Here is a 1,075,654-nt window from a genome sequence, read left to right as displayed (position 1 = left end):
TTGTATGTAAAAAGTAAAACATTTATTTAAAATGGACTCAATGTTTCATCCACTTTAAAGCTTCTCTTCTCTCTTCAGCTTAGGTCTGACAAATGGAGCAGTTGGAGAGGAGCCCTGGTCTTTACCTTCACGTTCTCCCTGATCCTCCCCCTCCTCCTCCTTTGACAGACCCTCCAGCATCACAGCAGGAGGGAAGACAGTAGGACAATCTATGTTGTCAGCTTTTGGATCAAAGTCTAATTTCCTAAACAGCAAAATGAATGAGCTTGTGCTTCCCAAGAAACCACGTCCCTGGAAGCATCAGTTGTTGTTCGAGGTAAGAACAACAATGTCCCAGCATTTCTAGGCTTTCTGAGTACCTGATATGATTGATTTCTGACAGATAACATCTGAGGCAAAGACACTTAATTTATCTTTCTCCATTTGATGGTTTGAAGAAGAGTTACCATTCACATTTCCTAATGGCTTCAGAATAGATACGATTGTATGCTAATAGGAAACATCTCTAACCCACCCCCCTCATCCTAAGGAGTTGTCTCCAAAGTTAACAATTCTTTTCTAACATTCATTTCTAACATTAATATTCATGTGAATTAATTTGCTTTTCCCAAATAGTTTATTGACATCTATCTAACAGTGAGATGGTCTGCTTTTTCTCTTTTGACTATTAAATATTATGAGTTATATTAGTACAGTTCTTAATGTTGGGTGAACTGTTCCTTGAGTACTCTTTTGATACGCTACAGGATTTGATTCGCTCATAGTTTATTTCAGGCTTTGGCTGCTATATTGCTATATGACATTGGCTCTTTATGCGTACACGTCATGTCTAGAAATGGGCTTATGCTGATTTCAAGAAAAGAAAGGGAAATCTTCCTTATTCTGAAAAAATTAACTAAGATGGAAATTTATCATTGTTATTATTATCTGGGGACATGACAGCATTGGTCTGTAAAATTATACAGACTTAAAACTACGAGGAGAGTTCTTTGATAAGGTTCTCAAATTCCTTCATGGCTATGGACCCAAGATTCAATAGTTTCTTCCATCAATTTGGACAACTTAAGATATCTTGGAAGATCATCCACTTTATACATAATTTAAAATATATTTGCAAAACATTCCAATGTTTTATCAATTATCTTTTTACAGTATAGTCGCTTTTTCTGTAGCTGAGGCTTGACCTTCTTTTGACATCTCTGACTGATGCATGTGTGCTTTCTTTCTGCATCTTCAATAGACCACTTAGTGATTTATTTATTTTAAAGAGAGCTTGTCTTTTATTTTATAATCTATTGATTTTATCTTTTATCAGTCTTACTTACCTCCTGCTTCCCTTTGTTGTACTTCCTATAAATTTTGTTTTGAATACTTAGTTCGTTTATTTTTATTTAGTAGTGAAAGAATTTAAGGCTTAGAAGAAAGCTTCTCCTCTAAGTCCACTTGTGTGGGAAGATGAAATTTTACTGTGTTCTGCCCCCAAATTGATTGCTTTCTTAATGCTTTATTTTTTAAATTAATAACCTGTGGAATAAAAGAGTGATTTTGACTCCTACCTTGTATACAATGAGGAAACTGGTACACTGAGACATCCTACATCCTAACATCTCACCCAAGTACAGCCTCTTGGCTTCATTAATGTTCTCTGAAATTTTGCTCTAACTTACTGCAGTTAATGTGTTAGTGTTGCATTAAGTTCTTTCCATATAAAAATTGCATTCTCTCAAGTATCATAATTGTCACTATCATCTGGATGTAATTCAGAGGTCACTAGGTTGAGGCAAGCCAGCTGCCCAGGGAGCAATATTTAAGGAGGCACTCTTTCTCAGGCTCATACAAGCACAGAATTAGCACACAAGAGTGAGTACCTCCTTAAGTTTACACCCTTGGCAATTCTCTCTTACCTTAGCCTAGCCTGGCCACTAACATTTATTTTTATGACTACCCTCCTCCCACATTTCAAAATATTTCAGTGGAGATTATTTTGGAATAGTACTTGGATAATCCCTGAATGACTCCCAGAATAGCAGAGAATTTCTTTTTTAATATACGATACTATCATTATGAAGCCTTAATACATTAAAATATTAACTTAGCCAGGAAAAGAATTTCTGTTTCACAAAAATTTCAAGGCGGTGTTGACTTCCTGCAAGTCTTTTCTAGTGTCTAATATAATAAGGAAGCCTGATCAGCCAGACTGACCAGCGAGGAGGAGAGGTATACTTAGGCTCAGCGGTACAGGATTCTCTCTAACCTGGAATTCCGTACTTTCACCAGGATGTTCCAAGGTGTCGTTAATCACTTTCAACTGCTGTTGCCTTGAACATTATGAGTAATTTGGCTTTCAGCTAGTGGCCTTAGTTTCCTTCCATTTTATTTTAACTAGTGATTCTCCTCTATTTGTTGAGAATCCCTCACCCATTTATCTGTATGCTAGAACTCACTATCTTTCTTCTAGTTTCTACTGACTTTCATCCTTGAATCTTTGACTTTGCTTTCTCCATGGAGTTCTCAGTGCTGAAAGCACATGAACGCATTTCCCAAGTCTTCCCCAACTTCCATAAGTTCCAACTTATTTCCTAAAATTGCCTGAAAAGATGCCTATGTCCACACTCTCCCTCTTTACGTTAAAAAAGAAAAAGGCACCCACACTGTATTATGGAGCAATACCTAGAGTGTAAACAAAGCAATAATTCCAAATATTGGCTTGGGGATTACCTGTTAATGATTAATAGTCAGCTGGCTTTTGGTTTTCCTGCCCTTCCTTATCTGCTGTGTGTGTTTTTATTGTAGGAAAAAATTGGCCAGTGTTGGAATGTTCTGAATTCAAAAGGCAGATTAGGGAACTGGTTCTTTCAAATGAAGCTGGAATATTTTCCCAGAGCACCAAGTTTCAAGATATATCCGATAAAAGCTTCAGACGAAAAAGTTATGTGATTACTTCTAGATTTGGTATAAATTATATATACAGATAGATATATAGATATATAGATATATAATGAGGTGATTAAAACTTCTTTATTAAAATTAAATCATTTTGTGAAATATTTATTCTAGTTGTAGTCATTCCTCATTTTATCTTATAAAATGTTTAATGTTTTATTTACAAAACAAACTATTTCTATTTTTGATGAAAAGTTTAAATGTGAAGTTAAAAATGTCCAAGGGAATACCTGAAATTTTCAAAATTCCTTTATGTGGTACATAATCAAAAGAGTTTGAAAACCACTTCTCTATACAAATTGTCTGTTTTAAGTTGTATCCATTCTGGCATTAACTATTTCTGGTTTAAAAATTTGCCACAGCATTATTTGTTAACTCAAATCTTTCTTTAATACTATCAGTTCATTTTCCTCTCAACAAGTGTCATATTTTAATTTTATAACTTGCCTCATAGAGTAGATAATTATTTTGAGTTCCTTAAAAAACGTTTTAGGAATTTACTCTTACTTCTTTGAGAAAATTTTAGAAATTCACTCTTACTTCCTCGAGAAAATGTCAAGGAAAACGTGCCCATCATTTGTAGCCTATGAGGACTGATTTGCCTTTTTTCATATTGAGAATTTTTTAACGTTTGTATCAGTAAGGCTTGTAGGGTTGTAGTTACAGAAACCAACTCTGGGTTGTTTAAGCCACAGTAGATTATTTCACTTCATGAAATTGAAGTGGGGGCTGCTCCTAGGATTGAATGGATAGATGAAGCACCAGGTAGCCCCAGAAGGTCTTAGCCACAGCAGCTCGCTCCATTGCTGAAATAAATGGTGTACCCTACATTCTCCATTCTCCTGTCCTGCTCCTCAATATTTAAAGTCTCAGGAGAGAATTTAATTGGTGGAATTTAGGTAAAGTGCTCACTCCTAGGCTTTAACAGAGCATGGAAATGTGATGAGCAGACTCTCAACTGACCCTTTCAGCTTCCAGAGGGAGGTCAGAACACCGTGATTCACTATCACAACACGATTACACACAAAGGACAAGAGGCAGTTCCCCCAAATAAAGTTGTGATGCTAGTAAGAAGGAGTAAAGGAAATATTGGAAATAGGTTTATATAATTTTTCTTTCTAACTATTGTGGAATAGAACTAGTTCTACCTAAGCCAGCTGTTTGCTAAAATAAAACAAGGATGGTTTCTCCTTGGGAACTGCCCTCTTGCTGCTCTGAGTGCCAGGACAGTTCTTAGGACCTGAGCTCTTCGTCAAGTGATGTCAGTTTAGGTGATGATTAATTCATTTAAATGAGTCCAATGGGCAGAGGGAGCAAAGGCTATGGACATCCCCAGCAGGTGAATGTAATGGCTTTTTTCAGTTTGTGTTGAAACCACTTTTCTGAAACCAGGGGAGTGCCCTTTCCCTGTTTATATGTGACTCATCAGTTCCAGAAAGTGCTTTCTAGTTTTAAGGGTAAATCATCCCCAATGGTCCAGCTCTATGGACCGATCTCTACCTCTAACCCTGGCCCCTGGGGGAGCCAGCAGAGAAAATAGTTGCCATAGACATAAAAGGAGTCTCAGTGAAGTAGAGAGGCTGAACATCACTGAGATTAGTGGACAGTAGCCTTACTTACGACTCTGTTATCACCCAGGAGCTTGAAAATTCCAGTTAGTTTGGTATCTGAAGCTATCGATTTTGTTGAGGTTCTTGGAACCACTTGAAGATGAGTTGTTTAGACATTTCAGGGTCTGGTGTATGTGGATGCTGCCACCCAGAAGTTGGATGTCAAGGTTTAAACTCACATACAGATATAGGGAAAACTGAAATGTGTCAAGCAGGTTGAGATTAGTGGCCTAGAAAATTATTTATATGTAAGTTACAATAAAATTGAGGAACTCTTTCCTCTCATGCAGATATCCTCATTATTCATATATTTCTACAAAGTCAGTTTTTGTTCATCTTTATGTGTTCTTTTCTATAGTATTCAGTAGTTCCTTCTCAAGATTAGTCTTTAGTCTTAGAGTTGAAACTCTCCATGTCCTTCCATAAAAAGATTTGTTGCTCATGTTGTATCCCAGACTCCCAACAGGATTATCCCATTTTGTTCTCCATTTATCTATGTTTTGAGTCCTTCTCTGTGGATTGAGATGAGGTGCTGGGGGTACAATGCTAAGTAATGCCATCATCCTCACCACAGAAGTTGACATCCTAAATGGGAGTTTATACCCACATTCCAAAAATACATGCCACATGCCAGCCAGCTGTTGCTCAGCCTACTCGGGCTAAAGTAGTGAACAGGTACAGCCCCTGTCCGTGTGAAATGGACTAAGACAATAAATAAGTAAACTGCACATTGTGTGAAAGTGATAAATGCTAAGAAGAAAAATTAAACAGGGAGGGAGGACTCATTGAAAAGCTAACATTTGAATAAAGTCCTAAAAGGGGGAAAGGAAAGAGGGGAACTGACTTTGGGGGAAGAGTGCTCCAGACAGAATGTTGGACAGTGAATTCTAAATGAATCACTTATTACAATTAGGATGAGTACTAAGGGAATGCAACGTAGAAGAATTTGAAAGATTAGAGGGAGGACAGGGTGGCCTGGAAGACCTCACTGAAAAAGTGACAGCTGAGTTGAGCTGAGCTCTGAAAGTTAGTGAGAATTAACTAGATAAAGGAAAATAGAAAGTATCTTGCATGCAAAAGAACCAGCATGAATAAGAAGAATGAATCATAAAAATTATAATATAATAGCCAACATTTGTGGAGTGCTGATTATTTGCCAGTTAATTCTCACGACAATCAAGTGGGTAGGTAGTGTTTTTACTCTCATTTTACAATGAGGCAACAGAGGCAAAAAAGGTATTACATAATAGAATTTAGAATCCTGGCAGTCTGGTTGAACCTCAATGATCAGGAAAATTGGGAAGATGTGAAATAGTTCTTTTCAGAAACTGAAGATGGCAATGATTTCGAGAAAGGCTGTAAGTTGACACATTATGGAAGTTGCTGGCTTTTGATTTATGATACTATGCAGGGTGCTGAGAGCTTTCCTAGTGTGTAACCAGTGTTTTAAGAGAACTTTTAGAGAAATAGCAAACAGTTGGGAGAAAATTTAATCCAAACTTAAGCCTTACTTTCATTTAAATGGCTCCACATGTAAGATAAAAGGTTATTATTTGGCATTTGACTTCAAATGAAAGCTAATAAGACTAACTCATTAAAAGCTTGCAGAACGCAGCGGACACAAAGTAACCAGGACGGCTGTACTTTCCAAGTGTGCATGAATGGTGTGCATGGGAGGCAGCCTGAGATTAACTCTCACTTATCTTGCAGGTTGCCCCATTTCTCTCCTAAAATCAATGTTCTCAGCTGATCAGCTTATCAAGAGCCCTGACTAAACACAGCAGCAACATTTGGAAGGAGTTGCTTCCAGTGAGCAATCATTTGACTGTACTATGTGGTGAGCAGTTTCTCTACCTGGATCCATCATGCCCAGGTCTCCTGGTTCTCTAGTATTCTTGGTACCAAGGAGATACCCTGGCATCCTTGTAAGCTGAGTAGGTTCTCCTTTCTGCTTTACAGCTGAAAACTCGTTTCTTTAGATCTGGGCTTCTCTCCACTTCTATTTGATTTGTTTTCCATCACATGATTTGGCACAGAATACATCACTGCTGCTGGCTCAGCAAGTCCAAGATCATTGCCCCTTTGCCCCATAGAAATGATTTCATAGCATCTGCCAGCCTCCTCCTTAATACTTTGATTTCAGCATTGCCATTTCTCCCAGGTGGTATTGAAGCTCCCTTTTCCTCTTCCCCATGTCTTGTTGGCTTTCCACTAACTCATCCTTTCCCTAGTTTTGTGTCTTCCTTGCTTGTGATCATCCCACCTGTCCAGAAGCACCTGTAAACTTTAATTCTTTGTAGGCATGAAACCCTAGGATTCTCCACTAGTCATAATGTATACTCCCCAATTCCCAAGCCAGCGCAGTCTTTTGTATATGTATATTCTCCACTGTACACTCTTGAAACTCTTATGCAAACACTCCCTCCTCTAGGAAGCCTTTTAAAATGTTCCTAGGCAGACTCAGTCACCCTATTTAGTCTTTGTCACATCTTAAAGTTCTGCACCTTTGTTTGTTCAATTGGAATGTAATCTCCTACAGGGTGGTATTTTCCTCCTCATCTTTTAACAAATAGCCCACCACAAAATGGATGTGTGATAATAATACTTGGAATGGTGAGTAACTGAATGGATATTTCAAGATTCCTTAGTGCTTTCAAAGTTTTGTAATGTAAGAGAAAAGGAAACATCTTAAAATGCTTGCCTAAAATTTTATCCTTACTGTGATTTCCACCCAAATAAAAAAAACTGGTGGGGGTAAAAAACCCAGCAAAGGAAATACATATGATTGAAAATTCAGGGGGTGAAATTTTAGGGGGATGATGGATCTTGGGCAATTTTTCCTGTTTCCCAAATTTATTCGAAATAGTTTTAAAAAGAAAAATAATATATGTATACTAATTTATTTAAAAAGAAGTAACCCAACATTCTTTCTGTTAAAAAGAAAAACATTTTTTAAATTGTTTCTGGGAGGATACAAGGAAATATTACTCTGGTTTCTTTCAGGAGGAAAATGAAGAGCTGGAGAACATGGCTAAACAGAGTTTTTAATTTTTTTTTTTTTGCTTGCTTTTTATTATCTTCTTTTGTAGATTTGAATTTCAAATGACATGAATGTGTTACAAGTTCAAAATAATGTTATGTTTAAAATAGAACTTTTGTTTCAAAATATGTAATATTTAGTAATAAAGAAGTCTGGATTTTGGAGTTAAAAGTATTTTGAGGACAGGTAATAATAATTATTTCATTTTAAATGATTGTTATTGAAGCATCATTTATATCCAGAAAGTTATACACATCAACAAGCTAAATATTCAAAAAACCCAAACAACCCAATAAAAAGTGAGCAGAAGACCTGAGTAAACATTTTTCCAGAGAAGATATACAGATGGCCAAAAGGCACATGAAAAGATGCTCAACATAACTAATCATCAGATAAATGCAAATCAAAATCACAATGAGTTATCACTGCACACTGTTAGAATGGCTACCATTAAAAAGTCTACAAATAACAAATGTTGGCAAAGATGTAGAGAAAAGGGAACCCTAGTACACTGTTGGTAGGAATGTAAATTGGTGCAGCCACTATGAAGAATAGTATGGTGGTTCTTTGAAAAACTAAAAATAGAGTTACCATATGATCCAGCAATCCCACTCCTGGGCATATATCTGGAAAAGATGAAAAGTCTAATTTGAAAAGATACACACACCCCAATGTTCATAGCAGCACTATTTACAATAGCCAAGACATGGAGACAGCCTAAATGTCCATCAACAGATGACTGGATAAAGAAGATGTGGTATGTTTATACAACAGAATACTACTCAGCTATAAAAACCGACAACATAATGCCATTTGCAGCAACATGGATGCTCTTGGAGAATGTCATTCTAAGTGAAGTAAGCCAGAAAGAGAAAGAAAAATACCATATGAGATCACTCATATGTGGAATCTAAAAACAAACAAACAAAAAAAACAAAAAAAACAAAGCATAAATACAAAACAGAAACAGACTCATAGACATAGAATACAAACTTGTGGTTGCCAAGGGGGTGGAGGGTGGGAAGGGATAGATGGGATTTCAAAATTGTAGAATAGATAAATAAGATTATACTGTATAGCACAGGGAAATTTATACAAGATCTTATGGTAGCTCACAGAGAAAAAAATGTGACAATGAATATATATTTGTTCATGTATAACTGAAAAATTGTGCTGTACACTGGAATTTGACACAGCATTGTAAAATGTTTATAAATCAATAAAAAAAGTTATATTGTTTAAAAAAGAAGAAGAAGAAGAAGTGATATACATATACATACACTGGAATATTACTCAGCCATAAAAAAGAATGAAATTCTGCCATTTGCAACAACATGGATGGACCTACAGGGTATTATGCTCTTTGTCAATCACAGCACAATAAAACTGGAAGGAAAAAAAGCTTAGTGTCAGACACTTAGGCTACACTCCAGTTTCTTCATCTGCCTTGTAGGAAAATTTCTCTGGCCTCAGAAGTTTGTTGAGAGAGGTAATCAATGAGTTAATATATGTAAAGCAGTTTGGACAGGACCTTAACCATAGTAAATGCTATGGTTTTGCTGTTACTAATTTCTTAGCTATTAATGATGCAGAAATGAATACCCTTGCATGTACTTCTGGGCATGCCTGTGCAAGTGTAACTTCAAATGAAAATCTAGGCAGTTACAGGATCAAAGATATCTGTGTTTTAAATGTTTATAGACACTTTCAAATTGTTCTCCATAGAAGGCTGTAACAATTTACACATCCATTAATAATTTATTTTATTAGTTACTTCCCTACATTCTTACCAACAGGGTATATCAAACTTTTAGATTTCTGAAATCTAAATGGTAAAAATGGTCTATTTTCTCTTACTGCATGTTAAGTCAAACATCCTTCTATGAGTTGTAGAAATTTTGTCTTTGTCTAAAAATATCTTTATTTCACCTGCTCTCTTAAATTACAGCTTAACTGTATGTAGAATTCTAGATTGAGAAATAGTTTGCTTCTTTTCAAAACAAAGTGTTTCTGTCTCTTTGAAAAGCAAAGAGATATTATTCCGTTGTTATGGTTCCTATTACAAAAATCATAAAACGTAATTCATGATACTAATTAAAGGAGAAGAGAATCGTGTGTTACTTAGTAGTTGCTAGCTGGGTAGTTACTAATATTTTATATTTATTTTTAATTATATTCTGTTAGTAATATGAGAGTAATATATGTCAGGTGAAACTGTGTATTATACTTCAGAAATTCAAAACCACTATTATCAGTATTTTTTTTATTATTGTATCAGACTATCAGGCAATGCATTGAAAGAAGAAATTTAACTACTGGAGAAAATAATTGTATAGTTAGTGTAGAGGAGTAGCTTGGCCAGGGCACCCTGGCAACTTTGCACACCTTCACATGGGCCACACAGGCAAGGCTCAACTGTACTCTGACCCTCCTTGGCAGAATGCCCCGTGATCTTCCCTGAAACATGGGAAGAAGCAGTCTTGTGAGGAACTGTCACAAGGCCATTTTTCATTAGCCTCCCTATATAGGTGAAAGTTCCCTGTACGGAGGGACACTTATGTGAGGCAGTTTCTTATCTACCACTTCTCTGGTTCATGGGAGGTGTAGAAAAATTTCTGTATCTATTCTTGGGGTACAGATGCAAACGATAAATTTGCTTGGCTGAAGCTTAGTTGGCTCCTAAATGATAGATCAACACCCCACTGGTGCCATTTGTCACCTAGCCCTTCCAGTTCCATGTCATCCTGTGGAACTAAGGAAACAGGAATGTGACACCATGTTGAACTTGCTTTTGGTGTTTGTATTAGTAATAAACCGTCTGAGTCCATCTGGGCTCATTGTCTTCTTCCTAGCCAAATATATGAAAATGTGCTAAACTAGATTAACAGCTTCCACGGTGTTGCTACTAAGAGATCATTTACCTGCTTGACATCTCGCTGTCTACCTGGAAAATCCTAGAGGAGAACCTGGAAAACTGAAATGTTGGAATTCAGCAAGGCAGACAAATAGAATATTAAAGCACAAATTACCAGTAGCATTCCAACATAGAAAAGCAATGAGTAAATATAATGGAAAAATCCCTTATTATATATATACTCAGATAAGTTAATTTTATATCAGATAATAGACATTCCAAAGTAGAAAGGATAAAAGTTTTTCTAAGAATGTCAACTTTACAGGACTCTAGACTGTTCATGAAGAGATAACACAAAGAGATATTTGTATTAGAAATAAAAATACATTAAATGATAATTATTAACTGAAAAGATCGCTCTGGAAAGAAACTTTGTTTTATGCTGTTTAAATCTGGCTCAGTGGCACATCCACACCTCACCCTCCTCTCCCAGGACAAGCTTTAAAAATCAGAAAGTTCATTAACCCACGCCTAAGTAGTAATTCACACTTAAGTTGTGGAAATATACTCTTCTATTTGGTAATGCAACATCATCAACAAAAATCAATAAACAAGTACAATTCAACATCCTGAAATACAGAGCACCAAAGTTAACAGAAAAACTAGCACTCCTCCTCCCCAAAATAGAAGAGTGTTAGTATAAATATTTAAATTAGATAAATGAATAACAACAGAAATACTCGGGAATATCTCATTCTAAAAACAAGAGCTGGATGCATGAAAAAGAAACTTTTCTAAGAAATGACAAATATTCCCAGACTCCCTGGGTGGCTAGATTACCAAGTCTGTATTGTCCTAGTAAGTTACTTAACATCTCTGTAAAATGGGCATAATAATAGTATCTACTGTAGAGGTTTGCTGTGAGAAATGAAAGTGTTTCTCTGTGTAAAATGTTTAGAACAGTGCCCAGCACGTCTACAGTGTTAAAGAGGCCCCATCAAAAGAAGCCACTGAAAAGACAATGAAGGGTAGAACAGAATAAGGAAGCAAGGAAGAGATAGCTGCTATCTTTATTTGAAAATAGCTTTAGATAGTCAAGTTCTATGGAAAACCGTGTGGGAATATTGATTGGAATTGCATTACATCTATGGATTATTCTGGAGAGACTTACAAGTTTTCCATTTTTTAACATTCCTGTTTGTGAAAATGTTATGTTTCTATATTTAGTTCTACTTTAATACCTTACTATAAATTTTGCAATTTTCTACATAACGGTGTTCCATATTTTTTGTTAGATTTATTCATAGCTCTTATTCCCTTTTGTTGCTATTATGTTCTTTTATTGCTCTTGTGAATTACATCTCTTTTTATAATATCATTTGTTTGTTTGGGGCTGGTAACTAAAAATGCAATCTAATTTTGAGTGTCACTTTTATATCTGTCAAATGTGCTAAACTCTCTTATAAATTGTAATAATTTATGTATAGGATTTTTGTTTTTCTATGTAGACAATCATAGGATGCATAGATTGATAATTGATAATTATAGTTTTACTTCTTTCCAATCATTTCACAGTTCTTTCTTGTGTTGTTACGTTGGCTAGGCTTTCCAGTATAGTGATGAAAAGATCTGGAGCAAGCACCTCTCATATACCTGATTTTCACAGGAAAGATTACCTTTGAGTGGAATGCTTTTCTAGGTTTTACAAATGCTCTTTAATTACAGCTTAATTTAAATTTTACTGGAATTTTGTTCTATTCCCAGTTTGCAGGGAATGCTTTCCTTTTTCATTTTGTTGAATTGCATATAGTAATCTATTTGAGATATTTTCTTGACATAGATTGCTAACTCCAACTTTTAATTTAATTATATTTGATTGTTTTGAATAAGGTAGATTTTGAATCATTTTCAGTCATGACTATCATTACACTTCAAACGTGTTGATAATAATGATAATAACAATAATGACGGCAAATGATGACTTTCATTTAATGATTCTCTATTATATGCAAAGTCTGGTGAGTGGTTTTGTTGCATAATTTATCCCTGTTTCTTTCAATGATCTCCAAATAAGTGGGAATCAAAGTAAAATATACTTGTTCCTAGTGCCAGGAAGTAAGTAAAGGTGTCTGGATATAAACTGAGCATTGTATAATACATAGTACCTGTGCTGATTAGAAGATGCAATGCTGTATTACTTGATAGTTATGAGATTCTTTTTACAATACAAATAGCAATTTAATTGTGTTCATTATCCTATCTGGAAACACAACACCTCAGTGCATTAGCACTCCAATTTTCTTCCACATATTCTCCTACATATTATATTTGTCACAATTGTTCTTTTTTCTTTCCCATGGAGGTTATCTTTAATAGCATAAGATTTTGCAGTTTTAGCTAGGCATTCCTAGAACTGTAGTTGCTGAAAAAAGGGGCATTGAAACTAGCAAGTAGACTAGAAGAAAGCCATATCTAAGGACAAAAGCAAGGACTATTTGCAGTACGACAATCTAACACATACTTGAATGTGGTGTGTAGATAACAACAGCTGTACCATTCTGTTCAGCGGATAGGAGGCAACAGAGATGGTCTTCCAATATGAGCTTGATGATCAGATTGACCCTATTTGTTATAAAGATGGTGTGGCGAAACAGGAGTCTGACTTAGAGGGGGAAAAAAAAGGATTTGCCAGTACCATGATGTGGACTTAAGGTTCTGAGCACACATTACACATCATTTGGGTTCATGGTTTAGAGTGTGTGTGAAAAAGCAGCCAAGCTCCAAAGAAGGACCATTGTCATTTAGCCAAGTTTTTGTTTCAGGATTTTGACTCTTCTAATGTAATGGCTTGACAGCTGCCCCTGAATCAGCTGAATCACTGCGGGACATTACAAGGTTTGGAGCAGAGTGTGCGTGTGAGAGGTGCTTCGTCTGCCAGGACCCATCCTGGCCTTCTAGACTAGAAATGACAGGCTTTCTAGGATCACAGGAGGATTGTACACTGGTGCCCTCTGAAACATTACCCAGAATCAGAGCCAATATCCTGCTGAGTTGTTATGTGACTAATTATTAATGACAGTTGTTCATGGTCTTATGAAAACAGCTCTAAGGATAACTTTTAACAGTTATCAAAGGAGAAATATACACCCTATCTTCTCTAATAATTCTGTGACTAAAGCAAAGCAATTTAAAAACCAACCCTTTTCAGAAGGAAAACATAACTTTTAAAAGTGTATATCACAATCTAAGTCAAGGAAATATTTCAATCTGTATTCAAGTGTTTAAAAATTAATTATAGAAATGAAGCAAAGTTGGAATTTTTTCCACACAGAGACAACTAATTTCTATTTCTACCAAATAAAATCAAGTAGAATGCAAGAACAAACAACTCATGAACATTTTAAGATGAAGTTAAAAATTAAATTGCAAAACCAAGTCACATTTTATGACTTGGATAATAATTCAGGATTAGAAGTATTTGAATTCTAAAGTTGATTATTTATCACAGGGTCCAGAGTCCTTCAAAAATGACTCAGGGAAAAATCTTTTACACAGGAAGGTGAAATTTGCATCACTTTCTTCTCCACAGTGGACTTAAATTATCCATGCTTCAATTCCCAAAGTGCAGATGGAACAAATCTGGCTTTCTTTTCTCTTCTGACCTCATAATGAACATAATAAAACTTACCTGAAAGAATTGTGAGGAGGAAATTAGTAATAAATAGTAATAAATGAATAATAAATGCTTGGAAAATAGTAACAAAGACTCCCGAAGACCCAGGCAACTCCTTCAGAATCCTTGATCTCAGTGATGGTTCCCACTCCACCAGAATGCTGATGTAACAGGGAAGAACAAATCTGACTCCATATTGAACCTGTTTCTTTTATTTTAACCTTTGTATTCTATTGATTTTGCTACAAGTTAATCACTAAAGGGATGTTTGTTGCCTGTAAGCTTAAATTATACATAATGGCCCATTATGTGGAACCCTGGGAACCCTGCCTCCCAGGTAATGAGCGTTTAGGTTAAACACCTTTGTTTAGCTCACAGGAAATATCCTGATCAGGCCTACCTGTGAATGACTGCAGGAAGGAAGAAATTAACACACCCCCTCCAGAGGCTGACTGGAAGCAGGAAATGTTTGACTCTACTCCCTCCCCTCTTAGTAGAAAAGAAGCATGAATTCTAACTCAGGCGAGATGGTTCTTTGGGACACTATCTTCTTGGTCTGTTGGCTTTCTGAATAAAGTCACTATTCCTTGCCCCAACAACTCATTCCTCAATTTATTGGCCTGTCATGCAGTGAGTAGTATGAACTTGGACTCGGTAAGACTAGGAGGTGGTTTACTCTCCCATAATGCAGAACAGATGGGTATAAATAGTCAAACTCAAAATCAAAAAGAGATCTCCTCGGGGAATAAACTAAGAAGGAATTTAGAATGAGCAGGAGCTTAAGCCGGGAGAGCTCATAGGAGTGCAGAATGAGGCTTACTTCTCCATGGCTGGAGACGAACTCTAATTCTCACATAAGGAAAGGTGTCTGGGTTGTGAGCACAGAGATGCAGGGAACTGGAAATGAAGCATCTACATAGAGCTGGGAATCTGAAGGCATTGCTTCATCTCCAAGATGAAGGCAAGCATAACCACCTGCAAACTTGGGAAGCAGTGAGGATATTTTCAACTATGTAGGAGTGTAGGTAAGAACAAGTCAACCAAAAGAAACTGAGAAAGGTTGGGCTCCACTGTGCCTATGTCGGTGTTCCAAATTCATGTTGCTTATTCTGCAAAGTGAATTATAGAATGGTCCATACCGCATCGTAATGTGTATACAAATTTAGAAATAATACAAAGCATTATTTATGTAGTTTGTGAATACACCTATAGATAGTAAAAATAGAAAAAAAGTGGAGAAATCGTACTAAACTTATGTGAGATGTTTTTGTTATTGTTCTTCATGTGTGTGTGTGAGAGAGGGAGGAAAGGAAAAAAGACCAAAGAAAGCAACAGCGTAAAGTTCAAGTTTATCTGTAATATTATAGTTCAGTGTTTCAAAAAAAATTTTTTAACAAAGTTTCAAAGGGAAAAAACACAAAAATAACAAAGAAAAAAGTACTAAACCGCATTTAATTATAATATTCTCTTTTTTGTAACTTTTCAGAACAGAACTAAAGTCGTTGAAGATACAACAAAGCAAAGCAAGAATCACACGCAGATGTCTGAATTAGAGAACATAGCTGAGGTTTCTAGGAGATACACCTGAGGGGAAAAGTCGAGACTCTCATGTTGGCAGAGAGGCAGGTAGAACCGGAGAAGGGGTTCAGATTCTGAGTACTCAAGGCACATTTTTCCAAAAACTTCCCTAAAGTTCACTTGGCAAGAAGCCTTCTCATTCAACTTCTAGTTTGGTGAATCTCATTAATGGTTAGCAATTCCAGCCCCAGGATGCCAAAGAATCCTCAGCTGCCTGCTGGCAAGACTGCAGAGGGAGAGAGTAGGAAGGACGAGCAGGTTCTAAGTTGAAGTCCGTCCTCAGACTCTAAGTCGGTAAGTCGTTTCTCTTGGTGTTGCTGCGAAAGATCTCTCAAGGGTCCTTTCTGTGTAACAACTGACAATTTTTGTATACCCTCCAAGTCATAGGTTTTCTCACATTGATTTAAAAAATTTTGAGTGAAAATGTAAAAACCCATATCTCCTTAGCAAGGCAAAGAGAAGGGAGGAGGGAGTGGGAAGGTGGTTTTGTGTGCCCGATCACCCATAAACTGAGAAAATGCCAACTGTGCGTGACATTTCTTAGAAATAGTCACTCTAGTGAGACGTTTAAAGGCTGAGTTTTGGGGAGTAAAAAAAAAAAACTTTCTATTGAAGTATAGTCGATTTAGAATGTTGTGTTAATATCCAGTGTACAGCATAGTGACTCATTTATATTCTTTCCATATTCTTTTTCATTATAGGCCATTACAAGGTATTGAATAGAGTTTCTGTGCTATACAGTAGAACCTTGTTGTTTATCTATTTTATATATAATAGTTAGTATCTACAAATCCTGAACTCCCAATTTATCCCTCACCAGCCCCATAACCATAAGTTTGTTCTCCATGTCTGTGAGTCTGTCTCTGTTTTATAATCAAGTTCATTTGTGTCTTTGTTTTTAGATTCCTCATATGTGACATTATATGATATTTTTCTTTCTCTTTCTGACTTACTTCACTTAGTATGATGATCTCTAGGTCCATCCATCTTGCTGCAAATGGTATTATTTTATTCTTTTTATGGCTGAGTAGTATTACATTGTATAGATATACCACAGCTTCTTTATCCAGTCATCTATTTTTTATAAATTAAAATGCGCAGTTTTTTAAAACATTTTTTATTGATTTATAATCACTTTACAATGTTGTGTCAAATTCCAGTGTTCAGCACAATTTTTCAGTCATACATGGACATGTACACACATATTGTCACATTTTTTCTCTGTGAGCTACCATAAGACTTTGTGTATATTTTCCTGTGCTATACAGTATAATCTTGTTTATCTATTCTACAATTTTGAAATCCCAGTCTATCCCTTCCCACCCTCCGCCCCTCTATCCAGTCATCTATTGATGGACATTTAGGTTGCTTCCATGTCTTGGCTATTGTAAATAGTGCTGCTGTGAACATTGGAGTGCATGCATCTTTTCAAATTAGAGTTCCCTCCGAATACATGCCTGGGAGTGGGATTGCTGGGTCATAGGGTAAGTCTACTTTCAGGTTTTGAAGGAATGTCTGTACTGTTTTCCATAATTGCTGCACCAAACTACATTTCAACCAACAATGTAGGAGTGTGTATACATGTACATACACATACGATACATAATATAAAACATACCTAACATATAATTACATATATATGGGGTTTTATTTTTGTATAGCCCTAGGGCTTGGAGGCTAGCCAAAGTGGAATTGTATCACCCTGGCAACCTCACTATCGGGGCATCCAGCCATAAATCTTTCTTGAGGCCTCCAAGCTTTCCTGGAATTCAGATGCTCCCTTGACAGCCATATGTTCTCAGAATTTTCCCTTATGTGGATTCCTATTCCCTTTGCCCAACCACCTGTTTAGCTGTGTGAGTGAATGCTTTTAAAATCTCCTAGGATTATGGTCTCCACATATATGGTCACATCTGCTGGGACTGAGCACTCAGGTTTCCAAGACAAGGTGCACCTGTTTGTCTGGAATCAAGATAATCAAAAACTGGAAGTACTTGTAATTACTTTACTCAAGTTATTATTTAAGTATCTGCTTCTGTCAAAGCTGATATTCTGAGCCCACTGTTAATAAATACTGAGATTCTACCTCATGTTTAATAAGACTTGAAAGCAACTTGAAAATGGACAAATATCCTCCATATAATAAAGGAACATTACTGGAACTACCATCCTAAAAGTAGACTCAGAGATGGAGGGCTCAAGAACTGAGTCCTGCGTTGGTCGAAAGGTCACAAGGATCAGCCAGAGGCACACATTTAAGAACAGGGGAAGTTGTGGTAAACCGGGAATATGGAATGTTTTCATCCAATGGAATTCAGCCTCAAACTCAGGTGACAAGAGTTTTCTTTCTCTTCAGGGGCCAGCTGTTAAGTAGTGAAAGCATACAAGTAGAGAATAAAATAATCTTAATTTCTAGATCACCCTAGGATTGCTACATGCTTTTGCTTGTCTGTAAAATAATCATGGCATCATGTGCAAAGTTTCTCTGGATAGAATATCACTGTCAAACTTCAATTCATGAGATTCAAGCACACGGTTCTTATGGTGTCCCAGAAAATATCTTGTGCAGAGTATATTTGAAAGAAGCCACTAGAAAGGAAGTTGTAGGACATGAAATCAGAGTAGTTTGAAGAATGCTTCCAGGTACACAGGAACCTGATCAACGGTAATAAAACAGTAATAAAAATCAAGATGGTCCTTCATAAGCCAGAGGAGTGTAGTATTATGCAGATCAGATAGCACCAGTCCTTGTGATGCTAGTAAGCTACAAGTACATATAAGGATCCTTGTCTCCTGCACCTGGTCCAGGAGCCACGGGTCAGTGGAATTGAATGACACTTGTACTTTAATTGTGGTACTTGTGACAGGATGGAACCTCTCCTTATTGTTCTTTTCAGTGAGAACCACCACCTCTACAGGAAGTTAGAGGGCCTAATAAATCTCCTGATATTTTTACAGAGCATCTTATGGTAGAATACAAAATTGGAATGAATATTGACCCCAGGAGCCTGACAGATTTCATATTTGATTTTTTTTTCAGCATGGAAACTGTCTCTTTGCTTCCTGAGGTGGGGTGGGGGGAACACTTCCTTGTAAATTGGCTATCTCTCTGGAATTCCTGGAACTGGGGTTTCAAATGATAGAAAATCCAGTAGGAAAAATTTTTCATGCTGGTGGCAAAATGAAAAACATGGACTCATCAGTAGATGATTGCATCAAAGGCAGAAGCCCACGGGGAAGATGTTTGATGGGTCTCCTTACCCTGAGGTTTGCTGGTGAATATTTCACAACTGGCTTTCCAGGGAAAAAGAATGCATGCACTCATACATTTAGGTTTATTATAAATTCTACCAATATAAAAGATCTGGGGCACACAATTTATAAATAATAATAAAATATACAATATGTTTATTATAAGTTCCATATAGCCAATTGATTCCCATGGAATACTGTCCTTTTTTATCAGGTTTATGGGGGTTTGGGGTATAATTAAAAAAATAGAAATTCTACATATTTAAGGTTTACAATTTTCATTTATTTTTGTTAAACTCTTGTGTCTTTAGGCAACTTGGTCGAAATTCAGCCATAGTTTGACGAATGGAATTGCATCCCAATCAGCCAGTTCTTCCCAATATATTTATTATCATTAAATCTCATAGATGATCTGCGGTTGAACTATCTCTCACTCTCATACAAATTATATTCATTAACTGAAATCACTTTCAACTTCAGCACTATGAATTATAATAGTTCTTTTTTCTTTTTTAGTTTTTTATATAATTGCAGAGATTGGAACATTGATTCTACATTACTATCTACAAAATGCATAAGTTGTCCAAATTAACATCATGTTAGTAAAATTCACAATACCACTTGAGGGATACTAATATTTTTATATTATTTTTAATAACATATTTTAAGCTAAAATATTTACTCTGTTTTCCAGTCACATCTATAACTTCAAGTATAATTTTTTATTTCTTGCAGAATCCACTAAGCTGTTATAATTCTATCCCAACAATAGTGCCAAAAAATCAGACTATAAATAAATGTTTGATTAATTTCCAGTTAAGCAATGAAGTCACTCAACAAGTATAAATCTAACAATATTGTTTGATAAATTTATTAAGTCCAGGAATTCAATAAATCAATACAAAATTTGTGGCATCTACCATTTTATGGGGTATAAAAACCCCTATCATGCCCAATTTCAAGCTACCAACATGACATCACTGAATTCAGAGTTAAGAAGAGATATATGCCTTTATTTGGTATTCCCACCATATACATGCAAGAGACATAAGTGATTTCAAGAACATAACTGACAGTAAAAGACATTGAAATAATAATGAAGTGAGCTTTCAATAATTCTTACCTTTTAAAAGTATAATTTATTTAATTCTAAATTTGCATAATTTGATAATAATGACTATTTTTAACAACCAACTTGCAAAATTCCTAGAAGTTTTGAATCTGCTTTTGTGGGCCTATGTGAGTTGACTCCACAACCCCACTGCTTTATCCTATACTCTTCTCTGTGAAGGGGTCTGTTGGGGTTCTCTCTTGTTTTCCTGTCTCAGTTCAGGTTCTGCTGTGCCTTCATCTGTTTATATAATTTTCACCTCTGATATAATGAAATATCCCTGAGGAATTCTGCCTGGTTGCCTTATTTCTCTTTTTAGGCCCTCCATACATCCTTCTTCTACAAAAAGCTAACCACCCTTTCATCCAGAAATTACTTAATTTCTTGGATGAGACAACTCTCAGATGTCATGTAGCCCTCATCAAAGAATACATGGAATGGAAAACTGAGAACTTGTTCCAACATTAATAGTTCAGGGCACTCAAAATATTAAGCCTCCATCCTTGGCTGCTAAAATGGGGTATATTTCAACATGTAGGCATTATTTCTGAACTTTGACCCAACTGCTAAGGGATGACATTTGATCATCCAGTTTTACCTCCATTTTCCCTGCTGGATTATATATATCATTTCAATTTTTCCTTTAAGAGATTTATAAATTTAATAAACTGATCACTAAACATAATACAAAAATTGTAATTCTATACACAGCACCACACAAAAAGGCCCTTGGGTATTAAAGACCATAATATTGTATGTAGGAAAGTTTTTTTTTAGTTCTCTTATAAGCAAAAAGGTCTAGATCTCCATGTTAGTTGTTTCTAGACTTCTGTAGACATATCATTAACTTGTGGCCAAAAATGATATGGGATTAGAATTGTATCATCTTGTGGTATATATACACCATAGCATATTATTCAGCTGTGAGTAAAAAGGATATCCTGCCATTTGTAACAACATAGATGGACATTGAGTACATGATGCCAAGTGAGATAAGCCAGAGAAAGACAAATACAGTATAATATCACTTATATGTGGAATCTTACATGAGTTATAAAATACATGTGGAATCATATATGTGGAATCATAAATCAAACATATTAAAAAAAAAAACAGTAAAACAGTGGTTACCAGGGGATGGGAGATAAGGTTGATAGTGTTTAAGAGTACAAATTTATAACAAGCACTAAAATAGCCATAAAGATTAACTGTACAGTTTATTGAACATAGGCAGTAATACTGTGCTATAAGTGTGTAATGTGATAAATATTATTACAAGGGCAACCAGTTTACAATGTATAAATGTATCAAAGTAACACAACATACACCTTAAATTTTTACAATGTTACATGTCAAAATTATCCAATAAAAATTGTATCATCTCATTATGCAAATTTGGCCCCCAATTATTGATGACGCATATATCAGCAGCACACAGAGTGGGTCAGGTGGGAAGCAGTATGGGAGTCATCATGGATGCAAGAAGCCAGATTCTTAGGTGCAGGAGAGGATGCCAGAGGAGTAGAGCTGTTGTAGCTCCAACAACAACGGCAATAAACTAGACAGCAACCACTGCTGGGCACCAGGCATGCGCGGTCTATCGAATCCTTACAAACAATTGATGGAGGTGCTGCTGCTGCTGCTGCTGCTGCTGCTGCTGCTGCTGTTGTTACTGTTATTATTAACAACAGATGGGAAACGGAGGCACACAAATTTGCTGCTGGTAGCACTTGGCATGTTAGGTAAATCACAGGCCTGGATTTGAATTTAGAAATGCCTTGCTCCAAATCCAGTGCTCTTAAATTGGCACACAGCACTCTAGATCCTAAATAATAAACATTTCCAAACCCTAGGCACAGTACACCTGCTGTATTGAGCCAGGAGTGGGTAATGATCTTCCTTATACCACGTCCAGATGGAATGGCCCAGCTCATGTTTGCCTGTTGCCGACTTTTAAATGTTTCAAAGGAGTCTCTTCTCGTGGCTGACACCTTGGATTACATATCGCTCTGACAGGTGAAAAATAGTCATCAGGAGAGAAGAACGCCATGGCCACCATGACAGAGCTGAGTCCCACAGAAGATAAGAGTAAATACTCCCAAGATACGCAAGTGGATGAGAAACTCAGTCCCAGGAAAGGTAAACTCAACCTCGACTACTTGGTTTTAGGATTTTATGGTGGATTTTTACAATGTCTTAATACAAAGAAATGAATTTATATCTTTTAAATTGTTTAATTCTTTTTAAAAACCAAGTACTATTAATGTACATTTGCAAATACATGAAGGAAACAAATATCACTATTCTAAAAAAGTATTTTATTTTTAATGATTACCATCTAATCTTAGTCCATATGCATTTACAGTCTTGATAATTGCTCCAAATAATCTACATATGGCATTGTGTATTTTGCTTTCTACTGCGTGTAATATTGTGAACATAATTGAGTTTCTTAGGTCAAGTACAAAAACTTAATTACAGAAACTTTGAAAAATCAAGACATCAAGATCTTAATAAGCTTAATTCATCCACTGTAATTTGTTTTTATTGCTTTCCCTTATATGGATATTTTATGTAATCCTGTACTGTACATATGATGTATTTTAAAAATTGGACCACACATTCTTTTCCATTTGCTTTATAATGCTCACAATCATGATTCTTAAAGAATACATGTTATTATTTCAATATATCCAATAGGTAAAGTATTATTTATTTGAAAAATCCTCCTGTGGCTGACTATTTCAATTGTGGAGTTATGTTTTTTTACCTACCTATCATTTAGATAGATCGGTTAATAGACAGATATAGATAGATAGATATAACATATATATATCATGATATCCTTTAGCATAACACCTGTCTACAGTTGGAATTATCACTTCCTCAGGGCTTTTTCCTAAGAAAAATAAAAATTTGAAGCAATAGTTATAAGTATTTCATTTCCATCAGCCACTGTAGAGGCCTTAGTTTTTAATCTGAACAAAAGTGAGGCCACAGAGAATTTTGAGCAGAAAAGGGGTAATCAAATTTATAGTATGATTAGAGCATTCCAAATGCTGTGCTGAGAGTAGATGGGAACAGAAAGTCAAGTTGAAAGCTATTGCAAAAACTCAGGGAAGAGATGTTCGTAGCTAGAACCACATGGAAGAAGCTTTAAGCCAAAAGATAACAGTGGCCCTGGCAAGAAGTGATTGAATTCTACATACGTTTCGAATGTAAAGACAACAGGATGTTCTACATAGATTGGATGCAGGCTGTGAAAGAAAGAAATCAGGATAAATCGCAAAGTATTTGGAAGGATGGAATTTATATCAGCTGAGTTGGGAAGGAATCTGGGTGAAGCAAGACTTGGAGAGGGAACCTAAAAGTTTAGTTTTAGATCTATTAAGTTTGATTTGTTGATTAGTTGATCAATTGATTTTTAGTGGAGCAAAAAATGATGCATCCTAAATCAATGACAACCTCAGTTTGACAAAATGCTGTATTATTTTATTATGTATTGACTTTATTTTGATTTAAAACATGACATACAACTCCAACATTATTTTTCATATATTTTAACTCCTTACCTCAACACCACTTATTATATAATTTTACCTTCCTTCATTAGCCACAACATCCTTTACTCACTGTATGATTTTTGTGGGTGTTTTTCTATTGTTCCTTGGATTTTTTTTTTTTTTGCTTATTCTTTTTTTCAATACAATGATGTCTTACCATTTTACCCTCATGACTGATTTCAATGCTTTGTAAAGCAAGTATCTCTCAATGCTTGCCCTTCCCTCTGAAAAAAATTCTTGTAGTCTTAATACATTTAACTGATCCTTATTATTTTTAGCCAACTGTATTCATTTTCTATTCCTGCAGACATATTACCACAAACTTAGTGGCCTAAAATAACACACATTTATTATGTCATAGTCTCTGTGGGTCAGAGTTCCAGGAATGGCTTGGCTTAGCTGATTCTTCTCCCTGCATTTCACAAGGCTGCAGTTGAGAAGTTGGCCAGGTTGCAATCTCATCTGGAGTCTAGACTGAGGAAGAACCCACTGTGTTGGGGGGCCCATGGCTAGTTATTAAATTATGAATAAGCAGATTATGACCTGCCGAAAGAGAGGCACAAGCCACCTACAGGGGATCGGCATGTAGCTCCCTCAGCATCCAAGTTCCCACTCTGAGGACATGAAAACCCCAGAGTCATTTTGACTGAAGGCACACTTCCAATACACTCACACAAAGGAAGTAAAGTCACAAGATTTGTTACTTACAGACTCCCAGAAAAGAGGGGAGGATTAGGGGGGAATGAGCATGCAATGAGCCAGGGGAAGGGCAGTCCTCCATCCCAGGTCTCCAGTGAACAGGAGATGGGAAGCAGGGTAGTAAACAGCTGTTAATTCTCTATTTATTCTCATTTCCCAAATATCATGGTTTCGAGCATCATCTGTGGGTTATTAACTCCCAATGTTATACCTCAACCTCTACTTCTCTTCTAAACTCTAGAGGTGTTTGTATATCCAACAGCATTCTCAACATCTTCTCTTGGCTGTTTAAAAGGCATTTTTGTCTTAACTGTCCAGTACTAAGCTCTTTATCACTCCACTGCCCCCAAACCTGGTCTTTTCCACGGAACTCCCTCAGCAAACAGCAGCTCCATTCTTCTAGTTGTTTAGAACAAGGAAGCCTTCAATGCTACTCCCCTACCATCTGTAAAAATGAAATCAAGATTTAGTCACTCCCATACTGAGATCTGTCTGGGATCTTATCACATTTTCATTCTTCTACGTTCTGCTACCACCAGAGTCCACGATTCTTCACCTCTCTTCTGGATTATTGCAATACTTTCTTCCCGGCAATAACTATCAAAAAATATGTACAAAAACATATTATTTTAATTTTGTGCTCATTTCTTTTTCTGCTATTTTTTCACTGTATTTCTCCATAGTCTGTGGGTCTCAGTTTTTCTCTAATGAGAATCTTTATAGAGGTTTAATTTGAAAATTTAAGTGAAAGTTTATTCTCAATGACTAAAGACATATGAGAAGAATAGTAAATCTACTCCTTCAATGTTTAAAATTTATATTATATATGTATATATGTATGTATGATATAGTACATATGATATAAACTATGTATTTAAATATGTACATGTATACATATTTTTACTTATATGTATATATTTACTTTTAATATAGATGTTCTGTATCTCTACATCTTCATGTAAATGTAAGAAATTTCATCAACAATAGAATGTAATAACCTAGGAATGGAAGAGACAAAATTGCAAGAACAGAGCAAGTCAGGGTCTATAAAGCTGTAGAATAAAACACTCTTTGATTCAACTCAGTGATTTCCACCTTTTGTGATCTTTTGTTCCCAAACCCAACAGAAGTGCCATTTAAATCATCAGGTGGTACCTCTCAGTATTATAACTTGCAAAAAGTAAATGACGGTTCAATAAGGTAGGCACTAATACAATGTCATAATATTTCCAGTTCCAACCTTATGTTCCACTCGCTATGGAATAGCCTTCATTGCACACCTCTGCAATTTTGTTATAGCGGCACAAGGTATTATCATGAACATCACCATGGTAGCCATGGTCAACAGCACAAGCCATCAGTTCCAGTTTAATGGCTCCACTGAGGGGCTGCCTTTTGATTCATCTGGTGATCCCCAAAATTCCCCAAAGAGTCCTACTGCATGGGTAAGCAATTCAAGGTTTAAGTTGTGTTCTTGTTTTTGCCATTTGTTGTTTGTTTAGATGTTTATTTTTCTAGAGTGTATATGTTGAAAAGTTTTAACTGAGGAAATCGTGATTTGAAAGCAAGCGAAAGATCTAAAGAGGTTTCTTAAGTTACAAATGAGCCTTCCTATAAATGGCTTTCCAAAGCATTGTCTGTTTCTCTAAGGCCCCTGTGTACAATTGGAGCCCTCACATTCAGGGCATCATCTTTAGTGCCATCAGTTACGGCATGATCCTGACCCTGGCTCCCAGTGGATACCTGGCCGGAAGAGTAGGAACAAAGCGAGTGGTTGGTGTTTCCTTGCTTGGATCCTCACTTCTGATTCTCTTCACGCCTCTAGCAACTGACCTTGGACTCACTTTCCTCATTGCAACTCGAATACTTCAGGGCCTGAGCCAGGTACCCAGATAGTTTAAAAATATGAGCTGGGTATGACTTTCTATATGGGACCACATATCAAAAACTCTATTTTTCTTTCAGGGATCAGGACTCGGGGGTCAGTTTGCACTCTGGGAAAGTTGGAGTCCACCACATGAACGAAGCCGACTCTGCAGCATTGCTTTATCAGGTAAAAACGGGGGGCTGAAATGGGGGCACCACAATCCAACATCCTTCACTGAGTTCTTTGGCAGTTTCTTTACTGAGAGGTTCTTTGTCTTGTGCTCAGTGTTGATCAAGTATTTATAAATTAGGGAGATGGGCCATTTGTCTGTGACATAACTTTCATTTTTCCCCCTCAGTTTGTCATTTGTGAGTTGACCTTGCTCATAATGATTTTTGCCATTTTTTAAAGATACATATTTTATGTAGTCAAATTGATCACTCTTTTCTTTTATGACTTCTGGATTTTTGAGTCATAGTTGGAAAGGTCATAAAGGCATCCAACCATGACTTTCATTGAATAGGAATGGTTTCATTTTTTATTTTGAAATTTCTGACGTATTGGAGTTTATACTAGTATTCAGTGTAAGGTATGGATCCAACTTAATCTTCTTTAGAATTGCTCTCAGCTGTCCTTAGAACTTAATTAAAGAACTTAATTTACCAAGAATAACATGTTTGTCTTTGAATATAGATAGAAAAAGATAGAAAGACCAAGAAACACATAATATTAGACAATAATTATAAATATGAGACTGAACATTCAAGGGGCATATGAGGTACTCAATCAGTGAAATTCTGGAGCTGGCAAAATCTGATTGTTCACATCTTTTCCCAACTCTGCATTTAATGACTTGAAGTGGGTTATTCTTGGTAAATTACTTATCTTTAACTAACATAGTTTATAAATCCTGTCTCTTTGTCTCATTGCTGATGACTTAATCATTGTTCATACCTAACATATCTTATGATATTTGCCTATGTCTTATAAGATGAATTTATTCATCTTCTATAGCAGAAATAAATATTCCCAAATAATGTAGCAAGCACATATTACAATATCTTAGAAGAGAACATCCAGGAAGATATCATTTTTATAAAGTTCAAAAAATTAAAAAGAAAACAACATACGCTTTAGGTATACATATACATATATGATACAGCTCTCACACACACAGATAGACATGTTAGAGGATTAAGTGACTTACAATGTGCATAAATCAAGTTTAGCTATGAACTACAAGGCATCTGAGTAGAGATTATAGTCTGGAATTCAGGAGGAATATGAAAGATAACAAGACATCCTGAAATTTCTCAGTATATGGGTCTGAACACCCAGAGAAAGAACATTGAGGAAAAAGAGAGGAAAACCAAGAAAATAGCCCTGCTGCCCTCCAAGGGCGGAGGACAGGCCAGCAGAAGCTTCCTCCAAGGCCATTAGACAACATTCAATCAGAGATGGAAGGTCAGCTACACCACCTGCTAGGGTTGAACAAGTGGCCATGGGTTTGACAAGCTGGAAGTCATTAAAGGCCTTGAGAAGAGCCATGGCAGGGGGTGGGGGTGTTTGGAGTTGGCTGAGGCAAGAATGGAAGGGAAGGAAGTAGAAGCAGTAAGTATGGCTGTTTGAGAAGTTTTGTCCTGAAGATAAGCAAAGAAATGGCAAAACGCGTGGACGGAGTTTGGAAGAGGTGGAAAGTTTTGTTTTGTTGTGTTGTGTTGTGCTTTGTTTTGAATATAGGCTATATGAAGCTAGGTTTACAAGTGGATGGGGAAGATCACAGGGTTGAGGAAGTAAGGGAGGATGCAGAAGTGAGAGTTCATACTAGAGATGTGGTCCAGAGGACAAGAGGGGGACTTGATGTTGAATGGTTGCAGGAACCTGTCCCCCATTATAATTGGAGTAAAGGCAGAGAGTACAGAGAAACAGATGCAGATTTGGTGGTCTCAGTGGTGGAAAGAGGTACTGATTTCCATCTTCATTGATTTGTGTCCTGGAGTCAAGCAGCCTCATTTCAAATGCCTTTCCCTGTTATTAGCTGTGTGACCTTGGGCTCATTAATTAACTTTTCCATGTTTCTATTTCCTCAATTGTAAATTTGGATACTGGTACTCAAATGAGACAACACAGGTAAGATGCTTCAATAAAGGGCATGTTTAAACAAGAAGGAAAACATAAATTCTTTTTAAACTGTAGATTGGGAAAGCTCTTTTAGGCAAAGGAGTATATCTAGAAATTATTACAGAGAAAACTCATGGATCTGACAGCATGAAAACTTACAACTGCTGGATTACAAAACACACCATACACCAAAATTTAAGGGCGGGAGAATAGAACTGCAGCCAGCATGCCAGATAGAGGATTATTATTCAAAATATACAAAGGTTCTATAAATTAAGGAAAAGTTAAACAAGTGAAAGAAACAAACAAAAAGATTATAGACAGTTCACAGAGGAAATAAAAATAACAAACACAAAAAAATTCAACTTTACTATAGAAAGAAAATAATGATATACTCTTTTGCATTTATATTTGGAAAACTGTATTTAGAAGCTTTGAGGATGTCCGGTGTTGTCAAGAAATGAGGAAAAAGCAATCTTTGTTGGCAGTTTAATTTGGTATGGACTTTTAGCAGGATGCTTTGGCAGTATCTGTCAAAATAAAAAATGCACAGTATTTACACATTACTGTATATAAAATAGGTAAACAACAAAGACCTAATGTACAGCACAGGGAATTATATTCAATTTCTTGTAATAATGTACAATGGGGAAGAATCTGAAAAGAAAATATATATGTATGTATATGTATAACTGAATCACTTGGCTGTACACCTGAAACTAATATTGTGAATCAACTACACTTCAAATAAAAATTTTTTAAAAAGAAAAAAAATGCATAGTCTTTGATTTGGCAAGTCTACTTCTGATATTTTATTGTACAGACAAAAATTATGTTTATATTCAGAAGTGATAATTAAGTTTATGGTCAGAAATAACAATAACAAAAAACAATGTATAGGTAGTATACACAGTGACATGGAAATATTTACAAGACCAATTGTTAAATAAAATGTAAATGACACAGGACAAAAGGTATATTATGGTCTTGTTTATTTAAAATGAATAATAAACTCACATACATATATGCAAAATTTGACAGGTTGGTTGATACTAATGTTCAGCTGGAAAATAAAAAACATAATAACCTAGTTTTGAAGAAGTTGTAAAAAGGAAATGTGCCCCACATTCCATATATATGAGAATGCTCTGTAGAGCCATGGAAATGACAACTGTTATTAGAACATTAATAGACAAATCTAATAGACAAATCTATCTAGTTTTCTGTCTACATATTACATAAATGCATTTACAAAGAGATACATGTTTGTACAGATATAAGTTATGTATGTCTGCAGAGGTGAAAGGGTGTGCAATTATGTATCATATAAACCTTACTGCTAATGGTTAACATTAGAGAGAAGGGTGGGAATGGACTGGGTGGGGGCATGTGAGGGGAACTTTGGTTCTTTGTGGTAATTTACAATAAGCATATGTTATATGAATTGTGTAATTAAAAATTAAAGTAGTATGAAAGGAAGCATGATTGTCATCTGTGATGTTACTAGGGAACTGCCAGGAAAATGAGCCCTCAGGAGAACATTTGAACTCAGTCATAAATTTGAAGTTCACGTCTTCCAATATGTCCATCTCTTGATGATGATACTGCTCTGTAATACGTACTACCACGTGGCAGTCCACAGCTTACTCTCTCTTTGCAGGAATTCTGCTGGGAAGTTTCATTGCCATCCTCCTGGGCGGCCTCATCAGTCAAACCCTCGGGTGGCCTTTTGTCTTCTATGTCTTTGGTAATCTGCTGTGTCCCCATTCCCAGGTTTTCATATTCAGGGAGATTCTTCTGAGTTTCTACTTGTGTGTACTTTTCTGGAGGAAATGAGTCAAGACAGAAGGATCCTAGAAAAACAAAATGTCTTAATATAATAGTAGAGAACAATTAATCTACACCATCACAGAATTTTGAAGTCCTCCTGCCCATTAACCATGGCTGTTAACCTGCCATGGTGTATTATTAACACAAAGTGATGGGGCAAAATCTGCTGCCTCAGCAGGCAGTAGAGGACAGACTTGCAGAGCAGCAGTTTGTGAGAGATGGAAGAAACAGAGTTGAGGAGACAGAGCTAAGAGCCCCGAAAGAGTAAGGCAGGTAGAGTTCATAGGAAAGATACTTAACAGGAGACAACTGCACACAGAGAAAACCCTGGTTATCTGCAGAGTCCCCCTTTATCAGCAGAGCACTGATCAGGGTATGTGTGTAAAGACATCATCTGAGGCCAGGTGGGGAAAGTCATTGGAAAAGATTAAAGAACAGTGTCCAGGACTTAAAGAGAATCAGGGGTAGAGCCTATTCCCACAAGACAGACTGGAAAAATTTATAATTCTTGGGTCACTGGGCAGAATATTCATTAATGCCTTTCCTCAGTAGTGAGACATAATTAGTTCTAGGAGAAGTGGTATTGTGGATCCCTCTGACAAATGATAATGGCCAGACCTAAAAGGAACAAAGTGTTTCCATGTAATTTAACTGTATCCCAAAACAAAGCTCAAATTATTTATAGGAATACAAAAATATTCAGCACCCAAGAAGGTATAATTCATGTCTGGCTCCAAACAAAGGTTGCCAGACATGGACAAAGGCAGAAAAACACAATCCATAGTAATAAGAATAACCAATCAATCAAAACCAACCCAGAATGACACAAATGTTAGAATTAGCAGACAAGAATACTTATTATAACTATATTATAACACAACTCTGTTTGTTCAAAAGTTAAGTAGAGATGTGCAAAATATATATTTTTAAAGACCCTAAATCAAACTTCTAGAGATAAAACTACAATATAAGGATTGAATTAATGACAGTTGGTACAACAAAAGAAAAAATTAATGAACTTAAAAGCGATAATAGAAACCATCCAGAACAAAACCAGAGAAAAATAATAGTAAAAAGAGAACATCAGTAAGGTGTTTAGTGCCCAAAGGAAAGGAGTCGGATGGGAGAACAGAAAGGAATCTTGGAAGAAATAATGGCTGAAGGTTTTCCAAATTTGATGAAAACTACAAACTCACAGATCCAAAAAGATCAATGAATCTCAAGCACAAGAAACATGGAGAAAACTGTACCAAGTTGTACTAGAATCGAATGGCTCAAAATCAGTGATAAAGATAAAATCTTAAAAGCAGCCCAAGTTAAAACATATTATAAACAGAGGAGCAAAGATAATGATGACTGCAGCTTTCCCATCAGAAGCAATGCAAGCAAGAAGGCAGTGGAACAACATCCTTCAAATACTGCAAGGAGAAAGAAAAAAAAAATGTTAACAAAAATTCTAGAGCCAAAGAAAAATGTTTTCAAAAACAAAGACAAGTAAGGACATTTTTAGACATATAAAGTTTAAAAGAATCAGAAATTTAAATAAAAGCAAACAGTACCATTTTCAATAGTATCAAAAACATGTAACCACACTAAATCTGACAAAAGATATGAAAGACTTACTCACTGAAAACTAAATTTTCATAATAATAAGCAGATCCTAGAATAGCCACTTTTCCAAAGTTAGAAGATTAACACTGCTTGATGTCAAGGTGTATTATAAAATTACAGTCATCTAGACATTGTGGTATTGCCATAAAGATAGACAAATAGATCAGCAAAACAGAATACAGTTATATATAGACTCACACATAAATGGTAAATTGATTTTTGACAAAGATGCCAAAACAATTCAATGGAGAAAGGGTAGTCTTTTTAACAGATGGTGCTCAAAATTTTTTTTTGATTCATATCTTGCATTCTATACAGAAACTCAAAATGAAATTTGGACCTAATTGTAAGATCTGAATTATTATTCTTTTAGAAGAAAATATATGAGAGAATCTTTGTTCTTCAGTTAGGCAAAAATTTCTTAGATATGACACCAAAGGCTTGATCCATAAAATTACAAATTGGTAGATTGGATTTCATTGAAGTTAAAAACTTTTGCTCTTCAAAAGGCACTATTAGGATAGTAAAGAGACAAGTTGAGACAGGGAGAAAATATTTGCAAAACGTATATATAATAAGGACTTTTATCCAGAATGTGTAAATAATTCTCAAAACTCGATAACAAAACAAAAACCCAATTTAAAAAATGGGCAAAGACACCTCACTAAAGAATATAGGGAGAGGGAAGATAAACACACAAAAAGGTGGTCATCTTAACATCCTTAGTCATTAGGGAAATGCAGATAGAAACAACGAAGTATCTCTGCATACCTATTAAAATGGCTAATTGTGACATAATAAGAATTATCTACACACACACACACACACACACACACACACACACACACACACACATACACACATATACATATTTCTGCCATGAGTTCCTGACACAGAGGTCCTAAAACCCTTATAATTTCCTGAGTGGTGGGGATGACAGGAGCATCCAAGCAGAGTTCACAGTCCCTTGGAATTTCCTGAGTTATAGCACCATCTTTTGTCTAATGAGGTGACTCTTGGTTGGCCCCCAGATAGCTTCATGATGGAGGTCACCAGAAAGATCAGGCCGTGATTAGAAGCTTGGAACCTTTAGCCCCACCCTCCATCCTCCTAGAAGGAGAGGGTGCTTCAGATTGTGTTAATAATCAATTATGCCTAGATGATGTAGCCTCCATAACAAATCCCTAAACTATGGGGTTCTGAGAGATCCCAGGTTGGTGAACACAACCACGTGCTGGGAGGATAGCACACCCCAATTCCACAGGGTCAGAAGTTCCTGCACTTAGGACACTTCCAGACCTCACCCTATGTATCTCTTCATCTGGCTGTTCATCTGTGTCCTTTATAATAAACCAATAAACACAAATAAATATTTCCCTGAGCTTTGTGAGCTGTGCCAGCGAATTACCAAAATGAGAGGAGTAGTGGGAATCTCTTTGTAGTAAGTAAGGAGGCAGTCTGTGTGTCTGAACCCTTACTCTGTAGGGTCTGTGCTAATGTCAGATAGTTAGTGTTAGAACTGAGCTAAATTGTAGGACACCAGGTTGGTGTCTACAGAGAATTAGAGAATTTCTTAGTGTGAAAAACCCATGCATTTGGTGTCAGAAGTGTTGCAAGGAGAAAAATAGTTTCCCATTACTAATATTAAGAAGGTTGAGATACTAAGTTGAGTGCCATTCCTAGGGTCTGTGATTTCCACATACACAAATAATCAAGAAATGTAAAGGAATGGACTCTAGAAAGCTGTGATATTCATGTGACTTTTCTGAGAAATGGAAAGGGGATACGAGCAAGAGCCTTTCCCAGGACCCATAAAAGACAATGTCCCAATGTAAAAGAAATTCACACAGAAGGTTACCAATTTTGCCCTCTGCTTACAGGAGGTGTTGGCTGTGTCTTCTGCCTTCTCTGGTTTGTTTTGGTTTATGATGGCCCTGTCACTCATCCATGGATAAACACTACAGAAAAAGAATACATCATGTCCTCCTTGGCCCAACAGGTACACATAAAAACTCCAACCTTCTCCAGAGATCTGTGTCAGCATCTGGATTTATCAGGGTGCCTAAAAATGTGTGAGCATGTCTCCGATCTCACTATTCTGATCAGTAAATTTGTTTTCAGGTCAGCTCTTCGAGGCAGCCTCTTCCCATCAAAGCTATGGTCAGATCTCTACCCCTCTGGTCCATGGGGTTTTGCTGTTTCAGCCATCAATGGTTAATTAACATAATGGTTATATATACACCAACTTACATCAGCTCTGTGTTCAATATTAATATCAGAGATGTGAGTACATTTCCCTCCAACCCTTTTTCCTGTTTGCAGGAAATAACTCTGCCTTCACAAATCATTCTATCTAGAAAATTTTATCTTTTTTAACCAAGAAACAATCTAACATCTAACAGTCATGGGAGTAGTTTTTCTGGGGGTATGATGGAAGAGGCTACTGATGCTCTTATGAAAGCATGATTTCAGAATTGTCAGTATGATTATTAGTGACTTTTCAATACAAGGTGTGGTCTCACAACCTTTATTTATGGTGGTTTACTCATTCTTCCCCCCTCAGAGTGGGTTCCTGTCTGCCCTTCCTTTTATCATCGCCTGGGTTGTTGGTATCCTTGGAGGCCAACTGGCAGATTTCCTTCTGACCAAGAATTTTAGGCTTGTTACAGTGAGGAAAATTGCCACAGTTCTAGGTAAGAACAGGGCCCAAGGGTCTGATAATTCACAAGGCATACAGGAGCCAAAGATGTATCTTGTTTAATTTGTCTATTCCTCATTCCCTAGGAACTCTCCCCTCTTCAGCAGCCCTTGTGATTCTGCCCTACATCACTTCCAGTTACATCATCACAGTGGGCCTTCTGACGCTCGCCTGTGGACTAAGCCCACTATGTCAGTCCGGGATCTACATCAACACCTTAGATCTCGCTCCAAGGTAGGACTGTAACCTCCACTCTCTTTTTCGCATTTTCTGAAAAAGATTTAGCCTGCAGCTTTCCAGGAGCCCCCAAATTTTGTGAAATAATAAATCATGGGCAAGGACCACTGGTAGCCTGTGGCCATTTTTTTCAGGTATGTGGAAGGGGGAGGGCTATTATTGACTTGTCTTAGTGTCTCTCAGTGAACACACACAGCTCAGGTCCTTTTTGACATAATTACTATATGATGGATTCATACGCAGAGCAGGACTAAAGGATACAGCAAAGTATCTGTGGATCTAGCCTGGAATATTCCTGTCACCCACAGGCATTCCAGTTTTCTCATGGGAGTCTCGAGGGGATTTGCACAGATAGCCGCTATCCTGGCACCCACTGTTAGTGGATTTCTCCTCAGTCAGGTAAAGTTTGCTTGTCAAGGACTCTTAAAACCCTCTGCTGAGTCCATTCCTAAAGGTATTAGCATAAAAAATGTTTCCACATTTTGGATAATAAAATTAAATCATGGGTTATTTTGTCATGAAGGTCAACTTGGCAAAGAAAAATATAGAAGAATTTCTTTCATGACGTTGATCTTTACTCATTCTGGAACTAAAGCACTGACTAGTGATCCACTGGTAATATCCAGTCTTTGAAATCACACAGCCACGTAGACATCATGTGAGAAGATGATGAATCCATGCATAGAAGCAACTTGCTATGTCTTCTGCAACACTTTGAAATTTTCAGTTGCATAACCATCCAAAAGCAAAGAGATAATGAAAGTGAATATGTGTAAGTGTCTGATGCATGTAGTCATTATAGGTATTTCATATGCAGTAATCTCATTTAATTATTGATTCTCATACCAGGTATGAAAATGGAACATTACCCTCATTTGCAGATGATTAATATCTATTAGAATATGTCTTTCCACTAAAAGGATGTAGAATCAGAATTCTTATAATTCCAAAGCCTGCAATCTTCTTGCAAGATTCTTCTTGCATTGCAAGAAGAAATATTATTAGCATATTTATGTTGTCATGATTTGTGCAAAAGAGAAAATTTATGGTACTTTGACAAATAGCGACAAATGCAATTCTGGAGGTTAATTGTAAAGGTCTCTAAGTCCATTTTATTGAGAATATTCTGAATCCATTTTGAAGTTCTATTTTCTATCCAACTATTAAGCTGTGTTCAGGAAATAAATTTCTACACAAAAACCCACTAGTGAACATTGTCTTCTAAACAAATAATATGAGTTTCACAGAAAAAAAAGGATGAAAGGGGTAATATTTACTTGAAATTTTGTCTCTCCAGGACCCTGAATTAGGGTGGAGAAATACCTTCTCTTTGTCATTTGCCATTAATGCTTTAGGACTGATCTTCTACCTTATATTTGGAGAAGCGGATGTCCAGGATTGGGCTAAAGAAAGGAAACTCACTCGTTTATGAAGGTAAGGGTAGTAATTTCATCTATGGTTATAACCAGAGAAGAACTGTTTAAATTTTTAATTCTATATCATTTTTCTTTCTTAGTTATTCCACCTTGGATGGAAAATCACTAGGCACCTTATTTCATGGATAAGAAGGCTTCAGTGATGAAAATACCAACAGAAAAAACCTTCTTTGCTGTAACTCTTTTCAAATCTGAGATCAGTTCTTTATTTACTCAAATTTCTTTCTGAGGAAAATACAAGATGAATGGAAATTCAAATAAAATTGTAGCCAAGAATGAAGTTGTCATCTTCAGTAGAATTAACAATGGATTCAGAGGAGCTGCTGTATAGGAGCTAATAGGCTAGATTCACAGTTTCTGGATCTTGAAACAGGAAACAATGTTTTGAAATTCTTAATCAAGGATGGTAATCTCACTAGAGCAATGATTCCTCCTATTTGCAAAAATGAATATTAATTTATATTTGCTGGGCTGGATGTTGTCCATGTGTTCCTCCCTTTGTGTGCTCCACTCTCCTCTGTCCTGCCCAGGCCCCTGGAAGCTGACCTACGTGGTTTGCATCTCACCTTTTCCTGTCCACTGGCTTCTGCTGGGTTTTCAGTGGACGTGGGATAATGAGGATAAGGAGTGTTTATCTCTAAGGATCCTCCCTGTGGAGAGTGATGGTGGCTGATCCTCCCACTACATTTCACAGCTCCTAGAAGACAGCCCTCTCTCTCCACACATCTGGTAACTTCTCTCTTCCCTTATTTCAAACCTTTTTTTGGCTTTTATATTGCAAGCTCTGGGATTCTCCAAAATATCTTGTGGTTTCCTTACCACCATCCCAATCCTGTATAAATTGCCTCACTTAACACTGTCCTCAGAGTATCTGGTGTGAGTCTTCTATGTTTCTCTTTCTGAACCAACTAATTTCAGTAGTTAAATCATATATAAAGCTTAAAACTTGAAACAGATCAGTATTTCTTTAAATTATAATTTATAGGTGTCAGTGGGTCATGGCATGTTCAGAGGGGCCAGAACTATGTTCTAGGTTGTTCCCCAGGGTTATCTCTACTGTGTAGAACAGAGATTATCGCCATCAAATTATTTATATTTATCATCAAATTATTATTATTTATCACCTTTATACAGGTGATGGGATGGATACTAGTTCTGAGTAAAAAATTAGGGCAAGGGTACAGAAGGTAATGAAACCTCCATAACAACTCAAGAGAATAGGGGTTCACAGAGCTTCCAGTTGTTGAATCAGAACATGTCCATGTGCTGGGCCCTGAAGTCCATGGGGCTTGCATTTGGGACCCTTCTGGACCTCACTGTATGTATCTTTTCATCTGGCTGTTCCTTTGTAACCTTTAATGTCCTTTGTAACAAACTGAAAATCTAGTAGGTAAATTGGTTTCCCGAGTTCTCTAAGCAACTCTAGCAAATTAACTAAACCAGAGGAGGGGGTGTGAAGACAATGGTACAAGTGGGTGTGTGCTGGTCTCTAGAACAAGCCAGTATTTGCAGCAATCTGTCTGAGAGAGATCTTTTTCAAGAAAAAGGAACTGATTTTTCTTGAGTCATAGCAGTGTAGACATTTACTAAGAGTGACAGAACTGTTAAGTAGCTTGTCCTGGGTCATAGCAGTGAACAACAGAGCTGAGATTCACTCTTAGGCAGTCTGACTCAAGAGTGTGTGCCTGTAACCTCTAACCTAAACTGCCCCTAAAAGTATATTTGACTTGGATCAGGCATACCTACTAGGTATCAAAGAAAAAACTGTATGTGTTCTTTTATTAAACCTTTACAACCTTGTGGATTAAGAAATACTATGTCCATTTCCTCACAGGGAAGAGATTGAAGGGCCAGAAGGTTAAATGGCTTCCTCAAATGCTATTTGTGATAGGGACTAGACTTTTACAGAAGCCCAAATTCCATTGTATAAATTAATATAAATGTTACTCAAGACTGATATTTCTGTTGTTCTTCAAAGACATGGTTGATGTTGCCCTGAGCCCTTCATTGTTTTATCCTGCTGGGTCGGTATCAAAGGCCATTTATCATGAGTTATAAATTTCACCTGCTGATCCTTATTAGCTCAGGGGTTGCCCCGTCAGCCAGCTGGCCCTTCTGGCCACACACATTTCATTAGTTGCTGTTTCACCATCAAAGTTTAGAATCATAAAGGAGGGAGGCCATATAAGGGTAGGTCAGCCATCAGGGTCTGACTCAAACTCATAAAGGAGGTCTCTTCTCAGAAACTAGGTCTTAGGGTTGTTCTAATCCACAGCAAGGGAGTCTTCCCCTTCTGCTCTTCATATGTGCTCACTTTATCATTTCTGCATTCTTTAATTTGGATCATTCAGCCAGACATGACCAATGTCCTCTGTAAAGAATTTAGCTGCCTGGCCTCTCCACTTGAGCATAGACATGCTGACTTATGATGGATGTTGGCTTATATTCTATTCCCTTGCTTCAATCTATATATTCTGTTCTCTCTTCTCATGACTTTTTGTATGCAAGCTACTTATTACCAGACATACACACGGCCTCTAGTACAACATCTTTCTTATAGTAATTTTAACATGAATTTTTAAATAGGTATAATTCACATGCTACAGGGAGTGAGCTTTTAATGGTAAAACTACTGAACTATTTTATTAAGATCAGAAGTTTACAGGTGGTATTCAAAAAATAGATCCAGCAATCCCACTCCTAAGCATATATCCAGAGGGAACTCTAATTCGAAAAAATACATGCACTTCAATGTTCATAGCAGCACTATTTACAATAGCCAAGACATGGAAACAACCTAAATGTTCATTGACAGATGACTAGAGAAAGAAGTTGTGGTATATATGCACAATGGAATACTACTCAGCCATAAAAATGAATAAAATAATATCATTTACAGCAACCTGGATGGACTTGGAGATCATCATTCTAAATAAAGTAAGTCAGAAAGAGAAGAAAAATACCATATGATATTACTTATATGTGGAATCTTTAAAAAAAAAAAAAAGACTCAAATGAACTTATTTACAAAACAGAAACAGACTCTCAGACATAGAAAATAAACTAATGGTTACCAGGGGGAAAGGGTGTGGGAAGGGATAAATTGCGAGTTCAAGATTTGCAGATACTACTATATATAAAATAGATAAACAGCAAATTTCTACTGTGTAACACAGGGAACTATATTCAATAAAGCTCAAATATTTCTGAGAATCCCAATGAAGGACTTATTATTATGAGTTTTGTATTATCATTGGAATGTCAATATTTGGTGTCAAACCAACAAGAAATTTAAAACCATTTCCAATTTGTTCATTTGAGGCACTCCTTTTCATTATTTGTATATTCCATTACACACATGAGTAGGCATTGTGGATAACAGAATAATCCCAGGAAGCTGTTCCTATACCAGATTAGCTAGCAGTAATTAAACTATATCCATTATTGACCCAAATCACATAAATGTATCCTAATTTTTAGACCAAATTAAATATATTCCCACTTAAGCTTTGCCTTAGCAATATTAAACAATTCCCTCCATCATTTCATCACCCACCTCTAGGGGAAGTCCAACAGAATGAAGATGGATAGTGGCTTTACACAATTGTGGTTGAAACTGGTGAAAATTTTCAAACATAGAAGAAAAAAGAGCACAAATAAGCAAAATAAGAAAGGAAAATGGAGAAATTACAACAAATAGCGTAGAAATACAGACTATCATACGAGAATATTATGAAAAACTATATGGAACTAAAATGGATAACCTATAGGAGATGGACAAATTTCTGGAAACATACAGTCCATCAAGACTGAACCAAGAAGAAACTGACCACTTGAACAAACTGATCACTATAAATGAAATCGAATTAGCAATAAAAAACCTCCCTACAAATAAAAGTCCAGGACCGGGCAGTTTCAATAGGAAATTCTACCAAACATACAAAGAAGAACTCATACCAGTCCTTCTCAAACTCTTCCAGAAGATTGAAAAGGAGGGAATACTCCCAAACTCATTCTATGAAGCCACCATCACCCTGATACCAAAACCAGGCAAAGACACTACCAAAATAGAGAATTATAGGCCAATATCACTGATGAACATAGATGCAAAAATCCTCACCAAAATATTAGCAAGTAGAATCCAACAGCACATAAGAAAGATTATACATCATGACCAAGTGGGGTTCATCCCAGGGACACAAGGGTGGTTCAACATATGCAAATCAATCAGTGTAATACATCACATCAACAAAAGAAAGGACAAAAACCACATGATCATCTCAATAGATGCAGAAAAAGCATTTGATAAAATTCAACACCCATTTATGATAAAAACTCTCACCAAAGTGGGCATAGAGGGAACATATCTCAACATAATAAAAGCTATATATGACAAACCTATAGCCAGCATAGTACTCAATGGTGAAAAACTCAAAAGCTTCCCACTAAAATCTGGGACAAGACAAGGCTGCCCACTATCACCACTCCTATTCAAAATAGTCTTGGAAGTCCTAGCCACAGCAATCAGGCAAGAGAGAGAAATAAAAGGGATCCAAATTGGAAAAGAAGAGGTAAAATTGTCACTATATGCTGATGACATGTTACTATATATAGAAAACCCTAAAAGGTCCACACAAAAACTACTAGAAATCATCGAAGAATTCAGCAAGGTAGCAGGTTACAAGATTAATGTTCAAAAATCAGTTGCATTTCTTTACACTAATGATGAATCAACAGAAAAAGAAAGTAAAGAAACAATCCCCTTTAAAATAGCACCCAAAGTAATAAAATACCTAGGAGTAAATCTAACCAAGGAGGTGGAAGAATTATACACAGAAAACTATAAACCATTGATGAAGGAAATTAAAGAAGACTTTAAAAAATGGAAAGATATCCCATGCTCCTGGATTGGAAGAATCAATATTGTTAAAATAGTCACACTGCCCAAGGCAATCTACAGATTTAATGCAATGCCTATCAAATTACCCAGGACATATTTCACAGAACTAGAACAAATCATAATAAAATTTATATGGAACCACAAAAGACCTAGAATTGCCAAAGAATTACTGAAGAAAAAGAAAGAGGCTGGAGGAACAACTCTCCCAGACTTCAGACAATACTAGAGAGCTACAGTCATCAAGACAGCATGGTATTGGTACAAAAACAGACATATAGACCAATGGAACAGAATAGAGAGCCCAGAAATGAACCCACAAACTTTTGGTCAACTCATCTTCAACAAAGGAGGCAAGAATATACAATGGAATAAAGACAGTCTCTTCAGCAAGTGGTGTTGGGAAAACTGGACAGCAGCATGTAAAACAATGAAGCTAGAACACTCCCTTACACCATACACAAAAATAGACTCAAAATGAATCAAAGACTTAAACATAAGACAAGATACAATAAACCTCCTAGAAGAAAATATAGTCAAAACATTATCTGACATACATCTCAAAAATGTTCTCCTAGAACAGTCTACCCAAGCAATAGAAATAAAAGCAAGAATAAACAAATAGGACCTAATTAAACTTACAAGCTTCTGCACAGCAAAGGAAACCATAAGTAAAACAAAAAGACAACCTACGGAATGGGAGAAAATTTTTGCAAATGAAACCGACAAAGGCTTGATCTCCAGAATATATAAGCAGCTCATACGACTTAATAAGAAAAAAACAAACAACCCAGTCCAAAAATGGGCCAAAGACCTAAACAAGCAATTCTCCAAGGAAGAAATACAAATGATCAATAGGCACATGAAAAAATGCTCAATATCACTAATTATCAGAGAAATGCAAATCAAAACTACAATGAGGTATCACCTCACACCAGTCAGAATGGCCGTCATTCAAAAATCCACAAATGACAAATGCTGGAGAGGCTGTGGAGAAAAGGGAACTCTCCTACACTGCTGGTGGAAATGCAGTTTGGTGCAGCCACTGTGGAAAACAGTATGGAGATTCCTTAAAAGACTAGGAATAGACTTACCGTATGACCCAGGAATCCCACTCCTGGGCATATATCCAGAAGGAACCCTACTTCAAAATGACACCTGCACCGCAATGTTCATAGCAGCACTATTTACAGTAGCCACAACATGGAAACAGCCTAAATGTCCATCAGCAGATGACTGGATAAAGAAGAGGTGGTATATTTATACAATGGAATACTGTTCAGCCATAAAAGCCAACAACATAACGCCATTTGCAGCAACATGGATGTTCCTGGAGAATGTTATTCTAAGTGAAGTAAGCCAGAAAGAGAAAGAAAAATACCATATGAGATCGCTCATATGTGGAATCTAAAAAAAAAAAAAAAAAAAAAAAAACCATAAATACAAAACAGAAACAGACTCATAGACATAGAATACAAACTTGTGGTTGCCAAGGGGGCAGGGGGTGGGAAGGGACAGACTGGGATTTCAAAATGTAGAATAGATAAATAAGATTATACTGTATAGCACAGGGAAATATATATAAGATCTTACGGTAGCTCACAGAGAAAAAAATGTGACAATGAATATATATATGTTCATGTATAACTGAAAAATTGTGCTGTACACTGGAGTTTGACATAACATTGTAAAATGATTATAAATCAATAAAAAATGTTAAAAAAATATAAAATTTTCAAACACGTAAGACTATATGAATACATTTCTAGTGCCCTGTCTCCCTCCACCAGAAGTTTGGAAATAGCCCATGCAAATGACAGATTCTTAATCTTGTCACTGAGAGTACTAAACGGATATGACTGACATGCTGAAGGCCCTGACGTCCCAAGGCTGTGCCATGCTTCTTTGAGTCTTCAAAGTAAGTATCTAATGAATAATCTGGTGAACTGAATTGAAGCACCAGTGCGCAGTCAGGCCACCCAAGATGGCTGTTCTCTTGCTCCCTGAACATCCCCTGCTCAATCAGTGCCTGCTCCACCTACACCCTCCTCACATGAACGTGCTTTCCACCTGCCCCTTAGGCCAAAGTGGCTCCACCTGCTAGTTTATTAAAAGGAAACAGCTGTCCTTGTGATGTTGTTAACCTGATGGGCTGAGAAGGACGTGCCCCAGCTCCTGGTTTCCATGGTAGTCGATGAGCCAACGTGACGTCAGTTCCCCCTATAAATTGTAGACTCCTCCCCCTCCGGTAGCAAAGACCGCTGCCGCGTCCTGCCCGCCGTCTGCCGCACATGGTTGGGTGTCGCTCCGGGACCTTGTTTAAGACGTGTAAGATCCCCTGTCCAATAAGCCACTGATGTCTCTGTCGCTGACTCCGAGCTCTTACTTCCGTCTTGAGGCTGGGCAACTACAAGGCTTGCAAGAACTGCACGGTGCAGCCCAACAAACGGTGAGTTAAGCAGGAGGCCGAGCGAACTCCCGTGAATGCTGAGATGCTGGGAAACATCTCCTGTAGCTGGTAACCTCCCCATCCATCCCTTCCCCACAGCAAATACTGCCACCATGTCCTGCCCACCTTCTGCCATACATGGTGGGGTGTCATTCCAGGACCGCACTTCAAACATGTAAGATTCCCCCATCCATTAAATCATTAATGCCCCTATTGCTGACTCCGGGCTGTTTCGTAGGTCTCAAGGATGGCAAGTGCAGGGCTTGTAGACCTGCGGGGAGCAGCCCCACAATCAGTGTCTTCTAAATGTCCCTTTCCAATTCACTGCCTGCACTACCTTGTCCACTACATCTTAAAGAAGTTTTGGTAAAATTACTCCCTTAGTTTTTACCTGCAGGCTCTACTCCCCTCATGAAGTCCTAGGGTCTGAACCATACTTTCACTCTCCCAGTAATTGCTTCTCTTCTTCATTTACTATGCCATTGTTACTGAGTCAGCAATACTGAAATTGTGTGCCCACCTCCCGTCATCCCCTTGAGTAAGTTTTTTTTTTGAAGATTTTCCTCATTTTCAGGGTGTCTTTAGTCACTTATGAAGAGGTTCCTGGTGAGAACTAACTCCATTGGATTCCTCCACAAACCAGGCATATCCAGATTTTACTGAATATTTTCAATAAAAACAGCGTAGGTTCATTCTAAGACAATCCCTCCCTTAGCTATATGTGTGCTAAAAAAAATGTTGAGATTCTTTCCCATCAAAAATAAGAAATCTTCAATTAGTCAGTAACTACAGTACATACCTCAGTTCTCTACCAGAACTGCATACCAGTGTGGCGAGCGTTCATTCCCAACACCTGGCATCTATTTCCCTTATTGACGAGTTGGTCTAGGGTTATAGGAGCCTCTGTTGCCCTCCAGCATGAATGTGCCTGGGAATCTGTCCTCCTGGGAACAGGAGGCCAATAATTTACTGCCACAGAGATATAAATACTCCAGCTCCCTTGTTTTTACTTCAGGCATCTCTGAGGCAAAACCTATAGTGTCTGTCAAACTCTCTAAGAATTGATCTGATCTGGACCTTACTCAGTGTCCCTTCTAGATCTTTGCCAGTTTTTCCTGGGAATATATTGTAACAGATCACTTTCATAGGAATCCTCATTTCAGGATCTGCTTCTAGAGAATTTGATCTAAGACAGTTATCTCTACAAGGGGACCTAGGTTGCAGACTCAGGATGACTTCTGGAGTTGAACCACTCACAAGCCAGATGGCACAAGGACCCACTTGATAGTAATAGCAGTGGTAATAAACCCTGGCCATTATGATTGCTGAGACCCTCTCCTGTGGAACACTGGGATGGAAAATGGGACACAGGTGAAAGGAAATACGCTGGCTTGGTCAACATTCTAGTGTTGAGGAGATACGGGGAAATAGCAATGATAACATCTGTGAAGTTGGCTGTTTGTTGGTCAGTACCACTGGGGGATTCAAGTGGAAGAACCACATCAGAGCATGACACGAAAGTCAGAAAACCTCCCCTGCAGCATTTAAAGATACCTTGATCTCCAATAGTCAGAGGGAAGACCTGTTCTGAAGATCAGACTCAGGATTTGATTGGCAGACTAGCAGAAACACGAAGACTGGATTTGAAGGAACGGCAAGTCTCTTATGCTATAGTCACATTTTGGGTAAACCTGAATCTTACCCTGCAGGAGTGGCCATACCGGGTGCTGGCAGATAGCAGCCTCCCTTTGCCTGAAGACCGTCTAGAAAGCACAGGTGATACAGATGCCTTGTAAGAAAATACTTGCTTGGTCAAGTTCTATTCTCATTTACTCTAATATCTGACAAATAATAAACCTGATACTAGACAAATAACTAGGTCAGGTCTTAGTATGTCCTAACCAGTATAGTGCTGGTCCCAGTAAGGGAGGTAAGGGATTAGTCACCAATAAAGTGTCAGGGACAAGGCAAGTGTGCCTAGAACATGGGACCAGGGTTTTGGGGCAGAATGTAAGGCTGGATAAGGGAGACTTTGTCAGTACGGGGATACAATGCTGTAATGTCCCATAAGCCTAAATGGGAAACCTGAGATGGTCCACTCCTGCAGATTAGTAATTAAGAAGCAATACTGTGCCCCACTTGGAATGACAGAGAATAATGCCATTTTAAAAGATTTATAGTATCCTAGAATGGTGGTCTCTATCATATTCCCATTCAGTTCATCAGTGTGGCCGCAGCAAAAATAGATTGTAACAGAAAATGAAGGATCACAATAGATTTAATGCAGTGGGAGCCTTAATTGCATATGTTGTGCCAGATGGTGTATCTTTAATAGAACAACTTTATTTTCAGCACGTATATAAATACTAGTTCCCAAGACAAAGAAATGCTTTCAGGAAGAAGTTTAGTAAAGGTTCCAAAATGCCTAAAACTATGAATGATGACTTGTCATGTTGGAATCCTCTTGCTGGTAGACCAAGAGGGAAAGAAAAGAATCACCATTCCGGCTGGAGTAATTGACTTCATGAGACATTTGGTTGCTGCTACATAATAGGGCCAGGGACAAGTATGCCTAGAGCTCAGGGAAATCTCACGCCCATTTTAACTATGAAAAGGTAATCACAGCATCTGTATCAGACAAAGTAATGGCATTGAACCTCCAGAGATGAGTAATTGGTTCACCCCTCTGTGCAGGCAACTCAAAGCAGCGAAAGTGCTGGCCAAGAAAGGAAACGTGTAATGGATGAATGATCATGAATCTCAGTTAAGTCCTTAGGATTGATTCCAACAACAGGGGTGTAAATGTCTTACTAATCTCTTACTTTTTTCCTGAAGAATCAGTGCTATGAACTTAATATGAAGAGAGAATTAAATTGAGCCGTATAAAGGGTCGCAGAAGCTGTCAGTAGTCTGCCCATATCCCCTGGGGTCCTTTGGTGCAGGCAGACTCCCCTTGTGCTTTCACTGTCAACAGCCAGCACACCCATCACTTGGTTCTAGGGCTATGCTTGGGCTACTGAAAACTACTTGAACGACAGGAGTGTCTAGGGACTCAGGACCTCCCTGAGGCAGCCCTTAACCAGTGATTGATGGACACCACTTTGACTGGAATTTTAATCTCAAGGTCTGCTTCTAGAAGAGGCAACATATTTATTTTGGTAATAATATTAGTGTCATTTTAATGTTAATGAGTATATGATAAAGCAAGAAAAGTAATTACATTCATTAAGCACCACGATGTTCAACATAAAGGAAAAATGCAAGAGTATAAAATGAAAGAACTTTTAAAAATAACTCTAACCTTCAACTTGAGTTGGAAATATCAGACAGAATTTATAATTTTTTTCTTACTTTTTCCAAGTTCTTTCAATGAAAGGCCTAGAAACAATGAGCACCCCAGTTCCCAGTGTGATCTCTAAATGTTATTTCCTTCTTAAAGGAACCAGCACTCCTTAAAAAGTCCAGGTCTGGGAATATAAAATAAGAGTCTAAAAATTGTGTGTGTGTGTGCTAGAAAACAAGCTATCCAAGACCACCAGGGTCATGTCATAATGTCATAGGAGCCAGCTTGAAGGGCTTTCTACTGGCCAAAGAAGAGACAATTTGTGTGTCAAAAAAGAATAAGGACTGTGACAGATTGAAACACATCAAATAAACTCCATAATTTTATGTGGTCATTTTGCTAAGGAACTAAATTATCATTCTGAAGTTTTGTAAAGTATTTATCCTGGCTTCCTATTAAATCTATATTTCAGGGTAACTAAATATTTTATTAGATAAATTTCCTATTTTGTGGGAAATTCCAGTTCATAAATGAAGAAGGCATGGTACAACTGCAAAATCACCATTTTGTAACTTCCTAATGAAATAACAGGTCTAGGTAACATTTATTAACAACTGCTAAAAGCCTGAGGTGAAAGGTTGATAAGTACTTTATTAACGGATAAGTCAAGCTGAGAATATCTGAATCCACTGTTCAATTTTACCTCACTAAAAGTGAAAGAACCTGCCAAGGTGGAAGCATCCAGCATCCCTATGAAGTATTCTTGTCCTGAATCTAACCAAGCCTCTCTATATACCTGGTATATATACACCAGGATGTAAAGGTTTAAAGAAATATATCAGATGACACAGTAAGCAATTAGTCAAATCAATTAGAGTCATTCTGCAAATGACTCTTTTGTTGTATTATTATTGTTATTGTTTAAAATAGCAGCAAATAGAAAGTGGGGGAAAGAATTGTTATGAAATTAAAGACATGAGAGCAATAACAATTAAGTGCCATATGTGGACTTTGGATCCTCATTTAAACAAATTAAGTAAAAATGAATAACTTTGAAGCAATTAGGAAAATTATTTAATGATTGATTAGATGATATTAAGCAGTTATTTATTATATGTGCTGATGGCATGTTAGTTATGTTTGTCCCAATGAATTATATAGCCATGCTGTGCTTTTTATAGGAGAAATGACATGACATAATACAGAAAACCACTGTTAGGTATATGGAAACTCAAATGACCAAATATTGAAGATTGTGGAAACTGATTAATGGATACATGATTATATTAGACTGGTCTACCTTTTTTTAGATGTTTAAAATTTCTGTAATAAAATGTTAAATTTTTAAACTTCATAAGGAAAATGCAGAATCTAGATTTAGAATTCAGAAGTAACTTCAAAGAGAATCACAGAGCAGTGTGTAGCTTTGGGGTCAGCAAACAGAATGATGGTTCCTTCCTGGGTAATCAGTATCCAGAACTGGGGATATTGACACCAGATGGGAACGTTGTTTACTTAAAACATGGATGTTAAACAACAGCTGACCTGGGGCTTTCAATCAATAAAAGAGCTCCTTTCCCAGAAAATGTCAGAAATTGCCAGCCTTAGTACCAAACAGGAAAAGAAGTACAAACATCCTGAAATAGCCAGATGAAAATCAGAACCTGGACTTCAGAAGAAGAAAAAAATCCAGCTGAATAAGAAGACATCAAAGTCTCTTGGGCAAACTGGTTAAAGGTTTTCAACATTCTTTAGAGAGAATATAACTGGTTCAGTTTACACAGCATATTCCATGTGCCAAACACTTATTAGGCACTTTAAAAGCATAATACATTTTTTAAATGCTTAAGTATGTAAGAAACTACAGTGCAAATCTGTTGAGATTAGATAGCTCTATCTGATCAGTAGTTTGCCTTCAAAGAGTTCTAAGGCAAAATGTTCCCAAGTATTGTTATAGATAGGAGGCTGAACCATGAGAACTTACGAGGGAATTCATACTCTTCAGAAGACATGCCTCAGTAAATTGTACCCCTTTCTGAGTAGCTTACATATTAAACAGATGTGACCCTTGGAAGAGACATGGAGAGGGCAGTGCAGTGGGGAGGGAAGTGAAAGGGGAACAGTAGCGAGAGGAGGGGAAGAGGACAGGAGAGGTGAGGTTGAGAGAAGAGAGGAGGGACAGAGGAAGAAAGGAAGAGAGGGAGGGGGAAAAAGCCAATAGGGCATATATAACACATTTAGAAAGCCACAGTATACCTGTCAGAATACTACTGTGCACACAGAGCCATCCTCAATAGAAAAATCCTGGAAGCACTTATGGCCAGGCAGGTACTATCTCCTGGTAAGGAAAGAGACCAGGGGGTCTGTCTTTTATGGTCATGAAATATACCGGCAGATTTCTAGGAAGTTTCTAGTCCATTGGATGATTTTAAGACTCATAGTCCTCCCCTGAAGATTCAACACAAGAACAGAAGTGAAGTTAAAAATTAAATTTCCAACTTTGACCTGGGGGATCAAAGGATATCATGAAGGATTTAAATAGCTGAAATTAGCAAATCCAGAAATACAGTATTAAAGTTGAGAGGAAAGTCTTCACAGGGGAAGAAGGAATCACTTTTCTGTCCTGAATCAGGTTAGTGATTATATACGTATACACTACTAATACACTAACTGTTAATTAACAGTTCCCCAGAGGATTAATCAAGAAGGCATCTTTGTTAGATATCTTACCGACCAAGTGTACTTAGCAATCTGGGGAAATTTGGGGGGAAAGTATCTATTTTCACAAGGGAAAGAAAAAACATTCCTAGGGATGAATGTGAGGTGGACAGTTATGTAGATAGACAAGAGAAGCTTGTATTGTGTGGTGTATGTTGCTTGTGCATCTGTGAGTGGTGTAGTGTGTGTGATGGAGAGTATAAATATTTTTGTGATGTATGTGGTGGTATGTGTATGTACTGAAATAAACTGCAGCCCCAGAAGATGTTCCAGTGTATAATAATGGTGGTTGACAATCTGATCACTTAAAAATACTTTGCAAATCCAATTTTAGCAATTTTGAGTGTCTTTTGAGCATCTCGTGTCATATAAGCTGATATGGTCAAAATTCAAGGTGTAGACCAATGTGTAGCCAGCTCATTTTGGTGCTGACCTCCAACTGAAAAGGGCTGCCTGAAATGAAACCTCTTTGCTTCATTCACCCACTTTGCTGAGCTTCTCACCAGTAAATACAGACCTGGCAGCAGGGGTCGTTTTGTCCAGGGTAGTGAGTGGGGAGGGTGTGAAGGATGATTTGCCTCACCTTGTAAGGGTGATATTAAAAAGTAGATCTTTTAGCTCTGAAGATATAAGAAAAGTAAAAGAATTTATTTTACCTTTAATTCCTTTTCTGATGTTTTTCCTTTTTTTTTTTTTTTTCGTACATCCAAGTTTCTGACCTTTAGTAATCTCCTGTCTGAAAAACTTCTCTTCATACTCCCTGCAGGGTAGGTTTCCTGGCAATGAATTCCCTCAGGTTTTGTGAAAGTCTTTATTTCTCTTTCACTTTTGAGGGCTATATCACTGGATATAAAATTATGATTTGGCAGAATTTTTTTTTTTTTACTTTCTATTGTTTTCAGGTTTCCTGTATATTTTTAATCAACAAAAATATCATAAAAGTGAAATGTCAAAGCAAGAGCATGTTAAGAGTTGAATGGGCACTCATGTAACAAAGCAAGTTTCCCTCTGCTGGATGTTTTAAATCAGAGAGGAATGCTAGGTGGATTTTGGTCAGTTCCTCCTTGTGTTATGCTGACGTCAGTGTGTTTTGCACTTGTAGTGGGTAGAAAACGAACCTTTCAGCAAGAAAAGAAGCAACCAGAACACACTTAGGCAAATGGATAACCGGCTCCCTCCCAGGAAAGGTAGGAATTATTCCCTATCTCATCACACAGGCTTTCTCCTTCTGAAATATGACACCATAGATTCCATGTGAGAGAATTTTTTTTTCATTAAATCATGAATGGAGTCTTAGAAATGTTCAGGAAAGCAGATGAAAAAAAAAATGAGTCTTGCTGTGGTTTTCCATTAGGAAAACCCTAAATGAAAAGAATCCATGTATGTTGGTTGTTCGTACTTTGTTATTTTGATTGTTATACACTTGCCTGTTTATCTCTTGGTGGAGACTATCAGAAAGAGGTGCACCATTTTGGTTCTATTTCAAAGAGAAAGAGATCCATGGATGGAAGTGAGGCAGGACAAATGTTCTTGAGTCATCGCACCCTTGGCCAGCAACAGCTGGATATCTACATAACTTTTTTTTTAGATTGTTTATCTTGAGCAGGGCAGGGGAAAGACAGTAAGGAATTACTGCCTTCAGATTGGAGTTATGTCCATGTCATGGGAAACAAAATTCCAGAAGAGGGGGTGGGCAACAGATTGTATACTTTTTCAATTTATATAAAGGTTAGTGGTCTGCTAAATTATATATTTCTTCTTGTATCAATTTTGATACTTAATTATTTTGATATTTTTATATCGTGTCTTTCATCTGCATTCAAATTTTATGAGTATTTCAACGTTATGAACATATAAAACATATAAACATATAAAAGATATGAATAGTTATATACATAAACATAATACAATTAATTTCTATCCTTATGCTTAACATTTCCTTCCTTTTAGATTCTTTGGGTTTGTCCCTTTGTCCATGTTTCAAGTTTTTGAGTTCTCTCTTCTGATAAATATGTTTAGGGATGTACATTTTGCTCTAACTTTCCATGAGTTTGACATGCAATATTTTACTGTTACTCAGTCCCAAGCATTTTAGAACACCCTTTGTGATTTTTTTTTTTAAACTCAAGACTTATTTAGAAGTAATCCCTGTTCTTCGTGGAACAATGTGGAGAGAAAAAAATGAACAAAAAATCGAAAGGGCACCCCTAACTAACTATGGCAAGTCCTCCTCCCTACATGATGAGGATTGCTTCCCCTTTACCCTCTAGAGGTTTTTGTTATCCTCCTCTAGGGATTTTCCCAGTGTTTCCTTCAGCTTTCCAGATCCATTCACTTCCCTTTACCTTTTGAGAATTTTAGAAAGGATGAGGCTGTTTAGAAAACTTTGGAGCAAGTCATCCTCAGCATGTATGTGTACATGAGATATTTTTCAGAGGACCCAAGGACAGTGAGTTGAGGCTGCAAGTCACAGGTAGAGCTGGGTGATGATTAAATTTCTGAGGTGTCCTTTTCATCCTTCTGCTCAGTTTCAAGGTTTAAACAGGGCAAAAAATTTTGTCAGTCTCCCTGGAAATGTTGGGAGGCAGTACACTCACCCTTGACTGATCCAGTAATTCTTTGGCATCTAACCATTTAGGGAGAAGTTCTCTTACTAGACCTTCCCATTGCCAGGGCTTTGATATTTGACCCCCCATTCCCTAGGAGGTGAACAAAAAAAACCCCCAAAAAACAAAAAATCCTGAGATCAATATCTTCAGGCAGAATCTTCCTTCAACCCATCAGTTTACTCCATGAGGACTCTGGTCTTCACTAAATCTTTGGGCTGAATAGTTCATCTTTCCTGACAGATTATCCATATTTTCAATGAAATATTATTTTAACTACGTTTTATCTAATATTCTTATCTGTTTACAAAGGAAGATTAGAAAAACTAATTTTCCAGTCACTAATGCTTTTTTTTTCACTTAACAATATATATATAAAGAGTATCCCACATTTGTACATAATAAACTTCCATCATTTTCTAGAGTTCCATATGAATTTGGCATGAATATATTGTAATTTCTTTAATTACTGATTTACTTCATTTATTTTAAATCTCTTACTGCTTTAAACAATTCTTCAAAAATGTTGTATGATATAAAATCCAATTCAGTAGGATTATATTAAAAAATACTTATACAACTAAATAAAATAGCCTCAACTATATAAAGCAAAATTAACAGTCCTATAAAAGACACAAAAATCCTATTAAAATATTAGCAAAACAAATTTAAGAATTTATAAAAACATTTTTAAAAATCACAAAAACTAAGTCTAGTTTATCCTAAGAATGAAAGAGTAGTTTTACATTAGAAAATAGGTAACTATGATTCAACACAAATTAATTTTAAAAGGAAAACTATATGTATCATCTTGATATAGAAAAATATAATTAACATTCATTTCCAATGAAAACTGTTAGGCAACTATGAATATGGGATAGAAACCAAACCAAAGCGCAGAGGATAAACAGAGAGCTCCAAGAGCCACAAAGATTATCCCCAGGCCTCAAGAAAAATCCAACATTTGTCTAGCTGAATTTCAAAAGTCTTACAGATCAATGATTCCTTTTTACTCTCCATTCTTCCCCTTTTGGAACTTGAATTTCTGTATCAGTTTTCCTGTGCCTGTCCTACCATTGTATGGTGGGACCACTGAGGGCATGTAACTTACTTAGTTTCATTAAGTCCACAGATAAAGAGATACTGTGCCCAGGGTGGATTACTTTTAGATGCCTCATCCACACCTGTTTTAAATTATTTGGATGATGAGATTTTGGAAATTTGAGCTAATGAGATTTTGATGAGATGTTAGACTTGATACTGTAATGAGATGAGATTTTTATGAACATCGGGATGGGGTGAATATGATTTGCATATGGGATGATCATGGATCTTTTGGGACCAGAGGGTGAACTGTAGTAGGCAGAATTCTAAGACTGCCCCCAAGATTCTGGGCCCTGGTGTACATACACCTTCCTCCAGTTATTTAAGCAAGCACTAAGTGAGGTGCTGCTTGAAAGGATTTTGCAGATCTAATTATGGTCCCTAATCAGCTGATCTTAAAATAGGGAAATTATCCAAGTAAGACTGATATAATCACATGAGCCCTTTTAATCTGGGTCCAGAGGTCAGAGAACAATTAGAGAGATTCAAAGCATGAGACGGATTCAACATAAGGGAGATATTTTCCTTTCTGGCTTTGGGGATAGAGGAGGGCTGGGGGAGGCACATGACAAGTAATGTGAACAGCCTCTTAAACCTGACAGTAGCTCTCAGCTGACAGCCAGCAGGGAAATAGCAACTTTAATACTATAGCCACAAAAAAAGCTGAATTCTTCCAATAAGCTGAACGAGCTTGGAAATAGATCCTTCCTTAGAACTTCCAGCTGAGAACTCATCTTGGCTAATCCCTTGACTTTAGCCTTTGACACCAGGAGCAGAATATCCAACCACACCATGCTAAAACTTCTGATCTACAGAACTGTGAGCTAATAAATGGGTGTTGTTTTAAGCCATTGTTTGTGAATTTTTTTTTTTTACGCAGCAGTAGAAAGTGAATATACTTTGTAAAGCATAAAGCATATCTATAACAAAACCTTCAACAAACATTATCCAAAATGTAGAAACTTTAGAATCACTCTGTGTTAAGTCAGGAATAATGGCATAAAACCAAGGATATTTGATACAATCAATAATACACTGGTGGTTCTGATCCAGTGGTACCGTGAAATTAAAGATAGGAGGATAGGAAAAGAAGAAATTATCATTATATTTGAAAGTCAAGTTTTATATCTTTATACCAACCACAGACAATTTAAAAACATAACTAAGGAAACACCTAATTATCCTTCATTGAGTTGTAACAACATAGGTTTCCTCCTCTTTTCTTTCAGGCTTGCCAACAAATGTGCTTTTGGATCTGTGCCAATCCAATATGTGATCAGAGATTCTCTGTCTACATATTTTTTTGGTGGGGGAGGCAGGATTATTCTGCTTACTACACATCCCGTAACAGTTATTTGAGTTATAATGAGTTCAACCCACAATGATAAATTTCACTTAATTTAAGATATAATTTTATTTGTAGAGATATAATTTTATTTGTAGAAATCTAATTGCCACAAATCTTTTCTGGAACATATTAATTGCTTAGATTAAGCCACATAATTTCCTATAAATTTTTTCTTCCTTTTTCACCCTCCCCCCTTTTTTTGACCTCCCTAACCCATTTCTCATACTGCTCCCCACCACTGTGTCCCACCTCTGGCAACTACTAATCTGTTCTCTGTTGATTTATTTATTTATTTTATGATTCCACACCTCAGAGAGATCACACAGTGTTTGTCTTTCTCCATCTGACTTATTTAATTTAGTGTTAATGCCCTTGAGGTCCATCCATGTTGTCACAAATGGCAAGATTTTATTCTTTTTATATGAAAGCATATGTTATCACTTATATGTGGAATCTAAAAAAATGATATAAATGAACTTTCTTACAAGGCAGAAATAGACTCACATGTATGGTTACTAAAGGGGAAAGCAGGGGGTTGGGGAAGGAATAAATTAGGAATTTGAGATTAACATATACACACTACTATATATAAAATAGATAACAAGGACTTGCTGTGTAGCAAGGGAACTATAGTCACTATCTTGCAATAATCTATAATGGAAAAGAATCTGAAAAAGAATACACACACACACACACACACACACACACACACACACACACACACAATGAAATATTACTCATCCATTAAAGGAATGAAATTTTGCCATTTATAACAACATGGATTGACCTAAAGGGTATTATGCTTAGTGAAATAAGTCAGACAGAGAAAGACAAATATTCTATATTATTAGTTATATATGGAATCTAAAGAATAAAACAAACAAATGAATATAACAAAACAGAAACTGACTCACAGATATAGAGAACAAACTAGTGGTTACCAGTGGGAAGAGGCAAGAGGAGAGGTGTCAGCTAGGGATGGGAGATTAAGAGATACAAACTACTATGTATAAAATAAATTGGCAACAAGAAATATTGAACAGTACAGGGAAATATAGCCATTATTTTGTAATAACTTTAAATAGAATATAATCTATAAAAGTATTGAATGATTTTGTTGTACACCTGAAACTAACATAATATTGTAAATCAACTATACTTCAATTTAAAAAAAAAGATTTCATTCTTTTTTATAGCTGAATAATCTTCCATTGTATATATGTTCACCACGTTTTCTTTCATCCATCAATGGACACACTTAGGTTATTTCCATATCTTGGCTATTGTAAATAATTCTGCAGCGTAGATGGGGGTGAAGATATCTTTTTGAGTTAGTGTTTTCATTTTCTTCAAATAAATACCCAGAAGTAGAATTGCTAAATCATACAGTAGTTCTATTTTTAATTTTTTTAGGAACTGCCATACTGTTTTCCATATTGACTGCACCCATCAATAGTGCAGTGTACAAGAATTCTTTTTTCTCCACATCCTAACACTTATTTCTTGTATTTTTCATAATAGCTGTTCTAACCAGTGTGAGATGCTATCCTATTGTGATTTTGATTTGTGTTTTTCTAATGAAGAGTGATGCTGAGCATCTTTTCATGTACTTCTTGACATATGCATGTCTTCTTTGGAAAAATGTGTTCTTCCTCCCATTTTTTTAATCAGATTTTTTTTGTTTGATTTTTGCTGTTGAGTTGTATGAGTTCTTTATATATTTTGGATATTAACCCCTTATCAGATTTTTAATTTGCAAATATCTTTTCCCATTCAGTAGGTTAGCCTTTCATTTTGTTGATTTTCTTTGCTGTGCAGAAGTCTTTTCGTTTGATGTAGTCCCCCTTGTTTATTTTTGCTTTTGTTGCTTTTTCTTTTAGTGTTATTCAAAAAAATCATCAAGATCTATGTCAAGGATCTTACCACCTACATTTTCTAGAAATTGTATGGTTTCAGGTTTTAGCTTCAAGTCTTTAATCCATTTCGAGTTAATTTTTGTGTATGGTGTAAGATAGTGATCGAGTTTCAATCTTCTGCATGTGGCTGTCCAGTTTTCCCAATACCATTATTGAATATTTTAATATTTATTCGGGTATAATTATATAAAATAAAATAATGGATCTTAGGTGTACAATTAGATAAGTATAAACTTATAAACAAGATTCATAGAACATTACATTACTTTGAGGTCCCATCATGTCCCTTTCCAGTCTTCCTCACCAAGAGGGAATTATTCTAATATCTAGCCACATAAATTAATTTTGCCTATTTTTGAAATTCATAAAAATAGTATGCACTCTCTGGTGTTTGGCTTCTTTACTTGAGCATATATTTGTTGAAATTCATCCAGATTGTTGAGTGTATCAGTATTTCCTTCCTTTATATTTCTGGGTAATACCCATTGTATTGACACACTACAGTATGTTCATCCATTCCAAACGTTCCACTATTTTGAATAAAGATGCTATAAACATTTCAGTACTTGTCTTTTTGTAGATACATGTTTTTATTTCTCTTGATTAAGTGCCATTTGTTGAAAAGACTATACTTTCCTCTATGGAATTGCATTAGTACATTTATTCAAAAGCATATGACCATATATATGCATCTCTTTCTGGACTCCCTACTTTCTCCTATTGATGAATTTGTTTTGGCCTTACACCAACACCACATTGACTACTCTAGCTTGAAACTACCTCAAATACATGACATTTTTTAAATGCAATTTCTTTGTGCAGTGTACTATATGAGTTTATCAACCAGACTATTCATATACATTTGGAGAATAAAGCATTTACTTGAGGAAAGTCTTTTTTGTTATTAAGGGGACTTACTGCCAAGAGTAACTCAGTATTTGTAAGTGGTCCTTTTAAAATGGACATGAGCCAAAGCACCTTGAGGACTGGCTTAATTTTCTGGGACATTCTAGTAAGGATTATATTTTAGGAGCTACAAAATTGTAAGATTAGTCCCACATTTTCCTATTGTATCATAACGTCTCAAAGACCAGTTAGTACAATAAAATTTTAAATTAATCTCCAGGAGTCCCAATTTCTGAGTGGCCCTTCCTAAAGTATGTTTTGATATCAGCTGTGTTAACAATGGATACTTTCTGTTCTATGTTCCAGTTCCAAATTTTTGTTCCATTCGCTATGGACTCGCACTCTTCCTGCAGTTCTCTAACGTTGTAATAATATCACAGCGTGCGTGTATAAACCTCACAATGATAGCAATGGTGAACAGCACAGAACCACATGGTTTATCCAACACCTCCACAAAGGAGCTCCAGGATAACATAAAGGTATATCAAAAATATTATCCACAGTCATAAGTTTAAAATTCTATCTTGCCAACTAATTTATGTAGAAGTTGACTGTTATCTTAATTGATATGACAGTAACAATTAGAAAAAGGTCAAATCTTAATCTACCTTGCCAGTAGTAACCTAAATAAACATGTCCTATGACTAAAGTATGCCTCAGTATTTGTAAAGGGCTTTCTTGTGTGAATCCTTCCATGGGAAGAAGAATGAAAACCAAGAGTTAGGGCCTCTTTAGAATCAAGAAGTTTGGACAAGTGAAAAAAGGTAAAGCATTTTAAATGAGAAGTAAAAGTAAGACCAATTTTCTTACTTGTTTAAGTTTTTGAACGTGCAGTATATTTACATGTTTTATTAATTTCATCTATGGAAGGTAATGAGTTGTTACCTATCAGAAGATGTAGTACAGGAGAAAAAATGGAAATAGATGGGAAGAATTTTTTTTTACTGTATTTTTTTTTTACTGTATTCTTCATATGTCCCTTTATGAATGCATAGGCAAATAAGAAAATATTTTCTTATTTTCACCCTTATTTACCTTAAAAATAATACTCTATATGCAGTGCATTGCACCTTGATTTTTTAAACATAATCATCAGAACCAGGCTCAGATACGACACGTATGTAGGAATTCCTAGACAGAGAATTTAAAATAACTGTAATTAAAATAACAGTAATTAATGTATCAAGGGCTGTAATGGAAAAAAAATTGCAATGTGCAGTAACAGGTTGTCAGTAGAGAGATGGGTACAACTAAATAGAATAAAAAAGAAATAGTAGAAATCATGCAACTATAACAGATATAAAGAATGCCTTGATGAGCTCATAAGTAGTCTTAACATAGCTGAAGAAAGAATCAATGAACTTGAATACAGGTCAGTAGAAACTTCCCAAGCTGAAATGAAAGAGAATGAAAAAAAAAAAAAACAAAAAAACTTAAACAGAACATCCCAGAACTGTGGACAATGCCAAAATGTGTAACATAGGCATGACTAGAATATCAGAAAAAATAGAAAAGAAGAAAATGGGAAGAAGAAATATTTGAAAAATTAGTGGCTGAGAACTTTCTGAAATTAATGGCAGACACCAAATGACAAATCCAAGAAGCTCAGAGAACACCAAACAGGATAAATACCAAAAAGAAAAATGATCAACAAGTACAATTACCTGGACATACATATTTAAATTGCAGGAAACCAAGACAAAGAGAACATCTTGAATGAAGTAGGAGGCAAAAAAAAAAAAAAAAAAAACCTTACCTACAGAGGAACAAGGATAAGAATTACAGAAGACTTCTTACCAGACACCACTCAAACATGAAGAAAAAATAAAATAAAACCTTTAAAGTAATGAAAACAAACAAAAAACCACTTGCCAAGCTAGAATTCTTTATCAATGAAATTACCTCAAAAATCAAAGAGAATAAAGACATTTTCAGGCAAATAAAAACTAAGGAAGTTTATTACTAGCAGACCTGCCATGCAAGAAAAGCTAAAAGATGGTAGATTTTAATCCAACTATATATCAATAATCACTAAATGTGAATGGTCTAACTACACCACTAACAGACAGAAATTGTCATATTTGATAAGAAATAAAGATTCCCAAAATATCATGTCTGCATCATACTAATTGTAAAATGTAATTATACACAGAAAATAATGTTATAAAAGAATAAAGAAGTCCCATGACAGGATATTAGGCAGAGGGCAGATACCTTACATGGGATAAGCTGGAAGACCAGTTTTCCCGCTGTCCTGAACATCATAGAAAACCATATGCAGAGTGGCTGGACGTGTCTCCTCTTTCTTTCAGAACCCTGTGTATAACTGGAGCCCTGAAATACAGGGGATCATCTTAAGTTCCATCTTCTATGGTGTACTCATCGCCCAAATTCCTGCTGGATATTTATCTGGAATATACTCCATAAAGAAAATGACTGGCTTTGCATTATTCTTCAGCTCTCTGTTTACTCTGCTCATCCCACTGGCAGCTGAATTTGGAGAAATTTGGGTCATTGTGTGCCGAGTACTCCAGGGAATATCTCAGGTATGAAGAGAATGCAAAAACTGAACCAAAAGTTTAAATTCACAGAAAGTGAATTTAAAAAGTATTGGAGATCAAATGTTCTGATCACTCTTTCAGGGGATAGCATTTACAACTCAGCAAATAATATGGGTCAAGTGGGCTCCTCCTTTGGAACAAGGCCGACTCACCACTCTGAGTATATCAGGTAATGATGTAGGGCCTAGCATGTTTAATCCCATTGTCTTCTCAGTCTAGCGTGTTCTTCCCTAGAGCCATGAGAAACATGTATATTTTGAACTTTCAGGCTTTGGAAACCATCTATTCCAGCATCCTCACTTTAAAAGATGTGGAAATTGTCTTGGATGGAAAAGAGGCTTCCTTATCTTAAACAACAGAAAAAAGAGAAAAACAAATATTTTATTATTTTCTTCTGCTCAGTGTTATGTTATAAAAATTTATTTCACTGGAAATTGTTCACTGCTACCATGGAGCTACATTTTCTTGACTTCCAGATGCCTGCATTCATTAGAGATGTTCTTTGTGCCTTCTGATTAGGACTCCTGCTAGGACCTTCTGTTGTCATGCCCTTGACTGGATTCATCTCTGACTCCCTGGGATGGCCCATAGTCTTTTATATTTTTGGTGAGTCTCTTTCTATAAAATCCCAGTTATTATTAAGTATTTTTTAAACATTAAAATAAAAACCAAATATAATGTTCTTACTAAGTCCAGTGATGATACACAAACCCTGCATCAGGAAAGGGGCTGGAAAACTTGGAACTGTCTAGCCTAGTGAAATGAAAACTTGAGACAGCATACCTTGTAGGAATGTCATGTAAGAGAAATGTATACCTGCTCTGCATTACAAAACAAAACCTAATATGCAGGAATTACAAGGAAGGTGAAGTTTCAGCTCCACATAAGAAAAATTTTTCAATAATTATTGCTGCCCAACACTGCTGATCAAAAGTTGGATGAGCACCAATATTCATGTTGTATTCCCATTCTCAATGTCATATACATGTGTACAGCAACATATGTCATTTGCAATTCTCATGGGTGTCCCATTCAAAGGGACTATATACATTATACTATGATAACAGCCTTACCATGAATTGCCTCATGTGCTTTTTCTTATCACTTCAAATAGAGGACAAGTGTCATCATTTAGATGGCAGCAGTATAGAGATTTAAGTACCTGCCTCCACAACTCTTTTATGATAAGTCAACCCAGTGCCCATAGATAAGAAATGCCCTGCTCAAGTTAGTGGCAGAGGCAGAACCAAAACCAAGATTTTTTTTTTGCTCTATTTGAATGGTCTTCTCAATAAACTTAAATAAATCTAAATCAAATCAATACTCTTTTAAAGAACAAAATAATATCTGCCTTCAGGCAGCTGATAATTGCTGGAGAAAATTACCAAACAGAGCAAAGTGAACCACACACTTATATTTGCACTTAAAACAACCTGGCTGTCCTGCTGTGTTTCTCTCCACAAATATTATTTCAAACTTCTCAAAACTTCTCTACTCTTCTCAAATCTCTATAATGTCTCCCTTTCCCTGCCTCCTCTTTCAAGCTACCTCCCTTTTAACAGTCAAAATTATTACACAATCTGTGTATACCCACCGCCTCTGTTTCCTAGCCACCCACTCTCCCCTCAACTTACATCTGGCTAGTGTCTGACCCGTTCTACTATAAAGAGCCCTTGCGGAGATCACTTATGGCTTCCATCAGAGCTGCTCTGAAGCCCAGGCAAGAGGTGCCTTGTCCTGGATTTCCACACTGTTGTGAGCCCATTCTGGACTCCCTCCTGCCAAGCCCTCTTCATAGGGTAGAAGTCTGTGGCATCATGATTATAAGCTCATCAGAACTCATGACCTTTCTAGTCATCACTCCCAGAAATTTTTGCTCATATACAGCCAAGACTTTTTCAGACCTGGCAGGACTCTTTCCCACATTCATTGAATTGAGGCTTGGCCAAGGTGGGTAGCAGACAAAGCTATTTGCAGAGAATATAGATGGAGCATGATGGAGAAGGCAAGAATTTCTACACAGAGCCATTCAAAACTCCTAGCAGTGTGAGAATGGATCTGGGTAGGAACAGAAGCGGTCAAGCCCCAGATCAGTGACCAGGGATTTGTGACCAGTGGAATCTAAGAATTATAAATTTAAACCCAGCTCCCCTGTCTTTTTTCCCTTCAGGCTTCTTTCAGAATTTTTCTCTATCTTTAATTTTCTGCAGTTTGAACATAATATGCCTAGGTATAATTTTTGTGTGTATTAACTCTGTTTATCTTCTCTGAGCTTCCTCCATCTATGGTTTGGTGCCAATCGTTACTTTTGGGAAATTCTCAGTAATTACTGCTTCAAGTATTTCTTCTGTTTTTTTTCCTCCTACTTCTCCTTCTGATATTTCCATTGCACATCTATTATACCATTGTAACTTTCCCACAATTTTGGTCTTGGATATTTTGTTCTGTCTTGTTTATTCTTTTTCTCTATTTGCAATTCAGCTTTGGAAATTACTATGGACATTTCCTGAAGTTCAATAATTCTTTCTTTGATCTTGTCTAGTCTATTGATGAGCCCATTAAAGATATTCTTCATTTTTGTTACAATGTTTTTGATTTCTTAGATTTCCTTTTGATTCTTTATTAGCATTTCTATCTCTCTACTTGGAATATCCCTGCCCCACATCCATGTCCCAGCCTTCCCTGAGCATAGTACCCCTTTCTTCCTCCCCTCATAACTTCCTTCCATAGCTCTTGTCACTGACATTTACTACCTTTTATTTATTTACTTTTCATTATCTCTTTTGCTCATCCATTAGAAAGTAAACTCTGAAGGCAGGGCTTTTTGTCTGTTTTATTCGCTGCTGTATTCCCAGTACCTAGAATCGTGCATAGTACATAATGGGCATTTCATCAATATTTGTCGAATGAATGAATGCATCTCTGGTAGACTGACTAATGAGCACTATATACCCCTGGTCCTAAAAGAGGATTCCTTATGATCAGATTATTAGTATAAAAAATTCAAAACCAACAAATAATCTGGCAAATTCTTATCAGACTTGGATGATCCCTAAGGCCTAGGCTATATCTTAGGAGCGTGGCTAAGGTCCAGCTCTCAAAACTGGGTGATTGTCAAGCCCTGTGTGGGCTCCACTGTTCCATACTCTCACAGTAGAACACGTTAAGAATCTGTGGAGATGAAGGCCTAAGAGCAGGGAGGCCCAGCTGACCTTAGTGGAGAGATACAGAGGTTAGATCAGGAGAGGCCAGAGGGCTTACCACCATTTCTATAAAATTCATTCTGTTGGGAGAGGCTGCTGTGAATACAGAGAAAGCTAACAAAAATGTAAGCCTTGTTAACAAAGTTTCAAGAAAGAAAGAGGAGGTCCAGGTTCTTGGACCAAAAATGAAAAATGTCAATTTAGAAAAGAAATTCACTACAGACAGAAACAATTCCAATTCTAACTTGTCCTGCTTTGATAGGTGCTTGTGGCTGTGCCTTAACTCTTTTCTGGTTCATTCTGTTTTATGAGGACCCAAATGACCACCCATGTATAAGCATTAGTGAGAAGGAATACATCACGTCCTCCCTTGCCCACCAGGTAAAACACAGATGCTCCACTTTGGTATCTCTCAGATTCTGCACCAAATGAAATGTGTTCCAGCTTGTCATAGTGTGCTAACGATTAATGGGTTCCTTTCCAGGACAGACCAAGTACATCATCTCTGCCCATCAAGGCTATGCTTAAGTGTCTTCCACTCTGGGTCATTTCCCTCTGTAATTTTGCCATATTCTGGGCAAGTAGCATCCTGAATTTGTATACACCAATGTTTATCAACTACAAGTTCCATGTTAATGTAAGAGAGGTAAGCATACCTTCTGTTCTTCTGTTTTTAACTTTATGAAGGTCTCTGCACCCATTTCTTTTTCCCCCATGACTCTCATCCTAGTTCTTGATCTCCCCCCACCACCAGTACTGTTTAGCTAATGTTCTCTACCTGGAGACTCACTGTTTCCAATCATTATGTCAACGTTGCCCAGAACAAAATGTGTAGACACAACACTACACACTCGCCCGCATTCCCACAGACTCCCTACCTTCCACCCGCTGTATGATCACCCTTGTGTATTACTTAAGGCTCAATACCAATGATCTCTGCAGGGACTGGGAATCTTCCCTGAAAGTCAGTTGTCCAGGCTCTACCACCCTTCCCAGCTCATACCAACCCTCTCCCCAGAGGCAAGTCAAAGAGTCCTGGGTTGTGAACCCATGACTCAACATCTTGCTCTGAAAGGACTGGCATGCTCATTGGTTGTCTGATTTGGAGAATCACTAATGCCTGGAACCTTTTGTAGTTTGATGCCATAATAACAAGAAAAGACTCCTTAGAAATGGATTCTAGGCTTGCCACTTTGCGGCATTCTTTAATGAACTTACAGTAACCCAGGCTAGGGGCCAGTGCAACAGTGAGGTCACTTAAGCTGTGATTCGATTTTATCTCCCATGGATTTGTTGCAAGAATTAAGAGCAGCTGGTCCAGAATAAGCACCTTATACATGTTTTCAATTGTTATCTTTATCTCTGTCATTTTCTCCAGGGAAGGCATTTCCCATTCCTGTCTTTGTTTTCCACTCAACCATCTAGTACTTTCACATCCCATGATATTAGAAATAGAAAACTAGGCAGATTGTGACAACTGTTTCTGATCTCAAAACTGCTTTTCTCTTTCTCTTAGGTAGTGTCTTCTGGGGTTGTACGTTGATGGTTTACTGTAGGACGGTACAAATTTTAGACACTGAATTTCAGTGTAGGGATTACTCTCTCTCTCATACTTACTCTTACAATAACATTTCCTCCCCAGAATGGGCTGCTGTCTTCCCTCCCCAACTTGTTTGCCTGGATTTTTAGTATCCTAGCAGGTCATATGTCAGATACCCTCCAGTCCAGGAATATTTTCAGCTTACTCACCATCCGGAAACTCTTCACTTCGCTAGGTAAGGAGCTTCAAGCACTTTGGGGTACTTCATCCCCATCTTTGGGATGCACCTGACTGTGTTGTCTGAATCATTCCCCAGGACTTCTCCTGCCTGCCCTCTTCAGCCTATGCCTGCTTTACCCGGGTTCCAGCTTCTATAGCATTATCATTTTCCTAATACTTGCTGGTGCATCAGGAAGCTTTGCTTTGAGTGGAATATTAATAAATGCCTTGGATATCGCTCCCAGGTAGGGTTTATAAAATCTCTTTCTATCTTATATCCAAGTTCTCAAGGGTGTTTTAAGATTTCAACTATTTTGGAGTTGATGGCCAGCAAGCCAGAAGTTATGTGGAAGCATTTATACAGGTCAGACATAACTTGAGTAATAATTAGGTACCTCATGATATATGTAAGTGTATGTAACTCATATATATATATATGATGATGTATAGCTGAATGATTAAGAGCACAGATTCTAGAGTCAAACTGTTGGTTTCTTGACCATTTTCCTCAAGCAAATTACTTACCTTCTCTATGCCAATTTCTCACCAATAAAATGGGAGTAATAAGAAAATGCTTACCTTATAGGGTTATTAAGTGGATTAAAGAAGTTAATAAGTTGACAGACGTCAAGTATACAAATAGTGCCTGGCGCATAGTAAACATGTATAAGGATTAGCTACTCCATTAATATTGTTATTATATGCATGTTTATATATTATTACTTCTTATGAAAATCCATCAATTAATAATATTTGCTTTATAATTAAGGACATAAAGTTTAGATACTTAATTGTCAGACTAAGATGTCACCACTCAGATGTTAATCCAGATCTGTTTGGCAAAAAACAGATTCATTTTGTTCATTTTACTATGTTATGCCTCTTTTAGATATAAGTGTGACTAATGGAAACAGTTCTGCCATTTACACAACTTCAGAGGTGCTGTTCATGTTGTACTTTATGGAGCTAACACTCCCAATGGAGTATTATGGAGAACACAGACCCAATATGAACAGAATTCTCTGAAGTTTTGTAAAGCAGTGGTCCTGGGGTAGACAGGCAAAATCAATCAAGAATAAGCCCCTTTGTCACAATTCTGTAAAGACTCTTGCCCATCAGATCTATACAAGGTGAATGCCAGAGTAATGAAGACAAGTATCCATTCAATTTATTCAGCTCTGAGACCCTCTTTTAAAATGCCTACAAGTATTCTGATTATTTGGAATCATATAAAGATATAAAAGAACTAATTGATATAGAATGCACAATGCCAACTGAGCCATATGCAGTTTGAAAAACAGGTAAATTAAGAATGTACATGCAAGTAGATAAAGGAAATTTTAGATAGCTGCCATTTATTATTTTTATGTGCCTCATTTTTTAAATGAATATATGTAAAGTCACATGATTAGTAGTAAGTAGAGGGAGGGTTCATACCTCGATATGTCTGCCTCCACAGCTGACTAGCTGTAGTCACTCCTCACTAGTGTTATTTGCCAACACCTGGTCAGTAGGATGGGAAATACCTCAGCCAGCAATGGTTTGTATAACAAAGAGCTTGACCTGAGATGCGTCATTCCAATGGGCCCAAATTTCATGTTAGCCAGATAATTCTGTAGGGTCAGAGAGAATATACTAATAATACAACTTGGGAAAATTCTTTGTCTCTTAAGCTAGTTCATCCTCAATATCTAGGGCATATGTGCATTAAATTGCAACCATATCAAATTATATTGCTTAAAGTTTTTTATTAGTGGAATGGAGATGACACTTGTTCCTAATCATATACCTCCATTGCCTATTAGAGTTCCTTTAATGGATAAATTTCTAAATTGTCCTTTTAGGAGAATTTGATCTTTGCTAGAACTGAAGAATAGGACAAGGCATGACATTTGTTTGAGTAGAACTGAGGTGCCAAGAAAGAAGTTCTGGAAGGAAGAAGAGACATACAGATGTTGTTCTATGAGAAACATTGTTTGGGAAGTGAGAATGAGACAGAGAAGGCCTGGGAATGTAGTGACCATCTCTTTGGTGGGTAGCAAGAGTAGACAAGCACAGAGGATTTTAAAGATGCTCTGTGATGCATTAAGAAGGTACTGTCATTCCCTTGACATTCTTAAAGGGAAGATTTTAATTACTTTTAATTAATTTTGACTAAGGGATGCACCCTTGAATTTCCCTCCATGTGGGACTAAAGTATAGTTCAGATCTGAATCTTTTTAAAAAAATTTTTTTAAATTAATACTATATTTTATTTTATTTATTTTTGGTATTTTATTTAGATACAGGGGATTTTTTAAATTGTAACAAAATACACACAATGTAAAATTTACCATCTTAATCATTTTTAAATGCACAGTTCAGTGGCAATAAGTACATTCATGTTTTTGTGCAAACATCACCACCATTCATCTTCAGAATTTTACCATCACCCAAACAGAAACTTTATACCATTAACTTTTTTTATTTTACTGAGTTATAGTCAGTTTACAATGTTGTGTCGATTTCCAGTGTAGAGCACAATTTTTCAGTTATATATGAACATACATGTATTCATTGTCACATTCTTTTTCACCATGAGCTACCACAAGATCTTGTATATATTTCCCTGTGCTATACAGTGTAAACTTGTTTATCTGTTCTATGTATATATTTATCAGTATCTACAAATTTCGAACTCCCAGTCTGTCCCTTCCCACCCCACTCCCCTCTGGCAACCACAAATGTGTATTCTATGTCTATGAGTCTGTTTCTGTTTTGTATTTATGTTCATTTGTCTTTGTCTTTTCTTTTCTTTTCAGATTCCACATATAAGCGATCTCATACGGTATTTTTCTTTCTCTTTCTGGCTTACTTCACTTAGAATGACATTCTCCAGGGACATCCATGTCACTGCAAATGGCATTATGTTGTTGGCTTTTATGGCTGAGTAGTATTCCATTGTATAAATATACTACATCTTCTTTATCCAGTCATCTGTCGATGGACATTTATGCTGTTACCATGTCTTGGCTACTGTAAATAGTGCTGCTATGAACGTTGGGGTGCAGGTGTCTTTTTGAAGTAGGATTCCTTCTGGATATATGCCCAGGAGTGGGATTCCTGGGTCATATGGTAAGTCTATTCCTAGTCTTTTGAGGAATCTTCATACTGTTTTCCACAGTGGCTGCACTAAATTGCATTCCCATTAGCAGTGTGGGAGGGTTCCCTTTCCTCCACAGCCTCTCCAGCATTTGTCATTTGTGGACTTTTGAATGATGGCCATTCTGACTGATGTGAAGTGATACCTCATTGTAGTTTTGATTTGCATTTCTCTGATAATTAGTGATAGTGAGAAATTTTTCATGTGCCTAATGATCATTCGTATCAGACATCTGAATCTTATTTAGGTTCTACTAAATCATTATTACACCAAAATATAAAATCAATAAAATTGAAAGTCTACTTCATGGACTATTTACACTTCCAAAATACTTTTACCGTGGGCTATTGCAGCTGAACAATAAGCAGTTTTAGAGCTAATTGTTGTCCAGATAATTGTCCTGCATTAAAACAACCTCAAAGTTGTTTATATTCCTCATGTCAAATACATACCAGCATGAAGAGTTCCAGCTTGCTACTCTCACATCAGTGAACTGCTTCATACTGTGGATGTGTCATGATTTTCAGAGGAATTGTCATGGTACTCAGGATGCTTGATACTAGGGACTCTGTTTATATCTCTAATCATGGAATGAAAGCACCTCTTTCAGTAAAAAGTAGGTTAAATCTTTTCCCACCACCACAGCATGCTAAAGACTTCTGAATCTGAGAACATAGTCGTTAAAGGTGTTATAGTTACAGGATATATAATAGAATAAATACAAAGAAAACCACACCTAGTCTTGTCAGAGCAAAACTGCTAAAAAAGAGAGAGGTCTCCTAAAAAGATCTGTATGCAAAGGCATATTACTTTCAAGGAGCAATAAGAATACTGACATCTGCCTTCTCAACAGAAACTATGAAAGCTAGAAGGCAATCCCTAATATGTAAACAAACAAACAAACAAATAAAAACCACTGTTAACCTTGAAGGCTGTGTCTAGGAAAAGTTTACTTCAAGAATTAAGGTAATATGAAAATATTTTCAGGCAAACTGAGAATTCATTAGCAACAGATCTCCAGTGAAAGAATTATTAAATGGGAATTCTTCAGGCAAAAATAAAATAATCACAGATGAAGCATAGAGGCGTAGGAACAAATGAAGAGAGATGGAGAGGGAAAATATTAGAGTAAATCTAATAATTACTGAATTCACACACAAAAACAGTAATACCCTATATGGTATAAATATATATGTAAGTTTAAATGCACAACAGTAAATAGCACAAAAGATGAGAGGGAATAAATGAATTTAAGTGTCCTAAGGTGCCTTCATTAATTGGAGTTTTTAAAACATTAATTTATATTAGACTATAATAAGTCAAGGATACATATTACCTATAAGGTAACTACTGAGGGCTAATAAAAGTAAAAAGAGAGTGAGATTTTTTAAATTAATGAGAAAGGAATAAAAACGGATATAGAATAGATGGGAAAAAGTAGAATGATGATCATTTTAATTCAAATGTATCAGAAAAACATGAAATATAAAAGAACTGAATATTCCAAATTTTAAGTTAATCTGGATTGAAATAAAAGTAAAACCAAAATTTAATAGATTAAAAGTAAAATAAAGTAAAATAGATCAGACAGTGTAGACTTTAAGGCAAGATACATTACTACAGATAAAGAATATTTTGTAACTAATACATAAGAAGTTATTTCTATGCATCTAACATTTTACAACCATAAAGCAAAATTTGAGAAAATTGTTAAACTTCCACAGAGGATTGAGCAGTTTGTGTATGACTGACATTCCAGCTGGAGAAAAACTTGAAAAGATCAGATAAAATATTATAAGTATTCACTGAAAGGAATCAGACAGCAGCAGAAACCAATAATACCAAAGACATCGGAAGCTTACGTCTCTGAGAGGTGAGCTGACAATCCCCACCACTTCTTCCCTGGGGCCTGTAAATTGGCAAAAGGCTGATAATCCAGGTTTGACCCTGGCAGAAGCCTGCTGCTCTGGACAGAGAAATTAGCCAAGCATTTGGCAGTTGCACAGGACTAGCGTGGCAAAATTTGAAATTAAGGGAATTTAAATACCAAGTCAGTTTCTCTCCTTGAGATGTTTATTGAATCCTGAAGTTCAATAGGATAAGAGGCAAAAAAAAAAAAAAAAAAAAAAAAAAAAAAAAAAATCTAAGCTAAAGATCTGTAAGAAACATGGCAGAATTTCCCATACCATCTATGCTAAGGAAACAAGATCTACCACGGCCTGGAGGGACCCAGCTGAATATACTGAGCTCTCTACTTAACAACATGCAGGGCTATACCCAAGGAATGGGGATGGGGGATACCAGAGATAAACTGAGTCCTATCAAAATTGAAACCTAGTCTCTTCTCAGTTCATCCCCTGATTAAGTTAAAGTGATCACTTTCCTCCCCTCCAAATTTAACTATTAGAGAAAACAGTAAATCTTTTCTGGCAAAATATAATATATTCTAAAGTCTTTGTAGCTTCTTATTCACAATGTGCAGCATTAATAAAATTACTAGGCATGCCAAGGGACAGGACCATGTGACCAGTACCATAAAATGCCATTAGAAATAGTCCTACAACTGATACAGATATTAAAGTTATCAGGCAAGAAGTATCTATGATTAATAGACCCAAGAAACCAGGGGGAGAGCTGAAGAAAATAGATGAAAGGATAAACAATTTGACCAGCATTGAAATCTATTAAAAAAAAATCAAATGAAAGTTCTAGAACTGAAAAAAAAAGTCTGAAATTAGATCTTAATAGATAGATAGGTTTAATGATAAATTAGCTACAAGAGAAGACAGGATTGGTAAACTAGAAAACATTAACAAAATCTAGGTTAAAGTATATATAGTAAAAGAATAGAAAATAAAGAAAAGAAAACAATAGAAACATGGAATTAATTGAAAAGGCTAATAAATCTGTTTAAGTCTCAGAAGGAAAGGAGAGATAAAATGTGACATAAGCAATATTTTAACAGAAAGCCCCCCAAAACCCAAAAGTAATGAAAGTAAACCACACATGCACACAGCTCTGTGAATTTCAACCATGATAAAATGTAAATTTAAAAAATTAATATATGTAGTAAGAATGCTGAAAACCAAGAGCCAAAAATAACTAGAAAAATCTGAAAAGGAACCAGAGGGAAAAGACATCTTACTTGCAAGTAGCAATAGTAAGCCTGACATCTGACTTTTCAACAGAAACTATGAAAGCTAGAAGATAATGAAATAAGCTCTATAAACTGCTAAAAAGTAAATGCCAACCTAGAATTTTATGCCTAGTGAAAATATTCTTCAAAAATCAAAGCAAAATAAAAAATGTTTTCAGACAAACAGGCAAACAGAGAAATTGCCACCAGATGTTCACTAAAAGAAATATTAAAAGGAAATTTTCAGCCAAAAATAAATTATCCCTGATGAAACCTGAAAATGCAAGACAGACTGAGGAGCAATAGTGGGGTAAATATGCATATAATTAAGAGACTGTTGTCTTTAAAAACAGAGTATCTTGTGAGTTGAAATGCATATAGAAATAAAAGGCACTAAGAAATGAAAATACAGGATGAAATAATGCAAAGAGGAGGAGGGAGATACATAGAGTTAAAAAAAGTTTTATTCCAGCATTATAGAGAACATAGTAAAAGTATAAACTTCAGTGAAAAGTGCATGTTATAATATCTTCAGTGCTGAAAAAATAATGAAATAATGTCATAGAAGGAAAAATGAAATGAAAATGGATGAATCTAAAAGAAAGAAAAAGTACAATGAAAAAGAGGAAGTCAAATAGCAAATAATGAGCAGATAAATATAATCACAAGTATATCTGTAATTATATTAAATTAATATAGATGAAATACTCCAAGTATCAAGATTGTCAAACTCAACAAAAAAGGAAATGCAGCTCTGTGGTGCAAATAAAAAACACATTAAACATGAGGATATATCAAGGATAAAATAAAAGAATGTGAAAAGGTATGCCAAACAAATATTAACCAAAAGAAATCTGGAATAACTATGTTAATCTTAGATAAAATAGACTTTAATGCAAGGGGCATTACTAGAAATAAAGGGTGATATATCATAGTGGTAAAGAGAAAAATGTCAGAATTATACTTCTTTTGGAACCAAATCATACAGCTTTAATTTATATTCATCATGAGTTGAGAGAATCCAAAGAACTAAGCAAATTTACAACGAAGAAAGAGACTTTCACACACCTCTTTCAATAGCTTATACAAAAAAAGAGGTAGACAAGAGTAAGGATATGGATGATTACAACAACAGTTAACAAGTTGACCTGGTTGGCATACGTAGAACACTGCACTCAACAAGGAGAGAATTCACATTCTTTTCAATTGGCCATGGGACATTTTCTGAAATTAACAATATGCTAGATCATAAAACAAGCTGCAGTTCACTTTAAGTGACTGAAATCATTCAGAATATATTCTTTAATCACAGTGAAATTAAGGTTACTACCAAAAGCAAAAGATAGGTAACTCCCATTGCTTTGAAATTAATGTTTAGGTAAAAGAGGAAATCATATTTGAAATTAAAAAATACTTCATAACTAAATTACAATGAAATATGACATTGCAAAGCATGTGGGATGTATTTAAAATCATGTCCATGAGAAATGTATATCTTTAAACATATATATTGAAAGGCAATTAAGTCTTAAAATCAATAATCATGTTTGTATCTCAAGTAGGGGAGAAACAGCAAATTAAACCCAAAGAAAGTAGAAAAGAAATTATGAAGATTAGGGCCAAAAATGATACATAAAACCAACAATATCAAAGTTGCTTCTTTGAAAATTAGTAAAATTAATGAAATAAAGAAGATTAATGAAGAAAAATAAAGGGAAAAATTATCAGTATAAGCAATGGAAAAAGTGCATTGTGGTAAGTCTTAGCTCATAATAAAGAAAATAACAGAATATTATAAACAACTTCATTCCAATAAATCTGACAATTTAGATGAAAAGTTCCTCAATACACACAGTCATAAAATAAAATTTAAAAAATTTTTTTATGGGGGAAGGGGCTTATGAAGGCAAAAGTGACAAGGGCTCACAAAGTTATAAGTGGCCCTGTTCTCACCAAAATCCCAGGAATTCTACTGCTAAAATGAAAAGGGCAACAATAATTACTGGGGACAATTGACAGTTTCTGCCCCAGTCTGCACCTGTGGCTGCTTATAAGCATAAATGTTCTTCTTCACACATTAAAAGACACTCTTCATGTCATTCTAAGTGAAGTAAGCCAGAAAGAGAAAGAAAAATACCATATGAGATCGCTCATATGTGGAATCTAAAAAAAAGAACGTAAATACAAAACAGAAACAGACTCACAGACATAGAATACAAACTTGTGGTTGCCAAGAGGGTGGGGGGTGGGAAGGGACAGACTGGGTTTTCAAAATGTGGAATAGATAAACAAGATTATACTGTATAGCACAGGGAAATATATACAAGATCTTGTGGTAGCTCACAGCGAAAAAAAATGTGACAATGAATATATGTATATTCATGTATAACTGAAAAATTGTGCTCTACACTGGAATGTGACACAACATTGTTAAAAAAAAAAAAAGGAGCCTATGGCCATAAAAAAATTTTTAAAAAATAGTAATTTTTTTAAAAAGACACTCTTCAGCTCCACAAAACGAGCCAACTCAAATTTCTACCTGGTGACTGCATACAGCTCCACAATCCAGGGACTCTAGGTCCAGATGTGATGCTTCTCAGACTAGAGACTCATAGACTAGTTAACAAGCTATATACTCCCTCCCATATTCAGCATGTAAAGGCAGAGTAAGAATGGAAGACCCAAAGAAATAAAAGACAGAACAAAACAAACAGAAAGCCGCCACTCTCATAAAAGGGAAAAGGTAAAAACACAGAACCTTTAATGGTGAAATCTGTTGGGCAGGAAAGGCAAAGACTCCCTGTCCTGGACAGAAATAATTTCTTGATCAGACACGGGATCCTGCTCTCCAAAATGCACTTCCTTGTTCTTTACAGCTGATGGATTTGACCCATACTTTATCTATTATTCTGTGTGGCTTCCCTGCTTTTGTAGCTTACCTTCTGCTGAGGTTGGTTTTGGCACTCAGGACTGGCCAGTCACAGTGGCTTGTAAGCAAGTTTCTGGTATCCTTGCCTGAATAATGGGAGAAATCACTGGGGCCTGTAGTTCTGGGACTGTGAGAATAGACCAGGTGAACAGAGTCCTTCAATTTTGTGTTAATCCCAAACCAGTTCCTATTTCCAACACACATCACCTTTGGAACTTCTTAACTGTATTCATAGATTTTCTAACTCTGCTGGCTTTCACTCTAATATGATCTCATTTTCTCAATATATTGTTATTCTTTACTGCTAAAGCCAACCTTTCTGACTCTGTGGTGCAACCAGAAATTTACTTATATCCATATATTTTTTCAGACAATTTAATGAAATTTGAGTAGGGGGAAAGGGAAATTTAGGAAGGCAAATCAAACCTCTCTTAAACCTCATTTCACTAGGTTTTTCCTGCAGCATTTTTATTACTTTACATCTGTGTGTCATCATTCATTTTTTATAGATACTATGGATTTCTTAAAGGAGTTACAAATTTACTTGGAATGACAGGAGCACTAATTTCTACCACTGTGACTGGAATGATTCTTAGTCAGGTAAGGAACATCCAGACATGGGTAGTTATTTTTCTAATATTAATTGTACAGAAAAAGAGGGTAATTCAGACCAAAAAAATGCAGAGAAGACATTGGCAAGAGGTGAGTTATGAGTTTTTGTGTCACATTAAGCTTGGTCAAATCAGGCATTTCCTCCAAACTTACAGATAATACAATTTCTTTCTTGTTGTATGTCAATTAATTGTACTGGTAACTCTTTAATTATTGATTATTGAAACAAAAGTGGACCTCTGTGATTTTTTAACAATGAATGTGTGCCTTGATCAAAACAGGTAATTGACTGGGCCAGTGGTAATATAAGTTACAAGATACAGTTTTGTCAGGAAAGGAATGACAAATCGGGAACAAATAGATTTTAAAAATGGACAAGGTTATCTGAAATTCTCCTCCTAAGAATACTTAGAATGCCTTATTTGGTGCTAAAGGAAAATAAATACGAGTCTAGAATTCTATAATCTATCAAAAAATTCATCATCAAAAATTAAGTTTAAGTTCATCCACTTTCACACAAAAACAGAGAATCCAGCAAAAGTAGACTAGCACTGAGAGAAAAACAAAAGTTAGTTTTTTTAGGGAGAAATAAAATTATCCCATATGGTAGCTTGGAGATGCAGAAAGGAAAAGAAGCAACAGAAATAATAAATATGTGGATGATTCTAAAGGAATATTGTGTAAATTGGTAGTATCATGTAAAGAAACCGCAGTTCCCAAAGCGGCTTGCCTAGTGGAGGCAAAACCAAGATAGTTACCCAGGTGATAATTGGAAACATGTCCACATTTCTCAGCCATCACATTTGTTCTGGCTTTTCTTCTTAAGCCACAGGCAATTTACTCATTAACCATTAATACTAAGTTTCATTATTATTTGTTAAATTGGTTTGTCTTTGGCCAGGATTGTTGTTATGATGTCTCTGTTCCAATACATCTGAACATGCTTTCTCCAACACACTATATACAAATGACTGTGCAATCTTTGCCAACATAATTTGATAAATTCTGTGGTCCCAGATCTAATAATATATTTTCAGAAAAGTTTAAATACCTTATCAAATTTTAACAATCATGTTAAATGCATGCTTATCTTGGAAAAAAAAAAAAAAGTAAGGGGAATGTTCAGAGGTGGAAAATGAAGGAAGAGCTTGATTCCAGAGAGGTAAATAACCATCAAAGCCACTGGCTGCCTTGGAGAAATTGCCCATCCTGGGTGGTCAATAGCTTCAGATGCAGTGGACGAACAGAGGGTAAGAGGTAATATCTCAAAACCACTTATAAAAGAAGAGTCAGAATGAAAATACTGGTATAAATCTGTAATCCCTAAGGACTACAACCACACACCACTACTACCATGTAACTCATATATAAACTTGGGTTTCTTTGTAGGAAAACCTAGAAGCTGAGAAGTAGCAGTGTGCAGGCAGTTCCTCCAAATGCTCCTTATCCCATGACTTTAGCCAGGGAGAGATAATTTGCATTCACCATGGCCATATTTCCCATAGAGAAGAACCCTCCACCATCATGTGCTTTGGACTTATCGTATCAGAAAGGCCAGAAACATCACCACAACCACGGAAGCTCTCTGATCAGAGAGGTAGCGTCACTTGAAAAGGAGAACTGTAGGAAACCAGAATGTGTTTTCTCCTCTGATCATGGAGCCCACTCAGCCTGTCCTTCCATTGAACTCAGTCAGACCTGCTGAGCTGACTCCCCCGAAACGTGGCTCCAGAACTGTCAGAAGTTATCTCTGTCCAGTGAGGAAACTTGCCTTTCTCAGCTTCAGCTACAAAGGGAAAGGAGAAATTGAATAAAGACTCTTCTGACCATATGAAACAGTAAGCCAATTTTCACAAGAGTTTATGGCCCAAATTCAAACTCTGTTGGCTCCAAATGCCATAAGCCAAAAATTGAAATAATGTGGCATGTGAGAGGAGAATAAAACCCACAGGATCAGATCCTCAGAGCCAACCCATTATAAAGCTGTTGACAAAACAAAAGCTGCTGTAGCTCAAGGGAGACATTAAGGCACAAATGAGATGTGGAGATGAGGATAGCCCCTTCTTAATGATGCATGATTCAATTCGATAGGAAGAGATGACAATTATAAATTTGTATGCACATAAAATACAGTATCATCTTACATAATAATAACAGAACTTCTGGAACAAAGGACAAAAGCATAGTTATGGTGAAAGATAACTATTTCTAATAATTGTTGCAGCAAAGAGAAAAAAAAACCTATAGAAATATAAAATTGTTGAACAACACAGTTAATATTCTTGACATATATAGAACATCCCACTCGATAACCACAGAATCCTCATTCCTTTCAAGGTTGCCTGGAACATTCACAAAAACTGACTACATACTGTGTCACTAAGTGAATTTTAGCAATTGTAACAGGACTGGAATTACACATAATATATCCTCCAATTATAATTAAAATATGACAGAAATCAGAGACAAAAAAAGATAATTAGAAAAATCCATGCATATTTTGAAAATAAGAAATACATTTCAGATTTTCAGCTGCTTATGTTGACAAGTTCAGTGGTTTGGCTCAGTTCTCCCACTGAAAACAAACAAAAAATTAGATTCCAAAGGTTCAATATTCTAGACTATGTTCCATGCCAAAGTACAATAGCATCAGAAATTAATAGCAACAGGGTATCTAAAATGATTGCATATATTTATAAACTAAACACCGTAATAACTAATTATTAGGTTTAAGAGAATATCATAAGGGAATTCACTAATATTTAAAACTAGATGACAGTGAAATTGTTACATGTGCAAATATATTGGACACTAGGTGTAATTTATAGTCTTAAGTTTATTTATAAAAGACAAGAAAAAACATCTAAAAATAAATAAGCTAGGTATTCAACTCCAGAAATTGGGAAAAAATGCAAACCCAAAGAATAAGGACTGATACAATAAGAGTAAAAGTAGAAATCAATTCCATAGTTAATAAAATAGTACTGAAGGTACACAAAACCTAAAACTGGTCATTTGAGAATATTAATAGGACAGATAGACTTTCTGGAGCAAGATAAAAGAGAGAAGATTCAAATAAAGAAAATACTAAATGAGAAAGAAAGTTTTTCAAAGATGACATAGATTAAAAGCTAAGGATATTCAGAACAACCCTATGCCAAAAAATTGGCTGAATGTGTTCCTAAAAATATAGAATTTACCAAACTTTCTCAAGAAAAATAAAGACCTTGAATGGACCAATAAAAATTAAAGATACTGAAATAGTATTCAAACATCTCCCTATCTCCCGAAAGACTAACTCAGGCCTAGTTTGCGTTCCAGCTGTTATACCAAATTTTCAATGAACAATTTTATCCTATCCTATACTATTTATGCCAAAAGTTTAAAAAAATTCTGAAAGAAATTGAGGCTAGTATAATCTTAATTCCAGAATCAGCAGAACTAGATAATAACAATGGAAGAAAAGAAAATTTTAAGTCTGTATTACTTATGAACTCAGATGCAAAAGTCCTAAAGAAATTATTAGTTAGCCAAATCCAAAAGTATATGAAAAAACAATGCATTATGACAAGATAGATTTTATCTTGGTAAAGAAAATACGGTTTAACATAAGAAAGTTTGCCAGTGTAATTCATCACATGAGATCAATGGAGAAAAACAAAACTTATATGATTATCTCAACTGGTGCAGAACATTCCAATAGCTACGCACGATTTTTTTTTAATCCTATTAGCAACCAGGGAGGGGATGGAACTTCCTTAATTTGTAAATTTTTATGTACCAAAATACATAGGTTATTTTTGCACAATGAAGAAACTTAAGATGTAGTCCCTTTAAGGTGACAAATGAGAAAAGGACGCTCATATCTACAACTATTTATCAACTTTTTAACATTGTACTGGCGCTCCTGGATACTGTTTTAAACAGAAATAAAAAGAGATTTAAGAGTCAGGAAGACTAAAATAAAGCTTCAATTTCCCAATGCTTCTATGATTATTTACTTAGGAAAACCAACAAAATCAATAAAAAATTAAAAATATAAAAAGTAAATAAGAATAGAGCTTAGTAAGTTTGCTCAAAACAAAATCAACATACTTAAATAATAGCATTTATAAACACCAGAAATTAAATAAGATACTATTCACAGTAGTAACAAAAGTTATAAGTATCTTGGAATTAATGCAACCAAAAATATGCAAGATCATAATGGAGAAATTTTTTTAAATTCCTGACTTTATAAAATGCTGTTACTAAAACAACATGTAGACTTATAAATAACAAAATAGAGCTAAAGTATAAGAAAAAATAGTGTATGTAATCTGGGAGAGACTGATGGGAAATCCAAGTATTCTTTTTTAAAAAATGAATTCAGAGACTATAGAATTCTTCAACTTTATTTTAAAAAATTTTTCTTTTTATTGTGGTCAAAAAAATAACGAAAATGTACTCTCTTAACTATTTTAAGTGTACATTACAATATTGTGTAGGTAGTATTGTTAACTACATGCACACTGTTGTATAATAGATCTTTAGAACTTTGTCATCCTGCATGACTGAAGCTCTATACCCACTGAACAACAACTCCCTGGTTCTCTGCCTCCTGGACCCTGTAATTTTTTTTTTTAAATGTAAAGATTAGTATTAAATTTTTTGGTATGTGTGTTAAAATAACAAGTAAGTGTAACCATTAAAAATAGATATAGGGTGTGTCTCAAATCAGGAGAGAGAGGAAAACATGGAATTAAAAAAAAGCAAAAGCAAAATTCCCCAATGTGAAAGAAGGGTAAGAAATGGGATGAGGGGGGTAGGGGGTAGGCATAAAGGTAGAAAATAGGACAAATTGAAAGCATGAAGAGAGACGGTAGAAATAAATCCAAACATACCAGAGATCACAATAAATATAGATAGACTAAACTGCAGTTAAAGGACAAAGTTTGTAAGACTGGTTTAAAAACAAAAGCCATTCATGTGCTATTTATATATAAAATACATACCTAAAATAAAGACATGGAAACATTTAAAGTTGTAAGGACAGCATAAAAAATGAAGTAAACATTAACCAAAGAAAGATAGTATTATTATATTATCAGGAAAAAAAGTTTCCTTTAAGTAAAAGTACTAGATACAATGAGAATCGGCTACTTAGGGGCTTACAGTGTGTATTTCTCTGGCAAAACTATCTTGTTCAACTCTTAACTCAGCTACTTACAAGCTGTGTTATCAGAAACTTTTCTTAATTTAAGCCTCAGTGTCTCCAGCTGGCTAAGATGACACAGAATGGGGCTAAGGCAATTATCAAATTAGATAATGCATATGAGTGTGAGATGTTTGTGTTCAATGCATAACAGCTATTAGTATTTTTATTCTTATATCCTTTTAAATCAGGAAAAATAGAACTATGTTTTCTATCCTATTGTTTAGCATTCTGAAAGAGGTTAGCAAACACAACTGTCAAGAATATACAATGTAAATGCAGAAGGAAAATATTATGTACAGAGAATGTGATTGTCTTCCTGGGGGGGGGAAACCCCAAAGTTAGGTAGCATGCTGTGGAAAAATCTAAAGCATCATATCTACCAATATTGCAAAATACCTATGCGTATTTTGAAAACTGTGCAAAGTCCATATGAAGAAAACTGTGCACTTATTGAGCAACATCAGTGAAAATATGAGAAAGGAGAGGAATATTAAGTTTCTAGGAGACTTCAATTCCAAATCACAATGAATTCTATTAAAATTATCACAGGCTTTATTATTAATCATTAAATTTCTAAGCACATCTTGATTTTTTTCCCTTCACTTTCTTTTTGCCTATTACCTGTCAAATTTGGCATGTTTTAATTATAGAAATCACTATAATTAAATATATTTAATGTCTAATTTGGCAGGAAACATACTGTTTTATTTTTTCAATGTCTACTCTTAATTATGTTTTAAATGAAACTGAAGATGATTTGGTCAAGTTCTGAAAAAAAAATGCATTTTGTATAATAAAGTTTCACTTCAAACCAGAAAGGATGGATTTTTTTAAAACATAGTAGCAAACCACTTGTAGAAAAATACAGTTACATTATGTTCTCATATTTACCCCCAAGTTAATTCTAGATGATTACAATGTAAATGAAGAAAGGAAACAATAACTATACTAAAGTAAAATAGAAGTTAATAATTATTTAAACTTTAAGCAGGGCATCCTTCAAAAGCATGACACCAGAAACCAAAACCCCAATCACGATGCCTTACACATTTAATTACATAAAACTTAACCTCAGCTGATTAAAAGGTACAGGGCAAAATGGTAAAGCAAATCTGAAACATAACAGAAATTTCACCTTTGACTGTGGATGCAGAAAATACATTACCTGTGCATAGAATCCACCAACATCTTAAAATATATATGACATCAGGATTATGTAGACCATTTTCTATGAAAGTAAAAATGGCTCTATTTATTAATAGAAGTCTATTAATGAAATTGATCATATTAATAGGCTGAAAAAGAAAATGTGTCAACCATTTTCATAAATAAGGAGAAGGTATTTGATAAATTTTATTCCAAAGCATTGCTGTGTATGTAATTAACCGCCAAGGTATTCAAATTTATAGCAGCAAAAAAAGTGAAAACCAGCTTAAATATAAAGAAACAAGGGGTGCTTTTATGAATTTTATAAATCTAAGCTCTGGATTGCTAATCAGTAATGGTTATGATACAGTCATATATTTCCTAATATGCAAACATGTTTATGAGATGTTTCCAAATGAAAAACCATATGCATTCTTGGCTTTAATACTGTGTATATATAATGTCATTTTTATACATGAAAAGTTATATGTATATAGGCATAGATAAAAATGTAGAAAGACAAATAGTGATTATCTTTGTAAAGTGAAATTATGACATCTTTTGTTCCTTATGAGAATGTATAAGTGACCTGCATTGAGACTGTATTAATTTTAATATTATATTTTAAATGCTATAAAACCCAACAACAAGACCAATAACTTATAATTACTTTGCACTTTAATTCCTCAGGATTCAGAATCTTCCTGGCTTAAAATCTTCTTGCTGATGTCATCCCTTAATGTGATAAGCCTAATTTTCTACATTATATTTGCTAAAGCAGAAATTCAGGACTGGGCTAAAGAAAGACAAACCACATATCTCTGAAGGTAAGAAGTGGCCAGATTAAAGACAGATTTTGAAACTGGGGATACAGGAGAGAGAGGAATTGAAGGTGGCCCCTGAGCAAACCGTGGTGCTGCTGACTGAGATGGGAAAAAATAAGGGGTGCAGGTTTGAGGCAGAAGAGGGGACCATATAAAGTCTGAAACTATTTGACATCCTGATGGAGACTGGCATGCAGCCCAGCAGATGCACTGCTCTAGAATTCTGGGGCGCTGTTGGGGCTAGAGGTATAAAGTTGTGAGTCTGGGCCTCTTTAACATTTAAAAGTGAGGAGGAAAAGGGGAAGCTTGCAAGGGAAACTGGGAAGGGCCTTTGGTGAAGTGGGAAGAACAGTGGTATCTCAGAAGAAAAGTGTAAAAGGTGGGAATGAGTACCTGTGGCAAATATTATCAAGGGGTAAAATCACATAAGGTCTGAGAATTTACTGATGGGTTTGGCAAGAGTTACCTTAAAGGTGATCCTGACTAGAATGGTTTTCAAGTGAATGATGGAGACAAAGGGTTCAAAGGAAAATCTGATATTGTGCCTTTCTTCTCCAAACTCTATCAGTGGTAAATAAACAGTAGGAGAAATGTCTCTCTGTAGAATTAGTTCAGCTAATACATAAATAAGAATTGATAGATGTGAAACATCCCCATTTTGCAAACCCCAGTAAATTAAGAGATGCAGACATTGTGTACATCCACAGCTGTTAACATCACAAAAACACATAGAGACACTGTGTGCATCCTGATGAAAGAACACACCGCCACCAAGGTCTTGCTAAGAAAATCGAACTGAATGTGATTAAGCCTCTGCATATAGCTACCGTTTGGTAACAAATACAGAGAATAGGTTAAACTAAATCCTAAGGGTATCATCAGCAACTCCAAACCTTGGAAATATTACAGTCAAAAGACTCAGATTCTTTAACAAATGAATTATAAGGAAAAAGAAAAGCAGTGGAGGGGGTCATTTCACTTAGTATATGTTTCTTACAAAGGGTAGATAGTTGGGTTCAGTGATTTTACCCACTCTCAGAGTTGTCTATGTTGGATGAGCATAATCCAATTGTGTTTATTATAATTACAAGTATACTTCATTTTTTTCTGTCATTTTATGTTATATTCCCTTAAGAAAGCTCCTCCTCCTGCCCCCTTGCCTGCCTCTAGTAATTCAGAAGGTTTAGGGAATATTTAAGTTTGGGTTGTGCTTACACTCTTAATTAAATCTTCTGTGAAAATATACTCATTTTCCATTAGCATGCTATATTCTTTATCTGCCTTCTTTTCCCTTCCAAAATACCTAACATATTTGACTTTTCTAATTACTTTTCTTTGGCTAGGACCAATTCTCCCTGAGCTTGTAATTTTTCAAACATGGTTTAGGTAGAATTTCTTCAATTTTCTTGTTTACCTGGTTGCTGTTTCCACCTTCCCATCAGGCTGGGGCTAAAAGTTTAAATTCAAAGTTGGTTTCTTTTTGGATTTTGTGACTCTATTGTATGCTTTTAACTTGTGGTTACCCTGTTTTTTCAAGTATATTAACCCATTACTATATCTGTTTACTTTAAGCTGATAGTCATATAAGCTCAAACATATCCTAAAAAGAACAAAAATAGTATCACTCTATCTTGATTACTGTTGCTTTGTAGAAAGCTTTGAAGTGTGAGTTCTCCAACTTTATTCTTCTTTTTCAAGACTGTTTTGGCTATTGTGGGTCCCTTGAATATCTATATTAATTTTAGAATCGGTTTGTCAATTTCCATAGAGAAATCAGCTGGGAATTCCAATAGACATTACATTGAATCTGTGGATCAATTTCTGGAGGTTTGCCATTTTAACACTATTAAGTCTTCCAATCCATGAACATTGGACTTTTTCACTCATTTAAATCTTCTTTAATTTCTTTCAAAAATGTTTTTTATTTTTCAGAGTATAAATCTTACATTTCTTTTGTTAAATTTATTCCTAAGTATTTTATTCTTTTTTATGCAACTTCTTTTCTCAATTTTTATTTTTATTTTATTTATTTATTTTTATTTATATTTTATTGAAGTATAGTCTGTTACCATGTGTCAATTTCTGGTGTACAGCATAATGTCCCAGTCATGCATATATATACATGTATTCATTTTCATATTCTTTTTCATTAAAGGTTATTACAAGATGTTGAATATAGTTCCCTGTGCTACACAGAAGAAATTTGTTTTTTATCTATTTTATATATAGTGGTTAACATTTGCAAATCTCAAACTCCCAAATTTACCCCTTACTACCCCATTTACCCTGGTAACCGTAAGAGTGTTTACTATGTCTGCAAGTCTGTTCTTTTGTAGACTAGTTATTAGTGTTCTCTTTTTTCTTTTCTTTAGATTCCACATAAGAGTGATAGCATATGATATTTTTCTTTCTCTTTCTGGCTTGCTTCACTTAGAATGACAATCTCCAGGTCCATCTATGTTGCTGCAAATGACATTATTTTATTCTTTTTTATCACTAAGTAGAACATTCCCTCACACCATACACAAATATAAACTCAAAATGGCTTAAAGACTTAAACATAAGACAAGACTCTATAAACCTCCTAGAAGAAAACATAGGCAAAACATTCTCTAACGTAAATCTTAGCAATGTTCTCTTAGGGCAGTCTACCCAGGCAATAGAAATAAAAGCAAAAATAAACAAGTGGGACCTAATAAATCTTATAAGCTTTTGCACAGCAAAGGAAATGATAAGCAAAACAAAATGACAACCTACGAAATGAGAGAAAATATTTGCAAATGATGCGATTGACAAGGGCTTAATTTCCAGAATATATAAACAGCTTATTAATAACTTAATAACAACAACAGCAAAAAACAAACAACCCAACCCAAAAATGGGCAGAAGACCTAAAGTAGCAGTTCTCCAATGAAGACATACAAATGGCCAATAGGCACATGAGAAAAATGTTCAATATCGCTAATTATCAGAGAAATGCGAATCAAAACTACACCCCTCACATCAGTAAGAATGGCCATCATTCAAAAGTCCACAGACAATAAATGCTGGAGAGGGTGTGGAGAAAAGGGAACCCTCCTACACTGCTGGTGGGAATGTAGTTTTGGTGCAGCCATTGTGGAAAACAGTATGTCGATTCCTCAAAAAAACTAAAAATAGACTTACCATGTGATCCAGCAATCCCACTCCTGGGCATATATCCAGAGGGAACTCTAATTTGAAAAGATACATGCACCCTAATATTCATAGCAGCACTATTTACAATAACCAAAATGTGAAAGCAACCTAATGTCCATCGATAGATGACTGGATAAAGAAGTTGTGGTATATTTTTAATGCAACTTTAAATGAGATTAGTTTGATTTTTGAATTATTCATTGCAAATATATAGAAGTATGACTTATTTATATTGATCTTGTATCCTGAAACCTTGCTAAGCTCATTTATTAGTTCCAATAGTTCTTCTAGTGGATTCCTTACAACTTCTACTGATTTCCAGATAAAGATCAATACACCTCTCCAGTCCCACAGTGCTCTGTGTGCTCTTATAGGGAAGGAAAAAGTTTTCCCTGTTCCTCTTAGGGTCTCTGGTTAGATCTGAAAATTAAACTGACAAAAAAAAAAAAAAAGACAGATTAACAGGAGGAAAAGCATATAACTTTTATTGAATTTTTACATGTATAAGGGAGTTTTCACAAGAAAATGAAGACCTGAAGAATTGACCAGAGCAGGAAGCATTTATTTCTTGTAGACAAAGAAACAATGAATTTGTGAAGAGTTGACAAGACAAAGGGGTTTGGGCTAGGGGTAGGAAGTGGTAAAGAAATGACTAAAAAGAAAAAGGTTAGTTTAATAAGTTTTCTTTGTACAGATTTCTTGGCCCCCAGTTCCATGACTCTGGTGATAAGACTGTCTTCCTTCCTTCTGGTACAAGGGAGGGCATCTTCCACATGGGAGTTCTGTGACCAGGGACAGAGGTCAGTGGGGCCTTCCTGCTTCTGCTGTTTTTCAAAAACTTTGGCTTAAGATCTCTAATATTCCAAAGTGCCATATTTAGGGGTAGCGTGTCCTGAACGCCACAACTCTACATACTTCCACAGCCTCCTCACAATGAATTTATGAAGGCTTCCCTTATTCTCTGTACTCTGGTCATAACTGATTGCTCCCTCTTGCCACCAAACCTTTGTTTATTCTGTACCCTCTTCTTAGAATGTTCTTTTCATCCATTTCCTGCATTAGTTAACTATCACCCTTCAGATTTCAGCTTATTGAAACTTCATAGTCGGGGCCCTCCATCACCCTCAGACTCGTGCATATGCCCTTATCATTCACATTCATAGCCTGGTGTCCTCATTATTTCATTCCATAGCCACTGCATGTTCATTTGTGTGGTACTTTGATTAAAAGTCATCCACCCTCCTGAGATGTTGAGCTCCCTAAAGCTATGTCTGGCTTTAGTCTCTGCCATGCCCCGTGCTGTATGTTCATTAATGTTTATTTAGTGCTCAATGTTTTTGCTCCTTTTCATGGCCCTCATGCTGCTCACATGGAAGCTTAATGAAAGCAGATACACCATACACACTCTCCAGACATTTGAAATGGGGTCAAGTCAGCATAGGTCTCACATGCGTTTTTGGAAGACATGTTAGGTTAACAAGATGAATGCTGAATGAGAGCCACTGAAGGCAGGTGAGATTCTAATAGAGGAAGAAAGGAAGGGCATCTGAGATGTGAGTGGCAGCATGAACAAATGTTGAGGGGTAACAGGGAAACTGGACAATGTCTGTTTACCAAGATGCAAGTTTTTACTTGCATGATTCTGGCTTCCTCTTTTGCTCTGGTGAGAAACTGCCCTCCAGCCTCTGATGCTTTTATCAGAATAATTGAAGGAAAATTGTTTCTCTGCTCACAATACTTCTGACACCAGATGTATGGTTTCTCCACACCAAGCAGTTCTCCAGTTCTCTGTGGACCCCGACTGGCTGTCCTACAGTTTAATTCAATTCTGACAGTAATTACCCAGACACCAATCAAAGTAGTGGGTGCCCAAGGTACCCATACTTCTGTTTGATTTAGCCTCAGAATTGGGGGTTCCTATAACCCCCTCATCAGGTTTGATAATTTGCTAGAATGACTCAGAACTCAAGAAAACTTACCCTACTATTACCAGTTTGCATAGGAAAGAGTGTAACTCCGGAACTGCCAAATGGAAGAGAGGCACAGGGCAAGCCATGTGGGAAGAGAGGCAGGGCTTCCATGCCCTCTGTAGGGGCACCACTCTCCCAGCCCCTCCATGCACTCATCAACCCAGAAGTTCTCAGAACCTCACTGTTTTATTGTGTAGGCATAGTTGATTAGGTCATTGGCCATTGAGGAACAACTAAATCTCTAGCCTGTTTCTGCTCCCTGGACATGGGATGATGGAGCTGAAAGTTCCAGCCTTCTAATCACACCTTGGTCTTTTTGGCAGCAATCCCCCATCCTGAAGCTACCTAGAGCCCCCAGCCGCCAGTCATGTCCTAGTATACCAAAAAGACACTTTCATTCCTTCAGAGAGTCCAAGGATCTTAGATGCTCTTCTGTCAGGAACAAGGGACTAAGACCAAATATTTTAACAAAAGATGCTCCTATCATCCCTGTCACTCAGAAAATTACAAAGGTTTTAGGAGCTCTGTGCCAGAAACTGGGGATATAGACCAAATATATATTTCTTCTTATGTCATAGTAACAGTGAAAAGAGTAGAGAACACACAGAAATTCAGACACACTTATGCTTTCAGGAGCTCACAGTCAAATAATTAACCTTCCTCTCCCCATCCCCCATAAACGTTCCAGGCAGAACATTCAGTATGACATAGCCAAGGCCTCTGAGAAGATAGTGGAAACAAAGTCAATTCAAGTTGAAAGGCTCATTATTTAAGCAGGCATGAAAGGGGAATGGCTACAAGAGCAAAGAGTGAACACCTAAGCACTGGTGTCTGGGGTATCACTAGATTTGCTCACAAGTGGGTGAATGCCTTCTTTTAGCCCAGTCCTGCACCTCTGCTTGGGCAAAGATGAGGTAGAAAACCAGGCCTGATATGCCCACAACAGCTGCAAGCAAGAAGACATTTCTCCAGCCAAACTCTGAATCCTGGAAGTAGGAAACTACAAGTTATTAACAGTCTCCTAGTTCTCATTCTTCCTGGTTCAGAAAGGCTCGGCACTATGTCCTACTGCCCCCACCCCCAACTCTGCCCGTACTATGTCTCTGGTTGTTTCTGGAATATACAGGTTAATTTCTGGTGCCCTGGCCTTCCCCTCTGTTGCAATGTTCCTACTCCCTTGATAGCCATTTGTCTTGCTCATTTGCTTGCTTCCTGTCCTTGCTTAATGTTACTTTTTCAATAAGCCCTTCCTTGACCACCCTACTTAAAATGGAACTCCCACCCCCTCTTATGTGCCCCGTTCTCCTCTCCTGCTTTATTCTTCTCTTAGCCCTTAACCATCATTCAATGTACCATGTTTTTGTTTAGTTCATTAACTTTCTGTGAGTTCCTTTCCTACAATATCAACTTTACAAGGACAGGGATTTTTGTTTTATTCACTTAAATGGTGCATGGCACATGCTAATGTTCAGTGCGTATTTATTGACTGAATGAAGAGATGAATGAGTGAGTGAGTGAGTGATGAGGGAAACAAGGGCAGGTTGAGAATTTCCATTTTAAACAGTCATTTCCTGACAGTGTGTTAGTCAGTAGCCAGAAGAGAACTGAAGCTTCAAAAAAAAAAAAAAAAAAAAAGAAAAGAAAAAGAAAGAAAGGACTTGACATCAAAAAGAATACCCTTTCTTTGTTACTTTCATTCATTTTCCTGACTTGCTGGGGGAAACCACAGGAAATTGAAAGAATGAGTCCCAGGTGAATGTCATATACATCTTTCTTAATGTAAAGTCTGTATCAGTATGATTCTTAGGAAATGCTCGAGTTATCAGATGAATTTGTTTATTATGACAACTTTAAATGTTTATCCCAGGTTGGAAGGCTGTAGGAATATAAAAACAGTATGCAATGCAAGCAATACTGGTTAGAGGAATTTCTGCACTAACCACTGATGAGCATATATGTAAGGTGCAGGCTGCTTCTTCGTTCTGTCATAAGCTTAGCGTCTCACTCATTGGTTCTGTAAATATTTGTTGGGTTGCTACATAGCGTGACCAACTCTTTCTGAATTGCCTGGAATTTTCAACGTTTTAGGATTGGAAGTCCCACATCCCAGGAAAAACCCTCAGTCCCAGGTAAACCAAAATGGCTGGCCATTCTATGTAAGAAATGCCATGAATATTGCTAGAAAATTTGATGATTAGCATGAGAAATTCATCTTCTAAGAGCTCATAAAGCATAAACTCATACAATTGACCATCCTCCCTCACTCCACATCCTAAGCATGTGATAATTTCTCTGCACAAGTTGAGCCTAGGGTAAGAATGAGAGATGACCTTTCTAGGTAATTCTTGTGACTATCATACACATCAGAAATTTGACCTTACCTGCTCAATGAGAAATCCAGCAACAGTGGGAGAGATGGCTCCCGCCATGTACGAAAATATTTGTGTTAGTCCCCTGAGTAAGGCACTGTACCTGGAGGGAGAGAGAAAGTGAGAGAAAAAAATATTCCTGTGTAAGCAAGTGTTTAATCTCAGCTGATCTTTGCAACTCTGTGCTTATCTCTGAAGATTCCTGGAGGACCCTTGTTCAACCCTGAGTGAAATGTACTGACTAGTGATTAATATAATCCAGTGCAATTCTCTGGGACTTCCAAGGGGCAATCTGCATTAACTTGTCAACATTCTTTATAAAAAATATACAGATTGGTGGTTGGCACCTAGTTTGTATGTTCTTTTGGCTTCTGCTCTGGAGCCTGATCTTTCAGCCTTGTTTTTAGGTATAAAAGTCTCCTCTTTGGATGAAACATTGGCTTCCCTGAGACCAAAGTATCTCCCATGTAACTTGGTGGTTCATTATCTGAAGATGAAGTATGTCCTATTGACTACGAACAGTCTGTGGACAGTCCCTGGGAGCTACGTTTGGAAGTCTTAGTCATCTCTGATATTTGTCTATATCAGAGGTAAATTTTTCTCCTGCTATCCTGTATCCTTTACCTCTATTAAAGCCTTACATGAGAATGCCCTGTGAAGTTTCATGAGTCTTTTCGGTGACCCAGCCCTGTGTAACTGCTGCATTCCCCAACATAGACTGGTGTGACTCTCCCCTGGTTGAATTGTAAGTGTGGCCACTGACTCCTATTTTCATCTGGAAAAACTAAGCTTAAAGTGGTTGGCTAGCTTTGGGTCCCTTCCAGGAATTATTTGGATGTAGGGCTGGTAGTAACATTTCTTGTGACCCATTGTATATATCACTCACATTTTACCCATGTGTCAGAGCAGGTTTAGGGATGCTGGACCTGAACTGAGCTTCTGTGAGGATTAGATAAAGGGATCCCTACCGAGGCGCGATATCCAAGAAGCTGACAAAGGCTCCTGATTGGATGAGGCTTTTGATGACAGAAGACAGCATCAAGAAGACCATAGTGGTGCTGAAGCTGGATCTGACCCAAAAAAGGGACACAGAGAGTGCAGCTGGAAAGAGAACCCCTGGGGCAGGAGGACAAACACAGAGTGAATAGGAAGCTGCCCTGTGCATCCCATATCCACCCCTGTATCCACCTTGGTTCTTACCTATGGTGGTGAAGAGTTTCCTGATGGTAATGAGTTTGAGGATCTTTCTGGAGAGGAGAAAGTCTGCCAATAGACCTTCAAGGACAATGAAGATAGAGGCAGAAGCAAAGGGCAGTGCTGACAGGATCCCACTCTGAGAATGAGAATTGAGGTGAGGTACATGCCTCACTAACCCCACCATGACACAGATTGATCCCTGGATTGATTGTCTACATCTATAGCGTTTCTTTTATACACATCACCTTTAATATAAATTCCAGTTACTGGAATGAGCCAATATAATTTTAGTGCCTGAGGAAAAATATGCCTATAGTTCAGGTGGAAAAAAAACAGACTAACACTGTCTTCATATATAAAGATCACGTGGAAATTGATATTGAAAAGAACAAAACCCATCAGAAAAATAGGATACGAATGGACAGTTTACAGCAAAAGAATAATAAAAGACAGCAATTTGGGACCCACTTTACCTGAATAGTGTGGTGTTGGCCACCAAACCAAAGAGAAGCCCTGGTTCACAACTGGCTCTTGCTCTGACCCTTCTGCCTCCAGCCCTACCTCCTACCCCAGTGACAGCTGTCAGCACACCCTGGGGGAAGAGTAACTCGTCCTCACACCAGATCCAGCTCTCCTACCAAAGATCCTGGACCCATGCAGACTCTATAGGTATGCTTCCACAAAAGGATGCCCCTCCAAGATCAGGATAGGTAACTGTTTCACCTAATTTCATAGAGACAGAGACAGTTAAGCAAAATGAGGAGACAGAGGAATTTAATTCAAATGAAAGAACAAGAGAAAACCCCTGAAAAAAAACAACTAATGAAAGAGAAATAATGTACCAGATAAGAGTTCAAAGTATTAATAAGAATGCTAACTGAATTAAAGAAATGAATAGATGAACACAGAATTTTAACAAGGAAGTAGAAAATATTAAAAAGAACCAGCCAGAACTGAGGAATACAATAACTGAAATGAAAAACACATTGAAAGGAATAGCAGGCTAAGTGATACAGAAGAATGCATATGTAATCTGGAAGAGAGAATAATGGAAATCATTCAATCAGAGCTGCAAAAAGAAAAACAAATTTTTTAAATGAGAAGAGTTTAAGAGATCTCTAGGATAACATTAAGCAAACCATGATTCCCACCATAGGAGTCCCAAAAGGAAAAGAGAGAGAGATAAAAGGGTCAAAAATGTATTTGATAAAACTATGGCTAAAAAAGTTGCCAAATATGAAGAAGGAGACAGATATCCAGGTACAGGAAGCACAGAGGGTCCCAAACAAGATGAACCCAGACTCACACAAAGACATATCACAATTAAAACAGTGAAAGTTAAAGATAAAGAGCATTATAAAGGCTGCAAGAGAAAAACAGTCACATATAAGGGAACCTCCCTAAGACTATCAGCTGATTATTCTGTGGAAACTGCAGACCAGCAGGGAGTGGCATGATATATTTAGAGTGCTGAAAGAGGAAAACCTGCAACCTAGGATGCTCTACTCAGCAAGATTATCATTTAGAATTGAAGGAGAGATAAAGAACTTCTCAGACAAGCGAAAAACTAAAAAGTTAATCAATACTAAATCTACACCCTAAAAATTTTAAAGAATCTTCTCACAGTGGAAAAGAAAAAGCTACAACAAGAAGAAAGACTCTATGGGAAAGGAAATCCCACTAGTAAAGGAAAATAGATAGTAAAGCCTGTGGATCATTCACTTACATAGGCTAGCAAGAAGATTAAAAAACCACAAATTGTAAAATCAACTGTAAATAAACAGTAAAGGGATAAACATGAAGATGTAAAATATGACATCAAAAACACAAAATACAGAGGAGGGGAGTAAAAATGTGGATATTTTAGAACACGTTTCAGTTAAATGACTACCAGTTTAAAACAAGTAGATGTAGGTAAACATACACTAACCTCATGGTATCACAAATCAGAAACCTACAATAGAAACAAACAAACAAACAAAAAAAAAAAACGAGAGAAAGTAACACAAGCATATCAGTAAAAAAAAAAAATTCATCAAATCACAAGGGAATAAACTAAAAGAAAAAGAACAGAGAAGAACTATTAAAAACAACCAGTAAAAAAAAGTAACAAAAAGGCAGTAAGTACATACCTATCAGTACTCACTTTAAATGTCAATGGACTGAATGCTCCAATCAAAAGGCACAGAGTGGCTAACTAGAATAAAAAACAAGCCCTATCTATATGCTGCTTACAAAGAATCACTTCAGAGCTAAAGATGTATACAGATTGAAAGTGAGAGGATAGGAAGATATTTCTTACAAATGGAAATGACAAAAAAGCAGAGGTAGCAATACTCATATGAAACAAAACAGACTTTAAAACAAAGTCTATAATAAAAGACAAAGAAGGGCATTATATAATGATAAAGGATCAATACAAAAAGATATAACACTCTTTAACACACATGCACCTAATATAAGAGGACCTAAATATATTAAGTAAATATTAAGACATAAAGAGAGAAATTGACACTAGTACAATAATAATAGGGGACTTTAACACTTCCCTTACATCAATGGGCAGATCATTCAGACAGAAAATCAAGAAGGAAACAATGGTCTTAAATGACACAATAGACCAGTTGAACTTACAGGACATTCCATCCAAAAGCAGCAGAATACACATTCTTTTCAAGTGCACATAAAATGTTCTCCAGGATGAATCACATGCCAGGCTACAAAGCAAGTTTTAACAAACTTAAGAGGATAGAAATTATATCAAGCATTTTTTTCTGACCACAGTGGTATGAAACTAGAAATCAATTACAGGAAGAAAAATAGGAAAAACACAAACATGTGGACACTAAAGAACATGCTACTAAAAAAAAAAAAAACCAATAGGTTAATGAAGAAATCAAAGAGGAAATCAGAAAATACCTTGAGACAAATGCAACTGGAAACACAGCACTCCAAAATCTATGGGATGCAGCAAAAGCAGTTCAAAGAACAAAGTTTATAGCAATACAGGCCTTCCTCAAGAAACAAGAAAAAGCTCAAATAAAATACCTAACCTGCTACCTAAAGGAATTAGAAAAAGAACAAAGCCCAGAGTCAGCAGAAGGAAGGAAATACTAAAGATCAGAAAGGAAATAAAAGAGACCAAAAATAAAATAGAAAAACAATATAAAAGATCAATGAAATCAAGAAAGGATAAACGTAATTGACAAACATTTAGCTAAGCTCAGTAAGAAGAAAAGAGAGAGGACCCAAATAAACAAAATAAGAAATGAAAGAGGAAAAATAACACCCAATACCTCAGAGATACAAAAAAAATCATATGAGAATATTGTGAACAGTTATATGCCAATAAATTGGACAACCTAGACGAAATAGACACATTTTAGAAACATACATGGATTTAACCAGGAATAGACAATCAGAACAGACCAATCACTGGTAGCTAAATTGAATTTGTAATAAAAAAAAATAAATAAACTCCCAGTAACAAAAGTCTAGGACCGAACAGCTTCACAGGAGAATTCTACCAAACATATAACGAGGGGCTAATACCTATCTTTCTCAAACTATTCCAAGAAAATTGAAGAGGAGGTAACATCTCAGTTTCATTCACTATTACCCTGATACCAACACTAGACAAAGGCACTACAAAAAAAAGAAAATTATAGGCCAATATCTCTGATGAACACAGAAGCATATATTCTCACCAAAATGTTAGCAAACCAAATTCGACAGTATATCCGAAGCAAATGAAAACACTAATTGGAAAAGATACATTCACCCCAATGTTTATAGCTGCATTATTCACAGTAACCAAGATATGGAAGCAACCTGTGTCCATCAGCAGATGAATGGATATAGAAGTTGTATATATATTTACAATGGAATATTAATCTCAGCCACAAAAAAGAATGAAATTTTGCCATTTGCAACAATATAGATGGACCTAGAGGGTATTACGCTTAGTGAAATAAGTCAGTCAGAGAAAGATAATGTATGTTATCACATATATGTGAAATCTAAAACGTAAAATGAATGAATATAACAAAACAGAAACACATACACAGATATAGAGAACAAAGTAGCAGTAACCAGCGGGGAGAGGAAAAAGAGGGGGCAAGATAGGGACAGAAAATTAAGAGGCACTATGTATAAAACAAATAAGCTACAAGTATATATTGTACAACACAAGGAATATAACCAATATTTTACGATAACTTTAAAAATACTGAATCACTATGTTGTACCCCTGAAACTAATGTAATATTGTACATTAATTATACTTCAATAAATATATATATAAATTTATATATTGCTTTTACCGCTGACTCAGATATATAGAAATGTACAGAAATAGTTGTGCAAATGTATGACAAATGAACAAGGTTCTCACTGCAGCACTGCTGAATGATTGGAAACAACCCAAGTGTTGCTTAACAAGTTTCTCACGTACTGATAGGAAAAGATCCCTATTGTACAGCATATAAAAAATACCAACATATACAGCATATAATGTTTTGTGTAAAAAAAAGTTGGCAAAATAAGAATATACGTTCATGTATGCTTGCATTATCATAAAGAAACAATGGAAGAATAATAAGAAATTAATGAAAAAATTTATCTGTGGAACGGACTGAGAAAACAGCGGATTAAGGACAGGAATGAGAGTAAGATTTTTCACTCTTTACCTTTTTATATAGTTTGTAAAGTGTTGATTCCTGTTATTATCAATTCAACTCCTAAATTAAAATGCTATTAAAAAAAATGCAAGGAAAGGAGACCATCCCTTGTTGTGTATAATCCGAACAGTATAAAGGATCTCACTGTCACTTGGTCCAAGCTGTTTATTTTATAGATGAGTAAACCATAAGATGTTCTCATAGGTCCCTTAAAACATATGACATTTTATGAATGTCAAGTTGACCTAAAGCCATACCACTCTGCCCCAATAAGCAGTAGGATACATTGAGGTGAATCAGAACTCAAGTAAATCAGGTTGTGTTTCCTACATAAAGATGCTGGGCCTAATCCCTGGTGACCATAGGAGAGAGAAAGGGTTATATATGAAGCAACAGGAGAACAGAATGAGTTTTCTCTATACTTACATCTCTGATGTTAGCTTGAAGTACAGAGTTGATGTATATTGGTGTGTACATTGTAATGAGAAAAAAGTGCCAGTAATCAGTGAAATGAAAGATGAGAATGCTCCAAAGTGGTAGGGATTTGAGCATATCCTTAATAGGAAGAGACCAGCCTGGTGGAGAATCCTGGAAGAAAGCACATATCAATATCGCCTCCATCTGAAGACAAGAGCTTTCTTTACTGCACTTTTCACCTCTGAGGCATCCAGACAGACATAGGGAAATGGCAGAGGAGTTCCCCAGTGTACCTCTTGAGCCAGTGAAAAGATGATGTATTCCTTCTCACTAGTGCTGATAAACGGATGATTCACGGGGTCGTCATAAATGAGAAGAATCCAGAGAAAAGAACAGGCGCAGCCAGTTCCACCTAGGAAAAGATCTACTTAGCACAGGATTGGAGTTCTACCACTTTGACTCTGCCCTGAGATGTTTCCTGTGGTTGATAGAATGGCCCTAATACTCCACTCCTCCCTGCATCTATCCCTTCATAGATCTATCATAGGTGGAGGGTACTTCCTTGCCATTGACTTTGGCTTCGGCCATGAAACTTACTTTTGCCAATGACATGGAGGAGTTCAGAGCCTAGGCCTTAAGAAGCACTGTGTTTTTCCCCTTGTCCTCTCAATTCTTAGCCATCGATATAGGAAGAACATGTTCTAGCTCACCCGTTGTCCAAGGCAGCTGTCCCCCAAAACGAAGAGACTAAGTGATTATTGTTTTAAATCACTGAGTTTGGGGAGGTTTTAAAATGTACCATTGTTAAGGCTGTGTCTTAAGTTCAAGTTATTAGTGTGTTTGACCCATGTGCTTGAAAATGCTCTCACTGTCGAGATATCAGCCAGCATCCTTCATGTTGGTCATGCTTCTGCAAAGTTCCTGTCATCATTAAACTTTTTCTTATCCATCTCTAATACTTAAGAATTAGCAGCAATACATATGTGCAGCTGATTACTCAGTTTTTAAACATGGAATGAAATTAATCCTCAGCAAATATATTTTCTCTAATATATACGTGATTACAGTAGTGGACAACTCAACATTATTAGTATTAAGTGGAAATATGATTCATATAAAAATTCCCTTTTTAAACTCTTAAGAAAGTCTTGAAAGTTCTCTTCACTTGCTAGCTTGTCATTTATACATCCCTTCACAAATATAGAGCAGCCACCATACACAAGGCATTCTGCTAGATTTTGAGAATATGAGAATCCAAAGACACAATTTTGTCATCAAGGAACTTAAAATCAAAAAGGGGGTAAGAGATATGAAAAGGAGCACTGTTGTACACTGAGGACGGAGGATGTTAACATTGATTCAACAAATGTTTAATGAGTTCTAATTTTGTATATACTGCTTACTGTTTCTCAAAACCAGGAATACAGTAAGCCTCTCTCATTACTTGAAAATTTTGTGACCTGCCCTTTTAAGGTTTCCATGACAGAGCCTTTAAAGGTTGATCTGCTATAGTAATCAATCTTTATACATTTTTGTCTAGCAAATGCATTGGCCTGATGTTATAGGAACCTTGGATCTAAGAATATTATCCTCTAATGAAAAACACCAGGATTTACTGGTCCCACTGGAATTAGGCAGTTTGTAGATGGGATTCCAGGAAATGTTTCAGAAATCAAACAAACACAAGCATTAGCTGACAGCATCTGGGAAGATCCCACCCAGGGCTGCTTAAAGGCAAAATTGTGAAGTAGTAGAATTTTGCCTCTGGAACATTCCATGTATCTTGGGAACCTTTCCACCGCATCCCTCTGTATATTACGTCCATGCCTGAGCCTCACATTGGTCTGCTCTGAATTGCAGCCTCTACTGTTTAATTCCCTCCTCCAATCGGTATTTTGCCTATGATTAGGTCACATTTCCACAATTTTCTGGTTGTAGTAATAATGGGAGAAATTTAAAAGAATGTATTAAATAAATAGCATAACTAAAAATATAACCCCACCAAGATTACATTTTCAACATCTTATGAAAGAAATTCTTCTGAGCCCCTTTGTGGATTTAATATAGAAGCAGGAAAGATTGTTATGATGCCTTTAATGACATCAGGTTATTCTATTTAGGCAATCAGGATGTTAAAACTCAAATGTCATTTGCAAGTTTCACATGATAAACTCTGAACATTATCAACTTTAGCTACATAAATATCTATATCTATTAGGATTTGGTTAACCATAGATGACTTGCATCACAGAAATCATGCCCAGCAGTCTCTGTCATAAAACAAGATTCTGAGATTTGAAAAGCACAAACTCACCGAAGATATAGAAGACATAAGGCCATCCTATGGTCTGGCAGATGTGACCACCAGCAAGGAAGATGATGAAGCAGCCCAGCACTGACCCTAAACAGAAGATGTTCTGGGTGAGAAAGTCAGACTTGGGACTCCGTATGCTTCTTACAGATAGATTTCATCATAGAGCTGAGTTGCAACCCAGACTACAAAGTTCAAATTCTGGTCCTTTACTTAGTAGCTGTGTGATTTTGGACAAGTTATTAGTCTATTTGTGTTTCAAATTCGTTTATGGGTGAAATGGAAATAGTTATATGTAAGTGAATTGTAAGATTGTTCTGAGACTAAAATGAAATTAAAAGCATTTGCAGGAATGTTTGGTGCCCAGAAAACATTTGCTTAGGCTCAAGAAAGATAGTGTAGGATATTGTCTTAGAGCAAGAAGACAGAGCAGTTAGGATATAAGGTTTTGGTTTCTGTTGATAAGCCATTGCAGAGTACTCTTGGACAGGTCACATAAGGTGAAAATTAGGATATCAATTACCTGATTGAGCAATGGTGGTGAGTTGACTCCTTTCCATTGGAGGAGCCCATCTGGCCCAGATTGAATACTGACATGTTAATGCCAAAACCTGGAAAAACAGTTGATTCTTGGCTACCTGAGGTCATTTTGGAATCTATGTTCTAGTCATACTTAGAAAACATCTTGGTACCTGAACGAGGCCTTGGATGACCCGTAGGACAATGAGCAAAGTCACTCCAGTATCAGCTGCTAGTGGAATGAAGAGGTTCAGGACTGAGGAAATAAATATGCCAGCACCAGTCAAGTACTTAGCTCCAAATAGTTCAACCAGAAAGACACTAGGGATTGGAGCCAAGAATGAGCCAAAGTTGAGTGAGCTGAGGATGATTCCCTGGATTTCAGGACTCCAGTCATACATAGCAGCCTAGATGACAAAGAGAATATCACTTTTTATCTCTGGCTAGAGAGTTGACAGTTTTTGTTGTGAGTACTTGAGAGGCAAGAAAATAACTGGCAGTTCTCTTTCCTCTTACCTCTCTCCAAGCCCTCCAATCTACCAATTTTATCAAGAAAACCTAAGCATATACCCAACATTCTCTTTCCCCTCCCACAGTTTCCTCAGTTACACAATTAACTGACCAATTAAAATATGAGAGCTTATAAAAAAAGAAAGCCTGTAGAGAAGAAAGCATCATAGACAAGATAATTTAAAAATATGTGAAGGAAGAAAGGGAAAGTAGACGTAAATATGTAAAACTTATTTTGTGATGATTTTCATCATAGTAAGGGAAGAATTTGTGTTCACTAAATGGTAAAAATCTGTTTCCTTCATTCTAATTTAGTCCCTAGTTACACTTACAGGCACTTAGTCACGATAAAACTTCAGATACAAATTATGTTCTTGTGTAATATAATTCCTTAAATATAGCCAATGCTCAATAAATAATTCTTTAGTTCAAAATATTTGAGTCAAAGAAAGGATCCAGAATCTCTTTAAACTTACCACAACCTTGAATTCCTTCAGAGTTTCATTCCAGTTATCCTGGGATTCAGTGGGTGGCTTTTCTGTGGAGGCATTGGGTAAGCTGGGCAGGGCTGTGTTGTTCACCATAGCTGGGATGGCAATGCTCATGTTCATTTGTTGGGTTAAAATCGAAAAATTACAGAAATGCATGATAAAGGCTAGCCCATGACGGACTGAACAGAAGCCTGAAACAAGAGGGTACAGAAAGTCTTAAAATTGGTATGCTTTTCTCCCACCCTCCCTAAATCTGGAAGTGGGAAGAGATTGCAGTCTGTCTGTGAGGCAGCAATATCGAGAGAGCAAATGTTATTCAGTAGGTATCTGGTGGACACCTGTACCCCTACGAGGTGAGGGGCCCAGTAACTCACTCTGAACCGTTACTCAAGCAGAGACTTAAAGAATGTGTGGAATTGGAATTGGTCAGAGTAGGCATTAAGCAGAGTTCTCCAGGCAGGGTCCTGGGATGAGCTGATGAAAGCCAGAATGGAATGAAGTGGATTTAGACAGAGCATTGGCTGGAAGCTGCAACTGATTGGATATTGATAGTAAGAGACAGAAGTTGTTGGAAATGATCCCCAAGTGACTGTCTTGGGCAGCTGGGGTGGCTTTCAGTACCATATACAACCAAGGAACATGGCAGATTAAAATGTTCAGAGACTGGGAGGAGATGAGACTTGAAAGGTAGGCTAGGTTAGACTATAGAAGTATTTAAACTTCATCTTGATACTGTAATCTAGGCTTGCACAGAATTTGCCAGTAATCCAGGGGAACTCTGGGGTTACCCCTGGGGTTGAGTCTAGATACATTAGTTTGACAACAGCTGGCAGGACTGACTGAATATCCCTGGAGAGAGATCCCAGAGGTATAATAAGTGATCGCTGTCCTCAAGGCATGTAGGTGCCCCATTTCCTGGCTCCTGCAAGGGATCAAACGCTTGAAGTGGCCAGCACTGCTCCCTGTTGTGTAGCAATACTCTTGGTAAGTTCCAGGGATTGACAGACAGAAGAATCTTCCAACAGAACCTGAAGGTCCAGTTTTTTTCACCCAGCTTCTCTAGAGGTATAAGAGCATAAGCAACTGTATTATGTGGCCACATGGCCAGATGTGACATATAATGGGGGAGGGGGCATTTCCTCACATGCCATGGAACTCCTGGATTTGATTCAGTGAGTGTCTTAGATGTACAGCCATGACCAGCAAAGATATCAGTAGCCTTTAGGGGTACCAGTATGGAGAGAAAGCCCCAGCAGTGTCCTGAGGGTGTGATACAGAGGACCCAGCAGTGCTCAGTGAGTATGGACCAGAGAAAGAGAGGTGAGGGGAAAACTGATGTTGGACAGCCAGCAAAGTTTATTCATAAGCACTTATGAAAAGTACTTGGAGATCCAACAAAATAACCAGGTGGGACTTTGAGGAGTAGTTGAGGTCCTGCCTTATCAGGCGGGAGGAGATGTAGCCAAAAAAGGATTAATATTATTAGCATAATGCCACATGTAATAACAGGCTGGGGTTAAGGGGTAGTCACCAGAGGACTAAGCAGCATGGTGGGGTGGGGTGCCCTAGAAGACTGTGGAAAAAACTGGAAAGACCATATGAGCCCCACTCTTGACAAATTATCATGGAGAGTTCCAATGACTGCCAAAAAGTGGGTGGAGGAGGGGACACTGTGTGAGAGAGAATAATGAGAGCTAAAGTTTATACAGTGCTTACTATGTGCCAGGCATTGTTCTAAATGGTTTACATATTATAACTAATTTAATCCTCGTGGAAATCCTGTGAGGTATATGCACTTATTATCATCTCACTTTTGCAAATAAGGAAACTGAGTCACAGAAAGTTTAAGTAATTTGCCTAAGGTCACACAGCTCATAAAATGCAAAATCAGGACTGCAAACACAGGCAGTCTGGCATCTAATCTGTACTCTTACCCAATATGCTATATTGTGCCATGGAAAATTTTTATATGTAAGTTCTCTGTATTACTGATTTTAAGAGAAAAAGAGAAGATAGGAGGATTTGGCTAATAGTGTATAGTCCAGTGGACTCCTAAATATTTAGAAATGGATGAGATCTTTAGAGATACAAACTCTTCCACTTTACAGAAGGGGAAGCTGAGGCAATGGAGCAGTATTCATTCCATATCAAATGGTAGTTAATTGTAGGGGGAATGTTTGAATGCATGTCTCCGGATTTCCTCTTTGATGGGTAAGATTAGGAGAATCCTCTTTTCCTTAAGACATGTTCACTTCCCAGCAGACATACTGGCTAAAATGTTGAGTCTTGCAAAACATTCCATCTTGGTTAGTGTTTTACTTTTTAAAGGCATTGTCTTATGAAAAGCCTACATCCTTAAGAGAATTAATATACATAATTATAAGTCATTAAGAGTTTAGGGTAAAATAAGGTGTTCAGCAGTTTCCCTTATGACATATTATAGAAAAGCACTACATCGTAATATACCTGAGAGGGAGGAGGAAAATTGACTTCTATGATATGGTATAAAGAAAAAGCCTTTCTCCCTGAGGCAGGTCTGGATCTAATATGAGCAGAAAGATCTAATGGAATGCTTATTTAGAATCAGAAAAGCCAAGGTTGGCTTCTGTATTGTCTACTTAGCGTCCACTCTGAATTTTTTCTTTATCTATAAATAATATCTTGATACCTACCTGTCCTTCGAGGTTTCTTGCATGAAATGAAGTAATTCTCAGTAAAAATGCTTTACAGCTATATAGAATTCTTGGCAATTAGTTGTAGCAAGAAGATGCTATATATTACCAAAGGGAAGATGAGGTGACATAGATCCCAGTTTTATCCACACCCCAGTACATGGTTTTACCTTTCCTGGAGGTATGCGCTTGAGCTGTGTTTAAATTGCCATCATTGACAATACCTTCTCCTGTGACCTCAGCTTCTACTGTAGTGGACATTTTGGTTCTCTTCTCTCAGGGACTGGCGTTTACCTACTGAAGTAAAAGAATACAGAGAGAAGTGTCCCATATCATACATGGCACGGCCCCAATTCTTCTAAGAATTAGGAGAAAACGTTTTGTGGAAAAAGAGTTAGATTTGGGTTCAGGAGACCTGGTTTGTTGTCCAGACTCGATCACCATCCAGATGTGTGGTTTTGGGAATGTCACGTATCTGCTTCTCTAAAATGAGGGATCTGGCCTCGATTGCCTTAATAGATCGTAATATTCTTTCCAGTTCTGTGTTCTCATGTCTCTTTAAGAAATAATGAATCAAACTTTTTCAGAATAGATAAAACTCAAGATTTCTTAGATTCAGGAATCACAGTGAGTCTCAAACCAGAGAAGTGAAATTAAATCTACATCTAGATATATCATAAGGATACTGCAGGATACAAAAAGCATAAGACTTATATATAGCAATAGCTGCCATAAAAGTCATTGACAGAAAAGGAGAAATTTCAGTACGAAATCCAGTAAGAGAGTGGTGCTTTTTAAACTTCTTCAAGATAATAGAAAAAGACAAAAATACAGGAAAATGGGTGAAGAGTAGGTAACCATCAGAACAATACATAAATATAAACGAAGAACAAACAGGGGGAAGTGCACTCTGCCTTACTACAAAGGTCATGGAAGTTAAAAGAACAGTGCCTTACTATTTCTCACCCGTCAGCTTTCATAAATATGCAAGAGACTTTCATCACCAAGTTTAGGCAGAAGTGTGAGTAAATAAACTGTTGTTTATGGTTGTCAAACTGCATCCTTCCACTTAGTATTTCTGCTTCATGACATCTGCACAGCCACACAAAGAGTATGTCCCAAGACACTCCTTGTAACAATAGTTGTAAAAGTAAAATATCAGAAACAACTAATGATTATTAATATTTGAATAGTTAAGAAAAGTACATGTAAATTTGGGGATACTATACAGTCATCAAAAAGAATTGATTGGGTATATATATAAAAAAGCATATAAAGATTTAGAAGATATATTGGGTGAAAAAAGCAAGTTGTAGAATAGTAAGTACAAGATAATAAAGTAAAACACACCCACACATAATATTCCATTATGTAATTTATGTGTTTATAAGTGAATAGAAAATTATGAAAAGAAAATTTACAATACTGAGACAATGACAGCTCTCATCTACATTGTCCTGAGCTCTGGTTTTCAAATTAAGATGCATGGATCTAATAACACTGGTCATCTGTATAGAAGGGAATGCAGAGGGTCAGTCCCTTGGGAAAGAGTGGCCACACAGGAATTTAATTTGATCTGTGGTGTTTAAATGCATTACAACAATGATGCATTTGTGAATAATTACTGTGATTTAAAAATACATTTAAAACTACAACAACAGAAAGCTGTCAGAAGAAACTGGGGTCACAATGTGTGGAGTGTAGGAATCTTTCATCCTGACTGACACCTTCAGGAAGTGTGTACACCTGTGTATGCGTGTGTGGTAAAGTGTGTGTGCAGGTACAACTGGATGTTTACATGGGGCTGTTACGACTCCAGTTTGACTGAAGCTATCCTATTTTGAGAAGAAAACAGTAAGCTTCATTCCAAAGTGATGGAAGAGACTTGAGAAGGACGAGGCAGCTGAGGGCACACACTGACTGAGATAAAGAAGCTGAGAGAATGTCTTTAGAGAAAGTTGCTAGTATGCTCCATCACTTATTCACCCTGCCTCTGTGAAAGAGGGGAAGAGGGTACCGTCCATTATTTCAAATCAAACGGTGATGGTTACCTGCAAGGGGGTCATCCAGAGCTTGTGTCCCCGGGAGGTTGTGTGTATGTGTGCCTGTATGTGTGAGAGAGAGAGAAAAGGGGGCTGGTGAGTGACACATGCCTCAGAATCTAAGGGCATGGGGCTGTGACTATTAGCCTGGGGCTGCCGAGCAGAGAGAGGCCCGTGGCACACAGACCTCCCACAGCAGCAAGTGCAGAGATGCCTGGACAAAGGCCTGCAGGTCCTTCTGAATTAGATATAGACTTCTCAGGAGAGGTCCAGTTTATAGCCTACTAAATTCCTGCCCAAGAGAACTGTCTTGAGAGGCCACATGACCCCAAAAAAGTGGGATGGACTGACTGAAGTATGCCCAACAGCTGAGGAAGGAACAGTAAGGGCTGAGCAGTGGACATGCATCACCTGTGACATGGGGGAGACCGATGGGTGTCCCCAGTGTAGAACTCTCCAAAAGATTAGCACTGAACACCCACTCAAGCCCAGAAAGCACCAATGCCAGGTCACAAGAGTCCCAGTAAAAAACCACATTTCCTGCCTCTTACCGACCACCCCATATCTTCCTAACCACCAGCCCTAGAGGGATCAGAAGCCCCAGCTAGCAAGAAGGGTGAGGGAAGGAGCTGACAGACAGAGAATTAAGAAGTCAAACCAAATGAACCATCTTCCTTCAACCCGAGCTGCAGATGGGGAGAAGCTCTAATTTTAGGTGATGTTTGAAGTTTTGTGCTTTTCATCAGACTGGAGCTATCAGTTATAACATGAGATTATTCGGAGGCTGAAAACAACCAATGGACTTTTTATTCTCTGAAAATAATCAGAAAAGTTATGGGGCCGTATAGATGTAAAGGGAAGTAGGGCAGGGCAGAAGTTGTTGGTGAAATAAAATCGTTTCTGCTTTCTCTCTGTGGAGTACTACTTTCATTATTATCGAAGCAAGTAGATATCTGATTCCTTGATAATATTGTTTTTAACTGTAAGTGGAAACATTACATAATGTCTGTGCATGTCTCACTTAAAGTTGGTAGTGGTTAACTAACAGAACAGTTACTGCATTACATCGTTCAAAAACACAAATATTATAGAACAAAGAGCCCTCCAGTCCACCTTGGAATCCAGAAACACACTGAAAGTTGAATTAATCCAAATCATTGCTCATTGGCAAAATTGGCTCTGGTAACTGAAAAGAAACCTGTCATAAGAAGGGACTGAATTTTCTGCTGTAAAAGCAATTTGCTTATCATATCTGTTTACACCTTAGGGCAATTAATTGAATTGATAGAATTATAGCAGTCACAGGAATTGAAGACACAGCTTTCAGAATAACATTTTCCCACAGGGTTATACCTATAAGGACTCTTCTAGCGTGCCAGTGCCTAAGAGTTCACTGACCACTAGTTCATTTATTGATTCAGTAAATATTTTTTGACCCCATAAATAGGATGTTCTGCTACCTTAGCTCTTTCTCTTTCATTTATGACTGAAGAACTTAGTTCTCATTAAGTTGTCCCTTCTCTATACTTATTATTACAGAAGCATTTGCTAGTTTTTCTAGTAACTAGCAATAATGCCAGCATCTTGTCCCCAGCTGCATCAGTTTGTCCTACCTTCCTCCACTGCCAATTTCTACTGCCTTGTTAACTCCAGCAAAGTCTCCAGGATGGTCACAAAATGAAAAGAAAGAAGTTAACAGTGACATTTGCCATGAAGAAAATGAGAGTAGCAGGGACAGCGACTAAGTAATTAGCATCTTGAGAATAGGACAATTACTTTACCAAATCTAACTACTTTACCTGGTTTATGAGAAAGTTATATCTGAATTGCAGTGGGAATGATGAGAAGGAAGCAGCTCTGAACAAGAACATTCCAGACAAAGGGACCAGCAAGTTTGACCAACATGGCCAGTGCAGAGTGAGTGAGGAGGTTACCAGTGGGAGAGGAGATCAAAGTGGTAGTCAGGGACCACACCATGTAGGGTCCTATGGGCTGAGTAAGGGGATTGGATTTACCTTGGCTGCTGTGGGGTGTGTGGTTTATAAGAGACAAGACTAAGAACCAAGAAACTTGGGAAAAGGCTGTTGTAGTCACCTATTCAAGAGTTGATGTTGTCTGAGTTATGCTGGTCATGACACAAAAGACCCAATTGAGGATCTGTTTTGAAGCTAGAGCCAAGAAGAATTTCTAGTGAGGTGGATAGGGGGATGAGAAAAAGGCGGGAATGATCATTGAAGACTTCTAGATTTATGACTTTAGCAAATGAGTGAATGGTTTTGTGCTAAGTGGAGATGGGCGAATGAGCTAGAGGAGACCAGGTTTCCAGAAGCAAAACAAGAGTTTTGCTTTGGACACGTTGGATTTCAGGTGCCTGTTAGACCCAGAAGGGAAGACTGTGCAGTAGGCCTTGTGTCTATGAGTCTGTAGCTTGAGACGGAGGGCCCAGGTAGAAATATAAATTTGAAAGTTATCAACTTTATTTATTTAGAGACCATGTAAATGAGGAAGAACCTGAAAAGAAACTGGGCGGGTCATTCTTATATCAATTTCCTGTCAGTTTCTCTGGCCAAGGCTGTTTCTGTGTCTATTACCTTTGCATTAGATATATCCTGCTCTTCTGCCATTCACTAGTTCAGTGTGGAATGAGACTTTTCCTTAAGGTACCATGCAGTGCTATTAATGTTATCTCTCTCTGGTCTCAGCACTAAGCATTTCCTCCATACAAAAACTGTAGCTCTTACTCATAGCCCCCAAATAAAAGCTCTCTGCCCCAAACTCCTTACTCATTAAGTACTTTCCAAAGCCAAGTGGGATTTCATTTTGTTTTCCTTTCCCGAATATAAATTAATTGGACAGATCTGGTCTGTTTTGATTATTTGATCTTTTTAGCGCTGATGAAAATCTTCCTCTGCCAGAGTTTACACTTAGTATCTCACCATAGATGTGATCAATGTTTTTTTTTAATTAATGCACCCCCCAAAAAACAAGCCCAATTTATGAATCTTAAGCTGCAAGTCATCTACTCTAATTCCACTATTTGGGTGATATTAACCCTAAAAAAGATAGTTTAAAATTGCTGGTTTGCCTCCAGTTCTCTGCAGCCATCCGTTTGGATGATTGGATTCTCAGGTTGTTTCCCCTGACATTCTGGGGCTCTTTTTTTTTTTTTTTTTTTTTTTTAGGAAAAAGTGACATCCTCTCTCATTTTTCAGAATTATCAAGGGAAAGAAGAGTCATCTTCCCCAACCCCACAATCTCTACCCCAAAACAACAAATTAAGCTACTGTCTATGGAAAAAAAAACCCATTGCCATCATCTCAAAAGCAGAATATTAAGAGCAAAAAACTGAACTCTAACCTGAGGGAGGTGGAGTGCAGGGTCCTCATTCCATTCAAATAAATTTCTCTCAGCTTCTCAAAATTTCCTAATCCCCAGAGGTAAATGATTACCCCCAAATTTTGGCACTTATGTTGCCAAAGTGGAGAATTTTATTGGCTCAGTGGTTTAACTTTTAACTTTCATTGTTTCACTGACAAGTAGATCAAGCTTGTTAAATCTTCCTCATGCTTCAAATCCAGACAAGGTCACTTCCATCTTCCTTGATCTTTTACTCAGAATCAATGCACCTTCTTGTAGAAGCCTGACACCCCATGCTCCTTGTCTAAGCATTGTCACTCTATAGGGGCTTTCAGGGTTATTATATTCTTCATGGGGATGGGATATGTATTGTCCTTTTTAGTCTTCTCTCCATCATCTTTCTGTTCAGTAGAACTGGGCTCTCCACACAGTGGAGACCTAATATATTTTGGTTAACTTGAATGATTTTTGTGGTTTTCTGATTATACCTATTTGCACAAAGGCCACTGAGTTTTATGTGAAAATTGACTCCCTGTGATTCTGTTCCCTTTTGTAGCAAAACATTTCATAAGACTCACATGTAGTTGTGGTGTTTCCTTACCTCATATTCTCTCTCTTTTTAAAGTGAAGTGTGGTTGACTTAAAATATTATAATAGTTCAGGTGTATATATAGTAATTTGATATTTTTATAGATTATATTCCATACAAAGTCATTCTTTCTTGAGCCCGCTAGCAACAAGAGAGCACTTGGCAAAGCCATCACCGAGCTCCGCGCTGGCAAATCCAATGGTCACTTCTCAGGCCTTATCTGTCAACACTTGACAGCTTTCATCACTCACTCCTTGTTTCACTTGATTGTCTCATGTCAGTCAAGTCTGATTTTTCTCATGCCTTATTGGTTTCTCTTTCTGAGTCCTTTTTGCTGAATCATCATCTTTTCCTTAACCTCTAATGTTGGTGTACCCAGAACTCTGTTCTTTTTTAAAATTTCTTTTAATTTTTGGGATGGGAAAGTTAACTTGGTTTATTATTTACTTATTTATTTCTAACAGAGGTACTGGGGATTGAACCCAGGACCTTGTGCATGCTAAGCATGCACTCTACTACTGAGCTACACCCTTCCCTACCCCCAGAACTCTGTTCTTGAACTTCTTCCCTGTCTAAACTCATTCCCAAGGTAATCCTACATAGTCTCCTTTCCTTACATGCCTTTCCTCTGAGCTCCAAACTTCATCTCTTCAGTTGCCTTCATCTGTTCTTGAGGCTAGATTTTCATCAAATTATGCAAAACCATGGCAATGTATCTGCCATCCATGAGCTATACACGTGACCTCTCCAAGAAGGTCTGGATCTCAGTCGTTTGTCCCTACAGGTAGAAACTGCCCCTTACCGCTACTATTCCTCTGTTATTTAGAGTTAATTTTACTTCTTATTAGCCAGTCTCCTGAGTCCTTACTCCAGCTCTAATTCCCTGGGTTAATTCTCTATATTAAAGTTTCCCTATTCAGATAACTATGTGGTTTCTTTATCCTGACTGGATCTACTGATACAACCATAGACTTGTCTTTTTGTATATTACTAAATATTGAACCATTTGGATCATAGTTTGTCTTGTGTGCTCAATTTTCTCCCTACATTTTCCAGAATTTCTTTGCCTTTATTTTTTCAGGGAAAAAAAAAAACAACTGCAGCTGCCACCCACACATACACACACACGAGGGAGAGAGGGCACATGTGCTCAATTCAAGGAACAATTGACTCTCATAAGTTTGATTATTCTTCACTATCAAATTATGTCATTTCTTCTAATCTTATTAGTTAATCCTATTTTAGGGAGCTTTAGACTTTATTTCACAGCACCACTGCACATTTTTGTTGTTTGTCCCAAATCTCTGCAGCTTTTGTATATGTATGATAATTAATAGGTCTATGGATTACTTTGTTTTACTTCATAGCTTCATAGTTTAAAAGGAGCTTTTTTAAACAGTAATGTACAGTACATATTTGGATTTCTGTTTTTCTTTCTTTCTTTAGATGTTTCTCTATACTCAGTGCAATAAATTAGCTCCTTGGAACTCTTTGACTAATAGTCCTGAATATATCACAAAATGTCATCAAATAATGATGGTAATACAAAGATTTCTTGTCACATTCCTGATTCTCTTAGGAATGGAACTGATATTTCACCATCATACATGATATTGGGCTTTAGGTTGAGATATATTTGGCCCACATGTTAAGAATCCTATTAGGCATGTTTTACTGAATACTTTTTAAATGTGAAATAAGTATTATTTAGCAAATTTTGAATTTAATGTAATTTTGGGAGATTTTGGGGTTTTTTATTTTTAGCACTGCCAGAGGGGAAAATTTCCCCCTATTCTTCTTGAGTTCTTTGAGTTGATTTAATAATTAAATTGACACAAGACAGATTAACAGGAGAAAAAAACCCCACCAGTTTAATTCATATTCATGGAAGTCTCATGGAAATGGGACCCCCTGAAGTGACCAAAGCAGACTATTTACATATCATTTTTAGGGACAGAAACAATTATTTGTGAAGGTTTAACAAAACTAGGGGGCTTGTTCTTGAGGTAGCAGACTAATGTAGAAATAACAAAGTTTGTTTATACAGTTTTCTTAGCTTTGAATTCCCTAACTCTGGTGATACAGTCTATCCTTCTGGTTCAGAGAGAATAGCTTCACATGGGAGAGTCATTTCCTGCTTTCCAGGAGAAAGTAGGAGATCAGAGTGGTTATTTAAAATCTTTTTTTCCACTGACTGTTTCTCAAGTAACTTTAATTCAAAATAATATGCTGTTTTCCATAGCAGTTTTACCAATTTGCATTCCCAGCAGTGTACTAGGGTTTCCTTTTCTCCACATCTCACTGATACTTGTTATTTGTGTGGTCTTTTCGATGATAGCCATTCTGACAGATGTGTTTAAAATTTTTATTATTTAAAGTACCTATAGAGAATATTTTCAAATGCATTTTTAGGAACTGTTGTTATGAATATAATGCTTTATCAGTATTGACTTACTAATTTGGTGAGTCACCTTTATGGATGTCCCGGGATTGAATCATCTTTGGATTCTGGGGAGGAACTTTATGAGGCAGTCATCAAGGACTCCAGCTGCAGATAAGCTAATTAAAGATCATCAGAAACCAAAGTATTTTCAGAACAACTAAGTTTCCAAAATAATAGCTGTAATTAACTATGTTTTTTCTTGTTGATATGCTAGTGGCTCTGAATCACACAGTTCACTTGGTAAGACATTTTTGTTGAATTTATTATTTGCAGATGTGGTAAACATTTAAGTTCACCAGGTAGACTACAATTAATTCTACTTTTTATTAAGGTTGCAAAATCTTCTCATGAGCGATCCTCTGTCTTTAAGTCAAACGTGTGAATTTATTTCCAGGCATGGTTTTTAATACTTCTGAAGCAGTCTTGTGCAATGGCATTGCTTCTAGAAAGCCTCTGAGGTTGTGTTAACTGGAGGGAGTATGGGAGACGCAATTTTTCAATAAAGGAGTAGCTCTAGAGAGACACACTAAAAAGTGCCTTCACGGTGCCCATGTGTTTTGGTCTCTAGTGTTTTTCCAGCCTTTCTGGAAAGAGGCCAGTGTATCTGTTTTTGTTATTTTGATGATTGTTATTCTATAAATCTGAGACAGAAAAAATCAGGAGCCTCAGAAAAAGCCTCTAGTTTCGGAATGGGAATAATGAACAAGTTTTCCTTCTTCTCTGTTTTCTATAGTGCGAGGAAAAGGAGTTTTCCCCATAATCTGGCCCCCATCCCCTCAGGACACATACCAAGATTTGAGGCCAAAGAACAAGTTGATGTTGGGAGGAGGGTATAGCTTAAGTGGTAGAGTGGATGCTTAACATTCATGAGGTCCTCAGTTCAATCCCCAGTACTTTCTCTAAAAATTAAGTAAGTAAACCTAATTACCTCCCCCTACAAAGGAAAAAAAAAAAAAAAAAAGAACAAGTGAATGTTGAAAGAATTCCTTTGCCTCTCATTGTCCTCTGTACCTTTTTTCATTTAGGGGCCACTCTTAAATGTATGAAGTGAGAGTTATAGACAGTGATGTGCTGGTAAATGTTGAAAAACTGGCTATGAGAGAAAAAAATAGACAACAGAACATACATATATATATGCATACATATGTTAATAAAACTCATGATTACCACTCAAGGGTTAGTGTAACAAATTCTGTTAAATGTTTTACATAGTTTTAGAAATAAATTTTAAGCTAAATTGCTTCCTTGATTTTCAGATTATACCTACAATTTCAAAGGAATTGCTATTTCTTGCAAAATATACTATCCACCTTTATAAATTTACTGCCAACAATAGTGTCATAAAATTAGACAGCAAATAACTCTTTGATTACTATCCACTTCATCACAGAAGTCACTCACACCACTGATCAATGAATATAGTCCTGAAATAAATTTTGATTCTTTTTTTTTTAATTTCCCCAAGTAAGAAAAAAGCATGTCAGAACATTGCTCAGATGTCAATGACATGAGTGACTACTTTGCTGAATCAGATAATAGTTGTTTGTTTTTTTTTTTTAATTTTTGTTTAGTTTTGGAGGGGAAGTAATTAGGTTTAGTTGTTTATTTTTAGAGCAGGTACTGGGGATTGAACCCTTGTGTATGCTAAGCATGCACTCTACCACTGAGCTATCTCCTTCCCCCTAATTAGGGTTTTTTTATTTTAGATAATAGTTTTTGAATACTGAAAAAAAGTTTCCTTAATATTTGGGGCTATTCACAGTGTAAAAGCTACAGATACATCACACTTTTAAGTTTAATCCACATTTTCTCCAAGATGTTCTTAAACCTAGATAATCAATAAATCATAAATCTTATCAACAAAACAAAGAGTAAAGTCCTGATTTATAGCATTTGCTGATTTCCATGATGTAAAAAACGCCACCAGGCTGACTTCCAGCTACTAGCACATCTCTGAATCAGAGTTGGAAAAAGAAGCACAATAGAATGCCATTAAATGGCATTTCTATCACTCAGATAGAATTGATGAAAATAACCTCAAGAGCATAGATAATAGTAAATGGCAAATAATTTGGGAGTGCTGTGTATTTTCACCTGTTCTAAATTTATTTAAATGTAATGTCATATAACTTAATTTTTAATAATGGTGGTGTTTAACAACCAGCTTGCAAAATTCCCCCAAATTTAATTGGTGACCCTTGCAAGTTGGTTTGTTCTCCCTGGAGCCTGCTCCATCACAACAGTGGCTCTGTGGATGATGACTTGTAAGGATTAGGGACAGAACTCAGTTCTTAAGAGAATTCCAAGTATCTGGCTCAAGCAAACTGCATAGGTGTGTTTCCTCAAACTTCACTATCCCTCCACTGCAGTCCATCCCCATTGGTGCCAACAGTCTCTCAGTAACACGCATCTGACCATTTCACTCTCATACACAGAAGCTTTGAACATCTACTCTTTTGATTAGTGGTTCCAATCGCTTTAGCATCCCACACAAAGGTTTGTGTCCATTGTCCCCAAGCTGCCATCCAAACATATCTTCCCACTGTGTGCCTATGATCTCTAGTTATCTTAGACTCTTCATTACTCAGAGAAGCCATTCTGGCCACACCTCAGTGCCTTTGATGATTTATAGCATTTGATGATGCTTTTCTATCTCCCTCAGTGGGCCTTGCCCTTTCCTCTGCATGGCATTTAGTGACTCTCATCTAGGCCTGTCTCAAACAGCCTTCTCCTTGGAAAACGTCTCATCTTCCTTTCTCTGTTGAACAAGACTCTCAACCCAGTAGTTCTCATAACTTTTGTACATATTATCTGCTATAGCAACAGTTTTATTTAGAGCGCTTTTCTGAAATTATCTGGTTCATTTATTTGTTCACTTCCGTATCAATAAACTCCTTGAAATATTGTCTGGTTTACCACTACTGCCCCAGGGTCAAGAGCAGTATCTATCACATCTGCATGTTCAGTGGCCCTTGTTTAATGAGTGGATGAAAGATATTTGAAGTCCTTAAGTATATTGGCATTCCAAGGTTCAACCATATAGTTTCACAATGTATTTTATCCTTAATAAGTTACTTGCTTGGATTTTATATATAAAATATTGAGAGTAGCTTCAAGTCTTCCTGTGGTTTTGATTTCAGAGTAATGCTAGCTCATTGAACCCCATAGAAGCTGCTTCATTTTTCTATTAATTTACAAAACCTGGGACTAGTTTACAAAACCTGAGATTAAAATTTTCCTAACTTGTTGAGTTTGTTCTTTTTTTTTTTTTTTTAATTCTGATGGAAATAGAAGGCATCTCACTAAGAATGTATCATCAGAGAACTGTGTTTAAAAGTCACTGAAAATAATCCATTCTTTGTGTGTTCATGTTACCAATGTGATACACAATTAGCTTCTTTCATGTCAGTTTGTTTTCATTTTCAGAATTTGCTTATTTTCCCTTTGATTGAATTTTATTTCTTGAATCTGTGAAACACGAACATGGTTCAAAATTTCCCTCCTTTTACCTAAAAGTAACACTCAATATGCAATTTTTCTAACTTGCTTTCTTCATTTCACAGTATATCACAGAATTCTTTCTCTACCAGCACATGAAGATGAATGATTCTCATTCATTTTTGTGGCTCCCCAGGTACTCTCATATGAGTCTGTCCTGGAGATTATTCAACCTTTCCCCTATAGATGAACATTAACATTACTTCGTCTTTGTAAAATATTACAAATAATGCTGCCTGAGCAACTTGATACGTTTTTGATAATTCATATATGTAGAATCCCATTTTCAGGGTAGATTCTTAGAAGTGAAATTCCTGGATCCACAGTTAAGACATGTTACTTTGTTAGATATTACTAAATTTTCCCACAATATGTAATATATCATTTTACACTCCCACCAGCAATGTATATGTGTGCCTATTTCTCCTTAGTATTGTCAACTGGGTGGGTTGTAGAATTTTTGACCATCTTATAGGCAAGAATTGATACCCTGCGTAGTTTTAATTTGCCCTTTATTTTGATTACAAATGAGTATTTGCCTTTTTCTCCCCTGTGAACCTTCTTTTCATCTTGTTAAATAAATAGGATTACACTGGATTTGACATCTTTAGGATGTTATGTCATTCTGTCCACAAATGTAGGATGCTTCCTTGTTTATTTAAATCTACTTTTGATTCCTTTAGGAATATTTAAAGTTTTTCTTATGTAGGCAGATTTCTTATTAAGTTTACTCCTAGACATTTCCCATATTTTGTTTCATTTGAAAATTTGGTCTTTTCCTTTTTATACATCTTCTAAATGATTATAGTTTATAATTAGTGCTATTGATTTTTGTCTTAGTTTTATATCCTGACTACTGAATTCCTTTGCTTTTCACTGGTTCTCTTAGGTTTTCTTTAAGAGAGTTCTATTATCCTGTTGCCTACAGATAGAGTGTGCCCTTCACTCTCTGGTTCCTGGGCTTCCATTTTCTTCCTTTTTGATGCTCCTTTAGAGAGCACTTGTACAGCACTTGCTATGAGTCAGTCAATGTTCAGAAGCAATTTACATACAGTTATACTTTTAATACTCACACCAAATCTATGACGTGAAGAGGCAAAACCCACAAAGGGACCAGCAAGACCTCCGAGGCAGGGCCATTGCCTTCCTTCTTTTGCGCTTCTGTAAAAGGGCTTGCTTCTAGGAAAACAAAACTTACCCCTAAAATTCCATTGGTTCCCAAAAGCTCACTCCTGATCGGTCCATTTCTAACACCTCATTTGCATATTGCACAAACTTAATTGAAACCTAAAACCATATAAAAGCCTGTGTAACCCTGCAGTCAGGGTTCAGAGCTTGGAGTGTTAACTCCTCTGGGCCTGCCGGCATGATAAACCTGAGTTCTCCAACCCCCTGAGTGTTGCGTGGTCTCTCAACAGGATTCAGATTTCTACAACAGAAGTGCTGTCACTATCCTTATTTCACAGAGAGGCTGAGTAACTTGCTTGTACAGGGTAGAGTCAGGATTCCAGCCCTTGACCCTAACTATAAGGTCTGTCCTCTGAGCCTCCGCCTATTAGAAAATAAAATAGTTTCCCTTAAACTTTCCTTCTCTTAGTTCAACAGCCTCAGAATTCTAATCTTAGTTTGGAGACAAAAGCAAGAGGAGTTCCTTTTCTTTCTTTCTTTCTTTCTTTTTTTTTAATATCCGCAGATCTCTCTGAAAATGTCAGGCATCACTTCAGACTCTACTTGACTACTTTCCACTTCCACCATTTACTTTAAAAGCTTTTGAGTGGGTTCAGTGCCATTAGGTTCCTCTCTTTCCCACTCTGATTTTCACTTCCCTTTCAATAAAAGATAATGATTAAGAGCAAAGACATCAGTGTTGTTGCTACAAAAAAAAAGGAAGGGCAGAATTAGGGCAGAATATATTTATTAAGTATGCTAGTAGATGTGGAATTTTCATTGTGCTGAGTTAGTTTTGGCTTGGATTTGTCAAACACAGTCTCTTGCAAGTGACAGAAGTCAAACTGAAACAGCGTTTTAAAAGAGAGAGACAAAAGTGGAAGGTGATAGTGTTAAGTAGACTGGGACACCTGAAATGGTAAGAGCCTTTGGAACAAGCACAGTTGCTAAGTATCTCCCCACCTCAAACTTCCAAACTCTTTGTTATTGTTGTTCCCCCTCACTTCACCTTTCTTCTCAATCTTTCCCAGGAGACAGGGAATACTCCTTTAGCCAATCCAGTCTCATTTACACCCTCAGTAAAAGAAAGAAAAAGTGTGTTCAAGCTGCAGAGCTGAAAATTTCGGAAAGTTCTTTCACTTGCTCAGCGCAGACCACTTCCCCAACTTTGGGTTCAATCACTGGCCCTGGAGAGCAGTTCTGTTGGCTGTAACTCTGTGTAATTATTCCAGCATTTTTCAAACTGCAGTATTCTATCCTGCCTTGAAATCAACTTAGTGGGCACCCTAACAGGATTAGAAACTGACAATCTAAGTTTCAAGAAAAACCAATTTTCACAGAGTAGTTACAAACAACTTACAGGAAGGATGTCAAGATAACACTTCTAAATGGACTGATTTTTTGGAAATACTGTACATTGTTCTTTGGAATCTGGTCACGGCTCTTTCTCAGAAGCTGTGCGCGGCCTTTGGTGTTTGTTTCCTTTGCCTGGAAATGCGTATTATTTGTTGGGATTTACTAACTGGAGACGTTCCTTGCACTTGTCTCTGTTGTAGTGGCCGTTGATTTTCTCGGCTAATGGGCTGAACGTCCGTCCTGGGTGATAATTGTGCAGTCAGGCGGGATGATGTGAGACTTGTAGCTGCCACGTAGTTTGCCAGTCCTCAAATCAACCATCATTCCCAGCAGACCTGCTCCTTACCAACCATGGAGGAGGAGACACGATAGACCTCGGCCATGAGCCTTGCCTACCTGCTACCCACTTTCAAAAACACAGAAATCAGACAAATAACAGTACTTAAGGCACAGATGATGGAAGTATCCGCAGACTATTTTATCTACTTGACTAGGGGAGAGTGTGTGGTTAGTGTTCTGATTGGCTGATGTCAGGTAGGCATCTATCCAACCAGAGTCGAACTGGCAGTCCTATTTCTACAAATATTATACTATAATCATTCATCCAATCAGATTTGTTTGTTTCAAAACCTCATTTGAATATGCGGACTATAAATAAATCCTTCCCACCATGTCGGCGTAAATCGTTAGCATTTACTGGAGCGGGAGTTGTGTTCCGGTGATTGGTTCTCTAAGGCGTGTTTGTGAGCTTCTCGGAAAGGCGGTGAGAAATGTGAAGACCACAAATGTTAACATTATAACAGGAGTTTTATTTGCTTGATCCTAAAGCAAGTTTGCTACAAAGCCCAGCTGTGACAGTGGGGTCAGTTCTCCTGGGGAACACACGAAGTTGCATAATTCGGTGCCTCTAGTGCTGCCCAGGAGACTGCAAGGCTCTAGGGTTTTTCACTAAAAGCCAAAGACTTTATTTAGAGCCACTTGAAGTTCTTTTATCAAAGGAATGTTTCCTGTCTACTGACTGTCAAGGACACCAGCTGAAAGTGAGTACTAGTTTATAAGCTATCATTTTGTTATTTGGGGATATTGTATAAGTGAAATCACACAGTATGTAACCTTTTTAGATTGGTTTTATCTTCATTTTTAGCATAATTCTCCAGGGATCCATCCAAGTTGTTGCATGTATCTATAGCTTGTCCCTTTTTATTGTTGAATAATATTCCATGATATGGGTAAACAACAGCATATTTAACATCCACCTATTAAAGGACATCTTAGTTTTTTCCAAGCTTTGACCATTACAAAGAAAACAAAATAAAAACAAATAAACAAAACCCTGATAGGAACATTCACACACAGGTTTTTGTGTAAATGTAAGTTTTCATTTCTCTGGAATGAATGCTCAGTAGTGGGAGTACTGGACACATGGTAAGCATATGTTTAGTTTTTTAAGAAACTACCAAAATATTTTCCAAAGTGATTGTATCATTTTATTTTCTCACCAGCAGTGTATGAGAGATGAGAATGTGGACAGGAGTTTCTCCACATTCATGCCAGCATTTTACCTTTGTCACTATTTTTTAAATTTTATTTGCTTAATAGGTATATATTAATATCTCATCAGAGACTTAATTTGTATTTCTGTAATGGTTATTAATGTTACATATCTTTTCATGTGCTTATTTGCCATCTGTATGTCCTCTTGGGCAAAATGTAATTTTTGCCCATGTGGGATGGTTTTTTTGTTTGGTTAGTTTTTTTTGTTTGTTTTTTTTTTTAACTATTGAGCTTAAAAGTCTCTTCAAAGATAAGCCTTTTGTCATATATATATATGGTTTGCATGAATTTTCTTTATGTCTGTAGTGTTTCTTTTTATCCTCTTCACAGGAGCTTTTACAGAACAAAAGTTTTTACTTTTGATGAGATTTTCCAGTGTTATTCTTTTCTGGATCATTTGGTTTCATGCCTAAGAAGTTTTTGCCTAACTCTAGATCCCAAAGACTTTTCTTTTTTTTCATGGTTTTAAATTTTACATTTAAATCTACCATCCATTTTGAGTTATTATTTTTTTTTAAGGTTTTAGGCTGTGGTGGAGGTTCATATTTTTGCCTATTGCTCCAGCAAGATTTGTTGGAAAAAAAACTGTTCTTCCATTATATTTCTTCTTCATCATTGTTAAAAACCAGTTGGCCATATTTGTGTAGGATTATTTGTGGGTTCTCTATTCTGGTCCATTGATACATTTATTTATCCCTTTCCTATTACTATACAGTATTGATTATTGTAATATATAATAAATCTTGAAATTGAGGAGAGTGATTCCTCCCATTTTATTTTTATTTTTCAAAATTATTTTAGTCTAGTTCCTTTACCTGGCAGTTATTAGTTTTAGGAGATTGAGGGGGTTTTTTGGGAAGGGGGTTGGTTTGGTTTTATTGGTAGATTCCTTGTGATTTTCTGCACCCTTCCATCATGTCATCTTTCAACAGAAGTTTCATTTCCTGCTTTCAGATCTTTATGCTTTTAATTTTTTTCTTGCCTGATTGTACAATGAAGGACTTCAGTATGAAGTGGTATTTAATGGTGAAAATAAGTATCTTTGCCTTGTTCCTGATCTTACGGGGAAGAATTGAGTCTCTCATCATTGATATGATGTTCCCTGCAGGATATTTGTAGATGTCCTTTATTAGATTCAGAAAGTTCTCTTATATTCCTTTTGAGAGTTTTTAATCAGGAAAGGATGGTGAATTTTGTCAAATGCTTTTTTCTGCATTCACTGATATGATCATGTTGTTTTTCTTCTTTGTCCTGTTAATATGGTGAGTTACATTGATTGGTTTTTGTATATTGAACCAGTCTTCCATTGCTTGATCTTTATACATTGCTGGACTTGATTTGCTAATATTGTATCTATGCTCATAAGGAATACTGATCTATTTGTATTGTTTTGTCTGATTAGTATTAGAGTAATTTTAGACTTATAAAATGAGTTGGGAATCTTTTATTTTCTGGAAGAGATTGCATAAAATCAGTGTTATTTCTTCTTTAAACATTTGGTAGATGCTTCAGTGAAACCTGGATCTGGCGGTTTCATTTGCTGAAGATTTTTAGTTACTATTTCAGTCTTTTTAAAGGATATAAGACTATTCAATTTTTCTGATTTATCTTTGTTGAATTCTGCTAGTTTGTATTGCTTGTAGTATTCCTTTATTGTCATTTTAATGCTCTGTTTTATCCTCTGTTTTATTTCTTAAATTGTTTATTTGTGTCTTCTCTCTTATCATTCTCAATAGAACTTTTTAAATTGTTGATCTTTTTAAAAGACTTTTTTCTTTCAATGACTTTTCTATTGTTTTTCTGTTTCTCATCTCACTGAGCTCGCCTCTTACTTTTGTTCTTCCTTTCTGCTTGATTGAACTTATTTTGCTCTTCTTTTACCATGTCTTAACAGGGAAACTTAGATTAATGATTTGGGAACTTCCATCTTTTCTGACATAAACGTTTAGTGCTGAATTTCTCTCTAAGCATGGCTTTAACTGCATCCTATGAATTTTTTAGATTAAACTTTTTTATTTTGAGATCATTGTAGATTCACATGCAGTTGAAAGAAATAATAGAGATACTATGTACCTTTTACTCAGTTTCCCCCAAAGGTAACATCTTGCAAAACTTGAAACAGTATCACAACCAGGATACTGACATTGATATAATCAAGATACAGAACATTTCCTTCACCACAAGGATCCCTGATGTTGCCATTTTATAGCCACAGACACTTCTCTGCCACCCACACCCTCTTCTCAACTCTTAGGTCACTAATATATTCTCTGTTTCTTATGTCATTTTAAGACTGTTACATAAGTTGAATTATAGTAGGTAATCTTTCGGGATTGGCTTTTTAAAATACTTTATTTTTTAAAGCGGTTTTAGGTTTAAAGCAGAAAAATTGGACAGAAAGCACAAAGGCTTCTCATATACCTCTTCTCCCTTATATTAATGTGGTACATTTGTTACCATTAATGAACCAGTATTAATATATTATTAACTAAAGTCTATAGTTTATGTTAGGGTTGACTCTTTGTGCTATACAGTCTATGGGTTTTGACAAATGCATAACGTCATGTATCTGCTTATAGTGTCATACAGAATGATTTCCCTGCCCTAAAAATTTATGTTGTCCACTTTTTCATCCCTACCCCCTACCACCACCAAAACCTGGCAACTACTGACCTTTTTATTGTCTCTATAGTTTTACCTTTTCCAGGGTGTCATTAGTTGTACTCATATAGTAGATAGTCTTTTCAGACTGGCTTCTTTCATTTAGCAGTATGCATTTAAGGTTCCTCCATGCCTTTTCATGGCTTGATAGTTCATTCTTTTTATCACTGAATAATACACCATTGCATGGATGTACCATAGTTTGTTTATCCATTTACCTATTGAACAACATCCTGGTTGCTTCCAGCTTTTGGCAGTTGTGAATAAAGCTGCTGTAAGTATTTTGTGTATGTGTGTGCATGTATATATAAACTTATTTGGATAAATACCTAGGAGCATGATTGCCAGATTAAATAGCCAGTGTTTATTGTTGTAAGAAACCGTGTCTTCCAAAGTAGCTATACATTTTATATTACAAACAACAATGAATTCCTGTTGCTCCATCTCCTAGTTAGCATTTGGTATTGTCAGTGTTTTGCATTTTACTCATTCTAATAGATGTGAGATAATAATGGTATCTCATTGTGGCTGTAACTTGCAATTCCCTAATGACATATGATATTGAACACCTTTTCATGTGCTTATTTGCCATCTGATATATCCTTTTTGGTGAAATGTCCCTTCATGGTTTTTTATCCATTTTCTAATTAGACTGATTTTTTTAATTGTTGAATTTTGGAAGTTCTTTATATATTCTAGATACTAGCCCTTTATCAAATATGTATTTTGCAACTATTTTCCTTGAATCTGTAACTTGTCTTTTTATCCTCTTAAACTGTTAGTTTCTTGTGACTATCATAACTAATTTCCACCAACTGGGTAGTTTAAACAACAGAAATTTACTTTCATATAATACTGGCAAAGTCCAAAATCGGGTACTGGCAGAATTAGTTGTTTCTGGATGCTCTGGGGAGAGAATTTGTCTCATGCTTCCCTTCTAGTTTATGCTGGCTTCCAGGAATCTGTGTATCATCTCTTTTGTCTCTTGTAAGGACACTTGTTATTGGATTTAGGCCCTATTGGGGCCCTTGAGATAATATGAGATCCTGGATTACCCAGAAAGAACATAGATACCAACTAGAATCCAAGCAGAACCTGAATGGCTAAGATTAAGGAGAATCAGAAGATTTAAATAATCCATAAATGTCCATTAAATAGGAACAACTAACTCTGGCAGGCCATTAAAAAAATTCCTGGAACAAAGGGAGAGACGATTTATTTAGGGAATCCCAGATTTGCTACCATATTTTTTTAGGGGGAAACTGTCAGGGATGTAATAACATTGTTATATTTCAGTGGATGCAGCAAGCTTAACCCTTATTTCCAGGATCATGTTATTTGGGTGTTATTCATATATGAAGGTCAGATATTATTGGTTGATTAACACACTGATGAGTTTAGTTGTACCATGTAAGAAAATACAATTCATAAAATGGTATATTGTTTCTGAAAACTTTCTTTTTAGCTCTTGGTATGCATGTATATTTCTGAATGTGATTTTGCTCATATAATGAAACATTTCTTAATGTGTGTTGTAGTTTAAATAAAAGGAAAGAAAACTCACTCTATGCACTGCATATAAGTTTGTGCATTTAAATTCTGTCAATGCTGTTGTTCCCAGATTAGATGCTTGTATAATGTACTACTCACAGCAGTAAGGACTTTTTGGACTTTTTTATAATAGACTGCATTAGAGCATGATTGCTCACTTAACCCCTGGGCTCCTTATTTACTCACTTAGAGAGTAATCTAATGTGCTTACTTCCCCTTCTGGGATTTAGCATCAAGCTGTATTTGTCCTTGTTCCTCCTGACTTCCATTTGTCTCTAATCCCCCTATTCTCCCCCAATATTTCCACAGTCTGATTCCAGTGGAATATTACATTTCTTTTACTAAGTGTTTGCCATGGGTTTCTGAAATAAATGAAAAACAGTTATCACTCACCAAAAAAAGTCCAATTTATTAATGATTTCTCATATAACAGTTTACACAAACTGAGGATAATAGATTAATACCAGCATTTTGAAGTAGGTACAATTAATATTCCATTGAATATAAATGACTTACTTAAATGCTGTTTTTTGTTGTTTTGTTTTGATTTGTTTCTTTGTTTTTTGTTTTTTTGTTTTTTTTTTTTTTGAGACTTGATTGCAGCTCTTTCTCTGAAAGTGAAGATGGCTTTGAAGAGAATCACTAATTTCCAATATAATTATTTCCCAGTTAATTGTGAGGCATTACCTTGCAGGTGTTACTTACACCTTATTTTATTTTCCTTCCACTGGTGCAGCAGAACCCTTTTCATCTCTTTAAGTGATTTGTCTAACATAGTCCAGAATAATATCAAAATAATAGTGATAAGAGAAAGTCAGCTAACAGCAACTATGTGTATTCCACTAAGAAACAAAAACTGACTAAATATACTAACAAATACTTTTTAAGCATCTCCTGAGTTTAACATAAGAATTTGTTTTTTTCTTTAACTTTACGAAATGAATTAAGTTTGCTTTTACTCAACATTGAAACAACCTCACATTCTTAAATGGATCTCCCTTTGTCATTGTTTAGTAATTTTGTAATGGCCTGCCAGAGTTAGTTGTTCACATTTAATGGCAATTTATGTGATATTTCAAAGTTATATTGCACCCCACTTAGGATACTTTCTTCATTAGATTTTCATATTTCTTGAAAAATATAAATGAGACATTTTTCATAATCTGGAACCATTTCATTAGTCATAGAATTACGTTTTCTTTAAATGTCTAAGAGGATACACTCTTAGAAGCCTAATTTTTGAGGATGGTAGCTCATTCATGACTTAAATTTTTTTTCCTGTTCATCTTAGTCCTCACTGCTTTCTAGGTTCAGTTTAAGCAGTTTATTTTTTTTTCAGAAACTCTTACATTTCATCAGTATTTTTAAATATGTTAACATAGTTTTTTTTTAAAAAACCATGTCTTTGCAATTCTATAGGCCTGGGTATACTTTTATAGACAAAAGTGGTATTAAAATAATTTTTAACTTTATAAGTGTTTAAGGAATTTTTGTAGTTATAAGCGGGTAGATTTTTGTTTTCTTTTGAATTGTGTTTGGAAATTTTTGATGCTTTCATTTTCATATAAGAATTTTGTATTTGGCTACTTTCCTCCTTTTCAGTTGACTGTGGGTGTTTACTCATGCAGTGCTAAATGATAATGAAATATTTTGCTTCATTCTCAGTGGTTAAACCTGTGAATAATTGGTGGCAGAGAACCACCTCGTCACATTACTTACTGACTCTAATATTGATACTAGAATTTTACCATCAAAACGGTTTGTCTTATTTGAGATATATCCTATACACTATGAAATAAGGCTAAGATTCATTTTTACTGTTTTTCACATAACTAGCTGGCAAATGTTTATGTCTTATCTTTTGGCTTAACATGTCATGGTTACAGACTTCAGGATATAGGACCATCTTGGAAGGAAATCCCTTGCTAGAAGGCACTTGAGGGAACGCGTAGCCCTGATGCGCATTGATTTCCTAGCTGCTTGCTGGCATTCTATAGGCCTGCTTTCTAAACCTAAGAGTACAAGCTGCCAGTTTACAAGTCTTTCTTTGCTTCTAATCCATTCAGTCTAACTCTATCCTTATTAAAATTCAAACCTTAGAATAGGATTATGTATCTTAATTTTCTTGGAAATTGTGTTAATTCTCACAACAGTCCTAAGTTTCCTCCTTTCCCCAAGGAGAATGGCATCTCCCCATCCCAGCCTGCTAGGATAACTGATCTGTCTACTCTGAAGTACTGAAAAACATATGCATCTAGGATCATCAGTTCTTTTGCCAAAATTGTTGCACATTAAACTGAATTCTCAGTCTTCAGTCACCAGAACTAGATTCCTTTCAGAGTCCAGAGTCCTGTTAGTTTCAAGAGTTCTGATCAATTCTTTTTTGTTGCTAGTGAATCAGTTAGTGTTTTGTAATCTTGTAAACCTAAGCTCTTTCTCAGAAATTGTGAGTGGCTCTGAAAAGAGCCTTTGGTTTCAGTTTGGGGATTTTCTCTCTCTGGACGTTCATGCCACTTGTTAGGATTTACAACTTGTAAGATGTTATTTGCAATGCACTTTGTGGTGGTGGGTCTCTGTCTTCTTGGGCAGCAGCATGGCCTGGATGTTTGGCAGGACGCCCCCCTGGGCGATGGTCACACCATCCAGCAGTTTGTTGAGCTCCTCATCATTACGGATGGCCAGCTGCAGGTGGCGCGGGATGATGCGGGTCTTCTTGTTGTCGCGGGCCGCGTTGCCCGCCAGCTCCAGGATCTCGGCCGTCAGGTACTCCAGCACCGCCGCCAGGTACACCGGCGCGCCAGCCCCGACCCGCTCGGAGTAGTTGCCCTTGCGGAGCAGGCGATGGACTCGGCCCACGGGGAACTGCAGGCTCGCTCTGGATGAACGGGATTTGGCCTTAGCACGTGCTTTGCCACCTTGCTTCCCACGTCCAGACATGACTAAAGTTATGCGTCTGTTATAACGGAAAAAATTACCGTTAGGGCAGATACAGGGTCTATTTATAGTCTCAAGGTAGGTTGTGATTTGCTATTCGATTGGTTGATAGCTTTTCATCCAACCAGAGAACGTACTAGATTCACCTTAACTACATATACATCACTACTCGTTATCCAATCAGATGTTGGGTGCTAAAACACGTCATCTGAGTGCCGCACCTATAAATACCACACTTGGCGTCGTTAAGAGCCAGTCGTTTGTTGTGTTGGTTCTGTGCGCTAACCATGCCAGAGCTGACTTCAAAGGGCTCTACCATTTCTAAGAAAGGCTTCAAAAATGCTGTAACTAAAACCCAGAAGAAGGAAGGGAAAAAGCGCAAGAGATGTCGCAAAGAGAGCTATTCAGTTTACATCTACAAGGTGCTGAAGCAAGTTCACCCCGATACCGGTATCTCTTCAAAGGCCATGAGCATCATGAATTCTTTTGTCAGTGATATTTTCGAGCGCATCGCGGGCGAGGCATCGCGCCTGGCGCATTACAACAAGCGCTTGACCATCACGTCCCGGGAGATCCAGACGGCCGTGCGCCTGCTGCTGCCCGGGGAGCTGGCCAAGCACGCCGTGTCTGAGGGCACCAAGGCCGTCACCAAGTACACCAGCTCCAAGTAAAAAGATTCAGCCACCCAACGAGCTTTGTAAACCCAAAGGCTCTTTTAAGAGCCACTTAAACTTTCCAGAAGGCTGTAGGCTCTTTATTTGGCCGGTTAGTGCATGTGAGCAGGTCTTATAACTAGAGTGACAAATTGTTAAATTTAGTATGTATATTTCTCAAGTTCCCTTTGCTTACACCATTGTATGGTTAAGAAGTAGATAAATTACTTCTCAATCACACAAGTTCTAAATGTTAATCATTCCCATTGCTTCTTAGTGAAGCCTCTGGTTTCCTAAGTGAAGCAATTCAAAGGGAGCTCCCTATGAATACAAAGGAAGCTCTGGTAGTGCCCTTAGGCTGGTTTCATGGGCTAAGTGTAAATATGGAACATGTCTGGCCTTTCTCTGGGTTATCTCCTATTTCAAGTGTTTTCAGATGACAATGAGAGGGGCCTGAAGCTGAGGAAAGATTAAGATGGTAGGTAAGTCTAGCATGGGAGCACTAAGGCTGTTTTGTTTTCTCTTTACACTGGCTGTGGAGTGTGGAAAAAATTCTACCTATGGATTGGGCTAACTGCCCTACAGCTGCTGGGATTCAAGTCCAGAAGCCCAGTTTGAGTCTGATGTCAGATGTACATTTATTGGGGAGGGAGGTGTCTCTAAACTGGGCTGTTTGTTAAACACAGGTTCACAAGGGAGTGTGGAGATCTTGCCATGACAACAGTTCATACTGGAACACAACAATGGGCAAAAACAGTAACATTAAATTACTTTTTGCATCACTTCTGAGTTATAATACAATCACTTGCTTTTTTTTTTTAATGATAGGATCATTAAATTGGTGTCTGTGTCTTATATTCCTGGACACAAACACTGAGATGTTCACAGAATATTTATCAAAATGTGATGCCCAATATTGAAGTCACGGGACTTTGGGTTGCAAGATCTACTGTCATGATCACCTGAAGATCATAGCAGACAGATAAGCATTAAGAAATTAGTGACAAAGTACATTGAAATTAATGACATAAAGGATCAAATTATTTTTACTGCTTCCCACAAACCTGTGGTAGCACCTATAGAATCTGCTTTTCCCAATTCCCAAAGCAAACCTCATTTTAAAACAGAGCCCTAATTTTGCCATGGCCCTTTTCTCAGAAAATTCTGCCATGCCAATCCTGTATTACTCAAGGATTGAAATGTGGGCAAAAAGTAGACATCTTTCTTAAAATATTTCAATCCCCTGTCTTCCTCTACTTTCACATGGATTATCTTGAATTAAAGCTTCACTCTTATTTTTCTGACCTTAGTCTTCAGAGGTCACAAACACATCCATCCCAAGCTCTGTATCACCAAGTTCCCTAAACCTGGGTCCTTGGTATGCCTTTCTGAAGGAAGGAGAGTTTGACCAGCTGCTTTGCCTTTTTATAGCAATTTCCAGGTTTCTAGTAGGGAATGAAGGAATTGACTTTCCCCAGCATCTTTCATATTAAAGAAAAATCAATCTTTACAGAACACATGAGAATAAAATGAAGCATGGCTTAAAGGAAAAATTAAGTGCTTACATTAAGTTAGAAATTATACATGTAGTCAGTCCTTCAGGTACTGTGAAATCTTAAATGACTATGCAAAACAATCTTAATGGAAAAAATCATGATTGTTCCATCTTTAAAAAATTTTTATTGAAATATTAACTCCCTTGCTTTCTATCACAGGGAAGTAAAAAATATTAAGGACATTATAATTTTGAAACAGTGATAAAGTTATTACTCAGTGTAGTTGAATGGTACTTGCCTCTTTAGTAAGTTACACGGAGTCAGCGTCTTTCCTATGCCTTGTTGAATTGTCATGTTTGAATTGTCATGTTTAAATTGGGATTAGCTTCCAAGATTTTATCCTTTGCGTTTTTAAATGCTGTAGAATACCTGAGGTTTCCTTTAATATGAAGTATTTTGCCATTGTCTCTTTGGAACATCTTCTTTATCCCAATCTTTTCCTACACTTATGTAGATAGCCCTTCACTAAGTTGTCTAGTTGCAAAGCTAGTCTTTTGATAACAGTGTGAACATTCCCCTGATCAACTATTCCTTCAGTAACTCCTAAATTTAGGTTTGATTCAAATACTACTTTCCAGGGTTATTACTTTGTTTTGCTGTAACTTTCATCTTGTTGGTTCAATCCCTCTTGGTTAATTTGTCATGTAAGTTTCTCTGGGAAACAAGCAACTAAACTACATGTTTTCTATTCATGCATAAACTGAGTAACTTATGTAGTGACCAGTCATTAACAAGTTTTTTAAATAAGTGACATGATTAGGTCACAGATCAGGATGTCCATCTGTTACTTGTGCTGTGACTTGTGAACAAAAGAGCCAGCAGTGAAGTTTGTAAATTATTAGTTATCATTAATGACGTTTGAACTGTTCTGGGGCAGCTGGTATTTAAACTGTGGTAACTGAAATTCATTTTATATTACCAAAGTCATGCAATGTTAAGGACTGTCTAAAGTTAGCATCCTGCTTAAAGAAGCTAGGAAGAAAAGTGAACCAATGTAAGCAAAAGCTAAATAATGAAGAAGATTGAGAAAATTAGGGAAAAGACAGTAAAAACAAATGCAAGAGTAAAAAGAAAAATAGCAAGTACATGTAAAGATAGAAGATTAACCAGTAACTACTGTGGTTTGTGGAAAAAATACAAAGTTAAAGCAGCTGTAGTTATAATGGAGATAAAAATCATTAGAGACCGGTTTGCTTATCATTAAAAGAATATCTAATTTTATTGAAAATGATTTACCAAAATTACAAATTAGCTAATTTAAAACAATTTCATTGAAACAATTGTCAAAGAACTTTCACCTGAAAAAGGGCACCAAGTTGTTTTAAAAGGGAATTTCACCATTTTTAAAGCAAAGAATTCTAGTGCTATTCCAGCCATTCTAGAGTATGAACTGAAAAGTTTGTACCAAAAGCTGATCATTGAACAGATTAATTACAGTACTGAGACGTAAATTGTAAATGATACATTGGCAACCAGATTCAGAACATTAAATGAATAACATGCCTAAAGCAGTTTATATCAAAAATACAAGGGTGAAAGCATTCTAGGAAGTTTTTTGAAATAACTCAGTATATTTAAAGGTCTATGATCACTCTCCGAAGATTCTCACAAGGCATTTTATTAATTTCAATGAATTCTTGACTCAATTCAATGAAATAGATGTGGAAATCTTAATTATAAGATGTATCTAATGAATAGTGGAGATCCTCAGCAAGGTGAGTGATAAAACAAGGCCCACCCTATTTAAAGTCATTATGGAGGTATGAGGCATTGAAATAAAAAATTAGGAGTGAACTACTTAGAAAGGGCAGTATGATGTTTACTATTTTCAGATGTTACTTCAAACATGTAAAACTCAACGATTATACCAGAAAGCCAACGTGGAAATTCTGATACAGTAAGGTATCAGTGCATATAGACAGTACTGTTGTATGAAAATGCTGCAAAATGAAATATAACACCCATTTATAGGAACAAAACCAAAATACCTAGAACTACATTTGATGAGATGCTATAGAAATAAACTGACCTGCATCAATCTCATGGTCCCAGTTCCTTACAGGTTAATGATGCAAGCAGCATTTAAGACCAGGCCCAGGTTTAGAAAAGGAACGAGGATGTCCTCTAGGGAGGGTTTATTTGCTCTCAAGTGGGAACACAGGGAAATATTCGTCTTCCTGCCACAACTTTGGCCTATGTGAACACAGTACTAGCACCAGCATGTGGGTAAAGCCAGTTCAGAAGAGTAGTAACTGCAGCTAGTGGGAGCCAGAGCTCTGAACAGTCTTACTACTGATGTTTTATGCTTGCTCTGAGCAGTCCAGATGGTTCAAGTAATATTGGACAGGCATCATTTAAAGTGATTCAACGTACCAGCAAGTGATCAACGAGAATTTTTACCCGTCCAGCAAGTGATCAAGAACTTTTATCAATTGTGGTTAGCCAGATTGTTGGGTTCCGAAGTGAAGTACTGTAGACAGTGGTTAACATCCCCACATTCCAGGGTCGTCAAGGCCAAGAAATTCTGAGGGTCTCAAACCCCTTTAAGCTTTATAGGACAGCTAAGCTGCCCTACAGGGCCCAACTTCTCTTGCATAGTGTGTAGAACAGCATTAATAATATCCCAAGGTCTACTCCCCAGATTCAGGCTTATTCACAAGGTGTTTTAAAGCATAGCATTTCATATAGTCTGTTATTATAAAGAATCACTATGTGCATTTATTTAACCAAAGATTTCCAAAAGGCTTTTAGAGAACCTCTTGCCTTGGCTATCAGAATCGGGACTTGTGAGGGCACTTTGCACGTAAGTCAAAGTCACAATGCTGTTAACCTAATAAAGCTTACCAACACAAGTATTCTGGTAAGGAAACAAGCTCACAGCTCTTTCATCAAGAAGGTAAAGTGGCTCTGAAAAGAGCCTTTGGGTTAGAAAAAAAGACGCTTACTCAGCAAGTTTACTTGGAGCTGGTGTACTTGGTAACAGCCTTAGTACCTTCAGACACGGCGTGCTTGGCCAGCTCCCCAGGCAGTAGCAAGCGCACAGCTGTCTGGATTTCCCGAGATGTGATGGTCGAGTGTTTGCTATAATGTGTTAAGCGCGACGCCTCCCCAGCAATACGCTCAAAGATATCGGTGACGAAGGAATTCATGATGCTCATGGCCTTTGAAGAGATGCCAGTATCAGGATGAACTTGCTTCAGTACCTTGTAGATGTAAATTGAATAGCTCTCTTTGCGACATCTCTTGCGCCTTTTTCCTTCTTTCTTCTGAGTTTTCGTTACAGCTTTCTTAAAGCCCTTCTTAGAAACAGTAGCGCTCTTTGAAGGCAGCTCTGGCATCATTAGTGTCAGCTCTATAGCGTCAACAGCTCTAAAGTAACAGCTTTAACAGCTCCAAGCAATACTAAGTAAGCGAAAACACCTAGTGGCTGAGCAGAGTGCTACTTATAGGCACGTCGCTCTAGTGTCGTGTGGAGATGCCAATATCTGATTGGCTATGGGGGAGTGGCGTGTATGTAAATAAGGTGATTCTCCGTGACCCTTTCTGATTGGGTAAGACCACAGCCTATCAGAAAGCAGAGCACAACCTGCCGTCAGGCTATAAATAGGCCCAGTAGTGTTTCTTCACTAGTGTTTTCTTAGTGTCACTGGCTGTGTTAGAGTTATGTCTGGGCGCGGGAAGCAGGGCAGCAAGGCACGTGCGAAGGCTAGGTCTCGCTCATCTAGAGCTGGCTTACAGTTCCCAGTAGGCAGAATCCATCGCTTGCTTCGTAGAGGAAACTACGCGGAGCGTATAGGGGCTGGTGCGCCGGTGTACCTGGCCGCGGTGCTAGAGTACCTAACTGCGGAGATCCTGGAGCTGGCAGGCAATGCATCCCGCGACAACAAGAAGACGCGTATCATTCCGCGACATTTGCAGCTGGCCATCCGTAATGATGAGGAGCTTAACAAGCTCTTAGGTGGTGTGACCATCGCTCAGGGCGGTGTCCTGCCCAACATCCAGGCTGTGTTGCTGCCCAAGAAGACCGAGAGTCACCACCACAAAGTGCACAGCAAGTAGTCCAAGTGGAGAATCCTGATGAGCAACCTGAGCGTCTGGCGAAGAAACAGCAGCCAAAGGCTCTTTTTAGAGCCACTTAAGCTATCATTTTGAGGGCTGTGCCTAAGCTGTTAAAGGCTGTGATGGTGTAATTTCCCGGTAATAGGCTGCCAAAAACCTCTATATAACTATTAATCTTTTGTAAAGTTAGTGCTTAAACATTGATTTTAGTACCTGAGATAGCCTGAAGCTGTTTTCAAGTTTCAACGCTGCTGAGGGGTAAAAAGTGTATGGGCCCTCAAAAGTGCTGGTCGGGGAAGGAGCAAATTGTAAGCATTTCAGTATCCTAATTTAAGGCTCATTTTAATGAGTCAGTATTTGATACCTATGCCTTAACACATGTTTTAAAACGTTTAACAGGTAAGATACGTCAAAAAAGCGTGATGGTATATGTGGGGGAGGGTCACTAGTGTTTCACTAGAGGCAGGAGTGTGACGAGGTGTAAAATTGAAGTGACTGGTCCAATTTTTCAAAGGATTTAAATTAAAAGATGGTTTCAGTTGGTCTGAATTATAAACAAAAACTAGAAAGCAATTGAATAGTTACGCTACCATAAAGACAGAAAATTCAAGCTTGCCTTATCGCAGGAAAAAATTTCACTGGCTATTAAAAAAAAAAAAAAAGCCCTGGTTACACTTGAGATCTACACATAAGACAAAAAGCAGGTAGGTAGAAAGGTATAGGGCTCTGTAAGTTAAGATAAGAACAAAGTATATAATGTTGATTAGGGACCATAAAGTCATGAAAAAGCCAATCGTGTTGAATTAATATATGTAAATAGGGCATGCGAATGAAGAGGGCACAAAAGAGGGAAAAGTTTGAAAACAAGAAAATTGCAGATATATTTGTTTAGAACTTGGCATTAAAAATTAAGATGTGAAAATTTAAAATCAAAGAATGCTAATACAAGTGATTGACAGAGTAAATGAGGGATATGTGAAAAGTCTCCTAAACAGAATTCCAAATAATTTATTTAAATATTCCATCAAACAGGTGGAACTTAACTCCCCAGATTTACCAAAGCAGAGTGTGGAAAGGCAGGAGAGAAACCTTTACAGCAGAGAAACCTGGCAAACACTAGTTTAACCAGACGATCAGTGTTAACATCAGTGATAAACCACGTTGTTTGCACATGCTTTTAGTATGTGTTGAGAAAAGCAATTCACTTCTCTGGTCTTTGAACACATAATCTCAGTCTAACCCTGGGAAAACCATAAGATGAATCTGAGGAACATCCTACAGAATGAGTTCTTAAAACTACGAAGTTCGTAAAAAAAAAAAAAACAAGGAAATTCTAACAAACTGCCATAGCCCAGAGCAACTAAAGAAACATTACAAGTAAATATGCAGAACAACTAAGGGGTTAATTGGCATATAACTTACAGTTGGCCCTCCGTTTTCGAGGTTTCTCCACATCCACAGATTCAATCAACCACAGACTACATAGCACTGTAGTAGTTACTATTGAAAAATATCCGCCTATGGGTCCACCTCCACACTTCAAACCCAAGTTGTTCAAGGGTCAACCATATTTTGGACTGGATCCTGGGACAGAAAAAGAGCATTAGGTAAAATCTAATGAAATCCAAGCAAAGTTTAGAGTTTAGTTCACAGTAAAGTACCAATGTTAGTTCTTTAGTTGTGACAAATGTGTAAATATTCACAATAGAGGAAACATATATGGGAACTATATAACTTTAATGTAAACCAAAAATTATTCCAAGTTATTAAAAAAAAACCACACACAAAAACCTCCCAAACTTTTTAAATCAGAGGAATCCCAAATCCATAAACAGATGAAGAAATTTCAGTAGACTACAGCTCTTAAGCTGGAAGTATGAGTGCCTCAAAAAAGTACTTGCTTTTGGATGTCAGTGTCCTATTAAAAAAAAAACCTTTCATAGCAACTGTACTTGGTGACAGGACATAGTGCCTTGCACACAGCATGCTCAGTACACAATCATTAACAGGTAGTAGCTCTCTGAAATTCCCTATTATAAGGAGCCAGGTGAGTGGACTCACAAGTGATGTGCTCAAAAGTCATAAATGAGTTCATCCACACAGCTTCCATAAAGGTGCCAGTGATGGGGTGAACCTGCTTTAAGACATACTCTGGATCTTAAGTGTAATAGCACTGTCTGTGACATCTCTAGTACTTCTTGCCTGTTTTCTCAGCTTGGTGGTAGCTTCTTAGAGCCTTTCTTGGACATGATAGTAAACTTAGAGAAAAACTACTGAATGCTGACAGAAAGGACTCACAAGAAACACATGGGCAGCCAGTTTTGAAAAGTCTCAGGGCAGGGAGTTTAGCTTGATATTCTCACCCTTCCAGCCCTCTGGCTTCTGCTTGAGACTCCTTCGTGCTTTGTTACTGAGGTGGGAAGCCCCATGAAAAGACTGGCAGGACCCACAGGCAGGGACAGTACTTTCCTGCCAGTGCCATCCGTTTCCCTGACCTGGTGGTATTCTCTCACTTTTGTGCTTCTGTAAAACGGCTTCTAGGAAAGCGAAATTTACCCCTAAGATGCTATTGTTTCCCAAAGCTCACTCTGGTTGGTCCATTTCTAACAATTCATTTGCATAAAACTCACTCCTGATTGGTCCATTTCTTACACCTACTCTGCATATGATGATGCAAAATCTTGACTAGTAACCTATAAGAGCCTGTGTAAACCTATGAACAAGGTCCAGAGACTTGGAGTGTTCACTCCTAGGGCCTGCTGGCAGAATCAACCTAAGTTCTCCAGCACTCCGAGTGCTGCTTAGTCTCTCGCCAGGACCCAGGTTGCTGTAACACTCTGCTATAACACTATGCTGTGACAGCTTGCTGTAACATTACCACAAAATGACCAGCTTCCTGCCACCCATGAGGGCCTATACAAAGTGACAGGAAATTGTCCCTCATTAAGAACCTCAGGATTCAGGCTGAGTCAGCTACCCTTGATTATTCCCAGGAAAAGAGGGAATCATATTTAATTCCCACACCGTAACAGGTCTGGTTGGGGCAGGAGCCAGGTTCTCCTCTTAAGTGAGTTGATGCAAAGGGGGATGAGACTGCTAGATTGCTTCACTAATTGTACTTGAGGAAGCTGGCTAGGGACCTGCATCGCCTGAGAGAGGATAGCCTACAGGTTGTGACAGGTGGTATCTGAAACCAGCTCTGGCTTCTCCCTGTTCACCAAGACGCCCCTGCCTTGTCCCCAAGCTGCTGTAACCGCACAGCAGTGGCTGTGACTATGTGAGTGAGTGACTAGTGGGATTCAAAAGGCCCCCCACACCTCCAAAGTGATCCTTTGAGAGAAAAATGCCTCTCTGTGCACTTACAGACTGTGTAAACCATGATTCCATGTTCCTGGATTTCTCAGGTTCTGAAAGAAGATGAAAGAAATTGTTGAGTTCCATTAACATACAGATTTTGGGGGAGGGGGGGATCAGTACAAGTATATCCTGTATCCAAACTTTACCTCCAAAAATAATGGTAAACAATTATTCCCAAAGATTGCTTGATAACCAACTACATCAATCACATCAGGTGTATTTTTTTGAACAGGGACTTTTTATTTTAATTTTTATATCACTTAGGGCCATTCATCTATTCTGGACTCACAGACATTTTTCCTAAGTTCTCACAAGGAGCAGCATTGTCTAGAGCAAGCAATGTATGTGTGGTGAAGGACCAGGGTTTTTTCCTTTTTTTTTTTTTGGATATTCTATCCATCATGGACCAATACTCTAGTGAAATACAGTAAAACTAAATATTAGAAAAATGCAATAGATTTAAATTACACATATACGTATATATGTGTGTGTGTGTGTGTATGTATATATATTTGTTCATATATATATATATAAAAGAACAAACCTAAACAAAGGAGGAAAAACGAATACAAAACTACAGGCTGTTCACTGAGAGTAAGTCCCAGTTCATTCTTCTTGCTGTTAGATTGTGCATGTGCACCAGTCTAAGGACCAGATCTTTAATAGCACTGAGAAAATCCACTGGACTTTGAAGTCAGATTAAATTCTTTTGGGTCTCTGGTTCCATTAGTTTTCTGTTGCTGTGTATCAAATTACCACAAATTTAGCCACTTAAAACACTTACTCATTAGTTTACCGTTCTCAAGTCCTGCATAACACTGCTGGGCTCTCTGCTCCAAATATCACAGGACTGAAATCAAGGTGTGGGCCAGATTGAGTTCTCGTTTGAAAGCTCTGGGGAAAAATCTTCTAAACGCGTTGCTGGTAGAATTAATTTCCTTGCAGTTGTAGGACTGGGGTTTTCACATTCTTGCTGGCTGTCAGCTGGGGGCCACTCTTGGCTCCTAGAGACTACCCACATTCCTTGCCACCTAACCCCCTCCATCATCAAGCCAGCAACTGTGCATCAAATCCTTCTCATGTTTTGAGTCTCTGATTTCCCCCTCTGTGATGAGTCAGAGAATACGCTCTACTTTTAAAAGGCTGATGTGTTTAGGTCAGGCCCACCTGGATAGTCTCCCTGTTTTAAGGTTAACTGTGACAGGTAACATAACCTAATCACGGGAAAAAATCCATATTCTCAGAGCCAAGGATTACACGGTGGGTATAGCCAGGGGAAAATCCTGGAGGCCAATTTTGCTTCGTTCATTTATCTGCTCTGGACTCAGGGGCTTTTATACTGAGAATCTACATCTGTTAAAGGTCATCACCAACCCTAGGGCATGTGAACCAGGCCTACCAGCCTCCTGGTGACAGTGTGTTTGAGCTAATTGCAGGCTGTTTTCTTCGACAGCTCTTTTTGACTGAACAAGTACTGCCTTTTCCACCACTAGCTTAATTTGGAGTTACACAAATGCTGTAATCCTGATGCGACAGCTGAGAGTAGTTCTCAGATAATCGCTCTGCAAAGTGATATCATTAGCAATATTAGCAGTTGCGTGTAGATTACTATAATTGTGCATGTAGTAATCAGTGCTGACTCAGAATGACACAGATTTATTTTAAAAAAAGACAGAAAAGTGTGTGCCAAGCAAGGATTTCCATGCAAGCCATCCTCTCCCTCCCCCATCATATGTACAATAACATTCTCCCTCAATTCTTTTACCATCTGCACTCAACTTGGGAAGTAAAATTTTGTTTTAATGTCTAGGAGAAAATGATCATTATATTTTGATACATGAAGTTGGGCTGTCTCATTATTTAAGCTGAAAATGTTGATCTCAAGACAGTGCAACAGAGCAGGACAATGCAAGGATTTGAGGGTCTCAAGTTTCATATAATCAAGGCTGGCTGTGTCATAAACTGACCCTTTGGAAGACCACTGCCCACTTTGGAAGGTTTGGGAAGGCCAGTATTCTCCAAAATTATTCTTTCAACTGATCAGAGAAGTCTGAAATGCCTTTAACCAGGGACAAAGCTTCTCATACCAGCGAGAAGAAATGAGGTTGTCTCTAAATGCATTATCTCACTAAAACATCCTAACAATCTATGAGCTTGTTCTTTTCATTATCCCCACTTGGCAAGAAGTTTAGAGAAGTAAAATCACGCAGCTAATTATATGATAGTATTCAGAATAAACCAAATACATACTGACTCCTGACCCCATCTGACTGTTCTGTACCCCTATTTTATACTAGCATTGCAAATAAGTGGCACCAGATTCTTTCCTAAGACCTGGGAACAAGGAGAAAATGTGAGAGAAGAACGGATTTCTGAAGCAAAGTTCCTCAAAGGGATAACAAAATAGAGATGGAAAGAGTAGGTGGCCTGGGGACCATGTTGACAAGTTCTGCTGTCACTTTCTACCTGTTCTGAAGACTGACCCTGCATGGTGTTTCCCTCCTTGACCTTGAGAAGGGCAGGAGTCATGGAGAACTACAGTCCTGTTAAAAAAAAAAAAAAGAAAAGTCATGGGACCCCTGCTTTGGCTGGGCACATTCTTTTGTAGACCAACTCTGCTGTGACAAATAGGCCCCACCAGACTTCAGAGGCCCCAGCCTGGGGGAAGGGGAGTCTCAGGGATTTTTTTTTTTTTTTTGTATGGTTATTTCCTTTATATTTTTCCTTTTCCATTTTTTCCTCAAATACTTTTCTTTAGTCTCTAATTGACTGGAAACAATTGCCAGTAAGGAAAAGAAGTATGTTGTGAACAATTTATGGGGATTTTATTTGTCAAAAAGTTGCTTTCTTGCTTCATTTCTTGTGGATAATTTTGGCCCCCACTTACAATGCCTGCCTGGTCCTCTCCAACAAAACTCATGGTATAAGAGACTAAGTAGGGGAGTTTAGGTCTTTCGATCATGAGCTACCCTCTTGGAATAAACTTTCTCTGCTCCAAACTCTGCTGTTTTTGTTTATTTGGCCTCACTGTATGTTGAGTACATGAACTTGGGTTCATCAACACTTCTTATAATCTATGCTGTTCAATAACCCTCAGTTGGGATGGAAGAGGACTCAGTGATTTTAATCTCTTTTCTTTGGTATTTATATCGCTTGGTGTTTCTCTTGAGCTTCCCGGATATGTGGTTTGCTATCTGACTTTAATTTGGGAGAAAATTGCAGTCATTCTTGTTTCAAACATTTCTTCTGTTCCTTATCTCTTTTTTCTGATATTCCCACAACACGTATGTTACACCTTTTGTAACTGGCACAGTCCTTGGATATTCTGTGTTTTTTTTTAAGTGTTCTCTTTGCTTTCGTTTTGGAAGTTTCTACTGGCATAGCCTCAAACACAGATTCTCTCCTCAGCTGTATCCAATTTACTAATAAACCCATCAAATGCATTCATTATTTCTGTTACAGTGTTTTTGAGCTCTAAAATTTCTTTTTATTTCTTTCTTAGGATTTTCATGTCTGCTTACATTGCCCATCTGTTCTTGCATGTTGTCCACTTCATCCATCAGAGCCCTTAGCATATTAATTATAGTTTTAAATTCCTGGTTGGTAATTCCAACATCCTGGCTGTGTCTGGCTCTGAAGCTTGCTCTGTCTCTTCAAACTGGGTTTTTTGATGGTTGGTATGCCTTATCGTTTTTTCTTAGTAGCTGGAAATGACGCACCAGGTAAAAGGAACGGCTGTGAAGAAGCCTGCAGTAATGGTGGTGAGGTGTGGGGGAGGGGAGGCGGCCAACGTTGGGGTTGTGGTCTCCCACTGAGCCTGTGCCTCGGGACTGAGAACTTCGCGAGAGTTCCTCAGTTCTCTCCCCTTCAGGTGGGACAGAAATGGCTAGCGTGGGCTGGAGTTGGGTATTTCCCTTCCCCCAAGTTAGTCAGGCTCCGCTAACAGCCCGCAGGTGAGGCTCTGCTTAACCACTTTCCGCTGAGGGAAGGCCTTTTACGGAGCGCAAGGGACTCTGGGATGTTTCAAAATGGTTCCTCCTCTTCTGCCCTCTGCTGCGAGCGGGAGAGGATTTTTCCCCAGTGTTTTCTGAGGGATTCTGGTCCGACTCCTGGACGGAAATCTCACAGTTTTGAAAGGTCCCCCTATTACTGGGACCCTGTGGAGTTTTTAACTCTCAGACTTGTCGGTGCTGAGCCTCCAGCATTTCGTCAGTTACAGCTCCTGGCGTCCTGCTCCTCGCCTGGCGTCCGGCCCCGTTCCTGGTGTCCTGCCTGGCGCCTGCTTTCCTGCTCCGCGCCTGGTTTCCAAAGGTAACTTTTTGTATTTACCTGTCTCTCTAATCTTGGGGGCAATGGTTTGCCTTGTGACCTCTCCTCTCTTACGGATACAAGATGAGGTTTTTTGGTTTTGTTTTTTTTTTTGTCTGTTTAGCTTTTTACTTGTTAGAATGGATTTGTGGCTTCCAAGCTATTTACATGAGGAACCAGAAACCAGACCCCATCCCCCACTCCCCCATCATCCCAGTTAAGCAGAGAGCTAACTGAACAATAGTAGGGAAAAAAACCAAAAAACTAAGTGTGGGGGGGGGGCAGGTAGAGAAAATTACCTAAATCAAATGTCTGCTATGTATTAGATATTTATGTGTGTCTTGACTCATCACAAAATTCATATATGCTGTGTTATACTGCCGCACTTTCCCCTTGTTTTTTTCTGATAATCAAATGCTCTGTTGTGAAACATTCAGGATCTATTGGAAGGTCTAATTCTGCACCAGAGGCAGCTGAACCATCTAGGCAAGGGATCAGCAAACTTTTTCTGTAAAGAACATGAAAAGGTGTCCGACACCACTAATGTATTAGGGAAATGCAAATCAAAACCACAATGAGATATCAGCTAACACCTGTTGGGATGGCTGCTATCAAAAAGACAAGAAGTAACAAATATTTGGGAGGATGTGGAGAAAAAGGGAACCTTCATACATTGTTGGTAGGACTTAAAATTGATGCAGTCACTGTGGAAAACAATGTCGAAGAATTAAGAGTAGAATTAGCATATGATCCAGCAATTTCATTTCTGGGTATTTATCTAAAGTATGTGAAAATACTAATTCAAAAAGATATCTGCACCCCATGTTCATTGCAGCATTATTTACAGTAGCCAAGATATGGAAACAATTTTAGTTCTCATCAATGGATAAATAGATAAAAAGGATGTGAGATGTATAAATACATATGTATATATACACACACACATACATACTTACATATATACAGTAGAATACTACTCGGCCATGAAAAAGAGTGAAATTCTGCCATTTGAGGATTTTGAGGGCATCTTGAGGGCATTCTGCTAAATGAAATAAGTCAGACAGAGAAAGACAAATACTGTATGATTTCACACATGTGTAATCTAAAAAGAAAATGAACAAACAACAAAAAAAAACTCATAGTTACAGAAATCAGAGTAGTGATTACCATGGGGAAGTAGGTGGGGAATGGGTGAAATGGGTCAAGGGATCAGCTGTATAGTGATGGATGGTAACTAGACCTGTGATGATCATTTTGTAGAGTATACTGATGTAGAATTATAATACTTGATGTGGAAATATAAGTACACTTGTAACTTATATGATAATTATACACACATGCACACACCCAGGTGGAACATATTTTTGGCTTTGCAAGACATGCTATCTCTGCCATAATTAATTCTACTGGTGTAACCTGAAAACAGCCATAGACAATATAAATGAATGGGCATGACCAGATGTGGCCCATATTGGGCTGGATGTGGCCCATATTGGGCTGGATTTGGCCCAGGGTTGTAGTTTGTGCACTCCTGCTCTAGGCTTTGCCAGTTGAAGTGCCTGGACCCTCTGCACTTGATTGGCTCAGAGATAGTATGTAATGCAGGCTAGGCCAATCAGAATATTCCTTCAAACTTTTCTGTTGGAGCTACAGAAAAGTTGGCCCTGCAGTTGTTGTGAAGATGTGGATCTGGACTTGCCAAGGGCCATCTTCCTTACATGGTAGAAAGGTTCTGGCTGAGAAACGGAGAAAAGAAAGAGAATTGCTGGTGTTTCTTGAGCCACTAATCCCAGTCCACGATCCGGATCTTCCTTTATGATTCTTCTGTGCTCAAGAAAGATTTTGTGGAAGCTAGTTGGAGTCTGTTTTTGGTCTTACAACCCAAATATTCTGGCTAATACACCGTAATAAGTCAACATTATCTCTGTTTTACAAGTGAATTTATATTCTGTTCTGTCACTTATTAGCTGGGAGACCTTGAACAATTTAATTATCCTCTCTAAACCCAAATGTCCTGATTTGTAAAATAGGAATAATAATGTACATTCATCCCATGATAAATAGGATAATTTATGTGTAGCAGGTATGACTATCCATAAATTCAGATGATCAAGAAATAGCACTGTATTTTTTATTACTTCATTTTAGTCTGAGGCACCATTCTTCCTGACTAGTTAAAATTTTAATCTCTGGCATTCTTGGATGTTCCTGCCCCTTCCCATCATTGCATTACAACTCCTCTGTGTTTGTGTGCACACACACGTACATGCAGAGGGTATCTGTCATTTGGTCTTCATCCTTTTGTCCACTCTATTTGGTCTGCAGGGCTGCTCAGGCCTGCAGGTTCCCAGATCCTTCTTTGCCATACTTGGGACCCAGGGAGCCTTGATGGGACACATGACAGCCTCCCCCCAAGATCTTGCTGTTCCTCTGGGAGTGTGCTGTGAAGCTGGGTCCAGTTCAGCTGCCCTGGGGCCAAATACCTTTCCTTCTTATTCCTGCCAAGGGGAAAAAAAAAAATTAAGTTGGGAGTGGGAAGCCTAGCTTGCCTCTTGCTTCTCAAGACCCTCTACTTTCCTCCTGAATCCACTACCATCTCTTCCTTTTCCACAGACTATGTAAGTTCTTCGGTTTTTGGAAAAGAACCCCACCACCACCACCGTCCCCAGACTTGCAGGCCAAGGCTATAAATCTCCCCTGGGGGTACTGGGGAATAAAGAGCTGGTTACCTGCTGATTAAAATTTCCAAATAGTCACCTGGCACCACAGGCATGACAAGCCACTTTGGAGCCTGAGGCAAAGATCAGTAATACTGATTTTGTCTTTATTTAACATTTTAGTATTTTTATCATGATGGAGTTTTGTGTATTGATTTTTTTTAAAAAATATTGCATTAAAAATAGTATTTGATTATAGAATTATTTTTTACAGTCTCTTAAATTTTTCTCCTGAGGATAGTACCTCACTTGCTCCCTTCTAGTCCCGGCTCTGGCTGCCACGGACTAAGTGCTCCACAAACAATCACCGTAATTATCATTTGGGTGAAAGGAAGGAAAGCTTGAAGCTGTGTGGCAAGCTCACTTGAGATCTGGGTCAAGGCAGAAAGGAGAAGCCCCATGCTTCTTACAACAAAAACTTCTTACTATGTACTCTAAGAGGTAAATATTATCTCTGTTCTGCAAATGAATTTGTATCCCGCCCTGTCACTTACCAGCTGGGAAGCCTTGTGCAATTTAATTACCCTCTCTGAGCCCAAACTTTCTAACTTACAGAATAGAAATAATAATTGTACCTTCATCACAGCCCTCTTCTTTGACAGAAATCAGTTCCGACTTCATGATGGCCAGCTGTTTTCAGCTGCTTCCAGCCCAGAGTAAGTTCAAGTTACCTCTAGATTCCTTGGAATAAATGCAGACCTTTTGGGGAACCTGGAAGGATTTACTACTCTTTCAAGTTTTGGAATGGGGATCAAGCTTAAAAGAAAAGTAAATTAAATGCAGGCAGAATGAGTCTGGTGGCTGTGTCCGGGAGGGGGAAATTTTCCCCTCTACCCCTCTTAAATTCTTGTGTCTGGACTAACAATAATACTGACCCAAGACAAATTAACAGGAGAAAAAGAAACAAATTTTAATTAATGCGCATGGAGGTCTCATAGAAATAGGACCTAAGAAGTGGCCAAAGCAGGCAGCTTTTATATTTTTTGGACAAGGAAACAATAAATTTGAGGAGAATTGACAGGACAAAGAAACTAAGATTGGGTGCTTAATTATAAGGAATTTAATCAAAGTCTGGGCTTGGGGTAGTAATTAAAGAAGGAATAAGGTTTCTTTATAGAGACTGCTCACTGGGAATTCCTCTGGAGGTAAGTATCTTTCTGCCTTCAGGTGCAGAGAGGGCACCTTCCATATGAAAGATTTATTTCCTGCTTTTAGGGAGACAGAAAGATTAGAGTGTTCCTCTTGCGTTGGCTCTTTCCCTTTTTGACTAATTTTTATTTTTTAATTGAAGTATAGTTGATTTACAGTGTTTCAGATGAAATCAGTTATACATAAATATATCTGTTTTTCAGACTTTTCATTATAGTTTATTATAAGATATTGAATATAGTTCCCTGTGCTATATAGTAGATCCTTGTTGTTTATTTTTATATACAGTAGTGTGTATATGTTAATATAAATTCCTAATTTATCCCTTCCCATCTTCCCCCTTTGGTAACCATGAGTTTGTTTTCTATGTCTGTAAGGCTACTTTCGTTTTGTAAATAACTTCATTTGTCATTTTTTTTAGATTCCACATATAGGTGATATCATATGATATTTGTCTTTATCTGACCGACTTCACTCAGTATGATAATCTCTAGGTCCATCCATGTTGCTGCAAATGGCATTATTTCATAATTATAGCTGAGTAATATTCCGTTGTGTGTATATATATATATATATATATATATATATATATATATACACACGCACTGCATCTTCTTTATCCATTCATTTGTCAATGGACATTTAGGTTGCTTCTATGATTTGGCTATTGTAAATAGTGCTTCTATGAACACCGGGGTGCATGTATCTTTTCAAATTACATTTTTCTCTGGATGTATGACCAGGAGTGGGCTTGCTGGATATAGTTTTTTAAGGAACCTCCATACTGTTTTCCATAGTGGCTGCACCAATTTACATTTCTACCAGCAGTGTTAGGAGGGTTCCCTTTTCTCCATAATTTCTCCAGCATTTATTATTTGTAGACTTTTGGGTGATGGCCATTCTGAGACGGGTGAGGTGGTACCTCATTGTGGTTTTGATTTGCATTTCCTAATAATTAGTGATGTTCAGCATCTTTTCTTGTGCCTGTTGGCCATCTGTGTCTTCTTTGGAGAAATGTTTATTTAGATCTTCTGCCCATTTTTTGTTTGGGTTGTTTGGTTTTTTGATATTGAGCTATATGAGTTGTTTGTATATTTTGGAAATTAATCCCATGTTAGTCGCACCATTTGCAAATATTTTCTCCTATTCTTTAGATTATCTTTTCATTTTGTTTGTGGTTTCCTTTGCTGTAAAAAAAGCTTTTAAATTTAATTAGGTCCCATTTGTTTCTTTTTGCTGTTGTCATTACACTAGATTAAAAAATATTGCTGTGATTTATGTCAGAGTATCCTGCCTATGTTTTCCTCTAGGAGTTTTATAGTATGCAGTCTTAAATTTAGTTCTATAATCCATTTTGAGTTTATTTTTGTATATGTTTATGGTGTTAGAAAGTGTTCTAATTTTATTATTTTACATGTAGCTATCCAGTTTTCCCATAATCACTGATTGAAGAGACTGTCTTTTCTCCATTGTATATTCTTGCCTCTTTTGTCATAGATTAATTGACTGTAAATGCATAGGTTTATTTCTGAGCTTTCCATCCTGTAATTTAATGTAGATTGCCTTGGGTAGTATGGTCATTTTAACAGTATTCAGTCTTCCAGTCCAAGACCACAGTATATCTTTCCTTCTGTGTTGTCTTCAATTTCTTTCATCAGCGTCTTAAAGTTTTTGGAGTACGGATCTTTTGCCTCCTTAGGTAGGTTTATTCTTAGGTATTTTATTCTTTTTGATGTGATGGTAAATGGGATTGTTTCCTTAATTTCTCTTTCTGGTATTTTGTTGTTAGTGTGTAGTACATGTATTTCTATAAATGCAACAGATTTATGTATATTAATTCTGTATCCTGCAATTTTACGGAATTCATTAATGAGCTCTAGTAGTTTTCTGGTGGCACCCTTAGGATTTTCTATTTATAGTATCATGTCATCTACAAACTGTGGCAGTTTTACTTCTTCTTTTCTAAATTGGATGTCTTTTATTTCCTTTTCTTCTCTGACTGCTGTGGCTAGAACTTGCAAAACTATGTTGATTTAAAGTGTCAAGAGTGGGCATCTTTGTCTTGTTCCTGACCTTAGAGGTAATGCTTTCAGTTTTCCATTGAGTATAATGTTAGCTGTGGGTTTGTCATATATGGCCTTTATGTTGAAGTGTGTTCCCTTTATGCCCACTTTCTGGAGAGTTTTTATTATAAATGGATGTTGAATTTTATTGAAAGCTTTTTATGCATCTATTGAGATAATCATATGGTTTTTGTTCTTCAGCTTGTTAATGTGGTGTATCACATTGATTTGCAGATATTGAAAAATCCTTGCATCCCTGGGATAAACCGCACTTGATCATGGTGTGTGATTCTTTTAATGTAATGTTGGAGCTGATTTGCTATAATTTTGTTGAGGATTTTTGTATATATGTTCATCAGTGATATTGGCCTGTAAACTTCTTTTTTGTGATATTTTTATCTTGTTTTGATATCAGGGTGATGGCCTCATAAGATGAGTTCACAAGTGTTCCTTCCTCTGCAGTTTTTTGGAATAGTTCCAGAAGGATAGGTATTAACTCTTATCTAAATGTACAGTACAATTCACCTATGAAGCCATCTGATCCTGGACTTTTGTTGGGAAATTTTTAATTATGGATTCAATTTCAGTGCTGGTAATTGGTGTGTTCATATTTTCTATTTCTTCCTGGTTTGCTCTGGAGAGATTGTGCCTTTCTTAGAATTTATTCATTTCTTCTAGGTTGTCCATTTTATTGGTGTATAGTTGCTTGTAGTAGTCTCTTATGATCATTTGTATTTCTGTGGTGTTAGTTGTAACTTCTTTTTCATTTCTGATTTTATTGATTTGGGCCCCCTCCCTTTTTTTCTTGATGAATTTGGCTAAATTTTGTTTAGCTTTTCAAAGAACCAGCTTTTAATTTCATTAATCTTTTCTGAGTTTTTAGTCTCTATTTCATGTATTTCTCCTCTGGTCTTTATGATTTCTTTCCTTCTGCTAACTTTGACTTTTGTTTGTTCTTAGTTGCTTTAGGAATAAGGTTAACTTGTTGTTTTTGAGATTTTTCTTATTTTTTGAGGTAAGCTTGTATCACTGTAAACTTTCCTTTTAGAACTGCTTTTGCTGCATCCCATAGGTTTTGGATCATTGTGCTTTCATTTTAATTTGTCTTTAGATTTTTTTTTTAATTTCCTCTTTTATTTCTTCAGTGAACCATTGGTGGTTTAGTAGCATACTGTTTAGCCTCATGTTTTGTGTTTTTTTTTTTTGCAGTTTTTTCCTTGTAGTTGATTTCTAGTTTCATAGTGTTGTGGTTGGAAAAAATGCTTTATATGACTTCAGTTTTCTTAAATTTACTGAGGTTTGTTTTGTGGTCTAGCATGTGATCTATCCTGGAGAAAGTTCCATGCGCACTTGAAAAGAATGTGTATTCTGCTTCGGGTGGAATGCTCTCTAAATATCAATTAAGTCCAGTTGGTCTCATGTGTTATTTAAGGCCTGTGTATCTATTGATTTTCTGTTTGGATGATCTGTCCATTGATGTAAGTAGGGTATTAAAGTTCCTACTGTTATTGTATTACTTTCAATTTCTCCTTTTATGTGTGTTAGTATTTGCTTTATATATTGAGGTGCTCCTGTATTCAGTGGATATATATTTACAATTGTTATGTCTTCTTCTTAGATTGATCCCTTGATCATTATGTAGTGTCCTTCTTTGTCTCTTATAACAGTCTTTATTTTAAAGTCTATTTTGTCTGATATAACTATTCTACTTCAGCTTTCTTTTGATTTCTATTTTCATGGAATAACTTTTCCATACCCTCATCTTCAGTCTATATGTGTCTCTAGATCTGAAATCTCTTGTAGGCAGCAAATATATGGGTCTTGTTTTTGTATTCATTCAGCCAGTCTGTATCTTTTGGTTGGAGCATTTAGTCCATTTACACTTAAAGTAATTATCAAATGAAAACAAATATATGTATGACTGAACTATTATTTCTGGCTGTACACCAGAAATTGACACAACATTGTCAACTGACTATACTTTAATAAAAAAAAGATACTCAGTGAAAATACATATCAATAATTTATTTGTTTATGGTATTGCCATTTTGTGAATTGTTTTGATTTGTTTTTGTGGGTCTTTTTGTTCCTTTCTTTTGTTCTCTTCTCTTGTGATTTGATGGCTATTTTAGTGTTGTATTTGGATTCCTTTGTCTTTTTTGTGTGTATATGTATTACAGATTTTTGGTTTGTATTTACCTTGAGGGTTTTGTATAGCAGTCTAGAGAGAGAGAGAGAGAGATAGAGAGTCTGCCATAGATACATGATTGTTTTAATTTGCTGACTTCTTAGTTTTAAATGCTTTAATTTGCTGATCTCTTAATTTCAAATGCATTTTCAGTACCTGCATTTGTACTGTTTTTGATACCATATTTTACATGTGATTGTTTCATGTATCCCTTAACTGCTTATTGTAAATATAGATGATTTTACTATTTTTAACTCACCTAGTAGCTTTGTCTCTGGTTGACTTTCTACCTTTACTGTATGTTTGCCTTTATTGGTGAGCTTTTTCATTTATAATTTTCTTTTTTCTAGTTGTGGCCTTTTCTTGTTCATCTAGAGGAATTCTTTTAACATTTGTTGTAAAGCTTATTTGGTGGTGCTGAATTCTTTTAGCTTTTGTTTATAAAGGTTTTAGTTTCTTCATCAAATCTGGAGGAGAGCCTTGCTGGGTAGAATACTCTTGGTTGTAGGTTTTACCCTTCTATCACTTTAAATATATCATGCCATTCCCTTCTGGCCTGCAGAGTTTCTGCTGAAAAATCAGCTGATAACCTATGGGAGTTCCCTTACATGTTATTTGTTGCTTTTCCCTTGCTGTTTTTAGTATTCTCTCTTTATCTGTAATTTTTGTTATTTTCATTACACTGTGTCTTGTTGTATTCCTCCTTGGGTTAATCTTTTGTGGGACTCTGTATACTTCCTGGACTTGGATGACTATATGGATATTTTAACAAAAGTAATTCTCCCAGACTATGAACATGGGATAGCTTTCCATTTATTTGTGCCTTCTTCAGTTTGTTTCATCAAAGTCTTATAGTTTTCAGTGCACAGATCTTTCACTTCTTTGGTTAAATTTATTCCCAAGTATTTTATTATTTTTGATGCTATTGTAAATGGGATGATTTTCTTGATTTCTTTTTCAGACATTTTGTTGTTTGTATATAAAAATGCTGTGTATTATACCGTTCTGCATGTTGATTTTGTATACTGCAACTTCACTGAATTCATTCATTAGTTCTAACAGTCCTTTGGTGGAGTCTTAGGGTTTTCTGTGTACAAGATTACATCGTCAGCAAACAGAGACAATTATACTTCTTCCTGTTTTGAAATGAATGAACAAACATCTTTGGCATGGAGCACAGCTCTCAGGGGTGCCATCACGCTATTCCCTAACCCATCAAATGTATATAGCAAGGACTCTGATAAGAGACTTCTGCCTTCTGTCTGCCCTCCTTGGGCACTCTGTTCCCTTTGGTTCTCCAGCAGAAGCCTAAGGCCTGTTAGCTTCCTTTGCCATTGCTGTAGTCCAAAATTCATATGTTGAAGCTTAATCTCTAACACATTGGTGTTTGGAGATGGGGCCTTTGGGAGGTAATTAGGTCATAGGGTAGAGTCCTTGTACATGAGATTAGTGTCCTTATAAAAGAGACTACAGAAAGCTTCATTGCTCCTTCCACCATTGGAGAACAAAGGAATAGACCTCTGTCTATGAATCAAGAAGCAGGTTTTCACCAGACATTGAATCTACTAGGGCCTTGATCTTGGACACCCCAGCCTCTAGACCTGTGAGAACTAAGTGTTTGTTGTTTAATCACCCAGTCGATGATATTTTTGTTACAGTAGCCAGAATGCCTGCAACACTATCAATGAACACACTAGCACTTACATTATAAGGATATGAGGTTCAAACTTAATAAGAATCTTTTTGAGTGAACTGACACCTTCACCACCTTCTTTCCATTCAAAGATCTCCACCACCCTTTCTTTGGATGCTAGGAAAGGTCTTTGCCAACCTAAGGTTACAATTGAGCAGGAAGCCTGGAAGCTTCTGATAGAATCTCAGCCATATGTCGTGGTGGAAAGCTTGCTGGTGCTCAGGGCAAGTAGCTGCTCTGATAAATCTGAACAAATTACCCTTAAAAGAATAAAAGTTCCCTTCCCCACCCACCTACACCTCAGTCATCTCCAGACAGACAGGGAGGAGAATTTATAAGAATAGCTAAGAATTCATACAACTATGGCTGGATTAGTAACCTCAAAGTGTTCTCTTCATGTAGCTAAAGGGAGTCATAAGTTAAATGGATATAGGTCAGCTTTGGATCCAGTTTTTATTTTAGGCAGTTTCAGGAAGGGCTCTATTTAGAAACAGAAGATTAATCTTGGAACCTCATACATTGCTCCTGGGAACATACAATGGCACAACCATATGGAAACTACTTTGGCAGATCTTCAAAAAGATAAACACAGAATTACCATGTGAGGCAGCAGTTCCATTCTTAGCTATACATACAAAAGAATTGAAAGCAAGAATTCAGATACTTGTGCACCAATGCTTATTACACCATTATTCACAATAGCCAAAAGGTAGAAACAAGGCAAGTGTCCATCAACAGGTGAATGGATAAACAAAGTGTGGAATAACCATACAAACGAATATTACTTAACAAATTACTTAAGGTATGGAAAGCACCTAGAAGTTCTTGGCACACAGAAAGCGCTTGGTAAATAGTAATTATTGATATTAGTTACCTGTATGTTGGGGTAAGGGACACCTGAGGGAAAAGGAACCAGGTTAGGACAAGTGTATGCCAGGGAGGAGAATCTCTGAATGGTAGAATTTCCTGAGTAAAGTACAGCTCTAACTGAACCATGCTACACTACAGTTTTTGCGAATTACCTATAACATTTCATTAAACTTGAAGTTCCTTCACAGTTTGGTATTAGGTAGGGATGTTATGGAAAATAAAGTGTAAGGAGAATAAAGGAATCGATCTCTCTGCTTCTGCCCCAGGAGAAAGCAGTCCCCTCTCTGGGGGACTGAGTCAGAGTTCCAGGAGTAATGGGAGGAGGGTCTGGTCCGTGTGGAAGCCGTCAGGCTGCAGAGAGGCCCACGATGCTCGCAGGCATGGGAGAAGGCCTCAGTGGTCCCTGATTCACTAGAGGAAACTTTGGAAGGGGACGGGCTGGAGGAGATAATAGATACTTGGGTTACCTGGGAAACATTTTCTCCATATTTATTCTGTATTCCCACCTACCTGGCCAAGTGAGTTCACAAAGAACTTAAAGCAAAATGCAGCCCAGGACAAGTGTTCCAGTCTTCTCCATGCAATGAAATAAACGTGATTATTGGCAAACTCATCTGGGCACATGAGAACTACAGTAGAAGGATTGGTGATGCGATTCCATCAGGATCTCACCCTTTTCTCTCCTTCTCCTCCCACCCCAAGTTAGAGAAGTAGTTTGTCCATCAAACCAGCAGGTAGAACACTAAAGATCACAACACAAAAACAAGTATCAGTGCATCTTTGTGTCCAGCTACAGGTTTATTTCCACTTGAAAATCTATTTGTAGAAGTCACAAAGCTGCCACAGATGCCACACACCATTCAGCAGAAAGCCCACAAAAAAATCTCAGTTGGACGCACTCAGCTGGTGACTGGGGGAAGACAAGCCAAACAGATCCTGGAGGTCAGCTGAGTCTTTGGAGGGCAGGAAAGCCCAGGGTCAAGGGGACACTAACACAGATGCTACGTGGGGGGCTTCCAGTAAAGGCAGGAAAATACCATACCATTAAAAAGAAGGCCCTCAAGTCCCAGGACCCCTGGCCCAAGAATACCACACCATTTGTTAGAAAGTTTGCCTACTGTGTCCCCAATAGTGAAGCATAGATACAGGTTACCAGCAGAAGCTCAGAAACAGGCTAAGAGCAAAAGGCAAAGCAGTCTGGGGATTATGGGTTGAGTTTCAGCCCAAGACACAAAGCCAGCTCAGACTTCTGAATTTTTCCATCCTTGTTCACATCGCAGTGACGCAGAAGAATCTCCCGGAACTTATCAAGGTCCACCCCGCTGATGCTGGGCTGAGGACAACAAAAATAACATGTCAGTAGGCAAGCCATCCTTTAATGCCACTCTCCCTCCCCTCTGTGATTGCTCAGTGTAGGGGACACCCTGCCTTCTGAGAGAGCCTCTTTGGAGACAGACCACGGGGAAGTGATTATCTCCTCATCCACATGTTGCCAAGGATAAGTTTTCTGCCAACAAGTTCACTTCTCAGCATGTCCCTTCAGGCAAAAGAACTTCTATTCCTACGTCACTTCTCTGCAGTTCTAACAGAAAGCCTATCTTTTTTGCAACCATAATAAAGATATTTTGCCTTACAGCAGAGGATCATCACCCAAATTCTGTCTTGTACACTGATGAGAGAAGGCACATATGTTATCTCCCCATGGGAGGTTTCTGTGCCTCTAGTTTTAAAAGGCTTACAGTGAATGAAAGTCTAACTAAAGCATTATGTTCTTGAGCTAAGGACTTCAGATTTATTCCAAGGAATATTTCAGGGACTAAGAAGGAATTGTGATGTGTGTCAGCTAGGAAAATATTCTAAACTCAAAGGCCTGCAAAAGTGAGCATTGTTGGGACTAAGTGATTCTCCATAGGTTATTTTATTTAATCCTCACAATGACTTTGGGAGGTAAATGATTAAGCCTTGTTTACAGATTAGGACACATAGGCTTGGAGAGAGCTGAAACATCTTGCCAAGCTAGAACGTTGCAAGAGCATTTTGGATCCCAAGTCTTCTGTCTTTAATTGGGCGCTCATTTCACCAGCTCACACTGGTCTCATGGAGAAACGGCTAGCCTAATAAAGCTGTACGAATGGTGATGAATCTAAATTTAAAAGTCAGTGTCCAGAGAGAAAGGAAAACCCAACTAACCAGATTTCCAAACCCCTTGATTAGTGGACTAGTCATGAGTGAGCAGTGGAAGCAACTGTCTCCACGGTTTGATTTCAGGAGCTCATGGATGCATTCTCCATCACCCCACCCACCCCAAGATTTCCTCACTTCAAAAGACAGCTCTAGAAAACCTGCAATAGGAAACAGAACCTTTCATTCTTCAACTCTTCAGCCATATTGAGACAGGCTAATTTGCACTGTCCCACAGGGTAAATGGCTGACACCAGATCTACCCCTGATAGTGGGTTTTCACAGAGGGAAGGAGGGAAGAGAACAGCAGGAACTGGGGGGCCAGATTTCAGAGCAAGAAGAATAAATACCAAAGTGGGGTAGGATTCTGGGAGATACCAGGAGGTGAAAGAGTCTGGGGCCAGAAGCTAAACTTGGTCAACTTCACTCTGTCAAAATCCCTGAGTGATTGGACCAAGAAACTAAGATGAAACATATAGTCAGTAGGTTCTCTTTGTTGGAGTGCAAGAGGATAGCTCCCTGGGTGTCAATACCAAGCAAGGTATAGATGTGGCCAAAGGAAAGCAGCAAGCTATACTCTGTAGCTCTGTATGAGAAACTCCTTTGTTGTGCAGTTACAAAGTAGAGAGGTTTGATTTTCAGTATCCCTAACCACTTTTGCTACATCCTTTCTCAAGTGGCACCCTGCCTTGGGATCCTTTTAGCAAATGCCCACTCTTAGCAAAGATTCAGGTGGTAGTCATTTACACATCAGCATAAACTAATTTGCCAGTGTATTTACCTCATTCAAGCTCTTCTAAGCTTTTTTCCTCTAATTTGTTTCCTGAAAGGAATTATTTCCTTTAAATGAGTAGAAATATTTTTGATTGTGTGAATATGTTAGGAAGGCAGTATGAATGTGGGTGTATGTAAAGGAAGTTTCTTTGGACCTTTTATGTTAATGCTCAACAACTCACTAGAAGTCAGGAGAACTATGTGACTGTTCAAAATGCTTGGACTACAGAAGACAAATCATCTGAAACCACCAAGGGCCTCAGATTTATTAACAAGTTGCCAATATAAATGCATGCAGATTCCTGATCTAAGACCTCTACACATGTTAATTCTAATCACATTGTTCTAGTAGAACAACACTATGAGGTATCGACTATCATCTTTAACTTACAGATGAGGGCACTAAAGCACAGAGAGGTCAATTAACCTTCCAGTGTCACATAGCTGATACATGTCAGAACCAAGATACAATGCAGGCAGGCAAGCCCTAGAGCACACCTCTTTATCACTACACTATATCACAGCCTCCCATGTAAAAATGCATTTTTTTCTTATCCATCTCATGAGAAAGTATGAGAGTGGATCTAGCATAAGTAGTTAAAAAATACTTATCTGTCCCCCTTGAATCCTGAAATGTTGACTGTTACTGGGAAATGCTTATTCAGTATAATCTTAACTATATACAAACTGTACATAGAAATGAAGTCAGTTAATAGTAGATCTATTTCAGTGTAGAGATTGTTTGTTTTTCTTCTCTCTACTTTCAAATTTCTCTATGGATGTATAATTTTTATAATTTGAAAAATGAAAAAGAAATGATAAAATGAGTGCTAAGGGCTAGTAGTTCTTGCGAGGGGCACAGATTTGATTCATTTCTTTAGGTTAAGTATTATTCCCTCTTGCCAGCCATCTTATCAACAGCAGAGAAAAACAGATGGTGTATCTAGCAGGGAAAAGAATAAACTTTTGAGAGGCCTGGGGGCAGGAACTCTCATAACCTCCAGCCAGACAGCCTGGTCATATCTGGCATCCCATTTATTTGGCTTCCAACATTACTGTTCACATTTCTGCTTCTCTTTGATGAGTGCTAGGAATCTTGAATGTCTTGCCTTTCCACTTTCTAGTTTAGCTTATAGACTCTTGTGTTCATTTTCTTGCTGTGTTGAGTGAGCTACAGGCTCTTAAAAAATCCTGTGCAGAAATTGCTGTGCTGCTTCAGGGACTTGCTGTCTCTTCACACTGGCAGAGGACAGCCTTGGGTACCATTTTCCAGAGGTTCAAGAAAAGGATGATCTGGTAACCAAATAATCTTGATACAGATTTGACCTATGCATCGTACACAACTGTGCAAGAATTAAAAGACTATTAAAAAAAAGCCTACTTCAGGGTTATTATTGCAAACATCAGTGATCCTGGCCAGGACTGTACACTTAGAAACTGAACCAGCTCCCTGCTGACCCCATGGCATGTGCTGATAGTTGCTTTTAGAGTGAATTCCAGATACTGGTTTGTTGACTTGTCCCATGGCCCTTCCTTCTAAAATGAAAATAAAGAAAAAAGGTGCAGGAGATGGCTCTTGTTTATGAAGGTGAGAAATGTCAAATTCTCAGTGTCAGGGTCTCAATGACCCAGTAATGTTGGAAGCCAAATAAATGGGATGCCAGATATGACCAGGCTGTCTGGCTGGAGCCTGGCCTCTCAAAAGTTTATTCTTTTCCCTGCTAGATATACCATCTGCTTTTCTCTTCTGTTGATATGGTCATACTTGACTACATCTTTCAAATGGTGTGGTGAATGTTTTTTAAGCGACTTGGAAGACTTGGAAAGATCCAATAAAGATATGCGCCTTCAATCATCTGGCTTCAGAGGAGGACATTAATAACTAACTACTGTATACATACTTTTTAGCTCAACAAATCAGCCTTCTAGAAACTGCTTTTATATTACTGGCCATAGTCTGACCCAGTCATTAGAAACCAGCTATCTCAAATTGCCTGGTACCTCTATGGAGAAGTGCCTTTCTATAGCCCAAGAAGCCCACAGAAATAGAGGTAAGGACAAAAGCGGTAGGGATCCTGATTTCCCATCCAGGTGATATGAGTCCATCAAAGAGTAAGGCAAACTTCTGCTTCCAGCTCATGTTTTTGGATGTTCTCAAATTTTTCCCTTCTCTGTAATTTTCTCAAGATAAATCTCTTCTCTACCCTCTTGTTGGTTTAGGTTTTACTTCCATCATCTCCCATTAACCTTTGGAAGTCATTGCCAAACTCAGAGAGAGTTGAAAGACAACTGAAAGTGTCTGTAAGGATCTGAAGCTCTTGGGCTCTATACTGAGGCAGTCAGAGGCCCTGGCTCCCCTCCACTCCATACAGCTCTGAAAAATAGGTTCACCATCCCATTATTCTATGAAAAGCAAATTGAAACTCTAGTTGAGCAAGGCTTTCTGCTGTACAACTTTAATGTCCGATAGATAATTGCTCATTTGCTATTACAGAAGTCATTCTGATGTTAGATAATGAGCCAAATGGAATTTCCTTGTAGCAATCAGTGTAGATGGCAATACCACACCAACACCCAGGAACAATTCTGATGATGCAAATGCGGGAGAAATCTCCAACAGGAGTAACACGTGAAGGAGACAAGAGGCAAGGGGCCAGTGGGATGGGACTAATAAGAATTATAAGTCATCCTAATTAGACATCAGGAAAAATCTTGTCCATACCTGCTTAATTGCAGAGACTTATGCAAAAATCAGTATCTGGGCATCTTTCTGCCACAAAACTCCAGTTTTAATCAGAGTTTCAAAAAGATCTGAGACTCCAGAAACAGTTAATAATTGTTGCTTCTCTAATTTGTCACCATCTGAGCCAATCAGGACACAATCATTGTGTCTTATACAAAAACCTCAAAAAAAAATCCTTAAGGATATGAAACTACTAAAATCAATGTCTACACAGTTCCATAGAAAAACACCCATATGGGTGTTGGAAAGTATCTGTTTAACTGGATTGTGCAGCCAGTCAATACAGTTCATCAGGATCTCAAAGGAGATTGCTTTTTCAAACATTGTTTACCCTACATGAAACAGGTCTGTAATGTTGATATAATCAAAATTGCATCAGTTCCAGCCACTGCAATGCCTTGATAGATGAAATAAAAAACACCTGTTTTAGACTAGGTGTTAGAGCAGTCCCTTGGTTTAAAAAAATAGAATCCCAAGTATGGGATTTATTAAATGAAATTGAAAGTTTTACTTATTTTAATAACTGAGTCCACAGGAGAAGGATTTATCTGAAATTGAAAAATAAAGCAGTAAGATAAACAATGGCACTGTGCTCCTTTGGTAAAATAGATGATTTAGATGATGGTAACAAGACACTCCTATGGGGGCTTCACTTAACTGAAACTACGAATGATCTTAGGAGAGAAGGGAGATTTGTTGGGCTTCACAGAAGCTCAAAGTTTGTTAAACAGACTACATCCATAGATTTTCTCTCTAGCACTAATCTTTGGCCCTATTGATTCTTCAAAATAAACAATGGAATCAATCAAAACAGCAACCCCAATCCATAATAGGAGTAATCTACACAGCCTCATGACATCACCTGGACAAGCTCCATCATGTCTTTGACAAACCCATCCACTTCTGGGCCTTCCAGGGCTCCAGTTTTACTCTGAAAGATAAAAGATCCAACCAACCAGGTATCATTTCCTTACTTAGGAAAGCTTAAAGAATAAATTACACACGTAGACCAAATCAATATTCTTTTGTGACTGCAAGCAAGTTTAGAAATGGTATGTTTCAATGTATGTTCTCTCTGCAGGATGTGAATGCTCCATATAAATTAAAAGAATTCATTGTAATAACTCCCCTTATGTAACCAAATGGGCACCAGTAGTTTTGAGTTCCTTGGCTCGTACAAGTAGTATTAATATAATATGTACCGACTTCATTTGCTTCCTAAATACCAGGACTCAGTTCAGACTAGTGCTAACTGCACATCATATTGATCCTTTGAAGGATAGGTTGAAATTTTAAAATTTTGCTTTATGATTTAACAATGATTTAATTATCAAGATAGACATTTTAAATCAAGAGAGATTAGATCAGACACATTAGCATTGTTATATGGTTCATACTTAAAATCTTTATTGTTCTACCTATTTTATAAGAATGCCTATAAAATACAATACGTACTAAAATATTTCAGTTTCTTCTCTAAGGTGCCAGTTATGATAAGTCATCCATTCTCTTCAAGGTATTTTTTGCTCCTGAACCTTTAACATATCACTTTGAAAATCCATTCCCTTAGTGTTTTTACCAGACAGTAGTACTTGCTACATGCCAGGAACTCTTCTAAGAACTTTAAAAACATGAATTCATTTCATTCTCATATAACAACCCCATGAGGTAGGTGTTGTCTTTGTCCTCATCACCCTAATTTTACAGATAAAGAAAATGAGGCACAGGGAGGTTAAGGAACTTGCCCAAGACCATGTGGCTAATAAACGATGATTCAAACCCAGGTAGTTAGTCACCGAGTCTATACACTTTGCTCCACTGCCTCTTTCAGGTGATGCTCTTTTCTGCTTAGAGTATGACACGCAGATATCCAGTCTGACTAGTTTCAGGATGTCTTATGACCTTTCCCAACTTTCTTCTTCTTTTTCTTCCTCCTTGCATCATCCTACCTTGTCCTCAAGAAACTCAATCTCTTCACCATACTTTGTTCTTTAGAATTATTATTTTCTCCTCTTTAAAGAAGGACCAAATAGTAGCCGTATGAGAGAGTTAGATTTTATGCCAAATATGTCTGACTTTGCCCATATTTCTTTAGGTTGGGTGCGTTTTTTTATTTGATTGTTTGCTTTTGTTTTTGAGCATGCTATTACAGATAGAGACTAGAAAGGAGAAAGTTTTGGTTTGGATCCAAGGAAGAAAAAAAGAATTGTGATTTTATTCTCTTCTGAACCATAAATATTTGTTTGTTCACTTTCACTTAGTTCTTAGAAGTTTCATAGAGAAGCTGAGGGTACCTTGATATAGTAACATGTGTGATTGCTATTCGTTGTATTGGTTTAGGGTCTGTGCTTAGGATGACCCCACACAGGGGCAAAACAAGCTTCCTACTTAAAGATGGCCAGCACAATATGCTGAAAAGGCATACTTACAACATCATAGTGAGTAAAGATTTTTTCAAAGTCTCTCTTTCTTTCTTCAGTAGAACAAGCCTGTGTATGGAGAAAACTGTCAATCAGCAGTGTGAAACTTGAGTTGTACGATTCTTCTAGAGTCTTAGACAACTTGTATAAAGTTTGAGTCAATAACCTTAATCCCTTGATTCCAACACTGAGCCTTGTCAGTCCCTAGATAAAGTCAAGACAAATAGATGCCTTCCCTTCTTCCTTCCCTCTCAAATCTATAGAGAAACATGAATGATAGAAACCCATCTAGAGAAATGTCACTACTTACATCCATTTTAAATTGGAGAAGGAAGTTTTCCTGAAGAGCCAGAATCCTAAATGGAAAAAACAAACAAACCAAAAAACGTAATCCACATGATCTGTCAGCACTCAATTGCAAGTAAATTTATAACTCTGGTGTGAGGCAGTTTCCAAGTTTTTCTGCAGAATAGGATGGGTGCTTGAAAGCTAGAAATTTATACATTATAAAAAGAAGGAAGGGAATGTTTTATAGGGATTAGTAGTCACCATAGAGTTTTAAAAATCCATCTTGGTGAAAAGTGGCAGAGTAAGTAAGGGCTTATGAAAATTCTCTCCTCCATAAAAGTAACAAGAAAACTGGCACACACAAAAAAATTGTCATTGTAACTTTTTTTCCGAACCTTGGAAATTAACCAAAGGCTTGCAGAAATCTAGGGGTTTTTATTTTAGAAAAACAAGTAAATCTTTATAAGAATAGTGAACTTTGTGGCATTTTAACTTGCTTCATCCCTCCACCCTCCTTAGTTCCACGGTGTCCTTGAAAACCAAGAGCCTCAGTCCCAGGGAAAATCAGCAGCCTATCAGCTACTGTAGTGGGCAGGACAGGGCTCAAGTTCCTTCAAAGCCTAATTCCCAGAGAACCACTATTATTTGACCCCTTTGATGGCTCCATAGAAGACCCCACTTGCAAGAATGTCTTTATTTGACCTGATTTTGAACCTACCCAGTGGAAAAACAGTTAGTGGCAATTGTTAGGATCACAGTTGACCAAGGTAGTAGATAAGAATTTGGATAAGCAACAGGCTATCTAAAAAGCTTAAAAGGAAAAGCTGGGATGTGAGGTATCCATAGGGGCTTTTAAAAACCTCCAAGATTATTTCTGGGAATCTAGACAATCACACACATGCACAGGACTACATCCATGCCCAGGGATGTGTACATGCATAGGAAAGACCTGAGGAGACCCTAGGTTCTCATCTCTGGCTTATCTTCATAATCTGTGCAAGCAGAAGTGAAGGCTAAGGCAGAGTTGCAAACTGCCTGGTTGAATGTTGAAGATGGGCCCAATACATACTCATGTCATGGGATCCTTATGTAGGACTGTGAATATCTGGCCTTTTTGAGGGCATGGCTGCCCCATAACCCAGTTATAAAATATTTTGAAAATTTTGTGCATTGTGCTTTTCTGGGAGAAGTGCTTTTATGATTTTCACAAAGGGAGCTGTTACCCCAAAAGACTCACTTACTCTTTAAGACATCAGGTGAGACTTGGTCTCTATCTTTCAAAAAGAAACGTGTGCTGTCATTAAACCCCTAGAAATGTGTTTCTGAATCTGTGACACCATTACCATGCTACTCACCTTGCCAAATCATTAAGATCCAACCGGCCATCTTTATTTTTGTCAAAGATCTTCATCTGGAATGCAGAAGGGAAGGGATTGTAAGAAATTCTTGGAACAGGAATTAATTTTGGAAGTTATTAAAGTGCTTTTCTTCTTTGCTTTTCTGATTATATATTTGTCTAAATTGGCTGAAACTGACTCATAGAGTAATCCCTATAGAGTATAGAAGAAATATTTCCCATGAAGGCAAAAGTAGTTGAGGAGGATATTGATATGTTGGAAAGTCTGCTCTCTGTAGGCTTCAGAAGATTGTACAGAGGAAAGAAGAGAGAGGCAAAGATAGCAGAGTAGACAGAAAGGTGACTTAACTCTGCTGGAAAGGGGATCTGGAGGGAGCACTGGCTAAGGCAGGACAATACCAGAGAGAGTTGCTTAGCTTTCCCAAGACCATTCTGAGTTCCCGAAGGTTTGGATGCTGAGTCAAGGACCAGTGGACCTTCCGTGGGGCCAGCTGAGTATCAGATGATGCTTGAACAGAGGATGGGGTGGATCACTGAGTCAGCTGGAAGGAGGATGTGGCAGAGAATTAGTGGTTTGCATCCAGCAAGAGTTAAAGGATGACTTCAACCACGAATGTCAGCAAGGTAGCAGCAACTCTGGTCAAAAGGCATCATCCTGGAAACCAGAGCATTGTGCCCAGGGACCTCGGCTCCTCCCCTTCACCATGAGGTCCTTCCCTATATGCCACTTTTCTCTCCTTACCCACCTTGATGACATTTTTGCAGAAGGGTGTGGGTTGGATATAGATGACTGAGAAATCTAGAAGGCTGAGCTTTTCCTTTTGTAGAGAGACTTAGCCCTATTCAAAGAGGCTGTTTAAATTTACTAGATCAGACTAAGCTTTAAACAAGATATGATTAAAAGTTAAAATTGGGAAGACCAGATTGGTTTAGGAAACATGGAGGAGACACATTTCTATCCGTATCTAAGCAGTAGTAGGAGTGAATTTTGTGACTTCACAATACTTTGGTGCTGCAGAATATCTCTAAATATATCTATATGAGGAGGCTGTACAGGGAAAAAGAGTCAGTGAAATAATCTAAGGATATATCCAACAGATTTTTTGCATTAAAAACATCAGTCCTTCTTCCTTACTTACTGTATATATCAAGTTTATTTTTAATATTTGGAATGAATTTTAAAGCTCATTCTCTCCTAACCTTGGCATCACAAATATGTATTATGGAATTTATTAAAACAGGTTATATTTTTATACATTTGAACATACTACACATCCAGTCATGCCCTTTAAACATAAACTATATCCAGTAGAAGTCTGAGAGCGAACCATTTTGCTAGAGCGTGAACCATGAGTTATTTTCTTTGACTCCATCATTATAAAAGGTTCATCCTTAAAAAGAATGAAGAAAGAAAGGGAAGGAAGCAGCTAGGGAGTCAGGTGCTTCAATCCAGGCATGAAGGATAAGAGCTGAGACCAGGGTAGAAGGTGGAGGTATTCTCTTTGTCTGCCATATTCTCAGATTTTAATTTGTTGTTTTATAGTAGTTCAAACTCCATGCTCTAATTAGGTACAAGAGCTTAATATTTCCCACGTGTATTAGCTTACATTTTAAAAAGTTCAATATTACCTAGTAATATTCTATTCAGACAGCTAATCTTTCCCCCTGCCAGGTGTTGGCAGCACCTCTTAATTAGATGTCATAATTGGATTTGTTAATCTACAGTTTCCTTCCTTGTACAGAACATTAATTAGGAAAACTCCTAATTAAGATAAGACAAGGTCTGCCGACCTCAACTTTTCTCTTCTGATTGGATGTTCTGCCTTGACTTGTACCTTGTTTATGCTTCAGACAGCTTCAAGTGTGCCAATCCTTATTTGGGTCAATTTGAATTCATTTAGTAGGTTACATCTCTTAAGTAAAGCGTTTGATGCTAAACCTCGGAACCAAATCTTTAATGCAGTGTTGTTATGACTATGTCCATTGCTCAATAAAAAGCCGCTAAAGCAGCAGTAAGGTGATTTCACATTTGTCCTATCACTTAGAGCTCAGATCCTAGAAGTCTTTTTTTGGAATTTGAGTTTCTAAAAGTTAGTATACCCAAAATCTCTAGAGAAATGTAAGAATTCCTTTTAAAAATAAAACTGTAGTCCAGTTCCTAAATCTGTTCATTGGAAAAGCATAATTTACCTCTACAATTTAAAAAAGAGAAGTGAAACAGATTGGCCAAAATCTCATTAAATTCATCTAGTCTTCAGGGAAAACTTAGATTCTTGAGTGGAAACTCTTTCACCAGATAACCTCAACATTTACCTATCACCTCAGTGCATAAAATACCAGTGATGGACCACTTGGAGTTTGATTGATCATGGACATATCTTCATGGGACAATTTGGAACAAAAATGAATGTTTAAATGCAGCACACATGAGCAGAAGAGCCATAAGGTTTTAGCAATGAAACAGACACATGTAACAAGAATAACAGGACAGTCTTGGTCAATGGACATTTCTCAATCTTGATACTCAAAAGTTGGGTAAGACCGCTTAGATTCTCTAGAACTAATTCACAGGACTCTTAAGCATCTGGATATAAGCTCAAAGCCATCAAAATTGCATATTGCCAGACTTTCTTCAGCTCTGGGCATTCCGTTGTCAGAGCTGCCAGCCTGAGGCTTCTTAAATTTAAACCTGAAAGCTGTGAAGAGAGGGGCTTGGACAACTAGGGCTGCTGGGCACATGCGTGATGTGCATAATTTCTTTTCAGCCAAGTACCAACTTTCTGAACCCTCTACACGTCTACTTCCTGCCTGTCCCTACCCCTTAGGATGAGCTGTTTGACTCAGGTGACCCCCAAGGCTTCATGCAGCCACAACTCACTCTCCTTCCCACTCTCCCTTCCCCAACTTAATCAGTCCGTGTTCCTCTCGTCTCCAGAACAATTCTGTGGTACCTTTTCTCATTTCCCATTGTCTTTCATAATTTGTTTCCTATTTGGTGTTTAATAAGATGTCAGTTCTGAAGATTATTTAAGGACTTCATGAGGAGAAAAATCAATTTTGGGGGTAGTAAATTCTGTTGTGGCTGTCAGAGCTCCTATATTATCTTATCTTTAAAAATATTAAAAGAATCCTAATCTCCTAACATGGCTTTGTCCTTGCCTTGCTCTTCCCTTTCTTCACAGGGATTTATATCTCTTCTTCATCTCTCAGTAGAACTTTATTCTCCATCCTTTGAGGATAAAGGATAATCGTCAGTTTTTTCATTTGTGCAATGGGAGTTTAAAAATGCTTATTTCAGAAGGTTTGTGTAGAATCAATTATTATGATTTAAATATTTAATACTAGAACGAACACTGGCTGTGTTTCAGTGAAAATAAAGTACCGCATGTACTCAGTTAAGAAGACATCTTGAAAAAATTTAACTTTAATTTTGTCCACCTTTTTTTGTCTTGCCTTTGCTGAAGCTCTAAAATTGCTGGTTTGTTGTAGTCCATCTTTTTTTTTTTTAATCAGGAAAACATCAAAAAAATATATTAATTGGTTCTCAAGGTGAAATTGCTGTATTTAAGGACTGAAGGGACAACTGAACTTAACTCCTACTTTTTGGTTGATACTCTGTGGCACTGATAGGCATAGTGGGGATGAAGAGAAGGGACCAGAGTGAATTTTTGCTCCTTTTCCCTCCTTTTTCAAATTTTCTCCCAATTGGAAGACTCCATAAAGTCAGAGACCACATCTTCCTTGGTAGGTTCTCCCTAAATATTTGTTGAATGAATGAACTCACATCTTTATATGAACCAATTTACCAGCACACATTCCAACCTGGGAGAAGAGCATTAAGAGAGTGGGTGTTTTGGTGAGGGAGGGAGTATTCTGGGTCACTTTGAGACCCCACCCCTCAGCCCAGAAAAACCACCTTAGATTCAGCTTAAGAAAAGGAGCACAATGCCGTGATTTCCGAATCCACAGGGACCTGTCCTAGGCTGGACCTGCTCTGATTGTCCTTTCTGGATTTGCTCTGCTCTGTCTCCTCAGCTGCCTTGTCTCTTGCCTTCACTTCTGGCCTGTTGTGTTTTTTTTCCAGCTCCTCCCACCTCTCATCATCAGCTTGGGGCTCCTGTCTCCCTGTCTATTTCTGCCCCCTGGGCTCAGCACGGCTCATACCCACTGCCTGATTGGAATCCCTTTGGAGGACCCTCTCTGTGGTGAAGGACCCCAGTGAGAGCCATAAAGGATGGGTCTCAGCACAGAATTCTAGGTACCCTTTCTGGCTCTTCCCTGGAGGGTCTGGTTTAAAAAATGAAAAGAAAAAAAAGGAGCATTTCAGAACATGAAGCATTGCTTAAGGAAAGTTGGGTCTGTGCCAAATGCTGCAGTGTGCAAAGTGCAATGTGAGGCACCCCAAGAGGCATCAAGGGCCATAGTGGGGGTGGTGGGTCCCAAGAAACAGAAACAAGGGAGGTAGGAGGGTTTCAAAGACAAACTTCCCATTATCAGGGTTTATTCTTAGCTAGCTGTTAGGTAATAACTGAATATTCAGTTCAGAGAATTTGCGTTAAATAGCCAGCTGTGTGCCAGGCTCTGTGTGAGCACTGGGAACACAGAGCTAAGGTGCTGCTTTGCGCTTGAGGAGTCACAGGCTGGTGGAGCACAAGATCCATAAACAGATAGTGTCAGTGTCATCCTTGACTCCCAGCTGATTCATCAGGAAGTCCTACTGATTCCATCTTCAAAATATATAGTTTCTCATCTCTTTCGCTACCCTACCATGGTCCAAGCTGCCATCCGCTCTCACCTACGTGGAGCAATGTCTTTTCAACACAGCAGCCAGACCATGGCATCTTCTGCTTCAGACCCTCTGGTAGCTCTCCATCTCACTCCCGACTAAAACCCCAAGTTCTCACAATGGCCCCAGAAGCCTGACATGGTCTGGCCTCTGTCTCATCCTTGCTTACTCTTCTCCAGCCACACTGGTCTCTCCCTGTTCTCAAAAATCCCAGGCACACCCTTGACCCAGGGACTCTGCTTGCTATACCTTTGGTTCTCCCTCAAGTTGCATCTTCTTGAAGGGCCTCCAGCTGATCACCATATTGATAATCACACCTTCTCGCCAGCCTCGCATCCTAGCTGCCCTTCTGGCACTGCCTGTTCTGCTTTATTTTTTCCATAACACTCATTACCCTCTATTATGCAATATAATTTATTATATTTATTGTTATTGTCAGTCTCTCCTTTGTTTTGCCCACTGCTGAATCTTTGGTGACTAGAATAGTGCTGGAGGCATAGCAGGTATTTAATGAATATTTGTGCAATGAATTAAATGGATGACTATGATGTTGACAGTGAAATACACAAGATACTGTAGGGGCACAGAGGAGAGGCACTTGGATCCACCGAGGAAGAAGGTTATAAAAGATTTCCTGGGGCAAGATGATGTCTAACTAAATCTTGAAGGATGAGCAAGAAATAGGTGAAGAAAAATAAGGAAAAAATAGCTGAGCTATGTTAAGAAGTCAGAAGGTAGTGGCTTAGTATTATAGTTGGAGGTGGAGGGAAGACCCTCAGAGTCAAAAGTATTCAAAGAAATACTGGAAACAAACTGGAGATTCTAAATGCAAGCATTTCACTGTGTAGAGCATGTTTTATAAATTAATAAAATCAAGATAACAACAGCCAGTGCTAGTGTTGTGTTAAATCACAAATGCTCAACTGGAAAAATAATCTCCTTGTTATTCTCTCCCTGAGGCAGTTTCAATCTAATTTCCTTTCTCAGAGTATTCATTCTATTAGAGGGTTTTACTAGAATTTAGGTCAGAAGTAAGCTAGAGCTCTCCCTGTAGCTGGGAAACTGCCTCTTGCTTCTGGGGGATTTCCCACTTCACTCTTTAGTGCTAAGCACATATTTTTTACTCAGAATTTCAAATAGCATTTTGCATGCTATTAAAACAGATCATCATAGTAAGAAGCCACATTATTTCCTTGATTGAGATTTCAGCCTAAAGTTTGATTCTGTCCTTGGGCATCGGCTTTGCTTCTGTCCAGGCCATTTACAAGTTATCATGGTCAAGAGCATATTCTTCCTTCCCAGGGCAGACGCCCTTGCTGGGGGCAGCATTCAGAGTAGTCAGAGGGCAGAGTGGGAGCCAGGAAGTTCCAGGGTTGACCACCAGGAGGGCTCAACTTCCGGTTAAACTGGTACCTTTGGGAAGGCAACTTAATGTTTCCCAGTTATAATCGGATTTTTAAAATGAGTTTAGGAAATCAACTTGGTGGTGACCTACCCTTTCTAAGCCTCCACGATCAGATATACAAAATAGCATAAGCAATGCCAACACTGTAGAGACGTTGTTAGAAATAATACTAATTAGTATTTGAAAATATCAGTTAAAGGACTAAATAGATAACCTCAGAGTACACATTTTAATGGGAACGCACAAACTCTTCTCAGTAATATATATCCCCAACTGTTCACCGGAAAGTTCAGTAAGGTGAGTCTGCTCAAGAACTCTTTATATAATAAGTAACAATTCCTAAAGTAATTAAGCCTTTACCAGCAATTTCCTTGCTTATTAGTTAAGAAACCTAGAGCCCGATTGGAATGAAGTACATCTGAGAATGGGAAGGGACTCGGGGGAGACAAAAGGGAGAGAAGCCGGATCCAATTCAATATGAATTGTTGATTAGCCCTGGGAGAAATGCATCAAACGACTATGAGGATGAGTTCACCAAAGGCAACTTCTACTTCACAATTTTCCAGGGAGCTTTGACACTGAAATAGCATCAGGGTCGTTTAGGACGTGGATTGCATGAGGGGCATGTTAAATAATGACAAGGACCACAACCACCACTACAGTGGGAGCTAACATGTACTGATCACTCACTATTTCCTAGATGCTCTGCAAGTGCTCCATAGGCATCAGTTCACTTGCTGTCACAGTAATTAGGTACTGTTAGTCCCCATTTTACAGATACAGTAAATAAAGTTGAGAGGCTGGACAGTTTCCCAAGGTCATAACTAAGAAATGGCAGAGGTGGGACACACATTTCCCATCTGACTCTCACTTGCTTTAAATCAACATGCTAAATGAGTAGAACCACCCACTGTGGTGAGAGATGGCTCCTGTATGTTTGTTCCTGATTTTCTGTGTCCACACTTCCTTGTTTCTATGTGACTTGGATTAGCATTAAGGTTATTGGCTTGGTGCTTAGTAACCCAACTGTGACTGGACTTTCCAGTTCTCCCCAAGGACAGGGAAACAGCTTTCTCTCTCAAGTACATGCACTCTCATCCCAAGAGACAGGTTAAAGCAGCTCATCTTGAGCCAGTGTTTGCCAGAGGTGAAGGTTTGCTCATGCACTTACCTGGTTTGCAGACACTTATGAGGCACTTACTCTGTGCCCGACACTGTTTCTGGGCCCTGGAGGCAGTGGGTGAGCTGTCGTCATGGATAGTGCGTTGCTCAGTTACTTACCATGGTGCCAGTGTATTCTTCCAGTTTAGCCTCAGGTATGGCCTTTTCATGATGGAGGAAGAGGTCTCGGAGGAAGTTCTGTGACATCAAGAGACGAGCCATATATTATCTAGTGAGCAAGTAAACCTGAAAATCTTGTGAGACCTTAATTTAAGGATTGTGTTTCATTTGTTTTAAGAAGGAAATAGAATCCTTTTGGAAATAGAAATAGAAAGCAATAAATACAAGAATGGAGGGCTGTCACTGTTGAAAGGGAGCACTGTTTAAATGGAACCCAGAGAATAGCTTTAGGCATGAAAAAGTGTCATAAATCCTTGATTATGTCTCTTTCCCAGAGAGAGCAATGTCACATGCAGTTTGTAAATCTTCTATCCATGAATAAGTTCCTTTTTTTAAAAGTAACAAATTCATAGCTAGGTTTCTTGGAAACAAAGAAACCAAACTCATGATACACATGTCCCCAATGATGAACAAACCCACACTTCACCCAGAGACAGTTCCCAGTAACACTTACACGAAGCTCGGCAGCTGATATAAAGCCACTGCTGTCGGCATCATATTTGCGCCAAATCTGAAATACACAAAAAAATCATTCATCCATTTAGCCTCATCATTTCTGTGTGTTTCCTTTCCATCATATTTCTGTTATATGTGTGACAAAACTGAGAAGGTCATGTTGTCTATACACTTGGGTATTCTGTTTATTATTTTCATTAAAAATTTTCTGTGAGCATTTTTAAACAATTAAAATTATCTCTAAAATATTATTTAAAATTTGAATACAATGTGATTCTACACAATTGGAAAATACAGAAGTACAAAGAACATGAAAATCATGTGAAATCTTACCCCTTAAAAACAACCAATATTTATCTTGTGTGTATTTACCTGTTGTCTTATTTATATAGATGCTAGGGTGGATAATATTTTAAACAAAGTTAAGATCATAATGCATATACAATTTTGTTTCTTACCACTGTAATGAATTTCCTCCATGTCATTAGATAGTCTTTGAAAACTTCATCTTTAGTGATGCATAAAATTCCACAGTGGGGTTTTTCCTCATGAATCTCCAGTGCCTAGGACTATTTCTGGCATACTGCCGGTGCTTGTAAGTATTTGTGGCATGAATGAATCATATGAATATATCATAATTTACCTACTTTTTCCTTCATTGTTAGACATTTGTTATTTTCAGTTTTAACTGTAAGTAGCACTGCAACATTTAATGAACATTGTGTAGAAAACTTCTCTACACCTCTGATTATATTCTTAAGATAGGTGCTTGGAGAAGTAGCATTATTAAGTCAAAGGGTAAAGATTTTTTTAAGTTAACTCTGGATAATGAAATGTTAAAGGATCCTAATTTCATTTTTTCCATAAAATTATCCCAGTGTGCATGCCTACCAACAGAGCTTGAGCAACAGTCTCAGTATTTCTTTGCCAGCCCTCATTTTTTTGTTGATCCTCTTAAAATCTTCACCTCTTTAGTAAAAAGTAGTCGTTTTTAATTTGCATTTCTTTGGTGACTGTCATATATCGATTATCTGTTCAGATTTCTTCTGTGAATTGTTTATGCAAGTGCTTGCTCAATTTCTCATGACATTCATTTGCCAGAAGGCAAATAAATTAGTGCAAAAGGTTGCTAAGTTATTATCTCCTAAATGCAGACTTGGTAACTCTTTCAGGAATGAGGCAGTATCCCCCTTGAATCTGCTGCTCTAGCCTTGGAGAAACCTGCTCTGCCTTCCCTGATCTTTTTTCACCCACAGACAGAAACACCTAGAGGCTGAAAGAGGAGATAAGAGGAGCCATTGATTCTGGCTTTGGTTTTTACTCATGTAAAATGATTGCAAAAAGACACCTTCTGGTTAGATCAGCACTCTTAGTTGTATTACTGTGCCGTCAAAACTAGAATTAGTTACCAACATTTAAAAATAAGTAGATTCCCATTGAGTTTAGATGTCTAGGCTGCATTCTCAGAAGGCAGCGGTTCACTGGAGCTCACAGGGCCATTGGCTCTAGATGGGGCACGTGCTCTTCAGGCTCCACAGTCCCCACCCTCCTCTCCCACTACATCCTCAGCGTACCTGCCAGTCCCTCTCTCTAAGCCTTTGTCTAACCCAGGCTAAAGGAATTTGTCAGCTCAGGAGCAGTCTAGGTCTGCACACTGAGAGAGCACACTGGGGCTTGGGGCCAAGTCCAGACTCAACACAGGAACTCCTTTACTTGGTCTTGTCCTCTCTGGGAAGCTCTCTCTTGGGAACAGGGCATGAGTGGTGACAGCCACAGCAGTAACTGGGGTCCTGGCCTCATCTTCCATAGAGACATGACCAAATGCTTACCTGCATAAACTCCACACTGCTGTCCAGAGGGGTTTCCTGGCGAAAGAGCAGAAGAAAATTTTCATCCTCAGACAAGAACATGCAGGCAAGCTAAAGAAAAGAGGAGAAATAGCAGTCAGTGACACTGGCCAGTGCTCCTTGGTAAAAGGCATAGTGGAACATATTAGAGGCAGGAAGGGCTTGAATCTCTCAGGATGGGGAGCCCAACATGCAATTCTGTGCCCTTGATAGTCGTTTTGGATTCATTGATTCTTTCAAGAAGTATTGCACCCTTCCTAGGTATGAAACACTAGGAGTATCTGCCTCCCATGAGCTTACATTCCAAATTATTGGACAGTTTATTAAATTATTGATTATTATTATTATTAATATATTATAAATATAAACTGGGCTACACAGAGATAAAGAACTTGCCATAGTTATGTAGGCAGTGGTAGAGTTATGACTTCAACTAAGCCCACACTTTTAACCACCATGCTATGCTGGTGAGATACTGTATATATAAATCACTTTAGTGCCATATGCAAAAGCAAAAATGATTGCTGTCTGGCTTGATTCTTTTTGATCTTGACTTTTTTTTTAATTTTGTGGGGGGAGGCAATTCAATTTATTAATTTTTTTAATGGAGGCACTGGGGATTGAACCCAGGACCTTGTGCATGCTAAGCACGTGCTCTACCACTGAGCTATACCTTCCCCCCTTGGCTTGATTCTTTTTGTTTGTTTTCTGTTTTTTCTTTTTTCTTTTAATTTTTTATTGAAGTATATGACTGAAACATCATGCTGCACACCAGAAACTGACACAACACTAAACAACTGACTGCACCCCAATTGAAAAGTAGCTCTTTTTCAAATTGAAATATGGTCAGCCCACAATGCTGTATCAACTTCCGGTGCACAGTAAAATGTTTCAGCCATACGTGTATTGCTTTTGATGTTCTTTTTCATTATAGGTTACTACAAGATATTGAATATAATTCCCTTTGCTATCCAGTAGAAACTTGCTGTTTATCTATTTTATACATAGTTGTTAGTATCTGCAAATCTCGAACTCCCAATTTATCCCTTCGCACCTCCTTCCCCCACTGGTAGCCATAAGTTTGTTTTCTATGCCTGTGAGTCTGTTTCTGTTTTGTGTATAAGGTCATTTGTGTCTTTTTTTTCTGGATTCCACATATGAGTGATATCATAAGGTATTTTTCTTTCTCTTTCTGGCTTACTTCACTTAGAATGACAATTTCCAAATCCATCCATGTTGCTGCAAATGGCATTTTTTATGGCTGAGTAGTATTCCATTGTAGAAATATACCAGCTTCTTTATCCAGTCATCTGTCAATGGGCATTTAGGTTGCTTCCATGTTTTGGCTATTGTAAATGGTGTTGCAGTGAACACTGGGGTGCATGTATCTTTTCAAATTAGAGTTCCCTCTAGATATATGCCCAGGAGTGGGATTGCTGGATTATAGGGTAAATCTATTTTTAGTTTTTTAAGGAATCTCCATACTGTTTTCCAAAATGGATTTACCAAACTACATTCCCACCAACAGAGAAAGAGGGTTCCCTTTTCTCCATACCCTCTCCAGCATTTGTGGTTTGTGGACTTTTTGATGATGGCCATTCTGGCTGGTGTGAGGTGATACCTCATTGTAGTTTTGATTTGTATTTCTCTGATGATTAGCGATATTGAGCATTTTTCATATGCCTATTGGCCATTTGTATGTCTTCATTGGATAATTGCTTGTTTAGATCTTCTACCCATTTTTGGATTGGGTTGTTTTGTTTGTTTGTTATTAATTTGTATGAGCTGTTTGTATATTCTGGAAGTTAAGCCCTTGTCAGTCACGTCATTTGCAAATATTTTCTCCCATTCTGTTTTGTTTATGGTTTCCTTTGCTGTGCAAAAGCTTGTAAGTTTAATTAGGTGCCATTTGTTTATTTTTTTATTTCTTTTGCCTGGGTAGACTGCCCTAGGAGAACATTGCTGAGATTTATGTCAGAGAATGTTTTGCCTATGTTTTTTTTCCAGGAGATTTATAGTGTCTTGTCTTATAGTTAAGCCATTTTGAGTTTATTTTTGTGTATGGCATGAGGGAATGTTCAAAACTTATTTATTTATATGTGGCTGGCTTGATTCTTAAGTGTTACATTCTTTTATATTGTTAATGTCTATATAATACTTTAAAAGCAAGTTCGCTTGTTATAAATTTAACCATCCAGCTTTCTATGAGCACCAGTTCTATTGATTTACTTCCCTTGCTCTCATGAACAAAGGTAACATTTTCTTCCCCATGTGATTATAACATTTATTTTAGCACATAGGCATTTTTGGCTGGGTCACTGCCAAACCCAGAGTGTTTTAGTATTTATTGTGTTCTTTCTGAGTTGTCTCTCAAGCAATGATCGTTTCTTCTATAACTGTAGATCTCTCAGCATTTTGTACAATACCAAAGAGCAAGTCCAGAGCAAATGCTTTTGGTAAGTTGTAGGAATGATCAGCCCACACTCCTATTTGTATTCTCTAGTTGGATATAGGTCAGCTCAAGGGCACATCATGTGAATAACAGCTATCATACATTGAATAGTTGCTACATGGCAACATGCTCTTCATTTATCATCACATTAAGTTCTCACACCAATCCTTCAGTTAAGTATAAATACCCCCCTTTTACTATTGGGAGGCAGCATAATGCTGTATGTGACAGGCTTTAGAGTGGATCCAAATTCCTTCTCTGTTATTCCCTATTATTTGATCTTCAGCAATTTAATTGATACCATTATGCCTCAATTTCCTCATTTGTAAAATGAGGATAATATTTATATCCTGGTGCTTATGTGAAGACTAAAATTTACATGAGGCGCTATTTATAAGCTGTTCAGCAAAGTCCCTGGTACATATTAAAAATTTAGTAAGTGGTGACTATGCTATGTTGATGAAGATGATGAAATTGAGGCCCAGAGAAGTTAACTCACTTGCCCAGGTTTTCATATTTCACCATGTTGACTTTATGCTTTTCCTGCCCACCCACACAATGTCAACTGGAACTGAGAACTGCTCTTCAGAAGTAAGTGTTTTTTCACATGGGGTGGCAGAGGCTAAGAAACCAAATTAAAACATAATTTTTACTGGTCCTAAGTCTCCAGAACCCACTCTGTCTTCAGTTTTGACTGCAGTGGCACAAAGGAGCCCTGGATGAATCAAATACATAGATCATCCCCAAGCCTCATTTTGGCTCTCAGTGTGACTTCTTCCCCATTTTGTTTTGTGCTAAAATACCTAAAGTGTGTGCACGTGGGCTGATTTTTACATCACAACTACTTGTAATCTGAATAAGTGAAATGGTGAAGGGTATAGGACGAGAGGGTAGGGGAGATCTTGCTGCTCTTTAAACTCGCAGACTCATGAGGTTTTTAGGGGCCTTGTGACCAGAATAGTCCTAGACCATCAGCTTGTCTACAGACAATCTCAGTTATGCTCATTGGCTGGACTCCGTGACAGAATGATTGGCATGGATGTCAAAGTTGTTGCCACGTTCCCCATTGCTTCAGGAAGGTCTACCAGTAATTAGTAAGGTAATGATATAGTTTTTCATTATTTACCATGTTTCACTCATTTATTATTAAGTCGGTAAATACTTACTGAGCACCACTATGCACTGTGCTCTGTTCTGTGGGCTGGAGAATGCAACAGTGAACATGTAGGCATTAATACTTTGCTATTTCTAGCTTGATGCTTGCACTTACCTTTCCATTAATGAATACACTGATACTTTTACATCAATTACAATGCGATTTTGGTTACATAAATAATTTTTGCCTTTTAGTCAAAATTTTGGAAATAACTACACTGATAAATCTAAAATTTAGCTTATTGGTTTTCTGAAAAGGTAGCCTCCTGGTGTACATGTCTATTTTTTATAAGAAGGCATTATCTTGCCTTATTATCATAACTTTCTGAAGAAAAAAATTGCTCTTTTCATCAATAATATTGACTGTCCAAGTATGACAGCATCAAAAGACCAGCTGTGCAGATTTCAGGTAATATGTCTAGCAGGCAATTTTGACTATGAAATAAATGTCTTAGTTTCATTGCAGCTCATTTTTATGTATGGATTCATAGCTATATAGAATAAACCTATATAGATTGATACCTATAAGTGAGTTACACTTGAACCACTTATTGGCCATATAATGCCAGGGAAGTAACTTCAGTTTGTTTATCAGTAGAATAAGGATAGTGTTCCATGTCTACTTTCTATAGCTACTATAAGGATAAAGTAACATAATGTGTGGAAATCCTTTCTAAACTGTAAACTTTTCTGTAACTGGAAGGGAAAACGATCATGTTAAAGATAGACTATGCAAGGCACTGCATGCTTAATGCAGTTCCTTGCTTTAATAGGTACCCAGTAAGTGTGGATTGAGTTCAAGTAAAGACAGCTACTGTCTGTTTTGTTTTTAATGATATTCAGAGATAGTTCTTTCCAGCCTCCACTGGGTGCTGATGCTGAAGTTTAAACTCATTTATTGTCAGTAGGTTTTCCCTTATGTCAAGGTTGAATTTGAGCAGGCCACTGTGTAAGAGACAAATATTAGATCAAATAACTGAAAAGCCTCCAGCATATCAATTCCCCAATTATAAAGTAAGTATAAATATTGACTGGCCTAAATAAAATGATGGAAGAATCATTACTCTTTGTTACTAAGCCAATGAAAAAGGAAAGGAGAGTAGTTCAAAAATGTTAGCTAACCCAGCTGCCTGGCAGAGGGTTCTAATTTCCCAATCAAATGTAAGCCTTTCATTATCCTTCACAAGGAATTATAGCCCACACAGGTACAGTGAAGAAAGTAACAGTTGTAGAAAGTACCTCTTTCATTTGTATGCGACCATCTTTAGAGACATCATGGGTAGCCATAAATTGTTGTTTCATTTTCTGCACATTTTTTTCCATGACTGCATCCTACAGTGGGTCAGAGAGAACCACATTAAAGCCACTGGGATTCCAAAAATGTAGTTAGGATGTCAAATATTCAGAGTTGTATAGCCTGATAATTATGTTAGTCTAATCTGAAAGGCAAGTTACTTAGCCATTGAAAGTGATCCTATCAAGTTGCAGACAAGAGAGAGGTGGTGGAGGTTTCTTAATCAAATAACCACTAATCAGAATCCTGACTAGGTAAGATTTATAGCTAGTGATCTCCTAAAATACGAATGAAGAGAAGCTTAGGGACTAGAGTGTTAATAGAAAAAATTTGAACATCGTTCTGTATTTTGTTGTGACAAAAGACTATTGTAATGAACATAGAAACTTTCTTCCCAAGAATTCAGAAGTTTCGTTCAATTTTTAAGTGAAAAGTCCTTCCAGGCCCTCAGTTTCCCAGAGTTCATTCTATTAATCTTGGATTCAACAAGGAAAAAACAATTAGGAGAAAATAACTAAAGAGGAAACCAAAGAAATAAAGTAATCATGGGAGGGGGGGCTATGGCTCAGGGTTAGAGTACATGCCTAGCATGCATGAGGTTCTGGGTTCAACCCCCAGTACCTCCATTAATAATAAATAAACCTAATCCTCCCCTCCCCCCCCCAAAAAAGAAATAAAGTAATCGTTGAACTACCAAAGATGGCACATATCCCTTCCTGGTACAACCTTTTCTGCACATTAAATTGTTCTTCATCAGAGGACTGCATGGTTATTACAAAGAAAGTTAACTTATATAATCAACAACAGAGAGTGAATTTTGATGCAGTGACTGAGAGGCACAGATGCAGCCAAACAGTGCTGGATTCCTAGACTCCAGAACAGATCAGTTATGCTAAGTGTATTCTTCCTAATACTAGCACGCTATCCAGCCAGGTTTCCTCTCCACTAAGTATAGAGAGATTAGCCTCTTCATTCTTGGCACCATAGATTGTGTGGTTTGTTTGGTTGTATGGGTGTGTATGTGCATCAAACAGAAAAATCACAATGGAAATCACTCAGGAAGGTGGGTCTTCACTTTGAATTTGAGCTTGACCTTCTAGATTAAGAGTTCTGCCAGGCTAGCAGTCATTTCTGTGTCTCTGACATATAGTACCCGTGGACTGAATAAGTGGTTATGATGCACTAGGCATTCCGAAAAGAAATTCACTAACACAGGCCATGGTGGTGAGAAATTTGATTTCAAAGTAAATATGAAACCAAAGAGGCTGTAGCTAGATTCTGTATGATACCTCTGGTTTGAAACTTGACTTCTGTCCTCTCAGACCTCTGACCCCAAAGTCAGTGACTACCCCGTGGCCCTAAAGCACAGGAGTCTAGGGCTCTCTCTGTTGTAATTTCCCATCAGGCCCCAGCAGGGTTTTCATCTCTGAAGCCCTGAAAGATGCCCAGGATGTGCTGTAGTCTGTACGTGAAGAATGCACACACAACCACAGAAAGTGATGCTCTGCAATGGACTGGCTAGACCTGGACCTAGTTCAGAGGCTGATTCTGAGCATTTGAGAAAAAAAGAAAGGTGGGATGGGGTGAGTAACAGAAACAGCAGCAAGAATGGCTGATGGTTCCGTTAAGTCAATCCCCTCAGAGACTATGAGGAGCAGGTAATTACAAATAGTCTGCTTGCTCTTTAAGATTGACTAGCAGGCAGCTTGCTGTTAGAAATCTTAAAATTCCTTCTTCTGAGGTCTCTGTGATCCGCTAATCAGGGTGAGGAAAGTGGAGCTATTCAGGTCTCAGAAGAACTGATTGCCCTGCTTCAACACCAGAGGGGCTGCTTCATCACAGAGGCCTCCCTGCTGCTGGCTCTGTACTCACAGGGACATCACTGATTAAAGGTAGGTGTCACAAATGGTGATTACTCCCCAGTTGAGAGGGACATGCCCTCTTGTTAAGGACATGCTGAGGGCCTACTCATTTCTCAGCAGGAAAAAAGTCCAGAGTTAGGAATAGTTTCCTTAGTCATGGTTGTCCCAGTAGCATAGAGTGACCAGCCAAAGGCCCTGTAATCATACCCCCTGGGTAAAGGCCTCAGCATTTTGAAAGGAAATAATGGCAGAGGACAGCATTTCTCATTAACAGTTCATTAGTTTATCCCCTGGTTCCAAAAGCTTTCTCCCTCTACAAGTGCTGGAGAGAGGTGCCTGGGGCTGCAGCCACAGCTCAGCAGGACTGGCCTGGTTATATTAGAATACCTTGTCTGACAAGCAGTCACTATTCCTGGAGGGAACGGGGTGAGGGAGGTGGGGGATGCAAACTGACTTACAGTACGTGCAGTATCCTAGGCAGACCCTAAATGTGCTGAAATACCTAGGAGGCACCTGGGACTTCGCATTTTAACAAATATGGCACACCAAAATTCTATTTCCACTAGCCTAAGGACTCTGCAGCCTTCCAGCCTCTTTGCCTCTGGCCTCAGGAACACCTGCATGGAACACAGTTGCAGGGTACACTGGCTAGTCATTTGCTGTTTCCTTTCCTCCAAGGACCATGCTATGTGTGAGAGGGTGAGGCCACAGGCCAAATCTGAGGGAGGGGTGATGGTAAGAACAGCCAAACTATGAGAGATGGCATCTCTCTTCTCTCTCACTGATGGCAACAATGCCTCTAAAGTCAGCCAAAACCCCAGAACAAGACAGCTCACAGGGTCCTCAGCCTAGAGCAGACCTTTGTGTTTGAGTAGCAGCCCCACCCCTTACCACATGACTGAAAATAAGACATTTCCAAATTCAACATTTACAGCAACTTTTCTCCTCCTTTTCTTTATATCACTAAAGCAAGGAGCCTTCTGAAAAGGTGTGAAGTTTCAAGTTTATTCCAAGACTTTGAAAGTTTTGCCTTCCTCTTTTTGTTTTCCTCAAATACTTCTGTTATGTTTGAAAAATGGCATCCGATTCATGGGTTCTGGAATGCCATGAGCCTTAGCATTTACAGAGAGAGCAAGTCAGAAAGAGACCGACAGAGAGATAAGGGAAGGAAAGAGAAAAGGAGAGGCAAGAAACTAATACAAGAAATGAAGGGCAAAGAGAGAAGAGACAGACAGATAGGAAAGAGAGGAAAAGAGAAATAAGAGAGAGAGAGGAGAGACAATGAGAGAGCTTGAGAAACAGATTAGAGATAGAAAGAAAGGAAACAAAAAGAAAGGAGAGAGACCGATGGAGAAACATATAAGAAATAGAGATCAGAGAGAGATGAGAGAGAAATCAGAGAGAAAGTCAAGATGATGGACTCCTACATGAAAGTGTGATGCGCTTCAATATTCTTCCATGTAGACAGTTATATTTGAGGATAAGCTACCTCATTTTAAATGCTGCTGTCCCTAGAGCTACTTCCCTTACCATGCATCCCCTGATGGAGTCTTTACCGGATTCTCCCAAGCCCAGGCTGCTGCCTCTGTGGGAATTATTCCTCTGCTTTGGTACAGGGCTCATCGGCCATTAATTTAATTCACATCTCTCAAGGCCAGGTTTACCATAAGAAAGGGAGATAGACACTGGATAGATTAGTTTACATTTATTTTTCGGCTCTGGGTATGTTGGTTGTTTCCTGATTTGTCATTCCCAAAGAAACGTGCACTCTCTTCTAATGAAATGAAAAATGGAAAAAATGATTTTGAATGATTTGTTTGTGATTTGCTATCAAAGTAGTATCAAATGCATTAAACACCCAGAACCTTAAAGCTCTTAACATCTTTTCCACCTTTTTGAACAAAATGAGCTACCTTATCTCCAGGTTTAAATCCATTAGCAGAGACATAACCAAGGAGACATTCAAAACAAAGTTGTTTGACTCTAAAGTTAAAATCTGAGTGGATGACAGATGTTACACTAAAAGTCAATGACCAGAGCATCTAATACCACAGGTTTATAAAACCTGCCTAAATCCATCCATGTTGCTAGGAGAGGGAGAGAAATTGCATGCAAGGAAGAAAAGAGGTCAGATGGGATTAATAAGTACAAATCAAGATAAGATTGGATGCTTTTTGTAATTCACTAAGAGACACATAAATTAATGCTTAGTGGCACAAGTACTTACCTCGCTACCCAGTTTTATCAACATGTGGTAAAATAAAGCATCAAGCTCCTTCTCTTCTATGTAACCTTTTTCTAAATGCAAGGAGATACGCATGAATAATAGTCGTTTATATAGAATAACATGTGACATTTAGTATTTAACATTTAACATCTTAATTTGCTTTTAATCTGGTTTATAAAATCCCCATGGATACCATTCTTTGCTTCTCTAATTAAGTGCCAACATCTACCTCTAGAAAACAGATTTGAATAGCAAATACACATTCAACAGTAAATGTTCTGTGCTGAGGTTTATATAAATACTTGAGAAATGAAAGCTATTTATATATTAATTTTAATCCACAAATAAACATGAGTTTTAGAATAAACTAACCTAAGGATTTTGGATTCGTGGAAAATTTTAATAGATGTAAATATTGAATCTTAGTTTGCAAGGTTAAAACACATTAAACAACATTTAAATATTTTCTTAATGTTTCTTTAATTATTAATGAGGACAAAGCAAACATTAAATAGATATTTTCAAGCAATTTTTTGGGAGTAGGGTTGGTGTCTTTTTGAAAGTTGATCAAATTCACCCCTCCCTTTGAGAGAGTGAGAGTTATACAATAAAGTGAGTAAAAATGAGCGCAGGTAAGGAAGACTGACTTCAGATCCTGGAGCCCACAAGTTTCAAATATATATATATACATATATATATATTTATAATATATATTATATATATATATATATACACATATATATATATATTTGTCATTGTCTATGTGGTATATCATTACACACTCACAGGTTGGGGAGGGCAGGGAACAAGTCCCTCCTCCCACCCTGAACTTGAACAAGGTATCTAGATGTGCAACTCCAGTAGTAGGTACGCTGCGTTAGGTATTTACTGCACTAACAACATTGGAAGACAACTTTTCCTGTAGGAAAAGACCTACGGGAAGCAGAAATTCTAGGTCCTTTCAGCAAGACTTGGAGCGAGCGACGCCTACACCTGAATGTACGGGGGGCTTGTTTTACTTACCATCCGCGTCAAAGTGCTGCCAGACCTGCCAAAAGCCAGCGGCATCCAAGTGCATTTGAGTGGTTTCGCGGGCGCTGTCCATGGTATTGACAACGAAGCGCAGGCACAGGGTGGGGGGGGCGAGGAACACCTAGAGAACTTTGATAAGGACTCCTCTACAATGTCTTCTGACTCCCTCACCTGCTTCTTTCGTTCTCTTACTTGCTTTGAGCACCTGTCTGAGGGGCAGGCACAAGGGCATCTGGCGAGGCGGCTGCTGGCGCCTTAGTGTCGCTGTGCAGTCCCCAAGTCCCCACCGCGCCTCTTAGGGAAACCAGCTGCTTGGAACCCGCCCAGTTCCTGGCGCGTCGTCCCTGCCCCGCCCTGCGCTGTCTGTCCTAGGCAGATCAACGAGGGAGCTCTGTGTTTGCCTCAGCGCTGTGGGAAAGTCGGGGAGAAAGGGGCTGCCTCAGAGTGTCCATGGCTCACTCTCTTTGCCCAGTAACTTGTCTGTCAAACTCAGAGAAAGTATCCCTCTTATGTTTCACTCACCTTCCAAACGTGTCTCAGGGGGTTTCTAGAGAGAACTCTCCCGTTTAAACGGCTGGAAGAGTGTCAGTGTTAGGGTCCTTTGAACCCGATTATTTAGAAATGTAGTGGGGGAGGGGTGAGATGAAGAGCAGTAATGGTGTTGGTGGTAAGAGATTACCAGGAAGCAGGGAGACAGTCATCAGGGACGATTACTGAGCCCTGATTGTATAGGGCATGCACATTGCTATACTATAATGCACTATAAGGACTTGCATCTAAATAGAGATTCTGCACAGAACTGTGGTTTAAATCGGGATTTTAGGATGTTGACGGGATTTCATACTACGCCATGCTTTTCCAGGAAAAGAGAGCTAGGGGGATACATGGTGGCTGACTGCAGTTCTTAGGTAGAAGTTTAGATGATTGTGTTTGGCTCCTAAGAGCCACACTAAGACTGAAGGACAAAAACCATTTGGAGGCATGATCAGATTCCTCTCTAATGATCAGAACTGTTCAACAGTTGACCGGATGCTTTGTGAAACAGCTGAATGACACTGATGGCTTCTGATCATGTGCTCAGAACCTTTTGTTGAGGAATCTATAAAAGGAGCTTGGGTAATAGGAGAGTTGGGCCAAATATAGATCTTTATGGCTTGCTAACTCTGATATTAACATTAAATTTTATTTTTTAAAAGCACATATACATAAGCCATCTAAACTAGAGTATTTAAAAGAACATGACACTCATGGTCAGACAGTCCTGGGTTAGGATCCCAGCTCCATCACTTACTAGCTTTGTGACCTTCATCATTAGTTTTCATTTCTCTAAGCCTCAGTTTTCTCATCTATAAAATAAGGATTATAACAACTACTTTGGAGGGTTACTGAGAAGATCAGAGCCACTCACAGCAGTGCACAATAAATTGTAGTTGCTATGGTCTTGTAGAGGATGAGGGGACTATATTGTTAAAAAAAAAAAAAAAAAGCTTAGAGAAAACAAGGAAAGCCTGAGAAACTGTCACAGCCAAGAGAAGTCTAAGAAGAGTGATGATTAAATGTAATATTGTATCCTGGGTGGGATCCTGGAACAGAAAAAGGACATTAGGCAAAAACAAAGAAAATTTGAATAAATAATAAATATAGGCTGTTAATGATAATAAACAGTTATTTACAAGCAAATAGTTCTGGGTTTAGGGCAAGCTTTGTCTCTTTCTATGATGTTAATCAGATTACTCAAAAGAAGCCTCACTTTCTTCACCTGTAGAATGGAGAAAATAGTAGCATTTGTGTTTCATTTTTGTCACAAAGTTCAGATTTTAAAAATACATATAAACCTCTTAGCACAAAAGACACAGTAAACACTCAGTGTAAGTTAGCTACTAAAATGATGAATCTTCCCTGTGTACACATTCGGAAGATGGTGATATAAACGTCAGGATTTTTAAGAAGTGTGGCTTAGGTTAAAAGTAGAAAAACAATATCATCGCTCTTGGAGAAAGTATTGGGTACAAAAATTGGAGAATAAAGAAGGAAGAGAGGATTCAGGGCTCAGTATCGATATATCCACATGTCATATGTGGTCCTGGGAAATTACTGGCTACAGTGTCAAACATCAGTCAGGAATACTAATAAGCATGGACTCACCAGGTTGGTGACTGATCTTGCTTTCTGAGAATAGTGGGAAAAAAGAAAAAATAAGGCAAATGTCAGGAGTAATAATCAAGATCTAATGTAAGGGATGGTTATATAAATGATGGTAAGTCATTATGATAGGCTTTGCTTCATACATACAAATCTTGATTTTGAAGCCTGATGACACACAAAAAATGCTCAGAACATAAGGTTTAAGATTAAAAAGCAAGTTAGAAAAATGCACATATTACATGACCGAATTATTTACAATAGAATACATATTTCCACACAAATAATAAAATGGAAGAATATACAGTAATTGATGTAAATGATGCTTATTTCTGGAATAAGGAAGAGGGGGAATCATGGAAGATTTTAATTTTGTTATTTGTAATTCTTCTACTTTAAAACTCTCTACAATAAGCATATAATGCAACCATAATTTTTAAAAGTTGTAAAGATGCAATCTAGAGAAAGGAAAGAAGTACAGCTGCCAGGACTGCTGTTCTCCTCAGAACTGGAGAACAAACAGAACTTGAACCAATTTCCAGGAGCCTGGCATGTGGAGCTCTCTGGGGAGTTACAATTTCCATTCAATAACTTATTTTCATTTTCTTTGTATCCAAATACCTATCATAGCACTAGGTAGATAATGTTCAGTTACCTTGCATTCTCATACAGAAATTTGTGTGTTGGTGGGGGTAGGGGGTGGAATTATCGGAGCCCTTGAGAAGAGAACCATTAGGAAGGTATTTAAAGATCAGCAGGAGTCATCTTTAAGACTGTCTCACTGGAAAAGTGCTCCTACCTGGGAATGGAGTGATGGGAGTGGGGATGAAAGAACCAAAGGTGATTTATCTGAGTCCCTCCCTGTCCAACCAGAGAACTCAGAGTAAAGCGAATACAAAGCAGCTAGAATTAACTTGAGATAAATTATGCAACGTGTGGATTAATTTAGCCCCTTCCACAAAGATTCTGATTTAAAGGGTCTGGAGTTAGGACTCTGCAATGATACTTTTTAAAAGCTCCCCTAGGGATTATATTAGAACCAACATCTAGATTTTCGTCTTTAAGTTTCCTGCAGCTTATATTTTGGTCATTTTATTTTTGGGGGTGTGGCTTCTCTGAAGACCAGTCAGGAAAAGGAAAATACTTCTAAAGGATTAATATTATTTTTTATTAATATCCCATCTCTTTAAAAAAAGATTAGAATTTATATTGTATGTCACTCTGGTAAGTTTCAACAACTAATGGTTGAATCTAAGGACTGCAATGAGTAATTTTTCTTTTTTATCCCTGCTGATTTGATTTTCTCCTGCAGTCAGTTCCTGCTTTTCTCATTAGCATAGCTAATTGATGGTTAGTTGTACAAGAAACATTAGTGGTCTCTAATTTGAATCATTGCTATTTAACCCTGATGCATGCATTAAACTCTGAGTTAGAATATCTGCATCTTTTTACAAACTCATAATGATATTTCTAGCTGGAAACATAAACAGTGCTTTCTTTTCTGGAAATATAAACAGTGCATCCCAACTATTTCTCCCAGTAGTTATTAAACATTTAAACATGAGGGACACCTGACAGACTATTTAGTAGACCTTAGAATTCGAAGAGATTGCCTTGGTTTGATGCCACACCATCTCCAAAGGGCAAAGGAAGTAGACTAAAAGAAATTGGACCAAGTTTATCATAAGAAAATGCTGGAAATAAAGTTAATATTTTTAATAGACCATTTATTGTGTCCTTCATAATCATATGAATAATACAGATGATATAAATAATATAGATCAGAAAGTAAAAAAAAAAAAAAAAGATTCTCCCATAATTTCACCAGCCAGAGATAATCAAGAATAATATACTACTGTACATCCTTCCAGTCTTATTTTATTTCCACAAAAATTGGATTATACTGCTCTGTAACTTGTTTCATTTAATATTATGAACACCTCTCCATGTCATTAAATTTTTTTCAATGACATCATTTTAAGGGTAGTATTACCATAATTTAACTAATGTCCTATTTTTGGACTTTTAAATTGTTTCTAGGTTTTCACTATTATAATCAGTGCTATGACAGCTAAGTGTTTGCACGCTCTCATAATTATTTCTTTAAGATAAAATTCTAAATGCAGGAGTTCTGGGGTGAATAATACATAGCATTTTAACTCTAAGTACTACTTTAGGTACATCCTACAAGTTTTGTTTAATTGTAATGATTTATTTTCTATAATGTGTCTTTTTTTAATTGTGGTATAGTCAGTTACAGTGTTATGTCAGTTTCTGGTGTACAGCACAATTCTTCAGTCATACATGAATATACATATATTCATTTTCATATTTTTCACTGTAAGCTACTACAAGATATTGAATATATTTCCCTGTGCTATACAATGTAAGCTTGTTTATCTGTTTTATATATACCAGTCAGTATCTGCAAATCTTAAACTCCCAGTTTATCTCTTCCCACCCTCTTCCCCTCTGGCAACCACAAGTCTGTATTCTGTGTCTGTGAGACTGTTTCTATTTTATATATAAATGAATTTGTCTTTTTTTTTTTTTTTTTAGATTCCACATATGAGTGATATCATATGGTATTTTTCTTTCTCTTTCTGGCTTACTTCACTTAGAATGACAATCTCTAGGTCCATTCATGTTGCTGCAGATGGCATTATTTTGTTATTTTTATGGCTGAGTAGTATTCCATTGTATAAATATACCACAGCTTTATCCAGTCATCTGTTGATGGACATTTAGGTTGTTTCCATGTCTCGCCTATTGTAAATAGTGCTGCTGTGAACATTGAGGTGCATGTGTCTTTTTGAATTAAGGTTCCCTCTGGATATATGCCCAGAAGTGGGATTGTTGGATCATATGGTGAGTCTATTTTCAGTCTTTTGAGGAATCTCCATACTGTTTTCCATAATGGCTACACCAAACTACATTCCCACCAACAGTGTAGGAAGGTTCTCTTTTCCCCACACCTTCTCCAGCATTAATCATTCATGGACTTTTGAATGATGGCCATATTTACTGGTGTGAGGTGATACCTCATTGTGGTTTTGATTTGCATTTCTCTGATAATTGGTAATATTGAGCATTTTTTTTCATGTGCCTATTGGCCATTTGTATGTCTTTATTGGAGGATTGCTTTCTTAGGTATCCTGCCCATTTTTGGATTGGATTATTTGGGGCTTTTTATTATTAAGTTGTATGAGCTGTTTATATATTCTGGAAATGAAACCCTTGTCAGTCTCCTCTTTTGCAAATATTTTCTCCTATTCCATAAGTTATCTTTTTGTTTTGCTTATGATTTCCTTTGCTGTGCAAAAGCTTATAAGTTTAATTAGGTCCCACTTGTTAATATTCGTTTTTATTTCTATTGCCTGGGCAGACTGCCATAGGAGAACATTGCTGAGATTTATGTCAGAGAATGTTTTGCCTGTGTTTTCTTCTAGGAGGTTTATAGTGTCTTGTCTTATATTTAAATCGTTAAGCCATTTTGAGTTTATTCTTATGTATGGTATTAGGGAGTATTCTAACTTCATTAATTTACATGCAGCTGTCCAGTTATCCCTACACCATTTGCTGAAGAGACTGTCTTTACTCCATTGTATGTCCCTGCCTCCTTTGTCAAAGATTAATTGACCAAAAGTTTGTGGGTTTATTTCTGGACTCTCTGTTCTGTTACATTGATCCATATGTCCAGTGTTGTACCAATGTCATGCTGTTTTGATTACTGTAGCTCTGTAGTATTAAGTCTAGGAGGGTTATTACTCCAGCTTTGTTCTTTTTCTTCAGTATTGCTTTGGTAATCCTGGGTCTTTTGTGATTCTATATAAATTTTAGGATTATTTGTTCTAGTTCTGTGAAAAAATGTCTTGGGTAATTTGGTAGTGACCACATGAAATCTGTAGATTGCTTTAGGTAGTATGGCCTTTTTAACGACATTAATTCTTCCAATCCAAGAACATGGGATATCTTGGAAAGAAATTTTAATAGCATCTAGTTCATTGTTTTCCAAATCTTGCCTGGTCATAGTCTAATTTGGGTTAGGGGTGCTCATTCAATATAAAGATTCCTGGTCCCTATCCAAGGCCTGATGGATTAAAATCCCTAGAGCAAGAGCCTGGAATCTGTATTTTCAGAACTACTCAGGAGATTCTAATCACCCAGAAAATTGGGGGAAACACTGATCTACTCATTGTTGAGAAAAATGAGACCCAGAAAGATGAGATACCCAAGGTCACCCAGGATTCCTGACTCACTCTCTCGTGTCCTTTTCTTTACACCTATGGAAAGTCGGGGACAGGGAAAATAACTGACATGTATCATTTGCCTCTAATTGCCCAGGGCCGGCACTGGGCACATGGAGGCACTTGGGCAGGTCAGGAGAGCAACCAAGAACTATGCAGTAGAGATGCTGCCTCCTGAAAAATCACTTACAGAATGAAAATGAACAAATGACTCCATTATTCAATTCCTTGTGTAGAAGACAGGGTCTTCTGGGGGTTGTCTGTTTTCTTCAAGTGTCTGTCTCATTCAAACTGGGATCCCCTTGAGCCTAAAGTCCTGTCTAGCCTGGGATGCCTCCTAGTGCATGCTGAAATGCCAGCCAAGGCTTATGTTCAGGAAAATGTGAATTTCCATTTAGAGAGAGGCAAGTGGCTTTAGAGCACAGGATTGAACATTTATGAGTGTGTGTTGGTCTATTTATGTCTAGAGCCAATACTAAGTACACAGCAGGGGCCCAAGTTGCCTGCATGGGACTGAAGGGACAGTTCTGAGGAAAGGAGGAATCTGGTACATAATAAAGGTATTTGCGTTGAGTATAAGAATGTTCTTCCTTCAACAAGCAATCATTTGAAAGCTTCGTTTGGAATTAGTAATAATTGTTCTTTTGGTAACCAAGATATTATTTAAGGTGCAAAAACAGCTAATAGTTAATTTGAGCATAACAACAACAACAAAAAACTGTCTTTTAAACTATGGCATATAATTTAAGCTGGTATTTTCCCAAGAGTGAATGCATTTGGGTGAGGCATGTCAGAGAAACAAGCCTCTTGTCCAAGAAAGGTTAACATTTTTCTAGGAACTTACCCAAACTTACACAGGAGAGTCAGTCTTAAAGTCCCTCAAATAAATAAAACAAACAAGGATTCATTTGTTTCTTATGGGGTACCTGCCTCTAAGCTGAACACACTGTACTTCATGAGATGATAAGCAGCTGCTGAAATGTTTGCCTTTTCAGGAAGCTCAAAGATACATCAGTATTTACCTGGAGAGATTTCATGTTGTTTTACTGACATCACTTGGACTGATATTTCCTTAATAGAAAGCAAAGCTGGATGCCAGATATTTCTGTGCTAGGCTCTAAAAGGAATGGCAGAGTGATCAATGAAAAAAATCTTCATTTAAAACGTAAATTTATTTTGTGTCTAAAATCCTAGTTCCTGGGGGCTTCTATCCAGATACAGACAGAAGGGACTAAAGATTAGGACTAAAATGAGGTCTCATTTTAGAAGGAAGTTTCTAGCTTCCTGCCTTGCTGGTTTTGGGAATTCATTACATAATGCTCCCTTTTCTCCCCACAACTGAAAATAAGATGCAGAGTCAGGCAGGTGAAGATAAAAATATTAGCCTTATTACTGATAAAAACTAGAATGGAGGGTGTGGCTAAGATGTGGGCACAACAGGCTTCCTAATATTTTCTGATTTACAAATGAAAAGTACTAACCTGCTACAGGAAGAGCTGGACAGTCACAGGCTTCCCCTTCATGGGCAGAGTCTTCCCTGCTGGGCTTATCATGTGGTAAGGAAGAGTACAGAGAGCATCCTCACCGTGGGCAGTCAGGTCTGTAGTCAGTATGCCCAGCCCCTGTTAGGGACTGAATTGTGACTGCCCCCCACCAAAAAAAGTCATATGTTGAAGCTTTAACCTCTAATGTGACTGTATTCAGAGATACGACCTTCAGGGAGGTAATTATGGTTATATGAGAGCGTACGGGTGGGGCCCTCATCCCATAGGATTGGTGTCCTTATAAGAAGAGGAAGAGAGACTAGCGTACTCTCTGTCCATGCGAGCAAAGAGGAAAGGCCATGTGAGGACCCTGAGAAAGTGGCCATCTACAAACCAGGAAGAGAGCCCTCACCAGAAACCATCCCTGATGGCACTTTGATCTTGAACTCCTAGCCTTCCAAAATGTGAGGAAATATATTTCTGTTGTTTAAGCCATCCGTCTGTGATATTTTGTTAGGGCAACCTTTCCTAAATTCACTGATTGGTAAAGTCACTATATTCACCAGCGGGCAGGTGAGAAGAGATACATGTGCATTTAGAGAGAAACTGGAATTACTTCTTTCACATTTCTCCTTCTTAGGTATAGAAATATATATTTCTGGAGTAGAAATAGCCTCCCCTCTGTGGACACATGATGAGGGGGGAACAAATATTCCTCCTTCACATGCCCAGCACAGCAGTCTCCCTGTAACTGTCCCTGATAGGTGGTTTGTCCAGCCTCTGATTGAAATACCAAGGGACAAACTCCCTCTGGAGGCAACAACTCATTGAACCTTTGGAGAGCTCTGACTCTGGGAAGACAGTCCTGAGTCAAGTAAGCCCCCTGCTACCTCCACACAGAACCCCAACTTGTATCCCCCGAGCCCCACAGATCAATGCTGGAGCCTCTCCTACATGACAGATTTCCAGATATTTAAGGATAGCTGTCTCTTAGCTCCTTACTTTTCTCTTTCTCTAGGTTAAATACACATGAATCTAATAACAGGGCCAAGTGGTCCTCAGGCCACTCTGCTGCAAGCAGTCCTGAGGTAGCATCCTAAGAGACAAATACAGCAGCTGCAGATCCCTTAAGGCCCAGCTTCATACATAAGTTACGTGACATCACTGTTGCTATATTCTGTTTGTCAAACCTGGGGTACAAGGTATAAGACCAGCCCAGACTCTGCCTTTCAGAGGGAGACATTGTAAAAATTTGCAGCCACCTTTAATCTTCTACAATGATCTTTTCAACTTTGAGAAAAATGCCTGTTCTTTTAGAAGTGTATTCCTATTTTTGTCTTGTGGATTCTTTCTTTTTGAATATGTGCACATTTTTTACTTCCTCACTTTTTTTAAATTGAAGTATAGTTGATTTACAATGTTGTGTTACTTTCTGGTGTACAGCATAGTTATTCAGTTATATACATGTATATTTCTTTTCATGTTCTTTTTCATTATAGGCTATTACAAGGTATTGAATACAGTTCCCTGTGCTATACAGTAGGGCCTTGCTGGTTATCTATTTTATGTATAGTAGTTAGTATCTGCAAATCCCGAACTCCCAGTTTATCCCTCGACACTCGCCCCCTTTGCCCCCTGGTAACCACAAGTTTGTTTTCTGTGTCTGTGAGTCTGTTTCTGTTTTTGACATCATTAGTTTAAGTCCCCTTCAGATTGCTTATTATCACTGATGGTGAGTTTCCTTGTTGCTTTATAATTTTTGCCCATGAGCTCATCCTGACGGGAGTCCCATGCCAGCCCACTAGTTTGTGAAGGCAGCCCTATATAGTGGATAAATCTCCAGCCTAATAAATATTTTTCTTATACACGTACATGGATAGGACAACCCCTTTCTGGCTTCTGGATTTTTGCTGTTAGGTGTTAGGCTAAGAGTGAGGGCTGCCCGCATTGGCTTGGTCCGTTATCTTAGTCTGAAGTTCTTGTGATAGTTTCTTCCCAAGTACAACAAAATCTGTTTTACAACCTCACCTCTGCCAGCCATTTGCAGCTGCTTCTCAGATTTAACATCACACCAGAACACTGTCACAATGAATTTAAAAAGTTAACAGCGATTTTTTCTCTAGGATGAGAAAACCAATAACACTAACTATTCAGTTAAATAATGATGTAACCAGTGTCTGTGATATAAGAGACAAACATTTTTCCCAGTCTGCCATTTATTTTTTGACTTTTCCCCATGATCATATTTGACACATAGATTTTTTTTTTATGTTATTAAGAATTAGTTGTCAAATTTTTCGTCTTCTGGTTCAGTGAGAGAGGAAGGTTTTAATCATTCTAATTATTTTCATCAGTGTCTTAGGTATTGGATCACCTCCTGTTTACCAACTCGACATAATTTTGTGATTTTATTCTTCTTCAAAGTAGTTTCTATATTACATGATGTATGGCTGTTAGCATAACTGATGCCATCTTGGGCCCGTACAGTTCCTCCTGTCCTTCCACTGACCCTACCCAGGACTGTACTGTGGATAAATCACCTCTCTGTCTTCAAGGGCTTTGTAGTTAATAGATATTGTTTAATAATCATTGGGACCAAGTGGCCTCTATGCTCTGCTAGTCCCCTATGATGAAGACCTTTGCTGATGTACTCCCAGTGCCCACAAGACTAGTTACCCATTCATAAATCTTGACTTAGGAATGTATTTCCTGTTTCCAAGTGCATCTTCTATACTCTAGGTTAACTATAAAGTCGTCTCAATGATTCATCAAGAAAATCAGCAATAGCTTCAGGGACCTTAATTGGTCCATACTTATTGTAATCACATAGTAGCCCCTTTGGCTGACTTAGGGTTCATCTTGTTGAAAGAAACAGAACCACATTCAACCTAGATTAGATAAAAGGTTTATTGTTGGATGCATAAGACGATCACAGGTATGGAGCACAAGCAGGACCCGTGTGTCTCATGGACACTGGAAGGTCGTCAGGCCCTTTCTGCCTCTTTTCTGAGCTGCTTTGTTTGTATCTGCCCTTGGCAACCTCTCCTGTATTCTCTCTGTCTCTCTGTCTGTCTGTCTGTCTCTCATCTCTGAGCAGTTTCCTCTGTTCCGAGTGCATATGACCCTCCTGACCCCAAATGGTGATCACGGCATCCACGTCTCTGTGACCTCTTTCAGGAAGTGGAAAACTTTGTAAAGGACAGATAGTAAGTATTTTAGACTTTCTGGACCCGCAGATCTCTGTCGCAGCCATGGGCTGTCATAGATAATATGTAAACTAGTGGGTGTTGCCAGATTGAGCTGATAAACAATAGTTTACCAACCCCTGAACTAATTCTTTTTCACTTTTCCAAATTATTTGGAGAGAGAACCTGAAGATTCCCTGTGGGTCAGATGTTCACTCCTGATTTAGTCACTTAAGGAAGAAGGTTTAGAGTTGTCTTTCTGGGATTATGGGCCAGGAAGATAGCTCTTTTTAGCTAAGTAGCTCAACTTTGTTACCTGTGAATTTGGGTAGTGAGAGTTTGCAAGCCTCACTTGCAGACTTCAGTATGATTATGGATGAGGAAATTTTCCTAAATGCTGGGACATCCTGGGTCCACATTAAACTCTATAAGAAAAATAAGCAGTGTCTATTCTAAAATGCCTGGATCCCCATGATAGTGGCCCAAACCCAAGCTTTCCCATGTTCACAGATGGTCAACGGGGCTACAGTACTCCAAGTACCTGCCACACTTCGGCATAAGCTCTGAGCCCCCTCCTGGTTGGAGATTCCCTCTGTACAGCATAAGGAATGAAGTTGCAGGAATAGAGGGGATTTTTTTGTTTGATTTTTTTTTTGACTGAGTTGTTTTCGTGTGGTTATCTAAAAACATCTTCTGATGTTACCTAAAAAAAAACCATTAAGTGTTCTACATAAATAAAATAGTTATGCCTTTGCGCCATCCCCTGTCATCCTCAGCCAGCGTTTGGGGTGGAATGAGCTGAGGCTCAGGAATGGAGTGTGAGCATCTCCTGTGCTCCTTTGTGGGTAATAAAAAAGGAGCACTTCTACATATTGACACATCCAACGGTTCTTTTTGTACATTGCTGCACTTTAAGAAAGACACAACAGAACCTGGGTAGAGAAGAGAAACCAGCAGGGTCTGGGAGGGAAGGTCCTCCCCCCCCGAGGATGGAGCAAAGTCCCACTAACTGTCATCTGCCTGGTGGATAAAACCTGCGGGTATCACAGAGGAGGGATGTGGGAACCACAGTGTCATCACCAAATCCAGATATCCAAAGAGAATCTTTGCAGGAAGTCTTTGAAAGCTGAAAGGATATGAATGGATTTTAGGGAAGATGAAAATTCTTTACCCAGGTGAGGAAGTTAGCAGGAGGTTTTGCTCAGAGGAGTTCCACTGGCCAAAATTTTGAGTGATTATGCTCTCTTCCCAATTTAGATTGACAGGTTAGTTATTCAGCACTTGTTCTCTAAACTCTATACAAGGCAGTGAGAAGATGCGAAATGTGGGGCAGGAGAAGGGGAGCTATGTTTGCTGATTCCTACCACGTCTAGTTGTTTCCCCACATTGTCTCGTGAGTTCTCCCAGCAGTTCTGAGAAGTAGATATTATGATTCCTGTTTTCAGAGATGAGCAAACCAGGACTAAGAGCATTTAAGTAACTTTCCTCAAATTCCTGTCAGTGGGTAGCAGAGCTGGAGCTCAAATCCAGGTCTTTCTAAAGCCAAAGCTTATTCTTTTTCCACTAAAATAGAAGTTTTCAGCCCCATCAGACCCAAGTCCCCTTTTATGAAAAGTATTTTACAGCCCTTTTTACTATCCTGAAATAAAATTCATTGGAAATTTAGCCTTTCTCTATATAGTGCTTAATTTTTAAAAAGCCTTAATATCTTCAGCAAAACTTGTACACAAATGTTCATGGTAGCATTATTCGTAATAGCTAAAAAGTGGGAAAAATCCAAATGTCTATCAGTGAATGAATGGATAAATAAAATGCAGCATATTTACACGTGGAGTATATTTCAGCAATAAAAAATAGCTAACTACTAATACATGCTACAACATGGGTAAACTTTGAAAACATGTTAAAGAAGTTAGTCACAAAGGATAATATATTATGATTTCATTTTATGAAATATCCAGAACAGGCAAATCCAGAGACAGAAAGATTAGTGGTTGCTTAGGGATGGGGGATAGGGGACTGGGGATTTAGAGCAGGATTACTTTGGTGGGGGGTGAATATATTCTAAAATTTATTATGGTAATGGATGTCACAACTCTGTAAATATACAAAAAATATATATATAAAGCCATTGAATTGTACACATCACATGAGTTCGCCTAAGATGGCTTTAGAGTGGGTTTGACTGTGGTCCGGCTGAGACCTTCTAGGGCTGCTCCTCTCAGATAGTCTGTTCTTAATCGTAGTGCAGTAGTAGTCATCATGGCCATCATCATCATCAAAGTGGAAGTTACTATTTTTTGAGTATTTACTATGTACCAGTCACAATGCTCACTTTTTAAAATTCTGATTTAATTTTATGATAACTCTAATAGCAAGGTGATCATTACCCCTGATTTCCAGATGAGGAAATTCATCTGTGGATTAGGTCCAATAGCAGTTAGGTGGGATGGCTGGGGGGAGCCACCAATATTGCTTTCCTACTAATCTCTCCTCCCACTTGTAGGACAAGCGCAGTTCACATCACATCTCTGCCCCCAAACTCTCTTTATGTCCCTGCTCCCTACCGCCCCCTCCTTTCCTTACACCCTCTGTATTCAGGACTCTGCACCCAAATCATCCCATCCCAAGACAGCTGCCTCATCAGCAAGAAGAGCCAACACAGTGGCTCCACTAGGCAAGGACTGGCCACTCTGCATCCACAGCTCCCAGAGCCCAGAACCAGGGCTGTGCTTAGAGCAGGTGGCAGAGCTGGACACGCTGAGTTGTCTCAGTGCCCAGCTTTACTCTGGACATTTTCCATATGTGAAAGAAAAGCCAAGCCACTGCTTCCCAGCCCCACAGACTAGCCAGCAATGGTCCCTGTGCCAACAAAGGGGCAGGAGCCATGGCACCTGGGGTGCTCCACCAACATGGCGCTGTCCTTCCTGCTTGCCTTCCTGTTCGCTTCATCACCAGGGACTGTGGGTCTGAAAAGTCAGGAGGAGACACTATATGCACTGCACTTTATTTTTTTTTAAGAGCTGGTATATATTTGTAACATTTTCTCCAGGTCTTCATAAAAAGCACTTTTTGAAACAATCTAGGCTGAACAGCTTTGGCACCAACCCACTCACCCCATCTGTCTGGACTTGATCACAAAGAGGAATGAGGCTGAGGCTTGGTGGGAGATGGAAAAGAAATCAAAGACTGGCTTCCTCTGATTGCCACTTGCGTGTGTTAAAGGGACCAGCCACTTCCTTGACTTTTCTTGGGGAAGGAGTTGTAATAATCAATGCCTCTTCTGTGCGTGTGATTGACATTAAGGCTACAGTCAGTGCTTTTACCAGATTGGCTGCTCTGGGTCCCTGTGGCTCCTGACTGTAATGAAATAACCCCTCTTCTGGAGTGGGGCCCTGCTCCCTCTGCCTCTTCCCTGTGCGATCTTGCTGCAGAGGGAATGCTGGAGGATCCTGGGCTCTGCTCACTTAGAAGTACAGTTAACGTCAGACAAGAAGGGGCTTTTTTTTTTTTTTTCTGGCAACAGATAGGGTGCCCTATTCATATCAGTGTAGTGGGGCAAACTTGGGGACTTACACACCCATGCACTTTCCCATCACTCCCAATGCTTCATCCCCTGCCTCCCAGGGCTCCAGACTGGAAGTCAGGAGATGGGCTCTTCCCCTTGGTAGGATAGCTTAGTGCTTAAGACTGAGTGTTTTTAGCGATAAACTGGATCACAGACTGTGTGACCTTGAGTAAGTTACTCAACTTCTCTGTGCCTTAAATTCTTCATTTTCAAATGGGGATGATAATGCTATCTACTTCACAGGGTTGTTGGGAGGGTTGAGTCAGGGGTAAGGCATGTACGATGTTTAGTATATTGCGAAACTCAATGTTTACAATTCTTATTGTCATTTTTCTGGAGGAATTTCAGAAGCCCCCTAACTATTCTCTTTCTCAGTTTCTTCACCTGCAAATTGTGGATAATTGTACATCTGGAAACAGTTCATAAATGCCAATAACTTTTGAGTACTAAGACCATCATATTGGTATAGAAGGTAACAAGAAAACTGAGGGTAGGGAGGCCACTGGGAAGAGAAAGCTACTGTGGATAAGAGAGGGGAAAAAAGATGAAATGGAAAGAAGCAAAACAGCAAACTCACACTAAAGGGATCAATGCCCCTTAATCAGCCTGAGCAACTTGGAAAGGTTCCCAATAGGCTTAAGCTCTCTGGGGCAGCTCCCAGGTTGGACAGCTCTCATAATGACAGACCAGGTGTGGTTTCCAAGGAGAGGGGACGTTCATAGGCTAGTGTTTGGCATGCAGCAGATACTCTGTAAACATTTGTTGATGATTAATGAAGAAATCACAGGCCAGTGCTTCAAGGTGGAAAGGAGAGATGGCAGTGGCACCAGGGAGAAGTTGAGAGAGAACTTCTGGACAACCCAGTATATGCAGTCTCTGCTCTTGGAAGATCATTTTGCTCTCCTAGAAGGCTGCAGGGGCAGCCCCTCCCCACAAAGAGCATCATTGTTCAGGCCACAAAATGTCAAGAGGCTGAATGAGAACAGCAAGTTCCTCTGGTCTCATGGCCTCCTGGGAGAAAGAGCAGAATGCATGTGTTTGCAGCGGAGGGAGTCCGGGCTTACAGTCCCAGGAGGTCTTAAGAGTCTCTCTGAGGCCTACCCAGTGAATCTTTGATAAACTATAAGTATGTTCTGTTAAGTCAGCTCAACATATCTGCTTTAAGTACTTCAAATTCATTTTGTTCCAAGTGGTCACTGATTGGGTTCACCAGAAATCCAATGCTGGGATGGAGACTGGTATGCTGGAGGTTTATTGGAAAGTCTTCTTGGGATCAAAGGAAGGAAGGCACCAGGACTGGGCAGAAAGAGAAGCTGAGCTGTGATGCTGTCTCAGTGAAGGCCTCAGCCCACCCTGTTGGAGGATTCTGCAGAGGGGCCACTTTTTACAGCTGTTCTGAGTTGGGGTGAGGTGCTAAGCCTTCGTGCTCCTGCCCTGATCAGCCACCCAATGAGCCACCAGGGAAGGGGTGTGACCTGGGGCACGTTGACTCTTTTTAGCTGAGACACGTCCCCCAGGGAGCTGACAACTGAAGTTGTCTGCTGTGGCAGTTGAGGTAATAAGTCTCTTAATTCCTAAAGGGAGAGCTGGATGGTACCTCCCAGTGCCCATCACAATGGGGGAGCATAAATTAATAGAAAACAGTTAGGGTAGGAAGTGCAGATTCCCTCCCATCCCTGCCTAATCCACTGTCCTACTGATGTGAACACTTACTAGGTGAAATTATGGCATTCCTTACTTGTTTATTTTGTTTCCTCTGTTAGACTGTTAGCTCCATGAGCCATGGGAACTCTATCTTACCAGATGAGCACCCAGACTATATGTCCTGTTGCATAATAGGTTCTGAAGAAACACTGAACAAGTTAACCAAATGAGAAGTCATAACTGGTGGCAAGAAGCTGGACTTGTACTGTGGATGTTCTTAGGAGTCAGGGAAAGAGAGGAGGGAATATGCTATGAAGCCAGATTCCATGGACCTTGGGAATCAATGAGACAGACTGGGTTGTGGAAATGCTACGTCTGATGCTGTAGCTGGGGGGCGGTCCCTCCAATCTCCAGGTGTCCTCACCCGAGCTGGGCTTCCTTGGGGAAGGAAGTGAGACAGTAAGATGCATTTTATTCTTCCTTCTTAATCCACAGTGAATCCTGACGTATGTAGTAACACTGGCCCCAGCCTTGTCTACTGTCAAAGGGGACACCTACGCGCTAGTGGTCACTCAGTCCTGCTCCTCGTAGCCTGAACACTTGGCATTTCAGAAGCAGGATGCCCTAGTGAAATTTGCAAGGAATCCACATGGCACAACGGGCTCTTGCTGCTTTGCTTGTATCGGTCACGGTCACGGTTCCTTGTGCATCAGTTCTAGTAACAGGGAGGAACCAGTAGTCTGGGCTCTACCCACATCCCCTCATTCACCTCGGAGTCTTGCTTTGTTTGCCTTTCAGGATTGATTGGAATGCTAATGTCAGGCCACTGTTCAATTAAATAAAATTGGATTTCGTGAAGTGGAAGTTTCTTCCTCTTGCCCTTTCCAGGAAGAATCAATCCAATTATCATGTTCATGCACCCAGGGCTTTTTTTTTTATGTATATATCTTCTCCTCCCTGTTCCAATTGGACTCATTAGTGACACGCATTTCTTTTTTTAATGCTATTCAGTGGTTGAAGTGGTTTACAAAGCTTGTTCATGACAAGTGATTTGCAAAGCAATCTTTGTGGAATGGGTGCTACTTTAGCAACAAGACTGAATTGATTGCTTTCCTACTTGGCCAGGATCAATCCCAAAGGCTTCTCCAGAGCAGCCCCTCCTGGACTGTAAGATTGCCCTCAGGGCATTCAGGGGCACTCATTTCCAACCTTCTGCTTCTCTCCTCTGGCCTGTGAGGTCCTTCAAACCTACAAATCCAGGCTGAGTCTCTGTCCCACCCACTAGCCCAGCAGGTGAACGAGGGTTATGAAAGGGTGGGAAGAGGCCAAGGTGCTGGGAAGAGACCCTGAAGGTCTAGTTCACCTGAACATATGGCTCTGTAGGCCCAGCCCATCCAACCTGCTCAGGTCTCTGCTAATGGACCACCAGTTTGCTCTTGTAGGAATGCTTCAGGGGCAGATCTTCTCCCCAGAGTGCTCTGCTCTTCCAGCCAGGAATCTGGGTGGGGCGGGGTGGGGGGTCTGTATTAATCCTGCCTTTTTACTTTCTGTAATTATGATGCATTGACATCTTGGGGCACTGGTGGGACAGTCCCACCCAGGGCTAGCCAGTTCCTAGAGAAACACAGTCTGCCTGGGCATGGGCCTTTCATTTGCAAATTAAATCAATCCAGAACACCCACTCTCCAACACTTCCTCACTCAGGGCCAGTCTTCCCCTGCCCTCATCACTCCAGGGCCGAGTACCAGAAAGCTTGGGACATGAGTGCCAAGATACTGGGGAAATAAGAATGGGGAATGGAAAGTTGCAGTTCAGTGATCCCGAAGTGGCCATCGGCTAGCAGGTGGGGCCCTGCAGCAGCTGTCGGCCATGAGAGATGTCTTTTTCTTTCCATTATATTGATGATATCCTGTTAACCTCAGAATCTCAAGTTTAAAAGTAGCAGCCCCATGCTTGTGGCTCATCTGATTGCACAGGGACAGATAGCTGGTGAATACAAACACAAGGACCTGGATTATCTACAAGATACAGGCATATCCCTGGCCTATCACCCTGAAACAATTATAGACACAGGCCATAGGGATACTAACTCAGGGACGAGCTTGTGAATTGGATGTGGCCAGTTACCCAGGAGAGTTTGGTTGGGGCCCGTGGCAATGGCAAAATAATGAGAATACCCTTAGGCCTCTTGCCCCAAGTATGGAAGGGGGCAGAGCAACAACAGAGCATTGCAGAACAGCTATTTGCAGTCCACAGTGCATTACAACAGGTGGAAGATATTACACAATGTCTACCCGAATCGTCCAGCAATGCGAAAAACCACCAGCTGGGGTCTAGGACAGCTGTGCACAACATACAGGACCCCCGTAGACATGAATAGTGACCAAGGAATCTACTTTATTGGCCATGGATGGTCAGGAATGGGCTGATAAAAATGACATACGCCAGCATTTTCGCCTGACTACAACCCCACTGTGGACTACTTAAATGACAGTTGAGGAAACCTGCTCTCCCAACATGTGGACACATCCCAGGAGCGATCGTCCCAGTGCCTATGCCGTGTTCACCCAGGGGCAACTGGTCAGTGCCATTGTTACAGCAAAGTGTTACAGCAGCCTGAATCCCTGTGAGAGACCAAGCGACACTCGGAGGGTTGGAGAACTCAGGTTTATTATGCCGGCGGGCCCAGAGGAGTTAACACCCCAAGCTCTGACCCCGTCTGTAGGCTTACACAGGCTTTTACAGAGTTTTAGGTTTCCATTTTTGTGCCATATGCAAATGAAGTGTTAGAAATGGACCAATCAGGAGTGAGCTTTGGGAACCAATAGACTCTTAGGGGTAAGTTTCGTTTTCCTAGAAGCAAGCTGTTTTACCAAAGCACAAAAGTGAGATAATGCCACTGGGCTGGGGAACCAGATGGCACCGGTGGGAAAGTAGTGGCACTGCCTGGGGGTCCTGCCAGTCTTTTCATGGGGCTTCCCGCCTGACCATCTGAGTTCAATTATTGACCACTGATGGACTGTTACCAAATATTGGTCAGGACAATAACTCATTTTTGCCCCTGACACAGGTTCTACCCCAGGGCAGCACATTATAATATGGCTCTGGGACTGGCAGTTAAGTCCCCATGGTTTGGGTTTGCTGCCTCATGGGGAAGAGGATTAGAAAGGGACTTAACTGATTTCAACGGGCCCCACCTAAGACCACTAAAGTAATTAATCCAGGCCCCCTGCTGGAGAAAGGCAGCATTATATTAGTCTTGTGGTCTGTGATGCTGCCTTTCCAGTATGCAGCACCCACTTTGGGGACTGAGGGTGCACAGGTGGTGTGGGACTGCAGACCAGGACAGAACCCACAGGCAGAGGTGCTATTATTTAACAGTACTGTTACTGCTTGGTGTTTTGCCAAAGGGCCATGATCTTCCCTGTATTGTGCCCGTTAAACATCTCACACTCTGTCCGTAATTTGAGCAGAGGGAATCTGTTAGAAGTGAATGTGCTTCTTTGTCAATTTATTAAATAACACAATCTAGCAGGATATCTCATAACTACCATTAATTTTGAGTCATGATGAATGTGAAGGATATTTTGCAATGCCTGCAATGATTGTAAACTGATAGGAAAACATCCCAGGTGCTGCTAATACAACTGTGGCATGTTTATACGTTCATAATTGAAGGATCTGCTAATATGCAAATAAGGTTAATGAAAATCAAAATTTATATTTTTTTCACAATCCAAGCTCACAGATGCCTTGAATCCTACCTGGCTTGTGACCTGCAGGTTAAGGATCCTGTTGAGAACTTTGAAAATCAGTGGCAGCTTGAGGAGCTGGTCTCTTTTGCAGTGTGCCTGGCTTTGGCTTGGGGGCACTCTCCAGAAGCCCAGCAGTTCAGGCCAGCAAATCATGTCCTTGTTTGCAAACGGTCCTCCCTGCCCTCTGGCCTGGAAGGGAGAAAGTCATGCTTTTCCTTTGCCATGGTGGGCAATGAGGGTCCCATCAAGGTATCTGGGATGGGATAGAGCAAGCTCAGCCACCTTTTGCCAACATCAGTTTCTGCCCTATGGAAATGGAAGGGCATGGCACCTGTGGCCCCACACCTCCAGTGCAAGTTAAGTCTTGTGAGTCCTGGAAATCTCTCTGGTTACAAAATTTGACTTTGTTGCTCCTGGGCATGCTGTGTGGTCACTGGGCACTCACGGATCATTGGTATTGGGCAGAGTTTCTGATGCCCACGGGCTCATCCTATTGATGCTGAATAGAGTGTACTGAAGCAAGAGATGAGGGGAACAACACGAAGGTGGGAATGGTGGCCTTGGGAGAGGATAAGGTCACGTAGGGGGTCAAGGATGGTATGAGAGGAGCCAGTCTCAAAATAACTTGATCACTCAGAGAACAGGCTCCCAGGACTGGCCAGGCCACGATGTGAATGAAGCCACCAAAGGGTCAAAAGTCCCCTTAAACTCTCTGATCTCAGAAGTGGGAAACAGCCTGACTTGACTCTCTCCTCCTCTGAGGACCTGAGAGAAGAGTGGGTTGTTTTTTTTTTTTAAATTAAAGTACAGTCAGTTATAATGTGTCAATTTCTGGTGTACAGCACAGTGTCCCAGTCATGCATGTATATATATTTTCGTTTACACTCTTTTTCTTTGAAGGTTATTACAAGATATTGCATATAGTTCCCTGTGCTATACAGAACAAATTTGTTTTTTTAACCTCTTTATATATAGTGGCTAACATTTGCAAGTCTCAAACTTCCAAATTTATCCCTTCCCACCCCCTTTCCCCTGGTAACCGTAAGATTGTTTACCTTGTCTGAGTCTGTTTCTGTTTTGTAGATGGGTTCATTAGTGCCCTTTTTTTTCTTTTAGATTCCAAATATGGTATCATATGGTATTTTTCTTTCCATTTCTGGCTTACTTAGAATGACAATCTCTAAGTCCATCTATGTTGTGCAAATGGCATTATTTTATTCTTTTTTATGGCTGAGTAGTATTCCATTGTATAAACATACCACAACTTCTTTATCCAGTCATCTGTCAGATGGACATTCAGGTTGTTTCCATGTCTTGGCTATTGTGTATAGTGCTGCTGTGAACACTGGGGTGCATGTATCTTTTTGCATTAGAGTTCCCTCCAGATGTATACCCAGAAGTGGGATTGCTGGATCATATGATGAGTCTATTTTTAGTCTTTTGAGGAACCTCCATGGTGTTTTCCACAATGGTTGCACCAAACTGCATTCCCACCAGCAGTGTAGGAGGGTTCCCTTTTCTCCACACCCTCTGTAGCATTTATCGTTTGTGGACTTTTGAATGATGGCCATTCTAACTGGTGTGAGGTGATACCTCATTGTAGTTTTGATTTGCATTTCTCTAATAATTAGTGGTATTGAGCATTATTTCATATGTCTGTTGGCCATTCGTACATCTTCATTGAAGAATTGCTTGCTTAGGTCTCCTGCCCATTTTTGGATTGGATTTTTTTTTTTTTTAATTAAGTTGTATGAGCTGTTTATATATTCTGGAAATTAAACCTTTGTCAGTCATATCATAGGCAAATATTTTCTCCCATTCTGTAGGTTGTCCTTCTGTTTTGCTTACGATTTCCTTTGCTGTGCAAGAGCTTCTAAGTGTAATTAGGTCCCATTTGTTTATTTTTGCTTTTATTTCTATTACCTGAGTAGATTGCCCTTAGGAGAACATTGCTAAGATTTATGTCAGAATGTTTTGCCTATGTTTTCTTCTAGGAGGTTTATAGTGTCTTGTCTTATGTTTAAGTCTTTAAGCCATTTTGTTTGTTTTTGTGTATGGTGTGAGGGAGGAGTCTAACTTCATTAATTTACATGCAGCTATCCAGTTTTCCCAATATCATTTGCTGAAGAGACTGTCTTTACTCTATTATATGTTCTTGCCTCCTTTGTCAAAGATAAATTGACCAAAAGTTTGTGGGTTTATTTCTGTGCTCTCTATTCTGTTCCATTGATCCGTATGTCCGGTTTTGTACCAGTACCACATGTTTCTGATTACTGTAGCTCTGTGGTATTGTCTTAAGTCTGAGAGGGTTATTCTTCCAGCTTTGTTCTTTTTCTTCAGTATTGCTTTGGCAATTCTGGGTCTTTTGTGATTCCATATAAATTTTAGGATCATTTGTTCTAGTTCTGTGAAAAATGTCATGGGTAATTTGATAGAGATCGCATTAAATCTGTAGATTGCCTTGGGCAGTATGACCATTTTAACAATACTGATTCTTCCAATCTAAGAGCATAGTATTTCTTTCCATTTCTTTAAGTCGTCTTTAATTTCCTTAATCAATGTTTTTTAGTTCTCCATGTATAAGTCTTTCACCTCTGTGGTCAGGTTTATTCCTAAGTATTTTTTTTTTTTGGATACAATTTTAAAAGGGATTGTTTCTTTACTTTTCTGATATTTTATTGTTAGTGTAAAGAAATGCCACTGATTTCTGTATGTTAATCTTGTGTCCTGCTACCTTGCCGAATTCTTTTATCAGCTCTAGTAGTTTTTGTGTAGAGCTTAGGGTTTTCTATATATAGTATCATGTCATCCACATATAATGACAATTTTACCTCTTTTCTTGGCACACTTTATATTGTTTTCATTGGTTTTTACTTGCTTTTCTGTCTGCTGTTCTGACTGGTTGAGTTCTGTTACACTGTCTTCTAAATTATTTATTTCTCTGCATTATGTAGTCTGCTTTTGACAGCCTTAGTAGCTCAGGTCTTATCTCAGCCATTGAGTTTTCTGTTTTTAATTGGCTCCCCTTTATAGTTTCTATTTCCTTTTTATAGTATTCTCTGTCTCTATTCATAGTTTATGTATTTAATTTTTTTTAATGGAGGTACTGGGGATTAAACCCAGGACCTCGAGCATGCTAAACATATCCTGTACCAGCTCTACCCTCCCCCCTCAGCAGCCATTTTTAATTGCAATGTGACTTTCCAACACCTGACACATGCCTGCCAAGTTGGTGGCCAATGTGCTAAGTAGACCCAGGCCAACCAATGCTACGCTAAGAAAAAACAAAATAGAATTGTCAGCCTGCCCAATCTGGCCACACAATGGATACATCCTCAAATCAAAAAAGTGATTCCTGGATTTTTTTGGCCCCTGGTCAGTATACCTGAGATGGGGAGTCTAAATTACTGAGAGCCTCATTCTCAGTTTAGGGCTTGCATGTGGCACAAATAGGAAAGTCACGATGTGTAATTTAGTATTATGGGAAGATTCCCAGACCCCTCCGAGCAGTAGTTCAGCTCATCTCAGAGTCTTGGGAGTCTGAGAGACTCTGGCCCTGACTCCATCATCAAGCCCCCCGCATCTGGTCTGAGTGGGCTCTCTAGACACTCATAATACAACCTTTTGATGATTTTATCTTTTCCCCAAAGGTGAGAGCAGGCAATGGAATTAGCAAGTTGCATTTACTTGGAAGGTAATAGGTTTTTGATTATCTGGGAACTACGATTTTATTCTGGATTTCGGAAAAAAGGTTCACCACCACAAGCCAATCCTAACTTTAAAATAAGTCACTATAGAAAGTCAAAATTCCACTTGTAAAATCATTTTATTGGTATAAATATACATATGAATAAAATACCTTCAGCCTGTAATGTAAGTGAATATTTGTGAAATGTCTTAAAAACTAGTATTTTGAATTTTTTACAGGTGTCAAAGTATTCTCTTAATCACACGTTAAAAGCTAATATGCAGACAGAAATTAAAGGCCTTCAAAAACCACGAATATTCATAAAACCTCATTCCCATCAACTATATACATTAACCTGGGCACATGGTAGAAGCAGGAGTGGGCCTCTCACTGTCCTTCACTCGCTTGTTGATGGTGTTACAAAGGTCACCGACCAAGTTTAAATGTACAATTCCACATCAGGAAGGAAGAAGTTCCCCATGGGAGAAGGTAAAAACCATACCCAAGATCTAATATATATAATTTATACAAGTTACTTATTAGTGTGCTCTGTTAATATAATTACAATGTGCAATTGCATACAGCAAGAATAAATTGCTTTATCAAGTGCAGCTTTGACACAGGTACATGAAGTGGTACCCTCCGGTCAGCGGGATGGTGTTACTTGTGAGTGTGTATCCAGTTACCTTCCAGGGCAAACTGTAGCTGCCTCAGAGAAATTCAAGTAGGGCCCGTGGGATGATTGCTGGCATTCGTTGAAGGCATATGAAGGAATGGAGAGAAATCAAATGCCAAGGGTTGGGAGCAGATCAAACACAAGTACTTTTGATTACCAAGAAATGGATCTGTTTTGGGTTTGGGGAAAAAAAAGCAAAGGAAGAAGGAAAAAGAAAACAAAGCACCCAGAGAAGAACACTTAGAGAGTAGGAAGCGGTGTTGCCCTCTGCTGGCTGACAAAAGCACTGCGTGCAGCAAGATGTCTGCAGCACGGGTCCCTTTACACAAAAATAAACTCCTTCTCTGTTTCTTCCCCAGAGTCGCTAGACTTGCTGCCTTGATGGCCATCTTTACTGGAGGACCACTGCTTGTGTTCTGGACACTCCTGGGCCTGCTGGCCCCAGCTTCTCCTCGACACTGGAACAGAAAGGAAAGGAAGTCATCATCATCCATGAACAAGGAGATGCCAGCAGCCTGACCAGGAATGGGGTAAGATGTAGGGGCCCTGAAGAGGGGGAGGGTTCGGGGTGGACTTTCTCAGAAGTGACTTTCTAGTGACATTTCAAGACTCTAGACAGAAATTAAACCAACAAAACACACAAAACAGGAAAACAGAACACACAAAACAGGAAAACAGAAAAAACCCCAGTCTATGAGAGGTTGAGCCTCTCATAGACGTGGTTGAGGATTTGAGGGTGAGGATGGGGGTGGGGTGGGAGGAAAGGGAGATGCCAGGAAGGAGAAGCACTGGGTAGCCACTCTGCCCCAGGTGACCTCCTTGGTCACAGCTGCACCCTGGTGCAGCACAGAGCACAGGAAACAGAGCCCAAGGAGGCACTGCTGGCCAGGGGTTCCATCTGATGTCTTCTGCACAACATTTAGGGGTGGCCATCCCTGTTCTGGGGATAGGACATAAGGATGGGCCCCTTTCTGTGTCTCAGAGAACCTCAGTCTCACTCCCTAGGAAAGGAAAAAAGTCTCACGGAAATGAATTAATACTGCCAATGACGTATTCAGTCCTGTAGGAACCAGTCTCCAGGTAAAAGAATTACCATTTTTGTTGCCTGTTCTGGTCAGTCTCTACAAAGCTCTGATGAGAGAACAGTGACCAGCACTGAGCCTCTGTGGTGTGTGCTGTCGGGCACTCGGTGTTACCACTGCTACTCTTCACGGCTACCCAGATAGGTTTGGTTTAAATCCTGATTCCAAGTTTTACAAAACCTCTCTCTCCAAAGCCCATGTTCTTTCCAACTAGAGCATAGCTTCACTGCTACTGTACCCAGGGAAAGGTTCAGATGCCACACTCCAGCATGGCTGTTAAGGGTTATTAAATGTCACTAATCAAGTCTATGGTAGAGACACTACTTAAGCTAAAAATACCAAACCCACCCACTTTGTGTGGCTTTAAAGAAGGGTCCAGCTACCTTGCCACCCAGAAGTTTAAATGATCTAGCCAGGAACCTAGTCCTGGAAAAAGCAAGAGGATGCATCTGATACCTCTAATCATTTTGATTTTAGCTTTCTGCTTTAAAAAAAACCAGAAAACAAAAAAAACTTGCCAGGAACTGGATACTTGAATGTTTAATCCACTAAAGAGAATTTCAGGAAGTGAAAGCTCATGAAACCTCATAGTCAAAATGCAAACATAATAAAATCCTTCTCTTGCCAATCTTGTTCTCAGGGCCAGATTCTGCTCAAGGCGATAAAAAATTAAATTTTTAGTTAATTACACCAAATTGAAACTACCCAAAATTCTGCGGATAAACCTTTCAATCTCATCATACAAGTAAGTAATTTTTTACTTTTTACCCAACAGTTTTGAGCACATTCTTGGAGGGAAAAAAGCAATGAATAAATATTATAGTTGATTTTTAGTTTTTAGCTTGAATTGGGTAAAAAAATTAAATGTATTTGGTCCTTTGAAAGTTGTTAACAGGCCAATTTGGGGGGAAAAAGTAAATAATTTTCTATAAATAGTTTGCCCTTTATCACAAAACCAATTTGATAGTAATACACAAAGTACTTAAGTTCTTAATTTCTGTGTATACTATGAACAGGAGTTAGTAGAGAAGGTTTATCATATTTTCATCTTGAAATTGCAATGATCTAACCCAAAGTGGAGCATTACTAGTGAAATCTGCTAGAAAATTTTATACATTCCATTTTAAAACCAAAATAAGTTTTTCCTCTGTAACAAGTGACTCAAAAATTTCCAACACTGTAAGTTCAAAGGAAGAAATAAATATGGTGATACATGACTTATTTGTCTTCAGAGCAAATGTATTAATTCTTAGAATAAAAAGCTTTTCATCCTTCCCAATATTTTAGTTTCCTCAAAATCCCAGGCCCGATTGATGTTACAGGATATGACATCAGTACTCTCTAAAAATGAAGAAATTGATGTAATCAAGAATGTCTGTCACAGATAAAAACTGAGACCACTCTGGACCAGGGCTAACTGGAATTCACAGAACCAACACAGGAATCATCCTGCAAAAGGTACACTTTCCTACAGTCTCCATCTAAGTGACACTAACTTCTGAGTCCTCCAGGCTGTGGGTGGGCAGAGGGCAGGGGAGAAGACTGAAACCTGCCTGTTGTTAATGTTTGCTAAGTCGGTGATATAGACCGACCTGGTACCAGTCCTAAAAGCAAAAATTTTCATTTGTCTGACATTGTCACGGAGAGGATTAATGACATGCTCTTTCTGGAGGACTGTCAAAGCAGTTCACCATGGTGGTGACATTTTAAAATTCAGTCTAAAAATAGTCGAGTCTCCTGATTCAACTCTACCAATTTGTGAATGTGATAATGAGACTAGTACCAGGTTGACGATTTCCTTAGGATTACAGCTAGGCACCAGTCTTGGAAAGGAAAATTTGAGGCATGGCGAGGGCAAGGAAGTCAAGTCACACCACTGAATCTGTTGAATTTGGAAGCCAAAGCACTGAATATTATTCTAGATCATGAGTATAAACAGGAATGTTCTTTGTCAAGTTTGCTTTCCAGCCCTTAGGCAGCAACTATTCGATTGCATATAATTAGGATGCTGATTACAATTATGAAGGGGGTTTTGTCAAGTTCCCACTAACAGATAGTCTAAATAAAATTGTGTCTGCTTGAAACTTAAAACTCCAGAAATTGTCTCAGAATATCTTTAAAATTCAGACTTACTCAGATGAACCTTCTTTTTAAGCAGCCTGACTTAATGCTCGACTTTATATAGTGCTTTAAAAAAATCAGATTGCTTAAATGCAAAAATTCATACATTAAAATGGAGTGCCTCTATACGTGTATTTATTACCACTCCAAGTATCACGAAAATTATAAAAGATACTTCAAGTAAACAGGCTGTTATTCAACACAAACACTCCATGTATATTCACATCCTGTCAACAGTGTGGATAACTGGCAGAAAGAGGCACACATGTGAACACCGTCATTCTTGATCTGATTTTGCATATATATGCAATGTAAGGCTTCTGAAATGTGCATATAAATTTAGAATTAGAAATTCATATGAAAATTTCAGCTTTTCTCCATTTTCAGCTCCACTGACATCCATATTTCAAGAAAAACATTATGACCTTAAAATAATATTCAGTAGTTGGCCCTGATTTTTTTTTTAATACTTTCTGGCAAGAGCCAGAAGTGCCAACCAACCATTAAATTTCTTTTGAAGAATTCACAGAGTGGTAGGAGAACCCAGATCTGGTTAAAAAAAAAAAGGAGGTGGGGGTGGGGAACAGAGCACTGGCTTACAGAGTATAAGCCACAGCCAAATATTTGTTGGCTAGAGGTTGGATTATGGAAGAAGCAAGTGATATATGAAAAGGAATCTCAGACTAAGATGGCCGGTACAAAGTGGATACATTACAATGCATACATAGACAAAATCAACTATTTCCTTCAAATACTCTAATGAAAACATCACAGCTTATAAACATAGGAAATGATACGAAATTCAAAAGATGCAGTTACAAATATGTCCAGAAAAAGAAAATAAGCATTTTACCTATCAAGTCAATATTAAAATAGCGACACAATTAAAATTATGCAGCATGCTTTGAGAACAAGCGCCTTTGTTTGTTTCACAGATACTTGATTTAGGAAAATAAGAGAGCTGTTTTAGCATAAACAAAGCTGCTCTGAAAACATTTAAAGTACACACCACGGTTTAATAGAATTGTTCTGCTAAGTGCTACTTGTTAACCAGGAACTATTCAGAAAGCAGACTGCTACGCAGTTCTCAAAGGTGAAGACAAGTGCTGTGACTCGGCACTAACAAAACAAGAGCAAAATATTATACATAAAATTACTTTAATTGAAGCTCCTGTAAAAATCACTTTTGGGGTTCCTGTCAATATTTCAAAAAATCACAGCATAAAAGCAAATACAAGATGGTCCCCGTTAATTCCATCAAAATTGGATGCAGCCCATCACCATGAGAATTTTTAGTTGAAGAGGTCATGAAAGAATCTGAGCGAGACACAGAATTTCTTGCCTTTCTAGGATTTGGCTTATCTCTGTATTAATCTTATTTTTACTCTCATACCTTCCTGGATGATCGGTGTGGTCTCTCCATCTGTGTGTGGTATAAAATGCTTTTAGTGGCATCTTGGAGAAGGGCTGTTACACTGCATCAAGGGAGCTTTGTTAATCATCAAGTGATATAAATCAACACAGTTATTTATATTGACTGATACAATAGTTGAAATACAAACTTCTAAATCTAGAAACATCTGTGGAACCTTGGGTGTTCTTATCGAGAGAGACAGAGCTTCTGACAATATACTCTAAAAAATAATTCTGCCTCTCTTCAGAAAAAAGTATCTTAGGTGTTCCTTTATATAATTTTTCTATGACTTGAAGATAACAGATTTGCCTGAAAATATCAGAGAAAACTCTCTTGCAAAGCGTTATTACAACCATGTGTCCATGAACACATTTACCACACAGGAAATACTTGAAAAGTGAAGGACCAAGTCTGTTGGTTTTGTCTAAGGCAGGTGCTACCTGGCCCTCACGGAATGTTCTAGCCCTATCTGATCTATAGACTTTGCTCTACGCCATAGGCTCCACCCTGTCATCTACCTAGCGTGCTCCAGACTGCCAGGCAAGTTGGAGTCTATGGCTCACCCCGTGTTACTGGCCAAGATGGCTAATTCCAAACGTTCTTGCTGGTGAGAAGCTTGTAAATGATTTCTTAGTTGTGTTTTCATATCTGTCAAGGAAAGTCCTCAAAGACAACAGTTCTCCCTTGAGAAATCATAAGTCATTGGGCTGTTAAGCCATAAGGTGGGTCATAAGAGGTTTTCCATCAACAATAAACTGCTAAAATTTGAGAATGGTTTACCCTTTTGCAATAAAGGGAAATTATCCCTATTATAAGGTCACTTCCATTGCCTGGCCTTCTGGGGTGTTCTCCCAGGAGGTGGTGAAGGATGTGAAGTTATGGCTGGACTCGGGGGCCATGGACACTGTTGTACACTCACATGTTAACTTCTGATAAAATTTTACAGGAGGAAGTCCCTTAAGGAAATTTCATTTTATATTCTTTTTCTTTTGTGATACTAGAATTTCCTTTATAAATCTGACTTGAAAAATCACTTACAGTTATTAACCAGAGGGATGGTGTAATACTTTGTCATTAGATCTCAAATCAGCTCTCATCTCCACTGGGAAGTTTTAGAACAAGCACTGCTGATTCAGAGAGAACTGTCTCCTGGGACTGTCCTCACCTGAACTTACTATAGTGTCAAATGGAAGACAAACGTCATTGAGCAACTGCTGTAAAATAGTATAAATTGTTTCTTGAGGTTGAAAAGTTGATTGGTACTTTTGTTTTCTTACTAGAGTGTCATAAAATGTCCACTGAAAGATCAGGCACAGGACCCACGGTCTGCCCTGAGTCACTGGCTTTTTACTGATTCTTCCCTGAAAGAGTGTAAGGTAAGGGCTTAGGGCTTAGGCCAATATTCTCTAAAGCTATAAACTGTGTTCCTTTAAGAATTTCTGATCCCATCCCAGTTTCTCTCTAATAGAAGAGTAAAGAGATAAAGGAAGAGTATAAGACATGACCCCAAATACAAATACAAACCTCCACGATCACAAAAATTTGCAAGGATAAGTCACCAAACTCCAAAGTAACTTGATCCTCCTAAGAATTTCTAATTTTAGATTTTTAGGTCAATATGTTTTGCCCCCAAGGGAAGGACCATCCTGTTGTCACTGAGAAAAAAATAAATCAGTTGTATGAATAATCCCTGCCCCAGTCCCAGGATGGAAGTGACTCAATTAAAGTTTGTTTTTGTTAGTGCCAGTTCAGAAGCTGTGGGACAGTGAGGGATGATAATCGAAGGCTCTAACCATTTGTTGGCTGTGACTTCCTGTGCCCAATTGCATTCACTTCCTCTTCTGCAATGGTGGAGGACAGTTTTGAAGATCTTTTCCCTCTACTGGAAGGCTTGCCACTGTCATGATCTGAATGCCTTTTGTAATAATCTCCTCTTTGCACTACTGAGGAAAAGGGATTCATTTTACCCTTTAGAGTAGCAAATACATCAATGTGTTGACATTACTAGTAAAAAATGTTAATATTAAAAATTCAATAGCAGCTTACCCACCCCATGTAAGATTCAAGGAACCTACAGCGTTGGTCCTGAACAGATACACCATTATCTACAGAATTCAACAGCCAACATTATGGACATGTCGTGCAAAATGAGGTGAGCTCTGAGTCTGCCCCCAAAAGATACTAACAGAAAGGCCCCAGCATTACCATTTTGACTCCAAGATGGATTAACGAAAACCACATTCACTATGGAATAATCCGGAAGAATCACAGTAATTTACCTGTTTCAGAAATTAGTTGGGCACGCTAGTCCACAGGGAGGCACAGAACAAGGAAATGAAGTAACCAGCATGAATAATGTACAAGAAAAGAGGAATGAGCACATCAGGACCATTTTCTAAAGAAAAAAGGCTCACAAGTAGCTCTCATTCCTGGGCCAGCTTAGTGGACAAGCTGAAAGATAAACTGAAGTCAAAATGTTACCAGCACAGACATTGACACACTGTTCTCAGACCTCACGTATATTTTCAGTCCAATTTCAATATCAAGTGATACCATCAGAATGATCCCTGTGATTGACTTATCCTGGATCCCAGAGAGGAAAGCTATGGTTTCCACAGCTCAACCGTCTCTAGCTGGGAAGACTGGGGGGTCATGAACCATCCATAGTATTTGCTATTAGCGGGAGGGAGGAAGGGAATCAAACATCTACCCCTGAAGCTCTGAAATGTCTGAGAAGCAACTCACTCACTCCTAACTTCCTGGGGAAAGAACACCTGCCGTTTTCAAAGCAGCATAAGACATGCCAGCAGCATCTGGTATCTCACCCACTTACTTAACTCTAGAGGCTCCCTGGGACGTACTCCTCCTCACGAGGCTGGGGGGTTTCTCTGGGCCTTGTTTTAATCATATAGGCAGGCGTCTTAGAAAACAGCACTTTTCAGAAATGTGAAGCAATTATTTTGTGTTCAACCAACTGCCCTTTTCTTTTTAATCCTTCCACAGTCAAACCACTTCGGACAAGAAGAGCATTCCTACTGACCGCTACCAACCCTCCACTCTTCCCCATTTCTCTCCAACAAAATTCTTTCAGGCATTTTTAAAGCTTCCTTATACATAAAGACACAGTCAGCAATTGCAGAAAGAGGGGAGAATGGGGGAGGAACTGTGCGGTATGAGCAGGGCTGTCAGGGACACCTGCTAGCTCAAGTCATTCTCACCTGGCACCACCAGTTTCTTTCTACACCAAGAACTCCAAAGGCTGTGACTGTAATACAAACCCTATATTTACCCATTAAACCCATGGGAAATGACGACAGGTGTCAGCCATCTTTCATGGCTTTCATTTCTGTTTGACAAAAGTGGCTTATCAGCTTTGGTCAAAACCCTACCTTCTTTTCTTTACAGCCAATAGGTGAGTGAAGCTTGGACTCATCAAACAAATTTGCAGAATGGAAATGAGAAAGCAGGCTGTGTTATTTTTCATTTGATTCCCAATTAACAAAGACAGTACTCAGAAACACTCTCTATTAACTTCAACCCAAGAACGCCGTTAATCACAGAAAACAGACCAAGGTAGGAAGATGTCAGCATGAGATCAAAGAATTCTAAAGCATCAAACAAATCTAAAACCAAACCAAACCATACTGAGGGCTATCTGGACAGGGGTGATGATGGCTCTAGAATTTCTTTATAGGTGGGGCTTAGAGATAGCAGGTACATTACACTTTATGAAGGACAGAACCCCAAAGGCAATTGTGCATTGGACAGAAGGGGAGAAGTGGGTGGAAGAAATAGTGGGGTGCTAAATTCACCCCAAAGACGCCTCACCTCCACTGATAATAACATTTGATCTCATTCTGGGAGATGGCATTCAAGTCCCGGGATTATCTTGCTCTGTTCCCAGCCCAGGAAATTGGAAGGGATGAATCAGTGTGATGATGCCCTGCGATCATCCACGCAGGTGATACTTCTGAGAATAAGGAACGTCTGACCTCACGGCCAAGCAAACTAATAAGACACAAGGTCTCTTTTCATGAGCCACTCCTGAACCAAAACTATGGTAACTGACAACCAGCCAAAGCTCCTCCTAGAAATAATGGGACCTAGAAACCTACAGGTAGCACCAAATGAGCCGCAAAACAATGTGTGAGGCGCTCCTAACCCACTGGGAGTCAGTTCAGGAGCATCTAGAGATTCGTATCACAAAGGCCTTTGGGTGGAGTATTTGTTGTGCTTTTCATTCCTTGTATGTGGTCCTTCTTTAAGACCCAGTGTCACCAACAATGTTGAATCCAGTTTCTTAGTGAAGAACTGCTCTGGTTCCAAAATTTAATCCAAGGGATGCTGACTTACAGATGCTAAGATATAAGTGGAGCCCAGGATTAATTCCTTTCTCTTGAAATGACTCTCCCTGGGGAGAGGAGAGCTAACCCAGAGAAAACATTTCTTACCTTCCCGGGAAAATGTCCTGGGGCTGGGCTGCGGGCTACTCTGGCCATCTTTCTCCTTGTCCGAGGGAACTTTTTTCAGGACAGGCGGAAGAAGAGCTACTTTAGGGGACCCCGGGCTTGATGGCGAGTCTGGGATGTCCTCTGTGGAGACACAAAGACATGAATCAAGCTGTTCCACAAACTGGATTGCTAAAGCATCAGCTGGGTTAACCTCTAAATACAAATGACTAATACATTTCTAAAAAGCATCATAGAATTTTTCTGGCCAAAAACTAGTTTCACAGCTCAGTGGAGTAACAATAGAGAGAAAAAGAGTGAAAACAAAAAGTTAAAATCTGCAGTTGTGAATCTGTCTTGCAGACAGAATTTCCATGAGTTGATATTTGAAAACTAGACTGCGTGTGAACTCCGTGCTCCTTTGGCCTCAAAAGGCTGTTTGCTTTTCTTAAAATATGCAATAGTAGTTATAACCTACTGCCTTTACCTGTTGTCACATCCAGTAACGTGGTCACGATACGTACGCAATATATATTTGTGTGTGCGGGGTGTAAGTGTGTGTACCTACACACACACACTGAGATCGGTAAGAATGACTTACAGTCCTGGACTTTTAGAACCAGAAAGGACCGTGGGTATCACTGTGCAAATGAAGAGATTAAATGACCTGCTAAGCTAGAAAGATGGCCAGATAGCAAGGATTAGAACTCTAGTCTTTTCATTCTAAAGCCTGTCCTGTTTCACTCTAATTGGAAGGATTAACTGAATTACACTCCTTTATCTGCTCTGTTACCAGCAGGCTAATTCTCAATTTGGAATGGGTGTGTATGCAGAAGGCAACCTCCAGCCAGGTCCTCTTTAGCCTTACACTTCAGGTCTCCCGCATGTGACTGTAGAAGCAGGGATGTGACAAGACACTGTGAAAGTAGCACTCCTTGCCGTGACAATCTCTCCCAACTGCGGAGAGGAGGGGAGAGGGTGTACTTGCAAATACCTGCTGAATCCTCCAGCTCTATAAAAACATGAGCCTGTTAACATAATTCTCAGTACACTAAGTACTAAGACCTCAATGAACACATTTAGCAAATCAACTGAAAGAAAAGCTTCTTGCCACAGAACGTTGGGAATCCAGCTAGTTTTCAGCATTAGCAACTGGGGAGCCAAAATACTCTACAAACTGGATTGACTTGATCAGAGCTGTTTCCTTACTTCAGACTAGAGACATGCCAGCGGACAAAAATGCCAGCCTGCTTTTTTGGGGCTGGGGGGTAGTTAGGAGTTAGGTCATTAGGTTTATTTATGTATTTATTTTAACGGAGGTACTGGGGATTGAACCCAGGACCTTGTGTACGCTAAGCACGTACTCTACCACTGAGATATACCTTCCCCCACCGCCTGCTTTTGAGTAGTCTTTTTTTTTTTTTTTTAACTTTTAGAAGTATTTTTTGGCCTCCTTTCTCCCCACTCTTCCCATTAGGAAGCTATTTTGTGTGCCCCCCAGTCACAGTGTCACGACAGCCCTGACCAGCAAAACCCTTACCAGGCCGTGAGGCGGTTCTTGGTTTCTGCGGGATGGTGGGCCGCACCGGCAGGCTGGGTTTGGGGGACTGCACGAGGGGCTTCGGGCTGGCGGGTCTGCTGGAAAAGCTCCGAGACCGGGGGCCCGCCTCCACTTTGAGCTCTGCTTTGGCATTCTTTTCTGGCGTCCCCAAACCGAAGCGGTTCTCTGGGTGCAGTTTGGGCACTAGAATGAAAATGGGTACAAAAAAGCTCACGCTGCTGTAAAAATCAAAGGTAAGAGAGACTGATCATTTGAAGCTAGAAGTCAGGTATAAACTGCTATAATCATTTCGTGGCATTTCTCATCACAGATATTTTCTTTCTTTTCTCTCCTTTCCTTCCTTCCATTGAAGTCTAGCTGACTTACAAAATTACTTTAGTTTCACGTGTGCAACATAGTGATTCAATATTTTTATAGATTAGACTCCATGTTATGTTATTATAAAATATTGGCTATAGTCCCTGCACTGTACATTACATCTTTGTATCTTACTTATTTTATACCCAGCAGTCTGTTCCTCTTAATCCCCTTCCCCAATCTTGCCCCTCCTCCCACCTCTCTCCCCACTGGTGACCACTAGTTTGTTCTCTCGATCTGTCATCAAAAATAATTTAGAGCAGGAACATGCCATCCTAGCCTGTTTTTAGAATCAGAACATGCTGGTGGAAGACTTAAATTCTTGGTGGAAAAGCAGTGACCTTGATGGTGCTCTTTTGATCACCCTTGACTATTCCACAGATAACAAGCCTCATATTTAATATTAAGTGTACATGTGCCTTCAGATGCATAGGGAGAAAAGCCCATCTTAGTGCATTTGAAGCTGTCAGATCTTCCTTAGATATGACACAAGGTACAGGTATAACCAACTGCAGGCGCCTCAGTTCTGGATGACAGTCGGTTCAGGGTCATCCGTTCAGGGGCAGGCTGCAGGTCCTGGGTGAGGGAGGCTGGGCTCATGCCCATAACCTCATGCTTAGTGAGAATGGCTCCAGGAATGTCATCTCATGCCCACCTCCATCCCTTTGGCTGCCTTAATTATTCAGACAACAGGCAAAAATAAGCCAGTTGAATATGAGTGATATTCCAACTCTCACTGTAGGAAGATGCTAAAGCTAAACACAAGAAATCAAACTGCAAAATAAGGTTTCAAATGTGCCATTTAGAAGTGACTCTCCAGTTTCTATCTAAGGGATCTTATTCTCTTTCTACTTCTAAAAAGTCAGAGGGACAAAGGAAATTGGATATTCACAGACAGTCAAGTTGAAAGAAAAGAGCATCCTCTTATGTCAATTAAAAGGGTCTCCTCCCACATACCATGTGGGGCTTATTTTTTTAAAAACCTCAGCAAAATAGAAATAGACCCATAGATGCAGAGAACAAGCAGGTGGTTACCAGAGGGGAAGGAGGGCAAGGGAGATTAAGTACAAACTTCCAGGAGCAAAATACATGCGTCATGGGGATGAAATGTACAGCCTGAGGAATATAGTCAGTAATATCATAATATCTGTCTATGGTGACAGATGGTAACTAGATTTATTGTGGCAATCGTCTTGTAACGTATAGAAATACCAAGTCACTATGGTGTGCGCCTGGAACTAACACAGTGGTATAGGTCCGTTATACTTCAATAATCAATAAACTAAATTAAGCTAAGTCATCAGTCATGTGCCCTGCTCCTCCCCCTATCTCCCCAAAAGCCCACAGTTTAGGAGTTACTCTCAGTGAAATTTCTCCCCTTTGGGAAATGGGAAGAGGTGCCCAGCCCAGGTGCTAGGCTATCATGGTGGAAGACGTGCCCCCAGGTGGAGCTGGGGCAGGTGCAGGGATGTGTTCTTTTAGGTGAAGGCTGAGAACATGTAACATAGAGGCCCATTCTTGCCTCCCAATCTTTAATTTCCTTCTGCCTATCACAGGTGACTCTGGGAACCAGAATCTAAGTGTTTTTCCTAAGGGGATGCTGGCAATGACTGGACTTACCTGCCCCACCTGCATCCAGCCGTTCTATGCTGCTCAAGGCCAGGTTGCAAGAATCCTGGGAGACAGCATCATTCCCAAGTTTCTAAAAAATTCAAGCACCCCACCCCCAAAGTGCATAGTTATTTTAAGTGTAAGAAAAAGAACAAAGATAATAAATGACAACAAATAATGGCCCCTTAACTCTACTGCCATTGCACTGACTGTATCTGACCTCTCCATCTCCCCGAGCCCCCGCTGCTGGGACAAAGCTATGAGAAATGCGTTCTGTTCTGTGTTTACAGTCAGGGTTCTGGGTCCAAAGTGCGGCCAGTTCTGCAGGATACCCACCATGGACGAGAGGTGCGGGGTCAAGGGAAGCCAGCGGGCTTGGTAACGTTGCCTGCCTTTCCTGTTGAACACCTGTGTGGGCTCTGCAGCCCCCAGTGCCCCACGTGATGGGGGCACTGGTACTCTTACATTTCCAGGACCCTCTCCAGGTTGGGTTCCAACCATCTAAAAGCAGTAGAAACCTTGCCGACCTCAAGGGTACAAAGACAGGTAGACAGGGACCTGAAATGAGCAGGGTGTCCCTTGCAACTGAGGCAAAAGCACAAGACACAGATCTATTGCTGAGAAGGCAAATACAGACAAAGGTCTGAATTAATTTTTTAAAATTCTGCAGGTGGGAGGAGTCTGATGGCAAAGACAAGGAAGGTTAAATGCTACTGTCTTAGGGGAGGAGCTGGAAATGATGAATCAGGGAAGCAGCCTCTGCTTTATGATGCAAAAGTATGCACAAGAGCAAGGCATTTAGATACAAAAAAAGACACAAAAAGAACAGTCTAGTAATTTGCATAATAATACCTAAGAATCCTATTGGGGGAGATGATCCACATCTCCCTCCTGCCTAAAATATGAAACTGAGGTGGGCAGGTAGACCAGGAAGCACGGTGGTTATTAATACAGTCTGAGCTTCAGCCTGTCTGTTCCTGCTCAACTCATGCTTCTGATAAACCTAAAAAAAAATATCTGCTGCCAGTTCTGAGCTTGAAATTGTTCTGGATGGCATAGGAGGGGTTATTTTAAACACAGTTGAGACGGAACTCATTTACCAGTCTGCCACAGCCACACGTTTACCACAACGTGGCCGGCTGTCTCGAGAGGGAGAGGGGAACACAGCAGGGATGCTGAGCAATTTCTCAGTAAGACTATATAAGCTACCCTTTTGCTAGAGGGGACTAAGCAGGTCTCAGAAGTGGGTACATAGATACTGCAGTGGAATGGGCACATTATTTGACATTATGTAAAAGTGACCCCAAGGAAATGAAGCCCCGTGCCAAGGGCTGCATGTGGAGCCCTCTGAGCCTTGGACAAGTGTCTACAGGGCCGGGACTGGCCAGGAACTGCCAGCCCAAACCAGCAGGGGGCGCTTTAGCTCCCGAGCTCCAGCTGTCCAGAGGCTGGGCCAACTGGTGCTCAAATGCATGGTGCCTGACCTAGCCTTTTATAGTTTCTTAGGAGGCAGGGGCATGCATATCCGAGTTCAAACAAAAATGATGGAGTATTTATAAACAGGGTCAGGGTGAAGGTGAGTTAAGCAAGGCACTCGGCACAGATTTAAGGAGAAATTCCCTTTAGGCTCATGCAAGTGCAGGGCTGGCTTCTGAGAGTAAGGGCCTTCTTAAATTTTATACCCTGGGCACCTCACTTGCCTACATTTAAAATATACTACTATACTGGAATTTGACACAACATTGTAAAATGATTATAAATCAATAAAAAATGTTATATATATATTTTATAATATAAATATATTTAATATATATTTAAATAAATATAAATATAATATAAATATATTTAAATAAATAAATAAATAAATAATCAATCAATCCTGAGGGGAGAATAATAATAAAATGTAATCCTAAGAGTTGTTTTCACTTTTTCCTTCCAGGCTTTCTGAGGTAGTTATAAATTCCAAAAATGACTGTGCAGAATGAGGATGAAATAACCTAACATCAGTTTTCTCTGAGCACAGGCAGCTGATGAAGTGGGCCCAGAAGGAAAAGATACGGACACTGAGCTTTCAACACCTGTTAGTTACTCTCCTTTGTTAATAAATAATAAATGCCATGCTTACATTTTTCAGTTCTTTTTCTTTAAATGCATTAATAGAAGTCAATTGTATAAAGAGAATTACTCCAGAGGAAAGTGAAGGCAACATGTATTATTCTTTTTTTTTATCAATCCCCCCCAAATTAAAAAAAAAAATAGCATATTGACTTTTGATGCTTATGTCTCTAACTTTATAGAGAATACAGTCATGGAATTTTAGGGGGGAAATATTCTAAAACTAATTTTTGAAAAACTTTCTCATTTTATTATTCTGATAGAACAGCTATGACTAGTTCAAAATACTAAATATTAAGGCTTTTATTACTATTATTTTAAATAGACACTAGATGGCACTAAAAGATAACTAGTATAAGTCTTGAACCACTAAAACTAAACCATAAGAATTTTGTCACTTTGAGCCAATTTATTTCTCAGATCCAAAGCACATGGAAAAAACCCTCCTGCGCTTCTCATCCTTCTACCAAAAGGCAGCTATTCATCAATGGAAACAGTGATAAAATAAACAGCTCATTAGTGAAAACAGCACATTCCTTGTTGAAAAGAAATTCTATCAAACAGATTAAAATTTAAACATTTCCTTGGGCGGCTGCCTCATCAATGATGTGGTCACAGTATTTACTCAGAATTGTAACCATCAAAGGGCACATCGTGCATCCCTTGTTGAATTAGCAGAATTAGATCCCCTCAACTCGCCTCTAAGGGTTAATGAGTGAGTTAGGAGGAACCTGTAACTAGGTAACAACAGTGCTGGTGGAAGAACTAGTGAACAGTTGTAAAACGATGTGGGTTGCAGGATTTAATGAAAAAATTATCATTTGTTTAGAAGTAAAACAGCCCTCCCTCAGCTGTTACCATTCACTTTCTGAAAATCAAGGGCTCCTTGGGATGAACTATTTTACTCTGATACTTCAAATAGGATAAATTTGCCATCTCCCTTTCATTGAAGAACCCAGTTTTGCAAACAAAAGAGCTCAGGATACCGTGCAGTAAACCAAAACCCAGGTTAAACGTGAATATATTAATCTTAGTGATCACAATAAGGACACAATCCTTAAGTAGCCGCAGGAGAAAATCGAGGTTAAAAGGGAATAAAAAACCACAACTTACATTTTTAAAAGAGGTTCAAAAAAATAAGTAATGCATTAAGTCAGATTTTAGGGAGACTCAGCAATTTTTAAAGGATAAAGTTCCTCATAGCAACAGACAACATCTCTCAATGATCCAAGTATTTGATTAATTCTAATGGAATAGGTTGCCTTGTTTTTTCTTTTGACTTTTAAATCTATAATATAGCAAGGAACTTTTAGGTCTGGAAAAGAACACAGATTCTGAAATAACTGAAAAATCGATCTCCCTTGATACCGTCAGAATCTGTTTTTTTTTGGGGGGGGGCCTCTGTCAGCTTTCCTATCTCCAACCACCCTCAGGCCTCCATTTGGATTTGATAGACTCAGTCCTTCCCTGGAATGGAGCATTTCCCTGGCACAGCTGTCACCTATTTCTGTGATGCACAGGGGCATCTGTGCAGGTGGGACAAGGCCTGTGGACCCCCAGCCACCTTCACAGGCTATGGCTCCAGCAGAGGATGACCCTAGTGCCAGATGGAAGACACAGCCCTGCCCTTGTGGTTCTGCAGGAGCCTTCTGTTTGGGGATTTTTATTTAAGCCACAGGTGTTTTTCTGTACCTCTCTGGCCCATAAAAACCGAGTGGAGGTGAACACGACAAAGGCAACCGAGTCAAAGCAGAGCCTCCTTCCTTACCTTCAGCGAGCAAGCGGCCCTCCTCTCCTGCTTGGCTTTCATCTCCGCCAGCAGACCGCCGCCCATCATCTGGACCCCGTACCTTCGCCCTGCCTGGGGGCTGCCCTTGCTGTCGCTTCGGTCCACCTTCCCCACATCCTCCCCTTGACATTCTTCGAGGGAGTCGGGTGTTCGGGTCTCCTCTGTCCGATCAGCGTTGCCGTTGTGCTCGGCTGGCTTCGTGTCCTTCCGAGGTGAGTCCACGGCTGGACCCCTGACACCCGCCTTTGGTGGGGAGAGCTCTTCCGCCATCAAGCCTGATGGTAACCGCTCAGGTTTGGACCGGGGTTTGATTAGATTGAGGAAGCCACTTTTCCGAAAGTCTCGCTTTTTCTTCTCGTCTCCTTCGCTGAGCTCGTGGGACTCTGAGCCTCTCCCTGACCATCTCCTGTGAGGCAGAACACATCCTGTTGGGTTTACTGTGATTAATTTCCCCCAAGAATCAGCCCAAGGAGGGGGAGGGTACAGCTCAGTTGTAGAGTGCGTGCCTAGCTTGCATGACATCCTGGGTTCAATCCCCAGTACCTCCATTAAAAATAAGTTAAGTAAACAAACCTGACTACCCCCCAATACACACACAAAAGAATCAATCAAGGGAGATTGCTGTTTCTGCAGCAACCATGCTGAAGCATTTTAAAAAGCTGACTTCAGAAACAGAAAGGAAAGTTGAGTAGGATCGTAGAATCCACAGGTAAGGAAACTCAGGCACACCCAGATTCAGAATGAACACCTGAAGGAGTCAGTGGGAGAACTGCGAGCAGAGGTGAGTTGTATGTTTAAATCCCGAGTCCAGGGCCTCTCCACTTGTAAGAACTTCCAGAAAAGCTGGTGCCACTCAAGACATAGGTGGGCAACTGCCTTATTTAATTTGGCAGGCCCTGGAAAGGGCCGCATTTCCCCTTAAACCCCTAAAAACCTGCCATCATCATTCAGTATCATCTGAAATCTCATCCTGGTGTGATCAACCCACACCAGGATCTGGATCCTAGCTGAAACATACTACCACTGGAAGAGGCAACAACATGGACAGACGGAAAGGGAGCTTTGGCAGATGGTTGTCAGAATATTCTGAATATTCTGAAACTTGGGAAATGGATAGGGAGAAAGTGTAAACGATGTGAGCTGAGTGGGTGGTATCATCACTGCCTTCCACTTAGAGCTGGCACAGTGAGTATCAGTTTAAGTCCCCCGAGTCCACAGGGAAAGGCACAGCAAGGGATTAAAAAAAAAAAAAAAAAAAGCCCGAGAGGGGAGAAAAAGCAATAATAATAAAGTAATAATAATAATAATAATGATGATGATGATGATGTTTGGAAGCGAAAATTGTTAGGAGTAAAAACTGACTTTAAATTTGAGAAAGCTGACCCCAGAAGCATTGGTAGGGGAGACCCAGAAGCAAATGGATTTCAGGGAAAGGAGACCAGGGCCACCCCAAAATATGCCTCTTTGGCATAGGATTATTTTTCTCACTGTTTTTAAGAACCAGCAAACACAGGAGAAGCTCTGAAAACTGAGTAGAAGTTATCCTTTTGTAAGAGAAATTTATGTTTATAAGGAGAATCTCCATCTGTCAGGATGCTTCTGATCTGTACCAGGAAGAGGAGGGTGACTGACTCTATAAATTTACCAGTGGAGAAGGCAGGGATTTAAACCTGCATAACAACCTTATTTACCATTGTTTACCTGGTTCTTGGTAACTCCCCAACCGCCCCCATCTTTCTTTCCTCTTTAGCTTACGATGGTATTTAAGGTGGTGGTATAGGCCATATTGGGGAGTTACTCAGTTTTCCTGGTTATCTCTCGTGTATATAGGAGGTAAACATGTTAATAAGTTTCTGTTGGTTTTTATCCTGTGAATCTTTTTAGGAAAGGATGGCTCAGCCAAGAACCAGGAAGGGTAGAGGGAAAATTATTTTTTCTCCTCTACGTAGGAAAGCCTGCATATTGAACAGTGGTACCTCCCAGTCCCTTTCTCTCATTCTGGATTCCATAATGGGGCAGCCAGGCCAATGTCCTCCAGGCAGGAGAGCAAACCTTTTAACAAGCCCAAGAGAAAAGACCTTAAGATTCCAACAGTTAGGAAGACGCCCCCCATCCCCCAACAAAATGGTCCAAGAAGGTCACCCTACATTGAAGCCTGTCAGTCAATAAGCCCTACTCACAAACTTCCAAGAAGCATGTTATGTGCCATTCCTTGCAACATGAAAGAGGAAAAAACGTCGCATCCAGGAAGAAATAATAATAGAAAAATGTGACAGCAGAAATGGAAAACTCAAAGCTGAAAGATAAAGCTGAGGAAATTTCCCAGATAGTTGTGGGGGAGAGTAATAAAAAGAATGAGAAAATAGGGTAAAGAAAAAAAGCCTAGTGAATTAATAGAGGAAACACACAATTTGAATAATGGAAGTTTAAGAAAAAGAATACAGAGAAAAAGGAAGGAAAGAAATTATGAAAGAGATCATTCAAGAAAAATTCCAGAACCAAAGGACACAAATGTACAGGTTGAAATGGCTCATTAGTGCCTAGCAAATGGGCATCAACAAAACAAAACCAAAAACCCACACAGAGTGTATCATCATAAAATACCAATATCCTAGAAACAGAAAAGATTCCAAATGCTACCTGAGAAGAGGAAAAACAAAAACAAGCCACAAAGCAAGGATCAGGACTCAAGATGACATTGGATTCTGAGAGCAACACTAGAAGCTAGAAGATAATGGGACCAGGTTTTCAAAATTCTAAAGAAAAATGTATTCCAATCTAGAGTTCTATACCTGGTCACACTACTAACAAAAATGCAAGACGTATGGGGTTCAGAAACTCACTTTCCATGCTTCCTCCGTAACGAAGCCACCCGAGGAGGTGCTGTACCAAAACAAGAGTGAGGTATGGAAGAGGATGCTACAGACACAGGAGGGAGTGAGGGGCGACCCCAGGAGAACAGCAGTGGAACTGGCCTTGAGGTCACACTGGAGGTGGTCAGACAGCAGTGGAAGATGTGCCCAGGAAGGGGAAACAGAGAAAACTCAAAGAAAAAGAGTAAATGTACACTTTTACTGGCGATCTAGGGGCCAGGTCAGTGATAGGATTACAGAAAACTAAGTTAATGCAAAAGGGCACAATTATTAACCCCAGGGAAAATCATAAGCTGTATAGGGAGGGAAGAGTAACCATAGTATACTGTGTAACTCAGCTGTGAATATTTACATGTCATAATGAAGTGGACATTAACACTGTGTAACTAACAATTATGACATCACTAAATAAGATGATGGGGAGAGGGAAGAGTGTGTGTGTGTGTTTGCTTGGACAGTAGGGTCAGACTGGATAAACGATCATCCTCCACAGTAAGAAGTCAGCAGTTACAGTTGCTGTCGGGAAAAGGGAAAGAAACAAGGGCCTTTTTGTCTTTTAATAAAAGCCTTGAAGAACATCTGACATTTTAAACTACGAGCATGTGTAACTTTGATTTTCCAGTTTTTTCCATGCTAATTAATGGTTTTACCTATGCCTAGACCTCTACATATCAAACTGACAGTAATCTGTTTTTATCTAACAAAATGAAACAAATCACAACTTCTAGTAGATTCCGTCATTCGACGAAAATCGATGTACCTAGTTCCATTTGTGCACTGGAACAGGAAGAGAACCCTCCCAGAGCAGTATCTCTGCAGAAAGTGGATTTTACAGTTTATTAAGTTTGTCTAACTTTCATTCAGAGCATATTAAAGGAGGAGGCGGCTTTAGGGTAGAGGACATCACACAGGGAGCGACAATACATACAATCCAGATGCAACGTGAACAGACCCCTCAGTTACTAAGTCTCAATTTCTCAAGTTTAGGGAGAGGAGAGCCTATGGTATTATCTCTTTATACAGATACAGGCCAAGATTGTCTTGATTCATTCAACCAATAGTGAAAGAGGGCTGACTGTGTATTACAGGCTGCATCAGACACTGAAATTACAATGAAAAATAAGACCAAGGCGTTGTTTCTGAGGAATAGCATTCTACAGGAAGAAAAGACTCGAAAGTGAATCACTAAAAGGGGGGAAGGTATAGCTCAAGTGGTGGAGCATGTGCTTAGCATCCACAAGGTCCTGGGTTCAATCCCCAGCACCTCCATTAAAAACAATAATAATAATGATAATGATAATAATAATAATAATAAAAATAAACCTAATTACCTCCCCCCAAGGGGAAAAAAAAAGAAAAAAGAAAAGAAAGCAAAATCATTACGAGAGACTTTTCCTGTTTGGCTTTGTTTATGTTGGTATTGCTTGAATCTTTTACATTGAGAATATTGTTCATCCATTCCCCACATTGTTTAAAAAACCCCACCAAACAAACTCTCGAAGGCTCACATGTGCTCTAACAGATGTGTGCAGAGGATAAAAAAAAGTGTTGAGTCAGCAGTAGAGAAAAAGCAATTAATTTGGGGGGTAGGGGAAGGAGGAGCAGTCAGGGGAAAGCTTCAAAGAATAAATGACATTTAGGTGGAATCTTGAAGGATAGGCAAATAGAATTTTCCCTAGTATGCCAAGCTTCAAGGCCAGTGTCAAAGAAGACAAATAATTGGGTCCTAAAGCTTATAACGTTCAGTAAGTTAGACTGTTACGGATATAGAAATTTAACTTACTCCCACCTCGCCATCCTGCTGAGGCAAGATAAGGCACATCAATCTACAGAACTGACTAGTTTCTTCCCTCCCTGTGCCTGGCCTGCCCATCCTCAGCTTATCAGGATGGTTTAAATTCGTGCCTGCATTTGATATCTCAAGGTGAAGAAGACTGCACAGACGCAAATCCACACACACAGTGTATTTGGGGATGGATCTATATTTAGTCAGGGATTAAATAACTAGGTACATATTATGCTCAAAAGCTGGAGTGTTAATAAAAGTTAATAAAAGTTCCATGGAATTGTCTTCTAAAGAAACTCCATCTTAGTAATACGAATATGCAGAGAGAACTTTTTAGAGTCTAACTCTGAAGCCTCTTTGCTAATTCTGCTGTCATCTTGACACTGTCTGTTAAATCATGGCCATTGAGCAATGATGTAGGGCCCCCAGTTACATCAAATTATGAACAAGAACTTAAAAATACAGTTGCCTCTTGAACAACATGGGTTAATTTGCATATAGCTTATAATTGGCTCTCAGTATCCAAGGTTTTTCCTACATCCACAGATTTAACCAGCCAAGGATTGTGTAGTACTGTATTATTTACTATTGAAAAATAATCTGCAAATAAATGGACCCACACAGTTCAAACCTGCATTGTTCAAGGGTCAACTGTAAGTAATCTCAGCCTGCCAAGCAACGCCCACTGCCCTATAAGACAAATCTGGGTAAACCTGAGGAGGCCCTAAAACGTCACCTTGGGGAGCCATGTTTTGTGGTCTGACTTAGAACAGTACAGTGGTTCTTAAACTTGAGCCTACCTTAGGATACCCCAGAGCGCTTGTTAAAACACAGGTTTCTGGGTCCTACCTCCAGTTTCTGATTCAGGAGGTCTGGGGTAGAGGTTTGAGAATGTGCATTTCTAACAAGCTCCTAGCTGACAGCACTGTTGCTCCCCTGAAGATCACGTTTTGCAAGCCACCAGAACAGTAAATCCCATATAAAAAAATATGTATTTCATACATCTATATTAAATAAATGAGCCTTAGTATATATACACCAAGTTTAATTGTTAACAGTAATTTAAATGTGAATTAAATAGTGTTATTAGTGAAATGACTCTGAACTCACTTGGAATCCATTTTGGTCACCTTCTTGGTGAAAAATTCATCTACACCTTCATCTACTCTCCCCATAAGACCGTTCTGTTCACCATCTTGGGAGACTATGCTGGAGGCACAGACCTGCAAATTGAACAGGTATAATGTTAATTTACATTCAACTTAATTCAGGAAACATGCATGCTAGATTCAGGGCACTGTGATACAGGCCACAGGAAGGACTGATGGAAATACGGGCCCTCAGATTCCACGGGAAGAGAAGTTGTGTGTACAACTGTAACCAGGGTAGAAAGAAACAAAAGTCAGAAATGCTCTATAAACACAGAGCCAGGTGGAGGATTAACACTGACTGATGTCTCAGAAATGTGTAGGAAGGCATTGCGGGCTATTGGTGGAGAGAATGCATGAAAAAATGACACACAGGCTAAATTTTGAGAATGGCAATAATTCCATTGGCCAGGGGCCTGCGGTTTATTGGATGAGGCAAACTGCTGAGTATAAACCCTGGCAGACACTGAAAGTGGCCACTCCAAACTGCCTCACCTGCTACCTTTCTTGCTTGCTAGAAGAACCCTGATTTCAAGACATGACTGCTTATCTGAATAAGTCAAATACAGTAATTCTACCTCCTTGCCCATGACTGGTAAGCATGGACGTGCGATACAGTTCCGATCAGTGAGATAAGAGGGGAAATCTGCCGGGGGCTCAGGGCAGGTGTTCCTGCAGAAGAAGGGGTATGTTTTATTCTGCACAGTTATGGGAGAGAGGATGTGATGTCTGAGCTGTGGCAGCTGCCTGGAGTTCAAGAAGAAGCGAGCCTGAGGACAAAAGCCAGTGTGCAGAGGATGACAGAATGGAACAGTGGAAAGCACCTGGCTGCTTGTGCTGTGCTGCTGAATAAACCAGTCCCAGATCCTGAGACTTCTGGATTTCTTGTTAGGTGAGAAATAAATATTTCTCATTATTTAAGTCATGTTTAGCTGAGTATCTCTCATTACCTCTAGTTGCATGATTACTTCCTAACTAATAATACAAGGACCGACAGTGAAGAGCTTTGAATCCTATGCTAAAGAGTGTGGAACTTACTTTGTAGGTGATGGGGAGCCCCAGAGAAGTGGCATGGCCCAACTTGTCTTTTGGTCAGATAATTCTGGGATAGAATGAAGGATACTTTACAGAAGCCAGGGATTATAAGCAGGGGAATCTGTTCAGGAACACAAATGAAAGACTTCTCTAATTGTTTAGTCTCACCTGGAGGAGATGAGGGACCAATCAAAGACAAGCACAATGAGAAAAGAAAGAAAGAAGTAGCCTAAGATGAGGCTGAAGTTTCTACACGGGTGAAGGGGAGCATGGTTCTCGGAACACAGTTCAAAGATCTGATCTGGGGGGAAAGATGATGAGTCCAACCTCAGGCAGTGTTGTGTGAGGTGCTGTGGAAACTCAGGCAGGTGTCAAAAGCTTGGGTCTCAGGAGAGAAGCTAGTAAGAAGCTGTAAGGAAATTATTCATCAATCTAGCATTTCTCTTTGAATGGACAACTCACAGTGAGCTCAGTAACATGCAGGGTTTGTGTCTGGGACAGTGGATTAATATTTCACGCAGACAGGTTGTGGGCCACTGAGAAAGAACCTGTAACCTGCCCATTCTTTTTGGGCACAAGGACACATTCCCATGTGGTTGTGGTATCTGGTCTGGATGTCTTGCCATAGGGTGGCGGGAAAGTTCCTTCCTGAAATCTTGATTTGCAAGTCTCAAGTTGCCTCTGGGGGAACCCGGCTCATGTCTGCACAGGCATTGTTTAAAAAGACCACATCACTGGCTTGAAACAATCACCCACTCTAGTCATTGGCAGCGTCCGTGATGAAAATGAGCCGTGTGTTTGAGTTCACATTTGTAAAATGCTGAGAGGTGAGTATTTAATAGATAACAAAGGACTCTGTGAAATGCGAGTAAGAAAAACAATTAAACCTCTCATCTGAATGGTGCTTTACAGCGGGGCAAGGCTTTCCTGTGAATTGCAGTGGAGCAGAGAATCACCCAAGCTCGATAACTCAGTTATGGAGAGAAAGCAGCGCACTGAATAACTTTTGTTTTGATTACAAAAGACCACGTTGCACAGAGCTTGCTTTTATTATCATTTTTCCTTTTGTAAAAGAACAGAGAATGGAATCTCTATAGTTATAAAAGCTCCCTAAGTGTGTACAGTGCTTGATAGTTTACTATTTCCTCTTCGCATTTACCCTTTGAACTGAAAAGGAAAGATAGTTTCAGCCGAGGTTTTGGTTACTCCCAGATCAAACAGTGGCTCAGAGGGTGAGGGGCGCCCACATAGGTCACTGGACTGATGGATAAGAATGATGTGTCCCCAGGACAGATGGTTCTAACGTGGGGCTCCCTTCCAGTGCACCCACGTTTCCCCTCAGAGGCTTCCTCTCAAATTCCTCTTCCCATTTTGAGAGAAAAAAAAGAAAGTTTTACTAGTATAATTTCTCCTTTCAAGCTCTTCTTTTTTTTTTTTTTTTCCTGCTTTGAAACAGAATTCACAGCTAGCACAAAAGGTCTCTGGGGACGTGAGTAACATCAGTGGGTTTTAGAGATGGAGACACACAGGGCTCAACAAAGCAGTCCGCTTTCCTGCAGCACAGGCCAGTTCTTAGGGTCAGGCGGGACCTTCTAGATCCCCCAGTCCACCTCTGTCATTTTTGAGATAAAGCGATTAAGAGCAGAGAGGTTAAGAGAAGTCCAGCATCTCTGGGAGATCTTTAGTGAGATGCGGGTTAAAAAGCGTCTATTAAAACAGGAAAAGGTGTCAGCAGCCTGTCAGAAGAGCAGTAGAAAAACTCAAGACTCAAATGAAATGTGGTTGGTCAAAATAGGTCAAGGCTAAACACACATGCTGTTTTAGCTCAATTTCTAGCAAAAGGGAATGACAGAACATAGACACATCGGAAGTTTTCAAAATTCCATTTGATTTGGGTCTTTTCAGTCAAGGAGAGTACATTTCAGATGAAAAAGGGGAGCGTGGCTGTTGGAAAGGGAGAGGAGAAACCTTAGCCTTGAGCTGGTTGGAACCGACAGCATCTGTGCGCAGAGAAAGGATTTTGCAAATAAAATCAGAAATTGCTGTTGTTGGTATTTGAGAAGTAAAGGAGGTAGATTTTGCACGTCTGGTGTATAAGTAAGTGCTACAGGGATAATTTGTGAATGTTTAAAAGATAAGCCGGTGATTATGAGAACTGAAGACAATTCAGACCACCCTCCCATCTTGCTCTGCCTGGATTATTAAGATGAATGCAGCAGGGAAACACTGTAGGTGGTACATCTGGGTTTTGACAAGGCAGCTGCCAAATCTCTCATAATGTCTCCACAGGACGGAAGGGGGAAGATGGGCAGGAAGTAAGGACAATTAGGTACGTTAGTAACTCTGAACAAATATACCCAAAGAGTGCTAATTAGTGGGTTGAATAGTCATGAAATCTTCCATGCATATATTAGACAGTAAGAAAGATGAAAAATTGAGAGCCAAGCAATCCAGTCAGGGAATAAGGAACTCAAAAGGAAACAAAGGAAATAAAATTAAAAGGTAAGGCAAAAATTAATAAACTTATATGTATAACTGAACCACTATGCTGTACACCAAAAAGTAACACAACATTGTGCACTGACTATACTTCAATTAAAAAAATAAACAAGCTCTCTTTTCCTTTAAAAAAATTAATAAACTTGAGAGAACTAGGAAGCTATCTTTGAAAAAGACTAATGAATGAGACCTTATGAAACTAAGAGAGGCATTAAAATATATTAGAAATGAAAAAAATGAAGCATAGTTACTGATACAGAAAAGATTAGAAACTCATAAGAATTCTATAAACAACTAAATGAACAATTAGATTAAGTGAACATCTTAGAAAAATAGAAATTACCAAAATGGTCTCAAGAAGAATTAGGTAATCTGAATAGATCTGATGAAATAAAATTCATATTTTATGGCAAGACAAGAAAACTTTAAACATAAAATTTTTCTCTGCCTGTTTGGACCTCCTCGCTCCCCTCAGTATACTGTGCATCTGCGTTAACCAGACCTCCTTAGGAGAAAACCTTCCTTCTTAATCTTATAAGGCATCAGAATGACCCACTTCTCACTTTGTACGTGTAGATCTGGTTGTGTCACCTGCCAATATGCCATCTGAGGTATAACCCTTTGTCTCAAAAACTTCTATTACTATGCTTTGATGCCTAATGGGCAGAACAGTCCTCAAAGCTTTCTGAAGGATTGTCTCCTGGGTTATACTCCTCAGGTTGGCAAATAAAATTTCCCATTTCTTTCTTAGATTGACTACTGATTATTTTTTTGTCAAAAGATCTATCAGATCAAATCCCTAGTTTAAAAAATCTGCATATCAGCATTATATGCACACAGCACCCAGATACCACATCAGGCCCAGGGAGCTTCCTAGGAGAGGAACAGAAAATCTATATTATATGTAAACTGATCCAGAGCTTCCCAACTAATTTTATGAAGATAGCTGTGATATGGCGATTTATAATACGAAATACATATATCTAGTCTTTATCCCCATTTCTGGCACATAGCTCCTAAGCCCTTAGAATTTCCTAACTGATGAGAATGATAGAGGTGTTCTGGTTATACTAATGAGGTGACTTTGGAACCCACCTAAACATGGAGGCTGATATCTAAGAGACCACCCACATGATTAGAGTTTGGAACTTACAGTCCCACCCCTAAATTTTAGGGAGCTGATAGAACCTGGGGGTTGAGCCAATCACTAATGGCCAACTATTTATATCAGTCATGACTGTGCAATGAAGCCGTCATGAAAACCCAGTAGGACAAGGCTTGGAGAGCTTCTGTTGGTGAACACGCAGAGATACAAGGAGCGTGGTGTGCTGGGAAAGGGCATGGAAGCTTGGAGCCCCTTCCCCCATACCTTTCCCTAAGCATCTCTTCCATCTGGCGGTTCCTGAGTTATATCCTTTTATAATAAATTGATAATCCAGTAAGTAATGCCTGGGTTCTGTGAGCTGCTATAGCAAATTAATGGAAGCCAAGAAGGACTGTGGGAACCTCTGGCTTATAGCCCATCAGTCAGTATGAGTAACAACTGCCAATGAAAGAATGTCTCTCACCACATGGTTTTATAAGAATTAAGCCATTAGCCATCGCAGTCACTGACCCTCAACACACCTTGAAAGGAATTTAGGGTGCAGATCAGGAATGAGGCTCTCTGTGCTCTGGGAAAACTGGCAGAATAGGCCTTCAGATAGTTAAATATTTTCAGGAGAAAATCTGATGAAAAATGCAATTGGTGTCAGAAATGTTGAAAGTAAAAACAATCTCCATACCTTGGCCTTGAGAATTCTGACACCTGACATCTAAAGCCCATTAGGGGCGTCAGATGTCAAGGACAAGCTCTAGAAAAGCTAAGACTGATTTAGGGAACACTGAGGCTACTCAATCCATCAAAGCAAACAACAGAGCAATAATATTAAATGAGTGCGGCTACTAAATACTGTAAACTGCTCACTCTCCACTGAAAAACATGGACTATGGTGGCTGTGTGGCAGCCTCACAGTGCTGTTAGATGCAAAAGCACTTTGAAAATCGCAAGGACTGTGAAACCGTAAGGTATTGTATGTTCACAATGAACCCAAGGGAAAGCAAGCTGTGGCAGGTTTCTCAGTCCACCAAGCCTCTGGGAAGAAGCCAGATCTATTTAGACCCATGACCATGGCATAAACTGCATTAAGGCTCATTAGCACCCACAAGTCAGTCCTCTCCTGAGTAGAGAGAGCAGGACATTCAGAGTCACACCACCTGCGCGGTTCCCCATGCACAGCCTCTTCTCCACCATTCAGTTATCAAAAGCCAGGGCACCAGCACAGGTCAGAATATGAAGACAGGAGTATATGTGTGCGGTCCAAAATCAAATGCAATTTTTAATCACAAATCAATTCTTTGGTACTTATTTTCCATCTTTTAACACTCGGACACTAAAATTCTATAGATGTAGCCTGTGTATCTCACCCACGTGACTGATATTTTTCTAAGGACTTCCAAGGATCAACTCTGTCTGAAAGAGTCAAAAACTGTAGTGTCCCCTTTTCCAACGTTGCTGAGCACTAACTGAGATATTCCACGTGAATGCACACAAAGAGGTTCTGTTCTCCTCAACTACAAGCTTTCACATGTGCAAGGTGTTTTTGTAAGACTCTCAGGCGTTCCCCCCCAGGGAAGACAGGGTGAGAGAGGGAAGGGGCATCTCCAGTTCCACTTACCGCTGCTTGGGTAGATTGCTGCTTCTTGATCCGTCTTGGCCTTAACTTGGTGAAGTGCTCCAGCTTCTTTCCTTCCTCGGAGGGCAAGTCAGAGAGAAACCCTGAGCTCCGTTTCTCTTGTCTGACAGATGGGAAAGGTGGGTCTTCAATGTGAATGGGCACTTCTTCCAGGGCTTTATCAAGATCAAACTCCATTTCTAAAACAAAGCAAAGCCCAGGGCTGAAGCTTACTATAAAGAGATGAATAAAAGACCCCTCAAAGTAATTTTAAATCTATCGGAGAATAGCAAACACCCATTCACAAATCACTTAACTCTTTCTCAGTATTTACTCACTGAGAACATCCCTAAAAAATACCTGTGAAATGGTCCAAGGTCCTTGCTGAGTGTGCTTCACAGATGTAAGGAAATGACTGGCATTAGCAAAACCCTCACTTACCAAAGGCCCTGGAAACAGGCCGCAGCATTCGGCTGTGAATAGTCTTCCTCTTGGACTTAGGAGTCATCTAGCAATAAAGTAAAGAAAGTACTTAGGCAGGAATTTCCAGAAGACTGAACTTTGAAGCTTCAGCAACATTGCGGGGAGTGTTAATATTTGGGATCAATTGTTTAAGTTCAGTATTTGTTTTACTTCTTTCGAGGATGGTTAGTAACATCTGACAGCCTGATTGAAAAGACTAAGCCAAAACATTTCTAAATGTTTACCATTTTCTCAAATGAGATAGCCCACTTACTCCTTCCTCTGGCCCTATTCAGTTAAATTCTACTTATATAGCTAAAAGGAACAATGAATGATATAGAATTTGATTCCAAGTGGCACATGAAGATGTTAGAACTGGTATAAACAATAAAATTGAAAGAGTGTACAAATCAATCGCTAAAAATTGAAAACACAGTTATTCACCGTTCATTATCATGGCAATGTCAATGTAAGCAACATGGAACTCTTTGTCATCTTAACGACTTAAGCAGCATAACTTTTGTTTCACACTTCTGCCACAAAGATTTTGATCTTTACATTATAGGCAAAGACCAAAGACCAAAGGAAAAAGATGCCATGATTTAGAAGTCTGTATCTGCTGTCACTTCTCAGTAAGATGTCTTTGATCCTGCTGTCCTTTACAAAATGAGACCAAAACCCAAACCATGGCCAAAACTTCTGAAGAGCATCTTTCTAGTATTATTGTCAACTGTTCATTATGTAAAGTAAAACCTCAGGAAGACATTAGCTTCTCCCTCAATCGGATCACACAGGTCAAAGCTGGAGAGGACCTTTGTCATCACCTCCACAAACAAATTCCAAGGAAGAAACTGAGTCATGGAGATGATAAAGACCACCATTCGAGTCAACAGGAGCAGGGCCAGGGACAGACCCAGATCAGAAGGTCAGCTTAGCATCCCTCCCACCTCATCACTTGTTTTATCAATATACAGATGGATGGATTTTATGGATGTTAACAGGTTTGATACTGGAAAATGGTATTTGTGTAAACTAAGAGATAATATAACTGAAAGAACTTAGTTTAGAGACTTCACTTTCCCTTAATATGTTGTCACTGAAAGCTTTCTCAAGAAAAAAAAATTCACGAGATTGATAAACTTTCTTCAGTTCAAAGAACAAATTGTTTCCTATTGACCTTCAAAGCAAACAGCTTTATTGTTTTGACAATTTTATATCAGTTTTAATAATTATATCCTTTTGCTATTATTTATTATTGTGAGAAAAGGGAAATAAAAAATAATGAGCAATGGAATTTAAATCCATACTGGTCTTCTTGAAATACAGAGTGAAACTTGCTGATTTGGTTCTTTCAAGGTTTTGTTAAAAACAGACAATCAGAGGTCTCTTTTTAGAAAGCATTGAGCTTTGCAGGTTCAATAAAAACACAACCAATCCAATGCAAGTGGAAAGGAATCCATTTTCAACGTAGTTCTCCCTAAAACTGGCCTTGCCGTTGGCTGAAAAAGTTAATGGCCTGACTGGTCTATTCCCAAATGAAACCTCTAAAAATAATTCTCAGGAGACACAAACTACCAAAATAAATGCTATGTTCAGTCATGAACATTTCTTCAGTAATTCTGTCCACTTCGTGCACAACCGCCATAGGTAACAGGATCAAGAAGTAGCTTGGGATATAATTTCCAGCCAGCTCATTTAGATGGTCACAACTAAATAGGAAAGTTTAAAAAAAATTCATAGAATGAAGATGTCTTCCATAATTTTTCTCTGACTCTTGATTAGATTTTACAAGAAAAGAGGGCAAAAATAAGAAAAGATGAACAAAAATTATCTGGGTCAAGATTCCCTATTTAGCCTTTATAACAAATACCAAATACATAAAACATGACAATAATGGCATTTCAAATATATTATAATTTTAATAAATAAAAATACATATAGAATTATATATAAAAATATATATAATATAAAAGATAGAAGCTCATGTACAAACTGATGCCTATCTGTAAACAGATCATTCAGCTCAACCTAATTTCACAGACATACTGAGAAACATACAGAATCATCAGGATTTTTGATGGCTGACATCAATCAAAGGGAAACTACTTTGCCTTTCTTGGTCTAGCTTTCTAATGCCTCAAAACCTAGTATATGAAATTTGACTATCAGAACAAAGCATTCTAATACGTTTTCACTGCTTTCCTTCATTTGATGTGCTCCTTAATAGCATACAACTTCTAACAACTTTTGCATTTCGCATAAAACTCTTTCACTGTATTTGACATGTCTTAGTTCTTAAGTTTTGCCGTGTTTGGACAGGGCCAATGAACGGCCTTTTGTTAAACTGGGCAGGGCTTGCAGTCAGGCTAGTTTCCACAATTGGTGTTAAGAATGCAACCCAATTTTATGTTTCTTTTGATGGATGAACTATTTTTGTAATCTCTTACTTTCATGGGAAAGAATATGGGTTCAAATATAACAATGGAGAAAAAAATGAATTTTATTTCTTCATAATTTTCTTTCTTTTCTTTACAATTATTTCTTCCTTAACAGTTTTACAGACAATATGGCCTTGCTCAACGTACTGGCTTATTACTGTGATTCTATTACATATGAATTTAAAGCAAGAGGAAATGTAAGAATGAGCTGTGAACATCCACGTGAGTGTATATTTCAGAACAAATATTGTATGTTTCTCTAGAAATACGGTTTATGTGGACTCTCGCCTCCCCCTTCTCACACCTGTTGGTTAGATGAATTGCATCCTGGAAAAAAAAAATTTGACTTTACCATCCAGATTTACCTTTACTCTCTTCCCCTTTTGTACCAAAATGAAAGGGTTAATTTTCTCAGACTATTTTTTCAGTCCTCATTTACCTTTCCTGGACATTTATCAATGCCTAAGTATTTTCTGATCAGAGAAATCACAAAGTGCCCTTCAGATGAAAAGGGGCAGCAGTGGAAGCGGAAGAGGTACACACATCAAATGGACTTTCCATAAATCAATTGAGGATTAACATAGCCAACTATGACCTCAAGGCCCAGACAGAACTACTGTATCTTCAAAAGTGCATTTTATGAATAATAAGGAATTTTCAATATTCACATCCTCAGAAAACATGAGGAACATGAGCCCTTTAAAATATAACTTGAGAAGGAAAACCCTAAACATACTTATTCTGACATCACAAACATGAATAAATCCCCACTGTGGCAGACAGTGAACAGAATGCATGCCTGTCTTCTCTAAGAATCCAAAAGCAGCACAATGTCTACACTGCTTGGAAATCTTACTCATTTGATCCAATTTTTATAATGTATTTAAAACTATTATCCAGGTAGCTCAATAGTGATATATACACACACACACACACACACACACACATATATATATACATATACATACACACACACACACACACATATATACACATACACACACATATACATATACATACACACATACATACGTACATATACATATACACACTTTTACAAGTTAAGGATTAATGTTAGACCCTTACAAACAACATGTTTACTCATTTTAAACACATAATTCCTAGACATACTATTTTTTTTAAATGAGAGTTAAACTGGTTCCATCACCAGAAAAATAGGATGGAGTAGTTTCCTTGTTCATTTTACCAAGTTTGCTCAAAGAATAATAAACAACACTCTCACTCCAAGCTCAAGAATCCTTAATTACTTTTCCTTGAGGTTAAAACAAACAAGCAAACAAACAAACAAAAACCAAAAAACAGTTGGAAAGCAGATTAGTAAAATTCTTCTAATATAAGAAGGTATTTATGATGCTGATTTTCTACAACTCTGGGAAACAAGTAATATGACAAGAATCAGAAATTAAAAACCCTAGAAGTGTGAGTAATCATGTCTTTTTTTTTTTTTAAAACATGTTTGGAATAAGCACTTTTCTCCTCTTGAATTTTATACCCTCTTCATCAACACTCTGCTTGCTTTCAGGCACATGGCTGGGAATATTTTAAATTCATCACCTGTGTTGCTAGCTGAACCATCTTGTAAAATCCCATCTTATCTCTAAACTGCTGCCTATTTCATTCAGGATCCACAGATGGATGACGACACTACAGTCTCCTGGGAGACCAGCCAGGCAGCAGGGAAGCAAATGGAGCACAAGAATGTAAACTAGTACAGCCAGAATCTGCAGAGCCACCAAAAAATACTTACACTTGTACAGCAGAGAGTCTCCATGCAGCAAAAAGAAAGGAAAAAAAATATGAATGGAAGAGAGATAAAGCAACAGCATTACAAGAAAAGGGGAGGGGAGACACCATACGCAAACAGAAAAGCTACATAAAAAGCCTTCATAGCAAAGGAAAGAGGCAAGAATGAGGCCAAACTATTATTAGCTTACAGCATCCAACTTAGTTTTTTATAAGCAGAAGCACAGTTACAGCTTGAAAACTGCAGAAACTCTTAAGCGATATTACCTCTTTTGCTAAGGTCATGCAAAGTGTCCTCTACCAACTCTGTCAGGTATTAACACCATTTGGGGAATGGAGACAAAATTAGCTCCAAAGGCACTAACTGGTGGACAGAACACTGGATGGATATTAGCAAACTCCATGCAGCTTTTGGTTCTTGGGCCACAGGGCTAGTCCCAGCAACAAAGTGGGGACAGTGTATCTATGCACACATCTAAGCATCCCTTCGGGGTGGGGGGGAGGGGTTCCTTTCCATCATCCTATCTTACCCACTGTGATGCAGTAGCTTTAAAAGTTCTCTCTCCCTCTCAGTCATCAAAGCATTCCAGGCAAGGATCTGATGCCAAAATCTAACATAGTTACCTACCTATAGTGTCACTGATGTTGATGGTACCTCATACTTTGGTGGGAATTTAGGTCACCTTACATTTCATATTAAATCTCTAATTGAATAATTTTTAAAACCTCATTGGTCATCACTGACACTTGTTAGGGCTTTTTCTTAATATTCTGAAAATTTATAAAAGAGCCTTTAAAAACATAGCAAACACCAGAAAATCCTATTATAGAATGTTAGGCTTTGTGAAAGCAAAGTATGAGGGTGGGTGGAATCTTTTCCAAACCTGAAAACACACTCTGAGAAAGGCCACCTACTCTTATCTACATGGGGATGGCTTTTTTTTTTTTTTCTTTAACTTCCTTATTTTGTGTGTGTCAATTCTTCTCAGTTACAACAGGATGAAAATACAGGGCTCCTCAATTTGGGAATGTAAACAGTTGGGTGACCCGCAAGTAGAGGGCTTCCCGTAACCATCACCACCATCAGCATTATCATCCTCAGCAGTATTTGCTTATCAGAAAGGCTTCCATCAGCAAGGCCCTGAAGAAGTCTCAATCCCCAGACTTCTAGTTTCATATTTTATTAATTTTCTTCAAATAGGCCTCATTTTATGATACATTAAATTAGATTGGAAACAGCCTTGCTGAATGAAAGGAGAAAAAGTAAAAATGTATTTTCAAATATTCTTGAATTGTCCGAAATGAAGACTCTTGCCCCTGTTGTAACTATATATCCTGTGAAAAGCCTCCTTCAAGGTGAGACTGTGGATACAGACATAGGAGAGTTACAGCCGATGGTTAAGTCCCATAGATAATTTTAGACTTTCTTTCTCTTTGTGAAAGGTTAATTCAACATGACAAGTAACTCTGTCCCAATTATTCACCTAAAGATCATTATAAGTGAAGGTGATAAAGCTTTCAATTGGTTCAACTCCTAAAATGGAAGGCAAGCAAAAAAAATGTTCCTATCAAGATGGAAACCATGGCAACAGACAGTTCAACTTATCAAACAAATAAAGATCATTAGTTCACTACTCCTGCACACTTTTCGGAACTCACTTAACATACTGACTTCAGCATCTCCCCTTTAGGACGAGGGAAGGACAACTAGTGAGTGAAGAGAGGTCATCCTCTCCCAAGAGTGTCTCATGCTCAAGGTTTTGGCATCCAAGAAACTGAGCTCAAAGCAGTTAACGGTTGTGGAACTTCAGTCAATGTTTCTGTAAAGTCAGACCTCATTTTCTAGTTTGTAAAATAAACTGCTGCGAGGATGAAATACGATAATGAATATAAAGTGCTTATTATAGTGCCAATCAGTGACCTCATAGTACTTCAATAACAGGTAGTGATTATGAGCATCAGTAATAGTATCACTTTTTTCATTCTTCTATTCCCAATGAGAAAAACTGGGTAGAGAGGGAGCCTTCATTAGTAGACCTACCATGGCGAAAAGCTGGGAACAATCTAAAAGCCTCCTGAACAAGGGGATGGATAACTAAAATGAGGTATATTCAATGATGGAACAGCAGCTAAAAGGGGGGAAAAAACTTTACAGCAACATGAAAAATCTCAAAAGATAATAGTGAAAAAAAGCAAGTTTCAGAAAGATACACACGCTATGATGCCATTTATGTAAATTCTAAAAACATACAAAATAACACTATATACTGTTCACGAAAACATGTATGCTTGAACATACGAAATAAATAGTGTCCAAACTCATGACAGTGGTGCCTCTGAGGAAAGGGGAGAAGAGTGAGGCTATCAGGAGTGGTCAAATGCGGCCACAACTTTATCAGTACTGTTTCATTTTATTTAAGATTCAACAAATATTTATTGAGCACCTACTGTGCCCTGGATACTTCTGGAGAAGGGGCCTGGGTATAGCAGTGACTAAGCTAGATGAGGTCCCTGCATTCCGAGAGTTCATATTCTGGTATCAAAAAAACACACTGGCAAAACAAAGATGCTAATGTGCTAACAGTTGTCTGTTCAGGTTGGTGGGAACATAGGTATTTGACTTTTTTTTTTTTTTTTTTTGGTGTGCTTTCTTGTAGTTTTCTTAAGAACTCTTCAAAAAGCTTATTCAGTAATACTGAAAGGAATCACTCGGGTCACTTGGTGCTTACCAATTACCTGGGTTTACTCTGCAGACACCCTAAAAGATGCTCATCTGCATGACCGTGTATCACCACCACCAGGGCCCCCTCCTGATGGGTAATGACAAGGGGACCAATTTGATCATCATAATTTGGAGGTGGAAACTGATCTACTATAACATACGTGAAGAAACTTTAAAAATTCTTAAGGGAGCTCAGAGCTGTTTTATATGTAACAAGTGTTTTGTAAGTGTTATTATTGCCATAAAGCATTCAAGAATAGCTATCATCTCACTAACAGGCCATGAAAAGCTGTTCAGCATCACTGATCATTAGAGAAATGCAAGTTAAAACCACACCTCACACCTCTCAGAAAGGCTATCATCAAAAGGTGTACAAATGTTGGAGAGGATATGGAGAAAAGGGAACCAACGCTGTTGTTGGGAATGTAAATTGGTGCAGCCACTGTGGAAAATGGTATAGAGGTTTCTTAAAAAACTAAAAATAGAACTACCATATGATCCAGCAATTCCACTCCTGGGTATATATCTGGAAAAAAATGAAAACACTAATTCAAAAAGATACATGCACCCCAAAGTTTAAATAGCATTATTTATAATAACCAAGACACGGAACCAACCCAAGTACCCATCAACAGGTGACTGGATTAAGATGTAGTAAATCTACACAATGGAATATCAATCAGCCATAAAAAAGAATGAAATACTGCCATTTGCAGCAACATGGATGGACCTAGGGAACAGTATACTTAATGAAATAAGTCAGACAGAAAAAGACAAACATGTTATCACTTACTTGAAGAATCCGAAAAATAATACAAATGAATGTATATCTAAACCAAAACAGATTCACAAAGAACATTTAATTGTGGTAACTAAAAAGGAGAAGGAAGTGGGGAGAGGGACAAATTAGGGGTATGGGAGTAACAAACTATTATATATAAAATAGATACGTAACAAGGATATTCTAGAGAGCACAGGAAGTTATATTTATTATCTTGTAATAACCTATAATGGAATCTGCAAAAATACTGAATCACTATGCTGTATACCTGAAACTAGACAATACTGTAAATCAATCATACTTCAATTAAAAATAAAAATTCAAAATATATTAATAAATCAAAAGCACACTGCCATCTCAACATTTAGGAGACCAAGAAGCCAAATTACAACACAAACTCGGTACCACATCTACCTTTTTCATTTTCTTTACCATGAAACTCACATGTGAGGGATTTAAAAAAATTCAACATGAACCTAGATGAGGATTCACCTTAAAAAAATCAGGTAAATGTTTTGCCATCCAGTTTAGCGATTCTTTCCACAAGAGCATGGAGATAGAGAGATTTGCTGTCCAAGAACTGGCCCAGACTGGGTGAGGAATAAAAGTTCTTTAGTTAGAAAATTTTAAAAATGAGGGCATTTACCTCCAAGCACAGCAATTTAGGCATATCTGCCCAAAGGCCACGGAGGTACCTTTTGGCTTTCACCTCATCGGTTCCAACCTCAGGCTCTAGGAGCAGAAAAAGCATCACACCTACAAGGATTTCAACTACAGACAGTTGCCTAGTCAAGTACATTTACTTTATGAAACATTTTTAAAGATGCTTATGCAGAAATGGCCAAAAACATTTATTATGAACTCCTTTACCAAAAAAAAAGAAAAGTGATTTTTTTCAAGTTTTTTTTTTTTTTTTTTTTTTTTTTTTACATATGGCAGAATTCTTTTGAAACATCTTAAGCAGTGTCTCAAAAAAAACAAAAGAGAGAAATGGGGTGAATTTGGCTGAAACAGGAGAATGCCTAGCGACTGACTCAAGTTTCCTTTAAGTGCCCCCTCTCCACCCTGTGTCCCCAAGAGTCCTTGGGGGAAACAAAGTGAACATCTTTGTGTAGAAAAGATGAGCCAGGACTCTGCCTCGTTCATCTCTAAATTCCCAGAGTCTGGCGAGAGGCTGACATATAGCAGGTGCGCATTAACTGTCCGGTGAATGAATGAGTGAACTGACTCATTGCTCCAGGGCTCCCCCCACACTTGGCTTTTACAGACTTTTTTAAAACAGGAAATCTGTCACTACTACAATCATCATTTCCATTAAGGGAATTAAGGCACAAGGATAGAAGGGCACAATCTATTGTAAGAACAGGCCTTCAAATGAGACACATTTACTTTCATGAAAAGTTTTTTCTGTTGTCCTTATTTTTCCTGTGTTAGATTGATAAAAACTTCCTCATAGATCCTAGTGGCTCATGGACTGGTGTCTACTTCTTTAACCAAGCAACTCTTCAAATACATATACCTACTCTCTGCCCCTTAACTATTTAAACATTTTCCAGTTTACCCCCTCCCACCAAAATAGTGTAATACAAGTATACTCCATGTAGATTCCCAAATTATTAACATTCTGTCACATTATTTCCTCCATTTTCTCTTTATCACACACACACAAAATTTTGGCTGAACCATTTAAAAGTTGTTGATATCTTGGCATTCCACCTTTAAATCCTTCTGCATGAACATCCTGAGGATTATATTCTCCTACGTAACCATTCATGATTATCTCCTAACAAAGTTAACAGCAGTTACACAACATCTATGTACACACTGTGGTTCACATCCAAATTTTCCCATTTGTCCATCAAATGTCTTACAACACTCTCCCATCCCCTTTTTGGATGCATGATCTAATGGAGAATTTGCCCCTGGTCTGTATGGTTATGTATTTCTAGTCTCCTTTATCCAGCACACCCTCCTCCCCCCACCCCCAATCCTGCCTTTCTTTTTCATGATACTGACTTCCTTGAAGAATTCAGGCCAACTGTTTCCTGGACTGTCCCACATTCTATATTCGTCTGTCTCCCATCATTAGATTCAGGTGAACCATTTTTAGCACGGATGCTGAATGGGTGATGCTGTGAATTCATGACTGAATCACAACAAGTGGCACCCAGGTCAGGTTGTTCCACCGTTGGTGACACTAAATTTGATCACTTCATTAGGGCGGGAACCTCCCGATTGCTCCATCGTAAAAGTTCCTTGTGTCTTGGTAATTAATAATAACACTGTACAATGATACTTGCAGCTCATGTAGATGAGCCCATTTTTAAACAACCATTGACAATCCCTGCCTGAATGAATGAATACAAAGGGAGCCACAAAATTGTCACTTTCTACTTGTATCATTATTCCCACATTTATTAGGTGCCTCTATAAGGATTGAATTTCCCTTTTTAAAATCCTCTGTACCACCCTCTCTCTTTTATTTTCTTCGTATTACTCCGGACTTAATGGGTTTTTAAAATTAATCCAGGGTATCCTAAACTATTACTGTCATTACTCTTTTTTGGTTGCATGAAGTATCCCAGTGGAAGCCATTTCAATCTGGATTTTGCATCCTTTGTAATGATCCCACTGGATTTAGAGCCAGTCTTTGCTTTTTTTGATACAGGATAACCTAGTCTCTCCTGTGCACTTTTAAAATGGTTATGGGTAATCCCTGTTTAATGAACTAGATTGTAATAATTAAATATTTCCTACTAGATTGTCAGCTGAGTCAATGATCAAGGTGAATCAAAACTCAGTCCTTATTAATTGATTTATACCCTCAAATATCTGACCAAAACATATTATCATATTTGTACTTTGAGAAGTAATTTTTATGCATTTCCATTTGTTCAGGTTTGAGGCGGTATAAATCTTACTGAGAAAACGAGATACCCAATCCTTTCTATGATGACTGCTGGAGAGCAACAATCTTTAAGATCTAGGAAGAGTAGGAATATGGAAGCCATAACTCTGAGAGAGTTGCAATAAATCAATGGACAAAAGGAAGAATGATGTGTAGAGATTTAGTGAGGTGCCACATTTCCTACTGAATGCAGTATTAAATCCAGCTAGTCACATCACACTCATTAACTTTTATATCCAGAATCTCATGTCATATAAAAGTTAAAATGGCATCTTGATGTTAAAACCAAAACATTCAGGGAGCCGTATGGATGAGAGACAATTGTGAAGATCACAGTTGAGTACTATTTTTAAATGAACATGGTTCGTTCTGTTATTTCCCAGATCTCCACAATTTTTTTTTTATACAAGAAAATTAAATCTTTATCTTCCTCTGTCATGTTTCCTCTAGGAAACAGCTCACTTTTTACTCATTTTAACTAATCTTGCAACTAATGGGAAAAAGGAATTTTGCACTTGAACGGTCTCTTTAAAAAGTGAATATAATTTCGTATGTTTTTCTTGAGTAGTCCAAAGAATGAAACCACTTGGTACCAATGTCAAGCAAATATCTTACCTTGAAAGCATGTGTTAGTGCTGCCGGGCACAGAAGCGTGATGCTTATTAACACAAGCATCTGGTATGTGCCCCTTGTAGTGTTATAAAAATAAAAGAGAGTGGGAACATTTAAGTGCTTAATTGAACTATTAAGCACAATGTTATTCCAATCGTCATAAAAAGTTAAAAAACATTTAAAAATTGTCTTTATTGTACAAGAATAAACTATGGGGGAAAACCCCACTGAGTATTATACTTGAAAGCTATTTTAAGTTTAGATTGCTGGAAAATCCACATTTATAATGGAAGGCAAGAGTGAGGAAGACAGGAGAAGACTTAAATACTCTCCTTCACAATGGACATCATGGCTCAGGAACATCAAGATGAACAATTTAAAAAAGCATAAAATGCTTAATGCAGCACATTTGCTCTGTGCATGGAACATTAGCGCTATGTAAATGACAAAAAGAGTTAGCACCAATTCCAACACCACCACTACCGACAACAAAACCAGATTAAATCCTACAACAATTTGTTTGACTGCTTTAAAAATCTTCAGTCAAGTAAACTGCAGCAGCGCCAGGTAAAGAGAATGGATGGTGGTTTAGGGACTGGTGATTTAGGGTTCTGGTTGGGGGGCTGCAGTAATCTATCAGCAATCAGGAGATCTGGTTCTTGCTGAATGTCATGGATCTCCAAGATCTTCTAAGACTGAGTCTTAAAACTCCATATCCTAACTCTTCTACCTCCAATAGAACTTCAGGTAAGGATGGCTTACCACCCAAACTTTGTAAAGTCTGTTCTGGCTTCGAAGTCGAGATCTTTGTCATGTTCAGTTTAACTCCTTTAGATTAACGTCCCTTCTAAATGGATTCTCAAGGTAACTCTCTCTAAATTATAGATCCATCATTTTGATAATTCACTCATAACTTGAGATCATTATTCTCATTAACACATTCACCTATTGAGGAAATCTGCCAAAAGCAATGCAAAAGTTACCTGCCACTTTTTTCACTGGTTTTGGTTTCATTTTAAAGTGAATAAGCTATTTGCAATCAAGCTATAGTGAAAAGCTGGATAAATTATCTACCAAACACACTTTTTAAATGCCACTTGGCACTGTATTATAACCAAAGAAGAATGGTTTTCAGAGCATATATGTGTAGTCTATCTGCGGTCCTGCCCTACTATTAACTATAACAAACCCTGCCTTATCAATGAATGTCTTTCTTTGCATTTTCCAACACTTAAGGCTTCAGTGATAAATAACTGGACACAGATGGTCAATTCATTCAGTTACCTGTGGGGGGCAGAGACCACAGAGTGCACAACTAGAAGCATTTCTGAGGTTTTGCTAGGGCCATGACAGACGATGCACTGAAATCTTTTTCAGGAAGGACCATTTGGGCCATGCTAAACTGGGTGAGGCATTTGGAGATTTCAGCTGGAGATTTGACATTTGAACACAGGCTTGAACTTGTGCAGGTCCAATTATAGGTGGATTTTTTCAATAAATACCTACTACAGTACTACTCACTCCATGGCTGGATGAATCCGCAGATGCGGAACAGCAGACACGGGAAGTGGCTGTACAGTTATGGGCCGGTTTTCAACTGTATTGGGGGTCGGCGCCCTTAAGCCCCATGTTGTTCAAAGGTCAACTATACTCTTGCAAGGGCTGAAGTGGGTTGGGAGCTGCTCCCAGAACAGAATGCTGACTTGGCTTACAGGTACCCACCCTACCACTCAGCTCTGGTCAGCTGGTCTTCTGTCTGGGTGAGAGAAATGACCACATACCTCAATTCTGATAATCAGAGTTGTATCAGTAAGGTCTAAAGCTTACAGCATTAGTTCCCAAGGTTAAGGCTCCAATTTCCCCAGCAGGCAATGGAGCACCATGCAGTCAGAGCCGGGGACCAGTCTTGAACTTGCTATACTATAACCTCCTCAGTTCTTTTCTCTTAACTCTGTTCACCTCACTTGCCCTTTAATTTCTATTGCAGTTATTAAATGTGCCACCTAAAATAGTTTCTCAAAGAAGGCAAAACGTACATAATTCCAAGAAATAAATATAAAGTTAATATAATCTAAACTAAAATACATAAAAGAAATGCAGTTCTATCTGGAGCATGGAAGCAATTTTTTGGTCCAGTTTCCAAGTGTGGTTCTTAGTATGAAAGTCAGTATGATTTTTCTTCAGCATACACATCAAAGTGTAAAACATAAAGCTAAAAACCATTATATGTATACATATATATTTTTTAAGCCATATACTTTATATTTTGATTCTGTTAAGGAACAGGCGTGTGATAGAGGCTTCGCCTCCGTCTTGAGAGATGCGAAATCCTTACGTATCAAGTTCCAGCAATGATAGTGGTTTCCTCCGAGGTACGTTTAGGGAAACTGAGATTTTGGATAGGCAACTTCCCTGTCTGAATTTCCACACGCGAGCTGAAGAACGAAGATTGACTCATCCCAACCCTAATTAGCGTTTCTAAACTATAACTAGCATAATTAAGAGACTGGGGTGGGGGTGAGTATAGCTCAGTGGTGGAGTGCACGCTTAACATGCATGAGGTCCTGGGTTCAATCCCATGCAAGCGTATTAACATCTCTGAGCTCTGAGATTCTCATCCGAAAAATGGGTTAAAATAGCTACCACACACAGCTGCCAAGACACGCACAGGGCACAGCGCATGTCACACAGTGGGTGGGCAGGTTTCCTCTTTCTGCCTATTCACCTTGCTGAGCGCTCGGATCACTGAGGATGTAACCTGCAATATTCTCATTCATAGAGCCTCATAGGTTTAAAGACAGCCAAAGAATCATTTTCTAGAGTTCCCAGAGAAATCTGTTACTGACATTTACTGCTAGCATTAGCTATACAGAATTCAAAGACACACAACTCCTGTACCCTCCAGGAGCATAGAATCTAGCAGGAAAATTGAGATAAGCAAGTAACTAATGCAAAGCCAAGACATTAAACAGAATCTACTGGGCAATTGTTATAGACACTGGGATTATGTGCTTGAAGCACAGACCCCATCTCTGCCCTCCAGGAGCTTACACTCCAGTGAGGGGAGATGGGCAAAAAAATACCTACATGAATAAACGCTTATTTAAAGTGCTGAGCAGATAAAACAGGATAATACGGTAGAGGGACTGCAGGGCTTCTTTGGCTGGGAGGTCACAGGAAATGTTGGAGAGATCTGAATTGAGACCCACGTGGTGGGAAGAAGGCAGCTGAGGGACCATCTGGTGAAGAGTTCCCCAAGCTAAAGGAACAAAGGCTGAGATGGGAGCCAGGGCAAGTCCCAGCGAAAAGCGGTAAGGCCACAGTGGCTGGAAGGAAGTGAACAAAGGAAAGAGCAGAACAGATGGAGAGAGGCAGGGGCAGATCACGGAGGGTCTTGTGGACCATGGGGAAGACACTCCATTTAGTCTGGGTGCAAGGGGAAGCCATCAGAGGGTTTGACACGTATGTACTGATCTGTTTTCTACCTCAGCTACCCGGCTACTGAGAGGAGACTGACTAGATGATTACAGACACGCAAGAGGGGAGGCAAGAGTGTAACTTACAAGTCTGTTTCAGGAGTACAGACGAGAACCAAGGGTGGCTAAGGTGAGAGAAAGAAGTGGGTATGGACGGTGAGGGAAAGGGAGAGTCTGGGGCTGACAGGGGGAGTGAGGAATAAATAGGTAGATGAGAAGGTGGTGTCACATATCGAGATGGCAAATGCGTGGGTGGGGGAAGGTGGAAATCGATGATTCCTTTTTGGACACATCAAGTTTGAGATATCTGGTGGACATCGAATTGAGATGTCCAGTAGGAAGCTGAATATACAAGCCTGTGGCTCAAGGTAGATTGAGATAAATATCATGAATATAGGAAAAGTGCTTATAGAGGAGAAGGGGCGGCAATCAGCTGAGGGGAGGCGTGTGGTGAGCGCATCTACACTGGGGCTGTGTGTGGCTGACTTACCAATTCAGCCCTGGCTACAGAGCCCAGGGCCACTGCTACAATTCCCAGCTGGACATTTCAGCCAGGGCCTTGCAAACACTTCAAGCTCAATATGTTCAAAACAGAAATCACTAATGTCTCTTTCTGCCAAAATCTGCCCCTTCTCCATATTCCTCACCTTGACTCAAGTGACTCCTTGTGGCCTTAAAAATAAATAATATATAAAGAAGCAAACCTTTATCGAGACAGATGAAATCTCTTTGTGATCTGGTCTCTACCCTCACCTCTCCTCTCCCTGGGACTCCTGTTGTACCATAATCCCATAATTAGTTCCTCAAACTGGCATGTTCCCTCCCCACTCCAAGCCTCTGGATGTGCCATTCTCTCTGTGAAATTTACTTACTCATTTTCCTCCCAGCTAACTTCTTCAAATGCCATCTCTCATTGTACCAACAGTTACTAAAGGACTATTATGTGCCAAGCACGATGCTTAGAATCTTCCTCCAGGAAGCGTCCCCTTGACCACACCCCTCCCCCAGGCTGGGCTGGGCGCCCCTTCTCTGTGCTTCCATAGCTACCTGCACATCCCTGTCAGAGCCCGGTTTCCCACCATATCTAATATTTCACTGTATTAATGGGTAACCACCTCAATGCAAAAGTGAGCTGAGACCCCTGCAGAGAACAGCAAGTTTGGTTTTTTTTTTTTTTTAATGGGCAAATTAGGATAAAGAAGGAAAAAAATAAATGAAGCCAGAATCAAGACTGAATACAACAAACTATACTTCTTTAGGTCTGGAACCCTCTTCACAGGTCAAGTGCACATTCAGCTCTGAGCCTCTCAACAGACAACACAAAATTTAGGCACGAGTCAGAACACAATTCACTGCATCTCTGAGACACGGCAAACAAGCAGCCCAGCTCTGGATTTCCACTCCTCTTGACAAACACCTGCAAGTTCTTCTGCACAAATTTCTAACGAAGGCATTTGGGGATAAAGGGAACACTGACCACAACAGTCGTACAGATGGTAAAAGAGCACATATGATAATACGTTTTATAGGGATATTTAAAGTGGCCCTTATTGAGAGTCAATGACGTAACGCAAAAGCACACTACAGTAAAAGCAATCCTGTGAGGCCCAAGACAGTAGGAAAAATGGGGGTGAGTCTATTTAGCAGCAACTCTCCAGGGCACCCCTGCATCTCTGCTCAGGCCCTGCTAGGGCCTCAATCTGCAGTGAGGAAAGACTGAGGTCAGTGTCAGGGGCTGCTGTGCGCCTGGTACTGTGGGGAAGTTGAAATACAACAAGTGAAGTGAGTTCCTGTAGATGCAAGTTGGTCAAACTTTTTAAATCATGACCTATTTTTTTTTAATTAAAAAAATATTTGGGCGGGGGGAGGTAATTGGGTTTATCTATTTATATATTACTTTTGGTGGAAGTACCAGGGAACAAAGCTGGGGCCTTGTGCGTACTAGGCATGCACTCTATCACTAAGCTATACCCTCCTCCCATAACCATGACCCATCTGATATATGAAATATACTTTATGTCACCACCCCAAGTACACATACATGTATATATCACCGAAAAAAATTTGTAATCTGATAATTTCTATTCATACTTCATGTGTTCTGATGAGTTTTTTTTAAAAAAATTCTGGGTAAAACCATTATACCAATTTCGTGACTCACTAGTGGGTTGCGACAAGACGGGTGAAAATGTATTCTGTACTAATTCAAGCCTCTCTAGATAGCCTCATTTCAGTGGCAGACTTGAAGAGCCAAGTAAATGCATGTGTGGGATTCACACAGATGGTAGTTCTGTGATCCACCAGCACTAGCTGTACCACTGTGCCCGTCAACATAGCAAACTTGGTGGGTGACACATTGGGTCATTTGCCTTCCATTTCTAGCAAGAAGCCAAGAATACGTGGTTCACAAGGGATCAACAACAAGCATTTTTAAAATGAATAAATGCCCTTTGTATTTCTGGGTCAGAGTGTCTTTTGGTAGCTCATCACAATCAAAGACTTCATCAGTGAGAAGTCCTCCTGCCTCCTCCTCGGGCTCTGTTGCCAGCAGCCACCTTCTCCCAGTTTTTTCTATCCCCCATCCCTTGGGTAAACAAGCCCTCTTTAAGGACTTCCCACTTCTTCTTCTTCAGACAGATTATATCTATATACACACACACAGACGGTAAGTACATTCTTATTTAAGAATATAAAGAATATTTTAAAATACTGCTTTACCCAATTTGAGTATTATTTATTTCAAAATTTAAAGAAAAAAATCTCATCCTGTTGAACATGGTCTTTGACCTCAACTAGAAGGAAATGATAATGTGGAGCTTTCTGACATAAGAAGAAGGCTGTTGAATCAAATGTCATTGTAGTACCTTGAGAACATGAGGTTTCCAGGGCTGAAAAGTGCAACTGACTTTAGAGAAGTTCTGTTGTTTACTATTGGTTCTACTATACTGTCCCCAGGAATGACTAAATCTGTGATTGCTTGGAAAGGATTTAACTAGTTAGGACTTCAAAGAAATGTTTCCTGTTTCAGAGAAGTGTAAGTATGTTCCTGTGTCATCGACAAAACAACACACACAGGGACAAACAGGTAAACAATGGAATGGGTTCTGTTTTAAAAATCTGCAGACTATTAGAGTCATTTGCTTATTTTAATTCCTGAGGGAAGACGCAAACTGTCTTTTGGAACTGTCATTACATGTCAAAGTTCAGCTCATAAGAATCATTTCTAATCTGCAAGGCAGATGTCCGGGTTGGATGCTGGTTTTGGAATGCCGACTAGTCACAACTGGTTAATGTTCTAAGTCACTTTATGGAGGGAATTTAAGCCCCCCCGCCCCATCCTCTACCTTGGGAGTTTAGTTCATGTGGGAGCTTGGGGACTGCTCTGTCACCTGTAGTGGGAGAGTTCTTATCCTCCCAGAAATGACTTTAAAAGGAGGTAGGGGACAGGGTCTCCTTCGTCTCTTGAGGGACTCATGAAGGTGGTCAATACTGGTCCATACACTTTATTTTCATCCTTTAAAAAAGGTGTATGGGACAGATGTGTCTAGGGAGCTCCCTGGAATAGGGCCTCTGCAAATGGTATTCATGCCAGTTAAAAACAAAAAGATACAGGAAACTCTGGTCCTGAAGGAATGAGATCTGAAGTATGCTTCTGCATTTCCACAAAGGGCTGTCAAAAGAACTTACTAGAAACTTTAAGTAATGTACATTTTAGTTGGACTATACAGATGGTACTACCATTCTGAAATTTAGAATTTGGAAATTAGAAGCTTTCATAGGTTGCTTTCTAGTGGTTAAGAAGTTAAAGCTCTATTTTCCAAAGTAATATCAATATGAAAATGACATTACAGAATAACTACAATTATAAGAGGAAACTAACAATTAGGACTTGAACAACCTTCTGCACATACTTAATATCAGTGCAACTAATTTTAAATAAGATATCAACTCAATAGTCCATGCTTGGCAACACTGTTAATAGATTAGTTCAATTAATAATGGTGAAAATGAGGTGATTTGTTTAAAAATAAAACAGTATTTTGACCAAGACAAATGGATCATCACTGAATTTTAATCTGTATTAAAAAGCTTAAAAATTATATATGGAAAATTTGAGGCTTAATTTAAGGGCAAATAATTGTTATTTAGTCATTGGAGAAGGGATCCACAAGACGCATTCTGTAATAATTCAAGCCTTTTAAAATTCTTTTCCTAGGAAATAGCAGTAAGCAGATGACCTGATCCTCTGCATGAATATCTTTTGATTTAAAACTGGTATGACACTCATTAAAATAATTGAAAGAATTACATACAATTAGTGAGCTAGTTATGCCTAAGGAGCAGACACAGGCTCTTCACCCACTTGGCACAGTATCCTAAACCCCAAACTTCTGAGACTTTTTTAAAGGTAGTAGACTATATATAGCAACAAATTAAATATGTAATGCTAACCAATCAGTAAAATGACAACGTTAATACCCCCAGGGCCAATGACAAACCAAAGTTGAAAGAGAGAGTTGGGAATACTGACTTCCTAAGAGCACCTGATTGCAGGGAAAGAACAGATGGTCTGCGACAATAAAGATACTAAGTAAGTACACATTTCCGCATGCCATACAAGGCGTGTGTGTTGAAATGATAAGAAGTATACAGGAAAGCTAATTAATCATTGTCAGCAACAAAATAACACATGGAGAAGTACAGAATGCTCCAGGTAAGCCAAAAGTGGACAGATTTATTTCTAACAAATGGATAGCAATCGAGTGTATCTAATTTTTGACACAATTGTTTCCGAAACTGTTTAAAAACTATAGGCTGATATTATGGTTAAACAAATACGTTTCGCTTGTGTTTCTGGTCACATATTAATTTAATGTGGAATTAGTAAGTAGATATTTTGCATAAAGCAAGGCAATCTATTCAAATCTAACTCAAAATTTAATTCTGACTATAAGAAATACACCATATTTGAAATAAGTATGCAGATTACAGCAGACCGGTTAAATATGCAGTACCAAACTGCCTGCCTCTGGGTGACCTTAGATAACCTTAGCCAAGTTACTTAACTTTTCCATGCCTCCGTTTCCTCATTCATTAAACAGAAGATATTATTCATAGATTGTCATGAGAATTTAACTGGTTACTATTCATAATGAGCTTCGACTAGTGCCTAGCATGTCATAGGTGCTACGTAAGTGTTAAATAAATAAGAAGACTCCTTAGGCCATCTAATGTCCAGCCCTGGAGTTAAAAGGATATCAGAATCTCTGGCTATAGGTTCAAACTCTGCAGGTTATTCTAATAGTTCTTGTTCTACTGGGCCCTTCTCTCTACCAGGTAAACTAGATTACCTCTTAGTTTCTTTCTAGTTAAAAGGAAAAAAAAAAGATAATTGACTGGAGACAGAATTGTTAAAAATGTTTCCCCTTTCTATCATTTTGTTTAAAGAAAACCACCTTTCTTCAACTTTAAGAAATCAAGATTAATTAGGAGCCCTCAGTCACCTCCCAGCAGGTAACAGGCCCCATCGAATCATTCAGTCACTCCTGTTTCAGCCCTCACACAGCCAAAGTGCAAGTTTAAAAGCTGTTGAGTAGCAGAAGAATTTCCTTCTGAGAGATCAATCATATAGATTACTGTTTCCATCTCCATGAAGGTGATTCTTAAATTCAAACTGATAAATATTTCAACCTTTAATTTATGGCCCTGAACCTTCCCTAGTGCAATTATAACTGTTGGTTCTTTAAAGAGGCATTGAAGTGGAATTTTGAACCAGGAAGAAATGGAAGAAAACAAAGGTATCCCCAGGAACAGAGGAAAAAAAGAGATGCCCAGAATCTCCACTAAGTGTGCGAAAGAAATGTTCAAAACCAGATTGAGTAGATAGCATGAACATCACAGACAAAAGATACTACAATCTGTTAACAATCCTGAATCTACATGTAGAAGGTTAGTGATGAGTCTGAGTTACGTTGGAATATCCTAGGGAGAGCATCTCAGGGCTGTGGGCTGCAAACAACATTTTAGGTAATAAAGTTGTAGCATCTCCCAGAGCAGTCACATTCAGCAGAGCTCTAGCCCCATGAGTGGCACAGTTTCTACCTGCCGGGGATGTATAATTCCATGTGGGAAGGGTTGTACGCATGCACTTAGATGCTTCAGAGAATTTTCCATGCAACGGTGTATCTTGTGTCCTAACTTCCTGGATCACATAAGATCTAAATGCTGCCCAAGAATATGAATAGGCTCATTTAGAAAACCCTCACCAGTCAAATGTCTCTCTTTGAAATATGTACTTCAAGTTGTTTTTTAAAAGGGAACCACACGAGGATCACAACTTGAAATATTTGGTAATAGACATCAGTGAGAAACAAAAATGACTTGCTAATTTGATTACAAAAGGTGGCAATGCAGGTGATTTAAACAGTAAATCTAATGCTCTACCCCTTTCCAATTAGCTGTGAGTTTGCATCGCTGGCTTAGGGTAAGAAGCCCAGAGCTTAGAAAATTGATTTTCTTTAGGAGAGGGATCCCTGCACTTGGGGTAGCTGTCACCATGTAAATGATGCTGTGTTTGGGTGGCGTAGAATCAATGGTTAGGCTGGGAATATAGAGGAAATCATTACAGCACAAAACCCACTGACTTGCACTTTCTACACAAAAATGTTCTTTTCCATTAAACTCACAATACACTTGGCTCTGGTTTCTGCTACTTAACAATTCATTAGCCTCGTTAAAACAATGATGAAAGACAAAATTTTTAGAACTAAAAAAAGCTATTTTCATGGCTTAAACGATTCTGCCCAAGTATGTCTTTCCTTTATAGAGAGCTCTGTCTTATCTCAACAAGACACTCACTCGACACCAGAGGCCCTGATTCTGGTCCTAGGATTCAACAGGTGCTCATGTCAGGAATGGCCCTAACCTCTTAACCCCTAGTCATCTGAACCAGGAAAAGACCGCCCATGTAACCTGGGTCATCCTCAGAGGGAAGCGCAGAGCGATCGCCATCTACCCACGCCTCTTGATGCGCCATGACAACAAGTGTGTTTTTACAAAATGAAAGTCACTCAGGGCCAGGTGTGCCTGCAGCAAGGTTTGCCCTTGGTCCTCCAAGTGGTCCTGCATCTGCATTTTTTTTTTAAGTACAAACTTCCAGTTATAATAAGTCCTGGCCATGTAAAGTACAGCATGGTGCCTATAGTTAACAACACTGTATTGCCTACTTGAAAATTGCTAAGAGAGTAATCATAAAGGTTCTCATCTCACAAGGAAAAAAACTTACAACTACGTGGTGATGATGTGAATTAAATTTGTGGTAATCACTTTGCAATATATACGTATATTGAATCATTATCTTGTACACCTAAAACTAACACAATGCTATGTCAGTTATATCTCAATAAAAAGTAAATTTTAAAAAATTATTTCTTTTCTCTACCCTCACCCCACCCACTTTATTTAAGGAGACAATTGTATTTTTTTTTCTTTCACATAACAAAAAGCAAATCAATCAAACAAAAAAACCCAAGTTTACACAATTTAAATCCATATTTACAGGAGCTAAGCCAGTCTTTCTTACCCAACATTCTATCAACCAAAACCACAAAACTCATAAACAAGACACATTTTACTAACTCATGTTTCCCATACCCCTTTCCAACTCACACACAACCAGATAATCCTGGCAGGAAATGTGAATATAATCTTAAATTTTTAATTCCAATCTCTTACTTATCACTCCTTTTTTTTTTTTTAGGGTTAGCCTAAGAGCTTTCCAGAATAATTACCCTATGATAACACAGTGTCTATTGCCTCAAAATGTAAACAAAATTTAAAATATTTATTAAACATACATTTTATAATATACTGGACAAGCAAGTTCTTTAAAACTTGATAATTCCCTCCACATAGACCAAATATATCTATAGATTTATAGTTATACTGAAAATTATTATCTTTAGTTTTACTAGAACACTATTGAAATCTAGGATATATTTTATGCTTTCTTTGCTAGTTTCCATGTATATGCTCATCTGGAGAGCACTTAACTATTTTATTCACAGGTTTTAAAAGATGATGGTTTATAAACAAGGAACTGACTAAAGCATTACACTCTCTTGCAGGCTAGAAAAATACTATCAGTCACATCAGATCTTTGGTTTTGAAAGTTAAAACAAGTACCATTCCTTCATAATGGCTGCACTGAAAAATTACTAAAATCAGAAGTGCATGTGGAAACATCTGGACATATAAGTAGACCAAACCTAGTCTCACCAGCATCCTTTTTCAGATTATAAGAAATTATTAAAAATGATTATTTTAGTAAAACATAAAAATACTGAATACAGAGGATGAAAACATATTGTACAGAGGTATATACAACTGTTTGTATGGTAAAATGAGAAGTAACAACACTAGTAATACAAATTTTAGAATAATAAATAAGGACTGACACCAAATTGTCCTTGGAAAAGTGAAGTATCAACATCCTGAATACTGAAGTTCTATGGCCAGATAGACAACCACATGGATGCACCATATTCCGTCTTCTAAAGCACATCAAGTCAAGTTAATGAAAGAGAATATGAACTAAACAGGAAACAGGCATCTAATAGTATACCCAAAAACTGAAAAGAAAATAAAACAGGAACAAGCAAGAGATTTAAAACCCAAAAAACCGAAAACCCTTTAGGACAAGTTTTATGTTCACTGCAATTTTCATAATTTTTCTTTTTCCAGGGGTAGGAGGTGATGGGGGTACTCTAAGAAAATTTTAACAAAATTTTAGGTAAAAAGTGAGTTATAGGGCCTTAGTGGGAACCTGATGGTTAAGCTTTATCAGCTTCACTAACAGACTCTGTAGAGCAATAAGCTTCTGAAAGAATTGTTTCTGCAAGGAAGTTTTATCTGGTCTAGTTTGTAAAGGTGAGATTAAATTAAAAAAAACAAATCCAGTGAATGGGATAATAGTGCTGCAAAAGGATGTGTCTTACCATACAAGTATCCAGATCTTCCAGACGCTCTATCTCTGTGAGCTCCTCCACCGTGATGATGGAGCGTTTAACTGGCTTCTCCTCAGCCAGCCCGATCTCTAAGGACTCTTGTTGAGGAAGGGTCTTGCCACGTCTGCTGAAATGGTCAGCCTAGAGAGTCAAGACACATACAAGGAGAAATGAAGGCACAGAGGCAAGGGAAGAGCAGGTCAGCTGAAATCCAGAAGATACCTTCCACAAGGGGGCGCCGTGAAGGATTATGTCTGCAAGGTTCAGGATGACAATAAATTTATGCTAGAGTAAGTTACCTCTTTGATCATCTCTCTGTGGAGGGTAAAGTATCTTAAACAAGAAATTACAAAACCTATTTTTTAACATCCTTCGGTACTTTATTTTTTGAAAAATAGGTAATTCATAAATCCTTGCCATGTTCATGCAAATGTGCACAAAGTGGGCATGTATTTTTCTTCTCCAAAAGCCTATGAACATTTTCAGGAATCTGCTGTGATTTTTTTCAACTTTGAATCTTAAATGTAATCACAAAATTATATCCATCAGGAGGCATTACAGCCTTCTATACCGAGAAGCCACTTTATTTATACAGTGTTACTAGGACAAAGATTCAGTTCAAGTCAATTTGCTCTCATGATAAGAGTAAATTCACAAGTAAGTGAAGTCTGATGTTGTTGCCACCAACATTACTGGTGGAAATATAAGGGAAATTTAAACTAGAAAAGTAACTACACAAGGTAAAAAAGGAGACCATTTAGTATAGAAGAAAGTAAGTTCTTTTTGTTAATTTTACTTCACATTTCCTCTTAATTTCTTTCTGTATCTAGTGCTCAAAAGTATCTAATGAGGGGAAATAAAATTATTCTAACCTTTATTATTTTTAAAGGGCTGAAAGGAACAAAATTTCTAACAAAATTTTAATTTAACTGTTTTATTGTTTTCAGATAACAAATATCATATTTTACATGGCTTATTAATTACCAGTGTTATCCTTTAGGTAAACCTGAAAAATTAAATGGCAAGAGATGGAATAAACTGGGCTGAAATTAACAAGCTCTAGTACTGAGTTGATCCATCAGCAGGAACTCTGAAATGATGAGAACCAGCTGACAATTTCACGGAACCTTTGGGAACATTTCTAAACTTAAGTTGGAGAAAACATTCATGTTATGGGAATGTATTTGAAAACAGTGTTTCATTTTGAAAATACTATTTCTTTCACACAGCAGTTAAGCTCTCCTCTTACCAAATCAACAATAAGAAATTGAAAACAAAAGTGGGTTCACACAATTCTTTTATATCCATAAAGGAATTATAAAAAGAAAATGTCAATACTCTGAGTTACCAGATTCTTCCAAGAAGGACAAATGCAGAAAAAAAAAAAAGTGAAAAAATTCAAACTTTCAGTGTAGTTCCCACGTGCAGTCATATTGGCACAATATCCAGTATCTGTGTCATCAAGTAGGCATCCTGAGGTAGCCCCTGGGGCGGTGGGTCAACAATAAACTGTTTCTACAAAGGATGCTTTATTGAGTTTGTTTCTGCTTATTAAGAAAAAAGTTTGAATTATGACCTCTAAACAAGGATGTAGCTCTTTATTATGCCATGAACTACAAACTTGTGTTTTGTGCTTCTTAAAATCTCTGTGGTGACGAACCAGTTTTTTATAATTCCGATTTGCCACAAACCAATATATTGATAAAATGCAGAAGTGAAAAAAATTTTAAATAATGTGTTTGAATATTATTGCCATGTCAAATTTTTCTAGAATTTTCTCCACACTCCCACTTAGTTTCTGCATTTACCTTCCCATGGACTAGTAACCATTCATTAGTGAAGCCAGCTCCAGTCCATGGGCAATACTTTGAGGACCAGCGCTAGAGAGGTCTACTTTTTCTTTTAGATTTGAGAGAAGAGTCCTACATTTTTCTCAAATGAATTTCTCCAAATACTTTTTTGTCTGCCTCCTCAGAAGAAGCTGTTTGCTATTCCTCCTATTTTGGTGTTCTCTAGTCTCCCCCAGCAATTCAAGGCCATAAAACTGGCTATGTCCAGCCTACACAGTTAAGCTGACTAACTTGTTTGGGAGATTCCTACTGCATCATATTGCTAACATTTTTGAGACATAAGATATAGCCGGTTGTAAAACCTTAATCTGTGCCTCAGAGGAATTCCTAAAGTTCTAGAAACATGAAGTTTTTGATATATTTTTCATAAGCACTGATATTGGATATAAAGTTTTCTATCTTGATGTAGAACCAGTCTTTAGATGAAGAACATTTTTTTTTTCACCTTGGTTATATCCCAGAGGCCTGGCTGAACACTCAACGGCTATCAATCGCAATATGTTCGTTTTACTCCTGTACTTTCTTTGGACTCCAAACCTTTCATTTCCCCCATATTGTTAAGAATACTCCATCATCAAATAATCATATCAGAGAATAACAAAATGAGCACAGATAAATTAAATACAGTGGAGTCTTGAACAACAGGGGTTTGAACTGTGCGGGCCCATGTGGACGAGAATCTTTTTCAATAGATTCTGCAGTACCACACAATCCAGGTGAGCTGAATCCTCAGATGTGGAGAGCCAATTCTAAGTTACACGTGGCTTTTCAACTGCAGGGAGGGTCCCTGCCCCTGGCCCCCCACCTTGTTCAAGGGTCACTTATAATGTTAAAAAAAAAAAATTCCATTTCAGACCTCAGTCCTAATATCATCTCCTATTAAAATTTTGGACCTGCATTGTAAGTGGACAACAATTCTGGACACTGACTTCTGCTTTCTCCCTGTCATTCCCTCTGGAGAATTTCTAACATATTCTAGAACAACTGGAAGCAATGAAGAAGGCAACGGAGTAGTAGGATTTTAACCCAGAAAGCTGTGGAGGAATAAAATCCAGAAAAGAAACCAAAGCCCCATGCTGGAGGCTGCCTGGCAACACAGCAGACCGAAACAGGAGCTCCCACTCAAGATGTTTACAGCACTCACCAGTTTATGATGGCAGTGGGAAAGTGCATCCAGAATTTCGTCCACAATTCGATCAGACAGGAAGGAGGCCACTGTCAACTTCACTTCACTATGTAAACATCAAAAGGGAAAGAGTAGCATTTTCATTTGTACAAGAGGAAAAAAAAAAAGCACCCACCGTAGATTCTATGTTGATAAAGGTCAACTGTGACTTTGTTTCTGTCTTTGAAAATGGAATACAGAAATGTGCAAACAGGGCTGAGGATTTCCAAAAAACCTCTTAAACACTGCCATAAACACACAGGTAATAGACTTTCTTTACCCATTTCAACCTGCCTCTGCAATTTCAAAACTCAAGATTTAGTGGTAAAAATGAAACACATCTGGATAAAGACAAACTTAATGGGAACCATATGTACCATGTGGTGAGGAACAATTCATCCATTGACATAGAGGAAAACAAACCTGGGCTGGAGTAAATTAAGAAAGTCTAGCCTGGTTGTGAAATCTTGGTTATTCCTTCAACATGCATATCCCCCACCTTTTAAAAAACTTTTTACCAATCAGATGGTGTCATACTGAACCACTTCTGCTTTGACTAGCCATCAGACTTTGAATAATTACAGTCACTGTTCTCTTGCCTTTTATGAACACAAGTTATGAAAGTGTTCAGCTTTAGTACCCCTTGCTTGACCTTAAAAAGATGCCCAGACAACAAGAAGTACCTTGTAGGGTTCACTAAAAAATGACTCAGCCACTAAGGTTTCAGTCAAAGGGCCGCTTTTTGGTTAGCATTTTAGCTCTTTGCTGTTTCCAAGAACTCAACTTCCATGTGTGTCTTCAGTCTAAATAACTCTACCTAAATGCACACATGCACAAATGTGCATAAATACACGACATATTTAAAGGTAAACATGCTGGTGAGACGTATCCCCACCTTCCAACCCTGTCTCCGAAGTTCAGTTTACTTTTAAGTCAACAATTTTAACAATTTGAGAGCGGAGAAAGGAGTTATCAAAATAAGATTTTTGAATCCTATAGCTAAAGTTGAAAGTATCTTTGTGTAACGGGGAAAACCTTTCTAACCCAAAGGCAGTCATTTGGAGATCTCTCTGCTCAGAAGATTTCCAGTGGCAAGACAGAAGGGAAGCATTAACCCTGATGCCTACAGTAAAAGCTTTCTTGGGCTAAAGATAAAGACTGTTTCTTTAATTCTTGCCTCTGAAGCTATTTGGTTTATCTAATACTTTATTTCTCCCCAGAGGCGTCCGCTGATAAGACTCCCCTGTGTCTCTTATTAAAATTACAGTTAACCATGTCCCATCCCAAACCTCCAGCGAGGCCTGGGAATCCGATGTTAATAAGCACTTCCTCTAATTCTTTTAGGTGTGTTTGGGGGTTCAGCTTCCTCATAAAACTATACAGTCAGTGCTTTGTTTCTCTTCCGCATTCTACACCCCACCTCTGAGGGGGACAGGGGTAGTTAATCTATTTCAAATTATAGCACCAAAAAAAAAAAAAAATCTTAAAAATGCAATTATTTTCTAATGTCTCAAGACTGGTCTATCATTTTGTTACTGGATGCTTTCCTTCCTTACTGATTGAACTTCTAATTTGCAAATTTTTTAAAGGAAAAGATTCTACTTAGCCTGCATCTATATATATTTTCATTCTCTCGGTGCTCAGTACAATGCATTCTAAAACGCCAGGTATGGAGTTAGCAGATATATAATTTGTTAGTGCTTTATAAAGGTGAAAGATAAGCTTCAGAAGCAAGAAAAAAAAGGAGGGGTGGAATTACACACATGTGCCCCCCCCAAAAAAAACACTCTTAAAAAGAGCAGATAACTATGTGCCTCAGTACCACAGGCATATATCTGGTCGTCTTATCTTGGAAATGTATTAGACCGATGCATTCATGCACAGCTTTATTTACATACCGTGGCTGCCCATTAGACAAGCCTCCACACGTTAGATTCGAATAAAACCAACAGTTACACTCTTCACAGCTGCCTCAACTGCATTCACAGCCACTGCAGCTCCTCGGTTTATGCGCTTTAGAAACCCACCTAATTTTGTTAAGGATATCAATTCCAGACTGCTCCAACAGGACATTTTTAACAAAGGTACGCGGGATGGAAATCTTTTCAGTGCTAGCATGAATCAAGTCTTGTCGAATGTGGGCTTTTTTCATCACGTTGGGACAAAGATTCTCAGCAGCATCAACCATGGACTCGAGCAATGCCTGCAATGCAGCACAAGCAGAGAGAGAAAGATGAGACACAGTGGGAGAGGCGCCACCATAAAACCCAAAGGTGGTTACAGATGCCGCCGAGCTCTCGGAGAACAGGGACACAATAGAGTCCCCACGGTGCGACCCAGGATTCTGAGCTGCCCTGGGGTGACTTGTGACTGCCGAGTTATTATGGATCCAAGTCATCACTTTAAATCAGACAACTGACAGGTCCACCCCAGCTTCACGCTGGCATCCGAAGCGTTACGGCATGCTCGCTGTACTGAACGCAGAGGCATTCGTGGTAAAATTTAGAAAGACAATTTACCATGCCAGAGTGTCCTCCTGGTGTCAGCAAAGAAAGTGACAGATAGCCCCAGAAAATATATCAGATTTGAACTCTTGTGCCATTTCACAAATCACAGAAACCTCAAATCACGGTGAACCATTCAATAGCTCTATCAAAAGAGCATTGCAAGCTAACCACAGTAACTACTGCCAGTTTTCTTCTTTCAGAAGAAGAGCTTTAATTTTAGGTAAAATTATCATTGTTGTAAGAATACTTTAAAAAACATGAATAATGAGAGACAAAAATATTTACAGAGCATTTTATAAACATGAATAAAAACAGTCAAACACACTTATAAGCACTTCGGAGCTTTAAAAATGTTTCTGCACATTTTCTCCTTCCAACATCTGTGAGGATGAGTAGAGCAGCTCTTCATGGGATCATTATTTTATAGTTGACGAATGGGAGCTAAGGGAAATTAAACAATTTGCCTGAGATGGATGATACAGCCAGTAAGTGCGGAAAGGACTTTCACATTAGCGTCAGACCTAAATTTGAATCCTAGCTGAGTGATGCTGGGCTAAGTTACTCATCTCTCAATTTTATTTTCCTCATCTATAAAATGGCAAATAAAAAAGTTCTTGCCTCATAGCATTATTGAAGATTAAATGATATATGTAAAGTGTTCAGTATTGAGTCCAGCATACAATAAAAGCTCAGTATATCAGAGATAAAGTTACCAGCTTTTGAAAGCCAGGCTTGATCCCGTTACTATTCCAGTATGAATAGGATTAATGGAGCATCATTATGGAAAGACTAGTACACTGGGCTCTCTGCTCACATATTCACATGCAAAGCACAATCCCACTGTAAAACCTCTCATTACGCTGCAGGATGAGCAGTAGAGCAGCAGGATGTTTATAACGATCTCGTGAAAAACAGGCAAGGAGAGGTGGGAGGCAGCCACTTGAGAAGTGTCCAAAAGCCACTCATATCTTGACGGTGTTCTGTCCCTATTAGAACTCTGACTAATCACTGATTTTGTACATTGTTCCAAGAAAGCTGCAAGCAATGCCAGATGAGTCAGTTTAAGACAAATCATTTTCCTCTTTGGCATTAAAATAAACACATTCCGTTCCAGATGGAGTAGCAGCCCAGCACTGCTGAGAAGAACGACCTCAGGTAGCAATATGCTTTTTGAATTCCGTCATGTTCATCAACATATCCGTGACTTTCTGAAAGGGCTCCCTGAATGACGGAGTTGATTCAGTTAGAATGAACTCCAGGACTAAAAGGAGGAGACCTGGCTTCCAATGTAGACCCTGACATGAAATTTCCGTGGAATGTTAAGTAAGTGAGTAGCATTAAGTGAATAACCTCTGCTGGTCTCTGCATTCCCCATATCCCCAGGGCATAGCATAGTTTCTGGAACAATCTCTAGGAAACATATAAATAGTACTACAAGCTCAGGGACTTACTGAGTGTGGGAACTGAACAGTCAGTCCATCCTTCCTCTACTGACCTTCAATGCTACCTCACTGAAGGTGGCATTACTAAAATTTGCATATATGCAGGGCTCCATTTCTGGGATCTCTCTCTCTCTGTCACATTGGTTTGTCTACCTCTGCATACCGTCCAAGTTATAAGTCTTCATATGTGGTAGAGCAAGACAGCCAGCCTTCTCGTCCTTCCTAAGTGGCTGACCTATCCTTGAATACTGCTTTCCCATATTTAGAATTAGCTTTGTCTAGTTCTGTTAAAAACCTGTTGGAATTTTTATTAAAATGTATCCAGTAATAGATCAGTTTGGAAAAAACTGAGAACCAAAGAGTGAGACTGGCTCTTCTACCTATAAACATGACACATATTTGACTTTGTTTTAGATTTTCTTTAATGTCATTCAAATTTTATAGTTTTTTTTTATTGAAGTGTTATAAATCTTTTTTTTTTCAATTTATTCCTATTTATTTTGGTCTTTTTAAAGTAATATGACTTTTTCCTCCTCTGGCTCCTTTTAAGATCTTTTCTTCTTCTTCTTCTGTATTTTCCACTTCTCATTATGATGGTTCAAGACAGGATTTGCTTCTATCTTTCCTGCATGGGTTTTGTTGGACTTTTTGAATCAGAAAATTCTGGTCTTTCATCAATCCCTGAAATTCTCAGCCACCATCTCTTCAACTGTTACCTGCTCCTGTTCTCTCTTTTCTTTCCTTCTGGAAATCTAATTTAGGCTTATGTTAATTTTTCTCACTCTACCAAATGTTTCTTAACTCTTCTTACATATCTCCATTTTGTTAGTCTATGTGTATTACCTTCAGACAATGTGAATTGAGCAGGCCCTGGATTTGAAATGGGATAATCAGATTTCATTTTGCATGTATCTCCCCAAGGAGAGTTATGAGTGTCTGTTTCTTAACTGTAAAAATAACTAATGGTACTTAGAAAACCTCTACAATATTTGTAAAATAAATTAGGTTAATATCCTTACATGGCAGCTACACTCACATTTTCTTGAGCAAATGACTAGCTGTAATTCATTACAAACAAATACAACTTCCACACTCAAGTGCTCTGAGATCTTTCTTTTGCTTTGGAAAATATAAAGTATGGAAAAATAAGAAAACTCAGGGAACTTTGCAAGCAGACTGAGTTAATATTTGCCAAAATGCCACTTCAGGCCACATTTCCTAACAAGCCTGATATTTACCAGTGAAGAATTTCACAGGTGAAGCCCTGAGGGAAATGAAGACTTTTCAAGGCCAAAACAAGCACTCTAAAATTTAAGTGCAGAAGGGAAAAACCAAAGTTTCCTTATGTTAAAACATTCAGATGCTACTTACTCATCTATGATTACTCCAGGAATAAAAGTTAGAATCAAAAAAGGGAAAACAGTAGGGGAGATGTCATTTTAAAACACCCCCAAAGAGGCCAGTCCAGAGAAAATATCACATCTTTTCAAAGAAGGAATTTCTCCAAACTTTCTGCTTTCTTCTCCTCCGGGAAGTTTGCTAAGAAGGCTGGCTCTTCTGGCCACTTCTTTTGCTTTTCTGAGCCAGTTATTTTTTGAAAGAAAGCTCAAAGAGCCATTTGAACTTATTCTCATCCGATATTCAAAATATGTACTGCTGGCCATGATACAGGATGATAAAATATTAAGGAATATAATCCTCCCAATCATCATGAGACCAAGATGATCCTGCACAAGGAGGCTCAGTCCCCCCAAAATTAGGTGACTTGCTTGGAGCAAACTGTTAGCAGGTAGCAAACACAGGACACAAATCCAGGACTGCTAGTCCCCCCTCTTTTTTTTAATTCACTATCATAAAAACTTATTTTTACAAATTAATCTCTCCACCACTTTAGCCTCTACTAATAAAACATGTTAATTTTAGGGAATTTGGGAAATAGAGAAAGGACTATTTTAACCAGAGAAATTTAATACTAGTAGTGAAATAAATAAAGACCACAGTAGCTTAATAAGAAACTGAATATTGACTGTAGTAAAAATATTTTTGTTCCTACATAGTTTTAAGAAAATCAGGGTGCTGGAGGGCTATATAAATAGACAAATGAGGATTTTTTTTTTTAAATCATAAAATGATGTTCACTTGTCACGTAACCTGGAAGGAAAGGGAAAAGAAGTGACTGCCTGTCATCTGTTGAAAGTATCAAAAGCCAAATGTGAACCCAGTTAAAGGGAAATTAATAAGTAACATTTAATTTAGAAGTTGTGATTGAGGATTTGCTGTGATTTATGCCAGATGTCCCCAAAGGGAAAGGAACTTGCAACTCAAAAGGATCAGAGTAAAGAAAACTAAGTGAGTTGGAGACAGAAAAAGTAGGGCATTTGGGATCCAAGATAGTGAGAATGAGAGAAAAGCAGGCCATGACGCTTGGAAATAAGGAAGCTGTGATGAATGGAGAACACTGGTGACAATGACAAGGGGCCAGAAAGGTCAGACTCAAAAAATGTGGGGAATGTCTATTTACAGAAAAGTATTTTGGGTCCTAAATATATTTACATTATTTCAGGCTTTTAAAAAGTCAAATGCCTATTACTACAGACCTCTGCCTTCTACTTCCGCCCGGTAACGGGCAACAGCCATTTCCAACCACCTGGTGCGCTGGGAAGGAAACAGACCAGAGGTATGAAGGCTGTGTAACTTGTGGTTTAGACCAGTTGAAACAAGTATCCATAGGAAGCTGTCTGACAGAGAAGTCCTGCTGCAATGTTTCATGCTGATTTAAATGCCAGCTCGTTCTTAGTATATAAGGAGGTCTTACAAATAGTTTAAAGGGAAAAATTAGACCATAGATACAAATGTGTAATTTACAAAAGAAGAAATACAAATGGATAATAAAATTACTTGATGCATCACTGGTTATTAAAGAAATCCAAAAGACAAAAGGAGGTTTTTTTTTTTTTTTAACCCATTACACTGACAAATATTACAAGGTGAATATACTTCATATTGGTGAGGGTGTGGCAAAACAAGCAATTGGGTACACTACTGGAGAACAGTGTGCAAACATGTGTGAAAGTATAAAACTCATGTACCCTTTGACCTAGGAATGGATCAGTTACAGGCATTTACTTTAAAAGAATTGATCAGAAATTAGAATATAAATTATGCTGGCTGTGAGATAATAGAAAATATATTTTGGTCTCTGCCCTTGGTTCCTGGCACAGAGCTCCTGAAACCCTTGTAATTCCCTAAGTGATAAGAACACTAGGAGCATCTTTTGTTCTAATATTTGTTCTCTGACACTAGTTCCTGACCCAGGGCTCCTGAACCCTTGTAATGTCCTGGGTGATAGGAGTGTATTTTGTAATATTGAGGTAACGCTTGGTGGGCTCCTGGATGAGGGCTGGCCCCTGGAAAGACCAAGCCATAGTTAGAAGTTTGGAATTTTTGGCCCCACCCCCTACTCTCCTGAGGAGGGCTAAAAATGGAGTTAATGACTGATCATGCGCACATGATGAAGCCTCCATAAAGTCCTAAAAGTATGGGTTCAGAGAGCTTCTGGGTTGGTGAACACATGGAGGTGCTAGGAGAGTGGTGCACCCTAAGAGAGCACAGAAGCCCCGAGACCCTTCCCATACACCTTGCCCTGAGCATTTCTTCCATCTGGCTGTTCATCTGTATCTTTTATCAGATCCTTTCATAAACTGATAAACATAAATAAGGTTCTCCCTGAGTTCTGGGAGCCACTCTAGGAAGTTATTTGAATCTGAACCACAAATTTATCCCTGACTGGTCAGAAGCACACGTGACAACCTGGACTCCCAGTTGGCATCTGAAGTGCTGTGGGGGCCATCTTGTGGGACTGAGCCCTTCCCCTGTGGGATGTGACACTACCTCCAGGTAGACAGTGTCTGAACTGAGTTATATGGTAGGACACCCAGCTGAGTGGGGGAAAATCCCCTCACATCTGATCACCAGAAGTGTCAGAAGTGAGGCGTTCTATGTGAAAGTAAGAGAGAGACGCATAGGAAGACTGAGCTTTCCAACACGCTGATACGTCTATACAATGAAATACTATGTAGCCATTAAAATGACAATTACTCACTGATCTAGAATTGAATTCATGACATTGTACCAAATATAAAAGAGCTATGAATAGCATGATCACATATATGTAAAATTGTGAGTGTAGAAAAGAATGTCTGGAAATTCGCTAAATACTAAGAATGATGCTATCTCTGGGATTCCAAGTAATTTTTACTTTCATCTTTTTATACTCGTTAATATTGTTTAAATGTTTTATAATGAGAAAATTTCACTTTTTAAAGTCAGAAGTAAATAAGCAACAAAGATGACTTCATTTTAAATGTGTAAGAAAGCATCCTTTTTATATATTCCACTCTTCATGGAAGATAAAGCAAGTGCTTTCAGGTAACAAGTGATCTGGCTGAACTCTATGCCGACCAACCAGTTTTTTCTCTACCCCTTTGTCTTTGCTCAGAATGTATTCAAAATACCCATGGTTAAATACAATAAAAATGACACACAAGAGTCTCTCCTTATTATATGCACAGGAAGACAGGGGTTTAAACTCCTAAATAATCCACAACATTCTCTCTCTGATTAATTTATAAACAATAATTAGCATGTTGCAAAGTTATTACTGAGTTGAACAAAAAAATCCCTCTGAGTTGTAGCTACTGTGTTCTCAGGAAAGAAAAAAAAAAAAAAGACCAAATACAGAAATGTAGACAAGGGTTTTTTTAAGGTATCCTTGAACAGGCAGTTGGAAATGATGAAAACTTTCTGAGAGTGAAATTTCTCTGGTGTAGCTGTCTTTTGAAGTTACCTTAAGAAAGAGCTGGTCTTAAGGTTACTCTAGTCACCTATATTTCAGAGATATTTTTTCAGCCTGTGAGCCTATAGCCAAGACTCTGCTATTTTGGGTGTCCTGTAACTTCATCCTAAATTCCTTTCCAAATCTTTCAACTAGCTCTTTACAAGGACTGTTGTCCATTTCCCTAGTGGCAAACTCCCCTTACAAGCAGAGTCTCGGCACTGTCAGCAGGGCTCCTACCATCTTTTCCGTTCTCTAGATCAAATATAATAACACAAGATACTTTTTCGTGAAGCAGACTTCTCTTTCTAAGCAGAAACCAATCATTCCCTTATCAGTGGCAACCTGTCCTATGTTAAACACATTTAGAGATTTACCATAAAAACTGAAATTGAATTTGATAGGTTTTACCTGATCTCATTAGGCAAAAAGTTATTCCAAAACTTATAAATGAAGCTGGAAAAGACACGGTACTCAATTTTTACTACCTGTGTATGTGTGTGTGTAGGTCTGCGAACAAATACACACACACACACACACATCTATAAAATATAGGTAGCTGTGCTATGAAATGCTATCATGTATAGTTAAGTCATAACAACTTTATTTTCCAAAATAACAAACCACAAACCTTTAGTTGTTCATCTACAACTCTTGTCACTTCTCCAGCCATTGATTCCAGGGTTTCCTGAATTGGACTGGATAACAAGCCAGTGGCTCCCACCCAAGATGCACCACCAACATGGTATAAATTTGGTAACAACTGTAAGAAAAAAAAAAGTAACCTCTCCATAATAAATAACAATTTAAATGACCAACAAGTCATTGCACAGTTAGTAAAAAGGGAGAGAAATATTACGGATAATGTAAGATGCTCTTAACCAAAGACCCTTTATACAGATTAATAAACTGAGGACCAGCCTTGAAACCATAGGAGCAGTACATTACCCCCTCTTTGTGCCTTAATGTCTTCATCTGGGGTAAGAGACTAGGTTCCTCCTACTCATATGATTCAATAATTGTGTGATTCCAATAGGAGAGCCTGAACCAGATCCCAGGTTTTCTGACTCCCAGGTAGTCCTTTCTCTAAGTCACACTTTGGGGACCAAATTCTCGTGTGAGAAAAGATTCCTTTCAGAGATAACAAAGGGTAGTTTCATGCTGTCAACTTGGAAGTAGAATAATTTTAAATAAGTTGTCATTCACTGAAACCACAACTACCTCTCAGTCACTCAGGACCTGATTACACTTCTTGTCAATCACACTGACCCTCTGCCTTTTTAGTCTATACAGAGGATGCAGAACCCTCGGATATGGAGGGCCACCTGTGCTATACCATTTTATGTATAAGGGACTTGAGCATCCTCAGACTTTGGTATCCGCAGAGGGTCCTGGAACCAATCCCCTGCAGATTCCGAGGGACAATGGTATTTTGATTATTGGTAATTAGCATGGGTACAGAAAGGAGGCAAAGATTAACTCAGTTCACTTTGCCACTTGTAAGTAACCTTGAAATTGGGTTAAAAAGGTAAAGAAAGAACTAGTTTCTAAAACTGAAGTTCAAAAATTCTTTTTATTACGTAAGACTCTCATGTAGGCTGAAATGAAACTCACCGTTTTAGAGTTCTTAGCATCACGCATGAGCCTTTCTGCTGACTTTAAATCTTCCTGGACAGCATCTCCCCCACAGGTTCGTAAGGAGTTGAGATGATCTTGCACTTTCACACATATTCTGTCAATCATCTGGTCCACACCGTAAAAATGACAGCAAGCATCGAGTCAGCACAGCCAGTATCAGACAGAAGGAAACACGGAGTGAATGGGCAAGAAAACTTCTCCTAACTGGAATCTTCAAGAGGGCAACTTACAGCCAATTACTGATTTATCTATTCCTATAAGAAGCCTTCAGCAACGTCAACTCCAGACAAACACTTAAGGGATTTCAGTCCCCTTTCCTGCCTTTAGAAGTGCAGCATGTAGAACAAAAGTGAATACTTTTTATGATTCCGAATCTCATAGCTACTCAGTGACATTTTGCTTGATAGTAACTCTTCTTCATTAATTTTTATTGAGTAACCTCTATGTGTTAGACATACTGCCAGGTACTGAGGACCCAGAAAAAGGAGATGTTCAATTCCGAGACAGTTGAGATGATGACAAAATGATGCCCGTGGCCAGTTGGTCTCAATATTATGAAAATCAGAACATCCCTGGAAATTAATATTTTTTAATTGGTTCAATTATATCAGGTAATTTTTCACCAAAAAAAAAAAAAAAGCACAAGCTGAGGTTTTATTACATTAGCAGAGGTAATAATAAAGTTAATAACTTCTAGTTTCTAGTCCATTAAGGTCCCTCCCCCAGGTTAATTACATCTGAATCACTTTCAGTCGTTCCATGGATTTAAGGGCAGATCATGATTGTAGACAAGAACTATTACAGAAGTGTGGTAAGGTTATGCTGTTTTATAGTTACAGGTATAGAGAGAAGTATGAACAAAGCTAAGATGTCTGAAGAAAAAGATAACCACAATATGGTTTAAAAAATTCTCCAATATTTTGATCAGAGCTGAATGTTATCTATTCTGAAAAAAATTAATTCCCCCAGAGACCCTACAAATCTAGCACCCCACCATCCCCATTTGACAATTCATTTGGCAGAGGTGACAATCCAGCAATGTTCTTTTTAATTTAAATTCATACTTCTAGAGGGGAGGGTATAGCTCAGTGGTCGGACGTATGCCTAGCATGCACAGGGTCCTGGGTTCAATCCCAAGCACCTCCATTAAAATAAATAAACCTAATTACCCTCCCCCAAAATGTCACACTTGTCTATTTATTTGATAACAACTATAGGAAGCCAAAAATCAGCTCTCCTTCCCCCCATAAATTCCACAGTAATAGAAACTTTACTACACTGTTCAGCTGACTTAAGTTCTGATTACAGAGCCCATCACCGGCTCTCTTGCCTTTCCCTTCTATAAAATCCGGTTCACAACATCTATCCCATCATCTTCTCTAATATATTATGAAGACAATCCAGTAAAATACCACTCTCTTGACAAAGGGTCAGTAATGCTAATGTTAATGTCTGTTAAGAACAGCTCTTGTGACTGTCAAACGTATTGAGGCAACATAAGGGAGCTATCAGGAGCTCCCCATAGGTAAGAGAAGTTCCATGAATAATGCTTCTCGTGTAATAATTACCCCTCTGACTAAAATTTAAGGTTGTAGGCAGGGAACCATCTTTTCATTATTTTTTTAGTTTTTTTTAAATGTCTTTTTTTTTTTTTTTTTTAAATAATGGAAGTACTGGGGACTGAACCCAGGACCTCAGGCATGTTACACATGTGCTCTACCACTGAGCTATACCCACCTCCAGGGATCACATCTTAACCTTCTGCATTTACACAATGCCCTGCAGAGAACTAACTATATGTTTTTTTAAATCTTCTTAATTGATATAAATTCCAACTCTTCTAACTACTGTATGGATCGGGCCTTCCCGAAGCCAAAATAGTTATCAATTATTCATATCTCACCAAGAATGAATACCTAATTTCAAGAGGCAAAATAAAACACATACTAAGAAAGGAACTGATATACACTGGAGGCCACAAAAGACTAATTTGAGAGGCATGTGGATGTAGCACTATAAAACTGATCGCCTTCAATAATCATGGGAGACCAAAGAGCTCTTGAGTTGGGTGGTATTAAGCACTCACCTAGGAGAGAGGGTCTAAATGAACTCAACAAAATGGTCTTTAAGTGCAACTTCTAAAATCACATCCAAAAGGAACATAAAAATTTAGTCCTCCAATTCAAATAAGCCGTAAAGTCTCACAAGCCCCACAGATTCTTCTGAACACACACTTGAGGAGATCTGGCACAGCCCAACAGGGCACGTTCAGACGCTTTACAACTCAAGAGCTCAAGGCCCGGTAAAGTTAAACTATTTCAGATGAAACAGAATGATTACACGGAGCATACACTGAAAATTTTGAAAACAGGAAATCAAGGAGCTTGGCTTTCAATTCATAATCAATTCCCTAAGGTACACAAATGTGAAAAAAATATAAAGGAGATTGCAGTTGGAACGACTGTCATCTCTTGGGTTATCCCATCAAAGACCTCAAGGTAGATGACTGTACTTAGACTATTTTATTTTATCTGTGAGCAGGGGACTCCCTATTTCAAACTCCCCACTTTACCCTGACCCCTAGTGTTCCATTTCTCTAAAGCAACCCAGGAAAGCTGGTAACTGCCATAGTTTGAGAGGCTCACTTCCGTCCAAGGAAATGTACTGTCATCCTTGGACCTGGTCTTCTTTGAGTCCTAATCGGTCTTCCCATGTCCTTCTACAGGTCCCATGTCTTCGCCTGAGAACACCTTGCATAGTCACAAGCTCTCTTCCACAAGACACCCTCCCTATTGTGAACAGAGCTATCTTTTCTTCCCTAATTAATTTTTCCTTCAGGTTTAACACTGCCGGTTCCTTTTACCGTTCTGTGGTCCCTAATTCCCACCTGCCCCCTTCCACCCCAGGTCACTTCTCTGAATTCTCTTCTGTCTAGAACCCTCATGAAACATGTCCCTCTCAACAAAATAGACTGTAACACAGGAGGGTGGACTGGCTAGCTCAACAGGGCTATCACCTTTTTTACTGTAGAAAGTATACTTTCATTAATGTGGTGTAAGTCAAACTGGCTTCTTTGGCAACACCACCACTCATATCACACTTGTGGTGAATACTTAGGCTTCTCCGAATTACTGGGAAATAGAATCCAGGTGCAGGACTTAGAACCATTAGCAATAAATGCCATCTTTGGTTATTTGCAACTTGTTACAAATGTTCTCAGTTTCAGCAAATCGCTTACTCGTGGAAAATTTTATCTTCCTCCATGGCTATTTCTTTATTCAATTCAAGAGAAATATACTCAACATCTAGCACTGAATGAGATACAGTCCTGAATAAGATACACCCTTTACCACCAAGCAAGATGAAAAACCTAGAAGTGGAAAGAAATATCCACAATTAACAATAAATGAAGTTTATAAAATGTAATACAAAGACAAGCACATTTTGTTCACTGCCGAACATCCATTTCCGACAATAGTGCCTGCCATATCACAGACCATTACAAGTGTTTATTCAGTGAATAAATGAATGATAGAAAGTTCTAAAGGATTTCAGTCAAGGGAAGGATCACATGTAGCTAGAGGCTTAAGGTAGCTTTAGCCTGGGTCCTGAAAGATCTCTGCAAATTAAGAAAGAAAGAAACTGTAAGCAAAAGAAAAAACATTAGCAAAGGCATTTGCAGACACCTGTGATTCTATTTCCTGATTAGGAACAGAGGCATTTTACTGTGGGAAGACAGACCGGAATGCTAAGCTAAGGCAAGAGAGTGTAAGACTCAGGCACAGGCTAAGGAGTTGCAACTCCACACCCAAGGCACAGAGCATCTGTTGCCCCAGATCCTCCCACAATTGTGAGGATCTGAAAATCCCTTACCCTGTAACACTCCCAGGGCCTTGGCTTCCCTGATATAAGGGAAATGGGCTGTTAAAAGCACACGGAGACACAAAAGATGGATAAGCTAGTTCCTGCAGTGCTTATAAAAGACGGCTTAGGAGAGAGTTAATAAAAAGCCTTAGCAAGAGGACAGGCAGTAGAAACAGAAAGAAAAGAACAGCTACAAAAGACACTCTGAAGGTCACTGGGCAAGGCACAGCGACCTTGGATGAAGAAAGCAAATGAGGCATCCAAGATGACTTCAAGAGTTCTATCCTCAGTGAACTTAGATAATGTCACTAAGTGAAATGTCAAAATCGGTTGTTCCAAGGTTTGAGTTTGGTCTCAGTGACCCGGCTATCTCAGAAGGCCATCTGGATGGAGATGCTGAACAAGCAGTTGGAAAAAAGGGATTTTCCTGGAAAGAAGTAGAGACTGAGGAGAAGGATCCACAGACAAGAGAGTTAATGTGGTAGCAGTAGATTAGCTAGCACGAGGTACAAAACTTTGAAAAATGATTGCATTTGGAAGATGAAAGGGGAAAGAGTTGTGTAGAAAGGAGACACAGGGCAGAAGAAAAATATTCAGAACAGCACACTGTCCAATAAACCAAGAGGTGCATCTTACAAAAGATGAGACGGTCAATCGTGATAATAAAAATATAGCAACAAATAACGTTTACTAGTGAGGAGCCAAGTACTTTGCACACATTATTTCATTTCATCGTCACAGCACGTTCTGAGTCATCATCCCCACTTAGCAAGCCTCAACGAGGTTAGTAAGTGACTAACATCAGTTCCCACCGAGAGGGACTTGGCAGAGCCTGTACTTAAATCCGGGTCATCTGACTTGAGAGCCCAAGTTCCTAATCACTACATCCACTACCTCCTTTCATCATGATGAAGATGAAGAGGGAGAAAAGGCCTCTGACTTGGTGACCAGGTCCATTGAGAGACATTTCAGCAGAGACAGGAGGGACAGAGGGCACATTCTGAAAGGTGACAAAGAAGTCATGAAAGCAAGTATAAAAATCTGCACATGAAAGGAAGGAAAGAGTGTGCTGAGTAAACAGCTGTAGGCAATAGAAGTATCTTTTTTTAAGGGTGAGAAAACTTAGCAGAGGTTGGCAAACTATAGGTGATTCTGAGCTGTTTTTATAAATAAAGATTTATTGGAACAGCCACACTCATTCATGGAGCTATTGTCTATGGCTGCTTTTGCTCTGTAACAGCACAGTTGAGTGGTTGCAACAGAGACCAAATGGGCTGTAAAGCCTATTTACTATCTGGTTTTATAGAAAAAGTCTGCTGACTCTAGATTAAGAGGCTTTATAAGATGGGAAAGGAGAGATCAGAAGCAGAGGTGAAGTGTGTTGAGTCTTGTGAAGGTTTTCCCTAGACAAAGACAAGAGGCAAAAGCAAATACATAAACCATTATGAGGCTTCAGTGTTTCATTAAAACATATTTTAATCCCTTCAGTGTCACCGGGAAATGATGACTGGCTATGCGACTGGCAGGAGCACTAGTCACAGAGGGTCTATTCTTTCTGTATTCAGATTTCTGGAGACTTCAATAAGAAGTTTCACTAAGAAGGCGATAAATCTCTCCTAAGGCAACTGAAACAATCAAAGTCTGAAAACTGCTAATCATCATGTCCTAAGAAATCCCCAAACAGAAAAGGTGGCAATATATCTACTACATAATGACTCAAATAATTCAGAATGATGTCACCCATGCAGAATTAAACATCTATATATGCCTCCTGTGTATAATTGCCTCTCGATTGAGAAGACGAAACTAACTTTTAAGAATTAGCATTAAAGGTTGTGGCAGTAATTTTTTGGATGAGCAAAACCCCTGCAGATGAGGAAAAAAGTTGGAAGGATGCTGTATAATACAGGAAGAAAAGCCTATATTATGGTAGCTCATAAGGGAACCCAAGGCAAAGGTTCATTGTAAATTTTAGCATTCTCATTGCTTTTGATGTTAAATGCTAAAACCAGGAAATAACAGTGAACTATAAAGTACTAAAAGCTAGTATTAATCCCTTGCAGGAAAAAAAAATTACATTTTTATGGCACTGGTAAAGTCAAAATAATGTTTTCTTTCTCGAAACTCCCTGTTACTTCACTAATATCCACAATTACTGTTTTTCTTTTTCTCAATACATATCACTTTACTCTTTCTTACACAAATAAAACATGCTTACTGTAAAGCATTCAAATACTTTAATTCAAATACAATACTGTGAAATCTAAGAGAGTAATACTCGCCTAATCACAGTACCTGAGATAACCAATATTTTGGTGAACACCCTTTCACAAATCTCTACGCATATCTATGCAGTCATTCATATAATTTTACCTACTTGGAAGATTATACATAATGCATTTATTATGGACACCTTTCTTTCATTCTCTTTTAAGAAGAAGGAACAACAAAAAATTAAAATGACATTCTATCCCAAAGCAGCAGAATACACATTCTTTCCAAGTGCACTTGGAACATTCTCCAGGACAGATCACGTGCTAGGCCAACAAAGCAATTCTCAATATATTTAAGAAGACTGAAATCATATCAAGCATCTTTTCTGACCACAACAGTATGAGACTAGAAGTCAGCTACAAGCAAAAACTGCAAAAAACACAAACACATAAAGGCTAAACAATATGCTACTACATAACCAATGGATCACTGAAGAAATCAAAGAGGAAAGTAAAAATTACCTGGAGACAAATGAAAATGGAAACCCTTCTTATCTACATTGATATTAAAATTTTAAACCCACTAAAATGCCAGGTACAGAATTACAATTACGGGATCCATAGAGAAAGAAACGTAATCTTATCTCTTTTAATTCTGCAGCTCCAAACAGACTGTCCCAAGCGGCAATTTTTTAAAGCTTTCTTTCCGCTTTTATGACTTCTATGGTTTCATTTCTGCTACAGTTTCTTATTGATACCTCATATTGTACACTTTATTTTCCTTTGTTATGCTGGAAAATTTCCTCAAAAAAAACTTTTTGCATATGGAATATGGGGGGGTAAAATTTCTGAGTCCATGTCCAAACATGGCTTTATTCTGCACTCATGTCTGTTTGATAAAATGGCTAGATATAGAATTCTTATTCCAAAACAAATCCCCCTAAACCTCATTTGCCTCTAGTAATTGAGATGGATGCTGAGAACTGGTTCTAGTTCCCTGGTAGGATAGCCTGTTTATTCTCTCTGGAGCTCTTTGATTTTTTCCCTTTATTCTCAGTGTTCTGACCAGGTGTGGGCCTTCACCCATTCATTCAGATAAATTTCAGTGGGTTGTATCAACCCCAAGATTCATAAGGAAAGCTTTTCTATTATTTTCTCTCTTTTTAACTTTTTTCTATTGTCTCTCTTTAAATTTTGAAGTTCCTATTAGAAGGCTATTGGTCATTTTTAATCTATTCACTATTTTGACTTGCTTTTCTCTCATATTTTTTACCTGTCTTTTTACTGCATTTTTTCTCTTTTCTCCCAGAGAAACAGCTTAATTTGTACCCTATCAGTTAATTTAATTCTATATTTCAGTTTCCATATTTTCAATTGCTAAGTACTGCTTCTTATTCTCTGAGTATTCCTTTTCATAGCAGCCAATTCCTATTTTATGGACATACTATTCTCTCAAGTCCCACTGAACTTACTAATTAAAATATATATATATTTTAAAGTTCTCTGCTGTACTCTGAAGCATCTGAGCTCAGTTGTTTGGTTTATCTTGTTCTTTTCTTTGACATCCTACAGGATTTCCTCAAATACCTTATGATCCTTGGTTTTGGTTAACACTTTCGGAGAAAAAAATTCCCTAATTTTTTATTCTAAAGGTGGGCAGAGAGAAGAAGAATGAAGTAAAAGAGAAAAACACTTTAGTTGCTCTTCAGCACAAGTGTTAATTAACATTCAACAGCTTGCTGATTATTCAGAAGACTCTGGGAATTTATTTCGTACTCACAGAAGTGAGAGGGAATACAAGAAAAGGAACAGAATTCTCCAAAGTAGCAAGTTTGATTACCCTCAGATTTTATCATCCATAATCAAGAGTTCCTAATAGTTGTATAGAAATCTAAGATACACCTTACAGACAGTCTTACAAGGCACAAAATCATCGACAATGAAAAGTGCATATTTAGCATTAGAATTCACCTACATTTTCCTTCCTCTACATCCGCCTCCAAACTCTGCTTACATTTGCTGTTATCTTCAGAAATGGGTTCTTAACTGTCCCATCAGGAATGACTCAAACGATAGAAATCCTTTGTGCCTGGCTCTTAAAAGGGTCAGTTCAGCATGAGTCTACGGAGACCGGGGCCCCCTTACCTGCTGGGTGGTGCTGGTGACAATGCCCTGCTGTAGGCGGTAGGCCTGCTCTTGAAGGTATTTTCTCGTCTCATGATTCCGGAGCAGATAGTTTTCTATCTGGAAATTAAGCACATGTGTCTCTCAAGAACACATTTCAACTCAGCAGAGAGTTAAGTTAGAAGTCAAACAGCCAGCTGCTGAACTGAAGACCCAAGCATCTGATTTACACGTCCTGCCAGGGCGCTGACCCCGCAAAACGAGTAATGGGGGAACTGGCTATCGCTGAGCTGCAACATGGGCGTTTCTAGTTAGAAATTTAACTTGCAGGTAACGGGAGTCATTTTTATGTGACTCAGTAATCGACAAAGATCAGTAAGCGCTTAACTGCCTGTAGAGTTAGAGACCCCATTTAGTGATTTCTCATTGCTTTCCTGCGTCTTTCTCTCTCATGAATTTTTAACCAACAAACAGTTCAGAAGCTAAATAAATATCCCTGTGGTGCATGGATGGTACTTTCTGAACCTCTCAGCCTTATGCCAGTGGTAGAATCCAGCAGCACTTGGAAAATTCTTTATTTGAAAGGAAAAAATGGAGAAAATAGGTACAAAATTGGAAGAACGCAGGCTGGTTCAACCCAAAGCCATACACCAGTTTCCTTAGCCCATCAGGTTTACATATGTTCTCAAAAACAGGAATGATTTTAGCAAAATTACCACAAATGAGAAAATGCTTTCTACAGAAAATGAGACATCTTGAACTTGCTTGACAATCTGTATTTTTCTACACAGACAATGTTTTATGAAAAATTCAAATGTACAAACGATAACTAAATTGAAATAAAGTATTTAAGAACAATATGCAATGGATTTATGTTGAACAAAAAAAAATGGAAGATTAACAATTGGGAAATGATGGATACCTATTAAGGTGTTTTTTTAAAGAATAATTTGAGATAATTAACTATGCTATCTTTTTTTTTTTCCAGAAGTTGTTTTTATTTGTTTTAATAATACAACTTAACTTAACCATTTGACTTCTAATTTGTCACTATAGGTCCCTGGTTAAGAACTTCTAATAACTGTGAGGCTTTTAGTATTATTACATTTTCATTTTAATTTTGCATATGTTAAAATGACTACAACTTAATATCAATTAGGAACAATTAAAATACAGACTATAATTACTATTACCCCTGGAAACTATAAAGCAGAACAAAATGTATCATTCTATTAAACATAAATCAAGAAATTATAAAAATGAAAAGATCCTTGAAATGAAGCATCATTAAAGTGACACATTAATACCAAGACATTATATTACATTAATTTTCTCTTGCTGCTTCCCAAGAAGTCATCTCTTTCCAAGGTGACATTACCATCAAGATAAAATGTTTTTGCTAAAAAAAGATTTCTGCCTAAAATATGACAGGCACACATTGCCACCCAGCTCTGGGTGCTATTGTTTTGTTACTTGTTCTTTTATATTTGGCCTCATTAAGCACTGGCTGTGGGCCAGCTCTGAATGAAGCCTGTTTAATCAGAAGGCTCAGCTCACACATAGGCACTGCACTCAAGGCTGGCCCACGCATTTCCAGACCTTCCCCAGATACACCAATGGTGTCTCACCAACTGAGCCTGAAGGGAATATTTTAGGGAAAAAAAAAAATTCAAAGTTCATTTCTAAAAGCTAGTGGAAGGGAAAGGAAGAAAAACAATGCTTAAGTGTCTTTAATAACAGCCATGTAGACATCACCACAAACTATTTGCATCTTTAATTAACAGGGTAAACTTTTTTCCATGCACCATTAAAAACCAAGACAGAGAGCCCATATCCTAGAGGTTGGGGATGGGGGCCTGACTCAGGCAGGTCATTATCACACTTGCCACACTGGGCAGCAGTGATCTGGAGACAGTCAGTCAGACATCTTCAGTCTTACTGCTGAAAACAGCCACAGCACAAGAGGCAAAAAATAAACAAAAACAAATAACTCCCCCCCCCCGGTATTGTAATAAAGGAATCTTATATTTTAAAAAAAAAAAAAACCATAAAGATTGAGTATAGAGTCACAGTATTGTTCTTTAGTAGAGTAAAATTAAAGAGCCATATTTCTTCCAGAGTTGTTAAAATGAAAACTTGAATATGTAAGAGCATAGTAAGTATTATAGGAAAAAAAAAAACTCCAATAAGTATGAGCTTTAAAGTCACCAATTTTCATTTTTAAATACCCACAAATTTTGTAATTAAATTTGCAGACTCTGCATATGTGCTTTGTTTCTTCTTTGATCCTCCCCTCTTTTCTCGCCTTCTCTGGTTTTAAGTACTATATATGATTGCATTTTTGTCTCCTTTCTTAGAATATTAATTATACTTCCTTCTAAATATTTAGTGGTTGACCTACTGTTTGCAATACACATTTACAATTAATCCAACTCCTCTTTCAAATAACACTACAATTGCCCCTTGAACAACACGGATTTGAACTGCACAGGACCACTTATAAACAGATATTTTTCAATAGTAAATGCTACAGTACTTCACAGTCCATGATTGGATGAATCCATAGATGCAGAGAAGGAGGGCCAACTCTGCGTTATACTGGGATTAACCCTCATGCTGTGCAAGAGTCAATTAGACACCATTTCACAAGTAACGCAGGTAGCAGATTAGAGAGTATTGCCAATTTCTCCCTTTCATTCCTTGTACCACTGCTATCTTAGAAATTCTTTATTCCTTCTTTATTTTTGAAGGAAAACTTTTCTAAATACAGAATTCTAGGCTGTTGGGTTTTTTCCTTCAACACTTTAAATAGTTCACTCCACTTTCTTCTTGCTTGCATGATTTCTGACTCAAAGTCTGACATGATTCTTAACTCTTATTTCCCAATATGTAAGGTGTATTTTTCTCTGGCTTCTTTCAACATTTTCTCTTTGTCTTTGGTTTTCTGCAATTTGAATATGATATACTTTTATGTAATTTTTTAAAAAATTTATTCTGCTTGGTGTTTTCTGAGATCCCTGATCTGTCATTAATTTTAGAAAAATTCTCAGTCATTATGACTTTAGATATTTCTTCTGTTACTTTCTCTTTCTTTTCCTTCTGGTATCCCCATTACATGAACATTCAATCTTTTGTAACCATCCCACAATTCTGGGATACTCTGTTCTGTTTTTCCTCTTTGCATTTCAGTTTGGCAAGTTTCTACTGACATAGTTCAAAGCTCAATGATTCTTTCCTCAGCTGTGTCCAGTCCACTGATGAGCTCATAAAAGGCATTTTTTTCATCTCTCACAGCATTTCTGATCTCTAGCACTTCCTTTCTATTTTTTTCCTAAGAGTTTCTATCTCTCTGCTTTTATTACCTATCTGTGCTTACACATGCTTTACTTTCTCCATGAGAACCCTTAATATATTGAACACAGTTATTCTGATAATTCCAAAATCTGGATAATAGCTGAGTCTGGTTCTGACACTTGCTTTGTCTCTTCACACTGTGGTTTTTTCTTGTCTTTTAACACCCCTTGTAATTTTTTGTTGAAAGCCAGATATGATGTATCTAGTAATAGGAACTGAGGTAATCAGTCTTTATATGCGAGGTTTTTATGCTAATCTGGCTAGAGGCTGGGTTGTGTTGAATGTCTGCTTTAACTGTATGTGCCAGATGCTTTAATTTCTTCTATTGACCTTGTTTTTGTCTCCCCTGATGTTCTTGGGTTCTCTAGAAGCTCCTTCTAAAAGAGAGTATCTTACAGCTTTGCTCATTTGTAAATCACTATTATTACACGTGGTGTGTGATGTAAATACAATAGGGTCAGAAGTGTTTCTTGGCCTTTTTTTTTTTTCTCTCTCCCCTCCCTTATATGAAAAAGGAAGGCTGGAGGGGGCTGCAGTGGCCTGTCTTCCACTAGGTCAGAGAAGGCTCTAGAATATTCCCCTGGATAGTAAGCCTCTGTTATGAAAAAATGGTTACTTTTTCCCTTCCCTCTGTCAGAAATATGAGTGAATTATCCCCCAGTCTGTACTGTGATAATTTGTTGGGGCTCTTGCAACTAAAACCCATGTCAGGGCCTCCCTAAAACTTAGCCCCTAGGAGTTTTTAACTCTTTAACTAGTCCACATTAAGCCTCCAGCAATTCGTCAATTTTAAGCACTTTTAAAGCATTCTTGAGTCACTGGCTCCACTAGCCTCTGTTCCTGATAAGCTCATCTCAGTTTTGATTCACTGTGATTCTCTGTATTACCATCTCTCTAGTTTCCAGGGAGACAGTCTACCTTGTAACCTCAATTCTCTGGCAGATATAAGAAAAGTCACTGATTTTCTGTTTGTTAAGCAATTTTTCTTTTTTTTAACTTTTAAAAAAATTTAAGGTTTTTTTTCGGGGGGGGGATTAGGTTTATTTATTTATTTATTATTGTTTTTTTTTAATGGAGATACTGGAAATTGAACCAAGGACCTCATACATGCTAATCATGCACTCTATCACTGAGCTATACCCTCTCCCTGAGCAATTTTTCTTGTTGTGAGGATTGGAATGAGGACTTCCCAACTATTTACATGTCTAATCTGAACCCAGAAACCCGGTTTCTGTAGAATATGTCTTTTGCTATAAGCTGACTAATAACCTTGAGGAAAGTATAAAGGTAACTAACATTTGTATATTGCTTTTTGGTCTACAAACTGCATTTCACATATACTACCTCATTTGATCCTCATGGCTACTTTAGGCAACTTAGCCACTCTGTCCTTCAGTTTTCTTATGCGTAAAATGAAGATATAATAGAACCTATCTCATGGGCTTATTTTAAAGATTACTGTTGTTAATTTATGTAAGTCATTCAAAATACTGTCAGGCTCCAGGTAAGAACTATATGCTAACTGTCAGCTAAACACTGTTACTGTGTAGCTGTATTTTTTATGTAGATGAAGAAACTAAAGTTCAGAAAAATTAAGTAACCTACTGAACTTACAAAGCTGGTAAGAGTTTAATTTAGTCAGGTCTTCTGAATCCAAATCTGAGATGGTTTCTTCTGCTACACCACAAATTTCCCTCCCCATCTCACTCCTTGTATTCACTGAATGTCTAAAGAACATCCAAGCACGCACTGCAGGCACTGCACTAGCTTCTGAGAAAAAAAAAAAAAGATGAAAAATACAAGCTCTGCCTCCAAAGAGCTCACAGTCACTGGAAGAAAGAATGATGGAGGCAGGTGACTGAAAACAATGTCACAAGACCAGTGACAGCGCCACAGGAAATTCTGAGAAGACCACCGCCCTAGTAGGGGAAAGGGACTCTGAGAAGTCTTCCTGGATCCGCTGACCCTTGATTCAGTCTCAACAGACAAGCACCGTGGTGGGGAGTATCACCTGGCTTAGAGAAGTGCTGCTCAAACTCTCCCATCACCAGGAGAGCTTGGAAAAACAGACACTGAGTCCCACCAATTCTGCATTTTGAACAAGTTCCCAGAGTTAGAGCAAAACAAAGAATAAGGGTTGGTAAGTGATGACATTGGCAATGAATGGGAGGCAGACAAATAGAAATTCCTGGACAGAATTTCATGCCAAGTTAAGGAGATCTGGCTTTATCCTAAAAGCCACTGGAGAGGAATGGATTGAAGGTTTCAGTCTGATCAAATTTACCATGATGTAAGATGGCTAACTCTGACTGCAACATGGAAAACAGACAAGGGGATCCTAGTGAGGGATGATGAGGTTTGAATAAAGGCATCTGTAACAGGAATAGAGGGAAGAAGAGCTAATGAAGAGATTTATGCTCTACAATCAGTAAACTTGGTGACTGACTGCCTTTGGAAGATATGGAGGGGGGAGAGGAAAAAAAAAAAACAAGCTTAGGAGACTGGACAAAGATTGGTACCACCAGATGAAAGAACAAAGAGGGAAGAAAGATTTCAAAGATTCTCTAAATAATGCCATAATAAAGGTGGAGTAGGCTCCTTCAGATGGGAAATATTTGAGCATATCTAACAGTGGAAAGAAAGGTCATCATAACCACAAACAGAGAAGGAGAGAAGGACGAAGATACGGGAAAGTGAGGGAATGACGCACAGAGGGAATTCCAGCACAGGGCAGAGACGGGGGGATGGAGGCGGAGGGGTTGTCAAAGGCACTGCGGATGGCTGGACTTTGAAGGAGAAGCTATCCCTCATCCTCTGGGGTTGCCAGAAAGGAGGTGAGAACGAGTATGGATTTAGACACATTTATAGACAAAGATGATAAAGCGAGATCTCACTAATACCCTAAACTTCTTGATGAAGAAAGAAAGGAAGGCTCTAGCTGTGGAGAATGAAGGGGATGAACGTCGTGCTGATTACATTCAGTTCCACACAATCTCCAAAGGACCAACAGGAAGTTATCTATGCTTAGGCTCTGGTGTGTTGATGCTGTAAGAGTGTTATTTTACTCCACTTCAATTTCATGACAGGTTTTAGTCTTTCTTATTTTATTCCACCCCAAGTCATGCATTATGCCCGTCGTGATCGTAAGAACACAAGCTGATGTGAAAAAACCTTTGTAAAATACAAAGCCCTGTTCATACGTTCAGAACTATTATTAACATAATTCAAATACGAATTTATTACAATTAAGCTACTGATTCTTCAATACCTTCTGCAGAGCCTCTTCTGTTTTTTCAGGGTTTGTTTTTAAGGCTTGAGAAGCATCATACATAGGAATTGGCATAAATCTCAACGTGTAGTTCCTAGAAAAAAAGAGAAAATAGTATGTTTATTTAAAAATAACTTCCTATTACCTTAATTCAGCACTCTTTTTTAAAATCCCAAAACAGAGTTGTCCAAGTATCTTAGAAAATTCTAAACCACCGACCATCTCAGGCCCCTCGATTGCAGATCAGTAACCTCTCATATCCATGTGTGTGACCTCATCAATTCACACTGTCTACGAAGCTGACACACCTTTAAGGAAGCCGGTTTTGTTGTTCTGCTTTCAGTTTTAGATTACAGCAAGGACAGTATTTTCAAATTGGGACTAGAGAGACAGACAAGAGACAAAGGCTAGGAAAAAAAAGTCCAGCATCAACTTGCGACTTGGACTTCTCTTATTGCTAGTTAGTCACCCACAAAACTGAGGGTACCTTGATCACCACAGTGACAACGTATCATAAACCCAGGATGCTAGAGAAAAAATCGAGAATAAAACCCAAACATCTGCTCGCAAAGTAAAGGACATTAGCATCCATAGAAACAGTCTGTTCGGGCTCTGGGCTCCTATAAATAAACCGAGTCCAAGGCCACTGACTGTCTTTAGAAAAGCTTCCTGCCTCAGTCACCACCCTGACCTCGGCAGGTCCTTGCAGTTTGCACCCAAAATCAGCCTGGGTCCCCTGGGCTCTGGACGCCAAGCAAAGCAGCTGTGAGACACCGTGTCTATGTATTACCTCGCTGCTATGGACCAGCTGATTAGACAGAGAAGGCAAGGGTGAGTCATTTTGGGGTGAGGAAGGCAGAACCCTGCATCCACACACTGGCCTTGGAGCCTGACCACGCTACAAACTGCTAAATGTCCAGAAGACTGCTCACACCCACTCCCCTACCACAAGCCCAAGCACTGGAGATGCTTCTCTCCTATACCAAAAGCGTCTGTTTCTACATGACACTCAAGATGAATAACCTTTCGGGCCACGTTGGTGGCAATGGGTGCCCTAGAATCACACGATCAGCTGGCTTGTCTTTGGTCTCTAAATAAACAGCCCTTGCAATGTGATTCTTACGGGTATTTAGATGACTTCTACCGGAAGAATAAATTAACAACTAATTCCTAAAATAGGCACTAGTAATAAAGAAACAATAAAGAAAATAAACAGTCATCTTAATAATAGCAGTAATCTGGATGGATACATAATGGGAAAAATGTTCTTCCTCCAGTCCGACTTACAGGGAGGCTTAAAGTAAAATCAACAGCCAAGAAAAGGCTGTTATCTCCATAATTTTAACTTTTACTTTAGCTTTGTTTCAGCAAAATTGGTTTTGCTTGACTTAAGAGGAGCCAGCCAACTGAAACTAAGAGACAACGTGTCTTTTTTTGCAGCCCTGAAGATTTTCTTTTCTCTCATCCCATTTTCATCCTGATTCAGACCAGCCCAGGTTATTTAAACCAAATGTGGTTTCAAACCATTGGCCTCTTGGAGCACAGTGTACATAATGGACTGTAATCCAGGGAGCCCTACTGTCAGCCTGGAGATGCGGGGTACTGGGTGTGCATCCTCTGGGCTTCTCACAAGGACCTATCTGGGCTGGCAGTCCAGAACATCATCAGGGCGGCAGCTGTGCTGTTAGCACCCAAAGGCAGCTATGTGTAAGTAAATGTTTCCATTATAAAGGTTTTGTGGTACAATAGGAGTTAAGTGTAGGTGGTTCTGCAAACACAACAGGCTCCCAAGAAGGACAGTCGTGGTAGCTGGATGGGGTAAGCTGCCTTCTCCATGTTGTGATGGCCTGTGGTGGCCACTTTGACCTCTCAGCTAAAGCAGAATCACAGGATTTAGAACTGGAAGGCACTCAGAGATCATTTACTGTGACTGTCTCACTTTATAAAGGAAAAATTCATCAAAAAGGTGAAATGCTTTTCTCAAGGTCATAAGCTGACTGATGACAGAGCTGGAAGCTGAATGCAGGCATCCAGGCCTAGGGTTTTATCCAGGGCGTCACAATGGGCATGAGTGCCACTGAACAGGCCATGCAAGGGGGGAAATCTGGGAAAACGCAAAATAATGAGCACGGCCTCCCCTTCCCCAGGGGACCACCTTCTATGGTACTGGCCCCTTATTTCCCTCCTACATTTTGTAACCTCTCATTTTTAATGCTATAAATCTGCTTTGATCATTTTTGCCATTAGAATATAATATGAGGACGAAGAGCACAGAAAGAACCAGATTTCTAGCATTTTTTCCAGCCACATATGTATTCGTATTTCCTCATTTGGTTTTCTGGGAAAGTAAATTTGGCAATAAGTAATGATTGCCAACTTTAGTCACAAAGGTAATAAGAAAGCCTTTTATAGAAATGAGACCAGTGAGCTCTGGCCTTACCATTTCATCAATTTTATTTTTATTTCCTGGACCTCAGCTTCCTTCTCACCCCTGGATTCAGAGTTGTCATCATGGGCAAAAAAAAGCAAGACCCAGTGGATGCACAGTTAAAACCACAAGGAGGAGGAAGCAGGCAAGGCAACCAGTGTGTACCCCCTGCCGCCCCCCTATCCCCCACCACAATCTTCGGCAGAACAAACATCTCCACCCTTGTTTTACAGACGAAGAAACTCACACCAGAAGAAAGGCAGTGTCTTCCCAGGTCCTGTGGCTGGTGATCAGTAGACTAACTCAGACCCAGATCTTCTGATTCCCAATCATTACTTCTATTATTCCATAGGTAGTACAAACACCAATGGCTCTTTCCAATTTTCCTAGAAAGATGTCCCAAGTAAAACTTACTTTTCCATAGCAACAGCTATATCTTGAAAGCCTTGAGCCGTAATGTTGTTCTTGTCCCATATAACAGTCCTGTTCAAAAACCAAATCACATAAATGATCAGACACTTAAGAATGGAGGAAATCATTCTCCCGTTGCACATAAATCTCTTACAGGCAACACTCTCTAGATATATTTGTACAATGAGCAATGGATAATGTTCAGCTTTGTTTCAAACAAGGGAAAAATGAGCATTCCACCCAACATTATATTCCAAACCCATTTACTACTCAAGTAGGATGAAAATACACACTTAAATGCAAAAGCGCACACATTAAGTTACCATTAAGTTACCAAATGCTTTACTAGCCAGAGAGCTCTAAAACCTGACTTCCCTGATATTCTCATAACATACTCTCCAAAGAGCATTCTAGCATTCATGTCTCAGGCTGAAGCTATTTATAAAAGATACTAAACAGTCTCATGTCCAACATAAAGAATTTCAGGTACTGAGACTTTTCTCCATTCGAAACATCTAGAAGTAACCTGGTATTTTCTTTTGTTTCATCACTGCCCTGACGTGGTGTGACCAGCCAGCCCAACCACTTTGTTCACACTGCCGGCAAAACCTCAGTTACTATAAGGAGGTTGTTGATGTTTTAAACACCAAATCTATTTTGGAAGAAAAGTATTACTTTACTTTCAGAACGGGAACACTTCAGAAGTATTTTTGGACACATCAATTCACCTGACACGTGAAATGGCTTTTATTTGTCTGAATGCTCCCAGACTCCCGACCTCTGACTGCTTTCCCTTCCTAACCTCAAAGACGTTCTTTACGTACATATTGGCAATTTCAAAGAAATTACTCCAGGTTTTGGCCTTTGCCTTCATTTTAGACAGAAGGTTCAGGCTCTGCCTTACACTGGAGAGCCAGGGAAACAACAAGAGCCCTGGAGGAGGAATGTGAATTAACTCTTCCTTCACCAGACTGCTGGACTAGGGAGCAACCAGATCTCTCTAAATGATGGATGGTAACGTGGTTACCAGGTAACTAGTCCCTTAGAGAAGCGGCTACCACACAGCTCATCCTTAAGGAAAGCCATGCTTGGGAAGCACTATGGATGAAAACCACTAACCAGAACAGTCAGCATCCAGTATGAACCTACCTTTGACCCAGAGGACTTCCTGGATCCCTTGGGCTTTAAGTCTTTATACTGGCAGGAGTGGGAAGGGAAGATAAGACACTGGGCTCGCAACCAAGTACAGGGAAGCCCCTTGTGTTATTCCTCCAGTCTTCCCAGCTCTGCTCATTTGGCACTGCCAACAAACCCCTCCTCTGCTTCTCACTGCCTTCCTTGAACATTGGTGGGTGGTCATCACTGCTGTAAAATGAGAAACCTCAATGGTTCTCAAGTGTACCTCACAGTGGAAATCTTTAAGACAGCAGTTTGAAGGAATGATGTGTCTAAATTTGGCAATACCCTCCCCTCCTTTTTTGATAGAAGACTTGAAACTGACGCCTCTTCTCCCCAGCTGGCCACCTGGGAAACTCAGCCTCACTCTGGCGCAGCTGGCTCCCTGAGGCTTGCTGGTCAGCCTCTGCCTCACCAGCCTACCTGAGCTTGGTGTTGATCTGCAGTGCCTTGGCCAGCATCTTCGCTCCCATGTCCCCCATTCCATTCCCACTGATGTCCACTTTGGTCAGGGAGGTGTTGCTTCCCAGGGCATTGATGATGATGGTGACCTCAGTCTTGAGTTTCGAGTCGGCCAGGGACAGGGACTGCAGAGGCTATAGAGAGAACACCAGGCAGCACTCACACAGCCTCATCAGAGCTGCCACCACTCCCGCTGACCCGCGCCATGGAGAATCATTAGGGGAGGTACCCACTGCACAAACACAAAGGGTCTCATTTTGAAACTTCAGGCTAAAAGACATTGATGAATGGGGCCTGAAGGTTCTGGCATAAAATGAACTTTTGGAGTCAAACAAGAAGAGCCTGTGTTTTAATGCTGAATACCAGCCACCTCTCTCCTAAGGGAAGCTGTAGAAAGATATGTAGTGTGGGAAATGCAGCTCTTTTGAAGTAGAGGATGGGAAGAAAGAAAGAAAAATACTACACAAAAATGTCTGTGCTTCAGTTTAGGTACACGATCCCTTTTCACCCATTTTATTTCTACGTAAGGTAACGTGACATCTTAAAATCCTAGTAGAGGATAAATGCAAAATAAAAACCAGCCAAGATCAATCATAGCTGACATTCATTGAACACTTACTAGGATTAACCACTATTTAAGCTTTTTACTCAGTTAATCCTCCCAGTAACCCAATACTTAGGTATTAGTAAACGAGGCACTATTACCCTTGTTTCTCAAATGAGAAATAGAAAGGTTAAGTCACTCAACCAAGGTCACACAGAAAAGTAGCTAAACAGGAACCAGTCTGGTTGCCAATTTTGTGTGTTTAATTCCTACACAACATTGCCCCTATTAGCTCATCCTACATCTTTCTGATCTTCATTCTTAGCTTTGCTTTATGAGAACCAATCAGAAGACCTACTTAAAATTAAAAAAAAAAAAGTCAAATATGTGTGACCTTTTCATTACCATATGCTGTATGGTGAATCCAAGCCAACCCACTCACTGCCCATTTAGGGTAGAGACTGAAAGCCACTCAGCCTGGAGACAGGTTTTGTTTGGTCTGCACAGTATGTGACCCTCCCTCACTCCCCCCAAAATATAGGGCTCCCTCCTTACACCCAGCTCACATCTACTTGTTCCTGTCACTTTCCCAGCCTTTGGGGTATTTCAGTTTGTAATCCATGATTTCAGCCATCACTGAACTGATGAGGTGGTGAGAATTCCAGGACTTGAACCAACGTTGCTCTAAAAGTCAGAACTAAGACTTCCTTGGGCAATTTGGATGTCTTCCGGGTTGCGTGAGGCACCCTCTGTTGGCCCAGCCATGCTAAACCTTTCTATGTGCATATTCCATAAGCAGTTCTGACTTTACAGGGAAGTGGATGCAGGAAGCAGTTTCTAGAATCATCTATGACAGGTTCCATGGTAACCCGTGGAACTGGGATTCTCGGAATGTGCTGGGTGGACTGTCTGACCCACACACAAATCCTGGGCTGGATCCACATCCACTCAACCACTGAACATTAACTTCCAACAGAAAACCTGCTCAAGGCACATCTGCCAAAAGGCTCAGGAGGCGGGAAGAGGGTGTTGCTGGTTTCAAGACTCAGACAGCCACAAAGTGGCATTATGCATTTGGTTATAATTTTCCCAAGCGACTATACTTACTGTTTATTGTCAGAATTTGACCATGTTTTCTAAACTTAATACATCTATGATAAAATCAAAAGGTAATATAGTATAGTAATTAGTAGCAAAAATTTTTAAGTTAAATGGCATATTAAGTGCTAGGGCAATTGAGAACTCAGCCCAAAAGCCTGCACATGCTTAGACTCAGGCGGGTTTAGGGAGATGACTTCAATTTTCTTAAGATTCTACATTCAAGTAAATGGAAAAAAACTTAACTAAAAATGCTTCAGACTCGGGAAACTCAATGTTTTAAATAAAAACATATGCACTGTTGCTTTAATAAAAAAGCTGTAATTGCATCTCCCATCATTTCAGTAAGCTCTATTCAGCTACTACAAAAATGATATATTACGGTTTCTTCCTAATACTGGAAAACTGCCAAGTCTCCAAGCTGGTGAGCACCAATTCCAGTACTATATTCAAACTCTAATACACCCCAGTTAACACTTAAAAATAATAGGCAGAGTCATTAACGCGAACAGAACAGCTTGAGTTGCATGCACATTTATAAGGTCATCCCTTCGTGATTTACTGCCCTTCCAGGTAACATACCTATTTGAAATCTTACTATTTCTGTTCATAGCTGAACATGCTTAATCTGACAAGCTGTCTCCTTGCTACAGACACTCCCAGGACAACCACATTCTGTTCTACTGGTCAGAGCATGGGTTTGTATGTAATACTTCAAAACAAGAATGCCTGCCATCTTGGCCCCTCAGTGTTACCATCCCTTGATTCTGGGAGCAGCTGCCTGACAACCACTGTCTAGAGTTTGAAGGCAACACTGGAGCCTGTGCATCTAGGTTTTCCAACTGAACCTAACGAGCACTACCGGGCAAATGAAGTATTCCACGGGCTGTCTAAAAACAAGCTCTACAAACACAAGGTCAGAATATAAAAAGCAAAAACCTTTAAAAAAAAAAAAAATGAGCCCCACGGTGCCAGTTATTGGTGGAATTTTTATAGTGACGAGACTCAACTCCTAATCATTTTAAATTGTTTTGCACATTACTGATTCAGAAATAGGGGGAAAAATAGAAGGTAATTGCTTTTTGAAAAAGCCACCTACTTTTCTATGACATGAACATAAAAGGGTATTCACCATACGTTATTAGTGGCACACTTCTCAAATTTATAACTTGACAGAATTCACATTTACACAGCAAACTTTACCACCTGCAAATATGTTTTTAGGTGTGTTTAAAATATGAAGATTATCTTTAAGTAGGACACTTTGAAAATTATAGAAACAGAGTTTGAAGAACACTGTGTAATAATAAGCAAAACATGAAATTAAGAAATATTTTTTTCATAAAATATAAATTTTCCTAAAATATGTGCTCAGAATCAAGTATTTGAGGATGGCTATTAAATAGGATTCGACAATATTGGCTTCCCCAGTCTTTTCAAACTGGACAGATACTGGGAAAATCAAAATCTCTAATAAAGCAGGATGGTGTAAAATCAAATTAAATCTGTCACACAAACTGCATAAATTCTGAAACATGTAAACTGTATTCTAATTATGCCTCTAACTTTAATAACCCAGTATAAGAGTAACAAAATATGGGGTTTATTAGCAAGTGAAGACAAAGAGAGGTGCTTGGATTCATTAAATAATAATGAGTTTCATTTCTAGCCCACAGGTTCGAAATTATATCCACACAATGAAGAGGCAGGACAACAGAATTTTCTCCTGCCCCCCCTCCAGATCAGAGCCCCAGAAAGCAGTACGGGCAAGAGCAAGCAAGGAAAAGTACCATCTCCATCTCTCCTGGAACCGTGGCTTTCCAGGAAAATTTAGTTTACCATTATAGTAGAATCTGCTATTATTACCCCATATGAATTCAAGAGGGAAAATGATTACCTTTTTAAAATGTGACATTATCTCACATGAATAAATGTGACACATCTCACATAATTCAGAGTGATAGGAAATCACTCGTGACCTACCAAACTAGCTATCAGGAAACACGAATATGAATCTTCAGTATACAAACTGATTTGGATTTTAGGAACCATAAAAGCTCTTAAGTAGCCGAATAGGATTAAGATAGGAAAGGGATAGAATCTTAAAAGGCATCAGTAAAGTTTAGGATTAACATATATATAAAACTGCATATAAAATAGATAAACAAGGACCTACTGTATAGCACAGGGAACTATACTCAATTTCTTGTAATAAGCTATAATGGAAAAGAATCTGAAAATACATGTGCATACATATGTATGTATATGTATAACTGAATCACTTTGCTGTACATCCGAAACTAACATTGTGAATCAACTATACTTCAATAAAAAATAAAACTTAAAAAAAATCAGTAAGATATAAGATGTGATACACTAGGTTTCAATGAAAGGAATAAATGGTAGAGTGCTTCTTGCTTTGACCATAAAATGTCTTTTTTTTTCTAATGCACTCCTAGGGGCAGCAAAATAGGATACTATTTGAAATTAAATTAAATGAACCAAGTCTTAGCCAGGAGCAACTAAAGTGGGGGGAAATGTAAGAAGGATTATTAGAGCTCTAGACACAATTTAAGATGAGGGACAACTTTCTGACAACTCTTGTAATTCTGCATAATTACCAGACAAAATTCAAATTAGCAATATGCTGTTTCTCAGCATGATATAAGGTTATAAAGTCAACTAGGTAGTAAAAATTCATGCTTGCAGACTAGTGTATTAGCTGAAGCTAGAAGTAGTAAGGTTTATTAAAAGATGGGCTTAGGAGTCAATGCATACTTCTTTTCATATATTAGTTACAATCTTTCTTTAATGAACTGAATGAAGTAAAGAGTAAGTAAATTTTAAATACATTCTACAACTGTACTAAGGCATAAATATTCACTGCATTTAAAAATAGTAACAATAATAGAAAATGTATGTGAGATAAAATTATCTAATAACCTTTAATGAAAAGAATATGAAAACAAATAAATGTATATATATATATGCATGACTGGGACATTATGCTGTACACCAGAAATTGACACCTTGTAATGGACTATACTTTAATTAAAAATAAATAAATAAATAAATAAATAAGCCTATTAGCAACAGCCTAGTAGACATAATTAGTAAGAAAGGCAACAAACAAAAGATCTCAGGGAAAAGTATTAAAACTGATACTCACTGATTCTTCATCTTGAATCATCTGCACTAAGTTGTCCAACACAGGTGTCAGATTTCTAAAGAGATTTTAAAGATGTGGACAGTGGAATCAAATCAAAAGCTTTCAGGAGGCTGGTTATTTTCATCATTGTCATATAAAGAAAAATTCAAAACTCTTACTTGGATTTCATATTATTAAAATTTTTGCCTAATGCCAGGTGTTGTATTGATCTGTTTTTACTGAGCCACACTATTAAGGTAGACAGGTCAGATTCTAAACCTGGAAACAATCAGAGTAAATGGAGAATCAAAACACATGTAGATAAACAAATTCTCAGCTGGAACGCAATTAAACAAAGGCACAATGCAGTTGGATGATTTTCCGTACTGTCCTGAGAGCCCTGGGATTCTAATCGTTTCTTTTCCAAAGGTACTTTTTGTTCTCTGTTCATGTCCTATTATTTCACAGGGAGAAATTCATTCTCTACAAAGACTTAACCAAATCTCTTACGCAATCAGTGGCTACATAAAGTCAGCAAGGAACAGCGAGGCATAATAGCAAAAATTTTCATCTCTCCCCATCACTTTGTAAGAGAAGATGCCGACGTCCTGTTCACTAGGAGGTAACTGCAGTTAAGGTTCCCTGTCTAAATTTAACAGGTTCATACTCACCTGCTACTATCATCAGCAGAAATGAAGCTAGTGAAACATGCTTCTGAATAAATAAACAAGGCCTCAGTTTTATTACTAGCAAGAATGCAAAAGGCTGGACTCAGATCTTTATCAATGTATTGGTGGTCTTATTTTTTTTCACTGAATTTGTTCTACTGCACAAACCCTGCATTTTTAGCCATGGGCTCAACTTACTAAGACTCTGGCACAGAATTATTCCATAAATAAACTCTGTTAAGTTAAAAAGTCCTATTAGTCAAGAAGTGAAATAAAAATTTTATGAAGGTGTCATCTAGATGGGGTTAGAAGATTATTTTCCCTTTACTCACTTGATTGAAATAATATTTCTATTTTTTTTTTCTTCTCCAACTTCTGACTTACCATTATCGGAGATGTCTAGGCTGGTGATGTTGTGAATTTCGGCAATGCAGCCTTCTAATACTTGAGCACCTCCAGATCTCAGCTAGAGAAACACAAACCAAACACAGGGTAAAGTGGTCACCTATTGGAGGGATAACCGAAAAATTAAAAACAGAAGATACAGTCTTAGATGTAGTCCCAAAGAAAAAGTGAAAACTTATCAATTCCAAAAAAGCTATCATCAGTGGTAAAGAGCCAGTCACTAGTTATTATGTGGTTTCCCAAATCAGAGAAGACTGCGAATCATTGGAAAAAGATACTCCCATCACCCCACTCCCATCACCACTGGCAAGACAGTCTCCGTCAACCCACAAGAATATTCTTCACTTCTGACTTTTGGAAACCCAATGAATCCCTTTTATACATGAGAAACTGCTACTGGTTTCTTTGATTATTACAGATTTCTGGGTATAACTCTCCATCAAGTAACAGCAAAACAACCAAAAGAGACAATAAAGACTTCACTCTGAACGTCAATCACTGCCAAAAAGGACCCATCCCTAACTGTTCTATAGCAATGGTGTGAGGTCTCACTATTATAAAGCAGGAGTAAACATCTGAAAGTGATTGCAAAATGATTTGTACAAACTCACTGAGCCACTGAAGAGAAATATGTTATGTTAATCTAAGTATTACTATCATGGCTGGCTCATAGCAAAACTAAGGACAAATAATTATTCTCATCTCATTACCTCGTTCATTCTAAAGAGAAAGGCAACCTACAAAACCCAATGCTTTTCATCTTTTCCCATAAAACCAAAAATTCCTACTATGTGTAAAACATTGTGCAAGATACCATTTCCCAAGCTGTGGCTCTTTGTTCAGTAAATTTTACTATATAATGACAGAAAAGAAATGATCATTTACTAGGAACCCAGTACATACCAAGGAATGTGGTACACTATTAAGAAAACTAACATTTCTATGAATTTCTATGCCAAATTTATAATACAAGGTGCTCCTTCCTACTTGTTCAGGTTTAGCTGTGAAAATTTCAAGAATTCTCATTTCACTATTTTAGATGCAATATTTCTATGGTACTCTGGACCAAAACCTGCCAATTTCTTTGGCAGCTTGTATGTTAAGCAGAGTTTTGCACAGATCTTAGGGATCGCTTAATTCACGAGTATTTCAGCTCAGATGTTTAAATTCAGCCTTTTCTATTTTTTAAGGTAACAGCAGGTCACTGTGGGCTCTGAACACAGACAGTGAGACACAGAGGCAGACCTCCCTAGGAGGCTGGTCTACACTCTTCAGGGAAACCAAGACCAATCCACTGTACAGCTGAAGGGCTGCTAACCCTGTGTGTGGAGCCCTGGCCAAGAGGGAGCAAGTCCATTTCATGACACATTATTTTCTCGGGTGCTCTCTAGCTTACCCAAATGCCCCACTGAGCCCATCTTACGCCACCACCTCTAGACTGTCGTCAGCACACCCTACTACCCAAAGTGAGGACCACGGACTGGGGGTAGTCTGTCAAGTTTGTCACTGAATGCAATTAAGTAAGTATAGAAATTGACTATAAATACTTCAGAAACCTTAGTAAGAATAATTTTAGGCTGGGTGCCTCTAATAATAAAAATGGAGGGCTTGTATTTTTTATATCTTTTTAAATCTTTCTAGTAATTCATTTTTATTCCATTTTTGCCAAACTACTGGTTTATGATAGATTGGAAATTAAAAAACTAATGACAACCAGGTTCCTCATGAATAGTTTTGAGAAATACTGCTCCAGGTTGTGAAGAAGTGAATGTATATGTAGGGTCTATCAAAGTGAAAACAAAAAATAATTTAGGCAAACACTTCAAAGAAACATAAATCATTTTCAGAGCATGAAAAAAATTATGCCTGTGAGGAGATAAAAGTTAAGTGCGTAAGCCTTTACAATTTCATTATTTGCTGTCAGTGATGTCTCTGTTGAGAAGTCAAATTTCTACAAGAAAATCTCTACTTCTTCTTATAGTGTACGGTAAAATTATTCCACTTGTGAAAATGGAAAATAAAGGTGAGATTTCAGTGCTCGATTCTGTTTATTTTACAAATACTCCTGACTGACATTTGTAGCATAAACCCATAACACTAACATTTTCCAATACTGAAGAGTATCAATATTTCCTAATATAGTAATTCATGAAGTACTTACACAGTGGCCAAGCTAAGGAAAGCACAAGGAGAAAAAACAAAAAACGTTATCAGCAGCAAGCAGAGTAAGGACAGACGAGCGAAGTCTCACACCACTACATACCATGTAAAAAAGCACTTCACCTAAAATAAATTCCCTACATAAAAATCAAAAACTTAAATAAAAAAACAGCTTATCTTTAGTTACCAAGAACATTCAATTGAATTCACAGGTTATTAGATGCCTAAAATTCCCCCAAAGTGAAAGCTTTCCCAAAACAGTAAGAAGCTTTTCCATTACTGTAAATGAAAATCCTTCTAAATGAGTTTGCATAATTACAGGCTGTGTCTGTATGTATGCATGTAAAACTTGTTTTCAAATAACCCTCATTTGGATCTCACACACTAGCATTATTTAAAAGCAAGATCAAAGAGGAGTAAATGTAACTCAATCACTGAATACTTTTTGAAATGTTAAAAATAAAAGCACATTTCCTTCAAGAGAGAAGTGTCCTCTCACTCAAGGAAGGTAGAACACTTCAGGTGTTACTCATACTTCTAAGTGAATAGTTCTACCTAGTACCCAAATACCCATATTTATCCTCATGGACAAGAAGCAAGGAAAACTAAAATGTAGAAAACTTTGAATAATTCAGTTTCCTTCCCCAAGAACACTTGCCATTTAAAAAGAGGTGGCAAATATTACAGATTTAAATATAAAACAACTCCCCTATTCATCACTTTTTTTAACAGTTAATTTTTTATATTCATTTATTTTTTAATTAATCTTTGGGGGGGTTGAGGTTTTTTAATTTATTTTTAATGGAGGTTCTGGGGCTTGAACCCAGGACATCGTGCATGCTAGGCATGCACTCTACCACTGAGCTATACCCTCCCCCACTCATCACTTTTCTTCTATAGGGGTTCCATTTTTAATAAAAAATAATTTTCTATCCTGGGAAGTTTTCTCACATAAAACTGTGAACACCGGAGGTTTCTCCAAGAACAAAAAATGATTTGAGAAGATCCAGTTCAACATGTCATCTTGCTAGCAAGGTTTGATCCCATAAGGCAATTTAGAACCTAAGAAATACACACACACACACACACACACAAAATTGACCCTTGAACAACTCAGGGGTTGGGGGAGTTAGGAGCATCCAGCCTTCACACAATCAAAAATCCGAGTATAACTTTACAGTTGCCCTTAGTAACCATGGTTCCTTCCCCATGGGATTCAACCAACTACCATGTAGTACCACGTAGGTATTTAGTGAAAAAACTCCATATATGAGTCGACCCATGCAGTTCAAACCCATGATGTACAAGGGTCAACTGTATATACAGTCATTTCCAAGAGAATGGAGTTGGTTGCATTTCTAAATAGCTGCAGGTTATTATATGGCTTTATACATCCATCTTGCACTGCAGCGTTTTCCATTTTGCATTCCATGCCCAGTCTGACAGGACAGGGACAGTGAGGGGTGCAGCAATGACTCACAACGCACACAAGCAAACCCGCCTTCTCCCCTCAAAGCTGGCTCAGTGACTATCAAATCGAGTGGAACTGCCTCACAAGTTACCAGTCCCTTGCTGTGAGATCCTCCTCGTTACAAATTTTAGTATCGGATGCTCTTTTTTTCTACCCATCATCAAAGCACCTTGCAATGAATGTGGAATCGCGTGCAGGAAAGTTTTTCTTTAAAAGAACCAACTCCCACATCCAGACATGCAACGAATCCTCAGCTATAATTAGCCTTTGCATTTTCTCTGAAGTCTCAGAGAAATTCCTCTCTCTCGGAAGGAGATTAAGTTTGAAGAATTCGGTGCCAGCACTTATTTCTTCTTCTCTTGAAGGATGACTAGGAAGTAATAAGATCTAAACCCAGGCCAGAATGCATATACTTTGCTCCTTTCAGGCAGAGGGATTCAGGGGGAGAACACTCATGAACACCAACATCACTACCACTATACAAAACAGTCTCCTAATGCTTCCAGAACTAACCTTGAGGGCAGTGGAACACACACACTTCTTTGAACATCTGCACAGATACCAAGTCCTTATGCTTTGAGAGGGAATTAGGATCACCCATAGGCCATTCAGAGGCAAGTCTGGCCACAGAGGGGCAACACTGCTCTGTATCCAAAATCAGGTGTCCCTATAAATTGATGAGACTAAGTCTTCTTGAAAGATCTAAAATAGCTTTGAAGGTAAACTTTTTTAAAATAATGTTCAGTAAAGGTAGAATAATTTAAGGCTTCTAAATAAAAATTTTTCAAAAAGCCATACTGACCCATGCTGTGATTTCTGACATTGACAATAAGCCTCCTCTGTGGTAACCCCGTTCCTCCCCAGATAACAGTTCATGTACCCCAGGTTTAGCATCATGTCAAATACTAGCCCTGCAAACTGTCAGTCCGCCCTCCGCAGAATTTCAATCCTCAGTTGGTTTAATCTGTGGATGGGAAACCCGCAGATACGGAAGGACAGCTGGATTCACTGAACTCTGCCATCTAATATGAGGGACCTGAGCACCTGCAGATTTTGATGCCTATGGCAGCTGCTGGAACCAGTTCCCGGTGGATACAGTATAAGCCCCATTCCATGGGTGACAAAGCCTGGAAGAAGGGAAACCACCTGACAAGCCAAGTGGCTGAGCCAGGTTCCAAAGGGGGCCTTTTGGATTCCAAAGTGTCTGCCCTTCGCTATGACACTCTTTTGCCTCCCTTGACTACTTTGAGTCATTTTCTAATTTTTTGCAAAGAAAAAAAGATTACTCCTTTTTGGTACTAGAAGACCAAGGGAAAGAAAATGAAACGTTATCACAATTAATATGAAACAGGTTAAGTGTTTTCTCTAAGCACAGAAGTTATCTGTAAATAAGGTTAAATTTCAGTCCTGACTAGGTGAGCCCTCACAGATCAAAAGATTACAGCCCCAAATTTCGGATTTAAGTTTCTAAATAATAATGATGTTTGTGTTGTAGGAAAGCAACTCCATAATTTATAAATATTTGCACGATGCTTTTTTTTTTTTTTCATAGCATGGAGTGTAAATCTCTTTCATTCAAATTGATGAATGTGAAATGCCTCCTTCAGGGCAATACAGAAATAGCCCCCAAATGCGACAAAGATAACTCACCAGGAAAGGTAAACATGAACAGTAAAGAAACCAGTAAATGGTAAAAAAACAAAATAATTTGCTTAAAGTTATTCTAAGTTTCCTGTCTAGACAATTTTAATTCCCACTTCAAGGTTACTTTCTCTCTCCTCCCAATAAACTTAGAAGATGGTCCTTTACTTTCTATGACACCCACATAAACCTGATTTTAAAGTTAATCAGTGGAGAGTAGCTATTTTATAATAAAGTAAGTGATCTATTTATAAATATGAAAAAAGATTTCAGGGTATTTCACCTCCATTCTTTGCTTCCATGATTTGGGTAGACTGTTGTATTTTGAGGCATCTGTAGGGGGCACTGAACACATACAGTACCCACATCCCACTCCCCAGTATTACACCTCAGTTAGACATTTAACTCCTTTCAGATCTGTCAGCCCCTTATCTTGAGTAAGTCAACCCCAAGGAAATGACTTCCCAAGATGATAATGCCATCAGAGTGAAGTTTCATTCCCCACCACCATAAGTGGGGGCATCTATCTGACCATCAAAGAAGGTTAAGTGATGAGTTCGTCCACGGTTTTGACTGGCCTGCTAAGAGCAGAGAAGACTGTGTCTACTGTGGCTGAATAGAGAATGAACAGAAAAAAATACACACATGTATAATTTTAAACTTCCAAGTTAGTGAAAGCTTTTTTTCCAAGAGTATTATATAAACTCTGAAGTACTGATTTAAAGAGTTGTAGTTAATACTCAAGTTGCCAAGCATTCTACACAGATAATATTGTAACTCTAAGGACCTTTATAGGAGAGAGGTTTACTGTATCATGGAGACAAGCAAAGTGAAACCTAGTTAAATCTGGACATCCAGCTTTAAGAGGAAAAAATGTAACAAGACTCTTTAATTTAGAAAAATGATTTTGTGTTTCATTAATTTTCGTGAGCAGCACGTATAATGTGTGACTTTATAAACGTGGTCACCAGGATTGTGATTCAAGCTGTAAGATGGTGGAAGAATGTGGTTTTTTAAGATGGTAGTTTTAAGGGTTCCCCATCTCAGTGGCATCATTTTATAATTCATAAAGGAAAGGCTAAAATGAAGCTGGAATTATCATCACAATAGTGGCCAATCCCACCATCAGATCTGGATTCCTGCCTTAATAAGAAAAAGTTATAAAGGAAGAAGTCTAGCAGCCATTTGTGGAATCATAAAATTGCCAACAGTCTGCCATTTTTGACTTATAAAAATGTCAGTTTTATATGGCTCACTAAATATAACTATTTTTGAAAGTTATTCCCCACAGGCTCACAAAAGAGTTTAAAGAACAAGTTGTATAATAATCTAACGGTGTTCTTCGGACATATGGTGCCTGTCAACTTATTTCAGAAGAAAATGTCTATTCACATAATATTCTAATAACTACCAGTGTTAACAATAATCAGGAGAGCATGCTTTTATTATGACTCTGCCCTTAGTGAGCTGGATTATTTCAACTTCTTTAGACCTCCATAGGAATCAGATGATCATGGTCCATTCTAGTTTTGATCACAGAATTAAATGAATGAATGTTCCACTGTTAGCAATCATGATCTTTAATCAGGATAGGAAAACATATTGGTCACAGCTAATTCAGTAATTTGACCTAATAGAGCAATCAAGTTTATACCAACTTGCTTTTTTTGATAGAATAACTCTTTCCATCTCCATTCTTCTTACTCCCTCCCTCATAAAAAAGTTTTTATTATTGGCATGCCCTTAACTAAAGTGCTAGTAAACAGACAGCTAATTCATATTACCAGAACTGGTATCTATTTTACAGTCTGACTTTATAAATAAAAGAGCACAGATTAACACATGAGAATTTCACAATGCCAGATTAGGTTTTTAGGGGTTTTCTCTCCCTGCCCCCAAACAAAAACACTAATGATACACACACAGTTGGTGTTCACCTCGACTCAAAATTAATTTTAAAATCCTACAGTAATAATCCAAATTGGATGGTTTCAGACTCGCCAGTTTCTGGAATTTGTAGACAGGTAAAGCATTACTCTTCAATACTTAGTGTTGGCTTGGTTCTTGGCATTTTGTTAGCAGCTATGGGAAACACAAAGCAAAGTAAGACACAAATACTACCCTCCAGAAAGTCATGACCTACCTGGGAAAGCATACAGGAGCCAATTTAATAACTGTGCAAGAAGGCACTATGTTCTTCAGTGTCCAAGTGCATGTCACCATCATTAAGTATTAGACAATTTGGAAAAAAACACCACCACAAAGGGCTGAAGCAGTCAAGGAAGAAATTCAACAGATACATAAGCAAGACACTTGAACAACCTTTGTAGGTACCAGACACTCTAAGCAGCAAATTTCAAAGAAGAGCTCTTTTAAACCTCAAAACAACCCACTGGGAGAGGCACTAACATTGCCTCCATTTTGCAAATGCAGAAATTGAGATGCAGTGAAATCAACTAACTCATCCAGGACTGGACAGCTAGTCATGGCCAAACTCAGATCGAACACTAGAAGTCTGATGCAGGTATGGAGGAGACTAGACTTGAACTAGATCCTCAAAGAGAGGGAGGCCTTGGGGAAGAAGAGGGACGTGGCAAGAGTGTTTTGGGAAGAGAACAGTGGGGATAAAGGCCCAGGAGTAGGAATAAAGAGACTTCCACCCCCAGTCCTGAGAAAAGACACCAAGTTCGACATGTTGGGTAAAGTCAGGCTCTGAACAGGCTGGATAGTTGATACCCGGGTATCTTCTTACTAATCTCCACACAAACTTAAAGTTTCAAGACAGTGAAACAGTTCAGGTACCCTCTAAAATGCAGAAGACTTTAGTCTCAGTTCTTCTCTACGTGTTCTTTGATAGAAAGTGTTTAGAGTTGACATAATTTAGAGAAACATTTTGATTTTCCTTTTTTAAATCAAAGTGTTAAAAAGTAAAATTAATGACGAGCCAGACATTCCCTTTCCCACTCTCCAAATCCAAGCTAGGTTACACACATCTGTCCCCTGCAAGGAAAGCTGTACGGTACGCTTTTCCTGACCGTAAAGCTAGTTGAAACTTTTTAAATCTCAAAGCTTCATCATAAAATACTTAAGCTACTGGCACGAAGAAGGAGGGGAAAGGGTCATTAAAAACACATCTGAGTGCTTTCTGAATGGTGTTCCATGGTTGCTTTTAGATAAAACTTGCAAAATACAGAAGATCAGAAACGTCTACAACGCAGGTTTTTCTGCTTCATTTATACCCTCTAGAATCACACGTTCACACTTTTTCCAGGAAAAAGGCAAAGCAATTTTCAGGCTATTATCTATCACAGTCCAAAGGTGTTCTTACCTCACAGCCGCTGAGATCAAGAGAGACCCCCTTCAAGTTATGATTACAAGCCAGGCCCAATAACAGCGCTCTGAGGGGAGGAAACACACATGCATTAGATAAAAATTTCACACGTTGCACTGAAAATTTCTAAGTACACCGGATAAAGCCCAGACAAAGAGGGACGCCTTTTCTAAATCATAGGTCAAGAACCATCTCACTTCTTAACATGCCAACTGCATTTCTGCCAACCAACAGTGGTGACAAAAATGACATGGCAACATTCTTCTGTTTGGCACAGAGCAGGTCCATCACAGATGTAAAACCTGACAGGATTGCTATTCCTATGCAAATAAGCCAACAGGGTCCCTAACTGCACACTGAAATTAAACTGTGTTCATTACAGTTAAATTCCCACCTGCATCTGCTTGAGAACACCTTTAATAATGTTTAGAACATTATTAGGCAATTGTTATTTGAGTAGCAAAGTAAAGCTAGTTTTCTCTACTGAATATGTAACTGAGGAAGGCAGGCTCCAGAAGATTCCAGGATGGGAAATTATATCTAGACGAGTTTATTACAGGACTGACAGCAGTGGGATGGGTGAGGGTGTAACAACACGGGAGATGAGACTCAAGTCTGGAGTTTAAGGGCAGGATCCCGCCTGTCTATCCAATTACTGGCTGGTCCCAGGATCAACCCCATCACTGCTCTGCAAAGGAATTTTCTTATCTGCATATCGAGGAGACTGGGCTACTCAGACGGATCTCATCTCTAAGAATATGAATCAATTTCACTTTCACAAGTCAGTTCTATGAAGTTCAACATCACTGAAGAGGCTTGAAACAAAAATTTCACAGGTGTACCCACATCCATTACATTCCACCAAAAGGACCAAAGACCCTCAACTAGGTGCTGTGAGGAGAGCATGAGAGGATTTGTGCAAATAACCGTAATACAAGGCAGACAATCGTAAATACAAGAGAGCGGAAGGAAGACACCTGTCACCTGGGGGTGGGATGACTTGTTCTCAACATTCCCAGGAAAAGCACCTCTGCCCGGCATTCTCCAAAAACCTCCCAGGGTAAGGGGGAGGTGGGAAGGTAGGGGATTATTTCATGCCAAAGTCTCGGAGATTCTCCTCTTCCAGTGAGTCTCTGGCCTCATCCACGGAGAGAGAACTCCTGAGCTGGGCAGAGCACAAGAGCGTGGCTGCTTCTACTACAAACCGCACCCCTGTCAGCAAGGAGGCTGCAGGGAAGGGCGTTTCTCTTCCTTCCTTTAATCCAGTTCCAAAGGTTGGGCATATCTCACCTGTGTGCATGGCTCTGTTCAATTACCTATTAAAGCGTTGCTCTTCCCCTTAAAAAAGTGCCTTTTCACCCTTTCTTTCTTGGGGGCAGTACTGAGCCACTGAAAGCTCTTGGTACTGAGAACCAAAAGGCCAGTCCCCCGGTCCCTAACTCTCTTACTGACCACGGAGTGGGGGTGGGCTTAAGCACTTCATCTTTTCTCTCTGGGTCTCTAGCTCTCATCTAAAAAATGACAGTTAGGACAGTACCAAAGAAGTCCCTTGATTTGTAAGTTTTAAGTTTCTAGGATTTAGCCACAGATTTTAACATTGTATTTTTATAATACTTAGACAGAGGAAAAATTCTTTTTACTTTTCTGATGTGTAGATTAAGGCCAAGGAAATAAATAGGCATCCTTTCAGATACCTAACTGTAGAAGGTCAGTGATTAAGAGGTAATGACTCATGAGACAAGGAAATAGAAATAACCCACAGGAACTGCCCCTAGTAAAACAAAACAAAACAGAACAACAAAGCATCGAAGGCACAGGAGGGAAACTTTATCACAAGGTGTGTTGTTTCTTTTAAACTACTGTAAACTGCCTTGGCAATCTGACCCTCAATCATTAGGGCCAAACTGCTTAAGAAAAGAATTTGCATTTCATTTCCCCAGCTCTGGATATGCAATGCTAGTTTTAATTTTGGAGTAGCACACCCCTCCATTTTAAAAGCTTTATTTAAAATACTTGGCCAGGGCTATGGGGTCTGGGAGAAGGGGACGACGTGGCAGGGAGGGAGGCGGGCACAGGGAAGAGGAGGTGAAAGAGTAAGAATGAGCAGTAAATGCGGGCTCGCGCCTCACTCTGAGTGACGCTGGAGCAGGCAGCATCCTTGGGACACGCAAGAACAACACTGTTCCGGAAATTTTAGGAAACACTAAGGAACAGTGTCACCATGTTCATTAAAACCCCTGGAACTACTTTAAAATAGATGGAAAAGAGCCTCCAAGGAAAAACACAACTCTGAAATAACCAATTCTGTTCTTTGTGTTGCTTTTGAAGAACCCAAATTAAGTGGGGGACTTCTGTAAACTACTTAGTGTTACTCTCAAAAGAAGTTGCATTTCGTTGGCTTATTCTCTTACAGCTACTGATCTCAACTCTTTAAAAATGAGGGTCTCCCTCTGGCCCTCTGGGTGCATTGGGATGTGACATGGGTTTAGGAACAGGGCTGAGCCGGTGTCCCCTGCTGACAGAGGTGGAGGCTGCAGTGCACCTCCCAGAGTCCCCGCAGCCATCAGTCCCATTTTGGAACTGTCTCAGCTGAAGAAAAGTGCCTCGTCCAAGGTCACATCAGCTTTCAGGGGCAGCCTGTATCCAAGGACTGGTCAACACAGGGGTACAAAGGCCCAGCCTCCCGCCCCCAACTCAGGACAGCTCTGTGAAGGGCCACTCCAGCTACCAAGCTCCCATTGGGTCCACTGACCCCTTCACCGTAACGGCCCCAGTTCAACTTCCCCTCTGTCCTATCCTGCTGTCCTCCCGCCTCCCACTCCGGAGGCAGGATTCCAAGAGCCTTTCCTCATAAGTGTCCCACGTGCTAAGCTCCGTCTCTGAGTTGGTTTCCCAGAAAATCCAACCTGCGACAGGGACTTTTGACAAATTACTTATCTTTGAGCTTCCATTTCCTCAGCCATAAAATAGGGACAATGATACCTCCCCGCTGCTGTTGTCAACACTGCGGGTGACGGTTTGTGCATTAGCACCCGGTTCTGCATCTCACTCAGGGCAGCGCTTTCCAGTCCCATCCAGCCCTCACCCCCTCACAGGTAAACCCAAGCACCTCTGTTTGTTATATCTTTTCACATTACGGAATCACATTAAATGCACATATGGAACACTGTTTACAGAATCTTCAGCCACAAAGCTTTTTCCCTCACATTAAAATTTTTACTGAGTAACCACAGACCTGAAGAGACTATATGCATACCTCTTCTTACTACACTTCCCAGATACTGCTTTTTTTTTTTTTAACAAATTGAAGGTTTGTGGCCTTCCTGGATTGAGCAAGTCTGTTGTTTTTTTTTTTGAGTCTAGTCAGTTTACAATGTTGTGTCAATTTCTGGTGTACAGCACGATGCTTCAGTCATACATGAACATATATGTATCAACGAGCAAGTCTTTTGATGCCATTTTTTCAACAGCATTTGCTCACTTCATGTCTCCAAGTCATATGTGGGTAATTCTCACAATATTTCAAACCCTCCACCAGCAAAAAACATCATGACTTGCTGAAGGCTCAGCTGATGGTTAACTTTTTTTTTTTAGCAATAAAGTGTTTTTCATTTAAGATATATACATTTTTCTGGACATAATGCTATTGCACACTTAATAAACTACAGTATAGTGTATACCTAACTTTTATATGCACCGGGAAACCAAAAATTTTGTGTGACTTGCTTTATTACAATATTCACTTTATTGTAGTGGTCTGGAACCAAACTGGGAAACTCTGAGGGCTGCCTGTACTGATTTAACATTACTGAACAGTCACATAAATAACAACAGGTCACAAGATTTAACACCAACAAAATAACTTCTAAGTATACATATTTACAAGTCTGTATCTATAATAAAGTACAGTAAATCCAACGTTGTGGTGAGCATTACTCTATAAAATCAACTGCACTAAATGAATGAGGAACTACACTGTATTTTACAGGAATCCACAGTATTCAAAGTCTTAGAATACCACGTACCTATCGCTAAAACTACTTTGAATATTCTAATCTACCGCTGATACACTATGAGGGCAAAGATCAAGTCTGGTTTTGCTTTCCCACTGCACTCCTGGTATCCAGCCCATTGTAAATGCTCAATGAGTACCAGCTGAATGAATGAATAAGTAAATGAGTGTGGTTAAATTATAACGGATCCCCTTCAGAATACTGATTCTGATAGCTTTATTAATATCCATACAAACTATGTGCAGCTGTTACATTTAGAGATCTCTAATATACAGATTCAATGTTGTTGTTTTTTAAAAGGCTTGTTGTAACATCAAGTTTTTTTGTTTGTTCGTTTTTAGCACTTAGCTGAATCCATATTCTTAAAGGTATCGATGGTTTTAGTGATATGGTACTTCGTGGAATACTGTAATCAAGAATGTCACACCTCTCAAAAAGAAAAAAGAAAAGGCAATTTACAAATTAGATGATTAATTCTCCAGTAAAACGAATAGCAGACATTGATTTTAACATTTCATACAAATTACAAGGGAAAAATTAAAGCTGATTTACATTTAATGTCAGCTGGGGAAAGAGAAATCTGCATACATTTGAACATATCTGACAATGTACATATTGATAACTACTTGAAAATGAGTTCTTTTGACTCAGAGAGAATTAGATTCTATAGCCCTTTTGATTACCTCTGACAATGGTGAACAGAAATTCCAGGATAACAAATTATTCTAAGTTCAACTTTGTGGGGGAAGGCATAGCTCAGTGGTAGAGCATGTGCTTAGCATGCATGAGGTCCTGGGTTCATCCCCTAGTATAATCAATCAATCAATAAACCTAATCCCCTCCCAAAATTTTTTTTTAATTTAAAAAAATTAAAAGCTCAACCTCACCACTACACCTACACTGGGGATCTTAACCTGCAACATAAGTTGGCTGCCAAGTAAAAATACCAAACAGATAGATATCTAGGTAATTTAGAAACCAAAGCATCGAAAAAAATGGTTCTATTGCACACACGTGTGTACAGAGTTTGATTAACACTGCTAGTAGAAATATTTAGAACTAATAGACTTTAAAACACACACACAAGTTCATACCCAAAAAGAACTAAACAGAGGTCAATAGAAAGGCAATGGTACCTGGGAGCACAACTTTTATAGATCAATGAGCACTGCCAAGGTCACGAACCAAGAAAGATTTTTTTTTCATAGAAGATGCAATAATATCAATAGTGCACAATGTACTCAAAAAGAATCTGATTTCTTTTTGTGCCCCAAAGTAAAAAGGCATTTTCATCTGCCTTGTCTGTTTTAGAATTGTATGCCTCTTCCCCTTCCCCAAAGCACATTCATAATAACAAACTGAACTTTAAAAGCACTGGAGAAAACGAATTAATCACTCACTTTAAGGGCTCGGGAGACAGTTTTGTGCCTGAAAGGTTGATGTGCATCAGAGCCAGAGAACTACTAAAAAACTGCTTGAAAGATGGGGGTACTTCTTTTCCTTTCCTGAAAAATAAAAACAGGAGAGTCATCCTGGCAGTTAAACCTCCATCTCAGCATCCCACTTCCAAACTGGCAAAATCATTCATTGCTTATTCAGACACTGTGAAATAATCCATCAATCGGTTATATCTTCAGCAGAAATTTACAGGTAAAAAGAAGATGTCTGAGTTAAATAAATAAATTCAATATACTTGAAGGAATGATGTAAGAGAAGTTAAGAAATCTCATTAAGTCCTTTAAACATTTTATTCCTATTCTTGTAGTCAAGAAATTTGCTTTCTACCTCCTGATCTTTAGGAAACTCCATGTGCAGATTTTTAAGAAATAAGAAATTAAAGACAATATACCTTTCTTACCAATTTAAAGAGCCATCCCGCTGGGTGGCATTGGATTGCTGAAGGTGGCCTTCTGCACTGGGCAATATTTCTAGATGTAGCATGTCTCAGATGCAACAAGATTGTGACCTGCTGTCAAGTCTGACTGGTATGAAATCTGGATGACAAATATCCTGTTCGGCTCTTGTATCCAAAGCACACATCTAATTATTTCAGGCCAAATATTAGAATGCAGACAAAACTTCAAAAGGAAATGGCTATAACCTCCAAATATGTCCTTTGCTACTGCAGTGGGAAGTAAGTGGATCAAATCACACAACTCTACAAGAAGGCAGAGTCAGCACCACTCTATGGGGGTTTAAGGAAAACAAGATTCCAGGGTCAAAATTAGAATATGAATGCTTTGTTTGTTTTGTTCTAACTGGCAGAACTGTTGGGAGGACTGAGTAATTAAAGTACTTAGCCTGATGTATAGTAAACACTCATTTAATACAGTTATTCATATTCTGTGGAGGGAGCCACAGAATCTCAGGGCAGAGGCTAACCAAGCCGTCTAGCCCACCCACAGAATATTCAACAATATTTTACGTACAGAGGTCTAGGCAACCTGTCAGTATTTTTAAAATGAGACAACTTCAGCCTATTTGAGAAGAAACAGCTCAGCAACCAGAATCTCTATTTGAGAGGATGAAAAACAAATTTAAGAGGAAAGAGAATTCTGGTAGAATATATATTAGATGTTTCAAACAACCCTGGTTCCATATAGTAGAATGATATCTGCTTGTATCCGCCTGTTCATTTTCTGATGAGCAAATGTGGTTAAATTATTCTTTGAATATAGTTTTCTTCCTGCTACTTTGTCTTGGTGCCCAGCGTTCCAATGTTCCCCGGTAATTCACCGCCCCTTTCCGAGGGAGGGTGATACTTCATCTCACCAACAGCAGGCCTGGCCACACAAGTCCATTTAGCCAACAGGCTGTGAGTAGAAACGATGTTCGTGACTTTCAGAGAGAAGTCTGACCTACCAGCATGTGCGCTACCCTGATTCGTTCTCCTCTGCTATGCGACTGTCAACATTCTAGAGATTGCTCTGCCTCCCAGAGTGAAGTTGATGTGGCCAGCCCATAAACGACATGTCACAAAATCTTGTTGCTAGAAGCTATGGAGAGGGTGGTGAGTTGGAGGGATCATTTGTTACTGGAACAACCTGACCTCTCCTAACTGCTACACTTAGAAATGATCTGTGAACAAAAGTATGAATAGCCTGGCTAACAATCCACAGCTCAGTGTAAATGTAGCAGTTTTGACTTAATTACCAAGGGCTTTCTATGATTATATCTAGGTAAGGTCCTGGGTATTGAACAATTTAATCACAATCTTTCATTTGGAAGACAAGGCAATTTGTTAGCACAATTCTGCTCCATAAGTTTAATAGCTCAACTGAAGATCAGTCATAACAGAATTCACAGTATTACGAACTCAAAAGAGCTAATGAGATAAAAATCCACATAGTCTATGATATCATTTCTAACCCAGTTCCTTAGTCAATTCCAGCTCCACCAAAGCATGGCTTCATAAGCTACCTTCCAGTACATGAACTGACTGGTGGTCAACTTAATACCCTCTAAGGCCTTCAAAATAAAGTATCTTAGAAAACACTCAATTTCTCCCACCACTGTATCTCCTACATTAGGCACTCTCCGGTCATATCCTATTGAGGTATCTGTAGCATATTTTTGCTACTGTAAAGATTTACATCACTGTTGAAGTAATGGATCACGAGTACTTTAAAATATAGAATAACTCATTTATGAGGCATAATTGTAGAATAAAGCTGCTGAAATCTGAGTTTTCCAAACAAGTGACTCTTACTCTCTGAATATGTAAAGCTTTTAAAAAGTTAACCAATTAAAAAAAGGAGATGTTTATAGTATTAAACAATCCTCCATGTTATTAAAGAGCATATAATGACTAAAACATCGTTTACGACTTGCAGTAATAATTACGAATGCTAAGGGTTGAGCATTAGATGGTCCCAGAACTCCACACTTACACAACCCACGTCCTTCTCATAATTCTTCTGCATTCTCCCATTCTAAGTTGCTGCATGTGTGTGAATACTTGTTGCTTCTAATCTACTGCCTGACTTCACAACAATTCTAAGTCAGGAAGGGAGGAGTGAGGTACTTAGGCTGGTCCTCCACTTCCACAAATTAAAACGCATCAGCTTTGGGATGACTGCTACTCTGTTTCCCGGAGACAGTTGATACTTACTTCAAAGGACTTTACTGAGAAACACCTATAGACCCCTCTAGAAGGGTTTTAAAGATATTAAGAGAATGCCTGTCCACGTAGGAGGAATAGCACATTACTATATAATTCATACAGGTAGGCTGGAGTTACTGATGTGAACAATGACCTGCAATGAAAAAAGATATAACAAAAACTTGAACTTTCAAGACCTAATATTCATAGATAACGGTTTAACACCATCTCCTTCTTTCATGCACAACGTTCACCCTTTATCGCCCTGTTTTCATCTCACTACAAATTTCTCTGAGAGAAAGATACTCCGAGACGAGAGCCAGAATGGATGCATACCGGTGAGAAAAGACAGTTCTGGAGAGATTGAGCACAGCTAAGTACTGAAGGCATCCACGGAGGAGGGCTCGACAGACCTGAGAAAGAAACGAGGCACTCTTATTTTCAAATATTTCTAGGACTAAGGGAAAATTTTATGGGAGAGAAAGTCCCTTGTTTGCCATCTAAATAGCTGTTCCGAGACCACCCCCCAAAGCAATACAAAAAAAATATTACCATGTCCAGGGAACATTCTGTATTAGATAAATCCAGGTGAGCAATGGCATTTGGCTGGGCCAAAAAACTGTACATGGACTTGAAATAAAAAACAAAAACCAAACATATTAGGATCCAGAAACACACATGCACACACGCGCCTGTGTGTGCACACGATGCAGTTAATATTTTAAAATAAAGTTGCCTATATCCTCCCAGGATCATTCTCTGCTCTTCCCAAGGGGATTAGCAGAATTTCCTGTCATTCCATTCCCTTCCCTGAGAGCAAAACTCCAAAGATTATTTTAAATTTTGTTTAAGTTAAAAAGAGGCCAAATGGAGTCTTGGCTATTAGATCCCCTTTTTGTTAACATATGACTTGGTTTTCCTGATTAGCTCCATTTTCATTATACAGTTTTGGGACAGTGCTAATTAATTTTAACTGCTAAGACTGAAATCCTACCTGAATTGCAGTCACCCTATCAAAATGCCAATCACTTCTGAAACTGCTCAAGGAGCCACTAATATGAATTTGAACCACAGGATGGTGGTCTCAGGCTATATTCTCTTCAGTGCAACAAAATCATTTTTCAAGCCTACTTTCAAAATCTAACAAGAAAGGCAATACTACTAGGGTTTGGTTTTGTTCAGGTTCTTTTTTTGGGGGGGGTGTTAATTAGGTTTATTTTATTTATTTACTTATGTATTTTTTTAATGGAGGTACTAGGGGTTGACCCAGGACCTCATGCATGCTAAACACACACTCTACCACTGAGCTATACCCTCCCCACTCCTAGATTTTTTTACATCTCACTTATAGTAAGACACTTGTTTCCAGGGGTTCTCAATGCCTCAACTACCCCTCATGCCCCTGCAAGCTATCAAAACAATAAAATTAATAACTCTGTTGTTCTTAAATTGTCCTGTGTGAGTAGCAGCTGCCAGCATCCACCAGTAACAAACCAAGTCCAAGCTCCTGGCACAGGGCAAATAGCTAAATTCTGCTCTGCTTCACTGGATGCCATGAGATACTTGCAAAAACAAACCAGCTTACGCTGAGATGTTCTAGTCCTTAGCAAAGACACCTAAGTGTAGCAGCTTTGCTATAGATGTTTGAGAAAGCTCCTCTTCAGCCAGGAATTCAAAAGAGTTAAAGATGAGTCTGGAAACACTTCAGAATAACTAGACACACAGAACGTACTATATTCTGAAAAGTTCTGATTCAGAAAAATAATTTTGTTCTCACTTAATGAAAATCGGATTCTGTCTTTGCCTGGCACTGTGATTTTATTCTGGCCACCAGCAGGGGGAGCTCTAATCACCCTTGGGCGGTGACCAGACCCTACAGCCAACACTTCTCCAGCGGGCCCTGCTAGGCTTCTCTCCCAAAAGGCACGGGGCTGAGTACACCCCTCCCTGCACCTGCTGAAGGACTCCTGGAACCTCAGCCTGTCCGGGGCTGGAAGCCTGGCCTCATCATTCCCCTTCCCCCTTCCCCAGGGACAAGCTGGGACAAGACTCCTGGCCGGCTACTTTGCTGTCTTGGGTACCTTTAAGGCCCCTCTTTCAGTGGCCTTATAATTAAATCTTCAGGCTCTTATATCCTTCTCCCTATTCTGTCACTGTAACGTTTTGGTGGTTTCCCATCAGACTCCTTGTTTCATATTGGGAAGGAGCAGATTTATGAGTCATCAGTGAAGATGACAGCCACCATTGGACAACGCATTGAAAAAGTCATGGCACAGCAGGAAGCAAGTATCATGTAAACGAGTTCAAGTGTAAGGGCTGTGGCAACATTCCCTGTCTTACAAGGGAAGTAAAACCAGAAGAGAAATGAGAATAAATTTCAGTGAGTTTTTCAGTCCCATGAAGCAACAGAATGTAAATGACAGTCTTTTGAAGGAATTCATGTGCTGTAGGCCCTGCTGTAAGGGAGTATTTCTTCTAAATTCTACCCTGATGACCAGAGGGGACCATTCATCCCATGTGGTGATGAGATCATACCTAACTCACTCTATCAGTAAGCCAAACATTTTTATTACTGATTCAGCTGCATGAAGAATCTTGTTATAATTGAAGGGAGACTGTTTGCCTTCACCCTCAAACCTTCAAGACTGGCCCCAGCTGATTCCTAACCCTCCCCTCTCTCTATTGTATTCATGGAATATGGGGCTAAAGTGAATCCCAATATCCCCTTTCAATCACAAGCTACTTAAAAAAAAAAAAAAAAAAGCCACCAGTCTTCCTACAATACTATTCCATGAAGAAATAATTCACTTTATGTTTCCAATCTGTCTTATCAGGCAAAGTTAACAGGTGCAATACTGTTTTGAAATGAAAACAAAATACTCCTTCAGAAAAAGTATTGTCAAAAAGAATTTAAACTTGAACAACCTTAAGTGAGGAAAAAAAATCTATGTGACAGACTACATTTAATGAAGGAAGTCTCTAAAATACTTCATCATCTCATAAGTCAACGATTTTAAGGGGTCATGATGAGGGAGGTGTGGGAAAGTACGTCACAAAGTCCTGTTTAGAAATTAATCCAGGCTGATTAAGTCCAGCTTCTTTGAAGAAGGCAGTAAGGAAAAGAAAACCTACCGAGAGGTCATCTCCGCGAAGGATGTTCCCTGAGAGGTCCAGATGGGTAAGGGTGGTGGCGGTCAACGGGTTGGCACTGAGTGACTGAAAAAGGCTGTTCACCCCTGCAACATCGAGAACATCCAGGCTCAACTGCTACTCCAGGGAACAAAATCAGGTTTGTGAGTTTCTATGAATGGTCCAGCTACCCCACCAAATTGCAGGACTGAAGTTAACCGTAAGCACCATCCCCAAAAGGTCTTCTGACATCTGCTCAGGAAGAACAGGTGAGTCACAGACACAACCAACTCACTGAGTAGGAGAAAGAAATGGAATCAACTTCATTTTGCTCCACTTCTAAGGATGCAGCCAGAAAGGATTCCACTTTGAAGTCTTAGAATGATGCAAGCAATTGAACTGATCATTTTTATCCTCCTCTTAATCCTGCCAGGTGATTCTTGACTCAGTGTACAGTATTTAAATGACACAGATGTAAATTCAGATACTTAAGTCTATTGAAAGTACCTGGAAGTTAATATAGGAATGTGCTCCTCTACTTACTGTATTACAGTCCAAGCCAGAATTTAGACTGAAATGGATTTTTACAAAGAGTGAAATAGATAAACAAGACTATATTGTATAGCAGAGGGAAATATACACAAGATCTTGTAGCTTACAGAGGAAAAAAATGTGACAATGAACATATGTATGTTCATGTATAACTGAAAAATTGTGCTCTACACTGGAATTTGACACATTGTAAAATGACTGTAACTCAATAATAAAAATGTTTTAAAAAAAACAAAGAGTGAGAAAATCATCTGTGCACAATGGAAGAAGCAATCAAAGGGAAAATAATTAACACTCTAGGCACTTTTTGTATACATAACACAAAGGGCTCAAGTTCAAGTCAACTGAAACAAACTGATAATATCACCTCAAAAAACAACAAATAAACACATGAGGAGGGTGAGATTGTTCTGTGAAAAGAGAGGTATGCTCTTCAGGACCCTGTTAGTCTGGACCCCGTGGTGGGTAGATTTTCATCAGGCCACTTCAGAATGGAAGCCCAGAGGAGGCTGGCCCCTCACTGGTACACACAACATCACTTATGGTTATTCTTAAGATGACAGAGATATGGGATTTTGCAAAGCTCTTCATGTCCATGGCTCTAAATTGTGTATTTTGGAAATACGGCTGTTTTAAATTGGGTATACTTTTATAAATCATTTTGTTTTTGTTTTTCAGTAAAATTCTTCTTGAAAATCCCAACCTATCTTAACCATCCTAAAGGGAAACAGGGTTTTTTTTTTTTTTTTGTCCCCACTTGGACAGAGCCTTGGGCAGGATAAGGGATGAGGGTCAGGCCAGAACCGGTCACGGCAGCAGGACCCAAGAAGGCACTGCAGGAAAAAAGAAAACAGCTGAGGGTTTGAGGTTTGAGTTCTCTGCTGCGAGTTCAGAGTGTTTCAGGAGTGATACTGAAGGGGTTATTATCTCATCCTCCTCCTTCAGAGTTACAAAGAACCAACTCCAGTGTGTGTCTGATGAAGGTTCCTGAGCTATTTCTTGAGGGTGAGTGTGCATTTGGGTTTGTAGAGAGAAGAATCAGAGGCAGAGAGGGGAAAATATTTTCCTTAAGTACAAGGAAAAATTTTTTGGCTATCAACTTAACATTTATTAAATTGCTCATACCACGTTTACAAAATGCTGGGGCTGGGGAGGTATATATAAGTAAGACCCATTCTTTGCCCTCAAAAAGTTCAAAGACCATCAGGAAAGAAACTAAATACACTCCAGGATGAAAAGCGAATGTTATACAAGGAATATTTATTCAATGCAACAAATCTTTATTTAAAGCCCACTGTATATTAGGTATGAGCTCTGAGACTTACCTAGATACTATCTTACCCTCTAAAAGCCAGTCCAGGGGGAGACACAGAGAGCTGAACAATCACAGCCTAGGGAGTTCAGTACTTGTATCAAAGAGGTAGGAAACAAGAGCTTGGCAATGAAGGAGGTGGAGAGTGGATTAACGACGTTAGATAAAAGGAACTTGCAATGGCCCACAGAAAAGGTCAATTTCTGGAGGTAACATCTATGATTGTTTAAATGACCAGTTTCCTTCAGTTTGTCCTGTTATTGGCTGTATCCATGTATTTTTGTAATGCAATAATTGAGTCCAAGACATATGGCAAACACCAGACTCTCATCAAGAAAATCTTTTGTAAAATTATTTCTTTAGTGAGGTATAACAAAACTCAATAAATAAATTCCAAAATTAGAAGGTGAATTTAGTCTTGATAGCAAAACGCTCCATGGTAAGTGTGGGCACTTGGCAGTTAGCCAACACGTGAAGAGAACTGGGAGGGAAGCATGTTATGCACTCAGCTTCATGCTACTGAAACAGAATGAAGGATTTCCTCCCCCATCTCTTGAGCCCTTATCCACACGAGGTCTGTGTTAATAAGCACACGAATAGCAGGAAATTACAAAAATACAGGATGGAAAAAAATCAGGGCTCTTACAACCAAAACTACACACAGATTTTCATGCTAGTCTTGATTCTGGCTGTCTAGTGATTTTGACCGTTCTTCATATTTATTATTGGAGTGTTTACAGCTGGAAAAAGGTGGTACCAGATGGCCCTGCACTGACATAATCTGGCAACCAGCAGGACATTTACTAGAAATCCAGAAAACTATCACTTAGCTAACATCTGAGGAAGAGAAAGGGTATTTGGAGACAGTGTGGATGTCATGGAGAGATAAAAAAAATCTGTGTTGAATTATGGAGCCATGGATATAAATGTTTTCATAGAACTAAAATATAAATGTTAGTCAAATTCAGCAAAAGCTTAAAACTGCAATTTAATCTGAGTTATTCTGAATCTGCAAACCTTTCAGATCCTTTGTGACAGTTTGCAAGAATACTAGAATCCTTTAAGAAATCAATTTAAAAAAAAAAAAAAGCAACATTTCAAGATATACATCTTAGAAAGGGCAACTTAAAATTCTTCGGGTCACATGTTATAAAACAATATTAATTCTCAAACACATTTTATTGCAGAGAACAGATAAAAGTGTTGATCTTTATTTGTGAAGGGTGTAGGGAATGCAGGCTGTCCTTACTCAGGAGGAAGCTGAGGAACCCAGCTTTGTCTGGGGAACCTCCCCACTCTCATCACACGAGGAGGGACAGGGACATCAGTGAATGGGGGGGTGCTGAGGTACCTCAAAACCCAAATTTGCCCTCAGGAGGATCAATGATCATCATATCCCTCTATTTGTTTTATAGTAATGAACAAATAAATTTAAATAAATAATCTTTTTTTTAAACTCTACCTTAAAAAAGACTTAGACCTGTGAAACACATGATAAATGACCAAAATTTTAATGTGTGGAGAATTCATATGAATAAAGAAAATAAACTAGCACTGTAAATAGAAGAGTAAGAAAGGAGGGGACCTAGCAGTTTCCTCCAAAAGAAATACAAGTGACCAAGGAACAAGATAGGAAAAGCTGCCTAAGCAGTAACTGAAGAAACTAAAATTAAAGTATCAGAACCCTTGTTGCTGTGCTTGAAAAACAATTTAAAAAGAGAATATGATCCACTGATGGTGAGAGTGTAAAGACAATTGTACAAAATATGTGGAGAACAACTCGACAATAAATATCAGAAAAAGCTTTTAAAAAAATTGTGCCAACTCTGATCTAGCAATTCTACTCACAGGAATTTCTCCTAAGAAGAAACTAACACATGACTGATAATTAGACACAGAAGTCACGTTAGCATTCTTTGCACTACTGAAGAATTTTAAATGATCCAAATGTACAACAGATCATTTAAATAAATTAGGGAATATTTGCATATGCTGGACTATCACAAAGCCATTGAAAGTGATCATGTTTTTACTGACACAAAAGATCACAATTATTACAGGGGTTGGGGGGAAGCTTACGCGATAGTAAGCACACTGTAATTGCACATATACATTATGTAAATAAACTATGTGCAGGCAGAAAACAGTATGGAAGGATGAGTACCAAACTGTCAACAGTGACAGCCTTGTGATGGTTTGGTACTAGCATTGCAAGTAATTTTTGCTTTCTTAATTATATTTTTCAGTGTCTTCTAAATCTTTACCATTAATATGTAATACACTGATAATCTACAGAAAATGGTTTTTGTAAAACCAACGTGCTGAAATAGAACAGCAAAAACATAAAGGAACCACACTTAGCTTTAAGATCTATAGATGACTGCAGGCATCAGGGCAGAAAACACTGCCTCCTGGGGAAATCTTTCCCTTTGGAAAGTTACGTTTATGACTTAATCTTAAACGTGTGGTACAAATGTGTGCAAATAAAACCACAGGATGTATGGAACTAACCCCAATTTCAGACCACTCTTAGTATAACTGTATGGCCAAAAGAAAGTATGACTGGATGGATATAAAATCATTTTTGGACCGCTTTGCTTCATCTACTCATCCATGACACATTCAGTGAGAATTTGCAATGCGCCAGGTGCCAGGGACGCTGCAATGAATGAGGCAAAGCCCTCAGCAGCCAGAAACTCCCAGGCTAGGACACAACTGAAACACACTAAAATACAGGAATTTACCAAGTGCTGTGAAACCCTGAGAAAGGAGCACCAAGTTCTACTGTGCTGGGTGTGGTGAGAGAGGTTTTCTGAGGTTTCAAAAGCACATAAAAACATTACAGAAGAAGCAGCAAGGTGGGGAGGGGGAGCAGCGGGGAGAAGAAAAGGAAGATGGTGATGGGGGGGAGGGGTAGCATGCCCCTTTGTGCCAAAAACTACACTGTATGCATATTAACCCATTTAATCCCACCACCTCCGATGAAGTAGATACCTATATTTCCATATTACAAAGTAATTGAGGAACCAAGAAACTGTAGCAGCATATTCATAGTAAGTGAAAAAGTTAGTATGGATTCAAGTCTGGGCAATCTGCTGGAGAACTGACAATCACTACACATACTGCCCTCAAAAGACAGTGATATATTTAAGGAGTGGCAAATTATCCAATTGAAGAAACTTTCATTAAACACCCACAATGGTCCAGGCACTGTGCCAGGTGCTGGAGACATGGAGATGAGAAACACAAGCAGCAAAGAGAGCCCCCTTGCAGTAGGGAAGACACAATATTTACACAATAGTGTTAGATGTGATCTAGAAGTAACACAAAGGAAAGAGTAATTGATTCTGTTGAGGCCTCAGGAATAGGATGACATCTCAGAAGAGATGATCACAGATGAAGTTTTTATAAAATAAACTGAAGCTCTCCAAGAATATTTGGAGATTTGTGAGATAATAGAAAATATATATTGGTCTCTGCCCCCATGCCCATTCCCAGCACAGAGCTTCTAAAACCCTTGTGATTTTCTAGGTGATAAGAGCACTAGAAGCATCTCTTGTTCTAATATTTGTCTTTGACCCTGACCCTGACCCTGACACAGGTGTCCTAAAACTCCAATAAATTCCTAAGTGATAAGAGCATTAGGAGTATCTTTCGTGCTAGCGAGGCAACTCTGGGTGGGCTCCTGGATGTGGGCTGGTCACCAGAAAGAACAAGCCATGATGAGAAGCTTGGAATTTTCAGCCCCACCCCACAACACTTCTTCAGAAAGGGGAGAGGGCCTGAAATGCAGTTAATAATTGACCATGCCTAAGTGACAAAGCCTCCATAAACATCCCAACAGCATGGATTCTGGACAGCTTCTGGGTTAATTAACACATTCCAACCAGGAAGGTTACGCACCCCAACTCCACAGGAACAGAAGCTCCTGTGCTCGGGACCCTCCCAGACCCCACCCTATGTATCTCTTCATCTGGCTGTTCACCTGCATCCTTTATCATATCCTTCAATAAACTAGCAAATGTAAGGAAGTGTTTCCCTGAGTTCTGTGAACCACTCTAGCAAATTAATCCAACCCAAGGAGCGGGTCTTTGGAACCTCTGATAACCTTGATTTGCGACTGTCTGAAGAGGTCGAGGGTGGCGGGGGCACAGCAGTCTCGTGGGACTGAGCCCTTAACCTGTAGGATTTGATATCATCTCCAGGTAGATACTGAGTTGAACTGTAGGACACCCAGCTAGTGTCGCAGGGAACTGCTTGGTGTGTGGTGGTGGGTAGAGGGTGGGGTGGAGGGCCTTCCACTTATCTGGTGATTGGAAGTGTCAGGACTGGAATGTTTTGTGTGAATAATGAAGGAGACACACAGGAAAGGGAAACACAGAAGGAAGGGAGAAACTGAGGTCTTCCCTACACAAGATGAAAAAAACTTCAAGCAGAATACGAAGCATGCACAAAGGCACAAGGTATGAAGGGATATTTCAAATATTATTACGGAGGTATTGATGTGGCAAAATAATAACAGAACTGGATAGATGAGAGGAGGGTGAGTGGAGGCAGGAAAGCACCTGGGCAAGGAAAGGCAATTTTCAGGACAGGAAATAGAGGGGGTAGAGCTACAGAGGTGACTGTGACAGGGCAGTCAGGCCCAGCCATTTTCTGCACAGCAGAGAGTCTATCTGACGGGGGGGGGGTGGGGGGAGGGGGGGCATGCAGGGGGGAGGGGGGCCAGGCACAAGGAAGAGGGGACTGCTGATGTTCTTCCAAGGATGAACCAAGAGAAACACAAACAGTGGTGATCCTTTTTAACATATAGAAGTATTAAACCGCTATGCTGCGCACCTGGAACTAACACAGTGTTGTATGTCAATTATACTTCAAAACAAACAAACAAAAGAACATTGCTAAATAAAAAACAAAACAACAAACACTACCAGCTGCCTCTAGGAATGTGAGCCAGGAGGCAGGAGGCAGCCAGGTGAGTATTCACTGACTCAGAGTTTAAAAAGCTGGAGACTGCAATGTATGCGTCAAAATTATTCTCTACTCTGAAAGCATTTCACTGCAAAACAGCAGAATTCCAAGTATGTAATTTCCTTGTCTTAAAACTGTCAGAGTACTACAATACATAAACAGTGGACCCCTGAACAACACAGGAACTATCTGTATATAACTTATTGTCAGCTCTCTACAGCCACGATTCCTCCACTTCTGGGGATTCAACCAACCATGGATCGTGTGTACTATACAGTATTTACTACGGAAAAATATCCACATGTAAGTGGACCAAGGAAGTTCAAACCACAGTGTTCAAGAGTCAACTGTATTTTTAAATGCACATACATAACTGAGTAATAATTCTAACCATTTCAGGGAGCACGCTGCAGCAGAAATATTACAGACATAAAGTTAAGTAAATAAGACATACTGTACCTTTAGGTGACAATGAGGTTTTAGATAAATTTAAATATTTTAACCCCTTTGGGAGTTTGGCAAACTGAATACTTAAAGATGACACACCTGAGAAAGAAAGAAAAAAAAATGATTATTAGAATTTTCAAGTTCCTGGGATTGTATTTGTGTCACAATGCCTGAAAATTAACTTAAGTATGATTCAAATTTAAGTGATCACTTTTTCTTCCTAATATTAGACCTTGTTTTCTAATCATCTAGCCATCATGCTTCCTTTTCTTTGTTTCACCACTACTCTCCTTTCCTATAGGGTAGAAAAGCATAACAAGTATCAAAACTTTACCATTAGAGATGTTTTTCTTTGGACCAAGTGTTATCCTCTCCTCATAGTCCTTTTTCAAATGCAAATACTCTTGGGAAGAATGATATAATTCTGCCTCCCTCTTCTTTTTAACCTGTCTTAATGAGTTGATCACTTTTCTGGGTGAGCAGATGCATGCTATTTAATTATTGCCAAGAAAAACAATGTGATATTAACTATTCAGGTAACAGCTTCCCTTTAGCATATGTATTCCAATATTTAATTGGCTTATGGCTAACAACCTCAGACAAAGCATCAGGCTTGTTCCAATTTCTTAAAGGTAGGTTTCATAACATAAAATAACTCCCAACGAATTTACAGTATTAAAAATCGGTCTCTAAATTTAATGGCCAGAGTGGGGCACCATGAATATCAGCTTATTCATCCAAAGACTGCAATGAATGTAGACTCCTTTCTGGTAGGAAATAAGTAATACATGAATGTATGCTCTTCCTATAGGTCCTTCAACCAACCTCCTGCTGCACCTAAGTTATCACCCCCCAGGGGCATGTTTTGGGGAAGAATCCTAAAACAGTTTTAACCATATGGTCCCACAGACTGAGTCTCAAACCACAGGCACCAATAAGTTTGTAAAAATTCATTATAAGGTAAAAACTTGGGATCTACGGACTTTTCTGAATGTACATTATTCGTCAATGGAAAAAATTACTTCAAAAAATTAGGTATGGAAGATAAAAGAGGAAAAAAACCTCTAACTGTGGGTATTGCAGTGACTTTTTAGATACAACACCAAAGGCACAGTCCATGAAAGAAATCATCGGTAAGCTGGGCTTCATTAAAACTGAAAAGTTCTGCTCTGCAAAAGACAATGTTGAAAGACAGGACAAGCCACAGACTGAGAGGAAATCTTTGCAAAAGGCACATCTGATAAAGGACTGTTATTCAAAATATACAAAGAACTCTTAAAACTCAACAGTAAGAAAATGAACAAGCTAGTTTTAAAATAAGCCAAGACCTTAACAGACATCTCACCGAAGATAGACAGATGGCTAATAAGCATATGAAAAGTTGCTCCACATCACTGTCATCAGTTAAAACAACAATAAGATACTACTAGACGCCTATTAGGATGGCGAAAACCTGGAACACTGACAATACCAAATGCTGGCCAAGATGTGGGGCAAGAGGAATTCTCATTCATAGCTGGGGAGAATGCAAAATGGTATGGCCACCTTGGAAGACAGTTTGGTGGTTCCTTACAAAACTAACCATATCATTACTGTGTGAGCCAGCAATCACATCCCTTGGCATTTCCCCAAAGAAGTTGATAACTACATGAAATTCTGGAAAAGGCAAAACTATAGAGACAGTAGAAAGATCAGTGACTGACAGGGGTTGGGTGTCGGGTGGGGGCATGAGGAGGAGGATAAATTGGTACAGAATTTCTCGGGCAGTGAAAATACTCTGTATAAAGCTATAGTGATGGGTGCATGTTATCACACATTTGTCTCATCCCACGGGTTGTACAACACCAAGAGTGAACCCTAGTGAAAACTGTGGACTTCCTTGATGATATGTATCATGGTAGGGTCATCAATTGTAACAAATGTATCACTCTGGTGATGGATACTGATAATAGGGGAGGCTCCCCATTTGTAGGGACAGGGATTATATGGGAAATCTCTGTATCTTCTCAATTTTGCTGTGAACCTAAAACTAACCTAAAAAAAATTAAGTCTCTTTTAAAAAATTAGGTACGTAAGAGGGAAGGCTCTCAGAGTCTTACTTTAATTATGAGTAGAAGAGTTATCATTGCCTACTCTTAACCGATTCTTTCATGTCTTTTTTCACTTAGCAAAGTATATGCTACTACAATGTTTAAAAAAAAATTGCGTATCTCCAAATCATGCTAAAAATATCACTAGATCAAAGTTAAAACCTACCACTAAACTTCAAACTTATTGCACTCAGGTTGACTTGAGTTGTTCTGCTTTGTTCTTTGAGAAGATGGTAATTTTTAAACTGTCAATATTTTCTTTTGTGTCAGACACACCTGTAACATCATGTAAAACTATAAATGCCTATACTTAAATGCAAGGCCAGAAAGGAACAATTTTTTTATGCTACTGGTGACACCCATCCATCTGTTCATTCCTTGATCATAAACTTTCTTTTTAAAAGGAAGGTAGATGAAAATCCAAAAGGATTTTTCTCTAGAAATAGAACTATCAAACCCTAAGTAGTGAAAGTAATAAAAAGTGAACTCCTAAATTAGAATAAAGGTGAAGACAGTCAGGTTTGATAATTCACCAAAAGGAAAAAGCAGGACTAAAGGTAAACAGGATTAAAGGTAAAAAGAACCAAAGACACAGATACAAGATTGTCCGGTTCAAGTATTTTTTATCTAATTCTACACTAAGTTCCTAGCTTCTTTCTTTCTTGACAAAAATATTTTGTTTCAGTTTCCTAGGCAGCCACAAGTCATAAATACATGATAGTTCTTTTTAAAGAGACACCCTTGTTAAGTGCTAATGGAATGAAAGGCCTAACTGGAGTTTGTACTGTTCATTTTTTTTGAAAATGAAAAAACTAAATTGATTTCTGATAAAACAGATTATGACACAAAGGGCCCTCCACTCCGGGAGACGTCAGAAATGGGATCTTGGCAACATGAATAAACTGAGGGCGGCTGGCAGCCAAAATCTTAGGAAAAAACAAAACAAAACAAAACACTTAACCTGCCCTGTACTTTCTGAAGCTAGTTACTCAATAGTGTCATGGAAGAAACTGATCATCAAGAAAACATTTGCTCACAAAGAAAGGACCGAGGAGACTTTTCAACTTTTGGCCAAAAGTATTCGATTCTGCCCCAAAAATAAAACAAAACTTAGCCTTTAGAGCTGTGACTCAAAACAAAATTTATCACCCAAAGCTTTCATTTGGAGACTTAACTAGATGAATAACCCTTCCTGTGATTTATTTTTGTTTTAGTATGTGTCAAATTTAGAAGAAAATAATGGTCTCATTTTTATTTCTCCTCTCAAAATGAAACTATTACAGCTCCTTCTGCTTTGAAATATTTATGACTAATAAAAAAAGTAATTATAAAATGTTTAGTATTATAATTGACCATCTGATGTTATTCATTTACAAAGACAGGAAATTAAATTTGATGCTTCAGATTTAACCCATTAATCATGCATGTACTTAAAGCCCTATGACAGAAACATATAAAACTCTAACACTTTGATATTCTAGAAACAGTATGATTCACATGGTAGGAAAAAACGGTTTAAGATAAGTACTCATTAATTGAAAGTGTAATACTAGTAATTTAATAAAATCCAGTCTATGGAGTTCTAGCAAGATGATACAGGGAAACAAAAAGCCTCCTTCTTGTCTGTTAGAAAGCACATAGATTTGAACATTGTAGATGTTAGAACACAGGTGAAAGTAAAACCTTTAGATTTCTACTAATTCCTATGGAGAGGTCAGAAACACTAAAAAAACTAAATTAATAAAATACAATAGAATATTTCCATTTCAAAAATCAGGCTGAGAGAAAGAGATTCAAGAACTAGGAATACAGAAAATAAAAGACCAGTGGAAAAAAACAAGGTCAACATGCTTAATTTTTGAAAGCCCTAAAATTCCAATCTATGCAGTTTTTTTAAAAAATTGTTTTCCCTTGTATAACCACAAAAGTATCAATTAAATATGAAATCATAACTCTCAAGAAAAGTACTTTCTCGTTGGTAGCTGTCATGCAGAAACCTGGCATCTGGCATCTTTAAATATCAAAGTGATTATTTAAGATTTATTGATGTGCTATGGAATAAGCCAACGTTTTCCAGATCGCATACTCAAAATTATTTCCTTCCACTTCCAAAGGAAATCTAGACAGCCAAATCAGAAAATCCGAACCATAGTAGAAGAGACTGATCAATTGATTACTCGGGGAATCCTCGACAGGAGTCTGAACAATTAGTGTTAGGTATGACTCTGCAAGCTTTTCCAAATGATGTAAACACTGTTTCCTCATTTATAAAAGGGAAATAATAACATTTGCACTATTTAACTTCACAAGACTATTGTATGAATAAAATAAGGTGGTAAAAGTTGACATTTTTTAGTGCACAGTATGTGATAGGCTATTCTTATAGCTTTTGTGTGTTATCTCATTCAATCCTTGGAATGCCGTTATGTGGTAGGTGCTATTATTATTTTAAAGATGAGGAGTCTGAGGTTTAGAGAAGTTAGGTAACTTGTCCAAGGAAACTCAGCTAGAAAGTGGCGAAGCCCAGATTGGAGCCCATGTATTCTGACTCCAGAACCCACAGGTACACACTGAGATGTGGAAGATCTATATAGCACCCCAAAATGTAAGCTGCAATTCCAGAATCTACTCTTCTTGTCTTATTTAGAAGATCATATCTAAGTCACCACCAGGTGGGTGGGAAAAAAATATTTGGATGCTTCAGGTCAACATTTCCCCCAAAAAAACACTCCCAAGACAGGATTCTAAATCATCTTTAAACAAAATAATCAAATTTAGGACAAAGCGAAGGGAAGAAATAAGGACAGACATTCCTGACAAGGCTAAGATCCTAAAATTTAGGGTAACTGAGAAGGGTAACTAAGAAGAAGAGAACATGGAGTTTGTAACATTTAGGGAAGGAAAGCGTGTGAAATGAGCGGAGAGAGAAGAGCTGTATTCCCCGAAAACACTCAACTTGGATCCAAAAATTCATCAGATCCAAAGGATTAGTCATGAGGCAATGACTGAAACACCCTGGTTCAGATACTAGGTCAGTCCAGAGGACTAGTTAATAAAGTTCAGCTAGAGAAGGACATTCAATCTTTTTCTACCGTGACCCACTTAAAGAAATAGATGAGACAGCGTGATGTAGGAAACTCATACCAAAATAAACACACACACACATATTAGGAAACTAAAACCCAAGCTTTCCTGAACACGTCACTCTATTTTCTATTCTGTACTATTTCTTCTTTTTTTAAAAGAAATGCGTCTTCTGAACTATTAAACTGATTTCATGGGCAGCTAATGGGTCTTTTCATATGATGTGGAAACACACTGGGTCAGAAGGCCAAGAGCGAGCTGGGGAACAGGCCTGGCCCTGCAGACAGGACAAGAGCTTGGTGTGTGGTCTGGTCACTGCCTTGGTGGCTCTTTCAGAGAGAGAGAGCAGGGCATCTCTCATTTGAAGCACTACTCACACACGCTACACCCCTGCTTCCTAAATCACACTTCAACCTCCTCCCACACATGCCCCGTGACACTGCCTGTCCTTTGCACATGAACATGACAAGGTGACGGCGCTGTAAGTATCAGGGACTTGTTGCATCATTTGTACCACAAAGCAAGGAGATAAACTCTCTCTCTGAGAGTTTCCAAAAAAGTCCCTGGGAGGATGGTTCAGGTGCAAAATCCAATTCCACTTGGTGTTTAAGTTCCTCAGAATTCTGGCCTGCCAAACTGCCTGGTGTTTCTTTGAGTTTCCTTGTAAATAATCTTCCCTGGCTCTGTCTCTTTTCTAGACTACACAATTCAGTTACAAAACTCATCCCCCGTGCTTTTGATTGTTTTCAGTGGAAAAGCTCAGAAACCAAAGTCATGAGAATGTTTCCCTATTTTGAAATTCCTATCAGTATTTTACACTCAGTTGGATTTCTTGTGGGATTTCCATCCAGGAGCAGAAAGGCTATCAATCATCTTCAGACAGTTCACCTGGATGGAGAAAACCTATAAAGAATTTGTGTTTGGGAGGTTCAGTCCCAAGAGTGGAGAAAGGTGGGAAACAAGGGTGCTAGCAGCTGTCCAAGAATGCTGGGGAACACAGCAACAGAGGCACCTAGAAGGGGCAGAAACACGGAAAGTCCTAGCTTGAGAAAGTATTTGCAGGAGTGTCAAAACTTGAGCGTATGTGTATGTATGACTGAACTATTATGCTGCACACCAGAAATTGACACAACATTGTAAACTGACTATATTTCAATTAAAAAAAAAAAGACTCAATTTAAAAAAAGCAAAAACAAAAACTTGAGTGTATGTGAGCAGAAAACACCCTGGAGAGGAAAGCATCCTTGGAATGATTCATGGTTCTGACACCTGTGAGTGGGCTGCAGGTAGGTCAAAAGATCACCTACAAAATTAGGTCACCAAGGTAGGAATGTGGACGGAAAAAGCAGGGAAACGTCAGCTCTGAACACTCTTTTCTGACTCCACACAAAAGAAGTCTCTAAACTGTGCCGTGGTTTTCAACTGCAATGAAAAAAACCACCAAAGGGAATTAGAGTAAATGAAAGCAGACTCAAAATTCAAAGAAAATATTTACTGATTATGTATAAGGTCTTAGATGCGGTGTCTTAGGAGGTGAGCGAGAATGAGGGACAAGGAGTAGGGATGAGAATTACACTGGGGGAGAAACGCCCTCATCTGACTACAGCACAGCAGAATGAAGTGTGTGCTGTCACAGAAGTTTTCACTGAGGGCAAGGGTCCAACAGGTAACACTAACTTGAGCAGCAGGCTGTCCGGTAGGGCTGCACCCCAGAGGAACTTGACAGAAAAGGAGATGAAGGGCCTGAGATACATCCTTCCCACACAATCTCCCAAACCCAAACACTAGGAGAGGTCTTTAGGGTCTGGTTACTCTCACTGAACATGATGTTTTTGAGGTTCAGCCATGCCACGCAGTATCAGTGCTTCATTCGTTGTCTCGTACTGCTGGGTAGGGCTCCACTGTACAGATACACCACACTTTGTTTATCCCCTCACCAGCAATGGGCATTGGGGTTTTTTCCACTTTGGGGCTATCAGGCAGAGCACAGCTATCAACAGTCATTTCACAAGTCTTTGTGTGGACAGATGTTTCATTTCTCTTGGGCAATACCTAGGAGTGGTATTGCTGGGCCATACAGCAAATTTGTGTTCAACTTTTTAAGCAACTATCTAACCAGAATCCAAAGAGGCTGCACCATTTTATACCCCCTCTAGTAATGCATGAGTTCCCGTTTCGCACATCCGCTCCAAGACTTACTTTGGTTATAGCCAAACTACTGGCTGTGAAGTGGTATCTCAATGTAGCTGGAATTTGCATTTCCCTGATGACTAAGGAGTGTCCCTTCCCAGTCTACTGCACTCTGGATTTCACGTCCTTAGGTAGCTGCATTTAACAACTACTGATTTCGTCCTGTCAGTAGATAAATATGTCTGAGTCCCTTCCGTCTTAAAAACAAAAGCAAAACAGCCTTCCTGTCTATAAAAGATGATCTACACAGTTTCCATTCTGTTATATTCACCTCTTTGTAGCATTTGACCAAGGGAGAGAACACTTGTTTTTCCTAAAGAAGATACTAAACCCCAGAGAAGCTTCTATTCCAGGGAGATGTCCCCATCATTTTCAGCTTTGCCTTCTATATCTAGAAGAGTGTCTTTCATGTGATCTAGTGCTCCAATTCAGTCTCAACCTTCCCTTAGATTAACTACTTCAAATGCTGTGAAAGTTCAGCTTCAAATGTTTGCTTGGATACCACACAGGTATCTTTTTCAATAAAGAACAATGTCAATATCAGGAACAAAAAAGCAGAACTGAGTGTCTCTATCAGTATCTTCAGTTTACTTTAATAATTAATCCTCATCAAATATGTAACATCGCAAGATGAAAGGCCCTTATTCAACAGAGCTGGAAAACATCTGCAACAGATAATGAAAATAAAGTGTTCCCTCTAGAGATAAAGCTATTTCTTCTTAAACCTCGCCCATCAGTGTTCTCCTACTGAGAATTCAAATTCTCAAGTTTCACTCCCTAAACCTGACTCGTCCCTCTACTCATGCAAATGCTTCAATGAAACCATCTTTCACCTCATCAAGAAATCTAGTCCTTCAACTTCTCTCTGTTCTCACATTGAAGTCTTGTTAAATACTAAAAGACATTTGTGATAGGGAGAATTGTAAGACGGTCCCCAAGATTCCTGCCCCACCCTGGTAACACATCCTATAAAATTTCCTCAAGTGTGTGGGGCAGACCAATGAATATGATGGGATATCATGGATGTGATTAGGTTACTAATCAGTTGACCCTGAGTTGATCAAAAGGGAGACTGTCCTGGGTGGGTCTGACCCAAACAGGTGAGCTGTCTAAAAGGAGGGGTCCACATGGCAAGGACCTGAACACAGCCTCCAGGTGCTGGGAGTGGTCCCAGCCTGGCAGGGAATAAGAAAATGGTGACCTAGTCCTACAGTCTCAGGAAATTAATTCTGCCAACAACCAATGTGCTTGAGGAAGACCCCACATCACAAATAAGATCAAAGTCCAGCTGACAACTTGATTTCAGCCTCAGAAGGCTGAGGAGGGAATCCAGCTAACCTGTAGCCAGACTACTGGCCCAAAGAAACTGTGTGATAATAGATCCATGTCATCTTAAGCTGCCACATTTGTGGTGATTTGTTACGTGGCAAAAGAAAACCAATACAACTGTTTAAAAATAATATCCTCCTATCCATTTGTATCACTTCAAAAATAGTTTATCAGATAATAAAATTTTAGCATGAGTATTTTCACCAAAGGGTGGAAAGACTCAGAAGCCAACAAGAGCATCAGCAGCACTTATAGCATAATTACAACAAAGCCTTTTACTATTCTTCAGGCATGGCTAAATTAAAACGCCCTAATCCTCTCATAATTCCAACATCAATGGTCACATAAATGCTCCGGTACCTCGATCCTCCAGTGGGTTGCCAGCAAGGTTAATCGTGTGGAGTCCTGAGTTGGGATTATGTGCCAGAGCACTGGCCAGTTTTTGTGCAAAATCTCTGCAAGTCAACAAAACAATAAGATTAAATAACATAAAAATGTAAAACTGCTCGAATCAAACACTTAACACTAGAATAGCTAGGGTGAAATCTAAAAAGAGAGACATGTTCTTTACAATAATAATCTACATATTACATATTTGTTAAGAACCAATCTATTTACACTAGCACATATCCTCATTAGAGAATCTGTAAAGCCACAGCTAGAATATGGCTCATCTTGATTAGTCAAAGCCTCATTCAAAAGAAAATATATAGCTGCCCCTTTAAAGACACATTGCAGAATGCTATTAATGGTATTATCTAGCCCCTCCGTAACTTAAAAAACAAATTCTGAACTGAATCTGCTTTTCATGAAAAAGGCAATAGGTTTTTCCCTCTGTCAGTTCTAATCCCATGCAATACTCATGAATGCAAAACTGATTGCCCTAATCATCGAATTTAAAGGCTACGGTTGCTAGCACCATATTTTAACAAAAATCAAAATCACTATCTTAGGTATGTGGGACTTCACGCACCAAGTGCCATGATTACGAAACTGGCAACCCTCCTTGCTTAGTAACAGAACAGTCTTTACCCCAGCGGGTTCAAAGCTGCATGCTCCTAGTGAGGCTAAGGTATTGATTACTGATCCACTGGATGAAGACTATTTACATGTGAATTTGAAAAAAAAAAAAAAAAAAAAAAAAAAAAGGAGAGAAATGGCTAAAACAGATCAAAGCAAAGCAGTACAATCATAATTAAATGTGTTACTACTATGACTTCCATTAATGATACTAATTAAACCTAACACATAGTATCTATAATATGAAAAATATTTTTCAAAGCACACACGTGTTAATTCATTTATCCTTACAACTGTAAAGAAAGCACTCTTATTCTCTCCAGTTTAAAGAAGAGACTGAGGCACAGAAAACTGAAACAACGTGCCCAGAGCCATGAGGCATCTGACTCAAGGGTCCGTGCTCTTAACCACCATACTATATACCCTCAAAAATATCATCAGAGACAATTGTCAATGATGTTATAAAATCCCTGACCTTATGACAATGATGAGGATCACAGGGATTTTTTTTGAGAAGGGAAAACACTATATGTAAGTGGCCCAATTGTTTTTTTCAAAACTACATATTAATTTCAGAGGAAATGACAAAAAGTTTTAAAATTCATATATTCAAGAAAATACTCACGTTCTAAGCCCAGCGTTTTCCAACACCAATTCTTCCAGTCGATTGGACCTACTCACCACCCTCAAGATTTGTTCACAGACATCAGTGGACTGTAACAGAAAATATGCAGTGACCATGTTGTAAGCCTAAAAACAACCTCACTTCATTGTTATAAATCTATGCAGAAGCAAAGCTGTAGTTTAAAAAAAATCACTCAGTCAGTCAACAAACTATGACTCAACATCTACTACTACACACCATCATGATGAAAGTCCTGGGAATACAACACATAAAGGGCAAAGTCCCTGCCTTCAAGAGTGCACCATCCGGCAGGCAATCAGACGAGAAGGAAATATACAATGAGGACAGAAAAACTAAAGGCCACTTTGGTAGTGCTATGGGCCCACAGAGGCGCATCTCACCCCATCCTGGAAAACCAAAAGGAATTCCCAAGAATGTGATATTCAAAATAACTCAAAACTGAGTGGTTGAGATGATGGTGATGACGCTGACAATGGAGATCTCTTTCCTGAGCTCCTGACAAATGCCAGACCCTGCGCTAAGCTCTTCATGTGTATTTCATTATCAAACTGTTAATGAGGTATTATTACTCCCTTTTTATAGTTAAAAAAAATAGATTTAAAGATGTCATGTATTTTGAAAGGGATGCTGAATAACTACCTGATATACATTAAGTATTACAATGTTCCCACCAGTAGTCTCTAAACAAGGGTAAAGTAATAAGAAAGACTTCAATAAATAATGGTCTCTTATGTTAATAAACATCATGTTCACAAAAATTACATAGTTGTAAACTTACATCTGTCAAAATATTTTAAATGCTTAGGATATAATGTTAGATGAAAATGGATAATTAAAATGAAATGTTTAATAAAGATTACAACAATTAAAATGGCTTGTGTATACAGAAGAAATATTGAGGGGACTATGAAAAATGAAGAATTGTGCCCTGATAGAACTGTGCATAATTTTTTCTTTTAAATTTTTTTATTAATGTTTTATATTTAGTTATATCCTGCCTTATTCCAAAACTAATTTAAGGTAGCTCCTGACCTTAAAATTATCCACACATTAGTGATTTTTAAGTGCCATTATTACTTAGGGTCTTTTTAAATCCTTTATGTTAAAAAAAAAAGAAAAGAAAAATCATTTTCTGTGTGTCATAGCATACAATAGTCAAAGCAGTTTCTTTTTTTTAAAGTACCACATAAAAATATTACAGTTCTTTATCAAATCATAAATATCCAACTGGATTAACCATAACTAGAACAGTATAAAATGTAGCAGAAGTTCTCCAGTCACGTAGACTTTAGAAAAACTGGCTTGGAAAACCACAAAGTCCCACAGCATTTAAGGCTCTTGTAATTATTACGTGCTGTTTGATTCCATTGGGTCTATAACGTTGCTATCACAATATTCCTGGATTTCTAATGTGTCCCACATTGATGAGGGGAGAGGAAAATTAATTCCAAGTGACCTGATGCCTATAATTCATATTATGCTGATGGGGGTGATTTTCAAAACGGTGACCCCTTATCAGTATAATTCTTTGCCTTACAATATACAGCCAGGGGAACTGAGCTTATTCTGTGTTGCCATGATAAAAAGTGATTACTCAGACATGTTTTTGTCAAGATTATTCTGATCTCTAGAAACAATCCATGGTATCATTACCTTTCCAGGGCGACCTCAGAGCATCCAGAAAAGTAATTTACCAAAGCCAAGCTATGAAGTAGGACTTTCATTTACCCATTGGGCATAATTACTGTAATAAAAATGTATTTTAAAAATGTATGGGAAGTGTGCCCAACTTTTCTTGAAGATGCCAGTAGGGGAGAGGTGCAACGAGTTATTCATGATCTCATTAATTCTGCTACTTTTTATTAAGTGCCAACTATATGAAAAGCATTATTTGCTACACCAAACACTATATATAGTGATGAATATTTTAAAGACATACACACACAACCTAGATACCAAATAAAACGTCACCACTATCGTCATCTTCCTCAAACGTCAACTGCATGTTTAGCACTCTGCTCAGTGATTTAGGGAAAAATTTTATAACAAATTAATACAATGATTCTCCACGAGCGTGTATTCAAATGTGTGGTATAAAAACTAGACAAATCACTATAAAATAACAAATGAGCTAGCTCAAAATAAAACAAATATGGAAATTTGGAACTAGGAGGAACCACATATATCATCCAGCCCAATCATCATTTTAAAAAGATTTAAAAAGACCCAGTGATGCTCACTGACTTAGCTAAATTATAAAACTGAGTTGAGCAAGACCCTAATTCTATTGCTATTTTATTGAGTACAGAATAGTGGGACAGAAATTTGGTCCTAATTGTATATTTGGCATATTAAAAAAAAAATCCCTCTATCCTTCTATTCAAAGTTGGAATAATGACTGCAAACCGGCTTCAGAAGGTCAGCATAAAACATGTAAGTTATATTTTTCCTGTGGTACCTTAAGCACAGGAGACTTTTATTGAGCTAGGCTTTTTTTTTTAAATTGAATTATAGTTGATTTACAACGTTGTGTTAGTTTCTGGTATACAGTATACTGATTCAGTTATGCATATATATATATCCTTTTCATAGGCCTTTTCAATATAGCTTATTACAAGATATTGAATATAGTTCCCTATGTTATGCAGTATGACCTTATTGTTTATCTATTGTGTATAGTAGTGTGTATCTACAAATTCGGAACTCCCAAAATCTCTTTCCCCCAGTAACCATAAGTTTGTTTTCTACGTCTATGTGTCTGTCTGTTTTGTAAATAAGTTCATTTCTCTCTTTTTCTTTTGTTTTTTTAGATTCCGCATGTAAATGATCTCATATAGTAGTTTTCTTTCTCTCTCTGACTTACTTCACTTAGTATGATAATCTCTAGGTCCATCCATATTGCTGCAAATGGCATTATTTCATTCTTTTTTATGGCTGAGTAGTATTCCACTGTATGTGTAGTGTGTGTGTGTGTGTGTGTATAAATATATATACCACAACTTTTTTTATCCAGTCACTTGTTAATGGACATTTAGGCTGTTTCCATGTTTTGGCTATTACAAATAGTGCTGCTATGAACATTGGGGTGCATGTATCGTTTTGAATGTCTCCTCCAGATAAATGCCCAGGAGTGGGATTGTTGGATCACATGGCAAGTCTATTTTTGGTTTTTTAAGGAATCTCCATACTGTTTTCCTTAGTGACAGCACCAAACTACATGCCCACCAACAGTGTAGAAGAGTTCCCTATTCCCTACATCCTCTCCAGCATTTATTGTTTGTAGATGTTTTAATGATGGCCATTCTGACCAAAGTGAGATGATACCTCATTGTAGTTTTGATTTGCATTTCTCAGATAATTTGAGCTAGGAGCAATGTTAACAGCCCAGAGAATTCATGTAACTCGAGAGGAAGTCACTTCTTTTTACACTTCATGTTTTAAAAAATCCAAAGAAGGTGTAATGCCTTCTTTTCCTTTGTTAGAAGATGTTCTGGGATTGCATAGTGCAGTCCCCATGAAAGGGGAAAGTATCATTTCTTTTTTAACTTTGGGTAAGTAGAAAACATGAAGAATTGCTATTCTTTTTGAAAACTTGCAGAGTGATATCCCCCAAACCATTTTTCATTTTAAAATATCAAATATTAAAAAGATGCACATGTGCATTTTTGTGTCTAAGTCTCAGTTAATAGAAAAGCAGTGAGGACAATCCTCAGAGCTTGTCACTCCACTTCCTGCCGTCCCAGGATACCCAAGAAAGCGTATAGAACTTACGTGCTCTGTCCTGCCAAGACTGAAATAATTAGGCGCATCTTCTCTTCCCTCAACATCTAAGGCAGTTAAAAGGAGATGTTCCCTGGGAGGAATGACAGAATGGCAGCACGAGTGGCCGGGTACTATTGATTGGGGACACCATCCAAAAGTGGCAGCTCTCTTGTGCCCCATTTTGAAAATCATGAGCTTAGATGAATAGCTGAATGAGCCAGGAAAACTGACTTGGTAGCAAAGCATTGTTCTCTCTGATCCCACAATCCCTGGGCTAATCTACTTCTCTTTCCTTGAATGGCTCCACTCTCACATCTGTAATCTCTGGTGGCTCAGTCCTGCAGATAGTCCCCATCCCTGCAAGCAACAAATGAGAAGCTTCTGTTCCCAGGTCTTCCATCATGGCTGTCTGTCTGTTTCACCATCCATACCTCCATCATCCCTGACCTCAGATGCCCTTCCTGCTGAGCTGATACAGTTTCCATAATTCATGCCCCAACATTGTTCATTTCTCAGCCTCTTTGTTAATCTGATTATGATGATGATAACAGTGTCTGACAGCTTGTTAGTCACTGGGTGAGAATTTCTATACAAATTATTTACTCATCTCAATGACCTGCAAATTAGTTATATTGCTATGTCCACTCATTCATTCAACAAACGAATTTGACACCTATTTATTAAACCAACTTTTACTGAGTAGCTATTATGAGCCACATATTCTGATAAGCACTGAAGGGAGATCAATAAGACATGAGCTCCAACTAGCTCACAATAATAGGCTGGCAGGAAGCAGACACCCTGGAAGGTCAAGTCATGTATCTAAGGTCACACAGCCTTGTAATAAGAGTCAGAATCTGAACCCCAGGTTCCTGTTTTCAAGCCCACACTTCTCCTGCACCACATCAGCTCTTAACAAGCCCCAGATGAGTTAAGCCAGTGCTCAAACTGAGAATGCCTTAAGCCACTTACACCCCAGGCAAGTTTAGAGAAACAGCAGCCTGCCCGCCAGCGAATCCTAACCCTTCACTTTCTATAGACGCATGTCTCAAACCAAATCTTACCTCTTCACTATGAAAATTTTAAACTCCTAGTTTCTATGACTTATGAAAAATGCAGGCTTGAAAATAAGAGTCTCCCAGAAAACAACATCTAAATTATCTCTGGTGCTAAAATTAAGAGGCAGGAAGCTAACTCATGGATAAGCATCTGTCCATATGGCTGCTTTGAACTTGCAAAAAAATCCCCAACCCACCATCTTATTTCCCCTAGTAACAGACCAAAACTTGCCCCCCCTCACCAAGCCTTATGAAAACTAACAGATTTCACTTTGATTTCATTTTGCTTACATATAAATCTGCCCAAAAACTCATCTAGAAAATGAACATTAACTATCATAACTCAACCCAACCAACTCTACCTTGGTAATGTTTTCCTAAATGTTCTGGAAGGGAAGCTTTGTGGAGATGGGAGGCAAGATAGAAACATAAAATCTGCTGTCTGCAGCTGTGCAAATGTAACTTCAACTGTTCTGCCAGCAGAATGAGTGTGACTGAAGGCTCCACTAAACGTATCTTTCTGTTTATCATTGAGAATTGCCTGAAGCAGCTGAAAACATGAGGAAGTACTTCTCTGAAGCATCTCACATTACAAACTTTGTAAAATGTTCTGTGGATCTTTTATAGGAAAATATCTCCCCAAGAAATAACATGTATGCAGCTCACCAGTATAACAGAGAAACAAATGGGTTTAAAAAAAAACTATCAGGGTTTTGAAATTCAACAAAGCTAAGCAACAGCTTCAATCACTTACCAGTTTTAGATCCTTTGAGGACAGCTTAGTGAACCACTGATTGTATTCCAGAGCAGCAATGATAGGTATTAGGTCCCTAGAAGCAGAAATAACAAATTACATAAAAATGCCGTTACGATAGCTATACTGGTGCGGTATAGCTATTAAAAATTCATTCAAATTCATGTGTTAATTTCTGTTATTGACAAACACCACATCCAGCTAAATCTCTTTCAACCCCAAGACAGCAATTACATTCTCTAGGACAGATCTTCAGTATGACGTGAGCAGAACTCCTAAAAGCTGAAGCTGAACTACCTCTAGGGATTCTGATTCCTATTTCCAAAGGCAGCGCTGTTTGCTTGGAGAACCTCCTTGCTCTAAGAGAAATCATATGTCTAATTCCATACTAACGAGTCTTGTTTCTTTAGACTGCTCCTTCATAAATTCTTTAATCATCGAGTATGTCATATAGTCTCTAGCTAGAGGAGTTTATATTGCAAGCAACGACAGGGTCTGATCTGATAATGAGTGACGCTGGATGAGATCTCCTGTGCTTATTAGTAAACATCCTACAACCCATTTGGTAGCTTTCTTACGGCTCTTAGTATCGATTACACACATGACCTAGCCCAAGTGTATTTTTGTCTTAATGTTTCATACAGGCTCTTCAGCCATGGAGCGAAGCTATTTGCATCAGAGATCACCACTGTTACACCAGCCTGATCTTGTACAACATGTCCCGAACTCATACCCAAGCCAAACAGCAGATAATTCCCTACCCATCAGACATACCACGCAGTTTCACCATCAGAACTATGTTTCACTGCTGTGTTCAGCTATAAAAATCCAGGGCTCTTTTAATGCCTATAGCATACATCCTCTCCTCTCTAAGTGCCCCCAGGTCATGCCAGTCAGCACAATCCTTGCATCTCTATTTAGCATTTATTTTGTTCTGTCTTGTACTATCGTTTGATGCTTAAACATCTATCCCTTATCACCCCAGGTTGTAAGTTCTTGGAAAACCGTCTCTCTACTTCAGTTTTGTGTCTTCAGTGAGGCAGTATCAGTTTTATCCTCAGGGCAAAAAAAGGAGCAAATCCTCAAATTTTTACCAAAATAGAAATGAAAGGCAGGAGGTGGAAAGAGAGCTGAAAATCACTGCTATTTCAACTTCAAGGTTCCAGGCCCCATGCCAGGCACTTTACCTAGACAAGCTCATTTTCAAATCTCAAAGCCACCCTCGGAGGTATTACTGTTTACATTTTACAGATGAAGAAACTGATGATCAGAGATCTACACGGTAACAGGCCAAAGGGGCAGAAGTACAACCAAAACCCATTCTCTGAAGTGCGGGTCTGCAGTTTCACGCAATTTGCTTTAAAAACATGAAGTGCGTGCCCACAGCTAACAGAGAAAATAACACAAACGCATTAGCCTCAGTCACGCGGTTCCACAAGCCATCCTTCCTACTGAAAATCCTCTTTAAAAAAAAAAACGAAAAAGGTTTTAGATTAAAAAACAAGAACAACTTGTCCCCTAGTTGTTTCATGTCTTCACTCTCTTCATACCTCTCCGCCGACCAAGTGCTCAGAACAAATTCCAGCATCTCTCCCTGGGGTCGGAGGACAGTCGCAGCTTCTCTGAGAGTGAATTCCACCTTATAACAAAGGCGCCCAAAGCCCACGTCATTTGAGAGCCCTCTCCTGTGCTTCACCATTCAGGAACCACGGCAAAGCATTCTTATCTCATCTCATCTCTTGTGGACTTAATGTCAAGCAGTGGCTACACTTCAGAACCTCTTTACTGTGTATTCTGTTCCGTCACTTGATTTGATTTGAAGCACAAGCTGGCTTTTGTCATAATGAGTTCATTTTCAAGAACTTAAGGGCACATCATTAATAAAACCAGGTTTTACATTAATGCAGTGGGAAGGACACCATCATTTCTACCTATGACACGCAAAAACTGTGAAAACAATATTCTGGTACACTAAAATCTAAAACTTAATGACACCAGAAATGTTTGGAGTACAATATTTAAATTTTAAAAATATACAGTATTCCAGGTGCATATTTGTGTGATTAGAGTCAATGACTGTAATTGGTAAAAATGACATATAAAATGCTGGATATAAATGCTGACAAAAATAGACACTGATTTTTTTTTTTAAGGAGAAAAAGAAATGTAGCAAAATGCTATTAGGTGTACCTGGCTTGGGTGGTAGCATTAAAGGTGATACCAACTTTTTTCTAACACAATTCTTGTCCTGTATTTTTAAATTTTTCTATAATGATCCATATTCACAATGTCAAACAGTTATATAATTAAATGTTCTATGGATGGCATAAAGAAAATTTTGGTATAGAAAAAAAAAATTGTCCATGAAGATGATGGAGACTTGTGCATGTTGGCATAGTGTGCCCACCACATCTCTCTAAATTATGTTAATGCCTAGGCTTTTTAATGTTAAAAACTAATTAGAAACAGATAAACATATATCTTAATTCATTCTTAATAAACATTTATTTAGTACCTACTACGTCCTGGGTAGAATTATTAGGCTCAGAGAGAGGTTAAGGGATGAGTAAGGGGAGCTCCTGTTCCCCCTTTATACTCCAGCAGTGGAGAAGGACCCCTACTCAGCCATCTGCAGCGTAATGGGAGACAGGCTGGAAAGGGGGCATGCTCAACGTGCCTGAAGAACGCAGGAGGACATAAGTGCTTCAGCCCGGGGCAAATGGGAAAGGGTACACAAATGGGAAAGAAAGGAAGGGGCCAACCAGGCAAGAAAAAGGGAACAGCCTGTGCAAAGGCATGGGGACTCAAAATGCCCAGCGACTCCATCCATCCATGTAGCCAACAAGTTCCACCCCTTGTGCATCCATCGCTAGGATGAGACAACACTGAACACAGCAAGGTGGTCCCTCCCCTTGTGACATTAACTGCCTAGCACAGCCTAGCAGAAGGCTCAGAAAAGAAAAGCAACTATAATAGAGTGAAATAATCTCTCTCACAGAGTATCATAAAAGAGACGTTAATCACGAGAAGGCAGTCAGGAAAGATTCTTAAAGGAAGTTATTGAGCCTGCTAGATGAGAAAGTGGAATGAGACCCACATTGCCATTCCAGAAGAAATGGTCACCAGAGCAAGGAACAGCTTCGTCCAGGAGCTTTTAGATCTGACACCAAAAGCATGATTTAAAAAAAAAATTGATAAACTGGACTTTATCAAAATCAAAAATTTTTGCTCTGCAAGAGATGCTGTTAAGGGGAAGACAAACACATGCTTGGAGGAAATATCTGCAAGTCCCATTTCTGATGAAGGACTTGGTATCCAAAATGTATAAAGAACTCTCAGAAAGCAATAAGAAACAATTCAATTTTTTAAAATGATATAAATAGATACTTCATCAAAAAAGATACATTGATGGCAAAGAAGTACAAGAAAAGATGCTCAAAATTATATTAGAGAAATGCAACTGAAAGCCAAAATAAGATGCTACTACAAACCTACTGAATTGCTTAAAAAAAACCTGACAATATCAAGTGTTGACAAGGATGCAGAGTTCATTTCTTGAACCAAGTGCTGAACATGGTGGTTACCTATACAACTGTTTGCATTCTGGTACATATCTGCACAATTTTTTCTAAGGAAATAAGAATGGCCCTAGCAGCATTGTTCATAATAGTCATTAAGCCAACCAAAATGTCCAACCAATAGTAGAATGGATAAACCATGGAATGTTCATACTTTAGAATATAAAACAGACGCAAAAATGAATCAACTACAGCTACATACAACAACCTGCAAACCCTCAATTCTCAGGTACTTAAAGCTCCCTGTTCTGTGATTGGGAGATGTTAAGTCTGAGAAGACCAAGTATCCAGGAAGCACTTTGACACATACTTTTGGAAAACTCAAAGTCTGAACTGAATGACATTCAGGATTCCCAGAATTTGTCACTCTGGAAACATCCAAGCCACCATGACAGCCAGAACAAACATGGAGGCCAAGGCTCAGGGAGACCCAGGCCCAGAGATAACAAACAGTATCACAGATCTGATCAAAACTGATTTGGTCTCACTGAACTAGAAAACACACAAGACAGTACATAACTAATTTCCTTTCTGAGAGTTCATTTTCCTGGATGGCTATCTTAGAGCATAATAAGCAAATGTTGGATAAATACTCCATTTGGCTTTCACATTGGTCCTCCCAACTGCTGTGCTGACACCACCCCACCGCAGAGAACTCCCTGGGTTTCCTGACGGGATCTGTGTCACTCAGGACCAGTTCTTTCCCATATTCTCTCTAAGTACTAATGTGATCATATTACATAATGTAGAAAGCTTTCCAAACACCCATGCTCATCATCTTGACTGATTTTCTCATGGTGGTAAGTGGTTAGCAGCTTTCTGCCATCAGCTGATGGCATTTATTGTGTGTCCCACTGTCTTGATTTGACCTCCTAAGAGATTCTTCATTACCATGTGACTTTTCATCTGAAGTTAGCCTTGAAGAGATGAAGCAGTTTAGGGAAGACTTTCTTAAGTCTTGGCAACATGACAACAAAGAATTCTCATGTATGTTTCCGTGTGACTTCTACCATCTCATTAAAGTGAGAGCCAAAATATTTTAAGATGCCACACTTAAGGAAGACCTAGTGTTAATATCCTTTAGGACCACATGGCAGAATCATTTCTTACACTTTGCTGAATAGAGATGAGCTACTTCCTATTTGCCAATTTTTTCCTGATGTAAACTTATTACAAATAGAGTTAGGTTTTTTGTTTTGTTGGTGGTGGTGTTAATTCAGCCACTGGTTGGGGTTTGTAATAAAAGTCAGGATCCTTATTTCTCTTCTCAGTTGATACCTCTGAATAATCCAAACTTTCCCTTAAAACTCAAAAGATCCAAGTTTTTCACTTACAACTTTCCAGAAGAAAACATCAACATAAAACTGGATGAGATGCAAGCAACCCAGAAAAGACCAAACACTAGTCTCTAAGAATCCAAATTTTTCCATAGTGTAGTCATTTTGTAACTCTAATTCTTTTTCTTTCTTTAACAAAACTAGTCACTTTATATAGTTGTTTATTTAAAAGAGGGCAAGTCTTTTGGGATATAAAAACAGCAAGCATTTATTTAAACATTTTTATGTACTAACATGAAGTGTTCTACAAACATTAATCCGTAGTCTTCACAATAACTCCAGGAGGGAGGCACTATCATTAACACCAGTTTACAGATGGAGAAAGAAACCCCCACCCAAACCCAAGGCACAGAGATGCTAGAAAGCCGCCCATGGTCACAAAGTCAGTCTGGACAGAGACAGGATTCAAACCCAGGCAGTGTGACCCATGACCTGGTTGTCTCAACGACTGTGCTGTCATCTCACTAATGAGAAATCTGCTTTCCATATTGTCAAGAGTCTTCAACCTACTCTATGGGGAAATCCAGGGTGGTAAATCCATGGGATTTCAGATTAAAAATTCCAAACTCCTTTCATCACATTCAACCGACCACTTAGTTTCTAATTTGGAAGTCAACAGTAAGATGGATTCTGAGGTTATTTCTCAAATAATGATTGTGCTCTTGTTCCTTTGGACATCAAAAATAAACTAGTATTTGGGAGCTAGTAAAAGAAATTAAGGTGCAAAAACAAAGAAGTTGGCAAACAATTTGGAGTCTCAATCACTTGCCAAGTTCTTTGCTACTCTAGGTTTTAGATAATTCTATTGAAGTAGAATTTCTTACCTAATCTTTCCCATCTACATGACTTCATAGGAATTTAATTTTTCCAGTTATTATTTTTGGGCCAAATTTCCCTCCTTGCTCCTTTGCCCCTGCCTGCCTTTCTCCCTGAAACTGTAAAAACACTGTGACTTTTAAATGGACAATGTGAAATACTCCAGGATCGTGTTAGTGAGCAAAACTAACTGACAGATTTGAAGGATACCTAGCAAGCCCTATAATGCACAGAGAGAACACAAAGTTAGAGGGTAATAACCAGTGAACATCGTGATTTTTGGTAGTCTATCCCCATCCCACAGGATGGAAGAGTTTCCCCTAATAAATCTTACAAACATGTCAAAGCTCAAAGGAGGTGTTTCACGCAAGAATGTAGAGTCTCATCACTCTCCTCAGAATCACAGCAGTATCTTCCTGAGACATTCATTTGACAGCCTTTCTGGGGATAATTTAGACTTTTCTCCTTGATATCTAGTTTGAAAATGAGAGTTGGAGACCTTTAAAAAATGTAATATGTCACAGACTACCAACACATCCTGATATTGATATGATATTTATATGATTAGTTGGATCACTCAAACTCCATGAAGGACATGACAGCCTGAAACACTTTGCAGATGAGGACTCAATCAGTCTCTAAAGTTTCTGATCATTCACTCCTAACTGAAAAGTACCTTGAACACACATCTCCCCTAAATCTGTGTACTTATAAATGACATACATGTGCTGTTGCACTAATATATTGGGCTCAGTGAAAAAAAAATACACACACCTACTAAAACGATAAAAATAAGCATAAAACCAGTTCTACAATGTTCTCCACATTCCTCAATAGATCATCATCAACTGTGTTCACCACCTGGTCCATCTGACCCGGGCTGGAGACCACTGTTTGACAGAATTATTTACAGGAATTTTGGAATGGTAACAGAAGTTCACTCTAGTCACACCTGATCCCACACTCCCAAGAGCATGTCTTCCTTTTTAAACGAGAGCAGGAATCATGGGATGGCCTTAGATTAGGAAAGAATCATACCAGTGCCTGCAGGACAACCTTGACAAACATTAATCCACACTCAAAACTCTTCTCTGAAAGTATCAGGTGCATGAATGTCACCTTGAGGGGTAAGAAATATGACAACACAGAACATGAGTCTGAAGGGAATGGTCTGCTTGGCTGGGCTCTCATGAGCCAAGTTTAAGCTCAATGATGCATGTTGCTGAGTCTTTAGAGGATGGATAAGATGAGCTTCTTTTAAAAATCTACAGGGAACAAGAAAACTCAATGCATTTCAAGCCATCTCTTCTCTTCTCCTCGGCACCACCACCTCTACCCCCATCATTCCCTGCCACTCCAAATTATAATGTAATTACATTTTTAACATGTCAGCTCACAGACCTTTGAGAGATCCCACGAGAAACGTGTAACAAAATATTTTTCAATCCATGCATCTTTCTGGCCCACTGATAACCTAAACTAGGACAAGTTTTAAGAATTGATTTAAGTAAAATTTTGGAAGCTATAAACAACAACTGAATGGGCATTTTCCAAGTACTTCCTAATTCCTATCCTTCCCCAGAGACTAAGTGGATGGGTCCATCATGACCACTGTTATCCTCACACCCTAGTGATTATTCAGCAACAACAGGGTCCCTAGTCCTACATTTAGTTCTGATAGAGCCACAGTTCATTGGTTATAATCAATTAACTAATTAATCAATTACAGCATTCAAGGTGCTTGTAAATCTACCTTGAAGCTCCTAGGAAGACCCTAAGGGTTCTAGTGAGGTCGCAAAATATACAGAAACAGAGAGGCTGATCTATAGTGAAGAGAGAATAGTACACTCATAAGCCTCAGTATGATGTATATGCTTCTCCATTTCTCATGTTATGAGGGTCTACAGGTCACGTGATAGAAGGGTTCGAGTATTGTAACACTGGATGTGTCTCCACAGAAGAGCATATCCCAGGCAAACCAGAGAGGTGAGGACATTAGCAGGGTCTTGATTAGAGCAATGCAAGGGCACCTTTTTCCAAATCTATCTCCTGGGTGTGGTAATGGGGTCACATAGAGATTACTGTTTCCTCCATCCCCATGCTCCACATGATAAAGCTTCTCCCCAAAAAGTTTGGTTCTCCCTGTTAATCAGACCTTCAACATTAACATCAATGCCACACACACAACCCAAACTTCCCACTTTGGACATGAACTGGTCCTGGAAAATGGTAATTATAAACCCCTGGGAGCAAAAAGGCAACGCCCTGGGTGAGTGAACTGAAAGAAACACGTGGAATTGTATAGGAATCCAGACAGGATTGAGTCATGGACTAGAGTGGGTAACATAGAGCAAAACTGGGTGAAGAATGCCAACATAGCAACAATGGCCAAACTGAGCACAGGGAAGAAAGTATTTGGACTTTTAAAAATTAATCCCCTCAACCTCCCAGGATTCTCGTCTGCTCCCCTAGACTGTTCAGTTTCTCTTGCAAATCTTTTACTCTGAGCCACTGGTTTGACTGCAGAGTACCATGAACAAGCAGAAAAAACAGCACGAACAAGACACAGAGTCCAGCCCGCAGGGAACTTCCATTCCAGGAGCACTAAAGACCTTAAGGACTTAAGAATGGATGGTTTTGCTACGATGACTAATTAAAATGGGGAGAAAGAATAGAAAGAGACATAAAGCTCTGAATGCTGGCCCATCAGGAGAGTTTGCAGACTGACTATGTGAAATGTGTATCAGCTCTCTAGAAGGAGGTCTGGCTGAAAAGATCAGGTTCAGGGACTTATACATATAAATGAATGCAGGATCTCATTTTCATAAATGTAAATAGTAAACAAAATTGTTATTTGTATCTGAATTATGTTCAAATAGAGATACATGGGAGCCCATTGCCACAGTGGGAAGATTTATCCATACATACAAGCATTACTGCCCCTCTCCTCTTGCACCTCTTAATTCCTCCATTCTCTTCTCCCTAACTTACACTCCAATGAGAAAAACACCAACCTGGCTTTTTGTAAAACCTCTCAAATGACCCACATCACACTCAAATTCTGCCACTATGAATCCTTCCAAATGACCGTGCCATTAAAGTACAGACTGTTCCTTCACGGAAAAGCACACTCATTCTAATACAGAGAATGTTCACCCAATACATCTGTTGCAACTTGGTTAGAAAAATACTGTTAATACAGGCCATCTAACAGGACTGGGAACAGCCTCTTTACACAGAAGCTGGCTCTAATTTTAACAGTAAAAACCATGGTGGGGATGGGAACAAATCCTTAAGAAAGAAGAGATAAACTTTAAAGATTAAGGTGATTAAGATAGAGCTCTGAAAAAAATCCAAGTACTTAGGCATTAGCAGGAGAGATGACATCTAGAGCACTGGTCCTCATTTTTATTAATCAAGCCCACTGCAGTAAAAAAAAAAAAAAAGGTTTTGAGAGCTCTAATTTTTCAATATTCAGTTATTACGTACTAAATGTACAATAGCCATGTGTTAGATTTATTTTATAAAATATAGAAATTTTCAAGAGTCAAACAGTAGATATAAATAGATGTTCTGATGTTTTTGTAGCTCATCTTGCATTTTCCTTTGGTTACATACATTCCACATTGGTGGCCACTGATCTAGACCAGACGTCAGTAAGCTACAGCCCACAAGGTATATTTCTGCAAATAAAGTTCTATTGAAACACAATCATACCCATTCAGTTACACAGAGTCTAGACCTGCTTTCAAGCTACAACAGCAGTGATGCTCAACAGTGACCGTCTGGCTCATAAAGCCTAAAATATTTACTGTCTGACCCTTTACAAAAAACATTTCCAATCTCTGATCTAGAGTCTCAGTGATGAAAAAAGTCCTGCCAGCTCTTGATCAAGTAAGAAAAGTAGATGATTGTGATCCACCTCACTAATGCAGGGTTTACTGAGAAAATAAAAATTCTCCAGCTAAGAAATTTAGAAAAATCTACTTGTAGGAAAGTTCAACATTTTGACAAAGCTTCTCCATTTTGGATAATTTTCTACATATTTCAAGCAACTGTATTAAGTAGCTTCTCTAGAGATAGCTTCCCACAGCCAACAGATTAATCACCAAATTCAGCACAAGGGATTAACTGGAAAGTTTAGCACTGGGGTGGTGGGGGGTAGAACAGCTCAGTGGTAGAGCCCATGCTTAGCATGCATGAGGTCCTAGGTTCAATCTCCAGTACTTCCATTTAAAAAAAAAAAAGGAAAAGAATTGTAGCACTGATGCTATGTATAACCTATTGATGGCATAAAAATGATGAAGGATGTACAAAGAAGGAAAGGTGGAGAAACACCTCAGGCTGCCCTACATGTCTTTACTCCTATAGACTAGATGTTCTCTAAATACGGTCCATGGACCCCTGGAGGACCCTGAGATTCACTTGGGAGGTTCACAAGTTCAAGACAGTTTTCATAATGATACTAAAACAAGTTTGTCCTTTTCATCATGTTGCCACCTGCGAGGATGGTGCAATAGCAACAGGGGAGAAAAGCGTTGGTACCCTAGCACAAAGCAAGGCAGCAGCACCACGCTGTGCAAATATTACTGAACCCGCCACTGCCGCACAAACAACGCCAACTTCATTTACAAACATCCTTGACGAAAAAGTAAAGAGCTATTTTTGTTAAATCTCAGCCCTTGAGTACATACCTTGTACTCTGTATAAAGACAGAAGTAGATGAGGAGTTTGGGATTAACAGATACACATTACTATATATAAAGAAGATAAACAACAAGGACCTACTGTATAGCTCAGGGAACTATATTCGGTTTCTTGTAAATGAGCTGTAATGGAAAAGAATCTGAATATATACATATATCTGAATCACTCTGCTGTACACCTGAAACTAACATTGTAACTCAACTACATTTCAACAAAAAAAAGGAATGAAAAAAAAAAAAAAGTAGACGCAATATGCTTCCTCCATATACCAAAGTGGTACCTGTCTCAAAGGAAAGAATTTCCTACAATAGTTGGAGTTATTAGAACTAGCTCTCTTTTTTTATGAAACACCATGAAAAAGTGACAAAGTACAATTATTGAGACTTGGGGTTTAGCAAATATTTTCTCTAAAATGCACGAAGATAGCCAGTTATTTCAAGGAAATCACCTGTTGGTACTTTTTTCCAAGGGTAAAGTTGTATCTTGAAAGCCAGTTTGAATTTTGGGCCACTTTTATCTGCCACTATGAGCTTTGCAAGCTTTGTTGTCCTTAAAGATCTTTTGATAAGATCAGTAGTGACAGTTTAAAAATGTCTTTTTCCTCACTGTACAACAGCAAAATAGTTGGATGTTACGCGTAACTCAGTGAACCAATGTTTTCTAAATGACCAAGGCAAGATGCTACAAAAACATCTACAGATAAAATATTCAAAGCACAAGATGGACCAAATGGACTATAACGTAACAAAATACAAAAAAGTTCACTGATAACGGTTTCAGACTTCACACTGCAACTGATCTGTAAGAAACCCATCATGTGCTGAGTTGGGTTGAAGTATCAGAAAAGAATATCAGAAATTATGTGAAAAGGCTATTAAAAATAGTCCCTTTTCTAACTACATATCTGCATTTGGTTGGATTTTCTTTCTAATTCTTCAGACAAGACAACATATAGTAACAGAGTGAATGCAGAAGTAGCTATGAGAATTCAGCTATCTTCTATTAAGTCAGAAATTAAAGTGATCTACTGAAAAAGGTAAAGTGATGCAATTCTCACTGACTGATTTTTGTTTTGGAAAAGAGCTATTTTTCAGAAGAATGGTATCAATGTTAGCCTGGAATTGGTGGATTAACATTACTTTTCAAGGAATTCATAAATTTTTCATTTTCATTTTCATTTCCAACATGATAAATACCAAAAGGTATAACCCACAAAAGTAAAAGCACAACCATTTTCAAGAATGGCAGAAGATCCTAGGACCAAAAGCATCCAGACCTGATACTGTAGGCCTACCTGCTCCTATCTTAAGTCTACATGCAGTTTTCTGTTTTTATTGAAAAATACTCATACCAAGTAAAAAGATCTTCCCTATCTGTTTCTCTGTTCACTTTTTCATGAGCTACACAGGAAGTATCTTGTCTAAATGGAAGTATGACATGCCCACAAATATAGGAAGAGGGAGAATGGCTCTAAGCACAAAGAGGAATCAAAGCCAAGCGTGAGAACCGGGGGCTTCAGGCATTTCAGCCACATCTACAGACACAGCTGAGCCTGGTTCACCGACCTCCACAGACCCAGGCTGTAGGACAGGAACTACATCCCACCAGGACACTCTTCCTTTGCTCAAGTCAATTGCCTAGAACTCTGGGGACTCCACTCCAATTCTGGATTTCCTGCCAGGTAAGTGGAAAAATCACTTGAAATGGTATTTTGGGGGCAAGAGGCTGGTGGTAAAAAATTTTTGAATTAAAAAAACTTTTAAAAAGGCAATCATTTTCTGTACTATTTCAATTGTCCAAATGGCATAAAAGGGACAGTTGGAATCTGAGATTTCTCTCTCTCCATTTCAAACAGAGAGAAAAAATTTCTCAGGCGGGGATTCCCTGAGATGGGGCTGTGATATCTGTCCACCTAAAATAAGTCACAGCATCTCCAGAGTTGACAAGATTGGGATAAACGGCCAGAAAAGACTTGGGGTGAGGGGGTTGCAACATTCAACTTTGTCAGGGAGCAAAAATCACTTTGCTAGGTCTGTTCTTGCAGAGAGAAGGGAGAACAGGAAAGCAGCTTCTTCTCTGGGGCCTGATCACAGGAGTCATGGCCCTAAATACATTAAAGGCAAGATCTTAAAGCCTAAAAGTCTCTCAAAGAACTAGTAACAGGTTTCATAATTTTATGATCACTATCATAAGCCAGGTATTGGCACACTGATTCCTACCAAAATAAGCATATATACTCTAGCAATCCCCAAGACAGAAAGAAATTATAAATTAAAAGTCATTTGTTAGGATTTCAGCAAAATGTTCCCTCCTAGAAAACTGTTCTAAATGGCAATTAGGCAAAATAGTACTACATTCTATATACAGGGTAGATTAAATCGATTTGCCAGCTGGTATAAGAACCTAAGAATTATACTGTTTGCACGGCTTCTAACTGTGAACTCTGGATTTGAGATACACATGTGTAATCCATCCAGAACCAATCATAGTGAAGAACACATTTGAAACTATTACTTAAAAGGCAAAATCCAGAGATTCTTAGATTCTCCTGACTCACCTTATAAAAGGATTATCTGGAGATAATGTACACCCGTAAGTACCAACAGACTAGCTCCGTTCTGAAAGCAAGACCAGGAGTGAAAGAAAAGAAAGAAGTAGCTTACCGGTGGTCAAGATGACTGAAGTCTTGTAAATTCAATTCCCTGGTGTCTTGTGTCAGATAAATGGTATCCACATCCTATTTGAAATACAATTCAGTCACATAAATAGTCCACGGAGATGATCAGAGAAGCAAGAAGATGCAAAGAGAATCAAACAATGGTATAGCAGATTTTTATAAAATCTGAGGAAGGAAGATTTTAAGCAAACAATGAACAGTGGGAAAAAAGAGAAATAAGCCAGTAAAATATTGGAATATTCTCCAAGTGTGTGTGTGTGTGTGCGCGCGCGCGTGCACAGAGACACTTACCCACTGTACTTCTTCCCTGTATGAAAATCCAAGCCAGTCACAAACACAGGCATACATCTGAGAAAATCCACCTGAAACACACAACAGAAACGTGACAGGACTGTGACTAAATGATTTTCAAGTTAAAATCTAAAAGCTTAAATATGGCCGATGTTGACAGTGCTGATTAGCCTTTCCGTTTGGGGAAACGGCAAAGATTCTCCCCCCGTTCTATAGTAAGTACATAGCAGGATGCAATCCAGCTTAAATATAGGACGTTTGTCCACCGATCTATGGTCTGTGCGGGGCTAATTACACCTTAAAACTAATTGTACCTTTATGGGAGCAAGCTAGGAATAGACTTAACTTCCTGGCAAGAAGACATCCATCCCAGCCTTTTTTTTTTTTTTTTTTTAGTTTTAAAATGCATGCTCACCACAGGGGCCCTGCTCGGCCACAGTCTGGCTGTCCCACAGAGCCTGGAGACTGGCCAGTCGCTCAGATGGCTCCATGCAGACTTTCTTCATGATTCTCCTGCAAGAGCAACAACCATACATTTCAAAAATCAAGTTTTCTGAAGTGCACCTAGAAATTTACTTTGTAATATGCCTATTTTTTTTTAAACAAAGATGGGTATCCTTTCAATTTTGGTAAATATAATTCCATTTTTTGAGCACTAGGGAACTGGAAATCTACAGGAACTGAATAATAAAGCCTTTTATTTACCTTCCATTTGGAGGTAGCAACAACAGGTATTTAAGAATATAAATACTCCCCATGTTACTGAGTTGTTGTATAGCATTAGATTTATTAGAATAGTTAGAAAGTGGTGTGTTCTGCTTAATAAATTTTAGATTACGTGTATACTAAGTATAAATTACTAATAGTCAAAGAAGTGAAGTACGGAGCTCCTCTTCTGCCCTTCCGTGGTACAAATAGTACAAGTGTCCACCAAGAAACTGAGCGTTTGGTGGGGGCGGGGAGTGGCACAGTTCAGTGGTAGAGTGTGTGCCCACTGTGCACAGTGTCCTGGGTTCAATCACCACTACCTCCATTAAAATAAATAAGTAAGTAAATCTAATCTAACCCTTACAAAAAAAAAAGAAACTGAGCATTTCACATTGGAAGAGCTGTTCCTTTTACCATCTCTTCCCCAGACACTGAACACAGTTCAAAACACTTAGCAAAAAACGTGTGATAGGGAGACGGGTGACCAGGGGTCTGGGAGCTAAGCGGGAACCAGGTCCCGGGGAGACTTAAAGATCAAATAAAGGGGCTGGGATTTTATTCTCAGGGCAATGAGGAGCCACAAAAAGATGAAACAGCAAGTAGGAGATGATTAGATGGGCACTGTAAACAAACACCTGCAGGGGCAGGGGTGGGGCAAACTTTGGAAATAAATAGACAGATAGCTTGAGAAATTAAAAAGCACTTTCCCATGACTGTTAAGAGCCCAGTGAGAATGAAGGTCATGAACTGCTGGTGGCACCAAGTTTCTCCCACAGCTCTCAGCAGCCCAAATGTGTGTGGGGTGGGGGTGGGGGTGGGGGGCAGCTGGCTTTGCTGCAGGGATGCAGGCTTTCCAGGCAGGCGAGCCAGAAAGACAGTGGGGACAGAAGGAGTTGGGGAGACTGACAGGGCCTCGCTCAAGGGCTGGCCAGCGTGAGGCTTGGAGGTCAGGAGAGGAAGGGAGGGCAGAAGGGAGATGGAAAAAAAGGAATCCCAAAAGATCACAGCCTGGAGGCCCCCCCAAAAGTCCAAGTCCTGGTCCTTCCGAGGGAAAGTGCAACACTGGAGGCTGTGGTCAGAGAGAGATGGCAAATGATGATTTCACCCAGGAGAGGCTGTTCCAGGAGATGACAAGGTCTGGGGGGTGGCTGTTGAGAGTAAAGTGGGGTGGAGGGAAGAGGTCACAGGCCGTGAGGAAGGCTGTTGGCAAGTCAGAAGCCCTCCAGGACCATGACAGCACCTGGGTGCCAAGTGGTGAAATAAACACACAAAGTCATATTATGCATTATTTTCATCCGCCTTTAAAAATTTTAAAGTACTTTGGAATAAATAAATAAAATTGCTTTGGCTATGCATAATGCTCATCCTCATGGATTTCAATCACCTCGTAGAGTATCAGAGGAGAATGTTCGCAGTTATTTCCATTCTCTCACTGGATAAATTCCAGATAAAGTGTGCCACACATAGAGCCCAGCAAGTTGCCTGGTTGGCCTGTTCTCCTCCCAGAGAAAACCTCAAATACACACATTTAAATACAGACACCCTACCAGCCTTGAAAAGATTGCTACTTCTTTGCAATTTTTATGATTGAAGCATCCTCAGGTATAACGATTGATGTTGAATGTCAGTAATTCCTTCCAGTTCTTGTGTAAATGCCTGAGATCTACAGATGCAGCATGATTTTTCTCCACTTTACCTGAACACACCCATGATGAACTCCTTATTATGCTAAAAGTCCTTAATCTGGGGGCAACTGTGGGGGTTAAGAAGCCGTGCACAATGGTAGTGATATTATAGAATCTGGCGATGTGGAACGGTTCATCTTGGTTCAGTACCATCATTCTGGGATTTCGGTGGCATTATTTTCTGGCAACAAGACAGTGAAGCCAGATGTTATACAAAGAAAGAACAGAGTGGTCGGAAACAGATGCAAGCATTTACACAGATGAATTAAGTAAACCTTGGACACACCAAGCTGGATACGGGCCTGACTTCATCTGAGATCACATTTCTCTTCTAAAATTCTTGCTTTATTTCAGCTCAACTGTACAGCAGTTTCAATGACACATAGGATCAAGCTAAGCTAGTCAAACACAGACAGAAAATAAGGCAGGAAGCTGGTAGGATTAAGAATAGGAAGGTGGCAGTCTAGGATCAGAGGGAGAAATAAACTAATCCTCAGGGCAGACTCAGAAACCAGAGCCTAATTTTACTCCAGAAACAACACTGGACAGTTACACTCAGGGGCAGGAGGAAATGATCTGGAGAGTGAGGGAGGCCGCTAGTGTAGACGGTAGTGTGAACAGGGCCCTGCCACGGTGGAGGCTACCCCTGGCATTTTCCCTAACTTTCAAAACCATCCTTCAAAGGTCTCACTCGGAGCTTTTTTCCAAGCAGCTTCCTTCTGAAATGGTTCTCATCTTCCATTTTTCAGGAAGGAAAAAAAAAATTAGATTTCATGAAACAAGTGCATTTATTTACATAAGAGATAAAGTTCTAAGAACTAAACTTCCAGAAGAGGGGAACTGTTTCTTATGTATTCCAACACTGGACGACACAGACAGTGAGGGAAAGAAAAATCTACCCCGCAGGAGTTCTTCCTGTAGCTACGTAACAGCAAAGAGTCATCTGTGCACACATCACAGGGCACCAGCTCACACACACATACAGAGAGAGAGTGAGCGTGTGTCAGACAGATAGACAGACACACACACACACACAGGAGTTACTGTCAGAATAAGTATTGTGACAGGTAAACCAAAATCCTGGACAACGGATATGGACATCGCGCCAGACACTCAGGGGTCACACTATACAGCTGAATCAACTACATGTACATGGTGTGCATTTAATTCACACAAGACTCGGAAAATAGTTCTATGCGGCAACGAACAGTGAACTCGATGCCGAGCACACCCGCTCTCTATGCAAATCTCACGCTTAACTGGTTGACAGGGGGAAAAAATTCTGTACGTTATTTTAATCCACTTAAATTAAGTGATTTATCTGAAATACAATTCCAAGGCTCACTCTATGCAATACAGCAGTAGTCTCCAGAAGAGTGAGTGTCTTACTGATGCAAACCACACCACAAAGTGCTACCCGTTGCTTTAGGAAAGTGTAGGGACTACCAGAGCCTGCCTCCTTTTGTTCACCATAAACTCCTATTTTGCCACTTCTCTTCCCCATAACCTCACCTTTTCACATTCGACTGGCTTTTGACTTAAAAAGGGCTTTGCAATACTATTTTTCTCATGGAAGCAAAGAAGCATTGTCCTAACACATCAACGCTAATACCCAGCCAGCTTTCAACTGTCCTGTATATGAAAGAATGATCAAATATGCTGAAAGTCTAAGAAGAAAGTCATGCTAGAAAGTTACTCTTCTGTCACCTAAAAAGGATGTTATTAGTCATAGTTAAGAAGAGTAAAAAAAAATCAAATTAGAGAAACACAATCAACTTACAAACAAACATACAATAATTTTAAAAATCATAAACATCAAAGAAATCCCCTACAAACATCACCCATTTTCTCTTTGACAGTGTATGCTTTCAGTCAGGCGCCTCTGGGTAATAACTGCCGCAGCCTGTACAGCTAAAACCTCTGGGACACTTTTAAGCCATTGCATGAGCTAATTTAATCCTCACAAAACTGCATGAGTATCATATTCCCATTTTACAGATGAGGACAATGAGGCATGGAAAAATGAGTTAACTTGCCTGGAGTCTTGTCCCCTAAAGTAGCCAGGCAATCTGACACCTTTTACTTCCAACTCGAGGCTCTCTCCCTTCACATTCATAAAGCAGCATTTACAAGACTGATTATCCCTTATACGTAGTTGTCACTTTATTCTAAATTTCAAAAACCCTTTGCTAGCTCCCTAGTGCCTAGCCCTGAGGCTTTTATTCAGGCTCTCTCCAGGTAGACCTCCCCTTTGCCTCACAGTGATATCTGCAGGCTCTCAATTCCAACTACTTGTCAGGCTGGCTGCTATCTTCCTAAGGCAAGTTAAGCTGCCACTGCACCTGCCCTCACCTCCGCCTCCAGCCTCCAACTGCTGTCACTTCCCCTAACGGACTCTTCTCCAGGGCCCATGGCTGACAAAAGCAGAAAGAAAGAAAAGAAAGAAAAAGAAAGAAAAGAAAGAAAAAGAAAGAGAAAGGAAGGAAGGAAGGAAGGAAGGAAGGAAGGAAGGAAGGAAGGAAGGAAGGAAGGAAGGAAGGAAGGAAGGAAGGAGGCAAACAAACACAAATAAAACATTTTTTTGACATCCCGAGTGAAATAGAACTTTTCTGTGTCTTGAAATCTGAGGGTGTTTCACTCTCCTCATTGTGTTATTTGTGGAACTTTATTACACTACCTCCAGATTATAAACTCTTAGAGGGCAGGAAACATTTCATTCATCTGTGTGTGGCTGAGGAACTTCTCAAGTCAACATTTTCTAAGTTAGTTCTAACTCGTCCTGATGACTTAAGAAAAAAAACCTAGCTTGGTTTTGGAGAACAGCCAGGTGCTCGATATTGGAAAAGCTGAAGGCCGTAACACAAAACAGCTTCCTGCAGGGAACTGCCAGTACACACCATGTAAATGAAGAGGCCACTCACTGAGACAGAGTATCCAACACGGGCAGGTTTTAGGGGGAAACAGTAAGTTCAGTTTAGGACACACTGTATCTGAGATACGTGGGGACATCCTTGTGGAGATGTCCAATAAGCAGCTGGGAGACAAAAATGAAGATCAAGGGAAGGTAGAGGTCATGGATTTAGAAACCAACATGTATGTAGTAACTGCCTTTCTATAGGGCTGATTATTCAATACTTGTTGCCCAAACATTTTAACAAGAAGTTAAATGGAAGCTAAGAGTGAAAACACTTTTCTTAACCCAATTTTCTCTTTTTTTGGGGGGGAGGGATTAGGTTTTCTTTTTTAATTTAATTTTTTTTAAGTGGAGATACTGGGGATTGAGCACAGGACCTTGTGCATGCTTAAGCATGTTCCTGATCAACTGAGCTATACCCTCCCCCAACCCAATTTTCTCTGGGAAGAAAAAAATGAGGGTATCCAAACCAATAACAAAACTGATAATTCCCCCCAAATTCCCAGACTATTAAATGAATAAAATTACATTTTAAAGAAAATAAAGATTCTAAGTATCAGTCTGAGGGTTTCATAAGCCCTTGATGAATAAAGCTCTGCTTAATAATTTTTTTTATCTCATCAGGGTTGGTTTGGAATGAAAGGAAGGACACTGTAAGGAAACTCATGTACAAGGTCACATTACTGAAATGCAGTTTAAGGAAAATGGGTTGGAGTTATTGCTACCTCACGATTACCCCATATATTCTCTGGCAGCTTGAGGATGATGTGGAAACCATTTCCAAGACTGTCTGGCTGCTGGGTATTTATTTCCCCATCACCACTACTGATCCACTCCTCACCTCATCCTATCACCCAGCCCAACCCACCCCTCTCCCCCACATACAAGAGCACGTGCCTTGCCCTTCCACTTCACTGGGATGAGGCCAGGGGACACGTAGCTCCCTTGGCAACCAGCTGCCAGGATGCTCAGAGTAGCACAAGGTGACTTAAGCTTCAGGAAGTAGGAAGCCCTGGGTGAAAAACCAGAAAGCACAGGGCCAGACCTTCTTACTGGGGTGGGGAAAGGGAAGGGAAGAGACCCCGGCAACAGCGGTGACTGGAGACCCTGAAAGGACACTCCTATCTTTAGGAGCTGCTTTCTGTCACTCAAAAGGTTTGAAAGACATGGAGCCTAAGTTTTCTTGTTGCTTTGACTCTTTTTGTTTGTTTTGGGGGGAGGGGGGGTAATTAGGTTTATTTATTTTTAATTTTTTTTAATGGCAGTACTGGGGATTGAACCCAGGACCTTGTGCACACTAGGCATGCCCCCTACCATTGAGCAATACCCTCCCCCCTCTGCTTAGCCTCTTAATTTAAAGGCAGAGCATTGTAGGGACGTGCTCTATGAAGCACAATCGTTCCCCAGATTCCCCTCTGCCCCACCAAGCACGGTGCACAGCTCACCACCTCTGTGATCTACACGAGGTTTCAGGCCTCCTCAGCAGGGAGAGGGACTTCCTGAGATCTGCGTGCCATCTTCTGTCAGGGTGTACTGACTATGAACTATTATTTTAGGGAGCTTTCTGACATAAGGACCTCTCTGCCTCTTCACTTCTGTCAATATAATTCCCCCTTTCCAATGACCCACACTCCCTCACTACAAACTGTTACCCAAGCACACAGTCCTGACTTTAAGCACTCAACAAAAAAGTAGGAGGGCACATTCAGACAAAATCTACTGATATCCCACCACAGAAGAAAATGAAAGAGGCTAATTTCAATGTTGGGTTTTTTTTTTTTTAAGTTTCCTCTTACTGAAAACAGGAAAAAAAAAAAAAAGGAAAGAAAAGGGGGGGAAGGAAAGAAAAGGGGAAAAAAAAAGGAAAGAAAAGGGGGAAAAAAAAACCCCAAGGAAAAGGAAGCATTCTCCTTCTTCATTAATACTACACTTGATGCCTTTTTTCAAAGCATTTGGCCCCTGACATTCTGCCAATAGCGGTGGGTAAAATTCACACGAGGGTAAATCTCAGGTGAAATGAAAAAGTCCCATTCTAGTGTTAGGAGGAGAGGTTAAAGGTTTGCCAAACCCCTCCATCACTCAAGCTCTTTAAAGAATAAGGCACGGCTGTCTAGAAAATATCAGACGTGAAACCCGAAGGTTTAAGTGAGGGTTTTGATATTTCATGTTTAAGACAAGTATGGGAGAGGAACCCAGGGAAGAGGCAAGAGGAAGGCTGTTCTCGTTGTGAGGAAGAACACGTTCCCTGCTCCCCCGCCCCCAGGAGAACTCACACTGGGGAGAGGCCGGGAAATATCTTCCGCAGGCTGGTGCCGATGTGAGCCAGCACTTCGCTCACATCCTCGGGCGATGCCATCTTCATGGAGAGGCTGTACTTCTCAGTTTCGACGACCATCTGTAAGAACCGGGTTGGATGCCTCTTAAGAATGAGTCCGACTCCTTAAATCGTTTCTCTTAAGTGATGTCAACGATATACAGTAGTCCCTGCTTATCCACAGGAAACGTTCCAAGAGCCCCAGTGGAAGTCTGTTACCACAGACAGTACTGAAACCTACAGATACTAGGCTTCTCCCAGCTATACACACCTATGATGGAGTTTAATTTATAAATTAGGCACATGAAGAGATTAACAATAATAACTAACAATAAAATAGAACAACTATAATACATACTATAAATAAAAGTTATGTGAACATGGTCTCTCTCGCTCTCTCTCAAAATATCTTATTGTATAAATTTAATGCCTTTTCCATCCTAACTAAGCAGCTATCACATGCGGTGGCTGTAACTTTTGCGATTTGAGGTGTGACAGCAAAACAGATTTCTTTTTCCATCTTCACAATTTCATGGAAGGTTTGTTCTTACCATAGATCCTAGCAACATCAGTATACAATTTTTTTTTCTTTCCTTATTAAGTTAAGAACTTTCAACTTTTCACTTAAAGGAAGCACTTTATGGCTTCTCTTTGGCACATTCAAATTGCCAATGTCACAACTCTTGCACTTCGGAGCCATTATGCAGTAAAATAAGGGTGACTTGAACACAAGTCCTGTGATACTGGGACAGTCGATCTGATAACTTAGCTGGACTGTATGAAGGGAACAAGACAATGAAGTTTAATGGTAGGCAAAGACTCATTCCGACAATTAACTGCTGGAGAAGTCCAAAACTTATACCAAAAATGCTGACACTGAGGTCATATAGCTAGTCTTACAAATAAGTATAAATCAACCTGATAAAAAAGGGCAGGTCACAAAAGGGGCAATAGGTTGATTATAAACACATTTCTAATATAAAGAATCAACTTCCATCACTTTTTTAAAAAAAAGATACTATTTCCTTTGATCTCAAGAATATTCACGGAAAATGCAATCCCTTTGGATTATTACTGTGTCAAAATATCCTCATACATTCACTTCCTGTTGTCACTTAATTTGTATAAAAATGTTATGTGCAACTACCTTTAAGTGCAGCTAACCAACTGGATTAACAAAGAAGCTTTTAGATTTGCTTTAGGTTGTTCTAAAATTAGCTAGATTTTAAAAAATACTCTTTCAATGTGTTTATGTTAAAAGAAAAAGTAATGCAATTTATTTGTCAAAATGATGAGATCAAAGAAAAACACTTGAGTGATATGAGTCCTTAAAATGTTATTTTCCCATAAGGACCCCTAGAGGAATCTGTTAACAAGTATTTAATTTATACCACCTTTGTACCAATTAGCTGGCTCCTTATATAAACACATTTTTTAATCCTAATTTTTAGCATATTCCTCAAAAAATTAATGGGTTGCCTTTGAAATTCTCTAAGCAAAGACTGTTTGGTCTTCCAGAAGTTGCTCCAAGAGATATCCCCCCCACCAAAGGCTGCAAGCATTACTATACCCAGAGTTATTTACTAATACAATCCCAGGACATCTCAAGTGAGGCATCTTAAATACAATTAAAGCTGCTTTGTGCAGTTAGGCTCAGACGTTTCATATGCACACATCTGGGCCTAGGGATGTTGTAAAAAGCCAGGCACTCTGGGATGTACCCATCTTGTCTATGTTCGACACCCCACCCCCAACCTTCCCTCCATTGGGACTTGTATTTCCCACTACAGGATACGTCTTCTTTCTTCACATCTAGGGCATCTGTCTATGCAGTTCACGGTTGGGTACAAGTAATTAGTAATTAGCTTATTCTAATTCCACTTAATCTTAACAACTAATCATCCTTAATTGTACAAGATTGAATAGAATGACAGGGAAGAAAAAAGGTGACAGGTGGGGAAGAAATAAGGTTGCATTCAAAGCCCTCACATGAAAGCATTCATGGAGCCCTGCATAATATCACCACCTCTGCACAATGTGCAGACTGCAACAAAGAGAGAGCGGTGAGAATAACCACCCCAACATTTCATCAGGAGAAAGAACTTCCTCTCAGATAGCTCTTTCCCTCCTATTTCATTCTGGGGAAAATAGAAAGAACCATTTTTGCTCAGACACCTAGCAGAACATAATCCATAAGCGCCAACGGGCATTTAAAATAACAGAGATATAAGAGCCAGTATCTTACTGGAAACCCAAGTTCCCAATCCCATCTCACCTCCTTTTTTAAGGTTAAAAACACCTGAGTAACCTTTTAAGAAGCATTTTTTCACTAAAATCCGGCCAACAGATCTGAAAAATGTTTTTCTTCTCTAAATAGAAACAGCCATTTACCAAAATCATTCTGTGACAGAGCAAACAATCAGCCTTATAATTTGAAAAAAAAAAAAATCTTAGCAGGCATTTCAGTCGTACAAGAAGCGATCCCAAAACTATAACTGTAAAACTATACAGTCGTTAGTCTCTATTGACCGTGACAACAGAACCTGAACACCATCAAGTCTTCGGGCAATGAGAATTTTAAAACAAGATAAAGGTCTCCCCATATTTCCACGAGAAAGAGGAAAAGAGCAATAGTAAAAAGTCACATTTCACCAACTCAATACCACATTCACTCACTCTCCCTCACATTCACGAAATGTGTATGTCCCGTGGCATTTTATCTGAATTTACAAACTATCATTAAATAGTGGTAAAAGCAGCAATGACAGAAAAGTTAATAAACCCAGAGAACATCAGAAAAAAAGGGTTCTAATCAAGGCTAGATGGCAAGTGCCACAGGCAGACTCCATCATCCTTATGATGTCTCATCAGAAAAACTCGAAACCAGAGACATCAAGGGTCCTGAGGTTACACAGGTTATTCATATTCAGCCTCTGGGACACAACAGAATCAAATGCCCACGCGAGACATACGGAACCCTGAGTGTCATGAGTGCGTGTATGGGGTCGGGGTGGGGGGAGTACCACTACTGCTGGAGGTATCAGTGTTTTCTTGTAATTTTTTATACAACTTTCAAAGGTTACACCCTATTTACCCTTATTACAAAATATTGGCTATACCCCCCCGTGTTGAACAATACATCCTTTTGGCCTATCTCACACCCAATAATTGAGGTATCAGCATTTTTTAAAAACATCATAGGTAATTTTGAAACATCAAGTTTTGAATACCACTAAGTGACTCGTATTGCCAGTGTCTGAGTTGCTGGTCCTGTGTGGAAGCAGGACCACTGTTTCACTATATAGTCATTTCATTTCCAAAGTTACCTGCGGTGATGGTGTAGAGCTATTCTTTTGGTACTTACAGGGACAGAACCGCTCCATGGGACTGAGGTGGATGGCTTTGCACCCAGTTCCTCTGAATGCCAGACTTACCGAAGGGACAAGACTACACATGTGATAAGATCAGTTCCAGCAGCCACATGGGAAAATTGGTCTTGCTATATCAACATTCTTTCTCATAATTAAATACCAAGGTCTAATCATATTCTGAATATAACCTTGGCATTAACATTTCAACAGTGCCCTTCTGTTTCCATCGCAACCCCCACATCATAAACATAAACATTCCTGAATTAAGACCATCAAGAAGTCCCTGGTTATGTCATCATTCATGAGTGATCATTCACTCCTGCATATGTCTGCCCACTTGGGCAAACATATGGCGCTGTAATTTTTCTTCCAAACTCCAGTTCCTGGAGAATGATAAACACATAGGATAAAACAATGCTCTAAGATGAACTATGGAAAAGTTCCAAGGATTTGTATATAAACTTGATCAATGTGAAATGATGATTTTGACAATTTCTGTTAGGGATGCTATCAACAAACTACACATACACACACACACACACACACACACACATTTTCTTCATAGTTTAAAAAATTTAAAAAAAGTAGAAGGAAGGAAATGAAAAATCAGAGCAAGAGTCATTGAAATAGAAAACAATGCAATCAATAGAGAAAATCAATGCAACCAAAAAGCAAATTTTTTGAGAATATTAAAAGATTTGGTAAACCTCTAATCAGATTGATACAGAAAAGAAAGAAGAACCAAACTATCAATATCAGGAATGATATTCTACATATATTTAAAGGATAACAAGTGGGTACTGCGAACAACTTTATAACACTAAATGTGTCAACTGAGATGAAACGTATAAACTTCTTGAGTCACAAACTACCAAAGCTCACTCAAGAAAAAATATACGAAAGTATCAACATCTATTAAAGAAATTGAATTTGTAGTTTAAAACCTTCCCTAAGACAGAACTCCAGGTCCAGATGACTTGACTGGTAAATTCAACCACATATTTAAAGAAGAATTAATACCAACACTACATAAAGTTGTCTAAAAAATCCAAGAGGGGGAACTACTTCCCAACTCACTCTATGAGCCCATGATTTCTCTAATACAGAAAGCAGTAAAAACATTTTAAAAAGAGAGACAACTACAACCAATAACTCCTGTAACACAGATGCAAAGTTTCTTCACAAAATTTTAACAAACGAAATCCAACAATATAGAAAATGGAAAATACATCATAACCAAGGGGGGTTAATCCCAGGAATGAAAGGTTGAGTTAGTATCTGACAAATCAATAAAAATTATCATATTAACAAACTAAAAAGGAAAAGGAGGGAGGTGGGCATAGCTCAGTGGTAGAACCCATGCTTAGCATGCACAAGGTCCTGGGTTCAATCCCCAATACCTCCATTAGGAAAAAAGAAAAGAAAAAAAAAGGAAAAGAGCACACAATAATCTCAACAGAAAAACATTTGACAAAACACAACACTAATTCCTGATTTTAAAAAAAAACTCTCAGCAAACTAGGAACAAAAGAGAACTTCCTCCATCAGATAAAGGGCATCTATGAAAAACCAACAAACACCAAACTTAATGGAAGAAGAAAGATGCTTTCCCTCAAAGATTAGAAATAAATCAAGGGTATCTGTTCTCACTTCTATTCAGCACTGTACTGGGAGGTCTTAGCAGTGCAACTGTCAGGGTTTGGGATTTGATTTTGCCCTCCTTACAAGCCTGCTGCTGTTTCATCAACACCGGCAGAAGACAAGAGATTCCTGGGTTAGAGACAAAGGACTTTATTATTCACGGTACAGGAAAGGGCATGAGCATCGTGTTTGCTTACACTCCCCCTTTCCCCAGAGTCCCACAGGGTGACATGGAGGACTCAGAGAGATGCCCGCACACACAGTGAGTTTCTTATAGGAAATGAACCATTGAGCTCAGGTAATCTGTTTTTCATAGTAAATGGTACGCAAACCTGCTCTTTGCTTAGAAGGGAAACATCCCATCATCCCACAAAATCACCCTCTGCAAACATAACCCTGAAAAGTAACCTGGGTAAAGAGCAGTCCCAGCACTGAATTCGTGGCATACCCAGCAAGACATGTAGGAGCGTCAGAGACCCATGAGGAACATCTCCCAACAGCAACAAGGCAAGAAATTGAAAAAGGAGGAAGTAATAGTGTCTTTATTCATAAACAACACAATCATCTATGTAGAAAATGGTGGAATCTGTTTTTTAAAAAGCTCCTAGAACTAATGGATGAGTAGAGCAAGATTGTAGGATATAAGAACAATATGCAAAAGTCCATTGTATTTATATATATCAGCAAGAAACAACTGGAAATCGAAGTTTTAAAAAATACTATTTACAATAGCATCAAAAAAAACCATGAAATACTTAAAAGTAAATCTGACAAAAGATGTATAAGACCTATACACTGAAAGCTACAACAAAATACCACTGAGAGAAATTTTAAAAGACCTAAATACATGGAGAAATACACGGTTTTATCTTGGGTCAGGGACTCCATGTTGTTAAGATGTCAATTCTCCCCAAACTGATTTATAGGTTAAATATAATCCCAATCAAAAACTCAGCCGCTTCATAGAAACTGAGCTGAATCTAAAATTCATATGGAATTACAAACAACTTCACAATTCACAAACTAAAACAACTTTGAAAAAGAACAAAGTTGGAGAACTAACATTATCTGATTTCAAATCTTATTATAAAGCTACAATAATCAAGACAGCATGATAATAGCATAAATACAGACAAATAGATCAGAAGGACAGGATTAAAGGGAGCAGAGAGTCCAGAAATAGACCAACATTTATGTGAACAATTGATCTTCAACTACAGTGAAAGCTAGTTCAACGGGGAAATGACAAGTCTTTCAAACAAATGGTACCGGAACAAGTGGAAATACTATATATAGTACAAAAGAAAAAAGAAAAAATTGATCCACACATTGCTTTACATACAATAATTACCCCAAAATGGATCAGAGACCTAAGTGTGTAACCTAAAGGTATACAACTTCTAGAAGACATAAAACATTCTGTCACTTTAGGTTAATCAAGGATTTATTCAATATGACACCAGCATGATCCATAACATATTAATAAACTGGACTTCATCAAAATTTAAAAGTGATTTTTGAAAAGCACTTTAAAGAAAATGAAAAGACAAGTCACAGACTGAGAGAAAATATGTATAAATAATATATCTGATAAAGGATTTGTATTTAGAATCTATAAAGAACTCTTATCTATGAAGAACTCTTAAAACAGTAAGAAAACAATTCAGTTTTTTCAAATGGCAAAAGATTTGAACTGATACTTGAATAAAGAAGATATATGATTGCAAATAAGCAGATAAAAAGATGCTTAGTATCTGTAGTCATCAGGGAAATGCAAATTAAAACTATAGTGAAAAAGCATTACAAACCTCTTTTAAAATGGCTAATTTAAAACACTGGCCATACCAGTGCTGGGGAGGATGTGGAGGAACTGGAACTCTTATACAATGCTGGTGGCAATGTAAAATGGTACAACTACTCTGAAAAACAGTTTAGCAGTTTCTTTAAAAGTTTACCAGATACCCACCATACAGTTCAGCCACACCACTCCTTATTATTTACCCTTTAGAAATAAAAGCCAACATCCAAGCAAAGATTTGTACATAAATGTTCATAGCACATTTGCTTGTCAGCCAAGAACTGGAAACAAACCAAATATCCATGACTTGGTGATGAATAAACAAATTGTGATATAGCCATACAATGGAACACTACTCAGCAATAAAAAGGAATGAACTACTGAGACACTCAACAAAATCAATCAATCTCAAAATAATTATACTGGCTAAAAGATGGCAGACAATCAAGAGTACACACACTGTATGATTCCATTCACATAAAATTTCAGAGAATGCAGTGAGGAGGGGCGAGAGGGAGTGTTTACTAAGACGGATGAGAAAAACTTAGGGTGATGAGTATGTTCAGTATCTTGACTGTGATGATGGTTTCACCGGTCTACATGTCAAAACATATCAAACTATACACTTTAGTTGACTGCATGTTACGTATAGCTCAATAAAGCTATCTTTTAAAATCTACATTGTATCTAGTAACAACCTTTAATGAAAAAGAACATGAAAATGAATATATGTATGTATATGCGTGACTGGGACATCGTGCGGTACACCAGAAATTGACACATTGTAACTGACAGTATGTCAATTAAAAAAAAAAATCTACATTTTATTAATACCAAAAGATTCATTCATCACTTTATTCCCAGAAAGACCTTATATTGTACTGTAGAGCAGCTATGAAATTTTAGTGCTAAAACTTGTGCATCTCTAAGGAACAGCATTCTCATGTATACATCACCAGCTAACATTAGAGCTAATTAGTTCTTTCCAAATTGTGTTATGGAAAACCTATTTCCCTTATCACAAATTCCCAACCCCTGCCCACCTAGCCCCTGTTCAGTCTCTCATTTAGAAACCTCCATTTTCCCTTATCTTGTTTTTCAACATTATCTCAAGAAACTTTTAATAGTGAACCAAATAGAAGCAGTTTCCTGGTTTCAGAAACTCAAGCAAAGGCCTGACCTTTCAGGAATGACAAACAGGTTGTTCGCACTCACCTGAGCTGGCTTGCTGCAGATGACGCCATGAATCTCCAAGTAGCTGAAGGTTACCTCGAGCTGCAATTGAGGAGGGAGAGGGAAATAAAGACCAGTAATGAGGGTTTTAAAACCTGCAATTCCAAGTAAAAATGCTACAATCAGAAACAGTCCAAGGGCAAACAAAGTACTGGGCATCTTCTGAAGGTCAGCTGGTTTTATTATCTCCATTCATTCAGTAAGACATGACTTTGATATATCATATTTCAGGAAAAGTATTATTCACTTTCCTAAAGGACTGAAAGCAAACTACAAGTCTGGCTTTTTAAATTTCATCCAGGGACAAACCCAGTGGAAAGTTTTTGTACTTCTACTCCAGTATTTATTTGTTGAGCAGTCAATGTATGAAGGGAACCATCTAAATATACCTTTTCCCCTGATTTCAAGATTTTGCTTCTGTAAATCAGATCAGGATAAAGACAATGTTGGGTTTTCCCTTCTTCCTAGACCCTTACCTCTTTGGGTTACACTCTGACCACTCATGGGAGTCATCATTCCTCCCACTGTCTTTCATTCAAGTTACGACTTTGAACGGATTTAGACAAATACAACATTTAGGAATTTTAAACTGTGCTTCAGTGAAACACAGAGTTAAGTCTTCTCTCTCTCTGCATATATATAAATGATCATTTATTTCCTCTCTATTTTAATAACAAGTGCCCCTTCCTCTCTTCTCCTGTAATTAGCATTTCTTTTTCTTCAAAGTATCTCCAGTCTCGTACTCTTTGCCTGTTTTTCCTGGACAACAGCCACTAATCTTTCCCCCAGTTTTGCGGTCTTTCATCCGAGTACAGCAAACAGTCACAGGGCATGGGACTAAAGACAATGGAGAACTGAGTTGGATCCGTTTATTCTATCCTCTCGCCTTAAAACTAGAAATGTCATGGGAAAACAATCTATCCAGAACCAAACCCATAAAACCCTTAGTTCTGCCTGCTGGTGCTATGTCGTACCATTACACATTTCGTAGGATAAATCTTAGAACAGAGAATCCCTGAATTTCCAGTTAAATACATTGAAGTATGGTCATGAGAACTGGAGGTAGAAAGATAACTCATTCTTTCATTATTTGTGTAGTCAACCAACAGACATTTATGGAAAGCCTACTATGTGTCAGGATTAGAAGGAGGAATGAGACATCTATCTTGTCCTCTTGAGAGTTAAATCACCCTGGAGGCACATTTTAAAAATTCAATTAGCATAGAAGTGTTCTTACCTATCATTATCAAGATCTATACTTGGTGGGTTTTGAAAAGTCATTTAAAGCTGGGAATTATTTTCTGAAAAGAGTACCTCTCTATCTTCATTTATTTTGAATTAAAAGTTATAAACATATTTTCAGCCTTGGGTATAGTTCCAAAGTTTCCTCTTTGAGTGAAGCCCACTGGCTGTCTTTCCAATGGCATTTCCTCTGCAGGCCACACCCAGAAATGCAGGGCACCCAACTTCCAAGTCAAGCTCTTTAAAATGGAGTGAGAACTTGAAGACACAAGCAATATGAGGGCACTAAGTTCTCTAGAGTATTATGTTCCCCTCCCCCCAGTCTTTAATAGTTGTCTGGTCCTTAACAAGACAGTAATTTAAAAAAAAATTAACTTTTATCAACAGTCACTATTTCATAGACATTCTCTCCTTTTGCAGCCTATTTTATTGATATGTAAAATATCTTTAATCTCAAAATGTATTACTATAATTATAAATGCTTTGAAAAGGTTTGGAAACAAACCACTTGACCCTTGGTGGGCATCTCATTCAATTGTGGGAACAGGTGTAAGCAGGTACATTCTCCTATAACCTAGCAGCTATGAAAATGCAGCTGGTATCAGTCAGCATCATTGGGGATAGCATGGGCAGTTTGCTCAGTTTGGCTGGTGAGGTGAGGTGGAGGTCAGTTAAGATGCTCCTGCTTCACCTAAGGGCTGTCCCAGGGATAAGTGAAGTACCAGGGAGCCAGGGGAGCACTGAGACATTTCAGCTAGGCCCTCAAGGATGACTTCAAGTTTGCCAAACAAAGAAGGAGTGAAAAGGGAAATCCAGGCAGAAGAAAAAGAATTTGCAAAGGCATAGAGGCATTCAGTGAACTAGGGCAGGGTGGAAACTAGAAGTAGACCTGCAGTTCCAGTGATCAGCAAGGGAGGACAGGCTGAGGATGTGATTCATCAGAGTCCAGTTATTATTAATGGTGAGGAGGGGAGTCACTGACACAGACGGACAGACATCACAGCAAGGTTCAAGCCATTCTCTCTAATCTCATCCACGGCTATTTTTTTAATAGGCCTGTGCTCTCAGTCCCCACGACTGCCCCTCCCCTGACTCCAGCCCACCCCAAAGACAGTTTAAAGAATGTCACTGAGCAGGAGGACTAGATAGGCAGCTGAGACACAGGCAGGCTGCAGGAAGACCTGAGGACATCTTTAAGACAGAACCAGAGACACTAGTGATTGGTTCAACAGGAGGAAGGAATTAGCCCAAACTCTCAGTAGCTCTTCTATCATTCTCTCACTAACCCCACCTCTACCCTCAGCAAGACAGCCCGCATCTGAAAGACAACAGAGCAAGTCTAAATGTGACTATGTGATGGTCCTTCAGGAACCCCCACTATTCCACAGGCAGTGATCCATGTCAATTGCCCATCTTCCTGATCAGTTTCTCTCCCTCCACAGCCTCCACCATCCTGGGTCCAACACCCCAGCTCCCCAAATGCACTGTGCTCCTGCCGACTGCTGAACCTTTGACCAGTGAAGACCCCTTTAACACTCTGGTTGACATGGGGTGATCCTCCAATCCAGCTTCTCTGTGGACACTTCCCTGATCTGATAATTACCCAGGGAGGAGGGCTGTGCTGGCCATGTTCCCAGAAATGCACTCTCCAGAGTTATGAAGGTTATTTCCCACGTGTCAAAACCTTAGAAAAATCTGCCATTAGTGGACTGAAGGAAATAAGAACTAGACTTGAAGAAAGTGTAAACCCTGCCCCAGTTGAGAGAGAAAAATAACCGAAATCCACAAGCCTCTGGGATGAGGAGCACAAAAGCTTTCACCACTTTTCTCAGGATGCCTTTTCACACAGAGAGGAAGCAAAGGAGCAAAACATGTCTGTCATCACAATTTAGGTGCTTTCTAGGGAGGAAGAAAGAAAATACAGTTGTACTAAGGGAACTCCGGACACACTGGCCTGAATCATAAGTCTAAGTAATTGAGAAGTGAGTGTGTGTGTGTGCGCACACGCACGCACACGCTGCTAGGAGGAAACTCACCGACACTTACCTTGGTGGGGATTCGTGCTGTTACCAGGAAGGCTCTGCATGATGTTAGCACCTGTAAGACAGAAGCAGCGGCACCATGTCAGTACAGGCTGGGGGCTGTGGTATGACCCACAGGTCTTTAATGCTACTTTAATGCTCCTGTCATGTAAGAAGAATAAGTGAGCTGGAACAGCTTCTTGGCCCTGTAGGATTATTAGTTTTACTCTAGGAGTCACTGCCAAGGGCCGTGTTGAACAAATCACCTGCAAAATCTCAAGATGAGCCATCAGTCAGCAGTCCAAAGGACCAAAAGTTCACTCCAGCTGAGAAAGAAGGTCTCCGTGATATTAAAATACAGATATCTTATCCACAGCATAAGCCCCACTGTATCAACAGCGACCTTAATGAAAAGGCCAGGTACTCATTCGCTCTCCCCAAATGACAGCCATATTCACCCTCTTGCTTTCCATTCTCTGCACACTAGCTGATCACATTTACATAATATATAGGCAGCAAAACAGGCTAGTCTTCCCAAAAGTCATCCCTAACTCTGCTTCTCAGCTATGCCTCTCTCAATCCCAGAGAGAACATTTACGGAAGTTTCGATTCCAATACTCAGCTAAGAACATGTCGATCACCCATGGGGTCCCATATGCTGATAGCTCCTCTTCCCCAGCAGGGGCCCTTGTGAATACAAGGGGGCTGGAAATAGTCTGAACTCTTAGTTCAGACTTGGCGCAGGGATGCCACGTCCACTACCCTCAGTGTCTGAACACACCACTCTGCAACTTGGAGGTCCGGGCAGGCCTCACAGCCCTTTGCCATCAAGAAAGGGGACTCCAGCACTTGTCAAGTTCTGGAGGGATAACTGTTCTTGATCTTCCAAAGATCTTGATCTTCCAAAGACTCTTGTCACTGAGTTGATATTTAGCAAATGATGTGTATGTGCTAGTTTAAGGATGCTAGATTTGAACAAAGCTTTAGAACTCAAAGGTCAAGGACACTGAGGTGCATGTTGTTATGGGACTGACCTGGATTCAAGCCACAACTCATACTGTTAATCCACTCGCAGAAGATGAATCCATGGGTGTGACTGTGGCCTGCTCTGTGCCTCTCTCTAGTCTCCCAACTCCAGGCAGAAACAGTGTATTTTTTATAAAACTCTTTTTTGAATAATCATGGGTCACCACTATTGGGAGTAACTCAAGCCAATACTCTTTATGAGACAGATGACAAAGGGAGGTGGCCGGACACTGGCTGGGAGAGTCTGGTAATGTGCAAGGGGAAGGCAGAGGGGGCAAGGCCTGGCCCATTTCAAGACTTTCTACCAAAATGCCTTCAGTCACAGCTACTCACAGGAGCCTTTTTTCACCTGGATCATTTCTGCTACTTGATTTTAGAGGTGATGTGCTCTAAAAGACCATTAAGCACAAGAAAAGGTATCTATCTTTGAATATGCCATAGGCAGTTCTTTTCCCTAAGGAGTGATCCTTCCTTTTTACTAAGGCTTTTGGAGACAGGGTTTCCTTCCATTAAAACAAGCAACAGAAGTGAGAGGAATGTTTAAGAAGTGGGGTCAGATGAGTGAGAGGAGGTCAGATGTAGCCTAGTAGTAGCAGGACTGGCTATGTAACTCACAGGGCCCTTGTTCAAAAATTATAAAGAATTTTAAGACAGTGACATCTTAAGCCATGCGTAGGGCCTCCTGAGAGCGCTGCCCTGTCTAACTGGTCACGTGCCCTTGAAGCCAGCCCCAAGCAGTAGCTGCAATTAATCAAGTGTTCCCGATCTGCCATAAATGGGCGAACATCCTTGGATACGCTGATGCATTTAATCCTCCCAACAACCATATTCTATATGATTATTACCCCCATTTTACAGATGAATAAACTGAGACTCAAGGACAGAAGTAGGATTCTCATTGAGCCTCCTCAGTCAACTCCAAAGACTAGGCTCTTCACCATGAGACTACCTTTGCATGTTCCAACCCAATCCTTCCTCCTGGTACTCCAGCCCCTGGCAGTCTAGTTTAGAGAAGTTTGCCTTCTCTAGACTAAGGCCTTGCTCCACAGCACATCTTTTTCTATTTTTTTAATTGAGTATAGCTGGCTTACAGCATTGTGTTAGTTTCAGATGTACAGCATACTGAATCAGCATTTTTGCAGTTTATACTCCATTATAGGTTATTACAAGACAATGAGTATAATCCCCTGTGCTATACAGTAAATTCTTGTTGCTTATCTATTTTGTATACAGTAGTTTGTATCTGCTAATCCCATACTCCTAATTTGTCCCTCCCCACTTCCCTCTCCCTTTGGTAACCACAAGTTTTCTATATCTGTGAATCTGTTTCAGTTTTGCATACACACGCATTTGCATTATTTTTTAGATTCCACATATAAGTGATACACAGCATTTGTCTTTCTCTGTCTGACTTATTTCACTAAGGATAATATTCTCTAGGTCCATCTCTGTTGCTGCAAATGGCAGAATTTCATTCTTTTTTATGGCTGAGTAATACTACATTCCATAGCACATCTTGATGTAGTACCCTTTCAAACATTGCTCTTCCTCCTCCAGGGGAGGGGGGAGGAGAGGAAGGTGGAGAAAAAGGAGGAGGAGGAGGAAGAAATAATGCTGAGCCTCATGGGCTCACCACCAGCACGGGCTCTAGGACGCTAGACTCTATTCTCAGCATGTCTCCCTCTTGATTTATGGTTGACCCTTCACTAGCTCGGGGGTTAGTCTGCATATAACTTGCAGTTGGCCCTCCAGACCCATAGTTCCACTGCATCTGAGGATTCAACCAACTACAGATCGTCTAGTAAGTACTGGAGTATTTACTATTGAAAAGTATTTGCATATAAGTGGACCCATGTAGTTCGAACTCCAAGGGTCAACAGCACAACACAGCACATTCATTTCTTTCTTCCAAGGGTACTTATATCCAATCTTTCCAATCTTAAGTCCATAAAATCTTTGCATAGAAGTAAAATAATAGCCAAATCATAAAACTCACATGCCAGAAAGGACTCAATATCAATCACCTAGTGAAAGAACCACTTAGGGTTTATAATCTGAGAGCAGATCCGAAGAAAACTCATAGCTAGTTGGTGCTGGAGCAGGACCAGAGGCTGCAACTCCTTCCTCGCTGTCCGTTCTTTTCACTCTCTCCTCAGCTAGCAATAAGGTTCAATGCCAAAAGCCCCAGCAGGCACATGTAGCCTCCTCAGTATTCAGAAAAATACACTCAGCTCTGTGAACATTCCATCAAAGGAAAATTGGTCCCACAAGATCCAGGATCATTTTTCAAACATGGGAGTAATTCTGGCCCACACTTGTTGGGTACAGTGTTCTCACAGGTTTGCATACACAGTCTCCTTTAATCCTCACAGCAGCCTATGGGATAGACACTTTTATTATACCCATTTTAAGAAGAAGAAACTGAGACATAGGGAGATTATATAACTTGCCCAGGTCACCCAGCAAGTAGGTGGCAGGGCTGGGATTCACGCGCAGATGGTCTGGCCACAGAGACCGAGCTCCTAATTACTTACAGCGGCTCTCAAATCTCAGCTTCCCAAGAACCATCTTCCTCCACAGTCTGCACACATGCAAACACAGATACGTCATAGAAATTTAGAGGCAGAAAGAAGCCAACAGGTAAAAGCATCATCAATAGGATGATGGATGTTTGGATTTCATAAGAAAAAGGACCAGGCCCTACGGTCTGCCTGTGTCTGTTCATCTGTCTCTCGGTCTCTGCCTCTCTCTCTCTCCCTCTCTCTCTCTGATAGTGGGTTAATCTCTGTCTCTGTTTGCACCTGTCCACCTGATTCTCTATGTGTATCTCTTGGTCTATCTGTGTCTCTCCTCGCCTGTTTCCCACCCTTCCCTCCAACCCCTTCTCTCTGCTCCCCATCACATCCCACTCCATCTTTTCATTCTTGCCACCCCTCCTTTGGATCCTCCCCTCTTCCCTCCATTTCCCAGAGCTTTCTCCATGCTAATCACTTGAGAGCTTTTATCTTATTTATGCTCACTGCAAAACAACATGCACCCATCACAGAGGAAATACAGCATTCTGGAAGAGCATTTCATTTGGAACACAGTCATAGGGAAACCTGAACAGAACACGAAATAAAAATGACAAGACACCTTTTGACATTATTATACGCCAAGCACATTGGTAATTAAGTGATTATGAGGTCCCCTCTGTGAATCTAATTACTCAGTCTTAAACAGTAATCTCAAAACAGGTACGCAAATAACCGACACGTGGCAGCAATCAGCAGCACAAGACAAGGGCTGGCCCTTCTCCCCCGACCCCCCCCCCCGACAGGTGTCATGTTTTGGAGAATAACGTCTCCCACGAGCAGCCAAGGCACCAGATGACCTACCTGCCTTCTCTTGACCTGCCCTCTCCTGGAAAGTCACCAGAGGCTTTCTAGGGGCCACTGACAGGGTATTAATCGGCTCAATACATTTTTAAAAGGAGAGGAAAAAACCCCAGAGTGTTCATACAGGTTCACCTTTTGAGGAAAGAGCCATCTCTTGACCATATGTAGATACACGATGTTCTACTGATCACTTCTGCTTTCACTCTGGCAACGGTGCTCACAATCCGTGGCCCTGTGTGCCAACTCCCTTTCTTGAGAAAGATTTTAAAGGCAGCGTAAGTACACAGTGTTCTTCGGCAGTTGGATGCAGGCCAAAATAATTTGTTTGAAACGAGACACTCCATGAGGGAGCCCAGGCTTTGCAGAGAGAAGCTTTGCACTGGCTGGTCCCCATTTCTGGTGGTCAGCCTAGGATCCCCAGAGGCACAAGGACTGTCCTCAGAAAGCCTGGAAGGGAATGGAGTGGAAAGGGTGAAACCCTCCGACACTGACCCAGCCTTTCCCAAGACTATGCCCACCTGTGAGCACAAGAGCGTAGCAATATTTTGAAGCAAGTATGAAAAGCTACAAAGGCTACCATTCCAAGAATTGTGCCTTTTGTTCCATTAATGCAAACTGGGCCAAGAAATGAGGCCACATTCATGCTGGGAATTCCAAAGAACTCAGTATCCTAGCTTTCCTGTTTGGTGCCAAGTCTGCCCTAGGATGTGTGGTCTTGGAGATCTTACAGTACACACACGTGGCTTCTAGCAGGTGAACAGGGGAAATCACACAGGAAAACTCCTCTTTGATTTATCACGAAGTGTTTCCTGACAGAGGGCACTAGCGTGGTGCTAGGGATAGCAAGCATCTTCCTTGCAGAGTGACCCAATCTTCATTTCCGGTTTCAGCACCGAGAATCCAGCATCCTGGAAACTCGGACACTTGGGTCGCCCTACTCGCTTTGATTTTGGATTCAGGGAGACAGATTCCAATTCTGGCTCTGCCACTTTCCAGCTGTTTAACCCTGGCAGAGTTAGCTGACGTCCCAGTTTGCTTATCTGGAAAACAAGAAGAAAACTGCTCTGCACGGCTAATACTGCTGTTTTAAGTAAGATACAAATGTAGATAAAGCCCCAGCCCAGCATCCAGAATGTCTCTGCTGAATATATCATTAACATTGGTGGGAGAGCATCTTAAATTTAGATTCCCAGAGTAAGATTGAGGAGTTACACCTATCGGATTTTTAAATAGAAAGTTTTTGTCAAATGCACAAAACAAACAACGATAAGACTGAAAGATTCTGAGACATCTCCTAGGCCGAAATATTCCTTCCTATCTATCTATCTATCTATCTATCTATCTGACCTTGAAGGAAAAGAATTTTCTTGCCAATTTAAAAAAAAAAAAAAATGGGAGGGGGTGTTGAAGGAGTATATGTGCTTGGCCAAGGAACCTTAACCACAAACAGCAAGCTGTAACTTCCCTCCCACTTCCTCCTCTGGGGGAGGCCCTTTCTTCCAGGAGAGTCTTAGCATGCAAACCACATTTTCAACCTCTATAATGAATTTCCTCTCCCTTTCATTGAAATGCAAGCAGCAGCCTGGTTCCCTTAGAGGATTCTTAGTTCAACTTTTCACTTCAAAATTGCACTTGGAAACATTTATAAAAATCCTCCCTACTGTTAAGACTCACAGCTTAGCGGAGAAACCTTAATTTTCTTATGGAGATGACACATAATGAGGTCGGCTGTGGAACCCTCTCACTGCACATTTACTAAAAACAGAAATAAGTAAAGTATCTATCTCACCCTCTGAAATAACTCCATTACCTAAAGCCTACCGCGGCAAGGGCAATCCATAAATTTACACCCTCTAAATCTACATTCTCTCACCCACATTACCAGAAACGCATTTCCTTTAAAACTGGGTTCTTCACAGCAGACATTCAACCAAGGGTCTTATACCCCCAAAGTGCTCTCTAATTTGACAAGCAAACTAAATGATGAATGCCACTGAATATGTTTCCCCTCTTCCAAACTCCCAGGGACAAGATCTCATTAATCCAAGACACACACTTCGGGGAGGGAGAGAGGCAGGTGGTGAGGACAGTTACCACCACTGTGGAGAGTTATGAGTGACAGATGCTAAGGGACTTGGCAAGGTTACCCACAAAGTTGAGGAAGAATAAAAAGTCTCTTCTGGCCCTGAGCCTCGTAACACCCCACAGCACACTGCTCTGACAACCATCACCCTCTCTGGCCAAAGCAGGACACTGCACCCAAAAGGAATACAAAACAAAGCATCATTTTAGTCCAATTTCTGGCCTCAAATCTCTTACAGAACTGGTCCATCATACTTGCCAGGCATCCATCTCTCTCCTACTGTCACTGATTTAACTGTGCTCTGACTAGGCAGCACAGTCCAGTGCAGGATCTGAAAACTACAAATCCCACCCCCACCTGTTTTTTACAAATAAAGTTTTATTGGGACACAGCCGCACACATTTGTTTAACAGACTGTCTCTGGCTGCTCACACTACAAAGGCAGCGTTGAGTAGATGCAACAGAGATTTTTACAGCTCACAAAGCCTAAAATAGTTACTATCTGATCCTTTACAGGAAAAGTTTGCTGACCTGGTGGAGCGGTTTAGAGGACAAACTCTGGGGTCAGGTTGCCTGGGCTTCGATCTAAGCTTCACCATTTACTGTCTGTGTGACTTGGGCAACCTCAGGGGTTCAATTTCATCTTCTGTAAAATGGGAGCCACAAGGTGCACCTCATGGAGTTCTGTGGGTTAAATGACTCAATGTGTGTAAATAAATGGACAGACGGGAAGTGCATAAAAGAGTGCCAGCAAATGGAAAGTGCCAGTGTCTGTTATTATTTATATTTCAATATTGTAATAAAACCATACATGTTCATAATAGGACTAAACTAATAAGAGAGTTACTAGATTTAGCCCTGGTTGGGCCCCAAGATTGCCAAGTGACCAAACTCTGAACAAGGTACTATCTCTGTGGAACTGAATTCAGCCAAGTCTAAAATAAGGGGGTTGGAGCAGGTTTCTAACTTCCTACACCCTCGGTCATGACTTAGGCCTACTGTGGGACTGTCTCAGTTCTAAGACCTCAAAACTCTTTGCTGTGTGTGGACTGCCAGGAATGGTAAGCCACCAGCAAATTTTTTTTTGGTGGGGGGAAGGTAATTAGGTTTGTTTATTTTTTTCTTTTTAATGGAGGTACTGGGGATTGAACCCAGGACCTCATGCATGCTAAGCATGCACTCTACCACTGAGTTGTATACCCCCCACCCACCAGTAAATATTTGCTGAGAGGAATTAATTCCTTCTTGGGTCCCTGCTCACTGGAAGGACAGATGCTCCCTCACTAGGGGTGGTGGGGGTGGAGGCGAGTAAGCCACTGGAGTTCCGTTTTCTCTTTAGATGTCTAGTTTCGGGGAAGCCTTTGTACTCTAACACCTGTGCAAATCCATTTCTTTCCGCCTGGTTATTTATGCCATTATGCAGAAATGGAATGTTTACCTACAGCTTGTCAGACACAATCGCTTCATTCTGTCCTCAGTCCCTTTATTGTTAAGTTGTAAGGCTTTATCAAAGCATGCAAGAAAACAAACACATAATTCTTCCCCACCGATGAGCATGTGGCTACTTCAAAACAACATCAATTCTTCTTTATGTCACTCACCTTTCAGATCTTCTTTTCAAAGCACTGGCTGATATAAAATTCTGGAATTGGTCACATCGATTCTACTATAATGACATATTTTTAAAGGCAGAATAATGGTGTTCCCACCATCCCTAGAATAGGGCCGCCTCTTAAGCTAAGAGTAAGGATGAGCCCATTACCCAGTGCCAGTCCCACGTGGTCCAGGAAGGTCACATTAAGGCACTCGTGTGTGGCAGTTTCCGCCCAGACCTCTCAGTATTGGAGTCCCACAGGTCTGTATGTAACACGCTTGGGAAAGGACCTCTGCTAGTCATCACTGTCATATTTATGTTTTAAATGAACTCACCAACAGCAGAATCACAGTCATACAAAGAGTACAGAAAACATACAACATGAATGTAATGGTCAAGTTAACCCAGTTAATTAACAAAACTTCTGCTTCCCTAACACAAGGACAGCCTATCTCTTCCTGAATACGTTATGATTCACTAGAACCCAATTCTAGTGAAAAATCACAGGGTGAAGAGGGATCTGCAGATGGGCGTATCCAATTCCTTTAGTTTGTAGATGAGGAAACAGACCAAACAATTGTCTGCATTTATCAAGGCTTGCTTTTTTTCCCCAAACAATGGAATTTTAAGCACAAATAAATTTATTTAAAGGAAATGGGTAGCCTCTCAATTAAACAAAATCTTTAATTTAAAAACAGGGCTCAAGAGGGACAGAAACCAAATCAACTCTGCAGATTTGAGGTGCAAGAAGTAGTGGGAAGTCCCTTCTGGCTGCCCCTATGGAGTGAATGGACTCCAATCACTTTTCTTCCACATGTGACCCTCTCGAGATTCAAAATCCAAGGGCGAGAACCCCATCCTGGGTGAGGCAACCAATAAAGACCACCTAGAATTACTTGAAGGAAAGACATGTGACAGTTATGGCTCAATGTCAAAGAACACTGGCTCCAGAGGCAGAGAGCCTGGGCATGAATCCCCACTAGACCACTCACTACTGGATATGTGACCTTGGGCTGGTTACTCAGCCTCTCTGTGCCTTAGTCTCCTCACCTGTAAAAACATGGAGACACATCTTCTGAGAGAACGTATGTGAGGTACTCAGAACAAGACCTGGCACATAAAGGAGTCCAATAAACGCGTGTCCTTGGACAGGTTCAATAGTAATCGTAGTTCACAACTGGCTGCACAGCAGAGTTGGAACACGAAGTAAGTTTCACTCGTCTTTTACTCACATTCTAATGCTGCAGTCCCTCCCCAACCTACACCACTGTGAAGTGTCAGCCCATGTTTCCGGGCCCTGCCTCCCCATCTCTTCCAGCCAAGAAGGCACAAGTGTCACTTCCTTATTCTTCACCTTCTGCTCTATTAGCATTTTTATTGAATGAAAAAAGTGCACATTTTCTTTCCTTCTCTCAGAGCAAATTTATGAAATATTCTTCCACTCTGCCAAAGTGTGGGTGGCCTACAGTAGAAGGGGTTGATGTAGACTTAATATTGTTACATAAATAATCAGATTGAGAGATAGGCTTCATTAAATTCCACGATGAGGAATAGGGAGAGAAGGAGAAAAAAGATTTGGAGTGATTACATCAAGAAATCTTGGTATGCAAGTAATTCTCAAAGTGAGGGCGGCAGCCCCTTGGTGGGTGGTTCAATCAATTCTGTAGAGTTTAACAAGCATGTTAATGGAACAGACGACACTGAATGGGAAGTGAAAAGAAAATCAACTGCACTGGAAGTAGAAACTATAAGCACTATTTCATAAAACTTTTGTTTCAGAGATATCAGTGTGCACGTGTGTGTGTGTGTGTGTGTGTGTGCGCGCGCGCGCACTTGTGTACACACCTTGGGAGGGGAGTGCTTCTCAAAATCAATATAAAACAGATTTCTTCTCTGAGTCCAGGTTTTAAAAATTGGATAAAAGCTGGCTTACGGTACCATTTGCATCTGTAACTATGATCCGCAACGAGGCTATGGGCGAGGCTGAGACAGCACGGTAGATGGCAAGAGCATGCGCTTTGGAGTCCACAAACCTCAGGAGAAATCCCAGCTTTGCCATTTTGTGAGAGAGAGGTAGTAGGCAGTGCCGCTAAAACTCCAGGCTGCAGTGTCCTCACCTCTAATTTGGAGAATGTTTATCCTTGTGTAAGGATTAGAGATAACCTACCACGTGCTAAGCCTATCGCAGACATTAATATAAAAGGAGTCACTGTAACTGACCTCATGCTTAACAGAATATAGCTCTGAAAGTGAGCTGTGGAGATAAAAATACTGAGACCTGCAGAGATGTGTGCAAACCCGCTAGTTAGGAACAGAGCCAAGCCCAGATGCCCTGTCTCCTGGGCTCAGCTTCGTTCACAACACATCATCTCCAGGATGTTGCTTGAGTCAGTGCAGGGGGAGATTATTCCCATGGTAACTATAGCCCATCTGAGAAAACAGAGAGAATTTCCATTTCTGGGTGGTGACGTAGTGAAACCTGATATAGAGGAAGAACAGGCTTTGGACTCAGGCCCATTTGAATTCACTTGCCAATTCCCCACCTAACAATCACGTCATCTTTCTGAGTCTTATTTTTCTTACCTGTAAAATGGGAATGGCCTAAGCTCTGTTTGACAGCTGTGAGGATTAAACGGGTTAACTTGTAAAAACCCTAGCACTCTCCTAGACTTTATTCCCTTGACTTCATTCACTGATGATGCTAACACCTGGCTAAAAATCTCCGTACACCCCCTCACTCCAAATTCTGTCATCAGAGGTCAGTAATGCATCCATTCACATAAGGGCACTGACTCTGGGGAAGTACTGCAGTTTGACTGCCCCAGTTTGAATCCTGACTCCACCACTCACAAGCGTGGGTGATCTGAGGAAAGGCCTCTCTAGGTCTCCCTTTCCTCATCTGTGACATCAAGGATCATCATACATACCTCAATGGGAGTTGTGATGATTGAACCACAAAACACACACAAGGTACTTAGAACAGTACTGCCAACAGAAAGTGTTAGTATCATTGTCATGCATCCAGAGAGACTCGGTGATCAGGTGGCCTTCTCATTCTTTGATCTTACGTTCCACTTAGTCATTCCCTGGGTCGTGTTATCTACTGCTTAAAACTGTACCAGCCCTAGGATTTCTAATTCATCATCCCACTCTCTGACCACAACTTTCTTATTTCTCCTGAAGTGTGATCCATGGGCCAGAGGGGCTGGCATCACTTAGGAGCTTGTTTGAAATGCAGAATCTGAGACCCTACTCCCAGACTGACTGCATCAGCATCTGCAGTTTAATAAGATCCCCAACATGACTTATATACACATTATAGTCAGCGAAGCACTTGGATCTTTTTCTCTCCTCAGCTGCGCTCACCACTCTGTTTCTTGCCCCCTGACACTCCCAGGTCACTGACCATTGTACATCCTACCAGCCTATCTTCATCCCACTAAAACCCCACTGAAATCATTCCTCCCCTCTTAATACCTTCAGCCTGTGTGTTCCTTGTCCTTTCATTACACCCACAAAGAAAAACCTCAGCCCTGGATGAACTGCCCCACCCAGCATCTGCCTATTCCAGGCTTGCAGCGGTGGCTGCCAAGCGCAGCTGGAGAATGGATCTAACCCACAAGCTGATTCTGCTCCCTTCATCTGGGAAGATGACCTCGCTCCTACTCCCCCGGAGTACATAAAATCAGAATGGTATCGGTGGCCATCCTGCCCCAACCCTCCACACCCACCTGCCCCTGCGGCTACACCTGTCCTCTCTTCCTCCTCTCCCTCTGATGTGCTGGAGGTGAAATGCCCATCCCCTCACCTGGGCTCTGGGTTATATCCCGCCCACCTATGCAAGAACTTTAAGTGACTGACTCTGCCTTCTCCCTTCCATATCTAAATGTCCAAATATAGAGGTACCAAGATCTCTGTCTCCTGGATTCTTACACCCCTCTTGCAGCTCCATCTAACTCCCTCCTTCCTCTGAGCCCAACTTCTCAAAAAAGGATCTGCAATAGATATCTTCATTTTTCTGCCTCTAATTCACTCTACTGTTCACTATTCTGCCCCCACAACTCAGCTGAGGTCCCAATCACCTCTTTGTTGCTAAGTCCAGCAGACAGTTTTCAGCATTTCCTAACTAGATTTCTCCTTAGCACTGGGCACAGCTGAATTAGATCTAGCTGAACTAGATCTCTCCTTCTCATTGACACAGCCTTTCATGCTGGGAATTCTCTTCCTCGGGTTTTCCAACCCCCTCCATTTCCCATTCCCTGTTACCTTCCATTCTCTCCCATGACTTCAATGGATCCCAGATGACTCCCAGGTTTATGTGCAGCCCAGACCTCTCTTGGATCATCAGATCTATTGACCTAACTCCACTTGAATGTCTCTTCCTAAAACTCAGCATGTGATCTTTCTTCCAGAATCTGCTCCTCCTCCTAGAGTTTGAGCTAGGTAATGAGCACCGCTATCTATCCAGTTTCTCTCGCCAGAAATCTAAGGATTGTCAATTCCACTCCCTCTCTCAGTCATTCGCCAAGTTCAATGTAATCTAAATAGTTCTTAAAACCATTCATGTCTCTCCAACTCCACTGCAAAGACTATTCCAAGCCACCATCATCTTGCTCCCATATCATTTGCAATAGCCTCCTAACAGAACCACTCTTGCCTCACCAATCAACTGCCTATGTAGGATGATCTTGATGTGATCTTCAAAAAACCCATGTTATCTAATCGCTTCTCTGCTTAAGCTCTTCGGTGGCTCCACAGGACTATACTGGAGCCTGCCTCATTTCACTCCCTCTCCTCCCCATCCCCCAACCCCTCCAGGTCTAGCCATGCTGGCCTCCTGTTGGTCCTCCCCAGGGGTGGGCTCCTGCCCCACCCTCTGCTTCAACTGCTCTCCCCTCCCCTCCTTTCTTTACCTTCCCCTGGTTCACACCCACTGACCCTTCAGATCCCAAACTAAAGAACTTCCCAAAGAAGGTCCAGACTAGAGCAGATCTCCTGGTTGTATTTTCCCACAATACTTGCATATTTCCTTAGTAATACCTATCACAATTTTAATGATGGGTGGAAATACATATTTAGTTCCACCAGCCCCACCAGACTGTCAGGTGTCTGGGAGCAGGGACCAAATCTGTCCTAGTCAAAGTTCCCTGCTCTCCTTCACCCCCTTTCCAGTTGTGAAAACTCGAGTTCAGTCTGAATCCAATTATAAAAATTCAGTGCTGTCTGTTTATTCCTGACGCCTACCACATAATTGACGCATCCTTCCTATTTAATAGTCATATCCTATCAGGAAAGTACCTGAAAATTTGTTGTTTGCAGCTCACCTTGACCCAGTTCAAACAGATCTACTAGCTAATCCCCAACTCACCTACCAAAACAGAGAAATAAAACAAGAAAAAGATAGCCCTTCCAGAGGAAAGGTGTAGAAATGCCAAACACTGACATCCCTGCTTTTTGCCTACTGTGTTCACAGAACTTGACTCACCAATTTAGCACAGAAAGGCTAGTCTTCTGCAGCTCCCACCGGCTGGGAATGTCATTTCTAGCAACGGATGCAAGGGAAGCAAAATTCACTCTATGAAATTATTTCAGACATCCCATGGCTTTCTAGACCTTGACTTTTTTCCCCCCAATTGTGCCAACAGAGTTAAATCCACAAAGCTAAACAATTCACCGAGGGTGGGTCAGGGTAATGATGGGAGAGACTTCATGCAAAATATAGGGAAAAAATCATGTTATTTTAGTGACAATTAATAGACCATTTAATCAGAAGGAAATATATCTTTAACAACCAGAGCACAGTGAAAGGAAGTTCCAGAGAGGAAGCCTATTTTTTCAAAATAGACCGTATTTTTCTTTCTTGAAGCTTCAGATAAATGCGATTTGCTATTTGGAGAAGTGTTTTGCTCAGGGAACATAGAAATATCACTCATCTACTCAGAGAACCCCACCTGAGCACTGTCCCAAGTGGCTCAAAGTTTCAAGATAAAGTGAAACAGGGGCAGAGCTTTCGAAGCCAAACCCAGCCTTTGCACATGGGAGGAAGTGAAAAAGCTGACATCCTCTAGAGACAAACACTGCTTCTGCTCCGCCCTTTAATGTAGAAATTAGCAACTGGCTCTCTCCGTGGTGGTGCCTCCTCCCTGCCTCAGTGGGAACCAGCAAACTGTAAGTGATCCCCCTCTTTTTTTTTTTTTTTTTTTTTTTTTGCTCCCAATCACTCCCAAGCTTTCCCCTCTTCCCAGCTATGCCAGAAACAGGCGGGGTGCCCCAGTCTGGCATCAACCACTTCTTAGCACGGGACAGGAACTCTCTGCCTATTTCCATATTTCTATTTCTGTAGCTCATTGCCTCTCCTTCCAAGGCAGCCACCTGTGGTTGGCCCCTTCACCCACGGACCCCGCTCCCTCATGACAAACACACATACCTGTGCAGCCCAGCTGCAAAACCAGCAGGATCCCTCTTCTGACTTCTTTGAGTGGCAGGAGAGCAAAGGACTAGCTGGTCTACAGAAGGATCAGCCAAGACTGGAGCCCCAAGTTCTTTTTCTTTTTGAAGTTGTCCACATACAACCCCGGGAGCCCTGGCTCAAACTCTCCTCTACGTGGTTCCTCAAGAGTGGGAAGGAGAGGAGTGGGGGCCCCTTGCAGAGCCAGCGGAAAGCAGAGGCTGAAGCCAGAGTAATCTTAGAGAGGAAAGGGTGTGGAGGAAGGGTTATACCAGAAAATGTGTCTTTGTGTTTCTCCATCTTGTGCTAAAAGGAATTCCGTTAGATTAGCACTCTGGTTCCCAAATCGTGTAATTCTCTTTTCAGTGAACTCATCCTGTGCTATTCTTTTGTATTATTCATCATAATTGTCATTAAATATTTGAGTTATTCATTTATTTATTAAGCAAGTATTGAACGTGCTCCTTGGGCTGGACACTAAGGATAAAAAGGTATTAAGCTGTGCCTTCAAGCAGCTTCTCTTCTACTGGGAGGAGAGAGACTATATACAAATAAATAAGTAAAAATGAGGTATGCCAGATGGTGATAAATATTACGGAGAAAAACATCGCAGGGAAAGAAAACAGTGATTGCTGTGGGTGGGTGGGGGAGGGGAGAGGGGTAGGTGACATTTTTAGTCTGGTGAGACCTCATTATGAAGTCATGTTGAAAAAGGTCTAAAAGAAGTGAAAGAATGAGCCATCTCATTCTCATCTTAGACAAGAGTGGTCCAGGCAGAGGAAACAGCAAAGGCAAACAGCATATTCCGGAGATGAGAATATGCCTGAGGTAACTGAAGGGTAAAGAGGAGCTCACGTGACCTGGGGAGAGTAGGCGTGGGTGCGGTCAGTGGGGGCTGAGAGATCTGCCACCCGGGGATTTTGAGCACAGGAGTGATGTGACCTGACATTTAAAATGATCTCTCTGACCATCATGTTGAGAACAGACTGGAAGGTGGGTGAGAGGGCAAGGGGGTTAAAACAGGGAACCCAGCCGGGAGGCAAAACTGCAGTGATCTGCGAGAAAGATGATGACGGTTGGGACCAGAGTGGTTAGAGGGAGCAGTGAGATGTGTCCAGATTCAGGATACACTTTGATGATGGAGCACAAATGGACTTGTGGCTGGAGTGAATTTGGATTACAAGAGATTAATTACTTTGCTAAAGGTAACAGTTTGGCTTGTACCCATGAAATAATTACATAACAATTCAAGACAGTACATGATAGAGTGACTACTGGATTGGTCCAAACACCTTTGGCTTCCTTTAATAATTTCCCATGTACATTTAAAATATAATAATACAAAGCCAGCGATTTTATTTGAATTCTAGAAAAGCAACTATGGGGAAGAAGGGAAGGGGAATTTTCCTGTGCCTTTTTTCAGTTCCTCTAGAGCAGTACTGTGCCACAGAACCTTCCAGAAATGTTCTGTATCTGGACTTACCATACAGTAGCCACCAGCCACATGTGGCTACTGAGCACTTAAAATGTGACTTAAGTGACTGAGTACCTAAAATTTTAACAATATTTAATTTGAATTAATTTTAATTCAAATAGCTATTTCTGGCTAGTAGCCACTACACTGAACCATACAGATCACCACACAGCAAAACCATTCCCAAACTATACATTATACTTTTTCTTATTGAAATTGAGTCAAACAGATATATATAAAATATATCTGTAAAAGTATAGATTCTCATTTTTTTATTACACCCTTCAGTTACCATCGAATTCTCCTATTTGAAAAGAAACACTAGATAGCTTGGTTTTAAACACACTTTCTTAGTTTTTGCAGACAACTCTAACATCTTCTCGGCCATCAGTCTACCGATGACATTCAAAATGTGATTTCCCTCCCTGATGAGTATTAAATGCTAACATTTTAAATGTCACATAAAAATAAAGATAGAAGATTCTTATTATAGTTGAACTACCCTCCTGCTCTAAATTCAAAGTACTTTATGATATCAGTTATCTCATTTTTCTTCCCCAAATGAATAAAAAGGGCTGATATTAGTATCACCATTTTTCAGTTGGGAAAATCAAGGCAGAGGGAGATTAAAGGCAGCCCATTGTAGAAAGTAAGTCTATAGTTTTATTGGAAAGGAGCAGAAATTAGGAAGATATAAAAAAGGAAGTCAGTTGAAAAAAAAACTACATGTAGATCCTTGGTTGCCAAATTCAAACGAGCTGAGAACGGGTCTAGAAAATGCTGTCAGGATGAACAGGGTAGGTGTCAGTGTCCCCCCCTTTGGGCCCTGTGTCTTAGACCTTCCATGTGCCTCAGCGGTGCACCTAAGACAAGATGCTGGCTCCACAACTGGGCGGTGAGGGGGATGCAGCGGTCAGGCGGGGGCTCGATGAGGGATGTGGCCTCAGTATAATGATGCTGGCTTACTCATGAGCGAACCAGATTTCAAATGACAGGGCAACATTCTTGAATAATCTCCTAACCCAACAGCTGGAGAATGAGCTTTCATTAATCTGGCTTTTGAAACACTCAGGCTAACCCCAGTTATATCACAAAATTGTATGACCCAAGAGATTAACAGGGCAATTCAATCAGTTTAGAGCTGACCTTAGAAGTTGTCAGTTCAATTCCTTCATTTTGAGAATGAGGATACTAAATCCCAGGAATACTGTCATCCTTGCAAAAGAACATAATTTTATTCATTTTGCAAGCAAGCCTGAGTTCCTATGTTACAGGTAACTGATATGGTCCTATGTCTCCCGTAAATAGTTAAAAGAAGTCGACTACCCTTACTTTTTAACTCCAGTGTGTTTCTAGAAACTATAGGATTAGAGAATAATCAATGTAATATATTACATACATTTTATATATTATATATGACATTATATATAACATGCATATAATGTATATAATACATTATCTAATGTAATGTCATATATATTACATATATGATTATATATGCAACATAATATACTATATTATATATGTAATATATATAACATAATTTCCCCCCATAGGAAGGATATTAAAATTGGTGACTGCATCCCTGAATAACATTCTTAAGTCTGAACTGAGTCATAATAATGTTATAAAAACAAAGATAAAAGAATTCATTAAAATAATTCAAAATTGTTCGAGTATGTGTTAGTTCCTACTGAATAAGCATAAATGTACAAATACATTAGAAATGGGGCCAAAAGTATTATTCAGTATCTAGAAAATGCATAAAATTAGAACTATGTATATCACAAATCTTAGACTTTATGCTTCTTGGAATTTAGAAGGGGCTGCTAAGGATGGCTTGGTTAGCCTGGTCCTTTAGAATGCAGTCTGGGCAAGTCTGGACTGATGCTTTTTTTCAGTGAGCAGAGACATTCCAAAGTCCCAGCCTCTTCTGCCACCTTAGTGATAATACAACATGCTATATATAGGCAGGGGCTTTACACATGTTTCCAGATGACAATGAAGATGTGGGTGGTGATGGCATTTTAAATGCTCGAGAAGTAAGGCCAGTCCTGCTCACTACAGGTTACCTGCCCAGAAGGCTGACAGCTGTGTTGGCATCACTTTGCTTATCACTCTGATAGCCACTGTTAGAGAAAAACACACTTCCTTCATAAGTGATTGGTTTTAATTCCCCAGATTTAAGTTTATAAAGGGGCTTCAAGATATGAGTCAAAAAAATTCCCCATTTTAATCTTGGGGGGGGGAAAATTGGCCAATACCATTAAGTACAGCCAGGGGCAGGGACATAATCTATGTAAAGCATTTAAAAATAAGGGGGGTGAGTCAAAATTCCACCATACTTAAAATGTCTTTTTGATTCCCTGAGAAACCTTCATGGCAGGAAGACTGATTCCAATTCTTCCAAAGACACACAGGAAGGAAAAGCTTCCAAGAAGATGCATGTTGGTCTAACACAGAGAGAACCTAAAGCCATCAGACAGGGCACAGGGAGAGCCAGTGACTAGGGACTTCAGCTTACAGGCTTGAGGTCTTTTCACAGAAAATGCTAAAGTGAGTTCACTGTAGACTGTGCTAAATTAACATGATTTACATGTAGACTTTAAAGTGAAGAACTAAAGACAGGGAGGAATAGAAGATAAAAACAGAAATGGAAGTCACACAGACACACCACATGAGTTCTGCATGTCAGACCATTCCTACAAACATAATTCTGTAGGAATTGTGATGTGACATGTTTCTCAAGTCGGATGTGCCTGAGCCAGCTCTACTGCTTACTGGCCGTGTCTTGGGCAAATTATCTAATCTCCCTACACCTCACATCCTCACCTGTAAACAGATACAATGCAGTATCCACTTCCCATGCAAGTTGGGAAGAGCAAATGGGATGATGTGCTAAAAGCTTCTCAGCACAGAGCCTAGCCAACAGTAACAATTCAATAAATATTAGCTGTCTCATGAGAATAACAACAATAATCACAGTCCAAAAAGTAACAATAGCTCTCTGAAAGCCACGCTAAGCAATTTTTTAATTCCCATAACATACCAATAAAGCAACTGAAATTGGAAAATAAAATGTCTTCCAGGCATAATTTGGTTTACGAGTTCTCTAACGATCACATGAAGGAACAGGTTCCATCCAAACCACCCCTACACATTCACTGGTGTTATTTTCAAACCTAGTAAATTAACAGAATTTTTGTTTTCCACTCATGAGAAGCCAGCCTGGTATATCTTCTGAATGTTTGAGGACAAGCTTGAGATCTGGTTTTAATACCTCCGACGTTTTTATAAAACTTGCCAATTTTCAACCTTTTTCAGAAAACTGACTCACACCCAGTCACCAAATACACTCCCATCCCAATAGAAGGTGGCCATTCAGGTCTCCCACCAGCATCCCTGGTCAAAGGGACCAAGACTGTTGAGGGTCTTCTCTCATGCACAGGCAGGTTTACATCCACATCCCAGCAGGGCATGAAGACAGGAAGCTCAGCATCTTCGTTAGCAGGTGCACGTGGAGCAAAAAGCCCCAGTAGCCAGGCAGCCCCTGATGTCCACATTACATCTGCACAAGCAGGAAACCCAGGCTTGGTCTAACCACAAACACCGTCCGTTCATTGCGGACCACTCAGGTAAATATCCAAAAGTATCCTTCAGATACTTATAAAAAGATAATGCCTTCTCCCAACACAACTACTCTTCCTCTTATGAACTGTGGGGAGGAAGAAAGGAAGGCAGATATTTTTGAAGTCTGCTATAAGCCAGGAACGGGGAAGTACTTTTATTACATCTAACCCTGTCAGAAGTTACCCCATTCCTCATGTTACAGACAAGGAAATCTAGACTCAGAGAGGTTTAATTTAACTTGCCCCAATGACACTGAAAGGAGCTAGAATTGGAACCCACATTCATCAGTGTCTCCACCATGTACCCAGCAGCCCCCTGGCGGTGAGTCCTCCCACTCTCAGTGCTCTCATCACCATCGCAAACCAAGCTGGGGGGCTTGAACCACAGGTTCCCTTATTTACTCCTCAGAGCCTTCTCATGTCAAGCAATAATTTATATGCACCCCAAAGAGCTTGTCTACATCACATCTCACTTAGCACAGTGTCTGGCAGAAAGGAGGCACGTGCCTGATCTAAATCTCCCCTCAAATAACCTGACTATGGCAAAGCCTGTGTCCTCTGCATGTGACTGTCACATAAATGAGCCTCCCTAAAGTCAAGCTTTCAAAAACCAGCCTCTTTCCACTAAATAACTGGCTCGCCAGTAATTAAAAGATGCACCAGTCTATCATCACAAGCAGTTCCCATTAAGGAAAGGATTAACTCCAATTAAGGACACTACTGACACTTCACTTCTACGTAAAGAGACCTTTGGAGGAGGAGGGAACACGCATTATTTTAACATATGGTGATTTCTCTATTTGTGTGCTTTCATGATTCAAGATGTTCCTTTGCCACTGGGTCACTTAAGAGGTGTGTCGTGGCTGTGAATTCTGAGCACAAATGAATTATCCTGAGTGGAGAGCTCCTGGAAGAACAGGTCCTAGTCATGAATATCACTGGGTCTCACTATTAGAGACGCAAAGTTCCACCCATATCAGAAAAAATATGATAATTGTCTTGTGCATAAATCTGTAAGCAGCTCTCCCTCCAGCCATGCCTCCCCTGCAGTAACCCAATATTCAGAGACGTGACCTCTTTCCTGATGGCTTAGAAAATGAATTCTTTTCCTCCCAACATTAAGTCATCCAAACTGGCACTAACCGGCATTAACTGACCATCCAGGAAAAGGTGTTAACATCTCTCCGCAAACCCTCCTCCACGCAGCTACGCGAATAAAAGGAAATCAACCTGAATTAACTTCCAATGTGTATATATGTTTAAAGCAAGTGTATCAGCCTAATGTGAAGTGCCTAAAATTAAGATTTCTAATTTTATGGATTCTCTGGGAAACCACAGCTAGGTGAGAGAAGGCCTAAGAATATTAGGTGGAAAAGAGATAATGGCCGAGCCCCAAAACACTAGTGAGAAACAAACCACCCTCTACCCAGGTCAGCAGCATTTCTCTGAGCGGCCCGGTGAACACCAGGCTGTGCCCTTGACAGAGGACCACAGGGTGTGTCTGAAAATGGCCCCTCCACAGGGTACTGTGGTGACCAATGCCTCTGTGATAACCAGCAGCAAAAGTACACATAAAAATGACCCTTGTTGGCTGGCAGTTCCAGCTGCAACTTTCATCACTTACTTTCTGCATTTTTAGACTCATCATTCACCCCTACCCACACTCAGAACGTGCCCCATTCCTTTTCAGTGCTTGCCCCCCAGTTTGCTGCCATTTCCCAAAGCATTCAGATGTCTGTTCTGACCACTTACTTGATGATGCTCTCTTGAGATGAACTTTGGCTGTCAGCCTGTGTTTCCCCCTTTAGGACACCACACACCACAGTGTGGCAACCCACCTTCTATGACAGTTTAACCACCAGGCATTTGTTTCTGCAGAGATGTGAAGGTAACAATTAAATGGGGGGTGTGGGGAGGAAGCTAGAAAGAAATTTAAGACTGTAAACATGCCTGCAAACCCTTTTCTGGACTGTTTGCTCCTTGAGGGCAGGACCAGGCCTTAATCATCTTTACCTGGGTCTCCCACTTCCCCAAAAGTATCTGCTGAATGACAACTTCTCCAATGAAGGCTCCTTCATGGGTGGGCTATTTTACATGGAAACTATTCATCGGCTAGGGACAGGAGAGCTTAAACTAAATGGCTCCACGGGGTGAAGAAAACACCAGACTGGAAGTCATTCACAAACTATTCCATGTCAGGTGAGCCACTGAGCCTCACTGAACTCACTCCCTCATCTCTGCAGAGAATGACCAAGACCACTTCTAAGGGACCCTGTGGCCCCATCATTCCATGCTTTTAGGTTAAGGAAGAACTTCCTTAGCCTCCTGTTGAAACAAACAAAAAAACCAGGACTAAGTTACTGTGAGTTAGTGAACCCACCTAAAGACTAAGATATGATATTTACTCATTTCCCTGGATGCCCTTTGCCCCCAGGGCTTTAGGAAGCAAGGACGTGGGTCACTCATCCTGGAAGACCTCTTTCTTTTGGTTCTGTAGTTCTCTGACCAAGAGAGGATTTTTCAAACAATGTTATAATCCTACAGTGAAGTTGTTTATAATGCTGTGGCTTTTATGAAAGAGACAGTTTCTTTAAAAAAAAAAAAAAAGGCAGAGCAATTTTAATTTTTCCTAGAAAGAAATGGGGCAAGTCCTCCAGGCGGTGCTGTCAAAATAAATCTGCTCAGTTTTTTCACCAAAAGCCTGTACACCCTGAAGGGGATGAATCTGAAATAACAAAAAGCTGGAGTGTCACCCTTCAGTTAAGAAATAACCACAGCGCAGGAAAGACTCTGGAAGGAGGGCAAGGCACGGAATCATATTAGAATTTGTGACATATGGAAGTCACAAGGACCCCCGCGGTCAAGGGAGCCGTCTAGGAGAACAAGTCACCAGGACAGCACAAACAGTGGGGCTGCATCACCCTGCTGGGCCTGCATCTACCTTTGCAGATGTCTCACCTCAACAGGAGGAAAACTGCAATTTTCTTACTTCCTCCATCCTCTATATAAAATTCTCATCTGAAGCAGTAACTTTAGAGGAATGCTAATAAGGATGACTTGCAACACTCTAGATTACTGATTCAAAACAGCAAACAAGATAGGAGTGATCATGGAAGAGGTTCTCAAAATATTATTTACTTCTATATAAATAAAAATATATCTTGAAATCCTTTAACAGGAAAAGAATGAAAACACAACTGCAAACTCCCTCCCTCTTATCTTCTACAAGAGACATCCTTCAGTGAACAATCTTATTCAGAGATATTGATCAAAGAATGGTCCCACAGAGGATCAACTGAAAATGGTTAACCTGGATTTTTTTTTTTTAATTTAATTAAAAAGCCCTATCCCACCAAAAGAAGCCAACGAGCCTGGATCAGGAAGTTTCTCAGTTTTCAGTGGTGCTAAACGTTTATCACAGAGGATGCTTCTGTTCTTGATATAAAAATTCTTTACTCTGTCATTCAACCAATGTTGATCAATGGTGTCATGGTGGCCCTTTATTTCTACATCCTGTACGCCCTCCGTAATGAGTTCCTCCCCCCATTCCTGCCACAACAGTGTGTATTCTTAATGCAATGGCTTAGGGGCAGCAATTGCAGAGAAATGTGTCTACCAACTCACACTGATGTGAGCCTCCTGCGCGGGGCTCATGGCCCCTGTTGAGGTTCTAATGTGCACTTTTTGTGATGTGCTGGTAAATTTCAATCAAAATGTAGAAAAAGAGATAAGGCAAAAATATTGAAGGTATAATTTTTTTCTGCTGATAAGAGGTCTTGGGAAGTGTAATTAGACACGCTTTACCATACCATTAATCAGAATATGTTTTATGATTAAAGTAAATAATCCTTGGCTACACTTCCTCCAAATTATTTTCCTCTGCTAAGGCAAAAGATAATAAATCTGTAAATAGTAAGACACTTTCAAATAGGCAGTGTTCATTTGCTGGAATCCTTTACCCTATCACCAATACCCTGCCAAAAAGCAACTATTTATGTGTACAGGTTTCTTTGAAGTAAAATTAGATACATAATATAAATTTCCTCTACTGAAACCCTCCATTTCTAACTATTCCAGTAACATTGTTTATAATAAAACACTGATCCTTTCAACAACCTATGGTGGCTTTGTCCATTAGATTGTCTCGCGGGGAGACCAAGACTTCATCACCCACAAGACCCCAGTTTCTTGGCACAGCAGCTGCCAACTAGCAGCTTCAAACAAATGCTGAAGTTACTTTTCGTAATTATAAATGCTATCTCAATTTTTCCCATTAATTCTACTGATTTAAAAAATGTTTTAAACCTAGCTAACCAGATTCCTCATTTGTCCTTTACTAGTTGTGTGACTGGGGGCAGATCATTTCCTCTCTCTGGGCCTCGGTTTCCTCTTCCATAGGATGGAGATGAATTATAGCTCTTGTGTACCAGCATCATTATGAACATTACTTGGGTTAATAATGCAGTACCTTGTGCCAATACTATGTCATCATCATCATTACTTCATTACCACTGTCGGGAAGACAGACAGAACCATGATAGGAAGGGCTCCATCTCCCAGAGATAATACCTCCCATGTGTCTTTCTCTGTGAATACAAGTTCATTAACCCTGGATAATGACAGAGAGAGGGACAGATATGTGACAGAGTAAAATATAAATGGTAGAAACAAGATGGGGGGTGTTCACTGGAACATTCTTTCAACTTCTCTGTATGTTTGGAAATTTTCATAATAAAATGGAGAAATAACTGGATAGGCGAAGAATTATGTGGGGAAAAAATGGGGAAATTAGCATGGCAGATCAGTCATTCTACCTCGCCCCAAAAAAAGTACTCATCAAAACAACGAGAGCACAGTACCAGTCATGATCTTTACAGAAGTCTCACCTACTGTGTTCTATCATTCTGACTTCAAGTCTGAGAACTATCCTAGAAGGCAGCTAGTGCAGGAATCATTTCCATTTCAGAGATTCAAAAGCAAGAGTAGACAGAAAGACCTGCCTGGGGGATCATATGGTTAAATGTCATCACAGAGAATTAAATGCAGTTCTGCCACCTCCTTCCTCCTGCCTGAATTATTCTACTACTATTTGATGCTCTCTTCATGGAAAAAACCTCTTTCTTCTTCACCACTGTGTCTCCAGTACAAGTCTTAACACAGAACAGGCACTCAAAGATTGGTGAATGAATGGATGACGGGGGGGGGGGGGGAGGACGGACAAGAAGGAGGAAAGGAAGAAGGGTGAAAACATTATTTTTTGTTTCACTCACTGTATTCAAACTCTACATACTATGGTGACTAGAAGGAGAAGCAGTACTTTTATCAGAATTGCGTAATATTTTCTGATGATAAAAGTCATTTTCATTAAAATTATATACTATTTTCTGATTATGACAGTAATACATATTTATTACAGACAACTGTATTATTTCTTACCAAAAACCTAAGTTATTTCCTACGTGTGGATAACAGTAACCATTTTTTCCCCTCAAGAAAGCCTTGCGATTTTCCAAATGTACCTAGCCATGACACATGGTCAAATGAAAGGTGAAACTTCCAGTCACACAGCTCTGAGCCACCCTGCGGACTTGGTCCAGGCAGAAGCCAAGCAGGACAGTGAGAGGTTTGCAGAGCATGTCATACAAGGCAGAGCTGGCAGAAGCAGACCTACTTAGCTTAAAGGAGAAAAGACACAGGAATGACAGGAAGAGTCCTCGAAGATTGACAGGGCTGCCTATCAGAGGGAGCAACCTTGTTCTCTGTGAGCCAACTAGGACCAAGGTGTAAACATTCAGAGGAAGGAACATTTTAGCTTCATATTAAAAAAACAACAAACAAACAAAACAAAATAAAACAAACAAAAAAAATATCAATTAGAGGTTGTGAAAAGAAGTGAACTCTTTTAGAAGTTCTCTCACCATCCACAGCCTTGTGAAGAATGTGTGCAGGGTTAAACCAGGTCCCCTCAAAAGGTCCTGTACAACTCCAATACCCTGGGATTCTAGATCCCATATCTACCGACGTGATGGGTGTCATACAGACCAGGGGTTAGCAATATATGACACGCAGCAAAATACCACCGTACAAAATGTGATGGCACACACACACGCTGCCTAGGGTGAATCACCAATATTCATCAAACTAGAATTACGTAGTTAGAACTAATTTCCAACTCTATTATCGAGTCTCTCTCAGAGACTTTGGAAGAAGGACATGATACTTCAGGGACAGATGTTTTAGTTCAAGTTATGATGCCAAAATTGAAGGGCAACATGATTTTTTAAATTGTTCAGCTATCCCAAACTCCTGATTCTGTACTAACAATGAGACCTGGGGCCCCGTCATTGCATCTCCAGGGATGTCAGTGCCCCAGAGAACCTGGACTGCTGTCAGCATGGTAGCCACCTGCTACACGTTCCTTTTGGAGCCTTTGCGTGTGGCTAGTGCAACAGAGAAATTTTTAACTTAAATATAATTTTAATTATATCTCATTGTAATTTAATACTATACAATTTATTTAAGTCATTAAATTTAAACAGCCACACATCACCAAATGCCTATTGTACTGAACAGTAAAGCTCTAATGATTCCTTAAAACTCTTGAGGGAGAGAGTGAATTCAAGACCAGATTCATTCAACCCAACATCTTGTGTAAGATCTCAATACCACATAGGCAGCTGTGAGAGAAAGAAGAGGGAGGAAATTCTGAGATCCAACAGCAGAAGATGACTAGGGCTCCTGCCAACTATTGACTATCCAGTGATCATCCCCCCGAGATTCTGGGAGAGAAAGCCCAGTAGTCCTTTATCCTTTAATGTCCGGAGTTGAGTTCCATATTCAAGTAAGGTAGTGTAATTACCAAAGTTCTCCAGATGGATGACCTGCGAAGTGCAATGCCCTGTTGGTGGGAAATACCACCAGCCAGCAGTACCACCAGCCACCAGCCCATAATAAGAAGACATTAGTGAATTATAAGTGAAATATTTGCAAGTAATAGTGAGTAATTAGTGAATATCATTGAAATATAAAGTTCACTGCAGAGTACCAACCGCTAGCTCTAAATGAGTTAAATATCTCTTATAAAAGTATATCATCAGATTTATTTTAGGTTTATCTGCTTGTTTCAAATCAATTTATACAACCAACCCTAAAAGCCCTTTCTCTTCTATGAAAACATACAAATCATAAAGCCAAAAATTATGACTCTCTCAAGAGCTGGCTAGGTTATTTCTTTAAGAAGTGTAAAGAGTCTAGAAAAACTCCCTTTTAAAAAATTGCCAGATAATGTTAGTAAGAGGCTTATTCCAGAGCTTTAGGAGAAATTGGAGACAAATCTACTACCATATATTATTAACATTAACCATTACAGCACTGGAAACTGAGACCTCAAAAAAGCAAATTTGAAAGGATAGGGAACTAAATCACAAAAACTACTTTTAGAAAAAAGTTCACAGCCTATCTAGGAAATAATAATTATTATTATTATCATTGTCATCATTATTATTATAGTACTCTACTTTTGCAATATTTATACATTTTTTTAAAGTAGGTAATGGCTACCAGGAAAATCTTTACAATTTACAAACCAATCATCTGTTTAACAACTGACTGGACTGCTTTCTAGCCTATAGCACAACACCACTGGCTAGTCCCCACAGAAGAAATTCTCTTATGCAGAAAACTCAGATGCCTGCTTGCTGATTCTAATTCCTAAACTGCATTCTGCTGATACTGCATACCACTCGTAATTATCATGAGTCCTACATTCAGAGAACAAGGCAGACGAAACATCACTGCTGCTGCCCATTGCCAGCATTAGCTTGCCTTTCCCTGCTTAATTGGCTCTGATCACTGGGCAGGACACTGAACTCACTGCCTTTTCTTTTCACATGCTGGACTCAAGAGTTCCCAGCACCAACTAGTATTCATGTTTCAGAGTGTCTAGAATAAAAAACACTGATACTCCACTCCAGCAATTACTCCATTTTAGACTTTAAAGAAAAGTGATCAATTACTTCCAATCTGACTTCAGCAGTTAGCATTTTTTAGAAACTTGACTTAAAGATAACTTGAAATTATAAATATAATATTATACACACACACATATAGTGGACAGTACCATAATTTTAAAAATTTAATGGAAGGCTGAAGGAAGGGCAGATTCTTTTAGAGTTGCCCATAGACCTTGTCTGAGCCTGCTTGGGCTGCTATGACCAAATACCCTAGACTGAGTAGCTTAAACAACAAATGTTTATTTCTCACAGTTTCAGAGACTGATAAGTCCAAGTTAAAGGTACCAGCCAATTTAGTTTTGGGGTTTTTTTTTAATTTAAGTATAGTCGATTTTCAATGTTGTGTTAATTTCTGCTGTACAGTATAAAGATTCAGTTGTACACGTATGTGTATATATATATAGGTCCTTTTCATATTCTTTTTCATTATAGGCTATTACAAAGTACTGAATATAGTTCCCTGTGCCCATACAGTAGGACCTTGTTGCTTATCTATTTTATATACAGTAGTGTGTATCTGCAAATACCAATTTAGTTCTTGATAAGAGCCCTCTTCCTGGTTTGCAGATGGATGGTTTCCTGCTGTTTCCACCCAGAGCAAAGAAAGAAAGAGCTAGCTTTCTGGTCTCTTCTTATAAGGCACTAATCCCCATCATGAGGTCTCCACCCTCATTACCTAATTACTTCTCAAGGGCTCACCTCCAAATAACATCACATTGGGATTTAGGGCTTCAATGTGTGAATTTGGGAGAGCACAAACATTTGGGCCATGGCAGACTCCCCATAAGGAAGTGTTCCTCTTGTCTTCCACATTAAGATCAGCGCATTTCCAGGAGGGAGGGTATCCAGGGGTGAGAGAAACACAGTGCATGGCATAGTTCCAGGCCCCTGCAAATGGCTGATGAATGTTGTATTTGCAAACATGGGCATGTGGGTTTCCCCAGCATGGGGGAGGGAGGAAATCCCCAGGAATAAGGAAGGAAGCTGAATTCCCCTTCAGTTAGTTGTTTCTATACTTATAGTAAAGCCTGCCATGCGTAAGTAGAGAAATACACATCTAAAGACGAAAACAATGCCATCGCCTGGCTAATAAATCCCCTGGAAATCTATAGTATCACTGTAACAGGAAGCTTCACTCCTATCACAGAACTTCAGCTCTTTGAATGAGAGCGGTCATCACCTTAAGGAACACTGGCCTCTCAACACTCTCCAGCCTTGTCTCCTGGAGTTCTAGAGAACCACACCAAATGTAACATCTATCAGCTTGTAGACATCAAGTCTGTTTCCAAACACCTGCAGACACATCACAGGTGTGATGCTACAATCACAACATGATTCATATGGGTCTGGGGGCCCCACACACTTGAACGCAGCGCTCGACTGTCATCCACTCAAGGTCCTCTCCTTTTTTTTTTTCTTTATGAACATGCTTCCCTTGTTTCATTTTCATCCTTCCAAAGATATCCAAAATGATAGAGTCCACTTGCTAACTAACAGCCAGAAGTCAAGAAGTCATTAACCACTAGGAAAAGATGCCCAGACTCACATCTGGTGATTATTCTCCAGTTCATACAATGCCTGTATGTTTACATTTTCCCTCCAAGGCCTCATTTTTGTATGAAAAATGTTTTTATTGTAATTACAAAGTCATCATCATCCATATGTATAAGCTGGCTTATTTTGATTTGAAGTCACTGCAATCAAGAAACAAGTCACTTCAGGTTCCAGCCCTCAAGCTCTGTCATGTTGAACATCTTCATCAGTTGAGTCTCAAGAATGGCTTGCTGAGTTGAACGAAATGCCCCCAAGTAGGAATTCCAAACTCTGCATCTTCAAATCCCAAAGATGGCTATAAAAATCATAGCTTGAAAAGCTGCTGAATTGCAGAATACATATTGCTAGTTAAGAGTTTGTACATCCCCCATTTAAGGAAGTGTAGACCTCTTAGAAAATTCAGAACCATTTACATTAATGCTTCATTGGTCTTGAAACAGGGATGATGTGCATAGTGCTTGATAAACTGAGCTATCTGTTTAGTCCCAGACTTTTATGTTTGTGCATATGCACTTCAGAATTATTATTTCGGGGACTGCTAAAGAAAAGTCACAGCCCAAATGCTGTATTTGCTTACTGTTTCGTGTATCCCAAGAATTTTTCAAATGTGAGTCTACAAGTATGAACACTTAACTTTACTTGAACCTAAGTATATTTTAAAATGTCTAGACTGCCCTTGCTAATGAAGTAAAAGGTGATATAATATTCTATTATCTAATCCCATATGTCATGTTGTCTAGTATTATCTAGATATTGTATCATCTAGTATTGTCAGGATTCTCATCTGTTGCTTATTAATTTCATGTCAATTCTGATTGATTTTCAAAAGTACGTCAATACTAATGGCCAATGTGTATATACTATTTACTATGCACTGGACCTTAAGCATTGCTTATATTAACTCATACGACCCTCGTAATGACCCTAGGGGGTGAGTACTATTACTTCTCCAACGCCTCTGGGAGTTTTCATTTGTTTTTGTTTCAAAATTCCTACTCCTAAACTTTATCAGCAAAGTTCAGGTATCAATAAAGATCAGAGGAATCACAAAATAAATTTCATGCCCTTCTATCAGACCACCTTATTTTGTACTGCAAATGATTGATATGATTGGTAAAATACTGAAGTGTATTAATTCTTGGGCTATTTGCCCACAAGCAATGTCCAAGGGTAATGTCACCCCTCAGTATGTGTGACACACACCCAGCAGATACATCCAGGCATGGAGTTACCCATACTTGGGAGAGTAGGAACTCAAACCAGAACAAGCCCATGGACAACTTGCAATCCAATTTTTTATATGAAATATTAATCTCATCACCTTCTTTACCAAATCTAACAAATGGCAAGTCAGACTGAAGTTTCACTCTCTTCCCACCTCCCCACTCTCTAGCAGAGGTGCTAGCGAGCAGGAAAATGAGAGTCTACGGCCCAGGATAAACTACAGACTAGAATAACCAGTCTTTGAAACCTCAAGAGCTGACTTATTAAAACTTCACTAATTGGCACCACAGAAGAGGCCTAAAACCAAGATAAACTATCACAAATCAATTTATTCCTTTAAAAAACAAGCCTATATTCCAAAGTTTGTCCTGATCACAAATCGAAACCTCTGCAATTTACTTGGTATTAATAACTTCCAGAAGTCTTATTACTATTTCTTTTGTTCTCTTATTCCAAGGGCCTAGAACAGAGCAGGGCACACAGCAGGTGCTCAATAAATGTTTACATAATGAAACATATGAATGAAGAGTTCAGGTGCCTCAGCATTCCCTGGGTTTCCAGCCCTTGGTCCCTGAAAACCACACTGCACAAAAATACCAGAGGGACTTTTCCAGAACACAAATAGATCTATGCTGCTCCACTGCCTGGATCCCCGTCACAGACCTCCCCACACCTCATCAGCAAGCTGAACAGACCCAGCTCTGTCACAGAGCAACTGTGTTCCATCTCCAGCCCATGAAATTCCCCATGGGGTCCTCTCCTCCCTTCCATCCACCGGATGCCTAGCTGACTGTGTTCTCCTGAAAGGCTGCACATATCTTTATCCCTGCACTTCCTGGCTCAATGTTACCATTCCAGTATCCCACTGCCCCCCAAGCCTAGGAGCTCTCTAAGGGAAGATTATCTTAGTAATCACTATATCTCCCAGCATCTGGCAAAGTATTCAAAACACAGTAGGTATCAATAAATGTTTACTAGGTACTTGGTTGGATGAATGGAAGGACAAAATCAAACAGGATTACATCTTTCCATAAAAATCGCAGGCAGCCATGCTTTTGAGGATGACGATTTCAGACTTGCCAAGAGGGAAAGAAAACAACCATGAATGGATTATGTAATAACATACTCCCCATCAGTAGCAGTGATTACAGAATGGATACTCATCACGGAAGGCAGTACCTGCTGGGACTTTCACTTAATTTCTCACGGCAATGACGTATGGACAACCCTAAGAAATGAGAGATGAAGTGATAGCTACACATTTATGGGTTCCCTGCTCCAGAGGTACCATTCTGAAAGCCAATTTACAAGTAGAAATGATTTTCAGCCAATCCTTTTGCTAAGGAAAAACTAGCCAATGTCCCCACTGTGCCAGGCAGACTTCCACTCAGATGTGGAGGGGGCGGGGCTGGCTCATGGCAGCCTCAACCATCACCCAAAGCAATCCTACCCTCCTATAGATGAGAAAGCTATCAGAAACCTAACTACCAGGTGTGCACTGGGCTGGCATTGCAGAATTCAGTGAGTTCTGATTTAGCTTTAGCTAGAATCCAAACACTGCCCCCAAGTTTTTGGCTTCTCTTAATTGAGGCGTCACCTTTGGCACAGGTGCTGAGTGCTGCTGGACCCAGGGGGACCTGAGCGTCACCACTGGAAAAACCGACAAAAGACAAGAGCGTTTGTTTTTGCTACATCTGAGCTGTGCTAGGGAAGGTCCCACCATGTCATCTGCCCTTCAGGCTTTGTCCCCAGATAGAGCACTGGCACAATCAGCCTTCACTTCTTGAAAACAAACATTCTAAAATCCTGTATCTCTAAAACAGAAAATAGATGGGAGGTACATGGTACTATTCTATTTTTCCAGGTATTTAAAACTTCCCATCATAATTTGTTCTCGAGAAATTTTCCATAGTAAGTTTTTAAATATATAAGCCATAGTTTTCTATCTCAGGACTTTAATTCCAAGGTAATCCAGACAGAAAAAAGTAAGCGATTTGCTTATTGAAGGGAAAAATATCAAAATACTAACAACAGTAGATTTAAACCTAGATTTCATCCCACCTGGAATAGAGTGACTCAATTCATGTCACCAGAAGCAGAGAAGACCACACTCTTCTCTATTGATTGTTATATATTTGTGGAAATTGTTTGTGCCTTTGAAATACATTATTTGTGTTTTCCATTTCTAAAATACTTTAGATAGGTATGCTGCTTTTCTTCTACATCTATATATGTTTAAAGCCTTACACAGACATTCCTTGGCATCCTTAAATGCCACAGTCTGAGCCCAGCTTATTCCCAGCATCTGACCCTTCATGACCCCAAAGAGACAAAGCAGAATTGCCCTCTACTTCAAAGCAAGCCACTATTTCACCAAAACAAACAATGGCCTTTACTCTATTTTTTAGGGGAATATATAAATGGCTGCCACTGATACATTTTTATATTCACTCCATTGTATTTTCACTACTGACATACTCTGCCAACTGTATTTGTCAAAATGTATCTATTTCTTTTTTTTTTTTCTTTAATTTTCTTCCCTCAACCCCAAGTGCTTCCTCTCGCCTCATGAAATCTACTAAGGTAGTTCCCTGGGATTTTTTTTTTTAATTATGTAAAGTAGAAAGAGATGAAAGCCCCCTTTCTTCTAAAGCCTTTTCCAAAGTCACCTGAGCCCAGGTCTTTCTCATCTTAAAGCCACGTCTGCTCCCTCTTTCCACCTGCCTCTTGCATTTTGTCGATGAAACAAACAACCCCTCGAAAGCCACACCTTCCCATGCCATTCCCCTACTTAGAGAACAACCTTCCCTCCCTCCTTTACTCCATCTCATGTCAATTTCAGGTCCCTGTCCAATCTCGAAGTGCTCCACGGGCCCCTCACTTGGGGTCTAAGAACTCCATATCCCACACCCACTTGGACTTTGGAGCCTTCTCCTCATGAACTGCTAAACAACTCCACCCAGTCTGCAAGGGGCAGAATGGCTCAGGTCCAAAGAACACTCTGGGAAGGCAACCAGAGACAGGACAATTTTTTTATACCTGTGTATTTTGTCACTATTAGACTATTACCCTCTGCAATCTGGCAGGGGCTGGTCTGTATCTTGGTAAGGAAAGCTGACAGAAATTCAAAACATGAATTAAGTTGACTGAGTAAAAACTACAAAGAGCAGGAAAATACATAACCTCTTGAATCATCACGATTGAGAGTTCTGGCGACTAAGTTACTAAAATAAACATTTTCACCACTCGTAAATTCTTTGAGCAGGCTTTCCCTAACAATACACAAATAAAGAGAAACAAAAATACAAGAGTCCCAAATGGATATACAGTAGAGAGAGAAAAGACATGTTCCCCTAACAAGTCTCTTTCATGATGCTGGTTCCTTGGTATGTTGAGCCATACGTATCCACGTGGTCCAAGGCACAGGGCCCACATTTGGCAACAATGTTGCACTGTCTAGACTGTGGCTCCCTCAAGGAAAGGTTTGTGCCTAAACTATTTGTGAATTTCCAATGACCTACACAGTGCCTGGTACAAAGAAAATACTCGTATAAAAATGTTGTTTAATAAAGAAAGGCTTGTTTTGAACCTTAGACTTTTGATTAAAAAAAAAAACTATAGAGGAAGATGTTTGGGGTTTATTTACAAACTCATTATTAAACATGAAGTTTAATCCAAACAATATGATTCAAGTTTTGGCAGAGTTCATTATCTGGAAATGGTTGTGACTTACCTAATTTTAATTTTCCACTTAATTTCTCAGTCCAACAAAATCTCTTTCAGGGCAGGGTTAGCAGACTGCTTCAAAGAGCCAAATCTGGCCCATTATCTATTTTTGTAAATAAAGTTTTATTGCAAATCAGCCACATCCATCTATTTATCTCTTGTCCATAGTGGCTTTCACACAATAAAGGCAGAGTTGAGTTTTGCCACAGAAAATTGACTTGTAAACCTAAAATATTTGCTATCTGACCCCTTTATAGGAAAAGTTTGCTGAACCTGCTTTACAGCATCATGTAATACTTAATATCTAATAAAATGTGGGGGTTTTTTTAAATAACTTGGAAGATATACTGAGCTAAAGTTATGTTAATCGAATATGCTGTTTACTTCTGGTCATTACGGTTTTTTTAATATCCTCAAAATTGAAATCTACCAAACACATGCCTTAAAAAAAAAAGAAGCCTAATGATAAGAAAAATATTTTGCCACCTAATTTATGCCACAACACACTTAAAGCTTTTGAGAGCCCTTCAAGAGTGGAATACATTCCATAGAGGTAAGAAGGTGGGAGGAGGACTGCACAGAGAAGTTAAAAAGAAATTTAAGGCTACATAAATTGAATCAGGGTCCAAGACCACACGACATCTTGATCTCTCCACATATTGCAAATGCGGCATTTAAGAAGAAGAGGTCTGAGTAATCTTAAAGAAGAGAAGAGAAAAAAAAAATGGCAGAGAGCACAAGGGAGTGTTTTGGTTGGGTAAATTGGCTTAACCAGGCTAAAAGGCTATCAGGCTATCACAGAAAAGTGCCTTTAGGGGAGTACGCAATCCCAGCCCTATGCAGGGGACCTGCAGTGAAGACAAGATGAAGAGAACAGAGGCATTTCACCCTGGCCTGTACCCAGCACACCAGACAGTTCACTCCACCTGGCTTTCTGTCACTGGAAAGAAGGCAAGCCCTGGAGCCCCTCAGGCCCCACCACCTTCCTATTCAGCCTCAGTGCAAAAGGGTCTCCTGCCAGCTGGGAGGTCTCACCCTCCTCTGAAAGAAACTTGTTTATTCCTACCAAGCCCACCTTCATCCCTCTTCCATCTAAATTCCACCCATCTGGTGGGGGAAGGTGTAGCTTAAGTGACAGAGCACATGCCTAGCATGGGCTGGGTTCAATCCCTAGTACCTCCATTAAATAAACAAACAAACAAACAAACCTAATTACCTCCAACCGCCACCCCTCCCCCCAAAAAAAGGAAATTCCACCCATCCTTCATGGTCCCATTCAAAATCCCAACCAGTGCACCTGAAACACTCAAAGGGACCCACTCACAAGGACAATGGTGCCCCTGGAGTTGTGCAACATGGTGGCCCCAATCCCAGCTCCTCCATAAATTCTCTCCCATCCACATCACAGCACTGATATTTCCTCTCTTTCCTAAAACTCTCCATGTGTCTTATGTCCCCAGTGGGCTCTAAGTTTCTAGAAGGCAGAACATGCATTGTATGTTCTGTCCATGCAGAAATCAATAATGACACTAACAACAAATAGCACTTAGGGAGTCAAGCCCTGTGCTAAATGCTTTGCGTCCATCATCTTAGTTAATTCTCAAAATAATACTATGGGTCAGCATCACCACCATTTTCCAGTTTTCCAGATAAGGAAGCTGAGATTAAAATGTGAAATTCACCAGAGGCCATACAGCTTGAAAGCGACTAAAGCAGGATTCCGACTGGAGTCTGGGTGACTCCAAGTTCTGTGTCCTTAAATTACACTCTAATTTTGACCCAGAGGGTACTCAACAAAACCTGCTTCATGAACCTAAAGTCTGCTTCAACCCTTAGCTGGCCCTTCTAGAACCTTGGAACAGTGGTCAAAATGAAGGGTCTCCTCTCCTTTACCTTCCCCCTCCTACCCTCTGTAAGAAGGGGGATGAAGTCAATTGAAAGCAGTCCGCTCCCATTCTGAAATGGAAATTACATACTTAGAAAAACATTAAGAAGGTCCCTGGGGGAGCTGCTTTCAAGTGTGTCATTATATGCATAATGTAATTATATGGATACATACTTTATCACTGTTTCCTAATGAGGTTGGCAATGAGAGGAAAACTTGGCATTTGATTCTTAGTTTAATGTGCTTGTTTTTCTGCTTACTGTAACAGCTTGCTGGGGGAGCACTGGAGAGAGAGTCTGCTAAGCTTTAAGAGAGGCAGCAAGGTAAGAACAGCTCCCTGTGGACGTTCCCCATACGGAAAAAGGCCAAGACTGGAACCGCCGTCAGGACAAGGCGTATCCAAGGTAAGCAGCATCCTTCAAAGATGGCGAAAACCTTGATTGCAACCTTCCTACCTTCCAGGAAGATTCTGAGCTTTCAAAACAAGGGGGTGAGTGGGAGGAGGGAGCCACCGCTGCTGAATCTGAAAGCACCTTTCAGTTTTCTTGCAAGAGTTCCCACGTCCAGGGGGGAGAAGCAACATCTCCCGTACAAAGCAGGCACCACAGAGGCAGCAGAGCCCCAGGCTGGGGCCCCGGCCAAGGAAAGCTCTCCTGGTGAAAGCAGCTACTGTCAGCCTAAGACCTGGCCCCTCTGAGGGTGGGAAGTCAGCAGCTTATTGGGGAATTCGCCACCTGGAAACAGAGCAAGTGAGGAAGTGGTGAGTGAAAGATGGCAGATGGGATGGGGTGAGGGTGGGGGCAGAAGCTACACCCAGACAGCTGTGGTGTCAGAAAACGGCAGCAGCCAAGCGGTGTGGAAACAGGAGTCTTAGCATCGGGGTCACTGAGAAGCAACTGCCGTCATTTCTGAAATCACTTAATCAAAGTACGGCATTACATTCAACTGTTAAGGTAGACTTTACATAAGGATGATCCACAGGTTGGGAATAAAACTAAAACCCAAGACACTAAGCCTTGCTCTAGTGGTGTCAATGCCCAGGGCCGTGCTTATGAGTAAAATCAGGTTATAATGAGCTTTCCCATCTGGGACTTCCAACAAGTGGTCCCCAGAACAGGGTCCAAGACAGACCCACCCAATATTTAAATCCAGTTTTTAAAGAAGGCCCTGTATGGATACCAGACTTAGTCATTTGAGCCAAAGAGACTCCTAAAAATTCAGAGCAGCCTGGCTCCTTGAACTCCTACATTATTGCAAAAAAAGAAAGAATGTATACTCTCATCATGTAAGGGTTTTTAAAACTCAGCTAAAATAACTGGCAAATAGGACCACATGAACTTTTCCTTGCTAAAATGAAAAATAAATAAATAAACCCTCCTAAAAGAATGCTTCACTATAATTCCTTACTATTAACCAGTAACTGTACCATTCTATATGACAGGCAGGTCCATACAATGTATTTTGGCTGATTCAAAGTTTGGGTCAAAACATGAGTCTGGGAAAAGGGACCATGATATTCATATATATGTGAAGAAAGGCTGCAGGCAAGCAAAAGGCTCATTAATTACACATTTAGACATTTCAACTGTTTCTGAAGGGCGGACAGAGCACTTAGGAGTGAAAACTGTGGAATTTAAACATTTTAAGTAGGAAGATGTGCAGATTATCAGATAGTTCTCCTGTTCTTGATTCTGCCACATCATTTTGCACATCTGGTGTTCCGTGAGATTCTCAAATCATGTCTGTTTTGTCTCCCACATTGACTGCCCACCTTTGGTTTCCTTTGGAAACACTGATCTGTAGACAGCTGGTGCTTATTAGGTGCTGTCTGCTCAATGAATTCGAAGAGTGATGGACTGAGCTCATTTAACCCAAATGGCTTTATAATTCCATCTCAACCTTCTCTCTGCAGCCGCCTACTTTTGCTAGACAGGGTAATGGAAATTATTTCAAGAAATGGGAAAAGTGTGATTTAAGGAACTCCTCTGAGCTTATTTCCCTTGGGGACAAGGACAGCTAGCTAACTATGCTTGGAAATTAATTAAGTGGTGTCTGACCTCTGTTAGTTATTTAAATTTGGCAATAACTTGACTAACAAAAGAGAAGGTGTTCAATCAGCTCGAGTGAACATTAGGATGCCCTGCTTTCGGCAGAGCCAATGATTGAACTCGCTGCACTTCCCTCACGGCTGTCCTCACAATTTTCTTTAATGTTCGGCTGACATAGAAGAGTCTGAATCCAGTACACCAAAGGTGCTTTGGGGGCGTCTGTGGATAATGAAGGGAAGTGTGAGACGTGGGGGCCTGTCTCAAAAAATGAATAATTTTCATGCTGCGATAATACTCTCCCTTAACTCTTCCCTCTCCAAGCTTTCTCCTCCTGGCATTTTTTTTTTAATTGAACTCTAGTTGACTTTAATATTATATTAGTTTCAGATGCACAACATAGTAATTCAATACTTTGTAGATTATATTCTATACAAAGTTACCATAAAATGCTAACTATATTCCCTATACATGTATAGACATGACATCCTTGTGACTTATTTCATACCTAGTAGTCTGTCCCTCTTAATTCATCCCCAGCCTCTATCTTGCCCCTCTCCCCATCCCTCTTCCCTCTGGTAACCACTAGTTTGTATCTGTGAGTCTGCTTCTGTTTTGTTATAATTGTTTTGTTTCTCAGACTCCACATATAAGTGAAAACATTCAGTATTTGTCTTTCTCTATCTTTTATATTTCACCAAGGGTTTAACCCTCCAATTCCATCCATGTTGTCACAAATGGCAAAATTTTCACTCTTTTTATGGCTGACTATCACTCTGTTGTGTATATATACTACACCCTCTTTATCCATTAATCTGTTGATGGACATTTTAGGTTGCTTCCATAGCTTGGCAACGGTAATAACGCTGCTATGAACACTGGGGTATGGGTATCTTTTTGAATGAGTGCTTGTATTTTCTCACGGCATTCTTAACTCATATAGGACCAAGTGAAATGTTCACACAGCCACAACACAAAGAGCTGGAAATGCTGCAGGCACTGGTGGGAGAGGGTGCTAGTCCTCCCCTACGAGGCCTTTTCCAGGCACAGTACATCACTCTTCCTGCTCCCCACCGGCTGCCACACCCCAAACTGCTCCCCAAACCACTAAAACAGTCCCAGGGCGGCCAGACCTTCATCTGGCCCAGCAGCTTCCAATCCCACCCTACCCTGCAATACTGTTGTACAGACAGCATTGTATTTTTTCAACCGGAGTATCTATTACCTAAAGTATCCCTAGAGCAATATTTGTTTCTCTTTCCATTCCCAGCAGTAAGATAAACAGCCCCCCAAAGAAACACTGAAACCAAAAGTTTACTTCCATCACAGATCCTCCTCCAAATGCTCTGCGCACTAGACCACACCCTCCAAATCAAAACAGTGGCACAAGCTTCCAGAATGGATGAGGGAAGAAATCAATTTTCACAGTAGCGGCCAACATGTGAAAATACTTTCATTGCAAAATTGAAGAGTGTAGCTCACCAAATACATGCCGGCGTGCTAATGTGACTAATTACACAGGTGGTTGTGCAAACACTGAACTCATGCTTCAATTTGGCAGAAGGATAAACACTTCCAGGATAGTTTGCAAGGTTCAATTACCTAGATCTGCTGGTTAATTTCCTTTTCATCTGAAAAAGCTCCCCCAAAGTCAATCATTTTCTCAACAGAACAGTCACGGCAAGAAACATGTTCTACACAGGAAGTTAAAGTATACGCTTGTACTAAACTGACTCAACATTTTTAAATGAGCATCTTACCAAGAGCTGACCTGTGCAGACATGATTATTCTATTGTATCCTACAACTTAATTCAAACAAATCTTTACTCTTGAAAACGTTTCTTTATTTGAATAATATCTATTATCTAACATGTGCCAGGCACCATTCTAAGGTGCTGGGATACAGCAATGAATGAAATAGACAAAGATTCCTCCCCTTGGGAGGCTCACATTTTACGAGCGGGGAAAACAGTATAGTCCCATAAATCAGACACAGGGCATGTTAGATGTTGATCAAAATGTGATGGAGGAAAATAAAGCGAGTAAGGAGAATTGGTGGAGGGGTGGTATTATGATTGTAAATATCAGGGAAGTCTACAGGGAAAAGAGAACACTGTTCAGGGACCTGATGAAAGTTGAGGGAAGGAGCCAAGCCACCTGGAATCCTGGGAAATAGCTTTCCAGGCAGAGGGAACAGTGAGTTCAAAGACCCTGAAAGAGAAGCATGTCTGGTGGGTTCAAGGATCAACAAAAATCTACATTAGGCTAACTGTTTCATACTCTTGTTAAAGACCACATCACACATAGAAATTTCAAAAGGCTTCATTGTTTCCACTTCTGGAGTTTTCTCTTAAATAGACAGCATCTGACATGACTGTGATTCATAGAAATATATGTTTTGCTTTCCCACCATCCTTATGTGCACTGACAGCTTCCTGTTTGCAGTGAGTTAATTCCCAAGGGCTCTGGGAGTATGTTTAGCACCACAGCAACCAAAGCCAGCAGGCCGAGTACAGACAACACTTAGATACGCTGTAAGTCAAAGATGCCTATATATGGGTTCAAGCAATGGTGTACAAGAATATCTACCTTGTGGGAGGGATGTAACTCAGTGGTAGAGCGCATGCTTAGCATGCATGGCATCCCGGGTTCAATCCCAAGTACTTCCATTAAAAAAATTTAATTAAAACATCAAAAAATAAATTAAAAATAAATAATCTCTACCTCGACCCTCTAATACCACAACCATCCTTATCATTTGTGCTTGAGTGTCAAGATGGTGAGGCATCAGTACAGAAATCTCTGAAAATGCTATTAAGCTCAAAACAGAGCTGAAGGGGAAGAATACTCATCCCTGCACTTCCAAAATAATAATGTGATCCAATCTTCTTTCTTTAAAGTTACAATTTTAGAAACTGAAAAAGAAGCATAAGAACTCTAATTCTGAATACAAGGGAAAGAAAAGGAGAGCAGTGTATGTAAAAGAACAGAATGTGAATCCCCAGAACCCAGAGAAAGGTCAAGGCCAGAGAGAGGGAAGCCAAGGCTGAGAATCAGGCACACCTGGACCCCCTCCGTGGCTCACTCGCCATGCAGCCTTGAATATTCCACTCTACCTTCCCTACAGTGTTAGACTGTTGCAAAGATTGAAGCAGTGGATTAAAAGGGACCAGCATGTAAAAGGGCCAATCTCCAAAGGTTACTACTGTGTGATTCCATTTATAGAGCAGGCTTGAAATGACACAATTATAGAGGAGAACAGATTAGTAGTTGTCAGGGGTGGAGGGGAGGGGAGAGAGACAGTTGGCTATGATTACAAAGGGTACCATAAGGGATCCTTATAATGAAGCTGTTCTGTATCTTGTTTGCGGTGGTCACATGAATTGTCATAAATACACACACACGAGTACATGCAAACCCTTTGAATTCTTAGTAAGATTCATGACTGTATCAATGTTAATTTCATGATTGTGAAACTAACATTGTTTTGCAACATGTTATCACTGAAGAAAATGGATGAAAGGTGTACATGAATCTAGTTACGTCACATAAGGGTTTTTAAAAAACTCATCACCTTAAAAGAAAATGCCTGGCACATTATGAACACTCCGTAAGTGGTATATTGGGCAAGTTATCTGTCACCTATAAACCAGAACTGCAAATTCCTACTTCTTGCTTTGGGGTCTAGAAGAAATACTGACCACTGTCCCTGGGTGAGCACATTACGTGAGGGTTCATGCAATGGAAGTTATCACCACCATCATCTTTGGACCCCAGTTCTTCAAACCAATATCCAAGTGAAATACACACACCTTGAATATAACCAATGGAGAAACTTACTGACAGGAAGCTATTTGCCACACTATTTAATGAATATTTATTCTGTCTCTGAATAGCAAACACATACACACTAATACAAAAGAGGCCTCTAAAAAGGGAGAGAAAAAAATACTTTCATGGTCTAGAGCAGCATTTTCCAAAGTGTTCTCCAAGGAGCACTAGTTTCCTGAGATGCTCCAAAATAATACTAATAATAATACAAATTTTTAAATCCATGGTCAAGTAAGTTTGGGAAATACTACATATACTGTTCCCCTCTGGGAGCTCCAGGGGGAAAAAAAAGTCCCTACCAACTTCATTTAACCCATCTTTCTCCAAATTCACAAAATTATTTTATTATACCTACTGGCATCCTGAGAAATACACCCAAGGTCTAGAATTTTAAGTCATTCTACATTGGTCAGCTTCTCACTACCCAATTTCTTCGTCCATTATGTAATTTAGAAGAGAAATGGATGGTTTTTCTACAGTTATAACTACTAGTGAAGTAGTTATAACTGCCTGCAACTGGCCATCAATAAACGTTTGTTGAATTCGATTCAATGCAAGTACAATTCCAGGGAGACAACTCTAGGCATAGGAGAAGTAACTTTTCCAGGTTTAAGTCTCTCACTTAGTTAAGAAAACAAAAGTGCTCCTTTCTGGAAGTTCCTGAAAGTTTCTCCGAAACTTGTCTCCTCCTGAGCGGCAGCCACTTACAGCCCAAACAGCAGCTCACAATGTGATGTGATTCTGAGGAATAAGCCCATAACTAAAAAGATCTGGACTCAAAACTATAGGTCCTGAAATTATATCAGCTGGATGTAGGGCCTTTCATGCCATAAATAAGGGAGAAGCACTAACTGCAATTATTCCCGGGAGAGGGACCAAGTTAAATTTGTCATTTCACAAGGGTGACTTCAGCTTAAATGAATTTCAAATGTCAAAGAGTTTGCTGAGATCAGGCTTGGATGAGAGCAGGAAAAAGGTGAAGATCTTGAATCCTAGGGAGCAGCAGAGGAAGAAAGAGAAAAAGGGAGGCAGAAGGTATCAAAAACAGGCTTCATTTAATTCACAGGTCCATCAAGGCCAGAGACACTGCTTTACAATTACACATTTCCATTTATACAAATAATTCACACTTCAACTTGCAGAACTGTCAACCAACTGGAAAATTAAAAGAAATTAATCAGAATCATTTTAAGAGAATGAAATTCATCAGAACAATGAGTAAGAAACAAATATGAGGGCGTTTTAAAAAATGCACAAAGTATTTGAGGAACACACACTTCAAAATTAGCTCAATGACACACATGACTCCTACATAAAGATCTGGAAAAGAAGAATGTATCATAAACTCCTAACATACTGAAAAATGGTCTCAACCTCCAAAGGATAATAAAGGGAACTCACTGAGCATTCCACTCCAAGGCACACTCCTAATACTTTTAGGAGTATTTCCAACATGTCTGAAAACAAAATGGATTTCAGATAAAGCCTCAATTTAACCAGGAGAGCCATGCTTCCCAAAGACTCCAGGTCTCCAAGGCTGCTGTGTAGAACTGAGCAATGGTTTAGACATTCCATGACAGCGAATAATCCCCAAATCACAGGAATATTGCTGTCAGGCACATCCATTTCTCACATGAATAAGGCCAGGTCTAATCATAACACTTCCAATGAACTAAGATGGCAATTGACAGACGTCAATTTGACCCTCCACTCTGCTTTCTCAGTGGTCCTCCCCTGTGGCTCACAGGACCACATCTCTCCTCTTGGCAATAATCATTTGAGCAGCTTTTTCGTGGCTGTCTCAGCCTTCTCCTCTTCTTGGCCCAGAAAATATGATGGCCAAAAAAAAAAAAAAAAAGTTAAGTATTTTGGTTAAAAAATATTTCCCGGTAATTGAGCTGAAATTGACACAACAAAAAAGTGTTTACGGTGTAGCAGAGATTCCAGTGAGCATCCAGAACTCAGGGCCCCAACGAACTAAACAAATGGAAGATAAGAAAGTCAACAGAAAATGTCTAGTTCTGCCTGCGGAATCACTGAAAGCCCCTAAAGGTCAATGAAAGTGGTCTTACAAAGAGCTCAGGTATCTTTTCTATTCTCACTCCTTGCTGCAAGATGGTCTTTTCCTTCTGTCAGACGGAGAAATTCTTCTTTCCCTCCTTCCTTCCCTCCCCTAACTCATGAACACAGGAAATAGTGACTTTCCTAAACTCCTTTTAACAATGACGAAAGGAGGGCAAGTCGAGGTACTCTCTCCCTAATCCAGTGTTCCAGTAATAGGATTTTAAATGCTGTGCAGTTTTTAAAATAACATTAAGTGGGAAGACAATGAACAATGACTATTGTGGCGCCCTGCTCTCCCCACCCCTCGGAGAGGCCGACTGATGTCTCACCTGGAGGCCCCCATTTGGACACTGATGCAACTGCAAATGACAGGCCCTGCCTAAGTGCAGCAACACTGCTCCCTCCAGTTCATCCTTTAACCTGTCTAAGTTCATTCAGGTCAATAAAGTGAGGTTGGAGAACAAGTCAAACTTTTTTCATTAAAAAAAGAAAAAGTGCTTTTGTTTTTGTAGAAGACTCAATCTTTCAGTCAGACTTGGCCAAACCTTCCACTGACATAGTGGGAAATGATTGGCCCAAATACCCCCAAGGGAAAAGCCAGACTCAAAGCTTCAGAAATGCGGAAAAAAAGGCCTCCAGGTGGGCTTCCTGGCTCCCCAACTGTGCACCTCAGGGCCCGCATAGGAAATGAGTCCCATTTTGGTTTCTCTGTGGCCATAGCCAAGGAAGGCAATTCCAGCATCGGGGGAAAAAATCAGTATGCCCAAGAGCTCGAAGCCTGCCGGGTCATCAGAGCGCCTCCTCTCCGATGCCAAGCACAAACCCATGTGCCTGAAATGCTGGACTGAGCCAAGAGGCTGTGTGCCTGCCTCCAGGTCTCACTCTGCTGAGCATCCTCATGTTTATCTTTGAGCATCGGGCCAGCTTAATGGCTGATGCTTCTGCCTTCCTGGGTCTAGTAGCAAAGATCTGCCAGGAGGTACTCGCGGCCACGTGGAAAGCATCTCAGTGAGCTAAGGGATGCCAGCAAGCAAAGGAGTGTGTGTGCCTGAGAATGCAGCCTGCCCTGGAGTGTAATTGTCAAACACCAGCTCACTGACACTGGAAGCACGTGAAAGGCTTCTAGCAGCAGGACTGAGTGGTGTCAGCACAAATCAGTGAGTCCAAGTCCTTCCGGCTTCCCTTTCTGCCAGTATGGGAGAGTCTTAGCCCCTGCGGCTTTCACAGACCTCTGCCCAGCAGGAGACAGCCTTCCCTCTACAGCACCCAAGCAGCCTGTGACCACAGTGGCCAATGCCCACCCTGGCAGACAAGGACAGACCGTGACCCTGATGATAAATGCACACCCAGCAGAGAACAAATCAAACGGAGCATGATCCTGCATGCACATTTGGCTTCCAAAACTGGGTGAAACAATCAGTATTCTTGGCCATAGTGACCATATCATAAAACTGCCATCCTAAGAGATTTCCAAGCACAATGCCAGGTCACGTGAACTGCATGTGACTAACACATGATTGCTGTTCAAATCTTTGGATCCTCCTTGTGTCATATTTCTTAAATTGCTTATAGACTAAGTTCCGTTGTTTGGCAGTGCATTTCCTGGCATTATTTCTCAGAAATGCATGGCACACATTGCCACTGTTCGCTGGAGGACCAGCCTTAAACAATTTATGGATTCTCAGATAAGCAGCTAGAGACTAGTGATATCTACTTCAGAGATACATCACTTCCTTATAATGATGATTCTGTATGACCATTGAAGCTTATAGACTGGCTCTGCATGTCCCAACTTTACACAGCCTACAATATGTTTTACAAATATTGTAATGCTATACAGGTAATGTGTGATTTGATTAATTTTCTAACTTTTACTTCCTTTTATCTCCAGCATCTACTCTAACCCTCAGAAAATAGAAAAACCCTGTATATTTTTTATCACATTAAAGCAACACCTCTCCTACCTTCATATTCCCTCTTTGTTTCTACTGTCTATCTAATCTAACCAGAAGTAAAAGTATAAGACAATTACAATGCTTTACCCAGAAATGAAATCCATCTTTTATTTCATGGAAGAAAAATGACAACCAATATGCCACTGTCTGTTGATGTTTTCAAGGCAACAGCCAAGATACAACATAAGTTGAGTTCATAATTTAGTTTAGAAATGGTTGGTCCATGCACTGAACTGGCTAAGTTTTATTTTAAACCAGTATTAATTTTTTTTTACCAAAACGTTTTTTGGTTTTTTTTTTTTAAGTGCCTGTAAGGCACTGTTGGTACAAGTTAGTCTAAGTTGGTCTAAGTTTGGGGGTTAAAAGCTTACAACGAGCTCAATTTAACTAAAAAGATTCATCCTGCCCTGGCATAAGTCATAAAGCGTGTGATTTCAAACTCTGCGATGATCACACCAAGAAATTTAAAGCATTCATAACATTCCACCAAAAACAATGTGCCCACCATCAGTCCATCCCTGGGGAGTAAAGTTGAAATTCTTGTGCCTTCATTTCATTTATCGCCTACTTGTGAGAAAGGCATTTCAACTTAAGAAACTACTTAGAGCTTCTTGTTTGATTAACCACATAATTACAGATTGTTTACCCTGAACTGAGAAACTTACCCAGGGTAGACAGTAAATGACAGCTTCTCAAGGCTTATTAAACATTAAATAATTAGAATAATAAACCATGAACACCTATGTGCTTTCACACTGTTTTGAGTTTTGCGACACACATTTGTGACCCTGAAATTTCAAGTGCTTTCTCAATTGTAAAAGAGAAACAGAAACTGCCAACAACCATCCCAGGCAGGAAATCCCAGTTACCCAACTTAATTTCGTTTATTCTAGAGGTGAGTCCTCCTGGGGAAAATTCATCTAATAAGTGACTTTCCTCAACCCTGGCAGGCCGCTACAAAAATAATACAAGATATTCTGTAAGTCTCAGAACAGAGCCTCCATCCCACCCTGGTAAATAATCCCACCAGAAGAGCCATTCTAAAGTCAGGCACAAACCCACTTGCAAAGGCAAGAGATGGAAGAAAAGGCTGCAGTTAAAAGGTCCTGGGAGAGGATTCAGTTTTTCCCACCATCATTTATGAAAGCCTGCACAAAAAACATCCTTCTAAAAGGTCAGCTGGACAGACCCGGGTGCCTGCCTGGTAAACACAACTTAATGGCTAATTCATGAATTTAAGAAACCACAGAAGAGTCTAGAAGCAAGAAGCCCAATTAACTCAAAATTAAACAGCACCCAACACCTGTGATTCAGGCCCCGCAAGACAAGGGCATGGCTGCCAGGGGGCATTAAGAACTAGGGGAGCTACCATATGGGATATCTGAGAGGGAGACGTGCCAGGAAAAACCACCCTGTACATCTTTCCAGGCTGGGACCTCGTGCTCAACTCAGAAAATATTTTTCAGCTGAGTTATTTGGTGAAATTTATACCCTATCAACTGAGAACACTTGCTGGCCCAAACATTCCTTCTCTTTAAATCAGTTCTCTGGTTTTCCAAACTCCACCTCTACTTAGGTTCCCAGCGAATACACTTGTAAAGACCAAGTCAAGACAGCTTGGGCAAAATCACTGAATGTCTGGCCCAGCAATCTCACACGGAGGAAACTCTGGCCAGAGGAGCTGCTTTCCTGTACTATCAGCCTCCATCGGAGCATTTTGTAGACAGGAGACGAGCAGCTGAGCAAAAAGTAAATGAACAAATATACATTAGAAGTGTTTCACCCTACACCACCATGAAGGATATTCGGCAGACATGATGAAAAAGCTCTCAAGATCTGTCACACAACAATGTGAATACACTTAACGCTCCTGAACTGTGCACCTCAAAATTATTAGGATGGTAAATTTTAATGTTTTGTACCATCATTTCTAAAAAAAAATTTTAAAGATATTCAGCAGAAGGAGCATCCCACACTGCACACCTTTAGTGTGTTGACTTTCATCTCCATGTTTATTACCTCTTGGTCACGAGATGGATGCCCAATCTCTAGACTCAGGCCCATGTTGAAGGCAGAAGCTGAAAACAGGAAGGGAAAGCTCATGGCTCAGAAAAACAACTGTCACAAAAAGCACTAGTAGACTTTCACTCATGTTAAGTGGGCCAGAATGTATCATGTGGCTGTCTCTAAACCAGGGTTTCTCAGCCTTAGCCCTACTGACATTTTGGGCCAGATAACACTTCGTTGTGGAGGACCAGCCTGTGCATTACAGGAGGTTTACCAGCAGCCCTGACCTCTACCCACACAGGCCACTAGTACCTCAACCCCAGTTGTGATGACCAAAAATGTCTCTAAACACTGCCAAATGTCCCCTGGAGGGCAGAATCACCCCTGATTGAGATTCTTGGGCTAACCACAACTCCACCCACAGACTAAGATGAAAAGGATGGTGAACAGGATAGACAGCCAACCAACAGAGTCTGCCCCAAGTGCCCTATACTTATTTCTTAAGTGTTACTTCTAATGAGCTCACTCATTACCATGTGAAGAATGTCGGAAAACTGAAGAGAAACATGAGAAGTGCCCCACCACCACCTTACAAGTGCTGACAAAAAAATTTGAAAAAAAAATCAAGATTAATGCACAAGAAACAATCAGGAAAAAAAAATAATACATTGTAAAGAGCTTAAACTGTGGAGACAGGCAAGGCATCCTTCAGTTGGTTCAGATCAAGAAGGATAAGAGCACTTACAAGTACAGCCTGGAGTCTTGAATGAAAATGTCACTTCAGAGCAAAACTTGCGTTTGAAGACTCCAAATATTTAGACAAGAGGCCAGAGAGAAGGAAAACAACCCAAGCAGAAGTCACAGGGTGAGCTTGGCTAAGAGCTCACGTGCAGGAGCTCACCTTCCACAGGCCTGGGTCCTGATGGATTCAAGCCTGAGAATGGGCAAGTCATTTAGCCTGTCTGCACCTCAGTTTCATCATCTGTGTAATGGGGATAGTACCTCTATCTCCTGGGGTTGTTGAGAGGATCAAATGAGAACAAATCAACTATAAGAGTATTTGGCCTATAATAAGCAATCATTTGTGAGTTTCTATTGTTATTGCAGAGCCATAATGTGATATATTAATTAAGAGAATAAGAATTCAGGAGAGGCCACCTATCAGGAATCAGAGGACTCCTGTCGGAGAGTGGCTGTGACATCCTCCGCAAGACAACCAGAACCTAGAATTGGTGGATAAAGTCAGGCTCCTGATGGCCATGAGATACTGGGTGAGATCCAGGCAGGACAGCAGGCGGACCACCACGAAAGCACCATCCATACCTACTAGGCGGTGGTGGCAGAAGGGTTGGCTGGAATCTGCGGGTGATTTCAAGTAAACTTCATGGCCAGGGGCCATGGCCAAGTTAATAATAAGACTTTTATGCTATAAAGGACATGTAGCTTCCAAAGCATTTCTACATGTATTAGCTGAGTGATTTGCATGTAACAAGCCCGTCCACAGCTAATGGAGAGCTATTCTCACAAGGAGTTCCAGTTAACATTTGAAAAGTTATTGCCAAGCAAAGCCAATCTGTGGAAAGAAGTGAGAGATACAAGACTTGCCTTCTAGTTGTAGCACAAGAGACACAGATTTCAGCTCAAGAAGGGTTACTATCTTTACCTGATTTCAGCGAAAACAGATAAGCTTTCTCAAAAATTCCAATCGATGCATTTTTATCTGTGAGCAGGCCACCAATGGGCCTTAGGAGTCCCAAACTCCTAGCTTCTGGGTCCTGATTCTTTTAGGATCAAAGGAGAAGGGATTAAAAAAAAATACAAAAAAACTACCAATTCTTCATGGTACCCTATTATTCCATTTGAAGTTTCTCTAGCAGGTGACACCTACAGATGCTCCCGAGGGTCATAAACAATCATCTTCCACCAAGTTTATTAAGTTCCATATGGCACATAGGAATAGTTTGAAGATGTGAAAAACTTGGCCTTACTTTAAAAAAAAAAAAAAAAATCACCAAGTACCCCCATGTGCACATGGCAACCACAGAGGGAGAGGACCAGATGAGGAGCAGGGTCCCAGTGCATGGTTTTGGTTCTCCGCACATCCTCATCTGTCCAGTTCCTCTTATCTGGGATCTTTTTTAAGGTAACATATAGATCACTTTATGTTGTGCCCATGACATATGCCTCCAGCTTCAGCAAAAACTTAAGGCATCCAGTGCTTTCTACAAGAGTATCTGTCATTCAGTCCACTGCTGGGTTTCAATATATCTTGAGCATCAACAACAGAAAAAAATGGATCTACTTGTAATAAAAACCTTTGCTGTGAAAGTGAATAGGAAAAAAAATCCATTTTTTTAAGAAAGGTTTTCCAGTGGATCCATGATCACATTGCATCAACAAAAAGGTGCCTTTTTCTGATCTGTGGGGGCAGCCTTACTCCTAGTACATGGAAGTGAAAAAAAAATGAGTTTTTTTTTTTCATACTACCAGGAATGATCATTAAAACAAAAATAAATATCATCTGCTGTACTAACACTCAGTATCACACCGGGCATTTTTCCTAATTTTCACACAGTAGGGTAGATCACCGTTGTCCCTTTACAGGGCCAACTAAATAAACAAGAGAACAACTCAGTACCCAACTAAATGCACCAAATACTCTACAGTGAGCAGTGAAGTACAAACCAAGAGTTATGAAAATGATTCACCATTCCCAGTCTGTCCACATTTGTTCTTTGAACTTGACTTTACCACGGCCTGGAAAACACACTGCACACCCTTTCTCACCATCCAATACAGTGGATGCAAGAGCTGCTCCGTCCAATAGAACTATAACTTGAGTTGTGTCTGTGAGTTTAAATTGTCTTGTGGCCACATTTTTTTAATGTTAAAAAAAGAGATGAAATTAACATTTTATTTAACTGAATTATCCAAAATAGTACCGTTTTAACATGTAATCAATATAAAAATGATTACTGAGACATTTTAAATTCTTTCGTAGTAAGTCTCGGAAATCTGGTGTGTATTTCACACTCACAGCACAACTCAATTCAGACTAGCACAAGCCAAGGGCTCGGGAGCTCCTTAGAAACTCACAGCTACCACGGGGACCACAGAGATTTCACAGGCACACTTAGTTACACACACATGCAAATCTGCTTTAATAATTAGTCCTGTGTTTCCATAATGACCTGAAAAGAGAACGCTCTCTTCTTGTTTCTGTATGTATACGCACCTGGGATGAGATTACAGGGATGCCCACCGACACTGCCTGAAATCCCACCACTGCAGCGTCCACGTAGTCCTTTACATATAGTGCTTTGAGCTCTTCTAGCAAAAATGTCCCTGAACAGAACACTCTACACCGATATGCAGCATTAACCTTAGGTCACAAAAAAGGAACTGACAGCATGTCCAGGAGGAGGGGACAGGGCACAGAAGACAAAAACAAGACAGCCGACTTTCAGCATACCTGGGCTCTGATCCGACCGCAGCCCCTGTCCCAAATTCTCTTTCTCCTCAACAACTTGGAGAAGTCACCGAAATAATTCCTTGGCAAGAACAACTTAACATCGAGAAACACAAAAGTAAATGACTATGGCTTCCCTGGTTTCCAAACTCATAACCTAAGGCCAACGCTGCAAATGCACACAGTTGCCCACAGGGTCCCACAAATGGAATGCAGAGGCCAGGTGACCCTGTCCCCGTCTGAGGGGACAGCCTTGAGTCCAGGCTGGGAGGCCAGGCCAGCTGGGAAGGCAGCCCCAGTGTCGCCTGGTCACTTGCCTTCTCAGGAGATGTCACAAATGTTGATTTTCAGGTTCATTCCCTGATTTTTAACTAGGAGCAACTCATACATTTCAGATAACCGTGTACAGCTAAACAGTTAGTGACTGCAAACCAGATGTTGTCTCAAGGAACTCATTTGCAAGCTCTCGTATTTGTGGGATACAAGGAAAGATGCAGGCAGATGAGGAGGGGCTAGAATCTGGGGAGCATTTATTCTACGCCCGCTTCCCACCATCATCTTTGCCACCCTCCCGAGGCACCAACACCACACCTTGCAAGCTCTGAGGCCAAGAGGAGCACATGCAGCAAGAGCTAAGGCAGGCTCTGCACAAACCTCATTTCCTGGGCATCTTCACCCACAAAATGGGGGGCTGGGTGAGCCCAGGGCAGCATTCAGAGGGGCACCACCTGAAGTGAACTGGAAACACTTGACCACAGAAGGGACGGCCACCTCTTGGGGCCACACCGTCTTCCCAGTCAACAAACAGACCATGAGCAGCAGGAGCTACCAATTTCTTAAAGAGAAGCCAAAAATATAGATTTTTTTGGAAAACCTCCTCATCATTAAATGGTGGCAATGAATTCAAGTCACATTCCAACATCATGAGAGCCAGATTCAGGTCCTAGGACCCTTCCTTGGCAGCCCCTTGATCAGAACATCTCCAAAGTCCCATGTAGCTCCTTAAGCCTGTAATTCTCACAACGTCACTACAGCCTTAACTTGACCCATTTTCTCCATCCATGGAAGCTTTGAAAGAGGTACTACTGATGGCAGGAGACTAGGAGAAAAACGACTAAATGAAACATAGTATCCTGGATTGGATCCTGGAATTAAAGGACATTATAGTGGGGAGAATGGTAAAAACACAAATAAAGTCTACAGTTTAGTACATCATATTGTACCAATGTTAATTTCTTGGCCTTGATCAACTTACTATAGTTAAATAAGCTGTTAATGTTAAGAAAACCTGGATAAGGGGCACATAGGAACTCTGAACTACCCTGACTACTCTTCCATAAATCTAAATTTTTTTTTTAAACTCACAGAACTATACTCCACCCAACGTGTTAATTTTATAGGCTATTAATTTCTAAAATGAAGTATTTTTTATAACTTGCTAGTAAGCAGGAACATGAATTGCCTTGAATCTTCACCCTGTTAGACTAAGAGAGACCAGAATGTACCAGAACAGGTTGTGTCCTTTGCTGTCTTGGGAACGGGCAGTAACCAGTGGGGCGTGGAATCAGTGAACTTTTCCTCAGACAGCAAATGGCTGACTTTAGGTAATTATGATTAATCTGCCTTGAATTGAGAAAGTTGCCAAATACTCAATAGCTTTTTGGTCTTAGAATACAAATTAACTTACAACTGGAGGACTGGAGACATGATTACCCCAACGAGGGAGGCAGAACTGAAGTAATAAATGCAAAAGCTCTGGCACGGAAAATGCAAACTGCACAACAAAAGGCACTGATCAATGCCTCTTGGAAATGAGATTATTAACATAAATAACGTACAGTCTATTCAAACCACCCAGCATCTGAAACAGTCTGTCAGGTTACAACACCCTTACCTCATCACATTTCCAGCCAGCCCCTTTCCATCTTTTCTGCTTTATAATAAGGCGGGATACGAGTACATAAATAAGCCGACCTATTGCCAAATGCGTATTGAGAGCTGTACCATGTTCGCTGAAGTGAACCAACAGGAAAAGCTGTAGGAACTCTTTTCTCATTTGCCTTCTGTCTGCCATTCCTATTATTATGGTCGTAAATCGAGGTGACATATACAGTAAATATACTTAATAGAAAACATGAAATCAAATAATTTGTTTTATTAGTGCTTTGTGGCAAACAGATTTACAATAACTTTAAGCCAAAAGAGTGCCCAGAGCAAGAAAGAGTCATTCTTGTTTAACAAACATTTATGAGGCTCTACCAGAAAGCAGCCTATTTTTCCAGCCTTGGGATTCAGCAGTGAGCAGGACAGAGACCTCTGGTCTTGGGGAACTTCTATTTTAGCAGGAGGGCGAAGAGACTACGCATGAGATAAATAAATAAAATAGAAACTCTGTTCGATTATGCTAAATGCTAAGGAATACAAACATAGAGAAAGGGGACAGGGACATTAAGAGAGGTAGTCAGGGAACCCTCACTGGACAAGTGACCTTCGAGGAAAGACCCATGGGACATGAGGGAACCTTGCCACATGGACACACAGCAGGAAAGGAAAGGGAATTCCAGCAAATGCAAAAGCTCTGAGGTGGAAGCAGTCCTTGATGGTTCCAAGAAACAGCCAGGACGGACGAGGCAGAGAGAGGACTTGGGGGTGGGTGAGAGGTGAGGTCGGAGAGTCATGGCAGGCGAGACCACATCGTAGCTCATCAGTCACAGCCAAAGACCTGGGCTTTTCCTCTGAATGAAATGGAAAGAGGAGTGACGTGATCTGAGTATGTCTAATAACAGACTGGAGGGGACCCAGCAAGAAGCAGAGAGGCCAGTGAGAAGGACATTCCACTCATCCAGATGAGAAGTGAAGATGGCCTGGTCCAGCGTGATAGCAGCCGGGTGATAAGAAATGGATTCTGACTGTATTTTGAAGGTGGATTTGCCGATGGGGTGCGAGAGAAAGATAATTCAAGAATGACTCCAAATGTTTTGTCCTCAGTAAATGGAAGAATGGAATGTTGTTCAGGGAGATACAAAGATGGGCAGGGCATGGGGGTTGGGGAGCAGATAGGAGGTAAGAGGAGAACCAGGATTTCCTTTTTGGACATGTTAAGTTGTTTGTTTTTCTTGTTGTTCTAATTTAAGCAGTTGATTTTTCCTCCCAGTATTCCTGTATTTATAAATCAAAGAACAAACTGACAGGATGTAGCCTTGAGATCCATTCAGAAAAGGCATTATCAGCTCCAGGTTCCACAACTGATTTGCCTTTTCCAAAGCCCATCCCCACACCCTACACCCCTCTTTGACCCTCCCTCCAAAACCATGAAAGCTTCTCAGCAACATTAACTTTCACGAGATTGAAGCAATTATCAAGGCAATTTTGCCCCCAGCCTGCCTTTTTTCCCCCTCCCTTTGCCTCTGGAAGACCCATCTTGCCCACACATCCTTGGGCAATTCCCCTGGAAGCAATTTCCCAGAAGGGGTCCCTGAGACACGATCACCTGGTGAAACAGACACACGGACCCTGGAGGGGATCCACGGACATGTTAAGTTGGAAATGCCTATTAGACACATCCAGGTAGAGGTGACCAGCAGGTGGTCAGGTAAAAGGGATCTGGAGTTCATGGGAGAGATCTGGGCTACAGATAAAAATGTGGAAATCCTCATTATACAGATGATTTTTAAAGCATAAGCATAAATAGAGAAGAGATCCAAGTGCCCAGAGGGACTCCTTTTAGAGTTTGGGGAGATGAGGAACCAGCAAAAGAGACTGAGAAAAATCAGCCTGAGTGGAAAAAGGAAAACCAGAAGGGGTGTGTCCAGGCAGTCAAGTGGAGAATGTATTCAATGGGGAGAATAATGGGAGAGGGGATAGCTCAGTGGTAGAGGGCATGCCTAGCAGGCATGAGGTCCTGGGTTCAATCCCCAGTACCTCTATTAAAATAAATAAATAAACCTAATTACCTCCCCCCACCAAAACAAAAACAAGGGGGAAAATAATCAACCGTGTCAAATGCTGCTGGTAGGTGAAGTAAGAGGAGGCTGGGACCGCTGTAGGCTACAACAATGAAATGTCACTGATGACCTGGTAGGAGCAGGGCCAGTGGAGTACGAGTGAGGGGTAAAAACCCCACTGTACTGGGTTCAGGACAGAACAGGAGGGATGGTATTAGACATAATGAATACAGATGACTCGTTCAAAATGTTCTGTTGTAAGAGTTCAGAAAAGAAATTGGCTAGTAGCTGGAGGGGAAGTCAGAGTCAAAAGAGGATGCTTTTATTTAATGGGAAAAAATAATAACTTGGATGCCAGTGGGAATTCAGCAGAGAGAGGAAAACTGATGATATAGGAAGGAGAGGGGAAATTTTAGGGAGCAACGTCCTTGAGAAGGTACAGGGAGATGGAAATAGGATGTTGTGCTCGAGACGCTGGGAGCTTGGGAACAGACACAGGCAGGTGGCATGTATGGTCGGTGTAAGTTCTCTTCTAAACATTTCTGGTTTTGTTTTGTTTTGTTTTTTTTAACTGAAAAAGGAAGTGGCTGAGAGTGAGGAGACAGTAGATGTTTAAAGAGCAAGTATAAAGGATGCGATAGCTGTGTAAGAGAGGTAGGGAATGAACAGATAGTGGGAACATGATACAGCTGCCAGGCAGCATCGAGGGTCCACCTGGCATTTGTGACCATTAACTCAGAGTGAGACATCTGTATGGTGGTGTGGTTTTGTCCTGGCACATTTGGCTGCACTGGTGCAAGTGCAGAGTCAGTGAAGAGAAAGAGATGGATTTAACTGGAACTGTGGTTTAGTCAAGAGAGAATATAGCGTGAGAGGGACAAGGGAGATGAGGATATATAGCAGTGATGACAGTGGTTGATCATGGAATTCAAGCTGGGAAAGGAGAAAAGGAAGGACTTAGGGTGAGGGCAGAACCATGTAGAGGTGGCAGATTCAATAAAATGAAGGTTCTGGTGGTCCAAGGACCATTGAGTTTGGAGGTATCACATAAGGCCAGCCAGGAAGAGAAGTGATAGTCAGAGTGGGACATCCAGAGAGAGCTACAGAGGCACTGAGGTGACCGGTGATAACAGGACCAGGGGCATGACCATGGGTGGAGTGGCTGAGACATGTTCATGGGAGGAGATGAGGTTGAGAACCTAAGAGACGAAGGTGATGAAAGGGTTACCAACATGAATACTGAAATTCGGGAGAACTAGCAGGAGTGGTGCTGGAGAGGACAGCGAGCCAGAAACAGAAATCTCCAGCGGATGAGGGGAGTGACTGGGTGGAGAAGCAGGTGACCGAGGGACAGTGGGCCATAGAGAGACCTGAGACTCAGAGGAGGAGGCTTTCGGGAGGAGGGGATACAGAAACTGTGTAGAGGATTCTACCCACCCCCTAACCATGGTTCAAGGGTAAGGTTAAAAACTGCAGCCCTTTCAAGTGGGCTGCAGGAGAAGCAGTATTGTCAGTGGACACCCAGGTTTCCAAAATAGCAAGAAGAAAATATTCACAGACAAGGTAAGGAAGTTTGGGATTCGCTGATGACTGACCCCGAAGGCACAGAGCACACGGGGAGCAGGTGCCAAAGGGGAGAAACGAGATTTTAAAAACTGAAATAAAGAGTCAAATGAGGACAGGACACAGGGATGAGGGATGCCTTGGGAGTCTAGGCTTCCCATGGAGACTGACACAAACAGGAGGAAGAAGTGTGATGAGACTGGTCCTGACGGTGAAGGAGGAGAGTGATGGAGAGGCTGGCACTGATGGAGGGGTCTTGCCAGGAGCAGAGAACTAGGGGTCCTATTTGATCCCAGTTGAGGGTGTCGGGGTGCTGAGGACACGGTGTGTACTGTGGAGGTACAAACTTACGCCTCACTCATGGGCCAGGAGGGAGATGTTTTGTAAAATTAGCATCTTCCAAAAAACGTGAAAATATTGACTTGATTTCACGATCCCGGCAACTACCTTAGATCCTTTATGTTCAGAAATAAATGTAAATCCTCTAGAAACCACAATTCTGCATTTTTTTAAGCTATCCCCAATTCCCTCAATTGCAGGAGAATGAGCATGAAAGCACTTAGCCTTCGGTGACACACTGGCCACTGGGTGCTATAAACATTCTAAGTTAAGGAAACACCCAATGATGCGCATTCTTCCGCAAGTACGTACAATCTTATAAAACATCAGAACGACGAGCAGCAATTGGGCCCTTAACGCTTTAGAAGGATTCTTAGAAGGAAGCTCTGTGCTTGTTTTACGTCTTGAAAATAAGATTAGACAGACAGTTACATCATATTTCCTGACAGGATTATTAGAGCGTGGTTACCACAGTAAGCAGCGAACCACAGGAGTAGCTGGAGGAGGAAGAAAGTTAGAAGGCATCGTTTTCAAAAAAGAATAAATCACATACTTTCAGAGCTAGTAAGAATTGCTAAAGGCCCTGTAGTTGGATCCTTCACCCAAAGGGCCTTAGAAGATGTGAGGATTTTACATACAGAGAAACTGTAAGAAATGTCCTTATAAAATTTCACATCACCCAGAGAGAAAAATAAGGCAAAAAGGAAACTTCTTAGCCATGAGTTGAGAGATGCTGAAAAACTTACCAGCAGTAATAAATAAAGATTTTTAAGCCTAAGTAGAGAACATACCCTTAGTACTTACTATATGCCAAGCACTTTCTTTTCACCTAATCCTCACAACAATGCCCTGTCTTCGGTTGAGCAGTCAAAGCAGTAATCAAGGTTACAGAGTACAGTTGGCCTCCAGGATCTGAGGGCCCCACATCCGCAGATTCAACCATCCGTGGATGGTGCAGATGGGAACTATTCAGGGAAAAAAATTCTGGAAGGTTCCCAAAACCAAAATTTGAATTTCCCGTACTCCAGCAACTATTTACATGGCAGTTGCATTGTATTAGGTATTATAGGTAATCTAGAGATGATTTAAGGTATCCAGGAGGGTGTGCACAGGTCACATGCAAATACTATGCCATTTTATATAAGGAATGTGAGCATCTTGGATTTAGGTATCCATGGCTGGGGAAGGGGTCCCCAGAACCAATCCCCTACAGATACAAGGGATGACTGTAAGTGCCCGAGCTGGGATGTGAGCCCTGGTGAGCCCAGCCCCCAAGCCTCTGCCGCTACTAGAGACTCTGGATGGCCCAGTACACAGGAGAGTGGCACCAGAGGAGTGTCTAGCCTGCCTGTCACCAAAAGCGGGCCGGCCTCGGGAAAGTCACTCTCATCCTCTCTGAATCCGAGTTTTCTCACATGGAAGTGATCTCTTCACAGAGGGAAAACCAAAGATCCAAATACGTCTCTGGCCTAATTTTATAGATAAGAAGCCATGTTCTGAGAACCACGTGAGAGGAAACCTTAACGGTCTCATCACCCTCTGAAGTTCATAGCCCGTCTGAGACATCCCCCCAAACCCGTGCCGAAGTCTATACCTGAGTTCTTCTAAATGTAGGTTACTCAGCAGCTAATAAAGAAATCCACCTTAACTTCAGACAATGAAACTCTGTCCCATTTAACATCCTTTCTCATTGAGAACAAGTCTGGAAACTCAGTAAGCTCTTACCAGCTCCTTCTAAGCGGAGCTTCCCAGCCTTTTCCACACACGTGCCCTTTCCTCCACGTGTCTAGCACTGTTTCCACCCCTCAGGTTCCCTCAAAGATAGCAGGCATGGAGGAACTACCTCTGTCTATCCCCAGTGTTCTCAGGATGCTGAGGAGGAATTCTGTTGAGCTAGGAGGTTTAAACTCATTTGGAAAAACTGGATCTTTCTTATTACTTCCCCCATGTAGTGTCATTAGCATTCTGGATTTTTAAATATGCATGTAAGAGACAGACAGACAATAGGAGTTGAAGGGTTACACTCCACTAGTTCTCACACCCTCCATCAGTTCTGCTCAGAGGCAGCTTTTATTTTCTTCTGGCTCTGAACGCTTCTTTATCAATCTTTTACTGTCCATAGCATCGCCTGCAAGTCTCACATCTCTAGAATCAGACCGCCTCAATTCATACCCCAGCTACTTAACTAGCTATGTGACCTACAGCAATACCTAAAAGCTCAGTGCCTCAATTTGCTCACCTGTAAAATGGTGATAGTAATAGCACTAGCTCGTTCAGTTCTAGTGAGGTCAGCCAACAGGGCTTAGAGCAGTGCCTGGCACCGGTGTGTAAATGCCACCCGCTATCGCTGCGGTATCCCTGGCTGTCAGACCTCTATCTTTTGCCTACTTCCTTTTAAGATCAAAGTTCATCAGGAGGGCTGCCTTCTTCCTTCTGGTACTTTCCCCTTATCTTCTACGAAAGAGCCATATACAAATACATAATTAGAACTAAGATATCTAAGAGTTTCCTAACTTTCCTGCCCTCTGGACTCTGATCTGTCACTTAGCAATTTTTACTCGAGTCTTGAGAATTTAAAAAATTCTTACTGTTTAAAACAATAGCTTCCTTGACTGTCTTCTCCAGCATTCATTTTTGAGGTTGATTCTACTGACTCACCGTCTTGTGTGCAGGCGTTTGGATCTCTCCTCTCCTCCTACCGTGGGTGTTCACGGTCTTCTGTGGATCTACCCAGTCTCTGACCAATGTGACCAATGCCCCCTGTGGTCAATGGCATGCATTTTAGAGACAGATGGCTGGGGTTTGAGGTTCAATTGAAGTTGTGGAACAAAGCTACACTAATTGGCCTATCTGGGAATTAAATCTCCAGACTTTGGCCTTTTTAAGTATCAGACCCTGAATGAATGAGCCCATATTCTTGGCCTCTAGAAAAAAAGGAATAAATTCTAATGGATTGTTTTTAGACATCTGTAGAAGTCCTACAAGTGAAAGATTTGTCAGATAGCGAATATTCTATACTTAAAATGTTGTGTCATCAACACCAGTTCAAAAATAGCAATTGTTCTAAAAGACATTAAGCTATGCATTGAGCACTGAAGATTTTCATGGAAATTGACTTCAGAAGTAACGAGAAACCATCTGCTTCTACTATATAGCTTGAAAAATAAATGACCCTCCCAAGGAAGGTCTGCCCACCTGGGCTAACTGGGGAGAGTCAGATTCAGAGGTTCAATCAAATTTCCCTTTTAGTTCTGTTTAGAAAGTGGTGTCTAACTATGGAAAGGCTAAAGAAAACATCTTTAAAATTTCAGTAATGGATTTATAAGGAGGGGAAAGCAATAAGGAACCAAAGAGATAATGAAGTTGACAGTTTCCTTAAGCTGGGCAACAATGCAGTCTAAATGGCCGTGATGTTAGAATCCTGGAAAGAGGGAAGGGGGCAACTGCAGCCAATTCTTTCTTAATAAAATCACCATCACCTCCACTATTTACTGATCACATGGCAGTAAATAACTGTGCTAAGAGTGTCTTATGCCATAGCTCATTAATCTTTATACAAACCCCACTGGCAGAGGCTACTGAGGTTTAACAAGGATAAGTAACATGCATGAGGTCACACACAGCAGGGCTGGAACTCAAATTCCAAAGCTGCTTCATGCCCTTAATTACTGCCATCCACCTACACCAGCATCCCTGCATCCGGCACCTGCTTCCCAGCCAGAGAGAGACTCTGCAGAGAACAGAAACGTCCATTTGGTGGCTCTAAGAGTACTGGGTACCACAACCCAAAAGACCACCGATGTGCCTATGGCCACACTGCTGGGAGGTGCTGTTCTGTCAGAGGAAGAACACCTGAAGTATCTACGACCTGGAAACCCCCCGCACCAGGCCAGATATTGAAAAACTGGGCAGACTCCATGCTGGGAATTAGAGTAAGCCCAGAAAAGGATCAGGCGGGTTGCATCAAAGGGAAAGGGCTTCTTGTCCTTATGTTACATTACGAGAACAACCTTCAGGCAGGGAAGACTCTAGCTAGCAACTCCATAAATCACACTGAAGAGAAGAGGAAGGAGATGGAGGTGGGGAAAACCAAACTCCACCTTCATCCGCTAGCCTGAAGCCAGCTAGTCATCTAAAGCAGCCAGAATTCAGACTCAAATGAATTCCCAAGAGGGTTCAAATAGCTAAAGATGGGAAGACATTTTCCCCTCCCATGCCAAGCTTAGCAGATTGTGGGTGTGTGCCTGGGAGAGGTGGCGGTACTCCCCTGTTTATAATACGTGTGACCACATCTTCATTTTCATTCCATCAATTTGTTGTGGTGGGTTTATTTTATTTTCTGTTGGTGGGGCAACAAACAGGCACTCAGATAGGAAAAAGAAAATCAGAGAAAGAAAAGTCTGCAGTTTGCTTTTCATTCACGGAATACACAAACTCCACCAAAACTATCACACCCTTTAGGGACCCTTTAAGGAAGGAGTAATGTTGGTGGAGAGACAGCTTCTGAAACAATGGGGTCACCCTTTAACCATCAGCACATAAGACTTTTAATTTTAAGTAACTTTTCCAAAGACAAAAATATGGCACAGCCCAAAAAGTAAGATTTAAGTGTGAAATTCTTTCATAACAGTACAACTCATTCATCAAAATAGTTGTTAAAACCCAATCAATGGCCCACTTATTGGAAAAGTGCTAAATCCGAAGACTTCATTAGAATAAGAGTCTCTGAACCAGTCTTATAAAATTAAAGGTACGATGATTTATGTCTGCTCATAGGTAATGACATAATGGCAAAACTATTACCAAAGTATACACTCTCCTGATAGAAGCAGTCAAGAAATAGGAAAAGGACCACCCTTTTTCAGTAGAATATAAAAATGCAGAACTACTAAAAACTCAAGAGAATACGCCAGCATGCTATTTTCGTCATATGCACGGAAAATGAGGACTATGATTGGACAAGTGATCCCCACATGATAGTCTCCCAAGGGACAAAAGCTCAGGGGACAGAACTCAGCAGTGTACAGTCACAGCAAATGGAGTAACCCTCCTATCACATTAAACATTACTGAGTATTTATAACTATAAAACCCTTCTTTACCCACGAAGACCTGCTGATGAAAGAAATGCTTTTTTTTTTTTTACTATCTTTACTGAGTCAAAATATTAGTCACCAAATGAAAGTTTGCAAAAACTCTTCACTACATCATGTAGACTCTGAGCAAACAACGTTCTTTGTTCCAAGAACATTTTCTAGTATTTTATTTCACTGTGCAACAAAGGCACCACTGTTGTCCTCATTCACGGCTGGCCTCATTCAGTTCACTCGAAGAGCCTCTGACCCATCACCACCACAATCACCCCTCACACTTGTGCCTTCTCTATAGCACCTTTCAGAGAACTCTGTGCAGTTCAAATGTCAATAATACCATTATGGACATGGAGTCTTCTAGAGGATGTTGGCTGGTTATACCATTGTGTGATGAGACAATTGACTTGACATTCAGTTTTTCAGAGTGGGTCCAGATCTGTTTCCTTCCAGCTTCCTTAAAATAGAGGTAAGATCATCAAGGTCAAGAGAAATGGGCCCAATTACTATAATATAAGCAAAGAAATAGAAACAGAAAAAAAATAAAGAAATTAAGTCCCTTCGCTCACAAATGGTATTTGGGTTTTAAATAGTTCTGGAGAAATGAGACCAAGTGCAAATATGTCGGAGCAAGTACAGGGCACCGAACCAGCAACATTTACACTTTGAGCGGATATATGGTTGACTCCCAGCAAGACATTCGTTAACTCAGAGATGGAGATGCAAAATAAGGAAGTAGAGAAATGTATTTGGATATCTCTACATTTTTTTAAGGCACAAATAATAATAAGCATTTGTCTCTTTAAACTTTATGACATCATAATCCAACACAATGACTGCCTTGACAAGGAAGCACTTCACTTATTAGAGCAAGCATACAGTCTATTTAAACATGATATTTTATGGAAGTTTATTTATTAAAAAATATTTACTTTTAGGAAGATCCAGATATTAAAGTTTACATCTATACACTGTCCCTATGAAACAGTGATTGATATAAATCCTTTTCTAGAACACAGCAGGGCGTAACCCGACAAACACTAAAATTGGTGCTCTGTGTTCACTGATTGTTTTGGTTCATTCACTCATGTAAGTAACATTTACTGAGTGCCCACCAGCTACCATGCACTCTGAAAGGAGCTTGAGGGTATCAGAATGGAATGAGATTAGTTTTTCACTCTTAATAGAAGCTAATAATAGTGGGGAAGGTTATAGCTCAAGTGGTAAAGTGCATGTTTAGCATGCACAAGGTCCTGGGTTCAATCCCCAGTACCTCCATTTAAAAAATTATTAAATAAATAACCGAATTAGCCAATAAATAAATAAATACATAAATAGGCTAATAATAATAGTAGATTGCAAATATAAATAATAATCAGTAGGACTTAAGTCTAGATGATTTACATGCACTAACACATCTATCCTGATAACAATCCTAGGAGATAAACACAGAGTTGAAGCACACAGAGCTTAAGTGACTTGTCCAATGTCACACAGTGTGTGGAGCTGGTAGAGCAGGGGTTAGAACCCTGACAATCTGGGATATAGGCCACACTCCTCACCATCATGTTATACTAAGTTGCTCACAGGCTGGTGGGAGGGGGGCAAGGAAAGGCTGAGTCTTGAAAGGCTTCCTAGAGAAATACACATGGGAGCTGAGTCCTGAAGGATGAAGTTGATGAAGTGGGGAGGGAGGTACTCGGGTCACAGGCAGATACAACCTAGGAGCACGGAGGCACGAAACTTCTTATCCACAGAGCAAGAAGCAACTAAAGCTGGGATGAAAGATGCACTCAACAGGGGCAGGAAACATGGCTGGAAAGAGAGGCAGGGGCCAGAAAACAGAACTTGAAAATTATGGGAATGAGGGGTGTTGATGAAGGGTTTTCCTCCTGGGAACATAGAGGATGGGTGGGAGGGGGGCAAATTAGGAAGCAAAGAGGCAAGTAGAGAAGCGATTGAGGAGAAGAGTGATGAGGATCTAAACGGAGGCGGTGGGAACAGTCAAGTGACCAACAATTACAGTCACACAACAGAATGGAGCTCCTCTAGTAATGAGTAACTTAGCCATCCACAATCTTCATATAGAAGATGTGCCTATCTCCCACAGAAAATGACTGTAATTGCCCACAGTCACACGATGAGGAAACCTAGCGATCTTAAACCAAAACAGAGATACCAGCACAAGACAGCAGAAAAAGCATCACACTTGAATCCACTGAGCACAGCTCCAGCCCCGGCCCCACCACTCCGCCACCCCACAGCAGGTGACTGGGACAGCCCACGGGGTCACTAGGTGCTCAGTTCTCGGTAATTGGGCTAGAAATGAGCGATAAGTCTCCTGCTCCTATACTCTCTGCCCATCATTTCTCAGCTGGAGACACGTCAGAATCAGTAAAACGCGTCACCCTACTTCTCTCTTTCATTAGTTTATTCTAAAAAAGTGTTTACAACAATCAAGCACAGTTTCAGGAAAATCACAAAGATTAAAAATAAAAGCACAACCACGCTCTTTAAAAATACATCTTTTTCTACACATTACTATATATAAAATAGAAAAATAACAAGAAGCTACTGTTTATAGCACAGGGAACTATATTCAATTTCTTGGAATAAGCCGTAATGAAAAAGAAACTGAATATATGTATGTATGTATAACTGAGTTGCTTTGCTGTATATCTGAAACTAACATTGTGAATCGACTATACTTCAGTAAAAAATAAGAATTAAAAAACATATCTTTTTTCATAGACATTGCACCAAAATGGAAACTTCTTATTTCACTTGCCAGACCTCATATCATGTTTATAATTTACACATCCTTATCATGGAAAGCTAGGAACCCGGAGTTATCATACATTCCTTGTAATGAAATCAAACCAATACAACTGCATGCTTTCCAGGATTTCCGGGGATTAACCCCCCACCTACAGAGAAGGCCTGAGTAATAGGAGAAGAATCCGAACTACAAGTTGCAGTGCAAATCGCAATTTAAACACACACACACACACACACACACACACAAACACACATTCAGACCCCGGCACACGAGCCACAGAGACAAGCCTTCTTATACGTCATAGAAAGAAAAAAGCATAAACCTGCACAGGATAGTGAAATGAATGGAAAAGACAGGAAAGCTGATTTACCTTCCAGACCAGCCCTGACTTGTATGATCTCAGGAAATATCTTAACCTGTGAGGGACTCAGTTTCCTCATCTGTGAAGATGGGCTACCTATAGGTGTTTCACTTCTTTTTCAAAATCCAGTCAAATAAGCTTGGGAAATACTGTGTACTAATCCCCCGCTGGAAGAAGGGCAAAGCACGTTCCATATGAAAGGCTCTGACCAATTCTGCTGTCAAGAAACCTCTTTCTTTAAACTTGTCTGACCAAAGTTCTATTAGTTTCACATCTTGGGACCTCAGCATGCCAAGAGGTAAGAGTGTAGCAAAGAGCAGGGAAGGGGTCTTTCTGGATTTCTCTAAGCTCTGCTTCTCTGGGTGAGGACAGCACCCTCTGCTATTCAGAAGGGCTTCCTTTGTGTATCAAGGGGTCAAGGCAGAGGCAGCTGAGTGGAGACCATCTAGTCTCTCCGACTGCAATACCATAGCCTGCCTCTCTCTAGGGCAGTATTTCCAAAGACCTTAATTAGGACTCTTGCTTGGGTCATATGCCTACCTCCTGGACTAATCACTGTGGTCAAGGGACTAGGGCAAAGGGACCAGCAGGCACAGAAGCATCAAGACTTGGAATCACATGGCTATTTCGTAGGCAAGAGAGAGTTCCCTCAAAGAGGTGTGTCCATGCATGTATGTGTGTGTATAAGTGTGTGTGTAAGACAGGTGTGGAAGAAGGGGAGGGGACAAGAAAAATAATCTCTTATCATGAGCTCCAGACAACCTAGGTATTTCTTTTTTTTTTCCTCCAATGGAGGTAGTGGGGATTGAACCCAGGACCTCGTGCATGCTAAGCACATGCTCTTCCACTCAGCTATACCTTCCCCCCTGCAATAGGTATTCCAGCTCTCCATCCCCTTCCCCCAGCCGACTCCTCTCAGACTCTGCAAGTCACCACCATATACTGCAATAAACCTGGGGGTCATCCTTGATTCTTCTTTTTCCCTCGCTCCCCACTATCAAGCCCCAGCAAACCCACTGGATTCTACCTTGAAACTATATTTGGAAGCCATCCACTTCTCTGCAACTTGACTGCCAACACTCACTCCAGCCGCCATCACCTCACACCAGGACCACAGTCCACCCACCTCCACCTCCTCAGTGCTCGGCAAGGGCCACCACTCAATAAATATTTGCAAACAAATGGATACACTGGAAAAGGGCTCCGAGGCTAGGCTGACAAAATGGCCAGTTCAATCACTACCTTGGCTTTTATGATCATTGTAACTGAAAATTTTAGCTCTGAGGCTCCTGGCAACAAAGACAAAAAAAGGAGACACAGTATTATTTTCATTAATTGATTATTTTAAGAGGAAGCAGGTGAGTTTTTAAATGAGAAAAGTTCATTTTTCCAGGCACTAAATGCTAAAAGCAATTTAGCATATAAGCTATTTATTCAAAAATATTCACAGGTCCTCAATAAAGCACAGAATAGGAAAGTGAACTGATTATTCTTTTAACAAAAAACATGCAGACATGTCCTTCAAGCTGGCCTTCTCGTAATAAATTTTGCTAAAAGCTAAAGAGAGACATTAAAAATTAATGTAGTGAAAGGCGCTTCTTCCGGGAAGGACTAGCCAGGTAGCTTTCTGGAAAGAAAGGTCTCCTAGCCCCCAGCCCTGTCATCCTGTAATCCTGCTACCACACTGCGGCCAAACATAAATCCAGTGTCTCCCCTTCTTTCTGGGCTCCCCACAAGCCTCTGGAAAGCAGGCCACGACTTAACCCCAAACTAAACTTCATACTTTGAATTATTTTCCCACTTGTTGCTACTGGGCTAACTCTTCCTTGGCCTTTAAGGCTCCACTCGGGCATCAGCTTCCCAGGGCAGCATCCCTCTAGTTCTGAACTAAGCCAAGGACCGGTCAGTAATCCCACAGGACCGTGGGCAGCACACCTCTTACCACGTGCTACTGAGACCACCTGGCAGATTCTGCCTGTTCTTTCTGTCTCACTGATCCTTATACCCCTGGGGCAGCACAGGGCCCGACGTGTCACAGTCCAGCAAACACCGCTGGAGCGGTGCCTAACTCCAGAATGAAACTCTCTTCTCCGACTTCCCTCTCTCCTCCCCACCTTCAATTTCCTGCCCTGCAACTGCATGCCTTGATGTGCCCAAGCGCACTATTTTAACCATGAATCCCCAGCGCTGGAGAGGATCACATGCTCTTCACAAGTTCACCATTAAACAACTCACATAAAAGAAGGTCTACTTATATTAATAATAATGAGCTAATGCCCAGACTAGAAGTTGAAACTTTCCAAATATCTTCTTCTACACTCAACAGCCTGAACAACTCTTTGGGGTAAAAATATCCCTACTTCTCTTCTCCCTGTTTTTCCCAATCCTATCTTTCCAAAGACACATGTGCAATAAGAACAGCTAAGATACTGTCATTATCTTTGAAAAATTCTGTCTGAAATAAGAAAGGATCTGCACTTAAATATGACTGAAGAAGCAATCAGATCTCTTATTCAACGTCTCCAAAAGATCCCTTATGCGTTCCATTTAAACATGTGCTTCCTCTTACCCGTATCTTGATCTGAATATCAGTGACGCCTCTTAGAAGAGAAGACTTCTCTCATTCCGTGCAAAGATAATACAAACTTCTAACCACAACATGTCCTGATCACTTAGGACGAGGTCAGGGAGCTCAAATGTGTACAGAGGCCAAGGTGGCATGGGGCCTTGGAAAAGAGCAAAGGAGGCTGCGTGGGGAAACAACAGCCTTGAGGACGACGACAGCTGGCAGCCAACACTGGGCTTCGGGGTCAATGAGAACACAAGGGCATGGGACTGGGGCACACCACAGAGAGCAGTCTCAGCTGGAAGGGCTCAGTCACCAACTCTTCTGATCTCTGTCCAAGGTCTAAGTTCTCAAGAGTGGCTGAAATCGAGATTTATAACCAAAATCCCCCAAGTGGTAAATATTGGCAAATTTTTTTTAAGCACTCTGTATTTAAAGCACATTGGAACAGGCTGCAGGCCACTAGCTTGTGACATCTGCTTTCGGTCTAAGCTACCCATTGTCATCTTCAATGGCCCACTGATGCTCATCAGCTTTTGTCTTCTCCAACATGACAGAAAGATCTTTTGTGACTGGAAACACATATGACCCTCCTAAGACTGGCACCAATTGTAGAGCCCAAGACCCGATGCCCCGTCTCCAGAAGAGCTGGAATAAAGCATCCATGTCAACCAACATGAGTTCTGTCCAGCTCATTACAGGACAGTTTCCCCCGACATTTCAGCTGAATTATCTCAACCGCTGTTGCCACCAGGAGCCAGGGGAGAGGTGAAGGCAAATGAGGTCCCTGAGGAAGTGTTCCAAAGGCCCACGTAACCCCAGGTAAGTCTGGGAGAGAAAGAAATAATGATCCCAAGTTCGTATAGTGGAACTTGACAGAGACAGGGTGTGACAGCTGAACTCAGAGAAGCTTCTATAGAAAAGGAACAAGGCCTTGCAGCTCTAAAGAAAAGGTACATAAGCATGCACACAAGAGGGACAGAAATGACATCAAGGTAGAAAGGAAGCTTTTAATGAAATGCCCAAAAAACTCCTGGTCTGTAGCTGCTTTAATGTAAGAGTCACAGGACTAACTAGAAAATTCCCAGGTCGGTCTTTAAGGACCAAGCCCTACGCTGAGCATCTGCAGGGTCCTTTCTGTTCGGGGAGGCGCCTGTCAGTGAAACTAGATTTAAGCACCTTGCTGTGGTTCAGTCTCGTTCAAAGGACCTCATTCGTTCTTTATCCCTTTCAGACACCTCTGGCTTATCTTGATCTACTCATTCTGTGAACCCTGTCCCCACACGCTGCTCTCCCCCACCCTGTGCCCCTACGAGCTTGGCACAGAAGAAAAACCCACCTGAAACTTGGCTTTAAACAGGAGTTTTCTTTATTCCCTCACTTCCTCATCTACAAATGGGGAGACCCCACCTATCTCACGGCGGGGATTAGATGAAATAATAAATCAATGCTTCCAACAGAAATCGTGCTCAAAGGTTCCTTTCTCTACCCAAGCCCCCTGCCTGCCACTCAAGCCCCCAACATTTTATAGTTTATGACCCCAAATGTCAAAAGTATAAAACCCTGAAATACTGACAGAACCACACAGACACTGGAAGAGATATGCAAGTGATAAATCTCTTTTTCTTCTTCTTACTCATCAACATAAATTTGCTCAGTGATGGATTAATGAAAGATCTGTCAATTCCAAGATGTTGGATTCAAAAACACACCATAAAGCACACCGTAACCCATATCAACAGCCAGTAATAATTTTTATTGCCGCCTGTTTCACTACTTGCCAGGAAATTTTTTTTTTTAATCCTGGATGTTGTTTTAAATATAGTAATAAAAGAAAATATGACCGGCTGTTGCAGCCCATATGCTACCCCTTTTCAGGACTACAAAATGCTCATTCAGAGTTGGTGTGTACCCAGCAAGGAGCAGCCGGAGGGGAGCCAGAGAAGTCAATGAAAACTCAACTGTTTGGAAAACTAGTAAATAGAAAATTGGGGCTGTGTTTCTCTGGTTTCTTCTCATTTCAAGTCCCAGGTGCAAATCAAGTCAATCCTTGAATTTTTATTGCAGTTTCACTGAAGACCCAACTAGAATGCTGAGTTAATGATTCCCTGTGCTACAAAGCTCAGCTTCCTCTGAGTAAATTCCCAGAAGCTTTAAGCACAGTTGAGCACTCCGTGCTGCTTGAAATAGTCCCCAGGAAACAGTTTCCTGGTTCTCCTCTCTTCTCACTGGCTGTCCCCATTGTTCCTTTGCTGGCTCACACCCCTCTGAATGTTGAGCTCCTCCTGGCTTGGTCCTTTTCCACTTTTCTTTTTCTCTCTCCCTAGGTGGGACCACACCTATTCCAATGGCTTCAAATGCTCTGTTGTACATGGCAGGTCCCCAACATCTTTCTTGAAATTACACCTTTCTTCCGGGCTGCAAGCTCATATTGCCACCAACGCTCAACATCCTCACTTGGACGTCTCAAAGGCATCCCAAACTCAGTGTGTTTGGAAGTTATGTCCTTTCCCCAGCCCCACCAGTCTCTATCACCACACTAAATAAGGTCCCTACCTGCCTAGTCTCTCAAATTCATCACTGATTTCTCCTTTTTCCTCAACTTTCATACACAAGTTCTGTCATTTCTATATTCCAAACATATCCTGAATCTGCCCACCTCTCACCACCTCCTCCAGCCATCCTGAGACCAGTGGTTCTCAAACTTTCTGTGCATCAGATTGTCCAGAGGGCTTGTTAAAACAGATTGCTGGGTCCCACGCCCCTCCCCGCCCCCTGTCCCCAAGTTTCTGATTCAGTAGGTCTGCGATAAGGCTGAGAATCTACATTACTAATAAGTTCCCAGGTGATTCTGCTTCTGCGGATGCTGGAAACATGCTTTGAGAACCACTGCCCTCGACCAAGTCATTATCACTCAGCTCCACTACACAGGAACACCCAAATTACTGGTCTTCCCACCGTCTTGCCTCCCTCTAATTTATTCTCTACTTAAGATGCCTCAGTAATCATTTTAAACATATCAGATTTTGTTATTCAAAAATAAAATCCACCCTCCTTAGTCACCAGCAGGACTTCTTTGATCCACTGTGCTCTAGCTTCAGAGTCTGTTCAGCTCCCCTAAAAACATAAGCTTCCTCAGGGCCTTTGCACATTCTGCTGAATCTGCCTAAAAGCCTTTCCCCTCACTCTTCACATGACTGTCATCTCTTTTCCTTCAGGCATTACCTTAAATGTCACCACCTCAAAAATGTCTCATCTAACTACCCTACATAGCCCCCATCCCACTCCAAATTCCCTATCATTATACCCTTTTTGACAGTTTCAGCTTGGCCACAATTACCGTGTATGAATATATTTACTTGTTTGTCTGCCCCACTGCTTAGATGGCTAGTTAAGCCTTATCTGTCATATTTGCTGTATACCCAGCATAGTGCCTGCTATATATATAGCACATACTGAATAAGTTTCTATTGTATAAGTAGATGAACAAATGAAAGAATAAATACCAAACCTTGAAACAGGAGAAGGCAATGACTTCAAATTTCTAGCTAAAATCATCAAACAACCTTCCAGATGATCTGAATCAATCTCTTTAAGACAAGTACATTATCTTCCAAACAAGTCAAAACAATACCATATGAGATCCATGAGGGAAAAAAAAAAATCTGAACATAAATCATTTCCACAAAAATAGACCTACAGCAGAACCCTGAAATCTGGAAGTAGATTGTCTTTTCCAGTACTTGCTTTTTTTTTTTTTTTTTTTGAGATAACTAAATATCAACCTTCACACCAGATGACACTTTTACAAATGCTTCCAGATGAAACAGCTCATGGTATATGACAATATGTCAACACCCTTTCATACGCTATATATTCCTGCCTCACATAACAGCAAATGGTCAAGTTTCAACGAATTCTCCACCACATGGATGATGGAAACCTCATCTCAGGGCACTGCACGGGGAACTGGTCCACACAGATGCTCATAGTAATAAATCAGGCAAACTGGGGGGTAAGAGCTCAGTGGTAGAGCACATGCTCAGTATACACGAGGTCCTGGGTTCAACCCCTAGTACCTCCATTAAAAAATAATGATTATTAAATAAGTAAATAATAAACCAATCAAGTGAACACAAAGCTCAAAGGAACCTGTACCCTCCACCCTCCAAACAGTGCCTGCTTTTCCCCAATCCCTGATGAAAGGCCTGCTCCATGCTTGCTCATTAAGCAAATCTTTGTTGAGCAAGGAGTAAGTAAAAGAATATATCGTGGGCATTCACAGCAACATTCTGGAATCACACTGCCACTGGAATACTCCTCCTGAAAAGAAATTCTGTTACCACTTTTCTGCTCACAAACCCCCAACACCTCCCAGTGTGGACCCCCCCAAAAATTCTATACTCCGTAGTGTGGCGCAGGAGAACTTTCTTGATCTGCTTTTTCTGGCAGCTGCTTTTGCTTCCGGCTGCATTTCTCACCCACGGCCCAGATTCTCCTCCCACAATTCTGTAACCAAATCTGTTTCCCCTCAGATCAAGCCTCCTTGCTGAGCAAACCCTCCAAGAACCACCTCATCCTAATCTAATCCCAGTTTCCCCTCAACACTTGGTTTGGTGTCACAAATGTGGACCACATGCCCCTCCCTGGGCAAACCACCAACATAGCTCTTTCTGGACTCCATGGAATTAATTTCCTTGCTTCCTCCTTGACAACACTGTGACATCTTTGAGGGTCAGATCCGGGCTGTTTTCTTTTCCCATCCCAGTGCCTGACACAGTGTCTGCCACAAGAAGGGTTCAGAAGGAAATAACAATAGTCAAGAGGCAGAAGCAACCCCAACATCCACCAGTGGGTGTATATTCACACAGTGGAATAGTATACAGCCTTTAAAAGGAGCTCCTGTCATACGCAACAACAGAGATGAACCTTAAGGACCTGACACTAAGTGAAATAAGCCAGGCTCCAAAAGACAAACACTCCGTGATTCCACTCTATGCAGTAACTCAAGTAATCAAACTCGTAGAAACAGAAAGCAGAATGGTGGTTGCCAGGCACAGAGACAGGGAAAAGGGAACTTGCTATTCAGTGGGTTTAAAGTTTCAGTTTTGCAGGATGAGAAAGTTCTTGAGATGTGCTGCACAGCAAAGTGCATACAGTTAACATTACTGTACTACACACTACAAAATGGTACAGACAGTAAACTGTACATTAGGTAGGGGGGTTTTCCATCACAATTTTAAAAAAGAAGAATGAATATAACTGAGGAAGGAGACTTTTATCTACCCTCTCCCCACTGACAACTGAAGCCTAAGCAGGAATCCTTCAGTTTCCAGAAAAGTAAATCTTATGCAGAAATTCCTATTTTCCCACTAATATTTATCATGCTAGACTAATGTTGCCACAACAGGCATCAGGCTCCAAAGCAAGCCAAGAGGAGAGCATCTGGCACGGAAAGGGCCAGCAAGGACCCAGCTGGCCACCTGGCCCCTGGGAACCCCTCCCCTCAGCCCCCTGCCCTTCCCTTCACCCCTCTCCTCAGCCCCCCTGCCCCGCCTCGTGCCCCTCTCGCCCCTCCCCTTACTCCTCCCCTCAGCCCCAGTGGCCTTCCTGGGGTTCCCATGCACATCCCTGATCAGGCCAAGCACACATCCACTTTGCAGCCTCCATTTACCCCATGCCCTCACCTGGAATGCCTTAACCCTCCCTGCAGAGTTCTCTACTCCATGACCTAAACTTTTCCAACCCCATCCCCCAAACAGCATCCCCTTCACCCCACTGTGGCCCTTTATCCTTCTGTCTCTACCACCAGATATCTTATCACACGTTTATCTGAGCATCCACTGTCCCTCTCCCCCACTAGAATGTAAGGATCAGTGACTTGTTTTGTGTGCTGCTGTATTCTTGCCTCCTAGAAAATCCTTGGCTTACAGTACACTCAAATGTTTGTTGAATAAATGAAGAGCGAGATACATTCAGCCCCATATAATATGAGGAACTGTGACACTTAACAACACCCTTAGGATTGCTGGGCTGTGCTTAATCCTGCAAAAGTCAGCTGCAACTTCCCAACGCCAGAAATTTACTTCCCATTTTCTTCCAACCAGTGCATTCTTCTGACCAGTGTTTATCTGAGAGCTTTGCTCTCAGTGCCTCTATCAACAGATACGGGTTTTGAGACAAAAAAAGGAAAATGTAAGAGACTCTTCAACATAATTAGAACCTTGCACTAGGGATGCCATGATACTGATCAGGCTCCGGGAGTGAAGCAAGAGGGTCTCCCTCCAGGGGTGGCCCATGTCTCCTCCACACTCCCCAGCATGGAGTTTGCTCCCCTCTGTGGCATCTGCAGACAGAAGAAGGCATTCCTACAGGCCAGCCCCCTCGGAGGGCATTAAATGAGGTGAACGTCCATGATTTGTGATTAGCTGGACTATTCTCTGAGCCATGGGCTCCCCCACTGCTGACGTGGGATGCCAGCCAGACACATGTCTTCTCTTTCCTCTGTGCCTCTTTTCCTTCTGCCACAACTGATCACTACCCCTCCATCTTTCTACTCTGAGCTTGAAAACCAAAGTGTCCTAAATCCTGAGTCATCTTTTAACTCCTTATCACTTGATCATTTATATGTGAAAACTATAGCCAAGAGGAAAACAAACAAACAAATAAGCAAACAGTGCTTTGCACAGAAGAGATGTGAATATTAATGCAACAGTCCAGGTCCCCAAAAGTGTAGAATCAAGTGACTAGCCACAAGCTGAGCTGTCAAAAAACTGCAAAAAAAATGACCTGGAACTACTTTGATTTTCAAAAATCTTCACCAACCATTCACAAATTCCTCCAGGTCAGCTTCAACTAAGAGAACTGACCAAGCTTTAGGAATACATTTTAGTCCACATTTTTTCACCCCTTCTTTCTCTTTCTACCAGTACTTTCCCACATGTTGATCCAGGTCAGACATCCCTTTTGTTGTTGTTTTCATTTGTTTTTTATTCTTATTTTTTATTGAAGTGTAGTTGATTTACAATGTTAGTTTTACACGTATAGCAAAACAATTCAGTTATACATATAGAGACATCCCTTTTTTATCCTGTCCACCTACCTAATAGATTTTTATTCCTCTGTTCCATCTGTTGGACTTCAAGAGCTCCCTATCCAGCAGGCAGGTCACAGTGAGAGAAACCTTCCAGATGAAGGTGGAATTACTTGGAATATTTGCAAAACACCAAAGGGAGAGTGGAAAGGGGTGTTCCTGGGGGAACAGAATTCATCCAACCATCCAACTCTTGCTCTTCCCTGAGCCTCCTCCCTCAGTACCTGTGGACCATAAATCATCATGTTGTCTTTGAAGCTGAATGAAGCAACCTAGCCAAAGAGATGGGGCCTTGGACCGGGTGGGATGGCGATCTAGTAAAAGATGGAATCCCAGCTTAGCACTTAGCAAACAGTCCTATGAGAACTACCTGGATCTTGATGAGGGGCAGAGAGACATAAAAATGGCGCTTACATGATAACAAGTGACCCAAGCTTAACAGAGTCTGCTCTTTAGAGAGCTTCAGCCTGAGACTATCATTCAGGTAACTCCCGTCTAAATCCAGTGGGATCAAAGAACAGACCACTACGGGATGGAGGCAGCATTTTTCCCAAATCATTATAATGTGCAGGCTGGGTTAGTAAAGGAAAGTTTCCAAGATCATGGAAAACAGAAGGTTCTGATGGCTGAGCAACTCAAAGGGAGCGCCCAGGTGAACTGAGGAAGAAGTTAAATAAGGTCAAATGCAGCTTCACTGTATCTGGCATCTTCCTCTGTAGCTTTTAGGATGAATAAGACAACTTTCTACCTTTTCTCCACTGATAGCTTACGTGGAAAGGGTCCTACTGGTAGATGTAAAAGGGACATTTACTCCTCAAATGTTTACTAAGGTCCACAGGGCCATGCTGGGTACTGGGGACACAATGGCTCCCACCTTTACGGCATCCACAGCTAGGGTAGTGGGGGGTTGCCCAACTCACCAGGGAACCCCCTTCTCACACGAGATCGACCTACTCATCAACACCAACATCTTCATGTTGAAAAAGAGTGAACCCTGAACGACGTGGATGTTAGGGGCAGTCGAAAATCTGCACGTAACTGAGAGCTGGCCCCCACATACGCAGCTGCAATTCCTCCACATCTTCAGGTTCAACAAGCCCCAAAGTGTGGCACCACAGTACTATCAGAACAAACCCCCATGTAAGTGGATCTGTGCAGCTTAAACCTGTGTTGTTCAAGGCTCAACTGTAGTTATTTTCCTAGAGAAGAAATGTTCATCAATACAGCGCCGGTCTGAGGTTGGCATTGCAAGTAAACACAGACGACAGCACGAGGAAAGCCACAGTGCTCCGGTGGCTTCTCCGTGCCCATGGAAGGCATGAGACACATTTCACATGAGTCGTATCTAATAACCTCATCGTCCAAACTTGAAAGATATTTTTCATCTACTTCCTGCATTCTTCCTCATAAGTGTCCTTGCTGCTCTGGGACACATTCTGACACTTACAGAAATTATCTATAGATGGTAAATACTCCAAATGCATAATGACATACAATCCCCACAACAGGAGAGAATGCTGAAAATTCTGTACAGCATTCACCGACACGCACACGCATTTATGTTGCCTAAATGGTGTGTATGTGTGTGTGTTTAATCTAGGGCACTTTAACAATCACTCTGTTTATTCCTTTGTATCATAGCACTGGATTTCTTTGAAATTAACTGAAAGAAACAAAAGGCTCAAAAGAGCATCAAATACTAAAATTTTCTTTTCCTGAGTCATATGTAATATAACATGTCACATACAAACGCTGTGTTCTGTTGATTTAGTTACCTCCAGTTGGGGGAGGCATTTTTGTTCTTTTATTTAGAAAATTACTTTAACCTCTCCTATTTGTGTACAGTATTACAGGCCATGACAGCCCCGAGGTTTACAATCACAGGATGCATTTACCATTAACTTAACTCATTCCATGCCACGTTCCCCTAAACCTTCCCAGTTTCACCAAGGCTGAATCAGACCCTCTTTAAGGGTCTCAAACATTCTGTGTGGCGTCTCCCAGAGCTCTTTTCTCACCACCAGAGCTCCTACATTACCTGTCCCTCCACGAGTCTGGAACAAATCAAGCATGAAGACCTTTATTCTTGGTTTGCTACAGAACCTCCTAAGCTCCCCAAACCCAGTAGGTGGGCGCTCAATTAAAGTAGAAAAATAGTAAGTGACCACATTTTCATTGACCAACGACTATATTCCATGCAACTAGATGCTGTAAATCTTCCCCTCGAGGAGTAATTCCAATTTTGGACATTTCCAGAAAAGACAGGCAGAGGCCAGGCAACCAGTGTGTGCAGAATCTTGAACGTACACATTGGGTGTGGGGCAGGCAGACATGCATGGTCCAGAACGGTCTAGGTGATCTTTAGGGTTCCTCCCATTCCTGAGAGTCCTAGAAAGAGGCAGAACACACACACCCCCACCACCGGCACTCCAGAGAAGCTGAGAGGCAGCCATCAGCTAAATCTCTACGGCTTCCAAAAAGAATGTCCCGTCCCTTCCAGGGAGGAATGTTATCTCAAACATCCAACCAGCCTGCAGGGAGAGACTCTTGATTCCACGCTTTGTTTCCTTTTTATTTCTGAACAAAGCCTATTCAAAGGATGCAATTTGTTGGGGGAATAAAATGAGTTATGATATCTAAAAGACTTAGAAACAGCTCCTGGCCAATGCTAAGCACGCAATGTCTGTTAGCTATTAATACTGTTTTCCATTTAGTCTAAACAAAGGTAAACCATGACACTTCGGTGACAGTTATCTTCCTTATCCTTTGAAGTATCCACTGTGTTATTATTCAGCCACAATGAATAGACCTGGGAAATCAAAATCCTAAAACAAACAAAAGGACACCCTCCCCTGTAAGTTTAGGGAAATATCTTTGCTCATGTAGATGCGGCAGATTAACGAGGTACTGCTTCCTCTAATGACCTAGAAACCCAGTGGTGCCCACTCCTCTAAAACCTGCCTCTAATCATGGGCAGGGGTAGGCAGGAGGGAGAGGAAGGGGGATGTGTTCCCATTTTACCTAATCAGATTTCTCTTTAGTAACAACATTATAAGTGTAGTAGAAATAACACTGTATTCTGGGTATGTTTCGAGTCTTTGAAGCAAAATTGCCCGTGTTCATTGACTAAGCCTCAATGATTCATCTTCTCTGACTAGTGTCTGAACATAACACGTGCAGGTGGGTTTGCTGATAGACGTGCAAGGTAAAAAGCAATTAACTAACCTACTCTCTCTCAGGGAGCCGTAATTATTTTTTAAGAGGTGGATATATGTAGAAATTCAGTATTTCCCAAATCTGCAGCAATATTATCCCACTCAAACATTTTTAGGAGGGATAAATTAAGAGTTTGGGATTAGTAGATACAAACTACTATAGATAGATAAATAACAAGATCCTACTGTATAGCACAGGGAACTATATTCATATACATATTATAATAACCTAATAACCTATAATGAAATAGGTTATAATATAATCTATAATAAAAAAGAATAATAACCTATAATGAAAAAGCATATATATATATATGACTGAATCACCATGCTATACACCAGAAACTAACACAACATTGTAAATCAACTATACTTCAATTAAAAAATCTTAAAAAGAAAACATTTTGCAGAGATTCCCACCTTTTAGGGGGCCATCCCTTCCTTTGAAAATCTAATAAACTATGGGCCCCAGAAAAATGAATTCAGATTAAGTTTCCATGGATATTCCAGCAGATTAACAGGCCCAGGATTAGGAAAATTAGTCTGGAAAACACAGGCTAAGCTCTCTGTGTGCATCCCCTCTACTGAAAGGACTGCCATCCTCTCTTAATCAGCTGCTGTCAGATTGATGCACTCCCTGACTTTTAAGGAAATCTAGCTGTTTGAAATTAGTAGAACTTCCGGTGTCAAATAGCACATATTTAAGTATGCATGCTACTAGACAAAACCTTATCTAAATTATTACACTCATTTTTTTAAAGAATTATAAGAAGTTATTTTATTCCTCTCAAACATTCACAGAAATCAGATCAAAAAGTCAGCCAAGTGAAGCCCAGCAAGGGCTGCAAAGCAGAGGATTCCTCTGATGAATAAAGCAGAATGATTCACAATTAGTCTAATTAGTTTACCCAACACGTAAGCTAAGGCTTCGGCAGGGCTAGAGCAGGACACTTTAAAAGGAGTCTATTTTCTTAGCTGTTTCAAAGGCAGCAACTCCTTCCCATTGATTTACCTTCCTGTGTCTACATTAAGTGGCCTAATTCATGAAGGAAGAGCTAATGGAAGTCAACAAGCCCAGGCTCAGATAAACACAATTTTCAAATTTTGGTATTCACTGAGCAAGGCTTTACTAAGTATGTGTGTGCCCAGATCCCACTTCAGGTCAAAAGAAAAAGCATTCCAACCTTCCCTGGTGGCACCTGTGTCCCTGTTGGGCACCTCACAAACCCGGGTGAGCAACAGCCATCAGGAGACAGGAGTGGGTTTTCTAGACCATTAGGCCCAGGTTGACATCCAGGCACTTCAGGACTCCGCCCACTTAACTGAACTCGCAGGTGCTTCTCAGCGGCAGAAGGAACCCCCTCCCAGCAAGAACATCCTGGGTGGCAGCCTCGTCAACTCTGCCTTTTGCTTCATCCCCACGATGTAACTATGGGTCAAGGGGTTGTTTTAGACCATGGGGGCTCCCAAAGGATAAGTCTTGCTTAGGAAGAAGGTTCAGTCTACCCACCCTCTTGTGCTGGAGGGCTTGCGGCTCCAGGCAGAAAAACGGGAACCAGCAACGGTGAGGGGTCTTCTGCCCTCACTTCTCACTCCTCACAATAGGATTTATGACAAATAGCTCAGGAAGGATTTAAAATTTAAAAAAAGCAAACTCTGCTGGCCCAAAGCTTAGCTTATCAGGCTTCTCAAACAGGAGAAAAGAACACCAAAATCTGAAGATTTTTCTCACAGCCACCTCAAGGCCTGACAATCAGGCCTTTGCCTTTGCCTTTGCCTTACTCTCTGCCCCTAACCGGGGACCCAGATGGGTTGGTTATGTCTCGAGAAGGTCGTTTCAGATCTCCGCATTCCCTACTCTCCAATCTCATTGCCGATGCTCCAGTCTGAGACCACCCAGGCAGCTGTCAAACTGGTGCCCCTCCTGCTCCCCTTCCAACCCACTGTGCACACAGCTGCCAGAGCAATCTCCCCAGGCAGACCTCTTTTCTCCTGTCCCAAACCTCCACAGCTCCTCAGTTCAGATAGAACAAAATTAGAGACTGCTTGGTCTGCCAGCTACCAAGTCCAGAGTCCTGCTTACAGAAGATGCTCAAGCAAAGTAGAGCTAATAAGGTACAAACAAACCTAATGTGCTTCCTGGCTTCCTTCTTTCTTCCCTTCTTCCTTTCTTTTTTGTTACACTAATATTTATTCCCTCACTACTTCCAAAAGAAATTTGAGATGACTTAAAATGCAGACTCTAAAAAACAAACTTTTAAATGTTAACCATTATATATAAAAATAGATTTAAAAACAAATTTCTATATAGCAGAGAAGTATATTCAATATCTTGTAATAATCTTTAATGAAAAAATATTAAAATGAACATATGTACATATATGCATGACTGGGACATTATGCTGTACACCAGAAATTGACACATTGTAACTAACTATACTTCAATTTTAAAACATTTTTAATAAGTAAAAAATAAAAACAAACTTTTGTTTAAAATAACAATCAGAAGACAAGGAGGAAAAGATGGATGAGATTTAGAAGCCCTGTAAGGAAAGACAAGCTTCTAGTACAGAGTGAGCAAAATCTAGGGGCTTCCAGGAAGCAGAATGTGAACATAATGAGCTATGGCTTTCATTTGGTAATAAAAGGAAGGGAGCAGATAGAAAAACAAAACTTCCTAATTCAACTTTGAGCAAAACTTGTCCCAAGGACAATCCTGAAAATATGCATCAGAGAAGAAGTAAAATGGTCAGTGGCATCAATGAGTTTTTTAGTTAGTAAATTGTAGACACAGTTCTCAAGCCATTCCGCTCTGCTCAACTTTATGATTAAAAACTAAGGGGCCTACTGATCAATCTTGCCTCTAGAAAAACCACTCTCAGACCGGAGGAACACACCCCCAGGTACACTGCTTTTGAGTAACCCACCATGATTCAAGGATAGAGCCGTGATTAGGATTTATTACCAGGCCCTTTGGAATATGAACCACACAGAATCATTAAGACAACTCAGCACTGAGATACAGTCAGTCCCTGGGGCACAGGCTGTCCACCAAGCCAGAGAACTGCAAGGATGGAGGCAAACAGTCCGAGCTGTGTCAGGGCTCTCCCCTGACTACACCCAGTGCTCCGCTGGGCAGCCAGTACGCCCCGCAGGATTTTAACCTGTTTTAGAGTAATCACTAATCAATTTTGACTACTTTCAGGTCTATCTTCCTGGTTGTTAGAAGCACTTCGCAGCTTAGGTCGAGAAACGTTTCTCAATTTCATGTCACCCACAAACCACACGGGCACCAGCGTCACTAATAATGACATGGAAGGCTTTCAGCTGTGACCACGTCTTAACATTTAGCCTCACAAAGAGAAAAAAAGGAAAAAAAAGTAGACCAGACTCACTGTGCTTCTTAAACATTATGTGCATACAATCACTTGTGGATCTTGTTAGACTGCAGGCTCCAGTTATGTAGGTCCAGGAGGGGCTGGGATTCTGCAGTTCTAACAAGGTCCCAGGTGATGCCAAGGACTCTTGTCATGGACCACAGTTTGAGCAGCAAGGGGCTAAAGTGTCTGTTTCTTTTTCTTTTCTCCTAATTCTATTGTATCTCATTCTGAGTGAGCACAGGGAAAGGAAAATGAAGCTCAGAATACTGATGAATCGGACCCTAGCAATCCCCAATTTATGGGAAGGGGTATCTTCATATGCACATCAAAGATGTGACACTAAGAATGCATTTTGTCACAGAGTAAGAGATTTCCTGAGATGGAATTAACTCATGTGCCTTGAGGGAAATACACACACACAAAAAAGGAAGCTGGAGAGAAGAGGAAGGAAGTGGTACATATCGGGGAGGCTGTGGGAGAGACAGTGCCCTAGTCTGGCATCCTCCATCACAGAGTGGGTATTTGGGGAGCCCTTAGGGTAGACAGTGGAGGGGGCAGCAGTGGACAGCCTGCTATTTCCACAAGGGGGGTGTTTATAACGGAGGAGTGCATGTCATTCTCAGTGAGCCATGAATAACATGAGAAGGATCAAAGCCAAAAACTGGTATGCAGGAGAAAACCCCGCTACATCACAGGATTCCTTGGATCAGACAGCGTATACTAGGAAATTTTCCTTCAGGCAGGGGAACTGAGTACTGTCCTTATAATCTGAGACATATGGCCTGGTCCAGTTTCCTCCCCTCCTTCTGCAAACTTGGGAGGCCATCTCAAGTTCCTGGCTTCAGTTTCCTCATCTGTAAAAGGGAAATTAAAAAAAGGACCCACCTCACGCAGTTCCTAAGAGGTTGAAATTGATTACTGCATATAGTATGGACATATAGGAAGCCTTTAATAAATTAGAGCTTTATTTTTTTTCTCCATTCAACAAAGCAGTGGCATACACTATTTCTGAAGTACCACCCCCTCTATATCATTGTATGAGTCAGTGATATTTTCAGCCCCTTCTAAGACAGCAGATCTTAAATATGTAGGCAAAATCTAACCATCATAAAACTAAAAGTTATTTTGGGCCATTTATATACAGTACATCTGTCTGTATCATAGCCAGTTCTTACAATAAAGCCAGGAAATACACCTGATTGATGGTAAATATCTGAAAGGAAGATGGAGACGTTTCCATTAACAGTTGGGAATATCAGGAAACAACATGATATACACAGATATTGACAGAGAGGGGTAGCAAAAATAAGTTTAACTACAATTGTGATTACATATATACACTCAAGTAAAGAAAAATAAGCTGGCTTTAACATTGGTCAGAAAAAGACTTGCCAAACAGTTTAGACTTCCTCTAGGATTCTTTATTCCTTTTACCTAGAATATTTTTCCCTACGTTTACATGTCTGAACCCCTACAATTAGAAAAAAGATGAACTGAAAAGAAAGCAGAGAATAACTGAACACATCATTTAAAAATCTCATTGGACTCAAGAGTCTTCCTTATCTTTTCCCCTCCAAGTTTCGCCGGGGCTGACTTTAGCCAAATTTATTCCCTGTTTCACACCCTTTGGCTTCTCATGCCCATTCCAAGGAGTGAAAGAAATCGTTGAAAGGCAAGAAGTCAGGGAAGGAACCGGCCAACCTCCAGATAAGTGAGCCTGAAAACACATTTATTTGAAAATTCAAGGCACCCACTTTTTTAAAAAATATATACTACTTCTAGTATCTCTCAAATAACCTTTAAAAAAAAAAAAAAAAAAACCTGCTTTCCCTGGGTAAAGATCTAAAGACCTTAGAAATGCTGTCACTGTAAGTGCACACAAGCAGGTCTTTGTCCTCCACTCTCTGCTGACTGCTCACTAGCTAGCTGGGGACCCTGGGCAAGGGGCCCTGCCCTCAGTCCCCAAGCTGCCCCACTCGCCCTCTCAGCCTTCCCCTGACTCTCAGCATCGTCCATCCAGCTGGGTCTCAGACCAAGCACTCTCACCCCTACAGCTTTCTGTCCACCATTCTGCAGCCTTATAGACCAAAGGGCACACTGCCACTTAAAATATGAAAGGATTAGGGAAAAGTGACTTGATCAGGGAAAGAAAAGCCCCAGGGAGACAAGCCAGTCCATGCGAGCGAGCCGGGCCTGTGGGCAAGCCAGGCAGGGGGCCAGCAACTCCTGTCCCCAGAGGAAGGCCATCCCCAGGGCAGGCTGTGGGTGCTGGCACAGGAAGGGCGGGAGGAGAGAAGGCCCCCTCTCTCCCTCTGGGCAAATATTCAGGTCACTCATTTAGTAAATCTAAGGGCAGTGTGTTTCCTCTTCTATTAATCATTCCCACACTTCAGAAGATAACTACGTTCACTAAGCAGAGAAAGAAAAATTATTTTCAAACTAAAAATGCGAGAGGCAAGCCCAGCTCACACACAGTCTTTTGCAAAGCTCCTGCAGGCTGAATTTGGGAGGAGAGTTTCTCTGAGTCCCTCACTGTGATCCACCAAAGGAAACAAGCGCAATTAAATGAAAACCTTCATAAGAGCCCTTGGCAACTCCAAAAGGGAAACAAGAGTTTCTTCTCCTCCCCTGGCTTTTTTTTTTTTTTTTTTTAACTGAGTCATGCGAAGGAAATTTCAGGCACTGGCACAAACAGAGGTGGGACATTACACAGATCTGCCAGCTGTTTCCTTAAATAATGCAAATCTTACAACCTGGCAACATTTCAAACAACTGTCTTCAGGAATTTCTTTGGGAAGAGAAGACAAAAGTAATTTGAAAAGGGGGGGTGGGAATTTCAAAAGCTATCCCAGTAATAAGACTGAATGACCACTTCCCCCCACCAAAAAAAATCAACTTTCAAAAGCTGTTTCCACATCAGAATATTAATTTCCTCAGCAAGTATGTATCCTCAATTTAAAAGACTTACCACCCATTTGAGGGGGGAAAAAATGTGTTAGGAATTAAAATTACAGTTCCACATTTATTATGGGTGTGGGCCTCAATTTATGTTCTTCTATTCATGAAGTTTTGTCTTCTTAAAAGCTTATGTTTTGCAATCACCCTGGCTATTTTCCCAGGAGGAAAAAGAAAATTGGTGGAATGAGAGGAAGACGCCTAAAATTTGGAAATCATCCTTGGTATCTTAACCATTGATGGTCTCCTGTCTTGAGGGAGATACATTCCCATACTAAAGCAGTCAAACAAAACTTCAACAGGTTTATTACAAACCGGAAGCCCAGCCTTTGCTGAGGCTGCTATAAGGGGTACTATAAATCTTCAGTGCTTTGAAATTTCTTTGGGCTCATCCAAAATGAAAGGGGATAGGAGGAGGTGTGGACAGGATGGGGGCAGAGAAGGGTGTTTCCCTTCACCTTGACAAATTGTCTTATTTTGAAAGTATGTAACTTAGAATTTATTTAATCACTAATAACAAGGTTTTAAGTTTTATGGGGCATGGGATAATCTTGTTGTTCCTGTTATTGTGATAACAGGACATGGCTCCCAAAGGACATGGCTAAGCACCCAGTACACACCATGGATGTTCAAACTGGTCCTATTGATCAAGGGGGAAATAATGCACCAGCAGTCTGATAGGTGGTTAACACCTCCTGGAAGAAAATCAGTGACTGGGAAACAAGGATGGGAGGGAGGGTAGTGTCTTCAGAATCCCCTTGGAATGACTTTTCAAACTACATCTCCCCTGCCCCTCTGAGCTTATGACAAATCCACAGGGGTTTGGCCTCTTTCCCCTTTTCCTCCTCCCAATGTCATTTGCGAAGCATTGCACAAGCATGTCATTGTTTCTGATGGATGTGTGTCTTATCTCAAGTGTGGGGGGGGGGATGGCTAATGATTGACAGCTAATGACTGACTCTAAAACCTTGGCAACCCCTTGAGGATGAGAGGAGGTATTGTCACCTGAATCCGATGGGTGGGGGTGGGGGCTGAGGCTTAAAAGCTTTTACAGACCTCCACCTTCTTTTCAGCTCCATATCCTAAGCCACTGGTGCTGAGCCTGGGGCTTCCAAATCCTGGACCTTTAAGGGGTTCTATGGGCCTAACTGGCTCACTTCTCACTGGCATCCCGCTTTGAGACCTCGGAGTCTAGCTACCTCTGCTCTACTAAGTCAGTGATCCCCTCCTTCCAAAACATCTGGTGATGGCTCTTACCCGCTACGGTCTCTTCTCCCATTCCCTCATCTTTGTGGGGCCTCTATATTTTTCTATTCCTTTGCGTTCTCATTTTGGAGGTGTTTTGGAGGGACTAGAGACATCCGTGTGATCAATCTACCATGTTTTACCAGAAGTCACTGTGATTGCTTTTTCACTTGTATGTCTCCCCTGCCGGATTCTAAAATTCAACAGAACAGGAACCACACAAACCAGACTTATGGTATGCCCCCAAAACCTAGCAAGTCCAGATGCATGGTAGATATTTTAATATTTGTTGAATAAACAGACAATTCCAAAAGCATAAAGATCACAGAACTTTAAGCTTTCAAAGGATCTTCAGATTTCTCAGTTATCCTCTTTTCCAGCTCTGTGTCTCTCCATCCTTAAGTAGGACCATATTGAAATCTCCAAATAAACAATCGATCTCCTATTTCAAAAGCCCCTAAAGCAGTGGCTTTTACATTTTTCTGACTATAACCTAGAATATGGAATACATTTTACACCACAATTCATTCTATGCTCAGGTGTACCTGACAAAAACAAATTTTACACAATACTTACCCGAACCACAAGGGACACTGTCTGATATCTACAACTCTATTTAGTCCAGCTCTTGAAAACACTCACCATGATTCACTAAACTGATTTCCCAACTGACTCATAGGTTGTGACCTACAGTTTGAAAAACACTTTTATTTATCCTTTCAAAGCCTCAGCTTGGCTCTTTTGTCCTCAGGGGAAGCATTCCCTCCCTCAGGGCTACATGTCCCTACTTTATGCTCCCATAATATCTGACCCTTCTACATTATTCTTGGATGTAATGGCCAGGATCTATGGGATGGGAAGGAGATTTAGGGGATCTAAGAGAAATGAACACATAAGCCCATGCAAAATCTTGTACACACATGTTCATAGCAGCATTATCCACAATGGCCAAAAAAGTAGAAACAACCTAAATATCCATCATGGATAAATGGATAAAGAAAATGTGGCATATCCACACAATGGAATAGCACTCAGTCATGAAAAGGAGCGAAGTGCTGATGCTACAGCAGGAATGAACCTGCAAAACATTATGTTAAATGAAATAAGCCAGACATGAAAGTCCCATATAATTCCTTTTACATGAAATATGCAGAATAGGTCGATCCCTAGAGACCGAAAGTAGATTAGTGGTTGCCAGGGGCTGAAGGGGATGGGAAGATGGGGGTGAGTGCTAAAAGGAATGGGGTTTCTTTTGTGGGAATAAAAAGATCCTAAGGTTGATTGTGGTGATGGATGCACAACTGTCAATATGCTAATAACCACTGAGCTGTAGATTTTAAATGGGTGCATTGCATGGTATATGAATTATATTTTTAATAAAGCAGCTTAAAAATAAGAGATGACAGGGTGGGCGGTGGGGGGGGGGTGCTGGGAAGCGGTCTCAATTACAGGAGGCAGGGGAGAATTTGTCTCCTGAACCCTTAATCTCCAGCCTCCAGCACAAGGCCAGATGCATGTCAGGGGCTCCATGAGTATTTGTGGAATTGATAGCTGGCTCCGTGACGAGGCCCAGATGGGCCTTCTCCCAGGTAGATGCTTCCACCTCGGGTCGGCCTGAGGTTAACCACTCAAACAAGGAAACAGGCTTTGTTTATATTAAATGATCCTCCACCTTCACTTACAAGACAATCCAGATTCCAATATCCTTGCTGATTACCAACTGAACGGGTTTTGAAAGACAGGAAAACCTTATTTTTTACGGTTCTACTGTTTCAAAAAGAAAAAATTTCCCCACAGGACAACAGTCTGGCCCCTAGAACCTCACATGAAATCCTGCTAATAAAGGCTTTCTCAGCCACAGTGAGAAAGGAGTTTGAAAATTGCACTGGTCAAAGTCACATCTACTCCACAGTAGTAGGACTACAACCTCCAACTGCCGACGTTAAGCTTAATTCCTGTGAAATTATAGTTTGGGCTCAGCTGTGGTCAGCAGCAAACCACCAGGAGACCAGAAATAAAGGCTCAGGGAAACTAAAGTCACAAAAGCAGTACTTTTGTGCTACTGCCCCTTTTGTCAATAAAAATAAAATGTTTACATCTGTGTTGAAAACACAGTGTAATCCACATGCAGCCATTTTTTTTTAGCCACAGCATAACTGGATAGCTAGGTCACTGAGGGTCTTATCAGTGTCTGAGTGCCTACATCCACAGGCACCTGCCGTAACAACACAAGCTTGCTATAAATAAGCGGATAACTTCCTGAGCCAAGAGGTGAAAATTCTGATTGTCTATTAAAAATAAAACCAACAACTACAAGAACCCATCTTTCACCCATCCCCCATCTCTTTAAAAATGCTTTGAGATTCAGTTAAATGCCTACAGAACGACCAAAGGAAAGGCAGTCTAAAAATCAGAACTAATATGACCTAGAACTACCCCCAATAATATTCTCTTCCCACACTATTTTGACTCCCAGTGGAAGCTGTTCTCCAAGATCTAAATACTTTCCTGTTTTACTACCTTCTTCTTTAGCATTTATTTTTAACAGCAGGGATAATCGCCATTGTACAACCAAGAGAACCTAAATATCAGATCTTAACTGTGGCAAAACAAAACTCGGAAATAATTCCAATGTGTTACTTATAAGCTAATCTCTTTTTAAAAAATTGTGTTTTAGGGTATGTGGCACATCTAATCAATGTATTAGTAAACAATTATTGCTGAAATAAAGTGCAAAAAAGGTGGCCATGGATGGAAAAATGCAGATCAGGTCAAGGAACTTCCAATGAAGTGGAAAACAGGTATCCAAACAAATGAAATTCAAGGAAGATGAATAAATTCCATGATATAGGTACGTAATCAAAGTGCTAACAAATGCACTTGGTTCACTTTTCTAATTTAAAGTTCCAAGTGGTTGATAAATATTTGAGGACATTTCTTACAAGCACTTTTTAAATGGCCAGGGCACTACAGAAAACAGTGGTAGTTCCTCAAAAAGGTCAATGTAAAATTACCATATGATCCTAGAAGTCATTTCACTCCTAGGTATATACCCAACAGAACTGAAAGCAGGGACTAGTACAAAAACGTTCACAGCATTATTTACAACAGCCAAAGCACCCAGCAACAGATAAATGGATAAATAAAATGTAGAACATTCATACAATGGAACATTATTCAGCCATTAAAAAGGAATAAGGGGGAGGATATACCTCAGTGGTAGAGCACATGCTTAGAATGCATGAGGTCCTAGGTTCAGTCCCCAGTACCTCCATTAAAATCAATAAATAAATACCTAACCTTCAACACCAAAAATACAAAGACTGATTAAATAAAAATAAAAATATTACAGAAAGAGACTCACAAACATAGTAAACAAAGTATGGTTTCCAGGGGAAAAGAGGGTAGGAAGGGATAAATTAGGAGTTCAATATGTGCAAATACTACTATATAAAAAATAGGTAAAAACAAATTTCTTCTGTATAGCACAGGGAACTATATTCAATATCTTATACCTATATTCAATATCAATAACCTATAATGAAAAGGAACATGAAAACGAATATAGGTTTGTATATGTATGACTGAAACATTATACTGTGTACCAGAAATTGACACATTGTAACTGACTATACTTCAATTTAAAAAAAAAAAAAAATGTTCCAATACATGCTACAATGTGGATGAACTTGAAAACACTATGCTCCCTAAAATCAGCCAGACACTAAGGGAAAAATATTCTATGATTCTACTCATATGAGGGACCTAAGGAGGCAAATTCATAGAGACTGAAAGTAGAATGGTGGTTTCCAGGGGCAGAGAGAAGAAAGAAATGAGGCATCATTGTTTACTGGGCACAGAGTTTCTGTTTGGGATGAAGAAAACGTTCTGGACATGGATAGTGGTGATGGTTGGAAATTGACTATACTGCATGCCACTGAATTGTACACTTAAAATGGTTAAAATGGTAAGTTCTATGTGATGTATATTTAACCATAATTTTTTCAGTAAAAAAAAAAATTTTAATGGCTCAGGTATATAGCAGCTCAATGAACATGTCATAAGTGGTGGAGACAGGCACGGGCCTCCCTCTCCGGACAGTCCAGCCACAGGCAGTCCTGGAGGCCAGAAACCTACCCGACTGCTATGTATTCACAGACGAAGACAATGATCTCCAAGTTCCCGTAAGAGAAACACACTGCTTTATTTTGCGAGCTCCCAGCTAAGGGGCAGGAACTGCCCAAAATTTAAAAAAAAAAAAAGTTAGAATAAAAAATTATCAACAGCCCCCACTGCATGCAACTCACTAAATAAAATATAAAAGTCCAAACTTGAGAATGAGGGCAGTGATGCTGAAAGAGCGGACCTCATGAGAGAAGCCAGAGTGGGAACAAACTGTCTCGTCAACTTGCCACTTGTTTTAACTACTCAGCAAAGTGAATGGCAGTCAATCTACAGTAGCAATACTTAGGCGAAAGCTCCCCAACCCACCTGAGGGGGAAAATAAAGACTAGTGAGTTATCTTACCTTTTGAAAGGCAAAGAAATGAGGACTCTAAAAGAGGGGGGGAAAAAAACTTCTTCATGCATTATTAACTGAATGAACAGGGCCTTCTCCTAAAATACGAAACACTCTCGCGATATTCCTGGAACGAGGCTCTTCCATCCCTGCGCTGCACAGCAGACCCAAGGACGTTTCCACAAGCATCAGCGCTAACCACTCTGGTCTCCTGATTCCCAAGTTCCACAGCACTTTAAATGCCCCAGCATCTTTCCCCAACCAGACAGGCAGACAATGCCCATTTGTTTTCTGCCACTGGGACAGCAGGGGGAGAATTCTGCTCAGAGTAAGAGTCAGACGTGCCAAAATCTAACCCCGGTAAACATGTTCGAAAAAGCTTCTCACCTCTCTACTGGAACGCAAAGCAGTCAAGCCCCTGGAGGCCAAAGGGCCAGACTTCCCAACTGAAGTTCAACCTCATCCAAATGATCAAGTGTAGTCAATCCTAAAACATAAATCCAATCCATACCGGCAGTGTGAGACTCAGGGGCTCCCAGTCACTGCTCTGTCCTGGCCTCTCTCAAGAGTTTTAAGTTTTTTAATAATAAAACTGCAATATTTAATATGTTCCAACTAACACAAACAATTGGACACATGAGGAGTTAAAACTGAATCCTGGAATCTTACATCAAAGAAAGCCTTTTCCTACTTGAATGTCCTTCAGGGCATCCCAGTTATGAGGTCAAGAAATCCAAACTTGAACTTGTCCAGCTCCAACGAACTCCATCCTCCACCCTCCACCCCCACTCCCACACAAATCAGCAGATTCTATTATTGGACAGCTTTGACTGCAGGGGAGATTTTTCTGAGTTTCAAGACAATCCTCAGTCCCTGGTAGTTTTTATCCATTTTAGCCCCAGTTCAGGACCATAGACAATAAATCTACACCCTCTTCTCTGTGGTAGCCCCACCCATATGTGAGGACCACTCAGGACTGGGGAGAAGCCAGACTCATAGCATAACCAGTGCACAATCAGTGAGAGTAATAATGTATTTAAGGAAACTTTCCCCGCCCCATTTCTCAATACTTTTTTTTAAAACAGAGTGTTCTGAAATTACCTAAACATTTACAATAAGCAGACTGATATCTGCCTCGACTTCTGTTTCTCAATTCAAACACACCAAAGGAGATCCCTGGAAAAAAAAAAAAAGAGTTTCTTCTTCAACTTTAATTCAGTCACTCCCAAGGCATTGCCTTCTTCCTTCCAAACACAATTCGTTTACACACAGATGGTGTGCAATAATTATTTGGTAAGTGAAACATTTCAATAATCGTCCTAAAAGTAGGATGGATGAATGTGTCTTCTGGACATATTTTTTTCCAACTGGCTAATTTGTAAAGTGTCAGAAGCAGATATGGCAACAGTCCAAAGGGATATGCAAATTCTAATATATTTAGTTCCCTTGTGGAAAAGATAAAATACAATAAATAAGTTGTCAGCTTTTCTGAGTTTCATGGGATGCTGGTGTCCTATGAAATGTTAATCAATGCTTCATGAAATGTATAATATATATTAAGTAAGCATGCTAAAGGTTCTAACAACAGAGAAAGGAGAAACCTGTTTAGGTTTGGGAAACACAGGGCCAAAGTCCCTGGAAGCATTTGGCTTCCAGCATATCTATTCATATTTTGGGAACAGGATCTCTTCCCCAATTTAGGAAACCCAGGCTCAGAGCTACACAGTTTCTTCAGGTTTATATGCTGAAAAGGATTGCTAGTGGAACCAATAAGAAAGGAGATGCTTTCCTGGCTTTTCCAACAACTGTAGATGAATATTCAGGTGACAGTTTTACTTGTTTAAAAATAATAAAATGAAATAGCACATCATAATTTTATCACACAAAAGCAATGAAGTGTCACTTCTGAAAGCCTCAGAAATCTTTTCATTGAATCGGCATAAACAGCTCTCACAATGGAAAGAAAGACTATCTTTCCGAGCAAAGAAGGGGCGGGTTACCAGCAAAAAGTGGAAAGTACATCCAATTTCTCTCCCATGAATGATGAAGCCAAGCCTTCACAAACAGGAAATAAATCACTCTCTCTGGCATGATGTGTAGAAAGGGCAACAAGAGAAGTGACTCATTTGCACGACGGTTCACATTCCGGAGACGGCGGCACAAACACTGCACAGTACCATGACAGGGAGACGTGACCACCTTTCTTCTTAAGCATCCCGTCATCTCCGGGTTGGGAACTGGGCGTAATGGGGAGCAGAGCTCAAGTGAACTAGTCAGGGAGCACGTAATGGCTTTCCTGACTGCACTAATCACTCTGACCAAAGCAGAGTCCAGTCCAAGTGGCTGCAGCTGGCTATTCTCCCTCCCTTGCCGCACGACAGTTATTGATTCCTGCATCCTGCACAAAGCTAAATTAAAGATGCACTATGTCAGATAAGGCTGCTGAGTAAAGAGACTCCGCAGGCCCCTGAGAAAACCATCTTAGACTTGAGATTTGTACCCCAGGCCTGGGTCATTTACTAGGCAACTATTCTGTGTCTACCACGAAAATATCTCTACTAGAGGTGGGGGCGCTCCATACAAAAGGACAACAAGGAAATCGTCCTAGGCTCTCGAGTAGTTGACTGTCTCCTCCAGGATACTAATCTGAGGATAAGAGAATCCTGACTACGTTCCTGGTCGGGTCCCAAATCTTTTAAGCTGGATGTGAAAACAAGCACTGGCCCACATTCCCAGACTCTATTACCCTGATGGAATTCAGCCAACCTTCCGAGCACAATGTAAAATGTTCTGTATCTCCACTCACTCCCCTCTAGAGAGATGTGTGTGAAAGAATCCAATGGATTTGCTGCATGAAAGTACTTGTATCCTCTTCCAGGTTTTAACAGGAAAGAGAGGGAAGAAGGGGTGACTAGAGGAATAAGAGAGGTGCCAACGAACTGGATAGGGTTGATGTCAATAGTTCAAACTGGATAGAAATTTCTTTAGGCCCACTGAATTTTTAGCAAATGATTCACAAGGTTGATTTCAACACTCGACTGCCTGTACTTTCATTGTTGTTGGTGTTTTTGAGGGTGTTTTTGTTTTTCTTTTTTGTTTTTTAAGGCTCTCTTAGCACCTCTCTCAAAAGAGATGGTACTGAGATGCCTTAACAGTAAATGCTAAAAGAAAATGTTATTGGAGTCAAAGCAATAGGTCCTTGGAATGGACATGGTGGGTTGGTCTCTTTGGTCTGGCACAAGGAAGTGAAGCAAGGTCTGGGGTTTTCTGAAATATGCTCTGTGCATATTTGTTTTGGGCAAGTCAACGAGACATGCTGAAATGAACAGCTCCCATCTCCCACACTTTTCTGTAACGTTAACTTCAATTGTCTATCGGGATCCCACGTGGAGAGTGTTTTTAAATGACGAGGCAGGGGCCACCCTGGTGCTTCTGAGGCAGAGCCAGGCTGACAGTCTCCACTTTAAGGGAGCAGCGTGCTAGGAGGCCTGCCTGCAGGGACCACCCGGTCTCCTAATAGGAGTGGATATTTGCTGGGCTCCTCCAGGTGACAGGAAGAGACATATACTGAAGCTGCCTCACTGAATGATGGTCTAACATGAGGATACCTAGGGCACTAAGCAAGAATGGGAACCCTATGAGCAGCTGCCCAGTTGGGTCTTGTACAAAATGAAAACACACTGTTCCGAGACATTTTCAACAGTCTGATTCACTGTTCAGCTTTGGAATCACCCTTCGAAAGCAGCTTTCAGGGCTCAGCCACCCTCTTCCTGCTTCTGCTGTTCGTGCCACAGCTGGCTCATAACGGCCTCTGCACACTCCCCGGCTTCTGCTTGCACAAAGGCTTTTACTGGCTCGTGCCTCCCGCCTTCTTCTGTTTCTGTGTCTCAGACTCCCAAGAGGAAGAGTTTTTTGTTTGTTTTTTTAATGGAGGTACTGGGGATTGAACTCAGGACTTCATGCATGCTAAGCATGCGCTCTACCACTGAGCGATACCCTCCCCCACCCCCAAGAGGAAGAATGTCTATCCGATACTGGTCAGCCTTGTTGGGCAGAGCTGCGAGGGATAGGCTGTTGGGTGGCCTACAGAGGCTGACCTTGGGAGGTCACGACCATCCTGAGTTTAATCAGTGGTGGCCAAGGCGTGGGGATTCTGGTCGCAAGCCCAGGAATGCTAAGGAAAAGACCCCCTCAAAAGGAAGGAGTGGACATGATGTGCTCTCAGAGGGGACCACTATGACCAGCAGACGCCCAGCATGACCTGCCAAGTAAAAGTCATTTTCCTAAGCAGATTCCAAAGTTCTGTATCTGGCAGCTTTTGCATATTTCTCAACAAGGCTTATTCGACAGGTATCCAGTAGTAGTAAAGAATCTAACCCAGTGTTTCTCAAATTTCAGTTTGCATCCAAATCACCTGAAGGGCCTGTTAAAATGGATCACTGGGCCCTACTCCCAGGGTCTTCACTTCAGTGGTTCTGGATGGGGCTCCTATGAATTTGTGTTGCTAACAAGTTCCCCAGTGATGTTCATGCTGCTGTTCTCAGGACCACATGTAAAGAACCAGCAACCAAACCAATAGGTTTTTTGGGTTTTTTCCAAACCAATGGTTTTTAAACTGGGTGTCTTAAAATAAGACAAACTTCTGCTTTGGGGCAATCTGTTATTTTTGTTTTATATAAAGGTATCTAAATACTTCAAAAATAAGTATTTTAAAGTGCCTACGGATTTTTAAGTAAATTAAACATAGCTGTATTATAGAACTTGTAAATTTTCAGACTTGAATATAACTTTGTCAGCTAAGTATGACACGGTATGCATTTGCTCTTTGACATTTCAGGATCCGCTGATCTAAACCAGTGGTTCTCAACTGGGGGGCAATTCTGCCACCCAGAGAATGTCTCATAAAGTCTGGAGGCATTTTTATTTGTCATAGTTGAGGGAAGGTTGTGAAGCTGCTGGCATCCAGTGGGCAGAAGCAGGGATGATACTAAACATCCTATAAAGCACAGGCAGCCTTACAACAAAGAATCACTGGGTCCAAAATGTCAAGAATAGTACATGCACTGAAAGTAGTACATATGTTAAGAAAAAAACCTTTCTTAAAGATTTTTTTTCAAAATCGAAGTCCCCTCTTTTAAGAGCAGTAGAGTGAAAAAATCCTAAACCCAATGTGGAGACAGCCAATGCTGGCTTAAAGAGCTCTGAGCAGAGAAAACACTGCAACAGGTCTCTTGCACAGGGCTGGGAAAAGACGCAAAGAAGTACTTCCTTTGGAATATTTATATAAAATATACCCCAGTCATCTTTGTCTATGGATATAGAGCTAGATTCTCATATTCAGAGCATTTAGCACATCTTACTGACCCCCCAACAGTAACAACAGTTAAGACTTCTTGATGACTTATTATATGCCAGACACTATTTAAAATATTTTATATATAGATATCTCCTTTAATTTTCAAAACAAGTCTACGATGTAGGTTCTATTATTCCACCCATTTTATGGATGAGGAAAGCGAAGTTAGTTAGACAGCAGGAAAACAGTAGTTTTAGGATTCAAACCCAGTCAGATGGATCCAATTACACAGAGAAAGCTGCTAAAAGAGAAGGAACTATAAAATGTCTGTGAAGATATTTAAAAAGCAAAAAGGTCATCCCTGAATTTCAGACTAACTACGCCACAAGCATTACTCTCTGGAATATTAAAGTATGGAGCCCAACTCTGATGCATAGAGAAACTGGCTCTTCCCAGAGAATACAGAATCAACCAAAAAGGACCCGAGTGTGAAGGCTTCCTGTAAACACAGCACTGCTGACAACACTGTTTCAGCTCCACGGACAACCCGCATGTGTCAGATGCAAAGACAGAAGCTTCATTAAGTCGCTGCAGTGAGAACTCACAATAGGAGGATGGTTAAGAAGCTGTAAGTGACAAAGTGCTAATAGCCTCTCCTTTGCTCCAGATGTTTTGTTTTAAGTAACACCAGACAGGGGAGATTGGATCAACTTCTTGCATCCAGGCCTTGTGAAGAAAGAGAGAGAAATATTGAACAGAGACAACCTACCATGTTCCTCACAGAAACCACTTAGTAGTAGTGTAGAATGAAGGGGGAATGAGCGGGTGGAGTTAAAGGGCTATTTCAACTCCAAAGGTCTTTTTCTAGAGAGGCAAACTGTTGAAAAGGAAACAGTTCCCAGAGCTTCACAGTTAATTCACAAATGATGAATACTGAGGGGACAAGAGTTCTGATAAGGAGCAGGACGCCCAGACAATTTAAATGGAAACATCCACACAAACAAGCCAAGCATCGAATGAACTAAGCCTTTCTCTGCAGCCTGGTTTTGATTTCATCAGCACAAGCAGTGCCTGTGATTCAATGAACTGAGTTGTACGAAAAGTTTCCCCAGACTGCAACAATTTTGGTCCTCCAAGGATGCAGGCAAAGAATAGAAACTGGTCCAGGGCGATTTAGAAGAAAAGGAGCTGTAATGATCTGAGTGCCAAACTGACCTGTCCAAGAACCACAAGCGCTTCTCCCCCCCATCTCAGTTTCATTCTCATGCCTACATGGTATGATATAATCTTTTGGTTGCCAGTGACAACCGATTTAGGACAGATGAATTCAGGAAACTGAAAATGCCCACGGGTAACACCTAACCACCCAGCCTGGACATCGCCAGCCACACTTTAGCTCAGATTCAACAAGACAGTGTTGCGAGGTGCCAGGGAGGCAGGAATCAAATCACAGAGAGACTGTCTTAAAAGAGACTCTGCAAGACTTCTGAAATCTCAGCAACCTCCCCACCTCTTGTTCTCTCATTTTCCCTCATCTGTTCCATACAGGGACTGGAAGCGTAACTCTGAAAATGTGCTTCTGTGCTTGTTTTCTGCTAAGCAAATAACAGGGGGTAACAAGTGGGGGGTGGGGGTTCCCCTCAGAAACCTCATCCCACCTGCCAGTCTTGGAAAGAAAGACAACCACAAGCAACGTGGTACACAAGGGCAGCGCTGAAAGGAGAGGAATGCAGGCTGCACCCTGGAGGGATCACCAAGGGAGAGAGGGCTCCAGGAGCAGCTCACTGGGGCGGGGAGCCAGGGGTCTTCGTGAACTAGACACACCCCTGTGGTGGGGAGGGGCAGAGTCAGGGAAAGGGTGAGAAAGTGCGTGCGGAAGAGAAGTGGGAAGTGAAGGACTCCTCTGCAGATGCATTGGGAAGGACATATGACTTAAGGCTATTGCTGGGGGGGGGGGGGGGGCAGGTATAGCTCAGTGGTACAGTGCTTGCTTAGCATGCACGAGGTCCTGGATTCAATCTTCAGCACCTCCATTAAAAAGATAAATAAGTAAATAAAACCTAATTACCTTACCCTCCCAAAGAAATTTTTTTTAATTTAAAAAAATTAAAAAGAGATGTATTGTTGGCTACACAGATGAAGTCAATTGCCTTCAGGACAGCCTGAGAGAAAAAGTAATGTCTCCTTTCCTCACAATACTAAAATATCTTCTAAGATGCCAGTACATGCACACTGGCTTAGGGTTCTCCTTAACCACAGCTGGTCCAATGAAGTACCAGAGGCCTTATCAGTAGCAAATCTGCTCAACTACCATTTATCAGGGCACTCAAGGACCCAAGGTAAGGAAGTCTTGGGACCAGGGCAAAGTTCCAAGATCTGAATGGCATAGTGCAGTCTCACACCGAGCTGGGGTTCAGCAAAGGAAAAGCTATGGCTGATTGAAGAGAAGCCAAGTCAGGGATAATCAAGAGCTGTGACTCTGGAACCCCATCAGCAGCCACCAGCAAACACCCAGAGCCACAGGACTTCATGCCTACAAACTTACTGCAGTAGAAGAAAACACAGCCACGCAGGCAGACCTAAAAGGTCCCTGAGTACAAGAAAGAAGTTTGCCTCGGGAGCTAAGGGCCAAGGAGCACTTGCCTAAGAAATACAAGGACTTAAAAAAAGAAAAAGAAAAAAACAGTCAGTCTGCTAAGTAGACTTTTTTAAAGACAATAAAATTAACAAGGTGGAGAGATGATTCTCTATTGAGACTTTCAGAATAACAATCAGGTGAAAAACACATCATTTTAAAAAGTCCATCAGGCAGCAAGAAGTCCACTTCCAGGAGTTTATCCAAGAAAAATAAATGTGAGGATGTACATATTTATAAGACAAAACATTAGAAGCAACTTAATGATCTCATAAGTGTTAGATAAATTATGGTGCACCTCTCAAGTGGGAGAATGGACTGCCATACAAAATTCATACCATGAATACACAGTCTTGTCATGGAAAGCTTTGACCTCAAAAATTAAAAGTCAACTACGAAATAGTATTCGTGATTCCATTCGTAAATTGTATCATGTAGTTTATGTATATTAGCACAGGAAATTGTGGGAAACACTTACTGATATTTTTTCCAGTGATTGCATCCAAATTGATAGGACTAGGTGATGCTTTGGCTTAGCCTTCTTATATTTCATAGCTTGTTAGTGATGCAAATACCATAGATACTTCCAAAATTTTAAAAACAAAAAGAAAACTTTTATTTGGCCAAGCCACGTGCAGCTGGTAGTCTTCACTTGGCACCTTGATCGATGCTTCCTACAGGGTCTGGAGAACAGATTCTGTGATGCCACACACTACAGTCCCCCCTCTGAAAGGCACAGTCCACAGAAGCCCAGTAAAGACTCTGAGAAAATCTGTTTTCTTCAGCTGGAAAAAACTGTTTATTCAGTTTAACAGTGTTTGCCAAACATTTGTGATCCCCAAACACCTACAGTTTAAAAGGCTCACTGGTGAAGTAGGATGAGTCCAAAGTGAGATGATTAGAACAGTGAAAAGTCAGAAAGCAGGGGGAGGGTACAGCTCAAAGTGGTAGAGTGCATGCTTAGTGCGCACGAGGTCCTGGGTTCGATCCCCAATACCTCCTCTAAAGAAAAGTAAATAAATAAACTTAATTACCTCCCTCCCCCGCCAAAAAAAAAACTAAAAAATGAGTCAGAAAGCAATGTCCTCTAAGGACTGAGACTCGCAGGAAGTGAGCATATTTCACCTGACTAAAAGACAAAGGAAAAACATGACAACTGTCTTCAAATACCTGACCTGCACTCATGTAGGAGGGAGCAAAATCGTCCTGTGATTTTCCAGTAAAGCCAGTAATTTACACTAGAATGAATGCAGAGAAGCTACTGGGAAACAAATTCCAGCCCAAACCAAGAAAGGACTTTCTGAGACTCTTGTATCAATGGAAATACTGAAGCAAAAAGTGGATACCCAGCTATCAGAGATGCTACAGAAGCAACTTCTTATAGGCTAGGATGCGTGCTTAGATGGCCATCAAAAAGCCTCCAGCCCCAAGACCCTCTGGGCAGCAATCTAGGAGGGCAAGGTCTGAACAAACTTCCCCAGAGTCAGCTTAAGTCAGTCTGTCCACACCAGATTCTGCCTGGAGGACATGCCTATTCATCCCAGTCAATGCCCATAAATGTCTCCTGAGACCCCCAAAGCCCAGGAATCAGTAGGAACAGATACCTGTTTCTTAGCACGAACTCAGCATATTCATTTCAAACCCCTGCCACAGGCTGGAGATGCTGTAAGTACAGCTCAGGGCTTTTGTACATCCCTGCTTTTACCTCTAAGAGGACTTGCTGTGCAACTGGAGTCTCTGAAGAGTCCCAGACATCTGCTGGCCAAAGTTCATAAAGAGATAATGTTTCCAAAAAAGACAAATTCTCTCCCAAGCAACCAAGATGAGAGAAAGGACCCAGTGGGTGAAAGTGACCAGACTGTTTTATTTACACACACACACCCCCACTCCAAGCGTCCTCTCCTTTCATTTTACCCCTCTTTACTCAAAGAATTGCAGAAAATGATATACTGAGAGAGGGAGGGATTGACGGGGAGAGAGAGAATAGAGCAGAACAAAGATTTAAACAAATTTCTACTGTAGAGCACAGGGAACTATATTCAATACCTTGCAGTAACCTATAATAAGAAACGATATGAGAAGTATTATATGTATGACTGAAGTATTATGCTGTACACCAGAAACTGATGCAACATTGTAAACTGACTATACGTCAATTAAAAAACTGTATAGAAGAACAAAGATTTAGACAACAATAGGCCCCATATATATCAATCCAAACCCCTGCATTCTGTTAAAAGATAAAGAATCCTTTTAGAAACGGGAGGATGATCAAGAGGGAACAGTTCTATCCTTCATCAGATTTTAGTTGCATTTACAATCTACTTTAACAATAGATATTAAGAGTGTTTCTAGAAAAATGAAACATAAAGATATTACCGTAACTTTTTGTTTCGTTTTCTCTGTACCCTATTTCATAACTATGGAAAAAAAGTTATCTTTTGCATAGTTATAAAATAAGTAACTTTTTAACTTAGTTACCTACTGATCTCCCAATTCATTGCATATTCTGGTTAGATTTCCTGGCTCCTCCTGCTCCACAATGCCCCCTTCACACTACTTGAAGAACACTCCCTCTCCTCCCCACAGTGTACCTAAATGCCCTGGTCCCAGGGTGCCTAAGTCCCAGAGGCTGAAAAGAGGATCTTTTTAAGAACAGTGAAAAGTTACACCAAGCCTGGTGTATGTTCAAGGCTTCTTGTTCAAGGTCATTTGACTCGCCTATCCTAACTACAAAAGAAACTGGGGCAGATGCAGATGAGAAAGTAGAATGTAAATGCAGCTCAGGTAACAAGTTCAAGCTGGCCAGAAAGAACTGCCCCCTGCAAACACATGCCCAGAGCCAGAGCCTGCTCCAACTCCCTACCCAGAGATCAGTGGGAGATGACTCCAGTTCTGAGTTGGGGTAAATTCCGAAGCCCTCAAATATGGATTCTTTTATTTTGAATTTCCCAGAACTTTGCCAGGACCCTTGGCAAGAAGGAGTGGTCTCGACAGCCACTCCTGAAGATTGTTTCAATGTTGCTGTTTTCTAAAGCTCAGTTTTCTGGACTCATGTAACTTCACCCAGGTGCTTTGAAAATTACCTATGCAATGAATTGTAAGTGATCCTTAAAAGTTGAGACTCCTAACAGTTCCACAAAGAGAACTGTTCGAATTACCCAACAACAGGTACAAGAGCCTCCTGCAGAGGGAATTAAACCCAGAGGGCTCAAACAATGATTTTTCAACAGTGTTTCTTCAGAAGCCACTGCAATCTACAAACATCTGATGTGAATTTCATTCTTACATCAATTTTAACTGCTGGAGTAAAACACAAACACATGATTTGATGTTACACAAAATTTAACTTGTTTGAGATCAACAATGAGGTAAGCTGTGCTGTCAGGATAATCCACTTTTGTGCAGAACTCAGGATACAGCTTCTCTCTCCTGACATCTCTATTTACTTGGAAAGCATCCTGAGATTGCAAAACTAGCTATTTTAAAAACTGTGATATTTGTACTATTTCACGGGTAAATAGGGAGTCTCTCTATTATGCTGCCAAAACCAAATCTAATCCTCTCTTCTATTTCTAAGCTATGGTCATCAAAACAGCCTCACGGAAATCACTGATGGCATTTATGCCAGTATTTTGGATTTTTAACTATAAACCTGCAAAACACACTTATACTCATAAAATAGCACTATTTTATTGGTTCCACAGAAAATTATGTGTCTTTATAAGACACAATTGGTTTTTAAAAAGTCTAAGAACCATCAGCTAAGGTTGATGTCACTTGAGCTGTAAACACACAAATTCCAGCGTGAATATTTGTCTGTGACTATGCCACAGGTCATGCTGCTGAATCAAGCTGGGTATTAGAGACGGGGGAATTAGGAAAATATTAAACAGACTAGCCATGCAAAGTGAGCATGGCCTCGTGTGAAAGAACAATGCTTTCCAAATTAGAGACTATCTGAGATTTAAAATAATTCATGATGGTGTGGGTCAGATGCTTATAAAATTTTTAAGTGAGAGTGAGCTATTTCATTTTTAATGCAGTTTTTTAAATAAACAGGTAGGAGTAGAATTTATATTTTAAGGAAAGACAGCACTGTCACCAAAGTGTTTTAAGGGCACATGTTACCCCAAATAATATCCCTTTTATTTGTTATCATTTTTAAAGTTAACTTAAGTTACTCCTATCAAGCCTAATTAAGATACTCAAAAGTTATAAGCAAATAGCCAAACAAGAAAAAATGTCAAAGAGACTCCAGATTAAGTTTTCAAAAGAAAATAAATGAACACTAGATGAATGATGATGTTTTTAAGGGAACAAGGGAACAAAGTGACATGGTTACATTGGCATACCACTTCCTGCTCAGTCTAATAAGAAAGAAGTCCTGCTTCTGGCCCATTTTACGAAGGGTGTGGAAGAACAAGGAGTTGGCAAAGATGATGGAACCCAAAGTCCAAAGTGAAACTGAAAAAACACATATCAGACCAGGATGGAACATTTCGGAGCCACCATTCTGGAGAGCGAGGAGGCCACATTCCTCTCCCCCAGGCAAGCAACAGCAGCAGCATGGGTGGGCAGAGGTCGCCAAGGACCTTGCCTCCTCCTGACAATATTTTTCTTTCAATCGTTAGTCCTCAAAAAAAATTCCCAGGCAATACCAAATGCCACCACAGGTTTGGAGAGCCTAGATCACACACACATACACTGCTGGGAGGACTACACCATGATACGGCCGCTCTGGAAACTCATCTGACAGTTTCTTCTAAAATTAAACAGAAAATTCCTGTACCATCCCTCAGTTACACTCTTTGGCATTTAAAAGGGAGAAACGGAGACTTATGTTCACACAAAAACATGGAAACAGTAGGGGGCGGGGTATAGCTCAGTGGCAGAGCGCATGCTTAGCATGCACAAGGTCCTGGGTTCAATCCCCAGTACCTCCATTAAAATAAATATACAAACAAAATACCTAATTACCTCCTCCTCTGAAGAAAAAAAAAACCCACCAAACAACAACAAAAATCTGGAAACAAATGTTTATATAAGTTTCATTCCTAAGAGCCAAAAATTGGAAACAACTTACCAGTCCATCAATGGGTGAGCGAGGAAACAAACTGTGGTACATCCATGTCACACAATACGCCTCAGCAAAAAAAAAAAAACAAAACAAAAAACCCAAAGGATATAACAACTTGGATGAATGTCCAGGGAATTATTCGAAGAAAAAAGAGCCAATCCCAAAAGGCATACACTGTGTGATTACTTATGTACCATTTTTGAAGTGATAAAATTACGGAAATGGAGAGCAGATCCGCGGCGACTAGCAGTCTGGCAGGTAGGTGGGTGTGGCCATGACAGGCAACTGGAAGGAGCTTTGTAGTGATGGAAACGTTCTGCATTTTACAGCAACAGTGTCAACATCCTGTTTGTGGTCATGTCCCGTAGTTTTGCAAGTTAGGGGAAACTGGATAAAGGGTACAGAAGGTCTCTCTGCATTACTGCTTACAACTGCATGTAAATCTACAAATAACTGAAAATGCAAAGTTTGATTTTTAAAATACAGAAATTAAATTACACTTTTAAAAGTCCAGGTACTGCAAAAACTGGGTGAAGAGTCAATTAGCAAGTAGGAGGAAGGACCAAGAGTCTAAGAAACACAGAATCACTTCCTAACAACATCCCCTAAAGACAAGACAGAAAGATATTATTACAGCAACAGATGACATGGCACCAGGATGTGGCTTACAGCAGACCTGCCCGCCACTTAGATAAAAAATACAGGCCAAACAACTGTTCCCTAGGAGAACATTCCCAATGATGGAGAGCCTGTTCTGTCTTCCCATTAACTGGTCCCAAAGGCACCAGCGTGGGCCTGCTACATCCCAGTTTCCTAACTTACAGTCATTCCATATAAGTTTGGGAAAGACAGTATACTTTATCTCATACTTAGAAATCTACAATGCACATACGGCATTAAAGACTGAATCAAAGCCATGCAGTAAAGACACCGGTTTATCCTTGTGTAACACCTGATTGCTATTTGACCACAGAACACTTTCCCTGCTGAACATTCTATCCTTTCTAATTTCTCTGGACCAGCACATACCTTAGGAATTTTGGATCTTGTCAGTTGCACCCTATCCTGCTAAAAAGGTACCACAAATCATAAATAAATGCTTGCCTTATGATGAACTAAATTCAGTCTCTCAATAAAAGCAGTGGATATTTAATGGGCATTGGAAGGATGGGCATTTTCTGTGCCACTGAGAAAACTATTGCTTTATTATTTTTTGAGTGTTTCTCATATGCTAGGCATTGTGCTAAGTAAGCAGTGTTAAAAATACATCCGAGTCAATCTTCAAAGAAGCCATTTACAAACAGATACTCTTCTAAGGCCTGTTTCACGAGAGAAAGGAATTGAGGTTTAACAACGTTATAAAGTGGCTGGGCTGCGGTGTGAACCAGGTGTGACTCCAAGGTCCAAGTCCTAAGTGCTGAGCCCTTCTGCCTCCCTAAAGAGGGGAGGAGGAAGTTCAGCTGACGGGCATTGGAAACAGGTGGTGGGAAAAGACCTGTTTAACCAGTCCCAACTTTACCTGTTACCCAACTACAAGGAAAGGAATCAGCTTCACGCCGGCCATTCTCCACCCTGAACCCCTCAGTCCAGCTGTACTTAATCTGTTTCGCTAACATGCTAAGCTTTCTCTGGCTTCCCGGCATATTCTGTTTCCTTTTTCTAGAACATGTCTCTACTCTCTTCCTTTAGCAACTCTTATTCATCCACTGGGTGTCAGCTTCGGCTTCCCTCCATGCCCTCAGGACCGTGGGTCATGTGCTGCCCTAGCCCCCAATCATCCTGCTCATAGCACATCTCAAAGCACTGCCTGTTGAGATGTTGATCTCCCCAACTGGACTGAGCTCTGAATTCCAGGAAGTCAGAATCTGTCCATCTTGTACATACCATGTGTCTGGCCCACAATAGACACTCAACAAGTATGGAAGAAATTGACGTATCAATCAAATTAACGCAGGGAGCACTAATCCTTCTAAGGTCGAAATCTTCTCCATCATTGGTTGAAAGTTTGCAACCACTGAGTAACAAGCCAAAGGATGTTTTCTTTCTATTTGGAGCATAAGGGTGAAACAGCTAGACTCTGAGTGAGACAGATCTGGGTTCAAATCTCAGCTCTGTCATTAAATAGCTAGACAGCCTGAAGCAAGTTACTCTAGCCTCTCCAAATCTCAGTTTCCTCAAATGCAGATGTAAATAGTGTCTACCTCAGAGGGCTGCTGTGAGATCGAATAAGGCGATGTATAATTAAGTGTTCAGCAGAGCGCCTAGCACTTGGTCCCTGTTCAATAAACAGTAGCTCTTATGACCATGAGAAGAAGGAAGATGAAGATAAATGCTCTACAAAAGATAAGCGATGTGGGGAGGGTATAGCTCACTGGTGGAGCACGTGCCCAGCATGCACAAGGTCCTGGGTTCAATCCCCAGAATCTCCATTAAAATAAATAAATAAATATTTTTTTAAAAGATAAGCTAGAAATAGTATAAAGTCTCAAAGTACAAAAAGTAGGAACCAAGTAACATACAACATACTCTTTGCTTTATAAGGAAAAACACCAAGGGTGAGAGGGCACTGGGGGAAAGGAACAAGAAATAAAAGTCAAAAAAATAAATACTGAAAGTACTGGGTCAACTCATTTATAACCTATTTTACTGGACTGACAGCCAAAAGAAACTCAGAAATGCAAACTATCAGGAGAGTCCCCCAAGGTTTTAGTTTAAGTAGCTGAATTTCTCTAAATTCATAAACTCTAAAATCAACAACTTAAAGGAGGATAATTCGTAGACCATCTTGCTCAAACCTGAAGCTTGTGAAACCTTGAATATTTCTATTAATAATTCCTGCCCATGCAAGTAAGGAACAGCCAAAACAAGTTTACACCAAGCCACTAGAAACTGCTTGGATTCCAGATTTGGGGAGATAAACTCAAATACACTTAAACTCAAATACATTTGTAATTTGGTTACAATCTTAACTCCAACTAATGTTAAGATAAGCCCCCCTCAAAAAATCTTAACAGTAAGAACTAATCACAGCTATTTTTATGGTGCTAACTTTATTATATAGGACATTTAAATTTGTCTTTGCGATTTAAACTTTGCAAATTTGACTTATGGCATAGGTTTATTCTTACTTTGATTAGTATCCATGTCAAATAATACCACGTACCATGTTAGACTGTTGCAGCAAATTCTACTTGATATTTAAGTTGTAGACAGGTGAATTCATCTTGTGATCAGTTACTGTAAATATATGAAACAACAAATGGCAGAAACAAACTTTCTTCTCTCTACACGACCATTGCCAAAAAATACCTCTATCGTATGGCTGAACAATATTAAAGAAAGCATGCTCTAAGGAAATGTACTCTTCATTAAAGCTAAATAAAGCAGAAGGATGGCACTAACCACTTCTGCTATGATAACCTTAATTATGCAATCTACATGAACACATTTTTTTTGCAGGACAAAAGTCACACAATCAAGTTTTTCCACTTTCATTTCTCTGCCATCCTAACATATCCACTGAGAAGTAGAAGTTATCCATCAACAGCATAATCCTTCCAAAAAAAAAAAAAAAATAGCATAATCCTTCCATCTCCAGGGCAAGGCAGTCAGATATTTTAAAAGATTCTCGGGGGGGAGGGTACAGCTCAGTGGTAGAGTGTGTGCCTAGCATGCACAAGGTCCCAGTTTCAATCCCCACTACCTCCAGTATAAATAAATTACCTCCCCTCCTAAAAAAATTAAAAGATAAAATAAAAAAGATTCTTGAGACCGATGATATTGAAAAGATACTTCAAATTCTGTCACAACTTCAAGTGAAGAAATAGAATATTAAAAATATGCTCTTTTAATGACACACTCTTGGGATTTGTTTTAAAATACTCCAGAAAGGGAAAAAAATGTGGAGAAAGAAAACAATATTGGCAAAATGCTAAAAACTGTTGAAGATGAAAGAAAAGTATACAAGGTTCCATACGCTATTCTCTACTTTTGCATGTTACAAAATTCCTAATGACAAAAAGATAAACAGAGGATTCTCTCCAATAAAAACACAAACAAGATGTATTTACCTAAGCTTCAATTAAGGTTCGCCACAATTTCAACATAGAAACCACTAAAACACCACCAAAGGCCTTTCACCTTTCTAAAGGTACCACTCAGGCATTGACAACTCCCTACCAACTCTGTGCCCAACAAGGCCCAAGCCCTCGGACCCCAGCGACTCCCCCCACAAGCTGAAGGGAACCCCCCTACCCCAGCCCCATCTCAGCACTAGCAGATACTGCCTCCAGCTGGCATTTCCCTCCAAAACACCACAAACCAAGGTAAAAATGACAAATGTTTTCTTCACATTCTCAGCTCATCACCCTGAGATGGATGCTCGCATAAAATTTGAGAAACTTTAATAATTAAACTGACATGATATGAATTTAAACTCCTCCCTCAGTCCTTACAAATAATAACAGGCACTCAGCTGTAACAAAGGTAAGTAAGCTCCATTTAGCATCCAACTTTGAAGAACTTGAAAACAGTCTATAGGAGGTGACCTGGTTGTGGGTGACTTTTATGACTTTAAGAAAGACAATTCTGAAAAAATGTCAGTCTCTAAAATTTAAATTATGCTACTTTTAATTTTCCATGGACAAATATTCCAGTTAGCCTAGGACAAAATAGGCACCAGAACTTTAAAAACAAATAAAAAACACAGAACTAGTGGTGCATAAAAATCAAGCAATCGAAACAATGAAGGGAAAAACCTCTTCACTTTCAAACTTTTTTTTAAAAACCATTAATACTTACCAGCACCTTGTTTTCAACTTTGTCCCCCTTAACTTCCAATTTCACTTTCTTCTTCAATGCAATTTTTATCTTTCGGCCAATAACATCCTTTACGCTTTCTGAAAGAAGGGAATAGTTCTGTTATATTCTTTTATTAATAAGAAAAAAGCATGGGGGCAGGGGGCAGAGCATTTAAAAGAATATTTTTGGTTGTTTCTATTGTTGTTTTTTTTTTTGGCTCTTTTTAGCAAGCTTGATAATTATCAGTCACCCAGTATTTAATGAACGCCTACTTTATGCCCTGTTTTTTTCCTCCTTGCATTTTATCTTATTTTATTATTGAAGTATAGTTGATTTATAATGTTGTGTTAATTTCTGGTGTACGGCATAGTGATTCATTTATACATATATATTCCTCTCCATATTTTTTTTCACTATAGGCCGTTACATGGTATCGAATATAGTTCCCTGGGCTATACAGTACAGCCTCATTGTTTATCTATTTTATATACAGTAGTTAGTATCTGCAAATTCCAAACTCCCAATTTATCCCTCCCCCCTTTTCCCCCTAGTAACCATAAGTTTGTTTTCTATGTCTGTGAGTCTGTCTGTTTTGTAAATAATTTCATCTTTTTTTTTTTTTAGATTCCATATATAAGTGATATCATATAGTATTTTTCTTTTTCTTCTTGGCTTAATTCACTTAGTATGATGATCTCCAGGTCCATCCATGTTGCTGCAAATGGCATTATTTTATTCTTTTTTACATCTGAGTAGTATTCCATTTTATATATATATAAACACACACACACACCACATCTTTATCCAGTCATCTGTTGGTGGACACTTCGGCTGCTCCCATGTCTTGGCTATTGTAAATAATGCTGCTATGAACATTGGGCTGCATGTATCTTTTCGAATTAGAGTTTCTTTGTGCTCAGATACTGAGGCAAATATAAAAGCATATGACATAACAGCAGTCCATACAGGGCATGATATAATCTTGCTGGGCAAACAGGATGCATACACAAGAAAATAAAAAAGAGCAACGTCAGGCAGCACCACAGGGCACTCAACTGCAGGCAGACCATAAGCCAAGAGGAATTCATAAACTCCCTTGGCTGATTGTGTCTGGTCCCCCACAGACTCTGTGTTCCTGACAATGCCATGCGAATATTATCATCATTTTCTAGGAGTGCCTTGACATGAAGGCTGGGAATTATGGCAAAGAACCTGACATAGACCAAACAATTTAGCCAGGTTGCTCCTGGCCATCTGCCCTTCCAAAATCATCACAGCACAACACCCTCCAAAGAGTGGTCAAAGGCAATGGAAAAGGAGGAACTGAGAGAGAAGGGGAGACTTGAAAAGTGGGATAGTGGTGGAAAGGTCTTCCTGGGACTCCTGTGAGTCCCCCAAACTGAACAGGTCCCAAATCAAACTCATTGTCTTCCCTGCCCCACCTCTGGCCCCGAATGAAGCTACAAATCCTGTTTATTTCCAACTCCTTTCTCTCGGACAGACAGTCACCTCCTCTCCTAGAACTACCCCGTCAATAGCTCTGACCCCCCAGGGCCAGACCCTGCCTTCAAGGCCTCAGAATCTCTCATCAGAACTAAGCCCATGACTTCCAAGCTATCAGCAGCCCCTGGTCCCTCCAGAACCAAAGTGACCCTTCCACAGCCACTGATCTGACCACGTCCCTCTTGCTCTATGAGTCACAGTCACTTCTGGATGAATCCAAACCTTGCAGTGTGCCACTCAAGGCCTTTCACATTTTTTCAGCTTAATTTCTCTGAACACACTTAAAGACCTTATCATCTCCATCTTTTACACCCCTAGGATTTTGTATATATCATTCTCTTTCCTGGGTTGCACTTTCCCTATTCTCCTCCAGGTTAGATCCTACTTTCCTTCCAAACATAGCAAATTCCTCTATACCCCCACAGCTCTGTATTGTGTATTATAATCATTTCAGTTTATTCAGATTTTCAACAAATATATATACACAGAAATAACCTGTGTACCAAGTATTTTACCAGGTGCTGGGCTACGGATGCCCCTACCTTTCACAGGAACTTACAATCTAGTGGAAGACTTGGATTAATGCCACTAGACCAAAATGCACTCCCTACCATGAGATCACAACCAAGGAGATACATGAAGACTTCATGTAGGAGGGGACAGAAAGGACCCCTGAGCTGAATCTTGGAGTAGGAAATAGACCACTGGTTTCCAAAGCAAAGTATACATTACAATCCATTGAAGTGCAGAAAGAAAACAGTAGAATTTTTACGTCTATTTGCAATATGTTTCAGTTTATGTTTTAGATTATACACACTAAATGAAGTAGGCATTGCAGCTTAACAAATAAATGTTTATTAAAGGGTGATCAAAATATTCTTATTGGAAACCCACAACAAGTTTAGAGCCACTAAGAGAAGAGTGCAGGAGGGGAGGATAGGGCATTGCCAGCATAAAGAAGGGCAGAGAATATGAAGAAGTAGTTCATTCAGGGAACAGCAATGAGATGGAATGTTTCTTGGGGGTGGGGGGATGGGGACTCGTGGGGGAGCTCACTGCACAGAGAGTTCTCTATGTAGCTTCCTATCTTATCAGAACCCCAAACAGGGACAGGCTATTCCTCCGTCCCCTAAGAAGAACTGTGGGAAATGAGCATCTGAAATTGACTTAGTATATACACATAAGTAGCTTATGATGAAAAAAACATAGCAAAATGAATATATGTATATCCATGTATGACTGAAGCATTGTGCTGTATGCCAGAAAATGACACAACACTGTAAACTGACTATACCTCGATTTAAAATATATATATATACATATATTTATTTATATACACACACACACAGAAAGACTGGAAAGTTACATACCAATAGGTTATAAGTAGCTATCTTGGAGTGGTACTATGGGTGACATATATTCTCATTCTCTGCACTTAAAAAAAAACTTTTTAATAAAAAGCCTGTATTACTTCAATAAACAGAAAGATACACAACACGTGTTTTAACTGCCTTGAGGGATTAGCTTCAGGAACTACATTGAGGTTTCCACGTGGTTGCCATTTTGACTTGATGAGAGCAGAATGCCTGTGAGCACTTGAAATTAGAGGGAAAAGCAGATGCAGAAATTACCCCCAGCCCAGACTCATTACCATTTAAAAGCCCAGAAAAATCATGTTGAGCATATCACAAAAACATGCGTCACCTGGTTGAAAGATACGTCAGATGGGCAGGACTAAATAAACATAAAAATTCCATTTCTAAATAAGGGTTAAATTCAACTTTTAAAACATGCCAAAGGATTTATTTGAGAACCATCAATATAAACCAGGTACCATATTTCCATCCCAACCTTCACTACCCTTTTTCTTGGGTCTAAGTCATTACCTATATTTTTCATTACCAGGCTCAAGTAATTTTAAAAATCTGCCACCATCTTTAGTTATCCTCATCCCCCGCCAGCAAGGCAAACTCTACCCTAAATTCTCTTTGTCAGGACCTCTGGAGGCATCTTCAGAGGCTCTGGGCATTTGTTTCCTTTTCCGAGTAGGTTACTGGCAAAACCTCAGCCTCCCAGAACTGGATGGACCACTCACTCCCAGCGGACTCTACAGGGTTAGGGAGGGAAGAGGCAGAAGTACGACTGCGGGAGTAGGTGTAACTTTATACCCTAAATTTGGTAAAGAGCTGGGTTTTGGAGGTTTTTTTCAATCAACAAAAGCAAAAGCTTCCATCTTCCATGCAAACCTAGCAACAGCTTCATTTCATCAAGTTTCACCTGCTGAGTTAACAGTCACTAAATGGAAGAGCACACACAAACTCCTCCAAAGTACTATGGTTAAAAGGAGAAACAAGCGGGGCAAATTCCTCAACTGCAGATGAATGCGCGGTTAGAGCTCCTCTCGTTGTCAGCACCAATTAAAAACCATCTTTCTGAGCTTTGTAGTGTGCCAAGGATGGTACAGTGAGGAATATAGGTCACTGGGGCTCAAAACACACGCGCAAACACGTACCTTGTTACAATACAACATGCTACACACACACAAAAGCTTAAACACTTGGTTTGCAAAACACTCTTCCCCCTCAAAGCTCATTTTAACTCTGCCTTTTAACCCGCCACATTATTAAGTTAAACCCCAAGACAAAATATTCAGCTCCTCCCCCCACCAAAAAACAAACCTCAAGGGACACAAACAATGGGTCACCTTGTATAGGGTACCACACACGGGTTCCCTAAGAAATCCGGGGTTTGGAGAATCGGTAGGTTAATTATTATTAAAATAAGGCTTTTATCATTAACCCTCAATTTCCTGGCCCGAGTTTGCGTCAGTCTTGTAACCCTTTCCCTCCCAGTTCGCTATGCGAAGCCACGCCTTGCCAGGCTCAGTCATTATACCGGACTAGCGCCCCCTCCAAGTCTGTACAGCAGAGGGGCACCTCCCGCCGGGTATTTTCTGGGGGCCGGGGGTTCCTGACAAGTGCCGGAGGCGACCTACTGCGCGCTCGCCAGCCGTCCTGGTCCTGGGTTTGCCCGGACTTGCCGAGTTTGGGGCACTGGGCTGGGCGCTGCAAAGGTTTCTCCTGGCTTCCAGAACTCCTCAAACCCAGGCAGCCCGTCCCCTTCTTCTGCCAACCTGGGCCCCCAGGTCGCGCAGGGAGGAGGCGCCTGGGGGCTCCGGAGTCCTCCCCACGCCGGCCCTCTCAGGACTCGGCTTTTCAGGCGGTCACACGGGAGCAAACTTCCCGGCGCCCCCCAGCGACCCTGCCCCACTCCACTCCCACCCGAGGGGCGCCGGGACCCGGCGGGACGTGCGGGGAGGCAGAGGTAGGAAGGGAGGCGGAGGTGGAGGTGAGGGGGACGCAAAGACATAAGGAAAAATCAACAAACGCGCGACTCTTACCTATCAACTCCCTGGGCACCTCGGAGCTCTCCTCGGTCATGGTGGCCCTCTAGGTGCAGGGGGTGCTGCGGATCCAACTCTGATTTATGGCCCCCCGCCCTCCCCCGAACCCCTCAATTTCTTACGAGGCAGATGCAGTTTGCAAATGGGAGTAGGCAAGAAAGCGGGGGCGGAGATGGAATTTTGCCGCGCCCCCCCCCGCCCCACCAAAAAAAGAAGAAAATTTTAAAAAAAGGAAAGAGTTGCAAATCCGAGGTGGGTCTGCGGCTGCTGCTACATGACGCCTCCTTGCAGTTCCCGGCGGCGGAACGGAGCCCCTGCGGGACTGGGAGCAGCTGCGGCTGTGGCTGCGGCTGCGGCTCCCGGCTCTCAGCGGCGTCGCTCCGGCCACTGCCAGCTCCCGCCCGGCCCCGGCGCCGCACCTATCGCCCTAGGTGAAAGCGGAAGGCGTGCGGAGAGGCGGGGAGAGCGGGGCGGGCGACCGGGCTTTCCTCGCGCTCCTGCCGGGCTCCGGCAGGGCGGGGGCAGCTCCGGCGCTCCTCCTCCTCGTTTTCCTCCTCCTCCTGCGTTTCCTCCTCACCTCGCGAGACCCGGCCTCCGCACGCGTCCCAGGCCGGCCTCCTGCGCCCGGGCGCACGTTCCCCGGCACGGGGCGCACGGCCGGGAGGCACGCGGCGCTGGGCTGCGGCGGCGGGCACGGCGCTCCTCCTCTCAGCCTCCCTCCCGAACCGCCGAAGCCCTGCTTCTGGAGAGGGGGCGAGAGAGCCCGGGAGCCATCTGCTGGCTGCCGGGGAGGACTGCCGGCTGGGCCTCGGCTGCCCGATGCCCTGTCCCGACCTTCCGGCGGGGCCGAGGGCGCCAGGAGAGCGGAGGCTACAGACTCGCGCAGATTCCGCAGACCCATCTGCACGGAAACCAGGCCGTACTGGGAGCCCTCTATGCCCTTTCCTTTTACAGCCCTCCCTGTGACAGGTTGGCGTTTCCTTCGACGTTATTAATTTTCCATTTCTGGGGCGCAGGAGGTAGACGAAACCTGTAAGTACTAACCAGATAGTGAGAAAACACTTTTTTGTGTGCTCAGCGGGCGCTCCGCCGCCACCGTTTGACGTCTCAGACATTCGAAGTGGGAGAGCGCCTGGAAAATGCCTTTCACTTCCAGAGGAACCTACTTTAACCCCAGAGCAAATTCAGACAGTTGAGCGTTTCGCAGAAGCCAGAATAAGCCTGCTGATAGGTCTGATCTCACCTGACCCAACTCTCTCCGACTTCCCCCGGGCCCCGCCCCTACAAGAGACGACGTCAGGGCCAGAAGCCTTGGGGGCGTCTCAGTTGTTGCCTTACTGCCTGGCGGCTGGGAATGCCTGTCTAATCAGGTTCTGGTTTTAAGGACAGAGGGAAGGGGAGATAGGAAAGGAAAGGGAATCCCACGCATTGATAGTCTAGTTTTAAACACTGCTGTCTACCTAGGACCCCCACGAATCATCTTCAGCCTCTCCGCCTGGCATTACCAAGGAAGGCATTTACCCTTCTAACCTCTCTCACTCTCCACTCCCCACCTGACTCTCCAAAACTATTTATTATTTGCTTTTCCCTTCCTTTTAAGGTTATCGGATTCTTATCTATGTTTTCATTTCCAGCCCAATGTGTACCTTCTTTGTGAAGATCTTCCAGGATTTTTCAGATCACTGTGATCCCTCTGTTCCAAACTACTAGAATATACTGCCTGAAACATTATTTTCTAAAACCAACCATACAGTGCTTTGTTTCATTACTTGTGCATTTGACTGGTTTTACTGTCTAATTCTTGCATTGTTCCCTGAGTTTGGGTTTGTCTGCCCAACTAAACTGGAGGCAGTTTAAGGGCAGGACTAGAACTATCTTTCATTCAACTGTGTATGTTAAAGAAGATTTTTCTGGCACTTACCAGTGAAGTTTCAGAAACAGCCCTGAGGTTTCCACACCACGTGGTAACTTGTGAAAATAAAGACAAAACTTTTTTCCCCCTGGCCTGGAGTGATGGGAAGAATAAAGGACAGGGTGTACAGCATGCCTGTAATCAGTGCTCCTTGGCATCTTTTAAAGGCAGCTCGGGTTTCAATAAAGAATGGTTTCCCCTACCCCCACCCCATTGGAGCAGGATCCCAAATGAGCCCTACACCTCTGAGGGCATGTATTCAAATGAATCTCCTATTTCAATGCTCAGAAGTGACTTACTCATTTTGGAGATGAAAATCATTTACTTCTTGAGTGCAAAACTCAAGTACATTTCAGAACAGCAAGCAGAGAACTCCAAGGAGCACTGTAACACTGTAAAACCCAACAAGCAGGAAATATCCCCCGCGTAGTACAACCAGGGGGCCAGCTTAGGGAATGCATTTCAAATTCTAGTTTGTGTGCTTGTTGGCTGAAATCTGTCCACCCCTCCAGTGCTGCAAAATTTCCTCAGTGTACCTGCCCTCCCACTTCCATAGTTTCAAGTTTATCTGTGCCATTATGGTCTTGATTAAGAAAGTATTGAAACCACAACCTGAAACTGATTGCCACTATAAATGTGATTGCCTGTAGCTTCATCTAAGTAAATATGTATGTGTGGCTGTGTTTAAGCATTGTAACTAGGACTGATAAACTGAAACCTATTAGAAAGGAAGAGAAAACGGGCTTTTCAGAGAATCCCTACCACACCTGAACTTTTACACTGTTAAACACAACTGTAGTCAATTTAACACTTGCTGAGTAACAAAAGCATTTTGGAAAATTATACATGGACTTTTATTTTTAGTTCTGAGATGTATGTTTATATCTCTGTAGTATATTTTGTAGTGCATTATGGCGAGAAAATACTCCATGAATTTAAAAATCTGCTGAAAATACTGCATCTATAGTGGTTTAACATACTACCATTAGAACCATATAAACAATGATTAAACGCATGGAAACAAAACCAAAAAAAGTGAATAAGAAATCAGCAAACTAACAACAACAACAAAATTCCATTATTTACCCAAATCAATTTTTGATCTTGCCTACTACACTGAGAACTGATTTTAAAATTGGAAGATATTCAGGTATGTGGGAACCAATGACATCTCCACTCACCAAGCAGTGATTTGCAGACTAACTTCCCACCCTCAGCAACTCTTGCTTAGGGGCCTTCTTAATGAGGTGTGTATTTCTCAACTGGGTTAACATAGGCCTTTCAGAATAAGTACACAAAGAAATACTAAGCTTGCAAACACCTCTAGGAAAAATTAGTTTGTGATTAGAAGACAGTGAGAAGTAAATGTCTATTAGACAATATTCCTTTAAAGTATTGACAAATGATATTATAAGAAATTTGCTTGAAAAAGTAATCCATGGGAGACGGAGATGTTTATGGGGTGGAGTGGAAGACTGAATGGTGATATAGATGAACCAAGAATAGCCTTGTACTGATTTTTGTTGTAGCTGGATAATGGAGTACATGAGAGTTCATTGCTCTCACTTTTATGTATGTTTGAAATTTTCCATCATCATCATCGTCAGAGCAAATGTTTAGTTGGAAAACCTAGCTTATCTGATTAGATGATATGGTAGAGGGTGGTGAGCGAGGAGCAGACATTAAAGAACAGGTCCCTCTTGAGAAGTGAGTGAGATCGGACAAGGCAACCATGGAATATGAGGAGGAAAGAAACTCAAGTAGTACAGGCCATCAGAAAAAGAAGGGCTGCAAAGGAAACTATCAGTTATCTATTGCTGCATAACAAACAAACCCCAAAACTCTGCAGCTTAAAGTAGCAAATATTTAATATATCAAAGATTCCATGGGTCAGGAATTTGGGAGCAGCTTAGGTGGGTGGTTCTGGCTCAGAGTCTTATGAGATTGGGTTCAGGCTGTCAGCTGCAGCTGTGGTCAACTGAAGGCTCTCCTGGGGCTTTCCATGATGTGAGCAGGTGTCAGTTCCTTATTGGTTGTTGGCTGAAGCCTCAGTTCCTCAGGACGTATCTTTTATAACTTTACCTTGGAAGTGACATATCATCACTTCTGCTCTATTTTACTGTCACCTGGATCAATGAATCACCCCAGGTCAATGAGGGAGGTGACTGCATGAGGATGTGAATCCCAAGAGGCAGGGATCACTGGAGGCATCTTGAAAAATGGCTACTACAGAGTCAGTGAAGGACCAGCCAACAGAGAAGTAGTAGGAAACCAGGAAGATACGCTGTCAAGTTGGGAGGACAGGAAAAAATAGTATTTCAAGAAATGGGAGATGGTTTAACAGTGTCGTGTTTTACTTAAAAGTCAAATGGATAAAGAGTAACCTGCGTTTAAATTTAACAATAAGGGAAGTATTGGTTTGTTTTTGCTTTTTGGAGAGATCCATTTTAGTAGAATAATGGGAGAAGAAGGTAAGTTGTAGTGGGTTGAAGAGTGATTAGGAGATGGAAAAGGAGAGGGAAGCAGAACACAGATAACTCCAGAATTAGGGATACGAAGGAGAATAAAGTCAGAGGAGTAGCCAAAACGCTGTACAGGGGACTTTCTGTTAAGCATAGAGGATTTAGTGCTTGCATTTATGTAACTCTGCTTGTTCCCAATAAGAGTAGAAGAAAAAACCGTCCATAGATTCCCTAATGTAAACAGTGGACTTTAGTTAATAATATCGTGTCAATATTGGCTCATCAATTGTAGCAAATACACCAAACTAACAGAGACATTAACAGTAAGGGGAACTGTGGGGAGTGAGGGGTGTATAGAAATTCTCTGTACTTTCTATTAAATTTTTCTGTAAATCCAAAACTATTCTAAGATATAGGTTTTTTAATTTATATAAAAAGTCATAAAACCACAAGGACAAAGAAGACAGGAGATGGTAGCAAACTAGAAAATTTAACATTTTGGAAACTGGGAAAGCCAGTGGAGGAATGGTAACTGACTTAACAGACCAGAGAAAGACAAATTGTAAGCCAGAGGGTAGAAAGCAAATAAAAAGCAAGCTAATTTCTATAGCAGAACCCAAGAAAAATCTCAGGAACTAGAGGCACAAATGATCTCTGGACGCTGAAGTGCAGAATGAGAGAACAACAAAAACCAGGAGGATTGGTAAAGAATTTAAAAGAAGAGTTAGATTCCCTTCTCTAACTCATCCAGCCAGTCAGCTACGCAGCCCTGGACCGCTGCCTAAGATGGGAGGTTTACTCTTTGGAGACACTGAACCAAAAAGAACCTAGTCGTGGAACAGCAGAAGGTAAAAAGTGAGACGTCATACCATATGGAAAAGAGGGATATTGAGAGAAAATCTACCTTCTAAATGTTACACCTCCACAACTTTCTCTGCTTGATTCTCAGAAGTCTAACAGAAGGCTTTATGATCCCAGACATCAGATTCCACTCGTAGATTATTGCCTATCCTTAAGAGACAAACCTGTGAGATACTGATACATGGCGATTTGCCAGTGAAAGGGCCAGGTCCCCCCAGCTATTGCCCTAAATTGAGCCCCAGCAGCTGATAAGCTCTGTCCATTTCTGTAAAGCTTCAAATCAGCTCTGTTAAGCCTCACTGTTAATATAGACATCCAAGGAAAACTGATATTTGAGGAAAGCCAGAGACCAAAACAAACAAACCTTAACATGGAACATAGAAGAGTGTGGGAGCAAAAGAAAACTCACTCTAGAGTGAGGGAACGTCTGCTCTTGGTCATGATAGAATAACGAGGATTGGACATTCCTTCAATAACTAGAAAATAGTACAAAATATAAGGAACAACTGCTTTTCAGACACTGAACATCGGATGGAGCAGGACTGTGATCCTTGAAGGAAGGGAAACAAAGTGAGTACTATGATTGCCCCCAGATTTCTGCTTGGAAATAACTGGGTGGTGGGTGAAAAGAGGGAAACCCTAAACAGAGTCCATGGGGTCAAGGAGATGTAAAGTTTGGAGAGACAGGGGTGGCAGTATCTTATGAGATAGAGTGCCAAGAAGCAGGGAGCTGCACTGAAAAGCAAATCAATAAATTTGATACAATCCTAGGTGGACTGATCAAGATGAAAAGACAGAAGATAGAACTTAGCAATATGAGGCATGAAAGAAGAGTCCTCACTTACAAACATTAAAAGGGGAGGAAAAGGATATTATGAACAACTTAATACCAATAAATCTGACAATTTAGTTGAAACATACAAATGACAAAAATTGCCAAAATCGACTCAAGAAGAAATAGAAAAATCTGAAGAGCTCTATATATTAAAGAAGTTTGAATTTGAAATTAAAACCTTCCTGAAAAGAAAAGAAGAAACAATCACCTCACTTATCTCAACAGATATACTCACACACCCACACATAAATACAAACATGAGACAAAATTCAACAGCCATTCATAATAAAACCCCCAAATATGCTGGAAAGAAGAAAAGGGAATTTCCTCAACTTGATAAAAGTCATCTACAAAAACCCTACACCTAATAATACACTTAATGGTGAAAGACTAAATGGTTTCTCCCTAAAATCAGGAAAAAGACAAGGATATCTTCTCTTCCTACTTGTACTTAATATTATGCTAGAAGTCTTAGCCATTCCCATAAGGCAAGCAAAACGAATCAAAGTCACAGTGATCAGAAAGGAAGAAAACATTTTGCAGACAACATGGCTGTACATAGAAATGCTAAGCAAACTACCAAAAAAGCTATTAGAAATAATAAGTGAATTTAGCAAGATTGCAGGACACAAGGTCAATATATAATCAATTGTATTTCCATATGCCATATACCAGCAATGAAAAATTTGAAATTAAAAATTTAAAATTATAATTTATGATAGCATAAAAAGTATGTAAGGATAAATTTAATAAAATATGTACGACACGTATAATGAAAACTACAAAACATTGCTGAAGTAAAAAAGCTAAATGATTGGAGAATATATTAATAACCATAGATTGAAAGATGTGATTAAAGTGTTAACTTCTCCTCAAATAGAACTTGAGATATTAATGAAATCTCAATAATAATCATAACAGAATATTCTGTAGAAATTAACAAGATGATTCTAAAATTCATATGGAAATTCAAAGAAACTAGGATGGCCAAAACCTTGAAAAAAACAAAGTAGTTTGCCTCTTTAACTGACCTCTTGAGATTGTATAGAAATCATCTGTGTCCTGTAGCGTCTTAATTACTCCCATATGAATTGAATTCATTCAATAAACACCCCTATTTGCATATCTGGATTATCTCTAGAAATAGCTGTCCCTGTTTGGAGAAGCTTTGCTGTTTAAGCAGTTCTCAGAAGCATATGGGGATCCTCTCCTATAAACCCCTCAACCCTAACTTCTATTCCCCAGTTCTCCCCACATCTTTTCTAGAAATGAGGTAAGCTGACTCGGAGGCTTTTAAATTCTGAATTTAAGTCACTCATTCTAAGTCACTCCGGAGGTCTGGAGATCTTGAAATAATTGTCTCCTTTATCCAAGAAAAAATAAGCTTAAGTCAACTTTTCACTTTCTGATAGCGCTGGGGTTCCCTTGGCTATTTAGGTAGGAACCCCATTAGCAAGTCAACTACCCCTCTGATAAATAGGAGATTTACAGATAACTCACAATTACTTTGAGTTAGTACAACAAGGGAGTTACCAACCAAGCTACTCTGAAAGTGGCCTGTGAGAAAAGCAGCAATTTAAAAAACTGCCCAACTTCTGGCTTTCTTTCAAACGATTACCTTAAGTTTGTATTGTACCCTTTGTTATATTTTTACTTATTTAGATCTCCTTTGTTAATATTATTATTGCTCTATGAAGAAATACCTCTTTTAACTGATGTTATTCCAATTTTGGCAAATCGACATTTTGCCAAATGGCATGAGAACTGTGTGAATAAAAACTTAACATGTATGACTCCTTTCTTCATGCTGAGCACTTGAAATGTTTTTTCTCATTTAATCCTCAAGGCAATTTTTATTACCTCTATTATTCAGATAGAGAAACTTCACCTAAAAAATAAAAAATGAAAAAAGGAGAAACTTCACCCAAGACAGGTTAAATGACAGTTCCAAGGCCACACATCAAAACCACAGAGTAGCCCTGATTTACAGTTTGGGTTAAAAAGTGGTATTTCCATTTATTCCTACAGCAACTATGAAGCTTAAAAAAAACTGACTACTACTGCCATCTGCTGGTCGCTGACTGAGTTGCTCTTAACTCAGGCTACCCTATGGGCCCAAGTGATTTTGATACACCTCAGGGCCGTCTATCCTGCTGGCGTCTAGAACAGTGCCTGACACGTTATAGACACTCAAAACTTGTGAAACAAATCCCTGGGAGATCCCAGGAGAATTTTGGTTGGTAAAAGTTCTCAGGTTGTTCTTTATTTTAACTCCACAAATAATCAAACCAGGAAGAATACGGAGGCTCCCTCCACACCAATGACATTGTTGTAACTGTTACACCAACCATGCCACCTCTGCACTTATATACATACTTTGCAATTTCATTGCTTTAACTGATAACCAAGATTATCAGTTGAGTCTCACGCTTATGTTTAAATCCAGCTCTACCATTTCTGCTGCGTAGGTTTCAGAAAGAATCTTCGTTTTAGAACTGGAAAGGACCTGAGAAATCCTAGCTAGTGTTTGTTTCTCAAGTCCTGCTTCAAAAGATGGTGATAAAAGAGTGTTTCATAGACAAATAAGTTGCATAAACAATGCAGTATATGAAGCTCCATTGGGTTTTTTTCACTGGAGAAGTTCTTTGAGTATTTAACATGCTTACTCTGCATAGGACCCAATAGGAGAGGGAATACGGGATACAGTGCTTCCCCAACCTGTTGGACTACAGCATTCTTTTCCATTAAGCTCCTATTAACTTCTCAAGGAATGCTAGTGTTTTACGGAACTCAATTTGGAAAATTCCAGCATCCTAACTCCAGTTATTACAGACGGAGCCCAAAGAGAATAATTTGCTCAGTATCATTCAGCTAGTTATTGGCAAAGCAAGGACTCTCATTTGAAGTGTTCTTTTCATAATATCATTCTTTCTATTTAATTTCTCCATATGAAAACCAAACACTAAGATGTACTGCCTTGCACAAAACTTTACGGTTATAAAGGGGATGTGAACTAACATTTAACGAGTGCTGCTATGTGCTCCTTGTTCAACCCCCCTCCCCTCCTGCTATAAATGGGCTAAACATTCCAGGCCATATGACTGTTGTATTTCACACCATGATTTAATAGATGCACATTCTTGTTTAAACACATCCCTCTGTAGGATTAATCAGCAAGAGTCCACTCTGAGAGATACATCTTGTTGATTTTCGAAGTGTCAGCCACATTGAGCTTTATTATTTCCTAGAAAGTTATACCATTTCCTGCCCTAGACTCTTCATGCATGCTGGGTCCTTTTACACTCCTCTTGTTTTATTTCTTCCACTGGACTCCCAGTGCATAGAACTGGGTTAATCATAATTTCTGGTTGATGATTACCATCATCACCGTTCCAGTCACAGGATCCTTTATTTCTTTTAATAAAGAAATAATGAATGGAATCCAACCCAAGGGCCAGAATACAACCAGTAACTGATACTTACCTCCATGTTCCTTCCTTATCCTGTCTTGCTGCATCTCCCTCAAAGGATACCTTGATCCTAAATATTAGACTTATCATTTGCTTGCTTTTTTGTTGGTTTTGTTTTGCTCACATGTGCATATGAACACATACACACATTTCTTTTGATTACTTGTTTTTGGGTCACATTCTGTTGCTTCTTTGCCTGAGAATCTTTGATTAGATGCTGGACATTGTGAAAGTTCTACCATTCAGTGTCTAGTTTTGGTTGTCCACCTGGGGTCCATTCACAACCCAAGTCCACTGAGTCCAAGGGACACATTAGTCTTAAGGCTGGTTCAGTTTTGCAGTTCCCCTGAGATTGTTTTATTTGATTACATTAAATAACCTATTGAAGATTTAATTTTATTCTGAAAAATATCCAAGCTTCCTAAATGAGATTGGGGTGGATTTGACTTTTCCCTCTTGTCTAGCTCAAGGTCACAGATCTAAGGTCATTTTAATGATACTTCCAAGCAGATACAGACATTGCCAGAAACTTTCCAGTCCATGGACTTCCCACATTTAGAAAAGACAACACTGTCTGTAAGAAAAGCATGAATAACTTAAAGCAGCAAAATAGGAAAAGCTAGAAAGGGAGCTAATGCAAAGTCAAGGTCATAGGAGTATACTACCTAAGTGCACAAATGATCACCAATGAGGCTGAGCTGTATCACAGGGCTTCCCAACCCTCTTCCTGACATGCACACATAGAACATGGTTTTATTTGTCCAGCACACTGGCGTAAACAGATAAAGCACCTCTCATTAAGAAGGGGTGTTTCTAGGGCCCCCAGTACATTGCCAGGCCCTACCTGGCTGCCCTGAGGGCTCAAGATGTTAACACACTTAGTATCTGTTCACTGTGTGATAGCTGAGATAATCTAGGCTAAGCGTTCTTGTAATTTTACAAATACTGTTCAAGAAAGAAAGGCGATGAGAAAACCTACGACTTCTATGACCCACATAGATTTATAGTCAGCAACTGCTGAGATGTTTAAGATCTGTGGCTGATTCATAGTCAGGCTAAACAAGCATATTTCCTTGACAATCAATTGTATAACCATCATCTTATTAGTCATGTCTTGGATACACACATACTAATATATACATACAATTACATAATACCTTTTACATCACAGAGCACTTCATCGTAAAACACTTTTAAAAAAATCCACCAACACTTATCATTGCAGTTGTAAAAATTCATCCGCATTAGGTAATCTTATTCACTTTGACTAACAGGGAATAGGAAATGAGAGCTTCTTGTTTTGTTTTGTTTTGTTTTGTTAAGAAGATATGCAACTAGTAAGTCACAAAGAGCTAGTACTTGAACCCAGATTCTTAATTACACAATATTGGTGCACAAGTGACTGCTGAGGAATATGACTTTAACCATCACTAGTAGGTACATTTTTCTGTAGAACTACAGAGACATCCATGGGCGACATAGCAAATGCCAGCATGGGAATGGATCCCAAAAGGATAAGATCTTGGATATTTTCGTTTTGCTCAAATATAGCTCAAGTTTCCACAACCCAAAAGGAAAGAGGGAGCTTGGTAACGTTCCTGTGTACAACCATAAAAGTTTGGTTTTGTTTTTTTTTTTTAAATAACATGAGGAAAGCTGAAATAACATCCGTTTCTTTTCCTTGGAATTGAGGACACTCTCGTACAAGGAAGGCCATGTTCCTGGCTTAATCTTAAATGCGACTAGTTTGTGCTTTCCTCTTTAGAATGGTAAGCCCTCAGAGAGGCTAGACAACAACCAGGGAACTTTAGAATTACATGCACAGCGATTACATTGTAGCATAACAAGCCAGCGATCGAATAAGCCTTCAAAAGAAAGCTGTTTATTAGGTTAAATACATAAATACACATTGATAATTTAAATTTCCTGTTCCAAATATACTTGCATGAAACCTCAAGGAAATAGAACTGAAACAAACAAAAAAACTTTACCATGGAACTATAGTGCCCTTGGCAAAAATAACAAATACAGAGGATGGAAATCTTAATTCCAAGAAAAAATATACTTCAGCCACAGCATGAGAAATGTGTTTTGGATTTAAGGAAGATTTCACTGACACCTGTTTCTTATTGAAAGAAGAAACAGGAAAAGGTAGTTAATTTTCTTCTCTGAAGATCTTATTTTGTATTTTTAACTTACTAAATATAACCATAATAGTCAATATTTGGGAAATAGAAAATACTTCCAATTTCTCTACACTCTCAGTGTGCACTATTTCTAACAAAGCAACTGTCACCATTTTTTATTTATCTTTGGCTACTTTTTATGAAATATGTGCACTGATTACATATCTGTTGCTAGAACACAACAAAACTTCGTATTTTACAATTTTTGTTTCTGAGTTCAACATTGTCCAAGCAGTTTTCTACATTGCTGTGGAGTTCATAATTGTTCTTGAAATTAACATTCCGTAGAGGAGATATATTGTAACTGCCTTAAATATTGCCCTGTTGTCACTTCTCATTTTCTGCCAGTATGAATTATGTTGCGATGGACATGTTCATACAGATAGTTTTTGCTCATGTTTGGACAAGTTTCTCAGGATAAAATCCCAGAAATCTGAAACAGAAGCTAGGAAATTTTTTTATGGCTTCCCCCAAATTGCTTTCCAGAAAGGTATCATTTTTGTTGCTGTCAGCAGTGCCTGAGAGAGCCAGTTTTACTAAAGCTTTATTGGCATCGAATATCATAGCTTTTTATATTTTCACTAATTCAAGAGGCAGTAAGTATTCCCTCACTCTTGGCTTTTCTTTTCTTTTCTTTTTTTTTTTTTTACAGCCACAGGACAACACAATCATTAGCAATATATCTCATTTACCTTTTGACCAGTTGACCAAATTGGATGTTTGGCTAACTCCTCAAAGTGATCTCTACAACAGGCGATGACTCCCATTTGGAACGTTGTTTGATCATCCCATTATTTTGGCGCATAAACAGAGAAGTCTGTCTTTTCCAAAAACCAGTTTATAGTTCACAGTTTTGCAGGTTGACTTAAGCCCTGTTTGTATTTTTGAGTGCTTGAAACTGAAGACAGAAAGTAGGGGAGAAATATTCACAGGTGAGAATATTTAGGAGGACTTTGACTTGAAATATGCACAACTACATCCAAACCTCCACACAAAATTAACAAGCTTTCAAACTGGTGGAAATTATCCCAGCCTTGACAGAGATCAGCTTGAGCTCATGACTGACTCTTAGCTGCAATAAAGATCATAAGAATCACCTTTTAAATCAAAATGTGGAAAGAAAAGTATGTCTTCATTCCATTAGTTCTTTCTGCCCTCAAACATACCGGCCTTGATTAGTTTAACTCAGCCCACAGTTATTTAGCACCTACTGAATTCACGGTATTCTCTGATCTGCAAAGGCTGCTGAGATGAATAAGGCATGATCTTTTCCCTCAAGGCACACATAGCTTTATATTATAGATCAGTAAACATTTTTCAGGTAACAGACATTTCAGAAATTACCTCCAAGACTGCAAAATAACACACTGCCTCTAGAAGACTGTGAGACTCAGGGGGAAATGCCCTCTAAGGCAAATTTGTCTTGGATCCCATCCAGGAAACCATCAAACTTTTTTAAATGATGCGGTCTCACCTACAAATGAGCCACACACAACATTGCCCTGCAGGGTAGCCCAGACTCATGTGTTTACAAACTGAAAATCAATGGCCTTTCTTAAATGACTCTCTGTCTTAGCTGAGTGTAAATTTTCAAATATTGCTTTGCAATATATACTCAAGTCAATGCTTTAAACCTCTATGTTTTTATTTAATATTGGGAAATGCCTTGCTAGAAATAAAAATTGTAAGAGTCACTGCCAGGTTTTCTAAACAGAGGGTATCAATAACCAATAATCAATAACCGATAAACACTGTCCTAGTCATACACCCAAATTATGCCTGGTTGAAAGATTGGTTAGGTGAGCATATGGGTTATTGCCCATCGCTGGAGCTCCGGCTTACACGCTGTTTATAAAAGATCAGGCATCATCCCCACTGCCAGTGAGTATAATCTCCTGGAGGACACAGTAGGTATCAAGAGAGAACCCAAATTGTGATAATAATATGCTGAAAGCAGGAGTGGGTTGGGAGCAATGATTAATAGTAATCAAATATGGGTATGAGATAACATTTGTCAGGTGCCTATCCTGTATTAAGCACTGGGTCAGGCAAGTGATATGTATTCACCCTTGAAATTTTCCTAGGAAGAACATGAGAAAATTTTTATCCCAACTTTGAAAACAGTAGAAACTAAGGCTCAGAGAAATTAAACAACTTTATCAAGCTCACATAATCAATAGTCATGCCAGCATTCGAACTCAGAACAGCCTGACTCCAGAGCTAATATTCTCTCCTTCATACCGTCCTGTTCAAGGAAAGCCACTGGGAAGACACACGTCAATTGTGATCAAAGGGAAGGCCAGTTGGTTGAAGACGTCATATTAAGTGGTTCTAGGTACTTTCCCCATAAACATCTTTGCCATTAGACATCTTTGCCCCCAAGCATTTTTGCTGCAAACATTTCTGCAGTATAACTAATTCACTGTAAAGCAGTTCTGCCATGATAGGTCAACAGCTGGGTTTGACAGTTTGGTTTCAGCGAGTTGAAGCATGTTATTTCTTCCAGCTAGTGATGCTCTTGATAGCTTTATTGAGCTGACAGCTGGTGATGATTTGCTCCAAGAATTGGTTTCTTATTTCCTCCTCCTACATTGGAGGAGAAAGAGGATAAGAGTTAAAGGAACCCACATTTCTCATAAAACTGCCATGTCTATCAACAGACACATGACAATATGCCAAGTACAACATACAGCAAACAATGGAGCAGACTCTTTTACATCGCAGTACTTAGCTCACTTACAAATATGCATCCTAGCATTTGGAAACTCAATGAAGAAATAAATTTTAGTGAAAAAGAAAATGAGGAGAATGAGGAGAAAAAATCAGCAAGTAAAAAACAAATGTATATAAATACTCTGAACAAAAGACTTACAGGTCAAATACTTAAACACAACCCACATGCGATGAATCTACACACATTTTAAATGTATTCAAATATTTGGCATTTTGCAATAGCTTTTTTAAATTATTATTCATTTCTCATGTTTTATCATATCCTGTTTTAATGCCCCTCTTTAAATTTTTCTTTTATTTTGTCTTTTATGAAGAAACTGCCTCATGGCTAGTGAGTTATGTAGTGAAAATCCTTGCAGCAAAATTATCTTCGGTGAAGATGCTTACGGCCAAAGTACCAGACACAATCTTGAGCATTTGAGACTATCTGAACAAGTAAACCAGCCCTGTCTTAGAGGTTACTTGGGCTTCCTCTATGCTCTTAAGTTACTCGGGGTTACCAAGCAATAAATTTAAAAAGTAAGCCAATAAATGAGGTGAATTTTAATTGGATTTGATTTTATCTAATGGGAACTAGCGGGAGGTAATAAAGAACAAAGTCAGGAAGAAGTAAGAATGCTCTCGTTTTTAACTTAAAATTTTCCCCTTAATCTAAAACATTGAACACTGAAATGTAGAAGTGGATAGCACTGGCATTAAAAGGCATATGAAAATGAGAGTTGGGCTCCATGGGTTCATTTTTTTAAAAAATTTGATTGACGTACTATTTTACGTGATTAATTTACTTATTAGAGCTGACATGTCTAAGCGATATCTTTCTCTTGCCCAACTCTCTCTGGCTTCCGTAACTTTTGCCATTTAGATCTTCTTTTTCCTTTTGTCATTTATTAACTGCTGGCGCTGTCAAATCGTGCTGGCTGACAGCAAAGCTATTGTGCATTTAGGAAACGGTGACAATACCCTGGCCCAGCCGCATTTACAGAGGAACCTGGGTAGGTTTTTGATGTATTGTTGGGACATAACTAGGAAATGGCAGTTCCTCAGTAGAAGGTCAAGACAATTTGTCCAACAAAGTCATGTGTGAAGCTTAGCCCCGTGAAGAATCTGTGGACATCCAAGGGTTAGCAATGGGAGTTGGGTCTTGGCAGAAGAAGTGACACTTAAAAAGCTTTGAAAAGGTATCAATTCTCCATAAAAGTTAAAAAACAAGAAAGATTCACAGCTGTTAGACACACAAAGGAAGATTACCTTGTGCCCAGCCACTTCCTCTTCCTCATCACAGAAGGTGAGTTTAGGAGGGGGGTCGGGGCTTGGGCTCATGCAGTATTCGAATACTGGACTCAGTGCGTCACGTCACCTCTGAGAGTCAGTGTCCCCACCTGTGAAAGAAAGATGACCAATCACCCCTGCTGGGTAGGTACTGGGATTAAATGGGATAAAAAATAAAGCACTGACACATGATAGAGACTCAGCAGATGATAACTCCTGCAACTCACTCTTATGCTCAGAACCATTTTTTAGCCACTCGTGAGGACAGCAGGACACTGAGTATGTTTCTCCTCCTGTTCCCTCGAGTCTTTCTTGTGTGGATGCAGGGTCAAATGTAATTAAAAACTTTCCTTTTCTTTCTTTCTTTTCTTTCCTTTCTTCCTTTTCTTTCCTTCTTTCTTTCTTTCTTTTCTTTCCTTTCTTCCTTTTCTTTCCTTTCTTTCTCTCTCTCCCTCCCTATTCCCTTCCTCTCATCCCTCCACTATCCTTCCTACCAATTTTTATTGCTTTTCAAAAGTTACATGCACACAACAACATGTTTCTTGTAGAAAATGTTCATGTTTATTGCAGATAACACAAATAAGCAAAAAGAGTGTATAATTTCCCATAATTCACATCACGGGTAGACCTACTGTGAGTGTGTGTGTGTGTGTTTCTAAAGCAGTAATTCTCAACCTTGGCTGTACACTGGCATCACCTGGGGAGCTTCTGAAGTAGGTACCTGCAATTCTCACCCAGAAATTCTGACTCAGTCCAACTGAGGTGGGTCTGGTCATTGGATTTTTAAAAGCTCCCCAGGTGATCCTTCTGTGCAACTAGTATCTGTTGACTTCTTTTCTACACTTATGTACTTCACAAAGATGAGCTCATAGCCTGATATTTCCCCTTAATATACCATGATGATCTTTCAGTGTAGATAAATGTACTTCCAGAAAGTCTTTTTTTTTTTTTTTAAAGCAGGACTTACACGTAGTGAATTTATTCAAATAAAAGAAACAACTGACACAGAACTAAAGATATTAGGAATCTGCAAACAGTAAAAAGGTGAATACAAATTAGCTAAATCCATAAACATTTCAAGGTAAGAATCTGCAAAGTAATTTTCACCTCCATTCTGTCACATACATACACACATTCATGACATGTTGATTCTGGCGAAAATCAGAGAAACCAAAAATATCCTTGAGTTTTATAAACTGTGTGAAATTAATTTCAAAAACCTTCTATATGAATGTAAACCCTAATTTCAGGGATGTCTTTGATCATTTCAGAAGTATGATGGTTTTCATTTTTTAACAGTTATTGATATCATCACATATTGGCTTAATAATTATGGTATTTTGCTTACCTAATGTCTCTGTAAACAAAATATTAATATTGATTATTTGCTTTTAAAAACATTTAAAACACTTTTCAACATAAGAAAATAGCTACACGCATTTAAATGTTTTCTTGTGAAACATTTAATACTAATCTCAAGCAAATTAATGGTGATTGCTGTTTGTCATTTCTGGTATGAAATATCTTTGATTTTTTTTCATAGAAGTATAAATTATACTCTTGTGCAGTCTAAAGAATTGCTTAAGGACAAAGTATTCTTAAGCAACATTAGACATTTCAGCACGGGAATTTCTCATAGTGCACTTTTACCTCCTTGAGGTTGAAAATGTTTCTTTCACGTATTTTTCAACTTTGCTGTGAAGTAGATTGTTATGTTTCATTGGTGGTTTAATTATATGGCTTTAAATAAAGGTTTTGATTCTGTCCATAGTTCATAGTTCTCAGAATAGATGCCTTTCTGGAAATCATGTATTTCAAGAGATTTTGGATAAACCAACATTCTTTAATAGGCAAAGCCTCTCAATGCAACTGCAATAAATATTACCAGTATGTTCTGGAAGAAAAGGAAGATTATTTTCTCATTTCCACAATTCTTTCAATTGTTCTAAAATCGCAGCATTTCTATCAGACTCAAATTCTGTATGAGCTGATGAGTTTGACCTTTTAAAAATGATTGCCTAAAATCAGTTTAAATCAATTATTACATATCCTTCAAATCTCCTTTTGAATAATGACTTTATAAGGGGCAACAACACAGCAGCCAAGTGAGATGTATTCTTTTTCTTTCTGTAAACTGTTTGTGAACATAGGAAGCTCAGCACAGCTCAAAGAGGGCCAGACGTGCACTTGGACTTCACTTCCTCTAGACGTTAAGGCCACGTTTAAAGTCAGATTTCTATTGAACAGATCTTGCATCATTTCATGGTTCTGAGAAACTTCAGAAAAACACCCGTTATGTTTCTGTTATGGGCTCTCTGTCCGTGGTGAACCAGCATCACTGGAGCTAGGCAAATGTGTTCAACTATAATTGAATAATTTCCCAGGCTGAGGCCTGCAAAGTCATGTAATTTTTCCTTTATTTGCCAGGTCATAGCCACAATTTCCAGAGAATCTGTTTTTTGAGAGAATTTCTTTTCCCTCCAATGAGGATTTGGAAAAAGATGACAAACTTTCTGTACTTCTTGTGTTAGGCCTGGTCACCTGCAATGTCTTTCTGCCCCCAAGATCTGGGTCCACAATTCTGTTATTCACATGTGACTGCCCAACCAGCCCAGATAACTTTCCCTTCAAGTGGCACCTCTTTGGCCTCCACTAAGTCATTTTAAACGCTGAAACAGCTCTCCATTATACCATAATTTATTTAACCCAATAATCTGCTATTGGGCATATAAATTATTTCCAATTCTGATTTAGAGAAATTATAATCTAACAGCTCTAAATGTATCCCCATATTCTGAAAAGTAATCCCTCGAAACAAATGCCTAGATGTAAATTGCTAGAATAAACTGCTGTGAAATCAGTTGATAAGCAAGAAGGCATCTTCTTATTTTCTTGTGTAGTTTTTTTAATTACTTGGAAATTTGAAGACTTGTTCCCATATGTTGACTGGCCATCTGTATTTCTTCCTTCATGAGTTGCCTATTTATGTCCTTTGCCTATTTTCTAGTTGGCCCCTTCACCTTTTTCTTATTGTTTCTTAGAAGTATTTCTTGAGGATGATTAGGGATGGTTCACTAGTTAGTATAGCAAAGTTTCCAAAATAGAATGGCTTAAAGAAAACAGGAATCATTTTTTCTCTCATGTAACAGTTTTGAGGTGAGCAGTTCAAGTTAGTGGGACAGGTCTAATGCACATGGTCATTCTTCCATCTCGTTGCATAACCATCACCAAGGTTGCTGCCCTGGTCTGTGTGGCTAAGCTGGGTGTAGGAATGCCTGCCTTCCAGCTGTCAGAGAGAAGAAGCACGGAGGATTTTAAGGCCAAGACCCACATGTGGTAAATATTACTTTTTTAAAAATCTAGGTGAGATCTAAGACACAGCCATATCTTAATCAGGTGCAAGAGAGGCTGAGATTGTATTGTGTTTGTGTAACTGTTTGTCCCACTGTGACACTTCTATGGAACAAATGGACCATGGATGCAAGTGGACAACTGATAATCTCTACAAGAATAGGTTAATTTTCACTTGTAAGTCACTGGGATTTAGCTAAAATCTCACTTTCTCTGGGAAGTCTTCCATAACTTCTCTGTCCCAGCAGAGTATAATGATTTATCCCTTTCTCTATGTCATTTTACCTCTTACCTATGTCTATAATTACATGATTATATTTCTGTTACTGAATTTCATATTCATCTTCCCCGCTAGAATTGTGAGCTTCTTGTGAGACCATGTTTCCAAGTCTTATTCATCTATTTTTTTCCCACCTGCTCCTAGCAAAATGTCTGGCATACATTAAGTATTCAATAAATGTCTTTGGATGAATGAATAAATGAATTTTTAAAAGGCTGCCTTTTATTTAAATCACTTTCTTTCTTGAAAGTGCTTTGTATAAATATTATTTCACTTGATCTATGTCAGAACCCAAAGAAGGAGCCATTATTATTCCTAAGAGATGTTAAATGAATTTGCCAAGGTCAAGTACCTAGGAGGGTAGAATTTCAAGACCACTTCTTGAGCCACAACCCTAAATACATGAAGATGTTACCCACAAGCAGTCTTCCACGTTTAAGTAGAATGAAGTAGGTCATGGCTGTACAATGTACCTGTGCAGCAATCAGAAAAACTGGATAAATGACAAAAGTGTGGTTTTTTTAGGTATCAGAGAGCTGTGAGAACCATTCGGTCCAGATGATTGGGAATTCCGGAAAGAGAAGAGGTCTTCTGGAGGAAGCTGATCATCATTTGCTGTTTGCTTCCATAGTGTATGTGCTGATTCTAGGCACTGAGGGACCATCAGGCTTAGCCTACACAGTGAGACTCTGCTGGAGGAGGGAGAACCCAAAGAGGTTTTATGCCTGGTCAGATGGACATTTGAGGAGCTACAATGTGGCTGGTTTCACCAAGAGCTACCTGTTGAGTTCTGGGCTTGCGGAAAGGAAGCTGCGAGGCTTTCTTTCATCTTCCCTGTAGGAGGTTTTGTGTGAGAAGGAGCACTGCCTTTCCTTTGCACTTTAAGGCTTAAGCATTTGAGAATTTTTGTTGTATTCTCAAGTATAATATTACATCAGATTTTAAATCAAGACTTTAACATTTTTGTTAATGTTCTAAGAAAGTTCCATGCTCATGGCTGTATAAGCATCACTGAACTCAGCATTCTGCTCCTGTCTCCTTCATTGTTAGATTAACGCTCATGTGTAAACACTGCCATAATTACAACAATGGCGGATTGACAGACACCCTCTGTGAGTATAAAAGGAAAATTAAAGCACAAAGAAAACATGTGGTAAAGAGGAAAGGGTTTGGCTGAGAAGTGGGTGCTAAATTCTCCAAATTAAAGCTCATTGAACATAAAAGTTAGAATTATATACTGAGTTGGAAAGGGTCTCCAGAGGTCGTCTGGTCCAGGCTCTGACCTGTAGGCAGCAGCGCACATTAAAATCACTCAAGACTAAGAGTTAACTGTATTCTGTGTAGCACTTATTTTTTCTCTTGAAAAACTGAACAAACAGTAGGGAAAAGAAAAGCCCAATTAATTCTTAATTCAAAGCTTTTTCTAATTTGTGGTTCTGAAACATTTTGAAGAAGATTTTAAAATTCCAAATCCCTGCCAGATTGAAAGCAGATATTCCAAAATAAATATTTCACTGCTTGCTCTGCCAGTGTGATATGAGGCAATAATTCCTTTATTACCACAAAAGCCTAGTGAAGTCTTTGGAAACAGGATCAAACTAGCAATTCTGCTTTTCTGAGACCGTTGGGGGACAGTCTGTTCTTTAATTTTCCCAGGGGTTATGAAGCTCACAATCCAACCAAAATGCTAAAAAAAAATGTTAATTATACTTGTTAAAAAAACTCACATACTTCATAAAAGTGTATTACTCTTTTCTTAAATCCTATTGATTTACGTATAATTAAAATTATGAGAGCCTTTAAATTTTGTACACTATTTGCTCCAGCAACTCAATTTCCGCTTCTAAAAGTCTATCCTGAGGAAATAATCATAGATGTGCACGAATACTTATGAACAAATGTTCATCACATTATTTCTAGTAACCAAAATTGGAAACCACTAATATCTAACAATAGAAAAGAGGTTATAGTACATCTGTACAACAAAATGTCACATAGCCATTAAAGTTATGTCATAGAGTATCCAATGTCATGGGAAAAATGTCTGCAACATGTATCACTGTGAAAAAAATCCAAGCATATATAGTATAATCCCATTTTTCATTTCTGTGGCATCGGTTGTAATTTCTCCTCTTTCATTTCATATTTTATTTGGGTCTTCTCTCTTTTCTTCTTAGTGAGCCTGGCCAGAAGCTTGTCAATTTTGTTTACTCTTTCAAAAAACCAGCTCTTGGGGTTATTGATTTTTTTCTGTTGTTGTTGTAATCTCTATTTTATTTCCTCACTGATCTTTATTATTTCTCTCCTGCTGACTTTCAGTTTTGTTTGTTCTTCTTTTTCTAATTCTTTTAGGTGGTAGGTTTGGTTGTTTGATTCTATTTTTTAAAGCAAACAATATGATCTAAAGGAAATATAACAAAATATTAATAAAGAGTTAAACCTGAGTGGTAGATACATATGTCATTGCTACTTTTTTCATTGTGTTCTATTGTATTTTCTATAGTGAATATATGTTACTTTGATAGTCAGGAAAAAACCCCTAAAACTATTATTTTTTAGTGCTATATCTCTTAGTTTAAGTAAGTAAATGTTAAAAATATTCAGTTTCTGTGTATTTTGGACAATATCACATCCACACGTGGTCTGTATTTCTTGCTCGGTCTACATATATGCTGGGCACCCACTGCCATAAATGATTTTATACATTATCTTGAAGTAGTTCCATGAGTTGCCACTTGTATTTCTAATTCTTCTTTCTAATACCTTTCCACCTAACGCTTCCCATTTTTCAGTAGTGCTTTGAGACTCTTTCACAGTGTTTTTCTGTTAGACATGGTGTTGCCTCAATATTGCAACTCATGCTAGAGAAAGGATATTTTTCTATCCAACTGCTTCTCTATAACATTATGGGCTTTCTTGGTAAGATTCATCACCCCTTACTCTGATTTAAACTTATGGGTCATTTTAGGAGATTTCATTGAAAAGAAAAAATTTACCTCTGGTACTAAATATTGTGTTGACTTTGATAAAGAGAGGCCATAAATCAGTGAAAATGAATATTCTGCTTCACAGTGATACTCTCAGTGAGGGATTCCTCTTGCGAAATAAAACTTCAATAAAAAAAATATATATATGTAAAAAAAAGTATACACTGTACCTTAAGAGCACATTCATACAACATCCTCACCTGACTCAACTCTAACAGACTGGATGAGATGGTGAAGAACTTTGTAGGCTTTCCTAAAGAGCTATACCACAGGATAGTTTATGCTCCAAATTGTCTCAAAGATATTTCAGTTGATTCACACCTGCCTTCCTGAATAATTCAGTCTGAAGTCATTAGGAAGGGCAGAGTAAGGCAGGCCTTTGTGTAGGGGTGGGAGCAAAACATCCATGTTTGGGTATGGGGGTATCAGAGCCAATGACGGGTGAGGAGAACACCCACGATGGGGTGTGGCAGTGGCTTTGACCAAGGGGTTGGAGCCCAAGTGGGTTTAGGAGGTTGCCCACATGAGACTGGGGGATTGTAGTGGTAACACCAATGGGAGATTAGTCATGTATAGTGGGGGTGGTAAGTGAAAAAGTAAATACATCGAAGATAATAGAAGCCAAGTTTTGCACTGTGGGAGAAGGAAGTTACAAATATGAAAAGGGGAAAAACTAGGATGAACCTATTGGATTGGAATTGGAGTTAGTGTGAACATATGGTTTTCAAAACATATTTGGATCTATAGATAAAGAAATAAAGATGTCAATATATAGTCATTTATTATATAGATACATACACATATTCCTTAGCTCTCTCTACTGAGGGGTCCTAGGAGCAGCAGCAAAATCCCAAAAGCCATGAACACACCTAATGCCCAGATCTTGGTATTTAAATCCCACTCTTTACTAAAATGAACCAGGGCTTCATAGGGAAATGGCTGACTCCACGGCTGGGGCAGGGAAAGTACAAGATGATCCTTGGGACATCTTCTGCCAGAAAGTAAGGCAATGCTCCAAGAATGATGGGGACATGTCAAAAAGGACACTAGAGCTAGCTTAAATGAGGCTTTTACTGGTGAAATCTGGGACAATTTGACCTTCAAAATAAATAATAGAAACAAATTGTAATCTATTAAATAAACTAATAATCCATAAGTCCACACTGCTATAAATAAATGAGTGAGAAGAAAAGGTTTTCCTTACGGTAGAATTCCAACTGATTATTATTCTCTTTGAAGGAATGCTGGAATTAGAAATTCACCATTTGGCAATCATGGAAGTAATAATGAATTGAGCCACATAACATCAATGAATGCTAAAACTTGTTGGTAAAAATTTGATATTTACATAGCCTCAAGGTATCTCCTCATAAAATTCCTTGCAGGCAAGTCAGTAGGGAAGTTAGGCATTCCCAAGGACACCAGTCTCATTCTTTGCTGAGAATCCTAGAGTCTTGGCCTGTATATTCCACCACTGAGAGTGAATTGCTGGGGCCACCATGGCTAATAATAAATGTGTATTTGAGTTCCCCTGCAGTGATAGCTACTTGGTCACCAACATCCCAGTGGGATCTGATGCAGGATTTACGGTTGTAGCATCAGCACTGGTAATCCCATTGTCTTAGTCCATGTGGGCTGTTATAACAAAAACACTATAATTTGGGTGGCTTACAGACAGCAGAAATTTATTGCTCGTAGTTCTGGAGGCTGGGAAGTCCGGGATCAAGGCACTGGCAGATGTGGTGTCTGGTGAGAGCCCATTTCTTCACAGATGGCTGTCTTTTTGCTGTGTCTTCACATAGTAGAAGGGGCTAGGGAGCTCTGTGGGGTCTCTTTTTTAAGAGTATAAATCTCATGCATGAGGACTCCACCCTCATGGCCTAAGCACCTCCCAAAGGCCCCACCTCCTAATACCATACATTAGGCAACAGGTTTCAATGTATGACTTTTGAGGGGGCCACAAATATTAGATCTATAGTACCCATTAAGGGACCATGTACTAAACTATTAAGATTATATTCCAGATCTTAGATCCTAGCCTAATCCACCCACATATCATCATTTCAACATGTAATCAATATAGAGTTATTAATGAAATATTTATATTTCCGTTTTGTGCTAAGTAGCCAGAATCTGGTGGTATTTCACACTGACAGCACATCTCAGGCTGGACTAGCCACATTCCAAGTCTTTAATAGTCACCCATGGCTACCTTACTGAGCTGGTATTTCTGGGTCTTCAGGCCCTGTTCACAGCTTGGCACCTCTCTTCTGGGTAGAATCAGGCCATTTTTTGTGCACACTGATGTAATTTTTTTGCACTCTGCTGCCTTACAGCAGACTTCCCTAGTGGTCTTTCTTCAGCACCATCAAGCAGGGATCCTCGCCCCCAGGGCTTCAGGGACACACTCATTGGCAGTTCCTTTAGCTTAAGGGAACCTACCAGAAACATTCTCTAGGATTTAGAGCAAGTGGTGAGAGCCAGCTGCTCTGTAGGTTAGAACAGCTGCTACATGAGTTGGATTTTGGCAAGGTCAGGAGATTAGCTAAAATGATTTTGGCGAAGCAGCAGTAGCGAAAGAAAACACAATTCCATGACAGAAAAACAAGAGACAGAGGAGGGTGGCATGTGGGAAAGAGCTTGATAGTTTTGGAAACACAGCTGGGTCAGGTTCCAAGAGCTCTGATAGACCCAGCACAAGATTTTGTTGCTCAGGAAACTTTCAACAAAAAAATCTTAGTCTGGAACCCATGTATCCTTGGGGGTTTTCAGGGGACATCTGGATCCCCAGGAATTATACACAAAATGCTGCATGTTGGGGGAGACAGACACTCACAGGAATGATTTAACCACAGAAGACAGAGAATCGTGTTTTATGGGGTTTGGGGTTACAAGGCGGAGAGCCAGGGTGAGAACTGTCAGTTATTCACAGCCAGGAGGGAGCCTGGGGCTTCTGAATGAATCTTGTCACTTTCCAGTGGAGAAAACTGAGACCTAGAGCTATTGATTTACTTGGCCAGGCAAAGATTTTCACCAGCTACTTTTTCACTGAAATATAGAAATACAGTATTTAGGGACTCTAGATGACCCCTAAGACTCGGGAGAAGTTGAGGTACCCTGGACCACAGAAAACCCACTTGAAGGCTTGGAACTTTCTCTGATTACCCCAATTGGACCACACATGACTTGTACCCGACTTAGAACACTACACTAATCATGTCACAATGTAATGATAATGTTTTCCCAGTTTTGAAGAAACCTGAAAGAGTTGCTCTGCCTTGGCACTACTGACATTTCAGGTGGAAAGCTCCTTTGCACAGGTTGCCCTGTGCATGGTAGGATGTTTAGCAGCACCCCTGGCCTCTACCCATTGGATGCCAGCAGCTTCCTGATCCCCACCCCCACCTGCAGTTGTGACAACCAAAATTGCCTCCAGACATGACCACATGTCTGCGGGAGTGGAGCGGGGAGTCAAAATTACCCTCAGCTGAGGACTGCTGCCTCATACTGAAGGTATTTTAATACATGCCATGCTTCTAGAGGGAACATTGCAGGGGCCAAGACTTGTCAATCTCAAGGCAAGCTCAAGTTCTTAGCATTGTGTGCTTAACGTATTGGATCACAACTGGTCAGCACTGGTATTCCTGGATCCTGCATGTCCCCGTAGGCTGGTTCCAAATAAACAATGGGTTAACAGTTTCCAAAGAAAAATAGGCAAAATTTTTTCCACTTGCGCTTTTAGGCACTCCTGAATGCTGCATCAGGAACAAGTTAAGCCTTTTCTTTTTTTGAGCAGTAAAATATAGGTTGTCAACTTCTCCAGTGTGATAAGGAAGAATACAATCAGAATCTTACCCAAATGAAGTTTTCCTTGGCCTCACGCAATGCATTCCATTCAGAGTTCCTCACAAAGAGAACATTTCCCCCAACTTCCTTCATATTCTCTGAAATGGGAGTTTTAAAAGAGCCCAAAATTCGCTGTAAAATTTTTTGCAGAATTGTCCCACTGAATAGTTACCTCTTAAAAAAGCACAATTTAAATGACCCACCCTCCAAAAAGAAAAAACAAAAGACACTGTGTCCTTACAAAGCTTTTCAAATAAAGCCGATAAGCCCCTCAAATTTTCTTTTTCACCCCCAATGTCTAGTGTGATTTGCTTTTGTTTTTTTATGGGGGTGGGTGGAATTAGGTTTATTTATCTATTGTGACAGGGGCACTGGCAACTGAACCCAGGACCTTGTGCACACTAAGCATGCACTCTGCCACTGAGCTCTACCCTTCCCTTCGTGGGATTCTTTTTTTATAAGTTTTTTTTTATAGATTTATTTTTTCAATTTACTTTTTGAAGGGGGAAGGTAATTAGGTTTATTAATTAATTAACTTACTAACTTACCTATTTTTTTTTAAATGGAGGCACTGGGGATTGAACTCAGGACCTCATATAGGCTAAGTGTGCACTCTCCCACTAAGCCCTCCCCTCCTCTTCGTGTGATTCTTACAGGAGGCAGCGACACAAAGAACATTAACAGAGAGGAAACACATTTCAGATTTCTCTGAATCTTAGAGGCAAATTAGTTCCACATCATTTCAACCTTATGGTTTTAACTAGATGGAAATAAAACATTCGTTTCCCAGGGGTGGAGCTGGAGGTGCAGGACTGGAAGAAACAGCCAGCATGGCTTGGATGGGCTGGTGTGAAGGATTAAGTACAGACTACATATAAAAAGTACCACTCACCCCACTAGAAAGGAAAGCCAGGGCTGAGACACCATGCTGAGTGATGGTGGAATGAGACTCCTCAGATCATGGGAGCTGAGAGGCCAGACCCTGGGGAAGGGGCAGGGTCTGAGACAAACCCACCTGGGCCCTACAGGTGCTAGCACATGGTTTCCATTTGTTTACTTACTTATAACAAACCTTTTTTTTTTTTTTTTTTTTTGGTGGCGGGAGGTAATTAGGTTTATTTGTTTATTTATTCTTAGAGGAGGTACTGGGGATTGAACCCAGGACCTCATATATGCTAAGCATGCTCTCTACCACTTGCTATACCCTCCCCCCTTTTTTAAAAAAAATTTTTTTAGCGGGGTAGGTAATTAGGTATATATATATATATATATGTAAGTATTTATAACAGAGGTACCAGCGATTGAACCCAGGACCTCTTGCCTGCTAAACATGTGCTCTACCACTGAGTTATACCCTCCCCAAGAAATAAGATTTTTCTCTTTTTTTTTTTTTGTGGGGGGAGGGAAGGTAATTAAGTTTTTACTTATTTTTAATGGAGGTACTGTGTATTTGTTACGGAAACGACAGGCCAGCCAAGAAACAAGCACCACTCGGAGGGTTGGAGTACTCAGATTTATTACGCTGGCGGGCTCAGAGGGGCTTCTGCTCCGAAGCTCTGAGCACCTCCAAGATGTGCACATGAGGTTTTATAGGGTTAATTACAAGTATGGGACTATTAGCCAATAAGGCTCAAACAACAAAAAGCAAGGAATCAGTACACTGGAGCTTATCAATTTGGAACAGATCACGTTACTGACACTTGTTGAGCTTGGATTTACGAGTTAGCTTGTTAGCCCAGTAAACTGACACTAAACTTCAGATTTACGAGTTAGCCCGGCAGAACTTATATCAGTAAACCGACACTTATCACACTTAGATTTGTGACTTAGCTCATTAGCCTCTATAAACTGACACTAAACTTCAGATTTACGAGTTAGCCCAGCAGAACTCAGATCAGTAATCCGACACTTGTTACACTTAGATTTGTGACTTAGCTTGTTAGCCCAGCTGGGCCTTTCCTTCACATATTGAACCCAGTACCTTGTGCATGCTAAGCACACACTCTACCACTGAGCTATACCCTCCCTCAACAAACTTCTATTTTAGAAAAATCTCAAATTTAAAATTGCAAAGGACGAGGGTTCCCATATACCCATTTCCCCTGTTGTTAAGAACTTCTATTACCATGGTGTATTTATCAGAACTAAGAAACTAACGTTGGCATATTATTATTGTTTATTTTTAACTAAGAGGTCTATCTCCTTTACTATAAAAACACATGTGTCTGAGGTTTCAGATGTTTGGCAGTGCAGCCCAGCGGCTCCCTCAAGGACACAGAAAAGGCAATTAGTTAGATGTTCCTGCTACATCCATATTAAAAAGCAAACCTCAGAGCAAACCTTGTTCCCTGGCATTTGAAGTAGCTCCTTCTGTCCTCCATTATTTTCAGTCATAAACCTGGAGGGGTGTTTAGGGTCTTAGAGGGAATTCCCATCCTGCAGGACCGTGGGGTGGGCAGACCAGTCTCCTTACCAACCTGTGCACAGAGTTCCTTGGCGGGGAGTGGGGGGTGGTTAAAATCCAGAGAACTGAGCTCCATCTGCCTATCCCACAGGTGCTGGTGGAAGCCCTCTTTCTCTCAACTATTTGGGAAAATCCTAGGTCTGGCTCAAGAGGGTCATTGTCATCTGGTCCTCAAAGGTCAGCTCTGAGGCTCTTGGAGCCCCTAGGGCAGGATCTAGGGTGGAAGCTCCTGCCCAACCCTTTTTAGAAAGGTCAGGAATCCAGATCCTCCTTAGAGGGGATGCCTTCAGCTACTACTTATGGAACGTGAGCTCCACCCATGATTGTTTGTTTCACAACCACGTGGGGGAGTTGCCTAAGGCAGATCCTTAAACCCAGATTCAGTGGCTCTGGGATGGGTCCTAATGATGTGTGTTTTTCCAGAAATAGACTCACAGACATAGAAAACAAACTATGGTTACCAAAGCGGAAAGGGGTAACCTTCCTAAAAGGCATCCCTCTTCCCCAGGAGGTAAGTATAAATTAGGAGTTCAGGATTAACATATACACATTACTAGATATAAAATAGATAAATAATAAGGACCTACTGTATAGCACAGGGAACTATATTCAATATCTTGTAATAACCTATAACAAGAAAGAATCTGAAAGAGAATATATATGAATATGTATAACTGAATCACTTTGCTTTACACCCGAAGCTCACACAGTGTAAATCAACTATACTTCAATAAAAATAAATATATTTTAAAAGATTTGTTTCTAACAAGTTCCCCAGATGATTCTGATTCAAGCAGCTGGCGCTTCAGTGGGTTTATGCTGCACATTCTAGGCACTAGAATCTGGATTGCCGACAGCTGAGGGGGTCCTTGTTCACACACCCCAGGGTGGGGGGGATGCCTTAATTCAGGATTTTATGAATTTTATTTTGCTATCATTCATGGACAGAAACTGAACATACATTACGGGAGGAGAACTAGGTACAATTTCCTAAACACATAACTCATGCGTGGATGTATATATTGTTACGGAAATGACAGGCCAGCCAAGAAACAAGCACCACTCGGAGGGTTGGAGTACTCAGATTTATTACGCTGGCGGGCTCAGAGGGGCTTCTGCTCCGAAGCTCTGAGCACCTCCAAGATGTGCACATGAGGTTTTATAGGGTTAATTACAAGTATGGGACTATTAGCCAATAAGGTTCAAACAACAAAAAGCAAGGAATCAGTACACTGGAGCTTATCAATTTGGAACAGATCACGTTACTAACACTTGTTGAGCTTGGATTTACGAGTTAGCTTGTTAGCCCAGTAAACTGACACTAAACTTCAGATTTATGAGTTAGCCCAGCAGAACTTATATCAGTAAACCGACACTTATCACACTTAGATTTGTGACTTAGCTCGTTAGCCCAGCTGGGCTTTTCCTTCACAATATCACAAATTATATGCAGCGCTCTTCCAGTGATGAATACTCATTCTCCCCTAGATGTGGTCAGGGCAATTGTCCAGTTCTGGGTCCGAGCTCCTGGACTTCTGTTGGCTGTCCAGGATATGTGTGTCTGTTTATCCTCCCTGACCCTGCAGGTGGGTCTGTTCTGGAATGATTACTCTGTCATTGGTATTTCTAATAACAGCTGTAGAGGTCACCTAAGTCCCCATGCTTTCAGGCTTTCCAAAGCCACTTTTTTTTCCCCTTACTTTAACATTCAGAGATGCAGGATTTAGGCCCCCATTCTGAGTGACAACAAGCCCTTGGGTTCTCAGGGAATATCCACACAGCTTCAGAGGTATTTTTTCCACTTCTCACCTCACATGGCTGCTCCCACCTTCTCCCCTGTTCCTCTTCCTGGGTACATGGGAATGATGGGCTCTTTGTATTCTCAGGGTCCTAAGCAATACTCCCAGGAAACTTTAATTTCCACTTAATAAGTATCTTTGAACTTCTGAAAGTTCCTATAAGTGAATTTGGGGTGTCATCTTCTAAAGTCTGTCCACGGTGACCTTCATCCAGAAGCATCCAGATGGATCTTGTCGGATATGATCCTCTGACATTGATTTCCTTAAGTTCAGAAATACAATTCAAATGTCACCCAAAACTGGCTCAATATTTGACCCACTCTTCTTGTGTTTTCTGTTTAATAAAAAGACTCAGTGGGATGAATGTTATCGTTTATTTACTCTGAACGTGGTGGCCCATGGATACCAAACTGGATATGCTCAGTTAACCTCAAGCTGATATCTGACGTTTCTGATGTTGCTCTAACCCCACTTTTCAAACCTCATACAGTCTTTCATTTAGAATGGGATTCGAGATGCCAGCTGTTTTATCTGACTTCATAAATCCCAATCATTTCTTTATTTGGGATACCCCTTCCTTCCTTCTAGAACTTGTTTGACTTAGTCATCTAACCACCACTGGTGTGTGGCTTCACAGTTGGGTCTGACTCCTGGGTCTCTGCATGAGTTTGGGGACCTGCTGGTCTTGAAATTTTAATCAGTGGCGAGGGAGTTCAGAGCTCATGCATGTGACGGATATGACCAGGAGAGTCTGCGCCCTTTATTTTCATATACAGTTATTAATGAATAACTGCTTTCCTTGCTATTACAGCTTTCTCCAGGCCAGTTTGTCCGTCTTATGGTCACTAGCTCCTTTTTTCATCACCCCAAAGAATCCCTGTAGTATTTACGTGTACTGAAGACATGAAAAAAAAAAAAAAAAAAAAGAACCACAGTGCAGACAGGAAAGTCTATAAAGCACTGAATTGGTTCTCAGATCTTACTGCTCCTGAAACTTTTCAACCCTGCTCTTCCACAAGGGCCATCTCTGGTCACCTTCCTCCTTGTCTTCACCTAATCCTGCTGGTGTCTCCAAGTCACTGGGTCTGCTCCCCTCTTGCACAGAGTTGCAACTTTCTAATTCTGTCTATCACCTTACTCAAAGTTTTGTGTACTTTTGCCTTGTTGTTTTTGGTAGAAGAGTTCCTTTCAACATCTCTTATAAGGCAGGCCTACTGTTGGTGAACTTTCTCAACTTCTGTTTGTCTGGGAAAGTCTTTATTTCTCCTTAATATCTGAATGTTAACTTTGCTAAATAGAGTATGCTTGGTTGATAGTTTTTCTCTTTCAGTATTTTGAGAATGTCATTTCACTCTGTAGACTTTCTGCTAAGAAATCTGCTGATAGCCTAATGGGGCTTCCTTTGTAGGTTACCATCCTTTCCCTTGGCTGCCTTTAAAATTCTTCCGTTGTCATTGGCTTTTGTCAGTTTTAATATAATGTGTCTCGGAGAGGTCTTTTTGTATTGAGGTAATTAGGCGTTTTCTTAGCTTTACGGGCTGTATGTCTAGTTCCTTCTGGTTTGGGAAGTTCTCAGCTATTATTTCTTTAAATAAACTCTCTGTATCCTTCTCCCTCTCTTCTCCTTCTGGGATACCTATTATCCTAATGTTGCCCTTCCTTAAAAAGTTGGAGGGTTCCCATAGAATTTCCTCATTTTTTAAGATCTTAATTCTCTTTCCTCTTCTACCTGTATCATTTCTAGATTTCTACTTTATTTTTTTTTTACATTTTTATTGATTTATAATCATTTTACAATGTTGTGGCAAATTCCAGGGTAGAGCACAATTTTTCAGTCATACATGAACATATATATATTCATTGTCACATTTTTTTCTTTGTGAGCTCCCATAAGATCTTGTGTATATTTCCCTGTGCTATACAGTATAATCTTTTTTATCTATTCTACAATTTTGAAATCCCGTCTATCCCTTCCCACCCTCCGCCCTAGATTTCTACTTTAAAATTCACTAATTCTCTCTTCCATGTTGTCTTTCTAATGCATTTTTCGTCTTGTTCACTGAGTTCTTCAGACCCAGGATTTCTGTTTGGTTCTTTTTCAGAGTTTTAATCACTTTGGTAAAGTATTGCTTCTATTCATTAATTTTATTTATTGAACTGCCTTTCTGAGTTTTCTTGTAGTTTGTTGAGTTTCTTCACGACAGCGATTTGGGATTCTCTATCAGATGGTATGCACTATTCCGTGACTTTTAAGTTTGGCTTCTGAAGGATCGTCATTTTCTTTTTGTGACACAGCATTACTGTGGTTCTTCATCATGCTTGATGTGTTGTTCCTTTGCTGGCACATTTGAAGTAGCCAACACCTTTCTTCTTTAGGTAAAGCTTTTTTTAAACTTGATTCTAATAATTCAACAGGTTAGAAATTAGAGGCCTTTCTTTTGTTTTCCAGTAGGTGGTGCTACAGCACAAGGGTGTCTCTTGAGCTGCCTTTTCACATTTGAGATGTACTAATAAACAATATTAGGAATGAAAAACATATGTAACTACAGATACAGTAGAGATTTTTAAAACCATGACATTACTATAAATAATTTTACCCCAAAATTTGAAAACTTGAACAAAATGCAGTGTCTTCTAGAAAATATAAATGATCAAAAACTAATTCAAGAAGTATTAGGAAACCAAAAGAGAATGACAGTTGATATTTGAACTTCCTCCTTCTGAAAACTACTGCGTGTTTTCTGTTATCTTCAGCCATGATCTCAGCTGGCCAAGACTCTTTACCGCCTTGGGTAACCCAAACCCTCATTTCTAAAGTGTTGAATCTTCAGCAGTCTGACCTTTTTTCTGTCTTATGTAGTTTTTCATTAACCCTTTTTTCCATCCTGATTACAATTTAATAAGGGTTGCATTTAGCAATAGATTTTTTTTTTCATATTGCAAAAATTTTAAAGTACAGCCATGCATCCTTCAATGATTGTTATGGAGATTTTAATAAAGGTAAAAATTCTTCTGAAAACACATGTAAAATGTGCTATCATCTTAACATTTTGTGTAAATATTAAGAAACAACTAGGTGTAGTTGCCAAGGGGACAGGGGGTGGGAAGGGACAGACTGGGATTTCAAAATGTAGAATAGATAAACAAGATTATACTGTATAGCATAGGGAAATATATACAAAATCTTATGGTAGCTCACAGAGAAAAAAAAATGTGACAATGAATATATATATGTTCATGTATACCTGAAAAATTTTGCTCTACACTGGAATTTGACAGAACATTGTAAAACGACTATAACTCAATTAAAAAAAAAAAGCTAAAAATAAAGTAAAAAAATAAAAGGTAAAAGCCAAAAAGTAAAAAAGAAACTAGGAAAGATTATCTTTTTCTTTACAGAAGTTTTTCACTATAAAGCACATAATGTTGGAATCTAGAAGCCTTTAGATTATGTAATACTTCTTTTTTCAATCATTATTTGCCTTTTACTCTGTAATATCTGAATGAAGTAGGTGAGTTGTGTAGTTATATCAGAATTGATCAAAATGATTAGATTTAATACATATTTGTATGCAGAAAATATACTAATTTAATTTAATGAGAAAAATGGCATAATATATATAAACTATAGATCCTACAATGTTATAGGCAAAAAAAAATTGTGAGGCACTTAAACAGTGAAAGAGAAAAGCATTGAGATTTCCTTTTTATAAAAACATCACTATTTTAACATCTGAGAGAAAAACAGAAGCTAAAAATACAGGGAAATAATTTTAGTTTAACTTTGTGGGTTTTTAAAAAAATAATTTCTTATTGATATGTAGTTGATTTACAATATTAGTTTCAAGTATACAGCAAAGTGATTCAGTTATACACATGCATACATATATATATTTTTCTTTTCAGATTCTTTTCCATTATATGTTATTATAAGAAATTGAATATAGTTCCCTGTGCTGTACAGTAGATCTTTGTTTTTTTTTTAACTTTGTGTTTGATTTACTAATAACTGTCGAGAAGTTCAAACCTCATATGTTTCATTTTTAGTCTGATATAACAGATTTAAATAGAGAAATTTTGTCTTATTGGAAGCATCTGAAATGCTCATTTTCCCCTTTAAAAGTATTTCATTCAATGTGACACTCAGGATAAGGTGACATGCAGTATATTACTATTTGTAGCAGCACAGTTTCTATTTTAATGCTGATGTCTACTTATTTAATTTTTAAAATTGTCTTCTAAGATCAAAATGACGGTTTGAACAGTGTGCATCAATGCCTCTCTGAGCTTGCTGGCACCAAACTTTACTCAATTTTATCATTCAGTTCTGCAATGTTATCTTAAGCAGCATCCCAAAACCAACATGAAAATTGGGTTTGGAGTTAGAGACACTCACTGGATATCATTCTGGAAAAGGTCTGGTTTCTGATGGACAATGAAGACGCTAAAGATGTGTGATAAGAATGTGTGGTGTGTAGCGTTCTTAGTTGATAGTCTGAGCATGACCATCTGTGGGTTACTTACGCTATTCAGTTCAGCTGGAAAGGTTTCATTGAAAACTCCTCCTTTGGAAACTTGTTTTAAAGCGTCTCTGAGCCGGAAGTTGAGCTTCTGACTGATACTGATGCCATGATGTGTCCCCTGCATAACATGCCTGAGAAGTTACAACAGCCTCTGCATTTCCTCCACGGTGTTGGTTTTTGAGAAACTTACCAACAATTGACCAAATCTTGTGATTTAGAAGTTTGGTGCAGTGATGGTTCAAAACTTCCCAAAGTCCAATTAAGTAAACTTAGAGTGTTGGGATACACAGGGAATAAAGTTCTGTGTGGAAGGCATGGTCTTAAACTCAGAGTTGTAGGGGAATTCTGATTCCTGCCATGAAAGTCTGAATGGAACTTACACAGTTGTAGGTCTTGCTGGGGACAACGGAAAGGCAAGGACTGGTCCGATTTCCAAACTGCAGGCCCGCCATGAACTTGCATCAGCCTCAGTTTCTGACTCATTTTCTGTGGTCCTACCTTGTGTTTTTGTTGGTGCTGGAGCCACTGCTGTGGTTCTAACTACCTACCCTGCAGCCTGACTTGAGGACCACAGAATGTTGTTGCTGGTGATCTGAACACAGGAAGGGACGCTGATAAAAAGAATCTTAGACATAAGACAAGATTTCCTCTGTTAGGCCAACAGATAAAAATCTTTACCAGAAATTCAGATTGGAAAAATTCCTCATTCTGCTGCCCGTGTTTGATATCTTCAAGGTCAAAGGTTTTCCTAGTCTGGTCTAAGTCACTGTTATTATAACATGGGAAAAAACCTTACATGATCTCTAGAAAGCATCAGGTTTATTTCTTGAGATGGACCAACTGACTCATGTTTTAGGTTATTATCATTTCCTACTTGGCACAATATTGTCTTACCAATTACTACCTTCATGCATAGATTTATTTAAAAAGCTTCTTTCCAAGGCGACAGTATTTGAAACAGAATGGAGATACCCAGACTCTTTTTGTTGTTTCATAGTACCCAGAAGGGACCTAGGATTAAGGGATCTTTATTTGTAATTAATACGGTAATGGGTTTTTTCCAGGTGATACTTTTTGTCCTCATTAGTAAAGGACCCATCGTGTCAGACGGGAAAGGACTGTTCATGTCGTACAACACAGCTTCTCCAGTGGTAAACAGTAAAGGTAATATCTATTTTGTTTTTGTAAATGCTCTGTTCCTTCTTTGGGAGCGGTCTTGAGTTGCACTGATGTAATCTAGCCCGCCATTAAAAAAAATCCCCACGCGTGTGTTCAGTAGAACCCAGGCCTGTTGTCTTTCTTTGGTAAGAAGCCCCTCTCCTCACACTTAAGCATCTGAGTATGGTTGTTGGCCCAGCAAAGCATCTCAGCACCCTGACCCTCCCACACACAGTTCTGCTTTCTAGAGTATTTGTTCCCTTGACATCCCAGACAGTAGGTGTAAAGTCTGGTTTGTGTTTAGTTCTAGTGTGTGTGTGTTTGGGTTTCAAGTATGGAATGGGGGTTGGAATATGGTGAGCAACTGCTGTGTAAAAGCAACTGGAGGCTCATTCTGTCCATGAAGATTCTTTTTGGGGTGAGGGGAGGGAATTAGGCTTATTTATTATTATTATTTTTTCTAATGGAGGTACTGGGGATTGAACCCAGGACCTTGTGCATGCTAAGCACGCGCTCTACCACAGAGCTGCGCCCTCCCCCCCACCCCATCCGTGAAGATTCTTAACCTTCGTTGGAAACTCATTGCAGGAATCCAGATGAATTATCCAATTAATTGGCAGATGACGCATAATTCCATAAAAGAGTTTCTGAAGGAAGCTGGTGTGGGTTATAACAGACTGCTGGCAGGGGGAGGCCCCGCTCCATGAATTCTTTTGGGAGACAGCACACTTGGAAAGCTTACATGCCGGGTGCGGCTGATGCTGCAGTCTGATGTCTAACACAGGAAGCGGAAACCCTAGGGAATCCGCAGCAGTCGGAGAAGCGGAAAAGACCAGCGCGCCCATAGTGACCACCACTACAAAGCCATTCCGAGCCTGCAGTCGGCCGTTTCTTACCCCTTTCAGGTCTTCTCTGAGTTTGCTCTATGGCTGTGCTGGTCTCCATCTCTGCTAGCTGAGGAGGATTTTAAGGCAATATCTAAAAAACTCTTTTCTCAGGTATTGGATTCTGAGCCTACACACTGCAAGTGTGTCCAGCCTTAATGAGAACTTGTGAGAAAGGTGGCAGGCTATTCAAACTGGTGAGCTCTGTGACAGGTGGTCTCTGTCGCTTGGAAAAGTTCAAGTTGAATCTTTCCGCTTGGTTTGGTTTGATGTTTCCTGCCTGGGTTTCCACCTTGGGTGGCGGATCCAGCGTTGGCAGTGGGCCGAACCGCGTGGAGCGGGGGATGCGTAGGCCCAGGGTCGCCCTTTCCCTCGGTTCTCCTGGGGTGGCAACGTGAACACCTTTGAAGATAGAGAACGTTATTATTACCCCCAAAGAATTCCTTTATGACCCTTCTTAGTCAATCCCTGCTCGTACTTCCCAGAGGCAATGCTGACCTGATTTTTAATTCCCCACAGATGACTTAAGCCTGTCTTGGAACTTTATGTAAATACAATTATACAATATGTACTCCTTTGTGGAAAGTTTCTTCACTCAACAAGTGAAATTTTGGGATTCATCCATGTACCAGCAGTTCATTCCTTTTTTATTGCTGAGTAGTATTCTATCATATGAATGTAGACTGTTTTCTCATTGGTGGTTACCTGAACTAATTCCTGTTTGAGGCTATTATGAATAAAGATGCTATGAGCTTTCTTGTGGACATGTGCTCTTGGACAAATGCCTAGGAGTAGAATTGTTGGGTTTTGGTGTCAGCATATGTTTAGTTTTGTAAGAAGTTGTCTAACCTTTTAGAAAGTGGTGATACATTTTACACTCCCATCAGTAATGTATGAGAATTGCTGTTGCTCTGTATCTTTGCCAGTATTTCATGTTACAGTCTTTAATTTTAACCATTCTGATGGGTGTATAGTGGTATTTCATTGTGATTTTAATTTGTTTCTCTGAGACTGTGATCATTCATTCTCACTGATTAGTGATGTTAAATACCTTTTCATATGTTTGTCATTCATAAATCTTCCTTTGTAAAACATATGTTCAAATATTTTGCTCATTATTGAACTGGATTTTTTTTTAACCTTTTAAAAATTTGAGTTGTAGGAATTCCCTTTCTATTCTAATTATCAGTCCTATGTCAAATGTTAGTTTTGAGAATATCTTCTCCTGGTCTACAGTTTGTCTATTAATTTTTAATCGTGCCTTTTGATGAACAGTTTTAATTTTGGAGTCTAACTTATCACTTTCTTTTCTTTTATAGTTATGGATTTCTTTGTCATTTTCAAGAAACCTTTGCCTGTTCATAAGTCACAAATATAATGTTCTGTTTTATTTTGGAAGCTTTATATTTCTATCCTTTATGTTTATAGTTCTATGGTCTATTTCACAGTAATTTTTGTGCGAGTGTGAGGTCAAGGTCAAAGTTCATTTTTTCCCCATATGAATATTCAATTGTTTCAGCAGCATTTGTTGGAAATACTTTTCCCATTGGACTGCTTGGAAATTTTTGTTGCTGAAAATCAGTTTACCATATAAGTATAAGTATATATAGTTACTGGGGGTGGCAGGAAGGGGTGGGAAGGAATAAATTGGGAGTTTGGGATTTGCAGATACTAACTACTATATATAAAATAGGTAAACAAAAGTTCCTACCATATAGCACAGAGAACTATATTCAATATCTTGTAGTAACCAATAATGAAAAAGAACATAACAATGAATATATGTATGTATATATGACTGAAACTTTATGCTGTACACCAGAAATTGATACACATTGTAAACTGACTACACTTCAATAAAAAAATAAATAAAAATAAAGAAATACGAAAAAAAGAAGGGAAGGAAGAGAGGGAGGGAGGGAGGAAGACAAGAAAGAAGAAAGAAATATAGGAAGACAAATAAAGCTAATCACCATGAGAAAGGGAGGGAGGGAAGGAGGGGAAGAAAGGAAGAAGGAAAGAAAGAAAGAAGGAAACAGAGGCAGCAGCATGCTCAGTGACCGCTGGACTACTGTGTTATTCCATTTTTCCACCCTAGTGGAAAAACACTTGAAAAAAACTCTTCCCAATATAGTTAATTCTTTTCTTGCAAAACATTTCTCATTATTTGACTTTTATTACCTTTAGCTGATGAAAAGCAAGCAATTTACTGAAAACTTTCCCATGAGGTAATGAGAGGAACCACTGAAACATATTCCAAACGACTTATTGCAAGTTGATTGATTACATGGAAAAGTTATCTTCCTCCTCTGCTTTTTCTGTGGCTAATGAAGAACGTATTCAGATGCTGGTGTTATACTGGCTCCAACTCCTCTTGTTGGGTCTAACATAGTTTGTCTTCTAAACTCTCACCAAACGCTGGGGATTTTTGGTAGGGGATTTTTACCTCATTTGACCTCTTTCCTTGGACTGGTCTGCAACAGAATATTTGCACTTCTTAAGTCTGGCTTTAAAAAAATCTACCTAAATTTTCCTTCCCTAGCATGCCACTGTCTTCCTATTGAAAGGTATTAAGAATAAAAGACTCTGAAGATCTTTATCCTTCATCTCATGCTAGTCATCTAGGATGAATGATGTGAACAAAAGGACATTTATTCCTGGACCATTCTAGCTATTGTAGTGCCCCTTAAATCTTCCCAGGTGAAACCAGTCCTTGTGTTAGTTCACCATAGCAAGGCATGTTTCTTTTCTGTGCATTATTTTTCGTATTGGAAAAGTGGATATAAATTTGCCACACTCCTTCCTAAGGGAGGCTTTGCTAAGCAAATGAAATCATATGGGTAAAAATTATTTAAATGTTAAAAAGCGGTAGATGTCCTGTATGAATAAGAGCTCGTTATTAATGATGAGAGCTACCATTTAGCTGAGTCCCTGATGTACTCTAGGTCTGGTGCCAAACACTTTATTGACCTGATATCATTTTAATTCTCAGCACTCCATTATTTACATTTTACAGACGAGGAGGTTAAGTCATTCACCTAATGGCACACAGAGGCAGAATTCAGGTCTGTCTGAATCTATTGCCGGGGCTCTTAGGCATCGTATTGTATACTTCTCGATACTGTTTCTTGAATGTGCAGTATCCAACGTGGTGATGTCACTTGGATGGTCTCCAAACAACAGAAGGTCTACAATGGCTTAGGTGGCCTCCCCACTGTTGGTCTAGTCACAAGCTAGCAATAATAATTGAAAAAAAAACTTGTTTGTGTAATACTTTCTGTATAGACATTTATACCACCTAGTTTAATCCTATCAACACTGCATTAGCCAGAGAAGATAGTAACCTCATTTTATTCAGAGAGGCTGGTGGTCCATGATCTCACACCTTGCCGAGAGCTAGCGCCAGATCTTCTCTTAACTGGGTTTTGTGAGTATCCACTTGTTGACCTGTAGTAGCTTTACTTCTAGTTTTTAGGAACTGGAAATCAGCAGTCAGTCGCACTTCTTACATATTTAACTATCTCACAGATCAGAACTCTCCTCTCAGCCATCCTGAAAGTGGGCATTTGTTTATTGATCATGGTAGGTCTCCTACACTCATGGTTTTCATCCTTGGGGGCTATAATGAACTTTCTATGATTGCTGTAACAGATTACCACTAGTGAGTGAAGCAACACACATTTACTGTCCTACAGTTTTGTAGGTTCGAAGTCCAACGTGGATCTCACTGCAATAAAATCCAGGTGTTGGCAAGGCTGTGTTCCTCTCTAGAGGCTCCGGGGGAGAATCTGCCTCCTCGCTTTTTCTAGCTTCCGAGGCTGCACACGTTCCTTGCCTCATTGCCCCTTCCTCTATCGTCAAATCCAGCAATGGCGGGTCAAGTTTACCTCACATTCCGGACTCCCCTTCTGCCTCCCTCTTCCACTTTTATGGACCCTTGTGATTCCATTGAACCCACCTGGACAGTCTAGGATAATCTCTCTATCTTAAGGTCAGCTGACTTTAACTTCATCTGCAACTTTAATTCCCTTTTGCCTTAGATCCTAATTTATTCATAGTTCCCAGAATCGGAACGGAGATACATTTGGGGGCCAATACTCTGCCTACCACAGGGGCTCATTTATGTTTAAAATGAAGGATAACACTGATGAGCATAGGTAGTTGGAGTGACTTTCCATAGTGGTCTGTAGATCTATTTGCACGGCGGGAAAGGGAAGAGTTGACTGTTGACCTTAGGTAAGTGGGCTGGTTATCCAACTGCTCATTAGGGAGAGGCAGGCATTTGAGCTAGCTGCGCCCCCTGGTGGCCAAAATAAAGTTGTGTTTTTATTTTGCAGAGGCTTTCCAGAATAATTGTGCTTGGCCACAACAGCTGCTGCTCCTTTTTGTCTTCTCTGTGTTGGTTGGGAAAGTCCCGAAATAATTCTGGCTTTCCTCTACTGACACTATAGCTCCCTAACTTCCTTTTCAAAGTGGTATTTAGTGACTCCCCTTTGTATACATAATACATTCCAACAAGTTTTTTCATAATAGTCCCCTGCCTTTTCAAACCTCAGTGGGTTGTTTGCAGCTTCAATAGGACAGTAAATATCAAATACCCAGCATGAGGTAGATCTACCAGTCAGAGAATTTAGTTGCAAACCTACTTGAGTTAGTGTGAGCAGTAAAAATCATTTGTTAAAGAATATTCGAGGGACTAGGAGGGCCAGAGAATCAGGCATAGAGGTTAAGGAGCCAGGAGCAATGCCCAGATTATACAACTGAACATTTCGGTGCCTGGACACAGGCCTGGATATAAGATGCAAAGGCCGGGCTCCTGGCCAGTTCTGCCCCTGTAGGCTGAATGCCTCTGCACCACCCTCGCCAGGAACAGCTCTTCCTAGAACCTCCTTATTCTGAATTGATGGTTTTTCTGAGTACTTCTGACTGACTGAGTTCAGGTCCCATGTATATATAGCCCAGCCACAAGTGAGGCTGGAAAAGTGAGTTTCTGACTTTTGTATTGGGAAGTCAGGGGCTCAAATGGTGGGGAATTACCCAAATGCAGGAAGAATGTTAAAAAGTTGCCAGAAAACTTGACAAATATTTGCTATAGTATGTAATCCATAAATAGTACCTCTTTTCCTCAGAGAACATCACAAACTAGAATGGGTTCATAAGCAAACATCCATAAACAGGTGAGACAACTATATGTCTAGTGAAGTTTACTATATGAAACTATTATGATAAACTTCAAATGTACTCTAAGCTTCAACTTTATGAAGTCATAGTTAATCCTGTTTCAGCTCCTCTTGCACATACTCCTCTGTTTCTCCTGATTATTTTGAAGCAGATCCGAAACATCAAACCTTTTCATTCACACATATTTTGGATGCATCTCTAACAGATGGGCATTTCTTGTGAATTTTTGATTCTGCAGAAGCAGCAAGACACAATCACTTTTCTAGTTTTGCATGTACTCAGATTCTCCTTCAGGATAACAAGTATTTATCTAGTAAGCTCTATGTGGAAGATGCTGGAATAGTTAGCTCGTATGTTTTAGGAGCTTACAGACTATTCAGGTATTCATCCATTCATCCTTGCAGCAAAAGCTCAGGAAGTATCAGCTACCTTTCCCACATTTGGCTCGACATAGAGGTAAATAAAAACAGTCATTGCTTTTAGTCATTTGATGGAGAGCAAAGTTCTAATGGGTTAAATAACAAAGCAGGAGATAAACAATTAGTCAATAAACAATAAAGAGATATCATAAAGCAGTAGGTGACTGATCAGAAAATGAATCAAGAAAACAGTAGACAAAATCCTCCAAGTTTTTGTGGAAGATTTTTGATATGCCAATTCACAGATACTCATCAGTAGAAATTACATACCTGATTAAGGTAGTTGAATATCTTTGATGATGGATTATTCAATCCAAGCACAGAAATTTGAAACAAATTTTAATACAGAGAAAAAGAACATTGCCCAACATATTTGCTAAAATTTCCTCTCAGGGGAATCCATAAAACCACATAAAGTCCCCAAATGTATTGTTTATTTTTATGCAAACATCATGTTATCCAGAGTTACATCACTCTGTAGGGATATATATGCAGATGTATAACTTCAATGATTTCCAAACCCAAAGAGGCAAATATCTGACTCATTATGGCTATAACAAATTGGTTTGGGTGTGAGGAAGGAAATACAATCCTTGATGTTTGTAAGTAAAACCCAGATAAATAGTACCAGAACTGAGCTGAATTTAAAATTTTTATTTAGATTTTGTAAGTGCCGCAGTCTTCCAACCCTCCATGTCCCTCATTTTCAGTAGAGATTGAACTGCAAACAAGGGAAGAATTCCATGTGGACCAGACAAGTTGGTCTAGTGCTTTGTACAATCCTCAAATTGCTGAACTCTGAATCTGAACATATTTTGGCATACATCAGAGAGCAAATCCCAGCTTAACACCATCCAGGATATCTTGGATGTGAGTGCCTGGCTGGATGTACAAGGTGTAATATTTAATGTAAAAACTTATTTATTTATTTATTTATATATTTATTTATTTATTATTTTGTAATGGAGGTACCGGGGATTGAACCCAGGACCTTGTGCATGCTAAGCACACACTCTGTCACTGAGCTGCACCCTCCCCCAGCCACGCCCCTTCTGATGCACATTTGGGGTAGTTCTAAACTGAAGTTATTATAAACAAGGCTACCATAAATAAGCTCTACATTTTAGAGAACAGTTGCTGCTTTCTCCACTCAACTAGAAGAAATAATAAAAGCATAGAAAAGAAACAAAAAAAGAAAGTCCTGGCTAGTTTCCCTTAATTAAATTGCGAGATAGGCCTACTTAACCTGGAGGTATGGCTAAGGGGAACTCAGTCATGTCACATTTGCAATTTGAAGGGCGGCTTCAGGGTCAGACAAGCTCAGACTACCAACCAATTAGAATCTAATTCCCAAAAGAAAATGGAATTGAAAAAGCTGTGTTCAATTAAAATTGAGATGGTAAAAGGCTGCACAATTATAGATGTCTCCTTAATTTGGCTGTAATGTATGGGCCAGGTTTGGATCCTGATTTGACCCAGAATATATACAAGACAACTAGGGAAATCTGACTACTGACTGGATACTTGACATTAAGGAATTTTAAACAAATGTGCTAGACTTGGTAGTGATGTTATAATTATGTTGATTAGAATCCTTATACTTTAGAGGTACATACCGAAATCATGTCTGGGGTTAGCTTCAGAATCATACAGCTGGGGAGGAGAGAACTCTGTGTGCGTGTGTACGTGTGGGTGGGTGTGTGGGGACAAATGATCTGCCTAAGTTGGATCAAGGGAGTTGATTAGATCATTCTTTCTACTTTTGTGAAATTTTCTATAATAAGGTAAACAAACAATTCAGTCTTGATGACTGATTATTTCCCTAGGGGTGGAGAGAGGCTGTGAAAGGACTTGGGAAAGGGAAGAGGGCACTTTATTAGGGTTGACTGCTATTATTAATTATGGAATTTTTCACTCTTGGCCTTAGTCCAGGGCTGAGGAGCTTTTTATTCTTAAGGTCATGGACTCATGGGAGGAAATGAAACCAAACCAGGGCACAAACTTTTAATTAAAAAGATTTTTTAAAAAATTAACAGAAAGCATAAACTTTAAACATTCAAGAAAGAAATCATAAAATTTGAATGACTAACTAATTATGATAATAATAATGAGTAAGAAATAAACACGCCCAGATTCATATTGCAATACATGATAAATAAAGCTGTGTCAAAACTGATATTAGTGTTTAAGGGAGAGATAAACTAATCCTGATGCGAGGTATCAAACAGGCAGCATGGAATAGTGATTGGTCAGTAGACCTGGACTCAAATCTCATCTCTGCTGATTACTAGCTGTGTGACCTTACCATTTAACCTCCCTGGGCATCAGTTACAGGTAAAATCGCCATGCCTAACTTCCAGCTTTACTGTAAGAAATAGAAACATTGACAATGAATGACTTAATTCTTGGCACATTGATTAAAAGCAATAAATAGTGTTGTTATAATATTTATTAACACTGTGTTTTCATATTTATTCATTTTTCAAAGAAAAAACAATAAGTTGACGTCTTTGAGTTAAAAAAGAAGGTTTTTTTTTCCTTTTTGGCTGACCAGCACCATTCCTTCTTCCTAACTGGACCATCAATTTCAAACACTTCTCCCCTGTCTACACACGATAAGTCCAGGGGGCTGCCTGTCACTTCCTCTCCTGACCTTGGCAAAGCAAGCTCTCTTTTGAGATTCTGACCAATGGTTTATCCCAGACACCCTTGACCAGACAGTTCCTGCCAGGAGACTGATCCTTTAGCTCCTACTTTCTTGCTCCCAGAGCTACCCTGGGTCCTGCCAACTTCCAAGAGGGATTCTCTTAGCTTGCCTAATGATTTTTAGAGCTATCAATTTTCTCCTAGTTTTTCTTTTGCCGGAGGTAGCCAGAGCTGGGTTTTCCCATTAGTAAGCAAAATTTCTCATTCCTTTATTCCAAGTTATGGCCAATTAAGGGCTCTTGGAGAAAGAAGCTGTTGGCCAGCAAGAGGAACAGAAAAGAGAGTGGGGGAGACAGAGCAAAGATGGGGCTTGCATGAGCAAACTTCAGCAGAAAGTTAGAAGAGGAAGGAGAGGGAGACAGAGGAAAAAAGGCCAGTTTTTTATATCTATCCATTCCCTGCCCTAACAACAGCCAGATCCACCTCTCTCACCTCCCCAGCCTCCTACCAACGCCTGTGCCTCAGATCCCACCCCTCCCACTCAAAGACTCCAAACTGTCCAGGAGCAACCTGCAACTTCCCAAGTACCTCCCATGCCTGTGCTCCTTCACCCACCAACCAATGGCCCCATAAGTCTCAACAAACCTGTCGTTCCAACCCCACCCCGCCCCTGCCAAGCTCCTTCCCCAACAGAGAGGGACAGGGCCTCCATTACTTCCAGCCCAATTAATACACACACTTATCAGCTGTTATCTCAGACCTGCCTTGTCCATGTTCATCTCTATTTGACAATTATCTTAGGTTGAAGTGCTCAGGTGAAGATGACCTGAAGTAGAAAATTAAGACTTGCATCTTTTCCCAGAAGAGCTTTTTAAAAAATAGAAGATAAGCCTGTAAAGTAATTGCTTTTTTACAAACATACGTGAACTTAAACAGCCAAGCAAATATTAAACTGATTAAAATCATGACCTCCCAGGCTATTGGGTTATTCTAATTACGCAGTCATTTCTTCTCATGTTTGTGACACTCCTTATTGGTAGTCTCTTTCCACAACTAAAACCTGATTTTTCTCATCCAATGAATATATTCTGAGTGTCTAGCATGGTACAAACTTCAGGTTACAGACGGGTGAAGGAGAGGTTATACTTCTGAAACTCCTAGCCTCAGAAAGAACACAGATATGTAAGCAATTATAAGAAGCAAAAGATCCAGATGATTCATTCTTAAATAATCAAGTGTTTTTAGGACTGCATACAGTTTGCAGAAAATTCTTTACAGCACCCCAAATATGTGAGCAGATTGACATCTTTTAAGAGTGGTCATACCTCTAGCATTTAGATTGTGGTTTCCAGACACTATTTCAAAAAAAAAAAAAAAAAAAAAAAAAAAAAAAAAAGAAGAAGAAGAAGAAGAAGAAGAAGAAGAAGAATCCAAAGCTTATAGGAGAAATAGTCGCTGGGAGGTCTGGAGCAGAAAATCTACAAGATGAACATGGAAGGTCTTGACATATCAGAGGCAGGGAGCTGTCAAATACTATTGGGATCATCTCAAAATGACTCACAGAAGTCAATTCGAAAGGATTCCCATTGGCCAAGATGGGATGATTTGAGCATTAATAAGATTAATAACTGGAGTAGATTCAAACTCATCAAACACATTAAACTCAATGGTGCTAAAAAGAAATTGGAGGATTGGGGAAAAAATCATGCATTTATCCTCCTGTTCCTTTACAAGCTGTACAACTGGGTAACTAAGTAGCCAATAAAGGAAAAGTTATCTTACAAAAGGATTATAGTTAATGTATGAAAAGGGAATGATAGAATTTTTCCATCTTGCAAGCCCCTAATGAAATAATGAATCACAGTACTGAACATCAAAGGTTGCAGACATCACAAAAAGGCAGAGCCTGACTTCTCTGGAGGTGAAAAGCTTTAATCAATTAATACAGGGCAACATTTCTCAAAGCATGTTGTGCTAACTATTGTCTCTATTAGATGTTTTGCCAAAAAATATTTTAATCTTAATTAAGTTTGGGGAATGTGGAACACAGTATCCTTTCTTTCTTGATGATTCATAATGCACATTAATATATTAAGTTCCTGCAGTAAACGATGAAAAAAAAAAAAGAGCAAGCCTGACATCATGGGCAACCTGATAGAAGAAACAAAGCATTACCTACGCAACACTCATAAAACAAACTAGACTTGAATCTAATCAAACATCTAGAGCCAACTAAAGGAAATGCGTAAGTCAGAGGGACACATTAATTATACCACAGGGATGTAATCTGTAAGGTCCAGATGGTGTAACACTGCAAGGACCAAAAACCTTGGTTTCTTCTACACATACATTTTAAGTGGAAAAGAGATGGGAGTCTGTTAATGAAAAGAGACTTAAAAGATACATCAACCAGTCATAAGGTGGGAAGCTTGTTTAGATCCTGAATGTCTTTTCTTTCTTTCTTTTTGTTTTTGGCTCGGGGAGGGAGGTAATTAGGTTTATTTATTTTAGAGGAGGTACTGGGCATTGAACCCAGGACCTTGTGCATGCTAGGCACGTGCTCTACCACTTGAGCTATACCCTCCCCTAGTAGATTCTGAATTTTTTAATGCTTAAAAAAACCCTCAATTTGTTACAATTATGAGACAATTGGGAATTTGAACACTGGATATTTAATAATATTAAGGAATGTTTTAGGTAAAATATTGGCTATAATTTTGTTTTTTTAAAAAGTCATTCCTTTTAAAGATTCATTTAACACATATGGGTGATGTAAGGAATTTGCTTTCAAATAATATTTGGTTGAGGGTAGGTGGATGGAAGTTTGGATGAGCCATGGGTTGGCTGTGAGTTGATGGTTGTTGGGCTGGATAATGGGTACATAGGAGGTTATATTATTTTGTCTGCTTTTGTGTGTGTTTGAGATTCTCTGTAGTAGAAAATTTTTGAAAAAGAACAGTTAAAATTTTTAAGTGGCTATTTAGTGTCAGCTGAGGAGAGTGGATCAAGGTAACTTTGTTTTTCGTGTTTAGAAAAATAAATACAAAACTGTCATCAGTGGTTGCCTCTAGGGGTAGAATGACAAGGATGAAACAAAGGGAGATTTGACTTTATCTTAAACACTCTTATAGTCTTTTCTTTTACAATATATATACATGTACTTTTACAACATATAAAGCTTTAAAAATTTTTTCCTTTGTATCTGATAACCTAGTTCAGATGATCACAAACACTCAATTCCTTAAAGTAACAAAAGCACTTTTACAATAAGGGTCACAGAAAGAGTATCACATGTTTTGATGTGTAAAATTCGGATGCATTTTTTTTAGTCTCAGGATTATATAGTTCTTAGTCATAGATATAATCAAATAGATCATATTGATGAGGCATAAATTGATTTTGGAAAATGATCGTGGAGCCAAAGGAATTCAAGCAAAGCACTAAATAGACTCATGTTGCTTACTCTTTCTAGAGCATCTGCAACATTACATTTTTTTTTAAATTTGAGGGAGGGAAGTAATTAGGTTTATTTATTTAAAAATTTTTTATTTAATTATTTTTTTAATATTGGTACTGGGGATTGAAACCAGGACCTCATGCGTGCTAAGATGCACTCTACCACCGAGCTCTACCCTTCCCCTGTGACATTCAATTTTTGTTCATAGAAGCCTGGGTAGACGACACACTGTGTCATTTATGATAAATTTAAATGAGGGATTCTCTTTATTTTTGTGATCTGTATCTTCAAATATGCTATCCCAGCCAGGAGGTCATCTATTCATTCAATTTACTCGAGGTGGGAGGCAACACAGTAGGATGGTGAAAGCTTTCATTTCCATTTGCTACAAACCACATGGCAAACATTTAAAGGGCAACTACCATGCGTGCAGTGGGCTGTGATGGGGATAATTACGGCCATAACAACCACTCTCTTAATAAACATTTGTGGTGTGCCTACTGCGAGCCAGGTCTTACTGGAAGTACCGTGGACAGAGGCGAACAAAGCAAAATTTCCTCCTCTTATGGAGCTTCAGATCTAGTGGGACAGAGAGATAATAATATATAAATGCATAATATAATGTCAAATACCGATACAAACTGTGAAGAAAACCAAAGCAGGATATGCAGACCGTTACGGGGCTGCTAACGACCATCGCTAATGAGAGCCGACTGTGTGGCAAAGGCAGTTCTAGAAGCTTGATCTTCAGAAGCTCGCTTACACTCCACAACCTGTGTAGCGTAGGCATTGTGGAGTGTTTCACTGTAACAGATGGAGAAACTGAGGCTCCAAGAGGTGAAGTTCATTTGGCGAGTAAGTGGAAGAGGCAGATTTGAAGCCCCTCTCCCCTCCACTGCCCCCCCTCCCCTCCCTTCCTCCCTCTCTCTCCCAATCCCGAACCTTGGGATCTTAACCATTATGGTGGAGGCGCAGTAGAGAGATGGAAAGCCATGTTAAGACATAAAGAATGACTGACCTCACTCTTACTATCAATGGCCACGTAATATGTTCTCTCTCTGTGTCTCCCTGTCCTCATCTATGAAGTAGAGATAATCATGCCTACTACATAGAGTGCATTTTTAGGATTACATAATAAAATATTCAGAAATCAGTAAGAACACACTTGACTTATCAACGGTCCTCTATACATGTTATATAATTGATGGGCAGGTGGAGAGTGGCTTGATAAACAGCTGGAAATTGGAGTACTTCCTCAAGGATGCAGGTGGCACCTGATTACATAAGCCGTGGACATACAGAGAGGATCAGGAGACCCCTAGGTGTTTGGGGGAAAGGGGACACCAAAGGCCAACAACACCCACTTCACACTTGCCTCAGACAGATCCTAGATGCAGGTATAACATACGAGGAGAGAGTAGCACCTAGTTATTTAGTAAAACTGTTTTCTAAAAGTCAATAGCAGTGGGTAGTGCAGACTGTTTTTTCATTGATAAGGACCATCTCAACTTGCTGCTTCCACAGTGGTTCCTCAAACTGGCTGATACCCAAAATAATCAGGGGAATTTTTTGAAAATATAAACTGAGAGTTCCAAGGTAAAATATTTCCATGGTGGGGAAGTTTTGAGGACCACTAGAGTAAAGGGAACAAAAGCACATGTTCACTCCTTTATCACCCAAACGTAGAGCAGTGCCCAGTATGTAGAAGATACTCGATTAATATTTGCTGAATGAAATGTCTTTATTCCTGCCTCCTTCTATCCTTCCTTCCCCAAACACATGGAGCATTTTCCATGAAGTACTCTGAGATGTTCTCTTTTTTAAATTAGTCAATTTTATTTTTATTTTGAATTTTTTTAATGGCGGTACTGGCATTGAACCCAGGACCTTGGGCATGCTAAGCATGCACTCTACCACTGAGCGGTTACCCTCCCTCATCTCTGAGATGTTCTGAGTATTCAGTTTGGAATCTTCTCAGGGGTGGGCTCTACACAGAGGAAAAAGAAGATGGGATTTAAGTGGCATGGTCAGGACTTGCTTGCTCCAAACTCTTCCTGTCAGTGTCTGCCAGAGAACTAGCAATTTCTACCACTGCCGCCCTTCCTGTGTTAGGATTTTTGTGTCTCCAGGACACTTCAATTACTAGACAAAATACATTCTATCAGAAGACAGAGGGTGTTGGAAAGGGAAGATGGAGAGAACCAGGAGTGAAGACACTTGATTCGTAGCTTATCACACATTAGTACAGATGACAGCATTGATGGGAAGTAGAAGTGAGAAGTCTCAGAACTTGGGAGTGGCAGGCCAAGAGGAACACTCAGGAAGCTGGCAGGCATGGGGTTAGGGAAGGCTGATGTGGGTTGAGGACAGTGGTGGTGAGATTTGAAGAGTACAGAGAGCTATTCACACTTGAACTTTACCTAAGTAACACTTTATGGTGGGTCATGTGACATTAATGTACCAGTAATGCTTGGTCCACAGTTGACTCTGACCTGTTGAAATGCATTGCTGAAAATTAGCACTTCAACCCCACTGACATTTTTGGAGACCTTCTAAGTGCTAAGGTTTGAGATACAGAGATTGTTCTTCATGAAGCATGACGTTTAAAGGAGTCAGATTCACAGATTTATACCACTCCCAGGGCTTTGTGAGGGCTGGTTATCGTTTCTTGAAATCATTTGAGTGTCTCTTTCCCTGCCCTTGGGCATTTTACACACACACACACACACACATACACACACACACACACCCTGATGAATACTCGGCTGAATACTCCAAGTTCTCTCTCGGTACAGTGCTCTTGCCTTGGTATTCTGCCCCACAAACCCTAATGCCTCAAATTCTCCAGACCCTCAGCTGTTTCCTCGCCTCTGGGAGACTTCCAGAAAGGTGTCCCTTCCTTTCTCTGCAACCTTGAAATTCTCTGAACAGTAAGCTGGGGCAGTCATTCGGCTTACCTTATCTGTTTTCTGTTTCTTAGAGATCATCATTCTTTGCTGTCTTATTTGTTTTGAGAATTGTTCTTTCACATAATTTTATCACCCCCCCCCTTTTTTTTAAGTTGTTTCAAACAAGAGGGTAAATCTGGTTCCTATTACTTCATCTTGGCCGGAAGTGGAAATATATGAGTTATTCTTGATGCTCTTGTTTCCTACTCATTTTTGGTTTTAATTTACATTTCTCTGATGACTAGTGATGTTGAACACTGTTTCATGTGCTCATCGGCCAATGGTTTATCTTTTTTGATGAAATATCTGTTCAAATATTTTTCCTGTTTTTTAAAGTTGGATTCCTTAACTTTTATTCTTGAGTTGTCGGGATTCTTGAGTTGTATATGATGGACAGGAGTTTTTCATCAATGCGTGTTTTGCAAATATTTTCCCTTAGTCGGTAGCATGTCTATTCATTTTTCTTAACCATGTCTTTTGTTAAGCAGAAGTTTAAAATTTTTTGATGAAGTCTAATTTGTTAATTTCTTTTCTATGGTTATGTATTCTGTACCATTTCTAAGATATCTGTGTGTACCTCCAAGTCCTAAGGTTACTTTCTGTGCTTTCTTCTTAAAGCATCATAGTTTAATGTTTAAGTTTAGGTCTCTGTTTTATCTCAAATAAATTTTTGTATGTGGTGTGAGGTAGGGACAGAGGTCAATTTTTCCCCCATGTAAGCATTCATCTGTTCTAGTACTGTTTGTTGAAAAATAACAAATGAATTCTATTCTGTTGTATCAACCTAATTTCTCAATCCTTTATTGGTACTATAGTCTTGATTCTGGAGCTTTATAATAAAGTTTTGAAGTCAAGAATAAGTCCTCCAACTTTATTCTTCTTTTTCAAGATTGCTTTGGCTATTTTAGTTATTTGAATTTCCATATACATCTTAAAATAAACTTGTCAATTTCTACAAAGAAAAGCTTAGTGGAATTATGATTGAAAATGCATTGAATCTATTGCATCACGGATCAGTTTGGAGAATTGATACCTTAACCACTAAGTCTTCCCACCCTTGATATTTTAGTGTTACTATTTATGTAGGGTTTTAATTTATATATTATATAATTGAATCTTGATGGAATATACTAGATTTAATACTGTTCTAGGATTTTATCCATTTCATCTATATGTTTATATTTATTGGCACAAAGATTTTTATCATATTAAGTTGTCTTTTTAATGTCTACAGCATTCATTGTATATCACCTTCTTTCTTCCTGATAATGGTGATTTGTATCTTTTTTTTTCTTGACCAATAATATTGTTAGATATTTTTCTATTTTGTTTTGACCTCTTCAAAGAACTAATTTTTGAAGAGATTATTTTGAGTAGGTTATCTCCATTTTATATTAATTTTCTATTTTAGTAAATTCTGCTCTTTATTATGTTCTTTTTCTTTTTTCTCTATTTTTTTTGCAGTTCTTTTTCTAACTTCTCAGAATTAATATTTAGCTCATTAAATTTCAGATTTTCTTCTCTTCTAATGTCAACATTTATCTCTAAATATTGCTTCAATGAACCCCACAGGTTTGATATGCATATTTTCATTAGAACCTAGTTCTAATAATTTCTCACCTATTAATATTTATTTATGACCAATATGTTATTTAAATATCTGTTTCTTAATTTCCAACAGTAAATTTTAGTTGTCATTTTGATTTTGATTCTGAGCTTAGTTGCATTATAATATATGTCATATTGTATCTCTATATATTATTCCTTTGAGATTAGTTGAGATTCAGCCTGTGTGTATGATCAGATATTGTAACTGTTTCATGTGCGCTGGAAAATAATGTATATTTTGTAGTTGTTGAGTAGTATGTAAATATATGATATATGTTTTGTATGATATAGAGGCAATATATAATATGATTATAAATAATATAAATTACAAATAATATGTAACATGTTACGTATGACAGACACATTGCATATATTACATGTTAAATACATAACATCATGTTATATTATATATAACATCATATATGCTATATGATGTAGAGGCATTATATATGATATTACATATAACATATATAATGTTATATATGATATAGAGGCATTTTATATATATTTATATATGTGTCACATATGGTATAGAGGATTTTTTTTTCTGGTTGTTTCATACAAGATGGTAAGTCTAGTCTCTATTATTCCATCCTAGCCAGAAGTGGAAATACATGAGTCATTCCTGAGGCTTTTGTTTCCACTCATTTTTTGTTTTAATTTACGTTTCTCTGGTAACTAATGATGCTGGGCACTTTTTCACGGGTTCATCGGCCTTTGGTTTATATACCCCTTTTTCCATTAGGTGAGATTTGTTAACTGTGTTCTTCAAACCCACTTCATCCTTCCGAATTTCTTTTTCTGACCTAGCCCCAAATTTATGTGTACCTTTGGGGACTAATATTATTCTGACCATGATCCTAATGAGTCTGGAAGCTGCACGTGTATCATCATCAGGACAAAATTCTTTCTGAAGACCAGTTACCCCAAGTGAAGTTATTGCTCACTCTCCCTGCCTGAGCAGACCCTTAGTCCTGGCGCACGGAGAGCGGGGAGCAGGAAGCGCGGGGAGCAAGGAGGGCTGGGAGCGCAGGAGGTGCAGCGAGCGCAGCAGGTGCAGCGAGCGCAGCGAGCACCCGCAGAGCAGAGCGCCCGCCCTGCGCGCTGGGAGCGGGAGGCACGGCGGAGGTTTCGCCAGGGTGGGAGGGTGCGGGGCGGGCTCCCAAATGTCCTCAAGCAGTCATTAGTCTGTGACGCGGCGGGGAGGAGCCTTTCCTGATGTACAGGACGGGGAGGAACCGTTTCTGTGTTCCTTGTCCTGATGCCTGGGCCGCGTCCAGGAGGTACCTCCTTTTCCCACGCGGTGCCCAGCCAGGCACCTCTGGTGGGTCCTATTTTTTGTTCTCTTGACTCCGGTGCCTCTCCCTCCCGCCCCTCCAGGTGCAGCCATACTCCTGCAGAGACTGCTTCTCCAGGGGCGAATCTGATCAGGCCACTGGCCTTCTGAACATCCTTCCTTAGTTCCCACAGGTGAGAAGGCCTCGCTCCGGGCCGGCACGCAGCGCTTTTCATGCGCTTCCCGCTGCGCGCGCGCGCGCCCTCCTAATTAATTTTTAAAATACATTATTATCTGCTTGTGTTATCAGCTACTGAGGGAGTCTTTACAAATCTACCATGATTTTGAACTTGCCTTTTACTTCTTAGAGTTTGTCAGTATATCTCAAGGCTGTTACTAGTGCATGCAACTTTCAAATTATTAGGATTTCTGCTGAACTGAACATTTTATCTTCGTGAAATGCCTATCTCTGGGCACGTTTATTGCTTACCATATTCTTTCTCTATTGTCAGTGCGGCTATATCAGCGTTCTCCTGGTTAGAGATACTTCTTTTATGCCCACGTGACATATGTGTAAGTGTGTAAATTGACACATATTTTGGGGCACAGTTCATAGAATTGAATTAATGATACTATTATGGACCTTTTATGTTGTTTTTTCTATGTTGCTTTGGTGGTTTAGTTATTTTATACTAGGAGCTGCTCAATGCTTTGGAATTTTACATGTGGAAATGATCTTGAACTGGTTTGGAGGTGGAGTCCTTCAGAGGGGAATTTTCATTTGCTTCTTCCAGATTTATGGGAACTAATAGTCTAGATTCACTGAAAATTAAATCTTTCTCCAGTTCTCCCAGGTAGCATGAATTCAGGCTGAAAACATTCCTAAAGGCCAGGTTCTGTGTTTTTTGTTTGTTTGTTTGTTTTGTTTTGTTTTGTTTTTGTTTTGTTTTTCTTGTTTGTTTGTTTCTTCTCCCTTCTTTAAATTGATGGTTTAACCCATTGGGATACCAACTTTGGGGGAGAATATCTGCTAGACTCCTCAGCTGGGCAGGATCTGGGCTGTGCCTCTGGAGTTTTTTGAGGCCATGACTTCAAAGCTCAGTCTGTCTTCCCTTCTCCCCCTTGTCTGGTGAGTGGCTGGCTCTAGTGCTCCCTAAATGTGCCTGTAGAGTCCCTTGTCTTCCCTCTGTCGCTGGTTCGAGAATTCCTTTCTTCTTTCATGATAGCTCATTGACTCTTTTTAAGATTTTTGTCTGTTTTTAGTTATTTTCAACAAGAGGACCTATTCAAGTGTTTAGTTCATCACTTTGCTGGAAACAATCTAAATTTAGTAGACAGCACATCCAGCTCTGTTAGGCTGCTTAGTTATGCTCTTTTTCCCCTCTCGAGTAATTATATATCTCAGTACACTATAACTGAGAAAATTTGTTTTCTTTAACTGAATTCCATAAAGAGAAGTTGGGAGGGCTAAAGGCTTTCCTATGTGGTAACTGTTTTAGTAACATTTTTAGCTTGTATCAGTTGTAAAAGAGGACACTACAATGTTTTGAAGAGGGTACTACAGACCATTTACGTCTGTCAACTAGAAACTGCTTGGGAAACTTGACTTTTTTTTTTTATTTTATAGCTTTTATTTCCCTTTAGATTATATTATAACTTTTATTTCCCTTTAGATTATATTATAGCTTTTATTTCCCAGAACTAAAATCACACAAACAAGATGCGGTGAGTTGATTGGTTGCCCCACGCTCCGAAGATATGTTTACCTAGAACCTCTAAATGTGACTTTATTTGAGAAAAGGGTCTCTGAAGATACAATGAAATTAAGAATTTTAAGGTGAAATTATCCAATTATCCAGGTAGACTCAACCCTAAATCCAATGGCAAGTGTTTTTATAAGAACAGAGAAAGACACAGACAAGAAGAGGAGAAACAGGAGAAGGTGATATAAAGATGGAGGCAGAGACCAAAGTGACAAATTTACGAGCCAAGGAACACCCAGGGTTGCCAGTACTGAAGCTAGGAGAGAGGCATGAGCAGATCCTCCTTTACAGCCCCCAGAAGGAACCAACCCTGCTGACACCTTGATTTAGGACTTCTGGCCTCTAGAACTGTGAGAGGATACATTTGTGTTGTTCTAAGCCACCCAGTTTGTCGTGCTTGGTTATGGCAACCCTTGGAAACTCATCACCAAGTTTGTAGACACTCTCTGCTCCAATAATTTTAAAAATCCTGCGATCTTGTTTCCCATCAAGTATGATTAAGGAATGACAATCAGGTGAGGGAACTACTGGGGAAGTCCCCTCCCAACTTCAAGAGTTTCCTGGTTGTAAGGATTAAATTCAGTGCATGCTTAAAGCTTTTAACGAGTGTACAATCTTTCCTATTACCATTTCTTTTTTAGCATGGTGAGGATTCAGGCTTAGCACTTGCCATCAGCCTCCTCATCTTCAGCTATGACAGTGTTTTTAATGTTTGACCCTTCCCCCTGCCCCTTCGTGCCTCTCCCCTTTTCTTCCATAAACATTGAACTAAGACTCTCTGAAACTTCCCAGAGTGACTCTGAACTTGGCAGAGAAGTAATTTTCATCCAGCAAAGACCAACATCCAAATAGTTCCTGGAATTTTGTACAACAAATTATAACTTAGGACTCAATTCTACCTATTTTGTTTACCATCATGGCAGCTCTCAGAGGTGGGTATTTTCATTACTATTTGATTAGTAAGGGCAGTTTTTCTCCAGGTAGAATCAAAGACCTACCTATGGAGCTTACCATAGGTACCATAATTTATTGGCTCATTCATCTATGAGTATTTTCAATATTTTGTTGCATTTGACGTTTTTGGACACATGATAAAGTTCTTCTTTAAAAAAACTTACACTAGAGTAGAAGTAGAGGTGAAGGATACTCACACTGAAAATTTGCTAGATGCTGTCAAATTTTCCCCTAAAGCTACCAATTTCTACTCCTGTGAGTATTATGAGCAGACACCTTTCCCAACGTGCTCACCAACCCTGAGTAACATTCATCTTTAAAATTCTTTCCAACTGAAGGGTGAAACAAGACTCAGTCTTATTTTAATTGATGGGAGGAGGGCAGAGGAAAAGATTAGGGGACATTTTGACTTTTCTCTCTTTATGTCTGTTGGGAGATGCATCTGGATGGCCTGAGTGTCCATCTCTTTCTGCCAGCCTGAGCTGGCCGGAGCCAGTCTGCAAAGGGGAGGCTTTTGGCCAATGTTAGCATTCTGGGTATACAGAGGCTCTTCAAAATTGTTTCAGGGTCTTCCATATGCAGACTTTGACCTTCAGTGTAGATGCAGGCCCTCAATAGGCTGTCCCTTCTCTGCTGCCCATTGGCCATTGTGCAGACAGACCACCTATGCCCGGCCCAGGCTGTGGGGAAATGAGAGCTAAAGGGGCGGGAATGCCACGTGCTCTATTTCTTCTCTGTGAGCTTTTCTCTAACAGACCTTCTGTTATAACCATACTGTGTAGTGCTAGTGATGTGTGTCTGTGACCCTCTAGCCTGACAACATCTGTAATGTTTTCACCTTATACAAACAGAAACTGCATTTAAGTGTCACTTTAGTACTTTTATTTTTCCAGTAGTGAAAACAATAATTTATGTTGCTCACGGACCTATGGGTCAGGCATTCCCAGTCGGGGCACAGTGGCAGGGACAGCTTGTTTCTGCTACGTGCTGTCTGGAGCCTCAGCAGGAAGACTGGAGTAGCTGGGGGTGGGATCGTTGGAAAGCTCACTCCCTCACATGCCTAGGATTGATGGAGACTGAGCCCTCAGCTGGAGTTGCCAGACACCTACACATGGCGGTTCCTTCACGTGGTGCAGGCTTCTTCCTAATGCAGTGACTGGCTTCCAGGGACAGGCCTCCCAGAGAGAGGGCCAGTGGGAGCTGTATTGTCATAGACCAAGCTTTGGAAGCCACAAAGCATCACTTCTGTCAGATACAAGCTGGGGGGTGGGGGGGACACAGACCTGAGATCTCAGTGAGAGGAATGTCAGTCACATTGTAAGAACAGCCTGTGCGATGATGTGGCCATCTTAGAAAATATAATCTGCCACTTGCCCTAACTCCTAGGAACTTGTTCTTCTAATTTCCAAAATGGAAGCTACTTGGTCAAGTATTTCCCATCAGAAAAACATAATGTGAGATTGCAACAGCAGGAATGATGAGAGGATCACACATTTATCTCCCTCAACTAGAGTCTCATTCTAGTAACTATTTAATCATATGTCCTTCATTTATTTTAGCTGCACCAGAAGTAAATATCCTAAGAAAAATGATTTCCCTTATATTTATTATGACCTTCAAAATCACTGACCCTAAATCTGACCACACACAAAGTTAGTATATTCCTCTTAATGCTTTCTTGGTACTTAGGTTGGTCACCAGGAAGTTGAGTGGCTAGAAATGTCTCTACTGCAGTGGAGGTGAGGTTTTCTAGGTGTCAGACCTGGACACAAGACCTGACCGTTTGAACAGGAGAACCACAATTCTTTCAAGTGGTGCTCCTTAAATATTAGTGAACGTCACGTATTCTTCATTGAGTTTAGTTCTGGAAGGATGTCTGTATCAGATCCTTTTTTCTCACAACTTTACAATGAATTTCTAATCCTGGAAATTATATTTATGCTTATTCAATGTTGACCCCTTTTAAACGAAGAATGCTGCCTCTCTATGTTTACATAAGAACTTCAGTTCTACGTAGTTTAGAAACTAGAAATGGAACAGGCCTCAGAAGGAAAGAAGATAATACCCAGAGCCAGCATAAGTGGGGAGCGGGGATAAATTCTCAGGCTGGAGAAACCCTACTCTTATATTCACATGCCAGATGGTGCCTGGCCCTGTGCAGATCAGGATGTCATGTCAAGAAACTGTGCTCTTGAAGGGAAGGAGGAGAGGAACCCAAACAACTGGCCACAAACTTCTGCTTTTGAGGCTGCAGTTCTGCAACTTAAGAAAAATGAATTGTTTCCCACCCCTTAACTTCTCCCTCACTTCATCAGTAGCAGGGTAGGGCTGTATCATCATTTCCCTTTAATTCACTGCCTAACTTCATTCCCCAACATACACGATCCAGTCAATCCTGGGTTGACTACAGCCATCTGCACAGGGTGTGGGGAGCAAGGAGAGGTCGGGATGGCAGTGCTCAGCTTCACGGCAGCCAGGTGTCACAATAAAGAAAGAGAACACGCGTCTGTCCTCATCCAATCCGGTTTCAGTCTTTACGCATCACAGGAAGAGGACACTGGTGCTTTATTAGGAGAGAAACTGAATCAGGTAATGTGCTTTATTGACGTTGGCTTGTTTGGAAAATAGTAGTATGAAGCCATTTAGCCTTTAAGTATTAACTTTTTAATCCACAAGTTAACTTTTTAAAGTGTGGCTCAAAATGAATGATTACTGATTACCCTGATATTAGTATAGTCAAATCCTGCTTTTTTTGTTGAACGTATAGTATATTTTTTTCTAACCTTTTACTTCCACCTTCCTGGGTCATATCTGAAATGAACTGATTATAGATAACATATTGTTGGATCATGGTTTTTCATTCCCTTTGCAAATTTCTGTCTTGGATTTGCTGTATTTAGACTACTTACGTTTAAGGTAATTGCTGATATATCAGTGCTTATATCTCACATTCTGTTTTTTGTTTTGTCTGTTTTCTGTTTCCTGTTTCTTGTGCCTTGGCTTCTCTCTTTGTGCCTTCCTTTATGTTGCTTGAACATATTTTAAGATTCCGTTCTGCTTGGAACTGGGAGCTGTTGAGTAATTTTTTTTTTACCGTGGTAAAAAAAATGCATAACATAAAATTCACAATCTTAACGATTTTTAAGTGTACATTCAGTGTCATTAAATACATGTACAACGTTATGCAACAATGACCACTTTTCCAGAACTTTTTCATCATCCCAAATGGAAACTATGTATTCATTAATCAATACCTTTTTCATGGGCTCAAATAGAAACTATGTACCCATTAAGCAATAACTCCCTGCCTCCAGCCATTGGTAATTCTATTCTACAGTATCTCACCTAAGTGGAATTGTACAATATGTGTCCTTTTGTGTCTGGCTTATTACACTTAGCATGTTTTCAAGTTACATTCACATTGTAGCATGTATCAGAATTTCGTTCCTTTTTAATGGTTGAATAATATTCCATTGCGTATATAACACATTCTGTTTATCAGCTCATCTGTTGATGGACACTTGGATAATTTCCACCTTTTGGCTGTTGTGACTAATGATGCTAAGAATATTGGTGTACAAGTATCTGTTTGAGTCCCTGCTTTAAATTATTTTGGTTACATATCTATGAGTGGAGATGCTAGATCATCTTGAATAAGTTTCCAAACACAAGAAGTTTTCCAAATATTCTATGACAGCAAGGAAACTGATTTTCCCAGAACTCAGAAAGGACAGATGGAGACAGTGGTACATAATGCCATAGAGGACTTACTCCTTGAATTCTCCTTTATAGCATGATGTCAAGGAATTCCTCAAAGTTCTTAGTTTCTACTGCTATCATCTCCTGAGCCTTTCAGCAGTGTAGGTGGTGAGGGGAAGGTGTTCTTGGGACTAGCAACACCTGAGGGTTCTCTTTATGCTATTTGGTGGCTCAGGATCTGATTGGAGGAAGGCAAAGTTTTTCAGGAAAACTTTTTCAGGACATGGTTTGGAGAAGGCTTATAAATTCCATAAAATTAAAGTTTATGGAATCAAGACTTAGAAAGAATTCAGTTTCATTAACATAGAAACTGGGTTTCTCTTACCAAAGTTGCCACTAACTGGGCATGTAACCTTAGAAAAATGACTTAACCTCTTTCAGCCTGGTGTGGGAGGGTTGAACTGGATAATATGGAGTCTCTTTCACCCCTAAGCATCTATGATTTTAAAATTTTCATGAATTTATTTTTTTTCCCTAGATCAAATTTTTGTTTGTACAGAGCCTTGATTGTAGGTCCAGGCGTGGTTGATTTATGGAATGAGATAATGTTAAATCCTGGAAGCTCTTGTTTCCATCTGTCCTGCCACACATTTACTTAGCTAAATATATGTACCCTGGGTTAATCTGACAGATTTACTCCTCAGGGCATGACTTTTACTCCTGCTGAGCATTACTGGATATTGTCGCCCTGTAGATCCTGCTGTATTTTATGTTATAAAACTTCAGAATAACAATGATTCTCTTAAAACCCATTCACTCTCCTTAACCATCTTCCACAAATATCCTCACTCTTCACAAACATCCGGCTCTTTCTATCAACCTTCCTCTGGCTTTGATTAAATTTCCTCTAGAAATTATAGTAATATAGATTTAGAAGTGACTTGGCCCTCATTTCCCTCTGAGCACTGTCTTAAGTGTCGCTCTTTGTTATTTTTATAGCATTCAGTGTATCCATTCATTCCTTCCCAATGCTGCACCGTGCTAGGTGTGGAGGATATGGCAATGAACAAGACAGGCTGGCCCCTGCTTTAATTTAGCTTAATTTCTAGGGACGAAGACAGACATTGAATAAGTAATAATAGGTGTGCCGGATGTTAAGGAGGAGACATGCAAAGTGCTACGTGCAATAGGATTTTTTTTAATTGAAATATAGTCAGTTACAATAGGACCTTATATTGGGATTTAAGCACATCTGTCGATATCAGAAATTTCTAGAAGAAATGGCATTTACATTGAAATCTAGGTAAGTTGAGTTGGAGTCAGTCAGGCAAAGATGGGGAAGGAGAATGTTCAAGCAGAAGGAACAGCTAAAGTGAGAAAGTCTATGGAACGTTAGAAAAAGTACAAGGTCACACTAGCCAGAGTGGAGAGAGGGATGAAAAGAGTGGTAGGAGATGAGGCTGGAGAGGAAGGGACCAGTCTGATCAGGATGAATGTTATAAGCTGTCTGAAGGATTTTGGACTTTATCTTCAAGGCAGTTGGAAATTATTAAGTGTTTAAGGCAGGAAAGAGGATCAAGTCTGACATTTACAAAGCTCATTTGGCTGTAACATAACAAGTGGATTGGCAAGAGGAGAGGCAGAAAACTAAGGATGTTCCTGCTGCAGTTGGATGAGAATGATGTGGGTTTGGACCTGGGCCCTCTATTCACTTGGAGGTGACCGGGTTTGATGTTTTTGTAGAAGCTGGGGGAGAAGGGAGGACAAAGGTTCCAGAATGGTTCTGTGAAGACCAAAAGGAGAGTTTCCAAAAGGAGAACGCTGTCAACCAGAGCTGAGATGTCCAGTAAAGGGGTGACTAAAAAGCATTGTTTGAATTTTGTGATGTTGAAGATACTGCTGAGCTTAGGGAGAACACTTCTGGTGGGAAGAAGAGGGTAAAATTCATACGGAGTGGCTTGATTGGTCAATGGCAAGTAAAAAGAAAGAAAGAAGAGAGATAGTAAGTGAACACTCCTCTTCACTGGTTTGGAAGAGAAAGGATCATTGCTGGGAGACAATAGTGAGTTAAGAATGGTAGTTCTTAGAAAGGGAGAGGCTTGCATACATTTAAGTGCTAAAATGATGTAGCACGTAGAGGGGAGAGTGGAGAGAAAGGGACAAAGCCCAAGGTTCCAGAGACAACGATTTGGAGGAGAATTTCTGGAACCAAGGTGGAGGAGTTGGTCACTTGTCACACTTTGCCAACATTTTCCAACCAGATATCTGTCTCCTTCCCTAGGCTGTGAACTTCTGAAAATCAGGGACTGTACCTTCTTTGATTTTATATCATCAGCACTTACTTTAGGGCTTAACACTAAAAGGTGCCCTGTGGGGGTTTAGCTGCAATGATGGATCATTTGTGGCAGGAAGGGCAGTTTCCCTTAGGAATATAGGCTAAATGCCTTGACACTTGGAGGATTGGGATCAACTTGAGAGTGGGTTTCTGGAATAGATTTTAAAAATGAGTGAGAGCTTTGGAATGGCAAAGTTGTCTGACCAGCTGTGTAGCTACTAACTTGGGTTTACGCCTGATGGAAAGGCAATGGCTGAAATTAGTCAAGGGAAGATAAAGAGCAACCTATAAACGTGTAGGTCAAGAAAAGCTAAAAAATAACTCCCTCCCTTTTGGTTTTCTCCTTGGTCCAGAAAGGAAGATGAACAATCCAACAACACTTCACAGGAAAAGAAACAAGGCTCACTCCTCTTGAGTCCTGTTTTCATCAGCTCAGATGCAGCTATCTGCACAGGCCATGAACAGAACAGCAAAGAGATGACCTCTCATGTTTCTCCATCCAGTTGCTCTTACATCTTGTACAAATATGGGAGTGAAACGGATTCAAGTGAAACAATTATATTAGAACGTTTCTTCTGTGCTGGCAGAGGGTGCCATTACGCTTGATTAGCAAAGGCTATCCCTGTATTATTTTCCTGAAATTTCAAAATCCTTCAGAAATGTTTGATATGTGCATGACATTCTCCTAGGAAGAGGAAAAGGAGACGAAAATGGTCTTCCAGTATTTGCAGGAAGGGAAAAATGGAAGCAGGATTCAAAGGACATGGGTATTTGGTTGCGGAAGCGAACTTCTAAATAAGGAAATATGCTAAGGATCTGTTTGTTGTACCAATATTTATTAAACATTTACTGTGTGCCTCTGGTCTAGGCTCTTCTTGCCAGATATTGGCAATAAAAAGAAGATGCTGCTTGTCTTTCAGAGCTCATAATTTAGAACGCTCACAGTCTTAGAATGAATTCAATTTCACTAATGCTGTTCAGGGAGAGGGTTCTCTGGATTCTAGCAAATGGGGCATACACATAAAGACCTACTTGCACATGGGCAGAAAGGATGATTTTATTAGTACCATAGCCTATAAATCCCAGGGCAGACTTCTTTGATGAAAGCCAGATTGCAGAACATGGCTGAGGACAAAGGCTTTCGTGGGGTCCTCAGTCTTACAGCCTGGATTTCTGTTGAGGGAGTGGCATGTTCCAGTGTGCCTGCTGAGATATGATGGGGCTTGCAGAGGAGACCTTGGGTTCAACCTGTAGCCTAAAAAAGAACCCCAGCCATCCCCCTTCACTGTGCCCACTCTTCAGTGGTCCTGGCCACTCATGAACCTGACCTGGTAAATGCCAGTGTCTGGCCATTCAGTTTAGTCTTCATCCCTTCTCCCGTATGCTGTGGGAACACAAGGAGGAGTGTTTTTCCCTATCCGATAGGAGAGGGAGAAGCCTTTGAGATATCCCTGGCTCCTCCCAGCAAATCCCTCTTCTTACTTGAGGAGGTTTTGCTCTCTGGAAACAAATGAGTGAGACAGACAGTCTCTATAATAAGATCAGTGAGGCCAGGGAGACTGGGAAGTAGTAGCATTTAAGGTCAGGCAGAAGAGAAGGAGAAAAACAAAACAAAGCAACCAGAACTAGAGCAGAACAAAGAGCAGAGGGCTCTGGAGACCCAGGAGAGAATATGTTACACTCTCAGATTTCTAGAAGGTAGGAAAGATTCAAGAAGGAGGTAGGCAGCAGTACCGGGGGGTAATAGTAAGGTCAAGGTAATAATGAGGTAAGGGCTGACCAATGGTCATCCCCCTTCACAGGGTGGAGGCTACTGATGGCCTTTGAGCCAATGGATTGGTAGGAGAAGCCAGGTGCCAGAGGGGGAAGAATACAGGTAGGAAACTCAGAGGAGGAGGAAGGGTAGCAAGAAACTTGATAGATGCGGGGAGAAGAGAAAGGACGGTTGCTAGAAGACGCCATCATCCCAGGGAGGCTTTTATGGGGACAATGTTTAGAGGCCTAGAGACAAAGGGGATCGTGTGGGCAAGAGTGGGGAGAATCAGATCTTCCCCTGGAGAGGGCTGGAGGGCCTCTCTGGGGGATGGAGCATTCTGTTACAGGATATTTTCACCCAAGAGTTTGCGGTTGAGAAGATTAGGACACTATGGGATTGATTTTCTGGGAGGCACAGTTGAAAAGTGTATATTCTGAGCCTTTGCATGTCTGAAAACGTCTTTATTTTATAGTCTTACTTAACAATTACAATAGGCTATAGAATTCTTGCTCAACATTGTGCAAACATCCTTCTACGTGGTTCCCTGGTATTTAGTTTACAAATGAGAGCACAAATGCCAGCAGGGCTCTTTTCGCTTATCCAGTGCTTGACTAGGGGAGGCTTTTGGTACAGGGAATAGGGTGGAGTGTGGGTGTGGTCTGGAAGCTTGTAGGATTTCTTGTAGGATTTTTTTTCATCATTTGTAAATTTCATCAGATTATCTATAGTATGCCTTTTTTCAATATTCCTGCCCCACAATCTTTAGATTCTTTAAATCTGAAATCAAGTTTATCTTCCACTAAGAAAAAGTTCTATTATTTCCTTAATCTTTTTTTATTTTGTTTTTTATTGAAGTGTACTTGATTTATAATGTTAGTTTCAAGTGGACAGCAAATCAATTCAGTTATACATATACATACACATATTTTTTTCAGATCCTTCTACATTATATGTTATTACAAGAAATTAAATATAGTTCCTGGTGCTATACAGTAGGTCCTTGCTGTTTCTCTGTTTTATACACAGTAATGTGTGTCTGTTAATCCTAAACTCCTAATTTATCCCTCCCCCACCCTCTCCTCTTTGGTAACCATAGTTTGTTTTCTATGTCCATTAATCTCTTTTTGGTTGGTAGATAAGATTTTTATTACTTTTTTAGATTACACATGTAAGTTATATCATATGATATTTGTCTTTCTCTGACTTACTTCACTTAATATGATCATCTCTAGGTCCATCCATGTTGCTGTAAATGGCATTTCATCCTTTTTAATGGCTGAGTAATATTCCATTGTATCCTTAATCATTTGTTCTCTTTTCTCCTTCTGGAATTCCAAGGTGTTTTGTACTTATAGTCCCCTCTAGGTCCAATTTTCTTTGACCTAGAGGGGACTTTGATCTCCTGACCTCACTCTTCCTTATAGCCCATCCTCGCCCAAACACACCTCTGTCCCTTGTGTTTCCCAAATGCCATTCACTTTATATGGGCACTTTGTGAAGGTGTAAGGAAGGGGTGATATCACAGCCATCCAGAGAGCACATATTTTTCTTAAAAGTCCTTTGGCCACCCCATCACCAGGGATTTCTCACCTACCATCTTTCTCAGCAGGGCCCCTCTCCTGTCCTGTTGAGAGGTTGTTGGTTCACAAACTGGTCCCATACAGGGAGGACAGGGAGAGACCAAAGAAAGAGGCAGACCACTCTGAATTAGTAGGTGGCAGGTTTAATAAGGAAGGAAACTTACATAGGAGGCTTGTCTTGGGTGACTGCAAAATGAGTAGACCTCCACACCTGCCCACCAGAATCTTAAAGTTTATGTGGAGGCTTTCACTGGTTTCAGTCACATATTCAGTTCCAATGGTCTCAACACCCTACTGTCTCAAGGCTGCGTCCTTGGCGTATCTCCCACTGTGGGAACAGTGGGCAAATGTACATTCCAAGGATGGGGAGGGGATGAGGAGCCTCCCATTGGCCGGATCCAGCTCAATCAGTGGTCAGGTCCTCTTGATGACTTCCAACACAGCCCTGCCTCTCTTCTGATCTTCCACTTCCAGCCTGTTTGTGCTAACTCCAGTAGCTCCTTCTCTTGCATTCTAAAAGTTTCCTTTGTTTTTCTGTCAATGCTTAAGTAAGTCAAAAAGGTATTGCTAAACCTGTTCTCTCCTCAAGAGAAGTCAGTAGATTGGATTTGGGTTCCTGCCATTAAAATGGCCAATTTTATAGTTTGATACACTAATGAAAAAATGGAAGTTCTTTCTTGTTTTATGAAATCCATCTTGGGGAAGGTTATCTTTGCTCTGATTGCTCAACTTGTTTTGTTTTGTTTTGTTTTTCCCCAATGGCTGATTTTTCTCCATCCTCTTTGATTTCTATAATTTTCAAACAGAGGTCTAGGTCCCTCTGGCAGTTGATGTTATTCCCTCAGCAATTGTTCAGTTCCTTTTTGTGGTCTCCTGCTTCCTTTCCCTCCCTTAGGCTTGTATAGAATTTATTAAACATGTTATAAATATGCAGCTACACAACCTCCAGCAATAAAATATGGACTCTAAAGGGCGCTGTTCAGACATGAACTAACTTGTGCTCCTCTCTCAGATGTGTGCATCACTGTTGGCCAGGAGTAAATAACAGACTCCTGACTGTCTATTCTTCTTTGTTTACCTGGTTTAGGTTTGTTTTGCTGATGCATCCATTCCTTATAGGATACCTTTGGGTGCTAGTTCACTTGGGTTGTCTGTATGCTTGTATTTGGGCTGATAAATCAATTACAAAACTTCATGGTTGATTAGCGTGCAACTTTCAATGTCTGGCTGACTAATCACTCTCTAAAAAACACTGCAAAATTATCTAGTACCAAAAGCTGTGCTATCGCAACAGGAACTCTCACATTTGCTGCTGGGAGCATAAGTTGGTACAACCTCATCAGAAAATTGGTTGACAGTGTCTACCGAAGTTAATGTTTATGTACCATTTGACTCAGAAACACAACTCTGGAGATGCTTATGTCCACCAAAAGTTATGCACAAGAATGTTTATAGCACATTTAATCAAATATCCAAAACAAGAAAAAAAATCCAAATATCTAACAATAGTAGGATAAAGAAAACATAGTGTGTTTACGTGATAAAATACTACACAGCAATGAAAAGGAACACATCACTGCTATGTGAAACAATATGGGTAAATCCCACAGTCATGATAGTGGGAGCAAAAGCCAAATATATAACTACATGATTCTTTTTATATAAAATTCAAGAGTAGGCATAACTATAACTAACCCATGGTGATAGAGTTTAGAAGGGTGGTTCCTGTTTGAGTGGGTATTGCCTGGGAGGGAATTTCCTGGAGTACTAGGAATGTTCTGTACCTTGACATGGAGGTGTTACGTGAGTATATACCTATGTACATTCAAGATTAGTGCACCTTACTTACTCTAAGCTATGCCTCAATTGAAAAAATATCATGTGATGTCTTCTAGAACTAGAGAAAGAAGAATTTGCAAGACCTTCTTGATTTGGGGAGGAAAAGAATACTTTCAGGGCCAGTTGTTAACTAGAAGAATTGCCTTATGTAGAAGCCCTTTCTCCCTTTATCCTATTAACAGACATTTCTCCAACTAGAACAGGTGTGGTTAAAACTGGCCTCTTGGACTTTACTGGGAATTTGTCATTGAGTTTGCTTATACATCACGTTAGCACCATGGTGAATACTAGTCCCAAGCCACATTCCCTGCACTCCGGAAGTTTACAATCTGATAGATAAGACCAACACAAATAAAATATTGAGAGAACTTTGTATTACTTTTTCTAAAGTGCAAATTGTGAGGTGCAGAATTCGCTGGGAATTCAGAAGAAAGAAAAATCAGTAAGAAATGAAGTGAGTGACTTTCATGCAGGAGGAAGGACTTGATATGAGTTTTGAAAACTAGATGGGCAGACAAAACATCAGAGAGTCCTTCCCTTTATGGTGCCTGTTTAAAGAACCTCAGAAAACCTGTTTGCTAGGGCTGGAATATTGAGCAGCCAAAAGACAACATATTTGTCAAATAAGAGGCAATAAACCAAGAAAAGGACCATGGGCTTCTCAGGAGATCCAGGCTCGGACCCTGAACTGATACAGGTTAGGGCCCTAGGAGCTGGGAAGACAGAAATTCAGAAGAGTGTAGGAATCAGGAACAAACTGCGGCCGGAACTAGACTCGACACCCAAAGGAGAGAGATTCTTCAGAAGTCCGATCTTTTCTAATAAAGTAATTATTCTTATGGCATTAAAAAAAAATCAGTGTGTGCATATGTATGTGACAGGCTGACTCAGTTTCAAAAGAGTACGGAGAGGTTGAGGGGGGCCGGATATTAATTCCTCTTTAATGCTTTTTCCTCTTTCACCCCATTCGTGGGTCTACAACACACACACACACACACACATACACACTCCATACTTCAGCACTGGCAGTGAATTAGGCACTTATCTAAAATTTCCAGGCTATATACTGGGTGGAGCCCGGAAAGTGACACGAAGCTTGGCAGATGTTGAAGACAACTGAAATTTCCATTGGCTGACGGAGTTCATACTTACCTGCTGTGCTCTTGTAATTGCTTTTAGAATGTTTTCTGGCTCCAAAGAAATCAAATCCAATTTGTTACCAAGCAAATTGACATTTCCAGGCTGCGGCCATTCTAGAAATTCTAAACATCATTTAAAAGAAGATTTCAATCTCACTGTGTTTCTACTTTCTCGAAGGAGCTGTTGGGCCCCTTTCTACCTGGCATGGAACAAAGGTACAGTTTAATGTTGGTTTTTTTTTTTTTTCCTATTAAATCTAGGATTGATATTTTTGGTAGTTTGTCATCACTTCTTCTGGTGAAAAGGGACAAGAGCTGGGAGCTCTTGGTGTGGGGTGGGGTGGAGTTCATGATGCTAAATAATTTTTGGAGGTATGGTATACACTGTCTCAGGAACATCTGGTTCACCACTCACCCAGTTATTTGGGTATTGAGTGAGCTCGCCTTCCCCAAGCCCTGCATGCCCTGACTATTCTGTCTGCCAGAGCCCCCGCTCTCCCAGCCCTGTCCACTGCATCCAGTCCCATCACTGGTGAGATCTCCTTTTCTGTAGATTTCCCCTATTTTTCCCTCTAGCTGCCAACAGATCTTGTCTTTGGAAATTTCCTTCTGCCAATCCATTACCTGCTGCTTTGGTCAGGTCTCAGAAAATTTTAAGACCAGAAGAGATGATAAAGATTCAGGGCTGGAAGACACAGGGATTGGAGTTGAGGGGTGCTGGACTGAAATGTACCCTGAATTCATGGCTCAAAAGTGCAGTCAATCTTACAGCTGCTAACAGTAAAATGCTGACTTCTTGAGAGCATATATAAGTTTTTGTTGACCGGATTAGAACTTAATTGCTGTTTATAACTTGTTTCTATGGAACAATATCAACTGCAGTTCAAATAAACCTTGAGATTATCACCTAGTCATAATGGGGGCACTATTTGTAGGATACTTAATTTTTAAAATGTCAGTGTAGCATTTGGATACATACTAGTTCTTGAATAAACATGAACCCATTCTAAACATATTCTAAGGATGATGGCATGTATAAATCCTAGGTTCATATAAAAGGTTTTGTAGGAATCATTGTTGCAGGCCTCTAATTGCCATGTTCATTTATTTTTTCAACAAATATTAATTGGAATCTTCTCGTGTGCTAGGCTCTAAGGGTGCCACGGCAAATTCACACAGGCAGGGTTCCTTCCCTCATGTGACTGTCAGTTATTTTTAGGGAATACAGATATTAATTAATCTCATAGTTAAAGATGAAATTAAAAGTTTGAGAAGTCACATAAAAGAAAGGTACATGGAGCTATGAGAATGTGTAATAGTAGGGTTTGACCTTCTTTGAGGAGTTAGGGAAGATTTCCCAGTGGAAATGATGATTAAACTGAGATCAAAAGGAAGAGAAGACTTAAGTCAGTGAAGAAGGCAGCAGGAAGTATATTCTAGGTATAGGGTTGCATTTGAGGAAGTGAAAGAAGGCCAGGTGTCATTAGGAGAAAGAGCATAGTTCAAAACCAGCTGGAGGAATTGATGATGGGTTCCTGTGTGTCACACCTCAGGCCATGTTAGAAATTTTGTTCTTTCTCCTAGAAGCAATGGGAAGATATGATGCACTTTTTAAAAGGTGGCACACACACACACACACACACACACACACACACACACACACACAAGGGTGCTCATACCAACTGGTGACATCAAAATCAAATTTGTACTCTAGTACGAATGTCAGCTTCCTGGTTTTGATACTGTAATACATTAACAAAGTGACATACATGTCACTATGGCGAGAAGCTAGTTGAAGGGTCCAGGGGACCCGACTATTAATGCAAACTCCTGTCAGTCTATTTTATTTTTATTCTAAACTTTATTTCAAAATAAAAATTTGTAAAGAGTTGATGAGAGAGAAAGATGTGAGGTTTACAGTGAAAAGATGTGCTGGAATAATGTCTTTTTTTCTTTAGTTTTTTGTCCTGCAGGTGCAGCCTAACTGTTACCACCATCATTATTAGTCATGCGTACCAGAAGTACTTCTCATAAGTCTAACTCAAAACTCCCAAGGTCTTGCCACTAGAAGAAACTTTCCAGAAGCAATCTGGCAAACTTAAATTGTAGTTAAACAATTTTTAAAAAATTGGTTACCTTTCGCTCTACCAGAAATAACTGATCCAAAAATATAATGACAATTACACCAATTACAATGGAGGCAGCCAGTAGAAAATGTCTAAGAGTTAGCTGAGCATACATAGGACCATTATGAAAAAGTGAATTTTCAAAACCATAATAAAGAACAAGCACGATGATCTGAATAAATGGGAATATGCCCTCTGCTTTTGCATAGGATTAAAAATAGCAAAACAGAGCTCCTTAAGTTGCTTTTTTAAACTTATATGCACCATTAATTTGATTTTTCCTTTCATGGATTTGTGACCCTTGGAAGCAGTTTCACATCTTTTGTCTACATAGTAATTGGATATCACAGGGAACAGTAGGTAAATTTTCCCACTTTGAAATAAGGCATTCCTTCATTCACCAGATATTTACTGGGCACCGACCATGCAGCAGATACCATATGTCTCAGCCTTCCTGGAGTTTACATCCCTGTGTACAGAATACTGAACATCTTCCCATTTAACACAAAACTGAAATAATCTAATTAAGAAATTACGGATAAGGAGGGGAGGGTATAGCTCAGTGGTAGAGCGCATGCCTAGTGTGCATGAGGTCCTGGGTTCAATTCCCAGTACCTCCAATAAATAACATAATATTTAAAAAAAAATCAAAACTAAAGTCAAAATTCCATGACAAGCAAAATATCAAAATTTTAAACACAGGCAGCCACACTACCATGCCACAATACCAAGTCTGAGGCAAAAGGAAAAAAGTATGTCCATATATAAATGATTTTGTGTATTTTTTAATGGTTTTTTTCCCCAAGAACATTAAACTATTTGAAAAATATTGAAATGTTGAAGAGCAGCTATACTAAAATTCTCATCATTTTTAGTTTAAATATTTTATTTAGACCCAAACCAGAATTTCCTTAAATTTTATTTTCCTGGTTTTAATGGAATCAAATTCATCAATATAGTTTTAAAATCAACTTTTGAGGAAAACTAACGATTAAAAAATACACAAAAGCATGTATATAGGAATGCACATTTTAAAATTTTGCCTTAGTTTCCAATATGAGCCCACTGAGAAACTGAGAAACAAAGATATGGTTAGTTCAACCTGTTTCACACAGTGCACGCAAAGCCTTAGAATCTAACCCAGAACTTCGGCTAAGTGGTTCATTCAATCAAGTAAAACAAAAATATTTAGAGAGGTTTTCTTTTTATATTTTTAGGCTCATTATTACAAAAATTGTATCAGTGCTTACTTTGGCTTGGTGTCAGATATTTGTATTCATACGAACAAAGATATAAGAAATTCATGAAGCTTAATATGGATTCCTTTCTATCAAAGACATTTAAAACATATATTTGGAAACATTTCAAGTTTACTGTGAACAGAATTATCAGGGACTTGGGATAGAAGTGACAATCTGCTTCAAAGAAATGGCTTGTACTCAAGTATGGAGCTATGCCTTCTCAATTTAAAATTGGAAGATGAACTATACTTCAATCAAAAATAAATCTCAACTACAATTCAATAATAAAATAAAATAAAATTGGAAGCAGCTTCCCTGTTACTGCACTTCCAAAAACAAATGCAAAAGTGTCACACATGAGCTCCAAATCAATTTTAAGTGAACACATAAAAGAATTTTGACCACTTTTGATTTGGAGTGGAATGTAGAATTAACAACAGGCACCCAGATTTTGTACCATAGATATGCCAAAAGATATTTTGAAACCCCTCTTGGCAAAAATTATATTACATTATGATTCAAAGTTGCATCGTAAACAGAGTCTACTCAAAGACTGGGGTTTGAGAAATGTGAGAGTTGCAGTTTTCTTGTAAAAAACAGGAAAGAGCCAATGCTTCCTTCCTGCTGGAGCTTTTTATAAATTATTCAAATTAAGTGCGGTTGGTTAATTCTTAAAGTACCTAGCTCTTAACGACATACTACATCATAGGGAGTCTGCTATGTGGTGGGAGAGAGAAGCAGGGTTTTTAAAAGCATCTATGTGCAAGTAAACAGGGCAGTGCCTAGGTACTAGGTTATAGTGTTCTGCAGAATAATCATACACATTTATACATTAAAAAGTGCTAGATTTATGGTAAGTAGCCTGATCAGGGTAATCATTTTTTAATGTATAGAAATAGCGAATCACTATGTTGTGTATCAGGGACTAACACAGTGTTGTAAGTCAATTATACTTCAAAAACAAACTCAGAGGAAAAGAGATCAGATTTGTGTTTATCAGAGGCAGGTGGTGGAGAGAAGGGGAATTGAAAAGGAGAGCCAGGGATTCCTGAAACTCAATACGGAATTTGGCTTCTAAAAGAGATTCTAAAATAAATCGGGAGTTTGAGATTTGCAGATGCTCCTCTATAGAAACTATATAGCAGATATAACTACTATCTATAAAATAAATAAACACGAGTTTCTACTGAAGAGCACAGGGAACTATATTCAATATCTTGTAGTAACCTATAATGAAAAAGAATATGAAAAGGAATATATGTATGTATATGTATGACTGAAACATTATGCTGTACACCAAAAATTGATGCAACATTGTAAACTGATCATATTTTGATTTAAAAAAATGTTTAATTAAAAATATAAAAAATAAGAAAATAAAAAAGATGTAGAGGATGGAAGCAGAATCAACTGGAACTATTGAGTCACACATCCTCTTCCTCCCCCTGAGTAATGCCTTGTAGGAGCGACTAAGTCACTGGAGGCGAACGAGCAACTGTCATTCTTTTAAGATACCCAGAGAGAAGCAACGACAGACTATGGGCAGGCAAGTGAGGGGTGGCACTAGCTCTCTGGGAAAGCAGAAAAGCACCCTCCACCAGCAGGTGGTGCATTCAAAGGAGGGGAGGAAAATGCCATCAGGTAAACACCAAGCTTGGATCACTTGGAGGGAGGGGCATAAAAAGTATTTTAATTGAAAAGAGGTTTTGAGCTGTCAATGCCAAATGATTCTCTCTTGAAACCTAACATCATCCAGCTTTCCTCTCAAAATGTTTGCCTTTTTGTAGCCTCGAACAAACAACTGAGATCCTGTTGTGTCTCTCACCTGCTGAAGCTGCTGGTCTCAAGGAAGGGATCAATTTTGTTCGAAATAAGAGCACTGGCAAAGATTACATCTTGTATAAGAAACAGAGCCACCTGAGAGCCTGTAAGAATATGTGCAAGCACCAAGGAGGCCTGTTCATAAAAGATATCGAGGATTTAGATGGAAGGTACCAAGAGTCCTTTGCTTTCTCCCTGAGGACCCTTTATACAGTTAGATTTGAGCTCGTTGAGAAATTTTAAATGAACCAATCAGCAAATTATTCCCCCTAGCAAGTGCATAAATTTTCCTTATGCTCCTTTAGGGCATCTCTCTGATCTCAGAATGTTAAGACCTTTACTTAATTTTTTCTCTCTCTCTTAAGAACTCTAATTTAAAATTTATTCCTAGCTTGATAGAAGTGAAACTTCAAAGATACGTGTGTCTGAGTGGGTGGGTGTGTTTACCGGCTTTGATATTCAAAGACTCAGGCTTCTTTTGGTTTCCTTTCCTACTCCCCCAGAAGTATGTGAGGAGTGGGTACTTTTCTAAACACTGCTGGAGAGCAGATAGAATTCCCCTGACAGCCTCGTTGTGATTAAAAACCAAAAATGGTAGAGCTCACCCCCACCTCCACTGTACCTGCCCTGAACAGTGGCTCTTCTAATCATTTCTTGGAAGAACTCGGTGCAAGTAGCCCCTCCTCCCAGTTCAGAAGCAGTACCAGGACAGGACCGTCAAAGAGAGAGCAGCTCTGCCTGGCAGAGCCACTGAGGGTTCGGGGTGGGGGATGCTTTGCCAGTCTGATGCTCAACACCGGCAACAGTCTAGAATACTTGCACACAGATTTGTTTCACTGCATACTTAGTTTCAAGGGCCTAGCCCACACATTATTAGGTTTTTAAATGTTAAACGCTATTGCATCTGTAGCTTGCTTGGCTCCCCAGACAGGGTTGCTAGATTGGGCAAATAAAAATAGAAGGCACCCAGTTAAACTTGCATTTCAGATAAGCAACGAATATATTTTTTAGTATAGATATATTCCAGGTATTGCGTGGGGGACACCTTTAGCTGGCAACTCCACTCTCGGAGAACCTCTTGGTTATTAGCTGACAGCCCCGTTTTGAGTCCCTTCCATCTTCCCAGTGGATTCAATTTAGGGAAGCCTTAGACGTGGGCAGTTCAGTCACTTGTGAGCTTCTGCAGGCACTGGCGGACCTTGAAGTCTTCCAACTGCTGCAGAACTAGCACTCTGCTTTTCCTTTCTCCTTTTCTGTCCTTAGTGGGCTGTTTCACATGGTGCACACTTAACCGGCCGTTTAAGGAACTGTCATCACTTCATGATTAAGAGCGTGGTCATTCCTCTTAGACTGCCTGGTTAGAAGGCTGGCCCTACCACTTATCAGCTCCATGATGTTGGAAAACCTTCTTAGCCTTTCTGGGCCTCCGTCCTCGCCTCTATAAAATGAAAGTAATACCTACTCTGTCGGGCTGCTGAGAGGATTGATTTCAAACACTTGAAACAATGTCTGGAGTATGATAGTACTCAACAAATGTCAGTTACATTTACTGGTATTATTACTCTGCCATGAGATTCTTGTGTCGCTTAGGAACAGCGGTTGTTTACAGGAATTCAGATTGTTCTTGAACTTAGCTGGCCCATTTTAGCTTAGAGATTGCTTTGCCACAGACTGGCATTCTTTCTTTTACCCAAAGCCTTGGAGATGATTGATCCTATTGTCACCCTGTTGTGTTGGCAGGCTAATCTGGAGATCACTCACTGAGCTCCCCTGCCCATGAGGAACCAGGTTCTCTCAGTTTTAGTCCACGATGCAGCTCACCAAACATTTATAAGCTGAAATTCCATCCCCGGAGTAATTTACATGCTATCCTCCGCCATCCACGCTCCTCCCCCAAGGACTGGTTCTCCTTGGGTTCAACATGTAGCAATTCACCTGAGGAGTCTCTTTTCCCAGAATACAGGCAAGAGTAATGACCTACCTATTCTAATCTCCCTACCTCAGCCATTTTTCTTCTTCGTACGTAATCAAGATCAGCAGCTCTCGTAAGCTGCGGTTCTCGTGTTTTACATCTAACAGTTTTCACAACCTCTCTTGCACATGAAGCTATCATGTCACCCCCTGCTATCTACCTGCTGCCTGTGAACAGTTAGGATCCTGCCACATTTTCCCTAAAATGACCCAGAATGCTGAATAGCTGCATTTGGAATGCTCAGTTTTTGAAAGGTTGTTGGCTATTCATTGATGAGAAAGGAGATATTACAAAATAATCTATAAATCGAAGTGTGGAATATGCTTTTTGCCTTATTACTAGAAAAGAGCATTTTAAAATTCATGATATAATGAAGCTGGAAAAAATCTGCGTAATTTACTGTTAAAATAGATGTTGTTAGTTTAAAAAAAAAATCTGATGTTTCTGGTTTGACACCTATTTGTTTGTAAAAAAAAAAAAAAAGCTTTAACTGTTAAAAAATAGACTTCACTAGAGACACTGTCAAAATAGATGAGAAATGAAACTTTCATGCCCAAGCTTCAACTACCACATCCCCCTCAACGGTATGGTGAAAAAGGAAAAAGAAAATTACTAAGTCTCCAATTTTGCTACCATCTGATTCTCATTCTGAAAGAGGGTTGCCAGAGTTAGCAAATTAAAATGCAGAACACTCAGTTAAATTTGAATTGCAGATAAGCAACAAATTTCTAGTATATGTCAAACATTGTGTGAGAAGTATTTTTAAATTATTTATTTATCTGAAATTCATATTTAACTGGGCATCGTGTATTTTATCTAGCAACCATGTTCTGAAATCATTCCTCATTTTGGCCCCCAGTTGGATCTTCTCCAGCCTGGCTTGTATATGGAGAACCCTCCCTAAAGATGGCTTTATTCTGATGGTTTTTGATGATTTCCAACACATATTATGTTATGACATGATGTTATCTTCACTTAAAATTACCTACTGAAGATTAGTCTGTTTTTCCTTGGGTATTTGAATATTAGCTATTAATAGTTTTCCTTTCAGGTATTTTGTGTTCAACCAATTACAGTTATTTAATTTCATCACAAAATAATGCATTTAATCCTAAAAAATGATGTTTTCACTATTTCACAAACATAAGTACAATTTTTCATCCAGGTCTGTTAGATGCACAAAGCACAACTGGAAGTTAGATGTGAGCACCATGAAGTATATCAATCCTCCAGGCAGCTTCTGTCAAGACGAACTGGGTAAATACCATCAATGTTGATCAATGTGTTCCGCTATTACTGCTACTGGGGGGTCATTCTTGTCCACTTGTTTCTAATCTTGAAGCTTTGGATACATTCTGATTTTAAACTGTGGACACTGGATCTTTTTAAAGTAATTAGCACTGAACATTCTAAGCAGGCTTTCTCCCAAAGATCTCCTCGTTCATTAGACTAGTCTAGCTAAAGCTTTGTAAATTTTGTTAATCTTTTCAAAGAACTAACTTTTGATTTCATTAATTTTCTCTTGTTTTTCTAGTCTCAATTCCATTTATTTCAGCTCTAATTTTTTTGTTGTTGTTATTTCCTTCCTTCTACTTGCTTTGGGTTTAGTTTGCTCCTCTTTTTTTAATTCCTAAGGTGGAACGTTGGGGTTTTTATTTGAGATATTTTTTATTTTAGGCGTGTACAGGTCTAATTTCCTGTTATGCACTGCAACTGTTTTAGCTGCATTTCATACATTTCAGCATGTTATGTTTTCATTTTTATTCGTCTCAAAGTATTTTCTAATTTCTCTTGTGATTTCTTTCTTAAACCATTTGTATTTAGAAGTATGTTGTTTAATTTCTACATTTTTGTGAATTTTCCAGCTTTCTTCTCTTATTGGTGTCTAATTTCATTTCATTGTGGTCAGAGACAATGCTTTGTATGACTTTGTATACTTTGATCCTTTTAAATTTATTGAAATTTGTTTTATGGTCTAACATATGGTCTCTACTGGAGAATATTCCACATGCACTTGAGAATAATATGTATTCTGTTGTTGGGTGGTGTGTTCTGCCTATGTTTGTCAGGTCTGGTTGGTTTACAGTGTTATTTGAGTCGTCTGTTTCCTTGTTGACCTTCTATCTGGTTGTTTCATCTTCCAGTCATCTTTTTAGGCATACTTTTACAAATAATTACAGTTATTCTATGTATTATTTTTATTTCATGTTTTCTTAATAATATTATTATATTAGTCAGATTATGTTAAATTCTGTATATACATAATTTTAAAGTATATTTTCCACTAAGTATTAACTTAAATAATTTTTAAATAATTTTAGCTATTCCTCTGTTGTTGGAATTTAGGCTGTTTGTAATTTCGTTTTCCATCAAAGCCAAAACTGTGATCTTTGTGCTTAAGAGCTTCTCTTTGTTTGGAGTTGTTTCTGTAAGATAGTTGAATTATTAGCAGAAGGGTATGACTAACTCATACTTTTACCCATACTTAACACCTCATACACCTTGGTAAAGATGGGCTTCACATGGGTGGGTAGCCTAACTGAAAAAGTCACGACTATAAAAATAACAGAAGAAATATAGAATCTTTTTGTGACCTGGTGACTGGTGGCACTTCTCGACTCTTCAAATAACACTTCAAAAGTACCGCTTAAAGGGCAACCTCCCCCCACCCCACACATAAATCTGGTGAATGTGATTTCCTCAACACTAAAGATTTTTGCTAAATGGAGGACACCATAGACAAAGTTAAAAGACATGATCATTTGGATGATTATTTTGCAATGTTTACAACCAACATGGGTCTATTATCTAACATATAGGAGGAAGTAATGTGAATTGACAAGAAAAAGATAGGAAACCCAGTTATAAAAAATGAAGAAAGGACGTGAATTAGCACTTTAGGAAAAATCCCCAGAGGTCAATAAGCACATGAAGATATACTGAACTCATTCATTATCAGAAAACTGCAAACTAAAGCACTGAGGTGTTACTTTACATCTTTTTGACTGATAAAAAGTTAGAAACTGAGATGATGCCAAATGTGTCAGAGATATAAAGCTACAGGAATCCTCATGCATGTGGTGGGTGTGTGGCTGCTACATCCATGCTGGAGAGTAACTTGACAGTGATTAGTCAGAGGGGGTTTATGAATGTCCATGAACTGTCCATCCCACTCCTGTTTATATGCTGAAGAAATCTTGTTGTGGAACCTATGGGTCCACCACTGGGAGAGTGAGTCAGTAAAACGTGCTGGACCGTGGAATACTAAATTGCAGTTAAAGGAAGTGGTCTCGATGTACATGTGGCAACATGAATGAATCTTAAAAAACATAGTAATGAGTGAAAAAAGAGTAAGAAACAGATTGGAGACCCAAAGCTATTTATATACATTAAAGATGCATCCATACAATATTATACACATTTCGCACAAACATTCAAATGGTAGCCTGTAGGGAAGGTGAGGGAAATCAGAGTAGGAAACGCGATAAAGGGATTAAGTAAGTAAGTCAGTAAGTATAGCTTTGCCTGGACGGAATATAATGTGTCATGAACTAAAAAGTATGATTAACACAGTCCTCTTTACTTGAGGTCCTAAATGAATGAATGAATCCATTATTTAGTTATCCATTCTTTAATATGCATTGCATTAAAATCCAGTTTTTAGAATGAACCAATTTTTGTTCCCGCCAAACTAGTATATGAGCCAGCCTTTTCTTTCATGCCTTACCAGCTCAGTGCATTCTTAGTCTTTCAGACTTTCCTCATTTGAGACAAAAATAGCACACTGTTTTAAATTGCATTTGTCTCTCAAATATGATGCTAATGTTTTACAAATGTGTTGGCCAATTTTCTTTGGTGGTAGAAGTTTTTCATTTTACATTTGTATCCAGATTTTCTACCGGAATTGTTTCCATTGCTATTAAACTTAAAACTCTTCCCTTTGATATTCTTTTTTTTTTTAATATACTTTTTAACCAATTGGTTGCTTTCCTTTAGAACATAAAAAACAGTTATTTAAATAGGATCCTCTCCTTGACTGTCCTTATGCCAATAATCAATGATTCAATTATAGTTTTCTAATATGTTTTTGTTCCAATTCTTCTTCATTAGTCTTCCTTATAAAAAGATTTTAATGAATTCTATTTGTTTGTTCTTCTGGATAAATATTAAGTTACAACCCAAAGGACTTAGATTTCATTTGTTTGTGAGATCAAAATAAGGTCTCCACATTCTCCTGCCTTATAGATGCAGGAAGTTGGCAGAGATTATGTTTTCCTTCAGTGCATAAATGCAATTTATCTTTGTGCAAGGGTCATAGAGACCTTTATGGTATTTGCTTTGAAATAATAGTTAAGAATTATAGGCTGTTACATTTTTCTATTTCTCTTGAAAGAGAGAAAAATTCTAGAAGGAAAATCCTGAAGAATGGATATCAATGCAGTTTTCTGGGAGTCTCCTATAATACCTTGTTTTTTGTTTTTTGTTTTTTTTTTAACATTTTTTTATTGATTTATAATCATTTTACAATGTTGTGTCAAATTCCAGTGTTCAGCACAATTTTTCAGTTATTCATGGACATATACACACTCATTGTCACATTTTTTTCTCTGTGAGTTATCATAACATTTTGTGTATATTTCCCTGTGCTATACAGTGTAGTCTATTCTACAATTTTGAAATCCCAGTCTATCCCTTCCCACCCTCCACCCGCCTGGTAACCACAAGTCTGTATTCTCTGTCTGTGAGTCTATTTCTGTCCTTTATTTATGCTTTGTTTTTGTTTGTTTGTTTGTTTTTGTTTTTGTTTTTTAGATTCCACATATGAGCGATCTCATATGGTATTTTTCTTTCTCTTTCTGGCTTACTTCACTTAGAATGACATTCTCCAGGAGCATCCATGTTGCTGCAAATGGCATTATGTTGTCCGTTTTTATGGCTGAGTAGTATTCCATTGTATAAATATACCACATCTTCTTTATCCAGTCACCTGTTGATGGACATTTAGGCTGTTTCCATGTTTTGGCTATTGTAAATAGTGCTGCTATGAACATTGGGGTGCAGGTGTCATCCTGAAGTAGATTTCCTTCTGGATACAAGCCCAGGAGTGGGATTCCTGGGTCATATGGTAAGTCTATTCCTAGTCTTTTGAGGAATCTCTACACTGTTTTCCATAGTGGCTGCACCAAACTGCATTCCCACCAGCAGTGTAGGAGGGTTCCCCTTTCTCCACAGCCTCTCCAGCATTTGTCATTTGTGGATTTTTGAATGACGGCCATTCTGACTGGTGTGAGGTGATACCTCATTGTAGTTTTGATTTGCATTTCTCTGATAATTAGTGATATTGAGCATTTTTTCATGTGCTTTTTGATCATTTGTATGTCTTCCTTGGAGAATTGCTTGTTTAGGTCTTCTGCCCATTTTTGGATTGGGTTGTTTATTTTTTTCTTATTGAGTCATATGAGCTGCTTATATATTCTGGAGATCAAGCCTTTGTCGGTTTCACTTGCAAAAATTTTCTCCCATTCCATATGTTTTCTTCTTGTTTTATTTCTGGTTTCCTTTGCTGTGCAGAAGCTTGTAAGTTTCATTAGGTCCCATTTGTTTATTCTTGCTTTTATTTCTTCTAGGAGAAAATTTTTTAAATGTATGTCAGATAATGTTTTGCCTATGTTTTCCTCTAGGAGGTTTATTGTATCTTGTCTTATGTTTAAGTCTTTAATCCATTTTGAGTTGATTTTTGTATATGGTGTAAGGGAGTGTTCTAGCTTCGTTGTTTTACATGCTGCTGTCCAGTTTTCCCAACACCATTTGCTGAAGAGACTGTCTTTATTCCAATGTATATTCTTGCCTCCTTTGTCAAAGATGAGTTGACCAAAAGTTTGTGGGTTCATTTCTGGGCTCTCTATTCTGTTCCATTGGTCTATATGTCTGTTTTGGTACCAATACCATGCTGTCTTGATGACTGTAGCTCTATAGTATTGTCTGAAGTCTGGAAGAGTTATTCCTCCAGCCTCTTTCTTTCTCTTCAGTAATGCTTTGGCAATTCTAGGTCTTTGATGGTTCCATATGAATTTTATTGTGATTTTTTCTAGTTCTGTGAAATATGTCCTGGGTAATTGGATAGGGATTGCATTAAATCTGTAGATTGCCTTGGGCAGTGTGACCATTTTAACAATATTGATTCTTCCAATCCAAGAGCATGGAATATCTTTCCATTTTTTAAAGTCTTCTTTAATTTCCTTCATCAATGGTTTATAGTTTTCTGTGTATAATTCTTTCACCTCCTTGGTTAGATTTATTCCCAGATATTTTATTACTTTGGGTGCTATTTTAAAGGGGATTGTTTCTTTACTTTCTTCTTCTGTTGATTTATCGTTAGTGTAAAGAAATGCAACTGATTTTTGAACGTTAATTTTGTAACCTGCTACCTTGCTGAATTCTTCAATCAGCTCTAGTAGCTTTTGTGTGGACCTTTTAGGGTTTTCTATATATAGTAGCATGTCATCAGCATATAATGACACTTTTACCTCTTCTTTTCCAATTTGGATCCCTTTTATTTCTTTCTCTTGCCTGACTGCTGTGGCTAGGACTTCCAGGACTATGTTGAATAGGAGTGGTGATAGTGGGCATCCTTGTCTTGTCCCAGATTTTAGTGGGAAGCTTTTGAGTTTTTCACCATTGAGTACTATGCTGGCTGTAGGTTTGTCATATATAGCTTTTATTATGTTGAGATATGTTCCCTCTATACCCACTTTGGCGAGAGTTTTTATCATAAATGGGTGTTGAATTTTATCAAATGCTTTTTCTGCATCGATTGAGATGATCATGTGGTTTTTGTCCTTTCTCTTGTTGATGTGATGTATTACACTGGTTGATTTGCATATGTTGAACCAGCCTTGTGTCCCTGGGATGAACCCCACTTGGTCATGATGTATAATCTTTTTTATGTGTTGTTGGATTCTATTTGCTAAAATTTTGGTGAGGATTTTGGTGTCTATGTTCATCCCTTTTTTTTTTTAATTTTTATTGAAGTGTAGTTGATTTACAATGTTAGTTTCAGGTGTACAGTGATTCAGTTATACATATACATACATATATATTTTTTCTTTTCAGATTCTTTTCCATTATATGTTATTACAAGAAATTGAATATAGTTCCCTGTGCTATACAGTAGGTCCTTGTTGTTTATCTATTTTATATATAGCAATGTGTGAGTATTAATCCCCAACCCCTAATTTTATCCCTCTCTGTCCTTTCCCCTTTGGTAACCATAGTTTGCTTTCTATGTCCATGAGTTAGTTTTTGAATACCTTGTATTTTTGTACTGGTATTTGCTGGCATACACTTTTGTTTGTCCAATACTGAACTTTCTTTTTAACACTTCATTCTTTGAAGGTAAAATAATTACCACAATAATACTATTATTTATTAAATGCCTTCTCTGCCAGGCATAGTGCTGGACATTTTGGGATCTATTATCTCATTTAATCCCCACAATAACTCTATGAAATATGTGTGATCATCCTATTTTACAGATCAGGAAACTAAAACCCAGGATGCTGGTAATAAGCAGCACAGTCGTAATCCAAACCCAGATGTTCCCAAATCCAGCATTCTGCCTATTTCATAACACTGTTTTCCAGCAACCATATAGCCTGGAAATAATGATAAGATATATCTTTATTATATAACTTGCATTTTCAAAGACATTTTTAATAATAATGGTGATATTAAGCATCTTTTCTGTGGTCCTGATTTTATTAAGAAAGCCAGTTGTGTTTTACTATTAAATAAGTTGATAACTATTACTAGGAAAAATACTAATTAATATGCTTCAATTAAATTCTTAAGCAATATTTAAAAGGTATAAAAATAGCAGAGTGAATAGCCATGCGCCCAGCACTCAGCTTAAGACATAAAACATTAACCCCAGAAGGTCTTTATATACCTTCCCTTGATCATACTATATATCCTGTCATCTCCCAGAGGTAATCACTCTTCTGAATTTGGGGTTACAGGAGAGCTAGTCTTGATTATTGTATTCATTATAGTCACAAAAGGAAAACAGATGGCATCCTCCAATTGGGGGTTTGAGGAGGATATATTCACAAAAGGAATTTTTTTTTTAATAAGGTGTAGATGTGGGAGAATCACAGGGAAGGTAGAGTAACCTGGAGTTGATAAAAACCAAGTTATCCATCTTTAGGTCCAAAGCGATGAGAGGGGAGCAGTTTCCAGAATCTGGAAGAAGAGAGAGTCATAAAGAATTGGCTTCCATGAGATGAGCAGTGACCTCTGTCCTCACTCAGAGCACAGCTAGGTCAAATGACCTTACAGGGAAAGAGCCAACCCAGCCTCACTGATTTCTTTCACCATCTCACCCTGGGGCTTCCCAATGGCCAAACTCACCTAGAGGGTGGAGAGTACGGGAGCCCTTTGATGTGGTCTGGAAAAGTCAACCTCCTGGAGCAGAAAACAGGTGGACAAGGGTGGAGACAGGTAGAGAAGAGGGGGTCTGTAGGGAAGCATGAAGCTGTCTGGTGCAATCATGTTTCTAGCTTTTAAAGTACTCTTTTAAAAATGAAGAAGTAATACATTTTATTCTTAGCTCATATTGAGATAATCCTATACCTAAATTTCCCAACTTGAAGTGCCAAGTTGGGGCAGGAGCAGTGCCTAGGTTGAGAGAGGGTGCTGTACAACCCCAAGAGAGTCTTGGAAGACATGGAATTAACACCATTAATTAATCAATTAACTCAAAAAGTATTTAACAAATGCCGACTGTGAGCTGAGCATTGTTCTTGGCACACTATTGATATAGCAGCAAACAAACCACAATCCCAGATTTCATGGAGCTCACAGTCTTATAGGGGAGACAGACCATAAGCAAACAATATGTAGATTTGTCCAGTGACAATAAGAGCTAGGAAGAAAAATGACAAGGGGTGGAATGCTGGAGAGCACTCTTTGAGAGAAGGTGGTCAGAAAGCCCTCTCTGATAAGGTGGCATCTGAGTCCTCAACGAGGTCGGGGAGTGGGTAGTGCTGATACTAACGAAAGCATTCCAAGGAGACCATCGAAGTGAGTCATCAGTTTGTCAGGGGCAAAGAAGGAGGATGTTAAGTCTGTAGCCATGAGGATGAAGCCAGGTCAATGAGAGAGAGAAAAACAGACTTTGGGGGGAGGTAATTCTTTAAGTTGTCAACTTTTTCTTTATCGTGGCCCCTCAAGTTGACCTCGAAAATTGGAATTTGACAGCATATAAAAGTCTTTGTTCATAGCTACTAGGGAAGACTCCAAAATGCATCATTTTTCATTTTATGGATAATTTTTTCCTCAGTTTCTTCCATTAGCAGGTATCTTAAAGTGAGTGTAATTAATATTCATTTGGCAAGTATAGGCAAAACATCTTTAAACAGACTTTGAAGAAAGTAGGAAAATGCTTGACTTTGAGGGCAGAGCAGTGATGCCATTTCCACAGGGACGGCTTTGGTCTAGGACTTCATTTGCTTTCATTTAGCAATTAATAAAAATTGCTGGCATTTATTAGAATTAACTGTCCTTGGAGGTAGCTAGGGTTAAAGAGAAAAAAATGCCCAAGATCATCCAACCATTAAGTTATTAAGTGGGAGCATGAGGGTTCCGAACAGGCCATCTGTCTCCTGAGCACACGTCCATCAGTGGTTTTCTGATGGTCTCCCAAAACAATGGGGAGGGCTCTCAAACAGGGTCCCACCTCCCTCCAATGAATCCTCTCCATGTGTCTCACAGAGGTCTTTTTAAAATGAAGATCTGATTTTAATACTTTCTTGCTCTAGCAGTTAGGTATTGCTTTCAGCATTTGTAATAGAAAACCCAAAGAAGAGTGGCCCAGTTATACAGAAGGTGCTTTTCTTTCTTTCTTTCTTTCTTTGGTGTGAGGGGGAGGTAGTTAGTTTATTTATTATTTTGATGGCAGTACTGGGGATTGAACCCCAGACCTTGTGCATGCTAGGCAAGCACTCTACCACTGAGATATACCCTTCCCCTCCCTAGAAGGTGTTTTTCCTACATCACAAGAAGTTGGAAAGTGACAGTCCTGGGCATTATGGCTGGTCCATGGTTTATCAAGGAGCCAAGTTCCTTCTATTTTCCTGCTCTGTTATCCTTAGTGCCTGGCTTTTCTCCTCGGGGTCTCAGGACGGCTCCTGTTCCTCTAAGCGTGAAACCAAGTTCCACACAAGATGGGGAAAGACGATGAGCAAACAGTACAGATCCCTTGAGTTTGTCCCTCTTTGTCAGGAAAATAAATGTGTCCCTGACAGTCCCACCATTAGACTTTTGCTCACGTCTCACCAGTCAGAGCTATGAATACTGTATGTAGAGCTGTGTCTATGGCCGCTCGTAATTGCAAGGGGGTCTGGGAAATCATGATCTTTAGACAAGTGTATCACCATTCCTAAAAAATTTTTTAAATAAAAAATAAAAACAGGGTGCTAATAGTAAGGAAGAAGAAAGTGTATAGATTTTGTATAAGCCACCAGCGTGTCTGCCATAATTACTTAAAATTCTTCACTGACTCCTCATTGCCACAAGATAAAATCTGAACTCTTCCTTTACAGGGAATCTAGGGTCCTCTGTGACCCACTCTGACCTGTCTCTCCTGCCTGGCTCAAACACCATTTTCCTCGATCATAAAGTACCAGTCACTTTGTGTATCAAGCTCTTCCATGATTCCATGCCTTTATTTGCTCTTCTCTCATTCTTTTTGCTTCACATCATCATATTTCTTTTGTCAGCCCCAAGTATCTCATCTTTCAAGTCTAGCTGAAGGATTACTTTCTATTTGAAATCTGCTTTGACTCTTACAATCAGACTGGGTGTTCCTTTCTGGACACTCCTGTAGCACCTGGAACTCATTTCTATGTATCATTCTTTTGATTGCAATGAAGTTGTTGGTGTGTGTCTGTGTCCCTGACACACCTGAGATCTCATGAGTTCCTTAAGTGTAATATAAATAAAGAAACGAATGGTTGTTGGTCTTCAACCCTCATCTCGGTAGATATTGCGTGACCCAAGTGAAAATTGCCTTCCGTTTTGATTTTCGTACTCTGTGTACCTGAGCCATACATTCCTATTTCAGTGATGCTTCTTTAAAGTCATTTTTTGTTGTTAATCCAGATTTGCTCCTCTTTGGTTCTAGTTGTAGAAAAGGATAAAGAAAATGGACTTTTGCTTCTGGAACTGAATCCTCCTAACCCCTGGGATTCAGATCCCAGATCTCCTGAAGATTTGGCTTTTGGGGAAGTACAGGTAAGAAAACACTAAATTATTATAGTCTTAAAAACAAACATAAAACCAAGATGTATATATTTACACCCTACATTACCTTGAATATTCTTGGATGTGGCTAGTTAGGACATATAATAAAGTAATTCTGAACTCTTGAGCAAATTTTTTAGAAATCCCCAGAACTTTGCAGGGAGTACAAGGAAATAGATCCTGAAAAAAATAAAAAACAAACAAACAAACAAAATCAAAGAAACAAACAAGAAAACTTTAAGAGGTCGTCCCAAAGGAGAAACATGGAAAACTACTGGAGGAAGTTCAGAAATTGCCCTTAATACCAGATCATTGTCAGATAAAGTGGCCAGTTGTATATTTCTGTGTATTGCTGTAAGATCTTTTCACAAACCTCCTTGTGCATTTTCCTACTTTTAGAAGGGAGTTTCCTCCAGAAAGAACACTTTGGTAGTTGGGAGAGGTAAACAATCAAAAACTAATTTTGCTGGAGTATTTGGGAAGCTTGTGAAAATGGACCATTACTTTTTGGAGGAAACAAATTGGAACCTACCCATTACAAGCATAATAACCTGAATTTGATCTGTCGACCTCTCTTTACCCTCTTTGTTGGCTTTTCACACAGGAGTTTCTCTTACCTTATCTCTGCTTCTTGGCGTGTTCCCTTTTCATATGGATATGCCAGACCATGGGAAGGGAGTGACGAATTGATTTAGAATCCTTTAGTCCATGCTGTCTCTCAGTCATTGTTTACAGCCATTCTCAGACACCTTGACATCCTGAGTGAGTCAGCAAGTAGTTTAGAAGAGAAAGCCCTACAAGGCTCTGCCAGCCCACCAGGAATCATTCGCTCAGATATCCATTCACGCCCACTCTGGTAACTAAATCCCTAAGTATCTGCCATGACATCTCTAACTGTCTTTCCCTGTAAATTGTGCTTTGAAGGAACTGGTCACAAAAGATATTCTGCAGTGCAGACTATAAATAAATATTTAGGAGCTAATTTAAATAGAGTAGAGCTGGGTAAATCAATTGGTTTGACACCTAAAACCAACCATGAGAATTTCTATTCTAAAAAGTAAAGTGATCTCTGCTGGGGTTGTGTTCTATACAGATGCTCCTGCTGAGTCTCCCTTGAGTCCCATTTCACTGAACATGCTTAGGAGCAAAGTTCTCCAAAGTGACTTGTTAGCTAACCAGCACAGTTCATTGTTGCTGGTGGGTGATGATTCGATAATCTGAATCTCAGTCTTCCGACAGGTAACGTACCTCACTCATGCCTGCATGGACCTCAAGCTGGGAGATAAAAGGGTGGTGTTTGACCCTTGGTTAATTGGTCCTGCTTTTGCCCGAGGATGGTGGTTACTACATGAGCCTCCATCTGATTGGCTGGAGAGGCTGTGCCAAGTGGACCTAATCTACATCAGTCACATGCACTCAGACCACCTGAGGTAATGAAGTCTGAGCGCTCAACTCAGAAGAAAATGTTACAGCAAAGGCATCACTGTTTTTTCGGTTCTTTTGCATCTTTTTCGATCACTGCTGATTTTGAGGTAGATTCATTGGGATGATGAAAAGAGGACTAATTTAGATAAAAGCTTACATTTGCATAGCATAATTTTTAAACCATTTTTTAAAATTAAAATACAATCAGTTTACAATGTTGTATCAACTTCTGGTTTACAGCGTAATGTTTCAGTCATACATATATTCCTTTCCATATTCTTTTTCATTATAGGTTACTGTAAGATATTGAATATAGTTCCCTGTGCTATACAGTATAAACTTGTTATTTATCTAATTTATATATAGAAGTTAGTATCTGCAAATCTCAAACTCCCAATTTATCCCTTCCCACCTCCCTTCCCCCTGGTAACTGTAAGTTTGTTTTCTATGTCTGTGAGTCTGTTTCTGTTTTGTAAATAAGTTCATTTGTGTCTTTTTAAAAAAATATTCCACATATAAGTGTTATCATAGGGTAGTTTTCTTTCTCTTTCTGGCTTACTTAGAATGACGATCTCCAGGTCCATCCATGTTGCTGCATAGCATAATTTTTAAAGTACTTTCACGCAGTATACCATTGGAAATGTAGAAGGAGCTATCGTGGGAAGGAGGAAAGGGTTTAATAACTATCTTCTCACTTCCCACCCTCAGGCTACTTGAAGAAAGTCTTAAGTTTAAGGATCATCAAAATTGACTTCCTTTTTTTGGTCAACATTTATGAGTGGACATAAACAACAAGTTTCTTCTGTAGAGCACAGGGAACTATATTCAATATCTTGCAGTAACCTATAATGAAAAAGAATATGATAACAAATATATGTATAACTGAAACATGCTGCACACCAGAAATTGACACACATTGTAAACTCACTATGGTTCAATAAAAAAACTACATTTATGGCTGGAGTCAGCACACCCTTTCTATAAAGGATCAGAGTGTAACTATTTTGGACTTTACAAGCAATATGGTTAGTGTCTCAATGACTCAACTCTGCTGTTACAGTACAAAACAGCCATAGGCAATCCTGAATAAGCCCGATTGTCTTCCAATAAAATCTTATTTATGTACAATGACACGTGAACATCATAAATTTTTCATGTGTCGCCGAATAGGCTTGCCCTTTTGATTTCCTTTTCAACCCTTTAAAAAGGTAAAATGCGTCCCTAGCTTACAGCGTCAGGTTGCTGTGGTTTACCAATTCCTGATTTGTAGCACTTCAACGACACTAAGCTCCCAGCTTTTGGACCCTGAGTCAACCCCTGCCCCTCAACACTCTGTTGAAACCAGAGCCCTAAGATACTGAGGACAGGAACTGAAACTTCCCTAACTCAGGCAATCAAAAAGGAGGGAGAAAGAAGATCTTTTATTTACAAAAACACACACATTCATGAAGAAACGATTATCAGAAGAGGGAGGGTCAGAGTCCCAATCCCCTGGCTTCATTACAGGGTCCTGATTGTAGAAGTTTGGGTCGCTGCTGCTGGGTTGCCAACGTAAACACGTAGCAGTGCCCACAATGTGCTAAAATGAAGCCATTTCAATCTTTTTTTCTTCTGTGGCTTTATGTGACAAAGTTCACCTGAAGAACATACTTTGATAGACGTGTCCACGATTAGGGAAAATACATTGTTTGCTGGTTGAATGGCCCTTTGATTTTTCTGTTGAAAGCATATGAGATCTCTAAGGCATGAGTATGTTCCCTCTTTTTTAAAAACTTAAGTAATTAACTGCCTTAGTAACAAATTACCTGCAACACACTTAAAAATTGAACACCACCCACTGAGATATTGTGATGCTACAATTAAAAATCTCCTCGTCTGCTGCATGATACCTTTGTTCCATACAAGCTTCTGGAAGTAAACTTGTAAAACTTCAGGATTATGAGAACCCTGGGTTTGTGCATTGTGTAATAACAATATTGTGTAGGAGTAACTGTATACAGCTTCTCTAGAGAGATTAGTATCTCATAAACAAGGTAATTGCTTTATAGTGCCTGTTAACAAGATACCTTTGTCTAATGAGAGACAGTCTATGAATATATACTGAATTGTTGGGAGGATAAGAGCTTACTATGTTATTGGTCCAGTTTTTTCCCAACTGCTGTCCTGAAAACCAATTTAGTTTTCATTTCAGGGGCTTGTGTGGGCCAAGTTGCCAGGCGTTAAAACACCAATTCTCAACTGTAGTATCACAATGCATTGGTTGTGTAGTGTATTGTAAATAGTTTATTACTGAAAAGTTATCAAAGCTTGTAATTTTCACTCCTTTGAGTTTATTTCCTTGATATAGAATAGACCCTTACTTTTTATTATTATTATTATTATTATTACTATTTTTTTTTACTTCGTTACATTTTTGTTTTGTTTTTGTAGGGGGGGTAATTAGGTTTTTTATTTATTTATTTTTGAATGGAGGTACTGGGGATTGAACCCAGGACCTTATGTATGCTAAACACACATTTTATGACTGAGCTATACCCTCCCCTGACCCTTACTTTTTAACTCTTACCTATTCAGCTAATAAATACAAAAGTCATTTGTCCCCATTCCTCTTATCTGACCTTTACTTACTGAATAAAATCTCCTTGATTCACAAAAGCAAGGGGGAAAGATCAATGTGCTTTAGAAAACAGTCTTTAGTCAAGGAAATGTGATTTTATTATGTAAATACGTCAGAATTGTAACATGATATTATTAATAGATGCCAGTAAGAATTGTCAACAATTTAAAAATCATGAAGCAATAAACATCCATGTTAGAATAATTTATCCTGACTCCCAAAGTCCTTTAAAATAGAAACTTTAGGTAGTTAACCCAGAGACTGAAGACATGTTCAAGGAATCCTTGATTTTTTTGAATCCTTTGTTTTTAGAGAAGAAAATCTACTGATTTTTTTCCCTCTGGATTCTATTTAATACAATGCTGGAACTTGAATATTAGAATCGCTATTAAGTACAGATATGCTGGTTTTGTTTATGCTTTGCTTATGATTAAATAGCTTATTTCACCTGACATTATATTTTATGTACAAGTCTGATTCTTAAACCAGATAGTACTTTCATTAAAGTTGGAATTGCATTCTAATAGAAGCAGCACTAAGTTTAGGATCAGAAAACCTGAATTTGAATGCCAATTTACTATTTGTTAGTTGTATATTTCTGAACATGTTTCATCATTTATGAAAACAAACAAAAAAGTCAACGGTTTGTGTGTGTGTGTGACAATCAAGTAAAATAATATGTGAAAGTGCCTAACACCATGACTGAAATATAATAGATACCTATACAGCCATTTATTTGTTTATTATTCACCTTTTTTTGCCACACCCACAGTGGTGTATAATCCTTTTGTATAATTAGTGTTCAATAAATGAAAGTTGACCATCTAATTAGGCACTCAAAAGTGCTTGGATGGTTGATTGTGTACTGAGCTGGGATTACTACAAATGGTAACGTAGTTTTCCTCTACACTAAATTTTAATGTCTTGCCTAGCTGGTAAGCCACTCTCCTTAAGGACAAAGAATTCATTCTGTATCCCAATGTGGCTATCAACCTTTGAAGGTTGAGAAATTGTCCCCCATGGTGGGCAGTCCACAGGTTCTCCTTGTCTTAGAGCCAAGCCTTTCTCTTACTGGGAGCTGCTGCTTGAGGAATGAGGGAAAAATGAAACTCATGGAGATCGTCACCTACCAGAAACCACGTTAGCATGACTTCTCCACTCTGTATCTTCTGTTAGAATTACCTTTGCTCAGAGCAGCATCAGTGTGGAAGATGGGTATTTGCACACCTGGTTAGATGTACATGCCATGGTGTATGGTATGTTCTAACAATAAAGAGGAATCTTCTAGGAAATTCCCCTCACTGTATGGTCAACATTGAGAAAAAAACTCTTCTTTTGGACTCTGGTGAGAGTCTGGTTTTTAAGTTCCTTGCTTCTTGGTCAACATGTTGGTTTAAGGAGCCAACTGTCTCTTCTACTAGACGATCCTACTTTTTCACCTTTCAACCTTTCTGTCCTTCTGATCCTAGTTACCCCACATTGAAGAAGCTTGCTGAGAGAAGATCCAATATTCCCATTTATGTTGGAAACACAGAAAGACCTGTATTTTGGAATCTGAATCGGAGTGGTGTCCAGTTGACGAATATCCATGTAGTGCCGTTTGGAATATGGCAGCAGGTCAGATATCCATGTTCTTTCCACGCTTTTCAGTTATGCTTCCTGGAGTAAATTTTAAATGAGGTAGTCACTTTAAAAAAACAAAGACCAACTTTGTACATGGTACGGTGGAAATACATAGTACTGTGTAAATCTCTATTTAAGCTAAAAAATAAGATGGATTTTCTCTCCATTTATCAATGATATGATTCTATAGTACTGGATAATAAGTCCAGTTCCCAATAAGGGGGGTTTCTTTATAGAAGAGACGACAACTTCTTCAAATATTGAATTAAAAGCCAAACTGATATAAACAGTTGTTGTTTTTATTGCTAAATTCCAGGTGGACAGAAATCTTCGATTCATGATTTTGATGGATGGTGTTCATCCTGAGATGGACACTTGCATTATTGTGGAGTACAAAGGTATTTTCTTATCCTCATCAACAATCCAAAATGAAAAATACTCTCGGAAGGAAGGAAAATAATAGCTATCCAAAATTTCATCCTATGTTCAATTTTTTTAATTCTTTTTTTTTAAGTGATTTTTTTTTTTTTTTGGTAGGGGGAGGTAATTAGGTTTATTTATTTATTCTTAGAGGAGGTCCTGGGGGTTGAACCCAGGACCTCATACATTCTAAGCATGCACACTCTACCACTTGAGCTATACCCTCCCCACTTCATCCTATGTTCATCTTCTTCCATCTTCATTTTCCATAGAATATAGTATATTCCATCCCTCTCTAAGAAAAATGGGCTGTCATTCAGATAATCTTACACAGAACAGATTAGCAGTTACATACTCTATGGAGTACCAGGGACAAAGCTTTTTTTCCAAAAGGCAACAGATATTCTGTACTTCACCTATAGTAATTTCATCAAAATTGCCTTTATTGAATAACTGCTCTACTTTCATCTTGAAATATCATGTACGACGATCATACACTTCTGTCTTTCATGTGAGAAGATGGCTTTACCCCAAGAGTCATTGAATAAAATTTCCAAAAGGTGAGAGATTTGTGTTGATCTGGTTACTCTTTCCCCTGCATCCTTGGGGGCTCAACATCTGAAAATAGTTAGTGGAAAAAAGTAGTCTATCTACAATCCTAGGGTGGAATCAAGCTAATTGTCCTCATTCAGAACCCACTGAATCAAATAGGATGAATTTATTTACTTGGAAGTTCAAAATGTGCTATTGAAGACTAGATTTTGAAATCTTACTCTCCTTTTTCCTTAGACATCAACAATTCTTCTATAATTGAAGAAGTCAGATTATACAGACTTGAATGGAAGACTTTGTTGGCCTGGGAATTCAAGCTATGGTGTTCAAGATTTCCCCTTGAATACTTATGCCATTTTGTTTTTCCACAGGTCATAAAATACTCAATACAGTGGACTGCACCAGACCCAATGGCGGGAGGCTGCCTATGAAGGTTGATCTAATGATGAGTGATTTTGCTGGAGGAGCTTCAGGCTTTCCGATGACTTTCAGTGGTGGAAAATTTACTGGTAATACTTTATATCAGAGTGATGCCAGAGAGCAGGCATGGCACTTTGCTAAATGCTGTGCAAATAATACAAAGATAATTAATACACGGCCCCTCCCCACAAGAAGCTTATAGTCTTATTGGGAAACCAGACTTGCAAAACACAGATACACAAACTAAAGTTTCCAACTCAAAATATGCTGATGGGGCATGAAAGAAACACTAAGGAGATTAGGGAGCCTCTCAGGAAAAGTCAGGAAGAGACATTTGGGTCATTTGCATTCCTGCTGTAGACCATAGAGCAAACAGGAAGAGCCCAACGTTGGGAATCCAGGCTTAGATGCTCTTGGTACGTGGTTCAGAAAAGGGTGTGTGCAACTTGAGGTGAGCACATCCCCTTGGCCCTGTGGAACACTCATATGGTGGGGGATGAGGCAGAGGAAGCCCCTCTAGAGTGTGGAGTTACTGGGCACTGGGGAGTAGAGGAAATAGGGAAATAGTGGTCAAAGAGTACAAACTTCCAGTTATAAAATGAGTAAGTTCTGCGGATGTGATGTACAATATGGTGACTACAGTTAACAACGTGCCATATACTTGAAAGTTGCTAAGAGAGTAGATCTTAAATGTTCTCACCATACACACACCGATAAATGGTAATCTTGTGAGGTGATGGACATGTTAACTCACCTTACTGAAGTAATCACTTGGCAATGTATGTGTGTGATGAAATCATAACATTGTATACCTTAAACTAGTACAATGTTATGTGTCAGTGATATCTCAAAGCTAGAAAACAAATGTAGTGTCCAAGGCAGAAGCTCTTCTGCTCTGGGTCTACGGGTAGTGCTAGGGTTGGGATGGGGGAGGCTGTGTAAGTGGTATATTTTGTTCATTTGGGGATCCTCAGTACTTGCCTTTTAAGTGCTCAATATATGTCCACTTAATAAATTAGTATTTTTGGTAAGCGATCTCTGTTTAACCACATGACAGAAATGCCCTTCTTGGAGTGTGAAGAAAGCCTATCCAGTCCCTTTCTTCTGTAAGTCTGTATCCATTGCCTCCCAGAATGCATTACCACATGAGAGAGAGAGAGAGGGTGCTGTCCTTACAGGGTTAACAGTGTGACTGGGGAGGCAAAGTTCACCTACTAAGGGCTAGCTAGCTTCACTCCATTCTTATGTGAGTATGTGTATGTGTGTGTGTACATGCACACATGTACATTTAAAAGGGTCTGGAGTATACCAGAATGTTAGTAGTGGTTCTGTCTAGCTTATGGGTAACTTACTTTTTTCTGTATCCTTGTCTGTGTTGATCAAATTTTCATAACAGTAACAGCAGGAGCAATTCCCTGACACGGTACCCTACAACCTCTGGGCTCTGCCTCATTTCTCAGCTTCTTTTCCTGCCTGCATCCCCATTGCTTGACAAGAATCAGCCCACACTGGCTTGCTTGTTCCTCAAACCCAATACACCAAGTCCATCTGTGCCCCAGCACCGTCATATTTGTTGTTTCCACCCCTGGAGTGCAATTACTCCTGACCTCCACATGGTCGGCGACTTCTCTCTCATGTCTGTCTGTGTTCTATGACTCCAATGTCATCTTTACTAGCCACCCCATCTAATATGCCCCTCCATTCCACCCGCAGCTATGCCAGCCACCCTGTATCCCATGGCCCTGTTTTACTTTCTTCCTAGCTCAGCCCTCCTTGAAATGAACTTACTTACTTATTCATTATTTGCTTCTTTCACTAGAATGAATGCTTCATGAGAGCAGGGACCTGCTTTATCTTGTTCGCCACTGTATTCTCAGTGCGTACAAATACATCTGGCACGTAGTAGGTGCTCAATAAATATCAATCAAATGAATGAATGAGCAAATGAACAAATCAGCCACCTGTGAGGTAGGCATCCTGATCCCATTTTATGGAGGCGAGGACAGACTTAAAGAGTTTAAGTGGCAGAGCTGAATTTTAATCCTACATCTTAACTGACTCCAAGGTCCGTGCTCTCCACCACGATGCATGGCCAGGGTGTAATAAACATGCCTCACCAAAACAGCAAAGCCATTTCCATGTTAGCAGAGTTAATCATTATGAGAACCCCAGTGCCCTTAAGATGTGCATGCACACAAAATATGACTATTCATGTTGTCCTGTGTGTTCAGCTAAGGTCTCAATGACTGGCCATAAAAAAGGAGAGGGCTCAGTGTCTTTAGCTGTTTTGGGAACACTTTCCTAGTCATCAACTGAAATTTACCAAATAAAGCCACTAATGACATGGACCTTTGCTCTACCTCTGTGTTAGTCAGCTATCAATTTTATCTCCTGAAAGACTTCTAGTCTACCAGAGCTTTTGTTTTTCTGTGATTTCTAAACTGAGGAGACTCTAATCTAAACCCTGTCATTCCAGAGGAATGGAAAGCCCAATTCATTAAAACGGAAAGGAAGAAACTCTTGAACTACAAGGCTCGGCTGGTGAAGGACCTCCAACCACGAATTTATTGCCCCTTTGCTGGGTATTTTGTGGAATCCCACCCATCAGACAAGTATGGCTGGACATTTAGTGTAATGTATAAATTAATGTGTGCTGGGATGAATGGTTTAGCTGTGAATACAACATGAAATGATAAAGACATTGTGGGGGTCTTAGAACTTATTTAACAAGCTGCCTGGTATCAGAGAACATGAATAAAAACCATACGTGGCAGCCAGAGTTAATTCAGATAGGTTTTGCCTGAAAGGATTCTGGAAAGCAGTGGGTGTATATTCAGTATATGCTGGGAACTGAACTGAAACTTTTAACCAAGTCATTTAAATTAGTCTCCCGAGTGACACTTGGATTATTATGCCTGTTTGGGTTAGGGAATCTAAAACTCAGAGAGGCTGAGGGTCTTGCCCGAAGTCACCCTGTTGGAAACACTGAAGTTGAGAAGTGAATCTTGGTATGCCTGGCTCCAAAGCTCTTTTCTGTACATCACACTGCATCTCAGAGTAGAAAATTGCATCATTATCAAATTCAAGTTATTTTCTCATTCTGGGGTCTCTGAAAGGATTTCTCTTGCAGCAATATAACTTCTAGGTCTTGCTTTTCATGTGTGCTTTTGGAGGTTCTTGAATTTTCTTTGAAATTATTGTTTAATAACACAGGGAATCACAGAGGAAAAAATGTGATAATGAGTGTGTATATGTCCATGTATGACTGAAAAATTGTGCTGCACACAAGAATTTGACACAACATTGTAAAATGATTATAAATCAATAAAAAATGTTTTAAAAACATTTCTTACATTAAAAAAGTTTTTTCCTATATATATATATATACATATATATATATATATACACACACACACACACACACACACAAACACATATATATATATGTGTGTGTATATATATATATATATATATTATTGAAGTACAGTCAGTTTACAATGTGTCAGTTTCTGGTGCACAACACAATGCTTCATTTGATACCTTCCTGTGGATATCACTTAGCTCTCTCATCTCTTCCCAATTTTTCCAGAAAGACTGGCCTAAGGTTAAAAATAATTTCTTTTGATCAGTGCTGTTTCTCATTCACTTATTCATTTATTATTTATTGAGCAGCACTGTGGTAGAGATGAAATGGTGGTCTTCAGAGTTGGGAGAGAAAAGCAATTATAATATAGAATGATAAATGTTATGATACATGGATGTTCTGAAGGCAGTGGGATACAGATGGGGGTCAGAAAATGGCTACTGGATGAGATTCTGAAGGAAAGTTTTGAAGTATGAGTAGGCACCAACCAGCAAACGCAGAAAGATGCTGAGATGAGAGATTGCAGTTCACTTTAGGGAACTGAGGAGGGTGTATGTGGAGCCCAGTGGGGAGGTGAGGGAGCCAGACAGTGAACACCATTGTGTGCCACACTGCATGGCTTGGATTTTATCCCTGAGAATGAGGAACCCGGTAAGGGAATCTAATGAGGAGCAGAGACAAGATCAGAAGTGCACTGGGGAGTTTAGGTTTTATGTCTTTGTCAGGGGAAGAAAAACAGGAATGTTGATCCTGGAGACCAGTTTGAAAATCATTACAATAATCTAGGATGGAATGATGAATGACAGAGGGGATTGAGAATAGAATTCAGATCCAAGGAATATCAAGGAGGTTGAATTGCAAGAACTGGGAGAAGAACCGGATATGGCGAGTACTTACTTGCAGGACACTTGACCACTAAAAGTGATGCTGCCCTGTAAAGTAATTACAAGCCACACTTCTGTGCATTGGTAGTTGGCAGATCTTACCCTCAGTACCCACAATACCCCTCAGAGGGCGGCATCTGGGTATTAATTTTATTATTATTTTAGAGAGGGAATCAGAGAAGCATCAAGACGTTAAAGAATTCTGTGAATGCCACACGTTATGTTTTAAGAAGAGTAATCTGATAGTATCATGGTTCGGAAGCAGGGAGACCAGTTAGTGAACCATTTTGAGACTAGAGGTAGTAAGAAGATGAGACAAACAGAGGACACTGCTTCAAACTGAGGACCACGCCATTGGGAGGACATTCACACATGTAGGAAAGGAAAAGTTATGGACCTCTTTGGGTGGGAAAAGATACAGACATCTTTGGGGAAAAGTTACTCATGGCTGCAAAATTGATTCCAAGATCACAAATAATATAAGTCACCTTGGTGCTATAGAAATACAAATGCTTATATATGTTTTGTGTTTGTCTGTCTGACTAAAAATATCTATCCAGTCTAGGTAACCAAGTTGTAGCTCAAGAAAGTAAAATCCTCTTTCACAGAAATGTCTGTCTGTGTAACCCATGTCTGATGAAGCATGGTGACAAATCCCATTTCTCTGGACCTCCCTTTTTCTGCTCCAGCAGCACCTTAATTACCTTCCCATATGACACTGAAATTGATTTACAGCTCTTCCAGAAAGGTTGTGGTTTGTAATTAAATTTGGGAGGTGCCTAGCTCTGATCAGTAGCTCTGTTAGAAACTAGATCTCAGGGGGCTATGACTGAGAATGTGTATGCTCTTTTGTAAAAGGTGGATTTCAATGGTTTTGAGTGGAAAGACTTTTGATGGGGGTGGTGGGGTGGGAGTGGGTTATAAACAACAGAAATTTATTTTTCACATTTCTGTAGACTGTAAAGTCCAAGATCAAGGTGCTGGCAGATTTGGTGTCTAGTGAAGCCCGCTTCCTGGTTCATAGATGCCTTTCATTTTGGCTATCACTTTATATGGCAGAAGGGGTTGAAAAGACTTACCAGACTTTACTCCCAAAGTTGGGGAGAGCCCCCTCCTTGTAACCTCCTGGGAGGGCTGAGCCCCTTGGGTGGTAGAAAGCTGGGTGGACACTACTGACTAATAGTGTGACCTGTGGCAAGTCACCTGGCTGCTCTAAGCCTTAGTCTCTTTTTCTATAAAGTGAGAGTAATAATGGCAGCTATCTCGTTAGTGTGTTGTGAAGATAAAATCAATCAGTTCATGTTAAAGCACTTAGTATAATTCTTATCAAAAAATATTTAATCATCTATATATTTAAGTAACATTAAACACGAGAAAATGAATCACTATGCTGTATTCCTGAAACTAACACAATACTGTAAATCAACTATACTTCAATTAAGAAAACTGGAAAAAGAATGAAAACATATTAAATAAAAGCATGTGCTATTCCCACCCACTTATAAGAGTCTTGGTACATCTAACTCCAATTCCAATCACTCTGTGATTATACTGAAAAACAAAGTATAAACACGACCCTCTCTGACTAATAGTTCTTCCCTAATCAGGGACATTAGCCCAAACATACTCTTTATTTTTCCTGGGGTAAGTGGAAGGGAATTGGGAATAGAAATGTAGAGGAAACACACAAAAAATTTGCCATTGTTCTAATCAGAATGTCATCTGAAAATAAACGTTCATATTGGGAATGTTTTTATTTCTCAGGTATATTAAGGAAACAAACATCAAAAATGACCCAGATGAACTCAACAATCTTATCAAGAAAAACTCTGATGTGGTAACGTGGACCCCACGACCTGGAGCCACTCTTGATCTGGGTAGGATGCTGAAGGACCCAACAGACAGGTTTGGCTTAAATATTTATAGAGAGTGAAAATAATTTATGAATTTTTTCAGTTTCATAAGAAAATAAAGGGCATACCTATGGCCTCTTGACAGGTGCCTATTTGTAGGAATATTAAGTTTTTGTTGACTAGCATCCTGAGCTTGTCAGGCAATATCTACGTATCACTATTTAAAATGGAATTCTTACTGTTTGAATCAAACAAGCTATTAAATAAATCTACAGGGGAAAAACTGAGTTTTTTTGTAGTCCTATACAGTAATTTTATTATCCTATATAATCATACTCAAGTGTTTTCCTTATCTCAAAACTTTACTTGAGGATAAAGAGTGAGGAAGTTTTTTTCCATGAAGGATTGTCTTAAGTAAATAAAAAGCAATAAGCAAGAGAGTTAGTTTTCATACCAGCGTAAACTCCCAACTGCCAGCCCCATGAATAGTGGATTTGAACAAGTAACAATAGACTGGGAGTTCAATTCAAGAAAAGCTAACATTGATGTCACAGATCTATATTTTTATAAGTGCTTGTCTTAAGCCCAATGGAACCGTAAGCTCCTCACCCCTGTTTAGAAATGGACTAATTGTAGGAGAATTGGGCACCCATTTACCAAGGGCACACGCCTCTCCTGGTCTTTCCTTTGCAAAGTTGGCATGAATGGCGCCTTCAGCCAATCATGCCCTTTTGCTAACGTCTCATATAAAGCTAGCTCTCAAGTCTGGTCAATTTTCCTTCACAAATCTCTCACAAAGTCATCAGTCATCTCCAACCTCTTCTGCTGTAGCTTTAATTCGACCTCTCACCATCTTTCACCTAGATTCCTGCAGTGGCCCCTGACTTGTCTCTGTGCCTCTACCCCTTGCTCTCCTTTGATCCATCCTCCATGCCAGCCTTTTCGATCTAAACTGGGGAGATCCTAAGGAATAAACCCAATTGTTCCTGGAAAAAAAAAATACTGGTCATAGTACATTGGCAGGTTGTAAAATCAATGACATTGATCACAACCAGCATTTTAAAAAATGAAGTAGAATAAAACAGAATAGAGCAGACCTGAGTACACTGTTCAAGTACATATAACCAAGGTAAGTATTATTTCAGGAAGCTTCTGTGTCATAGGTACCCTTGGTATGTGGATCCCCAGGGTCCTGATGTAAAATATAAATCTTACTGGGATCATGGGCAAGAAGTTTGAAAGCCCCCAGTCTGCATTGCTGCCCAAGAAATCCTTTTTAAATGCAAAACTCTTGCTGTTCCTCTCCCTGCTTGAAATTCCTGAGGCTCTCCCCAGTGCCTCTAGGATAAAACAGGTTTTTTAGTCTCCAGATCAAGGATGAGAGAAGTTTTTAATTATTTCAAGTTTTAGCAGGGCGTTCAAACAGTCTGTTATTTGGCATTTGCTGAACTGTCCATCATCTCTCTCCAGTTCTCCAGTGTTTGATGACGGTAACTCTCAAACTTGAATGAACATCAGAAAAACCCAAGAAAGTTAGATAAATGCAAATTCCTGGACTCCACCCCCTGAAATTCTGATTCAGTAGATCTGAGGCAGAGCCTGGGAATCAGCATTTGTATCACTGTATCCCACCAAAGCATTCTGGGTAACAAGAGAGTCAGTCTAGTTAGATTCTCAGTGTTAAGACAGAGTGTAAGGGACACAGGGAGACTAAGTGCTTAACTGCCTTGTGAGGGGAGGAGGGGGCAGGAGAGAGCAGGAAATGTGATCAAGGAAAGCTCAATCTGAAATCTTAGGCATTTGAGCGATGTCTTAGAGGTTAGGAGGAGGTTACAAGTAGAATAATTAAAAGAAAGAGGATGAGATTTTGGTCCGAGGGAATGGCACATGCTGGAGAAGGGAGGTGTAAATATATAAAGTGTCATGAATTTGGTGAATGCAGATAATTTGAATAAGTGAACAGATATATGCCATTCATTCAGAAATGATTTATTGAGCTCCTTCTGTATACCAGGCATCATACTAGGAAGAGGGAAACTGAAAAGTTCCTCCCCTTATGAAGCCATCCATCTACTTGAGTGTAGGGTGGGTAAGGAAGGCAGAGTCGGGCCAGGATCGGAAATGTGTCGTAAGGCAGTCCAAGGAACTTGAGTAAGGAGAGCTTGAGAAAGTTGTAAAGCAAAGAAGGAACATGACTGCATTGTGTTTTAGAAAAAACATTTCAGTTTGCAGAAGAACATGTCCTGGGGAAGAGGCTTCAGGGAGAAGAACTAGAGTCAGGGAGGCCAGCTGGGAGGCTGTGGCTTTATCCAGGAAGAGATTAGTGAGGCTCTAATCTGAGACAGGGCAGGGGATTGGAGAAGTAGATTTGAGATGTACTTAGAAGTTAGAAATTTTAGCATTTGATAAGTAATTTATTACCAAAACTAGCACATCTCTAGCTTTGGGCAAACAGTGGATTAGAAGTGTTGTTTTGAGAAGTAGAACATAGAGACATACCATTACTTGCCAGATCTTTACTAGACAGGTGCCTAGTCTTCCCGTCCTCATATTTTCCTTATCCAGATCACATCCTGTTCCATTCCCAGGATTAAAGTTTCCACCTTCCATGCAATAATACATCTTCACACTGGATGGACAGCTCTAGGAATGTCAGGGAATGCTCTTGTCTGTGTTGCTGACTAGGTTCCAGACAGAACTGTCCATCTGTCTGTCAGCTGTGGTTTGACTAGTGTAGATACAAAACTGTATATTAGAGGCACAAAATTCTGGGTATATCTCATAGATAGGCTAAAGCCACTCCTGTGTTCAACAGATACTTACTTGGCCCCTTCTATGTGCCAATCATGTTGGCTGCTTTCATCAAACTTACATTCCAATGGAGGTGGAGGGCAGGGCGGGAGTGAGCAGACTTCCACAAAGTCAAGATGACCACATTATATCCAACATTTCCATAATTTAGTTGTTTTGAGCCAAAAAGGTCCAAATCAGTGGTTTTCCAGCTCTTTTTTTTTTTTTCACAGACATGGACTTTTATCTTTAAATGAATGTGCTGACTTGGAAAGTAACAGGAGCTGTCCTGGTTTAGGCTGGAGTGGGGCCCTGCCCCTCAGTGTTCCCTGAGACACATCTGTGGGACCCCCGGGGATTATCTGAGCTGTCTTGAAGCTACTCACCTGGTTGACTGTGGATCTTGAAGTGCTAACATCTGCCTTCCTGAATTGTTGCTTCTTCTTTCATGTTCTCTCATCTTTGTGTCTTTAAGCAAAGGCATCATAGAGCCTCCAGAGGGGACCAAAATTTACAAGGACTCCTGGGACTTTGGACCATATTTGAAAATCTTGAATGCTGCTGTAGGAGATGAAATATTTCTTCACGCTTCCTGGATAAAAGAATACTTCACTTGGGCTGGATTTAAGGATTATAACCTGGTGGTCAGGGTACGCTCTTAAGTATTACTTGTCTTCGCTTTCCTGTATTATGGAAATATATGAAAACCCCTTAGGATTGTAATTTGTTTCTCAATAAGCATTCATTAAGCCCTACCGACTGCCTGACAGAAAACAGATTTGACAATGTGCTACAACAATCCCTTGTTGACAACGTAGGGGACGTTCTGAGGTCCAGCTCAGTTTCTCTTCTAGAACATTCTGTTTCCTCCTATCACCATGTGTTAGTTGCTGTTGTTTTTGTTCTGTGAGTGTTTCATTGTGTTATGTTTGTTATGGCAGAAACGGCTATTTACTGGGGAACTGGAAGGTGGGCTCCACTGGAGAGGTGGTGTCCAGTAGTGACATAGAAGCAAGTAATCCTTACCGGCAGCTGTGGGAAAGACTGACCTGCCCAAACCATTAGGTCAGCCACGATCTAGAACTTAAATTAGCCCCAGCCCATACACACAGATCTCACAAGCCAAGTGGTTCCGGTTACCAGCCAGATCACCAAAACCGAGGGTGTTTCCAAAAGCAAATTAATTACCAACAGGCAGGAGATGCAAGAGAAAGAGGAGGCCTGAAATGGGCTGGGAGTACCTGCACTGCTTATGTGATGTTTTATCTGGCTTATATAGTGCCTGAGGTTGTGCATGGGAGCAAAGTTCAAAGAAACCCTCCTGAAATGGAGGGTTCATTCATACCCTTGGAAACAAAGATTGGTTACCCTCAGGGTAAGGACTGTTCCCAAGTTTACCGTTACCTAAACGTCAATACTGGGTACCAGGCAACACTTAGCATTCTCGAAACCTGGGGTCAGTGCCAGTCTATGACGAACTTTTTGCCAGTCACTAATGAAATAAGGGTGAGTATGCATGTGAGTGTGGTTACAAAGTTAATTCTCTTTCCTTGGGATGCATTGTCATTATTCCAAGATTAGGTCCTTTCTATTTTTGAGGCATGATAGCATTCTTCCCTTAATGAAATAAAAGGACAGTAGATGTAAGAATTTTTTTTAAGTCCTCACTTAGCAAAATAAAATATTGATGCCCCATTAGCTCCCAAATATTTTTTTAGAAAATTGTCTTTGAAATCGAAGACCTGGGCAACACTGGTCTGAATGATATTTTCAGTAGAATAATTAGTCTGAAAAAGAGGAAACATTTGGAATTGTTAGTGGAATTATTTATGTTTAGCTGCTATATGATAATGAGGAACATTTCACATTTTATTCATTTTTTTAGCCTGCAAATATGTGATATTTGATATCTTGTTACTAATAGTGCTTAAGATGGTAACCTCTGTAAATTTGAAGTCGGCGATATGAAGAAATTTTGCTAGTGTAGAAGTTGAGAATTTGAATTCTGTTTGGGAAAGAGGAGAGGGAGAGAGAAGTTAAGGGGGGAGGGTAGAGAGTTGGGGGAGGAGGAGAGAGCAGAGAGGAGAGACTCTTTATATATTAACTCCAGTTCATTGCTGTCATTTAAAGGCATTTAGGTCTTGCACATTCTGAAATTTTTTAAGGACTTTGACCACTAAATTGATATGCTTCTTCCCTTTACCATGTTGTCATTTGCACAGATGATTGAGACAGATGAGGACTTCAACCCTTTTCCTGGAGGATATGACTATTTGGTTGACTTTCTAGATTTATCCTTTCCAAAAGAAAGACCAAGCCGGGAACATCCATACGAGGAAGTAAGCGAACACCAGTGGAAGTGCTCCTTTCCTTCCTTCCTGCCTTCCTTCCTGCCTTCCTTCCTTCTTAAATAAACTCTTTATTTTGGAATAACTTTAGATTTACAGACAAGTTGCAAGGATGGCACAGAGTGTATTGTTAACATCTGACTTCACTGTGGTACCTTTGTCACAACTAATATGCTGATATTGAAATGTTATTCTTAACTAAACTCCAGACTTGCTTCTTTTTGAGTAATTAGCAAAGATTGGCTTTTCAACTTGCTTCCTTCCCAACAGCTGACCCACCTCTGCTGTTACAAGACCTGCAAGCACTGATCTCCGCCTTCCTTTTTTTTTTTTCCTCCAACCGTGTCTCCTTCCCCAAACAGACCTTGTGAGTGGCTCTGTAAAGGGAGTTAAGCCAACATAAACCAACACGTATTTTGTTGAGCTCCAGTTTTGAGCAAATCCATCACCCGTGGCAGAAGTGAGGTTAAAAGCCGGGGCTTTGGGTACAACATCAAGATCAGATGGGTGCCCCACCCCTACTGCTTAGGGTTATGGATTATGACTCTTTGCATCCCTGCCCAATCCAAGACTTGGGTTGGTTTTTTTTCCTCTTCCATTGGGCTTCTTCCCACCTTACCAGTTTGTTTTTTTTTTTTAATGAGAGTCAAATGACATATATATGACATGCATTGTAATTTTAAATTCGATATAAATGTAAGAATCACTAAATAAATTAGGAGGATATATAGTCTGCCCTTAAGTGTATTACACGTGCCATATAAATGTATGATGCCTTAATTGTAGAGGCTTAAATGTCCCTCCATGTAATAGATGTGTTATTAAACTACATTTTCATAATTTGACTTGTATTTTTATGTTTAGTACTTGCTAGTGAAGAGAATCCTATGCTGAAACTTCATTAAAACCAATAATCCACTGTCTGCTTTGTGGATTAGAAAAAAAAAAACTGGATTTTCACATATAGGAAAACCCTACTATGTGAAACATCCATTTTAAGCAAAATGAATCTGATAAATGTATTGCTTTATTTACCAAATACATACATAACTTTCTCTGTGCCAAACACAGCTTCATAAATACTGAGTCATTTAATACAACAACCACCTTATGAACAGATACTATTATACTCCCCATTTTCAGATGAAGAAAAGGTCATACCGAGGGGTTAAATAACCTGCCCAAGGTCAAATAGGCAGTGAATCATGTTGCAGGGGTTTGACCACAAGCGTTCTAGCTCCAAAGTCTGTGGTCTTCAGCCACTGTGTTGCTTCTCAAATCTGAATTTACAAAACCTATGAATTAAGGTCTCTGTTGGCTGTAAAGGAGATTCATCTTTGGAATTTTTTAGATCACAAGTTCCTTTAAAACATTTCATTGAAAAAAATCACTTTTTCACAGCTTTTCATAATGCATCTGCTGGATAAAGCAAGCAACAGCTCTCTCGCAGATTTAAATGCACCAGGGGTAAATCATCATACCTGCTGCGTACATATTGGCCCATACTTTGACTCCCAGTACTTTTATCTCCCAGGACTTTAGTGAAATTTCTATATGTTTGAGGTTTGTTTGAAGAGGTGGTACCTATACTTGGAAGAACTCCTTTCCTTGCTACCTGGAGTCTTTTCATCTTGCCTTTTTTTTTTTCTTTTTGAGGAGGGGCATTCATTGCCTTTCAAACTCATAAGTATATTTTCTATCACACCAACTCTCTGTCTTTCCTAGATGCACGGCTCCTGTAGCTGTCCATCCTCCTGCTCCAATCTGGAGGGTCTCCTCGCTAAGTCTGCCACCCATCTGTCAACCTGTGACATCGCTTGACCACTTCTGGACCCCACCCATGTGTTCACCCCCTTAGCTTTCCTCCTTGGTGGGACTTTCTGCTTAAGTATCTGCCAAAGAAAGCTTGCATGGGAGCTAAGCTGTAAGTGCTTTCCTGCCTGATGTTGCACAGTAGCTGGGCTGAACACACAATGCACTTTCTACCTTTGCATTGCTCCATTGGCTTCCAGTTGTATGCAATGCTGCTTACCTCTGGCTCTTCTTTCTTCCACTGTAGATGACTTAAGAATTAAGGGCTTAATTAAAATAGTTCTGGTTCAAGGAGGGAAAAAAGAATTAAAGGATTAATCTATATTTACCCCCCCCCCAAAAAATCTTTTCAAGCTGATTTAGGGCTCTCTGTATAGGTGTGGCATTTGTTATCCAGCAGGATTTACTTGAAGGCAGGGGTTACACGCATAAATGCTCACAGATTGACCTGAGGCAGATCTTGCAAACTGGTGGAGCTGGGTGGGGACTGTGTCCTGTGGGAAGCAAATGTCAGATGGGAAGGGAGCAGCCCCGATTAAGTTCCAGTTGATCTCCTGAATTTTCCTGAGAACTTGGACATCTGGATTTTCATGTGAGAGACCCAGATTTATAAATGAAATTTATAAACTGAAAGCTCATTCAGTTTTTTTAAGGGACTGTAAGCTGTATGAACCAAGAGCTAGACTGTATTTGGACAGATTAAGTGATGATGGTGAGGAGCCAGCTATTGGGCTGAGGGACCCCTGAATACCAAAATGTGGAGGTCCTTGCTCTGGGGCATCCCAAATACACTCCCTGCTCTCCTTCCCCCTGCAAAATTGGTTCTATTTGTTCAGAGAACTGTCTGAATGTATTTGGCCCGGGAGCCATGCATAGGCATGGGGAAGGGGTCAACTGTTTCACGTCCATACTTTTGTGGTCTGTTCCTGCTGTCAGCCCCTACCTATTGCTCTCCTTCCGCATCTGAACATCCTTCCACATACTCTCTGAGATTCTGCTGCCTCTGCCCTCTTCTTCAGGCGCCACTCACCTTCCTGCTTTCCAAATTCACATTAATTTGTTGAAATGTCCTACCACGCACCTTGTTTCTTCTTGACTGGCACTTCATGCCTGTGCAATTGCTTGGTCAACCCTTCAGTCGAGCCTGAAAGTGTGCAGAGGACAGGTTGTGCATGGGACCTGTCCATTGTTTTGAACTTGAAGTCCTTTCTCAGCTCCAGTGACTCTCACCCCCATTTTCTTCACTTCTGATTGTTCTTCTGCATTCTTCCAGGGTCTTTCTTTCCCCAGCCACCACTTAAATCTCTTGTTTTCCTCCACGGTTCTGTGCTCAACCCACTCTTCTTCTCAAGTCTGTATCTGGGTGAACTCATCTGCTGACACCACTTCTCTGCTAATGACTCCAAAAATCCATAGGTCCTGCCCAGACTTTGCCCAGCTCCCTCCGACACTGTCCAACTTTGGGTTCCTGATAGTTGATCACTGGCTAGATAGCATCACCTAAATGTCCGAATCCCTGGTACCTTATTTTCCAACGTGTTTAAAATTCAGCACCTCATCTCCATTCTCCTAAAACTGCTCTGTCTCCTTTTCTATCTTGATGACTGGCAATATCAATGCCTCCCCCTTACCTGCCCCTGCCCAGGATCCCAGCTAGAAACAAGGGTGTAATCGTCACCTCTTTCCTTTCCCGTCACCCCCAAATCTAATCAATCACCCAGACCTTCCCATTTTACACCCTAACCATTTCTCAAAACCCCCTTGATTCTCCCACATGCTCTTTTCCAGATTGAAAGGTCAAGAAAGGCCATCTCCTGTCCACTGTGAGGAACTCGATCTTGACACTTCACCCTAGCTGGGCAGTCCTCAACTTGACAAACTGTGCAGTTACGTTTCTAAGTCTCTGTTGGCAAAACAAGAGATCCTTTGACCTGTGTTTGTGATCTTGGTTCACAATGGACGTAGTTGTTTTATAGAAATGGTGTAGGAAAGAGAAGTAAATCCCAAAGGCCAATCTTCTGATCATTCTGTGTCATTTACTAGCCTATCATTTATGATAATGTTGCCTCTACCGGCATTAGCATGATATTTATCAGGAGAAAAAAAAGTAATGTCAGATACTGAAAGCTCCTTGTAAATCTTAACACAGGTACTGAAGAAGGGTTAAAACCATGTCTAATTTTAGGGTACCTTCCCTTCATGCTACTTCATGCTCTTTTTATGAATTATCTCGTTTTTTCCTCACCACAGCCCTGTAACAGTGGAGACGGAGGCATAGCACGATTAGTAAGGTCGCATGATTAATAAGGGCTGGGCTAAGACTCAAAAATCATCTGTGCTTGTCTCGTAACCCTGTGCACCTTTGACTATTCAACAGATCCTGTGTCAGGAGTTGGGATTCTTGAAAGGTAAGGGCCTTGACCACTGAATTAAGGTAATCTTGCTCTGTGGCAGGCCTTGTTTTAAGTATTTTATATGCCCTGACTCAGTGGATCCTCACAATAATCCCATGAAGAATGTTCTATTATCTCCGTTTGATAGATGAGGAGGCAAGGCACAGAATGGTTGCCACGATTACACAGCCAGAATGTGGATTTGAAATCAGCAATCTGATCTATCTGTGCTCTCAGCCACTCTGCTCCCCCAGCTCCTGATCCATTTCCTGTTTCCCTTCCCTCCATTTCTGCTGCACTCGGGACCCCCCTTTACTCTCCTTCCGCCTGTGATATCTACCTCGGTAGGTTTTTCTCCTTGATTCCTCAAACCCCTGCTGCTATAGGCAGCTGCTTCTCTTAGGGACACGAGGGGTTGATACTCTGCTGGCGCTGAGGCACCCTGCTGATTGTCCATATCTGTTTCAGATTCGGAGCCGGGTTGATGTCATCAGACATGTGGTGAAGAACGGTCTCCTCTGGGATGACTTGTACATCGGATTCCAAACCCGGCTTCAGCGGGATCCTGACATATACCATCACCTGTAAGTCTGAACATGCCTGTTGTGCCCTTGGCTGCTTCAGAAGGTGTCGTGGGTGTCTAAGCAGAGTCAGTGACTGACTATGCCCCCCAGTGTTGGTGGATATATGAGATTCCACCATTCAAGCTTTGTTTCTTTGTTACCCTGTTGAAAAGCAAATCTAGTTAGGAAAATAACATTTTAAAGAGTCATCATTGATACATTCAGGCAAATGTGTTTCAGCCTCTTCTGAAAGTGGTTTATGGTATCAGAAAGGGAAGGACATTGTGAGGGGGAAAGGATGTGTTTGGCCTAGGTAAGAATGAGGATGGGGTGATCATTGAAGACAGTCATTTCCCATGTCCCATTTGCCCGTGCCCAACACTGAGCATGCATTTGGTGAACTAGTTGATTAAGGGGAATGGTCCTCTGAGTTCTGCCTGCCTGCACTTCTGAACCATGTAAATGTCTCCTTGCAAAACTATATATGTCAGGGAGGGTATAGCTCAGTGGTAGAGTGTGTGCTTAGCCTGGGTTCAATACCAGTACCTCCATTAAATCAATCAATCAGCCTAATTACCTTATCCCTCAAAATTGATTTAAAAATTTAAAAATAAATTTATAAAAAAAACTGTACACGTCTTTAAGATTATATTTGGAATCTTTGAGTCGAAATGTCAGAAAGGCCCATTTGCCATTTTTGTATTCACAAAATAATCAGCAAGAGGAAGAATATTTGCTTATCATGACCACTGACCCTCTGAAAAGTGCAGGAATTTAATTGTACATGAGCAAAATCTATTATCTAGCTTCTGCCTTGAGCTTGTAAACGCAGGCATGTCTTAAAAGCTCTTTTTAATTTTTTCTCTTCTTGAATGTTTTGAAATTATTTTTAAAATATTTGAAGAATGTAGAAACATATAAAAGGAAAAAATGCTACCCTTCACCTCCAGCAAAACCCCATTTCCTGCCTTTTCCTCCACCCACTCTCCAGGATAACGCTTGATAACAGCACAGTGTGCATCATCCTAGATTGACTTCTGAGCATATCAACATTTCTCTAAATTGAATTCATTCTCAATAATAATGTTCCATATAGTGGGGGTGGGAGGGTTATAGATGCTGTCGTTTTTTAAAGGTAATCCTAGTATATGTGTTTTATAATTTGCATTTTTTACTCATCAGTGTATCTTCAGTGTCCCTAGTGTTGGGACACACAGATCAACCTCAAATATTTTTATCTATTAAAGTATAATCAGTTACAATGTGTCAATTTCTGGTGTACAGCATAATGTTTCAGTCATACATATATACATATATTTGTTTTCATATTCTTTTTTATTTTAGGTTACTACAAGATATTGAATATAGTTCCCTGTAACCCCAAACATTTTAACAGCTGTAAAACATTCCAAGTTTTGTTCATTTTCAACAGAACTTACACCTGACTTCTTGTTCTGGAAAAAAATGAACGTAGCCACTTTGGGTGAGAATCAAATCTTACTTTTTGTAAGAAAATAATTCCACCTTGAACACTTATGGGATATTGATGCTAAAGACTTTTTTGTTCTATTTTTTTGGTAAGAGAACCCATACGTACATGTAAGAGAATCCCATAATGAGTCCTGGGAAGCAGTCATGGCCCAATTTATCTTTGTTGCTCTTAAAATGGGATTTGTGAGTTTGTTAAATATTTTTCTGATCATAAAAATAATACATACCTACTACAGAAAATTTGAAAAAAAATGTTTAAAATACAAAAAAAAAAAAAAAAGAGTTAAAACTGCAAATAATCCCATCATCCAGAGAGAACAGTTTATAGCTGGGTGTTTTGTGAATCTTTCTGTGTTTATATGCATAAATACATGAACTTTTTTTTCTATAAAGAGGGGATAATACTTTACGTACTTTTGAACCCGCATGTTTACTGAACAATCTTGGATCCACCCTGTAAGTTTCTAACCTGTCACTATTTGAAAACACTTAAAACACTATTTGAAACAATAATTTGGCAAATAAACCCGGAAATGTGTCTTGCTCACTTTCATAGTAATCTCTTAGGATAGATTCCTAGGAGCGGAGCTGCAGGACCCAACATGCACAGTGTGTACACTTTGGGTGCACTCTGCCTAATCTTTCTTCAGGAAGCCAAGCCCTCCTTCCCAGAAATAGTGCATAACCCGTTGATGTGCACCCTCACCAGTACCCCAGGTCCTAATGCTTTCATGTACAGAATATAAATCTGTATTTTTACATATAAGAATTCCTTAAAGCAAGGCACGTCACAGAAAAATAAAAACAAGACACACTTATCATGTTTTAGAGGACTGCATTCAACACACTGAAAATGCTGAGCTCCATGGCTCCGTGAACTTCTGAAGCTGTACAGAAGTGCTGTCTCTTAGAGAGAACTGAGTACCAGGTCCTGAAACAGATCTTGATGAAACAATAGGCATGGAGGATTCCAGAATATATTTTTCTGCTTTATCTCTTTTACAGGTTTTGGAACCATTTTCAGATAAAACTCCCCCTAACACCACCCAACTGGAAGTCCTTCCTGACATGCTATGAACAGAGCAAAGCTGAGATTTCCCAGGTAAAGCATCCCATAGACCTGGGAGACACCCTTATCATATGTGCTATCACACTCTCCAGCATCTGAATTCAGCAGGCACCATGGCTGGCAGAAAGCCTGACTTTCGGGGGAATGAGAGGAGCTAACATTAGAAGAAGAACATTTAAGTTTAAAAATAAGTAAATAAAATGAGTAGTGAGTACATCCAGCTCAAAATCCATGGAATCTTTGGTCTGGTTGAGGTGAACATACAGATTAATAAATAAGACAAAAATTATCCTAGGTGGTCAGTGAGTGTTCAGAGTTAAATCCTGAACACATGAAGGAAAGCAGCAACTAAAGACAAATACTGTTTGATTTCACTTATACCTGGAATCTAAAAAACAAAGCAAAAGAACAAATGTAAAAAAACAGAAACAGAAATATAGATGTAGAGAATGAACTGGTGGTTACCAGAGGGGAGATGGGTGGAAGGAGGAAAGAAGTGGATGAGGGAGATAAGAGGTACAAACTTGCAGCTGCAAAATAAATGAGTCACCAGTATGAAATGTACAAAGTGGGGCATATAGACAATAAATATGTAATATCTTTATATTGTGACATTTCATAACTAGACTTATTAAGGTGATAATTTTGAAATATGTAGAAATACCTTTCTAGGCTAATGGAGATCAGCTTGTCTGGCGTGAATCAGATTTGACAGTCCTTCCTACCACTTGGAATGTGATTTTATTAACTGAACCACAAAACCTGTTTCCATATATTTGTTCTGGGAACGATAACATAATATTACTATAAATACTATAGTTTATTTATATATTCATTTATTCCGCAAATGGCTATCTCATCACATTGTATTGCAATAATCTGTTGTCCCTTCTGGTTAGTAGACTCTGCATTTCTTAAAAGTAGACACTCTGCCTTCGTACACTAGTACTCAGCCCAGTGCCTAGTGCACACATGCTTTTATCTGTAATATACATTCAAGGAAGAAAGAAACAAGCAAATTTCTGTCTCCCACTGTCAGTGTGACTTGCCTCTTAAACTAGGCTGCAGTGCCCTTACCAGTAAAATTAAGGAACAAAATAGAACATTCTTTTCAGCTGTAAAATTCTTTGTTCCATACTCTAGTCTAGCACAAGGCATTGGGCCAGATCTTCTAAATTATGATTATTGGCTGGAAGGGATGCTAAGGGAATTCACATACAACTAGATTATAAGGTAGACTTAACAAGCATTATATTTGGTGTACACACTAAGTGTTGGGAAGAGAGATTACAGCTGACTCTTTGAGATGACCAGGAAGAACATTATGGAAAAGGTAGTATTTCAGGGGAATAGGGAGGCGGTGTTAGAGCATCTTGAAGGTTGGAAAATATTTTTAATAAGCTGAAATGGAAGGAGAGATGATAGACAGAATATTCCAGACAGGAAGAGTGGGTGAAGTTAAAAGGTGGAAAAATTCAAGGTGAGTTGGGGCAATGGCAAGTCCTCCTGGTGGGACAGAGAAGAACGGAAAAGCAGGAATGAGGTGTGAGTGACCCTGGAAGAACAAAGAGTCCACAGGCTCAGTGGAGATGCTGAGCAGGTTCAGCAGCTGTGAAAAAGCAGGAGGCATTAAAGGGAAGGAGGCAAGTGAACAACAGACACCAAGTCCAAGATCTTGGAGGTGGAGCAGCTCTGAAAAAAGGCAGGTCAATGGTGTTCCTGTGTAAGTGGTGAATGAGATGGAGCAGAGATGAAGGTAATAGGAGTCGGGAAGTCAATGTGTGCAGCTTAGAGTTGCCTTATCAAGGAGGCAATAAACATGGTGGTCAACACTTCAGACTTGGAAACTGACTTCTTGAGTTACAGTCTTGATTCTGTTACCTGCTTTGTGACCTTGGGCGAAATCTGTCTCAGATTTTCATCTGTGAAGTGAACGTAATAATAGCACCTTCCTCAGGGCTGTGTCGGATTAGTAAGGCCCTTCTGGAAGAGTGAGTGGCATGTGGTGAGTGAACAATAGATGCTAACTGTATCAACTGTATGAAATAAACAGGAGAGTCATGTGACCTACAGCCAGGAACTTGGGGAACCTGTAAAAAGTTGGGAGGAGAGTCAATTCCAGTTCCCATTCCAGTTTTAGATTCTCTCTTAAACCTTAATGCATCATAGACTATGTAACCCACACTAAAGAATAAAAATAAAACTCACCCCAGTGCAATAAAAAATGAAAAATATTAATACAAGCCATACTGTTTTCCATTAGTAATATCTTTAATTCACAGGGATAAGCAACTTGAAAAACTCAAGAATTTCCTGATGCTGCATCTTGGACACAGAAGTTTACACCAAAGAGACTATGTCTTATTGACATCAGCAACGGATAATTACATGTTTCATTTGGGAGATATTCACTTATCTTATCACTACATAGCCAGATGATTAATATGGTACTCATTCCACCCATAATTCTCTGTACAATAACCAGTGAACACAACAGGGACAAATTCTCCATGGAAAGCAAAGACAATGGGAGGAGATAAAAACCCAAGCACAGAAGAAATGGAACAGGAGGAGAAAAGGTTTCCTAGAAGACAATGAGGAAAAAGGAAAGGGGTAGGAAAGCAAGAAGGTCAGGTTAGAAGAAGAGAATAAAGAAGAGAAATAGATAGGTGAGAGGCCATAAGAGGAAAATAGGGAGGAGAAAAAATTAAGATGAATTTAAAAAGACGAATGTACAAATTGATATTTTGTTCCTTAGATAGAGTCCCTGAATATCATTGAGGAAGATGTGTTCATGAGCTGTTTTCAATTTTTCAGAAAGTTTTGTTGAAATCATGTATTTACCCAAACAAGGCTTCTGTGGCTATCCTAAAAGGTAAAATTCCATTGGGGCTGAAATTGTTTTGATTCAGTGACAAAATTCGTTATTTAATGCAGATTATAAATCCTAACAAATAGAAATGTCTTTGATTAATTAAAAAATATGAACACTAGCTAGTAATGAGTTTTGTAGACAAAAATCTTTCAAAATCCATATAATAATCAACAGAGACCTGTGTCTTGAAAAAGTTTGGAAATCCTCTTCTGAACATTTAAAAACACTGTTGCAATGGTTAAAATATGCTGCTAATTTATCTGTTTCTGCTGGTGTCTGTTGTTTTTGAAGCTATTCCCGTGATTGAGACACATATGCACAAATTTATCTGTAGGAAAATGTGATGGTTAACTATGTTTCTATCTTACATGTTGATTTTTCCAATACACACACGCACACACACACACACACACATTCACAGAGACTCTCATTGATTTAAATATCAAAATCGATCTTCTGATTATGTACACTCCCTCTTTAATTCTGAAGATCCGAGAATCTAATGGTGGAATTTATCTCCTTAAATCTCTAAGTTCACACTTAGTAATAGAAATGTTAATTATCTGCTTCTCACTAAGATGAACACTAATGATGTTTGATTGTTCTGATTCACTCTACATATTATTCATAATAAAAATGCTTGGAATTCAGGGATTATATTTTGTGATTTACATAATATGTAGTAGTAAGTTATTCAGTGATCACTAGAAATCAATGTAATGTGGATCCATAGATTATATGTTAAAATGTATATGATGAGCAAATAAAAGATTATTTTAAAATATGGATTTGTTTTCTCGCCACCAAACCTGTCTTTATTCTCCTGCTTTCTCATCATCTCCTTCTGATATTCTGACTCCAGCAATTCTTTGATTTTACCAACACCTTCAGTCTGTTGACCCTACATTTCCTCATTTGTGTCCACATCATCCCCCTCTTTCGTTTTCTACCCTACATCACCTGCCCTCTTTCCATCTCTCATATCTCATTTCTATGACTTAAGTCCCAAATTATGAAATCATCCTTTATACCTTGCTAACATCCACTGCATCAGCAAATCCTGTCACCTCCACCCTCCAAATATACCCAGAGTCTAATGGCTTTCCACCACCACCACTGCTATCAAGATCAGGAGAAAAAGGAAACCCACAGAGATGTAGTCTTGGCATTAGGGGTGGATTTTCCCAATGTCATGAATAGGCATCTGTCAATTCCAAAAAAGGCCAACGAGTTGAATGACTTGAAACTGACTTAGAGCCACTCAAGGGAGTGCTGGGAAAGCTCTTCACGAGGAGGTGACTTGCAGGCTGCACAGTTCAATTACAAAGCCACTTTAGAGGGTGCCAGGGAAGCTGCTAGCTGCTGGGCTCTGATGCTCATCTCAGACTTGAGGAGCCCAGTTCTGGAGAAACTGAGGAGAGCCACAACAGAAACCACTTCCTTCTCTAGTGCCCTTCTATTGCCCTCTACAGGCAAAGCTTAACTTTATGCTAGCTAGCAAAGGAGAAATGTTTTTGCAACAATAACAGCCTCAAAATGCATAATCAAAGAATGAAATAACTAAAAGAAGAAATACAAAAATTCAAAGCAACGATACTTGAGAACGCCTCTCAGTAAATGATAAACCAATCAGGCAAAAAATTTTCAAGGCTATACTTGTACATCTTTAAAATTTTAAGGTCAGTTTGTCATGCTCCAACTTATTTTTTTAAAAAATATTGTTAGCAACTTCATTTGCACATCTGTTAAGGACCTGAGAGAGCCCAGTGAGGGAAATGCTGAAGCCTGGCCTCATGGAGCTGGAAGTGCAGAAGGAAGAACAGAAATAGATACGGTAGAGACGTGCTGTTGCGAAGACCTCACAGTTTCAATGCTCGAGGATTCTGAAAGACCATTAAGTAACTGGAATTGTTTTCTTTGATGACCCTGCTGCCCCAGGGTGGATACCTCACCTGGCCTCCTTGCTTGCTGTGGGAAATAAGTAATTTGCCAAAGAAAGGAAAACAAAGTTTACTGTTCCCTGACTGTAGTTTCTCTCTCTCTGTCTCTGTTTTTAAATTTTTTGTATCTAAATCCTGTTTTTGGTGTGTTAAGAGGAAATGAAATCAATCTGTTGATTGATTTCCCTTATACACAAGCAAATTAGGCTAATAATTATAGTTCTTTGAGTTATTCGACAGATCATTATAGCTTTAAGAAACAGCTATGAGTTCAACTGGTGCTGGTAACTATTTCAATTAAAAATTATTTCAGTAATGTAAATAGCCATTGAAAATGTCTTCCTTATGTAGTATAAATTCTAACAAGAAGTGTGCAAGGTCTACAGAAGACAGTAACATTTAGTTGGGGGATATAAAAGAAAACTAGAACAAATGAGGTGGCATATTATGCTCTGCATGGAAATATTTTATGTTGTACCCATCTCTAAATTCAGTGAAATCATAATAAAAATCTAAAATTCATAAAGAGCTCCTACAAATAAATTATAAAAATGCAAACATTGAAATAGAAAACTTTGCAAGAGATATGAATAGGAAATTCTCTAAGGAAATACAAAAGGCCAATGAATAAATGAAAAGAATCTTAAATTCATTAACAGGGTATACAGGAGGGCTTATCTGCAAAATTATTTGTCATTTTAAAAATGAGAAGAAACAAGTATCTATCTATTGTGAAATAATTGAACATATTAGAGTAGATCCCATTTAATAGTGGTTAAAACAATGAGGTAAATATATATAATGCAAATAGGCAGATTTTTTAAAAGAATCATGTTTCAAGAAATACAATATATGACTTTTTTGTTAAAAATGACACTACATATATTAGTGTGTACATGTATAGGTCTGTGCATAACTCCAAGGAAGATCTGGAGAGCTTACATCAATCTATTTTTTTAATTCGGTGTTTTAATTTTTTAATGTGCCATTGTTGACTTTATTTTGAGGGGGAAGTAATTAGGTTTATATATATATTTTAATGGACATGCTGGGGACTGAATCCAGGACCTCATGCATGCCAAGCACACATTCTACTGCTGAGCTATACCCTCCCCCATACATCTATCTAGTAAAGAGAGCAGACAAGCTAGGAGCAGGCAGATAATAGGATCCTCCACTTCTTAATTAATATACTTTCTGCATAATTTAAATGCATTAACAACAAGAAAGCATTCCTGTATTTATCATGTAATTAGGGAAACAGAAATATTAGTATGTATAGCATTGTAGACTCAATCCATCTCTAACTCAGTTGTTTTTTTTTTTAATTTCAAGATACTTTATTAAAAAGAATAAAAATAGATCACAACACTAAGCTTCTGGCTCATTCTGCCAATGCACAATCTACAAACGCTTGCTCAGCAGTTGAGGGACACTCTTTAGTAGCGTGTTGGAAAAGTGAATAAAACTCCACATAAAACAAATATTCAAATAGTTTCCATAGGAACACAGACGAGTGTGATCCATTGCCTAGCCTTCCACATTGTTGCATCTGTGCCAATCCCATTCACATAGATATCTCAAAACTAGCAGTAATTAAGTTAAATGGTCTCCCCAAACCCTTAATTCAAGCTAAATTTGCAGTTAACAGCCACAAGAGTGGTATCTACACATTAATACTAGCTGAAGCACAGGTTTCTGGGTGACATTTCATTCCAGTCTCCCAAGTGCAAGACACAAGCAGATCCTCTAACTCAGTTTTAATAGTTTTAATATTCTTTTCCAGTTTTATTTAATATTCCTATTTTTACTTACTATTTTATATCTTCATGGGGATGCATATTTTTTGTATGGCTACATGTTAAAATAATTTTCAAAAAACCAAAAAAAACCCCCTCAAATTAATTTTCATGTCTCTGCAATATTCCATATTTTGAATAAACAATAACTAATTCTTCTGTTGTTGAACATTAAACAATCTTATGAAGAATATCATCCATATTACTTTTTTCATGTTTTTGGATTTTTTTCCTCGGGATAGAATTCTTGAAGTTGAATTACTGAATTGAAGGATATGAACAACTGGGCTTTTGACAGCATCTTCTCAATCTTCCAGTGAATGCACAGGTCCCTGGGACGCATGGACAATCTCACATGCTATACTTGCTGGTTCCCCACGGAACTCCATAATGTTCATTCTGCAAGACAGGACACACTCTTGATTGCAAATCTAACTCATCTGCTATTTCTATTCTAAAAATTCCTTCATTACCTTTAGGGTGATCATTTTTTTCCTGAAAGGCAGCAACAACAACAAAAAATTACCCAAAGGGGATTGGGTATAACTCGGTGGTAGAGCATGTGCCTAGCATGTACAAGGTCCTGGGTTCAATCCCCAGTACCTCCACATCTTCAGTTACTCTCTTTGATGAGACAGAAGACTGTTGTTTTAAATATATCTTTCAGTATTCTTTCATTTCTATAATATTTGTATACATTACCCTGGATAAAAATTAAAATTGTGTTTTAAAGTGAAATACTTGGTACCAAAATAAAATTGAATTTAAAAAAAACCAAAGTATACACAAAAACTTCATGTATTTTAAAGCATTAACCGACTGTAAGAAAGACTTCAAAACTCTGCCTGTTATGCCCATTTTTTTTTATTATTTTAGTCTCTGAAAATCAGAGCTAATTTACGCAGTAAAATAGGCCATCTAGATTTTAAGAATATATATTTTCCTTAAGGACTGAATAAATCGATATCAATTTGAAGACAGAAAAACGTGCCTTGAGTAGTTTTTTTGTTTGTCTTTTGTTTGTTTGTTTTACTGGGGGAGGTAATTAGGTTTGTTTATTTATTGAGGAGGTACTGGGGCTTGAACCCAGGACCCCGTGCATGCGAAGCACGGGGTCTACCACTTGAGCTATACCCTTTCCCTGTTCTTTTTTTTAATTGAAGCATAGTTGATTTACAACTGGGAGTTTGAGATTAGCAGAGACCAACTGCCTTGAATAATTTTCATTTTCCTGAATTGGTCCACCAAACAGGGAGTCTACGTGTATTTGGAAACTGCAATGAGCCGATATTGTCGGTAGATGGCGGAAGAGGACCTCACCAAAACCCCGCGAGAACGCCCAATTGGGCGGGTTTCTCACTGTGGCGCGTGTTCTGGATGTTGTTCGCTCCGTGGTGTCTTCAGAGTACCTCAAGCAGCAGCGCTCACTCTTTCCAGAATCCTCTGACTCTGGAGTGTCGACGAAGAGAGAGGCTCAGCGGTCCCTCGGGAGCTCGCCGGCGGGCCTTCCCTGGCTCCTCCGCCGGGCAGGTGTGCACCGGCCCTGCTTCCCTCTGGAGCGGGTCGCCCAGGGCCACCCCACCGCCTCGCGGACTGCAGGTATGGCCCCCTCACCCAAGCGTGGGGATCGTGGGGATCGTTAAGGGCACTGAGCTAAAATTGGCTTCCCCCTATTTTGGTGGGAAAACACCTGAGGTATCAGATCCTTTACAGGAGGGCCCCTTGAGGGGCACACAAGTCCTGGTCTGACTTCCCTGCTTTCAAAGGCTTCTGTGTAGGGGAAGAGGACAGATTAAAAACCCTCCTTCCTATCTCACCCAGGCATCCTTCACCCACCATTTAGGGGACCCTTTTCCAAATGTTAAAACTGACCTCAGGACCATGCCTGTTCCCAGGTAACGCGTTTCGTCCAGTCTGGAGTATTTACTCTAATAATTCCTCAAGGGTATCCGGCGCAGTCAGCCTCCGTCTTTATGGCTGCAAGACCCTCACACCATTGGCTGAGAGAGAGGGACCCCTGTTGCTCTGGCCTCAAGGCTTCCCATGTCCGTCATCCTTAGCCTCATCCTCTTAGAGATAGATCCTCATCCTCTTAGAGACAGATCCTCCTCTGCGCAGACGTGCGGGTAATAGGTGAATCAAACCCACTGTTCATCTAGGGACAAATGTTCATTTTTGGAGAAAGCAGTCTCAAGTTTTAAGAAGGAAGGGGTATTTTCCCACCTTTGCCACATTGCAGAGTTCAAACTTCACATTATTGGTCAAAACAATGTTACTTCTGGTCCTTTGACATCACCCACCCACTCCCATCGAACTGTTCTTTTCAAACTGTACATCTTTGGGCCAAGCGGGAGTAAGAAAGATTTGTGTCTGAGACATTTCCCTTAACTGACACTCCTTCAGTACATAAACACTGTACTCTCTTAACTCTGAAATGTCATCTTGTAAGGGTTAGATTCTCAGTGTCCTCTGCAGCCTCAGTCCATGGGAGAATGGGAAGTTGAGTAGTTTTATTCTTCCATTTACATAATTCAAACACCAAGATGGGAGATTGTACTGCTTTGTGTGACCACAGCTATCACACATTGAAGGACGTGGTCCTGATGAGAAGGCCTCATGTGTTAATAATTATCTGATACAGAATGATGGCCTGCCCAATAATCCAGCTAAAAGAACCAGGAAGGGAATGTTTCCTTTTGCAGGCATGGACCTACCCAAGCTGGACCTGTGAAGTCCTTGTTTCCATTAAAACAGCCTTTCTAGAGCTGATCGTTTTAGTAGCTATAATTGACGCAGGCAAATGAAACCTATTCAGTAGTAAAAATCTTGCATGTATCTTTTTTGTGTGAAAAAAAATTCTAAGACTAGAGTTAATTTGCTTCCTTATAAGTAAATTCTTATAAGGCCAGGCAATGAAGCAATGTTCCCAGAACTTCAGGCCAATATTTCCCTGGAAAAAAAGTTAATGGCCTTCCAGGTCCAGGAACAAACATTCTGTTGCCCTCTAGGTAGACCAAACATTATTGAGTATGAAGTTCAACTAGACACTGGGGACACAGTGACCAGAGCACTTACGGCTGTTCCAGCAGTGAGTCCCAGCCGCCCTGACCCCATCGGCTGAAGTGCTTATGAGCTCAGGTGCAACTCTATGGAACTCACAGTGAATTCGAAAAAGAGTGCAATAATAATTATCATTGTTATTATGTTATCACTGTACACCTTTGACAAAGTGTTTATGAAGCCAGATAGCTTATGATTCAGCAGCATAACCCAGGAAATTGGGCACGTGTGTTCCTGCCCCAAAAAGAGAACGTTTTTGAACTTGAGTCCCATCTGGAATTTACTTTTCTGTCAAGAGGACAAAATACCAAAATTCATTCTCCTCTCCCATCAGTGACTCAGGGCAGAAAAGAGGCAACTGGGAGGGAAAAAAAGTGCTCTGATTAGAAAGAGCTGAGATGCAACATTGGGCAAATAAAGGAAGAAATCCTTCCCAGGATGAAAATTCAGCCTAGGCTGATAGTTTGCACAGCTGATTAGAGAAAGCAAGAACTTGTTAGGAATATAATTGCAAAATACTCTGTATTTCCAGTGCTATACCCAAATAAAGAATTTTCTTTGATGACTAATTAGCTAGTTTTAGCATTTACCTGAATTTAGCCCCTCTGTAGAATAACTTCAGACACAGGGGAGGTGAGAACTGGAGAGCCAGAAAAAGTAAAAATTCAGACAGTTCATTCTTCTCAGTGCACTCAGCACAGGATTTTCATCAATTTATGTTGGAAATGAACATGCGATTCATAATCAGAATTCTGCTGTATCATTTGCAGTTTAGCATATATAGTGTTCAAAGTTGCTGTTGAGGAACCTGTCCATGGCTGTCATTCCAGAGTGTGGGTTCAGTCATTCTCAAGTCCTGTGCTGGTTTTTAGCAGCTCGGGATTTACAGAACCCTCAGGGAGTGGTAGATGAGTGACTGCTGCCTCACTGTTGTGACCAGATTCTGGACTCCAGCTGGGGTCAGTCAGGTGAGGTGACAGCAGCTCCTGGCTCCTGCCGGAGTGCCACCTGCCCCGTTTACTCGGCACTTCTCTCCTCCAGATCCGTTCTAGCTTCCACCAAGCTTTTTCTTTCTTTGCCTCCATCAAGATCTCAACCATCCTCATCTCTACCTCCTGGGCATGTCCAGCCTGCACCTGTCTGCCCCCATCTCTTTCACTTCTAAACCCCCATCACATCACTGGTACCTGCTGGATGGCCGATCATTTTATGTGGTTAGATGTGTCCAGTTTGTGTCCATAAGCTCTGGCGCTCAGGGACTGTGTATTTCTGTGCTCACACTTCCTAACACAGCAGTATTTTCAATTACTACTTATTGTAACTATAGTTAACATTTATAAAGCTCTCCTGTGTGTCAGGCACTGGGCTTAGCATACAATATACATTTTTTTAAAAAAATTGAGGTATAGCTAATTTACAATATTGTATTAGTTTCAGGTGTACAACGTAGTGATTCAAGTACATTGTTTCTTTCACAACATGAAGAAGGTTTTATTATCCATATTTTACCAACGAGGAAAACAGGGTTCAACTACCTAGTTAACTAACTTGCCCAAAGTCACATCATCCATTAGGATCCAGAAATTAATGGGCATCTCCCTGCATAGGAATCCCTGGTCCTCACCCCTCAGGTGCGACTTCTCTGGTAGAGGGACTGGAGGCCGGTGGTATCTCTCAGTGGCTGGGTGTTTCTCCCATGCCCTCTGCCTGGGCACTGCTCAGGGGTTGAGGGAGGTTGTTCAGATGATCTCCTCTGGCCCCAGGATCTTTGCAGGGATTGGAAGCAAATATGTAGAGTTCTCCCTGGCCGCCCATAAAACATGTCCTTTGCAAAGCTAACGGCTTTCCTGGAGACAGGTGAGTAGCTCTTGGGGGTGGAGTGGCCAATGATTTCCGGTTATACATTCCTGGGACACAAGCCTCTGTTTGGGAGGAACTGGAGCAATTTATTAAACAATTACTCTCTCTCTCCCTCCCCACCCCACTCTGCTGCCTTCTTTCCACTGAGGATACTTGTTTGTTTTTCTTTTTTCCTTTTTTTTTTTTTTGAATAACTGTCTGGGTTTAAGGATACATGTGAATATTTTATTTTCCCAGCTGCAGCAAGAAGTGCCTGGATGTTTCAGATTCTTGGGGCTCTCAGGGATGGTTCATGTCAACAGTGCTGTCCCCTTAGGATACTAAAGAGTATTAAAGGTTTTTATTCAGAGGACCCTCCTGCCATATGGTGCGTTAGAAATATGATCCAGATTAGTGCCTTCCCAGTTATAAATGTAGGCTAACAATAATATTGAATATTCAATTATCATCATTAAGGGCTCACATATATCACATATATAAGGGCTTTCTCTTGGCTTTCAGTCAAAATGCCAAGTTTATAATAAGCTTTGTCTCATTTAATCACCAAAAACAGCCTCTACCAGAGAGGTATTGATTACTTGTGTGACCTGGAGTCAGGTAACCTCCGTGAACTTTGGCACTTTGGTCTGCAAAGTGGAAATAATTACAGTGCCTGCCTCATCGGTCTGTAATGATGACAGAATTAAATAATCCACATGGAGTGCTTAGTCCCACACCTAAAGACAAAGTAAGACCTCAGTGTGTGCTCTCGTGCCCATTTTACAGATCAAGAATCTTAGCCCCCAAATCTTGCCTAAGGTCACATAGCTGAGGTCTGAACCTCAAAGTGAAATCCATTAACCAGTCTGATATCCTACCTTGCTTAGTTAATTGTTGATTTAATTTAAAACATTAATTATTAAACTGTGTTTTTTGTCCCCTGACTGTACTACATCTGGTTGGGTGGAGAACATGGCTACAAGGATGAAAGGTTACCGGCCATCCTGCAGCCCACAGGATGATGAACGAAGGAGCTGAAGAGCTGTGGATGAATCCATGCTTACCCATTACCGCCATTAGAATAAAGTCAGGCTCTGCCATTAGTAGCTCTAGTTAGGGTAACCCTGTGCCCTGGTTCTCCCAAGCCAGTCTCGATTTATTACAGTCTTCCTTGTATAATTATGAACAGTGCCTCCCACTCGCAAAAGGTCTGGGTTTAGACAATCAATTATGTGGTTACTTCACTTATAGTCATTTCATCTTTAGCCAGTAAAGGGCAACATGTTCTCATAATCTATTGGCCCCTTGGCCCTGGTCATAGCCTGTCTTGTATTCCTGGATTTTTCTCCCTACCCCTTAATGCTGATTGCTTTAAACTTCGATCTTCTCTCTTTGTAATTCTTCCCTCCACACTTCCCCAACTGTTCCTGCATTCAGATGCTCAGTTGTGGTATGGGGTTTAGGGATACAGGCTCTGGATTCCCATGACTGGAGTCTCTATCCTGGCCCCACACTCACTGGCTGGCAAATCACTTCTCCTTTCTCCAAGCCCTAGTTCCTCCTCTGTAGAGTGGAGCTCTAGGCTAGGTCTCATGGGGTTGTTATAATATGGTGCTTGGTACATTGTAGCTGCCTGTTGTGGGAACAGTGATAATGGGAATGTCCAGCAAATAGGACAGAACATCCTTCCTAATTTTATCCTAGTTGTCCCTGCCCGGCACCCATACACCACATGAAGCATGATGAAGTATCCCTGGATTATGATATAGAAAATCGTAATAGATGATTTCATTGCTGTTAAGCAAGGCTGAAGGCTGAGCTTCCAAGTCAGGGGAAGCCTATTGGTGTGAATTGTGAGCTGCAGTGCTGGCCACCTGCCCATAACCTGTCAAGCTACCTGGAATTCCAGTGCTATTTTTTTGCATGGTCTTGAAACTTTCTTGGCCTCTAAGAGTGTACTCTTAAAATCGCAGATCCACTGAGTTGCCCCCTACGTCCTCAAGGAGCCCTAATGCAGTGTCCCCCTACCCCAGCCTGGTTTCCCAATATGGTGCGCCTTCCTCTAGATTTGTCTTTACAATCTGTGCTATGTCTCATCTTGTAGGGCACTGCTCTGCTGGTTATTACGTGCGTAGGTGTGAAAACCGATGACTGTGGTGGACAGGTTTTGGTTTTATCTTATTACCCATTCCTTCTTCTCTTGGTAAGAGCACTGACGTTTTCTTTGCTGAGCCACCCTCTCCGACTCTTTGGGTGGGGCTGACCCCTCTTCCCCACCCAGCCGTTGGCATATGAGCAAGGCCTCCTCAGTCAGTCACAACGATTGGGTCATGGAGACCACGTGACTCAACATGAGCCAACGAGAGGCAGTCCTGAGATTTGACTGGGATGACGGGGGTTGCTGAGAGAGTAGGAGCGGAGCCATCTGAGAATGAAGCCAACACGGAGAAGAGCAAAGCTGGCAAACAGAAAGAAAAGATAGATTTCTGATGATGTTATTCTGGTGCCTGACCTAGCTGTGCTTAAAGCCAGTCTACCCTTATTACTGAGCCAACCATGTAACAGTAAATCCTGTTATATGCTTATGTCATTTCTAGTTAAGTTTCTGTCACTTGCAACCCAGAAAGTCCTGGTAAATGCAACAGGGAAATGTGTTCTCTCTCTTGGAAGGTTTGCATTTGAACAACAGAGACATTTTCAGCCTAACGAGGTGAATTTGTGGGGTAGGACTTTAGTCCTCAGTGTCAGGCTGAGGTGGTCAGGATATTTGGAAGTGGGTTTGGGAAGTGGAGACGCTCCAGTTCCAGCCCGCCGGTGACTGTCTCGTCTGCCTCGCATCGAGACTGGCCCAGGGGAGCACCTTGTTTGGCTTCAGGCCTGAGGGAACAGCCAGCCCTGCATGAGCTCTCGTGCAAGAACATTTCTCATTGAAATCCACTCAAAGAGCTCGTCCTTAAAATCAGTATTAGCAACCCCCGCTATAGGAATGAGTGTTACTTCCTGAGAATCAGCTAAGGAGGCAGCTTGTCCTAGAAATGTCGCCTCTCATCCTGCCTTCGTTTACTGGCCCGCCCGTGTTTAGCTTTCAGACAGGCAGCTGGACTTGGCAGGATGAGTCTATTTTTCTGAAAGTTAAAACTGCTCTCCCAGCCGGCGGGGGACAGGGGCCAGCGAAGAAGATCAGGTCACATACCAGACCAACCTTCTTTTTTTTTTTTCTTTCTTTCTTCCTTTTTTCTTTCTTTCTTTTTTTTTTTTTTAATAAGACAGGCTGTCCTCCTTGTTTTCTTTGAAAGAAGAACATTTTCTGAAGGCAGAGAGATGGGCCTCTCCAACACCCTCTCTCAGTGGGTGGGGGACCCACCAAAGAATGCAATTGTGAACCTACACCTGCCGACCTCAGATGATCGAAGGAATCCCTTTCCCACGGACATCAGTTACATGCGTTAACAGCTCACCAGTGAGTGCAGACTCATGCTTTGATCTGTGGGATTGTTTTCAGTGGAGCTCCAGAAACAGACCCTGAGAGCAGGATTCGTGTGTAAGTGATTTATTAAGGAAAGGTTCCTGGGGAAGCCAGGAAGACAGACAGAGATGGGGAAGGACCCAAGAATAGTGCCATCTCAGGTAGAGTCCTTACCTCCTTCCTCAGCCTGATCCCCCCAACCCCCACCGTAGCTCCGGAGGGTGAATTATGCTCACTGAAAGGCAGGGTTGCTGGGCATTCAGACCCTCACCAGCAGGTGGCACTTCCTGGTTATGGGTGGCCCTGGAGGAAGGGAGGCTTGGTCCTTCTGAGTCTCTGCACTTGAGAGTAAAGTGACTTAGTAGGTCAGGGGCACAGAAAGGTTGGGCATGAGGAATGCAACACACAGATATGGTAAAAGGATGCAAGGTATCTGGGATGGGCTCCAGCAGTGTTTATCAAAGACATCACAACATTACAAAATGCAGGTTTTCTGGGCTCACCTTTTTTGGGAGGATTAAACAACCCTTAAAGATATCCTTTCTTTTTTTGAGAACTACCACCATCACCTCCACCCCGCGTCCCTCCACCCTGTGCTCCCCCTACACACACGCGCGCGCGCGTACACACACACACACACACACACACTTCCATCCTCCACAGCGAAATTCATCTGTCTCTAAGACCACAGTCCAGCCAAGGAGATTCTTTATCCTGAGGTTTTGATTTGGGGACAGAAAGAATCCTGTGCCGTCTGGCTGTCAGCCTGGTGGGGGGGTGATGTGGACTTAGAAGTGAGGTTGCCATTGTGAGTTGGCCAGCCTTGGATGTGGGCCCAGTGAAGCAGGGAAAACCAATCCACAGAGAGAAACAAGAGTATATAACCAGATTAACAGCTCATAAATACAAAGTGCTGGCACTGTTTTTACATGGATGAGCTCATCGGATCCTCACCACAGTCTTGTGGGGTCGAAGCTGTGGTTGTTCTCATCCAAGGTCAGGGACACTCAGGCCTCCAGTGGCTTAGCAGACTCTCCCGGTCACACAGCTTGAAAGGGTGTAGTCAGAATTCAATCCTCTGGTTTAACGCTGGAGCCATGGGCTGCCCATGAGGCCAGGAGGGCAGCTGAGCACTCAGAAGCCCAGATTGCATCTTGTGACTCTTGAGAGCAAGTGAAAGCCAAGCAGAGTCTGACGGTTACTGCCCGTGGGTTCTCGGGGCGATCCTCTCCTCAGACACCTGCTTGAAACATTCGCTGTTATCATCTGATCGTAAACACTCTCTCCACACTTAAAAAAAACAAACTCATTATGTTTGTAGTGGATTTCTATCACTTGAAACTAAAAGACTCATAAGGAGGACATCTGTTTTTGATTAAATAGAAAAGAAACTGGAATTTGTCTCCAGCTGTTTCCAGCTCCAAATTTCCTTTTCTGGTTCTTGTGCCCTCGGTTGGATGCACGGGGGTTTCACTCAGTTTCCACGCTGGGGTGTCAGAACAGGTAGCGCCTGGGTGATGTGATGTTAGCAGCTGGAGAGCCTGTTACGTCTCCTCTACAGCCGCACCTTCGGGCCCCCTGAGTTTGAAAGTAAAAATCCCCCCGGGAGAGAAAGTTTCACCAAGAGAGATGAGCCTTTTCAGGTGGGGGTGGTACAAGGGAGGGACAAGGAGGAACCCCTAAGTCTAAGAACTGTCAAAGATATCATGCTGTGTCTTATGTTTGTATTACTTCCAAGTGGCTTGATTAATTTTTTCTACAGATGTAAGAAGGCCAGCTCTGTCTAACAAGAGAACCTGAGCAATGTATATGGTGGAAGAGAAAATAACACAAGGCTGATAGCTTCGTTTAGAGTTTGAGACAGTCTGTTCCTTGTAACAGTCATATTCTATGTCCAAGGGAATAAACACAATTTCCTCCTTCAAGCACATATTATGACCTTTGTACAGAGTGAAACAAATTTTATTCTAAACTATTGAATAGTAAAGGGAAGTTATAATGATGATAAGAAATAGAACGTACAGAGATTTAAATTTGAGTAAGATCTTCATTCCTTCTCTAGCCACCGTTTACAATACTCCTCAAATGTAATATATACATACTGTAATATATAGACCTATGTAATACTCACTAGAATGTAAATATTCTTTAATCTTCTTTATCTTTGCTGAGCAAGACATTTTCAACAGAGCATTTACATTCTTCAAGAACTTATGTCAACAATTATTCAACCCTTGATATCAGGGACAATTATAGCTTATGCTTCTAAATTTAAGGTTAAATAAATAGGTCTAACATTTCTGATCTCCAGAGTTACACTCACAAAATCAACACCTTAGCAGAAGATATCTTTAAAATGACAGTATGGTCATAAGACAAAAGGAGAAAGACATGGTTTTGTCAATAGTCTTAACCACAGATGGCGAAGCTGCACTGATTCCCCCTCTGATGCTTAAGAGAGCTCTCCAGTCCATCAGAGCAGCCTTGCTCACAGAGCCTGGGTGAGACCTCAGAATCCTTTCCAAGGCAGCATTCCAGGAAGCAGGTATTAAGCTGTTGATGATAGCATCCTATTTACCATTTGTGTCAGTCTGTTTCTTCACAGATTACAGAGTCTTCTGGCTAATCTATGCAGAAGGAGAGTTATGAACAGTTAGTGATAACTCATCAAATCACTGGGAGGACTGAAGGTACACAACCTAGCCTGAGCTTCTCAAAAGAACTGGGAGCAGTAGCCAACACGGGCCCAGAAGCACCATGCCTCTCCCATGATCAGGGAGCTTCTCAGTCCAGAAGCTGCCCTGCTCCTGCTGGCTTCAGAAGAATGAAAGCCACTGTACTGGCCTGAAAGTTCACTCTCCTACACAAGGCCAACAACTTGTTTTGCCCACTTGCTCCTTCAAAATTCACATCAGTGCACCAGCCTGCAGACTCTAAGTCACGTGAGGTGCTTTAATGGCGGGTGGGTCTGCAGGATGTGCGTAGGTTTCCACCACTATGGAGCAGGAAGACACTGGAAGAGGGAACAGTACTGAGTGAGACAACCTGTGCTCCCGCTTCACCATCTCAAGATGAATCTATGGCATCAGATATAGGAAGGAAGCAGAGGATAATAAGGAAGAACTGTTAGATATAAAAATTGGAACTTGTCAGTGTTCATCCAACACTGTCCAGCAGCGAAGGTGCCCCAATGAGATAGATGTCCCTTCCTTTCTAGATGTAATGCAAAAAAGAGGAGAGAGGAACTCTGGGCCACTATAACTTGATGGAGGGTGATCAGCCAGCTGGTTCCCCCAGTACTAGGGGATTTCCCAGAATGAACAACTTTCAATGCTCAAACTGGGGAAGTCTCTGGCAAACCAGAATTGGTTATCTTAACTCGATGACACTCACCATTGGCATCAGCTAACTCACTGACTCACTTGGTTCAGATTTTACTCTCACCAAGCAAAATTCTGGTTATAATTTGGCTTTCCCACTGTAGGGGGAAAACTGCCCCTCCAGAACATTTAGCACAATGTCTGGCATGCAGTAAGCACTCAATAAATGCACATCTTTTTGTATCTTAAGTTCTATTTCACTTTTAAGTATATCGACCAGTTAATTTACATGTTTCATTGGCAGTTTTTCTTCCTCTTTGTGTATTAGTTTGGCTCTTTTCTGATTTCTATCTATCTTTTTGTTGAAGTTTTGCTTAGTGGGAGGTAGTTCCCAGAGACAAGTCTTCCCTTGGCACCTTCATCTCAGGCTCTGGACCTCAGCACCACGCATGGGAACAAGATGGCTCTGTGAAGGCTGCCCCTGCCTCTCTGAGGCTCTAAGCAGGCAGCTGCTGATACCTCGAGATACCACCTTTCTCTGACTCAGTCACACGGCAACGCCCTACGGGCTATATGAGCATCTTCCATACTTCCTTTGCTTTTCTTTTTTTAGATTCCCCATATGAGTGATATCATATGGTATTTTTCTTTCTCTCTCTGGCTTACTTCACTTAGAATGATGATCTCCAGGTCCATCCATGTTGCTGTAAATGGTATTAATTCATTCTTTTTTATTCGCCTACATGTGGAGTATCCCCAGAGGAAGCCACCACAGAGGTGATGTGACCACTGTCTAAATCAAGGCTGCCCCCTTGGGTTGGCAGAGTCAGCTGCTCTTGTCTCTCCTGTGCCACATGAAGGCAGTTCTGCTCCACTGATGTCCATCAGTCATGGTTTGCAAAATCAATTATTTTCAAACTTAAAATATCTGGGCCCTTAATCACAGAGGAAAATAAGACCCTTCCATGAGGTCTCACAGTGATTGTAAATTTAGAGGGCTCTTGGGACAAACATGGGGTGGCTAAGTTAACAAGTTCACACCCAGCTGCCCTCAGTTATTCCTCTGTCTGTTTTTCTACACACTGTCTGTGTCGCTGCCTTTTGAAGCTTAAACTCAATGCCTGGGCACTTTCTTCTGTGCTGCAAACTGGACTTCTGATGTCATCTCCTGGATGGCTCTTTTATCTCCTTCTTCCAATAGATGAACCATCAATTCCAGTGGTTTAACTCTTTGCTACCTGTCTCTTCTCCACTGTTGTGGGAGTAGTTCCCTGTGAAGTACGGCTAAGAAATTTGGGTTTTTATCTTGAGAGTAATTACATTACTAAAGGGGTTTAAGTGGTTGTAGTGTATTTTCATACCTGCATTGTCTGAAGATGGCTCTAACTACTAAATATGAAATAAATAAACAACAGGGTCCTACTGTATAGCACAGGGAACTATATTCAGTACCTTGTAATGGCCTATAATGAAAAAGATTGTGAAAAGGAATATATATATATATATATATATATGGATAAATGAATTAACTGTGCTGTACACTAGAAATTAACACAAAACTGTAAAGTCAATAAAAAGCAAATTGATTGGAGTGGGTAGCAAGAGTGGCACATAAAGACACCTGTTATGTTGTCAAGGCAGTTCATGTGACGATGATGATGGTCATTTTGGTCAGGATTCTGACTATGGGAATAGCCAGAGGGGAGGTATTGAGGTTCGGGGATGGAGTGGGTTAAGAGTTTGCCGGGATTCACCAACTTGCTGTACAAACTGAGATGTGTCCGCTGAACTCTCTGAGTCTCATTTTCATTTTCTCTAAAATGAGGCTTTTGGATGTGATATTGTCTAAGATAATCCTCTAATACTTGTCAAATGTTCTAATTCTTTACTATTCAGTAACTACCTTTGCCAAGGCTGCTTAAGACATATTTCAAAAACGGAATGGTATTGTCAAACTTAAGAAGCACTGAATATGTAGAGCACAGAACATAGTTACACTGTAGTATTTTTTAATTACTTGATTTGGAGCATTAATGTAGGTTGTGGTTAAACATAGAGCCAAGTTATCTGAAGTCAAATCTCATCTCAGCCACCTGTTAGATGTTTGACTACAGCAAATTATTAAATGTTTCTGTGCCTCAGTTTCACTATCTGCAAAATGGGTACAGGATTATCTTAGCATGACAGTGATATGAATTCATATCTGTAAAGTACTATATGTTTTAGATCATTGGTATTTAGAGTAACTACTCTTTAGCCTTTACTCTTTTACTTGTAAAATGGGGTTACTAATAACTTATTAATAAGAGTATGGGGGGAAATTAAATAAAATTATATATCTACTTAAAGCATGCAGCACAAGGCCTATTTCTTGTTAAGTACTCAATCAACGCAGGTAGATTGATGGTCCAGTAGCCATAACTAGAACCTGTCTCTCTGTTCCATTCCAGTCTCCAAAGAATAAACTGAACTCTGTGTCCTTTTGAGGTGTGTTTGCGACAGGAGAGAAATAAATCAGGTGCTATGCTGTCATTTCCTCCTGGTGTTTAATAAGCTTTTATTTTACATCAATAACAAGTTTTCCTTAGTGACTTTCTTTCTAAAAGGAGCACAGTGTGCCTTGGTTCAGCAGTTTCTATTCTCCACCGAGTAATTGAAGGTCTGTTTCTCCCCAGGACAGTTTTAAAGTAGAAACAGACATGCTAGTGCTCTTTCTCCTGAATCTAACATTTTGCTCCCATTTATTGAAAATGAGTTGAAGGGAAAAATGCAGAAAGGATCACATAATTATGCTTTTCTCCATATTCTTTGTAACACAAGGCTCCTGGCAGGATCTCTGCATTTCATCATGAAATTCTGCAACTTGTGAAAATTTAATAGCAAGGCGAGCCCAAAGAAGAATAAAAATTGATGTTCTACACTTAACACAAATGAAAATGTTCCTTTGGAGAATGACACTCCACAGACCATTTATTCCAGGCATTTATGAGTGTGTACTTGATAAAAGAAAAGATGAAATTGAAGAGTCAGGGAAGGGAACCATATGGTATGAGGCAGGGGTCTGCAGCAGTGCCCATCTGAGCAGAAAGAATGACAGTAAAAGATGATGGCGAGTCTTCTGTTTCTTGTGTCACCCCCTCACCTCCAGGTCTCTCCCCATGGTAAGGAGTAAACTGGCAAGATCTGTATTTAAATTCACAAGAGAAGAGGAAACACAAACTTTTCAGCTGCCTCTCATTTTAGACCTAACTATGCTTCCCACCCCCTCTGGCCCGCTGTTCTCTCATCTGCTCTTGTAAATTATGTACATCTGAAAAGCAGTGACTCATGCAGCAGAAGCTTGAGGAAATGTGTGGCTTAGTGAGGAGGAAAGGTCTGATACTGACTGAGAAAGAAAAAGAAAAAAGAAGGGTACTCCATTTTGTATAACGTTCTCCACATTCAAGTTCATTGTGGGCACAGATTTGCAAAAGCCAAATGGTGAAAGGTGACGGAAGGGAGTGTGGCCATGACTCCCTAGGAGCCTCTCTGAGTTTCCCTTCATCTCTAATTTGCTTAGCTGGCGGCTCCCTGATTTGATTTATGGTGACATGGAGAGCAGAAATGTGTTGTAGTTAACAGTTGTACAGGTCAAGACCAGACAGGATTGTTAGAGCAACCGTTTCTGGTCCCTCAAATATACAGCTTTCTTATGCTGTGTGTGTCATTCTAGGGAGTTGTGTCCAGTTGCAATAGTCAAATCTTCCATAGGTTTTGTCCTGATCGTGGTGTCTACTCTCTCCCCACTTCCCTTCAGAAAATGAAGTTTGGGATGTAGGCACATCAGTGAGGGCTCAGGGTCCAGCAGCGATTGTCTGGACCAGCAAAGCCCCACGTGACCCACAGTTACCAAGTCACCACTTTGGGTGTAAACCCAGGTCGTGGTCCCTCAGGCTAAGAAAGATAACCTGGAAATAGATTGAAGGAAGCCTCTAGAATCTGGATAAACAAGGCGAAGAACAGATCCTCCCCTAGAGTCCCCAGGAATGCAACCCTGCGGACACTCAATTTTAGTCCTGTTAGACCCATTTTAGACTTTGACCTCCAGAACCATAAGATAAATTTGTGTTGTGTGATGGCACTAAATGTGTGATGGTTTGTTATAGCAACAACAGGAAACCAAAACCCAGGACTCTTGATGTAATGTATCCCATACCACCTCATTTTGCAGGTAAAGAAAGGGAGACCCAGGGAACTTGTCAACTTTCATGAAACTGCATGACTAGTGACCAATAGCCACTGACAACATGGAGCAATTCCCCAAAGCGAAACACAAAGGCCTTTGCATGGATCAATTCACTAAATCGTCAGCATGACCCTAAGGCAGCGGCTCTTATTCTTATGTCCATTTTACAGAGCAAGAAACTGGGGTACGATGATGTTAGAGTGGTGAAGCTACTAAGCAGGCTTCTAGGAGTTTGCACTCGGGCATTGCAGCTCTGGGGTGTGCTCTCTTCACAGCCAGGCATTGTACTCGTTGGACAAGGAGGCTGAGCTCCTGGGGACCAATCCCATCCTCTGCCAACCCCTAAAGAGTTATTTTACCTTTATCTCATTTCATCTTGACAACCCCATGGGGTCTGCAGGTTATTTCCATTTTAAGATGAAGAAAACAAGGCACAGGGACTAAAGCACGTGCCTGGTTAATTACAATTCGACCCTCCCCACTCCCCTGTCTTAGCACTTTCCCCCCAGTCTGCTCGTGGCACCATGAGGGACACAAATAACAGGGCAGGGTTTCTGCCTTTACCAACCTTATGGATTATCTTGGGCTAAACTTGGTAACTCGAGTGTCACTATTTCCAGCTCCGACCTCCTGGCAAGACTGTTCCCGAGGCTTTGATCAATAACTGCGTTCTGGAGCAATCTGACATTGCACATCGAAGAGCTTGGAACAAAGTAAGCAATTGATAATAGAGCTTCCCCTCTCAGGCACAGCTCCTAGGGGTCCCATATGGAGGCTGCATTATAGTTGATACAGTGTACCTTGTTAGACGGTATATTTATTTAGGGTGGTTTGAGGAGGGGCCGATGGAGATGAGGGGAGGCAGACTCAAGCTGCCACTAATTTCCTGTGCAAACCCCTGTAGGTGGCAGCTCGGAAGAGGAAAACAGTTCCTGCCAAGACGCTTACTCGCCGTTTGGACCAGCAAAGCCCCACGTGCATGTTCAAACAAACTAGCAAACAAACAAAAAGCCCTAACCAGTTATGACCATCCAGGCCTGATGAGTGTGAGAGGCTCAGGTGCATGGGGGAGGCCCCATCAATATGGGTTCAGGAACGCTTTACCGCAAAATGAGATTTTGAAGCATGAATGGGTAGGTGAGGACAGACTGTGATCTTAGATGGAGAGAAAAGTGTGGACAATGGGATGGGTGAGGAAGTTGAAAGAAGAATTTTGAAGACAGTGAACTGAGCGGGTTCGATAAAGGCCTGAGGTTGCTTATCACCGAACCGCTCACGGATGCGACAAACATTTATTGTTCACATACCCCGTGCCAGTCACTCTCTTCAGCGCTAGAGACCCAGTAGCTAATAAATCACGTGGCCTAAAATGTGCCAGCCGTGGCCCTGATTTGAGTTCCAGCAGCCCTGCCTGTGTTCCTGGCAGCCAAGCGCTGATCTTCAATCCTGCCTGCGGAGAGGGATTCCCATTTCAGGCCATTCTTCCGTGCAGACAGATACACCTGCCCTCCCCCAGCCTCTGACGTGGGGCAGACACAGGAGCCCAGCGATCAGCTCAGCGTGAATAAATTACCGCCCCATCACCTTCATGCATAAAACATGGCACAGGAGGCCGGGACAGGCTCCGCGGGGCAGCCCAGCGCGGCAGCTGCCTTCGGGCCAGTTGGGAGTTAAAGGAAGAAAAGGAAAGGCAAGTTACAAGATAAAAGAAGACAACGGAAGCCTCGGATATAAAAAAGGAGAAGAGGGCTTTTTTTTTTTTTTTTTTTTTTAATTTTTACGTCTGGCCTTGACTTCCTGTATCGCTGCGAGACTTTTTGTTCCCCAGCCATGACGAGGTATTAGACCCTCACTTTGGGACCATGGTGTTACCCTCGCGACTGCACTGGATCAGAAACAGGCCATGGAGGGACAGGATCCGGAGGCGGCAGCTCAACCGTGAGTGTTCCCGGGTGATGCCCGCTCCTCTCTCCTCCACTGCCTTCCCTTCCCTTCCCTGCACACCTTTCCCCAACACACTCCTTCCTGTCCCTCATGCAAATCCACTCCAAGCTTCCCCCTCCACCTCCTCCTCCACGTCCTGGGCACCCTCTACTCATGGTCTTTTCTTAATTTTTACTCTGTCTTCCTATTTCCTCCCTTCAGCTCTATCCTAGTTAGAGGTAACTAAGTCACTTTGTTTCAAGTAGCAAGCAAGATGAGGGCCTCTTTTCTTCATGCCTCCACCTAGATGGGAAGTACCACTCAATATTTACATCAGTCAAGATGTTGTGTGTGTGCTGGAACTTTCATTTATCACAGTGTGTGGGGTGGGGGTGGGTGGGAAACGCGATGTCTGAAACAGGTATCAGCCGGGTAATTAGAATGGGTGAAACTCAAGGATTCAGTGAGTCACATTTCCTTCAAGGGACCCAATCCAATCATATATAGCTTACATTATACTCACATAGGGTTCCGCTTGAGTTGACAGGAACTCTAACCAAGAGGGAGATTTTATTATTTATTTTTTATTTATTAAACTATAGTTGTTTTACAATATTGTGTTGGTTTCAAGTGTATAGCTTCAGATTCTTTTCCACTATAGGTTATTACAGGATATTGACTATAGTTCCATGTGCTATACAATAAATCCTTGTTATTCATCTATTATATATTACAGTAATGTGTATCTGTTAATCCCATATTCCTAATTTATCCTTCTCCCTTCCCTTTCCCCTTTGGTAACCGTAAATTTGTTTTCTTTGTCTGAGTCTGTTTCTGTTTTGTAGATGAGTTCATTAGTATCTTCTTTTTTTCTTTTTTTAGATCCCACGTATGAGTGATATATGGTATTTTTCTTTCTATTTCTGGCTTACTTCACTTAGAATGATGATCTCTAGGTCCATCCATGTTGCTGCAAATAGCATATTTATTCTTTTTTATGACTGAGTAGTAGTCCATTGTATAAATATACCACAACTTCTTTATCCAGTCATCTATTGATGGACATTTAGGTTGTTTCCATGTCTTGGCTATTGTAAATAGTGCTGCTGTGAACATTAGAGTGCATGTATCTTTAAGAATTAGAATTCCCTCTGGATATATGACCAGGAATGGGATTGCTGGATCATACGGTGAGTCTATTTTTAGTTTTTTGAGGATCTCCATACTGTTTTCCATAATGGCTGCACCAAACTACATTCCTCTCCACAGTATAGGAGGTTTCCCTTTTCTTTACACCCTCTTCAGTGTTAATCATTTGTGGACTTCTGAATGATGGCCATTCTGACTGGTGTGAGGTGATATGGATTTGTTTTTTCTATTGCTTCATAATATATTATCACAAGCTTATTTTTCTTAAAACAATGTATATTTATTATCTCATGGTTTCTTTGGGTCAGGAGACTGGGCATGAATCTGCTCAGGTCTCCCAATGCTGCAGTCAATGTATTAACCAGGTCTGTGATCTCCTCTGAGGCTCTAGGTGTCCTTTCAAATTCAGGGTTGTTGAAAGAATTCAGTTCACTGTGGTTGTAAGACTGAGGACCTGAACAACTAAAGGCTACCCATTGTTCCCTGCCACATGGCCCTTTTTACAACATAGCAGTTCTAATTCCTCATGGCCAATGAGGGAGTGTTTGTTGCTGCCTGTAATCTCTCCTTTAAAGTGAGCACCTGATTAGGTCTGGCCCACCAATGATAATTTCTCTTTTGATTAGTTCAAAATCAACTGATCAGGGACCTTAATTACATCTGCAAATTTTTTCATCTTTGCTGTATAACAAAACCTAGTCATGGTAGTAAAATCTCATCACATTCACAAATTTTGCCCACACTCTACATAAGTGAATTATACAGAGCATGTATACTAAGCACCAAGAATCATGGGACCATCTTAGAATTCCGCTTGCTACAAAATCCAGTTGTTAGCCTTGCAATAGAACTTTGATTTTGAGCTACTGGAAAGCTCTGTTTTCCTTTTTAACTGTTTACTGTGAAAAATTTTCAAACATACAGAAAAGTAGAGAAAATAATATAATGAATCTCATATACCCATCATCTAATTTAACAATTGTTAACATCTTGCCATATTCACTTCATTTGCTTTCCTGCTGAAATATTTTAAAATAAATTGCAGGCTTTATGACATCTCAACCCTACACATTTTAGTAAGAGCATCTCTAAAAAATAAGGACCTTTTTCTACATAGCTGACTAATAAAATTAACAATGACCCTCTGATATTATTTAATGCATAGTTCATTGTCAAATCTCCCAGGTAGAGATCAATTCTTCGTGTGTTCCCCTAATGCCTGTAACCCTTAGCAAAACTCCTGGCACCCAGTATACTCAAAAAGGTTTGAATTCAATCAGAAGTATATTCATATTAAAGCAGTGACTCCCAAAATCCAATTTCCCCTGGTCTCTCTCACTTCTTTTCACTACCAGAGTGTGTAGTGGGATATTTACATTATTTAAAGTCTATAGTAGTGTAAAGTAGAGAAATTATGGAGCCAAGATTTGAGAGCTGTAATGTGTTACCCTTCTTAGGGATATCTGGATTTTAAAAGAGGCCATCAATTACATAAATTGTTTAAATAAAAAAATAAAAGAGGCCGTCAGAGAAAGACCCAAATATGGGATGGTGGACAGATATCTTAAGGAGGGGCTTATCTGACACCCCAAAAACCATATCAAGCTGCTTTCCCTGAGACCTCCCCAGGTAAAAAGGGGTCTAGACAGAGCTCAGAAGGCACCTGGATTTTCTGAATGATGACAGCAGTGTCACGTGGGCAATGAGGGGTGGGCACAGATAAGAGGGTACCCTGTGACCCTTGTCTTCCTTGAGTCTGCTACAGTTCGGGGTGGTGAAAGGAAAGAAAGTTTGCCGGATGTATAAGCTTTGATAAAAGAGAGGGGTTTTTTATTGAGTTATAGTCAGTTTACAATGTTGTGTCAATGTCTGGTGTACAGCACAATTTTTCAGTCATACATGAATATACATATATTCATTTTCATATTCTTTTTCGCCATGAGCTACTACAAGATCTTGAATATATTTCCCTGTGCTATAAAGTATAAACTTGTTTATCTAGTCTATATATACCAGTCAGTATCTACAAATCTCGAACTCCCAGTCTGTCCCTTCCCAACCCCCTCCCTGCTGGCAACCACAAGTTTGTATTCTATGTCTGTGAGTCTGTTTCTGTTTTATATTTAAGTTTATTTGTCTTCTTTTTTTTTAGATTCCACATATGAGTGATATCATATGGTATTTTTCTTTCTCTTTCTGGCTTACTTCACTTAGAATGACATTCTCCATGGACATCCATGTTGCTGCAAATGGCATTATGTTGTCATTTTTTATGGCTGTATAAATATACAACAACTTCTTTATCCAGTCATCTGTCAATGGACATTTAGGTTGTTTCCATGTCTTGGCTATTGTAAATAGTGCTGCTATGAAATTGGGGTGCAGGTGTCTTTTTGAATTAGGGTTCCTTCTGGATATATGCCCAGGAGTGGGATTGCTGGGTCATATGGCAAGTCTATTTTTAGTCTGATAAAAGAGAAATTTGACTTCATATCCAACTTCTACATCTTAGCTATTGGCCTGTGAGCAAGTCACTACACTCTCTAAGTGTCCACTTCCTTAAGCCCCAAATGGTTATTATAATGATACCAACCTCACGGTGTTATTGGGCGGATTAAAAGACATAAATCTGTCCAGTGCCTGGCATATGGCAGGGGTAGCTACTGGAATCTGAGAGACTGGTAATGGTAACAAATACAGTGGGGACAGGAGAAAGGGACTGCCATTGTCACCATCACACCTATGAGCTGGGGAGGATGCCATACTGGGGAAGGCAGCCCCCCTTCCTCAGCTCCTAACATCACCTCACTTTACTCCCCATACCCCGCCAGCTGGTCCCACACCAGGCAGGAGGTAACCCAGCCATGCCAGGGGAAAACCACTGTGACCCCTGTGGGTTGCAACTAACTCCTGTTCTTCTGGGAAGCTGGGGGTCGTGTTTTCCACCCATAGTGGATCCCCGGGCTGTTTTCAGTACAAGTCAGTGCATACAGGTGGCCCCAGCCCAAGTGGACCTTACTGCTTTGCCACCTTAAAAGGTGGCACTCCATGTCTGGGGAGAGCTGCAGGGTGGTAGTGCCCTCTGTAGATCTGATTCAAGGAATGGAAACATGTTCTCTGTGTCCCTGAGAAGGCAACAGTGACAAAGCTGATACCCGGTTGAGATTCAGGGGCCTATACCACTGGTGACTTCCTCCCCAGTGTCAATGTGACATAGCTGTCTTGTTCTGCTTCTTCATTCTCCTGACTCAGTGTGGTGATGTTCTTGTGACTGGGCAAGAAGGGGACCTGTAGGCAGCGGTCTGAGTTCCACAAACCCATCCCGGGGGGCTGTCATGGGAGTGCGAGTGTGGTTTTGAAGGGAGGCTCTCCTGGACTGGCAGTTATACACAAGGAGGTAAGAACTCAGCAGGTTATTCCTCACCCCGTGTGGCTTTGGAGGGCACTCAAGGTCTTGGAGCCTTTTCTAAATACCTCTGTGTCTCCGGATGAAACTGAGGCCCCAGGAAGCCAGAGGGGCTGGTGGATGCAGGGGCTGGCCCGCGCCTTTCCTAGTATCCTCCTTCGGCGCAGGGCCGCCCACTCTGCAGATGGCCCCTGCTGGCCAGAGACCCAGCATCAGCTTACAGAGCAGCCCGGCAACTATCAGCTTTCTGCCTGGCTTACCTGTTATCTGGTGAGGGTCGGACTGCTGTCGGGCTGGAGCGACTCTCACGTTTCTCTCCAACGCTCCTCCCCTCTAGGATTTTGCCCCGGCTTGAGGAAGCCATAAGGCTGCAGGTTTAGCTTTTCAGCCTGGATACAGATACCAACACCCAAACGTCCTTGACCAGAGCAGAAGCCGTGGTGCTGCCCTGGTACCTTGTCATCCTTCTGACTTCGGAATTGCTCGAGAACGTCAGATTCCTGTGCGGCAGTTGCTGGCCTTCTCTGTTCTGTTACACCCCGTGCATTCCTCTCTTGGCTTCTATTTCCTTTAAAGCCATAAGCTTAAGAGATTTGGGGGGAGGTAAGCTAGGGGGTCACTCTCTGTATAAAAAAATAAAGCTGGCTTTTAGAACATTTCTTTAACTCATGGGTCACATGTTTTCCTAGACTCTAATCTAAACAACCTCCTAAAGTTGCCCATGAATGGTCTCAGCCCAGACAAGGGGCAGGCTGGCCCCCCAGGGCCTGAGATAGTTCTGCATCTTGTTTACCAGCTCTTCTCAGTGACTGAGAATCTGACTGTATTTTGGGGAGCCTAATATTCATACTGGCATAAGAATTATTTATATACCTTCAGACATGACAGATTTTCTCAGCATCCAGAAGATTAATTGCTTCCATAGAAGCCTTACCCTCCTCCTTCCTGCCTGCACGATTGAGTCAAGTAGTGCCACTGCCAAATGGCCCATTCCAGCTTACACGGTCAAGGAAGAAAAGGATGGGAAACCGGAGAAAGGAAGAGACTTTGAATAATTCAAAGGGGTTCTGTTGGTTGAGAAAGGGCTCTCTTTGTATGTACATCGATCTGGACAGATATTTTAGCTGTCTCCAGCCAAGGACAGACAAAAGAGAGGGTGTGGAGGGAAAGGGGAAGGAGAGGAAGAAGAAACAAATATGAATACAACTCACCACAATTAAAAAGAAAGAAAATGGCAGCAGGATTAGAGAACTCGGAGCTTAGTGACAAATCTGAAAGCCTTTCGTCCTCTGATTGGTTGTTGGTGGATGGATCTAAAGAGCCCAAAAGTTAATTGCTACAATAACAACTCGGACTCTGGCTGGAAGCAGAAAATTACCCATATAGCAAATTTTTTCAGAAGCATTAAGATAGTTTATTAAGTTGGGGGGAAGGAGAATCTTAGGGGATGGAAACCATCTTGAAATATGTCAGCCTGTAGACGACCCACTATGTGAGTATGAGTTTTTCCTCTGAAATATCAAGAACCAAGAAACTGTTTAACTGTGTAAGAATATGTGCATATGTATGTGTACACACACACACAGACACATACACACACACAAGCTGTTAAGACTATCAAGATCTGAACTTAGGCAGTAGTGCTAAAATATAAACATCATCTAGTTTTGATCTGATACAAAGCTGTTATGTCTTTGTTTTATAAAAATCAAACAATACAGAAGCACATAAGAAAGAGGGGGAAAGTCATCTAGAATTCCCAGCCCCCCATCATTCAGCACAGGGCTCCCTTTCCTTTTCTAAAATACACTCAGTATATTGTTTTCACAGGCTCTGTTCTGCAACTTGCTTGTTTCATTTAACAATGTAACTTGAATACCTTTTGGACAGTCAATAGCCATAAATATCTTTAGACTGGATCAACACAACCAAATCCAAATGGAAGTCTGCAGAATTTGGGCATTTTATATGTATCAAATCTGATTCACTTAAATAGACAAAAAAAAATGATTGTAATTGTAAAAATGGATTGTACTGGATAGGAACTGAAACATCCCCTTTAGTATTCACAAAGCCTGGATGTCTCTGACCCTCCAGCCTTGCCGTGCTGTCCAGATGGTAATGAGGAGTGTTGAAAAGGTCAGAGTAATCAGGAGAGGGTTTGTGTGTCTACTTTCAGAAAACTATCCCACACACACTCCTTGAAGGGTAAATCTTTTCATCCTCTACCAAATGAAGGGTGATTGGGAAACACGACCATTTCCTGTCCTGTCGCAGGTTGGTGCCATTGGTCCCTGGTTTCCAAGGCACCAGGATGTCCTTGTGCTTGGGTGGCTTGGCACTTGTCTCCATCATAGAATGGAACAGAAAGGGGCATCCTAAACCTGAGCCTGCCCTAAAAAGAGCCACACAAGATCAAGAAAAACAGAGTCTGGGATATTTGCTAACTCTTTAAATTGCTGTGCCCAGAGCTTTGTTCCCTGAGGATTTATTATGAATAGAGTCAAATTAATGCAATCCTTCAATTTCCAAGCAAGTGACAAAAGCCATAAAGTACTTACTTGCTAATATTGTGTTAACATGAAGATAGCAAGTACATGTAAATGAGCCCGCAAAGAATCCCCAGAGATTTCCCCCACTCTGGACCAAGAGGAGGCTTTCCTTCTGTCAGGATGATTTCAAAGGGAGAGAAAGGTTGCTCTTTAGAGCCTATCAGAGACAATGAAAGCAATTTTGTGGGCCTGCAAGTACTCTCTAAATGGTACAGATGATGAAGGAATGTGTTAGATGTATTTTTCAGTTTTTTCCAAGATTTCATTAGCAACAATTTTCGCTCACAGAAACGTTGAAAGAATTATAAAGGGAGCATCCATATAACTACCACCTAGATTCTACCACTGATATTTTACTATACTTGCTTTATCTTATATCTCTCTGTATATCGATCCCACTATCAATCCATCAATAAACCTTATTTTTAATGCTCTCAAAGTTAGTTCCAGACATCCATACACTTCACTCTAAACACTTCAATATATGTAGCATTTATTCTTTGTTAATGGTTCTTTTAAAAATGTAGTCAAGTTTTTTGATGTATTATTTATTTAGAGTACTTTTTTATAAAGAGCACTTTTATTTTTTAGTCTATGGTCCCGTAAGCCTTGGAAAACGCCAGTGGTTGTGTAATTACCACCACAATCAGGATATGAAAGTTCCCCTACCTCACACATTCCCTCATGCTCCTTTGTATTCAACCCCAGCTAGCATCAACCAGTGATCTGCTTTCTGTCCTTAGAGTTTTGCCTTTTTCAGAATGTCTTAAAAATGGAATCTACAGTCTGTAGCCTTCTGAGTCTGGCTGCTTCTTTTTTTTTTTTTTCACTTTTTTAAAATTGAAGTATAGTCAGTTTACAATGTGGTGTCAGTTTCTGGTGTACAGCATAATTCTTCAGTCATATATGAATATACATATATCTGTTTTCATATTCTGTGAGCCTGGCTCCTTTCATCTGGCATAATACACTCAAGGTTCATGTTGTTGCATACATGTTTGTACCTCCTCATTGCGGAGTAATATCCATTATTGGATGTATTTTTAGAAGGTATAATCATTTGCATGTGGTAAGATCTCTAATCACCAAAAAGCATGGGCAAACAGCGATCACCAGAATGGACAACCCCCGAGGTCTTCATGGTCCTCATGGCTGTGTTCCCCTCTCAGGAAGCTTGAGGCAAATCAGGGACAGGGAACCTCTCTGGAGTCCCACTGTGTCTCATCTGCACCCTAGGAGTATTAGTGGGAACGACTCAGAGATACTTTATTGAATCAGCAGTAAATGATTACAGTTCAGAATGGACCAACCCTACATTTTTTTCTCTGACACTGTATGTGATGACAGAACCAGGACACAAGTCAGGGACTGTTTTCTTCTATGTAAGATCTACAGCCAGGCTGACAGAAAAGAGCAGAGGCCAGGGGAGGCAGGAGAACTGGGGTAGGGGAGAGGGAAGAGCCATTCTCCAGTTGAGGCTGTACTGGCCCTGAGAAGCCAAGACACAGTTGCAGAGGGTCCAGGAGTCCTGCTGGGGTTGAAGAGCTTTCCAGCCACCCTGTTCTTTCTCTCTCCATTTTCTTTCCTGAGTTCAAATTCTGTGTTTTGCATCGAGAACAATAACATCTTGCACACAGATGGAAAAGAGGGAAGGAATGTCTTGATTTCTTCAGGAAATCATGTTTAGCTTTATGTTTTTAGTCCAGCTTTTAACTGAGCAAACTACACATTGTTATTACTCCCCCAAAGGATAAGAAATCGATTTCTTCCACAGCTAAAATGAAGTTGCTTGGTTTTTAAGATGAGAAACATAAGCCTCAGGGTGAGACTACATATTTTTTATTCACCGTCACTGCTAATGCTGTCTCCTTCTCTGTATCATCTGAGAAGGTGATGTGGGGGGGTGGGGGGGTGTGACTGTCCCTGCCAAGGGTATGGTATTTATTTCCAGGTCTTGCCTCTGATCACCTGGGAGACTTCGGTCAGACCCCTTACCCTCTTGGTACAGTCAATATGCATCCTTTTTCACCCAGGCCAGAGTTTGCTCTTGATTTCTTGTGCACCCCTTTTTTCATCACCTCTTCAAGGGTAACCTCTTCCAGGACTCTGCTGCCTCCAGCTGTATTAATAAATAACGTCTCCCTGAGTCCCAGTCACAGCCCCGTTCTCAGGGCCTTGCCTTACCTCTTCCCACAGGAGCCAAACCCACTCCTCTCTATTGCCGCTACTGCTTTTTTTTTTTAATTGAAGTGTAGTTGATTTACTATGTTAGTTTCAGTGTCCTGCAAAGTGATTCAGTTATACATATACATACATGTATTTTTTTTTCTTTTCAGATTCTTTTCCATTATATGTTATTACAGGAAATTGAATATAGTTCCCTGTGCTATACAGTAGGTCCTTGTTTATCTGTTTTATAGATAGTCACGTGTGTCTTTTCATCCCCAACCCCTAATTTATCCCTCCCCGCCCTTTCCCCTTTGGTAACCATAGTGTGGTTTCTATGTCCCTGAGTCTATTTTTGGTTTGTAAATAGAATTTGTATCATTTCTTTTTAGATTGCACGTATAAGTGATACCATATGATATTTGTCTTTCTCTGACTTATACTCCATTGCTTCTTGACGCAGAGGTGGCCCAGATGATGGGTCCTAAAATGTCAACCTGATAGGAATGATTCAAACCTTACATTCTTATGAGTAGACGTGATTTCACATCCGTTATCTCATTGGAGACTCCCAACTCTCCTGTGAGTTAGAATGATCGTATTATTATCCCACTTTTCACTCTTGTGGAAACTGGGGCTCAGCGAAAAAGGAATGAGAGAGAACATCTATCCTTACTGGGGACAGCACTTGTGCCAGGCCACAATGTGTGAGTCATTCTTTCACTTCATTCTTAGTCCAACCCTGTGAAATTGGTCATTGTAGTCATTTAGCAGGTGAGGATTTGGAGGCTCAGAGAAATTAAAGGACTTGCTGAAGGCCACACAGCTACTAAGGGGCAGAACACAGCCAAGATTCAGAGTCACTTCTGTCCAAGTGCAGAGCAGTTTTCACCGCTAGAACTGTTACCACCAGGGCTTAATCCCCAATCAGCTGACTCCCAATCTAGCAGTTTTTCCAGCTTCCTGCACTATCTTTCGGAAAATCCATCTTCCCACGCCTCCCCAAATCTCAAAATGTTGGCCCTGTTGAAATGCACCCAGCTCCGAGAGTCTTCTGAAGGTGGACTCAAGGGCTGGCCACGTCTGACGGGGGTCAAAGAGATAATTGGTGTCTGCTGGGAACAGTATCTTCCAGTGCTGTGCTAAATGTTCAGGTGTTTGTGAAATATACAGAAGGAAAACGCTCACCAAATGTTAAAATCTTTATGGGATATCTACCCTGAGTCCCTGGATTCTTTTCTATGCTAGACGGGGTGGTGAAGACCACCCAGAAACAAATCTGAGCACCCAGCTCCCTTGGGCTCAGAGCTGGTGTGTATCTTGGCAATCAATCAACTTCTGGCTGACAGTGCTGCCTGTCTGCTCCAAAACCGAATGAAAGCTGGACCCCTCCGCCTCACCTCCACCAGCTGAGAAGCCGCTGCCTCCGGGGTCCAGCCAGGTTTGGTGATCCCTTGACCCACGGAACTTGCTTCTTCCCACTGGTTAAGTAGGTTTCCCATCCTGGCGGTGGCTTGTGACCATTGTGTCTCACCGCGTGGCACTGCCGCAGAGCGGAGCTGTAGCACAGGGCAGGGCAAGACCTCAGATTGCTCCAGGATGTGGTGATCCACACCCAGGGGCCCTTTTCCTCCCCTGCACAGACTGGGTTCAGGGCCGCTCCCACGCTCACAGGAAGATGCCTCCCTCTGTACCCAAAAGGGGCTCCGCTCCTAGTCTGCCATTTGTAACGCTGCCACTGCGAGACTGGTGACCCTTTTACTGGCGGAGCTGGGACCGGGAGAATGAATGCTTTCCCTTCCGTCCCCAGCGGGGAGAAACAGAAACCATGCACCACACGTCTGTATTTGGAGCCTAGACACTGACCCTCCCATCGCAGACTTTCCTTTCTGACCCTGGGGATGGGTTTGTACTTCCCCTTTGCTCTCCCCTTCTAACAACTCCCCCGCAGGCTCGGCCACTGATCAACTCCGTTACATCCTGTGCTTCCGCTTTGCCAGGCTCATTGGCCAAACCGGTGGGTTGGAACCTACCTCTTGTAATAGTCGTGATCATTAAGTATTTTGTCAGTGTGCAGAACCATACAAATATCTGTTCTTAGTCTAGCGAATTAGAATATGCCTTTAAAACTTAATCTTTTCCTATTTTAAAAATATAATTTATCAGAAAGTCCTTCATGGGCTCACTCTTTTTGTTGTTGTTTTAATGTTTGAAAAATTGAACACTTGCTTATAGGAGACTTGAAGATCCAAAAAGTGCCTTTTGCCTGAGTGGTTCTTTTTGGCCTTGCTGTGTCAGGATTTGAGCGCCCCCCCAACCCCACCCGAATGTCAGCCCCTGACCCACATCTCAGCAGTCATGGAAAGGCTGGACAGAGCAAGGACAGACAGACCTGCCTCTCCCTACCCTCCGCCTTCATTGGCATGCTATTTATTTCCTCCAGGCTTTTAACTTCTTATGTACTGCCAGTTTCCTTTCAGAGGGAATTCCTGCTCCAAACTTCAAGATTTTCCTCTGTTGACTCTCCAACTGTCAGAGTCTTGCATCTAAGACCGCTGTAATCTCCGTGATACCGAGAACCTTCACTAATTCAAAGAAACCGCAGGGGGATTCATATTCTAAATTCATACAGATGGTTTCATTAAAAGTATACATTAATTTTTTTTGCTTTTAAAAATGGACAAAAAAGACAAACAGCAATTCAAATAGGGTAACAAAAGTCGTGCCTCTAGAAATTGTAAAGCTTCCTATTTTTCAGGGGCAAGGTTTTATAATTAGTGTCACCATTGTTTACATACTGACCTTCCAAAGTACTTTAGAAGATAAATCTGTTCAATCTACTCTCAGTCCTTTATTTTTTATTGCTAAATAAAGGTAGACTTTAACCTATGTTTATGTGAATTGTCATAAATCCAAACTAGTGAGACCTCAAATAATGAAACTCAGCTCTCCTTTCTACATGTGGCAAAATGCATACCTATATAAATGTCTAATAAAAATGCAGTAACAACCAAATACAACAGATGGAAGCCACTGCCCTCTCTTCTGCACGCAATAGCCCTGATGAATCACAAAGCACTAGAAAATAAACCTCTTAGGTAGCATTTTGTGTTTTTGTTCACCTTTAGTTTTACCTATTAAGTGACACCCATCATAAAACTGTCTTTCTGAACACATTGCTTTCAAAAATGGCTCACCTGTGATTCAGAAAAAACAAGTCTCTGTAATTTTTAATCCCATGCAATTTCTCCTGTTTCTTTAGTTTGCGAATACACTAAGAATTTGACTTTGAAATACCATTGAGACAGGAAGGAAGGGGGCAGGGCACAGCCATTAAAAGAATAACACAGCAATTAGCACCAAGATGATGGAAGATTCAACTCCCAGTAGACCTGGAGCTTCAATAGTCCTTCACTGATATACAATAGCATGCTAAGTGGAACCCGAGCCATGACTGTTTCAAGGCTGACCATAAAAGGTCAAAAAGTGGGCGATGGTCCAGTTCCTGGACTGCCAGCCCCTTTCCCAAAGTAGTTGGAATAATCCTCCCACTTGTTAGCACATGAAGTTACCCAGCCCATAAAAACTAACAACTCCCACACCTCATGGCCAATTTCATTTTTCACAACCGACCCCACGCTCTGAGGCTGCTGCTCTCCCTTCTGAGTAAGATGACCTGCATTCCGTCTATGGAATGTGTATCTCCTAGGCCCTTCTGCTTTTCTCTTACCTTTTGAGATGGCTTGGATTCTGTCTATGGAGTGTGTATCTAGTTTTGCTTTGACTACTCCCAGGCTTCTTTGGCCTTCTGAGATGGCCTGCACTCTGTCTGTGGAGTGTGCATCTCTCTGAATAAACCTACTTTTTACTCAACTATGGCTCACTCTTGAATTCATTCTTGGTCAAAGCCAAGGACCCTCACTATGACAGGCTGCATCCCAAGGATTCGCCTGGGACCTGGGACCTGGCCATTGTCTCATGCCCAATATTTTTCCTGTATCACTTTGAGTTAAAGGACAAACAGAACATCACTTAGCATCATAAAAAAGCTCATCAGTACATCACCATCATTCCATCCAAGCCCATGTTTCAGTCTCCTACAGCTCTGATTTTTGACCTCTAGGAAAACTCAACTTCTTATGCTTCCTGAGCAATGACTCACTTGAGAGACTATGTAAAGGGAATGATGGCTTCTTGAAGTCCAGTATCAGTGTTTCCAAAGCCATGTTGGAATATTCGTATTTATCACATCACAGGGAATATGTTTTAAACTCCGTGTGAGTTTCTTTAAACAAATATATGTTCTTCTCAATTCCAGCATCTTTTTTTAAAATCAATTATATTCTGAAGAGTTAAAAAAATTTTTTTTGTCCTCAGAAATTCAGTTTAAATTCAAAATATCTTTTACTTTTGCCTTCTTTTAAGGCACAGCTATTGCTGGGAGTTGGGGGGTGAACAGAATGAACTTCCTTGCTGGTTTCTGTCATTTTTTTAAAGGCCCCATTGCTTTTATATTTCTAACCCTAGAAAGGTCTCATTGTCATGATATCCAGTGGCCCCCCAGCTCTGGCCTCCTAGAGTGCTGTTGTTCAGTAGACAGTTTCTATATAAATCCAAGGTATTATCTCCAAGTAGCAGAAAAATTAAGCATCACTGACACTTATTTGAATTTCTTTGTCTAGAAGAACCCTAGAGCTAACTAAGTAGAAGCTTTTAAGTTACCCTTTTCCTTTGACTGTATCTTAGATCGGATTCTTAGAACTCCCACCACCACCCGTGTGGACACCAGGACCTATATGTGGGAGAGGGCATGAGGCAGAGAGGACCTGCTGTGACAGTTCAGTGGAGAGACAGACACCTCTACATACACCTCTGTCCCCACCGTCTACCCCACAACTCTCCCCCATCTTCCTTTCCTTTCCTGGCTCTTCTTCCCTCCATTTGGTGTGAATATTTGGAGGTTAACTGGACATGATCACACATGTTGTCTAACTATTCACCTAACAATATTTAACCTAGAGTCACAAACTTGGCCTCTTTTCTAGGTGCAAAGGAAACAAAGGATAAACTAGATATCAATCGTATCCCCAAAGAGTTAACAGGCTAGTCATATAGGTCCAGGAAATCGGATTTATGCAACCTGTTAAAAGTGTTTTGACAGAATTTTTTTGAATTTTATTTTCTTTTAGCTCATCAGGGTTTATCTGATTTTTCAACATTGAATACTTGAAAAAGTAATCTTTGGTAATAAGAAAGGAAAGCAGAAATTAAGGGCTTAATAAGTGGTTTGGAGCAGAGGTTGTCAGACAACTAGACATTAAGATGTCAAAAATTAGCAACTGTCAGTATCAAAAAAAGGATCTGGTAGGTGGGGATGTCCCGTGGAAACCCATTCAAATGGCAGGCACACCTGTCTTAATGTATGTTGATGCTCTCATTCACATTAAGAATCAAGCTGAAATATCAGGTTGACTCACTGGATAGCACAGGGGCAATTTATTTTTGGAGAAGTGTAATTAATTGCAATGATCAGATCCTAGGAGGGAAAATATAACATATCTCCTGTATGTTTCATTTTAAATTCAGCTCAGTTTTATTTTCATGCCTTAACTAAGTTAGAACGATCTTTTGGTTGAGGAAAAAAATGTTCTTTCTTTCTTGTACAATTTCCACTAACACAATAAAAGACATTTACTTTGGTTTATTATTCAAAGAATAACAAATCATTGCTCACAAGCAAATTTCAATATAGCTGTTTTTTAATAAGATCTACTGTGATACATATTATTGGAGATAATTTGTAAAATAAACTACAAAGAGACATAAAAATTCTATAATCCCACCATCTAAGAATAACTATTATTAACACTTTGAAATATGTCTTCCTAGACTTCTGTTTATATACGTATTTATACAAAATAGTTGGGATCATATTATGTCTATAAGATTGTGGTAATCTGCTGCTTTCAATTTATATAATATAAAAAAGTCCCCACAATAATAAAAATTCTGCAAAAACCAGGTTTTTCACATGGTAGCTATACTATTTCATCATACAAATGTATCAAAGCCTATTGTCATCACATTCTAATTGTTCACTAGAATTAATATCTTTGTACAATTATTATCTACACCTGATTATTTTTATTAATTAAATCTCCTGATACATATTGCTAAGTTGCCCTCCTTGAAAGTGGTAACAGTTTATCCTGAGAGTGTAGAAATGTGCCAGTTTCTTTAACAACTTTGTTACATATTAGAGTATTTGTGTTAAAAATATACACATTGGTCAAAGGTGGGACAGTTTGAGGATCAAAAAGAATAATGCCTGCTATTGGTTGAAACACAGCAAATACATAACGATCTTGAATTCATAATAAAACAAACACAAAAACATCATTGACTGCCTTTGGGAGTTTCTAGAACACTAACTCATCCTGAAAATATTTTTAAAATAAATAAATTACACATTCATCCTTTCTTCCTTATATGAACTCTACTTCAAGCTAACTAGAGATGATGAGGAAATTGCAGCTAATAAGTGTAGAAAGAATAATAGAATTTATAAAATCACCATTTTGCTATTGTCAAGAAATAATGGATAGAGACAATGATATCAGTGGGAAGTTATGGGGGAACTTCATAAAAGAGGGATCTGATTGACATCATATGAACCCACCAGCTGATCTTAACATCACGACTAGACATATGTACTTGGGGTTTTGATGAAAATAGGAAGCATACAGCATCACCTACGAGTAGTCTTACCAAAAAAAAAAAAAAAAAAAGAACTGGAATCTAATCAAGATCTCATCTAATCTAGATATTATAAACTACTAGTTTATAGGATATAAGGAACAGAGGAACAAAGTAAGCAACACCATGAGGAAGTAATCAGCCCAGACCAGTATGGAAAATTCTATAGGACAAATTTTCAACAAATAAATTGTTTTTGTTGGCTGTTTTTGTTTCTCTGATTTTTTTTAGAAGTGGAGAAAAAGTAACAGAATAAGACATTCTTATTTATTTATTTATTTTTATTTTATTGAGTTATAGTCAGTTTACAATGTTGTGTCAATTTCCAGTGTAGAGCACTATTTTTCAGTTATACATGAACATACATATATTCATTGTCTCATACTTTTTCACCGTGAGCTACCACAAGATCTTGTAAATATTTCCCTGTGCTATATAGTATAATCTTGTTAGACATTCTTATTTATTATACAATGGAAATCCAATACTACCCAATGATGATTATATACAAACTCTCTTTTTTGGTGATAGATTATTCTGGATATTACTGAGTTTGCTTCAGCTGGAATTTTCAATGTTTTCTTTAAGTTTCTGATTTTCTGAGAACATATATCAATTTGCTACTTTAATGTAAACATTAGTAAGAAGGCTGAGCTAGTCAAGATCACTGTATTTGAAATTGCGAGGCTAATTCAGACACTTTGGGTAGTGACCACCAGGTGGTGCCACTTTATAGTTTTTCTAAACCGAACATGAAACATGTCTTCATGCTTCAATAGAAAAAAGCAAGGATATATAATACATTATCCACTGATCTGATTTTCCTATAAAAGCATAGCTCCTTATTAAGTAATTTTGTATAATGATCAACTTTTTACTTTTATTGGCAAACCTAAATCTCTGTTATGGGTTCTTGTCACTAAACACAACTGTCATTTAAGGATTGTTCAACTAAACCTTTGTTTTCTTAAGTAGAACATTTAGTTTTGTCTCACCTTTGGGATTTTCTTAGGATTTATGTGTATTTGACAACTTTATTTCCTACCTAACAGTAATGAAATTACATTTCTTTCTTCCTTATTAGATTGTGAGCTTTTTGGGGACAAACATGATTTTATTTCTCTTTGTAATTTTGTGCCCAGAAATATTTGTTTCATGGTAGAGGCTCAGCAGATGTCCCCAGAAAGAAATGATAGAATCAGGAAGGGTATGAAGTGCATCCCTGAGTTTGCATTTTACAAATCTGACTTCATCCTGCCATTACTGTCTTTCTTACCAAGATGAGATTCCTCCCCCTCAACCCCATTTCTCCATGCAATAGCTCTTCTGGCTAAATCAGTTATAATTGTCCTCTACCACATAGTGGTCTGCAAAGAAACAGCAATTAGTAGACACACTATATACTTGTGTCTGCACCTTGATTTTTTTTCAGTACCAATAAGTCTTTATGCATTCATCGTATTTTTTCAGGGCAAAAAGAGAGGACAGGGAGAGCATTGGCATGTGTTACAAAATGACAGAAGGGGAAGGAAGTAGCTGGTAGAGGGAAATCAACCATTAAATAAATATCCTCCAATAATGGGGTCTTCAAAGCCCAAGTTCAGGATTGAGGGGAAGAGATCAAAGAATGACCAGATGTGCTTTCCCATCCCCTCTCCATTCCTCCCTCACCATAAATTCAAGATTTCTCACAAAGCTTTAGTTTCTAGTAGTAAACATGGTTTTATGTTCATTTGCCTCCTATTTTGGGGGCCACTTTCAGAGAAGTTTCTTGCAACCATGTAAAAGTTCCTGAATGACATAAACATTCATCTTCCTTTTCTCAGTCCCCTACCCCCGATTTCTATGCCAAAAACCCTGACACCCCTCTGCCTCCACTTTTCTCTACCCTGGACTGGAGATTGAATAGATTTGGTCCATCCAAATATAGTAGTAGTGTGTGTGTTTCATGTGAACTGCAGCAAGAAATTGTACTTGACCAGAGGATTGGGAATGAGGAATGGAGTTGTCCTAGTTTCTTCAGGCTTTCCACACAAATAGTTTAGGAGTTGTCACAACAAGATATAAATATGTATGTGTGTGGATGGTTTGGGGGGGCACAGCTTGATTTTTGAAGTCTTAGTTCCTTTCTAAACAATGGTTTCTCATGAAGCACACTTCTAAGTCACATGTTCTTTCTTGAAAAATAATTGATCTTCATTTTCAAAACCAGATGCTGCTCCACCATGGCAACTTCTCACCAAAGAATCCTTAATTTTATAAACAATTTTAGAATATCAGTAAGTAGGATGAAATGTTTTAAAACGGATTATATGATAGCTTCCTCACTTACTCCAATAAATCAGTCATTTTCTTGGGTGTTGGGTTATTACATTTTTGTTACTGCGATAGTCAGAATCATGGCCCTCTTAAGGAAGTCTGGAACTGGTTACCTGGCAAAGGGGAATTAATGTTGCCAAACACTAAGCTTAAAATATGAAGATCATCCTGTATTTTCCAGGTGGGCACAATGTATTCATAAGGGTCCTTATAAAAGGGAGCTGGAGAAAGATTGAAGATAATCCTTGGCTGGCTTTGAAGATGGAAGATGGGGCCACAAGCCAAGAAATGCAAGTGGCCTCTAGAAACTAGAAAAAGCAAGGAAAGGGTTTTCCCTTAGGGCTTCCAAAAGAAAAGTAATCCTGCTGACACCTTGATTTTAGGATTTCTGACCTCCAGAATAAATTTCTTTTGTTTAAGTCACTAAATTTGTGGTAATTTGATATAGCAGCCATAGGAAACTGATAGTCACCAAATACTTAAATTCAATCCCATGTTTTCCCTAGATGTTATGAAATTACTTATATATATGCTCATCCTACTTGTTGACAATCCTTATTACTAATAGGTTTTAATTAAAAATGTGTGTTTCAAGTATGCTACTAGTAACCAAAATATCAATCTCAATTCCTAAAAGAACTATTTCTATCATGAGGTGATCTAAATACTTTCCAGTAACTTTAGCTTTTCTTTTGATACCAGTGTAAACTCATGGGGCTGGACCGTGTCCACACTTCCTCCCTTTGTTGGTTTCTGCATTCCCATTTATTGCTAAACTGACAGGTGTCCTGGGCTTCTATACTGCAACCACCACTATCCTGAGTTAAAGCACAAGAATGGCAAATCCTAACCCCAGCCTTCCAGAAGTTTACTATTTGGTTACATTCAGTGTCATGACCAAATTAAAGAACAAGTAAGAGCTAAAACCAATGGCACTGGATAAGGGTGAGAGGCATGGCCAGGTGAGACCAGTGGACTGGAAGAGGGGGCCACCTGAGTTAACTCTTAAAGAAAGGACTTAAGTTGAATACACACCAGAGAGAAGAAAAGCTGAAGAGCATTGGCAAGTGTGTACATGACTGTGAACTCAAAGCCTTTGAGGAGGCAACACAGGTAATTAAGCAGTCTAGGTGTAAGACATTGGAGAGTAGGGAGGAATATGGCAAGATAAAGAGTTTTTGCTCTGACTAGAAGGTGTTTATGTCATTTTTAAACATGGTGCCAGCCTCTGTTACCCTCAGAATATCTGGCAGCTGACCAGATGCCAGTTTGCAATCTCTAGGAGAGGCAGGCTGATTCTTTACCTTTTCTCCCCCATAGAACCTACCTATCTACTCTATCAAAGTGTAGTGCCTAGAAGGTGACGCCCAAGAAGATACATACAATGAGGGGATCTTTATCTTTAGGTTTTTTTTTTTTTCCTGGAATTGTTTCTTAAGATCCAGAATTAAAATTGGAATTGACATAAATTTTTTAAATTACGAGATGGAAAAGCATGACTACACGGAGGTGGTTTGACACTTTAAGGTTAGAGCTTATTTGATGAGTGTTCATCATTATAGGAAGAAAAAAAGTGATGAGTCAACTGAGGGAACTTTATTACATGAGGTTTTAGTCATGTCTTGCTTGTCAAGCTCACTCTGTGTCTAGTTACTAAATGTTCCTGGATTCGTGATGATTTTGTCATTTAACAATCAAACACTTTCTTTTCCTTCCTTCTCTTTTCCTCTTATGCGTTTCTGCAGCAATTAAGTCATGCTGTGGAATGCTTATTACAATAATAAATGTCATGAAAGTTGAACATACGGCTAATTTTACTTCTCATGAATAGAGCTCCCATGGTTTCTCTTCAAGGCTAATGGAGGGGATACATTCCATCCTAATTCTCTACTTTAAAGCACTAAGATTTACCTTCAGGGAGCCTGCCTCCACTCAGTCTAAATTTTTCATTGGGGATTTATTTCCCACAGTTCCATTCCCTTATTGATGCCATATGCCTCAGGAAATACCGGCATGAATAGCTATTTATTATTTATTTTTTAAACTGTATTTTCAAGAGATGGCTTTCAAACAGTGATTAACTGCACTTTCTGGAGGCCTCTGAAAGACCGCCTCTTCCTCCAGCTCCATCTCCTTTGTATAAAAGTGCCCCACAAAACCTCCATGGAAAATTAGGGAAATTTATTTCTTGGAGGAATAAACAAGAGACCAGTTACTATAAAAATGTTTGACATCAGTTAGTAAGCAGGGTTTGAAAAGGAAATGAGAATTTGGTGAAAGTGATTGACTGAACTGTCCTGAAGTTAACACAGTAAGGAAGATCCTATGAATTTTCCACTGGCTTGTAAACATGACACCATCTATGAGAGCAGCATGCCGGCTAGAGCCCTTTAGAAGACAGAAAACATTTCATTAGGCTGTGGGGATGGTGCAGCCCTTCTCTTCCCGTCCCATCCTATCGAAAGGTTTTGTTATTTTGTGCTCATTTCAGAAGCTGATGTGTAAGTGGTGTGTATGTCTGTTGCCATGACAACCCAGCCGCAGTTGGCCTGGTCTTGCTAACAGAGTACAAATGTGCTCTGGAAGAGATGCTTGTCAAAATTTGCCAGACTATTTTCCATTCCTGGATTCACACAAAAGGTTTAGAAGGTTTCTCACTGTATTTCGAGGAGAGACAGGCTGAAATTTAGCGTTTGGCTAACATGAATGATGAATTTCAAAACCTCTGATCCCCTGCTGAAGTAATCGTGTTCCAAATCTATCATTTCAATACTTTGGGGGCAACTCTATATAATTAATGAGAAAGACCAAGTTTAAATGCAGCACACAGTCTTGATGATTACCGGAACTGAGGCTTTTGTTGACTTTTAATGTGACTCATAACAATCTCTGCATTTAATAAGAGGTCACTGTGACTGCCTGTGTTCTTATTCCTATTTTGGCTTGTCAAATTTGTGTGTAGGTGCTGTACCAAGAGAAAAGAAAACAAAAACAAAAAACAAAAAACAACAACACAAGTCAAGTGCATGGTCCCTCTCCACACACCTGCTGGGCCCTGTTTTTCCTTGTCCCTACTGACCCAAAGAATCCAACTCATAGTATTTTGTGCCAAGTTACGCACAATTTTCAGTTATTTAGGGATGGGTTGACTCAACTTTGGGGTTCTTTGAGTCTTTTCATTTTTCCTCCTTGCCCTCCCTGCTATCTGCCAAATCTCCTTCAAAAGGCAGATAAAGGAAGTGAAACAGAAATTAATTCAACACTTCTCGGCAGCTCTCAAAAGGGTTTTATTAGGAAGATGGGACCCAGTCAAATGAGATGTGGGGATTCTCTGTGCTTCATACCACCCTTTATTCAGAATCATGAGTAACCTCTAGTTGGCCCTACTTGTAGATAACTTTTGTTAGTTATCTCCTTATTCTATAAAGGTAGCTCAGAAAGTCAAATACCAGATTTTAAAAAAAATCTTCATGTATCTCAAAAAGTGAGTGCTATTGAAAGAGTCAGGTACAAAAGTTTACAGGAAATTTCAAAGTGATCATAGTTTCGTTTGGATCCTAGTTACACATTTCAACTTGACTCATTGAAAGAAATATTAATTACACTAGAATTCAGCCACAATGTCTAACATGTCTGTAAGGAAGCAGTTTAAACCTATGGATCTTAGTTCCATCATGTGTATAATGAGGGAGTCATACAACAATAGCTCTGAGGTCCACTCCAGGTCCAATGTTCTGTTTCTTTCTGGGAATTCTGGAAAACCTAAGTCCCAACTGTGCTGATAGATTTTAATGAATTAGGGTTAAAATATATAGGCAGGCCTCAGAGAGAATGCGGGTTTGGTTCCAGACCACCACAATAAAGCGAGTATCACAATAGAGTCAACTTTTTTTGTTTCCTGGTGCACAGAAAAGTTATGTTTACACTATACCACAGTCTATTAAGTGTGAAGTGATAGCATTATGTCTAAAAGAAGTGCTTACCTTAATTTAAAAATACTTCATTACTAAAAAATGCTAACCGTCATCTGAGTCTTCAGCAAGTTGTAATTTTTTGCACTTGTAATATCTAAGATCACTGATCACAGATCATAACAAATATAGTAATAATGAAAAAGTTTGAAATACTGTGAGAATTACCAAAATAGACAAAGACACAAAAGTGAGCAAATGCTGTTGAGAAAGTGTTGCCCAGTTGCCACAAATCTTCAATTTATTAAAAATGCATTATCTGCAAAGTGCAGTAAAATAAGGTATGTCTGTACTAGGATTAGCCATAAGAGACTAATTAAAAAAAAACAATCAACACTGAAGCCCCTTCTAGCCCTGTATCTTAGGTCTGCTCCATTCAACCCACCTCTACCTCGTCTCACCCCGCAATTTTTCAAAAAAGAAGCCAACGAAGAAACTGCACATTTCTGGCTTGAATTATTAACATACTTAAATTCAGGGTGACCATCTGTTGCAGAAGGGAGGTTAAACTAGATGAACTCCAAGTATCATTTAATTGTACAAAAGAACCAGCATAAAGACCACCTATAGCCTCAGTCACACACTTGGGGTCTGTGGTTGGAACCCAGCCCACAAATGCTTTGTTTGGCCTGCACAAGTGATTTAAATTTTTTCAAAGTTTGGTTAACAGCTTTTTAAAAAACAAAGATTTTACAAAATCCTGTTTTCCAGCTTCTATTACTAGTGGAAAGTGGCTGCCCCCACTTAGGCAAGGCAGATGCTCCCCACCCTGTTCCCCACCATCCCCACCCCACTGTGTCCTCATTCATCCTCCCTGCTCTGCCCTCCCTGTCCTGCCCTGTCAACATGGGAACTGTAGACACTTGATTTATAGGCTGATCAAGGACCACCTGCTGTCTCAGACCACCATTGAAGAACCACTCCCAGGAAAAAGAGTCACTGAGCTTTCAGAGAATATGACCTGAGTATTATCCAACCAAAAGTTAGAGCTTCTTCCTGGGGTTCTGTACTTATTTAATGATTTTTTTAAGAGAGAGAGAAAAGGGGAAAAAATAAACAATCTGAACATAGAAGACAGGCATTCCCTAGGTGAGATGCTATTTTTGCATATTCTAATGAGCACCTCACTTTGTGCCAGAGAACTTTCTGCAGGCACTCACCTCTCTGGAACAAAAAGAAATAAATCAAAGGTTTCCAGTGACTCACAATGGAAGTATCTCATTCTGGATTAAATTTGCATTTCTTTAGTGACATATGGCTTTAAACATCTTTTCATGATTATATAGGCCATTTGTTTCTCTTCTTTGGAGGAATGTCTATTCAAACTTTTATCCCCTTTTAAAAAATTGGGTTATTTTTCCTTTTAATTAGTTGTAAGAGTTGTCTGTATGTTCTGGGCACAACCCTCTTGTCAAATATATGATTTGCAGATATTTGCTCCCGTTCTATAGGATCATCTCATTTTTATAATAATGTCCTTTGAAGCACAAAAGTTTTTAATTTTGATGAAATCCAAAATATCTACTTTTTCTCTTGTTGCTTTTGCTTTCAGTGTCATAGCTAAGAAACCATTACCCAATCCCAGGTCACAAAGAATTGCTCCTAGGTTTTCTTCTAAGAGTTTAATAGTTTTTGCTTTAACATTAGGTCTATGGTCTATTTTAATTTTTGTGTACAGTGTGAGACAGGGGCATGCAGTCTGATTTTATAGTTAGGAACTTGTTTCATTTGACTTATGCTCCAGCCTGTGTTTTATTAAGGAACACAAAATCTGAAGATGTAATGTGCTTGTAGATCTTATCTTAAGGAAAAAAGCTCTGCTTGGATTCTCAGTATAATACAGAATGATACCATAAATCAACCTCATGCATTATAGTGTAACATAAATCAACCAGAGTTTCTTGATAAACTTTTACTTTGTAAAAGAGCAGAATAAAATGTGGCTCTATGATTATGATGAAAGATCCAAAGTAATGTGGCAGTTATACACGGATTCCTGGCCACCCTGTCTCATCCTCCATGTCTCACCCAAAGATTCAAAGGCTTGATACTGGGAAACTGCTCCTCTGTGAGATTCTTTTGAGTCCTAAATCCATGTGTGTGCATGTGTGTGTGTAGATATGTATGTCTGTATATATGTGCGTGTATTTGTACATATGTGTATATGCATGCATGTATATGTATGTGTGTGTATACACTGAATTCCCAACACAAGATAATCAGTGGGTAACCACCACTTCTGCTGGTGTTTCCCTCCAGCCTTGACCAGCAAAAGCCTGTGCCCTCTTGGTTTCTCACTTGCTTGGAGACAACAAAGCGCCTCCCCACCCCCTCAGGATGTCGAATTCTTCTTTACTTTTCTCCCAGAAAGTGATGATGGAGAATTTCTGGAATTCTCCACTCTGTCAATAATCCTTGTTTTCTCCTGCCTGAGATAAACTTTATGGGAGAGCTTGAGAACTTCACCATTATTTTGAAGATGGTTTCTGTAGGAAAGTCTATTATGCATTCCAAACAATTGATTTACAAACTTTTGGAATTCAACTTACTCACAAACCTAGGGGCTGTCTGAGTGGTGACTGGTTTTATGGTTTCTTACTCTTCGTTGAGTTTCATGGTTTTGAACAAAGTTCAGAGTTAAAACTGAGGATCTACTTCCTATGAATTCGTTGGTATTTTCGTGAACCTTGGAAATCTGGCAGTAGTGAATGTTTTGGGAGAAATTTGGCCTTCAGAGTCTTAAGATGGCTTCTAAGAGATTCCTTTTGTTTAATTAACCAAATTAACACCTCAGGCTGGAGTATCTAGGATGGAGTCACCAGAAGAGGGCAAGTGAATTCAGAGAAACTGTTCATCAAGATGAAGACCAATAGGCAAAGAAGCACGGGGTAAAAATATTGTATTTTGTCTGACCCACCATAAGGAAGCAGGTTTTCTCTAGCAAACTGCACTTCCCTTTGGGCTGCCTACTGCTAGTGGCCTGCCTTCCCCATGAGGCCAGCATCACTGGTGCTTTACAGTGGAATGCCATCTGTAAGACCCTGCACCTTCATCAGCGCTCCATTCACTATTCTTGCTGCCTTCCCTGAGGCCAGGCCTTCCTGAATCAATGTCCTGACTCCCTCCTTAACAGGCTCCGTGAGCTCAAGCAAATTATATGACCTCTGCCTGCTTCCATTTCCCCACAAACCAAGTGGAGGTGGCACTTGCCCCACTTGGAGAGCAGAGCTTCTCCAGCCTAGCTATGTGGTAGAATCACCAAAGGGTTATTTTTTTAAAAATATCAATACCTGAGCCCACACCAAGTAATTCCATCAGTGTCTCTGGAGGTGGGACCTGGAAATAGTATTTAAAAAAATTTTTTTGTTTTGCTTTTTTTGGGTCAGAGGAAGATAATTAGGTGTATTTATTTATTTATTAACGGAGGTGCTGATGATCGAACCCAGCACCCTGAGCATGCTAAGCACACACTCTGCCACTGAGCTACACCCTCCCCCCAGGAAATAGTATTTCTTGAAAGTACCCACGCTAGAGACCACCATCCTGGAGGAGTCCATTAGATGGGTACGTGAAAAGTGCCTTGATTCCTATAAATCGCTACACAAATTCAAGACAGAATTTTTTATCTTCTCTTTCTGTAGAACTGAGCATCGTGGCGTGTGGGCTGTATATAAGGCACTGTCCGAGAAGAGATAGAGGGACCTAAAACCTGACCCTTGTCCTTGGGAATTTCCCAGACTAGCGGCTCACAGTGCAGTGGAGGAGATGTGTGTTATCTTACACGTTTGTGTTATAAAGTGTGACACAGTCAGGCCGTGGGGGAGGCCCCACCCGGCCACTGCTGCTGTCGTTGTACCTCTCTGCCTATCTCAGTAGACTGAGCATCCAGAAGGTCTTCAGGACAAAGGCCCCACCTCACCTACCCTGGTGCCCCGCATTGAGCACAGTGCCCTGCACTGGAAATGGATAACGTGCTGGGGGGACCCCAAGGAGGATGAGGGGGATGTCACTTTTGTTTGGGAAGACTGGCCAAGGTTTACAGAGGAACTGACATTTCCAGTGGGTCTTCAGAGGATGGTTTAGGAGTTTCACAAAGAAGGGGGTCTAATGGGAGTGGGCAGGGGGGACCAAGGAAGAGGAAGAGCAAAGGTACTGGGGTGCATGATATGTCTAGGCGGCGGCGAGCAGCCCTGCAGCTGGAGGACAGGGAACCCGGTGCCAGTGACTGGAAGTCGGACTGTGAAGGGCCCCAAACACCACACACAGCAGCTGGCATCTCATTCTCTAGACTCTTCTGGGGAGCGGGGAGCTGCGGGGAAGTTTCTAGCCACTCATGACAGGGTCATTGAGAGTTGCGGAAGGTGGCAGAGGCCACGGTGGTGAAGGTGGGTGGGAAGGGGGAGAGATGTGGGCAGGGAGGCCGAGGGGCACCTGAGGGAGTGGCAGGGTCTGAGACCAGGTGCAGGGATGGATGGAGGAGAGGGTGGGCAGATGCCAGCGGCAGGACTTGGGCCAGGAGTAGAAAAAACACCAAGGGTGGGTAGGGTATCAAATAAGCAAGAGGCATGGTTTGCATCAAAAGGCACCTTTACTTTCTCCCACAGTCCCTCTGAACTTTATGAGGGGAGGGGAGGAGCTTCTTTGCTTCTAGTTAAGAGGAGGTGGCCCCTGCATGACTCTGCTGGTCACCCTCAGGCAAACCCTGTGATCACTTTTAGTTACAAAACAGGCTCAATTCAGGAATGTAAATGTCCAGTCCCAAGGAATAGTCAAAACTCCAAAGAGATAAGGGGCTGGGGCAGGTCTTACTTTGGCTTTGGCTCATTGGGCCAGTTCCGGGGCACTTCAGAGGGTCCCTGCCGACTTCTCTCTGCAGCACCCATGGCTCCATTCTCAAGCCCGGGGTGTTGGACAGCACATCCCCAGCCACCTTCGTCTCCCTGCCTTGCCCTCCAGGTGACCCTATTGGACAGGCGACCCCACACCTCTCTCTCCCCTGGGGTGACCCACACTGGTCCCAAGGAAACCCTAACGTACCCCATGTACCCGCAACCTCTGGGAGGGAAGGTCCGCCAGCAGAATTTTCCTGCCTCAGCCTCCAAATCTGTCCTCCTTCACTTGCTCCCTGGATTTCTGGACCCTCAGGCTCTCTTGACTTCCCACGTGGGTTCAGACCTCAGCCCTTGACGTCAGTCAGACTCAGCCTCAGCAGGGATGCTTCAGGCACTAGTTGTCCGCATGTCCCAACAACATGAAACATATTGTAAAAGTCTCTGATGGGAACTCTTGAAGCTCCTTTCAACAGGCTGCAGTTGGAAGTTGCGCCCATCTCTTCTGCTAAGAGGGGGAAGGGAGGAGACCCACAAATGCCAGCAGCTCCCCAGACCCATCTCCTCACCAAATCCCCTCTGCACTTCTGTCACCCTGCTCCTTGGAGCAGATATCTCAGGGGCCACTTTCTTTGGAAACCTGCTCCCGCTCACTTTGGTATTTACAATCTCTTGCTGTATTAGTTTCCCATGACTGCTGTAACAAACTACCACAAACTCGGTGGCTTAAAACAACGTAACTTTATCTTGCAGCTTTGGAGGTCAGAAGTCTGAAATGGGTCTTCTGGGGCTAAAATCAAAGACTGTATTCCTTCTGGAGCTCCTAGGAGAGTCGGTTTTGGTTTTGGTTTTGGTTTTTGCCTTTTCTAGCTTCTAGAGCCACTTTGGCTAATGGCCGCATCATTCCAACTCAGCTCCTGTCCTCTCTTCTCCTTCCCCAACTGACCGCTCTTACAAAGGCCCTTGTGATTCCATTGGGCCAACCAGGATTATCTCTCCATCTCAAGATCCTTAACTATATCACATCCACGAAGTCCTTTTTGCCATGTAAGCTACCGTATTCATAGGTTCTAGGCATTCGGATGTGCATATCTTTGGGAGGGGAGGATCATTACTCAGCCTACTACACTTGTCTGGGTACCTCAAGAGAAAATGAGGCAGAAACAGTCCCATTTGACATTCCTGTAGGAGGCATTGCCAGTGTTTCCAGCTTTGGTTGCCTGAAGCAATGCCACTAAATACAGCAGGAAGTAGAGGTGGCAGAGCAGGTGAGGTAGGGACTGGTGCTGCCATGATGAGCTCATTTGGTGGTAGGTTGTATTTGAGGTCCTTCCAGGACATCAGTGTAGAAATGCTTACAAGGCAGTTGGAAGAACAGGTCTGGGACCCTGGAGAAAAGCCTTGGTGTAGATGTAGATTTAGGAGTCATGGACAGAGAGGTCAGTGCCAAAGCCACGGAGTACCAAGATCACCAAGAAGGGAGTTGGGAGTGGGCGGGGAGGAAGGGACAAAGGACAAAAGATACGAGGGGAAGAGAAGTATGCTTAGAATGCAGAGAGCTTTTAGAGAGGCATGAAAAGAGAATGAAACACTAACTATGAAAACAATCATCTTGGAAATAAAATGAAACTTTATTTGATCATATCTTGTTGCTGATGTATGAAGTGGAAACCCACTCACTTCATTCACGCTAACATTTTTGTCTCTCACATTTGCAGTTTATCTAGTAGGGATTTGTCATAGTTTCCTAGTGTTGAGTGCCTCCTATGGACCAGGCCCTGTGTCAGTGCTAAGGAAAATGAATCAGATGGTCCCCTTAGTCCTTCAAGGTAGGGGAAAGTCACATGTTATGAAATAAATGATGTGCTCTGGGGTACAGATCATGACGAAGGTAGACTATGAGATCCAGCTTACCATGCAAACATGGAACATCTTCTGTTCGAGGTCTTTTGCATTTAACAGTCTTTTTTTCATCTATTGAAAGGGTAAGATAGTGGCCATTGTCCTCAGTAGTTGTTAGGAAGATACTAAAAAAAAAAAGAGTCCATGTCTCCACAGCTAAATCAGAGTAGAAACTTGGGTTAAGCTAGTGAAATAATTGCCCTAGGCCCTCGGCTCTAGAGAACCCCACTTGGAACCTGGTGCTGAGACTCATGCAGCCTCCCGGTCCAGGGCCACAGGGCTTGAGGCAGCAGCACCACACAGCGTTTGGTTTCCTGTTCCTCTAGGCTTTCAGCCATGGCAAAATTTGTTTGTTTTTCCCCAAAGCAAAGTGCTGCCTGACAGCCGAAAAGGAGAGTGGGTGTTTCCTTTCTCATCCCAGCTTCTTAGAGAGCTGTGCTGTGACCGCTAGCACTGTCTGCTTCCTCTTCCAAACGCCTCCCCTGCCTGTCAGTGGAGTTCTTAGAACTCATACCCTTTTAGGTATTGTCAGAAACTTTTGCAATGTCGCTTGGTGGTACAGTCTGTGCTTTAAGATGCTCAGTGACTCATCAGCCTTTGGAGGACGTAGAGGGTGAAATGTACCAGCAGGAACAGAGAATTCCAGGGCACCTCTCACTTGAATTACGAGCACAAAGTAGAAGGAGATTGGAATTTGTGGGGGCAAGATAGTGGGAAAGTTTTGAAAGGGAGATAAAACTTTAAGGCCAATAGACAAATACAATTTATCCCTCAAAGAGAAATTAATAATTATTCATTTAAGATCTAACTTCTTTAAATATGAAAAGGAATTTATGTATGTATATGGATGACTGAAACATTATGCTGTACACCAGAAATTGACACAACATTGTAAACTGACTATACTTCAATTTAAAAAAACAGGGAAAAAATCTGTCTTTGTCATTCTAAGTGATGTAAGTCAGAAAGAGAAAGAAAAAAGCCATATGATATCATATGAGTTCATTTTTCTCAAAAGCCAAGAAATCCAGTTTCAGTGTTTGTTCAAGGCTGACATCTCTGTGATTCCTCTGAGCTTTTCTTCTTGGTCACAAGATGGCTGCCAAGGTTCTAGCCATCATGTCTATGATCAATATAGAAAGAAGGGGTAACGGAATTCCGTCTTATAATGAAAGTGAGAACGTTCCCAGAAGCACTCCCAGCAGGCATTCCCTACATGTCTCTGGCCAAAGCTGGTTCACGGATCACTCTTTAGCTATAAGGAAAAATAGGGAACAGTATGATTACAATTGGTTTATCAAACTTGATTCATCACCTGGGGCCAGGCATATTGCCACTTGGAGGCAAGACCAGGGTTTTATTAACAAGAAAGAAGGGGGAAATGAATATTTAGGAACAAAGTGACAGCATCTTCTCAAAATCCAATAATTTGAACCATTTGATGATAGCTGTGTAAAACTGTGTGCATTTGAGCAAGGGTTGGTGAGGAAGAAATTATACAAAAGGAAAGTGTATTCATTGATAGGATTATGCATGTTTTTCCTAAATTTTCTGTAACACTGTTAATAGAATTTCTAAAAGAAAGTAATATTTGGTGTAGTGTCAAAGACAGAAAGAAAATGACTCCAAAAAAGCAGTGATCTTCTTTATATGGGCTCCCTTTCACCAAATCGGTTTCAGCTCTCAATACGTAAATGATTTCTCATCAGCTGGTTATTTTTTCAAACTGGAAATGATATATTTATTTGAGCAATCATTTTTGTCCTCCAGATCTTCTTTTTGCAATTGTGCTGTATTATTATCAAACCCTCCATGTGCAAATGTACTGTTCTCATTGAGCAAGATGGTAACCAGACCCTTAGCATCTGTCTTGTATGTATGTGAGGATGCTGACTGGATTTACTGAAGGTGAATCAAGTTTGGGGGTGTGTTGTAGGCAGAAGCCTGCTGGTCTCCATCCGGCGGTTTTAAAGGGAAATTCCTACTTTGGTTGAGGGTTAGGCTAAGTGGCCTCTAAGATTTCTTCCAACTCAGAGTCCTCATTTGTCTGAGCTGAAGTGGCTGTTGCTTGTCTAAATAGATATTGCAGATGGTTCATCTCCCTCCAATATCTAAGGATGGTTATAAAAATCAATTTGACAATTTCTAGTCTTATTAAAAAATTTGAGCTGTAGTGTGCCAAGTCTACGGGCAAACAGAAGCAGTTCAGGGGCTCAGTAAATGACCTAATAAATATGAAATAAAACGGGGAAAAAACCCACAAAGAGGCAGTAGAGGAAGTTTGCCTTTGTGCCCTGACTCCTCACTCTTGCCAGTGTGTTCCGTCTTCCATTGTGGCCGCCCCCTTGGGGCTCCCCTCCCTGCCACCCTCCACTTCATTCCTAGGAGCAGCCATTTATCTTATGCACCTTCTATTTCGTATGCCCAGCAAAACTTCCCACTTCCTATCCTTTAAGAATCGTTCTTCTTCATGACACCTAGCACATGTGATAACAATCGGTACTCCATTTCAGGTGCCCAGGTGAACTGTCTTCAGAGATGCAGTGGTGGGAATCTGCAAAGTTAGGACTGTTTGTAATGTCTTTTGTGTTTGTGACAAGACGAATTATGAAAGCATCATAAGATCTAAGATTTAGAGTGGACTTTAGAGATCACCTAGGCCAACTGGCCTCCAAAGGAAGGGCCTCCTTGTATAGTATCTGATCTTGCGACCATTTGCAGAGCCCTTAAGAAAACAAACCATTATCAAGTGCTTAAATAACAGTGCAACCAATGCTTAGCAAAAACCTGTTAATAAATATTCTGACCACCAGGTGGAGTTCTAAGCTCCCCGTCTTACCCCCCCAGGGCCTTGGTGCAAAGAGCCTAAGTTTTCAAAATGTGATGGTGGACACAAAAGGAATTGGAACTCTGAGTCCATATGGTGAACTTTAATCATGTCCAGGTGGAGGGATGTGGGAAGGCCTGGAGTGAGATTAGACAAGCTCATGTAACTCTTCCCTTGACCAACTATCTCCAGGATGCTATTTTCTTTTCCTTGACCCTTTGAGCTAAAGTTTGGTACAGATCTGGGTGATAAGGATGCCATTTAGTCAGTTTCAGTGGACACCTAATCTAAGCAGAAAGACTTATGGCTCTAAGTGGCCCAGAACACTGGGAGCCCATGGTAAGATTGCATTGTTAATTCCAGGGACCTAAATCTTCAGATGGGATTCCATGGATGGCCCTTGGACACTGTATGGATGTAGATGTCCCTTGGGAACCTAGTTGAGGGGGCATAATCATACTAGTTAACTGGTTAAGTTTTCCAGAATCCTGGATTCCATCTGTCTTGTGGAAAATAACCTTGATGCAGTGTGTACCTCCTAGTATACAACTACCAGGCAAGCTATCCCAGAGGTCACACAACAGAAGGGCTCCCAAATGAAATTAAAATGCTGAAATCACATGGCAATTTATTAAGGCAATTTAACATACATAGTGAGTAGAAAGTGATGGTAACACAAAATAGGGTGAAGTGTCCAGGAAGGACCATAGTATATGAATACTAGGGTGTGCAAATCTCATCTGTTTCTCTCTCTCTCCCACATCAGCCTTCACCACTAACGCTTTGGTTTGTGAAAACCGCAGCTGAGCTAGTGACGTATACTTGTCAGAGAGACACAAGGACAGGGACCAGTATGTCCTTGTCATTAATCAGGTCATTAATTAGCTTATTGAACAATCATGAGTTTTATTTGTCATTAATGGAGAGAGAATGCATAGGCCATGATGGCTGACACCAGTGGTTGGCCAGATTAAAACCTTATGAGCATTAAGTGTTCGTGCATATTTTGTATATCCTGAGTATTTGGGTTTTCTGGTTAGTGCTTCATACGTCTTGTGTATATTTATTATGTCATGAATATTAGGGTTCTCCTGGCTTGTCCATTCTTTTCTATCTGCATTTAACACACACAAGCTCTGTTTATGTTTACTTAGCACATCTTATGAGTTTCATCTATCCTATTTGGTTTTTTTCTTCTGCAGCATATCTTAGTGTTCTCAACAGTGTGACAGACGCACATTACAAGTCACCTTCACGATAGCCTCTGCTTCCATTCTAATACATCATACAGATAAGTTAAAACTATAAACCGTCATTATTATAGTACACAAAATGGAAATTGCGTCTTTTAAACAATTCTCCCATATCAGCATAGATACAATCAGTCCAGTCTTTTCAGAAGCCCAGGGACTGTGACTTGCTGTCAGCTTCTCCAGACCACGAGGCCACGTGAAGCTCTGTATATCCAGGCATCACATCTTTTTCATCTGCTCTATTGTCTTTGCAATGTCAAGGTTCCTCTTTTGGTATTGAATTCTTATTTGTTGATTTATCTTTTGTGCTTCCTTATCAGAAGCATTGTTTGTGATGTTTGTGTAATTATCCACCTACTAAAGTTGATTTCATTTTGTCCTCTGACGGGTCCAGAAGTTAAGACCTTTATCTTTTGAGTGCACCAAGACAGTCTTTAAAAAAGCACATACTACAATCTGACCACATAAATCATTCATCTTTGGATAAGCCAGCCCTTTCCTTGTGAAAAAATACCCAGAAACCAAGACTGAAAATTTTATTTCTGATATATTTTGTGCTACTTGATCTGTTTTATTTATATAAGTATAAGAGATGTTGAGCATTAAACCTATACAATTAACTATGTCACAACAGAAAGTAAAAAACTTAGTAAATGTACTTTGTATAGCATTTAACTACTGTTCTAAGTGGTAATATCAATCAATATATGACATCTTTTCTACAGAATCATTATTTGAGCTTTCTTGACAACTTATTGGAAGAACTTTTAGAGAATACTTTTCTGAAATCTAAGGGATCCGTTGGAACAAGATACCAATTGAATGTGTGTTCAGTGTTCAACTGAGAGATAAAAATTAGCTTAAGAAGTAATTCACAATGGAACACTAACCACAATCAAATTCATTATTTCAGTCCTAGGTAATTCATTCTTGTTTTGTGACCTCGGGTTAAGCTCTACCTCCATGAAGTCTGTTTCATGACTAAAAAAGTCCTGAAAGTTCCAATTCTGCCATTGGGTAGAGTCTGACAGTTGTCAGATACCATCTGTTATTGAGATTCTTTGATGTTTCTTCTAAAACACTGGATTTCAGAGCTGTAGTTTGTAGCAAGAGCCTTTAGACTAGTGTAAGAGAAAAATAGGAACCATCTGTTGATGACAAGACAGTATAGGTCTAGTTAATTTATTCTATTAATCAACATTATCAGTATGGAGAAGGCTAGAATCTTCTATTTAAGTGTGATGCTGTGAGTAGTGAGGACATTGACAAACCTCCAAGGCTTTCTGATTTATCCTGTAAGGTGTATGCTATACTTGCCACCAAATGACAAGGGAATTTGTACATGGGGACAAAGTCTGTTTGTTGACAGTTCGGTGTCAGTCTTTGTCTTGTGAATATTGCACATCCCAGGATTTACATGGTATGGTCCCTCCACTCTGTTTGTAACCCTTTTTAATTAATTAATTAATTAATACCATGCAATGCACGCTGTGAATCTCCTGAAGGAGAATTCTGTGGAAGAGGGTTTAGACTGTGCTTCCCTTGGTTTTTGTCATGTTGAATTATCAAGATTTTTCCTGTTTTCTGTTCATGCAGTTGATTTCTGGATCTTAAATACAGGACTTTATAATCCGTAGCTCTTATATTTCGTGTTATTTTCAGTACATTATTCCTGTCTTTCTACCGCCTTTGAATGTTGATTCTGTCATTGGTTCTATTAACTACCACTCCAAGTCATGTAAAATAAAATAGAAATTTCCCAGAGCGACTTACCCTCTGCATCAGCCGAGACACTTCTCTATTGAGAACCCATGAACAGTTACGGGATTTATGTTAACCAGAGACCTAGTGGTCCCGGAATTCCCTACTTCTTATTCCCAAGTTACCTCTAATGAGATGTGTGTGTGTGTGTGTGTGGCAGTGGTGGAGCTGGGGGGACACAAAGTCGTCTTGTCAATGGCCTTTCACCCTCAGATGAGGACATGTCAGGGCTAGATGCCCTGAGTAAACTGCCTTCCATTCTCAGGTTTATAATCCATTTGGGTTAGGATTTCCTGGGACAAGGTGCTCCTGCTGAGATATTCAGGGCTAGTCAATAACTTGTTATTGTCAAGGGATTTTGCTCAGTTACAGCCTTCTCTTTCATTTCAGTGGTTTTTGTTTGTTTGTTTGTTTGTTTTTAATTACTTGGCCTATGAACCCCTGGTCCCACCTCTTGCCTTTCAGAATCCAATTTACCTACAACTGCTGTTCTTGGCCATTTTCTGGCAATGTTAGAAGAAAGGAAGCTCTTGAATTCTGAGCAGCTACTGACTTCTTTTCTCCCAGGAAAGTTGCCTTCTGTTCTTTTAAACCAACCTAGCCACATTTACTGAACTGAAAATTAACTTGTCCATGAAACTGATGCCCCTGTTGAAAATACTGAGAGGATGAGAAGGCTCAGGTAGTGGTGTTTCCTCATGGCACGTAGTCAGTTGTCCACTCCCAACTGGAAAAAATTAAGGTCCTTCAAATATGGAATTGCTCACAGTGAAAAACCTGGTACCAGTCACATCTGTTCCAGAGGAGGGGATGCTAAGTCCAGTGCTTTTCCATTTCGTTCAGACTTGTATTCATTCAGTTGATCAGACTGGGTGGCAGGGTGGTTCCTGGGCCCCAGTATCCATCTCAGCAGCAGTGATGGGATGAAGAGCACCAGGAGGACATCTCATCAAACTGCCTCATTGGGGCACCAGGGTCCCAAGGCAAAGGGGAGGACTGAGATGCTCTCTTCCCCTCTGTTACTACAGAGGTCTCCAAGCTAAGATCTTGGGGCTGATTTTATTTCTTAAGTCATGGATGAGTTCATGTAAATAATAACAATTAGTGAAGCTTATATTTTATTGAGCATTTACTATGGGGTCAGACATAATACAAAGTGTTTTCAATGCATTGTCTCATTTAGTCCTCATAATAACTCTTTATGATAGAAACTATTATAAAATTATTCAAATTTTATAAATTAGAAAATTGTGAGTTATTTGTCCAATATATCAGTTAGGCTTCAGACTAACTGTAGATGTTAGAAAAGAGGGAAACTTAAACAAAGGTAGTTTATTTCTTTTTCTCTGTCCTATTTTAAAAGGCTGGAAGTAAATTGTGCAGGACTGATGTGATGCTTCAAGGTGTCAAGATCAGGAACTCCTTCCATGTCATCATCCATTATTGTTCACATATGGCTTCTCCTCATGGTTCAGTAGGGCCACTCAGGTTCCAGCCACCACATTGTCATTCCAGCCAGCAGAAAGGAGGAAAGTTAAGAAATGTGTGCTCCATCCTTTAAAGACACTTCTCAGAAGTCACATATGATCTTTCTGCTTATATTCCATTGGCTAGACCTTAATCATGGCCACAACTAGCTGCAAAGAAGGTCAGAAAACTAATCTTTATTCCAGGCAGCCACGTGCTTAGCTAAGACTCAGGGGTTCTAATATTAAGGAATAAGGGGAGAAAGGGAATTGAGGAACAACTAGATGTCTTTGCCAGAATTAGAACCCAGGTCAGTCAGATCCCAAAATTTATATGCATATTTGCATACTTGCTTTATTTTAGTGTATGTGTGTATATGTGTGTATATATACACACACACACACACACACACACTTTTTTTGGTGTATATATATACATGTGTATACACACACACACAGAGTTATTACTGCTGATCTGGCCTCTGTGTAGAAAAATTGGGGAGGAATTTCACAAGAGCACCAGAAACAAGAAGTAGTGCCACTCTGTGGCTACATTTCTAGAACTACTTCATCTTTTTAAACAACTCTATTGAAGTATAATTGACTAATTGACATACTATAAACTGCACAAATATAAACAATCTGATGTTTGTCATATGTGTAAACCCAAGAAAACACTCCTATAGTCAAGATAGCAAATATACTCATCATCAACAAAAGCTTCCATGTGCCCCTTTGTAGTAATACATTCCTCCTCTCTTCAGCCTCCTCCCCAAGCAATCACTGATCTGCTTTTTTTCTCTACAGATTATTTGTGTTTTCTAGAGTTTTACATAAAGGGAATAAAATAAAATATACTCTTTTTTGGTCTGGTTTCAGTCACCCAGCATAATTATTTGAAGATTATTCCATGTTGTTGCATATATCCATAGTTTATTCCTTTTCATTACTAAGCAGTATTCCATCATAGGGATATAGCATGATTTGTTTATCCATTCATTTGTTGTTGAATATTTGGGCCATTTCCAGTTTTGGCTTTTATCAAAAAAGCTACTATGGTCATTGGTCTTGTCATTTCTCTTGGATAAATACCTATTCCTGCAGTGGCTGGGTTGTATGGCAGGTGTATGTTTAGCTTTTCAAGAAACTGCCAAACTGTTTCCAAAGAGGCTGCATTGTTGTGCATTCCCAGGAGTAGTGTGTGAGAGTTCCAGTTCCTCCACATCCTCACTGACACCTGGTATAGTCAGTCTATTTAACTTTAGCCATTCTGTTTGATATATAATAACATCTCATTGTCATTTTAATTTGTGTTTCTCTAATGACTAATGACATTGAGTATCTTTTCATGTGCTTATTTGACATCTGTATATCTTCTTTGGTAAAGTGTCTGCTCAAATCTTTTGCTCATTATTATTTTTTAATTGTGGAGATTTGAGAGCTCTTTATATCCTTCAACTAATATGTGCTTTGCAAAGATTTTCTCTCAATCTGTGGCTTGTTTTTTTATTCTCTTAACAGTGCCTTTCAAAAAGCAGAAGTTTTAAATTTTGATGAAGTCCAAGTTAGCAATTTGCAGAAATATAATATCTTAACTAATTTTGAATGGAAGTATTTCACACGTATTAGGCCCTTATTATGACCATCTGATAAACTAGTACATGGCATCCGTTTTACATGGAAAGAAACACAGGGACATTAGCCAACTATTTTATTTTATTCTCAGGAAGTTATGCAGTAAGCAAGTCATTGAGATCAAATGTTCTTTAATGTCTGAAATATTTAGACACTAAGAATTTTTTTCAAAATAAATATTTAGTGCCTGAATATGTGTATGTGATAATCTCCCTTGACTTTAGAAATATGTGACTAGCAAAATGTAGCACTAATCAAGAATGAATCTTACTAAGGCAGTAGTAACAAAGCAAGTTGAGTCACTTAGAAATGGAACTAAAAAACCAAAAACAAAAACCCTTCACTAAATTCGTTCACATGGGCCGTGTTAGTCACACTAACTACTGAATAATTCATTCTGCATAAATAGTCAGCAGAACTAAAAGCATTTGGATCCTGGAAGTAGCAACAACCAAACAAAACTATTACTCTTTTTTATTTTATTTATTTCTTTATTTTCTTTCTTCTTTTTGAACAAAGCCAATAATTGTTAACAGTCTTTAGAAAATGGGTTTTGTGGAAGAATGCTTTTGGTTTTCATTTTCTATACTTTAGAGTTATCTGAATTTTAACCACAAATATGTTTTTCTTTTATTACTAAAAAAAAAGGAAAGAAAGAAGGAGAATAAAAGATCTTTGAGAAGTCAGAGACTGCAAAGACATTATTAACCTTTGAAAGGTTGAGGCTGAGGCAGATACTCTGGATTAGGGTCATTTTTCATCAGTTCATTCCCCTGAAGCCCAGCCCAGGGACCATGTCTAGAGCAAGGGGTGCCAGGCCCTCTGTTTCACTAATGCCAGGGGACAAAGTGAGTCCCTTCCTTTCCACGCTTCTTTGGACTTAGAGAATAATAATAACCGGGTATTGAGCATTTGCTAGGTGCCAGAAAACCTTCTCAGCATTTCACAAGTATTACATCATCAAATTCTCTCAACAACCCTAAGGGGTAGGAGGCTATCATATCCTCTGTTTTACAGATGACAAAACTGTGGCACAGAGAGGTTGAGTGGCTTGATCGAAGTTGCACAGCTAGAAAGTGGTGGAGGCAGGGATTAGACCCAAGGCGATTTGTTCCGGAGTCTATGGGATTGTCCACCAAAGCCAAACAGACCAGGCTGCAGGTGATGCATGGCTGAGCTGGGATTGGAGGACTGGCCAGGAGACCCTGGGCGTACTCAGGTCAGGTTCCTTCTACCAGTTCTGCAGCCAGGGCAAGCTCAATAAGGACCCAACTGGCTAGCAAGGGGCCAAAAAGAAGGAAATGCTCTTTAAAGGTGAAGAGAGAAAACCCTCCCCTCTATTATGTTTCATACTTTATCATTCAACCTTATCTCCTTTCTTCCTAAATTCAGAATTCCTTCTGCTTTAGAGGGGGAAAACGTGTGCAGGGTAAGCAAGAATTTATGCTGACTGTTTTCATTTTAGAATCCAGTGTGGCTCCGTGGGGAAGGGAAACCTGGGAAAATATTTGTTTGGGTTGATAAGTGCTTTGTACGTACTCAGGAGGCAACCCTGAGCTCTTGGGACACAGAAAGCAGCCATTGAAAGCCTTATCCAAAGATAAAATTCTTTATAACCCTGTTGGTTTTCATCCAAACTCTACAGCCTTTTGTTCAACTGAAGGAGAGCAAAAGCAGTGGCAAAAGAGAAAAGAATTTCAACTATTTGAGACCCACCCCTGTTTTTGTATCTCAGAGGTGGAGAAAGTATCCCACAGGGAAGCGAAGTAGAGGAATTTGAGATAGAAGCCTGGGACAGTGAATGAATGTGCTCATTCAGAGTATCAGAGAAAGAATGTGTGCCCAGTCCCCACTCCACAAGTCCTGGCCACTGGCCACCATCACTCTGTTTCTCTGCTCCCATCCTGACTAACCTCACTTCCCTCCCCAGAGCCCAGCTCAGCATGTGGAGGGAAGCCTCTGAGGTATTGGGAGCAGGGAGGTGATAGAAGGAAGTGTGGCATCACAATGCCCCTCACCCACCATGACTCCATGATGCCCTTGCCTGTATCCCTCATGCACCTGGGGACTGACAGGTGCTTCTGTGCACTTGGAGAGGTACGGAGCTCTGGGTATCCACCCCTCATCCTCACCTTGCAGGTGTGAGGGGCCAACATCTTCCCTAATTCACCAATCACAGTTGCACCTGTGGCTATAGCATGAGCAGGAGAGGGAGGAAAACCATAGCTTAGCCATGATCTTATTTTCACATCAGTGAAGTACACAATTCATATTTTTAAAAAATACACTTATATGAACATGCTTATATTTGTAAAACATTGTTACTGGGTTATGCATTTAAGACGGTCAGGTGTCCTGATTTTTCTCACTATTGGTGACATGTAAAGGATGTATAGATGTCCAGGGAAGCGTTCCTGCTAAAATAGACTCAACCCATATTGCTCCAGGAGATAAACTCCAAAGAGCTTTACTTGCTTTGTGAATTTCCAAATCTGGGCAAAAATGAGAGAGTAAATCAAAGTAATTTATGGTGTCTATTGAGATTCTTAGTAACTTCCCAGTGGCTCTAGGCTCAACTATAAGACCGTGGAAAAGCAAAGGGAGGATTTGGCTTGCATTAAATATTCAAGACCAAGGAGCCCATCTAGGCTGGAGTTCCCTGATACATCCTAGCAGAGGGATTCCACCTGGGGATACAGTTTCTTACAGGCTATTCCTCTCCTACCTGCTCTCCTACATCCAGTGCTGTATTTGGTTGGTCAAAACCATGGTCACTAGTCAGCCAGCAGCAATAATAATGTTAACTGCCATTTATTGAGTTCCTACTATGTGCCATATATGTAACTTCATTTAATTTCTGTGAAGGATGTGTATCTATTCCCTCCAAGCTGAGGAGGAAAGTGTGGCTAAGAGACTAGAAACTCACAAAGTTGGTGAGTGGCTAAATGGAAATTTGAACCCAGATTTGTCCGTTTTAAAACCTGTGCTTTTAATCACCATGCTAACTACCAACTTGCTTTCAGTACTCAAACTAGGCTTGTAATTTTCCAAATTAAAACCGGTCATATGGATGACGGACCATTTCTTTGGCTCAAGGTTTCAACGTAGTATAGAGGAAATCTTGGGAACTGGCCTTTCCCTTTCCCAGGAAAGCAAAACTGGAGGCTTCCCATCAACTGCGAAAGTCTTTTTTTTTTTTTTAACACCAGATAATTGGTTACTCAAAAATCCACTGTTGATTCTATAGCTTTAAATATAAGTGGAGTTGTGGAAGGAAGATTTGCATGCTGTTGAATAAACACTTCTTTTTTTGAGATGCTGATGACTTTAGTTCTCAAACCATGTACATGCTGAATAATTAGGCTTTCAAAGAACAAGATGTTTCTAGAAACCCAAAAAGTCAGGGCAGCCTTTCAACAGGAGCAATAGTCACCCTCCCACCACTGACGTGCCAGTGCCTGGACCTCACTGTTTCCTTCCGTCATTAAGACTTTTATCAAGACGAGAAGGTATTTATTACATATGATTCCCCTGAGTCTCCTTATATTTGAAGAATAAACGTGTAACTACTGTGCTTTATTTTTGGAGATAAATATTTGCTCTCAAATTCCTCTAATGCTCTAGATAGACCTTGCTCTAAAGTGAGGATTAAAGTGGTTTGCCTTGTGTTCCAAATTTCTTTATTTTGAATTAAATATTTATCTTTATTATGATTAAAAGGAAGTACAAAAAAAGGAATATATGTTCATTGTAGGTCATTTAGAATGGTTAGAGAAGTTTCTAGCAAAAAATTGAAAATGTTGCTAATGCTTTGGTGTATTTTTTCTATATATATGGCTTATTTCCCACAAAATTGGTATCGTACTCTATTTGCAGTGAGTTTTTTCTTTCTTCTTAAAAATTGTGAATATTTTCTAGTATAATATATTCTTCTTCAAAAACACAATTTAAATGGCTGCACAGTATTTCAACATATGGATGTACCATAATGTATGTAACTATTTCCTTATTGTCATACATTTGGTGTTGAGCAATTTTTGCCATTATAAATGACGTCATAGTAGTATGTTTGCATATATCCTTTGATTGTTCCTTATTCTACATGTAAAATTATCAACAACGATGAGTATTTTTGAAATTCTTTTAGCTTGTTTGCAGTTTGCCCTCCAAAAAGACTGCACTGATGAACCCTTCCACTGACGTTTCTTTAGCTGTTAATGACTTGGATGCTTTTCTGAGTTTACTGTTCATCTGTACTTTTGTTGCACACTGTGTTCTCTACTCAAATTTTTACTGTGCTATTCATCTTTTTCTCTTTATATGTATTTACTTTATTTGGAAGGGTTCTTTACTAAAGGTTATTTCCCATTCTTTGTTATGCTTGGTATAAATGTTTCTAAACTCTAAGCTTAGTTGGACTGTTAGAGTTAGAAGTTTATAGTTTGGTAGAATTTTCAAAGGAGTAACATATATTGTATTGTATTATATTATATTATATTATATTATATTATATTATATTATATTATATATACACATATACAAACAGTTTTATTGAAATATAATTCACATACCACACAATTCACCAGTTTAAAGTGTACGATTCAATGGTTTTACTATATTCATAGTTGTACAACCAACACCACAATCAATTTTAGAATATTTTCCTCACCCCAAAGAGAAACTCTATACCATTAGCAGTCACTACCCATTTCCCCTTCTCCCCAGCCCTGGCAACCACTAACCTACTTTCTTTCTCCAAAGATTGGCTTATTCTGGACATTTCATTAATAGAATCATCCAAAAAGTAGTCTTTTGTGACTATAGCATATATCAATGCTTCATTCTTTTTCATTGACGAATACTCTTACACTACATGAATATACCACATTGTGTTTATCCACTTACCAATTGATGGACATTTGAGTTGTTTCCATTTTTGCCTATTATTAATGCTACTAATGAATATTTGGGTACAAGTCTTTGCATGGACATATGTTTTTATTTCTCTTGAGTATATACCTAGGAATAGAATTGCTGGCTCATATGGTGGTAACTTTTGAAGAACTGCCAAACTGTTTTCCAAAGCTACAGCACCATTTATATTCCTACCAGCAGTGTATAGGTTCCAATTTCTCCACATGCTTCTCAACATTTGTTATTATCTGTCTTCTTGACATAGCCATCCTAGTGGGTGTGAAATGGTATCTCATTATAGTTTTGTTTTTCATTTCCCTGATGAACAATGATGTTGAGCATCCTTTCATGTGCTAATGGGCTATTTAAATATCTTATTTGAAGAAATGTTTATTCAGATCAAATGAATATATTTTGACAGATACTTCCTTCTCTCCCTCCCTCCCTCTTCCTTCCCTTCCTTCCTTCTTTACTTCCTTCCTCTCTTTCCATTACTTATTCTCAAATTTGTGCTTTAGGACAGTCAAAAGGGCTGAAAAATGCCTATGTCCTTTAGCAGTTGAGCAAGCCCACTTCCAGCATGGGTACTGGTCCAGGATTCAAATTAACAGACATTTTCTATAAAGAGATCATATCCCTGTCTCCGCCCATAAATTAAAGTCATTACTCAGCATTTTTAAATTAATTAGTAAAGTTCCAAGGTTGAAAGGGCTTTAAAAAATTATGTAGTCTAACCACCCATGAGTTCTTTCTGTAATATACCCCCACCAAATTATGCACACTTCCAATGACGGAATTTATTACCTCCCAGGCAGTTCATTGTACCTCTGGGAAAAGAACTTTGTTCCTGGAAAGTTCTTCTTTACATTGAGCTTAAATCTACCTCTCCAAAGCTTCTATCTAGTTCTACCTTTGAGTCATTATTAAGTACCTGAGCCCTACTCAGATAGCTGAAACCCTCTTTCCTATTACCTTCCTTTGAGATTTCTTTTCTTCAAGGTAAATATCATAAATCCTCAAACTGTTCCTCAAACATTGTAGTTCATGTATAGAGCCTTAACCAGTCTTCTCTGAGAAGTCCAATTCTCTTGTTTCCCAATCAGAGTATGGCTTTCAGCATGGGAGGGGAGAGCTGACCAGGGGCAAGTAAGAGGATGGAAAATTTCTAATTTATGCAGTTTGTGTGCTCTTTTGCTATTGTTACTATTATATGGTTGACTTTTACATTGAGCTTCATTGGCAACAAAAATGCCTACGTGTTTTTTTCCTACATGAACTGCTAATGAATCCATTTCTGTGTTTCTGCATGTCTTGGTAGGATTCAAATATAGGATTTTATCTTTACCCTGTTAAATGTGATTTTGTTGAATTTGGTTCCATCAAGTAAAGATAATTAATGATAATAATAATATGTCAAAAGCTCTGTGTCCATTATTCCATTTTGAATCTCACAAATACCCTATGTACCCAAATACACAATTACTATTCTCATTTTATACTTGAAGAATTTACCATTTGGCCTGGTTAACTTGCTCAAAGTCACATCCGTATTTGCTATATTTAAAGGCCAAGCTCTTAGGCAATTCACCATATTGTCTCCTACAGCTTTGGAGCCTAGTGCTCTCAGCCAGTGGAGTCACTGCCTTCCAGTGTTCTGATCTGCAGATCTGGCGAGTGTGCTTCCATGGTTCCATCTGACTCTGTTTTCGAACCACAGAGCCCTGAAGGTTCTGTAGCTGCTTCAGTGTAACTAATTTATTCATTTCTACCCAAGAACTTCAAGGATCTCTCACCTCTCTTATGAAAGGCATTTGAACTCTAATCCTTAAAACAATCCCCAAACTCATTTATTTTGTTTATTCAACAAATACTTATTGAACAGCTACTCTGTGGAGCAGTTCCTACTTGCTTTGGTGGAGGAGGTAGATGATAAGCACATAGATCAATAGATAATTTCACCTAGTAAGAGTCATGAGGGCTTGAAGAAGATTAAACAGGACAGTGGGATAGAAAGTGTAGAACAGGGAGCATCCAGGATTGGTCGGGGTGGGGGGGAATACAGGGAGGTTTCTCCAGGAGGTGACATCTGGGCTGAGACTGAACTATCAACCAGCCACATGAAGATCTGAAGATCAGGAGAGGAGAGTGTCAGGGGTAAACATCCTGAGATGAGTGAGCTCAGCAGGTTGGAAGAATAGAACTAAGGGGAGGGCTGGTGGCTGGGTGCCTGGCTGAGCAAGTAGGAGAGAGTGGAAAGAGGTGAAGTTAGAGAGCAGGGCAGGACCAATCATGGAGAACCTTGTCAGCTAAATCCATCCTGGCGCTGGTCCAGGGCCCATCCATCTCAGACTCCATCCTGGTGGCTTAGTGAGTACCTTGGTGATCCAAGTGTACACTTATGGGTCTCACCCTCCCACTGACTGAGTGACTCATAAAAGCACTCTCTGCAGGGAGGATGGTGAATAAAGGTTCTTCAGCTCAGTAAGTCAAAGAGCTTCCTCTGGTTATTCTAATGTGCAACCAGAATAAAGAACCACTGATTCCAAGACCAGCTCCTCAAAGTTTCCTGGGCACAGGGGTCACCTGGGGATCTGTTAAATGGCCAATACTGATTCTACCCACAGTGGCTCAGCAGTAGAGGACCTGAGACTCTGCATTTCTCCCAGGTGATCAGATATTCCCAGGTCCCTGGGCCACTCTTTGCATAGCCAGGCCCTAGAATAGTGGTTCTCAAAGTGTGGTCCCTGGACCAACAATAATAGCATCACCTGAGAGCATGTGCAAAATGGCACTCCAGGCCCTACTCCAGACATCCTTAATCAGAGACACTGGGGTGGGGCCCAGAGACCTGTGATTTAACAAGCTTTAGGTGATTCTGATGCAAGCTAAAATTTAAAGCCATTGCCCTACGTGCTCTCTCACAAGCACTTTATATGATTTGTCTAATGATGGGAAAGTGGTGGAAGTTAATAAGAGAAGGAAAAGCAATGAGCTGATTAAACTGGCCACATACAGAAGCCTCCAGGAGTCAAGGTACCGTCTCTGAAAAGTGTAGCTCTTTCAGTGTTGTTCAGGCAACAGACAGCATGATGTAGTACAGGGTCTCTTACCCTGGATGCTATGACATGCTGGGCTGGATAACTCTTTGTTGTTAGAAGCTATCTTGTGCATTGCAGGATATTTAGAGCAGGCCAGGGATGGGGTGAGGCAAGTGGGGCATCCAAGGCACATAGTTTAAGGAGGCACTTGCTCTCAGGGACCTGCAAGTATAGGTCCAGCATTTGCGTGACTCTGAGAGTAAGTACCTCCTTAAATCATGCATCCTAGGTGCCTCACTTGCCTCGCTCTAGTCCTGACCGTTTAGCAGCATCCCTGCCCTCTAGCCACTCAGTGCCGGCAGCAACGTCTCATTCCCCACTCCCACCCTCCCACCCTTTTTTTTTTTAAATACATTTCCTCTAACATTCATTTATTTATTTGTTTGTTTGTATTAAAGTTAGTCAGTTTACAATGTTGCATCAATTTCTGGTGTACAGTGTGTCACCCTCTATTTTTAACCATGAAAAGTATCTCCAGACATGGCCAAAAGTCCCTGGGGGAGCACAGTTGCCCCAGCTGAGAACCACTGATTTGGTGGCGATCACAAGGATTTGTTACAGACTCATGTTCTAACCCTCCGGTCCTCTGGCTGGAGGCCGGGTGTAGATGGTGCTTCCACTCAGCTGGGAGTGACACCATCAGGAGCAGACACTGAAAATAGCCCCAAAGACCCTCCCCTAGGCGAGAGAGGGCTCACTTTCCCTCTTGATGGCAGCAGTAGCTCAAAATCTTTGAGCTACTGCTTGAGATACGAACATGAATCCTTGACATAGGGAAGGCAATTGAAGTCCACCTTTGATGCAGAGGGGTCATGCATGAAAGTTCACTACACATAGCAGGACTGGGGTCTTGCAGCTGAGATGTGTGGCTTGGGGTGGGGTTCTGAGGACCTGGGCTCCAATTTGAGGCCCAGGCACTTAATCTCTAAATCACATAATTTCTCTTCCTCCTCACTCTCCTCATCCATAAAAGAAAATAATGAAAATACCTACTGTACAGAGCTATTTTGAGGATTAAATGAGATCACATACTATGTTACAGGAAAACAACTGATATATTCTTTAATTCATGCAGTCACTTTTGCCCTAATGGAAGCTTTATGCCAGTTAAAAGAGGAGCCAATTATAGGTCATAAGTGGATTTGTAAGTGCAGGGAGTCACTTGGGAAACGTGTACAAGGCACGTCCAGAGACCTGCACTGCAGGAATGCCTTGACTTCCCACCAGCTGTGTGATCCTGGTCACTCTCGCCAGGTCTCACTCCCTTGGCAGCAAAATGAAGGGGTTGAAACAGATGGTCTTCAAAGTCCTCCTTCCTTTCTACTGTGATTCCGTGTACGGTGGCAACGGACAATATGTCTTTGTCCTTTATTCTGCACTTGAACAATATCTTGGAACAAACTACCCACCCCTCGAATCCTTCTCTCCTCTTGTTTCCCACTTTCCACACTCCCACACGCAGCCTTCTTCCAAATCACACCCCAGAATGCTGTGAAAATGAGCTGATTTCCCAAACTGCGGCATGTTCCTTTCCCAGCCAGAGTTTTGAGATTTGACAATGATGAGAACAGCTTAGGCTTTGCTGGCTTTCTTCAAAGCTTTCCCAAAGATTGACTAGCTCCACTAATTTTGTACCACTTCCCAATGGGGAGACACCCCTCTGGTCAATAACTTGAATCATCTGTAGAGCCAGGAGGGAGGGAGGTACTCACTCTCCCCAAGCCCACCTCCCTGCAGGGGGCTTAGGGTAACAGGTAATTACAAGGAAGGGTGATGGTCAGGAGTAGCTCCTCCCCACCACAGCTCCCTAGACACCCTGAAGGATTTTTAATGGAGAAAGGAATATCTATGGAGCTCCTACCATGGGCCAGATACTCTGCCCTTTAATCCTCTTTGAGTGATAATGGCATAAGCATGTATTTCATTAGATGCAAATTCTTTGCATGGCCAGGTCCAGAGGGAACCAGGTAAAGCATAATGACTTCATTAAGCTTGTTACTTGAACTTATCTTTCCCTGGCTGCGTGATATGGGTTCGCCCAGCATTGCCACCCCCAGACCATGCCTTGTTCTCCATCCTCCTTCCCGATAGACGGAAATAAACACAGGGACGAACCTCTCGTGTAACATGAATTCATCGTGCATAGTTGTCAGAATGAAACCCTCCTGGTTGCCTCTCTGCACAATGCCAGTGATTACAGTGATTAAATCAATCAAGCCCAATTTCATAATCATCAAATGTATAATTTCCCGACTCGGCAGGGTCCCAACACGTGGCATCCCAGCTGTCTGATACAGGAATCAAAAACACAGCATTAAACAACATGTTTTGGGCTAGGATTTGGTAATTTGGTAAACTTAATACCATATTAATAAGGCTGATGAGACACAATAAAACTCCATGCAAATTTTGTATAATGATCGTGAAATAGCTGGTTTGTGATTTCCCCAGTGATGACTTACTTCAGTAGCTCAAGTATGAAAAATACTCCCAATCCCCCAAGAAATTGCCTCACTGAATGTTTTATTCCCAGAAAAAAATCATTCAGTCAATTACATGTATACCTTAATTATGTTATTATTGTTATTGTTATATAAGGAGTTTTGCAAGATGCCTTAGCACAGGTCCTGCAGAGAGCTTGATGGCAATCTGTCCATCTGATTTTATGTGCAGACTGATGCCTCTGGGGTCCTAGGTTGAGATCTTGAGCATCACATTCAAAGAGAGCCTCAGATGGGAAGCATTGTTTCACAGGCTCTGCTTCTCTCTGTAACTAAAGAGAAGAAATTGTACCAGAGCCAAAGGAGGAAGAAGAAAGATGATATACTCTCTTTTGTGCTTTTCCCCTAATCCCATTTTGTTTCTCTACATGAGGCAATCATTTTATTTCATGCTGCAGTTGATTTTGTAAAAATTTCAAAGTACCCAGTTCCGAATCACTTTGCTGTACACCTGAAACTAACAGTGTAAATCAATCACACTTCAAATAAAAAACAAAATCTAAAAAAAAAATAAAAAATTAAAATTAAGATAAAAACAAATGGGGAGAGGTACAGCTCAAGTGGTAGAGTGCATGCTTAGCATGCAGGAGGTTCTGGGTTCATTCCCCAATACGTCCTCTAAAAATAAATAAGATAAACCTAATTACCTCCCCCCACCAAAAAATAATAATAAAAACAAACAAACAAACAAAAACAAAGCAAATTACCCAGTTAATTCAGTTGTGATCATCAGAGATCCTACAAATTTCTAGTGTTTGAAACTCTTGCAAGATAGAGGAAAATTAATTTATCCAACATTGTATCTTCCATGTGTAATTTTGGTAGAGTTGGGGCACACAGAAGGGTTTCCACAGGGGCTGTCAAAATTTGACTTCTAGACTTAGATGGACGTTACAGTAGTATTTGCCTTATAAGAATTCATTAACTATATATTTTTGGCATGTTTTCTTTATGTTTTATTTTATAATACAATATTTTAAAAAATCATTGATCTGCAGATAGTATGTAAAAGCATTCTCCATCTTAATTGGACCAAATGGCCTAAAGACTTCTTCTAAGGTAGGCAGAATCATCCCCCCAACAAAGATGCTTTTGTCCTAACCCGCAAAATCTGTGAACGTTTCATTACATCATAAGGAGGAGTTATGTGGATAGAATTAAGGATGTTAATCAGCTGAACTTGACACGGGGAGATTATCCGAGAATATTCTATTAGGCTTGATGTCATCATATGTGCTCTTAAATGTGGAAGAAGGTTGCAGGAGAGTTGGTGTCAGAGTGACACAGTGTGAGAAATACTCAGTTGGCCACTGCTGGATTTGAAGATGGAAGGGGACACGAGCCAAGGAATGCAGGTGGCTTCTAGCAGCTGGAAAAGGCAGGGAAATTGATTCTCCCCTAGAGCCTCCAGCAGGAACACAACCCTGCTAATCCGTTTCAGACTTCTAACCTGCAGAACTGTAAAATAATAAATTTGTGTTGTTTTAAGCCACTAAGTTTATGGCAATTTGTCACAGCAGCAGTAGGAAATTAATACACGTTTTCCTTGATAGGTAGCTATGCTTACTACGCTGGACTTGTATTCTACTAGCCACCTCTTTCCTTGTAACTTCTTTCTCTCTTCCTTCCTCTAAAGAAGGACTTCAGACTTCAGGCTTTCCCTCCTCCTTAAAAGAAACGTTTACCAAAAAAAGTTTTATATTGTTTAGAACTCTTCAGCTCTGCCCTACTTATGGCTGTTTATTAAAGTTAAATAAACATAGATATGTAACCATCTTTCTCTAATTAATGTTTTAAAAAAATTTTTTATTTATACAATTTTAAAGGTTACTTTCCAGTTACAGTTATTACAAAATATTAGCTCTATTTCCTGTGTTGTACAGTGCATCCTTGAGCCTGTCTTATACCCTCCCTTCCTCCACCCTTATATCACCCCTTCTCCCCCCACCACTGGTAACCACTAGTTTGTTCTCTATATCTGTGAGTCTCTTTTGTTAAAGTCATTAGTTTGTTGATATTTAAGTGATATCATACAGTATTTGTCTTTCTCTATCTGACTTATTTCACTGAGCATAATGCCATCCAAGTCCATCTATGTTGCTGCAAATGACAAAATTTCATTCTTTCTTATGGCTAAGTAGTATTCCATTGTGCACATATTACTATATCTTCTTTATCCATTCATCTGTGATGGACACTTAGGTTGCTTCTATATCTAGGCAATTGTAAATAATGCTGCTATGAACATTGGGGTACATGTATCTTTTTGAATTGGTGTTTTTGTTTTTTTCTGATATATAGCCAGGAGGGTAATTGCTGGGTCATATGGTAGTTCTACTTTTAGTTTTTTGAGAAACCGCCATACTGTTTTCTACAGTGGCTGCACTAATTTACATTCCCACCAACAGTGCACAAGGGTTCCCTTTTCTCCACATCCTCACCAATCTTGGCTTATTTTTTTTTTTATGCATCTCAGGCTTGTCTTGTTTATTTTAGCATTTTGTTTTATTTTAGTATTTTTGACTAATTAATTTTTAAAATTGAAAATATATAAAAAGAAAGGTACATCCCCTGTGACCTCATGTTTGAAAAAAATATATTTGGAAAAAAACATATCCACACAGCAGATAAAACCTAGTGCCAGCCTAGGGCTTGATAGGAGATCTTCCGTTACCCAACGCCACCCCATACAAAGATGGGATCCCAGAGGACTCACTTGCAATATGCATGAACTGGAAATAAATTAGCTTCCTCATCCCATCTCCACCCCAACTCCTGTTGGAGAACATTAGAAACGATGTCAAACTGAGAGGAGGAAGGAAAAAAATTAGAATTTGGAACCAGAAGCTAGTCCTAATGAGGGTGGCAGAAAAAATTCACAGCTCCAAAATATACTGAAATACCTTGAGCCAAGAATTTAATTTGGAAGAGTCCCAAACTGATTGACTCCAGATACCTTACAGAAACAACATTCTGAAGGGAACCCACCTGTGTCCAGAGCCTCACATAATTTACATAAATAAAATCCCAAGAAAAAACGGTAGTTAGGAGTAAAAAGTTAACACGCATGGAAGGAAGGCATCATGACCTCAATCAAATGCAACAAAATTTTTAAAGAATTATATAACCACAATCAAGTGGGATTTATTCCAGGTATGTAGGGCCGGTTCAACATTCAAGAACCAATTAATATAATTCATTACATGAATGAGCTAAAGGAGGAAAATCCGATGATCATATCAATAGATACAGAAAAAGCACTGGGCAAAATCCAACAGCCATTCATGATAGGAAGGCATCGTGGGAAAGAGTCAGCAGAAACTAGATGGCAGAGAAAGACCCACAAAGACTCTGTATAATAAAATTATGTCTTCTTCCATTTCTTTCAACAATGTCAGTTTTCCGTGTACAAGTCTTTGACCTCCTTGGTTAAATTTATTCTCAAGCACTTTATTCTTTTTGTTGCGATTGTAAATGAGATTGTTTTCTTAATTTCTCTTTCTGCTAGCTCATTGTTAGTGTACAGAAATGCAACAGATTTTTGTATATTGATTTTATATCCTGTGGCTTTACTGTATTACTCTTTAAACTATTTTTGTAAATTCCTGGGAATCTATAATTATTTCAAAATAAAAATTTTTAGAAAGAAAACATAAGTATGAGAATTTTCCACAATAGATGAATACTTTACCCCAAAAGCTAAATGAATCCCAAGGAGGATAAATACACACAAACACACACTCCCATATATGCATAAACACACACACATACCTATTTTTTAAACTGAAATAGCATTGTGCTATACAAAACACTTTTGTAGTTTGTTTTTTCCTCTTAGCAGTGCAAATTCCATGAGAGACCTTTTTATCCTAATCTTCCCAACAAAATGCCTTACATATTAGTATGTACATATTATTGTGCATATATGTACACCTACATATGTACATACATGTGTGTTTCATAAATGGCTGCATAGCATTCTATTTTACATTACATTTGTTCTTAGAACTTCTCTGGAGGTTTAAGATGATACTGAAATTTTTATGACAAGAATGAGGATTATCTTTTCCTCAAGTTGCTGGATGTAGAGAATTTGCTAATTATCCATCTGTGTGGTCGAAGTCTGAAAAATGGAGGAAGAACACCGGCATCTTCTGCTGAGGTCTCCATAGCCAACCAAGGAAGGGTTAAATGTCCATTGGAGGACTAGATAATCCTGCCCCTGTGGAATTTGGAGCTCAGATTCCCTCCCACCTGGCCTCCGTAGGAACAAAGGCATTTTGAGTCATTCTTTCATTTCCAGACCACTGAATCCTTAGTATGACCTTGAGCAAAAGCAGCCATTGACTTGCTAACATCGCTCTTGAAGATTAGCAGATATACTCCATTCTCTAAATTATGAGGTTTTTATAGAACTAATGTGGCCAGAAGACTTACTTCACCTTTTTATGTACACCCATCTACGATCTCCTGTTGTAGCTCTAAGTTACCCTTTTCTAATGCTATTACTTTAAGCAGCCTCAAAACCTACCACAGTAATCAAACATGGAGTCTCTTTTCTCCCACCTCTCCCAGGAAATATATAATACCATGAAAACCAAATAAAAAGATGGAGTATGAAAGAAAAATATGCATCTTTGAGGTCAGCTGCCTCCTTTTAACAATTAACTGTGCCTCTCAGCACATTGAATGGATTAATTAATTAGTGATTGTAGAGTCCTTTAAAACCCACAGCTCTGTATATCCCTGGTATTAAATACTGTGGTAGACTAGTATATTAAGCATTGTCAAATGGACCTAATAGTCTTCCTTTTACTCGCTTTCAAATCTGCCTCTTATTTTTCATTCCCGCTGCCCCTGCCCTAGACCCGGCTGTATCATCTCTTCTAATTAGTGTCCACTACCTCCAAACTCTTTCTGCCCCAAAACCATAATTTATGTCACAGGAAGAAAAACTTAAAATAGTTTTTTACGTATCTCTCCTGCAAAGCCTTCAATGGCCACATGGAACCTGTAATTTTAAGTCCAAAACAACTTGTTCAAGCAACAAAGCAGTAAACGATAAAGAACTCCAGTTGCAAGATATTCTTATTTTCCTTACTCTGGTCCTCAAGGTCATTACCACACTACGCAATTGCATATCCCGCTGCCACACCCTTCATGAACCCTCCACCTCAAAGGCGGGTTCACACAATGGTTAAGAGCATGGATTCTGGCACCAGCCCTCTTGGGTGTGCATCCTGTCTGTGCTATTTGTGAGCTGTGAGACCTAGAGCAAGATGATTAGCCTCTCTGGACCACACTTTCTTCATTTGCAAAATGAGGCTTATAAAAGTACCCACCTCCTTGGGGCACTCTGTGGATTAAATAAGTTAACATTTATAAAGTGCTTAGAATAGCACCCATGCCATACAGTAAGCACAAATAATAAATACGGACTTTTGTTACTATTGTATCCTCAGTGTCTATGACAGCACCCAGCATTACAGACAAGGAAACTGAGGCTTACAGAGTATAATGATTTGCCCTCAATTACCCCAATAACATCAGTCTGAGCTGGAACTCCAGTCAACAAATTTGGCTTCAGAGTCCACCCTCTTGACTACCACATGACACTGTATCCACTTTATCCCCTGGTTTTCACACAGCAGGGACTCCTTAAATGTTACTCAAGTTGCTTGCTAAAATATCTTGAACATTCTAACTTTTCACACACATTCCCCTGGTCTGGAATTCTCTCTTGTCCTACAAGTATCCCCCCAATTTCTTACCAGTTCAAAGTGTTCCACAGTGTTCTTCTCCTGCGAATTTTCATGGCTCCTTAATTGCCTATAAAACTCCCTGGCACTGACCACATCCTGTCTTATTTTGTAACTTGTCTTTTTTATGTGCCTTGTTTCTCCAACAAGACTGTAAATGCATTGAGGATGGACTTTGTTTGCCTTACGGTTCTTTGTGTTCCCGGCGGGGACTAGGTTGGCGCCTTGCCCAGAGCGGACTCTCTTTAAATGTTTGCTGATTGATAAACGGGCAGAAAAGCAGCTAGAAATGGACAAAGCATCCTCTTATTCTCCGCACGGCCCCTTTTTTGTGCTACAGCACGTCCTGCCCCTCACTCATGATTGTGAAAAGAGGAGGAGCTTGTGAGAAGGAGGTTAATAATAGGTATCCCCCATATCTCTCCTTTGTGTCGGCTGCATGTGTACCTTACAGTATAGAGGAGGTATCTGAAAATGAGTTAACTGCAACCTTTTCTGGAGGTTCAAGGAGACATAGAGAGACTTTTTTTTTTTCCTGAACTTGGAACCAATTTGAGACTTAGCTATAGGACAAAGAAGAAAATCAGAATAACACTTGTGTAACAGGAAATGCAGACACGTTTCTAATGCAGATAAAGGCTAAATTAGAAGGTGTGGCTTAGATCTCTTGGCCAAGTGATGGGCTAATCCTGACCGCCCCCCACCACCACCGCTTCAGATTTAGTCAGAGATACCTACCCAGTCATAAGCAGCACTGGATGACCATTGGCCTCCCCCATGGGGCATGTACAAAATAGTGTGTAGAAGAACAGAGAACATTCAGGCACCTGGCTCCAAATCGGAGAGAAAGGGGATGCTTGGAGCATGCTCAGAGCCATCTTCCAAATTCACCAATCGGCTTTCACTCTTCCTCCACTAAGGAGGCTGAGTAGGGTAGTGATGCGCACAGCAGCATTTCTCGAATGTGTGTTCCTCCCTGAGAAATATAAAATCAAGGGAAGAGAAGCTACCCCACAACAGCTTCCATCTGTCTTCACTCATCAGGCTTAACCATTACTTCCACCATCAGCGAGAAGCGAGTCCATCCTCTCAGGGAGAAAAGTCAGCAGTCCCTTAGAGCAGTCCATCCCACTTTCATGAGACCACTTCTCCATCACCAGCCCTTTCCCTGAGTGAATCCTCCCAGAACCTGTCGTGGGCAGCCTAGATTTTGCTCTGAGAAAATTCTGCAATGTATTGGAACAGTACGTTAATTAAATTAACTCTAAGGCCACCTATTAGGGGTTGAATTTTGTTTCCCTTAAAACATATAGTGAAATCCTAACACAGTACCTCAGGTTGTGACAGTCTTTGAAAATAGGGTTCTTATAAATGTGATTAGTTAAATTAAAAGGAGATCATACTGGAGTGGGATAGACCTGTAAACTAATACGACTGGTATCCTTATAAGAAGACACAGAGACACAGGGAGAGCATGTCAGGTGAAGACAGAGGCAGAGACTGGAATGATGCTTCTATAAGCCAAGGGTTGATGGGAGTTACCAGAAGCTGAGAAGAAACATGGAACAGATCCTCCTCAAAGTCGTCAGAAGGAACCAGTCCTGCTGACAGCTTTATCTTGGATTTCCAGCCTCCAGAACTGTCAGAGAAACAATTTCTGTTGTTTTAAGCCACCCAGTTTGCAGTTCTTGGCTATAGCAACTCCAGGAAATTAATACACCACCCTGTAGCCAAAGCTGAAAGTTCACTCTTTATCACTCCAAATTATATGCAGACACATTCTCAGTGTAACTCATCAAGCATCAGAGAAATAATGCTTCATTAAGGCATTGGTTACACTTCTCAGGAATGATCATGTCAGTAGCTAAATTCTGAGAAATCTTTGCTTTCTTCATTCCAAGTGTTTATTCTTTCTTCCCCCTAGATATTAAAATAAGGAATCAATGAATTGGGAAATAACTAAGAAAAAGATGTGCTGAAGAAACATAGAAGTGTTTATTTTGGCTTTTAGAAAGAGTTTAACTTCTGTTTTACATTTAAGCAGCCTTTTTTTCCTGTGCAAATAGATCTAATGGATATTAATATTATGCCATATTAATTTTAAGCTTTGTCAACATACATCCATCCTTAGACCATTTTCAGCTAAGGTGTATATTGCAAATTCTGTCTTGCTCATTTCAACATTATTTAATAAATGCATTTGTGCATATTACCAGACCACACGACAGTAACTAGAGTTTTAAGGTTCTATTTCAGTGCAGAACATAGTTTATTTATCCGCCTTCTGCTTCTTGAACATTAGGATATTTTTCCATTTTTGCCTCTTATAAATAACACATCTTTGTATGTATTTTTCCTGCTCCTAGGATATTTCCATAAGTTATTTTCCAAAAGATATTTCTGAGTGAAACCATTAACTGTGTGTTACATGTTGCCAACTTTCTCTCACAAAAGACTGATACAGTTGACAATACCACCCGGCAATAGTCTCAGCAGGATTTAAGCATTTTAAAGTTTCACTGGGCAAATGGATAATACCAGACATTATATGCTTCTTCATAAACCTTTTATGATATTTTAAATTGGCATTATAATCAAACAATTCTTGCAGCTAAACTACATTTATTTCCTGCCCTGGCACAAGAGTTAACTTCTCCTATGTATCTGACACATAAAGACCATAAGGAAATTATTAGCTATTTTTAAGGGGCTTCACTTGTACAGCTAATTTACAAAATAGTTCTGTGAAAACAGTAGGACTTGAGAGGAGACTGGCTATTTTAACACTGAGGAAAAGCTAAAGGGATGGTTTGATCTGGTGTCAGAAAATATCCCCAGCAAAATCCAGCTCAACTGAAACATTTGGTGCGTATGCTGTTTCTAATGATCCACTGCTTCTTCCATGAAAAAAAGGGGAAAAAATATGGATTTGGTGTTCTTTCTTTTCTGCCTTTCTCTTGGTAATTTTGGGGGAAAAAACCCAAAAATATTCAGAATAAAATTTAAATTATGCATGCCAAGACAATTGAATGGGGAATTTTTCAATTGATGGTGCTGGGACAACTGAATATTCACATGCAAAAGAAAGAATTTGGACCTCTTCCTTACACCATATGCAAAAACTAACTCAAAATGGATCTTAGCTTAAATATAGGAGCTAAAATGATAAAATTCCTAGCAGAAAGCATGGGAACAAATCTTCATGACTGTGGGATAGGCAGTGGTTTCTTATAAAGCACAAGTAACAAACAAATGAATAAACTGAATTACATCAAAACTTAAAATTTTATGTATCAAAGGACATATCAAGGAAATACAGCCCACAGAATGGGTGAAAATATTTGCAAATCACACATCTGACAAGGGCTCGTGTCCACAGTGCATAAAGAACACTTACAAAGATAAATAACCCAATTTTTAAAGTGGGCCAAGAGTTTGTATAGACACTAATCCAAAGAAGATATACAAATGGCCAATAAGCACTTGAAAAATTGCTCAGCATTGTTTATCATTAGAGAAATACAAACCAAAACTACAATGAGATACTGAGTCCCGCCCACTAGGACCGATAAAGCGAAAAAGACAGACAATAGCAAGTATTAAAGATGTGGAGACATTGAAACTCTCACACATTGCTGAGGGGAATATAGAGTGGTGTTGCAGCTTTGGAAAACACATGTCCACACAAACAGGTGTACATCAGGGCTCATGGTAGCATTATTCTTAATAGCCAAAAGGTAGAAAAACTCAAATGTCTATTAACTGATGAATGTATAAACTAAATGTGGTCTATTCAGACAATGGAATGTTATTCAACCATTAAAAGGAGTGAAGTACTGTTGCCTGCTTTAATAAGAGTGGACCTTGAAGACATTATATTGAGTGAAAGAAGCAAGCCACGAAAGACTTTATATTATATGATGTTATTTATGTTCAGAATATATGATGAAATGTTCAGAATAGACAAATCTTACCAATTTTACAGGAAGTACATAAATGGTTGCTAGGCGAGGCTGGGAAACTGAAATAGGAAGTGACCACTAACAGGGACAGGGTTTCTTTTTGAGGTATTAAATGTGTTCTAAAATTAGGTTACAGTAATGGTTGTGCAACTCTGAATATAGCAAAAACCACTGAACTAAATGCTTTAAATGGGTACATTTTGTGGTATATGAAAAATAGTAAAGCTGCAAAAAATTTTTTAAATTGTGCCTAGTCCCACCAGCAGAGATGATGCACTTACCATTTGCCATATTTATAAACCCTGCAGCCCTTCTTCAATGAGGGTTTAGTGAGTGGTGGAAGAGGAAGTCATGGGAATGTTATAATTAGACCCTAGGCAAGCTATCTTTTCTCCTCTATATATTCAGTCTAGTCTATTTGTTATTCACATGGTAAATTGCCTAAAGCCAAAGCCATAGATGGTAACATGGGAGATTTACTAGGCTTAAGCCAAGAGCCAATTCATGATCACTGACTCTCCTTTTCACCTCCTGTCCAATCAAGCTCTTTCAAAGGAACATCTGAATCCAAGTTTTTCCATCCCATTTCTACTATTCTAAAGGCAACATCACTTCTCACCTAGATTGTTGTGAGAGCCCCTCTAACAGTTCACTCTGTCCACACCCTTCCCACCTTTATCTGTCCATCTTCCACCCAGCAACTAGAGTAGCCTCGCTCCTGCTTAAAACCTTCTATGTGTCCTCTGACATTTAGACTCGAGTTAAAATTCCTTAAAGGGACTCACAAGATGATGGGCTTCTGTCGACCCTTCCAGATCTAGGACTTTATACCTCCCACCCACCCTACCCCACCCTCTGTTCCAACCATATATCATTTCTTTCAACTTCTAGTGCATAACATTCTCTTTTTCTCTCTTTTCTAGGACTTTGTACTACTGCTTAAATATTTCTACCCTTTTCCCTGCTCCCCACTCACAGTCCCCTCAGAGTCTGTGTCCAGACTACTCCTCATTGTTTAGGAATCATTTGGACATCACTCCCTCCAAAAGTCTTTCCTGACCGTCATGGCCCTATCGAGTGCCCCTGCTAAGAGCCCTCACAGAACCCTGTATTTCCCTGTAATAAATAACATTTATTGCATTAAATGGGACTTGCCCGTTAACTTCCCCCAACTCCCCACTTACCACCTAAGAGACTTTGGACAAGTTACCTAACCTCTGCATACTTCATTTCATCATATGAAAAATGGTGCTAAAAAGAGTATCTACCTTATATAGACTTGCTATGAGGATTAAATAAGATAATATTTCTAAATCACCAAGAACAGTGTCTGGCACATTATAAGTGTAACATAAGTGTGTTTTTTTAAGTGTATACACATCTCTAGACTTTAAGCCTCAAAAGAGATTTTTAAAAATCTTATTCACTGTTGCATTCCCTGTGAATATCATTGAATGAACAAGTATATCAATCAATTAATCAAGCAAAGGTACAGATAACTCAAAGCTAGCTCGTATTTTCAAGACCCAGGAGGGTTAATGGATACTAAATAACACAACTTTCCAAAAAAAGTAAGAGGAGATAGAAGCAAAAACAAAGGTAAAGCCTTGTTTAAATTAGTTTAAGGTTTAAATTAGTGGAGAAAGGTTACTCAATAAATAAAATTTGAATCATTGGCTAACCAATTGGAAAAGCTGAAGTGAGAACTCACCCACAGCGTCAAAGAAATTCCACACACAAGTATGAATTGAAAAAGAAAATCTTAAAATAACCATGCAAAAGCAAAACTCAGTATTTGTCTGATCCTGGGGTGTGGTAGATCTCAATAAGCATGACACAGGTAGTGATATTTGTCATGAAAGGTGTTCTCTATGAACTGAGAGCTCTGTAAATAAGTTAAGAATTCAGCCTCTGGAGACAGACTGCCTCAGTCAGTATTCCAATTCTACCACTTACTGTTTTGTAACTTTGGACAGATTGCTTAGCTTCTCTGGGGCTTGGTATCCTCATCTAGAAAGTGGAGATGATCATTAGAATAGCAACTACACAATGTGTTATGAGAATTCAATGAGATAATATTCATATACCACATATGATATAGAATGATGCCTGATAGAACTTATTTTTTTCTTGTAGTTATATATGCAAGTTTTTTAATTGAAGTGATTTGATTTACAATATTATATTAGTTCCAGGTATACACCATAATGGTTTAATATTTTTATAGATTACACTCCCTTTAAAGTTATTATAAAATATTGGCTATATTCCGTATGCTGTACAATATATCCTTGTAATGACTGAAACCATTTTTATAAAATACATTTATATAAAATGATGTCAGCTGTTTACATCTCAGATTATTGGTATTAAGTTTTTCTTCCTTTTTAGCTATATTTTTTAATTGTTCTGTGATGAGCATGCTCTGCCTTTAAAATAAGGGGAAAAGTTATTTTTAATGTTCAAAAATGATTTTAAAATCTCATTACAGAAAAATATGTGCAGTCATGCAAAAATAATTCATCATCTATTGTAAGAGGGAAAGGAGATTTATGAAATAGCACAACATTCCCATTGTGTGAAAAAAATATTTATTGTAGAGATATGCACAATCATGCATGGAAAACACAAAGAATTTACAATATTAGCAGTGATTGTTTCTTAGTGTTTAAGTTACATGTGATTTCTATTTTCTCCCTTGTGTTTCCTTATGTTGCTAACATTTTCAATATGGGTATGGTTACTGTTGAATCCAGGGGGAAAAATGTGATTTTTTTTTAAAAGAAAGAAACAGCATGAACCTTGGGGTACCAGGGGAAAAGACAGGTTTTCATGTGACACATGAAGGGAAGAAAGGATGGGCACTGACTTAAAGGTGGAAGGGAAGGAAATAAGAGTCACATATGATGGTCTGTATTTTATCTGAAATAGGAAGTAAGATACAGAGAATGGTTTAAGCTTTGAAATAGTTGTGGGGAATGAAAAGGGGCTAATAGGAGATATATTTTTTAAAAATCGTGAGCTGAGATGAAGAGCCTACTGTTAGGAAAAAAAAACAAACCCTAACTTGTTAATCGTGTGAGCTGTTTTGCTTCCCTTCCCACCCCTTCACTGCCATCCCCCCAGTGCTCAAGAAAGGGAGATAGACTAACCTAAGGCTGGCGAGAGAGGACAAAGGAAGTACACCACACATGGCAGAAGGTCTAGAAGGTCATACACCAAAATACTAACTGTGGCTATTTACAGCTGTTGGGATTGTGGTTATAGTTTTAGTTTCCTTCTTTAATCTGCCTTTTTTTTTTTAAACAATTGGCAGATATTATTTACTGATTAATTTTTTGGCAAAAATGATGACGTTATTATGCAAGAGAATATATAAAAGTAAACCTCCCTCCAAAACTTATCATCCAGAGAGAATCACGTGTTCACATTTTGGCCAACATCTTTTTCTCTAAGCACATGCACACATACATGGCAGATTGTGTCACCTATATCCTGCTCTGCAAATCAAGCATATAAATGGTCACAACTCTTAATTTTCCTTTTTTTACTATTTAATCGAGGTCACATATGCCACATAAGGAGGAAACCCCTTGAGTTCTGGCCAGCCACCAAATTGTCTAAAAATCTCAGGGTCTTTCTCATTCCAAAGGGCATAAATTTTGCTATCAATGCCAAGAATCGTGGGAATTGGAAAATGACCCAATCCAATTTATGCTGTCCATTTTATTGCCACGAGATGTCATTGCTGAAGATGGGGCCCTGCACAGCTCAACAGGTGTGACTTCTCTGTTGCACTGAGCGGTCCCTGTCCACCCCAGTACTTACCTGCCCTGCTGAGGTTCCAAAGTTAGAGTTTTCCATTGCCCACTCAGCACTCTCCCGTGATAACAGTTGTGCTAGGGTGTTTGGGTCTAAAGAGACCAGGAGAGATTGCAAATGTTGAAAAAAGGAAGGACCGCATGCTGAGTTCAAACCAGCCCCACTCTGTGTAGTCTTAGGCGCTTGTGTTGAGTCCAAGTCACCACCCCTCTCCTCAAGGTAATTTTATCCTGGAGGTCTCACTGTACTTCCCCACTAATTCTATACCCAGCACTTTCCCCTATTGTGCTATCATATCAACTATAGGGCTACTAATTATTTACATACATATACGTCTTCCTTTCTAGACAAAAAACTTTCATAAAGCAGACAGCCTGTGTTATTTGTCTCTGTCCAGTGGTGTGCTGGGGCCAACTCGTACCTGCTCACGAGAGCCAATTGTTAAAATTTTCAAAAATGTTGCGAGCTGATTTTTAAAGCCATTATTTAAAATTAAATTATATCAATGTACAGCTGAATTATATTGACAACAAACTTAATAGTACTCAAAACTTATCACTTCCTAATTGCCGCATTTAACTATTATCTGTGCACTTGAGGTTATTTGCATCTATTGTACTTGTAGGGTGGAAACACTAAGTAGTGGTGTGCTACTGTGCATCGCTTCCTAACTGTCAGTCCCGGGATGCCATCCATGTTGGTAGCTTGAAATCCACCATGGTTGAGAGTATTTGCACTATGAAATCAACAAACACTGCAAATTAGCTCTCCACTCAAGAACTAGTTCTTTAACCTTTACCGGCATGTCACTGATAGACTGTATTCCCAGCAGCTAGAATGGCAGGGCACCCAATAAATGTTGGATGGGTGGATGGATGGATGGATGGATGACGAGAAAGAATAATGGACCAGAGGAGAGCTGTAGAGCCTTGGAGACAGGCATCACAGCCACTAGAGGATGCTGGCTGGGTGGGGTTCTTAATATTCTGCTCTTTTCCTCGTAGCCTGCCTAGCCAACAACCTCAATTGTTCTGTTTCCTTCTTTTTGTTGGTTTCTCACGTTCTGTTCTTACATATTGTGCAAAAGAGTGCAACAGTAGTACAGAAAACGTGGTCATCCTCTTTCTGAGTCTGATGTTGCTTCATCACATTTCAAAAGAGGCATACATTTTGCATTCTAGCTCATTCCACTGGAGATAGCGGTGTGGCAACACACACTGCAGATTACAGGAAGCTCCACGTTTACCACTCACTGCATATTTACCACCAGATCCAGCGGAAGGTGAGCAGGGGTGGAGTCCTTTTGTGGCGAGGTTATTTTTACCACAAGTTCCGTTCACATATGCCATCTATCCCAGTGAGTACAAAGAAAACAGAACTAAATATTACTATGGCAGCTGAGTAGTCTGTGTGTTAGGGACCAGTGAAAAACTTACCCAGAAAATGAAAGAAGGAAGGCCTGAACTTTTTCTCACCAAATCTTCAGAATGTTCCCTACCATAAAATGTCCTTTGTATCAGTTTTTAATGTTTCTACTAAGAGTCTTTTATATAGTTTTCGTTTAGTGTGTTAAAAAGAGGAGAGGAACCAGGAAAACGAACTACAAGGGCAGAAGCCTGGGACAAAGTGGTGGAGGAACATTTATCATGGTTATTGACACCTCGCTTTGAATTCCTTATTAAACAAGCTCTGAGGAAGACTTCCACAAACACCTTTCATGTCAATAAAACTTGAAGATGTCTACTCCAGTAGTTGACAGGTATCATTGTGTAAAGACATCTATTTAACTGTAAAATTCATGGATTAGCTAATCAATTTACATGAGAAAGGGTGGGGTGGATATAGCTGAGAGGTAGAGTGTGTGCTTAGCATGTACAGGGTCCTGGGTTCAATCCCCAGGACCTTCATTAATAAATAAATAAATAACCCTAATGACCTCCCCCATCAAAAAACAAACAATAGGAGAAAGTATTTATTGGTCCCTCTCTCACCTGAGCATGGAGTCTGCAGTACCTAGAAGGCAACACAAATCCTTCCAAACATAAAAACCAAATCAGAGCCTGTGTGATTTTTGTGCTTTGACCCCATATTGCGAAGTGGGATAAAGTTCACTCGAGGCCATAACTGTGTTCCTAACCATCCTAACACCACATGACCCGGTGACCACCTGCCGCTCTCCCAGGTGCCCTTCCACACTTCCACGCTGATAGGAACCTTCTAAAATCTCCGATCTCAATGTGATTAGAGAACTTCAGGGAATCCATTGCTCATTCATTTAGAAAATGTCTATGGAACGCTGGTTCCCATCGTATCTGAAATGAAGATGCCAGGGTCTTGCTTGACCTTTGCTCTCTGGGAGTCTCCAAGTCTAACAGGACAGATTGGCTTCAAAACGAATAAAAAGGACCTAGATTCTGCAGCTGTATGCCTGGACCGTGCTCTATGAAACTGCAGAGCTCAGCACAGAAAATGAAAGATTTGAGAAATCATCCCCAATGCAGCAAACCCTACTCACCCAACCCCATCCCCTTTACTTGCTAGATAGCTGCACTTTTTTTTTTTAACATGAATATATTTCTTTTCATTTCTCTGGAGCAGTTCAGCCATCCCTGAAAAATCTCCCTGGCATGGCTTCCACAGTCTCACCTGCTCCTTGAAAGCATTTTGACTTGCTTTGGCGACTCTGCCACATGTCCCATGTACCCTACTGCCCATGCACCTGGTTTCTTTGTCCTTATTTGTTGTCCCCATCAGTTAACTAAGGACAGTCATGCTGAACTCCCTTTCTTATCTCAAAAGAAATTCAGAAGAACAAGCAATAGTCATTCCTAAATTTCTTAGGAGAAATATGCCTTCACTTGGTGTTAGCATTATCATCATAAAGGAAACCATGAAGTCCTAGGGGTGTGTAAGAATTAATGCAGGGCTCACATTTTCCTGAGAGGGAGGAAAGGATAGTGGGAGAGGAGGGAAGAAGGAAGAAAAGAGACAGAACCTTGGTTTTAAATGAGCATTACCAGCTTTGTCCCCTCACAGTGTTATCTGGTCCAAACAGGAACTTAACAGAATTATTATCATCAGATAATCTCTTTATTGTCAGATCATCAGTAAGAGTTCATTACTTTTGCAAAAAGCTTTTATTAGAGACCATCCAGTGAAAGAAACACTACTAGGTGCTATTCCAGGAACATTTGGTTGTCGGCTCAGCACCCATACTGACACCAGAGACATTTATACGATTCTATAAATAACAACTGAACCATGTGGATCAAACAGGCAGCTGGTTGCATGTGCAGTTCATGACCCTAGGTCACATCTAGGTTGAGAAGTGAGTGCAGAGAGTTGACCTGCCCCTTCCCCTCCCTGCTCCCTCCACCCCACCCACATGCAATCCTCAACACCGCCTCTTTTTTGTACTTTGTTAAAACTTTGGATGAAATTTTATGAGACAGTCTCTCACCCATCATTCTAATATTTTCCCAGTGGCTACTCCTTCCACAGAGAGGGCTGGAGCACCCCAGGGTGGGGGGCTTTCCTTGAGGTCAAAGGAGCTCTGCCCTCCTGAACTCTTGCTAACCTGCTCCTGACCACCGGGGGCCTTTCGCCTCCAGGTGATTAGGGAAGGCCTGCCCCGTCACCACCATGGGTTTCCATGATATTAGAAGATAGGAAGTTGATGTTTACACTGCTTTTGGCTTCTGCCAAGTCCACTCACTTACCTTCATTTGCCCCTAACCCATTTTCTCCAAATTTGCTTGCTTTTTCACTGATGGAACACCCAGAAAGCTGGCAAAAACCGAAACATTTCACAACCTGATCATATGTGCCTTCATTGGTACCTCCATTGAGACCCTTCCCATACAGAGACACCTCTCCTGCCTCTCCCACATCTTCCCCTCCACCCTGTACCCTGATGCTGAACCTTTAAGGATTTGGGTTTATAGCTCTTGGGTATCTCAGGGTAATGGGAAAAGTCTTAAAATCTGCAGTAGAAACGACTTTCAAAGCCTTCCGCTCCATGAGGTTAGAGTTTTGGGTTTTGATTCTTGTTTTTTTTGAAGGGCCAGCTGCTTTCTGCTCACCTCCCACTCGAAACTACAGTGAGTTTGTCTTCTTGCTTTATTTCTTCTCCCCTGGCCTCATCACGTTTTCTGGTCTCCACCCTTGTTTATAACCAAGTCCAGGTTCACTGATTCAGCTCCATTTGTGGTCTCAGAGAGGATGGGTGGCACTTTTCAACCTGTTATCACACCTGACATAGTTCTAGGAAAAGAAAAAAATGGTCTTAGTTTGAAGAGGTAAGTAAGAGAGATTGACAGAGGTGTGCAGAGATGAAACAAACCATAGGTTGTTTTTTATACCTCTCAGCTGGAGAGAAATCAGAGAGCAGGGACCAGAGGGAGTACGACAGAGACCAGAGGAAAGGCAAGCCCAGTGCCTCAAAATAAAGACCCCTTGGTCACAACAGAGTCTCTCCATGGGCAACCTGAGCTCACACCTCAAGGGGAGCATTTTTTGAAATATGCAGACTGATTAATAACTACAAATTCCCAAGTGAAATAATTTGAGAGACAGACAGAGCTGCCCGGGAGGGGAAGTGAGGCTCACCCCACACTGAAGGTGCGAGTTATCGCACCTTCAAGTATCACGTTTATGATCAAAGCAACTTTTTCCTCTTCTTGTCCTCCTCCTCCTCCTTCGTCTTTTCTTTCTTTCTTTCTTCCCTCCTCATCTTCCTCCCTCTCCCCCTCCCTCTTTCTCTCTCTCCTTCTCCTTCTCATTAGGCAAGCTTTTTTTTTTTTTTTTTTTTTAATTAGAGGGAAGAGAGGAAACTGTAGCCCCCTTTCCCCCACTGAAGTTCAAGGCTGCTCACTGACTGAACTGTACAGAATCAGAGCAGAGCTGGGTCACCCTCTTTCTCCACCAGCTTGCTGGTGTGTTTGGGCCACACGTTTTCAGGGACGGAAGCAGCTATTGCTCCTCCACTTCTTTAGAGAGAAAAGCTTAAAAGCCACTGTCAAGGTGGCAGATGGGGAATATTGGAAAGTCTGAGTTAGGAGATGGGAGTCCCTCCTGGGCAGGACTGTGCCCTAATTCAGGAGACAGCACATGCTACATTGTCCTTTCTTTTACTCCAGGCTTTGTTTTCACGGATCCTCTCACTTGTGATTTGCACTTCAAAACAAAACATTAAGGGAGGAAAGACCCTGCAAAGAAACAAAGGAGAATGGTGATTTCTTCAACCTATAATTCTTCATTTCCTTCATTCCAGTAGCTCAACGCATCTAGGTCTTCCTGGGTGGCTGACAAAGCAGGTTTGAAGCTCTTCTAAAGTGAACCAGGAACCAGGGAATCAGAGTTTAGGCGTGACAAGGGCTTATCCAGGGCCCATCTCTGCTCTGTGACATTCAAACAGCACCCAGAGTTGAATTTCTGAATTTCCAGGAGGGCTGAAATTTCAAATCAAGGAGTGTTATGGAGATCCTCCTCCCACAGAAACTTTAAGAAAAAGACAAAGAAAAAAAGATGCAATCTGGAATTATTTTCTTTCTAAATGGGAAATAGTCTGCCCTTCCCTCATGCTTTCCTTTTCTTTCTCCTTCCTTCCTTCCTTCCTTTCTTGAATGTAGTCTTTGAAATGACTCTTTCTCCAGATTATTTTTCTGTCCTCTGTACAATCAGAGGTCGCTGAAACATATCTATTAAAGAGAAACCATGCTGGGAAGAGTTTTCAAAAACATTTGACCAAAATCAGAACATAATAGGTTCTGAATTTCAAACCCTTACTTTTGTTGCTGTCCCCAAGGGGAAGAAGTTCTGAGGCTAAGAAGAAACGATCCAGGAGATGAATGGGTCACAATCCACAAAGATAGTATGTGCAAAGTGGTGGAGCCACCAGGCCTTCCCTCTGCAGACACCCGGACGCTGTGGGACCCCAGCTTCCATATGTTCTCTGAGGTCCTACAGGGCCCAGAGCAGGCTTCCTCCACTCAACATGGGATCTGCACCAGGAATCTTTAACTGTCTAGTTTTTGAAACCCAATGTAAATTTTGGAAAACTATGAACCTTTGTATATCTAAAAAAAATTATTACAAATATTAAAAGTTATAAGGACTGTAATTTATGTAATTTAGATGATCATTAACACACTAGACTTAAAAAAAAAGAATTTCTAGTTTAAGATCATTAGTATCTTAGCTCAGTATAATGCTATAAATTAGGCAGGTAGAGTAAATCAACGTTCCAGAAGGACTCTTATCTCATTAAAATCTATCAGAAAACTGATGGCACAATTTATTAGGAATGCTAGATACATCCCAGAAGACGCTGCTGTTCCCACCACTCCACAAAGTGCTACTTCAGCCCAAGTTTGGGACAATTTCCCTTCTTACAATGTAATGTCTTTTTATACTTGAAACTCTTTTTTGATCGTTCTATCACATTTCTCTGTTAGAAGAAAATATATGTATAATTAATTTTTATTGAAGTATAATTGAGATACAATGTTATATTAGTTTTAAGTATATGACATAGTGATTCAACATTTATATACATCATGAGATGATCACCAGGGTAAGTCTAGTTACCATCCGTCACCATTTAAAATTATTACAGTATTATTGACTCTATTCCCTGTTCTGTACATTATACGCCCCCAACACGTATTTTATAACTGGTAGTGTGTGCCTCTTATCTCCACCTATTTTGCTCATTCCCCCCACCCCCTGCCCTCTGGCAACCACCAGTTTGTTCCCTGTATCTATGAGTCTGTTTCTTTTTTCTTTTGTTTGTTCATCTGTGTAAGTGAAATCATAGAGTATCTGTCCTTTTTAGATTCCACGTGTAAGTGAAATCATAGAGTATCTGTCTTTCTCTGACTTATTTCACTTCGCATAATACCCTCTAGGTTAATCTATGCTATTTCAAATGGCAAGATTTCATTCTTTTTTATGGCTGAGCAGTAGTCCATTGTGTGTGTGTGTGTGTGTGTGTGTGTGTGTGTGTGTGTGTGTGTATCACATCTTCTTTATCCATTCATCTATGGGCAGTAAGATGGGCAATAAGATTGTTTCTGTATCTTGGCTATTGTAAATATTGCTGCAGTGAACATGGGGGTACATAAATCTTTTTGAGTTAGTGTTTTTGTTTTCTTCAGGTAATTTCTGTTTTCTTGTTGATGTTCTCCACTGTTGAGACAGTCTTCTCGTATTTAGTTTACTTTAATTCTTTGAACACATTTTAAATAGATGATTTAAAGTCTTTGTCCTAGTGAGTCCAACATCTGGGCTTCTTTAGGGACAGATTCTATTGATTTACTTTGTTTTGTGTGTATGAGCCATACTTTCTTGTTGCTTTGCATGTCTCAATTTTTTGTTGAAAACTGGACAATTTAGTTAATATTATATGGCTCTGGAAATCAAATTCTCCCCACCCCCTCAGGGATTTTTTTGTTGTTTAGTGACTTTTCTGAACTAGCTCTGTAAAGTCTATATTCTTTGTTTTGTGTGGCCACTGAAATCCCTGCTTAGTTACTTAGCAGTCAGCTGATGTTGGACGGAGATTTCTTTAGCTGCTTAGAACCAATGAGTCTTAGCCTTTGTCAAGAGACTCTGTATGTAAGCTAGGATACACCTTCAACACTCAGCTAGAAACTCTACAACTTAGCCTTACCCTTTACTTCCTGCTTCTGCAGAGCCCCAAGATTAGCCAGAGGTGAGAGTTTATGGCCTTCACAGGTCTTTTCTAACCATGTGCATAGCCCTGGTCATGCACGCGGCCCTGTACGCATTTGGCCTTCTGAATTCCCAGGAATATGTCAGAGCTTTTCAAAGCCCCCTATGGTCATCTCTTTCCCTAGGTTTTCCTTTTTAAGATTTTGGTTCACCTGCTGTTTGACTTTTACCACTGCCTCAGACAGTTTCATTATTTACCAATTGCCTCTGATTGTTTTTAACAAGCAGGCCCAAAGAAAAGGCTATTCACTCTGGGCAACTCTGACTCAAGTTAAATAAAGACAGCCTTATAAATGGGATCTTCCAGGGAAACAACAGATAGGTCACATCATGACAATTTTCTGGGAATGGGGCTTTAAAGAAGCTCCAAACCCATCCTCTAACCACTTCAATGAGTGCTAGTCTTCTGGTTTTCACTATATTGTAGGCTTTTGGTTTTCAAGACTACAAGAGAGCTGGGGAGGAGGAGATGGAACTAGGGCAAATCCATCCAGGGCTTTGGTCAGTCTGTCCAGCAGGCTTCCCCAGCACCTGTAGTAAGTGACCTTGAGTGTGGCTCCTGCAGCTGAGAGGTACCCTTAAGACTGGGGAAGGTGAGCAGGAAGACTTCCAAAGCCTCCAGGAGGACTGTCATCCCACAAGGTGGGTATCTTCTCTTACGGCATGAAGACGGGAATAGCGTTAAAATCATGTTCCTTTGGCCCCAGCTCCTTGTCCATGTCCTCCTGCAGTTAGACACATTTGATGTGCTTTTTTACAGGCAAAGGTATCCAAAGATAAGATTATTTCTGGCTCTGTGGCATTTTCACCTTCTCTTTCTTTACTGATTCCAAACACTCTTCACAGTTTCAATTCCTCTCTTCTACTTTGTTCTCCTTTCTGTTTCTAGTACCCCTAATTACTTCACATTCTTCTCCCTGCTCTGAAGTTTTCCATCTGAAAAGTATTTAGAAACACTGTCTGGAAGGAGTGGGAAATTCTCCAGAAGTAGGTACAGAGAGAAGATTGTGAAGCTCATCCTCTATTGAAATGAAGGCCAACATTGGATGATGACATGTTCCCATCAGTGTGACTTCCCCCTGTAAGCATTTCACAGATGGTAATTTTTTTTCAAAACAGCAGACCATGCAGAAATGTTTAAAATTAATAAATAGCCAATGATTATAACTTAAGTTCCCATGCCACAAAACAATACCACCAAGTTGGTTTTCATATGTTCAAGATAACACATACACAGTCGCTCATACATTTACTTAAATGTTTCCCACGGGCTTGAAATACAGTAGGAATTCATTATTATTTTTTGAATAGATAGATGATGGTTGGATGGATGGATGGATTGATGGATGAATAAATGAATGAACACAGAAATGAGCACGTAAAGCCCCTCAAAGCATGGACTAGGCCTTGCATGTCTTTGAAATTTGCACACTGAGTACGGCACTAAGTAGGTACCAACTGTTCAGAGTATAAGAGTTTTGCCATGTTCCTGTGCTTTTGACCTTGGTGAGTTCTGTTGTTAAACTTAGCTCAGATTGTCACAAATCAGCCTTTGATTAAAATAATTGGCTCATACTGGCTCATCCTTACTTTTGTTCTCTTCCTGAAATCCAATTATCAGAGCTATTTGCCTCAATCACTGAAAAGCAAGGTCCTTTGGTTAATGTTCCAGACTCACCTCTCACTGCTTACTCAAAACTGCTCTCTCTAACCTGCACCCCCATAATTCCACCTCACTGACTTGCCCAGCCCCGAGCACCGTTTCCCTAACTGCAGTCTTTCTTTTCTAGTATGGATTTGAAAAGGATCAGAATACATCACCCCAAAATATGCCACATTGGCATCAGGATTATTTTTAGGTGAAGGCAATTCAGAAATAGCAGACATAGGAGAAAGCTCTGCTTTCTCTATTTTTTGCCTATAAACAGGACATTAATTTCCCTTTGTAAAAGTGTTCCCCTTTCCCGTACCAGGAACAGGAAGATGATTCAGGGACTGAAGACTACTTTTATCACCAGAGATGAGATGAGTCTGCATACCATATCTTACTAAACCCTTATCCATCATGTATTTCCTAGTCTCCTTCCCACGATTTACTACCTCTAGGACCCCAAACCACCCCACCTTCCGTTGTCTAATCACTTCTCCGCAACTTACTACTCTTTGTTAAAATAGTATATCGCCCCGAAGTCTAACCACTCCTTTGGGATTTTCACTTCTTTTCCATGAAGCCCCCAGGCATTATAAAAATGTTAATAAAATTTGTATGCCTCTTCTTCCATTAATCTCTTTTTTGTCAGTTTAGCTGTTGTTTTTTTTACCTTTTGCCCACTTGGGTCATTTATATAAGGAGACTCATGCTATTTATATTTTTATGAGACTTTCTTTAGTCCACGTTATGTTTTCGAAATGTATCCACATGGATGCGTGCATCTGAAGGTCACGAATTTCCCTCCTTAGCCAACACATCAGGCATATATATGCCTTCTCTCTCTAAGGTGACTGTGAATTTTGGGAGCAAGGAGTATGTTTTCTATAACAGTGCTCTTAAGGCATTCTCAGTGACATTTGTGATTTGTTCTTTGAAATTGTTAGCTGTCTTTTTAAAATATCTATACTGGAGAAGACTGAGGGGAACATATCAAGGGTTATTGAGATTTTGTACCAAGTCACCCTCCATCCCCATTGAGGCTTCAGCCAGAGAAATGGCCCTAACCCGCTCTGTGAGAGGCTTAAGTAGGATAATTACAACTCGATGTGCACCGTGTGCCCTGTGCTTTGTCAGTTCCATTACACAAATGCGCCTATGTCATTCTCAAAACAAGCCAAATGAGGAAGTTTGCTAGGGCTGCCATAACAAAGCACCCCAAATTGGGTGACTTAAATAACCGAAATTTACTGTTTCACAGTTTGGGAGGCTAGAAGTCTGAGATAAAGGTGTCAGGAGGGTTTGCTCCTCCTGAGAGAGATGAGGGAGAATCTGTTCCATGCTTCTGGTGGGTTGCTGGCCATCTTTGGCATTCTGCGGCTTCTAGATCTCTGCCTTCATCTTCACATGTGTTCTCCCTGTGTGCATATCAGAGTCCAATTCTCCCCTTTTTGTAAGGGGCCCATCCTATTTAAGTATGACCTCTTCTTAACCAATTACATCTGCCATTATCACATTTCAAATAAGGTCACATTCTGAGGTACTGGGGGTTAGGATGTCAACATATAAACTTGAGTCGGGGGGGGAGACACAATTAAACCCATAATAGAAAGATTTTATTTTCTCCATTTAAAGATAAGGAAATAGGCCTAAATGATTGTGCTAACTTGCTGAAGTGGAATGGCTAGGGACCCCAGGGTCAATATGGTAACCTGGCAGCTCCGAGGTGGGAGGAAATGGAGATGGCGCAGATTCCCAGGAGCCACTGGGATGCTCTGGTGACCCAGATCATTTGTAGTCACTCCATAAAGCTGTTTAGATGGGAGGTAATGGAGTGAGCTTTGGAGTTACTCCAATCTGGCACTCACTAGCTATGTGCTCTTAAGAAAGTTATTTAAGCTCTCAGATTCCCACTGCTTCAACTGTAAAATGAGATAATAACACCTACCTCCTGGGGTTGTGAAGATTAAAGGACACAGGACAGTGCGTGAGAAATGTAGTGATGATGAAAATTGATGCCTGTCTCCTCACCCCAGCCACAATGAATGGAGCTATGGTCCGCACAAAAATTTCCTGCATTTGGGACCATTTTTTTTTTTTGTATGTGGTAAAAAACACATAACATAAATTTACCCTCTTGATTTTTTTTCTTCCCCTCTTAACAATTTTTAAGACCACATTTCAGTGTTAACTATATGCACATTGTTGTACCAAAGAGCTCTAGAACTTTTTCATCTTTCATGTCTGAAACTCTATACCACTGAACAACTTCCCATTTTCCTCTCCCCTAAGCCCCTGGGAACCACCATTCTGTTTGCTCTTTCTATGAATTTGACTACTTTAGATACATCACATAGTATTGGTCTTTTTGTGACTGGCTTATTTCATTTAGCATAATGTAATCAAGTTTTGTCCATGTTATAACTTGTGACAGGATTTCCTTCTTTTTAAAGACTGAATAATATTCCGTTGTATGTATATGCCACATTTTCTTTATCCATTCATCCACTGATGGACATGTAGATTACTTTTACATCTTGACTATTATGAATAATGCTTCAATGAACATGGCAATGCAAGCATCAATTCAAGATCCTGCTTTCAAATTTTGGATTATATGCCCAGAAGTGAGATTGCTGGGCCATATAGTAATTTCATTTTTAATTGTTTGAGAAACCTCCATACTGTATTCCATAGCAGCTTTACCATTTTATAATCCAGGCCCATTTTAATGAATGGAATTTAGATAAGTATAGTCTTGAACCAGAAAAGTCATTTGGGTGGAAATTGGGGTGGGGGATGGTGATGGAAGAGTCAGAAAGGAGGGGAGCAAAGGAGATCTAGAGACAGGCTTCAGCTCCAGCTGCTGCTTCTCTGTATTTCTCAAGGTGGGAGGGGCACTATTGGTGTTAAGGGCTGGACAGTCCTTCCTCTTGAGCCACTGTCCCATGCATTGCAGGAAGGTTACCAAGACATTAAATATCAAGATGACTGGATAAAGAAGCTGTGGTATATTTATACAGTGGAATACTGCTCAGCCATAAAAACCAACAACATAATGCCATTTGCAGCAACGTGGATGCTCCTGGAGAATGTCATTCTAAGTGAAGTAAGCCAGAAAGACAATGAAAAATACCATATGAGATCGCTCATATGTGGAATCTAAAAAACAAACAAACAAACAAACAAAGCATAAATACAAAACAGAAACAGACTCATAGACATAGAATACTAACTTGTGGTTGCCAAGGGGGCAGAGGGTGGGAAGGGATAGACAGAATTTCAAAATTGTAGAATAGATAAACAAGATTATACTGTATAGCACAGGGAAATATATACAAGATCTAATGGTAGCTCACAGAGAAAAAAATGTGACAATGAATATATATATGTTCATGTATAACTGAAAAATTGTGCTGAACACTGGAATTTGACACAACATTGTAAAATGATTATAAATCAATAAAAAATGTTTAAAAAAAGACATTAAATATCAGACACACTCCCCAGTCATTGTGCAATCCAAAATACCCACTATTTCCAAATTCTTCCCTGAGGATGATCCCAGCCCTGGTTAAGAGTGATTGGAGGTTCCAACAGGCCCCAGGCTGCATACGCTCTTTAGGAACCCCACAGCACCCATCGCAGGGGTAAACCCACTGCTGGTGCTCAAATAGCCCTTCATGACTGACTCTAGAATTCCTCTGTACACATCCTTTCTTACAGCTGGACTTCTCCAGCCCCATTTTCCATACTCTTCCCTGGGAAAAGTGGTGTAATTTCAAAGATAAGTTAAGGGAGGAGGGGGCGGTTCTCACTCTGGAGAGTAGCACCAGTAGTCTCTTCAAAAGCACTTAGCAATACAGTGAGATACCATGACACACCTAGTAGAATGGCCAACATCCAGAACACCAAATGCTGGCAAGGATGTGGAGCAATGGGAACTTCCATTTGTTAGTGGTGGGGATCCAAAATGGTACAGCCTCTTTGGAAGACAGTTTGGCAGCTTCAGACAAAACTTAACATACTCTTTTCATACAACCAAGTAATCTGCTCCTTTTTATGTACTCAAAGGAGTAGAAAATGTACGTCCACACAAAACCCTGTTCATGGGTGTTTATATCCACTTTATTCATAATTGCCCAAACTTGGAAGCAACCAAGGTGTCCTTCAGTAGATGAACAGATAAATAAACTGTGGTACATCCAGACAATGAAGTATTATTTAGCATTAAGAAGAAATGAGCTATCAAGCCATGAAAAGACCAGGAGGAACCTTATATGCATACCACTAAGTGAATGAAGCCAATCTGAAAAGTCTCCATTCCATATGATTCCAACTCTGATGTTCTGGAAAATGCAAAACTATGGAGACAGTAAAAATATCAGTGGTTACCAGGGGTTGCAGGGAGGGAGGGTTAAATAGGCGAAGCACAGAGGATTTTTAGAGCAGAGAAACTACCTTGTATGAAACTATAATGGTGGATATATGTCATTATATATTTGTCCAAATCTATAGAATATACAATACCAAGAATGAACCTTGGACTAATGTAAACCTTGGACTCTGGGTGATACTGATGTATCAGTGTAGGTTCATCAGTTGTAACCAATGTGCCACTCTGATAGAGCGTTGATAATGGCAGGGGCTATACATGTGTTGGGGCAAGGGGTATATGGGAGATCTCTGTTACTTCCTCTCAATTCTGCTGTGAATCTAAAACTGCTCTAAAAGGTTAGGTCAATTAAAAGTACACTAATACGTATTTTAAAAAAAAGAAGCCCTACTCAGTAAATAAAGTTGCCAGGAGTAAACACCTTGGGCCAACAACTTCCCACATCACCTCCATTTGCATCCTCTGAGCTTCTGACATCTTATAACACAGCGCAGAGGGCTGGGAAACCCCAAGTGAAGTTGCAGTATCACTCAGAGATTTGTGTTTAAACAGCCATACAGAATTTAGCACATTTTGAGTGTTTCGATATGGTGATGCCAACCACTGGTACTCATGTGACAGCTCAGTGGTTGCTCCTCCCTCTGGGAGGAACTGCTTTCTGAGTTACATTTTCTCCTTTCTTCTTTAGTGATGTCTGAAGTATCAGACTGAGTCAGTATTATGAAATGGAAGTTGTTTGAGCCAAACGAATTATCTATTTATTGGCTGTAGATTAATTGAGACAAAAGAGTCTAGATGTATGTTCAATTGGGTTTAAGTGTTGGAAAGTTTCTAATCCTCCAATGCGAGGGACTCGCAAAAGAGAAAAATGCAACTATTAGTGAAAGAAAAGCTCTATCCCTCCCAATGCCTGCTTGGCTCTAGCTAGTGGCTTGCGTTCCTTTCAGATAAATTGTTACTGAAGCAAAACTAAGGAGAAATGTGAACCCCCTCTCTTTCAACACTACCCATTGTGTTCAATTCATAAGTAAGAAAGTTAAACGCCCACCTTCCTCTTTTAGAAAATATGAAAGTTGTGGCTTTGAAATAGAATTAAGTGCTCTCAGACTTAATGCGATATCCAACCCGATCTGCAGTCCCCTTCCAAAAAAAAAAAAAAAAATCCTTCTCCGTGGTGAAAATTACCCCACCTGGAATGCACTCTGCAAAAGGCTCACGAAGCCTATTCATATGAATGAAGCTACTTTCTCAGGGCAGAGGCGGAAGCTGCCTCCTCGGAGGGCTTAGGCAACCCGGGGAAGGAAATCGCCTCGGGGGCAGTGTGGCTGCTGGGGCTGCCTGGGCTGCGCACGCTGACTTGCCGTCTCCAAGATGCAGTATTTGGACCCTGAGGAGCTCCTGATGGATGAAGAGGATGATATTTTTAGTGAAGGTAAACACGTCTTTCTGGCATGAACCTTTCTCTGGCCTACTTTGCTTAGCTTTGGCCCGGCTTGGGTAAGGACCTTGAGGACTTTGAAAGCATCCTGGATGGGATGGTGTTGCGCGTGTCCATCTAGGCAGTACCCAAGCAGGACAAGGCAAAGCCGGGGAACCTGGGAGTTGAATGGTTCCGCCAGATACATTTTTTTTTAATGTCATGACTTAAGATTTAGTTTATGGTAGTTTATGGTAGATATAGCACAAAATTTTCCCCTTGTCCCTCTTCTGTGCTCTCTTGTCTAACAATTTAAGGGAAGGGTGTCTGTCTCGGTGCTCAGCACACAGCGGAACCGCTGGAGTAGCAGTGCCGGGGTAGCAGGTGGATAAACAGACCAGGGACGGTTTCCATGATGCCATGGTGCTTTGAGCTGCACTACCTGTCTCTCCTTCTTTTCTCTCTCTCCTGTTGAATCTTTCCCTCTCTTGCTCTTCCTCGGACTTATTTGTCATCCCACCTCTCTCTGGGTCCCCTTTCCTTTCGCCTCTTCTTTCAGGCTGGGAGGCGGCAGCCGTCCTAGCTTGACACCCAGTGGCACCGCCTAGGTTTCCACAGGTCACGCTGTGGAGTAGGATTTGACTCTAAGGGTTGCAGTTTGAAGTGGCTAATCTTGTCGTCTACAGACATCTTGTTTAAATGCTGCCTTTGGGGTTGGGCCTTAGGCAAGAGCTTTTCAAGAATTTGAAACTGTTTAAATGGTGATCTGGACTCAGGGACCTCATAAATTCGTGGGGTTTTTTATTTTTCCCCCCACAAGAATCATATCTGGTAATAAAAAAAAAAAAACTCTATCAAGTAATTTTTTAAAGGAACAGTGGTAAAATTTTGTGTGATTACCCAAGTAATACAAGTTCATTGAAGACAAATGAGAGTACAGGCCAACAAAAATCCCTTGTAATCTAATCACCTAGGATGTAACCATTATCGCCGTCTTGATGTTTCTTTCCATGACTGTTCTAGCCTCTGAAAAGTTGAAAACCATAATTTGGGATTTTTTTCTTTTTATCACCATTTAAACCAGTTTAAAGAACGTCTCCTCCAGCGTCCTTGCTATTTGCCATATTCTCCAACTGTTGTCTTACCTGGGTGACAGGTATTTAGAGCTGCTCTGGCCTGAAGTTTGGTCTTAGGCTCCGTTCCTTGGCTTTTCACTTCTACTTAAAGATGTTTTCTGTTTATACCTACTTAGATGTGTACTCCCTTCAGGAATTAAAATATATTTACAACTAGGACTATAAGCCCAAATGGGACAATCTGGTAATTTTTTTTAACCAACCTTCAAAACGCCCGGCCACATTTCTTTCCCCCAAAGAGATTTTTCTTTTTACGACCGGCTACAGTGCGAAAGAGCGCCACCTATAGACGGATACAACCACCGAACTGTGGATTACCTGTGGCCCAGCTCTGAAGGCAAGATTTAAGACCTCAAAAAAGCCAGGCTTGATGAGCCTATAAGATCTCTCTCCTGAACATTCGTGATTATCAAGGTGATTATTTGAACAGCAACAGGCATAGTAAAGAGTCAAGCTGGGAGTCAGACAAGATTCAGATTCAAATTCTCATTTTGCCTCTGATTACCTATGTGACTTAAGCAAGGTAATTGCTGAACTAAACTTGTTTCCTCAGTGGTGAAATGGGACATTATACCTGTTGGGTTGTGCAGATTATCTTCATACCTGATTCGCAATATTTGCATTGTACTTCCCAGGTGATATTCTTTATACTTCCCAGACTGAGTATTCATTTAACTTAATTGCTAAAGATTAAAGAGAGAATCCTTAAGTCCAACATCCAGTGTATTTGTTTTCAGTTTTCAGAGTCATGGATCATCTTTGCCTATTAACGTGAAATCCTGTCCAGGTAGTTCCTTCATTTTAAGTACACTTGTGCAAGGTAATAATCAAGAGCTTCATCTCCAGGCTTGCGCTGCCTGGGCTTTGCACTTAATTCATTCTGTGACTTTGAGCAGGTTACTCAATCTCTCTGTGCCTCAGTTTACTCATTTATAAAGTAGAGTAAACACTCCTAGCGCAGGGTGTGTGGATGAAATGTTGTTACAGGGAAAGTGCTTAGAATAGTGCCTCAAACATGGCAAGCACTCAATAAATATTAATTCCTGCTATGGATTAAAAAAAATGGATTTATAGAATGGGTTAGAAAGTGACATAGAAAAGGAATTCTGCACAGAGTTTTTTCACATGTTTGGTTAACCTAGTATATTCAAAGTGGGACTTATTTACAGAACATCTGTTTATAAACCACTTTTCAGAGGTATCATAGAGTGGAAACAGCACTGGACAAGTTGTTAGGAATCTGACTTGTAACCCCACACCTCCTGTTACATAGCTGTAGGATCTTGGGCAAGTCCCTAAACTCGTTCAGCCTACTTCTTCATCTAAGAGTGGGGTTGATTACAGATTCTCTATGATCTCATGTAAAAAGCTGCAGCATTCAGTTACTTAATCTTTTCTGCACAGTGGCATACATCTACCTAGAAGAATTCAAGCTTGCTCTAAGTTTCCTCCATGCTTTTAGCTCACTTTAACATGCCTAAGAAAGCAGAAAGCTTTCAATCCAATGAGTTTCCTCCAACATAAAGGAAGGAAAATGCCTAGGAGCTTGTTACTAAGGCAACCATATTTCCTTGCAATGGACACATATTTAAAGGGCCATTTCCCCCTAAAGAAACACAAATTTAGAATTAGGTCCATTCAGTTAAAAGTACATATAAATGCATTCAGGTTTATGGACCACATAAAGATCTGGGAAGAAAAAAAATGAGTCATGCTCACAGTGTATTTTTTAATTGCCTGTCTGAGATCCAGTTTGCTTCAGCTATTGTTTTCTGTGATTAAAGAAAATGTTAAAGTTCATGGAATTAAGAAGCATTGGTGTTTGACTTTGCTTTTGTTTGAAGGGAGAGCTGCATATGATTAGTGAATGATTGATTTGATTACCAAGCTATTGAAAAACCAGTAATTGGAATTAGAGAGCTCCTTTCCCATTGTTGTTTCAAACTTATCAAATTAAAGTGCTTTCATCTGTTTTGTCACTGTGCCTTCTTGACAGCCAGTCTGGTGTATGTTAGTAGAAATAGCTGGATGGATAATAATAGTAATGATAACTGTAACAATTATAATGATGATAGTAATAATAATAGAAAAAAGAAAAAAAATCATCAGAGTGGAGGCCCTTGGCTGGCTTTCAAGAACAGAACAGGACTCATGTGTGGGAGGAAACAGTTCCTCAGGTGGTGGTCAGCCGGGAGGCTGGCAGCCGAAATTACTCCTTGGCACAAATTAAAGTTGCAGTTGCTTCTTTTGTTAGACCCACAAGCCCTGCCTGCCTTCGTTTTCAGCACTGCTCAGTCATCTGTTGTCAGGTGCAATGATTAGAATAGTAAAACATCACGAGTTCACAGTCATGTGTGTAAAGTATTTCTCAGGCTTATATATTCCCTGGACACTTACAGGGAAAGCTCTCACTTCTAGAAAAACTACAGGAAACCACAAAGCTTTTGCTAGACCGTCCAATGTTGTGGTACAATGCAACATAGCATAAGGTGACTTCTCCTGTCCGAGGTTACCGTCTCTAGGAAAGTAGTTTCAAACTCCCCAAAGGGGAGAGCTCTCCCAGATGGAGATGTACCGGCAAAAGGAAGTCCACTCAACCATTAGATGCTTGTCACTCTTAGAGACTAAATGATGCTTAGGAAAAAAACGCCACACATTTTTAAACCAAACCTCTCCTTTCCCCAAGCCAGGTAAGTAAGCCTTTTTTCCCTTTCAGAGGGAACTTCAGTTATGAGAGAGCAAGAAAATTGCAAAAGGTTTATCAAAAAAAGAATTGTAAGAATAGATGCCCATTTGTGTCTTTCTGTGTAAACTGCTGATGAAACTAAGGTAGATTTTTTTAAATAGGAGGGAAGGAAGGAAGGAGGGTAGGAGGGAAGGAAGGGAGATTAAATTTTGTTGAAAACCAGTAAATCCCAAAAGTTCAGACTGGCCAAGTCATACCCTTTATGAAAAAAATGTTGAGAAATAGAACATAAAAGTGTATGTGCCTTGGCTAGAAAGAGTTGGACCTTTTTGTTTCATTATACCACATATTACATCATATAAATATAATAATTGTTATTGGACTATGTTGATACTTTCTCAAAAACATCACTCTCCAGGGGTCTCAAGTAGACCCAATAATGGGATTGGAGAAGGGGCAGGAAGGGGATGCCCTCGTCTCCTGTGCAGAAAGAAGTTGGTTACTCTTTGCTTTCACAATTTGCCAAGATTGCTTGGATCAGTTTCCATCCCTGGAATCCTGGATAAATGCTTTGGTTGGAAGTCATTTTCCCTCCTTCATCTGTCACAGGATCTGGAGCAGACACAGACCTCCCCACAATAATCCATGCCTGTGTGACCTATGCCTTGGATTACTGCAAAGCATTCCCTTCCCATAGATGTCTAGGAAGCTTTCTTTGACTGGTGCCAAAGAGATGGTGTCACGTCAGGGGCACAAACTAAAATAGCACATTGCACTAAAGCTATGCAAGCTGTCTTGGCCACCAGTTCACCCCCCTGATTTACGGCCCCCAGTGACCTCAGAGTGACCTATTTAGATCAGGCCAAAGCCAAAAGGGGTCCAGTATTACAAATAAAGCATTTTAAATGCTTATTTAATATCTCTAGAAGCAGCCAGTGAAGTCTTTTTAGGAATGGTATGAGATAGCCTTGAGTATATCTTCCATAGGACTTAAGTTGAAAACTACAAATATATACGTACCTATTATAGGTACGGGGGAAAAAGGTTAAAAATAAAAAAGAAAGAAATGTGTAGTTGTTATGACCAAAGCAGTGAAATAAATTGGGAGTTTTTCCCTTCCTCTTTGATAGAAATTACTTCACTTACTGAAGTCAACACGTTTATTAGAGAGATGTGATTTACCTGGTTACCTCTGCCTCAGGTGTTTTACTGTGCTTTGTAAGTATCAGCTTATGCAACTTCTCACTTATTTTTGGATGGCTAAACTTTGTCTATTGATTGTTTGACAAACAGCTGTGATGTTTAGTGAATATGTTTACAATTCAGTTGGCTTTTTTGGGAGAAATCTTAAAAAAAGGAAAAGGTTATTTTTTTAATTGAAGTATAGTTGATTTACAATGTTGTATTAGTTTTGGTGTACAGTATAATGATTCAGTTGTATATGTATTATTTTTCATATTCTTTCTCTTTATAGGTTATTATAAGTTATTGAATATAGTTCCCTGTACTATACAGTAGAACCTTGTTATTTATCTATTCTGTACATAGTAGTTTGTATCTGCTAATCCCAAACTCCTAATTTATCCCTCCCTGCCCACCTTTGGTAACCATAAGTTTGTTTTCTATGTCTGTGAGTCTCTTTCTGTTTTGTAAATAAGTTCATTTGTGTCATTTTTTTTAGATTCCACATATAAGTGATATCATATGATATTTGTCTTTCTCTTACTTCACTTACTATGATAATCTCTAGGACCATCCATATTGCTGCAAATGGCATTATTTCATTCTTTTTTATGGCTGAGTAGTATTCCATCATGTGTGTGTATACATATACACCACATCGTCTTTATCCATTCCATCTGTCAATGGACATTTAGGTTGCTTCCATGTCTTGGCTATTGTAAATAGTGCTGCTCTGAACGTTGGGGTGCATGTATATTTTGAACTAGACTTTTCTCCAGATATATGCCTAGGAGTGAGATTGCTGGATCATATGGTAACTCTATTTTTAGTTTTTTGAGGAACCTCCATACTGTTTTCCATAGTGGCTTCACCAAATTACTTTCCCACCAACAGCGCAGGAGGATTCCAGTTTCTCCACACTCCCTCTAGCATTTATTGTTAGTGAAATTTTTCATGATGGCCATTCTGACCAATGTGAGGTGATACCTCATATTAGTTTTGGTTTGCAAGGAAAAGGTATTTGTTCAGTCAAACTGACTTAACTATATCAAATACCAGAAGGGCACAGAAGAGTTGGAGAGGAAGGAGAAAAAAAATAGTGACTAGTCCTAGCACGTAAAAATGGAGAGAAGAAAATGAAACAACAGTGCAGGTGCTGGTGGGACACTGAACACTCCTTGACAATATGTTCAGGCTGGACTGGGGGCTGGTTTCTGGGGAGCCTGAAATTTGGATCTGTCTGGCTGACAGAGGGGGTGATGATTCCATAGCATGTGTATACTCCAGAGTGAAGGAGGGATTTGTCAGGAATCCAAAGTGTCCAATCCTTGTTGACAGACAAACCAAGTCATTTAAGATGAAAAACCACTTCACTTTGTGCCGTGTAGACAGAGCGTATGTTATCACTCACCAAGAATTCCCCTTCAAGAAAAAAAGAACAATTTACTCGATCATTTTTAGATATTTTTAACAGTAAGATTTTTGACATACGCTGGGATAACAATCAAAAGGTAGGTATAATGGCCAGTTTCACTCCAGAAGGCAAATTAATGGTAATTTATGTTATCAGCATTCTTTCACGTGTGGACTTTCCATATCTTACACTTTTTCGTTCCTCAACTTGCTTAACAGATGCTTCAGGCAGAAGAGACTTAAAGATCAATGATGGATACACAGTAAAAATTTTAGACATTAAAATGTAAAAGTGAGGGAAATGTGAACTTTTGGCAGAGTGAGGTGTCTATTTTCCCAACTGATGGAGAGAGAAAACACTGTGTCAAGCTTTGTAAAGATTGTCATTAATAGATAACCTAGTAAACAAAGAAAAGATCTCGAGGGTATTTCATCATCTGCTGTATTAGGAGGCTTAACCCTAGGAAATCATTATTTCTAAATAAAGAGAAGAAAGAACAAGTTGCTGCCTTCTGGAAAGTGACGAGGTTAGGGTGCCATCTTTTCACTGCAAATCTTTCTTTCTTAGTCTTTGGATCATTGGGAGTTAAAAGTTTAAATATTTATACTACACAACTCAAACAGCAACAGGGGAATACTGGCTGGTCCCTTCTCTTCCCTTATGTCATTCTAACCTGTCTATTCAGTGTAAGAAGTAATGAGTCAAAAAACAGGAAGAAAATAACTTGACTTTCAGATCACAAAGTGAGTCAGCTGGCTGAGCAGTTGAAGATAACTTGTTTTCTCTCTATAACTTGGCATTTAGGAGACTCTGAGAGGGAATAAATATGAAAACATGTCCTATGGTGGCATTTTTCTTTCTATTTATAACAGCACAATGAAATGATGGAATGGCATTTGAAGAATCAAATATATGACTTATGGAAGGCACTTTTAACTGCTTCCAGATAAATCACATGACTGAAATATTAGGAAAAACAAACTCTTCTCCTTCAACTTCTGGTTTATATTCTGAGGGTACTATGGATGTCTTGAAGGTGGAACATGCCTCAGCCACCTATTAATCTCCACTAGCATCTCTAAAGACTGAAAAATAAATAAGAATTCAAAGTCTTCACATAAAGCATGATAGAAAGCTTTTTCAGAAAATGTCGCTATTTTGAATGATCTGTACTCTACAATCTGAGTGAAAAGTCGTATGCTTGCTCTGCAAAGAGCTTCCATTTTCTGGCCAGATTGCTGTACTAAGTAAGTACTGTGAGTACAAAAATTCTAGAACCACCCATGTTTGTAAATCTTTGATTTTTACCATTTGGACTTCCAAACTGGGGGAAGGTAGCATAGCAGAAAGAGTGAAATATTTGAATTCAAAAGACCTAATTCAGTTTACTAGTGGTTTGACTTTAAGCAAGTTACCTAACTCTTTGGAAATTTCGCTTTCCTTCTTCCCCGTGATAACTACGGTGATGATGATGATGATGGGGGGGGGGGGTGGTGAAGGTGGAGGTGGCGGAGGCTGTAGCAGTGGCGATGGTGATGTGCTGAAGATGATGATGGTAGTGGTGATGGTGATGTAATGAAGATAATATGGTGGTGGCAGACACCTCCCCCCAGAATTGCTGTGAAGTTAAAGGAGATAATGTATGAGATAATGGAAAACCATTAAGGGCTTACTATATAAATGTCAGTTATTTTTCAATTGTGATTTTCTCAGCTGTCCCAGCCTCCCGAATCTATATACAGTTCCCCTCTTCTACTTTTGGCCTGTGCTTAACGAAGACACAAGCTGCTGAGAGCAGAGCTATTGAGACTGCTCACTTCGGATGCTTTCCTGGGAATAAAGAGGTGCGTCTGGCTCATGAATTAACAAGCCTGCCTGCTACCTAATCTCCACCACGTGACCAAGGCAGGACTTAGAATAACCCCTTTGCTTGGCACAGAATAAGTACATGATTTCCTACCCCTCCTTTTTTTTTTTTCTTTTCTTTAATCAGTCTGGTCTCCCTCTGAAAATTCTTTGAATGCTAAAAAGCTTTGGCAGTTTTCTTGTGGCGAGAGTCCCCTTGCCTTGGTCAGGAACACTGGAGGTGAAGAATCGTATCTTTAACAATACTCAGGCCTTTTTCCTGGGTAAATATTTACTTGCAGTAAACATACCACAATTACTGCCTCCCCATCGCTGCTTTCCGGACTTTTTAAAAAGTAATCTGAGAAAGGTCGGGCTTTCAATATTTGTTAAACCGTTTCTAATTTAAAGATAACACTCACTGAAGTTTGAATTATATATATGTTAACAGCATTTTAGGGCAGTCATTAAGATTTTTTGAAGTTATTTTATACTTGCTTTATTTGTTTTTGTTTTTGTTTTTTCGTTTTCATATTCTTTTTCATTAAAGGTTATTACAAGATATTGAATATAGTTCCCTGTGCTATACAGAATTTGTTTTTTTAATCTATTTTTATACATAGTGGTTAACCTTTGCAAATCTCAAACCCCCAATTTATCCCCTCCCACCCCCTTTCCCCCCATAACTATAAGTTTATTTATTATGTCTGCGAGTCGGACAGTCATTAAGATTTTAAACAAAGCCTCTACAATGTCCCCTTTAGTGATTTTTGCTTCGTTTTTATTTCCATTTCTTTTTAAATATTTTCAATGGTAAAACCTGGAGGAAATTTTGGTCATCGGTTTGTATCTGTGTGTAAATATATTCACGTGTACACATGTTTATAGGAGGACAAACATGAGTTCAGTTGCTTAATAATAACACTACAGAGGACAAAGAAGGAGTTAGTAGGATCTACCCGCTGTGAATTAATCATCCAGTATTTATTGATCACCACTCAGTAAAAGTTAGGACCAGGACACATAACTGGTCAGTTAGGTGGGAACTGGTACCAGCTGTAGCAGGGTAGATGAGGAAGAGATCAACCCCGACCCTCCTCACTCCTGGAAAGACAACTGCTGGTGGGTCAGAAGTATCATCTTCTGTATGAGAAAAGACAACACAGCTTGTCGCTTACAGCATGGACTACAGTGCAGAGGACAGAAAAAAGCCCTGCGTGTCTTCCTAACATGAATGATACGCCCAAAAGATGGAAGTTTGTGCCTTTATAACCTACCAGGCAGTGCAGAGAAGTGCACCTCACAGGTCAGTAGCTCACTACTCACCTCTTGGCCTGCGCAGAAGCTGGCAAACCATGGTCTGCAGGCCAAACCCAGCCCACTGCCTGTTTTTGTACAGCCTGCAAGATAAGAATGGTTTTTACAGGTGAACATTTGCCATCGATTTGATGATAGGGAATATTGACCTTGAACTCCAATTAAGCAAGACGTTATCCCAAAGAAAAAGAATTCCATTCCTCTCAGCAGACTAGTATTACAAAAGAAAAAAAAAAAGAAAAGAAAAGAAAAAGAAAGAAAAGTGCTCAATTATTATTACATTTTGAATTTTGTCCATTAAAAAATGTGAAATTTTGTTTTCTCTCTTGTTATATGTAAGTACATAATTTCCTCAGTTTTAAACTTGTGGCCCCCAAAGCCTAAAATAGTTACTATCTGGCTCTTTACAGAAAAAGCCTGCTGACCCCTGGTTTAGGTCATCAAGTTCCAGTCATTTTGTCTCTTAAGGTCATTGAGAGTTTCTTAACCATCTCTCCCACTAACTTGTCCTCTTTGCATGTCTGCTGGAAAGGTCTTATCATTTTTAAATCTCCTTTTAAGAGGGGTTTTATCCTGTCTGATTGTTACTTAAGTATTCTTTTAAGAGAATACATGTTCCCATATTACAGTGCTCTGAAATACAAACTGGTAGGATGATGAAAAATTAACAAAACTAAGACAGAATGTGCTGAGTTGGGGAGGGCAGAGAAGGCAGAATCACACACGGAAGACACACAGGAGGACCAAGACCCTGTTCTCCCAGCCCATCAGTGAATTAGGGGAAAGAAGGTAGCACACAGGAAGTCTCCAGGGTCCTTCACTTACACCTCAGTATTACTGCAAGGCACTCTCCTCATTTGATTCTTTGGGTTCTTTGTCTCTGCGATCTGAGGCCCTTAGACCCCCTTGTAAGAAACAATTGATGCACGAGCATGACTCGAAGCTGTCTTCTTGGCTTTTCCACACACACACCACTCCAAGTCTCCCAATTCACCAAGGAGTGATGGTGCCAGACCTCGCATGCATCTGCCAAAGAAACTACAAATTGGAAATATATCACCTTTACTTTGGAGATTACACGGGATTTGCAAAGCTTTGATGATTCCCAAAACAGTGCTGGCTCTCGCCCATGGCTCTCTGTCTGTAAGGCAGACCAGCGGGTGTCCACCCGGCCTGCATGTTAATTCGAAGACAAGGAAGCCTTTTCAAAATAGGGACGAAGGAGAGAGCGAAAAGTGCTGGCCACACGCACCCTTGCACATTCGGTGGGGGCCGCGCGGCTCCTGGTTGCTAAGCATTGGAAGGAGCCGGAATGTTTAGGGCTGTTAGGCATCTCTGAGCAGTTCTAACTTGCTGGAAGGGAAAAATATCTTTCTATTAAAAAGACTTCGGGAGCCATTGTGCACTGTCAGAATATAAAATGGTGCAGCCACTGTGGAAAATTGTTTGCAGCTCCTCAAAAAATTAGAAGTAGAATTAACGTATGATCTAGCAATTCCAATTCTGGGCATATACCCAAAAGAACTGAAAGCAAGTTCTTGAAGAGATATTTGTGCATTCACGTTCATAGTAGCATTATTCATAATACTCGAAGTGTAGAAATAATACAAGTGCCATCAGTGGATAAATGGGTAAACAAAATACGGTCTGTACATGCAGTGGAATATTGAATTATTCAGCCTTAAAAAGGAAGTAAATTCTGACTCATGCCACAACGTGGATCAACCTTGAGGACATTAAGCTAGGTGAAATAGCCAGTCACAAAAAGACGAATACTGTATGAGTCCACGTATATGAGGCTAGAGTAGTCAAATTCATAGAGATAGAAAATGGTATGCTGATGGCCAGGGGTTGGGCAGAGGGAGAAATGGGAGGGGTTGTTGTTTAATGGATATAGCTTCAGTTTTCAGTTTTACAAGATGAAGAGTTCTGGGACTTGATTGCACAACCATGTGAATGTACTTAACACCACTAAACTGTACACTTACAAAGGACTGGGGGGAGGGTGCAGCTCAGTGGTAGAGCACATGCTTAGCAGGCAAGAGGTCCTGGGTTCCATCCCTAGTACCTCCATTAAAATAATTAATTAATTAATTAAACCAACCAACCTCATTGCACCCCCTAAGAAAACAACAAACAAACAAACAAAAATAATTAAGATGGATGAGAGAGATAAATTAGAAGTTTGGGATTTGCAGATACAAACTACTGTGTATAAAATAGATCAATGACAAGGTCCTACTGTACAGCACAGGGAACTATATTCAATATCTTGTAATAAATTAAAATGGAAAAGAAAAAATGATTAAGATGGTAAATCTTACATTATATGTATTATAGTTACACATACATACATAACATATATATTTCCACATTAAAAAAAAGAAAAAGAGTGAGGATGGGTACAGCCAAAAATAAGAAAGAACCAGGCAGTTCCTGAAAGTCTGCAAAACTTTTCCTTGAGTCATGTAAATGTAACAGCAGGGAACTGAACTTCCATGTGAGATAGAAATGTTTCCAGAAACTGATTCTGACCTTGGCCAAGCATATCTGATGCAATCATAGAAAGACTGTGTTCTTCGTAACAGAATGTGTAAGAGTTGGGTATGGGAATTCTTCCTACCGATGTCTGCCTAGCTGGGAGTCAGTTTTAGAATCTCTCCGTAAAAATTTTGAGACTAGCACTTACTGAGGCTCCTCTAGACAGGAGTAGCATAATTAACACATGCAGCCCCCTCAGGAGCTCATGAACTATATGGGGATGTGAGATGTATTTTTTCATTCATTTAAAGACTATCTGTTGAAGATCTACTGTGTGCTAGATTCAGTTCTCCTCGGCTCTCAGGATCAGCAGTGAATACAGCACAGCCTCAACCCTTGTGAAGTTAATGTTGTAGTGGAGGGAGCCAGACAGTAGACAAAGAAGTGAAAATCTGAGGTGTCAGATGGCGAGAAATGTTATGGAGAAAACGTAAGGGTGGGTAAGAAGAGAGCACGGTGGTCACGGAAGGCTTTACTGACAAATGCTTGGAGACTCAAAGGGACTGCAGGTCTGACCTGGATATCAGGAGGAGAATGTTCTGGGAAGAGTCAGGAGGCCAGTGTGGTTGCAGCCCAAAGTGAGCGAAGCCAGAGCAGTTGAAGATGGGACCCAGGAGGTTTCTGGGGGTCAGTGGGGTGTCCAGCTCTTACAAAGCTTTACGGGCCATTGTAAGGATTTGAGGTTTTGCTCTGTGGGAGATGGGGAGCCATCGGGGAGTGTTCAGCAAAGTGACATAATCTGATTTGCCTTTCAGAAGGATCATTCTGTTGTCTTGAAAAAAACAATGAGGGGGAGAGCACAGCTCAAGAAGCTTGTGCTTAATGAGGTCCTGGGTTCAATCCCCAGTACCTCCATTAAAGATACATAAACAAACAAACAAACAAAAGACCCAATGTGGGCATAAAGGGCAAAAGCAAGGGGGAAAAAAAGTTAGGGGAGAATGGCGATATTCCAGAAGAGAATTGGTGGGGAACTGACCAGGCCTGATACTTTTCAGGGGGGAACAGTCACTAAGCATGACTCCAAGACTTTGACCCAAGCATCTAGAAGCATGCTGCTGCTCTTTACTGGCATGAGGAAGGCTACTGGATAAGTAGGCTTGGGATGGGTGGTGTATTGCCATTATGGACAAACAGGAGTCCAGTCTAGGACAGTTTATTTGACAATGTAGGTATAAACAGTGGATGATTTCAGGAAGTCCCAATCCAAGTACCCAGAAAAGTGGGCACTAGAAACTCTCCATTGAAATGTTGATAATAAAGCAGCATATACATAAGTGAGAATTACTCATAGATTTATCTCCAGCTTAGGGGAATCGGGCTATATAACCTATATGGGCTGTTCCCTAAAACCTGGAGTTTGAGAATATAATGCAAACCAGATCATAAATACTTAAGGGAGTTTGAAGGAAAGATCAGAGGGGAGGGGCTGGAACATCTGGGCAGGCTCCTTGAACGTGAATATTTGAAGGAGAACGCTTAACATCTTTGGGAGCACTGTTATGAAAAATAGAATAATCATGGCAATGCATCCGTAAACTCTCCATCTTCATGTGGCCTCTGTGCATGTGGTGCTGTGTTCATCAAATTAAAATGCTTGCATTTCTTGACATTACACTCCAAGGCTGTACATCCATAGCATCTCAGCTGAAAGAGATCTCTTTAGAGGTTTTGGGTCTTATCCTCCTAATAGAAGGTAGGTGAGGAAATACTCCCATTGATGAGTACCACTCCCTCTCTTTTCCCCCTTCCCGAAGATTTATCAGCCTCCCCCAGTCACACATCCATTAAACAGTCAAGAGCAAGCCATCAGCACATTTGCTGTCATTTTAACTCCAATCCCAGAAGCTCTGTCTTCAATCCCTTCTCTGTATTCTCATATGGGAAAAATTGTTCTTCCTCCGTAAGATCACCTTTCGTATCCTCAAAAACCATTAAAAGAACGTATTAACACACCAGTCATTCTCCAAACACTGCAATAGCGCAGTCAAATATTTGTATTCCACCAAGCACTTGAGTCGAATAGTATATCTTTGCCGACAAGAGGGCAAGTGTATTCTGAGCTCTGAAGAGCCCCAAATGGCTATGAATTGGGATCTGAAACGCAGGGGCACTCGCCCCACAGCTGTTGAACTTGAATTCCTCTTTGAACGCGGCACCCGGGGCTGAGAGGCACTTCTCAGAGAGGCCTGTGTGTCCCATTTGTTCTTCTAAAACCTGCCAGTGCCCAGTGCTTACATCCTCGTTTGACTTGGCTGCTGTCTTGGGTCAAAGAGCAGGCGAAAGCAGGTGTTCTGATTTATCTTCTTCAAGTAGCCCCTCGAGGCCGCTGAGGACGGGTCAGTGAAAGAAGAAGCTGAAATAAAGCCTTCCATCCCCCAGCTCTCGTGCCTGCCAGCGGACAGCTGTTCCAGCCTCTTCGTGCTGCCGCTAATGAAAACATAACTGAGACTCAATGAAAGATATGTAATAGGGGATTGCTTGGAGCTGCCTCTGACTTTGGAGATTTGCTTAAACCGAAGCGGTTGGATTTGTTGCCATTGCTGGGAAATTTTCACCTCCAGCAGCCTTAGCGTGAGTGACCTATTTTGAACGTGACAGCCGATTACACTCCGGTGGCGTGAATAATTTAATAGGTGCGAGATCTGTCAGCGCTGTGATATTACAGCAGCCTTGCCTGCCGGGCTAATTATGGAGGGTGACAACGCTCTGTCCTGTTGTCACGGCTCCTATCGGAAGCTGCCAAGGACGGGAATTGTGTGTGAGCAGAGAAGGAAAGAGGGGAAATGGGGCCAGGTCTGGTTCCTGCTACCAAAGGAGGCTTTGTGGGTTGAGCAAGCTGGGCTGCAGGAATCAGATTTCTGCATTCACCTCCGCAAAGTGAAACAGGGCAGGGCGGGAGCAAAGGGATGGAGCTTGTATCCGGTATCCCGATTTTGCATAAAATGTTTGTTAGTAGGGGGAGGTGTAGGCTGTGAAAGGGTGATTAAGGAAGGAAAGAGGCACTAGACTCCGCAGCCTGCAGGGATAGCTAATGGTTTCCAGGCCTCCCTGAGGAGGCACTGGCCCTTTAAACATGCAGCTGGACTCACAGCCCAGGCACAGGAATATGAGAACCGCTGCAGAGAAGAGCAAAGAGCCAGGAGGAGCCCCAGTCGTGGCTTCAGAGTTTTTCCCTTGTGTTCTTAGCTGCCCTGATACTCCCTCTAGCTCTCTCTAGCTTTGCTTGAATGGTAGTGACAGCCGTTTAACCTGAGACCCGTTTCCGATGTGAATTGAACTCCAGAATAATGTCCATAGAGATAGTGAAGGTTAACAATCAGCGACAAAGTTTTAAGTAGAGTAGCTCCTGGGCCCATAATTTCTCCTAAAACCACCTCCTGAAGTTAACGGTCTCAATCAATTTCATGAGTTAGGGAGGGACCAACCTTTGGAGAGATTTTTGCGTAGTTGGGGGACAGTTAGGAGAAAAGGAATTGAACAGGATTGTGTGCAACAACTGATCTTGCCTAAAGTTGAAAGAGAAATGAAAATAAAAGAGTCACCTAAAGAAGAAATATTTTTAAAAAATGAATGACTGGATAAAAACAGATTTGTAAAATTTTTCAATAATCCATAGGCTATTATTAATGTGTATCAACAGGGCAGTGTCAGGAAATTGATGGCTCCCTCAAGTTAGAATAATTCCAGGAAGGTTTCTTTACAAAGATATGACTTACAAAGGTGTGGGTGGAGTTTGGGGGAACCAGAGGGCAATTGGGGCCAACACCACTCCTGGGACCAAAGGATGGGAGAGGAAGAGGTGGCTAGAACCTGTAAGGAGAGAGAGCTGTGTAGAGGGGGCTGCTTGGAGGGGAGAGCTCATCTTCCGTGAAGGGGTATAGCCAGCCCAAAGGGACCTGAGGGCAGAGCTGGGGAATTAATATCCTCACCCACTCCTTCCCCTTTATCTGATCTCCTGTTAGGGCTCCCCATTGGCCAAACCCTACTGGACATTTGGGGTGGGAGCCCCCAGGGCAGAGAGCAGGAGAAAGGTGGAGAATGGACAGAAAGGGGCCACATGGGACAACCTGCAAGCCAGAGACTGTGTGGGGTCCTGGGACACAATATAAATCAATCACCTTGGAGACCCTTACAGACAAATCTTTTCTTTCATGTTTCCCCTGATAATGAGAGAAAAGGGAAGGGATTCATTATGAAGTGAGAGCTAGTTTAGAACCTTGAAAAAGCCTACCTATCAAGTACCTAGCATTGTGTTTACATGTGCATAGTGATAATTTCCAGTCAATTCTACGTCCACTCTGCATTATTTTATACTTATTTTAATTATCTTTGTGCGATAATATTTGTTGAATTAAATTTATACTGTTTACCTTCGGCCTTACCAGTTTCAGAGTTATGGGAATTTGTAAAGTTAATGTTCTACCAAAATGTTTGTCAATCTAGAGCAGAGATTCTCAAAATGTAGTCTGAGGAGCCCTCAGGTTTCTCAAGACTCTTTCAAGGGGTCCCCAAGGTCCTCAACAATTTTTAAAAATACAAAGGGGGTTAGTCTAGATAATGTTATACATATAAGCATAGGGTTTTAAAAAATTGTAGTATAGTTGATATACAGTATTATATGTCACAGGTATACAATATAGTGTTTCACAATTTTTAAAAATTATATTCCATTTATAGTTATTATAAAATATTTGCTATATTCCCCATGTTGTACAGTATATCCTTGTAGCTTATTTTATACCTAATAATTTGTACCTCTTCATGCCCTACCCCTATATCGCCCCTCCCAACCCCCCACTGGTAATCACCAGTTTGTTCTCTTTATCTGTGAGTCTGCTTCTTTTTTGTTATATTCACTAGTTTGTTGTATTTTTTAATTCCACATATACATGATATATACAGTATTTGTCTTTCTTTGTCTGACTTATTTCATTTATCATAATGCCCTCCAAGTATATATATATATATATATATATGTATATATAAATATATATACACACACACATATATGTTGGGTAAAATATAAAACGGCTAATCTAGATTCTGTTTTGTGTAATGGATCTTGAGACCAAAAAATTGGGAAGTGATTTTTATAAATTAGATTATTGCAGAAAATGACCCCTACATGTAATATAATAATAATGTATGAGAAATCCAATCTCACGTTGCTGGACAGAAGGGGCTTGTTTGCTACATAGAGGGCTTATTTTATTTTCTGTCAGCTCTGAACGTTTTGCTGACTATCTTATACCCATGCAACTTCCAGGTCACTTGGTGCAGAAGCTAAAAGTGGGGGTGGGGGTGGGGTTTAGAATTGGGATAGTTTGGCAGAGTGCATAGGGGGCCTGATTTCAGCACCCCTGGGGCATTCATTCCTGGGACATACTAAAATGTTAAGCGGATTAGCCCAACAAGTATCCCATTGTACAAGCAGATATGTGTGACAATGGTAAGAAAACAACAACCTAAGATGTCTACTCCCTTGAGGACTTTATCATCACTACCAGACGCGGGCAAAGGAAAATGGGGTTTTGCTCTCAGCAGTTTAGAAAGCTGTAAGCAAGATCCAGCTGTCATTTATCAGGCTGAAACATACTTGTGTAGGTCTGATGTCAATAAAGGCAAGCTTGTTATGCACTTTTTTCTGGGAGAAAAAGTGACAGAAGGCAGCAGGGGCATTGTATGCTCTCATTCATTTTATAGTCAACATTTATCGATGATCTTCTATACTCACTAATCTAGAGGTTACAATGCTGTAAGTGGTACTAAGCGTAGTTCCTGGCATCAAGGAGCTTATAAACTAATGAGGAGACATATATCAAATATTTCTGATATATGAGGGGTCTTATTCAGGGGACACTGAGGGGACTTAAGGAGAATGCAGGTAGAGTGTGGAGGACCAAGGAAGGCATCATGAAGGAAGTAGTGTTTGAACAGGGCTTTATAGACTAGGAAGGGTTTTGAGAGACAAACATCAGCGGCAAATGAAAAAGGGATGGGCAATTCTCAACAGAAAATTTCCAGGCGGTGGAAATGGCCTAAGCAAAAAAGTAGAATCAGGAAGTATCAAATGTTAGAGCTGAAGTAAGCTTGGTGATCAAGTGGTCCAAACCCTTCGTCTGACAGGTGAATACATGGAGATTACAAAGCTTGAGATTTATCCTGAGTTTTCTACTGGCAGAACCAAAATACAACCCATGTGTTTCAAATCAAATTCTGACTTTTGACAGGGCTGTTTCCCAGACACTGAGCACAACAGGAAGAGCCAGAGCGTAGGGCAGGCACTGCAGACTATGTGTGTTAGGGGGTGAAGCTGAAAGGCTTTTGGAACCACCATGTGAGGCCAAGGGGCTGGGCACCTGTTTGGACCTTATCCAGACTCGTGTTTCCCTAAGTACATTCTGAGACAATGGCTGCAGAATTATCAGTGTGCCTGTTCAAAAGACTGAATTAGAATGAAAATCTGCATTTTAAACTCTTTCCCAGGGTGATTCTTATGCACTTTATAGATTAGAAAATGAAAAATAAAGAGGAATAGAGAAAGATTGATCATAGCGACAAATGAAGCATTAGTAGACATGAGCGAGGAGTAAAGAGATACAGTAGGAGAAAGGAGTTCAAGAATCGTAGAACTGGCAGCATTCCAAGCCATGACTTGACCGTGCATTTGGGTGACCAAGTGCCTGTAAAGGAAGGTCATAAGAGTAGGGAAGGAATTTCAAAATCAGGATGTTAGATCTGCTATCCACATGGATATCAAACATCATAGTTATAAAGAGAGATGAGATCTCAGTTGTACCTGTCTACCTCTCTCTGGGACTAGTCAACTAGACCAAGAGGAAAAACCAGAATTCACCAGCATCAGAGGCAGAAGGAACATAGAGAAATAAAAATGGATCCAGTCCCCAGATATAAGCAGATCTCTGGGACTTTCCAATTAGAGCATCATCTCTGCTTCATCATGGCAATGGGTCTTCAGACCTGTTCTGAATTCTGTATTAAATATCTGATGCTCCAAATCAGGAAACTAACTTGGTTACACTTTTGGATGCTCTCCTGCTTTCTTCTGATGAATTGTGTCTTTACTCGGATCAATTGGTGGTGCAAAGAACAATCAGCCTGGCGTGGCCAATTCTGTTCCCCAAACAAAAACAGGCTTTAAAAATGCCTGGGAGAGAAGAACAGAACAAAATTCAGCTTTTAGAAGAGACCATTTTCAGTGCTGCTGAAGTTCAAACACCCTGTTTTATGGCCCCCAAAATAATCACAGTTCCCATAGCACCCATGGCACTTCCTCTTTCATAACACCCGCCTCAGTTATTTACGGCTGTCCTAACCACCAGGCTCCACAAGACAGGTTCCATGACTTTCCTGTTTATTACCTCTGTGGCTCCTGCCCTTAGCAGAGTGCCTGACACCCGAGTTGAAATAATAGCTTGTTGAAATAATAGCTGTTATTTGTACCTAAGTGCTGTTTTAAATTAAAATTAAATTAAAATTAAAATTGGGGGTTGGGGGAGGGAAAGTTGTGTGAAACGGTTACAACTTTGGAAGAAATCATTTCTTTCCATTGGTGTGAAAGAGTCACACAAAGTCTTACACTAGTGGAGTTTCCTGTAATATCCTGCACCCCCACCCCCTGCCCCAGTGCCTGACAAGCTCCAGGCTTCACTGTTTCCCTGGATGAGGTTACAAGGACTCAGGCAAGGTATCTCTGAATGCTTTGATCAGTGGAGTTTTTGAGATGGAAGAATCCTGCTTAGGTAATAGTGGGGACCTAAAAGGAAGTCAAATGCATTATAACAGAGGAAGTAGAGACAGGTAGAAATTAATCACCCAAGAATGAAGACTTTGGTGACCACAGCAAGAGCAGGATTTGAGAGGCAGTGTGAAGACCTTTGGATTAAGCACTAGGAGACCTTGGTTCTGGTGCTGGACTCTTCATTTGGTTACGTGACCTTGGGTAAATAATTTAACGTCTTCGGGGTTTGGACCAGACAATCCAGTAAGGATTATGTCCTAGATGTGCAGACCTGTGCTGCCTGGTCCCTCACTCATGCTTGTACCTGATCGCTAGGAAGGGTCTGTGTTGGGAATTCTGGGGACCACAAGGTCACCTGGGACAGATCCCATCACCTGGAGTTGCCAATCCAATGAGGGGAATGGCTCTGTAATAAGCCTTCACTTTACATACTCCACTTACTGTGCTCCCTTCCTAAGGGAGAAGCTCAGGGTGGGGAGGATACAGCTTACTGTCCCTTCTTCATTCCTGTTCAGAGATTCAGTCCCAAATCTAAGGTGCTAAGGGAAGTCTAAAGGCAGCTGCCTGGAAAACCACTCCATGCTTCTCTTGGGCCTCTGGCCCCAACTCTGAATGTACACACCCTGTCCCCAAATTCATACCCAAGGTTCAGCAAATTAGGGTGGAAAGTGGAATGTACGATGGTAAAGAGTATTTTATAATTTTTATCATCTCTGACTTTAAAAAACAGCTTCATCTTTGTAACCATGAGCAAGTTACTTACTCACTCTCTCAGAACAACAGTTTTCTTACCTCTCCAATTAGGACAATAATTTAAAAAGAGATTGTTGTAGTCTTAAGTTAGATAATGTCTGTAAATCACTTAGCATCATTTATATTCCTTTTCATCCTCTACCCCACTCCCACCCCTAGAATGTGTACATCTACATCAGTCCCATTCCTTCAGTGGGAAGGTAGTGGAGTTGGGGAGGTGGGTGTTATGGACCGGATGCTTGTGTCTTCCGAAGTTCATATGTTGAAGCCCTCATCCCCAGTGTGGCTGTAGTTGGAGCAGGGAAGTAATTAAGGTGAAACAAGGTCATAAGGATGGGGCCTGATTGGATAGGATTAGTGTCCTTCTAAGAAAAGACACCAGAGAGCTTGCTCAGTCACCCTGGGCACATGCACTGAGGAAAGACCATGTAAGGACACAGTGAGAAGGCAACTGTCTGCAAGCTGGGAAGAGAGCCCTCACCTGAGATTGATTCAGCCAGAACCTTGATCTTGGACTTCCAGCCTCCAGAACTGTGAGAAAATACATTTCTGTTGTTTATGAGCCCCCAGTCTGTGCTATTTTGTTATGCCAGCCCTGCAGACTCATAGAGTGGGGAAATGGAAAGTTTGCCTGTCTCCAGGTGGGTAGTAGACCCTGCTCTTTCCCCTAGATTTTTCCTAGATAGCTTCTTAGTTCTGATGCTAATCTGCAGTAGCTCCCAACTTATTTCTCCCAAAACTTCTACTGCCCATCTGTGCTTCTTTCTAGGCCTCTTTCTCCAGAGTGAGGTAAATGGAGAAATGTTTGGGACCATCTGACTCTATACAAACAGCTGTAATCCAAAGCGGAAGGTGCCAAGCATCTCAGGAGATGCTAAGATCTATGATATTATGAAAGTTCTGAAGTGAGAGGGCAGGGAAAGGGGCAAGGACCTGAGGAAAACAGATACAGACTAGAGTCCTGACACTGGATCTTGATGAGTAGATGTGGCTTTTAGGAAACAGGTGAAGGCGATGCAGATGGAGATGGGCCAGGGGGTGGGGTTGACAATAAGAGGATCAAGGTAAGAGTAAAGCATGCCCCAGAAGGGCAGAGTTACTTACCTTTCATTCAGTAAGTCCTTTTTGAGCTCTTGCTCTGTGCTGGGGATACGGTTTATAAGACAGAAACAGTCTCTGCCCTTATTATCTCACAGTCCAGTGAAAAACAGACAAAGGACAACTAAAAAGGTAAATAAAACCATTAGGATTTACAATTGGTGCTATAAGAGGCACAGGACATTAAAAAAGAATAACTGAGGGGAAGGATATATTTAAAAGATGTGGGTGGTCAGGGAAGGCCTCTCTGAGAAGTGGCTTGACATGTTCAAGGAACTGAAAGAAGGCCCTTGTGACCTTAGTGACCTGAGCTTAGTAAGAGTGGGTCCAGAAGCATGAGTAAGGCTGGAAAGACTAGAAGGGATTGGCTCACCAGGGTCTTGTAAACATTGATATGGAGTTTGGATTTTGTTCTATAATAAACAGGGAACAAAGGCAAGATTTCAAGCAGGAGAGTGACCACAACGTAGTTTTTACTTTTAAAGGTTACTCTTTCTGTACTGGTTATCTATTGCTACATAACAAATAGTCACAAACTCAGCTACTTAAAACAACACATCCTTATTATTTCACAGTTTCTGTGGATCAGAGGTCCAGGCACAGCTTAGCTTCAGGGCAGTCACAGGGCTGCAATCAAGGTGTCAGCCAGGGCTGGGATCTCATCTGAAGGCACGACTGAGGAAAGATCTACTTTTGAGCTAACATGATCAATAGCAAGATTTAGTTTCTGTGAGCTACTGAACAGAGGACCTCAGTTCCTTGTCACAGGAGCTTCTCCAACATGGCAGCTGGCTTGATCAAAGCCAACAAGGGACAGAGTCGGCTAGCAAGATAGAAGTCACAATCTTTTATAATCTAATCATGGACGTGCCGTCTCAGCACATTTGCTGTACTCTGTTGGTTAATAATAAGTCAGTAGGCTAGCCCACGCTTATGGGGAAGGGCTTACACAAAGATGTGAATACTAGGAGATGGGAATCATGGAAGACTATCTTAAAATTGGTCTGCCACAGCGGAGAATGGATTCTAGGGAAGGGTGAGTGGAGGCAAGGAGATAAGGAATAGAGGCAAAGTGTGATGGTAGTAGGGCTGGAGAGAGGTAACCAAGAATGAGAAGCGTCTTAGAGACAAAAGCAACAGGTTTTGTTGAAGAATTGAGTGTGGGAAGTAGAGGAAAAAGAGGTATCAGTAATAACTACCAGATTTCTGGTCCTGTAGCAATTGGGTGGATATTGGTGCCATTTATTTTTTACTAAGATGGTTAAGTATAGGGGAGGACCAGGTTTGGTTTACAGGGAGGAGAACCAAGAATTAGCCAGCAAGAAATTAACAGGAATTTTTAGATGGATACTTGGCCATCTGACCCTGCAGGCGAGTTCTGAGTTAGAAGTATCAATCTGGGACTCTTTGGCACATGAACATGACTGGAAGCCCTAGATGAGGCTGCACTGTGGGCCCTGAATGTCTGTCTAAAATGGTTACATGTACATCATTTCTAGAACCCTATTTAGTCCCCTGTAAAGTGCCACAGCCTACCTTCAGAACTGCCTCTCCTTTTACTTGCCCTAATTCTGTCTTTTAAGAGGAGTGTCCAGGTTCTATCCTCTCCCTCCTGCTGGTTTTACTTACTTTTGGGGGAGGAGTGTATCATTTGATTTAATCCCACTTGGCCTTGTGAGCTATTTCACTATTGTCTTAAACAATGTCATTCAGCTCCCATACTTAATCTTGTTATCGCCTCATAGGCTGTAAACTCTGGGGGGGGAGGGGTGTTCTTTTTCTTTTCTTCCCAGTCCCTTGCTCAGTTCTCCACAAATACTTATTGTATGAATGAGTGTTTCACTAGCAGTTTTATGACCATTTTAGTAGCTACCAAGCAAGAGGCAAAAGGGGTGCTGTGGGAGTCTTGCAGCTGCTGGGACCTTTGTGACTATCAGATTTATTGACCCTGGAAAGGACTGAGGAAGTCATCGGATAGGAAAAGGAAGTGAAAAGGGAGGCAGAGTAAGGAAATAGCCATAAAAAGTGGGCTTAGCTGTCAGGTATCAACAGGGGTACAACAGGGATGAACCTAGGTCCAGACCGAAGAGAAGGACAAGGATCTATGACAGACAGGACAGAAGGGCCACCACCACCCATGCTTGCAAGTGCCCAGACCCAGCTTTGGCTTGTGTATCTAAAGTCGATTCAGTTGTGTCTCCTTGGACAAGTCACATTAACTCCCTTGAATCTTGCTTTTCCCATCCGTGAAATGGAACTAATAATACCTACTACAGACGTGAGTCAGGAATAAATGACATGGTGCCTGTAAAGTAGCAGCTCCAGAACCCAGTATATAAGAAGACAGTCAGTGAACTGTAGTGTTCAGCATTGTAAGGATTGTCTCAAGTCAACCAAACTCACTAGGAGCCCATGTCTTGATCAGAATACCAATATTGAAAACACACAAAGAATAACTTGCCAGGAAGACTGGAGTGTTCATATCACGTGGTCACCACATTTTCTTTTCTGAAGGAGAGTCTACGTGGGAAGACTGAGTGCTGTCAGGAACTATTCTGTAAGTTGGAAGAAGGACTAAGGGAGGTGGGTGTCTGGAAAAATCCAGCTGCCATGAAGTGTTCAGACCATCAAGACACTCACTGCTCAGGCTGCTTTCATGATCTCAGGCAGAGGCACAGTGACCAGAGCTTGCTCTGGGGTGTCCTTTCTAAGCATTAAGTACACTCTGCTCCTATTTTGTCTTTAGGCGGGTTATGACGTAGATGATTAGGCTATGGTTTTGGCAGCTGAGATTCCAAGCCTGAGGATGCAGTCTCCTTATCACAACTGGATAAGGACACAGTGTCCTCAGATGTTCCCCACTGGTCCCTATCTAAGCTCATTGAGTCTTCCTAACCCCTCACAATGTGACTGAATCCTACATCCGGGAGAGGGGATGCAGCTTGCAGTACCATTCTATTTAACATTTTCTGCAAACACAGTTTATTCAGTATGGTGGCTTTACAGATAAGGAAACAGAGGCATAAAGAATTCCCCATCTAAGGACAGAGGCAGAGGCTTGGTCTCTGGGTCCTCATAGATGCCCAGTCTTGTACACCTTCCACTCCAAAGACTTTCTGTGGAATGTCTTTGTCAAATCCACACTTTCCTAAGGGAAAGCTTTACATACAATTCAAATCCACCAAAACAAAATACAAAGCATCTCTGCTTCTCCCCATTGTTATGAGAGCTCTCTGCTCAAAAATCCCTAGGGGAGAGCCCACACAAAGCAGATGTCCAGCACAACTCCTGCCATGGGCAACCAACTTCACCCCCCACATCACAAAACACACACACACACACACACACACACACACACCACCGATGTCACCCCAGTGCATTGTTTTAATGCACAGCCGCTATTGGAAATCCCAGAAGGTTAGCTGAAAGGGCCCTTCCTCTCCTCGGCTAGTTTCCCCTGCCCTCTCCCTCCAGTGCACTCTGTCCCGTGCTCGAACTGCAAAGATGACTCCAAAGCGGCGACCCCAGCTAGTGCCAAGGAGCTCGGCGTGGCCGCGATCAGCTGGAGGCAGACAGCAAAGCGCGGCGTCCTGGAGTTGGGCTGAAGTAACTGTCAAGCAGCTGGCTCCCCCCGCCCCCCCCCCCCACTGCCCGGGTGACGCCGCCGCCCCCTCCCCGCGGCCGCGCCCCGCCCCCGCGCGCTCCCCGCCCCCGCCCCCCGCGCGGCCGCAGCGCTTGCTCTGTGCGCTGCCAGCCCCGCAACTTCAGCCCGCTGCCGGGAGCGGACGCGGGAGGGCTGCCGCGGCCTGGGCGCGGGGATCCTTTGTCCCTTCACCCGAGTGAGCCAGCTCAGGCTGTCTGCAGAACCCGAGGGTGCGGGCAGCCCGGGGCATTTCATTGGCACGGAAGCTGCGATTCCAAGCTGGAGACCCCGTGTCCCCTTGTCATGACAAGGAGCCTTTAGGTATGTGCACCTTTTTATTTCTTCCTTTTTTGCTTCTGATTTGACTGACAACCCGGGTGAGGTCTGTGTGGCGAGCGTGTCCTCGGCTTGAATGAATGTTGCCTGTTAAGGAGCCCTTGGGACTGGGGCGTCCGAGGCTTCCTCCGCCTGGGAGGGTTTGGGTCTCTGATGCCCACAGGATAGACACACGAAGTTGCTGAGCGGTAGGGGGCACAAACACTTTTGCAGGAAGAACCGAGGGATGCCCAGGAGAGTGGAGGGACCTGTCCAGAAGATGATAAGGGGCATTTCTGGAGCATTTCTGGTGCGAGGACACGTGTGGCCGGAGGATCGGTTCTCTTGGGGATCGGGGGTGCGAGCGCACCGGGATGCGGATCCTGGGTGGCCGCCTGCCACCCGAACGATTTATGGCACTCTCGGCGCCCACCCAGAGTCCAGCTCGGTCTCCAGGGTCCTATCTTGCCCCCAGGCTGCCCGGATTCAGCTTAGCTACGAACCAGCCTCTTCCTCGCATGTCTGAATTCCTAATTTGCAATGTCGGGTGGGGGGATGAGAATTGGGAGGAGCCGCAAGAAGGAGAAATATGTTGCATTGATGCTGGCCTGTATCTGGGGAAACTGGGGGAGGGGTGATGATGCACCTGAGGACGGGAGCACCCCTGCAAGTTTCTGTGGCTTGGGAGACGGTCTAGAAAAGAGAAGCACCTGCAACTCTGTTACCAGGAGACTATAACCTCCTAACACCCTCCCTCGGGGTAGTGGGGAGCGGGTAGAGAACCTCATTTTAGAAGGCAGTAGGTGTTGGAAATTAGACAAGCGGAAGCCATCCAGATGTTAAGGTGGCAGAAGCGCTGTGCAAGTCCCTGGTGCGAAGTGACAGCTCCTGCAGGAGCAGCAGCGCAAGTGGAAAAGCAAGATAACCCTAACCCGGCGGATTCTGTTGAGGGGAGTGGAGGAGGGCGGGGGTGGTGCAGAGGGGAGGTTGGCAGCGTCAAAGGTTGATATTTTGAAGATACCAACGGAGAGGAAATGTTTAAGCTTTTGGTCAGGGGGAAGCAATCATGATTGTCTTGGAAAATGTGTTGGGTCTGTCTTTCCTTTCTGCTCCCCACTTCCTACGTGCTCGGCTGTGCACATGGTTGAAGTTCTAGGACTGTGATCAGTCGTCATCCCATTCCCATAGAAGCTGTAGTTGGCGCTCTCTATGGAACCGGGCATCTTGTGTGAACATTTGCCCCTTTGCTATCTGAGCACAATCATCTCTTCCTTTTTGTTTTCTATCAGTTTTATCTGGCTCTGAGAATGTTCCTCTCCTCCTACCCACCGCACCCCATTATCTCCCTACTCACTTATTTCCCCTCTTCCTCTGGCTCCTCCAGCCTTTTTGGACCAGCCTCTGAATTTGCCCACTGACACCCACCGTCTACCTCCATTGTGTCTCTATCAGACTGTTTTAGCTGCTGTTCCAAGTGGGGGTTGTCAGCTGTGAACTCTCCAAGAACTAGACTAGCATCATCAGGCTACTCTCCAGTGGCTAATTAGGAAGCAGCCAGTGGCTATCCTTCTGTTGGAACAAATTGCAGGGGTGTGTCTACTCAGGGTAGCAGCGCTAGAGGAAAGGGCCTCCCCTCTCTTCACCACTTCCTCCTAGCCCAGCCCTCAGTGTCAGCCTCTCGTGCCCGGCTCCCCCTTTTGTTGAGATACTGCCAAATCCTGGCTCTTCCCCAAGAAGGTGACACATTTGTCTGTCCGAAATGCTGCTGCATCCAAACATCTGAAAACCTGAACACTGGAGAATCTGTTTAGGAAAAACATACTGCTTGTGTTGCTTTTTCAAAAGGCCCCCAGTGGGTTGTTGTTTCTCTCCTCCTCTGCCAATCCAATGTGGGATTTTGTTTTGAATATTTTATCTTCAGTATAAATATAAAGAAACACCAAGCTAGAGCTAGGAGAAGCTGAAAGTGTGCGCTAGGGACTTGCATAGAATTCTGAGTACCCAAACACAAAGGCCAGAAATGGCTCTCCTTCCTTTTGTTGACTGCAAAGTCAAATTATTTCCAGTAGAAAAGGGACTCAACCCTTTCCAAGTGTGACCTGGAGAAACCGAGGGGCCTGGGAAGGAGATATTTCATCTACAGGTGTGGGTAGCTAAACTCACATCAAAATTCCACTCTTTTGTATTGAAGTCCATTGACTTGGGGTCCCGCTGATGGCGGCCGGGTGTCCTACTATAAATCGGAGATTGCTGAATGGATACATCTCCACCAGAGTAAAACCCAGCTGTGATACCAACCACTTGCCCACTTCCAAATATAACCAAGTCACTTCTCTGTTATGTTTTCAGTTAATTAACGGATTATTGACTCACCCCTCAGTGTGGAGAGACTAAAACACAGACAAAGGCAGTTCTAGAGAGTGAGCAGCACAGTCTGCACGTTTCATATTAAAAGGTCGCATCAGGCAAACAACAGTCCCTTGGGTTGAAGAGTTTGCAAACCAGTGTTTTATTTTACCGTTCACCACATTCAGTGGGTTGGGGGGAAAAATTAAAAGCTGTCTTGTTTCCCTTCTGAAAAGAAGTCAAAAGTCTAAAACCACTTTCTTCCTTTTCTTGGGAGGAAGTGGTGGGAGGAGTGAAAGTCCATTTTGTTTATACGATGGATGCTCCTCCGGACGGTGGAGGATTTGACTTTCCACTGGGGCCTCCTCTGCCCGGGTGGCCATAAGCAGGGCCTCGTGCTTCTCAACAGCTCCCTTACCAAGGTTATTTTCATCTGCCAAGCTGAGCGCCACGAGCTGGAGGAAATAGACAGCTTGTGTTTGTGTCCATTCAACCAGAAAAGAATACCAGCTGAAAACAGACAATGAAGCAAGGGAATTGGGGTAGGGGGTGGGGAGAGGAGGGACAGATAGGCCAGCAGCACATAATTGGTTCCCCAAAGGGAAACCTCGATGTGGGATGGCTCCGGACAGCCGCCGTCATTAAACACCCTACCGTGTGGTTATTAGAAAGATCTGTTTAGAAATGGAGACTGATGATGACGGGGCACCTTTTCATCTGAAGGGAACCCTCCTTTGGCTTTGTTTCTCTCCACTTTCAAAATCATCTCCTAGACCATTTCTCCCCATTGTGCACATGGAGGCCTTCGAGTAGATTCAACTGGTCAAAAGCACTCAACATACAGATCCTGAATGAATCAATATCTAAACACCCAGATGTCCTCCTCCCTTTTCACATCACCTCTCTGAGGCCACCAAGTTCCCCTCTGGGTGAATGGCCAAGGTTTGTGTTTTTTTGGGTCATAGTACACTCATCCCATTTTAGTTGGAAATGTTCCCTAAAAATAATAGATGTTTTTCTCAGACTGTGGCCGGCTATCTAGAAAAGATCATTTTACACATGGCCCGATGCCTGGGACACCCTCCCTGGACACCGTCAAGAGAAGCCACTCTGATTTATTTTATCGTGCTCATTGTTTGCATGACATTGATGAGCTCTGTGTGGAGGAGATGAATGTTTTCACACGTTCATCACACTAATTAAAAAGAAAATTAGATTTTTTTTCCAACAGTGAAGTCAAATGAGGTGCAATATTTCTGTGTTGTGTTTCATAAAATCAGAACGAGCTCTCTGCCAGACAGAGGGCAGAGTCTCAGACAAAGGAAATATCTTTCACACCATTTAGCATCCTAAAATATGATGAAGTGGTTAACAGCCATTTTTTATTTCTGAGGTGTATTGAAAGTCCAAGTCATCAGGCTTATGTAACTTAGGGAAGTCCTGGGATCTGGCCAGAGTTAGAGTTTTCATTCAATATAAAAGTGTAAGATATTGATTATACCTTTCTAGGGAGGGCACAGTCTGGGAGAGAAGGAGGAAGAACCCATTTGTGTTAGACAGAGTGCTGTCCACACATGTCTTGGTTTGCCGTGTATCTCTTGTTGCAGCATAATTATTAATAGCATCCCTTACACTCACAAGTGTTCCGGTTTGGTCACCCTAGAAATAAGAAAGGACTCTGGGAGGTCAGAGGCAGGAGAGGAGGGATGTGATTGGTAGTGGTAGACAGTGTGAGTCATCAGTGAAGATCTCCTCTGTGCACCTATTGTAAGATTACAGATAAATGGAAAGGAAAAGGAAAGGCTTACCAGATAAAAAGTTTAGGGAGATTGTGAGCCCCCTGGGGGCACAGAGGTCTATTTTGTTCATTCCTGGATCCTCAGGGCTTGCGTGCTGCCTAGCAAATTGTAGGCATCAAATATGAACTCACTGCCTGTGACCTAGGTTTAAGATAGGAATGTAGGAGAGTTCAGGACAGTGAGGCGGCATGCCTGGCAAAGGTCAGATGGGCATGATTATTAAAGAAGGCTATTAATAATGGTGATGGTGCTAAAACCAGGCTAACGATGATCATTCCAAAAAACAACTTGTGTAGAGAAAAACAACGTCTGGTAACTGTTTCTTGTAGAAGCCGCTTGTCTTTGGGGTTTAATGCTGCAGCTTTCACCTCTAGTGCTGGAAGTGATCTCTTCCTTCTCCAGCAAGATTTCCAGAAAGGAACTAAAGGAACAATGATTCCATTCTCCTCAAGCTTGCCCTCTTATGTCCTTGTCTTCTAGGAGGACTTTTGGAAGAAAGGCAAGGACAGGAGGGGGAGGGTACCTCAAAAATACAAAAGCAATGCAGATGAACACAAAGAGTACACAGCTTTTCCTTCTTCTAATAAGAGGAATAAATCCAAAGTGACAGTTTCCTGGAGCTAGTGCAACTCCCGAGAGGTTATTCCCAAGATAGCATTTTATTTCCCTACTTTTTGCTATACATGAAGGGCTGGAGGGACTTGGGTCTTGGCCTTAACTGTGACAGTCTACCTTCCAATTAATGTGGCCCCACTGATAGATGGAGGTTCAAGGTTAACTACCCTAAATGGAGATTCCAGGATGACTACCAGGTAACCCTTGAATAGCAATGTCATACTTTTCATTTATAAAATTATTTAGTAGAATTTTAGCCACTTTGAAATGATCTGTATCTTCTGCAATTGTAATATAATTTAGTGTTGTCTTGGGGATGCCTCACCCTCAGCAATAAATGGAGCTTAGGAAAGAGAGGGATGGGCACACACAGGGCTATAGGACTCAGAATACTTATTGGGGTTCCGTTGCAGACAACAGAATCCACTCAGCAGAAAAGATTCAAAATAAAAGGGCTTGTGGAATTGTTGGCAGGAAGGCCAGGGAAGCACACTCTAGAGCTTTCCAGAACAGCTTTGAAAGTTACCACGTTCTGATGGAGTCACTGCCTGATGGATAATCAAGAAGTACCTGCTGATTTAGGAAGCTGCTGCCTCCAGAATGCACCTGCCACTGCAACAGTCGGGAAACAGCTAGCCAGGAAGCCCTATAGAAAAACCAGATAGTCCATGAAGGTGGTTGCCAGTGGTGACAACAGCAGAAGCTGAAGTATAGCCTAGTAGGCAAAAGAATGTGTCCCCACCAAAGATAATTCATGTCCTCATCCCCAGAACCTGTGAGTGAAGATGTTACCTTACATGGCAAAAGGGACTTTGCAAATACGATTACGTCAAGCATCATGGGATTATCTTGGGTTCTCCAGGTGAGCCCAGGCTAACTTCATCGGTCCTTAAAAGCAGAGAACCGTTCCCAGCTATGATCATGTAACTGTGGAAGAAGGGTGAGAGAGATGCAGCATTGCTGGCTTTGAAGATGGAGCAGGAGGCCCCAAGAGAAGAACTGTGGGCGGCCTCTACAAGTTAGAAGCTAGAAAAAGCAAGGACATGTATTATAGTGTCCAGAAGGGAACAGAGCTCTGCAGACACCTTGATTTTAGCCCAGATTACAGACCTCTGACCTCCTGAACTGTAAGATAATTGTGTGTCCTCTTAGGCCACTAAACTCATAGTAATTTGTTACAGCAGCCATAGGAAACTAATACCTACAGCCTCTCCACCATTTCAGCCTTCAGATCTTGCGGCAGGTACACCTGGTGGAGGCCCCCCACATTAGGTGCAGAATCCGAGCTGCAGGGGATTCTGGGAAACGTTGCTTTCAGCTTCCAGGCTTCAGTACTAGAAGGCACCACACAGGAATGATATCAAGTGCCAATCACATAGGTCCAGTGCAGCTGCCATGGGAAGTCCAGGGCCGGGGGCAGTGTAGGGGAGGGTTGGTCAGAGGAGAGCCTGCAGAGCCATGGGTGTATGTGCACAGCTCTTGACTATCCTGCTCTGAGGGACAGAGGCATGTGGAAGAACAGAATTGGATGCTTGAGATTTTTAGGAAGTTTAACAAGTGTTATTAAGTCATTAAGGCACAAGGGGGAGGGGAGGAGAAGGCATCAGAATAGTTGCCCATTTTCCCAAACTGGAAGTTACTATCTGATCTGTTAGCTACCATTGGCAGGGTGGTACTGGTACATAAGTGTCAGTATCAGGGATTTTTTTTTTAATTGAAGTAAAGTCAATTTACAATGTTGTGTACAGCATGTATCATCGTACGTGTGTGTATATGTATTCCTTTTCATATTCTTTTTCATTATAGGTTACTACAAAATGTTGAATATAATTCCCTGTGCCATATAGTAGAAACTTGTTGTTTATCTATTTTATATACACTAGTTAGTATCTGCAAGTCTCAAACTCTCAATTTATTCCTTCCCACCCCCTTTCCCCCCAGGGATAATTATTGACATACTACAGCTTAACACAGCTTTATACGGTCAGCCTATATAACAGACTACATTTTCCAAAGATGGCCTCGCCAGTATCTCCCACCCTCCAGATCCTTCCTACAAAGTGACTCTGATACTGTTTCCATTGGGAAATGATATCTATGTTCCCTTCCCTTAAAATTGTGAGTCTCCCGATTAACGTGACTTCCAAGGCTAGGTCACAAAAGATAACTTAGCTTCTCCGTTATTGGCTAGAACACTAGCTCTTGAAGCCGTCAGCCAGCATGTATGCTATCTGACTGTCCTGAGGCTGCCATGCTGTAAGGAAGCCCAACTAGCCAACAACGTGGACAGACCTGCCACCACAAGAAGAGAGAGATGCCTGGCCAGCCTCCAGCTCCTCCAGCCCCTGCTGCTCTGTATCCAGCCACCATCTGACTGCATGATAGACCCTGAGCCAGACTGTCCAGCAGAGCCCTTCCCAGTTCCTGACTCACTGTTGTTGTTTTAGGCCACTGCATTTTGGGATGATTTGTCACACAGCAATAAATAACCAGATTGGGCCATACAGTCAGATGCAGAAAAGAGGTCAATTAAAACCACAGTCTTATGCTATTCCTGTCCAGTTTCTTCACTGTGAGGTAATGCATGACAGATGTCTGTAGTAGGGTAACCAAATCTAAAGCCCACCTTTTCCTTCTATAGAATATTGGCTTAAGAAACTCACTCTTAATGGATCTATCAGAAGCAAACTATCATACATTTGGGTTGGTTTGCTGAGGGGAGGGTTTAGGAAAGTGGAATTGGTAGCACTGAGAAAATTTCAAACTGGCTAATTCACCATGTGAATACGCAAGAATCCCAGTAACGTCTTTTGAAAGTAGAATTGTCTCAGTGTTGCAGGTAGAGGGGCTGCAAATCTTTACTTTCGGGCATGTCATCAAATTAGGGACTCACTCAGGAGATGGAGAAAAAGAGATGAAACGTAGCAGGACTAACACACAGTGCAACTCCATCCCTTCCTCCCCAGCAGACTGATTGCTCTTTTTTCTTTTTCTACCACTTCTTTTTGGCATATACCTCCTTCCTTGATACCTAAAGTTTACTGCTTCTGAAGTTCAAGTTCAAGGGCCCTTTGAAAATAACGCATAATAATACATTAGTCTAAGCCATAGTATCTTCTATTTCTGTGGGGTTTTGCAGTTTTCAACAACTTTCATCACATCCATTGTCCCATTTAAACTAGAGATCCCTAGGATGTAGGCAAGACTAACATTAATGTCCCTAGTTTCACAAATGAGGAAACAAAACAAAAGGATTTAACTTGTCGGAGATCACACTGCTGGCCTGTCTAAGAGGCTGGGTTCATGCTGAGCTGTTCTCACTCCCTTTCGGGGTCTGCCATCCCAGAATCGCCACTCAACTAGCCTTTGGAGCAAAATCAATGTTAAGCTGGAGGGAAGGAGGGGGATTTGCTCTGCCTGCCCATCACCTTCAGTCACCAAATTATGGCCTATTCGAAGCTCAGTTCATTGAGAGCCTGAAGCATGACTAGTTCCTCTTATTACCTGACTAATGCTCTCAGTTTGATACTGTGCTTCGCAAGTGGAAACCTGCCCTGATAATGAGAAGAGAAAGGTCAGGAACTGTTCCCTTTGCAGGCTCCCATGACATCCCTAAAAAAGCTTGCCCTTTGAATGTTGTCAAATGGTCTTTGGCCTAAAATAGGATAGAAATGATATGTGCTGTTTCTTTTCCAAGGGTTATTTATGTTATTTTTTATTTAGATCCTCAAAGTGTGTTTCTTCACATTAAGATATTTTCCAGATGTAATTTGGGGGGGGGGGGCTCTGAGTGTTGCAAAATGGCTCTTTCCCTATGAATGGAAGGAAACAGTCAAAGCAAGAAGAGGCAAAAGGGCTACATTAACTCAAAATGTTTTCATATATGTGAATAGACAATTACTGAGTTAGAGGTACTGAAAAAAAATATTGAGAGAATACGTAGTTTTCATTTAAGAAATAAATCTCACTCCCTTACAATCTAAATGGGGAAAACAGACCCAGGTAGACCCTGCATATAGATTCTGTGTGCAAAATGACTTTCCCTGCATCTTCTCCCTTTAAGTAACTTATGTGATCCTGAATTCAGGTACAGAGGCGAAGCCTTCCTGAGCACAGGCAAGTCTGAAGCCATTGCAGTATTTAAGAATAAACTCAAATTCTGAATTACAGATTGTCTACGTGTGTCTCATATTGCATGTTGACATAAAGCCCCTCTTCCCTAGTGAAACACCCAATCTAAATAAAAACGTTTTATATAATAATATTAATAATATCAGCCTTCACTTAATAGCATTTCCAGTTGGCCAGGCACATGTATTCATTCACTGAATTCTCACAATAACCCCAAGGTAATTACTATTATCATCTCTAATTTATTGATGAGAGAACTGAGGTTCAGCAAAATTGGTAGAGCAGAGTATAGTTTTAAATCGGGGCCATCTGGTATCAGTCTGGGCTGTGGCAGTGGATGTAAATATACAAAGTCCCCAGATTCAGAGTTTCTATAACTGCCAGTTAGTAACATCTTTCCTATGCCTGAGTTCTCCCAGGTAACTGAGCTGGGTTGTGGTTGCCAGATCGCTTAGCCATTCAATACTCAGACAGTGCATGCAGTTTTCAGGTTGAGATTCTTGGTTGATGTCTAGGGATTAACGAGTCTCTTCAGGATTCTATTGTAATCACCGAGATGCTTTTTCACATTATCCAGCCCAAAGGTTCATTATTCCAGCTAAGAAGGCAGCGTGCCTGTGTTGAGAGGTCCCCGATCATCAGGAAGCGAAACAGGCACTTTTCCTCTGAGTGAGCGATGCATCCTGATAAATGACGCCATGTCAGTAGCGAGCCTGCCCCTTCCTCGTTGCAAACGACTGTCCCTCACAATGCCTCAGGGATCTGGAAACCCCACAAAAGGGGAAAGAAATGGAGAAAAAGCAAACTTGAGAGAAAAAAGGAGTCATTGCTTTCCTTTTAGAAGGTCTGTTGTCTAATCCATACCAGCCTGTAAAGTATCCCTTGATCAATTTTGTCTTAATTACTGGATGTAGGAAAACAAGATCATTGTTAATTCATGCAGTTTAATGTATGCATGGGAGAATTATACAGGATAATTACCTGCAGTTGAAGAAAAATGAACAGTGTCAGGTCTGGTTAAGCCATGCATGGTTCACACTTCTATCACTCTCTCAGAAAAGACTGAAAGTGGTAACCAGTGTGTGTGATTTGCAAAATTGCATTGGTTTGTTAAACAGAAGTATTTTTTCCCTTTGATTTGCATCACAAATAGAGTTCTCAAATTTGGACTGACTAGATTTGAATGCAATTTTTAGAACAAAAGCTTTGATTCACTGACTTAACTCCCATTGCTCTTTTCCAGAAATGCCCATTGTTCAAATCAGTGCAAGAGAAATTATCTTCATGGGCCCTATGTTAGCCTGAGTAAAATTTCTTTCATGGGAATAATTCATTGGGAACGATGATTGTCTCCTTTATCAAGATGTATGGGGGATTTACAATAATGATCGCTTGTTTCCACATTATCTGGAACCTCTGGGGTCCAGTGGCTTCCAAAAAATAAAACAAAACAAACAGCTGGAACAAATTATGAGGCAATGAATGGACACGGATGGAAATATCCTTGTGACTTTTGTCAAGCAATAGATAGCTGTTAAAGCCTCTTTGAATTCATATATTGTCATTGGGAGAAGAGTAAGACTTGGTTAAAGTTTACCAAAAAAAAAAAATTAGACTCCATGGCTTCAAAAATTTGAGACAGTTTACAATAATATACAATTTTAAAAAAGAGAATAACTTTCAAAAAGAGGAGCTGAGGAAAGTCAATATTCTAACTTTATATGTATGTATATATATATAACTGAATTGCTTTGCTGTACACCTGAAGCTAACATTGTAAATCAACTACCCTTCAATAAAAAAAAATTTTTTTTAAAGAATTAACATTTATGCTACAATTGAGCAGCAAGGTTTGCTCTGAACTTCCCCATAGCCAGACAGAAAGGGGTACATAGTTATCGTTGAAGGTATTGCTATCAGGAAGATAGACATGCCAAGTACAGCAGTTTCTCGGAGGGCAAATTCCCCCAGCAATGAATTATTAAAAAAAAAAAAAGTCTTATGTAGGAAGCTACAGAGGAAGTTAAATCGAGCTCATTAAACCAAAGCATGGCAGGGAAGTATGAAAGTCAACACTTTGCTTGTTGACTTCACTCGTATTTTCTTATCCCTACATCGAGAACCCAAAGGATCCCAAAGGAGCTAGCAAAGGCAACTTCATGAAGAGGAAAAAGAAACATGTACATATTTGGCCTTCAGTTGCTCTGTTTTGCCGGGGGTGGGGGTGGGATTCAACTTTTCTAAGACAGAGCTACATGCCCTAATCAGATTTTGTCTTCTGACAAGGTCAGCAGAAGGAGTTGAAGATGACTCCTCCTTCCACACATCCTCACAAGGGAACCCAGCTTAGACAGTTGAGTTGCAACTTCATGGTAATCTTACTACAGTGTCAGAATTCAGCACTTGAGATTTGAAGTTTTTAGCAAGAGCAACTCGATTATGCAAAATAAAACAGAGGATAAAAACATAAGAAGTCCATTGTTTAGGTGAAGCCTTTTGTCTTTTTATTCTTCACCTTGATGATGGTGGTGGTGTTGGTTGTGGTAGGCATTCGTTTTACTGAGTATACACTCTGTGCCTGGCATTATACAGACTTGACATCCTTTAATCCTCACAATAACTTAACAACATAGTATGTTATGAGCCCCATTTTAGAGAAGAAGAAACTGAGCAGAGGTCATTGTTCCAAAGAGGAGATCTACACCAGCTGTGTGACTGTGAACTGATGACCTAACCATGTAGCACACAAGTTGGGATGTCTGTGTGTGCACGTGTGTTTAAGCTTCTGGAACCTACTGCTTCCTTGTTCTTACTTGCTGCTTCTCTCTGTTGCTTACAAAGTCACTGACTGTGACAGTCTCTGAGAGTCGCTTACAAAGTCACTGACTGTGACAATCTCTATTAATTAGAGCTGGGATGGCGTGACACTGTCTCTGAACTGACTCTCAGGAAATGTGTAATGTGCATATACATGTGTTAAGTTATAAGTGTCCTCTCATTTATTGAGACAAATGCTCTCACTTAAACCATTTTCCATGACTCTGGAAGTACTAACAAAAACGTAACTGATAAATTTGATACTGCCTTCCCTGCTGAGAATATTAATTGTGGCACACAGTGTGATCTGAAATCCGGCTCTGGAAGGCGGCAGGAGGGTAGGGGGTGCAGGGACTGGCTGTGTCCAGACACCTGTCCATGCTGTTGCCCCCTATTCCTCATCACTCTGAATACCCCGAACTGAACAGTTGGAGGGCATCTGCTCTTGGGGCTGGAACACCCACACTGCTGACTCGGAAACAATAAACCCATCCTGCCAAATGATGTATTTTTGGTGCAGAGAAAATTTTTGTCCCTCCTGAGGATCAAAAGACATTCTTATGTGAATATGTGTCATTTTTAAAAGACATTGCCTAGTTCACATTCCAAATTCTGCTCATCCCATTCAGTTGTGCTCAACACCCACATTCGACTTTCTCTGTATTTTCAATTCCGAAGTCTTGGGAGGAGGTTTGAGAAGCACACAATGTGAATGACAGCCTTCAGGAAAGAAAATGTTCTGAGCAGCTGGTTGCCTGGAGGGTGCTGAAAAGCTAACAGATCATACCATAGAAAATCAACTCTTCAAAATGCCTGCTTGGTGGTAAAATATCCTAGGATCTCGCACCATATTTAATACCAACTGCATTTTTTTAAATTTAGGAAGGATCAACTATTTTTTACCCCCTCAGCAGATATTATATAGGCTCTCTAATTGAAGCCTAGCTCAGCTAATCCAACTTTCAAGAGACTTGAAAATACACAGTACTAATAAATGCATTCCTAGGTAAGTTATAAAACTGAAATCAACCTTCTTTGAAAGTTTTCTTCTCTGGGAGATGCACAGGAGTCTCCATCTAGACCTCATTAAACTGGAGATGACTTCATAGTACATCCTCATCCCTGTAATGATAAGAATAGAGAACACTTACTGTTCTAAGCACTTTAATTCATTAACCTATTTGATTTTCACAGCAACCTATGAGTCTAGTTCTTTTATCACCCCAATTGTACTTTTTCCCTTTTTTTTAAAGAATGGAAGTCTAATTGCTGTACAGTATAATTTACAGGTGTACAATATATGAGGTAATTAAGGTCTGGGGAGGTTAAGCCACCTGTCCGGACAATACATGATAAAGTGGTACTGCTGGGCCACTGAATTCTTTGGTCTCAGCAGCCCTGAGATGGAAGGCATTTGCTTTTGTCAGCACACAGAAAGCACAAGATTAGATGACCGCGAGTTCCAGTTCTGATATGTTGTTACTTTTGCATCATTGCAGCAGTGGAAAAGTTTTTCTTTCAAATCCTAAGATTCCCAAGCCATTCCTTTTTGCCACTAAATAAGAGGTACAACATTGTCCTGTGTTTCTGGTAAAGACTTGCGATGCCTTTTTCAAATATTTTTTGTAGTGGAGTTGGAATCACGCAACTGAAGAACATTCATGATTCGATTTTTCCATATTGAAAGAATGGAAGGCAGATGTGATCGATGATTATGTAAACCCTGGCAAGATATGTTTTCTAAATGTCTGTGCCCAGATCAATTCAGTCATGGTCTCTGGGGATGAGGCTCAGACAATCCCATAAAAAACTCTCCAGATAATTCTAATATGCAGCCAGATTTGAGACTCTCTAAATTAGATGGTGCGTTATATTAGGCTTTTTCTAGAGGTGACTGAGTTGCATCAGCAGGAAGGTACAGAGGCCGGGGCTGTAGGTTAAATATTTATTTTAATGTGGTAAATATCTTCAAATAAACCCAATAACTCAGTTCCTAACCATGGACGTGACTTTCTGGATTTAATCACAAGAGTTGAAGATACAGGGCATTACCCTGAATAGCAAGGACCACCCATTTATTTTTGTTGAATCTAAAATACTGTTATTATTGTGATACTGTGTTATTACCCCATCATGAGCATCTCAGTGTGGGAAATGGTTATGGAATAAGAAGATAAAAAGCAGGGAGAGTGACAGTGAGCCAAGGATCAATTGTTCTCAAACTCTCTGAGCACCTGATCAGTACTGATTAATGATGTCTGTGGGATGACAGGGCATTCTGAGTACTGGTGACCCTCTACTCCAAGTTGATGGAAAGTCACATTAAGAAAACTAGAAGAGGAATTCTGCCTTCTCAGCTAAAGGAAAGTAGAGACGGATAGAGGCAAGACCACATGTGAGGGTAGAAATTCTGATTGGAGTTCCAGCTCTGCCAACAATCTTGTTGGAACCGTTGCCTACAGGTCGATTTCGTTACCGATAGGACAGGAATCACAGTAATGGTCCTACCTGATTTACAGGGTTGCTGTCAGGAGATAGATATCAAAGCATTTGGAAAAGAGCAGTCTGCCAACATGAAATGTTATTATGAATCACCTCACTAGGTGATCCTACAAATACAAACAGCTGTATGGTCACCAAAAGTTGCGCCATTCTGTTTATTTTGATTTACGAAGGGTCGCCTATTCTAAATCCTTCTAACTTTAACACTGGCACTAAAGAAGGCCTCTGTCAATTGGTTTGAGCACCTGACTTCCCTACACAGGGGTTATTTCATCTTTTCATTTTTGTATGACCAATGCCACCAAGCTGCATGCTGCCAGTTTGTTCAAAGTATGCATTTGTTTCTCCAAGTCCTGACAGCCTTAGACCCCTCTGTGCCCTTGTCTACGGTGAAAGTCTCAGAATATTCCTACCAGCCAGAGGACAGAGGCAAAACCTGACACTCCCTGACCCCCCAACTCCTCTCCCTGTTGGTCTGTTTCACATCCAAGAGAGATGGTCCCAGTTAGGGGTTTCTGTGTTTACACAGATGTTGGTCTTGGAGGAGTGGAAAACTAGGTAGGTCTGGAACTTATTAAAGCCAGTTAATTTGACCACCAGTGTGGTCAAATTATAGGCTTCTTGTTTGCTTTGAAGTGGGATTGGGTAGACCCACCAAGCTAAAAGGCCAAACCAAGTCTCCTTCTCCTTCTAGAGAAAACAGACAAATTTCCCTTCTCTATGACCTCATCTTTATCTGCAGCAAGATTGGGGGAGACAAGGATTATCATGTATTGCGTTCATTCTACTTCCTCTACTCCTACGTCCACTGTGTTGTGAAGTGCTTCGTGAAGAGGGTAAAGTCTAAGAATGATTGTTTGACGCTATGCTTGCCTGCTTTATGCTGGATGAGGACCCAGACACCCATACACTATTTGGGATCGCCTTCTTATATAGCACTGGGCCACTAAACACCCAGTAAATTAAGATTTCAAATATGCGCAAAACAAAAGCAAACGGGATAACAAATTCCTGAAAACCCATCACACATGCAACAGTTGTCAAGAATTTTCCACACTTGCTTCATCCCTTTTGTTGTTGTTGTTGAAGCATTTTAAATCTAGCAAATCAAGATTTAGCGAAAGGTCTAGCAAACCTAGACATCATGTCATTTCACTCCTACACGCTTCTGTGGGCATGTCAAGAGTATTGACATGTTCTTGCATAATCTCGATTTCCACTTCTTACCTAGCCAAATGAGCAATATTTCCTTAGTATCCTCTAATATCTAGTCCATGTTAAAATGTCCCAGGTGTCTCAGAAATGACTTTTTTCAGTAGATCAGTCATTGTGATCAAAACAGGGCCTACACATTGCATCTGGACAGTATATCTTTTGAGTCTCTTGTCTTTTCTTCCTCCCTTTTCCCCATGAATAAATTATTTGATCAGTAGGGAATCTAAAGCCCCATGAAGATCTGTCCAGAGAGAGTCTGTGACCTGCGTTAGTTCTCCCAGGCAGAGCAAAGAATCACTTGCTCTGTTGATAACTTTGCCCAGGCTGACCTGACAGGACGAATGGAGGCAGTGGGGAAGGACCCAAGAAAATGCATGAAAACCACTTTCTCACTAGTGAACCAGAGACAAAATTGAAAATGCAGGGTCTGAAGATGGCCAAGCATTTCCTAGTGACATTTGAGTCCCAGAAAATAAAAAGTAGCCCTTCAGAATAATTCTAATGTGACCCAGAGGATGGAGTGAATTCTGCGAGTGATCAGAGGGTTGAAACTAGAACAGTGTTGAAACTGGTGAGGTGATTGAGTGAGGGAGACAGGTAGTCTTGGGAATTTGTTTTGTATTTTAACAGTACTTCCCCGGGTCTTTGTTTGTTTATTTGTTTCTTTATTTATTTTTTAATAGAGGTACTAGGTATTGAACCCAGGACCTTATGCATGCTAAACATGCATTCTACAACTGAGCTATGACCCTCCCCAGAGACAAGTGGTCTTGGGAAATGTCACTTTCTCATTTTCCTGCTCTATAAAAATGCCTCTGACTCCCCTTTAGGTAAATTAGCAAAGGACATCAACAAGCAGAGGATCGCAGACAGCGAAGAGTGGAAGTTAATTTACTGGCCTGAGTGAGAGCTTTGTCTGATTTTAGGAGTTATGTGGGCATCTGAGAGCGAAAGTATCCTGACAGTGCCTTTGGACTCAGAATCCAAGTGACGTGGCATTTCACATGTGTACAAATAAGCCTGTGATGTATTCTTTTGTCTTTGCTGTTGGGAATTTGCCACATGTTGATGGATCCGTAAACGTTTGTTCTTTCTTTGCACTAAATTGTTCTGTAAGCTAAGGATTAAATGGTTTTTTGCTTTACTCCTGTTTTTATAGTTCAAATCCTTCAAACAGGGCAAAGGATAGTGAGACATGATTACATGCTCTTGGTGTACGAAAAAAGGAACATAATTCTGCTTTGTTGATAATCTAGGTATTTACACATTGCTGTACCTAACTGCTTTGCATCCTGATTGTAAATTATTTGGTTTTTGGCAACCAAAAATACACTCAGCAGATGTTGTTCATATGACCACCTTCTTGGTATGCAGCAGCAAGGACCAGTAATGAAACCACCATCCCTATTAGAGCGGTTTAATTTGCTAAAATTACCATGCAGAGAACATGTGTATGGGCCTCTGGGAAGCCAGTCAACTTTGAAACTGCTGGTATGTGATGGCACGCTCATTTACACAGCCTTGTTCTGTATAGAATATTAGAATGTTCCATAGAGTAACTTTTGGACACTGGATTCTTCTGAAATGTCATCGTTTTCTCAGTTTCCTTTTTTAATCACCTCTGTGTTGTTTAGTAGCAATTCACATTACTTCATACAAAACGTCACCGATTTAGGGAGACTGGGATAAATCAGAGAAATTTACTTCCAGGCAGAGAGAATTAACAGGACAGATCAATTTATCCCTGTTAATACATAATGATTGCAAAATGTGAACATTCAACTTGCTCATTTCCTTAGTAAAAACATCTTTTTATTTGTATGTATGCTTTAAAAAAATGAAAGCTCACTTCAGCAGCATGTATGCTAAAATTAGAAGGATACTGAGAAAATTATCATGGCCTCCTGGGCAAGGAAGACACAAGTTAATGAAGTGCTTGGGTATTTTTCTGCTATACATAAAATAGATAAGCAACAAGGATTTACTGTATTACACAGGAAAATATATTCAATATCTTATAATAACCTATGTTGGTTATTATTGGTTATAATAACCTATATTATTTAATCTGAAAAAAATATATAAAAGAATCACTTTGCTGTACATCTGAAACTAACACAGTATTATAAATCAACTATGAAAACATAAGGTTTAACAAACATTTCCATGCTTTTTTTTTAAATTATCAGACTGTAGTTCAAACACACAGGTCATTGTTTCATGTGATAGATTCACTGCAGTACCACTAACCCCTTATCAGTTATTTATTTTCATAATAATTCTGCATTATAAGTCTTTCTGTAGAATTACAGTTCCATAAATGAATCATTCCAGTCGCTAACAATAAGCAACTGAAGTCGATCAGAACACACCATTTACAGACTTCTAAAAACTGCATGACGCAGGCTGTAATCAAGAGAATCAGAATAGAGACTGTGAATAATAATGCATATCTTCCCACATAAATTCTTTCATCTTCCCTTCTCTGGAGGAGCCCTCACCAATTTTTTTTTTTTTTTTAAGTTGAAGAAGCCAAGGTAAGGAGCTCCAGGGTCCAAAGCTGAGAACGCATCCAGGTGTTCTACCTCTGCATCTCTTGGCCCCTTTAAAACCCCTCTGAGCTGCATTTCATACCCTCATGTATTGTATTCAAGTCTATAATAAGATGCCTTGAATGCTAAGCATTTGAAGTGCTGCTTTTTAAAAGTGTTGTCATAACAACGGGAATAAAATGACGAATGTAACTTGAGTTTGAAAGGACTGCCTTAGTTTTAAGTCCATTGCTTTCCCTAAGCAAGGGCTTAATGGTCACCTCCTAGTGCAAATGAAGGCCATGATATATGTCATCACATAATTGAGTCAGTTACATTTACCATCACGTAATTATCAGTCAATCCCCCATCAGTTCAATTGACTTGTTAAAATGGTCAGAAATAAATTAATTGACCATAAGAAAAGTCTAGTAGTTTGATTATTTATGCCATAATCTAAGCATTGAGATAATTTCTTATTCTTTCTCTGAGATGAACTGTACCCTGTTGCTTTTGTTATAAGTCTCAATTCCATTTTCTACCTGACACTCATGCCCATGGACAAATTCCAGTGCTGGGCTAGGAAACAGTGCACGGTGCATAATTATGCTTCCTGACACACTGCTGGGTATATTTCTTCTAGAATCTAATGATGTTTTTTTATGTTTAAGATGTCCAAAGATGTAGCTCAGTCCTAGTGAGAACAATAAAAAAAACAGGAGCTTATAAAAATGATAATTTCAGTTAAGTCAAATGACAATAGATGTCAGTATCATTTTGATTCTGTTTTGAAGTAAAGAAACAACAATCACCATTAGCTCGAAATGAGTTGCCAAGCTCAAGGGGTAAACAGGCTACATGCAAGAACAGCCTAAAGGAATTAATAACATCCATTTTCTTCTATCTCGGAGCGTTGTTTTTGAATCTAATGATCAAATAATGAGGGTTTGTTGTGGGTGTATTTTTTTTCCCAGCAGTATCAGCCAAGCTGTCTATGAGGACCATGTTTCCAAGAAATTTTCCCTCTTGATGGTTTTTGCTGGGCTTAAAAAAAAAATAGGTAAATTTACTTATTCTTGCTAATAGCCTCAACCGTCATTTAAGTGCAGAATGCTTTTTCCTTCGAACCAGGAAGCAGTTGGTCCTGTTCTGATGTGCCGTTTGCACCAAATGAAGGTCTCTGAGTGTTCTAGATTTTGCATTTTAAAATGAGTTGTGACAACATTAGTCAAAATCCATTCAACCCCTCTTGACATTTAAGCGAGTTTTATGTCCTGAATTATCGTGAGGCCAGCTGCTTCTCCCCACATTTAGTTAATCCACTAGGATAGAAGAAGAAACAGAGTTTTCATTTTCCCCAGACTGAAACGGTGTCAATTACCTAGAAGTTTCTACAACTGACGGTCCCAGTGAGTAGACCTGCAATTAACGTTTCTTCTTTACTCTTCAGATGGTTCAGCCAGACCCTTAAAATAGCTTCACAGTCCTCTGCTGTCATTGCTTTGAGGGGGGAAAAAGGGAAAGAAAGAGGGGAGCAGTAATGTCAAATTACTTTATTTCTATATAGCTCCTTACCTTTAAAGTAGGTATGTTTTCCTAATTGGTGCATTCCATTTGATTGATGAAAGTCAGATGTATCTTCAAAGGATACATTCTCATTAGTAGAAAAGATCATTACTCCACACTAAGCCTTTTAGATATGTTATTTCATTTTCTCCTTGCAATGACCTTGGTAACTTGGGTCTTATTATCCTCATTTTATTGACAAGAAAAATCGGAGAGCAGAGAGAATCCATGACTTGGGCGAAACCTGGGTCAGCCTGGCTCTAAGCCAGTGATCTTCTATCCTACTCAGTACTGAGCAAAAAAGAAGTTGGTCCAGACAGATGCTCAGGTACCTACATTCAAGAAGTTTGTGGCTTGGTTAAAGAAATGAAACATAATCGGGAAAATAATTATAATACATTGAGTCCCTGAATATGCTCATTCTCACAAGTAATTTCAAGTTTTGAGGTCCACAAGGCAGGATCCCTCTGATTGAGCTGCTTAGAAGATGCTTCAAGAAACAGTTGGCTTTTTTGTCAAATGATGGTGATAGATTAAACCCGTTGAAAACAAATAAGAATCCATGAGTCCATCCTGGCAGTCCTGACAATAACTAGACAAAAAGAAATAAGTAAAAAGATTAAAGAAAACTCTTTCTTACAGTAGAAAACAAAACAATGATTGAGTTCAAAGAGTACCATTTTTCCATCATCTTAGTAATCATTGATTTGGGCAATAATCATCAATGGATGTGAAAACTTCTGGGTTAAAGAAATAAGATATTTGCAGAGCCCCCAAGTACCTCCTTACCAACCACTTACCAGTTACAAAGGCAAAAACAGAAATTTTCCAGGGGAGAAACTGTCCAACAATACCTTAACCAAGTGATCACAGTAATGGGACCAAGTGACTCTTTGTGCCTTCTGATGCCATGCCTTCAGAAAGACAACATTACTTATGTGATGTCACTGCCAAAAATGCATAGCCTGAATCTAATTGTGAGAAAATATCAGACAAGCCCAAACTAAGGAACATTCTATAAAGTGACTGTACTCTATGAAAATGTCCTTGTCAGGAAAGACAAAGAAAGGACAAGCAACCATCCCAGATTAAAGGAGACGGAAGACAAATGACAGGAGAGGCAGCTCGTCATCCTGGATTGGCTCCTGGAATAGGGTGGTGGGGGGTTGGGGACAGTATATGGAACATTACTGGGACAGTTTGTGAAATTTGAATAACATATGTACATTAGATAATAGTATTATACTGATATTAAATTTCCTGATGTTGGTAGTTGTATTGTGGTTATGTAAAGTGAATGACCACATCTTTGGGATACACACATTGAACTATTTAAGAGTAAATTGCATCATATCTGCAAATTGCTCAATAGGGAGGAGCATATATATATAAACATGCAAATTGCTCTCAAATGAGTCAGGAAATAATTGTGTGTGCGTGTGCCTACCGAGGGGGGGATGACAAAGTGAAATTTGACAGATGTCAACAAATGATGAATCTGGATGAAAGATGTATGAGAGCTTTTTGTACTTGTAACTTTTCTGTAAGCTTCCAATTATTTAAAAAAAAAAAAGATTGTAATTGACTTTTGAACTGGGCTTCCAGTGTACCTATGGTTTAGTTTTTATCACTCAGTATTTAATGGAGCTCAGATTTGTCTGACTTGGGAGTCCGAATTCTTACCATCTCAACTCAACTGCTCTCCTGGCAGCACTGAGAAATAAGTATCACCCAAATCTCACTTTATGTTATTTGTTACATATTTCTTACATCAAAAATAGTCTCCTATCCACTTTAGGTACAGTCATATTTTCTTCTCCTGTTAAATTATTAAAACTTTGGAGCAGAGATCATTCTTTGGTTCTTTTTGGATTGTGGACAACACGTAGCATCCTGCCAGTGCTGAGCAATTAATATGAACTTAATCATTATATGTTGATGGATGGAGTCTTAAGAAAGCCATCGATATCAATTTCCAGAGTTTCTGGAAATGAGTTTCTTTTTCTTCCAAGCTAGTGGAACCTCTGTCTTCATTATCGCAATCTTTGTGTTTCTCAAGAACCTTACTTTTTATAAAGCACTTCCTCATTTTTGGTATGTTTTTAGGAGAAGTCCTGCCATCTATAGGGTTGGTGGGAAGTCAGGTTAAACGATATCCAAGAAGCCTTGTGATTGTGAGATTGAATGATGCTGTGATCTCATTTGAACCATACACATGCTTATCTATTAAATGGAGAGGAAGAATGACTACTCTTATCCTTTGGATACCAAATTTGAGGTTCAGCAAGTTTAGTATGTGCCCAAGAGGCCGGCAAGAATCCCTGAGCTTGGTTCTTCCATCTCTTACTAAGGAGTGAGTCTGTGTTGTTCCTTGAGTTTTTTCATCCTTTCACATCACTTGTCTTAGTCAGTCAATGTAATGTCTCGTGCATGTATTTATCATTTGGTTAGCAAACAGTGTTGACAACTGAGAAGCAAATATTAGCCTTGCCTTGATTTATTCTAAGGCATACACTAAAAAAAAAAAAAAAAGCCAATGACTTAAATATATCCCCCCCTTTTTTGAGATTAGTCAACTGTTCTGTAATAGGTACCTTACAACCATATAATAAGCAGAACCTATTTTTGGATTCATCTTAAATAATCATTTAGCATAACAGGCTATTTACATCCAGCCCACATGCCTCTTTCCGACAACTGAATTATACTTCTGCCCTTGACCGAGACGTGGGGAAGCAGAAACAGGATGGCATTGTTAGGGGAGGAGAGCGGAGGAACAGATATCGGGCCTGAAGAAATGACTCAGAAAGCACAGTGGGGCCAGTGTGCGGTGTCTTACATGGTGTTGTGGGGGAAAAGCATCAAATCATGAAAATACTCAACTCTCAGCTGGTTTCTTCTTGATTGAGCTTTTCCTTTTCAAGTCCTGATTCCTTGGCCCTGCCTCTTGCGGAAGAAGTGATGACTTTTTCTGGAAACTGGTAATGGTGTTTCAAATGGCTTGATTGATGTAAAACTCACAGGCCATAAAATTAGCTCATCTGAAGTATACAGTTTGAGTTTTAGTAAATGTATACAGTTATGCAACAGCCAGGACAGCACAGTTTTAGAGCACTTACACCACCCCCCAAAAGTTCTCTCATGCTCCTTGGTCTACTTCCATCCCTGGCACCTGGCGAACACTTGAGTTGATTGTAGAAGAGTCTACTTTTGCCAGCATGTCACCCCAGCAACCTGCCACTGTCCTGCTGGTCTCAGTCTAACATGGTCTAACATGGAGATGGCATAGCTTTATAGTTGTGCAGCTATTGCTTTCTTTTTTTTTAATTTTTTTGAGGGGTATCCTTTACTGAGATGAGTTTTATTATTTATTTATTTGGGGGCAGATAATCAGGGGTTTTTTTTTAATGAAAGTACTGGGGATTGAACCTATGACATCATGCATGCTAAGCACACCCTCTACCACTGAGCTATGCCCTCCCCTCTGATTTCTAAATTGACATTCTCCCCCCATGAGAAGTGCTTTGGTGAGAACTGAGATATTCTTACTGACTTCATTCAGAAATCATAGAGATCTGTTTTATTTTCTGTCATTAATGAGCATCTTCCAGAATCACCGGTTTGTGTTCTATATTAAAGAATTTGGTTACATTAAAAAAAAAAAGGAAAACACCACAAAAAAACCTTACTTTTTTTTTTAAAAAAAAGCATTCTTTTTATTGAGGTATAGTTGATGTGCAATATTATATAAATTTCAGGTGTGCAACATAGTGATTCACAATTTTAAAAGGTTATAGTCCATTTTTAGTCATTATAAAATATTGGCTGTATTCCCTGTGTTGTATAATATATCTTTGTAGCTTATTTATTTTATACATATATTTTAAATTGAAGTATAATTAATTTACAATGTTGTGTTAGTTTCTGGTGTACAACATAGTGATTCATTTATACATATATATTCTTTTTCATATTCTTTTCTATTATAGTTTATTACAAGATATTAAATATGGTTCCCTGTGCTATACAGTAGGACTTTGTTGTTTATCCATTTCATATGTAGTAGTTTATATCTGCTAATTCCAAATTCCTAATTTATCCCTCCTCCACCCCTTTGGTAACCATAAGTTTGTTTTCTATGTCTGTGAATCTGTTTCTGTTTTGTAAATAAGTTTGTTTGTATCATATTTTAGATTCCACATGTAAGTGACATCATATGATATTAGTCTTTGTCTGACTTACTTCATTTAGTATGATAATCTCTAGGTCCATCCATGTTGCTGCAAATGGCATTGATTCTTTTTTATAGCTGAGTAGTATTCCATTGTGTTTGTATGTATGTATGTATGTGTTTGTGTGTGTATATATATGGCACATCTTCTTTATCCATCGTCATCTGTTGATGGACATTTAGTTTGCTTCCATGTCTTGGCCATTGTAAGCAGTGCTGCTGTGAACTTTGGGATGCATGCATCTTTTTGAATTAGAGTTTTCTCTGTATATATGCCCAGGAGTGGGATTGCTGGATCATATGGTATTTTCAGTTTTTTGATGAAATCTCCATACTGCTCTCCATAGTGGCTGCACCAAATTACATTCCCACCAACAGTGTAGGAGGGTTCCCCTTTCTCCAGACCCTCTCCAGCATTTATTGTTTGTGGTGTTTGTGGACTTTTTAATGATGGCTGTTCTGACTGGTGTGAAGTGATACCTCATTGTAGTTTTGATTTGCATTTCTCTAATAATTAGCAGTGTTGAACATCTTTTCATGTGCTTATTGGCCATCTATCTATCTTCTTTGGAGAAATGACTATTTAGGTCTTCTGCCCATTTTTTAATTGGGTTGTTTGTTCACAAAAACTTTACTTTTCAAGAGTTAAGACAAAGTATGGCCAGCTCTTGTGTTATTGTTTTTTTTAATTTCATAATGTTTGATGTCCTGCAGCTCTGGCATGTACAAATGCTAATGTGCTCTCATTTCCCATGGAGAAGCCCTGGTGTCGTCCTTGCAAGGGTTCACTTTGCCTTTGATCATATCTTAAAATCTGAAATAAACAGTGTATATAATGTAGACTTGATGGACTCTCCTTTATTATCCAAAGAAGCACATGAATATTGGGTAGATCTAAGTACTCTTTTAAAGATGACTGAAGAAAAAAGCTAATTTATAAACCCCTCAACATCTTTCTAAAAAAAAGTCAGGGGTGGGGGAGTTGGGTATAGCTCAGTGGTAGAGCACATGCTTAGCATACATGAGGTCCTGGGTTCAATCCCTAGTACCTCCATTTAAAAAAGAATAAAATAATTTAACATAAATAAGTAAACCTAATTACCTTCTCCTCTAGGGGAAAAAAATCTGATAGGAAAAACAGAATACAAAATTTAGATGCATTGTGCTCAAAATTTTTATTTATTACGTAGAAAGGAAAGAGTCGAAGAAAATTAAAGGCACCAAAATTCTGCTGGTGGTTGTCTTTGGATGATAGAAACAATATGGCTCTTCCCTCCCCTTCCCTGCCCTGACTTCTTTCTACTTCTCTGTGTTTTCCTAATACAGCAGAGTGCTTTTATGCTTGGAAAAACTAAACATAATCTAATGATTCCTATTTCCTTTGAGGACTTTTAGTGTACTTAACTTAACAAGCAATATTAACATTCCTTCCAGCTGACTGGTTGCTTTGCCCAGTTACCGTATAGGTTAATCAGTGCCTCTAACACTTTTACTGTGAACTGATCAGTTTGGAGATTCATGCCTGAGAGGGGATGGAAGGAGGTCAGCCTGTCTTACCTGATCTTCAGGGTTCCCTGAAGGAATTGTTCACGTCTGGGGAGAGAAGCTTGCTAACTCAGGCTAATCAAATTCACAAGAAAGTATAGGCCAGGATACCAGAGTATAGTGGGAAATGGAACTGTCACATAGATGAACTTTCCAAATATTTTTCTTCCAGTTTTGCTGTTTCTCCTGGGAGCACTGTTAGGAGCTGCGTTTTAGGGTCTGCTGCCCTCCTGTGATAGATGTCCTGCATTGTCTGTCCTCCAAGCAGTGCTCCAAGGTTGACTTCTGTCATTCATTCATTTATTCTGAAGATCAGGATCTCTCTCAGTTCTCCTAATAGCGGGCTGTTTCCCACTTTGAACTGCACTCACATTGCACCTTTTATTTCTGGTCCAAACAAGGCATGAGACCTGGCGGGATGAGGGGGGAAACTCTTGATCCCTTGATCTTTCTTTATCTGCCTCAGCCACCTCCCCAGACCCTGCCGTCTCCAGACCCCATGCTCTTTCTTGTCCAAAAACTGCCTGCTGGTTAGATAAGCTACCTTTTAGTTTAAAACAAACGAGGAACTTCAGGTCAGCTGGTGGCTCAGAGCACCCACTTTTGGCACCATGTCATAACAGAACATGTAAAGTCCTATACTCATTCCAATTTCAAAAGACTGCTATGTGTTCAGTTGGATCTTAGCATTGTGTAGACGGGGAGAAGGCTGAGGTTTTATTGCATGAAGAGTCAAGAAGAGAAACAACTGTGGCTTTCTGGTTTCTGTGCTGAGAAACTCAGCTCAGAATGGTAGGGTTTGGTCAACTCTTAGGGTGCTTAGGATTCTTTCCAGAAAGATTGTGTTCTTCGCAGTGATTGTGGGAATGGCAGGCGGGGGTGGGCACCTGGTTTAACAGCCTGGACCTCCTGGGACAAAGCAAATGTGGGGGCAAACCACAGCAGCTTCACCATTTGCCTCAGATTTGAAACCTGTCCACGATTTAATGCACAAAAATGAATGCTAATTCTGCTGGTGTTTTCAGAAAGACCAGGTGAGAAATCAGTAACTTAGGGACTAGAAACATTTTTCAGAGCCCTGGGAGTTTCAAGTAGTGGCAGCCAAAGAAAAGTTTGTTGTTTTATGTGGAATTTCTTTCATATTAGATATGGTATTTGGTGAACCTTAGCAATATGTATTGGGTATAGTGCGTACTACCAGGAGTGCAGTCCCATTTCTAATAGTCCTTCAGACGGAAAAAAGGAAGTGGTACATAGCTCACAGCTCATAATAGGGATTTTACTGAGGAATCTGACTTGTTCTGGTATAACCAGAATTTATGAAACCAAATACATTATTTCTTAGAAATCATATTTCTTCTCTGCAGGACTTTTAAATATAAGCAATTGTATAAACAGAATGGATACCCATCAAAGTTATCTTATATGTTCTTGTATGTGAGGTTTTCTTTTCTGGACAACGCCACATGCCTGCAGTTTCAAAAAAGAATTTTGCATCATATCTATAATACATAAATACATTTCCTTTATAAAAACTCAAACAGTGTAGAGAAATTAGTGTTTCTGACTGCCATTCAATCCCACCTCTCTATGGACTGTGTATGCTTTCAGAACTTTTCTATTCCTGTACATAATTTTGTTTTGTTTTGTTTTCAATATTCCTGGTATTATACTCTATTTTGTTCTGTAATTTGTTCTGGGAGTCTTTCTATGTGGGCTTATTATTTTTAACTGCTGCATAGTATTCTATGGTTATGCCATAATGTAGTAACAGTTTTTGCAATGATTAATATTTATATTATTTTCGTTTTTCCACTGTTACACTGACTGTCATGAACATCCCAGTATATACCTTTTTGTGAACAAGAGATAACAATGAGTAGATGTGGCATATTAAAGGATAAGTATGTTTTACATTTTAAATAGTAGATACTACCACTTTGTCTTCCAAACTTTGGGTACCACATGACACCTCTACCAGCAGTGATACTGCAATTGCACTACAGTCCTTTCTTTAAGTGAAGGCTTTGGTTTGAAGGAGCGTCTGCAATTAAAATGCCAGATTACAAGGAACCAGTTTTAAGTCCTTAAAGCCTGAATGTAGCTTTTGGGGTAGCTTTGCTGGAAGAAAGCAGGTCCGTGAGATTCTAGGAAGCCAGGGAACAGCTTGAAAACAGGGTACCAAGAGGTGGAGTGGCACTGTCAAAAAGATGATAACAGAGTTGCAGGATAACTAGCTGCTGGGGCAGTTGGAAGACTAGTAGCAAAGAACTACCACCCCTGCTTCAGAGTTAGGGGTGTGGGCGGCGGAGGTGCTGTGTGTACTCTTGTTGCTCATTCACCTGCTCACCCCTCTCTCAACCTACGCCTTTTCTCCAAGAGCCTGACTTTGTGCAGAAGCTCTCAAACTTATTTTACGACCCTCCTTAGGCAGTGTGTCAGCCTCTAGGGGAATTGATGTCGAGATACAGATCTCAGCCTGAGCCAGCTATCAGCCAAATTCTTTTCTGATAGATAACAATCATTTCTAAGACCAGATAGGCAAAACAGAACATTAACAAAACCCGTTCACCCCATCCTGTTCCCAGGGGTCATCCATTCAACAAGTAAATGTAATGAAAAGCTTCTGAGGATTTTACCCATCCTAAAGCAATTTACAATTTTAGAATCCAGGACCAATGTTTGTTTTGTTCTCTAAAAGCTTTCGAACCTATTACTGAAAAAGAGGAAGAAGGAAAATGATTCCACTATGCAGTTCTAATGTTTAATTCATTGAATGAGACCTTGAAGCTTTGCAAAGAGAAGTTTATTTAAGACTCTTTTTAACAGTTGGATTTGAGAAATTGTAGCAGATTATTTTAACTGAATCCCAATACTCAGGTTTATATTAGTTAAATTAGAATGCTTGGGGGAGTGGCTGTCAAGCATCAGTAGATGAAACCTCTGATTCTATGGATAAGAGAGAAAAAAATCCTTTTGGTCTAAATATATATTTTCTTGGAAATACAAGACAAATCCAGTTTAAATATTTCAATTACTTTAAGTTTTTTCCCTGTGACCAAAGAATGCCATGATGCAACAGAGCTACTGAACAATAATTTATAAAATGTGATACAATGCTAGTAAAATTTGCTAAGTTGAGTCTTTAAGGTGGGTTTTAGGTTATAAAATCATTGAGTACAGAAAGAACATAGTTTCCTGATATTTATTACATTTTGTTGATCTTTTTCTTAATATTTATTACATTTTCTTGATATTTATTACATTTGCATGTGTTACATATCACGATAGCACAGGCATACTTTGTGAGCTTAAGAAGATGTTTTTAATGAATAGTGGACAGACTTCTTAGTAAGCAACAAAGAACGCTTAGGAGAACCTCATTAAGAATTTATGTGAATTGTGGTTATTTTTGAACCTTGGGGGTGGGGAGAAGTAACCAGAAAGAACCTTATTTGCACTACATTTTGTCCTGCCTTTTGTGCACTAGATATTACTGCAATTTTTACTGCAAACTTCTTTTTAATTTATTTTTTATTGACATTTAGTTGATTTACAATGTTAGTTTCAGGTGTACAGGAAAGCAATTCAGTTATACATATACATATGTGTGTATGTGTGTGTGTGTATATATATTTTCAGATTCTTTTCCATTATAGATCATTTCAAGAAATTTAATATAGTCACCTGTGCTGTACATTAGCTCCTTGTTGTTCATCTGCTTTATGTGTTTTACTGCAATACTTCTCCTTTGTTACTTTTAAAATTCTAGAGAAGGCTCCAAAACGTAAGCCTCCCTGCGCCCATCCCTAGCTGGAGTGGGTGGGGGTCGTGTCCTACCCAAATCAAAGAGCAACCTATTGCCTATTGCAAAACCTCTTGCCAAAGGAGTCAGTGCCTCTACCGTGCAAGAATGCAGACAAACCTGGACCTGCTTTCTCCCAGGGTGGATGGAGAGGAGGGGATTTAAAAACCTGCAGCCTCATGGGGAAGGGGGCTGTGTTCTCTCTTTGGGGAAGCAAACCACTCAAACCTCCTCCCATGGCTGAGCTGCTTCAAATAGCTTTGAGTAGGACCCAGTGAAGTTGGCTTTTCCATTACATCTAGATGGACTCAACAAGCGTTTCGCTGCTGTTTTTTTAAAGCTTTGCTTGCTTGCTGGGTCTTTAAAGGGCAGTTGTTGATGCTATGCAAACACCAATTTGGTGTGTGCTCAGTTTGGAAGTCTTTAGTCTGGATAGTAGCTGTGTCCCATTTTCTCCTGCTAGCCGATCCCCCTCTCTGGACTGAGGTTACCAGTTAAGACAATGGTTTGAGCTTCAACTCTTCCCACTGTGAAGGGAGAAGAATTACCTAACTGTTCTAGGGCAGTCCTTTGGGGGAACTAACCTTGGGCTTCCGTCCAGCTGAAGTTGTGTTTTGACAACTCGTCTTGGTCAATGGTGATGAGTCTTTACAAAGGGCGAGCAAGCGACCGAAGTGGGGAGAGTGTGCTTTCTGCTGTATTTCCCCCTTGCTTTTCCTGCCTCTTCTCTTGTGTTCTTATCATAACCTAGATTATCACTACATTTGTTAGAGCTCTTTGTGCTTTGCTTTTTTCTCACTGCCACCATCACGGCACGATCTAATCTGTCAAAAGGTACTTAAGAGTAGAAAAAGGGAGAATAGGTTTAAGTAAGTTCATCTCTAAAGAAACCTAGTGTTTTTAGCCTTGTGACTTCTAAGTGTAGAATTCTACCCCAAGACTCACCTGTGTTTTGAATGTGATACAGAACCCATCTGAAACTTGACTTGGCCTATTTATGCGCCTTTGCTGTTGTTGTTCTAAATGGAAGAAAATATTCCAAAGTTTTTGTGTTTTTTGAGGGTACAATTGAATGTTGTTTAAAAAATAATCTCTCTTGAAACATTATGCTGTACACCAGAAATTGACACATTGTAAACTGACTGTACTTCAATTTAAAAAAAAAAAATAATCCCTGAAGAAACCCTGAAGTGACTGATCATGGTGTGTAATTTATATTTATTTATGTCTCAGTATGTTTCTTCACCTGAGAACTGAACCTTTTTACTTAAATAGAACATGTCCTAGAAGGAAGCCTTCCAAGCACCTAATGGCCTCAGGACTCACCTCACCTCAGGTCACCTCCTGTTATCGTTGACAAGCTTGGCGTGTTTTCTGTTGGAACCTGCCTCTCATTTGCCATCATCTTTCCATTGTCTTACAGGACTACAAGCCAGACCCCCAGAAATCATGTTGGTAGGATCCCAGTCCTTCTCGCCTGGAGGGCCCAATGGGATCATCAGGAGCCAGTCCTTTGCTGGGTTCAGCGGCCTTCAGGAGAGGCGATCCAGGTAAGTCGTGTGTGGTTTCTCACCCAGGATGCAGCTTGAGAGGGATGCGTGCTATGATGCTCTGAAGAAGGTCTACATGCACGTGGCCTTATGAAAACACACACCTGTGTTATTTTCTTCTCTTTCATGAAAAAGATGTAACGTTCCCCAAATTACTATCATTTAGAATTCCTCTTGCAAAGAAGATGTAGGATTAACTAGCAATATATGTGTATAGTTCTCCCTACCCCTACTCCACCCCACCCCATTTTTTTTTGATCTTTTGATACCTATTGCCAAAGTACCTCCATATGTTTAAAGCCCTTTAACCTCTAAACAGCAACAACAGAGTTGCCAATTTCTACACATCTATTGATATCAAGCATTTTCTAAAAATCTTTTCTAGTCTTTTATGTCGTCCCTGATGAGGTTAAATGTGCTTTCATAAGTTTACTTGCCTTTTGTATTTATTTTTGTAATAACCGGTTCATTTACATCCATTGCCTATTTGGTGGGGAGGAGTTGAATATTTATATATATTCTTACAGAACAGTAAAGTCTTTTTATTCATCCATTGCATCACCATATATTATAGTCTTTTACCCACTCGTTTGAATTGCTACCCCTTTTTTTGGCTTTTTGACCCCCTTCACTGATTGTTCCTGCTACCCTCCACTCCTCCAAGTCCCAGCCTCTGACAGCCTCCAGTCAGTTCTCTGTACCTATGAGTTTGGTTTTTTTGTTTGTTTTTCTTTTAGATTCTACATATAAGAGACATCATACAGTACTTGTCCTTGTCTGACTTACTTCACTTAAGCGTGATGCCCTCAAGGTCCATCCATGTTGTCACAATGGCAAGATTTCATTCTTTTTTATGGCTGAATAGCCATTGTGTGTGTGTGTGTGTGTGTGTGTGTGTGTGTGTGTGTGTGTGTGTGTACACCACGATTTCTTTACCCATTTATCCATCAGAGGACACTTAGGTTGTTTCCATGTCTTGGCTATTGTAAATACTGCTACAATGAACGTGGGGGTGCATCTTTTTGACTTAGTGTTTTCATTTTCTTTGGATAAATACCCAGAAGTAGAATTGCTGGATCGTATGGTAGCCTATTTTTAATTTTTTGAAGAACTGCCATACTGTTTTCCATAGTGGCTCCACCATTTACATTCCTAGCGACAACGCACAAAGGTTCTGTTTTCTCCACATCCTTGCCAACACTTGTTATTTCTTCTCTTTTTGATAATAGCCATTCTAACTGGGGTAAAGTGGTATCTCACTGTGGTGTTTTTTTAATCTACTTTATTTTAATGTTATTTTGGGGGAGGATTAGGCCTATTTATTTATTTTTGATGGAGGTACTGGGCATGGAACCCAGGACCTCATGCATGCTAAGCATGTGCTCTAGCACTTGAGCTGTATCCTCCGCCCTTCACTGTGGTTTTGATTTGCACTTCCCTGATGGTTAATGAAGTTGCGCATCTTTTTGTGTACCTGTTGGTCATTTGTATGTCTTCTTTGAAAAAGTGTCTGTTCAGATCTTCTGCCCATTTTTTAATTGGCTTGTGTTTTGCTTTTGAGTTCTATGAGTTCTTTATGTATGTTAACCCCTTGTCAGATATGATTTGCAAATATTTTCTCCCATTCAGTAGGTTGCCCTTTTATTTTGTTGATGGTTTCCTTTGCTTTGCAGAAGCTTTTTAGTTTCATGTAATCTCATTTGTATACTTTTGCTTTTGTTGCTTTTGCTTTTGGTGTCAGATTCAAAAAATCATCGCCTAGACCTATGTCAAGGAATTTACTGCCTATGTTTTCTTTTAGGAGTTATAGGGTTTCTTCTGGTCTGGCCTCTTAGCTTCCTAATCAGATCGGTAGTTTGGGTTTAAGTTATCAGGTATTCATCTTAGCACTGCAGGCTACTGCCACTAATAGAGATGTTGAGTTTTATGTTATACCTAGACAAAATTTACTCCATAAAAATAAAGTTTAAAAAACATCTCTTCTTCCAGCTACATGTGCCATTCTTTACTTTAACACTACAGGCGTATCTCAGAGATATAGCAGGTGTGGTTCCAGACCATGGCAATAAAGCGAGTATCATAATAAAGCAAGTCACATGAATTTTTTGGTTTCCGAGTGCATATAAGTTATGTTTCCACTATACTGTGGTCTGTTAGGTGTGCAATAGCATTGTGTCTAAAAAAAGTATGTGCCTTAATTAAATACTTTATTGCTAAAAAATGCTAACCATCATCTGACAATGCAGGGTTGCCACAAACCTTCAATCTGTGAAGAAACGCAGTATCTTCAAAGAACAATAAAGTGCAGCACAGTAAAATGAGCTGTGCTTGGATATTGTATACAGAATTTGCAGTTCGTCATGCTCATGGCCCTTTATTTAAAAAGTATTCACTCACATCCCAGTCGAATTTAATAGACATGTATGCCTGATGTCATGCAGCACACATATTCTTTTGGTTGGATTATATCCTTCTGCCTCTTCATTATCTCCACCTTAGAAATGTTTGTCCTTGGCCTTTCAGTGCTGTGACATGTTTTCACTCAGAGTGTACGTTACCTGAGTCCAGGCTTTGACGCAGTAGCCTCTGCCCTGCAAAGCTTCCAGATTTCAGCAGCTAAATCTAATACCAAGAAACTAAATATGGGATGGCGCAAATCTATTAATATACAAGGGGACATTACCTTCCCCAAAAGACACTAATACAAACACAAGATGACTGAAAGGCATTTCTTTGGTTGGATGCCCGAAACTCACAATTTTGGCTTTTCTTTTCTCTTTCCATAGATGTAACTCCTTCATTGAAAATCCCTCTGCTCTCAAGAAGCCTCAGGCCAAACTGAAGAAAATGCACAATTTAGGACACAAAAACAACAGCCCTCCCAAAGAGCCTCAGCCCAAAAGGGTGGAAGAGGTCTACCGGGCCTTGAAAAATGGACTTGAGTAAGAACATGGACCCTAATGCACTGAAATCTTTTAACTTTCTAAAATGCCCAGGAGAGTCAGAAAAGCTAGTCTTACAAGATAATTTTAGAATGTCTATTTCTGTAGTAGATATTTTATTATTGCAGCATAATTGAGGAAGCCTGAAATAAGTCCCAAAGATGTGAACTCTGGTGGATTTCCATATCCTATCCAAACACTGAAGGGGACCTGAAATAGTAATGTTTCTATTTAACTCTGTAGTATTGGGTTTCACCTAAACAATGGTAGACAAGCATATCTGTTTTAGAAATTGCTGAAGAAGGGTTCTAAAACCTTCCCAAGTATATTCTAGGGATGCTTGGTCCAGAATAAAACTTCCCCAGTGTGTGGTGAAATATGTACAATCAATGTTGATGGAACTAGATAGAATTCTGTGAGCCCAGACTCAGGGCTGACTCCAGAGTTGTCTTGCCCCTCCCCTCCTGACTGGTTTTTCTTTCCTGGACTCTCAGCCTCATAGGGGTCCTCCTTTTAGACCATCTGGATAGTATCAGATACAACTGCTAGGGCTTTCAAAATGTGGAGCAATTGAGAAAATAGAGAACCTCTTCCCTGCCAACCCTGCCCTCCACAGAGCAAGGTTTATATTCTTAATTCCCCTTCAGAAGGGAGAGGTCAGTAATTGCACCAGATTCCAATTGACAGTCACGGAGTTCACGATTAACGACTCTCTTATCTTTGCAGCGAGTATCTGGAGGTTCACCAGACTGAGCTGGACAAGTTGACAGCTCAGTTAAAAGATATGAGAAGAAACTCTCGCCTGGTAGGTACCCTCCAATCGGTAGGATGTTAACAAGGTGGTCTTTTATTTTGGCTAAGTAACTTCTCTTACCCAGTGGACGTGGGGACGAGGAAGATGCTTCAAGAAAAGTAGATCCAAGGGGAAAAATACCCTCTGCTTCCTGATGTGTATTTTAATGCTTTATTCTTAATATGTTTCAATATTTTCCAAACATGTTGATGCCGATGAAGTTTGTAATTAGGGAAAAATACTTTTTAAGAAATGCTCTGTATCCCTCCCCCCCCCCCCCCCGCCCCAGGTAATATAAGAAAGTGATAGTTGGAGTTTTCCTACCATAGTGTTAGTACAGAATTTGGAAACCAGAACTTTTGCTTTATCTCCAGTTTTTAAACAATGTAGTAAGGTCAGTGCTATCAGCGAGGGAAAGGAGGCTCAGGAAAGGAGGAGAAATCAGAGGAGTCCTTGAGCTGGTTCAACTACACATTGTATTGTTGGAGATGCTTGCAGATGTCCTCTATTCTAATGAATCTGTGAGGACTTGTCTGCTTAAAGAGGTGTTTCTAATGATTTTAAGTGATTTTGTTAAGTTCCAAATGATATTACACATTAATGTTTCGAGGCATCAGAAAGCCCAGGAAAAGCCTGCGTATATGAAGTACAGATAAACATGAGTAGTTGTTATCTTTTTCTTTTTTAAAAAGATGTGCTTAAGGAGGGAGGGTATAGCTCAGTGGTAGAGTGCATGCTTACTTAGCATGCAAGAGGTCATGGGTTCGATCCCCAGTACCTCCAGTTAAATAAAAATAATAATAAATAAACCTAATTACCTCCCCCCAAAACAAAAGAAAATAAAATAATTTTTTTAAAAAGATGTCCTTAAGTGTATATTGTTGTCCTTTTCAAAGACTCAGAGGTTAAAGACTTCATAGAGGTTAAAGGTTTTACCTTCTAATGATATTAGAAGATAAATTGCTTCCATTTACGTGGAACTCTCGGTGGAATGGCCTTCAGAGCTTTTGAATGTCCTTGACTGTCCTCAATGGCAACAAATGTTCCTCCTTGGAGAACAATGGTGTTTGGATGGAGGAACTTCCGCTGGGACCTTGTGTTCCATGGAAGCCCTCCTACTGGGGGATGTGGCTTAGTGTGCTGATTCTACTGGGATATTGTGAGCACACAGGAAATAAACTTGCTGTGAAAACAGTTTGTGAAAAGCATATCACCAACCTCAAGGACTCTTCCTAAATGCCAAGTCTTATATGTTTAGTCAGGAAGACAGGCCCTTTTTTTTTTTTAAATACATATAATCACTGCTACTTTTTGTTAACATTTTTTTTTTTAATTTAAAGTGAACCTATATTTATGTGCCCCTTGATATGTAAGAGAGGAGAGCTCAAAGCAAGTGAAAATCTTAAGACTCCCAGGGGCAGAGGGGACTGGATGGAATTCTGGAGACAAAGAGTATAAATAAATATTAGCTCTTAAAAGTATCCTTACTGGTATTTCAAATAATCTGGGTTTTTACTCTTTTTAAGCAACATCAAAATGTCCAACAGAACTTTATGAGGCTGATTATTTCACTGAGGATGCAGAAATGCAGACAAAATCCTTCTATTAATAATAGTAAGGGTTTTGAGGAAGATATGTTTTAATCTGGATACTCCTTTTTTATTCTAGGGTGTGCTGTATGATCTGGACAAGGTAAGTTGTTGTTCTGTGCGGGGAGCCACTGAGAAATAAAACCCTTCATCCTTGAGTAGAAGTCAGTGATCTCTGAGGTGCAGTAAGATCCTAGAGAAATGATGATTTTTCTCTTCCTAAAAAAATTCTTTATCTAATGAGGATGATGAAAAAGTATAGACCCAATGTGTTTGTCACTTTCATAAAAACGCCACCTGGTTGCAGGGTCCCTTAGTGGGCTGATAAGTTTAAGAATTTCCCAGGTGTTTGAAGGTCCTTTCTAAAAATGAACTATCATCTTTCATCTAATCAAAGACAACTTTGATTGGAAAACACATTGTTATTTTAGGTGCCTCTAAGAAAAAGAGTGATTCCAGCTAAACTGTGACACAGTTCTTTCTTTTCACTCAAAATTTGTATTTCATACTTAGTGACAAAACTCTCTTAGACCTATTTTAAATGTAGGGTTGGGGTTTTTTTTTAGTTATATATGGTGCTGTCTCTTTCCATGCCTTTCTGTGTATAAATACCTTTAATGCTGAATCATAGTATAATCTGTTTGCAGAAATTTTAAAGGTGAATTAAATTTAATGTACGTGATAACATTCATAACTCAAATGGGAGAGATGACACATTACCAACTATGATTATCTTGGAGTAACACAGGCAGTAGCAGTTGTAAAATGCACCCCAATTTCAGAGATATTAAAATGCGGGAGGGAAGAAAGTCCATCTCTGAGCTGATAAAATGTTATCACGAAGGAGTTTAAGTATATACCAATATGATACTGTCCTGTCAGAAATCCAGTGAATTCCATTCGATTGGCCTCCCTTGATGTTAAGCACCAGAATTTCAACAGCTAAGTCAAGTCTGTCGCTTAGAGTATTGATTCAGTATTTTTACAAATACTTGCCACATTGATGCTAGAGACTCTTTAAAGTAGCAACAAAGATGGGAGGAAAAGGGAAATAGCATTTTCTGGTCCTTTTGAGTATGAGATAAAGATATCCACCCAGGTCTAATCAGTTAAACTAAATGGCTGTACTTTTTCAAATTTCTTCTTTCAATTCCAGCAAATTAAGACGATTGAAAGATACATGAGACGCCTGGAGTTTCACATTAGTAAGGTAATTGACATTCCTCTTGTCTCTGCCTTTGGTTTTTAGTTCTCAGTCAGTGATCGCTATGCCTTCAGCCTGAGCATAGCATCTAGTCCATGGAGAATTTCTTACCCAGTTGATTCCTGAGCTGATTAGCAGTGAATTCCACCAACAGGCAGTAAAGATGGAGGAAAAATCAGAATGGAGAACCGAATTATCTAGCACATTATTTTTTACTCTACTTCAGTTCAACAAATAGTTATTAAGTACTTCCTATGCAGCATGCACAGTGCCTGATAGAAGATACAGTCTCAGTGGCATCTGGTTAAAGATGGAACCAAATGGACCCTACAGAAATACTCTTGCTTACCTAACACTCGGGTCCCACATTCAACTTGGTACCCCCAAAACCTTCTTCATGAAGGCCTTTAAAGTACATAAAGTCAGCTGCTGTGTACCTCCCTGAATCTTTCTCCAGTTCCTTCTACTCTTCTTCACACAGCTTGGTTTCCAGGTTCCTTTTCATCCTCATTGTCCCCCTCTATGTATACCAGGTTGTCGGGGTCCCTGACATCCAGCCCTGAACCCTGCAAATAGCTGACTGATGGTCCCGCCAGCCTAGTGTGGAGTGGGACTCTCCCCCCTTGTTCTCGACACCATCAGGTGATATCCGTACAACCTGGAAACAATTTCCCTTTGAGGGCAGCTAAATTGCACCATTAGCAACTCTTGGTCTCATCTGCACCCATCAGCCCATCTTCCAAGTGGAGAACCTGGAGGTTTTAGTGGTTCTCTCTACTAGGAGTCAGAAGCCTCAGAGTCTAGTTTGATCTCTGCCAGTAGGCTTGAACATCTATATGGACCTTGGCTTTCTACTCTGCAATGAGGCCAGGAGGTGCACGTACTCAATCTAGATGATCCTAAGAATCCTTTCCAGTTTAAAATTCTATGATGATGTCTGTGTCTGTAAACATGTGTATATAATACTGCCTTTGTACATTCCCACTTTGAAAGATATTTATTACCTCGGCGAATTTGAAATTGCTGCTTTTTCTGAACTCAATAAACAAAACAATGACATCCATTAGAAGATATTTAGGTGACAGGTGAGCTTTGAAATTACTGTTTAGTTTGAAAAATACCAAGAAAACAAAATTAGTATCAGGTAAGAGTGTGTTTATCCACCTTGCATCCATCGTTGTAAGATATAACAATCCTAGTGGTTATAAGAGGTTGGTGGTACTCTACCTGCAGCATCTTATGCACAGATCCCTAACAAATCCTAACAAAGTGTATTTAATTGAATAAGTCAATCAATCCATTTATTTGATGAGAGCCACTGCTGACATCTAGATAGAACTAATACTTGCCTACAGATGGGTGGGTCTCTGCTTAGGTGAGTACATAGTTATCCTTCCTCCTGAAGGTTAACTCCCTTTGGCTGAATAGGTTGATATTTAAATGGAAACAAGAATAAACTTTTCTTTAAAGGCAAAGTAGTACACTAAGTCATTAGGGCCGTACTACTAGTCCAGTGAGCAGTGTCCTTATTAAGAGGATTACAATCTCAGAGACTGTGGACCCAGTAGGGGGGCAGAGGACTGAAGGGGCAGTCTCCCAGGAGGCCATGTGGGTGAATGTGTCCTGGCCTGCATTGGAAGAGGCCCTTGTGTTTCTAAGTCTTGAGGGGAACCTCCCACATCAGAACAGTCTGCCCTGTTTATTTAAAATTTCAGATTGCTTGAAACATTTGAAAATGGTAAGGCACTAGAGAATTGAAAGAATCTTCCATTCAATAAAAATGAAAAATAAAAAAAATTAATTTTTAAAATAAATAAATAGAATAAAAATTTCAGATTCCTCGCCCAGCCCTAACCTACTGAATCAGCATCTTTGTGTGGGGCCTGGGCATCAGCATTTTAACAAGCTCACCAAGTGAGTCTGAGGTTAGTTTTAAAGTATGGGAACCACCCTTTATGCCAATCACCTAACCAAAGGATCTTATAAGCAGATATGGTCACCCCTTCAGTCCTATACCTCCATCTTAATCAGAGAGAAATCCACCAACTCCTAAGATGAAAGACTGTTCCTTCCAGGATTTGGGCAGTTCCTCTCAGTAAAGTGGAGTGAATTGTTGAAGAGCAACAAAGAATCCTTAAACCAAGACAATCACTTTCAGTCTCTGAATGTTCGTATTCTAAGCTAAGTATCATTGACATTTGTATCGAGAAAGCAACTGTGGAAAATCATCCCACTAACAGGCAGCAGTGATGCTTTTTAGTGATCAGCCAGAAGTTTGCCTTCAGAAAAAAGGGGAGTCTGAAACTCTGGAATCCATTCTATTCATCTCCACCTTCTTCTAGATCTTACAGCTCAGCCTCCTTGTTGAGGGAACACAGTTTATGCTGAAATGAAAAACTCGAGTAGTTCTAGGTAGATAACCAGAAATAATAGGTTTCATTGGCTTCTGCTAATGTCTGGTGATACCATTCTTTTTAATCTGTCTGAAAATTCCAGTTGTCATCTGTGATTGGTGTGTTGATAACTAAAGACAGTACAAGACTGTGGAAGTAAGTATCATCTGGAATAACTGTAGGTTCTCACCCTAAACGCTGTTGATATTTGGGGATAATTCTTTGTTGTAGGGGGGCTGTCCTCTGCATTATGGAATCTTTAACAGCATCCCTGACCTCTACCAACTAGATGCCTGTAGCACCTCCCAGCTTTGACACTGAAAAAAATGTTTCCAGATGTTGCCAAGTGTCCCCTGGGTATCTAAATAGCCTTGGACTGGTTGAGAGTCACTGCCTTAGAAGCATTAAGTGACTATCAGGCTTATACAATGAGTATGATCAAAAGGGTATATTATTATTTAGAAGCCTAACTATAGAGATGTAGCAAAGGAATATTCATTTCCATTGCTCCCATTTATTTTTTAAATTGTGTATAATTTACATGCAAAAAAGTCACGGTTCTTAAGTGTTCAGTTTGGTAAGTTTTGACAGTTGTGCTTCACTCTAATTTTAAGAATAACTTACCTGTATTTTCTTTTTTTGAGCCACATCTTTCCAAAAATCATCTTCAATAAATAGCCTCAAATTCTTTTTTAAAAGAAATCTAAATCTGGTTCTGTGACTATCACCTTGTGACACTGTCTCCTAAAATAAAGCGATAATGGCCCAGTCTATTACAAAGTCGTCACATTGGTATGAAATTCTGGGTACACCCTTCCAGTGTTTGTTCCTTATAAAAAAGAGTCCTGCCTTCATTGTCTAATCCTTGTCTTACACAATCCCCAATGGTAAGTTCATTTTCACTTTGTAGAATTTGAAAAGAAGGCTCAGGGTACAATCTGTTTTGAAATAGAAAATGGATCATAGTGGTGAAAACAAGATTCATCTGTCTAGAAGAATGACACTTCTCCAAGACTCTCCTTTTGAGGTCAGGAACATAAAGTGTCTTTAAACTCTTAACAATGGCCTATGTCTCTCCTTCAATTGGGATAAATATTTACGTTCCTGTTTTGATTCTGGCAGGTCGATGAACTCTATGAAGCTTATTGTATCCAAAGACGCCTCCAAGATGGTGCCAGCAAAATGAAGCAAGCCTTTGCAACTTCCCCTGCCAGCAAAGCTGCCCGGGAGAGCCTGTCGGAGATCAACCGGAGCTACAAAGAGTACACAGAGGTAGGTGCTGACCTGCCCAGCTGCAGAACTCCACCTGGCCCGATATGAATCATTGGTACCGGCCAAGAACCAGGGGAGTGGCAACCTGCAGCCTCCTTCTACTCTTTAGAGAGAGAAGTTTTACTGTTTGCCTGTCTTGCATTTTCTTATTTTAAATGACTCTTGGGTGATTTTGTTGGTTGTATTTTTGTTTGGAGCCTCCTGTGGACTTCAGAGCATGTGACGTTCTCAGTCTGTGAGCATCAGCTGTCAGGCATTCACCTCCTGAGGCCTTATAATACGCTTGTTCATGGATGTGGAAAACCACAAGATCTGAGACGCTGCGAAGTCATCCACTGACCAAGTCTTATACTTTATGTGCTCCATTCGGCAGGGCGTATGGTCTCTGCATGAGTGGACTACAAGCACTTGTTGAAGTTTTCAGCAAATGAATAAGCCATAAATGCCCTGTTTTTTGCCATTTAAATGCATTTCTGAATTCTCTAGTGTACAATCCAGTGTAGCTTTATCCCTGGAAGTCAAGCAGACCTTGTGGTTTAAGACGGCTACCCTCAATGCTGCGTTCACTGACATCCTGCCTACAATTATTTTATTGTAAGAAACGTCCCTTCTATCTTAAAGGAGGCAAGACAAAGAGCCATGAACAGAAGTGTGCTTTCATGGTTTCTGACTGTCCCTGGGACCCAAACATATGACACAGGGATGTCTTTGCTCCTCCGAGGGTCACCTGATACCAATGTCTTTGATGAAATGATTGAATTATTAAAGCAGCACTTCTTACTATCCCATGAGTTTTTGTTCAGAGATCCAGTTTCATGAATGAAGTCATCGGCCTGATGAAGATCTGTTGGACCACTCCCAGAGCTGAGCATCAGTCTCAGCCCTGGGATGGGAGGGACCTCTTAGATGACTTGTTACAGGATCGATTCGTGTGTTCACTGCAGCAGCGCCTCTTGTCTGAACTGTGTTTGTCCTTTTTTTATGGTCTAAAACTTCTTTACCTAAGTTCCCCTTTTGGGAGGATGCTTTTTGAATGCATAAAATGAAACCCATAGGAATTCAAAGGAAACAAGTTATATTGAAATACAAAATTCAATATTGTCACTACATTGATCAAAATATTTTTAAAATCAAATGTGTGGTATAGCACTGTACTGCTGCTTCATTAACAAATTGAACTACAATATTTAACAGTGGCTCCAGTAACTACTGAAGTTTCAAACTGTTGAAAAATAGAAATGATTTCTCAAGGTACCTGCAACAATTGATGTGACATGAACATATACATGACTTCTATCTGGTCAAAGTCACCAGTACTAGCCGTACGGCTGAGACTGGTTTTCTCCATTCATGATATGTGGATGAATTAGATTTCAATAAGACGTTCGTGGAGATAGCACTGTGACTTTCTTTTTTCCCCATCCAAGTTGATGGAGCCCAGGTTAAGAATCTCTGGCTTAGAAGCAGCCCTACCTCAGGAGACTGCATTTCTACCCGTCTCTAAAATCAAAAGAGCAGTTGCAAATAACGGGGGTCGTGCATAGTACACAGAGAACTAACCTAGAGTATTTGCAAGTCATTTCAGAAATACCTACCCACGGTCAGGGGCCAAGACGTGACATCATATTTGCTCACAAATTCAAAGATGTAGAGTATAATTTCAGCAAGAAGAAGGACTACCTTAGAGAAGAAGGAAGTCCAGGACTTCCATAGCTTCTACCTCACTTGACATCACATCAGGTGGTTTTGTATCCTCACATAACCACACAAGGCAAGACTTTATCACAGAGTGGGTTTAGGGCCAGATGGTTCTAGGTGCTTTTGCAAGTGTAGCAATATTCATCAATGTTTGCCTGGGTGAGACGGAAGAAAATTTCTGTCCACGGATTTCCTCAACTGTGAAAGTAGCCGCTCCCCCTCTCCATGTTTTTCAAGACACTGTAGCAGGGGGAGGGTCATGGCTCAGTGGTAGAGTGCACGCTTAGCATGCATGAGGTCCAGGGTTCAATTCCCAGCACTTCCGTTAAAAATAAATAGATAAATAAATAAACCTAATTACCTCAACCCTCCACACACATACAAAAGAAAAAAAAAATGTTAAAGACACTGTAGCAATCCTGACATACACTGATAACATCGTTGCTATTTCTAGAAACAGTAATGCATTCCTTCCCAGAAACACCCAGTGCTCTGAGGAAGAAAACTAGTTTACAAAACTGAGACTCTGCAGAACTCTCCAGCTGCCCAGAACTCAACCTCAGGAAGTTTTCCCCAGCTTTGCTAAGCTATTAGAGGTACTGACGTTGAAGGGTCAGAACCTCTAGCCTGCAAATCATTCCTGAGGTCCTCTTCAAACTAAATCCAAACGGAAGCAGCCCCTGCCAGGGCTCACTGAGCCGGCCCGGCCTTAGTGGGCGTGGTTAGGTTTTGGTGGGCGTGGCCAGTCCCGAGCCCCCAGCCGTGATGGAGGGAGAAACCGCCCAGTGGCCGGAGTGGGGACTTCTTGGGAACAGCAAAGGAGTCAAAAGCTTAAACTGGCCACGCTGCAGGAGGGCTTCACTGAGGGCAGCCCCCTGGCCACAGCGCTTTTTCCTCTCGATTTTTAACTCTGATTGCTCTGTTTAGGTCCTCAAATACTGAGGAAGTAGGGCGGGGGTGGTTAGATCTCTAACCGCAGGCATATATGTTGTCTCCTGTCTTTACTGGTCCCTCAACATTAGCGTGAGGAGAGGACGCTTGTCAAACCCAAGGATCACTTTGGGGGCTTTACGGCGGTGTGGCCATGAGGTGAGTGAGCCTCACTCACTTTGAGTAGAATTGAGTTACTGAGCACTTTTTTTTTTAATTTTAATTTTTTATTGAAGTGTAATTGATTTACAATGTTAGTTTCAGGTGTACAGCAAAGCGATTCAGTCATACATACACATACTTTTTTTTTTTCAGATTTCCCTCCATTATAGCCCACTACAAGAAATTGAATATAGTTCCCCATGCCACACAGCAGATTCCTGCTGTTTATCCTATATAGTAATGTGTATCTGTTAATCTCAATTTTTGCACGAAATTTTTATTAAGAAAAATTTCAAACATACAGGAAAGTCAAGACTAGTATATTGAACATCGTTTATTTAGACAACCAATTGGTAATGTTTGGCCATATTTGCTTTCTTTCTTTTGTATATGCTCAATTTTTTTCTTTTTCTTTTTGCTAAGTCATTTGATAGTAAAGGGTGGATAACATGACATTTTGCCCCAAAAATATTTTAGCAGGCATTTTTTAAAAACATTTTTTTATTGAGTTATAGTCATTTTGCAATGTTGTGTCAAACTCCAGTGTAGAGCACAATTTTTCAGTTACACATGAACACACATACATTCATTGTCACATTCTCTTTCGCTCTGAGCCACCACAAAATCCTATATATATTTCCCTGTAGCAGGCATTTTTAAATGACAACCTCTGAACATGTGTATCCTCTGCATAACCACCTACCCTTATCACAACTAAGGAAATTACCAGCCATCCTATAGAATTATCTGATACCCTGTGCATTTTCAGATTTCCCTTATTGGCCCAAGAATATCCTTTATAACTGTCTTAGTTTGTTTACTTTCGAATCAGAATGTAATCAAAGTTAAAACATTGCATTTGATGGTAATGTGGCTTTAATCTTTTTAATCTAGATTTTTTTTCCCATGATACTACTGCCTTTTTTGTATCCAGGTCAGTTCTCTTAGAATCTCCCACACTCCGGATTTCACTCTGGATTTCTCTGTTTATGAAATAATTTAACTTGATCTTCTATGCTCTAAATTTCCTGTGCACTAGAAGGCTTGCTTAGGCTTAGGTTGAACGTTTTGTCAAGATTGTTGCATAGGCTGGGGCCCCGTAGTTCACTGCAAACAGGTAAACGTCTCCTGTTCAAGCAATGGTTGTCCTCGGCTCTCGCAACATCACATGCCTGGAAAGAAGCCTTGCCCTAATGCCAGTCTCCTGTGCTCTTCCTAGAACATGTGCACCATTGAAGCAGAGCTGGAGAAACAGCTGGGGGAGTTCTCCATCAAGATGAAAGGTATTCTTTCCCCTGTTTCAAGAGAGTAAGGTGCCATCTCTGTGGAGCTCCTTGACATTTGACATCACACGCTCTTTTTATTTTCCTTGCAAAGATGTTGCACCACCCTCTGTCACCCCTCCCCACTTATGTTATAATTTATTGATGCTCCAGAACTTCTCATCTTGACACTTGCCTCCACACCTAAATAGTTCCTGTGACGGGTTCTCAAACATACACAGACATGGAGAGAATATACAAGGGGCCCCCATAAACCCGTCACTGAGGCTTGACATTAGCAGGATTTTGCCACCTTTGCTTCCTCTGTTTTCTTTTCTGTGGTTTTTCCTTTGATGAAATAAAACCCAGACATGGGCGTCTCCCCCTGTAGATCGCAATCTGCCTCTCTTAAGGACTAGGGACCCCCTTCTTACATCAGCACGATGCCAAGTATTATCCCAATGCCTTTGAATTCACGAGAATACATTCCATTATCAAATGGCCCAGTCGTCTCAAAAATGAGATGTAGTTGGTTTGTTCAAATCAGAATCCAAACAAGGTCCATGCATTCTAATCAGTCTTCAGGCACCACTTTTAAGTTTCCTTTCATCTAGAACAGACTCCTCCCTGGTTTTTTCCTATCATTGACTTGTCGTGTTGAAACCGTTGTTGTACAGAACGTGCCACGTTCTAGACTTGTCTGTAGGCTTCTTGGTGATATCATTTAATTTGTTCCTTTATGCTCCCCATTTTCCTGTAAACGACCTACCAATTTCTTTATTTTCAAACTTTTTTTAGTGTTAAACTCATAGAGGACTGTACACCTCCCTCTTTTCCCCAGCACCTTTCTGGTGTTTCCTCCAGAAATTTTATCCCTAGAAACATTGTTGATTTATACCACAGGCATCTTCAGAACAAAAAGAAACTGGTTTTAGAAAAGAGAGCATCCACAGGTGTGGTCAGATTTACAGCTTAGTCACCAGCAGGGCTGTCAAACAAGGAGCCACCACACCAAGTGCATTTTCCTTCTGAGTTTTGGCCCAGTCACCGCAGCAAGGAGGGCTGGTCCCTTCTGGAGGTTTCTTAGCAGCTGGATCCCTGAGTTGCTAATGGGGATTTAATCACCCTCTTGTCTACTTTTTGCAATTAAGGAAGTAGAAAAGGGGCACTTTTTTTTTTTAAGTGCTCAACAGGAGAGCTTTATTTTCGAATGAGTGTCTAACTCAGGCGGGAGATTGTTCTGTCAAGGACTGTACACGTATTGCTGCTCTGGATGAGTGTACCTGGAATCCAAATGACCTTGACCCTCAGCTTCTCCCATGACTGAGTCCATCTCTCCAGCAGATCTGATAGTGAATCAGTTTAATATTCAATGTTAAGTCTCAGCATTTAACTTTATGACTCAGGCAAGGTATCTGTGCTTTTTTGGTTTTTTAAGTCCATTCTCTTCATTGTGGGTCCTCACCTGAGTCAGTGGTTCTAAAACCACTCAGGCCCTACCCCCAACTAAGCAAGTTAGAGTGGGAACCTGGAAAATATATATATATATATAAATAATATATTTAAAAATATATATATGTTATTTTTTCATTCTTAGGATGATTCTATCAGCAGCCTGATTCTGGAAAACCACTGCCCTGAATCAGCATTTAGCAGATAACAATTCTCTCCCCCAATACTGGGGCTCCAGCCATGCAGGCCAGCACAGCCACAGGGTCTTACAGCAAAGAGAAATTCAGATCATGCACATCTTCTCACTGTTAATGTAGGCAGGGCCATATTTCCCTTGTTTCTGATGCTCACTATTGTCAAATTCATCAATTTGAGGTGGGCTGATAATTTCCCCATTTTTATCTGACTCGTCCCGGAAGTCACACAGGATGTTGGACTTGAAACGTACTTAAAACTGAATTCCAGGGCTCTTGGCTCCTAGTGCGTTCCCATCCCCGGGCCCCATGTGAGGCGTAAGTTCTAACAGAGCTGAGCAGGTTCTGAAAACTTGCTCAAAGAATGTTCTCTTCTGTGGGAGGGTCATCTACCCAGCACACAGGCACCCCGGGAGTGGGGCAGGAGGAAGGGGACCCCCACCCACCAGATCTGGACCTGAGACCTGGTGGTTGGTGAGAGGCTGCTGTGGGGGTCCTGCCAGCCACAGGGGCCCTGGCCACCCAGCTAAAGAACAGCACTGGGTTATGATGGGTTCTCAGGACAGGCAGACTGAACATTCCATTGCTCCTGCTCTCCCATCTCTACCCTCTGTATTCTCTCTTTCCTGCCTGATGGCCTTCCTGGCTTCTCTCTGGATTCAGGGTTTCTCCCAGGGGGTCACTCAGACCCAAAACTGATCCTCCTTTTTCACTGTAAATTTATCTCACTTCCGCTTTCCTCATCTAACACGAAAACTCGAACTATCTCTATGACACTGCTCAAGGGTAACGGCCCCATGGATATCTCCCTCTGTGTTAATAAAAGGAAGTCCCCTCACCCTGCCAGGACATCTTGCATCTTTGCAGTCACCTACTTTCTTATCTGTTATTCATTCTGGTAAAAAAAAACAAAAAACAAAAAAACTCCCAACATACATACTGACATAAAGTGAGGATATTTCATAATATTCTCAGACCTGGTAACCCAACTTCCTCCTGCCACACCCTTCCACACTTCCCTTTTTGCCCCACCCCAACACACAGACAACAATCATTTTGTGGGGTTCAGGGTTGGGGAGTGGGGTAAGTGATGATGGAAAGACAGTTGGTCCAGCACTCACTGAGCTCCTGCTACTGGTCAAGCTCTGGCTGCATCCCGATGAATGGTCCTTGGCCTTGGCTTCCACATTCTACTGGAGAAAATAGACATTTAGGCCAGTGTTCTCATTCAATGGAATAAATGACCTCCTGCACCAATAATGTGACTGATTGCTTCAGAAGCCTGGGGGAGGGGTGAGATGGTACCCCCTCCCTCAGCTTAGGGGAGGGAAGCAGGGAAGAGAAAAGCTTCCCAATGTAACCTTTGCACTTAGGGTTTTGTTAGAATTGCCATATCCAGTCAATTCGAATTTATAAAAATCAGTCTGTTGTCCTTTCTTTCAGAAATATTAAAAAGACAAGACTAATACTCCAGAAAATTATTAGTGTAAATTGGCTTCTTTAATTCTGCTCTTATTTCTGTAAATCATTTTAAGTGACTTGTTAACGGTTTCTACTTGTTAGTGGAAACTGGTCCTCAATGGACTGGCTGAGTGGGTAGAGAGCTGTGATGAACTGATGAGTTGCTGCCATCTCCTGGCAGAGAGTGGTAACAGCAGGTGCTTTTCTAAGCCTCCCTGGACCTTCTCTGTATCATCTTAACCTTGGCAACATCCATTAGACAGGTGGAAAGCAGATTCATCCGCTCCATAGTCTCACAAATTCACAGGGCTATTAAAAGAAGGAACATCCCCTTTCTCTGACCCAGAAGGCACCTTCTCCATCACCCCAGTGAGGAATCTTCTCTCTTGCTGTGATGGATGAAATTCCCAGTAATAACTGTGCCCACAGATGGTCCCCAGAAACTATTACATGAGTTTTCACAAAGGCTGGACACTTTGAAGTTTATAAATATGCCAGTGTGGGTTTGTAAAAAGGGGAAATATATTCTACATCTCTGACCCCAATTGCTTGCTTACAGGTCTGGCTGGCTTTGCTCGCCTCTGTCCTGGTGATCAGTATGAAGTAAGTATGGTGTCTGTCTGGGTGTTGGACTTGAGGGGCAGGAGTCAGTTGTCATTACTTTGCTTTTTCAATTGTTTTTTAAAATTTTTTTTAATTTTGAAAAAGAAATTTGGGCCAATAAGAAAGTTTGGAGATTAGTATAAGACCTTCCATGTGTGCATCATCTAGACAGTAATTTTTAACATTATACCACTTTTGCTTCCTTTTTATTAATACTATTATTGTTGTTGTTATTTTGCTGAATGGTTTTAGATTAATACACAGATATCATGACCTTTCACTCCAAAATTATTTTCCTGAATATGGAAAGATTTCCTCTCATATAAACATTGTACAGTTCTCGACACCAGCAAACTTAGCATTGGCCCTTTAGCTAATGTCATTTGCTAATGTCGCGATCTATATTCATATTTTTCCAAGTGTCCCAATATTGTACTTGATGGCAGGGTTTTTTTTTCTCCCTGACCCAAGATCCAATCCAGGATCATGGCTGTTCATAAGTATCACAACTGAAGAAGAATAGTATCTAGATCTTTCCTTTTATAAACGTATACTGTGGTGGGGAGGGTATAGCTCAAGTGGTACAGTACATGTCTAGCATGCACAAAGCCCTGGGTTCAATCCCCAGTACCTCCATTAAAAATAATTACATCAATAAACCTAATTACCTCCAACCCCTCCCCCCCAAAAATAAATATACTCTATAAAGTTTTTATTGTTTCCCCCCCAAAAGGGAACTTAGCTAATTATTTCATCTCTCTCCTCCAAAACCCTCTAAAATCATTCTTGAAGTTGGGGGTGGAGGCAGGTATCTTCCCCTAAACAATAAAGCTATCGGACCCTGGAGAGACTGCACAGCCTCTCCCCAGAGTAGGTCAGATTTCAAAATCCTTGTCCAGCCCTCTTCATTCAGATGGAAGCAGGATGTTTCATTTCTTGCTTCTGGTCACTAAGCAGATTTTAGCTGATGGTTTCTTGTCTCTCTAAAGGAACTGAGGAGTTTGGAGCATTAATGCAGTGTCTGTTCTTTTAAGACAGAACAACCAAGAGAAAGAGTGGTTGACATGAGTGAGCCAAAGGGCATGATCTGACGACCTTTTTCTAAAGAAACCCTTCACACCCTCTGCCTTAGAGAAGCAGAACTTACTCCCTTTTGAAAGTCTCTCCCCGCTGGTCATCTGCTCCACCCCCCAGGGAATTTGGAAGGAGCGACAATGACAATCGATGCTGGAGAAGTGGAGGAGGAGAGGCAGTTGCTTTATCTCCTAGCCTTTTCCATCCTGGGTTGGGTAGAGAAGGCAGGGGAGGGCAGTGGAACCTGAGGGCATTTGGTGTCTTCTCTGCAGATTTTCATGAAGTATGGCCGACAGAGGTGGAAACTGAAAGGCAGAATCGAAGTAAATGGCAAACAGAGCTGGGATGGAGAAGAAGTGGTGTTCCTGCCCCTGATAGTTGGATTAATTTCCATCAAGGTACGGTACTGTCATGGCCGTGCGTCATCCCATGACTTCTGCCCCTCCATCCCACAGATGTCTCTCTGCACGCCAAGTACACTGCAGAGACCTGCCCGCGTGTCAGAGCAGGCAGTGCCAACATCAGATGGGCTTTGGGAGTATCCCCCTCTGATTTCAGAGATGATCTTGAAACGCCTGAGCTGGCCGAGAAAAACAAGATAAGAATGTCTTGCCTTTGTCCTCTGCTGTCCTGTAAGGCCTTTCTTCCTCTCCCTCTCTCACTAGGTCACGGAGCTCAAAGGGCTGGCGACTCACCTCCTGGTTGGCAGTGTGACCTGCGAGACCAAAGAGCTGTTTGCAGCCCGACCTCAGGTGGTGGCTGTGGACATCAATGACCTTGGCACCATCAAACTGAACCTGGAAATCACCTGGTAGTAAGTTACCCTTTTCAACTTCATCTTGTTAGAAATACACGCTACAGGCTCGTGATGTTCCAAGGAGGGGTGCATGGATCATCAGACTCACCAGGGAGCTTGGTACAAAAGCAGACCCCTAGGCCCCACCCCAGACTCACTGCATCAGAATCTCCCAGGGCACAAGAATCTCTTCACTCATCCCTCACCAGGGGATGTCCATGCAGGTTCCAGTTGGAGGCCCCTCTACCTTATCACCACCCTCCTCTTCCACTTCCTGTGTTTAAATATTTTATTCTGTATCCTCTCTTCCTTCTCAACCTTTAAATATGTATCAAGAAATATATCTCTCCAGTCAACTAATTTGAAAGAAAATAACTGTCCAATAAGAGATATTTTACCCTCAGAAAGATCTGGATTCTTGCTCTGGTGTTTTAATTGCTTAGCCCTCTCTGTCTCAAATACCTCACACGGCTCTGGAAAATTTGGGGTATCCTTGGTCCCTCCACACTCTTTTTACTGAAATAGATACTTCCAAAGAGATACCTTTCATCAAAGCAGTGAACTTAAAGAGTGGTTTTCTGAAGTCACCCCATGAGAAAGGTCCTGATAAGTTATTAAACATTATGCCCCTGGTTTATTACATATCACGCTAACTAGGACAGGTGGCGTATTAACGTTCAGGGCCCCCTTTATAACAGAGAGTCAGGCATGGGAGCAGCGAAGACAGGCTGCCTTGTCATTGAAACAGTGTCCACACCTTCTGCCCAGCCCTTCTCTCCTTGTCATTTGTAGCTGTTGACATCTCAAATTGCAGGATCAGTCCTCTTGCTGGATGAATCCACAGCGTGAAGATAAACAGCATCTCTGTGAGCCGACTGTTACCCTCTCAATCACGTGAGCGGCTCTGCATCAACTGAAATGAACAGGAGTGTTTCTTTCAGAACCGAACAATACTCTGTTACTCTCTTGTACCCTGAAAGTGTCTGTACTTGCAGGAAGGAGGGTATAGCTCAGTGGTAGATTGCATGCTTAGCATGCATGAGGTCCCAGGTTTAATCCCTAGTATCTCCATTTTTAAAAAATTACAATAAATGAACAAATAAACCTAATTATCTCCCCCTGCAAAAACAAAAAATCTGTACAAAGCTCCAGGGTTTTTTACAGGCCTATTCAACATCTCATGTTGGGACAAGCATTCATACGTTCATGTCTCTCATATGAAAGAGGAAGCAGATTTATCTAGTGTCCAGGTGACCACATAAATTGTGCTTAAATCTGGGATAAGAATCTATGGTCCCTTGGGTGAATCCAGACTCAGTTTTCTGCTCTGCCTTTTTTTTAATCTTGTTTTGTTGCTGACAGACCAATTTGGATTCAACCAACCCAGTTCCCAATGGTTTGTATTTATGTTAGTACAAGGAGGCGCTTTCTTGGCCTACCGTCCGGTGATTATAGGTGATTTTAACAAGCTCACGTTCACGGGGCCCTGTTGTTTTGCAGTCCATTTGACGTGGAGGACATGACCCCGTCTTCGGGCGCTGGGAACAAGGCGGCAGCCCTCCAGAGAAGAATGTCCATGTACAGCCAGGGCACCCCGGAGACGCCCACCTTCAAAGATCACGCCTTCTTCGTAAGTTCAGTGCGATTTCTGGAGGAGGGATGATAAGTCGGAGACAGAGCTTTCATCCAGCATTTGAAATGCTCAGTATACGGTGTTAGGGAGTCTCAGTAATTCCAGTTTTCCTTGGTATCAGCAGGCGATTGGTTCCAGGAACCCCCCTCCAATACCAAAATCCACCGATGCTCGAGTCCCTCATATAAAATGGCAGAGTATTTGCACATAACTTCTGCATGTCCTCCTGGCTACTTTAAATCATCTCTAGATTGCTAATAACACCTCAAAACAATGTAAATGCTTTGTAAATAGCCGTAAATAAGATGCAAATAGTTGCCAACAGATTGGCAAGTTCAAGTTTTGCTTTTTGGAACTCTACGAAATTTTTTTTCCGAATATTTTCAGTCCGTGGTTGGTTGACTCCACAGATGCAGAACCTTTGGATTCGGGGGGCTGACTATAATGTTAGCTTAAAGTTCACCTAACCAGTGGTGACTAAGGAAAGCATGTTCCAAGGTGCCTTTCGGCACCCGCGCACAGGTGGTGAACCTCCTCTGTCTTTCGTCTCCTCTCCCCCACTAACCTGTTGCTTTGATAAACACACATAGACTTTTCTGCACCTTCTCTAAGATCAGCCTTTTAAAGAAGCAGGTATAAGTAATGGCCTCCCTGTTTTAATCAGAAAGGCTTGCTTACAGCTAACAAAACCATAGTAACCCTCTGCTCTCCACTAACTCCGCCATCTTGCTTTGACTTCTGAAGAGATGGTTGCATCCCTCACCAGACAAGCCAAGGCTGTCTGTCTTGAGTGCCTTGCAAGACTCTTTCTTTGCCAAGCTGCACCGCAGTCGCTCTTTCAGTGACCTGCCCTCCCTCAGGCTGAGACCCAAGGCCGTGCTAGAGTTTTATGTGAGTGTGGGTGTCCTGCCCGGTTTGACGTGCTTGCCTTCGGGGGCTCGTGGCATGTGTGCTTTGGCGTGTCTTATGTTTTATCTTCTCCATCTTGATCACGGGATCACAGTCACGGGTCTCCCGTCCCCGGGGTGGGAAGTGTGGTCATGCACGCACCTTTGTGAGACAGGCCGTCGGTCCTTTCCTTCTCACCACCTCCGCTTTTGTGCTGTGACTTTTCTCCGCTGTGGCAAAGATATCCATGGTAACCAGATTATCATTTTTTTTAAGATACAATTACACTCAAGGTCAGAGAAGATTTTAGTTCACAAGTTAAGCTAGTGTGTTACAAATATGAATCTTTCTGCACGGTTGGAATCTTCAAAAACTGGCATTCGAGGAGGTCAGAAGGATTTAAACCAATTTTCCTAGAGCTGTTTGTAGCGAGAGAGCTTCTTTGCCTAAGTTTATTGTAGTGTTTGTTAATTTTGTACTGCCTTAGTAAAAGGAACTCTGGAATTTGTTCTGAAGACGAGGCTGGGCTGGACCGCTAGGAGGACCCAAGGGTTCTGTGAGATCCCCAAGGGACCCCACGGAGGACGTGCAAGGAGTAGGACCCCAACCTTCCCCCATCGCTCCCCAGAAGTTTCCTTTCATCTCTCCTAGAGGCATAAGGCGTGTTTGGGGGTGCAAATCAAGAAGGAAGGAAACTGAAGTAAAGGAGCTGGTGGGGAAAAAAAAGATAAACAACAAGGTCCTACTGTATAGCACAGGGAACTATATTCAATACCTTGTGATGGCCTATAATGAAAAAGAATATGAAAAGGAATCTACATATATGTATAACTGCATCACTATGCTGTACACCAGAAATTAACACAACATTGTAAATCAACTATAAATTTTTTTTTAAAAAAGAAGCTGGAGGTAGTAAGAGGCGCACAGGAACCCACCCGCTCCCCACACCTTTCTGAGATTACAGGTCAGTAATCACTAATCAAGGAAAACAGTCAGTTTTAGTGGCAGAGACTGAGCCTGCAGAGGTTACTTGAATGCCCCAGTGACACATCGACACATCCTTTTACTCACCCCGTGTTTAAAGTAAACCACCTTCTACCCAACGAGAATGGAGAGTTGGGGTTGAACTAACTGCGTGTGATGAGAGCTGGTGGCCCCCAGATCCAGCAGTGACGGGACCAGGGACGCTGCTGGAAGAGGACTGGAAGCCTCCTTTGGTCTGCTGCCCATGTCACTTGCTGTAACATCTTTGTTTCCTGGGCACTATCGTGACCACTCGTTGCTTTATATTTCATTAAAATATGCATTAGCTTGGTGCTTACCGTCGACTGAAAAAAAATCAAACCTGGAATCCCAGAGAAAGTATTCATTTTGAAGGAGTTGATCTCAAATAACTAGAAAACTTTCCCCTCGGAACAACATTCAGCATTTCCACACGGGTGCACAGACTGCAGTGTCAGGAAAGATGACTTAGAAACTGTTTTAACACCTGCGTAATGAAGTATCTTGGTTACCTGGATATTTCTGACCTCTGTCTTCTGAGTTCTGCTTCATGGATCACAGAGCGTACCCAACCCAGCCTGGGGCTGCCCAACAGAGCATTTGGGGTTTCTAGACACCCTGGGAGCTCTGGGGTTTGCAACCCTGGAAGATAGTGGTTCTGTTTTTCAGCCTTATTCTCCTCTTTTTATAGAAGCTCTGCCAATGTATTTTTGGTCTTGAATTATTTGTGGCATGGTTACTAAATTACTAAAATGTTTCCTGGGGCTTGGAATTTCTGGGTAGAGATTTTCAAAAAATAATTTCTGAGAACTGAAGCAGAACAAAGCATCATGTCTTTTGAGTAAAATAGCATGAATGTTGGAAAGTCTTTTAAGATCGATGCCAAAAACAAAAAACAAAAAACCCAGAACAGTAGTGTTGTTCATAACTATGGCTGCCAAAGATTATGAGATCCTGGGATTTAGCAAACAAGCCCTGTTCCCCTACCCCCAGCCTTTTCTTTGGAAAAATGTCAAACCTAAGAATAGTACGATGAACTCTCACCTCAATTCAACAACGGAAGTGGAGTTTTTAAAGGCTTGTTTTCTTTTGCCACACATGCCCGCGCACACACACACCCCCAAATCAATAAATACAATGTTAATATTATGAAAGGTCTGGTTTTTAATTTTAATTGCCTTGCATTTCATCTGGAAATGAACCATGCCAAACACATCATTTGCATTTAAAATAATAATGATTTGCCTTTTCTCTGCAGTCGAATCTACCTGATGACATCTTTGAAAATGGGAAGGCCACTGAGGAGAAGATGCCACTGTCCCTCAGCTTCAGCGACCTGCCCAACGGGGACTGCACCCTGACCCCCAACCCCACCAGCTCTGTCCCCACTGTTGGCTCAGCAAATCCAGAAATTACTATCACCCCTGCTGAGCTGAACTGTGGCAGCCTTTCCTCCCAGAACGGGGGCATGGATGACTCCACCTCAGCCTCTTCCAGAAACTCCTCAGGAGATGGTCCAGAGCCCAAGCCACAGGTGGAGGAAGACACAGAGGGACCAGGACAACCGCAGGCCTGCCGAGCCTCCGCGGGCCCCAGGGCTGAGCGCCTGTTTCTAGAGAAGGATGTCGCGGAGGCCCTTCTGCAAGAGTCCGATGAGGCCTCTGAGCTCAAGCCCGTGGAATTGGACACTTTTGAAGGAAACATCACGAAACAGCTGGTTAAGAGGCTCACCTCGGCAGAGGTGCCAGTGGCTGCGGAGAGGCTGCTCTCTGAGGGCTCTGTCAGTGGCGAGTCCGAAGGCTGTAGATCCTTCCTAGATGGAAGCTTAGAGGATGCCTTCAATGGGCTTTTCCTTGCATTAGAACCACATAAAGAGCAGTATAAAGAGTTTCAGGATCTGAACCAAGAAGTCCTGCACTTGGATGATATTCTAAAAGTAAGTACCTTTTCAGGGACATTGGATTAGGTTTCGAGGCAGGGAGCTGAAGCCATCATTCTATTTAAAAGAGCCTACCTCTCTTTCTTTGTTTTTAAAACCCTGTCCTATCCCAGGATCAATAATCATCGTGTAAATGGCATTAATTTTTAACAGTAGCGCATATTAATTTTTACTTTCCTGACCACTGATCCACTTAACTAAAATGATTAGATGTTAAATTAATTGCTCTAAAGAATGCCTAAACTCCCTCAGTCCCAATTAATCATTCAGATCCTAAATGTGAAATGGTGGCATTTTGATCATCATAATCTCATTGAGTGGAGACTGGAGAGGGTCCCTCTCGGAGTAGCAAGGAAGCAGGAAAGCCCTGCCCTGGTTGAAGTCAGAGTTAGGCAGCCGGGATGTGAGAGCCAGGGGTGTCTGTCTCTCCCCTACCGCAGGGCACCAGCTCCTGGGAGATTCCCTTCTCTGCAATTGGCCCAAATCAGTGAGTCGGAACCCTGGATTAATCACCCGTGAATCATCTAGAAGTCAGAGATCCCCGACTGCCAGAGATATCTCCCTCTGTCCTGTTCCTGATCAGACAGCTCAGGACAGACATGGGAAGATGAGAGTGAGAGGGGTGATTCCTCTCAGGTGGGAGGTCTTGATATGAGATCATTATCACTGCCCCAGAATGTATGTGTCTCCACTTGGCATACAGATTAAATTTTTAAAAACACCACACAAGAAGACAGAACTGGATTTTTGTCCCGATTCCCACAGCCACTTCTCGTATTCCTTGCTTTGCCAAGGAATCTGATTTATCGTGCCAAGGAGAAGAGGACTTGGATCCTTTACTCTTGAAAGAGCAATTCTTCGGGGACCTGTTCTATAATATAGGCTTGAAAATGTGGTGCCAGAGGCCAGCTGAGAGTCAACTCACAGAAGGCTGTTGCACCCCTTGGTGTGACTGTTTTAAAACGTGACCTTCCCTGCGGCCTCTGGAACTACACTCCCAAGGCTTTTCTGACTGTCTCGGGCACGCTGACCTAGCTCGGGAAGGGACGTATGCCCAGGGCGGATGATAGTTCATGCTCTGACTCTCCCCGTCCTCTGATGCCCATGACAGGTTGAGTCAGCTGTAGGCACAGCCTCTGAGCGGCAGGGAAGGGCACGCTGAATCTGCTTCCTATAACACATAATTCAAAAGCGTCAGCTCAGGGCTCATGCATAGAGGCTGCTAGTCTAGTACTGCAGCGAAAACATCTTTTATCCCTTCTACAAGCTCTTGTCTGCACAGTTGATCAGCTTTGCTTAGTGGGCAGAAAGGTGTTAAATGTAAAGGGCAAAGACACAATTGATCCCCCTAAAGCACATGCCTCAAAGAAAGCCAGTGCTGACAGCAGCCCCCATTTCCAGACGGATAGGGTGCTGATCAGTAGCTTGGTCCACCGAGAAGCACTAAGCAAGTCATCTCTTAGTCTTATAAAAACCTGGCGGTTACAGATTGCTTTCCAGAGTATTATTTCAATCTGCTCTTGTTCCAAAACTATTCCGCTACTGAAATCCTTAGCTGCCCCTTTCTTTGTTATGATCAGTTTCTAAACACATCCATACTGTGCAAGATCAGGTTCTGCAGCTAATTAGCTTAGGAAAGAAGACTCAAAGACTCTAGAAGTGGGTTGAGTCAGGACCAGCTCCTCCTCTCTGTCTGAGATTGAAAAGGGTATTAGGGTTTAGGTCTGGGGCAAGTGGCTTTGTATCCAGCCAGAATTAAAGCATCAGCTGGACAAAGCTTTCTCTTTTTTTCCTCCTTCACATTCCTAGGATGCTAAACATCTTGAGGATCAGAAACTAAATGATGCTGCCTCCTGGACGGAGATCACTGAGGGTGAATGAAACAACTCTGGTTTAAAAGACTGAAAGACGGTTGCCCGTGTGCTTTTGTGCCATCTTAAGTGTCAGAGACTCAGATCCCCGCAAGGCCTGTCCGACCTTATGTTAAGAAGTCAGCAGGGAGTGCCATCCAACTGGATGGAGGACATTTAGTTCTTCTTACCTGCAGAATTTGTCCCATTCAACCCCCCACAGCATCCTCTTGACTATTTTGGAAGTACATCTCTCCATCTCTGTGTCCCTAGCAACTGGCATTATTCTGTTTGTAATGTTTCTGTTTAATGTCCAGCAATATAGAATTCTCCAGACCATAGAGTGAGTTTGGTCCCATAATTACAGGGCCTGATCAGGGAAGTGATGGAACTTGTTCCTTCAAAGACAGAGCTATAGAGGAAGCATGACCGCTTTGTGTCCTGCGCATGCCATTTACTTTCTCTCAATGCTCAAAGAAGAATTCTGTGCTGTGAATGTAAAGTTAATGTTTAGGTCTACTTCCGTAGGGAGGGTGGATTAGGCAGATTCAAGAAGTTTCTGTTTCTGGGATTTGTTTTGTCAGTCCTTTAGAACAGGTGCCTTAGATAGCTCACCTCTGTCTCAGGACACTGAAGATGCTGCCACATGGAATTAGAAATTGGTTTGTATTTGGCATTGACTCAGTGACTATTAAGATTTGTCTGCCAGTTGAATTTTATTTAGGGTTGAGCACTAGGCAGAGAAAATAGCCATTCTGTTTCCCAAGGATTTCTGATCGTAATTTTTTTTTTACCTTTTTTATTATAAAAATTGCCAACAGAAGTCGAAAGAATCAGATAATGGATCCCAATGTGCCCAGCTTCCACGATGCTCAACCCAAGGCCAACCTTGTTTTGTCTAACCTTCTACCTGCTTACTTCCCTCTGGATTATTTTGGAACAAATCTTAGATATTGTGTCATTTTATCCATGGTTGTACTTCTTTTTATTATGAAGATTTTCAGTGAATTTTTTTAATGCCAACAACAACAAAAAATAAAAGCTTGAACAAAAAGAAAGTGTCGCATCTGCCGTTGGGTGTCTTGTGTTGGGTTTCTCCTTCCGAATATGTTGATACTCTCCTTGGTCCCTTCTACCTTTGCAGTGCAAGCCAGCAGTCAGCCGAAGCAGGTCTTCCAGTTTAAGTCTTACAGTTGAAAGTGCTTTAGAAAGCTTTGATTTCCTGAACACCTCTGATTTTGACGAGGAGGAGGAGGATTGTGATGAGGTTTGTAATGTTGGAGGAGGTCCTGACTCGGTATTTTCAGACACTGAGACTGAGAAAAATAGGTAAGTCGGAAGTGAGCGTCCGTCTCTATTTCTGCTCTCATAGCTGGTACAACAGTTCTCTGCTGCTGCCAGACAGGACCTGATACACATCTCCAGGAAGACAAAACCCCCGACCTGAGCTGGCTTCCAGTTCCTTTCTGTTGTCGAGTACAACTTTGAAATATTGTTCCCCTCTTTTGTGGTGTTTAAGGGAAAATAAATTGCCTTCCTTCCTTGTAAATGAAGGGGAGATATTTTTTTGGGTGTGTATGTGTGTGTGTATGTACATTTGTACATGTGTGTACACATACACCTTGTAGAGTTCAGTGTCTCCAACTTGTCCCCAAGGTAATTCATTCCAGATTAACTCGGCATATTGTGTTTCTGGGGAACTCTTACTGAGTGATTAGTTTGGACCTGGATCTCCTTGATTCAAATCTTATTTCTAATTTCATTTTGTCATGCTTTGCTTTTCCCACCCCTTATCTCTCCGTTCCCTTTAGCCATTGGGTCTTTGTAATAGCTTAAGCTCAGCAGGGCCCATATGGAAGCCAGGTTTAAGCCCCCAGGCACGTTTCCCTTAGAATGTAGGAAAGGATGATTAATGGTTCTAAGTGCCACAGGATCTGCAGGCCACCAAGTGGAGGTGTGGCCTTCTCTAGGGTGGGGATGGAGCAGGGCAGTGGGAGAGGAGGAGAAAGGTGAAATACTGCCCTCTTCTCCGTTGGGCCTTCTTGTACCAAATCACATGTTTAGAGCTAGAGCCTCGGGTCCATTCTGTAAACACCGTGGGACAATACTCAGCTCCATCAATTGCTGCAAAAAAAAACAAACAAAAAAAAAACAACAACACACTTTCCCAAAGGAAAGGGTAGATTTCCACCCATCTTTATTTTAACATATACACAGATTTTCGAGCGACAACAAGCTATGGCAGTTCAACCTTCCCAAACCTCTCTGTGGGTGGTGGTAACATTTTGGAGTTTTGTTGTTCCTGGAGGGTTTCTTCTGCCAAGATGAAACCAGGAAAAGAAAAACGTGAGAAGTAGAATTTAGCCTTCAAGCAAACTGGGCGCGTAGCAAAGGAAATTGATTGAACAAGTGTAATGTTTAACTTATCCTTCTACATTCTACACTGAGGTTTCTCTAACTTGACTGAATTTGTGAAATGCTTCTAAAACCAAACAGCTTCCTGTATATTTGTTAGCTTAAGCTATGACATGATATGTCAAAGTCAGGCTAAACTTTCTTTCTTCTTGCTACAAGAAGCATTCTAAGAATGAAAACACCATAGACTTTGTATATTTTACAGAACATTTGATCTAATGTTACTGTATGTCATCAGAGGTATTAGGGAAAATTGTGGAAATTGTGTGTGTGTGTTGTTTTACATATGTGTTGACTACCAAGAAACAAGCTGAATGTTTTCCCCTGGGAGGCAAATGTGAATCAGAGTAGAGCATTCAATGCGTCTGAACTCGGATGCGTGATCTTTTTAAATTATGGAGACCAGGGAACGTAAAACTAGAAGCCAAATAGCCCTGTCGCGACCTAGCTGTGTGAACCAGGGCTCTGGTTAACATCTCTGCTGGTCGTTTCTTTCGTATCTGAAATAAGACCATTCCCTCCCCATCTCCCTCCTGCACAGATTCATTTTAAGAATAAAATTAAACAATAAATGCAACCGATTTATTTTTAAATGTACGTGCCTGTCAAGGTACAACTTTAGGCGGTGGGCACAGCTCAGTGATAGAGTGAGTGCTTAGCATGCATGAGGTCCTGGGTTCAATCCCCAGTACCTCCATTAAAATAAATAAATAAACCTAATTATTCCTCCCCTACAAATAATTTAAAATGGAAAAAATAATAAAATCGATTTCTCGAAAAAAAAAATACAGCTTTAGATAGTTCAACAGTGGGGTTTAAACAAAGCACGTGAGGCAGAACTAAGCAACCCCGCTAAAGATTCAAACGCCCCTTTTAGCTTTTGTGGCAAGCAGGACATTCTGTCTCTTCCTCGCAGCTTTCCTTTCTCCTTTTCTTCAAGTAGTCATTGATCCAAGGCCAGGAAAAAGCCTTGACTGATTATTTCTTAATGGTATTACTCTTGGGAAACCACAAATACAGAGGACAGTTTAATCCCAGAAAATTTGGCAAATCACCCCTTCAACAGAGCAGGAAAGTGCAACAAAATGAGGGCACGTTTCAAAAGACTTCTTGGTGAGACGACTGACTTTGCAGATGGTTCATTGTGTGCTTGAGAAGCAGAGAACTCTGGAAGCAATCTGTCTGCAGGGTCGTATTAATATTAGGCAAATTGGTGACCGGGCGATATTAGGAAGTAGTTTTTTAAAGGGATCTCAATTTTTCAAAGCAGGCAAGCACAAGACTTTTTAGTGGGTGCTGTTGGGGGCCTTATGTGAGCCATGTTGAGTTGACCTGTGGTTTCCACACAGAAAGAAACAGCTAACGTTCCGCTCGCCTTCCTGCTTCGACAGTTACAGATCAGTACACCCAGAAGCCCGCGGGCATCTCAGTGAGGCGCTGACTGAGGACACGGGAGTGGGGACCAGCGTGGCAGGAAGCCCTCTCCCGCTGACCTCGGGGAACGAGAGCCTGGACCTCACCATCGTCAGGCACCTCCAGTACTGCACCCAACTCGTCCAGGTAGGACTGGGGGCTGCATTTGGTTTTTAGAGCCCGAGTTGTCGATGCATCAAGAATATGTGCTTCCTTTTTTGAGTTTTCCCAGGAAAATAGAACTCAGGACTAAGAAAACCATCCAGCTTTGATTTGACTCAACTCAAAAATTCTGCAAGGCATGGTCTTCCTCCCTCAAGGCTGGATTTTCTGTCTTAAAACTTAGATCTCTAGACCTTAAAAGGTAGTGGGTGGTGTTGCCGGTGATTAGGTTCTTGTCTCATCGAAGAAGGAATTCAGAGACAAGACACAGAGATTAAAAAAGTGAGAATTTATTAAGGAATAGATAGTACGCTCTGAAGTGGAGAGCGGGCAGGCTCAGGTGAGCAGCTGCGCTGAGTTTCTTTGACAAGTTCGTTACATAGGGTGCAGAAATGAATGATGGAATATTCATTGGGGAGGGAAGGGCTTGGGGGTCATATTCCCTGATTTTCACCCCAGCTCCACCCTCCCAAGGGGAGGAGGGATTTTTGTCCTTATTTAGCCTGGATCGGAAGTGTCATGCGACTGTGTACGATGGATATTTCTAATCTGCAAGGCTAGTATTATTACAATGAAAGCATAGTGCGCAAAAGGTTACATTTGGACACTGGAGATTCCTGCATTTTCCCACTTTTCTTTGTGGGCCTCCGGGACCTTTGACACCCCAAAATGTGTGATTTCTTATCAGTCCAGAGGTTTCTGCTTTTCTCTGTCTACCCAAGGACCCCTGTTGTTCACTTGATGTATGGTTTCCTGCATTTGGCCCGTGTCCCTCCTTCTTTTGCCCAATTTCTGCCATTTGGCCTGTGTCCCCCTTTCTCTGCTCATATCTGGCTACCTGCCTCCTCTAACCTTGGGGTGGGCATAGCTCAGTGGTAGAACATGTGCTTAGCATGCACAAGGTTCTGGGTTCAAGCCCTAGTATCTCCATTAAATAATTGATTTTAAAAAAAGAAAAGAAGTGGATATAAAGATGTAGAATAAAGGAGTAAGGGCTAGGAACTTGATTTCTAAGTCCTCTCACACCCACTCCTCAGTCAGTGAGTTTATTTTTTCATTTGGTGTATGGCTGCAAAGAGATAAAAATGGACATTCCATAAGAATCATAATAGCTATAATTTAATTACATTTAAAATAAAGCAGATCTTTTCTTCTGTATTTACTTACATGAAAGGCGTGTGAGTAAAAGCACATAATTGCTGCACTAGACTTTTGAATCTGAAAAATTCTATTTGCTTTTAGAGTCCAAATGCTTTAGACTATATACATGACCAGCTTAGTGAATTTTTTTTTTCCCTGTGTAGGTACTGGGGATTGAACCCAGGACCTTGTGCATGCTAAGCACATACTCTACCACTGAGCTATACTCCTTGCCCACCCAGGATGGTAGTACAGGTCTGTGTCCTGCAGCCATGCCTACCAAGTAACTGAGACAGATCTCTGAGAGACTTAGAAAAGACTAGAATTTTCAGGCAGCAACTGATTTCTATTCTTTCCTCTCTCAGGCCCTCCCTCATTTTTGTGCCTTGCACACAAGTGAAATCATTTGTTATTTATGTGCCCTTGGGCAGGTTGCTTAACCTCTCTGTGCCTTAAGTACCCACCTCATTGGGTTGTTGTACAAAATAACATGAGCTAATACCTGTTTGTGGCTCAGACCAGGGCCTGGTACGTAACAAGCACTGCTTAACTATAATGAGATGGCTTGGATTATAACCACGATTGTTCTACAACATGCTCTTAATTGTCAGCTTGAAAAGAAGGAAATAAGTCCATGCTGTGAAAAATTGCTACACTTATAAAATAAATCTTTTTTTCTGCTTACACACCAATGGGCAGCCTAAGTATGCTTTGGTTAAGTTTCAGGGAGGATTTATAGATTCACAGTACATACAAGAAAAGCAACTTTATAATACCCTTACAGCTCTTCTACTGGGAAAATTCCAGAATTTACACGAGCATGAAAAGTTTAGAGCAACAAAAACGTGTCTGATCGCATCCAATGTTGAAAGCGGCCTGGAATGAGGAACAGTAACAAACTAGAACAGAAAAACCCTGTCTGAGTTTATTTAACATCCCCGCTTTCATTCAGAAGGATGAGGTTGGGTCGGGAAGGCTCTGTTGACAACAAGATCATTGACACCGTGGTTTTGTTTGTTTTATCAGCAAATTGTTCTCTCAAGCAAAACCCCATTTGTGGCAAGAAACCTCTTAGAGAAGCTTTCAAGGCAAATCCAAGTGATGGAGAAACTGTCTGCTGTCAGTGATGAGAACATAGGAAACATCAGTTCTGTCATTGAAGGTGAGCACCTGCATGTTCACGGCCGTTCTTGTGGAAGGCGACATCACCAACTCACTCCTCGGCCTGCATTTCCTCATTGCTTTGTTGGGAGAGCAGAAACGCGTTCTTCGGCTGTAGCTAGAGGAGTGTCTCCACGCTAGCGTGGTCTCCTTAACGCCCCACTCCAGCCTTTGGAGTCAAACCTGCAGACACCTATTTATTTCCTAGAGGGGCCTCCACCTCCAGTGTATACACAGAACCAGCATCCACCTCCCAGGCAGAGTTACACAGATTTTTTTGTGCTGGTGTGGTTCCATTTAAGGGACAGGTGAGCAGGATTGTTCTTGCCCCATGTTGCTGGCTGAGACAACTCCCATAGCGATGTCAAATGCTCCCAAACCCTCCTGGGAAAAGGTAGAAATGCAAGAAGTCAAAGGCCCCAAGAGTCTCTGGATCAGAGTTTTAGGTGGAGAACTTGACACAGGAAAGATGCTTTTGAATTTGTGTGGTCTGGCTACAGGGCTCTTTCCTAAAGACAAGAATTTTTGTCTTTTTTTTACATCAGAGAGTCAGTAGAAATAGTGGAAAACTAGGATCCCCTGGGTTATCTCCCATTATGGTTAAAGCTCCTATTAGGTTCTTTGTAAGCATTTCTGCCTCCTGCTTCTGGTCCTCCCAGGAGCAGGTGACCTTGGCAGGTGTCTGAGAGGCAGGAAAAGGGGCAGGATGTTCTGGCTCCTGCGCTTGCCCCCAGCAGCCCTGCCCCTCTTTATGCGCACAGCCCCGAGAGTGAGATGCTGACCTTGTCATTTCTGTCTGAGAGCCACCCAGGCGGGGTGAAAAGCTCCCTCGTCACCCACCGCTCTGCTCCGTCCCCTTCAGAAAAATCTCCTGAGGTTTGAGTCTCCAATCCTGGTTTTTTTGGCTGTTAAATTCTAGGAAATGAGATGATTAGACCTTCTCCCCAGGGCAGACCTGCAGGTTTCTATCACTGAAAGCAAACAGCTGAGCTGTTGCTGCATTTTCTTTACTGCTCAGGGCTGGATGAGTTCCTCATCTCACCTTCTTTGCCCTTGGGACCACCACCTGCCAGCTATAGGATCAGAGTCCTGTAGTTCTGATTAAAAACCACAATCTTTAAAAAAAAAAAAAAAAAAAAAAAGCCCCTGGCGATGCCTGCCCCACCCCCACCTGCTCTTCTTTTCCAGCCATTCCAGAATTTCACAAAAAGCTGTCTCTGCTGTCATTCTGGACCAAGTGCTGCAGCCCTGTTGGGGTCTACCACAGCTCAGCAGACAGAGTGATTAAGCAGCTTGAAGCCAACTTTGCCAGAACCGTCAACAGGGACTATCCAGGACTGGCCGACCCAGGTACAGGGCAGCAGGAGTGGGGAAAGCTTGCTGTTGTCGGGTTTGCGGGTGAGCGCGGGTGGGGTCCCCGCCGCCCTGGCCCCGGAGCCAGCCCTGAACCAGAGGCTTGCTCTCCAGAGACAACATCATCTGCTCAGTAAAATCTAAGCAAAGAACGACACTCTACATGTTTTCATCCAGAACATCAGCGGTGGCTTTAAAAGCACTATGTGTCTGTATTGCTGTTTGGGGATGGATACTTTTTTCATTCAAATGTCACCCATACGGGAGTGTCAAAGGGTACAACCACTTTGAAAAAACTGGTTGGCAGTTTCTGTAGATTCCTCCCCTCTGATCCAGCAATTCCACTCCTAAATATACCAAGAGACATGCGTGCTTAGGCTCATTTAAAAAAAAAGGACATGTATGAGAAGGTTCACAGCAGCTTTATTCACAGGAGCCAAACATTGGAAATAACTCAAATGCCCACCAGCAAGAGAATGGATAAGTTGTAATACAGTCATACAATAGGGTCTTATGCGGCAGTTTTTAAAGAGAATAAATTACTGCTGCAAGCAATGATTTGGTTGAGTCTCACAGATATTCTGGTGAGTAAAAGGAGCTAGATAGAAAAAGCACATAGTATATAATTCCATTTATATCAAGTTCAAGAACAAAGAACAGACAAAGCTAATTTATCAATGGAAGTTCGATTATTAGTTACCTGTGGTGGGAGCAGGTGAGTGGCTACAGACTGGGAAGGGGCACAAGAAAACCTTATGGGGTCCCAGCAGTGCTCTGTATCTTGATCCAAATGACAGTGACACAGGTGTATAAATATGCAAAAATCACCTGGCCATACACAGAAGATTGGCCCATGTTATAGACTTCTCTCCATCAGACAGAGAGATGAATGAGTGAATGAATGAATGACTGACCATGTTTCTTAAAAGCCGCTTCATATCTTCCCCTTCTAAATAGTGTTTCGAACCCTGGTGTCCCAAATCCTGGACCGGGCTGAGCCCCTGCTTACCTCCAGCCTCTCCTCCGAAGTCATCACTGTTTTCCAGTATTACGGCTACTTTACCAGCCACGGTGTGAGTGACCTTGAGAGTTACTTGAACCAGCTGGCCAAGCAAGGTGGGACACATTCCTGGGTCACCCTTTGTGGGGGCTCAGTGTGGAGTGATGATCTCTGGTCTTTTTGGTCATGGTTTTTAGTGATGGTAACTTTTTTTTTACCCAAATCAACAGCTGGGCTGAGATTTGCCTTTGAAATAATTTCTGGACTTTTAACATTAGTAAGCCCCTTGGCAGTGAACCAAGGATTTGCTAAGCGCATCTCAGTCATCCAGCAGGGGTGTACCATTAACATGAAGCTGGTAAATGATTTAGGACTCCACTGTAGTTTCTCTCCTTCATTAATGTGTTTGCCATTTGTAAGTTAGGGATTAGAGTACATGGAACATGGTCAATCTGTCCAAATGGGACTCTAAATCCTCTTTTTTATCATATTGTCTTCATACTCTGACCAACTGCACTTTCCACTGGGGTCCAGTTGCCTGAGTGCAGACAGACGGCCAAGTTGGGGGTCACTCAGGGTCAGGGTCAGGGTCAGGGTCAGGGTTTTGCCAGGCAGGTGAAGACAGAGGGGCAGTGGAGTTTGCTTCTACCAGCACCACTGGAGAAAGTGCTTACTGGTGTTTTCTACACTATTATTTTTCCATTTGACTATTTAATTCAGCTGTAAGTTATTTTAGGAGCCATTCTGAGCTGGTGATCCACCTTCACTTTTTTCTCATTGTATTCATCCTTTGCATTCATATAGTTATTTGGATAATCTGTCCTTTTCTCATTAATTGGAAACATTGCCTTTCTCATGTGCTAATTTTTCATATATCCTTGGGTCTGTTATCATGTGTATCCTTGAGTCTGACATATTTTTAATGAGAATGTTACTTTACTGTCAGAAGGTGAACTCTGTTGTCTACTCTCCAGTTTCCATGCTTCAGACTCTGCAGTCACTAAGAGATGAAAAACTGCTCCAGGCCATGAGCGACCTCACGCCCAGCAGCCTCCCAGCCCAGCAGGAGATCCTCAGGACTCTGGCTCTGCTCTTAACCGGCGATGACAGTGAAGTTAGTGAGGCTGTGATGCTTTACTTGGCAGCAGCCTCCAGAAACGAGCATTTCAGGGAAAAGGTAAGGCATGAAATGATGGAACACACACTTGAAGGAGGGACCCCCCGCCAATCCTTAGGTCCCTGGAAGCAGAAATGCCATGATAGTGATCCAGGCACAAAATCAAGACCTTGACAAGACAGGGACCCTGGAAAAGAGAGGAATCTAAGAAACACAAACTATTTACGAAGTAATTAGATTGATAAAAATAAGAGAGTTTATTTTTATGTAGAGATTTTTGCACAGAGTGAAACTCAGCACCACCTTCTTCCTGGAACTTCCTGCCTCCTTCCTTCTTCCATTCTGCTGGAGGCCCTTTTCTCCCCCAGTGTCTCTAACCCATCCTTTCCCATCCAATTCAAACATCATTTTCATGAAACCTGCCCTAGCCCTCCAGAAGGTGATTTTTTTTTACCCTGTGACTTAGCATCTTGGAGCTTTCTTATGTAAAGAATGCCTTTCTTCTGTGTGGTTCCTTCTAAACAGAATTTCTAGGTGACCCGAGGGCCATCTTGAAAGCTGGAATCATTACATTGTATCTTCCAACTTTATATTCCCCAGAGTCCATGACCTGATGGAATAGAAGGCATCAATGAATTGAATAAAGAAACAGCTCTTTGACACAACATTGTAAAATGACTATAACTCAATAAAAAAAAAATGTTAAAAAAAAAAAAAAGGAACAGCTCTTTTAATCAACATGAATTTTAATAGATTTTTTTTTTTTTTTTTTTTTTTTTTTTTTGCTCTGAAGGTTGTGCAAAATGTCTCGTTTTATCTGTAGTTTATCTCAGGGAGTAAAAATGATATCTACGTCTAAAGCTCCAAACAAATCAAAATGCCTTTGCCGTGTCCTTCCCTCTCTTTCAGGCCTTGCTCTATTACTGTGAAGCACTGACAAAGACTAACCTCCAGCTCCAGAAGGCAGCTTGCTTGGCCCTGAAAAGCCTGAAGGTAAGGCCCAGCCTCAGAGCCCCTGGCAGGTCAGCTTTGATCTGACTTGGGCTTTGAGGCCAAGCCAAGTACCTAGAAGAGCTTTCTTTCCATATTCAAAAGTACTTGCTCTAGCAGCATTTCTCCTCTCCTTGACACTGTATATTAGTTTGGGAGTCCTTTTTGTCTTCAAATAGTCACCAAATGTGGCTTTGTTTTGTTAAAGACAATACACACTGCAGAAAACAATTCAGTTTTTCAATAGCCCTCAGGAATCAGTTTGCCTCTGAGTCACTACTGAGGAATTATCTCTTATCCCAAAAGAGAAATGACACAATGATTTCACTCATTTTTCTTGTGTACCATAAAATAGCAGGGCCAAATCAAATTGGCCAGAAGGTACCAAAATCCAGAATGCCAATAAATTCCCAGATCCTTCCCCATGAACTCTTTTTTCCTAAGTTCCTAAGCAGCTCATCAATCTTAACCATGTCAGAGGGAGGTGTAAATGAAAAAAAAAAAGGGGGCCGAGAATTACCAAAATTAAAGTGTTTGCCTTTCTATAGTCAAGATTTAACATGTGACCGACCTTAAGCAGTAAATATAAGACTAATGATTCTTGAGAAAAGAATGAAAAGGCCACACCTTAAGATTTGCTAAAATCTTGGATGGGTGCACGGGACAAGAGGGCAGGGACCGGGAGGCCTGATGGGACATGAAGAAAGGGATTAATACCTCAAATGAAAAAGTTAATGACCTATGAAGAAAAATAGCTCTGGGAAAATTTGCCTTCCTTGTGACTTAGTCAAAAAATTACCTTTAGGTGACCAAAAAAAGCCCACGGTGGTTGCTGTGTATTTGGGTGCTCTCCTGATGTACACTGACAGATCAGTGATGATGGCTGTGACTTAGAGTTAATGTAAATTAAGACATAAGGATACAGTGGTCCAGGAGGGAGGGTATAGCTCAGTGGTAGAGTGTGTGCTTAGCATGTACAAGGTCCTGGGTTCAATCCCCAGGACCGCCATTAAATACATAAATAAATAATCCTAATTACCTCCCCACCCACACCAAAAAAACTTTTTTTAAAAATAATACAGTAGTCTATTTCAGTTTTTGTGGATTTACATGCTGTGAAGGTTATAGTAAAGGCTAGTTTTAAACTCCAGCATATCCCAAGTCTGAGAGCACCAGTTACTCCCTTTTACCCTTTTTTCCTGGGGGATAGGCAGGATCCTTGATGCTAAATAAAATATCTCTTTCTAAACCATTCCCAGCCCCCCAGCTCCTTTAAAAGGGGCTCCATGCCAGGCAAAAAACAGTGCAGACTTATGATTTCACCCACCCAAACCAATCGACTGTAGGGAAGAAAATTGTTTCAAATTAATGTTAGCAAGTAGACATCCCACATTTATCTTTTCTATTATCAAACTGGAAGCAAGCCGGAGAGGTCAAGGTCCTCATATCCAGTGGCTTTCTCAATTTTAGGTCCCCCATCTATCTCATTGGGCTAAAATAACCCAGAGTCTATCCATGCTACTCACTGCTGTTTGCCGTCTTCTGGTACTCGGCAGTGCCACTGCCACTTCGGAAGCCTAATTTCCTCCCAGGAAAGAAAACCATAATTTGTTACCCACTATCGACTCTTCACAAGCTCAGAAAGAACATTTGATTTGGTGGCAGGCTCTCTTCCTTCTACCTGCCCTTCCTGTTGGTGTTCCTAGAGGCACTCTGCTGGGCCCCTTCCCCCTCTGCATGTCTTCCCTGGGTAAACAGTGACTTGGGCGGTTTTCCTTGTTATCTATATGCTAATAACTCCCAATATTTCCAGTGCAGGCCTTCCCTTCCTATCTGGGATCCAGCGTGCTATTAGTTACCTCCCCCAGGAAGTCACTTCTCACTCCACCTCTCTCACCCTCACCTCTCTCACCCCCACCTCTATTCTCCCGTATCTTGGTGGATTGTACATCCATCTCCCAGTAGCTCCCAGGAGCCATCGGTGACCTGGTCCTTGCCTTCATCCTCCACATCCAACCAGCCTCCTCATCCCGTGGACCCCACAACCTTAGTAGCGGGAATTTGTTCCCTCTTTATCCCCATTCTGCTCACCTGGATTCCAGCCACCTTCCCAGCAGTCTCACTGCCTCCTTGTGGTCCATCCTCTCCACTGCATTCAGAAAGCTCGTAATAAAATACAAATCCTCCTTGAAACCCTTACATGGCTTTCCATGATCTTAGAATGATGTCCAAAACCTGTCATGTGGCTTCTAAGGCCCCCCTCAATTTGGGCCCTGTACCAAGTTATTCCCCTGACCTAGAATTATTTCCTTCTCTGCCCCCCCAAACACTACACACACATATCCACACACACACAACCCCTACCACAAAGTGCCCAAATTTGACTAATTCCTCTAAGATATCACTTTCTCCAGGAAGACTTCCCTGATCAGACCAGGCTGCATTTCTCAGGCGTGTTCTGCCCTAGCATTCCTTGACTCAGCCTCAATTGTTGTAAGAATTATTTCATTTGTTTCACGATCTGTCTTCTCACCAGACTGTAAACTCTTAGGGGCCACGACTGTGTCATATTCATTACTGAGTCTCCCAGGCTCTATGAACTGCCTGGTTCACAGAATGCTCAGTAAATGTTTGTGGAATACAAATAGAAGAATTCCTATCCTCGAACCTTATTGTCCTGCTCTGTTTTACTCTAGAAGCTAAAATTAGGAATTCTTAAATTAGAGCTATTTTTGGAAGGAGTGAGATACAATAGAAAGAACTAGGCAAGTGGATTCTATTCTGGAAAAGTAGGCGGGTCACTGCACTTCTCCAGGCCTGGCGTCCTCTGTGAAATGAGGAACTTCGCCGATCACCAGAGCTCCTGCAAGTACAAATCCTGGGCTCCAACCTAGGAAAGTCTAATGCAGTGCATCTAGAGTGGTACCCAGGAATCTGTACTTTTACAGGAGCTCCCTAAGTGATCTTGACACTCAGCTAGGTTTGGGAACTCCGGGGTAAGATGGTTTTTAAAGTCCCCATCAGCTATGAAATGATAAGGCTCATGTAATCCCACACATAAGTGACAGAACTCTGTTTTAACTACTTTCTCCTTGTAGGCTACTGAAAGCATTAAAATGCTAGTGACATTGTGTCAGTCTGATACTGAAGAAATCAGGAATGTGGCCTCAGAAACCCTCTTGTCTCTTGGTGAGTTGTTGTTGTTGTTGTTGTTTTTACATGAGTGTTTACTTCTGACACTCTCAAACAGATTGGTAAGGAGAAGTTTCATGTGCCCTGTTTTGGCAATTTCCCACCTGTAGGCCATCTGCACACACACACACACACACACACACACACACACACACACACACACACACAGTATGAGGAACTAATCATTCTCCATCTCACCCCAGCTCCTTCTTCTGTCTGGATGTTGAGGGGGAAGGTTACTCTCTGGAGCCTTTCTAGCTGGATAATTCACTCTGTGCACTATTTGGAATCAAAAACAGAAACACTGAACTATGAAGCAGAGGTGTAGTAGTCAGGAGTCCAGGTTGGATTGCTGATTGGAGTTGGCTGAGGTTTCAAGGATTCATCCCCCAGGAAAGGCCTTAATCCCCCACATCCCACAGCCTCCCCCAGACTCTCAGGTTAACCTCTGATTGCCCTGCGGGCCTATGCCCACCTGAGCCCTGACACCAAAGAAAAGAAGTGAAGTATTTATTTTATTCTGGAATATTCAAATAACCTTTCTCCTTCACTTCACACTGTAAAGGTTCATGCCTAGCAGGTTTCATACTTTTATTTATTTATTTTCTTTAGAGTTGGGAGGGTGGAGAGAGCCTTTTTTTTAAACTCTGTATACAAAATATAAATACTTGTTATGAATCAGTTTACTACTACAGTGTACTCTTAAAGTGTAAAAGCTATACTCCTGAAAGTCCTCAAATGTAATCTGGTCAATAATACAAGTTGGAAAAAAGCTGCCACCCTAGTTTGACTCTAGCAGCTTAATAATGTGAGAGAGAATCTCAAGGCATTTGTAATCACCCTGACAACCAGACTCATTATTTGGTGTCCTTTCTTACAGTTACCAACTGAATAAGGCTCAATTCTGCCATTGAATATATCATTCAGTGCACAGAAACCTTAGCCAACGTATGTTTGTTTAAAGGATAAAACGATTATTCCTTACGGCTTATTTTAGGCACAGAAATTATTTAATTCCCTAAAAATGTGCCCAGGATAGTATCAGTTAGAACTTTTTTTGTCCCTTAGTGTTCTCTTAGTCTCTAGCATTAGCTCAAAAGTTCTTGGTTATTCTAAACACTACCTAGAAAACAACATGAGTAAGAAGAACCAAAGATGGCTTTTCCCTACCTGAAGTTAACATTAGCAAAATATAGCAACATATACCTAAATACCTGGTATTAACTTATTCTGAACGAGGAATGAAAAAGTTAGGTTCAAACTGATACTCATTTTTGATTTCTGTATCCAGGAGAAGATGGGCGGCTGGCCTATGAACAGTTGGACAAATTTCCTCGAGACTGTGTTAAAGTTGGAGGTCGTCACGCAAGTGAAGTTGCCACGGCCTTTTAGTTGCCAGTTAACTCTGCCTAACAGCTGTCTTAATAAATGGCCCTGTTAACCAAGATGGTGCTTTGATTTAGCTGGAAACTGTTGAAGTTGTCTGGAAATTTAACATGTTACAGAAGGAATTCAAAGTCCAGTTTCACAGCACCTATCTACTTTTCCTTTGGCCAACAGAACAGGGCTATGTATATTTCAGTAGATTACGTTGTTGACTGCATCTGAGGACACTTAGTAAAAGAGTCCGTCTTATCTAGTATGTATGGAATTTTAAAACAGCCATCGTTGTACCTTTTTGGAAGCTCTTCTATAAGCTTGAAATAGTCATGTGATAATTTGATAAATATCATACGCCTTGCAGTTTTTCCTCTGTCGTGTTCTCCAGGTTGAGTGGCCCCCTTAGCTACCTGGTTTTACCTTAAATGTAAAGTACAAAAAAGGATTTCTTCAAACAAAATTTTGCCTGCAGAACCTGGTGAAGGGACACATTGTAAGAGTTTAATTTTTTTCAATTTCATTTTTTCAAGCTTCCACTATTGCTTTTGTTTCTTTTGTCCATCTTGAAAATTCCAAAGGCATGTTTCCATTACGGTAAAAAAAAAAGGGTAGATGACCAAGAACCACTTTATTAAGATTATACCTGCACTCATCTAAAACAAGATGTTCAAGGCAGGGAGGGTATGGCTCAGTGGCAGAGTGCTTGCTTAGTATGCATGAGGTCCTGGATTCAATCCCCGGTAACTCCCCTAAAAAAAAAAAAAGAAAAAGAAAAATATAAGAAATATAACCAAGTGTAGCATGTGGCTCTTCAATCCCCATACCTCAGTTAAAAATAAAGAAATAAAAATAAATATACCTAATTACCTCCCCCACCCCCAAAAGAAGATACTCAAAACTTAAGGGTTTTTTTGTTTAAACAAGAGCCATTTTTTAATGACACTTTCACAGTAGAGGCATTTTGTTGCTAAGGCAAATCAAAATCAAAAGTTTTCAGAAAGCTGTGATGCTCCTTAAGGTAGAAAAATATAGAAGTTGGAGGAATCTTGATGGGTTGAAAGCAGAGAGTCATTAAAAGTGGTCCTTACCATAAGGTTGGGAAGAAGAATGCCCTGAATGATGGCTACTGCCCCAGAGAAACCATAAATCACTAGATAAGGTCCCTTGGCCAGACAGTTAAAACAATAGCTTCCATTACTGCTTCCATATCAGGGTAGCAAGTCCTTTAAATAAAGTACAGTCCATTCAGTAGCTCTCATTAAATAACTTTTCTTCCTCTTAAGAGTGTACAAGGTGGGATATGCCAAGCTATCAAAATAATACATTTGAGTGTAATTTAAACTGTGGAATATCAACTATTCTCTGAATGTGTTTGTATAAAATATATTTAGAAGTCATTTGAAATATTTGCATTTTAGCAAGACCTTTAAAAACAACTCTTATTTCATTTTGAAGTGAATATTGTTTGTTGGGCTTCCTGGCAAATAAGTTCTTTCAACTGTGAAGTTATAATGTACATATATTTGTATATTTATAAATATTATATATATGCATATATCTTTCATTTTAAAGGTACATTGTACAGTCTATAGTAGTATGTATAGACTATAGTCTCTTAAATGGCTGAAATAGTTCTTTTTATAGAAAGTCAAATCACAAGTGTTAACAGAGTTGTTTGTTTTGTTGTTTGGGGTTTTTTTTTATTTTTTGAATATTGCATGAGTAATTAATTCCATATCTTTTGTATTCACTTCTGCATTTTATTTTTTGGTTGAAGGGGGTGCTTTTAGTTTTGTGGCATTTGTATTCATCACTCTTTCAATCATCTAAGTTAAAATAAAAATTATTTTTGAATTACTAGTCTCATGTTCACAGTCTGGTGTATTTTTTCACATGCCCTTCTTGAGTTCGTATTTACACAACACACTACACCTCATTCTCAACTTGAATTTATTCTTATCTTGAAATTCCTTCATCTTTCTATGAGGATAATAATATTTACTTCTCAGATTTGTTGTAAAGCTAATTGCAGAAAAAAGAGCAGCGTTTCATCTTGTTCCTTCGTCTCGAACATATTCCTCTACCGCCTCATTTTGTCTAAGTTGCTGTTGGTATTTTTAAGAATGTTGTAGGTGAATTACGTTTCTCGACCTTGGAGAAGTGGTCTCTGTACGAGGTGTCCCAGCAGTGCACCCCTGCTCTCGTCACTCAAGCTGTACGCTCAGGGATTCTCCCTAAGAGGGCTGTGTGGGCCCTCCTGTTGGGAAGGGCTGACTCTGTGGGCAGTATGGTAGGCTTGGTTGGGCCCTAGGCTGGTTGGTTGCCTTGTGTGGATGCTGGATGCTGTTGACCGCTGTTTAGCCGGGCCCAGTCACAGCGTGGTTGGTTGTGGAATCTTAAGGAGCCCCTGGGCTAGTGCTGACTCACTGGTGGGCGGAGTCAGGGCCCGAAAAACATTGAGGCTGTTGCCCTCTTATTGGTAGGTGAGGCCAGATCCTGGAATTGGTTTTAGACTACTGGCAGGCAGAGCTGGTTCCTGGAGTCTGGCTGCAGGGCCCAGGGATCCCAGAGCTCCTTTCAGATATTCGGGGAGGGGGGAGGGGGGAGGGGCGAGGTGGGGGTCGGTTCCTGATACAGTTGGGTATGGGGTCTGGGGTGTCCTGCAGGTTGCATTGGCCTGGTAGTGGGCAGGGCCAGGGACTAGCTGGCCCCAGGGTAGGGCCTGGCCTGTGTTGCAGGATCATAGTTTTCTTGCTTCCTATGTCTCCCCAGACGTGAGTGAGGCTGGTCTCCAGACTTCCCCAGGCTTCCTGGCGGGAGGCCCCGTGCCTGTCCACTGGTGGGCCGAGCTGGGTCCTGGCCCTCGGGTGGGCGGGGCGGTGCCCGGGGGCGAGCCCAGAGGCAGCTGTGGGCTCTTTAGCCCTTAGGCGGCAGTTCTGCTGAAGGGTGGGGCTGAGTCCCCGCCCAGTTAGTTATTTAGCCTGAGGCGTCCCAGCACTGGCTGTTGGGTGGGGGCTGGTCTGGCGCTAACGAGCCAGTGGGAGGAGGGAGGACCCCACACAGTGGCAGCACCTGTGGCTCCCAAATATGGCCGCCACCAGAGCCTGTGTCTCCGGTAAGCCGCAGCCGCCCTCCGCCTCGCGGGGAGACTCTCCAAGACCCGCAGGTAGGTCTGGCCCAGGCTCCTGTCAAATGACTGCTTTGCCCTGGGTCCCCCTGCGCCTGAGAGTTTGTGTGCACTGTGCGCCTTTAAGCCTGTGGGGCTCCAGCACTGAGGCCCCGCTGGCCAGCAAAGCCGACTGTTCTGCGGGCTGGTCTTCCTGGCGCCGGAACCCCGGCCTGGGGAGCCTGACGTTGGGCCCAGAACTGTCACCCCTGTGGGAGGGCCTCGGTAATTATTCTCCATCGTGTGGGTCGCCCACCGCGGGGTAAGGGATTTGATTACATTGCGAGTCTGCCCCTCCTGCTCATCTTGTGATTCCTTCGTTGAGTCTTTACTTGTAGATCTGTTCTGGTAGATTCGTGTCTTTTTCATCCATTGTGGTTCTGCAGATAGTTTTAATTTAGATGTGCTTGTGAGGAATGGAGCTCAGTGTCTTCCTACTCCCAAATCTTGGCCACTCTCAATGCATTTATTTCTGTATCACCCAAAGGCCTTAACTTTATGTCTTCCCAATGCCAGCTTGCATAAACAATATAGTTAGGAGGTACTCTAATTGAAGAAATCTTGATAGGCACTACGTGCACGCCTCACTGATGCCCAGGGACTGACTCCATCATGGGTAGTTGTCCTTGCTGCAGTAACGGCTGGTGCCCATAACGTAGAGCCTGCACTGTTTAGAAAATAAGCTTCTATGTTCTCTCGTCTACGTACTTTGTGATGATGCCTTGTGATCCGAATCAGCGGCATCTCTGCAAACCGCGTGTCCTAGAGCAGCGTTTCAGAGTTATGGTATCCACGAGCAGCCCCTTGAGGGTAAAAAGAGTCCCTGAGATTTTCCTGGGGGCAGTATCTCTTATAAAACAAATATTTTTTTATTTTTGAGAAAATTCTAAGTACACCTTTTGTAGGGAACGATATTTGTTAAAAACTAGTTCTCTTAACGTCTCAACAAGTATCTATTGCATACTTACTTTTTTAATGTATGTATATGCTGGGGACTCTTCTTGGCAATGGAGTTACAGCAGTGAAGAAAAAAAAAGGGACATAAAAATCCCTGCCCTGACAGGGCTCGTATCCTTGAAAGAGGAGATAGAATGACAGAAAAGGAATAATAATTGCCCATGTTGGGGGTGGGGGAAGTGATAGGCAAAAACTACAAGATTCAAGGAGGGTGGTCAGGGAAGGCCTTATAGAAACTTATATTTGAGGATGATCTGGGGAACCGACAGGGTGAGTCATCTGGGTATGTGTGTATCTCTGGGAAGAGCATCCCAGGCAGAGGCAATAACCACAAAGGCCTTAAAAAGGACCATGTTTGATGTTTCAGATTTTCTAGTAGCTACGTTAAAAAAAGTAAAAAGAACAGGGGAAGTTAATTTTAATAAAATGTTTTACTTAACTTAATATATCCAAATTATTTCAACTTGTAATCAATATAAAAATTATTAGCAAGATATTTTGCATTCTTTTTTTCATACTAAATCTTTGAAATACAGTAATTTATACTTACATCACATCACAATTCAGACTAGTCACATTTCAGGTGCCCCATAGCCACATGTGGCTAGTGGGTACCATATTGGATAATACAGGTCTATGTTTCCCTCATTGTCCCATTAATAGCCTTTATAGTGTATACACGCATATGGAAACAGGATCCAACCATGGGTTACATGTTTAATTTAGTTCTCATGCCTCATCAGGTTCTTTTCTCTAAAATTAAAATACAGTGGATTTACAATGTTGTGTTAGTTTCTAGTGTACAGCAAAGTGATTCAGTTTTATACATATATGTATATGTCTATTCTTTTTCATATTCTTTTCCATTATGGTTTATTACAAGATATTGAATATAGTTCCCTGTGTATACCATAGGACCTTGCTGTTCATCTATTTTATATATAGTAGTTAGTCTGCAAATCCCAAACTCCCAATTTATTCCTCCCTTGCCCTTTTCCCTCTGGTAACCATAAGTTTGTTTTCTATGTCTGTGAAGCTGTTTCTATTTTGTAAATAAGTTCCTTCGTATCATATCTTAGATTCCATATATAAATTCTATCATACGATATTTGTCTTTCTCTGACTTACTTCACTTTATGGTAATGTCTAGGTCCATCCATGTTGCTGCAAATGGCATTATTTCATTCTTTTTTTATGGCTGAGTGGTACACACACACACCCGCACCTTCTTTATCCAGTCGTCTGTCAGTGGACGTTTAGGTTGCTTCCATGTCTTGGCTATTGTAAATAGTGCAGCTATGAACATTGGGGTGCATGCATCTTTTTGAATTAGTGTTTTCTCTGGATATATGGCTAGGAATGGGATTGCTGGATCATATGTTAATGCTCCTCTTTAGGCTCTTTTAATCTAGAACAGTAATGCCCTCCCCCATTTTTAAACTTCCACACTTACTATATTTGAAGAGAACAGGAAGTACATTTTGAGGATGTCCCAATTTTGGCAGGTGTCCAAATTTCTACTTCGAAAGTAGAGCCAATAGGATTTTTTGATCAGTTAGAAATGAAATGTGAAACAGACAGAAGCCAAGGGTGAATCCGAAAATTTCAGTCTGAACAGCTGGAAGGATGGAATGCCATCTTCTAAGACTTGGAAACTGAGAAGCAGCAGGTTCCGAGAGAAAGACTAGGAATTCTGCTTTGGACATGTTAAGTTGGGGGAGCCTCTGAGCCATCCAAATGTAGATACCAAGTTGGTGATTGAAAGTAACTGGAGTTCAGGTGAGAAACCAGTTAAAAATACAAAATTGGGAGTCTTCAGCAGATGGATTTTACTTAAAGCCTTTATTTCATCCAGGAAGTACAGATAGAAAACAAGAAGAAGTGCAAGGACTGAGACTTGGGACACTAGTATTTAGAGGTCAGAAAGGAGAGGGGGAAGGAGCAAAGGAAAAAGAACAGTGGACAGTAGGGAAACATTAAATGAGTATGACATCTTAGAAGCCAGGTAAAGAAAAAAGTGTTTCAAGGAAAAATGAGTCACAAATGCTGAGGACTGAGAACTGGATTCAGCAGAATGGAAGTCATCAGTATCCCTGACAAACAATTTCAGTCGAGTTGTGGGGTTGAAATCCAATTTGGAATACATCCAAGGGAGAATGAAAGAATATTTGAAATGGCTAGTATGGCAACACTTTGAAAAGTTTTTATATAAAGGGGAGCAGAAAAATGAATGTGTAATGACTAGGGGGAGGGGCTAGATGAGGTCAAGAACGTTGTTTTCTTTTTTTTGATGAGAAAAAGGACAGCGTGCTTGTTGATAATGCAAAGGACCCCGTTGAGATGGAAAAATTAATGAAGCAAGAGAAGAATTGGAACCAGTCTCCTTGAATGGAGTGAGAGGGATTGGTTGAAATCTGTGTTAAGTGGAGAAGACATCCATGTAACAGGAGGGAAGTCAGAGTATACAGGTACAGACACAGATCAGTGGGTGGATGTGATGGTGAGAGCTATGGAAAGTCTTTTTTTTTTCAGTTTTGTTTTGTTTTCTAATGGAGGGATTGGGGATTGAACCTAAGACCTTGTGCATGCTAAGCACTTGCTCTACCACTGACCTACACTCTCCCCCCGGAAGATCTTTTTTGATTGTTTCCAAAATAGGATCAATGTAGGAAATCCATGATGTAGAGAAAAACTCTACGTAACAAACAAGCCAAACAGGCATGAAAGATCAATGGAAAGAAGTTGAGTACATGCTGTAACAGTCAGCACAGAATAGGCCAGTTCCTAGAAGTCATTGCCTTACCAAAGGTGCAAAGACAGAATGAGCTTGGTGTGTGTTAGGAGAAACTTGACTAGTTTAAGCTGAGATCTGTGTGTGTGTGCACCAGAGAAGTCAAAGTAAGCTTGGTTGAGCTCAAATTGTAGAAGGCCTTCAATGCCAGGCTGAAGGAAGAATCTAGGTGTACGTTGCTTCCCCCTGGTTCGTGTATTCCATTCCGCAGTGTTGCTAAGTGCTGCATTCCAGAGTTCCTGACTGTTCACTTCTGTCACTGCCTGTGGTGTAACCGAAGCGCCCTGGGCCTTTTTACACAATGGCTAAGAGCCAGGCTTATTATGTGCAGTTTTGGACTCAGATTTATCGACATTTTGTGCGGCTGTATCACCACCTCCAGCAATGCTGGAGTGTCACCATTAAGGGCTTTTTCACTAAGAAGGAAGAAAAACACATCCCTCCAGCTGAGAGCATTTTTCACAAAGAAAAAATTGTGGTGCTTGGCAATATGCTGAAGGATCAATCTCTCGCCATTGAAAAGAGAGCTCAAGCTGCCTATAAAATCGGACTGTTGGCCTTTACAGGTACTGACTTAACCAGCTCTGCTGAAACAGGTGTTCCAAAATCTTTTTGCCTGTTACAATACTGTCAGGGAGTGGTTCTCAGAGCGCTAGTCTAACATCCCAATAATATTTCCTTTGCCTAAATTATTAGTTTTTGGTCTTTATACCACCAAAGATAATTACTATCTCCTCAACAATCTCACACTTTAAAAGAATGTGTCCATCAAATAAATTACTAATTATTTTTCTGCTTGTATTAATTAAAAATACATATATATACATATACTGAAATTGCCTATCAAAGTTTTCAATATCAAAAAAAAAAAAATCAAAGAACCTACACTGAATTGGTATAATTTCAACCCTTTTACAGGGTAAAAACTACTTGATATTTTATTTTTTATCTTATAAAAATGCATTACCCAGACAATAGTTGAGAAAAATCAATAAGAACATAAGGCTCTTAAAACACCCGCCAGGAAAGCCAGTAGGTGCATGAGTGAAAAGCAACTATTAATGTATACTTGGCTAGAAAGTTAAATGGTAAACCATTTAAACACACATCACTCTAAATGATTGCCACGTCCAAACTTGCTTCATTTTTTTCTAATAAATTTCAGGATATGTAAAAAATAATTTATAGATAGTCCTCAACAACACATCTCCTAATCAGAAGCTCTGGTTGGTAGCTGTTAGTGTCATAGGTCGGTTAATTATTTTTTAAATGGGAAAATAAGTTAGTTAGATATAGTATGACAGACTAAATCTTTCACAGAATCGTGTCCATGAGGGAAAATAGTGACTGTTTTCAAGGACCAGGGGGGCCTGGGTGTCAGAATGATTGAGAACCAGCAGCATAGGATTAGAGAGATGACAGATACTCAGGACTCCCATGTGAAGGAGGGGTCAGTGGCACCCGCCGTGAGGCAGGCTCAGTCCCCTGCACAGTGGTAATCACCTTGTGAGGTACAGTTTGCTCTGATAAAGGGATCTGCATCACTTAACTTGATGTTATTTAGCCCTGGCTATGCTAGTCAAAACAATGGAACAGGCTTATGCCCAGGTTTTGGCTAAAACTTTACATTGAATAGAATATTCTTGGGACCATGGGACTTTGGTAGTGCAAGTAAGAGGAATCCAAGCTGGGACAAAACTCCAGTGGCTAGAATTCAGCCAACTATGCCAGCTACTCCTCACCATCTAAGCTGTCTTCACCAATGCCGCCTTCTCTAGTACCTTCTTGGAGTTGGAGATTTGAACTAAGAAGATCTGAGGTTCAGGTATGTGATAGAAGTAGAGTCAAGCACCAGGTTGGTCCCAAGTCTGCAAAAGAGGGCTGAGAAATGCGTAAGGAGAAAGGACAGCGATGGGTAACTCAGGAAAAACCTCTCTCTTGCTGTTAGATTCTGACTTTGCAGCTCAGCCTTTTGGTTTACTCTTTGTTTGCTCTAATGCTCTGCTCTTTTTTCAAGTATTGAAGACAGAGACTCAGGAATGAGACCATGAGGAAGATTTGCTAAGTGAACCCAGTCAGGTTTTATTCACCTTGAAATACTGACCCCTACTTGCCTGATTAAAGAAACCAGGGAGGAGCTTTTGGCAGACAGGGACCTTCCAGGGCTCCTCCTATTACTCCCTGCTGATCAGCATGCACTCTCCACCTTCACAGGAGCACACGGGACAGGGAGGAGAAAAAGAGATAAATTCAAAGTAGCCAGTGTCCCATATGTAGTGACAAGAATATGAACATATGAGCCCTCAGATGTCACTAGTTACTAGATACATCAGATACTTCTGGAAATGCAAATGTTTGTTTTACAGGAGGACCAACTGCTGGAAATTTTGCAGCTGAGTATATGCAAGATGTAGCTCACTTGTTGCAGAATTACGAGATGGCACCAAAAGTAAAGATCCTGCTTCTCCAGAGTGTGGCGTGTTGGTGCTACTTAAACCCTGTCAACCAGAGAAAAGCCAAACACCTGCAGTTCCTTCCTATTCTCGTTGGTCTTTTTGATAAAAAATGTGAGCCTAGCACAGAAAGTGAACTAAACAGCAACCTCCTGGTTCAGTTTTGGAGTTGCTATGTTCTCTCAATTATCACCTGCAATAACTTGGCTTGTATGAAGGAGCTTAAAGACTACACTTCTCTAAAATATCACTTACAAATGTTGGCCAGTAAGAACTGGTCTGGATGGCCTGAGAATTTTGCAGAGGTGCTGTATTTCCTAATTGGTTTTCATAGGAATTAATTTCTCTAAATCCAGTTACATGATGCAGCCATCTCCACCGCTGTATTACCCTAGAAAACTGAAATAAATAATAAAAGTCGGTACATTATTCTTCAGCATTTTCTCTTAGGTAGTCAAACAATTCTATATAAATTTTCAGAATTACTGCAATGACTAAACTTATGAGAAGTGCCACTGCTTAAAAGAACCTCATAAAAATTAAGTTCAGCACAGCAAAGGAAATCATAAAACAAAAAGACACCCTATGGAATGGGAGAAAATATTTGCAAACGATGTGACCAAGAAGAGATTAATTTCCAGAATATACAAACAGCTTATACAGCTCAATATTTTAAAAAAATGTTTAAATGAGCATTAGACCTAAATCGACATTTCTCCAAAGAAGACATACTGATGGTCAGCAGGCACATAAAAAGATGCTCAACATCACTAATCATTAGGAAATGCAAATCAAAACCACAATGAGGTACCACCTCACACAGGTCAGAATGGCCATCATCACAAAGTCTACAAATATTAAATACTGGAGAAGTTATGGAGAAAAGGGAACCCTCCTACACTGTTGGTGGGAATGTAAATTGGTGTTCTCACAATGGAGAACCGTATGGAGGTTCCTTATAAACTAAAAATAGAATTACCATATGATCCAGCAGTCCCACTCCTGGGCACATATCCAGAAAAGAAACTCTAATTTGAAAAGATACATGCACTCCCTGTTACTTAAGACAAGATTACAGTGTACAATTTTTCTGTAAGACTACTAATTCTCCCAGAAAGATTTAAGGAATGAACTTTCCTTTTTCCTACTTATCTGCAATACCAGTTCTCATCTATCAAGTTTCCAGATATTTGTCGGTCTGTCTTTGGACTCTCTAACTTGTTCTATTGGACTGTTCAATTTATTTGTGCCTACAATAAAAGGACACTGCCGTAATTTGGTAATTTCACAATAATTTAAAAAATCTGGTACAGTAAGTCCCCCACAGTGATTTTTCTTTTCAGAAGTGTCCTTTGGTTTTTCCACATGAATTTTAGAGTCAGCTTCTTAAGTTCTGTGAAAAACCCTATTGGAACTGAAGTAGAAATAGTATTGTATTGCTATTCTTATAGTTTTGATTCTTCATATCCATGAATAAGGTGTATTTCTCCATTTATTTGATCTTATTTAGATTCATTAATTTAAATATTTAATATAGTTTAACAGTTGTATAATTTTCTCATTTCTTGCAAATTTTTGTTAATTTTACTTTTTGAAGTTTAATCTGGTGTATAGAAATGAAATTGTCAGCATACATATTGATTTTGTAGCTGACTTTATTAAATTATCCTAATTTGAATAATCTGCAGATTCCTTTGGCTATTCTTCATAGATAATCTTAACACTTTATGAATAATGATAGTTTTGTTTACTCCTTTCCAATCTTTATGACTTTTTTTTCTTGTATTGCTCAACTGGTTAGGACTAGAATATAATGCTGAATATAAGCAGTCACAGCATTTTTGACTTGTTCTTAATTTTGAAGAGAATTAAAAAAAATTTAAACTATTCAGTATGTTGGTTGCTATGACGCTATTGTAGATACCTTTTATCAGTTTAAGGAAATTTTCTCTATGTTTAGCTTGTAATAGAGTATTTTTAAAAAATTCAGTAGATGTTAAATTTTACTGGATGCTTTTCTTCATCTCCTGAGATGTTAGATTTAGGTATCAAGGTATACCAGCCTTATAAAATGAATAGGGAAATGTTCCCTCTTCATAGTCTCTGAAAGAATTTGTATGATATTGGAATCACCGGTTTATTAAACATTTGGTAGAACTCATGGGTACAACCCTCTGGGCCCTGTATTTCTATATGGGACAATTTTAAACAACTGATGGTTTCTTTGTTATAGAACTTTTCATATTATCTCTTTTGTTTTTAATAACTTTTGGCACTTTCCCCAGGTATTTATGTTTTCTATTTACTATAAAGGTGTTCATGACAATTTCTTACTATCTTTCTATTGTTACATATGCATTGTGTGCCATCTTATACACCTCATAATTATAATTTCCCTAAGAACCTTCGCAGATACTTGATAATTATTTTAGTCTTTTTGAAGCATTTACTTTTGACTTTGCTGATTGTCTCTATTAGACATATTTCTAATTTTAGTAACTTTGCTCAATATTTCCTTTTACTACCTTTGCATTTATTCTATCATTTTGTTTCTAATTAAGTTGGAATAAGCTTAGTTCATTAACTTTTCAGTCTTTATGAATATGTTTTATTACACAGATTTTGTTTAAGTGCCATTCTAGCTGCATCTCACAAGTTTTGATATGTAGTATTTTCAGTATTATTTAGTTCTGGGTATTTTCTAATTTTCATCATTTTCTCCTTTTTGACATGAGTTATTTAGACATGTGATTTTTTTATTTTCAAGTGGATTTTTCTAGTTAATTCATTTGTTATTGTCATCTAGCTTAATTGCATTATGGTCATTAAACATGGTCTATGCAACACACACACACGCACACAAAAAGATAACATGCACTCCAATGTTCATAGCAGCACTATTTACTATAACCAAGACATGAAAGCAAACTTAATGTCTGCCGAGAGATGAATGGATAAAGTATTTGATTTTTACAGTCAGATTTACAATATAATTCGTGATTTGTGTCCTTTTTGAGAAGTCTTTACCAAATCCAAGGTCACTAAAATTTTCTCCTATATTTTCTTTTAGAGGGTTAATAGTTTTATATCTAACATTAAATCTTAAAAACCTTTTCAGTTCCCTCTTGTGTTTGCTCCCTGCCACCAAATCCTGGCAATCCATTTTTTGCTTTATCCAGGAATACTTTCTACTAGCTTTCCTCTTTCTTACTCCTTCTAACAGCCTCTCAGATGATTCCACCTCCCCCTAATCGAATAGAAAAGAATATTCCTAATTCTTTTTTAAAATTATTTTTTATTATGGTAAAAAAAAAAACAACACGTAACAAAATTTACCTGTTCTATCTTTGGGCCAGTGACTCAAATCTCCAACATACAGAGCTGCACTGAGTAGCCACTGGCCTCACATAGCTCTTTAAATGTAAATTAAAGGTTTTAATCCTCACAAAAAAAGAGGGACTTTATCTCAATATTTGAGATAAGAAAATTAAAGTTCTATAAAAATAACTTGCTAAATAACCCTTTAATGCTTGATGCTGCTCTTTATCACCAATTTATACAAAGCTGTTTGAATGATTCCCAGAGTTCTTAACCCCAAAGCTGAACACTTTGCAAACAATTTCCCTTTATTTTGTCCTTTTCTTCCTTCAAAATAGTACATATGGGAAATCCTCATTAATTTCACCCCACTCTTACTTGATATTCCTTCAGTGTATATACTTCGTACTATACATGTATGTAAAATGTGTGAATGGAACATTTCAGAACCCTGAGCTATTCCTGCGTCTCTTCACCCGCTCCCCCTTTGTTTCTCTAGAGGACTACCACCACCCAGCATTTTAAGCTTCCAAGAAGAGCATGATCATACCAGCCAGCTGAGCCTTTACGTGGCTAAACAGATTCACTTGGGGAGCTTTAGAAACTAGGTTCTCACACTCCTACTTAGAATATCTGGGCATGGGGTCTGGAAATCAGTATTCCATCGAGGGAGCTTGAGGTACAACCAGGTTTATGAGTTAAAACCTCAGCTATCTCAGTCTATAGAGGGAGGAATTCATTTTCCCCTTGTTTCTTCCAAGATCGTTAGCAGGAGAATAGAAAGGAAACAAAAGCACAGAAATAGATGAATTTTCTACATACAGTCCTGTACTTCATTCTCCCAAGACAGACACAATGCTCAATAGAATGAAGTTTATTTATCATATATATAAGTCATGTCTGACAACTGAGAAAATGCTATTTACACAAAACATCATAGATTAAAAATACACAGTATTTGTATTTTAATACAATAATAGTGTCCCATGATACAAACAAGGAAGTTCGATTCCAAGTTTGCACTATATAGTTATTTGCTCTGCTACAAAGAACTATAGTGGAGGTAAACTTTGGCAGTATGTTTCTCAAAAGTCAAATATTACTGAATTTCATGTACAGGGTTCTGCATCTGTAGAGGAAGAGACAACTTCTTCAGCACAAGCACCAACTTCTGAGTCTTCTACTTCCAAATCCTCACCAGTTTCCTCTTCAGATTCAAATTCCTGACTATCCGGTGATTCAAAGTTATCCAGAGGTTCATTACTCAGTCTCTTTTAAAGAATAAACCAATAATTAATTGTAAAAACATTAAAATCCAAGCCTATTATCAGTATGCTGATGTAACTGACCCTCAGTGCTGTAGTGAGGTTTTATTTCATAATATCTCTCAATTAAGTTCACCTGTAAGTAGTCAAGTGTTATATCAAAGTCTTTACCATGTTAGAGCATTTTTTTGCAAAGACACAGTGTTTAATAATTTGCTTGCTTCTTTTTTTTAAAGCACTCACATGCTTTCAGAACACAGTCTGAATCAGCACTTCTCAAACTATGTGTGGTGAAGGACCACGTTTCCTAATTTCCCATCTGCTGGGGACCAGTACTTTCATGGCAGCTGAAGGAGCTCATACAGAGCTTCCAAATGAAAACTTCAAATATGAATTCTGTCACAGCTCTAAAATCTAAGGCAGAAATTCAGTACAAGAAAAGTTTTGATTTGAAAAACATCCCCCGACCCTAAATAAATAAATAAACAAACCAGGGGGAAAAAACCAATAACAAAAAGAAACAAAAAACTTTCTCCCCATCAACAAGATGATTGTTTGCAAACATGAACAAGTTTAAGATATATTTTTTAAGCCAAGACTGGTAAAGTAATTCTCATCAGGCTAATTCTTCTTATAAACACATTAACTACCTCCAAATTAAAAATTTTAAAAGTCAGACAGCACCTGTTTCTAATGGCCCAATACTAATTAGTGTTAGATACACATTTGTTTGCTCATGTCTTGTACAATTAAATCTCCTTGCATTTAAAAAAAATAAAAAAATTAAAAAGTCAGATAAGTTATTCAGCACACCAATTACCAATTTTATAAATGACAGTACAGACTGGCATTAAAGTTAAATTTAAAATGGTCTGAAAATTTGTCAGCTGTGAAATATGATTTTCCATATATTTTTCCTTTATATCTCCCTACAAGAAAAGCGATGTTTCATAATAGTAAATAATAGCATCCACTAGTTACTGGGCTCTCACTTTTGTCAGTTCCCTCATTTTTCTGTCGTAATTCATTACTCTCATAAGAAGCCTACGAACTAGGCACTATTACTCCCCCTTTATAGATGAGGAAAATGAAGCCCCGGCAGGATAAATAACCTGCTTGACTCAAACTTAACGGTGCCAGGCAGGGAGCTAAGACTCCAGCCCAGAAATCCGATTCTAGACCCCAAACACTTACTGACCACACTTTCTAGAAAAAGGGGTGATTCTGAGTCAGGTGCAGGCTGAAATACCCACCTCTATGACCTCGGCCATGTACTGGACATGCTCTGCTACTTCTGCCAATTCTTTATTCTCTTTTTTCAGGCGGGCAATTTCATTGTCCTTTTGTTCAATTTCTTTATGAAGCTATGTGACATAAATTAAAAAGTTCAGTATTCCACAGATTTGCTAAACTATAAACCAAATTATGTGCCTCCAAGTGTATAACTGATAGATACATTAGCACAAAGTTCCTAACAAAGGTGCTATCTTTGGCTCTCAACACAACAGGTTTCTTTTTGTGTAATTCCAGTAACAGTTTCCTAATTAAACTTTCATTAGGCCAACGTTAAAGCTAGTTTATATTGCTCTAATAAAATATGCTCAAGCAGCAGAAGGAAAATAATCCCAGAATGTTTAAAATGCCACAAATTATATTCAGTACATACTTTCTCATTTTCCTTAAGTGCTTCATAGAGAGCCTTCCTCCGTTTTTCTGCCACTTCTTTCCAATAATGAGAAGATGGATTTTCTAAAATAAATTAAAATTTTACATGTAACTTTGAAAATTACTATTATATACTGCTATAAAACCCAATAATTTCTTGTATTTAAAAAAATTTACTATCTTACCCAGTACTCCACAATACCCATTTTTAAAAGATTAAAGTTAGGAAACCAAATCAATTAAAAAAATTTTTCCCAACATTGTGAAGATTCCAGTCCTTCAAAAGAATCTCAACACAAGTATGATACACATGTAACTTTCACCGAGGTTGTTAAAGATGTGTGCAACATTTGCTTTCTGTGTTTGTATTTTTTAAATTTGTTTAACACTGGCATTTGTGAAAAGTTAAGGCCAGTTAGTTTTACACTGTCTTTAAATTTAATTTGTCCAGTTTCATGATTAGATTCAAGCTAAACATTCTGGCAGAAACCTGTGTTAAGTACGCTGTATCCTTCTCAATGTTCCATCTGGGGAACACACACTCATCTGCCACAATGCTGGAGATGTTAAATTTGCAGATGATTTCTCCCTTGAAAGATACTTTTTTCCTTTAGTAACAAATAAATGATTTACAGAGTAAAATTTTTGAGTCTGTGTTAACATCCAGTTCCCTACCAACCTTTCACCCAATTTTAACTCTGCTGTTTTCTTGCTTAAATCTATTACTTCTATGGTGGATGAAAAAGAGTGATTTTCTATTTATGAAATTCCTTCTACATTAGGTAGTTGGTGTTATTCTGTAAAAGAACTTTCCCTACCCCAAATCAGAACAAAATTAGCAGTATGGATTCATGTCTTCTGTTTTACTTCAGTGTTATACTCCATTCTTGTCCTTATTCATTTTGATGCTCAAATCTTCCTAAATTTAGCCAGGGAGATCCCTTCAAGCAGACTCCTTGTCCTTTTAACACATCCATCAGTTTCTGAGTACTTCCTTATTTTCTAACACGACAGGTTCCAAGCTCACTCTACAGTTTCCCTGCCCAAGTCCTGGAAGCAGCCACTTCTCCAGGGAGCTTTAAGAGAGAATAGTGATTACAAACCAAGAACCGGGCGTGGCTGTGCTTCTTGTCACATGTTTCTGGGCTCTTTCACTGGCAGAGTTAAGAGAGGCTCTTTTTTAAAGTCATCAGTTTATACCAACACTCCACCTCCACAAAAGGGTTCCTCCTTTCCTTCCCCATTACATAGTGTATCTCCTGTCACCATACCATCTACCCAGCAATATCAGCGTATCACTCATTTGTTCAATCCTAAAACACACAAACTTTTTTCAAACTTGCTATACCACTGCCAGCAAAAATTAAATTCAAGATTTCTTTGTAGTTCTTTTAATCCTCATAATATGTCCCCCTAAGGGTCTATTGTCAGAGTTCTGTGTTCACGTTACATGGATTAATTTTTTTTTTCATTTATGTGGTTATGTTAGCAATATGATGTATAGTTGTTTGTTTCCATATTTAACTTTAATGTTTCTTCCATCAATCTTTGTTAATTTTAGTCAAATTAGAAATAAATATCGCAAATCCTATTGTTTATTTTACATTATTGAAGAGCTTCTTTATTTCTATGCAGTCAGCCTTTCCAGTTTTGCCTAATAAAACCCCACTGTCTTCCTGGCAACTCGAAATGTGTCCAAATGTCACTATAACCTTGAGTAAGTCGATTAACTTGTCTAGGTCTCATATTTTTTCCTCAGCAATAATATCCAATGACCCATGAGTAGTACAGAATTAATCATCTTCCATACTGCTTACAAATCATCATTAGCTTCCTCTTTTGATTTCTACTGGCATTCCATTAAAAACTAGTATTTACTACAGCACATGCTTCTCATTCATCTTCCCTACCTTTATTGTTCCTGTTGGCTCCCTTACTTCAATTCTCTTGGTATCTTCTAATTCCTTTCTTCAAATTCATTCCTAGACATATGTCTTCTGAAAAGACTATTTCCAAGTCTTGTAAGTCCGGTATCAGAGCTGCCATATTAATCACTGTCTTTTTCTTTAATATTTCATCCATAGCTGGGTCTTACCAGTTAGTGTTTTATATATTTACAACCATAAGCAATTTTAAATTATCGAGAACACAAAAGTAAAATATCTAATAGGTTAAGAGGCTGTGGGCAGAATTCATAACAGTATAATAAATAATATTTACCTTTATTATAATTTAAAAAATTTTAAATTATACATTTTTTCATACCTGTAATCATAAGATCAAATGCTTCTTGAGTGACTCCTCCAAGATCTTTATTTTCACTATGTTCTGGGACAGTAACAACTCCAGAGCTGGAAGTCTTAGATATTAACTGATCGTTCCAATGTTTTCTTTTGGGCAAGCCTTTAACCAACTATAATACAAATGTATACGTCAGTCTCACTTATTTTGTTTTACTGAGTAAGAAACCTGGGCGGTTTTGTCACTTGTGTATTGAATATAGAGCACTCACATATCTGTATCTTTTTGATACCTTTGGATCTTTTAAAAAATTACACAACTCAAAACTTTACCAAAATGTATAGTTGTACTCTATTTGCAGCAACTATTTTGGATTAGACTTGGGTCTAAGACTTAGCTAAATTTATTTTTATTGTTTAAATAATTCAGTACCATGGAAAGGCACTATTTTAAACCTACAAAAGTCTAAAAACCCTCATTCATGGTTATTACACCCTTTTCTACAGGGCTAAATGAATGAGCCCAATTTTTATTCTCAAAACATCAACATTAGACCTCTAGGCTAATTCATAACTTATTACATCATTCCAGTTCTACTACAGGTATTCATACCAATTCAGAACTTCCTAAATTGAACAATTAAAACAAAAATCACTTCGGTGGGGGATACAAAATTGTTACTCTTATATTATTTCCATTAATTTCATTGATTTAGGTATTTCTGACAAGAAAATCTTTGAAATGTTTTTAAAGTAAAGGTACTATCATCTGTACCCGATTCTAGCCCAAAAATACCTACCTCATTTTCTCTTCCAACAAGAGACCCAGCCGCAGAAGGCTGAATCATCTTCAGAGTTCTTCTTGGAACAGGACTACTCTGAAAGTCAAGATAATAAATATCTGGTTACTAAGTTTCCATATGGATTATTACTGCATTAGTCCCACTATAATTAACAACAACAAAAAAGAAACGCTAAAGACACTAATATTTGATCAGCTGTGTAAGTTTATAATGCTACACATGGACAAGACACAAACAAGTAGCTTCTCTCCTCCCACTGCAATAGGTGCTGCTGCTATGGTCATACAGTCATTTGTTTAGTTAAAACAAAAATATGACAAAATTCCTAACACTTCAAACCATGTGTGATGGAATTGCAGTATAACAGAAATATTTGTATTCCCTCTTAAAAAAGATCTTCCACAAAGAAACTAGGAATTTACCAAAATCATAACATTTTTGGTAGAAACCCACAAGAGAGGCAAATTGGAGGGAAAGGTTAATTATTTATACTGCAAAATACTATTTCCCCTAATCAAAAGGATTTATCTCAGGCTTCCTTTAAACTGTGAATATCCCCTAACACATTTATATGAATTGAAATATAATTTTTAAGTACATTACACAAAACCACATGTAAGAAGACCTACTCCCCACCTTCAGCCTTCACCTGACTGTAGAAGCAGTTTTGCTTCAAGCCCATTCGATAGCAGACAGTGAAAATGTCAGTGCTTGAGGTATACTGAAACTCTAAAATGCCCAAGCTATTGTTTTGAAAAAAATACTGCCTTCCCTGTAATATGTAAATACATTCCTGTATATTTCCTGTTCTAAAAGCTCTCTCTATTTTTGCAAAAAAATCATTAGTTATACTGCCACTATGGGATAGCAAACAATGGTGAATACTCAAACAAGGTTAGCAAGAACATGATACCAAAGCAGCGTGAGAAAGTTAATGATTCCACACTGTACTTCACACGACTAGAGTTCACCTTTCCCACGGTAAAGTTTCTACTGCTGATTATTATCTCACTATTTAACTGAAGAACAAATGCCAGTTACTGGGAGAACAAATATTACACCAACTTTCAGATACAATTTAGATTATAGATTAGTCAAAAGTCTCCAGACAAATAGAAGAAAATAAAGCTTTGGAACCTTAATAGTAGGAGGTGTGAATTTATTTAAATGTTTGCTACTAAAAAAGGCCAAAGAAGCCAGCTACATTACTGTCACAAAAAAGGACAACTTCTAATATTTAACTTTTATACCTGTAAGCTTTACAGCATCCAGCCCCCCAAATGTAATACTGTTATTATCATTTTATTAATACAGATCATGCATTAGAATAGTAAACTCTTTTGAGCCAGAAAGGTTCTTTTATATCAATGGGTCTTAATCTCTTTAGAAAACAATTTGAGATTCTGTGAACTACCTCAAAAAACAAACAAACAAGAGCACACTTAGAATTTATGTATAACTGGCAAGGAATCCATGAACTCTTAAATATACTCTTAGCGATCTAGTTTCAGTCCAATTCCCTCATTTTACTGATGAGTAAACTGAGGTTGAGATGCTAAATAACTCACCCAACGTCACAGTTTTGGAGGCAGAACCAGAATCAAACAGAACCCAAATCCTTTTATATCCTAGTTAGTTTTACTATAGCTACTAAAGATTAGACTTCTCTTTAAATATTAGGATCTGCTGGAATTATATAATTATTTGTCTGGGACTTGATTCAAAATAATTCAGTGGAGGTAAGAGTGAATGGAGATGAAGACGAAACAAGACTGGCTGCATACTGATAACTGATGAAAATGGGAGAAGTAAACTGAGATTATACTGTTGACTCTACTTTTGAATATCTGACGATTTTCGCAATAAAAAGTTTAAAAACACACACCTACAATGCACAGTGGGAAGATGTCACCATCCTGAATGGAAGCTGATAGAATCAAATCCACAAATTATCAATGCAAAGTATTAAAGAAAAATAGAGTAAGGAACACACTGCATAAGGCAAGGTAAACAAAACAACCTATCAAAAAGCATCTGCTATCACTTACAAAAGGCTTTTATTTATACTATACAATTTAAACCTGCAAACTGATAAACTTTCCTGACAATGTGGTCTCACTCCCAAGAACCCTAAGAATATAGTTTAAGTTGTGTGGTAAGATCTAGCTAAGTTGTAAATCCATTTAGAACAGTAAGAGCAAAGCCTGTCAAAATTACAAACCCAAAATTAAGCTCTGTCCTTAACTGTTAAAAGAATAAACATTTGGGAGAAGATTTTCAGTGACAGTATAAAACAGGGATTCAAAAAGCGTGGCAGAACAAGCAGGTTAGATGGTAATGAGTATGATGTACCCTGGAAATATATTCAATATAATGCAAAATGTGTCCCTGTGGTCAGACACTAATCTGAAGATACACGCAAAAGGATTTTAAGAAAATCATTTCATGAAATGTAGGAGTAGAAACGAAGCAATAACGATCTTGTATACAGAAAATCCTAAGTAATCTACTAAACAACTATTAGAACTATTAAGTTCAGCAAGGTTGCACGATACAAGATCAAGATACAAAAATCAACTATTTCTATACTGTAGCAATGAGCACAACAAAAATTTAATTAAGGAAATGCTCCCGTCTACAAAAGTATTAAAAAGAATAAAATACTTAAGAAAGAATTTAACAAAAAAAAAGTGAAAAACTCAAAACTCTGAAAACTACAAAACATTTGTTGAAAGAAAGTAAAGACTACCGAGATAAATGGAAAGACATCCTGTGTATGTGGATCAGAAAACTTAACATTCAACCATAATTAATTTTTAAACAGTTCTCAATTATTACTTGTCCTCAGACTAAAAATTGAGTAATTCAAGGATTACTGAAATTGTAGCCAGGTTAAATTTGACTAAATTATGTCAAAAAACATCTAACTACATGCTATCTACAACAGATCAAAGTGATTGTATCACATACCTTGACATTCTCTTGGATTCCTTCTTGTTTCTGCTTCATACTGGGATTCATTATACACCTGATGACGAACAGAAGACTAGTTAATTCGAAAACAGAGTATCATCTGCATCAGAAGGTAAAATCTAGTTTTTCTGCTGTTGAAAGTACAACTGTAGAAATCAAAATAAAAAAATCATAACAATAAAAAAAAATGATGGAACTATCTTTTCTCACTGTACCCAAACTCAGTCCTGTCAATGACAAGTGACTAAATCTAATGACTTTAATTATCTCTACTTTATATACACACAAACACACAATTCTGGCTGGAAAAAATCTTGTTCCAAAAGGAAAATCTGTGTTCCCAACAAATTTACAAAACATGATGATGTCCTGGATTAAATACAAGGCTTTCAAAGATCTGAAAAATGGTCACCAGGAAAAAGCAAAACAGGTATGTGGGTATGCCCAAATCTGTCCTAAAGAACAGCACCCTAACTTTGCTGTTTCAAAGGCAGATTTAAGCCACAACAAACGTGTCTCTGGTAACCAGCGATAACTCAATATCCAATCAAGATTATGCATTTACGTGTGTAGGGAATGTTTAACTACCACTACGAACTGAGACGCTGATCGAAGCAAAGAGGGAGCAGGAGATGAAGAGGTATGTAATATTAACAGATCACTGGGCCAGACTCACCCCAAGCCCAACTCTAAACTCCCGGACCAAGTCTGTCTCTGAAACAGATCTCCCTGATTTCTGTGGCCATGCGTTTCTTTACTCAGGGCATATGACCCATCACATGTTAATACATTGTACACTATGCCCTAGCACACAGAAAGGCAAGCAAAAAAATTTAGGATGCAAAATTTAATCTAATTGTGCGATGTACCCTATTTTCTACCCTATTTCACGTTAAGCAAATGCTGGTCGGGACCAACTAAACTGAACCAGAGCAATGATTTTCAAACTGCAGGTCGCGGGGCCTGGGATCCCAAAATCACTTAACGGGTGTTTGGAAAAATGTAACTGAACAGAGTGGAATTGAAGAGACGAGAATACAGCAGAGTGTGTGGCACGGGAAGGATAAATACTGCTTCGTAAAAGGTTCTAATTTGGTTGGAGGGTTGCGTCCTGAATTGTGATATAAGGTGTGCTTTTCGTACGTGTCACGATTTAAAAAGTTGAAGGCCACGGGTCAAGTCTAATCCTTCACTGTTTATCACACTGCCGCCAACAACCTTGCACCCTTACTTTTTATTCTCTAGCTTTTAAAAACAACTAGACTGAAAACTCCGGCATAGGACTGGGTCCAAGGAAATCCTGATAAACTGGTGAAAAAAGTGTCACCAAGTCCAATATTCTTTTTCAAATGGGTGATGCAGGATTCAGGGACCTCCTCCCACGAGCCCAGTGTGCGGACCCCCTCGGATGGATCACCGCCACTTACACGGCCAAAAGGGCGGATGCTCCGGCTCACTGAGGCAGCCAGGCATGCCTAGGCTGATGCCCTCCCACAACGTGCGGCACACGAACCTCCCCGCGACCTGGCCAGCTCGTTCTCGGGACACCTAGACCCAGAGATCCAGCAAGAAGGCGCATGATCCGGCGCTGTGCGCCCGGGCCCTCCAACCACGGCGCGCGTCTCGGGACGGCCCCCGCCAGCCAATAGGGAGCGCGGACGGGACGGCGCGCCAAAACCGACCCAACCAATGGCGCAGCTCCGAGCCTCACCTCGCTCCCCGGCCCCGGCTCCCGCGGCCGTTCAACAGCCCTTTCACCCAGACTGCGGCCCGGCAGCTGTCAGGGGTGCGCGACTTCCGGCCGGCAGGAGTCAAAGCGGCTCGTCTAGCAGCCCCTGCTGACGCCCCGTTTGGCCACCTCTCTCACACTTACTGGATGGAAGTGCGCAATCCTCGTTGCGAACGCAGCTAGTTCTGGCAGTGGCGGCTCGCACGGGATCCACAGCCGACCGGCGCCGGTCCCCACAGCCGCTGGAGTGCTGGCGCGCGCTGTTGTAAGAGATTAGAACCCCGCCCGCCGGCCCTAGACGGCCACGTCACGGCCTGACGCGAGTCGAGGGGCGGGGCCCGCCGAATCAGGCGAATCGCCTCTCGCCTCCGGCCGCTTCGGCGCCGCTCCGTCCTGCGCCTGCGCGGTGGGCGTAGCGTGCGTTGGGGCCTGGAAGGTCACGGGGTTTTGCTCTCAGAGGCTAGTGCCCTCGGATCCTGCCCTTTGCCCTTCGCTGCGGACTAACCGTCACAGTGGAGTGCTTTTTTTTTTTTTTTCTTGGCGCTTTACAAGAGGGGAAAAGATCTGCCCCCTACTAGATGTAAATACCGGGAAAACAGAGTATTGTGTATATATAGTACACAAGTTGTTATTTTTCTGTAAAGGCTTGTTTCCGCGGACTCCTACAGAGCTTTTATATTTTTGGCTTTTTGTATTTTGACTGTATTCTGCCTTAGGAGTTCAAAAAGGCCTAACCCTGCAGTAACTCCTACTGTTCATTGACCCTCCCCCCCAATATGTACCAAATACTGAAATACAGCTCCCATTGCAATTCCAAGGAGCAGGGAAACCTTAAAATTACGTCTAGCTTTTTTTTTTCCCTGCAAATTTCTCAACTTTTCTTTTGGGCATACTACATTACAGCTTACCGGAGTCTTGTTAAATCTTTTGTTTATAGCTCCCATAGATATTAATACAAGTTTTCCCGTTTCTTAACTTTTCGTGGGATTAACGTTCTCAGAAGGAATGAATATCTAGTAACTACGCTCAGCTCCGCCTTTAGGAAATGCTTTCTCAGCTGTGTACCCTGCGACCCTGCGTACCCATCTCCTCCCACCCGCCCCACCGGATTTCTTGTTTACATAGTTCAAAATGTCCAAAGCATAGTCGTTTGATTCTTTGGAGAAATTGTAACATAAAATCTAAATTCTGAGTAAAGTGAACAATCCATTGATTGGAAAGCTATCAGTGAGAGACTGTTTCCAGTGTAAGGATTCTGATGACCAGTGGTAAATATAAGCGTTGTGTCCTTTGACTTTGAAACACCAGCCAGTCAAAATAGTAAATCTGACTTCTAATTTCTTCATTCAACCACATGATAAAAAGGCATCCCAGGTGAAAACAGTAAGTATATGTTTGAAAGTATATAAAGTTATATTTGGGTAGTCTGTGCTAGGTATAGTATAAAGCAAAGTACACACAGTTATTTCTGTCAGGAACTAAAAAGCTAGGAAGGAAAAATGTCTTCCATATGAAGATGATAAGCAAACCAGAGGGGTAGAATCTAGAGGTTACCATAGTTAAAAATCAACAAGAGGCAATAAGAGAATGGCTTTTCTAGACTTAACATGAAGCCCACCTAATCAAATGTTACCTGTAGTTGCTGAAAGTATTGTTAGTTTTGGAATGGTGTGGAGAAACTTTTACTTTATATATTTTAGTGTTGTTTGACTTTTTTTAAGTTCAACATACCAAAGGAGATGATGAGTTCTTTAAGAAAAGTTTTGAAGCTCCCAGAGTCTGAACCGTTTCATTAGCTGAGGTTCGATCCCTTCTGCTTTGCCTGCTAAATGATCAACTAGCTGATGTGACAAATGAATTCAGATCTCTCCCTGGGCTATTCGGTTGGGTGGCCACTGGCCCCATGATGGCTACTGAAGGACTTGAAATATGGGTTGCCTTCATTGCAGCGTGCTGTAATCTGAAATACCGGGTCTCAAAGATTTAGTACAAAAAAAAGAGGGTATAATACTTTCATATTGTTTTGTATTGATTACATGTCGAAATGATACTTTGGATATATCAGGTTAAATACAAATATGGTTAAATTAATTTTCAGTTTTTACTTTTCTAATATGGCTACCAGAAAAATAATTTTAATTATAGATGTGACTTACAGTTGTCTCATGTTTAATTTCCATGGGACACAGCAGCTCTAAACTATCATAATATACATTATCCCACTGAATCCTCTCAGAAGTACTGTGAGGTAAATGTTTTCTACTTCCTTTTTTGTTTGTTTGTTTTTGAACAAGACTGAGAAGCTAAATTGCAAGCCCAAATCTCACACAACAAGGCAGTGGTAGACTGAGACTTCAGATCTTCTGACTCAAAGTCCACATATGGAAAGAGAAAGGTCCTAAAAAACTATTCCTCTCTCAAGATGCAGAGAATCTGCAAGCCCCCAAAGTACAGAGGAATGTCTTCAAAACATACTTTCACATCGCTTTCAAAGAACAATTTGTAAGGAAACAATTTTGCAGGGATCTGGAAGAAAGTTATAAGTAGTTAATCATTTAATCAAAAATTTTCTGTAGGTATCCAAACATACTGTCTTATCTGCAGTAAAGAAACCATGGGTATTGATAGGGTTAAGTTTACGTAGAAATATTGGCTCATATATAATCCTTTATTGCAATCTTCCACTATACAACTTTTGAAAAATTATGGGTGGTTTTGTATGATATTTTTTTAACATTTTTTATTGATTTATAATCATTTTACAATGTTGTGTCAAATTCCAGTGTTGAGCACAATTTTTCAATTATACATGAACATATATATATTCATTGTCACATTCCTTTCTCTGTGAGCTACCATAAGATCTTGTATATATTTCCCTGTGTATAATCTTTCTGTTAGCCACTTGTAGCTAAGCACAGACTCCATCGCTGGGCATTATAGGGCTGGGTCTTCTTATCCTGCCCAATAGCGTTTATAATCAGTTTGTGAAAAGAGAAAGGAGGAAAGAAACACCATAATATATGATAATAGAAAAAGAAAACTAAATCATTTAGTGTGGTATAAAAAATAATGATAAATTAAAATGTAAATAAAGAGCAATACAACTAATTCAGATGACATGTACCTTTTTAAAATTTGTTATCATTTATTAAGGCTAAACTTCCCAAGGTTTTCAGCCAGAGTGCAGAAATTGCCTGATTATTACATGATAATCTCTATTCTTCTGAAAACTTTCTGGGGGAACAAATAATAATCTGTTATATTCTGATCCAAAAGCTCATTAAAGATCATTTGCAGAGCATTCATTTTACCCAATTCCCCAGCTCTGAATTGTATTCAAATAGTTTAACTTAGGTTTTGGGTTGCCTGTGGCATGTACAAGGTTTAAAAAAAAATGAGTAGGAAAAAATGTTTAAATTCATTCAATATATAAAAATTAAGGTTTTTGTTTTTAAGATAACATTTTAGTAATAGATAATATAAGACACACAGTAATATTGAAGATGGCTAGTCAACTTTAAAAGACAGTAAACAGGTGATTTCAAAGTACTGAGGAAATGAAAAATAAAACACAGTGCAGCCCATTCTCTTCTCATTGTATATTTTATCCTCACTTTGAAAGGGTATTTTCATTTTCCAGTGTCAGAACAGTGAGTATTGATACTGAGAAGTTCCTTATTTAGAGAAGACGTATTTTGGTATGCTACTTGTCATTTGTTTAAAGAAATTGCTGAATTTTCATGCGGGCCTGTCAGTGTTCTTTTTCCAAAACGAGTACATTCCAGGCATAAATTTCTTCTTAATCTCTTTTTCGTTTGACATTTATTTATATTTTATTCCTTAAACCCAGACCATTTCTGAAAGGATTTGGACATGGAAAATTTTTTCCCAAAATTCATAGTGATAATTTTACAAGTTAGTTGTTGAGTAAATTTATATGATGAAAACGGATTGCTGGTTACATGAGAATGAATGGGTATATTAGGGTTCTCCAGAGAAACAGAATCAATAGAGTATATTCTATATTTATAAAATAAGGAGTTGACTACATGCTTATGTAAGCTGGCAAGTCAAAAATCTGCAGAGCCAGTGTCCCATTTTGAGTCCAAAGACCTGAAGCTGTTGTGAAACCAGGAACCAGTTCAAAGGTTGCCAGGAAGGAGAGTGCTCTCTTGAAGGGGGAAGAAGGTTGGTAGCAATGTCTTCATTGGCTTGGGTGAGGCCCACCTGCATGATGGAGGGCAGTCTGCTTTGTTCAGTTTACTGATTTAAATGTTAATATCATCCCAAAACACCCTCAGAGAAACACACAGAAAATGTCCAAATATCTGGGGATGTATGGAGTTTTGATAGATGAGACTCAAATTTAAACTTCTGACATTATGTAGCACCAGTCTCAGGAAGGTCTGTCCTGTATACTATTATACTTACGAACTTTCAAAATGTGTTCCAGTAATACATGTGTCAAATAACAAAGGAGACATTGGATTTTATTCACAGGCATTAGGAAAAGGGGGGATGATAATGAAATATGAATGGAAATAATAGTGTATGTTTGAAAAACAATCAAAATCTTGAGGTAGAGAAAAGGCTTAAGACTGGCTGAAAGAAAAGTGCTCAGACTTGTGTTCAGAAAAGGGAAGGAGACCTTCTGGGTAGATAGCTTCCCATTACAGGGGGAAGCTGAGTCAAGTAAGCTACAGTATATTTCCCCTCTCAGTAGCTCTGGGGAATAGGTTTCCATCAGCCAGTGAGAAACAATTCTGTCCTGCTTTTAAGGAAAAATTGTACCAGTTAGTAAGGTTTCAGTTCAGTAAAGTATCTCAGACAGCAAACAACAGACATTAACTGGTTAACTTCAGGGGGAAAAGGGCAAATTTGTGGAATGGGAGGGGAGGAAACCATGGGGACAACTCTGGGGACATCAACAGCGAGAGTGCTTAGAGTGGGTCTCCAGAATCTTCCCCTTAGTGCAGTGCAGCTCCAAGGACAGTCTGTGCCCCTGTGGTCCACATTTGAAATCTGGGAATGAGAATCTGACTGTGCTTGGGTCAGATGGTCCAATAAGCTGTGGCTAAGATGTGTTTCTAGGGGGAGGTGGTATGGTGCATTGTCCCACAGACATGCCATTTCCCCCCACCCCAGGTATAAGGGCTGTTCCTGGAGAAGAGTGGATGGCTGCTACCCTAAGAGGTCTCCTTCAGGCGTTAAAAAATAGAACAAGATCCCTAAAGATCATCACATTTGGAAGGTGGAGATAAAATGACTGAAAAAAGAATTAGGATGGCCCTTTGCATTTGAGCCAGAAAGAGACTCTTTAGTTATTGAACTCCAAATCTGTCAGTTACTTCTATTCTGCAGAGTAGACAAGAATAGCGACGTTTCTCAGAAAAATGAAACTTAGTGACCAGCACAGTGAGTTTTGAGTATTGAAAGTGGAAAATGCAAAGATGTAATCCAAGCAATCAAAAATAGTTGAGGCCATAAACAACAGGGTCCTACTATATAGCATAGGGAACTAGATTCAGTAACTTGTAATAGTCTATAATGAAAAACAATGTATGTATATATATGAAAAAGAATGTGTGTGTGTGTGTGTGTGTGTGTATATATAAATAAAAAACTGAATCACTGTGATGTACACCGGAAACTAACACAACATTGTAAATCAATTAAACTTAAAAAAAAAAGTTGAGGCCAAGAAAACTTTTTGAGGGTCAAGGATATGCTCTATATCTTGATTGTGGTGGTGGTTACAAGACTCTATATAATCACTGAAACTCATTCAACTGTATACTTAGCCTAGATGAATTTTATGATGTGTTAATCATATCATAATGACTCAAGAAAATAAAATAGGCAAGTCCCCGGGAGAGACTGCCTGGACGCTAAGGGGGAATATAGATAGAACACCCTCACTTGGGGAAGGGCAGAGCCTGCCACCCAGTGACTGTGCTTCAGAAAATATCAAATCAGAAAGGAAACAGAGCTTGGGCCAAGGGAAAACTTTAAGTGGCCTGAGAAAAGTCAACAAAGTTAGCATCAGAAAGCCCAAATCAAGGACAGGCATCCTGAAAGCCAAATAATTTTTAATCCTATCTGAATATTTTTATCTTTAATGAAACATTTCACATATGCCATTTCACATCAGCACAAAAAACCTGCGAAGGGAACAAAATTATGTTTTCTGTATACCATAGACAAACTGAGCAGCAGGGCTGGTGTCAGGGTGTGTGCCAGGTATCAACTGATTTCTTTTCGGCCCCAAATTCACTGTCAAATTCCAGAGGGAAGATTTTCCTACAAGTTCCACCAGCATAGCACCACAGCGACTCCTGCCACTGTCCTCTCCATCCCCTCCAATGGGGTCTGGATCTCGGAAAGGAAGAAATTCCTCAGATGCTCTATCTCAGAACCCAAGGTAGCAAAGAGAACTCTCGAGAGTGCAGTACAAGAAGCAGCCACTGTTTCTCCAGCCGAAACACAGCATCCGAGGCAGACCCCATACCCCTAGCTGAGTTCTAGACCTTGTTAGAGAGGGCAGGCCAGTGGCAGGGAGGTGTCAGTCGTGTTGCACCTAGGGAACTTGCTGGAAATCTCCCCTCTGGAATTTGCCTGAAATCCACCCTCTAGGATACCAGAGGAAGCTAATAATCCCAGGAAGGTGCCACCCTAGAGAGGCATTCTTCTGCAATACTGCCTGAGGCAGGGGCAGGTGGGGAGTGGTGCCTGAGAAGCTGCTGACTGCTGGATGCTGATGGCCTCTGCAGACTTCCATTACAAGCACTATTGGAAAACACTGTCTCCATCACCAACAAGAAAACTCATAAATGTAGCTTACTCAGCAAAGTCTCCTTCTACTTATTAACATACAGGACAGCAGTTGTTCTAACTGGTTGCCACTCTAGTGACTTTGGGGTATGTTGATCCCGCCACACCTGTGCATTTACATAGAAAGACACTTAATCTTATTTAGAACTTGCTTCTGACTAAATCCTTGCCTCTAAGGAGTAGGATGAACCCTTGTTTTCAATCAGATTGTCCTTTCTATCTCCCTAGGGTAGAGTTTATTATTTTATCCCCAAGACACGAGATACAGCTTGTTCAGAGGCTGTCAGGAAATTGAAAGTCATTTGTCTTAGTTTCAGGTTATCTCATGTAGGCACTGGGCTGTAAGTAGGGAAATTACAGGGGACTCTTGAGGCTTGGGTGAGTGCCCATAAGGGCCATCATTCCAGGTGAAGCTGACATCTGAGAAAACTGCTGAGAGTATGAGCTCTAAAGACTCTGCTCTTAAATCTTCTAGTAGGAGAATGTCAAGAGTTCAGAATTTATTTTCCAGATCACCAAGGTTATATTTAGAAACAAAGATTCACTTAGCTTTTCCCTGGAAATTTCTTTAAAGATAAATGCACCACCAATGAAATATTTTCCCCCCTAAATTGAATGTGAATTTGGAAATCTACTGCCAGTTTAAGGAAATACTGGGGACAGAGAAATGTGATAAACACTATAGGGATGCATCAGCAAAATCCAAAATATAGGAAGTTCTACAGGACAAATACAGGTTTTTTTTCCGACAACTAAGTGGCAAGATGAAAATTTAAAAAAAAAAGGCAGCAGGAAGGTTTTGTAGAGTACAAAGAGACATAATAACAAATGCAAGATATGGGTCTTGTGTGAACTAACCAAATGGAAAAAAAGAGATAGTAAGGGAACTCTGAATGCTGACTGGGTATTTTATGATGTTAAGGTATTAGGTGTAGTAATGGTATTGTGGGCTTTACTGTAATGGCTTTATCTGTAAGTAGTATTTACGTATCTCACATTTGCTTTGAAATAATCATTGTGGAAAAGAAGGGTAAAGGTCTAAGTCAGGTTTTTCCAGCATGGGCACCATGGACATTTTGAGCTGGATAACTCTTTGTTGTAGGGGGCTGCCCTGAGCTTTGTATGCTCTTTGGCAGTGTACAGTGGTCTCTACCCACTAGCTGCCAGGAGCACTCCCTAGTTGTGATGATCAAAAATGTCAACAGACATTGACAGTATCCCCCATGGAGCAGAATCACCCCCACCCAATTGAGAGTCATTGGTATAAAAAGTAGGATTGGCCTTGTGTTGATAACTGTTGAAGTTGGTGTATCTGAGTATATGAGGATTTGTTATTCTATTTTCTCTACTTTTATACACGTTGGAAACTTTTAATAATACATACATGTATTTTTAACATTAACTTAAAATGAGGGGTGAGGTGGTAGAAATACTGCAAAGTGTTTGGCCATAAAAACCTTGGCAATCACAAGTATTTGTAGCAATTAATTTTTTCTAACAAATCATTTGTTGGATATAGTATAAACACAGCTAAGAGATGTGAGGTAGTGAAACATATCACCAATAGAGGTTTTGGAATTTGTGACTCAAATAATGTTAAAAACGCTATAGCCAGTGATCTTTAGGAGATGATTTTGGTGCAGAATTTAATTTAAAGGATTGAGGATGGCATAGATGGTGGCCTGTGGGCTGCATGTGGACCTTTAGATGTGTTTTGTTTAGCCTACGGAGTGGTGGCCTAAAAATTGTCTTAAAAAATTGAATTTATTGTCAAATTTTTAAAATCAAGTGATTTCCATAAGTAGAGACAAAAGACAAATTACCAGCTGAGAGAGAATATATGCAATGTATTTCACAGATAAAGGGCTAATCTCTCTAACTATAAAGAGTTCTAAAAGACTGAGAAAGAAAAAAGCCACTAACTCAGTAGAAAAATGGACGAAAGACAAGAATAAGCAATTCCCAGAAAAAAATATATGAGTGGTCCTTGAATATATGGAACAACACTCAACTTTACTCATAATAAGAGATATGCAAATTAAAACACTGAGAAACCATTTCTCACCTATCAGATCAGCAAATATTCAGAAGGTTAACATCCTTGTAGTAGACAGAACTCTAAAATGCCTCCTGTGATGTTTGACCTCTGGAGTTATACCCTTGAGTAGGTTATGTTAGATAGCAAAGGCAATTGGATTTTATGAATGTATTTAAGGTCCCAAACCAGTTGGCTTTTAATTAGTCAAATGAGGAATGACCCTGGTAGCCCTGACTTAACCAGTAGGATGCCCTTCAGCAGAGGCCTTAGACCTTATTTTGAGGGTGTAGACATTCTCCTACTGGCCCTAAAGAAGCAAGCTGCTGTGAGTTTTACAGCCCCAAAGAAATGAATTCTGCCAACCACCTGAATGAACTTGGAGCCAGATTCTTCCCCATTTGAGCCCTCAGAAGAGAACAAAGTCTGGCCAGCACCTCCTTTAGTGCTGCATAAGACCCTGTTAAGCTGTGCTCAGATTCCTAACCAACGAAAACTATGAGATAATACATTTAACGTTTTAAGCCAGTGTGGCAACTTTTGCTACATAGCAAAAGAAAACTAGTAAAACACTCTATAGTTGAGGCTAGGTGAAAACAAGCATTCTCATATGTGGCTAATGGGCTTACAAGAAGTTAAAAGCCCTTTGGAATTTGGCAGTATGTGACAATGCATTTCTACACTGTATGCGCATTGACTTTTGACCTAGCAATTCCACTTCTGGAAATTTACTCTGAAAATACATCATCATAAACTTACAAAAACATGTGTTCATGGCTTTTTACTATAGCATTATTTGTAATACCTAAATATTAGAAACAACCTAACTACATATCCATAGGAAATGGGTTGAATAAATTATGGTTTCTCTAGTACTGTGAAACCATAATAAAAATATTAGGAAGATCTCCGAGATGGAAAATTCCTGGGATATATCATTAAATGAAAAGAGTAGCGTGAGAAAGTATATATAGCATTCTAGTTTTTAAAGAAAGAAATAATAATGTATGTGTGTGTGTATCTGCTTATTAGAAACAGGCTAAATCAGAAATTAATGAAAATGGAAAATAGAGTGGAGGACAGGATGAGAATGAGTCTTTTGAGCATATATTTGAAAACTTTTTGAACTCTGTAAATGTTTTACAAAAGCAAAAAATTTTAAATCAAAAATTCTATTAATGATATGGATGTTGAAATATTTACTGACAAATGTACCAATATCTGCAGTCTAGTTTGAAGTGTTAAAAAATATAAAGTGAATGGATACAGGGATATTTAGATGAATGTGAAAAAATGAATATACTAAAATGTTCATGGTAGAATTTAGGCAGTAGGTATACAGGTGTTCACCGTAATATTTTTTTAGCTTCACTATATATTTGAAAATTTTATAATGAAATGTTGGAAAGAATTAAATGAAAATAGATAAACAAAAGCAAACCCTAAACTAATCCTAAGTGTGCATCAAATTGATCATCTAACCATATAGAGAAAAGGATTAATTCAAGTATATTTTGAACACAGTGCTCTATATTCTTTTAGTGAGATGTATTCAAAGGACAAAAAAATTCAAAGAAATCTTGAACTTTTCTTATTAGGAATCTTCATTGACTTATGATAAGCAGTCAGTCAGATCTCCTGAGTCACAGTAAATACCAGGACAGAAGAATTCTTCCTGAAATAGCCTGTTTAGATTCAGTTTCAGAGTATTAATAACCTCATTCACAATAATTTACCAAACAGTATTCATGGCATATAGTTACAGGAAGAATTTTTTACTGCCCACTAGGTGGCAATGCTATCTAATCTAATTAAAAACAGAACTTGAATTTGAAAGACTCATTCATCTAACAATCTATACACTACATTGATATTCTCATCCATTGAGCAGACTAGATTTTCATTAATATCTATGCAAAGTAATATTCTTCAGAATTTTTATAACAAAGAAAAATAGATCCTATTTCCCCACACAAGGGCTATATTAAATCAAATTCAGAATCACTGGGTTGGTAGGGACTTCCAGAGGTCTGCTCGTCCCTTTACCTATCTTCAAACAGAATAACCCTCCTAGTCTATTATCTTTTCTCTGCCTGGGAAATATGACATTTCTCAAATTTCTGTTCCAACATTTAGCATAAAGTCAGGTGGTTCATTCATTTATTCATTCATCCTTCATAAGGCAAACAATTTCTGAGCAATTACCATACGCCAGGTATTTTGCTAGTTATTGGGCATATCATGGTGCCCACAGGCACAGTCTGCTGCCCTCGATGTGACTATTATCAATTGCCCTGGCAATTGGACTTTCTGGCAAAATGGAAGAGTTGATGAGGCTCCTAATAGCATGGCTTGCTCTGCTCTTCTCAGCTCAAGCAGAGGAAAGATCTTACAGCTATAAGAAATGGAGCCCCAAAGGGTAGGAAGAGACAAGTAGATAATTACAAGGCAATGTGAGAAGTGCAAGGGAGCAAGTAGAGGGTGAGAGGGTGCTATGAATCCCACAGGAGGGGGAAAGAGCCTAGTTAGTTCTAAGAGTAGTCAGGACAAGGTTCCCAGTTGAAGTGGCATCCTAAACTGACACCTGAAGAATAAGTAGACTCCAGACAGGCAGGGGGCAGATGGAATGGCAGAGAGAGGAAAGGCTATGCAGGTTTCACAAGTTGGAAGGGGAGGAAAAGCATCTCATTAGAATCTGTGTCCCCAGTCCCCAACACAGTGTGTAGCACACAACAGACTTAAGTTAAACACGACCCTCACTCTGACGCTATCACACAGTGTTACTTTGACAGATCACTCCACTTCTTTGAGCCAAGGTGTCCTCACTCTGAAGGTGAATAAGATCACTTAAGGAGATTGTGGAGAGGGAGATAAGAGGGCTCAAGACCTAAGCCTGAGGACCTCAGACACTTGAAAGATAGGCAGAGAAAAGAGAGTTACCAAAGAAGGCTGGGAAATAACAATCCAAGAGGCAAGAGAAACCAGGCAAGCGTGGCATCTTGGAGGCGAACATTTTAAGAACTTAGCATTGATCAACTGTCAAAAGTCAGGTAATTTAAGAAATAGTCAAAAGTGATTGTTAATTTCTCAATAAGAAGTTGCTGTTAGAGTTGGTAGGGGAAGATTCGGTGGCATGGTGGGCGCAGTGGCCACAATGCAGTGGGTTGGGAATAGAGTAGCAGGTGAACCCGAGAAGCCAGCAAGTACAGAAGACACTAAAGAAATCTGTCAGTGAAGGGAAGATCCAAATAGGAAAATGATTGAGCATGTTTAAGTGCTGCTGGAAAGGAGACTGGGAAAGGTCGCAGATAGTGAGGGAGCGGCAGATAAAGCTGTGGAACAAGTGTGGCATCTGGGAAGGTGAATGTGCTCCTTCAAGTGTGAATTCAAGTGTGAATGTGTGAAAGAGGGTCGCCCAGAGGTGTCCTGTGAGTATTAGACACCCAGAGTGGACTTTCTTTTTATTTTTGTAAGACTACTTTTTTAAAGAATAGCCTTAGATTCCCAACAAAATTACCCTAAAGATACAGATTTCCTATATAATCTCTGCCCCTACACATGTATAGCCTCCTCCATTATCAACACCCACCACCAGGGTGGTACTTTTGTTAACAATTCATGTGCCTACATTGACGCATCTATATCAGCTAAAGTCAATTGTCCCTTAGGGTTCACTCTTGGTTCTGTACTTCCTATGGGTTTGGACAAACGTACAACAACATGTATACATCGTTATAATATCAGAGAGAGTATTTTTCACTGCCCTAAAAGTCTATTGTGCTCCATCCACCTATTCAGCCTTCTCTACCTCACAACCCCTGGCAACCACTGACCCTTTTACACTCTCTGTAGTTTTGCCTTTTCCAGGTGTCGTGTAGTTGCACTTATCCAATATGTAGCCTTTTCAAATTGGCTTCCTTCAAGTAGTAATATGCATTTAAGTTTCTTCCATGTCTTCTGGCTAGGTAGCTCATTTCTTTTCAGTGCTGAATAGTTCTCTGTTGAGATGTACCACAATTTATTTATAGTAGATTTTTTTGGAAGTATAGTTGGTTTACAATGTTGTGTTACTTTCAGAGGTACAGTAAAATTATGTATATGTGTGTGTGTGTGTGTATATATATACACTTTCTCAGATTATTTTCCATTATAGGTTATTATAAGATATTGAATACAGTTTGCTGTGCTATACAGTAGATCCTTGTCGTTTATTTTATATACTGTAGTGTGTATCTGTTAATCCCAAACTCCTAATTTATCCCTCCCTCCTTCTCCCTTTCCCCTTTGGTAAGCATAAGTTTGTCTTCTGTGTGAGTTTCTGTTTTGTAAATAAATTCATTTGTCTCATTTTTTTAGATTACACTTGTGATACCATGTGATATTTGTCGTTCTCTGTCTGACTTAGTATGATAATCTCTAGGTCCATCCATGTTGCTGCAAAAGGCATTCTTTCTTTCTTTTTTTATGGCTAATATTCCATTGTATATAAACCACATCTTCTTTATCCATTCATCTATTGATGGACATTTAGGTTGCTTCCATGTCTTGGCTACTGCAAATAGTGCTGCTGTGAATATTGGGGGTGCTTGTATCTTTTTGAATTAGAGTTTTCATCTTTTTTTGCCCAGGAGTGGGATTGTTGGATCATATGGTAACTCTAATTTTAGTTTCTTAAGGAACCTCCATACTGTTCTCCATAGTGGCTATACCAAATTACATCCCCCCTAATAGTGTAGGAGGGTTCCCTTTTCTTCACATCCTCTCCAGTATTTATTATTTGTAGATTTTTTGATTATGGTCATTCTGACCAGTGTGAGATGTTACCTCATTGTAGTTTTGATTTTCATTTTAGAGTGGATCATTTTTAACACATTATTTTCAGGAACCATGAAATGAAGCAAATAAATGGCCAGATAATGAAAATATTCTCTTATTAAACTTCATACATATGTGAGTAGAAAAATGTTTAATAAAAAAATTACAGTACAAAAAAGGAGAAAGTAATGCATTAATATTTTTGTACTGCATGCAAAAGATACAATTTAGGGAAGAATACTGAATTGCATCACTGTGTATATGCTCTTGAGTCATTCTCCAGTGTTAAACAATTAACTGAAAAAGAAGAAATGTCAATTTTAAAGAGTTTACTCAAATCCAGTAAAATATTTCAAGTATGAACTAAAATTTGTACTTACCAAACAAAAACATCACACTTTTCAGTTTGTGCTATTCACCATCTTACCTTTTAAAACACATGAAAATTCCAAGTAGTCACATATACAATGACAGAATTTAAGTAACTCAAGTTCTGTTTCTCTGCCTTTACAATTGCTGGACTTTATTTTTGGATCTAGTGTTTAAATGCAAAAATATAACACCCCAGCTACTAGAGGCAGGAACTGTACTCAAAGGGGAGTCCAGTGATTCCATTAGAAACAGGACTCTCCAAACCAATTGTGTATAGCTGAGGCTGGGTGTATTGGATGCCAACTCTATAACTAGGAGTTCCCTGACCTACCTTCCAGGTAGAATATGATGTTTATTAAAGAAGGAGTAATAAAAAAAGTACTCATTTCAAGCTTGTACATATATTACGAAAACTCAACACTAAGTGCTTTAATTGTTTACAACTAACCAGCAAAGGATTGTTTTCTGGAAGTGTTACCGACTTGCTCTGCTTGCCGTGTGACAGGCCAATAAATCAGGAGACAAGGTGTTGGGGCAAGGAAAAACGACTTTATTCAGAAAGGCAGCAGACCGAGAAGATGGCAGCCTAATGTCCTGGAGAACCATCTTACCCAAGCCAGAATTCAGGCTCCTTTTATACTAAAAAGGGGAGGGGGTGTAGTTGGTTGTTGTAAACTTCTTGGTGTCAGAATCCTTTGTTCTTGCAGCCATCCATGTAGGTCATGTCATGGTGTCCCTGTAAACCTCCAACAAGACAAATATTATTTTCTATTCGTGCAATTTTTAATCTCTACGTGAATGGGAAGGTGTTGTACCCTTAAAGGTCAGAGCGTTGAGAATGGCTATCCTGTGTATTTCAGGCTATAGGCAACATTCCTTTACAAGGTGCAGAACCAGCATGACTAAGCACAGGAAACAGAGCACTGGGTTAAAGCCAAAGGAACAGATCTAATATGGAGTCAGATTTGTTCTTCCCTATTACAGAAGGAGTATTTTGCCTGACATTGTATAACATCGCCAGTGTATGGGATGGTTAAAAGCAGACCAACTAAGGGGTCTTCCTTTTAAATAGCCACAGAGCACACACCTCTCACTGCCTGCATCTGGGCAACTGTGCCTCCCCCTCCCCCATGGGAGGTGGCTGAGACATTCTGCCCTTGGGGCAGAAGGAAAGCCAAAGGAATTTTAGCAAGGTGGTAGGGGCAAGACCAGCTGTGAGGGAAGCTGAAGCTGATGCTGGGTCGTGATTGTAGCAAAAAGTTCATTTATTAAGACTTGCACAGATTACAAGAAAGAGGCACAGGAGGAGGTGGGATTGTGTTGCATGCAGGTGCAGGATCCAGGAATAGCATAGGAAACCACCTCAGCGCCTGACCGGTCACTCTGGGTCCCAGTACTTCTGAGACAGGCTGCTGCAGTGCTTGCACCTGGACAAACGTCTCCTCCAAAAACAGAATACAAAGAAACTATTAGGGACTAAAAATAACTGTGTGCATGCAGTTGGGGCAAATTATAAATAAGATACAAAAGACTAAAACCTAACTGCCACTTATGAGGTGCTAGGAACAAAAGCAGGGGACTGCGCATGATCTCTGCACACAGCATCACCAAGGTGGTGGGTAGACCACCTAAGCTACCCCTCCGGCACAATCCCTGGACTGCCCCTACCCTCACCCCACTTAAGGGACCAGCTTGCCCCTGACTCAGGGAGTGAGCAAGGGAACCTGTTAACTTGTTTTCACTCTTGCTGGAGCAAGTCCCAATAAAAACCTTGCCTGAATTTCTTGTCTGGCCTGTAATTTCTGTTGATTACAGGGTCAAGAGCCCTGGTCAGTATCACTTCTAAAACAGAGATTAACAAGCCTCAGAGAATTGGATGAATAATCTGAGTTTTTGAAGGCTCTTTTCTGTGTTCACAGAAGCATTTGTACTCACTAAGAGAGCATTTGATTGGGTGGATCGGCCAGTGTTCACTGTAACAAGCATCCCCATTGGGAAGAATTCCACCGAACCCTCCCCAAGGAGGAGGAGGTTCTGCCTTCACCCTGGCTACCTTTGACTCCTGGCCGGGCAGCAGTGTTGGCTTCTGGCAAATGGCACAAACCACAAATGTTTTCCATGGGAAATGTTTTGCTTGGGACTACTTTCCTCAGAAAGGTCTCTGGGCTTGCCAAGAGTGTAGCGCTCAATGAAATGCTCTTCAGCGTGGGAGACATAGTTTGAAACGGTTACTGTGGAGAGTGAGTAAGAACTGAAAGGAAATATAGGATGAAGGACCCAGGGGAAGTTGAAGACCACAAGTTCCTTTTGCTAAAGTTAGAGTCATTTTGTGACTTCGGTGGGGGAGGGAAAGCAGGTTGTTACTGTTCTCTAAATCAAGGTTTGGGAAACATTTTTTTGTGAAGGGCCAGGTAGTAAATATTTTAGGCTTTTTCTACTGCATACTGTTTGTTTGCTTTTACAACCCTTAAAAAATATAAAAACCATTCTTAGTTCTCAGGCAGAACAAAAACAGGCTGTGGGCCTGTTGACAAAAAATTAATCTGTTGATCTAAAAAAGAAATGGAAAATTTTATTCGAGCCAAATCTGAGAATTGTAACCTGGGAAGAGCATCTTAGAAAGCTTTGAGAACTGTTCCATCAGTTAGAAATCAAGGCACAGGTATATTGTTTTTGATAGAGGGCTGTAAATCAAATGACGTATTATTGACAGTTTACATACCCAGATCTAAGCAGTATCCCAGTGGGTCATGTGATGCCCTTATAAGATAAAGAAGGAATGTTATCTTTTAAGGAGTTGTCTTGTTGATGCTAGGAGAATGTTGGTCTTTATGGTTGAGCAGTAATTCCTGCTGAGGGAAGAGGTTTGGTTGATGCATAATATAGACACATTATGCGCAGAGGAGGCCAAAGAGCAGAGAAGATTTTTTTATGTTTTACTTTTTCTTGTCTTGCCATAAAACTGAAATTGTATTTCACAGGCCTAAATTGGCCTGAGGACCAGATTTTGGTGACCTTTACTCTAGACAGCTGACACATTCCTAAATTGAAGATAAATCATAATCTTATAGAGATAGTAAAGTTGCTTTCTACCATTCCATGAAGAGCTGTTTTCTTCCAAGAGACTTTATAAATCTTTTTGAAATGGGTATGTGAAAGAATCACCTACTTCCTACCTGAGTGAGAAAGAAAAGGAAATTCTAGGGGGCAGGCAAGGTACAACTAAATAGGCTTATGAAAAGAGCTAAGGCAGGTGACCTCAGATGAAAGGAGAACTGAGGGAGGTTAATATGATGTCTTAATAGTGTCATAGATTTGCTCAATGCATCTTTTTCTCTTTGGGGAATGTATGGGTTGGATGTGAAACAGACTTCTGGAAAATAGACTGGAAAACAATCCAGTGGAAAGAAGCCAATCTATCCCATGATTTAAGACTCCAAAAGTGTTTCAGAAAACTCGAAAAACAAGCTCCAGTCTAAATTGGGAATAATCTCAGTGCGAATGAAGAGAGAAGAGAGCCAGCTAAAGAACCAATGTTGAGTACAAAGAGTTTTCCTAGGAGTTCAGAATTTTTAAAAGTTTATACAAAAGGTGAAAGGCAGGGTACATCCTCAAAATGATTAGCAACAGCCTACATGAACAGTGCTTGAAAAACTAAAACCTAGAATAAATTGAAAGTTAAATCCTCTCCCTTAAGAAACTGAAGGTTTTTGTTAGAAGTCATGGAGGGAATGAGTGCCATTAGTTATTAGGGCTGGGTCAGGATCAGCTGCATATTTGTGGGACCCCGTACAAAATGAAAATGCAAGTTCCCTTGCTAACAGATAATTTCAAGATGGTGACAGCAGAGCAGCAAACCGAGCACAGGGCCCTTCTGAGCGACTGCTCAGGAGCCCTGCCTCCGCCTAGCCATCTCTGCTTCAAGGTTCTTAAGGGAACTATGCAAGATACAACATATAAGATACTAAACCAGGTACCCCTTCATTTTTAGTAGATTCCTGTAACTTTCTCTGCAGGGCTCTCTGATAGCCACAGGACACAATTTAGGCTCAGGACAAAAGTCTTTCTGCCAAAGAGGAACTGAGAATGCCAGAGGGTTTATGGTGGTGAATTGATTGAATAAAACAGAAATTACAGCAAAATGATGAGCAAAACCTATCATGTTGTCCTTGGGGACAAGATGGAAAAATGGTGACAGATGAATCAGTAGTCTGAACCATCCAAACAGTGTTGACAAATTAATATATCTTAGTCAATTTGTCTGGGTGGCATCTCACAAGGGCCTACCCATTACTGTCCTGCGTGGCAACTTTGTCAGTGTTAAAAAACTAAATTCAGCCAAATACACTTGAATATCTAATTAAATAAATGAAATATTTTTTAAAAGTCTAGAAAAGGTAAAGTCTGAAAGTCACGTAGAGCTTACTTAATAGTAATGTTATTTTAGCAGTTGCATCATGATAATGTAAAATATTAACATTGGTGGAAACTGGGTTATATGGGAAGTTTCTGTATTACCTTTGTGGCATCTGTAAACATAAAATTATTCTAAAATAAAGAGTGAGGATGTTTATAACAGTGGATGTAAGGGTAATGACTTGCTCAGTATTATCCAGATGATCACTATAATCATGAAAATTATATGTTAAAAAAGCTTGTTAATTAAGATTTTGACATTTACTAAGTAAAATCTGTGTTTAAAAATTCAGCTCAGGTTATCAATTCTAAATAAGTAACCAATAAATCACAATCAGACGTTAGTTCTCTAATTTGGGGGGTACTAGAATACCCAGAAATACTGTCTTTCTTGAGGCCAAAGTAAGTTAGATGAAGTCATTTGAACAAAGAATTGTCTACCAGTTCCACCTGCATTTCTGGCTAATTTGGAAAGAAAAAGAACTGCAAGGAATCAGATGCCCATGTGTTTTTTTCTTTTTCTGTTTTTTTCTGGTATTCAGATATTCCTGATGTCGATGAAAAGTTACTCAGTTGATCTAAGAAATGGAAAATTTTATTTGAGCCAAATCTGAAGATTTTAACCCAGAAAGCTCTGAGAACTCTCCCATCCATCAGAAGTCAAGGCACATTTAGGTAAGTTTTTTGAGACAGAGGGTTGTACATTAAATGACGTATTATTGACAGTTTACACAGTCTAGATCTAAGCAGCCCCTTAAAAGATCAAGAAGGAAGGTTGTATTTTAAGGAGTTGTCTTGTTGGTACTAGGAGAATGTTGCTCTTGATAGTTAAGCAGGTATTTCTGCTGATGGAGGAGGTTTGGTCAATGCACAATGCACACATACAATGCACAGTGCAGAAAGAGTCTGGGCTCTTTGAAATTATTCCTTAGGTATGTATCTTAACTATCTATAGGGCCAGTATCCAGTTTTTCTCCGTCCTGAATTCCCCTCAGGGTGCACCATCAGGGTGGTTGCAGTGGCATCTGATGGCTTGATTTCAGGCAATATTCATTGTTTACTGGAATGGCAGGCAGTTGGTTTTTTTTTTTGTTTTTTTTTTTTGTCTGCACATGTATATGACCCATTTGTATGGCCAGTGAGATTCAAGGGGACATCTGCTGTGAGGCTACTGGAATGTATAATTTTTTTCCCCTGATGAGAATAGCCCCAGGAGGATAAAGGCCTTTACCCTGACTGCCCTTCAATGTACCTGTGATGTTGGAAGCTGCAGGAACCATCTTGTGTTCATGAATCAACAAGAATAAGGGCTGGCAGAGCAGAGTGAAGGAGCCTGAGATCTGATGACATTGCTGAATGAAGGCCAGCTACTGAGTTGCAGAGTGACTCATATTGTTCCTTCCGACTTTCATTTCTTGCTTCAGGCCTGTAATACAAAGAGGTCATGATTAATCTTACTTACAAAATATTCCCCTCCAAAGCTTTTAACCATTTGTCTTTGTAGACTGTTTAGATGTTTCACTTGGAACAAAAAAGTTGACTTCATACTAAAAGTCCTCCTAGCAGAGAACCTTCCTGGCTTCGGATTACATAAATGGCCTTTTGCTTGTGGCATAGAATTCCAGAATGTTGAAATGGCAATGCAATAACAGAAAATGATTCAGGAAAGGAGCTTCTTGAGGTCACATACATGGGTTACTGCTCCAGACAGTCTTCAATTCTTTATTATTATAAGTGCTTAAGCTGCTGTTAGTCACTGGGTATTACTACTGCTTGATATCTTTTACTGATTTCTGATTGATTTCCATTAAATTCATAATCTGTCTAACAGAATTTCTTTCTCTCTCCAGGCTCCCTCTTAACTCAAGGGGGTGGATATTCACTGACTTCCTAGTAACTCTCAAACTCCTACAATTATTCTAATTCTTATTTCCATATGTCTTCCCCGCCATCTTCCCTCCTAGCTCCCTGGGAGTCTAATCTTCCTTTCTGAAGTAAATTCATCCATAGTGCTCCCACCCTTCTGATGCAACCCTAGAGGACTTTGCTTCTGCATGTCTTCTTTCTCTCTTTTTCCTGCATTGGTTCCTCTCCCTTTTATCTTGAACTAGGGAACGGGTCTCTGTGGATGATCAGTCCCCACTCCCACCATGCTGTTTCTCCCTTGGGCAATCTAACGTCTTAAAGATGTGTGCCTTGGGGTTCTATTTCCTCTCTGTTCATGCTCTCATCCACTGCATACTTGGCAATCCAGTTTCTTTCCCCACAGCTACACTGAAACTGTTCCCTTAAAGGTCAACCGTGACCTCTTTTTAGCCAAATCCATTATTCTTTTCTGGTTCCTCATCTCTTGACTTCTCTATTGCCTTTTTCAAAAACAATTACTCCCAGCCTCCAATGCTCTCTTCCTTGGCTTCCATTCTGTTTGCTAGCAGTTCCTTCTCTTTTTATTCCCTTCTATTCCTCATGCCATCGCTTCACTGGGTATCCCTTTTCCCCAGTCTGCTGCTCCCTGTGCTCTTTATTCTTTCACTGAAGGTCACATCATCTTCCCTACAGCCATTACCTCTGTGCTAAAAAAAGTCTGTGTTACTTTCTCACTTAAGTTTTAGTCCCTCACTGCTTACTGCTTATTTACTCGTGGATATTTCACTGGTACTGTACTTTGAATATATCTCCCTTCTCAGACTGGCTCCTCTTCCCATTTTCCTACCTCTGGTCGTGGTGTGGTCATTCTCTTTAGTCACTGTTAGTTTGCTAGGGCTGCCATAACAAAATACAATAAAAGCAACAGAAATTTAAGTTGTCTGAAGCAGAAGAAATTTATTTTCTTACAGCTCTGAAGGCTAGAAGTCCAAGATTAAGAAGTTGACAGGTTTGGTTTCTCTTGAGATTTCTCTTCCCTGGCTTGCAGATGGGTGCCTTCTTGCTTTGTCTTCCTATGGTCTTTTCTCTAGTCACACCCATCCCTAGTGTCTGTCCCTTTTTTTTTTTTTTTTTAATAATAGACTTAATTTTTTTTTAGAGCAGTTTCAGGTTTACAGCAGAATTGAGCAGAAAGAGTTCCCACATAGCCCTCCTCCCACACATACATGCTCGCTTACCCTCAACATCCCTCATCAGTGTGGCATATTTAGTACAATCGATGAACCAGCATGGACACATTATTATATTTGTCCCTCTTTTTATAAGGACATTAGTCATATTGGTTTAGGGCCCACCCTAATGACCTCATTTAACCTTAGTTACATCTTTAAAGGCTTTATCTGTAAAAGCAGTCACATTCTGAGGTGTGCTAGGAGTTAAGACAAACATACAAACTGGAGGGGTGAGGGGGACATAGTTTAATCCATTATAGTCACTCAGACCATAAAACTTTGTTGTCCTCTTTACTTACCTTCTATAACATTTAGTCTTGTAGACTTTTCCTATTAAATGTCTACACCTATTTCTCTACCAGCATTCACAGTGCCATTCTCAGGCCTTAATCAAATCTATGTTTCTCTGCCTAGTCTTTTTTTTTTTCCAGGGGGGCAGGTGATCAGATTTATTTATTTATTTATTATTATTATTTTTAATGGCAGTAGTGAGGATTGAACCCAGGACCTCAGGCATGCTAGGTACACACTCAACCACTGAGCTATATGCTCCCAACTTCCTGCCTAGTCTTTAGAACGCCCCTATAATCTGACTCACCTTATTTTTTCTTTTAGTATTTTTATCAAGACGATTCACATACATAGGAAATATAAATGCTAATAATCAAAAGGAATGGCCCTCTTTCCTAACCCCAGGTCCATTGCCCAGATGTAGCTTTCATGTAGTTTAATCTAGCAAATGCTTGAGGAAATTACTTTGAACTGTATCTCTTTTTATTTGCCACAGAGGTTGACTCCATAATTCTAAATAATATTATTATACATGTATTTTTAAACTGCATCTCTTCATTAATTTATCAATTTGGACAGTCTACCATTTATGAAAATTAGGCTTAGAAACACTACCCCATACCACCTTGCCTCATCCTTCTTCCCATTATTTTTTTTTTAATTGACGTTTAGTAGATTTACACTGTTGTGTTAGTTTCTGTTATACAGTAAAGTGATTCAGTTATGCATATATATTATTTTTCTTTTTTATTATGGTTTATTATAGGACATTGAATATTGTTTCCTGTGCTATACAGTAGAGTCTTGTTTTTTATGTATTTTATATGTAGTAGTTTGTATTTGCTAATCCTGAACTCCTAATTTATTCCTCCCCTACTCCCTCTTCCCAATTTTTGATAGCTATGAGTTATTCCCAGTTCTTCTGAACTTTTTTCGTGCTGTCAACATTTGAAAGTATTTAATTCCCAAGTAAAATGAGATTATTACTGTTCTTACTTTTCCTTCCAGCTCTCTTTCTCCTTCCACTTTTCAACCTTTGTCAGCTGTATCTTTAGTTTCACATTGACAAGGATGCTAGCCTTTCTATGCATGACACTATTTAAGAACTATATATTTATAGGTTTATTCTAAAAGTGTAATGTCAATACATAGGGCTTGCATTATTATCCCTATGTAAATAGTGTTCACTGTAGAGCCAAATACTGTGCTAGGAGTACAGTTTCCCCCCAATCCCTGGGCCATTCAAAACAAAGTGCTCTTACCATCCATATAAATATACTCAGCAGTTGCTCAAAAATCTTGCCACATTTCAGTTTGCTTCATATTTGGACATTTTCTAATTATTTTTATAGTTTCTAATTTTTTTTTCTTGTTGAGAGATATATTGGTTTACTAGGGCTGCCATAACAAATTACCACAAACTGGTTGGCTTAAAACAACATGAATTTATTCTCTCATAGTTCTAGAAATCTGAAATCAAGGTGCTGAGAAGACCATGCTCTCTCTGGGCTCTAGGGAAGAAGACTTTTCTTGCTTCTTTCTAGCTCTTGTGGCACCGGCAATCCTTAGCATTTCTTGAATTGTAGCTTCATTATTCCCATCTCTGCCTCCATCTTCTGTGGCCTTCATCCCTGGGATTCTGTGTATGTTTCTTCCTCTTCTTCTAAGGACACTGGCCATTGAATTTGGGAATCACCCTAAATCTAGGATGATTTCATCTTGAAATCCTTAACTAATTGCACCTGCAAAGACCCTATATCCAAATAAGGTGACATTCTGAGGTTCCACGTGGACATGAATTTTGAGGGGAAACTATCCAACCCACTATAAGGGAAAAATATGACTTCCTCACTATATCATTAATATTTTCCACACTGTAACTAATATAAGGAAAGAGGGAATTACGGTCCAAAATAAATCCAGGAGCTCAAACAGTGTCAACACTGCCTTGTTTCTTTCTCTGCATACTCTAAGTTTACTTTCCTCTATTGTCAGGTTCATTCTCAAACAAGCTAACCTCATGGGCCAGCAAAAATAGATTCCAGCATCTCTCTAGGCTCACCCTCCTCATAGATTGTGATCCTAGCAAAAATAAAAATGACTTTCCTGACAGTTCCAGCAAAATACCTAAGGAAATCTCTGATAGACCTTGCTTGGCTCATCTCTGAACCAGTCACGGTGACCAGGGTCATGAAATAAACTTACGTGGCCAAACCTGGGTCACATGCCAACCCCTAACATGAGAGGTGGAATGACCCTACTTGAACCACAGTGACTAAAAATAGGAAAGGATGGTGCCCTAAGAGATCCTTGGTAGATGAAAAACACATTATTCCATGCAAAACTGAAAATAGCTTTATTCATAGCTTGATTGATAGTTTAACTCTACCTAAAATTCTAGGTTTAAGATAATTTTCCTCCAAAATGTTTAAAGGAATATTTCATTGTTTTCTTTTCTCCCAACACTTTATTACAAAGAAGCTCAAAAGTACAGAAAATTTGAAAGAAATTTTTGTGAACACCTGTATATCTATCACCTAGATTCTACAGTTAACATATTTGCATTATCAAATATCTATCCATTTATTCACCCCTCTATTCATCTATCGATCCACTTTATTTTTGACATATTTCAGAATAGTTGCAGACATTACTACACTTTACTCCCAAACACCTTTCATATCACTACCTAGAGTTCAATATTTGTTTATAATTTTTTAATTTGAGCTAAAATTTCTATGCAACAAAATGCAAAATTTTTAAGGATACCATTCAATGAGTTTTGACACTGCAACCCAACATTAGATGTTCCTTCATGTCCCTATCTACCCCTTACAGAGACAACCATTAATCTGATTTTTTTTTCATCATAGATTAATTATGCCTATTTTAGGACTTCATATAGATGGATTCATACAGTATTCAGTCTTTTGTGTAAGGATTCCTTTATTCAACATAATGTTTTTGATATTCATCCATGTTGTAGTCTGTATCTATTCCATTGTATGAATGAATATACCACAGTTTTTTTTTTCCATTCTCCTATTGATGGACACATGGGGGCTGTTTAAGCTATTATAAATAAAGATGTTATACACAATCTTGTACATATCTTTTTGTGGGCATTGTTTCCATCTTTCTTGGACAAATATCTAGGAGTGGAGTTGCTAAGTCAAAGAGTAGCTGTAGGTTTCGTTTTGCAAGGACCTGCTAGATATTTTTTTCAAAGGAATCATACATACCATTTTATAGTCTTCCAACAATATATGAGAGTTCCAGTTGCTCCACAATCCTTGCCAACATTTGTTTTTGTTAGTCTTCAGTTTCAGCCATATTGGTGAGTATGCTGTGGCATTTCATTTTGATTTTAGTTTTCATTCCCTAATGTCTAATGATTTTTGAGCACTTTTTCATGTGCAATTTATATATTTTCTTTTAGGTAGTGTCTAAGCAAATCTTTGTTCATTTAAAAACATGGATTATCTTTTTACGAATTGTAGGGGTTCTTTATACTCTGGACTCTACACCTTTGTCAAATATGTGTTTTGGAAATATTTTTTTCCCAGTCTTTGGCTTGACTATTCATTTTCTTAACAATGTCTTTTGATAAGCAGAAGTTTTAAAACTTGATGGATTTAATTTATCAATTCTTTCTTTTATGATTTTTTTGTTTTCAATGTCCTTCCTATCCCCACGTCATGAAGATATTCTCCTGTGTTTTCTTCTATGTTTTTATTTTAGTTACTACATTTAGATCAAGAATTCGTCTCAATTTCTGTGTATGATATGATAGAGGGGCCAAGATTCCTTTTACCCCCATATAGACATCCAATTGTTTTAGCAGTTAACATTTTTTAAAAGATTCTATTGTTTTCTGATACCTGATAATTGCAGATGGCCTATTGTCAGTCTAAATTTTTTCCTTTGAAGGTGACCTATTTTCCCCCTTCTATGAGTGATTTCTGGATTTTGTCTTTTCCTTAGTACATCTAATATTATTTTGCTTATCTTTTAGTATACCCTTTCAATCTGAAGATTCATGGCTATCTTAGCTTGGACATATTTTCTTCAGTGATTTCTGTAACAACTTCTATTGCTGCACTTTCTTTGAGCTTTCTTTCTGGAAAGAAAGGTTAGATCTTGGACCTGGATTGGACCTCTAGGTCTCTTATATTTTCACTTTATTTTTGTCTTTCTCTTTTTTCCAATGTCATATTTTCACATTTCTAGAAAAAAAATTAAGTTTGGCAAGCATATTTTAAATTTCCAAGTGATCTTTCTTGACTTTCTTGTTTTCCAATTGTTTCTTATTTACAGCACCCTGTTTTTTTTACATTAGGTATTTGTTGTCTTCTCGTATATCTCTGAGAATATTAATTTGAGGTTTGAAAAAAATCTTTTTTTGTTACCCAGATTGGTTTTTGTGCAGTCAGGTTTTATTTTTGCTTCTTTTGGTTTTTTTCTGTTATGTAGCTGATTTCCCTTGTGTGTCCAGTGATGTGGGTGTGCTTTTTTTATATTTGAAAAAGAGGAAATAGGCTGATTTTTTTCTTGATTTGTTTCCTCTACTGTTATGTATCAGGCTGTTTTCCTGCTAGTTAATTGCCATAAAACAGAAGAGGTTGGCAGGAAGTTCTGTGTTCATAAGCAGAGTTTGCTAAACAGGGAGGCTTCTAGACAGGGAGCCAGAGAGAGGAGGATTTTAAGTGGCTGCTGCCACTCACCCTGGCATCAGTTCATCAGTATTTAGTTCAAGTTATTGTCTGCTTATTGTCCTGTTCCCATTTCTCGTAGCTTTTATGGCTTTATTCATTAAAAAGTGTATTTACTCTTCTTTAAAATTGTGTATTGTAAGGGAGGGGAGACAAATGCTTGTGCTTAGGTTGCTATTTTGAACCACAGTTTGTATTTTTTAAAAATTATTTTATGCTCTTTCTAAATGGGCATCTTCCACCATATTTAGGTTGATTTCTTTACTGTCTCATGAATATACCAGACTAGCAGCTATCTTCATGCCCTCAGTTATGTGTTTTTTTTCCCACAAGCTTCCTCTTTTTGTTCCCTCTCGTCTTCTACCTAAGCCTAGTGAGATTCTTCCAACTTTTGCAGCTAACTTGAGCATCCTTCCTCCGTGAATTCCATCTGTTTAATCCAGCTTTCTTTGACCTCCCTTTAATTTTACTATTATCCAACTCAGTACCTGTCATTCACAATTCAGCTCTTAATTATGCAGCCTAGTATTACTCATTCTTGTTTCAGATGTTTATTAACATGTTGGTTAACTATTAAAAACTTTTTGGGGACAGGTATTTATTTTTCTCTATCCTTCAAAACACATAGCATAGAATGCATATGTAGTAGATATTTGATAAGTATTTATAATGGATTAACTCCCCTACTATTTGCAAAGGAGGTAGATAACAGCTTATATATATTTTTTCTGGAAACAGTAGGAGGCCTCTCTTTGAATTTGAAGCTGAATTGGGGACATTCCATTTCAGGCAGAAGAAATGCTTATTCTTCTACACTAAGGAAAAAAACAAGTTATGTAGCATAAATGTTTGCTGAAAGCAATGGTGATAGACAGATCCACCAGAGTTGAATCAACAGAGGCAAGAGTGGTTTGGGAAAAAACAAAGTAACAAAATGTGATTTAAAAACAGATGTTATAGTCTAGAATTTCCACACTATTGCTAACAGTGGGCTCTTACATTGCTAACAGTGTCGTTTTCAATTAAAATGGAAAGAGGTCTAGTGGCAGAACAAGCTTCACCACTCTTCTGGGCACCTGGTAGGTTTGTACTGCCTCAATCCCAGAAAGTTAGGGGTAGCCATGTGACTTATTGGCCAAAGAAATGAGAGTGGGAGTGATGTCACTTCCAGGTGGAAACTTTAAAAGTCAATAAGGGATTATGTTCACAGCAGCACTATTTACAATAGCCAAGACATGGAAATAACCCAAATGTCCATCAACAAATGAGTGGATAAAGAAGATGTGGGGGGTGTGTGTGTGTAAATAATGGAATACTACTCAGCCATAAAAAAGAAATACTGCCATTTGCAGCAATATGGATGGACACAGAGATTGTCATTCTAAGTGAAATAAGTCAGAAAGAGAAAAAAAATACCACTTATATGTAGATATATATAAGATATAAGATATCACTTATATGTAGAACCTAAAAAAAAAGGACCCAAAGAACTTATCTACAAAACAGAAACAGACTCGCAAACAGAGAACAAACTTATGGTTACCAGCGGGTAAAGAGGGTGGGAAGGGATAAATTGGGAATTTGAAATTTGCCCCTCCTGGGGATTGATGGAAATGTTAGCTATCTTGATTGTGGTGGTGGTTTCATTGGTGTATACATCTATCAAAATTCATCAAATCTGAAATATGTGTAGTTTACTGTACATGAATCATACCATAATAAAGCTGTTTTTAAAAAAGCCAGTGAGAGGTTTGCCATATTCCTGTTTTCTGCTTCAGAGATCACAGAAGCATGTTATGCTCTGTAATTCTATTCCCAAAAGTCCATAATGAACATTCTCCCTGTAGACCTGCAATAGAAATATAGTGTGATAGATAAACCACTGTTGTTTAAGCCACTGAGTATAAATTACTGCTGTCCAGGGTCAGCAAACTACAGCCTGCAGGCCAGCTGTTTTATTAAAATTTTGATAAAATCTCAATTGGAACACAGCCATGCACGTTTGTTTATGTTTGTTTACATATTGTCTATGGCTGCTTTCATGCTACAGTTGAGTTGAATAATTGCAACAGAGACCATGTGGCCTTCAAGTCAAAAATATTTACTATCTTTTGGCTGCTCTCACTCCCTCATCCTTGGAGACAGCCTGCACTCTGTCTGTGGAGTGTGTATCTACTTTTACTTTAACTTAAGCACCCAACCCCGACACCTCATGCCTTTCTCTTGGCTTCTGAGACAGCCTACACTATGTATCTTTCTAAATAAATCTACCTTTACTCAAAAAAAAGTTTACTATCTTTTTCTTGCCAATTTTTTTCTTTTGAGTGGGAGGTAATTAGGTTTACTTACTTATTTTTAGAGGAGGTACTGGAGATTGAACCCAGGACCTTGTGTATGCTAAGCATGTACTCTACTACTTGTGCTATACCCTCCCCACAACTATCACTCTTTAAGAGAAAATGTGTTGACCTTGACCTGGTCTATCCTGACTGTGATAGAACTAGATGTCTTTGTGGCTCCTACCTGTTTTGGTCACAACACAAACAATGTTTATGATAGCCAGCGTCCAAGATGGCGCTGGTGATCGCCATCTCTTGGTTTTCACATCCTTGTGCAGTTTCTTGTCACACTGAATAAGGGCTGACTTGTAACAACCAATGTGGAAGTGATGGAGTATGACTTCCAAGCCTAGGTCATGAAAGACACCATAGCTTCCCTCTCCCTCTCTCTGAAATCACTCTGGAGGAGGCCGCCTACCATGTTCTGAGGACATTCAAGATGCCCTATGGAGAAGTCCATGTTGGGAGACTGAGCCTCCTGCCCACAGTCATGTAAGTCAAGCCTTCAGATGACTGCAGCCTTGGTCAACATCTTAACTGCAACCTCATGAGTGACTCTGAGTTCAAATCACCCAGTTAAGCTGCTCCTGAATTCCTGACCCACAGAAATTATAGTACAATACATGTGTGTTGTTTTAAACTGCTAAGTCTTGGCATAATTTGTTATGCAGAAATAATGAATGCAGTGTTCAAATGAAAAAGTGTACTGGTACTCTGTATGCTTATGGATATATTTGCCCATAGGATTTTATACACACACACACCCTGAGAAGTGGGAATTTAAAAAGGAGAGTTAGGAGAAAGAAAGGAAGTAGGGAAAGAAGAAGAGGTTAAACAATAAAGAAAAACCATGGTGGGGTGTAAGTCCTCCCCTGCTTCTTCCTCTGGTTTGTAACCGTGTTCCAGATGCAGGACAATGCTAGTTACCTGGCCAAATCTTATTTTCTGAAGCTGTAACTTGCTTTAGGCCTTCAGTAAATATTTAATTATCAGCTTACAAATAAGTACTGACCTCTATAGTTTGGATCTACACGAAATTAGGATAAGACTAGAAGAAAAATGAACTATCTCCTTATGATCCCCTCCAAAAGGGTAAGAAAAGGCCTCAGAACAAATATAGTTTCTCTTTTTATATCATTTTTGTTTAGAAACCACATAACTCTGTTGTGGATGGGAGGGCTGTATGTGCTAGACCATGTGCTGTGAATAATCCCTATTGGGCTGTGGAATTGTATTACCCCATATTATCAGTTACCTTAGATGGTAAACCTATAAAGTTGCAATCTGCAAATTAGGCCCCTGATGCTGCTGCTTTTAGGCTCGAACTGGACAGTATCAGAACTAGTTCTTTAGGCCTGGGTAGTCTAGGCATACTTATTCTGTGTAGATGTTTATCATGCTTATTAAACCGTAAATCATAACCCAAACTCGAAACCCATGTCTGATGAACAGTTGTATTCATGAAGGGACAAAATATTTGGGAATTCCTGGAAAATAAAGTATGCTTGCTGGTCATAAAGATGACTGGGAGTGGGGGGGTGATGTTGAGAAAACCAGATTTTGTGAGAGAAGAGAATGTGTGTTCAGACAATATAGATTTCAAATGTGAAAGAGAAGGCTGGTTCTTTTTAGAATAGTGAAGAACAATTGTCAAATATTTTACTGGCAATCTTATTGTCATATATTTAGGCTATGTAAACATATACTTGGGTAATCATTTCTTAACTCAGAATAAATGCAGAAGGGTTGGTTTGCCTAGATTGGGAGGTTAACCTTGGAGCCATCTGGATTATTTCTTCAGGGAGGAGGTTGGCCCAGAACCTTCAGCACGAGTTATTTTATTAAAAATGTAAACCTCTGTGGTGGTATCTGCATTTCAACCAAGAAAATACCACATAATGTATCTAACTGTCTAAGAAAGTTAGACCAAGAAAGTGAAAACCACAATCCACAGAATGGGAGAAAATATTTTCACATTGTATATTTGATAAGGGACTCACATCTGGAATAAAGAACTCCTAAGTCTCAGTAATAAAAGACAAGTAACCCAACTCCAAAAAATGGCAAAAATCTCTGAAGAGAAATTTCTCCAAGGAAGATAGAAGAATGGCCAAAAACACATAAAAAGATGCTCATCACCATTAATCATTAGGGAAAGGCATATTAAAACCGCCATGAGACACCCACCTCACACCCACTAGGATGACTGTAGTCAAAAAAATAACAAGGATGTGCAGAAATTAGAGCCCCCATACACTACTGGCTGGAATGTGGCTGGTGCCACTTTGTAAAACAGTCTGGCAGTTTCTCAAAGGGTTAAAGATAAGAGTTAACATTTGCCCTGGCAATTCCACCCAAAAGAACTGAAAACGTAAGTCTACCCAAAAACATTTACACAAATGTTCATAGCATTTTATTCTTAATAAACAAAGAGCAGAAACAGAAGTCCATCAACTGATCAATGGATAAACAAAATATGGAATATCCATACAATGGAATGTTATGCAATATAAGAGTTAAGTAGTGAAACAAGCTACAACACACAAGAACCTTGAAAACATTAGGCTAAATAGAGAAGCTGGTCACAAGGACCACATATTGTATGATTCCATTTCTATGAAATGTCCAGAAAAGGCAAATCTCTAGAGACAGAACATGGAATAGTGACTGCCTACGGTTGGGGAGAAGAGGAGTGACTACTAATGGATATGGGGTTTCTTGTTTGAGTGATGAAATGTTCTAAAATTCTGGTGACGGTTGCAAAACTCTGTGGTTATACTAATATACATTGAATTGTTCACTTTAAATAGGTAAATTTTGTGGTGTGTGAATTTTATTTCCAATAAAGCTGTTATTTAAAAAAAAAAAAAATTCTTCCATACAGATGACCATGGATTCAAATCGGGGCCAGATCAAGAAGACACGAACTAGTGCTGTATTTTTTTAGTATCTTTTTTTTAAACCAATTTCATAAACCACCTGAAATTGTCAATTTTTACCTTTGTGAATTTTACGCACAGTTACCATGATGTGATTGTGAAAATCAATCAGGGAAGCACTAGAAAAATGCTAGATTTATCTTTCAGGTTAGCTGTGGATAATTTATTTAGAAGGGTGGGTCCCAATTCTTTTGGGTCATGGATGAAAAAAATGTCATTGCAAGTTATCTATTTTGATTTTACCCAGTGAAGAGCAGTAATTTGGTGACCCAATAGAGTTCTAAAGTTTCATCACAAAGAGTAGTAGCTCATAAAGGATTATGTAGGCTTTGCTTTTGTTGAGTGTTGACTTTACTTATTTATATAACTGGGTTTTAATCGGCGCATTGGAGCTCTGAAAAATGCGACTCAACGCTGTCAAAGACGTGTGATTCAGACATGTGCGTCCGTCCCACTCGTATTTTGAGGAAGACACAGAACCACGTAAGGGACAGGTCCTAGGTCTGAGGTCCTGAGGGATCCACACATAAACTGTGTTCTCAAAATAGGGAGAAAATGATCCACGGAGCAGCTTCAGCCGTTTTTCTCCCAAGTCACAGTAGCAACGCTCCAAGAAGGCATAGACCTTCTTCAGAACTAGAGGACCGCCCTCCCCCATGCGCACGTGGCGAGGTGGGGAACAGAGAGCCACGTGCGACCAACGTGCACCACCTTCTGCTGCACGCTGTTTAAATTCCAGGTATTGGAGATGAATTCTCGCGGCAAGATACGGCGGGACAGACCCTCTGAGGGACTGCCAATCTGTGAGTTAGGGATAAAACCACAATGAACTGAAAAGTGAATCGCCCCCTGTCCTTCCAACATACACTTTCCTTTTCCTGCTTCACTCCGCCCCACGTTCGCTTACTCTCCGCCCACCGGCTCCGCCCGGTCCAGCGCCCTGCTCGAGTCTGAAGCTGACTGGAACCCGGAAGAGCAATTCCATCCGGGTGCTTTTTCGGGGACGGCATCAGGGCGTGGCTTTATGACGACTGGGGAGGGAGGGGCGAGGGGCCCGTAGGGACTCGCAGCCCTCACGGGGTGGAGGGAGAATGGGTCGCCCATGTCCACGCCCCATCCTGGACAATAGGGTAGTCTCTATTCTCAAACTCCCCTTTGAAGCGGGAATATTAACTAAGAAGTTTAAATTCATAGAGTCACTCTTTTAAAAGCTTCCTCACACCCTCTACTCCTGCGCTTGTTTCCTCTCTCCTTGATAACCCTGCAAACCTTCCCATCTCCAGCCTCTTCTCCCCCTTCGTTCCTGCGCAGATGGTGGCGGCCCGGGGGATGCGCAGCCGCAGAGAGTTCGGGGCGGTGCCGGTGAGGGGCGGGTGACGCAGCGGCCGTCGCTGCCATTTTAAGTTGTTTGTTCTCGCTTCTCTTCTCAAACGCGACTCTGCCCCGGACCCGGGAGGCGCCCGAGGCCGCCGCCGCCGCTTCCGCAGCCACCGGTGGGGGGCAACGAGGCTGTGCCACCGCGGACGCTCAGCCTCCGCTTCGGGTTTTCCCCCATCCAAGTCTCCTCGACCTTCTTGCCTGAGAGCCGGAGCCCGACCCGTGGGGAGAAGAGAGACTCCAGAGCAGATGCTTGAACTGAAATAACTTTATTCTGGGGGGTTTACTTCGCTGACAGACCCCCTTAGCGCAGGGCTCCCTTCCCCTCCCCCCCACCCCCTCCGCCGCCAGTTCAAATCCGACCCCCCTCTTCCTCCTCGTTCCTTCCTCCTCTCTTTCTCTCGCCGTCTCCGCGTCCTTCCCCTCCGCCGCCGCCCGGGGCGCCGAGCCAGACTATGGGTCCCAGGTGGGGGCTGAGCGGCGGCAGCAGCGCGGGCGGCCCGGTCACAGTGCGCACTGCAGCGGGGATGGAGGGGCTCAGTTGGCTGGTGGTTTTCTCTTGACATGGCTCCTGCCCGTGCTGCGAGCAGCGCCCCCGCCGCCGCCTTCTCTTCCGCCGCCGCCGCCGCCACCGCTCCGCCCGCAGGCTGCGGCTAGAGGGCCCGAACCCCGCCCGAGAGTCGGTCAGTGAGTCCCGGTCTCCGCGGGGACAGGGAGGGGATTTCCCCGTCACCCACCCCCGCCCCAGCCGCGTCGAGTCTACCCTCTGCCCTTTTGGGAGACCAACTAACGACCCCGCCCTAAACAATCCAAACTCGGGAAACATGGTCTGTTCAACGTGAGAGCGAGCTGAATCCGCAATCTGGGAACTTAATTTTTTTTTTCTTGGGGGGTGGGGTGGGCATACTTTAAAAAGTAATTTAATATTAACGCAACTATTTTCTTTTCTTCTCACTGATCCTTCCCATTTACCCTTTCCCGCCTCCTCTACCCGGGCGGGGATTGTTTCCACGATGAAATGAGTGAAAACCCGAGTGATCCAGTGTCTCCCGTGGTGCGAGTGAGTCGCTGCCGCTGAAGGCAAAGGGTGGGGGTGGGACCTGGGGGGGTGGAAGACAGGTGGTCCCCGGGCACGGCCTGGGATTTGGGAAAAGAACCCGCCACCTTTGCCTCAGCCATGCTCACAAGAAGATAAGTCGCACTCCCCACGATCTTGCACGGGGGCAAACTCATAGGGAAGGCTCCCTCGGGGAATGTAAGACTCATTGCAGGACTGGGGGTGTTGGGGTCCCGGGCATTAATCAGGTCTAACCACAGAGCCGGAATCATTATTGCATCGTATTATATACCCCCTTTCCCTCTGCCATCATGATTCTCCTTGGCAGCAGCATTAGCAGCCGCCTGAGGGTGAAAATGTGGGTGATGGGGAAGTTGGTAATGACTCCGCTGTTTTTTCTCATGGCTCCTTTGGGCAACAGCTGCCCGCCCCCGGTATACACTGTAGTTGATTGCAGGGAAACCCTGTACCTCTCCCCTTCCTTCTCTACCGATTTTGCACTTTTCTCTTTGCTCACCACCAAGTGTAATCAATAACAAGCACTGACAATACATAGCAATAGTGAAATCTGAAATAACTAAGAATTAGGTACTACAGCCATGGATCTGGCTGGGTAAAATCCAATTGGATATTTCAGTTTCATTCACCTACCCTGTTTTTGGTGTTTTGGGGGGGTTATTTTGGTGGGGTTTTTTTTTTCCTTTTTTTTCTTTTTTGGTATTTGGAAAGCAAGGATCACACTTCCCCCTTCCCACTCCTTTTCATAATCCTTTCTCTAAAAAAAGGGGAAAAAAATCCGGATGGATTTTAAGGATTGGACTGGTGTCAGCTGTGTTTTATTGCACACCTAAATCCTGATAATAGTTTTTTCATTTCCCCCACCTTTATTTTGGCAGTTAAGCCAAATGTGTTTTCCAAAAAATTAGTTCAAGTATTTTCTCCTCTTTCTTTCCTTCCTCCCCTTCCTTTTTCCCATCCAACCCCAAACGTTATTGTCCAGACATGACTGGACAGCAGCTTTTGTTTCTTGCCCCTGTAATATGACAGTCTGCTAATATTGCCAGAAGGTGCAGTTTTTGGGTTACAGTCGTGATTTTAGCTATTCAACCATATTAGCAGGAAAAAAAATGACTTGTTTCTGTTGTACTTGAGTCTTAAGAAAAAGTGCCCATAGTTTAGTGACAATTTCCAAAGGCTTTAGTACCACCTGTATTTCAAAAATGGGGGACCCAAACTCCCGGAAGAAACAAGCTCTGAACAGACTACGTGCTCAGCTTAGAAAGAAAAAAGAATCTCTAGCTGACCAGTTTGACTTCAAGATGTATATTGCCTTTGTATTCAAGGAGAAGGTAATTTAAAGTTCTTAATGTGAATTAGCACAAGTGATTTTTGTAAGTGTATAAAGTTGTTAGGTTAAAGAGTCGTTGGCAAAAGTCTACATCTGTCTACTATAACTTTGACCCTTACGGTTAATTATCTGAATAGATGGAGTTGCGGGATAGTGAATGGAAGGCTTGAATACTGATTGGTTTTGAAATACTTAATTCTAAAGCTTAGTAGGATCCACTTTTAGTTAACAGGGAGTGGATAGCATTGTAAAACTCTTCATTTATGTTTTACAACAAATTTCATTTATGTAGAGTTATATAGAGAACTTGATAATTGAATTTAAAGATTGTCTAAAGTGTTATAGGATGTTTGAAAGTAGTAAATTAGAATCAAAATGTTTATGTGCAAAAAGCAGTCTTCATCTCCATGTTGTAGATACTTTTTCTCATGGTACAGTTAATGAAAGAATAAATAGAATGAAATAGAATGCACATAAGTTTTAGGAGCAATTTTTTAATGGTTAACTTAAAAGGTTAATTTAATGGTTAATTAAATTAGTGTTTAGAATTAATTAATTAATAAGTGTTTAGAATTGCAATTTATTAAAATTCAGAATGACCAAAAGAAGTTAAAAAATTTTTTTTGGTCTTTATCAGAGTTAATTCTACGGTTAAGTAGCAAATAATGAATTATGAGTAGTCAAGGAGAACATGATAAAAGCAGGGGTTTTTTGGGGTTTTTTTGTAACTTAAAATAATGGACAGTTTCTTAAATAATCGATCTCTGTTTAACCTGAGGTTAGATTATAAATAGTAAGGAAATACTACTTTGATTTTGTGCTTAAATTATGAGCTAATTTGACATCAGAAACATCATTTTAGTGTGATATCTGTGTAATAATATTTGAATGTTTCCCAGGTTTTTTCCCCACTATTAAGGTTATTAATATTAAGAATACTCTTAGCTGCTAGAGTATAGCATCGTAAAGTGGTTTCAAAAGTGGTTTGTTTTGAAATGATTGTCCAAGATTGGGTAGTATCACAGATTTACTCCTTTTTTTCTTTTATTAATAAGTTGACTGCAGAATTGATTAGATTTTAGTTGAAGCTATTAAACTTAAGTTCACTAGGAAAAAATACAAGATACTAGTGGGATTAGATCTTTATGTTTAATCTGTTAGATGCCCCAAATTATATTATCTAGTTATTTTAACACCTATGAAAACCTGCTTTTCTATGACTGGACAGTATCCAGGCAGTTGTCCTGAGCAGCTCTTGAATTTTATAACCTAAGTTGATGATAAGCCCTTGGTCTTAACTAAATTTTTAGGTTTGTAGACATTTTTTCTCCTGTTGAGTATTGACACTTGTAGTTATATAGTATCCAGAAGAAGTAATGGAAATTGACCCTTTCAAGGAGTAAAATAGTTAATTTGTCTGAAGAGCTTTGTTTTTAAACTGAGATTTTAATTTAGCTGTATGTAGAACCAGTTGAATGAAATTACATCGAGAGTAAATCACTGATTGTTTTTTTTAACCTTAAGGGTATCCAGTGTTTGTTTCTCACAGCATTTAGGAAATACTGTCTAAGTATTTGCTATGGATACCATAATGCTGTAAAAGCATGCAGTTAAACATTCTGATAATAGCCTGTTTATGTGTGGCTGGGGAGTAAGAGGTTTGGGGGAAGAACCGAAGGTTCCACCTATTTGAAAATCTGTTTTCAGTACCAAAATTACTTCAGTTAAGGATTATGCTGAGTTAGAATAAAGATACATGACATTGTAATATGAACTCTGGGTGTTAAGAGATGGTGTGCTACTGGTGGGTTAATACACTTTTTTTTTTTTTCTTTTAGAAGAAAAAATCAGCACTTTTTGAAGTGTCTGAGGTTATACCAGTCATGACAAATAATTATGAAGAAAATATCCTGAAAGGTGTGCGAGATTCCAGCTATTCCTTAGAAAGTTCCATAGAGCTTTTACAGAAGGATGTGGTACAGCTCCATGCTCCTCGATACCAGTCTATGAGAAGGGTAAATTCTGTTTTTAAGTCTTTGTTTTGTTTGGGGGGGTGGTAATTAGGTTTAGTTATTTGTTTTGTTTGTGGGTTATTTTGAAGGGGGGATAATTAGGTTTATTTATTTATTTTTTAACAGAGGTACTGGGGAATTGAACCCAGAATCTCATGCATGCTAGCCACATACTCTATTCACCTCTTGTTTTTCAGGCTTTATTTTGGTAGATTTTTGTGACTTGAGCTTGCAGTTTTTTCCCCCCCTCTCCAAAGAATAGGTGGTTAACTGTAGTCATGAATCTCCTTAAAAGTTGAATTTAAGTAAAATGTGGATAACTTTCTTAGGTGTTGTTATGTTATAATGGTGTACCTTATTGCTATGATTAATGTTTTATATTACTGTTCAGTGGGGTTTCCTTTTTCAAGGGAGAAAGAGCATCATGCCCCTTATAAATAAGAAACTTGAAGGTATTCATGCCAGCCTTCTAAACTTTGGCAACTCATTGAAAGTTAGTCTGGGCAAACTTGAACAAGAGGGCTCCATAATTAGTGGGCTCAGGGGCAGGCTGAAGATAACCATGTACTGGTCTGGAAGGGGTTAATTGGTCTCAATAATCTGCATTTAACAAAAACAGCATTTTAGTTGTAATAAAAAAGTAGTGATTCATATTAGAAGTTCCAAGACATCTTTGCTTAAATAGGTTCTGATTTTGAAGACTGGAAATAATGGTACAGGGACTTTAAAAAAAAAAAATTAGAGCTTCAGTTGGAATTTTCTCCATGCACTGATGAGTTTAGATCTTGATGTGAAGAACACTGGACTTGGTGGCTGTATATGGACTCTACAGGATAAAAGTTAGAATTAGGTCATGAGCTATTCAGATTGTATACAATCCTATTACTATTATCGTTTTAAGATATAAAATGATACACAGTGACCCTTGAACAACACGAATTTGCAGCAACTGCAAGGGTCTGCTTATACTTGGGTTTTTTTTTTTTTTTTTTTTTTTTTTTGATGAATACTACTCAGTCTACAGTTGGTTTAATCCACGGATGTGGAGCTGCAAATGGGGGTGGGGGCTGTCTGTAAAGTTATATGCAGAAATTTTGACTGTGTGGTTGGTGTCTCTAACGCTCAAGTTGTTTGAGGGTCAGCTGTATAATGGACCTTTTGCACTTATGAAATATTTCTACAGGCAGGCAAGCCGTGTAATTTGTGACATTGCTTGTTATGGCTTTGTTTCTTTGAAAGTAATTTTTTTTTTTTGTCATTTTATAGGATGTAATTGGCTGTACTCAGGAGATGGATTTCATTCTTTGGCCACGGAATGATATTGAAAAAATTGTCTGTCTCCTGTTTTCTAGGTGGAAGGAATCTGATGAGCCTTTTAGGCCTGTTCAGGTATTCTATTCTAAAACAAGTGTGGTGAACACATAAATAAGTGAAAATTCCTAGAATAGGGTCTCATTTAAGAAATTCTCTGGCAGTATGCTTTCTAGTAAGTTTTATTTCATGAGTCTCTCTTGGCCTTTTGACTATTGTAATGCAAGAAGAGGAAGCATTTGGCGTATAGAATCTCTTGAGAATAAGTGGTTCTAACTACCCAGTATGTCTTTGAAATTATGGTCAGAAAATCTTTTAGGGTAGAAATTTGTTGATTTATAGATGAACTTCAGAAAATCTCTTCCCCTGTACCACACACACTCCTGAAATACTTTATACCTAATCTTGGTTTTCAAAGGAATCTGATCTAAGAAGTGAGTTACGAAACCCTTTTCATTTTAGGGTTTTACAGATAACCACATCTTACTCTGGGAAAGATTTGAAACAAGTTAGGTTTTATATGTGCATGTGCTTGTCCTCTTCAGCAAGACAAGGAACCTTAAGGTCACGATAATCTTATTCATGTTTTTCATGTACTAAGAGTTCAATAAATATTTGAATTGTGCAGAGATACAATTCAATATTATATTTTACATCCGATGCTATTTAGGGATACCATGTCATATTTTATGTTATGGCGTATGAGAAAAGCTATTGGGTAGTAAAACCTTGGGTAGCAGGAACTGTTGGACTTTTTTTTCCATGTTAGTATTTTCTACTGTCTGACATAGAAGGAGAATAAAGATTGTTTGAACTAAATGGACTAATAATCATTTTTACAATTGAGTATCTAAATACCAGATTGTTTAAGGTTTCCTGGTTTCTTGAATTCTCTGTTAGCCTGGTCTTTTTCACCTGGTTTTGGGTTTGTTTATAGACATTTTGTGGGAGGATGGAGTTAATCTTCCTTATGTTAAAAGATTAAAAGAAGGTTATGACTGACTTGATAATGTCTTCATAACTTAAAATTTTTTAAAATAATAAAATTGGACGTAAACACTTGAAATTTTCGAGGGATTCCTATATCCTCAGAAGCCCATCTGAATGAGAACTAGCCCTGTGTTTCAGGTGTGGGCTTTACGTTTCGTTTATGCCTCTTAACTGATGGTTTAGAGCCCTTTTATAAGTGAGAAAGCTGAAGTTTAGTAAAGTTAAGGGATTTGCACAGATCACGTAAGTAGTAAAATACGCAGCTGGGATTGGAATAGATTTCTTTGACTATTAGAATTTAGTCACTTTGGTGCAGTTTTTCTTGAAAGTCAAATTATATAATGAAATGTCATCCAGTAGAACTTTCTGTGATGAAGGAAATGTTCTATATCTCAAGAGACTATTCAGAATGGTGGCCACTTGCCACTTGTGACTATTGAGCATTTGAAATGTGGCTAGTGCTACTGAAGAACTGAATTTTAAATTCACCTATGTCAAAGAATTTTAAATTGCATTTAGTTAATACAAATTTAAGTAGCCACTGTTGGTTACCATATTCTATTGGACAGTGTAATTAGTTGCATATGGGTGCAGTAGACATTTCAGGTAGTGTAATATGTTTGTAATTATAAGTGTTTATGTTTCTTAATTAGGCCAAATTTGAATTTCATCACGGTGACTATGAAAAACAGTTTTTGCATGTACTGAGCCGAAAGGACAAGACTGGAATTGTTGTCAACAATCCTAACCAGTCAGTGTTTCTCTTCATTGACAGACAGCACTTGCAGGTAAGCTGGGGTTTTTTTGTTTGTTTTCTTTTTAAAACCATGTAAGACTCATTTTAAAAGCTATTGGTTAGTAAACTGTTTTCTGTATAAGTTACTTAATTCTATTTTGTCCCTTCAACATTGCATTATTTTTGAAGTTACTTAAAAACCAAGAAACGTATCCTGAGCCTCACCCTAAAACAACGGTTCCCGAAGGTTGCTGCGTATTAGAACCACCTGGGGAGCTTTTTAAAAGTCATGATTCCAGTGTACAGTACTCAGAATTTGCATTTTGAACAAAATCAATCCTCAGGTGATTGATAACATTTTGAGAAGCACTGGCTTGAACCGTTTAAAGAAATATCTAAAGGGTAAGGCACATCTGTATTTAAAAGTTCCACATGTGTTTTAAATAGGTATTTTCAATTTAAGTAGCAATCCAGGTATTCCAAACTGATTTTTATTCTGTAAAACATTGTTTATTTGTTTATTCTTATCAATGTAAGCCTAAATATCATCACTTAGAATTTATAATAGATATACTTTGTTACTAACCTTTAAAGATGGCATCATTTTAATTTACTGAACATTTCATTCAACAAATGAGTGCCTACTAAGTGCCAGGCATTGTACAGCAATGAACAAGGTAGAAATTCCTGTCCTTACTGGTTGATACTCCATTGTGGGAGACCGAGTAGATAAGTAAAATATGTAGTTAGATAGTGATAAGTGCTAAGAGAAAAGGAGGAGTTAACGTAAACTGTTGGGTATGAATTCTTAGTGTCACTGGAGAAGGCCTCATTGAGAAGGTGGTTTAAGTAAAGTTTTTTTTTTAAAGTACAGTATTAATTGCATTATAGGACATGTTTATTTAAGAGAGTGTCTGTACAAGGTACTAGCAAAATACAAATGTGAATCATACTGCTACCTTCAGGGAGCTGATAGTCAATACTTGCAAGGTTGTACATTTTCTGTCATATAAAAGTTAAATAATTTATGGCATAGGTACAGATAAACTAGAAATTACAGAAGAAAATTAATTTCACTGGAAGCATTTGATGAAACTCACGTAAAAAAAAACCCATATAACTTAGGTGGCATGTTTCTTGGTTTTTGGCTTTGTTTTCAGTTTCTTCTTTACCTTAGCTCTCCTGTGGTGGCTCCTTTTTAGTTGACTCTTCTCCTTTTTAATTGCTGGGTGTGTACTTTCATTTGAGTTACTTGGTATTGACTTATATCATGGAATCCACAGCAGAGATTTTTAGTTACGAACTGTTTAATAACAATGTATACTAGTGTAGAGACTTCATTTTCACATGAATATATATGAAATTGTTAATAATATATAGAAATGTCTAGTGACTTGAAGGAGTTTCTTGGCTGAATAAGTAGCATATCATCCCTTTTGTGTATCAAGGTCAGATATCTTTAATGCTTTATGAAGCAAACAGCTTGAATCCTTTTAATGAAAAGGAAACAATAAGCCCATAAGCTCCATTTGGGTTGTAGGTAGGGTGACCAACAGTCTCAGTTTGTCTGGAATGTCCTGGTTTTAGAAAGTGCCAAGTTCTAGAAACCCCTCAGTCCTAGGCAAACTGGGATGGTTGGTCCACCCTAGTTGGAGATGGATTTGGTCCTCCGTGCTCTTGGTCCCCTTCTTCCACTCAGGTTCTGTTCTTCATCTTCATAAGCTGGTGATATGTTACTATATTTGCATAATACGGAAGAATCAACCTCCACTGGTTCATGAGGGAACTGATGATAGTTGTGGCCACCACATGTAGTATACATTTGACACTTGAACAACTTAGGGGTTAAAGGTGCCGACAACCTGTATAGTCGACAGCCTGTGTATAACTTTTTTTAATTGACATATAGTTAATTTACAGTGTTGTGTTTCTGATGTACAGCAGTGTGATTCAGTTATACATATATAATCTCCATTATAAGTTCTTACAAGCTATTAAATATAGTTCCCTGTGCTGTACAGTAGGACCTTATCTATTTATTCTGTATATAGTAGTTTGTATCTGTTATCCCAAACTCTTTATTTTATCCCTCCCCCTTTTCCCCTTTGGTAATTCCGTAAGTTTGTTTTCTGTGTCTTTGAGTCTTTTTGTTTTGTAAATAAGTTCATTTGTATCATATTTTAGATTCCACATATACATGATATATGATACTTTTCTTTATCTGACTTACTTCACTTAGTATGATAATCTCTAGGTCCATCCATGTTGCTGCAGATGGCATTACTTTATTCTTTCTTATGGCTTATATTCCACGGTGTATCTATGTACACCATATCTTTATCCATTCATCTGTCAATGGACATTTGTGTATAACTTTTGACTCCCCCAAAACTTAGTCTACTGTTGAAGCCTTACTGGTAACATAAATAGTTGACTAACATGTATTTTGTGTTATATATTACACATTATATGTATTATACACATTATATATATTATGTGTATATATTACATTTATTTGTGTATGTATTATGTATATTATATGTATTATATGTGTTGTATTATAACACTATTATATGTGTTGTATTATAACACATATATGTATTATATATTGTATTACAGTTAAGCTAAAGAACAGAAACTGTTAAGGTCATAAGAAAATACATTTATGTTACTGTACTGTATTTATTGATACCTAAGTGTATTGTTTGTTTACAAGATGAATTGTCTGTCAGTACCTACAACAGTATTGTCTTATATGATGCAAAACACTGTAGGTGTTGTATGTATTACTAACACTAGACATCAAAAAATATAATGTGAAAAAGAAATACATTTATTTGTAAGTACAATGATCCATATATCGATAATAAAGAAGTGCAATACGATTGCTTTATGACAGCCTAGTGTAGTCGGTGTGATGGCTTCATGATAGCCTAGCCTATCTACTAATGAATGAATCCTTATAAACACTTTATGGCATACAGTGTTACAGTCATATTCATAATACAGTATTAGTAACAATATTTTTTAAAAGCAAAGCAGTAAAACAAAACTAACATTACTAGTTTTATATTAAATATCACTCACCTTACGCCTGTATAAGGATAGACTAGTATCTGCAGTTGACCTTAGAACAACATAGGTTTGAACTGTGTGGATCCGGTTATATGCAGATTTTTTTTCAGTAAATACAGATGCAGTACTGTGCAATCCACGGTTGCTTGAATCCATTGATCTGGAGCCATGTATATGGAGGGCAGACTGTAAATTATGTGCAGGTTTTCATCCGTGTAGGATCAGCACCCTAACCCCTGTGTTGTTCACAGGTCATTTATGCATTCATGACATAACTTTTTCTTTTTTTTTTTTCCTTTTTTTTTTTTTTTTGATATTTCTAGACTGTGTGGTTTGCAAGGTTTTTTAAATTACTGCAAATCTCCAAAAATTTTTCCAGTACATTAATTGAAAAAAATTTGCTTGTAAGTGGACCCTAGCAGTTCAAGCCCATGTTCAAGGCTCGATGTATTATGCACCAGACTGTCTATTAAGAGCTCTATGTATATGCACTTATTTAATCCTCACAACAGTCTTCTGAGGTGTGGATCTTACTACTCCCATATTATGGCTAAGGAAATCAAGAAATTATGTAATTTGATAAAAATCATCTAGCAGAGATCTTCTGCCCTTTATATTGGAATATCATATGTATGATACAGGCTAGACCCAAAAAGCACCTTGAACGGGTGGTGGTATAGAGGCGCATGCCTAGAGTCTGGATTCTCATATACATGCAGCCTCTTACTGGCTGTGAGATCTTGGACAAGTACTTCTGTGCACGTGTTCTTATAAATTAAGTAAATGATAGTCATAAGGTGGTTGTAACAGTTAAAATGAAAAAATATATGTGCATATGTATAGGTTCATTTACATATATGTAGACTGATTCAGACATTGGCAAAGGCAATCTTCTTTTGCATATATTTTAGAGGTGCTATGGTGAAAGGAAGAACTTTGAAGGCAGTTCTGGGTTCAGATTCCATCTTCCACTTACTACCAGTGGTTATTTGTGAAAGCACCTCAGCACTTACCATAAGTTAGATGTTAAAATAGAAACTGCCTTTTAAAAATACTTAAAGGGCTTGATTTATCTGTTAATGTCTTGTCTTCTAGTCCTTTACCCCATGATATGGTTAAAGCTTTTTTTTTTTAACCTATTTCTAATCTTATCGTCTACTCTTAACCGCATCTGCTGTCTTTCTACACACAAATGTGACTTTGAACCTCTGTTCAACTCCATCTCCTTGAAATGCTTTTAATCCTGCTTTCTTTCAGCAAGTAGTCTGTTTGACTTTTCTCACTTTTTATTTTTATTCTGCATAAATTCTGTTAATAGTTGTTTAGTTAATAATCATGTTTACTCTGGTTTTCTATGTTTTGTAAGGCAAGGTTTGTTTTCCTAACTAGATTAAGGGCCTTATGGATAGGGACCATAATTTCTTCTCTTACTCTATATACTTTATCACTGTGTTCATAAGTGCTTAATAAATTGTGAGAGATTGACTTCATGTGATAATTGGTCAGTTATGTTAAAATCTTTTTTATTAAGGATATTAAAATTTTTCCCCTTCTAGACTCCAAAAAACAAAGCTACAATCTTCAAGTTATGCAGCATCTGCCTCTACCTGCCACAGGAACAGCTTACCCACTGGGCAGTTGGCACCATAGAGGATCACCTCCATCCCTATATGCCAGAATAGAGGGCTGACCAGCAAAATGGAGAAGATCAGAGTGCAGCAGCAATTTTTTTTCCTTGTTTTCTTACCACTTTATTCTTTCAGAGTTAAAGAAAATGGACTCATGCACAGAACACTATGCATTTTGAAACTTGTTGATCCTGGATTTTTTTTTTTTTAATCATTTGTATCTCAGAACTTAAAATTAGATGTCTTCTGCACGGACTGTGTGAAAGAAGATGCTTTGCATATTTGCTGCACTGCATCAGCATCTTAACTAAAAATGTGAAATGAAAGGACTATTGTACACTGAAATGCTTAAATGTATCTGCAAGCACAAGGTGATACTCATTTTTGATGGTCTTTCCATTTGTGCTGGTTTTTGCCTCTATGACATCTGTCATCAGTATTTGGAGGGTGAGAAATGAATGTAACAGGTGTAAGTAACATTTAAAAAACTTAATAGCTTTGCTATAATCACCGTTGTTCCAGAGCACTGTCAGATTCTAACGACCAGAAGTGGTTGTTTTAAAAAAAAAAAAAAGGAAAGAAAGAAAATACAACCATGGGAAAGAAGTCTTAAATGAAAAAAGCATCTCGATGTAGGCATTCTTGCCATATATTACTGGGCCATGTTTGTTTCCTGGTACTCATGAATATATGTATTTTATTTCCAGATCTCTTTCCCCAAGTTGCTGTTATAAAAGAGTATTCTGCTGAGTGTGGATACAGTTACACATTAAAGCAGATCTGGAGTCTGAAGTAGCTAAGCAGCTATAAAACTGAGAAGTATTCCCATAGCTGCAGAAACCATGATAGGTAGAGGACTTTCCTTTTGGTTTGTGTTTTGTTTTTTGGCTTTAAAGAGAAGAGATTTTTATTACAAAGAAAAAGTTCCAGTGAATTGTGCAGAAATACTGGTTTTTACACCATCCTAAAGAAAACTTTTGAGGGTTTTTTGAAGTAGAAAAGTTACTAAAGTTGGGACCTTAAATTGTAAAAAACAACAAAAAAAATTGAGTGTCAAAGTTCTAAAAGCAGAACTCATTTTGTGCAATGAACATAAGGAAAGACTACTGTATAGTTTTTTTTGTTGTTTATTTTTTTCTTTTAAATGAAGAAAAGCTTTGCTTAAGGGTTGCATACTTTTATTGGAGTAAATCTGAATGATCCTACTCCTTTGGAGTAAAACTTAGTGCTTACTGGTTTCCGATTGTATTTAGCTTCTGGTTGGAATTTGAATAAATGAAAACCTAAATAAAATAGGTGAAAGTTCCCTGACTATTCAGGTGAATACACAAAACTTGAAGTGCTAACTTTTTTTGTAAGTTACATGGGTACATGTTATTGATGATCTTAGGAGGGTTTATAGTCCGTCGCTAAACAGTAAACTCAGAAGAGAAAAATCGACAGTTGGGTCTGTAATTTCAACAAGAATGGAATCAAGGACAGTTTTCAGCTTTTAACGGATATCATCCTAGCCTTATGTCTGGCTTCATGAGAAAGAAGAAAAATATTCTTAATTTCAGAATGCTTTTTCACATGTTTTCTGATCAGTTGAAAATTAGAATCTATTTGAAATAACATTTTGTTTCTCATGGCTACATATTGTTCTAAGCTCTTATAACTCGAAGTAGATGCAGAGATTTTAGCAACCTGCCCAAACTCATTGTGAGTGGGAGAGTATTTAAAACCTGGCTGTCTGGCTCTGTAGAGTTACTTTTTATTTTAGAATAAACTAGGAGAGTTGTAAGAATAATACGGAAAGCTTTTGTGTAACTTTTACCCACAAAATAACTGACATTTTGCCACATTTGTTTTGTATGTTTATATATTTTCTGAGTCATTTGAGAGTCTGGTGCATACATCTTGATCTCTTCCCTCTTGGTACCTTGGCATATGTCTCAAGTACAAGGATATTTTCTTATTACCACAGTAAAATTATCAAACTCAAATGTAACATTGATATACTTTGATCTACCATCCACATTCCAGTTTTGTTGTCATTTCTTCCATAGTGTTTTGGTTTTTGGGGTTTTTTTTTTAGGAGGGGTGATTTGTTACCAACCACCTCCCACTTTTAGGGGGGATGTAATTAGGTTTTTATTCATGGGGATTGAACTTTTTTTTTAATGGAGGCACTGAGGATTGAACCCAGGACTTAAGCATGTGCTTTACCACTGAGCTATATATACCCTCCTCCCAACAGTGTGTTTTTATCCCCCCTATGGTCAGTACAGGATCATCGCATTTAGTTGTCTTATCTCTCATCTTTAATCTGGAACAGTTCCTCAGCCTTTGTTTAATGACCTTGATGTTTTTGAAGCGTGCAGGCCAATTTTTAAAACACAAAGTGTCCTTATTTTGCATTTGAGTGGTGTTCCTTCATGGTTAGGTTTGGATTATGTATTCTGGCCAATACCCAATGTAAGTGAACTTATGCCCCTCTCAAGTTCATATCCAGAAGCACACTGTCAGTATGCTCTTTGTTGATGTTAATTTTGATTGGTCAAGGTGATGTCCTATTTCTGCATTTTATAGTTACTATTTTGTACCTACTTCTTCACATTTATCAGCATTCTGTTGTAACGAAGAGCCCTTGTGCCATTATTACCTAAGCAGTATGGACTCAGTGCCTTTCTTTTTAATGCATAATTTTCATGTCTCTCATCTTGAGCAATTCCTTACTTTCAAGCGCAAGATATATTCATCCTGGACTTTCCTATCCCAGCCCCCAGCTCTGGAATCAGCTACTTCTTCAAGGAGCTTAGTAGCAGATACTAGATCTGGGTTTCCTGTGTGTTAATTGCTACTTTGAAGTCCGCTTCTGTCCTTTCAACAGATAAGCATGTATTCTAATCCAACCAAAGGATACGCAATTTTTAACTACTGTTGTTTCCAAGCTTATTAAAGTTGCTTCCTTTCATTTTGCTCTTTAGTCATGAAACATTCACTAAGATCCCCTGATGCAGAAATCAAATGTTATGAATGCCACAGTCAACAGGACTTTGAGAAACGGACTGAACAATCTGTGAACTTGGTCTTTCTAGTACTGTAGACTGGGAGAGTCAAGATCTGCATGGTTTTACCCTTAAGTACTGGAAACAGGACTAATAGTACGCCCATCCCCACCATAAAATATGCCAGTCCAGTAATAAATTCTCTATCAGAGAAAAGCAGCACACCACTGGACTATTTCCTTTATCACTAACGTGCTTTGCCTCAAACTTTGTTGAGGACTACTCAATTTTATTTTCTAATGTCGCCCATGGTTCATCTGTTTTGCAGTTCCATAATACTGAAATTGGGTTTAAAAAAATGTAGCATGGCATTTTAGAGCTGAAAACCATTAATTTATATTTCTTCTTTAGCTTAATACTGGATTTAAGGCTCTGCTAGCTCTGCTTTACCTGTTTTCAGAACACTTTGAGCTAAGAATGTTTTCATCTAAGTATCATGTCTGATTACAAACTAAAACTAAAGCGGCATAAAGTGGAAGAATATATACAACCCTAGCCTATATTCCACTTCATCTCTGGCATTTTCCCCAAAGAAAATACCTCTCAGCTGTTGCTTCTGGTTATGCTAATTTATCTTGAGAATTAATATTTGTTCAAGTCCAATTTACTGTGGACATTCATTTTTGGGTTTCTGTAGGTTACACTGCTGTTCTCAGTTTCCCAGGTGTTTTGTGTGTCTGCCTTGTGCTATTAATTTTCCCGTGGCCTTATTCGTCAGATCCACAGAGGCAAAGGCAAGTGTTTTTCCTTGCTTCAGAATATGTGCTGTAATCACTATATCATCTCCAATTTTAGCAGGTGACATGTACCTTGAAAGGAAAAATTTAAATTTAGTTAACAAATAGTTTTTAAAAGAAAAAGGTGTGTGCATCTCATAACAGCCTTTTTTTTTTTTTTTTTAATAACAGCCTTCTTATGTTACTTATTTCACTCCTTAATACTCCTAAATAGTTTAATATCAGTAAGCTTTCTGTCTTTCTAATTTGAATGGCTGGTCCTGAACACATTACAGCTTACCCATTTCTTATCCACACAAGTTTCTTTTCCCATAAATAGTGGAAGGGGTTTTCAACTGCCCGTCCCCCTTTTTCTTTACGTTTCCCATTTCATATGTATTTGGGGCTAGTGAATGATTTCCTCTAGCTTTCATTTAATTTGCTTAACTTCCTAGAAGTGATGTTTGGTGTTTATATCTTGTCATATCAATAATGCAGAATTTACTGAACTCTAAAATGACTTAATAGAAGAACTATAAGGTATTAGTATGAGGCCCTTTTGAAACTCAGGCAGTTCTTGATGGTGGCCAATACTTTGGCAACACTTACTTGGAAAGGCCAAAATTTTGTTTGGCTTATTAAAAATTCTTCAGCGTTGTAAAAGCAGCAGTATCTTAGAAGATCATGAAATGCAGTGCTAGGTTGGAAGATCTCTGCTCCTAAATAGAGGCTCTTAAGGCAAAGCAGAGTCATCAACTGGTCTTAACCGTCATCACGTGGAATAAGATAAGGACTGCTGAGTATGCCCCCCATTGCCATGAGCAGATCTTAATTTCAGAAGACCATTTGCATTTTGTCCTGTGATTTGCTTACTGCACCCTGAATTTTATTTCCATCGTAAAGAGGCACTGAATGTTTCTTAAGTTAGCCTAAGAAAAAATCTGGATTGTTTAAAAACCTGAAAACTATTTCCATTGCCCTCACATCACATAATGCTGGTTTCCCACCCTAACCCCAGCCTGCCCCTCCAACAAGTCATTTTTCTGTTGCTTAGGTGGAAAAAGAAATTGTCTTGAAACTAAACCCCTGGGCCCTGCACTCTACTGAGTGGGATGCTGGGAGCAGTACTAGTTGATGTGGGAACTGAATCTTTTACATCTGGAGGTGTTTGACCCCTGCAGGCCTTTTCACAACAGTGAGTGAAACCTGACATCTGGGGTTCTGTTCCCTGATCATGAGAGCATGTCTGTGCAATTGCAGAAAAAGATGAAGGACTGCAGAACTGGACATTGTTTTCACCTTGTTACAAGGTGATGACAATGTATACATGAAGGTTTCCCTAACTTTTCTTTGATTTTTATTCAAGCTTTTCTCTATATGTACTCAATACAGCTCTCATAAGACATTTGTACAAGTGGTACTTTTAAGGAGTGTATGAAACAGATGTAAGCCATGATTTGATGTGATGTGATGATTTTTTTCCCCACCAGTATGCATATTAGAAGCTGAATGTTTGCCTTTTTGAATGTTTAGATCATTCCTTTATTACTGATATATACTGTATTTAGAAATTAATTCCTCTAGTTCTAGATTCTAAAGCCATGGACTATTTTAAGGCAAATCTAGCTGTAGTTAAGGATGACTAGCTAAGGGTACCTCATGCTTTCTTTATGTTATAGATATAACATAGTCTCAGTTGCTTGAAATAAGTTATTTGGGGTACAGCTTGGATACATACGTTATGTTCATATCGACGCTGACTCCAGGTAGTCCTCTTTCTGTGCACATCAGAGCAAATGTCGATATGCAATCCACTAAGGTGGCTGTCATGCCACCATGGAGAGTGCCCAATTTATTCGTGTGCTGCTCTTCCACTTTCATTTCACAGATCATTTTCCCAGGGACAGCAGAGACAAAAGTCACCTATGTGTGAAAAGAAGAATTTGAACATTTCGTGGTAGAAAAGCCCAAAACAGCCTATCGTGAACTGTCACTGGATTATACTCTCAAAAAGTTGATTGAGAAATTCAAAAAGTTACCAATCTCTTTATGATAGAAATTAAGTCTAATGTAAATGGTTTTTAGAGAAAAGGGAATATTTAGGGAAAAATAGGAGTAGTTTTGTTAATCTGCACTCCTTTGCAGAAATCAAATATTCCATCTGAGCTTTTCAGCCTTAAGTACAACAACCTGGCATCTCTTAATGTCTCAGAAATTTTGCACCAGCAAAGTCAGCTGGTCCATGTGATCTGTCAACCAACTATAGGTTTAATCTGGATGCTTCCTAGTTTTTGCACAGTGTAATTTTTTAAATGACCTCATAATGAACAGTTTAAAACAATTTTAAGAAAAAACTGGAAGAAATTCAGTAATTCAATGAGTTGCTAGAATTAGTAAGCTTATACCACAAACCCACTTTAATAAAAAGTTCAATAGAATCCAGCAAAGTTAAATAGCTGCTTTTATTTATTTTAAATCACCTTAATTTTTTAATTTTACTTTTTAATGGAGGTACTGGGGATTGAACCCAGGACGTCGTGCATGCTAAGCATGTGCTCTACCACTGAGCTATTTCCCTCCCCACTAAATTGCTGCTTTTGAGATCCTGTCCCATTTATAGTATCATAATGAAAAAGAATTATATGAAAGATAAAATGTGGAACAATGAATTTAAAATTTTAAATCAAACATCTCTAAAGGCAACTTACAGAAAAATAATAGAAAGGTGTTTCTTATATCCTATATAAAAGTACTAGGAAAAAACATCATAGATAATATTTAGAAGTTGGAACTGAGCTGTGGATGGAAAGTGCTGTGCCCAGCAGCAGTAATTCTCACCGTCACTAGAGGTGTTCAGGCAGAACATAGATGAATATTTGGCGTGTCTGTTGTGTTTAGGGGAGGGAGAGATGTCGCAAGCATTAAATAGTTGGTTTGATCCTAGGTAACTACCATTTACTGAGCAATTGCAATGTGCTTGGCACTGTCCCAAAGCCTTTCCACATACTGTAGAATAAGGAAGGGATGGTTTCCATTTTATGGTAACTTAAACTCTGAGTGTTTTACTGTCAAGGTCACCCTGGATGTGACAGAACCGAGATTCAGATCTAGGTCTGTGCACCTCCAAGTCTCCCTGGTTGCTAACTGTAAAGTCTCTAGGTACACAGAGGCCTTTATGCTCCCACCAGGAAGATGTTTTGGAATTTCACAAACCATAACATTAATAGTTTGCTGTTATTTATCCCCTAGAAGATCCTGACTTAGAAATAGAACTGTATAATACGAACCATCCTAAATAATATGTCTTGTTTTGCTTAACAGGTAAGTCAAAAGAAGAATGTTAGAACAAGATCAAGTCTGTTTATACAATAAATGATCTAGCCACAAGGTGTCCTCATAAACTGATAATACTCCCAGGCAGGCCCAAGGTATAAATTCACCTTGTTGGGGCATTTATCCTAGTCTATCAAGCACTGCAATGTAAAGATAAACAAGATTAAGTCCCTACTCTTAGGGGTTCCCAGTCTAAAGGGAAAGACAAATGTGCACACGGCAGTGGAGGGAGTTACTGCGGATGAGATAAATACCGGCTGCTGGAAGTAAGGATCTAACTTATCAAAGTATATTTCCAGGGAAGAGACATTAGGAAAGACATCCTGGGAAATGACATTCGAGGCTTAAAGGATGGGCAGGAATTAGCCAGGTGAACATGGGGAAAAAGCCAGGCAGTTTAGGAAACAGAATCAAATAGGGAAGCCTTAGAGACACCCAAGGTAGTTTAGTGTAATTTTAAGGTGCGGTGTGTTTAGCAGAGGTCAGTTCTTAAAAGTTCCATTTGATTATCTAACTTTGGCTGGGACAACAAAAGATAAAACAAATGTCAACTGGATCTTCTACTTCAGAATGCTGATTTTAATTTTTATTTTCTCCAACTTGAAAGGCCAAAGGACATACTAACATACAAAACTGGCTTAAAATGTACATTGGACTAGAGATACTTTTGTTCTGGTAGCCTGATACGGCAGAGAAATACTTTTATGTGTTGTCACTCCTTGTCTCCCTAAATAAGCCAATGGACAATCACAATGAAGGTGTGTCCTACCTGACCAACCAGAACTCATCAGTCTTGTGGGGCAAAAAGCCAATGGAGAGCTAACCTCTCTTTGATAAAGAACAGGGGTGGGGAGAGGACACTTTAAAAAAAAAAAAGATCTCAGTCTCAATCAAGATATAGACTGTATCACGTTAACTGTGGCTTAGAGACCAAGCTCAGAAACGTACATGCATAGTCTTACATACATTGAGACGTTGTCTCAATTCTCACAAATCTCTGAAGTACTGTTTTTATCTCCATTGGACCCAGGTGTCTCAGGCTTAACCACTATGCAAAACTGCCTCCCCTCCCATCTCACCTGGACTGCTGCAGACAACTAGGACCTCATTCATTGGTGTCTTGTGGGAAGGTGGGTGTGTAGCCTTTTATGATGCCCTGAGATCAGAAATACTGCTGCCATGGCCCCAGTAATACAGAGAATTGCCCAGGATGCTGCAGGTTGGGCGACTGAAGTAGATTGGCAAGAACGTTAGTTTATGGCTCAGTCCAGTCTGACCCAATAGACTCCTTAGTTTAGCATAAAAATTCTCTTAAATGGACTCGCACACATACAATCATCTGCCCCTTTTCTACATGGCCTGTAGTGTGCCATCTCGTCCCCGCACTTCATGCATTCACATGAATTTATGTGGTTCACACTGCCACAGCATTCCCTCTATTGCCAAACTCAGGCTCAGATCCCATGAGAGACACTTCAGGTGACACACTCTCCCCTTTCTTCACTTACCTTTTCAGTGGAGAATTGAGAAGGGAGGCCTAGTAATCAACAGCAGAGAAAGAGATGGTCCCTAATAGAAAGCTCTGCCCAGAACCTGGAGTTCTCTTTGGCCTTGACGTTTCCCATCTTTCTGGCCTTTGAGAGTCACCATCATCACTGGGGCTCCTGCTGACTGCTGAGCAGCCCGCACCCTGCCTCTACTAACGATTCAGTAAGGGTGTCTGTCTGGAATGGGCCTCAAGGGGTGTGGCATGTGGTGTGAGAAAACCTGCGTGTCTATAAAAATGTGAGTCAACCAAGGAGGCTGAATAGGAGAGACCATACGTGTGCACAGGAGCACAGAGAACAGACAATAGTAGTGGATGAGAATTTTGTGTTTGTGAAGGAGGCTGTTTTCACAGCAATTTGCCCTGGTTTGCAATTTGGCTGATTTCATATGTGCCACAATACAGATACTAGAAGGAACTATGTCTGAGGACAGTGTATAAATACACCTGCATGTAAGCAGGAAAGGAGGTAAAGAGTAAGAGAGAAGGTGACGGTGTGATGGGGTGGCATCCATGGTGCCTAGAATGGTGCCTGGCACCAGCAGGCACTGTTTGTTGAATGAGTGAATGAATACATTCAAATCTGAAGGTCAGCTAAGAGCATTCTCTAACAATATGCCCAACAGTTAGTAGCTTCAGCAACTGACTGAACAAACTACATGGAGTATCTTCTATGAAAGAAAGGCACTCAGCTAGGCATTGTCCAGTAGGCACTGACAAATGCTTATTAAACTCCTGCTGTGGACGTGCTCTCAGAGAGCTCTCAGTGTGGAGAGGGAAGGCAGAAAACTCACTAGATAATTATAGTAAGTCCTATGGCAAAAGCTAGCCAAGGAGCAGAGGAATACACTTGGAGATGCCAGGGGAGGCTTTCCAAGGACAGTGGGTGCTATTTGAAAAGGACACTGAAAGGTAAGAGTGAAAATGGGGGCCAACTGGGTCAAGAGCAGAGGATCCCAAAACAGGGAGTATACAAAGCAGTAGAAGCTTTACGAGAAGGCCAAAAATAACAAATGTTAGCAAACGAGCGCCATGGGAGTCAAAACAAAGGCCTAGGGAAGAGCAAAGAGGAATTTAATTAAATATTCCCTGAAGATTTAGCCAACTAAAGTAGCATTCTACTCTTGTCCATTGGAGTGGTGGTGATGGTGAGAGATGTGCTAAGAAGGAATATATGCAATCACCGTATTTTTCCCTGAAGGCTGGTAAATGGCAGATTTTACTGAATCATTCTGGGATGCGTATAAAGGTGGATGAAGGCCTCTATCACATTAATCACATTGGCAAGATTTCTCTCAATTACAGCTTCTCTGCTGCCTTGAACCTGGAAAAGAGGGGAGAGTAGGGAAGGACCTTCCTTACAACCTACAGACTGAGGAATGTCTAGTCACTCCTCCAGACTTTCTCTGAAGGGAAAGCACAAACTTGTGTAGAATTTTTGCAGCTGATCTAGTTTGGAATGTAGTACCTGAATATAGAGTCATTCCCAGGAAGGAATGATGCCCTGCGGGAATGTAACTATGGTGAGCCAGTTATGATAAAGCCACAAATCAAACAGCAACAAAGAAGTTTAAATAATCTGTTCACTGAGAAACAGTATTCCAGAAATTTCTGCAGATCCTACACTGCTTTTGTTTAGTGTTCTGTTCTTAATCTTTAAAATGAATACATTCAATTTCTATTAAAGCTCTTAGTAACATTCTGAGGTCTTCACAAACCTCAGGACTTAAAAGGCTACTTAGATAAGTGGTGTAACATTTCAGTGGCATTTATTTCAGAGGTTGTACATAGAAAACTTATCTTCCATGGCAGAAGAATCATTTCCTTTGAAAGGATTGTCATCATTTCCCTTGAATTGGTCATTCATTTACCACTGCAAAAACTATTAATTTTCTAAAATATTTAGTTGCTCTGAGTTGATGCCAAATCCTTTCCCTCTCTATATCAGTAATTCTTGACTTGAGTTCATTATTTCACTAATTATATCTCGATTCTTTAAATCCTATCTCTGATCCATCTAAAACTGCCATGTTCCTTCTCTTTATTGGGTTTTCAATTACAAAAATAAAATCATTCATTCTATATGAATAAATAAATCAAAGAGTATAAGATGCAGTTTCCAAAACCTACTACCCCTTCAGTGCTGTATATCATTCAATATGATTCTCTAGGCTTATTCAAACATGTACAATATAGAGTTTTTCATTTCTTTTTATAAGATTACAAAAATGGGATCATATTATGCATATTTGCAAATTTCAGTTCCCTTCCTAGTATACCACAGCCATTCCTCTAGCTCAATTCATATAGATCACTTATTTTTTTATTTTTAACTTAATTTTATTTATTTTTATTTGGGGGGGAAAGTAATTAGATTTTTTGCTTATTTATTTTAATGGAGGTACTGGGGATTGAACCCAGGGCCTTTTACATACTAAGCATGTGCTCTACCACTTGGGCTATCCCCCCACCCCCATATAGATCTCTTTTAATAGCTTTGTGGTATTCTCTAGTATTGAATATATAAGATTTATTAAACTATTGCTTGGTATACAGGTCCTTTCCATATTTTTCTTTACCATTACAAATAAAGGTGCTTTTATTTGTATAGGAGAAATTGCCAAAACTAGATAGCTGGGTAAAAGAGTTATGTAAATTTTTAACAAATCTGCCAGATTACTTCTGGAAAGCAATGAGTAAATGCCTCATTCCCTTATTCCTCATCAGTAATGTGTATTATTACTCAATTTTTACAATATGATGGGCACAATCTGATGGTATCTTATGGTTTATGTTTGCATCAGCCAGACTACCAGTGCTCCTGATTACATTTCTTTTTCTGTGAACAGCCTGATACATCCTTTGTGCCCACTTACATATTAGACTGTCTCTACAGCTCTTCTTACCATATCAGATTTTAACACCTAGTCATAGAGTGAAAATCTTTTCCTAATTATTGTATTTTGACTTTTATTGTATCTTTTGCCATAAAAAGATGAGTTCATGTTCATGAAGTGCACAGTGCCTGACACATAATAAGTGCTAGGGAAACTTTAAAAAATATAAATGATCAATAAAAATTGTAATTTTATAAAGCCATATATAACATGTTATTGAATGGCATGCTCCTATGTTAATTAGTAAATCATTTTTCAAGACATGACTCCTTCACGTGACAAAGGTGTTGTTATACTTATAAAGAACAAGAGGGCAGCAACTTAATCAAGTTCTGACTGAGGACAAAGCAAATGAGTAACAGGATGGCTTACGTCCAAATTTCCAAACCTCAGCACTGTTGACCTTTGTACTGGATGAGTCTCTGTTGTGGGGCCAGAGGGAGGGAAACTGTGTACGCTGGCTTCTACCTCCTAGATGCCAGTAGCACTATTCCCACCCCATTCCAGTTGTGATGATCAAAAATGTCTCCAGAATTGCCAAATGTCCCATGGGGAGTAAAACCACCCCTAATTGAGAACCACTGGTCTAGATCATGTTACCTTAAAATTTATAGTAAAAGGAAAGGAACCATGTTCACAACTAGATTTACACATCACTGTACATAAATCTATACTTTAGCTTGAGCAACTCTGCCCACACAAAACATAAACAACTACAAAACCCATTCTCCAACAAATTAACAAGCATAGAGCACTTACCATATTGACCTGTGCAGTTTAACAAGTAGCCACTAGCCACCTGTATTGAGCATCTAACACATGGCAAATATGAATTGAGATGAGCTGTAAGTGTAAAATTCACACTGGATTTCAAAGATTAAGTACAAAAAGGGAGTACTCTGTACTGATTACATGTTAAAATATTTTGGATATTATGAATTACTTAATATAGTTTACTAAAATTAATTTCACCTACTTCTTTTAAAATGTTATTACAATATCATAATAATATAATTATGAAATACCTTATTTAAAACGGAGTCGGGAAGCCCTGCAGAAGGGAACTTTCACTCATTTACCACTCCTCCCAGCTTACTTTACAAACCCCAGTAGGAAAAAGATTTTCTCCTAGTCCATCAACAACAAGCTCGTGAAAAACCTCCGCAACTCAACCAACGAGAAACCAGCACAAGGGGGACTCTCTTCTTCAACGAACTTGTTCAAAATAGCCCCTCTCGACTTTTCCCTCTCCTCTATAAAAAAACAGCTGAAGACTTGCCTGTGGTTGGCCATAGTCTGCATGTCCTAAATTGCAATTCCTCCGCTACTGTCCAATAGACTCGACTTTGCTGGCTAAACCACTGACCTTTTTTGTTTTTAAGACAGATCAGCACAAGCACATCTAGCACATAACTGCGCTCCATTCAAGTAGTGATCATTATTACTAAGGTGAATTTGGGTACTCAGTCCAACAGGATCTAGCCAGAGACAATTTATTCAGCGCTCCCCGCGCACCAAGCACGGTGCTTCCTTTCCCTTCATTAGAAACCGCGACTTCGCTTCCAATACCTTGTCCAAAACTCTGTCAAAACCGGGATGACTGCTAAAGAACTTCATCATCTCCATCCAATTCTTTCCCTTACATCTCATCGTGGACCAGACGCCAGCTCCCAGGCCCCACGCAAGAATGATTCTTGGACGAGCAGAGAAGCCCAGAAGTTCGCAAACAGAAACAAGGACACTGCGGGCGAAGGAATTGCTGCCTTCTGGGCCCGCGGCGCCTTCCGATCCGCCCTCGCGCGCGCCCGCCGCCACGTTCCCCCGCAACTCGCGCACTGACGTTCCGCGCCCCTTTGTGACCGCGCACGCACGCGGCGCCCCGCCCGGGCCACCCGGGGCCGGCTCTCCTGCTGCGCAGGCGCAGTATCGCCCTCCGAGAGCGGAGCGCGTTTCCTCGCCGAGCGGTTGATGTGCGAGCGCCAGGGCGCCGGGCGCCTGCGCAGAGCGTGGTGCTGCCCCATGGCCAGCTTCAGGGGGCGGTAAGCCGGCGGTGAGGCGGCAGTGAGCCGATGGAGCGGGAAAGCGGTTTGGAGGCTGGGCCCGAGGCGGAGCGGGAGGAGGGAGGACCCCAGGCGAAGAAGCGACGAATTCTGTGCATGGAGTTTGCCTCGGTCGCGAGTTGCGACGCCGCCGTGGCTCAGTGCTACCTGGCCGAGAACGACTGGGAGATGGAAGTACGCTTTCGCTGTTTCTCTTCCCTCCCTTTACTTCGGTCGGTGCGGCGCACACGTCCCATTCTTGTGTCTTGTTTTTCAGAGAGCGCTGAACTCCTACTTCGAGCCGGCGGTGGAGGAGAACGCCTTGGAAAGCCGCCCTGAGCCCCTCTCCGAGCCCCTCTCCGAGCCCCTCTCCGAGCCCCTCTCCGAGCCCGAGTCCTGGTGCGTGCCGGCGGGGGCGGGGGCCCGACAGGGCGGAGGCAGTTCGGTGTCGGGTTGCGGTGGGCATCCTGGGACCTGCCTTGAAGTTGGGCGGGCGGGCTGAGTAGAGGCCGAGTAGCCGAATCGTTGTTGGCGCGTCGGATGGAGATGCGCCCTAGCGGGGCTGACCCTTCTCTCCCGAGGTCCAGGCTGTCGCTTCGAACGTACTTTGGAGTCTGGGGAGGAAATATCTGAAATGTAATTTTTGACTCCAATTATCGAAAATACGTAAGCGAGAGTTTCGAAACGAATGAGGCAAAATCCTCTCCTGCAGAATGGTAACTTGGCAGTCTCCTTACTTTCCATATTGTTGTTTATTTACTCTCTGCCTACTAGCCAGAATAGTAGTATTTTGTAAAATGCACATCCGCCCCTGTTATTTCACTCCCCAATTCCTGCACCACCTGTTAAACTCCAGGTGCCTTACCAGACCCTCCACGGTTTTGACCACTACCTGTCTTTCCGGTTTTGTCTCTCTTTCCTATCCCACAAAACTTCTGGACATATCAAACCTTCCCTTTTTCCAGTGGGCCATTTTCTCTTGCCTTTCAACCTAGAACCTTTTTTTTCATCCCTGCTGAATAATACTAATCTTAAAAGCCGAACTTAAACATGACTTATCTCCAAGATATTGACATGAAGTTTATTAAAATTATAAATACAAAAGCCTATTTCTTAAATTTATGTACATTTTATAAATGCTGAGCAGTCCCTTTATAATGTTGTGTCCCTCCACTCATGTCTGATCCTTGGTGGGGACGGTGGGGTCGGGCAGGACTGTAGACTGGAGCACATAGAGGTCTCTCAGGACGGCAGTCTCAGTAGCAGTCAGACTTCTCCCACGGCAGCCCACAGTTCCTGGACAGAGTGTTCCGAAAGGCTTGAGTGAAAGCTGCGAGGCTTCTTACGGCCAAGCCTCAGAAATCCCAGAATATCCTTTTCACTGGATTCTGTTGGTCAGGCAAGTCGCTCAGGCCCAGATTAAAGGGGAATGGTGTTAGACTTCAGCTCTCAGTGAGGGGAATAACAGAATTTGCAGCCATTATTTATCTGGCACAATGAGATCTCACTTCAAATCTGATTTAAAATGAAATGAAAACCTCACATTACTCAGTCTAATTTGGGGTCATAGTTTGTAAAATCATTTTGGTGACACATGTCATCGAAGGCTGTAGAGTTGGTTCTCACCGTGTAATTGAGCAGACGTTTGGAGAACACAGGCAAGATCTATTTATCCTGTCATCAGACTTTTGCACTTTGATAGGCAGATACTTTTAGGACTCTTTTGAGATTTATTTATCTGTAAAATGAAGGCTGCAAAGACCCAAAATAATTTTTAAATCAGTCAGTTTATAGAGCATTTGCAAAGTTGTATTTCATTCTGACCTTGCCAGTGTTGACCTCACCAAGGAAGAAACGAGAGATTCCATTAGTTCTAAAACCAGCACATCTGAAGATGTTCAGCAGGAAGATGGCAGCGTGTTCTCTTTCATCACCTGGAATATTGATGGATTGGACTTAAACAATCTGCTAGAGCGGGCTCGAGGGGTGTGTTCCTATTTAACTTCGTAAGTATTATTACATCTGTTTAACAGTAGGATGATAACATATCTTACCACCTACAACAGGGGTCACAGTTCAAGTTTATTGGCTTTGGAATCAGCCCTAGTCCAGCTCTCAGAAGAAACATCTGAAAGAATTGGGAGTGATTCCCTCTGGGAGCAGGATTGCAGTTTGGGATGCAGTGGGAACACTAATTTCTGTTAGAAGCCTTCTAGTACTATTTTACTTATTAAATTTCGTGTGTACTTATTGCTATGAAAAGGAAATGAACAAAATGATCTGTATCTGCTACACACTGGCTCTGTGACCTTGTGTAACCACTTGTGAGCCACTTAAGTTCTCTGGAGCTCCATTTTCTTCATGGTGGATAACAGCTGTTTCAAGAGGATTGAAAGAGACAATAACAATTAAAGCACCTATTAGTGTGTAGGACCAATGTAGGCTTTCAATGTTACTGGTTTCTGATGTCAGTGATTCCAGTTCTTCTAACTTTAAAGTGATGTCACGTATGTTTTTTTTTTTTAATTGACCTTTACAGTGTTATTTGTGAAATAACAGATCTTTCTCATTTTATAGTTATCAAAGATCAGTAGAAACGTTGAATATTAGGTGTCCTAGAGGATTACAGTTTTGTGTTTCTTTTATGCTGTGGTATTTTCCTAATCTAGGTAGCTGCAAATGAAATGCTATACCTGGTGTTCATCATAAATTGATGTTTTTAATTAGGTACAACCCAGATGTGGTATTTCTACAGGAAGTTATTCCCCCATATTATGCCTACCTAAAGAAGAAAGCAAGTAGTTATGAGATTATTACAGGTAACAATTTTGCTGGTATTATCTTGTCTTTTTCTTTGAAAAACAAATAAGTGAAAGAGATAAATCAAAGTTAGACAATTGGAACATAAACAGGAAAAAGCACAAATAAAATGAGCTTGAGAAAAACAAGCCAGACACAGAATACTAAAAAAAAAAAAAAAAAAAAAATCATAGGAGAATATGTTATACAGCTTATATATGTGAAAAAGTGGTTGAAATGAGATTTTTCAGGAAAATATAAATTGCCAAAATTTGAGACCCTGAGTAGCTTTTTGGTGAAATTAAATTATTAAAAAAATTTTTCTGTGATTGCCTTGTGGTTATGCTTTTTCAAAAAGTCTGTCTTTATTAATTCATTTTTATTTATTTTGGGTTTTTTCCCCAGCTTTTTCCCCTGAATAATTCAGTTAAAAATTTTTTTTAACTTTTTTTTATTGAGTAATAGTCGTTTTACAATTTTGTGTCAAATTCCAGTGGAGAGCACAATCTTTCAGTTATACATGAAAGGTAAAAATTTTTTTAAATCTATTTTATTTTTACTAAGGGCATTTAACGTACTACTATGGCTACATTTCACGATTTTTGGCTAAATCTCATGTTTTCTTTGACTTTCACTTTTATGTAGTATATGAGTTTCATTTTGATTTGCTTTTTAGTCCAGAATTGCTAAAGAGAGGGTTCTCTCTCAGTCTCTGTCCTTTGTGGGACAACTTTTCTGCTTTCTCTTGGGGATACTTTTTTGCCTGTCTTCCGTCTTGGATATCTTATTTTCTACATCCCATGGTTTTTTTCTTCTTGGTTTACTTTCTCATTTTAATTGGAACACATTGAGTTCTCGTCACTTTCTAAGTAGCACGTGGGGAAGGAAGGTTTTGAATCTCAGCCTATTTGGAAATGCCTGTGTTCTGTCCTCATAGCTCAGTGATAGTTTGGCTGGACGTAAATTTCTAGAGAGTCATTTTCCCTCAGAATTTTGAAGGCATGATTTCAGTGTTTTCTGGTTTCCATTATTGATGATCATAAGTCTGATGGCATTCTAATTCCTGTTCTTTTCTCTCCCCCCACCCACCCCCGGCCCTGGAAGCTTTGAGGCTCTTCTTTTTAGCCCTAGTGTGCTTTGGGTCTTTTTTTCATTTATTGTGCTGAACACTTGGTAGGACCTTTTAATCTGGGGGCTTTTGACCTTTAGTTTTGGAAAATTCTTCTCTCTCACCTCCTTCTCCCCCCTCCCCTTCTTGGGGCCAGCTCGCCCACCTACCCTCTCTCCAGTCTGCCTCCCCGCCTCCCTGCCCCTCCATCTCCTGGTCTTCCTCCTCCCGTCTCTTCCTGTTCCTTTTTTCCTGGCTTCCCTCCATTCTGATAAACCAGTTATCACTTCTCCATCTACTTTATTTTCTGAAAAACTGTTGGAAGCTTTCATTCACTGCCCCTCTACTTCTGTTCTCTTTTCTTCTTGCAAGTTTATACCTTTCTAAGCTTTTTACTCACCTACTATAATTTTTCTGGTGCTTCCAGAGTGAAAAGTAACTGCCAGGTTGCGTCAGAAGTAACATGTCAAGTTGCCTCAGTTTAAGTCTCATTCTCTATGCCTTTCAGAAATGTTTTCAAATTTTTATGTTTGATATTGACACTGTTAACTATTTTTGGAACTTAATGTCAATTCATTTTAATTTTTATATTTCTTCCATACTTCTGTTTACATTTTGGGAGAGGCAAGTAAACACAGGGACTTGGTTGGCTATCTTCAGCTATTTTAAAATAATAGTTTACTTTTAAGATTTAGATCCATTTAAATATCTGTGCCTTTTTTTGTAATAAAATCTTCAGTAGGAGAACTTGTGATAAACTGCAAATACCCTTGACTCTCAGCCTAAATTCTTCTTCACAAACATTTGAAGGTCATGAAGAAGGATATTTCACAGCTGTAATGTTGAAGAAATCAAGAGTGAAATTTAAAAGCCAAAAGATTATTCCTTTTCCAGATACAAAAATGATGAGAAACCTTTTGTGTGTGAATGTAAGTAATTTTTAAAAATTGACTTTAAAAAGAAAAAGAATGAGTTTTTAAAAAATATAGTTCCATGATGTTTTCGTTTCTAAAAAACTATTTTCTTTAGACAAATATTTGATCCTCACTTATAGGTTCTTCGAAATAGTCCTAAAGAACTTTATAAATTAAATTTTTACATGCATTTCAAATATAGACAAGTTTGTAAAAATAAATTCTTTGATTCATTAGATGTTTTCTTAATAGATAAGTTTGCTAACATTCTATATTCGCTTCCTATAGTAGTTTTTTCATTAAATGCACTGTGCTTGGTACTGCGTTGTACTCAGTGAGTCTTACAAAAATGAGTCAAATAGATCTTGCTTTCACAGAATTCATAGATTAGCAGGGCAGAGATTGTATGTATGGTTACTAAAATAAAGGAAAGGCATAAATGCCATGGGAGAGGTATAGTAATGTGCCCTGAAAGTTTAAAGAAAGAAGAGGTGACTTTTAGCTACATTGTTTAGTGGAAGGTTCCTGATGGAAGTTGCATTTGAATTGGGCCCTGAGAAACATTTAAGATGTAGATATTAAGAACCATGCAGGTGGCAGAACCACCATGAGCAAAATTTTGCAAATTACAAATAGCAGGGTATGTATATATGAAACAGGGCATATATAGGTCTAAATGAGCATTCCATTCAGGTGAGTGTGGAGGGCACAAAGAGGGGTGGGTAGTGTGATAAGTTGATAAAGTAGGTTGGATCCAGATTATAGGAGATCATGAATGCCCAATATGAAAGAATTTGGACTCGACTCTATAGGCAGTTAGTTCACATAATGACAGATCCCACATCGTTGGTATCTTAACTGGTAAATGATTCCTTTCATTCATTTAACTGACACTATTTTGAGTTACCTGTGTTCCAGGCTCTTGATAATTTAGCAATAAATAAGAGAACCATCTTTGCTTTCAAATGGCTCATGGCTTTGTAGGAGAGGGATAATTCTGCTGGAATTCAGCCTAGGGGACTTTATAAAGAGCCTTTCCAGTGTGCTATAGGAGGTTAGGGGAGGGAGCCACTGATGCCTGGGGCACTGAGGAAGGGCTCACAGTGGAGCTGACATTCGAAGTAGCTCTTGAAGTATTAGTGGGTACTTGTTCAGTATTGTTTGGGAGCAAGTTTAGCACCATATACTTCTTTGACCTATAAGGAAAAGCACAGTGCTGGTTATATAGTTTCTTTTTAGTGAATATCTATCAGTCACTTGAATAATTGTTGATTCTGTAATCAAAGTTCAGCGTTAATGGTGAGTGAATAATTTTAACGATTCTAATTATTTATCCTGTTGCAGGTGAGTGTGTCAGGAAATGAACTCTGCCTTATGACTTCTCATTTGGAGAGCACCAGAGAGCATGCTAAGGAACGAATGAATCAGTTGAAAATTGTTTTAAAGGCAATACAGGAGATTGCAGAGTCAGCTACAGTTATATTTGCAGGAGATACGAATTTAAGGGATCAAGAAGTGAGTGATGAGTCAGCTCGGTGTTTATGGGCAGGTTACTGCTGTGGAAACTGACTTAGGTTTCTTTTGATCAAAGCTATTAAAACCAAGACCTTCATCATAATGTGTAAGTGACCTTGCAGATGCAGTTCAGCAAATAATGATTTGGCCTTTGCTGTGTGCCTAGCACAGGGAAAGCAGGAGCAGAAGGGCTGTTACATTATTGGATGAAAAACATAAATATGGCACATGAAACAGACAACAAAACAATATGTGTTGATTAACAAGAGGGCTATAGAGAAAATAATGATTAGAAGAGTTTAGAAAACTTCATCAATTTGTGTTCTCTAGTTGCAAGGTGAGAAGAACAGAAAGATTTGACCAGCATAGTTGTCCCCTAATTCTCTTCAGTCTTGAGGTTGTTTTTTTTTCCCCAACCTTTTTTACCTTCATGACATTGGATTTGGCAATAATTTCTTGGATATGACACCTCCATGCATCAAAGGATATTGTCAGTAGAGTAAAAAGGCAACCTATGGAATGGTAGAAAATATTTGCGAATCACATCTGATGAACAATTAATTTTCAGAATGTACAAAGAACTCTTACAAATAAAAAAAAACAGTAAAAAAAAAAAACTCACTTAGAAATGGGAAAAAGATTTAGGCATTTCTCCAAAGAAGATATAGAAATGGCTAATAAGTACATGAAAAGATGTTCAACATCAGTAGTCATTAGAAACCATGTTGCGATACCACTGCACATCCACTAGCATGACTGTTACCAAAACAAAACAAAATAACTGTTGGCACGGATGTGGAGAAATTGGAACCTTTGTGCATTCCTGCTGGGGATTTAAAATGGTATAGCTGCTGTGGACCATGGTGTGGGGATTCCTCCAAAAATTATCACGTATGATCCAGCAATTCTGCTTCTGGGGGAATACCCAAAATAAGTAAAAGCAGAGTCTTGAAGAGATAGTTGTATACCTGTATTCATAGCATTATTCACAATTGATAAAATGTGGAAGCAGCCTAAGTGTCAATTGTCACATGACTGGATAAACAAAATGTGTATACTTGAAATGGAATATTATTCAGCCTTAAAAAGGAAGGCAATATTGAATGCTGTAACATGAATGAACCCTGAAGACACTGCTGAGTGAAATAAGCCAGTAACAGAAGGATAGATATTTTATCATTCCTCTTACCCAAGTATCCTAAAGTAGTCAGATTCATAGAGACAGAAGGTAGAATGGTGGTTGCCAGGGGATGGGAGGAGGGTGGAATGGGGAGTTCGTGTTTAATGGGTACAGAGTTTCAGTCTGGAAATTGGAAATGTTCTGGAGGTGGATGGTGGTGATGGTTGCACCTTACTGTGAATGTGCTTAATGCCATATGTAACATAAAGTGGTAAATTTTATGTATATTTTACCACAATAATAAAAATTTTTTTAAATCTTAGAATGTGGGAAGAAAAAATGTTAGTAAATTTCAAATAAAACTGAAGACAGTTGACATTACTGGATCATATAAATGGTATACTTCTAAATGTGTAAATTAAAGTAGAATAACAGTTTTGCCTTCTTTGTACTTGTGTTCATTAAAAAAAACAACTAATTTTGGTAACTGAGGCCATGGGTTTTCAGTCTTCTGAGTTTTATCTGATACCCAAAGTTAGGAATCTATTTATGGCAGAAGAGCAGGGGTAAATTTCAGACCTCTTTGGCTATCTTGATATTTTTATATTATCTATTTATTATCATGTGGCAAAATATTTTTATAATCTAGTTATATGTAGTTTTACATTTGTGCATTAATAATCTGTGGCATTCTGATTTGAAACGTACTTAGACACAGTAATAGTAAAGACCTTTTTAATTTGAGGGAGAAAAAGACTTTCTGAAAAGAGCTTTCTTTTTCTTTTCAGGTTACCAAATGTGGTGGTTTACCCAACAACATTTTGGATGTGTGGGAGTTTTTGGGCAAACCTAAGCATTGCCAGTATACATGGGATACACAGATGAACTCTAATCTTGGAATAGCTGTGGCTTGTAAGCTTCGTTTTGATCGAATATTTTTTAGAGCAGCATCAGAAAGTGGCCACATTATTCCCCGAAGCTTGGACCTCCTTGGGTTGGAAAAACTGGACTGTGGTAGATTTCCGAGTGATCACTGGGGTCTTCTGTGCACCTTAGATGTTATATTGTGAAATCTGTTTCAAATACAAGTTTTGAATGTTCTGAGCAATTTTGTTCTGTGTTTTTGCAAATTAATTTCTACCTATCTGGAAAGGTAGCTTAATATGGAGGAATTAATAAACTGGATCATTGTAACAGAAGAAAAAACTACTGTGATTTTATTTTGTAGATTGTGTCCTCAGATTTCAGAATGAAACCGTCATGTGTATTTAAAGCATACCTGTGTTCAGAACATGAGGCCTCTTAGTGAAAGGTCACAGAGGCTGTGAGAGCTTGTAACAGCGCTCAGAGCTGCTGGCTAGATTCAAGCAGGGCCACATTGTCTCTGGGCTAGCCTTTATATTTGATTTATTTTTTAAATCAGGTACCCAGATACTTAATATTTTAAATAAGTCTTCAGAAATTTAAAAAAAAAATTAAATTAAAAAAAAATTTACTGAGCCCTTGGGACTGGATCTTTTGATATTTAAGAAATCCAAGATAGATGAAAAAGCCATGATCATCTGCATTTAAGTAGATTGCAGCTCTGTTACATCAGACTTTATTTTTGTACATGATTGGTAAGCTATGAATGAACTCATTATTTTAAATTGCTTCACTTCAAAAAATTCATGTCTGAAGTTATGTCACCAACAGAGGCAGAGTTAGACTTGATGATTAAAGTCAGTTTTACAGTGGCATTGGACTTTTTTTTTTCCAAGAGAAAAATAAATGTATAAAGGGAAATAGCCTTTTACTTTTGCAACTTGTAAAATTGAATTATTTTACAAAAGGTGAATAAGGAGCACTCACTTCTACATGTGCTTTAAGGAAACATTCTTTTTTCCTATAAGAGACTGTACTTTAAATAAAGAATTATGCTTGTTTATAGTTTGTTTTCATATTTTTGTGCTTATGATGGGATTGAAGTTTTTACCTGCTTCCTGTTTCTGACCACTGCTACCGCTTCACCTTTGTGTGGAAGAAAACAGCTTTCCACAGTGCTGCTTACCCTGCCAGGTGTTACCAAGACTGCTGACTTTCTCAGTACATAAAAAAAGGAAAGCTAGTTGTAGTAATTACAATGAGAAGTAACAGAACCTTATTTTCATCAGGGATGTCAAAATTAACAACTAAAACATCTAAAAAAAAAAGACAAGCTGAATTTTTACATGACATTACCTTTCTGGTAATGAGGAAGAGTCTTGTATGTTAATCTAATTTTCATCATTAAAAATAAAATAAGAATGCTAATATTTTAGCATATATTATGGAGGTAGTTCATTTATGTGGGAAAAGGATGTTTTTGGCATAAATTGCTTATTCACTTGGAAGGAAAAAGTTAGAACACCACACTTCACATTACAAAAAAAAAACATCTAGATGAGTGAAAAGCTGAAAATAAAAATATGTAGTAATGTGTATTAGATTAAACAATTGTCAAATTGTTTCAAAACTGGAAAGGAGTATAATTTCCTTTATGCAACTCAGCATCCAAGTGAAATACCTTCCCACTTAATGCTTATAGTAACAAAATCAAGCAAGTTACAAGTGAAGTGATTACAAACAATAAAACTATTTTTAGCCTGTTTTGATGGGCAGTAGTTCTCAATGCAAGAATTAAAGTATTATGCAGTATCTTGAATTTCTTACTTTGAATCTCAAGTTTTCTGAGTTGTGTATCTTACCTCCCTTTTTGGTAAAATTCCATCTCAGTATCTCATATTTCAATATGCTAAGCACCATCTTTGCCACTGGTATGAAATATACTTGAAACTTGCTAGACCTCAGTTTCTCCCACCTCCAAATAGGACAGTTCCTTGTCTTTCATTGTGCAGTTTTGTAAGGACAAATTTTCCAGCCAACAGCATATAAACAAGAGCCGACAAAGTCAGAAAAGCTTTACTAAAGATACATCATTTTATCTTTAGTATTTGTTACATCTGGCATATAGCAGAAGCTCAATAAATGCTGAAGAAAAATGAAATATAGTGACCTTACATTTGTGTTCTAAGGAGGCGGATTAACATTTTCATGCAGTATGTATCAAAATAGGTATTTATTATATATATCAAAATATTCATTTTTGGCTCTGAGTTGAAATGTCAAGGTTTAACAGTCTAGGCTAAGCTTATATATGTATATGCTTAAATATATAATATATTTAAATATTTTAAGTCCATATAACTTGATTTATTTAGACTCCTGGGAGTAGGCCTGTTTGACTAAATCAGATCTATTGATGCAGTGGGAAAGGACACCCTGGAGGCACCGGGGAATGCCAGGTGAGAATAGAAAAGAGGAAAGTGTCTTTTGTAAGTTGTTTTACAGCTGCCGAATGACTTTGGGAGAAATATCATTTCCTGTTAATTTTGCTTCTGGCTTTATCTGTGTCTCCTCCCAGCCTGATCAATGGGCAGGGTTGCCTTTTTCTTTTTAGCCTAAACTGATTTGCTCTCTTTCAGTACTGGGCAGGTTTTATGCCTTCGGTGTGCATTCTGTTTTAAGCCCCAGAATCATCCTAAAGGAATACTGTTACTATCTCCATTTTAAAATTGAGGAAACTGAGGTTAAGCAGGATTATGTACTCCTCCAAGGCCCATCCATAGTTAGTAAGGAGCCTAGTAGGGGCCTATTCAACAGTCTCTGTGACTTGGTCCTAAGCACTGCACTATATATACCTCATAGTAAGGGAATGCGCAGCGAATGCCCTGGCTTCCTTTTGTGCACCATGTTAGCAGCCCTAGATGCTTGAGCATCTTATACGAAAACAGTACAAATGCAAGGACGAGCCTTCCACATGAGTTTCCTATTGTTCAAATGATCACCTTCCCATACATGCAAATGTAATCTAAATACTTTGGGCACCTGGTTAACCTAGAAACCGTGGAGTTGGTCTGGGCCCCTCCTAGCACCTGTTTTCCATCCTCATTCAGAAAGCACACATGCTCAAAACAGCCTAAAGAGGCTCCCACTGGAGAAGTGGGACTTCTGCGTGTGGGGTGACTTTGCTTCGGGGTACATTTGCAAAGGGTCTTTGACCTTAGTAGTGTGATCAAGGCTCCCTTAAGTTACCCTGGCCAGGGAATTTGAAAGGGACGCTTCTCCCCAAGGCTGTTTAGGATCACGGTGACCAGGAAGGCATTAGTAAGAAAAGGAGGTGGGGCATGCTGGCCGCTCTGCTTCTCGAGAGACTTTGCTTGCTCCCCTGAGAAGTGGGAGTCCGTGGTCTGGATGCCCATCTTTAGAGCGCGAGCTACGAGCTGAACGCTGGGCAAGGACGGCCGCCTGCCCATCCCGGGGGACGCGTGTGCGCGTGCGCGCGCGTCGCCGTGGTAACCACGCAGCGGAAAGGCGCTGAATCACAGGCGCGCGCTTTCCCAGCGCTAGCTGAAGCTGCAGCCGGGGTCAGGCAGGGGCCCTCCCATTGCATCCTTACTAGACCGGTGCTGACCCTGGCAGGCCTGGCTGGCCCGGTGCAGAGGAGCGGTGGCCACCATCACTGTCGCTGCTGGAGGTAAGAGCGCAGCAGTAGCCTCAACCTGTCTCCGGTTTGGGCATGAGTCTCTCCTCTGGGGCTGTATCCTGGGGAAGAGAAAGCGAGGGTTTTGCTTGGATGGGGCGGTACCTCCTCCCTGACAGAAGATGCGCGTGCCAGTGTGTGGAAGAGTGACTGTGTGTGTGTAGGGCGAGCTTCAGCCCGGCCAGCAGCGGCCTCAGGTACAGTATCCCACTTCCCAACCCGGCTGGCCAAATGGCCAAATGATAGGAAGGGAGGGCAGCAAGTCGGCAGGTTATGCAAAAGAAAAATAAAATCAAGACGCCCTGAGTTAGGAGGTGAACGTCTTAAGGTTCTTCTGCATATCTAGGAAAGGGCATTTCTTGATTACTGCACTAATTGATTGTTTCTTAGTAGGGTGGAGTCAGGAAATCTGCATCTTTTCCCAATTTCACTAATTGCATTTCATAGACCTGTAGAATCGGTTTTCCTTAAACTGCGTTTAGAAACATTTATGTGATCTATTCTGTCATTTGCTAAATTCACTTTATCTCTGAACCTTACCATAATCTGAAACTTAAAACCTCTTAATGGCTTTTTTCTCCTTCCCTTTGAACTTCCTCCACAGAATGAACATTAATCAAGATATTTTAATCAAGAGCATAAACCTAAGATTATGAATGTCATCATTTATTTTCTTAATTATATGGAGAGAGAAAAAAGTATGATATACACACTCATATCCATTTTTATTGCTAGATTTCTCATCTAAACATTTTGGTTTGTGGGTTAATATTAGTTGTTTTTCCAGAGCTTAAATAGAAAAATTGGATGATATTTTTGATGATGATAATAGAAAAAGCAAATTTTAAACAACCGCCCCCCCCAACAAACAAGCATTTTTGAAGGGAATTTTAGTGTTTATTTCTTTATTCCTGAAATGCATACTCGCTGTCCAAATGCTTCAAACTGTTTATTATAAGAAGACCACAATCTGGAAGACTACTAAAATTATTTCAAATGTAAAATTTTATTTGGTGCTTATTTTACATAAATTTTCATACAAATAAGGAAAACTGGAGATCCCAATTCAGCTCTAGACTTAGGAGGCGTAAAGAAAGCTGAATTCCTCTGTAATTTGTTTTTTTTTTTTACTCTTAAAATTTTGTTTTTAATTTTGGGGGGAGGTGATTAGATTTATTTATTTTTAATGGAGGTACTAGGGGTTGAACTCAGGACCTTGTGCATGCTAAGCACGCACTCTACCACTGAGCTATGCTCCCCCTACCAATTCCTCTGTAATTTGAAACAGAGAAATATAAATGTATAAAGACTTTTTAGAACCACAGGTGATAGAAAGATTAATCAATGTTTGCCACTTAAAATACCAAGGGAGGGACTTAATTTCCTCTCAGAATAATAAAAATAATTCAGCTAAAATCTTTATGTATTAGTCATAGTCAAAAGAGAGTTTCAATAATTTATTAATGTAAAAGAATGGATTTGCTGTTAACTTTTCTTGACTTAATTTTTTTTTCCCTAGCCAAACAGAGAAGGATTTTCTTCAAATAAATATGTAGAACCAGGCTTGACTGTTTTGGGGCAGGGATGTAGATTGCCAGCTCAGATGGCCTGGGTTTTGTCATGGCTCTGCTCTTGGTGGCTGTGTCACATTTGTCAAATTACTTAATTCCTCTTAGCCTCAGTTTCTTCATCTGTAAAATAGGGATAATATAGGACCGACTTAATGGAATTCCTATAAGAATTAAATAAAACAATAGGTGTAAGAGCTCTTTGCTCATTGCCTTGAATGCAATAGCACTTCAATAAAATTTAGTTGCTACTATTCTTGGGTTGTTTTCTTTTCAGGAAACACTTTCTATGTCTTCAAATTAATTTGGCACTAAAAGTAGAATTATTTTGTTCAGATTTACAATGTCACATTGTCATAAAATACATACATTTTCCTTGCGGCATCTTTACAACAACAATAATAAATATAATAATCACAATCTAAAGGTATGTCAATTCCAGGTAATTATATTTGATACCCTAAAAAGGGAGCTTAGCTTTAGTAGGCCTGGAATAATTGGGAGGTTATTGTTCTTTTTGTTTTTTTTAATTTGTATTTTTAGATACTCTTCATTTGAATTCCAGAGTGAGAAACTTACTTGTTTATTTCCATTAAGCAGTACATATGGTTGGACCAAAATAACCTGTTTTTGCATCATTTGGTGGAGTCTTTTAACCATAGGTGTTTGAGTTGCAAAGTAAGGCTTCTTAAAGAAATGACACACAGGCAGATAAAGATATGGTGTTGGAGTTTTAGCTCCAAATTATATTGGTAGAATTCTGTTACATGGTGTTAACAGGAAAGTGTTGGTATGCACAACCTGCTGTGCATCCTTTGCCTTAAGTTCGAAAAAGCATGGGATTATTCTGTTTAAGCGTGTAGCTAGAGTAACAGAATAACTCCGACCCCAAAATGAATGTTCAAAGTTGGCTTTATTCTGGGCTATAATTTAAAGCACCAGAATGATTAAGTATCAAGTGTAAATTAACTCTGGTGTTGCCACCCACAAATTTTAAATGCTGCAGTTTGTAGTATGTTTTTTTCATAGGGTGGTGGGGAAGTATGGGTTGCTCCTTTCTTGGATAATGATCCTATTATTCTAAAATTGTGATTATCTGCATACCTTACCAGTTTTTTTTGCTGTCTTCGTTAAAATGAAGTGTAGGATGTCTGACTGTGCTGTCTCCTGGTCAATATAACATAGTTGCCTTTCTTCAAAATTTTTTCCAAGTAACGCTTAAGATGACTTACCGTCGATAAAACTACTATCTTTGGAATCTCTCTCAGTATATTTGTACTGATCAGGAGGTTGAAATATTTTATTAATTCACTATCTTCAACCTCCTTGTCTTAAAGCTACAAAGCACCCAAGTTCTAGGTGCCGAATGCTCCACATTTTATTGTAGTCTGGGAAGGACTTCTCCCCAGACACATACGTGTTTAGGAGTATGCTACTAGCTAACTAGTCTTTACCCATTTCCATCGGGTTTTCCTAACTACTCCTGTGCAGCAACTGCTCTTCCTAAATCTGCAGAAACTTTTTCTGATCTCATTTTCCTAGATTTCTTCCACCCAGTTGACCATTCTCACTTTCTTGAAACAAGGTCTTCTGGTTCAGAAGTACCATCCTTCAACCCCCTCCTAGAGTTACTTTCTAAAGCAGATATATGAACATGTCACACCTCTGATTCAAAATCTTCAATGTCATATCTATATGTGGGTGAATGGATAAGTAAAATGTGGTCTATACACACAATGGAATGTTATCCGGCCTGAAAAAGGAAGGAAATTGTAACACAGGATACAACATGGGTGAATCTTGAAGATATGCTGAGTGACGTAAGCCAGATACAAAATGACATTATTGTATGAATCCATTTACAGGAAATATCTAGAATAGTCAAATTCTTAGAAAGTATACTAGTGATTACCAGGAACTGCCAGGAGTAGGTCGTGCTATTTAATGTTTAATGGGCACAGAGTTTCAGTTTGGAATGATGAAAAGTTCTGGAGGTAGTGGTGGTGACGGTTGCACAAGAATAGATGTGCTTAATGCCAGTGAGCTATACACTTAACAATAGTTAAAATGGCATATTTTATGTTATATATATTTTACACAACAAAAAATTTTTGTACATCTTCAGTGTCTCCCCACTGCCCACTCAGTGAGGTGCTCACCTCTTAGTGTGACTTATACAGTGCTTACTGTTTCTTCTTGGTTTACATTTTCATCTTTTCATTTCCTGAACTTATTCTACACTCCAGCCACATGGAACCACTCAAAATATTCCATCCATTGCAAAATTCAATGCTTTCTCTGTGCAGCAGTCTTGAGAGCCTAGAATGCCTTTCTTTCTTCAACAAGCAACCACTCATCCCACAGGACAGAGCTTAAATGTCACATTTCTCAAGTCTTCCTTCCAGTCCTCAGTCCCTCCTTCCCTGATGGCCATCTGGCTCTGTGGGTGTGCCTCATGACACCACCTGTCTCATTATCATGTAGGATGAGCTTCTGTAGAATAGGGATGTTTTATTTATTTCAAAATTTTTTAATTTTTAATTTTTTGCAATATATATATTATTTGCATTTAAAATATGGGACATTTAATTTTTTAATGCATATTTTCTTTTTTAAAAAACCTAATGTTTCCATTCTTCTCGAAAACTACCTTAGTGTACTTCATTCCCCCTCATCCCCAACCACTCATGCTTCACTTTAATATTGTTAGTAGTTTTCTTGGATAACTTTTTTTTTGCATTCTTTTTTAATTGACATATAGTCAGTTTACAATGTTGTGTCAATTTCCAGTGCCCAGCACAATCTTTCAGTCATACATATACATGCATATATGCGTTTTCATGTTCTTTTTCATTATAGATGACCACAAGACACTGAACACAGTTCCCCGTGCTATACAGCAGAAACCTGTTGCTTAGCCATTTCATATATAGAAGTTAGTATCTGCAAATTTTGAACTTCTGATTTATCCCTTCCCACCCCCTTATGGATGATTTTTTATTATTATTTCCAACATGTTGGTCAGTTTCTAGCTTACCAGGGCTTCTTCCTCCCCTCTGTTCAGTTTTCATTTCTTAGCTCTTTTAGTCAGCATCTGTGAGCGGTGTACTCCGTGTTTACCTAAAAAAATGCTTATTTTATTGTTACTGTTGAATGACAGTTTAGTAAGTATAAAGTTCTAGATTGACAATGTCCCTTGGGATTTTGAAGATTCTCTTTCTTTCTTTCTGCCTCTTCCTCTTTCTCTCTCTCTCTCTTTTTCTTTCTTTTTTATTGAAGTACTATTGATTTACAATATTGTGTTACTTTCTGGTATACAGTATACTGATTCAGTTATACACACATATATATATTCTTTTTCCTATTATTTTCCATTATAGGTTATTACAAGATACTAAATGTAGTTCCCTATGCTATACAGGAGGACCTTATTGTTTATCTATTTTATGTACAGTAGTGTGTATTGATTTTATTTCTATTATCTTCTGGCACCTATTGTTGCTGATAAAAATCATGTCATCAGTCTAATTCTATTAAGATAATCTGTTTCTTGTCTCTGGCTCTTTATAAGTTCATTCATCACAGGTGTTAAATAAATGCTTTTTGGAGAATGCTATTTTTCATGATGTGAAGCTTGAATATTTTTGTGTTTATCTTCCTTGTCTTTGATAATATCTAATTCCTTATTTGACCAAATTAATTTTGTCCTTGCATTTGAAACCAATATTGTATTTTCCCTCCTTCTCTTTTTAAACTATTCCTATTAATTTTTGTTTGTCTTTTGAACATTCAAGTAAACTTTCCTCTTAGTAATATATAGTTATCATGATAGCATTTATTAAATAGTAATTCCCATCTCATTGTTTTGTTCCTCCTAGTTTGTTATGGAGTAAGCCCTAATAAAGTCATTTTAGTTTATATATTTTATGTGATTTTTGCTTTATAATGGATATTAGAGTCTACCATTGCCTTTTCTTCTCATTCCCCAAATATCCTTGCCTATTTTTACCTGTTTATTTTTTTGCAAATGAATTTTATTAAGTACTTTAAAGCGTTCTATTAAGTTTTAATTCATTCTTTGTTTCTTTGTTAACCTAACATATTGTTATCTTTAATATCTACTGTTTTTCCAGGTTATACAAGCTTCTCTCTGCATTTATTCGTATCTCCCATTCTCTCTCCCAGGACAGTTTTGTTATTGTATTTAAAGAGATTCTGTGTCACATTTTAAATCTTTTTGCATGTTTGTAATGCTTCTCGCCATGCCTGGGAATGAGATCTCTCTCATTAGTGTACTTTCTGTCTATTTGTCTGCTTGATACAGAGATGTTGTTGCTTCAAAGGACTTTGCTAATCTTCACCAGCCTGGTTGTATTAAGCCTAATGCTGATGTTTCTTTCATTAATTGGATGGATTTGATGAGGAGGAGATATCTTGTGTTACTCTCTCTACTGTCTCCTTAATATCTGATTCTTAGAACATTGTTAAAGGAGGGATTTGACACTCTTTTTTCAGCCTGAATTTTCTCCTCTTTCTTCCCTAGTCTGCCCTTGGAGCTTCAACACAGTTTGTTTACTCCTCATTTCCCCACGAATGCCCTTCCTGTGCTTTAAAAACCAACATTGGATCATGTTTCCCTTAATTCTGCTTGATCTCCTAATAGGAAGTCACTTTATACTGTAATTGTAAGGCATTATCTCCGTTGCCAGTAAACTCCTGGGTAATCCTCTGTGTTGATTGGCACAGGTTTTCCAGAACTTATTTTACTTTTTCAGCTTTCAGTGGAGGAAGTCAGAGCATGGACTATAGTGCTGAAAAACTGCCAAGTTTTTACCTTCTGGGCTTGGCACCCAGCTAATGTATTGTCTGGATTTCCTTGGCCTTACCTCCTTGGTTTGTTGGTAGGATTTGGGGGCTAGAGAGCCCTTTGTAGATGCAGGAACAGCAGGTGTAAACCTCTTCTGCGGTACCTTCTGAGCCCCTCTCTCTTCAGTACCACTCTCCAGGCTCACACAAGTTGGGGTGATGGAGTGGGACCCATGAAGAGTTTACTGACTGCTTTGGCAAGAGAAAGTGCTGAGAGTGAGAAAGATCAGGAAAAAGCAACCCTGACTCACTTTGATCTTTTCTATTCCTTACCCATTGGAACTTAGAGGCTTACTTTGGAGAAAGTAGAAACTAACTTCTGATTGGTGAGCCACAGAACTTCAACTGATGAAACCAGAATATTCTCTATACCTATTGGGGATGACAATATCTTACCTCTCTCTGATTCTTAATGGGAGTTTCAAATAATATGAAGTATGTAAAAATTGTCTTGAGAAGAAAAGGACTATTGTAAATGGCTATTGATGACGGTGATGATTAATTTTACAAATCATTTTGAAATTTTCTTGTTATTAATAAGATAGATTATTACCTGACAATATTCTACCTTTTTTCTACTTTGTTCCTTTTTCTTCATAGGGAAAAAGTGAATAATTATTTACTTAATGCCAAAAGGTTAAATTCTAAAGGACAGCTCTTTTTTTAAATTGAAGTATAGTTGACTTACAATATTGGGTTAGTTTCAGGTGTACAGCAAAGTGATTGTTATATATATGTATGTACATGATAGATATGCGTATATATTTTTTCTTTTTTTCAGTTTTTTCCATTATAGTTTATTACATGATATTGACGATAGTTCCCTGTGCTATACGGTATATCCTTGTTGTTTAAGGGAGAGCTCGTTGATCAACCAATCATAGGCTTGACGATAAATGGAATTGAAAGATTAAACAGTCTCAGAACTGAGGAACAGTTTGCTTGATTCAGAAGTGTGGTAATCACCAGCTGGCTTCAGAATTGGACACAAAGCAGATTCACTGTCATTGACACACAAAACGTCTAGCATCTGAACTTGGACATTACCGAGCACTGATTGGGTTTTCCTGCACAGTCACCTATAGACTATCTCTCCTTGTGCATATTTTCTAAAGGTGATCGTTTAATTATTAGAGCACAGGACAAAGCATTTATTTAGGTAACAGTGTTGACCCCATTAGTAAGAGTTAAATTTAGGAAGAAAGAAAAGTGCGGAGTCAATTGAAAGCTAAGCTATTCCCATAATTAGGGAGACTATTTAAAGCCCCATGATGTACCTTCAAGATTTTACCTTCTGAAAAATTTCCTCTTAATGTAGGAAGAGTAGCTCCAGGACTGTAAAACTCTGGTGTTATTTATAATACAAAGACGGTGAGACAGTGTGTTCATTTGCAGCAGTTTAGAAAAGACGTAATATATTTACTCTAGGAATTGGTACATAAATACGTATAAATAAAAATGTGTCTTACCTTTTCTTCCTTCTCACATATACTCTTTCACTAAGTGCTCTCCAACCATCCTTTGAATTGTTCTCTTATCTGTTTTGTCCCGTCACCTCCAAAATGAACAGGGCATCACCACGTCCCTTTCTAGCACTGCTTTGACTCTTTGAGTCCAGGATGCTCAGACGGTACACCCATGGCCTGCAGTCATCTCTGTGGTTGCAGTCTGCCTCAGCAAAGGCAGTTTTTGTCAAAGTAGTGGCTGATCAAGCAAGGAAGGAAGGCTAATAGAATGAAGAGACCATCTCTGGCAAACCCCAGTGGCTAAGTGGAAAAGGAAAAATACAGCTTGTCTTGTCTGAGTTCACTGGCTCCGAAAAGCAGGAATTCACCCATCTAGTTTTGTTAGCCAGTAAACAACAAACAGGACAAACTATAAATGTTACAGAAATGACAGGTCAGCCAAGAAACAAACACCACTCAGAGGGTTGGCGTACTCAGGTTTATTACGCCAGCGGGCTTAGAGGGGCTACCGCTCCGGAGCTCTGAGCGCCTCTGGGAAGTGTGAGTGAGGTTTTACAGAGCTGCTTACAAGCTCGGGGTCCATCAGCCAACAGGGTGAGTACAGCTAGGCAGTATCATAAAAGTGGAAGCAAAGGGTTGCTTGCAGTTACCCGAAACTGGTCTAGCAAGGTGAAACTTAAAATTCATGAGTTAGCCCAGCCCAGTCTTGGCCCAGCCCAACATTTTCCTTCTCATAAACACAGCCTGTTCTAAATAGCCTACAGGAAAATGCAGTCCAGGAGATCTGTTTGGACCTTTGAAATTAGGCCCCTTTGAGCTGTTTTCATTTCCCTCAGCAAGGAAAGCTGCAGCTTGCATTTTCCTGAGCCCATAGCAGCATTGCACTGCAGTATTATTGATAAAAGCCAAACATCACAAACAGCCAACTGTCTAGTTATAATCATCACCTGGGTAGGATGTTGCAAAATAACAACAACAAAAAAGAATAATGAAAAAGAAAGTAGCAATGAAGGATACTTGTTGTGGTGGAATATTAAGTAAAAATGAGAACTGTGTTTCTCTGAGAGGATGGCTTTGGTTAGTGTATGTATACATATACTGAAGGAAACCCTGGCAGGAGAAGATAGCCATTCATTAGCGTGATTTGATCTGAATGCTTTTAGTGGACATTTTGTCATACTAATTAAAGAAAGTTATTTCATTCACTCAGCCTCCACCCAGGCAGTATGCCAGAGCTTGAGGACACAGGAAAGCAACCAATGAAAAGCAGGTCTTCTTGGGGTTTGCAATATTTTTTTTTTAATTGAAGTATCTAGTCAGTTACAATGTGTCAATCTCTGGTGTACCAATACATCATTTTAAAAATGATACTTTTCTTTTTTTTCTAGTGTTATGGTTTATTTTCTTCTGTCTGTTCATATGCCCTGCCTGCCTTTCCTTTTTGTTTTTATTTTTTTATTTTTCAATGGGAACATAGGAAAGAGGGGAAATAGATGTGGGTCCAGTCTGCCATCTTGAACTAGAAAGTTTTCTTTTTATTCTTAGCTTGCTAAAATTCTATTAATGAAGCTTATTCCCCCCAAGAAAGATTAATGTGACTGTGTTTGCTGTGTGGACTGTGCCTCTGGATAGTCCTTGGAATAATGATGACCCTGGTTTCCAGGATCTGCCGCTTGAGAGAACGCAAACACTTCGAACAGCAAGGGTGGAACATTCCCTCTTTAAGGAACACCTGGGGGCTTGGTCTATTACTGCAACATCCTGCTTCTCAAGCTTTGATGATAAGTAGGTGTGTTAAACAGCAATGATGAGAGAACCATAAGACAAGCACCTATCCCCCAAGTATCTCCTCTACCACCATCTGTCAAAGGCACCTAAAATAGCCTTTGGTCATGAGGAATCTGTATGACAATGCTAGCATCCTCATAAAGAAGACCTTAAGGTTTAAACAAGTAATAACAGCCGACAGCTTTGCCTGGAAGCTTGGGTTTAGAGACCTGAAAGGGAGGGAATTGATGGAGGAGGGAAGAATCTGACCAAGACTTGCCAAAAGGGGAGACAGGCATAATGCCATGCTTCTCGTTTTTCCTGTGTGCCAACTCTGGCTGGTATCATACTGCTTCTGGTTCTTGCTGTGAAATGAAATACTAAAGAGAATTGGCAGCAGGAAGGTAAGTCCTTTGCCTGCACGGGAATAATGGATAGGGATTCTTTAGGGGCAGGTTGAGGATAGAAAAAGCAAAAACACAATTATGGATTGTCAGCATTCCCTTCAGGGTAAAAACTGAAGAGGCTCTCATATTTGGAAGGGTCTTAGCTAAGATTAAAACCAAGCTCAGAAGTGCTGCAGCTTTACTTACAAAAATGACTTTTTAAACAATTTCTGAAGTTAGAATTGCACGTTTTTCCATGTCTGAATGTCAAGTTCAAGAAGCTTTACTCTCCTACTCCCTGCCAACATTGATAAAACATCTTGAAAGTAGGGGGAGGGTATAGCTCAGTGGAGAGCATGTGCTTAGCATGTACAAGGTCCTGGGTTCAATCCCCAGTGCCTCCATTAAATAAACAAACAAACAAACAAACAAACAAACAAACCTAATTACCTCCCCCCACCCAAAGAAATTAAAACTGCTCCAAAAAGCAAAAGTCTATTAACTATTATCTATATATCTATGTACATAAAATAAATTTCTTTTTTCCCAACCATCCCAATATTTTTATTGAAGTAAAATAAATTTCTATCTTCTTTCCTCCAGTGGTATATTATTAACCAAGGATATACAGAACAGGATTTTAAAGCAATTAATCTGCTAGTGTTAGAATGAACAGTGATTGGAATCCACTTAATTGTGGTTTTAGTTAGCTGGTAGTTTTAATCAGGTGAGAGCTCTGCTTGGTTTGCTCCCTCAGAAGCAGCCAGGGAGTTGCTACAGTGTGATTTGCACCCCTGCTGACAGCCAAGTGTGGCGCTCTCCAGATCAGAAGGCATTATTTTATTTTAAGATTTTCCCCTTGCCCATTGCCCATTTCCCCACCCCTGCAGGTCCATCTGACTGGGTGAGAATGGTTGTTTACAGAACCATTTGAAGATAGGCCAGTCCCTCCACAGACACACCTCTCTCTCTTACTCAAGTTCACCACTCAGGCAACTCTCCCCTCTCTTCCCTTTCCTTTCCATTTATACTTCCTCCCAGTGCTGTTAACCAGTCTCCTGGCTTTGAATGCCAACTCTGTGGCTCCCAGTTGACACTGCCAGCTCTTCCCTCCTCTGAACCCCAGATGTGTTTATCTGGTGGCCCGCCCAGCAGCTCCACTTGGATGTCTTCCAGGGTCCCCCATTTCAAGCCATGGCGACCCCATTCTCTTGGTTGCTCAGTCATCCTGGACACTTGTCTTTGTCTCATGTCCTGCATTCCATCCAACAGCAAATCCTGCACTCTCTACCTGCAAAATACATCAGGAACCTGACTCCTCAAGACCTTCACTGCTACCACCTGGTGCAAGACGCCATCCTCCCACCTGGACCACTGCACGAGCTTCTAAGTTCTCTCTCGGCCCCTATACTCTCTTCATCACAAGGCCGGAAGCCAAGGGTGCTAATCCTGCGACTCGTCCGGTCTCAGAGGCAAAGCCAGAGATCCCTTGTGTTGACCTATAAACCGCCACGTGGCCTCCCATTGCCTCCCTAACCTTGCCTTCCTGGGCCTTCCCCTCTTCTAGCCTTGTGGACCTCCATACTGTTCCTGGAATACACGGCACATTCCCCCGGCCAAGCCTTCGCATCTCCTGTCCCCTCGGCCGGGAACTCTTCTTTCAGACGTCCACGTGTTTCATTCTCTCATCTCTTTTAGTCTTAAAAGCTCATTAATTCTTCAGCTGTGTTTAATCTGCTGTTTAACCTATCCGTTGAGCTTTTGATAACAAAAGTGTTATCTTTTTATTGTTACACTTTTGCCTGGTGATTTTTCACATCTGCCAGGGTCTTTTTTTTGGGGGGGGGGGTAAAAATCTTATACCTTACTTTTTTTTCTCTCCTTAAATGTTTTAAGCATCAATTAGTTCATATTTGTAAGCCAGAATTTCATTATTTGAAAAATCTCAGGGGCCTGATTCTCTTGTCTTTCTTCTCTGTTGCCTTTCTCCACAGTGCCTGGGTTGTTTAGTAATTTGGAATTCTAAGCTCAAGGTTGTCTGGGTTCTCCCCTAGGGGTTGAGGAGAATTCTTCCAAAAAAGGATTTATCATTGTCTCTTCCAGGTATCTTTGGGTACTACCAACCCAGGACCACCGGAAATTGAGGTAATTTCTCCCCGTGGGGTTAATTAGACCAAACTTGCCATGAAAAGTGGAACCCAGACCTGTGAGGAGCAAACCTATGGTTGTCCATTCTCAAGGAAGAATTTTTTTCTTCCCACAGAGCACAGTAGCCAGATTTTTTTTCCCCCTTAGTTCATCCTTTTCACCCACAAGGATCTGTCTCTTAAAGACTCCTGGTTTTAAGAGGCACCTTAGTTACAACCCCTCAACTTGAACATGCCCAAGGCTCTGACTTCTGTCTGCGTTGTATCCATGAGACTCACATCTCTAGGTTCTGGAAACCAGCAGTTATCTTGGGCAGCTGCTGCCTTGGCATCAGCTTTCCAGCTTTCTGTTTGTTTTCAGCCTTGGGGGATTTCCCTTATTTTCTTGTGAGTGCCGTTATATATTTAAAAGGTGTTACATTGTCCCCAGCAATCTAAATATTTTATTGTGCTGGCATTTTGCTAGAAATCCAGACTTTTCCCATGCATATATAATACTCCATTTTCTGCTCATAATCTGCATCTTTTGTGTAGTACTAGATCATAGACTTCATGATAATAATACATGAATATTATACAGTCATGAGACATACAATATTTAAGTATACCTTAATATTGGATATTATTGCTTTTGTAAATTAGAATAAAACCGAATTAGCTTTTTTTTTTTTTTTTTTAATGGAGAGAGACACATAAGGCAGGACAGAATAGTGGAAAGAACATATTCTCTGGTGTCAGACATGCCTGGATGAGGTTCTAATTCTTGGACTTTTTAGCTTTTCTAAGCCTCAGTTTCATCATCTGTAAAATGGGGCTAATAATATGCAGCTGGAGCTGTTTCAGAGGATGAAAACAAAAGCATGTAAAGTGCCAGGGACATTATGAAATAAATGGGAATTTTTACAAATATTAATTGTACTTTTCATCCAGTATTGTATTTGTGACAGTAACCTAGCCTTGGAACCTGTCCAGAGGAGGCAGCAATGACTTCAGCTTGGAGGTTCTGTTTGGGAAGGAAGGCTCTGAAGAACTGGCTTGTAAGCTGGTTATTGGTAGGGTAGAGGAGAGAGCATGGGGAGGTTAGTGGATGTTGGAAAGAAGACTGGGAAGAGGGGAGCATGGAGAGTGGTGTGATGAGTTCGCTCCCCTCTCCTGAGATGTCTGTCCTGGCATATTTCAGGAATTTTTAACATTGGTTCCTGTCATCATTTGCACCAGTCTGTTACATGCATGTAATTCACCACAGTCCTAAGAGACCTGCCACGGGGCCAGGGGGATGTTCCTACTTGGTTGACCTGAGTTTATTGGTCACAGCTATGACAGCGACTAATTCTAAGATCAAAAGTGAACTCAACTGCAGTGAGATGGAAAGAGAAATATATGAGTCATACATTTCCTCCTATTCTCTGCAGGATAGTTCTGGGCAAACCTTACTGAAAAACAAGGCAGTTAAGAAGTAAATATCAGAAATGTTGGATTCTGGCTGTCATACAGGATTTCTTTCTTTTCTTTTCTTTTTTTCCATACACTTAACTCCAGCTGAGATGAAAGCTGTCAGCTAGCTTTGAAAAGTAATTTGTTGCAGAGAACCATGGTAATTCTCTTTGAGATAGGGATTACTGAATTTCAAAATTGCAATTTAAAATGTGAATACATCCTTTTTTTTTTTTCCCAGTGGCTTGTTTGCTAGGTCTTTCCCTCACTTTGGTCCTTTCACTGGAATGATGGTAATTCATTGTGTTCTTTCTCTTAACAAGTTGTTCGTGCTTACAACTACGTGCTTTCATAACTCAGTGGGGATTCAGCATATTGACTGAATTTGAGTGGAACTGATACTTCTAAGGTGAAGTATAAATGTCGACTCTTTCTCTCAATGGTGGTATATGTGTGGACCTTCCTTGGAGTAGAGACATAGCCTAGTAGCAGTTCTAACTAGCTGCCCAGGGCAGCCCAGGTATTTTCTCATAGCTAGGGTTGCCTGACAAAATATAGTAAAATATGTCCTAAATATTGCATAATAAAATTTGTTATTTGTCTGAAATTCACATTTGATTGGGACTCTTTCTTTGCTAAATCTGGCTGCCCTGCTCATGCCCCGTCCTGCTCAGTGTTATGCACCCAGAGTCCCTTCCTGTTTGTGACCTCATGTGGGCTCTCCATCCCTCTAGTGTCATCTCCTGAGCTTTTGATGCTCAGTAGATCTAAGCCTCCAGACCAAGCACAGTGACAAGAATATTCAATTTATTTATTTACGTGCAAAATATTGAAGACGTTCACATGATTCAAGAGGCACAAAAAGCTACTTGTTGAAAAAAGTCTCTATTCTTGCTGTCTCTGTGATCCTTAGCTATTAACGTATGATCTTGTGTATTCTTCTAGAGATCGTTAATGCGTTTTCAAGCAAATCCATAGTTCTGTTTTTCCTAGCCCCAGTCTCTTTTCCCACAAATGGTGAATAGCACTTACACTATTCTGCATGTTGCTTTTGTCACCTAACAGTTGGTCTTGGTAGATACCAGCACAGGAACAGCTTCGTCTTCTTCACAGATGCAGGGGATTTTATGGTACAGGCAGCCTTTAATTTATTTAACCACTTCCTTGCTGACGAGAGTTTGGTTGTTCCCAGTTTGTTTGTTAGTACCAATATTGCACCCCGGAATAAACTAGCGTGGGTGTGATTTCATGAATGCTTACAGATATAGTAGAATAAATTCCAAGAAGTGGAACAGCTGAAATGTACGCTAGTACCACGTTGTCCTCCATAGAGACTCGCATCAGTAAGGAGCGAGAATACCTGAGTAACCATACTCTCACCAACACGGGGAAGTCTAAACGTTTTATCATATATGACCATCTCATCGGTGAGAAAATGGTATCTCTTAGTTTTAACTTGTGTTCCTCTTTTTATGGGTGAATTTGAGCATCCTTTGAGGTATTTAAAATGCACTTATGTTTCCTTTTCTGTGTTTTGTCTGCTGATGGACTTTTTCTATTGGATGGTTATTGACTGGAGGGCACTCCTATGGATTAGGGAAATTATCCTTTGTGATATGAGTTGCAAATATTTTCCTCACTTAGTTGTTTGTTGACACTTTGACTTTATGTGTGGCAGTGCTTCCATGAAAATTTTTATTTATCCGTATTTTTAGTTGTTGCATACAACTTATTCATATTCTCTGTTATGATTTCTGAGTTTGTACCATGCCTAGGCCTTCCCCATTCAGAGATTACAAATATATTCTCCTGTAGTTTCTTTTCTTTAAAATAAAAAGCAGCTTTAAGATAATAGTTCACATATCATACAATTCACACATTTAAATAGTAGAATTCAATAGCTTTTTTCTTTAAGTTCTTTTTTTTTTTTTTTTAAATGGAGGTACTGGGGATTGAACCCAGGCCCCCGTGCATGCTAAGCATGTGCTCTACTACTTGCTTTCTGAACAGACTTCCAATGGATGGTTTGCCTGAGATATCGTTGTCATGGAGGGGAAAATTTCTCCCTTCCCCTCTTGGTCCTTTTGACTCGTCAAATAATTTAAACGGCGTAAGGCAAGTTAACAGGAGAAAATCACATTTAATTATACATGTACAGAAAATCCATATAATGTGAGAGATTCCAGGTAAAATGAGAGTCAGGTATAATGAGGTATATATATCATCCTGGACTAAGGAGGAGAGGGTCGGGATCTGGGACTTCAAAGGGAAGAAAGGCAATTCATAGGAAGATGAAAAAGAGCAAAGGTTTGGTAAACAAATGTTTGCTGTATCATACAGAGACAGTAGGATACAGAGAGGAATTTTAACAAACAGGCTTTGCTGGATACCTCTCTGTGTACCACAGCTAGTTCATATTATACTGTATTTACCTATGGAGATAGCTCCCTTCCTGGAACAGGTCCTTTATCTAAATAGACAGTTAGGGTGAAGGTTAAAGGTTCTTCCTGAGTCCTTTGGGCCTTGATTGTTTCCAGCTTGAAATAATCCACATGTCAAACTGGCACATCTTGGAGTGTCCTGCCCTGAACACCTTGGGGTGTTAACAAGGCAGGCTTCCCATTGCTACAAATGCATGATAGAAATAACTGTTTGTGTTTCTCCATTTACCTGTTCTTTTCTTCCTTCCTGTCTCTTTCCTGTTTTTCCTTTGAAGTTCTTGAGGCCAAAACTGGCTCCAAAGAAACATCAAACAAAGCCTGCACCAAAGGCCTCTCAGGGCCATCTTAGAAGCCGTGTGCGAGGCCGAATGGCGCCCCCTACAGCTGTGATCTCCTTGTTGCTGCTGCTGCTGCTCTTTACAGGTAGGAAACTGTCACCCTGGAGATGCCAGTGTTACACTTGGGCTTCCTGTCTTTGGCGTAAGGCACTCAAATCAACCCGAGAAGACGAAGGTGCTGTGTGTTGCTTTCTAATAGACTCATCTCACATATGAAAGGCAGACCTCATGCATCAGTGGTTTCTGGAAACAGGCATTTAAATTTTTTAGCAAGACTATTTTGGGGAAAATAAATCCTATTTCATATATATTAGGAAAACTTCATGTACTTATTTAAACTTTATTTTTTGTTTTGTTTTTTTAGGGGGTGGTAATTAGGTTTATTTAATTTGTTTATTTTTTACCAGAGATACTGGGGATTGAACCCAGGACCTTGTGCATGCTAAGCACACACTCTACCACTGAGCTATAACCTCCCCTATATTTTTGTTTAGAAGAATTATATAGTAGATATTTTTGGAAAGCAAATGACAGACCCATTTGTATCATAAATCTATTTTCATATAGTCTGTTTGCTTATTGTGGACACACCCATGGCATAAAATCATTGGTGAGCATCAATTCTGGGGACATGCCCCAGCTGGGCCAGCCAAGCCAGCTAAGCCCCTTTGAACTTAGCAGACTGAAGGTGGAGATATGGCCAGGGAAATGGTTTTATATCCAAGGTTTGCCCAAGTGTAGTTAAACCATGATGAGGCTTACCTGGGAATGACCCTTGTTAAAACCTTGTGGTTTCCGAGGTCCCGTCCAAACCTCCTGAATCAGAACTTCTAGTGAGTGTGGCTCAGGGATTGCAAGCATCTAAATTTTTTGTTGGCTTGTTTTATGGAAAATTTATTTCCATGTTCCACTGTGAGAGAGACATGCTCTATATGAAAGAGATTTTAATATGCATCTAAATTTTTATAAGCACAGTTTTAGATTCTAAAAGTGCCACTTCAGCAAATGCTACCATTGGGAAAGGCCTAACATCCCCATCCCTTGTAGATCACTCTCCCATCCATCCATCTTATTAACTCATCACTGCTCAGTATGCAAAACAAAATGTTCCTTTATTCCATGCTTAATGTACTCTGTACTTTGGAAAATACTATCTTTAATGTTTTGAGCACTCTTTTTTTTTTCTCTCAAATCCCCACTTTTTCACTGCTTTTGATTTCTTTCCTGTGAGATGTTTTTCATCAATTCAAAATTCCTGAATTACTGAGTCCCAGTAATGTTATTTAGAGTTTGCCTGTCTTTTCCGTCTACCCTCTTTACCTTTGGCAAGATGTTAACCACTGACCTTCTTGATTTGTCAACAATCGTGGAGTGCCTACTATGTTCATGAATTGGGCTGGGAATTTGTAGAGGGGACAAATGTGTGAGTGTTCTCTGGTCTCTTTAAGAATTTTCTTGAGTGAGTCCAATAGATTCTAAAGTAATTATGGCAACTTGGCCCAAAGGAAGAATGGTTATATGTTGAGAATTCCACCTTCTCAAATTCCTTTATTTAGCATTCAGATCTCTGCTTAAAGTTTGTATATCTAAACGGCCTATTCAGGTGATTTTTTTGCATAACAAAGGGAAGATCTGGCCCAGAGCTATATATGGAGGTCTCCACCTCCAGCCTGATGGAAAACTGCTTTAAGCTTTGTCTGGAAGTCTCTCGCCATGTCTCTCACCCACGTGTAACAATTTGTTCCAGGATCACAGCCTTTTCCCTGAATAATGGTTTCTGTGACACAGTTTTACAAGTTGGCTTTTAAGCTTCTGGTGGCCAAAGCCAGAAATGAAACATGATAGTTTTTATGAATTGTACTGTCCAAAAGGAGATGAGCCAACAGTTGTTCAAGGGAAATAAAATATATCCTGCTGTTTGTGTTTAGAAGAACCATCTAGCTTGGATCTTCATTTAAAGGCCACTCAGGATGTTAGTGGTAACTACAAATAAAGACAATATTTTTGAGAGTAGAGTTGTGAGTCAGAGATACCTAGTTTACATACCCCATCATCTCTTGACTTTAATTGGAAATGCTGTTTTGTTGTGTTCAGAGTTTTCTTTTGTTTTATTTTTCCTCTCCCTCTCTGAGATTAAGCTTGTCTTTAGAAAATAAAAGGCTCAGATTATTAAGGCAATTTTTAAAAAGTAGGTTTGTTTGAGAAAATTTCATTTCAGTTGAATTAGTTTATTGTAAGCTTATTCATTGGGAAAGATATATCTCTATTATAGCTAAGTTTTATTAAATTGGACCAATTAGACTTTCCTATATAGTCAGTGTTTGGCAATGAATGATTCTTAAAAATTTATAATGATGTTGATGTCTGTACAGGTAAAAATAAAGATGATTCTTGTTCTGTATTTAATCATTTCTCTTACCTCCAGTTAGAAGTAATCTCTGACTGTCACTATGAAAAAAGTAACAGGTATTAAGAGAATGATCAGTGATGAGCCCTCACTAGGAAAGAGATCCTTTGCCCTTCTGAGGTTAGCAGAACATTGCTTCTCAAACTATATGTGGTGAAGAACCAATTTATTTTTATTTCCAAGCCATCACAGACCAGTTCGTTGGTAAAATATCAACAAACATATTGTCTATTGAAAGCAAAATGCACAGTGTAAGACTTGTGGGTTTCAGTCTTATTCAGGGACTTTCCTGAGGACTATAGCCTGGGAAAACAGCCTCTCAGTACCTCCGAGGGAACTGTTCTGAAGAGGTAGGAGAGGAAGCCAGTATATGTATGATTTTGGGCTAGGGAGTGCCTGCAGTCAAGCGCACATCTTGGTAAACCATTACTGCTAGGAATAGATATCTCAGTTAGTGATTTTAGAGCTTTCCTATGTATGGGAAGATGCAAGAATCTGGGCTGATGAAAATTCTTCCTGAGGTATCTATCTATCTAAGGGGTCTGTTTTTCTAAAGCACAGAGTGACTTACCCTGTTTTCATCCTGAATTCCTTTCTGGGTGCCCTATTAGCAGTGGGTAATGACTTAATCTTTGTGGAACTGGATGGTGGTCAACATTCTTTGTTTTAAAAAATAAACAACAAAGGAGAAAAGTGATTCTATCCTTCTATGTCAGGGAATGACAGATTGCTACAGGGGTTTCTAAAAGCCTCATTTCTGTTATTTTGTCATGGACTGGTCACAGACTTGTGGCCCTGCCGCACTGTGTCTGCAGATCACCCTTGTGTAGTGCTACTCTAGTGCCCGACTGGAAACATAGTTCATTGTTTAGAATCTGATTAAAGCTAGTTGTTCTAGACCTATATTTTGGACAAATTTTTCTCTCCTTTGATATTTTCCTATCATCAGAGTTGATCAATCATCAGAATAGCCTGTGAGATTTTTAAAAATTCCATTAACAGCAGCAACAACCTGTTGGTCCTGAAATAAACCTTTATAATTGAACTTTGGGTGAGAAGCAAAATATTACAAATAGTATAAAATCAGGGGTGGGGTATAGCTCAGTGGTACAGTGCCTACTTAGCATGCACGAGGTCCTGAGTTCAATCCCCAGTACCTTCATCAAACAAACAAATCAAATTTCCTCCCCTCAAAAAACAAAACAAACTGTAAAATTTTTTTAATTAAAATATTTTTAAAAGTAAGGGAAAAAAGCAATACACAAGTGGGAAAGAATGCTTCTGTTGACTAAGTAGAGTAACAATATAAAGAGAGAGGATGGAGGGTTAGATGGACAGGTGGAAGGATCTATGGATGGATGGAGTGTTGAGGGATGGGCTATAAGATAAAACAGTGGACTTTCTACAGGAAATGCGGGTGGTTTATTTGCTGGCCAGGAACCATATGCCTCTCTTCCTTACTAGAGACTGTGTTGTTTGCAGGTTGTGCCCGTATGCAGTGTAGTGAGGGGAAGACTTATTCCAATGCAATCATTTCACCAAACTTGGAAACTAACAAAATCATGCCGGTGCCTCAGACCACCCCCGTGGTGGACTGCACGTCGGCGTGCTGTGACCTGTCCAGCTGTGACCTGGCCTGGTGGTTTGAGGGCCGCTGCTACCTGGTGAGCTGCCCCCGCAAGGAGAGCTGTGAGCCCAAGAAGATGGGCTCCATCAGGTCCTACCTCACCTTTGTGCTCAGGCCCGCCCAGAGGCCCACACAGCTGCTGGACTACGGGGAGGTGGTGCTGAACAGGGGTTCTCCATCGGGAGTCTGGGGGGACTCACCTGAGGATATCAGAAAGGACTTGCCCTTTCTAGGCAACGGTCGGGGCCTGGAGGAGATGTCTGAGTACTCGGAGGACTACCGGGAGCTGGAGCAGAACCTCTTCCAGCCTGTCAGCAAGCAGGCGCCCCGAGGGAGCGCAGAGTACACGGACTGGGGCTTGCTGCCCGGTGGTGGTGGTGGTGGTGGTGGTGGTGGTGGCGGTGGGGGAGGCTTCAACTCCTCTGCTGGAGAGAGCCCAGCAGCATTGGCGGAGAAGCAGCAGGAGGATCCAGAGCTCCATAAACTGAATGAGTCGGCGTGGACACCGGCCCCAGAACGCGCCCCAGGGAGAGGGTTGTTGCTTCCCTTGATCACGACTCCATCTTCAGGAGAGGAACTGGAGAAAGAGACTTTTCAGCTCCGGGAGCAACCCAGCAACAGCTCTGGAAAAGAGGTGGGTGTGGCAGGTGTGTGCACGAGAGGGTGAGAGGGGCTGTTTACTTTTGGAGCCTGGTCCTCATTGGATGGTACACACAGGAAGGTTCATCTCAAGGACACCAGTTAAGGTATCAGCAAGAAAGATGACTTCTTAAGGACACCTGTTAAGGTATCAGCAAGAAAGATGACTCTCAGAGCCTTCCAGGAAACAAAATGTCTTGTTCCTCTGTTATGCTCTCGGGACTGGACTATTTGAAAGAACAAATAGTTCTTCTGCCTTCACAAGTCAGCCACCTAATGATGATTTAGCGCTTCTCCCTAGAGATGCCTCTACTGGTATCTAAGATGAATGAAGATTTTTAGAGGTCCCCGGAGCCAGCCCATGTACACAGCACATAGAGCCAGAGGCTTTGCATATCTTTTTTTGTAGGAGCAGAAAAAAAATTTTTTTCTTTCCTTCTAGGTTCTTTGGCTGGGGTAATAATTAAATTGACATAGATAGATTCACAGGAGAAAAACAAATTTACTTCCAGATATATAGGAGACTCCATTAAAAATATGAAAAATGAACAAAACAAGAGGATTTTATATCTTTTCAATAAAGAAACAGTACATTTGTGACCAATTGACAAGCCAAAGGGGTTTAGGTTTGGGGTAGTAAATTGGTGACAAAGTATCTGTTGCAGTTAAGGATCTGTTAAAAAATAAACTGAAGCACATTAACATTTTAAAGAGTTTATTGGAGCAAAAATGGATCCAAATCAGCCAGCATCCAATCCAGCCAATAGAAAGGAACTCCGAGGAGCTGTACAAAGTGAAAGACTTACAGGCAGAAGGAAGTGAGAACAAGGAAGCTGTACAAGACAAAAAAGTGTGTTGGTTATTCCAAGGTTACTTTCCTTTACGGGAGAGTGGAGGTTTATCAGGCAGATGACCTTAAAATTATTCCTGATTGACTGGCTTAAGATTCCATTCCAGGAAGAGCTGAAACTGTAATTAAGTCTTGGTTTGGGGGCTTAGCATAAGTGACTCTATTTTGGGTCTGTTGTTTTCACACAAGGTTGGTTTATGCAGCCTTCTCAGTCCTAAATTTCCTGTCTCTGGTGGTAAGGACACCTTCCATCCTCCTGGTACAGTGTTTTATTTTCCACCAAAATACAAATTTTCCCCTACAGTCACAATTAGAGTTTTCTGAGCTGCATTAAGTTGTAGGTAATCCTTGAAAGGAAAGATACCTTTCACATGGGTGAGTTATCCCTTGCTTTCAGGGGGACAAAGGACGGTCAGAGTGTCTTTCTTGCACATCTGTGCTATACAGTAGGACCTGTTTCTCAAGTACCTTTCATTCAAAATAATCAGTATGCCAAAGTGGTGTATTTGAGGGTGACATATTCTGATCCCCTGCAGTTTCTTCAGGACCCAACAGGATCTCAGGTTGCTGGAATCTCACCAGTGACATGAGTCAGCTGGGAAGGAGGAGGGAGATACTAAGGAGAGCACATAAGCTGTACAGAACTTTCTATGAAAAACACAGGTGAAGAGAGTGGGAATCTTTGGGAAAGGAGACATACCAAAAGCAGAGGGAAGGTTCAGGTGCTGACAGCAGAAGGTCAGGGAGAAAGAGAAGGAGACTGTGCTGAGGAGAGCAGTTGGTGAGCTCGGAGGCTGCTCATCTGGGGAATGCCAAGACTTCATGAGAATGTAGTGAGCGTGTGGGTCTGGGAAAGCTGAATGCAGTGGGCAATGAAGGGACAAAAGAACAGTCACAGAAGAAGCTGTTGTATTTCCTTTTCTTTTTTTTTTTAATTGAAATATAGTTGGTTTACAATGTTGTGTTAGTTTCTGGTGTACAGCAAAGTGATTCAGTTATACATATATATATTCTTTTTCATTGTAGGTTATTACAAGCTATTGAATATAGTTATCTGTGCTATACAGTAGGACCTTGTTGTTTGTCTATTTTTTTATATAGTAGTTTGTATCTGCTCATCCCAAACCCCTACTTTATCCCTCTCCCACCCCTTTTTCCCTATGGTAACCATAACTTTGTTTTCTATGTCTGCAAGTCTGCTTCTGTTCTGTAAATAAGTTCATTTGTGTCACTTTTTTAGATTCCATGTATAAGAGATATCATATGGTATTTGTCTTTCTCTTTCTGACTTCACTTAGTATGATAATCACTAGGTCCATCCATGCTGCTGCAAATGGCATTATTTTATTCTTTTTATGGCTGAGTAGTATTCCATTGTGTATATATAACACAACTCCTTTATCCATTCATCTGTTGATGTACATTTAGGTTGCTTCCATGTCTTGGCCATTGTAAATAGTGCAGCTATGAACATTGGGTGCATGTATCTTTTTGAATTATAGTTTTCTCTAGATACATGCCCAGGAGTGGTATTGTTGGATCATATGGCAAGTCTGTTTTTGGAAACTATTGTATTTTAAGATGTTACCAAATCCAAATTCATTCTGCTCACCACACAACAGGCCAATAAATCAGGAGACGAGGTATTAGGAATAACAACTTTCTTCGGAAAGCCAGTAGACCGAGAAGATGGGGGACTAATGTCCTAGAGAAGCATCTTACCCAAGTTAGAATTCAGGCTTCTTTTATACTAAAGAGGGGAGGAGGTGTGGTTGGTTGTTGCAAACTTCTTGGCATCAGAATTGTTTGTTCTTGCAGCTGTCCACATAGGTCAGGTCACGATGTTCCTGTAAACCTCTAACAACACAAATCTTATTCTCTATTCTGCAACTTTTTATCTCTGTATAAATAGAAAAGTGTTATACCCTGAAATGTCAGAGCCTTGAGAAGGAACAGGCTGCCTTATATTTTTCAGGCTATTGGCAACATTCTTTTCCAAAAAGTGCAGAACCAGCATGACTAAGCACAGGAAAGCATAGAGTTAGAGCTAAAGGAACAGATCTAATAGGGAGTCAGATTTTTTCTTCTCTGTTACAAAGATACAAGATGGCAAATCAGAATGTAAAGAGGCTTAAACCAATTAAGATTTTTTTTAAAAAAAGGAAAATACTCTTTAAAATATCAGTGCTTAGGTTAGAGTAGATGAAGAAAGCTGGAATGACATGACTATACATTATCATTGCAACCACTAAAAATTCCTAAAAACATTTTTAAGTAGTGAGATTATCAGAAGTTTTTTTCTGCTTTGATGTATTTTTCTGTCCTTTTCAAAGTTTCCATATTTTTCTGTACTTGTAAAGGTCTTAAAAGTTTTGGAATCTTCAATTAAAAAAATTAAATATAAGAGATTAATCACATTCTTTTCCCGTATCACTAAGCATTAACACAATTTACCTTCTTCTATGTGGCTATGTCAGCTGCAGAAGAGAGTAGCTGTGTTTTCAATAAACACCAATGCCCCCTCTCTACTTAACATTTGAGTTACAGCTTTTCTTTCTGTGGATTTCACACTCCAACATCCCCTTTGGGTCTCCTGTCTTCTTAGCCTGAGGTTTATTTACCTGGCTTCACATAGTCACTGGCAGTTGAAGCTCAGAAGAGCACTTTATTATCATGTTATGAGACTTTCCCCCTGGTACTTGATATTTAATTTAAAACCTTTACGTTGGCTAACTCTGTAATTTTAAGTTACAGTTTGTATACAACGGATGATATGAATAGAGATCATTTAGTCTAGAAGCCTGCTTTTTGTTGAATCATCTGATTGTCTTCAATTATTGCCTTACTGATTAATTTAGGGACTACTATAAATATTTTCTCTTTATCTTGAATGTTTTCTGTTTGTGCGTGTTTGCCTCTAAAAATTGTCCAGCCCAGAGTTGTCTTACATTTTTAATAGATAGCAGAGAATATTTGAAAGAGATGGTCTAGAGTCCAGTGATTTGCAATATTAGACACAGTGTTTTAAATGCTACTGGATCTAATTTATGAAAAAGGTCAACGGCATGGTGTTGGCTTGAAGAGTTCAACTTCTTTTCCCCCCATAACAACTTATCCTTGTAATTGATCTCCTAGGTTCTAATGCCTTCCCATAATCCTCCTCCAGCCAGCCCGGAGTTCAGCCCAGCCACCATGGAGGAAAACTCAGTTCTCACAGTCACCCCCTGGAACACAGAGCAGAGCATTTCAACCCTTCCCACTAGCACCATCCCCACTGAGTCCACCCCATCTGAGCAACCTGTATCTGCTCCCACTGTTCCCAGGACAGGTAACTTTAAAAAATACTACGGGAAGAAATGTACTGAAGAAACACTGTAAAATATAGTAGTGACAACTTTTAAAGTTTACTCATCCCCTCCAGGCAAATTGTTGAGCATCACTCATGTACCAGAAACATGCTAGGCACTGGGAATAAAAAGATGAATAGATACTGTCTTTTCCCTCCATGACTCTGTAGTCTAGGGAATGAGACTGACAATAAATAGCTGGTTGGATACAATATGGTAAGTGCTGTGAGAGGCTGCTACGGGAGCAGAGAAGGGGCACCCTGCCTGACCCACTCGGAAGGGCCATGGAAGCCTTTCCAGAGGCGATGACGCTAGGATAGATGAACCAGCTAAAATGGGGCTGGCACGTTGTTCAGGTCACAGGAGCTACATGTGTAATAACAATAATGATAATTATATTTATTGAGCACTCACCCAGTGCCGGGCACCACACTTGGCATTTCCCACGCATCATTTCATTCATTGCCTCTGAGAAGGAACAGAGGTACAAGAGCTCACGTGGCATATTGGGAAGAACTCTAAGGAGTTCTGTGTGGCTGGAAGTTACAGGAATGGAGTGGGAATGGCCAGATGAGGCTGGAGTGGTGAGTGGGGCAAGATTTTGAAGGATCCTGTGTTCTATGCTAAGGGATTTGTGCATTACTGGATGAGTAGAGAGAATCCCTGAGAGATTTTAAGCAGGAAAGTGAAATGATCAAATTGACGTCAAGAACATTATATATATGGAGTTGACTGGAGGCAAGAGGATCCATTAAAGAAAAACCAGAGTGAGTGGTTGCAGGGATGGAGAGAAGGAACCAGATTCAAGAGAGATTGAAAGGGTAGAACCACTAGAAGTTGATAAGTGGTTGAAGGTCAGGATGAAGGTGAAAGGACTCTAAGATGTATGAACACATGGAACTGAAAGTTAGATGAGGAGTTGGGCTGAAGATAAAGGACGGGGGGTCATCAGGGCAGCAGTGATAGTTGACAGCCATGCAGGGAGAGTGGTGGGGTAAGCCTGGCAGAGCCCTGAGGGCTGGACCTTTCAAGCTGTCATTATATCAGGTGCTGGGAGAGCAGAAGTAGCCTACAGAGCTGACAGAGTGCTGTTGGCAGAGAGGTAGGAGAGAAGGAGGAGGGTGTGGGCTGAGGGAATGAGAGAGGAGAGAGCTCCATGTTGGAAGAAGTGGTGAAGGGGCCATGTGTCACAGAGGTCATGAGGACTGAAGAGTTCCCATTAGGTTTACTACTAAAGGAGTTACTAGAGACTTTTGTCATGTTTCCTGAGCCTTTCTGTGGGTAATGGACTTTGAGGATTACCCTCTCTTCCTTGGCTATTTACTTTTGATCCTAAGCTTCAGTAGCGAGGAGGATAATGATGGAGGAGAAGCTGTGTATATTGAAAGGGAAACTGGCCTGGGAATTAGAATCCTTGGGTCCTGATAGTACCTATTACATAAAGTAGTTAGAGGATGAAATGAATTGATCATTTTAAAGCCCTTTGGAACAGTGTCTGGCTTAGTTTAATCTGGTATGTAAATTAGTTGTTGAAATAAATACATTTAAATTAGTTAAAATTGGTGGGTGGATTACTAATGATCCACATAGCCTCGAGCAACTTCCATTGCTTTTCTCAGGCTCCATTTCTTCATCTGTAAAATGATGGGTTTGGACCAATGTACCTTCCAGGTCCTCAATGTTCTTGCAAAGAGTCAGTGCAAGTGACAGGAAGAGAAGCCAGAGAAAGCAGTGAGGCCTCTGCAGCTGGTCTAGGAAGGCACTCGAGGGGCTGAGTACAGACTGAGAGGGGATAAGAGGATTTAAATGAGCCACATGTCCCTCTAACATCACCAAGCAGCTTAGACCTCTAGAGAGCACTCAGCTTTTTTTTTTTTTTTCCCAATCTTTGCTTTTCTCTATGCACTATCTCGACATTTATCTCGATTGTATTTTACAAGTGAGACCAATGCCCAACTGAGTCCAGCCAATGAAATGTATAAATGTACTGCTGGGTATGGAGCAAGGAATTGCCTGGAATGCTGATTTAGTAGTTAAGTGCTTTTGATGAGAGTGAATGTTCCTGCTGCTTGAGTTAAAATAGCCTTTTTTATATTGAGGTTGACTGGATTTCCTCTTGGAAAGGTTCCAAGAGCGAGGCCATTGCAGTAATTCATGGGGCTACTATCAGAAGAACTGAGTGGTGTGTGACTAATGAGACACAAACACTTATGATTACCCTCGACCTCTCTATGAATAAAATTAACACATACCAGGGAGTCAAGCTAAGCTGGTAGCAAGAGAAAATAGACCCAATCCATAGTACCCTCACCTTGTCACCAACTCTTGTCACCAACATCTTGCTCAGTCAGCCTGAAGCCTTATTTTCTCCACAGTGCCAACTCACATAGACAGTTCAAAATGTACAAAATCAACCCTGCAGCATAATATAGGGCATGATTCCGTTACCAGCTAGAGGGGAAAAGTGTCGTAGATAAAATCACATGAACTGTTACAAAAATATATTATTTTATAGATACTAAAAACAAATCTACTATAGGCAGTAATATAACTTCATTAAAGTATATAATGAAATGTACTATTTCTAATTAACTTTTAGTGAAAGAACTCATGGTGTCGGCTGGCGAAAACCTAATAGTAACTTCACCGGAAAATGAAGTTGAACTGAAGGCCTTTGTTGTGCCAGCGCCACCTGCAGGTGAGAGTTTGACTTCCCTCTGACACCAGGAGGGGCTGATTAGCTGGTGTGTCCTTAATGGGTCTTTACTGGTTATTTACAGTATTGATTCATTTTCACAACGTTGTGTCATTCTGGAGTGGATGACAAGGCTTTGATGATCATAAGCATTGAAGTGTATTTAAATAGTTTAAAATGGAGTAAAAGGATTGGAAATTAAGGATGGTATATTTCCTTTAATTGGTCAGGATAGAAAGTCATACATCTCTGATGATACAAAGCAGAGTGATATATTAGGACAGGAGAGGTTTCCACATCCCAGCTTTTGACTTGTAATAACTCATGGAGCCTGGGAAGATACCACGTGTCAGGTGAAGGATGTGGCATGTGCACAAACGTTTGTTTGCAGATGTGGTGGTGATAACATGGCTCTGAGGTTCTCAACATCCTCACACCAGCTGTTCAAAAAATGTTGTTTAAAATACTTCCTTCTGCTTGTCCAGCACTCTGCTACTGAGCAAACATTTGACCTACTCCTGTGACCTTGCAAATGCATACTTTCTTAGAGTATATTCATTCTTAAGGTATTTGAATATTTCTCATTTGGGTTAGTTCCTTTATTCATTTTTCCCTCTGACATGAATCAAAATTTAAGCATAGATGATAATGTTTGGCATTTATATTTTACTCCTTCCAGCTGAGGTACCTCGTCCTTTAACCACTAGTACCCCAAGGTGGGAGGTGGGAGACAGCTTCAGCTTGATACGAAGAGGTTTAATCTGTTTCTCTGTCCTTACATAAACCCCTACAACAGATTAAATGAATTGAAATCTCCTTGCCTTTTATTAAAAGGAGAAAAAGTACAGTGGATTATACATACTCTGTTAAAATTTATATATATAGTCAGATATCACAGTCTGGAAGGAAAGTCATCAAACGCTAACAATGAAATTAGGGCATTTAAAAAAAATTTTCTACATTTTCTAAATGTCTTATATGTTTTATGTTCTTATAATAAAAAAAGAAATTTTACATTAAAATGTTATAGAAACCTTGTTATTCCTTAGCTGGATGATAGTTGAAAGTTGAGTTCAGTATTTCTAACTGATCTCTGCTGGTAGATTGAAGGCTGTCATTTTCTTTCCTCTGCCCAGATTATAGTGACCTTTCAGAATTTATAACTACTCATATTTCTTTTTTGCTCTCAGGAACAACCTACAGCTATGAATGGAGTTTAATAAGCCACCCTGAAGACTACCAAGGTGAAATAAAACAAAGACACATGCAAACTCTTAATCTCTCTCAAGTGAGTAACTGGGGACAAGTTGTATTTGACAGCATATCTTAGAATTCAGGTAACACCTTCTTAGCTGTTGAAGCCGGAAGTCTCTCTTTTGATTAAAATCAAAAGAAGGATCCAAATGAATCAAGTCTCAAGCATGTAGGTAGACAGGCAGATTTAAAAACAGGACCTTTCGGTCATTTTTCTTTGACTTAATTACGTGTCAACCCGGAGAAAAGAGCCTGGTTGCCCAGGCTGATCTGGGTCTCTGTTTGAGGTTAAAGTCTGTGTTACAACTCTTGCTCCCTTTGCAGTGTTAGAGACATTCTGGTTATCTCTGATTCTTAGGCACATTTCTAGGGTTGCCAACAATTGCATTCCAGTTCACAAATGGTTTGACTACCAATTATTGCTCCAAGATGTAAGCCCACACAAGAAGAAACCTAGTCCATAGATGACTGGGTTGTCATCAGTCCTGAGATTGCACAGCTACTGGTGCAACACGAGTTGGCATCACCCCCGCGTCACTGAGCGCTGCCTCTCAAAGTCTGGTACCCGGACCACCCACCAGAGCTACTTGGTAAAATTGCATGATTCCCCTACACGCGAGTTTGAGAACTGCTGCCCTCGGCCGGTCTGTCACACAAAGGCCTCAGTGAGGCATGTGAGCATCTGTAACTAAGCTGAAGGCCTTCCTGCGTGATCTTGGTGTCCAGAGTGCAGGTGTCACACACGTGGCCGTGGGTCCACAGGGCCTGAGCCCCTTCTCTGTGTTGACTCCAGGAGAACGGCTCCTGGAATATTTTAGAATTTTCTAGGCAGTGGACCCATCGTGTCTTTTGCATGTTTACCGTTGTGACTTTTCTTGGTGTTGCAGTTGTCAGTCGGACTTTATGCCTTCAGAGTAGCGGTTTCTGGTGAAAATGCCTTTGGAGAGGGATTTGTAAATGTCAGCGTTGAGCCAGGTAAGGCTGACTAAGAGAACGGCCTCCTGTTGTACAGGCTCCATTTTTGGTGTCCTAATAACACAGTGATAGATATTTTTGGTTTTACATTAAGCTCCATTGTACAGAAAGCATGCAAAGACTCTAGTTAGTTTGATTTTTTTTTCCCTTTCTGCTTGCTGTATAGTTCTTAGTACTCGCTTGACCCTGCTGTGCAAGGTTGCAAGGTCATGGCTTGCTGTCCTTAGGTACTGGCATCACCTTTGCCTTAGCCTCCTGTATCTGACGTCTGCTGCATTCACTCTCCCACCTCCGGCCCCCATGACTCGGCTTGATCTTAGGCGAAAGAGCTTTTCAGATAAGTTCAGCTGAGCAGCTCAGGGGCCCAGGGAAGTGTATGCCATGGGCTTTCAAGCCCACTGGCCCTGTCAGGCCTCCACCAGCCCATAGGTCAGTGCCCGTGTGTGAATCAGAAACAGTGGACTTTGTCTGGGAGTGCAGATCCCAGCTCAGCAAGTGGAACGTGGGCTGGGCTTCCTCCACCGCCCCCTCTGCTGGGCTGTGGGCACGGCCTGCCCAGTGGGGGTGGGCCAGCTCTGTGCCAGCCCCACCTCCAGCCTCTGCCTCAGGGGCTGGCAGGTCCCCCTTTTGCACATTCTGCCTGATTGTTCTTATGGCTAACCGTGGCGGTGGCGGTGGCGGTGGTGGTGGTGGGTGCCTTCAGTCAAATGTTCAAGATCCAGTTAATCTTGGGAGCTAGGACCATACTCCATGACTCCTCTTCTGCAGTTGTGCTCGGATTCCATGACTAACCCTGTGGCTATTATTACCCCTGTTCACTGAGCCTGGGCTTTTGTACACAAATATAAACCTGCAGACAAGCTCCTAAAATTCATAGGAAGGTTCCAAAACATTAATAGGACTTTCTGTAGTTGAGGCCTGTAGGCCTTCTTGATAGGATATTGAGAACCAATTTTTACCCATCAGATGGTTTATTTGGGTGGTGACATGGCATGTACAACGTGGGCTCAGTCAGTGTCCTTCTTTTCTGTCACGCAGCCGCAAGAGTCAACCTGCCACCCACGGCCGTTGCTTCTCCCGAGAGACAAGAGCTCACTCTGCCTTTGACGTCAGCCCTCATTGATGGCAGCCGTGGGTATCCTGCCAAATTTTAGGGGTGTTTGCCCTGCGTCCTGTGAGATGTAATGGGTGTTCTCTGTCAAGGCTGAGAGGACCTAGGGGCTAATACATTGATAGATGGATCCCTCCCTCTTCAGTCTCATATCTTAAAGTTCTTCAGTTCCTTCAGCACAACTTCTCTGTCTTATCCCGAATTTCCCTTCATTTATGTCTCATTTGTCTATGAGAAAGTTCTTTAGGGCCTAACTATTTGATTAGAACTAAAGCACTTATTAAAGAATCTCCTTTCCATGCAGTATATATGATGAGCAGTTGGAAATTTCTTTTCACAAATATTAGAAGGGTTGCCTTCATGAGGGTGGGTGGTGTTTTGTTCATCTAATTCAGAGTTCATTCCTTCTATAAGAGTGCATGTGGAAAGGGCCCCAGTGGAACTGCCTGGGTCCAGGCAAGTGAGAATAAGTCGAAAACATACCCTGTGTTTGACAACATACTCAGAACACGTCCAACAATACCAGTGTAACCAGTATTTGCATTGATGTCCACTGAATCACGAATCTAAGACAAAATCCTGTAGAGTGAAGAATGCTGCCTCTTTTTGCAAGTCTGCAAATATACAAAAATCACATTGACGTGATCATTTGCATCTATTGAAATATAAATGTCTACATCACTCCCTTAACAGTGTGAAAATAAAGCATATTTTATTTATTTATTGTCGTAATCACAGAAGGCATATTTTAAATGACAGTGTTTACACGAGACGATGCATTGCATCGTGATTCCTCTAATCAGTGTGGCTTAGTTACAGGAAACTGCTCAGGATTATTAATCTGTCACATGAAATTTTCTTTCCTTAAATGAATTAGATGAAACTGGCTTTCTTCCAGGTCTAAATTTCTATGATTCTATGTAGCACATTTTGTTTGCTCTCTTTTAAATTAGAAATGAGAAGATTTCATGTATGGTACTGCTTTTCCCTGGATTTATACTTAATGATGAGGGTAGTAAAAGGTATTTTGTAAATATGTATAAGCATCTCTTAATTCTTGATGAATCTACCAGTTCAGGTACCTATTTAAAGCCTCAGTAAGGTATCTTGTGCTGTGGCTGAGGTGAGTTTTTTAAAAAGCAAGAGTGCCTGTCACTGTGCTTTTTAAATCAACAGCTAAGTGGAAACACCCTCACTCAAATCTGGTGGAAATTCAGGAGGAAAATTGTGATGATAATTTAGGAAGAAGAAGAAATCCTTCCTTCTAATACACAATATATATCCATTGAGAACTATGCAATTAGAATTTCGTACAAAAACAAATTTAAGTATGCAATAATATGAATGACCAAATTTATGTTTTAATATTCTTGCATGTTAGTGTTCATTTATTTTTTAATCTTTCTAGAAAGTACAGATGATACTAAAATAGTGAGCTATCACTGGGAGGAAATTACCGGGCCCTTCCTCGAAGAGAAGACCTCGGCTGACTCCCCCATCTTACATTTGTCGAATCTTGTTCCTGGAAACTATACCTTCAGGCAAGTGGGTTTCCCACCTTTACTGTGCCTTCTAGCACTGATGTTTTGACTATTTCCTTAAACTGATGCCTGTGGAACACTGTGCTTCTTTTCATTTTGATCAAGAGGCAGGGCGGGTTTGGTTTCCCTGGGTGTTTTTGTTGGCAGCCACTTTAGACTCTGACAGCCTCTTCAGTAAAATAAATTAATAAATACAATATTATTTAAATGTATTGATTAACTACTAATCAATTAATAACTTATCTATTGATATAAATTAAATAAGTATATAAATATAAAATAATGTAAAGATAAATATAAACGCTTCTTTATTGGAAACCTTTGGCTTTGGTTGTCAGGAATAGTTTGGGATGGCATCTTTTTGCTGTGTTGAGTTATGTGAAAGAAAATTTGTATCTTCAGAGTCAAAGGCAGAGTTACATGATCTGTCTTAATCTTACTTTTTACAACTCTTAAAAGTATAACAGAAGTGTAATAAACTGTACATACGTAAAGTATAAAATTTGGTGAGTTTTGACGTGCCTGTCAGGCCATTGTCACAATCAAGATAATAAACATTTCCATCCTCCCCCGAAGTTTTCTCAAGCCCCTTTGGAATCCTTCCCTCCCTCCACTCCTGTCTTTGGGCAACCATGACCTGCTTTCTGCCACCTTAAATTACCTTCCACTTTCTAGAATTTCATATAAATGGAATTGTACAGTAAGCGCTCCTTTTTTGCCTGGCTTCTTTCACTCAGAAAATGATTTTGAGATTCATCCATTCTGTTTGTATCAATGGTTTGTCCCCTTTTGTTGCTGAGTACTATTCCAGTGCACGGATGGACCACGGTTTATTTAGCCTTTCACCTAGTAAGGGCATTGGATTGTTTATAGCTTTGAACTATTACAAGTAAAGCTGCCATGAATGTTTGTGTAAAAGTCTGTGTGGACATAGATTTTCATTTTGGTGGGGCAAATACCTGAGTGGGAAGGCTAGGTTCTATGGTGAGTTTATGTTTAACATTTTAAGAAATTGCCAAACTCTTTCCCAAAGAGGGTGTATTATTTTACATTCCCACCTGCAGTGGATGAGAGTTCCAGTCTCCACATCCTCACCAACACTTGGTATAATCATTCGTTTAAATTTTATCTAATTTGATGAGTGGTGGTATCTCATTATGGTTTTAATGTGCATCTCCCTGCTGAGTAATGACATTAAGCATATTTTCAGATGCCTATTGGTCATTCATTTAACTTTTGTGACATCTCTGTTCAGATCTTTTTCCTGTTTTAAGAATTACTTTGTCTTATTTAGTTATAAGATTTTTATACATTCTGAAACAAGTTCTTTATTTTATATACATGTAGTCTTTCCTCTCAGTATATGAGTTTGTTTTTGTTCTCTTAATGGTATCTTTTAAAGAGCAAGTTTTAAATTTTGATTGTCTAATTTATCAATAATTTTCTTTTATGTTTCATGCTTTTTGTATTCTATGTAAGTAAACTTTGTTTATCCCAAGATTGCAAAGATCGTGTTTTTCTTCCAGATGTTTTATAGCTCTAGGTTTTATATTTAGATCTGTGATCTCTTTTGAATTATTTTTATGTATTGTGTAAGATTTCTGCAGTCAAATGCTCTACCCCTGAGCTATACCCCCTAAGATTTCTGAATGGTAAATCAACCTTGCATTCATGAGATAAAACCTGTGTGATCATGATATCCTTTTTATATGTAATGGGATACAACTTGATAATATTTTTATAAGAATTTTCACGTCTATCTTCATAAAAGATTTGGCCTATGATCCCCCTCCCCTCTCTTTTTCTCAACGTCTTTGTTAAGTTTTGGTATGAGGATTATATTGGCCTAATAACACAAGTTGTCTAGTGATCCATCCTTCTTTATTTTCTGAAATATTTGTGAACAGCTAGTCATATTTCTTCCTTGAATGTTTGATGTAACTCACCAGTAAATTCATCTGGGCCTGGAATTTTCTTTTTGGAAAAGTTTTTGATAACAAATTCAATTTCTTTAACAGATGTAAGGCTTTCATTTTTTAAAAATAGATGTAAGTCTAATAGATGTTAGACTTTCTGTTTTTTTCCTGTGTCATTTTTTGGTAAATTGTATTTTTCAAGAAATTTGTTCATTCTGTCTAAATTGTCAAATTTGTTGTTGTAAAGTTGTTCATGATACATTCATATTATCCTTTCGTGTCTGTAGGATCTGTGGTGATAACCCTTCATTGATTTCTGGTATTAGTGATTTGTGTTCTCTTTTTCTCTTGGTCAGTCTAATTAAGGGGTTTGTTAATTTTATCTTGTTAAAGAACCAGAACTAGAGCTGTGTCAATTTTGTTTGTTTTCTAATTTGTTCTTTTCTTCTCTTATCTTTATTATTTCTTTATTTCTGTTTACTTTTGCTTTACTTTGTTCTTCTTCTTCTAACTTCTTAGAGTAGAATCATATTAGATCTTCCTTAAAAGCTTATGAAGCTTTTAAAGCTGTAATTTTCTGCTAATTACTGCTTAACTACATCTCACACACTTTGGATGTTATATTTTTAAGATCTTGTATACTGTTTTAAGAATCTGATGATTTGGGGGAAGGAGCCCATCCATATATATTTATGAATCCTCTGAATCTGGCTAGGTTAATAAACTCTCAAGCATCTGCTGAATTCATCTTTGACTGAAAAGTCCACAGAGGTGCTCTAGAATGCTTTGGATTTTACACATGCTGTAAAAACTTCTGTTTTGGTTCATACAGTTGGAAGTAATCAGTAAGCAGCCTTCTCAGATTGGCTTCTTTCACTTAGTAATAACGCATTTAAAAATGCCTCCATGTCTTTTCATGGTTTGATAGTGCATTTCTTCATAGTACTGAGTAATATTCTATTGTCTGCATGTGCCACAGTTTATCCATTTATCTACCAAAGGACATCTTGGTTGCTTCCAAATTTTGGCAATTGTAAATATTGCTGTCAAAAGCATTCATATGCAGATTTTTGTGTGAACATAAGTTTCAACCCTTTTGGGTAAATAGCACAGAGCATGATTGTTGATTGTATGGTAAGAGTGTGTTTAGTTTTGTAAGAAACTGCCAAGCTGTCTTCTAAAGTGTCTGTAGGGGCGGGGCTTCAAGGTGGCAGACCAGAAGGACGTGGAGCTTACCCTCTCTCACAAACACATCTGAGTGGCTGTACCATTTTGCATTTCTACCAGCAATGGATGTGAGTTTCTGTTGCTCTACATCCTGGCCAGCATTTGGTGTTGTCACTGTGCCAGATTTTGGGTATTCTAATAGGTGTGTAGTGGTATTTCAGTGTTGTTTTAATTTTGTTTCCTTGATGACATAGTGTAGAGCGTCCTTTCATATGCTTATTTGCTATCTGTCTATCTTCTTTACCGAGGTGTCATGTGTTTGTTTTTAGTTTACCACCTTGGCATCCATAGGTTGACACAGAAGAAATACAGGTCTCAAGAAACAAGTATTATCTTTTTATGATAAGAATAATGCACATTTTCCATAAAAACAAAATATAATATATCTATAAGCAGAAAGAAGGAAACTAAATACCTTCCACTACCTAGAAATAAACACCCTTGCCAATATAGTATTTTTGTGTATGGTCTTTTTCTATACAGACATAAACATAAAACTTTTTTTCTTACTTGGATCAAAATATGTAAGATGTTTTACAAGCTATGTTCTATATTTTCTTCTAATATTTAAAAATGTTGTCTCTCACATTTAAATGTTATCCATCTAGAATTGATGATATATCCATTGTCCAGTACTAGTTACTGTATAGCCAGTTGCCCCAGTACTAGTTATTGTCTAGTCTGTCCTTTCCCAAGCTGTAGGACCACATCCCTCCTACATCACATTTTCATGTATGGGTGGATCTGTTCTTAGATTCCCCATGAACATTCCTGTCATTCAATGTTCTGCAGCATCACATTTGATGCTGTGCTGATACATTGTAGATAATTAATTTAACCCCATTATTCAGTGTTTGGGTGAACATTCTTACAGTTAAATTTTGGAGTGCAAGTAAAATGTCTGGGTTAGAGGCCTGTGTGTTTTTAAGGAATTTGATGTATGTTGCCAGATGATTGTCTGCTTCTTATCTGAGGGCTTTGTTTAGGTACACTTGTGGGAACGGAGTATGTGGGACAGTGGCCCAGAATTCATGGGTCCCCGTACATGTGCATTACCTATAAATAAGGCCTGTGTTCCTTCCAGAGCTTCATTCTCCGATTCACACCTGTTGAACATTCATCACTGCTCTGAGCTAACATTTTTATCCCAGAAGGATGAAGTGACCATATTTTACTGATCCAGTTGCTGCCTCACCAGTGAGTTTACTACAGGAGGGTCAGGGCAGCTCTCTCTTTGTTGTGTGTGTTGGTTGAGTATTGTTTGCATTTGAAAATGCTTAATCCTAAAATTGCTTTGCAGGACTGTCCTGAAACCATAATTATATTAAGTCCTCTAGAAAAGAATGAGAAAATTCAAAAGCTTTGGAGCTGAAGATTCATGAGTGATTTGCTGTCTCCACACGCTCAGGCCTGAAGGCAGGTCTTAAAGCTGATACATTCGGAGTCTCAGATAGTAGAGAGAGGCCTCTGTGTTGGCTGAAGGATGATTTCTTCATCCGGCATCAGAAACCCATACAAAATTAAACTCTGTCATGTGAACATATTACTAGCGAAAAATGAAGTAAATCAACAGCAACATAGAATTTAAAATATATCCTCAAGTCTCTGTGCTTTTCTCTGCTTCATCCTCTGATTTCTATTTGCACCTGCTCTGAGTTTTTATGAGAAATGTATCATGGGCAGACTAAATCGGCCATTTGCCTTAAGATTTGGCACATTCTTTAAAAATTTTTTTTACATTTTTAAAAATTGAAATATAGTCAGTTTACAATTTTGTGTCAGTTTCTAGTGTACAGCATAATGTTTTAGTCATACATATACATATATATTCCTTTTCATATTCTTTTTCATTATAGGTTACTACAAGATATTGAATATAGTTGCCTGTGCTATACAATATGAACTTGTTGTCTATCTATTTTATGTATAGTAGTTAGTATCTGCAAGTCCCAAACTCCCAATTTATCCCTTCCCACCCCCTTTTCCCCTCTGGTAACCATAAGTTTGTTTTCTATGTCTGTGAGTCTGTTTCTGTTTTGTAAATAAGTTCATTTTTTAGATTCCACATATAAGTTATATCATATGGTATTTTTCTTTCTCTTTCTGGCTTACTTCACTTAGTATGATGACCTCCAGGTCCATCCATGTTCCTGCAAATGGTATTATTTCATTCTTTTTTATAGCTGAGTAATAGTCCATTGTGTATATATACCACAACTTCTTTATCCAGTCATCTGTTGATGGACATTTAGGGTGTTTCCATCTAGACTTGGCATATTCTTGCAGCATAATAGCTTCCTCTCCTTGTTGTAGGTTGACTGTTACAGACTCAGATGGAGCCACTAACTCTACAACGGCAGCCCTAGTAGTCAACAGTGCTGTGGACCATCCACCAGTTGCCAACGCGGGACCAAATCAGACTATAACTTTACCTCAAAACTCCATCACTTTGAATGGAAACCAGAGCAGTGATGATCACCAGATTGTCCTCTATGAGTGGTCCCAGGGCCCTGGGAGTGAGAGTAAAGAGGTGACCATGCAGGTAAGTTCTCTGTCCTGCCTTCAGACATTTATTTGTCTGCCTGTCCATCTGTCCTTGCATTCATTCATCCACCCATCCATCCATCCATCCATCAATCCATCCTTTGTTTGGTCTGTCTATCTATCTATCTATCTATCTATCTATCTATCTATCTATCTATCTATCTATCTAAAATATTGGTGTGAAGGGGCACTTAAATTCAGAAAATATGTTTATAAAATTGTCTTATATATTACAACCATTAGAAGAGTAGCTAACTCACAAATCTTCCAAGTTCATATCACTTCCCACTCTATGGAAAGCCCAGAATAGCAATTAAGTAGGTCCTGTGTTGACAACTTGAACTTGAGGTTAGTTTGGGAAAAGTCTGACCCAACATTTGCTATAGAAATATTATTTTTGATACTACTCAGCCATAAAAACCGACAACATAATGCCATTTGCAGCAACATGGATGCTCCTGGAGAATGTCATTCTAAGTGAAGTAAGCCAGAAAGAGAAAGAAAAATACCATATGAGATCACTCATATGTGGAATCTAAAAAACAAACAAACAAAAACAAAGCGTAAATACAGGACAGAAATAGACTCACAGACAGAGAATACAGACTTGTGGTTACCAGGGGGGTGGAGGGTGGGAAGGGAAAGACTGGGATTTCAAAATTGTAGAATAGATAAACAAGATTACACTGTATAGCACAGGGAAATATACATAAAATGTTATGATAACTCACAGAGAAAAAAATGTGACGATGAGTGTGTATATGTACATGAACGACTGAAAAATTGTGCTGAACACTGGAATTTGACACAACAGTGTAAAATGATTATAAATCAATAAAAAATGTTAAAAAAAGAAATATTATTTTTGTATTAAGAAAAACCTTAAAAATAACCTAATCTAAACCTCATTGTCAGAAAAATTCCTTTTTATTTTGTTTGTCCTATGTTTAGAAACTTCATGTTACCTTTTTTGGATTCTGTGATCTCTTGTTCATCTTTTTGTGTTTACCTTTTGATTTGTTCAAATCTCTAATATATTTGTTTAAAGACAGAATAACCTTGAAACTTTGCTGGGTGTGCTTGCGTGCGTGAGTGTGTGTGAGCTGCCTGCTTCTTCTTTTGGTGATGGCCAGAAGTATTTTTTTCTGTTGCTAACCAGCTTGGTATCTTTGAAGTCATGTTGTTATTTAGGAGTTTAATGGAAAAAATATAGTACCTTATGTTGCCACCTTCCTCAGTTCCTTCAAGCTCCATCTCACCAGTCCAAGACAATTTCTTACTAGTATTTGTGATGAAGTCAGACATTTCATGGAAACTGACCTACTTTACTCTTGATATTTCTGGAAAGTACTTTGCAATTGGGATGAATTAAAAATGACTGATTGGGTTCATGGAACTTAAAAGAGCCATGAGTCCTCCAGATAGCCTTGGAGAGCACTTGGCATAGTGGCCATCTCTACTTAAGGGTTATGGCAGGTGTGGTGTTCGCTTTTGTTGGGTTAAGAATTCTGGCAATATAGTGAAAAATCAAACAACATGGAGAAATCTCCAAAAACAAAATGTTAGATAAAAAAGCAAGTTATAGAAAGATCATACTAAATGACACTATGCATGTGAAGTTTAAAAAACGTGCCAAACAATGCTGTATATTTTAGTGTAAAAAAAAAAGAATTCTGATTTAGAGGGATTTGTTTACAAAACAAGAAGATAGGATATTTTGTCTTTCCTCAATTAAAAAATATTCCAAATTATCTTTCACTTAATTGTTGAGAATTTTGTGCTCAGAGTTAATGCCCCAGTACCTCCATGCCTGATGAACATGTATCCAGAGGAGGTCACTGGTCCAGAAACACAGAGCTAGCCTCCCTACTCTCCACACCTGCCACCTGCTGCAGACACTCAAAGATTATTCACAGTAACAGTATTACTGCCTTGCAGTTGATAGATTCAGATGTCAAAAAGGGTAATGCTTTTTATTCACTGGGATGCTCACAAAGATCAGCTCTTAAATTGGTCTAAAAATTGTGAAGGCAAGCAGCAGAGGCTAAGCTCTGGACTAGGGAAGGTCATTGAAGCCTGTGCCACTACCTGAATCATTTGGCTGTTTTGGAGGGGTGCTCAGTGAGTTAGTCTGCTCAGTTCCCGTTTGCCACAAGGTTCCTTTTTATTGTGTGCATAAGCAGTCACGTAACCATATTAATTTTTGAGGCAAGTACTAGGAAATTATACCTTCTCCATAGAGCACTTCAGGGAAAAAGTACTTTGCTTATTTAGTCAAAGTAGGGAAAAGGACTTTTTTTTAATACATTCTTAAAAGAATGCATTTCATATTTCAGAAGTTCCCCTTGTGATAACACAACTGATTTTCTATCAATTTTCCCATTAAAACTTAAAAAAAAGAACATGCAGATATATTTATCTTTAGGAATCTTGGAATCAGTTAAAGTAAATATAATAGAGCTTAAAATTAAAAATCCTTTTCATGATGGCATGAGCTGCAAACATAAGCAATAATTGAAAATATTACCAATAACACAGCAGCAATAAAAAGAAAGGGTATTAATCTGAAGGCAACGAGTAGTTAACCACTATATACTCAACTTAAAAAAATGCCTTATTGAAAAGTTTTATTGTCCTGGTATTTAAAAAATTTATTCTACAGCAAGGACATACTGTGTAGCACAGGGAACCATATTCAATATCTTATAATAACCTATAATGGAAAAGAATCTGAAAAAGAATATATATGTACAGCTGAACCACTTGGCTGTGCACCTGAAACATTGTCAGGTCAACTGTACTTCAATAAAAATTTATAAAAAGAAATACATTGTCAAATCAACTATGCTTCAAAAAAATTAAAAAAAAGAAATACATGCAAAAAATGAAAAATTCAATTCAAAAGATAACAATAAATGGAGAAAAATAACAAAAAATATTTTTGATTATAAAAGTAAAACAAATTTACTTCCTGTGGTTAAAAAAAAAAAACCCTCAAATTCTGATAAAGTGAAAGTGCTCCTTGACCTCATCCAAGCTCCATTATTTGAGATAATTACTTTTATGAGTTTAATGTGTGTACATTCAGAACTTTTCTGTGTTTGTATATGTGCATATGTGCATGTAGCAATATCAACCATACTGTATTTGTTGTTTCACTTTCTTTTTTTTGCTTCATAATGTGTCTTTGACATCTGTCCACTTTATTATTTATAAATCTACTTTATTATTTTAAATGTCTTTCTTTTTCATAGTGTATCATGCTGGGTTTGGTTATTCCCTTGTTGATGATCATTTAGATTGTTTCCCTTTTTTTTCTTTTTTTTTTTGCTGTTATAAGCAATGCCTCAGTTAGCATCTGTGGGTGAGTCTCCATAATTAAGCACATAGCCACATCTCTAGTGTAGACACTAAGAAGTGGAAATGCTGGGTTGAAAAGTGTCTTCATTTAACACCTGAATGATACCATATGGTATCACTTGAATGTGGAATCTTAAAAAATGACATAAATGAACTTATTTACAAAATAGAAACAGACTCACAGACACAGAAAACACACCTACAGCTGTTGGTGGGGAATGAGGTGGGAAGGGATAAATTGGGAGTTCAGGATTTGCAGATACTAACTACTATATATAAAATAGATAGACAACAGGTTCCTACCACAGAGCACAGGGAACTATATTCAATACCTGGTAATAACCTATAGTGGAATAGAACATGAAGAGGAATATATGTATAAATGTATAACTGAATCACTATGCTGTACACCAGAAACTAACACAACATTGTAAATTGAAGGAAAAAAACCCCAAAAACATTTGAATGGATCTTGCTATATTGGCTTCTAACAATGCTATAATAATTTATATTCCTTCAATAGTGTCTGAGGGTATCCAGTGGACTTTAGATCCCATTTTCCTGGGACATATACATTTTTTAAAAGCAGGATCTCCCTACTTAGTAAAAAGCATTAGTTTTCCATTATGCCATACTAATTACTCGTGCTGCTGTAATATTATTTCTTGTTCATTTTTGTATTTGCCATTACTTAGGGAGTAGAGACACCATACCTTCATTTGTCATCACTGGAGGCAGGAGAGTATACATTTCAGCTGATGGTGACAGATTCTTCAAGGCAACAATCCACAGCTGTGGTCACTGTGACTGTCCAGCCTGGTAGGTGAGATGGGAAAGGGGTTTGGCCCCAGAGATTAAAGCAGAAATGATGCCTGGGCTTCTGGGCTTTAGACAAGCCAGATTTGGTGCAAATTCTCTAAGTCTTTGAACTATTAAGAAATCAGGGCTGCAGAAGCTGAATCTTAATATGAAGCCAGTTTTCTCTGTGGTTCTGAATTATGTCCTGTGTCTCTAAATCATGGCACGAGGGACAGAGTGAGAGCCATCCCCAGAGTCATTCTGGGCTCCGATGCCGCGTTCCGCTCTGCTGCAAAGCTCGAGGGCATTCTTGAAGAGACTGGTGGTTATGTGCGGCTTGATACTCAGATGGCCTGTGTCCAGACACTGGGGAGTTGATACAATTCCACTCCCTGACTTTTGAGGTCTTTTAAAGAACCCAAAGATGTACATATTAGGGAACAGTATTTCTTGCTGTCTGTATCCCCAGTCTCAAACTCAGAATATTTAACTCCTGGGTCAGCTGGGAGACTGCAGTGTTTCACCCCAGGATTCCCAGAGGACATGGTACACTCTAGTAGCTGCCTGATCTGAACATGAGTAATTGGCTTAAATCAAGAAATCAGGGGATGGCAGACTTAATGCAAGGAGATGCTTCTTCATGCCGTTTCTGTATTCTAGAAGACAACAGGCCTCCAGTGGCGGTGGCCGGCCCGGATGAGGAGCTGGTCTTCCCAGTGGAGCGCACAACCCTGGATGGGAGCAGGAGCAGTGATGACCACGGCATTGTTTTCTACCACTGGGAGCATGTCAGGTAGTCAGCCCGTCTCATCACTGGGTGCTGGTTCACGCCCTGGCTGAGTGTTAATATTACCCCTTCCCTGGAGGGTCTAAATCAAACCATCACCTTGAGATTGTTCAGGAGTCAGAATTTAAGCAAGTTTCTAGAACTGGCCTGACACTGTTGATTGAAGACTACATCAGGTGTGGATGGACAAGTTGGGCATTCCTGACAGTGGAGGGAGGTGGAGCCTGGGGCAGGTGGACAGGGCAGTCTTGGTGTGAGGTAGGCTTCATGACAGAAGAGGTTCAGAAGAACCTGCTGTGGTCCTCGCGCAACCCGTCTACACTCATTCAAACCATCTGCAGTGACTGTAGACAACAGAAGTGCAGAATTCAAGGGGTACCTGTATCCTCTAACATTTTCTATGCTTTACATCCTTAATCTCATAGAATCCTAGATCAGTTTTTAAGAGGTAAATAATAATATTATTCCCATCTTAAAGGTGAAGAGACTGAGACTTGCAGAGATGGGTGAGATCACTGGGCCTACGGTTGCCCATGTAGTAAGAGCAGGGCTGGGGCTCCACCCTGGGCCTCTCTGCCTACAGAGCCCACGATCTTCATGACTACACTGTAATTCCTCTCTCCAGTTACCTGGCTCATTCTCGCCTCTTCCAAGGTCTCCCGAAAGACAGCAGAGGATTTCAGCTGATTTTATTCAAAGAAGAAATAGGAGTAGTTTCTAAGATTTCATTTTCTAAGAACAGATCGGTTCATTGACAGCTCAATTTGAAAAAACAAAAACAAAAAATCCCCAAATTCTCTTCCCAGGAATCCAGCAGCCTCTGTCTGAAATAGGCTTTAGCTTGTGACTCTTACACGGAACTAGAGAATATAAATGAATTAAAAGTGATCTAAAAAAAAAGTGATCTTAGAATTCTCTAGATGGTATATATCATTGCTGCGAAAAGAAGCATTATAAGGACACAAACAACATACCTGCCGGCAGCAGAATCCCACACCTCCTGCCTTTTGTCAATGACTGTCCTGTTTCATAGAGGCCCCAGCACGGTGGAGATGGAGAACGTGGACAAAGCTATAGCCACTGTAAGCGGTCTTCAGGTGGGTACCTACCACTTCCGTTTAACAGTGAAAGACCAGCAGGGACTGAGCAGCACGACCACCCTCACCGTGGCCGTGAAGAAGGGTGAGTCAGGGCAGAGGGCGGGTGGATCTGCCGGTGGAGGGAGCCGGGTCGCTGCTGCTTTCCAGACTGATAGACCCTAAGCCAGGCCGTGATTATCTGAAAATGTTAGTGTTAGGTTATCGGTTCACAGCAGGTGCCCATCTCTGCTTGGCCGAGAAAAGGCTACTCTTCTTCTGCCCCCGTTAGCTATTTTCCAGTCTCCCTCTGTGAGCAAACAGTGCTTCCTTTTGTTTGTGGAGTGTACCTTCTAATGGCTTCATTCTCCTTTGACCACTGGCAACTCAAGCCCCATGTCCAAGTGACACCATGATGCTTTGCTTTCTCTCTTCCTTGGAAATCTCAGAGCAGAGATGTTTTCAAGTTCTGTGTTGTTTCTTAATGTGAAATGTAGGGTCTAGTCTTTTGCCATCTTGGTTTAGATACTGATGTCTTTGCTGGTCCTTTGGGAGAGGCTGAAGCAATTTTTTTTAAACAATTTTCTTGTGGTATAATTTCTGTATTGTAAACTACACATATTTTAGATGTACAATTTGAATTTTGGCAAATATATACACCTATGAATTTTATCAGCAAAGTGACATTGGTTTGAGTTTTTCAAACACTTTATTATGGAAGTTTTCAGCCATATACAAAAGTACAGTGGGCAGCCTTAATGCACCATCATAAACTCATCACCCAGCTTCAACAGTTATCAACATTTACTGGTCTTATTTCATCTATCGAGTTGTGTTTTCTTTTATCTTGGTTGAAGCATTTTAAAGCAAACCCTAGGATCATGTCACCTGAAAGATTTGGATTTTTAAAAAGATAATGATTAATAGGAAGAAAGACCAAAGCAGGAGAATAGCAGGGACTTGCAAGAGTCTAAATGAGGGATGGTACAAGCCCTGTTTGAGGCCAAAATACAGGGAGAAGAGGAGGAAAAAAGAGGAATGAGAAAGACATTTTAGAGCCTAAATTCTCAGGACTTGGTAAAATTCTGACTTCAGCATATGCGTGGATGCTGGCGCAGTTATCTGAACTAAGGTTCATGGGAGAGCAGCGGTAGGTGTAGGGGAGGGGTTACACTCAGATTTGGATCTTTTGAATCGGTGGTGATGGAGTATCTGAGTGAGCTGCCTAGGGGAACATGGTGACCAGAGCTCAAGAGTCTGGGGATGTGTGCATAAAAGGAACTGATTGTCTTAATTTCTGGTTTTGAAGCTAGGTGGGGTTTAGGTATTGTGTTGTTGTTGTTTTTTTTTTTTTTTTTTTTACAGAGGGACTTTGGAGCTTACTCAATTTATTGCCCAACTATTTCTAATCTTTCTAGCCTTTCCCCATAACAGCAATGGAATAAAGCCTTCTCAACATCAGATGGTCCCCTGTTGTCCTGAGTCCTCCCCAAAAGGGGGTGGAATGGACAAAATGGACAAACTAGAAAAGGCACCAATTGTCTCTGCGCCAATCTATGGTGTCTTTTCTCAGATTGAAAGTGGCTGGTGACCTATGGGATGTTAATTACTTCCTTGGGTCAATATTTGGTTGTCCTCACCCATTTTCTATTGCTTGACTTATTTTTAGGAGGCATCGGCAAGGGGTCAAATTGAGTCCCAGAACTCCATCGGAACAACTCCATCTGACTTGTAGCATCCTCATCCCCAAATTGGGACTATGTCTTATTATGGTCTCCCCATCACACCCCAGTCTGGCTAGATTCTCTCCAGCCCCTCTCTCCTGAGGCTGTAACATAGAAATGGCTCTTATACTGTTCATTATATTTGACATGCAGTCAGAGTGGTGAAATCTAATTATTTTTTGACACAAGTTCTTTTATTTTACTTAAACAAGCAAGATTTGGCACTACTAGAAACAAAAATATTTCTGGGTCCAGATAGTGTGGACCAGTACAAAATGATCCAGGATGTATTTTAAACCAAGGTATTTTTCCCTATCAGACCCTGGACATAAGTAAGGTCATTATTTCTCTTTTTTAAGAAGAGAAACACTGTAATGATATACAAAATGGCCCAAAAGTACAACTAGCTAAGTGCAAAGAGAGCTTTAAGAAAGTCTATATATTAATTTAAAAAAAGTCTATATATTATCTTCTGGATATTTCAGGCTGAAAATAATGCTTTCTGGATATTTTAAGCCTACATATCTGCAAGATAAAATAGTCATAGGTATTTTATGACACACTTTTATCATCAGTGTTTTAAATCAATTTCTTTGCTTTCATTTTTGCTGTATTTGACTTAGAAAATAATAGTCCTCCCAGAGCCCAGGCTGGTGGCAGACATGTTCTTGTGCTTCCCAATAACTCCATTACTTTGGATGGTTCAAGGTCTACTGATGACCAAGGAGTTGTGTCCTATCTGTGGATCCGGGATGGCCAGAGTCCAGCTGCTGGAGTGAGTACTTGAAGAGAACTGCCCCTGGGCCACTTATCATTACGTCTGTGTTGGTTTGCTAGGGCTGCCAGGGCAAAATACCCCAGACTGGGTGGCTTAAACCACAGGCATTTGTGTTCTCCCAGTTCTGGAGGCTGGGAAGCCCAAGTTCAAGGTGCCAGCCTGTTTGGTTCCTGGTGAGGACTCTCTCTTCCTGGCTTGTGTCCTTCTTGCTATGTCCTCACATGGGAGAGAGAGAAGGGGAGAGAGAGAGCTCTTTGGCATCTCTTCTTACAAGGACACTAATCGTATGGGATCAGGACCCCACCCTTATGACCTCATTTAGCCTTAAGTACCTCTTTTTCTTTTTTAATGGAGGTACTGGGGATTGAACCCAGGACCTCATGCATGCCAAGCATGTACTCTACCACTGAGCTATTTCGCTTCCTACCTCTTAACAGACCCTGTCTCAAGTAGAGTAACATTGGAGGTTAGGGCTTTAATGCATGAGGCGACACATTTAAGTCCATACCAGTGTCACTGTTATGACCCCATCTCCCTTTCCATATTCCCTGCTAAGGTTTATGCTTCTAGGTTTCCTCTGGGGGCTAGAGGCAGGAGCCTGCTGTTCGATTTAAACACATCTGAAACATCTGAAGTCCTTTCTGACTGTTTCCCTGCCCAGACTTTGGACAGGGTAGTAAACCATAGCCTGGAGGGACTTTGAGGCCAAGTCTTCTCCTAGGACTCATCCTGCTCCTCAGCTTTCCCGTTGTTCCTATTTTGGTCCAAGGATTCTTTCCTGTCCCTCAACATTGTATCAGAAATGTCAACAGATCAAGGATTGCTGTTCCCATTTCATAAGTATGGAAAGTTAGATGCAGAGATGGAAAGTGACTAGGCAAAGGTCAACTAACTCCTCCTTATGCAAACCAGATAGACCCAGGTTTCTAGCTCCTGGCAGGTATTTTTCCCCATTGGATGACTCTGCCTCTTAGGCTGTAAATTTAGGTACATCTCCATCCCTGCTGTTGCTAAGGACTTGAGAGACGCAAGTTTACTCCTGGAGCTGTACCAAAGGAGTGGTCACAGGGAAAAAACTGAGAATGCTTTACACTTTCTAAGTACCTCTAGAATAAATACTGTTCAACAAGGTGGTAGATTAGCTTCTAAGTGTAATTATAACAACTCCCTGATCAGAGCACTTGTTACCACTGGTTACCTTTGGTTACCACCCTCTTCTGGTAGCAAGTTCTGAGCAGGGGTCTGGGAGATTCTTCTCAAATTCTCTGAGCAGAGATGTGTTGTCCACGGTGTTTGGGGCCTTGGCTGACATGAAGCTGTTCTGTGAGGTTTGCTTATCAACTAATTTGCCTTAGGGATCAAACTGTGCGGTACTTTGTGTATTCTGGGATTTTAGCAGTTTTTTTCTTTGCATTGTATCAAATTTACCACTGTATGAGTGGAAATTAAACTTTATGTAGTTTGTGTATGTTGTAATGTTTCTTCAAATAAATCTCTCCTATAAATTTTTTAGTAAAGGTTCTTGGGTCATTTGAGAAGGTGAACATGATACACACTGAGGACACCCCAGATGAGAGTGTTGTAAAACTGTGTTTGAAAATAAGACCCAGAAAACCCTTTCGAGAGGGTGCTTCATCCTCCACATCTTTGCCCTAATTTCAGTGGTTTCCCCCTCTGTGGGATGGAATTTGGTAATTCTGAGAGAGCCCTTAGGATGCTCAGCTCAGGAAGTAGTATCTGAGGATTGTGCCTCCTGGTGCTTTAGAGGTGGAAGAGATGCTGAGGATTCTCCAGATCTTCAGCTAACCCACCTCCCTGCTTCCTCTTGGGCCTGCCCCTTAGAGGCATGCATGTATGACAAAGACGGGACACTGAAGTTTGAGATCCCCCAGGCCCAGACATTGGGAACTGAGTGTTGAGTTGTGAACCGGGTTTTTCACAGGATGTCATCGATGACTCTGACCGCAGCGCAGCGCTGCAGCTCACCAACCTGGTGGAGGGGGTCTACACTTTCCGCCTGCGGGTCACTGACAGTCAGGGGGCCTCGGACACGGACACCACCACGGTGGAAGTGCGGCCAGGTATGCTCCCGGGTTTCTGTGTCTGGGTTTGCGGGGCTGGTCTCTGATCCAGATGTCAGCCTTTGAGTCTCTTTGGGGTCGACAGTGGAAATGGTGTGGGAGACCCCCATGGCTTCAGTTCCACGGGTCCCACTTTGAGGCTTTCTGTACACTTGGTTCTCTCTCCCCAGACAGAGCCAGCCTCATCACTCGTTAAGGAAAATTGGATCTGGCAGCAAGAATCCCTTGCCAATTTGGTTTTCCTGCCAGAAGACAATGTCCTAATGAGAAGTGGACACAAGGGCTTCATTCCTGGGAGCAAGAGGGAGGGCAGGTCCAGGGAGATGGCCCTACTGAACCCCAGCGTAAACTGGGCAGCGCCCACACTGCTTGGAGACTAAATTCTCTTTCCAGGCCTGGGGAAGGATGTGAGGGGCCGAAATTTCAAGTGAGCCCAGAGGCTGATTAGGCACATCTGTTTATCATCTGGAGAAAAATTAATAGACAATAAGCTGATATAAAATAAGGAAGAAGTACTCACAGACAGTGGTCTCTGTGGCATTTAGAAAATTTTCTAAGCCCTAAAACCCAAATGTGGAAGTTACTCATGGATTATCTCTTTTTTAAATATTTAAAAAAAATTTTATTTATTTTTTATTGAAATACAGTTGGTTTACAATGTATTAATTCCTGGTATATAGCATAATGATTCAGTTTTATATAATATATGTATATGTTCCTTTTCATATTCTTTTTCATTATAAGCCATTATAAGATATTGAATATATAGTTCCCTGTGCTATACAATAGGACCTTGTTTATTTTATATATAATAGTTAGTATCTGCAAATCCTGAACTCTCAGTTTATCCCTCCATCCCCTCCATTACTCCACTAGTAACCATAAGTTTGTTTTCTATGTCTGTGAGTGTTTCTGTTTTCTAAGTAAGTTCATTTGTGTGTTTTTTTTTTTTTTTGATTGCACATATAAGTGATATCATATGGTATTTGTCTTTCTTTTTCTGGCTTACTTCACTTAGTATGATAATCTCTAGGTCCACCCATTTTGCTGGAAATGACATTATTTCATTCTTTTTAATGGCTGAGTAATATTCCATTGTATAAATATATCACATCTTTATCCAGTCATTTGTCGATGGACATATGTCTTGGCTATTGTATATAATGCTGCTATGAACACTGGGGTGCATGTATCTTTCCAAATTAAAGTTCCCTCCAGATATATGCCCAGGAGTGGGATTGCTGGATCATATGGTAACTCTATTTTTATTTTTTCAAGGAATCTCCATACTGTTTTCCATAGTTACTGGGCCAAACTACATTCTGACCAACAGTGTAGGAGGGTTCCCTTCTCTCCACAGCAGGGATCACTTAAACTAACTCTTACATAGGCCTTGCTCCTTATATTTCAAATCAAGCCTGTGGTTTCCAAGTGGAAAGCCATGTCCTCTCTCTCCCAGACCCTAGGAAGAGCGGCCTGGTGGAGCTGATCCTGCAGGTCGGTGTTGGGCAGCTGACAGAGCAGCAGAAGGACACCCTCGTGAGGCAGCTGGCAGTGCTGCTAAATGTGCTGGACTCGGACATTAAGGTTCAGAAGATCCAGGCCCACTCAGATCTCAGGTATGAGCTGCACACCAGTGTCACCTGAAGCTATTTGTTTCCTCTCTTGTTCTGTATTTTTCCACATATTTATCCCATTCCTATCTTTTTTTCCCTCAAAGGGCAGCAGTAAGGACAACATCATTGCAGGTCCTTCCCACGAGTCTCAGTTAATGTTTGCTGATTGAGAATGTTCTGAATGAAGATGTTAAGGGAACATCAGAGGAAGCTGGGTTTTAGTTCTAGTATCATCATAGGGTGTGCAAATGGTCTGGGGTATACACAGGGCATGTCTCACAGCTAGACTTCATCCCTGTCCCATGTTCATGGGGCTGAGACTTCTCTCAGTGTGAGAGGATCATGGATTCTGGGAGTCTATGAGGTTCAACCTCTGCCTTGATTTCTTACAAGATTTATAATTTTAATTGACTTTTTAAAATAAACTCTTATCCAACCTTTGAACAGTAGAGTGGGATGGAAAGAGAGAGAGAGAGAAAGAATATGGAAATGAAAACCTACTATTCATAGTAAATCCATTTGCCAGTTATTTCAGCTATTCTGTTGATTTTCCAGATAACTGAAATTTACATAGAAAAATACTAAATTAAGAATAATTATTTTAGAAGAAGTCTTTCTAAAGTGAATCATACATTTCCCTTACTTACAAAATCTCTAACACTGAACCGAACACATGTCTGAAACTCAATAGAACCAAAAGTTGTTTCTTTGAAAGATCAACAAAATTGATAAACTTTTAGTTAGACTGACCAAGAGAAAAAGAGAAGACTCAAATTGCTAAAATCTGGAATGAAAGGGGATATCACTACTGACCTTATAGAAATGAAAAGGATTATACTATGAACAACTATATGTCAGCAAATCAGTTAACCTAGTTGAAATGGACAAAATGCTAGAAAGACACAACTTATAAAAACTGACTCAAGAAGAAATAAAAAATTTTAATAGGCCTATAACAAGTGAAGAGATTGAATCAGTCATCAAAAAACTTCCCACAAACCCAGGACCAAATGGCTTCACTGGTGAATTCTACAAAATGTTTAAAGATTTAACACCACTTTCACAAACTCTTCCAAAAAATATAAGAGGAAGGAACACTTCCCAATTTATTCTATGAGTCCAGTTTTACTCTGATACCAAAACTAGACAAAGATAGCACAAAAAGAAAATTGCAGACCAATATATATACCTTATGAATATAGAAGCAAAAATATTCAACAAAACACTATAAAAAATGCATTCAACAACATATATTTTTATTTGTGTATGTATTTTATTGAGCTATAATTGACATACATTGTGTAAGTTTAAGGCATACAACATCTTGATTTTGTATATTTATATATTACAATATGATTACCACTGTAGAGTTAGCTAACAGCTCTCTCACATCACATAATTATTTCTTTTTTTTGTGGTGGGAAAAATTAACATCTCGCCTCTTAGTAACTTTGAAGTTTATAATAGAATATTATTGACTATAATCAGTATGTTGTGCATTAAATCTCCAGGACTTATTTATCTGCTGGCAAGTTTATACCCTTAAACAACATTTCACCCAAGAACCACCACTCTACCTTCTGTTTTTATGAGTTTGGCTTTTTAAGATTCCACATATGAGTGATATTGTACAGTATTTGTCTTTCTCTGTGTGACTTATCTCACTTAGCAAAATGCCCCCAGGGACCATCCACGTTGTCTCGAATAGCAGGATTTCCTTCTTTATCATGGCTGAATAATATTCCAGTGTGTGTGTGTGTGTGTGTGTGTGTGTGTGTGTGTGTGTATGTGTGTGTATGCCATTTTCTTTATCCATTCATCCTTTGATGGACACTTAGGTTGTTTCCATATCTTGGCTATTGTGAATAATGCTGCAGTAAACATGGGAGTACAGATATCTCGTTGATATCCTATTCTCATCTCCTTTGGCTATATGCCCAGGCATAGGCTTGCTGGCTCCATCCATCAACATGTTGAAAGGATTAGACACCATGGCTAAGTGGGATTTATCCCAGAAAGGCAGGGTGAGTCAACACATGAAAATCAATAAATATAGTAAATCACATTAATAAAGGACAAACGCAATGTGATCATCTTAATAGACACAGAAACAGCATTTGACAAAATTTTCATGGTAAAAACTTGTAGGTTGAATTGTGTCTCCCCAAAAGATATGTTCAAGCCCTAACCCCTAGTACCTGTGAATGTGACCTTATTTGGAAATAGAATTGTTACAGATGGAATTAGTTAAGATTAGGTCATACTGGGGTAGGGTAGACCCTTAATCCGATATGACTGTGTCCTTTTAAGAAGAGAAGAGACACAGAGACAGACACACAGGGAGAACACCATGTGATAATGGAGACAGAGATGGAGTGATATGTGTACAAGCCACAGAACACGAACGGTTGCCAGCAACACCAGAAGCTAAAGGCACGGGCTCCCTAGAGCCTTCAGAGAGAGGATGGTCCTGCCAACACCTTGATTTTGGAATTCTAGCCTCTAGTACTGTGGGAGAATATATTTCTGTTGTGTGAAGCCACCCAGTTTATGGTACTTTTTTATGGCAACGTTTGGAAACTAATACAAATTTGAATAGAAATCTATCCAAAGAAGTTATACAAATGGCCAACAAGCACATGAAAAGATGCTTAACATCATTAGCTATTAGGGAAATGTGAATCAAAATCACATTGAGATAACACTTCACATCCACTAGGATTGCTATAATCTGAAAGACAGGCTATCACAATTGTTGGCCAGTATGTGGGGAAAAATTGGAACACTCCTACATTGCTGGTGGGAATGTAAATGGTGCAGCCACTATGGAAGACAGTTTGTCATTTCCTCAAAATGCTAAACATGAAGTTACCATATGACCCAGTAATTCCACTCCTAGATATGTATATATATATATACGCCCAAGAAAAATGATAAACATATGTCCATATAAAATATTGCATATGAATGCTCACAGTGGCATTATTCATATGGCCAAAAAGTAGGTACAATCCAAATGTTATCAATTGATGAGTGGATAAATAAAATGAGATATATTTATACAATGGAATATTATTTGGCAATTAAAAGGAAGGCAGTATTGATATATGCTACAACTTGGATGAACTTTGAAAACATTACGCTAAGTGAATGAAGCCAGACACAAAATGCCTCCTGTATATTCCATTTATATCAAAAGTCCGAAAGAGTCAAACCCATAGAGACAGAAAGGAGATCAGTGGTTTTCAGGAGCTGTGGACCATGGGGGCTGGGTGCTCATGGGGATGGAGTTTCTTTCTGTGAAAATGTTCTGGAGCCGGATGGTGATGATGGTGGCACAACGTCGTGAGTATACAAAAGGGCACTGAATTGTGCATGTTATAAGGGTGAATTTGATAAATTATATCAGAAAAAAAGGTAAAAATAAAATTGTGTCTGAAAGTTCTCGTTCGGTGTCTGGTTGTTTCTGTTGGTCCACATGTACACATTGCTCCTTTTGTCTGAAGATCTGTCATCGCTGAGCTCTGGGGCCAAAGAGCCTTTATTTGGGAGTAGGAACAGATTTGTTCCTTGGTCCACAGAATACGCCCCTCTGTCCTTGCCAAGTCACAGAGCTGTGACAGTCTGTCCTCGAGCTCCACAGGTCAGCTGACGGGAGTGGACTCATCATGTTGGTCACTACCTGACCATGTGGCTGTCCTCTCTGTCTCCTCTGCAGCACCGTGGTCGTGTTTTATGTGCAGACTGGGCCACCTTTCAAGGTCCTCAAAGCTGCTGAAGTGGCCCGAAATCTGCACAGGCGGCTCTCAAAGGAAAAGGCTGATTTCTTGCTTTTCAAAGTCTTGAGGATTGACACAGTTGGTATGTCCCCTCCAGAAGTATTCTTTTTGAACTTTAATTTTAATTTTTTATAGTTCAAGTAATGTAAATATCTGATTATGTTTAGAACTGGATACCACTGAGCTGGACATCCTACCCAATTGAATGCAACGAGAGCCTTATAGAAACATTAAGTAACTGCCCAGGTTACAGTAAAAGATTTCTCGGAGGACGTGAAATATGGTTTGGTTCCAATGTGGCAGGACAGCGGCCAGGACTCATGGTTGTTTTTTGTTTTTGCTTTTTAATTTAAGTGGGAATGAATTTCAATATTTAATTATTTTTCTAATTTCTCCATGTCAGCCCCTACAAGAATATTCTAAAAGAATCAGATTTGCTAATTATGGCTACGTTTTACTGGCACAGATAGAGGACATGGGGACATCTTCCCTTTAGCATCCAGAGATTTGTTTTGCATTTATCTCTCTAATCAGTTTCCTGCAACACATTTTTGCCAACTACGCTTTATATTTGAGGGAAACCGGATAGAAACAACAGTCATGGTCAGTTTTTAAAACTATAGTCTCACATGCTGGTCATTGTCAGAAATATCATAATTAAATGGTCAGAACACTGTTAAAGACAAATAAGTATTATTGGCTGGAGAAGCCAGGTTTATATAATTTATTGGCCTGGGTCATCATGCCTTAGGCTGTGATGATGGTGTTATGTAGACTGTTGGAAATTTAAGAGGGCATGCAAGTTCCTTCCAGCTGCACCTCCTAGCCCCTTGCTTGTCACCTCTTCCTGGCACCAAACATATGTGGATGGAAGTGTAGTCTTTATCCCAGGTCTCTGTCCCTACCTTATGAGGAACATGAATCCCTTACGTTAAAGTGGTCGTTTCAGTGGACACTGAGGACTGTGAGAGTTACCAGGGACATGATAATATTTGGGTAGTAAAATTTAATTTCTTTCAGATCATCTGTCCACAATTGACTCTCTTTGTAATATGGAATAAATTAATTTTTTAATAATTCATTTTTTTCTAGCTATAAAAGTAATATTTATTTATTGTAGGAAATTTGGAATATCCAGAAAGATGAAACATTTTAAATAATCCTCTTGATTCTAGAACCTAGAATTCCCACCCCCCAAAGAGAACTTTTTAAATATTTTGATTTTTTCCTTCTCGTTCCCCCATTTCTAAGAACATTTAATACAATCAGGATAATTGTGTGTGTGTGTGTGTGTGTGTATGCTTTTTAACTTCAAATCATATTATGGTCATTTTCCCAAATCTTTTAAAATTTATCCCTCAGTAAGCTATTCACAGCCATGTAGTGGTACATCCTGGATGTGTTCCACAATTTATGCAACTGACCCTCTACTCACAGACATTCAAATTGATTTAAATAATGCTACAGTGTAGATAAATCTTTGTGCATAGCCACAATCATTTTCATTGGATAAATTTTTAGAATTTATCTTTCTTTTTTTATTTATTTAATTTTTTATTGAAGCATTGTTGATTTACAATGTTGTGTTAGTTTCTGGTGATTCAGTTATACATTTATACATTAGAATTTATCTCTTTTAAGCCAGAGGGTGCTACGTTTCTAAGGCTTTTGTTACACGGCACAGGTATTGGCTTATTCCTGCCATTTGCTTCCCAATGAGATTGTCAACAGAGACTCTTGATTCAACCAGATGCCCTATTCAGGGCCCATGCTATGAAGGGACACGGGCTGAAGCCAGGGACCCACCTTTTCTCTGTGGTGACCTCTGCCCCTCTTGCCTCTTTGCAGGGTGCCTTCTGAAGTGTTCCGGGCATGGTCACTGTGACCCCATCACAAAGCGTTGCATTTGCTCTCAGTTGTGGATGGAGAACTTCATCCAGCGTTACATCCGGGATGGGGAGAGCAACTGCGGTGAGTCCCGGCGTGGGGTGGCCTTGGGCAGGAGCCTTAAGACTTCTCTTTCTGAAATGTCAGAAAGGTCTGCTGAGCTGTGCAGAAATCCAACACTTTTCTCACCCAAAGCCAAGTGAACCAGCTCACGTGGTGCAGGGTTAAGATCCCGCAGTTCACCTTGGGGGTGTGGTTAAGGCTCTTCCGTGAGACTTCCTGATGAGGAAGCTCACTTTGGTGGAGCAGCTTTGCTCACCATCGCTGGCATTTGCTGAGAAGGTTGCTCTGGGTTACATGGTCCCCCTTTCCAGATGGCTCCTGCCTTGGTGGAGCTGAGTGTGACCTTCTGGGGAAGTGGCCCCTGGTGAGGACCTGCCGGAATCAGGTTGCAAGAGAACTGGCCCACTCTTGCAGGCTGTCTGCCCAAGCAGGTGCCAAAATTTGGAGCTGTTGCCTCAGCCGGCCAAGCTGGTGCCCTTGGGTCTCTTCTGAGGAGGAAACTATTTTAATGCCAGTCTTTTTCTAAGAGTAATTTTGTTGTCTTGGGCCTCCAGATGGACATAATTGGCAAAAAAATTTGGAAGAGTTGACTGCCAAATTATGTTCCTACTCTCTACTGCATAAAAAAATTTGAAAATAGCCAGCCCTCAGATCATCATTTTAAGGAGTATGTATGACATTTAGTAGAGTTAAGCCTTGTGTCTTTGCTGCCTTGTTTTTGTTTTGTTTCTGAAATGCTGTTGCAAAGCTTATTACACTGGAATTCTGCAGGGATGTGGAAGGAATGAAGATTAGGTCGTTTCTGAGTGGCTGTCTGGCTCTGTGAAGTATCTTCCTGTCATAAATGCCATACAATTACTTCATTTGCTTTGTTCAAACCAGGCCAGAACTATTTTCCAGGTTCTGTGATTCTGGATGAATCACATCCAGATCTGGATGGTGAATATTTTAATGGGACTTACATGGCTGTTTAAGAGGCCTCCCTTCTTAACTGATGAATCTTTTAGGTTTTTTCAGATTATTCTTTCTGTTCTCACATCAGCGTGAAATATGTGTTCCATGAGGCCCCTGAACCAGCAGGGGGGAAAGTAGGCTGGTTTTAAGTCCTTGTGGGTTTATTTGTACTTCACCTTGCTTAGGCTCTGAGACCAGCCTGGCGAGGTGGTGGCAACACCACAGATGGCCTTTGCTTGGAAGGACTCAGAAATACTCACCGTGAGTCACTGAAATAAAGCTGTTTTGCAAGCGGTATGTAACCCGTCTGCTCCGGTTTCCTTGTGTTTCAGAGTGGAGTGTGTTCTATGTGATGATCCTGGCGTTCACTCTCGTGGTGCTAACAGGGGGTTTAACGTGGCTTTGCGTCCGCTGCTGCAGGAGGTACCTGGCATGCTTATTTATTTGTTTGAAATAAAGACGCAGCATTAAATGTGATATGACCGTTTTAGCGGCTTTTGCTCAGGGTTGTTGACCTGCCAGACTGTTTGACACTCCTTTTTATGAAGACCAACTTGACTTTAAAAGCACTTTATAAGGCATTCTCCCCCACAAGACATATGTGCCTGGAGAAATGGAATAACCCTAGAGGCAGCTTTTTCTCCTTGCAGCTCTCATAGCTTCTAGAAGTTTCAGTGATTCTGTCTCAAATCTAACGTTCTTTTCTGTCAGTCTCACATACGGTCACTAGCACGCCACCTAAGGGGCCTGACTAACCTGCCTTCCGTAGACAAAGGAGTTCTAGAAGTATACTGATACAGATGGTAGGTTTTCATATTTTACTTATGTGCAGCAACAATCTAATCTCCCTGAATTCTAGTTTATAAACACAAAACTTTAAGTGAAGTGATACCATCACCAAAGAGGAGTTTTGCTTTAAGTTTTTCCTTTGTTTTCCTCCCTGCCCCTGCCCCGCCCCCCGCCATGGAGCTGACCTCTGAGAAACCCCAGAGCTGCCTAATTGTCTGAACCTTCCAGAACCCCATGCCCGACCCTCTGTGAGGAGATTTATAGGGACAGTGATTCCGCAAGTCTTCAGAAGACAGCATTGGGCCCACTTTCCTATGTGAAACTCTATGAATGCTCTCCAAAGAAGACATGAAAAAAAAAAAAAAAGGTATACCATAATAATAGTTATTTTTCAGAGACCACTCATAAAGGATTTTACTTTTATTTGTGGTTACTTTGACAAAGGTAGGCCTGGGGAAAGAGAGTCCCGGCAGAGGCACTTAGAGGCCCACCTTCCATTAAGATTTCCCAGAAGCATCTGGGATGACAGTCACCCTGCTGTGCTTGGCTTCAGAAGTTCTGCAGCTTCGGGACACATGTATCAGGTTGATGAGGAGGAGGAGGGAAGTGACTGGCTGTGAGCATCTGTTAAGTATTTGCCATTGTGGTGAATGGCTTGAAGTGCTTTCCATGTATTGTTGTTTGTTGTGTTTAGTCCTCCTAGCAACCATATGGAAAGGGGCTATTCTTACTCCCATTTTACAGCTGGGAACATGGAGTCACTGAGATCACAAAGAATGACCTCCAGGTCACCCAGCTAGTAAACCCAAGGTTAGATGCCCCTGCTCTTAATCACCAAGCTATCAGAAAAATGCCTTTGTTCTCCACACATCTTACCATAGTTCTGATGTGTATTTTCAAATGATCCTCTGACGCCTAGGATGAGGTACATAGGATTGTGTTGTGAAAAGATGAAAGAGATTGGGTTGTTGCTAATTCATCTGGGGAATTTATTATAATCTCTGTTGGTTTTCTTTCTGATGGCTAGTTGTGTCATCTCTTCATTACTGCATCTCTGGACGTCCCAGGGTAGGATAAGTTCAGGGGAAAACTTGCTCATCCATGTTTTTCTCAGGAAGGAATTACTCGTGGAGAAGAGCTTGCAGGGCCAACACACAGGGATTGAGAGTTGCTGGACAGGCCTCTGGCACCTCGCCGGGGGCTTAGCTGAAGGCCTGCAGTTAGGTGGGTGATGACAGTGTGGCTGTTCTCACTCTGACGTGTGATGCATGATGTACCTCGGACACAGTGAACTCAGACCTGGCTGTGCACACTTATTGTGAATAAAAGAAGAGAACGTAATAACATCCTGAAGGCAAAACATTTACTGCAGTGTCCTCCCTGAGTTTTAAACCTTGGATCCCAGTTACCTTTCTGAGAATCTGAGTTGATTTTTTTCTTTGTTCTTTTCAGACGAAAAAGGACTAAAATAAGGAAAAAAACAAAGTACACCATCCTGGATAACATGGATGATCAGGAAAGGATGGAGCTGAGGCCCAAATATGGTAAGGCAGTCTCCAGGATGGTTTCCTGGTGCCTTTACAGGAAGTGATCCAGGTGACTGAGAGTCACCTTGAGAGATGGGAGAACAGCGGGCTGGAGGCGGTGCTTTAACTGGGAAAGAAGAGTGGGGCTGGGATTCTGTGAAGAAAATCAACATACATCAGTGCCGGGGATATGCTAACTAGGAGGCGATAGCGGTGTTATGCATTTAATGAAATTTTGGCAAAGGGCTTTGAGGCATGAATGAGTGGAGGGTTAGGAAATACATCTTACCGGTTGAACACGTACCAAATGACCCCAGAAATCAGACTGCTTTTCAAACAGGTGTCCCCAGTGCCTGGCTTTTCTCTCCCCGTGGTTGGTGGATGTGGGCCTGGGAAACTGTGTCACGCAGCTCACTGCTGAACGCTGTTCCCTTTAGGTCTGCCACACACAAAATGCTGCAAACTAACATTTGGACTTCAAAGATTTTCCAGCAGCTGCGTTAGCTAATTCGCCACATACAGAAATGGACACAAAAACTTTCATAGCAAATTGACTTGCTTCACCATTTGAATGGACCCCTATGCTTAGAACTCCCCCTCACCCACCTCGGTTACCTTTCTGAATTCTCACTTATTAACTCTGGGAGACTCTCTGAACCTTCTCTCGCCCTCTGAGGCTGCTTTGCACAGATCCTCTGGATTTGTCATAATTCTAGATTTATGACTAAACTCTCACAGAGGGGGGAAGGCATAGCTCAGCAGTAGAGGGTGTGCTTTACATGTGCAAGGTCCTGGGTGCAGTCCCCAGTGCCTGCATTAAAATAGATAGACAGACAGACAGACAGACCGACTGACCTAATTACCTCCTCCCACCGCACCCCCCAAAAAAAACCCGAAAAACAAAGCTGGAATAAACTAATTCTTACGGAGGGCTGTAATCACTTTCAGAGCTGTGAGATGCGAAACACTGTCCATAGTCAATGTTGAGTGTCTCCCCTCTGCACAGACCCGGGTGAGGCCCTAGGGACAGGGGAAGAATGAAGCACAGGACCTGCCTTTACAGTTGCCCAGAGCCCAGGGGAGGATACTTAAAACTGGAGTTTGGGGTCCTACAGAAGCAGGGATGATGCCCTGTAGGAACACAGGGGCCAGAGTGACTGGCTGTGTGTGGAGAGTGTAGTTTGGGGCTTGGCAGGGAAAGCTTCTCAGGAAATACACCTAATAGCATACATTTATTGAGTGCTCACCACCTGTAATTAAGAGCAGAGGTATTAAAAAGCAACTTCATACCTAAGAGCTCAAAGTGCTTTTCATTGCATTATCTCACCCACCTGCCTCCTAAAATATATGTGCCCTTCTGACAGTACTGTTCCCACTCACTGGACCCCCATGCTCCCCATTACCAGGCTCTAAACCCCAGACACTGGTGCTTGGTCGGGATGCCTTGTCCCCACTTCCACCACCCATCCTGCCTAGTCTCTTGCCCTCTTTCCTCATTGTTCTCACGAGCACTGCCCTAGTTCATATCCTTACAGTCTCACCTCTGGACCAACAGTAACATTCAGAGTAATAGTTAACAGATGTTTAATATCTACTAGGTACGTGTACTCTACCCGTGTAATTCCCATCCTACCAGCAGCTCTATGAGAGATGTACAGCATTATCCCCATTTTACAGAAGGGGAAACTGAGTCACACAAAAGTTTAGTGACAGAGCTGCTGGGTGCCAAAGGCGATGGGACAGGCCATCTGCCCCCGAGCCTGGGCTCCATCCACACTGTCCCACTCCAGGTGTGCAGCCGGCTCCCCAGTCGCCTCTCTCTCTCTCTTCCTTCTGCCCTATACACTGAACTTAGTTTATCTTGAAACAACATTTTAATTGTGTCCCTCCTTTGCTGTTAGGATAAAATGCAAACTTCTTGGCTCACCTTGGATTCATGTGCTTTTCTGTGAAGTCCCAGCCCCTCTCTCCAGCCTTTCTTTTATTATTTCCTCCATGAATCATTTGCTCCAGGCTGTTTTCTTCAGGTATTTTTGGATACCTCTGATACCTCATGCCCCTCTTCTCCTCCGTCCAAATCCTTCACTCTCTTCAAATCCTATCCTATGTGAAACATCATGGAAGCTTATAAATGTGTCCTGATCTCTTCTTGATCCGTGCAAACTTTGTTTTTAAAAATCTCTTGCCTGTCGTGAACCATCTTCTCGTGAGTCTTGTCTTACATTCTTAGCTAGACACTATAAATTCTTTGAGAGCGGGGATTATATTTTATATATGCCCCTTCTCTTATTTTAACCCTCAGCAATCAGTTATTCTACTGAAAATGTTCAGTTGGCCCAAATGATAAAATCATAACAGTTTTCATTTATTGAGTGCTTATTAAGTGCTAAATGCTGGACAAGAGCTTTGCGTGCATGAGTTCCCTTAATCCTCACCATAAACCTGTAGAGTAGATGCATTGTTATCTCCTAATTTAATAGACGAGGGGACCGAAAGCCCAGAGAGTTTAGGTACCTCCACCGGGGTCACACACCTTGGGCTCAAGCTTAGGCGTGATTCCACAGCCCCTGTTAATACTCTTGAGGAAACTCTAACCGCCTGCTGCTTTGGGAGTGATCCCTTTGCAGGTGCAGAGCACATGACACTGTGCATGGGACCAGAATGATGGACAGCTGGGAGGGAAAATGCCATTACCCGCAAGATACATCTGTCTGCTTCTCCCTAGGTATTAAGCACCGAAGCACAGAACACAACTCCAGCCTGATGGTGTCCGAGTCTGAGTTTGACAGTGATCAGGACACAATCTTCAGCCGAGACAGGATGGAGCGAGGGAATCCAAAGGTTTCCATGAATGGCTCCATCAGAAATGGAGCTTCCTTCAGCTATTGCTCAAAGGACAGATAATGGAGCGGTGGTGAAACGGAAGGACGCCCACAGGAATCCTTCAATCCAGGACAGTCAACGGGAGTTCAAAATCCAAAACTAACTCTTGTTAGAATAGCGCGTTCATGTCCCTTCACACTGGGCTGGAGGTGTGTCCCGGTATTTTAAAACGCCTGTCTTCTTGGGGTTTTTGAGACACAGAACAAAACAAAAACATTGCTCTTTTCATTGAGATACTCGTTAATAGGAATAAAGGTTAGGAGGTAAGATGCTAGTTATACAAGTAAAAGAGTTCTGTGTTTTTGCAGCTGGCGCAGTGTTATATTCCTCTTTTAGGGTAAAAATTAATGCCTGTTTCTATCTGCAGACCCTTAGGGAAGGGGAGTTAGATGTGGATGTAAAGAGGGCTGATTTCTCTTAGGAGCTGTGATTGCCTTTAAAGACGACTTGCCGAGTGTGGTTTCTGTCGTAGGACCCTTTGAGTCCGAGGGCTGTGTGTATTAAGATCATTTATATGAGGTATGATTTGTCCTCTATCCAGTCTTTTCTGTACTGAAAAGACACCTGTACAGAGCCAAGCTGTCCTGTTCTCACTACTTTGCTACTGCCAACCATCTGTGCTCTCTACACCTGTACAGAGCCAAGCTGTCCTGTTCTCACTACTTTGCTACTGCCAACCATCTGTGCTCTCTGCAGAGAGCAGCTCTTGTAAGTTTAAGAGCTAAATAAGAATTGTATTCTGAGGACCAGAGGCAATAGAAAGGGAGATGGGATGTCCTGACTTATAAGTGGAAAGTTGAAGGTAGCAGTTTAACATATTTTACTTTTTCTTGCTTCAAGAGAAGTAGACTTCACAGAGGCCTCTCTCAGCCTCAATTTTCATGAAACACAAGAAAACTGATTCTTAATTCATTAGACATTTATTATGTGCTACAGGCCATGCATTTGGACCTCCATCAACAGGAAAATAAAGACTTAGCAATTTTGTCATCTATACAGTCGGCCCTCCGTATCCGTAGATGGGGGACCTGCAGGGATGTGGGGCCCGTGGATGCAGAGATGGGGAGGTAGGGGCGGGTAGACTGTATTCCCAAACTTGGAAATGCCATCAGTCTTAATGAGGATGGTATGCTTATGATACTCGGCCCCTACATTCCCTAATAACTTGACATAGACATAGACATTCACTTCAGTTGTTTAAAAATATGCTTATTAAATCATTTTTCTACTAAATATCTTATTTTACATATACAGGAAAAAATCCCCAAATGCAAAGCAGCATCCAACAGCGATGAACTGGAGTTAATTACAGCCTGACAAGCCTGAGGCTGGGGGCCCTTGGCATGCTTTGTGGGGAGCTTAGAATGAGAGGTGGGGCCCATCACAGACAGAGCCAGTGTTGTGACATCAAGCAGGACCACACCTAAGCAATATTCTGTTGCACAAGCTTCTGTCACACAAGGAGAAGACTAGGATTGCTTTGTTGTGATTAGGTGGAGAAGCAAGGAGGTTGAACCATCAGGTTTAAATCCTCAGGACAGGACAAGAGAGAAAATAGTTCCCATGGGCCACTGAAAAAAAAATTAAGCTTTTAGGTGCTTTTGTTCTCGCTGCTAATATTCATCTTGATGAGACCATCTTACTTTTAATAATTCTACTTTGTGGAGAATGGCAGAAGTAAAAAGCCTAGGAGTTCAATACTATCAATGGTGTTGGGAGGAAAATACGATGCTTTTTTCACCAATATTTAACTTCATAGACTTACAATTTGCCCTTTCCAGTGGCCAGGGTTGTTATTTTTGTGTACAACTGGAAATTTCTGGCATAAAGGATGGCAGCCCACATATGAGGTCGGCAGAGAACAGTGATGGAGAAGGGGGGGGTGATCATGTGTTAAGTACTATGTACATATGTATTTTACATACTCAATTGATCCATATAGTCAACCTTGAAAAGTAGATATTATTCTCATGTGGCATGTGATGATCTGAAGGCCCAGAGTATAAGTAACTTGCTCACAGTTACAGCCAATTAGCAGGGCATTTAGGAATCAAATGTACATTTTTGAAGCTACAAAGTCCAGGCTTTCCCCTCTCCTCCCCTACCTACACAAATAACCCCCACCCCCATCTGTTGGATGAAAAATTCTGGTGGACTTTTCAGACCACTTGTAAGTTCTGTTCCTAAGATCAAGGATTCCCTTTGTGAAGAGGGCAAAAGACCAAGGCAGAGGAGCCTCCCTCAGCTCCCCTGCTGGGTCACTCCCAGGCCACCCTATAGGTTGCCAAGTGTTGCTTCTGCCCTTGTCCCCCAGCCCGGCCGGTCTAATCCTTCTACCACAGCTAGACCTTGAATCTAGGGTGGTCAAAAAAAACACCATACCAGTGATCAGAAAGTGGGGCCTCTCCTGTTACCCCACTTACCACCAGAGCATGAGGTCGACCAGAGGCCAGTATTCTTTTTTTTTTTTGGAATGAAGAAACTATTTGGCACTGGTAGAAAAGACATTGGCCGGCTCCGAACACAGAGATCTTCTGCGGACCAAGGCGGGGACAGCTCGCCAGTATTCTTCTCTTGTGCATTTTCCATTAAGGGCTTTGGGAAGAGGAAGCTCTCCAGGAGCTTTGGATAGATGAGAAAAGCAGGGCTGGGAGAGGGTGTTGGTAGGGCCTGCAGGTTAATAAAACTCTTAGTTGCTGGTTAAAACTCGAAGGAGCACTCAAACCATGGTACGAAGAGGCCAAGCACCTTTATGACTGAAGAACCTGCTGACCAACACGCAGTTGGTAAGAAGACGTACCAGGCGTCCTGCCACTGCTGCCACCTGTGTGGGCGGGGAGGAGGGTGAGTCCTGTTCTTTGTGTGTGTGAGGCCAAACCATCATGGATTTTGGCTTGAGTCTTCGTCTCATTTTTTTAATGTTATCTTTCCCCCATGTATTGACAAGGGATCATTTCTAGCATAACACTATTAAACCTATGTGCTGACCTACATGAAGGGGTCTGTGTTTTCTGGAATGTCTCCTTGCTGTTGTGGGGTGGGGTGGGGGATGCTTATTCTTTATGCTTCTGTGTAGAGGGACTTCCTTGGAGCAGAAGGCAGCAGACTGGTCCACCACCTGTTTTTGTGCAGCTGATGAGCTAAAAGTGGTTTTCACATTTTCAAATGGTTGAAAAAAAATCATATTTGTGACACCTGAAACTTACATGAAATTCAGATGTCAGTGTCCATAAATAAAGCCTTCTTGGAACAAACGCACACTTGTTTGTGCTACAACAACAGGTGAGTAGTTTCAACAGAGACTGTGTCCCAAGCCTAAAATATCAACTACCTGGCCCTTTACAGAAAAAAATTGCTGGAGTCTAGAGTAACACCCGTGGATTCCTCCTCCAGTGAGAGAGGATTTGAGAAGGCACTGAGCTTAGCTCTGCCTGTCCTCTCCCCACTGCTTAGACTGGCTGCCTGCCAGCTACCAAAAGGGCACATTCCCCTGGCCTCTCTGACGTTCATGGGCAGTCTACCTCCTGCTTGAAATGCCTACAGTTGTGAGAGTTGCAAATTAAATTAAGGGGAGTGTGTACTTAAGCTGCATCCCCTAATCTAGTTTCTATCAATAATAAAGCTGACATCGTGTTTTCCATCTGTGTAACTCTTGCATGGAAAAACTTGTGAAATTGGCCTAAAGCCTCTACTTACAGTATGTACTTCTTGGTTTTGATACTGTGTTAGTTATGTAAGATGCTAAGCACTGGAGGAAGCTCAGTGAAGGGTACACGGGAATCTCTTACTTCTGCAACTTCCTATGGACTTGTAACGACACTCCCCCTCTGTACCCGCAGACGCAGAACCGTGGATTCAGAGGGCCAACTGCACTATTTTATATCAGGCACTTGAGCATTTTTTTCATCCTCGGGGGTAGTGGACCCAATGTCCTGTGGATACTGAGGGATGGCTGTATTTCAAAATAAAAAATCAGACAATGTTAAGATTCATGACTAACAGCGAAATCCTAGAAGCATTTCCATTAAAGTCAGGAACAAGTTTTTTAAAAAAGGAAAACCACCATTCCTCCTACTGAAGCCTCCCTTTTAGAGATGAGTTTAGCAAATGGCCAAATTTGTTTTATTTGAAGCCTCCGTGGTGAGTATTATTACCTCTGTTCTCCTGAAGATGAGCCCAGAGTTGCAGGGCTCAGTCAGCCTGACAAGAAGAAAGCACACAGCCTTACATCACCTGACAGAACGCCTGAAAAAACGTCCACGGCCACTAAACCACCGGGACAGCGGTGTTGTCTGTGATCTAAACTGTGGCTGCTCCGTCCTGGTTAGCTGATAAAATGGATGCATTATGGGTAGATTTATAGACCATCGATTTCCAAACCCATTTCCACTCAGTTATAAATAGCACACAAATGGAATATGCCCATAGCATCTCAGCCCTCAGACTGAGACAGACCTGCTCTTATTCCAGACAGGTTCCCCGCATTGGATAAATAAAAAACCACACTAATTTGCGTTTTAATTTGATGCCAGCTAAATCAGACGAAGCATCTGAAACAGGTGAAAATTTAGTGACAGAAAGAAATAGTAAGAAGATGAAAATACACTTGCTTATAAGCAGAGGCCTAGGCCAAGGGTGTAACAAACCCACAAAATAAGTGTAAAAAATAAACAGAAACCTCGATTAAATGGTGTCGGGAGACCAGAAGGGGGCGCTCTCATACCCATGGTGATAGCTGAGTCCAAAAGGAGGAAGACTCTTCTTTCCTGGCAAAGACTCAGTCAAGGAAAAGCCATGGACTCTTTGTTGATTACAGCCCCCCCAACCCCGCCCGCTCCCCCAACTTCCTTTTCTTTCCTTTAAAGTATTCTTCCCTTGCTGTGTAGGGACTTGCATGTGGCTTGACATGGTTGCAGACTCCAAACTGCAGTTCTCTGTTCTTCCTGAATAAACCCATCTTTGCTGGAGAAACACCTGGCAGCCTATATATTTCAGGTCAACAAGAGGTAAGTGGATCATTTCTCCTGGTAACAAACTTAATTTTTAAAATCAGAAGCAGGTTAAGAGAAATGCATGGAATAAATGGAATGACAAAGGGAGATGTGTATCCTGTGACACTATTTTTCTTCCAAAGAAAATCTTACCTTTGTTCAAGGCCTACTGAGGCAATTCAGATTCAGTGAGGCCACATGAAATTTCTTAAAATATAAATGAACACTGGATGAAAATATGACATGTTTTTTAAAAAATAATTAACAGTGATTATATCTGAATAGCAGGGTTTCAGAAAATTCCTCCCTCATGTATTTCTGTACAAAACCCCCCAAACTTTGAAAAAAATCCACAATGGATAACAATGGCATATGTAGAAAAGAGAGACTGGTGAATTTGAGAATGCTGGTGTATACTTTTTCTTGGGTAGCCACACTTGCAAACCAGGTAAATTCTCAGTTTAGTTCAGCAAACATGTAATGAGCACGAACTAGGGGACAGGCCCTTCTGTTTGGAAGTGCTAGGGTCCAAAACTTCACAGGCAGGCTCCCTGTCCAGGGGAGCCACAACTAGCCGTTCTTAGGGAAGGGAGCACCATTTCCACATGCAGGAGAGGAAAAATAATGTTCCCTTTACCTTTCTGAGTTCTTGGCTAAGACCGCTGTAATAAAGGTTAACAAGAAAAACAGAAGTTTATTAACATGTATATCTCATGTGTACACGGGAAATACTCGGGGAAAAATGAGTAACTCAAAGAGATGGCTTAAAACTCCAGCTTACATAGCACCTTCAACAAAAGAATAATAGATCTGGAAAAATGGTGAGACAGAGGAAAGCAATTGCAGGCTTTCAAGGGCAGAGATAAAGTCTAGCTAGAAAAATTTGTCATTTAGATTGCAGGCTGATTGGGCCTGAGGTTGTCGCGGAATTAACCTTTGTACCTCCCTCCTGATAGAGAAGGGAGGGGGGCGCGCACCTTTGTAAATTTGGGTCCTGCTTTTAGGCAAATGGAGGGGGAGGGGAAAGTAGGGAGCTTTTCTTGTATCTGCTTCTTAATTACCTTCTGCTCACAAAAATCTTTATGCCAAAGTGGCATATTTTGGGGTGGCATGGCCTGAACTCCTACAGTCATATTTTGGGGTGGCATGTTCTGCTGCCCTTCATACATTCCCAAATTGGTCTAATAATATCCAGAGTAAACTCAAATGATGAACTGGCAAGGAAACACCCACAAACCAGAAACCTTGACACAGCAACAGGAAATTCTCTTAATTCCACATTTATTAATTACACACACACATCTCTGCTGACAAGACACTGACACACGTATACAGTTATCAAAACCTGGAAAAATGAGTTACCGGCACATGCTTAAAAAGCAAAATATTTCCACACTTCTCACGACACTTACTCTCAAGTTTTAGCCCATGAATTATGGCATGAAAAAAATCACAGCATAGATATTCAAGTAAAATGCTATCTACCATAGCTGCCCATGAATAATTACAGCCCTGGGCTCCAGCCATCAGAGAAGGCAGTCCTGTGGCTTCTAAAGGCAGTTTAAAGTTAATAATAAAAGTTTACAATAAAATAAATTTATTCGCATTGTGCTTCTGATCTATACTTTGATCGAGTCTTTCCATAAAAATAAGGGTAGAAGAACTAGCACTTGACATAAAATGGTATTTAAAAGCCACTCAAATGGTTAAAGATAACAGGTACAGATGAGCTTTTAAAATGAGAATCCTTCCATAGCTGGGGAAAGTAAATTGAGATGTGTTTTCTCAAGCCCAATAGACTCCTGTTAACTGAGTGATTTTATCTGAGTTATGTGATAATTGCTGGGAAGTTCTTGGTGAGAACTCACTGGAGTGGGCCCTGAAAAGTACTTTTGACACAGTAGGTGTTCAATAAAATGAAATAATGCCTCATAAATGTGGGCAAGTCAACATCGCCCTCTTGGTCTAGCTCAGGGATTGGCCAACTATTTCTATAAGGAGCCAAAGAGTAAATATTTTAGGCTTTGTGGGCAATACTGTCTGTGTTGCAAGTATCCAGCTCTGCCAAGAAAGTAGCCATAGACCACATGGTAAATGAACGGTTATGGCTGCGTTCCAGTACAATTTTATTTATGGACACTGAAATCTGAACTTCATATAATTTTCATGTGTCACGAAATACTATTCTTTTGATTTTTTTTCCCCCAACCATTTGAGAATATGGAAAAACCACTCTTCGCTCTGGGTTGCACAAAAACAGATGGCAGGCTGGATTTGGCTTGTGGTCAATCCCTGGTCTAATGGTACTGTTCCACTTCATATTTTAACATACATTTTAAAAAATCCACCATATATGGTTACCTTATTGAAAAATACCCCCCTAAATGTTTATTTAAAAATACTTATTTCCCCACGACCGAGACCAATTTTACTAAACTGTCAGCTATTTCCTTTTCAAATTATTTTAATTCCAAAATTAATCAAAGATATTGCGATGAGTCTTTGGGCCTCCATGTACGTACCTGGTGAGCCACATATATGAAAAAACTCAAAATCTGTCATGCAGCCAAGGCACCCACTGGCTGACAAAGTTACAAGTGTATTTGAATGTATTCCTCCAAACATTCCAAGCTATCAGTATTCCAAACTTCTTTTGTTTTTTAAAGAGATTGTGTTTTTTACTTATATTTCAAGAGCAGATGAAGTTTGATTAAGAGAGGATGAAGTTTCTTTTTTTAATAGGATAACCTCAGATTTATTTTTTCTAATTATTTTGGGCAGGGGGTTAATTAGGTTTATTTATTTATTTACTTATTTTTTAAATGGAGGTACTTGGGATTAAACCCAGGACCTTGTGCATGCTAAGCATGTGCTCTACCACTGAGCTATACCCCCACCAGACTTCTAAAAACTAATGTTAGAGTATTTTTATTGTTAATAGACTCCCCAGAGCATCCACAGAATGTCAGTGGAGTCTGCACACAGAGTGAGTGGAAAGGAAGGGGCTTCATCCCCATCTGTTCAGCCAGGAACAACCCTTATTCCTTTTCCTCGTGTCTCAGGATGGATGGAGACACACAGTACAGAAATACCTAGACTTTTCCTAATCAGAGCTTTTCCTTCGGAATGACAGGAAACACCAGCCACAGTGCTTTTGTTTTTGTTTTTACATGATGAACTAAAAAAACTCTTATTGGATAAAAGGCGCCTGAAAGTCAAAACCTCATGCCTCTTCTAATAGGCAGTTGTGGGAATTCTTTTTCCTTACACTGTGGTGAAAGTGCTTTTGCAGGTGAAGGAGCAGCATCTCACAAAGACAGCGAAACCAGGCTGCAGGTGACAAGCCCTCACGCAGGCTCAGGGGGTGGGCAGGTGGGTACTGGCCTCCTCTCAAACTTGGCAAAGTGGGGCTGGGCGGGCTGCTCATGTAATAATGGCTTCTGTACTTACATCGAATTTTCATTTTTTGGCAACTACTTTTGCTTTGTCTGAGGCTCACAACATGCCACTGAGCTACAGAAGGCATGCATAACGTCTTCACTCTCCATGGGCGACGGGGGCCGAATGGCACGTACGTCCATGGGAACAGAGCCCCTGCTCAGTCATGTGTGTGCTGTCCATCCTCCCAAGACGTTGCTCCTTGCTTTGTTTTATGCTTAGGCTCGTTTCCAAGGGGAACAAAATGAAGACAGGGCAGAAATGAGAACAAAATCTTTCAGCAGTTAAGATGATGAAGACTTTGATTTTAAAAAATGGTCCAGAAAAAGGGGGAGGGGTTCCTTCATTCCACAAGGAAACACAGGCAGTTCTGTGCTATTTCTTCTGAACTCTTAAAAATGATTGATTCAGCCTCTGCAGCAACACCTCTGAACACCCAGCAAGTGTCGTGTTGAGCTGGCAGATTGCCAGGGTGCTGTATACCCCCGACCAGCCTGTCAGTCCCACTCAGGGTCTCCCTTGCAGGCCTCTGGGTCTAAGCTCTGGAGCCACATGGGTGACGGCTGTGTCCTTGCTTGGGCAGTGACAGGCTGCAGGGGCCAGCCGCCCTCACACTGCACCTTGCTCTGAGGCAGATAGGGTGGGGTCCAGGGCTTCATTCTGTGAACCCAGTGCTGCTTCTCGGGCAGTCTGCAGCCACAGGCACATGGCATATATTGGTACCTAGTCAGCTAGCGGGATGGGGGGAAATTCACATCTGCTTAAGGTTATGAGGGTCAGTTAAGCTTTAAAAAGTTCCTAATTCAGATACCCCAATGAGTTTATTTAAAATAATGGTTGGCACTCCCCCTAGATGTAGGTAAGCTTCCTCTTTAATTTTTTAAAGAACTGAAGAATCCTATAAGCCTCCAAAGCACACGTACTTGAGTTCCAGATACTCATCGATGCCATACTTGGACCCCTCTCGCCCAAGGCCGGACTGCTTCACCCCACCGAAAGGGCACTCCACGGAGGAGATCAGCCCTTCGTTGACGCCAACCATGCCGACTTCCAGGCGCTCTGCCACTCTCCAGATCTGCGCCGGGTCTTGAGAGTAAAAATAACCTGTCGTGGGGATAAAGGACAGATGGCTTGTAGAACAGTCATTAAAGATGTCATGTCTGCAGCTGAGGGGGCCACTGCTGACTAGTCACTTGGGCCTGGAGTCCTCCCTGCCCCCATGTAGAGCCCCTAGTCTGTCCTGTCGGTTTCTTCATCTCAGAACCTTTGGAAAACATCCTGCTGTTCCACTCTTGCTAGCATCTCACTGTCTCCCATCAGGACTGTCACAATAATGAACCCAGCTGCTGCTGTCTCCTGTGCAGTCTGTCCTGCACACCTCTGTCAGATGACCCATGTGATACTTCCCCCCAAACCTTCCAGTGACCCTTTGTTACCTATACAATAAGGTGGAATTCCTGGTGGGTATTTGAATTCTCTCTAATGTGGTTTCAATCAACACTTTCAGCTTTACCTTCCATTACTCCAGTCACCAACCATCTTCTCCCAGCTCATCCACCCACTTCTCCTTGTCCTATCTTACTTAACCGTGTCACTCCCTTGGTCCCCCTCTGCCCAGAATCTCTCCCCAGATCTCTGCACAGTCAGAACTCTGCCCATCACGGATGACCTGGTTCAGAGGCATGGCTTCCTTCACCATCATCCCACTGAGAAAGGATGAAGGGAATTCTGATCACAGGGTTATGAGGGCACTGGTGCACACATCTTACTTACTGCAGCTTTAGGATAACTCGTTGAGGAGGCAGCGTGGGCTAAGGGAGTCCACAGGTGCACACCCTTCCTTCCATAATCAGTAGTTCTCCTACACCCAGAGGGGAAGCTCCTATAGGGCCACAGCTGTATCTTTATCTCTTTGTATCTTCGTCAGTACTTCGTTCACTGTGGGTGCTAAATACAGCTTTGCTGAGTGCATTTATGCCCACAGAATTTTGTCAGGGTCATAGGGGACAGACTGTAGCCACCCTGTTTCCAAACTAAAAGAATGGCAGCCGCTCCATGAGGCTCCATCTGCTGCGCTCTCTCTGCCCCTTTCACTGCTCTGACGCTCTCTGCCGAGTACAGCACTTCCTCTTCTGCTCAGGCTTCCAGGAGCCACGCAGAATGGGAGAAAGCACGTGGAATTTCCAGGCATCTGAGAACGTGGGACTTAAGGGGTGCGTGGGATTCTCCACCTGCAACAATCCGCCCTGCCTCTTCTCCCAGCACCAACACCGCCAGCTCCAACCAGGGAGCTCCCACACCTGTGTCCCGGGGACAAGGCAAAAAAGAACACGGACTTGCACAAACCCACCTTCACCCCTTGGAAAGCAACAAAACATACAGTCCAATGAAGTTTCCTTCTCAAAACCCAGGGCAATGTTTAAAAAGCAAACTCCGGTGTCAGCTTGAGAAGTGATTACGATCAAGGATGAACAGTTACCTGCCAACCCGACATCGGTTGCGTTTGCGATCGCCACAGCTTCTTCCTCTGTATCGAACCTGCCAAAGTCAAGAGGGGTCATCAGCAAAATCCCAAAGGGGAGAGTAAGGAAAACAGACATGTTTCCTCCTAATTTGTCTCCCAAATAACAGCAAGAAGTAAATCGAACTTTTGCAAAGAGTACAGAGGAAAAGCACCATCATTCACCGCAACCATGCAGAGTTCAAGGCTGGTGATCTTGGATCAATACTGGTTTATCTCTTCTAAGAGAACAGGAGACACGCAGGGAACTGTGTATTCAGAATGTCGAAAAAAATACCTTGAGAAAAGGATTACTGCTCTTGCTACCTACCAAGAAAATGTAACAATCATAACAACTGCTTTAGAAGCAGCCACAGTAGTAGAAAGGAAGAATCCAGAGGATGCTGGGACCCAGGGTTCTAATGTGGGGGCCACACTCATGCTGCTGGACAGTGTGACAGTGCTGGGTGTCTGTTCCCCTTGGAAATGAAAGACTGGTAGGATGAAAGCTCTATGCAGTCTCTTCCTGCTTTATCATTTTCTTTTTTTAAAAAAAAAATTGGGGGGGGGGATGGTATTTAGGTTTATTTGTTTATTTTGATGGAGGTACTGGGGATTGAACCCAGGACTTCATGCATGCTGAGCACACACTTCACCGCTGAGCTTTGCTCCCCTCCCCACTCCATTCATTTTATTTCTGGAACAAGATTTCAGAGGCTGTTTTCTGTTGCCCCAGAATTATAACTGGGGGCCAAATGTCCTCTGCACCCCAGTTCCTCAGCTCGGAGACCCAGCAGTAGCATCAGCCAGCCAACTCTCTGAAGGCACCGGGCAGGGCTGGCAGACTCCAGTCAATGCAAGAGGAAGACTGGAAGAGAAGCAGAGAGCTCTGGGGGAGGTGGGGTCAGGGAGCATCACCAGCTCTGTTTCCCTGGGCTTGTCTCTCCACCCATACAGAGCAAGCCATTCCATCCACGGGAGAACAGAAAACAGGGCATCACCCATGTCCTCACTCCCCACCTGTCCCTCCAAAGTGCAGTAATCACATCATCAGCTGTGACACCACTGAGGATTTTCACCTTTGGGGTATATATGCTAAGATTGGAGCTGTGCTCTCACCATCCTGTGTCCCAGAAGTGTCGTGTGACTACAGCCCCCATGAACAACTGTGTCCCTCTCCCTGACTTGACTCTTTATTTACACAACAGCAACCATAATGATACCAGGCAGTGGGCTAACTGCTTTATGTGCCTTACGTCATTTAAACCTTAACAACCGTCCTGTGAGGCAGGTACTGGTTTCTAGTCTCTTTCCCATCAAGGACCCTGAGGCTCAGAGGAGTTAAGTCATTCAAAGGGACACAGGTATGAAACAACAAAACCCAACTCAACTCCAAAGCCTGATTCCTAACCACTGCATCCTTTGAGAAAATGTCAAGTTCATATTCAAGGTAAAAAATATTTTAGTGAAACAAAGAAGATGAAAGTTCTCCAAGTATATAGTCAGATTACTATATAAGTTTCATTAGCAATGGAGGAGAGAGAAATAGCTGGAGAAATAATGACCAAGAATTTCCCAGGACTAAGCAAACACTTTAGATATTAAAGAAACACATTAGGACCACAGACTGAAAAAGCTCACAGGATGCCAGACCCATGCTACCACGGTAAAATCCAAGAACGTCCAAGGCCAGGAGAAATTTTAAAAGTTTTCAAAGAGAAAAAGCAGATCCCTCTCACAGGAGCAAGAACCAGACATCACCTTTCTCAGTAATAACCCTGGAAATAAATAGACCAAGGAGTGGTATCTTCAAAGTGTTGAAGCTACGATTTTATCCAAGTAAGTTATCATTTACTTGTGAATGTGAGACAAAAGATCACATGAGAACACAGACGCCCTTGAAAGAACTCTTTAAGGTTGTACTCCATTAAGGAGAAAAATGAGTTCAGCAGAAAACAAAAGAGCAAAGGAAAGAATTTGGTAAATTTTGTGGTCTAAATAGGCAATAATAAAAACCCACTTCTATAAATCATACATTGAACTTGGCTCTTCCACTGACACAACCCCTCCACGTGAACTGGATTTCTCTCTGGGTACCTTTTTCTTTTTCTAGTCTTTCTCCTGTCTTCCCACCCACTGGATGATCTTACTTGATAACAGGGGCCAGAGGCCCGAAAGTCTCTTCCTGAGAGCAGAGCATGTTCTGGGTGACGTTGCTGAGCAGGGTGGGCTCAAAGAAATTTTTTCCAACTTGATGTCGCTTCCCACCTGTCACAACGGTGGCCCCTTTGGAAACAGCATCACTCACGTGTTTCTCTACCTGTGAAGAGACAAAGAAGAGCCCTTGGGAAAGGTGGCTGAGGATACTTTGGAAGTGTTTAAACTGCAGAAAACTGTAACTGGCTTTCTTTTTAAAATAGGTTGAACCACATACCCTGCTTCCTTCTAGTTAGGGAAAAAACAAAACAAAACAAAACAAAACAGATATGCAGAGATATAGAGGCGCGAGCTACTGCCTCCTCCCCACTCGGTGATTTTTCCGGCTGTTTGGTCTTACTGTTTGTCAAATGGCCTAATACACACCCGTGTCTTTCCAGGCCTGATGCCCAGCTGTCTTTCTGGGATTTGCTCTCATCGCCAGGCTCTTAGATCCCATGTTGTTCTCTTTCCTGGACTTTCATTTTGTTCTAACACATTCTCCATGAGTAGTTGTTTTGAAAAAGGTGCACTGAAACTGGTTTACTTTCTGAGTTTTCTGATGCTGTGTGTGCGGTGGTTTTACCTTGTATTAGTGGGTGATAGAATTTGGACCTAAAACAATTTTCCTTCAGAGTGCTGAGTGTGCTTCTCCACTTCTGGTGTTATTGATGAGAAGTCTGATTCAAAACTAGTTCTCACTCCTTTGTGGGTAGCTTTCCTTCCCACCCCCCACCAAAGTTTCTAGAATCTTTTTGTATGTTCCTGACTTTCTAAAATTTTAGCAAAACATATCTGAGTATTTCTTTTTACTCATTCTGTTCGGCAATTGGCGAAGTCTTTCAATCTGAAGAATTTAGTTATTTTCCCCTAGCTTGGAGAAATTTTCCCCTAGTAATTATTCAATAATCCTATCTCTTCCGTCTTAATTCTTTCTTTCTAAAGCTCCTATTACTAAGATGGATATGCCCTTCACTGCAGATTAATTCTGTTTCCTTTTTGAATTTCTGCCATATTTTTCATCTCTTTGTCTTTTGCTTTAAATTCTAAGAGCTCTCCTTGGTTTTGTCTTCCATCATCATTCATGATTTTTAAAAAGATTTTGACCATCATGTGTTTAATTTCTAAAAACTCTTTCTTGTTCTCATTGCTTCATTTTCACAGAACCTGCTTCTGTTCCATAGACCTACTATCTTCTCAGTGCTCCTGGAGGACACTGTTAGTCTCAGAAAACTCCCTTCTGTTCCCAGTGTCATCTGCTTCTTTTTGGGTCAGCTTTCTGTCTGTTCTTCCTGACCCTCTAGCATGCTGAGGGTTTTCCTCTAAGGGTGTCATGATTCTTGGCTGTTCATCTTTCTAATGAAGGACAAGGTTGATTAATTTCAATGTGTGACATGGGTGATCTTTGCTGTTTCCAGTCTCTTCCCTGAGAGGGACAGCTACCAGCTTGGGTTTATTCTCACCTGGCAGGCTTTGCGTTAGGGGCAGCCCCCGCCCCAAGGGTCAAAGGTCACCCCACTCTGGTGCACCTACCCTGACTCTTGCAGCGGTAGCCTGCCTAAGCTGGCTGCTCCATTTCTTCAGAGGTATTTGCCTGCTCAGAGCAAATGCCTCTGCTGTCTTATATGTATTGGTGGTGGTAGTGGTGGTTGAGGGTGTGTGGGGGTTGAGAATGACCCAGAAAATCATGCAGAAGCATAACCAATTAGTGCTGTTTCTCCCCTCCTCCCAGCCCTACCCTCCACCCCAACCATTTCCAGAAAACCTCCATCCTAAAAATGACACACATTTCCTCTGCAGGCTTCCCCCGGGCATGCCTCGTTTGCTTTGACTTGTCTGTTAACACAATCCCTTCTGCCCTCCAGAAGTTCATCACAATCCATGGTCCACTGGAGTCCTCCCCTCCTCCCACTCTCAGTGGACTAGTCTATAGGATTTCAGGAGAGACAAATATAGGCTTGCGCACATTCTGCCGTCGAGATTCACCCTTTTAAAATCCTCACCCCCTGTAACGCTCTCATAGTCCATTGTCTGCAACAAATCCCCATGAGCCAGGATGGCTTACTTTCTATCATTTATGTCTCTAAAAATACCTATATTTAATGTAGTTAACAAGGCCCCATTCTATTTGAATCCAATTAGAATATGCGTTTATTTTTCTTGTCATATTAAATGTGATGTGCACTTTCTCCCCTGGAATTGACCCTATGATTGTATGTACACTAAAGCCAACACGATGGATTCTTTTCAGACAAGGTGTTTTCTACTAAACTCTCCAAAATAAGAAATCCTTCTACTTTAGTTGCTTGAAGTCCTAAGAAAGAGCGCCCTCTAGAGAGCACTGTTTGCACAACCACTTTGGGAAGAATAACAACAAAATCTCCAGGACAACGGTTTCCTAGTCTGCAAACTAGCAGTAACTGGGGCACTGAAGCAATGCCAGTGCCTAGGCCCTACTCTGACAGATTCACCCTCAATCTCCTCGAGTAGGGCCCATGTATCTGTAGTTGTTAAAGACACAGGGTGGGTTAAGAACCACCACTCTGGGACTTGAGCCATAGCTAGTATAGACCCAAACTGTCTTCATTGGCTGTTCAAGCCCCCAGGGTCCAAAGTCATCTCAAAAATGCAGTAAACTTTAATGTATGTCCTCTATCTAGAGACAGAGACTCCCAAGGCAATAACAAGAACTGTATCAGAGCTCTATAAAACCTGAGTGCTGTTGGTGGCCACAGGGAAAGGTACCAGGCGTGGCCTTCAGCCGACCTGACTGCCCGCTGGGTCAGGGCAGCCACTCCAGGGCTTAGTCCTCAGGCCCTCAGGGGCCAGTGCACAGCGATGGGGCTGTGCTTCCCACCTGGGTGCTGATCTGGCTGTAACCTGATTTTGATTCCTCAGCGGACACCCAGGAGGTTGGCTGTACCTGCTTTCTGGCCACCTCTCCTCCTTCTTTCCCCACACACAACCTCCAGCCTCCATTTTCTACTAAAATTCTGTTAAAATCCTTTCTACCAGTAGAGGCTTATCCAGGGAGCACACTGGATGCTTGATATTACAGGGGAGTTCCTTATAAACAATTCTAGAAAGGATCTTATTTTATTTTACTTTGTTTGTTTATTTTATGAGGGGGAGGTAATTAGGTTTATTAATTTATTTCTATTTGGAGGAGGTACTGGGGATTGAACCCAGGACCTCGTGTATACTAAGCATGCGCTCTACCACTAGAGCTAGACCCTCCCCCCACCAGATTTTTTTTCTTTTAATAGTGGAGCAAGGAGAGAAAATTCACCTAGCTAGTAGTCTAGATTGTATCATTATTTGAACAAGCAAGTCCTTCCTTGAGGAGTTTCCCTTTCTTGCTGTCTCTAAATCCTAAACATGATTTCTGCAGTTCCACATCTCCCTGCCAGGATGGTTTTGTCAAGGATTCTTCTAGAAGGGCATTTTGTGGTCAGTGCCCACCATCGCTTCAGCTGAATCACAAACGATCTCAAAAACAAAGCCTATTTCCTTTCCGTTTAGGTGTTCCAAAAATTAAAAGAACTTTGTATTTCAAGATTTTTTTTTGAGGTGGGGAAGGAGGTAATTAGGTTTATTTATTTACTTACTTTTTTTTAAGAGGTGTATTTTAAGATCTTAATTCCCAAGGAAGCAGGAGATGGAATTATCACCACTAAAAAGAAAATTTAGGGAGGGCAGCAGAAGATTGACATTGAACAGATAATAAAATGAACCTACCTTTTCTACTGCTTTCTCATTAATTAACGGGCCTTGAGTAGTTCTCTCTTCAAATCCGTTCCCCACGCGCAGGTTTGTTTTAATTGCCTCGGCAAATTTTTTCACAAAGGAATCATGGATGCCTCTTTGCACCAAGAAACGATTTGAGCAAACGCAAGTCTAGACAGAAAGAAACAAACTCACATAGTTTGTTGGAAGCTATTGACCTAACCAATAAATGTGTGACTGTGGCTACCTCTGAATGTGAACGCACTTCCCCAGGGGGGTCTTGTTCTGTGTCCCACTTGCTGTGTTCCCCACTGTGCAGGTTGGCCCTAAAGACAGAGGCACTGAGTGCATATACTTCTCCAAGCTCCTCCAGAGATGCCACCCTCTGTGTTTCAACAAGTAGGTGATGATAAACATCTGTGCTCAAAAAACCCAAAAAGCCACCCATCCCAAGTTTTTTCAAATGGCTCAAATAGGGATAGGAAAAAAACAACACAAGAAACTGTAACTCCCTGAGAGATAGTGATACTATAGCAACAGAGAGCAAAGCTAGAAGAAATGTGGTCAAAGACACATCAGTGAGCTTTTTAAACCTCTCAAGCATGTGGCAGAATCTGACATTTTGAAAATGGACATGAGACCATTCTTCCATGTCAGCCTAAATTATTGAAAAGTCCCTTGATTATTTTTTTTCTAATTAGATCTAATATTTTAAAATTATATAACATAACCACATTACTGGAAATGTAGTTATCCTTGATACTTTTTTTTCTTGGCTTTTTTCTTAGTCATGTATTTTTCTAGTAGAAACAAGTATATAGATAATTTTATGTCCTATGCATTTTTATTGGCTTAAAGTGACATACCCCAATGTTGTACCTTTATAACTCTGAAGGCTTCACACTTTCGTGTTTCTAAAAGGAAACATACCCATTTCTGAAGCAACCAAGCTATTTAGGTTATGTGAAAGGAGAAAAATTAATTATCAATGGCTAAAACAAGGATGAAAACTATATAATATAGAATATTATACATTTCACCTTTTTCCCCCTAGATAACCTTTCAGGAGTTTTTATTCCATGTCTGGAATATATTTAAAACCACTTACTGATGGTACTCTGAGACAAAGTGCTTAAGAATAATGTATACAAAGCCAGGATCCTGACAACAGCTTGGATGGAAACTGGGAGACTGGGCCCTTGGTTCACAGTCCCGATCCTTAGCAGAGGTGGGTCTTCAGCCCAAGGATGTATGACTTTAAGTCAGTTCATCTTTCTAGAGTCTCATGTCTTCAGCTGTCAGATTCAAGGTTTGTATCAGATAACTTGGGAGGTGCCTTCCCAGATCTAATGCTCCAGGGTTCCCTAGGAGGGTGTGAGCTCAGGCCACCACTCTCCCAAGGACAACCTGAACCTGCCTTGGGTCACCGTGGTATGTGCCTTTTGCAGTGGGCACCTGTCACGCCCCCGCCACCTCGGGGAGAGTGAGACCCAGGCAGTGAGGTTTTGAGTTTTTCAAGGCTCCATTTCAACATTTTTCTACCTTCTTTTCCTTAAGACTGTAGCCCCTCAGACCCTAGCTGTTCAGGCTGTTTTGTGTCTGAAGGGGATGATTAAACCTCTTCAGTAGAAAAAAGCCCCAAGAGGGGAAAGCTGTGAAAATAACCAGATTCAAAGAGGAGAGGAAGGAAGAGAAAGAGAACAATTTGACTGAAAGGCATCTGCTGTTTGGGAGGTTCCTGAGGTCACGGATGCTACCTTTTTCTCTTTGGACCCTCTGAGTCTAGCAGAGTCCCAGCTAAGAGAGGGCACTTCCTGAACACGCGGTAAAAGAGGACACGAACAAAGAATGAGGTGGGGGGACCCAAAAGTGTCCTTCCAGGAGGTGAGGAAGGTGGTAGGATCTTTGTAAAACATACACACAACCCTGAAAAACGCTCCAGGACTCGCCTGTCCAGAGTTCCTAAATTTGGAGGCCATGGCGCCTGCGACAGCCTGGTCCACGTTGGCGCTGTCGAACACGATGAATGGGGCGTGGCCGCCCAGCTCCATGGACACCCTTTTCACGGAGTTTGCTGCATGGTGCAACAGGACCTGTGAGCAGAGGAGGGGATGCTGTGAGCACTGGAATCAATGACAAAACCAACTCTCTGGACTGGTGAGCCTTTGTTTTAAAAAAATTACCCCATAGTGGAAAAAGCCAGGTGCACAGTAATGTATGTGGGATGATAGTTTGTGTAAGAAAAGGGGGAAATAAGGATATATATATATATACACACATATATATATGTGTGTGTGTGTGTACATATTTGCTTGTTTTGGTAAAGAAACACTGGGAAGATAACAAGAAACTAAAAGCAATTACTTATAAAAGGGAGGAAATCAGGGAGAAGGGTGAGGGTGAGATTTCTGAATATAAACATGGTTATATTGCCCTGGTTTTTGAACTGTGTAAAGGTATGACCTAGTCCAAAAAATTACAATAAATAGGCTTAAAAATCATATGTAGAGCTAAGATAATATAGAGAGAAAATAATAAAGTCACCCAGAATCCCACCACCCATAGCTGACTACTGATACAACTTTAAGGTACATCCGTCCAGAATTTGGCCACACACACTGGTTCATGTATATGTACTCTTTTTTGTTTTTTAAGAAAATAGGATGGTTAAAAAAACAACAACAGATGGCAGTTTTTTTTTAATACTTTCATTGCGCTATGGTTCCTATGCAGTAAACTATACACATTTCAGATGTACAGTTTGATGAATTTTGATAGGTGTATACACTAATGAAACCACCACCACAATCAAGATAGCTAACATTTTCATCACTCCGCAAGAGATGCAAATTTCAAATTCCTCATTTATCCCTTCCCACCCACTTTAAGTTATGCAGTTTTATAACCTGGTTTATCTTCCCAATTACTTATACATCCGGAACATCTTAACATGCTCACAAAACTTTATATCCTGCTCCTTTAACATAGTACTATAATATGAAGATTCTCTCATGTCAGCATGTGTTTCCAGAGCATTCCTTTAAATGCTTGCCTCGTATTCCACTGCTTAGCTGTTCCATCATTAATTTATTTAGCCCTCATCTGTTGGAAATTTAGGTTGCTTCTAATTTCTTGCTATTAAAAACAACACTGCAGTCTTTCCCTCAGAATAAATGAGCAGAAGTATAATTGCTAGGTCAGTGCACAACTGTAAGGCTTTTTCATACTTGTTTTTTCATACTTTTTCATAATTGTTAAGCTTTAAATATCCAGTAAGAGTCTTATGCCCTAGGAAAGCTGCCCAGGGATGTCTGCTTTATTACAGGATAGTAGGTCTTTGTCTGGTCAGAGCTACAGGAAAGATGGAACCACTTGGATGGTGCATGTGAAACAGATGCAGTCACAAGCCCAGGGTCACTCCACGAATGGCCCCCGTGAAGCACACCCTGAGGCCGTGGGCTTTACGATCAGGCCCTTAGTCAAAATTCAGCACCGCTGGAAAGCTGCTTCGGTACTTCTCTGTGTGCCCAGATATTACTATTTCAGCAATGAACCAGAAATAACCGCCTTCTCAATGAAACGTTACTAGTCAACAAATTGTACAAGTTTTACGATTACACATATTTCTTTATTGGACTCATGATAGCTGTTTTCTTTTGAATTTTTAAAAACTGCTCTTTGCCAGGCAGTTGGATTTTCCTGACTTTGCTTGCTCTTGGGTCTCTCGCCTCTGCCCAGCCTCGGGCTCAGGACCTGTGTCCTCCGACCGCATCTTCTTCGCACTCAGTGCCCGTGGTGATGGCTTGAACCCGCTCTGGCCTGCATGGCCCCTGTGGCACTGCGTGCATACCTGTTATGTCTTAAGGAATCCTTTCCTCTCTGGTTCCCCCTGCTGACCGTCTCAGGACCTCAGCTTCCAAAGCCCTAGAGAGGGAATGTGACTGCCCACCTCATCATCCTCTGCCAGTTCACTTGTCCTAGCTTACTGGCCAGCCTACGAATCTGTTTCCCTTGGGTCAAATGACCACTCACGGTTGAATTTGCTGTAGGGGGAGAGACAAGGTATTAAGTACTATAAAACATGGATGCTGTCCCCTCAACAGGCCCTGGGGGTGGGGGAGTGGTCCCCCTGGAAAGAGGTAAGGCCAGGGCAGCATCTCCAGAACAGGCTGACTGTCTGAGATTCGCTTAGAGGCAAGATTCTGTGTCCTGAGATCAGGAGCTCAGCCACTGTTTCTCTGCCAAGATCAGCTCAGAAGAGGCCCTGGGGATAGAGGATGGTTATTCCTTTCTTAGTGATTCCCATCCCTTTTTCCTACAATCCACTTCAAGTGAATCATTGTCCTGTATAAATAAGAGGCACAACTGGACTTGGCAGGAACGTGGTCGGCATTTTCCTGGGGGTCTGTTTGATGGGACAGTTTGCTGAGCAGAGTGAGGGGAGCAATGAATAGGCAGCCTTTGCCTGGCACCTGGGACTTTCTCTGGTTTCAATGGCAAAGATTCACAAGCTTTTCTCCCAGGCCTCTCTCTTTTTCTCTAACTACCTCATAGTGACATTTGAAACCCTCTGAGAGTAAGTTTGCACCACAAGATCCATTGATCAGGGTGCTGGCAGCTTGCAGAGCTAAAATTCCTGCCTCTGAAATGAATGAATGGTAGGCTTCACATGGCATGACAAATGTGCTATGGTTGGGAGTGACTAAAATTGCTTTATTCCCTCCTGTTTTGCATAGCGTCAAAAAATGACTCATTTCACCAAAACTTTCAGATTAGATTTGTATTATTTTTACCTGATACATGTTTATGGACATCTCTAGCATGAGTAGATATGCATGGAGATATATAAACACTAGCAGAAAAAAGTATACTATCTGGAGAGAAACACCATAAATAAGAACTTCTCTTCTACTCTGCCTTTTTTATCTTTTGAACATTTAAAAGGAGAAATAAAAATGCACTCACAGGTGCACATACGAGATTTTGGGGAAAGAACTTTTCAACGTTTAAGGGGGAAAGAAAAGATCTTTCTGTTTCTGTAAGTACCTTTATACTAAATGCAATTTTTGTTCAATTCTAAGACATCCATTTCCTTAATTCTAGATTAGGAAAGAAACATGCATCCAAGTTATGTGACTACAACGGACAGCTTTCAGCCACTCCCCATGCAACAAATAATGGGAACCTCGACTTCCCCTGTGCCTTCGGTTTTGTCAAATAGGAACCTATGTCATGTCACAGAAAGGAACCCCATCTGAAATATCTCCAGACGGTGATCAGACATTATGTTGTCGAACAGAGCTTTCAACACTCTGCTGGTGTTAAGTCTTGATTGAGATGAAACAGTGTTCTGATTCTCTATAAAGAGAAGATGTTAGGATAACAGTTGTTTTCTTTGAGACCTAAGTCACATACCTTTCCGGTGGCTGTTGAGCCAGTAAAGGAAATTTTGGACACCAGAGGATCCGTGCAAAGTGCTTCGCCTACTTCCTTGGCCTTCTTTCGAGAGCAGGGAATAACGTTGTATACACCCGGAGGGATTCCAGCCTGGTCTGCGAGCTATAAAGAGAAACAGCAAACATGTGGCAGCAAATGATCAAACCGGAAAAACAGAAAAGAGAAATAAGTAGATGTTTTAATCCAAAAAGTAATGGGAAAAAAAAAATAACTAGGCTGACTTTGGGAACAGAATACATTTGGAACTGAAATAAGATTATTTAAGTGCTAAGGTGACATTAATATTAATGTGTTGTTGGAAGTTTCTGTAAGAATTTACGCATATTTTATTGTGCATATATGTATATTTCTTAGCCCTGCCACAAAGAGGTCTAGAAACAATGACCAACCAGTAGCAATGACCATCCTTAGTTCCCCAAGTGTAGTCTTAAAATATCATTTCCTACCAGAGGAAACAAGGGCTTTCTGCAGAAATGGTTAATCCCAGGTCTGGGGCAAGAAATATCTATAATAAGCCTGAAATATCTTGTCATACTAGATAGCAAGGAAAGTCTCAAAGCTATTAACGTTAAAATACTAGAGAGTCGACTTGAAGAGGCTGCCATTGACCAGAAGTGGAGGCAATCTGCTTCATTAAGGATCATAACTGCAAAAGACTGAAAGTCATCAAATATGTTAAAATCTATTAACATATAATGATACTTAAAAAACAAACTAACAGAACCTCTGGCAGATGACAGGAATAGATTCATTAATTTGAAAAACTGGTAAATAAAAAGAATCAAGCATACTGCCTTTCCCATGTGAATTTACCATTGGGGAACCAAATAGGAGATGATGCATGGCTTTGATTCATAGAAGTGGTCTGGTGAATAAATGACAGAAAAAGGAAAGAATTCAAATATCTCCATTTTCGTAATTCCTAATGAATAAATAGACTGTGCAGCATTGCGCAGCAATGAATGCAAACATCTCGAAAATGGAGACACCCAGACATTATGTGCCTCCTGACAAAAGGACACAAAACGGGATCAGACCCAAGTCTGAAGAAGCAGCTGGATGCAGCTGTCCGTCTGTGGGAAGTGCAGCAGACACAGGAACAAGGCTCAGACTGTGGGGAGCACTACTGGTCAAATGTCCAGTTTCTTCAACAGATCAATTGAAAGGACAAGTACAGGATGGAGGGGAACCTGCAGCATTGAAGAAACTCACAAGACGTTCCAAATTTAAAAAAAAAAGAGTAAGACTTTAGTTCCTGCAGAGGCACACCCGGGTGATAAATGGATTACCATACAAATCAAGACAGGCTCTTTTGGAGGGAGGTATGATTCAGACAGGACAGGCAGAGTCCTTCTGGAGCAGGTGGCAGAGTTGTTTTTTTTTTTTTTTTTTTTTTTTTAACAGAGTTATTGGGGACTAAACCCAGGACCTTGGGCATGCTAACCATGCACTCTGCCACTGAGCTATACCACACCCCCTCAAAGTTCTTTTTCTTAACCAGGTGATGGTTACGAGGGTATCCAAGTTATAATAATTCATTCAGCTATGCATTTGTTTCATGTGGTTTCTCTGTATTGGCTTTAGTTTACAATTAAAAAAAAAAGACACTGATGGGATGCAAGTACTTTATGATTGTTTTGAAGACTTTATGACTTTGAAGGTGGAGACAAGACAGAGCAAGGTTAGCTGCTTCACCTGGGCGACAGAGAAATCCTCAGAGTTTCTAGGCCTTCACTAAAGACCTGTCATTTTCTGTTGGTCTAAGAAGCTGTGTTTTTCCTTTGAAATAATCTCTCCATTTATAGAGGCTTTAAAATATGTGCTCCATAACCTTTCCAATCAATACAAGTGTTGTGCTTTCAAATAAATTTCGCAAGCAGGTGGGGTCTAACATCAAAGATCGGTTCAGCCTCTAAACGTAATTTGTAGGAAGTACACCATTAACTATATCTATGCTCAGGAGTCTAATAAAAAGGCTAACTTATGTCATGCAGATTTACAAATTATTTCAAGGAAAACTGTAACAACCCATCTTAAAAAAAAAAAGTCTTCCACTCCATTAACTTTTCTGTGCGAGGAAAACAACCAGTCTGCCTCTGAAAGGAGGTGCCCTTGGGTGAAGTGCCCTTAAAGGAGACAGGTTTCTAGTCACTGGGTCTGCAGCTGCACCGGGTCCATGAGCGCCTAGGACAGCGGACACAGAATGGCCACTGCTGTGAAGATGGTGGTGCTGGCCTTTTGGAAGCCCCTGTATCTAACCACAGGGCAAATGGCCAGGGCAGGAGCATGGGGAAGTAAGGAGGGAAGAAGGCTGAGGTGATGAGGTCCCTCCCCCTCCCTCCCACTGGCTGAGTGCCTCTGCATCCAGGCACAGTGCTAGGCTCTGGCACACAGCAGTGAGGGAACAGAACAGCTCCAAGTCCCCATCTGAGCTCAGCTTACATTCTTGTGGGATAATTATCAAAACAACGAAGTAAGACACCTGTCAGGTACGGGAAGAGGAATAAAGCAGGGAAGGGGATGAGGAGCGAGAGAGCTCAAGCCTGTGATTTTCAAACAGGGTGGCGGGGGAGCAGGGGGGGCCTCAGGAAAGGTGGCATTTGAATAAAGACGGGAAGAAGCGAATCATGGGTGTACCTGGGGGAGAACTTTCCAGAGGGAAAAGTGAGTGTCAAGCTGCTCAAAGGTGAACCTGGTGTGGCCTGGGGAGCAGCAGGGGCTCCAATGGCCGGAGCAAATGAGTAAGGGGTCTGGAGTGACCGAGAAGGGAGTGGGGTAGGAGAGGTTGAGGGATGGGGAGGCAGCATCTCACTGGGCTTTAAAGGCCACCACAGGAAGTCTGGATTTTACTCTGAGTGACGTGAGAAGCCGTTAGAGGCTTTTGGACAGAAGGACAAGATCTGACTGAATGCACATTGACCTGGAGAAGGGGTGGTAGATAAGAGGTGCCTGAATGTGAGAAATGCCCACATTTTGGTCACATTACTAAGACTAAATAAAAACAATGGGTACATATTTTTAGGGAAGCCTAAAAAATACACTGCCTACAGATGTCAGAACCCAGCCTCATCCATATTTTTTCCTAAAAGGAGCAACATCTGGATTAAAAATCATGCCTAGTGAATTAGAACACAGCACCATCCTGCATGAGATGCAGGCAAAGAAGGAGGCTTGGAAAGCACTTCGTTCAGTCCGGGATAAACATCCTTTCTTGGACTCTGTCGGCTCTGCGCAGCCGCAGCGCCAGAGGCTCACCTCGGCCAAGGCCAGGGCAGAGAAGGGCGTGTCCTCCGCAGGTTTCACCACGACGCTGCAGCCGGCTGCCAGGGCGGCCCCCACCTTGCGCGTGATCATGGCGCTGGGGAAGTTCCACTGGATCAGAAGAGAGAGGAAGTGAGTGAGAGGAAGGCCTGGCCCCTGGTCCAAGGGCAGGCAGGTCTGGAAGTCAGCCAGCAAACTCCTTTGCACAAGTGACCGGCAGGGCCGTTCTGGCACAGGTAAGCTCTCAGAACGCCTGGCACCTGCCGACTTCAGGGACGGGGGAGACAAAGGCTCATGAAGACAGGAAACATTTTCAGAGTTTAAAACAGTATGAAATGATCTACCCTGGGGGATGGCCAACTTTTCCTGTAAAGGGTCAGGTAGTAAATATTTAAGGGTTTGTGGGATATCCAGTTACGGTCACAACTACTCAATCCCACAGACAATATGGGTGTGGCTCTGTCCCAATAAAACTTTATTTACAAATACAGACAGCAGGCTGGATGTGGCCTGAGGGCCGCAGTTTTCAGACTTTGGGAGAAAAGGTTAACAAAGGTGATTTTGAAAATGGCAGATGATGTATTACTTCCCTCTCTATATATTTACAGATCTCTATGGACATCTGTGTATCTGCAGTAACAACATTTTATTTTGACAAAAATTTGTATAGTGTTTATTCTGTGCCAGGCATTTTTCTAAGCACTTTTAAGTGATAATTAAGTCCTCATCACAACCCAGTGAGGTTGGTGTAATTCTCCTTATTTGCAGGTTTGGAGAAAGTGAGACAGAGCAGTTAAGTAACTTGCTCAAGGTCACACAGCTGGTGAAGAGTGGGGTTTGTGTCAAACCTGGTCAGTCTAGGCAGGAAGGGGATGTCTCTCTGTAACTGTGGTGAGCAGGGAAAGAAGAGGAGGCCTGAGACCAGCTGTCAGACACTGTAGAGGAGTTTATATGGGACGTAGTAGAAGGTAGACCCAAGAAAGGCAGCTCCTCAGGAGAAAGCTGGGCACCCCACAAGTGTACTGCAGCCCCCACCTGGCAGACGCAATGTCTTATTTCTTAGCCTTTTTACTTCCTTTTTACTTCCCACTGCCTACTGGTAGGTACAGAAATACTTTGCTCTTGATGTCTGCAAATTAAGCATAAAATTTTCTCAAAAGTATGGCACATTAAAAAAATGTATCATATCTTAAGTCTTAAAACAAATGATAAATACCAGAAAAACTTTTTAGATGTACTAGGCAGTGCCACGAAGCCTTTATGCCAAGTCAGAAAAGCCCCCTGGGTCCTCCTGTGGGTCCTCCCCCTTCTGCAGGCATTAGATAACACGTCTGCCCAGTGGCCACCACCACACCTCCCATTACCACTGAGGAAGGACCAGGAAGCACACCTCCGCATCCAGCAATGGCATCGGGAAATGGAGAACAAATGATGAAGTTAACAGGATGGGCACAGCTGCTCAAGCTCCGCTCATCCTCTTCCCCTAGGATCTTGCTGATCCTGCCACGTACCGGGGTGATGACTGCGGCCACACCAAGGGGCTGCTTGAGGACCAGAGCCCGCCTATCTTTTGCCGGGGTATAGATAATGTCTCCGTAAATGCGGCGGGCTTCCTCTGAAAACCACTCCAGGAAATTGGCAGAATAGAGAATTTCTCCCTGTGCTTCTTTCAGCGGTTTTCCCTAAATTAAATCAGAAAAGGACACTTTCATCACCTTCTCATAACAAAGCATGATTCTGCATTTCTAAATATTTCAAGGCTGCAAGCAGAGTAGAAAAGTTTACTATTACAAAACCTATTTCTAAATTTCTAACCTCAGTGTGAGTCTTGGAAAGCAGAATTACAAATAGTGATGGAAGGATGTCTGCCAGGCCACCCTGAATCACGACCGTGCGTCATTTGCATTCTCAATATGTTTACAATGAGGAGGAGACAGCTAGAACTGCCTCTCCTAATTTTTTTTCTTCTAATCTCTTCTTAATGTTGTGACTCGTGGTGTAATTTGTTAGAGCAACCAAAAAAAAAAAAAAAGATACCTTTTAAAATGTACAAAAACCACATAAAAAACAACCAAAACATTGAAAAAAAACTGCATTCATGAAAAAGCAGTATTCACATAGTTCCCTCAAAATCTACCTCTTACATGCTATTTTTTTCTTTTTTAAAAATTTTAAGTATAGTCAGTTTACAATGTTGTATTAATTTCTGGTGTACAGCATAGTGTTTCAGTTATACTTGGATACTGTTAAAGAGTAAATTAGAAAATATAAGTTTTGCTTTAGCAAACGTGAGTGCCTGACTTAGGAAAAGTTTGTGCCATACACAAGACTCAGCTGATCTGATCATTAGGCAAGGAATTGACCTTGTTTTTAGCTACAGAAAACCACTGACTGTTAGAGGATTCCCCAAGCTTTAGTCTAAGAACTACTGGACAGTTTCTTCGGGTAGCAAGTTAGAACCCTGAACTTACACTTTCAGCTGTAATTATCTTGGCAAGGTCATCCTTATTTTGTATCATTAAATCGTACCATTTTCGAAGTAAAGAACTCCTCTCCTGAAAAAGAAACGGAAAAAGAAATAGTGAAGTGCCAAGTATAAGAGAGGCTATTAAATAATCTTCAATTTCCTACAGTATCTACTGTGTGGTCTCATTCTTGGGGGACATGCACTGACCTTTCTTTTTTTTAAAATCGAGATATAGTTGACATACAACAGTATATTCATTTCAAATGTACAGACATTTCTTTGATATGTAATAACAAAGACCCAATTTCAAGTAGCATCGAACAGGGTGTACTAAGTCATAAATTGTAAAAGAGAAAAAAAGTTTTATGGAGCAGCTATTATTGTTTATGGTAAATATGAATAACTTTAATTTCACCACACAAAGGTATATTTCCCTATTTTTTAAAAAACTTATTTTTAATTGCAGTAAAATACACATAACATAAAATTTAACATCTCTTTTTATTGAAGTATAGTCAGTTTACAATGTTGTGTCAGTTTCTGGTATACAGTATGGTGATTCAGTCATACATAGACATACATATATTCCTTTTCATATTCCTTTTCACTATTGGTTACTATAAGATATTGAATATAGTTCCCTGTGCTATACAGTAGAAACTTGTTGTTTATCTATTTTATATATAGTAGTTAGTATCTTCAAATCTCGAACTTCCAATTTATCCCTTCCCACTCCTTTTCCCCTCTGGTAACCATAAGTTTGTTTTCTATGTCTGTGAGTCTGTTTCTGTTTTGTAAATAAGTTCATTTGTGTGTTTTTTTTTTTAAGATTCCACATATAAGTGATATCATATGGTATTTTTCTTTCTCTTTCTGGCATCACTTAGTATGACAATCTCCAGGTCCATCCATGTTGTTGCAAATGGCATTATTTTATCATTTTTATGGGTAAGTAGTATTCCATTGTCTATATATATATCACATCTTCTTTATCCAGTCATCTGTCGATGGACATTAAGGCTGCTTCCATGTCTTGGTTATTGTAAGTAGTGCTGCTATGAACACTGAGGTTCAGGTATCTTTTCAAATTAGTTTTTGTCTTTTCCAGATGTATACTAAGGAGCGGGATTGCTGGATCATATGGTAAGTCTATTTTACTTTTTTTAAGGAATCTCCATACTGTCTTCCATAATGGCTGCACCAAACTACATTCCCAGCAACAGTGTGAGAGGGTTCCCTTTTCTCCACACCCTCTGTAGCATTTATCATTTGTGGACTTTTCAGTGATGGCCATTCTAATTGGTGTGAGGTGATACCTCATTATAGTTTTGATTTGTATTCTGATAATTAGCGATATTGAGCATAATATTTAACATCTTAATCACTTTTAAGTGTGCAGTTCAGTGGCCTTGAGTACATTCACATTGTTGTGCAACCATCACCACCATCCATCTCCAGAACGCCTTTCATTTTGCAAAAACTGAAACTCTGTCCCTATTAAACAATAACTCTCCGTGCTCCCCAGCCTCTGACAATCACCATCCTACTTTCAGTCTCTAAGAATTTGACTACTCTAGGTAGTTTATATAGACAGACTCATACAGCCTTTGTCGTTTTGTGACTGGCATATTTCACTCAACACAATGTCCTCAAGCACAGTTGTTTATTTTAATGACTTATTGGCAAGTTGAATTTGTCCCACAGACTGGGGTGGACATTGTGGGGTGTGTGAGGCATAAGAAAGGGTTTTTATACACTTAGGAAGAGGGCCCAAGCACAACATTGTGGATGTACTTAATGCCACCAAACTGTACACTTGCAGATGGCTAAAATGGTAAATTTCATGTTATGTCCATTTCACTCTAATTTTTAAAAATTTCCAAAGAGGACGAAAGAATAGATTGGATTATTAACTATATTATGGAAGACAAGGTTTCCTTAAAAAATTTTTTTAAAGGAATTCATTTATATAAAATCATAAAAAAAAAAAGAGGGCCCGGAGAATCAAGTCAACTAGGCCACAGAGAAATGCTCTAAAGGATGATGTGCCCCTGGGGCTCCAGCCTCCTGCATCTGAATAGGTGCATCTGAAGCAAAGAAAAACCTTTGGTTTATTCTTCCTGCCTGGAAAGGTTGCCCATGGCAACGAGCAAACCTGGTTTGTCATTCCATCATTCTAATCCGTTCAGCAGGCAAGAGATTTAAACTGTTTTCTCGTTCCACTCACGAGAAGAGAGCCGAGACTGTGTAAACCCCACTAACCATCTTGCTCTGGGTTCTTTCCCTTCCTTATTTTGGACACAGTAACAAGCTTCGTTATCTTTGCTCTCAAGGGTGTTGTTGAGATGAAGCCTTCTAAATCTCAATCCCCCAGAAAAGAGACATCAACAACCCTTAAAACAGTATTACTACAGTAATTTCACTTTGCTGACTCTCACTGTGCAATACCAGTTCAGAATCTGATGACTGTGGGCCCATGTGCTGTGGCTTATTCTGGAGGAGAAATGAAAGACTAAAATCTAGGAGGCCCAGCTTAGAGAAAGAAATTAAACATGAGGAAATGGTGCTGCGAGGACTTCAGCACCATCCGCAGTCCGAGAGAGAAAGAGAAGAAGGTGGAGCAGCGTGAGCACTGTGAGAATGTGAAGGAAAAGCTGGGCTGGTCTAACAAGATAACTCACAGGTCTAGGAATGTGAAGGAGAGGCTGGGCTGGGCTAACAAGTCTAAGTATTGGAATACTGATTTGAGTTCTGCTGGACTAAATTGTAAATCTAAGTTAATTAGTGTTGGTTTGCTGTTTATGTGTTTTTGCTAGCAAGCTGGATTTTCAAAGATACATATCTGGCTTTGGAATGTTGGTTTGCTGCCTCCCCGCCTCCACTTTTGTGATGATAATGCTGCTAAAGCTGTTCCATGTCTATTGGCTGAATACCCCAAGCTTGTTCTTAACCCTATAAAACCTCATGTGCACCTCTTGAAGGTGCTCAGAGCTTCGGAGCAGAAGCCCCTCTGAGCCCGCCGGCGTAATACATCTGAGTACTCCAACCCTCCGAGTGGTGCTTGTTTCTTGACTGGCCTGTCATTTCCGTAACAAGAACAAGAAGCAGACTCTACTTGCTGGCGGAACACACAATGTCCAGGCCGAACACGGAGACCAGCAGAGGCAGCGAATCACCCTCAGTGTGTGCAGCCCACGTGAGGGGTTAGTTGTGTCTGCCCAAAAAAGGCATGTTGGTGTCCCAATCTCCACTACCTCAGAATGTGACCTTCTTTGGAGATGGGGGGGGGGGTGTCTTTTTTTTTTAATATATAAATCTTAAACTTTATTTTGGCAGACTTGTTTTTTATAGGCATTGGTTTAAAGTCATTACTTTTCAGAAATGATACTTTGAAAAGCTAAAAATGCAAAGGTTTAATACTTTCTTTTACTTCAAATATGCATAGTAATGACCCAGGAATAACAATTCTGCATTTTTTGCCAGTTAAGAGCAAACAGATCTAGAGAATGGGAGCCTAAAACGTCTCCCTTATGCATTCCGAAACTGCTGGGTGAGGCTGGCTTTTCTCCTGGTTCCAGGACCCTAGGGTGAGGGGGACCACATAGTCCTCCCCATGTGTGTGTGGGGTTGGCGGGGTGGGAGTGGGGGGATGGGATGGGGTCTTGACAGAGATGATCACGTTCAAGTGAAGTCATGAGGGTGGGCCCTAATCTAATATGACTGGTGTCCTTCTAAAACAGGGAGATGTGCACACAGAAAGAAACAGGCACAGAGGGCGGATGTTGAGAAGGGACAAAGGGAGAAGACGGACATCTGTGAATCAAGGAGGGGGCCTGGAACAGATCCTGCGTTCAGAGCCACAAGAGGACCCAACCCTGCTGACATCTTATTTTAGCCTTGTTGCCCCAGAACACAGACCATAAACTTCTTTAAACCACCAATTTGTGGTACCAGCCCCAGGAAACCCCTACAGCCTTTGTGGGGAGCTGAGTGTGCAGGCTCAAACTGGGGTCCTGGGAGGCTCATGGGAGATGGAGTCACGTGGGGTTCAAATCCCAGATCCTCCAGTTAAGCAAGAGAAGTGACAGATGACGAATGAGAAGCCGCTGTCAGCCAGTCTCCTCATCCAGAACCAGCTCCAGTACCTCCCTCCCGGGGCCCTTGAAAGGACTAAACAAAACACACGTGAGGCACAAGAACAGTACTCAGCTGTGGCAGGCACAATCCTAGTCCTCAAAGATGCCCTCATCCTAATCCCTGGAACCTGTGAATATGCTACTTTACAAGGCAAAGGGCCTGCCGATGTGATCAAGTTAAGGATCTCCAGGTGAGGAGAGGATCTTGCGTTATTCAGGTGGGCCCAATGTCAAGCACCCTATAAGAGAGGCAGGACCTGGGGCAGGCAGAGAAGGTGATGCGATGCCGGAAGCAGAGGTCGGAGTGATGTGGGACCTCTGACCAGGGAATGCCGGAGGCCTCTAGAAACTGGAACAGGCAAGGAAATAGCGAAGGAATGCAGCCCTGCGAACCCGCTTTGGACTTCCGACCTCCAGAACCGTAAGAGTAAATCTTGCTGTGTTACATCCCTAAGCAGGGGTAATGCGTCCCGGCAACCACAGGAAACCGACGCCTTAGTGTCTAAGGCGGTCAATAGATAACCCTTCCATCCTGGAACCCCTCCGAGTTCACGAGGTGGGGAAGGGGGTCATAAAACACGTGAAAACAAAGACGTGAGGCGGTGCAAAAGGTGTCAGGGGGAGTGCGGGACAAGGTATGGACCGCTACGGGTTCAGAGACAGGGGAATGATGGAAAGCTGTGTGGTCTAACGGGCTCACCGGCGGACATAATACACGAGAGAGGCCCCATGAATGGCTGATGTGAATGGGCCTAGAGAAGGAAGGGTTGGGGGGAAGCTGGGGAGCGGGGGGAGCGGGGGGTGCAGGGGAGTGAGCAGCTAAGGCCTGGGAGCAAGAGAGCTGCTTACAAGCTGCGTTTGTGCCCCGCCATCCAAGCTGCAGAAGGGGAGCCGGTTTCCTAGGGAAACTCGATCCCGCCTCCTCCTTAGTAAGATGCCAGAGAAGACCCAAGCTCTTCTAAGACACATGCTGACTTCACATCAATGTTCAAGGGTCGGAGCCATTAGGATGGGAGGTGTGAACTGAACAGCAGGGGACGGTGCCTGTAGCAGGGACAGGTCCCAACACCAGCCCAGCGCTACAAATCACCACTGAACCGGAGACGTGGCTGGAAGAGCTCCTGGACACCGGTAACACCCGCCCACGGCAGGCAGACGCTAGGGGCCTTCGTGGGGTCCCAAGATGACGCCAGAGGCCCCAGGGGTCATCCTTGATGCTCTCCTTTCCCATGAACTCATTTCCCATGGCTGTAAATGCACACGTGTGACTCCCACACTTTTAAGCCCCAGACCCAAGTAGTCAATTGCCTACCTGACAGCCTCACTTGAGTATCTAACAGACATCTCAGACTCGGCGTGTTCAAAGCTGAGCTCCGATTTCTCACCCCAGTGCTGCTCCTCTTACACCCTCCCCCATCTCAGTAGATGATCACTCCTTCCTTCCAGGGGCTCTGGCCAAAAGCCCTGGGGTCATCGTTGAGTCCTGTCTTTCTCTCTCACTTTGTCTGTAATAATCCGTCAGGGAATCCAGTTGCCTCTACCTTCAAAATACATCCTTTATCAGAACACTCCTAACCACCTCCATGGCTACCACCCTAGTTCAAGCCATCCTCATCTCCCACCTGAATAGCCTCCTGACTGTCTCTGGGCTCCTACCACAGCCCCTCCTGCAATCTATCCTCAGCACTGTGGCCAGAGCATCCTTTTACAGTGCAAGTTAGAGATCTCTGCTTCGGCCCTGAAATGGAACCCTGCCTCTTTCTAAGTAGAACCCCACCTGGTCCTTAGAATGGCTATATGCCCGCTCCATCCAGCCGCGGGTTCCATTGTCTATGACCTCCTCCTGTGACCTGTTCCCTTTGTCAGCCCACTCTGCACACAGGCCTCCTTGCTGTTCTTCAAATGCGTCATGCATGCACCTGACTCAGGATTTTTGCTCCAGCTGAATTCCATGGCCGCCTTTGGTCTTTGCATCTCTTCCTCAGTGAGGCCTACCCTGATGTTAAGAGTCTGAGTGTCTCTCCCAAATTCGTGTAACCCCCAGCACCTCAGAATGTGACTGCATTGGAAGAGAGGGTCCTGAAGGAGGTTATTAAGGTTAAGTGAAGTCATAAGGGAGGGTCTTAACGACTCCAGGATGACTGGTGTCTTGACCAGAAGGGATTAGGGCACCTCCAGGTAGAGGGGAGACCATGTGAAAATGGGGGGAAAATGACCATCTACAAACCAAGGAGGGACAGGCCTTAGAAGAAACCAACCCTGCTGATACCTTGATTTTGGATTTCTAGCTTCCAGAACTGTGAGACAAATTTCTTTTATTCGAGCCACCTGGTCTGTGATACTTTGTTACGGTAGCCCTAGCAAACTAATACCCCAGCCCACATTGCTAACACTGCATCTGGCCCCTGATCCTCTTAGCCAGCTCTGCCTCTGTTCCCTCATAGCATTCGTCACTTGTCACATACTTATTTGTTTAGACACATCTCATTTATAGATTAGATCTCCCCTCTGCCCCTCAACCCCAAGTGAACTCCTCGAGGGCAGGAATCTTTCTTTTCTTGACTGCTGTATCCCAAGCACCTCCACCAGCGCATGGCATATAGCAGGCGCTCAGAAAATATCTGACAGCTGAATGAATGTTAAGACTCCCTGGGTACTTAGACCTCATTGCTGGCTGTGCATTTTCCTTCAGAGGGAGGATGCTGAAGGATAGGGTAGAAGATGACTTTGCTGGGCTAGCTCCAGGTGTCACATAATAAATGAAGGAGGAAGAAAATCTCTAAGTTTTTACTCTTTCTCACACTTCCCCAACCCTGCACCCCCAGATCTCCAGAGTTCTCTTTGTCAGTTAACAGCATCTCTTCATTCAGACCCCAGACCTGGAGAATGGTCCTGGACTTGTCCCTTCCCCTGCACAAAGCCCGATTCTTTCCACAGTTCACTCCACTGCCGAGTTCGTGACTCCAGCCCGGGCACTCACTACCAGCCTCCTCGTGGACCCCTGCAGCCGCCTCCGGCATGGTCTCCCAGCAGCCAGGGAGATACTTCAGATGCTCTGAAGAGTCACGTGCTCTCACCTCCCCGCCCCCTCCCATCTACTTGTTCACCATACACCTGACTCCCTTGTAATGACATGTTCACTTTTCTGCCTCCCCTACTGGACACTTGATGAGGCTTGGGGGCGGTCCGTGTTCCTAACGCCTGGCACAGTGCTTGGCACAAAGCCGACGCTCCAAACTTATTTGTTGATCATCTCTTTTCTTGTTACTATGACTTTCTGCACGGTGTATCCCGGAGCACTGGGGGAGGGGGGAGGAGACGGAGATGGTTTCACTAGGGGGCAAAACCCGAAAGCCCCCTGGACCCGGCGCGCACTCACCTTGGCCGAGGCCCCCCTCCAGCTGCAGAAAGCCTCGTAGGCGGCGCGCACGGCCGCGCGGGCCTCAGCCACCCCGCAGTCGGCCACCAAGCCCAGCTCGGCGCCACTGGCCGGGTCGTGCACGGGGAAGGTGGCGGGGGCCGAGAGCCAGCGGCCGCCCACGAAGCTGTCGGTGCGCAGCAGCGCCGAGGAAAGGCCGGCCGGGCCCCCGGCGTAGCCGCGGATCGGGGCCCGGCGGCGGAGACGGCGGCTCAGAGGCGCGGGCGGGAGGTGCGCGGCCAGGCAGCTGCGCAGCCGAAAGCAGGTCGCCATGGCCGCGGCGGCGGCGGCAGCGGCAGGAAGCAAGCGAGGGAGTGCGCGCACCCGAGCGCAGGGATCGAGGCGGCGGCGGGGACGCGCCGGGTGGCGGCGGACGCGGGCTGAAGGTGGCAGAGACGCCGAGCAGCGCCCTCTCCCCGCGCCCTTCGCGCTGCACGGCTGCGCAGACTCGGGACCTTGACCCTGAGGGCCGGGAGACTTGGCTCCCTGAGAGACCTGGGAAGGGTCGCGGGGAGATCACCGGTGGACCGCTGTCACCTTTCCCCCTCTCATCTGTCTGTAATCGTTCCTTGGCCCTTCAACTGCTGCAGAGAACCTCTCTCTCCCCACCATACATTCCCCCAAACCAGCATCCTCTTGCCCTGGAATTTATGCTTGGTCCATGGATGCGCTGGTGTCTGCCCCGGCATCTAAGGACATGATCACGATTCTTCATCTCCGCAGCTCCCGCTCACTTAGGACTTGGTTTGAGCGTTCTTTGAGGGCGCGCAGTGTGGTCCAGCGTTGTGCTGCCTGGGTGCTTTTCTGGGTGTGTATCTGGGTATTCTCTCCATTAATTGGTAGCAGGGGTGTCGATGTATAACAGCGCCTTTGGAGACAAACAGACTTGGAGCCAAACTCAGAATCTGTTGTTGACAAGCTGTGTGACCTTCGATAAATTATTCAACCTCAGTCAGTCCTGTCCTTCATAGGGTGGAATACCTACCCCATAGGTTTGTTGTAAGATAACTTATGATGCTCAGTACTGTTGTTGCATAGATTTCAGCACAATGCTCAAAGCCATGCTAGCTGCCCGAGGTCAAACCACTAGGAAGATGAAAGTTAGGTCACGGGCTTGTCAACGGGACTGTTTGTCAGGATATCACAGTTAGACTGCCTAAAACTCCGGAAGCAATAGAGAAGCATCTGCTTTAATGAGGATAAAAATAAAAGTGGCAGGCCTCTGCTCGGAATTTGTGGATTCAAATGAAGCATAACTATGCACTGATTTAGGACCACTAGTCTCAAAAAAAAACTCCCCTTCTGTATTTCTACTGAGTTGAGGGTCTCTTGCTGGCTTCTGTGTAGCCTGTGGACTCTTCACCTTTTTTTTTAGGGCATTGGATTTTTATTTGTAAAAGGCCAAGGCAGTACTTTATATTTTGACTGGTTTTTGCTGAGTCACTGTCACTCAGTCTTGAGTCTTGAATCTGGCAGAAATGGGGACGGCGGAGTTTAATCTTTTGTGTGAGTGGTTTAACTTTTTGGTTCTGTATTCTGTTGAAGGAATGAGGGGAGAGAGGCAGTCCTGATGGAGACAGCCCCCGGTTGGGTATCACTCTCCGGACAGGGGAGCTGGCGTGTTTCCATCTACCGCCTGTAGAGGGAGCTCTATGGATAGCTGATTTATACGGGTTTGGGGAAATCTGTTCTATCCAGCAACCTGAGGCCCAGAGAAGTGAAGTTGCCTATGGCTACCTCCCTTGATACAAAATTAGACAGGTTTGTTTCTAACGATGCCCACTCCCTTTCCTGGCTGACTTCTCAGTCAGGAACAGTAGGTAAAATGTCTAGGCCTCAGAGTACTTTTAGGGGCACACAAAAAAGTTTAATTTCTTCTAAAATCAGAAGAAAAAATAAACTTTTATGTTGGCTACTAATACATTAATCTTTATACCAATGCAGATGTAAATTGTGATTTTTTTTCAAAAACTTCTGTTTTTATGAAGGAAGGGACCCACCAAGACAAAAGTGCCTAATACGGTGTAGGAAATTCATCGAGTGTTGTCGTCTGTGTCGGTCCTGTCCCCCACGTGCCCCCCCCTTCTGTGCCCTTGGCAAGCTCCCATTCAGAGCAGGAACAATTACCTCCTTGTTCCTGTCTTGCTTCTAGGTTGCCCTGATCCCCCCCCACCCCACCCCCCAGAGCTGGCCAGCTGTGCTCACCAGGGCTCCTAAGGGTAAGACCACCAGGTGATGGGGACCTTCCTTCTTTTCTCCTTGGCTTGCCCTTGTCCTGAGAATCCCACCTCCTAATCCTCACCCTTCTCCATCCTCTCCCCCATTGGCTATAAGGGAACTCTGGTGACCACAACATATTAGACTTGTGTAGAAGTGAGCTGAAATTGTCTGTTTTATCTCAAAAGTTTCTGGACCTTAAAACTGAATCTCATTTATCTACACAAGGAGACCCACCTTCACTTCAAAAGCCCCACCCAGTGTTGCTTTATACACGAATCTAAATTGTTATAAAAGATGCATTGCTGAATACCTGAGCATGATTTTCTTTTTTTAAATTCACTAAGGAAAATAGTTACTTAGAAATCTAAGGTGAACTTTTAGAAAGGGAAATTTTCTTTTTAATGACAATAGAATGATCATTTGGTAATTTCTTACTGAGAAGCATGTTTACCTCTCAACTGATGCCTCTGTTTCCAGAAAGTTCGAAGTGGTAGACTCATGCTATCTATTTTATAACAAAGCCACCTGTATTAGGAAAGAGGGGGTGGGGTGGAAAGAAAAATAATTCCATACACTTCTTATTTGTCAGACAGTTTTCTTAATATTGGCAGCAGTACGTTAACTTTCCTTTAAAAGTCGTGTCTTTGTTTTCATAGTTATTGTGAATGAAAATACTGCAATGTAAGTGAAAATACTGCAACCATATCAGTAAACAAAGAATGCTTGAAACCAAGTCATCAGCGGCTGCCGCCACCCCCCAGTGGGGACAGGCCTGCAGCCCAGCCTCTGCAGCCACTCACAATGGTGCCCTCTGAGCAGACTCAGAATAAGAAAGGACAGGATACTGGCCCTAGATAGCTAGGTGCCTGTCAAAGGAATGAATTCAGTGAGCCCAAATGTTTGCTTCCTCCCATACATAGAAAAGCACTAAATTCTTTAACTTGAGATGCCTGGTTTTCTTTAGATAACAAGTAATCTTTTATTGTTCCAACTACCTGGTCTTTGTTGTAAAGCTCCTATATATCCTAGCTCTTCCCCTACCTCTTCAGAGCAGTCCCTCAGAGCAATCTGAGAGGCTGTCATCCTGGCTCGAGTCCTCCCGCCAAATAAAACATAACTTTTAACTTTTAGGCTGCACGTTTATTTTAGTCAACATTATAAAAGTAACACAAACTTCATAAAAGCTCAAGCAAGTATTGTCCTATAAGGGCTCTATTTCATAACTATCACACTTCTGCCTAAGCAAAGAATTCCCTCCTATTTTACGTACATAAAATTAAGTCCTTCTGAACCTTAAACACACCAAAAAATGTATAGAATGAGAAATCTGGAATTCATATTGCTTAGTTACTGAACCCTGAACCCAATTCCTTCTTTGGTGCTTTTTGGATGGGTTAGTTTTATGAAATGTGGTTTGTTTTAGATGACATTAGGACACAATTAGACTGTTTTCAGGCAGTGTTATATTTTCCCTGTCGACCCTTTGAATCATCTTATTGTTATTCACTGAATACTCCCAGATGTTCTGGGCTTACAGAGCCCTAAGTTATTATCACCACCATCTCACCTGCAGGCTCTGGAAAGCCCAGAGTGAGAGGGGAACAAACTCCATGGCCTCTGGTGGCCAGAAGGGTCATGGAAACCTGCACACATTGTGTGGATGGCGAGGACTGGAGGACATGGGGAGGGCATGCTCGCTCTGGGGACAGGGGGCTGCTGGCTTCTCAGCTCCAGCTGATTGTCCTATCATATGTCAGTTCATGAAGCAGTTCTTTGTTGTTGTTTTTAAAGAAAGCTAGAAATATAGATTTCTATGTGGACTTTTTCCCATAAAAAAGAGTTGACCTAAGTTTATAAAACATCCTATTAGCCAAACAAAGCACACTAGATTATGGCCTCTGACCTAGGAACAGTCAGAAGCAGCTGGGTTGAGGGAGGGCTAGGGGATTCCTTTCCTCAGGGCTTTGCAGGTGGCAGAGCTAGAGTTACAGAGGAAACTTGGCAAATGCCTAAGGGTCTCAGATCATCCTGTCTTCTATCCTTCTCTTCCATTTGGCTACCCTGAGAGCGAATACCGTGCCCTCCCACTCTTTTAGGCTCTCCTTCCTTGCTTTTATTGTGTAAATACACATAATTGGAGCTTTCAGATCACCACTTCTTTGAAGAGTTTAACCTAACTTTTCCCATGGATTAAGTACTATAGATTGGATGCGTGATATCAGGTGTATTCTGAGCCAAGCATTTTCCAAATCCTTCTTTCTTGGTCCGCAATCTTTCTCTTCCTAGTCACCCCACCTTGAAAGTGGAGCCAGCATCTTTGCTTGGGCTGCGGGAACCTGGCCGTGCAGCAGGCTCCGGGTAAGCCCTGCAAGAACAGCCGAGATAGTAGGACCAGGAGTGGTTGCTGTTGTGTAATCCCATGCAAGTGTCATTATCTGTTGCCAAACACTGAAAGAGAAGCCGGTTCCAACTGATCATCATAAAAGCTTTCCCAGCACTTGTGGCTTCAGAGGCCGAGGAATCAGGGCAACCTGATGTATGTGGAAAGATGCATGCGCGATCGGCTCTTGCAAGGTGAGGTGGCCAATATATTGACTCAGTACAAACAGGTGAGCCTTTTTTGGGGGGAGGGAGGAGTAAGTAGGTTTGTTTATTTACATGGAGGTAGTGGGGATTGAACCCAGAACCTCGTGCATGCTAAGCAGGCACTCTACCACTGAGCTATACCCTCCCTACTCTTTTGTTTTTTTTTTTTTTTAAGAAGCAAAGGATATTTGGAGACAGCTTGGCTTGTGTCTCCAATCCAAATTTCACGTTACAAAGAAACCCAGAGGACACTTGGGGCAGAAGACGGCAATGCTTCTACCCAGAGGCATTTCGATTTCAGTTGATTGCTTTTTTTTTTTCTCTCCCGGGTGGAGTTTGTTTGCTGTTCTGGTGAAGTTAAACCGTAGTTAAACAGTTGACTTCACTGGGAAATGATATTATTTTGAAATGAGTCTGGGTTTCCCGTGTCAGTGACGGGCTGAGAGGGCAAGCAGCTGGTCTGGGCCGGGCTTTCGCACTCCCTGCGGCCGCGGCTCCGAGCCTCTCCCGCCACCATAGGCGTACTGAGTAATGAGAGCATGTCTGCTTTCAGATTCTGGTCCGGACTGCTGCTGGCGCTGGGCTCCCTCTGCCCGACAGGATCACCATGTGGCATTTCTACGCACATAGAAATAGGTAAGTGCCAGCCCCTAGTCATGGCATTAAGGACAACAGATCCATCAGAAATGTTAAGGGGGGGATTTAAAGTCATCCGGTGTATTGATAACGAGTTCCCCCGCGCACTTGCTCTGAGCGGCCCGAGGGCGAGGGGGAGTGGGGCGGGGTGGGGAGGAAGCGGAGGGGAGAGAGCCTGGGCTGGGGAATGATGGGCCGGGTGAGTTCAGTGTAGGAGGAGGACGCCTCTTTAGCCATTGGGTCTCCAGCCGGCCGTTTCTCTGAGTGGGGAAATAGCGAGGGACTGCATTGACTAGAGGTTCCCATAAAGGAGAAAAACTGATCTCATGGGAGAGGAGAAATATGGGTAGAATATGGTAGGAGTGGGGAATTAAATTTTGTGTTTACATTTACAAGTATGTGTAAAGGACCATGTGTGGCCACGGGAGTGGGTCCCCTGAGTCTTGGCTTTGAAGATGGTTGGCTTCAGGGAAGGCCAGGAAGTAGGGGTGGTCCCTGGCATTAGAGGTGCCCAGAATGATGACAGGAGTTGGGGAGGACAGGGATAGAGCAAGCTGGTGCCCATGAGCTCAGGGACGAAGGCTGAATTAACTGGATATAGGTGAGTAGCACAAAAATTTGGTTCTTGGATAAAATATATTTCTAATGTTTTTTCACTCCTGGAAAATGTGAGCCACTTTGTCATATGATGAGAAATGATTACATTTCATAGCAATATTTCACTTTACTTTTCTAGAAACCTGATGTCTTTTTTTTTTAAGATAATAACAGTAACAACATTTTATAGTTATGCTGCCTCCAAAAGGTTCAAAGCAGAACAAGATTACAAAGAAAATATGACAATTTATCAATGTGAAACAGACTTAGATATTCAGCCCTGGAGGGCAAGAACCGTAGGATCAAAGAATTGTATGAGTTCAGGGGACACTAGAGGTCACTGGGTTCAGTTCCTTTATTTTACAGATGAGGAAATTGATCCCAGGAAGTTCTCACAGCTAACTTGTTAGTGACCTGGTCTAAAATTACATCTTGACAGCTAGTCCAGCTCCTGTAGCTAGAAGGGAGTCAGGAGACTGTGGGAAAGGGAATGGGACCTATGTTCTAACACCAGCTCTGCTGTAAAGTACGTGGGTGCCTCTGAACAATTCACTTTCTCTCTCCCTCCTCTGCAAAATGAGGGAGCTGAACTCCTTAATGAATTCTAAAGTATCTTCCAAGTTTAAGTTCTAGGAAATTGAAATTGCTAAAACTGTAGCAGTGGGCCAAAGAGGAACACTTATCAATGGGAATATTCACATTTTTAATTCTTAGAGTTGAAAAATTAGCAAAATAGATTAAATCTAAAAAATTTTTTAAATTCAGATAATTGCTTGTCTTTCTTCAGGAGGTGCTACAAAAGGTCTTAATAATTAATATTTTATGTTTAGTCTGTATTAATCTCTGTTAAATGTAAAATAAAACAATAAGCATGTTTATGTGAACATAATTGAAGGCAACTCCTAATCTGCATAGATTGTGAGGATTTTTATGGAAATTTAGATGATTTCATAAATATCTTGGCTCATGTTTTCACGTCTATAGGGCCTGTGTGGACATTTATGTGAGTGAGTTCATTAGAATTGGCCTCATTCAGTGGTTTGGATCTATAAATTACTGGAATTCTATATACAGGTTATTTGTATGGGCTGTGATCTTGTCTCTTACAGTGTAAGTGCTTATAAGATGGTAGTGGCCATATTTTTGTTGTACAAATTTTAAAAACTGGATATGATTTACAATGGAAACAAGGTATCACCTTTGAATGTCTCTTCACAAGGAGTGTTCATCTTCCTATTGATTCTAAGATTCAGGGTGTGGGTGTGTGTATCTCATGGGTGTGGGCGCGTGCTTGGAGCAGTTGGATTTTTGAGACTTTCTTGGCCTTCTAAAGTGGTCCAATGATGAAGGAACAGTTGGGGATCATTGGTTCCATCCATGGTTTAGACCCTATATTGTATTTCCTACTTGGGTTTATCTATACCAGTGGGTTGTTGAAGCAAAATATGATGAAATTAAACACTTCTGTTTATTGAGTTCCTGCCACCTGTCATCACTTAGCATTTATTTTCTGTGATTCACTCAACAAACCTGTAAGGTAGAAATTATTTAATTTTATATAGGAACCTGAGGCCTGGAGACATTAACTAACTTACCCCAGGTCATAAGACCTAGTTAAGCAGAAACTTTGAGTCATCATCTAAGTTTGATTTGTGTTATGGCAATATAAATATTACATGAATCTAACTGTGGCTCATGAAAATCATGAGTGCAAACTTAATTTTCATCTTCCACTTTCTTGACAGTTACAACCACAAAATTACGTATTTTCCTTTTAAAATGACCTCAGAAGTTCTGTTTTCAATTATAGTTGAACTTAATTGATAAAAAAAAATCTTTTTTTGCTTGTTTTTTTTTGGGAGGGGGGAAGATAATAGTTTTACATATTTATTTTTGATGGAGATATTGGGGATTGAACCCAGAGCCTAATGCATGCTGGACATGCCCTCTACTACTGAGCTGTACCCTTCCCCCACAAACTTAATTGATTTTTGTATTTATTTCTTTCAGGACACAGAGCTCTGGAGTTTCTCCACCTTCAGGTTGGGAGTATTAACTACAAAGAGGTAAAAAGTTTGGGTTTTTTTTTTTTTTTTCTTTTTGGGTACTAACTTACTCTTCTAGGTGCCAAACAAAGGTCCTAACAGATATTGAAATAGTCATTTTGAGTCATTTGTATGGCTTTATAAAGCATCAGTGTTTTGGGTTCAAAGGTATATGTCCCTTCTAGCACTACTGGAACATATATGTAATAATTTAAATAATATTGAAATATTTTTAATTATGAATACAGTTCAAAAATGAGAGAATTTTTTAAAATAGTACATCTTATTGATTTTTATAAAGAGAGTCATGCCTGAGATAAGCTGTTTATTTTCTACTTATCTCTGTCTGTGTGTATAAAAATTGCATCACTATGAGGAGACAGAGTATTTATTCCTAGGTATGCTTTGAGGTACTCTTTCTGACTTCTACGCCTACTGTATTCTTGGTGAGACTAGCTGATGGTTCACTTCTACTTATCCTCAAATTAGTTGAACCCATTCTCCCCAGTACACTAGATCTAGTTCTGTAGCTAAATAATACTTTCTGACAAAGAGGATTCTAAAATACTTACATTTGATAGGAGTTAAATTCCCTCATGATGTCAGAATTGGATCTAATTATAACCAGTGAACCTTGATAATCCAATATGGAAAGCAGGATGGTAAAATAACCGAAATCTATCATAATCCATAAACCACTTTTACTCATTAGTTTCAACTTCCTTACTCCCCGATTTCACAGGCCCTCTAGGAAAAAAACAGCATTTATATTTGATCGTCATCTTCATTGACCCTGAGAGAAAGTGGGCAGGAAAGAGGAGAAACAAGAATCTGCCTAATTCATGGTGTGAACAATCGGTCCTGCGTGTGTGCAAGTGATTTCTAGTAGGGGTATTCAAGCTCGTATCATTCACTCAATTTAAAACATGTGAAATGAACATATGCTTCCCCTCAGCACTGGTCCTACCTCAAATAGTGAGGTCATCATTGGAAATGGCTGAGTGACCTGAGGACCCACACTTCCCCCCCTTTTTATATACATATATTTTTATTGAAGTATAGTCAATTTACAATGTTGTGTCAGTTTCTGGTGTACAGCATAGTGCTTCAGTAATATAGGAATATACATATATTTGTTTTCATATGCCCTTTCACCGTAAGTTACTACAAGATATTGAATATAGTTCCCAGCACTATACTGTGTAAACTTGTTGTTTATCTTTTTTTTTTATATATATTAGTATGTATAAATCTCGAACTCTCAACTTATCCCTTCCCACCCCCTTACCCTCTGGTAACCATAGGTTTGTATTCTATGTCTGTGAGTCTGTTTTTGTTTTGTAAATAAGTTCGTTTGTCTTTGTTTTGTTTTGTTTTGTTTTGTTTTTTAGATTCCACATATAAGTGATATCATATGGTATTTTTCTTTCTCTTTCTGGCTTACTTCACTTACAGTGACATTTTCCAGGTCCATCCATGTTGCTGCAAATGGCATTATTTTATTATTTTTTATGGCTGAGTAGCATTCCCCTGTATAAATATACCACAACTTCTTTACCCAGTCATCTGTCAATGGACATTTAGGTTGTTTCCATGTCTTGGCTATTGTAAATAGTGCATGTATCTTTTTGAATTAAGGTTCCCTCTGGATATATGCCCAGGAGTGGGACTGCTGGATCATGTGGCCCCCTTTTAACTTATGGAGACAGATAGGGATTACTTTACTTTTATCATGTTATCATCAAATCCCTTTTCAGAGATTGGTGATCTATTTTATATCTCCGTCTGTGAGCACCTTTGCAGTTTCTCTTTTCTCCCTACTAAAATCGGTTCTTTGGTGATCTCTGCACTCATTGATCCAGTTTGGTGAAAGGATGCAAAGGGGGGGTTACCTGAAGGATGCTAGCTGGCTGCGTAAACAGATCCCCACAGTCTGGCAGTATCTTGGCAAGTTCTGCTTATTTAGGGTCTGAGTTTTGTTGGTTCTGGGATTATCTTTGGCTAACACATCCGGAGGTGACTGCATTATACTGACTTTGACTTACGATAGTCACATTAATAAGAGAATAATGCATAAAGCTGAGAAAACCATTGTATTAATTTATCAGAACAGTAAGAATCAAGTGGACCTCACATTGGTGGTCATAACTGCCCTGTTATTTACTCTCTTTCTACAAGAATAAACAGAATGTGATATGTTAACCAGGAAATCAGAGCAATCGTATTTGGTTTGTTGCTGTCCTTGCTGCCCTGCTCCTCCCTCCCTGCCCACAGGGTAGATTTTGCCTTTTCTGATTAAAAAACTAATAGAAGCTCATTGTTTAAAAAAAAAAAAAAAAAGAAAAAGAAAAAGAAAATTCTCAGAGATAACCAATGTTAACATTTTGCTTTAAATCATTCCAGGCATTTTCTCTATATTTATTAGCACTTTCTCTTTTTTTAAAAAGGAAGTTTATACATTATTTTGTAAACTTGCCTTTTTTTGTCATTTACTATATGAGAGATATAGTCATGTCTGTGTTCATGTTCATATCAATAGAGATCTTCAGAATAACTTTTAACAATTACATGTTTTCTGTTACCCAGAATGTACCATAATTTATTTAACCAATTACCTTTGTTAACTTTTTCTTTTGAAATGATTTAAAACTGATAGAAAAATTGAAAAAAAAATAGACAATTCCCATATACCTTTTACCCAATTTGCCCAATTGTTGATAACTTATCATGTTTGCTTGTTGATCCTCTGTATACATATTGGTTTTCCCTGAGCCATTTGAGAGTTAGTTGCTGACGTGGTACTCATTATCCTTCAGTACATCTTGTGTATATTAGTCTCCCCTTATCCACAGGGGATACATTTCAAGACCCTAAGTGGATGCCTGATACCATGGATAGTACTGAACCCCATATATACTCTTTTTTCCTATACATACTTATGGACCCATGATAAACTTTAATTTATAAATTAGGCACAGTAAGAGAAACAATAGTAATTAATAATAAAGTAGAACAATTATAACAATATACTGTAATAAAAGTTATGTGAATGTGATCTTTCTATCAAAATGTCTTATTGTACAAATATAATGCCTCTTCCATTTTATCTAAGCACTTATCACACACTGTGGCTGTAACTTTTGCAGTTTGAGGTGCAACAGGAAAACTAGCACATTTTTCCTTCTTCACAATTTCATGGATGGAACGTTTGTTCTTACTGTATATCTTGGCAACCTCATCATACATTTTTTTTCATTCCTTATTAAGTCAAGAACTTTCACCTTTTCACTTAAAGATAGCACTTTCCAGCTCCTCTTTGGCATCTCCAAATTGCCAGCATCACTACTCATGCACTTTGGGGCATTACTGAGTAAGGTAAGGGCCAGTGTACACAAGCAATGTGATAACTCGATGCTTAGGAGACTAATGGTGGGCTATGCTGGACAAAGGGATGATTTACATCCCAAGTGGACGGAATAGGGTGGTGTGAGATTTCATCATGTTACTCAGAATTTCATCAAGTTAAAAATTATGAATTGTTTATTTTTGGAATTTTCCATTTAATGTTTTTGGGCCACGGGTAACTGAAACCAAGGAAAGCAAAACCATGGATAAGGAGGGACAGATTTCCTTTAAAAAAAAAAAAGCCAAAAAACTCCTTTACATAACCACAGTATAATAATCACAATCAGGAAATCAACATTGAAATAACACTATCACCCAGGCCTCTTATCAATTTCACCAGTTGTCTCAATATTCTTTATGGTTCCAGAACCAATCCAGGAGCATGTGTTGAGTTGTCAGTTCCTTCTGATCTCCTCCAACCTGGAATAGTTCCTCAGGCCTACCTTGTCTTTAATGTCCTTGGTATTTTGAAGACGTGCAGTGCAGTCACTCTGTAGAATGTACCTTCATTTGGTTTTGTCTGATGTTCTTCATGATTAGATTTTGCTGTAGGTTATTTTTGGGCAGAAATATTATAGACCATTGAAGTGAGGCTGTATTCTTCTCAATGCATTGTATCAGAAAGCACATGATGTCACCTTGTACCATTTCTGATGACGTTAACTTTTATTTCAGCTATTGCATTTTTCAGTTCTATAATTTCCATTCAGTTCTTCTTTGTATCTCCTATTTCTTTGCTGAGAGATTTTTTGTTTGTTTGTTTCAAGTGTGTTTGTAATTGTTCACTGTAGTGTTTACGACGGCTGCTTTAAATATTTGTGAGATAATTCAAAAATTTCTGCCATCTCACTGTTGGCAGAACAATAGATCTGTTCAATAGACTATCTTTTTTTCATTCCTTTTGATGTCTTTCTGGTTCTTGGTGTGATGGGTGATCTTTGATTTAAACCTGGACATTTTAGGTAGTAGATTATGAGATTCTGGATCTTATTTAAACCTCTTGTTTTAGTTGGTTTCTTTCTATACCACTATGGTAGGGGAAGGGGTGGGGGAACACTGTCTACCAACTACCAACTGGTGTTAGAATTTAAGGTTCGCCACTGGGCCTCCTGATGCCTCCCTGGCCAGGAGGGGTAAGAGTGCCTAATTGCTGCTCCTCACCATGGCCCCTACTGATGTCAGAGGGGTGGGGTGGATGTCCTCATCTCCCCTGGGCTTCTTCTGACTCTCCTCCAAAGTGGGGAGAGGGAGAGGTTCTTTGTTACGGCCAGATGGAATCGGGTGCCTGGGCTCTCCTCATGGTCTCCACTGACACCAAAGGGTAGGAATAGGGGGCAGGATGGCAGGGGTGAAAGTCCTTCATTCTTGTTCATTCTTCATCCTTGGCCTCTCTGGCCTCACTCCAGGAGGGAGCTGGGGCACCTCACTGCAGCCTGCTGAGGGGGATGTCTAGGTTCTCCGTGAGATCTTAGCTAGTGGTGGAGAAGAGTAGGGCCACAGACTTTTTCTGTGATGTTTGCATGGAGTAGAGAGGTGATTTCGAAAGAGTTCTCTGTCTTGCTAGGCTGTCTCTTTCTTGGTTATGTGACTTGAGAGAAGAGGCTTTTATTGTGGCTTTGTTTTGTTTTGTCTACACCCATTGGGGTTTCTAGGTGGCTGGCTTTTCCAATATCCAGTTTGGGACATATGAAGCAAAAAGAAAACTCAGAACTCACCACAGTGTTATTCTTCAGGTCCTGAATTTCTTAGCCAATCAGCTTGTTTATCTCTACCTTTCAGAGTCCTCTTGTGTTCCTTTTGATTACAGTGCCCAGAGTTTTTAGTTGTATTTAGCAGGAGGAATAGGGAAAAGTACATCCACTCCATCTTCCTGGAAGCAGAAGTCCTGTTGGAAGTCCTATCACTTGGTTAAGATGGTATCTGCCACACTTTTACACTGGAAAGTTACTAAGTATTTTCTACTTTCTATTTAATTAGTAAGTAAGTAGTTTGTGGAGGGATCAATTGAGGTAATGTAAATATCCTATTTCTCATCAAACTTTTAGCATCTATTGATGATTCTTACCTGAAATAATTATGATGGTGATTGTCAAACTCTTTATCTGATTCCATCATTTCTTCTAAATTTGTTAGGTGACATTCTGCTGTAAGGCAGAGCTTTTCCTTTCTTCCCATTTATCCATGACTTTCTATCGGTATACATTCACAAATTTCTATTTTATTCAGAGGTTTATATCCCATTACTAACATGATTTATCTTGGTGCCCAGATTATCCCAGGTTTCAAGTTGGCTTTTGTCTGTCTCTCTGTCTATCTACCTGTTTAAAACCATGAGTTCACATGAAAATATCTCCAATTCCAATTCATCACCACAAGATCTATTTTAGCCTTCTCTGTGTCCTTAACTCCTTTCTCCAACAGTGAGAAGCCTGGCCTCCATTATTTTCAATATATATTCTTCCATGCTCAATCTCCTTTGTGTGAGATCAGTTTCCTGACTATGCTTGCCAAATCCCTTCAGCCCTGGCACCACTGGTCGAGTCTTCTTGGCCCAGAAACAAATGAAAAAAATAAATAAAACAGGGAAGACATACATGACCAAGAAAGGATTAATATCCTTAAACTGCTCAGGTATTTCATTGAAATTTCTTTAACTATCTTCAGATTTGGAAACAGATTCACTCTTATGGTCTATTTTTTTAAATTCTTTTTTCATTTTTGCCAATTTAATAGGTGGAAACGGTATTTTGTTATAGATTATTGGCATTTTAAGTATTGATTCATTATGAATGAGATTAAATATATTTTCAGTGTTTGACTATTTCTATTGCCTCTTCTGTGAATTGCCTATGTCTTTTGCTCATTTTTCTATTAGGATATTTATTTTGATGTGTAAGAATGGCTCACTTATTAAAGATACTAGCCTGTTGTGTGTCAGATGATTCTCGTGGTTATTTATTTTTCTCTTAGATTTGTTTCGGGTTCTTTTTACCATGCAGGATATTTAAATTTTTGTGTAGTTAAGTGCATCAGTCTTTTCTTTCATGGTTTCTGCCTATTTTACTTAGAAGTATCATTCCTATTCTGAGATTATACAATTATTCACTGAAAATTTGTCTTGCCCAAAGTGGAGCCATAAAATTAACATTTCACATTTTAATTCATCTTGTATTTATTATGGCATAAAGCATGATAGGGATCTAGTGACTTGTTATTGGTAATGTTAATTTCAAGTCAGTGTCACCTAGGCTAAGTATGGATTCCCTGTTTAAAAAAAAGTTGGCACATTCATTGCCATGGGGTTGTGCCGACCCCACTGTTAATTCCATCCTTCACTCATCTGTTACGCGTTAAGTTATGTATGCTTGAGTCTGTTTTACTCTATTCTGTTTCATTGATCTGACTCTTTTGGTTCTGATATCATACCGTTTTTATTTCTGTAGCTTAAAAATGTACTTTTATATCTGAAGGATACATCCTACCTCTGTACTGTTTTTTTTCCTACAGCAGTTTCTTGACAATTTGGCTGTTACATTTAACTTTTAAAATTTACTTTAGGAACATTTTTTCATGTTAAATAACACTGTCTACCTCACGGGGAGATACAGATTTGACAAGTCTTAATACAGTGACGAAAACAGTGGCTGGCAAGGTAAATATTTAATAAAGTTAATTATTACTTTTAAGTGACAAAAGTCCAACTCAAACTACCTTTAGGAAGAAAAGGAGAATTTACTGGTTCATGTGACTGGTAGCCCCGGGGCAGAGCTGGACCAGGAGGTCTAGATGGTGCATTCTCTCTCCCAGTGGAAGAGACCAGACCACCCGGGACTCAGCCTCTAAGTTTAAAATTCCCAAAGAGAAGAGGGCAGCTTCCTCACAGCTCTAGCTGAGAGATCTTGGGGGAGATTCTAACTGAACCAGGTTCCATCAGACATGCATCTCTGAGCCAAACACTGTAGTGAGAGTGGGTGCGCTGGCCTCTTACCCCTGTGGTCAGCTCCCCTGATCAGTATGGAAGTGATTCTGTCTTTAGAAAACTGGGAATGAGATACTGCTTGGAAAGACAAAAATGAAAAATAGATCATACTGTATTTCCTTGTGTTTTAAGTTCTTTAAGCTACTTCTTTGTTACTTCCATATATAGCCTATGTTATTAGTAAGTTCCTATTGAAAAATTTAAAAGTTGGATTGCCAAACTTTTACTTTGCCCATATTGTCAGGGTATATTTGCAGATCATGGAAACTTCTCTGGCTAGTTTATGCTGAGAGGAGCTCAATACTAAGTATTAGGGAATTCAGTGCTGATAAACTGTGTGAGAGCTGGAGGAGAAAGCTCTAGACTAAGTATCCAGAAAGGACTCTCAGAACAACACACAGACCTGGCCCGCCAAGGCTACCATGCCCAGTCAGCCAGCCACTCCCCTGTTTGCTAGCTCCACATCCAACTGTCTCCTACACAGTTTGGAAAGTAAAAAGCCAGCACCTTGACCGTTGGCTCTGGGCCCTCATCACCTCAGCCGCACTCCTTACTAGCAAAACGGATGCCCTGTACCCTGCCTGTGATCACCTGGACCCCCTCTACCTCTGCTGGGGAAAAGCCAAGCACTTTCATGCTGGCGAAAGGAGCCAGGGAGGGAGAAGTGGGCTCCGACAGACATGAGTGCTGGGGAACACAGTCTTCGTTTTCCAAGACTCCAGCGTGCATCTGGGCGCAGCCAAAAGCAGGGCGGAATGGGATGGAGTGAGCCAGGCAACTAGTCCTCTGCCATGGATTTTACATCATTTTAAAAGGGAAAGGACATTTTTTAACCCTCCAAAATGTTAGTCTTAACCTTTAAGCTATAAAGGATAAAATATTACGCCAAAGTACAGGTGGCTACTGTACACTAGTATCAGTACCGATACATATGCGTGTGTAGATGTATATATTTTTCTCATTTTACTAGTTGTCATTGAATCGTGGGAAATCTTACCACCAGCCAGTTCTAGGTCAGTGAAATAGCCTTAGGGAAATCCTGCTCTACTGGGTAGAGAGAGGAAATAAAATGAAGGGAGGTGAAATTCAAATAGTTGATTTTTGCTATTTTTAAGTTAGCCTGTCTGTTTTTGGTAGGAAAGAACCTGAAGATATATTGCTGGATGTTGTCTTGGATTATACATGAATTTTTATAATTTCTTTATTCCTTCCTTTCTGCCCTCCTTCCATCACCCCCTGCCCCTGCCCCAGTCACACTGTTCTGACATCCTGTAGCTGGGCGTGGACTGGGCCTGCTTTGCCCAGACTGTTGACTCTTGCCCTCTAATCTATTTTCCTGCTCTCCAGCTGTTACTTGAACACCAGGATGCGTATCAGGCTGGAACCGTGTTTCCTGATTCGTTTTACCCCATCATCTGTGAAAGAGGTAAGATGAAGATTCGTAGACCGACCGATGTCACTTTTGCTTGGTTGATAGGAATAGCTAGGACTTAAAAAAATATAAACTAGCACATTATATTTTCCACCATCGTTGGTCAGTGACCTAGCTCAGATAGGTGTGCTTTCCATTTAACCAAAACTTACCCGCTTAAGCATAGAAATTCTAAAAGCTTTATCCTACGTGCCCTTACTTGCTTTCCTGCTTCGTGGCAGAAGAAAACATTCTGAAAGAGATCCAGAGGTCTGAGTTTTTGTTCCTTTTATGTTGTCTGTTAGCCTGTGACCTTGAGAAAGAAACTTCCACACTGAGCCTTAGCTTCCATGTCTGTAACAATAATGTGAGTGCCTGCCTTGCTGCTTTGCTGAGTTTGTTGGTGTTAGTGCATGTTATTTTGTCAAATGTTATGCAAATCCAAGGTAGTGTTATTAGTGAACAGGGCTCATGGGTTGTATCAGTCAGGGTCCCAGCAGGCATAGAAGGGATGCACAAACTGAGTCCTTTGAGGGGGAGTTTTATACGGGGATTGTTTACAAAGATGTGCACAGGACAAAGAAAATTGCAAGGGATCAGGAGAGAGCAGTTGCTGGTGCTGCAGACAGAGCTGCGTGGCAGGGGCCACTTGATGGGACCTTGAGTTAGGGACACAGCTGGCCCCCTGGGACCCCACAGAAGGGGAGCTGGGGGAATGAAGACCCCACCCTCTCTCTCCTCCTTTTCTCTGATCTCCTGTTGTTCCCGCATTGGCCAAACCCAACCCAACCCAAGCCAGAGGGCTAAGAAGTCAGCTGAGGCAGGTCATCTCAGAGGCACAGCACAGGATGGAGTAGGATGGAGAGCAGGTCTGGGGGACAGACAAAAGACAACCAGTACAGAGGGTCACTGCATAAACCATTTTTGGAATTTTAAGGTCATCATCAGCCATTATCCTATTTTTTCTTAAATACAGTGATGCCTTTAAAGTCAATGAAATGTTTAGAGCTACTCACTCTTATAGTTATGATCTCAGATAACCAAGCTTTTGTGTTTCTCATATTTGTAAGGTTTTTTTGTTTCTCTCTTAATTTGTTAACTTTCCTTTCTTTGTCCTACTATTTTGCCTGCTTGTTGAGGTTCTCTTTCTAATAACAGAATAACCTATTTCTAATTTAGCACTTCCCAAACTGTAACGTCTCTTGATATTTTACCAGTTCATTGATACCTTACATAAAAAAGAAAGAAGTAAAAGATTAATTTTGTCCATGAAATCTGAGATGCTTTTGCTTAACAAATGCCATGTTTAGAGATGGACAAAACACACAGTAGTAAAGGTTCTGAGAAGAATGTAAGAGGAATGCAAACTATCCAGAATCGTCTACTTTTTATACATCAATAGATAAGATATCCTTTTATATGTTGTAAAGATTGGGACCAATCTGTGCCAGAAATAAAGATCAATTAGAAAGAATTAAGAAAAGCATGTACTGATGACAAGGACTTGGATGCAGATTCCTCTTAGAATTTCTGAATTTTTCCAAATCTTACCTTTGCTTCATACAGTTCTACTTCAGCAGTAGTTTTTTCTTCTTTGGTGATCGACTTTTATGGCATCTTTGGAAAGTGCTCAAGTTTCTTAGGTACTTATTTGCCCAAGAAGCCACTTTTTTGGGAACTTGTATTTCATCAGTTTACCTAATAGTGAATTAAATTCTATAATTGCAATCACAAGGACAACTGGCTCTAATAGGAATAGAAGCAGACCTGCCTGACCCTCTAAACTACAGCACAGCCGTGGGGGCCGACGTGCCTGGGCCTGCACCGCGGCCTGTTAGCTGCCAGCATCCAGCGTGCCCTGGGATGTGGCCTTTCTCTTTTATGATATTCAGAGAGAACAAAGAGTTTTGGTTCATCTGACAATTTGGTTGTAAGGAGGTTTGTCAAAGAGCAACCACTATACTTAATTCTGGATTTCGACCGTGTTCTGTAAAATGGGAACGGGAAGTTTATTTCTAGGACGACTGATGGAGAAAATCGCATTTCTTAGTTACAACTTCTTTGAAAATCATTTTCAGAGAAACCAATGATTTAAAACTGGTTGGACTATTTTTACTTTAACAACAGTATAAAAAAGTTGACCTGAGGGATCTGAACTCTGGAGTTTTGCTTTCGATTATCCCTGTGACGTCTGACACTCCACGAAGAATCTGGCATTTGAAGGTTTACAGTAGATGTCAGTTTCTGCCTTTTTTATCCCTCATGCAGGAATAAAGAGGTATATGGGACACTGCTTTGCCCACTCTTGGGGCCTGTACCATTTAATAATAATTATAAATGCTTGATAGCCTTTGGAATATCTGCTTTTGTGCTGTTAGGGAGGCTGACTGTGATGGAAAAGATGGTTAAAAAAACCAAAAAACCTTCAACTTACCTCCTTAGCTTTAGGGCACAGAAATTGAAAACACTTCCACCTTTTTTTTTTTTTTTAAGTATAGTTGATAGGTTATTACAAGGTATTGAATATAGCTCCCTGTGCTGTACAGTAGGATCTTGTTGTTATCTGTTTTATATATAGTAGTTTGTATCTGCTCATCCCCAACTCCCAATCTGTCCATCCTCCCCCTTTCCTCTTTGGTAATGATAAGTTTGTTTTCTATGTCTCTGAGTCTCTTTCTATTTTGTAAGTAGGTTCATTTGTATCATTGTTTAAGATTCTACATATAAGTGATATTGTATGATATTTGTCCTTCTCTGTCTGACTTACTTCACTTAATATGATGATCTCTAGGTCCATCCATGTTGCTGAAAATGACATTATTTCATTTTTTTATGGCTGAGTAACATTCCATTGTGTATATATATTCCATTGTGTGTGTGTGTATATATATATATTGTGTGTACATACACCACAGCTTCTTTATCCAGTCATCTGTTGATGGACATTTAGGTTGCTTCCATGTCTTGGCTATTGTAAACAGTGCTGCTGTGAACATTGGGGTGCATGTATCTTTTCGAATTAGAGTTTTCTTGGGATATATGCCCAGGAGTGGGACTGCTGGGTCATATGGTAACTCTATGTTTAGTTTTTTAAGGAACCTCCATGCTGTTCCCCATAGTGGCTTCACCAAGTTACATTCCTACCAAGAGAGTAGGAGGGTTCCCTTTTCTCTACACCCTTTCCAGCATTTATTGTTTGAAAATAATTCCAACCTTTCTTGCAGCCTAGCTGTTTCCAGATGCTACAAGCTGTTTGGGCTCCTTTTTCTTCTGACTGGCCCTTCTTTTCTAGAGGCTTCCTTTGAACATTGACCCAGGAAGCCAAGGGGCTTGGAGGGGAGAAGGAGATGGGACACAGCAAGGCAGCAGGCGGTGGTGGAAGATTTGATTGAGAATCTCCAACTGTTTCAGAAAGAATCCTGAGGCCTGCTTTTGCTTTACCAGGACAATTCCATGATGTGTCTGAGAGCACTCACTGGACTCCATTTCTCAATGCGAGCGTTCATTATATCCGAGAGAACTACCCCCTTCCCTGGGATAAGGTAGGCGCAGCCTCCAATCCTAAAAATGCCCGGTTCCAGGCCTGCCAAGTCCTGTTTTTGCACCTGCATTACACCCACTGGGACTCCACCCCCCAGACTCTGTGAGGGCTTCTCACCATTGCTCCTTCAGTGCCAAACACAGCTCGTGGGATGGCGCCGGTGGCTAGGTGGCTAGTTAATACCCGAATACATGATTTTTTTTTTTTAAGTTTCGCATACGTCACTTGGTCGTTTTGCTCCAATAGTAAATTAATCTGAAAGCAATTCCAAGGCACTAGAAAACATTTCCAAAAGTCCTCCATGTGTTTTGGGTACTAGAAACTACAATGTACCTGTCTCTGATTTTTTTTTTTTTTTTGGTTAAGTTTCAATAATGGAAATTAATTCATATTTATGAAAACTTTTAATGAGATTGTTATAAAATAACCCAAACACACATGACTCTTGTTTGCTTATTTGGCAGGACACAGAGAAATTGGTAGCGTTCCTGTTTGGAATTACCTCTCACATGGTGGCAGACATCAGCTGGCACAGCCTGGGCATTGAACAGGGCTTCCTTGAGACGATGGGAGCTGTGAGTACTTATCTTTGGGTTAATGACTGTATGGGCGTGGCTCTGTCATACCCAAGATCCAAAACAGACCCTTATGAAAAGAAAAACTTTACGTGATTCAGATGTCATGTGGAGACAAGACTCTTTGCCCAAAGCAGTATTCGTTAGATTTCTATCTTGTCCTGTTCATTCCTTTTACTCTTCTTGCTACCTGGGTAAATTCATCCATGTAGGCAGAATGACTCCTGTGCCCTGAAAACAGCCACTGGTGGGATGTTCTGTTTTAGTCACAAACAAGATTTGAGAAATTTTCTGTTTTATTCAAGCTGTGCATCTTAACAAGGTTATGCATACCTTACTACTCGATTCTATTTAAAAGTAATCATTTCACATGTTTTTTTTTTTTGTTTGTTTTCTTTCCTTTTCACTTGTCTATATGAAGATGTTATATCCCCACACTGAAAATTGTGATCTTACCTGATGACTTAGTTTCTGAAAGTCCCCTCTGGACATTCATTGGTATAAATACCATTCGGTGAGAAGTTTTAACTTGTGCTTAGTGGAGATTTTGTATATCCTATAAGATGCAAAAGTCTGCAGTAGCTTATCTGCTATAAAACATGACGTATACAACTCAGCTTCCAGTATAATTTTTTAGGAGGGGGTGGTAGTTAGGTTTTTATTCATTGTTCTTTTATTAATGGAGGCACTGGGGACTGAACCCAGGACCTTATGCGTGCTAAGTACATGCTCTACACTGAGCTATACCTTCCTCCCTAATTTTTTAACAAATAAAATAAAGTTAAATGTTCTTTTGAAAAGTGCGTCTGCCCACTAGGCATCCTCAGCAGTCCTTTGGGTTAGGCTGTCATCTCCCCACTCCTCGCTTAACAGTGGGCTAGGAGTTTGGGCTTCAATTTTTGATACATACCAGATGGTTCTCTCTCTTTCTCAGATTGATTTTCACAACTCCTATTCCGAGGCACATCCGACTGGTGATTTCGGTACTGTTTGTTTATGTTTGTCAAAGTTTCTTCTGTGGGAGTTATATTTCATTTGCAATGAAGTCACTACTGTACCTTAAATATGTCTTTTTTCTATCTCTTCCAATAGCCTGTGCTAATTAGCCTTCTGTTTTAATATTGCTGTTCATTTAGAGTACAGGCATACCTCACTTAATATAGAGGTGTACTTCTGAAAAGTGGTGTATATGTATTTTTTATTTAAAAAATCACATTTCATCACTGACTTGTCATAATTTTAGAAAAGTTTTACTTTTATGTCAGATTAAAATTCATTACCAAGTGTCTCCTAATACTTTAGCTTTAAATTGGTAAATTTCACCTTTTTTCTGTAGTAAATTACCTTTAAATATACAAAGTGAATGGTGAGTGGTGATGATTTAAAGAACCCTCATGGTCCACCTTAAAGTAAAAAACCTTTTTGTTACATGGGTAATTCTCTTCTTTTCTTTGTATATATGTATTTTTTTTATTGAAGTATCTCTTCTTTTTAAAAATTTTTATTTTATTTTTTAGGGTTGGATAATTAGGTTTATTTATTTCTTTTAATGGGGGCACTGGGGATTGAACCCAGGACCTCATGCATGCTAAGCATGTGCTCTACCACTAAGCTATACACCCCCCTGCTCCTGGGTGATCCTTTCTTAATTCATGTATTTCACTAGCTAAGACTTTAAAAGATCACTTATTCTTAAAGAAAGACACACCTATACCTAAAATAATGAAAAAAAACCTGTAACAGTGTGAAGAACTAATTACCTGGAGTATGCAAATTTGTGCTCCAAGCAGCATGCTGTGTACTGTCACTAATGCACCAAATGTAAATGTTTTCTCATATCATAGGAGGAGACGTGTTGAGCCAGTTTGAGTTTAACTTTAATTACCTTGCACGGCACTGGTAAGAGCAACGTATGTTTAAATACGGGATACCTAAATGGCAGTTGGGAGCTTGACTCGTTTTTTTCCTTAGAAAATAGAACTTACAATGTCATTAGGAGTCTTCTGCATTTGTAAATAAGAAGTAAAACTACAGATTTGAGCAGTCTGAGTACAAGATATTGAACTTCAATTAAAAAAATTTAAAAAATGAATAGTCTAGATTCTTCTAGAGATATGTGAATTACACCAAACATGTAAGATAATGTATATTTATAAATAAAAAGGATGCTGCTCACCCATGTAGTTGCCACTCAGTTTACGAAATAGAGCATTCCTGGGATCTAGAAGCTCCACGCCTTCCCTCCTCTGTCACGTCACCTTCTCTGTCTCCAGGGATAACCACTGCCTTAAGGTTTTCTGTTACTCATTTTGTTGCTTTTCTCTATAGTTTTACTACCTAGGGATGTATGCATATGCAAAATAGTACATGGTTTTTCACTTTAGATGATTAGAATTACACAGCTTGTGTTCTTCTTAAGATGAAACTTAATAGAAATTTTTAAGATTTAATTTCTTGCTTAAAATGATCTTTCTGTGATTTAGTCATATTGATATGTTTGGCTGTAGTTCACCCATTTTCACCACTCTGTAGTCCTCCATGCACCAAAATGAATCAACTTCATTCTAATGTTAATGGATGTGTAGGCAGTGTTAAGTGGTTTCGCTTCATACATAGTGTTGCTATGAGCGTTTTTGTACCTACATTTGTGCCCTGGAGGGGAATCTCTTTCAAGTAACTGACACCAGCAGTGGAATTGCAGGGCTGTAGGGCTTATGCCTGATGAACTGAACCGAGAAATCCCAGACGCTCATTCAGAATGATCTTCCCAGTTTATACTCCCATCGGCTTGTTCTCCTGCTTCTGTGTTCTCCAGTACTTGGTATTGTTGAACTTAAACACTTTTAAAAAACATATTTGGTGTGTAATGGTACCTCCTTAAGCTTTTAATTTGCATTTCCCAGATTACTAAAGAGGCTGAATGTTTCATATTTTATCGATCACTTGTGTTTCACTTTAAGTGAAAATCCTGTTTGGTTTTTAGCCTGTTTTTCTGTTGGATTGTTTGTCCGTTTTATTTCTGAGTGTTCTTTGTATATTCTGGCTTCTAATCTTTTGTCACTTTATCATTTATTTGTTACAAGTACCTTTTTATAGTTTGTGGCAAGTCTTTTTACTTGTTTTATGGTGTATCTTGATAAACAGAATTTGTTAATTTTAATGTTGTTGAATATTTCAATCCTTTCCTTTGTGATTTGTACTTTTGATGTCTTATTTCAGAAACCCTCCCCCACCTTGAGGGCATGAGGTTATTCTACACAGCCTTCTAAATCTTTTATAAGTTTCATTTTTTAACTTTATATCTTTAATTTACCTGGACTTAATTTTTTGTATACTCTGATAGAAATTTTATTTTTTTCTTTAGAGATAACTTACTGTCTCAGAACCATTTTTCAACAGTCTACCCTTTCCTCATTGATCTGTAGTGCCCTCTCTGACATAAATTAAAATTCCTTATGTATGTGGGTCAGTTTCTGAGATTTCCATCATGTTCTTTTGGCCTAATTGACTATCTCTGAGTAATATTGATTTTTAAAATGACAACAGCGTTACAATACATTTTGACGTCTATTAGGGCTGACTACCCTACCTGTTGTTTTTCTTCAAACATACCTTGTCTAGTCTCTTGCCTTGGCTCTTTCAAATAAAGTGGTAAGATCAAGTTGCTATGTTCTAAGAAAAATCCCATTGGAATTTTGATTAGAATTATATTGACTCTAGAGATCAATTGGGAGAGAATTAACAGTTTTGCAACATTGAGTCTACTTATCCATAAATATGCTATATATTTTATTCAAGTTGTCTTTAATGACTTTAAAGTTTTATAAGTTTTTCCATCAAGGTCTTACACATTTTATTAGTTTTAAATGATAGTGGATTTTCTCCCCCTTGTCATTATGTCAAAGTTTGTTATATGTGTTTGAAGATATGTTGTTAGGTACATTCAAGTTTCAAAATCTTACATCTTTCTGGTGAATTGACCCTTTTATAATGATGTAGTGATTCTTTATATCTAACAATGCTCAAGTCTGTTTATAAGATATTATTGTAGTCACATTTGTTGTTGTTGTTGTTCTTGTTTGTTTTTTCTTCAAATGTTTACTAAGCAGTCAGATGACATAACTCTATCTCCCAGTCCCAGCCTCTGTCTCCTAGAGCACAGAGATCTAGGACTTGGGAGGAGCACTTGCAGAACAAAGAGGAAGCAGAGCTGGGGGCTTGGCAAGCTTATTGTTCCTATCCCTGGTCCAGCTGCCTCAGAACTAAGAGAGGCCCAGCACCAACAAGTCACTCCCAGATTAGATGAGGCCAGCTGGCCTTTGGATGCCCAGGAAGAGGTGGTGGCAGCAGTGACATGCGAGGTCCCCCGACTCTCCACACAGGGTAGTCTGCACTGGATTAGACGTCCATTTCAAATTGTGCCTCGCTGGGGATCTGGTCTTCTTTCAGTTATATTCTGCAGTGATTGAATTTCTCGAGGTTTGAGGTAGATTGGCTTTTCTCCAGAGAGGGTTTGTTCTTGGCTTTTGCAGGCTGGCTCTAGGCACATCAACCTGGGACCACATTCAGTTACATTCAGTCCTTGAAGTTGTTCGGACTACACAGATAGCATGCATGCAAGGGAAAACATCTGTGGGGCTGAGACTGGTTACCAATTATAGGGGCAGATATTTTCCCCTCTCTTTATCCATTGCCAAGATGAAGACAGGCAGGTTTCTTTGCTGTCCTTGTTAGTATGTTGGGTTTATTACTCATACAGAAGGGGTAGACTTTCATGCAGAGTCTCCTCTGAGATGGTCCACTTTGGGTGATTTCTATACTTTATTCCCTGTCTCCTGCACACCAGGCAGCCATCAGAAAACCCCTGGGTTCCCACAGTTTGGCAGATGTCTTCAGGGCGAAAGCTGGCTTTCCCACTCATTTACCTCCCAAAGTTTCCAGTTTCAATTTGGTTTTGGCCTTAGAAAATTTTCACTTTCTTGTTAGCTGGGTGATTCATTAAAAAAAATATATTTTTGTTATTTTGTCGAGACTTTTAAGCTAAGTTTATTGGGTGGACCATTCTGGTGCTCTTATAAAAATAAAATATGGACATCTCAACAGATTCCTTCTTATAAATATACTAAAATTTATTGATTGTGATTGCTGTCTGGTATATTCTAAGGTTTTTGAAATAAAGATAAAAGATGACTCAGTATAAATCTAATTTTTAAGATGCTGATCATCTTCCAACTGAAATAACTAATATCTGTGAACCAAAAGCTTGAGTTAGAATTCTTTTTTTTATTACCTTGCATATTTTACTCTGAAAGTAGGATGTTCAGGGTGAGGAGCCATTTTTGGTGTTTTTGAAACAATGATTCTAGTGAATAATTCAACTTAAAAGAATAAAAATAGTTTATATTGCTCCTTGAACTATGAATTCACAAAGCTAAACATCCCTTTTATATTTTATAGTTAGTTTCCTATCTTTGCATAAATATTTGATTAAGGTACCAGTTGTTCGCTTTGCAGCATTGGGCAAATTATTGAACTTTTTTATTACCTTAGTGTCCTGTATGTGAAGTGGGAGGATGATAGTACCAACCAGGTGGTTGGTAGGATTAAATAAATAATGTATATGAAGCCCTTTGCATGGTGTCTGGCACATAATAATCTTGGACTAATTGGTAGTTGCTGCTGTTAATGACCTTCAACTTCAGAATCAAAACAATTTGTAACTTGATTCTAATGCTTTTCTCAGGTACGTGCCCGTTGAAGATCTGCTGGAAATTTACAAGAAACTCTATGGCCGAGAAGTCATCACCAAAAAAGCCATTGTTGACTGTTCATACCTTCAGTTCTTGGAAATGTAAGTGTAACTAGGGGAAAATTTGTAACGGATTTTGCTGTGACTTCGTTAACACAGTTTCCGATGTTGTAGTTTCCTGAGAGTGGACTTCGGATTTATGGATTTTGCTTGTTCAAAGGCAGTTGCTTTTGAATTCCTTCTTCATTTATTTGCTTCACTTCTTTGTGGAAGCCCCATCTCACTGGCAAAATTATTGTTTCTGTTGCAGGTATGGTGAGATGTTAGCTGTTTCCAAGGTAAAGGTGTCATTCTTCAAAATCTTAAAGGGTTATAAAGATACCAAGAGTAACACCTTATTTATTTATTGACTTATTTCTCTTTCTCTCTGCCATAGCTTTACCCCACTTACTCCAGAAAGTCCCCATTTTTGGTGGAACAGTTTCAAGAATACTTCCTCGGTGGACTGGATGACATGATGTTTTGGTCCAGTAATATATACCATCTAACGAGCTTCATGTTAGAGAATGGAACCAGGTGAATTATTACTCTTTCTCCTACCAGTCACTCCCTGCCTTGCTACCCCTTGTCCCCAACATAACTCTCAGGTTTTTTAACTGATCAAATGAAGGGGAAAAAAAGTTCCAGAAGTACCGTCCCATCTTAACCAAGAAGGAAAAGAATGGAAACTGTCATGTCAAAGCTCCAACTGGTTCCCATCTGGTTAGACTTGCTGATGTCTCTCCTGTCTTAGGGATGGAGCGGTAGATACTGTAGAATTTGTCATCTGTGAGAAATGGCTCAGGTGGGAAGGAATCCACTTCCACTGTTGTGCTGCCTCTGTTTCTTTGGGGAAGAAGAGTTTCTTTTGGGAAGGAGCTCTCTTCAGGCTCCAGCAAAGGATGTGGCGATCTTTACCCTCACCCCGACTGGACCTCTCTGGGTTCAGGGGTTACAAAGGGTACTCCACCTAACCCCCACTCTCCAAAATAAAATCTGAAATGAGAATGTTCATCAAGCACAGCCTCTGTTGGGATCTGACATCTAGCCCAGAGGGGATAGCTTTTCAACCTCCAGCTCCTTCTCTGTTCCTCCCCAGCACAACCAGGACGAATGTCAACCAGAGATTCAGGTGAGGCGTAGACCAGGGTGGCTGGTCTTATCCCCACTTCCAGCTGTAGTAGACATTTTGGCTCTCTCAGGATCTACCTATAGTCTGAGGGAGCCAGGGTTCTAGCAGAACCTATTTCCAACCATACCTGTGAGGATGCAGCCGCTCCCATGCTGCCGAACTGAGCAGGATAGGGATGGGTCTGGATAGGGGCCATTGGAGGCAGCACTTGCTGCCAGGCAAGGACAGGGCAGGAAGCTTAAGCAGCAGCCACAGCACTGAGGAAGAGATTCTGTGATAAGAGCTGCACTTGGGTGGCTATTCTAGGTGAAGATCATAGCAGGGTTGGGGCTTATAGGCTTGGTGGCCCTTATAGGCATAGCTCTAGAAGAGTATACACTGGATGAAGTTACTTTGCCCTTAGAAATATTTGCTAGTATTTAAAGAATGTTAACCATAACTATATATATCCTGTTTTATATCATACACACAATGTATATATTCAGCAACACAATTATATATGTTATGTTGATTGGAAACAAATTCCCTTTGATGGTAAATTCGACCCTAGGCTGGTAGATACTAAATTTGCTTTTAAGACTCAGTGAGTAACAATTTGGCAGACAGAAACAATCCAATATAAATACTACTTTTCATAGTAGAAAATCAACCTGAATTAAAACCCCCAAGCTCTTTGATGGCTGTGGGCTTTTAGGCACACAGGAGTTGTAGAGAGGATGAGCTTTGGAATTTAAGAGACCCACTTCTCCCTAATGAGTTATCCCAAACACATTGTTAAATCTCCCTGAGCCTTAGTTTCCTCATCTATAAAGTGTAGATGGTAATAATTCTATCTTTATCATAGGGTTGTTGTGCCAGGTGAATGAGCTCACTCCTGTGAAGGGTTTAGTGTATAGTAAATGCTTTACTAGTGCATCAGTGTTTAAAAAAAATGCTTCAGTGTTGGCCACTAATAGTATTATTCACAGGAAGTTAAGTTTATATTGAGGATTCATAACACATGGCCATGTTAGCGCAAAGGACCTGCATTTATTTGTTAAGTCCATGTGTATTGATCCTTAAATTGGAAAACAATTTTGGTGTCTGGTTGTTGGCTAGGTTGTCCAGATAGCTAAGGAGCGTTATGCAGCTGGACCTTATTTTGTAATAAGGAGGAGGTCACCGAGAAAGAACAGATTTCTTGTCTCTTGATCTGGTCTTCATTTGTCCAACCAGAAAATTCCATGAATGAATCGCACCTTTACACACATCTACAAAGAAAGGTTCATCAGCATGTATGGAACTTTATGGGAAATCTGGAGAAGTCTCCAAAGACAGGCAACATGAATTCATGACAGAAAGAAAAACATGTATTTTTATATTATAAACGTTTCTGTACTTACTAATAGGTGATCTTCCAAAGAAAATTTGTGTTCCTTGAAACTCATCAGATATTTTCTTAAACAATAAAATAACAGTAGTTACACTTCCAGCTAGAACTTTCTTAACTCAAAAAGTATCTGTAACTGTAATGCTAATCTTGTAAGACTGCCGTCCAAATCCTGGTGGTGGAGACAAGAGAATTTGAGAAAAAATCTTTTCCTCAGCTTAAAGCTGGCCTGAAGAAAGATTCTGATGGACAAAGTTTGCCTTCAGCTTCTTCCCACCTCTTTTCTGAATTTCTTTTCCAGCAAATTCCTCTTGTCCTGGGCTCCACACTCCCTTCATACTGCCTTGAAACTCCCTCAGTGACCTCCGGACAAATCTTCCTCTCCTGCAAAATACTCCTAGCTCTAGAAAAGACTCTTCTAACGTGATACCCACTCCCTTAGTGCTTCTGTTCAGGGTGAGGGAGGAAGTTTACCTCTTATATTCTATCAGAAGCCTTTTTACTTGTAAAAAGTGATACTCTGTTCCTGTTTAATTATTTAGTTTATAAATTTTTGTTTTGAAAAGAATGAGAATGAGAAGTGAAAACATTTGAGACAGAAAAGACAAAAGACACAGAAAGCAAACTTATGGTTACCAGAGAGGAAAGGGGATGGGTGGAGGGATAAAGTGGGAGTTCGGAATTTGCAGATGCTAACTGTGGTACCTAAAATGGATAAAACAACAAAGTCCTACTGTATAGCACAGGGAATTGTATTCAGTACTTTTTAATGGCCTATAATGAAAAAGAATATGAAGGGAAATATATATGTATAATTGAATCACTGTGCTGTACAGCAGAAATTAACACAATATTATAAACCACCTAAGTGTTAATTAAAAAAAAAAAGACACCGGAGTGTTGGGCAGAAAGAGACACAGCTGGAAATCTGTCTCTTCGTCTCTGTTCATGTAATTGGGGAGCAGCTCAGCAGGTGCAGCTGGAGGAAGGGGCAAAGCTATAGAGTCTGGGGTGACCAGCAGCGTGGGGCTGCCTGTGTTGCTGTAATGCCACCTGCTTATCCACCCTCACCAGGTAGGACTCTGACCCTTTACCAGCTCTGTCTGGCTAAGGCATGAACAACTCTGCCCTAAGACTTGGAGGTGGTTTGAAGTGCATCAGTGATTCTCAGTGAAGTTCATACTTGAAAGAAGGTAGAAAAATGCCAAACTCATTTGACTATTTTCCAGTGACTGCAACCTCCCTGAGAACCCTCTGTTCATTGCATGTGGCGGCCAGCAAAACAACACCCAGGGGTAAGTGGGTTCTAAAATTACTCATAGAAAAAGAACATCTCATTAGGCAGGGTGCTCAGTAGACACTGCACGTGTGGGATCTGTAGACAGAAGGAATTCAAATTCCAGGTCTGCTATTTACAGCTGTGTGATTTTTTTTTTTAAAGAAAGTTGCTTATTTTTTTTTTTGAGCTGTGGCTTCCTTTTTTGAAAAAATACATATCCACAGTCCCAGAGTTGTGGTGTGGATTATGTGCAAGATGGATGTAAAGCAAGTAGCATGTTTGTAAGTTGCTCACTAAATACTAAATGGTAGTTAATAGTATTGTTATCATCATTATTATTCATAAACTTTATCCAGATTTCACCCCGAGAAAGGAATTTCCAATGAGACAGGGTGGGGAGAAGCCCTCTCAGGTAGGAAGAGGGCCCAGGATCCAGGGTGTGTTCTAAGAGGAGGTTTTATTCACTGCTGGAGTCAGGTACCAAGCACTAACTGTTCACCCATGCATTTAATAATTAATCCTATAAATATGATTCCTAATAAAGTATTACCGATTATAAAATAGTATTTCCCCCTCATGAGGTGCCAGGAGCTAGTGTAGGCATTTAGAGACCTCATGGTGAACAAGGCAGAGTATGGTGGCCTAGTAGGGGGACAGGTGCAGAACGAGAACTTGTAAACACCCTTAAGTGTCAGGAGGGAAGAGTGCTGGGTGCTCAGGGGTGTGCACCACCGTGTCCTAACCCAGTCTCGGCGAACTTCTGAAGTGATGCCTCAACCAAGATATTTAAGGGTGTGCAGGAGTCAAATACTCAAAGAGGGCATTGCAAGGAAAGGTGCTAAGGTGAGAGAGTTGAGAGCTTCCAAAGAATTGAACATATGTAGAAAGCGTTCAGGGAGGCCCTCACTCTTTAATTGATTCAAATAGGTTAAGTCTTGTTTTGTTTGAATTGAATTGCACACCTTTAGATCTGGCTTGCAACCTCTAGATTGTTGAATCCCTGCACTGGCTGGTCCCTTCACTCACTTTTTCTTCAGCCTCCACTTCAATCATTTCTTTTTTTTTTCCCCCTCTTCTTTTTTTGGTGGTGGTGGAGGGTAATTTGGTCTATTTATTTACTTATTAGGTTTTTTTTTAATTAATGGAGGTATTGGGGATTGAACCTAGGACCTCATGCATGCTAAGCATGTGCTCTACCACTGAGCTACACCCTCCCCTCTCAGTCATTTCTGAAACCTGCCTGGCTTTTCTAGGCAGCTGATCTGTTAGGCTGGTTAAACGATATGAATTTGAAAATTTATTTTATTGTATAATTAATTCTTGCATGTCTTATTTATTTAAAGATAAATCCGTACACCTGTAAACCAGTTTCCCGAACAGCTATAGACCCTTTCTTGGCCATTTGTATGAAATGTTAACATAACTTTTGATTTTTTTTTTCTTTTAGTAATCTGGAGGGAATTCAGACCTTTAATGTTTATAGAACTTCGAGGCTATAAGAAACAATTTTGTAAGGGAAGGCTTTTAAACCTTGGAAATGTGTTATTAGAAGATTTTGTGGAATCTCTTATAAAAGTTTTTTGAAAAAATTGGTTTTTGTGTTGCTGTTCCTTCAACTTGCAGATGTTAACATTTTATGGCCTTTTAACCTGTGATTAACAGGTTTTTCAACTCAGTTATTTGGGGAAGTGGGTTGTTATTTCATCAGTCTTCACCATTTTATTCCTTTCTTTTCAGCAGCTCAAAAGCACAGAAAAATGATTTTCATAGAAATGTGACTATATCCCTCACTAACAATATTGGGAAAAATATACACTCTACCAAAAGAGGAGTGTTCTTTAAATTTAGTGTGGACTCCTGGACCCCGGTAAGAATTTTTTTTTGGTGGGGGGAGGCAATTAGGTTTATTTATTTATCTTATTTAATTGGAGGTACTGGGGATTGAACCCATGACCTTGTGCATGCTAAGCATTCGTTCTACCACTGAGCTATACCCACCCTCCAAGAATTTTCTGCTTTGAATGGAGATACCTGCTGCTTCCTGAGAGATGGTGCTTTGTAGAGTTACTGGCTGTTTAATTGTTCATTGAAAGTCACCTGGGCATGAGCCAGGCTAGCAAGCATCCTTGGCCTCCAAGTCTGGTTTGTTCCAGAGACTTCCTATGATGCAAGTCTGGACCTCAGTGGCCTTTGGCAAGTCCAGTGGGGCCCAAGGTGGCCCTGGGCACCAGGCCAGTCCTACTTTGTCCTTCCTACAAAGTGTGTCAGCAGTATTGTAGGCACACCATGCAGAGCCCCACACTAAGGGGACACCACTGCATATGAAGTTCCTCCACGAGATCATCTTTTAAGTGTCAGACACTCTACTGGAGGGATAGAGGATGAAAGGGAAATAGACTCTGACATTTAGAAAATTTCAGTCTAATCGGGGTAATCAATAGAAAAATAACCATATGTGAGTAGAATGTGACAAATACCATGGTTGGGGGCAAAGGGGATATGTAGCCTCTCAGATAAAAAAAATTCTACCCCTGCTATCAGAGAAGGCTTCATGGAGGAGGTGGCATTTGAGTTAGGCCTTGAATAGTAGATTAATTTCTCATCAGTGAGCATGTATTTCTGGTAGTGGGTTGGGAAAGTTTCAGGATGTTTGGCAATCTGAGCAGTCTTGTTTGCCAGCAACACAAAGATATGAGGTACTTAAGAGAGTTGGGAGGGGAAGTAGGCATTGGATTGTGGAGAAGGTGAGCTGGGCGAGGGCTGGGGTAGGTGTGTGGCCTGTGCCGTCACGCTGAGAAGGGTCTCATGCTTGGTTTAATGCTCTGCTGTCATTGCCTTAAAATTCTTAGTAACTTTGGGGTAAGAAGCTCCATGTTTTCATTTTGCAATGGGTTCCCCAAATTATGTAGCCACTCCTAGACATGGGAAGTTCCATCATAGCCCGTATCATTCTGTCTTGCAATTATTTGAACCTGTCTCCTTTGCAAAAGGTAAAGTTGTGTAAGAGAAGGACTTTATATTCCTAAGGCCTGGCGTGGTGCATCCTGGATGAACCAGGAAGTCAGAGTGGGGCATCAGTGAGCAATCCGTGGGTGGCCTCCCAGAGGGGTAGGGAGGGAAAACAGAAGGCACAGCTTCTTCCTGCAGACTGAGCTGTCCAGGGCTGCCTCTGCTGTGAGCTGGTTCTCCTCTGGGGCAGGCCTGGGAATTCTTGTTTAGTTTTATGTCACCCCAGTGTTTGGTTTCGAGTTGTGTCCCCTGAACTCTGATGGCTCTAGTGCCCGGCCAGGTTGTTCAGGGCCACTCCGGTCTGTATTTGTGTCTCTGTAGTAACCACATTAAGAACAATTCAGCATCTCAAGCTGAGGGGTGTGTTGTCCCTCCAGTTCTCTTGCGTACAGCTCCCAGCACTCTGCACGTGACCTCTCAGGCCTGCCCAGCTTCTTGGGACACAAAGCAAATCCAGCAGCATCACAGTTTGGGTGTGGTTTGGAGGGTTTCTGGCATCCTGGTGGGATTTCAGGGGGAAAAAAAGAATATATATAAAAATATAATTATAGTTCTCGATTTGAATGGACTTATCTTTTTAAAAGTTTTGGTCTATAATAATTCTTTTGTTGAATTACATTCTGCAGATTAATACAGACCATCCTGACTTGGTTGGTTCAGGTTAACCCCAGCTGACTTTCTTCCAGTGATGACCTGACCTCTAGGGCTATACCCCCCACCCCTGAGTACATATTGGAGGTGTGATTCCACTCTTCTCATTGCCTATGATAAGTCTTCTTTCTTGTTGATAAAAATTGATATTTTTATTTCTCAGCACTTGTGAAATCCTGTTTCCTTTACCAAAGTCCGATGCTTTTGACAGGAAACGGTAGCTTTGTAGACGATGCTGTGTCTTTATCTGTCTGTAATCATGTTATTTCAGGATTCCCTATTCTTCATGTACCAAAATTTGAAAACAAGCCTCCAGGAAATGTTGACTGGCAGCTCCCTAGAGACACCGAAGCATGTTTTGAGACCCTTAGCGTCTTATTTCTTGTCATTTCCCTACACGAGGCTTGGCTGGTAGGTATAAGCTTATCTAATTCCTGAATGTTTTCATCAGTATTAATTTCGTGTGGTCATTCACAGATGTTTAAAATGGTGCCTGTTAGCACTTTATTCTCCAATCAATTCATCATCAACAAAAACATTAATTTAGTGGTTAAGTTATAGTAAATATAAAACTATCTCCTTAAAATTGGTCAAAACATGTTTAAATATGAGGAACTTTCACTTTATTAAATAATCGCAACAATAAAGTGTTAATGTACAGAATATTCGTAAAGCTTCAATGTTCTTGGAGAATAGATTATTACAAACTTTTTAGCATCTAATGTCTTTAGAAGGATAAGAGCAGACAGCTATTATGGTGACTGGACTATTGTAACTTTACACGGCAGAAGCCTAGTACTCCACAATAGTCTTATTAAGAGAATGTTAGGGATTCCTCTGATTTTAAAAATCAGCTGTTACTGAACCGAATTTAGGTCTGCTCTCCTGATACACGGCAGAGCCAGTCTACTGACACTAAGTTGTGGTGAAGGAAAGTACAGTTTATTGCAGGGCCCCAAGCAAGGAAATGGAAGACTAGCCTCAGATTCCACTCCAACTTTGTCTTTGACTGAGGGGTTTTCTTAAAGGGAAGAACAAAGAGCCTGGGATTACTCATCATCTTGTGACATTCCTTAATCAGTTTTGGGGGTCAGGATGTCTCTGGTTTATGAGTCTCTGGCCAGGTGGTCCATGGCTCAGGGGTCTGTCAGGTCATCTTGCCCTGGAGAAACAACTTGAGTTTGTACTTAATGATGACATCTCCGACAGTTTTAGCACATTAAGGATGTTATTACAACAGCAGTCTTAGTCACCTGACGCTGGTTGATTAGTGTTCAGTCAGCACAGGATTAAGGTCAGAGGGGACACGAAAGGGCATAAAGTATTTGATAGAAAGATTAATCAGTTAAGAGTGGTGATTTAGTGGTGCTTGGATTCACAAAAAAACTGAGCTCAAGGATTGAAAAGTGACCATTTTGGGGGGAGGTTTTGGTGAAGCCTCTTCTTTTAAACCACACTTTCTAAATCCAAATGGCAATGTGTTTCCCTTGGAATATACCGCCAGCCCTTCCTCTTCAAGCTGCTAATGCATTCCGCTCCAGCAGAGCGGATGGGAGGTCAATGTTTTCATTTGCTGTCTTTATTGGCCATTGACTAGTGAATAATGAATGGCTCTTCTTGGCTGCTTTCTGGAAAGATCCAAATGAAGGCGTCCTGCTGGGCTTGCTGCCAGGGGTGGAGTGGGGGGAGCAGCACAGAGGTCAGAGGTCCTTCCTGGGGACCATTTCTGGCCAGTGTCCAGCCTTGGGAGTGCAGAGACGAGCAGCATCTTCGCGGTATGTCTGACCCCACTCACCAGGCATCACACCTTTTAGAAACTCCTCCACAGTTTTTTCTCTGTGTTGCTATTTATTCTTAGTGGCCATCAGAACTAGAATAAATAAGTGATTTGTGGTCATTCCAGCTCCAACAGAGACATTTGAACCATTGGACTCAGTTTGTCTATCTCTATAACTGGTAGGTCATGGAATCTCATTTAGAAATATCCAGTAAATATGTACATTTAATTTTAATTTAATTTAATTTTTTTTCAATATATGCCGCCTTCTGTAGCTCTGGTAGAAATAAAATGGTATACTTATCGCAAGCCTGTCTTTGGTCAGGTTCAGCAAATTGAAATGAGTTGAGCCGATCACAGAACAACCTGTGTGCCACTAGCAGAAGGTGAATTTCCTCTCTGCTCTCAGGTGGAGCCCGGAATTGCGCTTTGGCTGCTCCAGGTTTTGCACGTAGGACAAGATGCTTTGTGAGGATGCTTTTTTATCTGCTCAGATTATACGGTCCAGAGATGCCCAGAGGCCCTGACTGGCCCAGTTTTGTTGTTGTTTTTTGACCCCTGGAGAACAAGGCTGAATCACACAAACAGTAGAACCTTAGAGGTGAATATTCACAACAGTATGCAGGATGGAGAAATCCATGAGAGGAAGTTAAATTCTAGATTCTAGAAAGGAAATGAGCAGGAGACAGTTTCGCCCACAGCTTTCAGTAGACACCACGGTGGGTTCCCTCTTCTTCCTTACAGGGCAATGGCCTCGGCTGACCTCAACCAGGATGGGTACAGCGACCTGGTGGTGGGCGCCCCGGGCTACAGCCACCCCGGCCACATCCAGGTGGGGCGCGTTTACCTCATCTACAGCAACGACCTGGGCTTGCCCCCTGTCGACCTAGACCTGGACAAGGAGGCCCACGGGATCCTGGAGGGTTTCCAGGTAAGGCCCCCATCTCATATTTTCCCTTTTAATATCAAGTAGGCACTGTCCCCCTTTCCTGGCAAACTGTCCAGGGTGAATGACCAAGGGCAAGAGTAATGATAGTACCTGACAGCTGGTGGCCTGCATTTGTGTAGGACTTTTCATTTTTTAAGGCACGTCCACTTCATTCATCTCATCTTATTAACTTTGTGTTTACTCCAACAACTTCCAAAAACACACATACTATTTAGTGACTTTGAGTAGCCACTCAGGATATGTCTTGATAATACAAAACCTCATTTTACTTTTTTTTTTTTTTTTAAATATCTAAATGTTTTATCTTATAAGAATTTTAGATTCCCAGAAAAGTTGTGAAGATAGTACAGAGAGTTCCTTGCACAGGCCCATGAGCAGTTTCCCCTGTGTTAACGCCTTACATAATGGTGGTATACTTGTCAAAATTAAGAGACCAGCACTGGCTCATTACTGTTAACCAAACTATTAACCAAACTCCAGACTCTGTTCAGATTTCCTTCCTTTGTTTTAAGGGATTATTCATCACCAGAAAAATCCCGCAATGACTGTATAGATGTCATTCTGCACGGAGGCAGCACAAATTCCTTTCAGGAGCACTAGAGACCTGGAGGGTTTCCTCCTGGTGTCACTGGTGTCCGTCCTCACACAGCAATAAATAACAAGGGGCCTACAGAGCCCTGCTTCCAGCCACCGATGCGTGTGGGGGCTTTGGTGGCACTGGAAGCTCCAAATATCAAGCACCAGGGGAGTCTGTGGTCAGATTATTTCTTGTCCCAGACATACCACTAGAATTTCCGTGTGGAGTTAATGCCGTGAAGACAAAATGAGATGGCATGCCTGGACATACTTTATATTATGAAAAGTCCAATGGTTTGTGATCTAGTTTAAGCTCTGCTGGAAGGAGCCTTGAACCCAAGAGGAGTTAATAAGTTGACTGGCCAGTGTAGGAGGTCACATGGTACAGAGGGACAGCATTTTCTGGAAACTTCTGACACCACATGAGAAAGTTCCAAAATAAAGCAACCCATTCCTGTTGCTTCTTACTTCTCACCAAGCCATTGCCCTGTCAGACTATGTGTAAAGTTAATTCTCTGGGCTCCTGTAGAAAAGGAATAAGAGAGGCAGCTGCTTCCTGTGGCTGATAAACTCTCAGACACCTGGGGTGAGGAAGGAGGTAGCTCCGGTGTTGGTTGATAATTTGGAAGAAGTCCACATGAAGGCATGCACTGGGGATGGCAGTCCCACAGTCACCCCCCATCTGCAGTTAACCTCTCTGTGTCCTTGTCTGTGAAATGTAAGATAGGATAGATATCATGTGCATTTGCCAACTTTAGAACACTGTGCTTTTCTTGGAATGACTGGTTACCCTGTGGGAGGGCTTGATGGTAGAACTGGTGGTGATGAAATGAACCTGTCTTCAGTGGGTAGGGGCCCCCACATATTGGTCCCCACCCTGCCCGAGCATGCTTGTGTCCCGGGGCAGCCCTCTCTCGTTTATCAAGTTCCTCCCTTGTAGGAAGGGGCTGTGTTCTCAGATGCCATTGCATCCAGGTGTGGAGAGATTAGTCAAGAAATAATAGATGTGGGTTCTGGGGCATGTGTGTTATGTGGCAAATATCACTTGTGCAAGACTATTGTTACATCAGTTGTGAAAGAATAGAAGACGTCGTGAGTTACTTTTAGGTTCAGGCTGGTTCTAGATAATAGGAGAGGAAAGATGTAGAAAATCCACCTGGGAAGAAAATTGTCCCTGAATGGACTGAGTTTTCCATCTGTAAACCAGGGAAGTGGGGATAATAAAGGTATCTACCTTATGTAAAGTGCTTAAACAGTGTCTACAGCATCGTCAATAGAACTTTCTGTGATGATGGAGATGTTCTAAAGCTTCACTGTTCAGTATGGGACCTACCAAGTGTTTTGGCTTTTGAGCATTTGAAGTGTGCTAAAAAATGTGCAACTGAAAAATTGACTTTTTTTTTTTGGCTTACTGTTAAGTAATTTAAATGTAATAGCCTCGTTTAGCTAGTGGCTACCGCGCTGGCCAGCACAGCTCTGGAACATCCTGAATGCTCGATAAAGGTTAGCTGCTGTTGCCTGGTGTTATTATTTTGGTTACTTTCCAAGAGGAGTCTGGTCCTTAACATGGGGCATCATGTATAACTGGACCATTTTCTAAAAAATAAAACCCCAGAACTTAGAAGAACCGACCTTCTTTCTGGCATCTCATCTTCCCCTCGAGGCAGACAGACATGCCAAGAACATCCTTAGGGCAGAGTGACCCATCTGGTGGGTCTGGGCTGAGTTACAGTTTGCTGCCGTCTTGTTCCTCAGTGCTGGGAGGGGTCCCCAGGCCCCTCCACTCCAGGAGTCAGGAGGGCTCTGCTGCAGGTTGTGGCTGAACCCAGGGGAAGTAACTGGTGCCTCTTCAGCCCTCAGGTCGCTTTGGCTCGGCCGTGGCCGTGCTGGACTTTAACAAGGACGGCGTGCCTGACCTGGCCGTGGGAGCCCCGTCTGTGGGCTCCCAGAAGCTAACCTACACAGTAAGGCTGCTGCTGGGGGCAGGGGCAGGGGGACGGGTGGGAGGGGAGGGGACACTGAGCAGAGGCGGTGTCTGTGGAGCCCCTGTGGAAAGCAGACCATCAGGGTGCCAGGCAGAGTGTGGGGAGATGATCCCGGCTCCCTGTTCGATTCCTCAGTGAGACTGCAGGTTACCTGGCAGCACCTGTTTCTGCCTCCTTGGCCTCAGTTTGGCTTCGTGGGTGGAATTTCCCAGTTCCACCCAGTGCCTTCCTCCTAGCCCCTCTCCCTGCGGAGGATGCTGCAGGATAGTGAAGTGAGGCAGAAATTCCAGCCGATCCACAGCTTCCTGTCTTCCCGGCAGAGAGGTGACTTCCTGGATCTTTCCTGTCATCCTCGGAACCTAATGTGGTCCCTGTTTTCTTCCTGGGAGCAGAGATCCTGGGTCCTGGACCACAGGGCTCTCCTCCCAGGAGTCCTCCACACTGTCGCCAGGCACCACGAGTCACAGTGACGGTCAGAGACCCTTCATTTCCCTCTCCTGCCGCAGGCTCACCTCTTCCCCTCCCTCCTCACCCTATTTCGAGATTTGTCATCTAGACCCATTGGGCGCACTTATGTTAGGACCCGTGCTTGTCCAGCCCCCTCTGTCTAGAAAGCCCTTTCTCCCACACCACTGCTTTTTTTCTTTCTGTAGCAGTGGCATGTCACTTCCTGCAGGAAGTGTGATCTAACCCTGGGTCAGGAGACACTTGGCTGTCCTCACATAGCATCCTGTGCTTGCTGCATCTTTGAAGCACCTTACTTTGCAATGCCACAGCTGCCTCTTGGCCAGCTTTTCAGGGGGATAGATGTTGGTCTTTATCATTGTATACCCTGACCTTGGCTCACTATGGAAAACAAATGCTTGGAGGAGGAGTATGGATGGAGACAGGCAAGTTATAAGATAGAAACTGGTTCACAACACAGAACAAGAGCACAGCACGTGCCCCAAGGCAAGTGAGTGGTACCCACACGACCAGGTAGTGTTCAAAGAAAGAATGGTCTGGGCTAGGGGAGGGCTTCATGGAAGAGACAGAAACCCAGCCAAGTCTTCAAGAGGGAAAGTGTTAAATAAGTCATTCTGTAAATACATTGAACAATTATGGATGGCAGATCTGGAGCAAGACACTGGAGAGCCAAAGATAAAAATGACAGTTGCTGCTCCAGGGGCTCTAATCATCTGATGGAAGTGGCAGACTTGAAACAAACATTTCAGCCCAGCAGCAATGCACAGGACTGCTCACTGACTTCTGTCAGTAGTAAGCTCCTGACCCTAGGGAGCTCTGATGGTGATTTGCTTCATCAGTCGTCTTCGTCTTGCTATTATTTAAGGTTCTTGGGTCACCACCCAGCCTTATGGTCGCCCTGTGGTTTGTCTCACCTAGGGTGCAGTGTACATCTACTTTGGTTCCAAACAAGGAAGAGTATCTTCTTCCCCCAACATCACCATCTCTTGCCAGGTATGTGGACCACCCTCACCAGATGGAGAAAAACTAGAACTCGCTGAATCCTAATTGCCTCCGGGGCTGAGTAGAATAGGTTTCATGTTTCCTCTTCAGGACACCTACTGTAACTTGGGCTGGACACTCTTGGCTGCAGATGTGAATGGAGACAGGGAGCCTGACCTGGTGATTGGCTCCCCTTTTGCACCAGGGGGAGGAAAACAGAAGGGAATTGTGGCTGCATTTTATTCTGGCCCCAGCCACAGTGACAAAGGTAGTGCTTGGTGGGGGTGGGAGGAATGGGTGGGTGGAGACCTCCACTGCTCTAGTTGGTGGTGACTTCTCTTGCCATATGGGTTTGTGTCCTGTTTTCCTAATTGCATATTGTTTCCCCTGAATTTTCTAACAGTCTCTTACTCTTGCAGATGTCCTAGAAAATGACATGGATAGACTCACTGAATATACAGAGATCCAGCTTGTAGATTCAGATCTAGGGAGGGAGGGGCGTACATAGTGACACTATTCTCATAGTGTCTCAGTGGAAGAGTAGACACACTTGAGCATCACTGGGCTTGATGTCCAACAGGCCCAACAGAAGTGAGCTCTAGAAATATGTTTCTTACTTGAGCATGAGGTCCATTTCTGACACTGGGGCCCTGGGAATAGCATGGGGACACAAGAGTTCTGGTAGAAATTCAGCCCCATGAACCCATCTCTCATTATTCTACAAAAAAAGCCCCCTCTGTCTAGTCTGGTGGTCTTCCCACTTCAAGAAAAATGCACTGGCTGTCTTGTGTAGAAAATCTGAATGTGGAGGCGGCCAACTGGATGGTGAGAGGCGAGGAGGACTACGCCTGGTTAGGGTATTCCCTTCATGGTGTCACTATCAACAACAGGACTTTGCTGTTGGCTGGGAGCCCCACCTGGAAGAATGCCAGTAGGTGAGCACTCACGTGGGGACCCAGCAACCAGGAGCACAAGGGGCAGGTGCCTGCAGCCCTGGGGGCCTGTTAAGTGTGGGTTCAGAGGAAGCGGCTAAGACAGTCTTACCCTTCAAGGAACAGCAGAGGCTCTGGGGGCAAGGTTGCAAATGCTCCTTCTTAGAAGTTTGAAAGTGAGAGAGGTGGGCTAGTCTGCCTGGGCTGCCAAGGTGCCACAACCCGGGTGGCTTAAGCAACAGGAATTTATTTTCTCACAGTTCTGGAGGTTAGAAATGTGAAATCAAGGTGTCAGCTGGGTTGATTTCCTCCCTCCCTCGCTTATGGATGGCTGTCTTCCCCATGTTCTCATACAGCCTCCTTTCTGTGGGCCCATCCCTGGTGTCTTTCCCTCTTCTTATAAGGACACTAACCATATTGGATTAGGGCCCTACCTTAATGACCTCATTTGAACATAATTACCTCTTCAAATTCAGTCCTATTCTGAGGTACTGGGGGTTAGGATTTCAATATATGAATTTTTGGGGAACACAATTCAGCCCATAACAGTAGGCATCCCTATATTTTGTCAGCTGGGAAGTAGGATGGTGAACCTCGTATCTGGAGAGCCTTGATAACTGGGGTTCACTCTGAAAGTCCCCCTTCCCCCACCCTGGCCTAGGATCACAGGGACCAAGAAAATACAGGGAGGAGGGCATGGGTGGCGAAGAGATGGGTTGTCTTTTCTTGGACCTGAATATTTGGCCAGCATTAAACCCTGTGCCCCAGCAGCTAAGCCCAGTGTGCTTCATTTCAGTCTGGGCCATTTGTTCCACACTCGTGATGAGAAACAGAGCCTTGGACAGGTGTATGGCTACTTCCCGCCAAACTGCGAAAGCTGGTTCACCATTGCTGGAGACAAGGTATGGTAGCCCCTCCCTCCCCAGGAGAGTGGACCACAGAGAAAGTTTTCTCAGTTGTACTGGATTGACTTACTGCATTTCACAGGCCATGGGGAAACTGGGTACCTCCCTGTCAAGCGGCCACGTGACGGTGAATGGGACCCGGACACAAGTGCTGCTGGTTGGGACTCCAACCCAAGGTAGGTCACCTACCATGAAACTTCGCTTCTTCTCAGTCATGTGACCATGTCATATTTGGGGAAAGTTAATGAGACCTGGAGGCAGATGGACCTGAGTTTAAATACTTCCTTTCTCATTACTAGCAAATGGGGTCACTTTGGGGAAGTTACTTAACCTACCTGAACCTATCATTATCTGCATGATACAGTTTATAATGTCTATTTCGAAGATTTGTTGAAAATCACACATGAAAGTAAGCTGGTGTGTTTTTAAACCTTCTATCCCATTGAGCTTGGAGCTAGAGAGCATTCAGTGCATTTTATAAATCAGTTCACCAGGAATAGGTCCACTCTGAGGGTATATGTTAATAAAATATAACTTTGTTTGCTTTGCGGGAGAGTTAAAAAAAAAATTACTCCCTCCAAGATGACAAAAATGCATCATGCTTATTGTAGAAATTTGTGAAAATACAAGAAGTGTACAGAAGAAAATCACCCTTATCCAGATATTTAAAAACATACTATATATTTTTCACACCTAATATTTCATATCTTGAGCATGTTCTCATGTTAAATGATCTTCTAAAGTATGACTTTTGATCCCGTATCACATTTTTTTCTGTAGGCACATGCGGTTTACTACTGTTTTCCTATTGCTGGAATTTTAGATTATTTCCAATTTTTTTTTGTTGTGAATAAGGAATTACTGAACATCCATGTACAGAAACCTGACTGCCTTTCTGATTTGTTTTTTGGATAGAATTCTTGGACTAGACAGTTTAATCTTAAGGCTCCTGTTACATATTGTCCAATGATTTTTTCAGAAAGATTTTTTGTTTCACACAATTTTATATTTGATAAGCAGAAGTGGATTGGGCAAAGGAACAGTTAAACTTTTCACTGCATGAGTAAGGACACAGCATTTTAACAAAAAGTTGCTGACTTAGCTCTGGAACAGTTTTTTGTTTGTTTTCCTTTGCAGAGTCTAGGTAGTGATTTCTACACTCATGCAACAAGTGTTACTGATTTTATTTACCTCACAGCTCTTGCTGCCTGAGTGCTGTGGATTAGAGCTTCCCAAATTTCCTTGGTTTGGGTTCTCTTACTGCCTTAGTAATTTTCTCTATTATAAAATATTGTATAAAATACAAAATAAAAAGGTTAATTGTATATAATTATATATAGTCATACATACATATATCACATATAAATGAAGCTTTTTGAGATAATTAGAAATTTAAATGCAGTTGTAAGAAATGAGATCCATGTTATATTTTCTCCAGTTTTCCCCAGTGATAACAGCTTTCAAACCATAAAGTCGTCACAACAGTTATCAACATAGATATAATCCACCAATCTTGTTCAGATTTTCCCATTTTCCTTGTGTTTTCATTATATTTCACCCACATAATTTGTGGGACCCAGTACAAAAATTTGTTTTAAAAAACTACCCAGAGTTTTAAGTCAGTGGCAGCAGAGCATAGAGCCAAGCGCAGGGCCTTTCTCAGCCTGAGCGATTCTGGAGGAGCAGGAACTGGCGGGCAGCCGGGTGTGACAGGAGAGGGAGGCTGCAGGGACAGCGGTGTCCCTTCCAGGCAGGTAGCCCATCACGTTCAAAGGCCCAGACTTAAGAAATATAATGGGCTGTGGTGTAAATTCGTTGTGGGTGAAAAGGGGCAAGTGGCCCCGGATGGTGCTAGAGCCATAAGTAGCAGTCGGATTCTGTAGGGCCTTGTGGGCTTGTACGAGGCCTTGCAAAGAATTTGGACTTTATCCAGAGTTATAAATCAGAAGGGTGCTGCTATAGGCGGTTTGTGCAGTGAAAAGATGGTTGTGTGGAGATGTACTGGAGGGGGTAGGCTGAAAGATGAACACCTGTTTGATGGGATATCCCTGAGCTTATCCGATGTTTGGTGCCCAAGCTAGCTGTAAATGACCAGAGTTGACAGGCACTAAACCATCTACCCAGTGATTCTGAGTGGTCTGCCTGGTCACACGTGGCATAGAGACATGAACGAGAAGAGGATTCTGTTCAGTGTTTAACCGGTCCTCAACCTTGTGAATGGCAGCAGTTACTGTACTGTGGTTTGTTTCAGATGACGTGTCTAAGGTGGCATTCCTGACCATGACCTTGCACCAAGGTGGAGGTGCTCGGATGTATGGACTGTCACCCGACTTGCAGCCTTCTTTGCTCAGCACCTTCAGCGGAGACCGCCGCTTCTCCCGATTTGGTGGAGTCCTGCACTTGAGTGACCTGGATAACGATGGCTTAGGTAGGAAAGGAAGTACCTCTAGCTGAGTCTTTAACTAGATGGGGCCCCAGCTGGATCATCTAAGCGCAGCCCTCATAATTGACAGCCCAGTAGCCCAAGGGCCTTTCAACGTATTTTGAGTTACATATTCTGAATCAAGATCAGAGCTGGCTGTACACGGCTGAGCCATACTTTGTGAAGTGGTAACGTGAGAGCCACCCACATGAACTGTTATTGATGATGAAACAGAAAACAAAAGCCTTTGACTACGCTGGAATGAAGTCAGGGTAGACTAGAAAAGGATGCACTAAGATTATTTGTGGAAGGTTGCGTTAGGATCCAGCAGTGGAACAATGGAACAGATGACAGTGAGTAAGATACTTCTGCTACTCTGTATTGTTTACAGATGAAATCATCGTGGCAGCCCCACTGAGGATCACAGATGTGACCTCTGGCCTGATGGGGGGAGAAGATGGCCGCGTTTATGTATATAACGGCAAACAGATCACCTCCGGCAACATGACAGGCAAATGCAAATCATGGGTAGCTCCATGTCCAGAAGAAAAGGTAAAATGTTCTTGTACAAAATTCCACCCCACGTTGGGGAGTAAGGCTACTTGCTGGCGTCTTCTTAAGTCACATCCATGGTAGAACGCTTAGTTTCTGCCTGAATGCGGGGTCAGGGCATGATCACCTGTGCTCTGTGCTGGTCCGGGTCACAGCCCGCCACTGCCTGGTTAGGAGCCACAGCGCAAGAAAACAGGCCATGGCCGTAGGGGTTTTATGAAAACTCCCTTTTTATTTCATCTTAATTCGTCATATTTTATTTCATTGCTTTGTTTTATTCCATTTCTCAGGTAGGTTTCCTTCAGTTTCCTGGGCCTAAAACATTTGTGGTTATTTTTAAACCTAATTATTTTTTAGATTGCAAAATGAATGAAGTTTATTGTAAAACTGTAGAAAATACAAAACAGTACAAAGAAGAAAATTAAAGTCATCTACCTAGAATTCCATTCTCCAGAGATAATGTCTGTTAACCTTCTGATGGGTATCCATCTAGTTTTATGAACTTAGTTGCTACCATTTTTTTGTGCACTCTGTGCCTGGCACTATGCTAAGTAGCATATATATACACACACTCTATATGTATACATATACATATACATAGTTTGTGTGTGTGTATATATATACATACATATACATACACATACATATATATACACACACACACACACACACACAGTCTGATCCACACATCAAAGCCATTAATTTGGTATTTTGCCTGTTACAGATAAAGACATTGATGATCAGATAAGGAATTTGTCACATGTCATACTGCTAGGAAATGGCAAAACAGTGACTCAAACCAAGAGCCGATTCTAAAGTGCACTCTTTACCATTATACTATGTGTGTGGGTATATATTTTACTAAATTGTGGCCATATTGTAGATAATTTTGTATAAAACTTTATAACTTGATTTTTTTTTAAACTATCAATGTAGTAAGTTTTCTATGCCTTCCTATATTCTTATATATTTACTGGCTGCCTAGTATTTTATCTGTAGATAAACCAATTTATTTAACCATGATTTAAATGGCTAGTCACTCAGTCCATTTCAAATTTTTGCTATTATAAATATGACATTCACACTGAACATTTTTATACATCTTTTTCTGAGCTGCATTCCTATTAAGGGAATTTCTGGTATCAAAGGGCTTCTCTGAAATGTAGAAATATGAGGGTAAGAGTGTAATTAAAATTGGTTAAAAAAATCCACATCAATAGTAATAACATCAATAGCCTCCCTTTCTCACCATTTTCTTTCTTCCAGGCCCAATACGTATTGATTTCTCCTGAAGTAAGTATCTTCTGAAAGAATGAAAGAAAAACTACCCCCCAAAAAATGCCCTTTCCTTTATTTTGAATTGATAAAATATTACCCTATGTTTTCAGAAGGCCACTAACAGACGGTGTGTTTTGCAGGCAAGCTCAAGGTTTGGGAGCTCTGTGATCACTGTGCGGTCGAAGAAAAAGGTGAGTCCTGAGACCCTGCCACTCTCGTACCTGCGTTTGTTCCAGGGCTGGGACTTGGGATGATCTCATTTTATATATATTTTAGATTTTTACTTGAAAAACAGAGAAACACAAAAAGGAAAATAATATTCACATACAGTCCCATCATTTTCTGTGTGGAAAGTTCGCCTCACCATCCCTCCAATTTCATCCTCCACCACAGGGCTTGGCAGATTACAGCCTGAGAACCAGCTCTAGTTGGCAGCCCAAGAACTGAAAATGATTGACATGTGTAAAGGTTGAAAAAAAAAAAACAAAACAGTATTTCACAACACATGAAGTTGAATGAATTTCAAAGTGCAGTGTCCACAAGTAGAGCCCTGCCAGACTACGGCATGCTCACTCACTCCCTCACAGCCGCTGCTGCACGCCAGGGGCAGCTGGTTAGCTGCTTCAGAGACTCATGTCCCACAAAACCTCGTTACCTTGGCCCTTCACTGGAGAAGTCTGACGACCCCAATTGGCTCTTTTTCTTCCAAACTGTTTTTGTATGATTCTAGAAAAAGAGACAGACAGACAGACACACACACACACTCTAACCGATTCTTTTTAATGACAGAATTGTAATTTATTGGCCCAGCACAGTATCTTACTTCTTTGGTTCACTTCCTCATAGACATTTACTCAGTTATTTCCAATTTTACTATTACAGACAATGCTCTAACTGAGCATTCTTCCAGCTATGTCTTTTATATAACTGTGCAAATACCACTGCTGGTAAGATTCCTACAAGATTGCTAGGTCAAATAGTATGCACATTTTGAATTTTAATAGATATAGCAGATTAAAGGGGGTTAGCTTAAAATACACAGCAAAACCCCTGATTCTTTCATTTTAGAGTATGACATTGTACAGAACTGTGCTAGGCTATGAGAGAGAGAGAAAGAGAAGACAAGAGTCCTTGCTCTTGAGGAAAATCAAGGTTTATACACATGGGAAGTTAAGTAAAATGCCAATCTGTATAGGATTAAATGCTGAAGAATAGGTGCAAACTGTGGGAGGAAGGGCTGGGGAAGCCTTCCTAGATTTTTGGGTACAGACGGGGTCTGTGGGGCCGGGCAGGTGCTGTGGACTGGCTCTGGCTTGTGAGAACTGTGGTGAAACTGCCCTCTACTGGCCAACAGCTCAAGTAGCCCTTGCTTTAATTCATTTACAGGCAAGCTTGAAAGCAAAAATTTAGGGTTAGCCATGACAGAAAAAGACGGATTATAAGCTTATGGGAGGAGTCTCAAAAGATTGGGTCGTGGGACTACTTTATATTATAAATTTGGCTTGCATTCACTTTCCAAAAATTAAACTTACCAAAAACCCATGTATCACATAAAAATTAAACTCAATTAACCATTACACCACCTGCAGGGAGTGGTGTAGAGCACCTAGGCATAACTTAGGAGTCCTGTCTGCACAACATGCAGATGCACTTTTCCTGAGTGTCGTTCACTTGAGTCAATATGATTTCACTTTCCCAACACAGACCTGCGACTGGGGGCCCTGAAGCACTGAGTATAAAGATAAATCAGAGGTTTTATTTAAAAAGTGGATACAATCTCAGAGCAGCCTTTTCCTGAGCCTTGAGTAAAACTTATGATTTTGAAGACTCCTCCTTCCTTTCTCTGATATGTGAGCATTAAGTAATGAAATGGTAATGAATTAGGAGGGCTTGGCCGTTACTTGAGTGGTGCTGCCACCAGTCAGCCTGCGAACCCTGGTATAGCAGTAAGTGCTGAGTCTGTGTGACGAGCAGGGCTACACTGGGCACCAGAAAGGTAGACACAAACCCGAGACGGTCCCTGCCCCCAGGTGCTTAGCGTCTAGGTGGAAAAATGAAACACTCACAAAACCATCCAGGTTCACAGACGATGACCAAAAGCCAAAGGCAGTCAGAAAGCAACAGCGGAGTCGGGGAAGGGCTCGCGGAGGCCTGAGTGGATCTGGAGAGAGAAGCAGGCTGACTGGGCACAAGCTGGCAGAAGACTTGATTTTAGGAATGAAGATAGTTTAACCAGGAAATGGAGAGGAGACTTAGTAAATGAGTAATTCCATAAATAAGTTTAAATTTTTCCTTTTAACTGACACTGCCGTACTTAAAGGGTTAAGCATGGTATCTAAAATAGGGTAAAGGCTCAATAAATTTTAGCCATTATTATTATTTCTGGATTCACTTGTAGTTTTCAAAATTAAGTCAATGAGAAACTCTTCACTGGTCATTTCACTGTCAGGCCCTGATCTACCAGAACCCTATCAGCCAGTTTGATCCAGCCTTGGTTCAGAATAATGTTTGGTAGTTTCCAAAAGTGAAATCTACCTCAAAGCCTGTAAATCTGCCACCAGTGAAAATGTTAAACACTTCTTTAAAGACAATTTTGAAAGACAGTTCCTACAAGATTTCAAGCAGCAGGGCCATAGAAGGTGGTGTGTACACACTGACCAAGACTGCTCCCTTGTAGAAGTGCTGATCACTGCAGATAAGCTGCCTGCACCAGACCGCCGCTTGGGCACACTTTTCCTTCATTCTTTATGTACCAGAGGAGCAACTGGAGTGAACTTCCTCAGCTGTGGTTTCCTGAGCATAAAGGGCATTTAAATTCAAGCCCTGGGGTCTGGCCAGTGTCTTACTCATCCTTGTATCTCCGGAGCATAGCATTATGCCTGGATTACAGCAGGAACCTAGCAGAGATGATGAATGGGTAATTAATCCTGTTTTGTGTCCCCTACAGAATCAAGTTGTCATTGCTGCTGGAAGGAGTTCTCTGGGAGCCCGACTCTCAGGGGCACTTCATATCTACAGCCTTGGCCCAGATTAAAGACCTCACTCCACTGTCCTAACCTGCCCCTCCCTCTTAGGCCATCACCTCCAGGGTGAGCATTCTCGTGGACACAGTGGCACATCCAGTGGAGCCTTGGTAGATCCTACTCGAGGTGGGGCGCCTGGGGGTGGAGACATAACACACTGACAGCCAGACTACCTGGAAATACGATACAGTAAATGATGGCATCAGAAGTGTGACAATAGCAGACACTCTGGTTGTTCATGCGCCTTCCAGAGTTTACTTCCTTGTTTCCTTTGCATCTAACCTTATTCCTATCTTGTTTCATGTGCTCAAACCTGTGGTACAACTATTTCCTCTTCCACATGAGTACCGGTCTTTCTGAGGCCTGGAAAAGCCTCTCTCTGGCTTTCTCTTAGGAAACCTCTATAACACAATTCCTCCTAAAAATGTCCTTTTAAAATTAGTGACCCATTTCCAATAAAAGTGAAATAGAAAGCATAGTAAATGGGGAAAAAAGCACAAGGAGGAGAAGCAGAGTGAGGAAAAAAGTATGGGGATGAGGGCTAACCTCCCAACTGCAAAATCATGCTGATAATGATGTGGTCCTTGTGAGGTTCATTGTATTGTCAGTTTTATCCGGTGAAGGACAAATACAAAAACTAAAACCTCAACTTACTGTGCCCTCAGATGGTTTTGGGGAAATGCCGATGCTATTTGAAGTCATGCCCACGAGGCTTGGGTGCACTGGGTTGTCCCAACAGACCTGGAGCAGAACAATGAGATCTGTCTTGAGCTAGAGGCTACTGTAAGGGACCAAGAATGAAGCCACCTTTGGCTTCCCTGGTTCCCGGGCTGGCTTTAGTAGAGCAGATCTCATCTGCCAGTCCTGCAGTGTGACACATTTAAGGGAAAGGAATGCACCACAGATTCCAGCTTTGCAGGCACTGTTACCTGTAAACAGCAATTAGTTGACTGTTTCAGTCAGGGAAGAACCTCTTTCTTCTGACACTGGTGACATGATTCTTAAAGCAGGAGGAAATAACAAAGAACAGAGCCCTTCTTAGCTTCTCTACAGGCACAACAGAGGCTGGTCAAAAGACGCAGGAATCCAGCTGAAGAGTAAAAAATTAGAAATCAAGGAGGCCAAGGTGGTGGAGTAGAGAGACTCCCAGCTCACCCTCTCCCACAAATACACCAAGAATTACACCTTCAAACCCGCTGAATCGCACAGAACACCTACTGAACCTACTGAATGTCTCTCACTTAGAAATACAGGAGGATTCTCAGAAAATCCACTAAGAGGGAAAAAGAAAAAATAGGAGCGGGACGGTCCTGCAGGGAGGGAGCAGCAAAGGAAGAAAGGCGCCTTCATGCGGGGACGCCCCTCTCCAGCCGGCAGGGACGAGCTGGTACTGGCTGCTGGAGATCAGTGAGGAGCCCGGGCAGAGGGCTGGGGCCCACTGCATAGAGGCAGCCTCACACACTGCACGGTGGTGTGAAATCCGGCCGAGTGTGTGCGCAGAACAGAACAGCCTAGGACCCCCATAAAAAAGCACCACTGCTGGTGTGCGTGGTAGGAGAGGGGCACAACACAGCCACACCAGAGCCGCTGTCTGCGCTTGGCTCCACTGTTGGTGTGTTCTCACGAGAAGAGCGGTGGGGCTGGTCATAGCCGTGACCTGCTGCTGCGCAGAGGAGGGGCTGAAAGCTGAATCCATACCCAGCGGCCCTGCAACTTCAAGGACTGGGATCTGTTTACAGCCCCTGGCAGAGAGGGCAGATTTGCTCTCTCTGGTCCCTTTGTGGACCCAGGCCTCTGGGACAGACAGGCAGTGAGCAGAGTTCTGGCGCACAGCAGGGGTGAGCATGGGTACTTACAACAAGCCGGTGTCCCTTACCTCACGTGGCGGTGGGGCTGCAGTCTGCACTGACCCTGGGGCGCACCACGGATTCTGGTGTGTGACTGCATACTCGCTGCGGAGGGCCCTAGCGCCTGGTATTGGCAGATCTGCACTGGTGGTTCCTGGGGACCAGAACCCTGGGGACACCAGAGTGGGTGGCTGATAATTCCCACAGCTAAGGTGGGGACAAAGGCAGCACCAACTAAGAGTACTTTCTAAGCCTGCGTAACACATGACACCACAGAGGGACACCAGTGGACATCTCCTGTGGAGGTACACTCAGCGACTCTTCTTCCCAGTTGAAGCGCTCCAACCCTGCCGACCACAAACCACGGCTCAGAAACGGGTCTAGAAGCATCTATTCCGGCAACAGGGAGCAGACCTGGCCCTTGTCAAGGCTGTGACAACCACAGAACAAAAAAGGAAGCCCCACTCACCAACAATAATCAGAGAAGGCTCTGATCACCACAACACCAACCACACCCCCAATCAAAGGGATAACAGCCAACACTCACGGAAGTAAGATACGGCAACCATCCATACTAAGCACAGCCATTGCAACAAAACTACTAGGCACATACAGTCTACACAGGAACGCTCCCACTTTAAATAAAAAGAAACAAAACGTAAAACAGCTCTTTAAGACCACAGTAGATAACTGATACTCCGAAATCTGTAATGCCAGAGAAATATAAGTAAAATGAAGCAGAGGAACCACTCTCAATTAAAAGAACAAGAGAAATCCCCTTGAAAAACAAGGTAATCAACAAATCAAAGGCACACAACAGAGTCACAAAAACCAAAAAGAAACCAAGATAATACAAAAGAAAATTATCAAACCAGAAAAACACAATCTATCACTTACATGTGGAATCTAAAAAAAGACAAAACGAACTTATTTACAAAACAGAAACAGACTCACAGACATAGAAAACAAACTTATAGTTACTAGTGGGCGAAGGGGGTGGAAAGGGATAAATTGGGAGTTTGAGATTTGCAGATACTAACATGTATAAAATAAAAAAGTTCATACCGTATAGCACAGGGAACTATATTCATAATCTTATAGTAACTTATGGTGAAAAAGAATATAAAAACAAATATATGTATGTTCCTATATGACTGAAGCATTATGCTGTAGACCAGAAACTGACACAACATTGTAAACTGACTATACTTCAATAAAAATATGTATTTAAAAAAAAATCAGAGAAGCCAGGAGAATTACAGTTGTGAGCATGAGGAGGATACATGCAGGAAACAACAGGCACATACCTAGACGGCACCTGTGGGTCCCTCCTGGGACTGTCTCGTCGTTCCTAAAGAGGTTTTACTAGCTGCACTGTTCCCTATGGCACAGCAAGAAGTACACAAACATTGGTTTCTGGTTAACAATTATGGGTGGCTCAACCTCTTTGAAGAATCATTTTTAGTCAAAAGAAAGTTTATTTTTAGGGGACCAGAAATTAGTTGTATTTACTTAGAAGCTGACAGGTCTGAGTGTAGAACAAGCTGATGACACTGTCTTTTAGTAAAGGCATGCTCTCAGTACCGGATCTTTTCATTAGAAAAGGTTAAAATGTATAAAGTTAAAATCAAGTTTTCATATAGGATATTTAACTATATTAACATTATTTTCAAAAATTACATAGATTATATAAATTGTACTCCTACTGCACATATGGCAAGAATATAAAAACCTGGCATACACACACACACACAAATCTAATACCTGACAGTCTAACGTATTATCCCAATACCTGGATTAAATTTTTATTCCACTAACTGTACTTCTAAGCATTGATTCTGAAATACTTAATAAAAACAAGTATCACATAGGGTTTTAACCTCTCATCACAAATCTGAACCTATACAACAATTTAACTCAAAATTACCTTTATTTCAAGATACCAGAACACAGTTACATATTTGGAATTTTGGTCTATTACCTGTATGTGCAACAACTTTCTCCAAGCCTTCAAGATTGGAATTGTTTATGCCTCTGTATCTCATACATAAAGAGCTTTGATGTGAGTTTGGGGATAAACTTAGGTGTCTGAATTTCCTATTCCTTGCTTCATCTGTGTAGTTACTACAGTAATGAAAATAAATCGTGAATTTAAAGTGTGACTTCAATACTGCAATTCCAAAACAAAGCTATATATAACTCTTAGAATAACTTACCAAAATAAATGGGTTTTTAATATATTTAGTGGTTATTCATCAGTCTTTTATCAAGAATAAAGCAAGTCTTAACACCATCTTAAAATGACATCTATTCTTGCCACATTTTCTCAGAGACCTTCCAAAGACGATCTGTTAAGAATATCAATCCTTCTACTTGTCCACGTTAAACAGGATACAAATGCCTGTTCACTCACGTAACGGAGTATTTGGTATTCTTCTCACCTTACTTACAAATAGCTAATGTACTCAGTGCCTATTTTAATTCAAAATTTAAAACGAACTTCATTTTTGGCATAGGCTATTATTGAGGGTTCCTAAATGTAAAAAGCATCCTGCTATCACCAAAGCAGAGCTAGCTGACATATGGAAATCATAATTGATTTAACCACCTGCAAGAAGTTTATAAACCATCAGTAACTTCCCTTTATCAGACTTATGAGGTAGTTGCATTTATTCTCCCTTTTACTGATGAGACATGACTCATCAAAAAAATTATTTAACCCAAGCCCACAAGCTAAGTTAACACCGGAAAGGAAAAAAAGACCAAAATTCTATCCTATGTCTGATCTTAGTCAAACCAAATTTTGCCCTCTGGACTTCCAATTATTCATGTCACAGTTAAGGAGTATTACCTATTTCACAGTAATAACAGAAGATCAAAGACAGCAGCAGAGTGCTCTGAGGTGTGCCAAAGAGGAGTGCCCCGTGAAATCTAAGTATTGTTGAAGATACCTGATCTTGAAAATAATCAAACAGATAGATGTATGACGCTAGAGAGTGCTGCACATTCACAACCCAACCACCATGGCACAGGTGTGCTACTGACCCCGAGGAGGTGCCACACGGCCCCTCAGTGCTCCAAGACCAGCCTGGCCTGTTTCATACCATTTTGATGTCCTCTCATAATCACACATGGGAGTGGACTCAACTGCTCGGAATTTCACTTGTTTTCTTTCAAATCAGCTAGTGGAAGAGCATTTTTATTCCTAGCACCAAACCACTTGGTAAATGGACCCCTAAACTTCCTCATATGACCTATTAGGGTATCAGGTATCCCCCCACATCGTCAGGGTATGTGTATTTATTTTATTACTACATTTGTAGTGCAAGAGCTGCTTTGGACATGCTAGAATCTTCTACGCATGCTATTTTTGGAGGTAAACATAACTGTATGCTCTACGGCATAATTGTACTTAACCTCCAGAAAATATAAAAAAGTTAGAAGATGTTAAGTAGGATAGGACCTTTGAGACGTACAAATACAAGACCTTTGTTTTAAACCCAAATCTGATTGTGAAAACAAAAAGGTATTATAATTTTAAAGTTTATCTACACTCTTATCTGAGGAAGCTGATCTGTCAACCTCTGAGGTCTAGACATTTAGATTAACGAGGCTACATACATTTTCCCTTTTGGGGGAAAACTATCCTAAAAACTGGGGAATGACCAAAACAGCTATAAAACAGTAACAGAATGGGAATACTTTCTTTCAACTCTACTTCCAAAGGCTTTAATTATAGCCAAGCAAAGAAAAACAGTCTCATGGGCTGAGGAAGTGAAATCTTGATTAACTGGAATCTATATAAAGCTGATACTAAATTTTCATTTCCTTCTTTTTATTCACGTTAAGAGGGCAAATACAGGAAAATAAGGTTGTGTCAAAAACTGACTTAAGCACAAACTCCCAGTTTCAGGTTCATACGTATTTTCTTGCCAGCTTTAGTCACCTGAGAGTCAGGAAATTCACGAGACCGTGAGTCCCTGTGCTAAGAACTACAGCTGCCTGACTGTGTAACCATGGGCTTGTCAAGTTTCCAGGCTTTGCTCCGCACGAGGTTGCACTTTGGTTGATACATATAAGTTAAATAAAATCAATACCACAATCTATTCCTGTGTTAAGTTAATCTCTGCATACCTCATATGTCTATAAAAGCAGCTTTTTAAGTTTGTAAGAAGTAGAATTTTGGCCTTTTTACAAAACAAGCACTTTGCTTTTTTACTCAGAATTCTAAAAATACAGTTAAATTAGAGTATTGTGACTGCTCTAACATTTTTATCATCAGGCATTGTAATTTAAATGTCAGTGATTTTCCCCCAAGTCTCTTTGACTCTATAAAAGAAAATAATGAAGTATCAGAAGTTTCCTGTGACTACCATAAAAAATAATCCAGTTTCCACCGGGCTGCTCCTAACGGTTCGTTAGGACACTCCTGCTTGATCCAAGTCCATCCGGCCTGAAGCTGTGTTTCATTTCCAGCCTTCTATCTGCCTGCAGGGTCTTCTTAGGTAAAGAGGCCATCTAAATAAAGCAAGAAAATTCATAATTTTAGTTGTGTCTGTTTAAAAGAAAAGTCACCAGTAAAATGATATGTTAACTACTAAACAAGGGAAGGACTGCAAGCCATAGGTATGTGTCATGAGTACTTGCTCCAGGGGTGCAAACTACAAGTAGAAAAGTAAGAAAAAGGTAAACTTTGTATCTTTTCCTAATGAGAACACTTTAAACGTTTTCTATATTGCAATTCTGGCTATGACAAAACCTGTAGTAGAATCGCTAACACTGGTCTAAATGTACAATGCTTGTCACAATGTTCCACATACTATAAATTTCTTATTTCTTGTGCCAGGCACTGTGCTAATAAGTGCTTTACACATATTACCTAATTCTCTCCTTAATAATACGAAGCAGATGACACTGACTTAACTGACAGATGGGGAAATTGAGAGAGGCTTAAAGAAGCTAAGTAACTTGCTCAGGGTCTCAAAGCCCTTGACAACTTAAGCCCAGGCCGTGTGACTTCAGAGTCCGTGGCTGTAACCCCTCTGCTTACTGCTGTGAACCAGACCCTTCATACCACAGGGGGCAAAGGAGTTTCCAGTTGCCGCCCCAAGAATGACAGCAAACGCCTCCAGATCAGGCCACTTCCCATAAACATAATTCCTGTGATCAGCCAAAACACTCTATGGTCCTAAAAGAGAACACACAGTTAATTATTATTAGTGTTTATTAGTTAATTATTGTAAGTATTCTTTGATCATCTATGAACCAACATAACTGCTTTTACTTTGTGTTTCCCTCTGGTGTTTGTTTACAAGCATACAAATTTTAACAGTCATAATCACATTTGACATACAACTTAAATGTTTTACTTAAGGCCACAGTTGCCATACTGTGACCTGAGGTGTCCTGCATCACAGCACCCCAGGATACTTTAAATTTTCAAGAATAACACAGTGTCATCTGTGGAATACCACGAGAAATGCTACTCTTAAGCTGTTCAGACCTAACTTCTTCATAAAAGGAACTGTTAGGTAACATGACAGAAACTGTAACATAATAAAAGAAACTTCTGGTCCAGGGATGCTGTGAAAAAATTACTAAGACACTAAAAACATCATGAACCAAGAAAAGTTTGGGAACCTCTAACTTATAGTGAACATTTTCCCTTGCTGTCATTTTCAAAATTTTATTACTTTTTTTTGCAGTGTAATGCTTTTGGTTCATCTGTTAATGCACGGAATCACAGAGTTTATGTTTAATCTCCCCCGGGGAAGGAGTCTCATTTCCAGCTATGCCATTGGTTGTTATCAACCACGGCTTGGTCTCCAGTGATTGGGAGCTCACTTTCCCCTAAGACAGTCGTTGCACAAATGATCAGTAATCAGTGATGGAAATTCATGCCACATATGGAGCAGAAATCTGCCTCCTTTTAACATGAAGTCAGATGTTAGACATAAGCCATCAGGAAGACTGCTGTGAGTAAACTGTGGATGAACACATTTCCAGTTATTCCAGAAAAGGGCCCTAATTTATTAAGTAAAACTTATGCTTAAATGAGATTTAGCATACCCAGATTATTGTTTGTTCTTTGTTATAGATTGGTTTTGCTCTATAAATGAGAAGTCTGGGAATGCCAAAATGTGATAAACTTGAGGAAAGCAAGTTCAAAATTCTGTGTCAATAAAACATACACACAGCACAGTGTGAGACCTCCAGGAGATTAAGGGAAGGGACAAGTGTCTGCGAGTTGGAGATTTAATACTCCCTCCACTTTGGGCATGCCCTGCAGTACTTCATGTTTAAATATCTACCTTTCAAACTCTTCATTTCCTCCACTGTTTAGTCTACCTACTCCTTAGACAGACAATGTAAGCATCAAAATAAAAGAGTAATGATAGATTATAACTCACTGACTAAAGTAAGAGCCCATGAGCCCATGCTGATACAAGTGAAAAAACAGGTGAGAAGAGAAGGCTCTACTTTACAATAAAAGGAGTAGTAACAGAATCAGAAAGTCATCATTTGGTAATCATCATTGTAGTATTTGGTTCAGGCACAAATCAATTTTAGATCATGGATGCTAAAACTAGAGGGTGACAATCTGATGACTAACAGAGTTCTTACAAGGTACTTAATTCCACAAATTAAAAGAGAAACTTTACAGCAGAGAAAGCCGGCAGACACCACCTCAATCAGATGATCAAAGTTGGTATCACTAGCAGGGAGACAAACTGACATCAAGGGTCTCCTGATGGGATTCGATGTGAAGAACACACTGACACAACGTGTAACCAGTCTAACGATGAAGAAAGTGTATCAAGGACCAAATAACTGACCTGCATTCTTTGCAAACATCAAGGCCATGAAAACACAAAGACCGAAAAACTGGCCTAGATTAAAGGAGACATGAACTACATGCAACACATGATCCAGATTTTCTATTAGATAAAGGAGATCTACTGAGCCAAGTGGTGAAATCTGACTAGGGTCTACAGATCAAAAAAAGTGTTGTTTCAATGTTAATTTCCTGATTTTGACAACTGAGCTGTGGTTGTGTAAGAGAATGTCTGTGTTTTTAAAAAATATATACTGAGGGATTTCCGATCAAGAAGGTAGAGTAGTAGGACCACGAGCTTGCCTCTCCTCGTGACTACAACAAAGTCACAACTGAATGCTAAACATCCACCAAAAAAAAGAGACTGGATCCTAGCAAAAAAGATCCTCTTCAACTGGAAACAAAGAGTAAGCATCAGCCGGACGGTAGGAGGGGCATGCTTGCGATAAAATCAGACCCCCATATTTCCTGGATGGGTGACCCACAAGCTGAAGAGTAATTAAGTGGCAGAGGCCCTCCCACAGGAGTGAGTGTTCTAAGCCCCACTTCAGGCTCCACACCCCGGGGTTCCAGCATTGGGAGGAGGAGACCCCAGGACACCTGGTTTTAAAGGCCAGCAGGGCTTAGCTCCAGGAGCCCCACGGGACTGGGGGAAACAGAGACTTCATCTTCTTGGGAAGCGTACACAGAATCTCGTGTGCACCAGGTCCAAGGGCAGGAGCAGTGATTTCAGAGGAACCTGGACCAGACCTGCCTGCTGGTTTTGGAAGGTCTCCTGGGGAGGTAGGGGACGGGTGCAGCTCACCCAGGGGACATAAAAACTGGTGACAGACATTCTGGGAGTGTTCATCTACCTGAACTTTCCTGGAGGCTGACGTCTCGATCGGATCAATAGCACCAAGACCCAGTCCCACTCAGCAGCCTGTAGGGAAGCCTCAGGCCAAACTACATACTGGGTGGGAACACAGCCCCACCCATCAGCAGACTTCCTAAATCACAAAGGCCTCTAGACACCAGAGGTCCTGGACCAAGCTTCACCTGGCAGTGGGCAGACACTGACTCCTGCTGCCAGGAAACCTGCATAAGTCTCTAGACCAGCCTCATTCACCACGGGACAGACCCACTTCAGAGCTACAGACACATGCAAGCTGAAAGTAAGGGGATGGAAAAAGATATTCCATGCAAATGGAAACCAAAAGAAAGCTGGAGTAGCAATACTTATATGCACCCATCACAGGAGTACCTCAATATATAAAGCAATTGTTAACAGACATAAAAGGAGAACTCGACACTAATAGTGGGGGACCTGAACACCCTACTTACATCAATGGACAGATCATCCAGACAGAAAGTCAATAAGGAAATACAGGCCCTAAATAACACATTAGATCAGATGGACTTAACTGATATCTACAGAGCATTCCATCCGAAAGCAACAGGACACACATTCTTCTCAAGTGCACGTGGAACATTCTCCAGAAGCGACCACATGCTGGCCTACAAAGCTAGCCTCAGCAAATTTAAGAAAACCGAAATTGTATCAAGCATCTTTTCCAGCCACAATGCTATAAAGTTGGAAATCAACTACAAGAAAAAACTGAAAAACTGCAAACACGTGCAGGCTAAACAATATGCTACTAAATAACTAATGGATCACTGAAGAAATCAAAGAGGAAAGCAAAAAATACTTTGAGACAAATGAAAACGAAAACACAATAATCCAAAACCTCTGGGATGCAGCAAAAGCGGTTCTCAGAGGGAAGTTTATAGCCATACAAGGCTACCTCAGAAACAAGAAAAATCTCAAGGAAACAACCTAACCTTACACCTAAAGCAGCAAAGAGAAAGAAGAAACAAAACCCAGTTAGTAAAAGAAAAGAAGTTATAAAGATTAGAGAAGAAATAAATGAAACAGAGACTAAAAAAACAATAGAAAAGATCAGTGAAACTAAAAGCTGGTTCTTTGAAAAGTTAAACAAAATTGATAAACCTTTAGTCAGACTGATCAAGAAAAAAAGAGAGGGGCCCAAATTAATAGTCAGAAGTGAAAAAGGAGAAGTTACAACCAACATCACAGAAATACAAGGCATCATAAGAGGATACTGTAAGCAACTGTATGCCAACAAAAAGGACGACGAAGAAGAAATGCACAATTTCTTACAAAGTTACAATTTGCCAAGACTGAACCAGGAAGAGACAGACAATATGAACAGACTACTTACCAGTACTGAAATTGAATCAGTAATTAAAAACCCCCCAAAAACCAAAAGTCCAGGACCAGATGGCTTCATAGGTGAATTCTAACAGTTTCAGAAGAGTTAACACCTATCTTTCTGAAACTATTCCAAAAAAATTGCAGAGGAAGGAACACTTCCAAACTCATTCCACGAGGCCATCATCACCCTGATACCAAAACAAAAGATATCATAATAAAAAAATTACATGCCAATATCACTTATAAATATAGATGCAAAAATCCTCAACAAAATACTAGCAAATTGACTCCAACAATGCATTAAAAGGATCACACACCATGATCAAGTGGGATTTATCCCAGGGATGCAGGGATTTTTCAGTATCAGCAAATCAATCAGTATGATATACCACATTAACTGAAGAATAAAAACCATATGATCATCCCAACAGATGCAGAAAAAGCTTTTGATAAAATTCAACATTCATTTATGATAAACACTCTCCAGAAAGTGGGCATAGATGGAACATACCTCAACCTAATAAAGGCCACATATGACAAACCCACAGCTAATATCATACTTAACGGTGAAAAGCTGAAAGCATTTCCTCTAAGATCAGGAACAAGATGAGGATGCTCACTCTCGCCACTTTTATTCAACATAGTTTGAAGATCTAGCCACAGCAAGCAGAGAAGAAAAAGAAAGAAAAGCAATCCAAATTGGAAACGAAGAGGTAAAACTATCACTATTTGCAGATGACATGATACTATACAAAGAAAACCCTAAAGCAACCAGAAAACTACAGGAACTCATCAATGAATTTGGTAAAGGTGCAGGATACAAAATTAATATACAGCAATCAGTTGCATTTCTATACACTAACAATGAAATAGCAGAAAAAGAAATTAAAGAAACAATACCATTTACCATCACACCAAAAAATTACATAGGAACAAACCTACCCAAGGAGGCAAAACACCTGTACTCCAAAAACTTTAAGACGCTGATGAAAGAAATTGAAGACAACACAAACAAATGGAAAGATAAACTATGTTCTTGGATTGGAAGAATCAATATTTTTAAAATGGCCATACTACCCAAGGCAGTATACAGATCAATGCAATCCGTATCAAATTACCAACGACATTTTTCACAGAGCTGGAACAAAAAATGTTAAAATCTGTATGGAACACGAAAGACCTCAAATAGCCAAAACAATCTTGAAAAAGAAAAATGGAGCTGGGGGAATCATGCGCCCTGACTTCAGACTATACTACAAAGCTACAGTAATCAAAAACAGCATGGTACTGGCACAAAAACAGACACATAGAGCAACAGTACAGGATACAAAAATCCAGAAATAAACCCAGACGCTTACGGTCAATTAATCTACAACAAAGAGGGGAAGAATACACAATGGAGAAAAGACAGTCTCTTCAATAAGTTGTGCTGGGAAAACAGGACAGCTACTTGTAAAAGACTGAAATTAGAACATTCTCTAACACCATATATAAAAATAAACTCAAAATTGATTAAAGACTTAAATGTAAGCCCAGATACTATAAAACTCCTAGAGGAAAACATAGGCAGAACATTCTTGGACATAAATCACAGCAAACAAGAGCAAAAATAAACAAATGGGATATAATTAAACTTAAAAGCTTTTGCAGTTAAGGATACCATCAACAAAATGAAAAGACACACTACAGAATGGGAGAAAATACTTGCAAATGATGTGACCAACAAGGGACTAATTTCCAAAATACACAAACAGCTCATACATCTTACTATCAAAAAAACAAGCAACACAATCAAAAAATGGGCAGAGGACCTAAAAAGACATCTCTCCAAAGAAGACAGACAGATGGCCAACAAGCACATGGAAAGATGCTCAACATCACTAATTGTTAGAGATATGAAAATCAAAACCACAATGAGTTATCACCTCACACCAGCCAGAATAGCCATCATTAAAAAGTCTACAAATGATAAATGCTGGAGAGGGTGTGGAGAAAAAGAAACCCTCCTACACTGTTGATGGGAATGTAAATTGGTGCAGCCACTATGGAGTACAGTATGGAGGTTCCTTAAAAACTAAAAATAGAACTACCATATGATTCAGCAGTCCCAATCCTGAGCATATACCCAGAGAAAAATACGATTCAAAAAGATACATGTACCCCAATGTTCACAGCAGCACTATTTACAATAGCCAAGACATGGAAACAATCTAAATGTCCATCAACAGATGACTGGATAAAGATGTAGTATATATATACAATGGAATACTACTCAGACATAAAAAAGAATAAAATGCTATTTGCAGCAATATGGATGGACCTTATGATCATCACTCTAAGTGAAGCCAAAAAGAAAAAGAAAAATGCCATATGATCTTGCTTATAATGTGGAATCTAAAAAAAGGACACAAACTATTTATTATTTACAACTTAGATGACTGATTTCTTGAATATGTGTAAGCACATTTGGCTGCCCTTTATGACTGGATTACTGCATTCTGTTGATTCTTATTTTGTGGTTGGCTTTATTCCTTTGATAACTATGTAAGTTTAAAAAGCTAAAGCTCTAAATTGTTCTTAGAAACAATGAACAGTACGTATGTGTAAATTTTTAAAAATGTATATAGAAATAAAATATTATGCCTATAAGAGCAAAAAAAAAAATCAACTAGAATGGTGTTATTTAACCATGAAGTTAATTAAAAAAAAAAAACTGAAATGTCTAGAGGTAAAGGGACATCACATCTGTTGTTTACTCTCAAATGATTTAGGGAAAAGTATGTATATTGATAGAATGATAGAGTGAATAAGATTAAAATGTTGCTGTTTGAAGAATATGGGTGAAGGCTATCTGGGAATTCTTTGTTCTTGAAATAATCTGATATCATCTTAAAAAGAAGAAGATTTTTCCATCTTAGGTTCACGACTATAAATCTTAACCCTAACAACTCTATTTATACAGGAATAGAGACCTTTGACATTCACAGACTTAATGGACACGGAAACCTGGAGATGTAATCTGTGACTCTGGTGGGGCAATGATCTGATTTCTGTTTGGTGGGGCGAGCCTAGCTCACTGCTTTCCACTCACATCTCACTATAACCAGGTTGCTCTATACCAAGGACTGCATATGCTGGAACTATCAAAGAAATTTCTAAAAATTCTTAAAAAATTTTTTTTTTGAAAATAGGCATTTAGAGAAAATATTACAGTATAACATGGAGTTAGCTTGTAGAGTATTTGTATAGAAACACAATTCTTAAACATGATTTGGGAAGAAGACAGCAACTTGTACAAAGAGTTCTGCAGTCACAAATTGGGGAATTTGCAAAGCTCTTTGGAAGTACCTTCTGAGAATGTCAAGGGCTGGTCTATGTCACATAAGATATGCTGGAGACTACTGGACTTTTTACTAGTCTATATTTGGGCTCAAAAACCTCCAAGAGATTCCTACCACACTTAAGATAAATCCAAACCCCTACGATGCTCTGCAAATCCACATGCTCTCACACTCGTCTGTCCATTAGACCACATTCCCTACCATTCTCTGCCTGATGCACTCCAGCCTTCTTGCTGTTCCCTGGACAAGCTCCGCTCATCCCTGACTCAGTCTTCACATGTGGGGTTTCCTCTGCTTAGATCACCTTCCCCCCAGGTCTCCCCATTTCTTCTCATTCAGGCCTCTGCTTTAGCGTCACCCACTCAGAAGACCGCCCTATCTCTAAACGCTCCTCGTCCCACCTCCAGCTAAGTCTCTACCCCTTTACCTGGCTTTATTTTTCTTTACGGCCCTTGTCACCTAACATATGACAGATCTGTCTACGCTCTCTCTCCTCCACTGTTATGTAACTGTCACTGAGTCTCTCAAGGACAGGGACTCACTGATATATCTCCACAGCTGAAGCAGTGTTTACTGTATAATAGGCACTAAAAAATGTTTGTAAGATGAATGAAAAAATATTACATTTATTTTTCTTTTACATCTTATAAGGAGCATTAAAATGACTAATATTGACTTTGCTTCAGGGAGCTTATGATCTTTTGCAGACTTTGAACAAGCAATGGCAAATTCAAGGAACACAGCAAATGGAAAGTGTGGGATTATCTGTATATTTTATTTCACTACAGGAGTATACGTGTTAAGACTTTCTTTTTAAAATTAAGAAAAGATCTTCAAAACATTAAAAACAACCCCTGGATTAATGAAATAATATATTCTCACCTCCTCAAGGGAAGATTCCAAATTCATTCCAAAAGCAACTCCCATGAGTCCAAAGAGCGAGAGAGAAAAGGTTCCCATGGTCAACTGTAGGTTCAGCCTCATCATCACATTTCGGTGGCTGGAGAGGAGAACAAGCACTTAGAGCAGAGAGGCCCACCAACCACACACAGCAAATTCACTCAACAGTCTATTACAGACCACATGCATGGAATGTACACCTTAAGAAAAGACACTTCCGTTTAATAGTTAGAGATGATAATGATGGTATAATTCCTTCCAAAATGGGAAGATGAAGCTTTCCTTAAGAGCTTTATCACATTATAATTATTTTACAGAGAAAATGCTTGCTGATTGTTTTATACAATGCCTCACCTGTCCAGATTGATGAATATGATACTCTGTGAATCATCAATCAGCACCCTAAGTTCCCGAGCTGCATTGGAAAGATCCTCAGCTAATCGGTAGTAGTTTTCCAACAGCAACTCCATCTCTTCCGCATGGTCAATCCCAGCACTGCTCTCTTCACTTTAATTAAAAGTTAACATAATTAACATGCCCCCAATATGTGCATCATACATTTAGTACCACAAAACTTCCTGAATTAGCACATAATATTCAGCTACCAGTGAAAAAACCAAGTCTGTACCTTTCCTATCATTGTGACTGAGGCCAGTCTGAGTGGTTTTGCCAACTGGTCCTAAACATGACACAGGTAAGCCGAGGGCACAGCTTCCCTGTAACCCAGGGACACTCACGCAAACACAGGCTACCAGTTACAGAAAAATGTAGGTAGGTAAATGCTAATGAATTACTGCAAATTCCAAGCCACTATCTGGTGAAACAAAACCACAAAGTTTTGAACATAAAGAGCAGTTCCCTTCCAAGGTGAATATATTACATCATTTTCATGTATGAAGAAAAACATTTTTGAATGATGTCAGTACACAGTTATTTTGTCTGCTTTTGGTTCCCCTCTACCCTAACAAGGAGGATAAGTGGAAATGAAGTATTCTGTAAAAGACACTTATATCATAAGCCATATTAAAGACAGATTGGCCTAATAAGCAAAGCAAGCAAGAGTTACAAGTGTTCAAGTTTCTGCTACAGTATCTATCTGCTGTAGCACTGAGTGTTACAGAGCCATTTTTATTTTCATATTTCCTTACTAGAATACAGAAAACTGGGGGGAGGATATAGCTCAGGTGGTAAAGTGCATGCTTAGCAAGCATGTCCTGGGTTCAACCCCCAATACCTCCTCTAAAGATAAATAAATAAACCTAATTACCACTTCCCCTCAAAAAAATACAGAAAACTAATTTCTTAAAATGCTTAAAAAAATATGTACACACTGTGGATACTATGCACATTTACAAAGGTGTCTGTATTAACCTCTCATACTGATCTACAAAGAACAAAAATGAAATATTTGGTGTATTTAAAGAGTAAACATTTAAACTTGAGTGTACACAGGAAGAGTAAATGATTTCTACATTCATAAGAGATGAAAGGTTTATAAGATGAAAGCACTTTTATATTAGACCAGACTTAGAGAATTCGTGCCAGCGTCTGATTCACTTCCCTGCACTCCACTCCCCCCCGCCGCCCCGCTAGAGGATTTCACTTCTCTCGCACTGTACTCTCGTGGTAAGTTTTTCAAGTAGATGTGTGTACTTTGGTGGTCAGTCCTCAGAAGATAAAGGTGGTGGTGTTTATCTTTACATTCATCAAAGCCCAGCACAGTGCTGTGTACAGTGTACTTAACAAATCCTCATTACATTCAATCAGATGCAATACGGCACTGGAAATGGTGAAATAATTAGGGATGAAAAGCACCAACATCCTCTATTCCAGAAAAGTGCTATGTCCTCTATGAAAAGTCATCCTGAAGAAAAGGCAGACAACTGATACTAAGAGAAAAACTAACAAGGCATGACTGTGTGCTTACAAGACTTGCGGGTCACTCCACTTTGTCAGACAGAGCTCCTCCAGCATCTCCGCTTCATCCAAGATCTCCAAAATGGACTCTTTGAAAATTTTAATATCTGTTTCTAACTCTGACAGGCTGTAAGAGTAGTTGCACAAGAATGAACAATAGCATAAACTTATAAAAACATTTTATAAGAATAGTGCTTTTTTAGGGTATCTTATCAAGTAGATCCGCTTATACCATGGTAAACACTGACTTGTGGGAAAAAAATTTTTTTTTTTTTATATTTACCATGTAGGCTGAGAATCAATTGCCAAACCAAAAACTACATTAAATGGTAAAATAAATCAATAACATAAATGTAATTTTCAGCATATATTATTTATCTCAGAAACACAATCAATGTGATTTAAGTTTCTTGGCTTGCAAATTTATTTTTATTCTTTATAAGTATTGCAGAGACAGACTATTTGATATGATACAATACGATAAAAACATCCTAACAATTCTGGACAAAGAACTACTGATTTAGAAATTTCAACTGGTAACTTCTGGAGGGACTTTAGAAGGTACAAATTCTGAGGACATGTTAATACAAATTAATTAAAATATTATTCTTAAATTCTGGAATGCATTATGATAAACAAACAAAAAAAAAAACGGACCTTGGAGGGAGAGAAAATTGGATTTGAATTTAGATCTGCCATTTAGTAGCTGTATAAGTTTAGACAAGTAACCTAGACCTCAATTTTCTTATCTTCAAAATGAGGACAATGTCAACTGCTGAACAGGACTGCTGACAGGATGAAATGAGATCACATACATAGAAGAGCCTGATAAAACTACAACATTTCATACAAAGTAGTTTTTGTCTATGTGCCCCCTGTAGCTCAACTTCCCACCTAGGCTACTTACATATTTTCAAAAAAAGGTATGAAAACAGACAATTTTAATAATAATGAAAACCAAATATGGCAGTGAAGTCACTAAGAGTAAGTCAGAAAGTAAGAATGTCATTACCATTACCAAGACTAGTTGGCATTTGAAAAACAGGTAATAATTACACTAATTTTGGATCTGCATTTATGTTAAACATTTCACTGTTAAGACTACTGAAAAAGAAGTTTAAGACATTTGTGTCTGACTCCCAACTTGGTAAATCACTCATATTTACCTTTTGCCATTTTGTAGTAAGATGTGCAGTTTGCTTCTGTCTACAGAAGAATGTTTGGGATCCACTAAAGCTTCCAATGTCTCAAGGATCAGTGGTTGCAAAGTGCTAAGTTTCCCCTGAAGGGTGTTGATCTAGATAACAACATGACCTTTCATAAGAATTAAAACAATCTTTTTAGGATATTCAGGGTCAGTGAATCCTCTGATTAAATACAGCAATCTGTAATACCTAGGAAGGCTGGTAACATTCAGAACATAGTCCATGCTAGAATGCCCATTCCAGATGAGTCAAAACCCAGATCTCCTAGGTTGAAAGACAGCCATGCATAATGTTGCTACTAGGCTAGTATTTAATAGGCAGGGAATTAACTCCCATCCCCACTACAGACACTTATTATGAAAGGAATGGAGGACTTATTAAAATAAAATCTGCCATTCTGTGGTTAAAAACAGAAGCTTTATATCTGGTAAACAATACCTGTTTTCTGTAAATCAGACACAGTTCAAAACTCCTATGAACAAAGGTCTTCAAAAACCAAAACATTCCTGACTTTACAAAGTAAAACAAATTTGTAAAGTCAAAAGTATACTTATCACACAAGTTAATACAGGCACAGCAGGAATCAATCTGCAGGTATGCATTGATATAGACACACTAGTTGCTAAAATATTAAAATACTTCCATACCAGCACAACAGTAGCCGAATTAAGTAAATTAATACTATAAAGGCCAACATATACTGTCTATCCCAGCATGAGCTCCTCAGAGCCTGCTCAGTCTGTGTAGCTGTCACTGCCCATTGCCTGTGCCTTCTTTTCTTTCCCTCTGTTTTTCCTCTGCTTAGTAAGTGGGCTTCGACCAGTCACCATCTCATTGGCTGGTGCTAGCCAGTGCTATTGCCTAGTTAACCCAAGTGGGGCCATCCTACTCCCTCAGTATATGAAGGCAGACAAAGGGGGCCAGGTTCACTCAATCCCCACCCATCTCATGCCCCCTCTACTCCCATCTTTTTCTCCTGCTCTGGGTAACATGCTCCTGGCACCGACTCTTCCATGCAGCCAGGTCCTGAACAATACTATCCTGACTAAGGGGGCAGAGGGAGGTGATTAGAGATTTGTGGGGGCCAGGGAAGCAGTGACCAGCCTTGTTCAGAGCCTGACAGAATCTCCAGACACTCAATGATTATCAGTTTAATGGAGGAGTCATTAGAAGTATTGTATGTACATGGTTCCTATGTCAAACAGGAGTATTATTTAGCTACCTCAAAGGACTGTACAAACAAGTCAAAGAATGATTTGGAAAGTATTAGGATGATTTGAAGAAAGATCTGTGCTCTAATATTTATCATGTATAATAAGTTTCATGATATATAATTTAAATTCAGTTAGAAAATAAAATGGAATACAGTCAAAACTTTTTGATACGTTCATTGATATCATACGTAGAGTAAGTATTTTGGTTAAAACTTTTAATTTTTTTAAATTTTATTTTTTATTGAAGTGTAGTTAGTTTACAATGTTAGTTTCAGGTGTATAGCAAAGCAATTCAGTTATACATATACATACATATATATATCAGATATTTTTCCACTATAGCTTATTATGAGAAACTGAATATGGTTCCCTGCGCTATACAGTAGGCCTTTGTTGTTAATCTATTTTGTATATAGTAATGTGTATCTGTTAATCCTAAACTCCTAATTTATCCCTCCCCTCCCCCTCCCTCTTTGGTAACCATAGTTTTTTTCTATGTCCATGAGTCTTTCTGGTTTATAAATAAAATCTGTACTTTTTTTTTTCAGATTTCACATATAAATGATATCATGATACTTATTTTTCTCTGTCTGACTCACTTCACTTAATATGATAACTTCTAGGTCCATCCATGTTGCTGCAAATGGCATTATTTCATTCTTTTTTTATGGTTGAGTAATTTTGAATTATTATCCCTAAAAACATTTATTAAAACTAAACAAAGGACCTAAAGCCTGAAATGTGCTTCAATGAATATCATAACATGACTGTCTCAGAGAATCTATGTACTACACCTAGAGACTTCAGATCTATGTGACTGGGTCATAAAGTTTGAGAATTAAGTACTATCCCCATATAGGATCCTTAGAGATGTTTTTATTTGATAGGAGGGGGTGGTTTGGAAAAGTGCCAACAGAACATTAGCAATGTGTCCTCCTTCTCAATAGCATTGTAAAGCCAGAAAAATTCAAGAAGCTAAATAAAAACAAGCTTACCCGATACTGCAGGAGTGCTTCTATAGCTCTAAACTCAAAAGGTAAAGGGTATGTGACAAGTTGACCCTCTCCAGCCAACTGTGAAGGGAGTTCCCGGAATAGCCACTGCTCTAAATTTAAATTACGATAATCTAATATCAGAAGACACTCTGGAGTTATCACAGCTTTCAAATACTGTAAAAAAAAAATGTAGATAATGTACATACATGCATGCATATATATACATGTAAATTGCAGAGTTGTAGGAAGAAAAATAACATTCACAAAATAGGATTTAATACTCTATTAATTTTGGATTAAGCCTAAACCAAATCACTGTTTATTTGGTTTCTCAAGAAAAACCAAGACTTTTTTTTAAAGAAAAGAGGCCTAAAATACATGCAAGTCTTGATACCACTAACTCACTCTCAACAGAATTAAAATTAAACAAATTATGTTATTTATTAGGACTTTCAGGGTAATCATGAGAAATACAGAGAACAAAGGAAACAAGGTAAGATCTTAAAAGTCAGGTATTCAGCAGACTTTTAGAAAAGATTTAGTTTAATCATGATTAGTTTGGCTGAAATGGGAAAGTTTTCTTTTTTAAACATCACCAAAACATATTAAGCTAATCTGAAATGATAAAGATGAAACAGAGCCTTAGTGCTCTAATTTAGGACACTATGAAATTAAAAATTTACTCTAAAGAGAAAGCCTGGCTTCTTTCATGTTAGATGAGCAGCACAGAAGGGAAGCCTGTGGCCCCTGTATCAGTGATATCTTTTACATCTTCCCAACATTTTACAGCTGACCCTTGAACACTTGGGTGAACCATGCAGGTCCACTTACATGCAGGTTGTTTTCAACAGTAAATGCCATGGTACCACACGATCTGCGGTTGGTTTATCCCAGCATGTGGAAGACCAGACAGGGAGGAACCGGGACTATATGTTACACGTGGAGTTTTGTCTGTGGGGAGGCTAATCGCCCCCAACCCCTGCGTAGTTTAAGGGTCAAATGTAATAGGAACATTTTTATTCAGAAAAGTTGAAAAATTATACAGTGAATACCTATACGCATACCATTTAGGTGAAATAATTAACATCCTGTTAAATTTGCTTTATCACATACTTTTCTCTCTCTTCACCAGAGGTACTGTTTTGAAAGGTGCTAGCTATTGATAATAAAATTGAAGAATGTTCTATGGGGAAAAATCACTTGGGAAAAATTAATTCTAGATAAGTGGACAAAAACTTGCCATCAAAGACTTTTTGAAGAAAGCAAGTTGTGTGTCCACCGTAGGGCCACTACCATTGAAACCTGCATCCCTTCATTTATTTCTGAACCCTCAACTTGAGCCCACCAAAACAACTTATTTTCATAATAATTCTGAATCACTGAAGGAAAGTCAAATTATATTTGGTGAACTCTTGGGTAGGCAGGGGAAGATACAATACATTTTAGAAAGCTTTCCATAAAAATAAAAATTTTAATTAAGATGATAGACTGTAAGGATATTCCAGGGCTGTTTGGAAAACCAGAAATATATTCTTGTAGCTACAGTTACACTACAATTACACATAACTGAAAATGTCTATTATAAATCAAGAAATATTCTTTCTCTTATTATTTCAGAAACTAGATACTGAATTCTAACAGGGAGGATGGAGACTGCAGTCAGAACCTTTCCAACATGAAATGTTATGCCTGCTGAGCAAATGTACCGAATCCACGTAAAATGAGCTCTACTCCTCACAACACACAACATGTTATAAAATAGCCTATGCCTCACGTAGCTATTTTTATTACAAAACTACTTTTAACCTAGCTATTGATCGAGATAGTTAGGAAATAACTTTTACAAGATTGCGGTGGAGAAACGTAGATTAAATAAAGTGCTTTACCTCCATTCTCATGATAATCCTATTGTTTCTGGTTGTGATGCTCATTAAATGCTGAAACCTCAAATCTCTAGCTTGAAGACCTAATTCTTGATATAAATCAGTTTTCTTCCTTTCTACAAAAAAAATTACATTCAATAAAAAGACTGAAGAGCACAGATTTTTATATCAGAGTACCCTTCCCACCAGCATTAAGATAATCTTCTATTACTACCAGAAACCAAAGCTAAATTGGATCTTTTTAATACCCATTTCCACCTCTAAAACACACTCAGGCTAAATCTGGTCAAACTCTAATTATTCTTTTCTCCTCTTTTCTGCATTTTAGCAATTTCTGGCTTTAGATTCATGTTTTTAAAAAATATTGATTATACAGAATTACAATTTCTGTTTTTTCCTCACTACATTATCTTTAGCAATTTAAAACTATGAATAGATAAGTTCAATTTTCTTTGTTCTTGGACTAGTACAAAATGAGAAAATAAAGGAAGTTCTCACACTAGACTCTCCTACCTGAAATAAAACTCAAGAAATGATGCTGGTTATATTAGCGTAGTATTAAACACCACACCTACGACAGAGCTTTAAGTAGAGCAATGTTTTGAAGGGGATACTGAGCCAAAAACACCCAAAATACTCCACTGAGCTCTCAGCAACAGCAGGAACAGGATCATGGGGTGGGAAGTACATGGGAGACCCGAAACCTGCACCTGACGTCAGACAGTAAAGTAATGCTTAGTTTCATTTGGAAAGTAACTGCTGTTGGCAGAGGTCCACCCTAGCACCGTCCAGTGCCCCGCCCCTCCTGTCTGCCGTCCCCCCACTGCAGTGTCAGCCATTATGTGATTCCACCTTCAGCATGCTACAGCAGACGATGAACTTGAGGACCAGGGCAGTGAAAGGGAGACTAAGAAGAGAAAGGGGAAAAGAGTGTTTCTCTCTCAGCTGCACAGCAGCCTACATGCTTCCTTTAACATTGTTAGAGTGAAAGTAGCTCCTGACCAAAAAACAAACAAACAAAAAACCCCCAAAACACCCCCCAAAACTCCAGTATAGTTCAGGTATTGTCAGTTCCAATTAGGACTGATTGGCAAATGCTGAAGAAATATCTCCTCCAACACATTCATATATGCAAAGAATAGTCTACTCCAAACACTTAATTTCTTGACTTCCATCAAGTTCATTCACTAATTAAAAGAGTAATTTAAAAGAAAATTAAAGATACTCACCAAAAGAAGTAACCTTTCCCTCTTTGTCAAATTTTGTCTGAAAAGAGACAATAAAAACAAAATATTATTTCCTCCCAAATTAGTACACTATTTATGGTATTATGATAATATCTCCCAAATTCTGAAATGCAGAAAAAAGCCATAACTGCCCTTCTTTAGGTTAAATTTAGTTATGAGTTAGGGTTAAAATGACCTCCTTTTTCTTTGCTGGGCCATGGGACCTTGGATTAACTTTCTCTCTCAGCTCCTCTGGAGATCTGACAAAGGAGTACCAGTTGCGTTACTAGGCAACATCGCTTACAGTAAAAATGCCTAGCGACTGGTAGGCAGACTGCACTGGGCTGGGAAGATTAAGAGCAGATCACAGACACCTGGTGGGAAGCCACAGTTCTGTCCTTCCCTGAGTGTGGCAGCTCCCGTAACTATGCTCCTTGTGGGAGCCCTGGATATGCCTCTGAGATGGTTACAAGAGATGCTGTCACTAGAGGGCATGGAGATTCCAAGCCAGGTGGACCTCACACCCACCTTTGAGAATACCCTCTCCTTGCTCCTGAGTTGTCACTCTAAGAAGCCTCTGGATGACTGTAAGAACTTTTTTTTAAGAGAAAACACCTAATGCTGCCCTTCTGCATTTCCTACCCTTTATCCTTCTGAATAGATGGGACCCAGTGTGGCTTATCTTGTGAATATAAGTATCCACGGGAGGCTATGAAGTCTCTCTGGTGGGCACTGCAGAATCAGTATTTACAGAAAAGGCCTCTTCCGATAGTTTGAAGAGAGGACATGATGCAGTAATTGTGCCTATTTCTTGAAAAGCAGAGAGGAACATTTTTCTGTAATACTTGTGCACAATCAAGTTTGAAGATGTCAAATAATATTTAATGAATCACTATGTGCTGGGCCGTATTTATTACTTTTAAATATGCATTTTCAGCAAGACATACTCTAACATATAGTTTAGGTACAATCTAAGTCCTGGGTTATTACCATGGAAACAAATGCATGTGGCATTAATAATAACACAATAAAACCCAAGAACATATACTTCACCTTGCTGCTCATGAGCAAAGGTAAGAATATTTGAGTACCATAAAACAGAGTTAAAGGGAAATTTCCATCAAGGGAAGTTTTATGCTTTGTATAACACAGACTAGCTTTCCTTCTTAAACTTTTTTCACAAATACACATACCTGCTGCAGAAAACTCAACAGTAAAGTAAAATAAAACTCTCTGGTCACCCGAAATGACAAATTTAGAGAAAACCATGCTAATATTTTACTGAATGTCTTTCCAGACTCTTCCCAATTAAACATTCATGTTACACATGCTTCTTTATAGTCTCTCCTCCACTTTCACCTTAACAATATATAGCAAATATTTTTGCATTTCAATATATATCATTTTTTTCCTTTAATGGGATTTTTTTCTAATTAAAAAATCATACAAACTATGATTTAAAAAAAAAAAAAAACTGTTTACCCTGTAATGTAACTCACATTATTTCAAATAGCATCAATTGATTTTCTTAAGTGCTCTTGGTAGACAATGATTTCACCTGCAGAGAACCTTCTTTTCATATTTAACACCTGATACTGTATTCTTGTTTAATTAAACTGGCTAACTCTTCCGGAACAGTGAATAACAGTGACAACTTTCACATGTAATTCTGGGGGTTATCTTGTTCTGTATGGCTTACAAAGAAAAATTCTTATGTTAATAAGCCTAAGTAATAATGATGATAAAATGGCTAATATATAGTGAATGCCTACCACGTGTGAGTTAGTATTTTAGAGGTTTTACATACGTTACTTAAACCTCACAATTCTATAAGGAAGGTACTATTACCCCAGTTTATAGGCACAAACTAAGGCACAAAAATGTTATCATAACTTGTCCAAGCCCTTCCAGTTAGTAAGAGACAGAGCAGAGATCTGAATTTAGGAACTCTGGCTCAGAGCAAGCACATTTTTAACAATTAAACTTTAAAAAAAATCTAAAAGCTTACAAAAATGAAGAATATTACAACCAATTCCCATGTAACTATTTAGTCACTCTTTAACATTTGCCCCAATGGCCTTATTTTTTTCTCTAAATACATGTGTGATACACATTGTTCCTGCTATTTCATTCATTTATTTTCTTTCTGAACCACTTTAGGGAAAGTTGCAGAGATCACGACCCTTCAAAGCACGCACCCTTAAGCGTTATACTGCGCTGCCTTCAAAATGCTTCTGTTGCATGATGCACAGCACAGGCCCAAGCCCCTTGGCGGCTAGCAGCCTTCAAGGCCTTCTATAGGTTTCTGGGGAAATCACAAGTATTCAAAGCAGCAGCTCTCAACTGTGATCTGAACCCCCTGTTCTGGTATCAAGAGAAGCTCCACAATCATTAGCAATGTTTCAAGAGTGCTTTGAAGCAAATCTAGCTGGCACTCAAGCAAAACAGACAGTGACTTTTAAATGATTCGTTATAAAACGGTGTAAGTAGCGTCTTGGCTGACCAGTCCAACCCAGTTAACTTAAAAAGTATGGGAAGTATTTTCTGTAAGTCATCAAACAGACCATACATACTCACCACAGTAAACACTGGGGCTACACTGGCTAAGGTGGCTTGAGAGACATCAGAAGTTCTAAACCGGTGAGTTTCACCTGAAGAAAGAATTAGAGAATTCCTTGTGGTCATAGGACTGGTTTTCACACAGAGCTAAGACACAACTCTCATAGTATGTGGAGGTCTTCAGACTGTCTTACTATTTTTTTTTCGGATCTTATTCCTTCCTACTTATTACACACATTTAAAGACATGTAATTGGTTACCATCTGAGGTTTGTTGGTTGCCTTTTACAAAATATAAATCATTATCAGGGTCAGCTGAATAAAGGTTAAAGCGCTATAAAGAGCTATAAACCAGCATTTGCTAATCAGTCACAAATTAAATCAAGTGTTACCAGGATGGAGATCCTGAATTTCAATGTTTGTCTGAAACAATTGATGAGCTGAAACCAGGTTCCCAAGCATTTATCAAAGGAGGGAATATGAAATGTAACCGAATTTGGAAAGACTCTCCCAATGAGTTAGGGGCAGGAGGTGGTAACAGTGAGTTACGTTGGAAGCATTTTGAAAATACAACCCAGATAACTTATTTGAGGACAGTGCGGTACTGTTGAGAAACCATACACTTTAATGTCTTTCGTTTCTGGGCAGTATTAGTACCCATATTCTCACCATCATGGTTTATCGTTTGGTTTAAAAATAAATAACTCAGCTATCCCCTTCTCCCGGCTCTCCTCCTGCCACCCCCCCCCCCCCACACTTTGGCTGTCTGATTTACACAGTACTTGAAAACAAAGTCTGATCTTTCTCAGGAGCAACGCTGCCCATGAAGTCTCAAAGACTCCAGCCTCACTTCTAGATGCGCCTCCATCCCTTACCCGAGCAACTGGACAACTGTATAAATGTGTCCATAAGAGAACTGAATACTTATAAAAATATTTCACGTATGTAGCTCAATTCTGGCTTCAGCACTATTATGATGGGTAAAAGTGAAACTTGTTTTAAAAAATCCTTCTTACAAGCGCACTGAGGCAGGAGATTTGCAGACAGAGGGGCTGGGGAGTACAGGGCACTGGGCGCGATGCTCAGCGGCGCCCGGGGCTGGTGGCACGCAGCTCAGCCCGCGGGCCTATGCAAGGTGACAGAACACTGGGGCGCTCAAGGGCGGGCCGGGAGGCCGACGCCGGAGTAGGACGCGGGGCGGGCAGCCACAGCCATGTGGGGTCAGGCGTTCGGGCCCGGGCCCTGAGGTCACCACAAGGCCGGCGTCCCGGGACTGGCGGGTGGGGAGAGCAGTACCTGCCACGCGGAGCCGCCGGGGCCCGCAGAGCGGAGCGGCCCGCCTCCTTCCGAGCATCTGGGCGGCGCGACCGCAGGAGGCAACCGGGGACACCCCAGGAGTCAGGCCCAAGGCCAGAGCGCACAGGGTGCGTCGGGGCAGCCCCACCGCGTGGGGCAGGAGCTGGGCCAGGCCCCGCAGGCATTCCATGGAGCTGCAGCGAGGAAGAGGCAGCTGCTAGTTCCCTGCCCTTCATGCCGGACGGTGGCTGAGCGGCCGGCACTTCGCGACCCTGCGCGGCCGCCCAAGGTGCAGCCGCTGCGTACTGGGCATGCGCAGGGCGGACCGCGCAGGCGTGTAATCTCTCGCGCATGCTCAGAAAATGCCTTTGGGTGCTTTCCTCGCTTCCCTTGGCCAATCGGAGTTTATCTCCTGCACCTGCGCCAGCGCCTGTAAATTGTGTAGGGACTGGCTTCCGGGCGGGTGGGGCGCGATGACCTGCGCGAGGCGAGCTATTTAACCTAGATTCGACCCTTGAGCCCTTGGAGTGGTCGGGCTAGCACGTAGGTTGTCTATTATTTCTATTAACTAGTAATCGTTAAATGTGAGAAAACACCCAACATGTGTATAATGCTTTGCAGTTTCTGGAGCATTTTTGTACTTGTGATTTGGAAGTGAGGAAGTTATGCCCATTTCCAACTCAAACTATATTTAAGTTTAACGTAGCAAAAATAATTAACTGTCATATGGAATGATACTATTAAATTTTTGCTAGTGAAGATTTGGTGAACGTAAACACAGGATTTAGATTCCGTGTTTAATCAAATAAAACTATCAATTTCAAGGTGCCATTATTTTATATACCACCAAGAAAGAAAATTCGGTGATAAACTTTGCTAATTATACCATTTAAGAGTCATCCCAATTTCAGTCTTTAAAATATGAAAAAAGTGAGGCTTAGAATTGATTAAATACAGTAGATAGGCGTATTTTTGAAGTGTCAGTTAATAAACTTGTTCTTTCCAAGGCAGTAATGCAAGGCAGACATGAGTTTCACAGATTTCCATTCAATAACTATGTATGAACACAGAGCCAAGGAAACACGAGAGAACTTTTTTTTCCCTGTAGGGTATTGGAACTGAGGGTGGATTGACAGGGGTGTTTGTGTGTGTGGTGGGGTGAGGTTTGAAGTCTGGAAAGAGCCCTGGGTATAGAGAACATGACTGGAAGATTTTTCATTTAACTAAGGGCTTCAACGATGAAGCACATTTTTCAAAAACATCGCATGCCTTCAGAGACATTTCTTGGAAACAATATGTGATAACTCTTTTTAAAAATTTAGCCCTGAGTGCAATGAGACAGCTTTGTTTAAGATGATCCTTACAAAGCCTTAGAAAAACTCTTCGACATGGCCACACACATGGCCTTATAACTCATGTCAAGGATTTGGAATTTAATCTGAGGAGGGTGGGAGTTATTGGCGGGACTTTGAGCAGAGAGGTAAACCTGATTTATGTTTAAATGGATGGCTCTGGCTGTATGGGGAGAAGATTACAGAAAGGTAAACGTGGGAGCCGAGAGATGGGGATGTTGGTTTGGGTTATGATGGAGGTGGTGGAGAAGGGGAAACTGGATAGATTTGGTGCTATATACTGAAGGATGAGTTGACAAGATTTGCAGGTAGGACATAAGTAAAGAAGCATGGAAGCTGACTCCAAAATGTTTGGCCTAAACAGCTGGGCAATCATGAGTGATATTTACTGAGAAAGGGAATTTTGGAGAGGAGCAAGTTAAGATGGAGAATAGGTTATGGCTTGGCATTTGGTTCTGGATGGACATGTTAAATTTGACAGCTCTGTTAGAAAGATATCTAATCATAGATACCAAGTAAGCAGTCTGGAATTTGGGGGAGATTTTAGAGCTAAATATATAAATCACATGGCTTTATATATTTATATATTTATATTTATATATATTTTATATATTTTTATATATATATATATTTTTTGAGTCTATATAGAAAAATTTAAAGCCATGTGATTGGGTAAGATCTCTTAGGAAATGAGACAGCAGAGAGAAAAGTTCCCATGATTCAACTGGAACCTCCAACATTTCATGGTTAAGAAGAGGGGATGGAACAACAGACGAATATGAGAAGGCGTGGCCAGGAAGGAAGAGTAAAATTAGAGAGGGTGGGATCCTTGAAGCCAAGGGAAGAAAGTGTTTCAGGAATGAGGAAGTGATCAATTATGTTAAGTGCTACTGATAGGTAAGATGATAAATCAGAATTGTCCATGTTGGAGGTGACACTATGGAGCTTACTGGTGATCTTGATAGGAGCAGTTTTCATAGGGTGGTAGGGAATGGGATCTGGATCATCTTCCTTTTCATCTCAAGCCGTGAAAGAATCCCAGAAGATTTCTGCACCTCCATAACAATTTGGCTTTAATAATCCCTTAATCTCTTTCCTTACCTCTTATGCTCCAAAGTGGCTCAGTTACCTAATCCTAGCCTCTCACTCTGGATTGTGTTCTCTCCTGGAATTTTTTCACCTCAGCAATGTTATACCAATAATCCTCTCTCTGACCATAGCTTCCTGGAGGCCATACACCCACAACAATTACATTCTCCTGGCTGTTCTCTCTTCTCTACCCAACCCAGTTTATGTAACTGATTGCTGAAACCACTATGACTAGTACTTGGAGCATGCTGTGCTCATGGGATGTAATCATAGAAGCCACTTTATTTTTGTCTCTTTAATCCTGCTGAGTGGGGCTAGTCTTTTTCTTGCCTCTTGAAACCTTGAACAGGTTCTGTGACTTTTCTGGTCTCTCAGTCCTATGCTCACTCTAGTCTCAATTCAGCAATTTAAAACATCCACTCCCTATTATGTTTAGTGCAATAAGTCGGACAGAGAAAGACAAATACTGTATGTTATCATTTATAAGTAGAATTGAAAAAAATTAACCAATGAATGTGCAAAAGAGAAACAGAGGCATAGCTACAGAGAACAAATTAGTGATTCCCAGTGGGGAAAGGGAAGAGGAGAGGGGCAAGATAGGAGTAGAGGGTTAAGAGGTTCCAACAGTTCTGTGCAAAATAAATAAGCTACCAGGATACAGCACTGGGAATATGGCAACTACTTTATAATAACCATAAGTGGAATATAATCTATAAAAATTTTGAATCACTGTGTTGTGCACCTGAAACTAATATACTATTGGAAATACCTCAATAAAAATAAAGTAAAACATCCACTCAATACATTAACTTCAGTTCAGTAATTTGCAGTGTTCGACCCAGTATACTAATCACCACTTCAATGTTCATTCAAAGGAAAAACTTGGTCCCAAATAGCAAGTTTGGATATGGGTAGAGATTCCAGCCAGCTACCCCCACGCTTGTTCCACTGTCTTTCTTACTCTCTGGCTGCTGTTTCTGACTCTGCTGGGGCAGAGAAACACAGTAAGAATGAACCAGAAGTATTTATTGAAAGTAATTATATATTCTAATCATTCTTTATCCCTTCAACAAATATGTCCAGGCACTGTATTTGGCTCTGGGAAGTCGAATGGTGAATTATGGTGCTGTGTACTGAGTTAGGGAAACCTGAAGAGGTATTTTGGAGTAAAGACTGAGAATTCTATTTTGGACCTGTTGAGTTTGAGATTGCCAAGAAAATATCCAACTGAATAAACACCTAAATACATCGACCTGGAGCTGGGAAGAAAGTCGAAGCTAAATGGATTAATGTGGGGGTTTTGGCATAGAGATAAGTGAGGCTATCAGAGTGCAGGAAATTGCCTTGGGGAGCGTGAGAAGGAGGGGAGAAAAGGGTCCAGATTACAGTCTCCAAGACACACCAATCAACACCGGAGGGGGAGGGGAGAAGCCAGCAAAGGAGACTGAGTTGGGTGGATCCTTTGTTCTTAGCACGTACTGGCCTAAACAGTAGTCCCCCCAAATGAAATAGTGGAGTTATCTTGAAAGCCCGCTGCTTTTGACTGTGGTAATGGAGTAGGGAAGGTGAGGGACTAGAAGTTACTATAGCTGTAATTTTCACTAAGCTCGTAAGGTAACAACTCAGGGGTCTCCTTAATAAAAACAAATACAGAGCTTCAGGGTTGATGTGAGTGGAGGATTCTCCCAGGTGGGCTTAGGAGTCCCTGGGGGCTTTCTTCCTGCCCTCACCACCATTCTGAAATTGAGGAGGTTCTACTCCTTTTTAAAGTTCTGGCTTAAGCCAGAATATTTGAGTTTATCATTTTATACCAAGCACTGTGCTAAGCATCACAAACAGAAAACTGGTGGAAAAAATTCCGTCCTGTATTGTATGATGATTATGCTTCTCCATACTTACTTACTATTATTATTTCAATGGCTAGGTTTCCTCAGGGCAGTAGTTTCTTTTTGTTTAACTACAAAGCACTCCTTGTATTATTTTGTCCCAAAGAATGTGGAAATTCCTACAGTATTACATAAGATGAAATGAACTTACATGTAGTGTCTACACACTGAGATTTTCATTTTAGTGAGTCTAATAAATTTTCTTGTAGATAAATGTTCAGTTGTTCTTAGAGGATTTTTTAAATGTTGAAAAACATTTTCAGACTCTTCTTATTTTCATAGAGCCTAAGGATTCAGGGATCCCAGACTGGGAATCCTGGTCCTAAAAGAATTATTTTCCCTTGATTGCCAGAGGATGACTATGTAACAATCTTTTTTCTCTCTTTTCTCCTGCTCTCAGTGCATCTGTCGCTAGCAGGCATGTTTTTCCAAAGAGAGCATTTCAGACCCACCTGGAGTGAATTTAAAAACTTCACTCTCCTAGTCTTTCACTAAGAGAGAATAATATCTGAATTTATATCTCATGGCAGCTGGCAACCAAATATCCAAATATATTTTCTATGTTGAAAAAAAAATGGCTAAACATTGTAAATCTATCACGTTGTAAGACAAACTATGTAATCCAAAGAATGTAGTTCATAAGAATCATCCTTCTTGAATTTCTTAGTTTACTGCTGGAATTTTAGCCAAATGTATTTGGTTTTGCATTTAATAAATACAATTTACAAGTTGAAGGTTTATGTATTGCAAATGAATGAAAAGGATTATAGAATACTCTTATATCAGGGTTTTTCAACCTCAGCTCTATTGACATTTTGGACCAAATAATTTGTGGTTGGAGGGTGAGGGCTGTCCTGTATCTTGTAGAATGTTTAGCAACATCCCTGTCCTCTACCCAGTAGATCCCAGTAGCATCACTTCCCCAAGCTGTGACAACCAAACACGTCTCCAGATACCACCACACTCTCCCGGGTGGCAAAATTGCTCCTGGTAGAACCGCTGTGTTTTATAATAAGAAGAAGAATCCACAAACCCCAAGACCATTTTTGCCTTTAGAAGATATAACCTGTTCAGTTTTGATAGACATATTCTTCACACATGGTAGACATTAAAAGATAGTAAAAGGTAAAATCAAATGTTACCAGACTCCAGCAGTGACTTAAATTTTATTTTTCTTTATGTTTCTATGACTTAAACATATGTCCTGGTTTATGTGTGTCCACTCTTCCAAACCCAAATTCCCACTTTAAAAATCATGTTCCTGTTTACACCTAGCACCTACAGTGGTAAGTGAACTTCTCTGGGGTCTGGGTCCATGATCCACCTGGGGTCTGTAAGAGATAGCTTTCCTATGTTTGAAAAATTTGAAGGATTTGGCCACAGGAGGGAGCACTATTCCTATGATTGCTTATTTATCTATTAACTATCTTATTAACTATTTTATAACATGCTTGTCAGAAAGAGTTCAGTGATGCGGGGAATTCCTAACATAGGAATCAGAAACAGCTCATACAGTAGTCAGGATTTTCCAGAGAAATAGAACTGATAGGATAAAAAGATTCATACTATGAGGACTTGGCCCCACTATTATGAAGGCTGAGAAGTTCCACGATCTGCTGTCTGCAAGCTGGAGGCCCAGAAGAGCCAGTGATGTAGCCTGAGAACCGGGGGAGCCAATGGTGTAAATGCTAGCCTGAGGGCAGAAGATAAGAGGTGACATCCTGCTCAAACAGGCAGAAAAAAAGGGGGGGTGGGTGGAGAACTCCTCTGCCTATTTTTCTAATCAGGCCCTCAGCAGATTGGATGACGCCCACCTAAGTGGGGAAAACAGTTTACTGAGTTCACTGTTTCAAATGCTAATTTCACCTGGAAACACCCTCACAGATGCCCAGAAATCATGGTTAATCTGAGCACTGCTGGGCCTAGTCAAGTTGACACATAAAATTAACCATTACAACTAGCTTACAGATCGAGAATCTAACCACATCTCTGTTCTTATAATCTAAGCTCGCCTCACTTGCCACTACATTAATTTTTTCAGTTATAATTTTTGAAAGCAGCAATATAAGTTAGCATCTGTGGATGAAAGATCACTGCACCACACAGCTGTCTGATTTCTCAGAATCAAAGTGTTGGAACTAACATCCTCTACTTTGGAGGAAACACATGGTGTACGGTGACATCTGCTAATTGGTGCAGTCTGCACATTTATGGACTAACTACAGGTGTATTGAGAAGGTGTTTAAGGCAGCATTTAAAAAAATTTTTATGAAGATTTAATTTCTGTCAAAATGTTTTAAGATTTTGGCTTGTGAAGATAATAGACTTTTATTAAAGTTCATCTCTATGCTTTAAAAAAATAAATGGACACGTACTTCATACTGTAATGTGCTTGAATGAGCTCTAGATGACTGCCAAGAATGATGTGCCCAATTAATAAAAAATTAAAGTCATTTAGATTGGGCGAGATAGAGTTAAACAGATTAAAACCTTATATGATACATTGTGCAATTTATTAAATGTTACCATTTTACTCTTTTAAAAACCTAGCTTGTCATAGAATATGCCACTGTACTATCTACTCCCTCTGCCAACACAAAGGGAAACTGAGTTTAGTATGAATCATCTCTGGTGATGTTAGAAGAATTTAATTTCACCTTTTCAGGAAGGTTGGGAATGTTATAGACCCTCCCTGGCTTAACAGACATGGAAGTGAAGTTTTGAAACTGGTAGAGATGCCTGCCTACATTTTTAATATGACCCTAATGCCTAAGGAAAGGTCTCATGGGATCCAGATTATAATACAGAATGGCATTATTTAAGTTTACCAGAAAGTGCAGGGAATGGCTTCCAGACTTAGTTGATGGTAAGTTAGCTAAACCCCATCTTTGTTTCAACCTGTCTCACTGGGAATGTTTCTAAACTACATTATTTCTGCAACAGTAAATAAATCTTTGGTTATCTGGGTCATGATTCTGAATGTAATTTCTTACTGATGAATACCCTAGCGCTGGGTTTTACACCAGGTAGACTTACTTTTGGGTTTCATAATATCTTAAAATCAAAGTTGGCTCCTTAGAGTAGGAGGTGATGGGAGATACTCTATCTCCCCCAATCTAAATGACCAGGAAAGGTCATTTCCTTTCCCGGGAGACACTCATTTTGGTGGTGGAGAAATGACGGTGGCAACCAGGGCACGGACTTGTCAGGGAA

At 40.0% G+C, this 1,075,654-nt stretch overlaps 20 protein-coding genes, 1 long non-coding RNA gene and 2 other non-coding genes across 61 annotated transcripts; 14 read left to right on the top strand and 9 right to left on the bottom strand.

Annotated features, from left to right (window-relative positions):
- Nucleotides 1–15,910: 15,910 nt before the first annotated feature.
- SLC17A3 (solute carrier family 17 member 3) lies at nt 15,911–39,029 on the top strand. Of its 7 annotated transcripts, none has more exons than XM_064476256.1 (13): nt 15,911–15,992; nt 22,078–22,200; nt 25,623–25,768; nt 25,974–26,207; nt 26,289–26,376; nt 29,972–30,058; nt 33,633–33,751; nt 33,874–34,035; nt 34,316–34,445; nt 34,537–34,684; nt 34,996–35,086; nt 35,985–36,121; nt 36,204–39,029. In XM_064476256.1, the coding sequence occupies exons 2-12, from the start codon at nt 22,110–22,112 to the stop codon at nt 36,117–36,119; spliced, it is 1,431 nt and encodes a 476-aa protein (XP_064332326.1). In that variant the 5' UTR covers nt 15,911–15,992; nt 22,078–22,109; the 3' UTR covers nt 36,120–36,121; nt 36,204–39,029. The 7 variants fall into 7 exon arrangements, with proteins under 7 accessions (XP_064332326.1, XP_010978448.1, XP_064332331.1 ...); XM_010980146.3 differs by having other exon boundaries at nt 25,557–25,768; XM_064476261.1 differs by lacking the exon at nt 25,623–25,768 and having other exon boundaries at nt 26,149–26,207.
- A 10,271-nt stretch (nt 39,030–49,300) lies between these two features.
- On the top strand, nt 49,301–90,023 carry SLC17A1 (solute carrier family 17 member 1). Of its 2 annotated transcripts, none has more exons than XM_010980144.3 (13): nt 49,301–49,384; nt 50,573–50,657; nt 57,657–57,829; nt 59,663–59,896; nt 59,993–60,080; nt 60,431–60,517; nt 63,377–63,495; nt 63,599–63,760; nt 64,757–64,889; nt 64,971–65,118; nt 74,590–74,680; nt 81,726–81,862; nt 89,783–90,023. In XM_010980144.3, exons 2-12 carry the CDS (start codon nt 50,630–50,632, stop codon nt 81,858–81,860), a joined length of 1,398 nt encoding a protein of 465 aa, XP_010978446.2. In that variant the 5' UTR covers nt 49,301–49,384; nt 50,573–50,629; the 3' UTR covers nt 81,861–81,862; nt 89,783–90,023. The 2 variants fall into 2 exon arrangements, with proteins under 2 accessions (XP_010978446.2, XP_031290957.1); XM_031435097.2 differs by lacking the exon at nt 89,783–90,023 and adding an exon at nt 85,731–86,228.
- Nucleotides 87,849–99,630, bottom strand: SLC17A4 (solute carrier family 17 member 4). The gene is made up of 10 exons (XM_010980145.3): nt 99,485–99,630; nt 98,672–98,905; nt 98,503–98,590; nt 97,983–98,069; nt 95,962–96,080; nt 95,678–95,839; nt 90,576–90,708; nt 90,344–90,491; nt 89,388–89,478; nt 87,849–87,992 (listed from the first exon to the last, which is right to left on the bottom strand). The coding sequence occupies exons 1-10, from the start codon at nt 99,617–99,619 to the stop codon at nt 87,849–87,851; spliced, it is 1,341 nt and encodes a 446-aa protein (XP_010978447.3). The 5' UTR covers nt 99,620–99,630.
- A 25,300-nt stretch (nt 99,631–124,930) lies between these two features.
- LOC105089199 (histone H2A type 1-A) lies at nt 124,931–125,326 on the bottom strand. The gene has a single exon (XM_010980209.3). The coding sequence runs from the start codon at nt 125,324–125,326 to the stop codon at nt 124,931–124,933; it is 396 nt and encodes a 131-aa protein (XP_010978511.1).
- Nucleotides 125,327–125,610: 284 nt separating this feature from the next.
- LOC105089142 (histone H2B type 1-A) lies at nt 125,611–125,994 on the top strand. The gene has a single exon (XM_031435524.1). It carries the CDS (start codon nt 125,611–125,613, stop codon nt 125,992–125,994), a length of 384 nt encoding a protein of 127 aa, XP_031291384.1.
- Nucleotides 125,995–130,486: 4,492 nt separating this feature from the next.
- On the bottom strand, nt 130,487–130,870 carry LOC105089141 (histone H2B type 1-A). Its single transcript, XM_010980142.3, has one exon. The coding sequence runs from the start codon at nt 130,868–130,870 to the stop codon at nt 130,487–130,489; it is 384 nt and encodes a 127-aa protein (XP_010978444.3).
- Nucleotides 130,871–131,195: 325 nt separating this feature from the next.
- LOC105089198 (histone H2A type 1-A) lies at nt 131,196–131,591 on the top strand. The gene has a single exon (XM_010980208.3). It carries the CDS (start codon nt 131,196–131,198, stop codon nt 131,589–131,591), a length of 396 nt encoding a protein of 131 aa, XP_010978510.1.
- A 19,124-nt stretch (nt 131,592–150,715) lies between these two features.
- Nucleotides 150,716–179,809, bottom strand: SCGN (secretagogin, EF-hand calcium binding protein). Of its 2 annotated transcripts, none has more exons than XM_010980141.3 (11): nt 179,548–179,809; nt 178,525–178,595; nt 174,381–174,473; nt 169,517–169,606; nt 167,686–167,742; nt 167,172–167,249; nt 159,698–159,753; nt 158,365–158,410; nt 158,064–158,123; nt 156,497–156,565; nt 150,716–151,269 (listed from the first exon to the last, which is right to left on the bottom strand). In XM_010980141.3, exons 1-11 carry the CDS (start codon nt 179,627–179,629, stop codon nt 151,141–151,143), a joined length of 831 nt encoding a protein of 276 aa, XP_010978443.1. In that variant the 5' UTR covers nt 179,630–179,809; the 3' UTR covers nt 150,716–151,140. The 2 variants fall into 2 exon arrangements, with proteins under 2 accessions (XP_010978443.1, XP_031290958.1); XM_031435098.2 differs by having other exon boundaries at nt 169,517–169,552.
- A 23,579-nt stretch (nt 179,810–203,388) lies between these two features.
- CARMIL1 (capping protein regulator and myosin 1 linker 1) lies at nt 203,389–484,465 on the bottom strand. Of its 8 annotated transcripts, none has more exons than XM_031435099.2 (38): nt 484,406–484,465; nt 478,923–479,020; nt 370,686–370,736; nt 367,380–367,439; nt 359,314–359,435; nt 352,149–352,246; nt 351,734–351,804; nt 351,429–351,502; nt 338,328–338,403; nt 332,733–332,821; nt 331,448–331,542; nt 322,407–322,493; nt 315,116–315,219; nt 312,536–312,613; nt 312,320–312,396; nt 309,282–309,386; nt 303,866–303,935; nt 295,245–295,326; nt 294,372–294,471; nt 294,214–294,268; nt 289,364–289,536; nt 287,768–287,836; nt 284,926–285,019; nt 278,325–278,423; nt 270,079–270,207; nt 269,096–269,227; nt 261,709–261,884; nt 259,661–259,748; nt 256,658–256,807; nt 232,940–233,006; nt 232,502–232,698; nt 226,213–226,325; nt 220,423–220,849; nt 216,549–216,630; nt 214,551–214,754; nt 213,014–213,154; nt 210,356–210,505; nt 203,389–204,403 (listed from the first exon to the last, which is right to left on the bottom strand). In XM_031435099.2, exons 5-38 carry the CDS (start codon nt 359,433–359,435, stop codon nt 204,267–204,269), a joined length of 4,011 nt encoding a protein of 1,336 aa, XP_031290959.2. In that variant the 5' UTR covers nt 367,380–367,439; nt 370,686–370,736; nt 478,923–479,020; nt 484,406–484,465; the 3' UTR covers nt 203,389–204,266. The 8 variants fall into 8 exon arrangements, with proteins under 8 accessions (XP_031290959.2, XP_010978439.3, XP_064332314.1 ...); XM_010980137.3 differs by lacking the exon at nt 484,406–484,465 and adding an exon at nt 483,826–484,347; XM_064476244.1 differs by lacking the exon at nt 484,406–484,465 and adding an exon at nt 483,826–484,347 and having other exon boundaries at nt 210,356–210,502.
- Nucleotides 204,399–237,656, top strand: LOC116147675 (uncharacterized). Its single transcript, XR_004131243.2, has 7 exons — nt 204,399–204,475; nt 205,668–205,772; nt 206,315–206,485; nt 226,957–227,142; nt 233,526–233,885; nt 235,514–235,620; nt 237,042–237,656. It is a non-coding gene; the product is annotated as an uncharacterized LOC116147675 (long non-coding RNA).
- Nucleotides 384,674–601,187, top strand: LOC105089138 (cytidine monophosphate-N-acetylneuraminic acid hydroxylase). Of its 8 annotated transcripts, XM_031435103.2 has the most exons (19): nt 384,674–384,908; nt 406,961–407,096; nt 538,488–538,577; nt 543,490–543,689; nt 553,627–553,664; nt 558,603–558,806; nt 561,774–561,865; nt 571,791–571,900; nt 573,149–573,339; nt 577,421–577,568; nt 577,891–577,972; nt 578,918–579,055; nt 581,443–581,578; nt 584,979–585,119; nt 588,333–588,507; nt 590,080–590,196; nt 594,879–594,994; nt 597,470–597,566; nt 599,816–601,187. In XM_031435103.2, the coding sequence occupies exons 4-19, from the start codon at nt 543,549–543,551 to the stop codon at nt 599,819–599,821; spliced, it is 1,932 nt and encodes a 643-aa protein (XP_031290963.1). In that variant the 5' UTR covers nt 384,674–384,908; nt 406,961–407,096; nt 538,488–538,577; nt 543,490–543,548; the 3' UTR covers nt 599,822–601,187. The 8 variants fall into 8 exon arrangements, with proteins under 8 accessions (XP_031290963.1, XP_064332318.1, XP_064332319.1 ...); XM_064476248.1 differs by lacking the exons at nt 543,490–543,689; nt 599,816–601,187 and having other exon boundaries at nt 597,470–599,809; XM_064476249.1 differs by lacking the exons at nt 538,488–538,577; nt 543,490–543,689; nt 599,816–601,187 and adding an exon at nt 519,871–519,970 and having other exon boundaries at nt 597,470–599,809.
- On the top strand, nt 556,122–556,194 carry TRNAT-AGU (transfer RNA threonine (anticodon AGU)). Its single transcript has one exon. It is a non-coding gene; the product is annotated as a tRNA-Thr (tRNA).
- A 20,464-nt stretch (nt 601,188–621,651) lies between the features above and the next one.
- Nucleotides 621,652–798,849, top strand: RIPOR2 (RHO family interacting cell polarization regulator 2). 7 transcript variants are annotated; one of them, XM_010980131.3, is made up of 22 exons: nt 621,652–621,995; nt 755,445–755,571; nt 758,358–758,513; nt 759,240–759,318; nt 760,975–760,998; nt 762,052–762,105; nt 765,615–765,764; nt 769,774–769,837; nt 773,483–773,526; nt 774,873–774,998; nt 775,266–775,414; nt 776,897–777,026; nt 780,181–780,858; nt 783,856–784,040; nt 786,518–786,686; nt 788,868–789,003; nt 790,191–790,352; nt 791,313–791,471; nt 792,330–792,532; nt 793,382–793,465; nt 796,561–796,651; nt 797,946–798,849. In XM_010980131.3, exons 1-22 carry the CDS (start codon nt 621,920–621,922, stop codon nt 798,044–798,046), a joined length of 3,147 nt encoding a protein of 1,048 aa, XP_010978433.1. In that variant the 5' UTR covers nt 621,652–621,919; the 3' UTR covers nt 798,047–798,849. The 7 variants fall into 7 exon arrangements, with proteins under 7 accessions (XP_010978433.1, XP_031290967.1, XP_010978436.1 ...); XM_031435107.2 differs by having other exon boundaries at nt 621,836–621,995; nt 786,476–786,686; XM_031435108.2 differs by lacking the exon at nt 621,652–621,995 and adding an exon at nt 699,081–699,238 and having other exon boundaries at nt 786,476–786,686.
- On the top strand, nt 742,185–742,293 carry LOC116147860 (U6 spliceosomal RNA). Its single transcript, XR_004131451.1, has one exon. It is a non-coding gene; the product is annotated as a U6 spliceosomal RNA (small nuclear RNA).
- Nucleotides 798,850–805,249: 6,400 nt separating the features above from the next.
- Nucleotides 805,250–807,838, top strand: ARMH2 (armadillo like helical domain containing 2). Its single transcript, XM_010980207.2, has 2 exons — nt 805,250–805,514; nt 807,315–807,838. The coding sequence occupies exons 1-2, from the start codon at nt 805,250–805,252 to the stop codon at nt 807,740–807,742; spliced, it is 693 nt and encodes a 230-aa protein (XP_010978509.1). The 3' UTR covers nt 807,743–807,838.
- A 3,740-nt stretch (nt 807,839–811,578) lies between these two features.
- On the bottom strand, nt 811,579–821,694 carry GMNN (geminin DNA replication inhibitor). 3 transcript variants are annotated; one of them, XM_010980130.3, is made up of 7 exons: nt 821,539–821,694; nt 819,663–819,720; nt 816,690–816,767; nt 815,915–816,062; nt 813,651–813,733; nt 813,238–813,348; nt 811,579–811,990 (listed from the first exon to the last, which is right to left on the bottom strand). In XM_010980130.3, exons 2-7 carry the CDS (start codon nt 819,711–819,713, stop codon nt 811,829–811,831), a joined length of 633 nt encoding a protein of 210 aa, XP_010978432.1. In that variant the 5' UTR covers nt 819,714–819,720; nt 821,539–821,694; the 3' UTR covers nt 811,579–811,828. The 3 variants fall into 3 exon arrangements, with proteins under 3 accessions (XP_010978432.1, XP_031290972.1, XP_031290971.1); XM_031435112.2 differs by lacking the exon at nt 821,539–821,694 and adding an exon at nt 821,377–821,504; XM_031435111.2 differs by lacking the exon at nt 821,539–821,694 and adding an exon at nt 821,093–821,202.
- Nucleotides 821,695–854,661: 32,967 nt separating this feature from the next.
- Nucleotides 854,662–868,112, top strand: C19H6orf62 (chromosome 19 C6orf62 homolog). 2 transcript variants are annotated; one of them, XM_031435114.2, is made up of 5 exons: nt 854,662–855,682; nt 858,866–859,042; nt 860,306–860,428; nt 861,994–862,128; nt 866,708–868,112. In XM_031435114.2, the coding sequence occupies exons 1-5, from the start codon at nt 855,641–855,643 to the stop codon at nt 866,831–866,833; spliced, it is 603 nt and encodes a 200-aa protein (XP_031290974.1). In that variant the 5' UTR covers nt 854,662–855,640; the 3' UTR covers nt 866,834–868,112. The 2 variants fall into 2 exon arrangements, with proteins under 2 accessions (XP_031290974.1, XP_010978431.1); XM_010980129.3 differs by having other exon boundaries at nt 854,663–857,028.
- Nucleotides 864,889–880,310, bottom strand: ACOT13 (acyl-CoA thioesterase 13). Its single transcript, XM_064476241.1, has 3 exons — nt 879,891–880,310; nt 872,284–872,468; nt 864,889–870,638 (listed from the first exon to the last, which is right to left on the bottom strand). Exons 1-3 carry the CDS (start codon nt 879,969–879,971, stop codon nt 870,482–870,484), a joined length of 423 nt encoding a protein of 140 aa, XP_064332311.1. The 5' UTR covers nt 879,972–880,310; the 3' UTR covers nt 864,889–870,481.
- TDP2 (tyrosyl-DNA phosphodiesterase 2) lies at nt 880,271–889,745 on the top strand. 3 transcript variants are annotated; one of them, XR_004131247.2, is made up of 7 exons: nt 880,271–880,555; nt 880,638–880,759; nt 882,193–882,366; nt 883,088–883,179; nt 885,078–885,196; nt 886,526–886,802; nt 888,605–888,741. XR_004131247.2 is itself a non-coding variant. In XM_031435113.2 (7 exons), exons 1-7 carry the CDS (start codon nt 880,391–880,393, stop codon nt 888,884–888,886), a joined length of 1,125 nt encoding a protein of 374 aa, XP_031290973.2. In that variant the 5' UTR covers nt 880,276–880,390; the 3' UTR covers nt 888,887–889,745. The 3 variants fall into 3 exon arrangements, 2 of the variants coding, with proteins under 2 accessions (XP_064332310.1, XP_031290973.2); XM_031435113.2 differs by having other exon boundaries at nt 880,276–880,555; nt 886,526–886,696; nt 888,605–889,745; XM_064476240.1 differs by lacking the exon at nt 886,526–886,802 and having other exon boundaries at nt 888,605–889,745.
- Nucleotides 889,746–892,196: 2,451 nt separating this feature from the next.
- On the top strand, nt 892,197–958,021 carry KIAA0319 (KIAA0319 ortholog). 3 transcript variants are annotated; one of them, XM_064476239.1, is made up of 22 exons: nt 892,197–892,371; nt 904,534–904,575; nt 908,728–908,875; nt 912,680–913,458; nt 917,449–917,641; nt 920,260–920,358; nt 921,546–921,643; nt 922,497–922,584; nt 923,623–923,715; nt 925,104–925,236; nt 930,693–930,921; nt 934,979–935,102; nt 935,742–935,874; nt 936,902–937,050; nt 939,292–939,443; nt 941,389–941,527; nt 942,987–943,146; nt 946,862–947,004; nt 948,771–948,893; nt 950,159–950,249; nt 952,068–952,159; nt 954,867–958,021. In XM_064476239.1, exons 3-22 carry the CDS (start codon nt 908,821–908,823, stop codon nt 955,043–955,045), a joined length of 3,252 nt encoding a protein of 1,083 aa, XP_064332309.1. In that variant the 5' UTR covers nt 892,197–892,371; nt 904,534–904,575; nt 908,728–908,820; the 3' UTR covers nt 955,046–958,021. The 3 variants fall into 3 exon arrangements, with proteins under 3 accessions (XP_064332309.1, XP_031290975.2, XP_031290977.2); XM_031435115.2 differs by lacking the exon at nt 904,534–904,575; XM_031435117.2 differs by lacking the exons at nt 904,534–904,575; nt 908,728–908,875.
- A 3,258-nt stretch (nt 958,022–961,279) lies between these two features.
- Nucleotides 961,280–991,019, bottom strand: ALDH5A1 (aldehyde dehydrogenase 5 family member A1). Its single transcript, XM_010980125.3, has 10 exons — nt 990,576–991,019; nt 983,065–983,148; nt 982,105–982,275; nt 980,588–980,704; nt 977,291–977,434; nt 973,825–973,968; nt 971,888–972,046; nt 968,104–968,273; nt 965,933–965,991; nt 961,280–964,557 (listed from the first exon to the last, which is right to left on the bottom strand). The coding sequence occupies exons 1-10, from the start codon at nt 990,885–990,887 to the stop codon at nt 964,352–964,354; spliced, it is 1,566 nt and encodes a 521-aa protein (XP_010978427.3). The 5' UTR covers nt 990,888–991,019; the 3' UTR covers nt 961,280–964,351.
- A 4,720-nt stretch (nt 991,020–995,739) lies between these two features.
- GPLD1 (glycosylphosphatidylinositol specific phospholipase D1) lies at nt 995,740–1,040,901 on the top strand. 2 transcript variants are annotated; one of them, XM_031435120.2, is made up of 25 exons: nt 995,740–996,056; nt 998,664–998,719; nt 1,007,430–1,007,508; nt 1,010,938–1,011,035; nt 1,011,499–1,011,609; nt 1,012,544–1,012,592; nt 1,013,454–1,013,508; nt 1,017,353–1,017,460; nt 1,017,669–1,017,696; nt 1,017,795–1,017,934; nt 1,021,128–1,021,193; nt 1,022,918–1,023,044; nt 1,025,109–1,025,248; nt 1,027,359–1,027,545; nt 1,029,993–1,030,103; nt 1,031,508–1,031,582; nt 1,031,682–1,031,838; nt 1,032,364–1,032,505; nt 1,033,299–1,033,404; nt 1,033,490–1,033,583; nt 1,035,659–1,035,835; nt 1,036,221–1,036,381; nt 1,037,648–1,037,674; nt 1,037,800–1,037,850; nt 1,040,607–1,040,901. In XM_031435120.2, the coding sequence occupies exons 1-25, from the start codon at nt 995,960–995,962 to the stop codon at nt 1,040,691–1,040,693; spliced, it is 2,529 nt and encodes an 842-aa protein (XP_031290980.1). In that variant the 5' UTR covers nt 995,740–995,959; the 3' UTR covers nt 1,040,694–1,040,901. The 2 variants fall into 2 exon arrangements, with proteins under 2 accessions (XP_031290980.1, XP_031290979.1); XM_031435119.2 differs by having other exon boundaries at nt 1,022,915–1,023,044.
- Nucleotides 1,040,902–1,044,440: 3,539 nt separating this feature from the next.
- Nucleotides 1,044,441–1,068,405, bottom strand: MRS2 (magnesium transporter MRS2). 3 transcript variants are annotated; one of them, XM_031435122.2, is made up of 13 exons: nt 1,068,115–1,068,405; nt 1,066,838–1,066,911; nt 1,064,264–1,064,300; nt 1,063,038–1,063,150; nt 1,062,562; nt 1,062,261–1,062,334; nt 1,061,152–1,061,259; nt 1,058,904–1,059,034; nt 1,057,748–1,057,864; nt 1,056,175–1,056,327; nt 1,055,803–1,055,920; nt 1,047,604–1,047,717; nt 1,044,441–1,047,047 (listed from the first exon to the last, which is right to left on the bottom strand). In XM_031435122.2, the coding sequence occupies exons 1-13, from the start codon at nt 1,068,302–1,068,304 to the stop codon at nt 1,046,937–1,046,939; spliced, it is 1,341 nt and encodes a 446-aa protein (XP_031290982.1). In that variant the 5' UTR covers nt 1,068,305–1,068,405; the 3' UTR covers nt 1,044,441–1,046,936. The 3 variants fall into 3 exon arrangements, with proteins under 3 accessions (XP_031290982.1, XP_010978424.1, XP_064332308.1); XM_010980122.3 differs by lacking the exons at nt 1,062,261–1,062,334; nt 1,062,562 and having other exon boundaries at nt 1,061,152–1,061,325; XM_064476238.1 differs by lacking the exons at nt 1,061,152–1,061,259; nt 1,062,261–1,062,334; nt 1,062,562.
- Nucleotides 1,068,406–1,075,654: the final 7,249 nt, after the last annotated feature.

The sequence above is a fragment of the Camelus dromedarius genome, chromosome 19, assembly GCF_036321535.1.
Source record: "Camelus dromedarius isolate mCamDro1 chromosome 19, mCamDro1.pat, whole genome shotgun sequence".
NCBI classification, from domain to species: Eukaryota; Metazoa; Chordata; class Mammalia; order Artiodactyla; family Camelidae; genus Camelus; species Camelus dromedarius.
This window is presented reverse-complemented; position numbering and strand designations above follow the sequence as displayed.

What these genes read in the sequence shown, in the direction of transcription:
- SLC17A3 (XM_010980146.3), top strand. Translation starts at nt 22,110, where the DNA reads ATGGCCACCATGACAGAGCTGAGTCCCACAGAAGATAAGAGTAAATAC. An exon ending in TACTTCAGGGCCTGAGCCAG is followed by an intron (nt 26,208 to 26,288) that starts GTACCCAGATAG and finishes TTTTTCTTTCAG; the next exon opens with GGATCAGGACTCGGGGGTCA. An exon ending in TGTCCTCCTTGGCCCAACAG is followed by an intron (nt 33,752 to 33,873) that starts GTACACATAAAA and finishes ATTTGTTTTCAG; the next exon opens with GTCAGCTCTTCGAGGCAGCC.
- SLC17A1 (XM_010980144.3), top strand. Translation starts at nt 50,630, where the DNA reads ATGGATAACCGGCTCCCTCCCAGGAAAG. An exon ending in CCGGCTCCCTCCCAGGAAAG is followed by an intron (nt 50,658 to 57,656) that starts GTAGGAATTATT and finishes TCTATGTTCCAG; the next exon opens with TTCCAAATTTTTGTTCCATT. An exon ending in GAAACTCTTCACTTCGCTAG is followed by an intron (nt 64,890 to 64,970) that starts GTAAGGAGCTTC and finishes ATCATTCCCCAG; the next exon opens with GACTTCTCCTGCCTGCCCTC.
- SLC17A4 (XM_010980145.3), bottom strand. Translation starts at nt 99,619, where the DNA reads ATGAACATGAGCATTGCCATCCCAGCTATGGTGAACAACACAGCCCTG. An exon ending in TGAAGGAATTCAAGGTTGTG is followed by an intron (nt 98,906 to 99,484) that starts GTAAGTTTAAAG and finishes TTTGTCATCTAG; the next exon opens with GCTGCTATGTATGACTGGAG. An exon ending in GAAACTCTTCACCACCATAG is followed by an intron (nt 90,492 to 90,575) that starts GTAAGAACCAAG and finishes CTCCTGCCCCAG; the next exon opens with GGGTTCTCTTTCCAGCTGCA.
- LOC105089199 (XM_010980209.3), bottom strand. Translation starts at nt 125,326, where the DNA reads ATGTCTGGACGTGGGAAGCAAGGTGGCAAAGCACGTGCTAAGGCCAAA.
- LOC105089142 (XM_031435524.1), top strand. Translation starts at nt 125,611, where the DNA reads ATGCCAGAGCTGACTTCAAAGGGCTCTACCATTTCTAAGAAAGGCTTC.
- LOC105089141 (XM_010980142.3), bottom strand. Translation starts at nt 130,870, where the DNA reads ATGCCAGAGCTGCCTTCAAAGAGCGCTACTGTTTCTAAGAAGGGCTTT.
- LOC105089198 (XM_010980208.3), top strand. Translation starts at nt 131,196, where the DNA reads ATGTCTGGGCGCGGGAAGCAGGGCAGCAAGGCACGTGCGAAGGCTAGG.
- SCGN (XM_010980141.3), bottom strand. Translation starts at nt 179,629, where the DNA reads ATGGACAGCGCCCGCGAAACCACTCAAATGCACTTGGATGCCGCTGGC. An exon ending in TTCTCCAATTTAAAATGGAT is followed by an intron (nt 158,124 to 158,364) that starts GTAAGTAGTGAC and finishes CTCCATACACAG; the next exon opens with GCTTGTTCTACTGAAGAAAG. An exon ending in TCTTTACTCACTATGATGTT is followed by an intron (nt 156,566 to 158,063) that starts GTAAGTATGCCT and finishes TTTATCTTTCAG; the next exon opens with AGTAAAACTGGAGCCCTGGA.
- CARMIL1 (XM_010980137.3), bottom strand. Translation starts at nt 483,865, where the DNA reads ATGACCGAGGAGAGCTCCGAGGTGCCCAGGGAGTTGATAG. An exon ending in ACAGGGAAGAAGTACAGTGG is followed by an intron (nt 351,503 to 351,733) that starts GTAAGTGTCTCT and finishes TATTTCAAATAG; the next exon opens with GATGTGGATACCATTTATCT. An exon ending in GCTGGATGCAGGTGGGGCAG is followed by an intron (nt 214,755 to 216,548) that starts GTAAGTCCAGTC and finishes TTTTCATTCTAG; the next exon opens with TGCCCAAACTGCACCCAGAG.
- LOC105089138 (XM_031435103.2), top strand. Translation starts at nt 543,549, where the DNA reads ATGGCAGTGCTCAGCTTCACGGCAGCCAGGTGTCACAATAAAGAAAGA. An exon ending in CTTCTGTCAAGACGAACTGG is followed by an intron (nt 561,866 to 571,790) that starts GTAAATACCATC and finishes CTTTGGTTCTAG; the next exon opens with TTGTAGAAAAGGATAAAGAA. An exon ending in TGGCTTTTGGGGAAGTACAG is followed by an intron (nt 571,901 to 573,148) that starts GTAAGAAAACAC and finishes GTCTTCCGACAG; the next exon opens with GTAACGTACCTCACTCATGC.
- RIPOR2 (XM_031435107.2), top strand. Translation starts at nt 621,920, where the DNA reads ATGGTGTTACCCTCGCGACTGCACTGGATCAGAAACAGGCCATGGAGG. An exon ending in TGCTGTATGATCTGGACAAG is followed by an intron (nt 760,999 to 762,051) that starts GTAAGTTGTTGT and finishes TTTCAATTCCAG; the next exon opens with CAAATTAAGACGATTGAAAG. An exon ending in TCCAGGACTGGCCGACCCAG is followed by an intron (nt 790,353 to 791,312) that starts GTACAGGGCAGC and finishes CCTTCTAAATAG; the next exon opens with TGTTTCGAACCCTGGTGTCC.
- ARMH2 (XM_010980207.2), top strand. Translation starts at nt 805,250, where the DNA reads ATGGCTAAGAGCCAGGCTTATTATGTGCAGTTTTGGACTCAGATTTAT. An exon ending in CGGACTGTTGGCCTTTACAG is followed by an intron (nt 805,515 to 807,314) that starts GTACTGACTTAA and finishes TTTGTTTTACAG; the next exon opens with GAGGACCAACTGCTGGAAAT.
- GMNN (XM_010980130.3), bottom strand. Translation starts at nt 819,713, where the DNA reads ATGAATCCCAGTATGAAGCAGAAACAAGAAGGAATCCAAGAGAATGTC. An exon ending in TTGTTGGAAGAGAAAATGAG is followed by an intron (nt 816,063 to 816,689) that starts GTAGGTATTTTT and finishes TTTGTATTATAG; the next exon opens with TTGGTTAAAGGCTTGCCCAA. An exon ending in ACATGGCCGAGGTCATAGAG is followed by an intron (nt 811,991 to 813,237) that starts GTGGGTATTTCA and finishes ATTCTTTAAAAG; the next exon opens with AGACTGAGTAATGAACCTCT.
- C19H6orf62 (XM_010980129.3), top strand. Translation starts at nt 856,900, where the DNA reads ATGGGGGACCCAAACTCCCGGAAGAAACAAGCTCTGAACAGACTACGT. An exon ending in CCTTTGTATTCAAGGAGAAG is followed by an intron (nt 857,029 to 858,865) that starts GTAATTTAAAGT and finishes TTTTTCTTTTAG; the next exon opens with AAGAAAAAATCAGCACTTTT. An exon ending in GATACCAGTCTATGAGAAGG is followed by an intron (nt 859,043 to 860,305) that starts GTAAATTCTGTT and finishes GTCATTTTATAG; the next exon opens with GATGTAATTGGCTGTACTCA.
- ACOT13 (XM_064476241.1), bottom strand. Translation starts at nt 879,971, where the DNA reads ATGAGATGTAAGGGAAAGAATTGGATGGAGATGATGAAGTTCTTTAGC. An exon ending in TTGACAGAGTTTTGGACAAG is followed by an intron (nt 872,469 to 879,890) that starts GTATTGGAAGCG and finishes TTTCACACATAG; the next exon opens with GTGACTTTTGTCTCTGCTGT. An exon ending in AGCGTCGATATGAACATAAC is followed by an intron (nt 870,639 to 872,283) that starts GTATGTATCCAA and finishes TTTCCTTTCAAG; the next exon opens with GTACATGTCACCTGCTAAAA.
- TDP2 (XM_031435113.2), top strand. Translation starts at nt 880,391, where the DNA reads ATGGAGCGGGAAAGCGGTTTGGAGGCTGGGCCCGAGGCGGAGCGGGAG. An exon ending in AGAACGACTGGGAGATGGAA is followed by an intron (nt 880,556 to 880,637) that starts GTACGCTTTCGC and finishes CTTGTTTTTCAG; the next exon opens with AGAGCGCTGAACTCCTACTT. An exon ending in GAAACCTTTTGTGTGTGAAT is followed by an intron (nt 885,197 to 886,525) that starts GTAAGTAATTTT and finishes ATCCTGTTGCAG; the next exon opens with GTGAGTGTGTCAGGAAATGA.
- KIAA0319 (XM_031435115.2), top strand. Translation starts at nt 908,821, where the DNA reads ATGGCGCCCCCTACAGCTGTGATCTCCTTGTTGCTGCTGCTGCTGCTC. An exon ending in CACTGTGACTGTCCAGCCTG is followed by an intron (nt 935,103 to 935,741) that starts GTAGGTGAGATG and finishes TCTGTATTCTAG; the next exon opens with AAGACAACAGGCCTCCAGTG. An exon ending in CTTGAGGATTGACACAGTTG is followed by an intron (nt 947,005 to 948,770) that starts GTATGTCCCCTC and finishes GCCTCTTTGCAG; the next exon opens with GGTGCCTTCTGAAGTGTTCC.
- ALDH5A1 (XM_010980125.3), bottom strand. Translation starts at nt 990,887, where the DNA reads ATGGCGACCTGCTTTCGGCTGCGCAGCTGCCTGGCCGCGCACCTCCCG. An exon ending in GGAGGGGGGCCTCGGCCAAG is followed by an intron (nt 983,149 to 990,575) that starts GTGAGTGCGCGC and finishes TTTCTTTTTCAG; the next exon opens with GAGAGGAGTTCTTTACTTCG. An exon ending in AGATAATTACAGCTGAAAGT is followed by an intron (nt 982,276 to 983,064) that starts GTAAGTTCAGGG and finishes GATTTAATTTAG; the next exon opens with GGAAAACCGCTGAAAGAAGC.
- GPLD1 (XM_031435119.2), top strand. Translation starts at nt 995,960, where the DNA reads ATGTCTGCTTTCAGATTCTGGTCCGGACTGCTGCTGGCGCTGGGCTCC. An exon ending in GGAGTATTAACTACAAAGAG is followed by an intron (nt 998,720 to 1,007,429) that starts GTAAAAAGTTTG and finishes CCTGCTCTCCAG; the next exon opens with CTGTTACTTGAACACCAGGA. An exon ending in CAGCAAAACAACACCCAGGG is followed by an intron (nt 1,021,194 to 1,022,914) that starts GTAAGTGGGTTC and finishes CTTTCTTTTCAG; the next exon opens with CAGCTCAAAAGCACAGAAAA.
- MRS2 (XM_031435122.2), bottom strand. Translation starts at nt 1,068,304, where the DNA reads ATGGAATGCCTGCGGGGCCTGGCCCAGCTCCTGCCCCACGCGGTGGGG. An exon ending in AAGCACTCCTGCAGTATCGG is followed by an intron (nt 1,059,035 to 1,061,151) that starts GTAAGCTTGTTT and finishes GTTGTTATCTAG; the next exon opens with ATCAACACCCTTCAGGGGAA. An exon ending in TGGAGTGACCCGCAAGTCTT is followed by an intron (nt 1,056,328 to 1,057,747) that starts GTAAGCACACAG and finishes TTTTAATTAAAG; the next exon opens with TGAAGAGAGCAGTGCTGGGA.